Source organism: Episyrphus balteatus, chromosome 2, assembly GCF_945859705.1.
Source record: "Episyrphus balteatus chromosome 2, idEpiBalt1.1, whole genome shotgun sequence".
NCBI lineage: Eukaryota > Metazoa > Arthropoda > Insecta > Diptera > Syrphidae > Episyrphus > Episyrphus balteatus.
Window position 1 is genome coordinate 131,191,082 of NC_079135.1, and position 1,070,026 is coordinate 132,261,107.

At 31.5% G+C, this 1,070,026-nt stretch overlaps 41 protein-coding genes, 1 long non-coding RNA gene and 1 other non-coding gene across 78 annotated transcripts; 23 read left to right on the forward strand and 20 right to left on the reverse strand.

The window, feature by feature from the left end:
• Positions 1-59,987: 59,987 nt before the first annotated feature.
• LOC129909768 (nose resistant to fluoxetine protein 6-like) lies at positions 59,988-67,233 on the forward strand. Its single transcript, XM_055986838.1, has 5 exons — positions 59,988-60,248; positions 60,313-60,497; positions 66,450-66,576; positions 66,640-66,981; positions 67,039-67,233. The coding sequence occupies exons 1-5, from the start codon at positions 60,060-60,062 to the stop codon at positions 67,231-67,233; spliced, it is 1,038 nt and encodes a 345-aa protein (XP_055842813.1). The 5' UTR covers positions 59,988-60,059.
• Positions 67,234-72,267: 5,034 nt separating this feature from the next.
• On the forward strand, positions 72,268-89,910 carry LOC129909769 (nose resistant to fluoxetine protein 6-like). Its single transcript, XM_055986839.1, has 20 exons — positions 72,268-72,335; positions 72,448-72,650; positions 72,712-72,827; positions 72,887-73,100; positions 73,166-73,350; positions 73,417-73,543; positions 74,016-74,348; positions 74,405-74,595; positions 76,020-76,133; positions 77,193-77,383; positions 77,453-77,828; positions 77,984-78,105; positions 79,023-79,222; positions 79,288-79,403; positions 79,461-79,674; positions 79,746-79,930; positions 80,102-80,228; positions 80,296-80,622; positions 80,683-81,166; positions 89,862-89,910. Exons 1-19 carry the CDS (start codon positions 72,290-72,292, stop codon positions 80,839-80,841), a joined length of 3,546 nt encoding a protein of 1,181 aa, XP_055842814.1. The 5' UTR covers positions 72,268-72,289; the 3' UTR covers positions 80,842-81,166; positions 89,862-89,910.
• On the reverse strand, positions 78,210-78,281 carry Trnam-cau (transfer RNA methionine (anticodon CAU)). The gene has a single exon. It is a non-coding gene; the product is annotated as a tRNA-Met (tRNA).
• LOC129911570 (nose resistant to fluoxetine protein 6-like) lies at positions 89,821-94,076 on the forward strand. The gene is made up of 9 exons (XM_055989402.1): positions 89,821-90,237; positions 90,300-90,373; positions 90,430-90,626; positions 91,060-91,175; positions 91,235-91,448; positions 92,970-93,154; positions 93,220-93,346; positions 93,412-93,744; positions 93,804-94,076. The coding sequence occupies exons 1-9, from the start codon at positions 90,173-90,175 to the stop codon at positions 93,975-93,977; spliced, it is 1,485 nt and encodes a 494-aa protein (XP_055845377.1). The 5' UTR covers positions 89,821-90,172; the 3' UTR covers positions 93,978-94,076.
• A 5,307-nt stretch (positions 94,077-99,383) lies between these two features.
• On the forward strand, positions 99,384-103,220 carry LOC129909770 (nose resistant to fluoxetine protein 6-like). Its single transcript, XM_055986840.1, has 10 exons — positions 99,384-99,633; positions 99,833-100,199; positions 100,267-100,340; positions 101,186-101,385; positions 101,448-101,566; positions 101,620-101,833; positions 102,074-102,258; positions 102,316-102,442; positions 102,670-103,002; positions 103,071-103,220. The coding sequence occupies exons 1-10, from the start codon at positions 99,384-99,386 to the stop codon at positions 103,209-103,211; spliced, it is 2,010 nt and encodes a 669-aa protein (XP_055842815.1). The 3' UTR covers positions 103,212-103,220.
• Positions 103,221-105,390: 2,170 nt separating this feature from the next.
• Positions 105,391-110,354, forward strand: LOC129909771 (nose resistant to fluoxetine protein 6-like). Its single transcript, XM_055986841.1, has 10 exons — positions 105,391-105,640; positions 105,840-106,206; positions 106,272-106,345; positions 108,387-108,586; positions 108,650-108,768; positions 108,824-109,037; positions 109,391-109,575; positions 109,637-109,763; positions 109,821-110,153; positions 110,217-110,354. The coding sequence occupies exons 1-10, from the start codon at positions 105,391-105,393 to the stop codon at positions 110,352-110,354; spliced, it is 2,007 nt and encodes a 668-aa protein (XP_055842816.1).
• A 5,411-nt stretch (positions 110,355-115,765) lies between these two features.
• On the reverse strand, positions 115,766-137,917 carry LOC129909773 (nose resistant to fluoxetine protein 6-like). Its single transcript, XM_055986842.1, has 10 exons — positions 137,625-137,917; positions 137,117-137,489; positions 136,980-137,053; positions 117,456-117,655; positions 117,283-117,398; positions 117,010-117,223; positions 116,758-116,942; positions 116,599-116,704; positions 116,182-116,514; positions 115,766-116,122 (listed from the first exon to the last, which is right to left on the reverse strand). Exons 1-10 carry the CDS (start codon positions 137,869-137,871, stop codon positions 115,919-115,921), a joined length of 2,052 nt encoding a protein of 683 aa, XP_055842817.1. The 5' UTR covers positions 137,872-137,917; the 3' UTR covers positions 115,766-115,918.
• Positions 137,918-140,739: 2,822 nt separating this feature from the next.
• Positions 140,740-146,373, reverse strand: LOC129909774 (nose resistant to fluoxetine protein 6-like). The gene is made up of 10 exons (XM_055986843.1): positions 146,077-146,373; positions 145,203-145,557; positions 145,069-145,142; positions 144,606-144,805; positions 144,436-144,551; positions 144,163-144,379; positions 141,852-142,036; positions 141,598-141,724; positions 141,188-141,523; positions 140,740-141,120 (listed from the first exon to the last, which is right to left on the reverse strand). The coding sequence occupies exons 1-10, from the start codon at positions 146,318-146,320 to the stop codon at positions 140,893-140,895; spliced, it is 2,082 nt and encodes a 693-aa protein (XP_055842818.1). The 5' UTR covers positions 146,321-146,373; the 3' UTR covers positions 140,740-140,892.
• A 7,539-nt stretch (positions 146,374-153,912) lies between these two features.
• Positions 153,913-160,340, reverse strand: LOC129908600 (nose resistant to fluoxetine protein 6-like). Its single transcript, XM_055985222.1, has 10 exons — positions 160,080-160,340; positions 156,559-156,931; positions 156,427-156,500; positions 155,894-156,093; positions 155,715-155,830; positions 155,440-155,656; positions 154,956-155,140; positions 154,688-154,814; positions 154,280-154,618; positions 153,913-154,209 (listed from the first exon to the last, which is right to left on the reverse strand). The coding sequence occupies exons 1-10, from the start codon at positions 160,321-160,323 to the stop codon at positions 154,024-154,026; spliced, it is 2,061 nt and encodes a 686-aa protein (XP_055841197.1). The 5' UTR covers positions 160,324-160,340; the 3' UTR covers positions 153,913-154,023.
• A 9,550-nt stretch (positions 160,341-169,890) lies between these two features.
• Positions 169,891-178,123, forward strand: LOC129911707 (nose resistant to fluoxetine protein 6-like). Its single transcript, XM_055989579.1, has 8 exons — positions 169,891-170,197; positions 170,354-170,726; positions 170,783-170,856; positions 173,924-174,123; positions 174,879-174,994; positions 175,062-175,269; positions 175,335-175,528; positions 177,997-178,123. Exons 1-7 carry the CDS (start codon positions 169,942-169,944, stop codon positions 175,452-175,454), a joined length of 1,347 nt encoding a protein of 448 aa, XP_055845554.1. The 5' UTR covers positions 169,891-169,941; the 3' UTR covers positions 175,455-175,528; positions 177,997-178,123.
• Positions 178,124-191,667: 13,544 nt separating this feature from the next.
• LOC129912202 (nose resistant to fluoxetine protein 6-like) lies at positions 191,668-198,005 on the forward strand. The gene is made up of 9 exons (XM_055990349.1): positions 191,668-191,998; positions 192,161-192,234; positions 192,350-192,549; positions 195,784-195,899; positions 195,961-196,168; positions 196,540-196,724; positions 196,790-196,916; positions 197,393-197,722; positions 197,791-198,005. The coding sequence occupies exons 1-9, from the start codon at positions 191,805-191,807 to the stop codon at positions 197,980-197,982; spliced, it is 1,626 nt and encodes a 541-aa protein (XP_055846324.1). The 5' UTR covers positions 191,668-191,804; the 3' UTR covers positions 197,983-198,005.
• A 7,916-nt stretch (positions 198,006-205,921) lies between these two features.
• LOC129909215 (nose resistant to fluoxetine protein 6-like) lies at positions 205,922-207,626 on the reverse strand. Its single transcript, XM_055986249.1, has 7 exons — positions 207,433-207,626; positions 207,252-207,367; positions 206,987-207,194; positions 206,746-206,927; positions 206,558-206,687; positions 206,162-206,497; positions 205,922-206,095 (listed from the first exon to the last, which is right to left on the reverse strand). Exons 1-7 carry the CDS (start codon positions 207,577-207,579, stop codon positions 205,925-205,927), a joined length of 1,290 nt encoding a protein of 429 aa, XP_055842224.1. The 5' UTR covers positions 207,580-207,626; the 3' UTR covers positions 205,922-205,924.
• Positions 207,627-215,074: 7,448 nt separating this feature from the next.
• Positions 215,075-230,645, forward strand: LOC129909775 (nose resistant to fluoxetine protein 6-like). Its single transcript, XM_055986845.1, has 11 exons — positions 215,075-215,127; positions 216,146-216,291; positions 225,485-225,893; positions 225,965-226,038; positions 226,106-226,305; positions 229,171-229,286; positions 229,356-229,569; positions 229,626-229,807; positions 229,891-229,999; positions 230,063-230,395; positions 230,453-230,645. The coding sequence occupies exons 1-11, from the start codon at positions 215,075-215,077 to the stop codon at positions 230,636-230,638; spliced, it is 2,022 nt and encodes a 673-aa protein (XP_055842820.1). The 3' UTR covers positions 230,639-230,645.
• Positions 230,646-240,748: 10,103 nt separating this feature from the next.
• On the reverse strand, positions 240,749-247,667 carry LOC129909214 (rac GTPase-activating protein 1). The gene is made up of 5 exons (XM_055986248.1): positions 247,420-247,667; positions 247,149-247,351; positions 241,961-242,706; positions 241,093-241,892; positions 240,749-241,027 (listed from the first exon to the last, which is right to left on the reverse strand). Exons 1-5 carry the CDS (start codon positions 247,499-247,501, stop codon positions 240,954-240,956), a joined length of 1,905 nt encoding a protein of 634 aa, XP_055842223.1. The 5' UTR covers positions 247,502-247,667; the 3' UTR covers positions 240,749-240,953.
• Positions 247,668-251,215: 3,548 nt separating this feature from the next.
• LOC129912306 (uncharacterized) lies at positions 251,216-252,490 on the reverse strand. The gene is made up of 5 exons (XR_008771797.1): positions 252,381-252,490; positions 252,195-252,311; positions 251,710-252,137; positions 251,475-251,652; positions 251,216-251,419 (listed from the first exon to the last, which is right to left on the reverse strand). It is a non-coding gene; the product is annotated as an uncharacterized LOC129912306 (long non-coding RNA).
• A 2,617-nt stretch (positions 252,491-255,107) lies between these two features.
• Positions 255,108-259,205, forward strand: LOC129910018 (5-demethoxyubiquinone hydroxylase, mitochondrial). Its single transcript, XM_055987254.1, has 4 exons — positions 255,108-255,242; positions 258,330-258,642; positions 258,715-258,833; positions 258,905-259,205. Exons 2-4 carry the CDS (start codon positions 258,339-258,341, stop codon positions 259,061-259,063), a joined length of 582 nt encoding a protein of 193 aa, XP_055843229.1. The 5' UTR covers positions 255,108-255,242; positions 258,330-258,338; the 3' UTR covers positions 259,064-259,205.
• LOC129910017 (protein shifted) lies at positions 257,633-271,830 on the reverse strand. 5 transcript variants are annotated; one of them, XM_055987253.1, is made up of 8 exons: positions 271,094-271,830; positions 263,395-263,606; positions 263,094-263,336; positions 262,843-262,986; positions 259,247-259,444; positions 258,152-258,247; positions 257,896-258,096; positions 257,633-257,836 (listed from the first exon to the last, which is right to left on the reverse strand). In XM_055987253.1, the coding sequence occupies exons 2-8, from the start codon at positions 263,576-263,578 to the stop codon at positions 257,802-257,804; spliced, it is 1,101 nt and encodes a 366-aa protein (XP_055843228.1). In that variant the 5' UTR covers positions 263,579-263,606; positions 271,094-271,830; the 3' UTR covers positions 257,633-257,801. The 5 variants fall into 5 exon arrangements, with proteins under 5 accessions (XP_055843228.1, XP_055843226.1, XP_055843225.1 ...); XM_055987251.1 differs by having other exon boundaries at positions 262,798-262,986; positions 271,080-271,539; XM_055987250.1 differs by having other exon boundaries at positions 262,798-262,986; positions 271,098-271,538.
• Positions 271,831-274,237: 2,407 nt separating this feature from the next.
• Positions 274,238-281,768, reverse strand: LOC129910683 (melanoma-associated antigen D2). The gene is made up of 5 exons (XM_055988150.1): positions 281,341-281,768; positions 281,103-281,280; positions 274,607-274,760; positions 274,478-274,550; positions 274,238-274,398 (listed from the first exon to the last, which is right to left on the reverse strand). The coding sequence occupies exons 1-5, from the start codon at positions 281,524-281,526 to the stop codon at positions 274,327-274,329; spliced, it is 663 nt and encodes a 220-aa protein (XP_055844125.1). The 5' UTR covers positions 281,527-281,768; the 3' UTR covers positions 274,238-274,326.
• Positions 281,769-283,911: 2,143 nt separating this feature from the next.
• LOC129910467 (tRNA (guanine-N(7)-)-methyltransferase) lies at positions 283,912-284,975 on the reverse strand. Its single transcript, XM_055987865.1, has 4 exons — positions 284,803-284,975; positions 284,340-284,742; positions 284,168-284,269; positions 283,912-284,102 (listed from the first exon to the last, which is right to left on the reverse strand). Exons 1-4 carry the CDS (start codon positions 284,892-284,894, stop codon positions 283,998-284,000), a joined length of 702 nt encoding a protein of 233 aa, XP_055843840.1. The 5' UTR covers positions 284,895-284,975; the 3' UTR covers positions 283,912-283,997.
• A 2,938-nt stretch (positions 284,976-287,913) lies between these two features.
• On the forward strand, positions 287,914-294,130 carry LOC129910905 (WD repeat-containing protein 18). The gene is made up of 2 exons (XM_055988500.1): positions 287,914-288,831; positions 293,627-294,130. The coding sequence occupies exons 1-2, from the start codon at positions 288,076-288,078 to the stop codon at positions 294,128-294,130; spliced, it is 1,260 nt and encodes a 419-aa protein (XP_055844475.1). The 5' UTR covers positions 287,914-288,075.
• On the reverse strand, positions 294,079-294,631 carry LOC129910906 (UPF0184 protein CG14818). The gene is made up of 2 exons (XM_055988501.1): positions 294,475-294,631; positions 294,079-294,418 (listed from the first exon to the last, which is right to left on the reverse strand). Exons 1-2 carry the CDS (start codon positions 294,611-294,613, stop codon positions 294,234-294,236), a joined length of 324 nt encoding a protein of 107 aa, XP_055844476.1. The 5' UTR covers positions 294,614-294,631; the 3' UTR covers positions 294,079-294,233.
• Positions 294,632-298,755: 4,124 nt separating this feature from the next.
• On the forward strand, positions 298,756-299,189 carry LOC129911899 (40S ribosomal protein S26). Its single transcript, XM_055989901.1, has one exon. The coding sequence runs from the start codon at positions 298,834-298,836 to the stop codon at positions 299,182-299,184; it is 351 nt and encodes a 116-aa protein (XP_055845876.1). The 5' UTR covers positions 298,756-298,833; the 3' UTR covers positions 299,185-299,189.
• A 6,354-nt stretch (positions 299,190-305,543) lies between these two features.
• LOC129911716 (uncharacterized) lies at positions 305,544-307,156 on the reverse strand. Its single transcript, XM_055989589.1, has 3 exons — positions 307,113-307,156; positions 305,802-307,059; positions 305,544-305,740 (listed from the first exon to the last, which is right to left on the reverse strand). Exons 2-3 carry the CDS (start codon positions 306,994-306,996, stop codon positions 305,646-305,648), a joined length of 1,290 nt encoding a protein of 429 aa, XP_055845564.1. The 5' UTR covers positions 306,997-307,059; positions 307,113-307,156; the 3' UTR covers positions 305,544-305,645.
• Positions 307,157-310,827: 3,671 nt separating this feature from the next.
• On the forward strand, positions 310,828-319,468 carry LOC129910528 (general vesicular transport factor p115). The gene is made up of 5 exons (XM_055987946.1): positions 310,828-311,048; positions 311,417-311,933; positions 317,338-318,455; positions 318,526-318,691; positions 318,760-319,468. The coding sequence occupies exons 1-5, from the start codon at positions 310,971-310,973 to the stop codon at positions 319,368-319,370; spliced, it is 2,490 nt and encodes an 829-aa protein (XP_055843921.1). The 5' UTR covers positions 310,828-310,970; the 3' UTR covers positions 319,371-319,468.
• A 2,962-nt stretch (positions 319,469-322,430) lies between these two features.
• On the forward strand, positions 322,431-323,619 carry LOC129910319 (matrilysin-like). The gene is made up of 2 exons (XM_055987655.1): positions 322,431-323,030; positions 323,093-323,619. The coding sequence occupies exons 1-2, from the start codon at positions 322,891-322,893 to the stop codon at positions 323,391-323,393; spliced, it is 441 nt and encodes a 146-aa protein (XP_055843630.1). The 5' UTR covers positions 322,431-322,890; the 3' UTR covers positions 323,394-323,619.
• A 3,179-nt stretch (positions 323,620-326,798) lies between these two features.
• LOC129910318 (probable dolichyl pyrophosphate Glc1Man9GlcNAc2 alpha-1,3-glucosyltransferase) lies at positions 326,799-336,406 on the reverse strand. The gene is made up of 6 exons (XM_055987654.1): positions 336,234-336,406; positions 335,903-336,175; positions 331,184-331,553; positions 330,869-331,131; positions 327,308-327,418; positions 326,799-327,242 (listed from the first exon to the last, which is right to left on the reverse strand). Exons 1-6 carry the CDS (start codon positions 336,290-336,292, stop codon positions 326,819-326,821), a joined length of 1,500 nt encoding a protein of 499 aa, XP_055843629.1. The 5' UTR covers positions 336,293-336,406; the 3' UTR covers positions 326,799-326,818.
• A 2,237-nt stretch (positions 336,407-338,643) lies between these two features.
• On the forward strand, positions 338,644-350,964 carry LOC129910656 (nuclear transcription factor Y subunit gamma). Of its 2 annotated transcripts, none has more exons than XM_055988116.1 (3): positions 338,644-339,066; positions 339,115-340,036; positions 350,258-350,964. In XM_055988116.1, the coding sequence occupies exons 2-3, from the start codon at positions 339,143-339,145 to the stop codon at positions 350,528-350,530; spliced, it is 1,167 nt and encodes a 388-aa protein (XP_055844091.1). In that variant the 5' UTR covers positions 338,644-339,066; positions 339,115-339,142; the 3' UTR covers positions 350,531-350,964. The 2 variants fall into 2 exon arrangements, with proteins under 2 accessions (XP_055844091.1, XP_055844090.1); XM_055988115.1 differs by having other exon boundaries at positions 338,646-339,066; positions 339,140-340,036.
• Positions 350,965-354,418: 3,454 nt separating this feature from the next.
• On the reverse strand, positions 354,419-500,591 carry LOC129911728 (disks large 1 tumor suppressor protein). Of its 14 annotated transcripts, none has more exons than XM_055989615.1 (20): positions 500,295-500,591; positions 496,519-496,807; positions 481,615-481,746; positions 459,422-459,546; positions 446,546-446,617; positions 432,816-432,968; positions 388,871-388,894; positions 385,907-386,473; positions 385,603-385,837; positions 385,255-385,342; positions 380,825-381,038; positions 378,256-378,663; positions 378,097-378,199; positions 377,734-377,796; positions 375,348-375,392; positions 372,341-372,421; positions 362,655-362,804; positions 362,300-362,582; positions 362,120-362,211; positions 354,419-359,392 (listed from the first exon to the last, which is right to left on the reverse strand). In XM_055989615.1, the coding sequence occupies exons 2-20, from the start codon at positions 496,535-496,537 to the stop codon at positions 359,286-359,288; spliced, it is 2,961 nt and encodes a 986-aa protein (XP_055845590.1). In that variant the 5' UTR covers positions 496,538-496,807; positions 500,295-500,591; the 3' UTR covers positions 354,419-359,285. The 14 variants fall into 14 exon arrangements, with proteins under 14 accessions (XP_055845590.1, XP_055845589.1, XP_055845587.1 ...); XM_055989614.1 differs by having other exon boundaries at positions 496,519-497,075; XM_055989612.1 differs by lacking the exons at positions 496,519-496,807; positions 500,295-500,591 and adding an exon at positions 486,180-486,768 and having other exon boundaries at positions 385,696-385,837.
• On the forward strand, positions 399,638-411,111 carry LOC129911727 (uncharacterized). 2 transcript variants are annotated; one of them, XM_055989601.1, is made up of 3 exons: positions 399,638-402,302; positions 402,363-402,424; positions 405,980-411,111. In XM_055989601.1, the coding sequence occupies exon 3, from the start codon at positions 405,989-405,991 to the stop codon at positions 410,513-410,515; it is 4,527 nt and encodes a 1,508-aa protein (XP_055845576.1). In that variant the 5' UTR covers positions 399,638-402,302; positions 402,363-402,424; positions 405,980-405,988; the 3' UTR covers positions 410,516-411,111. The 2 variants fall into 2 exon arrangements, with proteins under 2 accessions (XP_055845576.1, XP_055845577.1); XM_055989602.1 differs by lacking the exon at positions 399,638-402,302 and having other exon boundaries at positions 402,309-402,424.
• LOC129911730 (PCI domain-containing protein 2 homolog) lies at positions 460,923-465,699 on the reverse strand. Of its 2 annotated transcripts, none has more exons than XM_055989618.1 (3): positions 465,270-465,699; positions 464,949-465,189; positions 460,923-461,700 (listed from the first exon to the last, which is right to left on the reverse strand). In XM_055989618.1, the coding sequence occupies exons 1-3, from the start codon at positions 465,490-465,492 to the stop codon at positions 460,971-460,973; spliced, it is 1,194 nt and encodes a 397-aa protein (XP_055845593.1). In that variant the 5' UTR covers positions 465,493-465,699; the 3' UTR covers positions 460,923-460,970. The 2 variants fall into 2 exon arrangements, with proteins under 2 accessions (XP_055845593.1, XP_055845594.1); XM_055989619.1 differs by having other exon boundaries at positions 464,949-465,215; positions 465,270-465,383.
• A 3,729-nt stretch (positions 500,592-504,320) lies between the features above and the next one.
• LOC129909993 (cyclin-L1) lies at positions 504,321-509,312 on the forward strand. Its single transcript, XM_055987206.1, has 4 exons — positions 504,321-504,879; positions 504,936-505,326; positions 508,588-508,997; positions 509,053-509,312. The coding sequence occupies exons 1-4, from the start codon at positions 504,458-504,460 to the stop codon at positions 509,252-509,254; spliced, it is 1,425 nt and encodes a 474-aa protein (XP_055843181.1). The 5' UTR covers positions 504,321-504,457; the 3' UTR covers positions 509,255-509,312.
• Positions 509,299-911,184, reverse strand: LOC129909998 (DNA damage-regulated autophagy modulator protein 1). 2 transcript variants are annotated; one of them, XM_055987213.1, is made up of 6 exons: positions 911,177-911,184; positions 514,896-514,989; positions 514,711-514,832; positions 514,399-514,628; positions 514,174-514,331; positions 509,299-509,771 (listed from the first exon to the last, which is right to left on the reverse strand). In XM_055987213.1, the coding sequence occupies exons 2-6, from the start codon at positions 514,958-514,960 to the stop codon at positions 509,606-509,608; spliced, it is 741 nt and encodes a 246-aa protein (XP_055843188.1). In that variant the 5' UTR covers positions 514,961-514,989; positions 911,177-911,184; the 3' UTR covers positions 509,299-509,605. The 2 variants fall into 2 exon arrangements, with proteins under 2 accessions (XP_055843188.1, XP_055843187.1); XM_055987212.1 differs by lacking the exon at positions 911,177-911,184 and having other exon boundaries at positions 514,896-515,035.
• Positions 516,681-517,905, forward strand: LOC129909996 (RNA 3'-terminal phosphate cyclase). Its single transcript, XM_055987210.1, has one exon. It carries the CDS (start codon positions 516,784-516,786, stop codon positions 517,864-517,866), a length of 1,083 nt encoding a protein of 360 aa, XP_055843185.1. The 5' UTR covers positions 516,681-516,783; the 3' UTR covers positions 517,867-517,905.
• LOC129909986 (guanine nucleotide-releasing factor 2) lies at positions 522,552-553,079 on the forward strand. Of its 5 annotated transcripts, none has more exons than XM_055987190.1 (21): positions 522,552-522,734; positions 530,836-531,001; positions 531,100-531,308; positions 532,662-532,852; positions 532,941-533,110; positions 533,177-533,287; positions 535,651-535,776; positions 535,844-536,007; positions 536,192-536,287; positions 536,482-537,031; positions 537,097-537,263; positions 537,460-537,483; positions 541,253-541,364; positions 541,426-541,864; positions 541,928-542,105; positions 544,931-545,102; positions 545,170-545,284; positions 545,347-545,747; positions 552,276-552,401; positions 552,471-552,602; positions 552,663-553,079. In XM_055987190.1, the coding sequence occupies exons 1-21, from the start codon at positions 522,713-522,715 to the stop codon at positions 552,793-552,795; spliced, it is 3,804 nt and encodes a 1,267-aa protein (XP_055843165.1). In that variant the 5' UTR covers positions 522,552-522,712; the 3' UTR covers positions 552,796-553,079. The 5 variants fall into 5 exon arrangements, with proteins under 5 accessions (XP_055843165.1, XP_055843166.1, XP_055843164.1 ...); XM_055987191.1 differs by lacking the exon at positions 522,552-522,734 and adding an exon at positions 529,110-529,272; XM_055987187.1 differs by lacking the exon at positions 522,552-522,734 and adding an exon at positions 530,179-530,551.
• LOC129909988 (coronin-7) lies at positions 561,630-581,298 on the forward strand. Of its 7 annotated transcripts, none has more exons than XM_055987192.1 (15): positions 561,630-561,768; positions 562,126-562,540; positions 571,551-572,070; positions 572,146-572,702; positions 572,773-572,925; positions 573,039-573,548; positions 576,659-576,830; positions 576,901-576,977; positions 577,164-577,187; positions 577,254-577,429; positions 577,498-578,373; positions 578,436-578,781; positions 578,844-578,979; positions 579,050-579,150; positions 580,690-581,298. In XM_055987192.1, exons 3-15 carry the CDS (start codon positions 571,575-571,577, stop codon positions 580,780-580,782), a joined length of 3,717 nt encoding a protein of 1,238 aa, XP_055843167.1. In that variant the 5' UTR covers positions 561,630-561,768; positions 562,126-562,540; positions 571,551-571,574; the 3' UTR covers positions 580,783-581,298. The 7 variants fall into 7 exon arrangements, with proteins under 7 accessions (XP_055843167.1, XP_055843169.1, XP_055843168.1 ...); XM_055987194.1 differs by having other exon boundaries at positions 577,501-578,373; XM_055987193.1 differs by having other exon boundaries at positions 562,141-562,540.
• On the reverse strand, positions 584,435-597,766 carry LOC129909989 (uncharacterized). The gene is made up of 11 exons (XM_055987200.1): positions 597,614-597,766; positions 596,868-597,559; positions 596,504-596,729; positions 596,046-596,437; positions 595,843-595,994; positions 595,567-595,783; positions 595,346-595,507; positions 595,100-595,288; positions 585,406-586,140; positions 584,839-585,080; positions 584,435-584,765 (listed from the first exon to the last, which is right to left on the reverse strand). The coding sequence occupies exons 1-11, from the start codon at positions 597,750-597,752 to the stop codon at positions 584,615-584,617; spliced, it is 3,297 nt and encodes a 1,098-aa protein (XP_055843175.1). The 5' UTR covers positions 597,753-597,766; the 3' UTR covers positions 584,435-584,614.
• Positions 602,737-621,958, reverse strand: LOC129909990 (protein cramped). Of its 4 annotated transcripts, none has more exons than XM_055987201.1 (11): positions 621,563-621,688; positions 621,312-621,456; positions 612,262-612,465; positions 611,791-612,193; positions 611,527-611,730; positions 611,276-611,466; positions 607,703-608,707; positions 607,479-607,622; positions 607,018-607,420; positions 606,786-606,943; positions 602,737-602,975 (listed from the first exon to the last, which is right to left on the reverse strand). In XM_055987201.1, the coding sequence occupies exons 3-11, from the start codon at positions 612,424-612,426 to the stop codon at positions 602,871-602,873; spliced, it is 2,778 nt and encodes a 925-aa protein (XP_055843176.1). In that variant the 5' UTR covers positions 612,427-612,465; positions 621,312-621,456; positions 621,563-621,688; the 3' UTR covers positions 602,737-602,870. The 4 variants fall into 4 exon arrangements, with proteins under 4 accessions (XP_055843176.1, XP_055843179.1, XP_055843178.1 ...); XM_055987204.1 differs by having other exon boundaries at positions 602,743-602,975; positions 607,479-607,571; XM_055987203.1 differs by lacking the exons at positions 621,312-621,456; positions 621,563-621,688 and adding an exon at positions 621,714-621,958 and having other exon boundaries at positions 602,743-602,975.
• Positions 627,205-630,124, forward strand: LOC129909994 (mRNA cap guanine-N7 methyltransferase-like). The gene is made up of 3 exons (XM_055987207.1): positions 627,205-628,283; positions 628,562-628,723; positions 628,787-630,124. The coding sequence occupies exons 1-3, from the start codon at positions 627,236-627,238 to the stop codon at positions 628,867-628,869; spliced, it is 1,293 nt and encodes a 430-aa protein (XP_055843182.1). The 5' UTR covers positions 627,205-627,235; the 3' UTR covers positions 628,870-630,124.
• LOC129909999 (uncharacterized) lies at positions 631,180-633,074 on the forward strand. Of its 2 annotated transcripts, XM_055987215.1 has the most exons (3): positions 631,180-631,695; positions 632,143-632,413; positions 632,502-633,074. In XM_055987215.1, exons 2-3 carry the CDS (start codon positions 632,402-632,404, stop codon positions 632,880-632,882), a joined length of 393 nt encoding a protein of 130 aa, XP_055843190.1. In that variant the 5' UTR covers positions 631,180-631,695; positions 632,143-632,401; the 3' UTR covers positions 632,883-633,074. The 2 variants fall into 2 exon arrangements, with proteins under 2 accessions (XP_055843190.1, XP_055843189.1); XM_055987214.1 differs by lacking the exon at positions 631,180-631,695 and having other exon boundaries at positions 631,743-632,413.
• On the forward strand, positions 634,979-635,461 carry LOC129910000 (flexible cuticle protein 12-like). The gene is made up of 2 exons (XM_055987216.1): positions 634,979-635,151; positions 635,259-635,461. The coding sequence occupies exons 1-2, from the start codon at positions 635,018-635,020 to the stop codon at positions 635,446-635,448; spliced, it is 324 nt and encodes a 107-aa protein (XP_055843191.1). The 5' UTR covers positions 634,979-635,017; the 3' UTR covers positions 635,449-635,461.
• Positions 750,256-757,671, forward strand: LOC129909997 (syntaxin-4). Its single transcript, XM_055987211.1, has 9 exons — positions 750,256-750,885; positions 750,977-751,158; positions 751,393-751,482; positions 756,262-756,355; positions 756,439-756,681; positions 756,772-756,845; positions 756,990-757,127; positions 757,222-757,332; positions 757,412-757,671. Exons 2-9 carry the CDS (start codon positions 751,126-751,128, stop codon positions 757,481-757,483), a joined length of 855 nt encoding a protein of 284 aa, XP_055843186.1. The 5' UTR covers positions 750,256-750,885; positions 750,977-751,125; the 3' UTR covers positions 757,484-757,671.
• On the reverse strand, positions 853,908-876,729 carry LOC129909995 (transmembrane protein 120 homolog). Its single transcript, XM_055987209.1, has 8 exons — positions 876,063-876,729; positions 875,863-875,981; positions 855,617-855,746; positions 855,287-855,426; positions 854,940-855,157; positions 854,636-854,859; positions 854,356-854,508; positions 853,908-854,276 (listed from the first exon to the last, which is right to left on the reverse strand). The coding sequence occupies exons 1-8, from the start codon at positions 876,123-876,125 to the stop codon at positions 854,130-854,132; spliced, it is 1,194 nt and encodes a 397-aa protein (XP_055843184.1). The 5' UTR covers positions 876,126-876,729; the 3' UTR covers positions 853,908-854,129.
• On the reverse strand, positions 883,574-902,908 carry LOC129909992 (protein white). Its single transcript, XM_055987205.1, has 7 exons — positions 902,552-902,908; positions 885,656-885,884; positions 884,941-885,595; positions 884,746-884,877; positions 884,500-884,689; positions 884,309-884,440; positions 883,574-884,245 (listed from the first exon to the last, which is right to left on the reverse strand). The coding sequence occupies exons 1-7, from the start codon at positions 902,612-902,614 to the stop codon at positions 883,631-883,633; spliced, it is 2,016 nt and encodes a 671-aa protein (XP_055843180.1). The 5' UTR covers positions 902,615-902,908; the 3' UTR covers positions 883,574-883,630.
• Positions 911,185-1,070,026: the final 158,842 nt, after the last annotated feature.

The following is a 1,070,026-nucleotide window of genomic DNA, read 5'->3' on the forward strand; positions in this document are numbered from 1 at the left end:
CGAAATCTTATGTTGCCAAAAAACTTTTGGTAAATTGTATCGTTTTATATCAGGATAAGTTCGCCTGTTCATTATTTTTTCAAAATAAGCTAACAACCCGCAAGATAACACCGCAAAGTATTCTTGAATCCATAATAATTTATGTCCGTTTTATAAACTTGATACTGCTGAAATGTCTTTTTACAGTTTTGGAGAGTAACTAAATTTGCATTCTATTTCTTCTGTGTTTTAATTTTTATCTCGACAATCCAATCTACCTTTTCCCATTGGTAAATGATTCTTTTTTGTGGTTTTAGTTAAAGTTTTTGTAAAAGTTTTTGTAAAAGTTCATTTAGCCTTATGATTTTTGACTTGAAAAAAGGTTAAGTGATGTTCTGTTTGAGTTTTTAGGGGGAGTTCTTACCGACCTTTGATAAAATTTGAAAATATGATGAAGAGGAGAATCTATCTATATATAAAACGAAACAATTTACCAAGTTTTTTGGCAACATAAGACTACGTGTTTTCTGATATAATTTTTCAACTATATGAAGAGCCGACCAAAACCTTTAAAATTATCAAATATTGCTTCGGAAATCAGAAATTAAAAATGATTTCGTAGTCAGCATAAGGCCCTGACCCATTTTGGCTGAAAATGTGTTGAAAATTTAGAAGAAATTATAAGGGCAGTAAAAAACGCAAGCCTAATAGTGATGAGCTTTGAGATTTCCATTAAGGTGAAATACGGCCGAATTTTTAAAATATTTCTTCACAGATTGATAGATCGTATCTCGAGGCATTGTTAAAAGTGGTAAAACTTAATATATTGAAACAAAAGCCTTTTTCCAAAACGAGAAAATTGGTCAAGTCCAAATACCAATATGATACTCCTCATTTTTAGACAATGAAACATTTTTTAAAATTTTAATCAGGAAAACTAATGGTGGCATAATATAGAAAAATAATAAAATTAAAACGATTTAATTTATGAATATAACACTATGTTTTAAACAACTTTTTGGGCAACTTCTCGTTTAAATATTGCATCCTCTCCAAATTTTCGAATTTTTTATTTTGTTATTATTTTTTGGGGGCGAGGGGGGGGAGAATTGTCGGATATATGAGATATGAGTTTAATTTTTTTCCCAAATTTATAAATTTTGGAACCCTTTTTCCCTAATTACTACCTACTCAGCTTCCACAATTAATCAAAATATTTGCACCTTAAGACTTTTTGGTTTTCGCAATTTTTGACTTTTGGAATTTTTAGAATTTTCTTTTAATTATTTCAGTATGCATTCCTTAGTAAATTTATTTTCTGATATTCAGTTTATGTATGTAGGCATTTTGAAATTGTAATAAAATATTTTTGAGCATTGCCCACGTTAATTTTTTAACACCATGTCGGAATCATAGTTTCAAATTTCGTCAAGTTTTCTTAAATTCGGATTTTCTGAATTAATGTTGTTAATATTTTGGGGGCTTGCTTAGATGTTTTGTCGTCACTTACATATATTTTGGATATTTAAGAATTTCTGGATTTCAAATTTGTAAAATTTTGGGCTGTCAGAATTTTGGAATATCTAGTGTTTTTTTTTTTCAACCCATTCCGAACGTGGTCTTTCTACTTTGTTTGTAACAGTCATTTACTAGATTTGTGAAATTATTTTAGAAATCTACCATTTCAAAGCTTAGAACCTCTCTGTCTAAAAAGTGCGAACATAGGAGTAGTCTCACCTCAAACTACCATGCAATTATCTCCAACTTGTTTCGATCACAGTAAAATAATGTCACAAAGATTGATTAAAGTCTCAAGACCTAATATGTTTTGTTTTTTTTGTATCTTCTTCGAATGCAAATGCGAAATACCAACTCGTCCTAATAGAAGAACCAGCAAAACAACATATCCCAAACAAGACGACAGTTAATAAATTTGATATCATTTTTTTAAAAAGAAACTACCGCCGTCGGTCGTTATAAAGCCACCTCACCACACGACTGATGAAGATGATGATGATGACCGGGATGAGTAATATTCGGTAGGGTGGACACCCGCTGGGAGGACAACAAATTTGAAGAAACCACACGCCGCTTTATTACGCTAATAATATCGATGTCTTTGCTCCCTCTGAGATGTTGTTATTCGGGGGGAAGATGGGGACATGGAGAGATTCCTCATCTCACTTTCCTTCAAGATTCGAACGTTCATTTGGCTTGCTTACTCTCGCTCTCCCTTTTTTTTTTGAAGATGGTGATTTCTTGAGTTTTTTTTGTTTTTCTTTTTGGATTGAAGTCATCTTTTCGAAAAAAAAGTTAAAAGTCAAAGTCGATGAGGATCCCTCCTCCAGTGCAGCGCAGCACAGGCATATCATAATATATGTATAAGAGGCATATCCGTGACTAAAACACCTGGAACTCTGTCATGATTACGGAACGATGAAATGCCGAAGCTGGGATTTGGGGTCTCCTTTGTGGTATATAAACTGCCATACGGAACGAATATACCTACAACAGCGACGTCGACAAAGCGGTGCACAGAAGCGCATTCGAGACACATTCCGGCCCTGATAATTTATGGTTTTCTTCTGCCCCCTCTCTCAAAACCCTTTCCAGGCTTGCCATACTCCTGTGATCTTTTGTGACTTATTTGCTTATTATTGAAACTGCATTCGAGCTTCTTCGTTCCAAAAATATAACCCAAAGTCGCCACTACGACTGCGCCGATCAAAGTGCGATCAATGCGAGCACAGTAAAGACGCCGCACCCATCTCGCTCTAACACATTGCCACTTTTTAATGTCCACAATGGCCATATTTTATGTTCACAATTTAATTTTGTTATTTTTGGTTTTATTGGAATGGGAATGATGTGTCGTCGTTTTGGAAGTTTTGTTGGAGCTTGGTGGAACTTCGGGAGCACACCTTTGAAAGAGTCCTCGTTTAGGTATATTTCAGCTCAGTGGAAAAAGAAGAAGTCCTTTTTTCATAATTTTACGGGACCGCGCGCAGTTGAGCGCGCGTTGATGTGTGTTTGACTGTATCTCCGACTGGTGTATCTGTATCTTTCCTCGTCCGTTGTCGTCGTCGTCAGTTGAGATGGTGTATCTTATTTTGTCATATTCGGGCTTTTCGATTAAAAAAAAAACTTTGAAGATGCAAATTTATGGACATTCTTCTGTTATTACCTTTGCACCGCGAACGCGACGATGATCTTGCTTTTGCGCTGGCTCCTGATGGTGCTACCTTATAAGTTTTTTCGGCTTTTTGCTTGTGATCTTTTTTATATACGATGCCCCCCTCTCATCTTTGATGTCGTTTATTGTTGTCGTTGTCTGGGTATCTATCACCCCCCTCTTGAATCCGCTCCTGGCTGACTGTTTTGGCGTGGGACTAATTTTGCATTTAAATGTTAATAACTGCGATATGCAAATTACCAGAAACGGGGGGAGAGTTGGGGACATCCTGCAAATAATGTGTTCATGTTATGTGTGCGCTGGGTGCCATTTTTTTTTGTTTTATTGTTGTTTTTATTCTTTTTGAAAAAAAAAGGTAAATATGCAAAGTTAATAAAAATTTTATTGCCGCCCCAGTGCAAAGTTAATGGCCGACCTGGCCATATTATAAACTATATAAACGGATACGCATTATACAATCCAGTGGCTATTTATTTATGATTTGAATCATTTTGGTACGCGATGATGATGATGATGATGACGATGAATACAAGCTATAGCGAGTGTATAGAACTAAACTAACGACAAGGACAAAGACGACGAGGATGATGATGATGATGACGATGATCAGGCACAGAAATGTAATAAAAAAATTAAACTCATAACTAAGTCATGAACATGAAAACATGGCTGATGGTTGTCATAGTCGTTAGGAACGAACGAAAAATTATTATTATTTTGCTACTTTCTGTGGTGTTTGTCAGTGCTGTCGTTAGTACTTATTTGTATACAAGCTAGAAACATAAATTATTGTTAAAGTACTGGAAGGATTTAATTGTAGCTATATTTTCCGATTTAGGTCATGATTATTTGATTTTTCGTTCGGTATTAACGAGTTTCAGCGATCGTTGGGTGGTTCAATTTAAGATAATTGAGTTCTTAAGAAGTGAAGGGAATGGCTGAAGAGAATGTGACTTATTTCAAAGATTTTCTGTTAATTTACATTAATGTTTAAAAATATGCAGAATTTACGAGGCTGAAGAACTTATTTGAAAGATAATAACCTTAAGTTGAATACTAATAAAAGAATTTTAAAAATTCCATCATTTAATAGGGTAAATAGGGGTAAAAAAAATTTGCAAATAAAATGGCTATTTTCTTAACACAACGATGTAGAAAGTTGAATTTGTCTTCAATCGATAGATACATTGTTAGGTATTGAAAAAATTCTAAAAAATTTCAAAACCAAGTTACAAATGGTTTTTTAAAACTAAAACATGAGGTTGACCTTTGACAAAGTAATGATTCTAGGTAGCGGAAATTTTTTTTGACAATTTTAAAAATGCTATTCAAAAGATAATGAAAAAACAAATTAGAGTTTATTACGGTTTTTTTTTTTAAGTCCCTGCGTTTTGAAATATGAATTTTTAAAAACACCTACTTTTTAATGGTATTTTTGAGTGGGTTTTTATTTTTAGCAATTTTTCGACGCCTTTGAAAAATCTCAACCTTGTAGAACATATGTATATTTTATATTCATGTGCAAAAAATTGATATTCTTAAACGATTTTCGACCGAATAACGGGAAAAACAAGATTTTTTGTCTTAAGTTTTTTGACCGCCTTTAGCGGTTTTTTATTTGTATCTTTTTTTCTTCAACAGTTAAATGAATGAAATTTATATGTATGTAGATAGAAAAAAGGCAGGACTTTATTTGTATTTGTATTTTAATTTCGTATTCAAAATATAGAGATAACGGTAAAATAAAGTTCTATTTTTCAAAACGTCTTTTCTTTTGATCCAGAGCACAAACAAGTTTATTTAACTTTATTAAGCATGCTGATAATATTGCCTTTCATTTGATATATCATACCTAACGGTACATTTACTACAAGCTACCCAATGTTAAATTAAAAAACTTCAGAAATACCTCAAAACACCTGTGGAGATCTGTTGCTCATGACCTGACCAGCCACAAGTGTGGGAGGCTTTAAAAATTCTTAATTTTTTTGTGGGCATTGTAGAAAAATGATTAAAGCGTCATATAAAAGGTGAAATAATAAGCTTTCAGATGATATAAAATTTATTTTAGGACGTCATTTAAAAAAATGGACTTTAAGGTAATTGAAGAAAAAAAGATTGATTTTGTTGTTTTTATGATAAAAATTGATTGGGTTCAAAATATGGTAGCTCTTTTTATAGATGTCATGCAGACATTGTTGATATGAATATTTTGAGCTTAAGCAATAGGCTTTCAGATAATATAAAATTTATATTCCCATTCCAATTATAATGGATTTAATGATGTTAAAAGAAAAATAGTTTGATTTTTTCACTTTTTCATGAAAAATGATTGTTTTTAATAAATTATTTATATACTTTTAACGCAATATAAACATTTAAGTATGGCTTTATTCTTAAGAAAAAATATTAAACTCTTTAATGGTGTAATTTTTTTGTAAGCTTTCTTGATATAAAAAATTGATATAATGAGAAAAAAAAAAGGTATATTTTTAGCTTTTTCTTGTAAATTATGATAGGATTCAAAAAGTTATTCCGTTTTACGACAAAACATACAGATATAAATATTTAAGGTTTTAATCTTTAGCTTAAGTACTTTACTATAAGAATTATTATCTTATATTTTTTTTTTTAATTAAAGTTGACCAATAAATAATTTTTGTTCATTTTTTTTATGACATAAAATCATCGTCCGTAAACCGGCTTTACAGACAACCACTTTTTTAAATTTTTGTTTTTTTTTTTTTGATAGGATTTTGTTTTTTTGTTTATTTATCTATTTAAACTCACAACAAAAAAAAAACGAAGATTTCGTTCAGTTATATTTCACATTATTTGCAATTTGTGCACTGTGGCGTATACGTGTTTTTTTTTGCATTTGTGCCCTCAATTATGAAAGTGGACTAAGTCACTCCTAAAAATGGCCTCAAATCTAGCCTTAAAATAATTATTATTTCAGGTGTAAAGTTTATTTGAAAACGAAATTGCAGTAAATAAAATTCTTTATTGCTCCTCTAGTGATTTCATAAAAGAAATATAATTAAATCGTTATAAGAAAATTATTATGTAAGTTTTTCTTTAAACAATGTAAAAAGTGACTTAGTCCACTTTCATAATCAAGGGCACATTTATCTATGTACTTTAAACCGCATGTACAAAAGTAAAGAAAGAGAAGACGGTTGAAGCTAGAAAAAATTAAGTTAGTTCAATAAATCTGGCCATATAACACAATATTTTAAAATATTTTATATTGCTGAATGGAATGAGACCTTTTGCGACATATTCTAAATTCGTTTTTTGTTTTTATTTTTTTTATACTGGTATTATTTTGTATGTTCTCAACCTCGTTTCGAATATGTTTAAACTTTTTTTTTTCAAACCCATAGATATTTTTTTGCAATTCATATTTCTAAGACGACAGCACTGTAACAATTCCACCTCGCCACCAACTCCGCTCCGCCCCAACTAACTTGTGTTCCACACACGCCCGTACTTTATTTAATACACCATGCGTGCGGAAGCCAAGTGGAGCTAATTATTTGCGGCATTAATTGATTACACTAATTTATAATGAAATGAATTGCTGTTGGTATAACGTGTTTAAGTAGCAGGGACGGGCTGCCACTTTATGTAAAAATTACTAATGGAACTTTCAATGAGATTTATGACACCGCAGAGAGAGAGAAAGAGGAGCTTCTATACAATAAGACAACAACAAAAAATAGGTATATGAACTGCCGTCCAAGCTCGGCAGGTGGTTTTTTGTTGTGATGATGATGGTGCGTGGTTTGAAAGATGCTGGTCACTTGGCAGAAGCCTCATATTAATTGATGTAAATCAGAAACGTTAAAATCCGTAACAATATATCTTTTGATTGTTTTTATTTGTTTTGTTTGTGGAAATATTGATTGATTTGCATCCATTAGTCTTGAATATCAAAACAAAGAAAACAAAACTCAAATCTGACCACTTCTTTTTTCCTCTCTAAGAATTGCATCAAATATTTTTAAGATAGACGTTATCTTTGAAGGATCAACCTTTTTTGTTGACAAAATGGTTTTGCTACTTGAATTTGAATACAAAAAAAATATACAAATGGAACGAAAAAAAACTTGATTCACCTACTTTGACATCAAACTCTTTTTAAGCCCGACTTGATATGATGGGACAGGGAATCGTTTCTTTTAATTTAACTTAATCAACCATCATCTTTCATTTTTTTATACTTTTTTAAAAGAAGGAAAAAACCCTTTTCAATCAATGTCCAAAAATCATTTGGGTGTGTGAATGTGGACTAAGAACAATACAAAAAAAAATAAAAATTCAAATGCTTTGTGTCGGGTTGAAAGGAGTGCTGGAATGGAAGTCTCTTTTTATTTCTTGGTGTTGTATTTGTAAACAGCGATGAATACCGCGGAGATGGGTATATTCATTGTTGTAGTTTTTTTTTTGTTAAATATTTGTCTTTGGAGCAACAAAGTATTGAAGATAGTAAAAATGCATGAATTTCATTTATTTATTACAACCAAACGTTTATGTAAATAAAATGCACGACTGGGTCGCACGTACTTGCTCTTGTAGTTCAAAGTATCATTATCTTAAATATCTATTGGAAATTTAAGATTTTGTTTAGTGTCGGGAAAAAATACTAAAGAAAAATTGAAAGTTAAAAAAATATATTAAAATTTTTGTTTTCAAAAACCTATTAAAAATTTTTTTTCAAAAACTTCTTTATAAGTTTTTTTTACATTCGACACTTCAAAATGATGTCTATAAATTTTGAATAAAATTGACTTATGCTTTGATGAAATATATGAACTTTAAAAATATGTCAATTTTTGAAAAACGGCAACGCCATATTTCCGAACTCCGCATTTTTTGAGAAAAACTAAAAACGCAGTTTTGTTAGAATCAATAAGAGTATTACGTACACCAAATTTAATCGAAATCGTTAGAGCCGTTTTCGAGAAAATTGTAATACCTCAAAAACGTTATATGGGAGATATGCGTTAAAATGGAGATATTAAAAAAATAAAAAAAAACGGATCTAGGGAATTACGTAAAAGTTATCTGTACCAAGTTTCAAGCAAATCCATCCATCCGTTTAGGCCCTAGCTCGATGTACAGATGGACGCACAGACGCACAGTGGAACGTCTAGTACAAAATTCCAGACATTGGGTGAAAATTTTTTTTTCATTCTTGTAAATATTTTTTGTTTGTTAATCATAGAAAATTGTCCCTTCTTTCATAATCCACAAGTTATTTTTATCAAAATGTTTTGGTTTCCAAGATACAGAGTCTCAAGTGGGGACTATTTTACAAGAAAAAAAAGATGTTTTTCTTAGAAATTTTCATACTCTTATATCTGGCTCATTTTTTAAGATATCTTCTTGAAATAAATTTTGTTGATAAGATACTGATATCTAAAATATATATTTAAGAAAAAAATCCTAAAATTATATTCCTAAATAATTCTAAAACACGTTTTTCTATAACCCTTTTTGAAAATTTCTCTGCAACTTTGAAAATGCTTTTAAAAAATTGCTTACATATGCCCGCTCTCTAAGTAGTCTAGAATGAAAGCTTAATAGTTTGTGTGTAATATTTTAAAACATTTGGATCCGACCGAATCCGACCCCGTTTTTTAGAGCACCATCTTTATAAATTTAACCCTTTAGGTAGTATTTTTTTATTTATTTTTTTTATTTTTTCCTATCTGTAAAGGGGAGGGTTGGTGTTATTTGGCTAGCTTAAAGTGTCATGGGGTAGTTTAAACCAAGAATATAACTACTGAATACATAACGTAAGGCAGATTGACCAAAAAAATAAAGAAAGAGTGAGTAAAAACAATTAATTTTTAAGGTTTTTTTAAGAGTAAAGCACTGTCAGAGCGATCAACGAATGAACGAACTGATGTAATTTTTTATGCTTATGTATTTTCTAACAAAATCTGGGTAATAAAGTAAGAATCTAACTAAAGTTTAAATTAAAAAAAAAATATATATATTTCAATTTCTAAAGCGAAACGGAAATTTGTATAAAAAAACAGCGGAACGAAAAATTTTGTTATGCTTTTCGTTTCACAGCACACGAGATTGACAAACGATATTATTACCTGTACTTGAATACTTGGAAAGTTTTTAATAATGTTTCACTAATGTTTTTTCAGGTAAAATTCCTTGGTCCAAAAGAATTTTGCACCTTGTGAATTTTAATTTCTTCAAAATTATTTTCAAGTTTTAATTTATTGACATTATTTAATTTTGACTTTTGTTGCTGACTTTGGAGGCTTAGAAACATTTTCGTTTCGCTTCAGCAGCGTACTAGGTTAGCTTAAAATAATGTCATGGCTTCGAAATAAAATTTGTCTTGCAAACAATTTGTTCTCTGAATTGTTTCTTATTTAAGAAAATAAAATGTATTTTTTTTGTTGGTTTTTTGAAAAATTTAAACTCCAGTTTTTTGTTAAGAAATTTGTTCTAAAAATATGTACAATTTCATTTGTTCGTTCATTTGATCATTCGTTGGTCGCTCTTATGTACATTGTACATTTTAATTTGCAATTTTAGCTACTTGTCTTTCATATTTAGCTGTACATAGCTTTATGATTTTTTGATAAATAATTTTAGTGTATAAGTAGGTATATCGTATTTTGTTTGCTTTTTTTTTTTTATGAATCCATCATTTTCTTTTAAATTAATTTCATTATTAAGTTGACAATATTTATATTTTATCATATTTTTTATGTTTATGTTGGTATTTTCATAATAATACCAATTCATTTTAAAATAACACATATTTACATAAGATAATCCTTTTTAAGCTATTTTTTATTCATAATAATTTTTTTTTGCAAATAATCGGTATTTTAAAAGACTGTTAACAAAATGTGTAAACGCTTTTTTTTTTACTTAATAAATAAGACAATAACGTAAAGTATTAATTTTATGTGTAGTAAAATAAGGATTTGGTAGTTTTTGTATGTTAACAGCTATTTTAAGTAAAAAAAAATTAAAGAACTAAACATTTTTTGTGATTCAATTATGTGATTTTCAAGAAGCAATATAGCGAAAACCGTTTTAGGATCCGTTCATTAGATCAGAAGTTACAGTCCCATGACCACTTTTTCATAGTTTCGATCCACTGTGAGACGCACAGACCGACGACGCACAGTGGGACGACCCATAGCAATAAATAAAAAAATCGAATATTATTGCGGTACTTTTGAGTGATTGGTATGTCATCCCAAATATATTTAGGTTCTAACTGCATCAAAATTATTTGCGTTGTCCAATTAGTGCAAAAGTTATAGAGTGCTAAACATTGTCTAGTTTAATTTTTTTTGGTGGTGAAAAATCAGGTTGTAATTTGTCTTACTCCCAAAATTTTTTGTGCGGTAAGAACTTAATTTAATAATGGATAATAACACTCATCAAGGTATATTGATTAATAATTAACTATAAAAAAATTTTTGTTTTATTGAGTTTTGTTTTTATTAGTGATTTTCCAAGTGTTGGTAGAAAAAAAATTTTTTTGACTTTGAGTAAGATTTTCTTTTTTACACCTAAAAGGCTCTCTGGGGTTTTTATGGTTTTATACTCTTTAAAGTGTCCTCTAAAGGAATGAAGAAAAAAATCTTGCCCCAATTTGCCCCAAGTAATTATAATCGCGTTTTTTAGGTTCGACCCCCTATATCAAAAATGACCAAAATTTAAAAACTTGGCTGGATAGTGCGAAAACAGACGTTTTGATGGGTTCTGTTTGAAAATTCAACAACTTCTCGGCTTAGAGGAGTCAACAGGAGATGTAGAAGCTCAAATACAGGAAGTAACTAAATTTTATTACCTCAAAGTAAAGTAGAAGATGTAGCAGTCTCCTAGAAGACTCAATCGGTTCATGAGCGGTAAGGAATAATGCCTGAATACTAATCTGAATAAAACTAAAGCTATACATGATTGCGTAAGTGATTAAATCAATTTAAAACAAAAAAATGCTCTTTAAACCAATGTTATTTATAACATTTTACCATTTTAATCAAAAATTATGGGATGAAATTCTATAAAAATGCAAAAATTCTTAGCAGTTGTCAAATCTTCGGTCAAAAAGTTCACATATATCAAATTATGATCGAGATATATACCAATATTCATCAAAAAATTATATAGATATTAGTTTTCCCCTAGAATTTAACCCGGACGACTTAAGTTATACCTCCGAAATCGACAATGAATAAAAAGTTTTGTTTCTTAATTTTTTTATTTTATTATTTGTTTGAATATTCAAATTAAAGTGATTTATTATCTATACTATTATTAGTTCTATTTTACATAAATTAAAATTATTTAAAAGAAAAGAAAAAATAATAATAAAAAGAAAATCCTTAAAAAAAAGTTCGCTGCTCAACTCTTTTAATTAAATAAAAATGAATTTCCTGGCTAAAACGTTTCCATTTATCTGGTTTTCATGTTTAATTCATAGATTTAGGTGTAAATAGACGTCTTAATGCAACTTTGCGTAGTTTCAGTCACTAAAACACAAGATATTAGAAATGCCGATTTTTCCATACATTCGTCCCACTGTGCGACGGACGGCATGACCAAAACCACTTTTTTGATCTTCTCCATTATCGTAATGTTGGTTTGGATTAAAACTTCGAATTTTTTTTTCTACTCGAAACCAATACTTGCCCTATAGAGCAAGTAAAAAATGTACACTAAGTAAAATCTTGCAATAAACGTTTATCGTGTTTGGAAAGCGAATTATTTCTAGTTAATTTTTCAAGCGATTATGATAGTTTTGTTTTAATAGATAGATGAATGAAATTTATACTGTAGATAGTGGTAATCAAATAAACTATAATTATTGTGCAAAATTTCAATTAATTTCATATCCAAAATCCTGAGAAAACGGTGAAAAGATTTTCTTTTTTTAAACACGTTATGTCTTTTGATCTAGAGCACATAAAAATTGCATTTAAATTTAATACGTGATCTGTTGCCGAAGACAAGCCACCAGTGCAGTCTGCAGTGCAGGAAGTACCTTAATCTCAGTTTGAAATTTCGACATGGTTGGCTTTAAAAATTTCTTACTTTTTTGTAGGCATAGTAGAAATATGATTGAAGCGTCATATGAAAGGTAAAATAATAAGCTTTCAGATGATATGAAATTTATTGTAGGTTGTCATATAAAAAAATGGATTTAAAGGTGATTGAATAAAAAAAAAGGTAGTTTTTTGTTGATTTTTTTTTTTTCAAGAAATATGAATTTTTAAGGTTTCACTTCTAGCACATGTGAATTGCACACATAATTTTTTATTATTAAAAAAAATCTAGCCTCGTTAGTTTTCAGTTTTAAAAAATATTTCGTTAAAATTGAAAAGTTTACATTTTCTTTTGGAATCGAAAAGTTAGGAAGAGTTGAAAAAGTGAATTGGAAATTGTTGGTACAATAAAGACATCATTGTCCAACTTTTTATTGTAAATTAAACTCGATGTAAACAAAACAAAACTGCTCTAATTCTTTGAAAAAGCAAACAATTCTCTTTGTATCACATTTCTCAAGAAGAAAATCAAATTTAAAAAAAAATAGTTCAAATATTGTGACCATCTCACCTTCAATTGTTCTCTGTGACAAGTGACACTATGCTTCAATAAGGATTCTCCTAAAATCCCTAATTATCTTTCCATCAAATCAATATATATGTTTGCGTGTTCTCAGGTAAAAACTGTATCACACAATGCAATGTCTGATGCCCATCGCAATACCTTCAAAGGACACACAACTCATTTTCATCTTAAATCAAATTAGGACCAATCGATGTTAGCCATCGCAAAGAAATGGAGAAAGATTTTTGTAACCCGATCTGAGGTAAATTCAAAAAATGTGTCATTCTCTTGCAGCAAATGGATTGTCAGAGTAATATGCTGATGTGTCAGATAAATTTTTAACAAAATTAAAAAAAAAGAAAATAAAAGAATAAACATTTGAATCTCAAAGTAAAAGTGAATACAATGGAATCGATAATGCAAAGGAGCAATATTACAACACTCTTGGTCGACCAATAACAAAAGGTTGAACCCTTGGACCAGTTTCTTTTTTTTTTAATTTTTAAAAAGAAAACAATATCACAAGTGCACTACTTTTGAAAACCATCAAGAACGAAAATCTTTGAGTTCACATGACACATTCCACATCTAATATACGAATGAGAGAGTATTATATGCATGAAATGATTCCACATCTCCCGCGCGCATTGTCTATTGTAATAGAATTGGTTGCCATGGGAAAACTCGATGCATGTTTACACATTTCTTTCGGCTACCGAATGATTTCAACATTTTACTGGAAAATTGGGAATTTAAAATAAGAAAACTGATCGAGCGAGAATATAAATTCGTTTGAGGGTAAAACTAGTTTACCGCATTTCACAAAAGACCCAAAGAAAGAATCTCGATACCCTTGTTACGTCATTTCATTAATAACTCGAACTGAACTCCCCCGATATAGAACTCTCTCTCTTGCAACATTATAATGCTGTCATTGTTACGTATGAAAAAGGATGTCATAAAGAAAGGATACAATATTCTGAAATAGCTAGTCGACCATTCGAAGATGAAAAAGTTGTAATTCATTTGATTTGAACCTGAAAAAATATAACTGGAGAGGATGTGACAATGACAACCGAGGTAGGTCATTTATAGGGATACGTTATTTATGAACGGTCATCCTTTGGTCAGGTGATTTTTTTTTTTGAACAATAAGCAAGTCACACCTCACACACATCATAATCGAAATTTCGTGAGTTGTAACAGGAAGGAAGTCATCGTTATTGCAATTGTCAATGACATCATACTTCTTTTAGGATCATTAATTACAAAGGAATCATTGTGTTTGATCTGATCAGGTGGAATTTGGTACGTTTTTTCTATTATTTTAAAGTTGCAAGTTACTTTAATACTTGATATTTTTTTTATTGGATTCCCTTTATTGTATACACTCATTGCACGTACTTGCTCTTAAATAAAAGTAACTCTAATATTAAAGCTTTTTATTGCACAATAATATTTTTTATAATTAATTAAGTACCTTTTTAAATGATCTTTTACACAGAACCAAGTTAACCATTTGATTTCTTGTATAAAAGAGAGTTTAAAACAAAAAAACATTCGAAAATCGGTAGAGCCGTTTAAAAAAAAATTATTTTTTACCAATGTACCTATATAAAAAATTTTCCAACATTTTTCAAAAACAAAGTTGGTAAGTCAGTTTTATGAAAATATTATTCAACATATAAAAACGAAGTTTCAATAAAATTCATCAACCCGTTTTTAAATAAATTGCACGACTGGGGTCGCACGTACTTGCTCTTATGCTTAAAGTAACTATAATGTTAAAGCTTTTTATTCAAGAAATTAAAAATTTGATATTTTGAAGAAATTTCATAAGTAGTATAAAAAAATTAAATCTGTTTTTATAATTAATTAAACTCCGTTTTAAATAATCTTAAAAAAAAAAAAACAAATATGCCATTTTATTTCTTGTATAAAAAGGTATTTTTAGAAAAAATTTTTCGAAAATTGTAGGAGCCGTTTTTTAAAAAACTAGTTTTTTATATATAAAAATTTTTTAACATTTTTCAAAAAAAAAGTTGGGATGCCATTTTGAAGAAATAATTAATTTACACATTAAAACTAAATTTCAAAATTTTACATTAATCCGTTTTCAAAAAATCGATTTTTCAAAAAAAAAAATTTGAAATATTTTTAAAAAAACCAAAAATGCGTTTTTTGAAAATTTTCTAAAATTTTAATATTATCTTTACTTACACACTTTTGTATAAAAATTTTCATTTGAATCGGGTTAATGTTGTACGAGATATTCAGAAACGAAAAAACCGTTCTATGACAGGTACCGTTAATAACGGTACAAAAAATATTTTTTTTATTTAAAAAGTTGGCTCTTATGTGTTGTACTACACACAAAAATTTTAATCAAAATCGTTAGGGCCGTTTTTGAAAAAAATTAACTTTTCTATTTCCGTTATATGGCAGGTACCGTTAGTTTTGGTCATACAAACAAAATTTTAATTTCCCCTCTAGGGAATCACCAAAAACTACTAACTACCAAGTTTGAAGAAAATCACTTCACTCGTTTAGGCTGCAGCTCCAGATAGAGACAGACAGACAGACAGACAGAATTGCCGGACCCACTTTTTTGGCATTCTCCATCATCGTAATGTCATGTAAAATTGTTATCTCGAGTTCGATTTTTTTTACGAATCCTAAACTTGCCCTATAGTACCTATATCGCAAGTAAAAATTGATTTTATGAAAACAAAATTTTGGAAATATTTTTTAAAAATCCAAAAATGTGTTTTTTTTTGAAAATTTTATAAAATTTTTACATAACGTTTATTTGAACGTTTCTGTATAGAAATTTTGGTTTAAATTGGTTGCTTTGTCGTTTACAAGATTTAAATAAAAAAAGCCGTTCTATGGCAGGTAAAGCTAATAACGGTATAAAAAATATTTTTTTTTTTATTTCAAAAGAAGGCTTTTTTGTGTTAGACTAAAGAAAACATTTTAATCAAAATCGTTAGAGCTGTTTCTAGAGTAAATTAACTTTTCCATTTCCGTTATATGACAGGTACCGGATATAATAAAGGGGTTAAGTGATAAATGATAGTTTGCCAGAAAATGCGATTGAAGCTGAAATGATGAATTTTTGAGCATTGATTCTCTTATTTTTATAAGAAAGAGTATCTCTTAATTTATGTTTTTGATACAAACTAAAAGAAAAAAAAAGAGCTTTTTCTTATTTTATCAAAATCCGAAAAGTGCAATTTTATGACTTAACCCCTTTGTACTCGGCGGCAAAGAATTTTGGTACTAAAAAAATTCAATTTATCCTCTAAGGAATCACTCAAAACTGTTAACTACCAAGTTTGAAGAAAATCGATCCAATAGTTTAGGCTGTAGCTCGAGGTACTTACATACGGAAAAACAGACCGACAGAATTGCCGGACCCACTTTTTTAACATTCTCCACCGTCGTAATGTCATGTTAAATATAATTTTTATCTCGAGTTCGATTTTTTTTTACGAATCTTAAACTTGCCCTACCTAGTAGTTATTTACCTACCTACATATATCGCAAGTAAAAAAGTTGCATACACTTGAGACTGTCCCATCTACCGACACGTTTGTATTTCGACCCACTGAATCCGAATATTAAGTCGGTTTGTGCCGGTCACCCCTCACCATCACTTTTTAGAAACATGCAAAAAAAAATCACGTAAAATCACGCCCGTAACGCATCAATTGTATTTGGTTGAATTTCCCTTTTCATGAAGAAAAAGTACAAATAAGTGGAAAAACTGTAGTCAGTTATAAAAACAACACTATTTCAGTAAACAACAAAATGGAAAATTACTTAAATTTTGATTGAATTGTCAGCAAATCACGGTATCATTGTTGTCTATCTTGGTAACGCAGTTGTTTTTCATACCAAATACGGCCCAGAGCATTTCATATGGCGTTTTATGCCACGTAATGAGTTTTCAATTTCAAATATTCAATTGTGTCTCCAGTAAGGAAAAAAATCATAGCTACTCTGCGTTACCATGTGAATCTAAACTAAAAGTAACTGTTGTTTAATTTAAAGTATACCTTATTTAGTTAAATGTATAATAACTCTTTAAGAAAATGATTGCAACATAGATAAGGGGGAAATAGGTTAGAAAAAATTCGTTACTGAAAGAGCTGCGAGCATTTATTGCGTTGCGTGACCACTGAGTTACCACATTTCAGAAAAATTAGTATAGACAAAATATGTGTTATTTTATTTTTATTAAGAGTTTTATGCTAACCGTTTTGACAGTGACAGCATTTTTGGTGTTTGTTTTACAATTAAGTTCATATCTACGATATAATTAGACATTAACACATGTGTTACTGTTAAACTGCGTTACCATATAGAATAAATTGGTAAATGCCAAGTCACCTAACTTTTAAAAAAATTAAGAGGAGATGATCTGAATTTCGATCAAGGACGGAATTTCGATCCCAATATCTTCTCCTGGGGATTGATAAGAGTGTAACAAAACCTCTCCAACAACAGTGTGATAGTATAGTCCCATAGTACTATTCTCAAAACATTACAATAGTTTTTGTTAACATTTTACTTGTTACTACAAGAAATCTCAAACCAATGAACTTTGTTTGTCAATCTGGTTTTAACTTCACGTGGGTTCTGAACAAACCATCAAATCGTTAATAAAACATCAAGTTCCAAACCAAACTTCTGGTTGGATGATATTAAAAGAACGTGTTGGCGAGCCCGAACAATCATTAAAACACATCCATACGCCTCCGTCAACCAATCTGGTGCGACCGCAAGTCAGTTAAACTGCATTTATTTATTTAATTCCATTTATAAAAAAAAGCAGTTAAATGCTATTCGATATTAATATGCCACTGTGTATCTTTTTAGAAAAGGTTAACCTCTCCTTGATGTGGTTCCATAAAATAGCTCAGAAATTTGAGTTTTATGATCATTTTTTGTTGTTGTTGTTATTTTTTTCTCCCCAACACAAAATCCACACCCGGAATTGATGTTTATTATCACTGCAATGGCCGCCATTGAATATATTCTTATAACCGTGTTACCGCTACTGCTTCTGATGATGATGATAGTTACGTTTGGAATCTGTGTGAAAAAAGACTAAAAAAAAAGACCTTTTTGATGCGTTTTTTATTCAATTTTTTTTTTTTGTTATTCTTTGTATTCTTTTTCACATTTTTTTTTTTTAATGGCGAACTTTGGAGTCCATTTATAATCTTTTTGTTGAAAAATATACCCAACTTTAACAAGTTTTCATAAATTCACATTTTATACGATGATTGTGTCATAATAATCGAAGAGAACTTCGAAGCCAAAAGACTATCAACGTTCAATGTTCAACAAGATTCCGCACCAGGCATCTCTGATATGAAAATGCTGTCCGTCTGTCTGGGGGCTCATTTGTTGGCCGATTATTGAACAAATGAGCAAAAATGTATATTCAAAGTAAAAGAATAATAAAATAAATAAAAAAATAAAAAAAAAAACAAGAAAAATTAATGACAATTATTGTAGATGCCAGAGTGCGCGGTTAGTCTGTTGTGTAGAGATGGGATACAGTGGGGCAAATTAGATTAAGAAATGAAAATTAATCAAAAACGGGGTTAGGGAGATTTAAGGCTAAAACAAAGCAAGAAGTAGAATAAGGTTCCAAACCAAATTTCTCAAAGTTTTTTGATTTTCGACCAGTTTTTAAAAATAAATACTTAGTTCCTCTAGAGGGCGCCACTTTCTTCGTGAAAATCCATAAAATTTCATCTTAAAATCAGGGATAAATTCAGTTCCAACCCAAACCCTGCAATGTTTTGTGTTTTAGACCAGTTTATACCAATCACACATATTTGTTTCTCATTACTTTTAAATAGATGGCGCCACTTTCTACGTGAAAATTGATAATATTTCATTTTATATGAATAAATTCTTTCATATTCGTGTAGTTCGGTCAAACTTTGCTTTGCAGATTTATTTATTTTTTTCCAATTTTCAATAAATTTTGTCCCACTGTTTATCGATCGATAGCATCAGTTTGAATTGAAGATGACGATGACGACGCCAGATATACCTATACTCGAACAGCTACCGGTCTTCGTTGAGCCCCCAAATTATTGCCTATTAATGGCCACTCATGGTGTACTTTTTGTTGCGTACATTTGCAATATCTTCAGGTCTTGAACTGACTTTTTGGCCATAGTATGGATTTATTTCGAACGCTTTTTTTAGCTATGAAATTGGATTTCCACTGTATAACACGATCTGAGTGCGCACTTTTTGACACCATCCGTCAGTTGGAAGGTAGCCATAATTGATGCTTACTTTGGATTAAAACGATGCTAAGCTCTTTAATTATACGAGTATGGTTTGTATAAGTACAGAAATCGAGTGACTGGCTGTATTTCATCTAACGTCGCTCGTGTCAAGTAAATGTGGTTAAAGTACTTAGATTGTTTGAAGTGTTGGGTTATAAATGTTTCGGAAGAGAGTACATTGGTGACAGTTTTATGGTTATATTAATTTTTATCGTTAGACTTGAAGTTTGATGTATAACTTCATTTAAGAATCCGAAAATATTAATGCCAGATTCGAACGAGTGACAAAATGCCATAATATCTGCCATATTATTAGAAATTTATTCATATAATCATGTCAAATGGCGTAAAATTGGTACAAAATGGCAAAGAATGTGACGTTTACTTGATTTGTTGAAGCGTTACACACAGCGTTACACATGGCTTGAGCATGCCTTGAGTCCAGTTTTTTCTTTTCATTCAACATTTGTTTTTTTCTTCATTAATAAAAAATCACTTCCTGAATTCCCACCAACTAGTTAACTGCCAACAGAAGGAAAAAAAAAACCAACAACCATTATTGACTGATCACATTTTAAACCACAAACATAAATAATAGATAAATGAAGCCTCTAACCAATTTATAATGAACATCGTTTTTTTCTTTCATTCTTTCATTTCAATCGATTTAAATTTATTGACTGAAAATAAAAATTACATCTAATGAAACCAATTTGATTGATGATAGTTTTTACATCGGTGAAGGTTTGTGTCTATCAATTTAGGCGTAACGCAAAAGCCAAAGAGATAGAAATACAGTAGCAATAATCTGGACAAACAAGGGACTATACACATTCCAATCGTAGGTACTGCTGATGATGAAGTACACGTTGAAAGGTATTTTGTGTCAATTTACGATGGGATTGTCGAATGTGTGTGTTGGTCGGTGTTGTCGTTATATACAACATAGATAACCTTCTAATGCGTAACTCAGGTGACATTTTATGTCCACTAGTTTTTTAGATGGACTGAATGATGATGATGATGGTGATGACGATGGTAAAATTAGTTTGTTTCAATTAAAATTATTCAGTCGTTGGACTTATGGAAATATTAAAATTCAAAGTTTAAAATATGATATGAATCCACTGTAAATCCACATATTACAACATGCAGACAAAAACAGTAACATACTGAAAAACTCGGCTCAAAAAAAATTGGTTGTAAAAATTGACCGGACAACCAAATGTTGTCAATTTGATCACCAAATTGTAAAAATTAAAATTTTGCGATCGAATTCACAACCATGTAGTAATTTTAACGATTTGGTGATTAAATTGACAACATTTTGTTGTCGGGTCAATTTCTGCAACCGATTTTTTTTTTTTGGTGAATTACCAACTTAAATGTCTTGTCTTGTCTTGCTTCTCATTCTGATCACACGCTTATTGCTTGCTACTAATTTGCTATGAGTGCTAAATGTAAAAAGTGCTTAGCTAACATATCACCAAGCGACTCTATCTCCTGTGGTGTGTGTCAGGCGGTTTTCCACGGAAAGTGTACATTGTTAAAAGCAAACGAAATCAAATTAATTAATTTTAATGTTAATTTGTTTTGGAAATGTGTTAATTGTAAAAGTCATGTATTGTCTGTGCACATTAAAAAAGTCAACCATAACTTTGCGCTCCTACAAGAAGCACTATGCGAATTAAATTCTTTTGACAAAAACAACAAACCAAGTGTAAATTCGCCATATCAGAATAGTCAAAAAAAAGTTCATTTGGATGTTAGCAGAGAGGTCAGAGAAAATACAAAAAAGCAAAGAATTGATAGGGCTAAAGAGCAAAGCCAACAGCAAAAAAAAAATTCTTTAGCACATTCGTCTCCTGCTATAAATCGTATTCTTAAAAAGTCCAGTAATTATTCGGTTTCCCCTGGTCCCTCTAATCGATTGACTGTTGAAAATAATACCATATCAACACCTTTATCGAAAATCTCAGTTGATGGTGAGAATGCGCTTTCTCTCTCTGAACTTACTCAGAGTGAAGTAATAGTTGTTGGAGCTCATGATAACATCGATGACGTCGTTATAGATAATGCTCTTACTTCATCTGCTGGAAAAGATGATAATGTAAAGAGCCAAAGTCAACAACAATCATTGCCTCCTACCTCTCCAATTTCTGAGTCTATAATTGTTGACGGAGATGTCAAAAATAATTGCGACAATGCACGTAACAAAGACGAGGATAAAGATGGTAAAGTAAATGCGAATAATGAAGATTTTGTGGATCACGAAAACATTAATAATAAACCAAATGATACTAAATCTGATATAAGGGATGACCATACTGATCTTGAGGTGTATTTTAAACTTAAATGGTTTCATATATCTAGTTTTAAACCAAATACAAAACCAGAATCCATAGTTTCATACGTTTCAAAGAAAACAAATTTATGTGCAAAGCTTTTTTCTTGTTATAAGTTGTTGGCAAAATATAATCAGGGAGAAAAAGATGAATGGAGACCAAATTTTGTTAATTTTAAAATTGGATGCCCATTGGAACACGTAAATTCAATCTTTCGTACCGATTTTTGGCCAATGGGTGTGAATATTCGTACTTTTGATTATAAGCCAAAAAACTAATTAATGCTGCTATTGTTGATGATAATGATGATGTTGGTTTTGATGATGGTGCTGTTGACAATGTTGCTCACAATGTTGTTGACGATGATGTTGCTGTAAATGTTGATGATGATGTTGGTTTTGATGATGATGCTGTTGAAAATGTTGCTGAAAATGTCAATAATTCTAATACACTAATTGAATTTGTTGCTCATGATGCTGTCTTTGTTGCTGATGTTGCCACTGATGTTGCCACTGATGTTGCCACTGATGTTATTACGGCAAACGATGTTGATGATGATGCTGTAGATGTTCCTGAAATCCTTGATTCTGATCCTGGGTGTCTCCTCAAATTTAATGTATATTACCAAAATGTTGGTGGAGTAAGAACAAAACTAAATAAACTTTTTGTATATTTTGCCTCTGAAGAATATGATATTATTGTACTAACTGAAACATGGCTTAATGAAAATCACTTAACTTTAGAGTTATTTAGTAGTCAACAATTTAATGTTTTTCGAAAAGACAGATGTTCTTTAAAAACTGGTCTTGAACGAGGTGGTGGTGTTATTATTGCTGTAAAAAGCATCTATGTTTGTAATCAATTAGAGCTAGTTTCTGATAATAATGAATTAAATATGGATGTTGATCAGATTATTGTAAAGATTTCTTTTCAAAAAAATCACAATCTATATATAAGTGCAAGCTATATTCGCCCTGGTAGTTCAATAGATATGTATAATTTGCATTTTAAAAATTGTAATTTTCTGAATAATTTAAGCTCATCTGACCATGTAATGATATTAGGGGATTTCAATCTTGGAGATATAAGCTGGAAATTTGATCCTGATGCTAAACAATTAGTGCCTTTTAACATAACTAACGAAATTGCAGCCGCGGTAATTGATTTCTTTAGCCAATTTGATCTCGTGCAAATAAACAATCTAAATAACAATCTAAACCGTATTTTAGACTTAGTATTTGTGGACACTAATTTCGAAGCTTATGTCAATAAAAATGATTTTCCTGGCGTTCAAAATTCAATTCATCACATATGTCTTATTATCGATTGCAAGTTTCTATCATTTATTAAACAACCAATGAAATCGTCTGATTTCACTTATAACTATAACCGTGCAAATTTTGAAGCTATTAATAACCATTTAAAATCGATACAATGGGTACACATTTTTGAGAATCTGAGTTTAAGTCAAGCGTTTGATATGTTTTTGAGCTCACTTGAAGCTGCTTTTGATTTATTCATTCAAAAAAAAACAATTAGGTCTTATTCGAATCCACTTTGGTTTAATAGAAGGCTAATAAATCTAAAAAACAGGAAAAATAAAGCTTACAAGAAATACAAAACTGATCAAAATAATGTTGCTTATCGACAGAATTATTTAAAATGCAATTTAGAGTTTAACTGTCTGAACAATTTTCTATTCAACAGCTATATTTTAGAAATAGAAACCAAAGTCAAGAACGATAGTAAGCAATTTTGGAAATACATAAATTCAAAAAGGAAATCGGTTGGTCTTCCTAATTGTATGCAGTATTCTGGGAATATATCTAGTGAAACGAGTGTGATATGTGACTTGTTTGCCGATTTCTTCAGCTCTGTTTACTCAAACTCCTCTTTTACAAAGTTTCCGGATTTCTCTCCTGTTGAAGTTGTGGATATATCAAGCATAAGTTTGGATATTTCTGATATCTTTGAAGCCTTAAATAAGCTTGATATTAATAAAGGTGGTGGTCCTGATGGTATCCCTCCCATTGCATTAAATAAATGTGCCGATTCCTTAGCTCTACCTCTTTTTCTGATATTCAGCAAATCACTTAATATCGGTGAGTTTTTAGATACTTGGAAGATCTCTTATATAACTCCGGTACATAAATCAGGATCAAAGCAGGATGTGATAAATTATAGACCAATTTGCAAGCTTTCGGTGATTCCAAAAATGTTCGAAATGTTGGTATGTAACAAATTAAATTTCATGATTAAAAATATAATATCTGAATCACAACATGGATTTGTTAAGGGTCGATCGACCGCTACAAATCTTGCTATGTTGTCCGACTCCGTCATAAATGGTTTCAGTGATGGTTTGCAGACGGACATTATTTTCACTGATTTTGCTAAGGCCTTTGACAAAGTTAACCATGAAATCCTGATTTTTAAGCTTTCTAGGCTAGGATTTCACTCTAGCTTTATCAAATGGATTTCTTCCTATTTGTGTAACAGAACTCAGTTTGTAAAAATTGGGTCCTTAAGATCAAAGAAAATAACAGTTACCTCTGGTGTCCCACAAGGAAGCCATATAGGTCCATTGTTTTTCATTCTTTTTATAAATGATATCCCTTCCAACTTCAGATTTTCTAAATATCTTATGTATGCTGATGATCTTAAAATTTTTCGGTCAATTGAATCAACTAATGATTGTCTTCTTCTTCAGCAAGACCTTCAAAGTCTTGTTAATTGGTGCAATGAGAATCAATTGCTTTTAAATGTTAAAAAATGTGTAAGTTTTACTTGCCACAGAAAACTGAATCCAATAGTTTTTGAATACAATATCAACTATGTCATATTAGAAAGGGTAACGATCAAAAAAGATTTGGGTGTGTTTTTGGACGTACGTTTCTCATTCGCCGATCATATTGACTACATAGTTAATAAAGCTAACAGAATGCTGGGGTTTATTCGAAGAAATACTCTTGATTTTTCAGACCCATTCACGATAAACACTCTTTATATCTCACTCGTAAGATCGATACTAGAATACTGTTGTGTAATTTGGAATCCCTATTATGAAACCCGTTCTTTAAGGATTGAGAGGGTCCAACGAAGACTTACAAATTTATTGTTCTTTAAATTGAACTGGAATATTGAAACACCATCATATTCAACAAGATGCTTGCTTTTCAATGTTCAAACGCTTGATTTAAGAAGAAAATATTTTTGCATAATGTTTATCAAAGATTTAATCAACTTCCATTCTAATTGTCCTCAGTTGTTGGAGCGTATAAATTTCTATTTTCCATCTAGAAATCTCCGAGTTAACTTTCATTTTCGTGAAAATTTTTACAGAACCAATTATGGTAGAAACGAACCTCTTGCACGTTGTATAAGAGAAACAAACCTTGCAATTGATAATATTGATATTTTTGGAAACATATCCAGGGAATTTTTCAAAAAGAATTTGATGATGGTCTTACAATATTATCAATAGTTTTCTTTAAATTGATGTAATATTTATTGTTATTTATCTGCTTCACCTCAGTTTTCTAATAATTGTATGTATTTGTATTTGTATTTTTAAATTTTAAATTATATTTATAGTTGTATATATTATCATTATTTACTTATATTATTTTATATTATTTACATTAATTTGTTAAAAATTAGTCTATAAGAGATGTTACTCTGCTTGATGAAATAAACAAATCAAATCAAAAAAAAAAAAAAAAAATTAAATGATGTAAATGTATTTTAAATAAAAATTAACTTAAATAACAAAATTAATTTTTTAAAGCCTTTTAAGCGTAGACAACAAACACATTTTTTAATTATATCTTTTCCCAAGTATATCGCAAAATGTTTTTTGGTAAACTTCTTAATGTTATTGTTTTCTTTATAAGAACTAATCAATAAAACATGTTTTTCACACATTTCTCGAAGAAAAATGGCCTTTAAAATTTGGCTTTAAAAATTATTATCTTTTTTTTTTTCCTTAGTCCTTTATATTGCCATGTGACATTTCTGTCACAAACCAAAAAAGATCCAACAAAAAAATATACGAAGGTTGTAAATTTCTTTTGTCTTTAAAAACTTTATTTTTAATACTATTATATTGAAATACTACAAAATAGGTCTGTTTAATGAATCTGATCCCCACAGAAAAGAACAGAAAATATCCAAAAAGTACAGGTTTATATGTTCCATGAAACACAAAGTGACAGATTGTAGAACTGTTTGGGGCAAGGTTTTTCTTTATGGAACATATAAACCTGTACTTTTTGGATCTTTTCTGTGCGGATCAGATTCATTAAACAGACCTACTTTTATGGTAGAGCAGACGAGTGAGAAGTGTCAAGCTGCAGCTGATTTCTTTTATTCTGACAAAAATTAAATTAAATGAATCCAAAATAATGGAAATTTCCTTAGAATATTCTAAATATGAAGGAAAAAATTTAAAATGTGAACAAATATTCCAATAAATATTAATTTATTTGATTGAAAAATCATAACTAACAAAATTTTTTTAAGATTTTCCTTAATCGTTTAAAATTTTGCCATATTGTATATTTTTGAGTTTTTATTATATTGGAACAGAATACAAAACAGAATTGAGCAGATAATAAACCAAAATAAAAACGCCTCGCTTTTAATGAACTAGATTCGTTTTTTGAATAATAAGGGCCAATTTTTCAATAGTCAGATAAACCTCAGAGCTTATTCCTAGGAATAAAAGTTTTTTTTTTATATTGACATTTATTCTTATGATAGTCTAACTGACGATTGAAAAATTAGGGCTAAATGAATTAAAAGTAGCATACAAGTAGTGAGATACTTAAAGGCTAGAAAAGAATACAATCCCGGACAATTGATTTTTGTTCGCCTATATTTTTAACTTTAAAATCGATTATTTCAAAAACTATTGGTTTTAACATATTCATTTAAAAATTAGAACTAAATGTACAATGTTGCCTTTCGGAAATGGTATCATTCATTACTGTAAGTGTTGCCGTTGTTTTTTAATAATTTTTTATTATTTTGATAATTTTGTTTTAGAAAACTGCCCCTTCCACCTAAACGGGGGGAGATAGACCCCCCTCCCAAAAAAATGTTTGTATTGAACTCCTCTACAAAAATCCGTTATCAAATCCTGGAGCCCAAGTTATCCTACTACGTGCCAAAACAACATTTTTGTTCAATACCTAAAAGTTCGAATTTCTGTATCTGGGTTGAAATCGTAAAATTTTTTTTAAGCCAATTTTAAATTGATTTTCATAAAAAATACCTTGTTTGATTTGGAAATAAATATTATTTTAGAATATATTTTTAAAACAGCATGTTGTTGCGAAAATATAATATACTTTAATTTGATGTCGAAGTTGGGTAAATGACGAAAAAAATTAAATTTTTTAACTTTGACAGCTTATAAATTCTAGGTGGTTTAACCGAGTTACATGTTTTATACATTGTTGAAAAGGTATATCAGAAACTGTAAAAGAATCGAAAATGGGTAAAAATTTGACGAAGCTAGGTTTTTTTTCAATGGGTGAAGGTAAAAAAACCGTTTTTTGCCCCTAACTCCAGATTTTGGGGGTGTTAGGGACTTAAAAAAATACGTGTTTTATTACTATTCAAGGCAAGTCCTTACATGTTATGTATTTAAAAATATACATTCTTGACATAATAAAGGGTTAAATATAGCCAAGAATTACCCTTGAATTTTCATTATCCTATTGCGGGATTCCCTGCATATATTTTATAGATAGTTACCATCCCACATAAAAAGTAGAAATGAATTTCTGGCAATGTCAGTAAAAACTCAAAAACTGTCCTGTATTTTTTTTGCCATATGCATTAGGGTAATTCCATGAAAAAGTGGAAACGAATTTTGAACAAATTATGCAGACTTTTTTATTTTTTTCAATAGCAAATTACTATTAACATACTGCAACATATGCAAGTTGCAAGAAGAATAGATTATTTGCTATATTCCCTTATGACTAGAAAATAGATTCAAGGAGCATAAATAATATTGAAGCATTTTAAATCATAAGTTGTCAACTACAAAAGAATTTCACATAAATGTGACGAAAAAAATAGCCCAGAAAACAAGATGAATTTAATAGTGACGATGACAATATCCCCTTTTGATTGCCAAAATAAATAACCATTTAAGGAATCTTTAATACACAATATCTGATTTTAAAATAACTTTAACGAGAATCCATTTATTCTTTATTCTGGCAACAATAAATCGCAGGTAACATAAGTTAGGTACCAAATTTATTTAACGTGAGTTACCTAAATATTTTCAAATTTTTCATTGAAATATTGAATAAATGTTTGGTCTTGTCACTAATTTTAAAAGCTTGTAATTTTGTATGTGGGTATGGAATCTTCATTAAAAACAAATAAATATTCTAAATTTCACAGAAAAACTTCATACTGTTACTACATACTCTTAAAACGCGTGCCGGATTTTTTTAACGTGAGTTACCAACAGACTTTTATTTTTCCCAAGCAAATGCTTAAAATAAAAAAAAATGTTTTACTTAATCATGAAAGTAATACCTAGTTATGCTAAATTTATGGGCAATATTTTCATATTATTTGACAAAACAAAAATCTATTTATGTATTGGAAATTTTTGTGAATGTAACGATAAGTTGCTGTTGATTCATATACCGAAAATTTCTTCTATATAAGTGCCACGACTATGGCAATACATTGCCATTGAAAATTCACAGATGTGTGAATCTACAAATAAATGTAAAAAGCTGAGAGAACTTTCATCAGCGAAACATCAGGATTTGAAGTAGGATGGGAGACAAAACGGAGCCTTGAGGTACTCCAACATTTATTATGTGGGAATCAGACGTGAATCCATCGAATATAGCTCGTATTGATGATTTCAAAAATCGTAAAAAGAAATTCATCGAAATCAAAAGCACGCTTATAAAGCTTAGCCAATGGTTTATCCAGCTTTTTCTGTTTTGACAATATAAATAGAAGATTGCAACAAGGTGCTAGATTATTTTTTATTTCATTCATCTATTCCATCCATTTATCGAGATTAGAACAGAAATTAATGAAGCGTTAGCCCATTCTGAAGAAATCAAAACTGTAAGTATGTTGTTGGTGAGATTAAAACGAGGACAAAAATTCTGGCAAAGAAACCAGTTAGGCAACATATTTCGGACTTCAGTTGCTCCTATGAAAGTATTATCTTTATGTTTCAGCCAAAATTGCAAGGAAGAATTATGATGGTTTAACATCAAATTAAAACTCCGATTGAATATTGTAATGAGAAACACATTCAATGTTGTAAAGTTTTATAAAAAAAAAATCTTAAATAAGAACGTTTTTTTTTCACAAATTCTTGTTAAGTATAGGTACTTAATGAGCATAATGTAGGTATAAAAGATTCATAAAGCTATAATAAATAAAATCGATACCTATATAATTTAAAAATAAACGATATTTTGAAGTGAAAACTTCTTTAATATCGTAGTGATTTGAAACAAGATGAAACGAAAACGCGACACGAACATTCAACTTGTTATAATTGTACAAAATTTCAATAAATTTCATATTCAAAATTCTGAGATAACGGTAAAAAGATGTTCTTTTTCTATACACGTTATATCTTTTGATCTAGTGCACATACAAATTTGATTTAACTTTAATACGCATGCTGATAACATAACCTTTTATTTGATATATCACACATAACGGTACATGTTCCACAAGTTAAACAATCTTAAATTGAAAAATACCTCAAAACACCTGTGGAGATCTGTATCCGATGATCAGCCACCAGTGTAGGAAGTACCGTTATCTCAGTTTGAAATATCGACATGTTTGGATTTAAGAAAATCTTACTTTTCTTGTAATGATATAAAATGTATTATAGGTTGTCATTAAAAAAATGAATTTAATGGCTTTAGAAGAGAAAAGATATTGTTTTACTTTTTTATGAAAACTAATTGGGTTAAAAAAATTCTAGCTCTTTTTGTAGATGTTGTATAGACATGGTCGATATAAATATTTTGAGCTGAAGCAATAAGATGGTATAAAATTTATTGTAGGTTGTCATATAAAAAAAGTGATGGGATAAAAAAAAAGTTATATTTTTTCGATTTTTTTATTGCAAGAAAAATGATTTTTAAGGTTTCACTTCAACCACGTGTGAATTGCACAAATGATTTCCGTTTGTTTTTATTGTATTGATTTTCATTTGCATAAAATTTAGTTTTTAGTTTTGAAAAACAAAAAATAATTTCAAGACAGCTCAGCAAGCTTAACATTTATCTATAACCTCGCCCTCCGTCTTTGTACGTTGGTACTTTAAATTCATAAAAAATAACTTAAATCGATGTCATTTATAATAAAAAGAAAAAATTAAATCCCAAAAACACCAATCTCAGATGTCTTATTTGTCCCGCCGCATTCGGCTACCGTTTTTTATTTTCATTGATTTTTTTTTTTTTTAATTCCTTAAATTCTATATCAATACAAACTGCAATTCAATTAGTTAAAGCTCATAATCTTAAACAGAGAAAAATGCTGCCGAAAAAAATTCCACTCTACCACCAAAAAACTATCATGACAAATCGAGAAATATTTCAAAAAGATATAAATAAAAAACGAAGACGAGAAGAAATAAAAAAATATGAAAATTATTAAAGACTGCCATTCGCTTCAAGCCATTTATTTTTAAGCCATTGCTGGGCATCAGATCTCGAACAATGGCTGCGCATTTGTATACTGGACTGGATGCAGTATATGAATATGAGTATTTGGGTTCGGAAACGTATCATCTTCAAAAGTTTAAGATGCGAGTGTGTGAGTGAAGGGAGCGTCGCACGGTAGCAGTCTGCTTAATTCTAATACTGGCCATAAGTTATCATTAGAAGTCTTTTTGTCGGAGTCCAATTCAATAATTAATGCGCTTCTTCGTGTCGCATTGCATCGTTCGTCGTCGTGTCGGTCGGTCGCCTTGAGTTCCATTCGATTGTTGTCCCACTTATACCGACCTACCGACCAACACTCTACGATTCAGTGGCAATGATCGTTTTGAATAGTGTCGGTGGAATGGAAGCATTTCATTTTGACTGAAAAGATGATATCTGCTTTGTGGTATACTCAAAATGCACATTGCAGTGTAACATACGTCATAAATCGGGCCCTTCCTCCTCGGGCCTCCCATTTCGTGTCTATATGAGAAAAAAAACTGGGCCTCTGCTTTGCCAGATGCAACTTCAAATCATGATCGTAAGCATTTGTTTTGTTAAAGATTCTATAAGCTCTCACTGACTGGAATAGCTATAAATTATTTTGTTGTTGAGCGTAGACATTACTAGGTTGTTCTTTATCAATTGTTAACTCAGTTCAACATAAACTTAGTGTAGATTGAGTTTACTTTAAATAACAGAAAAAAAAAAAACAATATTAAAAAAAAATCAATTACAGGTCGTTTCAAATCAAAAGTCCCATGGAAGGAAGCATTTATGACGCAGCTGAACTTTTTATAAAATTACAATAAAATAATAAAGAACAATTTTTGGTATCGCTTTTTTAATTAATTGATCCTCATAAAGCGGAGGCAAGTCTCCCGCGATTGCATTATTCCATATCCACGGGCAATACAAAAAAGCATACAATTATTAAATTATTTATCTTTTGACGGCAGTTGGGATAACTTTATCGAGGAAATTCTTATAGGACTAGGTGAAGATACATCAGAAATGTCATAATATTTATGTTAACACTCTGCAATCAGCTGAATTCAATTAATTGATATGAAATTTGTTGAATTTAATAACTTTTAATCAGAAGAACAGTTTTACCAATTTATTCTTTATGGTAACGCAGTGGAGCAGTAACGCAGTTATAAATATCTCATCATATCGTAAATATGAACTTATGATGGTCGTCGGTTTCCAGGGTTTTGCCGAAAAAAGCACAGCAAAACTCGGCTATAGAAGAAACAAAAACGCAAACTCTTTATTTCCACTATAAAATCGTTCTTTATTGTTCTTAATTTTCTTTTAATAACAATTTTAATAAAATCTTATATAATACTTAAAAATAATGCCCAATACTCCAAGCGAGCAGGGGATCTCGGACGGAGATAAAAGAAATACGGTGCAGTGTTGCCAGGACCGGCTATTTATAGCCAAACCGTCTCCTTCAGGTTTTCTCCGGACTCCGGCTCCTTCAAATTCTGATTTCCAATATATCAAAATTAGGCTCCTTAAGTTTTCAATTTGGCGATTTTTGACTCCTTCAAAATTAAAAACTTTTATAACAAAAGAACTTGATTATTATGATCATGCCTTAAAAATCTTCGAAGTAGAATCTGACGTCTTGCTGAAAAGCGCAATTGTGAATGTACCGAGTTACATTTTCATTCCTATATGAGGCGTTCAGAATTATAATGGGTCAAGTCTACTTCTCTTTAGGTTGGACCTTAGTCTTAAGACCTTAGTCATAAAAATAAAAGGTTTCGTTTTATGTCAAATAAAATAAAAAAAAAAGACATTTTGGAGATATGGAGCTATCGATCTGTGAAACATTAATTTCAAAAGTTCCTTTAGTTTCTGAGAAAAAGCTTCTCAAAGTTCAGAATAATGCACAAATTTCAAATGGACTTGACCCATTTATATTCTGAACGCCTCCTTTTTTGTTTCCACTTTTCCCAAAATGTATATTTTTTGTTTTGTTATTTATTACTAAAATAAAAATTAAAGAATCTAACCTGAAGTCTGATAAATTTAATTTCTTTTTTATTTTAACTTTTTTTTTTTAATTTTTGTTATGTTATCATATATCTAAATAAATTTGAAGTTGGAAAAAAATGATGAAAAAAAAACAACAAAAAAAAATTGTACAAAATGCATTATTATGAGTTTTTATGAACAATTTTTGAAATTGGCGATTTTTGGCTCCAAGACTTCTAAAATTCGGCTCCTTGCCTCTAAAATTCTCTGGCAACACTGATACGGTGACCAAAATATGAAAAAAAAAAAAAATGACCAAACTCTGAGTGAGATGGTGGCCTCGTAGACCAGTGCCAATCCGGTTTTCTGAGGGCAAAAGTTGAACAAATTATTAGCAGCATAAGGGTGGTGGGAAAATTTAGGATAAATGGTATATGAAAGGGGAAAAATAAATTGCCCACAAAAAAATTGGGGGAAAGGGGGTGGGTGGGCGAAAAAGTGGGGTGGGTGTCAAAAATCATGGTTTTTTACGATTTCTGTCAAAACTAGACGTCCCATCGAAAAAAGTCAAATGCAAAAGTTGTAGGTAGTATAAATGTCTACAACTTTTACTCAAACAATTTTTTTCTATAACCTCAAAAATATTGGAAAAATGCGAAAATACGATTTTTTGATTTTTTATTTTTATCTTTTACAAAAATGGTTGGATTTTAACAAAACTTGGTTAAAAACTACTTTGTTATGTTTTCTATCTATTAAAAATATTTTTTGAGCAAAAAGTGAATTTTTGGATTTTTGACGAATTTAATTTGAAAAAATAGCCTATTTTTCAATCAAAAAAGTTACCGAAAAAATTTTTGATTTTTGAAAAGTTTGAAATGAAATTATTTAGATTAAAACCTATTATTTAAGATTGTGTGGAAAAACTATACTTTTGTTTTATAAAATGTTGAAAAAAATTGAAAAAAACAAAAAAATGATTTTTAAGATCGATTTTTCCGTAAATGACAGTAATATTGGCGAGAAATAATTTTCCATAGAAACTAAATTATACTTTTCTAATGGCCTTTGACCTTCTTAATTTAAATCTACCTTTAGAATAGCTCTAACGTGAAAAGTTTTTGAGATATTGAATTTTGAACGTCCAAGACACTATTTTTGTGATGTTTTGCATGGTAATATCTCAAAAATGTGATGTGATAGAATTTTTCTGACTTCGGATTCGAGCTCAGCGCACAAAAAACCATTAGAAAAATATACTTTGAATTCTTTAAAAAAAAACTTTTTGACTAGTGAACTCCAACAGGGAAGAAAAAATCGAATGCCTTGTTCGAATTCACCAGTCAAAAAGTTTTTTTTTAAAGAATTCAAAGTATATTTTTCTAATGGTTTTTTGTGCGCTGAGCTCGAATCCGAAGTCAGAAAAATTCTATCACATCACATTTTTGAGATATTACCATGCAAAACATCACAAAAATAGTGTCTTGGACGTTCAAAATTCAATATCTCAAAAACTTTTCACGTTAGAGCTATTCTAAAGGTAGATTTAAATTAAGAAGGTCAAAGGCCATTAGAAAAGTATAATTTAGTTTCTATGGAAAATTATTTCTCGCCAATATTACTGTCATTTACGGAAAAATCGATCTTAAAAATCATTTTTTTGTTTTTTTCAATTTTTTTCAACATTTTATAAAACAAAAGTATAGTTTTTCCACACAATCTTAAATAATAGGTTTTAATCTAAATAATTTCATTTCAAACTTTTCAAAAATCAAAAATTTTTTCGGTAACTTTTTTGATTGAAAAATAGGCTATTTTTTCAAATTAAATTCGTCAAAAATCCAAAAATTCACTTTTTGCTCAAAAAACATTTTTAATAGATAGGAAACATAACAAAGTAGTTTTTAACCAAGTTTTGTTAAAATTCAACCATTTTTGTAAAAGATAAAAATAAAAAATAAAAAAATCGTATTTTTGCATTTTTCCAATATTTTTGAGGTTATAGAAAAAAATTGTTTGAGTAAAAGTTGTAGACATTTATACTACCTACAACTTTTGCATTTGACTTTTTTCGATGGGACGTCTAGTTTTGACAGAAATCGTAAAAAACCATGATTTTTGACACCCACCCCACTTTTTCGCCCACCCACCCCCTTTCCCCCAATTTTTTTGTGGGCAATTTATTTTTCCCCCTTCATATACCATTTATCCTAAATTTTCCCACCACCCATATGCTGCTAATAATTTTTTTATTTTCAAAAATTATTGGCACTGGTCTATCGGACGGAGACGGGGAAATACCTAAAAGCAGAAACATAATCAACGCTTTGCCAGACGCGCCATCGCGTTACGTTGAGAAATCCTCAAAGCGCGCTTCTGTCACTTTGACTTCGAACAGCTGATTGAAACAAAAAATCTGCTGTCAAATAAAAAAAACACAGTCACTCACAAAATTATTGGGCCAGGTCTTTATCTTGATTTAATTGTGGAAAAATGAAAAAGGATATTAATGTGTTTAAAAAATGCATAGAAATTTGTTTATTCTTTAATCCTATAGTTATTAAAACAAAACCAATCAAAATAAATTGTTTTTAACAATAAAACTCAGTCTACAACATCATTAAATTATTTTTGTTTTTAATACGTAAATTGTTTTGATTTAAAATATCTCGATGTCGTTTTTATGTGCAACATCTATAAAGAGAAATTTAAAAACACACCTAGTTTTGCAATTATTTATTTTTTTTTATTCACATTTGGCGCAATAATTATGTGGGTGACTGTAACTATGTCTGATAAATGTCAGAAAGCGAGCAAAAGTTCAGTCTGGTTGACCTTTTGCTCGCTTTCTTACGTTTCCTTAGTAGGAAAAGCGTCATTGTGGAAGGTTACACAGATTTTGTATGGTTGAACTTTTGGCAGTTGTCAAAATCGACAGCAAAGCGTGATTGTGTTTCTGCCATAAACAAAAAATACCAAGACTGGAAAATTTCGTACGTCTTTCCCCCCAAAACCCTTTTGTGTACAGTGTTGTCTGTGAATATATGTGAAAGCCACCACGTTGGTAAATGACGTTAACACGCACACATTTATAGATTCACGACATTCACCACACATCGTACACGAACACAACCATAGGTTCACGACATACACCACACCTCGCAGCTTGTAGGCAAACGTCAGTTGACCGCCGAGTTTCCAGTCTTGGTATTTTTTGTTTATGGTTTCTGCTTTAAGAGCTGAAGTAAACCAAGTCACAAAAACGCTACCATTGAATCTTATGGCATGGGGAAAATTTTTCTTTAACAAATGACAATTTGAAACGAAACCCTTTTTGACAGATGGGAAACCTTGCGCAAGTTTTGGTACTAGATTTGAATTTATTTTTGACTTGGTCCGTTATTGTTACTGTTCTATTAGCCCGCACGAATATTCTTTTCCTATATAATTTTGTTTTTAGTTTAAAGTTTTCAGAAACAAATTGTTTTGATCATTTTTAGTTGTGTTTGGTCATTTTTATTTACAATCTTGGTCACAATTTTTATTTGAAGTGGCAACCGTGATGGTGGCCCCTGAAGGAGACAAGACAATGACCGAACTCAGAGTGAGATGGTGGCCTCGGATGCAGACGGGGAAACACCTAATGGTCGGAGTAATGCCCTAAACTCAAAGTGAGAAGGGAGACGCTAAATCTACCTAGCTAAATTAAAACGGAAATTTGCCAAAATTCAAAAATTATTCAACAATACGGTGAATCTATTATGGCTTAAATATGTGTATTGAGGGAGGAATCATCTACTCGAAGTAGACTCAAAAGATCTCTGGCTTATTAGAATTTTTTTACTTCTGCTTAGTAATATTTTTACAGAAAGCAAATGTGAATTATATAAAGTTAAACGTTAAAATTGATGTTAAATTAATTACAATAGTAGTTTTGGGATGGGCGGTTTCCAAATAGTTTTAATTAAATTGATTTCTTTTGTTGCTGTTGATGGCATAGTCAGGGACGTTCTATTATTTCGGTTTCAGGTTTATAGTCTGGGATGGGCGGTTGCTATATAATTTTGCAGTGGGAAGGAAAGTGTGACGCTTCGTTACAAACTTATTTGTTAAAAAAACAGCAAAATGTAGTCACTTTCAAAATTGTTAGCACAAATTTTGTGTAATAAAATGTTCATGACTTCAAAAAAACCTTATCGGATGCAAGAAAAAATTGTTTCAAGCTCTCAGTTTAAAACGTAAGGTTCAAACTTTTAAATCAGATCAAAAATATTTCAGCAGACGGTAACCATTGTAATTATTGTTTTTAAAAAAAGGAAGTGATTCCATATTCTCTGCACTCAAGTGCAATAAGCTGTTCTGTCTTGAAAATAGTCTGAGTTAATTTCCATAAATAAAAGTGTAGTATCATTGTTTCTAGATAACTGCAGTACTGTTTGAATTGTCAGACAATCAAAGTTCTTTTTTTTTCTCATTCATTGAAATTATCAATTTTTAAGTTTCGTTGCCATTTTGTCTATATGTAGTCTTCGATGGTAACTACATGAATGATCTGCACTTAGTACTTTCAGATTTTTAATCTTTTCCTATTTGAGATGGGAAAATCCTTATATTTCACGGGTTAAACTCCAAATCCCAAAACAAAATAAATAAATTTACCCACTTCTTCAATCATATTGATAAGATAATCTCATAATTAGAAATGTAGTTTCAAATTTATTTATTATTATGTATTTGCACAAATAATTAGATAGTCCTGATATGAGACTACTAAAAGATAAATAATAAACTTTTCCACACAGTTTATTTTTTTTTTTTTTTTTGTAGATGAATCATTTAAGGAAATAATATAAACTAAAATATATCTGATTTCGAATCAAGGTCAGAAAATTAATGTTGTTTAATTTTTAATAAGCAGCACGCTTTTGGGTAAACTTACAGAAGTTAAAATTGAGTGACTGAACTCAAAATATAAAGGAAAGAGAATGTTGTAATATCAGAAAAACAAACTGCTTAAAAAATAATGTCAAAACCTAGCTAAAAGCTTTTATCTCTATATTGACGATTACTTGACTTGACATTGATATTGAAATTTTTGAAATTCTATGATTTTGTAACTTTTCTATTGCGTAAAATGCATAGTTGAACATTTAGACCCCTTTAAGATAAGGCAAGCCTACTTTTTTTTATCAAATCAAATGCAATCAAATATCTATATCATCTCTAAAGGCGGTTGTTTTCAGTATATAGATTGAAACTTCAATAAGGGGGTCGTTAGCAGTTGATATATCAGTGTTTTCAAATTAGCCAAAAAAAAGTGGCACGTTTTCTTAAAATAATCGAGTATATTGATAGCTTAACGAATATAATTGATTTGTGTTCCTTGATCATTATATTGATCTTGTGGCTATCAAATGACGACTTGACAACTTGGAGATCATTTGATTAATTTATGAGGTGGAATCTAAAAAAAGTAACTACCCGCTTAAGCTTTTAAAGGTGTTCGCGCAATTTAGTTATCATTCATTTACGCTCAATTTTGAACCTTAAAAGAGAGTATTTTTAAGATCTATAAGGGCAAGTTACGACTTCTTAAAAAAAAAAATCCAAGCAATTTTTTGGATAAAGAACTTGATTAGAGCTTTTCGTAAAGCTAATTTTAACTGATACCTACTTTTTAAAAGCTTTTATCTTAGCAGTTTTCAATGAATTATTTTCAAAATCCTCATAAACACAATTATTCTTCCAAATTTAAGCAAACAAGCCTTTTCAAAACCGCAAGTACATTCGACCCACCATTGAACTTTAGTTTCTTGAATTTTCCGATAGCCACTCTGATAATTCGGGGCTCTCCAAAAGTATAAAATAAAGTAACTATAAACAAAAAAAATGAGCATATCAGAAAAAGATTATAAACTCCATTATCCCAAACAAATTTTATCTGACCAAAAACCAATAAAAACCTAAACTTATCTATTTCAAATTTTAGTTTTAAAAATATAAGAGCCAGTTGCGGTGTAAAAAAGTTTTTTTTACTCCGTTAATTTTAAAATAAAATACAAAAAAAAAATAGTGAAAATGCGATATTCACTATTTTTGATAATTGTAATTTTATATACAATCAGTGGATCTCATTGCCTGTCAGAAGATACTGATTTCATTGTAGCTAGCAATGCTTTTAGTGAATCATTTTATAAAGAAACTTTAAACAATCGTGATGTGATTATAAGAGAAAGTCGTAATTTTACGGATAAATATAATGCGGAAAGATGTATTTCAAGTTTACGTAAAATTGCTGAAGAATTACAAAGGAATTTGGAAGTGGCTCCATGTAAGCAAAGATTTATTTTTGTTAATTATTCGAAGTTGAAAGAAAATTGTGAAAAAAATTGTTTAAGACTGATGCTATTTGGTTTCACCGAAGCATAGTTGGATAAAATCTATGAAACTTAGTATTTTGCAAAATAACTTTCAAGAATTTCTGGGTATTGCCCGATTTAATAAAAAAATTATTAAGAGTAGACAGAATTCTAGGAACACATTTTTTTAATAGGTAATTCAGTCCCAAATTGAATCTAACCAGCTTTTTATCGTATTTTTTTGGAAGATTCACACTAGAAAATATGGATAAGCGGCCTTTCCAAGTATTAAATATATATTTCTCTGTTTTTTTTTTTTTTACTATGGACAAGAATTGTTTAGTCACTAAAAAATAAAGATATTTCATTCTATTTGACCTATCAGCACTTATATGATAGTAAAATATCATGTGGATTGATAAAATCTTTGAAAATTATGTTTAGATGCATATCAGATGAATTGGTATAGAAAGACGTCATCCATTGGACTATGAATATCACAATTTTATGAAATTTCGAAAAAAAAGTGTTTGTTAAGAATGGATTTTCCCTTTTTTTTTAATTTTATTAATCGGCTATTATCACTTTTTGCCCTGCCAGGCTTCCTGAATATTTGAATGTAAACTGATAATCAATTGATTGATCCAAAGAATTCTATAAATATAACATTCCATTTTATATTTTTGCACAATTCATTGGCTTTTTCTAAACGAAGCTCTTTTCTTTTGTAATGTTTCTAATTCCCCATTTGTAAACATAACATGGCCTTGAGCTCTGTATATTTTTGATAAAATAGCATTGGAAAATTTCAGTTAATATTCCTTAGTAGAAATACTATTAATTTTCAGAATGAAAATTGTATATACAAATGTTACTCATACGCCACAGTGACCCGTTTAGTATAAATTAGTTTAGTTTTAAAAATGGGAAGCAATTAGCTTATTGTACTTTTGAAAATCTTTCATATGCACTGCTGACATCCTAGAGAATAAGTAGATTGAATACCTTTCTAACAAATAATTTTAGCAAATAGGTAAGATACTAAAGCATTTGTTAGAAAATTAAAGTTTAAATAAAAATCAAACATGATAAAAAAAAAATAGAATATGTATTAAACTAAGCGGATTGCTGTACGTTTTGTTTTTGCCAAGAAGTAAGTCGTCTTAAAATAAGAGAATAAAATCGTCGTCCATCAATGAAAACTCCCTAAGTCCTTTTTTCACTTTTTGAGAAATCGCGTTAGAAATTGGTTAGGTATCTAATATTGAAAATCCAAAAATGGTTTAATAAACGTGTTCGTTAACATTTCGGTAAAATAATTGTTTTATTGAAAAATAAAGCTTCCGTTATCGGGTTAACTTGGAAAATGTTACTGAAGTCGAAATGAAAGGCGACGAAATTTTCTTAATTTCTTGCAACTAAAAAAAGCATCTACTGTGCAAAATGCTTACCAAAAGAAATTAATCTTTTTAAATTAAGTTGAATATTCTTTTTATTTTTGTTTAATCTTTTAATTTCAATAAGAATGCACTTAAAGTTAATGAGAAATCACTTCATTCTTACCACATACACTAAAAAAAAATTTTAAGAAGAAAATTCTAATTAAAATGAAATGAAGTTTTAACAGAGTTTAAACGGATTCTATTTATTTTTATTAGAAATCTTATTACTTTAAGAAGGTACATTTAAGATGAGCATCACCTTGATTCTTTTTTCCTTAAGTCTTAATAATCATTTTCGTGTCTAACAAAACAAAATTGTACTCTCCTTCGTACCATATTTTTTTTTCGAAAGCTTGCAATTTTTCTTTTCTTTTTAAACCTTTTTTAATAAAATCGGTGATTTTATGTACTTTGATCAAGTGCATATAAAATCACATTTTCGAACACAGATCGAAAATGAAAACTTAGCTTTTCTAAAATGTTTCTATAGGCTCTTTTATGTTCTCAACCACAAATTTACATTAGAGTGCTACCTAAAGTATCAAAGTTTACAAACATTGCAAGCGTTTCTCCGCCAAATTTCCTATTGTATTTTGGCATCAAATTCTTATAAATTTGTTATTTTCTTATGATGAATATCAGGGTTTTAAAAAATCATATGGTTTTAATGCATTTTCTTATAATTATTGCACAGTGGCGTATCCAGAAAAAATTTTGGAGGGGGCTGGGAAATTTTTCAAAATTTTTTTAGAAAAAATTTTCATTTCTTTTTATTAACCTTTGAGCGAGAGTTAAACGCTGTGAATGCGGTACTGGAAGTGGTATAGTAGCATTATACTGCTCTCGACAGATTTGTACTACTGTCTCCTCCTTTCACATTCAGAGTACCTATTGTTTTTTCAAAGTTTTGAGTCATCCTTAAAAAAAAAAACACTTTATTTCGTTCGAACTTTGTCATGTGCTGAATCCAAAACTGTTTACAGATTTATTCCTATCACGTCAAGAGTTTTTGAGCTAGGTATACTCATCAATATTTTCGTTATATACGCCCATGTTCCGCAATTCGATCGAAAGTGAATTCAAATCACTTTTCAATTTCATTTCGTGAAATGAAATATTAATATTCTTCATTTCGATCAGTTTCGAAAACTTCGAAATTGCTTCTAACTGTCAAAACTGAAGGATCTTCCATTTTTATTTTGTTTCTAAAGTGAAATTACTGCAATTGCAGATTTATTGAAAAGGCCCCAAAATTCACGAACAGTTTCATAGTGAATTGAATTCGATCAGAAAATCTAAATGAGTGAAAAAATGCAGAACACCTATTTCACTTTCGGCAAGTGATTACGCAAAAAGTAAAATGCAGAACGTAAAAGTCTCAAAAACTAATTTTGAATGAAATTATTTTTGATGTTTAATCCGAAATATATATATGTATGTTTTTTAGTAATATGTTGCTGTTTTAATCCAAATCGGAAGCACAAACTGCAATTTTCTTAAAGAAACCTTAGATTTTAAGGTATCAAAAATTTCTATTTCCAATATCTTTGAGAAAAATATTATTAAAAAAAAAAAGTAAGACTGAAATCCGAAAAACAAAAACTATCCCAACCCTCATCTTCAGCTTAGGCTCTTACTCAAACACACCCAAACAGCCGTTTCAGAATTTGGAGGGGGCTCGAGCATATGTGCTGCCTCTAAATCTCTAAGATTTACGAACAAGTTTCAGTTAATCATGTTCATTATGATGAAATCAGCTAAATAAAAACATGATCTTGAAAGCTTGGGGGGGGGGGGGCTTGAGCCTCCTGAGCCCCCCCCCCCCTCAATACGCCACTGTTATTGCAAAAAAATAAAATTTGCATTAAAAAAATATTTATTGCATTTGAAAAATATTTACATTAAAAAAAATATTGTGCATTAAAAAAATTTTTTTTTGAAAAGTGATAAAAGTTTGCATTGAAAATAAAATTTTTATTGCAAATAAAAATATTTTTTATTAAAAAAACAATTTGTATTGCAAATAAAAAATTTTCTGCATTGAAAAAAAAAAAATTCAATGTAAAATGTCTGCATTAAATATTTTTTTTTAAATACTCGTCAAATTTCTTACAAATTTGACTTTTTGACCTTATATTATCTTCAATATTATAGTTCAAAAAGTTTATGTATGGTCAAGTAGCCAAAATTGTAAAAAATTCGACAAGTATAAAAAAAATATTTAATTTTTTGCATTACATTTTTTTGAATTTGTTTTATTTTATTTTTCAATGCATTTATTTTATTTGCAAAAAATATATTTTTTTTTAATTCTTTTATTTTTAAATGGATATTTTTACAACCCTGATGAATATTAAATTTCGAATAGGTTTGATTTTGTATTAAAAATATGGTTGGTGCCTTAAAGTATGTTATAGAGAAATATCAAAAAAAAAAAGTTCAAATTTCGGAATTTAAAGAACGTAACTGTCGATCTAAAGATCAATGAAAGATAAGGATTGGTTGTGTAAAATATTATATATTTCTCGTTATAAACACACGTCAAGAAGACATAACAAAACTTCAATCAATTTATGTACGTTTGACCATTGGTAAAAACTGTCATACCTGCCTGTTTCATATCTTAAAATGTGTCTTTTTTTATTTGATATTTATAAACTGATAACAATAATTCCATTTAATTGCTATTATATTAGTTAATTGATTCATAAACTGTTTGCCTGGAAATAGAAATGTTGTTTAGGAAAATCTGTTTTATGCGTGGTCTTTATTACATTTAATTTAAAAGTTCTAAAGTTCAAAACCTAATAATCGAGTAGCTAGTCATCTATCAATTAAAATTATTATCGATTCATTTGATTAAGCAAGATAATGTAGGTGTTTTGTATTTTATTTATTTCGTCTAGTGACGTCAAAGTGACAGCATGTTAAATTTTTGTTGATAGCAATCAGGATTTGAATGATTTGAATGTCTTTTTTGACATTTTGATAGTATTTCGCAATTTATATTCGCTTTAAATAATAAAAAAAAAAGAATTGTTGTTATTATATTTATCTTTTAAAAATAGTAATTGGAAGATGGAGGGAATGATAAATTTTTAGCAATTTTTAATAACAATTAAGTGAGTGCTAACAGATGTTGGGAATGTTCCTTTTTTGATAAGAGACTTCCTTCAAAATTTCCTTATAATATTTCATTTTATTCTAATACAAATTTAACTTTTAGTCTTGGATTCCTGGGGACACATACCATCAGGAATTCTTGTTGGAAATGGCTATGATGTTGGTAACTACGATCAATGTATGAAAACATCAGTACTCCTTGACGATATAAATAAGGATGTCAGTGGACAATTTTGTGTTGTCAAAATACCAGTTAGAGAAAAAAACAATCAAACTGTACCAGAAATTCTTGCAATCAACTTAAATATTGGAGTATGCATTCCCCATACTTGCAGTCCTGACGTTCTCAAGCCAATTTTTGATAAATCTATTAAGAATGTTTTCAATGGAAAGTTGGAAAAGTTTGCAAATGTTTCTATTTCCATGTGTAAAACTGGTGAAGCACCTACTTGGAGTGCTATGAACATTATTGGAGTGTAAGTAAGAATAAAATGAATTTAATTTTACCTCAAGCTTAATAATTGTATTTGTTTTATATAGAGTATTTTTCTGTTTTATTGGAGTTTTGATGTTGTTGAGTTCAATTTATGATTATGCAGTTACATTGATGGAAAGTAAGTAAACTTATCCTATAAAACACCAAATAATTAATAGATAATGTTTCAATTGCTTAAGCTAAAAAGTCTTTTAAAAAACACCACGACAGCTTGTTTTAAATATTACTAAATTACTTGCACTTTTTCCTTCTTACGATCACGATTAAAAGAATTTCTGCATAAAACACTTTTAACCTAAAATGAAGTTTGTTCCATACAAAAAGTTTAAAAACTTGTTAAATGTTTATGAAACCAGTCATAAGCCCATTTTAATATAAAAGTCGTAAAATGCCTTACAAATTAACGAAAATCCCGAAGCACCAATTTTAATAATTCTAGTCAAAATTTGTGAAATTTTTGATAAACCATCAAGTATTTTATTTTTATATAAAATCTTCTCAATTTTCATGTAGAAACAACCAATGGGACCAAATAAAGATTTAACTGTCTCTTCGAAAAAAACACCCTTTCACCTAAATTTTGTGTATGAAAAGTTTTTATTCTTGCTTTCTATCACAAATTTAAAGTTTTCATCACCAAATTTCATTCGGGTGGCCCATAATTTTTGTTTTCACTAAAAAAAACACCCTTTTAACCATGATATTCTTATTCACACCTTAGATTCTTGTTTCAACTCTCAAAAGTAACATAATTGATGAATTTTAATAGGGTACTTTTTTCAATACACCCACATTTTCACCTAAAAAAAAACACTTTTTCACAAGAAAATAAAATGCACGACTGGGTCGCACGAACTTGCTCTTAGAGTTAATGTTGCTTAAATTTTTAAGACTTTTTATATAGAAATTTGGAAAAAAAATAAAATTCGTTTTAAAAAAAAATTAAATAAAATCTGAAATTAAATTGCCCTCCAAAACAAGTATGCAGTTTTGATTGATATATTAAGATGCATTTTTAGAAAAAAAAAATTTCAAAATCGTTAGAGCCGTTTTTTAAAAAACTAATTTTTTATAAATAATTTTTTGGAGAAAAAGTTTTAAAATAAAATTGGTATGCCATTCTTTAGAAATCACTAATCAACATCTAAAAACAAAATTTCAAAAAAATTCAATGTCCCGTTTTCGAAAATTTGATTTTTCAAAAAAAAAATTTCAAAATTTTTTAAAAAATCCAAAAATTATTTTTTTCAAAATCTTATTTTTGAATTATATTTAAATTATATAAATGCTTCTTCACAAAAAGTTTCGTTGAAATCGAATAAGCGGTTTCGGAGATAATCGGATTTGAAAAAAATCGGTTCTATGGCAGGTACCGTTAATAATGATTCTCAAAAAAAAATTTTTTCATTAAAAGATAGACCTTAGCTTAAAACTAACATTTGAATTTTTTAAATAAAATCGTTAGAGCCGTTTTCGAGATATTTCAATTTTACTAAAATCGGTATATGACAAGTACCGTTATTTTTGGTCCAAAAAAATTAATTCCAAAAACCCCTCTGGAGAGTCGCCAAATAACGCTACATACCAAGTTTGACATTAATCGGTCCATCCGTTTAGGTTGTAGCTCCTTATACAGACAGACAGACAGACAGACTGACAGACAGACTGACAGACAGACAGACAGACGGACTTCCGTGACCCACTTTTTTTGCATTGTCTACCATCGTAATGTCATGGAAAAATGTTATCTCAACTTTTTTTTTTGTACGAATGCATAACTTGACATATAGTACCTATAGTCTATTGAATAGACCCTTTTGGATGGAACAAATTCGTTCAAGAGTTTTTATTGCTGATTATGATTCCTTGGCATACAAGAATACTCCAGCCAAAAGTGCTACTAAATCCGTTGGTGCATTTCTGAGAAAACGGCAACACTGGTCGGTTTTCAGTTTTTTTGATTTAACTCGAAAACCAAGCCTGACTTTGAGGTGATTCTAAGACACTTTTCATAGAAAATTAAATTTTCTGTCAAGTTAAGATGGTTAAAAAATTTTAAAAATTATTTTTGACTAAAATTCTAACCTAAAATCAAAGAAAAAAAAGTTAAAAAATTGACAATTTTATTTTTTTTTACTAAATCAAGGGGCATTTTGTGTTTGTAGCCGGGACGTCCAAACTTTGTACTAATGAAATAAAGTAGAGGTAAAATCCTTTGATAATATGCAATTTTTATTTTTTTTTGTCAAGAAACAACTTAAATGTACCTATTCAAATATTAGCACTTTTTCTAAATTTTTGACTTTTTTAGTTAAAAGCAAGTTTTTAAAACTCGATAAAATCGTATTCATTGGTAACTTTTAGACTTTTAAAGTAAACATACTTCGAGGGATTGATTAAATATAAACTAAATATGACAAACAAAAAAATTTATTTGCATCCTTATGGCCTTTTGTGCAATTTTGTGTATGTGCATTTTTATAAATATGGGTCCAATGGATGGACGGAGAGCCATTAGCTTTGGTCTATTGCATAGAAGAACATTTAATACCAACTCTTTTACTGTTTTCAATGGCCTGAAAAACAATTCTTGTAAAATCCGCGACCAACGAAAAGTTTCTCTTGAAAAACGAAAAAAATACTCTAATGAGTTTGAAACAAAATAGCTCAAGCAAATTAGTAAATCAAATTGCATTTTTCGCGGGACAAATTTTTTTCATGGAACGTGTTTAGGTGAATGTCCTTATCGTAAAAGTGAATTTTTTGGGATGATAAGATATCGAGAACAGCCGCCATCTTGGAAAAGAGGTCGGTGCCGTTTTTATTTTATAACTCGATTTTTACTCATTTAAACCAAAAATGTCCGGGGATAGACTTATTATCAATTAAATTATCTAAAAAATGATATACAAATGAATTCCGTGAGTTAGTTAAATTCAATTTTATAGTCGGTCAAAGTCCGGGTTCTTCTCGCAAGGTTAAGACAATATGACATTTTTTCAAATATCTGGAGAACTTTTTATTTGTTTGGGATTTTCTTAAGGAATGAATTATAGCACTTTTAATTATCTATAAAATGAGCCCTTTATCGTAACTGCAACCAACATAATGTATAAGCCATCTAACGTCGAAGTTCACATTCTACCTACTAGTCAAAAGTGAGAAAATAACAAGTTTTCTTCTATTAGACCGAGCAAATTTTTGAAGTGGAGGTATAACCAAAATATAAGTAAACAGTTTTTTAACTATATTCGTCTAAATATTGAATTCAAAGTTTGAAATCTTTAATGTTAACCTTTATATGGTTTTCGAGGCTTTAAATGAAGTGAATTTTCCAATTAATGTGAATTAGCTAAAGTGACACTATTTAAAATTCTAAATATAAGAACTGATGCCCTGTCATTTTTCCTAAACATGAACACCTCAATCTCAGCATTACGATAAGTATACCTAACTCAAGATATGAGGTGTGTAAGCCGTTATGTTTTCGAGACTATTGTGTTTAATTTTTGATTGTTTATTTGAACTATTGAAATCCCAAATATGTTCAGTTAAAAAATCGTATATCATGACTTCGACGTTTGGTTGCTTCTACAATGTGATGGTTACAAAAACAATAAAGGGTTCATTTCATAGATAATTAAAAGTGCTATAATTCATTCTTTAAGAAAATCTCAAACAAATAAAAAGTTCTTCAGATATTTGAAAAAATGTCATATTGTCTTAACCTTGCGAGAAGAACCCGGACTTTGACCGACTATAAAATTGAATTTAACTAACTCACGGAATTCATTTGTATATCATTTTTTAGATAATTTAATTGATAATAAGTCTATCCCCGGACATTTTTGGTTTAAATGAGTAAAAATCGAGTTATAAAATAAAAACGGCACCGACCTCTTTTCCAAGATGGCGGCTGTTCTCGATATCTTATCATCCCAAAAAATTCACTTTTACGATAAGGACATTCACCTAAACACGTTCCATGAAAAAAATTTGTCCCGCGAAAAATGCAATTTGATTTACTAATTTGCTTGAGCTATTTTGTTTCAAACTCATTAGAGTATTTTTTTCGTTTTTCAAGAGAAACTTTTCGTTGGTCGCGGATTTTACAAGAATTGTTTTTCAGGCCATTGAAAACAGTAAAAGAGTTGGTATTAAATGTTCTTCTATGCAATAGACCAAAGCTAATGGCTCTCCGTCCATCCATTGGACCCATATTTATAAAAATGCACATACACAAAATTGCACAAAAGGCCATAAGGATGCAAATAAATTTTTTTGTTTGTCATATTTAGTTTATATTTAATCAATCCCTCGAAGTATGTTTACTTTAAAAGTCTAAAAGTTACCAATGAATACGATTTTATCGAGTTTTAAAAACTTGCTTTTAACTAAAAAAGTCAAAAATTTAGAAAAAGTGCTAATTTTTGAATAGGTACATTTAAGTTGTTTCTTGACAAAAAAAATTAAAAATTGCATATTATCAAAGGATTTTACCTCTACTTTATTTCATTAGTACAAAGTTTGGACGTCCCGGCTACAAACACAAAATGCCCCTTGATTTAGTAAAAAAAAATAAAATTGTCAATTTTTTAACTTTTTTTTCTTTGATTTTAGGTTAGAATTTTAGTCAAAAATAATTTTTAAAATTTTTTAACAATCTTAACTTGACAGAAAATTTAATTTGCTATGAAAAGTGTCTTAATCATCTCAAAGTCAGGCTTGGTTTTCGAGTTAAATCAAAAAAACTGAAAACCGACCAGTGTTGCCGTTTTCTCAGAAATGCACCAATGGATTTAGTAGCACTTTTGGCTGGAGTATTCTTGTATGCCAAGGAATCATAATCGTCAATAAAAAGTCTTGAACGGATTTGTTCTATTTTTGCTCTGGTGCTCGGGTCTATTAAATAGACTACTATATCGCAAGTAAAAATAACAAAAATAATACAAAATTATTAATATTTTAAGTGGAGTAAACATCGACCAAAATAAGGCGTCTTAGTAAGGGTACGACAGATCTAACTGATGAGCCCACTGTCATACCTTGACGAAACGCTTTATAAATTTTTGGAGTTGAGGTCACTTGAACTTATATTGAACTAGAATTTTTTCAATGGATGAAGGTCCAAAAAATAGTTTTTTGCCCCTAACTGCAGATTTTAGGGGTGTTAGAGTCTTTTTAAATACCGTTTCGTAATCAGTTAGCACTAAAAAACGTGATAATTCTCCGCCCTCTTTTTGTAACACAGTGTTATTGGGCTTTATTGTGAAAATAAGCCAGAAAGAACTCTCAAACAGATTCCTCGTCTAATTTATAAAAACGACATGAACAGCAAAAAATCTACAAAACTACCTTATTTCGTCAGCTAAATTTGATGTAGGTAAGCAGTATTATAGATACAAATTCGACCAATTGGACAGACTCTTAATGTTTTAACTGAATTTTTGAGGTTCAGTTCTGCGACTACTTAACCGTTTGTCATGTAAAAAAAAAATTAATCATCGATACATTTTTTGGTGACATTAAGGGCCGGTTTGTTGACACTCGATTATCTTTTAATCAAGGATGTTTGTATGGAATAATCCTTGATTTAAAGATAATCGACTATGAACAAACCGGCACTAAGTCATGAGAATCAACAAGAACGAACATTTGTAGAAGCAATTTCGTTTCTGTATTTTTTTTTTTTAAAGTGATAAATTAATACCTACAAATTTTCAAAGTAAAATTCTAGTCTAGAAAAAAAAATTAAGCAAAAAGAAAAGTTATTTATTAAGTTTTTTATAAGTATTACAACTTCATTGTTGAAAAAATTGATAAGAATTCAAACAAAATGATCAATTTTTTGTATCAAAACTATATTTAAATTCATATATTTGTCAATTTTAGAAAAACCAGTACCAGTTTTATTGGCATTCTCCATTCTAACAAACGGCAAAAAAATGTTCGCCATATCAACAAAGAGTTCACCCAACGTTATCGATTGTTTAACTGGGATTCGAGTTCTTTCAATGATGTGGATTATGTATGGTCACACCTATATGATCTCATTTCAAATACCATTCATCAATATGTTGGCTGCTGAAGCTGTAAGTTTTTTTCATAATCTTCGTAAAGAAACTTTTTATTTTATATTAATTTTTAGTGGAAAAAATCATTTAATTATCTTCATGTTGCCAATGGAACTTTAGCTGTGGATTCTTTCTTTTTCCTAAGTGGTCTTTTAGTAGCTTGGTCAGGTTTTCGGGAATTGGATAGAACGTAAGTTCAAAAAACTCTTGAAATTTATTTGTTTTTTAACAAAATTCAAATTTCTAGAAAAGGAAAATTAAATATCATCATGATGTATGTTCATCGTTATATAAGATTGACTCCACTTGTTGCTGTCTTAATGTTGATTTTGTACAGCATGAAGGATATTATTGGCGATGGACCCTTGAAAGAGGGAGTTAATGGTGGCGATGTGTGTAATGGCCATAATTGGTGGCCAAATTTGCTTTATATTCAAAATTACTATGTTCCTGAGCCAAAGGTATGTTATCAGATTTCTTCGAATTTTTGGTTGTGAATTATAAATGATAAAAAAAAATGAATTTATTTTTATAGTGCTTAGCACGATCATGGTATTTGGCTGTTGACTTCCAAATGTATGTAATTGCACCGTTTCTTCTGATTCCAATGTGGAGGTGGGGCAAAAAATTCGCACCTGTCATTGGAGCCTTGATTATGATGTCAATTGCTTACATAATGACAGTGTACATTATCAATGAATTCACAGATCTTAAAGGGTAAATTTTTTATTAAATCGAAAAAGTTGAAAAAGATCTAAAATTTTTGGAATTTTTCAGAGGAAATCCTGGAGAATGGACTCTGACTTATATCCCGATGCATACAAGATGTTCACCATGGCTTGTAGGCTTTGGTTTTGGCTATTTTATGCATGTCAATCGTGGCAAAGTTTTCCGTTTTTCTTGGGTACAATTTTCATAGCAAACTTTTGGTCTAGAGAATTTTGAAATTTAAGTTCTTTTTTATAACTTTTTGCAGATGGTTCAATTTTTTGCATGGTTTTTGTGTTTCTTCGTGATGATTGCATTAGTTTTCGGAACTCAGTTCTCAATTGCTGCCAATGGTAAGGGAACAGTTCTTGAGACTGCAATCTACGATGGATGGAAGCGTCCTCTTTGGGCTGTGGCATTAGCTTGGATAACGTTTGCCTGTCATTATGGCTTTGGAGGATTTGTTAATGCTTTTCTAGCCCATCCCTTTTGGCAGCCTTTTGCACGTTTGACTTATGCCATGTATTTGACACATGCTTTGGTTATAAGATTTAATGTTAGTTTGACACGAACGCCAGTGTATTTCAGCACATATGATGAGGTTTGTCAACAAATTTAATTATATTCTAAAAAAAGGTCTAATGTAATTTTTTTTTTTTAGATTATGAGATTTTGGAGTGCATTTGGATTAACAGTGTTATTCTCAATTGTAATGTCATTGGCATTTGAAGCACCAATTTTGGTATTGGAAAAGTTTATATTTGGTAAAGATAAACCAAAGAAGGTGAAAAATGAAGAAGAGCCAACAGTACCGAGGGTTTAAAGTGAAAAAGCCTTAAATTAGAAGAGATTTTGTAATATTTACACTAAGTCTTAGATTAAATTAGATTTTAATATTATTTATGTGTATTTGAAATGTGTGAAATTAATGTGTAAAAAGTATAGAAATAAAGAAGAATGTAATGCGAGAACTTTTATTTTGGAATTCAGAGATTTATAATGCTATATGGAGAAAAAATTCTTGAAAAAAAGTCTCGAGACCGTACTGCAATTGATTTGATATTACTAAATTTGCTTTGAATACAAATTTATGAGTTTTTTTAGATTTCGAAATTTCCCAATTTTAGAGGGGACTTTAAATTTAATGAGATGTGGATAAATTTTGCATAAAAATGTTAAATGTTGTCAGAGTGGTTAAGTGACTTGATTATTTGTTATTTGCTACAGCGATTTGTAAATGCGAATCGAAAAGTTTCTTCTGGTAGCAAACCTTTTTTCGAAGAGGTAAGGACGGTGGCTGGGCGAAAAAGTTTGGTGGGTGTCAAAAATCATGGTTTTTTACGATATCTGTCAAAAGAAGACCTCTTATCGAAAAAAGTTAGGTATATACAAAAGTTTTAGATAATAAGAAGGTCTACAACTTTTACTCAAACCATTTTTGTATGTAGGTAACTACAAAAATATTGAGAAAAAATTTTTAGTTTTTAATTTTTATCTGTTATAAAAATTGTTGGATTTTAACAAAACCTGGCTAAACTTTACTTCGTTTTGTGTTTTGTCTATTTAAAATGTTTTTTTTTTTTTTTGAAAAATATTAATTTTTGGATTTTCGACGAATTTAATTTGAAAAAATAGCCTATTGTTCAACCGAAATTTTTTTTTTTATTTTAGAAAATTTTGGAATGCCCTTATTTAGATTAAAATCTTTTATTTAAGACTATGTAGAAAATTTACACTTTTATTTCAGAATATTGAGAAAAATGAAAAAAAAAAAACGATTTTTAAAGATCAATTTTTTTCGTAAATGACAGAAATATTGGTTTTCCATATAAACCAAATTATTCTTTTCTAATGGTCTTTGACATTATAATGGTTCTAACGTGTAAAGTTTTTGAGATATCGAATTTTGAACTTTGAAAAACACTATTTTTGTGATGTTACATTGTAGAAAACGATTCTTTTTCAACAAAATTTCACTTCAAAAGTTAACACCTCAAAAAGATAGTGAAACTACAGATGATCTCGTGACGTCAAGAATGCGTTTAACTGTGCTCTTGAAGAGCTCAACGAGAGTCTTCTCAGAGAAAAACTCTCAATTTTCAATTAAACATGTTACTACGAGGGAAAATTAGCATGAATTGAGTTTTATAGCAGGAAAATAGTTGTTTGGATCGTCTCTCAAAGACCCGAGTATTTTAAAGGTAGCATTCCGAACTTTTACAAATTAAAGACAAGTTTTAATCAAGCTACTTGAGCTTATAAATAATAAGATACCGACTTGTCATGATAAACTACACTTTTGTGTGACCACTTTACAAATGTCTATGCGTTTTCCTATGTAAAAAATATCTTTAATTTTATCAGCTGACCGATGAATATTTAATGTCCGATAATAGCATTGAAAACGTTTTTACCATCAACAAGTAGATAGTAAACATAAGTCCTGTCATTGCACTCATTCCACGTGTAGGTTAATAACACATTTGATGAACTCCAAAATGTCAATGTCTTCTGTTTTGTTTATAATCAGTATCTGGAAAAACGAGCGATTTGACAAGCTGATAGGAAGAAATTATCTCAAATCTAGGTTTATATGTATTTTGCAATCATTTAATTCAGAAATAATTTATTACTGCAATAAAAGGAAGTACAATTTTGATAAGCATACCAGTTCTTGACCATCATTAAGATCCTCTTTTACAAAAGTGAAGATATTCGATTACAATATGAAAGTGTTAATTCTCATAATTGTTACAATAAGTTTATTTATAAAAGGAACCCACTTACTTTCGGTTGTTAATGATGTGACTTTAGGAAGTGATTTTCTAAGTGATATATTCTTAAATGAAATACGTACAAATAAGGAACTTATTCATCCATCATTTCGATCTTATGACTCGGAAAAATGTCTTGCCACTCTTCAAGAAATAATCAAAAAGTTTCCTAGTCCCGAAGCTTTTAAATGTAAGTGATTTTTTATTTTTTGTCACCTTTCTTGTTAAAAAGTTTGTAAGTTAATAAATCTTATAGTAAAGTTCTTTAGCTTAAGATTAACCTCTTACATATTTTATATGTACATATGTTATCCAATCCAATCTTAATTTACAAGAAAAACTTAAAAAAATTAAATTTTTTTTTGACGTGATAACGTCTTATAAATCGATGAACCATGGCAGCCACCACAAAAAAGTGACGCCATTTTCTCAATTTCCACTCTCGCACTTTTGCAGTGCGGCCAAAAATTTCAATTAAAAATTAAAAATAAACTATTAGAGATACAAAAATCTCCTATAGCTTATTTGAAAGATAATAACCTAAAGCTTAATCCAAATGAAGGACTTTTAAAAATTCCGTCATTTAATAGGGTAAACAGGGGTAAAACGGAAAGATGAAATTTGCGCTAAAATCTAAACGCGTGGTTGTAGAGAGTTGATTCTTTTTGCTATAGATAGAGGGGACTGATTTATGGATAACTGCATTTAAAAAAAAATTCTAAAAAATTCTGGAACTCCGCTATTACGTTTTGTTTGAACGTTGATCAGGTGTTGTGGGTATGACAAAATGTTGATTATGGGTAGGGGAAATTTTTTTTGACAATTCTAAAGATGCCAGGTGAAAGATGAAGAAAAAAAAGATTAGGGGTCTAATACGGATTTTTTTCCAACACTCTACGTTTCGAAATATGAATTTTTGAAAAATACCTACTTTTTTAGGGGTATTTTTTGGGTAGTTTTTGATTTTTAGCTTTATTTCAGAGAGATCAAAAAATCTCAAGTTATATAGGACATGTAGGGCTAATCAATGCACATACATATGCAAAAAATTGGAATCGTTAAAAGTGTTTTGACGGAATACGGTTTTTTGGCCGTTTTTAACCCATTTTCACCGTTTTTTATTTTTATCTTTTTTTCTTTAATAGATAGAATAATATTATATATATTAATGATAGACCATGACCGCGACTATATGTGTGCGAAATTTCAATCATTTTCGTAAACAAAATTTTCAGATAACGGTAAAATAAAATTTTAGAATTCAACAGGTTATAACTTTTTACCAAAAGCAGATAGAAATTTGATTAAACATTTATAAGCATTCTGATACAACTACCTTTCATTTGGTATATCACACATAACGCTAGACTAACTACAAGCCACACAATGTTAAATCAAGAAACTTGCGAAAAATCTCAAACCACCAGTGGAGATCTGTTGCGCCATGAACAGTCACCAGTGTGGGAAGTACCGTAATCTCAGTCTGGAAATTCCACATGGTTGACTTTAAAAAATTCTAACTTCTCTTGTAGGCATCTTTGAAATGAGATTGATACGTCATTTGAAAGGTGACAATAAGCTATCACATGGTATACAATTTTGTATAGGTTTTTAGCGAAAAAATTCATTTAATAGCATGAGAACATAAAAATAAATGTTTTTTTTTGCTTTTTTTGATGAAATTTCATCGAGTTTAAAAAATTCTAGCTCTTTTTGTAGATGTCTCATAGACTTGATCTATATATATATTTTTAGCTAAGACAATAAGCTTTTAGATGGTGTAAAAATTTGTAAAGATTGTTGAAAAAAAATTGATTTAATAGCGTGAGAAGATAAATTTACATGTTTTTTTTTGCTTTTTTTAATGAAATTTGATCGAGTTCAAAAAATTCTAGCTCTCTTTGTAGATGTCTAATAGACATGATCTATACCTATATATATTTTGAGCTGAAGCAATAAGCTTTCAGGGGGTATAAAATTTATTATAGGTTGTTGTATCAAAAAAATGAGTTTTTGTGTGAAGTGATTTTTTCACTTTTTTCATAAGAAATTATTGTTTTCAATAAATTGTTTTAATACTTTTTGCTCATTGTAAAAATTTAAAAATGGTTTTATTATTTAGAAGAAATATTTGGCTTTTTAATGGTATAATTTTTTTGTAAGCTTTTAAAATAAAAAAAATAATATAATGAGAAAAGAAAAAAGGTATTTTTTTTAGCTTTTTCTTATGATTGTTTGAAATAAATAAACGCTTTAAATGGCTCATTTTAAAAGCACACAACCTGTTTTCCTACGACGTTATCACGTAAAATCATCGTCCGTAAACCAGCTTTACAGACAACCTCTTTTTTGATAAAAAATCAAGGTATTAATATTTGAGTTGATCTTCTTAATTTTAACTTCGGCTAATTATATTGACAACTGCAGAAGTTACACCTGTTCAAATATTGCAAGGTCAAGAAAAATAGCATCAGTTCCGATTAGAGTTGGTGAGTGAAGCACCAAAAAAATTTTAAAAAATTTCAATGGTCCCACCCAGCCTTAATTTTGTAGGTACGTTATAGATTTTTTTAATGTCACACCTGTAACTTTACTAGATTGTTTATTGAAAATTTATCACAAATTGACCAGACTGACCTTGCCCTGGCTGCTCTCCCGTTTTATGGGAAAATGATATTCTTCAACCTTGGCTGAGAAAAGTAAAAATTAGGTATGAAAGACTTCCATTTACAAAGATGTCCTCTTTTTTCTAATTAAGTGAAATTGAGATGATATCAAAAATATTCGTTGCATTGGCATAACATCCACTTAATTACAACAACAACCAACAACAACAACCAACAACAGCAAAAAAAACTGCAACACATTGCTAAAAACTTCAACATCAACTAGATGCTTATAAGAAGGAGGAAACCCGAGGAAACATTTATCTTTTTTTTTAAATGTGTTCCATGTGGATCTTGTTGGAATATCTGTGGCAATCTGTTCGTTTTATCTCAAACAATATGACAAAGATATGCTATAAAGTCATTAAAGTCCCGTGTGGAATTAATTCCAGCATTTGTTTCAACGCATCTACCAAACGACACGATGCGATGATGTCGACGACAACCTCTCTCTTAAGTTGATGTCTCCGTGTCGTCTTCGTTGTCGTAGCTCGCATCGATCTCGTATAGTCGTATAAGTTGTTCCATCTTTTGCTTTTTTGAAATAAATAAACGCTTCAAATGGCTCATTTTAAAAGCACACAACCTGTTTTCCTACGAAGTTATCACGTAAAATCATCGTCTGTAAACCAGCTTTACAGACAAACTCTTTTTCTTTTTTCATTATATCAATTTGTTTTTTACTTGCGATATAGGTACTATAGGGCAAGTTTAGGATTCGTAAAAAAAATCGAACTCGAGATAACAATTTTACATGACATTACGATGATGGAGAATGCCAAAAAAGTGGGTCCGGCAATTCTGTCTGTCTGTCTGTCTGTCTGTCTGTCTGTCTGTCTGTCCGTCTGTCTCTATCTGGAGCTGCAGCCTAAACGAGTGAAGTGATTTTCTTCAAACTTGGTAGTTAGCAGTTTTTGGTGATTCCCTAGAGGGGAAATTGAAATTTTTTTTTTATGACCAAAACTAACGGTACCTGCCATATAACGGAAATAGAAAAGTTAATTTTTTTCAAAAACGGCTCTAACGATTTTGATTAAAATTTTTGTGTGTAATACTACACATAAGGGCCAACTTTTTAAATAAAAAAAATATTTTTTGTACCGTTATTAACGGTACCTGTCATAGAACGGTTTTTTTCGTTTCTGAATATCTCGTACAAAATTAACCCGATTTAAATGAAAATTTTTATACAGAAGTGTGTAAGTAAAGATAATATTAAAATTTTAGAAAATTTTCAAAAAACGCATTTTTGGTTTTTTAAAAAATATTTCAAAATTTTTTTTTGAAAAATCAATTTTATGAAAACGGATCAATGAAAAATTTTGAAATTTAGTTTTTATGTGTAAATTAATTATTTCTTCAAAATGGCATACCAACTTTTTTTTTGAAAAATGTTAAAAAAAATTTATATATAAAAAATTATTTTTTTAAAAAACGGCTCCTACAATTTTCAAAATTTTTTTTCTAAAAATACCTTTTTATACGAGAAATAAAATGGCATATTCGTTTTTTTTTTTAAGATATTTTAAAACGGAGTTTTATTAATTATAAAAACAGATTTAATTTTTTTATACTACTTATGAAATTTCTTCAAAATATCGAATTTTAAATTTCTTGAATAAAAAGCTTTAACATTATAGTTACTTTAAGCATAAGAGCAAGTACGTGCGACCCCAGTCGTGCAATTTATTTTTTTATGAAAAGCTTACAAAAAAAATTATACCATTAAAAAACTTAATATTTCTTCTAAAGAATAAAACCTTACTAAAATTTTTACAACAATCATTTTTCATGACAAAAGTGAATAAATCACTTCCACTTTCAAAAATCCATTTTTGTATGTAACAATCTAGATATTATAAATTTTATACCATCTAAAAGCCTATTTATTCAGCTCAAAATATTCAAATTGATCATGTCTGTACGACATCCACAAAAAGAACTAGAATTTTTTGAACCCAATCAATTTTCATCAAAAAAGCAAGAAAATCAAGCTTTTTTTTCTTCAATTACTTTAAAGTCCATTTTTGTATATGACAATCTATAATAAATTTTACATCATCTGAAAGCTTATTTATTCAGCTTTAATATGATGCAATAATCATATCTGTACGATGCTTACAAAAAAAGTAAGAACTTTTTAAAGCCAACCATGTCGACATTTCAAACTGGGATTACGGTACTTTTCACACTTGTGGCTGGTAATGGGCAACAGCTCTCCACAGGTGTTTTAAGGTATTTATTCATTTATCTGTTGAAGAAAAAAAGATTAAAATAAAAAAAGGTTAAAAACGGTCAAAAAACTTGGGACAAAAAAATTGTATTTCCCTTTATTGCGTCAAAAATAATTTTAAAATACCTACCAATTTATTGCATATGCATAACCATAACCTATATGTCCTATAAGTTTGAGATTTTTTGAAAACTCCAAAAACACCCCTCAAAAAGTAGGTGTTTTTCAAAAATTCATATTTCAAAACGCAGAGACTTAGAAAAAAATCGCTTAATTTTTTGTCATTATCTTTTGAATGATATTTTTTAAATTTCCCCTACCTACAATCACTACTCTGCAAAGATTAACCACACAGTCTTAAAAAAAACTTTTATAACTTGATTTTGATATTTCTAGAATTTTTTCAATACCTTTGTCAGCTATACAGTAAATTTATCGATAGATTAAAAAAATACTCTACTTTCTACAACGTCACGTTTAAACATAAGACACTTTTTTGCAATTTTGATTTACCCCTATTTACCCTATTTAATAACTGAATTTTTTTTAAATCCTTCATTAGTATTTAATTTTAGGTTATTATCTCTCAAATAAGCTATAGAAGATTTTTGTACCGTCAAGATTTTCAAAGACCAAAACAAACAGCAATAACATTTAACTAACCCATGCAATGTCCCTATTTCTAGCTTTCAGAAAAACCCATGGCATAATATGTATTTATTGGCCATTAAAAACTTTTTAACTAAATTATTTTATCAAAGGAAATGAAATTATTGTTAATAGAATAGTAAAGTACAATTTTTTAACAACTTCTGTCTAGTGACGCCAGTACAATAAAAGATATTAATCGATTTCTATAATAGAAATAAGTTATTTTCAACTCAACTCAAAATAAATTATTAGAACTTGAGGAAGAGGTTAAAGAACTTGAATGTTATCACTTACCAAAATAATGATTTTACATTTTTTTTTCTTGTTTCTTCTAGTTATCGATTCATGGGGTAAATTTCCATCAGGAATCTTATCAGGAAATACTTACGAAATCGGAGACTTTGATCAATGTGTCAAAACATCGGTGAATTTAACTGGTATCACCGGTACCGTAGATGGTCAACACTGTTTTGTCAAGATTCCTTTAAAAAATCCAATAGCTAGAGAAGCCAGAATTCCCGAATGGGGTGCACCGCCAACTGAATCAAAATACAGCCTAAAAGATAGAAGTGGAATAAATATTGGAATTTGTGTTCCGAACAGTTGTAGTCCGAGATTTTTGGAATATGTTTTCGAACAAGCTGCCAAACGTATTCCACATGGCGTACTTACTGATTTTACAGTCTCAAGATGTACCGAAGGAAGAAGTAATTCCTATGAGACAATAAATATTGTTGGAATGTAAGTTTTCGGAAGAAATGGAAGAACTTAAAAATGTTTAACTTTTTGAATTTCAGAATTGTCTTTTCGATTTTTGCTGGATTGCTGTTATTAAGTTCATTGTATGACTTCTTCACTACGTATTTTCAAAGTAAATCTATCAACTATTAAAAAAGTTTGAAAAAAAATTAATAAATGTTTCTAATTTTCCAGAATCACCAATACCAGTTCTTTTGGCATTTTCGGTGCTAACAAATGGGAAAAAACTCTTTGCAATAAGTCTTGATAAATCACCAAATTCAATAAGTTGTCTCACTGGAATTCGAGTTCTATCGATGACTTGGGTAATCTATTGTCACACTTATATGACAAGTGCGTTATTTCCAGCTATTAATACTGCTTTCTCATTAACGGTAAGCAAGTTTGCTGACAAACAAACTTCTTCATATCAAATTTTTGACTATTTCTAGTGGTTTAGGGAATTATGGTCAATGCATATTCTTCATGGAACAGTATCAGTTGATTCATTCTTTTTCATCAGTGGTCTTTTGGTAGCCTGGTTGGGATTCCGAGAACTTGATAGGACGTAAGTTAGAAAACTCTAAACCTTACATAAGTCTAATAGTATCATTTCAGAAATGGAAAACTTAATATTCTCATGATGTATGTCCATCGTTACATCCGTTTGACACCAGTTGTTGGAGCTGTATTACTGTTTGCCTTCAGTATCAATGAATTGTTGTATGATGGACCGTTTAAATACATATCATTAGAGAAGAATGAATGTGACAGTAGTAATTGGTGGCCAATTCTTTTATATATTTCGAATTATTTTCGAGTATCAACTGTAAGTTTAAGAATTTTTGAAAATTTTAAATGAAACTTAAAGAAATTATGTTGTATCTTTGCAGTGTTTTGATCAAACTTGGTATTTAGCAGTTGATTTTCAACTTTATGTACTTTCACCACTGCTGTTGATTCCAATGTGGAAATGGGGAAAGAAATTTGTACCTGTTTTGGTTATTATGTGTATAACTGCTATTGGATGTGTTATGGCTGTTTACATATCCAAAGAATTTACGAGTCTTATTACTGGGTAAGTTTAAGATTTATCATTGCTTTAAAAGGTTTCAAACTAGGGTGTCAGGAGAGTGAGGTGACTGTTGCTGTTTATTTTCTTTGTATAGTGGCCAGTTTTTGATTGATTTTTGCAGAAGGATAATCGTGAAAAGGGAAAGTCTTTTGACGTGAGTCTGCAAAGCAGGTAAACCATCTTCTGTATGGGTTATCAGCAACTATAGAACTATACAGATCTTCGGAAATGATCTATCAAAGACGAGTTAAACACGATTATTGGAGTTCATCTCCAGTATATGGAGAAAAGAATTTTTTCTGCTAAATAAGGTGGTTGTCTGTAAAGTCGGCCTACGGACGATAATTTTACTTGATAAAGTCATAAGAAAACAGGTTGTGTGCTCTTGTTCAAAAAAATTTATCTAAAAATGATTTATTTGTCACCTTTTATGTAAAAAAAATTCTAAGATAACACTGGTTAACAAAATTAAACATTTTTTTTGTTGCCGAAACAAAAACATACTTTTCTGAAGGTTTTCGTTGTGCTGAACTCGAATCCGAAGTCAAAAAAAATTCACCAGCTCCCGTTTTTGAAATATTACCTTTAGAAAATGCAGTACTTCGGACCTTATTCTTTTAAAAAAAATAAAATTGTTTGAGCATATTTAGTAACGGTTTTTATAAGAACTATTTTCACCTTTTTAAATCTGTTTAAATCTTTCCGATATCTTTTTTACTGCCCGAGATATCCTCAGTTGTTTGGTATTTTTATAAATTTAATAACGTCATTATCTCCTTTATGATATATGAAGCCAAACCCACTTACTTCATTTTAAGATATCTCGGGCAATACAAAAGATATTGAAAAGATTTAAACAGGTTTCGAAAAATGGAAAAGTTCTTATAGAAACCGTAACTAAATATGCTCAAACAATTTTCCTTATACAAAAGAATAAGGTCCGAAAAACTCAAAAAAACGTTTTATTGCATTTTCTAACGTTATTTTCTCAAAAAACGGGAGCTGATTAGTTGTTTCTGACTTCGGATTTGAGTTCAGCACACCGAAAACCTTCAGAAGAGTGTATTTTTGTTTTGGCAACAAAACCCTTGTAAACCAGTGTAATAATTCTTATAGTAAAGTTCTTATGCTTAATACTAAGACCTTATATATTTTTTCTATCTGTATTTTTTTGTAGAAAAACGGAAAAACTTTTTGAATCCAATCATAATTTTCAAAAAAAAGCTAAAAAAAATTACCTTTTGTTTTCTTTTCTCATTATATCAATTTTTTATATGAAAAGCTTACAAACAAAATACCCCATTAAAGAGTTTAATATTTCTTCTAAAGAATACAGCCATACCTAGATTTTTACAATTGCGTAAAAGGTATCAAAATAATTTATTGAAACCAATAATTTTTCATGAAAAAAAGTGAAAAAATCAAACTTTTTTTATCTTCTAAATAAATACATTTTATACCATCTGAAAGCCTGAGGTTTCAGATTAACCATGTCTGCACGACATCTACAAAAAGAGCTAGAATTTTTTGAAACCAATCAATTTTCATAAAAAAAAAAAACAAAAAAAAATAATCTTTTTTATCTTCTAACACCATTAAATCAATTTTTTTATATGACAACTCATAAGAAAGTGTATACCATCTGAAAGCTTATTATTTCACCTTTTATATGAAGCTTCAATAATATTTCTACGATGCCTACAAAAAAAGTCAGAATTTCTTAAGGGGGGAAATCCCTCTGGAAATTTTTATTTTTGCTTTAATTTTTTTTTTTTTTGCCTAATAAATTCATTTATCAACCGAAGAAACTATTTTCAGTGGTCTAAGCCTTAAATGAAGCCTCAAAAGCCCCTAGATAGTCCCGAAACCCATACCCTACGAACCTACCACAGTACGAAAACGAAAACTTTAAAGACTTTTTCCTCGAAACGCGTTTTTTTTCCGCGCCGTGCAACGTTACTCAAAAACTAATGAAGCTATCGACTTGAAATAAATTGCAAATTACTCTTTGATTTATTGGCCATTGCATGAACCTAAAAGTTTAATAAAATGTTTACAATAAATATTTTTTTTAACAATTTGTTTACACTGGTCAACAAGGTTTTTGTTACAGACACCAAGATATACTTTTCTATAGGTTTTTTGGGTGCTGAGCTCGAATCCAAAGTCAGAACAACTCTATCACATCACGTTTTTGAGATAATCCCGTTAAAAAATCGAAAATGCCGCTTTTTTACCAGTTTTCGAGATTATTTCTTAGCTTTTATTTATTTGTTTTAAATAAATTTGTAACGGTTTCTAATAGAACTAAATGTTGTCTTTCTAAATCCGTTTAAATCTTTTAAAAATCTCTTATCTTCTTTGAGAAATCTGAAATTGAAATCAACGTGTTTGGTATATCTCATATTTATTTGCTTTTAATAGTAAATCTCGAAATGTTCTTTGCCAATCGCTTTCAAATTTTGACACAACGTTTCATTTACATTCCAGTAAGTTCTTATCTTGTTTTTAACAAGAAAAAAATTATATTTTTCTCACTAGTAATTATTTAGTATAAGTATCTGACACGGTCACGCTTTGATGTATCTCACTGCGATTCACCACCTTCGCAAATATAAAAACTTGCAAGATTCTAAATGGAACGTTGTGTCAAAATTTGAAAGCGATTGGCAAAGAACTTTTCGAGATTCGCTATTAAAAGTAAATAAACATGAGATATACAAAACACGTTGATTTCAATTTCAGATTTCTCAAAGAAGATAAGAGATTTTTAAAAGATTACATACCATTACAAATTTATTTAAAACAAATAACCAAAAGCTAAGAAATAATCTCGAAAACTGGTAAAAAAGCGGCATTTTCGATTTTTTAACGGGATTATCTCAAAAACGTGATGTGATAGAATTTTTTTGACTTCGGATTTGAGCTCAGCACACCAAAATCCTATAGAAAAGTATACCTTGGTTTCTGTAACAAAAAAAAAGTTTAATTTTGTTGACCAGTGTTATAAAAAAAACATTAAGTTTTTTCGTTTTTTTGGTCTCTAATTTTTATTTTACACTTTTTTTTACTAAATTTAGGTTCATGCAATGTGTATAAATATATTTTATTGGAAAAAAAAATTCATTTTTGATTTTAAATAGTTTTCTTGGCCTCGGCATTGCACGGCGCAAACTTTTTTGTACTTAAAAAAAATTTTATCAATTCTTCATAATGTCAATAATATCACATACTTTTCCAAATTTCAATAAATGCTTTCAGTTTTCCAAAAAAAATTATTTAAAAAGCTGTCGTCCAGAGGGATTTTCCCCCCTTAAAGGCAAACATGTCGAAATTTCAAACTGAGATTTTAACTATGACAAATGTCTGAATGAATTATTCAATAATGTTGTTTTGGTTGGTTTTTTTATTGTAAGACTGTTGTGCATTTTATTGAAATTCCTCAAGTAATATTTTGGTTCTTTTTGTCCTATATTCTTTGTAATATATGTTATTTACAATAAGTTTACAGTTTTGCAAATTAAACTTTTTTCTTTGCAAATCAAATTCACCTTATTCAAAGTATGTACATGTTTTGAATCGTCAATTACACGGTGTAACACTCAAAATATACGCGGGCGGAGACCTATCAGGTTTTGTAGAGCTAGTCGCACTGAATACGAAACGGTATTTGAAAATCCCCTAACACCCCCAAAATCTGGAGTTACGGGCAAAAAACGGTTTTTTGGACCTTCACCCATTGAAAAAATTCTAGCTTCGACAATTTTTTACCCATTTTCGATTTTTTTACAGTTTCTGATAGAAGATAAATATACCTTTTTAACAATGTATAAAACATGTAACTCGGTTAAACCACTTAGAATTTATAAGATGTCAAAGTTCAAAAATTCAATTTTTTTTGTCATTTGCCGAACTTCGGCATCAATTTAAAGTATATGTTTTCAAAACAACATGCTATTTAAAAAATATATTCTAAAACTATATCTATTTCCCAATTGATCGAGGTATTTTTTATGAAAATCACTTCAAAATTGGCTCAGAAAAAAAAATTTTTCGATTTCAACCCAGATACAGAAATTCGAACTTTTAGGTATAGAACAAAAACCTTGTTTCGGCACGTAGTAGGATAAGTTGGGCGCCAGGATTTGGTGAAGGGTTTTTGTAGAGGAGCTCAATACAAACATTTTTTTCTTTGGGAGGGGGGTCTATCTCCCCCCGTTTAGGTGGGAGGGGCATTTTTCTAAAAAAAAATTATCAAAATAAAAAAAAATTATAAAAAAACAACGGCAACACTTACAGTAATAAATGATACCATTTCCAAAAGGCAAAATTATGCATTTGATTCTAATTTTTAAATCAATATAATATTACCAATAGTTTTTGAAATAATCGATTTCAAAGTTAAAAATAGGGGAACAAAATTTCTTAAAACTCATTTTATACTATTTTTGTCCAGACTGTGAATTTTAGTAAATAAATTACTTAGACAGAAAACTGCCTTAATTAATTCCTTATCGAACAGTGAAAACTATATGTTTCTATGTCTTCTAGTTTTTGATAAAATTGAAAAATAAAAACAAATAAAAACAAAAAATATTTTGAAAAAAGAAAAATCTGATAAAATAATTTTTCAATTTTTCCAAAAACTAGAAGACATAGAAACATATAGTTTTCACGGTTCGATAAGGAATCAATTGGGGCAGTTTTCTGTGTGAGAAATTTTTTTTACTAAAATTCACAGTCTGGACAAAAGTAGTATAAAATGAGTTTTAAAAAAATTTTTTCCCCTATTTTTAACTTTGAAATCGATTATTTCAAAAACTATTGGTAATATTATATTGATTTAAAAATTAGAATCAAATGCATAATTTTGCCTTTTGGAAATGGTATCATTTATTACTGTAAGTGTTGCCGTTGTTTTTTTATAATTTTTTTTTATTTTGATAATTTTTTTTAGAAAAATGCCCCTCCCACCTAAACGGGGGGAGATAGACCCCCCTCCCAAAGAAAAAAATGTTTGTATTGAGCTCCTCTACAAAAACCCTTCACCAAATTCTGGCGCCTAACTTATCCTACTACGTGCCGAAACAAGGTTTTTGTTCTATACCTAAAAGTTCGAATTTCTGTATCTGGGTTGAAATCGAAAAATTTTTTTTTCTAAGCCAATTTTGAAGTGATTTTCATAAAAAATACCTCGATCAATTGGGAAATAGATATAGTTTTAGAATATATTTTTTAAATAGCATGTTGTTTTGAAAACATATACTTTAAATTGATGCCGAAGTTCGGCAAATGACAAAAAAAATTGAATTTTTGAACTTTGACATCTTATAAATTCTAAGTGGTTTAACCGAGTTACATGTTTTATACATTGTTAAAAAGGTATATTTATCTTCTATCAGAAACTGTAAAAAAATCGAAAATGGGTAAAAAATTGTCGAAGCTAGAATTTTTTCAATGGGTGAAGGTCCAAAAAACCGTTTTTTGCCCGTAACTCCAGATTTTGGGGGTGTTAGGGGATTTTCAAATACCGTTTCGTATTCAGTGCGACTAGCTCTACAAAACCTGATAGGTCTCCGCCCGCGTATATTTTAAAACCTCATTTTTGTAACACCGTGTTATTTTACATTTAAATTATAGAAGCCGATGTGCAATCATTTTCTCTAAGTCAGAAGACCTCAGTCTTAAATGTCTGATAGAGAGAACTCAAGATATAAGCTATTTGAAGTTACTATTTTTGAGAGGTCTTAGGGAAAAAGTGAGTTATTTGATAAGTTCAAGCATTTCGTTTGCAAAAAAAACATTTGATTTGCAAAAGGGTGAATTTGATTTGTAAAACGCTGAATTTTGAAAAAGGGAGGAGTTCGATTAACAAAATGATGAAATTAATTAATTGTAGATCATAAATCTTCTCTCATTCCATTATTATTATTTATTTCTGTTTTTATTATACAGAACTTATCCAGCAGAATGGAGTCTAACTTATATTCCAACTCACACAAGATGTCCACCATGGATAGTTGGTTTCGGATTTGGTTATTTCATGCATATCAACCGAAACAATACCATACGACCACCAAAGGTAAATTAAAATCCAATCTTACGAAGAAATCAAATTCTAATCCTTATTTTTCCATTTCTGTAGAAAATTCAAATTTTAGGTTGGTTAATAAGTTTCTCCATCCTCATAGCCATAATATTCGGTCCATATTTCACAATTAACGCCAATATGGAGGGAACTGTTTTAGAAGCTGCATTTTACGAAGCTTGGAAACGTGTTTCATGGGCAATTGCATTAACATGGATTGTATTTGCTTGTCATTTTGGATTCGGTGGAGTAGTTAATACATTTTTGTCACATCCTTTTTGGCAACCATTGGGACGTTTGACATTTTCCTTGTATTTAATTCATATGACAGTTGTGAGAATTAATTTTGGAAAAATTCGTACAGAATTGCATTATTCAAACTATAATTTGGTTTGTTTTTTTTTATTTTTAAACAATTTTACTTCTATTTTATATTATTGGATTTTTTGTTTTTAGATTCTTCTATTTTTGGGATGTTTTGGAATTTCATTAATGGCGGCTATAATTGTAACATTGACTTTTGAATCACCAGTTTTGGTGTTGGAAAAATTCCTATTCAATCGAAGAAAATCAGAAACTAGTAATATTTTGCAAAATCAACAAACAATGCAACGTGATCTCCGTCTTCAGATGCCTAACAAGAATTTCTGAATGAAATATAGAATAAGTTTAATGTTATCTATAATATTTATTTTTTTTAAATATATTTTAATATTTTGGAAAGTGTTGTTTTATTTTAATGGTTTACTCAAAATTTGGACTATTCTGTAACGCGAGCATTTCAACAGAGTGACAGGTTGGTACCAAACTGGGTTAAAAAAAAAGTTTTGGTTAGAGCTGTTTTCGGTTTTCCAATATTGACTTTTATTTCTAAATAATTTGGTGTTATCAAACAATATCGCCAAAAATAATAAAACAAAGAGATGGTTTTTCCAACAAAATCAAACGATATCAGAAAGGGCGCTAAAATTTGGAAAAGATAAATACATTTTTACTACCTCGTAAAAAAAAAACTGATTTGACGTCGACCGACGTGACGTGGTTAAAACATTGAATTCGGTACAAATATAGTTGTTCTTTCGATATCGAATAAAGATAAGCTATTTTTATCTTGTTTTAATAGTAGTTAATTAAAAGGTCAGTTTTATTATTTGAATATAAAGAGAGCATATTTAAATAAAATCTAAAGCAATTTTAAGTTGTTAATTAGTCTGCAAATGGTAGACGAAAAGTTAAGGTCTATATTTCGTTTTAAGTTGAAACCAACCTAATTTTTAAATATGATAAAAAATATTTTTTCATTATTCGTATTCATTAGTTTACTTATTATTGGAATAGATTCACTAACGGTTGTGAACAATGTAACAGTTTCAAGTGATATTTTAAGTGAAATTTTCATTCGAGAAATCGTCAATAATAATGATTTACTTGATGGTTCGCCAATAATATCTTCCAAGGAATATAGCTCAAAGAAGTGTGTTGTGGATGCTCGAGAGATAATTAGGCAATTGCCAAGTCGTCAAGTTTTACCTTGTAAGTATCGAACCTACATTATTTTATTTTAAATCAAGAATACTAAATAATTGATAGTTTAGAAAAATCAAAATTTCGAAAACGTGACATTGAAAATTTTTTTCTTTGATATGGTTTATCCATTTTGAAACAAATATAAAAAACGGGGAGGACTCTTTCGTCATCAAATAAATCGGTTGCGATTAGAAGCTGCAAAAAGCAAATCATTATCCAATAATAATGAGGAAACAAATTGGAGACAAAACGAAAACTTGTGGTTCTGTCCAAAGAAGACAAAAACTGCAATCTTTTATCATATTGGTTCTGAGAGACCTACTTACCTACTTTTTGATATATATCAATCCTGATTTAGATATTGTTGAACTTCGTTTTAACTGCGCTCAACTACGTAAAAAAAGTATCGAAAAAGAACATGCAAAGTGTAATCGCCTTAATGCATTGTGTTTGCACCTTTTATTTTGCGATTCAATTCAACCTGTTTCAAATTCCAAACCAAAAAATAGGCTTTCTGCATCATTATTTATAATTTTGAGGTTGGAAAAACTGTCACAAAATGAGTTTGAAAATTTTCACATTTTTACTTATTGAAAAAAGTGGTCGTTGTAGTTATACCTTTAAAGCCTTAACTACAATCACCTAAAAAGTAAAAAGTGGGGAATTTACATAAGTAAAAAATTTTATTTCTTTCTAGAAATATTTGTTTTTGGAAACCAAAAAATAAGCTTTTAACACCATTATTTTGTATTTTGTCGTAGTAAAAACTGTCACAAAATGAGTTTGAAATCTATCACTTTTTGACTTTTTGCAAAAACTGGCAGTTGTAGTTATACCTTTAAAGTTTAAAGTCTTAACTACATTGGCTCAAAAAGTGAAAAATTGCAAACGGGCTAGAAAATTAAAACAAAAAATGCAGAAAGCTTATTTTTTTGTATAAAAACAATTTGCTAACTCTTTTTTAAAATTACGCTAGCGAGATTCATTTTTTGACTGTTTTTCTTGCCTTAAAATCAAAAATAATGATGCAGAAAGCTTATTTTTTGCTTTACTGAACAATTTTTGTAATTTTTTCTAAAAAATATATTGCTAGAAAGGAATAAAAATTTTTAGGTAGGTACTTATGTAAGAAATAAAAAAAAAATTAATTTTGTAAATTTCCCACTTTTCACTTTTTAAGTCATTGTAGATAAGACTTTTAGGAACAAAAAAGACATTTTTGTTAGTTTTCCCTGAACTTCATAAAGTCATAAGAAACAAGCTTTGTCATGCGGCATTTGGTGTGCGACAAAACATTAGGGCCTTTTATGCAAAAATGAAAACGTCTAACAGTGAAAACTTGGAAAAATGGTCAAGGAACTGTCAAATTCTTATGTTCTTTCAAGAGAGAAAAGGACGAAGATAGATTTCATTGGTTTCATTATTCAGGTTTTGAGTGATTTCATATAAAAATACTGCAAAGCAAAAATGTATGGTATAACCTTTGGTGTAGGTTACCTTTTTAGTAATATTAATAGACTCGATTTTAATAGAATTAGATTTTAACAACATGGTAATAAAACAAACATCTTACTTCTTAACTTAGATAACTAAAACAATGAAAGTTAACCATAGTTATACTATGTTTCACCCTACCCTAAATCCGAGATTAATTTAAGTAAATTTAGAATAAATCTCGAGATTTATTCTAAATCTACTTAGCTAAACCTCGGATTAGGCTAGGTGGAAACATAGATTAACATGCGATCATAAAACAACACACCAATGTGAAACCACCTTAATGTTTTTTGATTTTTGCCGAATGCTTTCATTCGTTCATTCAGTTATGAATGACATTTCATTCCAGTCGATTGGAAATTTTCCAACAGATATTCCAGTTGTTTTTTTTTTGTTTACTGAAATATCGAATTTTAATTTAATTAATTTACCTACTTCACTTAAAAAAAAACATTATGCGCATCTCGAGAGCATTTCCTATCGTTCGGTATATAATTTATGGCACTTCGATTTTTGTGGGCCGCGTATTTTGTACCACAAAATTCGTGTTCGCCGTTTAATTATATGATGATGATGATTTGTATGAGTTCGTTTGCAAATAAGATCAAACTTTTGAAATAAGAAAAATAAATATTTTCGAACTGTAACTAATGGTACTTTTTGTAACCGTTTTCTGGATTTCTCACTTATTCATAAACGACTCAACCGATTTTGATGAAATATTCAAATTATTTATACAGATAAAATTATTTTTCAAATATGTAAACGACTCTAAAGATTTTAATTTTTTTTTTTTTTTCAAAAAAAATTCACAAAAATTGTTTGGTATTACAGCACGAAATCAAATTTGGAGGTCAAACAAAATTTTAAATATACTTTAAAAAACAATTTTTTCTGCATTACATATTTATAAAATGTCTAACAAAATAAAATTAAAATGATTCTTATGAATTTTGCAAAACAGAAACTATAACATTTTACCCACTTTAACCATAAGTGCAAGTACGTGCGACCCAGTCGTGCAATTTATTTCAGTGACAATGCTTCACGACTTTTTGACATCAATTTAGCTAAATTTACAGTTTGAAAACGCTTTTTCTGGCCACCATTTTGAATTTAAAAAAGTTGTAAATTTTTGCTTATTTCCCATATATTAATATGCTTCACTTTTCATCAAGAAATGAGCTTACAAATTATTTCTGACTTTTCGCAGTCTTTTGCTCAATCTTTTCATCGTTAAAATTTTTCAATCTTCTGATTTAGACCTTGATTCTGATAAGTTACATATCTGTCCTGTGTAAGAATAATATGTTTGTAAATCTTAGCGAGAAAGCGTAGGACGTTGGTCCCATTATATTAATTTTGTACTCTTAAAGATCCATGATATAATTTTTTTTTACCTAAAATGGACTTTAACCGAGTTATTTACTGCAATGCAGTTCTGTGCATTTTAACACAAAATGGTGTTCCGAATTTCAATGTTCAAAAACTTGAAGTTCCTATTAGAGTCAGTATCCAAACAACATGTGTAATAGATTTAAAACGAATTCGGTTAAAGAAAAGTACAAAATTCCCCACGGGCAGGATTTATGTTGAAAACAATATTGACAAAAAAAAAAAAAAACAATTCGATTTTGAAAAAATTGACAAACATATTTGAGAAGCGATATTTCCAAGAACTAAGGCCATTTTAGTATTTAATTATAGAAAATTTTATTAGATTTAAATCTATGAAAAGTCGTTTTTGTTAACAACTAGTCCTTAAAGTTGAATAGGTACTGAAAAATCTGAAATCAGTTATTTTTCGACAATCTATTCATCTTGAATATCCTGAAAATTTTTGCCCGAAGCATTGCCATAACCATTAAATACTTGGCAAATATCAGAACTTCGAGATTGACGCACGATCTGACGAAGAGGGATTTAGATACGATTCATTACATTATTGTGTCAACAAAATATTTTAAATCCCAATTTCATCTATCAGTATGAACTCTGAAATCTTATCTACAATTTAAGTTTACTAAAAATGTACTTATACAAAATTTGGCACACGTATAATGGAATTTCCATTTTATTTCAAGCACTAATAGATATTCATCTTTTTTATAAATACAATCGATTAAATTTTCAATTATTGTTTATTATCTTAATAAAAAAAAACCCTTACCTTGCTTACAGTCATCGACTCATGGGGAAACCTACCATCTGGAATACTTTTTGGTAATTTCTATAGTCTTGGAAATTTTGATCAATGCACAAGGACATCAATTATTCTAAATAAATCTAATGTCAACGGTCAATATTGTTTTGTAAATATTCCTTTAACTTCGAAACCAACGAAAAATCTCCCAACAATTTTTGATTTGGAAGAACAATCAACTAAAACTGACAGAGCTATTTTAAAAGCCAGTGATTTCAAACTTAAAATTGGAATATGTATCCCAGATAGCTGTAGTCCTGAATTATTGACGGATATTTTTCAAAAAGCTGTCAATAAGTTATCAAATGGTGCATTGGCAAATATTAATGTTGACCATTGCACGGATGGAAAGAAACCTGAGCTGAAAACAATCAATATTGTTGGAATGTAAGTTTTTTCTCAACTGGTACAAAAGGGACATTCTTTAACGAACATTTTTTTAACACTTTTAGAACTGTCTTTTCAATATTTGGAGCATTAATGATTGCAAGTTCATTGTACGAATATTTCACTGTTCACTGTCAAAGTAAGTTTTTAACTGTTTGAACTCAAAGAAATTGTGGAAAAAATGTCGAAAAAATACATTTTTGCTAAAAGAAAGTGTCAAAAAGGTGTCTAAATAAATTATTTCTTTCTAGAATCCACTCCAATTCCAGTCTTATTGGCATTTTCGGTATTAACAAATGGCAAGAAACTATTTACAATCAATACCAAAAGTTCACCAAACAACATTGACTGTTTGACAGGAGTTCGCGTGATAACAATGTTGTGGATTGTTTATGGTCACACTGTTATGCAGACAAAAATTGCTCCAGTTATTAATAAAATTGATATGCAATCAGTATGTCAGAAAAAATTATTCATTTTCAGAAATATCTAACAAATGTTTTCTATGTTTCTAGTGGTTCACAGATTTTTGGTCAATGGTAGTCGGAAATGCAACAATTTCAGTTGATACGTTCTTCTTTATAAGTGGACTTTTAGTTGCATGGTTAGGCTTCAAGGAATTAGATAAAACGTAAGTTCAGTAAAATTTGCATTTCTAGCATTTTTATTTATGTTTTTTTCTGACAAAAGGGGTGGTAAACTAAATTTTATCATGATGTACGTTCATCGTTACATCCGGCTAACACCTCCAGTTGCTGCTGTACTTCTTTACAAGCTCAGTATTAATAGACTGATTTATTCCGGTCCAATGAGGATAGATTATATCGATAAAGCTCAGTGTACTAGTGAAAATTGGTGGCCAGTTCTACTTTATATTGCAAATTATTTTGTTCAGGAACCAAGGGTAAATATTTCAGTAATTCTAGAAGAACTTTAAAGTCTGAATGAAATTCTTCTTATTCGTTACAGTGTTTTGATGTTACTTGGTATTTGAACGTAGACTTCCAACTTTATATCCTTTCTCCACTTCTTCTGATTCCGATGTGGAAATATGGAAAGAAATTTGCTCCGATATTACTACTTCTGTCAATTGGTTCAAATGCATGGATGATGGTTAATTTTTATCAAAATAGTTATACTGGTCTTTTATCTGGGTAAGTGGAGAGTTTTAAAAACAACTTTTTCTAAATATTTAACAAAATTTTGATCAATTTTTGAAGAACCAATACAAATACTTGGGCAAAGGTTTACGTTCCAACTCACCTTCGATGTTCTCCTTGGTTAGTTGGATTAGGATTTGGTTACTTTATGCATGTTAATCGACAGAAGAAGTCTCAGATATCAAAGGTAAGCTCTTGTTTTTATCATTTACCCAAATTTTAGCTAAAAATGAAACCATTTTCATGAAAAAAGTGCAAAATCAAACTTATTTTTCTTCTTACACACTTAAATCCTTTTTTTACATATATAAAAATTGTATACCATCTGAAAACCTATTGTTATAGCTCAAAATATTTATATCAATCATGTCTGCACGACATCTACAAAAAGAGCTAGAATTTTTTGAAACCAATCAAATTGCATCAAAAATAGTAAAAAAAAAATCAATCTTGTTTATCTTCTTACATCATTAAATCCATTTTTTTATATGACAAGCTATAATAAATTTTACATCATCTGAAAGCTTATTATTTCACCTTTTATATAACTCTTTAATCATATTTCTACGCTGCTTAAAAAAAAAGTTACAATTTATTTGAAAGGGACTTTATTTTTCATTATCTTCTTTAATTTTGGAACAAATTTCGTCTTCTTCCAGATCTATCAACTTCTAGGTTGGATAGCTTGTTTAGCTATTTTCTTCGCCATTGTCTTTGGACCTTATTTCACAGTTGATTCTGAAGGTAATGCTTCAATGTTAGAAGCTGCACTATACGAAGGATGGAAACGATTTTCTTGGGCTATTGCATTATGTTGGTTAACATTTGCATGTCATTTTGGTATTGGAGGATTAATCAATTCATTTTTGTCACATCCATTTTGGCAACCTTTTGGTCGTGTGTCATTTGCATTGTATTTAATACATTTGACGGTTATTAATATAAATTTTGGAACACTTCGTTCGGAGATATTCTTTTCGGATTATCACATGGTAAGGAGTATTATGATATATTTTAATTTTTTGTACTAACTTATTTTTCATTTTAGATGCTTCAACTTTGTGGTGCATTTGGAATTTCATTGACGTTTGCTATATTGGTAACATTAGCATTTGAATCTCCTATTTTTGTGTTGGAAAAATTCATTTTTGGAGGAAAACCAAAGTCAGATAAGAAATCACTTGAATCAAACGGTTTGAATCAAGTTGTACTTGATTTATCTAAAACACAAAATGGAAAACTTTCTAATTAAATTAATTTAATTTATTTAGTTTTAAGAAATTCACAATAGATTTATAACTATGCAAATGTTTTAATTTGTTAGAAATTAAGAAAATTAATTAATAAAAATGCAAAATACAGTTTTTGATAACAGCAACGATATCATATAAGAAAATGCGTTGTTAATAAAAAATAGAAATAATTGAATCATTGTTAAAAGCTTTTGTATGTTCTTGAAAAAGCTTTGCTAGAAAGGCTCGCCTGAGTATATGCTACAGATTTGAAACGAATTTAAGGCTAAAGTGGAAAATCGTAAACAGGCGTTAAAAATATACTTATCTATTAAGTGATAGTAGTAATTTCAATTGTTTATGTTTTCAAAGATATATAAATAAAGTTTTCTTGTAAAATTTTATTAGAAGAAACAAATGAAGCCATTTTTATTAAAAAGACACTTCTATATAGTGAATTATATTAGGTATGCATTGGAAAAAAAGTCTCGATGAGAGTGGTATTTGTATTGTATGGGCTATGTTTTTATATTGCTCAGAGAAAAAACTACAGTGGTCTCACTTCCACTGCTTTTATGGAGAAATTTATTTTTCTAAATATGTTAACGGAGTTCCAATTTCAATTCAGTTTACTCCAAGTTCAATCAAAAACTTTTTGCAGCATGATTTTTTTTTAATATTAAATTTACTCAAATTTTTTTCCACCGAATTTAGAGAGGCTGTATTTGGGTAGGAAAAATAATGGTCTTATTGAAAATTTTTAACACAATTTGAAGAGTCTAAAATTCTAATATACGAATCTTCTGTTGAAACATTTTTAAAACCACCGTTATTGCGAAGTTTTAAAAATAGAGCTAAACAAAAAATTTAGAAAAAAAACTAGTTTTCTGATTCTTAGTCTTAGTTTTTTTTTAGTCTTTGTAAAAACCAGAAACCTTGTGTAATCAATTTTAATTTCGTATCTACAATTTTGCAAAATTTTATAAAATTTTCTTAAACCCGAATATCCGTCTTTGAATGAAAAATTCACCCTTGTTTCAAACAAAGTTGACGATATGGTTCATGAATAACCGGTTAAAAACTTCGGTAAAAGATAAATGTGACAAATTAGCAGCATTCAAAATAGTTCCTCAAGTTCTTAAGTTATTATAACCTTTTACGTACCTAAGGTAAAACCACTCTTTTTTGTGTACTTGGAGCAAGGCAAATATCTTCCATTTTCCAATATTACAGTACCCCCAACTACATTTTCAATTTTTCATCATAATTAGTTTTGACTGAGATATCAGATATTTAAAAAAATTCATAAAAAAAAACATTGTTCCTACCAACTTTTTCCTTATTTTTTAAGAAAATAAGAAGTTACTACCTTGCCTTTACAGTAATTACAGACCCTTCAAAATCTAAGTTTTGAGCAGAATTTGGCAATAGATGCAGACATTTTTTTCGATATTTCAATGCAAAAGATATCCTTTATTTCAGTCACTTGTGTAAGATACTGATAAAAAATGGACGAGAGACTTCCGTATCCGTAAAGATCAACAAGTAAGCATTTTCTATTTATGTTCCGTCAACAACAAAGAAACATCATCAATAAACAAACATCAACAAAAAAAAAAGTTGTTCACTAGGGCGTATACGTACTTTTTTTTATTGTTAATGATCAATTTATCAAGTTTTACAAAATATTCAATCCAGATGTGGAATTGGACAAAAGAAAAAAAAATTAAGAAAAAAATTTATGTATACTATGTAGAGCTTTTAACGGTCTTCATTCCTTACAAAAATGCTGGTATAAGTATAATGGTGTTCATTTGGATTGGTTTCCTCTAAGATCATAAGCAATTCTTTAATTCATTATTATAGAATCGAAATTTAAGAGTTGCCCCAGAACTTTTTTAATTTTTAATATTCCCTCACAAATTCTAAAATTGTTTTTTAATCAAATTTTATATAGCAATTTTTAAAAGAAAGTAACAAAAATTATTTTAGTTCGAGAGAAGACAAAATTCAAAAAGAGCAAACATTGCTCTAGTGCTCAAGTGTTTTAAAAAAGTCTTTGGTTGTTATACCATTACGAATAATCAAAATAAAAAATTCCCCATACATTAACGCTTTACCTAAACCATCAATAAACTAAACGTAGACTACAAAACTCACACTTGATTTTTGTCAAAAAATCGAGGTAAGTTCGAATGATAAGTCAACTGGAAATGTTAATTATGTTGAATGTTAGATTGAATTCAAATGTATTCATCGAATATTCAAGAAGAAATGGTCTAAAATTTAGTTCAAATTTTTAAAATAGCTTCCAGTTTTATTTTTGCAAATAAGACTTCAATTATAATTTATTCAAATGTAACTTGTTTAAATGAACAAGTTTTACTTTTATTTAGATAAACAAACCACAAAAAAGAATTGGTTAAAAAAAAATCATTCCAGTCAACATTAAGACACTTAAATCAACAGTTCAACTAGTTTTTGATTAAAACAAGTGATGGGTTAGATTTTTTTAATTTTTTTTTTTAACAAAACAATGATGCTTATAAAATTGAAGACTTTAATAATTCAAATATTGTTTATTATTATTACTTTGCAAAAAAGTGTTCAATCAATTGCAGTTTTAAATAATGTAACAGTGTCAAGTGATTTTCTTTGGGATTCGTTACGTGAAAGATTTCAAAACATCAAAAATGATATTAATTTCAATTCAAGTTTAACTTTTTCATCACAAAAATGCATTGATCATATGCTTGCTCTATTAAATCACTATCCAAGCCCGAAAGTAAATCGAAGTAAGCATTTTCTTCAGAGTAAAATAAGATCAACCAAATATTCAACTTGATTTTGATTTTTTTTTTTAGTTTTTAATTCTTGGGGCAAACTGCCATCAGGTATTGAATATGGAAACTTTTATGATACCGGAAACTTTGATCAGTGTGTAAAAACATCTATAAAATTTAATGATGAAGATTTATCCGTGGTAGATGGAAAATATTGTTTTGCCAAAATAAAACCAAATGATGTTTATTCACTGGAAAAGAATATTGCTCGACTTTCTCCATTGCCAAATGATTTTGAAATAAATATTGGAATATGCGTTCCTGATAGTTGCAGTGAGGAATTTTTAACATCTGTATTTTCGCAGCCGAATGGAAGTACAAATTTTACAGAGATATCTGTTTCGAATTGTTCGAATGGAAAAAGACCACCGATGAAGATAATAAATTATTTTGGAATGTGAGTTGGTATAGATTTGATTAAAAAGAGACTGCAAAAAATACAAAAATCTAAAAAAAAATTGTACCAAGAACTGGAAATATTATAATATTTATGTCATAATTCAACGAAAATTAGACTTTTTTTTCTTGATACCTTCCAATATTTTTTTGCAGTTTCAATGTTACACATTTTTTTTATTTTTTAATATTCACTTTCTGTAGAGCAATATTTTCTTTATTTGCAGTATTTATGATCTTGAGTTCAATCTATGATGCCTGTACTACTAACAATAAAAGTAAGTTGAACATTTAATAATTTTCAGGCCATTTAAATCTTTGTGTTAAATAAAGAAGAATATTGCACTGAACAGGCTTTAAAAAAAAATTTACAAAAAAATTATAGCAGAACATGGTTTCGATCCACGGACCTCTGGGTTATGGGCCCAGCACGCTTCCACTGCGCCACTCTGCTGTGTAATATCCAGTGGCCTGATGATATCCTGACTACTCAAATTCTAATTAGAGAAAACATATGAGAATTTCTTACAAAAAGGACCCAACTATCAAATCATAGTATAGGAAAAGAATTTCGAGTAAAGAAAAATATTTTTAAAAAATGTTGACCGTTATTTTAGCGGATTCTTGAATAAACAGAAAACTGATCGAGCTACAAAATCGAGTTTTTCACGTTTCATCTGATTTGAGGTTATAAATCAAATTTATTTACAAAAAAAATTGAATATCGCATTTTTTTTTATTTTGAAAGCTTTGAACTATCTTTTTTAAACAAAATCTTGCAAAATTTTAAAAGTGTTGGAGCTATAAAATTGTTCTAAACCTACAATAACTGGCAAAATGAAAAATGTAAAAAAGTTAGTTTTACAATTCCGAAATTTCCAAAATTCATTTTTCCAAAATAAATTAGCATTTAATTATCTACAATTTTAGACATCAAAGAAATAATTTTCCTATTTTCGTCCGTTAAGTTCAGTCTTATTTTAGCGGAATTTTGAAAAAAAAAAACAACAAGTTTGTGGAATTGAAAAGAATTTAAAAAGCTATAATTTTTTGGTCTGCGCAGCATATTAGCATTTAATTAATTAATTTAATTAAGGGACGTATTGTACCTCTCCTACAAATCTGAAATATATTGATCCTTGAACATTTTCGAAGTTACTAATAAAATTTCTTTAAACCTCTAACTTCATTTCAGAATCTCCAAAATCTATCTTCTTAGCATTTTCGATATTTTCAAATGGCAAAAAGATATTTGCAATCGACACAACCAAATCTCCAAAAAATATTGACTGTCTCACTGGAATTCGTGTTGTTTCAATGATAATGATTATAAATTTTCACACTTACCTCAATACTTCATTTATTCCATGGATCAACGAAATTGACAATCTACCTGTAAGAAAAAAAACTTTAAAAATTGTCATAACACCAAACCTTTATAAAGTTATCTTTTATCATAGTGGTCGAAAACATTATGGTCAATGTACATTATGAATGCTGGAATGGGAGTTGATTCGTTCTTCTTTATAAGTGGTCTACTTGCAGCTTGGAGTGGTTTGCAAAAAATGGATAAAACGTTTGATTTTTTGGTTAAAAATAATTCTGACATTTCTGACTTATAAATTTTTTAAAGGAAAGGTAAACTCAATATTGGAATGATGTACGTTCATCGTTATATTCGTTTGACACCAGTTGTTGCTGCCACAATCTTATTCGTTATGAGCATAAATGAATTTATTTACACTGGACCGTTTAGAGATATTGTTTTGTCAAAAAATCAATGCAACAAAAACACTTGGTGGCCAAATCTGTTATATATTCAAAATTACTATCATCCAGATGGATTAGTTGAGTTAACAAACTTTTTTTTGTTTTAGATTTCATTGAGATAATTGAAGAATTTTCCTTATATTTTCAGTGTAATAATGAAACATGGTATCTTGCAGCTGATTTCCAACTCTATGTTTTATCACCGCTTCTTTTGATTCCACTGTGGAAATGGGGAACAACATTTAGCCCTGTTTTGTTGATCCTATCTCTTATATCCGTTGGACAGGTTATGACGGTTTACATCTCAAAACAATTCACTGGACTTTTAAACGTGTAAGTAAAATAACTGAAATTTAGGACTCGTTTCCAAAACATTTTTAAAGATCTAAGATTCTCTCCAAAATTTGGTCGAGCTAAGATTTTGGAGAGAATTTTGTATTGGAAACAAGTTTTCAGTACTTCCAAAACTTTTTTCTAAAAAAGTTTTTTCTTATAATTTGTAAGATCCGACGAAAATAAATGGGAATTAACTTACATCCCAACCCATGCCAGATGTCCTCCATGGTTAGTTGGGTTAGCTGTTGGCTATTTTATGCATAAAAACCGAACGAAAATTTTCCATATTCCCAAGGTTTAACTTTCGCCTTTGAAAAAAAAAGTTCCACAATTATTTCTCTCCATTCTCCTTACATTTTTAGATTCTTCAACTGATTTTATGGGTAATAAGTCTTACATTATTATTTGGCAGTGTCTTTGGACCTTACTTCACCGAAAATGGTCGTTCTTCAGTTCTAGTCACTGCATTTTATGGAGGTTGGAAACACTTTGCATGGGGAATTGCCTTAGCATGGATAACATTTGCTTGTCATTTTGGATTTGGTGGAATTTTAAATACTTTTCTATCGCATCCATTTTGGCAGCCTTTGGGACGTTTAACTTATTCAATGTATCTGACAAATATGATTGTTTTAGGAATACATTTTGGAATGATGAGAACGCCAGTGTATTTTTCTGATTATAATGAGGTAAGCACCAATTTTTCAATATCAATCATGTATAACTATTATTCAATTTTATTTTTGAAGATCCTATATTGTTGGAGCACTTTTGGAATGACATTAGTTGCAGCAATTGTTATGGCTTTGGCATTTGAATATCCTGTTTTAGTTTTAGAAAAATGCTTATTACGAAAGAAAGCGGTGAAAAAGAAGACGACGGAAGAAGAATTATCCGCTCCAGCTTAATATTTATGAATTAAATTGATATCGTCACTCTGGTGTATGAGTAACATTTTTTCTACAAATAGCTAAAACTTCTAGTTAAAAAAATTCGAACATACTTACCTTAGCGAAAAAAATTGGTCAAAATATATAATGGATTCAAGATGTTGTTGTTCAAAGATAATAATGGAATTGACGGAAAAACAGCAGCCTAACTGCAAGTATGGAAACATACGAAACATGAATAATATAGGAATATTATCCATCTATCGGCTCACGGACGGGTGCGAATTTGGCTGGACAAAATTTTAAAATTTAAAAAAAGTGTTCGCAAAACATCATTTTAAAGGTGACAGTAGTTTTTTTAAGAATTGTGAATACAATATTCGAATTCTTCCGGTGAAATAGGTCTCTTCTAAAAATATCAAGCATAACAAGAGAAAGTGTTGAAGTTATTTATTAATTTTTGTGTTTAATGCTACTTTAAACGCTATACTCATACAGGGTGTCCCAAAAGTTAACGTCGAAACGAAAACGGTAGATAGGGTAGGTGGTGACAGTTATCAGAAAAATAATAAAAAAAATCGCAGCCATATATTTTGGGAGTTATGGGCATTTGAAAAAAAGTCGAAAAAATGGTCACCCTGTGACGGTTTTTCATATGCCGTGACTACAAATCTTAATTTTTCTCATTGTTTTCTTTTGTTACGGAACCTTGAATAACCCTGCTATCAAATGCATTCAAAAAATTTAACTCAGCTGCATCAGTTTTAGAGAAAATATTACTTTTTTACCCAACTTAGTACTAAAAAAATTTTACATGACTCTAATTCAATGAGCCGTAGTGTAAAAAAAATGCACTACGATGTTTCGGCAAGTTACCTTAAAAGTTGGTGTGTTCAATTCTCTTTTCAAAATGGTATAACATTGTTGGGAATATTTCATAAATAACCGAGATAAATTTTTTTTCTTAAGAAATCCGACTCTTTTATGAGGTAATTTTTAAATTCTTATTCAAGTTTTGTACCCTTTCAGAACCTTTCAGAATACAAAAATTTAAATAATATGGAAAAATTACCTAAAAAAAAGTCGGATTTCTTAAGAAAAAAAATTTTATCTCGGTTATTTATGAAATATTCCCAACAATGTTATACCATTTTGAAAAGAGAATTGAACACACCAACTTTTAAGGTAACTTGCCGAAACATCGTAGTGCATTTTTTTTACACTACGGCTCATTGAATTAGAGTCATGTAAAATTTTTTAGTACTAAGTTGGGTAAAAAAGTAATATTTTCTTTAAAACTGATGCAGGTGAGTTAAAATTTTTGAATGCATTTGATAGCAGGGTTATTCAAGGTTCCGTAACAAAAGAAAAAAATGAGAAAAATTAAGATTTGTAGTCACGGCACATGAAAAACCATCACAGGGTCACCATTTTTTCGACTTTTTTCAAATGCCCATAACTCCCAAAATATATGGCTGCGATTTTTTTTATTATTTTTCTGATAACTGTCATCACCTATCCTATCTACCGTTTTCGTTTCGACGTAAACTTTTGGGACACCCTGTATAAAAACACTCCCATATTTCGTTGATCATAAAATCTATACTCAAAGCGGGTATAACGTTTATAGCCCAGTCGGGATGTACAAAAAATTAAGCTGAAATGGAAATAATTAGATCGTGCAATTTTTTTCATAGGATGATAGAGGGGATCACTGGGAGCTTAAAACCAGTTTTTCGGGAAAATCGATCTTGTGCTTAAGCCGCCATCTTGGATTAAAGGTAAAACACGTTTTAGTGAATAACTCGGCCATTTTTGATTTTTGACAAAAATTATATGTGTAAAACTTGTAGAAAATTTTATTTTCTATAACCTTTGTCTTAATAAATTTTTCTATATGACCTATTTTTTTCGAGTTAATTTGAAAAAACTATACCCCTACTCAGCTTAAACTTTATACCCGCTTTGATTATAGATTTTAAGATCAACGCAATATGGGAGTGTTTTTATATGTTTTTGGGGATGATAAATCTAGCTGCAATGTTAGTTTTTGCAAATTCATGAAATTTTATAAACAAAAGGAACTATCTCAAAATCGGTAAGTGTCGTTTTAAACAAAATTAGTAAATATTATAATTGATGTCTAGCAAGACAAGCAAGTTTTTGAATTTTGAATTTTTCAAATCGGTTCATTAATGCCTGAGATATGACCAATTGTTTATAACTCACTCTCTCTTTTAAGCTTTTATTATAAACAATTGGTCATCTCAGGCATTAATGAACCGATTTGAAAAATTCAAAAACTTGCTTGTCTTGCTAGACATCATTTTTCAATTTTCTACAAGTTTTACATATATAATTTTTGTCAAAAATCAAAAATGGCCGAGTTATTCACTAAAAAGTGTTTTACCTTTAATCCAAGATGGCGGCTCAAGCACAAGATCGATTTTCCCGAAAAACTGGTTTTAAGCTCCCAGTGATCCCCTCTATCATCCTATGAAAAAAAATTGCACGATCTATTTTTTTTCCATTTGAAATGTTTAATTCTACTGGGCTATTAAGCTGAGTAAGGGAATAGTTTTTTTCCCAATTAACTCGAAAAATATGGGTCATATATGTAGAAAAATTTATTAAGATAAAAGTCAGAGAAAATACAATTTTCTATAAGTTTTATGTATGTATATCATTTTTGTCAAAAAACAAAAATGGCCGATTTATTCACTAAAACTTGTTTTTTTCAGTTCGTTCTACAAACTTATAAGTTTTGCAATATGCATCTATACATCTTAAGCTGGATTCCAGTTAGATGCAAAAAGATCAGTGCAGATTTTAAACAACTGATCCTTTGTAGTTGCTTTGAATTGTTGTTTCAGGGCATCCCATGTTTCATGTGCGGTTTCTTTATCCATGATATTTTGGTATACTTCTTCCGTAACCGAACTTGTTACCACGGATTTCGCATAACTGTTTGCTTTTCTATATAAATTGCTCTGTTATCTATAATTGCTGTTTTAATCTGGTTTATCTTTCGCTGCTAGTTCTTCCGGCTTCTTCAGAATACCATCAATCGCATCTAGAGCGCCTACATGATATAGTCTAACAAATCTTTGATTTCCCTCTTTCAAATAGGCCAATCAGACTCACCAGTCAAAAGCTTTATATGCTTTGCTAAATCCATTCTTAGAAGTCAGAAACAACCAATTCGAAAATCTCAAATAATAAATTCAATCAAAATCAAAAATAATTACATAAGTTATATTAATATTCGCGACTAGACCCACAACCTATTGTTTTTAATGGATTGAATATTAAATTAATTTTATTTAATTTAATTTAGATTGAAAATATTTATTGAGAAACAAATATTGAACAATAATAAACGAAGTTAATAGAATGAAAATTATTTTGAAAAACAATATCTTTTGACATACAACAAACTTGATTTAAAACACAAAAAAATAAGTTCTGAAAATGTTAAAGTAGAATTATCAATAAATAACTTCAACATGAACCAGATCTTATGAATAAAAAAAGAAATATGACAGCAAATTTTCAAATGTTGCCTGCGGTAGAATAAAACAAAGGTCACTCTGGCGTATGCGTAACTTTTTTTTAATATGAAATAATTTTCAAGTGCATAAATTGATCATACGAAATTATGCATCCTTATGCAGATTGTTACCCTGTGACTCAATTGTTAGTGTGATCCACCATCATTGTCATGAAAAACTGAATCTTCTAAGCTATTCAGAGTGGATTGAATATTGCATATCTCATCCATTCTTGCAAAATAATTACACCCACACAATAATGGCTGAGAGCTGTTAGTTACTAGGCCTTGCTCCTTCATGGAGTGTCGTGCCACAATCTAATATTATATTACTATGTAGAACTAATCAAATCATCTGCAATGTAGTTTAACATCAGTAGGAAAGGTGCGAACAGTGAGACAGTGCAAACAGTGAGACAATCCATTTTTCTCTTTCCTGAAAATAAGCACAGTAACGCTAGTTTGGGTCAAAACGTTTATTTCCCCGTCTGCGTCTTTTAATTTTGTCCCGACTAAATTAAAGCTGTCCATTTTCCTACACCGTAAAATATCACACAAAATCAGGTGAAAGTAGTTTTTGGAGTGTTATAAAAAGAGTGTATAACACAAAAAAATCTGGTTAGTGGACAGAACTTTTTTTACATATGTATTATATTTATATGTTCTTTCATAAAAAAATATCATGTAATTAGAATTCCTTCTCGTTTTTTGTAATTTTATATTTTTCCGAAAAATTACAAAAAGTAAGCAGTGAGACATTATTAAAAAGCAAACAGTGAGACATAGATTTTTAAAAAAGCAAACAGTGAGACATAAGATTTAAAAAAAATCTATTATTTTAGCATGACTTCAATATTATTTCGTAGTGTTTTTTCTTTCGTTTTTTTTTTGGGCTTTTTGTTACATTTTTTAAAAAAATGGGTTAAACTAACATAAATTAATTAATTATATACTTGTCAATTGCCTAATATTTGACGTTTTCGTTAATTTTTTTTCACCTAAGAATGTCTCACTGATCGCACCCTTTGCAAACAGTGAGACGTTTTGACTTTTTCTACATTTTAGTCCAATGTGATGCTCTCATTCATTCTTTAACTACAAGTTTATTTGCAACATTAAGATAAATTATGTCTTAAACTGACTTTAAAGTTTCGTTAAATTATCTTGAAAACATTCTAAGATATACCGATTTAAAAAAAGGGTGTCTCACTGTCCGCACCTCTCCCCTAAATATAATGTCTAAAAGAGTGATTAAATAGCTGTAGATAGATACCAATCCTCTCAAAACTATGTCCATACAGTTTCTATTTCTTATCGTTCTTTGTAAAAACCAAATTAAATTATAAAATTCCTTTGAGTTTATCTCATTCTATTTCAATTTCAATTATACCCAAATTTAATTCAAAATCAGATAACGCAAGCTTATTACAATAAGTGTTTTATGACCTTACTCATGAACTGCAATATTTTTGTTTTAAAATCATTCTGCCATATAAATTAATATCTTTTGAATAATAATTCAAAAAAATCAAAATCGACTAATCATTCCAAGAAGCGATAAAGATCTTACGCATGAATAATAGCAAGGCCTTTTGAAAATAAACAAACAAAACTGAGTTCTACAGACTTGTGGCTATGATTTGCAACTTTTTTTATTAAAAAAAAAAAATTATTAAAAAACAGTACAAGAATATAAATAATTATTTACATTATTTACAGTATTTGAATAAATTGACAACTCAACTTCTCGGGATACTTCATTTTTAAACATTTTACAGAAATCCTTCCAAATTTTTAGTAAATTTACATGAAGCCAATAACTGCCATGAAGGATGGGTAAAAAAATGAAATAAAAGCAATGTCATGATCACGAATTAAAAAAATTAAAAAAATTTAAAAAAAATTCACACTTTAGACACTACTTGAACATTTTTGATAAGAATTTAAGATTTTATCTCAAGGCATATGTTCTGTCTAAAACCAACTAAATGTTGTTTTCTTTTTGACCAAAAGTAGATAGCCACACTGACAATAAGCAGTTTAAAATAATATCAGTAGTCGATAAGTTATAAATTAATAGATTAATTGATTTGGCTACAAATAAAAGAAGTGTTGTTTAGTTTAATTTAGTTTAGTTTTATTAATCCCATTGCGGTAGGCTCAACAAATAAATTAAAAAGTGAAAATGTTATTTTCACTTTTCGTGATCGCAAGTTTGCTAACGAGCGGAATTCATTCTTTTTCGGTTGTAAATAACGTCACGGTGTCAAAGGACTTTCTTCAGGAATTATTTTATAAACATTTACAAAATATTCAACACTTTCCTGAACCGCGAAAAGAAAATTGGTATAATTATAACGACGAAAAATGTCTACTAAGTTTACAAGAGATACAAAATCGTTTACCGGATCGAAGTGTTGCTCCATGTAAGTTTGAAAAGTAAAAGTTTTGATTCTGCGTACTCTGCAACTTACTGTGCCAAAATCGGGTCTGTACCCCCAAATCAAGGATAAAAGAAAATTTCAAAATTTGAAAAAAAATATTTTGATAACGAAAACGTGTTTCGTTAAGTTTTGCTGTGACAATGTACAAGTTCCATCTTCATTATTATGATAATACACAAGGTCAACAGCCTTCGGAATGTTTTTATCGGTTTAAATTTTAAAAAAATTGTGCGATTATGGTTCTGATTCAAAATAAAGATATAGAATTTTAAATAAAAATGATTAAATTAAAAAAAAATAAAAATTTTGAGCTCATATTGTTTCTCTTTGTTTTTTAATATTTCCAAATTTTACAATGAAATGGAATTCTGTGTTCCGAAATCCCATGACTAAAACTGATAATTGTTTAAAAAGCTGCGGGACTACAATTATTTTCATTTTACAAGAGTAATATGTCACTGGAATGCAGAGAATGAAATATCTTATCAAATCTAAGGTTTCTCTGATCGTTTTTAAAAGAAATCACAATATTTGAACGACATTTGAAAAAATTATCATTAATAACTTCTTAGAGTGTTGCCGTTGTTTTTAAATACTTTTTTTTTATTTTGAGTACTTTTTTAGAAAATTCACTCTCACCTATAGTAAAAAAATGCTTGAATTTGACTCCTCTACAAGTGTTTATTAATATTTTTTTTACCGCATCGTAACAATGGTCGGCAAAAAAACAAAAACAAATCGGGAGCAAGAACTTTGTTGGGTTATTATAGTTGACGTAAGTGTGCTGAATTCAAAACTGTTTACAGATTTATTCTATCTCAAAAACTAAGTTCTTTTTGATGTTTATTCAAAAATATATATATTTTTCGGTTATATATTGCTTTTTGTACGTCCAAATCAGAAGAAAACTGAAAGAAACTGGAATAAAGTAAAAAAATCATTCATTATTTTTGGAAAAAAAAAACAATCAAAGTTTTGAGATATGTTATGCATAATAAATTTCTTTTTCCAATATCTTTGAGAAAAAAACACTGCCCAACACACAAAAGTTTTCCAGACCGTTGTTTATTTTTTCCTACCCCAAAAATTATATTAGTTCTTTTTCTTAAAAGCTCTAGCCTTTAAATTATTCATACATGAAAAGGCATAGAAATTCACACAATTTTTTTTTGTTACATTTTCTTTTATTTAAAAATTTTTGTTTGTATTTTTATTTTACTTATTGAACCGAAATGCATTACATTAGAAACAAATTGTTCCAACAAAACTTAAAAAACGCTTGTAATAAGAAAATCTAAAAAAAATAGTATGAAATTACCTCAAAAAATAGAGCTCCTAGAAAGCCACCAGTGTGATTTTAAGCCTTATTGAACCCAAATGCATTATGTTCGATAACAAAATTTCTGGAAAATGTTAACAAACAGTTAAAATAAGCATAACTTTAAAATAAGAACGAAATTACCCCCAAAATGTGGATAGCTTTTAGAAAAAAATGAATGCAATTTTTAGGTTACTGACCCCAAATACATTGAGTTTAATATAAATTTTTTACTGGAAAATTTTAGTAAACGCTCAAAATAAGAAAAACTTAAAAATGAGAATGAATATTTCCCCAAATATGAAAAATATTAAAATATTTCAAAAACTAAAGCTGCTAGAAAAAAAAAACAATAATGTCTTTGAGTTTACTGAATCCAAATCTATAAAATTTGACAAAAATCTTTCTGGAAAATTTTAAAAAGTTAAAAATTGTTGGCCAGTGTAATAGGACGTCTTAATGTATGGCGTTTTGAGAGTGCATAAATAGTTTAGCAAAAAAAAGCGCATTTTTGGCCTCAAGTATATTCAAGTATTTCAAAAACGTGACGTGCCAGTAAAATTTTGACGTCGGACCCTCTACACAAAAATCCTCTAGAAAAATATTGTTTGTTTAATGGACCAGTATACATATATTTTTAAATTTTTTTTTTTTTTGCATTTTTCAAATGAAAGTTCAAAATTCTAGTACTATTTTTGGCCGTCGGACACATTTTAGGCCTACGCAATGTCTCCGACCAGTAAATTCTTAATTAAGAGAATATAAGCTTTCATTTGATACCTACTACTTTTATGTTATGTCACTCAAAAATGTTGAGTTTTAGTATAAAAAACTAAAATGTATGAATTTTGCATAGTTTTTCGAAAAAGGTGGTCGGATGCTTATTTGGCCCATGGAATGTTTGTCCGACCAGCAAATTCTTAATGTTGACATTGTAAGCTTTCATTTGGTACCTCATCTTCAATTCAGCCAACTTCAAAAATACCGTTTTTTGAGTTAGTCGTACAAAGACCAGGGCCCAGTCTTTTTTCCGTCCGACCACTTGATTTCTAATCTATAGTGAATTACTTCTAACTAAGTTTTCCATTAACTCGATGACATAACTTAGCACCAAAAACGCGACTGAAAGTGCCTACTTTTCCGCAAAAAGTTTTTCAAACTTCATACAACTTGCCATTTACGTGTTGTACTATTTTAAATTGACTGGATGAGTTAGGAACTATGACGGCTGGCTCCCGAACTATTACAATAATAGAGAATTCAAGAAAAAGTAGGCCCCGATGATTCATCTGTCTGTCAGGATGTTTGTCGATCTGTTTCACTTCAAACTTAGTATGTACGGGTTTTTGGAATAAATTTTTTCGGACCAAAAATAACGGCAACTGTCTGTCAAATTTAATTTTAGAAAAAAATATATTTTCATAGAACGGTTTTGTAATTTCAGATTTTCTCTTTCTCAACTGATTTAATTCTAATACAATTTGGTATACAAAAGGATGTTTTTATAAAGCTTTAATAAAATTTAAAAATTAAATGCGAAAAAAAATAATTTTGTTTTTTGGAAAAATCGAGTTTTTTTAAAACGGTGTCTTGTTTTTTTTGGAATTTTGGTTTTAGATTATTTTCTTTGATTAATTTTTTTGAGTGATCTGATCTTCATCAAAAATAACTTCAACATTCTTGCCAGTTAAATATATTCTAAAATTTCACTTTTTTTTTCTTACAGTTTTGGATGCATGGGGCCATTATCCATCCGGAGTACAATATGGCAACAATTATGATGTTGGAAATTTCGACCAATGTGTAACAACATCTTTAACTTTAACTCAAGCTACTGGCCAAGTAAATGGTCAATTTTGCTTTGCTAAAATTCCACTGAAAACAGAAGAACCAACAGCTAGATTATCATATGACACAACTGTCAGAGATATAAATATCGGAATATGTGTTCCTGAGACATGCAGTCCGGAATATTTAGCTTCCGTATTTAAACAATCAGTTGCTGATAATGAAGAATTAGCTGAAGCACTTTCTGGAATGACAATCGATCATTGTACAAATGGAAAAACACCACCTTATAGTACAATGAATATTGTTGCATTGTAAGTTATTTACTCAAATACTGGATTATAAAGAACTATTCAAAATAAGTTTCTGATTGCAGTTGGGTATTTGGAGTATTTACTGGATTGATGATTTTGAGTTCGTTGTATGATTTTGTGTGGGATTATTTTGAAAGTAAGTATTGAGGGGTTCCTAAATTGAACAGAAATTATTTTCGTTTACTTTTACAGTAAGACCAAAACCTATCCTGCTAGCATTTTCTGTTCTAACAAATGGTAAGAGATTATTCTCAATCAACACTAAACGATCACCAAACAATATCGACTGTTTAACTGCAATTCGTGTGATATCAATGATTTGGATAATGAACCATCACATGTACTCGAATAATTTTATTCCGTCGATTAATCAAAATGAATTCTTTTCGGTAAGTTACTTAAATGTTCAACTTGGAGAAACTGGAGGAAAAAGTCCCGGGTTGGGGTCAAAATGCCGAAAACCCAAAAATCCAGAATCCCGAAAGCCCAGAGTCCCGAAAATCCCGAAAACCCTAAATCCCGAAAACTCTAAATCCCAAAAACCCAAAATCCTGAATGGGAGCCCGAAAAAGTTAATAAAATGAAAAATTTGCTCAATTTCGGGATTTTGGCTTTTCTGGATATTGGGTTTTCGGGATTTAGGGTTTTCGGAATTTTGATTTTTAGGGATTCTGGGTTTTCGGGATCTTGGATATTTGGGATTCTGGGTTTATTGTATTCAAAATTTCGGGACTATGATCATCTCCCGGAAAAAGTTCTTCCTTAGCTTTCTAATTTCAAGATAGTCCACTCAAAACACTATTTTTATTGTTTACTTTCCAGTGGATCAATACATTCATTTCAATGCCAGCAACAATGGCCCAAGTAGTAGTGGATTCCTTCTTTTTCATTGGCGGTCTTCTAGTAGCTTGGATTGGTTTCAGAGATTTGGATAGATCGTAAAGCCTTTACTTTATTAAAGTAACAGCAACTTTTGACCAATTTTTTTACCTTTCAGAAATGGAAAAATCAATATTGTCATGAATATTGTACATCGTTACATTCGATTGACACCTGTTCTAGCAGCTGGAATGTTAACAATTTACGGGATATATGACATTCTTTACACTGGACCCTTTAGAGACCTAGCTTTGGGACAGAGTAAATGTAATAGCTACAATTGGTGGCCAGTTTTGATTTACATTCATAACTATTACGTTCAAGATACTAAGGTTGGTATTTTTTATTAGTGATGGGAATTATCGAATGATTTGAACTATCGATAGTTAGTAACTGAATGATTTAAACTATCGAATAATTTATTCATTCGAAAAAAATATCGAAAAAACTATCGTTTTAAAAATAACTATTCTAATGAAAAAACTATCGTTTAAAAAAAACTATTTGAATGGAAAAACTATCGAATAAAAAAAAATATTCGAAGAAAAAACTCTCGAACGAAAAAAACTATCGAATAAAAAAAACTATTCGAATGAATAAAATATCGTATAAAAAAACTATCGTTTAAAAAAACTATGGAATAAAACTGTTCAAAAAAACTATCATTTAAAAAAAAAACTATTCGAATGAAAAAACTATAGTATAAAAAAACTATCGAATAAAACTATCGAACAAACTATCGAATAAAAACTCTAAAACTATCTTTTTAAAAAAATTATTCAAATGAAAAAACAATCGTTTAAAAAAACTATTCGAATAAAAAAACTATCGAATAAAAAACTATCGAATGAAAAAAAAAACTATCAAATAAAAACCTATCGTTTAAAAAAACTTTTCGAATGAAACAACTATCGAATAAAAAAACTATTCGAATGAAAAATATTATCGTATAAAAAAAATATTCGAATGAAAAAACGAATTGAATGAAAAAATTATCGAATAAAAAAAATTATTCGAATGAAAAAACTATCGAATAAAAAAATTATTCGAATGAAAAAACTATCGAATAAAAAAACTATTCGAATGAAAAAAACTATCAAATAAAAAAAACTATTCGAATGAAAAAACTATCGAATAAGAAAAACGAATTGAATGAAAAACTATCGAATAAAAAAAATTCTCCGAATGAAAAAACTATCGAATAAAAAAACTATTCAAATGAAAAAACTATAGAATAAAAAAAAAACTATTCAAATGAAAAAACTATAGAATAAAAAAAAAACTATTCGAATGAAAAAACTATCGAATAAAAAAAACTATTCGAATGAAAAAACTATCGTAAAAAAAAACTATTCGAATGAAAAAACTATCGTAAAAAAAAACTATTCGAATGAAAAAACTATCGAAAAAAAAACTATTCGAATGAAAAAACTATTGAATAAAGAAACTATTCGAATGAAAAAAACTATAAAAAAGCTTTCAAATGAAAAAACTATCGAATAAAAAAACTATTCGAATGAAAAAACTTTCGAATAAAAAAAATATTCGAATGAAAAAACTATCGAATAAAAAAACTATTCGAATGAAAAAACTATTCGAATTTAAAAACTATCGAATAAAAAAATTATCGAATAAAAAGCTATCGAATGAAAAAACTATTCGAATGAAAAAACTATCGAATAAAAAAAACTATTCGAATGAAAAAACTATCGAATAAAAAACTATCGAATAAAAAATAAAATTAAAATTAAAACTTTCGAATGAATGAATATTTTACAACTATCGATAATTCCCATCACTAGTATTAATTTTATTGTAAGCAGCAGTTTTTGATTAACAAGTTCAATTTGCAGTGTTACGATGAAACTTGGTATTTGGCTGTTGATTTCCAACTTTATGTTCTGTCACCACTTTTGCTGATTCCAATGTGGAAATGGGGCAAGAAAGTGGTCTATGTCGTTATTGCTCTGATAATTGCAGCTATTGCCTGGGTTATGGCAGTGTTTTTCATGAAAGGATTCACTGCTATGTCAGTTGGGTAAGTTCATATGATTAAACCTTAAAAACCCAGGAATTTCGAAACAAGTTCAAATTTATTTTCAGTGGAAATGATGGAGAATGGGAATTGACTTATACTCCAATGCACACAAGATGTGGATCTTGGTTAATTGGTTTTATTTTGGGATATTTTATGCACAAAAACCGTCAAACGAAATTTCACCTTCCAAGGGTAATTTAACTCAGTTTTTCTCTCTTCCACCAAAACTTACTAATAAATTCTTCATCTTCTTCCAGATTGTTCAATTTTTAGCATGGATCGCTTGTTTTGTCACCTTTGCAGCCATAATATTTGGACCCTATCCGACGTTACATGCACATAGTCAGGGAACTGTATTTGAAGCTGCTATGTATGAAGGCTTGAAACGAGTATCGTGGGCTATTGCACTAAGTTGGATAACATTTGCTTGTCATTATGGTTTTGGTGGAGTTGTTGATACATGTTTGTCACATCCATTTTGGCAGCCATTTGGACGATTGACATACGCTTTGTATTTAATGCATATGGGTGTTATTCGAATGCATTTTGGAATGTTTAGAACTACTAAGTATTTTAGTACTTATACAATGGTGAGTTTTTTTATGAAAAAATTTAAGGATTTTTCTCTAATTTGGTATATTTGTTTTAGTTCCTTGGTTTCTGGGGTGCATTTGGAGTAACTTTACTTGTTGCAATTTACATGACGCTTGCCTTTGAAGCGCCTATTTTAATATTGGAAAAGTTTATATTTGGAGACGGGAAGAAAAATGATAAGAAACCACCAGCAGTTGTACAATCGACACATCCACAAAAAGAAGTTTAGACGAAAAGTTTAAGTTTAAGTTTAAATTATAAATAAAATAGGATAAAAATTCGTTCAAGAATTCATAGTGAAACTGTCTATCTGCTTAAAAAAAAATAAAAACGCAATTTTTCAAAATCTGAACAAGTTTTTCAGTGTAATTTACTAATGTCCCTTTTAACATTACAAATAAACTGACACTATTATCACAAACAATTATATGTTTTGAACACATTCACAATACGCATGTACAATACACGGTATTTGCCATATTTAACCAAAATGAAAAAAAGATGTTTTTCTCGAAAACACTTCAAACGATTTTAATTAAAAAAATTATATACATATATAACACTGGTTAACAAGGGTTCTGTTGCCGGAACAAAAAAATACTTTTCTGAAGGTTATTGGTGTGCTGAACTTGAATCCGAAGTCAAAAAAGCAGCTCCCGTTTTTGAGATATTACCGTTAGAAAATGCAAAAAAACGTTTTTTTGAGTTTTTCGGACCTTATTCTATTGTATAAGGAAAATTGTTTGAGCATATTTAGTAACGGTTTCTATAAGAACTATTTCCCATCTTTCGATACCTGTTTAAATCTTTTCAATATCTTATGTATTGCCCGAGATATCTTAAACTGAAGTCAGTGGGTTTGGCTTCATATATCATAAAGAAGATAATGACATTATAAAATTTTTAAAAATATCAAACAACTGAGGATATCTCGGGAAGTAAAAAAGATATCGGAGAGATTTAAACAGATTTAAAAAGGTGGTAAATAGTTCTTATAAAAACCGTTACTAAATATGCTCAAACAATTTTCCTTATATAAAAGAATAAGGTCCGAAGTGCTGCACTTTCTAACGGTAATATCTCAAAAACGGGAGCTGCTAGAATTTTTTTGACTTCGGATTCAAGTTCAGCACACCGAAAACCTTCAGAAAAGTATATTTTTGTTCCGGCAACAATAAAAAAGTTTAATTTTGTAAACCAGTGTAATTTTTAAATTGAGTTTACTAAAATGCACGTACAAAAATTCTTGTTCAAATCGGCAAAGTCTTGTATACACGTACCGTCGTTTGAACCATTTTCTTGATTTCTGATCTGACACGACCTACACGTACAAGACTTTACCGATTTCAACAAGAATTTTTGTACGTGCATTTTAGTAAACTTAATTTAAAAATTAGGAAGCATTTTTAAAATATAAATTTCGGATTCTTCAAAAAATATTGATATTGAATTATTTTTAAACATTTTTTATGTGTGGATTTATTATTTTTTAAAGAATGGCATACCTTTTTTTTATTTATTTTTGAAAAATTTTGAAGAATCTTATAAGGAAAAAATTGTTGTTGTTAACTGGTTCTACAATTTAAAACAAAAATAATAATAAATAAAAAACTATGATAACACGGTGTTACAAAAATGAGGTTTCAAAATATACGCGGGCGGAGACCTATCAGGTTTTGTAGAGCTGGTCGCACTGATTACGAAACGGTATTTGAAAATCCCCTAACACCTCCAAAATCTGGAGTTACGGGCAAAAAACGGTTTTTTGGACCTTCCCATTGAAAAAATTCTAGCTTCGACAATTTTTTACCCATTTTCGATTTTTTTACAGTTTCTGATAGAAGATAAATATACCTTTTCAACAATGTATAAAACATGTAACTCGGTTAAACCACTTAGAATTTTGTTGACTTAAAAAAAAAAAATGATTTTCGTCCCTATATTCATTTTTTAATGAACGAATTAAATAAGAGAAAAACATTTAATTCTTCAAACACTCGGTAAGTTTATAAAATCTTTTATGATAAAAATCACAAAAAACTGTCTTTTATTCTTGTTTGATTTATAATAGAACATAAATAATGGGATAGAACTTGTTTTTATTCGCATTTGCTTTATGTAGACCAAAACAGCCTAACTACAGTGGAATAGAACATAAAACTGTTTTTTGTGATTTTTATCATAAAAGATTTTATAAAATTAACGAGTTTTTGAAGAAATAAATGTTTTTCTCTTATTTAATTCGTTCATTAAAAAATGAATATAGGGACGAAAATCATTAAAAGATTTCATAACAGCAGAATAAAAGATTTCGCCGAATAGACTCCATTCTCAATAATGCTCAATTTGAACTAAAATAATAAACAACAAACGACTAATAAATCCATCAATGAAAGCACTTTTATTTAGATACAAGTGTGGGCTTATCTTTTTGCAAAAGCTTTAACAAATAGGTACGAGTATATACACGAAAGTCATTAATTTTAATCACTATTAAATTAATGAACCAAAAAAAAAACCAAAAGTTCATTCGATACTCGAAAGCTTATCCACTGCCGGATTTGAAATTTTCAGACATCTTTCAGAGAGTTCAGGATTCAAAGATTTTTTAAAAAATTTTTGTTTAGTTCAAGGATAATTTTACCAGAAAATGCTCTGAATATATTTTTCTTAAGATCTATTTGGAGGGATTAGATCATTGTTCTTTTACTTTAAAATTGTTTTTAATATCTATAGAAAGCATTTAATTGTGTGATTTATGGCTCATATAAAAATAGAGTATTTTACTAAAAAAATCAACTCGGAATGTGAACAGAGAGAACCAATTTATTTACATTTTTCATTTTTATGTATTGAAAATATAATTTTACTCCTGTTAATGAGTATGATAGCCAAAATGTATCAACAAAATGAAAGACAAAAAAATTTACTTGAAGGCAACTTATACTAACTAGCAACAAACAAAAGTTATCTGAAAATTAAAAATAAAATATAAAAATCATAAAAAATGAGTTTTTGGACTATTTTTGAAAGCGGCAATTTTTGGCTCTAAGATTATCAAAATTCGGCTCCTTGACTCTAAAATATTCTGGCAATACAGCTATACAAAGCTAATATTCCTTAAAATACAGCACACTTTGTGGCATTTTTTAGTATATTCAAAAAAATGTTTACAATGAGATTCTTGAAAACCCTTTTGAATTAAAAAATTAAATATTTTGGCATATAGTTTTGGATATCTTGGGGCATATTCATAGTCGTTTTTAGACTCCAGTTTATCTTAGACTGGGGTTTATCCAATGTAATTTGAATAGGATAAACTCCAGTCTTTCTTTGAAGCAGCTCAGACAGTGTCTATGTCTATGAATATGGCCCATTGAATAATCAATTTAAACAAATTTTAATTTTATAAAATCCGAAATTTTAAAATTCGTTGAAATTAAACAAGTCGTTTGGAAGAAATTATACAGAATTAAGAAAAAAAAGAAGTTGTTCTATGGGAAGTACGGTTTTAATGATTAATGAGAAAAAACTTTTTTCAAAAGAGGATATTATTCAAAAACTAATATCTACTTGATCTTTTTAATAAAATCGTAGGGCCCATTTTTGATAAAATTAAACTTTTCCGAAATTGCTACTATGTATAATTTCATAGTATATAAGACATACTTACTGCTATTTAGACATTTATTGATATTTTGCAAAAGATGAACCCGATCTTTCTTTGAAAAACCGAATCCTGAGAGCTGGCTATATGCGGCTACGTGAAGTTGGCACCCCCAAATGCTAATTTTTTTCAAACCTGCTGGTTCGATTGCCCAAGGATAGCCCAAAAATTTTTTTTGCTATTCCACCCTTAGTTCTAAAATTATAAGGTAATTATTTTCTTTTTTTCACCTCAAAAATCACAAAAAAAATGTTTTTTTTTTCTTCAGTGTATCATTAGTTTGAAACCGTGGTTTGTTTGCCCAACGTTAGCCCAGGATATACCAATTTTTATTTTCGCTTTCCTACGCTTAGTTTAAAAATTATGGAAGCATTAGTTTTTATTCAGCTCACAAGAAAAATAGTACGCATACACCACAGTGACCTTTTTAATTTATAATTTAGAAAAAGTATATCCATTTCGCCTCAAATATTATTTATTTGACTTATAATTCTAACTTGATTGAATGTAGTTCCTATAACAATCCTGTAAAAAAGCTTAGGTTGATTTGTTTCGTTTCACCTTAAGGGGTTATATCTAGTTGTAAGTGCAAAAAAAACCTTCTTTTTTGTGGATTTTTTGTGAAGAGGCATTTAATTATATAAACATAAAGAATACATATCCATATAGCAAATTTAATGTATTAGAATAATTCGCTATGTATTTAAAAAAATATTGGGTTCCGTTATTTTTGTAATAGATTTTCTAGACGACCTTCAAAAAAAAGGTGCCTGGCGGTGAGCAAAATTTCTCCGAAACGGCTGGAGTAATCGGCTTGAAATTTTTACACAATTTTCTTAGATACTTTTGTCAGGTAATGAACGAAGGAAAAAGATTTTTGACAATAATTCGATTTTTTAAGCCATTTTAAAGTGTAAATTTTCGTGAAAAACAACGATTTTTTTCTTTGGGAAGCCGCCATTTTGTCAAAAATCAAAATTTTGACTATTCCTTCGTTCATTACCTGCATTCGTCTATCCTGAAAATGAATCTTTTGGTTTTTTTAATTTTAAGTGACTTGGATCAGAGATATCTTGCTCACCGCCAGACACCTTTTTCTTGGAGGTCGTCTAGGAGATCTACTACAAAAATAACGGTACCCAATATTTTTTTGAAATACACAGCAATTCTTTTAATACATTAAATATGCTATATGGATTTGTATTCTATATGTTTATATAATTAAATGCCTCTTCACAAAAAATCTACAAAAAAGAAGGTTTTTTTTGCACTTACAACTAGATATAACCCCTTAAAAACCACAAAATACAAATATTTTTTCAAGTGTAAAAATCATTGATTTTTTTGATTTGCCATATAATCACCAATTTTTTATTTTTACACTTATTCTCAATAAACAATGGTTATTCCAACAAATTAGATCACTTTTTTCGTTAGTGTTTAAAGATCGTATTGAAAATGACATCCTGTCAAGTCATAAAGTGTACCTACTATTTTTCAAATTTTCATCATCATTTTTTTAATTTTATCAACTGCCCAGTCACGTTGTTTTACTTTTTTCATTCATACAAATTCTAAAATTGATATTCCGTTTTTATTATCATTTTTTTCTACATCACGATTTTGACCATAAAGATAAAATAAAACAAAAAAGCAAAATGATTATCAAACCAGTCAATGGATATATCTAAAATATGATGTTAATTATTGTATGATGATGTCAAATAGCTCGTTTTTTTTAGCAATGTCACCTTGGTCTTGATAACCTTCCTTTAATCGAACGTTAAAATCTAACTTCTTAAAATCGATCAACGTTGATTATTGCAGAACTTAATCAAAATTTATATTTATAACAAACATTTAAAAAAAAATTGAGAATTTATTTCATTTTCTGGTTCAGTGTTGAAAGTTTTTAGACAGGCTTAACTTTTCGGAGAGTTGAGTTGTGTGATACGAAACCTAACCAAAATGGTGAATATGCTTTGTTCACTAAACATTTTTATCATCTTTTTGTTGATTAGTGGAATTAATTCAATTTTAATTGTGAAAAATGTAACAGTTCCTAGTGATTTTCTTAGAGAAGCATTTTTAAATGAAGTTCGAAGTAATGGCGAATTTGTTGAAATTCGAGCAGAAAATCTGAATCAATATGATTCGAAAGAGTGTTTTCAAAGTTTGAAAGAGTTGACCAAAGTTGGCAGTTCTCAAGGTGTTCGATGTAAGTATTTTGGAGAGCTTTCAGGTCAAGTTCCAAAATTTTTGTTTTATCATTTTTTTTGTGAAACCTAAAACTTTTTGTTAGTAAATGAAGTATTGCATCATTCTTTCAAAGCATTTCAGCTTTTATTATTTTTCGAAGATCATAACCAAAGTGATTTTAATTAAAAATTCTTCCATTTTGTTTATGTAACTTCCAGTTTTCGATTCCTGGGGTAAAATTCCATCAGGAATAAAAAGTTTTAACCTTTATGATGTTGGACTTTTTGATCAGTGCATTGAAACTTCAGTTCCACTATCGGATTTATCGATTGATGAAGTATCTGGTCAATTTTGTTTTGCTGAATTGCCTCTGACCAATGCAACTTTAATGAATGATGAAGTTAAAAGTTTTTTGAAGGCAAATATTGGAATATGTGTACCAAATAGTTGCAGCCCTGAAATTATAACTGACATATTGAAGAAATCTTTGCTTACATCTACAAATGGAATTCTTTCGGATGTTACGGTTACTCAATGTACAGATGGAAAGAGGCCACCTTTGAAGGTCATTCATGTTATTGGAATGTAAGTAGTTGGAAAAGATATATCAAGAATTTGTTTTTTTTTTTTTAATTCAACTCTTCACTTTCAGAATTGTGTTTTCAATGGTTCTAGCCTTGATGGTAGCAAGTACTGGTTATGAGTTTTATATCAATAATACTAGCAGTGAGTATTTAGTTTTCTCATAGACTTTAAGTTTACACTGATTGAAAAATCTGTTTTGAAATACGTCACAAGTCATTTATAAAATAATAAATTTCATATCATCTAAAAGCTTATTGTTTCAGCTCAAAATATTTATATAGTCCACGTCTATACACCATCTAAAAAAGAGCTAAAATTTTTTATACCCAATCAATTTTTATCAAAAAAAAAAGGAAAACAAATCAATTTTTTTCTCTTCTAGCACAATTTAATCCATTTTTTATATGACAACCTAAAATTAATTTTATATCATCTGGAAGCTTAATATTTAACCTTTCATATGACGCTTCAATCATATTTCTACGATGTCTATACAAAAAGTAAGAATTTTAGCCAACTGGTCATCGGCAACAGATCTCCATAGGTATTTTGCAAGTTTTTCAATTTAAGATTGTGTAACTTGTAGAGCACATACCATTATGTGTGATATATGAAATGAAAGGTTATATTATCAGCATGCATATTAAAGTTAAATCAAATTTGTATGTGCTCTAGATCAAAAGATATACCTGTTTAGAAAAAGATCATCATCAACAGTATAAATTTCATTTATTAATCTTTTATCTTTCTATGATTTGTCGTGTCGTTTTTTCGTTTCATCGTGTTTCAAATCACTAAAGAAGTTTTCACTAAAAAAAAACATTTTTGATTTTTCAAGACACTTTCGATATTTGCAGTAAAATTTCAAATACAGATATCGCCAGTATCTTAGAAAATCACTGATTGTATTACCTTAATTATTTTTCAATAACCTTTACCATTGATTGAAAATTTAAAGAATTTAAATATTTTTCTCATCCCTGCAGAACAACCAGTACCAGTTTTACTAGCATTTTCAGTATTAACAAATGGAAGGAAACTATTTGCCATCAATACTACCAAATCACCAAATAGTATTGATTGTTTAACGGGCTTAAGAGTTTTATCAATGCTTTGGATTATTGATCATCACACTCATTTGATTACTAGTTTTGTTCCAGCAATTAACCAAATTATGTATCAAACAGTATGTCGCTTGAAAGAAAAAAAAAAGAGTTTCTGAAATAAATTTATAAATTTTTCTTGCAGTACACTACTGATTCATTATGGGCAATGCATTGTTTGAATGCAGCCATTGCTGTCGATACATTTTTCTTTATGGCTGGACTTTTAATAGCTTGGGCCGGATTTAGAGAATTGGATAAAACGTAAAAAAAAATACATAGTTTAGGGTCTTTTTATTCCCAATTTTTATTTTTAGAAATGGCAAATTGAATATTGTCATGATGTACGTTCATCGTTATATTCGACTGACGCCTGCCGTAGCCGCTGTATTATTGTTCAATTACAGTTTGAATGAGTATTTCTACACAGGGCCTTTCAGAGAGTCGATGCTTGCGAAAAACAAATGTGATAGCAGTAATTGGTGGCCAATTCTGCTTTACATTCAAAATTATATCGTTAAACCAAACAATGTGAGTATAACCAAAAGTATGTTCCACCATAACTTCTAAGGTACTTATCGTAATTTGACAAATGAGGTATTTTTGGAAGCGACTTGCCCATTTCCTGGTTATAGGCTAAAAAGCACAACATTTAATTGAACACACTGCTATCTAGAGGCCTTAGTCATGAACCAAATGAATACAGTGGCTATTTCAGTCAATTTTAAGTTAATAAAAACAATAAAACATTTTTTACATCCCCCTTCACAGTGTTTAGACGAAACTTGGTATTTAGCTGTTGATTTTCACCTTTACCTAATCTCTCCACTTCTGCTGATCATGATGTGGAAATATGGCAAGAAATTCGCAGCGGTTTTAATAGTTCTTGGCTTGTCTTCAATTACATACGTTATTGCTGCCTTCATCAAAGAAGGCTTTACTGGTCTTATTATAGGGTAAGTTTGAAATGTGTTCCTTTATTCTACATAACCTTAATGTATTCCCCTACTTAGAATGAACAAGGGTGAATGGACTTTAACTAATATTCCAACACACGCCAGAATTGCAGCTTGGCTAGTTGGATTTGCGCTGGGTTACTTTATGCATGTTAATCGACAGAAAACATTCCAAATGCCAAAGGTAAAATATACATCGATTCAAGTTCAAAAAATGGAAACTTTTGTACGTGATACAAAAGTCTCCACTTTTTGAAAGGGGGTTCTACCACAAAATAACGCAGCAGTTTTTTTAAAAGTTAATCAAGTAATTTATTATAAAAACTTGAATCGATTTGTTTTTTTGTGTAGAGTTTTCAATTTCTTGGTTATTTAAATTTTTTCCTCAATTTTTCCAATTTTGAACTTTAGCTTCTTCAAATAATCGCATGGATTGTCAGTTTTAGTACAATGTTGTTGATTGTTTTTGGACCATACTTTATTATGAACGACGAAGGCCGTTCCACCAATCTTATAGCTGCATTAATTGAAGGCTTTAAACGTGTTTTATGGGCAACAGCTTTAGCGTGGATAACATTTGCATGTCATTATGGTTTTGGAGGTGTTGTGAATTCATTCCTTTCACATCCACTTTGGCAACCATTGGCACGTTTATCTTATTGTTTGTTCTTGATTCATATGACTGTCATGAGAATTAACTCGGGATCAGTTCGAACTCAAATTTATGCTTCGGAATTTGTTTATGTAAGATTGGAAAATTTCTTCAATTTCAATTATTATAAATTAACAGAAATTATTTTTTACTCATATAGATTCTTAGTTTTTGGAGTGCTTTTGGAATATCTTTGTTTTATGCAATTTTCTTATCTTTGGGATTTGAAGCACCAATTTTGGTATTGGAGAAATTCATATTTCATAAAGAGAAACCCGATGCTGAAAAGAAGGAAAAATAAATTATGGAGAGTTATTTTGTTTATAGTTTTTTTAGAGATGATTAATTTATTTAATTATTTAAAAAAATATTGTTTTTAGTGTTTTTTTTTTTAATTTTGTTTTGTAAAAATTATCTAAATAAAATCATTTAAAAAAAAACTCTGTAGGTATCCCACTACTTCATTCTAACGGCAAATTACTTCCTAACTTTACGACATTCCCGAATTTTTTAGACGAATTTTAAGTGGAGTGAAACAGAGCTCAATACTCATATGAGAGTTGCAATAAAAAAATTGTTTTTTGAATATTTCTTAAACGGCGGGGATTTTGGGAAATTATCAGGAACTCGAGCTGGACAAACGAGTGCAACTTGTTTTATAAGTCTATCTAAAAATTTGAGTGTTTAAGTCGATTTTTCAGACTTCCTATTAAAAAAAAAAAATGAATTTATGGAATAATTGAATGGACAGACGAAAATTTTGGACAAAAGGTGAACAAACGAATTAGACTAGTTTGGGTCAAAAATTATGAGGTTGAAGTTTTGGCTTCACGCAGATTTATCTTGACTATTTGAAATAAAATGTAAAACAAATAAATTTTACTCCTGCAGTATGTGCTTTTTTAAAAAAAAATGTGTTCCTTAAAATTTTTGAACTTAGAACTTTTGTTGGAATAACCACCGTAAATTCAAGAAAGGATAATTTTTTAACTGAAAACATTTTTTTTTTATTTTTAAGAAACTCTTGAAAGAAAAACTTGAAATAAGGGTGTAATTTGTTGGAAATTCCATGGTTAGTTGATAAAATGTACAAAAAGTACAATTTTTACACTGAAAAAAAAAAAACAAATTTAGATTTTTAAGGGGTTGGCAATTTGAAAAAAGTTTTTCTGTCGTAATTTTTGAACTAAGGGTGAGCTCACGAAAAAAAAGTGATGTAATCTGTTGGAATGGCCAAGGTTAGTTCAAAAAGGTCTAAAAAGTTCGATTCTTGTACTGAAAAAGAAATCACTTCACAGTTGACACACCATTTTGTATATGTTGTTACTTTTGAAAAATGTTTAGATTTTACTAAGCATATAGCTTTTTTGGGTGCTTATATGGCAAGCCTAAAAAATCAATGATTTTTACACTTGAAAAAATATTTGTATGTTGTGAGTTTTAAGGTGAAATTAACCAAATCAACTTAAACTTCTTAACAAAAATGTTATATGGACTGTCTAAGTCTAAGGCAAATAAATAACATTTGAGGTGAAAAAAAAAAATAAATGAAAGAAAGGTCACTGTGGTTTCTGGGTATAGTTTTTTTTTTTTTGTGTGAGGTGAATAAAAATTATGATTCTATAATTTTTAAACTAAGCGTAAGATAGCGAAAATAAAAATTGGGCTGGGCTAACCTTGGGCAGATAAACCACAATGCACAACTTACAATTTTTACACTGAATAAAAAAAAATATATTTTAAAATTTTTGAGGTGAACAAAAATAATTCCGTTATATTTTTAGAACTAAGGATGGGCTGGCGAAAAAATCGAACCAGGCAGGTTTTAAAAAAAAAATTAGCATTAGGGGATGCCAACTTTACATAGCCGTTTTTGACACATGCGAAAACTTTGAAAGAAAAAATAGAAACTCGGAAGATACTACCTTTAAATGAGTTCTGTGTTTTAATTAAACGTTTATACTTAAGTTCTTAAGTTAAGCACCATGTTGCGACTAACTCAGAAATTTGTCCATAACTGACTCGCTCAGTCTTTCGTTTATTTTTTCACCTTTCATTGACTCAAATTCCATAAATACAACAAGTAATTGTTATAAAATTAATCATATTCCGTACGCCTCTGACCATAAAGATAAAACAAACAAGAAAAACCCGAAAAATTATTGAATGGTTTATCAGTTATCACTTATCAGGAACCGGCCCATGGATATATCTAAATATGAGATGTGTGACGATAGTATGCTCCTATCATACCTACATGTTTTTTTCAGCAATGTCACCCCGATAACTTGTCATTAATCAAATCTCTAAATCAAAATTGATTGTAGTAGAACTTATCTAAGTGTACCAAATTTGTATATAATAACAAATTGAGTTTTAAATTTGGACATTATTTCAGTTTTTGTTTCGGTATTGAAAGTGATTAGACGTGCTTAACTTTTCGGAGAGTTAAGTTCGGTCGTAGACGAAACCAAACCAAAATGGTGAATATGCTTTGTTCACTAAATATTTTTATCAGCTTTTTGCTGATAAGCGGGATTAATTCAATTTTGATTGTGAAAAATGTAACAGTTCATAGTGATTTTTTGAGAGAAGCATTTTTGAATGAAATACGAAGTAATAGCGAATTTGCAGAAATTGGAGGAGAAAATCTGAATCAATATGATTCGAAAAAGTGTATTCAAAGTTTGAGAGAGTTGACCAAAGTCGGCAGTTCTCAAGGTGTTCGGTGTAAGTATTCACAACATTTTTGTTTTATCGTTTTTTTGTGAAACCTTAGACTTTTTCATAGTTAACGAAATATTGCATCATTCATTCAAAAACTGTTGTTTTTGTAAAACAGTCGCATTTCAGCTTTTATTAATTTTCTAAGATCATAACCAATGTAATTTAAAAAAAAAAATTTCCAATTTGTTTATGTAACTTCCAGTTTTCGATTCCTGGGGTAAAATTCCATCAGGAATAAAAAGTTTTAACCTTTATGATGTTGGACTTTTCGATCAGTGCATTGAAACTTCAGTTCCACTATCGGATTTATCGATTGATGAAGTATCTGGTCAATTTTGTTTTGCTGAATTGCCTCTGACCAATGCAACTTTAATGAATGATGAAGTTAAAAGTTTTTTAAAAGCAAATATTGGTATATGTGTGCCGAATAGCTGTAGTCCTGAAATTATAACTGAAATTTTGAAGAAATCTTTGCTTACATCTTCTAATGGAGTTCTTTCGGATGTTACGGTTACACAATGTACAAATGGAAAGAGGCCACCTTTGAAGGTCATTCATGTTATTGGAATGTAAGTAGTTGGAAAAGTTGTAGATATCAAGAATTTGTTTTGTAAATTGAAGTTTTTTTTTACAGATTTGTGTTTTCAATGGTTCTAGCCTTGATGGTAGCAAGTACTGGTTATGAGTTTTATATCAATAATACTGGCAGTGAGTATAAATAAGTTTTAGTTTGCTGATAGAATAATCAAAAAACATGTTACCTACTTGCTTAAGTTAGACATACATTTTAGAGTATCAACTAAATTTTATTTGTTGTGCGACTTTTTGCTAGAATATTGCTTTTCTAGTATATTTCAGCAGACTCTCTTCTTAGAAATTTCTAAATCACCTTCTGCGAAAAGTTAGGTTTAATCCGAAGATGAAAGAAATTTCTCTACTTTAGCAGTAATTTTTAAAGCATACATTCGTTCAAAGCTCGAGTAGGTAAGACTCCCACATCTGATGGGCAGGTGCTTTTATAGCATTTTTCGTTCTACGCAATCGCCTCGCAGCCATATCGAGTAATTGACTTCCTAGAGAATCAGTACTTGGCATTGCCCACTGATGTCCTCTGGCGTTGAAATCTTCTGCGATTAGAACATTCCCATCAGTTTTATTTAGAAAGTCGTCTAAATCCTCCAGTTTCATGCGAAAGTCTTTGATCCTTTCGTTTGGGCCAAAATATATGCTGCCCTCTTTGTAACAATTCGATTTTTTCTTGAGTGAAAGATGCAAATAGTAGCACTATCGCGGTATTGCTCGCTTACGATGACAATATTCGCTTGCATTTGCGTGATAACTTTTGTCAGGAGGCTATCTGGTGCTGTGGATATTAGCCTGGAGTATTAATGTCATTTTGAGGTCTTTTGGCCTCTTCGTTTTCTCCCCAGATTGAATGGAACAGGACAACCGTTTGTGTCCGTATAGAAGCATTTGAAGTAGCGTCAAAATTCGTTTCTTCATCTGATTCGGCAGTGTATTCAGTTCGTTGGAGTATTCGCGTTAAACAGTGCGGTATTTTGACCAAAAACGTAGTCATAAATAAAATTTCTCAATTTTGCCTTTCAGAACTAAGCTTCCCATAAGGTAGATAACCGGGCTATAAATGCATCAGTTGCAAATTTCACTATTTGAGTAAATACGATTTTTTTTTTTTGTGATTAAAAAAAAGTGAATTTTCTATTTTTTTTTAACTAACTAACCTATAAAGCTGGAATAAAACGTTCGTAAGCAAATACAAAATTTTAATACAAATAAAAAAAAAAAAACAGGATTTCCCGTATGTTTCAGCTTTTTTTTTTAATTCTTAGGAACTTTAATATTTATTAGAATGAATTCTTTAGTATTTGACAAAAACTACCAGTTCATTAAATAATAATAAAAAAATTTCTATAATATTGCAAAATTTTATACAAAATCAATTAAAAACCGAAAATAAAAATTGTCTCAGTTTCATCTTTAAAACTTTGTTTCTCAAAAACTATTTAATGAAACAACTTGAGTCAAAAAACCAAATAAAGAATAAATTATAAGCTTTAAGAAAATTAAATTAACACATGATTTTACGTACATATTTTGATTTTTAATAATTTGTTTCTCTTATTTTAGCGGGAGGTAAGTGGGTAAGCACTTAAGTGGGTTTTACTGTACCGAGAAAATGAAAATTTTTACTTTTTAGTCATTTGATACCTATTTGATGTGAAAAATGTGCCCAAATATTTTTGGCCAGGTTTTACACCAAAATACCGCACTGTGCGTCATAGATAATGCTATATAGTAAAAATTGCTCGAAAGTTTTTGTTGTTTTTTTTGAACTTGTTCTGAAAAAAAAATACATCAAAATAATAAGAAAAAACCTAACATTTAACTTTAATCAGCACCCTCTTGTGCTTATTATAGCGACTTGATATTTCCTAGCGTAAATATTATAGATTTTATAGATAAGTGAAACAAATTGAGCACGTGGTCAGTCCGGCATTGATCCAAACAATGATACAATTTTTATAAGTGAATAACAAAAAAAAACAACATTTTTGATTTTCAAAGATACTTACGCTATCTGAAGTATAATTTGAAATTCAGATAGCGTCAGTATTTTAGAAAATCACTGATTGTGTTTACTATAAAACTAACAAAAAAAACTTGTTTATCATTAACCTTTATCAATATTTATAAACAAAAATAAATAATTTTTCTTTTTTTTCTGCAGAAAAACCAATACCAGTTTTGTTGGCATTTTCAATATTAACAAATGGAAGGAAACTATTTGCCATCAATACTACCAAATCACCAAATAGTATTGATTGTTTAACAGGCTTAAGAGTTTTATCAATGCTCTGGATTATTGATCATCATACGCATTACATTCAAAGTTTTATTCCAGCATTGAATCAAATAATGTACAAAACAGTATGTCATAAAAGAAAAGAGTTAATATTTTGTCAACTTTTATTATTTTTTTTTTTCTTTTAGTACATGAAAGATTCAATATGGTCATTACATTGCTTAAATGCACCCATTGCTGTGGATACATTCTTCTTTATTTCTGGACTTTTGGTAGCTTGGGCTGGATTTAAAGGATTAGATATAACGTAAATGTGATCTTTTAGTCTTTTAATTTGAAATTTTTAATTTGTATTTCCTTAGAAATGGCAAAATGAATGTCGTTATGATGTATGTTCATCGTTATATCCGACTGACACCTGCTGTTGCTGCTGTATTATTGTTCAACTACAGTTTGAATGAATATATTTTCATAGGGCCCTTCAGAGAGGCGATGCTTAAGAATAATAGATGTGACAGCAAGAATTGGTTGTCAATTCTGCTCTACATTCAGAATTATATTGAAAAAACAAACAATGTAAGTACCTACATTATGACACATACGGAGACAGAAACAAAGATCTGGTAAATTTAACTATTTTCTGGTATTTTTAACTATATTTATATATAAATATACTAGAAATCTGTTAAATATCCCAGAAATAAAGCTATACTTTGAGTTATTTTTTTTTAACTTAAGAGAATTTTTCTTTATTTTTACTGGGATTATAGCCATAAATTGATGTTTAAATTTTCACCAAGTGGGAAATTTATTTTCAGTTCAAACTAAGTGTGAATTATAAAAATCAAAAAATAGTAATAATTTTTTTTTCACGTTAATTATTGGTTAAGAAAATCGAATAAAACAATTTTGTTTCCCTCCCTTCACAGTGCCTGGATGAAACTTGGTATTTAGCTGTTGATTTTCACCTTTACCTCATCTCTCCACTTCTGTTGATTATGATGTGGAAATATGGCAAGAAATTTGCACCAGTTTTGCTTGTCCTTGCGCTCTCTTCAATTGCATACGTTATTTCTGCCTTCATCAAAATGGGATTTACTGGTCTTGTTCTAGGGTAAATATCAAATTTAATTCATTTTTCTATTTAACCTATACAATTTTCCTATTTTGCTTAGAACAAACTGGGGCGATTGGTGGGTAACAAATATTCCAACACACGCCAGAATTGCAGCTTGGTTAGTTGGATTTGCGCTGGGTTATTTTATGCATGTTAATCGTCACAAAACTTTCAATATACCAAAGGTAAAATAAACTCTACAAAAGTGGAGACTTTAACTTTATCAAGTTTAATAATTTCAGCCTCTCCAAATACTTGGATGGATTGTTAGTTTTTTAACAATGTTCTTCATTGTTTTTGGAGTATATTATATTATGGATGAAAATGGCCGTTCTACCAACCTTGTAGCTGCATTAAATGAAGGTTTAAAACGTGTCTCATGGGCAACAGCTATTGCGTGGATAACATTTGCATGTCATAATGGATTTGGAGGTGTTGTAAATTCATTTCTTTCACATCCACTTTGGCAACCATTGGCACGTCTATCTTATTGTTTATTCTTGATTCATATGACTGTTATGAGAATTAATTTGGGTTCATATCGAACGCAAATATATGTTTCAGAGTTTGTTACGGTAAGATTTGAAAATTTTTCCAATTTCAATTAGAATTTATCAGAATTTATTCCTTTATAATAGATTCTAAATTTTTGGAGTGCATTTGGACAATCATTGTTTTTTGCTATTTTCTTAACTTTGGGATTTGAATTACCAATTACAGTATTGGAAAAATTCATATTCTACAAAGAGAAAACAGTTGAAAAGAAGGAAAAATAATGAAGGGAATTGATTTGTTTTTATTTTTTATTTTTGTGAATAAAATTATTTTTTGTTTTTAATTTGTCAATTTGTTTATAATGTTTTGTTGGTCTTTTTTTTTACTAACCATATTGTCATATAAAAAAACACATAAGAAACGTTTAAATATTTCTTCCATAAAAGGATCTCACAAAGTCGGTGGTAAAGTTCTTGGTAAGCAAATTCAAATAACAATGCTCAAAAGTAGGCAACGATTTATAAACATTTTCCTATGACAACAAAAAATACACTACTTCATAGAAACGATGTATAGATTTGCAATCTTCAACACAATAACATTCATAGAATAATTTGTTTACCTGCTCTATACTATATAAGAGTATTGGTTTCGTGTCCAAAAAAAATTTGAGCTTTTAATCAAAACCAACATTACGATGATAAAGAAGAAGAGAAGTCCGAAAAACTGGGTCCCGCAAAACCGTCCTTGCATCTGTGAGTCTCGTTTGTGCGTCCATCTGTACACATTTCCACAGCTTAAATGGGTGGACGAATTTTCTTCAAATTTGGTACAGATGATTTTTATAAAATTCTGAAAGTTGTTGTTTTTTTGTTTTTTATATCTCGCTTAAGAAAGTATACCTCCCATACAAATTTTTCAATTTGTACCAAATAGCTCAAAAAAGGCGATTTTGATTAAACTTTGCAATTTCAATAAAACAACATTTTTAGTTCTTCTCAAAAAAGTCAAATAACATTTCATTTTGCGAAAAAAAAGTCCAAAATTCAAAATTATTCGGAAAACACTTTAAATGGAATTTCTGAATTCTAGAATAAGATCTGAATCAAAATCAAAAAGCATTACTAAAATCGGACTTTAAGTTTAGCTTTGTGAAGGGACAAGTTGTTGAAAGTATAAAGTACTTATAAATCGTCTAACATCTTGGATTGAGAGTAATAACATACTCAATGAATACCAAGCTGCTTATCGAAACAGTTACAGTACTGTCGATCAAATCTTCAATCTTTCATGCCTCATTCAGTTGCAATTAAATCAAAAAAAAAAACTTTATACTTGGTTCGTAGATTTAAAGGCTGCATTCGACAATATCAATAGAGAAGCTCTTTTCCACAAACTTGTCACATTGGGAATTTCAACGAAAATGGTTCAAATCATCAAACTACTATATAAAGATAGGTACAGTTGCAGCAGTCTGGGATGGAAGCAGTACATCTGATTTCTTTCGCACGAACAAAGGTGTTAAACAAGGTTGCGTACTGAGTGCTCTACTTTTTGTCTTGTTTTTAAACGATCTTCACACTGAACTCCCCATCGGAATATTTGTAGAAGGAATAGGTATAAATGTCCTCTTGTATGCAGATGACATCGTAATTTTGGCTGAGAGTCCTACAATACTTCAAACTATTATTAACAAATTCAGCAGCTATTGCGATAAATGGAACCTTGAAGTTAATCTTGAGATTAGTCGGAAATTGTTATCTTTAGGAATGGAGGTCGAAGAGCAGCTAGTGAAAAATGGTATTTTAACGGTACAGAAATAAAAATTGCAAACAAGTATAAGTATCTTGGTGTAGTCTTTACGTATAACATGTCCTGGTCCGAACATCTCTCAAAGAGGCTGTCAACATCGAAAAATGCTATAAACGCAACCTGGTCCAAATTCGTAAAAAATAAATCCGTGCCTCACTCAGCCAAGTTTAAAGTTCATGAGGCAGCCGTTAGATCCATAATGTATTACTCTGCACAAGTGTGGGGGTACCAAGAGTACATACAATGCGAAAAGCTTCAAAGATTTTTCGTCAAAAGATGCTTTAATCTACCTGACAACACACCAAACTACGTTGTCCACATTGAAACCGGCCTTCCAAAATCTTTTCTTACTACCCTCGACATGCATTTTACGTATATACGTAAAGTTTTGAGTCTACCCAGCTTTAGATCACCACGAATTCTAGCAACAGCAGTACTCCGCAAAAAAATTTACTGGGCCCAGGAATGGTCAGGCCTTTTCCGCGAGACTGGAATCTTTGTTGACTATGAAACCAGTAATTTCGAATGGAAAGAGACTCACAACTTAACTTTAGCTAAGCTAAAGGAGCAACATTGGAATGCATCTACCGAACGGGCTTTACAATCGCAATTCCACGACGAATACTGCAATTTATCCTTCGCAGATGTACCAAACTATTTTGTTGACTCGAACTCACGAGAAATGATAAGACTGCTCTTAAGAACACGATGTGGGCTTCTTAATTTGAATGCTAGGGCATTTCAGCGTGACACTGTTGGTTTATGCACGTTGTGCAATCTTGATGCAACTGAGAACACATTTCATTTCGTCAGCATTTGTCCTATTTTCAAATTATACCGGAGAGTATTTCTTGGAACCGAAACAATTGATCGAATCGAATTTCTTCAAATATTAAATGGCAAATGTTATTTAAACCTTTATAGATTCTTAAAACATGCTCTTAATTATCGCAACTTAATTGTAAATGAATATAATTAATTTAAATTCAAGCTAAGCCAAAATGTAAATAGTAAAACTATGACTTGACAGACAACTTTAATAAGTTATTGTCCTAAATAATTTTGAAAACCAGCATAATCTTGTTTTTATAACTACTTTTTAATGAAAATAAAATTAATTTATCTATCTTATCTATCTATCTATCTACTTATAAACAAAGTGAAATACCCTGAAATTAAAGTTGTGTCAATTTTTTTTGCCTAAGCCGACTAATACCCTCTTACAAGAACTGGTTGCCAAATTAATTTTGTTAAAAATTACTTAAATAAATAAAAAAAAAATATTAAAAAACAACGTCAACAATTACAGTTATGAATGATACCTTTTTTAAAAGCCAGAATATTACACTTAATTCTAATTTCTAAATGAAATTCTTTCAGTCAAGTTTTTTTGAAATAATCGATTTTAAAGTCAAAATTTGGAAAAAAAAAATTAAAAAAATGCACATCCAATTCTATTTTTGTCAAGACCATGGATTTCAATACAAAGTTGAATGATAAAGAAAACTACCTTAATTGATTTCTTACCAAACACTGAAAACCACACCGAAAAAAAAATTTGATAATAACAGCTATCAAATTAACATTTTTCAGTGACAAAAGTCGTCCAACAATTAAAATATCAATTTCGATATTTTATCATATCATTTTGACATTTTTTAATTTCAGGTGGGATAGTGAAAATTTCACTTTGACAATTAAAATATCATTTTGACATTTTTTTAAGTTTAAGTGGATAGTGAAAATTTCACTTTGACAACTAAAATATCAATGTTGACTAGATTTTACGTTTTAGTTTATTATAATGAAACCTATTTCTTTCCTTTTCATTTTTATTATTTTTATTATTTTAAGAATTTTCTTTCTTTTTTCAAAACATTACTGATAGGGAATATTCTTTACAAAATAATGGTGATATTATTTTTTTCTATTATAGGTGATATATCGACGGTTAAACTGCAAAACCTCGTAAGTCTAAAAATTCGAAAAAATATTATTAATGCAAACAATTCAGAAAATTCAGAGCTATCTTTTGGTATATTCAGCTTAACAATGTTGTTCTGAACATTTTTCAGAAATGACAAAATTCAAACACTCGTATTGATAGATCCCATACAAAAACAAGGATATGTAATTGTTTTGTTATTTTCTCCCAAACTATGTGAAGTAAAATCTTAGTGCCGATCAAATTTTCTCAGTAAATCATACATTTTACTTCGAAAAAACACAAAGCGCCTATAAATTAGCACACATCAAGAATTTTTTATTTAATATTTTTCAATAATTTGGAATGAGAAATTGATATGAAAAAATGATAATAAAATATCAAAAAAAAATTCCAAAATGTGACATTTAAATATCATCCTGATAATAAAAATGTTGTTTCAACATTTTAAATATCATAAAACACATTTTATAGAGCATTTTTGGCTGATATTTAAAAAATGTTAATTTGATAATTAAAAAATGTTAAATTGATATTGTTTTTTTTTTTTCGGTGCATATATTCTTCGAGAAAATTGAAAATCTACTTTTTTATCAGATTTTAATTTTTTTGGCTGCAAGCTTGAAATCCGAAAAGACAAAATAAAATTAATTCACAACATTTTTTTTGTTACAAATCTACTACAGTAAAATTACATTTGATTTTCTGACCTTGGTTCAGAAAAATTTATTGACAAATAAAAAACGTGTGAAAAGGAATTACATACATATACCTCTTTTTATTATAATTTTATTAATAATGGCAATATTTAGCATTTCATAAGAAGATCAAAGCAGTAAACTTATGGAATGTCACAAGGATAGATTTAAATTGAAATTATTATTGAAAAATGCAGATCTTCTGACCCCTTCGCCCTTTTTTTACCAAGAAGAATCAGAGTCATTTAAGTTAGTAACGGCTCTTTTAAAAGAAAAAAAACTCTCTGAACAGAATAAATTCTTGAAAAATTTGTGTATAACTATGTATATATTTTAAAATTTATAAAAGGGTGATAGAAGTGGTTTTTTTTAAATATTTTTTAATTATAATTCGGATTTTTCATTTTGCGTGGACGTTGACCTCGACAAGAGTATAATGAGTTTTTCTTTTCTATTTAATGTAATTAAAATCGGTAAGGTGGTTCCAATAATTTAAACGAATAAAAAAATTGCTTTAGGTACAATACAAGTAAATTGTGGTAAATAGCAGTTTTTTGATTTTCTAAGAAAAATACCTGGATCCTTTATTACTCTCACAATATTTTTAAAAGGCCGTGGCAGTGGATGTTAATGAATAATAATAATTTCTTACGACTTAAACTGATCCCTGAAAATTGCATTCAAATCGATTCAGTTGTTCAGTTTTTATTATAAGTTTTTTCCGCACTCCCATACGTTTCTCCACGTTTATTCTCTAGTTTTCGCAAGGAACATTAAGAGAGAACCTTGATTATAGCTCAAAACACTATAATTAACCTTTTTTTTTGCATAAACTAGCCTCCAGTACTTTAATAATGCCTCTTATTTAAAGATCAATGAGTTTACCCAATATGTACCAATACTTTTTTGAGGAACATTTTATTGTTTTTTTTTTATTCCCTTCTCAAAAGAAAACAAAAATACACTCAGAAGGTGTGGTTTTGTCCAGTAAATTGTTAAGATAAAAATACATTTTCGAAAAAAAAAACCCGTTAAAATAGCATAAAATTGCCCATACATTTTTTTTCAACGGTACGTTCTGTGCTGATTCACCAAAATTATTGCCTGTTGTTTTTCTTGCCACCCGGCAGGAAACCGTCGAGAGAACACCAAAAGTGGCAAAGTTAAAGCAGAAATGAAGCTCGGAATTGAAAATCTTTCACAGAATTTTTAAAAACCTTAAAAAAAAACAAGAAAGTTTAACTTATTAACTTATTTTATATTTCGTTTAAATTACAAAGTTCCTTTCAATAAAATATTTTTAAGATAAAAATCAAGATGAATCCTCTTTCTTTTTAGTTCTTAAATATCACATTGTTAATATAACCGTCTTAAATAAACTTAGTAAATATCAATTTTTTTTCACTGACTGATCAACGACAATACTACTGGGAGGAACAACAACCGCAGTATTTTGTTCTGTATTTGACTTTTGCACTGGTTTATCTCCACTGAATATAAACTTTTCCAGTATCAAAATTGGTGACTCAAAAGCTAGAGTAACATAAATCGCTATAAAAATTGTTGGCCCCAAAGCACTCCAAAAATATAAAAACTGTAAAAAAAATAATATTAATCAAATGCTTTTAAACTCATTTTAAGGACTAGACAAACCTCATTATAAACTGAAAAATATACTTCAGTTCGTGTCATTCCAAAATGCATTCGTTCAACTGCCATATGCATCATATACATTGCATAAGTTAAACGTCCCAATGGCTGCCAAAATGGATGAGACAAAAATGTATCAACAAATCCACCATAACCATAATAACAAGCAAATGTTATCCAAACATGAGCTAATCCCCAGGATATGCGTTTTAAACCTTCATAAATTGCAGCCTCGAAAACGGTTCCATGGCCATTTGCACTTAATGTGAAATATGGTCCAAAAACTACAGCTGTCATAGTAAAAAGACTAACAAACCAGCCAATAAGTTGAACAAGCTGGAAAAAGATTTTGTATTCTTATAAATTTTGTCAAAAAAGGGAGGTCTAAAACTTACTTTTGATATTTTAAAATTAGCTAGCTTGACGATTTTTATGCAAGTAATAACCAAAACCAAATCCAAGCAGCCAAGTTGCACATCTCGTGTGAGTTGGAGTGTAGACTTTTTCCCATTCATGAGGATTTACTCTACAAAAAAAAAATAAATTAAGTAAAGAAGAATGTCACAGCTTTGAATTTACCCTAACGTAAGTCCAGTATAACCGTTTGAAATGTAGATTGCCATAACCCATGCAATTGACCCCAATCCTAGAGCAAGTAAGACTGGTGCGAATTTTTTTCCCCATTTCCACATCGGGATTAAAAGTAGTGGAGAAAGGGCATATAATTGAAAATCAATGGCTAAATACCAAGCTTCATCGTAACACTAGAAAAAAGAATCAAACAGTCATCAAAAAAACAATTTTTGAAATCAAAAACGGTTAAATAATTACTTTTTTATCCTGAACATAGTAATTTTGAATGTAAAGCAAAACGGGCCACCAATTTGTACCATCGCAACCATTTTTTATCATTTGAACGTCTTTTATTGGGCCTGTATACATGATTTTATTCACACTGTAAGCCATTAAAAGACCTGCTGCTAAAACTGGAGTAAGTCTAAAATAACGATGAACAATGTTCATCAACGGGTTGATTTTTCCAGATCTGAAAATAAGAACTTTGAAATCTTTAACAAGTCAGACAATTTTAAAAGAAGATCTTACGTTTTGTCAAGTCCTCGAAATCCAATCCAAGCCACTAACAGACCTCCCATGAAAAGGAAGGTATCAACTGATATACTTGCATTTAAAGCAGGGAAGAATTCGGGACTGTATAACCACTGGAAGAAAAGATAGATTAAGTGTTTATTCATTCAAAGAAGTTTTAGAATTCTTACTGCAATATGATCTTGATTGTTAATAATTGGTGTACCATGAATATTTGTATAAGTGTGATGATTCATAATCCAAAATGTTGATAGAACTCGCATTCCTGTCAGGCAATCGATGCTGTTTCGAGATTTTTTAGTGCTAATTGCAAAAAGTCTTCTACCATTTGTAAATACCGAGAAGGCCAATAAGATTTGGATTGGTTTTTCTGCAACAAAAAATAAAAGAAAAAATTTAAGTTCAAATGAAACTCTGGTTTTTTTGTCTACGAAGTTGAAAATTACCCCTTTAGTGTTGGGTCGATGAACAAATTTCTTGTGCTAGAAGAATACCGACATACTTTCACAAAAACTACTTGTTATTTATTCATAGAAAAATGTTTCTTATTTTTTGTTTCATAAATCAAATAAAAATGATAAAACCGTTTGACGTTCGCCATACATTGAAAATTGTTTTGAAGCTGTAACTCTTAGCGAAAAATGCATGATAGATGCATAACAGATGACGCATAATTAAAGTCATAAGGACAAGTAAAGGAAATAGGAACTGGTTGAAAACAGAAGAAAAAAGAACGAAATGTTACAAAGGTAGGATGATTTTCTTTACATGTAATGTAAATCAATTCAAAAGTTATCCGTTATGAGAATTTCAATAATTTAGGGCTTTCTTAGAAAATTTGGACAGATAAAAGGTTTTTTATTCAAATCAAAACTCATTTTTATCACCGTTTTTAAAGCAATTAACTTAGAAATTTAGAAAAACTTTAAGAAAATGCTTTTATATGCAAGTTTTCTAGGTCACAGAAGCTAAAGATCAAGAGCTAACATATTAATATCTGTATGTTTTGTAGAAAAACGGAATAACTTTTTGAATTCATACTTAATTTATACAAGTAAAGCTAAAAAAATATATTCTTTTTTTTTTGCTTTTCTCATTATACGAAATTTTGTACATGAAAAGCTTCCAAAAAAAATTACACCATTAAAAAGTTTAGGTAATATTTATTCAAAAGAATAAAGCCATCCCGACTAACAAATTTACTTCTTTATAGGTGGTAATGTAACTCCTGTAAAGCTTTATAGAAGGGATATTGTTCATTGGGATACCTACTTAAATTTTAACATTGCGTAAAAAGTATAAAAATAATTTATTGAAAACAATAATTTTTGATGAAAAAAGCAAAAAAATAAATATTTTCTATCTTCTCACACCATTAAATCAATTTTTTTCTATGAGAACCTAATACCTACAAATTTTATATTATAATGAAAGCTTATTATTTCACCTTTCATATGACGCTTCAATCATATTTCTATCTACAATGCCTACAAAAAAAATTAAAATTTTTTAAAGCCAACCATGCCGAAATTTTAACTTGAGATTACGGTACTTCCCACACTAGTGGCTGATTGGTCATGGGCAACAGATCTCCACAGGTGTATAGAAGGTATTTCTCAAGTTTTTTTTATTTAACATTGTGTAGCGTGTAATAAATCTGTCGTTATGTATGATACCTACATACATATATCAAATGAAATATAAAAGGTAATATCATCAGGATGCTCAGTAAAGCTTAGTAAAATTTTTATCTGCTCTAGATAAAAAGATATAAGGTATTGAAAAATAGAACTTTATTTTACAGTTATCTCAAAATTGTGAAAACAAAATTGATTTAAATTTCGCACAAATAAAGTCCTGCAAATAAAGTATCTGCAATTCAAATTTCAAATTTATTTATCAGTTTAAGAAAAAAAAAGATAAAAATAAAAGAACGGTTAAAAACGGTCACAAAACTTGGGACAAAAAAACTTGTTTTCCCGTTATTCGGTGAAAAATCATTTGAGAATACAAACAACCATACACTATATGTTCCATAAGTTTGAGATCTTTTGAACGCTACGAAAAATTGCCAAAATTAAAAACCTATACAAAATACCCCAAAAAAGTAGGTGTTTTTCAAAAATTCATATTTCAAAACGAAGAGACTTACAAAAAAATCCGTTATAGACCTTTAATCTTTTTTTTTTCATTATCTTTTGAATGGCGTTTTTCAAATTATCAAAAATGATTTCCCCTAAATATGTAGAAACCTCTTGCTACACCGAAAACAAATTTCCATCCAAATTGCTATTGGCATAGCAACAGCAATGTGTTCCAGCCTTTAACTCCAGGCACTCCGAATTTGGGATTCTGGTCTATGAGAAACTTTCGCCCAGATTATGGTAAAATTTTAAACGTTCATAGATGGGTGAGTTTTGACCAGAAAATTATTATACAGAATTATTCATAAAGAATAAATCATTCTTTTTCAAGAAAGTCAAAAATTTAATTTTTGTGGTCAAAATTGCACTTCCTACCTCGTTTATTGTTTTCGCTATAATTCTGGGCGGGAGAAATATTTGAATAGACTAGATCCTTTGTCCAACTCAATTTGAATGCTAATGGGGCTACATGGGAGTTGAGTCGAAACTGAGACAAAAATTTCGTACCTAAATATTCCGATAAAAATACAAAATGCATTAAAACAATAACATTTCTCTTTGTGTATTTCTGAATTGCCATTTAAATTGTAAAATTTATTGAAAAAAAACGACTTAATGTACATAGATATCAAAAGAATTCTTTTCCATCTAAATAATTTTAAACCCTACTTAAACTCAACCTCCGTGTAAATCATCGCTACAACTTTTCGCGAAAAATTATAGCGACAGCGAGATGCGTTGGTAGGGGAAGTGACGCCAAGTTTATACGAAGGCAGACACACAAAAGTTTGGGCAATCCCATTTTAGAAAGTGGATTTCATCGTGGTTGGTCGCGTCAATCAAGTGGCAAATAAAACAAAAGGCCAAAGAATCAAAGAAAATCTTAGTGCGCGATTTGTTAAAAGTTAATTCGTGTGCCCGTGAAAAAAAAAGTAATTATTGCACAACTTCGACTGGCAGTGACGAGCCGATTGAAATTTCAATCGAAGTTCCACAAAAGCCACCTCGAATCAGAGCAAAATTTCCACGGAAAAGTGCATACGCACCACGTGCCACAACCTCAGTTGCCGCCCGCCACCAAAAAAAAAAAAAACAACATAAAGAGAAGAAAAACTATCCGCACAACCACCACTGCCCAAGAAATCCACCAAAACATCATCGCCGCCACCATCATCGGCAAAAAGTCACCAAATTCCACCACCAGCACCATCGTCTACCACCAGAAAATCATCATCACCTCAAGCAACCGCCAAATCTACATAAGCCGTAGTCCACCTTCAGCAACCCCTGCGCAGGAAGCCAAGTAAGTAATAAAACTTTTATTTACTTAACCACGTGCAGCACCGTCGTCGTCGTCTGCCTACCAAAACTTCTAGTTGCGCATACGACCGGCTGTGACGATCCGATTGAAATTTCAATCGAAGTTCCACACAAGCCACCTCCGTTGTCTGAAGGAAGTGAAAATTCACCTCCAGCATCTACTGCAGCTGATTGTGAAGAGCCGATTGTATAAAATCGAAGTTCCACAAATATCTCATCAGCCGCCGTTTCACACTACATCACCACCACCACCGTAGTCGTCCGCCTACCTAAGATTTGCCGCCACACCATTGCTTCTACAAGTGAAAGTGAAGAGCCGATTGTCTAACAATCGAAGTGCCACAATATTCCTCGACCGCCGCTCCAGACAACGAACGAAATCAACATCATCATCAGCACCTAAGTCGTCGTCCGCCTACCTGCATAAAATTGGCTGACCCTCAACTACATCTTCGACTGGCTGTGATGACCCGATTGTATGTCAATCGACGTTCCGCATAAGTCCATCAACTGTCTCACTGCAACCAAAACAACAAAAAAACACCACCTTCTCCAGAAACCACCAAACTACCACCACCAGAGTAAGTACCAACCAACAGCGTATGCCAAATCTTCGACTGGCTGTGACGATCCGATTGAAATTTGTAAATTTCGATCGAAGTTCCACATAAGCCTATGTATAACCCGAGTAATCTGCACCTGCGCTGGTTACATACTTAAAATTGTTTGGTTTTAGCCCGATCAATCTAGAAATTTTATCAAAGTTAATTTAAGTACAAAATTTTGTGATGCAGTTAGGTTCCTTTGATGGAGGAGAATATAAAACCACAGTTTTACACTAATATTTTATATGGCGTATCCCCGAAAATGACATCTGACCCCTAAGTAGAACGGAAAAAGTGATTTCAGTCGAATTTAATAAAATTTAAGTATGTTGTAGGTTATGTGAAGCTCATAACAACGCAACCCTCTTGCCCCAGCCCTTAGCCTCCTTTTTACCCTCTTTTTTCCCCCATTTGTACCCTTTTAATGGGTTGAGTACGATACTTAGGCGCCCAGAATTGATAACGGTTTTTTGAAGAGGAGTTCAATACAATAATTTTTTTCTATAGAAGGGGTGATCTATCTCCCCCTCTCCCTACCCCGTTTAGGTGGGAGGGGCAATTTTCTAAAAAAAAAATATTTAAATTAAAAAATTATTAAAAAACAACGGCAACACTTACAGCTATGAATGATACCTTTTTAAAAATCCAGAACTGCACACTTTAATTTAATTTATAAATCAAGTTTTAATGAATTGTTTTTGAAACAATCGATTTTTCAGTGTTCAGTGTTTAAAAAAAATTTTTTTTTTCAATATTTTGACTTAAAAATCTATTATTTCAAAAACAATTCATTAAAACTTGATTTATAAATTAAATTAAAGTGTGCAGTTCTGGATTTTTAAAAAGGTATCATTCATAGCTGTAAGTGTTGCCGTTGTTTTTTAATTTAAATATTTTTTTAGAAAATTGCCCCTCCCACCTAAACGGGGGCGGTGAGGGGTAAATAGATCCATCCTTGTATAGAAAAATTATTGAATTGAACTCCTCTTCAAAAAACCGTTATCAATTCTGGGCGCCTAAGTTATCGTACTCAACCCATTAAAAGGGTACAAAAGGGGTAAAAAAAGGGGTGAGAAGGGGGCTTAGGAGAGGGTATACTTGGGGCAAGGGGGTTGCATCCATAGAGAGTTGTAATGAGCTTCACATGAACTACAACACACTAAAATTTTATTAAATTCGACTGATATCACTTTTTCCGTACTATTTAGGGGTTAGGGGTCATTTTCGGGGATACGCCATATCAAATTTTGGTGTAAAACTGTGGTTTTATATTCTCCTCTATCAAAGGAACCTAACTGCATCAAAAAATTTTGTACTTAAATTAACTTTGATATATAGTGAAATTTTGTCTAGGATGATCGGGCTATTTGGTACATACGAATGGTACAGTTGTTGGTTTGAGATTTCAATTTTGTTTGTTTTGTTGTGGAAAGTTCCAGGGACGCATTTTCATTTTATATTTCGGGAAATTGCTACCAACCATCTCGCTGTCGTCGTCGTCATCGCCGTCTAATGGATATAATTAAGTATCATTAAATTTTTTTTATATTTTTGATTTCATTAAAATTTCAAAGCGACCATACCTTTATGTAAATTTATTACCAATGCATTTTTTTTAAATCACAATTAGCTTCTACAATTCATATCTACATACCCGGAAAGGAATGAAGGTGCACCTACATCTCCCCCTTCTTGGAAGAGAAATTGGAAAAAGCCAATAAATAAGTAAAGATTTGTGAATCCCATTGAAAGGGGTAAGTGTTGAATTTATATTATTGATATTAAGAAAAAACATTGGGATAAAGTTAGGTATTTGGTCAATTTAAATTTTGCTTGTTCTCATACTAAATTAATATTTTTGCTTGTTTTCTAACTAAATTTTTTTTTTATCTGGATTTAAATTTTGATATCTATGTACATACAGTACATACATAAGTCGTTAAATTTTTGAAATAAATAAACTTTTGTATATTTTAAATATTTGTTGGTTCATATTCGGAATTTCTGATTGATGATTTGATGGGAAGTATATGTATGTTTTGATGGGAAATATATATACTTATATATACATATTACTTAGTTACTCGTGTTCAGAGTGAAGATATGAGTTTGAGTTGTCAGTAAGGGGCAATATAGGGATGTGTAGGGTCGGCATAGGATGGTAGGGATGGGATAATTTTGCGTATGTGATAGATTAGTCGCATGCGTTTGTAAAAGGGGTCTTTGCTTATAATTAGAGCATAGCAAAGGCGTAGGTAGAAGGGAAGGGATAGCTCTGAGAGGATTTTAACAGCTTTTCCTCTCACTGAATATCAAAGTCCGTTTGTTTTGAGGTTGATTGTGAAGCGAAATTCGGGCCTTAGGAAAGAACAGTTTATGGTTAGACTTAGGCAGGCAGTAAAAAAAAAAAAAAAGTAACCCATGTCTGGGGCTAGCAGCAAGAACCCTCACCCGTCGTTGAGCTACCGGGAGTTCAATTTTGCCTGAGCTGCAAGTGCCTAGACACCCTTTCATCACTTTTGGCCTAAGGTTCCTGTGGCTTAGGTCAAGAAAGCAAGTAGAAGTGATAAGAGGTTGGCGGAATCGGCTTTGGGATTTTTCTTTTTCCGATTTAGGTCGATGACGTTCGTTACAGGTGGCGCCCAACGTGGGGCTCGAAATTTTGCGTTATAATTCACAGTCACTTAAAAGAAATTTTAAAACTTAAAAATTTATTTTCAATTTTTCCATCTTTTCTTTATTTGATGAAACTTGACCGATAAATGGGTTGAAATCGTTCCGCATTTATGAATGATTGCAAGTTTTATCATTAACAGAATACTTTACTTCTCTAGACACGTTTCATACTTATCAAATTTATATGGCCGATAGATTCATTGACTTTTAAGATTCTACATCTATGATTGCTGCATATAATATTTGGTGAGAATTTGTTTCGATGTTTGGGTTAATAAATGTTTACGTCCGGTAATTGAATTAGAGTATGATCTTCACTTATGGCTGTTGCGTGGCATAACATTTTCTCAATCAGAGAGTAAAGTCAAGCTTATGACAAGCGAGACCGATCGTTGAGTTGAAATAGTTCCTCATTCTAGATTGCAGCTCATTTTAAATTTGCTTGATATTTTACTGAACATTGAAGTTTTATACGTTGATATTTAGAATAATTCTCATCCCTATCTATTTTATTCTGACCAAACACATCCCTTATGCGAATGAAAATATTACATTAAAAAAAAAAAAAAAATCATTTAAAGACATTACGTTTAAGAAAAGAAAATAGTATTTTGAAGTATTAAGTATTAAGATATTGAATCATTTTGGAATTTTGATTGAGTTTTCGAAAAATTGAGTTGAGTAAAAAAAAAAAAAAAAAAAAAAAAATATTTACGTGTACATAAATACGAATAAGTACATACATGCATATTTATATACATATGTATTTGGATGCAGATGTTTATTGTTTTCATTGAATGATAACATTCTAATATTTTGAATTATAATAAATCGGTTCAAAGCGATTGAATCATTTTTGAATTTTTTTTGTTTTCGAAAGTAAAGTTGTCGAGTTAGATAATTTTACTTGCAGTTTTGCTTTACATACTTCAATTTTTTTTGTTGCATACATAGAAATTGAAAAAAAAATTTAAGTTCTTTAAGACGTTATATTTTCTTGAAAAAAAAAGAAAAGCTATATTTAATTATTAAGTCGATTGAATAACTTTGAAAATTTTTTTGCAGTTTCAATAATTTAAATTTCAATTTGAAAAGTATTTAAGTGCATTTGAAAATAATTTTGTTGCAAAAACTTAAAATTGAATTCCTTATAAAGTAAGAAAATTAATTCGAGTTAAACCAGAATAGACAGTATAGTAAACGTAAACCTAAATCAAAGAATCAGAACATACAGAACCTTCCTGATATGGCAGATTCTCAAGCTAATGAAGGAGTCCCTCCTTCCGTTGACCCAACTGCAACCGGTTCAGAACCTCGTCAGTCACCGAATTTAATTGGCGCAGTTGGAGGTTTACCGGCGGTACCAACACAATTTCGACCTAATGTTGCTAATGAAGATGATAATAGTAACGGAGAAGTTGAGAGATTTGAACATTACGTTCACGAAGTTGTTTCAGGAACTATAGGTCTCAGTCGCACTGAGGACCGTAGATTTATTCAAGAAGAACTTGATAAGACAAGACAAATTCTTCGTCAAGAGTTGGCTTCCATAGTCACTGAGGCTCTCAATAAATCCTCTAGCAGCCCAATAAATAGAAACCTAACAGCTGATAGGGACTTGGCATCTTTTCCAACTCCCAATGTACCAAATATTCCTGCGGGAGGTACTTCAGCTAATCCTCCACGGAATAACCCAGCTATGAATGAACCAATTTATCCCGTCAATATGCCTCGCAGCTCCAATGTAGACCATTTCTTATCTCAGTTCAGAAATTTGAATCTTAGTGACCCTTCACCTCAAACAGCGTCGGATCTTCCAACAACATCCCATGCACCTTACGTTGGTGGAAAGTATCCAAACTATCACAAGTGGGATTTACACTACGATAATAAGAACATGGATGTTGATGACTTCTTGTTTCGTTTAGAAAAGCATAAAACGGCTTATTGTGTTTCTTATGACGATGTTGTGAAAAATTTTCACTTTTTCGTAACGGGACCTGTTAAAACTTGGTACTGGATTTATGTGAAAAGAAATCCTTCAGTGAATTGGCCTACCTTGCGACTTGCACTCATAGAACAGTACCGAAGTCTTGACACCGATTTTGAATTGTCACGTCGAATGTCTGAAAGAAGACAGGGTGCTTTCGAATCCTTTGATTCTTTCTACGAAGACCTTATGGTTCTGAATTCTAAACTCCGAAATCCCAAGACTGACCGAGAGTTCATTGAAATTTTAAAACAAAACGTTAAAAGGAAGTTGGGAGAGCAACTCATTACTTTCAACACTCATAGTATCCCGGAAATGGTTCATGTCTGCCGAACTATTGAAAAGTTTATAAACGACCACGAAGTTTCACGTCAGAAACTTCAACCAAACCCTCCTTTTCGCAAAGTAGTAAGTGAAATTTCAGATCCCTTAGATACTGAACCATCTGTTTCACAATCTCAAATTGAGGCAGTAAATTTTTCTCGTCGTGATCCAAGTTCTATTAAATGTTGGAACTGCAAGGAATCCGGACATACTTATATCTATTGTCCAGTTGAACAGCGCATTCTATTTTGTTATAAATGTGGTCTTGAGAATACGACCCTTCCTAAATGCCCTAAATGTTCGGGAAACGTTTCAAAGAGCAATCTTTCGGCCGGAGAGAATTGCTCAAAGAAACCGGATCCGGCGAACTAACTCAAAAAGAAAATCAGTCTCCTTCTTTCAGAGTATTGCGACGCTCTGAAAATCTCCTTCCTCCAGGGAATATAGAAGAAGGAAAGCCAGAAATAGCCCAACAGCCACCGAAAAGCCTTCATCAACGCCTTGAAGAATATTATAAAGTTAGAGATCGAATTTTCAGTACTAATAGTGCCCCGATCTCGTCAAAAGTAAATCGTTTAAGGACACGTTTTTGTAGTAAAAAGCAACTACACCGGTCTATTGCTACAACTACATTAGTAAATTCAAATAATGACCCGCGCCCATACGTCTCGGTACAAATGTTTGACAGAGATTGGCTTGGTCTATTAGACAGTGGTGCCTGTATAAGTTGCATAGGTTCAAAAGGTGTCCAGTTCTTAAAAGAGAACAATATAGCTCTTACAAAATTGTCTGCAGCAGTGACAACAGCTGATGGTAAGAAACAGGATATTGTGGGAAAGGTAGTAGTTAAAATAAAATTCAAAAAGTTAGTTAGAGACCTTACGCTTTTGGTAGTTCCATCGTTAACCCAAGAATTGTATCTTGGTATTGACTTTTGGGAAAAATTCAATATTGCTCCGGACTTGATTCCGAAAACTCAAAGTCATTCATTAGAGTTAGAAACCATTTCAGTAAGCAACGATGTTTTGGGAAATGAGTGTCAGAGAGAAAGTGCGCTCTCGGTTGCCCATGAGCTAACAGATGAAGAGTCGTTGGAGTTAGAAAATGTCATAAACATGTTTCCGTCATTTTTAAAGAAAGGTTTGGGGAAAACGTGTTTGGAAGAGCACATAATAGATACCGGGGACCATGCGCCAATAAAACAGCGCCACTACCCCGTGTCTCCAGCGGTAGAAGCCCTGCTAGATGTGCAATTAAAGCGCATGCTTGATATGGGTGTTATCGAACAAAGTAATAGCTCCTGGAGCTCCCCCGTCGTTCTCGTCAAACGTGGAGAGAAAATGCGTATGTGTATCGACCTTCGTAAAGTCAACGAAAAAACGAAAACCGATGCATATCCGATGCCACACATTTCATCCATTCTTGGTCGACTTGCCGATACCTTTTATATTTCAAGTGTTGACTTAAAAGATGCGTTTTGGCAAATACCGCTGGAGCAAAGCTCGCGGGAGAAAACAGCGTTCACGGTCCCCGGTAGGCCGTTATATCACTTCAAAGTTATGCCCTTCGGGCTTTGCAACGCTCCTCAACGTCTCTGTCGGCTCATGGACAAAGTCATTCCGCATGAGTTACGAACCAAAATTTTTGTATATCTAGATGACTTATTGATTTTCTCAACTACCTTTGAAGAGCATATGAAACTTTTGAAATTAGTTGCAGAAAAACTTCAAGATGCAGGTCTCACTATAAATGTTGAAAAGTCCAAATTTTGCTATAAAGAGGTAAAATATTTAGGGTTTATAGTAGGACATGGCTTGTTGAAGGTAGACCCAGAGAAAGTATCAGCGATTAATGACTTTCCTATACCGAAAACATCCAGACAAGTCAGACGCTTTTTAGGAATGGCGGGCTGGTACCGAAGGTTTGTTCGAAACTTTTCTACACTAGCCGCGGATTTGTCAGACACTCTGAAGAAAGGAGTAAAGTTTCACTTTGGGGAGAAGGCTATCAAGTCATTTAATGCGATTAAGGAAATGTTAACATCGAAGCCAGTTTTAGTCAATCCCGACTATACGAAACAGTTTATTCTTCTTTGCGATGCTTCGTCAACGGGAATAGGGGCAGTCTTGTGCCAAAAAGATGATAATGGGGATGAAAGACCTATCTTTTACTTTTCGCACAAACTTAACGATGCACAAAAGAATTATTCCGTCACAGAGCGAGAGTGCTTAGCAGCCGTATTGGGCATAAAGAAATTCAGGCCTTACATCGAGGGTTATAAATTCAAGGTGATTACAGACCATGCTAGCCTGAAGTGGCTAATGGGCTTGAAGGATCTAAGGGGAAGATTGGCCCGGTGGAGCCTAGAGCTACAAGGATACGTTTTCGATATAGAGCACCGGAAGGGCAGTCTAAATGTGGTACCTGATGCACTCTCCCGTGCTTATGAAATTGAAGCCATAGGCTCAACCTCAAAAGAATCTTGCGAAGTGCTGCATTTGGACTTGTCTGACCCGAGCTTTCAATCGAAGGAGTATCGGCAAATCATAGAGACAGTGGAAAAGAATAAAGATCAGTTGCCTGACCTTCGTCTTTCCGGCGGGTATGTTTACAAAAAGGTCAGGCATAGCAATGGCAATCCGCTTCAAGAAGATCTAACTTGGAAGCTGTGGGTTCCTCCGGGACTCGTCAATGACTTGGTCCTTCTTGCGCATTGTCCACCGAGGGCTGCGCATGGTGGTTTGGCCAAAACACTTTATAGATTGAGACAGCAATTTTACTGGCCCAATATGGCTACGCAAGTCAAGGAATTTGTCTCTAACTGTGATGTCTGTAAAACTACTAAAGCACCTAATATGATTCTAAGAGCTCCGATGGGAAAAGCCTTTACAGTAGATCGTCCTTTCCAACACGTATATATAGATTTTTTGGGACCTTACCCACGTTCTAAAGTTGGAAACACTCATATATTTGTTGTATTGGACCAACTTACAAAATTCGTATTTATTAAAACTCTTAAAAAAGCAACGTCAGAAACCGCTCTTAATTTTCTTCGCCATGAAATTTTTCTTATTTTTGGTGTTCCCGAAACCCTCTTATCAGATAATGGGAAACAATTTGTTAGTAAAGAGTTTAGTAAATGCATGAAAAGTTTTGGAATAACGCATTTAAAAACCGCTTCATATTCGCCCCAGGCAAACGCCAGTGAGCGGGTTAACCGTTCCATTTTGGCGGCGATCCGTTCATATATCGACACTGACCAATCGAATTGGGATGTTAATCTTTCTCAAATCGGTTCGGCATTAAGAACTGCGGTGCACTCGGCGATAGGTATGTCACCTTACGAGGCACTCTTTGGGCAGCGTATGATGGAGCACGGTAGCGATTACTCAATTTTAAGGGATTTAGACGGACTTAATAATTCAGAGTTAGAAATTTTACCAAAATCAGCTAAAATGAACATTCTTCATTCTTACATTAAAGATTCTCTCGAAAAAGCTCATCAAACATATGAAAAGGTTTATAACACCCGGAGTACCGCGGTCAAATTCAAAGTTGGAGAACCGGTTTATAAGAGAAATTTCGTATTAAGTGATGCAAATAAGGGCACCAATGCAAAGCTTTCTCCAAAGTTCTGTAAGGCAATAATTCACAAGGCAGTAGGTAATAATTTGTTCGAATTGGTTGATGAAGCTGGTAAAAGCTTAGGCGTAGCACATACAAAAGATATCAGAAGGTAAGACTAGCCAGATAATTTGTATAAATTAAGAAGATATAGTACGTAATTGAAATATAGTAGTAAAAACATAGTTGGTAATCAGAAGCCCGACTAGATCAGCCTGAACACGAGACTCTTGGGAGGTAAGGGGTTCAAGTATTCGTTCGACTACCAATCGTTTCCATTCTTGAATTTTTTATGCACCTAGTGTTCTAAAAATTTCAAGTTTTGTAGAAACCTCTTGCTACACCGAAAACAAATTTCCATCCAAATTGCTATTGGCATAGCAACAGCAATGTGTTCCAGCCTTTAACTCCAGGCACTCCGAATTTGGGATTCTGGTCTATGAGAAACTTTCGCCCAGATTATGGTAAAATTTTAAACGTTCATAGATGGGTGAGTTTTGACCAGAAAATTATTATACAGAATTATTCATAAAGAATAAATCATTCTTTTTCAAGAAAGTCAAAAATTTAATTTTTGTGGTCAAAATTGCACTTCCTACCTCGTTTATTGTTTTCGCTATAATTCTGGGCGGGAGAAATATTTGAATAGACTAGATCCTTTGTCCAACTCAATTTGAATGCTAATGGGGCTACATGGGAGTTGAGTCGAAACTGAGACAAAAATTTCGTACCTAAATATTCCGATAAAAATACAAAATGCATTAAAACAATAACATTTCTCTTTGTGTATTTCTGAATTGCCATTTAAATTGTAAAATTTATTGAAAAAAAACGACTTAATGTACATAGATATCAAAAGAATTCTTTTCCATCTAAATAATTTTAAACCCTACTTAAACTCAACCTCCGTGTAAATCATCGCTACAACTTTTCGCGAAAAATTATAGCGACAGCGAGATGCGTTGGTAGGGGAAGTGACGCCAAGTTTATACGAAGGCAGACACACAAAAGTTTGGGCAATCCCATTTTAGAAAGTGGATTTCATCGTGGTTGGTCGCGTCAATCAAGTGGCAAATAAAACAAAAGGCCAAAGAATCAAAGAAAATCTTAGTGCGCGATTTGTTAAAAGTTAATTCGTGTGCCCGTGAAAAAAAAAGTAATTATTGCACAACTTCGACTGGCAGTGACGAGCCGATTGAAATTTCAATCGAAGTTCCACAAAAGCCACCTCGAATCAGAGCAAAATTTCCACGGAAAAGTGCATACGCACCACGTGCCACAACCTCAGTTGCCGCCCGCCACCAAAAAAAAAAAAAACAACATAAAGAGAAGAAAAACTATCCGCACAACCACCACTGCCCAAGAAATCCACCAAAACATCATCGCCGCCACCATCATCGGCAAAAAGTCACCAAATTCCACCACCAGCACCATCGTCTACCACCAGAAAATCATCATCACCTCAAGCAACCGCCAAATCTACATAAGCCGTAGTCCACCTTCAGCAACCCCTGCGCAGGAAGCCAAGTAAGTAATAAAACTTTTATTTACTTAACCACGTGCAGCACCGTCGTCGTCGTCTGCCTACCAAAACTTCTAGTTGCGCATACGACCGGCTGTGACGATCCGATTGAAATTTCAATCGAAGTTCCACACAAGCCACCTCCGTTGTCTGAAGGAAGTGAAAATTCACCTCCAGCATCTACTGCAGCTGATTGTGAAGAGCCGATTGTATAAAATCGAAGTTCCACAAATATCTCATCAGCCGCCGTTTCACACTACATCACCACCACCACCGTAGTCGTCCGCCTACCTAAGATTTGCCGCCACACCATTGCTTCTACAAGTGAAAGTGAAGAGCCGATTGTCTAACAATCGAAGTGCCACAATATTCCTCGACCGCCGCTCCAGACAACGAACGAAATCAACATCATCATCAGCACCTAAGTCGTCGTCCGCCTACCTGCATAAAATTGGCTGACCCTCAACTACATCTTCGACTGGCTGTGATGACCCGATTGTATGTCAATCGACGTTCCGCATAAGTCCATCAACTGTCTCACTGCAACCAAAACAACAAAAAAACACCACCTTCTCCAGAAACCACCAAACTACCACCACCAGAGTAAGTACCAACCAACAGCGTATGCCAAATCTTCGACTGGCTGTGACGATCCGATTGAAATTTGTAAATTTCGATCGAAGTTCCACATAAGCCTATGTATAACCCGAGTAATCTGCACCTGCGCTGGTTACATACTTAAAATTGTTTGGTTTTAGCCCGATCAATCTAGAAATTTTATCAAAGTTAATTTAAGTACAAAATTTTGTGATGCAGTTAGGTTCCTTTGATGGAGGAGAATATAAAACCACAGTTTTACACTAATATTTTATATGGCGTATCCCCGAAAATGACATCTGACCCCTAAGTAGAACGGAAAAAGTGATTTCAGTCGAATTTAATAAAATTTAAGTATGTTGTAGGTTATGTGAAGCTCATAACAACGCAACCCTCTTGCCCCAGCCCTTAGCCTCCTTTTTACCCTCTTTTTTCCCCCATTTGTACCCTTTTAATGGGTTGAGTACGATACTTAGGCGCCCAGAATTGATAACGGTTTTTTGAAGAGGAGTTCAATACAATAATTTTTTTCTATAGAAGGGGTGATCTATCTCCCCCTCTCCCTACCCCGTTTAGGTGGGAGGGGCAATTTTCTAAAAAAAAAATATTTAAATTAAAAAATTATTAAAAAACAACGGCAACACTTACAGCTATGAATGATACCTTTTTAAAAATCCAGAACTGCACACTTTAATTTAATTTATAAATCAAGTTTTAATGAATTGTTTTTGAAACAATCGATTTTTCAGTGTTCAGTGTTTAAAAAAAATTTTTTTTTTCAATATTTTGACTTAAAAATCTATTATTTCAAAAACAATTCATTAAAACTTGATTTATAAATTAAATTAAAGTGTGCAGTTCTGGATTTTTAAAAAGGTATCATTCATAGCTGTAAGTGTTGCCGTTGTTTTTTAATTTAAATATTTTTTTAGAAAATTGCCCCTCCCACCTAAACGGGGGCGGTGAGGGGTAAATAGATCCATCCTTGTATAGAAAAATTATTGAATTGAACTCCTCTTCAAAAAACCGTTATCAATTCTGGGCGCCTAAGTTATCGTACTCAACCCATTAAAAGGGTACAAAAGGGGTAAAAAAAGGGGTGAGAAGGGGGCTTAGGAGAGGGTATACTTGGGGCAAGGGGGTTGCATCCATAGAGAGTTGTAATGAGCTTCACATGAACTACAACACACTAAAATTTTATTAAATTCGACTGATATCACTTTTTCCGTACTATTTAGGGGTTAGGGGTCATTTTCGGGGATACGCCATATCAAATTTTGGTGTAAAACTGTGGTTTTATATTCTCCTCTATCAAAGGAACCTAACTGCATCAAAAAATTTTGTACTTAAATTAACTTTGATATATAGTGAAATTTTGTCTAGGATGATCGGGCTATTTGGTACATACGAATGGTACAGTTGTTGGTTTGAGATTTCAATTTTGTTTGTTTTGTTGTGGAAAGTTCCAGGGACGCATTTTCATTTTATATTTCGGGAAATTGCTACCAACCATCTCGCTGTCGTCGTCGTCATCGCCGTCTAATGGATATAATTAAGTATCATTAAATTTTTTTTATATTTTTGATTTCATTAAAATTTCAAAGCGACCATACCTTTATGTAAATTTATTACCAATGCATTTTTTTTAAATCACAATTAGCTTCTACAATTCATATCTACATACCCGGAAAGGAATGAAGGTGCACCTACATCTCCCCCTTCTTGGAAGAGAAATTGGAAAAAGCCAATAAATAAGTAAAGATTTGTGAATCCCATTGAAAGGGGTAAGTGTTGAATTTATATTATTGATATTAAGAAAAAACATTGGGATAAAGTTAGGTATTTGGTCAATTTAAATTTTGCTTGTTCTCATACTAAATTAATATTTTTGCTTGTTTTCTAACTAAATTTTTTTTTTATCTGGATTTAAATTTTGATATCTATGTACATACAGTACATACATAAGTCGTTAAATTTTTGAAATAAATAAACTTTTGTATATTTTAAATATTTGTTGGTTCATATTCGGAATTTCTGATTGATGATTTGATGGGAAGTATATGTATGTTTTGATGGGAAATATATATACTTATATATACATATTACTTAGTTACTCGTGTTCAGAGTGAAGATATGAGTTTGAGTTGTCAGTAAGGGGCAATATAGGGATGTGTAGGGTCGGCATAGGATGGTAGGGATGGGATAATTTTGCGTATGTGATAGATTAGTCGCATGCGTTTGTAAAAGGGGTCTTTGCTTATAATTAGAGCATAGCAAAGGCGTAGGTAGAAGGGAAGGGATAGCTCTGAGAGGATTTTAACAGCTTTTCCTCTCACTGAATATCAAAGTCCGTTTGTTTTGAGGTTGATTGTGAAGCGAAATTCGGGCCTTAGGAAAGAACAGTTTATGGTTAGACTTAGGCAGGCAGTAAAAAAAAAAAAAAAGTAACCCATGTCTGGGGCTAGCAGCAAGAACCCTCACCCGTCGTTGAGCTACCGGGAGTTCAATTTTGCCTGAGCTGCAAGTGCCTAGACACCCTTTCATCACTTTTGGCCTAAGGTTCCTGTGGCTTAGGTCAAGAAAGCAAGTAGAAGTGATAAGAGGTTGGCGGAATCGGCTTTGGGATTTTTCTTTTTCCGATTTAGGTCGATGACGTTCGTTACAAATATTATCACTACTTTGTCAAAGTTCTACATCATTTTCTAGTTTTAAGGAAATATTTATAACTTGGTTTTGAATTTTTTTTTTTAATTTTTTTAATACCAATGTTAGCTTTACAATAAGTTTATCAATCGATTAAAAAAATTTAACTTTCTAGATCGTCGTGTTTAGAAAATAGCCACATTTTTGCAATTTTTTTATGGTGTTATTTTTAAAAATCCTTCATTAGTATTTAACTTTAGGTTATTATCTTTCAAATTAACTACAGAAGATTTTTGTATTTTCAATAGTTTATTTTCACTGCTAAAAATTTCAGGTGGATGCTGCCATGGTTCATCGATATTATAGGACTTTATCACGTCACAAATAAGATAATCCCACGTACACTCATTTACCTATTACCTATAAGTTAAAGTAAAGTGTGCACATTTTCAACTATATCTATTTATATCAAGTTGGGACACTGTGGTGTATACGTAACTTTTCGGTCAATACAAAAAAGGTTCGCAATTGAAAGTTTCTTTGAAAACTTGTCACTTCTTGGAAAATAAGATACGTGAATGGCACTCTAGGCCACTTAAAATTACCGATCTTATGATCGACTAAAAGAAAACAAACCCGAAACTTCTAATCAATACATGCTTTTAACTAAAATTCTCCCAATAAAGACACAACCATAAGCTTTGAAGATTAATTTTTACTTGCTCTATTGGGCAATTATTGGTTTCGTGTCGATAAAAAAACGATGATGGATTGGAAAAAGTGGGTCTCGCAATTCCGTATTTGCGTCTGTGCATCCATCTGTACACATTTCCACAGCCTAAACGGGAGGACGGATTTTCTTCAAATTTGGTACAGACGATTTTTATTTATATTTTTTTATATCTTGCTAAGAAAGTGTACCTCTAATACAAATTTATCGCCTCTTCCCCAACCTCAGAAAATGTTCGTTATATTTACATAGAGGCAGCTCTTTAAATCAATTAACATAAAAGTGCTTTGAACTGCAAGACCAAGTTAGTGCGACCCAGTCGTGCATTTTATTTGTTAAAGTTGGGTGACGATTGAAAAAGTTTCATAAAAACATCACAAATTCTCTGACTTCTTTCTCACTGTTCCATATTTTTTTCTTACTAACATAGAATTCTTAGGAAAATGTTCTCAAAATTGTTGCAGATAAAACAAATTTTTTAAACCATTTAAAAGAAAATATAAATCGACACATACAAATTTCAAGGAAATTTATTGGTCAAAAAAATCAAAATAATAATTTTTTTTTGCAAAACTTTCCCTAATTTTAACATTTCACCCCTATTGCGGTTGTCAATCATCAATTTGATAATTGATAAATCTTGAAATTTAGCACTTTCAATCTTATTTTATTATGTAATGGGACAATGTTAGAGTAATTATTTGTATCAATATTATTACAATTTATGACAGCCAACATCATTCTTAATGATCAAAACTTATAAAAATTGAGTTTCTAAGAATTTAATTTCAACTTTTATCAACTATCAATTTGTAATTGACAATCGTAATATGGGTGATTGGAATTTCTTAAATGTTTTCTTATAAAATTTTTCGTTAAGTCTTTTACGATCAAATCCAAAAAAAATTCGGTTCTTTGACAGATTCCATTAGTAGGTAACGGTTTAAAAAATATTTGTTTTTTATATTATTTTTTTTTTTTTTCATTTTGGTCATTATGGCAAGAACCAACCAACCGTAAATTTTGGTTCTAAAAAATTAAATTTCCGTAGTGACTCCGATTGGGCGAATCCAATTCAAATACACTACAGTATTGAAGTCTAGTTTAAGTATGCTAAGTTAAAGTATCTTTAAGCTTAGAGAGATTATGGAAATCAGGTATCAATGATTTAGAAGGCATTTTCGATTATAAGTTGTTGTTCTTTTTGCTATATTATGTTAAAGTGACTACATTTATTATCTCAACGAGTGGCACTTCAAAACGCCACACTTTATTTATGAAACACTTGAATATTTGTAATAAAACAATTTATAAATAATTTATTTAATCTATTTGCAAATATAAGCTGCACACGTTTTTCTCTATGCGCCGGTTTTATTCAGTTATGAATGCAAACACGAAAATTAATTAAAGACAAGACACTTGTAACTTACATTATGTGCTTAATGACTCAAAATTCTGAATCATGTCTCAAATTTAAAAGATTGTAACAAGATTCAAAATAAATTATTGTACTTACTTTCAAAATGAGTTGTATAAAATTCATAACATGAGCTCAAAACCATCAAAATTGTCACCACACCAAATACAGACCTGAGAAAAAAAATACTTTTAATATCTTTTGAGGTCTTAAATTTTTTTCAAAAAGAATCTTACAATCCAATAATATTCATTGTAGTGAGTGGCGGAATTTTTCCATTCGAACAAAGTCCAACAGAAATTTCTGACAACGCTCCATCAAATTCTCCTCTCACTGATTCCTTAAAAATTGAAGTTAACAATTGAGGGCTACAGCTTTCAGGAATGCATATTCCTGTGTTTAAAATTGGATCAAGATTCCACCAGTGAATGTCATAAACAGGTGGTGATTTCTTTTCAAGTTGAATTGTTACAAAACAATATTGACTATTCACCAAACCAATGGGTTTATTAAAAGTCACAGAAGTTCTAATACATTGATCATAGTTTCCTAAATCGTATTCATTTCCCGATTCAATTCCGGATGGCAAACTTCCCCAGGAATCCAAAACTGAAAAAAAAAAACTAAGTGGTAATGGAAGATTTTAAGGTTGAAGGACCATGAACTTTGAAAGTCTTACAAAAGGTCTTTTGTAGTCCTCAAAGTTTATGATATATTTTTGGCGGCATTCAAAAATATACTTACATCGAGAAACTTGACGACTTGGATAACGATTTACTATTTCCCTCAAACTTTGAAGACATTTTTTCGAGTCATATGAATCATTTTCTTCATCGACAGATGAATAGATCTTATTTGGGTTATTTTTGATTTCATTGATGAAAACTTCACTCAAAATATCACTGGACACTGTCACATTGTTAACAATAGAAATTGATTGATAACCGTTTATAAAAAGAACGATTGCTAAAAACAAGTACAGAAGACTCATAACGTTTGGAAGTGGTGCCTCATAAGAATTAAAAAGAACTAAAAACATTCGAACAGTTTCTTTCGTTTAAATAGGTTAGGCTAACTAAAGATTAAGGGTTGAAGTAGTTGACGTAGGTAGATGTTTTCAAGGAGGTAAGATAAGGTATTTTTTTTTTTTATAAAAAGCGGAAGTGATAAGCAAATGTATGGTAATTAAATAATATAGTCAATTTGATCAAATTTATTTTATCTTCTGATCATTATTTTGTATGAAGATCAAAACAGCTTTATTTGATTATTTTTACAAAAATAAGACCTCAATAAATGCTTTTATTATAATTCGTGTAGATTTTAGATCCTTTTAAATAGAGTTCAGATAAAACGACTTCCTTTATTTTGACATGATCGTGTTATGTCATATTTATTCAAAGTTCGAATTTTAAATAAATGAGTACTTATAATTTATTTTTTCTAATCTCAAACTTGAAAAAAGGAAGTCGAAAATAATTTCATTCAATATATAATCAACATGCGTAATGAAAGTCTATCTTACATCTATAAATCACTCCAAGATCTCTTATTTGGTCTTTATGAGACTAAAGGGCAATTTTACAATAGTCAGAATAAAGGTTGACATTTATTCTTCTGATAGTCTAACTGACGATTGAAAAATCAGGGTTAAATTGAATAACCTCTACCAAAAGTTATAATGTAGGATTTTTTAACATTTAAATTAAGTCAGTTACGATCAGACCGCAACACAGAAAGTTGTTGTTTAATTTTAAGAAAAAGTTTGAGATCATCGTCATACATTAGGCAATGGCAAAATTTAGTGTTCCACACAATGTCATCAACGAAAATAACAAATAATAGAGGGCCTAAATGGCTTCCCTGAGGAACACCTGAGGAACACCAGATGAACAACTTATAACTCATGAATTTTTATTCCCGAATGCTAATTTTATGCAAGATGAGATCCTTGCCATGAAACTTAGAATGTCAGGTTACTCCTCGATAAAATTTAAATATTGGACCGCATCTTGTAATTACTGTTTCTAGTTTTTGAGAAAATTGAAAAAATAAAAAAATTCTTTTTTATCAGACCTACTCGAGATCTTACTTCTGGTTCCACGAACTTTTATTTTGTAAACTATCCATATTTTTTAATGATGTTGTTGTTGATGCAGCGCCTCATTACATTGAATATCGGACATGTTTTTTGATGGTGGCAAAGATATCGAAAACAGCCATAAAAATTATAATCTGATAAAAAAGAATTTTTTTATTTTTCAATTTTTTTCAAAAACTAGAAAGCATTAAAACATATGGACTTCAGTATTTAATAAGGAATCAATTGTGACACTTTATTTTATCAGCCATTTTTTGTATTGTAATCCACAATCTTGACAAAAATAGTATTTAATGTGGTTTTTTAAACTTTTATCCCCAATTTGATTGAAATAACCTAACTTTAAAATTAGAATAAAGTGTACAGTTCTAGCTTTTGAAAAAGGTATCATTCATATTTGTAAGTGTTGCCATTGTTTTTTAATATTTTTTTCATTATTTAAAGTCATTTTTTAGAAAATTGCCATTCCCGCCTAAATGGAGCCAGATAGACCACCGCTCCTATAGTAAAAAAATGATCGTATTTAACTCCTCTACAAACTACAGTTATCAAATCTCGGCGACCAAGATATAGTACCCTCCCCCATTTTTTATTCACTTGTTTTGGTACGATCTTTTTTAAAATTTTTTTTCTTTTATCAATTTAAGAAGAATTGAGCAATATAAAAGCACGGTTTTTATAGTAAATTTGATGAGGAATACGATAAAAATAATTTTAACCGTTATAAAAAAAACAGTAAAACATAGTTTTAAGGCTTTTTTGCCAGCATTTATCAGTAATTTCGACTTCTAACCCCTGGGAATCAGTCAAAAATATTTTTTTTTGAAAAAAGAAAAATTGAAGCAAGTAGACCTATTGAAACTCAATACTTTTTACTCAAACAGCTTTTCGATTAAAAAATTATTTAAGCTTTAAAAAAATTAAAAATTAAAAGAGCTTATTTTTTTATTAAAGGGGTGCGCGCAACCCCTAAACATCATCGAAAAATTCTGAAAAAATTAGGGTAGTATTATTTTGTGTCGAGAAAAAAAGTTATAATAATTAAAAAATGATTTTTTTGGTCCACCCTATTGAAGGTATTCAAATTTGAAGAAAAATTCAGATATTTGTACAGAAAATCAAAAAACTCGGAAGCATTATGCAACATTTTCAAACTTAAGAAACATGTCTAAGAAGATTAAAAAAAGTGCTATCTGACATACATCAATAATGTTGAGGAGTCAATTAAAACGAACACAAAGGTTTTCTGGTCGCTAAGCAAGAGTTTAAAATTATCGAATTCATTTCTAAAAGTAATGAAACTAGGAAATCGTTGCTCTAATTGCCCTAATTAAATCTGTTCCTTGTTTTCAGAATATTTTCAATCAGTTTATTCTGTGGATAATAATATAACTACTACTCACAATGAAGATGCCGATGACCAAGTGGACTAAACACTAAATATAAATAAATGCAAAATAAAAAAACATAGACCACAAACATTTATTTCTTTTCTTGGGCCTTATAACATGGCAGGGAACTATTTTTCTTGAATGAAAAAATAGGTAACTTGACTTTCTTAATTTTGAGAAAATAAAAAAAAAATCACCTAAAAATAACAACATAACCAATTATAAGTACCACAAAATTAATTTATCTGATTTAAGAATTTAGAATTTTGAAGGGATTATGGTCTTTCAGGATTTTGAATTTTAGGATTTCGTCCATCCCTCCTTCATACATATATACAAAATAATAGAGTTCACATAATATAGCATATTGTTAATTGTATTTTTATTTTTATTTTAAGGAATTTATTCTTATTCTTAACATGTATTTGACAACTGTTTTTAATGTCTGTAACTTTTGTTATCCTTAGATCATAGAGTATTATTTTATCACATTCTTTGTCTTCTCATTTTGAAACACAATTTAATGGTACTTTTCCGCTGGCTCCACAACAATATTATTAATAGATGATGTCTTCACTGTCTCGACAACAATACTCGAAGGAAATGCTTGCAATACAGTCTCTTTTGGCACAGATTTTTCTCGATTAAAAATAAGTTTCTCCAGGATTAAAATTGGTGACTCAAAAGCTAATGTAACATAAATGGCAACAAAAAGTGTTATTCCTAATGTACTCCAAAAAATAAGAAACTATAAAAAAATAAAAAAAATTGCAAATTGAATTTTGAATATTTTAAAGAAGTATTTTAATACAAACCTGATTATAAACAGAAAAGTATATTTCTGTGCGTGTCATTCCGAAATTCATTAACAATACAGTCATATGCATCATATACAACGCATACGAAAGACGTCCCAATGGCTGCCAAAATGGATGTGATAAAAATGTATCAACAAATCCACCATAACCATAATGACAAGCAAATGTTATCCAAGCATGTGCCACTGCCCACGAGCATCGTTTTAAACTCTCATACATAGCAGCTTCAAAAACTGTACCCGTACCATCATTGGCTTGTAGCGAGAAAATCGGTCCGAAAACTATGGCTGTGATTGTAAAGAAACTACCAATCCATCCAATAATTTGAACAGTCTTTAAAAGGAGAAGAGAAAATTATGTGATATAATATTTTAAAATGTTTTGAAAATGCCTCGAAAACTACTTACTTTTGATAATTTGAATTCTGATTGACGATTCTTGTGCATAAAATATCCAAAGGCAAATCCAACTAACCAAGGTGAGTACCTAGTGTGAGTTGGTATATACACTGTGTTCCATTCATGGTCATTAAATCTACAAAGAAATTAAATCGAAATTCTTCATCAAATCAGATAAAAAACAAAGGCAGTTTGCTGAAGGGATACAAAGAAGTTCTTCTCTTCTCTTCTATCAAAAATCTTAAATGTAAATTATTACTCACCCTAATACAAGACCAGTATACTGTTTTGAAAAAAATATTCCCATATTCCATCCAATCGATATCAGTCCCAAAACTAGTAGAACTGGTGCGAATTTTTTCCCCCATTTCCACATCGGAACTAAGATCAGTGGCGAGAGGGCATAAAGTTGAAAATCAATGGCCAAATACCAAGCTTCTTTATAACACTGCAAATGGATAAATAAAAAAAAGTGTTGTTAACAATATTTGCAAGTTCAATCAAAAATTCAACGATGAATTTCTTTCCACGTTTTTCTCCTTCTTTTCGTTCAAAAGTATAATTAAATTTTTCTTATTGGAACTTCATAATTTGAAGACCGAACGTTTCAAGTCGTTGCGTTCTTTTTCACTTGGAAGTGGTTGCATTTTAACCACATCGAAAAACAAAAGTGTTAAAAAGAAAGAACTTCGTTCTTGTTGATTCTCATAAAATCAAGTGACCTCACTTTCATATAAAATGCTTAAGTTTTAAGAATTAATAACACTGTCATAGTTCAAAAAACCGACAGAGGGCTCTTATGTCTACTAAAGATAATTCGAGTATGCTGAACACGATGGCGTTCTTAGTTTTTCTGGATTAGGTCAAATAAGAAAGATTTTTGCGTTTGAAATTTTGTTTGCACATGCCAAAACTGAGGGTATAAAACACCATATATTTTCCAATTTTTGATTTTTATCGATAAAAAAATGATGGAAAATCTATTTTTTTGGAAGTACACTAGCCCAAAAAATTAAGGGAACAAAAAAAAATCGTGATTTTTTTAGTGATTTTCGATAGGCTGTATCTCAGTAAAAAATGATCGCATCATGACAAAATAAAAAGCATATGAAAGCTCTATTCTTTTTATTTTAGGAATAAATGTTTAAATATTTTCTTTCTAACGGTAAAATAGCTAAATTATTGGAACTGTTCAAAAACCAAAATTTTCCAATTTTTTTTGTTTTTACTTTTCTCCTAAGAAAGTGGAAACATTTTTTCTGATAAAATGATTATTATTTTTAGAAAGGCTATTTATTTGGCTTTAATATTAATTTTGTTTCAAGCTTCTACGATTTTTTTTAGACTGCAATATCAGTCATCAAACCAAAAACCATACTTTTGACTTTGACTATCAATATCTCAACAACGGATCATTGTACAAAATATCAAGGACACATTTAAAAACTTCATTCAATTCTCTACAAAGAAATTAAGTTTGCTTTGTTAAACAAAATGGTTTCTTATTTTTGAGATTTATTTAGAAAAGCTATCAAAATAGGATTTTAAACGGTTTTTTAGAAAATGTACCGCTATTTTATTTCTATGGGTCATAACATTAAACTGAGGCTGAATTATTGAAGTTTAATATACCTGGAATTAGTATGCAAAGTTTCAGATTTATTCATCAAGCAGTTTTTCTGTTGTGAGGGTTTGAACTTTTGAGATGAAATAAAACACCATATTTTTGCAGGTCTAAATGACTTACTTCATGTTACTTTTTTATGAGCAAAATCAAATTCTTTTGAGTTTATTTGAACATTTTATTGATAAATATCGTTTTAATTTAAGATAAGCCAAGGAAAAACAAAAAATTTTCAATATTAGGAAAAGTATCCAAAAATGGTAGGTATAAAAAGCTTTTTTTTCAAAATTTATTTTTTTTTTTAACTTTTAATTTTTCCTTGGTTTATCTTACATTTAAACGATATTATCAATAAAATATTCAAAAAAAACTCAAAAGAATTTGATTTGATTTGATTATTTTATAAACTTAAAAATTAAAAAAAAAAAAAACAGTGTTTTACTGCTACTTTTTCACTCTTATGCTTAACCAATATTGTAGATAGGTAGGAACTGCCTATTCGTATTTGTAAACAAAGCCATATTCTATCCTGAAATACAACATCAAATCGTTGCCACCGAGTGCTGCATTTAAATTTAAGTAATACGAAAAATTGAAGAAAAATCTACGTTTTTTTGCCATAAAATAATGATTTAAAATGTCATTCGGCAGATTTTTTTTTTTTTTCAAATAATACTTGCGACAAAATAGATTTTCCATCATTTTTCATCGATAAAAAATCAAAAATTGGAAAATATATGGTGTTTTATACCCTCAGTTTTGGCATGTGCAAACAAAATTTCAAACGCAAAAATCTTTCTTATTTGACCTAATCCAGAAAAACTAAGAACGCCATCGTGTTCAGCATACTCGAATTATCTTTAGTAAATATGAGAGCCCTCTGTCGGAAAAAAAATTCCATTTTCGAACACAGTGTAATAATTGGTTTTTAGAAAATTGTCCAAACTTACATCTGATTTTTGTTCACTGTAATAATTTTGAATATACAACAGAACTGGCCACCAATTATAGCCATTGCATGTATTTTTAGCCATATATACATCCTTCATTGGTCCAGTGTAAAGTAAGTGTCTGATGCTATAAGTGATCAAAAGTCCAGCTGCTAGAATTGGTGTTAATCGAAAATAACGATGCACAATGTTCATTATAGGGTTAATTTTTCCATTTCTATAAGAAAAATAATGAAATTCTGATAGAAAATGTACAGAATTTGTACAACTTACGTTTTATCTAATTCTTTGAATCCAATCCAAGCCACCAATAAACCACCCATGAAAAAGAACGTATCCACTGATATGTTTGCATTGTAAAATGGCATATAAATCCAACTGTAGACCCACTAAAAGTATCCAAGATTATTGAAAAGTTTTTTTATTTAATTATTATAACTTACATCTTCTATGTCTAAATTATTTATAAATGGGCTTCCGAACATGTTTGTGTAGGTGTGATGGTTTATAATCCAGAATGTTGACAAAACACGAATTCCAATGAGACAATCAATACTGTTGCGGGATTTTTTGGTGCTGATTGCAAATAGTCTTTTACCGTTTGTTAAAATGGAAAAGGCTAATAGGACTGTGTTTGGTTTTTCTAGAAAAAAAAATAGGATAGGGTACATGTTAAAAAGAAATAGAAAACTTCGTTCTTGTTGATTCTCATGAATTAGTGTGACGTATTTTAATTATGAAATGATTAAATGATTAACGATACAGAGTTGTCTTTTTCAATGAGAAAGCTTATAAATTTGGTTAAACGATTTCGTATAGATGGCGCTGTATGCAATTTTTCAATAATCCGATCAATAAATTGCAATTTATAGTTAAAAAGTCCACAAAAATATTATTGAAACTCACTTTCATAGTAACTAACATAGAGATCATAGGCTGAACTTAAAATCATCAAAACTGTCAGGATCACAAATATGGATCTAAAAAAGTTTAAAAAAATAAGTGAAAATTTAATCGAAAAAAAAAATCTTTAAACTTACATTCCAGCAATGATATATCCTGAAAGTGGTGGTGTTTTTCCATCTGAGCAATGTCCAACAGTAATATTCGAAAGAGCTCCATCAAAACTGTTTTCAGTTGATTCAATGAATATTTTTGTTACTAATTCAGGACTACAAGTATTAGGAATGCAGATTCCAATATTTATTGTATTAGTATTATATTTTAATGGATGTTCCTCCTTGGTAGGTAATGTAGCAAAGCAGTATTGTTGCTTTATAACACCACCAAGTTCATTGAAATTTAAAGACAATTTGACACATTGGTCATAGTTGCCTAAATCATATTCATTTCCAGATGAAATACCTGCTGGCATGTTACCCCATGCGTCGAAAACTGTAAATTTAATGTGAAAATTAATGTTATTTGGAATTAGGAAAAAAGAGCTCGATTTCTTAGGATAAAACTGTTCAATAACTTAAAATGGACTTCTTCAAAAAAAAATATTCTCATTCAAAATTGTTATTCATCATCGAGGCCTTTGAAATAGTTATTGCTATTATTTTTTATACATACTTCTAGTACTTTTTTTACTTTCAAAAACTAATACAAAATCAGTTTTGTTAATATTTTAAACAAAAAAAAGATGGGCTATAACCAACATATTTAAGGTTTTCATACCATACCCCAGCCCGAATTATAACCAACTTCACTTTGAACAGAATTTCACAACAACTCGAAATCTACTACAATTTCAATTTCACAATAATTGTACATTTCGCAAATCACCATGAAGGCGTTTTACCGGTTAATTTTAGTTCAGGAATTCTAAATAAATTTGTTCATCTATTACAAATCAAGAATTTCAAATAACAAAGGATTTTTATTTATTTCATTTAAGGAAATCACACTTACAAGGAGCAACTTCTTGACTAGGATAACGTTTAATAATTTCACGTAAACTAAACAAACACTTTTGGGAATCATATTGTCCGTAATCGGCAACATCGGACTCATACACTTTATTCGGATTTTGTTGGATTTCTCTCAGAAATACTTGACTAAGGACATCACTTGACACAGAGACGTTATTGAAAATCGTTAACGAATTTATTTCGTTTAAAGTTAAAGTTAAAACTAAAAATATTGGGAAATACATTTTTTCATCTATGTATGATGTCTTTCTATCAAAGGTTTAAATTTATATAGTTTATTTAGTTTCATTTCATTCCTTTTTATAGCTGGTTAGGGTTCTCATTGACATGAGAAGGAGCAAATAAATACAAGGTACCTACAATATAAGATAAAAAAAAATTAAATGACATAGAATAAGTAAGATCAATAGATTAGATATGATTAGAATATTCATGAGTAGCACTATACGATTGCTTATAAAGAAAGATTTTTTTTTATTTTCAAATTAGCTGGTCCGTCAGACGTCGCGTGTCTTCCTGCATTGATAAAATAATTGGCATGACCACTAAACGTATTGTTATCTTATCTTAGCATATGAGACTCCATTCCTAAACTTCTCCAGCCAATCAATTCACTCAAAAAGCTACTTTAGCTACACAGACATATTATTTCCGGTTAGATTTGAAAGTGTTATTATCGGAGCAAATGAAATAGAAATTTCTTATCAAAAGAATTATAAATAATTCTTTTTTTTAATAAATCTAAGGCACTTCCGTTTTTTGATAATTTCAAGGCATAGGGTTGCCACGCTTTAAAGTTCATTTTTTTTTAATTTTTTCGACATCGCCACCCTGTTTATTAGGTACCTAAGTCTTAGAGTTGTAAAAAAATATTATGTCAGAGAAAATTGAATTTAAAAATTTGAATATTCAGGATTTTTAGAAATTTAAAATTTTAGTAGAGTAAACTGAGTTGAATTTAGAAAAAGGTTCAAAAAGCTATTTCATTAACAAAAAGTGGTAGTTAAAAGATTGATACAAGAATCGATAGATATTTTTAATATACAAACAAAAAATGAAAAAAATCTGCAACTCGAGATATGGATGTTTAAAAGTGAAAACCATGAAATTCGATGTTTGAGAAATAATTCACCAAAAATCAGCACAAAAAGTGTTGGAAATAATGTTTATATTAATTCAATGTTAAAATAAAAATAATTTTTTATTATTTTTTTTTTCTTCGTTTATGTTTATGTTATTTAGAGAGCAAAAAAAAATCACATACAGTCCGTAACACATGGATAGCCTCACTCATAGTACTTTTAAAAATCATTTCTTTTTTGTAAAGATAAGTCCGCGGCCTTAGCCACCTTCATCTACACACTATGTCATTAAAGAAGCTCCGCATACTGACGTACAATGTCAATTCATTGTACAGCCTGGAGAAGAGGACATCATTCAACTTTTTCTTGAAGAACAACAGCCCAGACATCGCCCTCATCAGCGAGACCAACGTGACACGGAAAAATAACATTGACATCGTTGGATTTAACACCTTCCGACAGGACAAAGCCGAGAACCGAAGAGGGACTGCAATTTTTGTAAAGAAAAATATAAGCACCAGTGAAACCATCATCAAAGGACTCTCGACCAGTGAAGCTACTGCCGTAATCTTAAACCTAGGAAGAGATGAGACACTCACCATAATAAGCGTGTACTTCAAATGCAATTCCACGGCCAAAAACATCCAGAGCGACTTACAGACCCTCAACGGCACACTCTCGAGAAGCACTTATGGACTCATCGGCGGTGATTTCAATGCTAGACATCACCTTTGGATGGATACAACAATCAACACTGAAGGGAAGGCAATATCCGACTGGTTGGATTTAAACAGTGCCCAACACTCGTTAGTTGTAATTTCTCAACCGAAACCAACCTACCCAAGAACACCTTCAACATTGGACTTCTTCTTAGTAACATCAAATTTTGTGCATATTCATCCTGATTTCTGCAACTTTATCTGTTCAACAGTATCCAGCGACTCGGACCATGAAGCAGTTCAGCTCAGTATTAAGCTTCATCAGCCCATCAACTTAGTGACACAACCAGCGGAACACTTCATCAACTATAGGAGATTGGATATAGACAGGCTGCAGAGAGAGGTTGAACAATCCATCACTTTCCCACCACACAACAGAAATCTCCAGAATGTTGAAATTGATGCTGCTATTGATTCTCTGGAAACGGCAATCACAAGTGCACTGGACAATCAAAAACAGCCGAAGACATCAAAGGACCGCTACCAACATCTTCCAGTACACGTGCAAAATTTATACGCACACAGACAGCGGTTAAGAAAATGCCTCCAAAGGATCCACAAGCGGGACTTAAACACATCAAATGCCAACTACCGGACAGTGTGGAGTGAGCTGCAGTGCACCAACATCATGCTCCGTAACGCCATTCAACACTTCAACAACACACAGTTCCAGAAGAGACTGCAGTCAATAAAGCCCGGACCTGATGCCTTCAAGAATATCAACCGAATTGTTGGACAGAAGTCACCAATGCCGGAAGTTATTAACACCAACAATGGAGAAGCAACAACATCTCAGGAAAAAGCAGAAGCATTTGCAGCCCACTTCGAAGGTAACTTCACACCGAACCCTTCCGCAGACCCAGTCTTCTTACAGGAAATGGAAGCATCCATCCGAAGGACCTTAGTACCTAACATCGATGTAGCAACATTCAGCAACACCAATCCCGCAAGTGATCCAGTTGACAGCCCAAACCTGAGCACCCCAGAAGAGATTGCCGAAATAATAAGCCTATCCAAACCTAAGAAATCAGCCGGACCGGATGGCATTTCCAACTTCGTCATTAAGAGGCTCCCGCAGACAATATTAATCTTCTTAACCATTATCCTCAACAACTGCATCAACAACAGCTACTTCCCGCAGAAATGGAAAACTGCAAGAATCGTGGCAATTCCTAAGAAAGGAACTTCTTCGTACAAGTGGAGGATAGAAAATCAGCAAAGAAGTGCATTAGAGCTGGAGTTGCCCAAGGATCAAAACTTGGTCCCTTCCTCTATAGTATCCTGACGTCAGACCAGCCGCTTGCAAGTGAGTGCGAGAACCTGCTTTACGCTGACGATTCGCTCACATACTACAAGTCCGTCTCGCCAACGATAGCTGCCAGGAAAGTTGAAGCTCACATTCGAAAACTGTATGAGTTCTACAGTAAATGGGGTATCCGGATCAACTCATCCAAATCGGAATTACTGTGCTTTAGACGAACAGGAGGACGAAGCATTCGGTCAGCTGCAAACTGTAGGAGCATCACACTTACACTACCTGATGGTACTAAATTGGCAGCCAAACGCAACGCGAAGTATTTAGGGATCAACTTTAACGAGCTCCTGAGGTTCAACCTTCACTCTAGGTCTGTCCTGAAAAAAGCCAACTACGCCTTCCATCGCCTTCACCCCCTGATGAAGAGAAGAAACGGATTAAGCCAACCAACGAAACTCCTGATCTACAAGCAGCTTCTACGACCTGTCATCGCCTATAGCTTTCCGGTATGGTATACCATTTCCAAGACAGCCATGAAGGAACTTCAAATTTTTGAGAGGAAAATCCTGAGGATCTGCACCGGACTTTACTTCGACCGACAGCGACAAAAATACTACAGCAACGAGCGACTTTACGAGGAAGCAAACATCATGACGTTGGAAAAGTATCTGCTGCAATCTGCAAAGAAACTTGTCGGAAGCATCGCCAACCACCCCAATCAGCTGATGAGAAGCATGAGAACCCAACAACGACATCCCGAACCCAGATACCTTAGTGCTTTGGATATTCTGGATGAACACATAATCCCAACCGACAACGAGGAAGTAGTTTACTTTTACGCCGATACGCAATCGGCCTACTACCGCGGCTAAATGCCATACCACCCAACCCACCATTATCAATACCACAACTGGACAACCGGGACGGAACACCCCGAGGATAACCTAGTCAGCAGACTTGTAAAATTAAGCCTATTCATGTACTATATTTATATATATTTTATCTTTTATCCATTGTATAAGGTTAGGCCCCATATGTGCCAACAAATTTTATATCAACCAATGTATCTTATTAGAAATAAGTTAAGCTTAAGTCAATTGTATATAGTATGTTCAATAAAACAACAACAACAACCTTCTTTTTTGTACTTTTTCGATGCGAACATATTAGGTGTGTTTTTTATTACAACCGGTCTTAACTGGACAAAAAAAAACGCAGTCTGGGCTAAGCAATTTACATGTTAAATACAACAACACCTTAGCCCCTTGGGCTTAGCTGTTTAGCCCGGAGATTTCTCTGGTTTAAGAGTTTTAAATCTGTGCTACCAAACTAATTTTTTCATAAATTGTTTAGAATTTGTTTCCAAACGTGAATTCTGACGTTTGAAAGGACAAAATGTATTAAACTAGTTTTGTAAGCATACATTTTTGTATCTCTTTGTAAAAAATACATGAAAAATACAAGAAAAGGACGAAAGCGAAAAATATGACACCTCTAAATTTTTGTTGTGTCTGCTGTTTTCGAAACATTCAATATAGAGTGCTGCCAAGATTTCAGGTTAAGCCCCGAGGCGTTTTTTTTTTGTCCAGTTAAGACCGGTGGTAATAAAAAACACACCTATTGTAATTTTTATTGAGCAGCATGTAGCGACTACTAAGTCAGGAATGAAGACAAGTTCAAATTGATTTCTTGAAGTTAACGGTGTTTTTTTTAGAACTATTTGTTGAATGTCAATAGACCTTTTTTTTGTAACATCAGGAACGCCTCTTTCCATTTATTTTAGTTAAATTGAAAGTTATTTAATAACTTTTTTAAGAAAAACTATTTTTTTATTATTTTACGAAGTTAAACAAATATTTCAAAGCTTCTAGCGCCCCCTATTTGTCAGAAGAACGACTATTTAAAAAATAATCAAAAAATTTCAACAGATCTGATGAAACGTTAATAGGCCAGTCATTATATACATTTGGAAATGCAAAATGACCGAGAAAGCTAAATTTTGGATATGTTGTAGAGGATGCTTAAAAAAGCTTAACTTGAAGTTTTCGACCAAGATTTACTATGAGCTTTTTCCGCCATTTTGAAAAAAAGGATAAAATTGGTTTTTTGACAATAACTCGGCTATCTGACGAGATGCGAAAATTTTACAACAAACTTTTTTGTAGCTTTTAACGAGTTCTACAATTCATGCATACACATTTTTTGTGTATCATGAACCGTTTTCGAGATATCGATTAAAAAAGTCAAAAATTTAGGACATGCAATTTGTTTTTTGACATAATCTATTTTTGGGTGATGAATGTCGAAAAAATTATTAACATAAAAATTGTAGCCCACATTCAGACCTACTATGTTGTATTTTTATATTTTTTTTTGGACAAAAATTACGACTTCCAGCCGGCCGCAAAGTCGTTTAGTCCGCTCCCACCGCCAAGCAAGCCGCCCGTTCGGTTGTAAAAAAAACAATCATTCATGTTTTTTTTAATGTTTATATCATTATATCAGTAACACATACATACAAATGTATGTATTTATTTAATAAATAATGAGAAGAAGATGGTAATGGTTTTTTTGTTACCCCAATTTTATTAACCCAAATTTTGTAAATACAGTATACCGGCTTTTTGTGCATTTTGTAATTTGCTTCAATCTCAATATTATTTAGTTCATCAAAATTGCAATTAGATCAGTGCCAATAATTTTTGAAAATAAAAAAATTATTAGCAGCATATGGGTGGTTGGAAAATTTAGGATAAATGGTATATGAAAGCGGAAAAATAAATTGCCCACAAACTAATTGGTGGAAAAGGGTGGGTGGGCGAAAAAGTGTTGGTGTCGAAAATCTTGGTTTTTTACGATTTCTGTCAAAAGTAGACCTCCTATCAACAAAAGTTAAATGCAAACGTTGTGGGTAATAAAAGTGTCATAACTTTTATATAATCTCAAAAATATTGAAAAAATGCAAAAAATACGATTTTTTTATTTTTTATTTTTATCTTTTACCAAAATGGTTTGATTTTAACAAATCTTGGTTAAAAATTACTTTGTTATGTTTTCTATGTATTTTAAATGTATTTTGAGCAAAAAGTTAATTTTTTGATTTTTGACGAATCGATATCTCGAAAACGGTTCATGATACACAAAAAATGTGTATACATGAATTGTAGAACTCGTTAAAAGCTACAAAAAAGCTCCTTGTAAAATTTTCGCATCTCGTCAGATAGCCGAGTTATTGTCAAAAAACCAATTTTATCCTTTTTTTCAAAATGGCGGAAAAAGCTCATAGGAAATCTTGGTCGAAAACTTCAAGTTAAGCTTTTTTAAGCATCCTCTACAACATATCCAAAATTTAGCTTTCTCGGTCATTTTGCATTTCTAAGCCGTCCATTTAAGTTTGGTTTTTTTTAACATGGGTCATTACTTTACAACTGACAAAAACAGAAAGTACACAGTCATAAAACGAATTTCTGACTATATCAACAGTTTTTCCTTCAAGGCTATGAAAACAATTTACATATAAAGGTTTTAAAAAGTTATTTGTATTAAAAATGTTTCAATATTGATAAACAAACAGATAAACTGGTTGAAAGTCGCAACAATACTCGAAGAAAAAGGACTATTAACAAAAGACAAAAAATCATTCTTTATTCAGTAGGTACTGTTCAAAAATGTTCAATGTCGAAAAAATCAGTATTTTTAAAATTCTTGATCTTATGAAGTTTAGGTTTTTAACAATAACCTTTTTATACATATTGTTAAAAAGGTTGAAATATCTTCTTTTAAGAATAGGTTGGAAAATTTAAATCAGTTGAAAATTGGCGAAATTTTTCGTTATGCTTCAGCTAAATTAGTTAGTATTATGTTAGTTAGGTACATATTAGCTGCGTTCCTTTGGAAATATTTATCTACTGCTTAGTACTTAAAACTACTTTGAACTGCTTTTGCTATACTGAAAAAGAAGTTCAAAGCAGCTTTAAGTACTAAGCAGTAGAAAAATATTTCCAAAGGAACGCAGCTATTATGTTTTTTATTTGTATTATAATTTGTTTGTATTATAATAGCTTTTCTTAAGGAAAATAATATGTCTTATTATTTTTGTATAGAAGACATATGAACAAGGATATAATTGTTGGTAAATGTAGCAATTTATGGCCAAGTTTGACAACCCATAATTTTGATAAAATCAAAAAGTTTATTGGTATATTAATGTTTCAAGATTTTTCAAAGTAAAAAAAAATTGGCGTTTTGGTGGTCGTGTTCAATGTTGGGCTTAAAAATATCAATAGTTTGATTCTATAAACATTTCCATAAATGTTCAGGTTCCTAGCACCGTGGGCTAATTTAATGCCACCAAAAGCGTCGTTATGTCCCAGAGTGTGTCGTCCCGATTGAAACTTTTTATTCAAAAACTTTTAATATGGCCCCTAAAGGTGACCGAAGCAGACTGAATAGATTTTCTAAAGTCATACCCGGTATTTGAAGCTATTAACTACCTTATTTTATGAATAGAACACAAACCAGGAATACAAAATGAAGCAACTTAAGGTGAATAGTTAAAGTACCTACTAAGGTTTCGGTCCTATTTGTGATCATGACATCGTTTGTAATGAAGAAACCGAATCTTACCATTTTTTTGCAAACACATTCCAAACAAATTTTGGCAATTATCTCACAAACTTTGCTTACTACATTTTTATACAAATTAAAATCATGCACATTTTAGAATAAATTGTTTATTTTATGTCTATTTTAAAGGAATTTGTCTAAGTTTACATTTTTGTTAAGAAGAGTCTGTAACTTTCGTTATCCTTATAAAATCTAGAGTATTATTTTATCACATTATTATTTTTATTTTCAGTTTTTAAGTTAATTTAATGATCCTTTGTCTCCACAACAATACTTGAAGGCGTTGTTGCTTGCAATACAGTCTCTTTTGGCACAGACTTTTCTCGATTAAAAATAAGTTTCTCCATGATTAAAATTGGTGACTCAAAAGCTAATGTAACATAAATGGCAATAAATAGTGTTACTCCAAATGTGCCACAAAATACAAGAAACTAAAAAAGAAAAAAATGCACATTAAATTTTGTATTTTAAAAAATATAACTTTTTCAAAAAAAAACAAACCTGATTATAGACAGAAAAATATATTTCCGTGTGTGTCATTCCAAAATTCATTAGCATTACATTCATATGCATCATATACAATGCAAATGAAAGACGTCCCAATGGCTGCCAAAATGGATGTGATAAAAGTGTATCAACAAATCCACCATAACCATAATGACAAGCAAATGTTATCCAAACTTGTGCCAATGCCCACGAGACATGTTTTAAACTCTCATACATAGCAGCTTCAAAAACAGTACCCCTGCCATCATTATTGGCTTGTACTGTGAAAACCGGGCCGAAAACAATGGCTGTCATTGTGAAGAAACTACCAATCCATCCAATTATTTGAACAGTCTTGAAAAGGAGGAGAGAAAATTGTGTTGGTTGTCTGATATATTTTGAAATGTTTCGAAAACTACTTACTTTTGACAATTTGAATTCTGATTGACGATGTTTGTGCATGAAATATCCTAAAGCAAAACCAATTAACCAAGGTGCATATCTAGTGTGAGTTGGTACATAAGTATTATCCCATTGACCGGTATTAAATCTAAAAAGAAATCAAATTAAATGTTTCAGTAAATAAGGCAAACCAGAGAATATATCAGCAGAAATTCTAGAAAGAATATCTTAACCTCTTCAGCTAAGACTGGCTGAAAATTATCCAAGATCTTAAATGTTTATTACTCACCCTAAAAAGAGTCCTGTATACTGTTCCGAAAAAAATACTCCCATATTCCATCCAACCGATATCAGTCCCAAAACTAGTAAAACTGGTGCGAATTTTTTACCCCACTTCCACATTGGAATCAAAATGAGCGGGGATAGGGCATAAAGTTGAAAGTCAATGGCTAAATACCAAGCTTCAGTATAACACTGCAAACGAATAAAATAAGAACAAAGTTTTTGTTAAAAATATTTGCAAATTCAATTGGAATTGAACGATCAATTTATTTTCCCTCTTTTATTTGAAACCCTAATGCAATTATAATTTTCTTATGGAAATTTAATTTAACATTCTTCTTTATTTGGAATCGTTCAAATGCAATTACATCGTAAATCAAGTATAAAATAGCAAAAATAAAAATTCGTTCTTGTTGATTCTCATGAATAAGAGTGACCTATTTCTTATAAAATGCTAAGTTCAAAAATGAACTTAAATTTTCAAAACTTACATCTGCACCTTGTTTATTATAATAATTTTGAATATACAACAAAACTGGCCACCAATTATAACCATTGCATGTATTCTTAGCCATATATACATCCTTCATTGGTCCAGTGTAAGTTATTTTGTTGACACTAAAAGTTAGCACAAGTCCAGCTAATAGAATTGGAGTCAATCGAAAATAACGATGCACAATGTTCATTATAGGATTAATTTTTCCATTTCTATAAGAAAAGTGATGAAAAAATGTACAGAATTTAAAGGTTGGTCAACACAACTTACGTTTTATCCAATTCCTTGAAACCAATCCAAGCTACCAATAAACCACCCATGAAAAAGAACGTATCCACTGATATGCTTCCATTGTAAAATGGCATGAAAATCCAACTGTAGAACCACTAAAAGTTTACAAATTGTTTTAAGTATATGAAGAAAAGTTGTTTTTTTTTTAGAAAACTTACATCTGCTACGTCCAAGTTATTGATTATTGGACTTCCAAACATGTTTGTGTAGGAGTGATGGTTTATAATCCAAATTGTTGATAAAACACGAATTCCAATGAGACAGTCAATACTGTTGCGGGATTTTTTGGTGCTGATTGCAAATAGTCTTTTTCCGTTTGTCAAAATGGAAAAGGCTAGTAAAAGTGTGTTTGGTTTTTCTGAAAAAAGAATATTTTTTAAAATTTCGGAACACAAATTTCGAGAATCAATAATCGAAAGCGTATAATTCTTGAGATTTTAGCATTGAAATGCAACGATATTCTAAGCACCAGCAATTAAAGAATAACAAATTGAAAATCTATCACATGGTTAATGCATTTTAAGTCTTTAAAGGTACCGGGTTCAAAAACAAAAATAATAGAAAACTTCGTTCTTGTTGATTCTCATGAATTAGTGTGACCTATGTTTTTTAAATGATAAGATACAGCTTTGTCATTTTTTACGAGAAAGCTAATGAATGATTTCGCAAAAGATTGTGAAAAGTAACTTACTTTGATAGTAGCTAGCATAGAGTTCATAGGCTGAACTTAAAATCATCAAAACTGTCAGTATCACCAATATGGATCTAAAAAAATTTGAAAAAACTAGTAAAAATTCAAATTTTCTCTCTCTTTAAAACTTACATTCCAGCAATGATATATCCTGAAAGTGGTGGTATTTCTCCATTTGAGCAATGTCCAACAGTAATATTCGAAAGAGCCCCATCAAAACTGTTTTTAGTTGATTCATTGAATATTTTTGTTACTAATTCCGGACTACAAGTATTAGGAATGCAGATTCCAACATTGATTGCATTACCCCAATTCCAATAAGGCACATCAATTTTTGGTGGATGGTCGTTTTTGATAGGTATTTTAGCAAAGCAATATTGTTGCTTTAAAATAACAGCGAGTTCATTGAAATTTAAAGACAATTTGACACATTGGTCATAGTTGCCTAGATCATATTCATTTCCTGATGAAATACCTGCTGGAATGTTACCCCATGCATCGAAAACTGTAAATATAATGAGAAATTGATTTTTATTCGGAAACAAGATAACAATGGTTAAAACTTGGTAGAAAATAAACTTTGCGAAACGATATTTAGAGGCATTTCTCGTTCAATATAAAATTGATCAAGTAATTCGTTTTTTTTAGTGTTTTCTTGTTATTTTTACTAACAGCAAATATAGGAATCAAATTACATGTACAACAATCATTATATTCTTATAGAAAGATTTATATTGTAAGAACATACAATTCAATATTCTTTACTTTGGGGGCATTTAAATTCAACCAAGTCCAAAAATAAACTTAATACAAAACTTCGTTCTTGTTGATTCTCATGAATTAGTGTGACCTATTCTATATAAAATGAGAACCTAATGCTGCAGTCATTTTTCTACTTGCTCAATGGGCGAATGGATAAATTTTCTTGAAATTCGGTACAGATTTTTTTTTGTAGTTTCCAAATTTTGTGTTTTTTGTTTTGTTTTTAAATATCTCCATTAGAACGAATAGCTCCCAAATTGCAATTTCGGGAAATTGAAATTTTCTCGGAAACACCTCTTACAATTTCGATGTGCTATTCCAACAAAACTAGTTTTGACGTGATAAAGTCTTATAAATCGATGAACCATGGCAGCCACCGCAAAAAAGTGACGCCATTTTCTCCCTTTAAACTTGAAATGTTTCGCAATGTGGCAAAAATTTCAATTCAAAATTAAAAATAAACCATTGGAGATACAAATATTTTTTAACCTAAGGTTGAATACAAACGAAGGATTTTTAAAAATTCCGTTATTTAATAGGGTAAAAAGGGATAAAACAAAATTCCAAAAAATTTGCTATTTTCTAAACGCGACAATGTAAAGACTTGAATTTTTGTTATCGATAAATAAATTCATTGCAAGACTGACAATGGTATTCAAAAAAAAAAAATGGTTTCCTAAAACTAAAACATGAGGTAGACCTTTGACAAAGTAGTGATTAAAAGTAGGGGAAATTGTTTTTGATAATTTGAAAAACGTCATTCGAAAGATAATTAAAAAAAATTTAGGGGTCTTATACGGATTTTTTTAAGTCTCTGCGTTTTGAAATATGAATTTTTTAAAAATACCTACTTATTTTGGGGTATTTTTGGGTGACTTTTTATTTTTTTAAATTTTTCGTAGCGTTCAAAAAATTTCAAACTTATAGAACATGTAGTCTATGAGCGTGCGCATGCATGCCCAAAAAATTGGTATTTTAAAATGTTTTTTTATCCCAAGTTTATTGACCGTTTCTTATATTTCTCTCTTTTTCTTCACCAAAAAAATGAATAAAATTTATACTGTAGATAGATAATAGACAGGACTATATTAGTGCAATTTCAAATTTCAATCAATTTTGTAGTCACAATTTTGAGATAACGGTAAAATAAATTTCTATTTTTCAACACGTTCTTTCTTTTGATCTAGAGCAGATACAAATTGTATTTAACTTTATTGAGCATGCCGATAATATTACCTTTCATTTGATATATCACACATAACGGTACATTCACTACAAGCTACACAATGTTAAATTAAAAAACTTCAGAATTACCTCAAAACACCTGTGGAGATCTGCCCATGACCAGCCACCAGTGTGGGAAGTACCCTATTCTCAAATTGAGTATATAAGGAATTGAATTTTCAAACGTTTATATAAACTGACCACAAACAGGCTTTAATTTAGTGATTAAATTTGACTAAAACTTTTTATACCCTATTCTCAGTTTGAAATTTCGACATGGTTGGCTTTAAAAAATTCTTACTTTTCTTATAGGGATTGTAGAAATATGATTGAAGAGTCATATAAAAGGTGAAATAATAAGCTTTCAGATGATATAAAATTTCTTTTAGGTTATCAGGTAAAAAAATTGACTTTAAGGTAATTAAAAAAAAAAGAAGATTGATTTTCTTGCTTTTTTTTGATGAAAATTGATTGGGTTACCTGTTTTTTAATGACGTTATCACGTAAAATCATTGTCCGTAAACCGGATTTACAAACAACCATTTGTTTTTTAGTTTTTAAGGATCGTTTTATATGTTTTTTTTAATATCTCTATTATGCTATGGGAGCCCATAACACAATAGCTGCGTTCCTTTGGAAATATTTATCTACTTTTTAGTACTTAAAGCTGCTTTGAACTACTTTTTCAGTATAGCAAAGTAGTTTTAAGTAATAAAAAGTAGATAAATATTTCCAAAGGAACGCAGCTAAAATCTCGATATTGGAATTTTTTTTGGAAAAAGCTCTAACAATATTAATTAAATTTGATATATGTAATGCGCTAAGCTACTCTAAAAAAAACTAGTTTTTCTTATAGAATTCGGATGGTGGAAATATGGCGCTGCCGGTTTTTTGAAAAAAAAAACTGATCGTGGCGAATACTGATCCTGCAAGATCTTCTCACTACATTCCTCAATACACTGATTTTAACCCAGTAATGCTAACAGACTTCTCAGTAAGGTAGCTCTGTGAAGCAAACCGGACAATAAATGAAGATCACGATTTGGCATTCACAGAAGGGTTCAAAACGGACCTAGGGGTAGCTGATATCTCTCCATGTGTGATCTGAATGACAACAATATTGATATTTTTATAGAAAGCCAGATCAATCAAAGCCATTTCCTCAATTGTCACGAAAACGAAACCAGTTGATCGGTGTATCAATGAATTTTGAGTTCTAAGCACAACGAACACAGTAACACTTTGTTGGGTCCCAGGACCCTTTTACTTTAAGACGTTTTTGGTACCTAAATTCTTCTAGTACTTTTTAAATGATTCTCACATAATTTTAACAAAAACGATGGGCTATAACCAACATATTTAAGGTTTTCAATACTTTCACCACTATACCTCGGCATGAACTACAACCAACTTCACTTTGAACAGAATTTCACAACATCTTGAAATCTATTACAATAAAAATTTCATAGTCATTAAACATTTCGCAAGTTCACATAAAGGCGTTGTTGCACCAATTTATTAATAATTTTAGTTTTGGAATTTTAAATAAATTTTACATTAATTTGTTGTAAATCAGGGACTTCAATGTCAGTAAGGTAATTTATTTTTTTTTTTAATTTTGAATTAGGTATTATTTAATTTAAAATAAAATCACAAATCGCACTTACAAGGAGCAACTTCTTGACTAGGATAACGTTTAATAATTTCACGTAAACTAAACAAACACTTTTGGGAATCATACTGTCCATAATTGGCAACACCAGACTCATACAATTTATTCGGATTTTGTTGGATTTCTTTCAGAAATACTTGACTAAGGACATCACTTGGCACAGAGACGTTATTAAAAATCGTTAACGAATTTATTCCGCCTATAATAAAAGTTAAAAGAAAAAATGTTGGAAAATACATTTTCGATGTCGTTCTACCAAAGGTTTAAATTTAAATAAACAAATTTATTTAATTTGATTAGCCTTTTATACTTGATAATGGCTAGCATAACTAGACTTTTTTGTACTTAAAGTAAGATAAGCATATGGTAGCTTATAGACACGTATACGAATCTGAATGAATTTGGCCTTAAAACAAGCAAATTAAAGGTCCAAATAATTTATAATAGTTCTATGAGGTAAAATAAGTGTGATCAATAGATTAGATATGATAAGAATATTCATAAAATCAGTGATATCAGTAACACGTTATTTTTTATTAAAAATAAACCAGATTTTGTTGTTTTTTTTTCAAAACTAGCTAATCCGTCAGTCGTGGTCCGGTATTGAAAAATAAATTGACAAAGCACAAAACCTGCAAACGTATTACTTTTATAAAGAAGTGCATCTTACCTTCCTCTTTTTAACACGAAAAAAATAACGATAGTGCAGAAATTATTATCAATTACAATAACCTCCCCTGAGCTCATCATTTCTAAAAAATAGGTTTGGTTTCGCTCTCACATTTACAGCTGAAAACGTGAAAGAATTCAAGAATTTTAACTTTAAACTTTTCAGCAAAACCAACGTGTCAAAATGCTATGCTTACTTTTAACACAGACATCTTGGCGGTTAAATCTGCTACTGTTATTATTGTTCCAAATAATGAAATATACATTTCTGATCAAAAAATATCTTTTTTGAAATTTCATTTTGTCAGGAATTTTTGAAAACTTAATTTGGCAGAAGCTCTAATGCTTTTTACTAGAGGTTTAGTTTAAAAAAAGTTAGCTCAAAGCTACAATCACTGTACAAAAATTTCATTTTTCCATTGGTTTCCATTGGTACACAAAACAGAAATTGCACTTTTTAAACTTCAAATTGAAATAAAAAGTGTCAAATAGGAGCTACAAAACGTTGAACAACGAAAAGAAGCTGACATATTCTTAGAAACAAAAATGAAAAGAAAATTCCCCCAAATTTAGATCCAAGGAACTTCCTGTTTTATTATTTCATCATTAAAAATAATTATGATTTAACTGATTCTCGGTCCAAGCAATAAAACATTTTATATTATATATAATAATAATAAATATAAATTTTTATATGGTTAACTGTTTATTGTCTAGCAAAAGACGTCATTACGTTTAACAAGTACCTAATACTTATTTCTAGGAATTTTCATTCATAAAAGCCATGTACAAAGCCGTCAGGAGAACAATTTGGCAAGAATTGCAACGAGCAAACAGCGAAAATAATTAATTCGCTGCAAATCTCGATTTTTGTATAAAAACCCTACATGAAACTATGGAGAGAATAATAACATATTTTGCACCAACTGAGGTAATTCTACACTTATCCGTTAAAACTACATGAATCACCATTTAATTAAATTTTATTATAGCTTTGGGTTTGTTTTGAATAAATGTTCGTTCTTGTTGATTCTCATAAATTAAAATGACTAATAGACCAGTGCCGATGCCTTCAAAAACATTAAAAAGTACAAAAAAATCAAAGTAGAATGAAACCCATTGGAAAAGGAGGTGAATATGATGAAAATTAAAGGAAAAATAAATTACGGGCGAGCCGAGTTCGGGAAGTGGGTATGTTGAGTTTTTAATGGTAAAAAATGGTATATCTCGATTTCCGGCAAAACTACAAATCCTATAGAAAAAAGTTGTATGGCAAAGTTGTAGGTAATAAAAAGATCTACAACTTTTGTATCAACAATTTTTTTACATAACCTCAAAATTAATGTGAAAAATTCAAAAAACCGAGTTTTTGGTTTTTTATTTTTATCTTTTTCAAAAACAAAAATTTTTCTACGAAATTTGGTGAAAACTTACCTTATTATGTCCCAAATACACTGTAATTTATTTGATTTAAAATATTAATTTGTTTACCTTATTTTGATTTAATACCAAAAAAACACCCTAATTTTCAATCGAAAATTCATGTGTCAAAATATCAGCTTTTTTCAAAAAGTCGGTTGGCATTTCGTTCGTTAAAATTCAAAAAATGAAAAAAGCTTGAATTCGAAAAAAAATTTGTATCATTGTTTACAATTTTGGTCTATTTATTCAAATTTACACTTTAATTACTCAAAAAACGTAAGATTTCATGTAACATTGATAAATCTTAGATAATAATGCCTAGTTCCTGGATTAGTACAAAAAGTTAGTCAAATATCATAGTTTTTAATTTTTTTTGTCGAAAAATTGACTGAAATTCACATTTTTGTATTTGTTACCACTTTCTGTTTAGTCAAGATTCCTTAAATATTAACACTGGCTTTACTTGAAGCAACGTTAGTTAAATTCTTTCGATTTCCAAATCATACTTTAATAAACGATTGTAAAGTTAATCTAAAATCAAGAACATTTGCTTGGATAGCTTGAATTTTGTATATCTAACCTAAAAATACATAAACAGCCCTATGGAGGTATCCGTTCGGAGAAAATTTTTTTCCGATGTGTTCGAAATCGAAGAATTTTCTATCGAGGTAACCGTTCCGATTGACATATCGGAGAATCTTTCGATGAAACATGGCGCCCATCAACGCATTGCGATGAATTGTGTTCAGCAAAGACTTTTTGACCATTGTGCTTTGAATTTCATCGGAATATTTTCAGAAAAGTTGAATTTCACAGAAAAAAAAAAAAACAATATAAAAATGTTAAAATAATTTTAATTTTTTAGTGTAGATTAATAAAAATAAAATGCACGACTGGGGTCGCACGAACTTGCTCTTAGAGTTAAAGTTGCTTAAATTTTTAAGACTTTTTATATAGAAATTTGGAAAAAAAATAAAATTCGTTTTTAAAAAAAAATAAAATAAAATCTGAAATTAAATTGCCCTCCAAAACAAGTATGCAGTTTTGATTGATATATTAACATGCATTTTTAGAAAAAAAATTTTCAAAATCGTTAGAGCCGTTTTTTAAAAAACTAATTTTTTATAAATAATTTTTTGGAAAAAAAGTTTAAAAATAAAATTGGTATGCCATTTTGTAGAAATCACTAATCAACATCTAAAAACAAAATTTCAAAAAAATTATATGTCCCGTTTTCGAAAATTTGATTTTTCAAAAAAAAAAAATTCAAAATTTTTTTAAAAATCCAAAAATTATTTTTTTCAAAATTTTATTTTTGGCTTATATTTAAATTTATATATATTTATATATAAATGCTTCTTCACAAAAAGTTTCGTTGAAATCGAATAAGCGGTTTTGGAGATAATCGGATTTAAAAAAAAAGGTTCTATGGCAGGTACCGTTAATAATGATTTTCATAAAAAATGTTTTTCATTAAAAGATAGACTTTAACTTTAAACTAACACTTGAATTTTTTAAACAAAATCGTTAGAGCAGTTTTCGAGATATTTCAATTTTACTAAAATTGGTATATGACAAGTACCGTTATTTTTGGTCCAAAAAAATTAATTCCAAAAACCCCTCTGGAGAGTCGCCAAATAACGCTACATACCAAGTTTGACATTAATCGGTCCATCCGTTTAGGCTGTAGCTCCTTACAGACTGACAGACTGACAGACTGACAGACTGACAGACTGACAGACTGACAGACTGACAGACTGACAGACTGACAGACTGACAGACTGACAGACTGACAGACTGACAGACTGACAGACTGACAGACTGACAGACTGACAGACTGACAGACTGACAGACTGACAGACTGACAGACTGACAGACTGACAGACTGACAGACTGACAGACTGACAGACTGACAGACTGACAGACTGACAGACTGACAGACTGACAGACTGACAGACTGACAGACTGACAGACTGACAGACTGACAGACTGACAGACTGACAGACTGACAGACTGACAGACTGACAGACTGACAGACTGACAGACTGACAGACTGACAGACTGACAGACTGACAGACTGACAGACTGACAGACTGACAGACTGACAGACTGACAGACTGACAGACTGACAGACTGACAGACTGACAGACTGACAGACTGACAGACTGACAGACAGACAGACAGACAGACAGACAGACAGACGGACTTCCGGGACCCACTTTTTTGGCATTGTCTACCATCGTAATGTCATGGAAAAATGTTATCTCAACTTTTTTTTTTTGTACGAATGCATAACTTCATATATAGTAGGTACCTATATCGCAAGTAAAAACAGCGACAAAGCCTCAGCAAGAGAGGTTGGTTGAAATTAAGAAGACTTAAGCTTCACAAGGATTTTTTTTATTGAATAAATCACGCTGACACATGTGTCAAATGAATGCGATTGCATACTTTATTTTTTGTTCAGAAGTGGATACCTTGAAAGAAATGTAAGTTCCGATCGGAACGGGCTATCCCGGGATGATTTAAGATTCTCGTTATTTTTGACTCTCAGGATTTTTGTTTTTTGGTATTTTGGATTCCCGTGATAAGGTTTCGGGATTTTAGATTCTCGGGATCCTGGAATTTTGGATTCGTGATTTTGGTTTCTCGGGCTTTTGGATTTTGTTAACTTTTGAATTTTGTAATAAAACCTAAAATCAAAAAAAAACAAAAATCCCAAAAACTGAAAATCCCGACAAGAAAAATTGTACAAGATTTCGATTTCGGAATGTCGGCATTTTATGTTTTTGAGATTTTGAGTTTTCGGAATTTTAGGTTTTCGGGATTTTTAAAATTTTTGAGATTTGGATTCTCAGGGTTCTAGATTCTAGAGATTTTTGGCTTTAGGGATAAAATGTTTTATGGTATTTCGGGTTTTCGGGATTTTAAACTCTTGCAATTTTGGATTCTCTGGATTTTGAATTTTCAGGTTTTTTTAATTTTTGGAATTTAAGGCCTTCGGGTTTTTTTTCGAGGGTTTTGGACTCTCAGAATTTTGCACAGTAAAGTTCCCAATATTTTATTTTTAATTTTTTTGTTAATATTAATTTTTTTTTAATAACACATCGGAATTTTAACGCCGATTGAAATAGTTCTCGATAGCTTTCGTATTTTTTTCAATAATATTTTTTTTAGTGTACCTAACTTAAAATAATGGTTAAGATCAATTTCCAATTTCATAACATGGTTAAATAGTACTTATGAATGAAACTCAAATACAAATTTGTTTATCTTATCTTTTCATCACGTTTGCGATCACAGTATCACAGAACGTTATTTATTTATTTTGAATAATAAATACTAGAGAGAGTTTTATGATAGGAAACTGTGATATTTTATAATCTTATTTTATGGCCCTAAAAATATCTCAACAACGCTATCTTCTAGTTCATTATTGCTTTGTCATAATTAGCGCAGTTTTTGTTTAAAAACTGCACAATAAGTTTATGAATTCAATGTCGTCGCTTTCCCAGCTCTGAGGTAGTTTTCTTTAAAAATGATCTCTATTAATCAATGAAACTCATATTCCTGCAATCTAAGCTCATAAGTTTGTCTTCTTCTTCTCCATTATCGACGATAGTCATGATCTCGGATGGGGTCACAACTCTCCCACTCTACTGCTTCACACTACGGCTCCGCATGTGGGGTTCGCCGGGTTGACCTCAGGAAACGTCGGCAGGCTTCTCGATTTTGAATTGTTCCATGTCTAAGGCCAACTGAATGCAGTTGTCGTTGCATTTGTCTTCTCCATGAGTTCTTAGGCCTGCCTCTTCTTCGCGATTGCGTTGGAACGTCGTATGCGATCGCCTTTTGAACTGGGTTCTCAGGGTTTCTTCTTTGTACATGACAGTACCAGCTTAAACGGTCATGCTGTATTTTATCCAAGACGGTATTTTTGACGTGAAGACTTCCTCGGATTTTCTTGCTTCTTATTCGATCAAGCTTTGTTACTCCTGCTGTCATACGAAGCATCTTCATCTCTGCTGCTGTCAGTTTACTCTCATACGTTTTGTACATTGTCCAACATTGTGAACCGTATGTAAGTGCTGGGCGAACAACTGCAGTATAGAGCTTTCCTTTTAGTTTAGGGGGCATTTTTCGGTCACAGAAGATGGCAGAGTTTTCGCGCCACTTCATCCACCCTACACTTATTCGGTGGTTGATGTCGTCATCACAAGAAGCTTGGTTGTTGATCATAGATCCAAGGTATTTGAACTTTTCGCACTTGGGAAGTATTGTGCCATTCAGGTAAATGTCCGGAATAGGGACGTCTGGGTCAGAAAATGGACAGCAGAGATATTCTGTCTTTTTCGCGCTTATCCGGTACCCACTTCCCTCCAGAACATCCACCCATACATCAAGTGCTCGTTGCAGGGATGTTGGATCTTCACTTACGATGGCGCCATCATCAGCAAAGAATAACTGACTCACTTTCGGATCCGTCACTTTTTCTTCAAGCAGAAAGTCAAGGACGGTAATAAAGAGCAAAGGACTCAGGACGCTTCCCTGGTGCACACCGACTTTAATTGGGAACTCTTCGGTGACTCCTGCGGGGCATTTTACCTTCGTTTTTACTTCCTCGTACATGTCCTTGATCATCCGCACGTAGATTTCCGGAACCCCTCGCTGTCTCAGGGACACCCATATCAGATCTCGTGGTTGTCTATCGAATGCCTTTTCGAAATCAACCAGCACAATATGCAAATCCTTCGAGGAATCACGGTGTTTTTCCATTCGGATTCTTAAACTCTGTATGGCATCTGTGGTTGATTTACCCGAGACAAACCCGCACTGGTCATCAGACAGCCGTATTATTTTTCGTAGTCGGCCGTCCAAAATCCGCTCAACGATCTTCGTGGTGTGTGACATCAGCTTAATCGATCGGTAGTTATCACAGTTTCGTGTGTCCCCCTTTCCTTTGTAGATTGGGAGAAGGAAACTTTCTCTCCACTGATTTGGCATTTGGTCACCGCAAATGAGTTTGGAGATGAGAATCGTGAGCCATTTACACCCAATGTCTCCCATCTTCTTCCAGAACTCAGAGGGTATTTCGTCTGGACCAATCGCCTTTCCTTTCTTGGAGTTTTTCACCGCCACGCTAACTTCTTCGACTGTAAGGTCGGGTACTTCTTCTTAATTAGGTTCGGCTGTTGGAAAGTAAATCCTGGGAAATTGCTCATTTAGGAGTTCGTCACAATACTGTCGCCACCTGTGGAGAATTTTGTCGTCATTCACAAGTAGTAGGCCTTGAGCATCGTTAATGAACTTTGGTGAACGTATTTCCTGAGCATTAATTCTCCTTTGAGCGGCAATTTTGAAGATAGCTGCACCCTTGTTCATCTTGGCATGTCGCAGTTCCTGGAGAGCCTGGTTTGCATCAGCAGCTGGATCAGATATTTCCCCAAGCTCGCGATACATGCTTTCCGTACTCTCTGCCTTATGCTGGGCGCATTTCTTCTTTGCTTCCTTCTTGTAGCGCTTGTAGTCCACTTCGAGTCGTGCTTTTTCATCTCTATTATGAGAGGGGCATTTGGACCAAGCTTGGAAAGCGGTCTTTTTTCTTGATATCACTGCTTTGACTTCATCGCTCCACCACCATGTTTCTTTTTCCCGTTGGTAGTTTCCTTTAGATGTTCCTAGCAGTGACCTCGCCTTCACCAAGCAAGTTCTTTGCAGAGAGTCCCACATATTTTGTACTCTGCACTCTTCGTTTTGTAATCTGCTGGTGGTCTCGCACAGATAATTTCTCATAACAGAGATGAATGCATCGCCTTTTTCCTTCTCCAGGTTGTACCACTTGATACCTCCGGTAGCCTCTCTTTGTTTGTTTGCCGCCTTCGTCTCCATAAAAAATTCTGTCAGTAGGAGACGGTGTTGCTGGGCGATCGCTTCTCCTAATATCACTTTGCAGTCTTTCACTAGCGGCTTCATGAAACTAGATACCAGATGGTAGTCGATCTGTGTTTCATTTCCACCGCTGCTATAAGTGATAAGGTGTCGGCTTTGTTTAATGAACATGGTATTCAACACTATAAGACCATGTGACCTGCACATGCTTAGAATTTCTTCGCCAGGAGGGTTTCTAGCTCCGAATCCAAGGCCACCATGGCAGTCCTCATAGTCTTCGTTGCCGTTCCCTACATGTCCATTTAAATCTCCACCCACAAACAAAAGCTCTTCCTTTGGGATGTCTTTAATGAGGTTGTGGAAGTCTAGCCAGAATGCATCTTTTTCCACCTGCTCACATCCAATTTGGGGAGCATATGCACTGACTATATTCCACACCTTTCCTTCCATCACCAGTTTAAGAGACATCAATCGGTCACTGGACTTCGAAATGGCCAAAACGCTTCCAAGAAACTTTTCCGCAAGGATGACACCGATTCCGTTTCTACCTTGCTCTGTTCCGTAGTAGAACATCTTGTATTGTTTTGTCTTGACGTCTAAGAAACGGGCTCTGTTTCCAGTGTTTCGCCACTTGGTTTCTTGGACGCACAAGATGTCCACTCGCCTCCTCTTCATCATCTCTTCTAATTCACAGCTTCGGCCGTTCATACTACCCACGTTCCAACTCGCGACTCTCAATTTTCTTCTAACCTCGTGCATTACTTTGCTAGCCCCCGGAATCCGTACTGCCTGGCGGGGTAGTGCTGTTCGTGTTAGCAAGTACTTCCATAATGCTCGAAATTTTTCGGAAAATTTCGCGAAACGTTTTTCGCAAATTGTCGACACTGGCATGCTCCTGTTTTTGTAATGTGATCGTCTTTTACTACGCCGGTGATCTCCAGTCGCCTAACCCAAGGAATTGCATGCACGCTTAATGGAAAGCTCTTAGATGTTGGTGTGTGTCGCTAGGCTCACCTTGATGTTATTTTGCCTAGATGTGATTTGCTCCTTATAGACCTGTGCTCTGAATATGTCGGAGTAGCTCATATAAGGGGTTCACCAAGTAGTTCGGCCTAACTGGAACTGGTGACGCTACCTTTGATTCTGTAAATGAATTCTTCCGCTACCGTCAATTGTTGGGAGTGCCTTGGTGGGAACACTCCTTCGTTGGGGGGGTAATTAGTAGCAACAGCCTACTCCGCTTCGACCTGTCGACCCTGGGAGGCCCTTCTGCGAAAACAAGTTTCGCGATCGCATAGCTCTTAGCTTCATAGTAGTAGTCACCGTAAGCCCATCCGCCACGACAAGGCTTACCCCCATGGATGGGTAAGCTCATAAGTTTGTATGAAACACAAAAAAGTCATAAAAGGTAATCCACTTGAAAACCATTTTGGTAAGAAAGCCCCTAAAATTTTTTTTCAAATCACTTGAGCTTATCTTTAACAAAATATATGAAAAAAAGTAAATCAAAGTATAAAGTTGAAAAATATGGATTTTCGGTACTTGAACGTGTCCATGTGTTTCCAATGAATTAAATAAGAATACAAATTATTGTTATCTAATCTACTGATCACGTTTAGTCTCAACTCAACGAACTCTTAAAAACTCCTTGACTTTATTTGTTTTAAATAACACAAAAGTACTACAGATAAAATACTATCGAATTGAGATATCTTATTACATGCATAAAGTTTATCTGATTCTTCCACTAATAAATATCAATATTCAATGCATACTTAAGTTTTTTTGTTGCACTTTAGAGCAATAGTATAAAAGGCTCATTTATGCAGGAAGTCTGACTATTTGAAGTTTATCATTCGCGAAAAGGGCTTCACTTAATGAAAATGTATATTACAATTTTCCTAGTTTTAACTGCGGTTACAAGCGGAATTAATTCACTATCGTTTGTGAATAATGTAACTGTGCCAAGTGATGTCCTTAGTGAATTATTTCTTGAAGAAATCCGACAAAATCCGAATAAGGTTTACGAACCGAATTTTTTCCTCGTGAATTATGGAGAATATGATTCCCAAAAATGTCTGTTTAGTTTACGTGAAATAATAAAACGTTATCCTAGCCATGAAGTTGCTCCTTGTAAGTGTGATTTGGGACATCTTTGAATTTAATATAAAAATTGAGACCCCCTGAACTCTTGAAAAAATAAAATATCTTGAGACCAAAAACACTGAGGATATTATAATCTTGTATAAAAGTATACCGAAATAAAATCAATGCTAAATTTATTTACAGTTTTCGATTCATGGGGTAATGTTCCGGCTGGCATTTCAACTGGCAATGAATATGATTTAGGCAACTATGATCAATGTGTAAAGTTTTCTATATCATTGAAAGATCTTGCTGGTGACATAAAACAACAATATTGTTTTGCCAGTTTGCCTATCAAAAAAGAAATCCCAGGAGAAAGTACTGTGTCTTTTTGGAATTTTGGTGAAGTAATAAATGTTGGAATATGCGTACCAGCCACTTGTAGTCCAGAATTACTGACGTCAATATTCAAAGAATCAACTAAAACTAGTTATGGTGGAGCTCTTTCGAAAATTTCTGTTGGACATTGCACAGATGGAAAGAATACACCATTAACGGGTGATGAAATCGCTGGATTGTAAGTTATGAGATTGTTGAAAATGATTATGCAAGTTCATTTTTTAATGTTTTTAGATCAGTTTTGGGAGTACTGACAGGATTGATGATTTTAAGCTCAGCTTATGAGCTTTATGTGGATTACTATCAAAGTAAGTAATTTTTGCAATATTCTTCTATAAATTCAATCAAAAATTTTTGATGAGGTTATTATCTACATTAAACAACGTTTTCAAAAAGTTTTAAACCATTTTTCTAGTACCAGGGGTTTAGTCAGTTTTGATTTAAGGCTATATTTAAAAAAATGGCCTCATAAGTCAACGCATACTTATTTCAAATGAGAAAAAACTTGGGGCGCCATCTAGTGTCAAAATTAAAAATCTGAAAGAGTCAGAGGATTTTTTTTACTATTTCGAAACAGTTTTTCCACTTAGGAACTTGATTCAAAACTAATGAACCCCCCATATTACTCATATATGTAGGTCGATAAAATAATGTTTGACATTTTTCAATACAAATACCTATTTAATTTGTTCGTTTCGCATTTCAAATTGGACAGTTTCGGTGAGTTCTAAGAACTTCAACGCGAAAATGTTATATTTATATTTTAAGACTATTTTTTCTTTAATACGATCCTGTTTCAAAAATTTTACTGTACTTTGTTGTCCGCAAGTAATGACGAAAACTGGTAAATTCAATTTTCTTACAAAAAATAAAAATTCAATACAGTTTACTGACACACCGTTAAGGATATTTTCAGATTCGAAATATTTAACTTTTTAGGTTCAAATATAGAAAAAAATCATGTGTGAAGTGAAACATTAAAAAAATCATCTTCACCTTTAAATCCATTTTTTTATATGACAACCTATAGGTACTAAATTTTATATCATATGAAAGGTTTTATTATCTAAGCTTTAAATTCGATCTTCTTCTTCGATTATGTATGTCCAACATTTACAAAAAGTGCCAGGATTTTTTGAAGACAATCAATTTCATCCAAAAAAGCAAGAAAATCAATTTTTTTTGTCTTCCATCACCTTAAAGTCGATTACTTTATATGACAACCTATAATACATTTTGTATCAGCTGAAAGCTCATTATTTAAGCTTAAATTTGATGTTTCAATCATACTTATATAACATCTAAAAGTTACAATTTGTTAAAGCAAACCATGTCGAAATTTCAAGCTGAGATTACGATACTTCCTATAGATACCCGGTAACAAATCTCCCAACGTGTTTTGAGGTATTTTTCAAGTTTTTCAATTTAAGATTGTGTAACTTGTAGAGTACGTACTGTTATGTGTGATATATCAAATGAAAGGTAATATTATCAGCATCTAAGACAAAAGATATATTAAGGTGTTTAAAAAAGGAACATCTTTTTAGCGTTATCTCAGGATTGTGAATATGAAATTAGTTGAAATTTCGTACGAATATAGTCCTGTTTATAACCTATCTACAATAAATTTTATTCATCTATCTATTAAAACCGTGATATAATCAATTAATTTTTACTGTTTTCTTAAGAAGGTTTCACTTAAAAAAAAAAAACAAGTCTTGCGTGTTGCAATCGTCTGAATATCTGTTACGACTTTTTAAATCTAAGAAATATCTCGAGAACCGCATTTGGCATGCAAGCGCATTTACAAGGCTAGTTGAAGTCGGATTGGGATGGTTCTTGTTCTCAGAAATGTGGAAATCTTTTTGCTAACACTTTGTCAGCTCGTGTAATACTGAGTTTTGTTTATTAAGTTGTCCCTCATGTTTAGCAATGATCGGCACTAAGCAAAATCACTCTTATTTGCACTAGCTCAAAAAAATTGATTTTAATTTTTGTTTACCATTCTGCTTGAAACGGTTGTATATTATGTATGAAGTTTCTTGTATAATAGAATTCTTTAAGCAGTCTTTAAAAATACTTAATTAAACTTAAGAAGTAATCATTTTCTTTAGTGTTTTTATGTAAGTCTTAAGGAGACTTACTTTAATTTCAACAAACCCGAGTGAAAAAAGAAATTGAATTTTAAAGAACAAAATTTTACCGCCGCACCGCAGCTGCATCACCGCCATTTGGCGGAAAATTTCGGCGCACCACCGCCTGCGGCCACACCACGACTGCACCACGTCCGCACCATTTCTTTTTGTATGAAAAATTCGCTGCACCTGATACATAATTTTGAATTATTGAAAAATAAAAAAAAAATAAAAATGAAATGGTGTGGGCATGCTGAAGCAAATTATTTTCATATTTTTTCATTTTTTTTTTCAAAATGAAATGGTGCGGACATGGTGCAGTGGTGGTGCGGTGGTTTAGAATTTTTTAAATGGTGCGGACGTAGTGCACCGGTGATGCGGCGGTTTAGAAATGTTTAATCATGGTGCGGACGTGGTGCAGCGGTGGTGCGGCGGTCAAAATTTCATTTCATTTTTACTCGGGAATTAAAAAAAAATTAAAAATAATTAATTAAAAATTTGTAGATACACCTATTTTTACTTAAAGCAAAGTCATTTCATAAGTAGGTAGGTATTGTACAATTAGGTACGATGTTATGTGGTCGTGTTTGGAATAACCCCTACTAAAATCGTTTCCCTACGCCATTGTTCTCTTTTCAACAAAATTTACAAACTTTCTCTTAATTAATTTTCTCTTTTAATCAATAACTACTAGTCTTACCAGTATACATTGATTAAAATAGGAACCAATAAACTGATAACTTTATCAAGCCAATTTTAGTACATAGTTAAAAAAAAAATCTCGTAACCTTGCCTTATCTTTATCAAATGTCTACTTTGTCTGATAGCAGAAAGAATCGTTCATTAACATTTACTTACTATTACTGGTACCTATGTTTACCTATTCTTATGACTATGAACACCCTGAAGTGTAAATTTTATCTGATGATATACTTGATATACTTGAGATACAATTTATTGTTGGTCTCAAAAAAAAAAAACAACAACCTTGGCATTTCATTAATCAGAAATCGTATATTTATTTTGATGATTTATTTATTATAATCCACTTTCTAGTGGATTTTAAAGTATTGTTTTCAAAACAAAGCTAGGCCCTTACAGCTTTTAAAGCCTTTAAGATTATTTACAAGATACAAATTATTTTTGCTGGATTACTATTCTTTAGAAGTACCATGACTAGGAAGTTTTATAATTAGATTATTTGCGTTTATTAATTTTATCAGCAATTTATTTTTTCCAGAAAAACCGAACACTGTCCTATTAGCCTTTTCCGTTTTTACAAATGGAAAGAGACTATTTGCAATTAGTACCAAAAGATCCCGCAACAGTATTGACTGTCTTACTGGACTTAGGGTCTTATCGACTATTTGGATTATGAATCATCACTCCTACACAAACATTTTTGGAGGTCCAGTTTTAAACACCATGGATCTTTCTGCTGTAAGTTCAAATTGGGGTTGGGGTCAAAATTCTGCCGGGGTCAAAATTCTTTTATCAAAATTCTGCTTTCAAAATTCTGCTTTACAAAATTCTGCTTTCAAAATTCTGTTTTTCAAAATTCTGTTTTTAAAAATTCTGCTTTTCATAATTCTGCTTTTCAAAATTCTGCAAAAAATTAAAAAAGGGTTTGGAAAATGTTAAAAAGCGCGCTTTTGTCATTTTTTAAATGCGTATTAGGTAATTTTTGTTTTATGAATGAATAAATTTGAAAATTTTAAGAAAAGGTTTAATATAAAACATTTCCGAAAATAATTAAAATAAAGATGAATGTTCAAAAATTTGAATAAGAAAAGGAATATTTTGTATCAAACAACATCGGTTCCAATTAGTTTACATATTTTATTTGAAAGAAAGTCAGTATATGGAATTCAAAAAATATTTGCGACACTTAAATAAAAAAAATTAGGAAAGTACCAATGTTGAATTACATTAATGAGGTGTATTTTTCTTTAGCCATTGCATATGCTATAAAAAAAATACAGAATTGGCAGAATTTTTTTGTTCAATTATAACACTGGCAGAATTTTGAAAAGCAGAATTTAAAAAGCAGAATTTTGAAAAACAGAATAGAAAAAAAGCAGAATTTTCGCTAAAAAGGCAGAATTTTGAAAAGCAGAATTTTGAAGATAGAATTTTGACCCGATCCCTTCAAATTGCTAAACAGTCTTTCTACACTAAGGGGATTTATTTTTCAGTGGTTCTACAGTTGGGAATTCATGCCAATTTACAATGCCAGCATATCAGTGGATACGTTCTTTGTCATAGGAGGTATTTTGGTGGCTTGGATGGGATTCAAAGAATTGGATAAAACGTAAGTTGTGTTGTCAGTCCTTAATTTTCGAACATTTTTATTTCGAACTTAAATTACAATTGTACAGGAATGGAAAAATTAACCCTATAATGAACATTGTGCACCGGTATTTCCGATTGACACCTGTTCTAGCTGCTGGACTTGTATTGGCTTATAGTGTCAACAGAATTGATTACACTGGGCCACTAAAGGATGTATTTTTGGCTATGAATGACTGTACTAGTGGCAAATGGTGGCCAAATCTACTGTACATTCAAAACTATTATACGTCAACTGTAAGTTTTGGTATTTTTGTTATATCCTTTTGACTAATTTTGACATTTTTTATTTGCTTTTTAAGTTTTCAGCATGCTATGCCGAAGCTTGGTATTTGTCAATTGATTTTCAACTTTATGCATTATCACCATTGATATTGGTTCCGATGTGGAAATGGGGAAAGAAATTCGCACCAGTTTTGTAAGTGTTGTGTTTGTTATCTGTTGGATGCATTTTGGGAATATATTTTAAGAACGAATGGACTGGTATGATTTTGGGGTGAGTATTGGAAATTGAGTTCTAAGTTACAATATTTCATTATACTTAGCTGTAAAACTCACTTTTCTTTGAGACGGTTTCCTTTTTCGTCGGCTATTAAGATAATCCAGCACTAGTTCAGTCCGTGCTAACGACAAAATTGACATAATGACCAAAAATAGAAAAGTTACTTGTCTCAAAAACGGCTCTAACAAATTTGATTTAAAAAATACACATGTAATGTGGCAAATAAAGTCTTTACTTTTGAAATAAAAACAAAACATTTTGGATTGTTATTAACGGTACTTGCCATAGAACCGTTTTCTTCATGTCTGACTTTCTCGTTAATAACACAACCGATTTCAATGAACAAATTTGTACAAAACACTTTTGTAACTTGTAGGTATGTTAAAATTTAAAAAAAATATCAAAAAAATCATTTATGGATTAAAAAAAAAATAAAATGCACTACTGGATCTAAAACAAGTATGCAATTTAAATAAATAAATTTTTGGAAAAAAAAGTAGTAAAATAAAATGTAGAAGTTACTAATCAACATATAAAACCCATAATTTCAAAATTATTCAATCTTCCGTTCTCGAAAATTTGATTTTTCAAAACAAAATTCATATTTAAATTTCATAAACGATTCTGTATAAAAAATCGTTGAAATTGAATACAAAAATAAAAAACCAAAAACTCTATTTTTTTAATTTTTCACACCTCACCTAAATGTTGAGGTTATGTGAAAAAATTGTCAACACAAAAGCTGTAGATCTTTTTATTACCTTCAACGTTGCGATACAACTTTTTTCCATAGGACTTAGGTATAGTTTTGCGGGAAATCGAGATATACCATTTTTCACCATTAAAAACTCAACCCAATTAGGTACTTCCCGAACTCGGCTCGCCCGTAATTTATTTTTTCTTTCATTTTTATCGTTTTTATACCTCCGTTTCCAATGGGTTTCATCCTTTTATAATTTGTTTTAACGTTTTAATGTTTTTGAAGGCTCCGTCTGGTAGTTTGGCAGAAAATCATATTTGAATAGGAGGTACCGTTAATATTTAATTAAAAGATAGACTGTGATAAAAAAACTGATTTTTGATTTTTTTTTATTAACAAACTCGTAGAAGCCTTTTTTTAGAAAGTAAACTTTTCCGAAATTTTTTAATGTCAGGTAGGTACCGTTATTTTTGGTCCAAAAAAAATAATTCCAAAAAATTCTCTGGAGAGTCTTCAAATATAGTAGGAGAGCTAGTGGCACATTTGACTAAGGTAGCTCTTGTAAGGCTGAAAATTCATACAGTGGTAGCTTTTAGCATACTAAGTAAGAAAATCTTGGTTTGGCAGCCCTCAGCGGTGCACATCATATATATATATGACCTTGAAAGTTTAACTTTCAACTTTTTTTGCCCAAAATTTGACTTTGAAATCGATTATTTCAAAAAGTATTGATTAAAATAACTTGATTTAAAAACTAATATAAAGTGTAATATTCTGGCTTTTGAAAAATGTATTATTCATAACTGTAGGTGTTGCCGTCGTTTTTAAATTTTTTTTTTTATTTTGAGTTATTTTTTTAAAAAATTGCCCCTCCCTCCTAAACGGGGGGAGATAGACCACCCCTCCCATAGTAAAAAATGCTTGTATTTAACTCCTTTACAAGAATCCGTTTTTAGGGGTTTGTATCAAAAATCTTGTTTTCAAAAGCTACAATATTATTAATGGCAAAAGAAAAATTTTAAAAAGTATTTTTTTAAAAATGTCTCCAATGCACTGACCTGATCAAACTGGAAGTGCACTTCTGAAACTTTAAGTTGAAATACAAAACGATTAGATGGAGCTACAAAATTGTGTCGGTCGTCGGCTAACTCCAATCTTATTTTAGCGGAATTTTAAATATTGAAAAAACTGTTGAGGCTACAAAAACCAAGTTTGTGGATTTGAAAAGCATTTAAAAAGCTACAAATTTGGAGGTCAGCCAAATTCATTGTTTTTAATCATTTCCGATTTTGTCCGCTAACTTCAGAATTATTTTAGCGGAAAATTCAATAATTCAAAAACTATGCCAGCTACATACTTTTGGTTTGCTCAAAAAATTAGCATTTAATTAGCTACAATTAATAAGATTTTGTTTTATTTCGCAATAAAGTGTCCGCCAAAGTAAGGGAAGTAAAATATTTGCTAAGAAAGCTGGTGGCTGCAGTGTGGTCCCATTTCAATTTCGTTTAATTCTGGCCATAAGAACTATAAGAAAAAACAATAAAACCCAGTTTTGATCCATGAAAGTCGATTTTGTTTTTTGATAAAAATGATTATTAATTGATTTAACTCCTTATTAACTTTTCCTTTAATATTCTAGAAAAAAAATGCATTGAAATCACTTCAAAAACTCGGAAGGTCTTGAAAAATTTCATTTCTCATTTTCAGCAATTTTTTAGTTTTTTTTTTTCATTTTTAATAATATAAAATATTTTAATCGTAGGGCTAATCCTCATGAATGGGAAAAGGTTTACATCGCAACCCACACTAGATACGCACCTTGGTTAATTGGATTCGCCTTTGGATACTTTATGCACAAAAACCGACAATCGCAATTCCATTTGTCAAAAGTAAGTTTTCTAAGAATATAATGTCCAAAACTTGTTTATAATCAACTTTATTTCTCCCTCCTCCACTTAGACTATTCAAATCACTTGCTGGGTGGGTAGTTTCTTCACAATGACAGCTATAGTTTTTGGACCTGCTTTTTCGCTACAAGCCAATCAAAAGGGCACCGTTTTTGAAGCTGCCATGTATGAGAGTTTAAAACGTGTCTCTTGGGCTCTAACGCATGTTTGGATAACATTTGCTTGTCATTATGGTTATGGTGGATTTGTTGATACATTTTTATCACATCCATTTTGGCAGCCATTGGGACGTCTTTCGTATGCATTGTATATGATGCATATGGCTATAATGAGAATGCATTATGGAATGACACGAACGGAATTATATTATTCGACATATAATCAGGTTTGTTGTATATAAGAAAATTCTATAGTTTACACAAACGAACTTAATATTTATTTACAGTTTGTATTCTTTTGGGGTGCATTTGGAATTACACTTCTGGTATCAATTTATGTCACGTTAGCCTTTGAGTCACCAGTTTTAGTGTTGGAAAAGATCATTTTTAGCAGGGGTAAGCCTGTGAGAAAAGAGCAATCACACCCACACCCACCCACGCAGGAAGTTCCTTCGACTACAAATCATGTTGTCGAGCCAGTCATCGATGAACATATTCATAATAATGTCAAAGAGCCACTTGAGGAACCCATTCCTAATATTGTTGTGGAACCAGCGAGTACGAATTTATAATAATGTCAAAATACACAATCAAACACTGTGATAAAAAGGGAACTATAAATCTTTTAAGTAAATATGTCAGAGATGGTTACCCATTATCGAATTTAATAATAAAAACAAATGAAAGCGTAAAGTTACCCGACGACTCGGGTTCAGCAATCTGTTCATAAAAATGTTGTATTCCTAGTCCAATTTTAAGAAGGACTTAGTTATTATGGAAATAAATTGTCAAATAATTTTTCAGATAATCCATTTAACTTGTATTTTAACAAAGGAAATTTGCATATGAAACTTTTCGATACTTTCCGTAAAGGTCGAGTCTCGAATCAGAGCTGCAAAAGCTGTTGCTGGGATTGTTGATTGAAATGGCGGTATAAAAGCGACCCATGCCGCAATTAGTAATCACGCCAGAGGTCTGAGTTGGAATCCCAGCATCCGCCACTTAAAACAAAAACATTTTTTTTAGGGTTACACGTGCGAGGAATTGGGCATCCAAAAGTATCATTTTCATGAAAAAGTGCATCTCTGCTTAGCCATTTCAACTTCGTTACAAGGAGGCCTCCGCAGACAGTGATGTGATCTTCTTAACCATCAACAAAAGCTTCTTCTCACGTTCGCACGTTTTTGCTCTTATGGTAAAAGTAACTCTAATGTTAAAGCTTTTAAATGAACAAAATCATTGAAAATTTGATATTTTTAAGGAATTTCATAATAAGTAGTTTTTATAATTAATTAAACACCGTTTTAAATGATCTTTTACGCAAAACTAAGTGTGCCATTTGATTACTAGCATATAAAGGAATTTTTAAATAGAATTTTTCGAAAATCGTTAGAGCCATTTTTTTTTTTAAATAATTTTTTATGTGTATACAAAAATTTTCTAACATTTAAAAAAAAGTTGATATCGACATTTTTGTGATAATATTATTCAACACATAAAAACGAAATTCAACACATAAAAAGGAAACCTGTTTTCAAAAAATTGATTTTTCAAAAAAAAAAATTCTGAAATTTTTTTTTTTTTTAATCCAAAAATTTGTTTTTTGAAACTTTAAAAAAATTTTATATAATGATTTTTTTAAAGTTTCTGTATAAAAATTTTGGTCAAAATCTGCTTTGTCGTTAACGAGAAGGTATGATTTTTAACTACCAAGTTTGAAGAAAAATCGCTCCATTAGCTTTAGGATGCAGCTGCAGGTACTTGCAGACAGTTGCCGGACCCACTTTTTTGACATCTACATCATCGCAATGTCATGTAAAATTGTTATCTGGAGTTCGGTTTTTTTTCCGAAAAATCTCCATTGATAAAATCTCCAATGAATCGATCATACGTTTTCCTTCGAAAAAAATACAAAGCGCCTTCAAAATAGTGTAAATTCAGATTTTTTTATTTTAAATTCAGTTTAATTTTAAAGTTCAAGTTCAAGTAACCTCAACTCCAAAGCGTTTCGCCAAGGTACGTTTTTAATACAGTTTGAATACAATTTGGGTTTCTCGTATTAAAAAAAAAGAATAGGAGTATTTATATTCAATTCTTAACCAATATGTTATAATTTAGGTGCAATGGAATTAGTTTTTAATTCAAATTTTCTTATATTTCAATACTTTTGATAACATTTTAATGTTTTGTATTTGAAACTAATACTATTTAATTTTTTGTATTTTAAGTACCTAAATAAAAAATTTATTAAAAAATTGTGTAATAAAATCGCAATTTTAAAAACTAATACATTTTTGTTTTGAATAAGACCAAATTCCGAAGGTTGTATTAAAACTACGAACCATGCGATTTAATCGAGTGATTTAATTGCATGATTCACAACTTGAACATATTTTTTAGAGATTTGGGCTTGGAAATGTTTACTATGGGGATTTTGGGCTTGGGGATTTTAGTTTGGAGATTATATCTTGGGGAAAACTTCTTCACCAAGACACCAACCCAATCACACTGACCTGATTAAAATCCAATCATCTAGGTATCAACATTATAATCTTTTTCCTTTTATTCGATGCTTATCTGGATTTTGAGGGGATCTTAACATTTCCACGTACATATATCTGCTTCAGAGTAGTGATTCGGTTTCCTGCCCGGTATCGATATTAACTTTTTAATGAGTTTTTGAAATTCAATTTTCAAGGTATCTTCTAAAGAAAGCCACTTTCGTCAAAACCAAGACTGACTTCTAACACCCAAATGGCTAGCAGCTTTCAACTGTTGTACCTACTTTATCTCGAAACTTAATATCTCCAACAAACTTATCTACAACAACTTAACTAACAGTGTTTTTCCTTTGAATCAATGAACAGCCATCGTCCACCTACGATAAACGCGTGCATGAACGACTCACGTGAAACGATGATCTTCAATTTTTTTAAACGTTTAAAACTAATCACTAAATTGATGATTTTTATTCTAAAGGTGGCAATTTAAGTTTTGATAAGAATTAACACCTTTACACTGCATATATGTAATAAATTGTTCAAAAGGTGTTCCTTTTGTTATCAAATTAAAATTTGAATTTAGTTTAGTCATCAAAGAATAATTATTAAATTTGTACAATTTCTTTCTTTATTTTTCTCAGAATTTATAAAATTTTAATATGCATCTCTAAATCAACTGAATCGATATTTCTAGGAGTCTTCACCTCACTTCTGATTTTGGAAATTAACAATATTCTCTCTTTCGCACTTAATATACACAAAATTACCTACAGATTTTCACAGCATACATTGAACCTCTCACAATTAGGTTCATTAGAATGAATTCTCGCCTCGGAAAGCTTTTTTTTTGAAGCCCCTCAACTTTTTTTCTTAAATTCTCTTGATAAAAAAAAAACTGAAAAACCTTGCTTTTAATCAGATCAGAAGATCAATCTTCAAAATTTTATTTTTCTAAAATCAAAAGAAATTGCTTGATTTGATCATAGTCCAAGTTTGATAAAATAGAATTTTTTCATTAAAATAATAGACTGACTATATTCTAGTCTAGTCATCTACTCAATTGTTTTCGATTTTATCTCCGAATAATGATAATGATTTGCAAAAAAAAAAAAGCTTTTCCAAGTTAAATATAAATGTCTTTTTTAGTGATGGGAAAAAAATCTATTAGTTCTAGAACAGATAAGTTCCAGTAACTGTGATTTCTAGAAGCAGATTATTAGGATTGAGCATAATTTGATACTCGTCTGTGTCACAAGTGGCAAATATTGAAAAAGGACCGGTTCGCAACCAAGGTTATTTCAAAAATGGTTGGATTTTAACAAAACCTGGTTAAAAAATTACTTTGTTATGTTTGTAAAAATAACCCTCTTTTCAATAGTTAGGTATTTAGATTAAAACATAAAATCATTTATTTAGTGTATATGATAGTGTAAAAAAACTATAGGTACATTTGTTTTTGAAAATATTGAGAAAAAATGAAGAAAAAAAAACAAAAAAAAAGGTTTTTAAATGACAGTAATATTTGCGAGAAATATTTTTAGTCAAGTCAAATTAAGCATAAAGTTGGTAAAATCTCGGAATCGAGGGAAAGTTGATGAATCTGTAAAACTAGTATAGGGCTGCATTATTAAAAGGTCAAATAAAAAAGTTAAAAAAAAAAAATTTTCAACGCTCCCGATTACAACAATAATTTTTAGGGACCGTTTACTGTCATTCCGTATGAAAGCGTTCAATCGGAATTGCTGCCTCATTTTAGATTTTGCTCAAACTTTGAAGGGATGTTCTAGGCCAGTCATTATGTCGGCTTAGAAATGCAAAATGACCGAGAAAGCTAAATTTTGGATATGTTGTAGAGGATGCTTAAAAAAGCTTAACTTGAAGTTTTCGACCAAGATTTCCTATGAGCTTTTTCCGCCATTTTGAAAAAAGGATAAAATTGGTTTTTTGACAATAACTCGGCTATCTGACGAGATGCGAAAATTTTACAAGGAGCTTTTTTGTAGCTTTTAACGCTAATAATTTTTTTATTTTCAAAAATTATTGGCACTGATCTAATTGCAATTTTGATGAACTAAATAATATAGAGATTGAAGCAAATTACAAAATGCACAATCAACACAAAAAGCCGGTATACTGTATTTACAAAATTTGGGTTAGTAAAATTGGGGTAACAAAAAAACCATTACCATCTTCTTCTCATTATTTATTAAATAAATACATACATTTGTATGTATTACTGATATAATGATATAAACATTAAAAAAAAACATGAATGATTGTTTTTTTTACAACCGAACGGGCGGCTTGCTTGGCGGTGGGAGCGGACTAAACGACTTTGCGGCCGGCTGGAAGTCGTAATTTGTATCCAAAAAAAAAATATAAAAATACGACATTGTAGGTCTGAATGTGGTCTACAAATTTTATGTTAATAATTTTTTCGATATTCATCACCCAAAAATAGATTATGTCAAAAAACAAATGTCCTAAATTTTTGACTTTTTTAATCGATAACTCGAAAACGGTTCATGATACACAAAAAATGTGTGTGCATTAACTGTAGAACTCGTTAAAAGCTACAAAAAAGCTCCTTGTAAAATTTTCGCATCTCATCAGATAGCCGAGTTATAGTCAAAAATTTTTTTCAAAATGGCAGAAAAAGCTCATAGGAAATCTTGGTCGAAAACTTCAAGTTAAGCTTTTTTAAGCTTAATCTATATTTAATATTTAAGTATAAGACTCCTACATATAATAGCCAAGGTTCTGGAGCCAGTCAAATACCTAGAAAAATCAGTAAAATTACCAGTTTTTAAAAAATTGTTTTTAATTCAGGGATAATTAATACGTATTTTTTTAATATTTATTCAAAAATTACTATTCTTAAGCTTTAAAATGCTGTTTCAAACAAAAAGATATCTTCAATAGACGCAAAACTATAGTAACATGAAAATGACGTTTGCCAAAAGTTCGAATGCGGGTAGCGGGGAAACCACGCAACTTAAAATTAAATCATCATGGATTTGCTTCCTTACATTCCTAGAGAACATCTCTACAAATTTTGAGCAAAATCTAAAATGAAGCAGCAATTCCGATTGAACGCTTTTATACGGAATGAAAGTACCTAAACGGTCCTTAAAAATTGTTGTAATCGAGAGCGATGAAATTTTTTTTAAAACTTTTTTGACCTTTTAATAATGCAGCTTTATACTCGTTTTACAGATTCATCGACTTTCCCTGGATTTCGAGGTATAAATCTAATTTGACTCCACTATTTCCCATAGAAACTAAATTATACTTTTCTAATGGCCTTTGATCTTCTTAATTTGAATCTAGTATGTATTTGAATGGCTCTAACGTGCAGAGTTTTTGAGATATCAAATTTTGAACTTTCAAAAACACTATTTTTGTGATGTTTTGGCATGTTAATATCTCAAAAACGTGATGTGATAGAATTTTTCTGACTTCGGATTTGAGTTCAGCGCACAAAAAACCATTAGAAAAATATACTCTGATTTATATAAAAAAAAAAATGTTTGACTAGTGAAATTGTACAGAGCAGAAAATATCGAGTGCCCTGTTCGATTACACTAGTCAAAAAGTTTTTTGTATATAAATTAAAGTATATTTTTCTAATGGTTTTTTGTGCGCAGAGCTCAAATCCGAAGTCAGAAAAATTCTATCACATCACGTTTTTGAGATATTACCATGCCAAAACATCACAAAAATAGTGTTTTGGACGTTCAAAATTCAATATCTCTAATATTTTGCACTTAAGAGCTATTCTATTCAATTTAAGAAGTTCAAAGGGAATTAGAAAAGTATAACTTGGTTTCTATGGAAAAATATCTCTCGCCAATATTACTGTCATTTACGGAAAAATCGATCTTAAAAATCGTTTTTTTGGTTTTTTTCAATTTTTCTAAATATTTTTAATACAAAAGTTTTCCACACAATCTTAAATAAAAGGTTTTAATCTTAATAATTGCATTCCAAACTTTTCAAATATCAAATTTTTTTTCGGTAACTTTCTTGATTGAAAAATAGAATATTTTTTCAAATTAAATTCGTTAAAAATTCAAAAATAAATTGTTTGCTCAAAAAACATTAAAAAAAACTAGCTTTTTTGTTTTGCCTCTTCTCCACCAAATGCTAACAATGATGTGTGACATCTTCCATTTTAATCAGTTCTCCTGTTCATCTTGTTATCAGCATTGATAAATATGCAGTGTCTCGATTATCATTCTTTTGTTTTGATTACCCGACTAACAAATTTACTTCTATAAAGCTTTATAGGTGTTTCCGTAGCTCCTGTAAAGCTTTATAGAAGGGATATTGTTTGTTGGGTACCTACCTTTTCTTTAATCAAAACAATTTAAAACAAAATAATCACAGATTTTATAAATTTTTTAAACTTATCAAAAACAACAAGTCTTTTAATAATTTTAATTATCTCTTTGAACTTCAAAGTCTGTCTCCAAAATTAGTGAAATCGCCTTTTTTATGCTGATAAAATATCAGACCATAGTTCTTCTAATTCAATAATTTATAAGATAGTCATGTTCTGATAGTAAAACTGAATAAAAAAAACATTGTACCAGAAAATTGTAAAACAATCAGATTTAAAACTACCAATCAATATAAAGCTACTTTAATTTAATAAACTTTTCAGTTGAATATTGTTCGAGTTGAGGTTCGGTGGTGATGATGGTGAAAATGAATTTTTCACTTTTAGTTTGTTTAAGCTTATTTATAAGTGGAATAACTTCGTTTACAGTAATAAATAATGTGACAGTTAGCAGTGATGTGTTAAAAGATATATTTTTTAAAGAAATTGGAAAAAGTAAAGGAATCAAATATGATGTTCGGCAAGAATTATCAAATGGAGGATATAATTCGGAAAAATGCTTGCAAAGTTTGAGTGAAATTTTGAAACTCTTTCCGAGAAAAGATGTTTTGCCATGTAAGTTTAAAAAAAAATGAAGGAATTGTTAACTTTTACATAACACAATTCATAGTGCATTTGAGAGTCCTTGAGCAAAAAGCTTATCTAACTTTCTCTATCCAAAGTCAGCTTATCCTACTTGTCCATGCTCCTTTTCACCTGCGTGAGCCATTTAAAGGAAGCCGATGACTAAGAATCATCTCGCCGAACTTGTTCTCGATATAGCCCAGTCGAATTAAACATTTCAAATGGAAAAAATTAGATCGTGCAATTTTTTTTCATAGGACGGTAGAGGGGATCACTGAGAGCTTAAAACCAGTTTTTCGGGAAAATCGACCTTGAGCTTAAGCCGCCATCTTGGATTAAAGGTAAAACACGTTTTAGTGAATAAATCGGCCATTTTTTGATTTTTGACGGTAAGTGTCGTTTTAAACAAAATTAGTAAATATTAGAATTGATATCTAGCATGACAATTAAATCATTGAATTTTTAAAATCGGTTCATTATTGTTTATAACTCACTCTCTCTTTTAAGCTTTTATATATACACAATTGGTCATATCTCGGCATTAATGAACCGATTTGAAAAAATCAAAGACTTAATTTTCTTGCTAGATATCAATTCTAATATTTACTAATTTTGTTTAAAACGACACTTACCGATTTTGAGATAGTTCCTTTTGTATATAAAATTTCAACAATTTGCAAAAAAACTAACATTGCAGCTATAATGTATTACATTACATTACATATATTTCTCATCCCCAAAAACATATGAAAACACTCCCACATAGCGTTGATCTTAAAATCTATAATCAAAGCGGGTATAAGGTTTAAGCTGAGTAGGGGTATAGTTTTTTTCAAATTAACTCGAAAAATATGGGTCATATAGAAAAATCTATTAAGATAAAAGTTATAGAAAATAAAATTTCCTACAAGTTTTATATATATAATTTTTGTCAAAAATCAAAAATGGCCGAGATATTTACTAAAACATGTTTTACCTTTAATCCAAGATGGCGGCTTAAGCTCAAGGTCGATTTTCCCGAAAAACTGGTTTTAAGCTCTCAGTGATCCCCTCTACCTTCCTATGAAAAAAAATTGCACGATCTAATTTTATCCATTTCAGCTTAATTTTGTGTAGACATCCCGATTTAGGCTAATATGTTTTTCTCGTATGTGCCCTGTGGAATTAATTAAAAAAGTCAACTTCTTCTATTTATTGCTAATTTTAGTCTCATTCGATAGATAAATGGACTAGCTATAATTATTATAATAAAATGAGGACAAAATATCCACTCGCTATATAAAAAGACAATCGAAAAGTAAGTATTCCAAAAAAGACAAAAAAGGCTTTTTCCTCTCCAGAGATATTCGTTTACTAAATTTTTTTTAACGGATCGATTGTGAAAATTTTACTAGTTTAACAATAAGTAGGGCTGTAAAAGTAACTACAAAATGAGTACCCGCATGTATACGTTACTTTTGATACTAGTACCCGCATCAATAATATCGTTACTCGTTACTTTCGTATGCTTCGTATATTTCGTACGCTTCGTGTGTTTCGTATGTTTCGCATGTTTCGTATGTTTCGTTACTTTTGCATGCTTCGTACTTTTCGTATATTTCATGTATTTGATAGGTTTCGTATGTTTGGTATTTAAAGTATGTTTCGTACGTTGGTATAAGAATGAAAACAATTTTTTTTTTTTTTAAACCAAAAACAATTTGTATAATCTAAGCTACATTTTAAAGCCATAAACATTAATTTAAGTTGCGGCGTTCTCATGTTATAAGAATTTGAAGGTAGACTGATGTAAACTCCAGATAATTATCTGGAGTTAGCATTCCGACTACGGTAATGATATCGATACGAGAGTGTATCACTTCGTTTCGTATCTCATATATCGGATGATTTAGTATTGAAATTGGAATGGGGTCGTTACTCGTATGTTTCGTTACTTCAGTACCCAGTAACGAAACATGCGAGTAACGATATTGTTTAGAAAGTAACGTTTCGTTACTCGTTACTGAAGCAAATACCCGCATTTTAAGTAACGAATACATACGATTTGCTACGGCTCACTGTTGTCCAAAATGACTTATCTCGTTGCAAAAATCATAACTTTTGAACGGATTGAGGTAGCGGTACAGTTTTTTGTTTAATTTGAAGGAAATTTCCAGGGCTTCCAATGAATTTCAAGAAAATTGTTTTACAGGGTGTTAAGGAATCATCGGCCGAAAACCGATTTTCTTAAAAAAAAAATATTTAAATTAAAATTGGTATGCCATTTTGTAGAAATCACTAATTCACATCTAAAAAAAGTTCAGATTACACTTTTCCATGATATTACGATTATAGAGAATGCCAAAAAAGTTGGTCCCGGAAGTCCGTCTGTCTGTCTGTCTGTATAAGGATCTACAGCCTAAACGGATGGACCGATTGACTTCAAATTTGGTATGTAGCATTTTTTGGAGACCCTCCAGAGGTGTTTTTCGAATTAATTTTTTTGGGTCAAAAATAACGGTACTTGTCATACACCAATTTCAGTAAAGCTGTAATTGCTTAAAAACGGCTCCAACGATTTTGTTTAAAAAATTCAAATGTAAGTTTGAAAACAAGGTCTATCTTCTAATGAAAAAATTTTTTTTGGAAAATCATTATTAACGGTACCTGCCATAGAACGGTTTTTTTTAAATCCGATATTCTCCGAAACGGCTTATTCGATTTCAACGAAACTTTTTTTGAAGAAGCACTTATATAACTCAAATATAGGCCAAAAATAAAATTTCAAAAAAAATAATTTTTGGATTTTTAAAAAAATTTTGAAATTTTTTTTGAAAAATAAAATTTTCGAAAACGGGACATTGTAGTTTTTTGAAATTTTGTTTTTAGATGTGGATTAGTGATTTCTACAAAATGGCATACCAATTTTAATTTAAACATTTTTTTTAAAGAAAATCTGTTCCTTCTGCCTTCATTTTTTTTCAAAGTACAAAATCTCGGCAGTGCGCAAGCATGCGCAGCTAAATATTTTTATTTTGGATCAACAATTGATTGGTACACATACCCTATTCGGCTTAATGCATGGAACCGAATGGATTTTTTACGGTACCTGCCATAAAACCGTTTTTTTTTCAAATCCGATATTCTCCGAAACGGCTTATTCGATTTCAACGAAACTTTTTGTGAAGAAGCACTTATATAACTCAAATATAAGCCAAAAATAAAATTTAAAAAAAAATAAATTTTGGATTTTAAAAAAAAATTTGAAATTTTTTTTTGAAAAATAAAATTTTCGAAAACGGGACATTGTATTTTTTTGAAATCTTGTTTTTAAATGTGGATTAGTGATTTCTACAAAATGGCATACCAATTTTAATTTAAACTTTTTTTTTAAAGAAAATCTGTTTTTGGCCGATGATTCCGAAACACCCTGTGAAATAATTTTATTGAAATTCATTGGTATAACAGCCCTAGAAATGTCCTTCAAATAAAAAAAAAATTGTACCGCTAACTCAATCCGATCAAAAGTTATGATTTTTGCAACGAGATAAGTCATTTTGGACAACCGTGCGGCTCTAACAATGAGTGATGTATCCAAATATAGTATTTTGTATTTTCCAATATTAGTTGTTGTTATATTGAACTTTTGTATATGAATTTTAAAGTAAAGTATGTTACTAGTAACCAATTTCATGTATAACATGAAAGTTTTAAAAACAGGCACGAGTAGGCGCTCTCTAGAAATAATTTTAAAAAGTAGCTAGGCTAAGGTATGGCGTTTTGTTTAAAATAAAACTATGTACCGTACCTATGTCCTACAATAGAAAAAACTTTTTTCGCTGTAACTCTGAAAGTATATTGAGCAGAATATTCAGAAAAACCACTTACGATGAAATAAAAAAGAGTTGAATGTTTTCAAATAACAGTTTTTTATTTACATTAAAATTTTAGCTTCTATATTTAGTAAAAACAACTTTTTTCGTGCTCAATGACACCATTTTTGAATTAATTAACCGAAAAAACAATAAATTTGATGAGTGCAAACTTCAAAGAACTCATTTTGTTGTAAATTTGAAACCATATTTTACATAAAACATATTTCGTTTATTTGTGTTGTTGTTCTTATCATTAGTGTCTGTTGTACCATAAGATTCTCATTATTATATCATTCGACATCATCTAAATATTTGGATCAATAACAAACTAAGAATTAAATAAAATTTTCTTACTAAATAAAACTAACTAGGCCGTTTTGGCGCTGAGCGCCTCATTTATCCCTACATTATTTTTTCTATTTGTGGATTCGCTTGTCTGTTCTTTTAAGGAGTTCGTAGAAATTATCATTGTTGACATTATCTATATTTTTTCTTTGTGGAAGCATTATGAAGGTTTTGGTGGTGAATTTAAACATAATACGGTAGTTTACTCATTTGGAATAAAGGACTTTTTCTAGGTTTGATCTCAAATATGCAACCACATAGTAGTTGCTTGCATTTTTCGTTTTCGTTCCATCGCACTTTTTGATAAGCAGTTATATTTGCTTTTTAGTATCTCCGCTAGTTGTTCGGCTGAATTTCTTGTATAAAGAAGTCTTGGGTTCGTCATCAGTTAATCGTACCGTATCATAGTCTAGTCGAATGGTTTTACGATAACGATGACGAACCCTGCCAACGATATAAGAACATCGAATTTTTGATATAGGTGGTGTTTCATCATAATCTCCTTGAACGATGGTTCCATTCCGATATTGAATAGCAATCTTAATTTAAAAACGCCACTGGTATCTAAATTCTCGGTATTTTTTTTATCAAAGTTACTATTAAAAAGATTATTTTCTCGACGTGATACGGTGAGTTACCGGTTCGATAGATTTATCATTTAAGACAAAATTATCCTTGATATATTCTGATGTCAAGGTTTTGGTAAACAGTAGCAGGTGGAACACTTACTCAGGTTGGACATCAATGAGAGATGGCTTTCCAAGGACTCTTGGTTAGTCAGCGTGGGAACAACTGAAGTTGATTCACTTCTATGAAAACTCTACTCAGTCATCATTTCTTAAGCAGCTACTTCTACTAGACCTTGGAATTACTATGGTCTCCAAACGGCCTCTTTGCTTAGAAAGCGATTTTTAATACAAATTCAAAACTCATAAAAAAAAAACAAATAGAATAGTGAAACTATAAAATTAAGTCAAAGATATCAAACGCGAAAGTATAGGTAACTACTTCCGGGCTTTGCATGAAATCCAAAATCATCTATGGATCATTGATATGATATATATGATATATTCTTCCTTTGGGAAGTTAATTAGTAATACAACTAGACAAAGTAACTGCATGGGGGATCCACTTACCACAAGTCTTGTCAATGTAGAACAATTTTTCTATGTTTTTAGATGTTTTTGTTAATGTTAACAAAAAAGTATCTGGATTCTGGAGACTAAACCAATGGACGAATATAAATGATGTTGTATGGTACAACCATTTTCATGCGGCATTTTTATTGAAAAAAAAAACATCGTAAAAAACATAGAAATCTTGGTCCACATTAATGAAATTTTCGCAAAGTGTAGGTAAACAGTAAAATTTTTATCCGGCCTCGCGATCAACCTCTAGCCACTTTTTTATAATTAATAAAAACATAGCAAAAATCATAGAAAACTATGTTCTAAATTAAACGGACTTGTGCCAAATTTAGGCTTGAAGACCCAATTCGGGAATTTTTCTACATACCACTATACAATTTTTCCTCGACCACGCGTTAAGCCTCCACACTCCAGACGCGTGTTTATTATTTATTAATGATAAAAACATCAGGAAAAAACGTAGATAAATTATAAACTCCAAATCATCTTTTAAAATATTTTTTTTTTATTATTTGTTATCAAGTAATAATTTTTATTTTTTTGTTAAGTCATTGATGCCTGGGGACACATACCATCTGGAATACTTTACAAAAACACCTACGATGCCGGGAACTTTGATCAGTGCGTCACTACATCGGTGACCTTAAATGAACTATCCTACGCTGTTAAGGGCCAATTTTGTTTTGCCAAAATGAAACTTCCATTAGATTTGGGAGCTGTTAATATTGGAATATGTGTTCCTGATAGTTGTAGTCCAGAATATTTAGCTTCAATTTTTCAAAAATCTTCAGATCAATATTTGGAAGGAAGTCTTAAGGACATATCAGTTGAACATTGTACGGATGGAAAAATTGAACCACTTACTACAATTAATATTGTTGCTATGTAAGTTGTTGGTAAACGGACTAAGGTCCATTTTCTTCACTCGGAGTTGAACATAACTTGAGAATTTTTAATATAAAAATTCTCAAGTTTTGTTCAACTCCGAGTGAAGAAAATGGACCTAAGTAAGTTTGTTGAAAACATTTCTTTTTGCTTTATTTATAGAACAATTTTTGGTGTTGCTACAGCATTGATGATTTTGAGCTCGATTTATGAATTTTGTGTGGATTACTATAACAGTAAGTATAATTTGTCGAAAACTCAATTATGCCTCTTCGGGTTCCTTGAAATCTTATAAGGATCTCAAAATAAAAGATCTCAATTTTTTTTAAATTGTGTTTACTTCCTTTACAGAAACACCAATACCAATTTTATTGGCATTCTCAATGCTAACAAATGGCAAAAGACTGTTCGCTATTAACACTAAACGATCTCGCAACAGTATTGATTGTTTCAATGGATTGCGTGTTTTGTCAACTCTTTGGATTATGAATCATCACATGTATGCAAATATTTATGGAACGCCTATGATTAATGAAGTCGAATCTGGTCAGGTAAAGTCGAATTTATAAAACATACATATGCTTAAAATGATTTGGATCATCATCGTTTTGCAAAAGTTATAGGTTGGGATTGGTTGTTGGCCCAGTTAACGTCTAAGAAAATTAACACATGTCAGCAAACGAGGCATTTAAGCCCATTCCAAGTAAGTTGTTTGTTGCTGACTTGTTTCATTCTCTGGCTTATTGCAGATGATTTTATTGGGTTTGAGATCTTTTTCTTCTTGAATCATATGGGTTGCATGATAATTTCTTCACCTAGTTTTAAAGTAAATACCAACCGATTTTAGTGGTTTTACCTATTTTTTTTTTTCTCATTCGATTCTCACCCGATTTTCTTTCAAAGTACTTTGTTGAACTTGAAAATAAAATTGAAATGTAACATGCTTTAGTTCATGTCAAAAGTCGGAATCAAAGAAAATTAAAAAAAAAAAAGTTTTTTTTGTACATTCATAATGAAGTCTAGGTTTTGTATCTACAGTCTACACCATACGTTTTTAACATCATAGATTCCTTCGTAACTGGTACAAAAACTGAAATAGGTTGAAAATTAACCACGCTGGAATTTTTCCAATGGATGAAGGTCTCATTTTGAATTTCATATTTTTTACTTGCGATATACGTACTATAGGCCAAGTTTAGGATTCGTAAAAAAAATCGAACTCGAGATAACAATTTTACATGACATTACGATGATGGAGAATGCCAAAAAAGTGGGTCCGGCAATTCTGTCTGTCTGTCTGTCTGTGTGTCTGTCTCTATCTGGAGCTGCAGCCTAAACAAGTGAAGTGATTTTCTTCAAACTTGGTAGTTAGCAGTTTTTGGTGATTCCCTAAAGGGGAAATTGAAATTTTTTTTTATGACCAAAACTAACGGTACCTGCCATATAACGGAAATACAAAAGTTAATTTTTTTCAAAAACGACTCTAACGATTTTGATTAAAATTTTTGTTTGTAGTATTACACATAAGAGCCAACTTTTAAAATAAAAAAAATATTTTTTGTACCGTTATTAAAGGTACCTATCATAGAACGGTTTTTTTCGTTTCTGAATATCTCGTACAAAATTAACCCGATTTTAATGAAATTTTTTATACAAAAGTGTTTAAGTAAAGGTAATATTAAAATTTTAGAAAATTTTCAAAAACGCATTTTTGGATTTTTAAAAAATATTTCAAAATTTTTTTTTTTGAAAATCAATTTTTTGAAAACGGATTAATTAAAAATTTTGAAATTTAGTTTTTATGTGTAAATTAATTATTTCTTCAAAATGGCATACCAACTATTTTTTTGAAAAATGTTAGACATTTTTTATATATAAAAAATTATTTTTTAAAAAAACGGCTCCTACGATTTTCGAAATTTTTTTTCTAAAAATACCTTTTTATACAAGTAATAAAATGGCATACTTGTTTTTTTTTTTTAAAACATCATTTAAAACGTTGTTTAATTAATTATAAAAACAGATTTTATTTTTTTACACTACATACCTATGAAATTTCTTGAAAATATCAAATTTTTGCTAATTTTCTTGAATAAAAAGCTTTAACATTAGAGTTACTTTAAGCATAAGAGCAAGTACGTGCGACCCCAGTCGTGCATTTTATTTTTTATTTTTTCAGTCCCATAACGTTAATATTATGAAACAAATTAAAATACGTATACGCCACGGTGCACGTGAAATCATCATCAAATCGAAATCGAAATTTTATAAACACTCATTATGAACTCAGTATGAACAAAATCTTCCTCCTCTTTGTCGTCAGTGTTAATAAGTATTCAGAAAAACAAAATCCTTTCAAAAAAAGTCTTCTTTTATTAATACCTATTATAAAAACCAAAAAATTAAACAAATACAAACATAATACAAAACAAAATACAAAACAAAATAAAATGCACGACTGGGTCGCACAAACTTGCTCTTAAAACATAAAAATTTTGTATATACAAATTTGGTAAATGTATAAAAATAACTTAAAACTCGATTTTCAAATTAATTAATTAATTAATGTAAAAAAAACAACTCTTTAAATGGAATTGAGCTACAAAAAAAAGTATTCAATTTAATTGCTTTTATAACGATGCATTTTTAGAAAAAAAATTTTCGAAATCGTAAGAGCCGTTTTTCAAAAAAGTAATTTTTTGAAAAAAGAACTTCAAAATAAATGTAATGCCATTTTGTAGAAATTTTTAATCAACACGTAGGTAAGCCAAAATTAAAAAAAATTTAATGTCACGTTTTCGAAAATTTGATATTTCAAAAAAGAATTTATAAAATTTTTTTTTAAATCCAAAAATAATTTTTTTCAAAATTTTATTTTTGATTTATATTAAGGCAATATAAATAAAAAAATCGTTAAAATTGAACTAGTAATTTGGAAGATAATTAGAAATTTAAAAAAAAACGGTTCTATGGGAGATAGGATTTTTGAAATAAAAACTTTTCTCATTTAAAGATAGACCTTTTTTAAAAACTAATACTTGATATTTTTTTTTTAAATCGCAGGAGCCGTTTTTGAGAAAATTAAACTTTTACAAAGTTGGTATATGACAGGTATACTGTTATTTTTGGTCCAAAAAAAATTAATTCCAAAAACCCCTCTGTACAGGATTCAAAAACTGGTACATATCAAGTTTGATGTAGATCGGTCCATCCATTTAGGCTTTAGCTTCTTATACAGACCGACAGACATACTGACAGAATGACAGACAGACGGACTTCCGAGACCCACTTTCTTCGCATTCTCTATCATCGTAATATCATATGGAAAATTGTTATCTCAACTATTTTTTTTACGAATGCATATCTTGATAGACAGGGTGTCGCGGAATGTGATAAGGGCACTTTGGGGGATGGTTCTTGGGTATATTCTAAGTCCACAGTGCAAAGTTGATACCTTTTAGCGATGATTTAAGAAAACACTTACTTTGGTATGCCTTTATTCATGTTAATATTAATTTTTCCCTTAATACTTATGATATAAACTTCATTATTGTCTTGATTTTTAGAAAAAATGTAATTTTTTGAACCTGCATTTAAAAAATGATAATATTTTTTTTTAATTGCTCAGATATTAATTTTTTAAGGTATTCATTTTTTCTTACCCATGATAATTTTTGACTTTGAAGCCGATTTTCTTCGATAAATGTTTTATATATTCATATATATTTCTCAAATTCTTTTGATATACTTAAACTTAAACTTATTCTTTGATTTTTTTTTTTTAGTTTCAAAAGACTGTCGGGTTTATGTTTTTCATAACAGCACCAATGTCAGTGGATACGTTCTTTTTTATTGGTGGTTGTCTAGTAGCTTGGACTGGATTCAGAGATTTAGATAAATCGTAATTAGTTCTTGTTCTATTTATTTCAATATCATTAATTAATAAAATTGTAATTTATTAGGAATGGAAAAATAAATGTCTTTATGAATATTGTGCATCGTTACATACGACTGACACCAGTCGTAGCTATTGGACTCCTATTGCAATTGGGCATACATAGTCTTCTTTTTACGGGACCATTTAAGTATATAGCACAAACCAAATGCGATGGAACTAATTGGTGGCCAATTTTATTGTATATTCAAAATTATTATTTCCCGACTGTTAGGGTAAGTTGACACTTTAAATAAAAAGATAAACATTGTTTTGCCTTCTTCTTCAAAATCCAAGAAGATATAAAAATTTTTATTCGCACAAGGAGAAAATAACGCTAGGATAACTATATATCTGGTAAATCTAACATTATATCTGATAAATTCAACTTCATATCTGATAAATTTAACTTTATATCTGGTAAACTTAGCTAAATTTCTGGTATATTTAACTATATTATACGATTAAATATACCAGAAGCAAATTTTTCCCTGGCGTTATTTTTTCTCCGTGCATTTAGAATTGTTTAATGGGACTACTCATACCAGAAATATTTTTATAGATACCTAAATGTGAAAATTGTATTTTTTTTTTAATTTACTTGCAGTGTTATGAAGAATCTTGGTATTTAGCTGTTGATTTTCATCTGTATGCCCTTTCACCATTAATTTTGATTCCCATGTGGAAATGGGGAAAAAAATTTATACCCGTTGTTTGTGCACTGATAGCTGCATCAGTTGCATGGGTTTTTGCAGTTTTTATTATGAGTGATTTTACGGGTATGTTTATAGGGTAAGTAATACAATGTTGTTTTTTTTTTTAACAGTGATCTAATGTACATATTTTTTTTTATTTAGAATAAATCAAGGTGAATGGGAAATGACATATGTTCCAACACATACCAGATGCGCTCCATGGTTAATGGGTTTCGTTTTTGGATATTTTATACATTATCATCGGCAATCTAATTTCCGTATATCAGGAGTAAGTTTAAATGGATTTGAAATTTCATATCGATTTGTGTGTTAATTGCGTTGAAAAGTTTTTGATACAAGTGGCAGTGGGTTTCAACACTAAGTCTATGTAACATCATTTAATAAATGAATCAACTAGCTTTAGTTCGTGTCAAGAATATAAATTACACACTTTTCATGAAAAAAAAGCAAAAAAAAATAACTTTTTTTTTCTTTACACATCATATTGTCAATATTTTTACATGACAACCTATAATAAATTTTATATCATTGGAAAGCTTATCATTTAACCTTTAAAAATATGCATCAACCATATCTGTACAAGACCTACCAAAAAAAGTTATAATTATTTAAAGACATCCATGTCAAAATAGAAAACTGAGATTACGACACTTCTGCAATTTACAACGAACCTTAATTACATTTATTTGAAACATAAAAAGATCAATAGCTTTTATATTAATGTAATTTTTAACCAATTAACAGATCACCCAATTGCTTTTATGGATTGGTAGCTTAGGAACTTTACTATCCATTGTCTTACTACCCTACTTTCCCTCAATGATTTATGGGAGCAGTGTTTTCCAAGCTTCAATGTATGAGGGACTCAAACGTGTTGGTTGGGCAACAGCACTAACTTGGATATCATTTTCTTGTTACTATGGACTTGGCGGTTTTATTGATGCATTTTTGTCACATCCATTTTGGCAACCATTGAGCCGTCTCACTTATGCATTGTATTTAACGCATATGGCTATAGAAAAATTGCATTTTGGATCGGCTCGTACACCAATATACTTTACTCCATATAATCAGGTATACATATTTCACTATAATTTCAATTGTTGAAATTTTAATTTATTAAATTTTGTCTTTTATTTTAGTTTTTGTATTTCTGGTCGGCTTTTGGTATATCTTTGCTACTTTCAATTTACATAACATTGGCATTCGAATCACCAATTATGATTTTGGAAAAGTTTATATTTGGCGGAAATAAACCAGTAGCTAAGAAGGTTACCCTTGAAGAACAACCAACACACACGATAGCTATGGATCAAGTACAAAAAGTTGCATAGCAAATGGTTTCGAATTATTGCACTGAATAAACTACATGAAAAATGAAATGACAATTAAAAATATATACATATAATAGAAAAATTAATATTTTTATCTATTACACTGGTTAACAAAATTAAACTTTTTTTTTGTTGCCGAAACAAAAATATACTTTTCTGAAGTTTTTCGGTGTGCTGAACTCGAATCTGAAGTCAAAAAAAATTAATCAGCTCCCGTTTTTTAAATATTACCGTTAGAAAATGCAGTACTTCGGACCTTATTCTTTATATAAGGAAAATTTTATGAGCATATTTAGTAACGGTTTTCATAAGTACTATTTACCACCTTTTTAAATCTGTTTAAATCTTCCCGATATCTTTTTTACTGCCCGAGATATCCTAAGTTGTTTGGTATTTTTATAAATTTTTAACGTCATTATCTTCTTTTTGATTATGAAGCCAAACCCACTTACTTCAGTTTGAGATATCTCGGGCAATATAAAAGATATTGAAAAGATTTAAACAGGTGTCGAAAGATGAAAAACAGTTCTTATAGAAACCGTTACTAAATATGCTCAAACAATTTTCTTTATCTTATATATAAAAGAGAGTTCGTTAAGTGTGTGTGGCCGATAAACTCGCGTTTGGCTGCTCCGATTTTGGTAAATTTTTTTTTGTTTGAAAGTTATTAATAAGAAGATGGTTTGTATAAAAAAAAATTATACTTTTTCTACCATCTTTACATAGCTGTAAATTTGTACGACAGAAAAAACACTTTCGCTTTTTAAAAATTTTAACTAAGCTTAATTTGTAAGCAAATTTCAAAATAATGTTTATCGTTTCAAGCCTGATTTTGAGTAAAATAAATATTTTTTCAACAATATTCAAAGGAACTTATCGTGTTAAGTAGTAAAAATATTAACTAAGACAGAGTTTCAAAATAAAAACCGTTTTCTTTTGAAGTGGGACTTTGAAAGAACTTATAGTTTTAATCAAAGGATTTCACCGAGGTAAAAGTGATTTCCGAGAATCGCTTAAAGAAAAGTGAGTACAGTATAGTGTATTTACCGTTGCTGTTTTGCAATGAATTTTTATGCGTACAGGTTAATGGTTCGCAGAAATGAACTAAACCAGATTTTTTAATGTCGTAGATTTTTTCATCAATATGTTGTGGATTGAGAAAGAACGGGATTCTCTAAATCAATACCACATATTTTTAAAGAATTAAAACTGCTGTTGAAAATTCAAAGGCGAAGAAGTTTTGATTCCTCGAATTCCAATGATTCCGTCAGATTTCCCATTTGATTTAAAGCGTCTTCTGTTTTAAATCTTTAAAAAATATGTGGTACATATTGATTTTTCTGTTTTTACTCATGGACAACTTTATATGTTGGCTGTTCGCGTGTAGGAAAACCATCTGGTGAATTTATATACATGCAAAAGATATAAAAACAAAAAATGTTGTATATCAAAAAGCATTGCAATAAATTGGTTAATGTTAACTATAATGGAATGGGAGCGTATTGGAATCCCGATTTTCAATATGGCGTTTTCTAAAATCTTGAAAAAAAAATTTTTAAATCCCGTTTTCAAAGTACTGTTTTTTTTTTTTTTTAATCCCGCTTATAAAAATTCTGTTTAAGCAAAATCCCGTCTCTGGAAAGCCCGCTTTTTAAAACAACGTTTATACAGCAAATCCCAATTCATAACTGCTACTCAATATGGTACACTATCAGTATTACCTATCAGTTCCTCAATTCGAAAAAAAGAAAAAAAAATGCATTGAAAAAAAAATTCAATGGAAAATTTGGTAGGTAAATATTTTTTTTAATAAAGCTAATGTAAGGTCAAGTAGTCAAAATTGTAAAAAAAATTTTTATGAAAACTACATATAGTAGAGAGAAGCTGACATAAATCTATGCTCTATAGGGCAAGGATTGGTTTCGTGTCGAAAAAAATTTTTAGATTTTAATCAAAACCAACATTACGATGATGGAGAAGTCTGAAAAAGTGGGTCTCGCGGTGATTTTTAAAATAAAACACCTTGTGCTGATTCCAAAAGCGGGGTTATAAAAAGTTGAGTTTAGTAAACGGGATGATAAAAAACTTGATTTTTAAAGTGGGGTTTAAAAAAAAAAACAGTATTAAAAAAATCCGGATATTAATGGCAGCAATTTAAAAAACAGGATTATGAAAATCGGGATACCGAACCCAACCCGATTACAATAAACAAGTTCTCTTTTTTCGGTTTTAATTTATTTTCAAACAGGTTCCATTCTTTTCAAAAGTGCACTCAGCGGAGCGGGTGGGGGTTAGCTAGTACAAAATAATAAGGTCCGAAGAATTAAAAAAAAAAACGTATTTTTGCATTTTCTAACGGTAATATCTCAAAAACGGGAGCTGATTAGTTGTTTCTGACTTCGAATTCGAGTTCAGCACACCAAAAACCTTCAGAGAAGTATATTTTTGTTTCGGCAACAAAACCCTTGTAAACCAGTGTTATATATATTAAAGTTTGGTTTTGTGTACGTTCGCTAACCGGCCACACCGGCTGACTTATTTTCTTAATTTTTTTTTTAAATCAAAGAGGCGTAAGAGGAGAAGGTTTAAGGAAAAACAAATTTTAAGATTTTATAGGGTAAATTGGGGTAACACTACATTAAAAAAAGAGGCTATTTTCTAAACGGTAAGTCGTAAAGAGTTGACTTTTTTTTTCAAATGATAGACAAATTTATTCAATAGTTAAAAAAGGTATTGAAAAAAATCAAAAAAATTTCAAAACCAAGTTGTGAAGGTTTTTTTGCAGTCATAGACCTTCAACAAAAGACTAATTAGAGGTACGCAAAATTTTGCACCGAAATTTGAGTTACACCATAAGAAAGTTATTAAAAAAAAAAAAATAGGGGTCTAAAACGGATTTTTTTCATAGGCCCTGTATTTTGAAATAAAAATTTTTGAAAAACAACCTACTTTTTAGGGACATTTTTGAGTAGTCTTTTGTTTTTTTGGAATTTTTTAAAGTCTGCAAAAAATCTCAAACTTATAGGAAATATAGGTTTTAATCATGCGCATGCAAGAGTATTTAGCATAGGCCACTTTTGCTAAAAGTTTAAAAGTTAACATATTTAAACTCATTTTATGAACTTTTCAAGTTTTGATCCTCTTTTTCATCTGAAAATTAACTAATAACAGAGTCGAAAATTAGAAATAAATACAAGAAATGGCGGAACGAAGTCCGCCGGGTCAGCTAGTTTTATTATGTAAGGGAAATCTTAGCTCTTCTCAAATTCCAATTTCCAATGCTGACTACTTCTGATGTTATAATTTTAAGTCTCTTGTTCTGGAATATTTTTAGATCGAGTTAATAAACTACTCAAAACAAAATAGGGTCCACCCAAAATTTATTTTGAAATTTGCCTAAAAACTAAAAGATTGTAGAGCTTGCATTTTAGAGCTTGCATATGTGTATGAGAAGTTAACACTGTTTTGAACAACGAATTACAGTGCATACACATGTAGGCTCTACATTACATTGATTCGCTTTTGATGCCATGGCCACCTGCTTGAGTAATTTATAATATAATGGTGAAACTGACAACTTTTTATAAAAATATAAAAATAGGTACAAAAACAAAAATGTTTTGTAGGTTCCGACAATTTCTTACACTCAGACCTTTAGGTTGTCTTTAATTTTTATTTAATGTGTAAATCTTGGTATATTAATTGCCACAGCCTCAGAACGTATGGGTCAAAATCATGGAGGTGGGAAATTTCGATGAACGAATTCTTAAAAAATCAACTTTGTTTTATGATAAAAATTTCATGCTCAAATGTTCGCTTTAGCCATAATTTGTCGCTTCATGAACGGGCAGAGCCCCAAAACCCCAAAAATTAGTAGGTACTAGAAAAACGGTAATCGAAATGATGGTGATCTCTTCAAAACGACTTTAGGGGTCTGGAAACAATGTGAATGATATATATTATTATTTTAAGATAGTAGGTCTTAAATATATCAAATATAATGTTATTTCTTGGGGCAGAGACCGATTTCTACAAATAAATGCTTTTATGCACGTCGGAAACACTATAAGTAATTTTTTCTTTAGTTTTTTTGTAACTTTTTTGATAAAAGTATATATATTACAGCCATACTTAGATAAGATACAGAGTAAAAATACCCAAAAAATGAAAAATTATGAGTGTAAGACTACATTATTTATTCAGATTCTAAGAGCGTTCCCGGAAATAACGTTCCCGGAAATGACGTTTTGACATTAATTTATTTTTATTTTTTATGTCACAAAGTAAAACGAAATATTTTTGAGATCATATTGTAGTGGCCTCGGTTTTTGATCATAATATCACCAAAAAATTCAACTTTCAATCTAACTATACCCCAAAACAAGTGTTCCCGGAATGACGGTTAATTGTTCTTAATTCTAAAATACATACATTTTATATATAAAAATAAGTGTGGAATGATAAATCTATATAATATCAACTTTAAAAACTGCTTGCAGCACCATTTGTAGGTTAGATAATTAAAATATTGACAAGAAATGTTGGTATTATGCGTCATTTTTCTTGGGACAATTTTTATTAGTGTATAAAAAATAACACAATTTATTTTTTTTTTGTAAGAGATGTACCAATTTATAAAGAGTATTGTGTATATCTAGTGTTGAGAAAAGAAATACTCAAAAATAATAGATTTTTATGTGTTTTTAAGCCATTCGATTTTCAGTTTTTGAGTTATGGACATGTCCGGGAACGCTTTTTTTGGGTATATTCGATGCAATAAAAATGAAAAAGGAAACTTTTCTAACCGAAATAAATATATTCGTAGATGCGTGCCTACTATTTTAATTGATAAATGAGAAAACAGTTTTAAATAAATGTTATTTTGATCAAATTTTCCACCTCCATGAAAGATTAAAACGATCTTCCGTGCCGGAGAACAACAAGGAATAGAGAAGAAGATCAACGAAAGAAAATGAAGCCTGTTAGCATTGATTTTCAGCAAGTAAACGAAAGGTTGCCTGGTTTCTAACTACTGTACGTTTTAATAACCAGTGAAGAACCGTGTTTTTACTGAGTTCAATCTTCAATTAAGTGTTAAGTCCTAGTTCTTTTGACCCTCTCGATTATAGATTTTCTATCTTTTCTTGGACTATAAGCCTAGTACGCAGCTGGGATATTGAGTGTTACCTTATCAGAACTATTTATAATAAAATGCATTAAACCAAAAAATTAAATCTAGGTAAACCAAAGAAACATCAAAAATATTCAATAAAGGAAAAGTATCCAAAAATGGTATAGTTTTTTTTTTTTTTTAATTTAACCCTTTCGGACCCAGCGTTACTCTCATGTAACATTTTTTTTTAAATTCGTAAAAAATATTAAAAATATTAAACAATTTTTTAGGTTACGATGGCTTAATTGAAAGATAATAATGCCTAGTTACTGGATTATTACAAAAAGTTAGTCAAATATCGTACCTTTAATTTTTTTTTATCGAGAAAGGGACTGAAATTCACATTTTTTTTTTTTTTGGAAAAAAAAAATTTTTTTATATATGGTCATAATTTTGAAAAAAAGATATAAAAAATGTTAATGCAGAAAGTGTTTTGTTTTTTTGCTTAGAACACTGAAAATAATAAATTTCGTAAAATTACGAAAATCCTTTCATACACTACATTTTCGTTGGCCCAACGAAACTTTCGTTGGCTCAACGAAAATATTTAATTTTTCGTAATATGAAAACCTTCATCAATTAAAGAAATCGTTTCATACACTTTTTCTCCCTTTTTAGTGCCAAAAAATCCAATTCAATGAAAAGATTCATCAATTAACGAAAAATTTCATACTCATTTTAAAGAATAAAAATAAGAATTTTTTCCTTACTTTATCAAAGTTTTAATTAAGTAACGAAAAAATTCATTAACTTATGAAATTCAATATTAACTAACGAAAATATTCATAAACTTATGAAAATCTTCATATACTAATGAAATATTACATTGACTTATGAAAAAATACATCAGTTAACGAAAAAAAATCGTTGCCTTACAAAAAAAAAAAACAAAAAAAGGTAGACTTGTGTGCATTTCTGTTTTAATATTGAAGATTTAATCTTGTTGGATATAGTTCACATTAGGTTTTTGTTTAAAAATCTATTTAAGTAGAGCTGAATATAAACAATATTTGCGTATTGACAAGGTGTCTCACGATAAGTCAGTCAACTGATGAGTTCAAGTGAGTTCCACCGGGATAAACGCCAATTTTTTGTTTGGACTATTAAATCAATGATTTAACAGGTCCAATTTAATATTTATAAAAAGAAAAATGAATGAAAAAATTCGTAGGTTAACGAAAAAATTCGTTACTCTACGAAAAGAATGTAAAATAAACTACTAAAAAAATTATTAATACAACGAAAAGTTTCGTTAGCTAACGAATATTTTTTCGTAATTTAATTAAAGTATTCATAAAATTTACGAAAAACTTCGTTAGCTTACGAAAGTTTTAATTAAATTTTACGTTAATTGATGAAAAAATTTCGTAAAGTGATGTAAAAATTCATTGATTCTCGATCAAAAATTTTTATGAAAAATTTCATTAAAATACGAAAGTTTTCGTTAATTGATGAAGTTCTTCATTAACGTATGAAAGCCATTTCGTTGAGCCAATTAAATTTTTCATCGGCTGAAAATTAATTAAATTTTCGTTGGCTCAACGAATTTTTTCGTTGTATTTACGTAAGGATTTGGTTCAGTGAAGAAGTAGCATACATTATAGTTTCATAAAAAGTTATTTTCTCAGTTCTCCGACTTTTTTTGGTGGTCATAGGCAGTGCATGTTACTTACATGTAACATGAGAAAAACACATTAGTTTTGCTATTTATTATTTTGGAAAATAACTTTTTGCTATTCATATTTCTTAGTTGTAATATTTTTGACCCGATAATACCGAAAAAATATTTTTTTATATTGATTTTCATAGCTTGGGTTCGAAAGGGTTAACTTTTTTTTGGAAACTTAAAATTTTTCCTTGTTTTATCTAGAACTTAAACGATATTTATTAATAAAATAATCAAAAGAATTCGATTTTTAGTAGTAGAAGTAAGTAAGTCATTTACATGTGCAAAAATGTGATGTTTTGTTTCATCTCAAAAGTCCAAATCCTCAAAACAGAACAACTATTTAATGAATAAATCTGTTACTTTGCAGACTTATTTCAGGTATCAATAGTTAAGCCTCATTTTAATCTTATCATCCATAGATATAAAATAGGGGTAAATGTGCTAAAAACCGTAAAAATGCCTATTTTTTAATAGCTTTTCTAAATTGATTTCAAATGTAAGAAATTTTTTTTACCATTTGAAATATCATAATCAGAACCACTTTAAAATATAGTGTGACTCAGTTGAGCCTTTAAGAGGATTATCAATTTAACAAGATGCTGTTTTTAAATTAATAAATGTGACTGCGCAAAAACTTTTTCTTATGACGATTGAAATATGATAAGGGTTGGGGTCAAAATTCTGAACACCGAAATCCAGTAAACAAAATTACTAAATCTCGAAAACACAGAATCCCGAGAATCCAAAATCCCGAAAACCCAAAATCCCAAAAACTCAGATTCCCGAAAACCCAAAATCCTAAATCCTGGATCTGGATTTTTGGGATTCTGGGTTCTCTGCATTCTTGATTTTCGGGAGTCTGGGTTTTCTGCATTCAAATTTTCGGAATTGTGTTCGTCTCCCATTTGATAAACTAAATAAATTTTTAAGGTAAGTAGTTGAAAAATACTAAGGTTGTATAGCGAATTATCAGTAAATGGAAACACAAAGATTCAATTATTAACTCAATTAGAGATGATTTTTTATTTAACTAAATAAATTATTTTGTACAATTCTTCGTATTTTAAAATCTATAAATAGATATCGACCATTTCTGTGATCTATTCAACAACAACTTTAGTTGAAGGTGTAGTTTCTATATGCTGTTGTGGTTTCTTATCTGACTTGCCAAATATGAATTTTTCCAACACCAAAACTGGTGATTCAAATGCGAGTGATATAACAATGGCACACAAAAATGACATTCCAAATCCACTCCAGAAATAAAGAATCTTAAAAAAAAAAAATTAGTCAATAATTTCAAAAATATCTAAAATTCACACCAAAAATTTACAAACCTCATTATAAGTTGAAAAAAACATTGGTGTTCTCATCAATCCAAAATTTATTCTTATAATAAACATATGCCAGAGGTACAAAGAATAATTAAGACGTCCCAATGGCTGCCAAAATGGATGCGACAGAAATCCATCAATAATTCCACCGTATCCAAAATGACAAGCAAATGTTATCCAGGCTAAAGCAATGGCCCATGAACAACGTTTCCAACCTTCATACATTGCTGCTTCGAAAACTGTTGCTACACCTTTGCGGTTATGTATCGTGAAATAAGGACCAAAAATAATTGAGCATAGAATTCCAAAACATATAATCCATCCAAGAACTTGAGTGAGCTATTAGATAAAATAAGCAGAGTTAACTTAAGAACTTTTTTGAACTAACAACTTTTCTACCTTTGAAAGTTGGAATCTTCTGTTACGATTTATGTGCATAAAGTAACCCAATCCAAAGCCTACCAACCAAGGTGAGCATCTAGTGTGCATGGGAATATAGGTCAATCCCCATTCGTCCTTATTTGTGAAACTATAAAAACCAATTCCATTTTTATTTCAATTTAGATCCTGGGCCTAGAAAAACTTACCCTCTTATGTCAGTGAAGCCCTGGGTGATGTAGATTGTCATAACACATGCGATTGACATGAGTGCTAAAGCAACCAAGACTGGAGCGAATTTCTTTCCCCATTTCCACATTGGAATTAGTAAAAGTGGCGAAAGAACATAAAGTTGGAAATCGATTGCTAAGTACCAAGTTCGTCCATAGCACTAGTTTTAGAAATAATGACCATTATTTCCGAAGCAGAAAACCATTAAAGGCGTCTTACCTTTGACTTAAAGACATAATTTTGTAAGTAGAGTAAAATTCCCCACCAATCACCTTTGCATTTTTCCGAATTAATAGTATCTTGTCTAAACGGTCCAGTACCAACGATTTCATTTATACTGAAGATATATAAAAGTCCAGCAGCTACGACTGGAGTTAGTCGAATGTAACGATGAACGTACATCATAATAACATTTAATCGTCCATTGCTAGAAGAAATACAATTATAACAATTTAATTTGTAAAATGATATTTCAAATTTTTACTTTCTGTCCATTTCTCGAAAACCTAGCCACGCTACCAAAAGGCCACTCATGAAGAAGAAAGAATCTACCGAAACTGTACTATTTACTACTGGCATTGATACAAAAGATCTAAACCACTGAAAAAGTTAGAAGAGATTCATAATATTTTCTTCAGAAATTTGAACTGGTTAATTAAACTTACAGCTGATTTATCAAGTCCATTAATTTCTGGAATAGCACGACTGATCAAATAGGTGTGAGCATAAACAACCCAGACCATTGACAGAACTCGCATTCCAATAATACAATCAATTGTGTTTGGTGATTTTTTTGTGCTAATTGCAAACATTTTTCTACCATTTGTTAGAACTGAAAATGCCAATAGCACGGGTACGGGTTTTTCTGTAAAGAAACAAAGAAAAGTTGATTACCAAAAATATATCAAAGGAGAATGGGCAAGTTTGTATGAAACGTGGACGTTACGCGGCCAGGAATGAATTTGTTATTTTTTGATGTAATTAAGGTTAACATATATTGTGCAGAAGTTTTATCCCTGTGATGTATTTCAATGACGGATAAAATGCATTTTTGCATTTTACACTTTATATATGTCTCAATGTTATAACTCAATTGTGTATTTTAAGTGCAAAATATTATTTTCTGTCATTTTCCCTGAGTCTGAAGACCTTTGTCTTGAATATCCAACCACTAGAACCCAAACTATAAACATTTTAAAACAACAAATTCAAGCCTATTTTAAGAGTTTTGTTGTAATGGTTGTTGAAATGGTTGACTTAAAAATCTTATATTATGAGTTCTATTGGTCGGATTTTCAAGATTAATGTCTTCATGCTCAGGGAAAATGACAGAGCATCATATTTTATATTCCATATAAAAATATAAATCAGTTTTTCCTTCATACATTGAACAATGCATTAACAATACTAATACTGCATTATCTTGCATTCTTAACGCAATACAGCGAAACGTCGATAGTAAAAGTTTTTCCTGGGCTATAATTCTTTCATTTGATACCAATTTTATTGATGGCCGCTCAACGTCCAAAATGCCCATTCTCCTTTCAAAAATGTACAACAACAAAAGAAAATTTTCTCAGGGTTTTCCCTTACATTTTAAAAATTAAGACTTTAACATGCTTAAGAAGGTCAATATACGTGGCAACATTAAAAGATATTTTTCTACAGTTAAATTTGAAATTTCATGCATTTGTTTCATTTAAAACCAATTTTGTAATGGCCAGATGAACCCCAGTTAAGGCTTATTTCTATGAATAAATTTTTTTATATTGGCATTTTTATTCTTCTGATAGTCTAACTGACGTTTGAAAAATCAGGACTTAAGAAATTAATTTTGAAAACTCTGATATGGCAACACTTTGAGGAGCGTATGCTTTTGCTGATGTAGCCCTTCTTTAATAATTCTTTACAAACTAAGTTGTCCTCAATCTTCAGCTCGGGGGAGGGCAGAAGCTAGAATTTACTTTAAATTTTGCTAAATTAGTTTTTCTTATATTTTTTTACTTGAAGGTTTATATGACTTTCTTATCGATTAAACTTAGAAGTTTTAAAATCAAAATTTGCATACCTACTTAAGCCAAACAAAATTTCCTACACCAAAAAAAAAAAAAAATACACGACTGGATCGCACGTACTTGCGCTTTTTTCAAAAACTTTTTTTTTTATTTTTTTTTTTTTACATTTAACACTTTGAAATGATAAGAAATAACTGTCTGTAAATTTGGAATAAAATTAGCTTGTTCTTGGATGAAACTATATGAACCTAAAGAATATGTCAATTTTTGAAATCGGCAACGCCGCCGGAGCACAGTGCATTTGGTGCTTTTTGGCGTCAAAGTTCATTTGCACGGCCATTTCTGGACGAATAGTCATGAAATTTGGTACACTGAAGGATATTTATATTTTTTGAAAATTGTATATTAACTCAAAATTTTGATTGATTCAGGTCAAAAATGTTTGAAATCTTAAAAAATTCATATTCCGCATGAAAAAAAAAATTGGAAAAAAATCCAAAAAGTGCCAAATTAGTAAAACACACTTTTAGACCCCTTGTTAGGTACGCTATTTCATGGATATTTTTTTAAATAAGCACAATTTTGACATCTCTTCTATTTATTTTTCATAAAAAATTGAATATTTTGGGGTTATATGGTTGCCAACTATGTTAAGGTAAATATTAGAAAATATGAAATAAAAAAAAATTTCAATGTTCAATAAAACTGAGAATTTATTTTTTTGGTAAACTTAAACATACTTTTCTAATAGTTTTTAATATTCTAAATTCATATCCGAAGTCGAAAAAAATCTAGACGTCATGTTTCGTAGATAAGAATTCTTTTTGAACTTCTTATATCTCAAAAACGTGACTTCATAGATTTTTTTCGACTACGAAAATATATGTACAATGTTCATACAATGTACAATGTACATACAAGAATATATCTTGCTAATTTGAAAATAATGAAGTTTCAGTGAATTGGAAATTTTTTAAAAATATAAAATGTTTTTATATTTTTTTTAACTTTGACCTCGAATATCTTTAGAATGGTTAGATTAATGAAAAAAGTTAACAACACCTTTTTTGTGGAACAATCAATTTCCAACAAGAATATGTCTTGCGCGTTTGATTATTATAATTTTTCAATTTGTTACAAAATTAAGAACAAAAAACGAATTTTTAAAGATTTTCTCGATTTTTGGACCTCAAATATCTATTCAACGGTTAGATAAACGAAAAAAGTGTTTAAGGCCTTTTTTGTAGAGCGTTCAATTTCCTACAAGAATATGAAAAGAAATTTAGTAAAAAGTCAATAAATAAAAAAATTATTTTTTTTTTAGTAGAAGCTTGATGTAAAAATGGAAAATTGCAAAGCGGAGGACATTCCTATTAATATAAAGAGCTCATATTTGGTGTGTATATTCTAAAGGTGTCTAGCAATCGATTTTTCGGAGTACCAAATCAAAAAAAAGAATTTTAATTTTTTTGACCCACCCTAATGTACATAATATTGATTTGTCAAAAAAATAAATACTAAACAAGTTGACAAAGTAATGGCGTTTTCGATTGGCAGTCCGGAAGCGTCCGGAATCATTCTGAAAGCGTTTTATTCGTACAAAACTGACAGTTTTGTGTGAATAAAATTTTTTCAGAATGATTCCGGACGCTTCCGGACTGCCAATCGAAAACGCCATAAGTAAGTAATCAATTAAGAAGTTTTACAAAAATTTATGAGAAGATGATTAAAAAAATTCTGCAAATTTTGTAAAAAAGAATAATAATAATGTGCCAAGTCCACTTTTCTATAGGTTGGATGTTTTAAGGTCTTAAAAATTTAGGGATTTTTGTATATCAAATAGTTTGAAAGTAAAAAATTCGGGAGATTGTAGATCTATTGATCTGTGAAACATTTATTTCAAAAGTTCCTTTAGCTCCTGAGAAAAAGCTTCTCAAAGTTCTAAATTATGCACAAATCTTAAATGGACTTGACCCATTATTATTCTGAACGCCTCAATTATGAAAAGCTGGATTTTGAAAAAAGAATTTTAACCTCGGCTGAATTTTGACCCCAACCCTACAAAAACTATCTTGGTACTTTCTTTTCTTTGAAAAGGAACAAGAATAGATTTTCACGACGATATGTTGTCTGATGACTTGAACTATGACGTATGAAAGAAAATGCCTTCAAATAAAAAAAAATTATTTAAGATATTAAATTAAAAATGTGTGTGCGGTTACAGAACCGAGATAATTGAAATTGCAAACAAAAACCGGAACGCTCTACGGAGTTTCGAAAACTTTTTGCCGAAAACCGCGTTTTGCGTTTGATGTGAAAAGGCCTTAACTTAATGCGAAGTTTTAAGGCTTGGCCACACCGGAGGGTATGCGGTAGCGGTACGGGTAGAGGTAACGGTACTTGTATGAAAAAAATTCCAAATTGACATATCAACGTTCAGATGTTGAATTTTTTTCATACAAATATCGTTACCGCTACCCGTACCGCTACCGCATACCCTCCGGTGTGGCCAAGCCTTTAAATTAAAAGAAATTTATGAAATTTCTACTTACTTTCAAAATAATTCATTAAGAACTCGTAAAGTGAGCTCATTAGCATCAGCATTCCAAATATTGAAAATATAACACTGCAAAAAAAACAACAAAATTTGTATCTTATTTCTCACAACATTTAACATTTTATATACATGCAAAATTTATAACATTTATAACAGTTTATAAACATTTAAAGCTAAATATTTTTAATGCTCTGTTGAAGAAAATCGGCAGAGCAGTTGAAAAAAAAGACTTTCGACAAGGAACACACATTTTTGAAATACCTTTTTGTTATCTTCACAAACTGTTATAAATTTTCAATACTGCATTATTGAAACTTATTTTCTACTTACATTCCTACAATATTTATAGTTTTCAATGGTGGTATTTTGCCATCTGTACATTTGACAATTGAAACTCCAGTCAAAGGTCTATTGAAAGCCTTTTCAACAGCTCTTTCAAAAATGGGCTTAACTACTTCAGGACTACAACTATCCGGTAGACATATTCCAAGATTGATTTTGGTATTTGCCAGACTACTTGCACGTCCTTCGGTTACTGGAGATTCCAAAAATACTGGCGTTTGATCAATCAAACTGGGAGGATTTAAATTTGATAGCGGAAATTTCAGAAAACAATATTGACCTCCAACGACACCGGAATCTTTTGTTAAAGTTACCGATGTGTCAACACATTGATCGAAATGACCAAGATCGTATAAGTTTCCATACAAAATGCCAGAGGGTAGTTTGCCCCATGAATCAATAACTACAATTAGAATAAATAAGTATTTAAATTTTGTTCACATTTCTTTTTTAAATTCATTATCAAAGTACGATATAATTCACATCTTCTTGTTTCACTTATTGATAAGTAACTTAGAACTTACATGGTAAAACTTTCAAACTGGGAAACTGTTTCGCAATCTCTTTCAAACTTTGAATACACTTTTGTGAGTCATAAGGTTTTATCACATTGCGAGCAGATATTTCAAATAAATCGGGACTGTTTTTTATTTCATTATAAAAATACTCATTCAATATATCACCAGATACAGTCACATTATCCAAAATCGAGAATGAATAACTTGCACTTATTAAACAACCGATTATTAAAAATATCGAAAATTTCATTTTGAATTTTTCGAATTTTTTTCACTTGGTATTATGTTAATCAATATTATTTGCCCATTAATTCGCTAATACTGAGCAAATTTTGTATATTTCAATTGATTTTATTAAAAAAAATCTTATGATTTCTTGAGCAAGGTTTATCATTTGATAAGACATTGATTATCTTAAATTTGTAGGTATATAAAAAATTAATGTACGTAAAAAGAAAACATGGAAAAATCAAATACGATACGGAAGCAATAACAATACAAACTTATCATTTAGTGATGAAATTTTTGATTAGTCTGAATTTCGGGGAATTTAGATCAGTGTGCAGAGATATTATATAAAGTTGGTTTTTAACTATTGATTCCACTTCAGACTTTTAATTTTGTTGACGTGATAACGTCTTATAAATCGATGAACCATGGCAGCCCCCACAAAAAAGTGACGCCATTTTCTCCCGTTCCACTCTCGCACATTCGCAGTGCGGCAAAAAATTTCAATTAAAAATTAAAAATAAACTATTAGAGATAAAAAAATCTCCTGTAGTTAATTTGAAAGATAATAACCTAAAGTTTAATCCAAATGAAGGATTTTTGAAAATTCCGTCATTTAATAGGGTAAACAGGGGTAAAACGGAAAGATGACATTTGGGCTAAAATCTAAACGCGTGGTCGTAGAGAGTTGATTCTTTTTGCTATTGATAGAAAAGACTGATTTAAGGATAACTGCATTTAAGAAAAAATTCTAAAAAATTCTGAAACTCCGCTATAACGTTTTATTTGAACGTTGATCAGGTGTTGTGGGTCTGAAAAAATGTTGATTATGGGTAGGGGAAATTTTTTTGACAATTCTAAAGGTGCCAGGTGAAAGATGAAGAAAAAAAAATTAGGCGTCTGATACGGATTTTTTTTTCCAACACTCTGCGTTTCGAAATATGAATTTTTGAAAAATACCTACTTTTTTAGGGGTATTTTTGGGTAGTTTTTGATTTTTATCTTTTTTTGGAGCGTTCAAAAAATTTCAAGTTATATAGGACATGTAGGGTTTATAAATGCGCATACATGTGCAAAAAATTGGAAAAGTTAAAAGAGTTTTGACTGAATACGGAGAAAAATAAGTTTTTAAAAAACAGGTTTTTTGCCGTTTTAATCTGATTTTCATTGTTTTTTATTTTTATCTTTTTTTCTTTAATAGGTAGAGGAATATTATATATGGAGTAATGATAGACCATGACTACGACTATATGTGTGCGAAATTTCAATCATTTTCGTAAACACAATTTTGAGATAACGGTAAAATAAAATTTTTAAATTCAACAGGTTATAACTTTTTACCAAGAGCAGATAGAAATTTGATTAAACATTTATGAGCATCCTGATACAATTACCTTTCATTTGGTATATCACACATAACGCTAGACTAACTACAAGCCACACAATGTTAAATCAAGAAACTTGAGAAAAACCTCAAACCACCAGTGGAGATCTGTTGCGCCATGAACAGCCCCACCAGTGTGGGAAGTACCGTAATCTCAGTCTGGAAATTCGACATGGTTGACTTTAAAAAATTCTAACTTCTCTTGTAGGCATCTTTGAAATGAGATTGATACGTCATTTGAAAAGTAAAACAATAAGCTTTCACATGGTATACAATTTTTTATAGGTTGTTAGGTAAAAAATTCATTTAATAGCATGGGAACATAAAAATAAATGTTTCTTTTTGCTTTTTTGATGAAATTTCATCGAGTTTAAAAAATTCTAGCTCTTTTTGTAGATGTCTCATAGACTTGATCTATATATATATTTTTAGCTAAGACAATAAGCTTTTAGTTTTTATAGATTGTTAAAAAAAAAATTGATTTAATAGCGTGAGAAGATAAATTTACATGTTTATTTTGCTTTGTTTAATGAAATTTGATGGAGTTCAAAAAATTCTAGCTCTCTTTGTAGATGTCTAATAGACATGATCTATACCTATATATATTTTGAGCTGAAGAAGTAAGCTTTCAGGTGGTATAAAATTTATTATAGGTTGTTGTGTCAAAAAAATGAGTTTTTGGGTGAAGTGATTTTTTCACTTTTTTCGTAAGAAATGATTGTTTTCAATAAATTATTTTAATACTTTTTGCTCATTGTAAAAATTTAAAAATGGTTTTATTATTTAGAAGAAATATTTGGCTTTTTAATGGTATAATTTTTTTTGTGAGCTTTCAAAATAAAAAATTAATATAATGAGAAAAGAAAAAAGGTATTTTTTTTTTAGCTTTTTCTTGTAAATTATGATTGTTTGAAATAAATAAACGCTTCAAATGGCTCATTTTAAAAGCACACAACCTGTTTTCTTACGACGTTATCACGTAAAATCATCGTCCGTAAACCGGCTTTACAGACAACCTCTTTTTTTTCGTTAAAGAAATTGAATCAGCATTTTTCAATTTGTGTGTTCCCCGATACCATCAGAAGCCTTTTTGAGTTTTTTGGATAGAATAAAAACTCGTCTAATGACTCAGGTTGTTCTATCCTTACTAAGCTATTGCATAGTATTGATCGCGGGCCTTGGTATGGAGACCGAATCAAGAAATTTCGTAACGAAAAAACCTGACGTCACCCATTTGGGTGGTTCACTTAACGTGTATGTAATATGGTACGACTGTACGAAGCTTGCATGGATCGAGAGGAGCAAGAACAACATCTGTGAGAGATCGTTTCCCGACACCAGCCACCAGTAAGGGAAGTACCGTAATCTTAGTTTTAATTTTGACATAGTTATCTTTAAACAGTTGTAACTTCTTTTTTTGGAATCATACAGATATGGTTGATGCATATTTTTAAAAGTTAAATGATAAGCTTTCCAATAATGTTAAAAAAAATAAAGGTTCATGGGTATCTCATAGGTTTTCGGAAAAATTTAGGACGAAGAAACAAAGATTTCAAGGAACCTTTTTTAGCGCGTTCTCCAAAAACTCAACTTAAAGGCAATAGCACAACAGCGAAGAAGTAGCTGGCCTTACACTGTGTAACTGCAAACTCGAGTTTTGAGGATCAGCAGGAAAGTCATCAATATGTGTCAGTATAAAGAAGCGAAATGGAAAATTTTATTTTTTCGATTACTAACTGTTTTTTTATTATTAATCTAATAATTATTTCTGCTCCACAGTAAAAACATAAGAACTAGCTATATGAGTGGGACTATGAGCTAAGCGTCTTATTCATGCCATTCAAAAAATTTCAACTTTTGGTTCTTTTATTTGTAGAGTACCTAATGTTATCATGGGAATCTTATAAAATTTGCCAATTAGCAAGCTTATTAACAACCAAAATAACATATTTATAAAAAAAAAACCGTTGATATTTTTAGTTAACAACAAACTGATAATAAAACTAACATAAATTGTGACAGATAATCTGGTATCAAAAGTTATAAAACAATGATTTTACCAAATCAGTCTAATAAAACCTTTAATACACAATCAGTAAACAGATTTGGCTTATCATTTGATTGCAAATTGATCAATTAACAATAAAATGAATTATAAAATCTCAAGTAACCGTAAAATAATGCTCAGTTCATTTAAAATTGCTGTAGTCAATTTTTGTATGTTAACTTTAGAGCGAAAATGTTTAGACAAATTTTTGCTCTATTTTTAGTTATTTGTGTATTTATTAATGGAATATATTCAGTGACAATTGTGAATAATGTTACTGTTTCAAGTGAAATTTTGCGAGAAATTTTCTTCAATGAAATTCGCAATAATCCAGATGTGCTAATAAAAGCTAGATCAAATTATGATGCTGAAAAATGTGCTCGCGGATTGTATGAAATTGTTAAGGAACCTTTAACACTTGAGGTGTTACCTTGTGAGTAGTTTTTTGAAAGGAGTTTTTATGTGCTTAAAATTAAATTTTGACCAATCTCAAAATATGTCTTTCTTCATCATATTTTGTTGGTTTATCTGGAAGTTAGTTTCTTCAACTTGTTGCTGGAATTGTTATAAAATTCCATAAATTCCGAATTAAGAAATTATGATTTTGAACGAAATTCCTATAGGTAATGAGTAAATTGTAGAAGTGATCAATATAAAATTCGTTAACCTTAGCAAACAAATTAAATTGATCGTTTGATCTGTTTCAAATTTGTTAAATTTATTTGACGTGTATCTTATTTTTTAAGTCATAATTTTAACAAATTTTTTGAAATTCAAATTTTTTTAAATACCAACTAGTTACTCACATTGGATATCTTTAGATTGACCAATTTCTCCAAACAATATCTTGTTGTGGCCAAAAATGTTGTCAGTGAAAGATAACCTTTTAATCTGGTATTTCGAAAAAAGAGCAGCTATACAAGAAACTTATCAAAACAGTCATAACACATGTCTACCAGGTTTAATTCAGTTTTCTAAAAAATGTGGGCCTAATCTTCTGATATATTGTGGTATAGAATTTCATTAAATTTGTCAATTAACAATCTCTTAACAGCCAGACTAACGTATCTATAAAAAAAAAAAAAAAAAACCCAAATATTCATTGTTGATATTTTTATTTAAAAACAAACCGATAATTAAGCTGACATAATTATTGACAAGTTAACCTGATACCAAAGTTATATAAATCGATGATTTACCAAATTAACTAATAAAATCTATACAATACATAGTTAAGAAAAAAATTAGCGCCATATCAATTTTATTGCAAATTGATCGTCGAAGAATAAATTATAAAATTTCTAATAAGAAAACTCAGTTAATTCTAATGGATTTTTACTTACAAAAAAAAAGTGGGTCCCGGAAGCCCGTCTGTCTGTCAGTCAGTCAGTCTGTTTGTCTGTCTGTATAAGGAGTTACAGCTTAAACGGATGGACCGATTGACTTCAAACATGATATGTAGAATTTTTTGGAGACTCTTCAGAGGGGTTTTTGGAATTAATTTTCTTGCACCAAAAATAACGGTACCTGTGATATACTAATTTCGGAACAGTTTAATTTTCTCGAAAACTGCTCCAACGATTTTGTCAAAAAATTCAAATGTTAGTTTTAAGACAAGGACTATCTTTTGATGGAAAAAATTTTTTTTTTTGAAAATCATATTACTTAGCCATAGAACCGCTTTTTTCAAATCTGATTTTTTGCCAAACTGCTAATTGTATTTAAACGATTTTTTTTTACACAAAAGTATTTATATAATTTCAATATTAATCAGAAATAATTTTTTTTTTAAATTTATTTTTGGATTAAAAAAAAAAATTTGAACTTTTTTTTTTCATTCAAATTTTCGAAAACGGGACAGTGAATTTTTTGAAATTTTGGTTTTAGATGTTGATTAGTGATTTCTACATAATGGCATACCAATTTTATTTTATTTTTTAAAAAAAACGGCTCTAGGATTTAGAATTTTTTTTCTAAAAATGCATCTTAATATGTATATCAAATAAAACTGCATACTTGTTTTGGAGGGTAATTTGATTTCAGAAGTTGTTTTATTGCTTTGAAAAACGAATTTTATGTGTTTTTAAAAAATTTTTTTTATATATCTACATTTGCCAAATTTTTATATAAAAAGTCTTAAAAATGTAAACAACTTGAACTCTAAGAGCAAGTTCGTGAGACCCAGTCGTGTATTTTATTTATATACAACCCCTGTGAAGTGGAAAGCCTTCGTGATTTTTTTTTAGTCAGATAATCCTCAGTTAGAGCTTATTCCTAGGAATATTTTTTTTTTATATTGACATAATTCGTTTGATAGTCTAACTGATGATTGAAAAATCAGGGCTTAATATAATAACACGGTGTAACACTCAAAATATACGCGGGCGGAGACCTATCAGGTTTTGTAGAGCTAATCGCACTGAATACGAAACGGTATTTTGAAATCCCCTAACACCCCCAAAATCTGGAGTTACGGGCAAAAAAACGGTTTTTTGGACCTTCACCCATTGAAAAAATTCTAGCTTCGACAATTTTTTACCCATTTTCGATTTTTTACAGTTTCTGATAGAAGATAAATATACCTTTTTTTAACAATGTATGAAACATGTAACTCGGTTAAACCACTTAGAAATTATAAGATGTCAAAGTTCAAAAATTCAATTTTTTTTGTCATTTGCCCAACTTCGCCATCAATTTAAAGTATATGTTTTCAAAACAACATGCTATTTGAAAAATATATTCTAAAACTATATCTATTTCCCAATTGATCGAGGTATTTTTTATGAAAATCACTTCAAAATTGGCTTAGAAAAAAAAATTTTTCGATTTCAATCCAGATACAGAAATTCGAACTTTTAGGTATGAACAAAAATGTTGTTTCGGCACGTAGTAGGATAAGTTGGGTAAAAAAAATTTCTCACACAGAAAACTACCTCAATTGATTCCTTATCGAACCGTGAAAACTATATGTTTCTATGTCTTCTAGTTTTTGGAAAAATTGAAAAATTATTTTATCAGATTTTTCTTTTTTCAAAATATTTTTTGTTTTTATTTGTTTTTATTTTTCAATTTTCTCAAAAACTAGAAGACGTGGAAACATATAGTTTTCACTGTTTGATAAGGATTTAATTGAGGCAGTTTTCTGTTTAAGTAATTTATTTACTAAAGTTCACAGTCTGGACAAAAATAGTATAAAATGAGTTTTAAAAATTTTTTTTCCCCTATTTTTAACTTTGAAATCGATTATTTCAAAAACTATTGGTAATATTATATTGATTTAAAAATTAGAATCAAATGCACAATTTTGCCTTTTGGAAATGGTATCATTTATTACTGTAGGTGTTGCCGTTGTTTTTAAATAATTTTTTTTTATTTTGATAATTTTTTTTTAGACAAATGCCCCTCCCACCTAAACGGGGGGAGATAGACCCCCCTCCTAAAGAAAAAAATGTTTGTATTGAGCTCCTCTACAAAAACCCTTCATCAAATCCTGGCGCTCAAGTTATCCTACTACGTGCCGAAACAACATTTTTGTTCTATACCTAAAAGTTCGAATTTCTGTAACTGGGTTGAAATCGAAAAATTTTTTTTCTAAGCCAATTTTGAAGTGATTTTCATACAAAATACCTCGATCAATTGGGAAATAGATATAGTTTTAGAATATATTTTTTAAATAGCATATACTTTAAATTGATGCCGAAGTTGGGCAAATGACAAAAAAAATTGAATTTTTGAACTTTGACATCTTATAAATTCTAAGTGGTTTAACCGAGTTACATGTTTCATACATTGTTAAAAAGGTATATTTATCTTCTATCAGAAAATGGGTAAAAAATTGTCGAAGCTAGAATTTTTTCAATGGGTGAAGGTCCAAAAAACCGTTTTTTGCCCGTAACTCCAGATTTTGGGGGTGTTAGGGGATTTTAAAATACCGTTTCGTATTCAGTGCGACTAGCTCTACAAAACCTGATAGGTCTCCGCCCGCGTATATGTTGAAATACTTGTTAGGATTATACTTGCGATCAAAATTTATAAGTAACTTAGTTTTGATTTGTTGTTTGAAAGAAAATAATTTTCAATAAAATATTTATTCTGTTGTTTGCTCTATTGGAATCAAGACGTTTTATTCTATTTATTCTCTGCCAAAAGGTTATGGGCCCAGGCCAATAACAAAATAAGGAATTATATAATTTAAAGAAAAAATATATTGCTTAAAAAGAAAAAATGTCTTTGCAACAGAATTTGGGAACCCATCAAATGGAGAAGCTTGTTGGTTCCGAAAATTGGTCAACATGGAGCTTTGCCATGAAAACCCAATTACAACTTGATGGTTCATGGAAATGTATAGAACCTGATGCAGGCGTTGCATTGGATGCTGCTAAAGACAATACGGCTAGGTGTAAGATGATTCTGGCCATCGACAAGAGTCTTTACGTCCATGTAAGAGACGCAGAAACCTCCAAAGAAGTTTGGACAGCTTTGAAAAATCTTTTTCAAGACTCTGGCTTGGACAGGCGCATTGGTTTGCTTCAAAAACTATGCTCAGTGGTCCTGGTAGAATGTTCCTCCGTAGAAGATTATGTAAGCCAAATCGTTTCGACTGCACAGAAGTTGAATGAAATAGGATTTGCAGTAAATGAAGAATGGGTTGGAAGCATATTATTGAAGGGTCTTCCTGATGAATATAAGCCAATGATCATGAGCATAGGTTGCAGTGGAAAGCCAATTACAGCAGATTCCATCAAAATGAAATTGCTGCAGGACGTTAAGTGTGATTCAAAATCATCCAACAGTGCCAAAGAGAGGAAGTTTCTCGAATTCACACAAGAAAATGAAGCCAAAGTATGACAAGAAAGGCAAATCACGTTGCTTTAACTGTGATGGGGTTTGACATTACGCTTCAGATTGTCCATCGAAGTTAAAAAGTCAAGATTTCAAGTCAACAAAAAGTGGCTCAATGTTTGCAGCGTTTCATGCAGAGTCGAAACAGCATGAATGGTGTTTTGACAGTGGTGCAACTGACCATATGACATCTGATCCTGGTTATTTTAAAGAACTGAAGCCATTTCAAGGTCAAATTAAGACAGCAAATAACATGTCTATGAATGCTATCAGTAAGGGTGACATATCGTTGCCTGTTTTAACTCCACAAGGAAGAAGTGATGTTGTTGTTCATGATGCTCTTTATGTCCCAGAGTTGAAAGTCAACTTACTATCCATAAAGAAGATTGTGGATCATGAGAATGTTGTCGTCTTTGACAAAGATGGATGTCGTGTCATAAATTCTTCAAAAGAAGTCATAGCAAAAGGTAGTTCTGAAAACGGGCTTTATAAGTTGGATATTGCTACAAATCAGATTGCTTATGTTGCGCAAAATGATTTGGACAATATTTGGCATCGAAGATTTGGTCACTTGGGTCAAGACAACATGAAGCTACTTGCACGAGGCTTGGTTAAAGGTATTGATTTGAGTCAAAATTCTCTTTCGACTTGTTTGTCATGTGCAGAAGGCAAGCAGCATCGGAATAGCTTTCCATCAGAAGGGTCAAGGTCATCAAAAGTACTAGAAATAATCCATTCTGACGTCTGTGGGCCGATGGAGGCGAAATCTATTAAGGGAAGTATATATTATGTTACTTTTATAGATGATTTCACCCGGAAGGTATTCGTGTACTTCATGAAGTCCAAAGATGCTGTGTTGAACTGTTTTCTTGAATTCAAAGCCGAAGTCGAAAATCAACAAGAAGCAAGAATTAAGGTCTTAAGAACGGACAATGGTAAAGAATTCGTTAACGAAGCTATGCAACTAGAGTTGAAGAAGTCTGGGATTGTTCATCAAACAACCGTTCCCTATACTCCAGAACAGAACGGTTTGGCAGAAAGGATGAACAGAACACTTACAGAAAAGGCACGAGCTATGTTGTGTGACGCTAGAATGCCAAAATTTTTTTGGGCTGAAGCAGTTAACTGTGCGTGTTATATTGTTAACCGTTCACCGCATAGAAAACTTGAAAAAACTCCAGAAGAGTTATGGAGCAATCGCAAACCAGATGTTAGTTCTTTTCGAATATTTGGTTGTACAGCGATGTCTCACATTCCCAAGCAAAAACGTCGAAAGCTGGATTCAAAATCTGAGAAATGCATCTTTGTGGGGTATTCAGATACTTCAAAAGGTTTTCGTCTCTACAGCTTACAAAAGAAGGATGTTTTCATCAGCCGTGATGTAGTTTTTCATGAAGATAACTTTCACTATAAAACTCAAAATGAAAACACTCGTGAGATTCCAATATATACTGCTGTAGTGGGGGTAAATCCAGTCGAGAGCCAAGAAAGTCCTCTCATAGAGAATGATTTCGAGTCATGTTCGTCAAATCCAGAATTCTATGGCTTTGATGAGGGGGATAATGAAGAAAATCCATCTTTGACAACGTCATCAGTGACTGAAGTTTATCTTTCACCGCTTGGTATCCAATCTGATGTGAGTAATGAGCAGATAGTTGAAGTAACGCCACAACTATCAGAACCTGAAGAACCAGCTCTCCCACGCCGAAGTGAAAGAATTTCAAAATTGCCAAGGGCAGTTTACAATGCTGAGACGGTCAACATCTTGGAAGATTCCGAAGACTTGGAAGATGCTTTATCCAGAAGTGATAAAGAAAAATGGGTAGAAGCGATGCAGAGTGAAATGAGGTCATTTGAAGAAAACGATACCTGGAAATGTGTAGACAAACCTGCTGGAGCCAACATTATCAAGACCAAATGGGTGTTCAAGAAGAAGCTTGACGAAAAAAATGATGTACGATACAAGGCTCGATTAGTGGTGAAAGGTTTTACACAGAAAAAAGGTATTGATTATGATGAAACCTATTCACCTGTCGTGAGGTACTCTTCCATACGATATTTAATAGCATTGTCAGTGAAGTATGATCTGCAAATACAACAAATGGATGCTATTACTGCTTTTCTCCAGGGTGAGTTAAGTGAAGACATCTATGTTGAGAAACCGAAGGGGTTTTCGGTGGGAAGAGAAGGTCAAGTGATGAAACTCAATAAAGCTGTGTATGGACTGAAGCAATCAAGTTTAGTTTGGAACACTAAACTAGATCGAGTCCTCCAAAAACTTGAATTGAAGCGTTCAGAAGTGGATCCTTGCATATACTTCCATCGAAACAATAAGACCATGACGTTTTTAGCAATCTATGTCGATGATATCTTAATCTTCACTAACGAGACTGCATTCTATGAAAACCTCAAACTAAATCTGATGAAAGAGTTCAAGATGAAGTTTTTGGGAACCGCGAAGAATTGTTTAGGAATGAAGATTACACGTGACAAAGATGCAGTGTACCTAGATCAAGAAAAATACATATCTGAGATGCTGATTAAATTTGACATGGATGAGTCAAATCCTGTAGCAACTCCTATGGACATCAACATAAAATTGACAAAAGAGATGTCACCTAAATCTACAGAAGAAGAAAAAGAAATGGCGAAGATTCCTTATCAGCAAGCAATCGGAAGTTTATTGTTTGCAGCACAGTGTACTCGACCGGATATTTGCTTCGCAGTCAACAAATTAAGCAAATTCAATAACTGTTCTGGCAAAGAACATTGGGCTGCTGTGAAGAGATTGTTCAGATATCTGAAAGGAACAAAATCAGCCAAACTAAAATTTTCAAGAAATGGTAATTCTGAGTTCAAAATTTACTCGGATTCAGACTGGGCAAGTGATTGTGACGAAAGAAGATATGTCACAGGTTACGTATGTATCTTACAAGGAGGTGCCGTGTTCTGGGCGACAAAACATCAACCAACTGTTGCGTTATCCACAACAGAAGCTGAATATATGGCACTTTCCGCCTCAACTCAAGAAGCAATGTGGATTCGTGGCCTCGAGTCTGAACTCAACCAAAACAACTCGGTCATGAACATATATTGCGACAACCAAAGTGCGGTTCATCTGGCATCGACAAGCAAGTATCTATCAAGATCCAAACATATTGATGTTCGACATCATTTTATTCGTGAGAAGAAGAACATGAATATTATCTCTTTCATTGGAATTGGGACTGAATTAATGGTCGCAGATTATTTAACAAAACCAGTATCTGCCGAAAAACATAATTTCTGTTCCAATAACATGGGTTTAAATTTGAGGTAAATTTTGTTCGAGTGGGGGTGTTGAAATACTTGTTAGGATTATACTTGCGATCAAAATTTATAAGTAACTTAGTTTTGATTTGTTGTTTGAAAGAAAATAATTTTCAATAAAATATTTATTCTGTTGTTTGCTCTATTGGAATCAAGACGTTTTATTATATTTATTCTCTGCCAAAAGTATATTTTAAAACCTCATTTTTGTAACACCGTGTAATTTATTTGTTTAATTTTTTCAAAACTAGTAATAGTATTTACGATCGTAATCTGCTCGGTCTGGTAGATCACTAAAAATATTTTCTGGTAGTAGATGTTCAGTTTTGAAGCGTGTTGTACAAGAAGTCCCACAGGGATCGATTCTCAGGCGAATATTCTTTTGCATGTCAATGAACTGGCTGCTGATTGCTCACATATTTCGGTGCAACGATGTCCAACTTCAACTGTCAGTTCCTATCCATCTGCTATTTGAAGTGTGTTCGAGCACCTCCTTTATCCAATGAAACGAAGTGGTCTTACGCAAAATAAATTGGTGGATTAAAAACCTATGTGTCATTTACAGAAGCTGATAAGTGAGTAGCACTCAACAGCAACTAAGTTAATTTCTGTCAGTCTTCAAAAAATAGATCGATGACATACACGCTCCTTTTATTTATTATAATATCTGTAAAGCAATTTAATGAATGTTGTTCAGTTTGTTGCTACACGTTTGTTAAACGAAAAATGCCCAAAGGTCAATAGACTTTTGGAAAACCCAATTCAAAAACCCCTTATGACTTTAATCTTGATTTATTTTTTGTGTTTGTTCCCAAATACTTAAGATAGATATGTAGCTATTCCACTATTTTTATCTACAAAATTGCTTCCAAGTCAAGACTTTGCATTATCTACTTGAAATCTTTTTACTACTTGAAAATCTTAACGAGATGATAAGACTTGTTAATTAAAAAAATTAAATAATTTTATTATTTTTCTTAGGGCCAATTTTTCAATAGTCAGTTAAACAGTCAGTTAGTAGTTATTCCTAAGGATAGAGAAAAAATCAATTTTTCAACAAGCAGATATACCTTATTCCTATGAATAAAACTATCTGCTTCTTTCAGTGACGAATAAAAATTATTCTAAGGAATAATCTCAACAAAAATATTGTGTCAGTTGTCAAAGCTGTTTTGAAAGAATTTTGAAAAAAATACAGTGGAACACAAGAAAACAAAAACAATCATGAATAAAAATGACGTTTAATTTTAAATATTTTTGAATTTGACAATTTTTTTTGTTATTCTGTAGAATAAATTATTCTTGATTGAAAAATTCAATGTTTTTATCTGATTGTTTATGAGCCTAATAACTTTATTCGTCGAACAGTTAACTGACTGTTTATTAGAAGATTGAAAAATTGGCTCTTAAGAAAAAAAATGTTATTTGGTTATCAAATCATAAAATAAAAATTTACTTTTGTTTATTATTCACAGTTTTTGATTCATGGGGGAAATTCCCATCTGGAATTTTAGTAGGCAACGTCTATGATATTGGAAACTTTGATCAATGCGTCAAGACATCAGTTAAATTCAATAAACTGCCCGATAATGTCAATGGACAGTTTTGTTTTGCACAAATTCCTTTGAAAAACATATTAGGACAGTCTGAAAGTATTCCAGTTTTCAACGATGGACCGGTTATACAATCAAGAGCAAGTTTGTCTGAATTGGAATTGAATATTGGAATATGCGTTCCAGATAGTTGCAGTGCTGATTTTGTGACAACAGTTTTTAAAATTGCTCTTGCCGAATATGGTTTGCAAGAAGCCTTCTCAGGCATTAATGTACATTGGTGTACAGATGGAAAACCTCCACCATACAAACCAGTTCATTATATTGGAGTGTAAGTCTATAAATAATTCTTATAGTTTTTGAAAAAAAAAATGCTTAAAAATGTTTTTATGTTATTTTCAGAATTATTTTTGGGATTTTTGGAGTTCTTATGCTTTTGAGTTCGGTGTATGAATTTTTCATGAATTTCTTTAATAGTAAGTTCAAAGATGTTAAAAAAATAAGGACTTTTGAAAATTCTTTCTTAATTTTTAATTCTTCCAGAGACTCCTGTTCCGGTTCTATTGGCATTTTCTGTCATAACAAATGGCAGAAAATTATTTGTTATCAATACAAAAAGCTCGCCAAATGTGATAAGTTGCCTTAATGGAATTCGTGTATTTTCAATGGCATGGATAATGTCATGTCATACATATATGACATTACAAATGATTCCAGCCATCAATGTATTGGATAGTATTCCGGTAAGTATCAGTAAGAGTCTCAAAAGAAAAAATCGATCAATATTCTATTACTCTGGTTATCAATTCTCAAACTAATGATAGATTTCATTTATTTATTCATTGGTCTCGTTCTGAAAATTATGAGTACTGAAGCATCGATATTCCTGCGTTCTACATAAGACTGAATTAAAATAATAGTTTCCTTGGTCCACTTGGGCGTATACGCAACTTTTTGTTTAATATTCTTGTTCGCCCCAAAAGGACAAAAATAAATAGGGCATCAGTTCACAAAACAAATCAAGTCGATTGAACATTACCCAAAGCTACTACTCTACTTTTGGAAAAATGCAAGTAATGGCTTCTATAAAGTGTTTTGAAGTTATACTTCTTTTGCGGCGTTCTGTTATGAAAATTTACTTTTTGAATAACAAAATCTTGAACGAAAAATTTCCTTTTGCTTTTCGTTTTTCAGTACGCAGCTCTAGGAAAAAATTGGAGAGCTTTTACTCGTTTTTTACTTACTTTTTACTGTCCATTTTTTTATTGTGCATTTTCCGTGATTCCAAGAGCAGTGTTGATATCACTTAAAATTCCACTTTGACAAAGTTCATAAGCGAATCATGACGGCGTTTAATATTAAACGTTAAACTTATCTAACTTGTTAAAAATGTTGTTTTTAGCGATTAATGTATAACCAATCAATGTTTACAAAATATGAAGGTATGTCAATTTTCAAAAACTATTCAACTTTGACAAATTTGATGATATTTGAAGGAAAATATTTTGGAAACCATTTAGCTTACAGAGAACTTTTAAAAAACTAAAAGGTCGTGATATATCTTTTTTGTTACCAACTGGTCCTTAAGGGCTAAAATTACCATGACTAAAGTATTCCACATTTAATAGCTTCGTTACAATGATGCATGCGACACATTTTTTCGTGGGCATAGGATGTTCATAGGGCCAAAACCATAAATAGCTCTGCCACTTATTGTCAACATCTCGTCAATGTCAACGTTAAAATGGTGAGTCAGCGCAAGTGTCATCGAACCAATCAAGGTGTTGACAACATTGACAACATGACACCCTAGGAAAAGACTTTGACGTAATTTTTACGCCAGAGAGTCAAAGCTTTGAAGTGTATACGGAGAAAAAAGTGTCACCTTAAAATAAGGTGATATCCGCTTAAAATAAGGTGAGTCCACTTAAACTCACTTAAATTTAATGTGAACTTCATTCTATTTTAATGTGAATATTCATCTTAAAAAAAACCTACCAAAAAATAAAAATTTTAAAATTATAGGCACAATTTAGCTTTACTTGGAGTTTATCATACCTACTCATTTCTAACAGTGAGATAGCACAGTGGTAAGGCACTGGCCTAGCAACCCAACAGTTGTAGGTTCGATCCCCGGTGGCTGTCAGTTTTTTTTTTTTTTTTTAATTTGCGCATTCAAAAAATTAATGTGACTTGTCACCTTAATTTAAGGTGAAAGTCATCGTAACAAAAAAAAATGCAGAAATCCGATTAAATTAAGGTGTGATTCGCTTAATTCTATGTGGTCTGTTTTCTCCGTGTAGTAATATTTTTACTTACTGGTAGTCTCTAGGAGGACAAAGAGCGAGCAACAGGTAAATTGTTGATCGAATTTCAACGCACTGCTCTAGTATGATCCTCAGGATGCTTGGTGTGACTTCTAGTTGTTGTTTTGTGCGTTCCAAAACAATTCTTGCTATTTATCCTTTTTCCACTTAGGATCATAATTCTTCAATTCCAATACCAACTTTTTTAAAATCCTTTTTTTCTACTCATGAAACGTGACTCAGGCTTTTTTCCAATATTTAACAGTTACGTTAACCCATTCCTACATTAATTTGGGTAGCACTGTAAATGTTAACGAATATCCCACTTTTTTTTAAAATAAATTCGAACGGTCACTGTGGCGTATGTGGAATATTTTTTTTTTGTTTTTTTTTAACAATTTTGTACTACTGATATTTTTATGATATAGGATTTGCTTTACATTCCCTAACGTTATGATGTATGATTTACTCAGCACACAAATTTAGAAAACAGTTAATAGTTGAGTCAGATTGAGCATAAAATATGTAAAATCTCAGAATCCAGGGAATGTCGATGAATCTGTAAAACTAGTATAGGGCTACATTATTAAATGGTCAAATAAAAAAGTTAAAAAAAAAAATTTCACCGCTCTCGATTACAAATGTTTTTATGGACCGTTTACTGTCATTCCGTATGGAAGCGTTCAATCGGAATTGCTGTCTCATTTTAGATTTTGCTCAAACTTTTTAGGGATTTTTATATGCTAATTCCGAATCCGAAATCAAAATTTCAGTGGCACCTCAGGTCTTTGAAATATTTGAATATTAAAAAGTCAAAAACTCATTTTTTTGGGACTTTTGGCGTCGAATTACATCACTCTTAAATTTTTGTTTTCCAAAACTACTTATGCAATCTCAAAAAAACATATTTTATCGTCTTAAATATGTTTCTTCTATTTTAAAAATTATTTTTTTCTAAAAGATATTTGAAATATAAATTTATATCTCAAAATCTTAGTGGTTAATGTAACTAATGGTTTTTTGAAGCAGATTTGAAGTAAATTCAAATTGTTTTTTGCCGACCAGTGTAATTACTTATACAAAAGAACGACTAAAAGTGGTCCAATGCTGGTTACGTGTTGATCTTCAAATATTTTTTTAAACCTACTATGTTTTAAAAGAAAAACACTTTAAGTTGCTTTTAAAATTGATTTAAACAAAATTACTATTTAATTTTAACGAAGAAAAAAATAACAAAAATAATAAAAATTATTAAAATTATTATTATTATATTATATTGGATTATTTAATTTTATTTTTCAGTGGTTGAAAGGATTTTATTCTATGATTTTTATAAATGGAACAGTTGCCGTTGATTCTTTCTTTTTCATTAGTGGCCTTCTAATTGCTTGGCTTGGATTCCGTGATATGGACAAAACGTAAGAGAGTAGTTTAAGTCAAGTGTTTTTTTTTTTCTAAACCTTATTAACTTTTGTTTAATTCCTTAGAAATGGAAAATTAAATATAATCATGATGTATGTCCATCGGTATATCCGACTTACTCCTCTTGTTGCTGCCTCTCTTCTTTACACCTTTAGTGTAAACGAACTGATTTATACAGGCCCATTCAGAGAGAAGACACTTGGTACAGATAATTGTACTCCAGAAAATTGGTGGCCAATTCTACTCTATATTCAAAATTATTTCATCCATGAACCTGAAGTAAGTTGAATTCTTTTTGTGGCTGAATTTCTATTAATTTTTTCTAATTTTTTAAGTGTTTTTCAAGATCCTGGTATTTGGCTATTGATTTCCAACTTTATATCTTTGCACCATTCCTTTTGATTGCCACCTGGAGATGGGGTAAAAAGTTTATTCCTGTTTTGGTTGCGCTGTCTCTAATGTCAATAGCTTGTGTGATGACAATTTTTATAACAAACGGTTACACTAACTTAAGATCGTAAGTTCCTTCTGAAACCCTCATTTTCAACATTTGTATTCAAAAAATTGAATATTTTCCAGATTCCAAAATCCTAAGGAATGATTCAAGACATACATTCCCATGCACACAAGATGCTCTCCATGGCTTGTTGGCTTTGGATTGGGATATTTCATGCATCTAAATCGTCAAAGGACCTTCCACTTGTCAAGGGTAGGCTTAAACTTCTCTCCACTTTCACAGCTACCATAGATTTATATCGATTTTTTTTTATAGATTTTCCAAATTCTAGCTTGGCTAGCAAGTGCATTTGTTATGATGGCTTGTGTTTTTGGACCTTATTTCACGATGAGCACTCGAGGTAATGGAACTGTCTTCGAAGCTGCCATGTTCGAGGGATGGAAGCGAGTTGCCTGGGCTATTGCATTGTCTTGGATAACATTTGCGTGTCATTTTGGATTTGGCGGAGTGGTAAATGGAATTCTATCGCATCCATTTTTACAGCCATTGGCAAGATTGACATATTCATTGTATCTGATACATTCGTTTGTCTTGAGAGTTAATTTTGGCATGTCACGAACTGAGATACGTTTTTCTGATTATGATGCGGTAAATTTTAGTTAATACCTTTCTTATTGATTTTTAATTGAAAATATTTATTTACAGATGCTACATTTCTGGAGTACGTTTGGAATTTCAACAACGTTTGCAATTATTTCAACGTTAGCTTTTGAATCGCCAATTTTAATTTTGGAAAAGTTTATATTTGGTCAAACGGATAAGAAAAAATTGCCTGTGGCTGAACCTCAACGTGTTACTTTTGCTAGTCAGCCTAATAGGCAAGTGTATTAGTTGAAATTTACTCGATATGATATACATAATAAGTTTTTGACTAATTTTTAAGAAATAAATGTTTTAATTTATATCAATAAAAAAAATAATAAACGACTGAGTCACCAATAATTAATTTTTGTCTTAAATACTGATTTAAAAAAAAACCGATTTGTTCTGAATTGAACAGAAGAGAAATATGACCCAAGTCATCTTTGGTTCAAAGAGGCGCGGTGGGACGTGGGAAGAGACAACCTGCTCGAAATCATCACTGACAACGGACTCAGACTGCTCAAATTTGCATCCGGAAAAGTGTTACCTATACCATTTAAGCCTGATGCACATGCATTTTTTGACGTACGATGCCACAGCAGTTACATAGATTCTTCATAACTCACAGTAAAATCGGGATTTCAGTTTTTCGGGATTCAGGGTTTCCGGGATTTTGGATATTAGGGATTCTGGGTTTTGTGGTTTCTGAATATTGGCGATTCTGGGTTTTCTGGATTCAATATTTCGGGATCGCAGTGACCCCCTCTACCACTCTTTGAAAAAAATTTCACAATTTAGTTTTTTTCCATTTCAGATTTATTTTTTATACATTCCGACTGGGCTACCTGACTATCTGGCCCGAAAATAAATTTTGAAGCTATTATACATTTTATTTCGCAATTTGATTTTTATGAACTTTTTTTTCGAAAACACAAGACTCATAAAAAAAGGAATACCATTTTTTTTGGTTTTCTCGTGAAAATACAACAACAAAAAATATTCCAGTGCATTTATAATTTGACCCAGCAGTTTGTACCACCCCCAAATTTTTTTTGCTCTTCCGATAGAGCATTGGCTGAATATCATCTTGGATTTAAGTTTTTGTTAAACGTAGGCAATTAAATTTCGCGTCTTTTAAGCTAGGAACACTTTTTTGATGTTGTGAATACTAAAAAAGTTACAAACCAAAAAATTAAACAAAAAAAAAACCAAAAAAATGACAATTTTAAAGTTTTGATCACTTTTTATCAAAATTATGAAAAAACCCTCGGAGAAAATATTGTTCACCCTAAAATTTTCTACAACTCTGCTATACAACTTTTTTTTTGTATCGCTATAATTAATAAAGTTGTTAATACTTTTTTGTTAAAAAATTCCCTTATTTTACGAAATGAAGAGACTTAAATATAAAAAAAAATCCAGGTCCTGAATTTTCTCTTGCAACATAAAACTATAAAATACTCACTAATCATTTAAAATTCAAGATTTGGTAAAAAAAAAAAAATTAAGAAAAAAGTAAAGATAAAAAAACACAAACAAAAAAGAGCATTTTTTAACAAAAAAAAGTTTAATAACTTTTGTATTTATAGCGATACAAAAAAAAAGTTTAATGGCATAGTTGTAGAGAATTTTGGTGAATAATCTTCTCTCGGGAGGTTTTTTCATAATTTTGATAAAAAGTGCTCAAAACTTTAAAATTGTCATTTTTTTCGTCTTGTTTTACTTTTTTGGCTTATTACTTTTTTAATATTCAGAATATTGAAAAAGAATTCTTTACATAAAAGACGCTAAATTTTTTGTATATTACAACTTCTATGTAGGATGCCTAAATAGAAATCGAGGTATGAGTGAAGGTCCAAAAAAACGTTTTTTGCCCCTAACTCCAGATTTTGGGGGTTTTACGGAGTTTTAAATAACGTTTCGCAACCAGAGCAACTTGGTTCACAAAACGTAAAAGGTCTCCGACAGCGTATATTCCACAGTGGAATTAACCTAGAGAAAATCCTTTTTTTTTGTTTCAAATATATTGAAAATCCTTTCCAACTCCGAAACTTATTCAGCATTTTAAAAGTAGGTATATCTCATGAATTTTGTAAAAGTGGGTGTTAGCCTACATCTACAGTACTTCTTTGCTTGTAAGTCTATTATCCCCCACTACCAACTGTCAAATTTAAAAAATCGAAGTTTACTCATTTCACGAAGACAGAGACCACCACAGATTTGTAAAACATCATCATCGTTTCGGAAAAAAATAAAAATAAAAAAATAAAATAAACGAATTGAAATGAAATCGTTCAAGGATTACAAATGCGTTCTTTCACAATTCCGACAACGAAAGCAGTTTTGTTTGATTCGAGTTGAGTTGAATTTTGTTTTCATTTCATTTGACTGAGTGATCCTGATCAGTCATCCTCATCAGTGATGGGATTTTCATGGAAAATCTTTGTGATGCCTCATTTTTCATTTACCATTAATTTGGAACAAGAAAACCCATCGTAGGCATCAGCATCATCAGCTTTCAGCTTCTGTTTGTTGCCGCTGTTGATGATGGTGTATATAACTCAGCAATTAAATCAATGAATCTATTGATTTTTCACTCCCCTTAGGTATATTTTTCGGTTGTCTGTTTTCGTTCAGGTGTATGAAAAGAGGTCCTCTCTCACAAAATAAAACTAAAAAAAAAAAACGAACTGAAGCCTTGATGTGTGTGAAGTTATGGGTATATACAGATACACCTTAATGCGAATCGACGGAGCGGAAGTGTCGACTGGATCTCCCACTTAGGTTGAACACGTTCATTTCGGCTCTTCATAGCTTGGGTTCCAGGTTTTTTGGGTTTTTCGGTTCCTGCGCTAACATTTATTTTTGTTTGCTCCACCTTCAGCTTCAGGGCATCATCATCATCGTCATCATCATCATCAAGCATTCGTGCAGCGGCTCTTATTTATATTTTCACATTTCGGTGAACCTTCGATATGCTTTGTTGATGACGCGATGATGGTGTCTCTTTCAAAAGAGGATCTATAAAAGCGCTGCTGGTCCTTAGTTCTGTTTTTATGAGGATGAGAATGATGATGATGATGATACACTCCTGCCGGTGAATAACTCTGTTTTTTATTTTTTGGTTTTTTTTTGGAATGGTGTATAGGTGTCCCTGTCCAGGATGTCGGCTCCTTTGCCAGGCTGGATGCAGGTTATTTTAACAGTCCAGTGGTTTAATCTTTTCGACCGTGGGAAAAATGACATTTCCATATTAAGAATGTCTATTAGTAGGTTTATTTTTTTTGTTTAATAATAATTATAAAATTGAAAATGAAACCGAAACTATTGAACCAACTCAAAATTAGGTTAACAGGTTTTTAGATCTTTTTGGGAGACATTCATATAAGCACTCAAGCGATTACTTGAATAAGTTTTTTTTTGTATTTAATACAGAATGATTGAATTTTTTAATTTCCTCTGTTAATAGGAGGTGCACAATAATGGGTTATGCTTGTCGGAAAAAAGTCTGTCACGTACAGACAATCAATCACGTAACGTTACTGAATATCCTTGTATAGTTTATGCTTATGACAAACGGATTAGTTCAACACTGTAAAGCTATTAACACTCTATTTGGCGCTTTTTAATGAACTAATTTTTTAAGAATCCAGTTATTGGTGTGACGTTTTTATAATCATTTAAAAAGGAACAAACACTGTTAAAAATCCAATTGATTTCAATTTTTGTTAAAGCTATTTGTCGTAAAGTTTAAATTTAAAAGGTCACTGTGGCGTATGCGTAATATTTTTTTCTAACCAAATTTTTGTTTGCTTTGTCTAATCAAATTATAAAACCAGTTGACTTTGTGAATCATATTCTAAGCTTTGAAAGCAAAGATTATGATAAAATTAGCCGATACCTATTGTCATTTTTCGAAATCCCGAAAAATTATATAAAATGGAAAATTTTCCCAAATTTCTCATTTTTTATCATTTTTCGGGATATCAGGGTCCCATTCGGGATTTTGGGTCTTCGCAATTCTGGGTTTTCGGCATTCTGTATTTTCGAGATTCTATGGTTTTGGGGTTTTAGATTTTCGGGGTTTTGGATATTCGGGATGTGAGTTTTCGGGATTTTGACCCCACCCTGGGGTCACTCTGAGAGCTTAAAGCCAAAAATCGAGCTTGAACCAAAGTCATCATCTAGTATATTTAAAGAAAAACAAGTTTTAATGAATAACTTGGCCATTTTTGGTTTGTGATAAAAACAATTTAGGAAAATACTATTCCCCTACTCATCTTAAACATCTCAAAGTTATACACTCTCTCTTAGTATAGATTTTAAGGTAAACGCAATATAAAGGTGTTTTTATATGTTTTTGAGGGTGAGAATATAAGTTTTTGTGAATTCCTAAAATTTAATTAACAAGAGGTACCTAATAATCTTAAAATCTATAAGTGTGATTAAGTGATTAAACAAAATGATAAAATATTACCTATGGCTAATGTCTTAAAAAAGAATATACAATTTTCAAATCCTTCGAATGGATTTATTAATTTCAGAGATATGGCCAATTTTTTATAATAAAAAAAAAACTGAGTGAGAGACAGTTATTATATCATAATTTATGAAGGACTTGCTTCATCGTAAAAAAAAATTATTACAATACAAAACGGCAACATATTGCTTGTTACTTTTGTCCCCGGTGTTTCCCCTACCCCTTAAAAAAAACGATATCAGATTTATCGAATATACCTTTAGTAGACGTTAATTTGGAATTGAAATACTGGACCTATCTGAAGTATAATTAATATATAATACTCGGCAACCCTACTGAAATGCTAAAAAACAGTAAAATCACTTGTTTTTTTAGCATTTCGTAGGGTTTCTGAGTACTTGTCCGCATTTGTGAGGTGCCACCCAACATTTTTTTAGATAGAAGAGAGTCTTAGCTAATATATGATGTATTTTATATCCTTTAACTCTATCAAATATTATACACTTTGGCCAAAAAAACAAGTGATTTTAGTGTTTTTTTAGCATTTAAGTAGGGTTGCCGAGTACTTGTCTGCATTCGCGAGGTGGCACCCTACATTTTTTAGATAGAAGGGAGTATTATCTAAAATTTGGTGTATAGTTTAGCTTTTTAGTGCATAAAAAGTTATACTGTTTTGTTCAAAGAAGATTTTTTTCAGTGTTGTTTTCATTTGAATGGTTTTTCCACATTTGTAGGGTAACGTTCTTTATATTATTTTATTATTTGTTTTTTACTATTTTGACTTTCGTTTGGCATTTCAAAAATTTTTTTATCCGGCCAAAACAAAAAAAAAAAAGAATATATTAGCTATGTGACAGTTTTTCTTTAAAATAGGGTTGCCACATTGAAGTTCCCATTTTAAAAGTGGCAACCCTATTTTTTCATTTTCAGTATCAACTTATCTTTCATTTGACACTAATTTTATCCTCTAACCTTATACTTATACCCAGAAAAAAAATTTTGATAATATTTTTATAATGTACTTTAGTTTTTCATTTACATATAAGTATGCATAAATTTAATTTAAATGTCCATCTGGTAGACGGCCCGGTCTCGGCCAAACCACAGAAGACTATGTGATACCTTTATTATATTTTATAAGATTAAGAAATGTGTATATTTTTGAAGTCAATAAAACTAAACTAAAAACTTGACTGTACCTACTTAAAAAATTTGATTACTTATACAGCTTTGTTCGTTTATAATTATAAACTTATATTTCTATCAATGCCCGAATTCGAAAATAAGAAACAAAAATAAAAGTCGAGCCACCCTTATATGTCGGTATATATGTACATATGTCTGTAGGATATACACTCAGTCACAAAAGTAAGTATACACCCCTATCTTTGTTTAACCAAGACCTCAAAAAAAAAATCTAACACATTTTCGAAAAAAATTTAAATGTGGTTTTATTTCATTAATCATTACCTACATATTTACAAAAAAAAATTTGTCAAATAATCAATACTAAATGAAAAAGTGACAAAAAACTAAACACAGTACAAAATTTCGCATTACAAAAGTAAGTATACAGAGAAGAAAAAACTATGAAAATCGATGTTAAAAGTATAAATACCCAAATTTTTTTGGGAATTAATATATTTTAGGCTACCCCCTAGACTTGACGAGGTCAAACTCACTTGAAGGCATTGATTTTACTAGATTTTTTGCAACATTTGGGCCGAATCTTATTCACTCTTCCTATAAGACTCGTTTCAGCTAATCCTTTGAATGCTTCCTTACTTTTCTCACCAAATGGTCTCACAGATGCTAAATAGTATCCAAATCGGGTGACTGGGGGACGTTTGGATCTGGTTTTTAAAGTTTTTGATCAAAAATTCACTCAAAAAGACCGAGTTTTGCTTAGGGTCGTTACCTTTATTGAAGATAATCAATCCATCTTAGCCTAATTATTCGACACTCTGGTGCAGGTTTGTCTATTAAATATCTAAAAAAGAATACCCATTAGTGTGGTCCACGTTATTAGGCAAAAAAATAAACCATATAATTCATTACTTCCCCACCCATTATTTTGCTACAGATATCTATACCAACATATGCTGAAAGTATTAGCTTTCAAAAGTAAAAAGAAGAGGGCGCTCATCAGCTTTGAAATATTAGACTTTTGTATCCTTAATATCTAATTATATTGTAATAGGACTTGGCTTCGAGTTGGAATTTGGCTTAAATATGATAAGCACGCATGATTGCGAGAACCAAGTTAATGATTATCATGTTTCTTTGGTTTTGAGTCATTCATATTTCATTGATTAATTCTGTTTTGTTTTAACTTTAAGCAAAAAATACTTACAGACGAATTTAAGTGAACACAAAAAATCTGTGAAAACATCACTTAACTAGTGGTTTTTTATGAAAAAAAAAACATATCATGAAAAACTTTACCACGTTACAACTTTATTCACTTGATAAATTAAAAAAAAAGTTTATTACTAAGCATGAGCACCTAGCGAGAACAGCATCTGAGCAAAAACTTTGAGCCTGTTGAGCGCCCACTTACACTTCACCTAAAAATCTGAAATTTCATGTGAGTAATACAAAACACAAATGCAACCAATTTTTGAGTGGGGAACAACGGAAATGTAAAAACCAAAAAATTGGACCACCTTAATACCCATCCATTTTTTCCTCAAGGAGACCAAGTAACCCACACCGAAAGCTATAAGCAAAACCCCCATACCATAAACGAATCACTGCCGTTTTTACCAGTACCAGCTTTTTGATAGGATTTTGTTACTTTTGTATCTTTCTCCAAATTTTACCAGCTCCATCTGAGCAGTACACTTCGTCTTACGTGCATATGAGTTATGGATGTGGCAATATTTCTAGAAAACCGAGAAAAGAAGTAGATCCGAAAAGAAAGGAAGGTACTGGTAAAAACGGCAGTGATTCGTTTATGGTATGGGGGTTTTGCTTATAGCTTTCGGTGTGGGTTACTTGGTCTCCTTGAGGAAAAAATGGATGGGTATTCTTTTTTAGATATTTAATAGACAAACCTGCACCAGAGTGTCGAATAATTAGGCTAAGATGGATTGATTATCTTCAATAAAGGTAACGACCCTAAGCAAAACTCGGTCTTTTTGAGTGAATTTTTGATCAAAAACTTTAAAAACCAGATCCAAACGTCCCCCAGTCACCCGATTTGGATACTATTTAGCATCTGTGAGACCATTTGGTGAGAAAAGTAAGGAAGCATTCAAAGGATTAGCTGAAACGAGTCTTATAGGAAGAGTGAATAAGATTCGGCCCAAATGTTGCAAAAAATCTAGTAAAATCAATGCCTTCAAGTGAGTTTGACCTCGTCAAGTCTAGGGGGTAGCCTAAAATATATTAATTCCCAAAAAAATTTGGGTATTTATACTTTTAACATCGATTTTCATAGTTTTTTCTTCTCTGTATACTTACTTTTGTAATGCGAAATTTTGTACTGTGTTTAGTTTTTTGTCACTTTTTCATTTAGTATTGATTATTTGACAAATTTTTTTTTGTAAATATGTAGGTAATGATTAATGAAATAAAACCACATTTAATTTTTTTTCCAAAATGTGTTAGATTTTTTTTTTTGAGGTCTTGGTTAAACAAAGATAGGGATGTATACTTACTTTTGTGACTGAGTGTATGTACCTACATACATAATTCATGGATAAATGAATTCCAAATCAACCTACTTTATAACAATCAAATTCAAAGAAATTGCAAGTACCTATAATATATTTAATACTAACGTACGTTGTACGTAGACCTATAATTGTGTAGGGTTAGGTATAGATATTTTTTTTTTGGAAAAATATTCCTTAGGTAGTTACTTGATTTGGAATGTTTAATCGAAATAAAAAACAGTCTCTTATTTTGTTTTCCAGTAGGTACCTTTAATAATTTACTGTGAAATGTATAGAAACTGTTTTCATGTCCTAAATGAAACATGAAATGACAGCTATAAAAAAACAAACCAAAAATACACAAAACATAAAAATTCAGGTAGCGAGCGACATGGGCGTTAACCTATTGATATAAAAATAAACTAAACAAACTGGTATCATTTGGAGGGGATTATTGAAATTCAATATGGCTGAATTAATTTTATTCTGATTGGCTAAAATAAAATACAGTCAGACAGAGATGTAGGGTTTAAATAAAAAGAGATGCAATGAATAAATGAAACAGAGTGATTTTCATGTCCCAAAAGACAGCCATTTATTATACCAATAATAAAAGGTTTGAGTGTTGACTAAATTTCCCTAACAAATATATTTTTTATGGGAAAAAATTAGTAACGAGATCGATCAACAGATGTCACTTGAAGATTTCACCATTTTTTGGTGAACATATTTTTAAATAATTTGTTGGAGCGCATTTTAACGAACTTGGCCAATGACGTTAAAAAAAAGAAACACCTAAAAATGTATGGTGTGTCATTTAAAGATTTCGAATGATTGTCAAATATACGAAAGTTGAATATTTACCTAGAATCTACCTAGATTAACGATTGTCCCATTCGAATTAACAGGGAACCCTTCGTATCTGCACTACTATATTCCACCAAAACTAATTCTTCACTTTTCGAATCAATCTTCTTTCTATTTTCTCATGAGGTACCTATGCCACTGTTTAATAAACAGATGTCGAAACGACGTCGACCCCCAACTACTTTGGCAAAGATGCATCGAACAAAAAGCACCTAGCACGCTCTACAATTATTCGATTCATGCTTTCAGCGACGTTTAAGGTTTGTAAGGGGAAGTCGTTTGAATTTTAATTTTCTCATTTCTTTGTTGAAAAATTCATTGCCGTAATCTGTTCGCTGAAAGTTCAGCATCATGATTCAAAATTTTGTTAAGTGTTGAGATCAGGATTTTGTGACTGTATTTGGCTTTTAAATTATCCGACGTGCTTTTGGTACACTCTTTGACTTATAAAAATTCATGGATTCCAAAGACGATAGTGCATTTTAAATCACTTGCAGTTTTTTTTTTTAAGTTCTTCTCAGGCTAAAGCTAACGTTACTATTTAGTTTTTCTATCAATTCTATTACCGAATCCCTGTTCCGGGTTGTATACTACATTTCTTTTGTATCTTTTTAGATTATTTCGATTTCTTGAAAAAGTCCATAAAGTGGAGTAAATGTTAAGTGGGCAATCAATAGCAGTCCTCAACTTTTAATCATAGACCATTTATTTAGATTGGAATGATTGAGCCTGACCTCATGCAGTTTGTGGCAAACAGAAGTGACGGATTGTATCACCCCTCACTTCTATTACCTACATACCCCCGCGATGCCAAACTCAATACATCCCAATCTAGACCGTGAAATGTCAGCTTTTTTCAAGTTTGATTATTTTCCAACTCTTTTTCTATCTCTTATTTTTCTCCCTACAAACTAACAAAATAGAAACTTATTTTTGGTTCAATGAAAATGGTCCCGATAAAAGGCAAGATTGCGTGTTGTTTTTGTTTTACGTGTAAAATTAATCCTAATCCAGATCTACATGACTAATGCCTAAAACACACCTGATAATGTGGATTTCGTGCTCATCAATTCATTCAATACTTTTCCGTTTATCATAGTCAGAAAAAATTCATATCGAACCATCACATAGGATGTTCACTTATTATTGATCCATCATCTTCTTCAGTAAAGAATAACTGATGAACTTTTGGGTCCGTCTTTTTATCTCCAAGTAGATAGCAAAGCACTGATATTAAGAAAAGAACAGAGGACGCAAGACACTTTTCTATTTTACACCTTCTGTGATTTTGATTACATTTTTAATCTTTTTATTATAAATTAAAAAAAAAAATGAGCAAATAAATTTCTAACGTTGTTGACCCAAAAAAATTTATTAACTTAACTCTCCCAGTATTTCAAAAAATAGAAAATAGAAAAAAAAATGTGCATTTGTGTGTGTAAATTAAATAAAAATACAAAATTCAACTACAGAACCAAGAAAAACGTAATATATAATAATAAATTTCATTCAATTAAAACAGGTATTTCAGTATCTTTCGGATGTTATTGATGAATTGTTATTTTTTCTTATGCGAATAAGGTGGAGTAGCATAGAACTTCCTTTTCTTCAATGTACTCTTGAGTGGTGTAGCTGTAATACAAAAAAAATACAAAATCAATATGAAATGATTTATGATTATGCTTAAATTTTCAAACCATAAAGAGAGTAAAAGGTTTCCTTATTATTAACTGGAGTTTGTGGTTCTGATGAACCATTATTAGTGCGAGTGTTCTCCTTATCAAAATCAACATACTGTGTCCAGTATCCAGAGGGTATCTTCATTAAATTTTGCATAACCGAGAATTGCATGTGGATCTCGGTGAATATGGCATGTTGATCTGGATCAGGGCTCGAATAGCCAACAATTGTTGGGCCAAAAACTCGAGATATATTCTCGATGGGCATTCGCACTTCAGGACACTCAGCTATACGCTGGAAATGTAGAATGAGAAAAGCTAGCGTGTCACGATTCGCCTGTGGCATTTGGTTGATTGCATTGTACAAATTTCTTTGTATATCGTTTTCAGTGACATCTTGCACTGCATTACAGAAATCTTTCCATAAGCCTGTTGGGATTAGAGGTTCTCGAAGAGAACGCAAGAAGTCTTTGATACAACCACACAACACATGGACGTCTATGTCTGCTAGATGTGGTTTTCCCTTTCCGCGAAGGAATCTCTCTTTAAGTGCTTTTACTTCCCTCTCAGAACCCGAAACACGGTAAATTCCCACTTCATTGAGGCCACGATTTTCAATCTCAAATACACAATGGACGATTAGGGCTGGAATCATGGGTGAAATTGGTGGAGCATGGTCGCTTATGTAACCCATTAGACCCTTTAGAGTGGGAGTTCCACTCTGTGGAACGCATGTCACAGTGAGAAGTCCACGACAGTCAACATGGCAGCAAAGTTGGCAATCACGGCATTTCAAAGCCACAGAACCAAAACGAATTCTAATAAAAAAGAGAAAAGATAAATAAAATGAAACAAAAATTAAAGATAATCAAAATAAGAAAATTACTTTTTCTGGCAATGAGTGCATGTGTCTGTTCGAATGAAAGTTTTCGAAGAGAAATTGTGTTGACGCATCATGCTGCGATGTTTCACTGCTGGCGAAGCAGGTGGAAAGGGATTTACTGACAAAGTCACAGGATTTTCCTTATGTGGAGACGGACGCATTGGAGTGCAGTTGTTACTTGGTCTTGGCATTTTCGATTGAGGACTTGAGATAACCACTTCCTCCTGTTGTCGATGATGATGGTGTTGTTGTTCATCGACAGTAATTGGAATTGCTTCAATTGTTGACTCGGCACGAATAGTACCACTGCCATCTTGTGGAATTGAAACTTTTGTTGTTGCACAAATTTTCTCATTCGCTCCAATTTCCAATGTGTGTTTATTGGCATTGGCATTATTAACACCTGAACGTCTCTGTGGAGTTGGAGCTTTAGGAGTTCCTGTGCTTAAACGTGATCGTTTGCCACCAACAAAAGGTCCTGTATTCTTTGGCAATGATGGGCGATGTTTTTGCCAATTCTTTGAAGTACGGACATCTAGAAAATCATCTTCGGATTGTGTGAGAGAGAGATCGGAAAGGAAAGAGCCCGTTGAATTAATGTCATTGCCAAATTTCTCTTCAATATGTGTATTCAATGATTTGCGTTTCTTTTGTTGGAATGTATTGAGGAATGCAAGTTTGTCTTTGGTTTCCTCATTAATGTCACGTTCGTTGCGAAGAAGCTCAGCCACAGCTATTATTTTTTTCTCCTGTTTTTGGAATAGACGATTATATTTTTAAAATATTAAAATATTTTGAATTTAAAATTGTACTTAATTTTATTTTGGAATAAAATATACACTTAAGAGCAAAAAAACGGAATCAAAAAAGATAATTTTTATTTAAAACAAAAATTGCAATGGATAAAATAATGTTTCTTCAAGTTTTATGGTCTCATTTAAAAGCTTGAATTTTTTACTTTTAATTGTTAGTAAAAACTTCAAAATGCATACGATAGTATCATAGCTATCTGTCAATAAATTGCACTTCATTTTTTTCTAAATGTTAAATTTTCTTGATATTCTCTGCTTCAATTTCAGTTTGTTTTCCTACCGTTACTATTGACGTTATCTGTCAATAAATTGCACTTAATTTTTTTAAAATGTTAAATTTTCCAGATACTCTCTGTTTCAGTTTCAGTCTTTTTTTGCTTACATGCTTCATTTATGTTGATTGGATCCTTATAAAGTGAACGGGTTTTAAAGTTCCTAGTATTGATTTAAAGCCTTTGTTTCAAGCTTTTTAATGGTGCAATTAACATTCATGTATGTCAATTACACCCTGGCCAATTAACGTTTTAAAAAAACGCAAAAGTTTGATTCCATTTTTTTGCTCCTAAGTGTATATTAACGAAGAAAAAAATAACAAAAATAATAAAAAATTATTAAAATAATTTTTATTTTAAGTGGAGACGCCTTATTTTGGTCGATGTTTACCGACACTATATAAAGCTCACAGCATGAATATACTGGGAATTTTAATATTCTAAGGGAATTGGTTTAAATTCAGACACTTAGAAAATGTATGCCCGTGGTCTTAGCAAGGGTACGACAGATCTAATTGATGAGCCCACTGTTGTACCTGGGCGAAACGCTTTATAAATTTTTGGAGTTGAGGTCACTTGAACTTATAAATTGAATTATATTCAATCGCTCCACTTAAAATAAAAATAATTTTAATAATTTTTTATTATTATTATTTATTATTTTTATTATTTTTTGTTATTTTTTTCTTCGTTATTATATCAGCCTGACCACGGGCATACATTTTCTAAGTGTCTGAATTTAAACAAATTCCCAGTATATTCATGCTGTGAGTTTTATATAGTGTCGGTAAACATCGACCAAAATAAGGCGTCTTAGTAAGGGTACGACAGATCTAAGTGATGAGCCCACTGTCGTACCTGGGCGAAACTTTATAAATTGTAAAATATATATTCTTTTTTATTCAATCAAACTCCAGTGATATTTTTTAATACAAAAGTAGAACCAAAGTAAAATAGATCTGCAAACAGCAACACATATCGTGGCCCTAGTATTGGATTGCCATATACGCCAAATTGCATTTTGGACCAGGTATGCAGTCTTATGTTTTCGAGGTTGCTCTTTTCAAATCTGTTATTGGTTTTTTCCTATCTTTTTTCGTTGCTGAGATATTCACGTATAGTTTGACGTAAACACAAAATTTTGGCATTTACGAAAAAAGTTAAATGCAAAAGTTGTAGATAATTTATTTATTTAGTACAGCTAAATACTAGCTTCAATTTACATGAATTTACAAATTTTAACAAAACATAATAATTAGGTATAAATTACAAAATCGAGTAAAAATTGGATTGAAATTTAGGAGAGAAATTAAGTGATTGGTCAAATAAATTATGAAATCTGAAATTGCGTTGAGGAATATTAAAATTAATGCGGGACAAAAGGTGCAAATATTCTATTTTCCCATTAATTAATTTTACAATGAACGAAAAACATAAATAAGACCTTCTATTCTGAAGACAGGTCTTCCATTTCTTATGTCAATGTCCCGCCCTTGCTAGGAATAGAGCACTCTCTCTGGGGAGTGAATTCTTTAATGTCATAGATAACATCTCAGAATCAAAGATCAAAGACTTGATCTCGTTCCTAAATGCAACAAAGTGGTTTTAGGACTGCCTAACACTTGTTTTTCCCTCTTTTAAAACCAATTAAAAAATGTATTTCAAATAAATCCAATTATCACTCACAGGTTTCATAAGTTTTGGTATCAAAACGGCGCATCCTGCGCTAATTGGGTCAATCAAACACGGTTTGCCTTGACCGCCATCTCTACCTACCTACCTACCATTCTGAAGACAAGGCATGTCAATGAGTTTGAGTCTGTCTATGTGTGGGGGGAGGTTGTAAGGGTTGGTCTATCCTAAGCCTCTTAAGGCAAACCGTAAAAATCTTTTTTGAACTCGTTCTAGCCTCGCTATGTGACACTCATAATGAGGTGACCAAACCTGACAAGCGTACTCTAGGATGGGTCTAATAAAAGTTACGAATAGCTGTTTTGCAATAAAAGGATCGGAAAACTGACGTGACTCTCTCTTAATCCAACCGAGAAGCGAATTGGCTTTATTGCTTATGGAATTGATGTGTTCTATAAATTCTAGTTAAGGATCAAATAAGACACCAAGAACAGAAACTTGACTTACATTCGACAAGGAAACTCCATTTAACAAATAATTGAAAGGAATTTTAGATAGTTTTCTCGTAAAACTCACAAAATTACATTTATTGACATTAAGAAGCAAACAATTACGATTAAAACCTATACTTTTATTTCAGAAAATATTGAGAAAAATTTAAAAAAAAAAAAAAAACAAAAAATCAATTTTTAAGATCGATTTTTCCGTAAATGGCAGTAATATTTTTCCGTAGAAACCAAATTATTCTTTTCTAATGGTCTAAATGGTAAAATAAAACTATTATTCATATTCAAATTTGAAGGACTTATTTCTCATAACATGACACCAAAGTAATAAGTACTTTGTTTAAGTTTACACCCATTTTTAGATACTAATTGACAAAAATAGCAAAAATATTGAAATCCTGCAGGTTTTCGTAAATCCCACATGAACAAAAACACCTTAATTAAGGAAAATGTAATAATAAAATACATTAAAACAAATTTACACGTGTTTTGTAATTTATGTACTATTTTTCTATCTAGAAATTGGTATCTTATTTTTGATTCGATAAACTGCCTTGCAAATTTTGTTTCTCCTAGGAACAAAAGTATACTTTTTTATGGTTTTGCTTTGCTGAGGTCGAATCCGAAAAAAATTCTATCACGTCAAGATTTTGAGAAAACAGCAAAAAAATGTGTTTTTGAGATTTTATAAAAGGAATATAGATACCTAGATAGATAAATATTTATTAGCACAGTATTTAGGCTTTAGTAACAATTAACAAATTATAATTTTAATTTCAATTTCAGTCCTACAAATTCCACAATGCTTCTCTTAATTCTTTTTATATTTGTTTCACATTTGACATGACTCGGTAAATTATTAAAAATCTTGAAACCTTTGTATATAAGGGAATTTTGAGAAAATTAGGCAGTCTTTTATATCATTCATATTTCTAAGTGCATACGGTTGAACTTCACGAACATACTGAACATATCTTGACAAATATATTGACATTAAATTATTTTAAATTTTAAAGACAAACATTAACATATTCCTAACAACTCTTTGTTTAACGGTAAGCCATTTTAAAGCTTCTAACATAAAATTAACTGACGTATATTTATTACATTACAAAATGTTATCTCATTGCTTTATTTTGCAATTTTTGTAGTATGGCAACTGAACTTTCATAACATAAAAACAAAATATTTGAACAATACTCAAAATGTGGTTTAGCAATGACATTATTAATAAAAAACTTATCTTTTTTTCTAATTTTTTTACAAGTTTATTCAAAAGACTTTCAAATGTAAGTATCTAAAAAACGTGACGTGCTAGGAAAATTCTGATTACAGCACCACTAAAAGCTGTACCTATCCCTGATACTCTTGTACAAAGAATGGAGTCTTGAAAACGCAGTGCCAAAGATAACAGCATACGACGCAACGTTCCAAAACAAACGCAACAGTCAACAGGGAACGCCACATGGGGCATATGAGCGAAGCGATTGAAGAGTTATGGTCTAACTCGAAATCATGGCAATTGTTGGAAAAGACAAAACTGCATTAAAATTAAGTATATTTCTTACATGTATTTCTCTAATCTAATCTTCAGTGCACGCAGTTGAGTAGAAAATTTTAAAATTACCATCACCCCAAATGGTGGGTAATTATTAAAGTTAAGTGTTTAAATGGAGGAAGGCAACTTTAGACTCGTCTTGGACAAACTATAGACTAATCGTAAACTCAATAACTATTTTTAAACTTCTACGTTTTTTATTTACTGCCTGTAATATTCTATATTGTTATCAACTAAATTGAAACTAGTTTCATCTTCCATCATACAACTTTAGCAGGAGGTGTAGCGATGAATGTGTGTGACAAAGAGAGGAGCTAACAAAAATTACTTATTTTTTCCCGTGTATTTTTTAGTATTATGTAGGTACGTATAATCTAGTTTTTTTTTTTCATAAAAGAGAAATATACATACCATTTGATCACGATCGTGTTCGGCTTCTCGTCTAGCTTTGCTTTCCATTTCAAGGAGACGCCTTGCATGAAACAATTTCGTTTCCAAATCGGCCATATTTTGTAGAGAAGCGTCCAATTCTTTTTGTATTCGCTGTGCTTCTCGAGTGCCACTCAAACATTCCAAACGGAATGCTTCTTGCAATTTAAGGACTTTTAAAAACTCTGCAATCATTTATGAGTCCAATTAATATGTAATTATGATCAAATAACAATTAAATATAAATTCAAACCTTCTTCGGCGGTTCCATCGGTTAGCACATGAATGCAACGCCGAATATCATCAAAAGCCGCTATAGTTGATAGCGCAGACATATTATTTTGTATAAATATTTAACTGGGATGTATTATTTTAGTTTTTTTTGGGATTAAATTATTATTTTTCGTCACTTTTTTAAATGATTTCTTTTAATAAAAATGTATTTTTACTTCACTTGTGCTTGAATGAAATCCCGTTTTTCTGCTTATTTTTTTCGAAATTGAAAAATGACAGCAGCTGCCGTTGGTAGTAAAAAAATTGGTTCAGTGGGATATTTTAAGGTGGGAACACAATTTAAGCATTAATTTGTAGATCTGTTTGTTTTGAATTTTCGTTTAAGGTCGATTTGTACTTCAACTAGGGATTAGTATAATTGAAATGATCAAATTTTAATTTAATGTCAAAAAAAATCTCAACAAAAATAACAGCCGAAACAATAAACTTCATTAAATTTGTTTTTGTAATGTGTAATCTGTATGCAATTTCCATTTTTTTATACAAAAACAAACAAAAAAAACTACGTGGCGCTGAAATCACTATAACGTTTTTGTATTTGATGCTTTTGAGAACCTTAAAGGCTTGGCCACACCGGAGGGTATGCGGTAGAGGTACGGGTAGCGGTAACGATATTTGTATGAAAAAAATTCCACATCTGAACGTTGATATGTCAGTTTGGAATTTTTTTCATACAAGTACCGTTACCTCTACCCGTACCGCTACCGCATACCCTCCGGTGTGGCCAAGCCTTAAGGCTTGGCCACACCGGAGGGTATGCGGTATAGCGGTAACGATATTTGTACTAAAAAAAATCCACACCTGAACGTTGATGTGTCAGTTTGGAATTTTTTTCATAGAAGTACCCTCACCGCTACCCGTACCGCTACCGCATACCCTCCGGTGTAGCCAAGCCTTTAAAGGCTTGGCCACACCGGAGGGTATGCGGTAGCGGTACGTTGATGTGTCAGTTTGGGATTTTGTTCATACAAGTACCCGCACCGTAACCGTACCGCTACCGCACAAGTTTCCGGTGTGGACGGGTAATTGCATGAAAAAAAATTCCAAACTGGAATATCAATAGGGGTATTCACGATCCGATGCAACTGGTCTAGTATCATTGCAAAAGTGTAAAATCTTACAACACTACAACAATAAAATATATGGATTGAAATTTTACAATGGTCTTGCACTTTTGCTATACCCTAACCCTATAATTGCAAAATAAAAATACAATGGAGTAAAATTATTTTTGACAGATGGCAGCTCACCGTCGCGTCTCCATGATAAACAGTTTGTCTTTTTTATTCTGTTTATAATGGTTGTCGCTACTCATGTCCCGTAATTTAGTTTCTTTTGATGTAAAATAATTAGTGAAAATTAATTAACCCGAACAAAACAAAGAATTAAATTATAAAAAATGGAAAAAATAAGAAGTAACGGTGGAGGAAAAAAAAACATCATTCATGCTTCAATATTTACTATATGTAGATAAGAAGAGGGGCGTTCACGATCTATTGTAAAAAAATAAAATTTTACATTTTTACTAGGCCTGTTGCACCAGATCGTGAATACCCCTAATATTTAAATGTGGAAGTTTTTTCAAACAAGTACCCGTATCGCAACCACATACCTTCCGGTGTGGTCAGGCAATTTTAGAAAAAAATAGCGTAACGTTTAAACTTTTTGGTTCTATAAAGCTTTAAAGATGCAATTGTTGCTTCTGTAAAGCATTATGCAAAATTGTTAGTAGGGAAATGGCAGAAATAGTCGTGTAAAAAGTTCACACCATATAAAAACCAACAACTATAAGAACTAGATGATGCTAAGATCAATAATAGCTGCGTTCCTTCGGAAATATTTATCTACTTTTTAGTACTTAAAGCTCATTGACCTATTATATATGGACTGCTAGTTGATTCTCGTTTCCATACAAAATTTTTGAAAATGTGGTTCAATGATTACTAGCGCCTGTGGAAGAAAGTGGTAAATAGAACTCAGTTAGCGTAGCGACATCTTCCGTCAGATGGCTTGAACTACCATTTTTGTACATAGAAACTATGGCCATCTACATTTTGTTTGCTATACAAATCAGTAGCATCTATCTTTTTTGAAGTCTACTTTTTGACGTATTGGAAGAACGAAGAATTCTTTCAGTTTTCAGAAAAAAAAGTATGTATTTTAAAATGTTTGTGCCAAGAAAAATGTGCAATGAATCATGTTGGAAAAAGGTTTTTATTTAAATTCATTAATATTTGAAAGTTATTAAAAATTAGAATTAAATAGTTCAGCTCAAATAATTTTTCAATAATTTCCTTTTTGTTTTTTTTTTTTTCAGGTGCAAATTTATCACATATGGAATCGTGTTGGATGGAAGAAGGGCCAAATGCCCCGCAAACTAGACAGATCCTGGATCTTTCCCAAAAATAATGACAACATCCTTTTTTGCCAGACGACCAAATCTCAGCTAATGGCGATTGATGTCGATAATAGAGCCCACAGACTGTTTTAGGGTTGCTCTATCCAAAGATAAAGAGTTCCTAAGCACGATAAGGCACACAGGAGAGGGCAACATTTATTGTTAGCGCATTGATTGACTGTCTTAAATCAGCCCAGAACTGTGTTCAAATGCTACGAACTGCCGTGTTCCAACCAAAAGCTCTGTCGGTGAATTGCTTTGACAATGAATACGTACAATATCCAAGTAAATATCGGTTGCTCATTTGGGCTGCTCTCCTCGATGTACCCTGCAACAAGTCAAAATTTTCAGAAATAGTCAAAATGGGAACTCACTCAACAGCTGTTGCATTAAATGCCAGCCTAAAGTTGAAAGATTCAACAGCCAGGCGTTATCTCATAAAAATTTTCTCATGCCTTGGTCATTGGTTGAAGATCTTTGGCATAAGTGACTTTGTCCCGGAATTCATCTTTCCATTTGTGAAGATTTTCTCCAACAGTCTTACTGTTTGCTTTGAAATTATTGCATTCTAACGAATCAATGTCAGTTGTGGTTTGAGTTTCATCCATTGGAGCCCCAAAACTATTTGGGAATGTGTGAAAATATCCTAGATCACTTTGATCCTCAGTTGGTGAAATTCTATTCCAAAACTCAAGTTACAGCGAAAGAATATGCTGGGTCGATTATATCAAATGGATTCTCTGAGATTCTAGATGAAGAGACAATGGAAATCGAGTTAACATTAGCCGAAGAACACATCAAAGATCAGGACTTGGAATTAATTTCACATAAATATGAAATTGATATTTTAAGTGAAGCCGATTACCAACCAATGAGGAATAGTTTAGAAATACGATAAACAAAATCAATGACGGAAAGAAAAAACTTAAGAATGACTTAGAACTTGTAATTATTTATACCTATATAATTTCATGATTTTAAATTTATCTATAAAACTTTTTTTATTTGAAGATACTTCGAGATGATGTAAAAAGTCAAGTAGATGATGGAAAGTTATCGGCTCGTGGTTTAAGTGAAATGGAATCTTCAATTAGAGATTTAGAACTAGAATTTCAATCTGCACTCAAATGCGAATCATAACGATGGCGCTCCTGATTTAAATATAATTTTTTTTTAACATGCATTTTTTATTTTATTTATATATCTTTTAAATTGTATATTTCAAAAAAATATTAGAATACAAAAACATATTTTTAAAACAAAGTCATACAAAATCCTTAATTAAATGCTTTAAAAATGATTGCTGTTAAGATGAACAGTGAATGGATAGGGTGAACAGAAATATTCTAAAAATGGTAAGTTCCAATTTATTATATTAACTAACTTTTATTCAAAAAAAAATTAAATATTACAATAACATTTCAAGGTATACTTGATTCTCCTCCTTTTGTCTTTGTACCCCCAAGTGATTTGACTCCCGTCATTACTGGTACTTTAAAAGCTGCTTTTCGAACCTCAGCAACGGCATCTAGTAATTTTTTTGCAACAAGGCATCATCGTTCTGAAAGAAATTATTAATTTAAAGTTTATGGTCTAAACAAAATTAAAAAATGTACCATTTTTTCATGAATATTCTCCTGGAATTGAGAACGCAAATGCCGAAAATCCATTTCAAAATGTTTCTTATTCATTTTTGCATTGAAAATTGGTTTGAGTAAGTTTATTTGTTCGAACATGGCCAATTTAACAGGACTATCATACACATAAGGCTTCAAGATGTTCTCAATTCGATTGCTAAAAATATCATTGTAAAGCTTATCATACAAAATGCGAGTATTATTTAAAACTTACAGTTCATTGATTAAATCCAAAACAGACGTATAAGGTTTCTTATTTATCAATGCATTCAAAGCATGTTTCAAAAGCCTTCTAAACTTTTTATATTCATACAAACAAGCTTTTGTACATTTTTCATTGCATATTTAATTCATCCAAGTTACTAAATCGGTTACGAATTTTTTCCAAATCCAATTGTGTAGTTATCCATATGAGTTCGGCATTCTTAAGTGCATCGGATACAGTTTTTGTAAGCATTTTAACATTCTCAAGTCTCTTGTAGGATCGGTGGAGTTTTTCTTTTGTATTTTCATAAAGAATAAGCTCCATTTGTTGCTGAGAACGTTGTTCCAAATGCATTTGCATTTGCATCATTTAGAATAATTTTGTTAGTGCAATTAAAGTGATGGTTGTTAATCATTTCTAATTCTCGAGTTTCTTTTCTGAAAATTAATTTGTTTAGACACTAAATTTTTAAATACAAATTTTAAAATTATTACTTCATATCCGAAATACTGACAATGTGCATTTTAATGATGTCAAGATTATAAATCATCGAATGGGTGGCCCTCGATTTAGCTTTGTCTTTAATACATTTTTCCATAAAACTTATATTTCTAAAAAAAATTTAAGATTATATTATTTTTTTTTTTTTTATTTTTTGATTTTAACTTATGTATACTCACAGCTTCCGAATAGTTTCTAGCTGAGAAGATATTTCTTGAATTTCTTGATGATTTTTTTCCAGTTCTACAAAATAATGGATGGGAATAAAATGTTTTGCAACTAATGAATGAATTGGGATGAAGATTTTTTTAAGAGTAGGAATAAAACAATTTGCTTAATGTAGTCGGTACAGGTTTTGTGATATATATAGTAGACATAGACATATATATATATATATATATATATAAATATATATCCGGAAAGAGGACGATGTGATTTACTTGGTTGAATAAACAAGGTGCTGTTCGATATGAGCTCCCACGAATATTTAATTTAATTGGAAAAGAAGAAAGTCGCAGAATAGAATAAATCCATCCAAAATTTGAATTTTTTACAGCAACCAATGCTTTTCGAGTAGAAGCGAGGTGTAACAGCTTCCAGGTCTATTCCACGGCACATAAAGTGCAACCATAATCTAAAAGAGAGAATGAATTTTGGATTTTCATATGAGAATCTCAGAAATTATGACTTACCTATTTTTTCCGTCGAGTTTCTTCTAAAGTTCAACTTCAGAAAAATTCAACAAATTTCCAAGATTCTTGACTATCAGTCTTTCACAGACATCAAAGCCAAATTTACCCCCAAGACCTTTGATTTTGCTCACAGGGAGGTTAACGAAGAGAGCATTGATTTTTGACATAGGTAAGATTGTTTGTTTATTGGGCTTACTCATGTCAGCTTCTAGTTTGGTAACAATTTTGTTACTTATGAGCTAGGCCAGCTGAATTTCAAAGAAAGTTTCCTTTTTAACTGAAATTCAAATAAAAAAATGAAAAATGTTTAAAGGAGAATGCAAGTTAAAAAACATGATGTGGAGAAGACTATTTTGAAGTACTCTTCGCATTCTGCACCATAGGTCTGCTGAGGGAATAATTATTGAATTTATTCTTCCTCCTTCTGGAATGCAAGGAAGTGAATTTTTGGCTAGCAGTAAGGGCAATCGATTGTTTTTTTTTTCAAGAAGATTGTCCATTTTTGTTAAATTGTTTTCTGAAATGAAAAAATAGAATAAAAATTTAAATTATAAAACTTGGAATAAAACTGTGAAAAGAATATATTAATATATGTTTAATTGTTTGTTACCTTTTTATTCTTGGGTTGGGAAAAATAAAATTTCTGCAAACAATTAAATTGTTTTTTTTTTTTTTTTTGACAAGCAAAAGTCACAAAACTAGATGTCAAATTACTATTTCCCGCTACCCTACCAAGGGGCGCCACCATAGCTTGAACCTGGTCCTGGCAGTCCATATATAATAGGTCAATGTTAAAGCTGCTTTGAACTACTTTTTCAGTATAGCAAAAGTAGTTCAAAGTAGTTTTAAGTACTAAAAAGTAGATAAGTCTCAAGTAGCACAAAAGTCTAAGATACACCAAAATATTTGGTGTAGTTTTTGCACTTTCGTGATATGCATTTTGAATATAAAAAATACACCATTTTCTCGTATAAAATAAACTCCGGTGGTTAAAAAAATATACCGATTTTGGTGTATAAATGGCACTAGTGGTATATTAAATGATCTGTTTTTTGTGAAAATTATCCCTTTGAAATTGAAAAATACACAGTAAATATATGGATAAAATACACCATTTAAATTATTCTGAATTAAAATTTGAACCAAAGTTTATTTTTTATCTCAAACAGTTTGATGAATTCTAATTCACACCATTTCTTATGAAATAAATGAAAATGAATTTTTATTCACTTTCATAATATTGCCAATGGTTAAATATGATTTTGTTTGCCAAATTTTAAAACGAAACACATTCTATCTACTAATTTTAGATGCTACCCCCTCTAAAAATCGAGCGCCTCAAAAATGTCAGTGAATTAATGATTTTTTTTTTCGATTTTAAGAATCCATTTTTCAAAAATTATAATTTTTGTGTTGTTTTACATTTTTTTAAGAAAAGTTATTTTATAATGAATCGAAAAAACTAAGAATGCGGGACTATTAGGTCGATAAATATACTATTTTAATAAAATAATTAATCGCTGTCTTCTATTTTTAAATGGCGTCCATTGAAAAATATGGCGTCTCCCACATATGCATTTTGGTGAATTTTATGTCCACAGGGTGTGCTTCCTACACCAAACAGAGTGTACAAAATAAACCGTTTTGGTTGATTTCAGAATCAAATGATTTTATGCACCATTAATGGTATATTATAAAAACAACTGAATTTCGGTGTATTTTTATCACGGAATCTCAAAAAAATGTTGAAATTTTGTACAGAAAAGACAGTGGTATAATTTTTATACCACTAATTTTGAGAAATACACCATATTTTTTCAATTTTCTCAATTTTACACCAAAATTAATGAATTTACACCAATTTATACACAAGTGTGCTACTTGAGGTATTTCCAAAGGAACGCAGCTAATAAATCTCTTTGACACTCTCTCTTTACTGTGTACAACGCCAAAAAAAAAAGTATAGGTAGGTTACTTCCAAAATTTCACATCTGAACGTTGACGTTTAGAATGTATAGGTAAAAGTCATTTTGACATGTTCACTCTGATACAAACTCCGAAAAAGAAGAATAACTTCAAAAAACAATTTTATAATTCTCAAAACTAGGCAGCGCATAATGCATTTAGCTAGCAGGTAATCTGCCTTAAAAATAAATCATTTTTTTTAACAACAGTTCTGAAATCTAAAATCGAACATACTTTTTTTGACAAGCAAACTGACAACAAACAGCTGTTTTTAGATGACAGCAAAAATTCCCATCTTTTTTGTCTTGCCGTGAAAAAAACAAACCAACTTGTTTATTTAATTTCACAACGTGATTAATTTTACCAAAATTTATAATAAATTATGTAAGTATTTCGCTTTAATTAATTTTAAATCATTTAAATACATAAAAAATATATTTTGCCTAATTCTAAAACACCATTGAAATTTCTATAAAATGTGTTTGTAATGATTAATCGCATAAAAACTCGTATCTAAACTCTCTTTATTTAGTATGGTCCCGACCAAATTGCAAAAATGATTTGATGTATGCTCTTCACCAAGCCATATGATGCATTAAGCACCTTGCTGATGAAATCGATGTTATACCTAGCTATAATCTGTGAACAACATCTTGAATGTGCTGCCACCAAGTGTTTATGGCTAGAGTTACAGTACTGTTTCACGGATGCCAATCCGATCATCAGACTCCTTAATTCCATTTGTGTGTAGCTACTGATTTTAGTAAGGCTTTCGACAAAATGTCCCACAAAATAATCATTTTCGAGTTAGAAGCTATGGGCTTTCCTTTTTTTTCTTCATCCTTTGGTTGAATTCATATTTAAATAAGAAAAAATACATAGTTTATTATAGATCTTCATTTTCCCTCCCCCTCAACGCACCTTCGGGTGTACCACAAGGCAGCCATCTAGGACCACTGTTACTCATTCTAGCAATGAACGATGTTACCCAGGTTCTTAACTTAGGACTTTCCATAAGAGTACAATAATGTAAACTGCAGGTAGCCATGGCACAGAGCAATAGGTAGATGACTTCAGAGCCAGGCATCGTGGGTTCGAGCCCAACGGTCGGCTCAGAAGTTTTTTCTAAATCGCCAGCTTAACTGAAGCCAATGAAACAATTTTCAACTATGTCTCCTCCTCTGTACCACGTAGTTCTATGTTATATGTTCTTTATTTGTGTCTATCTGTCTCTCTCTATTGTGTCATTTTCATGTGTTGTCTCAGTTAAATGGTCTCAGTTGCCCGTGCTGTTAAGTGTCTGTACTTCGTACATTTATGTGCGTTGTAATAGTAGAATGTAAACTAGTCATAGGTGCATATAAAGTTAAAGGGTGCATCATAGTCACTTCCATTTAAAATCGACAAACGTTCATTACTTACTTAGGGTGACCAGCACCGTAAGGCGGCTACAATCCGCTGTGGATTTGGGCCTCAACCAACAAGCTTTGCCAGCCAGCTCTATCCTTAGCTCGCTGCTTCCAGTTTCGCACGCCAAGTTGATCGAGGTCCCCTTCCACTTTGTTGCGCCACCTCAGTAGAGGTCTTTACTCTCTACTGCGCCGTCCCTCTGGGTTGGAGTCGAAAACTTTCCGGACCGGAGCATTGTTGTCCATGCGCTCCACGTTACCTAGCCTTCTCAGACATTCTCTTTTGGCTAGGATAGTGTCCTTGTACAACCCGTAAAGTTCGTTGTTGTATTTTCTTCTCCAATAAAGGGACACCTTAGTTGCTCGAGAGAGGGCTTTGCTGGTTAATTGCCTTCTCAAACCAAAGAAGCAGCATTTGGCAAGAGTAATTGTCCGTTTGATTTCAGTGCTGATGTTATTGTGTGTTTATAGTGGAGCCTAGGTAGACGAAGTCCTTTACTACCTCTAAGTTATGGTTGTCGAAGTTTCTGACGTTCATATCGATGTAAAAACATTGACAATATTCCTTAGTAATTTTGGTGGGTAGTACCTAACGAAATGAAAACCATTTCAAAATTTCTTTTTCGCACTTTTGCATACATAAAATACAATTACATTTAAAATGTATGTCTGAGGTCATTAACGCATCAAAAATTTGTATCAAAAATATTTCTGGTAAAAAGGTATTACAAAATTTATTACAAAATAACTCTAATCCAGCTTCCATAATTGACGAGTTGAAAGAAAGATACCGAATCTTAAATCGACTTAGTTATCCAAATCAGCCCACTGTCTTTATAAAAACTTGTTTTTTGTACTGTTCGATCAATTTGTAAACCACGTTTAAAAGCTTATATCTTTGAACAGAGTATTATTTCCAGTATAGGAGCCGCGTTTTATTGATAACTCAGTACTTAGCTCAGTAAAATTTTACACGGGAAACAACAACAAAAGATTGCTAAGGATAAACAAAAGTTTTTTATTTGTTGGTTTATTGAGAAATTTTTTTCTAAACTTATACACTTTTGATCCTTCAACAATAAGGATCATTAATAAATGAATAAAAGTAATAAATTGTTGTTTTTCACAGCATAAAATGTTTACTCAGTAAAATACTGAGTACCAATAAAACACGGCTAAGGTAAAAGGAGTTGTAACTCTTCTACATTTTAACATTTTCGTGATAAATTTCCTTCCAAAAGTTTTGGTCTAAAAATTTCTATTCTTATAAAAATTATAGAATGCCAAAAAAAAAGAAATAAATAACAAACATTACCGACTAAATGATATTTTTATCTATCACAAAATATTCTCTTAACACATTAATTGTTTTACATTTTATTTATGAATTTTCAAATTCAAATTTAATATATATTTATATTTTATATCCCATGCGAAGCTCATACATAATAGCTATGCTATATAATAATGACACTAAAACTGACTGTGTGTGTGTGAAGGAATTCTCTCAATTTCTCAAATTTGTTGTATTTTTTTAACTAGATTTTGAGCGACCTTTTTTTATTTTTCCTAAAATAAAAAGTTATTATTTAATATTAAAAATTTTTAAAAATAAATTTTAAACTTACGAGAGTTGCATTTCTTTCCTTGCCAACCCTCGTCACATTTGCATTTGCGATTTTGGCAAACACCATGCCAACAACGTCTTTTGCAAGTCGAACGCTGTATTCTTCCAATCTCGCAATGATTACCTCTGGTGCCATTTTGACACCGACATAAATTATTACCAATGCAACGTCCATTATTGCTGCATGGTACAACACATTTTGCTGTGAAAGAAAGGAAAATTAACTTGTTTCTTTATCTTTTTCAAAATTTTCTTACAAAACTCGCATCTCAATCCATAATAGCCCTTTGAGCAATGACAGGTGTCTTTTTGAATGCATTTCCCTCCATTCAAACATTTCTCCGCACAAATACCTGTGATGTGGAGAATAGAAATCAAGAAAACAAAAAAAATGAAAATAATTTACTTTTACATATTTTTTTTATTGACGACCAGACGAGAACAATGCTAAAGGTTTCAAACCGAGTCTTTGGTCAATCAGCAGCAGTTCGTTTGGTACACAAACGTGCTTGTCAACTAACTGATGAGATCATTCGAGTTGATCATGCTGGTGAATTGGGTGCTGATAGGATATATGCCGGACAAATGGCAGTCCTTGGCAATGGTCCAATGGGCAAAACAATAGCCCACATGTGGGAACAAGAGAAACACCATCGCAGTGAATTTGAGAAATTAATACGAGAATATAGAGTGAGACCGACTGTTATGACCCCCATTTGGAATGTAGCAGGATTCATGCTGGGTGCAGGTAGGTTTTTAATGTGAAATATTTTTGTTTAAAGAAATTATATCTTTTTTTTGTTTGTTTTGTTTTTTTAAGGAACTGCTCTTCTTGGAGAAAAGGCTGCAATGGCATGTACTGTAGCTGTAGAGACGGTTATTGTTGAACATTATAACGATCAATTGCGACAGTTAATGGAGAAACCCAATGTTGATAAAGTAATATAAAAAGAAGCCATTCTAAGTTGAAAATAAATTGATTATAATATCTTTTTGCAATGAATTTTCAGGAACTTCTTAACACAATAACGAAATTCAGAGATGAAGAGCAAGAACACCATGACATAGGTATTGATTCAGGAGCTGAGCAAGCACCATTTTATAAGGCACTGACTGAAGTTATTAAATTGGGTTGCAAGACGGCTATAAGTATTTCAAAGAAAATCTAAACAAATCGAAAAGAATAATTAACTATCACTAAAAAACACACTTTATAATTTTATTTTATAAAACTGTCGATAAGGGAAAAAAAACAGTTGCTTTTACTGTGTATTATAAAATTAAAATATATTTATATTTAATACCTTCAAACGAGGTTTGTTTTTTCTTGAATAAATAAATATATAACTTACCACCTTCACAATGTCGTCCTTGATAGCCATCCGGACATGAACATACAGCTGGAGCTGTACAATTTCCACCATTCATACATTGGGGATAGCAGAGTGCTGTTTGACAGTATTGACCCATATAGCCAGCTTTGCATTGGCATATATCATGATTGCAAAAGCCATTGTTGCCACACTTAAGACTGCATTGAGGATCAGGACCTTTTTTGTTTTATATTTTTTTTTTATGTTTAATTTATTTTTTTTTTATTATTAAAGTTTTTTGTCATAAATATTCAATTTCTAAAATATTTAAGTTATTTAATTTAAATGCAATAATTTTTTTTTTAATAACAAAAAACACAAGCAGTTGAAGTGAGCCGTTAGATACGGGGAGGGAAAAGTGTGTGTGTTTGTGTGTATGGAAGAAGTCTGACGATTTTTTTTTTAGATCAAAAAATTTAATGTAGCGTGATATTTTAGTTACCACGGCTCTAAATTCCGGGTAGTAAAGGAGCCTCCGATATAAACACAGGTGATGGAAAGGTTCAGAAACTTTAGGGGCTAAATATTTAGTCAAGTTTTGGGTTTCTGATTGGTTACCAGTTGTCAAAAAAATCATTCCAATTTAGGCAATTTTAATGGAAAGTTAGATATTTACTCGTCTACTTAAATTTCCTTTCAGAAAATGATGTTGACTAAATATTTATTCCCTTATGTTTCCTGAATGTGCCCAATAACACAAGCGTTGAAATTCAACGACGGTTTGAGAAAATAATTGACCTGCAAAGCCCTATCTCGAGCTTATAAAAGACTCTTATCACAATAATTTATTTATTGGGTTAGTGCAAGAGAAACTTAAAAAACAAATATAGGTACATATTAAAAATATAACAAAATATATAACTTAACTCTAAGATATGGCAAAGACAGCTGAAATGCAACAAGAAGAGTAACGCCCATATGATTCACTCTGGATTTAGTTTGGATTAAAGTTAATTTTAAATCCAATCACTTAAATCTGAATTTAATAAACTCAAAAAAAAAATAATTAAGTGATTATTGAATAAATTTTGTATAATTTGCATTTATCTTTATTTTTCCTTCACAAATTACTTGAAAAAACAACTGAATGAATACTGTGAAAATGAATTATACATCTGGATTTATAAAGTTAAACAGACCTCGTTTAAGCAGTTTAAATTTGTTTGGATTTAACGAGATTGGATTTAAAAAATTGGATTTAAGATTTGATTTAAATAGATAGTGAATATTATGGAATTGGATTTATTTTTGACATTTGACATTATTTACATCCAGATGTATTTTTTAAACTAGTGAATAATATGGCCGTTAAACTGGGTATACAAGAGGATTGATTGTTTGCATTACTTTGCATACGCGTCAAGAGTTCATTGAAGCCGTAGTCAGTACGGTTTTGGGATAAAAGAAAAAAAAAAAGGCACTGATCTTAGCTGGCCAGTTTTTTTATTGTATCAAGCATTGACCCTCAGGAGAGTTTGATCATGGGTCTATAATGTTTGATGTCATTTTTGCAGCCTTTTTTGTGAATAGAGATGATAGAAGAGCCTTTCCAAGGTTTATGAAAGACACAACTAGAGTTCGAAATCTAATAAAGGGATGTTAAAAGTTGGGCATAATTGGCAATCTATTTTTTTAAAACAATTGCTTGAAAGCCATCTGATTAGGTTTTTAATTTTGTTGGGCACTATTGAAAGGGAAATATTGGTAGTATTGAAAGACGTCTGTAGGCAGTTTTCAATATAACTTAAATATGTAGTCGAAATTATCATCGGTGTTATTAGAAGAAAACCCTTCGCTTGAAAAAATCGGAAGACAGATTTACGGAGTTTCAAAGTTGAGGGATATCCATCTGACTTTTTCTTGCAGTTAATAAACTGGAAAACTGTTTAGGGTCGGCAGTAAGCTCGACCTGAATCATTGTTCTGTGAAATTATTGTAAGGTATGAATTAATTCGAATAATCGGAGCGAGACCTACATTGAACGAACGTTTGCCAAAGTTTATTAAAATGATTGCTAAGTAAACGGAGTTCTTTCATAAACAAGAATGGAACAGAAGGACAAGTAGTCAAAGACGTTGGTATAAAGAGTATCAATCACCTCGTCAATATGCAAATGTTTTACGTGAAACTAAAATCGATTCTATTGATAAGATCGTTTGATTTGTTTAAGTTGCCTTTAAGAAAATTATACTTTCGCTGCGTTAGAATATCAGTATTAGGATGTTCAATAATGCATGCAAAATTTAAAGAAATCAGGGGTTGATATGTAATTGTTAAGTTGTTAGATGTATGTACGTCTGTACTGCCGTGTTAAGCAAAAAGGGCCTATATCCATTTTAGTAGTAGCATTTTACTGACAATGGAAAAGAGTTGAGAATTGTAAATGTGCTCAGTTTCAAAAATGATTTTAAGCAACTTGTAAGAAAAATTATATTTTTTAGTTTATATACAATAATAATATATTGCCCAAGCTTCCCAAATGGGTATCTATTTTTTGTTTTACAGTTTAAATAAGTGCATTTTTCTATTAAAGAATACAGCGGAGTTATGTCGTTGTGCTCATCTTCACTGACTATTTTCAGCCACATGATGTCAAATATGCCTTTAACTCAATTTTGGATTTTTGTCGTATACGCTTTTTTTTGCTTAGTACGGCAGTGTAATGCTCAGAAATTTGCAAGGTAAGAACACTGTCTAAAGATTATTTGAGGCTATGAGAACAATTATAGTGGCGTAAGCCATAAAATTCAGTTTTGAACTACGCGAGATTTAAGAAACAGGGTTTTTTAAAACAGCACTTTTTTGAGTGCCATCTAGTCTTGAGTGTAGCAATCTGCAAACATCTTTTTTTTTTGTATTAAAATAGATATATTAAGAGACCCATTTTTATGAAAAACTAATTTTCGAAAAAAAAGTGGGTTACGCCACTATTGTTCTAATAGCTTGATTTGTGTTATGTCATCGGAAACTAATTTATACTTGGTTGAAAATTAATTAAAACATTATTTTTGTTCTTTGCAAAATACTAAGAACATGCAAAGCAGTTTTCCAACAGACCCCCAAAAATATGCTACATTATGGGCAATTTTGAAAAAAAAATCTGTTTCAAAACTGAACATGTTAAAGAATGTGAGCCTAGGAAAGTCCTAAAACACAATAATTTTTTAACGGAAATTTCTAAGAATGTACCATTATAAGATTGGAAAACTTGACCATGAATTTTTCATTCTTTAATTTTTGTTATTGAAATCGTCAGACTTCCAAGGACACACAGATAAAAAATAAATCAAAATTTAATCAAAGCATTCTCTAAGAAGTAAAAAAGCAAGAATTCCAAGCAAATGCTATTTGTGCATTTTAAAATTATTTTAGTCACAATTAAAAATTTGCAAAAATTATGGCTTTACTTAGCATAACTACTCTAATAGGCTCTTAGTGTGAAAAAAGTTGTTTGTTTGTTGTTTTCTTTCTTTTTTTCTAGTTAAAAAAAAAAAACAACAAAAAAAATAGATAAAAAGCATATACACTACCTTGCTGGGATGTTAGTGGGTTGGAAGCGGTTCTATCATACACACCTCTATGTGCGCATTCCTTTTTGAAACGCAGCCTTAGTGGTGTACCTGGCAGAGGTTTACCTTTGCGATTTTGTATAAGCAAACCTATGCTGAACATAGCCGTTCCAGAGTTGTTTCCCGTACATGGTAGAAAAATGCTAAAATCTTGTCCCCATAAAGTATAACGATGATCATTGCGAGTTGCGAGTGAAATGGTGACAAAAAGAAGAACAAATTCAAGAGAAAGAATAAAAATAAAATAATGACATTACCTTTTTCATGATGTGGTATTCTGCCTTTGGTCTTAATTGAAACAGTTGGTGTTTTAAGAATACTCTCATCGGTTGATTTCAAACGATCGAAATTATAGTCATACTTTTTATTTCCTGATTTCCATGTAAAGTTGACGTTGTTCACTTCTGAGGGTATTGTCGGTAGATATTGATTAAAGTTTGGATCTCGTAGATCTGTGTAGACTTTTCCATTTTGTATAGCATAGATTTTTATACTAAAGCCTTGGAATAGAATTTTATTATGTTTTCTTCATTGGATTTTGTTAAAAAAAAAACATACCACTTAGAACTCGCAATTGTTGTTCATTGATCCATAATGATAAATCTTCTTCTTCTTGTTCATCGGATTGTTGACGATCTTGTTTCTTGTTGCGTCTGCCTTCGGCACCATTTTTTCTACATTGTACGCAGGATATGGAAACAATAAACAGCAAGAATAGCACAAACGGCCATTTGGAACTCATTTCTCTTTACTATAACTGTTTTATTAATCTAGTTTTGATTTTAAAATTTAATAATACAAAAATAATTATAATTAGATACAAAATCTTGTCTTAAAAGTTTTGATATTGAAACTTTTGTAAAACCGAGATAAATCCCGGAATGAGATACATAAGAACATTTTGGGGGATGATTCTTGAGTATATTTTAAGAAATTGTTCTACAGTAACTCTCTTTCTGCAAAGTTGATACCCTTCAGCGATGATTTAAGAAAACGCTTAGTTTGGTATGCCTTTACTCATGTTAGTGTTCACTTCTCCGTTAATACTTACGATAGAAACTTCATTAATGTCTTGATTTTTAGAAGAAATGCCATTCTTTGTAACTGCATTTAAAAAATGTTAATATTTTTTTTTATTGCTCAGATATTAATTTTTAAAGGGTATTTGTTTTTTCTTGCCCATGATCATTTTTTACTTTGGGGCTGATTTTCTTAGATAAATGTATTATAAATTTATTCTTATGAATAAAACAATAATAAACAAAAAAGTCACTGACAAGTTTGCCAGAAAACTTATAGATTTTATGATATTTAGGAAAAAGTGTACCAGAGGGGCCCAATTCCGCAAGAGTGAATTCAGAGAAAAACTCACTCTTGCGGAATTGGGCCCCAGGTAAAGTCTTTAAAAAATGTGTGTGAATTAAAAATTTATTTTTGTAGTTTAAGTTTATTTCTGTTAAAACCTAGTTACAACAATTATTTAACAACAATTATTTAAAGTGTGCTCCTTGATTTTGTGTGCTTGATAGAGTCCGTTTTTTTTTTGGATTTTATTGCGAATCGAAATTGTAAATTTTGTACAAATCGCAAAGATTTTAAAATGAATTGTATCTTCATTTTCGAAATCTCTCTTCAACTGATCATTAAGGCCATCGTTGGTTTTTGGTACGAATAAATCTCTACCTTTAAGAGGGTAATTGTCATATCGAGCCTTTTTCGCAGTACATATTATCGTAAGCGACATGGCGCTTACTTATTTTAATTTTTTTTTTTTAATATTGTGATCTCGGATCAAAAATAATTGATTTTTTTTTTAGCAATCTTTTGCTTCCAAAAACACAAACAAAAAAAAACTTTGAAAAATTCTCCAAAAGCATTTTTTAAGCTAAATGCAAATTATCGAAAAATATTATGCCGAGCTAAAATTTATCTGAGCAATTATCGATAATTTGTATGGAAGCTAAAATTTAGATCGCATCTAAGTACCAGGCCTTAAAACAAAAAACAAAACTTGTTTTTTAAATTTAAAAACGTTTTTTGACAGGTTTTCTAAACGAAGTATGCAATTTTATTTCTTGTGTAACGAAGAATTTTTAGATTTTTTTTTGAAAATCGTTAGCAACGTTTTTCTAAAAGTAGCTTTTTTATAAAAAAAAATCAGGGCCGTTTTCAAAAAATTGATTTAAAATAAAAAATTGAATATTTAAAAAAATTTAAAAAATTTTGTTTTGATAATTTTTCCAAATTTTAATATCACTTTTCGACCGGAGCTCATAATAGGGGGAAAAGTGAAAATCAATTTTTTCCGACTGGAATCTTGTTTACGTGAAACTGAATGTGGTGATTATCTTATTTGAACTCGATTCACGTGAATCGAAAGATTCCCCTCCTTTATAACTTGAAATTGGTTTTGAAAACCTTCTAATTAACGCTTCTTATTTCAGTCTTTCACGTGAATCGAATAGCAGAATAGAGCCGAATAATAAAGAATCAAAATAAGGATATTTTATTTAGAATTGTTAACTACGCTGACAACCAAAAATAAAAAAAATACATTTCCTGGAACAATATTTAAAATAATACATTGAACGCAGAAAAAAAAAGCGCAACAGGCAACACTGTTTAATAATTTCAACTTAAAGTTTATCTTTCCCCCATAATCTCAATAATTAATAATTTTTTTCTAAACATTTAACTACTTCTCAAGCCTAATTAAATTTACCATTAAGTGATGGAATTCATTGAGTTATACTTTAACCGTTTTGTAATTAAAATAGTTTCATTAACATTTTAATTTTAATGCATTTTTGATGAATTGGTACCAGGTGTTCTTTTTATTAGATACTTGAAACTATAAATTAGTTTTAAATTTATTATTGATATTATTGAGTTTGTATATAAATGATAATTACTAAGATATACTTTTCTATAGGTTTTAGGTGTGCTTTTTTTTACCACTTTTGATGTCATGCCTTATTTTGAAGATTTTTTTTTAAATATAAATCATAACGGTTTCTATAAGAACTATTTTCCTTCTTTAAAAAACTGTTTAAATCTTTGCAATATCTTTTTTATTGCCCGAGATATTTTGAAATGAAGTAAGTGTGTTTTTATCAAAAAGGAGATTAAAACGTGATATCTGTTTGATACATTACAATAAGCCAAAAAAACTAACGATATCTCGAACAATAAAAAACATATCGAAAAGTTTTAAAAAGATCTTAAAAGAAGGAAAATAGTTCTTATAGAAACTGTTATAATTTATATTTAAAAACAAAATTTCTTCACATAAAGCATAACCTCAAAAGTAGTTTTTTTGTGCACCTGTGCACTGGTCTACAAAATTTAGTTTTTTTTTGGTGCCGAGATTATGATATACTTTTCTATAAGTTTTTGATGTACTGAAATCGAATCTGAAATCAAAAATATCCTATCAGCTCCCGTTTTTGAAAAATTACCGTTAGAAAGTTCGAAAAAATCGTTTTTTTGACTTTTTTGGAGTTAACAAGATCTTCCCCACATGAACCAAAATATACTTTTCTAAAGGTTTTGGGTGTGTTGAATTCGAATCTGAAGTCAAAAATATCAAAAATATCAGCTCCCGTTTTGGAAATATTACCGTTAGAAAATGCAAAACAAACGTTTTTTTTATCACTTTTGATGTCATGCCTTATTTTGAAGATTTTTTTTTTAAATATAAATCATAACGGTTTCTATAAGAACTATTTTACTTCTTTCAAAAACTGTTTAAATCTTTGCAATATCTTTTTTATTGCCCGAGATATTTTGAAATGAAGTAAGTGTGTTTTTATCAAAAAGGAGATGAAAACGTGATATCTCTTTGATACATTACAATAAGCCAAAAAACTGACGATATCTCGAACAATAAAAAAGATATCGAAAAGTTTTAAAAAGATCTTAAAAGAAGGAAAATAGTTCTTATAGAAACCGTTATAATTTATATTTAAAAACAAAATTTCTTCACATAATGCATAACCCCAAAAGTAGTTTTTTTTTACATCTTTTAAAGGTAATATTTCTAAAACGGGAGCTTATAGGATATTACTGAATTCAGATTCGAATTCCTATAGAAAAGTATATCTTAGTCTCGTCACCAAAAACCTTGTAGACCTGTGCACTGGTCTACAAAATTTAGTTTTTTTTTTTTTGGTGCCGAGACTATGATATACTTTTCTATAAGTTTTTGATGTGCTGAAATCGAATCTGAAATCAAAAATATCCTATCAGCTGCCGTTTTGGAAATATTACCGTTAGAAAATGCAAAACAAACGTTTTTTTTACCACTTTTGATGTTATGCCTTAATTTGAAGAATTTTTTTTAAATATAATTTATAACGGTTTCTATAAGAAACATTTTCCTTCTTTCAAGACCTGTTTAAATCTTTGCAATATCTTTTTTACTGCCGGAGATATCTTAAAATGAAGTAAGTGTGTTTTTATCAAGAAGGAGATGAAAACGTGATATCTGTTTGATACATTACAATAACCCAAAAAACTGACTATATCTCGAACAATAAAAAAGATATCGAAAAGATTTAAAAAGATCTTGAAAGAAGGAATATAGTTCTTATTAGGCTTGTGTAGTTAGCGAACGAACTAGTTCAATGAACTAGTGAACTTAGTTCACTTACTTAGTTCAATTTAGTTCGCGACTAGCGCAAAAGGTTTTTTTTCAAAAAACTAAACAGCAACCTAGAGCAGTCGTATTATGACATTACAAAACAGCTTGCGCTCACCTTACATTATCATTTTGTTTTATATATTTTTTGGGTGAAAGGCATTCCCATCTATATATAGGGAAATTTCAAATTTGGTCCTTGTCTCCTTGTCTTATACGCCGACAGCGCCCTTTTAACCCGACAGACGTTTAAAGAATACGGCATATGAAATTGCATCCAATTCTTTGTGGAGCGAAATCAATTCTTCTGCTCTACCTCAAGATTTAGATGTAAAACAAAAGGCCCATTGTGCCAGTATCAGCGTTTCTTCTTCAAGCACCACTTATTTATTTCTGAGCAAGAACAAAAAACAAGTAGCATCTTGGTCCTTGCATTACTATGAATTCGATTTAATGAAAGCAAAATTAACTTCTTCTAGACTTTCGTCATGAACCAGAAAGCATGAACAAGTATATGAACGAAATTAAGAATTTTTATAAAAAATAAAATATGTATCTGTTATTTTTAGGTTGTATTTGTTTTATTATGTAGAATACTTCAATTTTACATAAATTTGGATACAGTTTGTACAAACTAATTTTGTTTTTTAATTCTAACAAAACCGGAGTGATTAAAATAAATTAAAATAAATAGTTCAGAACTAGTTCAGTAGCGTGATTTGAACTAAAGTGATCGATCACTCAAATGAACTAAAGTGCCCAACTCTAGTTCTTATAGAAACCGTTATAATTTATATTTAAAAAAAAATGTCTTTACATAAAAGCATAACCTCAAAAGTAGTTTTTTTACATCTTCTAACGGATTCGAATTCAGCACACGGAAAACCTATGGAAAAGTATACCATAGTCTCGGCACCAAAAACCTTGTTGACCTGTGTTATTAATGAATGTGGTATCGATCCATTTGGGGTAAACTTTCTTGAAGAATTTTGATAAATTTAATTGCATTTTAAAATTTTAAAACCCTTTTTGAGGGTTTGCATTTTTAAAAACTTAAAAATGCAAACCCTTAAATATATCGAAACATACAAAAATGGACTTATACCACTTTAAAATACAACGGCTCATACCTATGAAATTTTATAACTGAACTCAAAAATTTTAATGATAAGATTTTTGGATATTCGACAGTTATTTTTTTCAAAACAGGAGCATTTATAAGATTTAAAAAAATCTACAAAATTGGAATTCCCCCGAATTTGGGGTGGAATTCTGTAGCTCGTAAACGAACAAACGTTTTCGTGTGTGCGAACGGTTTGCTTCATGTAACCTGAAAAACCAAAGAATTTGTTCCAAATTTATCGCACATTTTCTTTCGAATGATCCTTTTCGTTTCGTTTCTTACAGAATGTGGCCTCTAGCAAATTTGAGAAAGGTTTAATGCTTTTTTTTTAATTTGTTTGTGTTTAATTTTCTTTTTCTTTACTTAAAAAAAAATTAAAAATTTCCAAATTTGTATATCAAAACCTTTCAAATTAAAAGCAACCGTTATTGACATTGACTGACATAAATGCTGAACTCAAAGTCCCTATAAATTATTTTGAGTGGCGCCGCTTTGGAAGATAAGCTAACTTAATTACTTCTTGTTTCTTAAAAAAAAACGTCATCAAAAATCCAATCACATTAATTTTTTTTTTTTTTTTTTTTTCTTGAATAAACTACAATGCGTAAAATAAAGTTTCACCACAAATGACTATTTTCTTTCCTTATCTGTACCTTTTTACATTTGTCACAACATCAACAAAATATTTTTTAAAACACTTGAACTAAACCTGACCCATTGATAAAAATAATTTAGAAGAACAATAATGTGCTTAGAAAAAATTGTTCATCTTTCATCATAAGAGCCATACAAAAAACTGCTAATAAAAAAATCCGGTTGTAATTACAACAACAATAGCAAATAGCCAGTCAATCACAGTAGTTCAAAGCACAATTATTGTTTACTCAAGAATTTTGCACAAAATCATTAATAAAAAAAAAATTCAATTGAAATGAAGAGAGCACATGGCTTTTTCATATCAGTATTGGCTAATAATAGAAATATTAATTTATTTTTTTTATTATTTTATAAAGTGCGAACAATAAACAAGAGCTAATGGGCTCATGTTCTAGCACTTTAAAATTGCCTCATTCAAAAAATGAACTCATCTTTAATAAACATCGTATACGACGATGATGTATTTAAACAACCTCTCAAAAACCAACCAACAACCAAACGTAAACAACCGATAAAAATCCAATTAAAACAGCGCAGAGGCAACAGCGCAACACCAGCTGTCTGCCCAGGTGTCTAGAAAATCACACTTGCTACTCTATTCCATGGTGTAAACAAATCAATTTTCAAAAACGTTCACCACTTTATATTGCCGGCTATTAATTTCCCATAAAAAACCAGATATACAAGTAGGATTTGGGTAGATTTTTTTTCTGTTTTTTTTTTTTTTTTTATCAGCTTGCATCGTGCAACCTAAACTCATCTTTTTTCTGTTTTTCTCTTTATTTTTTTGTTGTTTTGTACAACAGGAAAGATAAAAAACCGCAATACCACTTCCTGCCGACACCATACCAACGACAACAACCAGAAGGGCTTCTTTTTGTAGTGCTTCGGCTTTGGCTTCCTTGCAGCCAGTCTGCCACCTCATTCTTTACACATCCCTCCCCCTTTGTTGTTGTTTTTTTTTTTCTGTCCAACAACATCCACATGAGCTGAGCAAAAGCAACACAATCTACCTGACTGTCTACCTGGCTTCGACGACGACCTGGACTTGCCTAGAATGGTCGGTCGGTCGTCGTCACATCTTCGTCGTCGTCTTGTTCGCTCCCAGAGTTTATTTTTGGTCATACACTTGCTGCTTTATAAGACAAAAAAAAAAAAAAAAAACAAAAAAAGTGTATGATGAAAAACGCGAGAAATAACTTATGGCCATGCACTGATCGTCGTCGTATAAGAGAAACCAGTTAAAGTCGCAACAGGTAGAGTAGAGAGGAGGCATTCGCATCCGCCGCCGATCGCCACCGATGGAAATAGACACAGACATAGATTGTGCAAATGCACAAAAATACACTTGAAATTAAAAATATATATCATTGTTCTTCTTCTTCTTATTTAAACAAAGAATCTCCCCAAAAATCACTCTTGACCTCGAACTATTCGCGAAGATGCAGATCGAGACGTATGGATATAAATTGCAAGAGCACGATTTGTATGCTCTTGACTGGGAATAATATGGAATGCAATTTTGATTTTATTCACTCGTGGGCGTTATTCATTAAATTATTTTCTTTATTTTTTTGGTTTGATGGATCTCCAGCAGTAATCTGGATGGATCTGGGGTACTTAAAAACATCACACACTCAAGTATTGTTCGTTACGAACCACGTATTAACTACATATTTGGAAATATAGCTTATTTAAGAGTAATTCAAATATCGATCGTTTTTCAAAAACGTTTCAACATCAAAACCTTATCTGGATCAATTTCCAGAACAATCAAGACAGACTATCTATCTTTTATTGAACACAAATAAAATAAAAAATTACATTAAAAAAATAACTAACTATATTGGTTGCGTTTGAATCGAATCTTGATTTAATAAAATGTATCGCAACCTGTTGCCGATAAACGATTTGAACCGTACCGCATCTGGATGAACACTGAGTAATTAAACTCCACACCACACTAGACAGTGCCGAGCCAGAGACACACAGAACCATACCAGATACCACCATCACCACCAGCACTAATACTTGTCCGAAACTACCATCCGGACAACGTAGAAGAGTCGCTGTCGCGATCGTCGTTGTCGGTCGTTTTACTCAGCGTCAGAAGCACAGCAGCAGTCGTATTTTCCAGCAGCAGGTTTGATCGAGTGCGATAAGAGTAACTTCATTTATATCGTCTACATACCTCGACGACGACGACGACTCGACATGTCGGCTGATCGTGTAATTTTTCTTTCTCTTCTTCTTTTTGTTTTGCTTGATGGTTTTCTTTTTTTTTATTTTGTTCGTTTTTTTTCTTTTATTTGAAATCTGTCTGTGGAGTATTTTTGTGTGACCGTAACCGGCTGATTCTTCTTGGATTGGAATTATACCATTTTGCAATATACTAAACGCGACCAAGATTTCTTTCGCCCATTAAAGAATACTGGATTTAGTAGTGATGGCCTGCTTAAGTTAGTAAATGCTGTTTTTACTAGTTCTGGAGATGCCACTTAAGATTTAAAAGGATATGAATTATCATCAGAATGTGTACGATATTGTGTTCATATATGTTATGAATTTTTATTGCTAGGCGTTTTAAGTTGTTATTTTATAATTTATCGTATTTCAAAAAATAGAGTGGCAAAAGAGAAAATTATTTCTTAAGAGAACAAATCCTAAAAATTTCATCAAAATCGTTAAAATCGTTTTTGAGAATCCATCGATGAAATTTTTAGATTCTGTTTTCGCATACTATATATGAGTTAAAAGGTTTCTAAAAACCAATATGAGAAAGGGAACACCGTTGTCTAGAATGAGTTCAAGTATTGAACGTTGTTAACTCGGTGGCAGAGCTCGCGAATATCGATATATCCAAGCTGTATTTCCAACAAGACGGTTTCGAAGATTCTTATCATTTGACCACCACAATCATACGCCATCACGAGGTTTCAACTTGATTATTTTATAGTGCGCGCATACCTAACTCTACGCAGGGTTGCTACAAAGCTCAAAAGTGAGCTGAGCTCAGCTCAAATTTTGAGCTAGATCACTTTTGAGCTACGTACCATAGCTCAGCTCATTTGAGCTGAGCTGAATGTGAGCTTAAAGTGAGCTGAAAGCGAGCTTAAAGTGAGCTTAAATTGAGCTTAAAGTGAGCTGAGCTAAAAGTGAGCTGAGCTGAAAGTGAGCTGAGCTGATGGTTGAGCTGAGCTGTCGGTGAGCTGAGCTGTTGGGTGAGCTTTTTACTTGTTTACTCTAGACATTTTTATTCATATCGCTTAATTTGTTTCTATGGGTAATATTTCAAAAACGGAGGCCAAACAATTTTGTTCATCCCCTAAAACCTTCAGAAAAGTATTTTTTGGTTGTTGTGCCAAAAATCTTGTTGACCACTGTTATATATACCAACAGTAGAAAAAAAGCCAGAAAACATGAAAGGTGTTTTTTATAAGTAAGAAAATGAGTATCCAAAATATCGTTTTATACTCAATATAATTGACTGTAGTCGAGCCAAAATTCATAATTTGTAAGCAAATATTACCAAATGAGTGGTTCAGAATAATAATGGGTCAAGTCCATTTGAAATGTATGCTTTTTCTCAGGAACTGAAGGAGCTTTTGAAATAAATGTTTCACAAATCAATAGCTTTAAACCTCCAAAACTTCTTACTTTCATTATATTTGATATAAGACGAAAACCTAAATTTTTATGATCTTAAACATTTAACCTATAGATAAGTCGACTTAACCCATTATTATTCTGAACGCCTCATATGTAAGTCAGAAGTCTGAAAACTATGTACCTGTAATTTATCAATATTTTGTATGGAAATTAAAAATTAAGTCGCGTCGGGTTGTTAGCATTAGAATATTTTTCTTTATTTATGTATTTCAAAATACATAAATTAAATAAGAGAAGAAGGTTGGATATTAGAGATATCGCCGAATAGTTGGTCGGATATGGCCGAATAGTTCCTCAAACTTCCGCAACATTCGGCCGAATACCAAATATTCGGCCAAATAGCTGGCCAAAAATATGCATCTATTTTACTCCTACATGACTTTTATTCTATATTAAGTCTCTTTTATTCTATATTTGATATTCAGCCGAATGTTGCGGAAATTTGAGGAACTATTCGGTCATATCCGACCAACTATTCGGCGGCATCACTATAGGATATGAAAATAATGTGAATTTAATTTTGCAATGGTTTTTTATTGGTCTTTGAACGTGCTGTTTTTCTGTGCTAACCCAGCACTCAGAGGAAACTTTCAATTTCAAGCAAATTCATTCATCCATTAAAGCCTTAGCTCGATTTACAATGGAGCCACAGACTTTTTTTGGACTTTTCCTTCATCGTAATGTCGGTTTTAATTTAAAAAAAAAAATTAATTAAAAAAAAAAATTTGAAACAAAACCAATGCCCTATAAAGAGAGCACAAATAATTTCCATTTCAAAAGTACGACCTTATTTGATGTGGTACACACACTATCTTTCGATTGAAATTTTCACTGGAAAAAAGTTTTAACATTATGGTTATATTCCAGGTACCGATAATTTTGGACTTTAAAAAATAATTATTAATCATCAATTTGAAGAACATAGCTTCACGGTGGAATTGACCTACTAACAACCAGTTATAAGGTTCTTATTTCGGTTCTATCATAGTTGCACCATGGAAACAGCGGGTTCCTTCGGTGGAACGAGTATCACTAAATGATATTGTTTAGACGATTAAAAACTTGATTAATTCTTTTAGGTAGGTCAAAATTCATGTCAGGCCATAAATTATGATTCATAAGACTTCGAGCATTCACTTATCAAGCAAAGTATACCATTTCATGAAGTGAAGTATTAGTAGACGCCAGACGAGGCTATTGACTGAGTGATGGAGTTAATGATTTGTACCTATGTATATACAATTATAATTAATGAAAGGATCTCAAGGATGAACCTCTTGAGTTATATATCTTCTCTTTAGAACCCAAAAATATACTTTTGTAATCACATTTTTTATTTAACACTAAAAGTTTATAAAAAAAATACTATTCTAATACATAATGAAATAAAAAAATTAAAAATCTAATCTGTTGGCTCAGGAGCGTTTGCTTGCATGTTTTGCAAAACAAAATGTTTAGCAGGTTTGCTTAGCAACTAAAAAGAAATTTAAAAGATCAGAGAAATGATTGATTGTTTATTTCGTATACATAATTATAAGCTTTATGTCTCTTACCTTAGATACAGCATCTAACACATCTTTTTTAGGGAATTCTACCTCACTTCTATACCCCCAGGAGTAAAAAAGTCTGAAAAAAGTCTTTACTTAGAAATTGTTGTAATAATTTTGTACATCAATATTTACTCATTTTCAACTGCATCCTTTTCACTTTTGGTTTTTTTCAAATAAAGTTGTTTTACAAATGTTTCAGTTATAAGTTTTTTAATATTCGATCCGAAGAAGGGATGGCTTTTGTCGAAATATATGTGTAAGCCCTTGAGGAATTCTTCCAAAAATTCTACAATAGAATAGAAAATAATTATGTTGAGAATGCAAATACTTTGATCTTCGATTTTCACATATAGTGCATTCCACTGTCTGGTACAGACAAACAAATTTTTTAATTTTTTTTTTTTTAATCCAAAAGTTATTTTTTTGAAATTTGTTCTTAATTTTAACAGTAGTATTACTAAAACGTACACAAATTTTCATTGAAATCGGTGGTGTAACTTGGGAGAAAGTCAGATAACACGAAAATGGTCCTATGGCAAGTACCGTTAATAACGGTCCAAACAATATGTTTTTTATTTCAAAAGTATGATCTTATATGATCTTAATCAAAGTCGTAGCCAAAACCACCTAAGTCGAGTTAAGAAAAATTTGAGCTGATATTGAATAATTTTTGTACCAGACGCAAACCCCATAACCGTTTACAGCAAACTCTGAAAATTTAATTGAAATCGTTATATCCGTTTCTGTAAAAAAAAAAATTAATAAATGAGAAGAAACGAATAGAAATGGTGCAGTGGTTTAAGTGCTTGACTGCTAACCTGGAGATGTGGGTTCGAGCCCTACCTTAGGCAGCATTCTTTTATTTATTCCCCAGCTTCAATTGCAAGCCACCCGTGATATTAAAATAATCATCTTATTCTGAATTAAGTATTTTTGTATTTCTTCTAATTAGTCCGCCTTATTACGAATTATATTCGTATCGAAAATTTGCTACGATTTCCGAAAAAAACAATCACGGAATCCATTCGTAATAGAAAATTTCATACAAAACGTCACTACGATCGGATTTCGTGATTGTTTTTTTTTTTTAATCGTACGAATGGAATTCGTGATAGGGCCGATTACCTTGCAATTTTCGTTTTAAAAACCTTAGGTCATCGATTCTCAACATGTGGTCCGCGGACCCCTGGGGGTCCGCGACAGCATCAGAAATACCTACGTCTTTAACATTATTCTAATTTACGCTCTTTTTTTACTAATTTCTTCACTCCATTTTATTGCATTTTCTTACATATCTCAATAATAGATACTTAAATAAAATACAGCTTTTCTATGTAATGATATGGGTTCCTAAAACTAATGAATTTTTTGGAAATTCAAAATTCTACCAAACGTTTAAGTTGCATATAAATGTATGTTCCTAAAACTAATTTAATGATTTTTTAAAATTTGTTTTCCCACCGCTAGGAGACACGCACGCGCATTGCAATGCCAAAATGTATGCTTCCTGTTTCTTGTATTGTATTTTTTTCAATTTTTTTTTTTTTTCATTTCAGAATTAAGGAATTATGTAAATTTAAAAAAAAAAAACTAAAGTTCTAAACTGAAAAATATTTAAACAATGTTTTTGCTCCGTAAGCAATGAACTATCGGCTTTTTCTATGCTTATTTTTTCAGGTTTCAATTGCAACGAGGCTAATGGAGGCTTTATAAAGAAGAATAAATTCATAAATTAATTAAAAAAAAAAAAAACATTAAAAAAAAAAATGCTAAATTACGTGTTCTTTGTTTTTTTAATTTTCAATGCGAATGCGCGACACGTAGCGGATACTTTAAAAATTAAAACAAAAATTTTTTATACTTTTTGGACCTAATGCAATTTCAATTTTTCAATTTTCAATTTAGTTTATTGAACTTGTTATTTACAATTGACTTAAAATTAACTTATTTCTAAGATACATTGGTTAATATAAAATTTTGTTGGCACAGAAGGGGCCTAACCTTAAACAATGACTAAGTTATAAAATATAGATAAATATTATACATGGATAAACTTAATTTAAAAAGTCTGCTGACTAGGTTGTCCTCGGGGTGTTCAGACCCGGATGTCCAGTTGTGGGGTTGGTTGAGTTGGGTTGGTTTGATTGGCGTTTAGCCACGATAGTATGCCGACTGGGTGTCGGCGTAAAAGTTAACTGTTTCTTCGTTGTCCATTGAAATTATGTTCTCGTCCAGTATATCCAAAGCGCAAAGGTACCTAGTTTCCGGATGTCGTTGTTGGGCTATCATTCTTCTCATCAGCTGATTGGGGTGGTTGGCGATATTTCCTACAAGTATCTTCGCCGATCGCAGTAGATACTTGTCCAGTGGTATGATTTTTGCTTCCTCGTAGAGTCGCTTGTTGCTGTAGTATTTTTGTCGCTGTCGATCGAAGTAAAGTCCGGTGCACATCCTCAGTATTTTTCTCTCGAACATTTGTAGTTCCTTCATGGCTGTCTTGGAGATGGTATACCATACCGGAAAGCTGTAGGCAATGACAGGTCTTAGAAGCTGCTTGTAGATCAAGAGTTTCGTTGGTTGACTTAATCCTGTTCTTTTTTTCATCAGAGGGTGAAGGCGATGGAAGGCAAAGTTGGCTTTTTTGAGGACCAAACGGGAGTGATTGTTGAATCTGAGGAGCTCGTTAAAGTTGATTCCTAAGTACTTGGCGCTGCGTTTGGCTGGCAATCTAGTTCCATCTGGAAGTGTCAATGTGATGCTTCTGCAGCTTCCAGCCGATCGACTGCCTCTACCTCCTGATCGTCTAAGGCACAATAGTTCCGACTTGGATGAGTTGATCCGGATACCCCATTTACTGTAGAACTCATACAGTTTCCGAATGTGAGCTTCGACTTTCCTGGCAGCTATGTTTGGCGAGATGGACTTGCAGTATGTGAGTGAATCGTCCGCGTAAAGCAGGTTCTCGCACTCACTTGCAGGCGGTTGGTCTGATGTCAGGATGCTGTATAGAAAGGGGCCAAGTTTGGATCCTTGAGCAACTCCAGCTCGAATGACTTTCATTGGTGATTTCCAATCCTCCACTTGCACAAAAAAGTTTCTGGAAGAGAGAAAAGAAAAAATAATTTTAATTAGTGCCAAAGGAAAGCTTAGTAAATGAAGTTTATGGATAAGGGCATCGATCCATACGCTGTCAAATGCTTTCTCGACATCCAGAAAGCATGCGACGGTAACTTGATTGTTGTTTAAAGCTGAGGTGATGTCTTGGTGGAACTTCATGAGCGGATGCAGTGTGGAGTGCTTCTCCCGAAAACCGAACTGCATGTCTGGGATGATGTTGTTATCGCTGCAAAACTTCTTCAGCTTCCTGAGTGTCAGCTCTTCCAAGAGCTTACTAAGATTGTTGAGAAGAGAGATTGGTCTGTAATTGGAGATGATGTTCCTAGCACCTTTCTTAGGAATCGCCACAATTCTTGCAGTTTTCCATTTCTGTGGGAAGTAGCAGTTGTTTATGCAGTTGTTGAGGATGATAGCCAAGAAGATTATCACTGTTTGCGGGAGCCTCTTTATGATGAAGTTGGAGATGCCATCCGGTCCAGCTGATTTTTTCGGTTTGGATAGGTTAATTATTTCGGCAATCTCTTCTGGGGTAGTCAGGTTTGGGCTGTCAGTAGGATCACTTGCAGGATTTGTGTCGCTGAATGTCACTTTATCCGGGTTAGGTAGCAGAGTCCTTTGGATGGATGCCTCGACTTCCTCTATAAAGTCTGAGTCTGCGGAAGGGTTCGGTGTGAAGTTACTTTCAAAGTGGGCTGCAAATGCTTCTGCTTTTTCCAGATATGTTGTTGCTTCTCCATTGTTGGTGTTAACGACTTCCGGCATTGGTGATTTCTGTCCAACAATTCGGTTGATGTTCTTGAAGGCATCAGGCCCTGGCTTTATTGACTGCAGTCTCTTCTGGAACTGTGTGTTGTTATAGTGCTGAATGGAGTTACGGAGCATGATGTTAGTGCACTGTAGCTCACTCCACACTGTCCGGTAGTTGGGGTTTGATGTATTCAGGTCCCGTTGGTGAATCCTTTGGAGGCGTTTCCTTAACCGTTGTCTGTGGGCGTATAGGTTTTGCACCTGTTCTGGGAGATGTTGGTAGCGGTCCTTTGATGTCTTCGGCTGTTTTTGGTTGTCCACTGCGCTTGTAATTGCCATTTCTAGGGAGTCAATAGCAGCATCAATTTCAGTATTCTCAAGGTTCTTATTGTGTGGAGGGAGCGTGACGGTTTGTTCGACGTCTCTCTGCAGCCGGTCTACTTCAAAACTTCTGTAGTTGATGAAGCACGCCGATGGTTGTGCTGCTAGGGAGATGGGTTGGTGAAGCTGGATAATAAGCTGAACAGCTTCATGGTCCGAGTCGCTGGGTACTGTTGAACAGTTGAAGTTGCTGTAGGCTGGTTCGATGTGGATGAGGTTTGATGTTGCGAGAAAGAAGTCCAGCGTTGATGGCGTTCTCGGGTAGGTTGGTTTTGGTTGGGAGACTGTTACTAGGGAGTGTAGAGAACTGTTGACATCCAGCCAGTCAGCTATCGCCTTGCCTCCGATGCTAATAGTTGTATCCATCCAAAGGTGTGGACCTAATGCAACTTTTGCGGCGGGGGTATGATTTTTTATTTTTCAATTTTATTTTTCCCCATACAGTAACGCTCCGGCCTAACGGGCAGGATTCACAATCAGCAACAGAGTATAACGATGTTAATTTAAAGATTCTTATACATAATATTAAATAAAGTTTATTTTTGAAAGGGGTCCGCCAACTGATAATTTTTTTGTTAGTTCTCCGCACTAGTGATGGGAACTATCGAATAAAAACCATCAAACTATCGATAGTTGTAAAATATTCATTCATTCGATAGTGTTTGTTACCAAACTCCTCCGAGACGGCTGGACCGATTGTTATGAAATTTTGTGTGCTTATCGGATAGGTCTGAGAATCAGCCAATATCTATTTTTCATTAATCTATAAAACTAAATGGTGCGCAGCAGTATTTTAATTACGAATTTTCGTCTTAGTAATTTGAATTTCTACAAGAGTAACACACCCGGTTTTTGTTATTTTCCATTTTGCTACTTGGCGCAAATAAAAAACCAAACGAACCCAAGACCTGTTAAAAAGCAAATTTTAGGAGTAGAGTATAACCAAAATGAGAGTATGCAGTTTTATAGCATTATGTGTTATAATAACGAATTAAAATATCTGGCAGTTTTAGGTCGTGGCTTTTTATTAATTTCAAGGCGTTCAAAAAAAGTTAGTTTTCCAACTCATATGAATAGGCTAAATTCGTACTATTTCATATTCAAAATAGGTAAAAAAACTAATGCTCTGTCATTTCCTCTAAGCCTGAAGACATCAATCTTGATAATGCGATCAATATTTGATGTTGTCACTCGATTTTTTTTTTTAGAAAAGATTGGCACACTCCAAAATTGAAAGTAAATAGTAGAAGATGCCGGGTAAGCTAGTATACCATATAAAAAAGAGGTTGTAAAGTTTTTTAAATATTGTAAGTGTAGATATTTAGTATTTAGTTATTTTTAAGAAATTTTATTTATAGATAGGGATGCAAACGATACATCGATGTTTTCAAAACATCGATGTTTTTGTGAAAAACATCGATGTATACATCGATGTTTCTTAAGTCGATACATCGCCGATACATCGACGTTAAATCTGCAAAACATCGACATCGTTCATTTTGTTACTCGTTTTTCTTTTTTTGCATAATAACTGAACTTGAACTCTCAAACTCAATCTTTTTTGTCTAGTGTTCAAAGCTTCAAAGTTTTTTTTACTGTTTTCATTCAAAAGACTGTTTCTGTGTGTTCAGAAATCAGAACGCGACCATTATTAACATGCTTGTGAGTTCCGTTCAGAGCTCTGAACGTTAAAAAAAATTGCATCCGTTTGTTTAGAATTGATGGTATTTATATATAAATAAAAACGAAAATCGTATTAAGAAAATATGTTTCATTTTGTTGATAAATTTGTCTGTTTTGTGGTACCTAAAAATTGAATTCAACTTAGGTTTTTATGTTTTAAACAGATAAGACATAAATATTTTGTTCTTTAGAAACAGTAGATCATATTTATGTCAAACAAAAAAACATCGGGAAAACATCGATGTATCGAAGATTGAACCGATGTTTTTTTAACATCGATGTTGTAAATTAAACATCGATGTTTTCCAACATCGATGTTTTTTTTAACGATGTTGCATCTCTATTTATAGAGTCCTAAAGAAGTTTATATTTATACCTGAAACGTCGACTGGTACTAACTTAGAATTAGGAAATACAAGAAAGACATATCGACGGTTAAACTGCAAAACCTCGTAAGTCGTTTTTGGCTATTTGTTTAGAAATCGAAAAAAAACTCTTAAACAATTTTTAAAAAAATTATTAAATAAACAATTTTCTTATTTCCTTCATTTTTTTAATTGTTTTAAGAGGTTTTTTTTCGATTTCTAAACAAAGAGACAAAAACGACTTACGAGGCTTTGCAGTTTAACCGTCGATATAGCCCACGAAATAGTAAAATGAATGATAAATACAGTAATGAAAAAACAAGTGGTGATCATACCTTCGGAAACTGGAACTCCTCTCATAAAGATATATGATAGTACTATAAACAAAAGTGTTATCTGTGAACGTTGAAGTTCGTCAAATTCATTGCTGGTCACTGCAGCAAACTTTGAAACGCAAATGTACAGTTTTCCACTTTTTGTATCAGGTACGGTTTTTAAAAGAATTCCATAAGTCTAAATGAAGTGAAAAAAAAAGGTTTTTAAATGATATAAGAATCAATATGATAAATTTACATTTTCAAGGGCATCTCTCACATCCCCAATAACTTGACTTAACAAAGATGACTTTCCATTTAGAGCTCGAGAAATAATTTCCGAATTCTTGAGAGGATATTTACTAGAGCTATTATTCAATATATAGTGAATAACATTATTTCGATGTTCTCTGTTGTCTGATAAGTTTTCTTCGTCCACTTCCATGTTTTAAAAAATAAAAGTTCTTTGAAGAATTGCGCCTTTTTATATTCCTTGCTTTTATATATGGAGAAATGAAATCTGTTTTTACTTTGATTTTAATATGAACATTTATTATTTTCTAGTTTTTGAATATATTTTCTAAAATTCTTTTAAACAAATTTGTATATTTATTTAATAAAAATATATAAAACAATTATGCTAAAATTTATTAAATTATCCGTTGTCTTCAAAGTCAAAACAGAAACAAACATGATTTTGATATCGAAGTTTTGTGGGTTTTTTTTCACCATCGGCCGTGGTGAGTAAACAAACTTTTTTCACCACGGCATATGTCAAAAAAAAAGATCTGTTTGTTTGATAATTTTGTATTTACTTTTAAGGTACCGAGTAAACTAGGGCGGTATGAATAGTGCCACCACCGTTTTTGAGGTTTTGAGGCTTGGCCACACCGAAATGTACATGCGGTAGCGGTACAGGTACATGTATGAACAAAAATTCCAAACTGGCACATCAACGTTCAGATGTGGACTATATTTAATACAGGTACCGTTGCCACTACAGGTACCGCTTCCGCATACCTTTCCGTGTGGCCAAGCCTTTAATCAAAACCAACATTACGATGATGAAGAATACCAAACAAGTGGGTCCCGCAATTCCGTTTGTGCGTCCATCTGTACACATTTCCACAGCCTAATCGCGTTTTTTTTTTCGACGGATTTTCTTCAAATTTGGTTTGGTACAGATGATTTTTATAGAATTTTGAAAGTTGTTTTTTTTTTTTGTGTTTTTTTTATACCTCACTTAGAAAGTGTACCTCCCATACAATTTTTTCAAGCTATACCAAATAACTCTAAAACGGCTGAAACGATTTTGATTAAACTTTGCAGACGTAATCTTCAAAGCATTTGCAACAAAACTGCATTTTTAGTTGTTCTCAAGTCAAATAACAAAAAAAAAATTTCATTTAACAAAATTTTGACCTAAATGTCGGCTCTTCCCCAACATCAGTGCCACGGGTCCCTCGCCGGATGTCATGACTCCACGAGAGATTATGTAAGAAAGAAACTTGTTAATATAAATAAAATAACGAAGCAAAAAGATCGAATAAGGTCTTTAATTTTCACCTAAGATACCTATTTATCTAATGCACATGAATAACCAGATTCATATATCATATGAGAAATGCATATAAGGGGTCTTCTCGCATCCTCCATTGTTGGCTAACCTTACGATAGTTTGGTACCTTAATGGGAACAAAATTAATGTTTTGGGCTCTCAAAATTCTTAAATCAAATTAATATAACACTAATTTTCAATACCAATGCAAGACTGCGCAGATGATTTCATGTCATCATAGGGGCCCAAGGAAATGAATAGGATGTGTTGATAATAAACAAGTAATACTTCAAAAGCCACCCATTGGTTAGCTGTAAGAAGCTAATTTATTGCGCAAAAAATTAATTTTTCCACTTTCATTTCCGGTTTGCTCGAGACAATTATTAAACATTTTTAAAAATTACCTTTTTGGAGCTTTTTTGTCAGTATTTTTAAAAACATAATTTTTGGTGCAAACCCTAATTTTTTGGTTTGAACACTTTTAAGAATATTCAAAGTTTTGTTTAAAAAATGAGGTCAAAGCCGTTTTTTATCCCACTTGATCTATATAGATCATTAATTAACACGTATTACAACAACTAAATGAGATCTTGCTTTTCATCAGGATCACGAATCGTGATCCTGATGAAAAGCAAGATCGTGTTAATTAATTATCTATATGGATCAATTGGGATATTAAAAAGCGGCTAATGTTTTAAAAATGTTTTAAAATATTCTCGAACAGAAATTGCTATTTTAAACTTCAGATTCATATAAAAACTGATCGATAGATACTACAAAATGTTGAATAAGATAAATAAACTTACATTTTTCTAAAGAGTAAAATGGCCCCTATGTTAATTGTTGCCCCGGACCCAGCAGTTTAACATACGCCTCTATCAATCCTGAATATAAAACGACAAATAGACAATACGTTATAAATAGAGGTCGCAAGTTCCGAAATTAATAAGGATTAATTGACGATAAACAAAGGCCTGTCGAATTCAAAATAAAACAACCTTTTATCAAATGGAGAAATTAAAATCCCTTTACTTATTTTTCAATTTCCCAAACTAGAAGTGAAAATTTTTCAATTTTACCAAACAAGCAGTGAAAATTTTCAAACTCATTTTGTGATAGTTTTACGACCCCAAAATTAAAAACAATGATACAGAAAGCTTATTTTTAGGTTCCAAAAACAATTTTTGTAATTTTGATTTTCAAAATTGCATGGTGCTAGGAAGAAAAAAAAAATTTGTTTTACTTTTGTAAGTTTCCCAAAAAAGGGACGTTGTAATTATACCAAGGTCTCAAAAATAAAAAAAAAAAAACAAATTATTTAAGTTTTATGTAACAATTTAAGTAAAAAATCTTGGGCATTACACTCTTCTAAATATTGCAACAAAATGATCTCCTTTGTTTCGTACTACTTTCGCTCCTTCCTCGCTGCTTTGATAAAGCTTTGGTGTAATTGGATCCAGTTTCTATTAAAATAAAATAAAATATAATTTATATAAAATAAAAGAATAAGTTGCTTTTTAAAACTTACAGTTTCTTCTTCAGTTAGCCTTTCAAAAAGCGGATGACCTTCCAAATGACTAACCATCCATTTGTGCAGATCTTCAACATCGGTTATTGTATAAACTAAACCCTAAATCAAAAGAAAAAAAACTCTAAATTAGAAACACCAACCTCAACTAGCAATCTCTCGATTATCTTACTCCTTTTCTCAAAACATAAGCATACTCTGAAAGTAAGGCATTATTAATAATACGCCACTTGTGTTTTGCCTTTTTAAAATGAGGATCCGGATAGAGGAAGAACATTTTCGATAATTGAGCTTTCTTGAAATAATTTGGTAAATATTTCATAGCATTTGTTCGAATGCAAGCAATGTTTCCATAGCTTCCAGGATTCAAAGTCCTCAGTGCTTTGATTCGATCCATAACATAGTCGGAAACTTTAACCCTAATTTCCATTCCCAGAGCATATTTATCTGGAAACATCTTACCGAGAGTCACGAGAAATCCACCATAGCCACATCCAATGTCAGCAAATTCTACGGCATTGGATTTGATGTCGGGATAAAGGGTTGTCCAGTCGAATTCTTCGGGACAAGATGGACTTAAGAAATATTCAATGAAATCATTTTTTTCACAAAAAAGTTGAATAAAATTTACTTACTATTCAAAGCAGTGATCTGCTATTGGATTGGAGTGAGCCCTCTGACGATAATACCTTTTTTGAGGTAATGACAAGATGGCTCCTTCTTCCATAGTTTTAAATTGAATAGAATTTATAATATCTTAATTAAAAAATTTATGTTATTTTTGTTAATAATTTTAGTAATAAAAATGCTTGATTTGTATAAAACCACATTTGTTTACATGTGGGAACGAACGAAAAGTGTGAAAAACGTCAATGTCATTTAAAACTTCAAATTTCGAACTGTTTGGTTTTTTTTTTATAAATCATTAAGATCTGTTTGTTTGTTAAATTATATGAGGTCGATATTTTTATGGATTTTTTTTTAAATTTTAATGAAATACTTTTAACCCCCTATTCTGGCAAACCTCACAAGTCACAAAAACCTCACAAGGTGATCATAACTCGATTTTGTGAAAATTTATTTCTCACAAACTTCTTACTAGCAAAAATCCAACTTGTGCGTTGTGACCTCCTTCAAAGCAGATCACAAATTCGAAAGTTTTTGTGACGCGAAAAACTCACAAAATCAAATTCAGATCATAACTTGTGAGGTTTGCCAGAATAGGGCTGTTAATTAAAGTCTAGTATGCAAATCGCGCTAAACTTAATTTTACCTCGACATTTTTTTTCGCTACATGCCTTCGCTAAAACCCAAGATAAATTTAAAAATCTGAGGAATTATATATATAAATGCCGACAACTGATTGATGACATATTCAGTTACCGTTCGAGTACACTAAAACCGAATTATCGGCCGACATCGGGTCGAAACTACTCGGACGACTTTCTCGGACGATCGTCTGTATACACTGCTTCCGGTCTAGGACGTCGCTGCCGGTCTGTATTCTGACTTTGTGAAACTTGAAGTGCATATAATAATTGTTTTCAATAGAATATTTTGAAGAAATTTATATTTTTGAAAATTCATACCGCCAATTTTTGCAAAGAAAAGGCTTTTAGCAATATCTATAGGGGTATTCACGATCCGATGCAACTGGTCTAGTATCATTGCAAAAGTGCAAAAGTGTAAAATCTTGCAACACTACAACAACAAAATATATGGATTGAAATTTTACAATGGTCTTGCACTTTTGCTATACCCTAACCCTATTGCAAAATAAAAATACAATGGTGTAAAATTTTTTTGACAGATGGCAGCTCGCCGTCGCGTGTCGCCCATGATGAACAGTTTATCTTTTTTATTCTTATTCTTTTTTATTTTGTTTCTTTTGATGTAATTTGTGAAAACAAATTAACCCGAACACAACAAAGAATGAAATTATAAAAAAATTGAAAAAAAAGAAGAAGCATCGGTGGAAAGACAACTCCGTAAAAAAAAAGAGTGAAGCTGATATTAATCATATCATGGATTCCATTCAATATTTACTATAGATAAGAAGAGGTGCGTTCACGATCTATTGTAAAAAAATAAAATTTTACACTTTTACAAGACCTGTTGTACCAGATCGTGAATACCCCTTATGTATAAATCAACCCGACAACGGACAAAAAATCCAAACAAGTTCGGATTATGCAGGTTGATCGGTTATTATCGGGCGTCAACGTACGTCAACGGACGATGTCACTTTCAGTGGTGTACGCACTCTCTTTTCTTTCTATGTGCTTGGTTCTATCGGCCGAGTTCGGCCGACAACGCCCGACTATAATTCGGCCGATGACGGATTTGGTGTACGCGAGCCGTTAGGTATATCTAGATTAAATTTTCTCGAACCTAAAAAAAATGTGTGTTTTTTCTTTTATATTTCAAATTAATTAAAAAAACAACTTGTTTTATAGCCCGTTTTCACTACAGCCCAAATGAGATAATTTCGCAAAGGTCAAAGTTTTCTTTTAAAGGCTTGGCCACATTGGAGGGTATGCGGTAGCGGTACGGGTAGCGGTGAGGGTACTTGTATGAAAAAAATTCCAAACTGACACATCAACGTTCAGGTGTGGAATTTTTTTAGTACAAATATCGTTACCGCTATACCGCATACCCTCCGGTGTGGCCAAGCCTTAAGGCTTGGCCACACCGGAGGGTATGCGGTAGCGGTACGGGTAGAGGTAACGGTACTTGTATGAAAAAAATTCCAAACTGACATATCAACGTTCAGATGTGGAATTTTTTTCATACAAATATCGTTACCGCTACCCGTACCTCTACCGCATACCCTCCGGTGTGGCCAAGCCTTTACACGAAGACGCAAGAAGCAGAAATTATCTCCGAATTTAATTTTGATTTTCGTTTCGGTTCATCTCGAGCCGTCTATACACGTCGTAGAATTTTTTATAAGACGCAAATTTGGCAGCAAAAAAAAAGAACAAGATCAAATAAGAGAAACGTCAAAATGAGTCTCAAAATTTTTGAGACTTTCTTTCTCCGCCTTGCTCTTATGTGCATCTTGAACCTTATAGCCTGTTTTCACTAGAGCCAAAATGAGATAATAACGCAAATTATCTCATTTCGGATTACACTCTTCTAATGTCAAATTCTGTAGAAAAAAATAATTGAATTTGAAATCTGAATTAACCTAATTTGCGAAACTATCTCATTTGGGCTGTAGTGAAAACAGGCTATTACGTCTTCGTGTAGAAGCAGACTATCTCATTTCGGATGTAGTGAAAACAGGCTATTATAGGGAAAAAATTACATTTGTGTTTTTTGTTTGGTCTGTTGTTCATTTTGTCATTGGATGCCTTTCTGAGATGTGTGTTTGCTTTTTTATTTTATTATTTATTTTTTGTAGTTTGTGAACTTTTTTGTTTAGATTTCGCAAGCATTTAATTGTCCTCGTGGTGACCGACGAAAAATTTAATTTCGTTTCGCATCAGCTGCGTACTAAGCCAGAACTATAATTGGAGAAAGCAGACGGAAGCTAATGTCAAATCCACGTTTTTGTAGTTGTTTTCTTTGACTTTTTCACAAGTTTTCATTTGTCGGGTGCGGTTGCGAGCGCTGTCCCCCTCCGTTTCGCCTGACGCATCTGACAATTATAGTAGTTCTGGCTCAGGGCTTGAACTGAAAAAAGCTTACTATTTTATGTTCAGAACACTCCAATACAACATCACACTGAACAGACTTAAAACAAACAACCCAACCAAATGTCATCCTGGTTCACGTGTTGCTGTTATCTTCAACTTTTTTTTCAAACTTGAAAAAGTAGTCCCTTCTTTTGGTTGTGATTACCTAGTTTCTTTCCATAAAAAGTCTAATTTATTTTGTTCCAATAAACAAATTACTCCCTTAAAATGAGTGATTCACTAGAAGTTCTCTACACAAGTGACCTTAGCGAACAACAATGGTCATGTTGTGCTTGGGACTACAAAACCGCCACCAGTTTAATGGTCTACAAAGGTGGTGGTTCGGTAAATGCAAGATGTTTCTGTTTCGTTGCAAACAATCACATAATCACTGCCAATAGTGCCAAACCATTATTCCATGTCTGGCCAATAAACAACCAGGAACAAATTTCATCGGTTCGTTTTGTTGCCCCTGGCAAAGCAAATGCCCTTGCCATCAGTCCAGATGGCAATTATCTTGTTGCAGGAATCCAAGAGACATTGTATATATGGCAAATAACATCGGGAAGAATGTTGGCAAATCTTTCCAAACATTATCAACCTGTTACATGCATTAAATTCACTGACGATGGTTCACATTTTGTTTCGGCTGGGTTGGATGGAGGAGTTCTTGTGTGGAACTTGGCCCAAGTCATTTGTAATGGAGACAATAATCAGGAACCATTGTATGCTTTCAATGATCATGGTCTGTCGGTTACCGATGTACACATTGGAAGTGGTGGTATGCGTTCCTACTTGTATTCTGTGTCTCTGGATAGAACTTGTAAAATCTATGACTTAAGTTCGGGGATTTTACTGTTGAATGTTGTCTTCACGGAGAGTCTGAGCTGTGTGGCTTCGAATGGACTGGAGACATCAGTTCATGTTGGAACGACAGAAGGACAAATATATGAGTTTCATATCAACTCTATTCCCAGGACTAAGGTAAGTTTGTATCTCCTTTTAATTAAGCTTGGATCACAATATTGCAAGACGACGAGATGAAAGCGTTGGGTTTTTTCGGAACGTTTTCTATTTAAAAATAAAATGCACGACTGGGTCAAACGGACTTGCTCTTAGAATTCAAAGTACTAACATTTTTTAAGACTTTTTTTTATACAAAGGAGAACGTGGACGTTACGAGGCCATTAATGAATTTCATTGGCCTTATAAGGAAACCTCCTAACTCCCAAACTCAAAATTTTACAGGAGAGACGAAAGAGTAGAGAAACAACAGATTACTTAAGGAGTAAAGTGCTGGGAAAAAGTTTTCTATGTTCGCTGACATATGTTCTAAAAAATGGCATTAAAAAGTCATTTTTGAAAAAAAGGTGGAGTTACGAGGTTTCCTTATGAGGCTGACGATTTGTTATTTTATGATGTAATTAGGTCTTACACATGTTTTGCCAAATTTGTATCCTAGTGACTCACTTCAGGATTAGATGAAATGCATTTTTGCTTTTATCACTTTACTTTAATATGTATTTTAAGTGCTAAATATGACGCACTTTGTCATTTTCCTTGAGTCTAAAGACCTTTATCTTGAATATCCAACCATTGGAACCCAAACTGTAAGCTTTTTTAAACAACAATTATTTCAAGCCTATTTTGAGAGATTTGCAGATAAATTTTTAGTTAGATTGAATCGTTTGAAAACTCCAACAAAACAAAAGTGGTTGGCTTAAAAATCTTGTATTATGAGTTCTGCTGGTCAGATTTTCAAGATCAATGTCTTCAGGCTCAGAGAAAATGACAGAGCATCATATTATATGTATATTTAAAATAAAAAATATAACTCAATTTTTCCTTCGCAAATTAATCGATGCATTTACATTTCTAATATTGCAATATCTTGCATTCTAAAAGCAATTCGGCTCAACGTCCAAAATGCCCATTCTCCTTTTGTAAACATACATATTTGAAAATAAAAAAAAATAAAAAAAGAAAACATAAAATTCGTTCTTCAAATGAAAAAAAAAAAACAACTCTTTAAATGGAATTGAGCTCCAAAACAGTATGCAGTTTAATTCCTTTTATAAAGATGCATTTTTAGAAAAAAAATTCAAAATCGTTTTTAAAAAAAACTATATTTTTATTAATATTAAAAAAGAAATGGTATGCCATTTTGTAGCAATTATTGATCAACACCTAAAATAAAAATTAAAAAAAAAATCAATATTCCGTTTTCGAAAAATAGACTTTTAAAAAATCCAAGAATTAAATTTTCTACATTTTACTTTTGATTTAAATTTGGGAAATATTAATGTTTTTGCATAAAACAAATCCCCCAAATAGTTAGAAATTGTTAAAAACTGATCTATGGGAGGTACCGTTGGTATCGATTTTTGAAAAAAAAACTTTTTAGACTTTGTGTCGAAACTTATACCTGAATTTTTGATGAAAATCATAGGAACCGTTTTTGAGAAATTTTTTTTTACCGTTATTTTTAGTCCAAAAATATTAATTCCAAAAACCCCTCTGTACGAGATCCAAAAACTGCTGCATACCAAGTCTGAAGTGGATCGGCTCAGCCGTTTAGGCTGTAGCTCCTTATACAGACCGACAGACATCCTGACAGACAGACGGACTTTCGAGAGTCACTTTTTTTTTATTCTCTATCATCGTAATATAATGTTTGATTGTCCTCTCAACTTTTTTTTACGAATGCATAACATGAAGTTGTTCTAATTTTTCGTATAAAAGAATTAAGCCTATTACGCTGCTGAAGCAAAACGAATGTTTTTCTTATTTAAGCATGATAAAAGTTAAACTAAAGATTATACAATTTCAAATTAAAATGTTAGAAAACAGCTCTCACGATTTTGGTTAAAACATATTTTTTAGAAGTTATTAGGTCCGTTCCACACTCAGTTTACAACTGCCGAATTTAGTAATATTTGGTTATTTTTTGTCAGAGTCTGTTCCCAACTTCAAAAATTGTGTAGAAGAGAGCGCTCTCGAGAGAGTAAAAAATTTCCCCACCCTGACAAATTTAGCCCAAAGAATTTCTTCCGGCAGAAATATGAGTTCTGTCAAATGAAAAGTTGACGTATGTCAAACAAATAAACAAAAGAAGAAAACAAATCAAATTGTGGCGATTTTTAAATAGAATCCCGTTTACGTGTGTTTTGCATTAAAAAGTGTTAATGTTTATCGAATTAATTATAAAATATGAAATTGTGTTGAATAATGGTGTTCAACTTGTTCCAGACTTTTTGGCAGTCTTCCGTAGTTTTATTTCCTTCTGAGAGAATTCTCTCCCAACTCTCATTAATTTGACAGACTGCCTAATTTAGTGCACAAAAAGTCTGGAACAGACCTATTAATAAATAACACCTATTACACTGGTCAACAAAATTAAACTTTTTTTTTGTTACAGAAACCAAGGTATACTTTTCTATAGGATTTTGGTGTGCTGAGCTCAAATCCGAAGTCAAAAAAATTCTATCACATCACGTTTTTGAGATAATCCCGTTAAAAAATCGAAAATGCCGCTTTTTACCAGTTTTCGAGATTATTTCTTAGCTTTTGGTTATTTGTTTTAAATAAATTTGTTACGGTTTCTAATAGAACTAAATGTTGTCTTTCTAAATCCGTTTAAATCTTTTAAAAATCTCTTATCTTTTTTGAGAAATCTGAAATCGAAATCAACGTGTTTGGTATATTTCATGTTTATTTACTTTTAATAGCGAATCTCGAAAAGTTCTTTGCCAATCGCTTTCAAATTTTGACACAACGTTCCATTTAGAATCTTGCAAGTTTTTATATTTGCGAAGGTGGTGAATCGCAGTGAGATACATCAAAGCGTGACCGTGTCAGATACTTATACTAAATAACTACTAGTGAGAAAAAATATAATTTTTTTCTTGTTAAAAACAAGATAAGAACTTACTGGAATGTAAATGAAACGTTGTGTCAAAATTTGAAAGCGATTGGCAAAGAACATTTCGAGATTTACTATTAAAAGCAAATAAATATGAGATATACCAAACACGTTGATTTCAATTTCAGATTTCTCAAAGAAGATAAGAGATTTTTAAAAGATTTAAACGGATTTAGAAAGACAAGATTTAGTTCTATTAGAAACCGTTAAAAATTTATTTAAAACAAAGAACCAAAAGCTAAGAAATAATCTCGAAAACTGGTAAAAATGCGGCATTTTCGATTTTCTAACGGGATTATCTCAAAAATGTGATGTGGTAGAATTGTTCTGACTTCGGATTCGAGCTCAGCACCCAAAAAACCTATAGAAAAGTATATCTTGGTGTCTGTAACAAAAACCTTGTTGACCAGTGTTATTATTCTAATTTCGTAAACAACTTAAATGATTTCAACGATAATGCTTAAAACAGTTAAAGAAATCTCACATAAAAAGAAGGAAATGCTATGAAAACTCATTTTTTTTAAATTCAATTTTTATTTTTTTTATTTTGAAAAATCAATTGCCATTAGTAATAGATCCGAACTAAGGGAAAGCTTGATTTAAACAAAAATAAAACGTACATTTCACTTCCAAATTAAAAAAGTGCTATGATCTTAAAATCGACTTAGTTATTGGTGAAATGCCTCTAAGGCAATTCTAAGTTTAGAAGCTACATAGATGATGGTTTATTACCATTAATTTTTGTTTTGTTAAAATCGAGTTTTGCTAAATTGCGGCCTATTACTAAGGGCCAATATTTTCAAAACGATACAAATAATTTTTTATTTGTCCCGGGCTTTGTATATAAAATCTATAGTATCATGAAGTGAAATTTATTAGTGAGTGGTCGCGAGGGCGCTCAGATCGAATTCAGTAATGAGAGTAAGGAGATGAGATATACATTTCTGTTTGAAATTTGACATATTTTTTAGTTCGTTCGTTAGCTTACTATTTTGGTGGCGCTGTTTTTTTTCATGATATTATTATAGATTTTATATACAAAGGTCCCGGGTTTCGCTTCTAGAAATATGGTCACCGTATATATAATAGTAATAAAAAATTTGTTTAAACAACAGCATTTTTTGAGAATCGAACTCAGGCCGGTGAGATTGATAGGCAATAATCACCTTATCACCTAGGCTAACTCTAATTTTTAAATTGAGAAAACTTTTATCCATATAAGCTGCGTAGTATTCTAATAGCTGAGTTCCTTTTGGAACTACTACTACTGCTTAGTACTTAACCCTCTGTCGGCATACGGGTGCGAATTTGGCAGGACAAAAATGAAAAATGGTCACAGAAAAGTGTCTTTATAAGGGTGAAAATACATTTTCTTGGAATTGTGAACACAGTATTCGAATTTCTCGGAAAACTCAACATCAATTTCATATATGATTCTCCATAAAATAGTGAGACCGAATAAAGTTCTAGCGCCATGAAAAAGTATAAACCAAATTCGCAAAAAAGAGGTGTGCCTACAGAGGGTTAAAACTACTTTTTCTCTATTAAAAAGACGTTCAAAGCAGCTTTAAGTACTTAGCAGTAGATAAATATTCCCAAAGGAACGCAGCTAATATTAAAATCTCATTTTCGAAAAATGCTCCTCTCGTGCGTCCTTTCTCAAAATTTTCTAAATTTCAACCCAACGAGAATCGCAAAATTGTGTATTGTTTCATACAAATTAATTGTTTGGAAATTTTTAAAATCGTCAACGAGACTCTCGCACTGCTCTCGTTTCGTCGTCTAGCAATATTTTGAATCAGGCATTAATTTAAGACATCCTTCATTTAACACCTGGTTTTGTTTTTTTTTTTTAAGGAATACCATATGACTAAGGAGAATATGAACAAATATCTGGGACACAAAGGTACCGTGTCTTGTATTGCCTTGTCAATTGATGGCGAGACTCTTGTGTCGGGAGGAGAAGATGCCCAAGTCCATCTGTGGCACATCCCAAGTAAGCAACTAATCAGAACCCTAGCTCACAGAGGACCCATATCCAATGTGACTCTCTCATTGAGGAAACTATCTGACTTTGGCCCAGAGAACACATTCTTGAATATGTTCACCAACAATCTTAAACGAATGATGGACTCAGCTAATGCAGATGAGTCTCATACAGTCGAAGTTCTAGTCGAAGAGAATGACGACGATGATTGCCAACTCCATCAACAAATCAAGCATACATCTACAAATGGAATGACCACCCTAACAGGATCGAATACAGAAGAAGTCGATGCGTTGAGACAGGAAATTAAAAAACTCAAAAATATTAACAGGAAATTGTTTTCAATTTCAACCAAAAATATACTCAATAGTTAAACACACAAAAATACTGTTTTTTTTTCGTTAAGAAGATTATACACATTTAAATAACAAGAAGAAGAAAAAAAAAAGAAACTACTACCAAACCAATTTGTTTGTTTTATTTCATTTCGCTGTCGGAATTGACTTCACCACTGGTTGTCTTTTCCTCGGCCAAAGATTGTCGGATCTCACGATTTGAATGGAGAAGCTTTTTTAATTCGGCCATAATGCTGTCAGTGCGTTGTTCGATGGAATCTAGAGCTGTGCTCAATTCATCCAGACTATCGTTGACCGATTCGAATTCTTGAAATAAGGAAAATCGATATTAATTAAGAGGAATTTAGTGAATGTGAACTTACCAGCTAAATCGGATTCGACAACATTTTGTATTTCATTTTTGGGTTCGTAAGTTTTATTGGGATTTGGATTATTTTCATTTTTTGGTGCCATTTCGACGATTTCTAGACCTAGCAGGTCAGCTGACTTTGGATTTTCCATCGTAAAACGTCAAAAATACAAAAAAAAATATAGTGCTGTTTGTTTAAAGTTCGTTGAGGGAACTATAATTGTGCTCTATTTTTGACTGCAGAGGACAATTTTACAAGAAACGGCAGAAGAAAGTGTGCTAGGTGTGTTCCCACGAATGGAAATTACAAGGAAAAACTAATAGGGCCTGGCTACACAGTGCTGTGCCCAATCACGTTCCAATTCACATTTTATAGGAACAAACGTCAAAAAGAGGGAAATCCTCACCCCCCTTGCCAACAAACTGACTGGTTAGGCGATTGAAAAATCACCGTGTAGCCAGGCACATAGTTTGTGACAAAACAGCTTTAAACCCAACTAACATTTCAGCTTTGGTAAAGGTATTACAGAAGCTATATTTTAGCGTCTTTTTAACTTTAGTAAGGTTGTTGGGCATGGAAAAATGAGAACGTTATACAAGTTTGACCCTCTATAAGGATCTTAAACGAAGCTTTACCGAAGCTCTACAGAAGCTTTGAGATTTGACAGATAGCTTCGGAATAACTTGTATAGCTCTTTAATACATGTCTTATCGAAATTAAAAAAAAAAAACAACTACAAAAACAAAAAGAATTCTTTTTTAACTGGTTTTAAATCATGAATTTTATCTTTTGATCTGATATTTTATATAACATTCCATTACTTTTTAGTATATCTATTAATAATAATTTTAAAAGTATATAATTTTTTTACCACACCTAGGAATCGAACTTCGTATCAGCTTGGTAGTTGTCCATCACTCTACCCACTCGGCCATCCTAGCATATTCATTAATGAAATCAAAAACTTAATCAGTTCAAATAGCAGAAATGCCAAAGAAAAAATGTCCGAGCTAAATTATTCAATGTCAAAACCAAAAAGTGTCCGAGCTAGATTATTCAATATCAAAACCAAAAATCAAATAGAAACTTGGTCATTTCTGTAAAGCCTCTATAAATTCACTAAGCAAGCTTATCCGAAAAACAAGGTTTCTTCGTTTAAGTTTCTTTAGCAGTATTTAAACAACTTATTAGAAGTTATTAAACAAGCCCGAACTTCTATCCCAAGTAATAATTTTAATTGCATAAGGTCCATTTTCTTCGATTCGGCAAGCTATAGTTTGTATAAGTTTAGTTTAAGACTTACTTACGCAAATCATCCATTTTGGAAAAAAAGGAGATCTCCTTAAGGTTATCTGGAAATGTTTAGAAGAAGCCTTGTAAATAGAAGTTAAAGAAGACCTTTATAAGACCTGTTTGAACCGTTCTAAAGAAGCCTTCTATTTTCAAGTGACAGAAGTCTTTCATAAGACCTGTTCCAAGAGGTTCTTGTAAGTATGCAATGTTTTCATCTCTCAAGTATGCAATGTTTTTCACCAATAAGTATGCAAAGCTATTATCCTGCAGATATGCAATGTTTGTAACACTTTAGAAAAAAACATTGCATTTTTATGTGAGGTTTCAATTAGCCCCCTTTTTGCCACTCATCTTTACTATTCGAGTATGGTCTACTGGTAAGGTGCTGGCTTGGTATGCAGAGGTACGTGGGATCGATTCCTGGCGGGGCCATTTGTAAAATTTAAAAAAAATGTGTTCTTTTTCAATTAAAATAAAATTCTTCCCATTTCAGAACGACAGGAAAAGCATTGACATGGCCAAAAAAAGAAGAAAAAACAAAATAGAAAAAAATTAAAAGAAAAAAAAAATCAATAAAATCTATTTTTTTTATTCATAAATTCAACATCTTATAACAACCTCCATAAGACCTTATTACAACATCCAATGCAAATGATAGTTTCCTTAGCGAAGCTATAGCTTCCCTAAAATGTTTCATTGTTTTGTAAAAAAGCCTGCATAAAGACTTAACTACATACACCACTTTTTGAAAAAGTACAAAAGTGAAAATATTTTTTTTCTGGCTAGCGCAATTTTTTTGTGAAAAAGAGTATACAAATTGTTTTTTAAACCAAAAAATAAGCTTTCTGCATCATTTGTTTTAATTTTCCAGCCCGAAAAACTATATAAAAATCAGTTTGAAAATTTTCACTTTTGTACTTTTTCACTTTTTGAGCCAATAGGTGTGTTTTTTTTATTACCACCGGTCTTAACTGGTTATAAAAAACGCCTCGGGGCTTAGCGAGAAAAATTGGCAGCACTGCATACTAAATGTTCCGAAATCAGCTGACACAAAAAAATATAAAGTTGTCATATTTTTCGCTTTTGGGGTTTCTTGTTTGTTTTTGAAAAAAAAAGTTTAACTAACTGTTAAATAAATATTTAAAATAATAATTGTCATTCCAAACATCAGTTTTGATGTTTTTTTTTAACAAATTCTAAACAACTTACGAACAAGTTAATTTGGTAGCACAGATTTAAATCAGTTGAAAAAGTTAAGCCCAAAGAATTCTCCGGGCTAAACAACTAAGTCCAAGGGGCTAAAGTGTTGTTGCATTTAACATGTAAATTGCTTAGCCCCGACTGCGTTTTTTTTGTCCAGTTAAGACCGGTGGTAATAAAAAACACACCTAATGTAGTTAAGCCTTAAGCCTTAACTACATTGGCTCAAAAAGTGAAAAAGTACAAAAGTGAAAATTTTCAAACGCATTTTTGTATGGTTTTTCGGGCTAGAAAATTAAAATAAATGATGCAGAATGCTTATTTTTCCGTCCAAAAATCAATTTGTAAACTCTTTTTTACAAAAAAATCCCACTAGCGATAAAAAAAATATTTTCACTTTTGGACTTTTTCAAAAAGTGGTGAATGCAGTTAAGCCTTTAAGGTCTTTTTACGCTGTTCGTCACAAGCTATTAGCTTGTGGATTGCCTGTGGAGGAAGGTCTTGGGAAATTCGGTAATGTGCGCCAAAATGATTTGCATAAGACTTGTCCTTCTTCATAAACAAGTCAAAAAATAGCTTGCATTGACCCTTATGAAAGCTAAATTGTTAAGGCTTAACTACATACACCACTTTTTGAAAAAGTACAAAAGTGAAAATATTTTTTTTCTCGCTATCGCAATTGTTTTGTGAAAAAGAGTATACAAATTGTTTTTTAAACCAAAAAATAAGCTTTCTGCATCATTAGTTTTAATTTTCCAGCCCGAAAAACTACACAAAAATGCATTTGAAAATTTTCACTTTTGTACTTTTTCACTTTTTGAGCCAATGTAGTTATACCTTTACTTGGGAACCTCACATTAAAATGCAAAGTTTTTTTTTCTAATAAACATTGCATATCTGCAGGATAAAAACTTTGCATACTTATAGGTGAAAAAACATTCCATACTTACGAGATGAAAACATTGCATACTTACAAGAACCTCTTGGAACAGGTCTTATAAAAGCCTTCTGTCATTTGAAAATACAAGGCTTCTTTAGAACGCTTCAAACAGGTCTTATAAAGATCTTCTTTAAAACACTTCTAGATAGCCTTAGGAAGACCTCTTTTTTTACAAAATGGTTGACTTGCGTAAGTAAGCCTTAAACTAAACGTATACAAAATACCCGACAAACAATTTTGGTTCTATAAAGCTTTACAGATGCAATTGTTGCTTCTGTAAAGCATTATAGAAACAAAATTTTTAATAGGGTATAGCTTGTCGAATCAAACAAAATGGACCTTATGCAAGTAAAATTGTTACTTGGGTATGCAAGCAAAATACAAGAAAAACCCGAAAGCGAAAAATATGACAGCTAAATTTTTGTTTGTCTCTGCTGATTTTGGAACTTTCAAAATGCGGTGCTGCCAAGATTTCCGGTTAAGCCCCGATGCGTTTTTTTTGTCCAGTTAAGCCCGGTGGTAAATACTAAACACACCTATAGTAATCAAACAGGTCTAGCCCATATACAATTATGAGACATTTACCACTTTACCACGTTTACCGCCGTTTTATGAATACCCCTTCTACGTTTTCACATACTCTAATTAATTTTTTTTGTTTTGAATTCATCAAATTTGTTCTTTCTTGCAACCTCTCTACTATCTGTTCAAAAAACTTGCACAATAATATCTTTGTTTGCAACTTGCTTCCCCCCAACTTGCACACACTCTAGTTATACACAAAAATGAACACACCTATTTGATGACAACAAACTTTGAACACACCCATTTGAAAAATGAAAGATGACAGCCAAAACTTTACCAAGCTTCCTTTTCCGGTTGGTCTTTGACTGAAGAGGTTCACTCGTCAGTTCTCGGTAGAGTAAAATTTTCTAAAAATGACGAAAAAACGCCGTAATGGAGGTCGCTGCAAGCACAACCGTGGTCATGTAAAGCCCGTAAGATGCACAAATTGTGCCCGTTGTGTCCCAAAAGACAAGGCAATCAAGAAATTTGTTATTCGTAACATTGTTGAAGCTGCTGCCGTAAGGGATATCTCCGAAGCATCCATCTGGGAGACTTACGTTCTACCAAAATTGTATGCAAAGTTGCACTACTGTGTATCGTGCGCCATTCACTCGAAAGTCGTCCGCAACAGATCCAAGACAGCCAGACGTATTCGTACTCCACCTGTAAGGACTTTCCCCAAGGATATGCAGCGTCAAAATAACAATCAAAACAGAAAGTAGAAAAGTGTTTGCAAGTTCTTGAATAAAATTTGTTCTTTATAACCTAAAAAACAAAAAATGATTTCTTTTTTATTTCCTATTAGACAAGTTTGATGTGTCCACGTTTTTCTATTCTACTAGCATGAATCAAGACCAAGTGAATTTTCCAATTTGAAAAGTGTGGTCCAAGGGAAGAAAATTTGATTAAATTGGTGAGAAATTTGCACTTGAACCACTTGACAAGAAGTGATTCCATTCTGAAATGTGTTTTATCCTATTTTCTGTGAGGTACACTTGGTGGTAAGGTTCATGGTTTTAATTTTAGTTGAGTAGTTTGCAATTTTTCAAGTGCAATGTGGAATTGCCGGTGAGGTAGGCAAGTCGTGACACTGTTGGATTGGTGTTCATACAGTGCACGTGCTTAAATTACCTCGGCCGCTGTATTTACAGCTTTTTGACCGGGCCAAAAGGGTTGACAAGTGTGATTTTTATTGACTGATGGATGTATAGTAGGTATATGTTATTAAAAATGTTAAAGTAGATTCCAATAAGATAAATTGTTTAGTCTTTGAATTAGGTCCAGTGACGAGCAAAAGTGGTCAAATGTTTTGCTTTTTGAAACAGTTGGTAAATTGTATCGTTTGATATCTAGATGATTCAGTTGTTCATTTTGTCTTCAAAATAAGTTAAAGGTCTGCAAGTTCTCTTCGCAAAATATATAGGAATCCATCATCATTTCGCTGGCTGAGAATTATAAGGTTGTATTTCATACAAAAAATGAGTCAGTATAAATTAAAAAAAAAAAAAAGACGAAGATACTGGTAAAACTAAAAATCTGATACAACTTCCCTGGTTTCACACAAATTTAATTATATACCTAATAAGGTTCCATCTTATTCAAAATGCAACATAAGTATATCTTGCCAACAGATTTAGGTTTGTCCGAAGGTACCTACCTACTTTGTTGGTACTTTTGATTTCTTTTGTTTTAAGTTATTTAACTTTTTATTTATTAGCTGTGTTCCTTTGGCCTTAACCCATTTCCGACTAACGTTGCGTTTTCGCAACGTCATGTTTGAAGACTTCTGGAACATAACTGATTATATTTTTAAATAAACTAAAAAATTATTTGGAAACATAGTCAAATTATCTAATCGACCTGTTTGTTGATTTTTTTGTAAAAAAGTTTTTTCGAGCTTTTTTGGGGCTATGAAAATTCGAGTTTTTCAAAATTTTGAGGTAAAATTTTTGAACTTTTGAAAAATATAGTCAAAATTATAATTTTTCTAAATAGTCTCAACTACAGGTTAATAAGGGTTCAAATTATATTCTAAAATAGTGCTGAAGTAATTTATTTGAGTTGCCTGCTTGTCAGGTAAGATGAAAGCATTACGTTGCGTTTTCGCAACGTTAGCCGAAAGGGGTATGAAACTTTTTGAAATAATTTTTTTTTACATGGTGTATGAATAAATTTTATTTGAGTATTTTTATGAAGAAATGAACCAAATAAAGATACACTGGGTAATTAAAGATTGTTGAAAATTTGTAATAAGTTATACATTATAATATGGTAATTTAATGCTTTCAAAGAATGGGATTTTGTGCGGTATTCATCGAAGTATTTTTGATGAATCGGGATATAAAAATTCTTGGAGGAAAAGCAGTTTGGCTAGAACATTTACAACGTCGAAATGGAGCACTTCATTGGGATTTCCTTCCGTTTGGATATCTGGTTCATTGTTTGTTTCTGATCGCAACAGGGAATCTACAACAAATATTCTAAATTCTAGTTTTGGCATTGGTGTTTCCTTACCAAACTTTTTGCAAATGCCATATATTTTCAATACTTTTAGGAACGCTTCATCCAGCGCATTTGATAGTCAAATATAATTGATCAGTTCGAATCCGATAATTTGCTTGAAGCGTTGTCATATAAATCAATTCCATCCATTCTTTATGATGTTTTCACGAATTGAATTTGGCATTGGAATGTTGACAAGTTTTCCCTTTATTCGATCAAACCGTTTTGCCTGATATAGTGGTGAGTCCATCAAATGATTTGATAAGACTGTTACAATTGTTGTTCCAGCGAACAGGTGCAATTTCATTTTCGTTATCGAATGAAAAATCAATGAAACCATGACTTTTTCTCATTTGTTTTAGTTCGGTCAGCTCTGATTTACCACTTTATTCTCAGGAACTATGAATGTTAATACAACACAAGAGTTGGTTTTTTGCTCTGCATTGAGAATAAATCAAATTACCTGTTAGAAGACGGTATTCTAGTTTGTAAGACTTAAACAAAATTGTCGATTGTTGGCGGTTACTGATTTGGTTTATCGATTTTTGAAAATAATCAATTCAGAGAAGTTATCACTAAGTAATTGCACTACGATAAGAATTGAATGAAGTAGTCCCTTTTATCATTTTTTTGACAACATCAAACATACTGTCACCAAAACGATGTCGCAAGTGTTTCAGACAATACTTTTTTTTCTGCAAGAAATGTATTATCTTGATTCATATCCAGAATGCATCGATGAGTACCACACAAAAAACCTTTTTTAGTAAGCATAAAATATCAAAATATAATGTTTAACTTATTAGAAATTATTATTTATTATTTTATTTTCAACAACCTTTTATTACCCAGTATATTTTTATTTGGTTAATTTCTTCATAAAAATACTCAAATAAAATTGGTTCATATTTGTAAAAATAAATTATTTAAAAAATTTTGATACCCCTTTTAGCTAACGTTGCGAAAACGCAACATGAATTTTCTGGAAAACCAAAAGCTTTTCCAAAAATTTTTTCAGATTTCCTCTAATTGGGCCAAAAACAGATAGTGTGTAAAATTTCAAGTTTCTAAGTCAACTGGAACTGGTAGCCGCCGGGAATGGGTTAAGTATCTACTGCTAAGTACTTCTGGTTGTATTCAACTCCATTTCTTCTATAGAAAAAATGTCTTTGAATGGATTCAGAAGTCCTAAAAAGTACTTTACTGAGCCCAAAGGAACACAGCCATTAATACGAACTTTAGGAACTTCACAACCTCGATTATGAAAATAAAGTTTTCAACTAATCACTTCCAATTCTTAATTAAGATGTAAGTACATATCCTCGGCGTAAAGCAAAATTGTTCTAAGTCATAAAAAGCAAATTTTACAGGGGGGTAATTCCATGAAAAAGTGGACACAAATTTTGAACAAATTATGCAGTTTTTTTTTTACTTTTTGTAATAGCAAATTACTATTTACAAAGGGTAACACTTTATACAAGTTGCAAGAAAAGATTCTTTGTTGTATTCCCTTATGGATAGAAAATAAATTCAGGGAGTTTAAATAATCTAAGAGCAAATTTAAAGCATAAGCTTGCCAACTAAAGAAGAATTTCACATGAATATGACGGAAAAACAAGCCCACAGAAATCTAGATGAATCTAATAGTGACGATGACAATATTCCCTTGTGATTGCTAAAATAAATTAACATTTAAGCAAGCTTCGGTACACAATATTCGATTTAAAAAAAAACTTGAGTGAAAATGCAGCTTTGCTAGAACCACAAATCGTAGGTAACAAATGAGTTACCAAAATAATGTAGCGTGAGTTACCTAAATATTTTAAAATTATTCCTCGAAATATTGAACAATTGTTTGATTTTGTCACTAATATTAAAAGCTTGTAATTTTTTATGTATGGAATATTCATTAAAAAACAAATAAAGATTCTTAATTTCGCAGAAAAACTTCATACTGTCGGACTCTTAAGACTCGTGCCCGATTTTTGTAACGTGAGTTACCATCATACTTTTATTTGTCCCAAGCAAATGCTAAAAATACAGAAATTTTTTTTTTTTTGTTGATTATGAAAGTAATAGCTATGCTCCATTCATTGATATAATTTCGTATCAATTTATATTAAAATTAACAAAAAAAAAATTATTTATGTATTGGAAATTTTTGTGAATGTAACGTGAGTTTCCATGGAATTGCCCAGGGGACGATTTTTAAGTTTCAAATTAATTTAAAGCGACAATTTTCTGCTCGTTTGCCATTCAAGTTATGTTTTTTATAAAGTTTGTTCTTTTCTCTTGAATAATATATATACAAGTTTACCTCATTAGTAGGTGCATACTATTTTCAAATATTTTTTAAAACTCAAAGCCCAAAATTGGATATAGAACAATTCCTATACAAGTACATTTTATCCTTAAATTAAAAGTGGACTTAAAACAAAATATGATGGGGCTTTGAACAATCAAGAATACTCGGGCTCATTTTCAAAAGGCTACTTCCCTGTTTTTATTGTTCTATGTCCCATTAAATTATAATATCTGCGGAATGAAATTTTTTTGACAAAAACGGAAAGAGCAACCTCAAATAAGTAAAACTACATCATTAACACAATTTCCATAAAAAGTGGATTTAGAACAATTTTGCTTTACGCCGACGATATGTATAGGGTTAGGTAACCCGAATGAATTATTGCAACAATTTAGTTTGGATAGTACATATTTTGGTTTAAAAGAGTACAGAACGAGATAAAAAAAAAATGCTTCCTGTTTAGCAAAAGCTCTAGGGTGAAATGAGCTAACTTGATAATCAATAGTTGATAGTTAAAAAACGACAAATTATGGAGCAAAATCTTCGTTTTTTGGCTATTAACTATCCACTATCAAGTTAGCCGATTCCACCACTGTTGTTCAATACCAGCAAAAACATCAAAAGATCTTTTATTTTTACTTTAGTTAGAAAAAAGATAATTTCCATAAGATTTCATGTTGAGAAATTTGTGCAAAAAAGTTTTATGTAACCTAAATCAATGGGTTCTATATATGTATATAACACTGGTTTACAAGGGTTTTGTTGCCGAAACAAAAATATACTTTTCTGGAGGTTTTTGGTGTGCTGAACTCGAAGTCCGAAGTCAGAAATAACTAGTCAGCTCCCGTTTTTGAGATATTACCGTTAGAAAATGTTCTTTGGACCTTCATCTTTTGTATAAGGAAAATTGTTTGAGCATATTTAGGAACGGTTTCTATAAGAACTATTTTCCATTTTTCAATACCTGCTTTAATCTTTTCAATATCTTTTGTATTGCCCTGTACCTTTTTTCCGTGTACCTAATTCAACTAAAGCAGGAATTTTTGTTTTCTATAAATGCAACTACGTGATATTTTTTTTTCTGTTATTTAAAATAGAATTTGACAAAGTCCTTTCACTGTTTAGTGCAAAACTTAAATAATATAAAAATAAAATGAAAGCCTATTTCACGATGAAAGTCACTTTTTTTCCATATAAAATCCATTTATTACATGTAAGCTCTTTATGACTATAAGGTTCTATGTTGAACATAGAACCTTTTTCATAATTTTTAACAAACTTTTTCATAAAAAGATTCTGTCATTTTCTAAAAATGCTCGTAAAATCCTTTTTTTTTTGTGGTGAAATTTATGTTTTTTTATGACTTTTTTAGGGTCCTTTATAAGTTGAGAATCTCCAATGCATTAAAATATAATTGCCTTGCATTTCTTCTCATTCAATTTTAAAGAATTTTTTCACATTTTCATCTTGTTCGGCCTCCAACAACGAGTTTAATGGAATCTTCAAATATTTTTCCAAAGATTTTTCTTCTAGTAAAATCTGAAGTCGATATTTCCAGTTCGAGAAATTCCTTCCATCGCTTTACTTTTTGCTAAATATTTTCCATATTCTCTTTAATGAACAAAATCTGCTTTTGACTCGATTTGAAAAAACAATAAAAACTTATATAACCCAAGACGTTATATTTAAAGCCATTGCAATAAAACTGCATTTTTAATTTTTCTCAAAAAAGTCGAACAAAAAAAAATGTTTTAACAAAATGTTGCCCTAAATGTCGGCTCTTCCCCAATATCAGATTTTTTTTCAAATTTATATAGAATCATCTCTTAAAATCTACAACTAAACTAACAAAAAAGTGCTTTGAGCTGCAAGAGCAAGAACATGCGACCATAAAAAATATAATTACCGATTATATAGCAATTCCAGATATATGACTCCGGCTTACACACCGTTGTGTTCCTCCAGTTAAGCGGTTCCATGTAAGTCCGTCTTGGGACCACAATACTCCGACTTAACTGTTTTCCCTTAAGGTAAAGGATTCACCGGGTTGACCTTAGAAAACGTCGGCAGGCCTCCCGGCTTTAAATTAGGATTGTTTGGGTTTGCCTCTACGATAAGAAATCGGCATAAGCTAATGCCCTTTTGCTTTATAAATTATCTTATAACGTACAAAATCATATTCTCTGTCTATTGGTTCCTTCAAAACATGCTTAGTAGTGACCAACGAGCACTTTGTAGTTTATGAATTAAGTTGAAAGTATTATAATAAATCAATGAAAGTTTTAAATCATTTTTATTAACTTTTGGTCAAGAAAAGTGAATAAACATAATTTATTACATATTTTTCTGATAACTTTATAAATTCAATCAAATTAATTAATCTGAATCTATTAAATCTATTAAATGAGGAGGCATTCTGTAGATACCATATAGTTTGTCTAACCAAAAGATGATCTGGCTTCCACAAGTACCTAAAGAAATGTAAAATTATTTTTTAATAATTAAATTGACTAAATAAAATTTAGTTACTACCCCAATCATCATGATCACATTCCTGTAAGCTTTCTTTGTTTGTGGTTCCCATGCTATTTTGTATACCAAATTCACCAGTACAGAGGAAATTATCATTTCTTGTTTCTAACCAACCAATTGGTGCACTACCATCTTCTTGGCACACAAAGCAGGTGCCAGGAGCGTCTTCGGTTCTTTTTCGCTTGAATGCATAATAAATAGCCTGATTGGATGCAAATTTATCAAAAGCAAATGGAGAGCATAAACGTGCTGGCTGATTCCACAAAACAAGTTCAGTTCCTTCGTTTTCACAAGTTTCTTTAAAAATAAAAGCAGCACTATTTGGACGATGTTTAAATTGTGCTTTAACGATTTTTATGCTTGTCATCCTTCCAAGTACTCCTGAACAAAGCATCATTGCATAATCACTGTGACAGAGTAGGCCTCGAATAGTGTCACTATCGTCAAAGTCACAGTTTTTACATTTTTGAATACTATCAAAATGCATTGGCCTTATTGGTTTATAGCCTAAAAGATTCTCAGTTGGTATACAATTTTCCGGTGTCCAGCCGCTCGGAAAAGGGGACCATTCGTATTCTGTAGATTCATCTCCAAGAGAACCTGATCTAATAACATACTCAGATGTAATATAAGGGCTAAAGTAGCATTCATAAACATTGTGACTTGTTGCATTAACTGGGCCAAATGTTCCCGAACGACAAGGCAATCGAGAGGAATCATCATCATCGCCTTTAAATGATGGCTGAGGAATTGCAATATCTGGTAGATTCCAATCTACCTCTGTGCCTGATTTTGCAATATTTGTACCAATGCCACAGATATAATCGTAGATGGGTTCAGGGATATTACATAAATTCGCACCAATCGAATCGAGTGGATTCGAGCGAATTCTTTTACTGTACAACCTTCCAAGATATAGAAGATATGCATTTAATAACTCAGTCATAACATGCTGATAAATGCAATAAGGCAATTGTCGCTCTAATTTATAATTTTCATGAGTCAATTTGAAATAGACATTTCTTATGAGAGGAGTGAAACCGGCAAAATCAAAGTTGTGTGAATACCTCTTAGTTTGATGGCTTCCACGACAATGACCTGTGTACAGCAATTCATTTGCATCGTTTGGATTTCTTGCTGGTCTTGAATTCCGAGGGGGAGGTCTCCTCCGCCCACCAAAGTGTCTTTGTGCCATAGTAAGTTGGATTGTACAGGCGCCTTTTCCAGGTTCCTAATTCCACCTAATGAAACAAACAATCTACTTTTGCTGTAGTAACTGTAGATATATGCATTTAAGATTATCTTTTGTACCACCAATTTACTTTTTGTTGTGAGAAATAACCAGTAACCAGAATGCACTGATCACTCAACAGTCAACACTGGGTCAGTGGTACCACTTTACTTCAATTGAAGTAGATCTACTTTTTTTTTTCAAAAAAAATTAAAATCTACTTCCTACTTCGCACCATCACAAAAATATCGAAATCTACTTCATTTAAAAATCTCTGTTTCAATCTACTTCAAGTTATCAAAATATAAGCCAAATCTACTTCTTTTTTTTTTTCAGAAAACCAAATATTTGACTAAAAAATGGTTATAAACAATGTATAAAAATACATTTATGACAAAATTATGTAGTTTGAAGGAATACAATATTTTGGTTTTAGTTGTTTTTACTAATTAAATTATAGAATTTTTTTGTATTAATATAGATTTTTGATGAAGAAAATATATTTTGAAATCTACTTCGATTTTTTTCAATCTACTTCCATTTTTTCTTCAAATCTACTTCGACTTTTTTTCTGCAAGTGGTAACGCTGGTTCCGACCGAAAAAAGAACCGTTCCATGTTCGTTCCGGCTTTGGAACTGTTTTGCGCATCTCTAAAAAATACCAAGACTGGAAACCATAAACAAAAAATACCAAGACTGGAAAATTTCGTACGTCTTTCCCCCCGAAACCCTTTTGCGTACAGTGCTGTCTGTGAATATATGTGAAAGCCACCACCATAAACAAAAAATACCAAGACTGGAAAATTTCGTACGTCTTTCCCCCCGAAACCCTTTTGCGTACAGTGCTGTCTGTGAATATATGTGAAAGCCACCACGTTGGTAAATGACGTTAACACGCACACATTTATAGATTCACGACATTCACCACACATTTGACACGAACACAACGATAGGTTCACGACATTCACCACACCTCGCAGCTTGTAGGCAAACGTCAGTTGACCGCCGAGTTTCCAGTCTTGGTATTTTTTGTTTATGGCCACCACGTTGGTAAATGACGTTAACACGCACACATTTATAGATTCACGACATTCACCACACATTTGACACGAACACAACGATAGGTTTACGACATTCACCACACCTCGCAGCTTGTAGGCAAACGTCAGTTGACCGCCGAGTTTCCAGTCTTGGTATTTTTTGTTTATGCTGGAAACTTTCGTACGTCTTTCTCCCCAAAACCCTTTTGTGTACAGTGCTGTCTGTGAATATATGTGAAAGCCACCACGTTGGTAAATGACGTTAACACGCACACATTTATAGATTCACGACATACCCCACACATCGGACACGAACACAACGATAGGTTCACGACTTTCACCACACCTCGCAGCTTGTAGGCAAACGTCAGTTGACCGCCGAGTTTCCAGTCTTGGTATTTTTTGTTTATGCCCAAAACCCTTTTGTGTACAGTGCTGTCTGTGAATATATGTGAAAGCCACCACCATAAACAAAAAATACCAAGACTGGAAACTGAGCGGTCTAATGACGTTTGCCTACAAGCTGCGAGGTGTGGTGAATGTCGTCAATCTATCGTTGTGTTCGTGTTAGATGTGTGGTGAATGTCGTGAATCTATAAATGTGTGCGTGTTAACGTCATTTACCAACGTGGTGGCAATCACATATATTCACAGACAACACTGAACACAAAATGGTTTTGGGGGGGAAGACGTAGGAAATTTTCCAGTCTTGGTATTTTTTGTTTATGGCCACCACGTTGGTAAATGACGTTAACACGCACACATTTATAGATTCACGACATACCCCACACATCGGACACGAACACAACGATAGGTTCACGACTTTCACCACACCTCGCAGCTTGTAGGCAAACGTCAGTTGACCGCCGAGTTTCCAGTCTTGGTATTTTTTGTTTATGTTCACGACATTCCCCACACATCGGACACGAACACAACGATAGGTTCACGACTTTCACCACACCTCGCAGCTTGTAGGCAAACGTCAGCTGACCGCCGAGTTTCCAGTCTTGGTATTTTTTGTTTATGACCTATACCTTTGGATTTTTTTGCTTGTCAACACAGCTGATCGATCAGCTGAGATTTTATATGGGATTACAACAACACTAAGGTATCCAGATACCCTTGGATCGGTACGTGAACGCACCCACTCACTGATGTCTAGACCAGTGGTGCCACTTTACTTCAATTGAAGTAGAACTACTTCTTTTTTTCCAAAAAAAATTAAATCTACTTCCTACTTCGCACCATCACAAAAATATCGAAATCTACTTCATTTTAAAATTTCTGTTCCAATCTATTTCAAGTTATCAAAATTTAAGCCAAATCTACTTCTTTTTTCAGAAAACCAAAAATTTGACTAACAATTTTTATAAAACAATATATAAAAATACATTTACACCGAAAATATGTAGTTTAAAAGAATTCAATTTTTTGTTTTTAGTTTTTTTTTACTAATTAAATTATTTAACTTAAGTAAATTTAATAGAATTATTTTTTTATATCGATTTTTTATAAAGAAAAGGATATTTTGAAATTTACTTCGATTTTTCTTATGTCGTTTTCGATTGGCTCTCCGGAAGCGTCCGGAATCATTCAGAAGCCTTCTGAAAGCGTTTTATTCGCACGAATATGACAGGCAGAACGCTTCTCAGAAGAGAAATTCTCTTCTCGATTTAAAATCGGAATTCACTCGAGAAGCACTAACACACGAATTTTTAAAAGTCAAATTAATCACTCAATCAATATTTTTTTTTATTTTTTGAAATAAATTAATTTTTTTCCGAAATAAATTTTTTAATTAATTTTTAAACTTGCCTAAAATATTTTTAAAACCAACTTCCCTATTAATTTCTTCAACATAACGAATTTTTAAAAAATTTAAAACATTTTAATTGAAAGAAAAATAAATTAATATAAATATTTGACATTTGAAATTTAAAAGAAAAACACACAAACACAAAAAAAAAAACAGAATTGAGTGGAAGCGATTTGACCTGTTCCATTCGATTTCAGAATGAGTGAATCCTTGAGTGAAACCAATCGAAAACGACATTAATCTACTTCCAGTTTTTCCTCAAATCGACTTTTTTTCTGCAAGTGGTAACGCTGGTCTAGACTAGAGCAAGAGCTGGACATATGATTAGGGATGCAAACGATACATCGATGTTTTTGTTATGTATACATCGATGTTTCTTAAGCCGATACATCGCGGATACATAATTTTGTTACTCGTTTTTCTTTTTTTGCATAAAGCCTGGTACGCTGCTCGCGCTAAATTTTAGCTGAGACAAAAATTCCCATACAAGTTATCGATAACTTGTATGGGATCCATTTTAGCTCGGATAAAATTTTTCGATGATTTGTATGGGAGCTAAAATTTAGCGCGAGCAGCGTACCAGGCTTCAGATAAAATTTTTCGATAATTTGTATGGGAGCTAAAATTTAGCGCGAGCAGCGTACCAGGCTTAAAGCCTGGTACGCTGCTCGCGCTAAATTTTAGCCGAGATAAAATTCTCATACAAGTTATCAATAATTTGTATGGGATCCATTTTAGCTCGGATAAAATTTTTCGATAATTTGTATGGGAGCTAAAATTTAGCGCGAGCAGTGTACCAGGCGCTGTATACTAGGCTTTACGAAATAATTTCATAATATTTGTTTATCAATAGAATATTTGAAGAAAAGTTTCAGTTGCCTGAAGCACCCTGCACCATAATCACCACACTCTATATTCACCTTCCATGTTCACCACGCATGTGTCAACAAAATCCAAAAGTGACAGACGGGACGTGGACACGTCAAATTTGTTAGGATTTTTTTTTTTCCAATTGAAAAAAATAAAATTTCACTTTCTATTCCGATTGCGGGTGGATAATTCAATTAAAAAACAATATTCGGATGGATTTTCTTAAAAGTGGAATAAAAACGGTCCTCGGGACATCCGAGCCAGGTGAACAACCAAGTGCTGCCGATACTGTAAGTCCTACAAATGCGAAAAATTCCAATCCAAATCATTTACTCATTTATGTATTATGTTTATTTTATAAGAATAAAATTAAATCAATTTATTATTGCAAGAAATTTAATTTATTTATATTCACATAATTTGTACATTTCTTAATAAACACAAATTTCCACGAGCTCACTTTTAAACTAAAAAAAAAAAAAAAACAAACCACTTTGAAGGTCAACATGTTTTAAAATTAGATCAAACAAATTTTGATGCAAGTTCAAATCAAATCAAACCAACATGCATTCATTAGATTCTTGTGTTTTTCCTTATAATTGCATGTGACTGACTGATCGCTGACTCTTTTAAACTTTCACCCAAAACAATACAACAGGTGGAAAAGCTTGTAGATCGAGTAACGTCATCGACTTTGCTCGAAGACCGACGAGATGCCTGTCGCGCACTCAAAGCACTATCTCGCAAATTTCGCATCGAAGTTGGCGCTCAGGGAATGCCCGCCTTGATTCAAGTGCTGCAAAATGATTGCCAAGACAGTGAGATCATTTCATATGCACTCGACACGCTTTGTAATATTATGTCGTCGAGTGAATTTGATGAGGAGGCAGACAATCCGACAGTGACTGTGAATGTGGGCGAACAGTTTACGGAAATGTTTATTAAAACAGCAGAGAATGTCACTCTGGTGATGGGCTATTTGGAGGAATATGATTTTAGGGTGCGGCGGTCAGCTATTCAGCTTATAACTATTTTGATTACGAATAAGACTAAGGATTTGCAGGAAATTATAATTGTCAGTCCGATGGGAGTTTCAAAGCTGATGGATTTGCTGACTGACAGTCGCGAGGTGATACGCAATGATGCACTGTTGTTGCTCATTCAATTAACTAAAGGTAATTATTGGCTTAGAGATAATTTTTAATTTTTATAAATGGGTTATTGTTTTCGTAGGAGTAACTTGATAGTGGGAAGATGCTCTTTTAATCGTTATTAAATTTTCGAAATAATAATCATTTTATTGATTTTGTTACATTAGGCTCTTTTGGTTTTGGAATGCGTATAAATAAAAGACTTTATTGCACTATTTCACCGAACGTTTCTAAAGAATTCTGTACTTATTCAGGAGATTTTGTTCTTTATTCAATACTTGCACTAAATCCTCATACTATAGTTACTACCCCAAAATGTCATCATCCCGACAAAACTTACACAAAATGAAAATAAATTAAAAAAAAAATCAGCCCTATTGTGAGTTTCACGTGGAATGTTTTCCGCCCGGAATATTTTTGTTCACCCGGAATTTAAAAAGCTATCAAGAGTTGCACCCGAAGGGAATTTACATTTTCCGCTAAACTTGTTTCTTGTTCGGCACCAAAAAATTTGGTGAGAGAAGAGCTGTCGAATACCTGACAAATTACCTAAAAAAAAAGTTGAAAATACAAGGAGATGTCCTAAAGTGAACAACTTTTCGCCCGGAATTCACAATATGGGAAAAGTGAAATTCAATTTTTCCGGGTGAAATCCTTTTCACGTAAAACTCACAATAGGTCTGAATAATAATGAAATAAAACAAGCAGAAAATAATAATAGGTCCGTTTAATAAAAAAAATTTAGGACAGAACAGTTCAGAGCAGCACAAGTTTGTAAATACTTTCAGAACAAGACAGAACAGAAAAATTAAACTTCGTATTTAACAAGATTGACAATTGTCTATATCAGTTGCAAAATTTTAATTTCAAAAATCATTTATTAAAATGATTTTCTACTCAAATAAATGATTTAATATATTTTAATATTCTCGTATTTTTTTTTGTTATTAATCAAAAACTCTTGAGAAATTCAATTTTTAAACTCGTATTTTCTCTTATTTTATCACAATCAAACAAACATCTGACAATTAATTAACACTTTGCACTCATTTGCTATACCCCAAAGGTAGGAGCAGGAAAACTTGAAATTTTCTGTTCTGAACAACTTCATGAAACATAAAATGACAGATTGTAGCACAAGTTGGGGCGAGTTTTTTTTTTCATGAAACACAAAAACTTGTACTTTTCGGATCTTTTCTGTTCTTTTCTGTGCGATCTAATTTCACTAAGGCCCAATTTATTGACTCTCCATTAAACTTAAATCGCCATTAAAAAAAGGAATTTTAAAATTAAAAATCAATTTCGTTTAATTCAGTCTCTTTTAAGGTTTTTTTTGAAGTTTGACATCATTAACTAATTGAGCATTAAATTTAAAAGTCGTTTTAGTTAAAACACCAAATTCGACCTTTTAAGAGGGATTTTTAGAGCAAATGGAGGTTTTAAACCGAATTTCTAATTATTCACTCTCTATTAGTGTCAAATGTCATTTCATTTATTTTTTTTATTTGAATTATTATTTTATTTGAAAAATGTCAAATGAGCTAAAGAATTATTAAAAAAAAACATCACGATTATGAAAAAAAGTCCACACTAGAATTTTTTTGTAGGTATACACACATGCATTTGTACCATAAAAAAGAGCAAAATTCAAAGAAATTCAAAGATAATACTAGATCTACTAGATTATATTCTCCACTTCAAAACTAATCATTTTTGAGATGCTGCATAATACATACATAACATACATAACATTGCAATTGAAGCCATGAGAAGAAGAGATATAAAGCTTACTTCTAAACCAATGACACGAGATGAATGCCGATAACACTTAAATTTAAGTTGTTATTTGACACCGATGGAAAAAATTAAAAATTTCACTTAACTCCTTCTTCTTCTCATGGTTTCAATTGTAGGTTGTAGCATTCTTTGGTTACCACTAATATATCGTTAATCTCTTGCATTTTCTGGCGTTTTCAGCTGCAAAATACTTACGGGCCATAGTTTTTTGGTTTCTCTTCCAATTCAAATCTATTTGATTTGACAAAATTGTAGCTTTTGACAGATTATTTTTCAAACAAAATAAAAAATCCCTAGGATATTTTTAGCAGAGTTTTAAATTTAAAGGACTTTAACTAAAGAAGAGTGAATTAAATGAATTTTTAATGATGTATACTTAGGTCCAATTTATTCACACTCCATTAAATTTAAAGTCGCCATTAAAAAAAGGGAAATTTTAAAATTTGTATGCGATTTGACAGTTTTATAATTTTTAATGGAGCCTTTAAAAATAATGGAGAGTGAATAAATTGGGCCTTAAAGGCGACAATAGTTTAACGAGGCCGTTAACTAAAGCGATAAATTTCAAAATTTAATGAAGGCTCAATAAATTGGCCCTAAATTAGAAAAGAAATTAATATCATAGCTTAAATTCAGGTACTTGATTAAACTATTAAGAAAACGTTTTTTGAGTTCTTCGGACATTATTTTTTTGTGTAAGGCAAGGCGCTCACATGCGATTTTAGTCGAGCGATTATTCAGTCGCAGAAATGGATCACAAGGATTTCAATGCCTGTGCACACACATGCTTCCCGCGATTAAAAATTTGAAAATTGTGTCTACAATCATTAAAATTGTTGTCATCTAATTTGCGACTGAATAATAGCGCGATCAAATTCGCATGTGTGCGCCTAGCCTAAGGCCCAATTTATTCACACTCCATTTAAAAAGGAAAATTTTGAAATTTGTATGCAATTTGACAGATTACTAATTTTTAATGGATAATTTAAATATAATGGAGAGTGAATAAATTGGGCCTAAGTGAAAAAACTATAAAGATCCAATGCAAATAGAATTTTCTGAAGTAAATTTGAGTTTACAATTTTATAAATACATATTATGCTTACTGTTTCCAGATTCTTACTGTTTCTAAATTCTAATGTCTGACAAACTTTTTTTCGCGGCATTCTAATGTGGGTAATGTGGGTTACAAAAAAACGACATTTTCAATTTATTATCCAGTTTTTTTTTTTAACGTTTTGAATACAAAATATTTCCTACCACGACAATCCGAATAGTACTCAAGATATAAGCTATCATCATGAACCATTTTCATTCCTTAGAGATTTCGTTTTTGAGTAGATAAATCAAAGACGTTAAACAAAAATAAAGTGGGATCTTTTTTCATCTCGATTTACGAAATAGAACATAATAAAAAGCGAAATCCCTATAGAATCGTTGTTTTTACTCAATTTAGGTTCATGCAAAGCGTACTTATATATATTTTAGCTTTTTAAACGTCTAAAATAAGATGGATGTTGTTTAGTTTTTGTAACAAAAAATGTAAACAAATTGGCGAATTTTTAAAATTACTTCCATTTTTCAATCGCTTAAAGCTCCCTCAAAAGAACAAACCCTTAGAGCAAGAAAAGCTCATTTATTGAAGTTGTTAAATGCCTTTCCACCGAAAAAACTTATATACAAGAAAATACTTCCAAAATTTTGTATTCGCCTAGAGAACAAACCCTCAAAATTTCATTGAAATCTTTAAACAGTTACCGATAAAACTTATATATGAAGAAAGTGGGCGGGGCAATGGGCGGATTTTTCTGAAAGTTCTTCCAAAATATTTTATTCGCCTAGAGTCAATTTAGTCAATCTATCGCAATACTTCCACATTTTGAAGTACGTACATAAAAAGAAGTGGCTGACGTCACGTTAAAACCAAACGTTTCGTATGAATTCCTTTCTTTTTCTGGGGATTTTGCTCTTTATTCAATACTTGTACTAAATCGTCATACTATAGTTACTACCCCAGTATTGCATCATCCCAACGGCACTGACAAAAAAATGAAAATAAATAACAATAATGAAATAAAACAAGCAAAAAATATTTAAAAAAAAAAAATTAAACTTCATATATTTGGGGTCAGTAGGTAAACCTAAAAATTACATTCATTTATTTCTAGGAGCTCTATTTTTGGAAATATTTTAGTCATCATATTTTGGGGGTAATTTCATACTTATTTTAAAGTTATGCTTATTTTAACTGTTTGTTAACATTTTCCAGAACATTTTTTGTCGAACCTAATGCATTTGGGTTCACTAAGCCTAAAAATCTCACTGGTTGCTCTCTAGGAGCTCTATTTTTTTTAAAGATATTTTCATTTTTCACATTTTGGGGGTAATTTCATACTACTTTTTTTTAGATTTTATTATTACAAGCGTTTTTGAAGTTTTGCTGGAAAAATTTATGTCGAATGTAATGTATTTCGGTTCAGCAAGTAAAATAAAAATACAAAAAAAAAAAAAATTGTATGAATGCCTTTTCATGTATGAATTTAAAAACTAGAGCTGCTAGAAAAAAAAACTAATGTTGTTTTCGGAATCAGCACCCTAAATATATTAAGAAATGATAAACAACAGTCTGGAAAATTTATGTGTGTTCGGCAGTGTAATTCACTGAATTGTTTTGTCGGCGACTCAACAATCAGCTTTCCATATTCGTTTCCATCTTCACGTCCCTGCTTTTTGGGCCAGAACGGTTGCGTATGATTAGTTCATTAAATTCTGATCATTGGTAAATGCGGATGTGAGAAACGGAGTAGAATTCAATGCTTCGAAAACCCAATGATATCTTTTGTCTTTTGCCCATTGCCATTATCTATGAACCGTTCCTGGATTAATGAAACCGAAAAGCTGCCAGTGCTAGGAATGTGTGTTAATGATGATTTGTGTTGAAACGACCACAAATTTCAAGTTGCCAAATGCTTAGGTTTTCTAAAAAGGTGCAGGAAATTCTTTCTTGATTTAACTTTAATTTAAAAGGCCTACATCCTTCCTAAACTAGAGTTTATTATTCAGACGCTTCTCAAACATCTTTGCGCCTACTAGATAGGGATTAGTGATGGTGCATTGATCCAATCGATGAATTATCTCGAACAGCCGAAATGTCCACTGCCTTTTTCCCTTTTATCGCTTTTTTATAATCAGTGCTCTAGTGAAGTAGCTATCTGCACTTTATTTTAACCCCAATTGCCGCCTCGCTAGGAGTGCCCATAAGTTTTACGACTTCGGTCGTACAGTCAAGTATAGACCCATATTTTAGCCGTTAAACCCGTATGTGGAATGCTTTACCTGAATCTGTCTTTCGTCCACATTACAACCTAGACAAGTTTAAAATCAATGTATGTTTGTGTCTTCTACTCAATCCTCTCCTTCTTTCCTCAATGCTAGCACTGTGTTTTAAGAGCATTCATAACCCCTTGTGTGCGCTTTCGAAACTACTACCAGTGGTTTGGCTATTTCTATCCAAGTTTTGCTTTTACGTTAAAGAATCTTTGTTTTTTTTCTTATTCGGAGGATTATACCATTATACTTTAAACTCCATTCCCAATGAATATTTGTTAATTTTTTAATTTCTTAATTTCAGGTCATTCCAACATTCAAAAAATCGTAGCCTTCGAAAGTGCTTTCGATAAACTTTTCGAAATCGTTCGCGAAGAAGGCTGCTCCGATGGTGGAATCGTAGTCGAAGACTGTCTTATTTTAATGTTAAATCTTCTTAAAAATAACTCCAGCAATCAGCAATTCTTCAAAGAAGGCAGTTACATTCAAAAACTAGCACCAATGTTTACTATTCCACCAGAAATCGAAGAGATCGGTTGGTCGCCGCAAAAAGTCTCCAACATTCATTGTATGTTACAGGTTGTGCGTGCATTAGTCACACCAAGTAATCAGCAACAAGTAATTGCATCGTGTCAAAAAGCCATGCGATCTTCCAGATTACTTTTCTCTCTTTGCAACATTCTAATGAGTAGTGGTGTTCCAGCAGATATTCTTACCGAAACAATTAACACTGTTGCGGAAGTGGTTCGTGGCGATGCCAATAATCAGGAGGATCTTAGTAAAGTATTGGCCCCCAGTAATCCTCCACGACCGGCTATTGTTGTGCTCCTGATGTCAATGGTCAATGAAAAGCAACCACTTGCTCTGCGTTGTGCCGTTCTATATTGCTTTCAATGTTTTCTCTATAAGAATGAATCTGGTCAAACTGCAGTCATTCAAACACTGCTCCCTTCCAGTACGGAAGTTTCTAGCCTCACAACTGGTCAGCTGCTGTGTGGCGGGCTATTCAGCATGGATCCTTTGGCAAATTGGTTTTCAGCAACTGCTCTTATGCACGGGCTAGTTGATAATGTCACCCAAAAAGAAGAACTGCTTCGTGTCTTACTCGCCACCGCAGCTGGAAGTCCACCGATCTCGCTTCTGGAACAATGTACGAATCTTTTACAAAAGGAAAGCTACAAACTACAGAGCAAAGTCGGTCTGCTGATGCTTCTAAGTATTTGGCTGAGTAATTGTCCAGCTGCAGTAAAAGCACTTATTTCAACACCCGGATGTGTGGCATATTTGATAGCGAAAGTCTGTGCCAACGAACACGATGAGAACGAATATTTGGTGCAGGGATTGTGTGCTTTCCTCATGGGATTGTGTATTCAATTTAATGACAATACTGCTCCCAATAACAAACGAGAAGATATTTTACAAGTTAGTATGGATTATATTTTTGATGGTTTATGGATTTATGGATTTTAGTTTTCTAATTTTTGTTTTATAGCTCATAATCAAAAGAATAGGACAGGAAACATTCTGCACAAAGCTGAGTGATGTTTCCAGACATGAAGCCTACAGTCGTGCATCAAAGACGCCACAAATTCGAGCAAAAACTTCATCGGATCTATTTCTAGATTATGAGTACTGTAAAATGCATAAATCTCTCGAAGGTAAACAAAAATATAATCCCTTTAGACCATATAGAATACAATTTTATCCAAATATACTCCTTTTTTAGCATCAATAGTTAAGTTTATTGGTGGTTTTGATGTCAACGGAACTGATCTGACGGAACTTACGCTAAGTTCAGAAGCGTCTGTTCTTGTTGCCCAATACAAAGGCATCATTCGTGGTCTGGATACAGAAATTTGCACTCTGAAAGATACTGTTCGTCATTTAGAAGCCCGTAATGAGGAATTAGAAAAATCCCTATCACAAGTTCAAGCTACCAATACACAACTCTCAGATCAAAATCTCCTATTAAGAGCTCAATTAGCTGCAGTTGCTGGACCAAAAAATTCATCTTCAGATCAGCAGCCACTAATACAACAAGCTACATCATCTACATCAGATCCAGTTCATTTAGAAAATGTACGTCTCACAAAAGAATTAGAGTCATTGAGAGAAAAATTGACTGAAGAAATGCGTCGTTCGTCTGGTTATGCTGACGATTTAACCAAACTCCATAAAGATCAAGAAGATCTTTTAGAACTTTTAACAGATCAGGAAAATAAAATAACAAAATATGCTGGACAATTGAGATCGGTTGGAATAGAAGTGGAAGAAGATGTTGATGTTGATGTTGATGTTAGTGAAGAAAAATCAGATAAACATGGAGAAGTTATTTAATGATTTGTTTTTAAAATTTAATAAAATTGTATGTATATAATAAGAAATTATGGAAAAGAAAATTTATTAATAATAATTATAGTTAATAATCCTCTTTATATGATGGTTGTTTTCTGATATTTTTTTTTTGTTAAAATTAAGGTTTGTTGAAATGAATTCTGAAACGAGATTATTTGTAGAAGTTGTGTAAAATTGTGAAACACAAATTTTCTAGTTGGAATATTTTTGATGTGAAACACTCATAAGCATTGAAAAATTATATATGAAAGTTGCAATGGGAAAAAATCAGCTATGAATGAGAATTGGCGCCACAGTCACCTTACAGGATACGTATATTCAAAAGAAATAAAATGCACGACTTGGTTGAACGTACTTGCTCTTGTAGTTCAAATGTACCTTTATCTTAAATATCTTATGGAAATTTAAAATTTTGTTTATTGTCGAGAAAAAAAAATTAAAAAAAAAAATCGAAAGTTAAAAAAATTAAATGAATTAAAAACTTTTTTTTTTACATTTTACAAATGATGTCTATAAATTTTGAATAAAATTGCTTTATGATTTGATGAAATACATGAACTTAAAAAATATGACAATTTTTGAAAAACGGCAATGCCGTATTTCCGCTCTCTGATTTTTTTGAGAAAAACTTAAAACGCAGTTTTGTTAGAATCAATTGTCTACACCAAATTTCATCAAAATCGTTAGAGCCGTTTTCGAGAAAATTGCAATACCTCGAAAACGTTATATGGGAGATATGCGTTTAAAAGGATATACATATTTGAAAAATAAAAAAACAGGCCTAGAGAATTACGTAAAAATCATCTGTACCAAGTTTCAAGCAAATCCATTCATCCGTTTAGGCCCTAGCTCGATGTACAGATGGACGCACACACGCACAGACCGACGGACGGACGGCATGACGAAAACCACTTTTTTTATCTTCTCCATCATCGTAATGTTGGTTTTGATTAAAACCTCGAATTTTTTTTTCTACACGAAACCAATACTTGCCCTATAGAGCAAGTAAAAAATGAAACCACCTGAAAAGGACTTTTCGGTTACTAATTAACCAAAACTTTAATAAAAAATTTCTATTTATATTTTGTTTGATTTGTTTATTGTTTGCTTTCGTAATATTTTAAAGTAAATTTTAAAAATAAAATTTTCGATTCTTATTTGATAGATTTTGTTTTTCTGATTTATTAATACTGACGCCAAAAAAAGATGAAGCTGTTATTTATTTTATATCGATTTGGTGGTGTTTGCACCTAGGCTAAAACTGTAATTCTCATTATTTGCACGTTTTCTACGTGCACTGTGGCGTATACGTACTCTTTTTTATTTATTTATTGGATTTTTTTAACTATGAGGAAAGTGGAAAGAGAAAATGGTAGATCAAGCTAGAAATTCTATGTAGTATGGTGGTATGACACATTATTTTAAAATATTTTATAATGCTGAATGGAACGAGAATTTATACGAGTACATACCACAACTTAAAAAAAATTTACGTTCGGGAAGTTTTAGGGACTAGCACACGTCGTTTTCTTAAGGGAAATTAAGGTGGACGAGAAAATCGAGTTAGGGAGATTTTGTTTGCCTCACTTTCCAAAAAAAATCCTAAATTGGAAGGTTTTTTTTTAAATTTGTGTACACTTTGACATCAACATTGGACATATACTTGCAATTAAATATGTTTTTTTTTTTTTTAATTTATATTTATTTATTTATAGACAATAATTACATATTTCCATATTCAACGAGGTACTTTTTATGAAAATCGGTTGAGTACCGATTGAGAAAAAAACAGGCAAAACTACTTAAATCGGTTGAAAATTGACGACACTAGAAATTCCCTATGTTCAAATTTTGGGGTCATAGTGAGAAACAATTTTGTATCAGTGTTACAAGCCATTAAAAAAACGATAATTCTGAGACCGAGTATTTTTCAATGTTAAACAGACAGGGTACCTAATAGTTCCTTAAATGTTATCTACTTATTTAAAATTTCAGGCCCCTTTTTTAAATCGTTCAAAAATGTTTAAGCAATTCACAATATTGGGAAAAATACCTATCTCTCTTGGGATATGAACCCAATCTACCATAAGTAAGAGGCTGTCACCATGTCAACTACGCTAAAAAAAAACTTTTAAAATTGATATAACTTTCTAGCATATAAAGTGCTAGATATAAAATATATTCTAAGAGTCCACAGAAAATTTTGGGAGTGGAGTTATAACCAGAATGTGAGTATGTAGTTTTATAGATTTATGCGTTCTAATAACGAATTCAAAAGTCTCGCAGCTTTCCTTTTATATAAACAAATTTTAGGAAACTAAATTATATAGGACAAGCTCAATTCTCTCTAGGGTTTTTTTAGTACATCTAATTGCCGAAAAAATAAAATTTCCCCTCTACCTATATATAAATTATTCAATGCTGATACTTTATAACAATCTTAATTTGCAAAATTAACATCCCAATTAGAACAAAACTCTGAATAAAACTACCCCTTTTTAATGATAAGAATGCATTATTTTTTGAGAATCTACAATATTTCATTCACAAAAAATATATTTAAAACAATCATAATGTACACATGAATGGTCCTTAATAAACCACGAAACTTTCTATATTTATAACACTGATAAGTTTTTTTTTGTTTATGCTTAAAGCAAATTAATGATGTATATTGGCCATTCGTACTCAAGTTCTCGCTTTTCCAATGGGTCAGTAGTCAGCCAGTCTTGTCGCACAAGCACAATGCGTATACGAACTGATAACAAACAAAAAAATATATACCATCACCCAATACAAAAAGCTACAGGCAACCCTATCGTTTATACAAAGTTATCAGTTGCAAAAAGTCGTTCCAGAAGTTCAAACGCACCAAGATAATATGTCCATACTCAAAAGATTAATTCAATTTTCTAGTGTTTTTATAGTTTCATTCATGTTTAATTTTGGATGGAGCTATCCAGTTAGGGGACATCTTCCAGGTATTGAAGTTCCTTCACCAAAATTGGTGAGTTTTTTGAAAAAGTTAAAAACAAACACAAGTCAAATATTATATAAATTTAAAAAAAGATGAATTTCATGAGAAGATTCGGCTACTTGGAGCCAAATCCCAGTGACTCGGAAGCTCTTTATCATGAAGTTGCAATAATTGAAGCCATCAAGAATGTACAAAAATATGGAGCACTGAATCAGACCGGCGAGCTGGACACTCCCACATTGCGAGTAAGATTACAAAATTTTAATCATCTTCAAAATGGCATTGGCATCATTTTTTAAAATATGTTTATTTTTAGTTGCTATCTTCTCCACGTTGTGGAGTTCCGGACATAGAATCTCGTTCTCTTAATCGATCTCGAACAAAACGTTATATTATTGGTGCTAGATCTTGGCAGAAACGTAAAATAAAATATTAGTAAGTTTAGTTTTTTGAAAATATTTGTGTTTTTGGTTTTCCAAAGCCTAAGGTGTGTTTTGCATAAGCATAGCTAATTGGTCGGCCAAAATGCCGAGGGGACAGATTGTACGAGATTTGGAAAAAGCCTTTGATATGTGGTCTCGCTATAATCGATTAAAATTCCAACGTGTATATGAAACCTCAGCAGATATTATTGTTGGATTTGGCACACACTATCATGGAGATAAGTAAGAGAATTTATTTTTCAAATAAGCCCAAATCAAAATATTAATGAATTGTTTTTTCATAGCTTTCCTTTTGATGGACCTGGAAATATTCTCGCTCATGCATTTTATCCCTATGAAATGGGCTCATTCGGAGGTGATATACACTTTGATGAAGATGAAAATTGGATAGAAAATTCAACAAACTTGGCCGAAGGTGTTGATTTCTATTCAGTTGCTTTACATGAGTTGGGTCATAGTTTGGGTTTGGCTCATTCACCAGTTTATTCATCGATAATGTTCCCCTATTACAAAGGACCTGGACAGAATATTTTAGATTATGATGATGTTTTGGCGATGTATGAACTTTATGGTAATTTTTGTTAGTTATTGTTGACCGAAGAAGAACAATAAAGAAGAATTACATTTTTAGTTCAGAGAAGATTACCTGGCGACGATAAACTAGAAGCATATACTCCTAGACCAACATCAACCACATCAAAGTATGAAGATCCGACGACGACGGAGAGTACTTGGCAAGGGCCAACAACAAAAGCAAACACTGGGTTCACGTATGAAGGTGACTATGAAACAGTTAGTAATCATAAGGTAATGCCATTATCTCATTTTTCGGTTTTTCTATATAATCCAAATGACTTAATCATACAGCATAAATACTCTACAAACATGATTTGGAAAAGTACTGAAAAAACATCTACTAAGGTCACAAAAAGAATCCAACCTTTTCCTACGACAACAAAGATCCCAACAAGAATTCGACCTAAAGCTCCTGGAATTAATATCTGTCATGGTCATTTTGATGCGGTATCTTTAATTAACGGATCTATTTATATATTTAAAGGGAAATATGTTTGGAAAATTACAACAAGATACACAATTGCTAGTGATTACCCAAAGTCAATACATGAAATGCTATCGTTTCTACCGAAAAATATTGAAAACATCGATGCGGTTTATGAACGTTTTGATGGAGCTTCTGTATACTTTACAGGTAAATCTTTATATTTCGTCGGCGGAAACCAAAATTGTTCTAAGTCACAAAAAGCAAATTAACGATTAACAAGTTTCAAATTGATTGAAAGCGATATTTTTTGCTGGTTTACCGACCAAATTATATTTTTAAAAAGTTTGTTCTTTCCTTTTGAATAAACCATACAAACTTACTTCATTATTAAATACATACTATTTTTTAATATTTTTAAAAACTAAAAACCCAAAATTGGACATAGAACAATTCATATACAAGTTCGCACTTTCCTTAAATAAAAAGTGGACTTAGAACAAAATATTATGGGAATTAGAACAATCAAGAATACTCGGGTCTCATTTTCAGAAGGCAATTGCCGGTTTTTATTGTTATCTGCTGAAAAAAAAAATTTTAGACAAAAACTCTTTTCAAATTTGGAAAGAGCACTCTCAAATTAGTAAAACTGCATCATTAACACATTTTCGGTAAAAAGTGTATTTAGAACAATTTTGCTTTACGCCGACGATTTGTAGATTAGTATTAGGTATATACAGGCTATTTTGGTCAATTTGATTTTAAATTTAAATAAAAAAACTTTATTTCATTTTTTTCCCAACGTTTTGTCGCTATTCACGACTTCTTCAGGGGTTTTGCTCATTTACTTTTTGAGTAATATTCAGAAAAAAGTATGAGATGATGTTTTCTAGAAATGAAAAGTAAAGAAATATCAAATCTGACAACATATAGAATTATCAAATTTATGATTCTGATTTCAATGAGTTTTAGAAAAGTTAGGGACTAAATATTCAGTCAAGTTTCGCTTTTCTGTTTGGCTAGCTGCAAAAAAAAAAAATTGACTAGAATGTTAGGCAAGCAAAATCTCCCAAGCTCGATTTACTCTTACTTACTTATATAGGGTGACCAGCGCCATATTGTTATGATTAATGCTTTATTCACTCTTAAAAGTTAACAGTATAAATAAATACGTTTAATGAGTATAAGCCTCCCTCTTCACCTTCCATATTTGTCAGTCCAAGACTTCTCTCTAGTAGTTTGGAGATAAAACGATTGTATTTCGTCTCTCCACCTCTTCAGTTGTCTTCCTATACTTCTTTTCTTGTTTCTCGGAGTCACTCTGTTGTTATTTTGGTCAATTGATCATTTCAAGTTCGGATCCATTTAAGTTTTATTGTTTTTTGAAGAATATCTTCAAATTTTGTTTGGGTTCTTAAATTTTTGTGGTTTATCCGTTGAGATAACTTCACCTTCAGAATCGACCTTTCCATAGCTCATTGAGAGGATTGAAGAAATTTTCTTTTTTGTATCGAGATGTTTAGATCCAGCAGATGCTTCAAGTTCTCAAATTGTCTCCAAGCGTTTACTATTCTTTGGTTTACATTTTCTTGTCCTTATCGGTGACTGATATTAAATACAATATCATCTCCAAATCTTAGATTTGATAATTATTTGGCGTTTATTTCCATTTCACCATTGTTTTCTCATGCGAAAATTTTTTTCCTAGGTTGCAGAAAAATGTTCTGGTGAAAGTGGATCAATTGGCAGTATGGAACACGCATTCACATTAGTAAACTTCATTACGTGACGTCAAGGGACGCAAAGTTTTAAAACTCGATACAATTTTTAAAAAAATATTTTTTCTTAGTAAAAATGTTTGAGGCCCCTCACTATATACATCAAAGATTTTTGGTGTAATAAACTCGAATCCGAAATCATAAATATTCAATCAGCTCCCGATTTTGAAATATTGCCGTTAGAAAATTCAAAAAAAAAAACTTTTTTTTTACTAGGTACCTACTTTTGAAATTAATGTCGTTTTCGATTGACCGTCCAGAAGCGTCCGGAAGCATTCAAAAGCCTTCGAAAATCTTTGGAAAAGTATAATTTGGTTTAGGCAACAAAAACATTGTAAACTAGTGTTATAACTTTTTTTATTTTATTTTGTGTATTCAGGAATAGACCAATTAAATGATATAAAAAGTGCATTGACTTAAGGAACTTTCGAAAAAACTTCTAAGAGTTTGTTGATAATATGGCTCACGACTTGAATACAATTATTTTTCAATTTGAGGGCTTTCTAATAAGTTCATAAGATATAGAGTCCTTAGACATACATCTTAAAAAGCTAGAAATAATTTGTTCTTAAAACCTTTTTTCCAAGCTCAGACCATTGAACGAAAAAAGACGTGACAATCTGTTGCTTGATTGTATAGAACACCATTAACATAAACCTAAATAACATTTTTAGGTAAAATATATTGGATTTATGATGGGGAGAAACTAATTGAAAACAGCCCGAAAAATATTACAAATCTTATATCAACATCTACAAATATAACTAAAATAGATGCAGCAATGATTTGGCGTAGGTAATTTTGAAACCTATTAACTGCTCTCAAAACTAAACATTTTTGAAATAAAAAAATTAAAGCAAAAAATAATTTGACTTACATCTTTGCGGGAACACAATTTTGGAAAATAGATGAAATAACCCATAGATTTGAAGATAATATTTTACCAAAGCCAATGCAGAGATGGATTGGAATACCGAATCATATCGATGCAGCTGCAACGCTTGCAAATGGTAAATACGAAAATAATAACAAACCTAGAAGAGTTTAATGAACTGTTATTATTTTTTTTTAAGGAAAAACATATTTTTTTAAAAACAATTTATACTGGCTTTATAACAACAAATATGTACGACCCGAACGTGGATACCCCCGTAGAGCATCGACAGCATGGCTAGGATGTTTACCGACAGCAGAGAGAACAAAACTAAGAAATTCAAATACAACAGTTTTATTTATTTAGATTTAAGTTTCATTTTAGACTTGTTGGCGTTGGCGTATGCCAAGCCAATATCACTCATATATAAAATGTAATAACTTAAGAATGTATAAAGAATCCCCACACTGCAATAAATACTTGTTAAAAGTAACGGAAGGAATGGTAGTTTTGTATTTAAATTTAAGATAGGACTAATAATATGCTCAAACATCGGCAGCATTATGAAACCGCATAGATAGACAATTTCATACCAGTGAAAGTTCATTTTTTGATGCAATAACTTAAGGAGCACATAATGAGCCGATGTATATGCTAGGAATAAAGAATACTTCACTATAGCAAGTTCCGGAGTAAATAGAAGAGGGAATAGTGAGAAATTGCCAACAAAACTCAATAAAAATGAGTATCTAGCATCTTTGGTGTCAAGTAGACTGAGCAAACTGCAAACAAGAAGGAAATTATTTCTTTTCGTTTAAATAATAGGCGGCTATTTGGTGGATCTTACCTGAATGGTATGATTGCCATTAGAATGGCTTTTTCATGTACATGCCATCCGAACATAAAGGAAGTGCAGGAACAAATAACCACAGCTTGAAGAAAAGCCCGCATACTGTTGCTGAAATAAAAAAAGATTCAACTTTATTTCCAATTTTGTTTAGTCATTTTAATTCCTAGTGAGTTGAATATTGGTATACACCTATTCACTGTACGTTATTGCAATAATCAAACATTCTCCTTTAATGATGGTCTATTTTGCTATCTCAGGGAAATTATTAGGTTCCTTTTATATTGTGGACAATACCATAATGCAGAACCAACACACAAAGGCACTTGGAAACGTTTTGATTCTACGCGTTCGGATAAGGTTTTTAAGGCTCTTAACTTCTACATATGTGTATGGAAGATGTGGTTCTTGCCATTGTGTTAAGAGTAATACGTTATTCTTAAATAAAAAAATTGAAGTATTGGACCGAAGGGGGAATTCAATAAATGTCTTGTAGAGCTTCTCAACAGAAAAGTCTCAAAAAATCTTATAAAATTACAAAATTAGCTGCTGCAAAAGCTTTATGGTAAGTCACAGATTGATAACAAGCTAAAACCTACAAAAATAAAGTTTTAAAAGTTTGCGCTGAAGAATGAAGGTACTTATTGCAGCAAAAGAGAAACATACACAATTACCAAAAAAATGTGGGGTTTCCTTTTTTTAAATGAAACCAAAGAAATATAAGCTATTTCGATAAAGTTCTTAAAAATTGAGCAACATAACGCACATTGAGAACAAGAGTGACACTAAACAAAAAACCAAATTTTGAGATAGGTGACTTTGAAAACAACAGTGTCACAAAACAACAATGTACATTTTCGAGTTAAAAAACCATCTAGGTTCCGGTATATATTTTGGTGTTTTACAACAATCTTCATTCTGATACCTAGTCTAGTTTCCACACAAGGTTCGCTAATGTCGCCCGTATCTCAAAAAATTTTTTTGTTTAGTGCCACTCTTGATCTCAACATGCGACAAAAGGATGTATTTTTTAGGGTGTGAGTGCAATCTATTAGGTCAGTGCTCTACTCCGGAAACGGTTAGTTTTACAGAAAAATGTTTCAGAACTACACTAGGCCAAAAAATTAAGGGAACAAAAAAAAAATCGTGATTTTTTTAGTGATATTCGAAAGGCTGTATCTCAGTAAAAAAAGATCGCATCATGACAAAAAAAGCGTGTAAAAGCTCTATTCTCCTAGTTTTAGGATTAAATGTTAAAATATTTTCTTTCTAACGGTAAAATAGCTAAATCGTTGAAACTGTTACAAAACAAAAATTTTCCAATTTTTGTTTGTTTTTACTTTTCTCTTAAGAAAGTGGGACAATTTTTTCTGAAAAAATGATTATTATTTATAGAAAGGCTATTTATTTGGCTTTAAGATTCATTTTATTTCAAACTTCTACGATTTTTTTTAACTGCAATATAAGTCATCAAACCAAAAACCATACTTTTGACTTTGACTATCAATATCTCAAAAACGGATCACTGTACAGAATATTCAAGGACACATTTAAAAACTTCATTCAATTTTCTACAAAGAAATTAAGTTTGCTTTGTTAAACAAATTGTTTTCGGCTCCGCGAAATTAGGCCCCAGGAAATAAGGCCCCAATAAAAAAATGAAATAAGGCCCCAAAAAAATACAGACAAAACAACAACAACGAAATTTCTCAAATTTTGGGGTGTTACTTCATTTTTTGGGGCCTTTTTTCATTTTGGTTTTGGGGCATAATTTCATTACGAAATAAGGCCCCCATGAAATTAGACCCCAACACTTATTTTGGGGCTTACTTTCATTTTATTTTAAAAACAATTTGGGGCTTTATTTCATATTTCATAATTTACATAAAAATGCTATACTAAATTATTATCTTTCAAAAAAACTGTTGTAAAATTCCGCTTATCAAGGACCCAGAATTGGCAAAGTACCGCATATTGTGGACTCCCTGTTGGTTTGCAGCAATATCTTTACATTGAAAAGCATTAGTAAGTAACAGAATAGCTGAAAAAATCGCGCGATTTTTTAGCTATTCTGTTATTTAATAATGCTTTTCAATGTTAAGATCGTGCTGCAAACTAATGCCTTTTCATGTAAAGACCGTGTAGCAAACCATCAGGGAGCAACAGAATAGCTACAAGAAATCGCGCGATTTCTTGCAGCTATTCTGTTACTCCCTGATGGTTTGCAGTACGATGTTTACATTGGACAGCATTAGAAAGTAACAGAATAACTGAAAAATCGTTACTTTCTAATGCTTTTCAATGTAAACATCGTGCTGCACTGCAAGCAAATGCCTTTCAATGTAAAAAACCCTTAAGGGATCATTGAAAAAAGCATTAATAAGTAACAGAATAACCAAAAAAAAAACATAACAACAGTTTGAAACATCCTTGAGGAACAATTTTAAAAGTTCCGTCCATAAAGATGGTTCTGTTGGTTTTGGGGTGATATTTCATTACCAAAAATAAATTAATTATGAAAAAGAAAAATAATAACTAAAACTAATAGAAATTAAATAGCGGTAAATTTTCTAAAAAAACCGTAAAAATGCCTATTTTGATAGCTTTTCTAAATTAATCTAATGGCGTTTTCGATTGGCAGTCCGGAAGCGTCCGGAATCATTCTGAAAAAATTTTATTCACACAAAACTGTCAGTTTTGTACGAATAAAACGCTTTCAGAATGATTCCGGACGCTTCCGGACTGCCAATCGAAAACGCCATAAAAAATTAGAAAACAATTTGTTTAACAAAGCAAACTTAATTTCTTTGTAGAAAATTGAATGAAGTTTTTAAATGTGTCCTTGAATATTCTGTACAGTGATCCGTTTTTGAGATATTGATAGTCAAAGTCAAAAGTATGGTTTTTGGTTTGATGACTTATATTGCAGTTAAAAAAAATCGTAGAAGTTTGAAACAAAATGAATCTTAAAGCCAAATAAATAGCCTTTCTAAAAATAATAATCATTTTTTCAGAAAAAATTGTCCCACTTTCTTAAGAGAAAAGTAAAAACAAACAAAAATTGGAAAATTTTTGTTTTTTAACAGTTTCAACGATTTAGCTATTTTACTGTTAGAAAGAAAATATTTTAACATTTAATCCTAAAACTAGAAGAATAGAGCTTTTACACGTTTTTTATTTTGTCATGATGCGATCATTTTTTACTGAGATACAGCCTATCGAATATCACTAAAAAAATCACGATTTTTTTTTTGTTCCCTTAATTTTTTGGGCTAGTGTATTTTGTAGATAATTTCCCGACGAACAATTTCTATGATCACCTGTTTTGACCTCCAAGCAATGGGATGCGAGAGTTTTATGAAAAAACTGATTTTCTTAACCTTTTGACCTTTATAACTTTTTAAACCGGCACGATATAAATATCAATATTTCACACCTTCTTTACAACGATATAATAAAGGTGTATATCAAAATTCAGCTCACTAGGAATTTTTCCGCAGATAAAATCAGCTGTCTGTAACTTAAATTAATCAAATCTATTAAATAATTTTGCTCCCTTACCGTTTATCTGTGAAGAATAACAGCTTGATGACACAAGGAACCATAACCAGTCCAGTCAATAAAAACGTTGTCATTGGACTAATCTTTGGCAGAAAGACATGAACATACTCTTTAACCAGACCTCCAGTATTCGATCCGCCTTGTTTGGGTATTTTCAGTGCCACTTCGGCCACTTTATCAGCAAAATTATACAAAGCCCAAAAATTTGGAGCCCAATAAGCGTGCGTGAGTCCTCTTTTGAAAGGAAACAATCTGGAAAATACCTGTTTTGAAGAACAATATTACGAATACACTTTGTTAACTCATTCAAATTACCTGTGGCAAATGTTGGTAGAACAAACCAAATGACAATACAAAGCAACTTAATCCTGCTGCCAATAATCCAAAAAAGTTTGATATCGGTTGCTTTCCTTGGTAGCAATGGAACTTTAAGTAAAACGCACCAAAAGCTGGAGCCATATAAATGAAAATGTGTTTAAAATTCAACAAGGAAGCAAAGAGTACACATGACACAAGGAATCTCTCCTCCAGGAGATACCCGATGCTCAGGAGCAGGATGCCAAACAGAAATCCATTGTACTGAAAGTGTATGTGATCGACGAAGATAAGGCCAATGTTGCACAGAAAGATTAAACTCGCCGCAAGGATTCCAAGTGAGTTTTTGATCTTTAGAGCTGAAATGCATCTAACCAAATTGTTAATAACATCCCTATAAGCCTTTAAAATATCGATGGTCTCATGCAAAAGTATACTAAGTTCAAATGTGCTATTTTTGAGGAGAGCAGCGGTTTAAAGTTTTTTGAGTATATTTCAGGTATAACATTTTGCTTAATAGATTGCTGAGCTAAATACATCAATCAATTTGTATCATTAATTATGCAATAAAGTATCGAATCTGTGTTAGTTCTGAATTTAAGTGATTACTGCGCGGAAAAAATATACTTGAAATCTATTTTAAGAAAGTGGTAGTAACATATTAGGAACACAGGGCCCTTAGTTTTACTTAGAATCGTTTAGCTTGATATTTTTTCATTTTCAATCATCCCTTTGTACTAAAACGACAAGAAAACGACTTGCTCTCGGAGCGCCAATATGTGCTCTTCGCTCCTCTTCCCTGTGGCACGATAATTGCTTTAGTCAAGCCTCAATTTTGGCGTCCAAAGCGAGTAGTTTTGGTTTCGTTTTAGTTCAAACGACTAACGTAATAAAGATGAATGTGTCATTTAAGTAAATAAAAAAATTACACTGGGCAACGAGGGTTTCATTTTACTAAGATTGGTGAACTTTTCCGAATTGTTTTGGGGTGCTCGCGTTATAACCTTTCAATAATCAATTTTTTGCTAATTTTTAAGCTACTGTGGTTTTTAGCTTACAGTGGTTTTGTTTCAGAAACAAAAAAAACTTTTCTACGGGTTTTAGTTGTATTGAACTAGAATCAGAAGTAATAAATTTTCTAACCTCGCGTTTTTGAGATTAGAGATTTTTTGCTTATTTTTAAGTTGCAGTGGTTTTGTTTCAGGAACAAAGCAATACTTTTCACGAGACTTTGGGTCTGCTGAACTCGAGAATGAAATCATAATTTTTCTATCAGCTTGCGTTTTCGAGATATTCCCGTTATGACGATTAATCAATTCTTTGCTAATTTTTAAGCATTTCCCGAGTACCTGTATCACGCAAACTAGAGCTGCTGGAAAAAAAATGAGGGCAATTTTGAAATCAGTCAAATTAGTAAAAAAAAACCGTCAATAAACTTCATAAAACAAAAGAAGGCCCAATTTTGTTTACCAGTGTTATAAAAAGAACAATTAAAGATCAACTTTTATATTTCTAATAAAAAAAAAACAAAAGAAATAATAATAAGTTCACATTCTTTACATAATATAGGTAATATCATAATGTTTTGTAATAGGTATGTTGATTTAGTCATCATTTTCAGTATCTGATGGAACTGGAGGAAGAAGATGCGATTTTAATGTTCTATAGCATTCCTGATGTTATGTCAAAGGAATAACATTTTTTTCGCAGAGCCAAATTAAGTCCAAAAATTTTTCGGTAGAAACGGAAACTTGTTCAAACTCTTCCAACGGAAATTTTTTTGATCGGTATGTACTTGTTCTTTTTTTTGTTTTTGCAGGGTTTAACTCTATTATTTTGAATTCATCATCAGTTTGCAGTTGCTTTTGTAATGTTTATCACTAGATTCAAGGGTATTTGCAACAGCAGAACAAGTTAGAACACCTATTTAAATGAATTGTTTTTTTTTTTTTTTTTTGAGAACATTGCTTTTCTTGAAAGATAAATTTACTCCATGGCGTCAATTAATTAAAAATCACTGGTTTCGTTTTCAAGGCAGCTTATAGTTTTATCTGAGTAGAATTATATTTTTAAAATTGTTTTCCAACATTTAACGATTGTACTTTACTCATTTCATAGGATTTTCTAGCAAGATCAAATATTTTTCTTGCCCTAGATGCCATAATTAATTATTTTTTTTGGAAAAACTTTATCACTCAGTTAGGCCACGAACAAGAATGTGCAAAGTTCCCCCCAGACATACAGTCGTCGGCATAATTATTTTGACCGATGAACAATTCTCGATCTGATGAGAATAATTTCTAACGTTTAAACTTTATGTATTTTAAGTTGATGGTTATTTATTAAGTATGTTATGGTCAAAGTAAGTCATATGGGTAAAATGTGGCTTTTAGCCAGCTTTTTTTTTTTTTGTACTAGAAGTGCTGTTTTTCGAGTGGCAAAGGTATTTTGACCAGTATTCTCTTTCAATTTTTCAAAATTGGAAAAATTTCGCGAATAAACATTGAAATTAGGGTATTTATTGTTAAAACTTAAAATTCCCGTTACCTGTTAAACAAACCAATGTAGAACTGAGTTTTTTGCGTCAAATTATGTAAAAACTAATAAACAAACACAAGAGTTCGAGGACTGAGTAGAAACTATCATGGATGTGTAAAAAAAAAAAATAGGTAAAAACTACACACAAAAAGGACGAGCATCTTTTGACGCAATTCAATTTAAATCCCAGATTGAACCCTAAAATCATGGAGCTGGGTATGAAATCCCTTAGAAAGAATTCCGTAAACGACAACAACAATTCCCAGGAGACTAGGGAACACATTCAGCAAGAAAAGTCCTAGTTAACCCATTGAAAACATGTTGAAAACTATGAAATTAGCAAAAAAGCACGTTGGTAAGCCTATTTATTTCTGAAACAAAGTTATCTAGACCGCTTTCGAACAAAATTCACTCTTTGTGATTTATGGAGTGCAAAAGAACTTTCGTTGGTTCACTAAACCTTGTTTCAGAAAAATAGCACTTCTAATACAAAAAAAAAAAGCTGGCTAAAAGCCACATTTTACCCATATGACTTACTTTAACCATAATATACTTAATAAATAACCATCAACTTAACATATATAAAGTTTAACCGTTAGAAATTATTCTCATCATATCGAGAATGTTCATCGGTACTTAGAAATTAGAATTTAGTGTAAGACAGAAAAAAAAAAAAACAGTATGAAGGATACCAAGACTTGCTTAGGTGACATCTTCGATCTTCTTTGCACACACAAAAGAATACTACTTGGCACTTAAGTGCATTTGACTTTTGAAAATTATAGGCAAAACAGTTCTATGTGAACATAAGCCCTGTTAAATTGGAGGTGGTAGTCTACTAATAGTAGATGTTTTGGTTAATCTAGTAGATATGAAATTATTGAAAGTGCGTTCCATTGAAAATCGCTATTTAACAAGTAGTAGTACTTTGCTACCCCCCAAAGGAACAGGGCTATAGTTACGGTGACCATATTTCTGGAAGCGGAACCCGGGACAGATAAAAAATTTGTTGGATCGTTTTGAAAATATTGATTTTTCAAAAAAATTAAATTTTGTTAAATGAGTTTTCATAATTTTTCTTTATTTTGATATCAAGATTTTCTAAAGTATTTTATGGGAGCGTTTTTGTTGAAATCATTTAAGTCGTTTACGAAGTCAGAAATCAAGAAAATGGTTTTATAATAATGTCTGTTAATAACTTCTAAAAAAATATATTTTTTTAATCAAAATCGGGAGAGCTGTTTTTAACATATTAATTTTATTTTAAATGATTTTGAAATTTTATGATCTTTAACACAACTTTTAACATGTTCTTTATTCGAAAACATTTTACCTAGTGTAGCAACTGACAAACAGAAGCTGGAACTTAATAATTGACGAACATTAAAAAAAAAACTAAAGCCTACTCTAGATGCTAAACGAAAACTCTCATACAAAACCAGCACAAAATGTTGCTTTTCGTTGCACAGTACGCAGCTTACGTAACGAAATTCTTACCTGTGCTAGAATATATGTGTCACTCCCATTTATTTGTCCAGGCAATTCTTCTTGCAGCGAAAGTTTTTTGACTTTGGAGACTTAAAACAATTTTCGTTTTGCTTCAGCTGCGTACTATGCTTAATGCTTTATCCGAAAAATTAGAAAAATTTTAATTTCCAGCCACTGTTTTCTTGTTTTCTGTACAAAGTATTTAAAATATTGAATACAAAAATCAGAGAATGTCCAAATACGGGACAATCACGGGAAAATAACAAAATACGGGACGCTTATACGTCCCGGGTTTTTTAAATAAAAACCAGGGACAAGCTGTAGAAATACGGGACAGTCCCGGGTAAACCGGGACGGATGGTCACCGTAGCTATAGTATATAAGTTACAAATAAAAATTTCTTTGGTAAAACCACTAATCGAAACTTAAACATTTAAGTTAAACATAAATTCTAAAAGAGGAAAAAGTAGTGATTATAAGTTTATGTTCAACATAAATTATTTTAGTTTCGATTCAGCAAATGGCCCTAAGGGCAGTAAGAATGATTATGTTATGATTGGAAGAAGCTTTAAAAAAGGGTTTTATACCCTTTAGCTATAATTTCAAGAAAAAATATAAACAATAGAAGTCAATGCGGCGTACTTACTTGACTTAGTACATTCTTGCATGGGACCATCCATATGTCTTACTTACTTCTTAACTCCGAGTGCAAATACAATATCAGTTGTTATCACAGATAACCGCTGGAATAGTATCGTGGCATCTGAATCATAATTTAGATGGTTTACTTGCAACATTTTTGGATCGAAAAATTGCGCCATTTGCGACAGAGTCCATTCGAAGAAGGCAAAGAAAGGTGGATAATCGAGTGTCCATTCGCTAGTATTTTCATAATACCATTTGGAAGGGGGAAGGGAATGGGTAATTGCAAGCCAATTTCGATGCACTTCAAAATCTGTTGACCGGCTGAAAGGATTTTTACAATGGAGTTGTATTTATCTATAAGAGGTCTACTAAGACTTACTAGGATTTAATTAAAAGCAATTTAATGCTGGTGGCAAACAAAAATATTAACCAAAACATTTTTTTGTTTAATTTTTTTAAAATTATTTTTGTTTTGGAAAAAAGCCTTCAGTTCGATTTTATCATGGCGCTGACGTGTGAACTGGACAATGGTTTTCGGAGTAAAAGCATTGCCAGTTTAAGTTGAATGAATTAATAAGGAACAATGCTCATTTGAAATCTTAAGACGTGTCTACACTAGTTTTTATTTCCATCGCATTTTATAAAGTCTAGTTCGCTGCAGAAGCAAAACGAACATTTTTTTAAGGTTCAAAAACTCTTCTTGATGAGTAAAAATGGTCTGAACAGTTAAATGTGAATGACAAGTTATTTAAATTTCTCCAAATATTCAAACATAGGTAAAAAACTTCATTGGTCAAGCTGCTTATTTGTGAAATAAGAGCGGACCGTTTTTTGACTTTCTTTTAGACGACTTAGAGCAACTTATGGTTTATGCATTATGGTCTTCTGAACTCTTTTTGTTACTTACTTTTTATTCGACAATGAAAAAATAAAAATCGAGAAGCCACTGAAGAATGCTCGTTTTTCAGGGAATCGTAAGTAATTGAAGAGAAACGAATATTTTTCCAGTCTCAAAACTCAACAAATGCTAATGAAAAAATATCTGTATTCTGTCAAATTCAAAATAACAAAATTCTAAATTTATTCAAAATCACACAAGAAATAAATGAATTAAAAAAGAAAAAAAAAATTTCACCCACAGCTCTTTGAAATTTGAATCCCATAAAATGTCCAGGGGTTCAATTCTCGATCTGTGAAACTGTGACGTGAAAAGTTTTATCACGTCTTCCATAATAAATTTGATTCCGGATTTAAATAAAAAAAAAATAAAACAAACTTGAAAAATAAAATTTAAAAACTTTTCGTATGAAAACTGAAATAATAAATTTTTAATCGGGAGCGTATCGGAATCCCGATTTTCAATATCCCTTATTCTGAAAAAAAAAATAATATTTAAAATCTCGTTTCTAAAGTACTGTTTTTTTAAAATCCCTCTTATAATAATCCTTTGTTTAAGAAAAATCCCGTCTCTGGAAAGTCCACTTTTGAAAACTCCGTTTATCCCGCAAATCTCGTTTCGTACTTTCATAACTGCTACTCAATATGGTACACTTAAATTACCAAGCAGTTTCTCACTGTGAAAAAATTTACTGTACCTAAATATAAGATTTTTTCATTGAAAAAAAAATTCAATGCAAAATGTGTGCATTAAATATTTATTTTTAATGCTCGTCGAATTTATTACAACTTTGGCTATTTGACCATGCATAAACATTTTAAACTATAATATTGAAGGAGGTCAAAAAGACAAATTTGTAAGAAATTCGACGAGTATTTAAAAAAAAAATATTTAACGCACACATTTCGCATTGGATTTTTTTTCAATGCAGAAAATTTTTATTTACAGTAAAAAAATGTTTTCAAAAATGTATTCGCAATAAAAATATTATTTTCAATGCAAATTTCTTTCATTTCCAATAATTTTTTTTTAATGCAAAATATTTTTATTTGCAATAAATATTTTGTTTTTCAATGCAAATATTATTCAGTTGTAATAAATATTTTTTTTTCAATGCAATTTTTTTTATTTGCAATAAATATTGATGCAAATTCATAGTCATTTTAGTAATTTTTAGACCCCAGGGCCCCTGTTCTGTAACTTTATCACTGGCCATAAACGTTTTTCAACGTCTCTAAAATCCACTTTCTTCCATAAATAAAGCAAAATTTATTTCAAATTCAGAATTTATGAATTAAGAAATTATGATCTGGAACAAAATTTCTTTTATTTTGATGAGGTTTAATGGATTTTAAGGTCATTAAAATATTCTTGCTGGATATAGTTCACATTAAGTTTTCGTTAAGAAATCTATGTAAGTTGAACTGAATAAAAACAAAATTTGCGTATTGACAAGGTGTCTCACGATAAGTCAACTGATGAGTCCAAGTGAGCTCCACCGGGACGAAACGCCAAAATTTTTGTTTGGACTAAAGGCCATAAAAAGCTATATTAAAAAAATATTTTATCGCCAGTGATAAAAGTTACAGAACATGGGCACAGTTTATTTTAGACTGAGGTTTATCCAATGTTATTTGAATAAAATAATCTCCAGACTTTCTTAGAAGGAGGTTAGACGGTGTCTATGAATTGAATATGGCTCATTGTTTTTTAATTTCAAATGCATTTTTTTTAAATTGATATATATTTCCAATCCTGCTATAAAACAAGCATTTTAATTTTTTTTTTACAAAAATTTATTCAATTTTGTATCACCCATTAAAATTTTTTTACATGGTAATACTGTAATTTGACAGCTCTAAAAATTCGGAGTGCCTGTAAATGGACGCCAAATCAGCCAATCATGATCAATGGCGGACAGCAAAGGTTTTCTATTGGAGATTGCAGCACGTCAACCAATACGATTATTGGTCTCTGGTCGATTTTTGTTGATCATCGTCTCTCATTGGACAACCAAATAGGAAAACAATTCAATATCCAGCACGTGCACTTTATATTGTTTTGAATGCACAATAATAAGAAGCTACCAAAACTAACAAATACACTAAACAAAACTTTACAACTCAAAGAGTTTTTCATCTCTTACAAATCTCATCCAAACCAAAGCAATGGCATTCTTAACTTTGTGACCGAGACGAAGAATCCCAAGTGAATTAAAGAAGAGACACCAAACGAACAACATTCAAATCAACCGTCTAAATTTAAAAAAGTTGCCAAAACCAATTCCCCAACAATTTATTCCCAAATCCGCAAAGTAAGTCGATTTTTTTTTTTAATCTTAAAATAACCTAATTAAAACAAGATTGTTTGGTTAACAAACAACACAGCAAATGGAACACCATTCAATAACTGTTACCCCAATCAAAGTCGAAGTACCTGACAGTGTTGAACCATCGGTATCCTCTTCGTCGTCGTCGACCAATGACCGACAAAGAACAACTCACCACAAAGTCGCTACTCAGCGCAGAAAACCTCCAACTATTGAAACCTTTTGGCCGACAGTTCTGGAAGAGGTCAGAAGTATACAACAAGTTGATGCTAAACATCAAGCTTTACCTCTAGCTAGAATTAAAAAAATCATGAAACTCGACGAGAATACTCGAATGATTGCGGCAGAGGCGCCTTTACTCTTTGCCAAAGCTTGTGAGTATTTCATTCAGGAGTTGACTCTGCGTGCTTGGGTGCATACAGAAGAAAGCAAAAGACGTACACTACAACGCAGTGATATTGCTCAAGCAATTTCGATTTGTGATCAATTTGATTTTTTGATTGATATTGTTCCGAGAGAGGAAATTAAACCACCAACTACGTCAGTAAAGAAAGAGGCAGATAAACAAGTTAATCAACAACAGAGTACGGCGGCGACGAGTTCGGTTAGTATGAATTCGACGACAAATACGGTGCAAACGCCAACAGCTCAACCAGAACAACAACCAATGCAGTATTATATACAGCTGGGTGGTGGCCAACAGGCACATTTACAACAACCACACATTCAAACGTCGAATATTACGTCGAATGGGCTGTTGGGTAATCAACAGATTCAGCAGTCGTTGCAGGGGATTAATATTGTTACTGCTCCGCAGAATATTTTGTTGACTGCTGGTAATCCAGGGCAGCAGCAGACGGCTGCAACTATGGTGAATAGCTTGCAGAATCCACAGCAGCAGATACAGTTGATTCAGCAAGTTGTTACACCGAATGGAGAGATTACCAATGTACCGGTAAGAATGTATTCAATTTTATTTATTATTAAGTTGACTAGATCTAAGATATAAATCAATATATGGAAGAGCTGAAATGAACCAAGTCAGAAAAAAGTAAATTTGAAGATATAAGGTCTGTTCCAGACTTTTTGTGCACTAAATTAGGAAGTTTGTCAAATTAATAAGAGTTGGGAGAGAATACTCTGAGTAGGAAATAAAACTATAAAAGACTGCCAACGAGTCTGGAAAGGGTTGAACTTCATTATACAACACAATTTTATATTTTATGCTTGATTCGATAAACATTAACCCTTTTTTAATGCAAAAAATTTAAAATCACTACAATTTGATTTGTTTTCTTCTTTTATTTATTTGTTTGGCATACGTCAACTTTTCATTTGACAGAACTCATATTTCTGCCCAAAGAAACTCATATGTCGTTTTCTTTCACTCTATTAAGGAGTACTCTAAATTTGTACTCCTTTTTCTGGAGTGAAAGAACATAATGAGAGTAATTTTTTTTTTGTAATTGTGTGTGTGACAAGGCAAAAATGGATAATTTCCTTGAAAAAAATAGTGATAACAGGCCTAGGGAAAAATTTTATTAATAAAAAAAAAAATAATTAATATTAATAACATATGAAGCATAATAAGCGTTCGTTGATAAGTCTGCTTATACACGAAGACGCAAGGCGCAGAAATTATCTTCGAATTTCCTCCTGATTTTCGTTTCGGTGCGTCGCGCGCTTCTACACACAGTATTTTTTTGAAGACGCAAATTTGACAGCTATTTTTCTTTGGGTTTATTTTGTTCTTGATGCACATAAGAACAACGGAGAGAGAAAGATCGATTTCTCCTTTGCTCTTATGTGCATCTTGTGCGTCTACGTCTTCGTGTAAAAGCAGACTATGTATTTTAATTCCAAAAAAATAAAAAAAAAAACAATAAAATATACAAAAAAACAACTCCAGTGGGTTCTATGTGCAACGAAAACTTTTGAATAAATTAAAAACGTTACTATACACAACCGACGAAGCAGACTCCGCGACCGATGAAATAAAATAAAGCAGAACAGAAAAAAAAGAACAAGATCAAAAAGAAACGTCAAAAAGAGTCACAAAATTTTTTACCGAGACTCACACTCACGGTAAAAAATCTTCCTTCCCTTTTTTTCGAACTTTATTTCTCCCTTGCTTTTATGTGAGTCTCGCGCTTTGCGTCTTCGTATAGAAGCGGACTTAGTTTTAATTTGGTATATTTTTAATTATACTTCTGATCGGTTTTTTTCAGCCTAATTGACACACACCCTTGTTTCATAATTGTCAAATAAAAATATCCCATCAACGCAGAAAAAAATGGGATTTTTTTGTTATATGGCACAGGATTTTTTTTTATTGATGAAGAACACTGGCTGAAATTTTTTTTATTCGGTTTTCAATTTTATTTTGGAAAAAGTGAAGAATTAACGAAAAAATGGAAGAAATATATCTGGCGGAATATAATAAAATAGAAAATAAATATTCATAATGGTTGTTTTTGTTAATAACAAAAGAGTTTGAAAGAAAAACTTTTCGCATTTTTCATTTTTCAAACAAAATTTTAAAATGTCAAACTTCAAATTCATAAGTGTGTGTGCAAATCGGTGTAAATCTGACTAAAAATGTGGAGTAAATCCGGAGTACTCCGTAGTACTAAAATTACTCCGGAGTAATTTTTTTTTTACACTTTTGTGGCGTCAAAGAACACAAAACCTTCAAAAGTGCAAAAATAAGTACTAAAAGGGTACTCTCATTGGAGTGAAAGAAAACGACAATAGTATTATGTCGTTTTCTTTCACTCTATTAAGGAGTACTCTAAATTTTTACTCCTTTTTCTGGAGTGAAAGAACATAATAGAGTAATTTTTTTTTTTGTAATTTTGTGTGTGACAAGGCAAAAATGGATAATTTCCATGAAAAAAATAGTGATAACAGGCCTAAGGAAAAATTTTATGAATTGAAATAAAAATTTAATATTAATAACATAATGAAGCATAATAAGCGTTCGTTGATAAGTCTTCCTTCCCTTTTTTTCGAACTTTATTTCTCTCTTCCTCTTATGTGCGTCTCGCGCTTTGTGTCTTCGTGTAGAAGCGCACTTAGTTTGACTTTTGGTGTATTTTTCATTACGCTTCTGATCGGGGTTTTCAGCCTAATTGACACATACCCTTAGTTTGATAATTGTAAAATAAAAATATCCCATCAACGCAGAAAAAAAATGGGATTTTTTTGCTATATGGCACAGGATTTTTTTTGTTATTGATGAAGAACACTGGCTGAAAATTTTTTTTATTCGGTTTTCAATTTCATTTTGGAAAAAGTGAAGAATTAACGAAAAAAATGGAAGAAATATATCTGCGAAATATATAATACAATAGAATATATATTTATAATGGTTGTTTTTGTTAATAACAAAAGAGTTTGAAAAAAAAAACTTTTCGCATTTTTCACTTTTCAAACAAAATTTTAAAATGTCAAACTTCAAATTCATAAGTGTGTGTGCAAATCGGTGTAAATCTGACTAAAAATGTGGAGTAAATCCGGGGTACTCCGTAGTACTAAAATTACTCCGGAGTAATTTTTTTTGTACACTTTTGTGGCGTCAAAGAACACAAAACCTTCAAAAGTGCAAAAATAAGTACTAAAAGGGTACTCTCATTGGAGTGAAAGAAAACGACATTAAATTTCTCTCGTAAGCGCTCACTTCTACATAATTTTTGTAGTTGGGAACAGACTCGGTACCAAAAATAAACAAATATTACTAAATTCGGCAATTTTAGACTGAGCGTTTGGAACGGACCTATAACAAGTTAAAGTAAACACGCTACCATTGAATCTTATGGGGAAAATTTTTACTTGCGATATAGGTACTATATATCAAGTTATGCATTTGTACAAAAAAAAAAAGTTGAGATAACATTTTTCCATGACATTACGATGATAGACAATGCCAAAAAAGTGGGTCCCGGAAGTCCGTCTGTCCGTCTGTCTGTCAGTCTGTCAGTCTGTCTGTCTGTCTGTCTGTATAAGAAACTAGAGCCTAAACGGATAGACCGATTGACTCCAAACTTGCTATGTAGTAGTTTTTGGAGACTCTCCAGATGGGTTTTTGGAATTAATTTTTTCGGACCAAAAATAACGGTACCTGTCATACAAAAATTTCGGAAAAGTTTAATTTCACGAAAACGGCTCCAACGATTTTGTTAAAAAAATTCAAATGTTAGTTTTTAAACAATGTCTATCTTTTGAAGAAAAAATTTTTTTTTGAAAATCGTTATTAACGGTACCTGCCATAGTGGGCTATTGATTATGTCGAAAAAAACAGGGTAATAAGGAACTAAGACGTTCACGGGTTTTTATTGCAGGAATCGTTAAATGGGTTATAAAAGAAGATAAAACCGCGGAGTGCTATTAAATGAGAGGGTGGAAACTGAAGATAGGGGTGCAAAAGCCCCCTTTTTGGTTTTTTCAATATACCTCGTAAACCAAGCAAAATTTTGATATATTGCACATATAACTTTTTGTAGAGAATTAAATTTCCTATTGGAATAATGTTTTTTAAAAATTGAAAAAAAAAATTTCCATACCAAAATAGTCGAAACAATCATAAAAAAAATATCAAAAAAATCGATTTTTTGAGTTTTTTTGCTTTTTTACTTGTACATTTTTTTTGGGTTGAGATAGACATAAACGCTGCTCCAAAGAAAAAAAGAAGCTTAAATTTCCTTCAAAATGCTGTACTCACTAAATTTTTTCATTGAAAATTAACCGAAGTATGGCCATTTTAATCTAGCTTTTTTTTCGCATTTTTAGTTTTACTCAAGTAAAACAGAAACATTTGAGGGGAAAGTACGATAACTTAAGCACCAAGAACTGATAATGAGATTTTGTAGAGGGTTTAAAAACAATCATTGTTTACTATCGGAGGGGGGGTCTATGTCCCCCCGTTTTGGCGGGAGGGGCAATTTTCTAAAAAAAATACTTTAAATAAAAAAAAATTATTAAAAAACAACGGCAACACTTACAGTTTTGATTGATACTTTTTTCAAAAGCTAGAATTATAAACTTAATATTAATTTTAAAATGAAGGTATTTTAATCAATTGTTTTTGAAATGCCTGATTTCAAAGTCAAAACCTGTAAAAAAAAGTTTAAAAAGCACATTGAGTACAATTTTCACAAAGACTGTGGACTTCAATACGAAATTGATCGACAGAGTAAACTGCCTTAATCGATTTCTTATCAAATCATGAAAATCATAATGTTCCTATGCCTTCTACTTTTTGAGAAAATTGAAAAATAGACAAAATACTTTCTTTATCGGAATCACTCGCTTATTTCAAAAACAATTGATTAAAATAACTTCATTTTAAAATTAATATTAAGTTTAAAATTCTAGCTTTTAAAAAAATTATCAATCAAAACTGTAAGTGTTGCCGTTGTTTTTTAATAATTTTTTTTAATTTTAAGTATTTTTTTTAGAAAATTGCCCCTCCCGCCAAAACGGGGGGACATAGACCCCCCCTCCCATAGTAAACAATGATTGTTTTTAAACCCTCTACAAAATCTCATTATCAGTTCTTGGTGCTTAAGTTATCGTACTTTCCCCTCAAATGTTTCTGTTTTACTTGAGTAAAACTAAAAATGCGAAAAAAAAGCTAGATTAAAATGGCCATACTTCGGTTAATTTTCAATGAAAAAATTTAGTGAGTACAGCATTTTGAAGGAAATTTAAGCTTCTTTTTTTCTTTGGAGCAGCGTTTATGTCTATCTCAACCCAAAAAAAATGTACAAGTAAAAAAGCAAAAAAACTCAAAAAATCGATTTTTTTGATATTTTTTTTATGATTGTTTCGACTATTTTGGTATGGAAATTTTTTTTTTCAATTTTTAAAAAACATTATTCCAATAGGAAATTTAATTCTCTACAAAAAGTTATATGTGCAATATATCAAAATTTTGCTTGGTTTACGAGGTATATTGAAAAAACCAAAAAGGGGGCTTTTGCACCCCTATCTTCAGTTTCCACCCTCTCATTTAATAGCACTCCGCGGTTTTATCTTCTTTTATAACCCATTTAACGATTCCTGCAATAAAAACCCGTGAACGTCTTAGTTCCTTTCTAAACTACATAATCAATAGCCTATAGGACCGCTTTTTTCAAATCGGATTTTCTACAAAACTACTTATTGTATTTCAACGAAATTTTTTATACAAAAGCATTTATATAATTTAAATATAAGCCAAAAATAAAATTTTGAAAAAAATAATTTTTGGATTTTTAAAAAAATTTTGAAAATTTTTTTTTGAAAAATCAAATTTTCGAAAACGGGATATTAAATTTTTTTGAAATTTTGTTTTTAGATGTTGATTAGTTATTTCTACAAAATGGCATACCAGTTTTATTTTTAAACTTTTTTTTCAAAAAATTATTTATAAAAAATTAGTTTTTTAAAAAACGGCTCTAACGATTTTGAAAATTTTTTTTCTAAAAACGCACCTTAATATATCAAATAAAACTGCATACTTGTTTTGTGGGGCGATTTAATTTCAGATATTGTTTTATTTTTTGAAAAATGAATTTTATTTTATTTTTGTTTTTTTTTTTGTTTTTATGTACCTACATTTCCCAAGTTTCTATATAAAAAGTCTTAAAAATTTAAGCAACTTCAACTCTAAGAGCAAGTTCGTGCGACCCAGTCGTGCATTTTATTTTTCAACAAATGACAATTTTAAGCGAAACTCTTTTTGACCAAACTAATGATAGATCTTTATAGAGTAAAACCTTGCGCAAGGGGTACCAATTACCAAAACTTGAATTTTTTATTTTTTTGACTTGGTCCATTTCTGCTGTGAGACATCCATAATGTATGTACGTATATGTACTAGGCCTGTCCTTATTTGCTTCTTTTTTCTTTTAAATTAAGACATCCGCTCAATCTTCTTCAAATTAATACAAATAAAACCCCTAATTTTTTCAGATTTTTATCTATACCCCTTGCTGTCTCTGTATCTAAATGAAATTCTTGTACTTGGACTTTGTGTTTGATTTTTCGATTGTTCCCATATATCTCCTTTACGGTTTGTTCCGTTTTGTTCTAATTTTGCACAATTATACTGAAACTCATCGTTAGTTATATTGCGTTCCAAAATATTGTTAAAAATATATTCTTGAATCACAAAGAAATCCATTTTCTTTAGTACTTATTACGTTTATTACACTTTTTTCTAGATTTCTCCAAAACGGCTGAATCAATTTTTTTCAAATTTCGTCAACACGTTTTTATGCAATGTTTAAATAATGTTGCATACTAAAAATTGTTTTCTGATTTTTTTTTTACAAGGAAATTATAACACTTATGAAAATTTTTAGTATGCAACATTGTTTAAACATTGCATACGTACGTGTTGACAAAAATTGCCAAAAATTGATTGATTCGTTTTTGAGAAATATAGACTCCTTCCAGCTATAAATACATCTGAAGAATGTTTTATTTGCTTGGATGGAGTACTTAATAAAGTAGCTCAAAACAGAAAAACAGATTTCGTCACTTCGATGAAACGAAAGACATGGTATCGAGCAAATAAATCGATACAGAGCAAATAAATGTGCGATCCGAAGATAATTTGAAACACTTTTCGACCGGGATCCGGTTTGTGAAAACCACAAACTTTTCTTTTGTTTTAAACGGAAATTGCAAGGCACTTTTTTTTGTACAGTAGATCGAGAAAAATGTATTATTATCTTAAATAAACCCACGATTTGGACCCAGTTCAAGCTAAGGCAAAAATTAAAGAAAACTGCTTAAGATTGGGGTTGAGCCCATACATCTAGGCTAGCAGTCAATATGCGTTTTTCTTTTTAGTCCTAAGCGAGGAACTGAGCTGTCAAAAAAGAACTGTTGTACTTTTTTTTAGCTCGGAAAGCTCTGAGCGCCAAAATTATACATTTTGTTACCTCTGAGCTCGGTAAAAATTCACAGAGCAGAACGAGTTTAAAACTGAGCGTGTAATTTTTTATAGAATGTGATACAAAAATAAAATGCACGACTGGGTCGCACGAACTTGCTCTTAGAGTTAAAGTTGCTTAAATTTCTAAGACTTTGTATAGAAATTTGGAAAAAAAAATAAAATTCGTTTTTTAAAAAAATAAAATAAAATCTAAAATTAAATTGCCCTCCAAAACAAGTATGCAGTTTTGATTGATACATTAACATCCATTTTTAGAAAAAAAAAATTTCAAAATCGTTAGAGCCGTTTTTAAAAAAACTAATTTTTTATAAATAATTTTTTGGAAAAAAAGTTTTAAAATAAAATTGGTATGCCATTTTGTACAAATCACTAATCAACATCAAAAAACAAAATTTCAAAAAAATTCAATGTCCCGTTTTCGAAAATTCGATTTTTCAAACAAAAATTTTCAAATTTTTTTTTAAATCCAAAAATTATTTTTTTGGAAATTTTATTTTTGGTTTATATTTTAATTATATAAATGCTTTTTCACAAAAAGTTTCGTTGAAATCGAATAAGCAGTTTCGGAGATAATCGGATTTGAAAAAAACCGTTCTATGGCAGGTACCGTTAAGAATGATTTTCAAAAAAAAATTTTTTCATTGAAAGATAGACCTTTGCTTAAAACTAACATTTGAATTTTTTAAACGTTTTCGAGATATTTCAATTTTACCTAAATCGGTATATGACAAGTACCGTTATTTTTGGTCCAAAAAAATTAATTCCAAAAACCCCTATGGAGAGTCGCCAAATAACGCAACATACCAAGTTTGACATTAATCGGTCCATTCGTTTAGGCTGTAGCTCCTTATACAGACAGACAGACAGACTGACAGACAGACAGACGGACTTCCGGGACCCACTTTTTACTTGCGATATAGGTACTATAGGGCAAGTTTAGGATTCGTAAAAAAAATCGAACTCGAGATAACAATTTTACATGACATTACGATGATGGAGAATGCCAAAAAAGTGGGTCCGGCAATTCTGTCTGTCTGTCTGTCTGTCTCTATCTGGAGCTGCAGCCTACACGAGTGAAGTGATTTTCTTCAAACTTGGTAGTTAGCAGTTTTTGGTAATTCCCTAGAGGGGAAATTGAAATTTTTTTTTATGACCAAAACTAACGGTACCTGCCATATAACGGAAATAGAAAAGTTAATTTTTTTCAAAAACGGCTCTAACGATTTTGATTAAAATTTTTGTGTGTAGTACTACACATAAGAGCCAACTTTTTAAATAAAAAAAATATTTTTTGTACCGTTATTAACGGTACCTGTCATAGAACGGTTTTTTTTTCGTTTCTGAATATCTCGTACAACATTAACCCGATTTAAATGAAAATTTTTATACAAAGTGTGTAAGTAAAGATAATATTAAAAATTTAGAAAATTTTCAAAAAACGCAATTTTGGATTTTTAAAAAATATTTCAAATTTTTTTTTGAAAAATCAATTTTTTGAAAACGGATCAATGAAAAATTTTGAAATTTAGTTTTTATGTGTAAATTAATTATTTCTTCAAAATGGCATACCAACTTTTTTTTGAAAAATGTTAAAAAATTTTTATACATAAAAAATTATTTTTTTAAAAAACGGCTCCTACAATTTTCGAAAATTTTTTTCTAAAAATACCTTTTTATACAAGAAATAAAATGGCATATTTGTTTTTTTTTTTAAGATAATTTAAAACGGAGTTTAATTAATTATAAAAACAGATTTAATTTTTTTATACTACTTATGAAATTTCTTCAAAATATCAAATTTTAAATTTTTTGAATAAAAAGCTTTAACATTATAGTTACTTTAAGCATAAGAGCAAGTACGTGCGACCCCAGTCGTGCAATTTATTTGGTATTGTCTACCATCGTAATGTCATGGAAAAATGTTATCTCAACTTTTTTTTTTTGTACGAATGCATAACTTGATATATAGTACCTATATCGCAAGTAAAAACAAACTGAAAATCAAAAGAAATGGTGAGGGCGGATGAATCTGGTTGTTCTCCCAGCGAAGGTTAGGAAAAATAAATATTATTTTGAGGTGTTTATATTTATTTTTGTAATTTTTTTATTGAGTGGACGAAGGAGGTGACAAGAGAAAGCAATTTTATAAACAAAGTGCAATTTTGACAATTAAGCCCTTAATTATGAAAGTGGTTACTCACTCCTAAAAAAACCATTAAATCTAGCATACAAATAATAATTATTAATTAAAGGGTAAAGTTTATTTGAAAGCGAAATTGCAGTAAATTAACTTCTTTATTGCTCCTTCAGTGATTTCAAAAAAAGAAATACAATTAAATCGTTATAAAAAAATATTAAGTAAGTTTTTCTTTAAACAATGCAAAAAGTGACTTAGTCCACTTTCATAATCATGGGCACAATTTATTAAAAATATTATATAATGACAGTGCTCAATTGTTTTTCCTTAAACTGTTCGGAGCTTTCAGGCCACCATCAGTTCAGAGCGAATGCCTTATCACTACATCCATTTAAAAATTTCTTGTATATCGCTTTAATTCTAAATTTTCCCATCCACTCACACATATTTTGCAAATTATTTTTTCAACTACATATTAGCCTTCTGAAAACTTTAAATAGCCCAATTCCAATTCTATTTGCGTAGGGTCATGATTGATGATAAATATTAAAAAAAATACGTATTCACCACAGTGCGTTTCATTTGTTTGTGTTCTAGAAAAGAAGTTAATTAAGAATTAAGATTAGGCGACATTTTCACAATTTTATCGTTTTATGTATGGTTCGCATAGTAATTAAAGCATCTATGTACTTATACATAACTATTACCGAAAATGTGCTACTGCAGATAAAGTTAAAATTCATAAATCTTTGATACTTTGTTTCTTTTTTTTACGATACCAATGAACAGTAGAGCATTACGTTTATATGATGCCTCAGTAAGAAAAGTTAAAGATTAGTCTTAATGCAAAAAATTGAACAGATTTGTATTAAAAAGCCTCCTTAACTTATGTTAAGTGTAAAGACATTTATATTTTATTTGAAACAAAAATATGCATAGCAAAAAATATTAAATTTTAGGCATTTTTTTTTTTTAATTTTTCATAAAGGAACAAAATCATTGCAAGTGGTTAGCAATCAAATATTTAAAACCTTTTCAGTTTGCACAAGCACATACATATCTTACTCATTTTCTTTTTTACTTTTCATTTACAGATAACCATAACAGCAAATCAATTAAATCTTCTACGAATGCAAATGCAAGGCAATCAAGCGGCAAATGCACTCCAAACACAGCAAGTTCTTATACCAACAATTCCAACCCAACAGCAAACTCAATTAGTGCACATAGGCGGTGGAAATGTTGCAACAGCTGCAAATGTCATACAAAACCCAGGCCATGGAAATATCTTCCTCAGCACCGGTCATGGAAACTCTATAGTTTCAACTGATCGAAATCTTGGAAGTACATTTAGACCCAATTGTTGATATCCAAATTAGTGTGAATATGTAGTTTCTTGTTTAATACAAAAAAAAAAAAAAATTAAATAAAAAAAAAACATTTACATATAAATATGTATACATTATATATTATTTAAATATATATTTACTGTTAACATAATAGTTATAAATTATATTAACTACTAGTCTATAAGTTTTGAATTCAAAGTATGGTTTTGCAATAAAAAAAATATACTCTGCAAAACTCCGTACAATCGAGACGCATCAGTTTGTCTCAAGTGTAGCTTTAAGAATATTTAATTTCACGTGTGTACACCCCAGCTTAAAAATAAATAAATAAACACATACATGTTTAATGTATGTGAGTGTAGTGCTGAAACTTGTAAAAAACTAAAGTTTTCCCAGAGTTTCCCCAATTGTATAATAATGATGGATATAAATAATAAATGTGTATAAATGTATTTGTATTGTTTTTTTTTAACCATAAAGCCACCAAAATCTAACTGATAAATGGGGAGCCAATTATCTCAATTTTCAACATTAAAAAAATGTTCATAAAAAGCAGAATTTTTCGAATATGAACAATCTTTTGAAAGCATTTTAAACTGTGGATAAGCATTTTGCAGATAATGGTTTCTCTTCATCAACAGTTTGCCTTCTGTCATCTTATCTTCGGGATAGACAACATGCAGTTTCAAAAGGCAATAGAATGTTGAATTTCTTTCCGACTTCTAGAAGAGACCCACAGGGTTGGATATTAAGACCGCAATAAGATTACAGGACCATTTGTACAAATGTATGCCAACGATATAAGCTTTACAAAAGCGGGCTACTGGGGCTTATCAGAGACAGCCGAAGGCTCTTTGCTCACTGCTCAGTCAATATTCGAAGAGAATCAACCTAAACATTCGAAAAAATCAAATGACTGCGACAATGTAACAGATAGCTGTTTCTTGAAAAATAAAATGCACGACTGGGTTGTACGAACTTGATCTTAGAGTTCAAGTTGCTAGAATTTTTATATAGAATTTTATATAGAATTTTAGTAAATGTGATTATTGTAGCTATATATGTATAAAAACAAAAAAAAAAAAAAATTTTAAAATAAAAATTAATTTTTACTTAATTTTATTTTTGGGTTATATTCAAATTCTATAAATGTTTTTTTTACAAAAAGTTTCGTTGAAATCGAATTAGTGGTTTCGAATAAAATCGGAGTTAAAAAAACGGTTCTATGGCAGGTACCGTTAATAATGATTTTCAAAAAAAAGTTTTTTTCGTTAGAGCCGTTTTTGAGAAATTTCAACTTTACTAAAATTGGTATGCGACAAGTACCGTTATTTTTGGTAAAAAAAATTAATTCCAAAAATCCCTCTGGAGTAAGATCCTAGCTACGACTATTAATGTAGGTATGTACTCAAAAATATTAAACCAATGACCCTGATCCCCAATTCAAATAAAAGAAACAAACATATCATTTAAATGAATGAACAATTACAATATAATATATTTTTTTCGAAACTTTCGTATTTCATTTTTTAACATTTAAAAAAAAATAAATTTATAACCTTTTCTTTTTCTTTTTTTAATAATATAATCTTCATTCTAAGACACAACTTATAATATTTAGGTTTAGGTTTGTTCAAATTTCTTTTAGTTACTTGCATTTGATTTTTTGTTTTAATTTATTTATATTTGTTTTGTTTTTGTTTAATTACAGGAATTCGTTCGTGGAACACCGTAAAATACAATATTTATATAATATTTTTTTTTTGTTTTTTTTAGATTTATTAATGCAAAAAGATTTTTTTTTTAAATTTTGTTTATATTTTTTTCTTTTTTATTTTATAAATAATATAATTTTCAATGAAGAGTGAAAATCGACAAGCAACAACAATAGCTAAAATAAAAAATAAAAATTTTAAAATATTTAAACAAAAATAAGAAGAAGAAGAATAAGAATATAGTAACAACCTACAAAAGAAAAGAGTGTACAATGGGGGAGCTGCGTGAGTTGTATTTTTTTTTTAATTTTATTTTTTTATTTAGTTTTTTTGTATTTTAAATCTTAAAGCGTAAAAATACAACAGAAGCATATTTTTACTTTATTAATGAATGTATTTTATTTTTTGTTTGTTTAAATTTAATCATATGTATTTGAAGAAGGGCGGCAGTAACATTTTTTTTTTATACATAAATACACAATACACAACGACAAACTGAAAAAAGGCACATTTTGAAACACACACACGACTTCTGCTGATCTTATTTGTACAACTTTTTTTGATATAATACCTATATAAATCGGTTAAGAGCCAAGTGGATACTAAATACAGTCGACTCTCTATAAGTCGAACTCCCTCTAAGTCGAATTTCTCTCTTACTCGAATTTCTCTCTAACTCAAACCAATTTTTTTGACCCGTGAAAGTTCGACTTAGAGAGAGTCGACTGTACATGTTTAACTTCATCAGTTGCTAGCCATTGAATGCTATCAATTAATAGCTATTGATAAATGTCATCATACCCAAATTTTTCCGGTCACGGTAGACTGACGGTAGTAACACATTTCCTAACTCGCGGCTGTACGATACAATGTTCCAATACGAAGTAAAAAGAAAGTAAGACCTAAAAACTCTTGGTACAAGCAAGTGCAAAAATACCAGCATATAGAATCGATCTACATGGTTGGGCCCCAGTTCGCCTAAAAAATGGAATAGTACAAACCGGGAGGTTTGTAAACCCTACTGTGAGTTTCATGTGAACAATTCCACCCGGAAAATTGAATTTCACTTTTCCCCTATTGTGAGTTCCGGGCGAAAAGTTGGTCACGTTCGGAAAACTCCCGGATTTTTAACTTTTTTTTTAGGTAATATGTATGTTAGGTAGTCGACACCTCTTTTCTCACTTAACTTTTGTGGCGAACAGGAAACTAGTTTAGAGGAAAATGTAAATTAACTTCGGGTGAAACTCACGATAGCTTTTCAAACTCCGGGCGAACAAAAATATTTCGGGCGGAAAAATTTCCAAGTGAAACTCAGGATAGGGCTATTTGTTTCTGAGGTCAACACGTCGAGTCAATTTTAAAAATTTATTTTGAAAAAAAAAAAAATGGTTAATGCCGGGAATCGAACCTGACTGTTAGTCGAGCACCTTACCCTTACCCTCTAGGTCAATTTTTGATAGAAATAATAGTGCCAATAAGGCAATCTTTCAGTTTGAAGTTTTGATTTTTTTCTCAGTGTGTAGTCATTTAAACTCGTATTACTCGAAAAGGGGCAAAAACTACGCTATTATATCGAAAGGTAGGACAGTATTCTTCATTTAAGAACTTAAATTGTAGAAGGCACTCTAAGACAAACCAACTAAATCTCTTATTTACTGAAAATTAAGCTATAAAAAAATGATTAAAATTGATTCGCTTACGAGCCCCATTTCAATAAGCCTTAATGTTATTTAACAATAGAATTTATGTTTTTAGGAAGTATTAACCTTCTCCTTTAATATCAATAATAATTTAGAATTATTCAAAATTGTTTAACACCCGTTATCACTATCGCAAGTTCACACCTTATAACTGCAGCGATAAGCAAGCTGTACTTTGACTTTGAATGGTTATTACATAAGTGAAAAAAGGTGAAACCTTCTAACTTTTTTGGTTTTGGTTTGATGGGAGACTGTAGAACTTTGTTTAACCATTGCATTTTAAAAAACTGACATTTAATTTTTTTTATTTTTGACCTATGGCGGTATCCACTGTGCAGCGCCGAAAAAAAGGAAGACGAACCCCTTTCTGTGCGGTATTTTTTTTTGTAACAACCTTTTCCGCTAACCTGAATCATATTGCACAAGATCAAACAATTTTAATGAGTAATACTCTATGCTGCAAAGGACTTTAGAGTCTCATTTCCATTCCATTGTTTTTTCTTCGTTATTCGTAGAAAACTTTCAATACGAATTGAATTCCTGATAACTTATTTTTTTCCTAAACCGATTTACAAATTTGAATTCCCAGCAATATCAGTAAGTCCCCATTGAGAAAGCCAAATTCAAATTTTAACGCGATGTTGAAGAGCTTTTGCTCGCCATGAAATCAACTATTTTATCATATGCCTTGTAAATCTTACAAGAAAAAGACTGCTATCTGGCACACACATATTACTTCTTTTGTGAATATCCCAGCCTAGCCTAGTCAAAATTCTCCGACAATACTTGTTCGATCAACTGGGCGATATTTCGAACAAGGATTTCGAATATATTAACATTGAACAAAAATTTATATGCACGCACCAAGAGAAAGGAAAACGTAAACTTATACAACTCGTCAAAATTCTATTCGCAGCTTGGTTTAGCTTTTATTCATATCGGCAGCTGCATTCCTTTTCGGATCCTAAAGCCAATTGGGAAAAAAGTCATTGACTATGATAACAATTTGCTTACGTATAAGAAATAACTTCAAACTTCATTAATCTGAAAGCCTTATAGTTTTTTTTTTTACATGCCTTACAAGTAATTATTTACATACCTTACCAGACCTTGACTCTACCAATCCTGTTTTATGGCACCAAGTGTAGTAAGTTAAGATTGATCTCTTCCGAAAGAAAAATCCTTCGAGGAATAATATGTGCGAGGACGAAAAATTTGACAGCCAAAAGTCTTCGAAAGCCAGCACTAGGTTCGAGTTGAAACCAAAGATCGAACCTAGGCTTCAAAGGCCAAGGCCAAAAGTACTGCTGGAGTATAAGCCCTAGAATCATGAACAATGGAAAACTCCTGTCTCACAGGACACATCCTTGATGGACCAAAAGCCTGTCAACGTTAAGTTAGCAGGAGATATTTTGTATGTACTATCGACAACTTTGAGCTACCAAAGTTATCATGTTTTTAAAACCAAAGCTTTGAATATTGTCCAGTTTACCTTATGCTTTAGCTCAATATTATATCCACTGGCTCATCGATTTTGTATATAGGATTGAGGAAAATTTAGAAACAAATTATATTCATAAGCCAATGTGTATTTTCTCTGCTTCTTAGCTACTGTTGTTCTTTTCTGTGATGTTTCTTTTATCATAACGTAAGTTAAGTCGAATTTGACTTTCTATTATTTTTGTATTTTTTCTGTATTTTAATGTATATATATATAAGATTGAGTTTGTATATATATATAGTTTTTTTTTTGTCTAGCTACAAATATGCGACGATAATAATATATACGACTTTGCTTTTTTGAGTTTTTGTCTTTTGTTTTCTTAAGAAATAAAAACTATGTACTTTTTTTTTTGTTTCTCTCTGAAAAAAGCTGTGAAATATATATAGATGCAGCTTTTTGTGTTTTTTTTTTTTGTCTAATCATATTTAATCATTATATCCTCGAACCAATTTTATACAATGAGAATTTGTGTGTTGATTCAAAAAAAAAAAAAAAAAAAGAAATAGTAAAATATATACAGGGTGTTCAAAAAATCAAGGACGAAACGAAAACGGGTGATGGATGGGGTAGGTGGTGACAGTTATCAGAAAAATAATATTTAAACATCGTATCTATGTATTTTGGGAGTTATAAAAATCGAAAAAATTGTGACCCTGTGATGGTCTCTCAAGTCCCATGATTTCTTCTTTCAATTATTTTTTTTGGGACGGACCTTAAATAACCTTACTAACAATTACATTCAAAAATTTAAACACCCCTACACTAGTTTTAAAGAAAATATAGCTTTTTTGCTCAACTAAGTACTCAAAAATTTTACATGACCCTAATTCTAGGCGGTATGTTAAAAAAATGTACTACAAAATTTTGGCAAAATATCTTTAAAGTTGGAGTGTTCAATTCTCTTTTCAAAATGGTATCACATTTTTTAGAATACTCTATAAATAACGGAAATAAAATTATTTTTCTTAAGAAATCCAGTCACTCTCAGAGGTCGATTTCCATACCAACCGTCTGAATCTAATTGAATTGCAAACCTTAGCCCAGAGTCGCCAAATAGCCGACATACTCTTTGCCCATCAATTGCTCTTAGGAAATATTGACTCATATTCTCTTCTACGAAAAATTAACCTAAACACAAATTCCCGAAGTCTTCGTTTCCCCACGTTATTTTACCTTTCCCGTCATCGAACCAATTATGCCCACTTTGAACCTAAGTCCTGAATGCTGAGGCAATCGAACGAAGCGATGCACTCCTTTGACTTCCATATGAGTAAATCGTCACTTAGAACAAATCTCCGAAATACCCTACTCCACTAATCATTCCCATCTTCCATCCATAACCCTTTTTCTCTCTTTTTTTTAAGCTTGGTTTTTAATTTAGTTTTTGTTTTGTTTCCCGAACAACCTTAATGTAAGCCTTAGGGCCCGGTCTCAATACAACAAAAACAACACATAGCAAGAACTAAAAAAAATTTAATTAGTCTAAGTTTTTGTTAGGTTAATTAGTTTTTTATGGTATAGCTTGTACTAAGCTCAAATAAATAAATAAAAAATAGTGAACAGTGAAGGCAGGACTCTCATGCTCTACGAGGACAAAGTCGATCAAAACCCAAGTGCTTCAGTACGTAGAATTCAAACAAGAACAGGAATATCCTAAAATATATCACACCAAATTTTGAAGAAAAATGAACTTTATCCATCGATACCATGTTCAACGAGTGCAAAGTCTCCTATCCTGAGACGACGCTGACAGAGTTGCATTTTGTCGAACGATACTTCAATGGTCCTGGTACTAGGAAGATAAACTATTCTTGCACAAAATTCTGTGGTCCACATTTGGTGCGGGAAGACAAATTGCAAAATAGCTTCAAAGTTAATATATGGATCGGAATTCTGAATGGTAAAATTATTGGACCATTCGAGCAACCAGAAAACTTGAGTTTTTACAAACCCACTTACCAAATTTATTGGAAGACGTGCCACCTGCCACTGGAAATATGTGGTTTCAAGGAGACGGCTGCCCAGCGCATCATGCTCGCCCGATGAGACAATTCCTTGATGAAGAATACCCAGGCAGGTGGATAGGGCGGTTTGGTGCAATTTCTTGGACAGTCCGTTAACCTGACTTAAACCCTTTGGATTTTTTTCTTTGAAAGGCAGCAAAAGAAAAAACCGATCCGCAGGCTGTTCCAGACTCGTGTTCGAATGTCTATAACTTCGAAAATACATGGCAACGATTTTTGTAATTATTTTTCTGATAACTGTAACTACCTACCCTATCAACCGTTTGCGTTTCGACGTTGACTTTTGGGACACCCTGTATATAACTCCAGTTATGTATAAATTTTTTTGTTTGTTCATATTTATACGTTATTGCTGTTTCTAGTTGTTGGTTGTTGTTTTTTTTTTATATACGAAAATTAGATATATATATATAGCATTCCTCAATATACAATATATTTATATATATATAACAAATTATGTAATGTATATATATAAAGTTATATATGTTTCAGTATTGTTTTTTTTATAATTTAATGTATAAATATAAGTAACTACCATTTTCAATTTTTCTACTACTTCAACGCCTTTTATTTGTTTCTTCTTTAATTATAGTAACAATACGCGTGCTTGCGATGACTATACGCCAAAAAATAAAAACAAAAAAAAGAAATATATAAAAAAGAATGAAAATAAAATAAAAATTCATTATAGACAGATAATTTTTTTTAAATGTTTACTACACAATTTTAATAGACAAATAAATATTCGTATAATTCAACTAAAATTATATACTTTACAAATTAAATTAGCAAAAGCATAAGATACAATCTTAAACAAAAAAAAAAAAATAAGAAGAGTTAGAAACAAAAACAGAGAACAGAAAGAGAGAGAGAAATAGAATTAAACAATGAAATTAAGTCTGAAAGAAGGGGGATGGTTTGTATAGAAGAAGATACGAATAATTAATTTTTTTTTGTTTAAACAAAATTAAGTAAAAATACAATGTCACTTAGCCCACAAAAAAAGTATATTATTGTATGTAAATATTAAATCTTTCGTATTTTCTTTTATTTTTTGTTCACTTTTTTTTTTTGTTTTAAATATATTTTTTGTTCTATTTTATTGCAAAAAATATATGTATATATTTAACATTCTTTTTTTTTATATAACGAATACGATATAGAATCAGATCTGATTTTTAGTTTTTTTTTTTTTTAATATATTCATATATTTTTTTTTTAAATCGGTTTTTATAATAACTAAGATTCGAATTCACTTCTGTGTTGTTTTTTTGTTTTTTATTTATAATTTTTTTTTAATAATATTTTTTTTATAGGTATTAATTTATTATTATATAACTTAGTATGTATTTTTTAGTGTGTTGTTTTAAATTTTTATTTTTTGTTTATTTTGTTTGTTATGTCACAACATTTCTCTCTGCATTTTATTTTTTTTTTAATTTATTTGTATTTATTTATATATTTGTTTTTGTATATAATAATCTTTTTGCTAGTTTCGCTCTCTCTTGTATGGTCGTAAAGAATAATAATAATAATTAATAATAATAAAAACTATATAGTAAAGTTAAATTACTATTTTTTTTTTGTTTAAATAATAAGACAATCATAATTAATGGTAATAATTAATAATTAATAACGATAAAGATAAAAGTTTTTTTTTTGTTTTTGTTTCTTTTTTTTTTGTTTGTTTTTTTTTTTTCTTTTTGTTTTGTTTTAGTTATTTTAATGTAAAAATTAATTTTAAACAAATCAGTGATGCTGATTTGTGTTTCTCGAGACTGGTCGAACACGTACTCGAGGCGGCAGTGTCCATGTCGTTGTGGCTGTTGGTCATAGAGATTCCTTCGATGGTACCCATATAGTTGGGCCAGCTTGTGCCCAGATTGTTTGTTTTACTTTGCTATAGATTTCCTCTATGGTGTCGCCTTGAACAACCCCTGCAAAAATAGAAAACAATAAAAGTTGTAAATATCAAGTTTCAAGTCCGAATTGTCGTACTAAACGAAAGATAATTTTGTTGGTGCTAGGATAGTTTAACAAATTCAACAAAACGATAGTAAATATATTAATAACTTTACACATAACTTTTCAATACTCAATATAGTTTTCTTTCATTCTATGAGCTCTATTGTTAGTATTTAAATGTTCAACCCTATTCATGTGGATCAAGTTAATAAACGGAAATATTTCAACCAAACATAAATTGCTTCTGTGGAATACTGATAAAAAAACTCAGACGGAGGCTAAACACGTTATTTAAGAAGTTCTATCGGACTTTTTATGAAATGGTATATAAAAATTTCATTAGACCTCCAAAATCTGGGTTTAGGGACAAATAAACTGTTTTTTTTTTTTTTTTGTTCTTCAGTCATTGCTAAAATTTTTATGAAGAAGAAAAACGATTCAACCCAATGCAGAGATAGACAAATTTTATGTAAAATTGCTTTCAATTCAACTTATATTTTTGTATTGTACCAAAATGTTTAGCTTTCTCCAGTCAATCGTTTACTTCAATGTTTGTGTGTACTTTGAAGTAATTTAGGCTTTTAACCAATAACTTGAAGTTTTCTCAGTGCAATTTAATTATTAAATTGTGGTGGAAGTATTAAGCTGTCTTGGGATTCGAAACCTGGAGCTCTGGTGCAGCTGACAAATCCTTCAACGGTTATCACCCTCAACTCCTGACTCTGAATAGGAATACTGTCTTAAGTTGGAATTGGAGTAGGTAATATGACTTGAGAAGGGATTTCAATCCATACCACATTGCTAACAAACTCAGGCGAAACGTCAGCATGAGTCACACCGGTGACAGAGGAAAAGATTTTAAAAGATTCCGAAGGGGCAAAGAGGATGAGAATGACGGATTCCAGGGAAAAGCTTGATGAACAACCAGGACCAGGAACTGAAATAGGGCAGTGTTTATCGAGAAGTTTTTAAATATAACGGTACAAAACTGGGAAAACGGCTCCTGAAATTTTGATGAAAAAAATCTAGTTATTTTTAGACAAGCAAGCATGACGATACTATCTATTGTTACTGATATTTCACAAATCACAAGAGATAAAATTGGTTTTGAAAAAAATGTTTAAAAATAAAGTTGTTATGCCATTTTGAATTTGTAGTAATTATCAATCAACACCGAAAACAAAAATTTAAAAAAAAATCAATGTTTAAAAAAATAAATTGCACGACTGGGGTCGCACGTACTTGCTCTTATGCTTAAAGTAACTATAATGTTAAAGCTTTTTATTCAAGAAATTTAAAATTTGATATTTTGAAGAAATTTCATAAGTAGTATAAAAAAATTAAATCTGTTTTTATAATTAATAAAACACCGTTTTAAAATATCTTAAAAAAAAACAAATATGCCATTTTATTTCTCGTATAAAAAGGTATTTTTAGAAAAAAAATTTTGAAAATTGTAGGAGCCGTTTTTTAAAAAAATAATTTTTTATATATAAAATTTTTTTAACATTTTTCAAAAAAAAAGTTGGTATGCCATTTTGAAGAAATAATTAATTTACACATAAAAACTAAATTTCAAAATTTTTCATTGATCCGTTTTCAAAAAATTGATTTTTCAAAAAAAAATTTTGAAATATTTTTTAAAAAACCAAAAATGCGTTTTTTGAAAATTTTCTAAAATTTTAATATTATCTTTACTTACACACTTTTGTATAAAAATTTTCATTTAAATCGGGTTAATTTTGTACGAGATATTCAGAAACGAAAAAAAACGTTCTATGACAGGTACCGTTAATAACGGTACAAAAAATATTTTTTTTATTTAAAAAGTTGGCCCTTATGTGTAATACTACACACAAAAATTTTAATCAAAATCGTTGGAGCCGTTTTTGAAAAAAATTACCTTTTCTATTTCCGTTATATGGCAGGTACCGTTAGTTTTGGTCATAAAAAAAAATTTCAATTTCCCCTCTAGGGAATCACCAAAAACTGCTAACTACCAAGTTTGAAGAAAATCACTTCACTCGTTTAGGCTGCAGCTCCAGATAGAGACAGACACACAGACAGACAGACAGACAGACACACAGACAGAATTGCCGGACCCACTTTTTTGGCATTCTCCATCATCGTAATGTCATGTAAAATTGTTATCTCGAGTTCGATTTTTTTACGAATCCTAAACTTGACCTATAGTACCTATATCGCAAGTAAAATATATGAATTATTTATCACTTTTGCATTAAATCAAACTTGAAAAATAACGTCCTATGGTATTGCCAAAGGAGAGATTCTTTGAACTTCGTCAAAAACGCAATATAATACAAAAGCGTATACAAAAGGTCTTACGATCCTGGTACAAACAAATTGGAAAAACACCATCACTCAGTTGGCCTCATAAATGGAATACCACAAAAAAAACGTGAGACTTTTCCCGAGTTTCTGAGTTCAACCAAAGACCTCATTTTTTGCCTGATTTAAGAGACTGTTTCTGACGCAAACAAAAGTTTATTTTGCCATTTGCTTTCTGCATTGGGTCTTATGTTTTTTGAATATTATCTGTAGTTAATCTTTGGAAATCAAAAGGCAAATATCTGCTTAGCGAAAATCCCTTTCGTCTTAAGAAAAATCTTCGTTTCTATTTTATTGAGGCAGAGTATGTTTAAAAAAAAAAATAAATTAATTCATATGAAAACACATACCTGTGAAGTATTCGCCGAATTCCTGTTCCATCTTAATGGCTCGTTCGTAGGTTTTTTTCGCTTGTTCCTCAGTCATTCGCCGATTCATTTCCCTATATTTTTTTTTTTTATAAATTAATAAAAATAAATATTCATTTTAATTTATGTTTTTTTAAATAAAAAAAAAAACTTAAAACTTACATCACCGAATCAACAGATTTTGGTTTTATGAAAACGGCTACTGGATATAATTGAGCTACTTGTAATCGTTTAATTGCATTGCCCGATACATCAAGAATACAATGTTTGCCCTTTTCGGCCACATCCCTAACACTGGCCACCGATGTTCCATACAAATTATCATTATATTGGCCAGCCTCAATGAATAGGTGGTTTTGAATGTCACGTTCCATTTGTTCCCTTGATGATACAAAATGATAATCTCTGCCATCTACTTCATAATCTCGTTTTGGCCTTGTAGTATCTTAAAAAAAAAAAAAAGAATAAGGTATCATGTATTTTCAAATTTGGTGCAACTGAAATAAAGAGAACTAACGTGGCACACAGGATCCAAATTTCTCAGGATATTCTGAAATAAGGTCATCATTTATGCGATCTTTAAGTGGGCCCAAGATAATGACTGGTCTAGTGTAGTTGATTGAAAGCCTTTGGACAGCTTCATAAGAAAGAACATTCTCTTCGGATGCTGTAAATGGTTTGGAGTTCAAACAAAAATAAAATAGAAAAAAATTGTTTAGTTTTTTTTTTTTTCGTCTATAATATAAATGCATTTTTTTTTTGGTTTAATATTTTTTTTAGCTCTACTCAGGCAGTTAACTGAATACAAAATTTCATGGGAATCTTTGGTATACACAAAGAAATTAAAGATTCTGTCCGAAAAATAGATATTCAAACACTATTGATAGGTTTTTTTTTTTAATAACAATCAGATAGATACATAAAACATTAAATATTTTTTTATTTAACAAAAATAAAATTTTTTGATTAAAAATAAAAAAAAAAGTAAGATATTAAAAAAAAAAATACATACATAAAATTTAATTTTCAACAATTATATCTATATAAAAAAAAATATTAATAAGGACGTTTTACGAGAGAAGCAATGCAAAATGCAGTGCATTCGCCAATACTACTCACTCTGTCCAACATTTCTAGCGCTGCGCAAACGTTTCATTTTAGAGTACAAAATTTGTATACAAAAAAATACTTAACATATTCATTTAATTTTTTAATTGATTAATTTTTTTTTCGCTTTTTTTATCTTAATAAATTGATTCTAGTGGTAAACTCTAGATTGAAATTTAGTTTTGCATTTTACAGAAAAAAATAAAATAAAATTTAGAAAATAAAAGAATAAATAAAACACAAAAAAATAAAAACATTGACAAACATCTAAGAAGCTTAACTAATTTTATTAAAAAAAAAAAAATAAATATTAAGTTATGTTGCAAGAAATTCTTAACAATTATCGTTAATTAAAAAAAAAAAAACAATTGTTAAAATTAGTTTAAGGACAAGAAAAAACTTAGAAGACCACACTCCCTGATTGATTACACATAAATGTAAGTAGGCAGTTGCTAGAATAAAATTTATATTTATGCAAAAATTAAACCCTAAATAAAAAATAACAAAATATTCGTATTGTAATTGTTTTATAATTATAATTCCTTTTAGTTTTAAAATTATTTAGTAAGATAAGATAGAGAAATAGATAAGAGGGTAATTGTTTTAGAGGAAATAAAAGTATAGTTTTTTTTAGCTCAAATATTATTTTGGAGCAAGGTTAGTTTATTTCCAATGCAGAAACATGAAATGTATCTCTCATATCTGAGACATTCCATTGTCACGGGTTAGACTCTTCATCATAATTAGGCAACATGTACAGACTTTTTTAATACCAAGAGTAGAATTTGTTATTTAATTAAATCCATATAATTATTTCTGAAAATAGACAAAGGCTTTTTCCGTCACGGGTGGGATACAAAAAAAGAAACGGATTTTCAGACAGAGTATGTTCTTAAAAAATTTCTGCGAATTTATTCCAAATTTTTATTTAAATATTCGTTTCATTACACAATAATTCGTAATTTCTTTAAAAAAAAACGAATTAAAATTTAAAAAGATTGTCTTTATATTATAAAAAAGTGAGTTATTTGTCACGGGTGGAAAACTTCTTAAGTAGCTTTGCATGAGAAGAGCTTTATTAATACCCCTACTAACAATTTTGCTTCTATAATGCTTTACAGAAGCAACAATTGCATCTGTAAAGCTTTATAGATCCAAAATTGTTTGTCGGGACGCTTTCATTAGCTTCACTTGTGACTAACTAACTAACATTAATGTAATAAAATCTTAGAAATAAATTTTGACCCACTTCCAATTCATGGTATAAAAAGACAAGGTATGATCATTAGAGCCGCCATCTTACAAAATGGGGTAATAAGGTTTTGACGTTTGGCATTTGGCAAAGTCAAAAGCAACAACAATTTCCAAGACAAATTTGTTTACAACAACAATTTCAATGGGCTGGGCTGTCAAAACCTTAAGTAGCCATAAGTTTTGACAGTTCTCGATACTGAGTTTTTTCTAATGATCATACCTTCTTATTTCGAACTGAAACTTTGCATTATATGTAGTTCGGATGATAACACAATATTTTGGTGGTCCGGACCCTGGGGACCAAATCAATTTTAGCCTACTTTCAATAATTATCGTATCGAAATGAAACTTTGTACATATATGTAACTCTAATGACTACACAATATTTAAGTGGTCCGGACTGTGGGGAGGGACATTGGGGGTCGCAACATCCCAAATCAATTTTAGCTTACTTCCAATTATGGTATCGAAATGAAACTTTTTCCATATATGTAGCTCAGATTACTACACAATATTTTAGTTGTACGGACCCTGGGGAGGGACGTTGGGGGTCGCAACACCCCCAAATCAATTTTTGCTTACTTTCAATTATCTCAGATAAGTAAAAAGTAAAAAAAAACAAAGTATATAGTTTAAAAAACTAATAATACACTTTTATCACGCACTAAAAACTATTAAATAATTTGAATTGACTTACTTTGTACTTTATTTTTACTTTTAAAAAGTTTGAACAAAGCGCTCGACGCTTTTTGATCTAACCGTTTCCAATAAGTAAATTAAATTTATTTTATAGTTTTTAGTGCGTAATAAAAGCGTATTTTTACTTTTTTAAACTAGGTAGGTATATATGTAGTTTATTCAATATTACCAATGATTTATATTTAAACGTAAAAATATAATTAAAGCTAAGTTAGTAATAAAGCTCAATATTTTTAAACATCACTTTTTTAACCTGACAGGCAACTTAATTTTTTTATTTAAACTTATTTTAGGTACCAGCTAAAGCCATGTTTTTGTTAATTATTTTCCATCAAAATCAAATTATATATCTTTTTATCTACTGAAAAATTGGCTATCATCTGATATGAATGGCTAATATTAAATTAAATGATTCCTCTAAATTAAGGCCAGATTAGCTCCAAAAACTACCTACTCATATTTTTTTTTTTTCAAAACAGTTTTAAAAAATTTCTACGTGATAGAATTTAGAAAAATCGAATTTTTCATAATTTCAAAATTATGTGAAGGACAAAAACAAAATTAAATTTCTGTAGACCAGTGCTTTTTCAAAGATATGTAAATTACATATAAATTTAAAGGAATGGGAAGGTTTGGTTTGAGTGTTGAGAGTTGAAATATACAAAGTTATTTAAAACCAACTACTTTTTCAACTGTCAACGGTGTTATGTAAGTACTTACCTAATTTATTTGTTACGAGTAGTAAATATTTTATTTATAGTTTTTTTTGTTTGAAATGTTAAATCTCCTGCTTCAATTTAAAATTACCTTATCAAAATAAATACAAATTGCTAATTATATAGTTTTTATTATTTATTTTAGATAGGTTCACAAAGTTTTTTTTTTTTTTAGACAACATTGTATGTATACATTGTATATTAAAATGTTTCGTATGCACACTATTCAGAAAATAAAAAAAAATTACATTTAAATATTAAAAAGAAATAAAGACAAGTAAAAACAAAATTAATATTTTTACATTTATTTTTGTTTATATTTAGCTTTAAGTTTTTTTTTTAGAGTGCTAATCTAAAAAAAAAATGGGATTAGTAAAAAAGCTTTTAAAAATTAAAAAAATTCAAAACTGGCGTGAAAGGAATAATATAATATTGAAACAGGAGATTATCATTCATTATAGGTTCAAACAAATTCTTAAAATTGAAGAATTGAAGCGGGGTGGAATACTTTCAAAAAGTTTTTTGTTTTTATAACTACATTTATATTTTAATAGTTTATTAAACCCTATTATAAAAAAAAAAACTTTAATAAATATCAATTTTAACCATTTAAGATTTTAAGAAATACTCGAACATGCCAACAATTGAACGAGACGAATAAAAGTTAAAATTTTATTATACATGTTAATAAGAAGTAGTATAATTATAAATGTTCAAGGGATTGGAGCAGTTTATTATTATTGTTATATTAGAGATAGATCTAATTTTTATAGTTTGAAATTCTTCTGCGAAAGAAATGAAGCATGTTTTTGTTTATTGATTTGAAACTAGTCTAAGATAATGGAAAATTCTGCACCCGATTTTGAACTTATAGTAGGTAGGTAGGTGCTTAAATATAATAAGGGTTGTTGTATTAATGTATAATTAGTGCGATATGCCCTTTAACGTTTGAGGCTCGGGGTTCAAATTTTACCTCAACTACATATATAAAACAATTTTTATCAGGGGTACTACCGAGAGGCCTGCCGACACGTTTTCTGAGGTCAACCCGTGCAAACCCACATGCAGAGCCATAATGTGAAGCATAGTAATCGACTGTCATAGATAAAGAAGGAGAAGACTACTTCTTGCGAGGAATTGGCAAAGCCTTCGAGAGTATTATTATGTGTGTTTTTTTTGGCAATGCTATCCATATCCGCAGTTGTAAACGCCAGCATGCTTTGCCGTTGTACTGTAATACATTTTTTTTTTGGGTCGACCCAGTCCATCATGGGACAACCTATCATGGGCAATCATAAGACAACTCATCATGTCCAACTCATCATGACGGAACCCATCACAATTCATCATGATCATAAGGTTTGATTCGAACAAATTCATTTTTAGTTCATTCTATTTGACTCCGCCCTCTTTTGCAAGGATCTCTATTTGGTGATTGTTTTTTTTTTTATACCTTTTTTTTTATTTTTTTTTTACGGATTTTTGCGTTGATTAATGGTGGATTCTTGGAGAAAATATGTGCGAAGATAAGTCGCTTCAACTAGATAGGTGTTTGGTTTTTGCAATTTTTTTATTAAGGGAATTCATAAAAAAAAAAAACAATGAGCCGCACATAGGAGTATTCTGGTCGAAAAGCTCGACAAAAGTCGATTTTCTAAAAATCAAAATTTTGAATTAAAGTTTTTACAAAGCGGATGCTAAATATACATGGGATCATATGATGCACTTTGTTTTTTTTCGTGGTAAAGTTTTTGGTGTGTCAAAACAAGTTCAAAGTCAGCTGTTTATTTTCTGGAATTTTTTTGTAATTTTTGCTGATTTGGAAGTTATAGTTAGAGATTGATTGTGAGCAAGTGTGCTTTTAAACATTAAATTTTCATATGAGAAATACAATTGCAGGTATTGAATAATAATTAAAGAGTAGTTATGGAAATATTAAATTTTTTTTTGATTGAGTAAATGACAGTGGGAAAAGAGTCTGCCACATATAGATATTTTTATTGCTTTTTTTTAAAGTCTAAGAGTTTTGGTATAGTATTCCCTCCTATTCTGCTTCGATACATAGATTTATGATAACTTGGACTATTCTTTAAATTTAATATCAAAAAATTGGGTGAAATTTTTACTTTTAGTAAAATCACTCATACGCCCTACGTTTAATTTTAACTGGTTGTTAACATTTTCCAGAAATTTTTTTACTGATATAAATGCATTTGGATTCACTAAGCCTAAAAATCACAATGGTTCCATTCTAGAAGGTCTAATATTTTAGATATTTAATTTTTTCACATTTTGGGTGTATTATATTTTATACTATTTTTTTTAGTTTTTCTTATCACAAGCGTTTTTAAAGTTTTGCTGAAAAAAATTATTTCCTTGCATAAATAATAATTTTTAGCAAAAATAATTAGTTTTACTTCAAAAAATAATTTTGTCCAGGTTTTTGATCGAAATACTCCTATGTGTGCCGTTAGGTAGGTATAATATATGAATTATGAATTTTTGATTATATTATAATCACAACCCACATAGAAGATAAAAAAAAACTATGTCCTACCTATGCTGCCCATAATCTCGTAAAGGCCCTAACTACAAAATTTTCGGTTTTGATTTTTTAGCATATTTGGAGTTATAGCATTGTCTTTGATTTATCCTAATTAATTTTTTTAGCCTAGCTCTTCAAATACGTCAGAAAATTCAAAATGTACTTTTGATTTTTTTCATTTTTATATGCAAATTGCGATATTAGATTTACTTTTTCCCTCTATAACTCAGAAGTAAGAAAAATGTAGTTAGGGCCTTTACTAGATTATGCAAAAACATACAATTATTTTTCAAAAGAATTAAAAAAATCATACTCGCCACGAACAATCAAAAATCGGTTAAAACAACCACCAATAAGAGTTCCTTCTTAAAAGTCTCCTCTTCTTTTTTAAAATGGAACTCAAAATGAATTTTTTGTTGCAATCGAATCTTATGATTACATGAGTTGGGTGTAATGAGTTGTCCATGATGGGCTGTGTGATGATGGGCTCTGCCATTTTTACTTATACGTTTGAAGTCGATTTGTGAGAAAATTGCTGCTTGACCACAACAGAAGGTATGCGGTAGTGTAACGGGTAGCGGTAACAGTAACGGTACTTCTATTAAAAAAATTCCACATCTGAGCGTTGTTGTGTCAGTTTGGAATTTTGTTCATACAAGTACCAGTACCGCTACAGCATACCTTTCCGGTGTGGTCTTTCCTTAAATCTTTTCCCTCACATCTATTATCATTTTTTTCTTTAAATAATCCTAATATTCATTTGATATCATTTAATTTATAAAATTCAAACAATTTTTTTGAATTTTTTTTTAGTTTTAATAAACAAAACGGCAACACCTGCAAATTTTTAACCCATAGAGGTTGAATTTAAAAAAAAATTATTTAATTGTTATAAATTCCTCGAAATTGTTTATACAGGGTGTCCCAAAAGTAATGGATCAAACGAAATATGCTTATAGGCCAACTTAAGGGCTCTCAGAATTTGGTAACTTGTTCATCCCAAATCCTTACGGTTTTCAATTTAATGCAATTTTTGTGGAATTTCGAAAAATCCCGACTTTGCAACAGTATTTTGCTTCCTCCGCTCATAATTGGTTTTTGTTTTTTACAATTCTTTCACTAAAACATTGCCTAATAATGAGAAATAATTAATTATTCAAAATATTTTTTATTTCATACCCCATTTTGCTGCAAATTAATTAACAGTTCCATGTTTTATAAAAACTCAATTTCTTACTTTTATTTCAGAGCAACATCCCGAAAAAAAATTGTAAGGTGTGTCACTGGTTTATTATTTTAAAAACTTGCCTTGTTATTGCAGTTTTCAAAAATGTATAAAAGTTTCCAAAATTTAAATTAGAACGAAAGATATTACAATTTGAGTGCTAAAAAACAGGGGTTTTCAGAGCAAAAAACAAACAAAAATCGAGGCTTTTATTCAAAAAGAAATAAACAAGCAATAGTCGACAAAATTTGTTTATTTTTCTTTGTTATTTTTCTCTGAAAAGCCCTGTTTTGTTGCATTGAAATTGTAATATCTTTCGTTCTAATTTCAACTTTGGAAATTTTTATACATTTTTGAAAACTGCAATAACACGGGAAGTTTTTAAAATAATAAACCCGTGTCACACCATACAATTTTTTTTTCGGGATGTTGCTCTGAAATAAAAGTAAAAATTGAGTTTTTATAAAACATGGAACTGTTAATTAATTTGCAGCAAAATGGGGTATGAAATAAAAAATATTTTGATTAATTAATTATTTCTCATTATTAGGCAATGTTTTAGTGAAAGAATTGTAAAAAACAAAAACCAATTATGAGCGGAGGAAGCAAAATACTGTTGCAAAGTCGGGATTTTTCGAAATTCCACAAAAATTGCATTAAATTGAAAACCGTAAGGATTTGGGATGAACAAGTTACCAAATTCTGAGAGCCCTTAAGTTGGCCTATAAGCATATTTCGTTTGATCCATTACTTTTGGGACACCCTGTATATTGTCTTATGGTGGTTGTAAATAACGTTTAAGCAGAATTAATTATAAACAAGGAAAATTACTTTAAACCGTGCTAAATGTTTAAAATTATTGAAAAATCTTCCATACAAAATTTAGTTCGAAGTCGTACTCAAAAAAAGGACCGAAAGAGGGGGAAACTGTCAATGGTCTTAAAATTTTTTTGAAAAAACTTGCACAGTGTAATTTTTCGCTTGGTGTATTCTTTCGAGATACTTGTACTATGACATTTCTTATAAGTTTTAAATATACAAAACTATTATACTACTTGGTTTTATTCGTAGCTCAAAAGCACCTATTAGCCTTCAGAGTTTGGAAATATGTAGTACATATTTTGACCACCGCATCCGTAGCGAATGTTAACTTTCCTTAACCCCAATATTGCACCTACATCAACAGATCAATTTTTTAAACTTATGTTATCCTTCGCATTAAATAAAAAGCTAACGAACTGAGGATCAACATTTTCTAAGACTCTGATTGGCCAGCTTTGAGCAAACTAAGTTTTTATGCCACCGATCCAATAAGGGTCTTTTAGAAAATCTGAACTTTAATTCAGATTCATTGCTACGATTATCCTTATTATTGTCTTTAATCTACCTGTGCAAATAATTCTTACATAAAATATAGAAATGAACCAAATCACAAGAAAAACAAAACAAACGTACTATAAAAAGAAACATGGAAATACTGCATTTTGTGAATTATTATAATTTATATGTGTATTTTTGTATGATTAACCGTTTATGTATTTTTATGTTTTTAATATTTTTTTTTTTAATTTTGGGAAAAAGACAATTCACAAAAATAAAAAATTTGTAAATTATGTGCAAAGGTTTTAGAATTTTTTCTTTTTTTTTTGTACTAACAAGGTAGATTCAAAAAATGATGAAAGTGCCACCCGAAAAAGGTGTGCAATATGAAAAGAAAACTAAAAAAATAATCACAAGAATGGTACATTCAGTCAACCTGTTGCAAATCTATCAAAAATATATCTGAGACATTATAGAGTTGACAATTAAAAAAAAAGAAAAGAAAACACAGATATATGAAAAATAAATTTAAAAAATAAATAAATAACTAAAATTAAACTAAAAAAAATTAACTAAAAAAATCAGATATTTTCAAGCATTTCTAACAAGAGTGAATATGGAATTTATATGCATTTGCACTTTTGAAAATCTCACAAAACTTTTACAATTATAATTTAAAAAAAATTAAAATAAAATAAAAAATTATGTGTTTTAAAAATAAAATGCTCATACAAATCATACAATTTTCTTGTAACATTTTTTTTTTCTATTTAAAGAGGGAAAAAGAGCAACAGGGGCAACGAAATATCCATTGTCAAAAAAAATTATTATTAATTATTACGAACCAACGATTCACGGTTGCTTATACGAAAACAAAAACAGATAACACCCATATTGCGAATTTGTCAACTATCAATTGATGATTAATAAATACTTAAATTTTGTATTTTGAAACTTAATTTATGGTCAACTAACAATAGCGGGCCTAATTTTTTATTAAAAAAAAAACTTTTGTTGGTCAAGTAATAAGATATCGAAATTCAATTTTTATCAACTATCAATTGATAATTGTAAATCGCAATAAAGGTGATAAAAATCAATTTTTAAAAATAAAAAAAAAAATTAATAATCTCAAAAAAAAAAAAAAAAAAATATAAACAAAACGGATAAATTAACATTTTTTTTCGAGTTACTCTACAAAAAAATTTAATCAAAAGTTTACAAACAAAAATTAAAAACAGTTTTTTTTTTAAGTTGCATTAACTGCTGCAAATATTTCTATTGATTTTACAAAATTTTGTATTGGTTTTTTTTTTTTTTTTAGTTGCTCGACTTACGATAGTCAGCATCACTATTCTCCAAGTAGATAAGTGTTATCTGCTCCATATCAGGCAACTCCACTCTGTAGATAATCTCGCCTTTATTTTTACATATAATTAAATAACAAATTTAAAAGAAAGAAAAGAAATTATAAATTAAATTTTTTCGTTGGTTTTGTTTTTCGTGAGTGATTTTTTTTTTTTGCGGCAGGGTTTTTTTTCGATTGAAACAAATTTAACAAAAAAAAATAAAGAAAAAATAAGGAAACTTGTGAAACAATAAAAAAAAATTGAGAGTGAACGACTGGAATGTGTGGATGTGAACAGACCTATTCTGCTATCCGAGTGGATCGAATTGTTTTTTTTTTTATCATTCTATTATCCTAACTTTCACACTTTACTATAAAAAAAATGTCATGTTGCCATAACAGAATGCAGCAGAATAGGGATGAACAACATGAAAAGTATCTTTTCATTGATTTCGATAGTAATGAAAACAAAATGTGAAATGAAATAAACGAACAATAAGAGAGAAAGAGAGAGGGCAGTATTTTCGTCTAAATAATTATGCCAATTTTAAAATAAAATACAAATTTGTATATAATAAATGCTACTTAAAAAAAAAAAACAACTAAAAACAGCCAATTGTGACCATATAACTCTAGAATCTAGATGTCATTTTTGAAAAAAAAATTTCAAGTGCCTTCAAAAGGCACATATATTTCCCTAAATAGACTCTTAAGACTTTCCAAATTACTTAAAATTGTTAGGGGTTATGAAAAAGGACTTAAACCGATTTTTTGTATTATTAATATTTTTAATAATAAGAAAAATAATAAACAAATTATTAAATAAAAACTAAATTAAATGAAAAAAAGTTAATCAAGCCAACAAGGAACTTTTATGAAAGGGAGAGATTATCTATAAAAAAAAATTTAATCTAACTACTCTCAAACATTGAATGTTTAATATGCTGAAATGTTGGATGAGTAGGATTACTTTTTTTTCTTTTTTTTTTTTCTTTCAAATCGTTCTCAGCAAAATATGTATAATAAGTATAATATTTATATAATTTGACTGATATAGCAAAATAAATAAATAAATAAAAACTATACAAATGTATAATAATTATATAATGCATATTTTTTGTTCAATATCGATATACACGACAAAGTTATTATAGCATTCTTTATGTATTTGTATATTATGTATAAAATTAATTTTAATTATTAATTTTTTTTTAAATATAAAAAAAATAATATCTTGAATCGCAGCTTTTTTGAGTGTAGTAAAGAAACTATATGATATGAATATTTCCTGATATCACATCCAATAAGTTTGTTTAATGCACCTGTTTGATAATTTTTGTTTTACTCTGACACTCACTTGAAATTAAAAATCAAAATCATATCGTCGCACAGTGGGGCAGAATAGGTCGATTTGTGATATTAATTACTTCTACTGATAATAAGACATTTTTTGTCACTTTATTTGGATTAAAGTTAAAAGTTAACAGGAAATTAAGTTAGGGAACAAAATATTAATAAATTTGAAAAACCTATATTTTTGAATTATGTTTTTTTTTTTTTTGTTTAAAAAGTGAGAAATATTTTATTGAGTTTAATCTAAGAAAAAAAATGTAAATGAAGGGGGCTGTATCACCCCTCGTCCCGGTGAGAGCAGCAATTTTCTGAAAATTCAACCTTAAATAAGAAACAAATTATAGTACCTAGAATACTTTGCAGTAACTTTTTTGAAAGCTTATTTTGCATTCTTTCAAATGTTTTTGGATTTAAATTGTTTTCGCGAATACTTTTTTGAAGTGAAATTTCAAATCAAAACTTTAAACAAATTTTAAAAATTTGATTTTCAAGTTATATTTTTTTTTTTTCAAAAACTTGCTTTTATGTAAATAAAACCTAATAGATTCATCAATTTTAATTGTAATACAAATAATAATAAATTAAAATAAAAAAATATTTTAATAAAAAAAAAATTGTAAAAAACAACAATGAATTAGAATTTATAAATTTATATTTTCGCCTGCGTTATTTTCGTGCTTTCAATTGCCAACTTCTTAGACTTTGAATGTGTGGTGAAGTTAGTACAGGTATCCAAATAAAATAATTATTACCTTATCTAAAAACCAGTTAACTTTGAGAAAAGCAAATAATTTTTCCTCATTTTTTCACTCAAGTTCCAGTCAACTTTACGCTTACAGAAGCTGATACGAATAAGGACGACATTTTTATTGGCAAATCTAATATAATAATTGGAAATCTTTGAGGCCCATAAAATTCATCGCTCTACCAAAAGATATCGTTAATCGTACTCTTATTGGCATTGATTTTATGGAAGAAAATGCAATGATTCTTGACCTATTTTAACGGAGTGTCAGAGCAATTTTCTTAAACAAATTAATATATCGAGTTTACAGAGTCAAGATATTTAGGTTACGTATGTTCATATATGTATTTACAATAAATGCAACTGATAAAATAAAAAGAAAATATATATAAAAAATATGTATATCAAACAACAAATTTAAGCTTTTTTGAACTAAGCTTTAAAATTTGAAATTAAAAAAAAAAATATATTTATACATGAGTATTTTTTTTAAATACTTAAATCATAAGATTCTTGCTGCGTCAAGTCGATAATAAACTCAAAACACCATATTGAACATGAAAATAATATCCTTTTAGTTCAAAATATAATATAAAATTAAAGTGAAATAAATGTCTTGTATGAGAGATATTGCTTTTTTTGTTGTTGTTGGTTTTCTATACTGAGTTAGTAGTGTTTATATTTGATTTTTTTTTTTTTTTGTAAATACTTTGTTTTAGTGAAAGAGGAAAATATTAATTTGTTTGATTAAATTATGTATTAAAAAAAAAAATAAAAATATATATTATGTATATATTTAAACACACTAGAGTACAAACACAACAATTTACATTAATAAAAAAAATATATAAATAAAATAATTAAATAAGAGCAATAGTGTAGTGAACTTGGTACATACCTCCTTCAGCATTGGCATCGTCTTGTGTGTAGCAAAGCATAAAAGCTAGAAAAACGAATCGAGAAATAAAATAGATAGTTATACAAATGCAATACAAGAGAGAGTTAAGAGCTAAGTTTTTTTTGACAAAAATTATACAACACAAAAAAAATGTATAAACAAAGAGAATGATATAAAAAAAAAAACAAATAGAGTGGAGTTGCGGATAAATTAAATAAAATAAAACATATTGGTATAACAAGTGCTGCGTGTTGTGTGTTTTCTTAAAAACAAAGACACCGAATAACCCATTGTTAATATCCCTTCCATATCTACTTCCATTTATGAAACAAACAAAAAATACCATAAATATAAAAAACAAGTTAAAAGTTAATTTTAATTTTATTTAGGCCCATTTGCTGATACACTTCTTAAATCAGGGATCGGATTTAATGCACTTAAAAACGAAACAATATTTCTTGGAAATTAAAAAAAAATTTTACTTTCATGAAAATTTAATTGCCTGTCATACCGATATCAATGGCTCGATTAAAAACCATTCCTGAGTTCAGAAATATTAATCTTTATAGAATTTTGTGGCTTGCTTTAAAAAAAAAAATTGCCCAGAATGTATGACAAAATCCAATTTCTACCAGTCAAGCTTGTAATTTAGTTATTTATTCCAATTTTTTGAAAAAATATGCACGAAAAACTCGCATTTGTTATAAAAATGTGCAAAAATATGCAAATAAATGCTAAATATGCATTTATAGTAAAATATGCAAAAATATGCACTAACGATTGAATGCCACGCATTTTAAAGGAAATTTCCTGAATCGTATACATAATTTGATACCTTGCTTTTAAAGTGTTCCCAAAAAATATATGCATTTGCATTTAAATCCGGTTCATAGTCATAACCAAGTTTATCTTAAGTTATAAGTATAACACAATTTATTTTCTTTTGTAAGAAATTTTGTACTTTCAACTTTATTAATTCCGTTTTTCTTTACGAAACTTGAAGTATACTCCAGATTTGATCCTTTTTCTGGAGTGAAGGAACATAAAAGAGAGTAATTTTTTTTTTTTGTAATTGTATGCGTGTCACGACAAAAATGGCTCATTTCCTTGAAGAAATTAGTACTAGGCAAAAATAAGATGTTGTCTGATGACTTGAACTATGACGTTTGGAAGAAATGGCCATCAAATTAAATAATAAAAATTATTTCACCGGATTTTATTTAAATGTTTTCTTTTCACTTGTTTAATAAAAAACATTAATTTGGTGGGATCTGGGGTGTTGCAGAATTAAAACAATTAAAACGTCAAACGAAAACCTTCTTCATAGAAAAAGAAGACGTTGTTGAAGTATGACGTTCGGAGGAAAAGGCCGTAAAATTAAACGACAAACAAAAACAATTTCACAAGATTTTATTTATCGTTTATTTGCTATTAAATTTTACTCTTTTTAATTATTTAATAAGAACAAATTTAATTGAAAAACCTGAAAAAATCCGGTGTTAACGGTCCACAAGTTTTCAATTTTTTTTTGCCGAAAACCGTACATTTTTCACGGGTCGTGAAGTAAAACTCTTCATATTTTTCTTCACAAAGGTTCACAGGAACGTTTAGGTGTGAATTTTGTTATAAAAAAAAAATCCCTTTTAAAATTTGCTGACGTTGTAGATGGAAATTTAATATATTTTCAACATAACCTTGCAATTTCTGTGGCATCCCTTGAAACGATTTTTGAATCAGTGGAAACATGCATCTCTCCAAAGTCATACTCATTTCTATTCGGCCTTATCACGAATTCCATTCCTATCCCAAATTTGCTACGATTCTCGAAAAAACAACCACGGAATGTAATGGAAAATTTCATACAAATTTTCATTTCGATCGGATTTCCGATACGAATGGAATTCGTGATAAGGACGATTGTAAACTTATCGGAAAGCACCGTATTCAATCAATCCGAAAACCTCGACCTCATCTTTCCACAAATTAATCAAATCAAAATTCATTTTTGCTAACTTTTGTTTCAGTTTCAATTAAGAACATAACCTTATAGATCTGCTAAGTTTAACTTAAGAGCTGTATGCCCTACTTTTTCTTCTCCATAAGATAAGTTACACTTAGCTTCAATTATATCAAACATTGAATTTGGTAGAGCTTATATAGTTATATGAGTCGTATCAGCAAAAGGGTCTTAACTTAATTTTTTTAACTTACTTTTAAAATTACGCCATAAATATAATAAATAAGTTACAAGTTAATTTTTAGTTTATTTAGGGTAATTTTTTAACTCAACCGGTTTTTTTTTCGTTTGATTTTGCAATTTATAATTAGAATTAATTCCTTATAAGTATTTAGTTGGTAAAGTATTGTTTTAAGTTTTTAAACTTACGTTGTTGTTCGTTGCAATCGTTATTGTTCATATTGTCGTTTTCGCTATTTACGACTCCATTAGCTACGCAGAATTATATTTGTATGTGTATTTTTGGAACATTTTTGTTTTTTTTTTTTTATGGACAAAACACATTAAGTTGGTGTGGACAAGCGACAAACACACGTATAAAATTGTATATGAAATTAAAAAAAACAAGAAAACAAAACGAAAACGTTTTGGGTTTTTTGGGGAAAATAACAAAAATTAAAAATGAGAATAAAAATAAAAACAAATAACACAAGTAAAGCATAATTATGTAGACTTGTTGTTGTTTAACTATAAATTTGAAACCAATTTTTATATATTTTTTTTTATACTCACGCTCTTGATCACTGCCATCTTCATTTTTATCATCGCGACTTTTCATAAATGGAAATCTTCGTGAAAATGTAAAATTCTTCTTTTTTCGATCCAAAGTTGATTGCTATTTAATTCCAATTTTTAAATTCATATTGAACATTTTAAACAAATTCAACATACCTTGTCCATGTTGTTATTGGCAGCATGTCCTTGGAATTTAACACTACGATCTCTGGCACGCATTTTTCTTTCCCATCGACGTTTTGATGGTACAATGCCAATAACTTCATCTTCACTATCACCAAGGACACGGCGAGCTTGCCACCATTCATCGTCAGAGGCATTTGTAACATGCAATATGTCTCCATGTTTGAATGGAAGACCTCGTGATGGTAAGCCGTCATCTCGATTTGGATCGTAGTCAAATAGAGCGCGTACATAGAGGGAGCGCTTTTGTGACGTACGAAGCAGAGTACCAGTACCAGATGAGAGAGCAGCTTGTTGTTTGAGTTCATGTATGCGAGCTTCAAAGCGGTTATAGTCTTCTGGTCGATATTGGGCAACTAGAGTTACAACACCACCAGAGTTCTGTTAAATAAAGAAATAGTGTAACAATTAATTACATTCATAAATATATTTCAAAATTATAACTCAAAAATTAAAAACAATATAAACGAAGATTTTGAGAATCTCAGAAGTTTAATAGTCTTATTATTTTTTAATGTGTGATAATTTATCTGTAAGACTTTCTATAAGAACTATTTTTCTTCAATAAAAAACTGTTTAAATCTTTCCAATATCTTCTTTAGGGTCAGATATACCTTAACTGGCTGAATACAATGGTGTAGCTGTGGCTGTAGCTTGTAGTACTGTCAAAATTGTTGTTGAAGGAAAACCCTACAAAAGTAGGCTGAAGCTGAGGTAAAAGTTGAGAATTCTTCAACTTGCGCTACAAGCTACAGCCACAGCTACACCATTGTATTCAGGGGGTAAAACGCATTTGGACAAAAAGGTCACAAATACTTTAAAATTGATATTATTTCATATAGTCCACTAAACATAAACAAATTATGAATTTATTTCATTATTTATTTTCCGTCTTCTTATAAGTTTAAGTTTAAGTCAAGGTATTTCCATTGTAACGGGTGTGACATGGTTACTTATTTTTTTTTTCCTGGCTTGTGTATAAATTTCACACATAATATTTATTTAGTTGTTAATATTATGTTTAAAATAACATTTTGTTAACTTGTCTTTAAACGTTTCAAACTCTTAAGATAACATGTAACGGGTGTGACGTTAGAAAATCAATGCAGTCTACTTTGGTGACTCTTTAAAGCCCCAAGCCTGTTTCGCAGATCGAACTAAATTTTAGCCGAGCTAAAGCTCCCATACAAGTTATCGATATTTTGTATGGTATAAATTTTAGCTCGGCTAAATTTGTTCAATAATTTGTATGGGAGCTAAAATTTATCTCGATAATTTGTATGTGAGTTAAATTTTATCTCGATCTGCGTACTAGGATATATTGTAGATTTTTGAATAAAAAGTTGTGGATATCATTTTCAATATAAAAAGAGATTTAATTACGTTTCTAGTAAGCATACATACATATATCTCAAGGGAATAAATACAACAATGTGGTTTTAAAACAATTCAAAAATGTAACGGGTGTGACACTTCAAGCAAAATGTATTTCAAAATAAATAAACATTAAAGAAAAAATCAATAACTTCAAATTTAAGTAATTTTTACACAATAACAATTCTTTTTAGGTTCAGAATCTCAGTATACCTCAGAATAATGACTCGAGATTTTTTTGAACAAATTATTTAGATTTGCAATACTGTTTATTCTAGGGTTTTTAAAATAATACTTGCTTTGAAAATTTTTAGAACGTTAATTTTTTCTATCTTTTACAACAAAAAAAAAAAATTCCTCATTTTTTTAATTTTTAGATATAAAAAAATATAAATTAATATAAAATTATTTAAGTAAAAAAGGGGTATGAAATTGTACCAAAATATGTATTTTTTCGATGGGTAGCATCGCACTACAATTTCTAAAGCCCTAAAAAATATTATGTCGTTTTCTATTGGAATCACTCAAGGATTCACTAATTCTGAAATCCAATAAAACAGTTTGAATCGCTTCCACTCAATTCTGTTTTTTTTGTGTTTGTGTTTGTTTTTCTGTGAAATTTAAAATGTCAAACATGGCATACGATTTGAAAAATAATAATTAATATTTAAAGAAAATTGTACCTAATTTTTAACCAATTAATGGGGAATTCGTTTTGGAAAATATTTTAAAAGCATAATTTATTTGTTTGAAAATAAACTGGCAAATTAATTGCAGAAAACAAAAAAAAATTGAATGAAAAACAGAAAAAAACAATGATTGAGTGTCCAATCGAAAACGACATAGAAACTTCATTCAAAACCAATTCGTCTTTCTTTCCATATAAAATGTCACTTTATGGTCATCATTTCCAAATTTAATAAAAAATTATTTTTTGAAAAATCGACTTTCATCGGAAATAGTATACATACATATGTGTAAATTTAGTAAGAATGCATACAGAATATGAATGCCTTCACGTGCTATATCAAGTATTATTTTCGAACTTTTAAAGTTTACAATTAAATTTTAGTTCTAATAAAACTGCAATTATTTTATGTTTAATCCTAATTTAATAAAGTTTTATTTATTTTGAATCTAACATCAAAATAACACAAATTATACTTACTTTAAGCGCTTGAGCAGCTTCTTCGTGTGTGGCATTTTTAAGATTAACATTATTCACACTAATCAATTGGTCACCACGTTTCAATTCACCACCCAAATCAGCTGGCCCACCAGCCAAAATGAATGACACATAAATTCCTTGTCCATCTTCGCCTCCAACAATATTAAAGCCCAGTCCTTGAGGGCCCTTTTGTATAGTTATCGTACGCGCCTCTCTATTTTTCATAAAAAATATAAAAGAAAAAAAATAATTGATTAAATAAATAAGAAAAAATTCAACATCAGCATACTCATTAGGTTAATGAAGCCGTTTGTTAAGCACCTCACGTATTTTTGCTTAAAAAAATGATTCTCATTGAACAAATGCAGCTGTAAACAGCTCATTTTTTTGAACATTGATGATGGTGACTAATCAATGATATTTTGTTATACAAAAAAAAAAAAAAAAAAAATAAATATCACACTTTTGTGATGCCAAATAATTTTAAACTAAAGTAGGTATCGCTTAAATAAATAATAATTATTTGGTATTGGTTTATAATAATTGTGATAATAATATTTAATTATAGTAATTCAATGAAAAAATCATAAAAACGTTAAATAAAACAAAACACGATCTGCACGATTACTTTGAGACTAGCTTACTGAAAGGAGACAAACCGACCAATACTGGTTACTGGTTGGTGTTGTGTTGGCGGACGACACCACGACGCGACGACGTTTTGTTATGAAATGAGTTTTTTTTATTTATTTATATATTTCAGTTTAATTGTGATGCGTTTCCGATTTCGATATAACTAATGTACGAGTAATAATGATTTATTTCTTGAAAATTTTCTCCTGTTTTATCTTTTTTTTTATCTTTCGACAGTGATGTTATAAGATTTTTTTTTGATGGGATAACATGGTTCTTTTATTGATAAATAGGTTAATTTGGACAAGCGATTATATAGATTTATATCAGCCCCGTCACATGGAGTCTCTTTAGATTAAGATTTCATATTTCCTGATAATACCTCTCCATCCTCGTTTCATCTATTACTCTCTAGGAAACATACTATGAATAGCTCTGCTCGCCTGGTCCTCTGAGAAAGAAAAAACTGCCCAAAATCTAAGAACATTACGTAATAACCGACGATCAGAGCTTCTATATTTATGCAAATGGGGCTTTTGCCATAAAATTAAGAATGCCACGTTATTTCTCGAAACACAAATTTAAGTATTGGACCCGTCTGGAAATTTTCCGGTCTTGAATTCCATAAAAAACTTCTTTATGACCATATTCCCTTTTGCACGTTATATTTTATCAAAATTTATGAATTCTTTAAACTTTTTTAAGTCTGTCCGTAACTACATGATAAGTGTAAGTGTAAATGAGACAAAAAAAATTTAAGATATTTCGACAAAAACTTTAAAAATTCAGCAAATAATATGGCAAGGTACTGTATGTACATAAATGTTCTTAAAGAAAACATGCAATTTTTTTTGTAGGATATATTAACTATGTTCGAAAAATTTTGGTCAATTATTTACCATTTTCATGCACAGTTCTTGGAATTCCTTAAAGCTACGAACCGAAGTAATTCAGTGAAAAAAGTATTGAGAAAAATCAGTTCGGAGAGCAAAGCCAATATTTTGTGTTTGCCACGTTTGAATTTGAAAACGAGTGAAATATTTAAAAGATTGAGGGTTTTTCATTTATAAATAAATTGCACGACTGGGGTCGCACGTACTTGCTCTTATGCTTAAAGTAACTATAATGTTAAAGCTTTTTATTCAAGAAATTTAAAATTCGATATTTTGAAGAAATTTCATAAGTAGTATAAAAAAATTAAATCTGTTTTTATAATTAATAAAACTCCGTTTTAAAATATCTTAAAAAAAAAAAACAAATATGCCATTTTATTTCTCGTATAAAAAGGTATTTTTAGAAAAAAAATTTTGAAAATTGTAGGAGCCGTTTTTTAAAAAAATAATTTTGTATATATAAAATTTTTTTAACATTTTTCAAAAAAAAAGTTGGTATTCCATTTTGAAGAAATAATTAATTTACACATAAAAACTAAATTTCAAAATTTTTCATTGATCCGTTTTCAAAAAATTGATTTTTCAAAAAAAAATTTTGAAATATTTTTTAAAAAACCAAAAATGCGTTTTTTGAAAATTTTCTAAAATTTTAATATTATCTTTACTTACACACTTTTGTATAAAAATTTTCATTTAAATCGGGTTAATTTTGTACGAGATATTCAGAAATGAAAAAAACCGTTCTATGACAGGTACCGTTAATAACGGTACAAAAAATATTTTTTTTATTTAAAAAGTTGGCCCTTATGTGTTGTACTACACACAAAAATTTTAATCAAAATCGTTAGAGCCGTTTTTGAAAAAAATTAACTTTTCTATTTCCGTTATATGGCAGGTACCGTTAGTTTTGGTCATAAAAAAAAAATTTCAATTTCCCCTCTAGGGAATCACCAAAAACTGCTAACTACCAAGTTTGAAGAAAATCACTTCACTCGTTTAGGCTGCAGCTCCAGATAGAGACAGACGGACAGACAGACAGACAGACAGACAGACAGACAGAATTGCCGGACCCACTTTTTTGGCATTCTCCATCATCGTAATGCCATGTAAAATTGTTATCTCGAGTTCGATTTTTTTTACGAATCCTAAACTTGCCCTATAGTACCTATATCGCAAGTAAAAAATATCGTGGAACCTGGGGACTATTTCTCGTCGAGTCACATCAGCTATATCGAACCCCACTGATAAAATTTTGGTATTTCTAAATTATTCCCAACATTGAATGGTTCTTTACTATTAGTTTTAAGAGTCGTCAATGTAGTAAATGTAACAGACGTAGTTTGACGAAAAATAAGCTAGTAGAAAAAAAGGTTCAAAGGCAATAAAAACGACCCAAGTGGAAGATCTATTGTTGGTGATGTACATTGTACATTGTTCGGCAATGGTTCAAGACTTCAGTGAATCTTAAAAACGGTCTGTGTCAAGTTATAGCAGAAGTAAAAGGAAAGTAATTTTGTCGAGATCAGTGAGGAAATGGCTCGTAAAAACTGGACTAAGGGCACTCAAGTCGGTGCTGAAACAGGAGGGTTTTTCAAGAGTATGGGAATAACATTTGCCCTGGGCTCACGCCCATCTTAATTGGGATAAAAAACATTATGTATCTATCTATCTAAAAAAAAAATCCATCAATGTTATTTTTTCCTAAGCATCGAAGTTTAAACTGCATGTTGGAAAAAATGGAATGATTCTTGCGCGAAGAGAACCAAAGGGAAAACTGACTATTAAATGGTGTGATAGTATGACGATGCTTCTCAGTAGATTAGAACGTAGAACAATCTTCCCGGAATCGAAAGTCACTGCAGAAGTTTACCTTCGGGTCTAAAAATTCAATTAGAGTCCCTTGCGCTGAAGGACAATGCTCCCTACCATTCTTCCAAAACTTAAGCATGAATTTGTTTTTTTTTTTTTAATATGAATGTCTAATACAGTCAGAATCAGTTATAACGATATCGTTTATTGGTTATTCCGTTTATATAGGTTTTTTTTAGAATTTTCTTGTCCCTCCGTTTAGGTGATCCTGATCAAGTGGCATCACCTCTTTCAATAAAAACAATTAACAAATCGAACAGTAAATTTAAAAACGCTCTTAATATTGTCAATATACCGTCGCTGTTTAAGAAAAGCGGCATAACTCACAAATACTAGTTTTTGAGTTATTAATGGCAATATACTAGTAATTTCTGTAAACTCAGTATAAATTCAAAGGAATTGCATCCTTTCAAACAGCTGATTCTTTTTCTTCAATTTATGAAAATAGTATGGAAAATTGACAAACTTGGAAATTTAAAACAGTTTCGCCGAAGAATTAAGATTTATGCCAATTTTCTAAAACAGCAACGATATCGGCAAACACATGGCGAATAGCGCTTAATGAATTTAAGTCAGTCCACATGGACTCTACGTGTAAGAAAATTAATTGTTTTTATTAATATTGCAATTGAAGCAAAATATCTAAGGATGACTTGAAATTAAAATGGAAGCCGCATGGTTAAAATAAATGCTATCAATTAAATATTAAATTAAGAGAAATGTGGGTTCAAGGGACAAAATTATAAAATAAATAGTATCGAAAATAAATTATTAGTTTACAAGCTAGTACTTCAGCCTGTCTGGACATTCATGCTAAACAACTTTTGTGATAAATTTACAAAAAAAAAATATTATAACATCACTGCCTATTTTGTTTATATTGCCAACTTCTTATCTCTCTGGACCAACTAACGGTTCAAGGTCATAATTATTCCTTATCATTACATCACACAAATTATTCACAAACAAAACAACGAGATAAGATAATATATTTAAATTGTTGTTTTGATGATCTTTTGTGGTATGGTGACTTACCTGGTTATGTCTTCTGTGCTTACAGCACGAGGAGTACCTGGCGGTACAGCTGCCAAAACATTCGATGATGCATACCTTGATGCAGGTTCTAAAAAAGTAGCAAAATAAAAAAACAAAAATTAGTTCATATTGTTTACTTAGAATGTAAACTTAACCATCTTAAGAACACACATGTGCATTTAGATTTGCATTTATGTATTGGACATTTGGGACAAGGGAAATGATAGAAAGTTCAAAATTATAAATGATTTGTATAATATGTTAATATGTTTTTGTAATGTATATTCAAATTATAGCAGAGAGTAATAATTAGTAGTATTAGAGGTATAGTGAGAGATAGTGTCTTACGAGGCAAAGGTGAATGGGATCTTGATGTAGCTGGGGCAGGTGAAGGTGATCGGCCGAAATCTACAACACTTTGTCCGACATTATTGATCGCACCTGTTGAATGCGAATTGACTTGATTAAATGACGAACTAACTAAATGCTGCGTCTTCCCAACAACCAATGTCACTTTATCAGTTATCGATTTAAGTGTGGCAACTGCATGTTCATGTGTAACATTTTCCAAATTCTTTTCCGACTGAAAGAAATAAGAAGAAAAAAATTAATTAAAATCAAATTGATTTTCAAAATTCAATTAAACTCTTACCGCATTGTGCCGTACAGCAATCAACTTGTCGCCAATATTAAGACGACCATCGACATGCGCCGCTCCACCTTCCATTATTTTCGTTACATATATACCATTATCGCCTGGTATATGTTGATTGCCAATGCCGCCTGCAATTGAAAATCCTAGACCTTTGCCACCTTTGACCAAATCTATTTCAATAACTTGTGGACCCGTACTGGCAACAGCACCAGTGCCAGTATTTAAAGTCGAAGTATCACCAGCACCAGCTAGTGCACTCGAGTTTGCAGGTCTTTTACGTTTAACATGCAATTTGACATGATTGCCAGCTCTTTTCAAGGCATCAACTGCACCTGCATGCGGCACATCTACAACAGATACATCGTTAACCGATACAATAATATCATTGACACCAAGTCGTCCATCAGCAGCCGCAGCTCCACCCGGTATTAATTTTGTTATGTATATTGATGTATCTGTACCGATGTGCGGATTGTCTGTTCCGCCAGCAATAGAGAATCCCAGGCCAGAATTGCCTCGTTCCAGTTGAATGTCCTCATATATCCAGCTGTCCTCGCCATTAACCTGCGGCGGCAATGAAAAAAATAAATAGAATAGAAAGTTATTAGAAGGTGTATGTATGTCAATTGTTAACAGAGTTCAGCAGAGGAGATTTAGTGAGGCTTCTTTAATTAAAAAAAAAAAAAGAAGCAAACAAGAAAAAAAGAAATTATGAAAGAAAAGCACATGGAGATGTGTCTACACTCTACATTATACTATACCACATCAAGAGTAGGTACAGGTTATACATTATACAATCTCTAAGACAAATAATATACGAGTACGAGAGTAAACTCTGTATGAGGTCTGCATAAATGCAAACTAGGCAAAAGTTATGGTGGGTTAGAAGAAGAAAGTTGATTAATTTAACTTTGTCATTTAAAATGAATAAAAAGCATATTATTATGAGATGAATTGGTGGCGGCTGGTTGGTGGTGTTGTTAGACGTTAGAGAAGACAGATACACAATGTTAAGTGAAGAATTTTAAATGCTCAGATTAATCTTACAAAAAAATAAAGGGCTTTTATTGTGGATAAGTATTTAGAAAAGAAATAAGTCAGCATTTAATTTTGCCAGTTTTAGCTGACAAAACAGAATTTTAGTATCTTTAATAAAACTTAGAGTGAGCTAAGCTAAACTACTATCTGCATGAGTAGCGATTCTTAATTAGGGCCAACCACCATATTCGAACAAAAAGAACGATTTCAGATAAGTCGATATCAGAATACTAATTTATTCTATCTGCACATGGGATGAATAAAATCAAACAGTTAATAAGAAACGAGGCAAAATTTTCAATGAAATTTGTCTCCAAATAATCTTCCAAAATAGGTAAATGGAATTACATCTATGTATGTATTTGGAAATTTAGTAGGTATTGACTCCACTTGTATTCGAGATGCGTTATGTAGCTATTAAAACAAAAGAGATGGTTCAATTTCGAGAACACCAAGAATGTTCTGGGGAAAGCTAGTAAAAATGGAAGCATAAATGTTGAGGTTCGAAAAGCAAAAGGCTAGAAAATTCTGTCAGCATTATGAAAGTAGAATAAAGGCAGAAACCCATGTGTTTAAAATATTTGCTCATATTAGTTGAACTATCCTATTCGTTGAACTATTTGAAGCAGTTGATAAAGCAAGCGAGATTCACTAAGTCTATTAGAGTTAAGCTGTAAAAGAAAGTGATTGTAGGTGGAATTTTGTACAATTTAAAAAATCTAAATTTTTGCGAATTTGTATTTTTCGGAGAATTCGTTTTCCATTGACAACTAAAAATAGGGGATCAGATTTGATCCCAGAGCTATGAGTAGTACGCAGTGAATTGAAAAAGAATAGGCCAATTCAGATGGGTTCTAAAATCTCACACAATATCTATTTCCCTGAAAAACGTGCTTTCCCGATTTTTATTTTTCCATTGTCAGAAATTGTTAGAATAGATTCCAAAGCATGTTGCTTAGGCAATGGATCGAATCATCTAACAGTCTTGTCTTTGCAGACTGATTTAAAAGGGATGGTTACCTGAAAGTTTTTATTTTTATCAAATTTCAGCTGTGAGATGGTGTGCTCCTTCTCCGTCAGTTTTTAAAGTTAAGAAATGACTTTTTGCAGGATAAAAGATTCCTTTATTTCAATAACTTCTGCATTAATAACTTTAAACTTGTGATTTTTGAGTTATGAGAGTATTCAAGTAAATGAGCGATATGTCGAGGGATGTTAGATAGAACAGAGTGCCTAGTCCCGTGGAAGGGATGGTGCGAAGTGCATAGGTAGGCTGAATGTTGGACTTTGCTTAGTTTAGAGCGGTCCACCATGATGTCTGATTACTGTAGTATATAGCCAATGAGTGAAACGAGGTTAAAGAATCTATTCATTGCCATGGCCAATGTGGTCTTTTTGACTCTTTTTTGAATTAGGTTCCCAGCTTAACTTTTTTATATTGGGCCAGACCTAAATATTTTGCCTCGTCAGAGAATGTTAGTGGTATACCTTTAATGGAAGATCTACAAAAATGTAAGTGTTAGTTAAATTTTGTGGACTAATGTTTGTAAGTTATATTGCAGTAAGCCGTCTTTAATCTAAATACTTTTACTATCACGCATTATTAGGTGTAAAAATTCAGCTTTTAAGCATTCTTCAAATGAAAAAAAATGTTGATACAATTTTTATTTGATATTACTTTATCAGTTGCTATTTACTACTATTATCTTTATTACTGGTAAAATAGGCTGAAGCAGAGTTAATAAACTATGAAACATACACAAATAGGACATTTACAATGAATTATTACTACTAAATGCACAAAAGCAATTGAATACAGTTTGATACATACAACAACTCTAAACTGATACGACAGATACAAACAATGAACATAACAATCAATGACACATTTTTAAACAAGTTAAGGATTATAACTTGTCTTACCTTGTGTGTGGATGTCGAATGCGCCTGAAAATTATAGTTTAAAAAAAAATATATAAAATTAATCATATAAAAATAAAAGAAAATATAAAAGAAATAAATAAATCTATATTGGTTAATGGAATAATTCAACAATGTGTTTTAGTGGTTTTTTATTTGAATTGATTGTCGAGAACGATGCTACTAAAACCAGAAGAAAGTAAAATTTTGAACTTTTACTTCATCCGAAAATCTTTTAAAGGGATATAAAAGGAAACATTGAAAGAAAGAGATTAAGGCCAGTGACATAAAATGACAAATTTACGTTAGCTCGCAAAAAAATTGCACTATACTGATGTTTTGAAATGTTGTTGATATAGACGCAAAAAGTGTAACACCAAATTTGCAGTTTCAAAAGAACTGTGCCAACTGCGTGGTGCGCCAAAAATAGCGAAATTTTTGTACTTTTTTCTGTTTTTCGGTTTTTTGTTAATGGTGATAACTTCTATAGGATGTACAGTAAGAAGTAAAAAATTAAAAACTGAGAAAAGTACGAAAATATCACGGTTTTCCGGCATTACGTAGTTACCACAGGTCTTTTGAAGCTGAAAACTCGGGTTAATACTGGAATCTGTACTAATAACATCCCAAAATATCAGAGAAGTGCAATCATTTACTTTAAAAAAAAAAACTCAACTATAGAAAACTTTAAATTTTTTAAGTTAATCGAATAACATAAACAAAACAAATTAAAATGGAATTGCTTATTTTAAGTACCTATATAACCATTAAAAAATAGGTTAATATGACGCACATTTTAAATTTCTAAGAACACGAGAAATCCTGCGAATCTAAACATAGCCTCTAATTGCGTAGGTATACTCTGAAGGTTCGTGGGAAAATTCAACAACCTTCATGGATTGAAAGCGACAGGGAGTCCACTGATGGACTTCGTTCTCATTGAGTGGGAACGAAATCCACTTTAGTGAAGTGGTTTTCTTTCCCATTCAAGGTGGGATTGAATTCCACTCTCTAATGGGAACCTAGTACACACTCAACAAAATTAAAAGAGAATTTATTTTCAACAACGATTTAATAACGAAAAACGAAAGTAATCAAATAAGCGTTATTTTTCGTAAAAGTACTTTTTAGTAAAAAAAAAAAACGCGCACGGGCATAAGTCCCGATTTTTTTCGGAATTTATGTCCCACTTTACTAGAATCCAATTATGGACTTAGGTATGTCCCTCACTACTGAGACATAAGTCCCAAAAAAAACAGTTTCGGCACTCATTCCTCACATGTTAATGGTTAGTCGAAATAGCATCGTGACAAAATAAGATCATGGAAAGTGAAAGTCTTTTCGAAAATATTTTTGATATGTATTCTTTATGAGTTGATAACAGGGTGAAGGCGGAAAAACTTTTGCTCACATGAGAATCTATTTAATTTGTACAAACCAAACGCGAAGCGGAAAAAAATTTGGGTTGTACAAATTAAATAGATTCTCATGTTAGCAAATGTTTTTCCGCTTCGTGTTTGCCAAATTATAACACTTCACTAACATACAAACATTTGCGTCTGCCTGGCGATCTAACATTACCTAAGCAGAGGAACGAACTTGCGTGAGCGGTCCACTTAGGATATTTAAAGTCGCCAATGTCGGCGTCTTTTTAACTAACTGAAACTTTGTCTGACTCGCTTCGAGGGTTCTCAGTATTTTAAAACCCTTTTAGGGTTCTCTGTCCCGCTCACGTAAATTCGTTGCTCCGCTAAAGGTATGTAAAGTCGCCAGGAAGGCGCCAATAACAACACTTTTTTAACTAAACTGTGCCTTGTCCCGCGGATGTTAATTCCAAATTAAATGGAACTAACATCCAATTGGGTTAGTTCCGTGGGTGTTACACTCCCTACTAACAATTTTGCTTCTATAATGCTTTACAGAAGCAACAATTGCACCTGTAAGGCTTTATAGAACCAAAATTGTTTGTCGGGCTCTTTTCAGTTTCCTGAAAACTGGATTTCAAAATGAACTGCTGATTTTCCAGATTCGGTAAAAAGTGAAATTTAAAACTCGCGACTCTTTTTCTTCTTATTCAACTTCTTCTTGGTGAAATGGGAATTAAGTTAACTAACATTCAGAGGGAACGAACACCACACGTTTTTTTCCGGAATTAGATTTCCACCTAGCATGGGAACTTACTCCACTTTACTAAAGTGGGTTTCGTTCCCACTGAGTGGGAACTAACTACCTCAGTGGACTTAGTTCCCGTGGACTTAGTTCCCCGCACCCTAGGTACGCTTTTTGTAGAAGAATTGTCTGAACCTGAACTCATTTATATAGAGTTTTTATTTATTTTTTTTATTAAGAGTTGAATTATCCTGGAGTAACACACCAGGCTATAATGCTTGTTCACCGCATTCACGTTAATTAAATCAAAGAACTAACAATACAACAATTTTTGTTGCAGTTTGAAAAAAAAAAAAAAAATATCGGGGATTTTTGATTATCCGTAAGGGCTATTTCGCACATTGGTCGCCGAAAACCGGCCCGGTACCGGATAAACGCCCCTTTAAAATGGTTGCAAAGTACCACAAATGTGCATCTTGCAACCTGCCAAAAGGGGAGTTTACCCGGTACCGAACCGTTTTTCGGCGATGTGGGAAATGGCCCTAACGCGGCCCATCCCGGTCAATCGAGTCTGTAATGTAAAATTATTTGTACCGAAGAATGCCTACAAAAATAAACAGAATGAATGCTAAACAAGCAAGATTCTGCGCTTTATTCTCCTGTAAAGATCACATCAACACCCTGTGCAAAGCTGTTGAATATTGATCAACCTTCACCTGCTATTCATTGCCTTCGAGAAGGCTTTTGACTGCCTCAACAGAGTTTATTTGGCTTGTTTTGTAGAGGAGGTCTATCCCGAAAGAGTCCATTGCTATTATAAACGCAACATATAATTCGATGGAATCTGACATCTGATCTGAATCTAAATATCGTAGACTACGTATGCCTTTTCTCAAAGTATCAGTCCAGGGGGAATCAGAGAGAGGTATCAGGAACCCATTGAATCTATTATTCGAAGACCTCAATGGAGGTGAATTGAAAACACGTTTCGAAAATTCAATCAGCCTTCTACTGCTACTCGCAAAAGAGTCCAAAGAAAAAAACATCAAAGGGAATTTTTTTGTATTATTAATAATCATGTTAATATCTAAAATATCCTTGAATCTGCATTTATGTAAGTAATTTTTGAAATAAAATTTCATTTTTCTTTTGAAAAAAAAAAAAAAAAAATACATTCATAAATCAGAAAAAAAACTCCTGGAAAGTCAAACACTTTATGTATCTAATTTTAGAGTGTGTCTGCTTTATGAGATCTTGTAATTAATCTTGTAATTATTTTTTTTTTGGCGCACATTTACTCATATGAAAGTTTACAGTACATATCTAGTAGATACTTAAACTTATACTATCATGAATTCAATTAGACACTTTTAACGATGAGCGAATTTGTGTTTCTTTTATTCTAATTATTGTACGCTCTAGTTTCATAAGTCTCATACTTTCGTCTGCTGCGGCGCGGTTGAAAAGTGAATTTCACTTCTCATTAAACTGAATGACCTTATACTAAGTTATAGCTTAGGGACTTAAGGATATACAAACATACATTTAGATAGATACTTTTTCGAAGTCTATTACTGTTAGGTCAGTCGGTCACATGAAGCAAATAAATATTAATGGAAAGAGAGGGAGAGTTCTCATCAATTAGCAGTCATTGCGCACTCCATTAACACAATTACTAAATGACTATTTTAGTTAAAGACTGTTTGTTGCTGCTGCTGATGTTAGCTTGGGTATCTATATGCATAATAGATATGCTTATATGGCCTTTGGGTGTTTTATATTATTACCTACTACATCAGATATAATTTTCATATACAAAATTCTCTCTCTTTTTTTCTATGTCTCCTTCCTTTATCATCATCAGAGAGATATGAGTTTTTGATGGAATTTTGTTTTGATTTTTAGTTATTTTTTGTTTCTATTTCGCTTTACGAGAGTATACCGCACCCATATCTGATTAAAGTATCAAGTTCAATATGACCGCCTATCAGTTAAACTTACAAATTAAGAACGTAAGTGATATAGTTTTGGTATTTAAGTTTTAGTTTTATTTTTTGTTAGTGATAAGATAGGCTTTTGCAAGTTAGAAGTAATTTTAAAGGGATATGGTTTGGGAAGGCAATCGCAAGTTATTTTATTGAATGATTGATAGTGATAAATAATAGAAGATTACGTATACATTGATTAACTGGCGCCTTAACTAAACTTATCAAAGGACACGGTAGTGCCCAGCCAAGTTCTCTAGCAACTTTGGCATTACAATCTTATTTACAGGAAACAACTCAGGCCATTTTCGACCCCCCTCTAACTTCTATACCAAATATGCTAGAAATTTCAAACTCGCTCCATTTGTTGAACTAGTCATAAAATTTCAGCAACTTAGGATCAGTAGTTTCTGATATATAGAGCTTCAAAAATCGCAAAACTGTCACTTACTGACTCACTCACTGAAAAATGATCAAAATTCTGGACAACTTTCCGTTATCGAAGAAACTTGTAATTTGGCACAGTGATGGGTCTTGTGCTGCATACAAGGAAAAATTTGAAATTTTCAATTCAGGGGGCGTGGTAACTGCCCATTTTCGCTGAATTTTCATCAAATATTTTAGAGCACTTCTCATAGAATCTTATTGTAGTTTCATAAGCAAAAGAAACATTTCAAAATAGACATTCTCTAATCAGAGGGTGAGGTCCCCACTCTAAGATATTCGCATACAATTTCCTCAAAAGAATAAGGAAATATGCATGCTTTAGATGTTTTTAATTTTTCAAATAACCTTAAAAATCGATAATCGATAATAATCAATTATTTTAGAGCACTTCTCATAGAATCTTATTGTAGTTTCATAAGCAAAGGAAACATTTCAAAATAGACATTCTCTAATCAGAGAGTGAGGTCCCCACTCTAAGATATTCGCATACAATTTCCTCAAAAGAATAAGGAAATATGCATAGCTTTAGATGTTTTTAATTTTTCAAATAACCTTAAAAATCGATAATTTAAAGAAAAATTGTCAAATAAACAATCAAAACTTAATTGATACAAATTTAAAACCAAACTTTAGAACTTGGCAAACTTTTACATCTCAGTCCTTTTGTGCCAGCATTTAAATTTAACAGATGTAATTAGAGGTTACCTCGATAATTATACAAACCCCTTCCATTCTTAAAACACTTTTAACACATTATTTGTGTAAAGGTTTATACGAACTATTTTAGCCCTCTTTTCTGATATGACCAATGAAATATGTATGCCAAATTTTCTTATGTAACTTCAACTGTTCAATAAAACGAAGAAGAAAATGTCTTGTTTATGTCCTACCTATGTTCTGGTGTAAGGTGAGCATTTTGATGTAAGAATCATGCACTTCTCATAAACCAATTGGTACAACACATGTTTTAAAATATATATAAAATAATACAAAAAAAAAGTACCTATCACAAATATTTGTTCACAACTTATGAGAAATATTTTCATACATAAACAATGGAAGGTCAGAATGCGATAAACAGCATAGCATTATATTGTTAGATAAGATTATTAAAAGATTGATAAATATAATATACTGTGCGACAAAAATTAGTACCAAGGTAATAAGTTGACAAGAAAAGGTTTCCAAGTCACTTGACTTTAATAACTAAATTCATTTTATTAAAATTAAAAAAAAAAAAACTATTATTTTCGAGTAGATACTGAAGTTAAAATAGGTTTTGTTATCAATTATATTTAAGCGCATTGACTAACTATGGTAAAACATTTTATCTTGTAAAAGAATCAAATGGCTAACATTGAGGTGGAAACCAAAACATTTTTAGGAGCTGTGGTCCGACATAAAAGGGCCGTACTGGTTACGGCAAAAAAGGCATTGAATGAAGTTTAAAGTGTATAAAGTTTATAATGTATTATGGATTTAATTAAGCAAACAACTCATACACTTTTAAATCCAAATTCGCATGAGACTTTGTAAGCAAGCTAGAAGAACTTAGAAAATAAAAAAGACACTATTGGAAAATGGATATGTTGGTGTTCAGGGGGTTCAAATTATATTGCGGTATTACAGATAACTTACCTAATTTAACAATTGATAAGAAATGATGAAAACGATTTCGAATGAATCTCATACAGATACAGGCAAAACGAATACTTGGGAATTACACGCCAAAAACAAAACAAAACCTGTGTAAATGTGAGCAGGAACAACCTGACAATAGCTATCGGCCCTATTCTGCTATTCGATTCACGTGAATCGAAAGATTTAATTCATTAACCACGTCGAATTGTCTTCGATAAACTTATGTCTTTCGATAGTAAGACGTTTATTCTGCTTGTTTTAGTAATCCTCAGACAAATTTTTTTGTGAAAATTTAAACGCATATTATTTTAGACTTTCACGTGAATCGAATAGCAGAATAGGGCTGTATGTTTAATTTTCCTCGTGATCCAGATCACATCATTGTATTTATTTGCGAAACAATAACAAAACAAAATCCTGCTTTTGTTGTAAAGCTAATAAAAACAATGATCTGACCTGTATCACGAGGAAAATAAAACACAACTAATATTAACAAGGTTCCTCACAGGCCACATCGTTCTCAAACGAACATAAAGAAACACCAGGGCACATACTGGCATATACGACACAGACACCTTGGGCAACACCGATTTCAGATAGAGAACTACATTCTCTCAAAATACTCCAAATAACTAAATACTCCCAATTGCTGTAACAAAAAGTACCTTGCACATAAAATTGGGGGCACAGTAGACTAGAATTTGCAGTGCAACTTCCCCATTTATATATTTTTACCATTCAAATTAATATCCCTCTTCAATAAATAGGCACCTTTTATTGGTTTCATAGATTGGAAGTGGTTGAGTGTAGTCTGTATTAATGATGGCTTATTTTTTCCTTGGAAAGTATGCAAAAACAAAAAATATGTAAAAACAAAATGGATAACAAATTTTACGTGTTATGAATGGTTATCGCAATGTTTAAATAGTATAACATTTTTTGAAAAAAATATTGATATAATCTTATATCACCTTATATTTTCTTTCTTTTCTTCCAGGAATATTTAAGAGCAAATGGAAACCTTCAAATCAACAATGAGCTCGTGTCGCAAAAGGATCAAAGCTTGATGCCTTTCTTTGCAGCATTCTGACCTCTGACCAACCAACTTCAATTGAAATTAGTGTGAGAACCTGCTCTATGCTGACGATTCACTCACATATACCTTTACCTACTGTTAAACCACTTCACCATCGATAGCTATGCAAAAAGTCCAAGCTCTTATCTGGAAACTATATGAGTTGTACAACTAAAATCGTGCATTTGAACAAGTATCTCATGCAAAAAGCGAAGAAACTTGAAGGAAATATAGCCAAGGATCCAACAAAGTCATCCCGAAGGTAGGTACCTTCGAGCTTTGGATATTCTGGATGAGAACATAACATAATTAGCGGACAACGAAAAAGTTTACTTTTACTCCTTAACTCAGTCAACATATTCCAACTTAACAAACTTAACACAACCAACCTAACAACTAAACATTCGAGATGGAACATCCCAAGCACAACCTAGTAGACTTGCAATATATAAGTTCATCTACGTATTGTATCATATATATTATTACGGTTGTCGAACACCCTTTTCCGGGACTTACACCGAACCGATTTTAATAAATTATATCTTAAAAAAAGGCGAATTTCTGCCGCCAGAATCTGATAAAATATAATATTTATTTTTGTTTATAATTTTTAAGAAATTTGAATTTGTTTAAAAAATACTTTTCCAGTCAAAATGAATTTTAAAATGACTTTTTACCACTTTCCAATGAATCTGGAAATGTTTGACATGGCGTGTTCACATTAGGGGTGTTCGTATATCAATACTTCGTTTCATCAGGGGCGTTCATAAAACATTAATTTTGAGCAACATATCATACTAAAACGTAATAAATACATTTTTTTTTTGAAAAAACTACACAGTTTCATTCTACTCAAAGAGGAATTGGGTTAAAAATGTTGAAAAAAGAAGATTTTTTTCTGAAATTTTGAGTGCATTTGCATTTAAAATAATCAGAATGCAATTAAAATTTTCAGGAACTTTCGAACAATTTAAATGGCATGAACTTATAAATTAATTGCTATCTGAAAATCATACTTTACCGAACAGAACAAACTATGTTTAAAAAAATGATTTTCTGTCGCTCTTAACTGATAACAAAATAAATATATAAATGTTTATAATTTTTGAGAAATCTTATTTTGTTTAAAAAATAAAAATCCTGTAAAAATTAATTACACTCAAATTTGGAAATTTTATAATATGCCGTGTTCACATTAGGGGTGTTGATAAGTTGGTTGCGTTCACGTAAGTATCTTAAGCTTTACGGATAATTTTATCTCTAAAAATCCAAATAATGGGCTGCGTTCGTTTCGGAACATTTTTATCTATTTGTCAACACTTAAAGGCTTGGCCACACCGAAGGGTACATGCGGTAGCGGTACGGGTAATTGTATGAAAAAAATTCCAAATTGGAACAGCAAAATTCAGCTGTGGAAATTTTTTCATACAAGTACCCGTACCGCTACCGCATGTACCCTTCAGTGTGGCCAAGCCTTAAAGCTGCTTCGATTATAGCTTATAGCCTCTGATTCAACTTTCGGTCATCCATGGATTTAGCTATTTCAACATAAAAGAACCTTGAACCAGTGTTAAATCTCACCTTTACCACCGATTTCATGAGATAGAAGTTGCTGCATCTGAGCTGTTAGTTGCGTTTTTTTTAGTGGCTTTATTTACTGCTTTGTACTTCAAGCTGCTAGAACTACTTTTTAAATATAATTATAGTAGTTGACCCGACAAACAATTTCGGTTCTATAAAGCTTTACAGATGCAATTGTTGCTTCTGAAATGCATTATAGAAGCAAAATTGTAAGTAGGGGAAAGCAACTTTAAACACTAAACAGAAGATAAGCCCAGCTAACAATGTTGGTGGTATAAAGCTTTACAGAAGCAACAGTTACATCTGTAAGGCTTTTTATAAGCAAAATTGTTAGTCCGGAGTGCGCTCTAAGGAATGCAGAAGAATATAATGTACTATGCACACCTATTACGATTCGACTATCAATTGATAGTTGCTAAACAAATGACCCTTTCCCCCCAAATTAGATTTTAAAACACCAAATTTCAGTATTTAACAAATATCAGTTAATAGTTGAAAATCGTAATAGAGGTGATGATCTTACTTATACAACAGTAATATGAACACACCTAATAATATTCCAATGGAAATTAAATATTAAAGTGAATTCTTCCAGTGATATTGGAAATATTTTAAAGAAGGGATGTTTATATTATTGGAATGAAAAGAAGGAGAAAATAAAAACAAATTGGAATGAAAAGGAGAAAACAAATTGGAATAAAAAGCAGGACAAAACAACTTTAAAAGAGAAGGATGTGTTTAAAAAATAGGGAATGAAAAGAAGGAGAAAATAAAAACAAATTGGAATGAAAAGAAGGACAAAATAACTCAAAAAGAGAAAGATGTGTATAAAAATAGGGAATGAAAGGAGAAAATAAAAGCAATTTGGAATAAAGAAAACGACTAAAGAAGAAGACTAAAGAAAAGATACAAAAAACGACAAAACAACTTAAAAAGAGAAGATAATGTATTAAAAAGATAATTTTTATTTAAAAAAAATTATGACGATTAAAAAAATTGTTTGAAAGAAAACTAATTACATAAATTATTATTCGATAATTTTTCTGAGTTTATTTCGGAACTCCTGCGATCCGGAAGGAACACTTTTGTTCCCTGGTGTAGATGGCGATGGCCTCTTTAAGTTTGGTTGAACTTCCGGAGTGCTCATGAAGATTTCGTCTTCATGTTGAAACAGTGCTGAAGCATTCCTGGCTTCCTCTTCAGCCCTCATTTTTTCATTCTCTGCAAAAACAAAATAATTAAAAAACAAAAAAAAAAACAAATACCAATCACAAACTTACCCTCATCTTCTCCTGTTAGGATAAAAATTTTTTTGAATAAATTTATCCTTTTTATATTTTTTTTAAATTCTGATTCACTTTTTATACTTTTTTCGAAGTTTTGGAGACACACTTCCACTTTTGCTTTTAATTCTTGGCACTCCATCTTTACAAATTTAAATATAAAATAAAACACAAAATCAAAACGCTTCTATACTCCTTCAACATTGGGTAACGAATAATACCGTTTCCAAATTTTCAAATTCACCATTGTTTGTCTCTTTCCATCCACTTTGAACATTTGGTAAGGAATAACACCGTTTTCAAATTCACTATTGTCTGTCTCTTTTCAAATGGTGTGTTCATTGTTCTGTATCAAGTCACATCCAGAGCTGTGTTCAAGCAGTGGTTGGCTTTAAGGTTTGACCACACCGGAATGTATATGCGGTAGCGGTACGGGTAATTGTATGAAAAAAATTCCAAACTGAAACATAAATATTCAGGTGTGGAATTTTATTCCTACAAGTGCCCGTATTTCTACCGCATACACAACTATTGAACACAGCTCTGGATGTGCCTTGGCACAGAACAATGAGCACAGTATTTGAAAACAGACAGACAATGGTGAATTTGGAAACGGTATTATTTGTTATCAAATGTTCCAAGTGGATGGATGTGGATGTGTTTTCTGTTTTATTTTATATTTATATTTCGAAAAAATGGATAGCAACGAATTAAAAAAAAATTGGAAATTTGCCTAGAAAATTTTGAGAGGCAAATGATGCAAAATTGTTTAAAAGAAACATTAAACACATGAATTTATTTCAAAAAATATATACTTTTACGAAAGAAGATAAGGATAAGTTTGTGATTGCTATTTGTGTATTGTTTTTTTTTTTTTTAATTATTTTGTTTTTGCAGAGAAAGAAAAAATGAGGGCTGAAGAGGAATCCAGAAACGCTTGGAGGTACAAACAAACCAAAAGCGGCCATCAACATCATTCAATAAAAGTTTACCTTCCGGTTCCCACGAGTTGAATGATGCAGACATCTTATAAAAAGTGTGTTTTTTTTGTTTATTTATATAGATTTTGTGCAAAAAACGATATAGAGATATTTAAAATCAAAACAATTTACGTGTTAAAAACAACAAAAACTTTATCTGTATAGATTTTTTTTGAAAAATCCAGATAATTATCCAGATTTTACTTTCTCTCGATAAAAACAGTAGTGCCAAGCAGTTTAATTGTTGTGTTCATACAGAAATATCTGAAAATATTAACAAAAAAAAAGTGGAGAAAATGAGGTTTGAAAAAAGCTATCATAGAAAAAAATAATCAAAAATTAGTTTGACTTGGTTGCATTGAAATGGTAATATTTCGAGTTATACGCCATGCACTTTTCAGATAAAAGTTTTAAATGACTCCTAATTGTTGAACAAATATATATATAAAATTACCAGAGTTTTTTCGAAAAATTAGAAATAAAAAAAAAGTTTACACGTTTGATTTTTAAAAAATCGAAAAAAAAATCAATATGGCTACCTTCAAAAGCTTATAACACAAGAACGACGCAACTTAGGTTTATGGTCAAGGTCTTAAAATGTAGCTAAGAATATACAAATAATTTTTGGTTTTTTGTTAAAAAATTTTTTTCTGAACCCAACATGGATGGCCACATGAATAGTTTTGGTTTTTTTGTGAAATTTGTTTTTTATCCATCATGGATGTAATCCCTACTAACAATTTTGCTTCTATAATGCTCTACAGAAGCAACAATTGCATCTGTAAAAGCTTTACCCGATAAACAATTTTGGTTCTATAAAGCTTTACAGATGCAATTGTTGCTTCTGTAAAGCATTATAGAAGCAAAATTGTTAGTAGGGTATATAGAACCAAAATTGTTTGTCGGGATAGCCATACTACTACGGACTTAAGAAAAAAACATGAACACGGTACATTTTTGACAGACAGCTGCCAAAGTGTATGTACAGTGGTGCCAAACATTTGGATGGAATTCAAAAATCCCGATGTCGTTTTTTTTGCAAAAATCTATATAGATAAACAAAAAAACACACCTAAAAACTATATTATAAACACACCCGACAAACAATTTTGGTTCTATAAAGCTTTACAGATGCTATTGTTGCTTTTGAAAAGCATTATAGAAGCAAATTTGTTAGTAGGGCATAGCACTAGAAAAATATACAAAATTTTTACTTTTGTAAATTTCGCACTTTTTCACTTTTTAGGTCATTGTACTTAATGGTTTAATGCGAAATTTTCAATAGTAAAATTTTTTTATTTCTTTCTAGCTTTTTTGATTTTGGAACAAACTTCAAAATTTGTTTTTGAAATCAAAAACTAAGCTTCCTGGATCATTATAATAAATTTGACTATATAAAATGGGTTTGAAAATTTTCACTGTAAAAGTTGCCGTTTTATTTATACCTTTAAAGGCATAACTAACGACCACTTTTTGCATAACATCAAAAAGTGAATATTATCAAAGTCATTTTGTGACAGGTTTTCAAACTCAAAAATGAAAAATAATGAAACAGAAAGCTTATCTTTTGCTTACAAAAACAATTTTTGTAGTTTTTCCCAAAACAAATACATCTAGAAAGAAAAAGAACACTATTTGAAATGATTTAATTAATCATTTAAGCTATTAGTTTTTGGTCTACAAAACAATTTGTAGGCTTTTTTTCCCAAACCTATTGCGCTAGCGAGAAAAAATTTGTTTACTTTTATACTTTTGTAAAAACTGCCATTGTAATTAAATCTTTACTTTTTGTCTTTAAAAATAAAACGTAGTATTTTTTTGAAGGTATTAGCTGCGTTCTTTTGAGATTATTTATCTTCTTCTTTGTACTCAAAACTTCTTTGAACTCCTTTTTTAATAGAGCAAAAGTAGTGCAAAGTAGATAAATGTTCCCAAAAGAACGCAGCTATTTTAAATCAAACATACCAGAACTAACGACATTGAACAAACCTAAAAACACAACTGAATTTATGTGAACACGCCTACATATTTCAAAGTGAAATGAACACCCAAGCTTCAATTTCCCCTACTTTCCAGATTTCCAATAAAAAATAACGGGACAAAACGAATCAAAGACAGTTATAACCATATTCAATTCGACCAAAACCAAGAGCGAAAGCAAACGATCTGCATAAAAAGAATTTATTTGTGAGTTAAAAAAAGAATCATCTTAAACTAAAAAAAAACTTGAAAAATAAAACAATAAAAAGACAATAAAAAGTGTAGAAATACCTACCTATATTTGTGAACAAAATTTCAACTAAAAAAACCTAAAAAACAATTAAAAAAAAAAATGTAAGTATGAAAGAAGATATTTTTTTTTAAATTTTTAGTTAATATCTTTAATATTTTCAGACATTCTTTAAGAAAAAGAAGAAAAAGAAGGGAAAAATTCAAAGGATTGCCATCCAAATAATGTGAGTTTAAATATTTTTTTTTTTTAGCATGCTTTGTCGAATTCCTTTAAAAGAATCGAATTTAAAGCGAATTTGGCGTAAATAATTGAAAAAAATTCGCTTTGAATTCGACTTTTTTAAAGGAATTCCACATTATTTTACTTGCAAATTCAACTCTTATTAATGTCGTTTTCTATTGACGAGATTCAGAATCAGATTTGTGAATCTGACAGGTAAAGAGGGAAAAAAGTTGAACAATCTCAGATTTCATGATCTATTTGAGGCTTGAAATTAAAAAAAAAATGAATCTGAATCTGGAATTTTATCAAGATTCATGCACACAAGCATACGCACTTTCACACTCCTCTGTTTAACATTTGTCTGAAAATTTGTTGTTGTTTTATTTTAAAAAGTTTTTTTTTATACGCACAGATTTCGTGCACAATTACAAAACTAGATTTCATATTCTATTTGCAGTGGAAAATCTGAGATTTTTAAACAAATATCTCAAAAGCAAATAGAAAACGACATAAGTATTTTAAAATTTAGAAAAGCGAAACAGAATGTGAAGTGCTACTATCGCACAATTACTTTCGGTTTTGAAAAACGAAAGATTTATTTTTTGATCTTAGATCAATTTTCCAGATCTGGATTTTTAGCAAATACAAATCAATCTGAAAACCAAAATATAAATTTACCAAACGAAAACCCCATTACAGAATGTCGCCTCTCACAGTACAGTACTGTGGTGGTCCCTGACTACATGAAATGCATGTAGGTATTACTGAGAACATTTCGGCATTGAAATTTTTCACATTTCAACGATTTTTTGCTCAGTCATTTTTCGGTCAGTTTCAGATTTTTTTACTTTGCTCAAGCACCAAATTGGGTGTAAATTTTATGGACTGAATCTCAAAGTACAACATTTTACAGCGTTTTTTTAGGATTCGGAGACCGTTTTAAGCTAATTTTTTATTTTAAAATTTTTTTTTATAAACAATTTAATTCATAATGAATCAAATAAGTTTTTATTCATCAAAATCAGTTATTAGTGGAGTAACTTAAGCTGAAAAAATGGCAATACTAGGGAACCCGGCCGAACAGCTCTGATTTTTATGATCTTTTTTTTCAAACGTCGGTTATATAAATTACTTTAAAGTCTATAGATTAAAAATTGCCGCTGTTGTCGTTTTGATTTTTGTTTTTAATTTTAGTTAAACTAATGCCAAAAGATTTTCTAGGCAATTAAAGGAAAACAACTATATGGGGGTGCAGTAAAATCTTCCATCGTTTAGGCAATAAATGCAATTTTCTCACAAATTGACTTCAAACACAAAAAAAATATTTAAACACAACGGCAACACCTACAATATTTAAATATACATTTTTACTTTATTCATATTTGTAAAATTAAAATTAAGTAAATTGACGAAACGGTTTTTGAAAAAATGGTTACTAAACTCAGGTTTTTGAAAAAAAAATTATTACGAACATTTTAACATGTCCTTTTTAAAAGTTTTTAGTAATATAAAATGCATTTATTTTATATTTACAGTTTTTGAAAAAAATTAAAAAAGTATTTTATTTTCGAAGAACTTCTTTTAATAGAAGTTTTGAAAAAAAAAAAAATCAACATATTCTTATTTTAAGTTCAACATTTAAATATAAAGTTATTTTCTTTATTCAATAGCCCTTATTGTTGAAAGTTAAATAGTAAAAGTTATAATTTGCCAAAGTCTTTGAGAAAATCAATTATTTGAATGCAAAAATTCAGTTTTTATGAAAAAAATCCAATAAAATTGAAGTAATTTAAATTTTTTTTTAAACTGTAATATATATTACCTTTTCGGAACTCAACTGATAACATTTATGGCCAAACAAAATTTTTGAAATAAATTTATATTTTACCACGATAAAGTTTGAAAAAAGTCATTTAAAATTTTTTAATAACATTTTTTTTCCAAAATTCTGAGTTGAGGACCATTACTTCAAAAACTCTTCAGTTTAGTGGATTTATATTTTACACATAGATATGAGATTCTGGCTTTTTAGAAACGTGTATGTAAATATTGTATTTGTTGCCGTTGTGTTAAAATTTTTTTTTTTAGTGTTTGAAGAAGAAAATTGCATTTATCGCTTAAACGATGAAGATTGTCTTTTATTTCTATATATTTTTTTTCTTAAATTGCCTAGAGAATCTTTTGATATCATTTACTTTATGAAATTTAAGCAAACAAAATGCCTTTGTTCAAAAAAAATTTAATTTTTATTTTAAAAAACAATACGGCTACATCGGCAATTTTCAACCTATAGACTTTAAAGTATTTTTAATTACCGACGTTTGAAAAACAAGATCATCAAAATTAGAGCTCTTTGTCCGGGTTCCCTAATAATTTGCTTTAGTTACTTTACTATAGAAATTGTGGAAGCTATGAATTTTTTCCTCGAGAAAAAAATTTCAATTTATTGCAAAACCCAATTTTCGTGATTTTTTTTTGCAATTTCCTCAAAAGGGTGTTTTGTCAAAACTGCCTTCATATTCAGATTGAGCACCCCAAAATACATAAAGATAGGCAGGTATCAAGTCCGGTTTAATTTTTTCTAAAAATTAAGACCATTCGAAATTTTCTACAATTAGTATAAACAGAGAAGTAATTTTTCATTTCTTCGATTGTCCTAATAAATTGAAATTTCTTTCTCGAGTAAAAAAATCATTGCTTCCACAATTTCTAACTGATTTTGATGAATAAAAACTTATTTGATTCAACATGAATAGAACAATAAACTGTCTATAAAGAAAAACACAAAATGTAGCTTAAAACGGTGTCCGAATTTTAAAAAACGGTGAAAAAATGTTTGAGATTCAGTCCATAAAATCTACACCCAATTTGGTGCTTCAGCATAATCAAAAAGAGCAACTTCTCCTCTGTTTAGAACTGTAAAAAAATTTGAAACTGACCGAAAAATGACTGAGCAAAAAATCGTTGAAATGTGAAAACATTGTAAAACGGTTTTTTGACGACAACTTGAAATTTTGAGGGTCTATGAAAAATTTCAAGTGCCGAAATATGATGTTGTCAGTAATACCCATAACTTTTGCTGGGTCACTTCCAAAGTAATTAGCATGATTTTTATTTTGTAACTCAGTGTAATTGGTTCCAGTTTTGTGTAGTAAAATTTAAATTGATGAAAACGACAAAAAAATGTTTAAGCAGTACTGTATTACTATATACAAGAGATATGCTGCTTTTACCATTTCGATCATCAAATATAAACCCAATGAATTTTCAACTTTCAATAAACACTTGAACCATTGTTTGTACAACTGGGCTCTTTTAATTTTACTAGGGAGATTTTCCGTAGGGCGAATGTACATTGTATATGTTCACATTTCAAAAAAAATTATTTTATAGGGGTCGCGTATTTAAAAAAAAAAAATAATCAAAAACAATGCGCTTTCTGAAAAAAAGGAGGCTTATAAAACAAAAGTTCAGACAAATTTTGCGAAATTTCATTAAAGTTGAAACATTCAAGCACAGACTTACTTAATCTCTCTACCATTGTGTTTAATTTTAGATATTCAACATGCCTTACAAAAGATCTCTGAACCCAAATGCAGAAAGACGTAGAAGACAACAGGCGAAAAAGAATTTAACGTCACCGCAAAGGCAGGAGAGATTGTCCAACTACCGAAGGAACCGGCAAACTCGCAGATATGAAGAAAACAATACCCTACTTCCTTCTACATCCCTGCAAGGAGAAGACATACAACAGCTATCAACATCAGAGCCGATACAAGAGCAACAGCCATCTACATCAGAGCCGATACAAGAGCAACAGCCATCTACATCAGAGCCGATACAACAGCAACAGCCATCTACATCAGAGCCGATTCAACAGCAACAGCCATCTACATCAGAGCCGATACAACAGCAACAGCCATCTACATCTGCTTATCACCTTTCATCGGAGAGAATTAGAGAAGAAATTAATAGAAGACGTTCTCAGGACAAATTAGCAGTAAGTTATTGTTGTGCATGGATTTTACATAATGACAATGAAGTACAAACGGTATTTGTTGGCTACATGAATATTACCTGTATTCACTGTAGCGCAAAGTTATTTCCATTGGAAGTAGTTAGTGGGTCTTCAAATATTTGCTGTCACAAGGGAAAAGTTACTTTGCCTGAGGTGACTGTTTGCGACGAACTTAGAAATTTAATTGAGGCAAATAATGAAAACACAAAAAATTATTTAAATAACGTTCGACAATATAACAACGCACTTGCATTTGCTTCAATTCAAGTAAATTATGTAAATTTACCTGGGAGAGGGCCATTTTGCTTTAAAATACATGGCAAAATATATCACTTGGCGGGCAGTTTACAATGCTCCGTAGGGCAAACACCATCTTATGCAGGCCTTTTTATTATAGATGCAGAACAGGCTTTAGAGCAACGTTTATATCATGAAGCCAACAAAGACTGCAACATTGATATAATGAGAACTTTGCAGTCCATGTTAGAACGTCATAACCCTTATGCTCAGATGTTCAAATTTATGAAGGATTCCGTTGAGGTTTCGACTGATTTTCAGTTAACGTTTTCAACTGTCAATGCATTCGATCCAAGGCGATACAATACTCCTCGATCTAACGAAATAGCAGCCATATTTACGAGCACTGATGGGGCCCCTCCAGGAAAATTTGACTTTGTCATATATTCGAAGTCTTCAGGTTCACTGACCAAAATATCGAATCTTAATCCCCACTGTGATCCTATGTGCTATCCAATGCTATTTCCATGTGGGGATAGTGGATGGAGACCAGGTATACACCATGTAAACATTCATAAAACCCCCGTGAGAAATGTTACAACTCAGTTGCAATACTACTGTTACAGACTTTCAGTAAGAGGAGATTTTAATCTAATACATGCATCAGGCAAGTTATTCCAACAATACGTAGTGGACAGTTTTGTCAAGGTGGAAGGTTCACGTATTGCTTATATTAAATCACATCAAAAAGAACTGCGAGCAGAGAACTACAAAGGTTTGATAGACTTCATGAATAGCGATGCACATCAAACAGGTGCTTTGGTTGGAATCCCGGTAGTACTTCCATCTACGTTTTTGGGGAGTCCTCGAAACATGTTGCAAAATTTTCAAGACGCTATGACTATTGTAACTCGCTTTGGTAAACCAGACATTTTTCTAACATTTACATGTAACCCAAACTGGGTAGAAATCAAATCAGAGCTAAAACCATATGAAAAAATTGAAAATAGACCAGACTTAATAACAAGAGTTTTTCATTTAAAGCTCAAGTTATTGCTTGATGATTTATTTAAAGGGAATGTTCTTGGTGTTGTTACGGCATATGTTTATGTAATCGAGTTTCAGAAGAGAGGTTTGCCCCATGCTCATGTTCTTTTTATGGTCAGAGATGAAGACAAATTACGTGACAAGGAACGCATAGATGCAGTTGTTTCCTCCGAAATTCCCGACTCGCAAAAAAATCCACGGTTGTTCAATATTGTAATGCAATGTATGGTTCATGGACCATGTGGAGTTTTAAATATGAATAGTCCTTGCATGCGTGATGGTCAATGTAGCAAAGGATATCCAAAATCATTTGCCAATGAAACAAACATGAATGTAAATGGGTACCCAATTTACCGCAGAAGAGATAATGGACGGTCAGTTTTAGTTGGTTCTCATGAAGTTGATAATCGCTGGATTGTGCCTTATAATGCTTTTTTAACACTTAAATATCAAGCACATATCAATGTAGAGATATGTTCATCTGTTAGATCGGTAAAATATCTCTATAAATACATTTACAAAGGCCATGATTGTGCGTCTGTGCGTTTGCGAACTGATAGGGAAGGGCAACAACAACTTTCTTTAAATGAGCCTGATCTGTTCTTAAACTGCCGTTACGTAAGTCCCCCAGAAGCGATGTGGCGTCTTCACGAACGATCTTTGTTCGATCGATCTCACACTATCCAAAGACTACCGGTCCACTTACCCAACGAACAAATGATTTATTTTGGGCCGGGACAAGAACTCCCAGTAAATTTGAATAGAGAAACCAAGCTTACAGCTTTTTTCAAATTATGCCAATATGACGAGACTGCTCGGGAATATTTTTATCAACAAATACCAGAGCACTACACTTGGGGAAACAGCATGTGGAAAACGCGTCAAAGATTTTCAAAAGCCATAGGGAGAATATTCACGGTAAGTCCCAACGATCGTGAAAGGTATTTTCTGCGTCTGCTTCTTCTTCATGTCAAGGGACCGCAGAGTTACGAAAACATAAGGACAGTTGATGGGACACTCTGTGAAACATATCAAGAAGCCGCAGAAAAATTACACTTACTGGAAAATGATCGAGAGTGGACTCTATGCTTGCAAGAGGCAGTAAATATGCAAATGCCTTTCCAGTTACGTCAACTATTTGCGATAATTTGTCTGTTTTGCTCACCAAGCAATGTTTTACAGCTGTGGATAACTTTTGAGCAATTTTTGACCGAAGATTTTTCCAAAAAATATAATGCCGAATCAAGTACTAATCGAGCTTTGGGTGAACTGGAACTTATATTTCGGCAACATGGAAGAACATTGGAACAATTTGGTTTACCAACACCAACTCAAAGAGTAGAACAAGAAGCAGAAGATACCTACAACATCGTAGAAGAAAGCGCTGTGGGTCAACTCTCTTATGATAAGCTCAACGTAGAGCAACGTGAAATCGTAGATGAAATTTTGATTGATTTGCAAAGTGGGAAAGGACATTCGTACTTTATCGATGGGCCAGGAGGAACCGGAAAAACATTTCTATACCGCACGTTGTGCTCTATTTTACGTGGTGAGGGAAAGGTCGTTTTATGTGTTGCCTGGACTGGAATTGCAGCGAGTTTATTGGAGGGTGGTCGAACCTGCCATTCACTATTTAAATTGCCGGTTCCAATTTTAGAAACCTCTGTATCGAGCATCCGAAGTTATTCCAAACAAGCTGACATTATCCGTCAAGCTTCATTAATTATTTGGGATGAAATCTCTATGGTTCCTAAGGATGCTTTACATGTGGTTGACCGTCTGCTGAGAGAAATATTTAATAAAAACGACCTTTTTGGTGGAAAGACCATTCTCTTTGGTGGGGATTTCAGGCAAGTTCTTCCGGTTGTAAGACACGGCAACAGAACTTCTATTGTTGAGACCAACGTAAAGCAGTCCCCTTTGTGGTCCCAAATTCATAAAAGAAAACTTAAGAAGAATATGAGAGCAAATGAGGATCAAATTTTCTGCAAGTGGTTACTACAATTAGGAGACGGAGATCTTCAATTTCAAACGGACGTGTCTCCAGAAGCAGTCAAAATTCCTAAAAGCATTTACGTAAATGAAAATGAATTTGTATATAAAATTTTTAACACTAGCATTATTAACCAACATAACGTAATGAATTTCGTCGATCGGGCTATTTTATGTCCAAAAAATGACGATTGCGATAAAATCAATAATTTCATAGTGAACAATATAGTCGAAGGCGAACCAAAAACGTATTTTAGCAATGACTCACTGATTTCCGAGGATCAAGCCGATGAACAACTTTATACCGTTGAATTTTTGAACAGCATAAGTCATTCTGGCCTTCCACCTCACGAACTGGTATTAAAAAAGAACACAACAATAATGCTAATAAGGAATCTTAACGCTCGGGAAGGCTTAATAAATGGGGCAAGGATGGTTATCACTCGATTGGGTGAATTCACTTTAACAGCGAGACTATTAAATAACCAAAAAACGGTACTAATTCCTAGAATATCTTTAACTCCTTCTGATGCTACGATGCCGTTCAGTATGATCAGGAAACAGTTTCCTGTCAAAATTTCCTATGCAATGACCATCAACAAATCGCAAGGTCAAACGCTTCAAAGGGCGGGATTATACTTGCCCAATCCTGTTTTTTGCCATGGGCAACTTTATGTAGCTTTTTCGAGGGTTCAGTCATTTTCCAATATTTGTGTATGGTTGAAGGAAACAGAGAAGCAAATTGTTAAAGATGACTGCATAATAACTTCAAATATCGTATTTAAAGAAGTTCTATAAATTATGAAAATTATGAAATGAAAACAAGTCCAAATAAATTTCAATTATTTATTATAATGAAAATGATGAATGTAATAAGTGAACCTTTACATTAATAAGAAATTTTTAAAATATCTTTTATTAAAAATAACATATCTGAAACAAAACAATCAATTACTATGTAAAAAAACTATTTTTAAAATGACAAAACTGAAAATAAGTATGCGCACCTGTACATTACAAAGAAGTTAAAAAAATCTATTGTTTTAAAGATAAAAGCTGGAAATAAAACAATCATTTACTATGTAAAAAAAATCTATTATTTTTAAAATGACAAAAAAATATGTGCACCTTCACATTATTAAGAAATAAAAAAAAATCTATTATTTAAAAAATAAAAAAGGAAAATAAAACAATCATTTACTATGTACAAAAATCTATAATTTTTAAAATGACAAAACTGAAAATATATACATATGTGCACCTGTACAATAATAAGAAATTAAAAAAATCTATATTTTAAAAACAAATATCTGAAAATAAAATCATTTACCATGTAAAACAATGTATTAGTTTTAAAATGACAAAATGGAAAATAAAATTATAATAATTATGTGTTAACACAAAAATAATGTTTTTTTATTTGAATGCATGCAAATGCGAGAGTTCTCGCACGGGTAAGCTAGTTTATTTATATTACATCACTTGTTATTTATAAGGTAAGGCTATTAGGTCCCTTATGTGTCAACAAAATTTTGTTTCAATCAATGTATATCAAATAAGTTAAGTCGAATTGTAAATAGTAAGCAAACCAAAAAGAGAATTAAATTGGTTGGTAAGTCTTTAGGTTCCTAACGTTTTAACTTATTTTGTTAAATACTTGAAATAGGTATTTGTCAAATTTATAATAAAGTTGTTCAATGTAATTGAGATCAATTTGTCCTTTGATTTTATGTTTAAGTAATCATATATGCCTCAAAAAAACCGATATAACAAGAGATTTTTAATTAAACCATCTGCCAAAAGAGACCTTGCTTTTGATTATTTTCATATCACAAAAAACACACCTTCAAAGTAAATCATCATCATCGTTTTTGATATACGAGAAGCAACGATATCATATTTTCGATTTCCCTAACAAGCGATAAAATGCGCCCTGTTTTGTTAAAAAAAATGAATTTAGTCATTTAAACAGTTCTCGTCTTCTCAACAAAAATGACTCATTGGAATTTTATTACATACAAATATTATATATATGAACCTATCTAACTGAATATGACGTTCCTTGAAAACTTGAAAAAAAAAAAACAAACAAAATTCAATAGATACTCAATTTTTGATGTGTGGAATATTATACGAGTATATCGGTTGTTAGAGTATCTTAACGTTTCTTAGTCACGCATTTCTTATCAATCAATTTCTTGTCCTCCATCCAAAGATTTTTCATAACAAAAATAGATAGACAACAGACAAGTTGTTCAACTTTGTTTAAAGATTTTGTTTTTATTTTGTTAACAAAACAAAAGTTCCTTCAAACATATTATTTAACTTCAATGTTTTATAAACAAAGTTTTTTTTGTTGATCGATATCAAAAGTTGGAAGTAAATTGTCCAATCTTAATAATACCTAATCTAGTCATAAATATGGTTACAATTTTGAATGAAATTATTTTTTAAGTCAAGCACTGGTTTCACTCTTTTAATGTTACCCGTGATTTCACCAGTTGCTTGAATGCTTTTTTGATTTTAATTGTTAACAACGATGGATTTGGTTAACATTTAAAGTCGTGTCATTGTAATCGACCTACACAAGTGTAGTTTATGCCAAAAGGTGATAATTTTCGAACGTTACGGCGATTTGTAATAACTCCCATTTTTGTGTATTCGTCTATTTATAACTTAAGAAGGGATGGGTTCCGAGAAATTAGGCCCCAGGAAATAAAGCCCCAATACAAAAATGAAATAAGGCCCCAATAAAGTACTCACAAAACAACAACAACGAAATTTTTCAAATTTTGTGGTGTTGTTTCATTACTTGGGGCCATATTTCATTTTGTTTCATAATTCTGTTGCATAATTTCATTATCATTATCATTTCAACCCTAATTTTACATATTTTAAAAACAATTTGGGACCTTATTTCGTATTTCATAATTTACATGAAAATGCTAAACTTTTAAAAAAACTTTTGTAAAATTCCGCTTATCAAGAACCCAGAATTGGTAAATTACCGCTTATTGTGGACTCCCTGATATGATGGTTTGCAGTAAGATCGCGAAATTTTTTGCAAGTATTCTGTTATTGTCTGATGGTTTGCAGCACGATGTTAACATTGAAACAGAATAGCTAAAAAAACCCACGATTTTTACTTACTATTGCTTGTTACTTACTATTGTAAAGATCGTGCTGCAAATCATCAGGGAGTAACAGAATAGCTTTACAAATCGCAACAACTGTTTAACATCCTTGAGGATGAGGATTTAAATTTGAGATGCAAAATGATTATAAATAATGATGTCTTGGCGGTGTAGAGATTTTCCTTTCTTGTGATTTCTGCCAAACACTAATAACACTGGTCGGCAAAAAGCTAAAAAAAGTCGGGTGCAAGAACTTTATAAGGTGATTTTGATTGACTTTAGTGTGCTGAATTTAAAACTGTTTACAGATTTTTTCTATCACGTCTAGTTTTTGAGCTATACTCATCACTATTTTCGCTATAAAGCTTCAAAAACTAATTTTTAATTGAGTTTTTTTTTATGTTTAGTCAAAAATATATATTTTCCGTAATATGTTGCTCTTTATAAGTCCAAATCAGAAGAGGCAAGATGGAATTTGATTCAAAAAACCATTCATTACTTTGAAAAAAATAATCAAGATTTTGAGATATCTATCTATCATAAATTTCTTTTTTCAATATCTTTGAGAAAAAAAAATAATTTTGAAAAAATATAAATACCTTTAGGACGTGTTAATATGGCGTTTTGAGATTGCATAAGTAGTTTTCATATGTCATATGTACCCAAAAAAACGCGTTTTTGACCTTTTAATATTCAATTATTTCGAAAACGTGACGTGCCAGTGAAATTTTGACTTCAGATTCGGGCTCAGCACACAAAATTTCTCTCGAAAAGTAGGGTTTGGTTCTTGCTCTATATCCGTTGCCGACCAGTGTAATCATTCCAAGATCAACCTCGCTGACGAAATAAACGCTTGCTTAAAATCAAAATATGTGAAAAACTTAAGCTGACAACGAGTTACATTGGTACATCTACCGATGAAACTTAGCTGACTATCGGTAATGGCTGTTTCATGTCGATGAATCGAACGGATTCATTTGGTTTCTCTTCAATTTTTTGCATTTTTTTTTTTGTCAGAGGAGAACGAGCTTCATCAAGAATGTGACCATCATCATTGGTATCTACAAAATTCATAATTGATTGAGTGAACGAGCATTTCACTTCACTATCCAAAATCCAATTATCGGTCACTAGAATAACAATTGAATACGAAGAAACCAGCTATCCAACTGTGTTTTTATACTCCTTACATCTAGATGGCAAGAAATTTAGATTGTATCGGTACGTTACTCATCACGCTTTGAACTGTATTGCATTTAAAAACGGAGTCAGGGAGAGTTTGATAGAACTCCAACTTGGACCAAAAGCGTTCAGCAATGAGAATAGTACAATGTGAATTCTGAATAAAACTAATGACCGCCTTTGTTTTAATAAAAATCTTTCATAAATCAAACTAACGACTATATAACATTAGCATTACAATATCCCTCTTAAGAGTGTTAGGACAACGTCTGCCGGCCAGCTAGTATTTTTGAATAAAATAAACTGTGTGAGTGAGAGCACGCACGTACGTAATTGTTCATACATGTTAAATGTTTTGAAAAATTAACACAAATGTGGACCTACAAATATTTAAAGTTGTAGAAATAATGATGTCCAAAGTCAATTATTATGGGTCATCATAATTCACGATGTGAACTTTTTACCGACGGAGTCAAATGTGGACCAATGGCCAGTTTTGTTTAAAAGTATTATTTCTAAGATAGATGAAAAAGCCTACATCCAGCACCAAGCCAAAGCAACTACATCCAGAAACGTATACAGAACTCTCAACCACCACTTGCAATCGGAAAACAACTATTTCACCAACGAACTATCGGCTGAAGCTATAAGCTACATTTTTAGAGCAAGGGTTGAAATGCTTAGCCTCAACTGTATGCCTCATCGCCCTGATCTCTCACAAATTTGTGGTTTGTGTAACAGAAGAGAAGCTGAAGACACTCTCCACTTTATTGCGGTTTGTCCAATACTTCAAGAGATAAGAAGATTACATTTAGATGAGAGCTTTATTTCCCCAATTCGTTTGCGCGAAATACTTAATGGTGCCCAAGGGTGGTCTAACCTATACAAATATTGTAAACATGCGCTGACTTTTCGGAATAGTTACTTATGAGAAATTCTAAAGTTATCCCAGCTATTGCAGTTTAAATTTTTTTATTTTTATTTTGTGTTTCAAATCACTGCAAAATTGATAGAGTCAAATCCTGTAAAACTTATACCATTATTGTGTCATTATTATGAACTCGTACATATATAATTTATTTTTGTGTTTCAAATCACTTGAAAATTGATAACATGTTTAAAGTTCTTATAAATTTTGAAAAAAAATGTATTTTGTGTTTCAAATCACTTCAAAATTGTTACCTACTTATATTTTCAACTAATTGTTAAATTTTTCCTTATTTAATAAGTTTTTATTATTTTATTGAATTTTGTTCATTAGCCAATTTTTATAAATTATTTCAATATTTTCCATATATTTTTTTCTTTCTTTATTATAAAATGTCATATCAGGCAGACGGCAGAATTGCCACGTCCTTATTCTTAGGAATAAATATTGTAAACCTTGTTTTATGAAATAAAGAATTTTATCTATCTATCTATCTATCATAATTTATATGTAACTGACATACATTTTTCAAATACCCAAATCTTTAAAAAATCATAGAGTCTGCATTATGTATGGTTTTCCATCTAACTTTCGATCATGTGTGTAAACGAAAAAAAAATCCTAATAGAATCAAAATCCATCTGCTATGCTTATTGCTAGTTTTTTTTATTTAAATTATTTTTTCAATTCAATTTGATCTAATGGAGAAAGAATTTTTCGTCACAGTTGAATCTGATTCACTTTTCTTTTTTTTTGTTCTTGTATATTAGGTATATGGTACCAATTCGTATCTATTTCTATTCAACAAAATATCCAAGGACCCATGTGTGTACGAAATAAAATGTTCCAGCTCTATTTATAGCTTTGCTTTTGCTCGTTTGCAAATATTTAGCACATGCTATTTAATGTATAGTGTATTTTCATCAGTGCTGGATTAACTAATAGAAACTGTTAAAGGCCCTTGAGACTAACTCTTTCAAAACTGTCCAAACTTTCAACACAGTAAATTATAAATTAAAATGCATAAAAGGTTACCATGAAAGCTATATTATAACCCTGCAGTAAAACTCGTTTAGCAAGAAAGCTAGACTGAACTAGACAAAATTTGGCAACTTTTTACATAAGTAGTTTTGTCTATATCTATTTTTAAAATTCTCGATATAAGTTTATCAGCAACTCCACCCCCTGATTGTATTATGCCGAAAGATGTATGTATTTGGAATTATACTACTTCATCAATAAAAAAGGGCAATTTTTGCTTTAATCTCCTCATTTGACAGGGGATTATTGGATTATGCCAAAAAAAAATGGTATGGGTAAATGTCTTTATAAAAAAATTGTGAACCGTTATAGAGCATCTAGGTACATACCTTGCAGATGGGAAACATCTTAATTCTTTATTTTAGGTATATTTTTTTCTTTTAAAGTAGATGCCGAAAATGAAAGTAAGAAAGTTACGAGCATACATGTTTTTATGAGCTCAGTCTAAGGTCAATTTTTTTTTAAATAATGTTGAATACAGTGCGAACTTTAGGAAAATAGGGAGGAATTTAAAAGGAGAAACCGATGCACATTAGTTTTTAAGTTCTGGACATAAAAATGGCAGGGAAAAACTGAGGTAAGTAATATATTCCACATTCGTGTGGTGCGGCTAAAGAAAGAATCTCTTTACGTCCGAAGTTGGGCTTAAGGGTTAACTGATGAGCATTCCTAGGAGCGCGAGTATTATAGTTGAATTGTGTCAGCGGAGCATAGCAACTAGCTATTTCGGACTTGAATCCATCCAATACGACTAGTATTAAACGGTTCGTAAGGTAGTTACTAATCCAGCGAAGAAGAGACTTATCGACTCTAAAAGTACGCATTCTCGAAAGAATAGCTTGATGCCAAACTCTATCAAATGCCTTTGAAATAACAAGTGCAACAATCTTATTTCCTCCAAAACTGTTTAAAGTTTTGTACCACTGCTCAATGAGATATCAGATTATCAGTGGATCTATTCCTACAAAAGTCGCCCTGCCGGTCATTAAGAAGCTTCCATTCTTCAAGATATTTCTTTGGTTGGGAATTATTCAGCGTTTCTACGACCTTATAAAGAAGGGACATGAGTGGAATCGGACGATAGCTGGAAAGTGAGGAAGATTCGCCTATTTTGGGGACAAATGATGTTTTTAACCCATTCGAAACGAGACTAATAGAGTAGGACAGATGAAAAAGCTTACACAGTGATTTTGCCAGCGTAGAAGAACACATTTTCAGAACGATGAGAGGGATACTATCCGGGCCATCAGATTTGTGTATTTCAAGATCTTTAAGGACTCTTGCCTTGATGGGTACTATACAACTATTTACTCTTTCAAGTAAATGGGGAGTCATGACACTTTCTAGTAAAGTTGAATTGGCAGCAAACTTGTTGCCGAGATGGTTAGCTTTTTCGATAGAACTAACAAAAGTAGTGTCATTGTAAGTAACGCATAGTTGAAGCCCCCATTTATTTCCCATGGCTTTTTTACATGAAAGAGAGAATCTAAGGTTTTCAAATTAACGTTTTGTCTAAGACCAGACCTAAATATTTAGCTTTGTCAGAGAATGTTAATGGAAAACCTTTAATCGAAGGGGGTTCTGTATGAGGATTGTAGGGATTGACAACTAGTCCACACAGAGCGATCCATCTTGTTAGCTTGTTTAAGGCATGTTGTAAGAGATCTTTTCGGGTGTTGGGATGCTTTTCTGATTCTCCACTTCCATATATCTTAACAGCACATTTGCTACCAAGTTCCATAGGAGGGGTTATACACCCACCGAAATAATTATAAAGGCAGTCGATTTTTTTCGCTTTTAAACCATATAAAGGATATTTCATTTTTACTCTTTGCACGAATAAGATGACAAGTACATACTGGATTGTTTGCCACCCTCTATTTTTATTTAATTCGTTAAACTTAATTTTAAAAATTATTTTTTGAATTTCTGGTGCGAAATAATTATAAAGGCACAGCTGATTTTCACATTAAAAGTGTGGTTTAGCGAGATCAAATGTAACCAAAAGTAAGCAAAACAGTTGGAAAATATATTTAACCCATTATGAACATTTAATAAGTAAAATTGTTCGGTTATTTTTAAATAAGGCGTGAAAAAACCTTGAAGCAGGCAGAAATGGGCAAAATTAAGGCTTACCATGAAAATTGATTGTCCAACCGCGAAAAATCTGGAGGAGTAGAAAGGTCCGATTGTGTAATTGATAATTTAATTTACAAAGATGACAAGTATGGTTACCTAAAACGATCAGGAAAGAAGCCTTTGGTCGAAGAGAGAGCCAAAAGTGACAAAAATGAAGTAATTTTCGTGAGAATTTGATAACAAGAGAAGTTTTCGTGAAAATAAACTTGGTAGTGGAAGTACGACAAGTGCAGCAAATAATTAAGTCGGACTTAAGCCATTCCTACGAAAGAAAATGTGGAAAATCGGTGCTCTTATCAAGGCATAAACTTTCCCACCTTCGCCTCGGTGAAAAGTATACATTCTGGGATGAAAAATTGAAAAACTTTTAAGTTCACCAATGAGAAAAAGTTCAATTTGGATAGCCTAGATGGTGAACTTAAAAGTTTTTCAATTTTTCATCCCAGAATGTATACTTTTCACCGAGGCGAAGGTGGGAAAGTTTATGCCTTGATAAGAGCACCGATTTTCCACATTTTCTTTCGTAGGAATGGCTTAAGTCCGACTTAATTATTTGCTGCACTTGTCGTACTTCCACTACCAAGTTTATTTTCACGAAAACTTCTCTTGTTATCAAATTCTCACGAAAATTACTTCATTTTTGTCACTTTTGGCTCTCTCTTCGACCAAAGGCTTCTTTCCTGATCGTTTTAGGTAACCATACTTGTCATCTTTGTAAATTAAATTATCAATTACACAATCGGACCTTTCTACTCCTCCAGATTTTTCGCGGTTGGACAATCAATTTTCATGGTAAGCCTTAATTTTGCCCATTTCTGCCTGCTTCAAGGTTTTTTCACGCCTTATTTAAAAATAACCGAACAATTTTACTTATTAAATGTTCATAATGGGTTAAATATATTTTCCAACTGTTTTGCTTACTTTTGGTTACATTTGATCTCGCTAAACCACACTTTTAATGTGAAAATCAGCTGTGCCTTTATAATTATTTCGCACCAGAAATTCAAAAAATAATTTTTAAAATTAAGTTTAACGAATTAAATAAAAATAAAGGGTGGCAAACAATCCAGTATGTACTTGTCATCTTATTCGTGCAAGGAGTAAAAATTAAATATCCTTTATATGGTTTAAAAGCGAAAAAATTGGCTGCCTTTATAATTATTTCGGTGGGTGTATATAGATCATTGCCTTGCGGCAGAGAAATTGCCCATCTTTGAACTAATAATTCTGTTAGTTATCAATTATTCGTAAAGAGAATGTGATAAAAACTGTGTTTTTTGGCATTGCTATCCGTATACGCAGTTAGCATTTACATGTATTACAAAAACAACACGCAGCTGCAGGTAGGAATAAAAGCTAAAGCAAGCTGCGGATAGAATTTTGACAAAGTGTATAAGTTTACATTTTCCTTTCTCTTGGTGCGTGCATGTTAAATTTTGTCCAGTGTTGATATTTGGGTAATCCTACTGCGGATAGCTTTGCCAAAAAAACACGCCTAATAACATTTAAATAAAAATGATGAATACAGAAGACCTTGTCAAATGTTCAAGTCATCATCATATTATTGCAAAAAAAAAAAAAAGTCAAAACAAATTTCCTTTCTTCATCGTGCCAATGTCAGTCATCCTCCCTCTATTTTTCCTCATAAATTTGAGAGAAAAAAATTATTTTTTTTTAATAATTTCTCTCATCGAAGATGTAAAAATAGCAAACATACGGTCGGTGTACAGAAGATGAATACAGGAAAAAAAAATTAAACTGAAGTTAAATTCGTATTTTAGTTTTTTGTTTGTTTTGTCAAGAAAAGTAAAATAAAACAAAAACAAAATCTATTTTTAAAGAATCCAACCAATCCAACAACAAAATTTTGTAGTTGAAAATGGGATGGATTGGGGCAGTGGTAGATAGGGGGTAGCAGGGGGACATATCCCCCCCATTGGGATCTATAATTTTTCAACATAAGCAGTCATGAACAAATAAGTTAAAGAAACTTATTTAGTACCTACGTGCATTAAGTCTAATTAGTACCTACTCACAGGATTCCTAGAGGCATTGTCAATTGTACATTTTATACCTACATTCCACGGGGAAAAAAACAAAGTCAACTTCATCTGAAAGAAATTATTACTTTGGCAAAAAACAAAATCAAAAAACAATAAGCGAAAGCGAAGAGACTCCACAAAAAAGATTGAATCTGACGCAATGGATCTCAAAATATTCGAGTATATGTTTTAAAATACTCCAAGTGTCTAATTTACGATAACGGTGTGACAATCTTCAAAACTATTTCCAATTCTCGTGATTGTGAAGAACTTCAATGTGACCTTAATTCGTTTTTTTTTAACTGGTGTACACGTAACTGTTTGTTTCTTAAAGGCTAGACCACACTGGACGGTATATGCGGTAGCGGTACGGGTAATTGTATGACAAAATTAACACAGCTGAATTTTGATGTTCCAGTTTGGAATTTTGTTCATACAATTACCCGTACCGCATGTACCCTTCGGTGTGGCCAAGCCTTAACGTCGATAAATGTAAAACTATGTGTTTTACAAGAAAGTTGTCTTTTATTTCGTTTAAATATATGTTTAACTATACATTAATATCTCGTGAAAATGATATATCTGTTCTTGGTGTGCCATTTGATCGTAAACTCGAATTTATTTAGCATATTAACTCCATTACGAATAAAGCCAATTCTATTCTTGGTTGGATAAAGAGAGAGTCAAAACAATTTTCCGACCCTTACGTTACAAAACAGCTGTTTATATCTTTTTTTTGGCCCATTTTAGAATATGCCTGTCAAGTTTGGTCACCATACTATGAGTGCCATAAAAATAGGCTTGAACAGGTACAACTACGTTGGAATAATCCTTATGATCTACCACCTTACGAGAACAGACTTATTGACTTACCCTATCCTACCGGACAGTATATTTATCTCAAGCTATATCGTACCAATTATGAACAATTCTCTCCATTAAATAAAATGTTTAAATTATTTAATATCTCCAATATTAAGTATAACAATTTGTTTGATAAACAATAACTAACGGCCAATTTCTTCACATAAGTCCTAAGCCACCCTAGTAACCAGTCTAGGTAGACCAGGTACTAGCTCTGGTACTCGGTCTTAACGAAAAGTTAGTACCTGAGCATTTCTTCACATTTATAGATCCTGATCTAAGTTCACAATGAGGTCCTTAGAATTATGGGGAAGGATCATTCAATACTATTAATGCAGACACGAAAGCCTGCAAAAAAGGCAGAAGGACGGACCACCATAAACCATAATAATTTAATGAATAAAAAATATTTTTCATTGTGAATAAAAGAAATGCTGTTAAAAACGCGGTATTTGGTGATTTGATATTATTATGTATGTTTTTATTGCATAATTGGCCCCCATTGTGAATCTCCAGGGGAATTTTGATTCGATAGAAACTTCGGAGTTAAAATCTCCGAAGTTTATAGTATGGAAATTCCCATAGATATTTTAATTTGTTATATGATTCTCCAAATTAGCCGAGCCCGAGGTGGTGTCTTTTCGTTGCCAGAAGCGTGTGTCTTGCAAATCGCCTCTACTGCATGGCTTGTACATATCATAAGCACAATTTAAAGACGTTTGTAAAAATACACCCAAAATATGCTGTGGGTTTGGTCCAAAAACCCAATTCTCGTGTTTCTTGGTAAATTAAAAAAATAACTTCAAAATATGAAAATCACTAAAAATGCACTTATCAGTCGACACAACACCGAAGTACCTAATTAAACAATTTTGCAATATATTAAATTTTCAAATTGAATTAAAATTCACAAATTCCACTAACTTTAAAGAAAAAATAATAAAAATTATTCTCTTTTTTTAGAATTTTTCTTCCTTATTAAACTGCAATATCGCTTGAAAAATATGAAATCCATTGATTTAATTCAAGTATCTACTAACCGATAGACTACCGATTTTGAGGTCCTAACAAATACCGAGTCCTAACTAGTACTCGGTCCTAAATTGACAGTTCTAAGGCTTAGTACTTGAGTGAAGAAATGAATTGATACCGATTTGAGTACTAACTTTAGGACTAGGACCAGTATTCGCGCTAAGAATCTGTGAAGAAATCGGCCGTAATTCTTGTAAATTTAAATCAACATTTTTTCATTTGCAATTAATTAATTAATAGGTATCTTTTCATACCTATGTATGTTAGAAATGTAATTGAATAACAAGAAATTTAGTTCTGTTAAATAAATACATAAATATCAAGTAGTTGAAGATTTTCAGGAGCTATTTCCGTTTGTGTTCGAGACACTTGAAATAATAAGAACATTAAAAAGTGACGCAAGAACTTAAAATAAACTATGGATTTTGAGTTCTTGATTAGCTTAAAGGTTATAAGTATGGTTTACCAACTTTCGTTGCCAATTAGTCGTGAGTTTCAAAGAGTGAATTTAGACTTTGCCCAAGCTACCTATGGATCTCAGCAAATTTTGGGGGTGGAGGTATGTACCCAAAATGTGAGTATGCAGTTTTATAGCCTTAGCCTTAGTTATTCTAATAAAGACAGCAGCTTTAAATCGCGGTTTTATATTGTTTTCATGAGGTTTAAAATCGTCAGTTTTCCAATTCAACTTACCTAGGTAAGTAGTCTAAATTCACACTATTTCATATTCTTTTTCCCTAAGCCTGAAGACATCAGTATTGACGATGCGGGCAATAGAACTCAAGATATAAGCTTATTTAAGGGGTTATATCTAGTTGTAAGTGCAAAAAACAACTTCTTTTTTGTGGATTTTTTGTGAAGAGGCATTTAACTATGTAAGCCTAAAGAATACATATCCATAAAGCAAATTTAATGTATTAAAAGAATTCGCTGTGTATTTAAAAAAATATTGGGTTCCGTTGGTGTCTGGCGGTGAGCAAGATATCTCTGATCCAAGTCACTTAAAATTTTAAAAAACCAAAAGATTCATTTTCAGGATAGATGAATGCAGGTAATGAACGAAGGAATAGTCAAAATTTTGATTTTTGACAAAATGGCGGCTTCCAAAAGAAAAAAATTGTCGTTTTTCACGAAAATTTACACTTTAAAGTGACTTAAAAAATCGAATTATTGTAAAAAAACCTTTTTCCTTCGTTCATTACTTGACAAAAGTATCTAAGAAAATTGTGTAAACATTTCAAGTCGATTACTCCAGCCGTTTCGGAGAAATTTTGCTCACCGCCAGACACCTTTTTTTTGGAGGTCGTCTAGGAGATCTACTACAAAAATAACGGAACCCAATATTTTTGTAAATACACAGCGAATTCTTTTAAAACATTAAATTTGCTATATGGATACAGTGGTGGAAAAAATAATAGAAACAACGTGCTCTGTAAAATCTTTCTGAATTTTGTTGTGTATTTACATGCAAAGTTAAAATTGAAATATGTGCAATTACTTAACATAACATTTTATAAAAATACAGCTTTAAATCTTCTTTTTAAAACCATTAAAACCATGGAAAAAATCAAAGATAAAATTATCAGCGCATTTGAGCTGGAAAAAATAATAGAAACAAAGTTGAGTTTTTATACTTTTTGGTAAAAAAAGAATGATTTTCTATAAAAAATGCTATTATTCTTTTAATACTTTGTTGTTGTACCTTCCTTTTTAAATCCTCTCACAACATAGTCCTATAGAAAATACCAATTTCACACAGTGATAGAGTATATAGCATTTTGTATATTTCTTGCTTGTTCTTAGACCTAGTGTCACCAATCTATTGCTTAAGAACTCTCCATAGGTGTTTCATAGGGTAAAAGCCAGGTGACTGAGGATGTCCACTCCATAAAACTAAGTTTTTTGTTGCGAAACCATTTTTTCCCGTTGTTGAGGAGTGCTTGAGGTCATTGTACTGCAGAAACTCCCATAAAATTGGCCTCATCGGCGAATGGCAATATTACATTGTCCAGAATTCAGAAGTAATGGATAGCAAACATTTTTTCTTTTATACAAAAGATTGGCCAAACTCCAGATGAAGAAAAGCATACGCAGAAAATTAGAAAACCTTTTCCGTATTTGACTGTCTTTTAAAAGTACTTAAGATTGAATTCTGTGTTCTTTGGCCTTCATAAAATTTTTTGTCGGGTCTAAACAAGTTCACCTTGGTTTCATTGGACCAAAAGACCATCCAGTTAAAACGACCAAGGTGTTTTTTTTTTTTTTTATTTGCTTAGGAATGGTACCTTTCGTCGATTTCTTTGAAGAATGGTTTCATTCAATCGAATTTTCTGACATTTTACAGGTGCATTTAACACTTTTTTCATATTAATTAATGAAGAAAATGGATATTTTAAGGAAAGAAGAGTTAATGTTTTTTAAAAGCGTAAAGATTTTTTCGCAGAAACCTCTAGTTTTCGCTTTTGGGCACAAATATAAGGCTATAAAAACTTTTTTCTTGGAGCAGTCCTTTACCTGCGCTATTTCATCCATGGTTATGCCTTCGTTTTTTTAAATTTTTTTACAACTTCGCGTACGACAATAGAAGAATGTAATCCGCGGCCTATTTTTGAAAATTTCGTTATTGGTTATCTTAACCACATTAAAAATCTTAAAAAAAAGTTAATTATGGCCTGTTTAGAATAAAAAAAAATTGAAGTATTTCTCGAAATCAAATAAAACACTTGTTTCTATTATTTTTTCCAGCGGAAATAACAATTTTTAAAGATTTTGTTTTGGCAAAAGTAAACCAAAAGCTGTTAACATAAAACTATTACACCATTTTGTTGCACAATTAAAGAGCTTATATATATAAAAATTTCTTGGTTCAAAACCTCACATTAGTGGAGTTATAAAAGTTTTCATTTAGTATAAATTGTTGTTTCTATTATTTTTTCCTTTTTCTTCACAAAAAATCCACAAAAAAGGTTTTTTTGCACTTACAACTAGATATTACCCCTTAACTAACTATATCGGCTATATTTTGGAAAATTCAAATAAACAAACAAAAAATTAAACAGAAAAGTCTCTAAAACAAAGCCACTTAAACAGAATTATTAAAATTAAAAAAAAAAAAATGTGCGAACATCCCCACATAGCGAAAAACTTTCTACGCCACTGGATTCGAGCACTATACTAGCTCTAGAAGAGTGCTGCTAAATTTATTATTATTTTGTGCAAATATAAATAAAAGAAATGGAAACTACTCTTCTCTCAAGGAAAACAAGGAAAAAGAGAAGATTGACTTCTTCTCCGTGCCTGTGTCTATTAGATAATAATTAATTTGAAATAGGTACCTAATTAAATATAGATCTAAAAAGGAGAAATAAAATCAAATAAAAAAGAACAAAAAAAAAAAAATTACCGAATCCAAATTAAAGAGAGATGAAACCTTCTTGATGAATCCACCTCCGCTATCCTGTTGACGTTTCTTTTTACGTGTTGTCATTTTTTGTAAGCTTTTTTTTTTTTGAGTGGGTGTTGAGTTGGTAGGAAAGTAACTTTTCTTTATTTTTTTTTTTACACAAAAATTACAACAACTACAATGACAAATACACTTTTTTGTATTCAAAAAATAAAACAAACAAAAAAAAAAAAAAACGCGAAACGAAGAACAAGAAATAGGAAAGGCCACTCGCACTTTAGTAGACTGGATTTGGAGTTGTTGTTGGTAAGAATTGAGAAGGAAATTCCTGCCCAAAACTAGGTAATTAATTCAACTTATTCCCAATTTTTTTTGTTTACCACAAAGCTTCGCGATATCGATAGTAAAAGAGCGACTTCTTCGCTCTGATTAAAGACAAAACGACGACAACGAACTAACAAGAAAAACACTCTGATACAAGTAATAGGTCATCGAGACATTTCGAGGTCGTTGTTTCTACATAATTCACTTGTTTCTTTTATTTATTTAAATTTGTGCCATTTGGACGGACGAAGGAAGGAAAACACACTTGATTTGATATTATTTTTGGTCAAACAACAAAAATATGCACCAAATTAATCGAAAAAAAAAAAAACTACAAACGAAGAAGCAAGAAAAAAAAAACGAAAATAGATGCAATATGAATGGAATGCAGTCAAAGTAGCTAGCAGCAGCAACTAGCGCTAGAGAAGAACTTTCACACGACAAAATTCTTTCTTTCTCTTTTCTTTCGTTTGGTTTTGTCTTGATTTTGCTTTTGTCGATGACTTTTTTTTTTCGTGTTGTTACTTAGCAACCATCACAACCAACCTGGGTAGTAGATGAATTTAAACAATAAAACAGCACCAAAAAATAATCAATTTACTACATATTTAATTTTATTAATTTTAATTGATAAAAACAAAATAGAAAAAAAAAAAAAGAGGAGCGCTGCCGCCGACAAGAATTCCAGTGAAAAAATTCGTTTCGAACAAAAATTTCCTGACAACTCGACTGTGGAATTTCAAGGGAATGAATTGGAATAAATTGTCATTCCAAGGGAAAGAAGCAACACGACGAACACGAAAGCCTACGGCAACATTTTTACTGGAAATGATGATGAACTTGAATATAACGACGCGCGATACTCGAAATTTTTTTATTTCATTTCATTTCCAGTTTCTTCTAAATTTATCGATGATCGGCGAAAATGAAAATTTTTTAATTTTACATTTCTCACACTCAATTATAGCGATTATATAATTTTTTCATTTAATTTGAGGAGTAATTTATGTTTTGTTAAATATTTTTTGTTAACGTAACAAAAGTAATAGAGATGTTTTTTTATTTTTTTCGAAGAAGAAGTTTTGTGTAGAGCCGCGCAACTTGTTACGTTCGTTCGTTTACTCGCTTGCTCACTCTCTCACACTTGCAGCCCTATTCTGCTGTTCCCGTGAATCTCAGATCCGATTCACACATTCGGTTCACTTTAACTCTACCTTGCCATTCTGCTATCCATCGGGTAAACTGCATTATCATCCCTCAATTTGACGTCCAGGTGAACGTCAAATTAAAAAAAAAATGGCGACGAAGTAGATTGAAAGGAAAAAAAAATTTTTTGTTTGTGTTTATTTGCATAGAAAAAATAAAAACAGCCGATCAAATGTTAAGAAATAATTAAAAATTTATGAAAAGTGGCATTTTGCTTAATTTCAACGATGGTGAATGTATTTTTACAACCAAAAGTGACAGATCCGCAACATTTTTTATGCGGATTGCAAATGTATGGAGCAAGTTCATTCACGTGATTAGTGGAATACTGAACAACATTACCGATATTACCGACGTGAGTTTGGATTCCCCCCGATGAATAGCAGAATGGTAATTAGTGAATATTTAGCGATTTTTCCCCCCGATGGATAGCAGAATAGGGCTGTTGTTTTATCAATGGAAATGGAAATTCGTTCAGTTTGTTTCTCTTTTCTTTTTTTTTATTTGATCTCTTCCAATTTCCAATGAAAATTGACAACTCGACTCTTTATTTGTTTCCAATGATATTGCATTCCATTGCATTGGTATTGCCATTTTGAAAGAAATTTGTTGAGGAAATTTTAGTTGGTTTGAATTGTTATTTATGGAAACATTATTGTACAGAAAAGGAATAGTATTCAAGTTTATTTAGAATGTACCTTCAATGGTATAAACGACATTTTTTGATACGATCGTCATCAAATATATGAAATGATAGAAATTATAAAAAAAAATAACTTATGTCGTTTTCGATTGGTTTCACTCAAGAATTCACTCATTCTGAAATCGAATGGAACAGGTCAAGTCACTTCCACTCAATTCTGTTTTTTTTTCTGTGTTTGTGAAATTTCAAATTTCAAAATGTCAAATATTGATTTAATTTTTTTTTCCAAACAAAAAAATAATACAAAATTTTAAATTTGGAGACGACGATGAAGAAGAAAATGGAAAAAAAACATTTCATTGCATTAAGGTACCCATTTTATTTTCTAAATAATTTTAATTTTAGAAAACAATACATTTTTCAATGACAACAAAAAAAGAATGATTGAGTTTTTTTTTTGTTGACATTTTATTGTTCATGTATTTGTGCTTCTGATTTTAAATCGAGAAGAGAATTTCTCTTCTGAGAAGCGTTCTAGCTGTCATTTTTATGCCAATAAAACACTTTCAGAAGACTTCTGAATGATTCCGGATGCTTCCGGACTGCCAATCGAAAACGACATTAATCTGAGAGGAAAATTTAGAGCTGGCAGTTCTGCCGGAAAAAAAACAAACAAAATGCAATTTAGTATGTATTTGTATCTTCAAGAAAAATATTGGAAATGTTGTGCAACATTTCGGGCGTTTACTTTTGTATACACATGCATACAGGTGTTTTTGTATTGCCAACAAGCATAAAAGTGTTAATACACCGAGGGAATTTTTTTCTAGTATATTATATTTTGCCGGAAATAAAAAATTTTAATTTAAATTAATTATGAAATTGAGGTCCATATGAATAAAAATAGTAAATGCTTTTATTAGAAAAATTGTAAGCACGAACATTTTTAACCGTATTTTGTGCATATCTAAAATATCTTTCAAAGCACAGAACCCTCTGTGGATTGGAGGCTAGTCGTCCAGGTGAAAATTAAAAGGCAACTAGAGCTTAATTTTAGCACCCATACAAAATTGACACAAAAATTTAGTCGAGATAAAATTTATTTAAGAGTTTCAGCGGAGTTTATAAAATTTCCCTCAGGATTTCAAAAAATTTCCCTGAAGAAATAATAATTTTTTTTTCGAGGTTAAATAATTTCTCATTTTAATAGACCTTGGGTCTTACAGGCATATAGTTAATATTATTATATTATAAAAAGTATTCACACCTGATATTTTCAGGGTTTTCGTTTGAAACTATAATTAGTTTGCTTCTGCTACCGCACACACATCTCCAAAATGATAACAAAAATAGTTAAAAACATACCCATTTCAATGATATTAAATTATTTCTTATTTAAAATGTACAAAAAGAACACTCAATAAAGCGTTAAATTAAATGTTTTGAAATAAATTATTTCTTTCTTTTAATTTGAAGGCCTTTTCTTCCATACGTCAAAGTTCTTCTCCTTCGTCTGAAAATCTATTCTTGTTTCTTTCTATTGAAGAAAGTGAAGGACAAAGATAGTCTTAGTACACCCAAAATGTTTCTTAGTACACCGAAATAAAGAGGTTTTAAGTGGTTTTATCGAAAACCTGTGTTTTACGAAAACCTGTAGCTTAACAAAAATGCATGCGAAAACTTGTGTTTTCGATGCGGTTATAGACTTTCTTCGCGAAAATCTGGTTTTGGTTTTGTGTGAAAAGGCTATTAGACCGCTCGACCATCCTGACATATTTTTTTTTTTTTTTTATAATTAACGCGCACTAAAGGGAGTTAAATACCCTTAATATGTTAAACACAGTGCGAGCTTCAGGAAAATAGGGAGGGATTTAAAAGGAGAAGTCAAAGTAAAATTCCCAACAAAATTAAATTTACGTATTTAAATGCATATTCAAGTGAAAACTACGATGTGATTGTTAACGCATATGCCTTAATCCCAATCGCTGTGTACGAAGTATAACCTATCACGTAATTGTTTTTCATACACTTGCAGTTGTGTGAAAGAATACTAGAGATGAGCAAAAAATCACGACCTGTGATTTTTAACCTGTGATTGACAAATCACAATCACTACCTGTGAACAGTTCTCAAATAACCTGTGATTACCTTAACCGTGAATTGGGTATTTACTTTTCACTTTACAGTTCGCATTTCGCTCAAATAGAGCATTTACCCCGAATGTCATTTTCGACAAGTTCGTTTAGGATATGGCGTGATCTCATAGATCAATCATAAAAAAGATCTCTATGTTTTAAGTTTACACTTTACTCTAGAAGTGAGGCAAAAATGTTTGTCAAAAGTAAATGTCACAGGTCAAAAGTCATTTTCAATGCGTTTTCGTGAATTCCGCGGAAAATAATTCACGTTTACACTTGACCTGTAGCAAAAAGTTATTTTTTCCAAAATCACAGGTCAAAAGTCATTTTTAATACGTTTTCGTGAATTCCGCGGAAAATAATTCACGTTTACACTTGACCTGTAGCAAAAAGTTATATTTTCCAAAATCACAGGTCAAAAGTCATTTTCAATGCGTTTTCGTGAATTCCGCGGAAAATATTTCACGTTTACACTTGACCTGTAGCAAAAAGTTATTTTTTTCAAAATCACAGGTCAAAAGTCATTTTCAATGCGTTTTCGTGAATTCCGCGGAAAATAATTCACGTTTACACTTGACCTGTAGCAAAAAGTTATTTTTTCCAAAATTACAGGTCAAAAGTCATTTTCAATGCGTTTTCGCAACAGTTACCGTGTAAACGTGAATTGTTTTTACCGGAATTTACACAAGTGCATTGGCAATTATAACCTGTGATTTTTCCCAAAACAACTTTTAAACAGTTCTTATTCTTGTGTAAACGTGAATTCACTTCACAAATGCTTTGGAATTATTTTTAACCTGTGATTTTCCCAAAACAACTTTTGCAATAGTTCTTTTGTGAACGTGAATGTTTTGACCGGAATTCACGCAAATGTTCAGGATTTTTTTAAACCCGTGATTTTGTTCAAAATAATTTTTGCACCAATTCTTATGTAAACGTTAGTTATTTAAATCGGAATTCACGAAAATGCATTGAAAATTACTTTTGACCTTTGATTGGAAAAAATAACTTTTGCAACAGTTCTTGTGCAAACGTGAACTGTTTTTATCGGAATTTACACAAGTGCATTGGAAATTATAACCTGTGATTTTTACCAAAACAACTTTTCAATAGTTCTTATGCAAACGTGAATTGGTTTGACAGGAATTCACTTCACAAATGCTTTGGAATTATTTTTAACCTGTGATTTTTCCCAAAACAACTTTTGCAATAGTTCTTTTGTAAACGTGAATTGGTTTGACAGGAATTCACTTCACAAATGCTTTGAAATTATTTCAAACCTGTGATTTTTCCCAAAACAACTTTTGCAACAGGTCAAGTGTATAGGTGAATTATTTTGAGCAGAGTTCGAAAATGCATTGAAAATGACTTTTATTTTGGCCAAAACAACTATTTGCAACAGTGTAAAAGTGAATTATTTTAGCCGGAATTCACGAAGATGCATTAAAAAATTACTTTTAACCTGTGATTTTGGATAAAACAATTTTTTGCAACATGAATTGTTTTTACCGAAATTCACGCACGTTCGGTAAAATAATTGTTTTGTTAACCCCTTACAATAACGTATGGCTCTAGAAGAATCACGGTTTGCACCCGAATATTTGCTGTGAAATCGCAGGTTGCCCTGATTAGAATAAGGGGTTTAAAAGTTACTTTTGCCGTAAAATAATAAATTTCTTCCGTAAAATCAAGAGTCGCCTAGACAAAATAATGTTTTCCCCAGTATAATCACTAATGGCTTTGGTAAATCGCGGATCTGTTTGCTAAAACCAGTTTTCCTTGTAAAATCAGCTCCATTGTTTCAAATACATATACTCGTATTTGAGCTTCAATAGTACTTCCTACGTAAGTATCGTACGAAAATACAAACGTTAAAAATGCTACTTTTTTTTTTTTTTTTTTGGGATTTTCATAAAAAAAAATTAAAATCACGGTTAAAAATCACAGGTTAGAATCACCGTGAATTAAAAATCACAGTCACAGGTATACCTGTGATTGAAAAATCACGACTTAGCTCATCTCTAAAGAATACGTTTCATTTTACCCTAGGATAAAGAAGATATCTCCTTTGTGCATTATACTCAATCTTGATCTTGATTGATTGAAAACACCAAACGAAGTGTAAAGGATTGTTGGCAGGTTAGAGTACATACTTTCTTTGAAGAAAATTTAAATTGTCTCATCTGTCATTCATGAGATTCAACGAACCGGCAACATGTCACCATTAACTATCTTTATATTGCTTCTTGATATATTTTACCTTGTAGTTTCTTAAGTAATATTTGAATTTCAATAGAACATAAAATAACAACATAAAACCTATTCATGTACTTACCATCCATTTAAAAATCATTAATATCACAAAATGACAGCGAACCATAGATGTGAAGTAAATAGCTTTTCCATGTCACTCATAAAAAAAAAAAAATAAAACTCAAACAGAACCAAATCACACACGATTTATGAACACAGCTAAACTTATCAAATGTTTAGCAACAAAAATTTGATTAATGTGCATGACACAAAGATTGATAAGCTACTTAATGACGTCATACGAAATCTTAATGCAATTTAATTTTTTTTAGCTAGCAGTTGGTATTCCTGCTATGTATATACAATTTAAAAGCCACAACCAGATGGCACTAGTGTGTGTCGGTTTAATTTAAACAATTTTCGTTTAAAAAAATGCAGTTTCCGGTTAACTTAATCCGGTAGTTTATTTTTAAATTTGAAAATGTTTATGGTATTATTTTAGCATTCAAATAAAAAATTAAACAAAAAAATATAACAAACATGCATTATTATTGTAAAACTAGCAAAGTGGGTTAAATATTTATGTTTTTTTTTGCGAAATCCACTTAAAAAAAAAAAAAAAACTACAAAACAAAAAAAAAAAAAAAAAAAAGAAAAAACAACACTTATTTATTTATATTACAAAAAAAAAAAAAGAAATTATTTGCTTGGTCAATCTAATACTAATAAGGATGCTCAATTCTCAATTTTGGGGTATGTCTGCACTTACAGCTTGCTCAGCATGATGCGACTCTAGTGGTGTCTGCTGTACATTATTGGCTGTGGGTTCGGGTGAATGAGGTTGGGCTGGAGATGATTGTTGGTAGTGTCCATCTGTTTTTGGAAGCTCAGATTCGCCTTCGACTTTGAATCTTTGATTTTGCTGAAAGTAAATTGACAATGGAGTTAATTTATTAAAAAAAAAAAAAAACGGGGATGATAATTTTTAAGAGAAATTTTGATGGCAACTTCTGAAAATTGGAAACTTGAAAGTTTGCAAAATATTACAAACAATTTCACAATATTTTTTTAATGATGTTATTGTTGATTCCGGGCCTTTAGGCAAGAACCCTCCAATGATTGCCCCATTCCATTGAAGGTGGTAGTTTACTCATGAGTAGATCTACCCGACAAAGAATTTTGGTTTTATAAGACTTTACAGATGCAATTGTTGCTTCTGTAAAGGATTATAGAAGCAAAATTGTTAGTAGGGTAGTACTACAATTAACACATGATCTTCTACTCGAGGAGATAGGAATCCCAACTAACATTTCAGTTTCGGTTAAGGTATTACAAAAGCTACATTTCAGCTTCTTTTAAACTTTAGTAAGGTTGTTGGGCATGGAAAAAGGAGAACGTTATACAAGTTTGACCCTCTATAAGGATTTTAAACGAAGCTTTACCGAAGCTTTGAGATTTGACAGATAGCTTCGGAAGAGCTTGTATAGCTCTATAATACATGTCTTATCGAAATTAAAAAAACAACTACAAAAACAAAAAAGAATTCTTTTTAACTGGTTTTTATTGAAATTATATATATTTTTCCATTAGTTTTTAGTATATCTATTGATAATAATTTTAAAAGTATGTAATTTTTTTACCACACTCAGGAATCGAACTTCGTACCTACTTGGTGGCAGTCCGCCACTCAACCCACTCGGCCATCCTAATATATTCATTAATGAAATCAAAAACTTAATCAGTTCAAATAGCAGAAATGTCAAAAAAAATGTCTGAGCTAAATTATTCAATGTCAAAACCAAAAAGTGTCCGAGCTAGATTATTCAATATCAAAACCAAAAATCAAATACTAAACTTGGTAATTTCTGTAAAGCTTCTATAAATTTATTAAGCAGGCTTTTCCAAAAAGAATCTTTTTTTCGTTTAAGTTTCTTTAACAGTATTTATAGTCTATTGAATAGACCCTTTTGGATGGAACAAATTCGTTCAAGAGTTTTTATTGGCGATTATGATTCCTTGGCATACAAGAATACTCCACCCAAAAGTGCTACTAAATCCATTGGTGCATTTCTGAGAAAACGGCAACACTGGTCGGTTTTCAGTTTTTTTGATTTAACTCGAAAACCAAGCCTGACTTTGAAATGGTTCAAAGACACTTTTCATAGCAAATTAAATTTTCTGTCAAGTTAAGATGGTTAAAAATTTTTAAAAATTATTTTTGTCTAAAATTCTAACCTAAAATCAAAGAAAAAAAAGTTAAAAAATTGACAATTTTATTTTTTTTTACTAAATCAAGGGGCATTTTGTGTATGTAGCCGGGACGTCCAAACTTTGTACTAATGAAATAAAGTAGAGGTAAAATCCTTTGATAATATGCAATTTTTAATTTTTTTTGTCAAGAAACAACTTAAATGTACCTATTCAAAAATTAGCACTTTTTCTAAATTTTTGACTTTTTTAGTTAAAAGCAAGTTTTTAAAACTCGATAAAATCGTATTAATTGCTAACTTTTAGACTTTTAAAGTAAACATACTTCGAGGGATTGATTTAATATAAACTAAATATGACAAACAAAAAAATTTATTTGCATCCTTATGGCCTTTTGTGCAATTTTGTGTATGTGCATTTTTATAAATTCGGGTCGAATGGATGGACGGAGAGCCATTAGCTTTGGTCTATTGCATAGAAGAACATTTAATACCAACTCTTTTACTGTTTTCAATGGCCTGAAAAACAATTCTTGTAAAATCCGCGACCAACGAAAACTTTCTCTTGAAAAACGAAAAAAATACTCTAATGAGTTTGAAACAAAATAGCTCAGGGAAATTAGTAAATCAAATTGCACTTTTCGCGGGACAAATTTTTTTCATGGAACGTATTTAGGTGAATGTCCTTATCGTAAAAGTGAATTTTTTGGGATGATAAGATATCGGGAACAGCCGCCATCTTGGAAAAGAGGTCGGTGCCGTTTTTATTTTATAACTCCATTTTTACTCATTTAAACCAAATATGTCCGAGGGTAGACTTATTATCAATTAAATTATCTAAAAAATGATATACAAATGAATTCCGTGAGTTAGTTAAGTTCAATTTTATAGTCGGTCAAAGTCCGGGTTCTTCTCGCAAGGTTAAGACAATATGACATTTTTTCAAATATCTGAAGAACTTTTGATTTGTTGGGGATTTTCTTAAAGTATGAATTATAGCACTTTGAATTATCTATGAAATGAGCCCTTTATCGTTACTGTAACCAACATAATGTATAAGCCATCTAACGTCGAAGTTCACATTCTACTATCCAAAAGTGAGAAAATAACAAGTTTTCTTCTATTTGACCGAGCAAATTTTTGAAGTGGAGGTATAACCAAAATATAAGTAAACAGTTTTTTAACTATATTCGTCTAAATATTGAATTCAAAGTTTGAAATCTTTAATGTTAACCTTTATATGGTTTTCGAGGTTTTAAATGAAGTGAATTTTCCAATTAATGTGAATAAGCTCAAGTGATACTATTTAAAATTCTAAATATAAGAACTGATGCCCTGTCATTTTTCCTAAACATGAACACCTCAATCTCAGCATTACGATAAGTATAACTCAAGATATGAGGTGTGTAAGCCGTTATGTTTTCGAGACTATTGTGTTTAATTTTTGATTGTTTATTTGAACTATTGAAATCCCAAATATGTTCAGTTAAAAAATCGTATATCATGACTTCGACGTTTGGTTGCCTCTACAATGTGATGGTTACAAAAACAATAAAGGGTTCATTTCATAGATAATTAAAAGTGCTATAATTCATTCTTTAAGAAAATCCCAAACAAATCAAAAGTTCTTCAGATATTTGAAAAAATGTCATATTGTCTTAACCTTGCGAGAAGAACCCGGACTTTGACCGACTATAAAATTGAACTTAACTAACTCACGGAATTCATTTGTATATCATTTTTTAGATAATTTAATTGATAATAAGTCTACCCTCGGACATATTTGGTTTAAATGAGTAAAAATGGAGTTATAAAATAAAAACGGCACCGACCTCTTTTCCAAGATGGCGGCTGTTCCCGATATCTTATCATCCCAAAAAATTCACTTTTACGATAAGGACATTCACCTAAATACGTTCCATGAAAAAAATTTGTCCCGCGAAAAGTGCAATTTGATTTACTAATTTCCCTGAGCTATTTTGTTTCAAACTCATTAGAGTATTTTTTTCGTTTTTCAAGAGAAAGTTTTCGTTGGTCGCGGATTTTACAAGAATTGTTTTTCAGGCCATTGAAAACAGTAAAAGAGTTGGTATTAAATGTTCTTCTATGCAATAGACCAAAGCTAATGGCTCTCCGTCCATCCATTCGACCCGAATTTATAAAAATGCACATACACAAAATTGCACAAAAGGCCATAAGGATGCAAATAAATTTTTTTGTTTGTCATATTTAGTTTATATTAAATCAATCCCTCGAAGTATGTTTACTTTAAAAGTCTAAAAGTTAGCAATTAATACGATTTTATCGAGTTTTAAAAACTTGCTTTTAACTAAAAAAGTCAAAAATTTAGAAAAAGTGCTAATTTTTGAATAGGTACATTTAAGTTGTTTCTTGACAAAAAAAATTAAAAATTGCATATTATCAAAGGATTTTACCTCTACTTTATTTCATTAGTACAAAGTTTGGACGTCCCGGCTACATACACAAAATGCCCCTTGATTTAGTAAAAAAAAATAAAATTGTCAATTTTTTAACTTTTTTTTCTTTGATTTTAGGTTAGAATTTTAGACAAAAATAATTTTTAAAAATTTTTAACCATCTTAACTTGACAGAAAATTTAATTTGCTATGAAAAGTGTCTTTGAACCATTTCAAAGTCAGGCTTGGTTTTCGAGTTAAATCAAAAAAACTGAAAACCGACCAGTGTTGCCGTTTTCTCAGAAATGCACCAATGGATTTAGTAGCACTTTTGGGTGGAGTATTCTTGTATGCCAAGGAATCATAATCGCCAATAAAAAGTCTTGAACGAATTTGTTCTATTTTTGCTCTGGAGCTCGGGTCTATTAAATAGACTATTAAACAACTTATTAGAAAATGTTAAACAAGTTCGAAATTCTATAAGCAATTAAGTTCTGAAGCAAGAGCTCAATACAAGCTGTATACCTGCGAGATCTCAATTTATAGAAGCTGTTTTGTGCTAGTTGGGAATATGTAGTTGTTTTACTAGATTTCTAATCACTAGTAAACTACCACCTCCAATGGAACATAGCTAATGACATGAAATAACTCCCTAGATTTCAAATGTGGCTTTATTTCCAAGACAAATTAAAATAACACTCGATGAGTTTTATATCAAATGCAGGTTTTTTCCAAGTGCGAATATAAAACTACATTTGTATGCGCCATAAATTGTATACAAAAGTAGGTACATATTACACCTCCGGGGCTTGATTCCCATTTCTGGCGGGTTAAAATAAATTTCAATTTAAAATGAAAATAAAACCTATTCATGCAACGAATTCGTGTGAGTGGAACAGAGGATTCAAAAATAGAGTTAGTTAAAATCGTGAGAAATAAGTCTATCATCGTGAGAACTTAGTTAATGGGGACTTATTTCCATGCATCGCCATCTAACATACATGAAGGTACATAAACGGGTACAGTGTCCTTTGGTGCAATGGCAAATACGATATTGTCGGCACAAAGCCAAAACCACGAATCTGCAAAATTGTAGTTTTGAAAAAAATGGCTTCAAAGTTTTGGAAACACATGCAATCTTATGGAAACTCCTGCAACAAAAAATGACTTTTTAGGCTTCTAGGCAACAGCTGGAAGATTGGGATTGACGCAGTGAATAGAGGGACCGATAACAAGTAAAATGACACATTAAAGTCAAAGTGTCCAAAAATGCAGATTCGCGGTTTTGGAGTTGTGCCGACGATATATCAATTGATATATCAATTTGCACATACAAAATTAAAAGAAAGATAAACGTCACTTTTACTGATTTCTTTTCTTTATCATCTTAATTAATTGTCAAGTTAATTGGATTAAGAGTTTTCTTATTTAAAATTTTTTATAGCAAACAATAAAATCTGTACGTTGCGCATTTTTCTGAACAAGTGTTTTTGTAATAAATGTTTGAACTTATTCGCCGTGTTTTATTTTTCCCGTGATCCAGATCATTGTATTTAATTGCGTTAAAAAAAATTTGTTGTTCTGCAAGTATATAAAATTATCTGATCTGAATCACGGAGAAAATATAACCCGGCTATTAATGACATATCAAAGGGCTCGGCCAGCAACTTTGGCACTACACCACCCTTATTTACACTGCCTATAATCTCGTAAAGACCTTTACTTACATTTTTCATACTTCTGAGTTATAGAATATATTTGCTAGATCACTAGGATTGTTATAGTAGAATTCTCTCAAATGGAGTCTACGTCTTTGAGATAACGCAGGACATTAACATTCATATCGAATATGAAAATTCGAAAAATATCTCATTGCTTTTTGTGCCAGCATGATTTCAACATAGTAGAACTTGCCTCTTTTTTAACAGTTATGTATGTTTTTGTTGTGATTTCATTTGATTGGCATTCATTTGTAACGATATTGGTCGACCCAATCCAATTCACTTGTTTTGTTCCGCTTACTGTAACAATCTGGTGCATTCATCAATGTGCCCTTATATTGAAAAGTATACCGACCACCCTATTATGCTTTTAGTCAAAATAAGATTCAAAAATTTCGTCTAATGGTTTGTTTATTTGATTAAAAAATGAGATTTTTTTTTAACCAACAAAAATTGTTTTAGAAAAATGTTGCACATACACCACAGTGAACAATTCAGTCAAAACTTTCAAATTGGTTATTGGTAAATCATTTTGTACATTATTTTAAAACAAAAATAATTAAAATAGTATAAGATTTGCCAGATGAGACGTGAGAGCTTAACTACTCTTTCGGGTTCTTTGGTCCTCTTAAGAGAACAACAATCTGTGTATAGGATTTATTGTTTATACAAAAAAAACTACAAAAATACACAAAAACATTGATAATAAACATTTTTATTTATAAACTAAAATTACTTTATTTTTTGTAATTTGAATTTTCATTTCAATTGTCATTCAACTTTCAAATGAACATATAAAGTTGAGTGACAATTTGGCAAATTAAAAATAAATTCCGGACAGATGATAAATTTTAAATTTCGAGAAATGTAGCAGTTTATTTGTATAAATGTATTAACTGCCAGTATTTTTGTCAGAATTTTGCCATTTTATTTTTCGTTTTTTTTTTCAATAAGCCACCTTTTCTTTTTTGACATTTTGATCAGGGTACAAAATTTATATTTTGACATATGATCAAAATGTCATTATTTACTCAGCTGCTACATGTGCATTTTACTCAGCTGCTAAATGTGCATTCTAATTCTGTGAAACTACTACATTTTAACACGCATGGAATTTCTTGTAAGTGAGAATTAAAACTTCAATCCTTAGAGAATATATAATATGACAACTTTGTTCTATATCTAATACATTGTAACGCCATAATGCATTGATGGGGGACGATAGGGACGCTTATCCACTTTCAATGAACGACACAGCAACAAACAAACACAAAACAAATGACCAGAAGCTCTTCGAAATTAGGGAAACTAGTGGAAACTCGCATCCCTTAGATTAAATTAGTCGGTGTTGTAATAAATCCTTCTGCTGACTTGTTATTTAAGTAGGTTTTTCTTACAAGTGAATGCATACATATAAATCTAAGCCAAGTAATTGAAGTTTTATTTCGTTGACTAAAGATAACGAATCAAAAACACGTTCTATGGATGATTTCACCACAGTATTTCTTATCTGCCTATGATAGCTTTCACGTAATACTGGAAAGCATTTTTTTAATTGGATTTGATCCCCTTTTTTTGTGTCAAAGTTAGCTCCCATATTTGTCGTTTTTTTTTTCTTTTTTTGCTGTATGGTTTAAGAACCTTGTCCAACAAGGAAATCTGAGAGGAAAGACAGCCAATTATCTTTGATATGTATTTTTTCATGTAGATATCCATTTTTGGAAGTATTTATTTTTTTTTGTACAGTACAGTTAACTGAATGTATCAATGCACCAACACCACCCTGTTTCTGTATTAGCGACACATTTAAGTATGAGAATAATGCAATTTTTTTGTTGACGAAATCAGAGTACCGTGTCGTGCACTGATACTTTCAAAATAAAAAAAAAGTTGTTGCAGCGACTGAAATTTCGTTAAATGTGATTTCGGATATCTATATTTTCCGAGATGAAAGTTTGAAGTTACTAGTACTTAGCACCATCTAGTTTTCATAATAATTGTAAAACATTTTTTTCATTATGGTATGAACCCAATAAGTGAATTTCTGTGAGTGAAAAGTGTTAAATAAATGCTGTTTGTTTACCCATTTGGTTCCAGTCCCAACAAAGAATATCCCTTCTATAAAGCTTTACAGAAGCTACATTAACACCTGTAAAGCGTAATAGAAGCAAATTTGATAGTCGGGTTTGTCTCTTGTGTTCTTTTTCGTTTTCAATTCCGGGCGTTTAAATTTCGAATGTTGTTTTTTATTGGTCGATATATTTTACACCTTAAAAACGACATTTCAACAGAAATCGCATAAATACCGCAACATGAATTATTTCAAATAATAAACAAACTTTTATAATTGAATGCATTAAAAAGTAGGTAATGTTTATTTGCACTCATTAAAACATAAACATAAATAAACTATAAATAATTAAAAATAACTTCATAATTATTATGCAAATAATATTGGCTACATTCTAATTCTTCTATTCACCACCCAAATAACCACACCTTGAATTATTATGATTTCTTCTCCATCTCCATACAATTTATTTATGCATGGAAATTTAAACAAAATATATAATGAATTGAAAAAAAAAGAAATAATAAACATTTCGCATTTTTATTTATATTTTATGTACGGCGTACAAATGTATATATTTATTTATAACTTACATTTGAACAACAACAATTGTATTGGTTCTCTTTCAAGACATGCGGTGGAGGTGCGCGTCTACGTTTACGGATGCGAACTGGCGATCGTGAACCAACGTAATTAGAAAAACGCCGCCTCGAATGGCGAACAATCGACACCCAATCAATCATTTTTTTTTAAATTACTTTTTTTTTGTTCGTCTGTTGATTTTGATTAAATTGGTATTTTTTTGTTTTGTATATTTTTAGAAATTTTATGTATCATTAATGGGATTTTTGTATATTTTATTTTTTTTTTTCTTTAAACAAAATAACACATTTTTTTTTTATAAAATTAATTAAGGTATCAAAAAAACACTTGAAAATACAAAATTCATTCACAATAGCAGAATTTTAAGTTAAGTCCTTAAGTTACTTTACAATCCTTCAAAAAATAATTAGCATTTTCTTAAGATTTCCTTTTTAATTTTAGGAAACTTTACAAACCGGAAAATACACCCTTTTATCTTCAAACAATAAAATATTCATTCACAATAGTTAAAATATCGTTATTTTCTTTTAATTTAAAATAAAAAAAAAACCAAAGTGGAATGGCAGGTATAAATCACTATTATCCTCGAAACACACATAAACATCAAACAGCCACGACAAAAGAAGGACAATTAATTATATCGTAGGTACATATCTAATATTTGCGAAAACCTGGTTATTTAGCTCAGGAGGAAACACCATAAAGCACCCCAAATCCGGAAACGCCCCCGCGACATATTATTTTGAATCAAATACTACATACTTCTTTCAACTCAAATCATAGATACAATTCATAGTAGTTTGTAGGTAAATCATGAATATAAAAATGTAGGTGAAATACTTAAAAAATTTTATTTCTTAGTTTCTTCTTTACAATCAAAAAATATATTTTAAGGAACACAGCACCAAAAAAGTACGGACGGAGCACTTTTCACACGTTTACAGGTATACCACTCCAGCGAGTATTTTGTATCTCACTGAAGACCGATTTAAGAATGAGAGTCTTTTTAGCCTCTGGCATTGGATGTACTTGTACGTTAGAGTAGTATTGCTGTGTACATAATTTTCCAGAAGTATTGTTTACCAAAAAAAAAAAAAAAAATTCAAACAGTTTAATTTTGCACAGCACAGAGCAAAAGTGAAGCTCCTTCACCTCATTGTCGACAACAACCGACGACTTGTCGATATGTCTATGTTGGTCGGTATACACGGTGTGATTTAGATGCGAGCTCTATCCACGTCACTCGAACTCTAAATGTCGAGACATATGTAATACGCATGCTCGTTATTTTTGTTTGCTCCTGTTTTACCTCAAAAGAAATACCCTAATTCGATGACGAGTAATTGAGTCGTTTTTTGATATATACATCATCGAGGAATATGACATGTAATAAATATTTGGAACATCTTGTATGAAATGTCTCGTCAAAATTTTCTGTGCCAAATAAACATGTTGTTTATGACTTAAATGATTGAACTGACCGATGGTGTTGTGAACGAGAATTTAATTAAACATAAATAAGGATTCTTCAAGTTACGAGTAGTTTGTAATGATAACATTGTAGTGTAACATGGGGTTAAATGACACAAAAACTGACACTTAAAAGTAAATTGAACTTTGTTTCCATCCATTCTGCAGATAGAAAACGCTTTCCCTTTTCTTCCCAATTCATTACATAACAAAGAAAAATCGTCAAATGTAACCGCTGACTAAACGATAATCTAGTACTACCAACAATTACACTTCGCGTCACTTGAATAGAAACAACAATTTTTCTTTAGAAAATACCGATTGGCGCTTCGGTGAGGTAACTTAGTAGATTTTTGGTTTTGCATTTTCAAAGAGGAATTTTTAATAAACAATGTTGTAAAAACAAAAAACCCAAAACAGAAACCGTATGGCTACTAGTTTCGTTTTTTCGCATTACTTCACAAAAAACAGTGTTTTTTTTGCGTCACTTGAATAGAAACAAGCTCTTAAATTAGATACAAATGATGAAAAGTCATGGACAACACTAATTTTTGTAAAGCAGTCTTAAACTTTGACATTATTTGCACATTATAACCAATTATGGGCTACGAGCTACCATTAGGCATCACAGAAAATGCATAAATAGAATTAAACATTGAAAATGCACTTGTACTGTACACAATCGTGGACCTTATTGGAGAAAGTGACTATAGTGTTTGGTAACTTCTTACAAATTAAGAAAATGACATTTTCTACAATTTAAGGTTTGAATAAGTGAAATAAACTTTCGTTTTCATCCGGAATGCATCTGTTTTGTTTCTATTGCGTTGTTTTTTTCTGGAACTCTCCTTGTGCAATCTCTAAGAGGGTTGTTTTTCCACGTTCCTAAACTTTCCAAGAGCTTCTTCCATTATTTCTTTGTAAAAGTTTGCATCTTTTTTCGAAGCGTGAAGCTTCAATTTTCCTATTGCACATCATTAAAACAAAGCGTATTACTATAACACATTTTATTGCCCTTTATTGGCGATGCGATAAAAGTTATGCTTTCATAAACCAATGAAATAGGACTAATATTAACGTGGTCCATCTGAGTTGGTATGTTTTCCTTTAAAAAACCACTCTTTACCTCACTTCTTTTCAGTTCAAATTCAACTATAAAAATAAAATAACTTTTTTGTAATCTTAGTAGAACTTAAAATGTTGTTATTTTGCATTTTGAGGCTTTTTAAATGTTGTGCACCTTTTATAACTTCCATGATGGAACAAACCAACACATTACCATCGCACTAACACCACGTTTTTGACCGATTTTAGCGGCAAAGTGAAGGAAATTGCTGCTAGTTTTTAAATTATTTTTTTCTCTGCTCTTGAGTTGGGTCTCACCTGTCTTATTTTTTTATTCAATCACTAGTTTACGATATTTCAAAAATATTTTCATACAAATTTGGCAAATTTTCCAATATCTTTCGCGATTTTGCATAGTGCAAGTGCATTTCCAATGTTAGCTGCTATTTATGCATTTTCTGTGATGCCTAATGGTAGCTCGTAGCCCATAATTGGTTATAATGTGCAAATAATGTCAAAGTTTAAGACTGATTTACTAACATTAGTGTTGTCCATGATTTTTCATCATTTTTATCTAATTTAAGAGCTTGTTTCTATTCAAGTGACGCAAAAAAAACACTGTTTTTTTGTGAAGTAATGCGAAAAAACGCAACTAGTAGCCATACGGTTTCTGTTTTGGGTTTTTTGTTTTTACAACATTGTTTATTAAAAATTCCTCTTTGAAAATGCAAAACCAAAAATCTACTAAGTTACCTCACTGAAGCGCCAATCGGTATTTTCTAAAGAAAAATTGTTGTTTCTATTCAAGTGACGCGAAGTGTATTTTGTATGAATTAACTATCCAGTATACATTTTAGCCCTGTTCTTTTGGAGATGGTAGAGTACTTTTGAGCAGAAATCTAGTACTGCCAACTACACGTTCTATCAACTCAAAGAGAAGATCATAGCCCCTTCTATTGGAGGTGGGGGTTTACTCATGTCATGAGAAGATCTAGTAGCTACTACAATTAACACATGATCATCAACTCGAGGATATAGGAATGTGTAGTTGTTGTACTAGATTTCTACTCGATCTACTTATTATCTACTCGTTTAATCTACCACCTCCAAATGAACACGGCTATTAAAGAGATCAGTGATTTCCATCTACTGATGGGCAGAAGAACGTAGATGGTAGTACTAGGTCAACTAAGTCGTTTTGATGATATTTCACTGGAAAACTGTCCTTTTTCTGGTCTTATAATTACAACAAAAAAACGTCATTGAAAAAACCTACGAATGAAAATGCCGACTAATTATCTATTAACTAGCAGCTAAGGTGATTAGTAGATCTATAACCCCCACAGTCACAACATAACTTGTGAGAATGAAAGCTGAAACACAATTACGCTTTGCCGTCGATTTTGACAACTGCCAAAAGTTCAACCATACGAAATCTGTATAACCTCCCACAATGACGCTTTTCTAACGTACGCTTTTTTTGACAAACGTAAGGAAACGTAAGAAAGCGAGCAAAAGTTCAACCAGACTGAACTTTTGCTCGCTTTCTGACATTTATCAGACATAGTTACAGTCACCCACATTATTATTGCGCCAAATGTGAATAAAAAAAATAAATGATTGCAAACCTAGGTGTGTTTTTTAATTTCTCTATATAGATTTTGCACAAAAAAACGACATCGAGATATTTTAAATCAAAACAATTTACGTATTAAAAACAAAAATAATTGAATGATGTTGTAGACTGAGTTTTATTGTTAAAAACAATTTATTTTTATTTGTTTTGTTTTTATAACTATACGATTAAAGAATAAACAAATTTCTATGCATTTTTTAAACACATTAGTATCCTTTTTCATTTTTCCACAATTAAATCAAGATAAGGACCTGGCCCAATAATTTTGTGAGTGACTGTGTTTTTTTTATTTGACAGCAGATTTTTTGTTTCAATCAGCTGTTCGAAGTCAAAGTGACAGAAGAGCGCTTTGAAGATTTCTCAACGTAACGCGATGACGCGTCTGGCAAAGCGTGATTGTGTTTCTGCTTTGAGAGTCACAAAAAGTATTTTCTTCATTAAGTTGTTGTGAATTGCGACCTCTGCTTTATAGGAGATTACAAATTTGAGATATTTTGTGACTCTCACAAGTTTTGACTTTTAGGGAGACTTGGGCTGCTAGTATACTAAAATCAAAATATGATCTGCTCGAGTATAGGAATGAATACTAGATTTCCGCTTTAGAGGAACACGGCTATTATTAGTCTACCGCCTGCACTGAAAAGCGGCTACAAAGAACAAAAATAGCCGTGTTCCTGCTCATGAGTGCCATAATAGTGATTTTCAAATACACATTAAGAGAAATCTTTACAAATTGTATACGGAAATAACATATATTTCGGGTGTGGTTTCTAATAACGGAATGTTTAAGTTTTAAATTCGAATTTAAATTCAAAAGGGAACTGCAAAATTTCAGTCAGTAAGAAGCATGCGATACATTTAAAGAAAAATCGAAGAAGTATCTTATCGTGCAACAGGTTTACTTAATCGCACTATCTTTTTACCCTCATGGTAAATTTTAGCCCATCTTCCCCTATAAAATAATCCCCAAACATATTTTTGTTTTGAAATAGTACAAGGAATTTGACTTTGTTCTTGTTATTTTCATAGCAGGATTCTCTTTCTAAATATTTGTCTTATTCTCAACAGATTTAGTAATAGAGTAAAAGAGTACACATAGGAATGTGTGTAGGGTAAAAAAAGGTTGAAAAAAAAAATCAACTTGTTGCTTTTGTAGAGAGCAAAATCACCCGCAGCAAAATTATATAAATTGAGGTATACATTATATGAAATTTTATGACAAGAGTAGAAAAACAAAGAAAAGAAAAAAGAAAACGAACAAAATTCCAAAAACTATTGCGATTTCGAAGGATGTATGTGATGTACCTACCAAAAGTTGTTCTTCGTTCCTTGCCGAATTTATCTCACAATTTCGGCTGATATTCGAAGAAATCTTAATTAACTGTAAAGAAAGGAAAATCATGGGGTCAGCCTTGTAATGTGTGTGCGGTTTTATTTTTTTTTTTATTTATCATTTCATTTTCGATTTCGTTTAGCATTGTTTTGTTTTTTTAATTTTTTATTCTACTACAACTCGTGCTACATGAAAAAATAATGTTTAAAAAAAAAATTGTTCGCTAAAAAGAACGAACGAAACGAACAAACAATTAGCAAGAAATACACATATACGAACGATATTTATATATAAAAATATAGAAATGTACATTTATACAAAGAAAAACGAATATATTTATGTATATGTGATTTTGTTTTTGAGTGAGAAAGGAAAAAGAAAATTAAAACCAATACCAAAATGTGTTGTATAGAGAACTTTTCTACACCAGACGTATGTATTGTCGGTCGTTGTTTTATATAGATATTTTGCTGTAGCCTGTTGTGCCTGCTTAATGTGAGCGGTTTTCTTTTTAGTTCTTTTTTTCTTTTTTACAAGTTCTACGACACCCATAAGAAAACTAGGTTATCGTTCAATCTACCACCCATTATCACCCACAATCCTCGCACCTCACAGGGTTGGATTTTTTAAAATAATTTATTATATCAATGCTAAGCTAGCTTAAAGGGCGGACTGTATGTGTACGGAACATATCAGGATTGAATAAACATTGTTTAATTCGTTTTCTAACTTTAAATGCTGAGTTAAACTTTTTTACCCGTTTCCTTGGATTCGGAAGGTTTAACTCTTAAAACACTCTTGAAGTTCACTCTAAACTATTATTATTGTTCAAACACTTGAGGATTTCAAACTTCAACCCGGGTTTGAACAACAAGTCAACAAGTCTTTAGCTAACTCGGAAGTTATTTTCAATAATCTAATTGGAGTTGGCAAAGTTTATAGAATAGGTACCTAGATGAAAATGATAATCTAGTACTATGTTCTACAGTTGCTGGCTTCAGCGAATAGATGAAGATTGCTTTGATGTTCATTCATAAATTGAGGCTTGTAAAGTACTCGTGATACCTTTCCACATCAATTTTTGCACAGGGCACAAAGGGGTAAAGTCACAAAATTGCATTTTTTGGGTTTTGATGAAATAAGAACAAGCTCTTTCATTTAGTATTGAAAACATAATTAAATCTGAAATTATGTAAAAGAAATATGAAGAGGGCATCCCTGTTCTTGAAAACAAAGTTCTATAGCATGTAATTAATATCCGCGTTCCTTTTAGGATACCATGAGTAGATAGTAGATCTAGTACAACAACTATACTTTTCTATCTACTCGAGTAGAAGATCATGTCCTCTTGATAGTAGTACTAGGTCTCCCAGTCATTTGGTAATGATTAGTAGCCCTGTTCCTTTGGGAGGTGGCTACTGCTAGAGTTTACTAAAGATTTTCAATGGATTGCACTTTCAACGAAATCAATACAAATCGTATCTACTCGGGAAGAAAAGCATGATTAGATGTTAGTACTAGATTAACCAAAACATCTACTTTTAGTTGACTACCACATCCAATGGAATAGGGCTAGAATATCACATTTAAATGAACGCGACGAATATCAAAGAGGACGGAAAAAGACGTGTCCCTACTAATGAATACTTTATTAGCGAGTCGATTTTTAAGTGTAAATTAATTCAATTTTATCTATTGGTCGTTGGTGTGAGAAAGCACGTGTTGAAAATATAATGCAGTAGAATACTTGTTTTTTTCTCGTTACATGTACTTTGTCAATTGCAAGGTATGAAAATTTGAAACAAGCAATGTTTTTTTTTTGAAGACGTAGAGTTATCTTTTAGTCTTCTCCTAATTGTAAATGTAATAGGAATTAATGACAGGGGGTTTTTATGAAAAAAATTCTACATCTGAACGTGTCGTTGTTCCGTTTTGGAAACTTTTATATATAAAAACGCAGTTGGCAGCAATTTTTTGTCGTCGCGTCGGTCCTCTTTGGGTGTGAGACTCAACTAACAACTTTGTTTCTATTAAGCTTTTTAAAAGTCACAGTATCATCTATAATGCCTTTATCTGCATTTCTATCATTGGAAAGATTTAAAGTGGTAATAGGCGATATTGTTAAGGAATTTCCATAGTGTTGTCACCTAGATTTTTATAATGAAAGGGTGCAATCATCAGTTATTGACAAGATACTAAATATTGAAAGCACACTGTTCTTTGGGTTTAATTTTGGTTCTGTATTTGTATGACGCCCAGTATGACGCCAGAGTAGGCTTTAATAGTAAGATAAAAATTTTCATTTTAAAAAGAGTATACGTTTGATAATACGTCCTTAAAGGGCGTTCTTCTTTTTTATCTAAATCCGTCCCTGTTTTTCAATAGTTTGAACTTTTAACGTAATAAGATTCTCATAATCCTGTGATATCATGTTTCTCTGCTAAGGATTTCGATTTACATTAAAAGCGTTTGAGTCCTCGGATTTGATGCAATTTTTTTTTTAAAGCTAAAGTTTATACTTTCAAAATATATATATTCATGAAGCACATACATACATATCTATAATGTTAAATATATGATTGTGTGGGAATACACACAGGATATTTTAAAGTATGTAAGTTGTTTTCATTTTTTTTTGTATTCTTTTGCAAGACACCGGAAGAATGCCATGAAAGAAATTCTACATGCGATATCAAGGACTTTTCGTCAACATCAATTTCGGTCGGTTGGTTTGTTTGAAACATATCGCGTGATGTGTGTGTAAAGTTTAAAAAAAAAACATACATGTGTGTTGTTTTTTTGTATGTGTCACACAACATGTTAACACAAAAAAATGTGGACACATAGATAGTTCTTGAGAATAATAGAGAAAGAAGAGATATCTACCTAGTTATCTACCTATTATAGTTGTCGAAGCTATTATTTTATTTACATTTACATATGCAAACATTTCTAGTTATGTGAATGTGTTGTGTGCATTATAAAGTTGATTTCTTTTTTTTTTTTTAATGCATGAAATATCCTTGGCTTAGTTAGAAATTGCAAAAAGGGTAGCAAAATATTCATTGGCTTGTTAGGTATAGTTATATATTGCTGATTGGAACATTTTTAATTATAAGAATTGATAAAAATGAGAATGAAGGTCCTTGAATTCTGGCCTCTTTTTTAAACTTTCTTTGAAGGATTTTGGATTTTTATATATTTTTTTTTAATAACAAAGATTAAACGTTTTTTTGAACAAAATTTCCAAAAACAATTTACAATTGAGATACATCAAGTGTATTTTTCTAGTCCTTTGTCAAAACCGCGTTTCTGCTCATTATCTTGTTGACACTGACCTCGTCACTCCCTTCAAGCAAACAAGTCCGACCTCGGTCCGAATCCGCTCCGCATCAGGCGGAGCTGAGTCCGACTTCGGCTCAGAAACGGGTCCGAAGGCGGCTCAAATTAGTATGGAAATTATAATCACCGCGGAGCCGATTTTATATGTATTGGTTTTTTCACCACGATTTCTCCTTCGACTTTGTGTTCATACACAAAAAGTTGCAAGTGTGTGAGTGCAACCCCGTTTTTCTCGGTCGGAGTGTCTTTTCTGAACTCCGTTTTCTTGCTTGAAGGGCTGCTCTACGTTGATCAACTTAACAGATGATTTGAGAGGAGTTCACATGCAGCAACTTTTAATCAGACCCTGTTGGCCAATAACAATAATTTAAGTTATGTGTTTCTAGTTTAAAACTAGGACTAACAAAATAAATGTATATATTAGTCTAAGAGCCAGGAGCAGATTTCTTGCGTGAGAGGTAACCGATTCATATGAATGTCAGAGGTAGCGTGGGTCATGGTGATGACGAATACCTTAGTCTGCCTGCATTTATTTGGGCCGTTGTCGAGAAAAAGCGCATCAAAAGTACCATTTTTCTGAAAATCGATTTAGTGAGGGTAACCACTTAAAATTTATTGATAACCAACGCCACATACTCACTGATAACAAATATACCAATGGCAGACATTTTAAGTGTGGCCAAAGCCCCGGCAGACTGTCCCGAAAATGCGTTTTTTTTGGCGTTTTTAGACTTTGGGGTAACCACCTAAAATTAATCGCATCCTGTAGCGGTGGACTCCCTGATAACAAAAATACCCATGGCAGACATTTTGAGTGTGGCCAAACCCTCGGCAGACGGTTTTGAAAATGCAGTTTTTCTGAAAATTGATTTATTTAGGGTAACCACTTGAAATTAGTCGCAGCCTGTAGCGGTGGTCTCCCTGATAACAAAAATACCCATGGCAGACATTTTGAGTGTGGCCAAACCCTCGGCAGACGGTTTTGAAAATGCAGTTTTTCTGAAAATTGATTTATTTAGGGTAACCACTTAAAACTAGTCGCATCCTGTAGCGGTGGACTCCCTGATGACAAAAATACCCATGGCAGACATTTTGAGTGTGGCCAAACCCCCGGCAGACGCTCCCGAAAATGCAGTTTTTCTGAAAATTTATTTATTTTACTTTTTCACATAACTCGCGTATTATTGGACCTAGCAGAAACAATTGTATAGCAATCTTAAAGATAATTGAATTTCCTACAGAATATGTTAAATACGTTTTTTCGATTAAACCTTCGGTTTAAGAGTTAGGGTGGTTTTTTTGAAGCAAGTCAAAGGGTGATTTTCTTATTTTCGTCATATCTCTTTTATTTGAGCTTTTTTAAAAATTAATTTGAAGTAAAAGTTGTAGATCTTTTTATTACCTTCATTTATTACATTAACGGTTTTTCGATTTGACAGACCGTTTTCGATCTGTAGGAAAAAAACTTCAAAAAGTTTGCATTTTTTTATATAGCTTTTTCCTATATAAAAAATTGTAATCTTTTTACCCCTCCCCGCCTAAAACTATACAATTTTTTTCTTGCCTGAGTGCAACCTACACGCCTAGGTTTTTTGTTACATTTATTGCAAATTACCCTGTACTATGTAGAACCTTTTTCCTATATAAAAAAAGAGTGTGTGTACACATGTACACGCGACTGAAGTTATACTTCTCATTCGGTATATGTAAATGAATTTCGGTGCCGTGAAATAACGCCGAGCGAAATAACGCCGAATTCCAAAATTCGGCGTTATTTCACTTTACAAAAGCGAAATAACGCCGAATTTCAACATTCGGCCTTATTGCGCTTTGTCAAAGTGAAATAACGCCGAGTCCCAAGTGAGAAATAAGGCCGAATGCTAGAAAAGTGAGCATAGAAGTGGACCTAAGTTAACCCGTATATTAAATTGCTAACCTTTTTTATTTTCAAAGGCATATAAGGCCCTAATTTATTAAGGCAGAATGGCCCCAATACCAATTCGGGACTTATGTCCATCCAATCGAGGTATAGGTTCCAAAAAAGTTTTTTGTCTTATGTGCCTCTTATTTATTCACTAACAGATTAGTCTTAAGAATGTACAAAAACATGGCGCAGGGACAAAAGGCCCAGGGATATAGCACCCACTTTTTTTTTTATTGGAGTTATGTTCAACTTGAGTGGGTGTCAACCCACTTAAAAATTATATCCCACTTGAGTGGGACATAAGCTCCATATATTTTGCATTCAAGTGGGACATAAGCCCCACACTTTTCGAAATATAAAACAATAATGAACAATTATAACTTTTGTTATATTTTATTCGCGTTTTGTTCCAGATTCTTTAAATGCAAAAGAAACTTTGAATAAGATAATGATAAGAAACAAATAGATTCCAACTGTTTTAGTTGGTGGAAAGCAAAGCGAAAAATAAAGTCTTACATAAGAATCTATTTAATTTTTGGAACCCGAACGCGAAGCGGAAAAAAATTTTGCCCACGGGAGAATCAATTTTGAGGTGTGAAAATAAAAATTCGCGCGAATTTTTATTTTCACACCTCAAAATTGATTCTCCCGTGGGCAAAATTTTTTTCCGCTTCGCGTTCGGGTTCCAAAAATTAAATAGATTCTTATGTAAGAATTTATTTTTCGCTTCGCGTTTGCCAAGTTATAACACAAACATATCTCTGTTTTGTTTGGTATGCACATAAATAAAACAATAAAACCCAGGACTTAGGTTTATAAACAGTGAAATAGGTTTGGAGGCTGGGAGCATGCTGCTCTGCTGCAATCCCCTTGATTGGATACACTATTGAATCGGCTTATTTGCCAATAAGGTGACACATAAGTGCAAAATCGAATTATGTAACTATCCCAAATACAGTTATCCAGTTGGGAGATAATTTTATAATTTGTAAATTCTTTGTTAGTGAGACATAACGCCCATCCTTTATTTGTGGGTCTTTTGTCCAACCTGAGTTTGACATAAGCCCCACATTTAATTTGGAACTTATGTCTCACTTAAGCGGGACGTAAGCCCCACAAATAAATAGTGGCTTTTATTCCATGGGCCTTATGTCCTGTGCCAAAAATATGGCATTTCAATACCAAACTGACTGCAGGTGGTAACATAGAAATTTTTCCTAAGCTCCACTTAGCAGGAAAAAGTGAAGTAACGCCGAATCGGCGTAATTTCACTTTATCTTTGCGAAATAAGGCCGAATGTTGAAATTCGGCGTTATTTCGCTTTTGTAAAGTGAAATAACGCCGAATTTTGGAATTCGGCGTTATTTCGCTCGGCGTTATTTCACGGCACCATGAATTTCATTTGATATTTTTAACTTCTATTATTAAATTAATTAATCCACAATTCGTTTTTTTACATTTTTATCAAGTGAACAATAAATTAATTCTTTCATCCTCCTTGGGTCCATGTAGTTTTCAATTTATTCTGTGAAATTTACACATGTTGTGCGGTTCAGAACGTACGGTATACGCTTAACGAAACTAAATGAATTGAGCATAAAATGTGCGATATGGTTATTTTATGATAATTGTGTGTGCTTCAGCACTAGTAGTAGCAATATGGAACTTGCAGGGTTGCTACAAAGCTCAAAAGTGAGCTGAGCTCAGCTCACAGCTCAACTCAAATTTTGAGCTAGCTGACTTTTGAGCTATGTACCATAGCTAAGCTCATTTGAGCTGAGCTGAAAGTCAGCTGAGCTGATGGTTGAGCTGAGCTGTTGGGTGAGCTAAAGTAAAGTGAGCTGAGCTGAGCTGTGATGGGTGAGAGGATACATTGATTTTTATTTGGAAAGTATAATGAAATATGAAGATATTTTAAACTTTTATAAAACACCATAGCTCAAGATGTTTGGTTCTAGTTATTAATGGAATTATTTTAACACATGGATATTTTTATAAATAAAACAGATAAATTTTCGTGATCTTTCTCTTGGTTTTCTTAACCCTAGAAAGATAATCATAATATACGTCTCAGAGACGTATGATTCTAAAAAAGATTTTTGGTCTTATGTTAACACTTTTTGTCATATTTATTTAACTCATTACTTAGATTATTTTAAAGAAGTGATATAATAAATCAAATCAATTTAACAAAAACCCAGAAATTTGAATTGAATTAGATAAAACAGTTCTTTACACGCCATACGTCTTACAGACGTAGATTATCTTTCTAGGGTTAATAGTAAATATATTTCTATTTTTTTAGTAAAATATTTCTTTTTTAATCATAAAAAAAATCAGGTACAATCCGGTATTACGACTTTTTTCAAAATTCCGAGAAAATCGCGTTTGAAAGTTGGGGTAAATTTTTTTTTCGAAAAATCCCCGAATCTTTGAACGCTCCTGGAAGCTAAACCGCTTGAGAGCAATTTTTGGGAGTGGTGCCAAATGATAGCTTGTGTCATGGGCCTACGCTTTGCACATTATCAGATTTTTAAAAAATCGCCTTCCATGTTAAACCGCCACATCATGCCTTTTTTTTTTCAGAATCGGGCTTAACTTTTTTTTTTACCTTTAAGTTCTCCTGGTTTGAGAACGCGTGTACCTACAGGGATGGAAGTTGTACCCAAATGTAGGTTAGAGTCCCCGCTACCTTTTGGCATCAAAAATTTTTTTTTCATTTTTTTCAAAATTCCGAGATATAGGCGTTGGAAGGCTTTGATCTAGAGACAGGGGAGTGGTGCCATATGAAAGCTTATATTCTCAGCTACCCGAAAGTGGTATAATCCGGTTTTTCGATTTTTTTCAAAATTCCGAGAAAATCGTGTTTGAAAGTTTGGGTAAATTTTTTTTTCGAAAAATCCCCGAATCTTTGAACGCTCCTGGAAGCTAAGCCGCTTGAGAGCAATTTTTGGGAGTGATGCCAAATGATAGCTTGTGTCATGGGCCTTCGCTTTGCACATTGTCAGATTTTTAAAAAATCGCCTTGCATGTTAAACCGCCACATCATGCCTATTTTTTCAGAATCGGGCTTAACTTTTTTTTTACCTTTAAGTTCTCCTGGTTTGAGAACGCGTGTACCTACAGGGATGGAAGTTGTACCCAAATGTAGGTTAGAGTCCCCGCTACCTTTTGGCATCAAAAAAATTTTTTTCATTTTTTTCAAAATTCCGAGATATAGGCGTTGGAAGTTGGGGCGCTCACTTTCAGCTCAGCTCACTTTCAGCTCAGCTCAAATGAGCTAAGCTATGGTACCTAGCTCAAATTTGAGCTGAGCTGTGAGCTGAGCTGAAATGTTAGCTTTTTGCAACCCTGGCAACTTGCCACATGCAACTTGCCACATGCAACTTGCCACATACAACTTGCCACATACAACTTGCCACATACAACTTGCCACATGAAACATGTAACTTGCTACGTGTTGTATGTTTTATGTTTGCCGTACTGTGGCGTACTGCATTTTTAAATACTAAAGTACTGCGTACTCTAAAGGTGAAACGACAGCCCTGCTACCCAGGGTGATCGCGTCATAATCCCTTTGACATTCTTGTCAAAAAGTAAATTTTCATACCCACCCTCCCATAAGAAGTATAACTTCAAAAATTGCAAACTTTTTGAAGTTTTTTTCCTACAGATCGAAAACGGTCTGTCAAATCGAAAAACCGTTAATGTAATAAATGAAGTTAATAAAAAGATCTACAACTTTTACTTCAAATTAATTTTTAAAAAAGCTCAAATAAAAGAGATATGACGAAAATAAGAAAATCACCCTTTGACTTGCTTCAAAAAAACCACCCTAACTCTTAAACCGAAGGTTTAATCGAAAAAACGTATTTAACATATTCTGTAGGAAATTCAATTATCTTTAAGATTGCTATACAATTGTTTCTGCTAGGTCCAATAATACGCGAGTTATGTGAAAAAGTAAAATAAATAAATTTTCAGAAAAACTGCATTTTCGGGAGCGTCTGCCGGGGGTTTGGCCACACTCAAAATGTCTGCCATGGGTATTTTTGTCATCAGGGAGTCCACCGCTACAGGATGCGACTAGTTTTAAGTGGTTACCCTAAATAAATCAATTTTCAGAAAAACTGCATTTTCAAAACCGTCTGCCGAGGGTTTGGCCACACTCAAAATGTCTGCCATGGGTATTTTTGTTATCAGGAAGACCACCGCTACAGGCTGCGACTAATTTCAAGTGGTTACCCTAAATAAATCAATTTTCAGAAAAACTGCATTTTCAAAACCGTCTGCCGAGGGTTTGGCCACACTCAAAATGTCTGCCATGGGTATTTTTGTTATCAGGGAGTCCACCGCTACAGGATGCGATTAATTTTAGGTGGTTACCCCAAAGTCTAAAAACGCAAAAAAAAACGCATTTTCGGGACAGTCTGCCGGGGCTTTGGCCACACTTAAAATGTCTGCCATTGGTATATTTGTTATCAGTGAGTATGTGGCGTTGGTTATCAATAAATTTTAAGTGGTTACCCTCACTAAATCGATTTTCAGAAAAATGGTACTTTTGATGCGCTTTTTCTTGACAACGGCCCAAATAAATGCAGGCAGACTAAGGTATTCGTCATCACCATGACCCACGCTACCTCTGACATTCATATGAATCGGTTACTTCTCACGCAAGAAATCTGCTCCCGGCTCTCGGTCTATATGGAAGTGATCGACAGTTTACCCAGTTTGTATGCGGATTTACTAAGCAATACAAAAATCTTCAAAAAAAAAGTACGCATACGCCACAGTGCACATAAAATTCACAATATTTATAATATTGAATCAATATTTTATTTTAATCTGTGGTGAGTAAAATTAATCAGTTTAGCTGATGTTGATCAAAGAGCATAAAACAATAAATTTTCGACATAAAACCTTAAAACTGGCTATAAAAAATAATTAATTATTTTGTTTTTTCAATAGGTTTACATTTTTACTTGCGATATAGGTTATGTACTCTATCAAGTTAAGGATTCTTAAAAAAATCGAACTCGAGATAACAATTTTACATGACATTACGATGATGGAGAAATGCCAAAAAAGTGAGTCCGGCAATTCTGTCGAGCTACAGCCTAAACTACATAATTGAGCGATTTTTTTTCAAACTTGGTAGTTAACAGTTTTGAGTGATTCCCTAGAAGACAAATTGAATTTTTTTTTTTAGGACCAAAACAAACTGTAGCTGTCATATAACGGAAACAGAAAAGCCATTTTTTTCGAAAACCCCTTTAACGATTTTGATTAAAACATAAAAGCTTCCTTTGGAAATTAACGGTTTTTTTATTTATGAATTTCTCGTAAACGACAAAGCTAGTTTCGACCAATTTTTTTATTTAAAAACTTCTAAACAATCATTATATAAAAATTTTTAAAATTTTCCAAAATACATATTTCTGGATTTTTAAAAATATTTCAAATTTTTTTTTTGAAAAATCGATTTTTTGAAAACGGGCAACTTTTATAGAAATTTTGTTTTTATGTGTTGAATAATGCTAGGAAATTTTTATATATAAAAAATTATTTTTTAAAAAACGGCTCTAACGATTTTCGAAATTTTTTTCTAAAAATTACTTTTTATACAAGAATCCAAATGGCATACTTGGTTTTGTGTAAAAGATAATTTAAAACGATGTTTAATTAATTATAGAAACAGATTTTATTTTTTTTTTACACTAACTTATGAAATTCCTTAGAAATATCAAATTTTAAATTTTTCTTAATTTTGTTCAGTTAAAAGCTTTAACACAAGAGTTACTTTTACCACAAGAGCAAGTACGTGCGACCCCAGTCGTGCATTTTATTTTGTATGTTAAAAGTAGCAGAAAATTTTGTCCTAAATCCTTTGGGTACTTTTACATAATTTTTCTTTCACCCCTACTACTTAAAAGGAGATGGGGCGTCTACTACTCTTGTCGCAGTTTTAGTTTAAAATATAATTCTTGGAGCTTTTTGAAACTATAATAAACTGATAAGTTCTTTGAAATTAATTAAAATGTTATTAAATACAATAAACCAATGTTCTAATAAAATTGTTCTTTACAACAACAACATCTTATTCGTTCCTTTTCTATAAGTGATCTACAAAGTTTTTTGAAATGTGTATTAACCGATTGGTTTTCCCAACATGACATAATTTGGTCAGATAAACAAGCTTCTAAACCGGTTCTAATCGCATTCTACAAAATTAAAACAGTTTTATAACTACACATGCGTACGTGTCGATTGCAAGCATATTTAATTTGAAAATAAATGCCATTAATTTCGAACATGAATCGATTTTTTTTTTTCGTTTTGTGTAATATGTATTTTATATTGATTAAAAGGTTAGTCTTTAACTACATAGTACTTAAAAACCTTTCATTTGACATCAATATACCTCTTGTAGCTCTCATGATATTTGCATGTAAAAGGGACAAGTAAGGGTTATTAGAACGAACTTTGGAGCCTTGCATCTCAAGACCCTGACTTACGATTTGAAAAAAAAATTCATAGATTGAATATACTAACCTCAAGCTTCATTTTGAGACTAGTCTCATTAATGTACGCTCATGGCCCAGGTCCCATATAATTTTGCCCCATCTCCTTTGACAGGTTTCATATTTTTGACCAAAAAGAACCCAAACAGACCTATTATGATCGCTACAAGCGTTTCTATGCAGTACAACAATCTTCGAAAAAAAGTACGCATACGCCACAGTGCACATAAAACTAAATAATTTGAAAATTCAAGAATTGGGAAATTTGAAGTCACTTTTACGATATCACAATATTTATAATATTGAATCAATATTTTATTTTAATCAGTGGAGAGTAAAATTGATAAGTTTTGCTGATGTTGGCCAAAGAGAACAAAACAATACATTTTTCAAATAAAACATGCCAACTGGCTAAAAATAATAACCAACTTGCGAAATTCAAATTTTGGTCGTTTTTAAAATTGTTGAATCAAGAACAGACATTTCGCAACTAACCAAACCTTTAACCCCGTAGTTTTTCAGTTTTAATAAACACATTACAGGGTGTTGTAATATAACCTCATATTGATAAGACTTGTTGAGTAGATTTGCATTGCTATCAGATAAACGTACGCACGCTTTCATACTTATTTCTTGCATCCGTAAAAATTACTTAATCAATATTATTTTTTTTAAGAAACAATATTTATACGATGATTGTGATGATTATACATGCGCTTGATTTTAAGTTAAAGTTTAATAATATGCATGTAAATAAAGTGTTATATATGTTTCTTATCGATGGCGAATGTTTTAATTGTGCCTACTTGAAAATTAACGAGCAGAGATCATTCATTCATAAGAGAACAGCCTTCTAAGGGCATGCTGTATATATATTTAGATAAAGTTTTGTTAAAAAAATCGTGTTGCAAGTGTTTTTTTTATACCAAGAAGCATGATTTTAAGAAGTTCACTTCTCCTATTGCAAATTAAACAAAAAATATTTAAAACAAATATTTATATACTTATTAAAACATTCAAATATCCATTTAGATTTAAATTGTTTTTCTTTATTTTAATACTTACGTCTGACAATTTAATTGAGTGACCTTCTTGTTCCCATTTACTAGCTATTTGTAATGTTTCTGCGGTCTTTTGTTGAACTGTCTTCGAGTCGTCCAATAGAGTTAATTCATAGAATTCTTGTATATCTAAAAGTAGAAATTAGAAAATATCTTATTTTACTTTGAAGTGATTGGTTATTTTTATACGAGTATGTGTATTTTTTTAAAAATTCGTAATCGCTGAAAAATTTAAAAAAGTGTCCCATATTTAAAAACTATAAATTATATAAATTAATATAATATAATTTTTTTATAGGTTAAAAATATTTTATCAACTTTTAGTCTTGAAAAAATCTATTTATTTTTAAATGTACATATATTTAAAAATAGGTACAGTCCGAAAATTTCAAATTGGTCCGGCCAGTAATTTCGGAAAAATTACCGTATTTGTTCTTAACTTTGAACGCGTTTTTATTGAAACGGTGTCTTCAAAGTCGATAAGAAAAACTAAAATTTTCACACCATCTTTAGTTAAGTAATTCAAAGGAAAAGGTTTCTGACAATAATTTAGATTTTTTAAAGCTTTTTAATATGTTAAGGAGAATGACCAAATATATGTACATATATGGATAAAAAAAACCCAGCACCGATAAAAATGGGACCTTTATGGCTTAAAAGGGCATCAGTCATAGAAAACAACCATAACATTTTTTTTTTTCAAAAAAGCATCTTTTGAAATTGCTATGACGATTCTTGATTTCGAACTATAAATTGTTTTTTTTTTTTTGTGTATCTTGCTTTCCTTTCTACCTCTTTTCGGCATCTGTCTCCTAGGCTGTTAGGTCACCTGGTTTTATTAAAACAATTTATGGTTTAAGTAGATGAAGAGACAACATTTTCGAAGTAATTTTCACTATTACATTATGCAGAAAGAAAAATATATATCGCATAGCTTTAAAATTTTGTTTTTCGATAATTAATTTTTCATGTTCTGAAAACAACTGCCTAAAACTTTGCAACTAAAGATTCAAAACTTAAATAAGTTACAGCTTTTGTAACAAAAAGCCAGGTCTTCAGCATACGCCGTTAATTTACTACTAAAATATTGCTTGAATATGGAATTCTCATACAAAATATTAAAAACAAAACCAGGCCTAAGATAGAACCTTGTGGAACACCAATACTAATATTCATGACCTCGCTTAAAACGTTTCCAAGTTTAACTTTTTGCGTCCTTTTGCTTGAATAGGAAGCAAACCAATTATGGATTTCACCTCTAATGCCAGCCTTATAGTTCCAAAAACTACAATTCTGGATTGTTCCTCATCTCTGGTAATATATGAATATTCATCTGCTTGTATTGGAACGTCTAAATTATTTCAAATCCCGTAAAATCACAGATATTATCCTTTTGCTGCTGAAAACGTTGAACTTACATATTTGTTTAGTAGTAAAATTGAACATGAATATAATTTTCATATTTGTTTAAAATTCAAAGTCAATTCAAAAATAAAAGCAATCAATTTAGTTTTGGTTTAAAATTTTTATTTAAAATGCAACATCTCCATTTACTATGAAACAGTATTGAGCGCTGGAAATGGATTCTGCTTAGACACAACCAATTTATTATGACTATGTGATATATAACCTTTGATTTTGCCTTCAAATATTAAATTCGCCACAATACAATGTGTCTCATCCATCGACATATCATTCTCTCCAACAAATGTCAACGCTGAACGAAAACTCTCCAAATCCAATTGATGTGTGCCTTTGATGAGATAGACTTTCTTAAAAAGATTCCGATAAACCATAAATTTCAACTTCTCCACTAGCAAATAGATTCCACATTTAATAAAGAACGATTCATGTTTTTGAATAGCTTCATCAAATTTCCGAACATTTCCCTCTTTGATAGCATTGGACAATTCATGGAATTGCATTACATCGTACTTTTCAAGAACTTGATTTTTAGGCATATAACCAAGAAGCATCTTCACAGGAGCTAGGTAAATGAGAATCAGTCGTTTGTTTTTGTAGAATTTTCGTGGACATTTCTGAAATGCAAAGCTGAGGAACTCATCGGCACTCTTGCAATCCGAATCGAACATAGCTTTGCGACCGACAAAATACTTGTAGGTGATTTGTTCTGCGAGGGGAAATGAGTCCTTGAAGGCAGAACTGTCAATGGCACGGATGAGCGGTTTGCACAGGTGAAGCTTGTTTATTCGAAAGTAGACTTTGAATAGTTGGTTGACAAGATTAAGCATTCCTAAGCGCTTAGTGTCTTCATCGGAAGATCTGAAAAGTTTGTGTTATGAGAATAAAGGACAGATTCATATTGAAAGACTGTCATTACACTGATTAAAAAAAATTTAATTTTTTTGTTCAAAGTTACATGTATTAAAAATATAGTTGTAAATGATGAAAAAAGCCGTTAATATTAATATTAAGTACTGCCGCATTGCAAATTTCAATTTCCCATATCGCTCATTTACTTTAATACCGTCATAATTATAACTCAAAAAATACGAGTTTTGAGTTATTAAGTAGAAGTTATTGGAATAAAGCAATCTTTACTCCTGCATAAAGTCATTTCTTAACTTTAAAAACTGACGGATAAGGAGCACTAGTTTTGTTTTTGAAACTAACTTTTTACATACAAAAATACATCGATACTAAATTCAAAACTCGTTTTCTGAAAACCCAGTTTCTTTTAAGTTATGACAGGGTTCAAGTAAATGAGCGATATGATTTACATGGCAAAGATTGTGTTTTTCAGAATTTTATAACTTTTTAATGGTCCATCAAAAAGGCTGGACTAATTAATTTTCTTGTATAGAATTTAACAATATTTATGGTTTTTTTTTGATAAACCTTATTTTTGAAAAAAAATTATTAGGTTTTCAAAAAATTTTACCAATTTTTTTGATTTTTTGTACTATAATGTCGAATTCCTTTAAATTTTTGGAATCGCTTAAAAAGAATGAACATTTGGTATTTAAAAGGAACATTAAAACAGAGCGAATTCTTTTTGCGATTTTGTGTGTGTCGTTTGATTACAATTTTTACACGAACGTCAAGATTATTTTTTGACAGAAAGTGGTTCGTTTCTTTGCTAATTTTTAAAATTGTTAACCATAGCAAAAAGCTATCCGATAGGTTTAAGTTAGCTGTTTGAACGTACTCATTCTCTATCACCGTAATGGGCGTAATGTCATGTCTGATTGCTATCTCAACTTTTTTTTTACGAATGCATTACTTTGAAATCGATTTTGTTTTTTAAAGAAATTCGTCATAACTTTCAAACTCCTAATACTATCGTAAACGAATTCGAATTATGTTTTTTTTCGACTAAAAATTGTTTTTAATAATTTTTCGAGTCGGTTCAAAAAAAAAATAAGTGCATTTTTTTAGAGTGTTCAATTTTATAAAAGACTAGCTGACCCGGCGAACGTTGTCCCGCCTTACCGTTCGCGTACACTAAAACCGAATTTTCGGCCGACATCGGGTCGGAACTACTCAGACGACTTTCTAGGACGATCGTCTGCATACACTGCTTCCGATCTAGTACGGCGCTGCCGGTCTGCAGTCTGACTTTGTGAAACTTGAAGTGCATATAATAATTGTTTTTAATCGAATATTTTGAAGAAATTTATATTTTTGAAAGTTCATACCGCCAAATTTATGCAAAGAAAAGTCTTTTAGCAATATCTCTATTGTTGTAATTTTTTGAAAATTTGTCCCAGAGAGGTGTCCTGTTGTGAATACTATTAATTCATTTTTCGTTATCCATATTTTTTTCCGTGAACTTTAAACGTATAAATCAACCCGACAACTGACGAAAAATCCAAACCAGTTTGTATTATGCCGGTTGATCGGTTATTACGGGTGTCATCGTACCCGTTCGCGTACACTAAAACCGAATTATCGGCCGACATCGGGTCGGAACTACTCGGACTACTTTCTCGGACGATCGTCTGCATACACTGCTTCCGGTCTAGGACGTCGCTGCCGGTCTGTATTCTGACTTTGTGAAACTTGAAGTGCATATAATAATTGTTTTCAATGGAATATTTTGAAGAAATTTATATTTTTGAAAATTCATACCGCCAATTTTTGCAAAGAAAAGGCTTTTAGCAATATCTATGTATAAATCAACCCGACAACGGACGAAAAATCCAAACAAGTTCGGATTATGCCGGTTGATCGGTTATTATCGGGCGTCAACGTACGTCAACGGACGATGTCACTTTCAGTGGTGTACGCACTCTCTTTTCTTTCTATGTGCTTGGTTCTATCGGCCGAGTTCGACCGACAACGCCCGACTATAATTCGGCCGATGACGGATTTGGTGTACGCGAGCCGTACGTCAATTGACGGTGAACGCCCGAGCATACTTCGGCCGATGACGGATTTGGTGTACGCGAGCCGTTAGAGGAAATTAATGAGCAGGTTTTTGATTTTCCAATTTTGCGATAGTAAAATATGATTGAAAAAAAAAATCAAATATTTTATGAATTGTCTGTTGGCCATGTATTTTGTTGCATGGGTTGCAATCTTCAGTGAAAAACCTTGTGATAGATGACATTTTTAGTTTTAAATATTTCTTCTTGCGTGACCTTTTTAGTAAAATTAGTTCTACTAGTTTTTGTAGGCCATAGGTCTTTTCTTGAGTTAGTTCTTATTTCAATCAGTCGACGTTTCTATTATTGAATTTTAAAATATCATTTGATATTAAAAAGCTAAGCAGTTTTTGACAAACCTTAAGAGATTAAAAAGTTTTTAATATTGTAAGTATAGATATTTTAGTTTTGTTTTATATATTTAAGACTTTTTATTTATATTAATTAAATAGAGTCCTGAAGAAGGGTATATCCATACCCGAAACGTTGACTGATTGTCGAAATAAGAACTAACTGAAGAAAAGACCTATAGCCCACAAAAACTAGTAGAATTCATTAGTTTTTTTTAATCAGACGCAAGAACAAATAATGCAAATGATCTTCCGACCCATGAACACTGATCATGCGACATACTTCAACGATTGACCTTTTGACTTATAATGGGAATGGCGAAAGCAAAACGGATCGGAAGTTGAAGTCGTTTAAACATAATGCTCATCAATTTACTTACGACCAAAGGATTTTCGTTGCGGTTTTGCATTTTTCGGTTGCGATTTGTTATACCATTTTTAACAAATGAACGGCTAGACTGATTTTTTGACAAAGGAGAATACCCCAAAAAAACAGCATCGATTAAAATGAAAATATATGGCTTGAAAAGGGATCAATTGTAGATATGGAATATGAATTCTTTTTCTGAAAAAGCCATCCCCGAAACTTGCTATGCCTATTCCTAAGATCAAATTATAAAGTGTTTTGTATGCAAAAGTTTAGAGAAGTCTTGGTTTTGGTTCTATAAGATTCAGCGTCAAAAAATATCGGTAACTTTTACAATTTTTTTTTCATCATTTCCAACAATTTTTTCGATACCTATAACTTTGAACATAAAAAAAAATAATTCATTTTTGAATCAATCTGTCATACCTATTATCGGCAGCACAAACACGAAAGCAACTCATTAAGCTTTCGGCAGCCTTTTCCAATATCTCGCCAGGTTGTGAGACTTTGCAATTCAATTCACATCGTTGTGCCAAGACTCTCAGATCCAGACAAGTGGTGTACATGATTGGCAGACACCAGTTCTCCTCTTTTAATTGTTGCAACATCTTGACAACACTCTGAATGCATTGAACTTGGTTTTTGTATGCTTCCATATAGTCACGACCTTTTTTTAGTAAAAATGAAATAATTCTTTTACATAAAATTAAATTGTCTTTAATTTTGCATTCAAATGAGTTTTCTTACTTTCAGAATTAAGATAATAGAGAACTTTTAAATGAGCTACAACAACTTCATCGATTGGTGGATCCAATTGTCGCTCGACATAGTTTTCCGGTTCCAAGAGATATAGATTTCTATTCATAATGTGTTTGTCTTTGAGAGAGACAAATCCGGCAACTGTGTCGCCATCCTGGACAGACCATGCTCGTTGAACACCGGACAAGTAATTGTTTAGTGTGCCAAACATTTTTTTTAATACAAATCGATTAGAAAAAACAGTCAACTTATTCTGACTCCTTTAAATGGAGACTATTCAATTCAATCTTTTTTACTCTTCATAAAATATTCAATAAATACATTATAAATTAATGCGATAATGCAAAACTATTTGGACATTTTTTAACGCGCGGCTTTTTTGAGAAAAAAAGAATTTATATGTAAAAAAAAAAAATGGTAAAAAAAACCAAAAATAAATTGACGTTTGGGATTTTCATATAAATTTCACCACACCATACTGAGCAAACTCAACACAAAAACTGAATTATAAAGTGGCGCCATCTATGTGTTGGAAGATAAATTAAAAATGGTGAATAAGGGTATGGTTTGAATTTTACAGTGTATGATAAAAGTATTGAACTTTTTTATATACATTTTTTGTTTGCGTAAAAAAGCAATCATATATCGCTGGCTGAGAACTATAATGTTAGCCCTGTTAAATTGGAGGTGGTAGTTTACTACTAGTAGATGTTTTGGTTAATCTAGTAATATCATCTGCTCATGCTCTTCTTTCCGAGTAGATACGATTTGTATTGAATTTGTTGAAAGTTCGTTCCATTGAAAATCGCTAGTAGTACTTTGCCACCTCCCAAAGGAACAGGGCTGTTCTATGTCTTATGGAAATCCCTGCAGACATAGAACATTATAGTTCTCAGCCAGCGATATGTGCCCATGATTATGAAAGTGGATTAAGTCACTTTTTGCATTGTTTAAAGAAAAACTTGCTCAAACATTGGCTCAAAAAGTGAAAAAGTACAAAAGTGAAAATTTTCAAACGCATTTTTGTATAGTTTTTCGGGATGAAAAATTAAAACAAATGATGCAGAAAGCTTATTTTTTGGTCTAAAATATAATTTGTATACTCTTTATCACAAAACAATTGCGATAGCCAGAAAAAAAATCTTTTCACTTTTGTACTTTTTCAAAAAGTGGTGTGTGTAGTTAAGCCTTTATAATTTTCTTATAACGATTTAATTATATTTCTTTTATGATATCACTAGACGAGCAATAAAGAAGTTTATTTACTGCAATTTCTCTTTAAAATAAACTTTACCCCTTAAATAATAATTATTTTAAGGCTAGATTTGAGGCCATTTTTAGGGGTCACTTAGTCCACTTTCATAATTAAGGGCACCTATGTATGTTTGCATGAAGGACTGTTTAATATTAGGTGTGTTTTTATTACCCCGAACTAAACTGGACAAAAAAAAACCGCCTCGGGGCTTAACCAGAAAAATTGGCAGCACTGCACAAAAAAAAAATATAAAGTTGTAATATTTTTCGCTTTTGGGTTTTCTTGTATGTTTTTGAAAAGAAAAGTTTTACTAAGGCCGCATGTAAATTGGGTTAAATATTTAACCCGTGTTAAATTTTTGACACTATTTTTGAGGTGAATACAAAATTTTCAGATGTTAAAAATTTAATGGGCTCTAAAACCCGGTTTTAAAAAAATTAGTGGTGAAAAAAAAAATTTTTTTCTTAAAAAAAAAAAATATCGGAAAAAATCTAAAAAAAATTTCTCCCATAAGAAATGCATTGGTTTTTATTGCTGGAAGAACTGTATAGGTACTTAGCTTAAGAAAAAAAGAGAGAGAAAAATATTAAACAATATGCCATATAGCTGAAAAATAACGGCCTAATAATTAAACTAATAGTTAAAAAAATAATAATTGTTATATTCCAAACATCAAAACTGAAGTTTTTAAACAAATTTTACACAATTAAAGCCCAGTATGCAGCTGAAGCGAAACGGAATTTTCCATACAAAATTTCGTTAACGAAATCTTGAACGAAATTAATTTTTTGTTTTTGCTTTAAAACTTATTTTGTGATGTTTTTCATTGAATTTTTTGTTTTGTAGTTTTATTATTTTTATTTAGCTTTAATAACCGATGGTATTTTTTCTTTAACATGTTCGCTGTTGACTTTGAAGACTTCAAAATTTTTCGTTTCGCTTCAGCTGCGTACTAGGCTTTACGAACAAATTAATTTGGTAGCACCGATTTAAATCTGTTCAAAAAGTTAAGCCCCGAGAATTCTCCAGGCTAAACAACTAAGCCCAGATGGGCTAAAGTGTTTTTTTTTTTAAGTGAAAGTTTTGTTTTGCTTATTTTTCCTTCATTAAATTTTAAAAGTACTATAAGGCATCCAGTAGTTGTAAAAATATTTAAGCTGTAGTTCAACAGTTTTTATATGATTTTGGTAATTCCTTGGTACACATTATTTTATGGAATTTTTTTAAAAACATGTAAGATGTTGCAAATTACAAAGAAATTGCTATAAAACTACATTTTTAGTTTTTCTTAAAAAAAAGTCAAACGAACAAATATGTCCGCCATGTCGGCTCTTCCCTAATATCAAACAAATTTCTTTGAAATTTACTTAGCCATAGTTCTTATAATCTGTAAAAGTAATATAAAAAAAATCTTTGAATTGTAATAAAAAGTTCACGCAACCCTGTCGTGCATTTTACTTTACAAACATAGAAACGGGAGTTTCTTCTTAAGATTAAGGATGATATAGCCTTCAAGAGCTCATGACATAAGAACGTTCATTAGTTTACTTTTCCGAAAAAGCGATCATAACTTAGTGAGTGGCTACACAGTGTTGTGCCCTATCACGTTCCAATTTATTTTTTCTAGGAACGAACTTCAAGAATAGGAAAATCCTCACCGCTTTTGCCAACAACTGGTTAGACGGTTAAAAAATCACAGTCTAGCCCGGCACTTAAAGAGTTCTCGTAATGTAGTCATAAAGTTCTACTTAAAAAAAAAAAATGAGGACATTTTACTCCTACAAATGAAAAGCAACAAATATGAAACAAAAACTGACAAATATAAACATTATCCATAAAAACTCAAAACTAAAAACAAGCATTTTTGTCTAATATTATAATTTAAATAGTTTAATTTTATTATTATTATACATCTTAAGCTCATTATATCTATGAAAGTTACTTTTATTTCAATAACCCAACAAACATTATCCCTTCTATAAAGCTTTACAGGAGCAATGTTACCACCTGTAAAGCTTTATAGGAGCAAATTTGTTAGTCGGGAAGTGACAAGGTGATTACTCTTACTTTTCCTTGTCTAGATTCGTATCCCAATCCCAAGGGATATTGGTGTTTTTTTTTGTGCATTAGTTGAACAAAAACTCTCATCAACAATTTTTAAAAAAAAAGACGCGTTCGTCACAGTGTTATTGATGAAACGGGAGCTGATCAATTTTTTCTGACTTTGGATTCGAATTCAGCACACCGAAAACCTTCAGAAAAGTATATTTTTGTTTCAGCAACAGAACCCTTGTTAACCAGTGTAATCATTCTGTGAGGCGCGTACTATTACACGATTCCTCTTGAGTCCAGGAGTCCAATTTGACATTTCTCTTTTGATTTAAAATTTGTTGTTGTTGTATTGCACCAAGAAGGAAAAAGAAATGAAAGGGAATGTTGAAAAAATGAAAAGTGGAAAAAGAAACGTCAAAAAAGAGCCTCAGAATTTCGACCCACGACTCTCTGGTCGGATAATTTTTTGTTTCATCTTTTTTCTCTTTTGCACTCATTACGTTTGAAAAGAGGAGCGCCCCTTGAGGCTTCGTGTAATAGCTGACTATGAAATTTGTGGAAATTTTTATATGTCGAATAAAAATTTCTTTTTTTTTTTCTATTAATTCTCTTGGTTCTTGTCATTTACTGAATTTAACAAATATTGCATTATATTAAAAATGGAGTTTCGGTACTAGTTGCAAATCCCCTCATTTTGATCAAAAAATCGCTTCTAATGTGAAAAATTGAAATAGAGCACGCATACGCCACAGTGCACGTATACAACGTGCAAATAATGTGAATTACTGTAGAATTTCGTTAGATTTTGATAAAAAATTTGCGAGCTCATGCCATGCCTTTTACAGTAGTTGGGTGGGCCTTAACTCTCAAATATAAATATACAGGGTGTCCCAAAAGTAATGGATCAAACGAAATATGCTGATAGGCCAACTTAAGGGCTCTCAGAATTTGGTAACTTGTTCATCCCAAATCCTTACGGTTTTCGATTTAATGCAGTTTTTGTGAAATTTCGAAAAATTCCGACTTTGCATCAGTATTTTGCTTCCTCCGCTCATAATTGATTTTTGTTTTTTACAATTCTTCCACTTAAACATTGCCTAATAATAGGAAATAATTAATTAATAAAAAAAGTTTTTTATTTCATACGCCATTTTGCTGCAAATGAATTAACAGTTACATGTTTTATAAAAACTCAATTTATTACTTTTATTAAAGAGCAGCATCCCGAAAATAATTTGCATGGTGTGATACTGGTTTATTATTTTAAAAACTTGCCGTGTTATTGCAGTTTTCAAAAATGTATAAAAATTTGCAAAGTTGAAATTACAACAAAAGATATTACAATTTAAATGCAACAAAACAGGGCTTTTCAGAGAAAAATAACAAAGAAAAATAAACACATTTTCTCGACTGTTGTTTGTTTATTTCTTTTTGAATAAAAGTCTCGACTTTCGTTTGTTATTTTTCTCTGAAAAACCCTGTTTTGTTACATTTAAATTGTAATATCTTTCGTTCTAATTTCAACCTTGGAAATTTTTATACATTTTTGAAAACTGCTATAACACGGCAAGTTTTAAAAATAATAAACCAGTATCACACCATACAATTTTTTTTCGGGATGCTGCTCTGAAATAAAAGTAAGAAATTGAGTTTTTATAAAACATGAAACTGTTAATTAATTTGCAGCAAAATGGCGTATGAAATAAAAAATATTTTGATTAATTAATTATTTCCTATTATTAGGCAACGTTTAAGTGGAAGAATTGTAAAAAACAAAAATCAATTATGAGCGGAGGAAGCAAAATACTGATGCAAAGTCGGAATTTTTCGAAATTTCACAAAAACTGCATTAAATCGAAAACCGTAAGGATTTGGGATGAACAAGTTACCAAATTCTGAGAGCCCTTAAGTTGGCCTATCAGCATATTTCGTTTGATCCATTACTTTTGGGACACCCTGTATGTACAACCTCTAGGTATTTGAAGAGATAAAAATATTTGAATTACGGTTTAACCTGGAAAGTTGATACGTTTTTCAATAAATTATATTTTAAATATTCAAATTTCAATGTATTTTGCGTTGAAAAATGACCAAATGCCAATAAATAGCAATAGTTTATGATTTTTATTTTTGATTGACACTGTAATGCAAAGTCTATCACCGCGCCACCACCGGCTGTGTATATCTATTTGGCATTATTGTTTTTCGTTTATTTTGAATATATAAAAAAAAAAATATTTTTTTGTATTTTATCGTTGCTGTCTATTTCATTTGAAATGAAACCGAGATCATGCGCATTCAATAACCCAAAGAAGAAGAAGCCGTATATATATTATGTGTCAATGCCGGATGATATACGTGTGCAATCGTATACATTTTAATCTCAAAAGACAAAAAAATATATATACAAAATACATATTTATATCTACATTATGATATCTATCTTCTAGCGATTTTAGGAAGGCGCTTGAGCGTTCATATCAAGCTAAAAGGAATGCCAGGCCAGGCCAGTGCCAGTGCCAGCATGTGCTATAACATAATGTTGCTTGTCTGTTCATTAGTTCTAGCACTTCAAGTGGCTTTCAAGTAGGTAGGTATTTTTTTGTTTGTTGTCTTCTGTACTTGGTATGCTTGCTTGTGAGACTACATCAAAAATAGAACTTCAATTATTTCATTTTTTATAAAAGTAGCCAAATGCGAATGGATATACGACATACAGCACATGTTCACTTTTTTTCTTTATTTTTTTTTTTTCATAATTTATTTTCGCCTCGTTGATGTTATGTAAAACGAACTTAATTTAAATTATTATTTTTTTAAGTGGCCATCAAATTTGAAACCAATTTTTATTTAGAAAGAGAATAAATGATGATGATCGCTCAATTTAAAACATAATGTGGTCAATATCAACAAAAAGTAAACATAAACAATTTTTTATAGCAAGTCGTAAATTGTAATGACGCGATTTAAAAAAAAAAAGAAGAAAATGTTTTGTAAATAGGAAGTCTTTAGAATTAAGGAGATAAATGTTAAAGGTTAATACTGTTCTGAGAATTGATCTAATCTTGGGCCTGTTTGTCTGTTTTTGAAATTTAAAAAAAAGTAGATATATTGACTACAAGGATTCTATACAACTGACGTTTCCGTAAAATGGCGCCCAGTTCGAAACCTTTTTTTTTACCAGTAGCATAGAACTTTGCCGTAAACCGTAAAAATTGAAAGCCCACAGCCACTCTCTGTTTGTGCTATCTGACCATTAAAATGATGCATATTAGGTATTGTCCACACTGAAACATACAAGAGAGAGCCCGAACTTTCGTCACTTTTGGATCTATTTTTGGATTAAAATATGCGTGAACTGAAGAATAACGATGTGATCATTTTTTCACATCAATAGATTATACTAGAAGCATCGTATTCAGTTTTGGGTGCGGTGTATGCGTCTTTTGGTGTCTAATTCTGAGGTAGTTTTTATTCGGTTGCCTTATTTTGTTTTTAAATGTTAAAAAAGGCTGTTTTCCAATTAATTTATGAAGGATAAATTAACTTGGTTCACATTGTCATTTTCCCTAAGTCCGAGAAACTCAGTTCTACCGATTAAATCAAAAGAATTCAAGATAGTAAGAAACCTATAAAATCATGTCAAATTGTGCGGGATGAACTGTCTGTAGTAGGTGTGTTTTTTTGTTTATCTATATAGATTTTGTGCAAAAAAACGACATCGGGATTTTTGAAATCCATGCAAACATTTGGCACCACTGTACATATACTTTGGCAGATGTCTATCAAAAATGTTGCTTTTGTTTTTTTTTTATTTTAACTCCGAAGTGGGAAGGCCATTACATCCATGTTGGATGCAAACAAAAATTTTCATATGGCCATGGCATCCATGTTGGATTCAAAAAAATTGTTTTTTTCACAAAAAATCAAAAATTATCTGTATATTCTTAGCTACATTTTAAGACCATGACCATAAACATTAGTTGCGTCGTTCTTGTGTTATAAGCGTTTGAAGGTATCCATATTGAATTTTTTTTCGATTTTTTAAAAATCAAATGTGAAAACTTTTTTATTTTTATTTCTAATTTTTCGAAAAAACTTTGGTAATTTTATATACATATCTGTTCAACAATCTTATCAGGATCCATTTAAGACTTTTATCTGAAAAGTGCATTGCGTATATCTCGAGATATTAACATTTCAATGCAACCATGTCCAACAAATTTTTGATTATATTTTTCTATGAGAGTTTTTTTCAAACCTCGTTTTCTCCGCTTTTTTTTTGTTAATATTTTCAGATATTTTTGTATGAACACAACAAATAAAGTACCTTGGCACTACTGTTTTTATCGAGAGAAAGTAAAATCTGGATAATTATCTGGATTTTTCAAAAATCTATACAGATAAAGTTTTTGTTGTTTTTAACACGTAAATTGTTTTGATTTCAAAAATCTCGATGTCGTTTTTTTGCACAAAATCTATATAGATAAACAAAAAAACACACCTAGTATACAAATTTCTGGATGCAAAAAAAGTACCCTAGTACATACATTATTATTTTTGTACACCGAAAAAAAAAAAACAAATAACAAATTTTGATTTTTAAGAGGTTGATAATTTGACAAAAGTTTTTTTTTGTCATAATTTTTGAACTAGGTAAGGGTGGGCTAACGAAAAAAAATGTATGTAATTTGTTGAAATTGCCATGATTAGTTGAGAAAAGTGTAAAAAGTACTATTTGTGTAATAAAAGAGAAATTACCTCACATACCATTGTATACTTGTTGTTACTTTTGAAAAATGTTTGGATAGATTATACTAAGCATGTAGCTTTTTTAGGTGCTTATATGGCAAATCAATCATGATTATTACACTTGAAATAATATTTGTATTTTTGACCGACTTCCAAAGAGGAGGAGGTATTCAATTCGTCAGCATTTTTTTTTTGTGTTTGTTACCTCATAACTTTATACCTACTGAGTGAACCAATTTTGATAATTCTTTTTGTATTAGTAGCTATTTTACAGGAATGTAATATTCAATCAAGTAAGAATTCTAAGTCAAATGAATAACATTTGGGGTGCAATGTCCACAACAGTGGATTTGCTTCTTCTAAATTTTAAATTAAAAAAGGTCACTGTGGTGTATGCGTACTATTTTTTTTTTTGTGAGGTGAATAAAAAATGATGCTTCTATAATTTTTAAGCTAAGGTAAGATAGCTTTTGTTTAAAACCGTGGTTTGTATGCCCAAGGTTATACCTTTAACCTTGGGCATACAAACCACGGTTTTAAACAAACAATTTTTACTTGCGATATAGGTACTATAGGGCAAGTTTAGGATTCGTAAAAAAAATCGAACTCGAGATAACAATTTTACATGACATTACGATGATGGAGAATGCCAAAAAAGTGGGTCCGGCAATTCTGTCTGTCTGTCTGTCTGTCTGTCTGTGTGTCTGTCTCTATCTGGAGCTGCAGCCTAAACGAGTGAAGTGATTTCCTTCAAACTTGGTAGTTAGCAGTTTTTGGTGATTCCCTAGAGGGGAAATTGAAATTTTTTTTTTATGACCAAAACTAACGGTACCTGCCATATAACGGAAATAGAAAAGTTAATTTTTTTCAAAAACGGCTCTAACGATTTTTATTAAAATTTTTGTGTGTAGTACTACACATAAGAGCCAACTTTTTAAATAAAAAAAATATTTTTTGTACCGTTATTAACGGTACCTGTCATAGAACGGTTTTTTTCGTTTCTGAATATCTCGTACAACATTAACCCGATTTAAATGAAAATTTTTATACAAAAGTGTGTAAGTAAAAATAATATTAAAATTTTAGAACATTTTCAAAAAACGCATTTTTGGTTTTTTAAGAAATATTTCAAAATTTTTTTTTGAAAAATCAATTTTTTGAAAACGGATCAATGAAAAATTTTGAAATTTAGTTTTTATGTGTAAATTAATTATTTCTTCAATATGGCATACCAACTTTTTTTTGAAAAATGTTAAAAAATTTTTATATATAAAAAACTATTTTTTTAAAAAACGGCTCCTACAATTTTCGAAAATTTTTTTCTAAAAATACCTTTTTATACGAGAAATAAAATGGCATATTTGTTTTTTTTTTAAGATAATTTAAAACGGAGTTTAATTAATTATAAAAACAGATTTAATTTTTTTTATACTACCTACTTATGAAATTTCTTCAAAATATCGAATTTTAAATTTTTTGAATAAAAAGCTTTAACATTATAGTTACATTAAGCATAAGAGCAAGTACGTGCGACCCCAGTCGTGCAATTTATTTCACAGGGAAAAGAAAATCATAATTTTTTCGGTTTCTGATATGAAAAAAAAAATTTATTGTATCTTTTGAAATAATAGTGGAATAAAGAAAAAAAAAGTTGGGGGTATCCTGGGAAAACGAACCACAGTGTAAAACAACAATTTTTGAACTGATTAAAAAAAAAATTAATTGTGATTTTTGAGGTGAAAAAAACTCCGTTATAATTTTGGAGCTAAGGGTGGGCCGACGAAAAAAATCTTGGGCAATCAAACCAGGCAGGTTTGAAACTGGGGATGCCAACTTTACAAAGCCAATAAAGTAAGTATATAGACTTCCAATCTAAAGTGAGTAGCTTTGAAGGAGACAAACGAAAGATATAAACAATTATAAGACAGGTGTGTCTATACGTGACAGAAGATTTGTATGTACGTGACCTTGGAATGTACTTATGATTATAAACGATCTATTTTGGTATATGTTTAGTATCTTCCCACTGTCATTTGACTTGAAATGTCACTCGAAATAACTAACCAGAGCTTTCTTCACATATATGTCCAAAAAAATAAAAATATTCATATATATTCAATTTACAATTTAAATCTACATACCTATATGCATATCAATATCTTCATACAACTGCAGCAGCATTGTATTCCACTTCATGTGAAGATGCAATCATTTATTACACACTACTATGTATTGTTCCTTTCTTTTTCTAAAGAGTGTTTCTATTTAGCTCTTTTAGAATGTTATGCCTCTCTCGCTTTGCAAGGCTACAAAGACCGTCGTCGTAGTTGATTGTAAACTTTTGTGGCATATCTATATGCGCTTTATTCTCTACAAAAAAAAAAAAAAGGAAATAAAGTGCTTATCAAGGACTAAAAACCAGCCATGTTCAATAGGCTTTTCAATTTGATTTACATTCCGTGTCTTTGAATGAACATACACACACATTTATATGAGTATTATGTGTTGAGTATGAAGAGAAGAAGGTTCTATCTATATATATATGTATGTATGTTATAGTTTTATAAAAGATTGTTATAGACGTAGAGAAAAAGTTGGCATGGACAATAGACAGCTAGACGTTTATAAATGCATAAAATCAACCGTGACAGAAAGGAGGAAAAAAATACACATTTTTCTTGTCTTTTTTCTTTTCTTTTCCTCTTTTTTTTTTTCCTTATCCTTTTTATCATTCTTGTGTGTGCTAGGAGGCTTTAAAAGGTTTTAATTGTTTTAAATTGAAGACTTTTAGAACTCTATTTTCAGAGCTATTCTTTTCGTTATCAAGATAGCGGAATTTATTATGTCGTGGTTTCTATACGTCAATCAAGGTTTTCAGCTGTCACTTGTCACAAACAGCATCGTCCTTCTTTTTTGGAAGACAATTGCTGGTAGAAACGAATGGAGAAATTTTCAGTATTTGACATTTTTTTTTCTTTTCTTTTAAAATCGTGTTTGGTTGAACAAATATCTAGGAGAAGAAAAACTAAACTAAAGGCGTGTTTTTTCTACTACTCAGTAGCTACTCATTTTTCGATTTTATTCGAAAAACAATAAAAACAAATACTTACTTGTTTAATTTTTTTTATTGTTTTGCGAATAAAATGAAAAATGAGTAGCTACTGAGTAATAGAAAAAACACGTCTTAAATTTACCACTGACGAAATGTCTAGGGCATCAGTGTTGCCTTCAATACCGAATTCTAACCTTTTTTCAATTTCTTGTGTAGGAAATGATTATCATACCTTGCCTTTGCATAATTTTGCTTATAATTATGGGTGTCAACAGTAGTGAAACAGAGCTTGTAAAAAGAATCTCCAATCTTTTTGATCCTAAGAGGATATAATATATGGAGTGCTTGTGCTGTTAGTTCCGTGAAGGTTTTATAGAGGGCTCTAGTTTCTCTAAGTTTTTCGATGAGTGCATGCCTCCATTTTATTTTCATTTGATGGCTGTCATCAACAAGCGTGTTTATTTACAGCTGCGGAACCGGACTTCTCATTGAAAAACGAAGAAAGAAAGAGATGAAAGATAATCAGCGTTACAATGTATTAGGTATAGGAACAAGCACTGCATATATATCCTCTAAGTTTTGATCTCGAACGGAAGTGGTCAACAGTTGAACCGAGTTGGAGTTGCCAAGGCGAAAGAAAACTAGCTCCTCCTAGCCTTCAAATAGTTTTGTTTGGTCTTTGCATTTCTAAAACTCGCATCCGTGTCCGAACTTAAAGAAAATTCCAAATCCGTTCTGAACTATGCAGTCTGGGAATACAAATAAAAAACAAACACAAAATGTCGCGTAGCTTATAGTCTAGACATTTCTCTGTTATTTCATGCTTTGTAGTAGGAATTTTCTTTCAGTTGACAGTTTACAGTCACAAATGATCACGAAATGAAATCAAGTGTCAAAACCTTTAATGAAAGGACAGGATTATATGTATATGGAATTTTTGAATGTGAATCTCTATATCGATGTTTCTTTGAAGGTGATAGAATACTCATGAGTAGATAATCTAGTACATTTAGCACAGAATCTGTTCGTGCGAACGAGTAGATCGATTTCCTTGTGCGTTCCATTGAATGTCACTATAGTAAAAGGGCGTCACTATAGTACAGTGACGCTTTATAGACCGAGAGCCGGCAGCATATTTTGGCAGTTTTGATATAACCGAAATTCGAGTGTGCGCATATCTAGATATGCACCACAGTATATCAACGGAACAAGTCTGGCAGTGATCTTTTTCAGCTTTCCCTTGCCAGACGCATCCAAAGTGCAGCAAAAAATCAATTTTTGGCGTTTTGGTATAACCGAATAAATGATACACCAAAAAATCATAAAAAATCCCCTGATTTCGAATCTGTGGGCACCGCAAGTTTCTTTTTCAGCTTTCCCCCCGCCAGACCGCTTTAAAGCATTTTTAAGTGCATTTTTCTAATAAAAAAACCTAATTACTTATTTTCTGTTAGGTATAACCGTATGATGGTAACAAATTAATATTCTATGTCTATTCCAGGTCTAGAAAATATAATTTTTAGCCAGCTATTTTTTAGCCTTCCCTCTGCCAGACGCATCCAAAATGCAGTCAAAAATCAACTTTTGGCGTTTTCCTAGGTATTAACTGAATAAATGATACACGAAAAAATCATAAAAAATCCCCTGATTTCAAAAATGTGGGTACCAGAAGTTTTGTTTCAGCTTTCGGCCCGCCAGACCGGTTTGAAGCAATTTGAAATGCATTTTTCTAATAGCTTATTTTCTGTTGGGTATAACCGTATGATGGTAACAAATTAAAATTCTATGTCTATTCCTGGTTTAGAAAATATAATTTTAAGCCAGATATTTTTCAGCCTTCCCTCTGCCAGACGCCCTTAAAGGTTTCCCAAACAGGTTTTTCCATAGAAAAAACACCTAGTTTCTGTTTTTTTCTTATAAAATTGAAATAATATTTTTTGTTTAGAGTAACCATATGACGGCCAAATATTAACTTTCTCTGCCTTTTCCTGATTTAGAAAATGTAAGTTTAAGCCAGTTTTGTTTCAGCCTACCCTCTGCCAGACGCCCTAAAAGGTATCTCAATAGTAGGGGAAAGTTAGATTTTGCTATATGGGGCATGGGGGTCTGGGAAAAAATCCGAAATGCATTTTGTCTTCAGGGATTAAAAGAGCATAAACCCAGGGATCGAAAGAGTCTAAAACCACATTTTGTACAACCGCACCAAGAATCATTTTGTTTGTCCCTATACAAAAAATTGCAATTTTTTGAAGTTTTTTGCCTACAGATCGAAAACGGTGTGTGAAATCGAAAAACCTATATTGTAACAAATGAAGGTAATTAAAAGATCTACAACTTTTACAACGAACAAATTTTTTAAAAAACGCTCAAGTAAAAGAGATATGACAAAAAAAGAAAATCACTTTTTGACGTGTTTAAAAAAAAAAACACCCTAACTTTTAAACCAAAGGGATAATCGAAAAATGTTATTTAACATATATTGTAGAAAATTAAATTATTTCAAGTTTGTCATACCTACATTGTTTTTTTTGTAGGTTCAAAAATACGCGAGTTATGTGAAAAACTAAAATTTGTATTAAAAAAAAATGGCGGCCAAATGACTCTTGGTGCGATTGAACAAAATTTGGTTTACGACTCGTGTCTTTATGCCTTTCGAGCCCTGAAGTCAAAATGCATTTTGGATTTTTTCCCAGACCCCCATGCCCCATATAGCAAAATCTAACTTTCCCCTACTATTGAGATACCTTTTAGGGCGTCTGGCAGAGGGTAGGCTGAAACAAAACTGGCTTAAACTTACATTTTCTAAATCAGGAAAAGGCAGAGAAAGTTAATATTTGGCCATCATATGGTTACTCTAAACAAAAAATATTATTTCAATTTTATAAGAAAAAAACAGAAACTAGGTGTTTTTTCTATGGAAAAACCTGTTTGGGAAACCTTTAAGGGCGTCTGGCAGAGGGAAGGCTGAAAAATATCTGGCTTAAAATTATATTTTCTAAACCAGGAATAGACATAGAATTTTAATTTGTTACCATCATACGGTTATACCCAACAGAAAATAAGCTATTAGAAAAATGCATTTCAAATTGCTTCAAACCGGTCTGGCGGGCCGAAAGCTGAAACAAAACTTCTGGTACCCACATTTTTGAAATCAGGGGATTTTTTATGATTTTTTCGTGTATCATTTATTCAGTTAATACCTAGGAAAACGCCAAAAGTTGATTTTTGACTGCATTTTGGATGCGTCTGGCAGAGGGAAGGCTAAAAAATAGCTGGCTAAAAATTATATTTTCTAGACCTGGAATAGACATAGAATATTAATTTGTTACCATCACACGGTTATACCTAACAGAAAATAAGTAATTAGGTTTTTTATTAGAAAAATGCACTTAAAAATGCTTTAAAGCGGTCTGGCGGGGGGAAAGCTGAAAAAGAAACTTGCGGTGCCCACAGATTCGAAATCAGGGGATTTTTTATGATTTTTTGGTGTATCATTTATTCGGTTATACCAAAACGCCAAAAATTGATTTTTTGCTGCACTTTGGATGCGTCTGGCAAGGGAAAGCTGAAAAAGATCACTGCCAGACTTGTTCCGTTGATATACTGTGGTGCATATCTAGATATGTGCACACTCGAATTTCGATTATATCAAAACTGCCAAAATATGCTGCCGGCTCTTAGACTATTAGACTTGACTCTTTTTAAGGCTTGACTATTTTTTTAGACTTGACCCTTAAAAAGAGTCAAGCCTCAAGCGTCACCGTTTAATAGTCCACTTAAGGACTATACTGAATAGGTATTTCTTCTAAATACGGTCCGAATTATAAATTTAATAAAAGAAAAAGGTATATGTTTACAACAATCATTTTCCTATTCGGAATGTATAGAAATGGGGAACTGCTTTAATGTAAATTACTACAATACCCGACGGACAATTTTGCTTCTATAAAGCTAACTGATGCTTCTGTTGTTTCTGTAAGGCTTTATTTTATAGAGACAAAGTTGTTAGTTGGGCATATTGTAAAAATACAAAACAGTATAGATTTGTTCTGTACCACAAACAATTACAGTATAATTAAATTGCAATCTACCATTGCGGGAACATACAAATGAATTCCTTGCATTAGCTCTGTTAGTTTACAACAACAGAAACAAAATGGGATATTTAAAGTACATACTTACATAACTCTCTACTTAACCGATTCTCATGAGTCCAATGAACTGATGAGCATGTAAGGCCTAGTTAATGTGCATAAAAATAACTATCTAGAAAAAGCATGCCTTTTCGCCACCAAAACTATAATATCTTATGCATCTTAAAAAAAATAACTATCTAGTAGTAGTAGCTATGAACCTACTTTTGGATTATTACAACCATTCAAGTGAAAAAAAACCTACTCATCTCATCTACACACTTAAATAATATAATATATGTCCATAGTCTCTATTGTCCTCGAAAGTAGCACAAGCTCTCTATCCATCAATATATGAATGTTCATGTTTCCATAATAAAAGTTTTTGTGTAAAGTTCGTGTATATTCATCCCTTCACGAAAATGAAAATAAAATTTAAAAAAAAAATAAAAACCATCTCCCTACTTGAAAACTTTTAATGAGCACAGTGAAAATGAAAAAAAAAAAAAATATTCACAAACGCAACGGTTGCATAAGTAGAACAGGAACAGGACACAGAAGCACTGATTTAAGATGTTAAGGCAAACTCTACTACATATAGTTATTTATAGAGCAAGAGTGTGTTTGTATATGCGCGTTCGTTAAACTCTTTTACTTACGATTTATGTAGGTTCTATAAGGACACAAGTTATTCATTTATAAAAAAAAAACATGACCTTTCCTATGTACGCAAAAACTGTACCGATTTGTTTATAATCTAGTACATTCGTGTTTTTATAACTTTAAAAAGGCCTTTTAAAAGAGAACGCAAAATACGTCTTTTCAAAAAAATTTATAAAAGAAACCATCTTCATGGTTTTATAATCAAATAATCTTTTGCAACCTACTTTACAAGTCAAAGGTTTTTTTTATAGCCTTGAGCTATCCAGACAAGTAGATACGGACGACCAAGTTTTGGATTTTATATAATTTACAAGATGTTGTTTTTTTCTTTCTTGCGATTATGAGCACCATTAAGTTGCAATGATAATAATCATCATCCTGAAGAAAAAATTCTATTTGTCTTTTAAGTTTGAAACTAGTACTTACCTAAGAGCGCTTGAAATAAGCGTGATTTGAAAATTCGTATTACGCGCTCGATGGCAATACGTAAGGCTCGATCCTGGGGCTCAGATAATCTTGAGTGATAGTCTTCCAGCAGTTCAAGGGCACGGTGAGCTTCTGTAAGAGAACAAACATAAAAAACATCATTAGGTAAATATAATAAATTAAGCATGTAGCTTTGTAAAAAAGAAATGTATTTGTAGGCAAAAGTTTATAGAGCTATGTACCCTAAAAACAATTTTGCTTCTCTAAAGCTTTACAGAAGCAATGAAAGCAATTTTAAAGCTATATAGAAGCAAAATTGTTAGTCGGGAAATTATAGTGGTTCATGGAAGTTTGCTTGCCTAACCAAAACAAAATTCCAAAAACGATCAACTGTTCTTGGTTTAAACAAAAATACCATGTGGAGGCACATATTTTCTCAATAGAGTTGTGGACTTATGTCATCTTGGGGACATAAGTTCACTTTGGGACCTATTTTTGCGCCGTAATTTAAAACTATAAGGTACATAGTAGTTTACTCATCCCATTAGTAGAAGTCAGGACTCAGAAACAGAACAAGGTCCTTATATTGAATTAATATCTTTTAAAATTAAAAATATAAAAAATACAGTAAAATTCAATCTTCGAATTAAAGTTATCCTACGAGATATATTTTTTGGTTTGGGAAATAGCAGCCCCCACACGGGATATGGCCGCGTTCATTATTGTACTGCACCAACTAACATGGGTACTAGAGGCGAACACTTAAGACGACAGACGAGTCCTTATAGTTGTAATATGTGTAACAAAATAAAACAAAAATAAGTAATCAAACATACCCTACACCGCTTAAAGGCTTGGCCACACCGGAGGGTATGCGGTATAGCGGTAACGATATTTGTACTAAAAAAATTCCACACCTGAACGTTGATGTGTCAGTTTGGAATTTTTTTCATACAAGTACCCTCACCGCTACCCGTACCGCTACCGCATACCCTCCAATGTGGCCAAGCCTTAAGGCTTGGCCACACCGGAGGGTATGCGGTATAGCGGTAACGATATTTGTACTAAAAAAATTCTACACCTGAACGTTGATGTGTCAGTTTGGAATTTTGTTCATACAAGTACCCTCACCGCTACCCGTACCGCTACCGCATACCCTCCATTGTGGCCAAGCCTTTATGCGCGAAACAGATTAAACCAGCAACAGCACCACCCAACTCACAATTTCGCTATTATAATGATCCTGAGAAGATTCTGGTCATTATTAATTTTCTTCCTGAAGAAATAAAACTCTAAGTGCCAGTTGTACAAACGTTGATCAGCCTTGGTTCAGGAATTTAACTCGCCAATTTCGAAGGCTGATTAGGTAAGGGTCAACTTCGGTTCAAGGATGCATTTGTCTATTTTTACATATATCTACTTTGAACCAATGCTAAACCTCAGCTTTACTAACGATTTCAAGAGATAAAAGTTGCTGATCCACGGATTAAATATTTATACAACTGGCCCTTAAGAATTAAAAAAGGCGACCTTTTCGTTCCGGAAAGAAGTACAATATAAGACACTTATTGCGAGTGCCGTTCAACTTTCAATGCGATAAAAGTCGATCGAATCGATAAATATCGGTTTTGGTAATGTGGACTATGAACTTGATTTGAGTCGATAGCAACAGGATTTCATAACATCAAAAATCATTTTCGATGATCGATTTTCGACAAAAATCAATAGAGATTCACAATACCAAAAGTCATTTTCGATTATTGACTATCGAGAAAAGTCGCCTATCGATAGACAAACGACACACGCAATACGGGCCTAAGACTCCTGTAAATATTTTCACCAATTACTGAAAGTGGTGTTCGATCCTATAAGAGTACCACAGACTGAGAAAAAATTAAATTGTCTTGCATTTACATTAATTTTTACTTATACGATATAGGTACTACGTTTAGGTAAAGGTAATGTTAAAAATTTAGAAAATTTTCAAAAAACTCATTTTTGGATTTTTAAAAAATATTTCAAATTTTTTTTTTTTTGAAAAATCTATTTTTTGAAAACGTGTTTATGAAAAATTTTTAAATTTAGTTTTTATGCGTAAATAAATTATTACTTCAAAATGGCATACTAACTTTTTTTTTGAAAAATGTTAGAAAATTTTTATATATAAAAAATTATTTTTTTAAAAAACGGCTCTAACGATTTTCGAAAAAAATTTTCTAAAATTCCCTTCTATACAAGAAGTAAACTGGCATACTTGGTTTTTTGTGAAAGATCATTTAAAACGATATTTAATTAATTATAAAAAACAGATTTTATTTTTTTTTAATTTCTTATTTTCTTAATTTTCTTGAATAAAAAGCTTTAACATTAGAGTAACTTAAAGCATAAGAGCAAGTACGTGCGACCCCAGTCGTGCATTTTATTTTTTAATGTAAACTTATTTTTATAAACCAAGTTTTTTCCAAAAAGATAAGCTGGTATACCATGATATTAGTTTAAAAGAGAAACACCTATACTACCGAAACGATCCGACAAAATCATGAGGCATAGGCCCAAAAACTTGACAAAAAAAACAAACGCAATCTACCCGGCGAAACGCATATGTGTATAATAGACTGATTCAAAAAAAATGATGAAAAAAAAATACTGCAAAAGTTTCAGCCCTTAATGTTAACATTTAGTACCGCCGCATCGCAAATTTCTATTTCCCATACGATTTGTAAGGAAAAGATTGTGTATTTGTGTTTAAATTTTTTTATCTTTTTAATGGTTCATTAAAAAGGCTAGATTTAATCATTTTCTTTTATAAAATTGTCCGCTCTACAAAAAAGCTCTTGTTATTTTTTTTTATTTACCCCCGCGTTTTGAAGTTATTCAACTTTAAAATACATATAAAAAGTAGTTTTTTCTCATTTTTTTCCGATTTTTTGACGAAATTATTAGGTTTTTCAAAAAATTTGGCAAAATGTTCAAATATTTGTATTCTATGTTGTGTTTTGGTTTCACAGACCCTTTTTTATAACTCTCAAACCCCTAAAACTATCATATTAGATTTCTTCAATAAATTCGAATTATGCATTTTTTCAACTAAAAATTATTTTAATCAATTTTGCGCGTCCGTTTTTTTTTAAATTTTATAAATGCAATTTTGTAGAGCGTTCAATTTTATACAAGAAAATGATTAAATCTAGCCTTTTTGATGAACCATTAAAAAGATAAAAAAATTTAAACACAAATACACAATCTTTCCCATACAAATCGTATGGGAAATAGAAATTTGCGATGCGGCGGTACTAAATGTTAACATTAAGAGCTGAAACTTTTACAGTATTTTTTTTTCATCATTTCCAACATTATTTTCAACAATGCTTTGAACAAAAAAAAAAAATTTTTTTGAATCAGTCTAGTGTATAATCTTTTTTATATTTTTGCCGATTTTTCCCGATTTCATTAATTTGTTTTTGACATTTTATTTTAACTATTTAAAAAAAATATAATTAACTACAATAGCGCACTTCAGAATTTTAGTGACAAAACTTCCCAACTAACATCATTTTATTGTGACACTATACAGAGCTCCAGAGAATATTTATACAATGTTTATAGAGAATTTTTGATCCCACCTATAAAGACACTATAACGAAATTCTAAGAATATCCCAGGAAAATAATATCAGCGTTTATTGTTTATTTGGCACTTAGCAACTTTAAAGATACAAAAGCACTTCGGGTTAATAATTCGAAAGCGAAATTGTTAGTAGGAAGAACAACCCGGTGAACACCACATGCGTAGCCATAATGTGAAGCAGTAAAGTGGGAGACTTGGGATCCCATCCAAAATAATGACTGTTGTGGATAAAGGAGAAGAAGAAGCAAAATCAGGTGTACCACAACGAAGTCATATAGGACCTCTTCTTTTTATTTTACCTATAAACGTGTGTACTTATTCACAACAGTAAAATTCTTATTTCTGCAGATGAAAATTTATAAAAGTATCAAATATGTCAATGATCGCATATTTCTGCAACAGGGCATACATCACTTTGTTAAAAAAAACCTGTATGAGTATAAAATATCCCAGAGCAGAACAAAATTTTATTCGGTTCGCCTTAAAAGGACCATTCTTATAATCTTCCTCCTCGTTAGCATAGGATTAATGAATAATGAAAAAATTTTGTCAGTTTTCGCAAAAAACTTTCAGTCTTTCTCATCATATTATTGAGTTGGTTTTTTTAAGCTTTATAATAGCCTGTTTTCACTAGAGCCCAAATAAGATAACTTCGTGAATTATCTCATTTCGAATTTCAAATCGTATAGAAATTTTTTTATATTTGAAATTCTAACTGACCTTATTTGCGAAATTATCTCATTTGAGGTCTAGTGAGAACAGGCTATTAATTTTGAAATTGTAACAAATTGTTTACTTCTTTAACTTGTTCTTATTGACTATCCATAATACAACCGTCAGAATTAATAAGTTAAAATTTGAGAAAAAGTCCGTAAATTTCATGGTTTTTCAAAAACATAACTTAAAAAAATTAAAAACAAAATTCACATTGTACCTACTTTTGAGCCAAGGAATTTCGAAGCAGATACACTGAACGTATTTATTTAAAATTGGCCACGAATCGTTACGATTTAAAGGCGCCTCCAATCTTGTTATAGGTTTTTCATTCATCATAACATCAATAACCTCATCTTCACTTATAACTAAATTTTCACCAAAAACCGTAGACCAATATGAACGTTCTTCAACCGGTTGAAGATTATCGTCCAATTCGGTATCTTTTTCTGATGGCTTCTCTTCAACTACACAAGTTTCTTCTAATTTTGTATCATTATTAGTTTTAACTATCGATAATTCATTTTCGTTTTCTTTATCTTCACTATCTCTATCTTCTTCGTTTTCAGACTTTTCAAGAAGATTTTGATCCGAATCACTTGAATTAACATTTGCACAACGTTGAATATCTTCGGTTTCGGAACTTTTTTCTTTTTCTTCATCCCACGAATGGGAATGTTCCTCTTGATCCTCTTCGTCCTCGTCAGGCAAATCTTCTTCGTCACTCGAATCAATAATTTCTTGATTTTTATTAATATCACGACTTTTAGCTAAAAGTTCTTCTTTTTCTTCCTCCATAATTGATTTTATTTATTTTATTTAATTTTTTAAATAATAAATCAAAGCAAAAAATAATTTTTAATTTTTTCTATAACCGCGGTCAAAGGGTACATCCTTCCGACATTATAAAAAAAAATAGTTGACCGATCGATATCCGGCAAAATTCTTTTTTTACATTTCAATTTAATGGCGCACGTCATTGAAGAAAGTAAAAAAAGTGGTCGCACATCGAATTATGTTGAACAAGTGAATGACGAAGACGAACACACGACTGCAGTCTTTTTTCAATCATAAAACCTCCATGCTGTTATGCTCAGTTAAGAATGAAAAACTTATGGTTTACAGTAGGGTTTGAAATTTTTTGATTAATAATTTGTGTACAAAGGTTTCTGGTTTTCCGGGACAAAGTACCACCCATTATTACATAATATTATATTGATAAACTCTAAAGAAGATTAAAAATAGGCCTTAATTCTATTTTAAAGTTTGCCAAGGTTAAATAAGAGCTATATTTGTACATTTCAAGTGAAATCAATTATGGTTTGCTCAGATAATCAAGGACAAGTGTTCATGGACAGCCCATCAAAGGACAGTTCATCATAGGGAACATTTTATCAAAAGAAGCAATTTTTAAGAACATAATCATTTTTATCAAAAAACAAAACCGACTTCCATGGATCAAAACTGCGTTTTATGGTTTTTCTCATAGTTTCATTAGCAGACGAATTGAATACCTCCTCCTTTTTGGAAGTCGGTAAAAAACTTGTATAGAATGTCCCTTCCTAAAAGAAGAGCATTTAAATGAATTAAACTTGAAATAAATTTGTTCCAATCGGAACTTGTGATGACTTTTCTCATGATGAGTTGTCATAATGCTGATAAGTACTGTGATATGTTGGGTTGATTCATCAATAATGAGCCGGTTACGCAGTCATTGCACCGATTAGGGTTCGTTTGGTAGAAAGCCATGGACTGAATGAATTGTCAGATTCTGTCATTTTTAACGTGTTCTTTGCAAAGAAATAATATTTAATATCTTTTTTTTATGGGTTGCTTCAATCGCGTGTACAGAAAGACTCTTTTTTTTTACTTTTTCGAACAATCTTGTTAATTTATGCAAAACATTTAATGAATATTCTTTAAAATAAGCTTACCAACTGAAGACAGATTGCGTTATATGAAAACGTGTGATTTACTCAGTTCAATTTATTTAAATATGAAATTAATTTAATTATTAGCTTACCAAGTGTGAACTTCCGTGCAATGAAAGAAAAAACAACAACCGTGAACCATGACCACGAAACAGTGCTACTTGAAATACTTTTAAATTGCTAACAACCATAATCGGGTGTAATCATTGCCCAAGTATTTTCAGTTATGTTCCCGTCTTTAAGGTAACACGTTATAAACCTTTTTTTATGTGATAGCATGTCTAAACCTTATAAATTTAATGAAAAATATTATGAAAATGTTGGAATTCTCCTTTTTTTCTATTGTACCTTATACAGTATTTCGAAATGTCTTTTTCCGATATTTTTATCCACTAATTTGTTTCACTGATAGTGTTGTTCTTATAATAAAGTGGCGAACCCTAAATGAAATGGAAAAAAACATCTTAACTTGTGCTTCGACAGGGAGAATTACTTAAGGCTGATTTAATTCCGTGAAGTACGGACAAAATTATTAGTGTTTTCAAGTCTTATTTCCCTTTCAAAAACTGTTTTTGATATTATACAAATGCTTTTATAACATAGTTAAGAAAGAAAACAACCAATATTCAAAAATCATTGATTAAAAAATGATATTTTCAACCCAATACGGAGATTCATAAAAATATAAATAAGGTCTAGAGGTCTAAATTGTCTACCAACTTCTTGTTTCAGACTTTTATCGTAACAATGCTTGAACTTGTTAAGGGTATTCATGAAACCGCGTAAACGTGGTAAACCTGGAAAAATTGTAAATCTGGTTAATGAGCTGTCAAAATTTGTATGGAGAAACTTTAACAAAATATGGTAAACTATTCCGCACAATTTAGGGTGGAAAAGCTTACCATTATAAATGTGTAAATCAGCACAAAAATCATCTGTACCAACTACCAAGGTTCAAGCAAATCCATTCATCCGTTTAAGCCCAAGCTCGTAGTGCAGATGAACAAAACCGCACGAACGGCCGGCATGGAAAAACTCCTTTTTTTTGTATATCTTCATCATAGTAATTGTGGTTTTGATTAAAACCTCGCAATTTGGGTGACACGAAACCAACAAACTTTTTGCAGAGCTAATTTAACATAAAATTCGTCGCCAGAAGAACTACATTTTGTTAAATCTTAAATTAAATTTAAGAACAAAATAAGACACTTTATTGCACCTACAAATTTTAATGGTATAATCTGATGAAGAGAGTTTATGAAATCTTAAAAAATAAAATGCACGACTGGGTCGCACGAACTTGCTCTTAGAGTTAAAGTTGCTTGAATTTTTAAGACTTTTTATATAGAAATTTGGAAAAAAATAAAATTCGTTTAAAAAAAAAAAATAAAATAAAATCTGAAATTAAATTGCCCTCCGAAACAAGTATGCAGTTTTGATTGATATATTAACATGCATTTTTAGAAAAAAAAAAATTTCAAAATCGTTAGAGCCGTTTTTTAAAAAACTAATTTTTTATAAATAATTTTTTTGGAAAAAAGTTTTAAAATAAAATTGGTATGCCATTTTGTAGAAATCACTAATCAACATCTAAAAACAAAATTTCAAAAAATTCAATGTCCCGTTTTCGAAAATTTGATTTTTCAAAAAAAAATTTTCAAATTTTTTTTTTTAAATCCAAAAATTATTTTTTTCAAAATTTTATTTTTGACTTATATTTAAATTATATAATTGCTTCTTCACAAAAAGTTTCGTTGGAATCAAATAAGCAGTTTCGTAGATAATCGGATTTGAAAAAAAACCGTTATATAGCAGGTACCGTTAATAATGAATTTCAAAAAAAAAAATTTTTCATTGAAAGATAGACCTTAGCTTAAAACTAACATTTGAATTTTTTTAACGAAATCATTGGAGCCGTTTTCGAGATATTTTAATTTTACTAAAATCGGTATATGACAAGTACCGTAATTTTTGGTCCAAAAAAATTAATTCCGAAAACCCCTCTGGAGAGTCGCCAAATAACGCTACATACCAAGTTTGACATTAATCGGTCCATCCGTTTAGGCTGTAGCTCCTTATATAGACAGACAGACAGACTGACAGACTGTCATGGAAAAATGTTATCTCAACTTTTTTTTTTTGTACGAATGCATAACTTGATATATAGTACCTATATCGCAAGTAAAAAAGTTCCCCTGAATAGCAAAATGTAGATGCACTTAAAATTTTCAAATATAAATTAAACAAAATTATAATGCCAAATTTTCACGAGTTGATTTTTGCCGTGCGCGTGCGGTGAAACTTTTCGGCGTAAGTCAACTCGTGTGAACGTAAGCCACAGCAAAAGTGACAATCCGCATAGAAGAATCCTAGTCGACTAAAATCGACTCGTGAAAAGTCGGCATTATACATTATTTTGTGATTCATATAAAAGTTTGAAATTCTAAGGAACTTTTGAACTTTCACTGATCAATAGCTCTACATATTTCTCCAAAATTTCTTGATTTCATTCTTTAAAAGATTTAACGAACGGGGGAAACTTCAGATTTTTCACAGCGTTACTATTGGAGTAAACTTTGTTAAATTAATCCACTACCTTGTTTATTAGACGTTTTTCACGATCACGATCTACCGTCACGTACAGACAAATCTATCTTATTATTCATATTTTCAAACCGTATTTGCATTGTCTAACACAACTTTTTAAATATTTATTTAGGAGTTAAAACAAAATTTAAGGACCGTCACGTACAGACAAGCAAAGAGTTAATTTTTCAGTAAATCCATAAAAATAAATTTTTTTAAAATTTTAATCCATCTTCTCAGAGAACTCTCAAACAGAAGCTCAGCTTAATCAATTTTTATTCGTTAGCATAAAAAATCATGAGAGAAAAATATGTATAATTGAGTTGATTTCATTGTGAGATGGAATAAATAAAATCAGATTGATAATTTTTTTTTATTTGGACTGTATTTCCATTATACCTAGCATATAATTTTAGTTTCCACATTAACGGAAAGAGCTATTTTCCATAAGTGTACTACACTTTTTTTTCTAGAAAAACAGAATCCACACATTATGAATTCCTCAAGTGCAGCATTTTTCTTTATTATGCTTAAAAGAAATTCTGATATGCTTAATTTTTTGTCGTTGCCCCAGTTTTGTATTTATATTATTGTTTGTGTCTTGCACTTTGCATTCTTCTTTATTTCTCAACTTGGACCAAAGTGCATCTTATAAAAATGTTCAAAAACAACAATTTCATAGCCCTTTTAGTGTGTTGGGCGCCATTTATAAATTTTCTATTGCAAAATAATAATTGGATTAAAAGTTGACGATTATTTTTGGTATTGTTTCTTTTCGTTATTTCTAAAAGAAAAATAAAAATGAAGCAGCAACATGTGACTCGTTCTAAACAATGTGATATACTTAAGAATAAGAATCTTAAAAAGTCAGCAGACATCGGACAAGCGACCAATTAAGACTTTGTTTTTTTTTTTACATTAATTCAGAATTTCTTTTTTTTTTTACTTTATTTTCTCTACTCTGTTTTAACGAATATACATTATTTTGTTAAGGTATTTTTTTTAAACCTAAGTGGCTATTTAAAGAGAAGAATATTGACTTAAAACAAACAGAACTATTGAACTATTTGTATATGCAGATTCCAATGGGTGGTCTCTTAATTGATATTAGATGGAAGCATTGGGGTGGTGGTGCATTAAGGAGCATTAGCATATGGATTATATGCACAGTGTGGATAAATATATGTTAAAAGAGATGGGTCATTAAACAACACACAATCATGCTGCCAAGTTTAATTAAAAATCTATTACGATTCTTTATTTTTTGTACATAATTTATTTTTTGTACATTTTTAAAAAATCATTAAGTTGTTTGATTTTTGTTTCTTTTTTTATAAATGGAGGTATTAAACTTTCATTAGTGCAAAATGAATAATTGAGAAAGAAAATTATTTTTAGCTCTACAAACTACATAATGTCTTAATACTTTATGGTTTATAGCGAAATGGCGTAAATATTTTGAAGATAGTTTTCGGTTCCCGGTATTTCTCATTTTTGATAGAGTTTTAATATATAATGATGAATTATATTAGTTTTCAAATTCAAGTGTCAAACGTATTCCTGTCAAAAACATATTGGCATATTGCATGTACTGCAAATTAAATATACTGTTTCTCATAACAGTACAGGAAAGTTAGTAAAAAAAACAGTCATTTTGTGGAACGAAATATAGGACGGCTGAATTTTTCAAATCTGAAAGATGGGTATTAGAAAAGCTTAAGTTCTGGTTTTCAGGACGCCACCCCCTGACGAAATCCGCCATTTTGAAAAACGCGAATCGTTCTATATCTCCAAAACTATGGGTCCTATAGAAATGGTTATCAGACCAAAGTTCTTGGAAATTTAATTTTATTATTTTTCGATATTTTTGAGGTTATGTTGTCTTAATTAATTTTTTTTAGGTTCATTTTAGATTTTATCATTTCCGGTATTAGTTACATAATTTTTTAAATAGTAAAAGTTATAGACCATCAAATTTCCAATTATTTGGTAGATTTTTGAAAGTCATGCGATGTATGAGTCGAAAGTTATTGATCTATCCTTTCAGTAATATAATAATAAATAAGAGTATTGCCCTTTCATCAACTTTTAAACGGAACATTCAAACGCTTGACTCATAATTTTAGCATTGTAATCTTCACTACAAAATTAACAGCCCAATTCTGGCGAACCTCACTCTAGAACAGATTCGTTGTAATTTGGTACCAAACATGTCATCATCTTTTCTTCTGGATGATGCGTTTTAAAAATAAACGTGCATTCTATTTTTCAAATAAACCAGAAAATTTTTCGAATCTAATTTTTGTTTTTAACTTTCAATTACGCTTATTACGCAATTGCATTTTGGTAATTTTATCAAGAGAGATCTTTTTATATAGAAAATATCAGCAAAGACACTGATGACACGATTGGATACGAATTTCCACACAATAATAGGTATATTTCTTACTACGAACCACCCAACTCACAGCTAGCTCCTCGAATAAATTTGGTTTATAAAAATAAGTTAACTTTAAAATAAAAGCATAACAATTTCATTTCTAATTATATTTCTCCTCCTTTTATATCTCCTCCCTCAGTTTTTATCTCTCCTCCACCACTTTCGTTTGTTGATGAGAATATTTACAGGAGTCTAACAAAGCTCTTCATTGCACACTTATAGGATCGAATACTACTTTCGGCTTTTGATGAGAATATTTACAGGAGTCTTACATTGTACTTCTCTGCAGTTTGATAGGAGTGAAAAAGGTCGCCTTTTTGATCCTTACTAGTCTTGAATGAGTCTTTTAGGTGTGAAATTAAGCGAGAAGCTTCTCATCATCGTTATAAAAGCAAAATCATTAGTTGGGCACTCGGGCTGTCGGGGTTAAACAATTTACAAGTTAAAGCCCCTTGGGCTTAGTGGTCTAGCTCGGAGAATGGTCTGGGCTTAGATTTTGGAATAGATTCAAATCTGTGCTACCAAACCATTTTTTTTTTTTTTTCATAAATTGCTTAGAATTTGTTTATAAATGTGAAAATTGACGTTTGGAATGACAAAATGTATTTAACTAGTAGGCAAAAAAACTTTTTATTAGTTTAACTTTTCTTTTCAAAAATATTTTTAAAAAACCCGGCAGTTGCGTGTTGTTTTTTTAATTTACGTAAACTCCAAATGCGGATATGGATAGCCAAAAAAAAAACACAGCTATTATTGAGGTTTAAAATTTATCCTGCTCTTAGGCCGTGTGTGAATTGCGTTAAATAGTTAACACAGTGGAAAATTTTTGAAACTATTGAGGTTAATAAAAAAAATTTCAGATGTATGGATTTTTGTTTAAAATTTTGTCTGCCTTTTTTCTGCCATGATACTCCTTTCTAATAAAAAAAAAACAAAACCATCTGCAAAAAAAATTTAACTCAAATTTAACCAGGTCCCAGAGCCCAATAAATTTTTAACAGCTGAAAATTTTTTATTCACCTCAATAGTGTCAAAAATTTTACACGGTGTTAACTATTTAACGCAATTCACACACGGCCTTAAGCTGTGCGAATTGGGATAAATTTTGAACTTGACTATATTGTAATGCTGCAAAACAAAACAAAATAATGGTTTAAAAAACGTTCACAATTTGATAATAAGGTAGTCCGGTCAAATTAGACTAAAATAAGGGGGGGAGGTTACATTAATTCAAAGCAAGCTGAAAATTGGTATGATTGTTGGAAACACCATCATAAATTAAATCTTAAAAGTCCTCATCGATCTGAGACCTGGAAAAAAATTTACTTGGGGTCAAAGGTCACAACTATAATAACTCCTAGAGAAAAATAATGTACTAAAAAAAGAAAGATTAATATATTTCCAATCTAAAAAGTCCTTGCAAGTTTTCTGTCCGACCAGTCGTTCTCGAGATATTGAGAGAGACTAATGAGACTAATGGGTTTTTCAAAATGGCGGACGCCCAACAATACCAAACAATACGCAAACTGAGATTTGTACTTGGGATAAACCCCTCTTCAATACTGCATTCAAACTTAGCTGACGTCATAACTTTTTTCGGATTTTTCCCCATTTACTGAACTATAGTTTCTATTCTATTATTTAATCTTTTGCTTATTATAAGGTTTTTGTATAATTTATAGAACTGTTTTATATATAAAATTAAAGGCAATACATTAAGCTATGTACAAATTGCAAAAAAAGTACATGTCACCACTGAATATTTTGATATTTCGATGTTCCAAAGGCCTCGCTTAAAAAATCACCTTTTGAGAAGTAAATACCTAATATGTATTATTTTTTTTAACATAGAAAAAGATTTTTGATAAAAATTCACAGACAAGAGAAATACCTTTCATTTGATACCAATATTATTTCTGTACATCCATTATTACACATTCTACGATTAATTGTTCGAAAAAAATAGCTGAAATCTTGATTGTGAAATTCGAAACTTCAAACTCAAATATCTCCAAAACTCCACTAACGAATTGGAAAATATTTTACCCACGTAATGTGATTATCGTCAACTTTCATTTGATATCAATTTCGTTAGTGCACACACTGGGCCCAAAAATGTGCCATCTCCTTTCAAGAACTTTTCAGTTGAGAGTTTTTTTTCAGAATAGGCCTGATTATGACGAATACAACTCAACTTCAACTTTTTGAATGGTTATACCCAAGAAACGGTGGGTCTTAGGAACAAAAAGTGTCATGACACTTTTTATATATAATAATCAGGTCTACAATTCTTGCATTGAAATTTTTTTGATAAGACTTAACGTTTTGCTGGAAACGTGTGACCTTTGACCCCAAGTAAATTTTTTTCCAGGTCTCGGATCGATGAGGACTTTTAATTTATGATGGTGTTTCCAGCAATCCTACCAATTTTCAGCTTGCTGGGAATTAATGTAACTTTGGATGTCTAAATTGACCGGACTAAGGATACGTTTCTTAAAGTTGAAAATTTATCTTGTCACCTCAACAATTTCAAAAATGTTTAACCCAATTAGTGTAAAAGTGATAAGGAAATCTCTAGATTTTAGAAAACGCTGTTCTTACTTGAAGTTTATTCAAATTTTGACCACCGGTACTTAACTAATTCCCAATAGGAATATATAAAATTAAGGTGAGTAAGAAAAAATCCAATTTCATGAGGCAATGTAAATGTGAAAAAAAGATTTTTGTTTTGTTTACTTGTAAAAGACTTCTACACACCTTAAAAGATTGACAATTATATCACCCTACTGTCACCAATTTTGAGGCGCCTATTTTTAAAGTTATACTTCTTTTCTGGGGTAGGTAACTAATTTACTTTTTTACATACATTATGTCAAATTACATTGAACCTATATTAAGGAGTACAGACACTCCTTTTTTTTTAGATTCAAAATTTTAAGTCTTTTGGCTTTAACGATTCAAATCTTTCAAAGACTGTCGATAAACCAGATAAAAATTGTAATGCAAACATTATATTTTATGTACAATGTACATCTCATAACTTTATTACTTAGCACTTTTAAAAAAAAGTAGTTAACATATAAATTAAAGAAACTATTTTTAAAATCTAATTTCCAACCTTGATCTCCGATCATGGACATTTAGACCGTTAACCTTCAATAAACAAAAAAAAAAATGTCTAGCCGCCTTCGTCACGCGGACAGGAAATGCCCCATTTTCTTATATAAACATTTCAAATTCTGAAAAAAAAAAAATTAATGTGTCTAGCCAAATAAATTAAAAAATCTTAAGCAAAAAACAAACAACTAATTTTTTAGTTCAATGTCATTTGAACATAAATAAAACTTAAACACTGTGACATGTTCTAGTTGAGGTGAATGGATTTTTATTATTTTAAACACTAATAGGCCTTCCAAAAAGCTATATAAATTCACTTCTTACAAATCTATGTTTAAATAGAAAAAAATTGTTTCTTTTTATTAACAAAAGGTTAACAAAGGACATTTTTATGTATTTTCATTGTGACTTTAATTTAAATGGATAAATAATTGTCTAGCCAGCATTATAGTTGGTGTTGGTGTTGTGTGTGCATTTACATTTACATACCTTGCTTTTTTACAGGCATTGTCCTTTATTTTATTGTTGTTGTTGTTATTGTTGTTGTTCTTGTTCTTAGGCTTTCTCTCGTCACACTGCCTTTGGACTTTGATGATATATTATGTAGGTAAAGTAGGTACACAAAAAATTAAACACGCGATTTATGTTTCCTTTAAAAAACACTTTAATATTTTTTTTTCGAAATGGCTATATCTCTACTCGGAGATCCAATGAATAAATTATATAGATTTTTCTTTTTTGTTTTATTCAATTCAATAATAATTTTTCAATTTGTTTTCTATAAATAAACAATAAATTATTAACTTTGTATCTGTGCTGTGCCGTGTTGTATGGCTATTGAGTATAATATCGTTTCGGAGAAGAAAAAAAAAGATTTTTATTTTCTTGTTAGGTAATATTTATTTATTATTCACTGCGAAAAAAAACATATTTGCCACTTGTATAATGCATTTATTATTAACTTTGATTTTTCTTTTTTTTTTAAAGCGCACACTTGAATTATTCTAATAGGAGATATATAATATATAAATGTTTTATCGTTGATACTAAAAAAAAATTTTTTTCAACTTCGAAGAAGTATCTGTATTTTATATTTAGGAATATCAAAAATTAATATTTAAAGCGTTGAGATTCTTTCTTTTTTATATTTTATATATATATTTTTTTTATTTAATACACAGAAATACACAACACAAAACGTAAGTGTTGAATTTTATTATATTATTTTGCAAGAAAAAACAACACAAAAACCATCAAAAACAAAAAATTATTATTTTCGTGTTCCACACGAGATGATGAATATAAATTTTTAGGAGCAAAAGAATTACATTTATAAAGCTCACACAGTCCAGAGGATTTGTATCTACACATGAATAAGAAGAAATTTTGCAAAAACTTAAGTTTTGGTGCTCACGCGAGAAAAAGATACACCATCACTCTATTTGCCACTGTGTCGTTGTCGTTGTTGTTGTTGTTGTTTTTGTCGTCGTCCTCGTTCGTGTACCGTAAACGTGCTCAGAAAATATTAGGACAGATATTTTTGTGAGATGGAGAGGAGTATACATGGTTCAACATTCGCGCATAATGAAATGCTGTAGCTGTGTATGGTATGGTACTGTGTCTCGCAAGATGAAGCTTAAAATTTATTAATTTTTTTTGTTAAGGATTGATTTTTTTACCGGTATCTTGTAATTATATTGAAATACTTAATGAAAATATTCTTGCGTTGGGCGCCACTTTTGATTTTTTTATAATGTTGTTAGGGTTGTTTCTCTTATAGAGGTTTTAAAAGGTTTGTGCGTTTATTTGTTTGGCTTAGATTTTTGCAAAGAGTTAAGTTGTTATATTAAAATATATTAAATCTTTACATAACAAAATTTTATCCTGAACAAGGAGAGAATATCACATTTTGCAACTCGAGGTTTTCTGTATATGAAAAACCTACTAAATATACAATTTTTTCGCCAAATAAACAATTCACTAACAAAGTACAATATTTACGTGTCAATAGATATAATGAATACATGAAATATTTTAAATAATAAAATCCCACTTTAAATTTTTTAATTAATTTTCAGGGTTTTGCCGCTCGAGAGTATATATGTATAGACTTAGGAATTTTATTCAATTTTATTTTTCCAATGAAATATTTTAAATCCTTAGCTTCACAATGGGCGCCTCTTTTGCTTTTGTGTTTCGAGGGTGCTTTGACGAAATTCCTTTTTTACACAGACTATCATTCAATAAATTCGTGGTTTGACAAGCTCTTAAGATTCTATATTTTTTAAAAGAATTTAAAGGAACTTTCAAATAAAAGAAAGACAACTTCCAAACATTCTTGCTCGATCGACCAACATCACCGATTCCTGCATTTTAAGAATTCTCGTTTTCTTAGCCGTTAATATTAATTTGCCCTAGGATTGTACCTGTCTATAACCATAGAGTTTAACTGAGGTTGAAACAAATTAAATGATATTCTAAATTTGAATACCAACTTTAAACACAAATATCTCACATTGGGCGCCACTTTTGAGTTTAATTTTCAGATCAAATGATCTTTATCGTACTTCTGTATATTCCTGGTCAAAATTTTTGAATTTATAGCTCTTGAACTTCTTATCATCTCTAATTCTAAGTTGCAATGTATACCATGCCTCCGGAACGTATTTAAAAGCCTACGTTGGGCGCCACTTTTCAGATTAATTTGTATGTCAGCTATTTTATAGTGGAGAGTCCTACAATTATAGCCATTTAGTAGAACCATTTGACAGGAAAAGATAATTTCTGACATTTCTGCTTTTACATTCACCTTTTTTTGTGTCAAAAGTTAAACAGTCTCTTATTTGGCTACCATAAAGTTGTTGTCCTTAACAAGTAGGGGGATAAGCCATCTTACATTCACAAATAAATGTATGTCCCGCATTGGGCGCCAATTAGTAATGTAATAAAATTGAATATCGTATATGATAAATGACAAGGTGGAAAAAGTATTTATATTATCTTTCTATAAATAATAAATTAAATCATTCTATATTGATTCAAATAGAACAAATATTTTAAATTATAGTAAGATAATAGGCAATTTTTTGACTCATAGTATAAGCACCACGTTCAAGAATGCAAAGAGATGAGAGTATTGAGAGTAGTATTCAAAAAGGACGAATAGCCAATTTACGGTGAGATTTTTTCTAGGTTAGAAACTTCCCCTTGATCTGGATTCCCACACTGAAAACAATGACTACGTCATATAGGACACACTGATTAAAATAAAAAAAAAAAACAACAAATTTATTTTTCCACTCACACGACGGTTACTTCGATTGAAATGTGAATTTTCTCTCTTCAAGCACTCTCTCTCTCTCTTATTTTTGTTAACTTGAGAGAGCTTATAAATAAGAAAAAAAACTCTCCTTCCATCTCCATACACGACACACGAGCACGACGTTTTGTCAAGGTAAATTTGACATAGATTTGCGCATGCTAAATTTCAAGTTATTTAGAATTCCCTAAAAATAATATTTAGCTTGCTGCCAATAATAACAAAAAAAAAAAAAAAAGAAGTAACAAAAAAAAATAAAAAATGTTTAAGAAACAAGCGATTTTAGTGTGTTGAAATGTCAAATATTGTCTATTTTGTTGTTTGTCACATGTCTGTCTGTCTTTCTAACTAAGAAGGACTTTCTATTTACATTTTATGTACCAGAATGACACGAAATCGACCGGTCGACAACCTTATTTGGTATCCAAAAGCTTATAATTTACAAGCCCTTTTCTCGGCCATGGGCATGAGTTTTTCCTCCTTTTCCAATCATTTTATTCAATTGATTAATCCATATCTTTATTTTAATGCCTCCTAGTATATTTTGAAAAATCAAAAGAACCTCCAAACCCTTTGCCTTGGCTCGAAAATAAATTGCCTACCTCAGCCGAATTTTCTTTTTTGTTTTATTAAAAACGATTAAGTACAAGGCTCTTTCGAAAAACAAAATATAATGCGCGGAGATTATAGATATATACTTTTTCGTCCTTGTATTATAGAAAATCATCCCTAAATTTGTGTGTTGTATCTAAAATTGAACATTTTTATCCCAGGGGGTGGAACTTTTTAACTCCATTTTTTCTTTCTTCATTTTTTTGTTGATTGAAAATCACTTTTTTTTTATTCACTCTGGGCACGAAAAATGATGATATTCTTATTTTTATTGATTATAAAAACACAGACAGATATAAGCAAAATCGTTTTGGAGATTTCTTCGAAGATATACCTTTTATAACATATTTCTAGTATAAGTTCAAAAACCAATAAAACATTTTTTTAATGAATTAAAAAAAGTTTTAGAGCGCGTACACTAGAACGTGACGACAACACCATCCGACACGACGACGACACGGACGTTTCGCTATTTACTTCTTGTTCCTTCTCAGCTGAGTATTATAGACCACAGGCATACAGAGGGTTAAAATATATGAACTTTTCCTCGTCGCGGTAGTCTTGTCTTAGTCGTTTTTAGAAAGAGAATTGAGATACGTCGGTCGTGCTCGGCGTTCACAGCAGATACAGATTAGAAATACATATTGGATTGAATTTTCATCTAACAAAACCAACATACATACTTAATGTCTTAACTTTACTCAAAAAAAAAAAAAAAAATTAAAGAGAATTAAAAGAGAGATATTTAGAGATGTTAATACACTTAAATCATGCATATTTTTTTTTATAGATACATATATGTTTTATCTTTACGATTAATATTAATGTATCTATCTATCTCATGAATTCATGACGTTTGATTAAGTCCATGCGCAGTAGATATAAAGTTTTTGTATTTTAAAGAGTACCTAAATTTAAAAAGAGACTTTTGAAGAGATTCAAAAATACACTTGTTTTTTTTTTGTGAACTTTCGAAAATACAAAACAAAAAATATAACAAAAAAAAAAACATTTGGAAACAATCTATCTTGTTAAGTTGTGTGTCAATGGTTTTTTCAGGGTTTTGTGTGAGTGACACCTTGGTATGTCACATGTGGATTGAGGAAGTATATTTGAATGTTTCGGCTTGACAGTTTGTGTAATGGGAAAAGAGAAAATTAACATTAAAGAGTTGCTTTATTTTTATAAGAAAAATACTCTAACACCCACATCAATGTACACTGTAAGCATTCTATAGTGATGAGAAACAGTATTTTTAAAGAAAGAAAATAACAAAAATTTCTAAACTAGGTGTTATTCACATATGAAATTGAACTTTAAGATTTAATAAAATTAAACGCTCATAAGGTTAGCGATTAAAATTGGTGTCAAATGAAAGTTAAGAAGACACTGAAAATGTAAAAATTAGGATTGCCACTTTTAAAATGCGAAATTCTATGTGGGTATGGGGAACCCTATTTTAAAAGAAAAAATTGTCACATAACTAATTTTGTAATACCTTATTTGCAGAAACTATAATACCTTATTTGCTAAACTACCTGTTCAGTAAACTTTAGCTAACACTTACCTTCTATGTTAAAAATGTCAAGTGCCATCACTTAATTACACTAGCATACAGCCAAAATGAACACCTCCGGGGCTTAGAAATCACATTAAAAAAATTACTATGGATATATTTTTGAAATATGATTTTTCAAAGTTTTTTGTCTTTTTTTCCAAGCTTACTTAGTATTCGGGCTATATCTTGAACACAAGAACCGGCACCCGAAAGCTGAATAAAAAAGCAATAAACTCTAGATTAACAACTTTTCTGGCTCCCTTCAGAAATTTAAGTCCACTGAATCAAAACATTTTTTAAAAAGAATTTTTGACGAAAAAAACTTCTTACTCAAAGTAAAAGTCAAAATTTCGAATTCACGTAGTTTTAAATTTTTTTGTTACTTTTCCAGTTTTTGTTTATAACTCGAAAGCATGCCGATTTGTTGAAAATTGTATCCTCTTAAATTTTTTTTTAATGTAAGAAAAACTATTTAAAAAATAGAGAAAAAACGACATGTTTCGTGTTTTCACTAAAGAGCAAATTTTTATGCTTTGAGCAATTATAGATATTTATTCTACTAGTTTTTGTGGGCTATCCTATAGGTCTTTTCTTGAGTTAGTTCTTATTTTAATCAGTCGACGGCGACGTTTCGGGTATGGATACACCCTTCTTCAGGATTTGTTTTTGTTTTTTACCGACTTCCAAAAAGGAGGAGGTATTCAATTCGTCTGTATTTTTTTTTTTTTTTTATGTTTGTTACCGCACAACTTTGGACTGAGTGAACCAATTTTGATAATTCTTTTTGTATTGGAAAGCTGGTGGCTGCAGTGTGGTCCCATTTCTATTTCGTTCACTTTTAGCCCTAGGAACTACTTTATATATATAACCACTTAAATTCATATAGAGCCGATAAAGGGCGATACCTTGATTGCAAAAAGTTCGGTCCCAGACGTTTCATTCGCGGCATTACCCTTGCCAGACGTCCTTGAAGATTCGCGAAATAGCGATTTTCATACAAAAGTAAGAAAATTATTTTTTGCAAGATGTATAACCGTCTGGTGGTACCTTTTAAAAAATTACCACTACCCATTGATAGAAAATAAATTAGTGCCAGACGTTTTAACCACGGCATTACCCCTACCAGACGTCCTTAAAGATGTTATAAAGTTGTTAATTTTGTAAGTATAGATCATGGTATAAAAAGAGAAGGTATGATCATTAGAAAAAACTCAGTATCGAGAACTGTCAAAACTTATGACTACTTAAGGTTTTGACAGCCCAGCCCATTGAAATTGTTGTTGTAAACAAATTTGTCTTGGAAATTGTTGTTGCTTTTGACTTGCCAAATGCCAAACGTCAAAACCTTACTACCCCATTTTGTAAGATGGCGGCTCTAATGATCATACCTTGTCTTTTTATACCATGAGTATAGATATTTTAGTTTTGTTTTATATATTTAAGACTTGTTTTTTTATATTTAGGTATATTAATTAAATGGGGTCCTGAAGAAGGGTATATCCATACCCAAAACGTCGACTGATTGAAACAAGAACTTACTCAAGAACAGACCTATAGCCCACAAAAACTAGTAGATTAATTTTACTAAAAAGGTCACGTAAGAAAGAATATTTATTTATTGATATTGACAAATTGAATGCGGCCAAAATTGGATAAAATTTAATTTCAAAAGTGAAAGTTATTCTTGTGTTTCTTGCTTATTTATTCAGCTGCCGGTTCTTCTGTTTATTTTATTTATTTATTCTTTCATCATTAAGAACAAATATGGGTCAGTTTTTACTCAAGATATAGCCCGAATATTAAGTATAAAAAATAACGACAACAAACTTTGAAAAATCATATAATGAAAAAAAAAAGATAACCTCATCATCGAATTTTTTTAAAAGTGATTTCCGAGTCCTTGAGGTCAAAATAAGTTAGAAATAAATAGTGGTACTAACTGAAAATTTTTGCTATAAACCACCTCCTTTTTCAGATATAAAAAGGAATGTATGAAAGAAAGGGTCGGATAGAAAAATGACTACCTTCCTGTCATTCTAAAAGTGAGAATAATTGGGAATTTCGAACATTAGTCCTTGTCTTTTCTTTCTTATAACAATTTCCATTTTTAAACTCGGGGAAAACCAATAGTATTTATTAATTAATAAAGCAATAGAGAGGTATTTTAAACTTGGTATTTTTTTTTTTTAAATTTTTATTTACGATTAAGATTTATTAGAACGTAGTAAACAAAAAAAAAAACACTAGAAATTGATTTGTGTATGAGTTTGCTTTAAAATTGCGGTCATCTTGAAAATTTGGTTTTCACCCAGTTTAAGGAAATAGGTATATTTTTTATTTTCTAGTTTGGTACTGACAGCTGTGCGAAATTCCGAATTGATAATTATCTTTTTGTGTGGGCGTGTGTGTGCTAGAGCCCTAGAGGAAAAAACAAACAATTCCCCGAATTGCTAAACCCTAAGCAATTTATTTTTGTTGAAATATGTGTCGAAAATACATTTGACAAAGGGAAACAGAGCATCTAAGAGCAGGCAATAAAATGAATATATAAAACAAATTATATGGTTCACTTGTTAACGAATATTATTGAATTGAATATTCTACAACAAGTAAAAATAAATAATAAACAAATAATAGAAATTCAATCAAAAAGTGTTTTGTATAGGAATAATTTTTTAAACGGAATAAATATAAAGAACTCTGGATCCAAAATATACACTAATCGAACAACTCTTAACACAAAACAACAAAAATTCAAATCAAACAGAACTCAATTTTCCACTGGAAGTCAAATGTCATTCCAGCTTGTCATCTACTACAGCGTGAAATTTTTTTTTGACAACCATTTTTATCTCGAACCAAATGCAGTGAATTAAAATATAAAAATTTCTAAAATTTTAACAAATTAATGAAAAAATTTAATTAAAAACCCATTTTAAATGGTTGCCCAAGAAGTCGCCGATGCAAACAAAGCAATGGCTGCAGCAACAAAACCAGCCTTCCCACGACTTTTTAACAAAATTGTTCTCACTTTAGAGAATAGTTTAATTCCCGAAGCCAAACTCGATGCTACACCCTCACAAGTCGATGGCTTGGACAAAGAAACTGAAAAAGATTTAAGAATTCTAGGATGTGAGCTAATACAAACTGCAGGCATTCTGTTGAATTTGCCTCAAGTGGCAATGGCAACGGGTCAAGTGATTTTCCAGCGATTTTTCTATTCGAAAAGTTTTGTACGTCACAATATGGAAACTGTGGCCATGAGTTGTGTTTGTTTGGCATCGAAAATCGAAGAAGCTCCTCGTCGAATTCGAGATGTTATTAATGTTTTCCATCACATTAAACAAGTTCGTGTACAAAAGTAAGACAAATTTAGCTCTTTTTTTCGTAGTTTTTTTTATTTTGTTACTATTCTAGGGACATTACACCAATTATACTCGATCAATTCTATACCAATTTAAAGAATCAAGTTATCAAAGCTGAGCGTAGAGTTCTTAAGGAATTGGGTTTTTGTGTGCATGTTAAACATCCACATAAACTAATTGTCATGTACTTGCAAGTGTTGAAGTATGAGAAACATGAGAAAATGATGCAAATTTCATGGAATTTCATGAATGACTCATTGAGAACGGATGTTTTTATGCGTTATCAACCCGAAACTATTGCCTGTGCTTGCATCTATTTGAGCGCTAGAAAATTGGGTATTGCTTTGCCATCGAATCCATCGTGGTATGGAATTTTTAAAATTCCCGAAGAAGACATTATTGATATTTGCTATCGCATCATGGAACTTTATAAGAGGCCAAAGGTAAGTGGATTTTTCTAAGATTTCCCTTATAAATATCCTTTAAATAAAAGACAGTTTTAATTAAACGATATTTAAACGGTCAAGAGGTTTAATAAATAAAACCCCCGTAGTCCATTTTAATGAGTGGGATTTGCATAAAGGAAACTTTAAATCTTTCAGTGCTTGGTATGTCCCTTTTCAACCATTTGACATGGAACGGTGGAATGGCTAAAATTCCTGCTAAGTGCTAAGGTTTCCTCGTTCCGTGGATTTGGCTAAAATATATAAAGCGTATATCCACCCAAAGCTGGAATACAAGTCGCACAACTGGGCTGGAGCTTCTCAAAGATCTTTGCATTTACTTAATCGGATTCAAAACAAAGTGTTAGGATTAATAGGAAGTTCTTCTATCTGTGAAACAATTGACACTTTCGAACATCGACAAAATGTTTCATAATTTTCCCTTTTCTATCGTTTTTTTTACCATCAATGTTCCCTTGAAGTAACGAATGACATTCCTCGCCTAAAGAAATTTCCTCCTTATACTCGCCGGGCCGTGAATGCGCATCAGTTCACTCTGGAGCCTTACTTCGGACGAACGGTAAGATATAGGGATTCTTTCTTTAGCTGGACCACACGTATGTAGAATACTTTACCAAACTCGATATATCCAACTCATTATAATCAAAATGCATTCAAAAACAATGTTCATCGGTTTCTTCTCCTTCAATCTTTTATGAAACTCGGGGTTCTCTTCCAATTTAACAGCACTTGCTGGATCCTTTTGTGCAAAGAATTTCTTGGAAAAGATGTCTAAGCCACTTGCTTCCCTAGCACCTTCACTTGGAGCAATAATCTCTGCTTCAGTCGCTGCACACATCAAAACTACTCCACTAGTTGATTGTCTGGTTTTTAGAACTCCCGCCGCAAAATAAGCATCACTAAATATGGTTGCAGTTCATTTCTGGCCTTGATGGATATCATTATGGTGGAAGTTTGAACATTCTTTTAATGAAGTATCTGAGAAGTCTTTCTACTTCATCAAAATGCTACGCCAAACTTGCGTCGCGTAGCACATAATTGCTCTCATACAGCTTTTTAAGCAATCTGTTTTGTGAGTGTTGAGGATAAGATGCCTCTATAGTTACTAGGATGCATTGGATCACCTTTCTTCAGTATAGGAAAAATAATACTTTTTTAAGACCTGTATTCGTCAATGTTGAGAATGAAGTTGAACGTTTTTGTCAGTTCCTCAATAAGTTCAGATAGGCTTTTGTTTCTTTGACAGGTAGCTTTGTATAATTTGTTTTTTTATCTTGATATCATAACTTAGCGTATGTGGAGCCTTCTTTTCGTTATAACTTTTCATGACAACTTCACATTCCCAGCAATGCCAAGGTTCTTTTCCTTTGTTTTTTGCATTCGCTTTATTTTCGTAAATAAAACATTCTGATACAACCCCTGATCTTCTCAAATTACACTCTCTTTTATTGATGATCAAAAACTCAACTTTTTCTTTTTGAATTTTTGTATTTCATTTGTAGGCTACCTCTCGCTTGAAAATAACGCCATAACTGCATAAAATGTTCTTTTGTTTTGGAATCCAGACTCGATAACCATCCTACCATGCATAGCTTTTTCATCGAATTTCTTTCGATGTTCTTTCGGTACGTGAACTTAACATCCAGTGCAAGATACGTATTATTTGTTTCCCATGTCATAATTCATATAGAACCTTGTTTTCAACTCTTGTAGTTCCTGTGAGGTGACAAATATATGCTGCTTTATTACATGCTTCAGCCCACAGACATTTCGGTAACTTGCTGGAAAATCTCATACTTCCAAAATAATTGGGATTTCTCTTTCTGCGACGCCATTCTGTTGTGGAGTATAGGAATAACTCACAAATTGATCTATGTCAAGTTTTGACAACAATTCAGCAATTTCTTTATTGTCAAACTATATACAACCCTCGCATCTCAATTTCTTGACTATGTGCCCATTGATTTTAGATTCCATACAGCCCATTTTGAAGATATCCATTGATTGCTTCACCGTTACTGATTGTAACAGTATTATCATTTAGGGTAATGGTAAAACTATTTCGAGCAGCTGACTTCACCGAGAAAAGTCAGAGACACAATACTTCCTTCAAAGTTGTATCTTCCCACAACTCATCAATGTTCACTTAAATCTTGATGTTGCCTTCATTGTGACATCAGGTTTCTCTAGACACATTACTTCAGGTACGTCAAATCGCGTGTAAGAATCGTATGTCACAATACCCTTGGTCTTGTATTAATAAATTCTTCATCGTTGCCTTCAAAGAGAATGACATAAGAGCATTTTGTTTTTTGAATTCTTGATGTGTACTGATTTCCGGATTTGTTTTGTGGGTATTCAGCTGCCCAATGTCCCAATCCTTTGCATTTGTTGCATGCAAATTTAATTTTTGCTCAATACAATTTGTTCGTTTGGAAATGTTCTTTTTAGGTATGCTCAAAAAACATCGATACTTCAAAAACATCGATGTTTACTATTCGATGTATCGAATAAATCCGATGTTTCACAACCTTTCGATGTTTACCGATACATCGATGTTTTTTTACTCGATGTATCGAATGAAGCAAGCGTTGAAAAAAACTCATTTAAAGTTCCAAATCTACAGCAAAATTTATTTCATATGCTCTGTTCTCTTTCAATTTTTGTATCGATCCATATTGAATAAAGCAAGCATTGCATTATGCATTTTTTTTAACTGCATATAGATATGCTTGCAGAAATATTTTTACTTTTTTCAACATTTTTAGCCCAATTCCTGTTTGGGTACTCTGGAATGGTGTAGTTTTGTACATTATTTTTGACCAAAGTAGAAATATTTCTGTTTTAGGCAGTACCCAAACAGGTCTTTTATTTTTTCATTCGAAAACATCGATGTTTTTATGCGATACATCGACAAACATCCATGTGAGGTTACGATGTATCACATCGAAAAAAACATAGATGTTTTTTTTCCATGAGCATGCCTAGTTCTTTTGCAACAAAAGCTAATTTTTAATAATTTTTTAGGTCTCAAATTAAGTGTTTGCTTTTCTGCAGGAATTTTATCCCACAAATCTCTAAAATTGCCAAATTATTTGTCTTTTGACCCTTTAAAAATCGTTCAGACAAAGTATTTTCTTTATGCTTGAACAATTGATTAATAAGTTCCATAAACAGAATAACAAGGTGTTTCAATTGTTCGGTTATTTAAATGGTTTTAACATTTTTCAATAAATATAGCCCAATGTAGAAAAACTTGAGAGCGCTGTAGAAGAACTAAAAAAAAAATACATGGAATCACGGAATAAGAAAGCAGATCAAAACACACCACCAGCGGTGACTACGGTCGACCGCAAAGATACTTCCCATAATGCATGGGGAGGTTTCATACAACGAACTATTCCCTTGCCAGTTCCATCTGATGCCAAATCACCTGACAAACGCTCTCGGTCTAGATCAAGAAGCCGTTCTCGAAGTCGATCAAAAAGTCATTCCAGATCACGGTCACGAACACCATCGCCAGATTACAAGAGTCGATCATCGAAGAAGGGCCATCACAGGTCTAGAACACCGGTTAAGAGCAGCAAAAAGAAATCACGTCATTACTCACGATCGCCGTCATCGTCGCCGCATTCTAAACATCGAAAAAGGTAACTTTTATAACAACCCAACCAAACCTATTAAAAATTTTGTTTCTTTTCTTAGGAAATCATCAAGAGATCGTGAACGTTCGGATTACTATGCAGACAGAAAGGATCGGGACAAGTATAGAGACCGTGATCGTGATCGTCGTGAAAAAGATCGCTCCTCTAAGCACCATTCTAGGTATTCGGGTGGTAGCCGAGGTTCTCGCAGCACAGGCAGCAGTAACAAGAGACGTGATCGTTCCCGCGAAAGAAAACGCTAAATTTTAATTCAAACTTAAATTAATATATAAAAAAAAATAAACTATTAAATGTACAAGATTATTTTTTATTATTATTATTATTTACTCATTGTAAAGCTACAACTTTTTATTTTTTTTTTTTTTATTGATAAATACTTTTTTTTTACATTATTATTCATTGTAAACAAAAGGTCTGGAAAAAAATACAAAAAACTTGCAAACGAAAGAAAGAAAAAAATAACTTTGGAAAAAATTAGGTTGTCTCTTAAACTAAGAAGTATAACCTATCACAGCTCAAAAGAAAAACATGTACAAAAAAATCAGAGTGCGTTCTTAGCAAAACACACTTTTTTCCTGTGATTTTTTGTTTGTTTACAATGTTATGCGATAGGCTGCAAGCATCACTTGCGGATGATCCAAGTCTACATCTCGGAATTCGTCTGTAAATGTCAGAATGAAGAAGCAAAATATGGTGGCAATAATCCACTCAGATACTGAACTAACTACATGGAAGCGCCAACCGCCATCAGATGGGTACCTGAAATAAGTACGAGTGTATTTTGTTTAATGGATGATGAATTTTTTTTGTAGCAGAAAAAAAAGTTTTTTTTTTTTATGGTAAAGGAGACTGCGCACTTTTGTATGGGACGTGCCCCATCGTTGTAACACATTGTGACATACATCAAATGAAAGGTCTTGATGAGTGTATTATTTTTGTATATGGGCAAAAGTCTGTATCCCGTGCAGGGAAAGTGCAGTGATGCATTTAATGTTCAAAAATGTATGTAATAAAATTCAGAAAAGTATACATTTTGACTAGATTCTCGATTAAATTGATTCAAAAATATTATAATAACTGTGTTGGAAGTTCAATTGGGCTATTCCATCAACCAGTTTTCACCCATGTCGCAATGCATTTTTCGGATTTTAGAACACTTTTGTATGGGACGTGGCTCATTGGTGTAACACATTGATGAAAGTTCTCAATGAGCGTATTATTTCTTTGTATGGACAAAAGACTCTATCTCGTGCAGGGGAAGTGCAGTGGTGCATTTTATGCTCAAAAATAAATGTAACACATTTGGACTTAGGTATATAAAATGAAAGGTACTGATGAGCGCATTATTTCTTTGAATGGCCACAAAACTGTCTCGTGGAAGGTGCAGTGGTGCATTTTATGTTCAAAAATATAATTCAACGTTTTTTTTACATGTTTGTGTTTTTAGAACAAAAAAACGTAAAGAAAAGACTAAATCAATGCCGTATGGTTTGTAGTTTAAATTCATAATACCTACCAACATTTTTTTTGTAATATAACTTATAGTTTGAGTTGCATTTTTAAAAAATTAGTCACAACCTTCGTGCATTTCATAAATTCATAAAAACCGATGAATGCATTTTTTTGAAAATGAAAGCAGTTGAGGGATTAGTCCAATAGAACACCGTTATTATAATGTTTTTGAATCAAGTCAATCGACCATCTAGACAAAATGAATGCTTTTCTGAGTTTTATTAGATACTGCACTTTCCCTGAACGAGATACAGACTTCTGACCATACAAAAAAATAGTACACTTATCGAGACCTTTCATTTGATGTATGTCTCAATTTGTTACACCAATGGGCCAAAATGCCCAGTCTCCTTTGTTAATTTAGTTGTACCCTACAACTTTTGGTTATATCTTAAAATTGTGAAGAATTTAACTAAATACATTTCCGTCCAAATTAGGAGTTTTTGCATCAAAGTACAATACTCTAGAGTGCTAGAACCGAATTCAAAGATATCATTCAAGTTGAGAAAAACCTTTAGCATTCGCTCAAAAGAAGCCATTACTTATAGAGCGCAATTCATAGTCTTCACTACAGTAAAAAAATATTTTCAAGTACGCGGAAATGATTTTTCTTTTCGTATGTATGCTAGGTGTACGTTTAATGTTGTAAGGTATGGCTTTGAGAGACCTTTTGATGAAGAAAATAATCGTTTGCAGGATCTGAAGACTATCGGACAGGAGAACTATGTATGTATGTATGTCATCCGCATATAAAAGAACGTTCATGTTTATTTCATTTATGATGAACCAGTTGGCAGTTCATAATGGAATAGCACAATTTTCTTAAGTTTTTTTATTGAGCGCTGGCCATCGATAGTTCTATTGCAAAAATAACTTAATTCAATTCGATTACCAAGTTTTTGATTATAGATTGTTTCGCAAGCTATTATATGTACCGTGAATTGTGTGAAGGCGTTAAAATAAGCTCTAAAGCGGGTGACACCTGGAAGCTACCAAGAAGTATATATACTTACTAGAGTGACCGCAACTCCCATAAAAAAATAGAATTGTGAGGTATTTTTTAAGTGACTTTTTAATAAATATTCTTTTACTTTATGAACAACAGGCAGGAAATTACCAAGTACTTTTTGTATTTTTTAGTGCCTAAAAAATGTCCCTTTTTTTGAATTTTATTTTTCTTGAAAAAAAAGTACAAATTCGTAGGAAAACTATATTGAGTTATAAAATTAACATTATTTACTTTTACAAGTTTGAAACCCATTTTTGGATTGAATTGTTTACAAATCACGGTAACATTGTGGTTTATCTTAATAACGCAGTGATATTCAAAGTTTTAAAGCTGATTTTTGGTAATAAACTATTAAGAATATTTAATTGATTAATTAATTTTTCTGTGATTTAACTTCATGGGAGACTTACATTGTTCCTATAGTTTCAAATAGGAATATCAGAGAGCTTAATTATATGATTTTACAAATAACACCGAAATTTGGAGTAAAGTAACGCAGTTGTTTGGTTTTGATCACTTTCTGTTTAAACTGTCATAAATATAAAAATATCATTCCAAACATATCGGTGAAATGTTATTTTATAATAGTATAATTAAAGTATAACCATTCTATGTCAACTAAAATATACGAAAATATGTATTTGATAAAAATGTCCATATTTTTTTTTCAAAATTCGCTGTCCAAAGGGACAACTTTTTAGGCACTAAATAGTATTTTGGCCCATACCTTAACTCCTTCGGTATACATGTGTTCTACCAAAACTATAAAAATGCCTAGAATTTCTCAATTTTATTTTGGAATTTAATACTTCTTAAAATACCAATTCCGATATGAAAAATTTAGTTAACTTCATTACCTGCTCCAGGCAATTTGCTTATCATTGCATTCATAAATAAAAATAAATGAAATAAACTTTTCGCCCCTGATCAAACGGTTAATTTTTACTTCCCATACAGGCACTATAGGTCTGTTTGTATGTCTCTTTTTCTGTCTCTAGTTCACTTGTTAGTTAAAAGTTTTGGGTGAGGAGTAAGTGAAATTTTATTTTAAGTGTTAAAATTAACTGTATGAACCAAAAATACGGTGGAATTTTATAAATAATTGAACCCAAATTAACGGTATCTATCAGAAAATCGTTCCCTTGATTGATTATAATTTAATAAATCTTATGTTTAGCTGAAAAAAGTACTAATTTTCAACTCAACTAATCACTGCACATCTAATCACAGGACAAGCCATCATGAAAAGCACATCAAATATGAATTCATAACGACAAAAAAAAAAAGTCAACAACCACCAAAAGTGTCCTTTGCCAAAAGAAGAGCATTCAAAAGAATTTAATTCAATATTAGTGTTCTAAGCGACATTTATGCCCTTGATTATGAAAGTGGACTAAGTCACTGTTAAAGAAACGATTAAAACTAGCATTCAAATAATTATAATTTAAATGTAAGACTTCATTTTGTATCGGGAAATTAGAGTAAATAGTGTAAATTCACAAACGCATCACTGCAAAGATGATTTGCGATCATTCCTGTAGCACGTTCATAAACGCAAATAAATAGCATCACTTAAAAGTCAATCGTTCATTATTGCAAATTTGTATAAACTGATGCGCAAATATCAAACAAAAAAGCATCAAGAATTTTCTTGATAACTTGGTGATGCCGACGCGATTTGGAGTAAAAATGAAGGAAAAGGACAATGAAAAGTATTTAATCAAATTCTAAATTGTTTATAAATGAATAAATTTGAAGAAATTTAGGAAATATTTTACCAGCACACAAATTAAACAACTTATAGAAAGCAAATTAATATATGAAGGTGAATTTATTGGAGGCAGAAAATCGAAGTCAGTATTGTGGAGGAATGTTCTGGAGGAGATAAAATGTGAGGCTCCAGATTTTAATTAAAACAAAGAGTTTTTATTAGTACATTTCCATCATTAAGCAAAAATTGTTTTTAAACGTAAAACTTTTTGTCGATCAGCATCGCATCGTCATCAGCTGAGCACCGATCAGCATCGCAAAAAAGCAGTGATGCGTAATCACTACCAAAAAATTTGACGTTTGTGAATTTACCCCTAATCACTGCACATCTAATCACAGGACAAGTCATCATGAAAAGCACATCAAATATGAATTCATAACGAAAAAAAAAAAGATAACAACCACCAAAAGTGTCCTTTGCCAAAAGAAGAGCATTCAAAAGAATTTAATTCAATATTAGTGTTCTAAGCGACATTTGTGCCCTTGATTATGAAAGTGGACTAAGTCACTGGTAAAGAAACGATTAAAACTAGCATTCAAATAACGTGACGGGAAATTAGAGTAAATAGACTTGTTTATTACTCATTCAATTGTTTCAAAAAAGAAATACTATTAAATCGCTTGAATAACTTTACTAAATTAGTTTTTCTTAAAACCATGCAAAAAGTTACTTAAGTCCACTTTCATAATTATGGGCTAATTTATTCTTGTGATGACTTTTCTCATGATGAGTTGTCCCATGATGATATGTTGGATAAGCTGAACTTTTCAGTCTAGATTTTATGCTTAATATGTATTAACAGTGAAGCATTTTTTGTATTCCCTTAACTTTAAACAAAAAATAAAACATAAAAATATTTATAAACTTACCATTTTCGAGGATTTGTGCCTCGAAACAAAATGTGCGACATGATTCCCGTCACGGCTAATAAAATAAAAAGAATTGTACAGCAAACAGCCATTCCCAGTCTTATATGTGCCCTTATTTTAGTTCCAGCCATCGGTTGTATCATATATGACACAAAAGCCTTAAACAAACAAAATTTATATTACAATATTCCATTATTGTTTTGTTTCAATCTCAATCAATCTTACTTGCATCCAAAAGTACATTGTTCCAGAACCAAAGCACATAAATGCACCAATAAAATGAACTATCCTAACATTGGTTTCTTGAAAGTTCGCAACTATACTAATTCCGAAACAAGATACAACTCCGAACCAAACGGAAAGTCGATTGTATTTGAGTAATGACGGTCCCATTTCGGGATGATGGCAATATAACTCAAGTACTTGGCGATATCTTATGTAAATTGTGATTCCCACTAAAAATTGTTAAAGTAATTAACATGTAATTGAAGTGAATCATCATCTTGGTAATCTAATATCGAAACAACAAAAACTCACATAATACTGCACCAATATTCATAAGTTGACCAAAAACACAACTTTCTGGAGAATATGTGGCCGCATCGCTGATGTAGGGTACCGTTGGTACAACATGTCCTTGAAGTACAGCCGCTATGTAGCTGGAAATTAGCATGAAGAAGGAATTTCATTTGCATATGCATTTTTCGTTATCTTTTTCTTACCATCCAATAAATGATACTTGAAATAAGAAAAATACCGAAACTGGCAAAAGATGTACTGCGGACATTTTATGCAATAAATAGAACAATTTTAAAAATTTTTGTTGTTTTTTTTTTTTGTTCTAATTTTTTCAATTTTTATTTTCAAGAACAAAATAAAATAAAAGAGTTGATTTTGTGGGGGACTTTTTTTCTGTTTTGAGTCTTTTTTTGAGATTTTGACAGAAAGCAAATTTACATAGAAAAACATAGAATCCTAAGGGTGACAACATATTACACTGCATCGCGTATAAAGGAAAGACTACAACGGAAAATAATGCGGTAGCGGTAATAACATGGAAAAAATTCTAAACCGGAATGTGAATGTTCAGGTGTTGAATTTCCTTCATATAATTACTCGGTTCGTTGTAAAAAAAAGAGTGTGAGTACTGATCTTAAGGAATGAACACACCGTCGCAAAGATATATGTCTTAAGGCTTAACTACATACACCACTTTTTGAAAAAGTACAAAAGTGAAAATATTTTAGGGGTATTCACGATCCGATGCAACTGGTATAGTATCATTGCAAAAGTGCAAAAGTGTAAAATCTTACAACACTACAACAACAAAATATATGGATTGAAATTTTACAATGGTCTTGCACTTTTGCTATACCCTAACCCTATTGCAAAATAAAAATACAATGGAGTACAATTATTTTTGACAGATGGCAGCTCACCGTCGCGTCGCCCATGATAAACAGTTTGTTTTTTTGATTCTGTTTATTATGGTTGTCGGCTTGTCGGTACTCATGTCCCGTAATTTAGTTTCTTTTGATGTAAAATAATTTGTGGAAATTAATTAACCCGAACAAAACAAAGAATTAAATTATAAAAAATGGAAAAAAAGAAGAAGCAACAGTGGAGGAACAAACCTGTTAAAAAAAAACATCATGGATTTTATTCATGCTTCAATATTTACTATAGATAAGAAAAGGGGCGTTCACGATCTAATGTTAAAAAATAAAATTTTACATTTTTACTAGGCCTGTTGCACCAGATCGTGAATACCCCTTTTATTTCTGGCTTGCGCAATTGTTTTGTGATACAAATTGTTTATTAGACCAAAAAATAAGCTTTCTGTATCATTTGTTTTCATTTTTCAGGCCGAAAAACTATACAAAAATGCGTTTGAAAATTTTCATTTTTGTACTTTTTCACATTTTGAGCCAATGTAGTTAATACTACGTTTTCACCTACGCTAAATCCGAGATTTAGCTAAGTAGATTTAGCACAAATCTCGAGTTTTATTCTAAATCTCGGATTGAAAGTAGGTGAAAACCATAGATTTAGCCCTGATTTTTCAATCGTCAGTTAGACTATCAGATGAATAAAAACTGCCAAATGTCAATATAAAAAAAACTTTTATTCCTAGGAATAAGCTCTATCTGAGGTTTATCTGACTATTGAAAAATTGGCCCTTAGGGTAGCTGAACCCAAATCTAGGTTTTAGCGAAGTAGATTTAAAATAAATCTCGAGATTTATTCTAAATCTACTTAGCTAAATCTCGGATTTAGCGTAGGTGGAAACATAGTATAAGGCTTTAACGTTAATGGAACGGGGCTAATGTAGCCGATTCAAAATCCATCAACTCGATCTCTCGGTTTTGCATGAAAACGCAGCTACTGTCCAGTGTAGTATAAACGCATTTATTTTTTGAGAAACTTGTGCATGTAAATGAACTAGCCTATTTATAAAAGTCAAAAATCTGACAGCCTAATGTTTATTTTTTTATCTACAAATTTTCTGCAAGAAGTGTGCATTTCTTTTCCAATTTTGGAATCCAAAACAGTTGAAGAGAGTTCCTCTATTTGTAATAATTTAAAGATCTGACCAAATAATAATTTTCAATGAATAATATATTAGTCATTGATGGTAGTGTTCTTGAAGGTGGTGGCCAAATATTACGAAATGCATTAAGTCTAAGTTGCATATTGCGAAAACCTATAAAAGTTAACAAAATTCGTGCCGGTCGTCCGAAACCCGGATTGGCAGCACAACATTTGTTTGGTCTAAATCTCCTCCAAGAAATCACAAACGCTAGAGTAACTGGCAATGCCATTGGCTCAACGTCAATCGAATTCCATCCAGGAGAAATAAAATCTGGAAAGTATTTGGCCGATGCCAAAACTGCAGCTAGCATTTCTCTCTTAATGCAAGTTACTTTGCCAGTTTTAATGTTTGGTAATCAATCATCCGAATTAGAACTTAGAGGTGGCACTAATGCAGCCATGGCTCCGCAGGTCGACTTTATTTCAGAAATATTTCGACCGAATTTGGAAAAATTCGGAGCAACTTTCGATTTTGAACTTTTGCGCAGAGGATACTTCCCCAAAGGCGGGGGACATTGCATTGTTACAGTTCCACCTGTAAAGCAATTGAATCCTATTGAAATTATAGATTTTGGCAATGTCCAAAATGTATTTGGTTGGAGTTATGTGGCTGGTCCACTTCCTCTCCAAATGGCTGAAGAGATGAAAAAAGGAGCCATAAATTCCCTTAAAAGGGTTTATCGTTCAGACCAAATTAATATTGAAGCATATAAAGAAACTGAACAAATGAGTAGAAATCCGGGATCTGGAATAATACTTGGAGCTGCAACCAGTTCGGGTTGTGTTTTAGGTTCTTCGGCTTTGGGTGATCGTAAAATTCAACCATTGCAAGTTGGTGGGACAGCCGCTGAGGAGTTGATGACTTCTTTACAGAATAAGGAATGCACTGACCAACATGTTCAAGATCAATTGATTATTTATATGGCTTTGGCGAATGGGACAAGTTCGATACAAACTGGTAGATTGACTACTCACACGTTAACTGCCATTCACATAGCTGAGTTGATGACGGGGATTAAGTTTGAGACTTCGGAAGATCCGTATGCGGGAACTTCGATTGTCAAATGCAAAGGAATTGGAGTTATTAATAGATTTTTATAGTTAGATTAGATATAATAATAAATTATAAACCAAAACCAATGTTATTTGTTTTACTTGCTTATTCCATTTATTAGTTCCACAAAGAAAAGAAAAAGCACTGAACGCTCAATAGATTTATTTATTGAGCCACTTCTTGAACGGAGAAAAGCAAAAATTCGATGTCTGTATGGAAATTATCAAAGTTCTTGGACTTAATTGAACACCATATAATAACACTCTTAACCACTTTTGTTCATTGTGCAATCTTAAACCCAAAGAAGACTGCTTCCGCCTTATTAAGTGTTTGTTCCATCTTCCATTTCTGCGCAACAACGAGTCTCATACTTTGGATAAAGAACATTCACACTTCAGAAAACAATTTCTCTGCTAAAAAATTGTATCTGTACATAGAAGAAACAATTTTTTTTTCTGAATTTATCAATATAATAGTAACTTAATATTTATAAGTCTTTTAAGTTATTTTTGATAATAATAGCCGTGTTTTTTCTACACCTCAGTAGTTACTCATTTTTCATTTTAAACGCAAACAAATACCTACAAGTTACACAATACACAAGTATTTGATTTATTTTTGCTTTGCAAATAAAATAAAAAAATGAGTAGATAGTGAGTTGTAGAAAAAACTGGGCTTATGTAAATGTATATTTAGGGCTAATTTTTCAATAGTCAGATAAACCTCAGTTAGAGCTTATTCCTAGGAATAAAAGTTTTTTTTTGTATTGACATTTATTCTGTTGATAGTCTAACTGACGAAAAAGCAGAGGGCTTAATTATATTTTTATATCAAAAATTGTTAGTTATCTGTGATGAATAAATAAATAATTAATGTAAATGTATGTTGTACATTTGTACAGCTTGTATTTTTCCAAACGAATATCACCAAAACGATAATCATCATTCATTTGCTTTCCGTAACTATATTTTTTCGTCTGCCATCATGAAATAGCATACTTTGGGGCGCTTAGTGAAATAATAATTGGGTTTACGAAGAACAACATAAAATGGTTTCTGTCTGCCCAAAATATTTGAAAACATTGCAGTTGGAATTAGACGAGTAGAAAATATGTTTTCTTTTCGAATATAAAATAAAGGTGGAAGGAAGGTTGAGATGAAAATAATCAGCCTGAGTTTCACGTGAACAAAATTCCACACGGAAAAATTGAATTTCACTATTCTCTTATTTTGAGTTAGGACAAAAAGTTGTTCACGTTCGCATATCTTCCGGTATTTTCAATTTTTTTCACGTAAAACAGCTCTTCTCTCATTTAAATTTTGGTGCCGAACAAGAAACTAGTTTAGCGGAAAACATTTCACGTGAAACTCACGAAAGGGCTGAATGTAAAAATAATATTGCAATGTTTTTATTTTTTAAATTGTTCTGTAATCTTTAATAGACTTTTATTTTTTGTAGACAATTTTAGGTTAAGGTTTTAGCATTAGTTCAAAAGAGTACATTATATCTAAAATAAACTACAAAGCACTATATTCCAAACTCGATATAAAGATCGTAGTAGGAATGCGAAAAAAAATGCGAAAAGTGGTTCCGCAAACAATTAATTACACCAGGGGATCTATTACATAATACGAGCGGCAAGAAATACGATAATGAAGTAAACGATAGTCACGACAAAGAGCGATTATGTAAAACAAGAAAGTCGTTTGGTCAAAGTAAATCGAAAAGAATTCTGTTTTTAGGCTATACATGCATTCTAAGTTTTATAGGTTTACAAAATCAATTCGCACGCAAAGCGTTGTAAGAAAAATTAGTTAAAAGCTGAGAATTCAAAAATATAAAAAACACAAAAGAGGGATTAAACTTTTGATTGTATTATAGTTAAACATCTCTATTCTGCTATTCGATTCACGTAAAAGTCTAAAATAATGCTTAAAATTAAATTTGGACAGTTTTTTTTCTTTAGAATTTCTAAAACAGAGCCAATTTGACATGGTTAAGAAAGGTAATCCTTTGATTCACGTGAATCGAATAGCAGAATGAGGCTGATAGATGTGCATTCTAATTCAAAATTTGTGACTTATTATTACAAAAGTAAAAATAGCAAGCAATACTCCAGTGGAGTTGTAGCCATTAAATAATTGTAATATACACTGCTTGTCTCTGTCATGTCATGTCATATGTCATGTCGTGTATAAACATAATGTAAACTAACGATCGAACAGAAGCAAAAGATCTCATGTAAAACCTCTAATCAAAACTGACATTCATTCTGACTACACGTGTTAAACTAACCAGTTAAAAAACACCTAAAGGAGAATGCGGTTCCTCATATTGCTGCAGTAAGACGAATTCCAATTTCATTGCATGAACCAGTTAAAAAAAAATTAGACTATCGAACCACCGCAACTAATGGTCTTAAATCTCAAGCCGCGAACCTCAAAACAAAACCTTATAAAGAATATTGTGTGAAGGACACAGTATGGTTTCGCAAAAATAATAAAACTCCTTGGACAACAGGAAAAATTGTTAAAAAAAAATCGAGTCGCCGTTATGTTATTAAAACAATTGATGACAAATTTTTCACAAGAAATAGTGTGTACATTCGTCCTAACAAATTTAAAGAAAAAAGCGTTGATAAAGATTACAGCAAAAGTTTTGCATATTCTGAAGACTATTACACCACCGCTTCGCCTGGAGCTCAATTTTTAGAAGAAGAACCGACTTGTTCTTCAGCGAAACAGTTTTCTTCTAACAAAAATTCATTAATTGATAGAAGCATTTATCAAGCGATTTCACCTAAAGCAATAATTGATAATTCAGATTCTATAATGAGTATTAAATTACTATTTCCAGATATGAAAACATCGAAAGCCGTACCTGATATACTAGCAAATTCAAATTCTCAACCTATACCGGACATTCCTGAACAACCAAGCGGTTCGAAAAGGGTAATAAAACCAAGAGTCAAATTAAAGGATTATGATTTAAGTATTGACTAAAAATGTATGTTTAATCAATTTATTATAAAAGGGGCGTGTCATGTCATGTCATATGTCATGTCGTGTATAAACATAATGTAAACTAACGATCGAACAGAAGCAAAAGATCTCATGTAAAACCTCTAATCAAAACTGACATTCATTCTGACTACACGTGTTAAACTAACAAGAACAAAAGAACTAAAAACTTTCAATGTTATAATATTCGTATTATTTTATATTTCAATAAATGTTAACTTAAATAAGTATTTAAGAGTTTTTAATTTATGTACTCAAGTACATAACAGTCTCGCTAGTATTTAAACTCTCAGAATATATAGAGAACTAGCTTGGGGGAATCGACGTAGAAATTTTTTTTCATTTATTTATTTAGTGTGCTAGTATGCTGCTGAAGCGAAAAGACATTTTCCATACAAAACTTCGTTAACGAAATCCTGAAAAATTGTAGTATCAGTAAAATTTGAAGACGTTTTGAAAAATATAAAGTTTAATTACTTTTTGGATTTTTTTTTTTTAACTTATATCGATATAATTTGTATGGGAATTTTATCTCAGGCAAAAAAATGTGTGACTTTTTGATTAAACTTTGAAAATTTAAAAATTTAAGTTTCTTTCAAGACATGGGACATTTTTGGATCACCTTCCGTTACATGACTTTAAGAAACTCTCTCCAAAGAAATTTTTTTTAAACATATTTTATACACCAAAAGCTTTATGTCTTCTAAATTTATCTGTACCATTCTATTTAAGAAATAAACAATTTATAAAACCTCTAAAAACATCCAGCTTGAACTGGAATAGTACCACTTTTATTCTGATACCTCCTTATGTCAATCGGTACGGATACCTAGATGGAAAAATTTCCGGTTTCGAACAAATCGAAATTTTTTTCCAGATGGATACCTCGATAGGGCTGAATATTCACCACACTAGCATATCTTTTGAATAACATTAGGTGTGTTTTTTATTACCACCGGTCTTAACTGGACAAACAAACGCAGTCGGGGCTAAGCAATTTACATGTAAATGCAACAACACTTTAGCCCCTTGGGCTTAGTTGTTTAGCCCGGAGAATTCTCTGGGCTTAACTTTGTCAACTTTAAATAAACAAACCCCAAAAAAACCCTATTTGTAATAATTGCCCCCAATCGTCATATGTAAAGGCTTAACTACGTTTGTACTTTTTCACTTTTTGAGCCAATGTAGTTAGGGCTTAGTCATTAAAATAACTAAAAAAATGTTTGTGTAAAGTTATCATTTTTAAGTCTCAGAGTTTGTGGAATGTGCCATAATGACGTCTTTGTGGTTATGAGATGATTTTGCAAAATTTAACCTAATTGAATTAGTATGACTCACATAAAATTTTTTTCAGTCACGCAAATATAATTCGCGATAAGAAAATATTTTTGTGTTTCTTATCATCTTCCAATTTTTATCATTCATTACAAAAAAAATACATTTTTTATCAATCTCTTGCGTATTTCCAAAAGTTTGATGAACCGCTCGTATTTTTCCATATCTTCATTATTTTTTCACTCAATAAACAAGGGATATCCACCTCTCATACAAGAAAACTACTCATCACAATCATATCATATCTGGCAATACTTTTCCTATTCTACTCATCATTTTCAGCGGGTATGTTGAGAGAGACAGAGAGAAAAAAAAATAAATCCAAAATGTCGTCAACTCAGCCGTCACTTTGATATGACAGTAGATTTTCTTCTCTTCTCACTCAAAGAAAACGAAAGAAAAAAAAATCCAACAAAATTTTGTGTGTGTGCTAAAAGAAGAAAAAAATGTTAAAAACTATTAAATCCATCATCATGATTGATTTACTATTTACTTAGTTTAATAAATTTAATTGTAAAATAAATTTATTCAATTTACAATGAATTCCGCACAAAAAGCTGGTACGTTTTTGTGTTTTTTTTTTTTTTTTTTGTAGTTAGTTTTTTTAATTCGTCTCCGTTTTTTCGTTTGATATGAAAATGATGAGTTTGATTTTGGTTGGATTCTTCCCTGGGCTTCTTTCGTTTGTTCCTAAAAAAAAATTATTGTGTATATTTTTTTTTTCTTCTTCCTGCTGCATCCCGAAATGAATGATAAATACTTTTTTTTTCTCTTTCCAAATTGTTGTTAAAATATGTTTAATTTATCTCCAGTGTTTTTTTTTAACGGAGGATAAACAAAATTGAAGAAAAATGCAAAAAAGTATTATAAAAAAGATGAAAAAAAAATTGTAAAATGTGTATCACGAAGTCACCTACTCGGTTCGTCCGTCGTCGTTATTGCTCGTCGGTCAATTTAATTAATTCACTCACATTCTCACTGTTGAATAATAAAATAAAAAAAATTACAATAATTAACTAAAAAGGAAAAAAAAAATGTGCACAGTGAGTGAGAATGAGAGAAAAAAAAAAACAATCAACAATTAATTTATGACCGCTTCCAACTTTTCCAAGTGAATTCCAATCTTTTTTAAACTTTTGTTGTTTTTTTGTGAATTTCTTGTATATCTTTTATTAGCGCTTTAAGGGGTTAAAGGGCATTTAATTTTTTTGTAGAACTCGAATTCTAGATTTTAAACTTAGAGCGGAATGTGTGTAGACTGTAGAGTGTTGTGTATCGGCGACCGAACCGACAACGATCGTCATCATGATTTTTTTTTTTGTTCGACAGAATGCGAATTTAGCTAGAATTCCATCTGCGCGATCACAAAAAATACAATACGAATTACGAATGATAGATTTAAGTAGAAAATGAAAAAAAAAAAAAAAAACCAAGAACAAAAATACAGTCATCGATATACGGAATACGAGTCCGTAGTTTCGGAAGGGGTTTGATTTAAATGTAAAATTAAGAGTTAAGGTGAAGGAAAATAAAATTGTCTTGGCGAGGGAGAATACCTAATATAGAACCCTATTACGGTTGTCAACTATCAATTGATGGTGGGAAACCGACGAAGTTACGGATACCAGAGTTACGGGCGACAGAGTTACGAGCGTCAAAGTTACGCGAAACCGAAGTTACGAAAAACTAGAGTTACGAATTCTAAAGTTATGTTAAGCTATGACATGTGATTTTTGGGTTGGCACAAAAGAATAAAGAGGGTTTAATATTAAGTTTTAGGGATACTTCTGCTACTATGGACTTGGCCTTATATCTTGTATCAAAAGTATAATTATACAGCTCTGGCACCTGAATAGTTTGCAAAACATTATGCTGCTATTACTCCGACACCAAATGAAGCTTAAATGGGTCTTCCAACAGGATAATAACCCAAAAAACACTAGCAGAGCAGCCAGGCAATGGATTCAAGATACTAAGATTGAGGTCACTAAGTAACCTGCTCAGTCTTTCAGACCTCAATCCCTTATAGAAACTTTTGGGGGATATAAAAGGAGATGTGTCTCAAGCCAAAACTTAAACTAACGGGAGCTATGAACCGTTGTTGAGCAGGTTTGGTGATCTATAGCACCTCAAAGATCTCATAGACTTTACGACTTCATGGAAGGTCGTTGCGAAGCGGTAGTTAAAAATAACGGTCATGGGAGCGAATACTACCTTTTCTCTAATAAAATACCGTTTAATTGAACTTTTTTCACCCTTGTTTTATTTAAATTTAATAGAAAAAGAAAATCACTGCTATTATTTTGCTCGCTTAAATTTGAGGCTTATTTTGTTTTTGGATTATTTCTTAGCTTAATAGAAATAAATTAAATTCAATTTTTACTAAAATTTAAATTTTAATGAAACTTAAGGCGTTTTACCTAAAAAAATTTCCAAAATCAAAGCTCTTTTAATGTTTAATGCTTTATTTCAAATATTTTTCAAATCGCTGCTATTTTTTTGCTTGCCACTGTATTTAATAAGACTACACAGTGAGCCTGAACAAGTTTAAGGTTGACCTAAAATGACGACAAAAACTAAAGATGAGGCTTTGTTCCTGAAGGCCTCAGCAATAATAATCCGTTTTTCCCAAAATCGGATTAGCTTCCTTTTTCGAGATACCTCCCGTAAACGTGTTTTTTTCGAAAAAAATTCATATCAGCGCAAGGCTCGAGTACGATAACTTAGGCGCCGACAATTTAAAACGGTTTTTAGTAGAGGTATTCAATACAATCATTTTTTGTTTTGGGAGGGAGGGTCTATGTCCCCCCCTTTAGGCAGGAGGGGTAATTTTCTAAAAAATCAAATAAAAAATTATTAAAAAAACAATGGCAACACTAACAGTTATGAATGATACCTTTTTCAAAAGCTAGAATTGTACACTTAACTATAGTTTTTAAACCAAGTTATTTTAAACAGTTGTTTTCGAAATAATCGATTTCAAATTCAACAATTGTGAAAAAGAAGTTTAAAAAAATACATTGAATACTATTTTTGTCAAGACTTTGGGTTTCATTACGGAATAAATTGATAAAGTAAACTACCTCAATAAATTCCTTATCAAATACTGAAAACCACATGTTTCTATGCCTTCTAGTTTTTGAGAAAATTGAAAAATAGGAAAACTACTTTCTTTATCAGGCTCACTAATGAGCGTTCTGGTACCACACTGGTACTAAGAAATTTTATTTTTAAGATCCATTTTTAAATGGAAATAAAACAAATTCATGGAATCGAAGTAGATTAAGCACAGTACTTTTTAATTTTTGATTTTTGATATTGGCAAAGCCAAGAAAATAAAATTAAGATAAAGAAAGTAGTTTTCCTATTTTTCAATTTTCTCAAAAACTAGAAGGCATAAAAACATGTGGTTTTCAGTATTTGATAAGGATATTATTGAGGTAGTTTACTTTCTCAATTTATCCCGTAATGAAACCCTAAGTCTTGACAAAAATAGTATTCAATGTATTTTTTTAAACTTCTTTTTCACAATTGTTGACTTTGAAATCGATTATTTCGAAAACAACTGTTTAAAATACCTTGGTCTAAAAACTTTAATTAAGTGTTCAATTCTAGCTTTTGAAAAAGGTATCATTCAAAACTGTAAGTGTTGCCATTGTTTTTGTTAATAATTTTTTGTTTGATTTTTTAGAAAACTGTCCCTCCCGCCTAAAAGGGGGGACATAGACCCTCCCTCCCAAAACCAAAAATGATTGTAATGAATACCTCTACTAAAAACCGTTTTCAATTCTCGGCGCCTAAGTTATCGTACTCGAGCCTTGCGCTGATATGAATTTTTTTCGAAAAAAACACGTTTACGGGAGGTATCTCGAAAAAGGAAGCTAATCCGATTTTGGGAAAAACGGATTATTATTGCTGAGGCCTTCAGGAACAATGCCTCATCTTTAGTTTTTGTCGTCATTTTAGGTCAACCTTAAACTTGTTCAGGCTCACTGTGACTAGCTTTAATTTAAAAAAAAAAATGTATACAGTCAACTTGTATAACTCGAACTTCTTCTATCAGTCGAAGTTTTTTTTGACTGGAACAGTAGACTTTTTCCAGTTTTTGTTATCATTTCTTTAAGTCGAAGTTTCGAACTTTTCTTCTTCCATTTTGAGAGTTCCACTGCGTTCAGTGTTTTAAAGGACAAAAAACGCTACCAACTAGGTACTACAAAAAAAATTGTTGGTAATAGGTTAGTAATTAAGTTTGTCCCTAAAAACAAAAAGTAAAACGACTTACATCCTTCCTTTCTAATTATCTCAAGAAACGCAAGTTGCTTAACCCACCCACAGCAAATAACAAAAACTAATTGGGAATTATAAACAAAGCCTTTCTATTAAAATGGCTTCGGAGCGTTTTGGCGGATTTATTTTACTTAACATAATTCTCTAAAATAGCGCTATAAAAGAACCAGTAACGATATTATTTATGCGTGTTCCTACTAGATGCCAAAGTAACGTAGGTACGATACAGATGCGGATACTGATAGCGTGCTTCTAGTACTCGCTTCGATAATATATATCACAACAAAAACATAAATGGTAAAAAAAGAGCCAAGTTATCCTATGTTTAAATTATACTGGCACAAAAATTATTGAGATATAAAAGTGTGCCAAGTTCTTCTGAGTAAAAAATCTTTCTCTTAAAAATGTTTCCTTTCCATAATATACCAAGCTTCAAGATACTAAGATATTTAGAAATATTCAATAATATTTCATCATAATTCCATGAAAAAAGGGAGATACCACGCCCCCTGGTGAGAAAATCACATTAGGACAAGTGACTTATCACGAAACGTTCAACCGAATACAATGAGTCCAACTTTCTCGAATAATACTCGGACATGCACTGCTTAACAAAATCCATTTATTTAAAAAGGAAAATCCTCCTACTTGCACCTTTTGTCAGGAAACTCTAAACATACAACATGTATTGCAGACCTGCAGTTAGAAACTCTCGTCGACACAACCAGACCATCAGATGCATCATTTAAACAACTCTTTTTTTGTTTACAAATAATATGAAAATAGGTAGATACCACGCCCCCTGGCGAGTCAGTCAGTTACGGTTTTTGTGATTTTTGAAGACGCGTCTACTAATAATCAAATTCACAATTTCATAAAAATACTTTAATTTTACTCAAAATTAAATAAGTTTTCGTTATATTATATCAAAAGTTATTTTTTCATAGTAACACGACTTTGTATTTTTCGGGCGACACAAATATAATGTAAACAAAAATATGACTTATACATATTTTTATTTTAATATACATATTTGTTTTTAAGATTACAAAAACATCCTCATATTTACAACAAATGGTACGATGTACTTTATTAAATTTGTTGTTCAACAAATTAAAAATTGTAAAGCAGCGTGCACATTATGTCGATCAACTTTGTGTTTTTTTTTTTATTGTTGACCAGCATGCTATTCGTGTTATTTTTATGTTGAATGTAATTTTTAAATTCGACTGTCAACAAGCTGGAACACTGTGCTGAAATTTTGAGCAACATGTCCACATTTACTCCACTTTGTTGATCAAGCGTGTTGATTATCACAAATCAACATAGAAGGATTCCCTTTCTTAATCATGTTAAATTGGCTTTAAAAAACTGTTTTAGAAATTCAACAGAAAAAAAAAATATCTAACAGCCTTATTGCGATTTGCAACTATTAATCTATATTTGATAAAAATTAAATTTGATATCTTATTACTTAATTAAGAAAAGTTTTGAAAGCAGAGAATGGTCCTAACCGTTATTAAATGAAATCTAAATCTAAAAATTCCATTAAAAAGTTGACCAGTTTTCCTATAAATTAGGTTTAAAAATCCCAAATTTAAGTATTTATCAACTATCGATTGATACTTGTAAATTACAATAAGGCTGTAAATTTAATTTAAAGCACCTTTTAAACGCTTCTTGTTTTTGACTTTTACGTGAATCGAATAGCAGAATAGGGCTTATTGTAATAAAGCTCATTAATCGGCCTTATCACGAATCGAAACTCGAAAAATCAATCACAGAATTCGTTCGTAATCAAAAATTATAAATTATAATTACGAACAGATTTTGTAATTGTCATTAGGCCCTACTAATAATCAAATTTATCTGAATTCTACATATTTTACCATACCAAAAACCAATTTAGTTAAGTTTCCCAACTATAAAATTTAGCCGAGCGTTAGCCTTTAAACTGACTATTAAATTGGATTTGTAATGGTGAAATATATAGAATTCAGATAAATATTAACGTGAGCTTTAAATTTGATTATTAGTAAGGTCCATTGTGTTCGTAGCAAATTTCCCATAAGAATGAAATTCTTGACAATGCTTAATATCACCGTAGTTTCTAATATGACATTTATAAACGGTTTTCAGTAATTATCATTAAAAACTTTATTTGTATAACCCCAAATTCATATTCAATTAATATAAAAAAAAAGTTTACATTGAACATGTTTTGGATGATCTCTAAACCTCCTTCTACCTACGCCCCTGAAATAAAAATACCGACACCCTCACCACAAAACAAACATCAAAAGAAAAAAAAAAATCAACAAACCTATTCTCTCATCTGTAAACAATTCAGTATTTACGCAAAATAATTTTGTAATTAGTCACCTACGACGACGACGAGGCATGACATAATTAAAATATTCATCGTTCTATTCGAGCTCTCCAGCAACCAGCACTAAAACAACAGAGCTCGCAATCGCAACTTACTAAACGTATTTCTACACTCTATCACCGTAAAGAGAGATATTCAAGTCGTTCTTTAGTTTGGTTGTGCGCAAATCGTTTCTATATTTATATTTTTTTTTATATGAAACATTCTTTATCTGAATTTTTTTTTAAAGCTTCTTAAAACTGATTTGTTTGTTGTTTTTTTTTTTGTTTTGTTCAAACTCTGCTGCATTGGCAGAGGTTTTATAAATTCAACGTGCTGTTTATTGCCTTTAAAGAAGTTCACGAGTCAACGTCGTTGAGTCGAAACAATATAGCAAACAAAAGACTTACAGAAGCAAACTTTGTGTTGAATTAACATAAAAGGTAAAACATTATTATTATTAAAATGACTCATATTAAAAAGATCAATCAAGGTCGTTGTTTATTTTTAATGGACAATAATTTTATAACTTTCTAATAGGCAGAGACAAGTGTTCCAATGGGCTTTATTATTAGTTTTCAACTATCGTCACCCTTTAGGCGCCAGCAGTTATCACTCAGTTCATGAGTGTATTTTTATTTTACTCTTGAAACACCGGACGTGTTTTGCTTCCACGATACTTACTTTACTACCAGTTCCTCTTTTTTTTTTGTTTTTATTTAATTTTATCTTTGTGTTGCTATTTTTGATAGAAACTATAAATTCTCTTTTCTAATTGATTTTGTTGTTGTTATTTTGTATTACCAATATTGTTAGATATTCTTTTTTTTTGAATTCCTACGTTATTTGGATAAGAGAGTAGTAAACTCTATGAGAGTGACAATAATTGAGAGCAATCGTCCGTCGTCATCAATTTTGTATTAGCCAAATGACGATAATCAACCGATCATTCGTTCAATCAGCCACAACCACAATCATCATAAAGCAAAAAAGAGAGAAAATGAAAAAAAGAGATTGACAAATTTGTGCTAAAAATACCATCAAATTGTGAATTTTTGTATATTTCATCAATTTCTCCGCAGCGCAACTAGTTTTTTGCAAAGACAACGTCGACGATCATCGACGATCAACGACGACGATGAATGAGGAAGAAAAAAAAGCCTCAAACTAAAACTAAAGACCATTGCCACCGTAGCCACTTGCCACAATCTATACTACCTACTGTTACTATTTGCTGCTCTTGGACAGCAGAGTATATACGATTTTCGTTGTTGTTCTTCTTCTTGTGTTTCGTTTTTATTCATTAATCGTCATAGTTGTTACTCCTTTTTGTAAACAAAATAAAACAAAAAAAAAAAAAAAACAACAAAGTAAAATTTCACTTTTAACAATTTTTACAATTCAGACGAGTTAGCAAGCAAAAGTTGGCGCGGTGTCGTGTGCCCTCATACATAATAATTTATTATTAATAATTTGCAATATGTTCTTCTTCCCTTTGTTTTGTTGTTGTTGTTTTAGTGGAAATTAGTTGTGTTTTCTAATATATTATAATTACTGACTGATCGTGCCTCTCTGCTCGTTATGCAATGCCTGAATTTGATGAATCTTTTCTTTATCAATGTGCCCAGATAGAGAAGCACAAGCCATATTCCTATTCACTAGATAGGCGATATTTAAAAAAGAAATCCAAGCCAAGGGTACTTATCAAGAATGTCATTCGATGTAAGTTTTTTGTTTTATTTGTTTTAATCCGGATTCGGATTTGGTAGTGTATGATCGATGTGCTGTGTGCGATTTGCGAATATATATATATGTTGGGAACGGTTTAGGAATTTTAAATGAATTTTCTATACCCTGCCTAACCGGGTGGCAGAGAGGGGGAATAAAATTGACGTAAATTGAAAATATACAAAGTAGTCTTGTCGTCGTTGTTGGGAATAGGGAAAGTTGTTTTTTATTTTACAATTTTCTTTTTTTGGTTAATATTATTTTAATAATAATTTTAGATAACAACGTCAGCTCACCATCAACGCCGAATTCATCGACGATTGGTTCATCAGGTCACAAGAATAGTCTCAAGGGTACTAAATTAGCGCGCCGAGCAAAATCTTTCAAGGACGATCTGTTTGAAAAGATTTCACTAATGCGAACGCCCACAAACACGTTGGGAAGGTAAAAATGTTGTTTTTTAATTGAAATTATTTTTTTTTGTTTGTTTTGTTATTGATTCAGGTTTTTTGGATTAATTTTTTGTTTTTGTATTTTTATAGACCACATTCCCCTCATAGTCCGCGAAGCAAACACTCTAAGCCACCATCAAATGAAGATGGAGTACGTTCGTTACAATCATTGGAAACGCACGTTAAGGATATACAAAATGCTTTGAAACACTTTCGAGATGTAATCTCAAAGAAAAAATTAGAAGTGTTGCCAGGCAATGGAACTGTGATTCTAGAAATGATTGCTAGCATGTATGCAGGTAAATAAATATAATTATTTTCAATTTTCATTTTAATTCATAGTTTATTTTTTATTTGCATGAATTTTAAAGTTTATGGTAAGAAAGATTATTTCCCGTATAATGTAATGGAAGCTTGATAAATCTGACAATAATTTATGATTTTCATTATAAAAAATATCGACCCACTTCAGCCAAATTATCGTAAACGACACGGCGGCGCTTACGATGTTTTAGTTTACAAAAAAAATCTTTATTATAATTTTTATGTGAATACTTTCTTCAGAAATTCGTCACGTGAGTTCTTTTTTGTCCTAAAGACGAAAATGAGTTATAGATGCCATCTTATATTTTCGACCACGCTCTTTCTACTTCTGCAATCAGAATCGTCCTATGTCTTTTAGTTTATGAGATACAAAAATAATAAGAACTCACTTAACGAATTGTAGATTAGATTAACACAAAAAAGTTATATGTTATTCGTTCTAAGTGTTTTAAAAATAATTACATGTTGTCCATAATTCATGATTTAATTTGGCGCTTACGATGATTTGGCGGGAAAGGGTCGACATATTCGGTACAGTTTACCACCTGGTGAAGTATCAGAAATTCCGAACAGTGCAATTTATTTGCATTATTTGTTATTTGGTGTGTAGGATGCACTGCGACCTATAAGATCTATTGAGTCTTGGGCTACCTCTAAAACTTGTGAATTCTTAAATCAATGACTGACTTGAAAAAGAATAACACGTCTGCCATCTGTGCCAGAACGTCTGGATATTTGAATATAAGGTGAATCATTAGACTTGGTTGCTTAGACACCAATCGTTCCGCCTCCCAATTAGATGATGGATAAAAGTTAACCACATTTAATTGTTGAATACCATTCGAAGAACAAAATCTCTCGAATTCTTGGGACATACATTTTGAAGCATTGTCCAAAATATTGGTGTTCGCCAGTTCTTCTAACGCAAACATTTCTTGGAGAATCGAAATGTGGCTGTTGATGTCGTAGGCATTGATGCAGATTAAACACATATCTCTTAGAAAAGGCCCTCCAAAATTCAAATGAATACGTTGCCATACACAATCCGATACTCCTCACGGGTTAGGACTCAATCTCCTTTGGATGCAAAATTTGTCACAAAGGAGGCTTAATAACGACCTTGTATTAATTCAATTCACCAACTTATCACAGCTGTTGTTGATGCACCTGATATTCTTATTTAATTGTGTTTGCAAATCTAGTCGTTAACTTTGCTTGCTATTCGACTAAATCTGATAGTGTAGATAAAAAATAAACAAAATCACTTTATTTGCTTATATTGTGTCCTCATTTTAAATTATATTATCTGTTTTCTCCTTTTTCTTTAGTAATTCAAACATACACTCTTAAAGAGAACAGTAATGTCATGTTATCAGCTACACGGCAAATGTATTTGTCCTTGGGAAAACTGATCAAACTTTGTGACGAAGTATTGCTGTGTGAAGAAGCAAATGAATGTACATCATTGAGTAAAGAAAATGTAAAAGAAGTCGTCGACCTAGTTGATGAAGCTGTAAAGGTTTGTTAAAAATATAATTTAATTTAAAATAAAACAAGAACAAAACAATAACACTAACTAAAATATTTGTTTATTTTTCTTTTTTTAGAATTTAGTTGGCTTGGCTCAACAAAAACTTAAAGAAAAAGAAGAAATCAATTTAAAATATGCAGCAACATCATCTGAAAATAATAAAATCTCACCAAATAATTTAATGCGACCACCAGTTGAAATGGTTGGTCAACGGACATCATTACCCGATATACCATTAACTCCCAAGTAGGTGTTTGTTTTTTATTTTATAAGAAAATGTATTTAAACTTTTTGTTTAATTTGTAATTTCAGAGATCGTGATATATTAGAAAAGGCAAATTCAAATCCTATACGTGCAACACACAGCACTGAGAGCATTTTGAGAGATTCTAGTCCACCCCCAAAACCTCCACTTCCAAATAGGTAAGTTTAAAATAAATATGTATACCGTTTTATAGACAAAGCGGTAGACGCAGGAAGTTCACCAATATTGTTATGTGGCAGGATTTAGGAGTGATGAACTGAAAGAATTGATAACTAAAAAAAAAAAAAAAAATAACAAACAAAAAAAAAAAAAAAAAAAAACAAATTATTCTAAACAAATTTGAAAACTATCATCTCATGGGAAAGTGTGGAGAATATTGAATAGCGATTAATTACAAGAATAAATCATACCTCATTAATGAGCTTTTTTTTGTGATTAAAGGCATTTATATAAAAAAATTTCCATTGAATAATAAGAACACACAACCTTGTGACACTTAAATATACAAAGTCTGTTATCTAAAAATTAGATTAGTTGAGAGATTTATTTGAAGATTCTACATTGTTTATTTCGCACGGTTTTAGTTGAGAAAAAAAATGCAAATGTATGATTAGAAGTGATAATGATAATTTTCTAGTTGGAATAAGGTTTTCACCTGATATCTTTTATTGACTTTATTAAAATTGTGTCATTTAAATAAATAAAATATAAATGCACGACGGGGTGGCACGAACTAGCTCTCAGAGTTCAAGATATTAAAATTTGTAAGACTTTTTAGGGTCAATGTGGGTAAATGTAAACAATTTCATGTCTTTTTTTTCTTTTAACTTTAGATTTTAATATGTTTTCATGGAACAGTTATCTTCAAATGCAAATATTAAATGATGGCAATTCTTTTTTATAAATATAAACAAATATTTCCCAAATTGTTTAAATTACTGTCAAATATGGCATGTTTACAAATACCCCACCATGTTTGTTTTTTTTTTACAAATTCGGGGTAAATGTAAACAGTGGTTTGATATTTAGAATTTCCTCTTTATCATATGGATAACGACTTAAAAAACGTTGAAGAAGGAATTTGACAAAAAGCTTTTTAAATTCCAATAACATTTTTTGTTTTCTTCCTTTGATTCTTTATATAAACACCCAATATGCATCCTGAGCAGCTCTGAACGTCATATTTTTTTTTTTACGTCAAAGACCGATTTTGCAACATCATCCACTGAAAATGATGGTGTTGGCTACTTTAAAATGTGACTTCGCGGCATTTTAGCAATAGTTATTGACTAAAAATACTTTATTTTTATTAAAACCAATAATTTCAGCAAAAATATATTTTTACATTTACCCCCAGAATACGTTGTTTACATTTTTAAAAATATTCTGGGGTCAATGTAAACACATGCAAATCGACATAAATGTTCTGTATTTTTAAATTTGTTTGTTTCACACACATAGAATCTACATCAAAATTCAAAACTAAAAAGTATTTGCAAATTATACTGACTTAATTGAATCTGCAAAAATATTTAATTTTTCTGAATCTTTCAGGTAAAATAGGCTCGTCGATTGAATTCTCTCTTGACAGCAATGAGTTTGACGTATAAGTTAAAAGATACATGCGTCCGCGATTTGTACTTATGTATGCGTCAAAGAGATTTAACTGAAGCTTGTTTTGAGCCATGTTTTCATTTACCCCTGTTTACATCTACCCACATTGACCCTATATAGAAATTAGGTAAATGCATATGAAAAAAAAAAAAAATAAAAAAACTCAAAATTCGTTTTTCAAATTAAAATACCAACATGTTAAATCGAATTGAACTCCAAATAAGTATGCAGTTTAATTTCTGTTATTAAAACAATTTTTAGAAAAAAAATTATTAATCAATGTCAAAATCAATGTTTTGAAAAAATTTGATTTTTAAGAAAAAACTTTTTTTTTATCGAAATATAATCGAAAAATAATTTTTTTTTTAATATTATTTTTGTCATATATTAAAATTATATAAATGTTTTTGTACAAAAAAATGTCGTTGAAATCGAATTAGCAATTTCGGAGAAAATCGGATTTAAAAAAAAAAAGAAACGTTCTATGGCAGTTACCTACTGTTAATAATGATTTTCAAAAAAAAAAAAATTTGTTCACTAAAAGATAAACCTTGTCTTAAAACTAACATTTGAATTTTTTTTTTTAAATCGTTGGAGCCGTTTTCAAGCAAATTCTACTTTACTAAAATCGGTATATGAAATATGACAGGTTTTCAGTGACTGGTCGTAGGTTCGATTCTTGACTGTGCCTCTTTCTCAAAATGACTCAAATCAAACATCTGCTACATATTTCGACTTTAATCCTTTACTATGTCTTCGTCTTCGTTAATTGAATGAAAGATGGAGTAAAGTGCCTAATTCTGGCTTTTGAATTCACACTTTTATTATTTATAACCTAGATTTTATAAACATTTTCAAATTATTCAATGGCTTGTTCTATTTTCTTATTTTTTTTTTTTTTTTACAGATCCATTGGAGCTCCACCCTTACCCCCTAAACGACGCAGTCAACAAAGTCAAAACAATGCAAGCAGTATTAATTCTGAACTAGACTTTAGTTCAGATTTTTCTATGCTTAATTATGGAGTGGATCAGTAAATTAAATTCAAATTATCTTCATTCAAATACATACTAATGTTTTTTTTGTATTTTTCTCGTTAGTCTTTCAGTACGCTCTCGATCGCCTGATGAAAATTCTAGTCAATGCTCGCTGGATTCAGCGTTAAATCATTCACGTGAGGAAGAAGAACTTAAAGCTCTAACAATGGAAACATCTTCTGAAGATCAATTTCTTGAAGATGATCCAGATAAGCTACTTGCATTAAGTAAGTTATATTTTTTTTTGTAACGCTTGAAAAAACGTTGTACTAAGTAATTGCAAAAAACAAAACACGTTGGAATCATGAATTGTCAAGCAAGGATCACAAAATAAATTAAACCAATTATTATAAAAAAAAAAAAAAACATTCGAATGGTAAAAACCGCTAACATCACAATTTCCATTCATAGAATCACCACAAAACAAAAAGGACTCAGAAAAACTGGTCAACGCTGTCATGGAGAAGCCTGAAATGCGAAAAACCAACCGCCATTCAAACGAATCGGGTACATTTCTTGTTTTTGAAAAATAACAGTGTTTTTCTGTTTTATCTGGCCTTTTTTTTCCTTCTTCTTTTTTCACTTTCTTTCTAATTGTTGTTGGCTTCTGGTTTTTTTTTAACTAAAATCTTATGGGATATGTTTTATGTTCAAACTTATACCTAACAATAAACTAATACAAAAAAATAAAATAATTTCAGGATTCGTTTCAATGCAATCTATTCGCACAAGTACCCAAAGTGTATCGAAGCGGGCTTCAGAATATAGTGTACAACACAAATCCGCTGGTGCGTTTACAAATGAAAATAGTCAAGAACATTTTTGTTCTTCACATCAACACCAACAAAAAGCTGTTAGTCGTTTTTCCAGTACTTCTTTGTTAGTAACAAATAATACAACAACAAAGTTTTCTGAACTCGAAACACAAAATGGAGTAATGAGTTTTTCCTCCTCGAAAACCACCAACAGCAGCGGAACAACAACCAATGATGATAATCAATCAATAAGTAATAGCAGTGCTAGTCCGGATCACTTTGAAAGTTCGATGAAATCGGAGAAAATCATCAATGTTCAGCAGAGTATGTCATCGTTAACAAAAACCAATAGTTTGGATATTTCATCATCGGATGATATGTTTTCGACTTCTTTGTCTGATTTGGTTCCTCCGGCTTTGCCGCCGAAAACTTCGAAAATTAAAGAAAAACATTTTTCGCAATATGACAATCTCGATGAGATCGATGATATTCACAGGTTGGTTGTTGGTTTGTTTTAAAGTTTTTAGTTTATTAATTCCTTTCTTCTATTTCAATTTAAAGTATGTTTGGTGCTCAACACAACGATCTCCCTGAACTGCGATCAAATCCACTTTATTTCCAATGGCAAAGCAAGCATCAGAGTTTAATAGACCCGCGTCAATGTCACAATTTCTCCATGGAGCCGAGTCTCGAGGAGCCACCGCCTTTGCCAGTGAAGAAAAAGCACAGTAAGTTCCAAATGATTTTATTTTACGTTATTTATGTTTTGTTTTTTTTTTTTTTTTTTCGTTTCTGTTCATTATATTTAATTTAGATCGAAGGTATTAGATTCAAGTGGTAGGGAACTAAATTATTCTGTTGTTGTTAAACCAAATATTGTTATTAGAAAAACTCTAACGCATATGGTTTGTTTTAATGATTTAGTGTTTCAAAGTGTGGCCTTCTCGGGTAAGTTTAAGTGGTTCGAAAGAGTTTTTGTTTCAATATTTTGTTTTTTTCTACTTTTTTGTTCTTGTTACTTTGAGTGTGTTTATTATTGAATTTTTATTGATTTTTTTATTTTGAATAAATAACATAAAACTACAATTAAGCTTTTTGCAATTTATTAATTGCAATTTTTCAAAAAAAAAAAAAATTGTATTCTACTTTCTCGGCTACACAATATCATTATTTCTAAACAGAAGACATACTTATATACAAATTAAAACACAACAATATTGCAGACGAGTTTTAGTGTTTTTATATTTGTTTTACTTTACATAATCAGTGTTAGTTGTGAGTAGTATTTAAATTTTTTTCTCTATTGTAAAACTTTTTTAATTCATAAATATTCTTTATTTGTAGAATATATTAGCAATCATCGTCGTCAGCTTTATTTCATAATAAGTCAAAATTTTATATCTTTTTATTATATAAACGTATTAATCATTGAAAAAATTAATTTTGTTTTGTGTATTTACATAAATTAATTTAATCAGTATTACGAAATAACAAAACAAAAATCAGTTTTATTTTTGTTTTTGTAATTTTTCTACAATGGATCCTCTACAAAAATTTTAAATTCCGATTTAAACGTTTTGAAAGAAAGCTGAGTATATCTATTTTTTTTTCTATCACTATCAATTATAAGGATTTTCTTGTTAAACGAATCTGGTTTTGTTTTTCTTTGACTTTTTCTTACAATTTGTTTAACGTGCATTTATTCAAAATTTAGCGCAGAATTACAAAATTCGATTTCTTAAAATTTGAGTGGACCTGCTAGCTGAAAGGTGAAACCAATTTTAATACGCAATTTAGAACATCGATGTTGTTTAAGTTGTAATATGAAAAAAGTCGAATTGTATAGTCGAATTGCATAGTAATAGGGCTGGGAGTGTGCTAAATTATTTCTCATATAACAGTTATTCCTTTCTAGGTTCTTGTTAAGGACATTTTCATTTGTAGTTAATCTCTTTAAAAAGCACATTGACTCAAAGAACATTAAAAATGGTGTGAAAATCGAAAATGTACAAATATTCTGATTCTATTTCAAAGTGGAAACAGAGCCAACTTTGATGCGATGGTAGACTTTGTACATCCAACGAATTCAAAAACTCAATTTTAGGTTGTTTCAAACAAAAATCACAATGGAAAACTGCGTAGAAAACTTAACTCATCTGCTCACTGGAAGGAAATATTTACGAAAAAAACTTAGCTTTACTTAAAATTGGGAACAAACAATGCAAAAATGTATGTAAGACATAAAATGTGAAATAAAAATGCTTGAGAGAAAGTTTTAACAGAAAAATAAAAGAATTTCATACCTTTAATTACCGCTAGGAAAATAATTTTGACACTACATTAGAATTCCTTCTCGCATACCAACAAGTTTGGTTCGAGTTGGATTACTTGTTGCGTTTTTCCGATAAATCGCATACGGAATTTTATTCTTTGATTGGATATAGATGGATAGATTGGTAGATGGCTCCTTGTAGACTTCCAGAAATAAAACTTTTCGTATCAGATAATGAAGATTCATTGTTGCAATAATTAAACTTATTTTGTTTCAAGAGGTTCTTGGTTCAAATTCACAACGCCTAGACATTTTTGGGGCCCTGAGCAATAAAACTGCTTAAAATATTTTTCTCTCTTATTAACGTTTACCATGTAGCTAGCTTTTATTTTAATCTAATTTTTGAGCTTAATTTTCAGGATATTTGGGTGTTGAAACGTTGAACGATTTGTCTTTTGTGCCAGAGGTTTTGGGTTCGAATCTCAAGACAGCCCAATCCTTTTTTTTGGTTACAAATATTAAATTTTTTTTTTTTTTTTTGACATTATCACTTAAAATTATCGTTCGTTAACTAACTTTAAAGGCAACCTTTTTTTTTTGAAATCTTGATCGAAATCTTGCTTGCTGGCGTTGCAAGTTTACTCAACAGACTTTGGCGCATGATCAATTTCAAGCCTTCGACTCGCTCAGCTGCATCCGTTTCTATAAAGTGTACCCGCACGACATTTTGTCATTTTTATCTGGTTTTCAATTATGCAGTGATATTTCTAAAAATCAAATTGATTAGTATTGTCCGTCCTATTTGATTCTGAATCAAATAGGACTGAATCTGGTATCGTGTATGTTCACATTGTTCCCTTCTATTCTCTAGAATGATATAATTTACTAGGCTAATAGTGCTGATTTTTACTAGGTTGTGGCCCGTTGATTATTCTGAGGTTATTTCTACTTGAAAAACAAAACATAAAAAGCACTATGCATATTAATTACCGCTCATTCGCTCATATTGTTTTGTACCCAAATATTCTTGTACTATTATCTTCAGCCGTCTATTCACATATGTACATATGTCCTAATTTAGACCAATTCGTCTACTGATTCCCTTGTACCTCTGAGTTCTGTTTATAGTTTCCATGACCGTAAACTCTCTTGAATGCTTCCGTGAATGTGAAAACTGGGTCCTTTATCCTGATGTCTATTAATTTTCCAGTTCCTGCCTTCGTGAATCATACGAAAAGTTCCCTAGAAGCACTTTAGTTTCATTCAGGTTTGCCGTTTCATTCATATCTGCGATTTGTTCCAACCGGGTAGTTGCATCCAATGAATGCCCAAGTGAATCTTTATTACGGTAGGCGGGTAAATCATTGTGAGTTGCTTAATCTAATCTGCAATTTGCCCATCCATAGCTTTGCTGAGTTTTTCATAATACATACGGCTTAAGCCATTTTGCAAAACTAGGTTTAAGAATATATTTAATTGTATGCATTTGATAAATGTTGGTGATGTTTTATAAGATACTCAAAGATGCTTCTAAAGCTCATCTTACAGATTTGTTTTTGATAAATAGCACTTAAATAAATAGAGACGAATCCATGCTGAAATTCTCTTGGATACTGAAAATAATACCCAATCGCCTGTGTGATGTTTTGGATTTGAGATTTTGTGAAAAAGATTTGTTAGCTGCGACCAACATTAGCTAACTATTTCCACTTGTTTTTATTTTTTATTGTCATTCAATTATTCAGTTTAATTTTTTTTCATCTTCTTAGCTATTAACACACATTAAATGCGGTTTCTATAAAAAAAAACAACATATTGTGACTATGTCACCGCGTTTTAGTGTATCTCTGAATTTATTTGTATTTAAAAAATAACTATAACCTATTTGAACTATTGAAAGATTTAAGTGTACCTATGTATTTTATTTTATACTAAATTCACTGAATCTCTTAAAACGTTCAGGACTCTGGGCTGTTTAAAATAAATGATCTTCATCGAGATTTAAGATCCTCATTCTCTATGCAAAATTTACTTTTGTATTGTAATTACGTCATACGTTGTTATAAAACTCATATCTAATAACTTTAGCATTTGAGAATGTCTAGCTTTTTTTTCAATTTGTGGTTGAGTGAGGTCTGTCAAAATTGAACGAGCATAATAAATAATTTCGGTCTGCTTAGAGACTTACTGGCCTATAACTTGTAGTCACTATTAAGTTTCATCTTTAGTCTCGTTTTGATCCCGTTTCGAGACACAACTTATTTTTTGAATTGCGTATGCTCTTAACAATCTATGTTCTTGATACTTTGACTGAAATTATTATCTCATCAAAACACAAAAATCCATTGAGTAGTCCTGAACATTTTAATGGAGCTTTGAATTATGGTTAATTTATAATTTATTTAGACTGTTTTACTAAATAAATCTTTTGTAACATTATTTCAGTTTTGGCCTATATGGAGATTTGTTCGGCTACATCGCGTTCGGTCGAACAGCACCGCCATTCGGTGCACACGTACAATTTAAATCGAAACATATCACATAGCCAGACTATGAAGTAAGTTTTATAAATAAAAATTGCACTCACAAAAAATATTAATAAAAAAATAACTTTTTAGTTTATCTCCTGTAAGTAAGAACCTAACATCACAGTCATCGCTGACATCATCACCAATCAATGAAATACCTCCAGCACTGCCGCCAAAGAATAAACAACGGATTCGATCGACTCCTACTCCAACAATAATCACAACACCACCACAAAGCCCTAAGCCAGCAATGGCTTTGGAAATATTCCAAGAAGGAGGTCGCATCGGTCGAGTTATAACTTCTGCAGCGGGTACAGAAATGTCAACGGTAAATGAAGAAGGTTTAGATACGTGTGATGATGAGTTTCATAGTGCGAGTAGTGATATACAACCTATGTCAAATGAGAATGCTATGAATGAGCAGCAAAATGAGAATGATAAAGATTCACCTGTTTCAAATCTAGATAATACAAATGAAGAAGATGAAGGAATTGATGTTATTTTACGAAATAATTCATACAATAAAAAGGTAAAGATACAAATTATTATAAAACATATTTTTTTTAAATACTTTTTTCTAAATTTACTATAGGACTGCTCACCAACAAATTCTGTAAACAACGAAGGTTTACCTAATCTTATAGAAGAACTTGATATTACAGCATATATGAATTTCAAAAAAGACATGGAAGATGGTCCTGAAGTTAAGGGTGGCTATTTGGATGCTCTTATTGTGCATGCTTGTAGAGTTCAGAAAAACTCTGATAATGGTAAGAAGAATTTTAGAAAACTTAAAAAACGCACATTAATATACAAAAAAAAAGTCAAACAGTATTCACACACGTATACAGTACAGTAGCACATACATTCCTTAAAATCTCAAATTTCATTCAATATTACCTTTTATATCACGAAATGTTTTATTTGTTAAGCTATTCTTCTTTCTTCTTCTTTTCCATTTTATCAATTCACTATACTATCTATTTTATAACGCTGCTATATCAGCAGACGAAAAAGATGGTAAGAGAGATTATTATAAGTCCATCATCTCTTAAAATTTTCAAATGGAATAACCTTATAGCATAGGGTTGGTCATAAATAATGAGTTGCCAGTTATTCAAAATTTTGTTATTATTGGGTTTCGAAATTTTTAGTAAATTAAAAATTTAAAAGATTTATATTTTTCGTAATATCGATGCAAATATTTTCCATTGTATAAAGGTCAGCAGTCTTCAGTGTTCATGATATCTTTAATCAGTAACAAAATAAGCGCTGTGTTTCTTAAGAAAGGTATTCTATATGTGCAGTGAAGTTACAGTAATCAGTGGTGTAAATTCATTTTTCGTGAAATGAAACGTTTACCTACTGTATATAATTTTTACTTGCGATATAGGTAAGTTGAAATAACAATCAGACATGACATTACTTTAATAGAGAATGCTTAAAAAGTGGGTCCCGGAAGTCGGTCTGTGTCTGTCTTTATAAAGAGCTACAGCCTAAACAGATGGACCGATGAACATCATATTTGGTATGTAGCACTCTCGAGAGGGGTCATATACAAATTTTGGAAAAGTTTAATTTTTTCAAAAACGGCTAAAACGATTTTATTTAAAAAATTCAAATTTAAGTTTGTAGACAAGGTCTATCTTTTGATAAAAAAAATATTTTTTGAAAATCATTAAGTATTAAGGGTACCTGCTATACAACCGATTTTTTAAAATCTGATTTTCGGCCCAACTACTTATCCTATTTCAACGATTTTTTTTATATAAAAGCATTTGTATAATTTTAATATAAATCAGAAAAAAACTTTGAAATACAAAATTATTGGATTTAAAAATCAAATTTTCGAATACGGGACATTGAATTTATTTTAGTTCTAGCTGTTGATTATTAATTTCTACAAAATTGCATACCAATTTTGTTTTAATTTTTTTTTTAATTATTTAAAAAACGGCTCTAACGATTTTAATTTTTTTTTCCTTAAAAATGCATCTTAATAAAATAATCAAACTGCCTACTTGTTTTGGAGCTCAATTTGTTTCCAGATGTTGTTTTTTAACTTTGAAAAACAATTTTTTTTTTTTCATATAAATTTTCTAAATATCTTTTTAAAAACTTTTAAACATTTTAGCAACTTTTAACTCTAAGAGCAAGTTCGTGCGACCCAGTGCATTTTATTTCCCGTAGATATATTTTTTCGTGTGTATTTCAATCAGGAAAAGAAGAGGGTAGGAAGATTTTGTGGTTTGTCAACTGACATACGTTTAGATGTAATCTTTTTTTCAATTTCCTTACAATGTTTCATTTATAGGAAAAAAAACTACGAAAGAAGAATGGAAAAATTTGAATGAAACGTGGACGTTCCGCGGCCAAGAATAGTTTTGTTAGTTTTGATGTAATTAAGTCTTACATATATTTGTGTACAAATTTTATCCTGATGACATTGTTCAATATATTCACCCGTATTGCGATTGTCAACTTTCAATTGATTTTAATTTTAGACCTTTTTGATCGCGATTAAGAAATTTTAATATTTTTGGACCTACCGCTGTTTTTTATTTTTAAACGAATTAATCGATTAAAATTTGCTGACGTTTCGACAGGGTTTCACTTGTGGTCACGAGTTGACTGATGGCTTGTGGGTGGGTGTTGTTTTTGTTTCTATTGTTCTCTCGACTTTTTTATTCTTGTTCGGAGATTTTACCGGCGCGTTGTTTGTACATGCAATTAGGTTGGAGCTTGTTTCAGCTGCTATGATTGTGAAATGAAAAATGAATACGAGTTTAAAGTATACAAATTGTTAAACTTTACGATGAAACAAACTAAGAATATTGATCTATCTATCAAAATGATCAAAATAACACCAGCCACAATTAGATAACTTTTTTTTTTGGATCTGCACGTAGAATTTTTCAAACCCTGCGATGGGATGAAGAGATCATTGCTATTCGTATAATAAAAGCCTGTGATATCTACTTTGAATAGTGTCATAAGAGGCACATGTGTGGCTTTTTGACAAAAGAGAGACTTAAGTTTAAAATATTTAAGCCTTATGTTCCGCAATATGGAAAACAACCTTACATAAACTGATCTGTATGCACTCCTCAAAATATTATACTACGTTTTTCTCAAAAAAACGTATGATAGTTCTCTAAAGTGCAAAATGAAAAATCTTGGCGATTTTTTTAAATGAAAATTCGATATAAAAAGGTAGTCGCAAAATCGATACAATAGTAAAAAGTCATCTCAACATCGCATAGTTTTGTCATTTCACTATTTGACAGTCCTCTTCATCTGTTCTATACCATGAAATATGTGATGTCTCATCTTCATGTGAAACTTAATATTCAATTTGATTTTCTTAAATCCATTGTAGAATCATCGTTTCATGATTCACTCACCAAACTGGTTAACAATAACAAAAATATATTATCATTTCAAAAATGCACTCATTATTTATCACCTACTCTCTTTAACCCAGCTGTAGAAATTTGTTTAGTAGCTTATCGGCTTTGCACTTTTTCAATTGCTTTATTTTCGTTCAAAACTTTCTCAAAACATATTCCTAAAAAAAACTGATTTTGTATTTCAGCATTTTGTGAGGCATTTATAACAACATTTAGAACCTTTATTCAACCACTGGAACTGATTGAGAAGCTTACACGTCGTTATTCCGTACTCTTTTGTCAAATGAATAATGACCAAAAGCAAAGGGCTGCCAAAGAGACGTTTTCTCTTTTAGTTCGTGTTGTAAATGACCTAACGTAAGATAACAGATTTCAAATACCCTAAAATGAATTTGATACAAATTAAAATTTAATTTATTTTTAGGTCAACGGATCTTGTTAAACAACTATTAGAACTTTTGATTGAGTTTGTTAACCAACTTGTGTGCTCTGGTGAATTATATATGGCTAAATTACTCCGAAATAAAGTTGTTGAAAAGGTAAAGAACAACGTTTTTATATAATCATCTCAGTTTTTCATTTACATTATCTGTTTTCATAGGTCATGACATACAGAGAGCAAAAACTGTATAGTAGTTATTTAAGTGAACAACGATGCATCACAGCCAATCAGCCAACATTGCTGGATTTGAAATCATTAGAAATAGCCGAACAAATGACTTTGCTTGATGCTGAATTATTTCAAAAAATTGAAATACCCGAAGTATTATTGTTTGCCAAAGAGCAATGTGAAGAGAAGACACCAAATTTAAATAAATTCACGGAGCATTTCAATAAAATGTCCTATTGGGCGCGTTCTAAAATTCTTATGCAGCCAGATGCCAAAGATAGAGAAAAGCATGTGATTAAATTTATAAAAATTATGAAACATCTGCGCAAGATGAATAATTATAATTCGTATTTGGCGTTGTTGTCGGCTTTGGATTCGGCGCCTATAAGAAGGTAAGATTTGTTTTAATTTTTTATTGTTTATCAAAAATGGTCAAATTATTCAACTAGGTGAGAGATCACGAATTGTCTACAATTTAGCAATTACCTATTTAAAAACAAAGTCCAGAATTTCAAAATCTTAGGGTGGCTTTTTTTTATGAAAACTGCTTTCTGCTGTTCTTTGTCACGATTTGTTTCATAATTGAAAAGTAGTTAGTTAGTAGTTTTAGCTATAAAGTTTTGGTGTAGTTTTGTTGTTTTGCAAAAAAAAAAAAAAATGGTTCTGTCTGTGAACACCTCTAGCTACAGCCTTAACTACTGGAGTGATTTTCTTCAAACTTGGTGGATTTAGGTGATTCCGTAAAGGGGAAATTGAATTTTTTAGGACTAAAACTGACTGTACCTGCCTCATAGCAAAAGAGACAAGTTATTTTGATTAAAATTTTTGTGTGTCCTGCTTCCTGCAAATAAGACCACATTTTTGAAATAAAAAAAAATATTTTTTGAACCTTTATTAACTTTTTTTTATTTATGAATTTCTCTTTAACGACTAAGCCGATTTCAACGTGATACAGAAGCGGTAAAGTAAGCGTAGCGTAAAAATTTTTTTTAAATCGTTTTTCAAAGGAATAAAACAACATCTTATATTAAAACAAGTATGGAATTTCATTTTTTTATTTAGATGCATTTTTAGAAAAAAATTTCAAAATCGTTAGAGCCGTTTTTTCTAATTTTTTTATAAGTAAAAAAAAAAGTTTTAAAAATAAAATTGGTATGTCATTTTGTAGAAATCACTGATCAAACCAAAATTTCAAAAAAATTTTCGAATATTTGATTTTTCAAAAAAAAAAAAAAAAATGCCAAAACTTTTTTAAAAATCGAAAAACTAATTTTTTCAAAATTTAATTCTTGGCTTATATTAAAATTATATGAATGCTTTTTACAAAAAGTTTCGTTGAAATGGAATTAGTAGTTTCGGTGCAAATCGGATTTAAAACAACGGTTCTATGACAGGAACCGTTAATAATGATTTTCAAAAGATAGACCTTGTCTTAAAACTTTTACATGGATTTTTTAACAAAATCGTTGGAGCCGTTTTTAGAAATTTGAACTCTACTAAAATTGGTATATGACAAGTACCGTTATGTTTGGTCCAAAAAAAATTAATTTCAAAAACCCCTCTGGAGAGTCGCCAAATAACGCTACATTAATCGGTCCGTCCGTTTAGGCTGTAGCTTCGTAAGGATTTGGGATGAACAAGTTACCAAATTCTGAGTGCCCTTAAGTAGGCTTATCAGCATATTTCATATGATCCATTACTTTTGGGACACCCTGTATAGTACCTACATATATCGCAAGTAAAAATCGTTTAGCCATGAATTAATCCATTTTTTCATTTGATAACGCCTGAAAAGAGTATTTTGTTTCTTCTTCTTTTGTATAGGAGATATATTTTACTGCTAGTAAATGGGCCAAATTTAATATGTTTTTGTTCTTTTCCTGACCCATTATTGATGGAAACATTTACTTCTTAGCAAAGCAGTGTGAATTATTAATATGTAGAAAGCAACAAAAAAAATTTTCGTTCTTTATTATATCAGTTGATTAGTGCAGTAGTCCGCTGGAGGTAACTGAGTCATTGGTAGAGTTGGGTAGTGAACTGGCGGTTGACAAAGTATAGATTGCAGTTCATAGCTGAGTAACAGAATAGCAAGGGTGCAATAATCACTAGAAAACCAATTAAACTTAATTTCAACAAAACAAAACTCATTCATTCAATGTTTTTAAGAATTAATTATATTAAAACTAGCTGACCCGGCGGACTTCGTTCCGCCTTTCAAAGTATTTGTTTTCAAATTTTAGCCCTGTAATGTGTTAAACTTTTTCCGGTTCACTCCGTTCGGACTACAGCGCAACCTACAGGGTCCAATTATAACACAAAACCTGTCTGGGGCAAACCTTATCACACACACAAAATTTCACAAAAAATATCCAGTCATTCGACCCCAAATACCGATTTTGAATTAAACTTGACAACAGCGCCACCTACCGGGTCCAATTATAACACAATACCTGTATCAGATGGACCTTATCGCACACACAAAATTTCACAAAAATCTATTCAGTCATTCGACCCCAAATACGGAATTTGCATATAACTTGACAATAGCGCCACCTACTGGGTCCAATTATAAAACAAAACCTGTCTCGGATGGACCTTATCACCCCCACCAAATTTCAGAAAAATCTATCAAGTCGTTTAGAAGGAGTAGGGTCACAAACAAACGCACAGGAGAATCATATATATTATTACGGTTGTCGAACACCCTTTACCGGGACTTACACCGAACAGATTTTAATAAATTATATCTTAAAAAAAGGCGAATTTCTGCCGCCAGAATCTGGCAAAATATAAATATTTAAATGTTTATAATTTTTAAGAAATCTTAATTTGTTTAAAAAATAATATTCCAGCCAAAATGAATTTTAAAATGACTTTTTACCACTTTCCAATGAATTTGGAAATGTTTGACATGGCGTGTTCCTGTTCACATTAGGGGTGTTCGTATATCATTAGTTCGTATCATCAGGGGCGTTCATTAGGCGAGTAAATTCTCCGATTTGCTTAAAAATTCTGATGGTTAACATTTTAAGCATTATTATACAAACAAATTGCAGATAAGTTTGGACAAAAATATGAAACCTGTCAAATTTTAGAAGTGAGGATGAAATCCTCTCAGAGAAAGAAAAAATTGTGCAAAAGTACGCAAACTCTTTTAGGACAAAATAATCATTTATTAAAAGAAAAAAAGAAGGCACTAGCTTTTGAAAGATTTCAGACTTTTGTCCGAAGAAATTTTTGGGCAGAAATTTGCAAGAAGAGGGGCTCTCTTTTTTGTAAAAAAAAAACTACACAGTTTCAGTCTAATCAAACAGGAATTGGGTTAAAAAAGTTGAAAAAAGGAGAATTATTTCTGTTTTAGGCAGTACCTAAACAGCCCTGTTACATGTAACATTAGTTATACATTTTTATTTCATTTTTGGCACACAAATTGAAAATGCCAACTTTTGAGGTTCTGGGTAGTCAACCTCCGTAAAAAAAAGATCACTCAAAAGTTTTATTTTGTATTTAAGTGCCTTATATCATGTTTTCACTAAAATCCAAATAAGATATTTTCGTAAACTATTTCATTTTGAATGTCAAATGGTTAATGGTAAATTGCTAATCCTCATCGAGGTAAAATGGATCGAAAGATTAATTTGAAATTAAAGGCCCCAACCCATAGAATCCGTTCCACCCGTTGTGTCAATTAATCCGTTGAAATTGAAGGATGGGACAGAAAGGGGTGACCCAAAGAAAACGTTGCATGACGGATTGCTTTTTGACAGCTCACTTTAAATTCCAAGGTGTGTTCGATATTTTCTCGATGAATGTGCACTAAGGAAGTTCTGATGCAAGAAATTGTTAACTATTATCGTTGTTCTTTTTTTTTAATAAAATACGCTACTAGACTTTATGTATGTACTTGCTCTTCAGTTAAAAACAATTTTTAATAACAGATTATCATTTGTAGATATGACTTTGGCATAGTAAAATTGAACTCTACAACAGAATTTTAGTATTTAATTGATATAATTTATTAGATATATCATTAAATGTTACTTTTATTACATTTTCTTCACAAATAAACAACTAAAGTTCACAATTCATAAAATCAGAAAAGAAAAGAACACAGTTCTAAGTTCTGAAATTCCCCGGTGTGCACTCCGAAACAGAAAATCGAACTGATCTATTGTTGACAACCAATGTCAAAGGATACGACAGATGAAAAAGTAGAAAGTTGGGCTATTTCTTCCGTCGAATTCGTCAAATACAAATAATTGATTTATTTTATTCATTTATCACATAATACGATATTTTGATAGGAATAATTATATTCCACATAGTGTAGTTCCGATAACCAATGAAAGATACAAAATATTTTGCTTATTTTTTACTTTGGTGTACTTAGCGTAGTTCCTTCAACATCAAGTGCGGTCCTACCTTTATTTTATTTATTCTTTCAGATCATTGAACACTTCTACATAAGATGTTTCCAAAATGATTGGAAAGTGGAAGTGTTCATCGCTTTTGACAGGATCTTTGGAATAAGTTCAGTGGGGAACTTCCAACGATTGTCAGTATAAGAAAATAGTCAAAAGAAAACAGAAAAAAAAGAAAAAAAAAATGTACAGCTATAGCTGGGATGGTGAAGACATAAACAAACAAAAGGAGGCGCGAATTGTGATAGAGTTTTGTGAATTTAGTTCGTGTTTTCCAAAATAAATATGTAAAATTAATTAATTTTTTTTAATTAATCGGAAATAAAAACTTTAAATTTGAAAACAATCGCGAAATATAAAAGTTTTTGTGGTCAAATGATTTCGAACACACAGTGTTTGTTGTAAGTGTGTGTGGCAATATGTTTTTTGTTTACATTTTCCCTGCCGAGATATGTCAAATTAGAAAAGGAAAAGACAAAGATAGTTTTTGGAATCAGAACTGTCAGTTTTGATTTTTGGTTTTTTGTGAAATTTTTTGAATCCAAAATGGATGCCATGCTATGGTTTTTGTTTTTTTTTTTTGTGAAAAAATTTGTTTGCATCCATCATGGATGTAATGGCCTTCCACTGCGGAGTTAATATTAAAAAAACAAAAGCAACTTTTCTGACAGACAGCTGCCAAAGTTTATGCACAGTCGCGCCAAATATTTGCATGGATTTCAAAAATCAACATAGATAAACAAAAAACACACCTATGGTTTTTTTCAAGATTTTTTGTAAGTAGGTACATATATGTATGAACATATTCCGTAGGAACATTTCATCTTCCATTTGCCAGGAAAAGTCTGGGAAGTGTACCTTTGTATGTACATATATAGTATATACATAATGTACATAAGAAAAAGGCCGTAATATTTGAAGGCTCCAGGGGAAAAACAGCACAAGTCCATTCCAACTCATTTCGAGAAAAATGCATTTTTAAATTTTGCTCTCCATACAACTTAGTACTTAGCACACAATTTATTTATTTTTTCAGCAAGGCTTTAATTTGTTTTATAAAAGTAAGGATGCCATCAGATAGTGGTCAGTAAATACTACAAAGACCTCATCATTCGTTTATTTTTGACAAAAAGTGGACATGTGCCGTTTTTCCCCTGGACCCTTCATTTGCTCTTTGCGTGCTATAGGGGCGTAAGTGTTGCACCCCTATTACGATTGTCAACTATCAATTCTTTGCCCCTGGGTAAAAAGGACTTACATAAATGATAGTTTACCAGAAAATCCGATTGAAGTTGAAAATCGATGAATTTTTGAGCATTGATCCTCTTATTTTTATAAGAAAGAGTTACTCTAAATTTATGTTTTTGATTCTCTTTTCATCAAAATCCGAAAGTGCAATTTTGTGACTGAACATCTTTGTAGCCGGAAGCAAAGAATTTATAGTTGTTAAAAAAAAATTCGATCTCTTATTTGCTTTGAAAAAAATTTGAAAACGAAGAATGATGCTAACCGTGAAATGTAACTGAAAAGATCCATTAAAAAAATGACCAGTTTTCCCCCATTTCGATTTTAAAACATCAAATTTCAGTATTTATCAACTATCAATTGATAGTTGACAATCGTAATAGGGGTGTTAGGTCCGTTAAGGTACTTCCTAGGCTAAAATATGATAAGTGGCTATTAAAAATGAAAAACAATTAAATCACGTAGGTAGATACGAATTTTAAAATTTCCACTTTTGAATAGCGATATAAAATTTAATGGAGTGTGAATTAAATGGGTCTAAGATAATTTTTGGAAAAGCCCAATACAACAGCAAAGAAAAATCGTCAAAGGAAAAATTGTCGGATGTAAGAATCAGACAGAAACCTTACGTTCAACAATTTTTTTATTGACGATTTAAGGTGGTGAATGCATGATTCAACATCGGTTCAAGTTCTTCAAATTGACCAAGTTTGAGATATTAGTTGCGGCAACCTGTTTGAAATAGAGTTAATTATAAAATGTATGTACAACTTAGGGAACCTAGAATTGCTAAATTTAATGTGCCATATTCATAGCTTAACTTAAACTGGGGCTAATCCAATGTATTTTAAATGGGATAAACACGAGTTTTTTTAGTAATTCTCGACTTTTTAAAAAACACACTCTGCATTTACATTTGTACCTACCTACCCATACTTTCTTTTTATTTAAGCATGCGAGAAGTCTCGCACGGGTAAGCTAGTTATATATATAAGATTTTTCGCAATTATACAAACAAGAGTTAAAAAAAAAGTACTACGAGTATATTATTATTCGTGGTCGTGGTTTTTTGATTTTAAGTCACACAAAAATCAGGATTTTTTAAAATAAAATTAACAACATGGTAGTTTATAAAAACCTGATCTCAATCAGAACTAGTTCGAATTTATTCACTTTCAGTATATTTTTAACAATTACATTTTTTTTTAGCTAACACTTTTCTAAAAAATAATATTTCTATAATCTATTTAGACTCGAGTGGCATAAAACAATAACCGAAGGACTTAAAGAGTACTGTGCTCTAATTGATTCTAGTTCTAGTTTTAGAATCTATCGCCAAGCATTAGCCGAAACTAATCCACCTTGTATCCCATATATGTAAGTATTATTTAAAAAAAATATAAATTCACATTGTTCATTCAATTCTTTTTATATTTTTAACAACAGTGGACTTGTATTACAAGATTTGACATTCGTGCATGTAGGAAACCCAGATTATATCAAAGATGGAGTAATTAATTTTTCCAAACGTTGGCAACAACATAATATTATAGTCAATATGAAACGTTTTAAAAAATGGTAAGTTAATATTTTTATTTTCCCCAAAGTTATTGATTTAATTTTATTTGTTTTTTCTAGCGCGTATCCATTTAAACGTAACGAACGAATAATTCGGTTTTTTGAAAATTTCGAAGATTTCCTTGGTGAAGAACAAATGTGGCAAATTTCAGAAAATATTAAACCTCGCGGTAGAAGAGCACCACAAAATTAAAAAAAAAGTGAAAACAAAAAAAAAAATATTCAAAACACACACAAAATCAAATCATCAATCTTATCTTATATAGATTTTTTTGTTTTTGGTTTTTGTTTTGTTTTTGAGATAAGCAACTAATTTACACAACGAAAAAAAAGATGTGGTGAGGCAGCTATTTTGCTGCATTTGAGACCAAAGCCAACCGAACAAACATAAACGAATTATACCAAAATTTTAAACTAAACAAAACAAAAAAAAAAAAAACACTCTTTCTTCCCCCACTATACCCCCCACAGCCCTCAGTATAATAATCATGTACTTTAAAAGCAAAACTACTATCCCCACATAGTATACTTGTATAGAGTTAAAACGTCTGATCTAACGTCTGTATCATTGGGAAGACTAACTCTCTTAAGTGGTTTAACCCCAAAGGACTAGAACGTGTATAAGAGAACAACAACAACTAACTACTCGTAGAACTTAATAATGAAGACGTTGAAAAATTCTATTAATTATTGTTACAAAAAAAACTATTATTAATCAAATCATTATTATAGAAAAACAAGACTGTCTTAACAATTAGGAATTAAAAAAGCAAAAAAAAACAAAACATATATATATATATAAATATATTTAAATATAATATAATTGTATGTATGACGATATTAATTGTTGGAAAAAAAAAATAAGCACATGCAATTTTATGCTAATGATTTTTTTCTTCATGCACAAAAACAATCCAATCGATGTGTGATTTCTTTTTTAAAATCACCGCGCAACTTTTCGAAACTGAGACTTTTTCAAATTCGTTATTATTTTTTTTTTTAATATACACACGCACAGGCAATGAATTTTTTTTTAATTTAATATTTTTCTTTTTTTTTTAAGAAAGTAATTTACTTACCGTTAATGTTCACTAAAAACAAATAAATAACATAAAAAAAAACTATTTTTAAAGTATGATGGAGAACAACAAAGTGCAATCTTATCTCTGTGATACTAAAGCAAAACCTTTTATATGTATTAACAAAAGTGTGCTCTTTTTTAAGGGCATGATGTTTTTAAGAATTTGTAATTTTCTTGGACAAATTCGCTTCACTTCAGTTTCTTGAGATTAATTTCTATCGTTAAGCTAAACAAAATTAGTTTTTTTTTTTCTTCTTCGCCTTCATTTTTTTTTTTTTCTTCTTAGGCATTTTGAACTGGTTGGGATAGCGTTTAGTCACGGTAGTATGTCGACTGGGTGTATGTCGTCTTAAAAGTTAACTGCTTCCTCGTTGTCCGCTGTAATTATGTGATCATCCAGTATATCCAAAGCACAAAGGTACCTAGGATCGGGATGTCGTTGTTGGGTAGTCTCCTTCTCATCAGTTGATTGCGGTGGTTGGCAATATTTTCTACAAGCAGTATCTTCGCGGATTGTGTAGATAATTTCCAATGGTATGATCTTTACTTTCTCGTAGAGTCGCTTGTTACTATAGTATTTCTGCCGCTGTTGATCATAGCAAAGTCTGGTGCATACCTTCAGTATTTTTCTCTCGAACATTTTTTCTGCGGACAACCATTTTTCCGCAATTTCGCATGAAATCCAATTTTCTTCGTTTTTTAAGTTGATTTTTTCACTTTCATATCATTTTATTCAAAAAAACACTTAAATGAGTGCTAACTTTGTTTCGCTTATTATTAAAGCCTAGTTTATTTTCTTAAAAAAAAATAAGTTTTTTTTCATAAAAAAAAATACTAAAAGTAATTTTAAAAAATAAACAAATAAAAAAAAATAATTTTTAAATAAAAAATTAATTCATATGAATTTAAAACCTTCTGAGCTATTGTGGTTAAGAATAGAACAAATAGATAAAACGAAGAAAATTGGATTTGATGCAAAATATTTTTGGCACAAACTAGAACTGTAATAAACTCTTGATTAGTTGTTAAAAAAAAAAAATAATCAGACGTAGTTTGGCAAAGATTAGGCCAGTTAAGGGGAAAAAAAGCAAAAATTATAAAAACCGTTATAACTCGAAAACGGGACGAAAAAGAGAAAATTACCTCTTAAGTTTTTCGACTTAAAATGGCATGATTTTCATTTGGGGTGGTTACTGTGGGACACCCTGTATATAGGTTCACCATAACAAACAAAACCGTTTTACAATTATGAGAGCTAGATGATACTAAGATCGCTTAACTAGTAATTCGGAGCCTTCTATTGGTTACTTCAAGTACCACACAACATATTTATATAAATTTGAATATATTTCAGAGAAAAAAAAAATCAATTTTTATTCAACACATATGTATATCGGGTTTTGCCTTAGTACCCCAGATTTTTCGTTAACTACATATATCTTATTTTATTTTGTTTTTTGTTTACTTCAGCACAAGTGTGTTTATACAAAAGGCATTCTTTGATTTAAATTATATACATAACAAGAACTACATAAATTATACATAAATACAATGCATGCCAATGTGTTAATATGCAAATTTACAAAAAAATTAAAAAAAAAACAAGTGTAAGAAAAGTCTGTATCTGTAGAAAAAAAAAAACAAAAATCACAAAAAAAAATCTATACAAAACTATCTTACATTTTAGACAAAACAAAAAAAAAAAGTTTTAATTCACAAAACAAAAAAAAAAAAAACTAATCGAAATTCTGTGCTAAAATAAAAACAAAAAAATAATTATTAACTTTTATTAATTATTAGTAAACTTTTAAATTTTACACCAGAAGTAAACATTTATCTTTATAAATTATATAAGTGTATAAATATTTTTTTAAGATGCAATTTTAAATAAATAAGAAATTAGTTTTAAGTTTTTTAGTATAAAACTATATTTTTTTTGTGTTATTTATATTTTTTTTAATTAAATATTCTTCTTATATTTTTTTTTCTATATAGTTTGCATTATAATAATTAACAATTTTTATTTAAATTTAATGAATTTAATATTCATTGGTTATGCTTTTACATTATTATTATTACTAAATGCCATACCTATATACATATAACATATATATATATATATATTTTTTATACATACTTTATCGTGTAATTGTATTAAATTATTATTTTTTTTTATTATTATTTTGTCGTTATTATTTTTAATTATTCTGTATATTAAATCGTTGTAAATACTTAGAAATCGGTACCTTTTCTATTGATTTTTTCTTTATTAATTCTGTTGTAATTGTTTGTCTCTTTGATTTTATAAATTAATTCATAAAATAAAAAAAAAAATAGTTTTACTCTAAATTAAAAAAATTAAAAATAAAATAAAAATATATTATACAAGAAGAAAAAAATGTGTCTAGTTCTTATGTAATAAAATTAGGGTTTGCATTATGTATTATATATAAATATATATTAATAAACAATATTTCAATATTTTAATCGCTCATTTGGATTTATTATTTTTTTTTTAATTATTATTAAATTAAAAAATAAAATAAAATAAAATAAAATACATAAATATCAAAACAATATCTTTTTACACTAAAACTATCGTAACTAAACACACACGTCATACACACACACACACACACACATACACTTTGACTGTTTCATGTGTGTGGTGCTAAATAAAAAACAAACAGGTTGAGTATGTGGATTTTTACTATAATTAATAATTTTGTTATAAATTATTATTTAAAACAAGATACACAAAAAACCGGAGAGAAATAGATCAGCATGTGTTTTATAAAACAAAACAAACAAAAAATAATTATGAAGTAGTTTTTTGTATTGATGATGATGATGTTTTAAATAAAAAAAAAAATAAAATAAAAAATAATAATAATAATAATGTATGTGTGAACCCTATGTAACAATCCTAACTTATTATAAATTCAAATAAAGAAAACCATAATATCGATGTTTTAAATTATTGTTTTTGTTGGTTTTCAATTTGGATAAATTATTAGGCCCTAGCGAGGTATCCGTCGCATGAAAAAAAAAAAGAAAATCTTTTAAAAGAAAAACCAATGACTTCTATGGTCCTAATTGCGATTGTCGTTTGTCTATCGATAGACGACTTTTGTCGATAGTCGATCATCGAAAATGACTTTTGGAATTGAACCATTTATTTGCAAAACATGATAAGTCCACTTTTTTTCAAAATTCGTTTTTTTGACTAAATTTGTACTCCAGGGATAACCACGTCTGTCTTTAAAATATGAAGTATCTACTCCATCTATATCCGATTTTACAGCTTCGCGAAATATTTTTTTAGTATCAAAAATAGAATAAGTCCCGGACTTATCATCTTTTGAAAATAAACAACAGCTTCTTTTTGTGTAAATGGTATATTAGATTAATGGCTGAAAATCTTAAGTTTAAAGCTACTTTAAAGTTAAATAATTAGTCCGGACATTGTATTTTATTCTCAAATACAATTGTTTGATAGACTGGGGCTAAAAGCAAAATTGCATATCCATTTAAAAACTAATTTCACATCCGTTTATTTTCAAAGTATGATAAGTCCAAAAGCGTTTTTATTTTTTATCTTTTGAGCTATCGCTCCAAAAATTAAAAACGAAACGGTATTTTGTAGCTAGGCAAGAGTTCTAAGGAATATATTTTTTATAAATTTTTCTACGCATATCAAAAGAAAATAGAACGTTTTTTTCTTCTCCTGAAAAATTTAAAATCATGGACTTATCATGTTTTGCAAATAAATGATTCAATTGTGAAGCTCTACGATAGACGAGTTTTGTCGAAAATTGATCAATGCAAATGAATTTTGGTGCCGTGAAATTCTAATTAAAATTTTATTTTATTTTTAACTTTCGTCATATTAGTTGGAAATTATAACATAACAACTTTTTCAAATAAAAAAATCATATTTTTTTATTTTTAAAAATTTTGTTTCAAACCAGTCTAAAGGTATAACCAAAATGTGAGTATGCAGTTTTATAGCCTTATGCGTTTTTATAACGAATTCAAAAGTCTGGCAGCTTTAAATCGCGGCTTTATATTGATTTCGAGGGTTAAAAAACTCACCAATTCATATAAGTATGCTAAAGTATTGAAGAATTATGGAAACAAAAAATCTAAGATTGATTCCGCTTGGAAACCGGGCCTGGAGCAAATGTTGGTAATACCAATGATAGCAATTACAGTAGACGGTTTTTTTTTTTTGAAAATACAGAATTAGTGGCAGACATCACAGGCATGAACCACCAATTGATTAAACAAAATTCAAAATTATATTAGAGACAATTTCAAGCGGACACAAAATCGAAATTCGAAGAATATGCCTTCAAAACCGCGCAACTTTATTTTGAGTCATACGAATGGCATTCCAAGTCTCCAAACATGCACAAGTCATTACAACATAGGGCAAGCATCATAGATAATGCATTGTTGCCAATCGGGCAGTTGTCGATGTCGGAAGAGGCTACGGAAGCTGAGAAGCCCCGAAATAAACATTTCAGGTCCCATAAACAGAATTTTTCAAGAATGTTTTCAAGCAAAGAATTAGTACAGAAAAGATAGACTTTTTCGTGGAACGAAATACAGGAAGGCAATATTAGTATATTGTTTGAAAATATTGAGAGTATCATTGGTTTAAAAAGTTGTATAATCTTCAAAACAGAGTATGCCAAATTAATGAAAACTTTTTTTGACCCCCATTTAAAGGCTTCTTATTTCAGAGTTTCACGTGAATCGAATAGTAAAATAGAATAAATCTCGAGATTTACAGCTCTATTCTGCTATCCATCGGGGGGAATAATCTCTGAATATTCACCAATTACCATTCTTCTATTCATCGGGGGGAAACGAAAAATGTTCAAGTCTCCAAAGTCGACACCGAAAATGCTAAAGAAAAAATATCATCGAGTATTCTGTCAAAGTCAAAATAAAAAAATTCAAAATTAATTTAAAATCAAGAAAAATCAACAGAAAATATTTTTTAAAGCAAGAAATAAATGAATTAAAAGTGAAAAGTGAACAGGACAGTAAAATGTAAGTGACAAATGAGTGATAACTCTCCAATTTTTCGCTAGAGCTGCGTACTGAAAAACGAAAAGCAAAACGAAATTTTCCGTTCAGGATTTCGTTAACGAAATTTTGTATGGAAAATTTCTTTTCGCTTCAGCAGCGTACTAGGCTTAAAGCCTTGAAGCGAAACGAAAAATGTTGAAGTCTCTAAAGTCAACAGCGGATATGTTAAAGCCTAGTACACTGCTGATGCGAAACGAAATTTTCCATACAAAGTTTCGTTAACGAAATCTTGAGCGAAATAAAATTTGTTTTGTTTTTGCTTTAAAACTTGTTTTCGGTTGTTTTTTCTTGATTTTTTTTATTTATATTTCTATTATTTTTACTTTGCTATGATACCTGATGGTATTTTTTCGTTAACATGTCCGCTGTTGACTTTGGAGACTTCAAAATTTTTCGTTTCGCTTCAGCAGCGTACTAGGATTAACGAAAAAATACCATCAGGTATTATAGCAAAGTAAAAATAATAGAAATATAAGTCAAAAAATTCAAGAAAAAACATCCGAAAATAAGTTTTAAAGCAAAAACAAAACAAATTTAATTTCGTTCAAGATTTCGTTAAATGGATGTCCCGATCTAACTCAAACTTAGTATGTAGCAGTTTTTGGATCCTATACAGAGGGGCTTTTGGAATTATTTTTTTTTGGACCAAAAATAACGGTACTTGTCATATACCAATTTTGGAAAAGTTTAATTTTCCTCAAAAACGGCTTCTACGATTTTGATAAATTTAAGTATGAGTTCTTTAGACAAAGTTTTTTTTTCTAAAATTGTTATTAACGGTAGCTCCCATAGAAGCGTTTTTTTTTTAACCAGATTTTCTCCCAAACGATTGGCGTAATTCAACGAAATTTTTTTAAACAAAAGCACTTTTATAATTTTAATTTTGAAATAAATGATTTATGGGTTTTAAAAAAAAATTTGAATTTTTTATTTTGTAAAATCGAATTTTTGAGACATTGAGTTTTTTGAAATTTAAGCCTAGTACATACTTGGTGAAGCAAGTCGTGAAGTGAATCCATACATTTTTTTTTATTCACCCGTGAACGTTCCTGTGAAATTTCGTTGTGAAAAAAAATTAATTTGAAAATTGTAAGCAAACAAAAATTATATGAATTCACTTCACGACTTGCTTCACAAGTATGTACTAGGCTTTAGGTTTAAGATGTTGATTAATTATGCCTATTACCGAAGACGCAGATGCACTGCGGTGGGAGTGAGAGTCACTTTTACAAGATTTCGTATTACCGAAGCCGCCCCGATGCGGAAGTGATGGAATGGCATTTGGCTATGTAAGTGTCAACAATGACATATGTCGGTAAGCAGTTTAGTGTGTTTTCGTGGATCGATAATACAGTTCATCCCGGGTATTTCACAGATTGAAATTTGATTCGGTTGCGGATCGAGTAGATTCCCGGGGAGTGAGTCACTGCGTCTTCTGCATGAATAGTTTCTATTAAAGGCTTGGCCACACCGGAGGGTATGCGGTAGCGGTACGGGTAGAGGTAACGGTACTTGTATGAAAAAAATTCCAAACTGACATATCAACGTTCAGATGTGGAATTTTTTTCATACAAATATCGTTACCGCTACCCGTACCTCTACCGCATACCCTTCGGTATGGCCAAGCCTTAAAGGCTTGGCCACACCGGAGGGTATGCGGTATAGCGGTAACGATATTTGTACTAAAAAAATTCCACACCTGAACGTTGATGTGTCAGTTTGGAATTTTTTTCATACAAGTACCCTCACCGCTACCCGTACCGCTACCGCATACCCTCCAGTGTGGCCAAGCCTTAAAGGCTTGGCTACACCGAAGGTACCGGTACGGGTTATATGTTGATGTGTCAGTTTGGAATTGTGTTCATACAAGTACCCGTACCGCTACCGCATTTACCCTTCGGTTTGGCTAAGCCTTTACCAGTATGGCCAAACCTTTAATTGTATAATTTTTTTTTATCAAGAAGAAATCGTATAACCATAGCCTTAAACAGAACCAAAAACCATCTCCAAATACTTGTTTCTTACTGTACCTACAAAATTTGTATCCCACTGTACCTGTCAAATCTGTCAAAATCCATATACAAAAAAAAAAACTTAAGAGAGTTTTTCTCTTAAATTAATTTAATTCGATTCCATCACAGGGATGAGAATGCTAAGCCCGAAATGTGAAACATACTGCCCAAAAAAACGAAGTAGATTTGGAAAATATGTAGCAGATAATGAAAAAAAAAATATACATATAAAACAAAGGAGAATGCCCAAAAATAAATATATTAAAAAAAAAAACCAGCACCGATTTAAATGAGACCTGCATGGCTTGAAAGCGCATCACTCGTAAATAACAAATATGATTTTTTTTCTCAAAAAGCCATCCCCGTGATTGCTATAATGATTTTTAATTTCAAATTATAAAGTGTTTTTTATTACAAAATTATTTTCATTGACTTGGTCTTAGTTCCATGAGCAAAGATGTGCCATCTGCCATATAATAACCTAAGATTGTTTTTTAAAAGCCGATGTCTGATTTATTTTATGCAAAATGCATGACCGGACCCACAGCCATTATGTGGATCTGGGCGGTGACATAAAATAAAATTGATATCTTGGATGGGTCTTTGATTTGGATGTATATGATGTGAAATTCTTGCAGTGCCTAAAGAGCACTAACAATGCATTCTTAACAAAAAATGAAACAAGATGACACATCTTAAATGAAATTTTGTTCGTTAGAAAAAATTTGTTAAACGAAGTAGAAATAGGTTGCTACGTAGCAGATACATCAAAATAAATTAATGAAGTAGATCTGCTACATATGAAGTAAATACTCATCTCTGTTCCATCAGCGACAGCGAGCGAACCCATTTTCATTTCAAAGAAAAGGAAGGTGTTGTTTGATATCGATTAGTTTTTCTTGGTCATCATTCATTTCAGTGTATTTCTTGTGTGTGCGGTATATATATTTCTTCTCTAAGTTCGCGGTCACCGGTAAATGTTTTTTTCATAAAATAAAGAAAAAAAAAATTATTCATAAAATAAAACAAAAAATCCATCTATCACACACAAAAAAAAAAAAAAGATCAAAAGAAGAACTCTCCAAAAATATTCTCAAAGGGATAATAAATTTTCTCCAGCAGTGTTTTCATATTTTTTTCATATTTTTCGTTTTTTTGCTTGCTTCACTTTTTTTTATTGGGTGTGTGCTGCTGTGCTGCGCTTCTCTCTCTTTGGTTCTTTTGTGTGTGTGACTGTGACAAAAAAGAAATTTTTTTTTTTATATTCAAAATCAAGAAAATCCATTTCACAAAGAAAAAGTGTTGTTTTATTTTTTTATATGTTTTTTAGTTTTTTTTTATTCAGATTAAAAAAGTACATTTTTATATTGAATTGAGAGGATAAGGATTTGAGAATTGGGAAATATTAAAGTGCCACGGTGCCAAATAGCGGTGTTTTTTTTCCAAATGCACAAAAGGAAAAAAATTCTCTAGTTGCAACTCCGGAAGTCTGAACTGAAGAAGAAGAAGACGAAGTCGAAAACCGACGACAAAAGCCGCCTTCAAGCTCGTCACAATCGCAATTGCATTTTTTTTATCGTTCGTTGTTGTCGCTAAATAAATTTGATTTTATCGCTTTTTTTTCTGTTGGTCTTAATTGTTGTAAAAAATTGAAATAATCGAGCAACGAGAAACGAAAACGACGAAAAATCAAAAAAAAAAAAAAGAAGAAGTAAATTCTTGCACGAAGAAAGTTGCTAAACTAGGTAAGTGGTCAATAACCATCATCATCATGATAATCATTATGTTCATCATCTAACCAACATTAAAGAGTTGGTATTTTTTATTAACTGGGGACAAGTAACTTGTTCTTTCTTAAGCGCGTTGTTTAAAAACGATGCTCTTCTTGTATATTTTGTTCCTCCTTTGGCTATGCTGGATGGCAGCCTTCTAGCTCACTAGGAGCTCAAAGAAGCCAGCCAGCCAGCCATCCAGCCAACAGCACAGAGGAGGTAACAAGTTTAAATCGAAGACGATGACAATGTCTTGTTCTATCTTTTCCTTATGTGGATTTGTTGGTTTTGTTGGCTGGCTTTTTGCTTTACAACAAACGGTAGCAGGAAACCCATAAAACTGCTTTTTTGTGTTACAAATCGAACAAGATAGGTACAAGTTCCATTTTTAGTTTTGGTTTTGGGCTGGTGGCTCAGTCGGAGTCGGCCTCTATCGGCTAAAGAACGAGTCAAGTGCAGCAGAAGCAAATCGAAATAAAGATTTGTATTGGATTTTTTTGTATCCAGTTTTTTTTTTTTTTCTTCTTTTTTTCCTGTTTTACGTTTAATGTACGCATGTTCCCTTATAAAAAGAAAGAATATCCTCTTCTCTGCACATGTTTGTTTGAAAAATTGGGATTAGGAAAGGGTGGACCCCCGGCAAGAACTTGCTCTCAATATTTTGTAGGTAATGTTACTTCTTAGAGAGTTCTCCATATTTTAGGGAAAAATATAACAATAACCTTAAGGCATTTCTCTCTATTGAAGTAAGTAGTATTTAATCTATTTTTTTTTAGCAATATGATTTTATATTTATTGCAATTTCAATCTATATGCCTATTTGTATTTTTCTTCCTTTTTATTTCGATTACACACAAATACACATACAAATCAAATTAAAAAAAAAAAAAAAAATACAAAATGAGAAAATCCTATAAGAATTGAGAAATGTTTATGATGAGAGCATTTATAACAAGTAAATTAATCATAATAGCGACAGCAAACAGTAGATTGTTTGTTTGGAATTTTAGACCAAAATATATTTTTATAAAGAAATAAGAAAAATCTGTTGAATAATAGGTGTATTTTTTTATTTTTAATTAAAGCTATGAAGAATTCATCGGAAATAAATTCAAAAGATGTAGGGTAGCACTGTTTTTATATCCGCTTTATTTATAAGCGAGAAAATTTATTCAGATTATCGTTGTTGTTTGTGTTTACATGTAAATTTTGATTTTAACCCTCTACTGCATATGAAGCCAAATATGGTTTTGTCTATTTGTATGCACTTTTCTCTTCTCTGTCACAAAAAAATGGTAAAGATTCAATACAATCCTCTTCTTTGTATTTCTGAGAACCCATAGAGATAGTTTTTTCGTGTGTCCGACACAAAAATAAAGGTGTATTTTATGATCACAGGTGAGTCGATCAGTCGTGTGCATTGAAATCGAAAGTGTAGAATATTTTCATACTTTAAGTGTTAATTACTGCGTTTGTTTGGAAAGAAAAGTGGAATTAAAAATTTATTTTTGATCGATTGTCTTATTATGAATGCTATGAACCAATTTTTATTGAAAAAAAAATTATTGGCCTGGTCTTGGGAAGGCAAAAAGTACGGGAGCCATATTTGTTTTCGTATGCATTAAGGGGTTTTAAATCTACAAAATTTGTTAAATTTTTTTGTTGGCAAATTTTGTTCCTTTACATTTTTACTTTGCTTGGAAGCTATGTTTTACTTCAGAAATGGAGCCCCTTCGCTTTTAGAGACATTTGTTTTATGTTAACCCCATTTCCAGGGGCGTAACCACAAAAAATTTAGGGGTAGGGAGGCTCACCTATAATTTTTTTCAATCATTTTATTACTTTTTTGTTTTTTTAAGATCTGGGAGTGGGTGAAAATGTTGGAGCAAGACTTACTTCGCCAGTGGAAAGAATGTGAACCAGAAAAATTATATATAACTGATAAAACAATTGCTTTTCTCGGTTCCATGGCTTAAAATGAGCCAAATTTGAAGTAATTCTTAACCTTTTGTAATGCAATGTATTTATTTTACTTTATTTTGTTTTTAAATGATAAATATTTATCTTTTTATAATTTTAATTTTATTCTTCACATAATCTGAATAAATAAAATTATTAAAATTTCTTACCCCTTAATGCATACGAAGCCAAAGTTGGCTTATAAACAAATTTTTTAAATTAATTAATTTAAACAAATTTTTTTAATGTAAACCGTTTTGAAACAACCCATAGAACCCATGCAAAGCATTTTTTAATTTTTTCGTCCGCTGATATTAATTCATGCTGTAGAGGGTTAAGCATTAATCGGCGCGAAAAAAACACATCTATTATTGGTATAAATTCCGTTTTGATACTTAAATACATAAATAACACAAATTCAAACAAAAATATTAGGTGTGTTTTTTATTACAACCGGGCTAAATTGGACAAAAAAAAAGTATCGGGGCTTAACTTTAAATCTTGGCAGCACTGCATATTGAATGTTCCGAAATCAGCAGACACAAAAAAAAATTTAGAGTTTACATATTTTTCGCATTTGTATGCTAGCAATAATAGTTTAATACATTTTGTCATTCCAAACGTCAGTTTTCAAATTCTAAACAATTTATTGGCGTTTTCGATTGGCTCTCCGGAAGCGTCCGGAATCATTCAGAAGACTTCTGAAACCGTTTTATTGGCATGAAAATGACAGCCAGAACGCTTCTCAGAAGAGAAATTCTCTTCTTGATTTCAAATCAGAATCAAATCAAGAAGCACTAATACATGAATACTCACATGTCAAAGATACACTCAATCATTGTTTATTATTATTTTTCATTCAATTTTTTTTCGTTTTCTGAAATTAATTTGTTTATTTATTTTCAAACAAATAAATTAAGCTTTTAAAATATTTTGCAAAACGAATTCCGGATTAATTTGTTGAATATTAGGTACTATTTTCTTCACATATTAATTATTTTTCAAGTCTTATGCCATATTTGACATTTTAAATTTCACAGAAAAACAAACACAAACACAAAAAAATAGAATTGAGTGGAAGCAATTCAAACTGTTTTATTGGATTTCAGAATGAGTGAATCCTTGAGTGTTTCCAATCGAAAACGACATATGAAAAAGTTAGTTTGGTAGCACAGAGAAATCTCTGGGTTAAACAAGTAAGCCCAAGGCGCTAAAGTGTTGTTGCATTCAACATGTAAAGCCAGAACTATAATTTACTGAAGTGTCGGATGAAATGGAGGGGAACAGCGCTCGCAACCGCACTCGACAGATGAAAACTTATTGAAAAGACAAAGAAAACAACAACAATTGACATTAGCTTCCGACTGCATCCTCCAATTAAAGTTCTGGCTTGAATTGCTTAGCACCGACTTCGTTTTTTTTTGTCCAGTTAAGACCGGTTTTAATAAAAAAACACACCTATTGAACATAAAGAGCAAAAATTGCCGTCCATTTTTTATTTACATTTCTTAAAAAGTCAGTTTTTAGTTAGTTTTTTATTTCTATGGAGTTTGGTATTAACAGCATAAGTCCATTTTTTCAAAAATGAGTTAAGTATGCAGAACTATTTTAAAAAAAAATCTATTTTCGTTTGGTCCTAACAGCATAACTCCAAGTAAATTAGTTCCAATGACATTCAATGGCCCTAACCACATTTAACACCTTTTTCTAAAATTATGTTTGATCATAATGGCATAACTTCAACTTGTGCTGTTTTGAGCAAGCAAAAATTCTTAAACTTTTAAATAAGTGTTTGGTCAAAACAGCATAACTCAGTTCCTTAGCTTTTTTGATCAGTGACGGAAATAACGGGAAATATATTTAAATTCTTAAAAAAAAAAATAATTCCAATATTGGCACTAAGGACACAACTCGAAATAATCTTATTCTTGTTTGGTCAAAACAACATATCTCACTAAAAACATAATAAATACGCTTAAAAATTAAATTGTTTAACCTTATTTGTGTAAATATTATTTAAAAAAAAAAATGCATCCCAATATATTTGTATTAAATAAAACTAGATTTGCAGGAATTGTTCTAACTTAAAAATGCATTTATCTCAAAACTAGCATTTATGAAAACAAATTGAATCTGTGTGAACATAATTTAAAACCGAAAAAAAAAAAAGAATTTTTGTATGAACATTTGTCAATCTATCCAATGCTTTTTGGTATACAATTTCGGGTTTACCATCTCTAACATTGATAAACTGACAGATGATTTTCCTACTCCCGAACAGCTAACATATATAGAGAAAAAACATGATTTTCTTAATCATTACCACAGAACAGAAAAATGAGTCGTTGAAAATCAAATGGCTTGTTTGGAGGAATCATTAGACTTTGAGAAATGAAAACATCGCCTTTGAATTTTCCACACATAATACATAGTAGTTTGAATCAGATTTTGCCAAACCTTGCTGAAGGCAAGTCTTTTAGCATTACAAATCTTAGATTGATTGATATTCTGAAGCATTATAATTCGCGCTAAATAATTTTGCGATAGTCCTGGTAAATCTTAACAATTCAAAAACTCTGTCAGGTAAACAATGTAGTCGTTTCCATTTTGTAATTGTTTCAACCAAGGTAGAAAATTGTGCATTTATCTTGTCCGAAATTGTTGTATTGTTTACAGAAACAATTTTTATTTGCACCAGCCATTATTGCACGTTAACTCAACCAAGCGTGATTTTTGTAATTTTCCTTGCTTGGAACTACAATTCGAATCAATTCATTGGCCTTTAGAATCAAGTGGCATTATTCCATTATCAATGTCCAATAACTGTTTAAAAAATTCTTAAACAAATACATCGTGCTGTAATTGCACACGTACATTTGCGGGCAATGTAAGTTTTCTGACATATCGCACAAAATAGAAGATTTTAAAAAGACTACAGAACATGTGTAGGTATTAATTAGTATGGCGGATACGAAAAAGCTGCAAATTTTTTTAAATTAAAATGGTGGCTCCAATATAACGGAATAAATAAACGTTTAAATAGAATTTTCTTTTTGAAAAATTTGGCTAAATTTATGTCAAAAAGATGTTAAATCTTAGATTATTCAATGAAAAAATTCAAACATTTTTAAAACAAAGTCCAAAAAGTGCAAAATTAGTAAAAATCGAGTAGTTGGATTTGGGGTACTTTGAACCTGCTATAGAGGGTATAATTGAATCGGTGATTGTTAAAACAACATAAGTAACATTTTTATTTTTTTTTTTTAGGAGAGACAAAAAACTCTGTGTTTTTGACGACGAGGCCGCATTGACAATTTTAGCTTTAAATTCGGTTTAGAGGCCTTGTTGAGAGTTGAAACTAACTAAAAGTTTTAAAAAAATATCTTTATCAAAGAAGATTTAACAAAAAATAAATATTTTTATAATCTTTGAACAACAATAAATAAATATTTTTTATATGTTGTTTTAACACCCAACGTTTTGTTAGGAGTCAAAACCACTTAATTACTTGGAAATAATGTTGTTTTGACACTCATTTAACATCCAAAGTATTAGCAAATTTAATGGAAATGAATAAAAGACCATTATAACTCAGCAATTTTATTAATATATACATTAAAAAACAAGAACATTAAACAAAAAGGCGAAAGTGGACGTTCCACGGCCAGCAATGAATTTGTTATTTTTTCACGTAGTTAAGTCTTACTATACTAATATTGATCTTGAATATCAAACCAATAGAACCCAAACTAGAAGCCTTTAAGACAAGATTTACGAATTTTTTTTTTAGTTTGCATTTTCAATTCTTTGCTGGTATTAATAGCTTGAAAACTCTAGAACAAAATGTCGAAGTTAATGGCTCAGGAAAAATAACAGAGCATCATATTTTATATTCAAAATAAAAATTAAATTCAATATGTCCACACATTGCAAGATGCATTACCAATACTAATATTGCAATATCTTACATTCTTAATCCAAATGCAGAGAAAAATTCATAGTAAAACTTTTTCCTAAGATGTAGTTTTTTTCATTTGGTACCAATTTAATTTATTAACAAGAACATTTTGAAAGATGCAATTCCATTCGAATGACCGCGGACAACTGACTGACACTAAATCATCGAAAAACTGTAAGAAACAACAGTTTACTTACTTCGTTTTTCCAGCGTTGAATGTAAAAAAAAAAAACAAATTAATATTAAGTACTTAACGTGTTTTAACACTCAATTTCAAAATTGGCAGAAGAGATATGTTGTTTTAGCACTAAATGCGTATTTCCACTTCGAAATTTTATATGATTCAAATATCAAATCATGTTGGTTTTGCTCTCAACGCTAGCTCTACCCATAAGCAATGCAAAACAGTTATAAAAGTGGTTTCAAAAAATTTGTCACTTATGTTGTTTTAACAATCACCGATTCAATTGATAGCAATCATAACATTTTATGAAATAATTTGTCTGGCCCTTGCTGCTATCTTTCATGGTCTGTTGCATTAGAATTGTTTTCATAAAATTTGAACGTTCTTATAGAAGTTGCAAAAACATTTGCAAACAAAGTTCAAATCGATTTCTATGATTAAAAAGAATTCTACATAGTTCTTATAATATATAACCCATCATGTAAAAGTTTTTGTTTTTTGTTGCAACTTATAATTGGAAATATTCCACTGTGCAACAAATGTTGTCGGCGGTGACGTTGACCGTGAGCATGACGATGACAGGCGGTGGGCCTAAGCGGAGCAATCGCAAACGCAATGGAAAATTTATGGAGAATCGAGAAAGTGCTATTTTGAAAGAGAATGTTAATTTTATTTCGAGGGTTGCATTTTGTATTAAAATTAAAAAGAAAAAAAGAGATGTGATGTGACATTTCGCAAAGAGAATTTAATTTACCCTTTTTCTTTCTCTCTTTAAATTGTACAAAAGATAAAAATTATTTCTAACAAAGGGTGAGTTTTCAGCCGGTATTTTTGTATTCTGGCGATAAGTTCGGCAAACTTATTTTTCAAAACAAACAAACTCCCAACAAAATACTGTCCGAATTCTCAGGTACCTACACAAATAGATTTTATCGGAAATCGAAATTGAAAAATAAAGTCACACTAATATGTGGGTAGAAGGTAGATAAATATATTTTGGCAATAGCAAATCCACAGTATCTATATAGGTAAATCATAGTCGTATTGTATCACTACAATGCGATTACTTTCCTGCCACTCCCCAAACCATAATTGAATCGTTCACTGTTGAAAATATTTATAAATAAAAGTTATGATTCATTTTTTTTTAAGTTAATCGTTGGAGTTGGTTATCAACACTAATCATGATAACCCAATGTGCTATGATTAATGTTGAGAATTATTATTGTTCATTCAAAATTTCTATGATTAATTTGCTTCTTTTTTTTTAAGATATTATCTATCTAGACTTTTTTCAATGAAAAAGAATTTCCAAGTAGAAGATGGTTAATTTTTTATTCGATGTGTTTTTATCTGTCTTAGAGGAGGCATTTAGAATAATAATGGGTCAAGTCCACTTCTCTTTAGGTTGGATGTTTTAAGGTCTTAAAAATTAAGGGTTTCATTTTATATCAAATTCTGAAGATATAGAGCTATTCAGAGATATAGGCAGCAAGTAGAAAAAAAATCCATTTATACCATTATCACTTTTACTAGCAGGAAAATATTGGTTTCGGTAGAAAATTTTTTTAACTCTACCTACGAAAAACATGTTGTTTTGTGTTTTTCCTTTTGTGTTGGTGTGTTCAATGTGCATCTCAAATTCCATCTTTAACATACTGGAGGGATGATTTTGAAGAAAGTTGTTGAAATTTTCGAAAACAGCTATTTTGATTTAACATTTTATTTGAGTAGATGACTAGTATCGGGCTAGTAGTTAAGCCCGATATTTAACTTGAATTTTGAAATGGATTTGAATAATTTGCGAAACTGTTCAATGATACAACTCTATAAATGTGCATTATTAAAACCTCATTTTTGAAAAAAATGGATATAGAGAGTTTTGTTTCTCATCGCCTCATTTGCAATGTTTGAAATGATCGCAATCTTCTTCTTCCTTTAATTCTCCGACATACATATCTGCTTCACACTAGTGATCCACCTGTGGGGTTCGCCGCGTTGACCTCAGAAAATTGCGGCAAGGCTTCCAGTTTCGTATTGTTCCATTTCTGAGTCCAACTGAATGCTGGTGTTTTTTGCATTTCCGTTGTATTCTTAAAACGCTAAATCGCTTATTAAAGGCTGAATAACTTTGATTCGTTAAATTTTTATAAGGATTCACAAGTCATAATCTGTCTCGGTTATCTAAGAAAAAGGTCCTTTAAACTACAAGAGCAAGTACTTGCGACCTAGTCGTGCCTTTTATTTTTTCTTAATTTTGTGACTTATTGAGCAGTAATCAAATGAACGTTCTACAAAAAATCTTCAGTATAACATAACTTTAACCGTTTAGAACAGTGTTATGCAATCTTTTTTGTGTTATGTCTCACCAGAACCTTCCCAAATTTCTCATGCCCTCCTGACATTTTGTGATTTAAAAAATTTAATACCAGAAATAATAAGTAGGCTTATTGCTTTTACTTTGGAAGACAACAAAAACATTTGATTAATATTTGACGACAAGTAGCTTTAGTTTGTTTAATGAGAAAAATATTTAGAACAAAGTGAACAGTTTCATAAAAATCGTCATTAAACAGTGTTTAAACAGCAATAAATATGCCATATGAACAAAATACCAAAAAATTGTACTTTAACTTTTTTTGTACAAAATTTGCACATTAAACGAAACTGTTAAATGAAGTTAAATAAGTGACAGTCGACACAATGAATGACAGATTCCAGATTGGTTTGCAAAAATATCTTTAAGTACGGAAACAGAAGAATTATATATTTTTCGAAAAAAGTGTAATTCTGAATCATTTTGAATTGAAGTTTTTAAAATTATAATATGCAATTTACCAATTTTTATTTGGTTAATAAAATAAATTTACATTTTTTTGCAGGTAGTAAATAAATAAGTGAACAACATGGCGTGGCGATTCAAAGCCTCGAAATACAAAAATGCTGCTCCCATTGTGCCCAAACCGGAAGCATGTATTCGCGACATTGTCGTTGGATCCTATCAAACTTTCGGCAATAATATTGCAGCATCGGGAGCCTTTATGGCATTTAACTGGGAGCATACGGGCTCTAGTTTAGCAGTGTTGCCAATTGATGATTGCGGCAGAAAAAGCAAAACTATGCCTCTGCTGCATGGCCACACTGATACTGTCACAGATTTAGAGTTTTCACCTTTTCATGATGGCCTCCTGGCAACTGCATCGCAAGATTGTTTGGTCAAAATTTGGCATATTCCAGAAAAAGGCCTAGATGCATCGCTCTCAGATGCAGAATGTGTGTTCTCTCACAAACAACGTCGTGTAGAGACTGTTGGCTTTCATCCTACAGCAGATTGTCTCTTACATTCCACAGCAGCAGGATGTGTTACTCTTTGGGATATTACTTCACAAAAAGAAGTATTTTGTAAGTAGAAATAGTTTTTTGAAATTTCCCAGTATTTTAATCCCAATATTTAAATATTTTTTTTTTTTCTTCTAGCCAACAACGAACATCCTGAAGTTATTCAATCGGTTAGTTGGAAACAAGACGGAACTGTTTTGGCTACCAGTTGCAAAGATAAGAACGTACGAATTCTAGATCCAAGAATCGGTGGCGATCCCATTCAAATGGTTGGTGAGAGTCATCAGAGTATCAAAGATTCTCGTGTTGTATGGTTGGGAAATCAAAGTCGCATCCTAACAACCGGTTTTGATGCTGCTCGTCTCCGACAAGTAATCATTCGTGATTTGCGTAATTTTTCTGTACCAGAGAAAACTCTAGAACTCGATTGTTCCACTGGTATCCTGATGCCTCTCTACGACCCAGATACCAATATGCTTTTCCTTGCCGGAAAGGGTGACACCACCATCAACTATCTCGAAGTTAGCGATAAGGATCCATTTTTAATTGAAGGTCTGCGTCATACTGGCGAACAGACAAAGGGTGCCTGTTTGGTACCAAAGAGAGCTCTTAAAGTGATGGAAGGAGAGGTTAATAGAGTTTTGCAATTGACTTCCAATATGGTCATTCCTATAATGTATCAAGTTCCAAGAAAGGTGAGTTATTTAACACACAAGTCGATCAAAATGAAACAAGTTCTAAGTTGAAAATTTTGCTTTTGTGCAGACTTACAGAGATTTCCACAGTGATCTTTATCCTGAGACTACCGGTTACAAGACTGAATTGAGTGCCAGCGAGTGGATGAGTGGCATCAACTTACCCGTGCCAAAAATGAGCTTGGATCCGGCAAAGCGAGAGCTCGGTGATGCTCCAATTACAGTAAGTTTTAATTCTATTATAATTGTCTCTCTTCTTTTCTGTTGAAAAAAAAAAAAAAACAAAATGAACGAATATTGAGATATTGCATGTTATTCGTTGTATCAATCATTTAGGTTCATCGTGGTAATTTAAAATCGGTTGTTTTGAATATCGAAAATAAAAAATCCTTAGAAGCCAAAAAACAACAACAAAACGGACGTCATGCATCAACAACACCAGTTGTTGTAACTGCAGTTAAAAATGATCTCAGATTTAATGATAAATCCGATAATAATAAAGACGACGATGAATTACTTGCACTTTCAAGAAATGATATAATGAAGAAATTTGATAGCAAGTATAAAAGTGATACAGATAATAAGAATATCAGTTCGATTAGAAAACGGGCTGTATCACCACAAAATGGCGATAATAATCATGAAGAACCACCACGCATGGTTTCTCATAATTCATCGCAAGAATCTCCCGAAGAGTCATGCAGCAGTGATCATTCGATTACAAGTCCACCGAAACCGATGCCACGCACTTCGAGAAATAATTCATTGCCTGACTCACAACATAGCTCATCGAGTGATGAAACTCCTCGCCCAAAGCCGAGAACAACGACACCATCGTCATATAAGGTTTTGTTTTGTTGTTTTTTTAGTGATTGAAATTAGTTAGCCAGTCTTCGTTTTATTTTTTGTTTCTAGTTCGTTTCGTTTGTTTTTTGTTTCGTTTCGTTATTGTCATTATTTTTTTTTTTGTAGAAAGTTGATAATATTGAATTCCAACACTCTTATTGAAGACATTTTTTGCTCTTTGAAATAAATCTTTTTAGTTGAGTCTTCCTGCACCAAATTTTTTGTCAAATTCGTAAATTAATTATATAGACCTGTCATAAATGTAACAAATTCAAAAAATAATACTGCTCAGAGAAGAAAACCTTTGCTACAATTTGGCGTTGTAGCACGCACTTTCTGCTACTTCGATAATAGTTTTTTTTGTGACTTTTCTTGTTGCCACGCTTACATTTTAGGTTTTTGGATTTAACAAGAAACCAAAAAAAGTCATAATGCCCAATCTTTTGCCGAAACAAAGCTTGGATGAGCCCTAGTCCCGAACACATTTTTCTGGTAAACCAGTTGTCATGTGCTCGAACAAGGAGTTACACCATTCTCAGTCAGAAAATATATAAACAAATCGTTGGTCTTCGAAGCTCTTTAAATTTTGAAGTCGTGTCGAAAGCATGTTCAATTGAGAATAATCAAAAACCATACAGAATTTATATAGTGACGATTCCTCTCAGTTAGCTAATTTAGCGCCGCTAAACCAAACATTTAAATGAATAAAACCTATGAAGCATATTTTATACGCAAAACGCAACGAAACACCATTTTAAGTAATTATTAAGATGAACATTCATTAGGGCGATTTTGTTCACTATTGCTCAACTTGAAGCAAACTCTCAAGTTAACAAACTTGAGAGTTGACTCAAACTCGAGAGTTAAAACAAAAGTTGAGAATCTATTTTGTTCACTATTTTTTTCTTAACTCTCGAGTTTAAAAAACAAAAGTTGGCTAACTTTTAGTTTTTAAAATATCCCTGGGATATTTGTGACAGTAAACAAAAAAACTGTCAGTTTATAATCATATTTTGAATGTTAAACGTCAGTTAGAATTTTATAATGGTTTGTGTTGTATTTGGTGTTCAAAATGTCGAATTCTTTTTATTATTAACAACGAAACGATTTTTGTCCGATTGTATGTGCGCCGTTTTTCAAGAATTACAAATCCAAATCAAAACAATTTTGCCATACGAATTCATTTGATAAAATTATATTTTTTGTGTGGCTGTTAATAATATACCTAAATGCGGAATAATTGAAATGTATGGAAGTGAAATGATTCAAGCCTTTGCCCCATCGGGAGTGATCTTAAACAGAAACTTTAAAAAAATTCAAGAAAAAAACTACAAAATCATATACTTCAAGATCCATAACACCAGAAAAAAAAAGAGTTTTGTCTTAAACAGAATGCTTTAATTTAAAGGTTTTAATAAAAATACATAATAAAATATAAAATGCAGTTCTTTTTCTGTTTTATGTTTTTTTTTTCATTAATTTGTTCTTTATTCGTTAACGCAATAACTGCCAACAAAATTTTGACAGAAAAATAAAAAAAAAATTATTTTGAAGCAAACTTTCAAGTTTGGTTGCCTAACTTCTACTTTTTCGGGAAGTTGAGAAAACTGGAAGTTGATAAACTCTCGATTTGAAAATCGAAAGTTAAAAATGTCAACTTTCAGTGAACAAAAGTCGAGTAGTGGAAAGATACTTTGTTTTGGATGGGTTAGCACCTAACGAAATTCATTCGAAGATGATAGAATCTTACGCAGACCTTGCTTCTTCGACGTCAACCGTCAAAAAAATGTTCAGCTGAATTAAGACTGAAAACAGTAACCATAACAAAAACCATCCATAAGGTCCATAAGAGGTTAGTGAAAGAGCTAAAGCTGTGAGGATATGCTAAGAAAGGGTTCGAAACATCTTGCACAAAAAATTAACCTTGAAAAAGCTCTGCACAAGGTGGTGTCGCATTTGTTTAGTGTAGATCAAAAACTTGCTCGCAAGAGACAGATGAAAGTTTGGATTATTAAAAGAAGGCGATTTGTAACCGCGGAAGAGACTTGGGTTCACCACTATTATACACCAAAACAAAACAACAGCGGTGGATGGAAGCCTGTGGTTCCACTCCAAAAAGAGCAAATGAATCCTTCTGATTTGGCATCATCAGACCTCAATTTTTAATTTTCTCGTTTTGAATGGCGACTTTAAATTTAGTTAAGTGTAAATAAATAATGTCTATGTGATGAACTATAAATAAATTTAACGAATCTGCTGACTAGGTTATCCTCGGTGTGTTACGTCTCAGATTTCGAGTTGAGGGGTTGGTTGTGTTGGGATGCTTAGTTTATTAACTAAGGCAAATAGGTTACTAGGTTGGGGTTTTCTTTGATGAGAAGTCATCCTTCTCATCATCTGATGGTAGTGTTTGGCTATATTTTTTACAAGTTTCTTCGCTAAATGAAGTAGATACTTATCCAGTGTTATGATTTTTACCTTCTATACAAGTGTGTCCTTTATTATGACTAAGTCACTCCTAAAAATACGATCAAATAGAACCTAAAAATAATTATTATTTAAGGGGTAAAGTTTAATTGAAAGCGAAATTGCAGTAATTAAACTTCTTTATTGCTCCTTCGGTGATTTCATAAAAGAAATACAATTAAATCGTTATAAGAAAATTGCTATGTAAGTTTTTCTTTAAACAATGCAAAAAGTGACTTAGCCCACTTTCATAATCATGGGGACAAGAATCTACTGCAATCAGCGAAGAAATATTTCTTGATCTCTTTTGCACTCAATTTGAAAATTGTTGAAGATGATTTGCTACCAAAGAACCACAATACAAAATAGAAGTACTCCAATAAAGATGAAGTTTGGATTTAAATATTGGACATTCCTCCCACTTTGTCGTACTTATTAATTTTTAGCAATTCAACATTAAAGCCAGAAATGCTGAAAACTGATATTTTGTTCTGTTATTGTTATTTTTTAGAAGAAAAAAAATATTTATATGATTTTGTTACTATTGTTCCTCTTATATTCTTTTGTTATCAGTGTTGGTTTATCTTTTTACTATAACTATGCATGAACTCATTCAAATAAATTACTGCTTTTATTTCAAACAGCCAAGACTGGGCCCAAAGCCATTTTCAAGTAATTCAGGAGACCTTACTTTGGACAAAGTATTCGCCGTCCCCCATGCCCCAGGATCCCAGGACACACTTAATAGTTTAGATGAAACAATATCCCCACCCGCCTCCAATAAACCTGATCTCATTGTTGAAATTGAAATAAAAAGTTTGTTTTGATAATATTTTTTAAAATTCTTTAAGAAATTAATTTAAATATAATTTAAATATTTTTTTAGAAGAAAAACCACAAAGGAATGGTGATGCAGATGGAGACTCTCGTCCCAAGTCTTTAACAACTTCAGAGAGACGAAAGGTAAGTTTTGTTATATTTTCTGGTTTTAATTTAATTTTTGTTTGTTAAATTTTTTTAAATGTTATTCCCTTAAAAAAAAAACAAAATTAAAATAACAAATGTAGTTAATATCTTTGGTATCTCTTCTTATTTCCTCTCTCTCTCTTTTATCCTTGCTTCAAATAACAATATTATCCTCCTCCACAGTCGGCTGATGAATCCCCCGATAAGGTTCACTAACACATTTAATTTATTTACCACAAAAGATCTCCCCATATTAACTGAATTTTATTTTAGATCTTTGAACTAAATCACTCCGAGTCATCGGAGAATTCAACCGAAGGAGAGGATAAAAATGAAGTTGAATTACGCAGAAATTCACCAACTCGTAGTAGCATTGCAGATCGTCGACGTTTATATGAGAATCGTTCAAGAAGCACCCAAGAAGAAAAGATGCAATCTCCAGCTCCACTGTGAGTTTCTTTCTCCGATTTTGTATTTATTATTTTGCTTAACTCACTCATTAAAAAATTGATTACAGTAGACGTGAGTTAACTAGAGCTGAAACAATGAAGCCTCCAACAGAAAACAAGCGCATTTCGGTGCCCGAAGGTAAGCTACTCGAAGAGAAACGACGAAACGTTGATGGTATAAAGAAATCGGCCACAGAAGCAACCATAACATCAACAAAACGTACTTCAACAGTATTTGGTAAAGTTTCCAAGTTCCGCCATTTGAAAGGAACTCCAGGCCATAAGTCAACTCACATAGAGAATTTGCGCAATTTAAGTCGGCAAATTCCAGGCGAGTGTAACGGTTTCCATGCAAATCATGAGCGTGTTGCCGTGCCTCTTTCTGGTCCAGGAGGTAAAATCGCAATATTTGAATTAAGTCGCCCTGGCCGTTTACCCGACGGTGTTATTCCCTCGCTGGTAAATGGAAGCAACATCATGGATTTCCAGTGGGATCCTTTCGATTCGAAAAGATTGGCTGTGGCCTGCGATGATGGAATTGTTAAACTGTGGCGCATCGATGACAATGGCTTAAACGAACCGACTAATACTCCCGAAAAAGAACTCACAGCCCACTTGGATAAGATCTATTTTATCCGTTTTCATCCGTTGGCCAAGGATGTTTTTCTAACCACAAGCCATGACATGACCGTGAAGTTGTGGGATCTGAATACAATGCAGGAGAAGTGCAATTTGCAAGGCCACAATGATCAGATATTCGATTTGGCATGGAGTCCGTGTGGAAAATTTGCAGCCAGTGTATGCAAGGATGGCAAGATTCGTGTCTATAATCCGAGAAAATCTGAGACACCAATTAGAGAGGGCAATGGACCAGTTGGAACAAGAGGAGCTCGAATAACTTGGGCAATTGAAGGGCAGTACATAGTGTGTACAGGATTTGATAAGTAATTTAAGAGAGATTCATAGATGTGTATAAGTATTTGATGTATTTGTATTTTTCTTAAAGAGTATCGGAACGACAAATAAGTGTTTACAATGCAAACAAGTTGACTGCTCCATTAAATACAATCAGTTTAGATGTATCACCATCTATTTTGATTCCATTTTATGACGAAGATAGCTCAACTTTATTTGCTACCGGAAAAGGAGACTCAACTATTTATGCATATGAAATCACCGATGAGGAGCCATATATTTGTCCACTTTCACATCATAGATGCTCTTCGTTGCATCAGGGTCTTAGTTTCCTCACAAAAAATCATTGTGATGTGGCGAGTGTGGAATTCTCGAAGGCTTATCGCTTGACAAATACAACAATTGAACCATTAAGTTTTACAGTGCCAAGAATAAAGGTAAATTTTCGATTTTCTATTTCTTCGATTTTTTCTTATTCTTATCTTTATGCAAAATCTAGAGTGAACTTTTCCAAGATGATCTCTTCCCCCCAACCCTTGTGACATGGGTACCAACAATGACAGCCGATGATTGGTTTTCTTTGAATGACAAAAAACCCAAAAAGATTAGTCTTCAACCGGAGGGTATGGATTGTTGTAAGTATTTGATTTTTTAAATTAATTAATTTCATTTTTAATTACTATTGATTTTTTTCTATCGGTCTAGTATCATCCATTCAACCAGCAGCACAGACTAAAAAACCCGAACAAACATCCAGTCCCCAGTTTTTGACAAAATCCGAATATGAAAAAGCGAAACAACAAGAAGTAAGTTAAACATATTCCAATCAAATATCTGATCTTATACTACGTTTCCACCTAACCTAAATCCGAGATTTAGCTAAGTAGATTTAGAATAAATCTCGAGATTTATTCTTAATCTACTTAGCTATATCTCGGATTTAGGGTAGGTAGAAACATAGTATTATAAAAGATTGATAGATAAAAACATAGAATTAAAATGTTTGCTAGCAATTGTATTGTATTGTTTGAAACATACACATAACTCAAATCTGCCATAAAGATTGAGAAAAATTCTTTGCTTGGATGCAGATGAGCTTCGAGATTTTGCTTATATCCTGAATACTTTTAATAGTACCTATCAAGATTCAAATCTTTGAACTCAATGATAGCAGAATATCAGTGTGTTTTTTCTGCTCACATTTGGAAAATTTACGTTCTTTAAAAAACGGTAAACCAAAGCAGAAAGTTAAAAGTCATCATCCTTAGTAACGAACAAAAGTATTCAATCTAGGCGATCGATCCTCAGATTTTCCATATCTGTGGTGACGAAAAAGCAGTAGAGATTAAAAAAACACCAAAATTAACACGGATTTGTATCAATTTCAGTGATATTTTTTATTTGCACTGCTATCTTCATCTGTAAAGCTATTTCGTCACGACAGAAAAAAATAAAACTTCAGGACTGCCCCCAGATTGAATGTTTTTGTTGTTTTTTTTGTTTTTTTTTTTAATAAAGATGATTAATTTCAACTCTCTGGTTTGGTACTTCAAACAAAGTTGAAAACAATCAGGACCAGCGACTGTCAACCATGTAAACCTTGTTATGATGCTAATGTGCCTTCTTTCATCATTTTCGCTTAGTGACTCACATGTACAAAAATAATTTTCTAAAACTAAGTTGACTGCAAAAAAAATTGTTTTAAATGTAATAAGAACTAAGAACAAATTCTACAAAATTTATCAAAATTTCACGCCCCCTACCACGCCCACTTCTGTATATGATTATTTATATCTTTTAATCGGTTTGCACCAATTCAATAAAACCTAATTTTTCTAAAGTTATGTAACTGTGCACAAAAATTGTTTAGTAAATCAAATAAATTACAGATTTCAGATTTCATTTCAGGAATTTTTACGCCCGATGACAAAAAGTCTTGTGAGATATTTCATTTTCATTTCATGAATTGGTGTTATATAAAAGTAATAATATATTAAAATACCACAGAACATATATTTACTTGAACACTGTCAAAAAACTAGTTTTTCAGAATTATACTACATATTTGGTTTCCATAAAAGTGCAAGTGCACGACTAGCCTTGTCTTCAAGAGTAATTGATGAAGATGATAATTTTCAAATTTGTAAAATTTCCAATACGTGGCCTGATATAACTTTGGTCCGTTTTTGAAAGTCTTAAATCCTCTTTTTATTTAAGTGGATAGTTTTATCTCCAACAAAAAGTGTCCTATAACCAATTATTCAATTCTGCTCAGATTTCGAATTATGCAGCAAAAAAAATGAAAAGTGTGAAGTTATTAAAGTTGTCGTTTCTATATTTTTCAGATTCAAAAATCAGTAAGTGCTCGCATGGAATACAACACCAAACTCGAACAAGACGAAATGGAAGGAGTGGACGAGAATGAATGGGAAGAATGAAAAATTGACAACATGCTGCGCTATAGAAATATTGCTGGGATTCTCTCGCCAGCAGCTGCTTTAGAAATAAGATTATAAAATTTATATAATATAAACAAAAATATAATAGTACTATTAATCTTAAACGTGTTAACAAAAAAAAAAAAAAAAACAAAAAACAATCGTCGTAAAAATGTGGAACACTAAAAAAAAAACAAAAAACAAAAAAATACTCTGAGCATTAATGTATATCATTTTTAAATGTTTTGTCTAAAAATCAATCTAAATCAATTTCCCCCCAAAAATCTTAACTTGAAGCTCTCTAAATCCCATTTTATTAAAAAAAAAGTTTATTGTAAGTTTAATTTTAATTTTTAATTAGAGATTAAAAAAACAAGAAATCTGTTGCCATAAGTCAAGGAACTTTTACAAAACTAATTAATTTGTAATTCAATTTAAAATATTTAAAAATATCATATCTAGTCGGATATACACAAATTTAGATTAAATTAAACAAAAAAAAAAAAAAACAAAAAACGAAGTATTTTAATAACAAAGGAATAACAAAATCAAATCAACCCTATCATAGATTCTTCCAAGTTATTATTTTTTTGTTGTAATTTTGAAGTAAAAAAAAAATATAACCAAGAGACTATGGATACATTGCCATAAAAAAAAAAAATAGATACTCAGGATATTCCTGATCATTGCCAGTTTATACAATTTTATACATAAAATATACAACGTAACGTTATTGCAAATTTTGATACCCAAAATTAATCAGTTCCATCAATAAATCCATTGTATTTATTATTCTTCTTCAAGTTTTGAAAAAAAAAAAAATTGACGGCAAATCTTGTTTGTAATGTAGAAGAATTTCGAATAGGATGGTTTTATTGAATGGAATGAAAATACCTACAAGCAGAACAAAAAGGAAGAAAGAAGAGAACTTTTTATATTTATACACAATTTTTATACTCGTTGAAAAAGGGAACTCAGTAAAAAAAAACAATCAATATAAGCTTTTTTTTTAAATTTGAGAAAAAAATAAAATAAAATACAAAATGCGAACGAATAAAATATTAATACCAAGAGTGATAACATTCCACACAATAGTTCATCCTGCTCGTCGTAACATCATAATTAATAAGCAACCACACGATATGACATTTTTAATAGTAAAGCGAAATATTATTCGACAAAAATAAAATTAAAAAAAAAAACATATTAATTAATAAGATAATATGATTATTATATATATTTTTTTTTTCTTAAATAAGTATTTATATTTACATATACTTTACAAGCTAAACAAACTTTTATATCTAATCAATTTGAATAAAAGAAAAAGAACAAAAGAATGAGAGAAGAAAGAAATAAAACAGCAGAGTATACAATTTTTTAAGGAATTTTTAAGTATTTTTTTTGTTTGTTTATTAATTTGTATTTATTTTTAAATTGTCAGTACTTTTATACATTTTTGAGTAAATAATTTTTTGTTTTAATTTATTTTTTTTTTTAAATCAAAAGAAAACTTAAAGATAAATGTGTGAGTGAAATTGAAAAAAAAAAAAATAATGAAATAAAATGACATTTAATTAATTATAATATATTTTTTGTAACTGATCAAAACTTAAAATTTTTTATACATGCAATTTTTTGATTTTTGTAACTGATAATATTTGTTTGAAATAAAAATGTGTTTGTGTATATTTCAATATTCAATATAATTAATATTATTATGACAGTTTTTTTTTACATTGATGTGTGTATCTCTCTCTGCAAAATGATGATTAATAATGATAAATAAATGAAAAACAACTTTTTAATAAATTTATACAATAAGATAAATAAAATTTTACTACTGGAACAATACAGACTTGTTTTTAGTTAATTCATTTTCTCGTCCACTTAAACATCACTAAATCTCAGATTTTTCTATCTGATTTTTTAGTCTAGATTTAGAAAAAAATAACAGTGATATTCCTAATAATTTCTTTAAGGGTTCATAAAGAACCTTATTTTGAAGACAAATGTGTATATTAGATTTTGGTTGACTTTTCTCAGTTTTAAGGAATGCTCGATAAAAAAAAAACCAAATGCAAATACATAGCTCAAAATCCTATGTCCCCAGATGCTTCGTTTTATTTCGCTTACAACATAAAAAAATTTGTAATTAAACTGTTATACCCAACATATGTATATCAGGTGGATTTTGAGGAGAGTAACTGAAAGATGTATGCTATGAATTTTGTTTTTAGTTACGTATACGCCACATGATCCCATAAATCATATGTAAATACGACATTTTTAATGCATTCTGAAAGGACACCAATTACACTGTGCAAGTTTTTTGAAAAAAATTTTTGAGACAGGCGCGCGATTAACTGTTTCGCCCTATTTCGGACCCGAGAAATACATTGGCATCATTAGTTTTTCGATTTATCGGTACGACTTCGAACAAAATTTTTTTTGAAAGTTTTTTCAATTATTTTGAGATTTTTCCACTGTTTTTAGTCATTTTTCAATCAAAAACAATGTTTATATTGCTAATAATTCTGCTCAAACGTTATTTGCTACATTGTAAACAATTTTGAACAATTTATTTGAAAGTTTAGTGATTTTTTTTGAAAATTTAAAAAAAAAATCGGAATTTTTTACATTGTTATCGTTTTGTTCGCTGTTTTTGTTCTCTTTTGCACAAATACATAGCATGTTTTCCATTAAAAATTAATTTAACTGTTAAGTTAGTGTTGGTTAAACTTCGACAGTCTATCGATATCATCGATAACAAAAAAAAATCGAGTATATCGATACTTCACAAAACTATCGATAGTTTCAATACTTCCAAATTATTTTACCACAAGGCTACCGATATTATCGATAGCTTTGAAATTAATTAAACACAATTTGAACTACAAGTTAAGTTTTCGTTTGACATTGGATGTAAACAACGAATTAACATAGTGTTTGGTAGATATCGATAGTTTCCATTGTCGATTGTATAGATAGTTTTAAGAAAAAACTATCGATAATATCGGTAGCCTTGTGGTATAATAATTTGGAAGTATTGAAACTATCGATAGTTTTGTGAAGTATCGATATACTCGATATTTTTTTCTTATCGATGCAATCGATAGTATGTCAAAGTTTAACCAACACTAAATTAACCGTTAAATTAATTTTTAATGGAAAACATGCTATGTATTTGTGCAAAAGGAACTAAAACAGCGAAAAAACGATAACAATGTAAAAAATTTCGATTTTTTTAAAATTTTTTCAAAAAAAATCACTAAACTTTCAAATAAATTGTTCAAAATTGTTTACAATGTCTTTCTACTGGTAGAAAATAACGTTTGAGCAGAATTATTAGCAATATAAACAATGTTTTTGATTGAAAAATGACTAAAAACAGTGGAAAAATCTCAAAATAATTTAAAAAACTTTCAAAAAAAATTTTGTTCGAAGTCGTACCGATAAATCGAAAAACTAATGATGCCAATGGATTTCTCGGGTCCGAAATATGGCGAAACAGTTATTCGCGCGCCTGTCAAGAATTTCGACTTGCACAGTGTTATTAATTAAATTGATATGAATTGATATAATATGCAAAAAAAAAAACAATATATCTCGAGCAGTAAAAATATATCGAAAGGATTTTCAGATTCGGCACACCAAAAGCCTTTAGAAAAGTATTTTTGTTTCGGAAACAAAACCCTTGTAAACCAGTGTAATGAATTCAAACTGATGATTCAAATTAAACAAATAGTTGTGCATCTCATTACGCTAAGTGAACGAGTTTTTTTTTTTTTTTTAATTTTGTATTTTTACAATTATTGAATTTGTGCAAAATTTACTTGTAACCCAGAATTTTATTGATATCTCCTAATTCACGAGTGCTCCATGGTTCAAGGGGATCCTGTGAAATGTCTCTTCTGCCATGTTTATGCAATGGTGCTGATCGATGACGACACTGTGCATCCTGAGTGTTTTCTGGAGAAATTCTATGGAATGAAAAAAAAGAGTTATTTTTGTGTAACAATTAATTAAAATTACTATAATTTGACAAATTCTTACTTATTCTTTTTGCGTATTCTTGCACTCTTAGCTCGTCTACTTCCTTCATTCTCAGGAAATTGTCTTCTCTTTAAATGAAGCTGTGCCATGGCCCGATGAACATCTTGGGCTGTAACTATTTCTTCATTTCCTGTTTCTTGTTCGGTTTCTGATGGCTCTTCAATAATATTCGGATCATCTTCAATAGGAATACTAACATGTTCCTCCCTTTCTACATCTTCCTTCTCTACTTGATTTTCATTCTAAGAGTTAAAAATTTAAAGCAACCCAATATATAAAATTACATATCATCATAAGACAACTCATCATGGACAGCCCATCATGAGACAAGTCATCACAATTTTCGATTGGAACAAATTTAGAGATATTCTCAGAAGGGTTTTGCATTTATTTTTCATAAAATAGGTTTTTTTTGATGAAATGTTCTCTATGATTAACTATCCTTTAATGAGCTGTCCATGATTACTTGTCCTATCATTAGCTGTGACATGATTATTTGAGTTCAAGCCTTAACAATTTTATTGTTCATTGTGACTAGAAATCAAATTTATTCATAAATAAACTTACAGATTCATCCATATCAGGTCTCTTCCATAAATCATGGGAAGCAGCTTCTGTTGTAATGTACTTAGCAATATCTGCAATAGCTTCTGGTTGTGATAATGCATTTTTAGTCCTTGTGACTAAGGACAATTTTCCCAAAATTGGTCTACCACAACCACCAGCATCACTCTCTTCGGTATCGATTGCTTCAAGCATTTTATAGAATTCTTCTAACTTAACCGGGTCTACAGCAAATTTTGGATCTTGAAATAAATTATGAAGAATTTCAGGATTATCAGCTTGCTGCTGTTGCTGTTGTGACGATAGTGGAATATTAGGAGTTGATGGTGTAGTTGGTTTCGTTGCAAGTGGATTGATTTTCTCTGAAGACTGTTTTACTTCAATATTCATAGTTTGTTCAACAAGAATTCGAGCTTGATTGGCCAACTTTTCTAAGCATGATTTATAATTCGGATCAGTTCCATCGGAGAGTTCAGCATGTAGAACTAAGTCTCGAAATGGATCACTAACATTAGATTTGCCAGTTATATTGGTAGTTGAAGTCTCTTGTCCGAAATTGATGACGTTCAGAGCATTTTCAAATCCAGGATCAGGATTTAAGTTATAAGGATCTTTTAGTTTCTTTTTAGTGATTTTGATGGGACTTGATATAGATGCTCGTCCCCACATGAGACGACGCATTTCTTCTCCAGTCATACCGCGTTTTTTTAGTGCATTCAATGTCACTTTACCGACGCGCTTAAATAAGAGTAAACAAAAGTTAAAAATATGGTTTTGCAAATTCGAACTCATTATATTTTCCTGACACCTATTTCAACCTAATCTAACGTAACCTAAGGTTTTGAAATGTTTTGGAATCAAAAATATAATTTGTTTGTTCTAAAAAGATTTGCTTCCCGCTTTCAGACCTTATAGTGTGTGGGTTTGAAAACGTCTCAATGCTATTTTGAGCAACCTGTCTGTAGTCAGTCCGTAATCTGAACTTTGAATTTGGGATAGAAAGCAAGAATAAACAATTTAAAAAAAAAATAAAATGCACGACTGGGGTCGCACGTACTTGCTCTTGCAGTTCAAAGCACTTTTATGTTAGTCTACTTGTAGATTTTAAAAGCTGGCTCTAAATTTAGAAAAAAATTGATATTGGGGAAGAGCCGACATTTAGGGCAAAATTTAAGTTTAACAATTTTTTTTGTCATTTGACTTTTTGAGAAAAAATAAAAATGCAGTTTTACTGCCACTGCTTTAAATATTACGTATACAAAGTTTAATCAAAATCGTTAGAGCCGTTTTCGAGAAATTGGCAATATCGTATTTTTTTATATGGGAGGTATACGTTCTAAACGAGATATAAAAAAAACAAAAAAAAAACCAACTTTCAGAATTCCATAAAAATCATCTGTACCAAATTTGAAGAAAATCCGTCCACCCGTTTAGGCTGTGGAAATGTGTACAGATGGACGCACAACCGCACAGACGTACAGACGCACGGACGGAATTGCAAGACCCACTTTTTCGGAATTCTCCATCATCGTAATGTTGGTGTTGATTAAAACCTCAATTTTTACTTGCGATATAGGTACTATATATCAAGTTATGCATTCGTACAAAAAAAAAAGTTGAGATAACATTTTTCCATGACATTACGATGGTAGAGAATGCCAAAAAAGTGGGTCCCGTCTGTCTTTCTGTCTGTCTGTCTGTATAAGGAGCTACAGCCTAAACGGATGGACCGATTGACTTCAAACTTGGTATGTAGCATTTTTTGGAGACTCTCCAGAGGGGTTTTTGGAATTATTTTTTTTTTTGACAAAAAATAACGGTACTTGTCATATACCTATTTTAGTAAAGTTGAAATTGCTCAAAAACGGCTCTAACGATTTTGTTTAAAAAATTCAAATGTAATTTTTAAAACATGGTCTATCTTCTTATGAAAAAATTTTTCTTTGAAAATCATTATTAACGTTATTAACGGTATCTGCCATAGAACGGTTTTTTTTTTTAAATCCGATTATCTCTTAAACTGCTTATTCGATTTCAACAAAACTTTTTGTGAAGAAGCATTTATATAATTTTAATATAAGCCAAAAATAAAATTTCGAAAAAAATAATTTTTGGATTTTGAAATTTTTTTTTTGAAAAATCATATTTTCGAAAACGGGACATTGAATTTTTTTGAAATTTTGGTTTCAGATGTTAATTAGTGATTTCTACAAAATGGCATACCAATTTTATTTTAAAACTTTTTTTTCCAAAAAATTATTTATAAAAAATTAGTTTTGTAAAGAACGACTCTAACGATTTTGAAAATTTTTTTTTCTAAAAATGCATCTTAATATATCAATCAAAACTGCATACTTGTTTTAAAGGGCGATTTGATTTCAGATTTTATTTTATTTTTTTAAAAAACGAATTTTATTTTTTTTTTATTTTTTTTTTTTGTACCTGCATTTTCCAAATTTCTGTATAAAAAGTCTTAAAAATTTAAGCAACTTTAACTCTAAGAGCAAGTTCGTGCGACCCAGTCGTGCATTTTATTTGTTTTCGACACGAAACCAATACTTTCCCTACAGAGCAAGTAAAAAATTAGGTGAAAGGGTGTTTTTTCGAAGAGACAGTGAAATCTGTCATTTTGGGTTGAAGGGTGTTTTTCTTTTGTAGGTGATAGCAACTTATGTAAAAAGTCCCAAACTGCCACCTCAGGTTGAGGTGGTCAGACATAAGAATTTCATAGTTTAAGTGAAAATAGAAGTGATTCTAAGCTTTAAATCATATTTTTAATGTTTTGGTTCTTTATCGGATAAATATGTTGTAAGTTTTTTGGACGTAACACTCTTTTGTATGAAGGTTTTACTAACAAACTATTTCAATTCGACCTAACGACCTTGAGTGAGGTTCTACTTCGGAAAAAACAGTTCCTCGATCATACGACAGATAAAAGTTTCATAGAAGTTCATATTTAGTAATTCTCGTCTTTAAGATTGACTTCATTATAACTCTATAACTTTTAGGCCCATTTGCTGAAACGAGTCATAAATATTTAAGTATAACTTATAGCCTTAAGTTTTACTTATTCGTTTGCACCAAAAATATTCTTAATCATAAAAGTTGCTAAGTAAGACATATATTAGGGGGAAGAATTAGTACATCCTAAGTCTTTAAGTAAAACATAGTGCCTGAAGTTTGTTTTGACAAATAATTTTTCTGTGAATAAAAATAAATAAATTTGTAAAGATGAATTTTGAAATCCTGGATTTACTTGAAGATGATGTGCAAGTTTTCGAAATTTTAGAAGTAGGAGTGCCACGCCAAATATATGAGAGAAAAGAATATTTCTATTCTTTTGATGAACTTTCTTTTTATAAAAGATTTCGTTTAACGAAGCATACATATAACAGTTAATATTTTGGAGCAAATCGCTTGAATGTATATTAAAAAGGTAAGAAAATATACATATGTGTATCTATAAAATGCCATATGTCCATAATTAAAAGATATTATTAGGTATGACAGATAAAATTTCATATTTCAGTAATAATTCAATTGCTCCTATTAACCAACTTTGGGTTGCTTTACGTTTTTTTGCTACTGGGAATCACCTTCTGAGTATAGCTGATTTTGGAGGGATGCATGTATCGACAGTATCAAGAATTGTTTTGCGAGTTTCAACTGCAATAGCTAGACTTGGAGTAAATTACATAAAATTTCAAGAGACCACATCTGACATTTTGAAAACTAAGCGAGAGTTCTTCGATATCGCATCCTTTCCAAATGTAATCAATTCCGTTGATGGCACACATATGAGAATTCAGTCTCCTGGTCTGTTTTGCTTTAAGCTTTTGTAATAATGCGTATAAATACAGTTGTGTTCAAAATAATAGTAGTGGCTGCATCAAAAAAACATTTTTTATAATTACGGTGCTTCTACGGTTAAAAATTTAGTTTCTTTGATGTCAAAGTTTGTAACGGTCAATTACTGATAAATGTATCATAGTTTCAAAATGAAAAAGAAGGTTCCAAATAATTTTTCATTGACTTTTGGTTGTTCTTTCTAATTTGACCTGTTCAAAATAATAGTAGTTAAAGTTATTTTTGAAGAATTTAAAAGCGGTTTATAATATCATATATATTATTACGGTTGTCGAACACCCTTTTCCGGGACTTACACCGAACAGATTTTAATAAATTATATCTTAAAAAAAGGCGAATTTCTGCCGCCAGAATCTGGCAAAATATAAATATATAAATGTTTATAATTTTTAAGAAATCTTAATTTGTTTAAAAAATAATATTCCAGCCAAAATGAATTTTAAAATGACTTTTTATCACTTTCCAATGAATCTGGAAATGTTTGACATGGCGTGTTCCTGTTCACATTAGGGGTGTTCGTATATCATTAGTTCGTATCATCAGGGGCGTTCATTAGGCGAGTAAATTCTCCGATTTGCTTAAAAATTCTGATGGTTAACATTTTAAGCATTATTATGTACAAACAAATTGCAGATAAGTTTGGACAAAAATATGAAACCTGTCAAATTTTAGAAGTGGGGATGAAATCCTCTCAGAGAAAGAAAAAATTGTGCAAAAGTACGCAAACTCTTTTAGGACAAAATTATCATTTATTAAAAGAAAAAAAGAAGGCACTAGCTTTTGAAAGATTTCAGACTTTTGTCCGAAGAAATTTTTGGGCAGAAATTTGCAAGAAGAGGGGCTCTCTTTTTTGTAAAAAAAAAACTACACAGTTTCAGTCTAATCAAACAGGAATTGGGTTAAAAAAGTTGAAAAAAGGAGAATTATTTCTGTTTTAGGCAGTACCTAAACAGCCCTGTTACATGTAACATTAGTTATACATTTTTATTTCATTTTTGGAACACAAATTAAAAATGCCAACTTTTGAGGTTCTGGGTAGTCAACCTCCGTAAAAAAAAGATCACTCAAAAGTTTTATTTTGTATTTAAGTGCCTTATATCATGTTTTCACTAAAATCCAAATGAGATATTTTCGTAAACTATTTCATTTTGAATGGTTAATGGTTAATGGTTAATCCATAGAATCCGTTCCACCCGTTGTGTCAATCAATCCGTTGAAATTGAAGGATGGGACAGAAAGGGGTGACCCAAAGAATACGTTGCATGACGGATTGCTTTTTGACAGCTCACTTTAAATTCCAAGGTATGTTCGATATTTTCTCGATGAATGTGCACTAAGGAAGTTCTGATGCAAGAAATTGTTAACTATTATCGTTGTTCTTTTTTTTTTTTAATAAAATAAAATACGCTACTAGACTTTATGTATGTTCTTGCTCTTCAGTTAAAAACAATTTTTAATAACAGATTATCATTTGTAGATATGACTTTGGCATAATAAAATTGAACTCTACAACAGAATTTTAGTATTTAATTGATATAATTTATTAGATATATCATTAAATGTTACTTTTATTACATTTTCTTCACAAATAAACAACTAAAGTTCACAATTCATAAAATCAGAAAAGAAAAGAACACAGTTCTTAGCTCTGAAATTCCCCGGTCTGCACTCCGAAACAGAAAATCGAACTGATCTATTGTTGACAACCAATGTCAAAGGATACGACAGATGAAAAAGTAGAAAGTTGGGCTATTTCTTCCGTCGAATTCGTCAAATACAAATAATTGATTTATTTTATTCATTTATCACATAATACGATATTTTGATAGGAATAATTATATTCCACATAGTGTAGTTCCGATAACCAATGAAAGATACAAAATATTTTGCTTATTTTTTACTTTGGTGTACTTAGCGTAGTTCCTTCAACATCAAGTGCGGTCCTACCTTTATTTTAATTATTCTTTCAGATCATTGAACACTTCTACATAAGATGTTTCCAAAATTATTGGAAAGTGGAAGTGTTCATCGCTTTTGACAGGATCTTTGGAATAAGTTCAGTGGGGAACTTCCAACGATTGTCAGTATAAGAAAATAGTCAAAAGAAAACAGAAAAAAAGAAAAAAAAATTTACAGCTATAGCTGGGATGGTGAAGACTGAAGACATAAACAAACAAAAGGAGGCGCGAATTGCGATAGAGTTTTGTGAATTTAGTTCGTGTTTTCCAAAATAAATATGTAAAATTAATTATTTTTTTTTAATTAATCGGAAATAAAAACTTTAAATTTGAAAACAATCGCGAAATATAAAAGTTTTTGTGGTTAAATGATTTCGAACACACAGTGTTTGTTGTAATGTAAGTGTGTGTGACAATATGTTTTTTGTTTACATTTTCCCTGCCGAGATATGTCAAATTAGAAAAGGAAAAGACAAAGATAGTTTTTGGAATTTCCCTTTATGAAAAAAAAAACACCGCCAGAAACAAAACAATAACAAACGTTTAATGGCGTTTTTAATTGGCAATCCGGAATTGTTCTTCGATTCAGAATCCCAATTGAACAGTTTTTTTTATTCCGAAGAATCTGAAGTTTAACATGTGCCACATATATGTGTAATCGCGCCAAACTTCATTTGTTTTTGTGCTGCAAACATTTTGTACTGCTAACATTTAAATCTATGAATGTGTGAGTGATTCTGCTTCTGATTCTGTTTTTAAAACCAGAAGAGAAATTCTGTTTTTTTTTCAGAATCAGAACTGTCAGTTTTGATTTTTGGTTTTTTGTGAAATTTTTTGAATCCAAAATGGATGCCATGCTATGGTTTTTGTTTTTTTTTTGTGAAAAAAATTTGTTTGCATCCATCATGGATGTAATGGCCTTCCACTGCGGAGTTAATACTAAAAAAACAAAAGCGACTTTTCTGACAGACAGCTGCCAAAGTTTATGTACAGTGGTGCCAAATATTTGCATGGATTTCAAAAATCAATATAGATAAACAAAAAAACACACCTATGGTTTTTTTTCAAGATTTTTTGTAAGTACCTACATATATGTATGAACATATTCCGTAGGAACATTTCATCTTCCATTTGCCAGGAAAAGTCTGGGAAGTGTACCTATGTATGTGCATATATAGTATATACATACATAATGTACATAAGAAAAAAGCCGGAATATTTGAAGGCTCCAGGGGAAAAACAGCACAAGTCCATTCCAACTCATTTCGAGAAAAATGCGTTTTTAAATTTTGTTCTCCATACAACTTAGTACTTAGCACACAATTTATTTATTTTTTCAGCAAGGCTTAAATTTGTTTTATAAAAGTAAGGATGCCATCAGATAGTGGTCAGTAAATACTACAAGACCTCATCATTCGTTTATTTTTGACAAAAAGTGGACATGTGCCGTTTTTCCCCTGGACCCTTCATTTGCTCTTTGCGTGCTATAGGGGCGTAAGTGTTGCACCCCTATTACGATTGTCAACTATCAATTCTTTGCCCCTGGGTAAAAAGGACTTACATAAATGATAGTTTACCAGAAAATCCGATTGAAGTTGAAAATCGATGAATTTTTGAGCATTGATCCCCTTATTTTTATAAGAAAGAGTTACTCTAAATTTATGTTTTTGATACCAAATAAAAGAGCTTATTCTCTTTTCATCAAAACCCGAAAGTGCAATTTTGTGACTTAACCTCTTTGTAGCCGGAAGCAAAGAATTTATAGTTGTTAAAAAAAATTTGATCTCTTATTTGCTTTGAAAAAAATTTGAAAACGAAGAATGATTCTAACCGTGAAATGTAACTGAAAAGATCCATTAAAAAAATGACCAGTTTTCCCCCATTTCGATTTTAAAACATCAAATTTCAGTATTTATCAACTATCAATTGATAGTTAAGGTGGTGAATGCATGATTCAACATCGGTTCAAGTTCTTCAAATTGACCAAGTTTGAGATATTAGTTGCGGCAACCTGTTTGAAATAGAGTTAATTATAAAATGTATGTACAACTTAGGGAACCTAGAATTGCTAAATTTAATGTGCCATATTCATAGCTGTTTAACTTAAACTGGGGCTAATCCAATGTATTTTAAAAGGGATGAACAGGAGTTTTTTAGTAATTCTCGACTTTTTAAAAAACACACTCTGCATTTACATTTGTACCTACCTAGCTATACTTTCTTTTTATTTAAGCATGCGAGAAGTCTCGCACGGGTAAGCTAGTAGAATATTTATTTTTGGTTTAAAAGTAAGTACTCATATAATATGAACAATTTTTCAACAAAAAACGATTTGTTTCGGTTTTAATCTATTTAAAGTTCGAAGAGCAAAACACTGCAGTTCGGATAACGGAAACTTTTACGAAAGCTGCTTGAAGAAGGGAAAACCTACTTGGAAATTCAAGGTTATATAAGGATGCTCCCCTACAATGGTAGCCAATGCAATAAACTCAACGAAAAACCCGAAACGTGCGGTAGAAAAAGAAAAAAGACCGTCGTAGATGACAGGCGTATTGTCCAGATGAGCAAAGTTGAGCCTTCTGCATCGTCGTTTCAAATCCAGAAGGCTTTAAGCCTGGATTGCAGTGCAGTGAACATTCGGAGGCGACTGTTAGAGACTAATTTGTACGCTTGAAGTTCACATAAAGTACCGCTGTTAACAAAGAAATATGTTAAAATACTAAAATTTTCGACCCTCCATGTTTAACTTTTTCCGTCGTATACTTTGGAACATATTCCGTATTGGGTGGACGTCGGACGTATTCTGGAGATCCAGTACCACCAAAGAGGACAAATTTGCTCGCATCAGTAAACAATATGTTACGCTATTACTTCGCTGGCCAGTTTATGTAATCTTTTACAAACTGGATACGCTTTTTAACATGTTTCACAGAACTTTTCGTGGACTTCAAGCGTACAAATTAGTCTCTAACAGTCGCCTCCGAATGTTCACTGCACTGCAATCCAGGCTTAAAGCCTTCTGGATTCGAAACGACGATGCTGAAGGCTCAGCTTTGCTCATCTGGACAGTACGCCTGTCATCTACGACGGTCTTTTTTCTTTTTCTACCGCGCGTTTGTGGTTTTTCGTTGAGTTTATTGCATTGGCTACCATTGCAGGGGAGCATTCTCATAAAACCTTGAATTTCCAAGTAGGTTTTCCCTTCTTCAAGCAGCTTTCGTAAAAGTTTCCGCTATCCGAACTGCAGTGTTTTGCACTTCGAACTTTAAATAGATTAAAACCGAAACAAATCGTTTTTTGTTGAAAAATTGTTCCTATTATATGAGTACTTACTTTTAAACCAAAAATAAATATTCTATGTTATAAACCGCTTTTAAATTCTTCAAAAATAACTTTAACTACTATTATTTTGAGCAGGTCAAATTAGAAAGAACAACCAAAAGTCAATGAAAAATTATTTGGAACCTTCTTTTTCATTTTAAAACTATGATACATTTATTAGTAATTGACCGTTACAAACTTTGACATCAAAGAAACTAAATTTTTAACCGTAGAAGCACCGTAATTATAAAAAATGTTATTTTGATGCAGGCACTACTATTATTTTGAACACAGCTGTATATATTTTCAAAATCGGTTTTCTTATTTATTTAATTTCATTTAATTAATTAACTGTCAAACCGATTCATAGCTGAGACGAAATATAATTTTTCCTAGCAACGTAGAATAAACTATGTGAACCTTAAGAACTAAGTTTTTCTTAGAGCTAAGTTTGGAATACTTAAAAAGAAGATTTATGACTCGTTTCAGCAAATGGGCCTTAAAGACAATACTGTTTCCCTTATTTTAACGATTTTGATCTTAATATTTACCTTCCAATTGGAGACAGCTCCCTTCCTCTGTTTAGCTCTCGTCTTGTTCTTACTCTTTATAACCATTACACCTCTTTGTTCAAAGCCCGTATCATCAGAAACTCCAAGCGGAATTGAATAAGCTTCAAGATATTTTTGTGCATCTGTTTGTGGAACTGCTCGTTCAAGAGTCACAACAATTTTCGCCCACTTTTAAAGAAATCATTTTAATAACAAACATGTTGACCAGTTTTAAAAATATCCTACCTGCTTCATCCATTCTTTTTCCGATTGTTCAATTACATGAGCATAAGTATTACCCATCATAGCAATCAACATGTTCAATAGTAAAATCGGGACAAAAATCATAAATGTTACGAATACAGTTTTTGCCAAATTCGGATAAGATGTTTGATTTAAGTCAGGGTACTGAAAATGAAATCTTTAGCTTTTTCTGTTTTTAAATAAAGGTACATCGTGACGTATACGTTATAATCTCCCAATGTTGTTTGAAACAATGCCATCCAAGTGCTTGGGAATGTATTGAACATTGTCGTCTGCAACTGAGGATGTCCTTTGAAGAGAAAGAAGAAGGCTTGTGAGAAGCCAAATATCACAATGGCATAAATGATGCCAAATGTGAACATGTCTCCAGTCAACATGGAGTATATCATTGTAACAAAAGGTCCAGTCAAGCGAACGGCTCTAAGAAAACAAGCATAATTAATTGAGACTTCGTTTTCATAAAAGCTCTCCAATTTTACCCAGCGAAAAACATCAATAAAAACCAACTTCCGGGAACTGCAAATACCAAAATAGCTTCTTCGGTATCTATATCGCCCATGATCCGAAATGGTATACAAGCCAAGATAAGTAAATTCGAGACCAAGAATATTGCTTTAGCTGGTGCATGTGACTTAAATTGAAATGTTTCAGACTTCATAGTTTTTGTAGTTTATAACCCTACCAGTTGCTTTAGAAATGCTGAAAGTCCTTGATTCTTAACTTCGTCACCTTGTTGAAAAATCACATAACTTAATACACCAGCAATTGTAGCCACTTCGGCACAATATCGAAGTATATTTTGAGCATCAGCAGATTCTTCAATTCCACCATTTTCATCGGGATCTTCAGGATCAGCATCCTCGCTGGCTAAATCAGTTCTAACAGGTCGTAAGTAGACCGAAATTGAAAGAAAGAACAAATGGATAAAGAGGATTAAAAGTCGTTTCAAGAACTGATTGCGGGCGAATGTCTTCCATTTTTCTTCCAATAGACGTTGAATGATGCCACCATCAAGCATATCCAAATGCTCCTCTTTTGTTCCATTTAAAATGATGAATAATGCTGAATTCCAATCTAAATATCATAACGAGTTTTTTTTCTTTTTGAAAAGATAGATGGTTACAGGGTTTTTTTTCTTACTAGTTCGTCCATCTGGCAACAATGTGTCCAAAGCATTCAAAGGATATCCCGAACAAGTAATATTACTGTAACGCCAAAATTCTCGAGCCGATAGCTCCAACATCTCACGAAAGACTTCTGCTCGGCCGAGCTTACAGGCAAGCGTGAGTGGTGTCAATCCAGAATGGTTTACTATGCCATTTTTTGCGGGTGTTTTGGGATGGCGTAAGGCATAACCGAACATATCCTGGAAAATTAAAAAAAGGGCATCTCAACCTCCTAAAAGACCCTCAACAACCGTACTAGCAATTTTGCTTCTATAAAGTTTTACCGAAGCATCTTTAAAGTTTTATAGAAGCAAAAATTGTTAGTCGAGACAACTAACCAATTTATCGCATACAACAACCATGTGTAAAATCATATTGCCAAATGAGTCCTGAGCATCAGGATCAGCTCCATGGTCTAAAAGCAAATTGTAAACGCTCTCGTTTGTGCAGCAAGCCGACCATGCCAATGGATACTCTCCCATATAAGCTAAACCTTCATAGTCCGTATTCTTGGCTGGATTTGACTTTTGTTGGTCTCTAGGAAGGAAAAAGCTTCCAATTGCCCTTGCATTAATATCTGCCCCGGCTTCAATTAAATCAGCTACCAGCTCGTTATTGCTATAAGCAATTGCTAAATGTAAAGCACTTGCTCCTAAATACTCTTCGCCTTCCATAACATCCAACGCTAGATTAGGAAACACGCGTAACAATACTCGCGAAAGTTTTGTATGAATTTTTGAATCACAAATTATCAAAACATGTAAAAGACTTTCGCCCAAAGCACCCCGATACTGCATTTGCCAACATGCTTTATGGTCTGCCCATTTACCCAAAGGATCATGAATCGAGAGTGATGCTTCGATTGGAATCATCACCTCAGTATGATCTCTATATTTCCAGCGAAGGAATTCTGCTCGATTAATAACTTGACCTTTGCCATCGTTGTACATGAAAATTCCGAATTGTTCGCGAATTAGTTGTTCAACTGCAACCAAGCCACCAGTGTTGATAGCATCTATAAGATCTCCACCTGATGAAAAAATTAATTAAGTTTTCCTTTTTAAAAATGGTATATCAAACTAACCCCTTTTGTAGTCAGCTAACTTATATAGAAGACACTTGTTAGCTGTTGCTGATGATTGGGAAATAACTTGATCCAAAATTGCTCCAGGTTTCATTTCTGGTTCCTTTTTGCGGAAGCATTTTTTAAATAAAAACCTCATTTTTGTTAAATAAACTTTTTTCTTATTAAGACCAAAGGCGCAATGAAAAAAGTATAATAGTTTTATAAGCCAATGTTTGATCGATGGGCTTATTCGAATACTTACCATAGAAACAAGTTGTTTAGGTTTTTGTTTTCCATTTGTGGTAAAACATTTCTGTTTTTTGTTGTTGTTAGGTGAGGAATATTTTTTCCATAATTCTTAATCGACTTAGGCCCATTTGCTCATACTAGTCATAAATTCTCATCTTAGCTAGGTCGAACATAACTCTTGTGTTTTACTTAGTTTATTCTAAGTTGCTAAAAAATATTTATGTTTAACCTAGCAATGATTTACTTTCATGATATAAATCGCTGAGAACTTCAAATTCAAAAGTCAAATCAATAGAAACGTCAAATAATTTAAATAGATTTTGAGCAATTTAGCAATTAATATACAACAATATCGTTAAATTTTCAAGTTTGTGTCTTTATCTTGCGGAATAAAAGTGTAAAAAAGTATATTTGAGCCAAAAATAAGTGTTAATTGGTTAAACAAAAATTATTCGTGTGTGTGTGTAAATGTGCTGGTGTGTCAAAATTAGTCAATGAAATATGACAGCAAAATAGTGCCTCATACAAAAAACTGTGGTGTAAATTGTACCATCTGTGGATGGTTTAAGTTAATGAATGTAAGTTTATTTTTATTAAATTGATAATAATTCATGTCCTTTGTACTACCGACATCAATTTTTGAGCGACATTCTTGCTTTTTTCATAAAATAAAAGTGCCTAGGTAGAACATAACAGCTTAAGTTCTACTATTTCTTCCCCCTAAGTTATGTTAAACTTAGAGGAATTTATGACACAGTTTGAAGTTCGTGCAAACCGTAATGTAGAACCTAAGGGTTTATGTTTCACATAAATATTTAAGACTCGTTTCAGCAAATGGGCCTAAATTATATTATTACTCAATTGGAGTTAGCAAGACCAGTTCCTCTTACGACATTACCATTCTAATTCCTTAATGATCGTCCACCCAGTAAATTTATATTTTTACCATCGGGACATTGTGGTGTATGCGCACCTTTAAAAAAACCAAGATCCTTAAAAAAGTGTTCATGAAATATCTTTACCCTTGTTAATATAAAAGTAAATAAAAGAACTAAAAGGATACATTAGTAATTGTACGTTTAATTAATTGACCAAGTTTGGCAAATGTAAATGCTAAAAATCAAAAACAGGATATTTCTTAGTAATTTTTCCTCAGTGTTTCTAATTATATTTCCACACAAAATTGGACAATATTTTAGATTTTTTGCAATATTTTTCTTTTGTTGGATAAATTCTAAAATTTTTTTCCTAAAATGTTACAAGGATTGTATCATCACTCATTTTTGCTAAAAATTTGTTAAATATTTTGTATTTATAGTAAGAAAAAAATAACATTTTGTAAACAAAGGAGAACGTTTCTAATTATTTTGCCACCACTGTATGTAGTATATTTTATGCTCAAATACAGTCCACCAATGACAAAACTCTTTCGCCGTTGTCTTTGCCAACTTCATGCTTTCCCATGATAGGGTTGGGCCCCTATTGTGGTTGCCACTCTTAGCATTCAAGTCTCTTATAACCATAATGATGCATAAGCAACTGCACTTTTTTCCTTGTATGGTGTCATATTCCTGAATGTGATGTATCCATTAGCTCGTTAATTGCAAAGCTCGTTTTAGGTATGGAATTTGTATAACGCTTTCAAGGTTGCTTGTATGTAGACATTATATGAAAATATTTTTCGGATTAGCCGCGTTTTAAATAAAGAGTGTACTTTTGAAGGTACTCACCCCGAACGATTCGCATCAAATTTATCGTGTTCACCGGGAAACTGTATAATGCTAGTATAATTTTAGATCGGCTACGCAAGTTGTATTGGTACATAGGCTATTCTAATTCTTGTTGTTGTTCTTGAAGTGCAGGTTGTTGGAAGCAAGCAAAACATCGCGGGGTATTTTTCAACGTGCTTTTCTTTCCTATAGGCTGTGTTTCCCAATATATGTACCATCTATTATTCTAATAACCTTCACATTCAAAAATGCAATGGAAATAGCGTTGTCTTTCTTCATGGTGAAATTGATTTTTGAGAGTTAAGAAGATCTAAAAAAAACTCATAATAACGCCTATTACGTAAGTCGTTTGTACTAAAACGACTTGATCTAGAAACACCAATTTGTGTTAAGTTAGAAATTTTACTTCGCAGTTCCCTCCTCTCTTCACCCTTCATTTAAAACGATAATAACTGATTTATTTATTTACAAAAAAATACAAGTCCATTTCATAAAAAAATGTTTCTGACAACATATTTTTTGTATTAAATAAGTATGAGATTAACTTTGAATGGAAATCTTATTCCTAAATATCAAAGTATTTCAATTAAGGTTTGAATTCAAAAGAATTAATATAATCATCCTTTATCCCGTTATTTTATTGGATTCAACAAAAAGAATATTCAAAATGGACTTGTCATATTTTGAAAATAAATCGATTCAACTTTACTTAAGCCCTAATTTTGGCTTCCTGGCTGAGTCGTCTTTGTGTCGTTTTAGTACAAACGACTTAGGTAAGAGGAGTGAATATTCGACTTTTTGAGGATGCAGAACGTGTCATCTAGCCAGGACGATTGCCTTATTTTGGGGAGGGTCACAATACAAATACATATGTAATACAATAAGTGAGAAATTTCTTAAGTATGTACTTCCATTTCGTTAAAAATCTTATTTTAATTAATAAAACACATTTTTTATATAAAGGTCATGTATGAAATAATAAATGAATATATATTTATTTTTTTTTAAACTAAAAATGAACGTCTAACAGTTTTTTTTTTAATCTTTTGAAAAGAAATAATTTATTTGTAAGGAAATAAAGTTAAACAGAAAAAAAAGTTAAACTCTTTATGAATGCAACAACGAGCAGAAAAAAAACCTTGACAAAACAAAAAAATATGAACAAAAAATTTAAAATTTTTTCCTTACTTTCACAAGACAATAAAGTAAAAAATAATACATATACATTTTGTATGAATATACGTTTTTGAAAATGTATATAAATCTAATTTCTTTTTTTTTTATACACACATATTGTCATTAAAGACCTACTTTTACAAATATCTAATTAAATATTTTATGTTTTTTTTTGTTTGCTATTGTTGTTGTTGTACATGCATATAGCATCGATTTTTTTTATAGAACGTCATATTTCATATTAAATAAAGAATCACAAAGATACAGGAGTATAATATAACAAAATATTAATAGCTCAGGGAAATTAGTCAAAATATGGGCATGAAATCGCATTTTTCGCGGGACAAAATTTTTTTCATGGAATGTGTTCGGGTGGTTGCCCTTATCATAAAAGTCAATTTGTTGGGAAAATTGGAGGTTGGGAACAGCCGCCATCTTGGAAAAGAGATTGGTATCGTTTTTATTGAATAGCTCCATTGTTATTCATTTTAACAAAAAATGACAAAGGTAAGACTTATCAACAATAAAATTATCTAAAAAATGATATACAAAACAATTCCGTGAGTTGATTAAATAAAATTTTACAGTTGGTCAAAGTGCGGGTTTGTTTTGCAAGGTTGGGACAAAATGACATTTGTTCATATTTTTGACGAACTTTTGATTTGTTTGGATAATTCTTTAAGAATGAATTATACTACTTATAATTACCTATAAAATGAGCCCACAATCGTTATTGTAACCATCGTATTGTAGAAGTAATCCAACTCCGAAACTCTCCATGTACTAGTCAAAAGTGAGAAAAAAGCTAGTTTTTTGCTAGTAGGCCGAGAAAATTTTGGGAGTAGAGGTTTAACCAAAATACAAGTACGCAGTTATGCAGCCAAACGCGTGTTAATGTCGATTTCAAAGGTCTGATAACTCTAATTTTGTGTTTTATACGGTTTTTGGGGGGTTAAATAACGTAAGTTTTCCAATTAACGTGAATGGGCTAAATTTATACTATTTGAAATTATAAATATACAAGCTGATGCTCTTTTATTTTTCCTAAATCTGGACACCTCAATCTTTGCTATGAGGTTAATAGAACTCACGATATAAGTTTTTTTAACTAACCATATCAGGCTTTTCAATTCAAATAAACAAACAAAAATCGAAACAAAAAAGCCTCTAAAACATAATCGTATAAACGGCTTATATATAGTTCTATTGGTCACATCCTCAAGATTGGGGTGTTCAGATTTAGGAAAAATAATAGAGCATCAGCTTGTATATTTATAATTTCAAATAGTATAAATTTAGCCCATTCACGTTAATTGGAAAACTTACGTTATTTAACCCCCCAAAAACCGTATAAAACACAAAATTAGAGTTATCAGACCTTTGAAATCGACATTAACACGCGTTTGGCTGCATAACTGCGTACTTGTATTTTGGTTAAACCTCTACTCCCAAAATTTTCTCGGCCTACTAGCAAAAAACTAGCTTTTTTCTCACTTTTGACTAGTACATGGAGAGTTTCGGAGTTGGATTACTTCTACAATACGATGGTTACAATAACGATTGTGGGCTCATTTTATAGGTAATTATAAGTACTATAATTCATTCTTAAAGAATTATCCAAACAAATCAAAAGTTCGTCAGATATATGAACAAATGTCATTTTGTCCCAACCTTGCGAAACAAACCCGCACTTTGACCAACTGTAAAATTTTATTTAATCAACTCACGGAATTGTTTTGTATATCATTTTTTAGATAATTTTATTGTTGATAAGTTTTACCTTTGTCATTTTTTGTTAAAATGAATAACAATGGAGCTATTCAATAAAAACGATACCAATCTCTTTTCCAAGATGGCGGCTGTTCCCAACCTCCAATTTTCCCAACAAATTGACTTTTATGATAAGGGCAACCACCCGAACACATTCCATGAAAAAAATTTTGTCCCGCGAAAAATGCGATTTAAATTACTAATTTCCCTGGGCTATAATAAGATTAATAAATATAAATACGAATACGAGGCAGGGGGGAAGTTTTAATGTGATTTTTGTTTTTTAAATTTTGAAACCGATTCAGCACTCGTATGAAAACGGATAATATGTTATGTTATGTTTTAGATGTTTATAAGTCTTTTTCCTCATTTTGCATGGATGCAGTAATTTCAGCAAATTTCGTCATATAATCGACACTGGATTCACTTAACACCGAGAGGTTTGATGATTGATCCTGGAAAAAAAATATAGATAAAACTGAATCCAAATCTGATTGATTGTGAGGAGATAAGTGAAAAATGAAATATACGATGTCTGATCTTTGTTCTTAACACAGTCGATACATTACGGTTAAATTTTGTCTTAAATGATGAACGATATTGCTTTCGTTCGTTCTAGACTTCTAATTTTGCTCCTTTTACTTTCAATAAACCTAAGTTTATTTATTTTTTACTTGCGATATAGGTACTATAGGGCAAGTTTAGGATTCGTAAAAAAAATCGAACTCGAGATAACAATTTTACATGACATTACGATGATGGAGAATGCCAAAAAAGTGGGTCTGGCAATTCTGTCTGTCTGTGTGTCTGTCTCTATCTGGAGCTGCAGCCTAAACGAGTGAAGTGATTTTCTTCAAACTTGGTAGTTAGCAGTTTTTGGTGATTCCCTAGAGGGGAAATTGAAATTTTTTTTTTATGACCAAAACTAACGGTACCTGTCATATAACGGAAATAGAAAAGTTAATTTTTTTCAAAAACGGCTCTAACGATTTTGATTAAAATTTTTGTGTGTAGTACAACACATAAGAGCCAACTTTTGAAATAAAAAAAATATTTTTTGTACCGTTATTAACGGTACCTGTCATAGAACGGTTTTTTTCGTTTCTGAATATCTCGTACAAAATTAACCCGATTTAAATGAAAATTTTTATACAAAAGTGTGTAAGTAAAGATAATAATAAAATTTTAGAAAATTTTCAAAAAACGCATTTTTGGTTTTTTTAAAAATATTTCAAAATTTTTTTTTGAAAAATCAATTTTTTGAAAACGGATCAATGAAAAATTTTGAAATTTAGTTTTTATGTATAAATTAATTATTTCTTCAAAATGGCGTACCAACTTTTTTTTTAAAAAATGTTAAAAAATTTGTATATATAAAAAATTATTTTTTTAAAAAACGGCTCCTACAATTTTCGAAATTTTTTTTCTAAAAATACCTTTTTATACAAGAAATAAAATGGCATATTTTTTTTTTTTTTTAAGATAATTTTAAACGGAGTTTAATTAATTATAAAAACAGATTTAATTTTTTTATACTACTTAAGAAATTTTAAATTTCTTGAATAAAAAGCTTTAACATTATTGTTACTTTAAGTATGAGAGCAAGTACGTGCGACCCCAGTCGTGCAATTTATTTTTTATTTATTTTGTACAGCTAAATACTAGCTTCAATTTACATTAATTTACAAATTTTAACAAAACATTATAACATTATATTAGGTATAAATTACAAAATCGAGTAAAAATTTGATTGAAATTTAGGAGATAAATTAAGTGATTGGTCAAATAAATTATGAAATCTATTATTGAAAACATTAAATAAACTGAACATTACATTTAAAGGAGAAAAACGTTCGTAATTGGTACGATAGTTTGAGATTAATATACTATTGGGGACATTTCTGAAATTGCGTTGAGGAATATTAAAATTAATGCGAGACAAAAGGTGCAAAGAGTCTATTTTCCCATTAATTAATTTTACAATGAACGAAAAACATAAATAAGACCTTCTATTCTGAAGACAAGGCATGTCAATAAGTTTGAGTCTGTCTATGTATGGGGGGAGGTTGTAAGGGTTGTCCCATCCTAAGCCTCTTAAGGCAAACCGCAAAAACCTTTTTTGAACTCGTTCTAGCCTCGCTATGTGACACTCATAATGAGGTGACCAAACCTGACAAGCGTACTCTAGGATGGGTCTGACAAAAGTTACAAATAGCTGTTTTGCAATAAAAGGATCGGAAAACTGACGTGACTCTCTCTTAATCCAACCGAGAAGCGAATTGGCTTTATTGCTTATGGAATTGATGTGTTCAATAAACTCCAGTTTAGGATCAAATAAGACACCAAGAACAGAAACTTGACTTACATTCGACAAGGAAACTCCATTTAACAAATAATTGAAAGGAATTTTAGATAGTTTTACTTGCAATACACCTTAATAATATATTTATTAGGGCGATAAAAAACAACTCCATCATTTTCATTTCTTGCACCTTTTTAGTTATATTTACGTAAAATATGATGCCTGTGAAAAATTTTGATTTTTGCGATTTTCTATTTCCCACACAAATCAATTTAAATTTTTTTTTCCTATTTTTACTTGACTATTTTATTACTTGAAAACTAGTAACTGTACGGATATTACTTTTATTAACGATTGAAATTTCAGAACCCAATATATTTTTATGTTTAAGTTTCTTTCTTCCTGAACAATAACTCTGTTCTTGTTAGACTTGCAAAAAATATTGGTGCAAATATTTTCACTTTAGTATTAGGCCCGGGAATTTAGACATAATAATAGTGGCCTGACCCGGAAAAAATTATACATAGCATTTTTATTGGTGGAAATTGTTGGCGTCAATACCCTTTTACTCACATATCCAAAGTCATCGTCCAAAAACTGCATTAATAATGCAGTTTCGGAGATGTCATTTAAAAACTTAAGCTTATTTTTTGAAGGCTGAATCTAACAAAATTAAAACGAAATTCATACGACTAATTCAAGTGACTATAAAAGTACTTTTAATGTAGTTTCAGTAATCTAGACTAGATGATCAGCAGCTCCGTTCATATTTAGATGTAAAAGATGACAATTTTACCGTTACTGTATTTGGGTTAGTACTTTCATTTATAGCCATTTTTTCACAATAAAGTAGCATTTCTTAAAAAAAAAAAACGCGCTCTAAATAGAAAACTTAATTCACTTGTTGGTTTAATCAAATCAGGGACATCAGCAAATAACTTTGTAAAATCGAGTGTGGTCCACACAATCGAGTATCGGAATCTGAGATTTTCAATGGAGAACGCTAGATTAAACCAAATTAAGTGCTGAACCATTGTATCGTGGTAAGTCCATTGTACCAAGTTATGTGCTGGCACCCCAGGGCTTCTAATTTTGAAGGGATACAAATTTTACCCAAGTATCTACCTTATATCAACTAAAATGAATTGAGAAAATCTCAACTCGAGTAACTTCTGTGAATTTCGTCCTTATTTCGTTTTCGATTGATTTCACTCAAGAATTATCTCATTCTGAAATCGAATGAAAGATGTCAAATTGCACTCAATTCCATTTTTTTTTTTGTGTTTGTGTGAAATTTCAAATGTCACATATTTGTATTCTTTTTTTCTTGTAAACGAAAGACATGACACAGTTTTAGAAGGTTTCTAAATGCTTCCGGACGCTTCTGGACGTACAATCGAAAACGACATTAATTTCAATTCACGTAACCTAAAATTGAATCTCGTTTTTGATGGGTTTCACTCAACGATTCACTCAATCTGAAATCCAATAGAACAGTTTAAATGACTTCTACTCAATTCTGAAGTTTTGTATCTGTTTTGGTAATAAAAAATTATTTGATTTCCACCAGTCAGATTCATTCTACACTTTCTCCACCTCTCTCTAGGTATTCCAATTCCACTGTATGTAAACAAACTAAGTTTGCAATTTATCTAACAATTAATGGACACTATTAATTTCACAGCGCAGGCACAAAAAATGTTTGCACTGATTTTATATTACAGAACAACACATTGTTATTTGTTTGCTAACACATTTGTTTTGTTTTTTTGTTTTCTAAAACACTAAACCAGGTTTGTTCCAGTTTCAATGCGTGTTTGAACAAACTTAAAGTATATAGTTTTTTTTTTTTATTTTAAAATGCTATTTATATTATGTAAGTTACTCAACAAGTTTAAAGTTTAAAATCACTTATAACAAAGTTTTTTGTTCACTTTCATAAATAAATTTTTTACATTCTTACAGTTATATCACGGTTTCCATTAATTTCATCCAAATGTCCAAGCAAACTATTCAAAGAAAAATCATTTAGATTCTCTTCCAACCAACGAGAATTCGATGTAGAGTCTCGAAGTAATTGCATTGGGCTCATCGGAGAAATTCCTTTAAAAATACTGCTAGCTATAAAACGAAATTTCATTTTTATTAAAAAACAAATGGCTCTAAGTTGTGTTAGACAAAAAAAAAAAACTCACTTGAACACTCATCAAATTCCATACTCTCTGAAGGTTGTTCACTCAGAAAAGCCGTGCTATCATTCGAACTCTGATCATTTGTCGACGTCAAACTGTGGCATGATGATTCCATGCCACTGTCTGGAGTAATACTGTTGGTTTGTTCATGCATTTCCATAGTTTCGACGACGATTTCCTTTTCTTCATCGATATTGTGTTGTGTTGGTGTTGAGGAGGACGATGCATTCGCCGAAGATGTCATCTTTGAAGAGTTGCCATTTGCCAACGATGGAGATTCTTGTCGATTTACAAGCTTATTTTGTAAATCCTTAACATCGACAACGTCATACGGTTGACCAGATCTATGTGGCAAAAGCATACGTTGTACCACTTGCACTTGTTTTGACATTTTTAAACGGGATCCCTGTTTGGAGTGGAAATTATAATAATCAACTTAAATTATTTGGCAGGTGAATACTTACATTAGGCATCTGTTTAATTGGATCTAAACTAAAAGTTGGCCGTCGAAATGGTACCACCGGCTGGCGAAATACTCCAGAGTCCACAGTTGACAACTGAAATGTTTTCGATGAAACAAACGATTTTGTGACAATTTCACGATCAAGCTGTTTAAATACACATATACACACATACATTTAAGCATTTAATCGCTTCTTTAGTTTTCCTAAAAAAATCTAAAACTTACTCTTGACTTGATCATCTTGTCACAAGTGTGACCACACGAACACTGCTTCTTGCGTATGCGTTCGCTCAAATTCGCTATCAATAGCAAATGTTTCAATTTATTTCCAAACGGAGACTTTGTCAGTGAGTTGATGAGCTCCGGCTCGTCACAATCATTTATACTGTATGGCATACCATTTTGCTTCTGATTGAAAACGCTCTTCTTTTCAGCACCACCAGCGTTTGTCCAGAAATACTCAAATTCCAGCTTAGAGTCCTGCCCAAAAACCACATACAAATCACCCATGGTTATGTCGTCGGCATTTGAGATTGTCCAGCCTTTTCGGATTTTCTTAATTACATCGTCACTTATCAAGGGTTTGAAATTGTTGTCATTTTTCTTGTGTTCTCCTCTTCGCTTTTTTGCACTTTTTCCCTTTGACTCAATCGCAGGCGGTACATTGTTGGATTGTTGGTCTTTTAGATGATCATTGTTTGAATTTCCATTACCATTTTCAATTTGAATTTCTTCGTGAACCTTGATATCATTGTCTGATGTGACATCTGAGACATCGGTTTTGATTTCGGAGAAGCTCAATATATCATTTATTTCATCACTTAGATTGCCATCATGATTGGAATTGTCATTATCATTTCCCTGCTGCGATGCAGGGTCTTCTTTGATAACTGCAAATCCAGATTCAACCAAGAGATCACATGTCTTGAGTTTTTTACTCTCAGGACTTCGTTTGTCCGAATTGGAATCGCAACGTTGTCGTTTGTTTGGCATCAAACGATCTTGACAAAGATTTTCACTTCGAACTTTAACCCCAATGCGATCTTCGTAGGTGGAGAGAGAAAGACTCAGACTGCTAAGGTATTCTGTGATGTTTAAAAGTGGTCGATGGATAGGCACTCCTGGTTTTGGCCTAAAGCACATATCAGGATCTTGAAATGAGATAGTAGTCACATTTTCAGCCGAATCGGTGGTGGAATTATTTGGAAACATTTTCGATTCTTCTTCGGCCTATTAAATGGGAAGGAAACAAATTATATAGTGTACATTCATTTTAGTTACAGGCAAGTGGTAGAGATAGCCTGGGGAATCTGCAGGAAAGTGTGGAGAGGAGATGGATGGCTGGCCGGAGAGGTGGAAAAAGATGGTGATTGCATCTATGATAAAGAAAGGGATAGGATCAAAGTTAGGAATGTAGAGTAACGCTCATGCCATGGATATATCAAATGTATACAGCGGTTTTTGCGAAGAGTTTAGAAGAAGAAGTCGAGGAGAAAGGGATGATATCACCAAATCAAACTGGAATATCACCAAATGAAACTGGTTTAAGAAAAGGAGTAGAAAAGATAGACAACGTATTTGTGCTGAACTATGTGATGAGCAGATAGGTTGCATAGAAGAAGGGCACTGTGGCACTGTTTATAGATTTAAAAGCTGCGCTCGATTCAGTCGTCAGGCAAAAAACAATGGAGTCATTGAAGGAGAGAGGAGTGAGAGAAGGTCTAAAGGAGTGGGAGAAGTCTACGAAGAAACGATGAGCAGCGTAAAATCGGCAGAAGTGATGGGAGAAAATGTTTGAATAGGAAAAGGAGTAAGGCAGGTTTGACCGATAAGCCTAATTCTGGTCAACTTGTTAACGGCGCATATAGAAGGTGAACTGGAAAAGGGGAGTATTGAAGTGAGAGAAATAAGAATTTGATCACTGGCATACGCATGTGATGGTTATGGCGAAGAATGAAGAAATGATGCGAAGTATGATAAAAAGACTGGAGAAGTACTTCAAATGGAAAAGACTGGTAGTAAACGTGGGAAAAACTAAGTCATGAGGAAAGGAGGTGGGAGAAACACAACAGTAGGCTGGAGATGGAAGGGAAAGAACATAGAAGAAGTGAAAGAATTTAAATACTAATGGTATGTGTTCAAATAGAATGGAGGCCAAAAAGGCACATATAAGGGACAGAGTAAAAACGGCAGAAGCGGTAATAAAGGAATCATGGGGAATTGGAACAAGGAGAAGGCATGGAAGAGGAAAATGTGCCTCTTAAATGGACGTTTGGGGTTGAAATGCAAACTCCAGGATAGATAAGATAATACTTAAAGCAGAAAAAAGGTCATGAAAGTATGAAGAAAAATTAGCAGGTGGAAAAGGAACTGAAATAGCAAGGGAATGTATAGAGTTGATAAAAAAAGACAGAGGTCCCTGTCTTGTGTTGTGAAATAAACACGATATTTCATATTTATCAACAAAATGAATGAATCGGTATTATCGGTATAATTTTTGGTAAACTGTGTCTTTGCTATAAATTTGAGATCTTTTGTGATTAGATTAGTTCTTTTGATAAACTCGGTATTATGGATATCAAAAATTTTGTTATGTATCAAATTTTTCATCAATTGCAAATTTCCTCTCGATAGATTTTTCTCATCATATTTTTTTTACTAAAAAACAACTCGTTTTTGGACATTTGTCAAATAAAATAGGTTTTGTAAAAAAAAATTGTATTGCAATAAAAAAAATGTTTAATTTTAAATAATCATAAATTTTTAATTTTGTACAGAGCGAAAATGATGAAGAAATTTTAAGAGATTTGAGGAAGCCATTATAAGAAAAATACGGGATGTCTCAAATCCATTGGACTTACGAGAAGATATGTGAGCGGTTTTTAATTTCAACTCATTGTCCGTTGTCTTTAGTTTTTACTGAATTTCCAACTTTCTAAAGAAGCATTTGTAGATGTTGTCAGGGACATTGAAGTCAGGCTTCCACCATTGAAGAGACAACAATACATACCGAATTTTCTTAAACTAGCAACTGTCTTACGATTTTGTGGACAAGGGAGTTATCAACTTAGCGTTGGAAATGATATTGACGTTGGTATGGCACAACCAGCAGTATCGGTCATCCTCAAAGAAGTCTCAGTATCAATTATTTTTTATTTTCTGGGAAATACTGGTATCTCAAATTTTATTTGCAGAAACAGATCATTTTTTATTGATCTGAGATCAAATTTTCAAGATCTCGATTTTTAACGAGATTTACACATATTTGCACACGCACTTTGAAACATACATAAATTTTTTACCTGTTTTTTTTTTTGTATATGCAAAAATTTGCTCGCACACAGTTACCAATAAAGATAAATCATTTGGCAATATCCATTTGCCACAAGAATCGCTACAAAAATATCTGTTTCAAATGGAAATCCACCATACATTCTTTTTGTATTAACAATCAACAAATTAAAAAAAAATTTTAAATATTTTGATCAATGTTAACGACAGAGGAAAATTTATCGATTGATAACCATAATACCAAAATGTCTATCAATTGATATTTGATAACCGTAATAGGGGCATATGTGAGTTGAAGAAAAGATCTGAGACTATCATAGGGGAAATAATGAGAGAAATAATTAACGAATTACGAAGAAACAAAGAGTGTATAAAGTATCTAGAGGATGTGAGAAGGGATAAGCCGAGAGAGGGATAGGAAAAAAGGGTAGAGGAAAAGGAGGAGGAGGAGGACAACTTCTAACCCTAAATTCAAGCTAAAACAATACATTTAAGTTAAAAGCTTACCAATTTCATTTCATTGCTTCGCCATTTGTATTGAAAAGTTTTGATAAAGTTCACCAATTTCTTTTGCAAAGAAACTGTAGCTTTAGCCCTTGGATTTTGCGCTACTGTTTGAACTCGTCCAAAAGACTCCATGTTGGCTGGACTAATAATTACATCGATCTTATTTGGAAGCTTGATATCCTCAAGACAATCTGGTAGAAGTGAAATGGATTTTAATATATTTATTCTGAAAATAATTAATCAAGTATTACCATCGAGTTGATTTAGTCTGCGTAAGGCTTTGCAGGTTGGTGTTTTGATGCGGATATTTTTTCCTTTGCTCCTTATTGTGATGTGTCCATTGTAAACGAGATGTTTAAGCTTCATAAAGTGTTTGTCAGTTATGAATTGCAGCTTCCGTCGCATCTCGCCGTAGTTTATCAATGTGTATAGTTCCTGTACAGGTTTTTTCACTTCTGTAAATACAATTTATGAGTTTTCATCTCTCCATTTCTTGAGAATTTCTCCTAACTTACCATCAGAAAATCGAATATATTTGCATATTTTATGAAAAGTCTGGTAAAAATGTTGACGAACTTGATCTTTAGTCTTGAAAGCAGCATCAGTTGAGCTTTTTCTTTTTAATTTCGCATTAATATAGTTGCCGATGGCATCGAATTCTTTGCCAAATTCATTTAAGGCATCAAAGAAATAATTTCTTTCGATATTTGTCCATGTAGCCTTTGTTGTTGTCCTCGATTGAGACGGTGTCTTTTGTATGGCTTTTTCCTCTTTAGCTTTTAATTCTTTTTCATTTGGTGGCGGTGTAGATGGCCGTATTGAATCTTGTTTCATTTTTTGAATAACTCTGGCGCTAGCTCGCACACCAGGGCAATTGTGTGTGGTGACTGATCCAAGTAGCTCACCAAATGAGTCACTCTGCAAAAAAAAAAATTAATGTGTTATATTTGAGCAAATAAAAATATAAATATTTTGTGAATTTATACCTCAAGTTTAAATTTTTCATCGAGATTAGATTTAACTTTTCCTCCTGGTGTAGTTTTTACCGCCACCGTTGTTGGTTCACTGAATGTGGGTTTTTCTTCAGATTTAATAGGACTCAGTGGTTCTGTTTTTGTTGTATTCACCGGTAAAACCTTGGCAATGTCCATATTTTTCTAGCAAATTTCTTCGAAATGTGTTAAAAATATCTAAAGAGATAAAATAAGATTATGGTAAGAAATTTGATTAGTAAGGAACTCATTTAGATCTACAGCCTTTTGCACATGAGAGCGACCAACGAATGAGCGAACAAATGAAATTAAATGTATTTCTAAAGTAAATTTTTTAGCAAAAACTTTATTAAATAGTGACATAGAAATGAAAAACAGGAAGGACTAATTGAAATGTACGTATTCATCGATCCAATCAAATCGAAATGTAACCCTAATGAACAGTTTCAGTGTTGCATCTTTTGAATCTTTACTTACTTTTTTTGATCTACACTATTAATTCAATCGGTTTGTTTTTATTTAATATTTAAATATTAGCTTCTTCAAGTTTTTATTTAGCCTGAACTACATAGAAACACAAAGTGAAAAAAGTACAAAAAAGTTTCTTATTTATCAAATAATTTATATTTTTAAATGTCACATAAATTTTGCTTTTGTTTACTTTTTATGCCGACTTTTCACGAGTAAATTTTAGCCGTACGATGTTTCGCACGGTTAAGTCGATTAGGATTTTACTAATGTGTTGCTAATAGCTAAACTCAAGAACGGTTAGACCACTTTGATTAATTCTTTTTCTCAAATATTCATTAGGTTAAAAAGAAGCTTTTTAATGAGAGAAAATGTGGAAAAATGGTCCAAAAAACATAAATGGTGAACCTTAGTTAGAAAAAAAGATCAATTCATGAATTCAAACTTTAAATTTTTATAACAACGCAGAAGTTCCAAATTAATTTTTTTAATCAAACACTAAACAAATTTTATTTTATATAAGAAATAAGGCGTTTCATCAGGTTCTATTGAAAGCAACATGTGCAGTTTTGCCTTAAAAAAGCCAATTTCATTTAAAAGAAAAATGGAAAATAAGAAATTTTTGTTTATTCACTCCTCATATACATAATGATTTTTATCGATTTTTTTTTTTTGGGTGCGCCTCAAAATCAAAATTTATAATGGTTCACGCCTTAATCCTGTTTTCGTAATTTATTAAAATTTAAACGACAGCTAATTTCAGCATTTAGATGAACACATACTAAAATTAAGGGATGTCGCAACAAATTTTTAAAATTTAAATTTTCAGGCCTCTATACTGCTTAAATAAAATGATATTTTCAAATTATTTGGTACACAAAATTATTGCTTTACAATTAATATTGTGAAAATTCAACTGCAGCCATACAATTATTATAAATAATTGCTACTAATATCGATTAAATGAAAAAAGTTTTTTCGATCGAATCGATAAATATCTATTTTGGCGTTATGGATCTCTTTCTACAAAAATATTTGCTAATGTTAACTATGAATTTTGAAAATTGATTTGAGTCGATCAGAAATAAATCTCAACCTTTTGAAAGGTTCCTTTATAACACTTATTTGTTGTCATTTTCAATAAAGGTCATAAAATAACCTTTATTTTAAAAAAGAAAAAATTCGGTCAAGGTCTGAGAGAAACCTTTATTGTTTTTTTTTTTTTATGTATCGGCCAACCAGTGAGATTTATTGTTGAGAGAAAAAAATAAATCTCATCTACAAATTTATCAATTATAAAATCCGTCTCCTGAAATATTCGAAATTGGATTGGTTGTGCTTGTCGTCCCAGTGACTCAAATCACAGTGGTAACGACATTTTTACCTTTTATTTTAAGCGAAAAGAGATATAATCTTGGGCGAAAGAACTTTGAGAGTTTGTTATTAGTTGAACTCAGTACATAAACTAAGAGAAAACATTCTTTTCATATGTATTTTTGCAAAATAAAGACATTTTTGACATATTCGGCATTTTCCTTTGAATTAACCATTTTTGATTTATTTTCAGCGAAAATGGTTAAAGGTTGGCCTTTTCCACTTTTTTTTTTTTTTTTTGTAAAAATCTCAACCGATAACCTTTATTTTTGATTATATTTTATATTTTGTTTTGCTGAATTATAATATTATTATTTTGTGGTTGTATTTCTTCCCTTATAATTCAAATAAAAACGCTATTTTTTATTTTAAAAATATATTTCGAGGTTCATACCTCATCTTCAGGGCTAAAAATATTTATTTAATAAGCGTTTTTAATATATAATTATATAAACATATACAATAAAAATAATTTACCTATTATAAAAACTATTTAGTTATAATATACAAATTATTTCTTCGGCTACAACATTAATGTTTTATGATTATGATTATGATTGTGATTGATTTTATTTTATTTTTAATTTTTTATTTTTGATTTTTAAAATTTAAGAATCAAATCTAGCAAAAATTACTGAGTAAAAAATAAAGTGATTATTTAACAATTTAATATTAATCTAAATTTAAGAGCTAACTATTAAATTATGATAAGTATTGCTGTAGTCTTTTTTGTCTGTTTTGAAATTACAAACAATTTCTTCATGTTTAATAATTTGATTGACTTCATGCACTTGTAATTTAAATTTTTGTTTTTCAGATTTTAAAATTTTAGTTTCATCAAATTTAAATGAATGGCCATTTTGTTTTGTATGCTCAGCTAGAGCGGAAATATTTTTGTTTGATGAACCTTCGAGGACTTTTCTGCATTCATTTTTATGTTGATTTATACGAGAACCCAATTTCTGTATTGTTTCACCAATATATATTTTTGGGCAATCATTGCATGGAATAGAATAAACTACTCCACTTTTATTAGTTTTCTCAATTTTTGATTTAGTATTTGCGAAAAAATGAGATACTTTGTGATTTGGTCTCATAGCAGTTTTTATTTCAGGTACAAAGTATTCGCACTTTTTTGCTAAGGATTCACTCAATCCCGGAATATATGCTATAGATGAATAGATTTTTGGATCACGATTTTCTGTTTCATCTTGTGTTTCAGATAGGAATTGGTAGCTTCTTCTATCATCGTTATTATGTGATCTAGTTCGCTTTTTAAAATTCTCATTTTGAACACATTTAATTAACTTCTTTATCACTTGAACAGGATAGTTATTTTTAATCAAAATGTGATTTATTCTTTCTATGTTATTTTCCATATAAATCTTATGGCTGAATGAAAACACTTTTCTAATGAAACTTTTTACAGTGTTATATTTCATATTAATTGGGTGAGCTGAATAATAGTTAATTAATCTATTCGATGCTATTGGCTTATGAAACCAGTTTGTAATAATACTACCATCTTCATTTCTTTTAATTGTTAAATCCAGGTAGTTAATTTCATTAGTTACAAAATCTTCTGTTTCGTAGGTAAAAAGAATATTGCTATCAAATGATTCTAAAGCATTTTTGATCATATGAATTTTGTTTTTTGGGACAGCAGTCAAATGATCATCAACATATGCCATCCAAAATTGTGGAACAAAATCTATTTTTTTAAATGCTTCCTGAATTGTTTCATCTAAAACCCATTCAACTAAAATTGGAGCTAAAGATGATCCCATAAATAAACCAGTTTTCATTCTTATAATTTTATCTTTAAAATTAAAGTAGTTGCAATCCATCAAACAAAACTTCAATAAATTCATAAAAGTGGTTTTTGGAATTTTGGTATTAGGTTTTATACGTATATCAAAATACTTTTCAACAATTTTTAGTGCTAATTGCGTTGAGACATTGTTAAAACAATTACAAACGTCAAATGATACTAAAATGTGTTCTGGTAGAATCCGAGTCTTGATTAATGTTTTGACGACATTTTTTGAATTTTTGACTGTAAATTTTGACCTGAATGATTGTTTTAGTATATCAGCTAAAAATTTTGATAATTTGTAACATGGAGAATTTATTATTTAAAAATCAAAAATAAAAAATTAAAAATAAAATAAAATCAATCACAATCATAATCACAATCATAAAACATTAATGTTGTAGCCGAAGAAATAATTTGTATATTATAACTAAATAGTTTTTATAATAGGTAAATTATTTTTATTGTATATGTTTATATAATTATATATTAAAAACGCTTATTAAATAAATATTTTTAGCCCTGAAGATGAGGTATGAACCTCGAAATATATTGGCAAATTTAAAATAAAAAATGGCGTTTTTATTTGAATTATAAGGGAAGAAATACAACCACAAAATAATAATTTATTTTTGATGTTTAAAAATAAATCTCAAACCTTAACCGAAACCTATTTAAAGTAATGTGGTAACTCTCAGAGAGTTCAAAATAAAATAATAAATATATAGCGAGATAAAGAAACGCATATTCTAGTCTAGAGTGTGAAATTCCACAATTTCTTTTTTGTATGTTAAAAGTAAGCGATTTGCCAACAGTAAAATTAGCAATTGGCTAACGGTTGAGCTCTAATAACTTTAGTTTTCGACGCAAAGACAGAGAAATGGAAGCCTCTATCTCAGATATTTTGTAGTCAGGTGAAAGCATCAATTAGAAATATTTATACTGACAATTTAAAAAAAAAACTTTGGGTGGAAGTGAATCCATAGAAGCGTGCCACCCATTTCAAATTTATTTTAAAAACAAATTTTTTACATAAATAGTAGCTACTTACAACAAAATTACATGAAATTTAAATTCATTCCTTGGAATTACTCCAATTCATGCTATTTGGGTTGTTCCCCTTAAAAGTATTTCTAGTTGCCTGGCAGTTTGGTGTAATTAATGTTATTATTAATCAGCTAAACTTACCTGGTGGGGTTTTTCTCAAAAAGGAAACAAAAAAATAATTCAATAAAATGAAAGCAGCTTAATAAATGTTGTTATAGATAAGATAAATATAGATAGATGAATAAGTCTATTTTTCATTTAAAACTGAAACTAACTCCCAACATAAAAAAGGACACAAAACCCATAAACAAGAACAATACAGACCCTATTGACACGCCCAAGTGTGTTATAATAATTCATTGTCTTCCTAAAAAAGAAACACAATTAATTGATCGTAATTAAGTAGACCACATCGATATTGCGTCAAAAAAAGGACATTATTATGCGCATTTGAAAGCGTCTAGTTTTTTTACTCTCCTCCTAAATTCGTTAGAATATCTTCCCCCCAACACAAACAATGTACCCATCATCAAGATAAATCAAATCAAGTTTGTTTAAAAATTATCTATATTTCTTATTCTTACAAAAACAAAAGCGGAAGAAAATGAATAAAATGTGGTTTGTTTTTGCATGACATCGCTTTACAAATTCACAAGAACCATTTTTCGACAATTTTACTATACGGAAATAGAGCTTCAGGATATTGAATAACTCGTTTTTTTTTATCTCAGACATAGGGCTATTTGCTCCAACAAAACTTAATTATTTAAAATCTTATTCTCTACTTTTTTCTGTGTGTAAACTTTTTGCTTTATCAAGTAAATGATTTGTCCAAAGCAATTCATATTATTACCAATAATTGAAATGATCAATTAAAACAAACGTCTCGGTCTCCTCGGCTCGAAATATTGTGAAGCAGGCATTAAATTTTCTAATCTTTATTGGCGATTTTGCAACTTTTCAACATCGGACGAATTAGGGTAACGTACCCAGTGACCGACACCCTTAAGGGATAGTTTGTGTTTGAAAATTCATAACTTTCCCTACACTGCTTCAATTTTAATTATTTAAATGGTTAATTTAACTATAATGGTTTTTAAGTATAATGAAAGCATAAATAATTGAGTAATTCCATAAAAGTATCAAAATTAAAAATGTAATACCTTACCGGTTTTTTAGTTACCGACACCATTTTTTCAGTAGTGGACACCCGATTATTTTAGTAATGGACACCCATAGCTAAGCTGCATTTACACTCTTTGTTTTATCGCCGGTGTGTAAGATGTCCGTTTTTAAATTAGAACCGAACAACAAGAAGGTTTTACTACTGACATTCCCTCGTTGTACGGTGTTAGTTCAAGAAGGAACATCGTACACCGGCGATAAAACTGAGAGTGTAAATGCAGCTAAGCATTCAACTGAATTTAGTGCACTTTGCAGATCTTCGCCTTTGTTTTGCTTCTGTTTTGGCCTTTTTAAATAATAGCCTGAAATGTCGACGCCAACGAACACTCAAGAACTTGAAAATAACGGTTTAAACCTAGCTTACAGTTCAACGCATAACAAAACTTAATTTTCAATACCTGGGGTCGAATCACGGTAAAAGAAAAAGGTGGTACAACCGTGTGCCGTGATTCGATTCCTGTTCTCTGTTCTACTTTAGTCGGCTATAGTTTTCATCGATTCTGATTCAGTGGAAACATGGAAATTAAAGTCAAAATTCTATCACATGAAAATAATTTTCTCATCGAAAAATTTTCTGTGAAAAGAACAATACGTACCTGCCATGATAACAAAAAAAAAAGGAGCTCGAGCCCACATAAAAAGATAAGCAGTCGAGCAATACAAACAACCGTTGAACTATGTACCTACCTACATATATCAAGACACAAATTTTGATGGAAAAAGGAAATACATCCTTTTTTTAACAAGAAAATTAAAAGTTGCCATAGAATACGTCAAAAATTATATTTTTACGATCGTTAACGTTTTGACTATTGCCGTATCTATTTAATCAGTAGAAAAATGTAGGGACAGGTAGCTTAAAAGCAAAAATGGAATGATAAAATGAAAAATCGAATGAAAACTCCGATGATGAAAATTTTATCATTTCATTTTTTCACAGAACCAGAATTAGGACAAAACGTTACATGCCTTAATATTAAAAAGAAAGATTTAGGAACACAAAGAAGATTTGACCTCAAACTTGAACGTGGAAGTTTTCTTTGTAAATTAAAAGCTAGTATGTGTGAACTTAATTGAAATAAAAATAGGCAAACAAGGGCTAAGTCTTAAGCGTGTGCATGAAAATGACTGTCAAACAATACACACACCTTGCATGAATCGAATGAACCGTTTTCAGATTCCTTTCACACTTTTTTAAAGTAATTTTACACAATCGAAAGGAAACCCACTTTATAAACTTATTTAAAAGCGCTACGCGATGCTTTGAATCTTTGTTTTTTTTTTTTAACGGTGAACTGTAAACTAGGCCTTAGGAGCGAACAAAAAGTGGTTTGAAAATAATGGCAGAAAAAGAACGGTGTCCATAACTAATATCATCAAACGTGTCTAATTGCGCCAGTTATGGACACCAGTGTCGGTCACTGAATTTCGTTGAACATTATATTCCAGTTATGAACACCCCACGTAAAATTTAATTATGTTATTATTTTTGTAATAACTTAAATTGAAATAGATCTACAAAGCAATTCTCTAACAAAATATTCAATTTTAATTTTTGTACAATATACAGATATATTGTTTAAACAATGATTTGTACTTACGTCTTTCTTAAGAATTTCTCAAGTTTCATGCACTTCACAGAGGTTCGAAACTTGCCCCTTTTATTACAACAAAACCAATCACTACCAACTATGAAGTAAAGTTTTTTCTGATGGAATATACATGCCTGAACGCGTTAAAAATAGTTTTCGTACGCTACACCCTAACAAAACCTTAAGAAAACGGAAAAACTGTGCCAGGTGTCGGTAACTGGCAAGGGTGTCGGTCACTGGGTAGTTTACCCTAGTATCTACGCTTTATAACGCTTTTCTACACAGAGGCAGAGAAGCGGGAAGTCTTAATCTAAGAAATTCGGCCTTATCACGAATTCTATTCGTATCGGAAATTTGCTACGATTCCCGAAAAAACAATCAAGGGATCCGTTCGTAATGGAAAATTTCATACAAATCGTCTCTACGATTGGATTTTCTGATTGTTTTTACGGAAATCGTAGAAAAGTCTCGATACGAATGGAATTCGTGACAAGGCCGATTTTGTAGTCAGTTGAAAGTAGCATTTTGTAAAAACTTATACTAGTTAGGGACTAGAAAAACTGTGAATAATAAGCATGATACCCATTTCAGATGGAATTGAAAAACAAATTTTTACATAAATAGTAGACTACAGAAAAATTACATGGAAAAATTCATTACAAATTACTCTAATGCATGCAATTTGGATTGTTTCTATTTTACAGTATTTATAGTCGCCTAGGAGGTTGTTGTAATTAATATTAATTAGCTAAACTATTTGGGTGGGGTTTTTCTCGAAGGAATCAAAAAAATAATTCAATCAAATGAAAGGAGCTTAATATTATGTTTTGATATTTGTTTTGTATGACATGAATCTATTTATATTTAAAAATGAAACTAACTATCAACCCAAAAAGGACATAAAACCCATATTAAATTAAATACAGATCCTATTGACACGCCCAAGTAGAGTTATAATAAAGTGAAAAATTGGATTTCATTGTCTGCCTAAGAAGAAACGCAATTAATTGATCGTAATTAAGTAGACCACATCGATATTGCGTCAAAAAAGGACATTAGTATGCGCAGTTGAAAGCGTCTAGTTTTTTTTACTCTTCTCCCCAAATTCGTTAGAATAATATCTTCCCCAAAAAACAGGTACATACCAATCATCAAAGATAAATCGGAAAGTAGTAGCAATTAGTTACTACGCGCCATTTTCAGCGCAGTGCACAAGTCGATTCAAGTCAAGTCTCTTTTGGGTGCTTTTGCTTGCAACTCAATTTGGTTGCACTTTTATTTTTTTCCAAAGAAAGAAAATAAATATTTTTATTTTTTATAGAAAAAAAACTATAATTAAAACAGCCTTGCACCCAAAACGCAAGGCCCTCCTCATTCTCGTATAAATCATTCTCTTTTTTCGATCTACAAAATTAAAGCTTTTGACCTAAATAAATGATTTGGGGGGAATTGATTGCAACGTTTCAACAGAAAATACTAGAAGTTTCTAAATAATCTTTGTCTTTATTGGAATCAAGACGAATCAGTGTTACGAAATAAGTTTCCTTGTGGAATCATTTTTTTACCTTCTTTCGTTCCTATGTAAAAGATTTATTGGGAAAATTTAATTTCGCACAGAAAAAAAATTTGTTTTTTTTTCATTTCACTTTTTCATCTTCAAGCCCGCCAAAGAGTCGCGCGAATCTCTCAGAAGTTGAGGGAATATAATTTCTATAAAATGCAAATTTTCTTGATTAAATAACAATCAATTTAATTGGAATTGAAAAAAATATTCTACATCTACATAATATTTTTTTTTTAAATAAAAATGGCGTACTTTTTATGATCGTAGTTTCACTGTGTTCTTGTCCCAGAGCGAAAAAGTGATTCTTGGTAGAGGACAAGGATTTAACACAGCGAGAAGAGAATTTGTTGGTTCGTCCGTCGTCGTTTTTGTCGGCTGGTTGTTTTTTTTTTTAGTTTTTTACCTGTTTTTTTTGAGGATTTATTTGGCGTCCATTTCTTATCAACGAAGGCACATCTTGTTTAGAGAATGATTGTGAATAATAATATACACTTGATTGTGTTTTATTATGATTTATTTGTTGTTTTATTTTGACATGAAAATAAATTTTATCGCGCACTTAATTGACACAAATTTCTCTGTTTCGAAATTTGTTGGAGTTGGAGGAGAGCCCCATCGTCGTTGTCGTTGTTGGATATTTTTTGTGTAGAATTGTAATGTTATCTCTTTCTTTTGTTATTTTTATTTGACAAATGACAGTTTGATTTGTTTGTTTGTCCTGTTTTGATATGTTGAAGAGATGGATTGAAGAGAGGGAGATAAATGTATGAATTTGTAGAAGTAAACAAAAGGAAGTGTTCTGAAAATGGGGATTTCCATTAGACTCCGCTTGCACTAACATAAAATATTTTTTTAAGCCTGGTACGCTGCTCGCGCTTAATTTTAGCTCCCACACAAATTATCGAAAATTTTTAGCCGAGATAAAATGGATCCCATACAAGTTATCGATAACTTGTATGGGAATTTTATCTCAGCTAAAATTTAGCGCGAGCAGCGTACCAGGCTTTAGTTGGAAATTTGCATTCAAGGATTTTTCCAACGAAGACAACAATAGTTGTTATGTGTCTGGCTACACGGTGATTTTTCAATCGCCTAAGCAGTGAGTTTGTTGGCAAGAGGGATGAGGAGTGAAGGGGGAAGATACTCACGAAGGGAACTGAATTTTCAGAGGGCATTAAGGCTTGGCCACACCGGAGGGTACGCGGTAGTGGTACGGGTAACGGTACGGGTATTTGTATGGAAAAAATTCCAAACTGACACATCAACGTTCGGGTGTGGAATTTTTTTAATACAAATATCGTTGCCGCTACCCGTACCGCTACCGCGTACCCTCCGGTGTGGCCAAGCCTTTACAGTTCCATTGCTAAATTTTTCCTCTTTTTGACGTTTGTTCCTAGAAAATGTAAAAGTGGAACGTGATTGGGTACAACAGTGTGTAGCCACCGCATGTGATTTTTCAATCGATTGAAAAATCACTGTGTAGCCAGGCACTATGGCTCAAAAAGTGAAAAAGTACAAAAGTGAAAATTTTCAAACCAAACTCATTTTTTTATAGGTTGAAGCCTGGTACGCTGCTCGCGCTAAATTTTAGCTCCCATACAAATTATCGAAAAATTTTAGCCCAGCTAAAATGAGTCCCATACAAATTATCGATAAATTGTATGGGAATTTTATCTTGGCTAAAATTTAGCGCGAGCAAGCGTACCAGGCTTGACGCAGAAAGCTTTTTTTTTTGTTCTAAAAAACAATTTGTGTACTCATTTTTACAAATTTGCAGCGCTAGCGAGAAAAAAATATTTTTACTTTTTCAAAAAGTGGTGTATGTAGTTAAAGTCTGGTACGCAGCTGAAGCGATACAAAATATCGTTAAAGAAATTAAATTTGTTTTGTTTTTGCTTTAAAACTGGTTTTCTGTTGTTTTTTATTGAATTTTTTGATTTGTGCTTTTTATTATTTTTACTTTGCTATATAAAGCCTTGTACGCTGCATTAGCGAAACGAAATTTTCCATAACGAAATCTTGAACGAAAAAATTCGTTTTATACTACGTTTCCACCTACCCTAAATCCGAGATTTAGCTAAGTAGATTTAGCATAAATCTCAAGTTTTATTCTAAATCTCGGATTGAAGGTAGGTGAAAATCTTAGATTTAGGGTAGCTGAACCCAAATCTGAGATTTAGCGAAGTAGATTTAAAATAAATCTCGAGATTTATTCTAAATCTACTTAGCTAAATCTCGGATTTACCGTAGGTGGAAACATAGTATTACTTTTCGTACGTAGATCTAGCGAAAAATTGGAGAGTTTTTATTTTTACTCATTTGTCACTAACTTTTTAATGTCCTGTGCATTTTTCTTGACTCCAAGAGCAGTGTTGACAGTTTTTTCCCTTCTAATTCATTTATTTCTTGCTTTAAAAATTATTTTCTGTTGATTTTTTTTTTATTTTAAATTAATTTTGAATTTTTTTATTTTGACTTTGACAGAATACTCGATGATATTTGTTCGTTAGCATTTTCGTTGTAGACTTTGGAGACTTCAAAAATGTTCGTTTCGCTTTAGCTGCGTACATAGGCTTAAGCTTAGTGTTCGAAGACTGAATGAAAAATGTCTTTTTGATCGTAATGAAGTGGGAACAATTATCGATAAAAAATATGAAAAAAAATATGTGAATTTCTTACATTTTCATAGTAGATAAAGTTAATCTTGTTACTTTATTTAAAAATAAAGGTCACGGAATAGGGAAGTATTTATTTTAATAGTAGAATATTTAACTTTATATATTTTCAGCTAGGTTTTGTTAAAAAAAATAATTAATTGAATATAAGAAAAAGCATTTTTGAGGGTAATTTTCTTTTATCTTGAGAAATTTCGTTTTACTTTACGTACGTAGATCTAGCGAAAAATTGGAGAGTTTTTATTTTTACTCATTTGTCACTAACTTTTTAATGTCCTGTGCATTTTTCTTGACTCCAAGAGACAGTTTTTTCCCTTCTAATTCATTTATTTCTTGCTTTAAAAATTATTTTATTTTTATTTTTTTTTATTTTAAATTAATTTTGAATTTTTTTATTTTGACTTTGACAGAATACTCGATGATATTTGTTCGTTAGCATTTTCGTTGTAGACTTTGGAGACTTCAAAAATGTTCGTTTCGCTTTAGCTGCGTACATAGGCTTAAGCTTAGTGTTCGAAGACTGAATGAAAAATGTCTTTTTGATCGTAATGAAGTGGGAACAATTATCGATAAAAAATATGAAAAAAAAATATGTGAATTTGAGAATTTCTTACATTTTCATAGTAGATAAAGTTAATCTTCTTACTTTATTTAAAAATAAAGGTCACGGAATAAGGAAGTATTTATTTTCATAGTAGAATATTTAACTTTATATATTTTCAGCTAGGTTTTGTTAAAAAAAATAATTAATTGAATATAAGAAAAAGCATTTTTGAGGGTAATTTTCTTTTATCTTGAGGGAATTTTAATCAAAGTAGTACCAAATGCAAAGTCCCATTTAACACATTTCAACCCAATTCACATAGCAAAAAATAAATTTGATCCTTTTTTTAACCAAACGTCAAATTTTAATAGTAATAGATAATTTAAGTCAACTATTACATGAAGCCTCAAGAGGCGCGACTCTTTTGAAACATAATGAGTGCAAAAGAGAAAAAAGATGAAAGAAAAAATTATCCGACCGGAGAGTCGTGGGTCGTGAGTCCGAGACTCTTTTTTCAAGTTTCTTTTTCCACTTTTTCTTTTTTTCAACATTCCCTCTCATTTCTTTTTGCTTTTTGGTGCAATACAACAACAACAAATTTTAAATCAAAAAAGAAATGTCAAATTTGAGTCCTTGACTCAAGAGGCATCGTGTAATAGTACGCGCCTCACAGAATGATTACCAAAAGATTACTGATTCTTTTCTCATTTAATGTCTTTATACCTAATTGTATGTACATATGTATATTGAATTATTTTTTTATCAATACTCTTGACTATTAAAACATTTTTGTTTTAAAATTTTGACACTTTCTGAAAATTAAACATGAAATATTAAATTTATTTTTTTGTTCATTTTAAATTTTTTTTATTTTGCACAGATATAATAAATGCTTGTACTAAGCAGTCCCAATCTTTGACCTTCCTTTGATATTCGTATCACCATTCTCTTTACTTATTTAGTTCTTTTTAATTTGTTTTTACCTTCAAAAAACACTAAAAAGTGCCGATACGATAATCATCCGCAAATGACTTCGTACTCGGTGAAAATGGACCCCAGCGCGTGCGGTATCTGGGGGGGAAAGAGGCGTGGGAATTATAAAAAAAAAAAAGAAAATTGGAAAAAAGAGTCAAGCCTCTTGAGGCTTCGTGTAATAGCTGACTAACCAACATTTTAACGCAATTCGCACACGGCCTTAATGTCAAAAATAGTAATTTGGCTGCACATCAGCCATTTTTTTTTATTATTACTTCCTTTTCTGTCTTTTATCATGTTTTATGTCGTTTTCTATTGACGAATCTCAGAATGAGATTCGTGAATCTGACAGCTGAAAGGGGGGGTGAAGAGAGGAAATAGTGGAAAAATCTCAGATTCCATGATCTATTTGCGGCTTGAGATTCAAAAAAATGACAAAAAAATGAATCTGAGATTCAAGAATCTGAATCTGGATTTTTATCAAGATTCACGCATACAAGCACACGCACTTTCACACACACTCCTCTGTTTGACATTTGTCTGAACATTTGTTGTTGTTTTATTTTTTTTCATACGCACAGATTTCGTACACAATTACAAAACTAGATTTCATATTGGGCACGTTCAAACACCTATCGGATAGGCTATCTGGGATACCCGTATCTGGAATATCTTTTTGAACAAAGAGGTATCCAGATAGCTTGCCCAAGCAGCTACTCAAAAAATATGTAAATATTGAGAAGAGGAAACTTTTTCTTTTGAGCAAATTACATTTTTTTTATTGTTGAAAAGTACTTGCACAATCGCTTTGACTTTATTTCTTGCAATTTTTTTTATTTTGAAGCTGAATAATAGCCCGAAAAGCAATCAAAATAAAAAAAAAGCCAAATGTATATCAGCTGATCACTCGGATACCTGAGGTATACCAGAAATTCTGGGATACCTTCAGATTATTTTTTGACAGAAAATGGTTCGTTTCCTTGCTAATTTTTAACATTGTTTACAACAACAAAAAGCTATCCGATAGCTTTATGTTAGCTCTTTGAACGTGCCCATTCTATTTGCAGCAGAAAATCTGAGATTCTTACACAAAAATCTCAAAAGCCAATAGAAAACCACATTAACCGATAAGCGAGAAAGAGAAAACATTTTCTTGTTATTTATTTGGATTTTTGACATTTTATATGATGTTTTTGTTTATTATTTTTTATAATTCTACATAAACATTAAACAATAGGTGTGTTTTTTATTACCACCGGTCTTAACTGGACAAAAAAAACGCCTCGGGGCTTAACCTGAAATCTTGGCAGCACTTTATATTGAATGTTCCGAAAACAGCACACACAACAAAAATTTAGAGTTGTCATATTTTTCGCTTTCGTCATTTTCTTGTATTTTTCATGTATGTTTTACAAAGAGATACAAAAATGTATGCTAGCAAAACTATTTTAATACATTTTGTCCTTCCAAACGTGAGTTTTCACGTTTTTAAACAAATTCTAAACAATTTATGAAAAAATTAGTTTGGTAGCACAGATTTAAAACTCTTCAAAAAGTTAAGCCCAGAGAAATCTCCGGGCTAAACAACTAAGCCCAAGGGGCTAAGGTGTTGTTGTATTTAACATGTAAATTGCTTAGCCCAGACTGCGTTTTTTTTGTCCAGTTAAGACCGGTTGTAATAAAAAACACACCTAATAAACAAAAAGTTAAAGAGTAACTTTATTAAAAATAATGCATTTTCTAACAAATTTCTTAAGACCTAAAATTGTCTTTACAAAACTATGCACACCAAAACTTGTTAAACAAGAAATCATTAAAAAATATGATTTCTTGAATCGTGTGAATTTCCACATAAATTACTTAATAATTCTTGAATTAGTTAATTCATTATCTCAACAAAAGAAATCAATAACCAATTCCTTGACCTCATGTCATGAACTTCCAACTTCTTGTTTTGCCAATGTTGAAACAAAAGAAACTACTCCAGAAAGTCGGGAGCACTCTAAATTGCCTTTGCAAAAGATTATAATTAAACCCGGCAAACGAAACCAATCTAAAATATATCACCTACGTAACTTGAATAATTGGATCAAGAATATGTTAATAATTGAATATATCACTAAAATAAGAGAACACCACCCATCGTCGGGAGATTCCCTTCGAGTGCTCGAGATGTGTTGTGGCAAAGGTGGTGACCTCCTTAAATATTCCAAACAAAATATTGCTCATTTAATCTGCACAGATATTGCAGAAATAAGCTTAAACCAATGCAAGAAACGCTACTATCGATTAGCTCAGAGTTGTCAGTCTTGTTTCTCTGCCGAGTTCTTTCTTAGTGATTGCTCTCGGGACAGATTGAGAGCACAATACAAGTCTCCTTGGTTGGAGCACCATCTTGTTAGTTGTCAGTTTGCTTTGCATTTTTCATTTGAGTCTTATCAACAAGCTGATTGTATGATAAGAAATGCCAGTGAATGTTTGCAATCAGGTGGCTTTTTTATAGCAACAATTCCAAATGCAAATGAAATTATGCGACGTTTGAGGGAATCCTCAGATGGCAGATCCTTTGGGAATGAATATTACAATCTTCAGTTTTTGTCCGACACTCAACCGCCGCCAATTTTTGGTGCCAAGTATTTGTTTCAATTGGAAGGTGTTGTTGATTGTCTAGAGTTTTTGGTGCATTTTCCAACTTTGGTTAAACTTTGTAGGAAACATGGCTTGCAACTTGACAAAGTTAACAGTTTTTCAGAGTATTTTGAGGCATCTTCCAAGAGAGGTTGGTTTACCCTTAACTATAGTGGTGAAAATTTGTGGTGTTTTGAAATGATAAAATAAAATACAAAATTGAATTTTTTTATAAATTTTGTTTTTAAGCATCAAAAGATAACAATTTAAAAAAAAATAAAAAAATAAAAAAAAAAAAGAGAAAATTCATTTTCAACGGTTTTTATTAACTTTTTAAAAGTTGATGTGGGTCCCCTGGACCCACCACTATAGTTAAGGGTTTATGATAGTATTTATCCAAAAAAAGATAAAAAGAACTTTCTCCTTTAGGTGAAAATCTTTTAAGAAAAACTGAATGTCTTCAAACGGTTTATATTGAAAAAGATTCAAAAATTGAAGAAAACTTTAGCCATATTGAGAATTTTGCAAATGAAAACCAGTGTTGGTCAAATAACTATGGAACACTATCGAAACCAGAATGGGAAATAGCAAGTAGGTTGATTTTTAATGTATTTTCTAGTTATATTTAGAAGTTTGTCTTTTTTTTCTTTGCAGCTTTGTATCTTGTTTGTGCATTTAGAAAATGTGATAATACTTGGGATGATGAGTTGAACCCAATATATAACTTTGATAGTTAGTAGCATATCCAACTGGATAGTAGATTTAAAACTTAAGATTGATAAACGTGTTTCTTGGGTCTGAAACTAAACTACTTTTAACTAGAATATGGAATGATTGTACCCAAACGTCACAGAATATTACCAATATTGTGTGGAAAAATGAGAAAAATTACTTAAAATTTTATTTTTTAGATATTTAACACTTTATATTACAATATGACTTTTCTGTCACTGGTCTGCTGGGAAATCCTCCTTTTTATAAAACTATATTTTCTGAAGGATTTTTATAGACGGGATCCGAATCTGAAGTCAAATTTTTGCTAGCACTTTACGTTTTTTAGATTTTAGGAAATCTCAAAAACCCATTTTTTTGCTGTTTTCGAAGCTATTTTAGAGCCCCCGCACACTACAGACTTTCTATCAGCCGATAGTTTAGTCGGGTTGGGCTCCTAGTGTGCGCACAGGCAGGCGACTAAATAGTCGGCTGGGCATGAAATATTTTAGTTTGAAGGCAATTGTGTAGCAAAACAAACTTTTTTTTTGATCAAACAAACTTTTTGATCGGCCGATACTTAATCGTTGTAGTGTTCGCACTCTCATACATTTTCATTCTGATTAAGAGCCCGACTAAACTGTCTGCCGATAGAAAGTTTGTAGTGTGCGGGGGCTCTTAAGGTAATCTTTTTCAACTAAATTTGTCACGATTTATGAAAGAACTTGTTTTTTTCTTTCAAATTCAGTTTCAATCTTCTCAATATCTCTTTTCTTCTCCGAGATATTTACAGTTAAGTAAGTTAAGTAAGTTTGGCTTATCTTGCCATAAAGAAACTGATATTTAAACATTCATATTTCTTTCTCCCAAGCAAAAAAGTAAACTTTTCTAATGTATTTTAGTGTGCTGATTTTGAATCCGAATTCAAAAATTTTATTCCTAGGTATAAGCCTTAACTGAAATTTGGCTCTTAATGTATCTTATTATAGTTTTCTCTACATATTTGACTTTTAATTTATAACGGGCGTTGAGATTTTACATTTCCTTTAATTAAGTTGCTTTTGTTCATGTGGGTAATTTTGTACTTATTTTAAAGTTATGCTTATTTTAACTGTTTGTTAACATTTTCCAGAAATTTTCTTATCAAACCTAATGCATTTGGGTTCACTTAGCCTAAAAATCACACTGGTTGTTTTCTAGGAGCTCTATTTTTTAGATATTTTAATTTTTCACATTTTTGGGGTAATTTCATACTATTTTTTTTTTTAGATTCCATTATTACAAGCGTTTTAAAAGTTTTGTTAGAAAAATTTGTTTCGAATGCAATGTATTTCGGTTTAGTAAATAAAATAAAAATACAAAAAAAAAAAAAAAAATGTATGAATTTCTATGAATTTTCATGTATGAATAATTTAAAAAACTAGAGCTGCTAGAAAAAAAACTAATGTCATTTTTGGAATCAGCACCCTAAACTTAGTAAGAAATGATAAACAACGGTCTGGAAAATTTTTGTGTGTTGGGCAGTGTAATAATTTTATTTTTGTACAAGGTCAACCGTATCTAAAAGGGTTATTTTCAACAAACTACTCATATTTGTCAAAAATCATTTTGAAAAAATGGTAGGTACGTGTTAGAATTTTTATGAAACCAGATTTAGATTCAGGAAAGTCGAATCTTTCATAATAAAAAAAAAAAATTATTTGAATGAGAAAGAAAAAGATACATTTTGCAGACCAGTGGTAACAGAAAATAAGAAATTCAAAAATATATTTTTTCTCTCTTAACTTACAAGATTTTCTTTTTGGATTTTTGGAAAGTGTGTAAAAGTAAATTATATTTAATAGTTTGTTGTTTGAATTTTCGCATTTTTGTACTTGAAAATAGCATTTCACACTTTTATTTTGATTTCAAAATGTAGAAATAAATGACTAAAAACTAAAAATATTGATTTTTTAAAAAATGCGTCTTATATAATTATTCTAGGCAAGTGCTTACATATCATTAATTTTAAAATATACGTTCTTGGTATACATATAAAGGGTTAAAAGTATCATTATTGTTAAATAATGGATTTAAATATGCTTATATTTTATCACCAATTTCAAAATAATGGATTTAAATATGCTTATATTTTATCACCAATTTCAAATTATAAAACAACACTTAGGGACAGTTTGTTCACACTCGATTATCTTTTAATCAAGGATTACTCCAAGGGAAATACTTCATTAAAAGGTAATCGAGTCTGAACAAACTGGCCCTTAAATTTATTTATGTAAATATTTTTATTAGACAGTTTTATAAATCAATCTGGCAGACAGATTTATTTACATATGTATAAAAAAAAAAAACAAAAATGTTAAAAATCAATGTTTAAAAAAGAACCTAAACCTGTACATAAAAAGAGAGTTACATATGGATAATTTATTCCTTTGCCGAATGCTAAAGAAACCGAACCAGAATGCTCTGTTGAGTTACCTAGTACATACTATTAAAAATTTACGCAGGTAGCTTCATTTATGCACAGGAATAAAGTAATGTCCATATTTATGATCAAAGTGGATGGCGACGGTATATGGCATAGATCCTTTGTATACAGCAATAAATAATTCACACACATTGTTTTTATGACTCACATCTGTGTCGATCATGTTACAAACAAATGTTATCATGTAAAATATTCTTATCCGTAGAAGTGAGTTAGATATAAGATATATGTAGCTGTAATGTAGTTTAGTCTTACTTCTATAAAGCAGTTCAGTTTAAGACACGAAGAAGAGCGTTGTTTTTTATTTTATCAATAAATGGGTGTCTAATTCTTTAAGCTCGTTTCATTAAGAATATTGTATTCGGTGATTTTTAAATTTCTTATTACATAGCAGTAGAACGGAATGGATTATTTTACGAATTATAATGTGGCTATTATTATGTGTCTTATCAGCATGATGTTTTTTATTAGTGGTTACTTGATTTGAATAGTAAAAAAAGGAATTGTATCATGGCTTCTCGCATACTCATAATATGGTATTAAAAAAATAATCAAATAATGGGAGTATGGTAATTTTTGTACAATAATGTACTTCAAATTCTTCTTAATGCTTTATCTCAATCTTATCACCGGATATACTGTGGTCAAATGTAGCATTTAGATTTAGCTGTGGTTGGTTTTTCGAAAGTATAAAAGCTGTTGATTGTTCACTTTCGAGATCAGTCGTTCTTGAAAATTTTAACTAAAAAGTGTTTTTTTTCGAATTTAATAAAAAAAAAAATTAATGATAAAAATTTTCTGCAATTTTAAGGAGAATAAAAGCTTATACTATACACAAAGGCCCAGATTGAGTATAAAAAGATTCAAGCTGAAGAAGCATTACCTACAAAATAAAGACTTCTAAACGAGATCCAATTGACGGACAGCAAATCCTAGTGTACTTGGAGGACTGCTTTGTATTTCTGCCAGGAGAACTTGAATCAACCTTTGACGAAGAGGCTATAAAGGTGATTTACCTAACGTCAGCAACAATAGCAACAACAACAATAACAGCAATAACTACAACAACAATGGACAATGAGGTATTTAATAATGATAATTTTTTTAATACCCAAAAACCTTACTTAAAAGCTATCTTCTTCTTTTTTTTTATCATTTGCATTTATTTAGCGTATTGAGATCATTAGTGACGATATCACCAGAACAGAAAAATTCAATTTAACTGTCCGAAAAATCAATTTTAAGATTAAACCTGTACCAGAAAACCAAGAACCAATTTCCTGGATATCTGAGAGTATGGAAGGCGTGTTTAGACATGGTCTGAAAGGTGTCGATCCCAAAGATAAGGTTGGCATAACCTTTGGTGGGAGTTTTTCACCCGAAAGAGGAAACGGGTCTTTAAGTTTTAGGACGTGTTCTGATATTACATTTGAAGACGTTTGGGAAATGATGACTAAAATATCCCCGAGGTCATCAGGTCTTACCACTGATGATGATTTTGTTTTAACGATAACATCAGTTAAGATACCTGCAGGCTTTGGAAGTTATTGATTTGAAATGTTTAATACATTTGAAGAGGAATGAGCTAAAAAATTCTTAATTAAATTATTCTTTCCATCTCTAATAAATATGTATATTTTTTGTGAATGTATTATTTCAAGTAATTCTTTAAAATGAAAATAGTATGTTTCTCTGACAAGATTTTATAAAGAATGTAAGAAATAATAAACCGTGCAACATTAATATCAATTGTAATAAAAACTTTATATAAAAAAAAACATTTAAGTTGTTCAAGCTAATTTTAATGATCCACACTTATAGTCATTTAGCGCATCGCTCCATATTGTCGAATACACTTTCACATTTTGAAATATGAACATGAAAGGAAGTGGCTGACGCCACGGCACACTAGTTTTAAATTTGTAAATTAGGATGATGTAATGATGTTGCATTAAAAATCTAATAAATGGCTTTGTCTATTTATCGTAAGAAGGGGAACCTCTAAGAATTTTCAATGTCTAATTTACCAAAACAATAAGTTGAAGCTAGGAAGATTTGAATTTTGAAGCCATTATCGCTGACTTTGTCAAAAGTTCCAACATCTTTGCCAAAATAAAATAAAAGCACCGAACTAGTTTTTCTTCTTTCGAATTCTCGGTATCGTTCATTTCAAAGCAAAGCGCAGCATTTTGAAGTGAAAACTTCTTTAGTATCGTAGTGATTTGAAACAAGATGAAACGAAAACGCCACACGACTTCAACTTGTTATAACTTTTTTGTTTTAATAGATAGATGAATGAAATTTGTACTGTAGATAGGTAATTAAATAAATTATGATTGTACAAAGTTTCAATTAATTTCATATTCAAAATTCTGAGATAACGGTAAAAAGATGTTCTTTTCCTACACAGGTAATATCTTTTGATCTAGTGTACATATAAATTTGATTTAACTTTATGCATGCTGATAACATAACCTTTTATTTGATATATCACGCATAACGATACGTACTCTACAAGTTACACAATCTTAAATTGAAAAAATTGAAAAATACCTCAAAACACCTGTGAAGATCTGTTGCCGATGACTAGCCACCAGTGTAGGAATTACCGTAATCTCAGTTTTAAATTTCGAGATGGTTGACTTTAAAAAATTCTTACTTTTTTGTAGGCATGATAGAAACATGAATGAAAAGCCAAATAAAAGGTGAAATAATAAGCTTTCAGATGATTTAAAATTTATTATTTTTTAATTTATAAGGTTGTCATATAAAAGATATGGATTTAAAGGTGATAGAATAAAAAAAGGTTGTTAAGGTTTCACTTCTACCACGTGTGAATTGCACACATGAATTTTTTTGTTTTTTTTTTTTTTCTATACTAAGCTACTGTGAATTATAAAGAAGAAAAAAAAAACACAAGAACAAATGTTTTAATTATTTCTTTTGCCTTTGACGTTAGTTTTTTGTTGTGTTCATTGTTTCCAGTAGGGACGGATTGTAAAAGTATTGGAAGTATTTAATTAAATAAATAATTAATGTTACCTCTGAATGTAAGTTTTCATGGTTAAAAAACGTGACTAAATATGCAAAAATTACTATAGAAGTACTTTTTTATGACATTTTTTTTTAATGCAGTTATCATACTTATACCAGACACCACAGATATATCCAAAAGAAATGGATCTTATTCGTAGAGAAACGAAAGCATGTCAACCTTTGGTTACACAAGATCAATGATTTCCACAATCGAAGCCTCCAATTCTGTACGTTCAATTTATCAATTCGTTGGTTCTATAAGCGTTATTGAAAACAAAAGATACTCTGACTAAGCTAAGTTATGATGAAAACAATAAAATATATAAAACAAGCCATTAAGCAAATAAAACTTATATGATTTTTAACAGTGTGTGCTAATCTAACACCATTATACAAATCAAATAAATTTTGAATTAAAATTCACATAGTTAACTATGAAAACATGGAAAACCAACAAAGGTGTTAATTATCACCTTCGTTATAACCAATTATTAATTTCATTAATAGTTTGGTATTCCAATGCCAGATTGTAGTGAATCTTATTTTCTTTCGGCCTATATAAAACGAAATATTTGTCCAATAATTTAAATCACATTCAGTTGAATCTTCACTTCGTTCGATCTCTTCAAATAATAATAATTTTTATCAAAATGAAATTTGTAGCAGTCTTCATCGTATTGTGTATTTCTGCTGTAGCATTGTCTGCTCCATTAGATGATTCAAAAAATGCTGTCATCACCGGCTACGAAAACGACAATATCGGTATTGAAGGATATAAATTTCAGTGAGTATCCGCATTTTTTAAAACATTGAAAGAATTCGAATTTTTTTAAATTAAATTCACTTTTTATTATTCGTTTGTTTACCAACCAAAAAAAAAAAAAAAAATAGTGTCGAAACAAGTGATGGTAAATCTTTTGCTGAAGAGGGTGAACTAAAAGATGCCGGAACAGATGACGAGGGTATTGCTGTCAAAGGACAATATTCATACACAGGACCCGATGGTGTTGTTTATAGTGTATCATATGTTGCCGATAAAAATGGTTTCCAGCCTGTCGGTGATCACATTCCTAAAGTTTAATACACAATTTTGCCTTTTTATAAAACAGATTTAAATAAATAAGAATGAATAAAATCAGCTCGGATTTGTAAGAAGTCTTTCAAAAACAATTACTAAAAGAATGATAAAATAATTTACTATCGTGGGTAACTGTGGCGTATGAGTAACATTTTTGTGGTCGCAGAATAAATGCCAATCTATTTTAGGATTATGCCCTACTTTCCAAGAAAATCCAAATACAGATCAGTTTATCTGCTAAAAAAACATCTTGAAGAACTTAAAACTTAAGCTCATTAATGCCCGGCGCATATAGGAGTATTCTGGTCGAAAAGCTGGACAAAAGTCGATTTTCTAAAAATCAAAATTTTTAATTAATTTTTTTACAAAACGGATGGTAAATATGTATACATGGGCTCATATTATGCACTTCTTTTTTTTTGTGGTAAAGTGTTTGGTGTGACAAAACAAGTTCAAAGTCAGCTGTTTATTTTCTGAAATTTTTTTTTGTTGTAATTTTTGGTGATTTGGTGAGTATTGTTAGGAGATTGATTTTGAGCGAGTGTGCTTTTAAACCTGAAAAATAAAATTTTTCAAATGAAAAATAAAATTGCAGGTATTGAAAAATAACTAAAGAGTAGTTTTGGAAATATTAAATGTTTTTTAATCAAATAAATGACAGTGGGAAAAGAGTCTGCCCCGTATAGATATTTTTATTGATTTTTTTTTTAAGTCTAAGTGCTTTGTTAAAGTATACCCTACTATTCTGCTTCGATACATTGATTTATGATAACTTTGACTATTCTTTTAATTTAATATCCAAAATTTGGGTGCGAATTTTTGCGATTAACAAAATAATTTGCGAATGAAATTTTCACTTTGAGTAAAAAACATTCATACGCCCAACGTTTTTTTTTTTACTGGTTGTTAACATTTTCCAGAAATTTTTGTTATTGAACTTGATGCATTTGGATTCACTTAGCCTAAAAAACACAATGGTTTTTTTCTAGAAGCTCTAATATTTTAGATATTTTAATTTTTCACATTTTAGGTGTATGAAATTTCATACTATTTTTTTTTAGTTTTTCAACTTATTTACATAAAACCGCCTTTCATTGCATAAATAATAATTTCTAGCAAAAATAAATTGTTTTACTTAAAAAAATAATTTTGTTCAGGTTTTTGATCGAAATACTTCTATGTGCGGCGGTCGGTATGGCCTTCGTAACAATAGGTCAACTACTCTTCTTATTGCACTTGATATTAAAAAAGCTTTTGATGAGTTCCATATCAAGCTCTCTTATAGAAAATGCAAGCATTCGACATTAATCTTCTAAGTTGGATTAGAAATTGACTTTCGGATTGTTCAGTTCAAAAATACATTTTTTGTAAAAGAATATAACGTTTTTAAAACGTAACCACCAATATTATTATAGAAATATATCTTGAAAAAAATAAAATTAGTTCGGTGCTTTTATTTAATTTTCGCAAAGATGTAGAAACTTTTGACAAATTCAGCAACAATGGCTTAAAAATTCAAATCTTGCTAGCTTACACTTATTGTTTTGGCAAATTTGATATTTCTGCTTAACTTTATATTACAGCTACGTCAGTCGATTAAAAGTCATTTGGTGGGTGCATTTCTTTGTTACAACCCCACACCACTTTAAATGTGTTTCACCTTAAAAAAAAGTTTCATTATAACAGTAGCCAAATACCTCTCCACTAAGTTTAGGGTCATCCTAAGAAAAATTAGTTGTTCCGTTGAGCAATAATAATCGAGAATAAGAATGTTCACTCGGGTGTATACGTACTTTTTTTTAAACTAAACAAATTGTTTCTTCTAACACTGCAATTTAAAACATGACACATGAGTCAATATTTAAAACCATTTATTTTTTCATACTCAATAGTTTTTTGTCATATTCTACCTCTCCCTCTAAAGACGACTCTAATCACATTTCGTTACATGACACACAACCCTTTAAATTAAAAAAAAAATATCATAAATTCCAATAAATACTGAACATAAAATCCCAGTGTTGAGGCTTATTCTAAGGATTAGAAAGGCTTATAAATGCTGTTGAACTACTTACTGATTTTATACTATTATAAAAGAAGCTTTGGCATGTTAAATGTGTAAGTGTATGGCCCCCATAACATTTGCCAAAAGTCCTCTGTGTTTATCCCATCAAGAATTACTCGGAAGTTGAAAATCTAAACTACCTTTCATTTTTCGGTGCTGCCAAGAGAAAAAAAAATATATAAAATTCAAGAAGCAAAACTCTATAATGCACCTGGTGTGTTTGAAACTCACATTTCACATGCGAATAACCTAATTTTGTGTATATATGTACGAGAGCAACGAGAGCATACAGAAAGTAGTAGAAAACCTTAACTATGTTTTCTCTATGCCACATATAGCATGCTTGGATTGGGATTGGGACACCTGTAAGATTGCCATTTAAAGTACGTGTAAGTTGCAACCTCATTTGTACTCGACGTCATCGTTGTCATCATATTTTTATATATATGTGTGTGTGTGTGTGCCACTTTAGAGAGACTCTGGTGGCATTATCCTCTTCAAATTGCTCACCCTGTATAAACAAATTTCCAAACAATTCCGAACGTTTTATTTGCCTTTGTCAGATATTGTCCTCCACCTCCTCATCGTCTTTATATTTCCATCGTATGTAAAGTATGAACGTCATGCCGCCGCTCAATGCTGCACCCCCCAACCACCGCCACCACCTTGTGTAATATTTACAGCATTTTCCAGGACGATATCCTTTATAATGTACTCCTGAATATTTGCACACTCTGTGCTCTTCCTCGCCTATTCCTATTCCATTTCCTTGCCATGTCTCATATAGAATAGTGGTATCACATCCCTGGCACATGAAGAACAAGTTGTCATGCTCTAGGTTCTATATATTCGAGGATATCAAGACCCAAGAATAGTAGAGAGAGATTCAAGTTTCATTAAGTTGGAAGCTTGGTGCATGTTTTTTTTTTTTGATTTAGTTTTGTTGAAGTTTCCCTTGGGAATCTAGACGAATCTTATGACATTTTCTGCAGGTCAAAGAGTGGTGCAGTTGAAGATTGTGTGTTCTTTTTTTTTTTTTGTCTTTTCCTTTTGAAAATCACTTTTATAAAATATCCTTGAGACTGAGAGAGATATTTTCGTTTTTCCATAATTTTAATTTGAGATATCACAAAAAATTAAAAAAAAAAAAAACCAAAGGGGAAATCCCTTCACTACACTTAAACGAAAGAAAAAAATTAAATTGAAAAAGGAAAAACCAAGACCAAGATGAAGCGTGATAATGGTACTATATAATAGCTACATCCGCCTGCACATTTGCTTGCGTTCAGAGCAGCATTTCGTAGCCGTAGCCGTAGCCATCCGCCATCAGGACAGGATCTCGAGAGGGAATATCGCATTTCCTTTGAGCAAAACTGTCTAACCCAAGAGTACACACAATCAACTTAGGATATTATTTCACTGATTGCATAAAGGCAACGGAATATACACTATCTCTGAACTCCTGTGTCCTCTACTCCTACTATTGTACTATCCTACTTTTTACTCCTACTTCTTAGTCTAACTCTAAGGAGCTGGTGCATTTCTGATGCAGCAGACGAATAAAATGAAAGAAAAAAAAAAACTAGATGAAAAGAAATGAAATATCCTTGCTTCCCTCACTTATGCCCAGCTACAACATGCATGTATACGGGTGGAGTAGAACACAGCTGCAGTGGGGTATCTTCTTTTTATATCTTGTCTCGGAAGAAGATTTTCTTCTTCGACTGTATGATATATTCATGTGCATCCATTTAGCCTGTCCCATGCGATCTATAAGATGTAGGTATAAGAGGTAACATGGCGCGCATCCGATGCCACAAAAGCGGACTTGCAAGCGTTTAGAAAAATAAGAAGGAAAAACGGAAATAAAAACTTGTGAGTATCTCAAACAAAAAGTTATATAAGTATGTATGCTTTTTGTACGGAAGTATGGAAGGAGGGAAAAAATTAAGCTATGATAGCACAGTGCTTTGTACAATGAAGGTACTCTCCTAAGGAGGTGCTCCTTGTTATCGGAGGTTACAATTAGGGGTGAATTTCACCACAAATATAGGTACTCAAAAGATGAAAAACTTCTTCTCTAGAGTTCACAGCTAAGAGCATTAGGAATCATTGCATCTGCATTAGACTTACTTTTTCCCTAAAAAAAAATGTATGCCCCTGAAATTGCCGAGTAAAAATAGAAATTGAATTTTTAAAGAAAAAAAAAAAAAAAAACTTGGCCGCCGCACCACAGCTGCACCACCGCCGTTTGGTGGAAAATTTTGGCGCACCACCGCACCACGACTGCACCACGTCCGCACCATTTCATTTTGTGTGAAAAGTTCGCTGCACCATGATACATAATTTTGGATAATTGAAAAATAAAAACAAAAAAACTACCGACGAGAAGGAGATTCGAACCCAAGTATCTAGAGCACTTTCAATTACAAGTCCAACGCCTTAACAACTGGACTGCACCAAGTCATGTTTGTATGTACGAACTGGCAATTTGTTGCTTAAGTCAAAATAACTTTGAAGACGACTTAAACATTTTGTATAAGTACGAGAATATAATTTTTGATGATGGTGCAGACGTGGTGCAGCGGTGCACAGTGGTCCGTTTTGACTTTTTTGCTTGCAAAATTAATATCTTCTAAACAAATAAAGATATCGCCACAATTTTTTTTATCTTGAAGGAAATTTCCAAGGCTATGAAAATTGTGAGTTTAAAAAAAAAACTTTACAGGGTGTTTCAGAGTTTGGTGTAAGAATAAGAAGTTTTAGATAAGGTTGTAAACATAATGGTATTTTGATTACAATCGTCAAAAATCAATTTCTGAAGTAATCTGAGTTAGGTGACACAGTGGGGAAAAAGGAAAGGAACCAATTCAAGTGAAACAGTGGGGAGAAAAGTATTTTTTTTGTTTTTTATTTTTATGCAATTTTTTTATTTTTCTTTATAGAAGAGTACATTTATAATGTATTTCAGTGATATATTACAAGTCAAACAGTGGAAAAAGATAAAAGTAACAAATTAAGACATAAAAAACACTAGTTTTCTTTAAAACTATCATCTAAGTCCGGGGTAATTTGTAATAAACTCATCATTTCTGGAGAGTATTGTTCTTGCAGATCTTTTTGGTTTCTTACATGCCTTTAGGAAGAAATAGGTGTATCCGATGAGGTTGCAAGCATATTAAATAGGTCTTCATTCTGCCGAATACTTCTTGTGGTCTTTAACTTTGCACTCCTGGGCTTCTTCTGACAGTTCTCCAAGTTGAAGTGATTGATATTCGATGATATTTTGACTATTATTTTGTGCAGAGTAGGCGTGAGTAGTTTTTCAGGATACTTTTTTTTAAGGCTCTGCTGTTTTCTTAGTATACTCTCCAAATTTAACTGCATTCACTACTTCCCTGCAATTCAAAACATTCAGTAGGTATTATTTTCAGCATCATAATAATTTCTCCATTGACTCCAGTTGCATCTGATTGTTCTCCTTGAAGTGTTTCCATTATTAGTATTTCCATAGCCTTTCTTTGGTTTATCCACATCAAGTCCAAGCTCTTCTCGAAAACGCGTTTGGATAGCTTGTTTTCTTCTCTTTTCCATCTCCTTGGTCCCAATATATTCATAAAAAATCATGTTATTGAAATCCACCACTTACAAAACAAAGAACTCTAATTTTCCAAGATTTTATTTTCACACATGAAAAAAAAATGTCGAAAAAATGACTGACCTTATCAAATCAAATCGCTCTAGCTCAGTTGGATGCAAAATGACGCAGCTGAGCTTTTGGATTTTTATTAAGAAATATATAAGGATTTTAAATCAGCTGAGCTTGGTTTGATTACGTAGGAATCTTTTTTTCCTATGCAATTTGAAGTCGAAAAAGTGTGCAAAAAACAGTGTTTCAAAAAACATTAAATTAAACAATTAAAAAATAAATTTTTTATTTTTTTTTTAATTTTTAGTTTAAATATTAACACAGCATTTGAAAAAAAAAATAAAAATCAAAACGTTTTAGAAGCCCTCTTCCTAGTTTTAACACTCAAAGCTAAGAAAAAAAATAAAAAAAACAGATTTTTTTTTTCATAGTAAAAAATTATTAACTTTGACTTGCTCTATAAGGCACACCAATAACATAAATTGAAAATTTTTTTTCGAATACTAAAGCTCCAACCATTTGTGAATCCAGTGATCTAAAAGTTTTTCATTATCGACCCACCCGAAAAATGAATATTGCAAGCACTTTTGTCTAAATGGGCCACTGTGCGGTGGTGCACCGAATTTTTCATTCAAAACGTAATGGTGCGGACGGGGTGCAGTCGTGGTGTGGCGGTGGTGAAGCGAATTTTTTTCATATTTTTTAAATGAAATGGTGCGGAAGTGGTGCAGCGGTAGTGCGGTGGTTTAGAAAATTTTAAAATGGTGCGAACGTGGTGCAGCAGTGGTGCGGAGGAATTCCATTTTTACTCGGGAGAATGGGACTAATTTTAAACTATGAAGGAAGGTAATCCCAACATAAAGTTATTCAAATATAAAAACTTTCGGTGGCTCGGAATCCCAAAATCCACTATCGTGAAAACCCAAAATCCGAAAAACCCGAAATCAAGAAAGATCAAAATCCCAAATATTCGGGATATCGAGATCCCATTGAGATTTTTGGTTTTCGGGATTCTTGTTTTGAGAATCTTCGGTTTTCAGGATTTTCGGGATTATGGGTTCCCGGGATTTTGACCCCAACGCTTAAATATGAATTACATTACTTCCTATGTTGAACAAATCTATACTACAAATTTTGAAAAAACCCGTTCAAGTGTTCCTAATCGTAATTTTATGTCGTTTTCGATTGGTTTCACTCGAGGATTCACTCGTTCTGAAATCCAATAAAACGGTTTTAATCGCTTCCACTAAATTCTGTTTTTTTGCGTTTGTGTAAAATTTTATATTTCAAAAAATTGAATTGATTTTTTTTTTCTGGCAAACGAATGACATGGGTTAATGTTGAAAAATAATAGTTATGAGATCCACGACGAAGAAGATGATGATTATGAATAATTCCGTCGCTTTAATGCATTCCTTTCTTTATTTAACTAATTTTATTTTCAGAAAACAATTAATTCTTGAATAAAAATAAAAACACACTGAGTTTTTTTTTTTTTTTGGCATTTGAATATTCATGTATTAGTACTTCTTGAGTGGATTCTGATTTGAAATCGAGAAGAGAATTTTTCTTCTCAGAATCGTTCTAGCTGTCATTTTCATGCCAATAAAATGGTTTCAGAAGGCTTCTGAATGATTCCGGACGCTTCCGGAGAGCCAATCGAAAACGACATTAGAGAATTTTTTTTATTAGTTTTCTTGTCAAAAATTTTTAGAAACTTTGCAATTTGTAACCTTTTTAAAAACAATTTAACCAAATAAATTCCCCTTTCGCATACGAGAACATAAAGTGCGGAAGATGATTTCGTTGCATATAAAAGACGATGAAGAAGACCACTTCTAATGCGCCTCTGTTTGATAAATACTCGCATATCAAAGGAAAGACTTCATTTCCACGCGCGCCTGGCCCTTTGTTGCCCGGAAACACAGACAGAACAGAACACAACCAACTAACGGTCGAATGGTTGGCCAAGCAGATATTTGTCTCTATAATAGGTATGCACACAATGCACACTAACAAGAAAAGAAGCAAGGATACTATCTACCTTCCATTTCCATTTCCATGAAACGGAACATAAAGTGAAACCAGACAAGCAGAATTAAACGAGCAAAATTGCATGGAAAATCCTCACTCAGGTTCTTATTTTTGTGCTACCAATCGACATCCTGATCATAGTGTAGTGTTTCTAGAAGCGCATATTATTTCCAACAACATTCTATACACTACCTACTGAAAAAGGAAGATGATGCTTCTGATGATTGCAATGGCGGCATCATCAGAAGCAGCAGCAGTAGAAAAGTCCTCTTGAGCACTATTCCTGCTGCTGCTGGTGGATGTTTTTCTCAAAATTATTGAGCATTCTTAATTGTTTGATTGACAAAGGAAATACTAAGCCTCTCGGGAGGGATGGCCGACAACAACGAATGGACGCCGAGATTTTAAATCACAGCACAACATAATGATCACCAGAGTCTGCAGCAGTTTGCTCTTGTTATGAGCAAATACGTCAATACGCCTTTTGCATCTTCTTTTTCATTCTTCAACACAAAACGATGAGTGCGTAAAGAGAGAGAGAGAGACTTGAAGTTGAATACGTCTTTTTTCGTTCGAAAAGGCTTCTGAATTATGGGTAGGAGTTAAGCTCCGAATGCATATTGTTTGGGTTGGCTATTTCCAAGGCATAACAGTGTAGAAGAATAAGTTTTTTTTTTTCAATATTTCCAAGAGGATTCCTGACGGTGCCGCCTTTATCATGACTGATTTGATTCTCGTAAACAAAAGTTTTTGAACAGAGTCCAGAATTCAGACTTTTGAAGACCGAACAATTGAAAATGGACTTAAAGTAAGGGTTGTCGATGTTTTATCTTCACATCAATATAACTTCGAAGAATAAGCTTTAAGATCCTTTGATAAATCGAACAGTAGAAAAGACAATGAATGCAAAAAACAGGACTCCCTCTAAAATTTTTAAGGAATCTTCGAAATTCAATTGTATTTTGATATCACGTAGATTCTTTGTACTCGTCAGGATATGGAGGTATTAGAGTTTGAGAATTTTTAAGGATGGTTGTATTTCTAAGCTTTGTAATGGTATTGTCGTAATAAAATCGCCATAAGTATCTACCTGGAAGCAGAAGTTTTCTATAACCATTCTGTGAATAGTAGTCAACCCTTCTGAGAGTTGAGTTGGTCTTTGTTGTTTGCTTGAAAACACCATCCGATGCAGCTGATATCCTAGGCTTGGTTTGTAATGTATTTTGGGTCTAGCTCACCGATATGTCATATGTCCAGTATATTAATAAAGAATTTACGAAACTTTAGTTAAAGGTTTTATCTTTATCAGTGATTGACATTTCAACTGTCAGTTGTGGAAGTGTGTTAAAATTTAAGCTCCTCACAAAGTTATTAGTTTTTTTGCCCAAATTTCAAATTTAAATTCAAAAATTGTTCGTTAAATGATTCTTGGCACCACTTGAATACTTTGCAACCCAAAAATCATCTACTTAAACAAGGTAAAAAAGTATTTTAAGTTTTAAATCGATGCAAAATAAAATTTTTGCATTGCGGGAATCCTCTATGAACGGCAATAAAAGAAATATAACAGAAACTTCACCGGAACTAAATAACACCACTAAGAAACACAACTCAAATTTTTTTGCGAACAAAATGGCAATCGGAAACATGTCTATTGATGATTTCAAAAAACTTCTCAACGAATCAATCTACGAACAAATTAAAGATTTAGCCACTAAACTTGATGTTGCATCCTTATCCTTGGAGATGGATGCACTAAGAACGGAAAACTCACATCTGAATAAAAAACTATCTGTTATGACGGAACGTTGTGATCTTTTGGAGTCTCAAATCGAAATAATTTCACGTAAGGCTCACGAAAACTGTATGGTGGTACACCTTCCTCTAGACAGAGAAACCGACGCAGTTCAGTTAGCAACACAAACTTGCAGGGGGCTTCTCAAGTTAAAAGAAGGTGAAAATATTCACTTAAAGAAATCACGGGTAATCCAAAACACACACACTCAAAGGGGAACTGTTTTCTTAGAGCTAGAATCGTCGGATATCGTAGACGAAATAATGTCAGTAAATAGCCAACTAAAAGGAACTGGCATAAGTATATTTCGCGAACAAACTCAAATGTATCGACAAAAAAGACGAGCTCTATTTGAAATTAAAAACAAATTATCACAATTAAACGCTCAGGCAAAAATTATTATCAAAGGTGACAAAATGCAAATCAACAACCACACTTTTATTTACAAATTTGCGCGTGGCCTTATTGTCAAAACTGCAGCTGAGATGACATATATGAACAACATGTTTGGTGACAGTTCACAAGAATATTTTGACTGCAGCGATGGAGTGAAGATAGACCCGGTTGATGATCGACAAACACCACATATCTCTCAACCGATGACAGCGCCACCAAGGCGTGAATTAACGAACCCTAATAATAATAGAAAACAATAGGAAATCAATGCCGTCTGCCAAAATGTAATTAATTTTACTTATTTAAAAATTCTCTCATATAATATAACAGGTCTCAAAAGCAAACTTTTGCAACCAGATTTTTTTAATTACATTTTAGAATTTGATATTATCTTTCTTATTGAAACCTTTTTAGAGGAAAAAAATGAAAATGAATTTTATAAATATTTTAAAGATTATAAATTAACTTTTATTCCAGCAGTTAGATCCAATGTGCATGGGAGAGCTAGCGGAGGCATGTTATGTGGCATCAAAACTAAAATTAATCATTTCGTTCATTGTAAACTTGTTGAAAATAGGCTTGTTGTTAAAATTTCTACCAACCAACGTCAATTCAATATTTTGCCGGTGTACCTTAATTGCAATAGCTGGTTGAATGATTTTGAAAATTTACGCAATTTCTTAAACAATTCTTCGTTGGAAAATGTAATGATTGTCGGTGATCTTAACGCGCGAATTGGTGAATTTCAGAACTCTCCTGCTCATATATTACATGATTTGATGATTTTTGATGAGGTGAGAAATTCAAAGGATGAAACCCTTAACAGAAATGGTAGACTTTTAACGGAATTGCTAGAAGATTTTGGGTTGTTTGTATTAAATGGGGTAACAAGCGGTGACAAATATGGCGAACTTACTTTTATCAGCGGTCAAGGGCAATCAGTAATCGACTATTGTGCAATATCTGGAGAGTGGTGTAACTCAGTTGAAGACTTCCAGGTGCACTTGTCTAGTTTTTCAGCTCACTTGCCACTATTTGTCAAAATACGCTTCCACGAGAACATACAGCAGACGAACGTAGATATCCCTCGAAAACTCAGATGGTTTGAAAATAAAGCTTCTCGGTACAAATCTCTTTTGAATCAGCATTGCAATCTTCTCCCTCTTCAAGATGAGAGCAATGTTGAACAAATTGAGGAAAGCATTACTAGAGTAATTTACGCTTCAGCTGTATCTACAAGCACTAGCTCTACGCTCAATTTTAAAAATAAATGGTTTGATAAAGACTGTGTTAAACTTCGTAAGCTCTCATTCAAGTACTTGAAACTCTTTAGAAGAACTAACTCGGTTGCGTTTAAAAATATGTACTTACACTCAAACAAAGAATTCAAACAATTATGTCACGAGAAAAAAAGGCTTTATCTAAAAAATCTTGCAATGAACTTGCAGCACTCCAAAAATTCCAAAGAATTTTGGAATAATGTAAGAGAGTTAGGTGGGCAAAGTAGAAGTATGAAGATTTCTCTCGAAGCTGAGACTCTAGCTGCTCATTTTAAAACTCTATTGTTAGCGGAGGAGAATCTTCATACTTTTAGCTTTGCGCTACAAAATGAAGTTGTATCTGAACTAGACTGTCCGATTTCTTGTGAAGAGCTTGATTCAGTTCTGCTGGTTATGAAAAACAATAAGGTCCCGGGTTGTGATGGCATTCCAGTCGAATTCTTTAAAAACGGAACAGTACAACTGAAAAATTATATTGTGGATTATTTCAACAAGATATATAATAATGCTTGCGTTCCTTCTGGTTTTAACAAATCGCTTATTTTTGCAATATTTAAAAAAGGCGATGCTTCCCAAGCAGAAAATTATAGGGGAATCTCCATTCTAAATTCTCTCAGAAAGATCTTTGCCACAACTCTTTATGTTAGGCTTTCTACGTGGATAGAAAATTTTAATCGTCTCAGCATTTTTCAAGCAGGGTTTCGTTCCGGGTTTTCAACAATTGACCACATTTTCGCACTAACTAGCATAGCCAGAAAATATATTGAAATTAATAAAAAGTTATATGTTTGTTTTGTAGACTTCAAAGCAGCCTTTGACACAGTCAACAGGCAAGCTTTGATCTACAAACTGGCGTCGCTTGGAATATCCAGAAAGTTCTTGGTAGTATATGCGAAATTATTATCTTCCTCTAGTGCAACCGTGTGGGATGGATCCAAGCTGTCTGAATGGTTCCCAACTTCTGCAGGTGTTCCTCAGGGTTGCATTTTAAGCCCTATACTCTTCGCACTATACATTGACTCCATTTCTGAAATTCTTCCGGGTGGCGTTAGCTTCGCTGGTCAGCTAATAAAGGTTCTCCTTTATGCTGATGACTTGGTGTTGCTGGCTGAGAATCCTTCAACTCTGCAACTGCAAATAAACAAACTTCAGGCTTTCTGTGAGACATGGGATCTACATATCAACGTCTTGAAAACAAAAGTTATGGTTTTCGAGAACCGAAGGAGTAGAAGAGTGGAGACTTGGAGACTCAATAACCAGTCGATAGAAGTAGTTTCTGAGTTCAAGTACCTTGGCGTACTGTTGTCTAGCAACTTAAACTTTCGAAATCATGTGAAAGAAAAAAGTAGAGAAGCAAAGCTGGCACTCAACATAATGTGGCCAAAATTCTTCGCAAACCAAAACATTGATCTGTCCTCAAAGTATAATGTATTCAATGCCACAGTCAACACTTGTATGTGCTACGGGGTGCAGGCATTTGGAGTAGACCCCTTTGAAGATTTCGAAACTGTACAGAGGTACTTTTTCAAGCGTTTATTCCGTCTACCAAACGCTACTCCTACCTACGCAATTCATGTGGAATCAGGTTTGCCACCCATTTATTTGCAAAATCTGAAAGCTCATTCTGTATTTTTAATAAAAGTAATGAAGAGAAGTGAAAATAGTTTACATAGGGCAGTGTTAACTAGGCTATTGCAAACAAATGCTTATCCTTTCAGAAATTGGCAACAGCTGGCGTTATCTCATGATATCGATTTATCTTTATCGGAAAATAACGTTAGCGACTGGCAAAATATGTTCGCAAGGGTCATAGCTAAAGAAGATGACAAAATATACGACCAGTTTTTAACAAGAGCGTCCTCATCACCTTCCAGATTTATTTACCGCAACCTAAACCACCAAATGTTAACCATTGAATGCTATTTCAACACAAAATTTTCGTCAAAAGTTATAAGCACCATATTCAGAGCTAGAGTTGAATTTTTAAATTTGAATTTCATGCCACATAGAGTCGATCTTCAGCAAACTTGTGATCTATGTAACAGGAGAGAGTCTGAAAATATTTACCACTTCATTGCTGTATGCCCAATTCTACAAGAAATCCGAAGATTACATTTCCAAGAAAGTTTTCTGACCGTAAATAGTCTTTACGAAATATTGAATGGCGCCCGTGGTTGGCTCACCTTGTACAAATATTGCAATCATGCTATGACTTATCGTAATAGTTTTTTGTTAAATTAGTTCTCACAACAAGTCTCTATTCAATTTAAGGGCTGCAAATTATTGCTTTTAATCAAATCTTTATGTTTCAAATCATTAAAATTGATATTCTTTTTATGTTTTAAATCATTAAAATTAATAGTTTTTATGTTGCAAATCATTAAAATTGCTCAAACGTTTCTCGCTCTCCCATAATTTAATTTAAAAAAAAAAAAAAAAAAAAAAAACATTTATTTAAAAAAAAAAAAAACTTAAAAAAATTTTAAAAAATATTAAAAATTTAAAATAATTGAAAATTTTAAAAAATTAAAATTTTAAAAAATTAAAATTTTAAAATTAAAAAATTAATATTTAATAATTAAAATTTAAAATTATATACAAATTTAGTCCTCATATCTATGTTAATATAAACTTTTGTCTAATATTTTGTGTAATATTTATTTATTTAATTTACTATTTCAAATGTATTGTAAATCTTTTTGATACATCTTCTCTTTATATAATTTTATTTATTATACTGAAATGTCATTTCCGGCAGACGGCAGCATTGTCATGTCCGTATTTCCAATAGAAAAAAAAAATTGTAATTTATCTAATGAATAAAGGAAGAATCTAATCTAATCTAATCTATCTTTATCAGTGGCGTATTGAGGGGGGGGGGGGGGCTCAGGGGGCTCAAGCCCCCCCTAAGCCTTCAAGATCATGTCATTATTTAACTGATTTCATCATAATGTACATCATTAACTGAAATTTGTTATTAAATCTTAGAGATTTAGAGGCAGCACAGATGCTCGAGCCCCCTCCAAATTCTGAAACGGCTGTTGGTGTTTGTTTGAGTAAGAGCCTTAGCTGACGTGAGGGTTGGGGTAATTTTTTTCGGGTTTTAGTGCAATTCCGAATTCTTCAAATCTTTTTTTTAGTATTCTGACGTCGAATTACATCACCGTTAAATTTTGCAAAATTTCTTATGCAATCTCAAAACGCCGTATTTGATCGTCTTAAGTATCAAAGATATTCGAAATAGAAATATTTGACATCTCAAAATCTAAGTGGTTTCTCTATGCAAATTCCAGTTTGCGTTTCTGATTTTGATTAAAAAGGCAACATATTACGAAAAACATATAGTAGGTATATTTCGGATTAAAGCCTAGTACGCTGCTGAAACGAAAAATTTTGAAGTCTCCAAGTCAACAGCGGACATGTTCAAATTCGAGAAAAAACATCCGAAAATAAGTTTTAAAGCAAAAACAAAATAAAATTAATTTCGTTCAAGATTTCGTTAACGAAATTTTGTATGGAAAATTTCGTTTCTCATCAGCAGCGTACTAGGCTTTAACATCAAAAAGAATTTCATTCAGAATTAGTTTTTGAGACTTTCACGTTCAGCATTGCACTTTTTGCGTATTCACTTGCCGAAAGTGAAACTAGGTGTTGTGCATTTGTACACTCATTTAGATTTTCTGATAGAATTCAATTCACTATGTTTCTGTTCGTGAATTTGTGGCCTTTTTCAATGAATTTGCAATTGAAAAAGCAGCAGTAATTTTACTTTAGAAACAAAATAAAAATGGAAGATCCTCCAGTTTTGACAGTTAGAAGCAATTTCGAAGTTTTCGAAATCGATCGAAATGAAGATTATATTATCATTTCTCGTGAAATTGAAAAGTAAATTGAATTCACTTTCGGTCGAATTGCAGAACATGGGCGTATATGCATATCAAAAATAGTGATGAGTATAGCTCAAAATCTATAGACGTAATAGGAATAAATCTGTAAACATTTTTGGATTCAGCACATGACAACATTCGAACAAAATAAAGTGTTTTTTTAAGGATGACTCAACTTCTTGCTGTTTGTGTTAAATGTTTGCGACACAAGAACTTTGAAAAAAACACTAGTTACTAAAGGAGGAGACAGTAGTACCTACGAATCTGTCGAGAGCAGTAAAATGCTACTATATCACTTTCAGTACCGCAGCACAGCGCTTCACTCTCGATCAAAGATGAATAAAAAGAGAGAACATTTTTTTTCACCCTCTAAAAAATTTTTGAAAAATTTTCCAGCCCCCTCCAAATTTTTTTCTGGATACGCCACTGATCTTTATTTGTTTTCAGAATATTTTAAATTGTAACACAAATTGGTATGGGTTAATGCCAGATGCTAAGTATTGGACTGGCAAATCAATGAATGAATCCTTCAAATCAACAGCGAACCTGGCAAATTAACGGGTGAACCAGGAAAATCAACAAGTAAACCTCTCAAATCAAAGGGTGGACCTATAGCATAGAAAACATTTAATATTATCACACAATAATGTGAAATTGTATAACTTATCTCCTTACCAACACAGAAATTTAGTTTTGTTACGATTAATTTATATTGAGATTCAACATATCACACAACATACAACATTTAGATACAACATCTAGTAGACAGTTTCGTATCTCCTTATCAATATTCCATAAAAACTTTTTTCTACATCCACTTAAAAAAAAGTACTTACTTAAGCACAGTCGCTAAATTACAAAAAAAAAATTAATTTTATCTTTGGGCTGAAAACTTTATACTCTAGACCGCTGCTGTTAGTCACCTGAAGGGATAATCAATTTTAAAACTATAAGAAAATGCTAAGCAAGTTATCTACTTTTAGTAGGATTTTGATTTTTTACGTTTGGATCAGTTTAAAATTATGTGTTTTGTCAGCCTAAATTGACTAAATACCCCTATGTGCAATGGTTCGTTTGCCCAATGTTAGCCCAGGATAGCGCATTTTTTTTTGTTTTTCTTTATTTCACTATTTTTTCAAAAGATAGAACAAAAAACTTTTTTTCATAATCAGAAATCGAAAAAATTGTAATTTTTTTTTCCTGTGAAAAATTTGTTAGTTTAAAACCGTCGTTTGTTTGCCCAAGGTTAGCCCAGGATAGCCCAATTTTTATTTTCGCTATCCTACGCTTAGTTTAAAAATTATAGAAGAATTCGTTTTGATTCACCACACAAAAAGTACGCATACACCACAGTGACCTTTTTTTAAAATTTATAATTAAGAAAAATTAAATCCACTGGTGTTTGCATTGCGCAAATGTTATTTATTTGACATTTCTGTTAAGAAGCTAAAGTTAATATTTCACATTCAAAAAGACAACATACAAATATTTTTTCAAGTGTAAAAATCATTGATTTTATTGGTTTTGCCACTCTTAGTAAAATATGTATAATCAAACATTTTTCAATAGAAACAATAAATATAAAATATTGTGAAGTGATTTTTTTTCAGTACACAAATAGAACTTTTTAGACATTTCTGAACTAACCTTGGCAATTCCAACAAATTACATCACTTCTTTTGTTAGCTTATCCTTAGTTCAAAAATGATAACAAAAAACTTTTTCAAATTACCAACCTTTTAAAAAACAAATTTTTATTTTTAAGAGTAATTATATGATTAATGTCTTGGATTTCCTCAAGACTGACAGATTCCTATGTTGTTAATGGGAGTCCATCGGTGGATTTGTTTGGAAATGTTCTTAAAAGTAGTCTGCGAAAGCTTGGCCTTATCTATACGCTGGATATAACCTCGCCGTTAGTGTTGGCAATGGTATTTGCATATTAGGTCTGTTTCCGACGAAGCTGCTAACTTTTCTGAATACCACTCGCCCTGGTTTGATGGCCTAGAGTCTCTTCTTCTACTGGAAGTCATTGAAATACTGTCCAGAGTCTTTAACACGATGTTAATTATATTTGACTTCAAGCAGTTGTTGAGGTCACATTGATGAACCCTTTATAGCCGCTTCCCTAACCTCTATCATTGGTGGTAAAAGTTCTGCATACTCACTGGAAGAAGTTGATGTTTGCCCCGGGAAGTCTTCTACTGCTTCTGCTTCTCAACTGCACCAGACAAAGCCTCCTTTAATGACGGTGTAACGGTGTTTTAGGTACTTTATCAAAGTATTCTTCAGGTTGGCTAGTAGTTAAGATCTGGCTTATAGTTAAACTGTCTTTAGTTACTGTTATATCTAAATGTCACTTTAGTCCCACTGACGATTATGAGTTCCTGATTTGATTGTTCTTCAGGAACAAGTTGAATGACACAGGTTTATTGACATTTGTCATATCTATACCTTTATTCAGTCACACTAAATCAATAATTTAAAGAGTTCTTATTGCGAACATGAGAAAACATTCAAAAACATAAATTTCCATTCAAAATGTATAATATCCTTTAATCAATTCCACAAGGAAATGTCACAATTTTCTCAATAATAAAAAATGTAAAAAATCAAATGTTTTAATGGTACCTTCCCCAGATCAATTTGTTTCATAAAAGACAACTTTTTCCGCGTTCCTGGAAAAATCCAACAATAACAACAACAGCAACCATGTATCAATTCAAGCAGAGCTGTGAACAGATTTCCTCGTTTCCTTGGTCGCTATAAGAGAATACAAAATAAAGAATCCCTCCCAATAATAATATCCGGCGTGTGTTTTTACTTCTATATACAACCGGAAAAAGATGGTTCTCCATTGACTGCATCCTTCGAGATATTTGTTATTATTAAACAGTATACTGTATACAGAACCTCTTCAATTCTTCATTCAGTCAAGGCAAGAAGAAAACAACAAAACTGTCAGACAATGAGAATGAGAGAGTAGGGCTCACAGTGTTCAATATTTGTAATCGATATAGGGATTTGAATTCCAAATGACTTAAAGGACCAAGGACGATTTTCCATTTACAAACCACTTAGTTTTATTATAATTAGGTTAATAGAGGAAGAGATATTGCATAAAATGGCCTCTGCGATGTTATTGTTTTTAGTTAGAGGACAAAACAAGCGTTTCTGAGTCCTGTTTTCTTCTTCTTATTCTTGGACGAGTGGCATTTAAAGTTCTTTCGTTTCTTCAATGGATTTTTTTCTTTTTCTTGTTTTTTTTTTTTTTTTTTTATTTTCTGCTCGATAGCGCATTCAGAAGGTTCCATTTGCCATTTATTAGAGAGAGTTCTTTGTCCTAAATTCTTTGTCTTAGATTTTTTTATGATTTTTTTTTTTAATTTTTTTCTCTGTTGCGTTTCTTATAATATTTTTTATTTTATTTTTATTCTGGAAAATGTCCCTAAGGCTCTTTCTGGAATAACAAATTTTTGTTCCTTTTATATGCGTTTGATAAATCAAAACAGGATAGAATATATAAGAAAAAGATGATAAATGAAAACAAGGATATGATGATGATGTTGCTGCTGGACTATACCTTACTACCTACCATTATATACATATCCTCAAGCACATTCAATAAAATAGAGAAAGAATAAGAAAGCAAAAAATAAGAACTGAAGAATGCGACCAAAAAGTATATTAGATTGTTGGAAGATTTTAGCTTCAAGGTTTTGGCATAATAAATATATAAATATGTATGCAAAATAAAAACAGGAAAATTGTTTTTTATTGCTTCTTTTTTTTTTTTCTTTGTTATTTTAAATTTAATTTGCAGTTTAAGATCAAAAGTACCTATATATTTTATGAATAGGACAATTTTGAAACAACACGAGCGTGAGGAAAACGATTACTCAAAACAACTTCCGTTTCAGGTGAGAAAGATCCATATATTACACTGTTTTACAAGGGTTTTGTTGCCGAAACAAAAATATACTTTTCTGAAGGTTTGTTCAGTGTGTTGATCTCGAACACCCGAAGTCAGAAACAACTAATCAGCTTCCGTTTTTGAGATATTACCGTTAGAAAATGCAAAAAAAACGTTTTTTTTTTTATTTCTTCGGACCTTATTCTTTTGTATAATTAAAATTGTTTGAGAATATTTAATAACGGTTTCTATAAGAACTGTTTTCCATCTTTCGATACCTATTTAAATCTTTTCAATATCTTTTGTATTGCCCGAGATATCTTAAAATTAAGAAAGTGGGTTTTTCTTCATATATCATAAAGGAGCTAATGACGTTATACAATTTATAAAAATACCAAACAACTGAGGATATTTTGGGCAATAAGAAAGATATCGGAAAGATTTAAACATATTTAAAAAGGTGATAAATAGTTCTTATAAAAACCGTTACTAAATATGCTTAAACAATTTTCCTTATATAAAAGAATAAGGTCCGAAGCTCTGCATACTCTAACGGTAATATTTCAAAAACTGGAGCTGATTAATTTTTTTTGACTTCGGATTCGAGTTCAGCACACCGAAAACCTTCAGAAAAGTATATTTTTGTTTCGGCAACAAAAAAAAAAGTTTAATTTTGTTAACCAGTGTTATTATTTCAACTTTTTTCAAAAAGAGCATATTGCAAGTTAAATTTTCGGTAGTGAACGCACTATTAAGGAATGGTGGAGGATTGTTGGACTGATTTTTTTTTATATTTGAAAAATATAAATTGAAAATTTTCCTGAAAAGTTGAGACAAGAAAAATTTCTGCAGGTTGTTAGGGATTTGAATCCAAAATTCATATCACAGTCAAGAGGAAGTGAAATGTTAAAAATATCAGTACCGTGCAATGTCCAAAGATAAAATTATCATCAATTATAAAATTATAGTTTTTATGTTCTTAATGCAGTAAACCATAGACGGCCCTCAGAAGATCAATATCATTTATCATTTCTAGAGCACCACAAGGTTTAATCCTAGGACCTGAGCTATGGAACATGGATATACCTCAACATGTCAACTTTGTCAGCGGTTCCAAGTAGCCAGTTCTTATCGTACAGTGTCAGAACCAGCCGTTCTTGTGGTGGCAACATACGGAAAGAAATCTGAAATCGGAGTTGAGGCTGTGGAAGCAAAAGCGCTTACTCAGTAGAAGTATCAAAAGCGATGGAAGGGAAAGCAGAGAGCGTTGGAAAGCAAGGCTTATCGGAAACATCACCAAGTAGAGTAACCGGAAGCACGATGAAGTGAACTTACCAAAAGAATGGACTTAAGCTTTTCTATATTATACACAAAGAACAAGTTATGAAACATCATCTCTCTCAGCTTTAAGTTTAACGCCAAACCTTATAAAACCAAAATTTAACTAAAAATCGAAAAGAATACTTTGCAAATAGTACCAAAAGACATTACTATTTATTTAATATTATATTAACCATGGAACCAAGTACAATTTTCTTAAGACTGACTTCAAAGACTATATTGGCCCTTAGTATCTAATAGACCCGAATTTAGCGAAAGTTCGATTTAAACAAAAAATAAAACAAGCATTTCACTTCCAAATTAAAAAAGTGTTATGATTTTAAAATCGATTTAGTTATAATGTATGTGAACTGCCTTTTCCAATTCTAAGTTAGATGTATAGTAGGGTGTCCGTTGTTTCCCAAAGTGATGTTTTCGGGGGAGACACACCCCCTAGATCGAAAGTTAAGGACCTAAATAAGGGGAACACGAGGTGTACTTTAAGAAGAATAAAATAATACGTTAAAGTTTTTGCTTTTACAGCTAAAAATTTCAAAAATCGAAATAAAATGTAAAAAAAAATTTTAACGGGAAATTTTGAATGTAATATTTTAAAGGAACTATTTTAAAACTAGAATTAACAAAAATTTTAAAAAAAGATGATTTAACTCGAGAAACAAAAATGTATGTAAAAGATAAAAATTTCCCATACAAATTTGTATGGGGAAAGTATGACCCTAGAGGCACGGGTTAATGACCTGCAAAATTTTGCTAAATTCTCCTTATTTAGGTCCTAAACTTTCGATCTAGGGGGTGTCTCCTCCGAAAACATCACTTTGGGAAATAACGGACACCCTAATGTACAGTCTACTCCCTCTAAGTCAAATTTTTCTATAACTCGAACTTTTTCACCATTTTCAATGAAAGTTTTTGAAGAAAAAAAGAAAATCTAAGTCGAACCAATTTTTGTGTGCCGTGAAAGAAGGAGTCGACTGTAGGTATGTTTTATTACCATTAATTTTTATGGCTAAAATCGAGTGTTGCTAAATTTCTACTATTCTATATTACTAAGGGTCTATATGTTTTATCCATAGCTTTTTGCCCAGTTTCCATACAATTTTTCCACAAGTCTTTTATATATGTAGGTATTGATTATTTTAGAAGAGTGCATTTACTTTATTTACTTTGAAAGTTTTACTGAAGCTAACATTTCATAATAAGCTCAATTCAATTAATTTATATGAAATTTTTTGAATTTAATAATTTAGAAATAGATCTAAAACAACTGCTTTACCAACTTATTCTCTATGGTAACGCAGTGGAGCAGTAACGTAGTTTAAAATACATATCTTAAAAAATAAACTTAATTGCAAAACAAATTGTATAAAAATAACAGTAGGTAATTCAAATTTTGTTAATACTTATCTTACAAATACGGCAACGCAGTGGTCACGCAATAAACACTTGCACTGTCTTTTAGTAGGTAAACTGGAAGCTAATAATTTGTCCAACTTATTCCCCCTGACTAATGGCTATCATATATTTAAAAACTTACAACTAGTCAAAATAAATTAGGAACATTTAATTAAACTACAGTAGTATAAAGTTTGTTTTCACATTATGGTAACGCAGATTAGCTAATATTATGCGAAATTAAGGTTTCAAGATTCATTCAACTTTTCAAAATGACTCATTCACTATCTTAGTACTAAAAAACTTTCAAAAACTTCCATTTTCACTTATTTTACAATTCACTATTCATTCAGTTAATCGACTTACCTACTATCGATCATTTTTTGTTACAATCCCCCTCCAAAAAAAAAAAATAAATCTTTGATTATGGGCATCATGGCATACCTATAAAAATGCCAAAGCAAACCGCATTCAGCAAATGTAGCTCCCTCTATTGAGTATGCAATCCCTATTCCTAGGCTAACAAATGAGAATGGGGAAAAATTCAAAGCCCCCGCCCTCCACAGCCCATTTGTATAACGGGGTGACAAAAGTTCACCATCATGACGTGCATATATTGTTGTTTTTATCCTCTCAATAAAAACCGACATTTGATTAGATCCTGCATGAAGCCAGCCATTTCCTTGCCCAAAAGTCCACCACCACGTCCGGAATGATAATACATGAACATTATATCCATCTCACCAAGTCCTCCCACCCCCCTCCTTCTCTTCTATGTATGTGTGGGTATTTGGTTTTTTTCAGCATTCTCTTGAAGGGGGAATCAACTATTCATCTCACACGCTCATCAAAATCTCATAAATTCCCAACTTTTTTTTTCGACAATTCCGTTGCTGGCTGCTGGCTGGCTTTGGCTGGAATTGTGTGCATTGACGGTAGATGGCGTGGGGGATATGTATGGGGCTTACCTATACCTACAACATACATAATAACAAATGGGATTGAAGTCAATTCTAACTGTTATATGGCGGCAGGTGGCAGGTACTATATCCTGGTGCTGCCTGCTCGCCGGGTGACTTAGCCATTTGGTGTTTTTTGCTTAACGTTTGTCAAATTAGTGCTCGGCCAATCCCCGCACAGCAATGTGACATTTATTTTTCAGGAAATGTCACTATCCCTAATGAAAAGTTATACTCTCTAGGTTTGTTTGTTTGTAAAAAAAAAAAACAGATTAAAGAGAATAAAAAAAAAAAACTAGGTACATTTTGAAAAACTTTAATACCGTTAGGCTGCAACTTAAAATTCCTGTGTGAAAGGATATGCAATTTTTTTCATCCTCGTTTTCTCCATTTTTTTTTATGTTTTGTGTTTGATGTCGTTGTCGTTTTTCACTATAAACTCAATTATTAGGGTGACACTGTTATGTTCACATCCAGAGACATGGCATGTCCTGGAAAATGTGGGTTCTTGGGTTTGGGTTGAAACTATAACGGAAGCCAGAGAGGATGTATAAGGAAATTCCTTATTTCGTGACAAGATAGATTTTATTTGATTCGCGTTTCGCGAATTTTGTCTTTTTCTTTTATATATTCTTTTGGCTTCCAAAAAATATTCAAATTTGAAAGGAATGTGTGTATGGGCGATAAAGGGTGGGGCTTCGAAAATGGTAGATATGTGAGGATATGAGGCGATATGGCAAGACAGGATTTTATTCGATTTCATATACAAAAATAAGAAAGAATAAAAATGAAGTTAGGTTCAAGGATGAATAAATGTTGCACAAGGACAAAACTAACATGACTATAGACACGCGTATTTTTTTGGTATTTTTTTGAGAGTTAGGTGTAAAATACGGGGCTTTTAAATGAAGCCAAGATAAATAAAAGAAAACAGATTTTATTCACCGGATTATTCTGTGATACACATGATCCCCTCGACATCGATCATAACAGCGAGCGCCGAGAAAAGGAAGAACAAGATTCTGTGATACACATCAGAGATCGTATAGTGATACTTATTGGAACACTTTGTGATATTTTTCGGAGTATCCTACCTTGTGATATTTACTGCAAAAATCCATAGTAATTTCACAAGAAATATTTAAAAGTTACCGAAAACATCCATAGTGATATTAAGCTAATAAATCCGTGATAAGTGAAGTCATCCGTGATCCCTCCTGGAGTAATCTGTGATATTTACCGATGACATACTTGATAATAACTGGAGCAATCCTTGGAACTTACTTAGCTGTCGGAGCAATAAAGAAAACTTACTGGAGCTATTTGTTATATGTACCTACAAGAAAAATTTGTAAAATAATCAGAGTGATTTTAAATCTTTTCAGAGAAATCCAGGTTACTTTACAGACATTTATTTTCCAAAGTGGCAATCACCGTAAAAACCCATGAAACTTAGAGAAGCAATTCTTAATACTAACCACAAAACCTGTGATACTTACAAAAAAAACTTCATCAAACACGAAGCATTTCCTAGAACTTCCTGCAAAGATTCATGATATTTACAAAATAATCGCGTTTCTTGTCGGAGAAATCTTTAATTGCTACTTATTATGTGGTACTAAGATGAGAACTGTGTGATACCTTTGAAAATAAACGTTATGGTCCGTACTATTAACTACATCATAATATTTACTTTTTGGAGAAAATCCTAATAGCTACCCGAGCTCTATTGAATCTGATAGAGTGATCGGTGATACTAATCGGAGATAGCTGTGATAATTAGCAAATTCATCCGTGACTTTGTGCAGTGATAACTTAATACTATTTTGACATTACTGAAGGGATTCATGATAATTTGGAAATATTTGATCATTTCTGAGTAATTTGTGATATATTACGTAACTTTTGTGATACTTACCTACTGAAGACATCTGTTCTATTCACAGGTGTGATATGAGATATGTTCCCTTGATACACACCACAATTTAACCTTTCTGATCTATCCATGAAACTAACCACAGAAATTCGTAATACTGGTGCAGAATGATTCGTCATACTTATTAGATAAATCTGCGATATTTACTTAGTGATACTTAGAGGAGAAATCGATGTGATACTCAGTTGATACTTGAATCATGATACTCAAGCGAAAAATAAATGATATTTACCAGACATAGCCATGTATAAAGCTATTTGGCTGAAAAATATTAGATTTTTATAGATAAATTGAGTAGTCTGTGATACTTATACGAAATCTGTCCTACTTAGCCGAACAATCCTTAATATTTCTTTAGAGATTTGTGATAGGTATATAAAGAAGCAATGTGATATTTACCGAAAAAATTGATGATACTTACGTCAGAGTTCTGTGATACTGACAGAAGCAATCTGTGATATTTGCCAGAGCCATTCGTGATATTTACCGCAGCAAATGATGATACTAACCTCAAAGTTCTGTGGTACTGAAAGTAGCACTCCATGTTATTTCCCGGAGCGATTTGTGATACCTAATAATGGAAATTTGCGTAATACTTTTCATAAACACTCGTGATATTATCGTGATCAATCGGGAATATATACATATAGCGTAGAAATCTGTGATATTTTTCAAACACTTGCCGGAGCAGCCCGTGATAGCTATATTAGAGACATCCTTGAATATTTAGAAACTAAATATTTATATTCCAAAGAGTTTTCAGAATCTGCCATTTCTGATACTTTCCAAAATAATTAATGATACTCACTAAATAAATCTGTGATACCTTTAAAAAAAAAATGCGTGAAAGTGTTCAGCGAAAGAAACCTACCTTTGATATCATTTGTAATCAGGAGAAAAATCATTGTTACCTACTTACCGAAAAAATGCTCATACTTATAAATAAATACCGTGATAGTTTTCTCAAAACCTGTGATACTTAATGCAAGTAAGAATTCTCCTCCCTTAATGAAACCATAACTTGTCTGTTTAGAGGTTCCCACCAATGTGATGCCAATTTAACCTTCCGAAGTAAAATAAAGCCTTGGCTTCATTCAATATCACCGCAATGTGTGTCAAAGAACCCCCTCCGCACCGCTAAATGTCACACAACACTGTGTGGGCGCGTAACATGAATGGATGCTGTGTTCGTTGAATAAGCGAAATAACGGGTTATGCAAAATAGTGTCTTCGGCGGCTGCTGCTTCCTGTTTCTCATTCTCTACTTTTTTTTTCTGCCCCCCTTCCCTTCGCTATAGAAATAAATTTCAATTTGATCACATTTATTTATACGTATATAGAGAGAGATACTTTGCGGGGAAGCGAATATTTTCCAACAGTTGAGCTTCTCTGCCATGGCTCACTACTATGTCATTCTGATACTTGGCTCTGCCGGAAGTGTTTTCCATTCCGTTTTTATCTCTTCCTGTGCTAAGGCTCGGATTGACATTGGGACGAGGCGTTTATTTGTTTATTTTGTTTCAAATGTTTTACTTTGCTGTCAATGTCGTTTTTTTGTTTTTTCATATTTTTATTTGCTTTGCAAAGAATAGTAAAATCGGTTGGGTTTTGTTTCAAGAAAAGGGAGTGAAAATTGTCGGGCTAAAATTGCTTATAACTTTAGCATAGCTTTATGATATTTCTTGTAGCTTGTTTCTTGTAAAAGGGTTTTCAAGATACACACAACATGACTTTTGGAAATGAAAGTGTTCTGATGAATATGCTCTCGATAATGATAATGATGACGTATATTCAATGTTTGGAAACGGCGGGTGGGAGAAAGATGTCTCATCTCAAGGCTATTTGTTATAAGACATTTTTCCTTCAGCTTAAACACAGTGGGTATCCTTTTTTTTATAGGTTACAGAATAATTTCGGAAACTTTTTCATATTTTCCAAACAGTTATTTTTTTTATTCATTCAAATTTGTTGTGAAGGAAAAAAAAGAGAAATTCCAATAAAATGTGTGATTCAAGTCGAGAAGTGGATTACTTTTTGAGGGTTTTTGTATCTAAATATTGTAACACTTTATGTGTGTGTGTGTAGGAGCAATGTGTGGGCTTTCATTTATACACAAAACAACTCAACTCATCAAGTAGGTACTACGTTTTAGTGGGTTTCGCAGACGATTTCATTCGATTTTCATGTCAAGTGGAGTTATTATATCTCCTCTATATTATTCGTATATAGAAAATAGAATAGAGGAAAAAAGAAAATAAGCTACAAGTGGAATAGTAAAAAAATATTTCAATAGAATTTTAGATTCATATCTAGCTATCTAATTGGGTTGCAAATTGAATGAACAGAGTTTAGAATATTAGAGTACGTCAGTTGTGAAATTTTGTAATTTAGAAACAGTTTTGTATCAAATCATTGAGTTTATTTTTTTTTGTAAACGAAACATTTGACGTCATTTAAATAGAATTTACTTGTTACAATCGATATGAAATGTTTACTCACGTGCAAAAAATATTAAACAAAACAAGTCGATCATTAAAAATTGAAAAAGAATGTAAATAATGTAATATATTATGCACTTTCTATTGAAAGAATACTTTAAAAGGGGAAACTGTAGTAGTTTATGGCAATTAACAGATAGATAAATTAGAGTTCGAGTTTTGATATAGTATAAGTTACTTAAACACAATCTGAAATGGTAAAAAAAATAACTAATTTCCACATGGATTTCGCTATTTTTTGTTACAATCTTCAAGTTTTTTAAAAACGAAAAGAAAAAGAAGTTTCAATTTGTTATAATAAATCGTTTAGTATGAAGCTAAGCTATTTTTATTTAATCAGAATTTCAAAAATAGTCAGAAATCTACATATAAAAAAACTGGTGACATACAGTACCGCAGTGGTAATAAAAATTGCCAGAGTTTTATCTTACACGGTTCAAAATTTTGATGAAGGAAGCTATATTCTACGAAAATTTGGGTTACATTTAAGGCAACACCAAAATTTTATTTAAATGTAGGTATAATTTGTTTGTATTAGGTACATTTTTAAGTCTATTATAAAATTTATTGAAACTTAAATTTTTTTGAACTAAAAATCAAGGACGTTTTCCTGAATTTAAAGTTTCGGTTTATTATAATGACATCGCTTTCTTTTTTTTTATTATTTTAAGTATTTTCTTTCTTACTTCTTTAAATTGAAACAAAACACATTTCTTTAATTTTTAATCACAAACTAGCTCAGTAATTTTAGGCATTGTTTACCCCAATCTGCTGAAAAATTCCTACTGGGCTCGATTTTGGTATAGACCTTCGTTACGGTGTTGTTATGAAGATGTGAAAAATCGACATTGATATCGCATCCGCTTTAGAAGTTATAGAGGTCAAAAGGTCACGAAAATCAGTTTTTCGCATATATATCGTGACCTGTTGCTCGGAGCCCAGTAGGAATTTTTCCGCAGATAAAACCTAAAATTACTGGACTAAACTATGTGAAGTGAATTCATTGCCGATCAAATTTTTTAAGTAATTCATATATTTTACTTAAAAAAAAAAAACACAAAGTGCCTTGAAAATAGTGCAAATTCAGATTTTTTTTTTATCAGAAAAAAGCTTACCTACCAAATGCATTTTTCTGAACGCAAATTGTTTTACAATATAGGCACTTTTTCAGGTAGCAATAGCCCTAAATCCAGAAAAAAATGTATTTCTTTTTTAAAATGGCTTCCATTTTCGTTTACGTTTTAAATATAGTTTGACTAAAATTTGATTTTCTCTTATTATAAAAAGAAGACAAGTATTTTATTTCGAATCTTAATTAGATAAAGTTATAATTTGTGCAAGGGAATTAGATTTTGATTGAAGTTTTCTTATATTTTAATACATTTTATTACATTTTAATGTTTTGTATTAAAAACTACGACAGAATTTTTAACCGTGTCCAAAAATAATTTGCATTTTTATAAGGTAAACCTGCCAATCAGATACATTTTGAACTTTTTTACGGCCTGAATGATCGCAAAGAGTTCCAACTTGTAGCTTTTGTATCAAGAGGCATGGCAGTGCCCAGCCAAGTTCTCTAGCACCTTTGGAACTACACCCTTATTTACAGGAAACAACTCAGGCCATTTTCGACCCAGAAATGCCAGAAATTTGTTACATTTGTTGTTAAGCTTGTCAAAACCAAACTCCTCACAAAATGTCAGCTTCTTACGATGAGTAGTTTCGGAGATACAGGACTTCAAAAATCGCGAAAACCGTAACTGACTCACTGACAGATCATCAAAATTATGAAGAACTTTCCGCTATCGTAGAAACTTGAAATTTTACACGGTGATCGGACATGTTGTGTATATAGTACAAAAGAAAAGGGGCGTTGTAACCGCCCATTTCCTCTGAATTTTCATCAAATATTATAGAGCACTTCTGATAAATCGTAGAATCTTGAAACTTGGTAGAATGGAAGAGCTGGTAGTTTAAAAGGAAAAAATTTAAAATTTGAGAATTAAAGACAGGGGGCGTGGTAACCGCCCATTTTTGCTGAATTTTCATAAAATATAGAGATTTTAAATTCTACAGCAATACCTTGCAAAAAGTAGTGAAATCACAACAAAAAAATTACTATTAAAAAAAGAGCCAAGTTCTCCTATATTGAAATTATGCTGGTACAAAAAGTACTGAGATGTAAAATTGTACCAAGTTCTAAAGTTTGGTTTCAAATTTGTATCAATTAAATTTTGATTGCTTACTTAGCAAGTTTTAAAATAACTTTAAAAAAAGAAAAATTGTCAAGAGAACAATCAAAATTTTATTCATACAAATTTGAAACCAAAACTTAGAACTTGAACTTGGTACACATTTACATCTCAGTACTTTTTGTGCCAGCATAATTTCAATATAGAAGAACTTGGCTCTTTTTTTAACAGTAATGTTTTTGTTGTGATTTACATTAACACGTACACAAAGAGTTAAGATGTAATCTTTTTCTTTTTAATCGTTTTATAAAAAAAAAATAAATGAAGTTCACGATTCACCTTAAATTAATCAGCAGCTTTTACCCTAAGAGTGAGCAAAGTACGAGCGTTTATTTATAAAATTTAGCGCTCGAAATAATAAACACTAAATTGCTATGGTTTTGAAAACCCAAGAAAAGGATTAGGAAAGAACTAGAATCTAAGCTAACGCAAGTCTATTCAACCCATTACATTGCTTATTTGATTGCTTTGAAGAAATATCAATTCGAAAACCATGAGAACAAAATTCAAAATTACCATTTGACAAAAATTTCAAATGCAAATAGCACACAGTATAATTTTTTTATTTAGTACAAAAGTCCTCAACATATATTTCACAATTGCATTGGTGAAAGTGAAAGTGGCATGATTTTTTATTCAAATTAAAAGTGGAACCCAAGGATGTAATACAAACTACTGCCAACACAATTTTCCTCAAAGCTATGCCTAAGCAAATTATATACATATTTCTTGTTGTTGGTTTAATTTTTTTTTTTTTTTTTTTTGAGTGCACCAAGGAGATGAAACTTTTGAAGTCAGTTGTCGAAATGATGATATTATCATTTGCAACTACAACCCAGGACTCAGGGCATTAATGTTAGTTATATTTCTAAAAAACCAAAAAAAAAAAAAAAAAAAAAGTGGAAAAATTAAAAACTTCAGGAGAACTACTCGAGTTCTTCAACTTTCTACTGGGCGTCCATACTCCTCTCGCATAGCCTCAATAGAAAAATTGCATAAAAAACTACAAAACTATAAACACAGCAACAACCATAAGCTTCTTTCCAGTTGTGGCAGTGTGATGGTTTGGGTAGCCTATTAAATTTACATTTTTCCTCTCTTCACCGACAACAAGAAAGTTGGAAGATTTGCCTGCTTAAGGATTCACTTTCAAGAGGGTGCTGCCGCGTAATCCCCCTCAAAGTTGGTGTTGCAAGAAAACCTAATTAGGCTGCAGCTTTACTATGAACCCACCGAAGAAGTGGGTACAGGCGTCCATCGTCGCGGTTTTGGTTTTCCCTTATGTCACACTTCTTCTATATGCATGTGGACATATACCTTCACAGCCCCCATACCTACTCTAGATTCTTTGGAACTTCTTTTAATTAACATTTATGTGACGTAATATAAGGTGCTCAAGTTCGTCCTTAAGCACAATGATGCTAGAAGAGATTACATTTATTGCTCTCTAACCAAGGTAGTTGTTTTAGAAATGGAAAAACCACCACGAGGAGGACCACATCACCACCATTCACCCACCACCGCTAGGGCTTTACCAAGCATACCTCTAAGGGGTTTGAGGGTAGATTTCGCTATGCAATTGTTAAATGTTGTCGTCGTCGTCGTCAGTCAGTGATATAGGAGGGTAGGGTCGGTCGGTTCCACATTTATACATAAGCTTAAGGGTGATAGGTTAGGTTAGGTTAAATGGGCTGACAGTTGATCTTGTTACCGTCACACTTAGATCAATGTAGATCCCTTGTGATACCCTGAAGTATTGTAACTACCTGAAAAAGTGATAACCTATGAATGCTATGGTTGTTCGAGCCATTTGGAGGACTTTACAAAGTTCAGTAGGCTATTGCCTGAAAGTTCCGAAAGTTCTTCTAATTCATTAAAGAAGTAGTTTCCTAAGAATTTTTTCCTAGTGCGACAGAGTGCTGGGCAGTGACAGAGGAAGTGAACAGTGTTTTCCTGTTCGTCCTCATTGCCGCAGCCTCTGCATAGATCATCCGTACTAAGCCCCATTTTCTTTTTGTGGTATCCTAGTAGGTTATGTCCCGTTAAGATGCCTATTAGTGATCTTAAGGAAGGTTTACTAAGTAGTAAGATCTTGTTTGATTTTTTCTCGTCGAAGTTCGGCCATAGTTTCCTGGTGTGACCGCAGGATTCTAGGAGGTTCCATCTTTCATTTGTTTTTTGTGAAATATTGTTGACAATATTTCGTTTTATTTCACATTGTGGGATTCTGATGTTATGGTCTATGAGAGAGGGATCAAGAACTGAGCCCTCCCTTGCAAGCTCATCCGCTTTTTCGTTGCCGAACACATCACTGTGGCCGGGAACCCAGCAGAGTCTTACATTATGCTGCATACCAAGAACCCTAAGCTCTTCGCGACAGCAAGAAACAAGCTTTGACTTGATTAAGGTGGCAGAAATCGCTTTTATTGCCGCTTGGCTATCAATGAAAAAGGTGATGTCAGCAGGTGATATCGCCATCATGGATATTTGTTTAGCAGCATTTTTCACTGCCAATATCTCGGCTTGGAAGACACTGCTGTGATCGGGGAGCCTGAAAGAACTGGCAAGGTTAAGGTTTTCTGAGTAAAAACCTGCACCAACCCCAGTATTCATTTTCGAACCATCAGTAAAGATGGTGATAGTCGACTCATTTGAGAAAGGTACACTATTTTCCCAATCTTGTCTGTTTGGGAAACTGACATTAAAAGACTTGTTGAAGTCTAAGTAAGGGGTCATGTAATCTGTACTTACGTTGTTGCCAACATAGTTAGAAAGGATCGTAGTGTGGCCGTTTTGACTAGTATTCCAAATGTTGGTTTGACTGAGTCGTAGGGCGCTGTTTGCTGCTAATTCTTGTACAAATAGATCTAAGGGAGTGAGATTAAGGATTGCTTCCAGCCCTGCGGTTGGAGTGGACCTCATCACCCCCGTAGTGCTAATGCATGCTGTTCTCTGTACTTTGGTTAGGGTCTTCAAGTTCGTGGATTTCTCCAGAGCTTGCCACCAGACTAAGCTTCCATAAGTCAGAATGGGTCTGACAATGGCGGTATACATCCACATGATTATTTTAGGATTTGGTCCCCAGTTTCTGCCAAGAATTCGATTGCATGAGTAAAGTGCAAACGTGGCTTTCTTATATCTTTCTTGAGTGTTAGGACCCCAGTTAAGTTTCTTATCCAAGATCACTCCGAGATATTTCGCTTTATCCGAAATCTTAAGTGGGGTGCCATCAATTTTTGGCACTGCAAAAGGAGGAATTTTCCTTCTGTTTGTGAAAAGTACCATTTCTGTTTTAAGGGGGTTTACTTTGAGACCGCATCTCCTGGTCCAGTTACTGACCTTGGATAATGCGCTTTCTAATTGTTCGCTTACAGTGGTTAGGTATTTACCTGTCGCTAGAAGAGCTAGATCGTCTGCGTAGGCTATAACCTTGACACCGCTGTTATTCAGTTTGATGAGAATCTCATTCATCACCAAAATCCAAAGAAGAGGTGATAAAATACCGCCTTGCGGAGTTCCTCTAGATGCGTACATTTTTATATGTGACCCACCTAATTCACTATTTATTTGTCTGTTTTTCAACATGCACACGATCCATTTTATGACCGTGTCTTCTATTTTAAGATCAGTGAGTGCTTTTTCAATTGCACTATTATGAACATTATTGAATGCTCCTTCTATGTCTAGAAATGCTGCGAGGGTATATTCTTTAACCACAAGTGACTTTTCTATTGTTCTGACTGCACAGTGTAAGGCTGTTTCTACACTTCTACCTTTTGTGTATGCATGCTGAAAGGGTGATATAGTCTCCGGTCTTAAATAACTGCGGATATGTATATCGATTAATCTTTCAAGAGTTTTGAGTGTAAAAGAAGTTAGACTGATAGGTCTGAAATCTTTTGGTTCTGTGTAACTGGATTTACCAGCTTTAGGTATAAAGACAACTTTGACTTCACGCCATGTTTTAGGGACATATCCCAGTTGTAGGCTATTTTGGAATATTGAGATCAGGTATGGAATAATGAATTCACTACTTTTTTGCAGCATCAAGGGGAAGACGCCGTCTAGGCCTGGAGATTTATAAGGAGAGAAGGAGTTGATGGCCCAGATCAACTTTTCTTTCGTAATAATTTCTCTAGGAATTTCACAAAATGAGTGCAAAGAGTTTGTGGAAACATTTTCCAATTCAGAGTTACTACCTGGGAAGTGAGCTTGCACCAGGAGTTTTAAGCTGTCTTGACAAGATTCAGTCCATTGGTTATCAGGCCCTTTTAGGGAGCCTATAGGAGTGACTGTTTTGGAGAGGATCTTCCTTAGTCTTGCCGAATGATTTGTACATTCGATAGTACTACAAAAGTTTCTCCAAGAACAGCGTTTGGCTCGTTGAGTTTCTGTCTTAAATTTTCTTTGACTGGTTTTGTAGGATTCCCAATCACTTTCAGCTCTAGTGCTTTTAGCACGATTGAAAAGTTTTCTAGTTTCTTTTCTTAAGTTACTGAGCTCAACTGTCCACCAGGGTGGTTTGTTGTTTTTCTTCGTCGCGGTAATAAGAGGACAACTTTTGTCCAATGCATCGCGTAGAATTCCTGTGAATTCCTCTGTCAATTTATCTAAGCCATTTGGGTCTAGATTATTATCAGTCCTCAGGGGACTGAGGTTCTTAACTATTTCCCTATTGAATACCTGCCAATCGGTACGCCTATTATTCCTAAAGGGCTTATTGTGCCTATCAGCATCAGGGATATAAAATTCTATTAGCCTATGATCGGAAAAAGAGATTTCATCTAAAACCTTCCATTTTTCTAATAGGCAAGTATCTGAGTTATTCGTCAAAGTAATATCAAGAACCTCTTCACGTGTTTTTGTAACAAAGGTGGGGGTGTTGCCTCTGTTAGCTACCACAAGGTTATTTTCGATAATATACTCAAAGAGGGACTCGCCCCTAGTATTTATGTCAGTGCTTCCCCATTGCACATGATGTGAATTAGAATCACAACCTAAAATGATATCAAATTTGTTCTTACTTGCAAAAGATATCAACGTTTTAGTGATATCTGCCGGTGGTCCTTCTATGCTATCATACGGCATGTAGGTGGAAGATAAGATGAGCGTTGGAAGCCCATCGCGTTCCAGTTTAACCGTAGTCTGGTCAATGTTGCTGTAAGTAGTTAGAAGAAAAAGATTAAACTGTTTCTTAGCTACTATGCATGTTCTAGGGTTACTATTTTGACTGTCAAGATTTGACTTGTACATCAGTAGTTCTTTAGATTGTAGACCCTTGATATTCCCTCTTACAACCCAGGGTTCCTGTATCAGGGCTACGTCGTATTGTCTACTCTCCATGAGGTAGACAAGGTTAGCAGTTGCGGCTTTACTATGATGAAGATTGATTTGTAAGATTTTCAATTCCATTTATATAATAAAGTTTAAGTTCAACGCATTACTAACCTGTTTTCTCTCGTTGCGAATCAATCTAAGTTTGCACCTAGTGATCCCAACGCGTACCTTAAAGTCAGCCTTCCTCAGGAGTGGTAAAGATTTGTGACTCAATCTCACCACCACTTCGGTGCCATCATTCGTTCTTTCACACTTGACCCATTCCCATTCTCTGCTTAAGAGATCACTATTCAGGGATAGGATGTATCTCTCAAGCCGTTCGCTGGGAAGGGCCGGGCCTTTGACCAACAGCCTTCCAAGAGGTCTGTTGAGATCTTTTATCTCCTTTACGTCGATGAGACGTAGTTCGGCGCCTTGCCATGGAGCTGATGTTTTCTGCAAGAACTCCCGAAGCCATTCGAGAGTCACGTCATTCTCACAGCACATCACCTTGAAACCATGGACAGTCTTGAGGTTACCGAAGAGTGGAACCGTCCAGCTCTTGACGATAGCCTCATTGACTTGCTCCAGGATTCTTAGTTCAAGGAGATGCCATTCGTCTTCAGTCAGTTTACGTGTAGGCTTACCATAGTCAGCTATAGCGACGTGGTGACCTTTTACGTTATCCTGAGAGGTTCTATACTTCTTCTTCGTCTTGTTAGGCGAAGAGCTGGTAGGTGAATTAGCATCGTTCCTAGCTCTTTTGGAGGTGCTAGGTGTGCTTTCAATTCCCTGTTCTGCCACTGCACGTAAACGCTGTTGTGATTTGTCCAGTGCTACTCGCTCTTTTGCCGTGAGGGACTCGGGAGTCCTCTTAGCAAAGCGACGGACAATCTTCTCAGCGTTTCGATTCTGACGGCGGCGAATCTCGCTTTCATCGATCGGTCTAGCCCTGGTCTTTTTGCGTATGACCGTAGCTAGGCTCTGGAACGTCGAATTGATCGATTGGTTTGCGGGATCGGGTTCGGTGGTAGTGTTTCGGTTATCCTGTGGGCTACGGCCCACCAAGTTAGCTTCGCACCCCACCTTACCTTTTCCCTCGACAGTATTGTCTAACTCACCAACTTTACCAGTCGTACCACCAGGCGGTAGGACTGATTTGGCAGAAGAAAGGTTACGGTTTACGTTTACAGATTTGATGGTGGTGTTTTGGGTAACCTGTGGGCTACGGCCCACCAAGTTATCCTTGCACCCCATCTTACCCGTCCCCTCGGTTACAGATTTGATGGTGGTGATTTGGGTAACCTGTGGGCTACGGCCCACCAAGTTATCCATGCACCCCATTAAACCCGTCCCCTCGGTTACAGATTTGATGGTGGTGTTTTGGGTAACCTGTGGGCTAAGGCCCACCAAGTTATCCTTGCACCCCATCTTATCCGTCCCCTCACCATTTGTGCCTTTCTCATCTGCTTTAACACTCGCACCGCCAGACGATACGACCTTTTTGGTTGATGAGTTGTCAGACGCAACGCCGTGTGTCCTCACGCTCAGGTCGGTAGTGTCCTTTTCAGACGATTGCTCGTTTGCTATCAAGGCAGTAGCACCCGACGTAGATGGGAAGTCCCCTTTCCCTTGTTTTGAAACATGGGGGGCGGGTGGTCCCATCACGGTCTTACTACTCGGAATTTCTGAAGAGGGGGGGTTTGGGATAAGTTTAGCTTTTCCCAAGCCCTCCCTGTCCATAAAGGCACGAGCATTGTGCAGCCTCATTCTGTCATCCTCGGACATCTGGTCCCAGTCCAGCTTTCCTAACCTCCGGATTGTTCTCTTACAGGTAGAGATTCTACTCCGCCTTGACGAGTTAGAGAAGTTGGAGCTCGCAACGGATGATATCATGCTGGCGCTATCATCGACGTCTATCGCGCTGGCTCCGTCCTCCATGTCTAGGTTTGAGAAGGGATCGAGAAGTAAATTCTCCTCCTCCTCAGTTAGCTGAAGTTTCTTAGTGTTTTCCATGGTACTATCAGTTAAAAATTCGTTTCTCTGCTTATATGTTTCAGTTCTGAAAGAAAATAAAGAAAAAGAAAAGAAAAGAAAACAAAAAAGGAAAAAAGAAAAAGATAAAAGAAAAGATATAAGCAGGTAAGATAAAAAGTAAAAGTTAATATGAAAAAATGTTGTCACTGGCGACTCCTCCTCTCGGTATTGAGACCGTGAAGCAAAGCCTAAGCCGGCAGCCGTGACTTCTACCGACCGTTTAGCGTATATCCCCGCTATGGTTGTATTCATTTAGTTAATTCTTCCATATATTCATAGGGGTGGGCCTCTCTTAGTTTGCTCAAACCCTAGCTGGTAGCTGGGAAAACTAGCCTGCTTGAGGTTTGAGCGTAAGCCCCCTCACCAACAGCAAGGTGGAGACCCGACGAGGGGGAGCTTAAGGGTGATGGGGGTGATGGGGGTGATGGGGGCATCATATAAGATTTGCTCGGTAAGGGTTTTTACATTGTCCTACTAAGCTTTTGCATGTGTAAGCATTTTACTATCTCTTCCGTTACACCCACCCTCTCTGCTATCGCTCTTCCACCGACCTACGCCGCCGTCTTCTTTAGGATTCCTTACTTCTGCAAAGCCCCTCCACTGTTTCTACCAGTGGCGTATCCAGAAAAAAATTTGGAGGGGGCTAGAAAATTTTTCAAACATTTTTTATAGAGGGGTACGAAAAATTTTTCTCTCTAATATATTCACCTTTGATCGAGAGTGAAGCTCTGTGCTGCGGTACTGAAAGTGGTATAGTAGCATTTAACTGCTCTCGACGTCGACAGCTTCGTACTACTGTCTCCTGATTTCAAAGTTCTTGTGTGACAAACACCATTTTCGATATAAACGCCCATGTTCCGCAATTCGACCGAAAGTGAATTGAAATCACTTTTAAATTTCACGTGAAATATAATATCATATTCTTCATTTGGATCAATTTCAAAAACTTCGAAATTGCTTTGAACTGTCATAGCTGAAGGATCATCCTTTTTAATTTTGTTTCTGAAGTTAAATTATTACTGCTGGATGCCATTTTATCGGCAATTTTAATGGAAAAAAGAAGAATTCAAAAGAAAAAATAAGGAGACACAAATAAGTTATGATAATATTTTGTCCAAAAATTATAGATTCATTGAAAAAGGCACCAAATTTACAAACCGAAATAATGTGAATTGAATTCGATCAGAAAATCTAAATGAAAAATGCAGAAAGTGAAAGTCTAGAAACTAATTTTCCATTAAATTATTTTAGATGTTTAATTCGAAATATATATTTTTTCGTAATATGTTGCTTTTTTAATCCGAATTCGAAGTCCAAACTGGCATTTGCTGAAAGAAACCATTAGTTACATATGATGACCACTAAGATTTTGAGATATCAAATATTTCTATTTCCAATAGCTTTGAGAAGTATATAATTTTTGAAAAAAAGTGTTTATTGAGATTGCATAAGAAGTTTTGCAAAATTAAACGGTGATGTTATTTGACGTACGTATTATACTAAAAAGTGATCTGAAGAATTTCGAATTGGACTTAAATCCGAAAAAACCACCCAACCCCCAGCTACAGCTAAAGCTCTTACTCAAACAAACACAAATAGCCGTTTCAGAATTTGGAGGGGGCTCGAGCATCTGAGCTGCCTCTAAATCTATAAGATTTACGAACAATTTTCAGTCAAGCATATGTATTACAATGAAATTAGGTAAAAAATAACATGATCTGGAAGGCTTGGGGGGGGCTTGAGCCCCCTGAGCCCCCCCCTCAATACGCCACTGGTTTCTACCCTCCTCAAAATGCCTGTAGCACCTCACTGAATAAATATTAACAAGGGTTTTTCAACTAACTAGACAGCAGCAGGACGACGACAATGTTGATGACAACGACAACTATACAACGACGATGATGACGATGATAGTGGTTATATAGCGGTGGCTGCTAGGAGCAAACGCTGCTGCTGCTGCTGCAACCAACTGTATGTTTTGTTGGCTTAACCCCGGCGTCCATGATGTGCTTGAAGCCATGTTCTCATTCCTTAATTATGGCAGAAAAACAAACCATAAACAATATATATTTATAAAGGAAAAGAATAATATTATGGAAAAATGGAAAAGAAGAATGAAAAAATGAAAAAAAAAAATTGAAAAAGGGATCGATGCGCGATGTTGTATATTCGTTCCGCTTCTGCTTCGGAAGCATTGTTCGATGGATTTTTTTCTCACTTTTTCTTGTTGGGGTAAAAATGCTTGGAGCGAAATATTTTTTTAAGTCTCGTTCTCAAAAAGGTACCTCTTTGCATTGGAAATCAATTTTCTAAAGAACAAACGATATACGAAATGCCAGTGAAGATGATGTGATTGATTATGTGAGTTTATTGATTGGGTTGTAAGTTGAAATAAAAATGGTGTTGTGTGCTAAACCAAATTGATGACTTATGATTGGGTTCTTGGAAATTTTTTTCACAATGTATCTTAACCAAAACACAAATAATTCAAGTTCAAATGGCTAATCTTGGATGAGTCACGAAAATTGACATCTTCTATTGTATTGAGGATTGATAACTTTCTTAAGAATTTTGACATCCAACCCGAATTGTTTATAGCAAATAGCCTATTTAATAGACATGAGCTCTGGAGTAAAAAAAAAGAACATATTGGTTCAAGAGTTTTTATTGCTGAATATATTCCTTGACAGAAAATTATGCTTCAGCCAAAAATTCTAATAACTTGATTGGTTTATTTCTGAGAAAACGACAACCCTGTTATGCTTTTAGTACAGGAAAGTTAGTAAAAAAACAGGCATATTGTGGAACGAAATACAGGACGGCTGAATTTTTCAAATCTGAAAGAGAGGTATTAGAAAAGCTTAAGTTTTGGTTTTCGGGACGGCAACGCCCTGGCGAAATCCGCCATTTTGAAAAACGCGAATCTATCTATATCTCTAAAACTATTGGTCCTAAAGAAATGGTTATCAGATCAAAGTTCTTGGAAATTTAATTTAATAATTTAATCTTTTTCTTTGTGATACATTATTTTTCTAAGCGGCCAATAATTTTGAGGTTATGTTGTTTTTATTTTTTTTTCGGCTTTTTTTAGACTTTTTACTATTCCCGGTAATAGTTACATAATTTCTTAAACAGTAAAAGTTATAGACCATCAAATTTCAAATTTTGGTATATTTTTTAAAGTCATGCGATGAATGATTCGAAAGTTATTGATCTGAAAACTATAGTTTTAGTACGGGAAATTTAGTAAAGAACAGGCATTTTATGGAACGAAATATAGAAACTCTGTTTTTTTTTCAAATCTGAAAGAAGGGTATTAGAAAAGCTTAAGTCCTGGTTTTCGGGACGCCAACCCCCTGGCGAAAACCGCTATTTTGAAAAACGCGAATCGGTCTATATCTACCTAACTATTGGCTTGACTGAATAAGTTACCTAACCAAAGTTATAGGTAGTATAAATATCTTTTCTTGTGCATTCACAGTTTTTCATCGAGAACAACACTTTTGAGGTTATGTCGTTTTATTTTTTATTTTTTCGGTTTTTTTAATTTTTCTCAGTCCTTATGATAGTTACATAATTTTTTAGCATCATAAAAGTTGGATGTTTGACTTAAAACAAAATATTTATACCACATTATTGTAAGTTTAAATATTATTTTTTGTTCTTTTAATATTATATTAATATTTAGATTAAATTGCCCGACCCACCTTAATAATGGGAAACACACTCCCACTCATATCATATTTTTCTTGTTTTTACATAACGTACACGATAAAGCCTTCTTTTCATACCTTATGGAAAAACATATTAGTATATTGTTTGAAGATATTGAGAGGGATTACTCTTTAAAGTTCGGTATCTTTGGTTTGAAAAGTCATATAAATAAATTTGATGCTCTACAACTTTTGTTATGATAAAAAATTATGTAACTATCATAGTGACTAAGAAAAATTAAAAAAACCGAAAAAATAAAAAAATAAAACGACATAACCTCAAAAGTGTTGTCCTCGCTGAAAAACAGTGAATGCACAAGAAAAGTTAATTATATTAACTACAAATTTGGTTAAGTAACTTATTCGGTCAAGCCAGTAGTTAAGTAGATATAGACCAATTCGCGTTTTTCAAAATGGTGGATTTCGCCAGGGGGTTGGCGTCCCGAAAACCAGGACTTAAGCTTTTCTAATACCCTTCTATCAGATTTGAAAAAATCAGCCGTCCTGTATTTCGTTCCACGAAAAAGTCTATCTTTCCTGTACTATTTTAGTTTTTTGATTTAACTCTAAAAACCATTTTTTAACAACAGAGTTTGGCCGAGTCACATCCAAGCTTAAGTCGAATAAAGCTCCTGGAGCTGACGGACGGCCTTACTGACGAACTAATAAAAGCAGTAGGAGTTGACCGGGGGCTGACTTATGACATAGGTACGATAATGATTATACGTTAACGTATTGACGATATGTGTCTCTATCCTTTTCTACTGATTTAACAGAGACAACTATCCGCTTTCTGTTTCAAACGTGGATTTGGGACATCTTTTTTTAACTCCTGATGATTTAAGTAACGGAATTTCAAGTCTTAATTCAAGTTTAATGGCGGGCCCAGATGGTATTCCATCATTTTAATTAAACAATGTTCTTCATTAGTTGAACCCCTATAAATAATTTTTAATTTGTCGCTTTCAATAGGATTTTTTTTACCCGATTGGAAGTTAACATTTATAACTAGAATTTTTAAAGCAGGTCAAAAACACAAAATTGAAAATTATCGTGCAATTTCGAAACTTTCTGCTCTATACCAAAGCTTTTAGAGCTGATTGTTAAGCAGAAAATTTATTTGGATTGGGGACAAAATCCCGAAAACCGAAATCCCGAAAACCCAAAATCCCGAAAACCCCAAATCCCGAAAACCCAGAATCCCGAAAACCCAAAATCCCGAAAACCCAAAATCCCGAATGGGATCCCGAAATCCCGAAAAATTAAGTCCTAAGTGTGAAATTAAGGTGTTACTACGTAAAAAACAATATAAGTTTATGATTCCGTTAATATCTCTTTTTTACATGATTTCAAGTTCTTATTGTGAGCAATGTTTTGTAATGATTGAGTTAAGTTGGAAAATCGTTAAACTAAAATCAAAAGAATTATTAGTTTTAATATTTAACTTATAATAATTGTATGTTTAAATTGTTTTTAATTGGTTTTAATTTTATGTTTCAGTTAAAATTTCAGTGAAACACAGTTTTGAAGAGTTTTTTATTTTTTCTGTTTTTTTTTCGGGATATTGGCCTTTCTGGATTTTGGGTTTTCGGGATTTTGGTTTTTCGGGATTCTGGGTTTTCGGGATTTTGGGTTTTCGGGATTCTGGGTTTTCGGGATTTTGGGTTTTCGGGATTCTGGGTTTTCGGGATTTTGGGTTTTCGGGATTTTGGGTTTTCGGGATTTGGGGTTTTCGGGATTTGGGGTTTTCGGGATGTAGGGTTTTCTGGATTTTGGTCTTTCTGGATTTTGGTGGTAGGTCTACAACTACAAATTTATCAGTTTTTACGAAACATGTGTCTGACGCTTTAGAATCAGGTTTTCAGGTAGATGTAATATACACTGATTTTCAAAAAGCTTTTGATAGTATTTGTATACCATTGCTTGTTCAAAAACTTAATAAATTTGGAATTCACTCAACTCTCCTTAAGTGGATGTCAAGTTATTTGATGAATAGAAGGCAAATAGTAAACATTCTCAATTGTAAGTCATCGAAAGTAATAGTGGCCAGGTCTGGTATTCCGCAAGGAAGCCATCTTGGTCAATTATTGTTTTTATTATATATAAATGAACTACCATTAGTTCTCAAAAATTTTAAAATATTTTCAACAGTGAAAAGTATAAATGATTGTGTTAAGATACAAAATGATATTAATGCTATTGTTGATTGATGCAATCATAATTTTCTATCACTTAACATTGAAAAATGTAATATCTTTTCTTTTTATCGATCTCGAATTATTATTTTTAATGAATATAAAATTTTAGATAAAACTTTAGATAGACTATCGGAAGTGAAAGATCTTAGGATAGTGTTTGATGAAAAGTTAAATTTCTCTTTGCATATCGGTTTTATTGTCTCAATGGAATTGAAATTGAAATTGGAATTTACCTGTAACCCCGCAGTACTCTGTAAGATGCGCTTTAATTGGTATAAATTCTCTGAATAGTCGTCGGCTCGTAAATTGTGTTATGTTTATTTATGATATATGGTCTTACCATATTAAATGCTCCGATTTTCTTAGTATTTTAAATATTTACATATGTTCCAAGAAGAAATATTCGAGGTAGACAATTGTTTTATATTCCTTTACAAAGATGTAATTATGGGTTAAATGAACCATTCTCAAGATGTATGAGATTATTTAATGAATTAAAATTTAATTTAGATATGTATAAGTCTTGAAAGAAATGTATTTAAATTATTACACGGTGTTACAAAAATGAGGTTTCAAAATATGCGCGGGCGGAGACCTATCAGGTTTTGTAGAGCTAGTCGCACTGATTACGAAACGGTATTTGAAAATCCCCTAACACCCCCAAAATCTGGAGTTACGGGCAAAAAACCTTTTGGACCTTCACCCATTGAAAAAATTCTAGCTTCGACAATTTTTTACCCATTTTCGATTTTTTTACAGTTTCTGGTAGAAGATAATTATACCTTTTCAACAATGTATAAAACATGTAACTCGGTTAAACCACTAAGAATTTATAAGCTGTCAAAGTTCAAAAATTCTATTTTTTTCGTCATTTGCCCAACTTCGGCATCAATTAAAAGTATATGTTTTCAAAACAGCATGCTATTTAAAAAATATATTAACTATATGTATTTCCCAACCAATCGAGGTATTTTTTATGAAAATCACTTCAAAATTGGCTTAGAAAAAAAATTTTTCGATTTTAACCCAGATACAGAAATTCGAACTTTTAGGTATAGAACAAAAATGTTGTTTTGGCACGTAGTAGGATAACTTGGGCGCCGGAATTTGATAAAAGGTTTTTGTAGAGAAGCTCAATACAAACATTTTTTTCTTTGGGAGGAGGGTCTATCTCCCCCCGTTTAGGTGGGAGGGGCAGTTTTCTAAAAAAAATTATTAAAATAAAACAAATTATTAAAAAACAACGGCAACACTTACAGTAATAAATTATACCATTTCCAAAAGGCAAAATTGTACATTTAATTTTAATTTTTAAATCAATATAATATAACCAATGTTTTTTGAAATAATCGATTTCAAAGTTAAAAATAGGCGAACAAAAATTTTTTAAAACTCATTTTATACTATTTTTGTCCAGACTGTGAATTTTAGTAAAAAAAATTACTTACACAGAAAACTGCCTCAATTGATTCCTTATCGAACAGTGAAAACTATATGTTTCTATATCTTCTAGTTTATGAGAAAATTAGTAAAAAATTGTCGAAGCTAGAATTTTTTCAATGGGTGAAGGTCCAAAAAACCGTTTTTTGCCCGTAACTCCAGATTTTGGGGGTGTTAGGGGATTTTCAAATACCGTTTCGTATTCTGTGCGACTAGCTCTACAAAACCTGATAGGTCTCCGCCCGCGTATATTTTGAGTGTTACACCGTGTAATTAATTGAAAATGTAAATATAGTAGGTTAAGATAAGCAATCTGTAAGAGGAAACTCGATAGATGAATGAAATAAATAAATAAACAATAGTCAAAACTTTAGCGTGTAACCACGTGCAGTAATTCGACTCCTGGTTGGGAGTAGCAGAATGGAATCTCATCAGCGTTGTACGCTGGATCCTTAAGAACTTCTGAACTCGGCCAACTACAGGGTTCAGTCTCTTCAACAACACCAACGAAATTCTCTCTGCTGCAATACGTGAACGTCTGAAGTGTGGCCTTAGACCAAGGAATTTTTCCATCGACCAAATATTCAGATTACGGCAGATCTTGGAAAGCATTGCTTGTGATAGCAGATTCTCACCAAGGCAAAAGATTTAAGTTGCAGAGGCTGAGGTGGCTAGGTTACGTGGAGTGCATGGATAACAATCCTCCGGCCTGGAAAGTTTTCGAGTCCAACCCAGAGGGACGTTCGGAGATTTAAGTCGTCGAACAATTTTTGTTTTGAGATCTTCTTGGACATACCGATTGTTCAGAACTCATATCGATAAATGCGTTCAAGTATAAGTGTCAGTAGAATAAATTATCGCTGATAGTCTTCCAATCGTTTTTCAGCTTCTTTAAGCCCTTAGATCCGTTCAACTTCGGTCAAAAACTCAAAATGGTGTTCAAAAGTTTCGAAAAACTTATGAGAAGCTTTTTTTTGGGAAAGCTATTTACGGAGCCCTATAATGCCAGTATAAAATTTCAGCTAAGAAATGCTCCATGAAAATAATTCGATGCCCGGCTCCTCTAATAGAATTGTTGAAATTAGGCATTCCATTTTTTGCTATAACTTTTAACACCTGGTTTAGCGCCAACTCGTGTAACGATAAAGGCTCCTAGTCTTCTTTTTTTGGTGAAAAAAAGAAATTTGATCAAAGTGTTTCTCGTTTCGCTGTCATTAACAAAACAGCGCGGCAATATCCTTCGAATTCTTCTATTGCCTATGAGTAGGAGTACAAAAAGCTTTGCGACTTGAATCCATACCTTCTTCTTCTATACTTCTTTGCCGTAGATTCTCTTCACTCACCAAAAAAAATAAAAAAAAAATTAAAGTCTTTTATGCCTCAATTTCCATTAGCTGCGCTCTAAATATCTAGAATTTCCCTTATGCCTTATGCGGAAGTAAGAGATTTCATAGGTAATTTCATTAACCACTAAAAAGTAATTCTGCCAGTCCGCAATACATACAAATGGCCTACTTTAACCAAATGAGCAATTTCGTTGCCTGGTGTGTCCCATACCACAATACCAATATACTATCCCGCCGCGCTGCTATCACGTAACAATCCTCAAATATAATCATTGCATCTGTAGCCCCTGCCTCCCCTATTCACCATATTCACCAGAAAAACCGAGACCCAAATAGACTCTTTTATTTTTCAGGATGATATAATTTTTCGACACAAATACTTCGGTGACGGCGCCGAATAGGTAGCTTTTGGGTGCCTCCTAAAGGTATGCAATACCTTTGGCCTATAAACAGATATATCTCAGAAACTCGATGTGTAGCATAAGAATGCTCTTCCTGGGGGTTTGTATAGAATCAATTTCTTCACAATGATAACCAAACCTATAACCAAGGTAAAGAAAGCTATATCACCCCAACCGACCCCTCTGTCTCACTTATAGAGACAACTAACAACAACAAGAAGAACAACCATCAGGGACGAGAGAATCGACTATGAGAGGAACACAAAGCAAACAATTAAATGAATTGTTTTCTTAACCTGTGGGAGATACTTCCACCGACCGAACGGCCGAAGGAGATGAAGACGAAGAGAAGAGAGAGAGAGAAGGATATTTTATTGGACAAACAACTACTGTAAATAATTAAAGCCAACAGATTACGAAACAATGTTGAGGTTATGGTTGGAAGCCTCAGTTGAAATATTTATTCAGGAACTTGTTACGTGAATGGCAAGCCCAAGCCGTCTATAGCCCCCCGTAACCGAAGTATGTGTATTGTATTTATATGTATCGAAGGCCACCCAACACAATATGGTGATGGCTTGAAAACGGATTCAATGGATTTCAATAAAAAATGGACAATCAAATTTTTGGGATCAGGTAAGATGTAATGGGAAGTGTTGCCAGGATATTTTGTAAAACTATTCAAGTAGGTTTGAAAAAACTATTTACGTCATTTTCTGGTAGGCCTTTGGGATTGGTCATTGGGGGTCTTAATCTAAGGGGTTAAACTTTTTGTATTCGTCGAAGATGAATAATGTCTTCGACAAAGAAAGCCGAAGGAATTATTTTCAATGAAACAGTTTGAAAATATGAATAATAAATATGTACAATTTGTCTGTACGTGACGATAGATTTGTATCTTATTGAATGAGAGAATGAGAAGAATGAATGTTATCTATTACTTCTGTCGATATGTAAATAAGACTTATCATCTCGATTAGGTGCCATTTAATCTTAGAAAAGCCGACTAGTAGTTCCAATATTTCCTAAAAAAAATACGTCTATAGTGTAGATATATGTTTGTCAAAAAGACTATTTTACCCTTGGAGTGTTTTTATGTTATATCGCAGGAGTCGTAGCGAGTAGCGACGAAATCTATAACGACAATCTATGTATGATGGGTTTGACTGAAGTTTGATGAAATATTGAATAGGTGCAGATCTTGTTCCAGTTCTGTTCGCTGGCTACCATCTTTTCGACAATGATTTCCGGAGTGATAAGTTCGATGTTTCTCTTCAGTTCTCCTCTTTTGGTTTCCCATCTGCTGTAGGTAAAGAAAGTATGTTGCGCATCGTCTTTATGAGAGTACCCATACTGACAGATTGGGACTCCTCGTTTTGCTGATCCTGTGGAGAAAGGTATTGAAGTACCTATCCGTGTACGGTGAATAATTGGGTGATGTAATAGTTAACCTCACTGGGTTTCCGGACCTTCCACACAGCCACATTCCTGATTCCAACGCCAACAAAACGTCATCAAAAACCTGGCCATAATTATTTTTCGTGGTTTTTGTTATTATTTCTGTTTAAAATGAGTATTCCTACAAGAAAATACAATATTAACCTAGTTTTGTTATTTTTATTTTTTTACCAAAAACTGTACTCCGCGTGTCGACATTATTTTTTTCAAATTTTTTTCCTCATCCCTAATACGCAATTCTCAGTTTCTTTTCTCTCTTTCCCAACCTTAATTAAGATCACCCAAAATAAAATACACTAATAACATTAGTAAATTTAATTTAAAAATAAAAAACCTTGCATAAAGTAAGGAGTATTTTCTATCAGAAAGTGAAAAACTAATTGACCCTCGATTCTCTAAAGAGCACCTAAGAGCACCCAATTTTTGCTGCATTGTGTTAAAGAATATATATACTAACTCATAAATTTTAATTCATCGGAGAATAACGGGGTATAGATACTAAAACAAAGTCATTAAAGTTCAAATAATAACTTACCAAAAATATCAAGTTTTTAGATACTAGTTCTAAGCCCGACTTAAAATAGAAAAAACCATCTAACATTTTCAAAACTTTATTAATATCGTTAATAAATAACTGAAGAAGAATTCTCCATTTAAATTTTTTTAGATTTCTATCACAGCACTTCGATATCGCATATCGAATAACACTTACCAAAATACTTCGAATTCAAATAAAAATGAGGTAGATGTAACAGTTAACTTTGAACTCATTTTTTAACAAGACACGATCGAAAAACAAAAAAATGAGTGCAGCATATTGACACAGGTTTATTTTGCACCCACTTTGCCAAACTTTTTGGTGTCAATTTTGATTTTCAGAAAATCGACTTATGACCAGGTTTTAACTGCAAATACTCCTATGTACGCCGTCTGCTATCCGGGTTTCAACACTTTTACCACTTCTATATCGCCAGCTGCTTATCTTCCTCGGATGCCGCTTCCACTCCCATTTCCACCTTTTTGTCGTGGACGTACTTCCTTTTCGTCGCTAAGAGATCGATAAGGGTCACTCCAGCGACTGTAAGGACGGCTGGTTCCGACATCATTCGGTAAGAACTAGCCACAGGTAATCCACAAGCTAATAGCTTGTGACAAACAGCTTAAAATGGCCTTACGGAGGTCTTCCTGCAGAGGGTTTATCTACAATGCACAAACCGGATTACTTGCGTAGGATGTTATAGTAAGGCCTTATAGAAGTTGTTGAAGGTGTTGTAGAAAATGTTGCATTTATGCATAAAAAAAAGAATTTATTGAATGTTATCTCATTTTTTTTATTTTCTTTTGATTTTTTCTGTTTTGCATTTTCTACATATTATTTTATTTATTTTAATTTTTTCCTATTTTGTTTCTTTTCCTTTTTTGGAAATTCCACTGTTTTTTCTGTTGTTTTGAAACGATGAGAATATTATTGTAATTGAAAAAGAACACATTTTTTTATTTTCATCACATGGCCCGGCCAGGAATCGATCCCACGTACCTCTGCATACCAAGCCAGCACCTTAACAGTAAACCATACTCGAATATTAAAGATGAGTGGAAAATTAGGAGCTAATTGAAACATCACATTGAAATGCAATGTTTTTTTTGTAATGCGTTACAAACATTGCATATCTGCAGGATAAAAACTTTGCATACTTACAAGAACCTCTTGGAACAGGTCTTATAGAGGCCTTCTGTCACTTGAAAATACAAGGCTTCTTTAGAACGGTTCAAACAGGTCTTATAAAGGTCTTCTTTAACTGATATTTATAAGGCTTCTTCTTAACACTTCTAGATAGCCTTAAGGAGACCTCCTTTCTTTCCAAAATGGCTGATTTGCGTAAGTAAGCCTTAAACTAAACGTATACAAAATATATGTTGTCGAATCGAACAAAATGGACCTTATGCAAGTAAAATTGTTACTTGGGGGACTATCTAAGTTTTCTTTGTGGCTAGGCTGGGTCTATGCTCTTCTATCCATGAGTTTGCTCGTCACATGACCTTGTTAAATAATCCGTGCCTACGCGCAGAAGAAGCCTCTCAACATACACAACATCTCAAAGGAACAGGCGATCAGCGAACAAGCTGTGTGTATCTTCCTTTTCCTTAACAACCAACAGCAGCCAACGATCGTGTGTGTTGCATCCTTCTTTTTCCTCCTCTCATTTTCCTCAGTCAAAAATGTCAGTCGTAAAACGATCTCACAATAAACAGGACGTGCCACGTGCAGTCCAATTAAACCAACCTTTCTTGTGTTTTATTTATTATTTAATAATTACAAATATACAGTCCACTAAAGTCATAATAGAATATTGATTACGGTCCTTCGACGCCTAATACTGTGCTTCGCGCCTAAAATAAATAGATATTTAATTTAATCACTTAAGCGGTAGTGAGTGCAAAACCACAAAAGAGTTCAAAGATACAAAAAAAATCCCTCTCGGGTACTTACAAAAAAAAAGCAAATACACAAAACAAAATCATCGACAGATTTTTGTTTTTAATGAATGTTTGTGCGAATATGAAATAGACGAGAACACAATAAAATAAATAGTGAGTTATTTCTGCTATGTACACATGTAAAGCAATGGCAGAACAGACAAAATTGCCCACCAAAAGTTACGAACACAAGAAGATTGTGTGTAGCATATAGAAGCTACGGTACTTCATATTTAGACAGCTGTGGAAAATTCTAGAAGTTGAAATTCTTCTTCAAGTGCATTTCCATGAAGAATGTATGTAAGTAATTAAAATGTATGTAATTATTTTGCTTACCATGCCGTTGATTTCAAAAATCATTTAATTACCTACCTGTTACTCAATGTGTATGTAGGTACAAAGGTACCTACTTAATGTATAAACTTAATTGCACACAACCGTAGATTCATTTTCAATAATGATTTGTCAAAATATTATCAAAATAGAAAAATGTTTACCATGAAGCGTAGGTATGTGTATGTGTATATAAGCATTTGATTTTTGTGAAATAAAATACCTAATAGTACCTAACAATGATGCACAGCACATCAATACGATACAAAACTTTCTCACCACTTCACTCATATTAAAAACAAGTAAATATGGAAAAGCAATGTAAATTGTATTCGTCGGAGAGATTATGTCAATCATTGTCACTCTTATTCTACTATACATACAATAAACCTATGTACCTGAGTACATAATACAAAAAAAAAGGAATAAGAAACAGGCATCTACCTATCCGTTAAAGCATAGCAAGGTACTATATCTTATGCTTTTTATATTAAAAAAAAAAAAAAAAAAAAAATATACCTACCCTACCTATGCAACTACAAATGTTACTCACTCAAAAAAAAAAAATTTGCTAAATAATTTTGATTCCTTTTGGAAAAATCCGACAAGCAATCATTATTAATTATTTGTGTTTATTTATTCTGTTATGGTATATGGAAGGATTGTTTCTTCTTCAAATAAAATGTGTAAATCAGACACATACCTACATATTACAATATATTTACAATTATTAATACGTGTGAGAATTTTCCCAAGCGTTTTGCATATACCTACATAAACAAAAGTCTAATGAATCAAATGAATGAGCAAATTCTAACTGGATCCAACACACAAATCTTACATTTATTAGTTCACGAGAGTTTATCTCGATCCACATGTTTTTGAAATATGTAGTTGGGTTGTGTGTATAGTGTATGTACAAGTACATAGCTGCCTGGCTTTATTTTGCAAAAACGACAAATAAAAATTTGTATTTCGATACCTAGATATGAAGTTTCGTAGAGTTGTAGCGTAGGTTGGTACATATGTACGTTTGCAGTTATGATACATTTAAATAATCGCGTACAGTAATAAAGGATGAACTAAAGATAAAAAGTAAAAATTGCCATCAAATTTGTGCGAAGAATATTTTATCTAATTCATTTCAACTCCCATCATAATTATGAGACAAAGTAATTGTAACAAGGACCCATGAATTAAAGGATGACAATGACAAGTTTCATCCATCTGATCATTCGCATCAACACCGGTCGGTGGTGGTTTTCTGTCTTACTGTTTTGTTTTTGCTTTCTTTTCTTTTTTTTGTTATAGCTTAGGTATAATGTTTCGTTATTGTGCAGCTCTGTTTTGGTGTAGTCGTTTGGAATAAAAACCCCGTTAGGTTGTTTTTGTGTTTTGTCGATCATGTAGGTTGCGTCTAATTTAGTAAGGATAGTGCCGTTCTGTTTTTTGGTTCAGGTTGGGTTAGAAATTTGTTTTCAGATGGATGTAGTAGGTAGGTACTTAGGTACGTAGGTACATATTATGTATCTCGATCGGAAGTGTAAACGATTGACATGAGGTAGCTGGGGCAGTTGGCAATATCCTCATATACTTGCTGTTTCTTTTGAATTAATTTTTGTTGTTGTTGTTGTTTATCTGCCTCCTTTTGGTTCTAATCGTGAGGAAGATGGTAGGTGTGAGTGGGAAAAACTCATTGTTTTTATATGAGATATGTCAAATGACATCACTGTATCAGTGTTTATGGAAACATATCTTTAATTTTGTGGTAAGGTTCATAAAGAAATAGTCGCTCGTTGGATGTATGATAAATTATATGTTTAGAATTCTAAATATTTCTTATTAGAATTCGTAACGTTGCAATTTTCGGCAGTTACCTAATCAGTGGAATAAGGTTAATACTGAAAATAAGTACCTATATGCCTATAAAGCTTTGACCACATGGTATCGCATGCATATTGCTTGCTCAAATTCAAATACACAATTATATAAGAACTGAATAAGTTATGCTCAATGCAATAACTTATACATACAATTAAAAGACTATTACGAATAGTAAATAAACAAAACAAAAAAAAGGTGTTCATTCGGTAACTGGAAGATAAATTGCAAATGCCACATTAAAACTTAAGAATTCGGATACCTAAATCCGTACTGGGGTGACAACCCATAAATTTTTATTCATTATGGTAAAAAAAAACAAAATAGTTTTGAGTTTTCCAAAAGGATACTTACAATGAAAACTTTAACCATATAGCAACTTTTCAAAATTTATGGAAAAGGTTGAATGAAACTGCATCTGCGATAAATTATTTTAATAACAAAGCAATCGCGCTACACATCAAGTGAAATAGGTCTCATTGCAATAACTAAAAAAATGGCTCGGTATAATTTAGCGAAATCATACGATCGTTCTGATATTTTGAGCGAAAGCCGCAAAACATGCAATCTTGTTTCCTATTTGAATATATTTCTCATCTTAATTTGGAAAGTAGGATTAGTCGAGCAATACTACATAGTACCTATATATATATCTAAAAATATGAGATGGATGTTTCACTTAAGCTTATTTTCTTGAAAATTTAAAAGTGTGTTCACAGAAAACACATTTTGCAGAAAGGTTATTGCGCACAAAGGGCGACCATTATGATTTCTTATTTTTTGAATGTGCGTTCTTACAAAACGTACATTCTTGCAGAAAAGCAGATCACCTACACAGGGTGTCCTTTTCACAATTCAATTTTGAGTGTACGTTCGCAAGATGAATCATTTGTTCAGGAGACAAAATTCATCCGAGCGTACATTCTTGCAGCAGATCGCCTACATAGGGTGTCCTTTTCTCAATTCCATTTTGAGTACACGTTCTTACAAAACGTACATTCTTGCAGGAAAGCAGATCGCCTACATAGGGTGTCCTTTTCTCAAATCCATTTTGAGTGTGCGTTCGCAAGATGAATCATTTGTTCATGAGACAAAGTTCATCCGAGCGTACATTCTTGCAGGAAAGCAGATCGCCTACATAGGGTGTCCTTTTCTCAAATCCATTTTGAGTGTGCGTTCGCAAGATGAATCATTTGTTCATGAGACAAAGTTCATCCGAGCGTACATTCTTGCAGGAAAGCAGATCGCCTACATAGGGTGTCCTTTTCTCAAATCCATTTTGAGTGTGCGTTCGCAAGATGAATCATTTGTTCATGAGACAAAGTTCATCCGAGCGTACATTCTTGCAGGAAAGCAGATCGCCTACATAGGGTGTCCTTTTCTCAATTCCATTTTGAGTGCACGTTCTTACAAAACGTACATTCTTGCAGGAAAGCAAATCGCCTCCATAGGGTGTCCTTTTCTCAAATCCATTTTGAGTGTGCGTTCGCAAGATGAATCATTTGTTCATGAGACAAAGTTCATCCGAGCGTACATTCTTGCAGAAAAGCAGATCGCCCACATAGGGTGTCCTTTTCACAAAGGCACATTCTTGCAAAAAAGTTATTGCCTACAAAGGGTGACCTTTAAACTTTTTAATTTGGAGTGTGCGGAATTTTCCGAAATTGAGTATCCTTTTAACAATCAATCGTCCACACATAATATGAAACACAATATACAATTTCAAAAAAAAAAAAAAAAAATATATAAATTCCAAAAAAATCAGTTGATATCAAATGTTCACCAATAGATAACACCTCAAACACGTGTGAACATAATATTAAAAAAAAAAAAAATATGCCATTAAAACTGCTCAAGAAAAGGCAGCTATATCACATTTTATATCCAATAAAAAAAAGGTTTAGCAATTGAAAAACAATAAATTGATAAAATACAAAAGTTTTTAATTCACCTGTGCAATTTGTTATTTTCAAATAACACAAATTAACCTTGGAATCAAGTCCTTGGAAGCAGATTCATAAAGCTGGTCAATAAATTAACTTAAGCAAACCACGGAAAATCAAATCATAGAAAATTTTTAAAGAGTATCATGCAGAACAAAATGCTAATACATTTACATCTACATATGTATGCATCTATATTCTTTTTTACTGACTTAAATTTAAATGTGATGGATTTATTGTGCAAGAGCAATAAATTTATCTCTATCTTAACTGGGTTCCAAATAGAAAAAAAAAAAAAATATACTTTTTTTTTCAAATTAGTATGTACAAAATTCTACAACAAGCAATTGGTTATAAACCTTTTAACCTTTAAATTTTTTATTTTGATTGTGTGTTCTTACAAAATGCACATTCTTCCAGGAAAGCAGATTGCCTACGAAGGGCATCCTTTTCAAAATTCAATTCTGAGTGTACGTTCGCAGGATGGATCATTTGTTCATGAGACAAAATTCATCCCAGCGTACATTCTTCCAAAAAAGAAAAGCAGATTGCCTTCAAAGGGCATCCTTTTCACAATTCAATTCTGAGTGTACGTTCGCAGGATGGATCATTTGTTCAAGACACAAAATTCATCCCAGCGTACAAGGAGGCAAAGTTCATTCCAAAAACATCATTTTAGATTAAATGTTTACCAATAAAAAACACTTCTAACATACAAATACATATTAAATTTCAAAACACACGCATTTCAAAAACATGCATACATTTATAATATTCCTTCAAGAAGGAAGCATAATTAAATATTTTCTTCTTTATTTTCTTTTCTTTCCGAGCATTTCCAACACAGAGAAGTGGCTAGGGATGACACATGAAACATCGTTAATAATTCTCTTGATTCTGCCGAATCAAAGTGGGCAGGGACATCTCTTTATGCGTCCAAGCCCAAGAAAAATAATATAGTCCATCAATGGCAGCAAGTGATCCATTCACAAGCAGGTACCTGTTTGTGTTACAACAGTAGCGGCAACAGAAGAAACATTGATATCAGAGTGATGGCTCGATATCAGGCTGTGATTTATCAAAACTATCAACAGAAATTCCTTTATCAGCAGCTCTTCAACAATTATTTGTCATCATTCAACGGCATTCATCTGGGAATGTTGTAATGCGCTTGGCTTCAATACCTCTTCAATTTTAAACGCAAAAACACATCAGTATCTAAAAGTCCTAATACAGCTATCAATTAAAAAATTTTTGCAAATAAACAGAACAAGTTTTCCACCTTCAAATTCAAATATTTTAATTCTTCATCAAGTTAAGCAGAGCAGACACTCTTAACAAGCCATCTATTTCACAACAACAGCAGTAGAATGCGAATGCATAAACAACTTTACAACGTCTAATACAAATGATGGGCCACTTCAAAATCTCCAAGAGATTCAACAGATCATAAGTCTGCAAAACAGTCAACTATAAGGTCTATACGAGCAAAGATCCCCTCAGTCAATTCACTACATATTACCCGAATCGACTTGGTTTTTCCCATTGGCATTTACAACAGGGGCGCCAATGGTTTTCCCAATGTCCTTGAGCAAATGCTATTCGGAAGAAGCCCCCACCCAACGCATCGAAGATCAACAATCATCAATTATTAAACCGAAGGTTTAAAGTGGGCAGGATGTTAAATAATCCGTGCCTACGCGCAGAAGAAGCCTCTCAACATACACAACATCTCAAAGGAACAGGCGATCAGCGAACAAGCTGTGTGTATCTTCCTTTTCCTTAACAACCAACAGCAGCCAACGATCGTGTGTGTTGCATCCTTCTTTTTCCTCCTCTCATTTTCCTCAGTCAAAAATGTCAGTCGTAAAACGATCTCACAATAAACAGGACGTGCCACGTGCAGTCCAATTAAACCAACCTTTCTTGTGTTTTATTTATTATTTAATAATTACAAATATACAGTCCACTAAAGTCATAATAGAATATTGATTACATGACCTTGTTGAACAATCTCTACTCGCTATCGGGCGCCTCGTGCCGGCGGAGGGCGTCGATACCCCCGGTTTAAGTTAGATGCACTGTCACGAAAGATAGTTCAATCTGAATAAACAATTCGTATGAAAGACATTATTTCGCGTAGTTTTATTAACAGAATGCTAAAAGTAATCACTAGTCACCTGAGCCATGTGTCAGAGGTAGATACAGTGTCTCTTTCAAGACAGAATCCAAGGCAATAGAAAAAAAAAAATTGTGTAGGTCCCATCCATTCTTTCAATAGCACAAGAATATTAGAGAATTGTAAGTCACTAACCAAAATTGTCATTTTTAAGATCCGCTTTTCCCTCTTTCCCGAATCGTTTTTATTATATTGTCAACTTTTCCTAAAATTCACAATTCTATTATTGGTTCAAATACAACTATAACCTTCTTAAAAGCTTTGGTTTTAGTAGAATAAGAATTCGTTTTAATTCGATGTACATTACCTAGGCTAACCCGAGGCACCCGAGTCTTAATTGAGTATTTGAGTGGAGAATATAGCCTTTCAAAACTACCAATAATTAAAATGGACGTCTTCAAATCTTGCGGGACAGGAAAATATGATTCGCAAACCGGCAAGGTTTATAAAAGAAGCAAGCCAGCTTTGTCTGTTCTCACCTGAACGCAAGGTCTTTTAAACAGCGGATTAAGTATACCTAATCAGTAATCACGACGCAAAGAAAAGAATAACAATGCTTTAAGGCAGAATTTTCACCAGCAGAAATCAAATCTTGTGGATATATTTACTATAGAGCAAGAAAAAGACCCATCCACTTGCAGACAAGAGCTACGCCCCACAGTGGTGCCATTCTTCGTTTTTGGCGACAAAATTGTAACTTTTCATTATATCATGTTTTCTTTATTTACTTAAAAACATAGGTGGCAACCATATAACCCCAATATTTTCAATTTTCTTATGAAACATAAATAGAAGAGATCTCAAAATTGTGATAAGTGAAAAAAAATACATGAAACAGCGTATTTAGAGGTCTTAAAGTGTGTTTTACTAAATTGGCATTTTTTGGACTTTGTTTTCAAATTTTTAAATTTTTTTTGTAAAGAATATGAATCTATGAATCCTAAATCTTAAATCTAACACCTTTTTGACATGAATTTAGCCCAATTTCTAGCTTATATACTGTTTTGAAAATGAAAATTCTATTTTAAAGCTCATTCTTTCCGCCATTTTGGAGCCGCCATTTTGAATAAAAAAAAGTTGGCAGCCTTTTTGTATTCTCCATACTATTATCATTCAGTGTACCAAATTTCATGACTTTTCGTCCAGAAATGGCCGTGCAAATGTATTTTGACGCCAAAAACGAAGAATGGCACCACTGTGCGCCCGACTAACAATTTTGCTTCTGTAAAGCTTTATACATGCTTCTTTTGCTTCTATAAAGCTTTATAGAAGCAAAATTGTTAGTTGGGCGTTTTCAATGAAGATTAAAACTTCTCCCCATTATAAGTGGGCTTCGGCAAGGAACTGCATAGTCATGTTATCTCCTCAGTTCTGGATTGTAGCAGTTTTACTTTATAACGTCATTAAGAGGAAAGTCTTATTTTTCAAAAGACAAACTCTTTGTGACAACACAGAAATGTACGTAACGAATGGAGGAAACTTGCCTGAAAAAAACCTGTACTAACAAAGTTCAAAAAGCTTAAACACGAGGTAAATATTGACATCGATCTACAATTTTTTCCACCGGTTTTTCCTATATGTCTTTCCTTCTTTTCTGTTCGATTTTTCAAAGAATTCGGAAATTCATCAAATAATTCTAAGAAAACATCTTCCAAAGACTTTTTTACATTGCTTTGTATACGAACTGTGTAGGAAAAAAAACTTACAAACAAAGTAGACAACATGGCAACTCCTTGTCAAGTAAAATGAATTCACCTTTTACTTTAGGGAATGTTTCCCCAAGGAATAGTGAAAATAACGACGGCTAGAATGAATGAATCTAAAATCTATCCTCTCGACTAAACACCCAGACACTAAACTCAAGCATGCCACATCGCTCACTTGCGCCAGCCCCCGAGGACCAAAAGGATATAAATTCCTTCTTCAAAAAACCCCTATTGCCATTAACAACAACAAGAATAGAATACAAAAAAAAGCAGTACATTTATTCCGAACATACAGGACTGTCAATTTTTTATAAGAACCCGTTGGTAGAGGTATAACCTGGCCATGTTCGACGTGATCCAACTGCCTAATGCACAGGAATAGAAATATAGGAATATATAGGAACAGGAGCATAGAGCTAGAGCATCCCTTGGCCTTCAGGCCGGCCGGTCTTGTGTGAATATAGAGTTGATAGTGAAATTTCCTTTCAAGAGACAATAACCAACATCCTTGCTTTCATTGCCTTTTGCCAGCCAACAGACGACGACGATGACGACGATAGAGTCGACGATAACCGGCATATAGGCAACGAAACGAACCAAACACACAAATGAACGGACAGGACAATTCAAAATCGATTCTCGAATATTGAATTCGACAGAATGTGCTCTTGCTAGATGCAAGCCGTCGTTTGACTCTTCGCCAAAAAGATTTTCAGGCGATTGCGAATTGATGTCCTCTCTGCTCTCTCTCCCAAAGGAGGTGGTACAGTCAAAAGCCCGTAGGGTTTGCAATGAAAAAATTTACCTGCTCAGTTTTAGACTTTTTTCCTTGCTGCTCTTTTTGTTGTTGTAAAAAGTAAGCCGATTTTCAGATCAATTTCATAAAGCCTTAAAGAGTTTGAGGGATTTATTTTAGGAAAAACCTGGACACGAGAGGACGTCAACGACGACATCTAGTGGGCAGGGCGCAGGCAAGCAAAAACATAAAATTAAACCGAAGACGAAAACTGTACGAATGCTGCTTTTTCGCTATATGCTGGCCGCCCGGTGAGGCACAGGACATGGACACACATGTTGAATAACAAATACCCCTGATATGTGGCAAACAAAATGAACATTAAATTCCAAAAGGACAAAGCCCTGGCCATTATCCTACAAAAAAAAAAAAAAAAATAAATGAAAAAAGCAAAAAAAAAAAAAAAATGAAAAAATAAAAAAAAAGCGGTTGGCTTTTTTCCCATCGAACACAATGGCAACGGGTCAATTGGATTTTTATCTGTTGGGTTTATTTGTCGTTTCGTTTTTTTCTCTAGGATAGGGACGTGTCCTGATTAGAGGAGTCCGATGAATGCAAGCATTCAATTCAACAAAAAATGAAAAAAAAAAAAAAAATAAAAACATAAAAAAATAGAAAAAACCTTAGATAATGGACTTTGCAATCGATAGTGATTTTTGTTTGGTGTTTTGTGGGGATATTTGTAATTTGTTTTGCATTTCGTGTCTGCATTGGTGTGAGACAATAGAGCTTAAATAAATTATCAAATTGGACAACAAAATAAAACACACAAAACGAAAAAAAAAAAAAATAAGAGAATTAATTGCAACCTACTGGGTCGCGTGTTCTTGCTTTAAAAAAAAAGTAAAAAAAAAATAAAAATAATAAAATGTTAGCAACTTAAAACCATTATTTAAAATTTGACAGGTAAAAATATCTTTTATCACCTCAAAAAGTACACCCGTTAAAATTTTGTGAAAATTTTTTTGATAAAAAAAAAACTGTGTTTTGGAGTAAGCAGTTAATTTATGTATGTATGAAGTATTGCATATTTATTTACTGAAATAAGTTGTCTCAGAACGCTTTTAGATTTTTCGGTATTAAACTTAAATAATAAAAATAAAAGAGGTTGTCTATAAAGCCGGTTTACGGACAATGATTTTACGTGATAACGTCGTCAGAAAACAGGTTGTGTGCTTTTGTTTAAAATGAGTCAATTGAAAAGTTTACTTTTTTCAAACAATCAAGGGGCACGGTAGTGCCCAGCCAAGTTCTCTAGCAACTTTGGCACTACACCCTTATTTACAGGAAACAACTCAGGCCATTTTCGACCCCCCTCTAACTTCCACACCAAAGATGCTAGAAATTTCAAACTCGCTACATTTATTGAGCTTGTCAAAACCAAACTCCTCACAAAATTTCAGCCTTTTACGATGAGTAGTTTCTGAGATATAGGGCTTCAAAAATCGCAAAAACCGTAACTGACTGACTGACTGACTGACTGACTCACTCACTCACTCACTCACTCACTCACTCACTCACTCACTCACTCACTCACTCACTCACTCACTCACTCACTCACTCACTCACTCACTCACTCACTCACTCACTCACTCACTCACTCACTCACTCACTCACTCACTCACTCACTCACTCACTCACTCACTCACTCACTCACTCACTCACTCACTCACTCACTCACTCACTCACTCACTCACTCACTCACTCACTCACTCACTCACTCACTCACTCACTCACTCACTCACTCACTCACTCACTCACTCACTCACTCACTCACTCACTCACTCACTCACTCACTCACTCACTCACTCACTCACTCACTCACTCACTCACTCACTCACTCACTCACTCACTCACTCACTCACTCACTCACTCACTCACTCACTCACTCACTCACTCACTCACTCACTCACTCACTCACTCACTCACTCCCTCACTCACTCACTCACTCACTCACTCACTCACTCACTCACTCACTCACTCACTCACTCACTCACTCACTCACTCACTCACTCACTCACTCACTCACTCACTCACTCACTCACTCACTCACTCACTCACTCACTCACTGACAGATCATCAAAATTATGGAGAACTTCCCGTTAACGTAGAAACTTGAAATTTTACACGGTGATAGGGCTTGTGGTGTATACAAAGGGAAAAATCGAAAATTTGAGATTTTCAATTCAGGGGGCGTGGCATCCGCCCATTTCCGCTGAATTTTCATTAAATATAATAGAGCACTTCTGATTATCGTAGAATCTTGAAATTTGGTAGAATGGTAGAGATGGTAGTTTATACAAAGCAAAAAATTTTAAGTTTGAGAATTTCAGCCAGGGGGCGTGACAACCGCCCATTTTCACTGAATTTTCATCAAATATAGATATTTTCAATTCTACAGCCATACCTTGCAAAAAGTAGTGAAATCACAACAAAAACATTACTGTTAAAAAAGAAGCCAAGTTCTCCTATGTTAAAATTATGCTGGCACAAAAAGTACTGAGATGTAAAAGTGTACCAAGTTCTAAAGTTTGGGTTCAAATTCGTATCAATAAAATTTTGATTGTTCTCTTGACAATTTTTCTTTTAATTACCGATTTTTAAAGCTGTGGGCAACATATCTCCACTGGTATTTTGAGGTTTATCGCAAGTTTCTTGAATTAACATTGTGTAGCTTGTGGTTAGTCTATCGTTATGTGTGATATATCAAATGAAAGGTAATTGTATCAGGATGCTCATAAAAGTTTAATAAAATTTCTATCTACTCTTGGTCAAAAGTTATAACCTGTTGAATTCTAAAATTTTATTTTACCGTTATCTTAAAATTATGTTTACGAAAGTTATTTAAACTTCGCACACATTTAGTCGTGGTCATGGTCTATCATTACTTTTTTATTCCTGTATCTATTAAAGAAAAAAAGATAAAAATAAAAAACGATGAAAATTGGTTAAAAACGGTCAAAAAACGTGTTTTTTAAAAACTTATTCACTCAAAACTCACTAAACGATTCCAAGTTCTTGCACATGTATGCATAAGGCCAAAACCTACATGTTCTATAAGTTTGGGATTTTTTTAACTCTCCAAAAAAAGCTAAAAATCAAAAACTATCCAAAAATACCCCTAAAAAACAAGGTATTTTTCAAAAATTTATATTTCGAAACGCAGAGTGTTGGAAAAAATCCGTATCAGACCCCTACCTTTTTTTCCCTCTTCTTTCACCTGGCACCTTTAGAATTGTCAAAAAAAAATGTCCCCTACCCAAAATCATCATTTTGTCATAGCCCCAACACGTGTACAACGTTCAAACAAAACGTTGTAGCTTAGTTTTAAAATTTTTTAGAATTTTTTCTTAAATGCAGTTATTCTTAAATTAGTTTTATCTATCCATAGCAAAAAAATTCAACTCTCTACGATTTCGTGTTTAGATTTTAGCCCAAATTTCATCTTTCCTTTTTACTCCTGTTTACCCTATTAAATGACGGAATTTTAAAAAATCCTTCATTTGGATTAAGCTTTAGGTTATTATCTTTCAAATAAGCTATAGAAGATTTTTGTATCTCTAATAGTTTATTTTTAATTTTGAATTGAAATTTTTTGCCGCACTGTGAAAGTGCGAGAGTGGAACGGGAGAAAATGGCGTCATTTTTTTGTGGTGGCTGCCATGGTTCATCGATTTATAAGACGTTATCACGTCAAAAAATAAAAGGGACAAAATGGCCTACCTAAAAATCGGGCATACAAGAACTGTCCCATTTAATTCTTAATTTCACATTTTCATTTGCTTTATAGTGAAAATGGGTGCTAAATATAAACGAGCTACAGATAAGAGAGGCAGTCCTGAACTGAGATGCATTATCAAAAGCCCTTGAATCAGCTATGTGCAGCTGGCACCCCCAAATGCTAATTTTTTTTCAACTGCATGGTTCGATTACCCAAGGTTATCTCAGGATAGCTCAATATTTTTTTTCCTACCCAACCTTTAGTTCTAAAATTCTAACGGAATTATTCTTTTTTCACCTCAAAACGTGCTCAAACGTTAGCCCAGGAAATTTTTTCCACTATTTTTATATCAGAAAACAGAAACCGAAAAAATGGTGATTTTTTTCCTATGAAAAAATCGTTAGTTTAAAACCGTGGTAAGTTTGCCCAAGGTTCCAGGATAGCCCAACTTTTATTTTCACTATCCTACCCGTAGTTTAAAAACTATAGAAGCATTAATAAATAAAAATAGTACGCATACACCACAGTGACCTTTTTAATTTATAATTTAGAAAAAATAAATCCACTGGTGTGGGCATTGCCCCTCAAACGTTATTTATTTGACTTAGAACTCTTACTTGATTGAATGTAGTCCATATGTTAAGAAGCTTAAGTTGATTTGTTTCATTTCAATTTAAAAACAACAACATGTACCTACAACTATTTTTTCAAGTGTAAAAATCATTGATTTTTGAAGTTATACTTCTTATGGGAGGGTGGGTATGAAAATTTACTTTTTGACAAGAATGTCAAAGGGATTATGACGCGATCACCCTGGGTAGCAGGGCTGTCGTTTCACCTTTAGAGTACGCAGTACTTTAGTATTTAAAAATGCAGTACGCCACAGTACGGCAAACATAAAACACACAACACGTAGCAAGTTACATGTTTCATGTGGCAAGTTGCATGTGGCAAGTTGTATGTGGCAAGTTGCATGTGGCAAGTTGCATGTGGCAAGTTGTATGTGGCAAGTTGCGTGTGGCAAGTTGCATGTGGCAAATTGCGTGTGGCAAGTTGCATGTGGCAAGTTACATGTGGCAAGTTGCCAGGGTTGCAAAAAGCTAACATTTCAGCTCAGCTCACAGCTCAGCTCAAATTTGAGCTAGGTACCATAGCTTAGCTCATTTGAGCTGAGCTGAAAGTGAGCGCCCCAACTTCCAACGCCTATATCTCGGAATTTTGAAAAAAATGAAAAAATTTTTTTTGATGCCAAAAGGTAGCGGGGACTCTAACCTACATTTGGGTACAACTTCCATCCCTGTAGGTACACGCGTTCTCAAACCAGGAGAACTTAAAGGTAAAAAAAAAGTTAAGCCCGATTCTGAAAAAATAGGCATGATGTGGCGGTTTAACATGGAAGGCGATTTTTTAAAAATCTGACAATGTGCAAAGCGTAGGCCCATGACACAAGCTCTCATTTGGCATCACTCCCAAAAATTGCTCTCAAGCGGCTTAGCTTCCAGGAGCGTTCAAAGATTCGGGGATTTTTCAAAAAAAAAAATTTACCCCAACTTTCAAACACGATTTTCTCGGAATTTTGAAAAAAATCGAAAAACCGGATTTTACCACTTTCGGGTTATACCCTGTCTCTAGATCAAAGCCTTGCAACGCCTATATCTCGGAATTTTGAAAAAAATGAAAAAAATTTTTTTGATGCCAAAAGGTAGCGGGGACTGTAACCTACATTTGGGTACAACTTCCATCCCTGTAGGTGCACGCGTTCTCAAACCAGGAGAACTTAAAGGTAAAAAAAAGTTAAGTCCGATTCTGAAAAAAAAGGCATGATGTGGCGGTTTAACATGGAAGGCGATTTTTTAAAAATCTGATAATGTGCAAAGCGTAGGCCCATGACACAAGCTATCATTTGGCACCACTCCCAAAAATTGCTCTCAAGCGGTTTAGCTTCCAGGAGCGTTCAAAGATTCGGGGATTTTTCGAAAAAAAAATTTACCCCAACTTTCAAACGCGATTTTCTCGGAATTTTGAAAAAAGTCGTAAAACCGGATTGTACCTGATTTTTTTTATGATTAAAAAAGAAATATTTTACTAAAAAAATAGAAATATATTTACTATTAACCCTAGAAAGATAATCTACGTCTGTAAGACATATATGGCGTGTAAAGATCTGTTTTATCTAATTCAATTCAAATTTCTGGGTTTTTGTTAAATTGATTTGATTTATTATATCACTTCTTTAAAATAATCTAAGTAATGAGTTAAATAAATATGACAAAAAGTGTTAACATAAGACCAAAAATCTTTTTTAGAATCATACGTCTCTGAGACGTATATTATGATTATCTTTCTAGGGTTAAAAAAACCAAGAGAAAGATCACGAAAAATTATCTGTTTTATTTATAAAAATATCCATGTGTTAAAATAATTCCATTAATAACTAGAACCAAACATCTTGAGCTATGGTGTTTTATAAAAGTTTAAAATATCTTCATATTTCATTATACTTTCCAAATAAAAATCAATGTATCCTCTCACCCATCACAGCTCAGCTCAGCTCACTTTACTTTAGCTCACCCAACAGCTCAGCTCAACCATCAGCTCAGCTGACTTTCAGCTCAGCTCAAATGAGCTGAGCTATGGTACATAGCTCAAAAGTCAGCTAGCTCAAAATTTGAGCTGAGCTGTGAGCTGAGCTCAGCTCACTTTTGAGCTTTGTAGCAACTCTGCAAGTTCCATATTGCTACTACTAGTGCTGAAGCACACACAATTCTCATAAAATAACCATATCGCACATTTTATGCTCAATTCATTTAGTTTCGTTAAGCGTATACCGTACGTTCTGAACCGCACAACATGTGTAAATTTCACAGAATAAATTGAAAACTACATGGACGCAAGGAGGATGAAAGAATTAATTTATTGTTCACTTGATAAAAATGTAAAAAAACGATGTGTGGATTAATTAATTTAATAATAGAAATTAAAAATATCAAATGAAATTCATTTACATATACTGAATGAGAAGTATAACTTCAGTCGCGTGTACATGTGTACACACACTCTTTTTTTTTTGGTTTGCCGTTTAAGCACCTGGAAAAGCTACATGCTCAGTAGGGTGGGCTAACGAAAAAAAATATTGGGCTATATTGGGCTAACCTTTTGAACAAAGCATTTGGAGTAGGGCTGTAAAAGTAACGACAAAATGAGTACCCGCATGTATACGTTACTTTTGATACTAGTACCCGCATCAATAATATCGTTACTCGTTACTTTCGTATGTTTCGCATTTTTCGCATATTTCGTATGTTTCGGGTGTTTCGCATGTTTCGTTACTTTCGTTACTTTCGCATGCTTCGTGTGTTTCGTACATTTCGTATATTCCATGTCTTTCATACGTTTGGTATGTTTGGTATTTTAAGTATGTTTCGTACATTGGTATAAGGGTGTAAAAATTTTTTTTTTGAAAAAAACCAAAAACAATTTCTATAATCTAAGCTACATTTTAAGGTCATAAACATTAAAATTAGTTGCGGCATTCTCATGTAATAAGAGTTTAAAGGTAGCTATATTGAATTTTTTTCGTTTTTTTTTTAATGAAACGTTTAAACTTTTTTGATTTTTTTCCAAATTTTTAGACAAAACTTGAGTAATTTTTTGTTTATATTCTTTCAGTAATCTTATCACAATTCTTTAGAGACCTTTATTTCAAAAGTGCAACGCGCAGATCTCGAAATATTAACACTTCAATACAACCATGTCGAACAATTTTTCATTTATTTTTTCTATTGAGAGTGATTTTCAAACCTCGTTTTCTCTGCTTTTTTTTGTGTTGAAAATTTTGCACCGATAATAAACTAATTTTTCGAAAAACCAAAAAACTGACATTCTTAAGCTAAATATCAACTATTAACACAAAGGCCATAAACAGATTGGTTGCGTCGTGGTGATGAAGTGATGATACCGATATCGAACCGATACGAGATGCGATAAATGCTGTTCAATTCAGAATGTTCTACCGAGGGGAACCGCAAACGAATACGTAAAAAGCGTACTCAGTTTTAGGGAAAATTGCGGAACGCAAATTATCCTCATTCCCGAACACGCCCATGTTTCGTTTCCTCCCGGTCCAAACTTAAAAATTGTCATTGCAGCCAACCTAAAATAAAAAACCATTCAATCATTTCATTCAGTAAAATTCATTCCATATTCTCATTCAAAGTTGTCGTCACTCATGTCAGACACCACCTCACCACACACAAGCAAGAAAGTAGTACCTACTTGAAATCAAAAAAAAAAAAAAAAACAAAAACTTAAAAACACGAATAAAACCAAAATTGTAATTATTTGTTTGAATCAAACTAAAGAATAAAATAAATTAAACAAATCAAACAAAGGAAAAGAAAAATTCTTTTTATTAATTACAAAAGGAGAAAACAGAATACAAGTACGGCTACGCCCCAACAGATGCAGTGTACCATTTTGTTTTTGTTTCACATTTCGTATACCTATCCAAATTGGTATTCTAATTGGAATGTATCTACACTACACTCAAACACACTTTCACATATCTCACTCCCACATGTCCATAAAAAACAGGTACGAAAGAGAAAGAAACAGAATTCTTATTTACCCGTTTTGATATACATACACAAAAACAGAACAACAAAATGGTAAAATACATAAATGATGATACCGAACCGATACGAGATGCGAAATAATGCGCACTAGAGTGTCCGCAAGAAATCGATTTTCGAAATTTGGTCGGGGGAACCCCATAAAATGTTCCGCCTTTGCAGATTTTTAGATAGCCAAAATTTAAGCTCGATTGGATAAGTCTAAATGGTGCCGACACTCGCTCAAAGTATCAAAAATCTCTGTTTTTTCACTGTTTTTCGAAGAAAATTAGCTCTAGCTCCCAAACAGATCGGGTTATTTTCACTTTTTATACATATATTAAATGAAAGGTAGTGTTATTACACATAATTCAGATTCAAAATTTGTTTAGTTTTACAAAAAAAAAAAAATATTGTCATCAATTTAAATTTTCAGTACTTACCTCAAAAAGAGCTGAAGTGCAAACTCGATTTAAAATGAAACTTTTTTTTTACTGTTTTATTTAAAAAAAAAATCGAAACATTAAACAGATTTCTAAAAAACAAAATACTTAACATCGTGTTAAATTTCTTATACATAATTATTGAAGTAAATACTAAAAAATTTAATCAAGTGACTTACTTAAAGTAGTTTTGGAAGCATCAGGATATAATTTTCGGCACTCACTGACTACCTGAAGTACATATTGTTTTTGTTCCTCATCTTTAGTTAAAAGATTATTAAAATCGGTTATTAACTTAAATCTGGAAAACACTAACAATTCTTAAAACTTCTTTTAATCTTAAAACAAAAACGCAACAGAATTAATACTCACATTTTATTTTAAGTTAATTTATTTTATATACAAAGGAAAATTAGCAAAAAGCGAGAGTTTATCTTAATAAAATTATTGAACTACCAACGAAACGACTCGTGAAGCTTAAACTTCATAAAAAAAACAACAAATATGTATTTTACAACTGCATTTTATTTTTTTTTTCTATAAAAAAAACGTAAATAAACAGAAAAATTATTTCTCTAAAATTTAATTTTTTTTCTATTAAAAGCTTAAATCCTGAAAATTCCATAACACTTCGTTGAATATCTTAAGATTTGTTTTAGTTTGTCACGACAACTGTCAACATTGAGTTAGCCCGATGTTAAAGCGCTCGCCTATCAATCCAGGCATAGCAGGTTCAACCCCCACTGGGTGCCCTTTTTGTTTTGTTTTTTTTTTCAGTCAATTTTACTCTGTGCTTCTATAATTGATAAAATTATTATATATTATTATATATAATACGAGAAGCATTTCAATTAGATAGGTAACATCAATCTATAACATAGAAAGTTTTATTTTAAATCGAGTTTGCACTTCAGCTCTTTTTGAGGTAAGTACTGAAAATTTAAATTGATGACAATATTTTTTTTTTTTTGTAAAACTAAACAAATTTTGAATCTGAATTATGTGTAATAACACTACCTTTCATTTAATATATAAAAAGTGAAAATAACCCGATCTGTTTGGGAGCTAGAGCTAATTTTCTTCGAAAAACAGTGAAAAAACAGAGATTTTTGATACTTTGAGCGAGTGTCGGCACCATTTAGACTTATCCAATCGAGCTGAAATTTTGGCTATCTAAAAATCTGCAAAGGCGGAACATTTTATGGGGTTCCCCCGAAAAAAATTCGACAAAAATTTTTTTCTATGGGAGTTGCGGTCACTCTAATGCGCACACGACAAATGCAGTGTACCATTTTGTTTTCGTTTCGCATTTCGTATATCCAATCCAAATTGGTATTGGAATTGGAGTATCGTCGTTACTAGTATGTTCCGTATTTTTCGTATGTTTCGCACGTTTCGCACGTTTCGTATGTTTCGCATGTTTCGTTACTTGTTCAGTACTAGTAACGAAACATACGAGTAACGAAATTATTTGGGCAGTAACGTTTCGTTACTCGTTACTGAAGTGAATACCCGCATTTAAGTAACGAATACATACGGTTTCCTACAGCTCTAATTTGGAGGTGCCAACTTCAAATAGCCCCTTGATTCAGTCCAGAATCTGGAAACAAACATCCAAAACATTCGAAGTTCCAGCTCCAAGAGTCGAGCAACCAACAAGAACAGTGTTTTGTTGACCCATGAGAAGATTTAGCACCACTTTTTCAAAGTGGTGCTAAATCAGTCAGTCGTCAGTCAGTCGTCGTTCATTAAAATTGAAGTTTTTATAGGTGGCCCGTTTATATGCAGGGTCGAAAGATCGAAATTGAAATTCGTATGTGAAATGTGGAAGACTTGTTTTAATTTAAACAATATTTGTATAACGGCCATATTATTCACTAGTTTAAAAAATACATCTGGATGTAAAGAAATTGAAATGTCAAAAATAAATCCAAATCCATGATATTCAATATCACACAGAGAAAAAAATAGTAATTTTTAACTATTTTTAAACTATTTTCATAGTTAAAATCGGGATAACTATTTTGGATTTGAATTTATTTTTGACATTTGACAATTTTACATGCAGATGTATTTTTTAAACTAGTGAATAATATGGCCGTAAATAACTTTTACTTAACTACAATGGCCACTTTTTGCAAAAAGTGGGAAATTTACAAGAGTACATTTTTTTTCTTTCTAGCGCCATTTATATGTGAAACAAAAAAAACTTAAAAAAAAAATTTTTTTGACATAAAGAAATAAGTTTTTTGAATCATTGTTTTTATTTTAATATATAAATATTTAACTTATGTCGTTTTTTAATTATTGCTTTTGAAATTTGTGTGAAAAATCTCAATTTTTTTCTGGTAAATAGTAGATGAAATCTAGTTTTGTATCTAATTGTTTGCGAAACGCGTTCATATAAACTTAACTTTTTAAAATAAAACAATAACAGATGTTCAGCAAATGTCAAATAGAGAAGTGTGTTTGAAGTGCTCGTACCTATGTGAGAATCTTGATAAAAATCGAGATTCAGATTTTTGAGCCTCGAATACATATTTTTGAATCTCAAGCCTCAAATAGATCATGAAATCTGAGATTTTCCACTTTTTCCTCACTTTACCACCTCTTTTAGGTGTCAGATTTACAAGTTTGAACAAAGTGAACATTTTCAAGCTCATTTTGTGCCAGTTTCTGCACACCAAAATTAAAAGCAATGATGCAGACAACTTATTTCTTGATGTCAAAAACAATTTTTTTAGGTACTGTGCTACCGTTTCTGACAGGTTACCAATCCATCTCTTTATCACAGATCAAAATTGAAGATTTAACTTGATTGCTGAAACCTATCATTTTACTTAACCGCATAAATCATTCAAAATTTTGTCAAATATCTTAAAATTTAATAATAATTAGAAGACATTCCTGTGGTATCTCTAAGTCAATTTCGAAAAAACCGTTAAGAAATATCAAGCAGATGATAATTACCTTCATCAGAATACCTATATCACAATTCCTCCATCAAAAAGATAATACTCTCACCAAAATACATATGTAAACGAACGAGAAATTCTTACGCACAGAAATATCTCTGAATCACTCATTTGTCTTGAATATTAAATCATTCCCGCCTCAGAAAATCAAGCCCAAAACCCAATTCCATATCCAAATATATATATATTCAACAGAAACACACACATATGGGTGTTATTATGTTCCCATAAATGCAAATATCAGTTAACATTTTGTCTACCCCACAAATTGAATTTTAAAAATTCAACACATAGTTACCTACCTTGAGAGCAATTTTGAAATGTTACACGCAGTCGAATTCCTCAACACTCCACACATTCCCTCTTTTGCCTTCCGCTTGCATACTTTTTTAATCTCAAAATTCATTGTCAAAACATATTGCCACTGTTTGACATTCAAATATATTCAAACCTTGTAAAACACTCCACGAATGGTGGCATTATTTCTGATTCAAGCTCTGCTGGATGCCCTCTAGCCCCCCTTTCGACATGATGAAAATTCAAAAAAGAAATCCCTGCAAGATGTGTTAGTAGTAGTATCAATAATTCCTGTTTAATGGGACGGTATTTAAATGTCGAAATAATTCCTGTAACCAAAAGCACTCCGCATGCGATTAGTAAACTCAAACCTAACCCCTTTTGTTGCTTTTTGCAGTTTAGCTTTTGCTTTAGCTTGGCCCTCAAACTCTCCAGATTCACACACAGTTTCTATAGCACAGCCACCATCATCAGGGCGGAATTCCGCCATCATCGCCTCTTTTACCGCTGCTACCAACTGTGATTTGTGCGAATCACAGAGCCCCAACACTTGCCACTAATTACGAATTCGAAATAACAACAAAACAACACACAAAAAAAGTCTACATACTCGTACTCTATGGCGTATACATAATAATTTCTACAACGCGAGCAATTCTTATAGTCGCGCGGAAACAGAACACAGAGAGAAAATGTGGTTACGATTTCTTTACACGCGGATTTGGATTCACAGGTTCTTGGGAAAGTTGACTCCATAAGTATATTGCTGTGACATTCATGCATGGTGGAATCTGCTACTTTGAGGAAACACACAATCTGTACATTTGCTATTCTGCTCCTTCTGTTCATGACGATTTAATGGGGTGCGAATCCGCGATGAGTATCATCTTCAAAGTTGCAAATGCTTTTCCACATTCATATTATAGAGTCGTCGTCGTCGTGTTGAATTGTGTGTGGCCCCCACTCGTACTCGTGTTTTAGGTATAGTGTTGTGCTCCTTGGCGAATAACTGTACTATGGCAGAGCGGTATTGTATGTGTGTGCAGCAGCAGGTTGAGGCCGTGCAGGAATTGGAATAGCTAAAGGAATCTCAAGTAGGAACTTATTTCGTTATAAATTCTTTGGTGAAAAACCAAATCAGAGCTAACTCAAATTCAGGGGTGGATTAGTCTTAGAGAATTTTTAAGTTAGGCTCCTCTTAATTTGTGGTTAAAAAATTAAATTGATAAAGATTATATTTGGAGCTGTACTGTCTAATACACTGAAAAAACTATTATTCTTAAAAATTATGAATCTCGTTCGTAAACCGAAATTCATAAACTTTTAGGAAATATTCATTAAATTTAAGCACGAATTCTTAAAAATAAAATTTATTTTTAAGAACAATTCATAAAATTTAAGAATAAGTTTTCATAAAAAATTTCCCATGGAAAATATTTTTATAAATTTTTTTTAAGAACAAATACGAAGGTTTATGAATAAATTCATAAACTTCTAGCTACAATTTGAAAGAATATTTTGCTGAATCATAGAATTTGGACATATTTTTATGAATGAAATTCACTATTATTTTCCATTCAGTTGTATTTTGAGTTAAAATAATTTTTAAAATTGACTTTTTTCCCTTCTAAAATTGAAAAAAATCTATTTTCAAAATTACATTTGTAAGAAGTTCATACATTTTGTGTTTTTAAGTATTTTTTCTTAAAATGAATGTATTTTTTCATAAATCGAAAAATAGCGAATATTTTACCGTTATCCTGTATTCGGTATTAAGAACTTATTCTTAAAATTTAAGAATCTGTTCATACTTTTTATGTTCGAAATTCATATTATTCCAAAATTTAAAAATTAATTCATTAAATATTATGAAAGTATACATATAATTTATGAAAAAATTCTCACGTTTTGAGTGTTTAAGTATATTTTCTTAAAATCTATGCACTTTTTCATCAATCTAGAAAATAATAACTGTTGTTCTGAATCTATGCCTTAGAAAAATTTCTTTAAGGATTATTATAATTTAAAATCTGATATTCAAAGTGGACGGTCGTTGCCGAAACAAGTTATAAAAGTTTGTGAATAAAAGACAATAATAATTATAAACAGTGTTAAGCATTTTTACCACGTAGACAATTTTGAAGAGTATAAGTACATTTCAACAGCGTAAAATATTGTTGGTTCCCGTTGCCTCTTTCCCATATACTCAGATAAGTATAAAAACATATAATGTTAAAAATTACTTTCTTTTATATATTAAATATATTTTATTTTTTTTGTTATAGGTGCATATTTTAAAATTGAAAATCGTAATTTGATATTTTTGTGAAATAAGGAGGCACTTAGGTAATCTTCAACTTTGGACCGACAAAGGGGGAAAAATGAACACAAAATAAAAACCATTTTAAAGGCGATTCTCAACAAATCTTGTACACTTGAAATTGTCATTGCAAACTTAAGCAAAACATAGAATTAAGTATGTCTTGCATTTTATTTTATTTCTCTAAATATTTAAATTTTGTTTTAATTTAATATTATCAAAATTTCTCAAATTATTCTATATGATGTAGGTACCTAAATTCTTTATATTTTTATCTTTCCCCAACTTATTCAATTTTGTATTGTATTTTTTTTTTCATCTCCAGAGTCTAATGCTGCCGATTAGAATAAGGTAAGAATAAGATAATTTAACCTTCTTTTTACTATCTTTCCAGATGATGCATCCATTAAAAAAGTAACATTAAATTAAAAATTAAATTTATAGTGATAGTGATCAATAAAACATTTTTATAACGTTTAAACTTAATAATTTCTTTTATACAATTTTCATTTTTTTTCTTTTAGATTTTGGGTTGTTTTCTTTTGCTGTTTGTTTGTTTGGAATACAATTTTTTAGGAACAAATTAAAGGCTTGGAATGGTAATGTATTATATGCATTTATATAAATAACTGCATAAATTTTAATGAAAAGTGTATTATATTTTATGAAAAAAATCATACAACTTTAAGAAAAATTCATAGTTTTTATGATTTTTTTCATAAAATTTGAGCAAAATTTCATTTAAATTTTTACGAAATTTATGAAAAAAATCATAAAATTGAAGAAATAATCTTAAAATGTAAGAAACTTTTCTTAAAATTTATTCTTAAATTATTGCAAAAAAAAAAAAAAAGATTTAAGAAATATTTCTTAAATTGTATGAATTTTTCTTAAAATCTAAGAAACTTTTCTTAAAATCTAAGAAACTTTTCTTAAACATGTTCAAAAATTTTCGAATTCGTTTATGAACAGAATTCTTAAAATTTAAGAACTTATTCTTAATTTTTAAGAAAGATTCATTCCCTTATGAATTTGTTCATAAAAAGATTATTAAATTTAATGAATTTGTACATTGGCTCATTTCCCATGAATTTTTACATTAATTTTATGTACAAATTCATTAATTTTATGTACCTTTTTGGTTCAGCGATGATAAGTGGTTAGAAGAATGTATCTTAAAAATTGCATTTTTCTATTCGACTAGAACAAATTTTGTTTGCTTTGTATAATTCACACCTACTTATTTCCCTCACGAAATAGTAAGAAAACAGATTGGAAAGTTGTAAACAGGTGGTATTCAATTCTCTGGTAGTTAAATCCTAAGTTTAAGTAAGCTTTTTCCGAAATTTAACGAACTCATCTGCGATGAACCATTACTTTCCATGATTGGTCTTCTTCTTATTCCTTTCGTGGTGGAGTGTCGAATGCTGTCTAAATATCGAGCAAGCATTCGACGAAATACGTGCTCATATTTCAGCGACCAACGACTAAAAGAAGAAAAACCAATGTCATATTAAACTTAAATGACACAGCCCCACAAAAAAAGGTTCTGACTTGGGGTTGCGACTAGGTTTTTCATATAGTTTTTGAGTCGCTAAAACCGAATCCGAAGTTTATTTTGCCGTATCACGTCAGGTTTTTGAGATATCCTCAAAAAATGTCAGATAAGAACTATTTTTTTTGAGTTTAGACATTTTTTGAGGATATTTCAAAAACCTAACGTGATACGGCAAAATAGACTTCGGATTCAGTTTTAGCGATCCACAAAACATTCGACAAACATATTCGCACCCCCAGATAAGAGCTTTTGTTTTTTTGGTTTTGACATTTTTTTGAGGATATCTCGGAAACTTGACGTGATAGGGCGAAATTAACTTCGTATCTGGATTTAGCGATGCAAAAACTATATGTTTAACATATTCGCACATCCAGATCAGATAAATTTTTTTTCGTGAAATTTTTTGATGTTGTCTCGAAAACCTCAAATTTTCAAGAAAATCTTTTAACATGGTGCACTTTTATGTCAACTGATTTTTGTGAAAAATATAATAATTTTCTATAACATTCAGAAGTGTTCTATTTGATTCGTCCAAAATAGGCGACTACAACGCTCCCTGAATGGAAAATCTCAAATTTTCGATTTTTTCCTTTGTATGAACAACAAGACCCATCACTATGCCAAAGTACAAGTTTGTACGATACCGAGAAGTTCTCCATAATTTTTGATCTGTCAGGGAGTCAGTTATGGTTTTTGAAGTTCAAAAATGAAAACCAATCCACAAAAACTGAAGTTAATGATTGGCCTAACATCAGGATCAGAAGTTCTAAGAAGGCGTTGGCTTTCTGGACTTCTTATAACTAACATCGATGTGCTCCAACTTATATAATAGCATTTAATTACGATAGATAGAGGCGATCACGAAATAGAAAGAAAGGTAGGCCTAAAAACTCCTGGTACAAGCAAATGCAAAACCACCAGCATTCAGTTGGCCTTAGAAATGGAACAATACAAAACCGGGAGGCTTGCCGCCGATTTCTGAGGTCAACCCGGCGAACCCCACAGGCGGATCACTAGTGTGAAGCAGTTACGTGGGATAGTTATGATCCCCTCGACATCGAGATCATAACAGCGCCGAGAAAAAGGAAGAAGAAGAAGAAGATAGAGGCGATCACAGTGTAGAAGCTTCATAACATTGGATATGGATGACCAGTCTGTTACTGATTAAGGCCCAATTTATTGACTCTCCATTAAACTTAAATCGCCATTAAAAAAGGGAATTTTAAAATTAAAAACCAATTTCGTTTAATTCAGTCTCTTTTAAGGATTTTTTTGAAGTTTGGCATCATTAACTAATTGAGCATTAAATTTAAAAGTCGTTTTAGTTAAAACACCAAATTCGACCTTTTAAGAGGGATTTTTAGAGCAAATGGAGGTTTTAAACAGAATTTCTATTTATTCACTCTCCATTAGTATCAAATGTCATTTCATTTATTTTTTTTATTTGAATTATTATTTTATTTGAAAAATGTCAAATGAGCTAAAGAATTATTAAAAAAACATCACAATTATGAAAAAAGTCCAGACTAGAATTTTTTGTAGGTATACACACATGCATTTGTACCATAAAAAAGAACAAAATTCAAAGAAATTAATGCATTTCTTGTCTACTTCGCACAGATAATACTAGATCTACTAGATTATATTCTCCACTTCAAAACTAATCATTTTTGAGATGCTGCATAATACATACATAACATACATAACATTGCAATTGAAGCCATGAGAAGAAGAGATATAAAGCTTAGCTCTAAACCAATGACACGAGATGAATGCCGATAACACTTAAATTTAAGTTGTTATTTGACACCGATGGAAAAAATTAAAAATTTCACTTAACTCCTTCTTCTTCTCATGGCTTCAATTGTAGGTTGTAGCATTCTTTGGTTACCACTGGTTTTCAGCTGCAAAATACTTACGGGTCATAGTTTTTTGGTTTTTCTTCCAATTCAAATCTATTTGATTTGACAAAATTGTAGCTTTTGACAGATTATTTTTCAAACAAAATAAAAAATCCCTAGGATATTTTTAACAGAGTTTTAAATTTAAAGTTTCCATTAAAAGTAAGGACTTTAACTAAAGAAGAGTGAATTAAATGAATTTTTAATGATGTATTCTTAAAGGCGACAATAGTTTAACGAGGTCATTAGTTGGTTTATATTTTCTTTCTGTCAGGAGGGCGTCTTTTTTCAGGGTTGGGTTCGATATCCCGCTTTTTATATTCCCGTTTTTTTAAATCCCGCTTTTAAAATCCCGTTTTTCACTATCCCGCTTTTTAAAATCCCGCTTTTTAAAATCCCGATTTTTATAATCCCGTTTTCTATTATCCCGACTTTGCAAGCAAAACTAGTTGTTTTATTTTAAAAAATCGCGCGATTTTTTAAAATAAAACAACTTGTTTTGCTTGCAAAATCCGGATTCTAAAACAAATTAAAAAATGAGACATTGTTCTAAACGCATTTAATTAAAACCTTTAACAAAAATAAAAAAAAATTAAAAAAAGTAAGGAATGTGATACTAAAAAGAAATCAATTAACAAACTAATATTTACTTTAAAGTTTCAGAAGAACAATCAAATCGTGATAATCCCATAGATTAATAATAACATAAAATGATCACAACACCTTAAATTAAGTACACACTACATAATCAAAAGAAATTTCATTTAAATATATTTCAACTTATATTTGGATGCATTTCAACAATTTTGATATTTAAAAAAATGAAATTTCTTATACTTGTGAACTCAATTTAAGGCTTTAATCATTTTATGTTTTTATAAAAGAAATACCGTTTTCATAATGTGTTGAAGGTACATATTGTGTGTGGGCAAAAAATCAGTTTTACTAATTTTTTGTCTATTTCTCATGATTTTTTTATTTGTGAATTAAGCATGTATTTTGTAACAAAATCGGGATTTTCGGGATTTGACGGGATTTTAAAATGCGGGATTTCAGAAAACGGGATTTAAAAAAGCGGTATTTTAGTAAACGGGATTTTGAAAATTTTTTTTCGGGATTTTCGAAAAACGGGATTTTAAAAAGCGGGATTCCGATACTCTCCCCTTTTTTCATTTCTTGAAAATCAATGACAACCCAAGCCAAATAGATGAACTAAAACATTAACTCTTCTAAATTATAACAATTTTGTGAGTGATTTTGCTTGTCTGTACGTGACGTTTGTTTAATTTTTATTGAATCTCTCTGCAATGTAAAAAAATGAGAAAACATTTTGTCACATACAATTTATAGGAATGTCTTCAAACGAGAAAAATATGAACAAGGCAGATTTGTCTGTACATAATGCACGTTATATAACTTCGAATTTAAGTTTTTACGGACCCAAAAATAGGCTTCAGAAACGACCGAAAATATTGCTTCCCGGCCATTAGACCAACAAATCCGCACCAAGTTAACACCTTTCCAAAATAGAAACAGTGAAAAGCGTGTACTTATACGTACCGCATTAGAATAACAAAACAGTGCACACACCGTAGAAAAGATGGCACGAGCTATAAGGGCGCGACAGCATTTTCTTCTTCGCGTAGTCATGATTTTGTCCTCCTCCTCCTTCTGAATCCTCTAAAAAAAAGGAAATGTCGTGGTGATACATTTTGAGTGTCTTATTTGAGAATTCATTTACGAAAGACACAAGTACATCAATTACGAATACACCCTCTCACACATTCAGCCCTATAGTAGCCTACTCGCATTTCTGCTGAATAAGAGAGAGAGAGTATGTATATATGCGGTGTTCGTCGTCGTCGTCGTGATTACGTGATGACATTTTGATGTCGAAGATGAATTTACTTTGATCCAGATGTAAGCCTCTTTGCGCCACATCAGCCATTACAAATCACACACAGAGAAAGTCAAAAACTTATAATACAGCAGCCAGTTCATTCTCATTCCCCATGCCTCTCTTCTATCTCACCTAAGCCTTTCAGCATATATCCTTTTCAGCCTTTTTTGTGAGAAAACAACAAGATCTTGTATTGGTTGTATGGATATCTCTAGACTACAATAGGTTCTTCATGTTTGAAAGCTTCTGATACCTTGCTGATTGAAGATTTTCAAATCCTCCTCATTCCAAAATAAATGTGTGTGTACGTACGAGTACAAAAACTGACAGCTGATGGTATATGTTTGTATCCAGGATTTACCTCAAACCCCCGCCCGCCCGGACAAGACAACTTGCATCGCACAATTCAAACAAAACAGCGATAGACATTGAGGAATGGATGCATGATGCAGAATTGTGCTGTGCTGCTGCTTCACAATGATGTACATCATGCAATTTAACTTTTTCCAACTCAGCATCATCTATGACTCAAGACAGATGGATATTGGAAGAGCAAAAAGCAGGAAGCATTTTACACAAAACCCTTACCCGAGACGGGTTAAATGAAATCGGGAATGTTCGTAGTCATAGTTGTTAGAGGGGGGGGGGGGGGCAATCATCATATATATAGTGAACAGGAACACTGGTTTTTGAGAATTGTGTTGTATACTTTGTGTGTGTCCTCTCTTCTGTCCATGGTCCGGAAAATAAATGTATTTTTCATGTGCTCGCTATGGTCTCTGGTCCAGGTTATGTTTTGTATGGAACATGGCAATGGTTTAAGTGGGTATACGATTTTTCAGCTTAAGTTTGCTTTTAATCTGAACACCGCACTTTTACAAGGATAATGCACGGGTTTTCATATACTCTCTCTCTCGTTTCAAGACACAAACAAAACCTGACAAGCTATTTAGAATTTTTCAATGGATTTTCGTGTTTGTTTTTTTTTTGTATTTTTTATTTTTGTTGAGAATTGTGGCATTTAAAGTATTTCTTAACAATGCAATTTTGCACTCCTAACTCTCTATCCAAAAGGGATAAAATAAACCATTTAGTTTTTATTTTTTTTTTTTATTTGAATTCAAAAATATATGTATTCGGAAGCGAAGAATTCAGGATGTGGAATATTTTAACTATCCGGCTCGAAGGACCAATGATCCTCTTATACTGAATAACGAAAGTTAATAAAAGATGAAGCTTACTTGCATTCTTAGGCTGATCAGGCAGCGCTACCTTATTGTGAATTTGGACCTTAATCAACAAGCTTTTTCAGCCTGACCTATCAGCTCAGGTGTTGTTTGTATTTATAGCGCAGTCTTTACCTTATCGAAGTTATGGCTGTTTATGGTGCATTTTTCCAATACGTCGCGCCGTAAAACTAGGCGTAGTATCAAACAACTTCTGCTCTAAGGAAGTTGTTTGACGAAGAAGAAGAAACAATCTAACACATTCTATGCTCAATCTTCATGTTCTGCTTTTTTCAGTAGAAATACTATTTAGAAGATGCAAGTTTTCTAATCAGCACAAACATCTTCAACCTTCTCCGATATATAAAAAGCTTCAATTAGTAAGCAATAAGTAGACCAATGCCAATCCGGATTTCAGAGGGTAAAAGTTGAAAAAATTATTAGCAGCAGGGTTCGGACTTTACTTCGATCGAATTAGATTTACTTCGATTTTAGGAAAAAAATAAGATCTACTTCCCTACTTCTCTTTTTCAGGATCTAAATTCTATTACTTGATTGAAAAATGTTTTTCAAATAATAAATTTAGAGAAAGGGATTTAACTTTCATTTTAAATCTGGTCGAGGCATTGAGAAATAAAGCTGAACTGATATCTCAAAAGATGAATGGAGTAGTTCAATTATTCTTCGAATTCAAGATATAAATAAAGTTTATCAAAGTAATTTTGACTGATTTTGAAGAATTCCTGATCAAAAATTTGTTAGATTATGCTGAATTAACCGTTTTACCCCAAAGCACCGTTACAACCACTAGATGAGAAAGGTTTTTTAGAAAATATCATAATAAAAACAGTAAAGAAAAATAATTTTGTTGAAAAATAATTTTTTTAGAATAAATTTTTGTAAATAAATGTTCTGAAAGTTTAATTTTGAAATCTACTTCCTAAATTTTGGATCTACTTCACTTTTTTTTTCAAATTTGCTTCAAAATTTTGAAACTGAAGTCCGAACCCTGATTAGCAGCATAAGGGTGGTGGGAAAATTTAGGGTAAATGGTATATGAAAGGGGAAAAATAAATTGCCCACAAACAAATTGGGGAAAAAATCGTGGTTTTTTACGACCTCCTATCGAAAAAAGTTAAAAGCAAAAGTTGTAGATAATAAAAATGTCTTCAACTTTTTCTCAAACATTTTTTTATATAACCTCAAAATTATTGAGAAAAATGCAAAAATACGATTTTATTATTTTTTATTTTTATCATTTACAAAAATGGTTGGATTTTAACAAAACTTGGTTAAAAATTACATTGTTATGTTTTCTATTTGAGGAAAAAGTTAATTTTAATCAAAAAAGTTACTGAAAAAATTTTTGATTTTTAAAATTTTGGAAGATTAAAACCTTTTATTTAATATTTTGTGGTAAAACTATACTTTGGCTTTAGAAAATATTTAGAAAAATTGAAAAAACAAAAAAAAAAAAAACGATTTTTAATATCGATTTTCCCGTAAATGACAGTAATATTGATTGGCGAGAGATATTTTTCTATAGAAACCAAATTATACTTTTCTAATGGCCTTTGACCTTCTTAATTTGAATCTAGCATTAAAATAGCTCTAAAGTGTAAAGTTTTTGAGATATTGAAATTTGGACGTCCAAAACACTGTTTTTGTGATGTTTTGGCATGGTAATATCTCAAAAACGTGATGTGATAAAATTTTTCTGACTTCGGATTTGAGCTCAGCGCACAAAAAACCATTAGAAAAATATACTCTAATTTATATAAAAAACTTTTTGACAAGTGTAATTGAACAAGGCATTCGATTTTTTCTGCCCTGTACTATTTCACTAGTCAACATTTTTTTTATATAGGTATATATATTTCTAATGGTTTTTTGGTTTTATAAAAAAATGATTTGAGTAAAAGTTGTAGACATTTTTACTTTCTACAACTTTTGCATTTAACCTTTTTCGATAGGAGTTCTACTTTTGACAGAAATTGTAAAAACCCACGATTTTTGACACCCATCCCACTTTTCCGACCACCCATCCCCTTTCCCCCAATTTTTTTGTGGGCAATTTATTTTTTATTTTTCCCTTTCATATACCATTTACCCTAAATTTTCCCACCAGCCTTATGCTGCTAATAAATTTTTTGTTTTTCAAAAATTATTATTGGCACTGGTCTAAAGTGTTCTAAGTGTGTCAATGACAGCCATTTTCACCTCACCTAAACTCACCTTACCTTTACCCTACCCCACAGAACACAAAACAAGGTAAATATCTTCCGCACGTTGTCAAAATTTGATCGTCGAATTTAACAAAATTTGAGACCTTGTCAATTTTGTTCACTTTAAAATTACCGACGAAAAACGCACAAAAACCTGATAAACCACGCACACAACTAATTTTTTAACAATATTTGACCATTTTCCGAAAAGAAGAACAATGAAAATTTGTTATTTTTCAATATATAATTTTTTCAAATGACATTTTATAAATTAAAATATTAAAGGCCGAACTGACAGATATGACTTCGTTTTTGACAAACAAATTTTGACAACGTTCGGAAGATATTACTTTATTATATGTACATATGTGTACTGTGCCCAAAAATCATCCCTTAAAATTTCTTTATCTTACGCGATAGTGGAGGAAGTGGCAAATGTGGACAGGGAAGGTTGTGGACATCGAAGTTTCTAGTACACTTTCTCCCCTAGCCTATATTTAAGAGCTTCTCAAAAATCATTAAAAGAACTCAAAAATTTTTAAAATGAACGACTTCAAAACAGTTTCATAAGGAGGAAAGAGTTTTTTGTTTACAATGTAATTGGTAATCTCCGAAATTATTGAACGATTTCTAAAAATTCTTGGGTAGAAAAAAAAAAATGGAAATTTAGTTCTTAGGTCCAATTTATTCACTCTCCATTATATTTAAAGTCCCCATTAAAAATAAAAAATCTGTCAAATCACATACAAAATTTAAAATTTCCCGTTTTTAATGGAGGCTTTAAATTTAATGGAGTGTGAATAAATTGGGCCTTACTTAGTTTATGATAAAAAAAATAAATAAATTTCTAATCGAATGAAATTGAAAATATTTTTGAAGAAAAATTACAACATCCAAGTATTTAAATTGATCTGGTACGACTTCGTATGATAGATATGCAATGGCTTAAGGCTAAAAATAACATCCTTTTACCATTCTTAGTACCTAAGTTTAAAGAATTAATGGGCAGATTTTTCATTTTTAACAGAAAATAATAATAATAATAATAATAATAATAATAATAAGATACGAAATACACAAATAAATACAATTTTAACAATTTTTAACTTTGATGCAATTCTATAATATATCACGTTTTGGATAAACGTTTAAAAATACATATTTTTGAAAAGAATCATTAAATTATAATCTATATGTAGCTTAGAGCTGAAAATCTGTTAATTCAAAAGTAAGATTTTGATTTTTTGTTTTACGAAGCTCAAAATTTGGTAATGAATTTTAAAGTTTGAATTACAATTTAAAAATAATAATTTATGATAAAAATTATTACCGTTATTTAGTATATTCAGAAACAAAAGCAATTAATATAAATTTCATGATTTATAAAAATCGATGGTTGATATAAATGATATAAACAAACAACAAAAAAAAGTCTCGTAAAATTGCATAAAATAAATTTTCGATTTTTATCACATAATTCAGATTGAAAAAAAAATAAATAAAATTATTCACACCACGAAGCGTGTAAAAAACTTAATTCAGCCATTTAAATCAAAATAATTAATTAATCTAATTCAAAAGCTCAAATTAACACTCAAAAACAATTTCATGGTTTCACATTGATTAGAGGCACAGATATGCGAGTTGCGAGTGTGATAAAACAAAAATACAAAAAAAAAAAACTAAAAGTCAGTAATTGAATGAACACACCACACACAAGCAAATATATTCTACTTTATACTATACAACTTTATACTATACAACGAAAATACATTTAATTTCATTGTGTTTGCATATACTCATTTTTCATCTATGTTTTTTTTTTCTATGTTGATTTTGTATTTGCATTCCAACAGAGGTTTTTTTTTACTACAACGTTCATTAACAAAACATCAAAAGCTTAGTTGTTTAATTTATTTTGATAATTTGACATTTTTCAATTTGTAAAAATGCAGGTTGAATATAAAATGGATTAGATAAAAATAGGCAACATTATTTAATTTTACATGGCGGAATCAAATTTAATGGAAAATGTTTTTGATGTTTAATTTAATAAGGTTTTTTTTGCTAGAATTTATCTAAATTACTGTGTAAAATATATAAAAAATATAATTTGCCATACACTGATAGCGCAAATAGGACTAGCAATTGAAAAAAAACCTTACTGTTTTGAATTAAACAGAATCTAATACGAAATGATATTTTTTAAAAGCATCCAGGATCCAGCTTTGGCAGGATCTTCAAAGTTATTTAAAATATATAAAGACTTCTTAAAGGCTTTGACTTTGACATTAATCTGGAACTCAGTGCATCAGAATTAACAATGTATTTATATAATTTTTTTTTAACAATTTCTTAAATTTCTCAGGATGTTTTATTGAGAAAAAATGTTAAAAGGACAATTTTTACACTGGAAAAAACAAATTTTGATTTTCAAGAGGTTGGTAATTTGAAAAAAGTTCTTTTTGTCATAATTTTTGGGCTAACGAAATGATGTAATTTTTTGGAATTACCATGGTTAGTTCACAAAGGTCTACAAAGTTTAGAAAGATTTAACTAAGCATGCAACTTTTCTAGATGCTCATATGGCAAACCAAAAAAATCAATGATTCTTACGTTTGAAAAAATGATTGTATTTTGTGGTTTTTAAGGTGAAATGAAACAAAATCAACTTAAGCTTCTTAACAGGAATGTTATATATTCAATCAAGTAAGAATTCTAAGTCAAATAAATAACATTTAAGACGCAATACCCACACCAGTGGATTTACCTTTTCTTAATTATAAATTATAAAGGTCACTGTGGTGTATGCGTACTATTTTTTTTTTTTTGTGAGGTGAATAAAATATAATGCTTATATTGTTTTTAAACTAAGCGTAGGATAGCGAAAATAAAAGTTGGGTTATTCTGGGATAACCTTGGGCAAACAAATCACAGGAAAAAAATCACAATTTTTTCGCTTTCTGATATGAAAAAGTTTTTTGTTGAATCTAAAAAAAAAATAAAAAAAAGTTGGGCTATCCTGGGCTTACGTTCACAGTGAGCCTGAACAAGTTTAAGGTTGACCTAAAATGACTACAAAAACTAAAGATGAGGCTTTGTCCCTGAAGGCTTCAGCAATAATAATCCGTTTTTACCAAAATCATATTAGCTTCCTTTTTGGAGATACCCCCCGTAAACGTGTTTTTTCGAGAAAAATTCATATCAACGCAAGGCTCGAGTACGATAACTTAGGCGCCGAGAATTGAAAACGGTTTTTAGTAGAGGTATTCAATACAATTATTTTTGGTTTTGGGAGAGAGGGTCTATGTCCCCCCCTTTAGGCGGGAGGGGCACTTTTCTTAAAAATCAAACAGAAAATTATTAAAAAACAATGGCAACACTTAAAGTTATGAATGATACCTTTTTCAAAAGCTAGAATTGTACACTTAATTATAGTTTTCAAACCAAGTTATTTTAAACAGTTATTTTCGAAATAATCGATTCCAAAGTCAACAATTTTGAAAAATAAGTTTAAAAAAATACATTGAATACTATTTTTGCAAGACTTTGGGTTTCATTACGGGATAAATTGATAAAGTAAACTACCTCAATAAATTCCTTATCAAATACTGAAAACCATATGTTTCTATGCTTTCTAGTTTTTGAGAAAATTGAAAAATAGGTAAACTACATTCTTTATCAGGCTCACTAATGAGCGTTCTGGTACCACACTGGTACTAAGAAATTTTATTTTTAAGATCCAATTTTAAATGGAAATAAAACAAATTCATGGAATCGAAGTACATTAAGCACAGTACTTTTTAATTTTTGATTTTTGATAATAGCAAGGCAAAATAGCCAAGAAAATAAAAATAAGATACCTAAAGAAAGTAGTTTTCCTATTTTTCAATTTTCTCAAAAACCAGAAGGCATAGAAACATATGGTTTTCAGTATTTGATAAGGAATTTATTGAGGTAGTTTACTTTATCAATTTATCCCGTAATGAAACCCAAAGTCTTGACAAAAATAGTATTCAATGTACATATATTTTTAAACTTCTTTTTCACAATTGTTGACTTTGGAATCGATTATTTCGAAAATAACTGTTTAAAATAACTTGGTTTGAAAACTATAATTAAGTGTACAATTCTAGCTTTTGAAAAAGGTATCATTTATAACTTTAAGTGTTACCATTGTTTTTTAATAATTTTTGAAGTTATACTTATTATGGGAGGGTGAGTATGAAAATTTACTTTTTGACAAGAATGTCAAAGGGATTATGACGCGATCACCCTGGGTAGCAGGGCTGTCGTTTCACCTTTAGAGTAGGCAGTACTTTAGTATTTAAAAATGTTCGCCGCAGTACGGCAAACATAAAACACACAACACGTTGCAAGTTACATGTTTGATGTGGCAAGTTGCATGTGGCAAGTTGTATGTGGCAAGTTGCGTGTGGCAAATTGCATGTGGCAAGCTGCATGTGGCAAGTTGCATGTGGCAAGTTACATGTGGCAAGTTGCGTGTGGCAAGTTGCATGTGGCAAGCTGCATGTGGCAAATTGCATGTGGCAAGTTGCATGTGGTAATTTCCATGTGGCAAGTTGCAAAAAGCTCACATTTCAGCTCAGCTCAAATTTGAGCTAGGTACCATAGCTTAGCTCATTTGAGCTGAGCTGAAAGTGAGCGCCCCAACTTCCAACGCCTATATCTCGGAATTTTGAAGAAAATGAAAAAAAAATTTTTAGATGCCAAAAGGTAGCGGGGACTCTAACCTACATTTGGGTACAACTCCCATCCCTGTAGGTCCACGCGTTCTCAAACCGGGAGAATTTAAAAGTAAAAAAAAAATAGGCACGATTCTGAAAAAATAGGCATGATGTGGCGGTTTAACATGGAAGGCGATTTTTTAAAAATCTGACAATGTGCAAAGCGTAGGCCCATGGCACAAGCTATCATTTGGCATCACTCCCAAAAATTGCTCTCAAGCGGTTTAGCTTCCAGAAGCGTTCAAAGATTCGGGGATTTTTCGAAAAAAAATTTTACCCCAACTTTCAAACGCGATTTTCTCGGAATTTTGAAAAAAATCGAAAAACCGGATTATACCACTATCGGGTAGCTGAGAATATAAGCTTTCATATGGCACCACTCCCCTGTCTCTAGATCAAAGCGTTCCAACGCCTATATCGCGGAATTTTGAAGAAAATGAAAATAAAATTTTTGATGCCAAAAGATAGCGGGGACTCTAACCTACATTTGGGTACAACTCCCATTCCTGTAGGTCCACGCGTTCTCAAACCGGGAGAACTTAAAAGTAAAAAAAATAGGCACGATTCTGAAAAAAAAGGCATGATGTGGTGGTTTAACATGGAAGGCGATTTTTTTAAAAATCTGATAATGTGCAAAGCGTAGGCCCATGACACAAGCTATCGTTTGGCATCACTCCCAAAAATTGCTCTAAAGCGGTTTAGCTTCCAGGAGCGTTTAAAGATTCGGGGATTTTTCGAAAAAAAAAATTTACCCCAACTTTCAAAACCGATTTTCTCGGAATTTTGAAAAAAGTCGAAAAACCGGATTGTACCGGAATTTTTTTTTTATGATAAAAAAAGAAATATTTTACTAAAAAAATAGAAATATATTTACTATCAAAAACACCAAGAGAAAAGTACACGAAAAATTATCTGTCTTATTTATAAAAATATCTATGTGTTAAAATAATTCCATTAATAACTAGAACCAAACATCTTAAGCTATGGTGTTTTATAAAAGTTTAAAATATCTTCATATTTCATTATACTTTCCAAATAAAAATCAATGTATCCTCTCACCCATCACAGCTCAGCTCAGCTCAGCTCACTTTACCTTAGCTCACTCAACAGCTCAGCTCAACCATCAGCTCAGCTCACTTTCAGCTCAGCTCAAATGAGCTGAGCTATGGTACATATCTCAAAAGTGAGCTAGCTCAAAATTTGAGCTGAGCTGCGAGCTGAGCTCAGCTCACTTTTGAGCTTTGTAGCAACCCTGCAAGTTGCATATTGCTACTACTAGTGCTGAAGCACACACAATTCTCATAAAATTACCATATCGCACATTTTATGCGCAATCATTTACTTTCGTTAACCATATATAGTACGTTCTGAACCGCACAACATGAGTAAAGTTCACAGATTAAATTGAAAACTACATGGACGCAAGGAGGATGAAAGAATTAATTTATTGTTTACTTGATAAAAATGTAAAAAACGAAGTGTGGATTAATTAATTTAATAATAGAAATTAAAAATATCAAATGAAATTCATTTATATATGTATACTGAATGAGAAGTATAACTTCAGTCGAGTGTACATGTGTACACACACTCTTTTTTTTTGTTTGATTTTTTTAGAAAACTGCCCCTCCCGTCTAAAGGGGGGGACATAGACCCTCCCTCCAAAAATGATTGTATTGAATACCACTACTAAAAACCGTTTTCAATTCTCGGCGCCTAAGTTATCGTACTCGAGCCTTGCGTTGATATGAATTTTTCTCGAAAAAAAAACACGTTTACGGGGGGTATCTCCAAAAAGGAAGCTAATCCGATTTTGGTAAAAACGGATTATTATTGCTGAGGCCTTCAGGAACAAAGCCTCATCTTTAGTTTTTGTCGTCATTTTAGGTCAGCCTTAAACTTGTTCAGGCTCACTGTGCGTTGGGCATACGAACGAAAATAATTTTTTTTGATTTTTAAGGTGAAAAAAAGTAATTCCTTTAACAAATAGTGGCTAGCGAAAAAAAACCTTGGGCTATCCTGGGCTAATCTTGGGCAATCGAACCAGGCAGTTTTGAAAAGAAAAAAAATAGTATTTGGGGATGCCAACTTTACATACCTAGCCCTCAAAGACCATCAGAAAGCCCACTACTCCATCTTTCTATTCTGTTTACGTGATAAAAACACTAACTCCTCATTTCCCATTAGCACAATTGCCGCAATTAACCGTATTGCCGTCCAAATCTTGCATATAAACAAATAATTGGGAGCAAGAACTTTGTTATGTGATTTTAATTGACTTTAGTGTGCTCAATTTTAAACTGTTTACAGATTTATTCTATCACCTCTAGTTTTTGAGCTTTCCTCATCACTGTTTTCGCTATAAAGTCTCAAAAACTGATTTTCAATGAATTCATATATATCCAAATCAGAAGTCACAAATTGTAATTTGCTTCAAAAAACCATTTTTTTTTGCTAACCAGGATTTTGAAATATCATATGAATATTCTTTTTTAATATCTTTGAGAAGAAAATTAATTTTGAAAAACAAAATAATAATATTTTAGATCATAAAATGTGGCTTTTTTCAGATTTTATAAGCAGTTTTGCAAAAAAAAAAATTATTGGTGATTTAATTCCATGTGTTTTCGACTTGTTAATATTTAAGTATTTCAAAAAACCTGACTTTAAAGTAAAGTTTTGACTTTGGTTTCAGAATAAGCACAAAAATTCTTCATAAAAGTATGGCTTGGTTCAAACTCATTATCATTATGAACTTTCCACACTTTTTTTTGGGAATAATAACGAATTTGAGTCTAAACTTATTATGCACATAAAATAAGTGGGTTGGGGTCAAAATTCTGCCGGGTCAAAATTCTGCTTTTTAAAATTCTGTTTTTCAAAATTCTGCAAAAAACGCGCGTTTTTTTAACATTTTCCAAAAATTTTGCAGAAAGCAGAATTTTGAAAGACAGATTTTTAAAAAAGCAGAGTTTTGAAAACCGAATTTTCTTGCAAAAAGCAGAATTTTGAAAACCAGAGTTTTGAAGTCAAAATTTCGACCCACTTCCAAAATAAGTCCCCATTCCAGGGGCGTACACTCACTTGGGGCTAGCGGGGTGGCACCCCGATCGACCCTAGGGCCCCCACTGGAGACAATGCAGAGAAGGAAACTGTTAGCATAAATTGAGTTATGAAGAAAATTAAAATGTATTTGAATCACTTTGGATACAAGGAAGACAAATTATGTCATTCAGTGTAATGTATAATGCATTGGTAGCCACACAATATATATTGATTTAACCCCAGGGGCCCCAAAAAAATATACTGCTTTTTAAAAGAAAAATTATAATTTTATCTTAGGGCCCCAAAAAATATTAGTTGCAACCCAAAAAAGCTTTGTTAATGGCATGCCAAATATTACTTCAAGTCAATACGTTAGGGGCCCCAAAAAAGCAAACAAATTCAGGCCAGGGACCCCAAAAGCCTTTACTTCAGGGCGTCAAAAAATAAAAATTAAATTAAAAAAATTGTTTTTTAAATTAAACTACATTTGTTGTAGATTACTAAATATTACTTTAGGACTAACAAAAAATATGTTTTCGGGGCTCCAAAAATATTATATGAAGGGTCCCAAAAAATAATTTTTCAGGAACCCCGTTAGTTGAGAGGCAATGAAATATTAATTTGGGGGCCCCAACATCTATTACTAAGGAGCCCAAAAATATTCATCAAATTTTTTGATGGCATGAGAAATATTATTTGAGGATGCTCAAAAGCTATTACTTCAGTGGTTCAAAACAATCAAATGAAAAATTAAATATCAATTCAGGGGCCCGAACATAAAAACATCAGGGCCCAAAATAAAAACATTACGTTATTGGTGGCATTCCGAATATTACATCAGAACAGAGGCCCCAATACCTATTAATTCTTGGCTCCAAAAAAATTATATTGTATTTTAGGTGCCTCTAAACACTTAATTTTGAGGCCCCAAAAATAATATTTCAGGGGCCCCAAAAGAAATAAACTATGTTTGATGATGGAAAATCAAATGTGTACCTACATATTACTTCAGAACAGAGGCCCCAAGAACTATCAATTGTAAGCTAAAAAAAATTGTATTTTTGGGGTCTCTTAATATTTCATTTTGGGGCCCCTAGTACAAGTATTTACTACTTTTATGATAGACATTTTAAGTAAGTATAGCAAAGTGGATTACGAACATTCAAATAAACCTAAAAATAAATAAGCCATACAAAAAAAAAATGTATATGGCGTGTACGTACTTTTTTTTTTGTATCCAAAGGGGCCCCAAAATTTAGTCTTGCCCCGGGACCCCGGCGACTAAACGTACGCCACTGCCCCATTCTCTACAGAAAACAGCTAAACCGTTTCTAAAAACACTGAAATATTTCATAATTTCCAGTAAAACTTCTTCCATCGATAACGATAAAGTAATCATTGCTAAGAACATCGAGATTTTTTTTTGTTGTTGATGGTAGTAGCGAATAGTAAAATCACACTGACGAAGACATTGATAAAAGAAATCAGTAAAAAGCTTTGAAAATTGATATGAGTTGATCCCTCTAGCGTAGAAGAACTATCCAAAACAACTAAGGGAACAAGCATATTGCCCTTCACTTAACAATCATCCAGTGTTGCGTGTATCAAATTTCAACCAAAAAATTCTAATTCTAATTTCCTTTCCATTCCTGACATGAGAATGAAATTTAAAACAAAAACATAGAATCCGCCTCTCATTCAGCTGCGAATGATGTGAATGTGAATTATCAGCAGCAGCGTAATCATTTCAATTTTGCCTCGCGGAGTGTGATTAAATCAAATTATGACCAATCTCTCCGGCCACACCAACCGACAATTGTGTATCCGGTTTCATTGGTGCGTTTTGGCCAAAAATCTACCAAAACTCTCTCCGCAACCCTTTTTCTAACCACATTATGTCCCAAAGGATATATACTCTCATCATGTAATACGGGAAATCTGCATTTCGCCTCTGCTGCCATTATGCGGTACAACATGAATCACTACCAATATATAGTATATACCTGGGAAACTGGACAGACAGAGGGTCCAAGTCCATCCAGAGCAATCCATATGGGTGTTTTCACTGTTTATAATGGACTTTCCGCACCACTGTTTGTTATTGTGGGGGGAGCGGAGCGGGAGGAAGAGGGAAAATTTCTAACAAGATGTAAACGACGGACCACGCACAGATTCAATTAGAAATTTGCATATATGTATGCCGGCCATATGCAGTATGTGTGTAGTGATTTAATGGATTTGCTGTGTTTCTAAGGATTCCAAGGATGCCCAGCTTTACTCCTGGAATGAGGATATGGAGAAGAAGAGTCTTATACCTTTTATCGACATGCACACATATGTGTGGCGGCGGGTTTGGGCTCTTGCAAAAGGAGATGAATGGCTTGAATTGGTGGTTGTTGGTTTCTATTATCGTTGTTACCTCAATTGGAATCGATGAGTATGATGGGCTTTCTGGCTTCGGCTTGTGCTAAGGCATTGGCTAGCGAAGGTCTATACAACTGAATATGAATGCAATTCAAATGAAAATTGCAAGCTCGTCGTCTCTATTCTCCTGCCGCCACTTACCGTTTGCGCAACACAGACACACAATGATAATCGAATTTCGTGGTCTTTTGAAAGAGTCTCGATGCGGTGCTTGATTTAAGAACATTAATTGCGGGGAAGAGTCTGCTGGCAGTCAGCAGGACGAAGAATGCAAACCTGCAAGCAATTGCGGTTACATTGCGATATTATTTTGTTTAGGCAACTAAAAGGGGGGTGAAGGGGTTTAGGTATATGTTTAATGGATATTACAGGGAGACTACTTTTGAGGGAGAGACAAAATTTCGCACTGTTAAGTCGTTGGACCGTGGGAATGATTCGCACTTTGTGTCATAAATCATTGTGTGTTGGAATTTAATTCCGCACATTTGCAAAGTTTAATCGTTTTGCTGTGTTTCAGCATTATATCCAAAGGGGCTTAAATTAAATTGCAGTTCGGTGCAATTGAGTTCAGTTAATGGAAAGAAATCTTTTTTTTTTTATAATCTGAAGTAGAATTTAGTTAATTTTGTAATGGTCAAATGCCATTAATGCAAGAATGCATTTTTCATGCATTAAAGTATACATAAAATTAAATACTTGCAACAGAAAGAAGTCTTGTTGCATTTTAAAAAACGAGGACTTAAAAGACAAGGCAATTCTTTTGTAGCAAAAGACGATAATAAATCTCTTTGATGATTTTATTAACTATTCTTCATAATTTGTCATCCAATGTTAATTTTTTTTCCATTTTTCCATTAATGTAACCATAGAGATAAAATCGCCTCAATGAAAATCATCTTCTAACAGATTTCTTGCGTATTCAAATATTATTTTTGCTGCTTGCAAAAAAATCTATAATGAAAAGGATAAAAAACGAAAAAAAAGATATCAATAAAAAAGACGTTTTTTCCTATTAATGTTGGATCTTTGGAAATTGTTAATTTAGTAATATAACCATAGTCATCGAGAAAAAATTGAAGCATTATCCCTTTTTTATTAATTTTGTATTGTTATTCTCATTACAACACTTGAATGATTTTAATAACAAAGTCATTTTACAATTCATAATTTTTTCTTTGGAACTCATTATTATATGAGATTTGGTTAAACTGCTGTAAAAGGATGAATTGCAGAGAGTTGAAAATAGAAAAATGCTGAAAAAAAACAAACTATTTCAAAAGATATCATCAGAATGCTGACAGTCAAAGAGTTTCCTTTTACACAAAACCTATTAATATTTTTACTTTAATTTGATTTTCAGTAGGTTATTAAAATAAACACATAATTGATAGTTTGTTGTTTGACTTTACTTGTGTTTTATTGGTAACTTAGCTCAGTAAAATTTTGCATGGGAAACAACAACAAATGATTACTAAGGATAAAAAAAAACTTTTTTATTTTTTGGTTTACAGAAAATTTGTTTTTCTTTAACTATACATTTTTGAACGTTCAACAAAATAGGATTATTAATAAATAAAAAGAGTATAATCGTTTTTTTGTTGTTTACAGCATAAAATGTTGACTCAGTAAAGTACTGAGTACCAATGAAACACGGCTTTTATTTGTTCGTATACAAAATATCTATTTCAACCTATTTCTTACTTCAGAAGTTTCGAACTAATAAGTAAACAATAAATATATGCATTGATTTTGAAAAATAGATACGTGATTTGATACTTTCAAGTCTACAGGCCAAAAGACAACAACAGAATTTTAGTCCACTTGGGTTTAATTTTCTAAAATTCACGCGAGTTTTTAAAAATTATTTTATTAAGTTTTCAAACTTTGGAAACTTCATTCATTCAAAACCCAAGTTTCGATTTTTCAAAACTGGCGTTTGAAATTTTTTTTTAAGATTTTGGAAAATTCGCTAAGGTGACCCTACCCATCACAATACACATATAAAGGTAATATGTATCTTCCGAACGTTGTCAAAATTAGTTTTTCAAAAAACGGAGACCTATCTGTCAGTTCGGCCTTTAATTTAAATACCTACTTGCATTGTAGGAAACAGAAAATTTGTTAATTTATAATTTTCATTGTGCTTCTTGTCCGAAAATGATAAAATATTGTTAAAAAATTAGTTGTGTGCGTGGTTTATCCGGTTTTTGTGTGTTTTTCGTCGGTAATTTAAAAGTGAAAAAATTGACAAAGGGCAGGTTCAGAAACGTTAGGGCCTAAATATTTAGGTAATTTCTCGCTTTCTGATTGGTCAACTGTCAAAAAAAAAATCCTTCCAATTTAGGTAATTTTATTGGAAAGCTGACTGGAAAGTTAGGCAAGAAAATTGTACGTAAGCATTTAGGAAAGTTTTTTTGTCAACATGACAGCTGAATATTTTTAATTAATGAATTACGTTAGCAAAATTAAATCTATTTGTTTGAAAAACGAGTAAAAAGTGCTTTATCGGTTATAATTAATGTTATTTATTTATTAAAGAATAGTGAAATTTGGTGTCTGCCCCATGCGATCTGTAAAATCTTAAGTAAATTATAAATTTCGATATTTGACTATAATGAAACATCTAAACAAATTTAGTCAATTTACCTTTATTTCCGTTCAGAAAATGACGTTGCCTAAATATCTAGTCCCTAATATTTCCTGAACGTTCCCAAAGTCTCAATTTTTTTTTTAATATGACGATCAAATTTTGACAATTCGGAATTGTACTGTGATTTTTTTGCGTACATTCTTAGAAAAATTAATACGTAAATAAAAATATAATAAATAAAAATAAATAATGCTCTTTCTGCAAACTTGATAACACTTAGGCCCAATTTTCTCCATTATATTTAAAGATCCCATTAAAAATAATAAATCTGTCAAATCACATACAAATTTTAAAATTTTCCTATTTTAATGGAGACTTTAAATTTAATGGAGTGTGAATAAATTAAGCCTTAGTAATGAACAAAGCAAAAGCTGAGGAAAAATCTCCAAATTCGAGAGCAAAAATGCTTACGGAAAAATGTCATCGAATACTACGTAAAATCCTAAATTAAAAAAATTTGTTGTTGTTTTTTCAATACGTTAAATACTAAGGTTAAAAATTACAAAAAAACACTTAAAACTAAATTTAAATACAACAAAATTTTCAAATCAAATAAAATTCAATAAAAAAACATCAGAAAATAATTAAAAAAATATTAAAATTGAAAAAAAAAAAAACACAATAGCCCACGGAAATTAGTAAATTAGATCGCATTTTTCGCGGGACAACATTTGTTGGGATTATCGGATGTCGGGAACAGCAGCCATCTTGGAAAAGAGATTGGTATCGTTTTTATTGAATACCTCCATATTGTCATTCATTTTAACAAAAAAACGACAAAGGTAAGACTTATTAACAAGAAAATTATCTAAAAAATAATATGCAAACCAAATCCGTAAGTTGATTAAATAAAATATGTACAATTAAAAAAATTCAAGAAAAAACATCAGAAAAAAAAGTTTTAAAGCAAAAACAAAACAAATTTAATTTAGTTCAAGATTTCGCTATCGAATTTTTTTATGGAAAATTTCGTTTCGCTTCAGCTGCGTACTAGGCTTTAATACTAAAATCAGAAACTTTTAAAATTTCTTTTTATTTAGAAGAAATTTTATTCTTCGTAACTGCGTTTACAAAATGGTGATATCTTTTTGATTTCTCACTTATTAATTTTTAAAAGGTGTTTTTTTTTTACTTGACCGTGATAATTTTGAAGCAAATTTTCTTCGAGAAAAGCGTGATAAACGATTAATTACACTGCACCACAAAATTAAAGTTTTTGTATGATGAATAAACGAAACAATACTGTTCCAAAGGTTCCGAGTCAGAAATATTCTATCAGCTCCCGTTTTTAAAATATTACCGTTAGAAAATGCAAAAACACCTGATTCTAAAGTTATGCTGCAATGTTTTTGCAATTTTTTCTTTAAAAATCTGTTTAAATCTTTGCGATATCTTTTTTTATAATCCGAGATATATTAATTTAAAGTTACTGCAGTTTGAAATAACCTTATTGATAAAATAAGCCAAAACACACGTACTTAAACTTCACATATCTCGGATAATAAAACAGATATCGAAAAGATTTAAACAGATTTTCAAAGAAGGAAAACAGTTCTTATAGAAGCCGTTAAAAATTGTGTTGAAATAAGGTACCTCACATCATAGCATAACCTCAAAAACAGCCAAAACACGCTTTTTTCGCAAATTCTTACGGCAATATTTCAAGAACTAAGATTGATAGAATATTTCTGACTTCATATTCGAGTTAAGTATGCTAAAAACTATTGGAAAAGTATACTTTGGTTTATTCATAATAAAAATAGTCAAATTTTGTTGACCAGAGCTATCAGCCAAAAAACGTGTTTTTGCATTTTTTAATGGCAATATTTCAAAAACTAGAGCTGATAGAATATTTCTGAAACCGGATTCGAGTTCAGCACACCAAAAACCCTTGGAAAAGTATTGTATAGTTTATTCATCCAAAACATTGTTGTGCAGTGTTATTTATTCTTATCTTTGTCTGTGTCTGTTAATAATTTGGTCACATTCAATTAGTTTTTTGTGAAACTTCTAGGACATTAACTTAATGATGCGCCTTCAAGACTCACAAAGTTTCAAAAAAAAAGATTGGTTCTTCAACGAGATAAACTCGATTTCAAGCGTACATAATATTTTGTTCTCTCCGTTACCTTTGAATGGCCGTATTAAGTTCTACACGACTTCTTATTTCCCATCAAAATTATTCATCTTTCAAAAAAGGTGTATAAATTCTTTAATAGTAGTTGACATATGTAGATATCTTTTTTTCGATTCCAGCGCAGGGAAACCCTATATCACCAATAAAAATACAAAAACCTGTAACCACCAAAATGCATTTACTCGAAAATATTTATGAGATTCAAATAACTGTTAAAATACTCCAAAATAACTTCACAAAAACACAATTTTCTTTGGTTTCATTCCTGAATCGTTTTTCTGAGACAAAGTAGTTCAACCAACGAAGAAAAGCATTATTTTTCTTTTTCAAATAAATTCAAAACAACACAAAGAAAAAAACAAAAAACAAAAAAAAAACGACAGAAGTTTTCTTCTTTCCAATTAGATTGAAGGAAACATTTCCGATTTACCCAGTAGACTTAAGTGAACTTTAAGATAATCGATTTTGGGATTAAAACGTTGTTTCTACAAATGTTTCATTTTCCTAATTCAATGGAATTATTATGAAGAAAAAAATAAAAAAAAAAAAAAATACTAGAGAGGGTGCCTGTGTCTGCTGCTTCTTCGTCGTCGTCGTTGTGAATCGTTGTCGTCGTTGAAATGTCGACTTTATTTCCTGTTTCCTCCTTGAAATGCGAAATTTTGCTCCAAGTTCCCCGGGACAAATTGAGTTTCCTGAATAAGAGGAATATAATCCAAGGGCACCAACAAGAGGTGATGGGGATCGGATGAAGGAAAAGAAGCCAGGCTATATAGTGGATAAATTTGCCTTCTAAATGTTGTTTAAATTCAGTTTAAATTTGCTAAAACAAATTCCACTCTCCTCAATGGGGGAATATGGTGTTAATTTTTTTGTCGTTTTCCATAGCTCCAAACTCAATCGGTTATTATGGGGAATTACAAGAATATATGGACCCAACTTTTGGCCTGATATTCGTTTTCATTTTCTTTTTTTTAATTTGGTTTTTTTTTTTGGGGTATAAGAAAAATTACAAGAACATACCAGAAACCAGAGAATTAAGTCTTCGAATGCTAAAGTCGATGGTAAATTTAAATTATTATTTTGGTTATTGTGTAAGAAAGTAAAATCTACGAGAGAACTTTTAATTGGAAATGTTTTTTAATTTTTTTGTTGTTGTTGTAATTTGTATTTTATTTTTATTTTTACATTTTTATTTTTGTGTCACGAAATGTTTTTGAAATTAGGCACGACTGAACTTTAATGTAATGAATGACCCTGGAACAAAAGAGAGTTCTTTTTGGTTAAAACATAGAGGACTGAGAAGATTGTACAATAAATAAATATTTGAACTTTGATCTTAATTATGAATAATTAAACCCTTGAGACTTTAAAGAAGGGGTATTGATTGCTTTAAACGCTTCTGGGGGTATGTATAGTTTACTTTCTTGAAGTTTTTGTTTAATTACACTTGTTAGCAAGTCTACTTATCGAGGGATCACAAAATTATGTTTCTGACGAGAGACGAAAGAAAACTTCCAATTTTATGAAATATTCATTAAAATTTAAATTAATATTTTCTTAGAAAATTTGTGGATATTGGCAAAGTAAGTTCTATAAAATCAACAATTTTTTATTTAATGCAATCCGAATTTATCAATAGGACAGGATTGAGGCAAGTCTGTAGTTTAAATTTCTTACGTTTTAGTAAAAACTTTCACTAAAAATAGCAATAACAACAACAACAACAACAACAACAACAACAACAACAACAACAACAACAACAACAACAACAACAACAACAACAACAACAACAACAACAACAACAACAACAACAACAACAACAACAACAACAACAACAACAACAACAACAACAACAACAACAACAACAACAACAACAACAACAACAACAACAACAACAACAACAACAACAACAACAACAACAACAAAAACAACAACAACAACAACAATAACAACAACACCATTAACTAATTCAATATCATCGAAAACAAGACAAGATCGATAACAATTTCGATATTAATATCGATGACAATATCGATATTAATATCGATGACAATATCGATAACGAAAACGATATTGATGACAATATCGTCAACAATATCGATCATAATTTCGACGACAATATTGATAATAATATCGATAACAACATTATTTCTGTTATTTCTTCATTACTTCGTATGGTATACTTCTCATTAACATTAGATATGCCAAACTATTATTTAAATTGCTTTAAATTTGTTTTCTTATATGTACATAGTGTTAAATGAACTTTGAAATCACTTACTCAGTCGGTTTATGCACATTTAACATAAAATTGAATTCAGCTCAAGCTAGATTCATAAACTTGTGAGACTTTTGATGTACATATTTTAATTGTGGATTGCGAACGTTTATCAGAAATTGATGTGTAGTTCCAATTCACTTCTAATCAGACATCAATTTATATATAGCTCTTAAGTTGAAAGCATTTGCATATTTACAGGACTTTTTTTTTGGCGATAGAAAATTTATGAGAAATGTTAGCTTTAAAGAAAAAAAAAAAAAAAAAAAACACATGAACACCTCGATTTGCATTAAAAAAACAACTTAATTACTGAAATCTCGATAGAAAATTGTATGCACACTTTGAATTACCTTGCATACATATAATGACAATTCATCATTATGTACGTTACTGTCGCAAAAAATATCACAGCTTCACATCGAATTCGATTCTTGTTTTGTGAAAAATTTTGTTTAAAAATATCAGAATCTCTTCACATGATAAAATATTTATCACAAACAAATTCTATTGTGAAAAACAACTTCGAATGATTGCTCAGATGACGAATTCCTTGCATTTTAGTTCTTTAAGTCGAAAAAAGTTATTAAAAATGGCATTTACTTTTTAAAACTTCTTTCTCAATGAAATGTTTTTCAAATACTGCCCAAATTTTTAAATGCAGTGCTGTTTTGCATCACAATCAAATTGAATGCAAGAACAAATGATTTGTAGGTAAAAGAGCATTTGGACCAATACAAAAAAGTTAGTGTTACATTAAAAAGTTCAGCCAATAATACAGATAGACCGAATTGCCAGATGCTTAGTATATCCATTAACAAAAACTTTGTCATATTTTCTATTTTATGAACCAAAATTTAATGCAAAACTGCAACACCTTCTCTAAACTAATGCCTATCTTCGTTTAAAGCTGAGGTACGGTATTCATCGTGCAATGCTGTTCGAAAGAGGATCAAGTACGTTGCGACGTACTTCATTCGACGCGTGGCGTGGGTCGGAAACACACGTTGTTGTAAGTAGATTTGAATTTGAAGACAAAAAATCGGTAGAAACAATAATTAAAAAGCATTTTTTTTAATGTCATTTTTATTAAACCTTACAAATATTTATTTCCACAAACATACATCTTTAACTGATAAATTTATATCCAACAATTTTTTCCCAAATGCGTCTAAATTCTTGGATTCGTACTTGTCGTTGCAATTTTCTTGATTTATTTCTAGGGAGCATATTTTCGGCACAAAGCTAACACAGCGAATCTGGAATTTTACACATTTTCACTTTAATGCGCCATTTAACTTCTTATCGTTCCCTCTATTAAATGCGTCGATAGCAGTCCTCCATCTCTTGCCAGCAGACTAAATTATCAATGTCTGTTGTACGATCTTCATGAGTTTCCAAAACTTTGAAGCCGTTTTTCTCAAAATTACAATCTTGCAGATTCCTGGTTTTGCCCACGATATTATAAAAAACATGATTATTGGTCTTGAAAAACTTGAAAAAAACGCTGTGAAAACTGAAATGATATTATTTTTATCACTTCACAGCTTCACAGAACGGGAATCGACCCTCAGGTCTTTATTTAAAAAAATTTATACAATTAAATTGGTTTTAAATTTACATTACAAAATACTTACATACATACATTATATCAAAAAAGAGTTCTTATTTAAATTAATATTTGATTATAATGAAATTTTGAACATTAAAAATTTTAAATATATGTATGAAAAGAAATTCAAAATAAATATTAATTTTATCAAAAACAAGTACATATATAAAGTTTTCTACATTTAGCAAGATGGCTATATATCGAACTAAGTCCATCACAATCTGACCGTCTCTTTACAGCGTTATCGTTTCTTTTTATATGAAGCATTTCTATGCTCATCCTTTTCGAATAATGTTTTTCTGTACCTATCAAAAATCTTAACGTTATTATTGAAATCAGCCAAATGATTTTCTTCTATGCAATGTTAACGCTAAGGCCGTTTTTTGCGCACTTCCTGTTCGAATATCCGACTTATGGCCAGCAATTCTGTTTTTTAATTTTTGTTTCAAGGTCCCTATATAAACTGATAAACATAAATCTTCTCCACCAAGACAATTTATTTGGTAAAATATATCTGATTTTTCTTCTTTTTTAGTTTTATCTTTTTGTTTTGTAAATATACTTCTTCTTAGCGTATTTAATGATTTGAATGCTATCTTTGTCTTCTCTTTTTCTCGGATGGGTGCAGTCATAAGTCGGTTGGTTGTTGTGGTACCTTCCAAGCAAAACTCTCAAACAAAAGGATATTTTAAAAGAAAAATTAATTTTATTGAATAAAAACGAAGATTAAATAATTTACAAAGATTGGTACTACTTCTATTAAAAGAATATTATTATGGTGTTCCTACCCTTTGTTCCGCATTATTTACTTATTATTTATTTTTCACATCAGTTATAACCCAGACTTTTAAGGTGCATTTGATAAAAAAAATTCAAAAAACTATTAAAAAATAGTAGTTTTTTTTGTTACGTATACGCCACAGTGTATTGAAACTGGAATCGAATTTGATTCTGGTTTTGATGATAAATTTAAATGAAAACTGATGGCATATTTAAAAAAAAATAAATTTAGATAAAATAACAATTCTTCACCACAATTTCATGTTAATCTAAACTCTTCTAACAAATCAACCTAAGGATTTCTTCCATATATTCTCTTGTATTCATTACTTTTAATTTGAAAGGTTTCGTATAGAAAGAGATATCAGAGAGTTGAAGAAAAAAACATTTTCTTTACTTCGAGTATGCACATAGTTCCAGTTAGTTTATTCAAACAATATTTTCTTGTTCGGAGGATGCGGAGTAGAGGCAACAACATATTAAAATAAAATATTATGGAAAGATGCCAGAATAATGAGTATTTAGAATAGAAAACCTAACTCTCTTCCAATTGAAAACTTAAAGACCGACTCTTCTCCGACTTTGATGATGCCTCATGAAAACTATTTGGGTGCAAATCTATTTTCAAAAGCAAACATTTATCCAGATGCAAGCTGCTGTTGTAAAAAGTATAGAATTCCATCATGCAGATTCCATATAAAAATATGGATTGTGTGCCTTTTGAATTCTTATATGGAAATGTTAGTATATGGAAAATGTACCAGCAGAATCAGCCCTTTTATATTCTCTTCTCATGCTTAACTCAAACTGAACAGAGCCAAAACGAACACCGAACAACTTCAAAGCATTCACTTCAGCAAGTGTATTAAAAGAATATAAATGAAATTGAAATATATTCAAGTGTGGTATGCAATTCATTCCATATTTCATGCTTTCACTCCTCCATAAACTTACGACCTAGAAGAATGTTCCCGTTCTACATCTTTTCTTACATCAAACCAACAACCAACTTAAATGTCTGATGTGTGTATACGAGTTACATATACCACATTGAAAAATACTGATGCCAAGCCAAGCCAAGCCACCAGGATATATCATGAACACATGTTGTCTGCAACTTACCTTGCCCCAAATTGATGCAATTCAGAGTAGCATAGATTCGGGTACGTGTGAGTCAACAACTACTACACAGTGAATATGTATAGACACCACTCTTTCGTATTTAGATAGCAGAGAACTGCATAAGGGGGCAACAGAGAGAGAGACACACACAGGGGGCAAGCAATGATATTATTTGGCAAGACGAAATCCCAATCAAGGATGCCATTGTTCAACTTCAACTTAGCCACTGCCATTAAGGATTTTCAAATGAAAATGATGACACGTAGTTTCATTTCGACATAAGAATTAGAAGTGTTGTTAGATGGAGTGAATATTTGGACCCTTTTATGAGCTTAAGTTAGAGAATTTAGAGAATTATTATTGTTATTTTCATTTTCGAAAGATTTTTGGTTTAAATTTTCCCTTGAATATCAGCAACTTTCTTTCACTTTCACTAGGCACTAGTAAGAAGTGATTCCAAAATGAAGACCAATAAAAGATAAGTTACTAATATCAGAAGACGATGTGATACGTTTGAAAATTTTCATATCGTTCGCGTAAATAAATCACAAACGAACACTTGGGTAACATCAGTAATGGCTAAGATAAATAGTTGTGGACCTAGATGACTCCCTTGCGGTACACTGGAAGGTGAATGAAATGATTAATCAGATTGGTATTACAGTTGACTTTCCCAGGCCCTAAGAAAACCATGTATAAATCGGATACAAAGTGGATTTTCAGTGAAATGAAAGCGCTTAGTAGATAATGCATTCGAACATTTTCTGTATGAACGATAGTTTTGCTTTTGGCCGATAGTTGGCGAAATCGTTCCTGGGACGATTTTTTTTTAGAAAAGACAACGATCCAAGAAAAATGCCTTTGAAACACTTTGATAAAGTTGTTATTATAATTTAGACTAAAAAAAAATTAATAGATAACAATTCAAGGCTGGTAGTTACAAGTTCTTTAATAAAATCGGTTAAGTCGTTAATGCGAGAAATCGTCAGCTAAGATTTCTTTTTTTTAGCTCATGAGTACTTCTTTACTCTTTCTTCTTCATTTGTAGTACCTCGTGCCTTAGTGGTTAGAGCAATAGATCAATTCCTCGAAAAAAAGGCAGTACTCCTGAAAGTAATGTTATTTAGATGGTTGAGAGTGGTTTACAAAAACACAATTTGTAAATAAAAAAAAAAATCAAAGAGGGTATTTTAGAAAATTTAAGGAGAAAAGAAAATGTAGGTAGTAACTATTTAATAAAGAAGAATGTTATTACGATTTTTTTTTTTATTAAATAATTACTTTTATCGGACTTGCACTCTTTAGCCACTTTACCTAAACTTCAATCCTTCTTAAAGAAGAATGTCAGAAGCGCTTTAGGCTTCTTAATTCCCTTTAAGTTATTCTGAGTTGATTTATGAAAAAAAAAAAAAAAATAAAAAAATAAAAACGTTTTGATGATTATGTTTCTTTTATCATTTACAAAAATATGGTTTTAAATTTAAACAGATTTACAGAAAAACTGAATTTTGGTAGCCAAAAGATGGCAATAAGAAAAAATCGCAAAACAGAAGTTTTTAAAAGGAAGTGCTTTCATTCGAATTGATTGGTCATTCGAAGTGCTTGCAACATTTTGGTCCTTCGTTCGTTAAAAAATTGCAATAAGCTAGAAACAAGACTGAAGCAAATTCGTCGTTCAATTTATATAAACCTGAAATCGTTCTCGATTTCTCTATCAATTCTAGTTTGAAATTATGACTTCTTCAGTTGGCACCTTTTGCCATGTTAAGAAGAGGCCTGAAAGCTTCGTTCAAAAGACAGTTGCGTATACCACTATTTCGATATAGTTGAAGATGTCGCCATACATCGACGATGCACAATGGGGCAAAATGGCAAAAAGGTGGCATTAAATTAACCAAATGAGCTGGACACTTGTAATTTGGAACAAATCCTACTTATACAAAATGTTAGTTCATAGTCAAAATTTCGAATGGCCACGTCCATTTTTAGGGTTACCACCCATAATTTTTTTTAAGATTTTCGAAATTTTTCGGAAAATCCTCAATCAGTTTAATTAAAACTTTGAATGACTTTTATAAAATAGTAATACAATTGCAATTATAACAAAAAAAATTAAATACAAAATAGGGTTTCCAATTTTGAATTTTTTGTTTATTATTATTATTATTTATTACTATTTTTTTTTTAAATAAATTTATTCAATGAATTTTTTTAAAATATTTTATTATACATAAATACATATACATTTATTATTAATAAATGAACGAATTTAATAATTTAGATGTCTCTTTCACTATCAACTTTTACTAAAAAAGGCGCATTTATAGAAAATGACGTCACCAACTAAAAATGAACAATTCACACAGGGTAGCAAAAAGTAGCAAGAAAACTTTTCATATTCTAAAACTAGACAAAACGCAGAACAAAATGACATATAAAACTTATTGGCGTTTTATGGCGAACTTTATGATTTGATTAAATGCCAGCTTTTTTGAGTTTTGCCCCAGTGTGCAATATATCGCTGATTTTAACCAAAATTTGTAGGGTTGCAATTCCATATCCTGAAAGGACCCAGGGTTGCCATCAGTTTATCTTTATCGAGTTTGAAAATTATTTCATGAACATGGACATAGGGTTGCCTTAACATTGAAAAGTTTATAGGATTGCCGTGATTTTAAATTATGTTTTCTTTTTCATATAAACATTAAATATGAAAAAATGACTTTGCAATATGAGTTAGCATCTTCTCAAATAAAAGGGTTATATCTCTCCAGCAATTACATTGTTTAGAGATCAATTCTTTTTATGTTTCTGGAAAATTTCTATAATATTTTTAACAATTCTATCAGCAAGTACGTGTTTTATTTGATACTATTTATTTTCGTTTCATTTTTACTAAAACTTCCTTTCAATTGAAAAAATTTATTTTATGAAAAAGGAGTTTATTTTCATTTCAAAAAGGAATTTCGACTTAAAATTCCATAAAACACTGTCATAAGAGCGTCTGGCATTTTGAATGACTGTCTGGTTGGTTGGGTTGACTGTTGGTCCAAGCTCCTTCGAATCTCCTCCCAAACAGTTGTAGTTGACGATAACGAAACAAAAATTAGATACAACAACCTGCATAAAATAGAATAAAATGTGGTGCAAAAAAGGAATAAGGAAAGAATCTTAACAATTGAACATACTTAAGGGACACTCCAGTCTCTCTGTGCTCGCTCCTTGAAATCTATGGATGCATGAAGAAACCACAGAGCATCCTTATGTGGGTTCCCATATGTGTCTGGGGTTACTGCTTTTTCTTCAAAAAACATACATATACAATGTACATGGAATTGTATAGCGTTGTCCACTCAAATGCTCAAATCTATTCAATTTTCAATTTGAACATCGTCATCTTGGAATCAAGAAGCTGGTTTCTGGTGCTGGTGCTGTTTCTTCTGGTTTTCTACTGGTGCCATTGCTGTTTCTTTAGTTCTCTCTGGTCAATATACTGTGTGGACACAATTTTGTTGCGAATTGTGATTTTCTACAATTGCAGTTTATTGGCGAAGTGACAGAATAGTCGAGTGTTGGCGTCAAGTGCGGACCAGCTTTTTGTATCTATATGTACTAGAATACTCAATGGTTTTTCTATTATAACGAACAGAATACGAAACAAATTTAGTCAATAATGCCTTCCATTGAGATGTGCTTGCTTGTAAACAAAGAAAATAAAAGAAAAAAAAATAACAATTGAATTGCAGAAAATTTTCAAATTACTTAAACTCTAAGACTTAAGGTTTTTTTTGGAGTGAGAGTAAGTTTTGAAAAGGCTTTTAGCCAAGGCCAAGTTGAGTTTAGAATTTAATGCCCATTTCGTCATTGATGGTTATATGTCTTTTTGATATTATTCATTTTTTTATCAGCTCGTTTGATATAAATCGAAATGTCCTTAGACTTACTTGTTATCAATGGATTTGGAGTTATTTACTGCTGGACTCTGAAAGGGATAACCTTTATGTTTTTATGTTCCAACTTTCTCGTAAGATATTTTATTACTGGTTCGTTCGTAAAAATGTATTTGACTTTCCCTAGTCAGCCAATTCTACCCCTTTTTTACTTCGAAATACATTTCATTAACTTAAAACCACATTTTTTTTTTTATTTTTTTGAAAATTTTCAACCACAAAAATTCTAAGGGTTTCTTCCCTTTTTTATTATTTCATGATGATTTCTAGAAACACAAAACCATTTATCTTCTTGGTGGCTGGTTTGGTTTTCTTCTTTAAACAAAAACAAAAAATAAAAATTGACTTAAGTTTCATTAAATTTCATAGTAAAACCACGCCATTAATATCATTTTAAGTTGTTAAAAGCGACTTAGAACTATTCAAAAGCATCATCAAAAGACAATTAACATATCAATTTGTCTTACTTTACCATAAAAAGGTTGGTCCATTATCCCTTATAACCAAAAAATAATTTATATAGCACAGACAAACAAAGATTAATCTTTTCAAAACTGTTATATTTGTCGGTGAAGATGCTTAGTTATGGTTTTTGGCTAGCAACTTTTTACAAAATGGATTTTTTTTTATTTTTTTTTTTTTTGAAAACAGAAAAAATAATGTAATTTTAGGAATTAAAGAATAAATTGATTTAATATAAAATCAAAACAAACAAAAAATCAGATTTTTAAAGTTAGCTTTTAAGTTTACTTCGCCACAATACTATACAATATCGATAGAATTAGCCCAAAAGGCGTGCCCCCAGAATTAAATTGGAACGTGGCAACCCTCATTTTGTATAATTTTTTTATGGAGCCCAAGACTAAAATTTATACAGGGTGTCCCAGAATAAGGTAATGAAATTTAAGGGGTGATTTTTGAAGTGAAAACTTCTTTAGTATCGTAGTGATTTGAAACAAGATTAAACGAAAACGCGACACGACTTCAACTTGTTATAACTTTTTTGTTTTAATAGATAGATAAATTAAATTTGTACTGTAGATAGGTAATTAAATAAATTATAATTGTACAAAATTTCAATTAATTTCATATTCAAAATTCGGAGATAACGGTAAAAAGATGTTTTTTTTTCCAACACACGTTATATCTTTTGATCTAGTGCACATACAAATTTGATTTAACTTTAATACGCATGCTGATAACATAACCTTTTATTTGATATATCACACATAACGTTACGTTACCTCAAAACATCTGTGGAGATCTGTTGGCGATGACCAGCTACCAGTGTAGGAAGTACCGTAATCTCAGTCTTTAAATTCGACATGGTTGACTTTAAAAAATTCTAACTTCTCTTGTAGACATCTTTGAAATAAGATTTATGCATCATTATACAAGGTGAAACAATAAGCTTTCACATAATATAAAATTTTGTATAGGTTGTCAAACAAAAAAATTGATTAAATAGCATGAGAACATAAAAATAAATGTTTTTTTTGCTTGCTTTTTGGATGAAATTTCATCGAGTTTAAAAAATTCTAGCTCTTTTTGTAGATGTCTCATACACCTGACCGATATATATATTTTGAGCTAAGACAATAAGCTTTCAAATGGTATAACATTTTTTATTGGTTGTTAGGGAAAAAATGCATTTAATAGAGTGAGAAGATAAAAATACGTATTTTTTCGCTTTTTTTGATGGAAATTGATCGAGTTCAGAAAATCCTAGCTCTTTTTGTAGATGTCTCATAGACCTGATCGATATATATATTTTGAGCTTAGACAATAAGCTTTCAGATGATATAAAATTTATATAGGTTGTCATATAAAAAACATGGATTTAAAGGTGATAGAATAAAAATAGGTAGATTTTTTCTATTCTTTTTTTTTTTTTTGGAAGAAAAATGATTTTTTAAGGTTTCACTTCAACCACGTGTGAATTGCACACATGATTTTTTTTCTTACATTTTAAGAACAAAATTATTTTACATTAACCCCGTCTAACTGCATAATTTTTTATACTATTTAGTGATGATTTAAGAAAACACTAACTTTGGTATATACCTTAAGTTAAGGTATTAAATTTTGTTCGCATTTATTTATTTAGCTGAATGAATACCTACCTCAAAAATTAAAAATTAAATTCGTGCCACTGATAATTTCAAGACTGCACAGATGCTTTTGAAATTTGTATCGTTGTTTCTGTACATAATTTACGTTAAAGCTGGCAGAGTTTTTTTTTACAAGATATCAAAAAAAAAAAAAAAACAAATGATTAAATGTTTATTACGCAAAACAATTTTCATTTCATAAATTAGAAATTACTACAAAAATTGATTAAGTTAAACAACATTTGTATAGCAATTATGGTCTTTATACAATTTTAAAAGTACAAATTAAAATTTGTGTTTTCATTTTCGTTCAGACTTTTATTTTATTGCAACTATAAACAAGAATCACATGTAATAAAAAATACAATAAATGCTTTTTAATATGAATGTAAGTGTTATGCATTAATTGATCTCTGGCGAGCAGTAGATTGTAACTGCACTTCAATTTCTGCAAAACATTCGCTATAAGCAATTAAAATTCATGAAATCTTCAGAACTAACATATATCTAGCTTGAGCTTGATCAAATCTTACGTCTACTGTAGTACATACAATGATTAGAAGCACATGAAAAACAGTTTTGCATAAAATTTAAGTACATTACCTACACTGCCGTGCTAAGCGAAAAGGGCGCTTATCCATTTTTGTAGTTTTGAGATAAATGCATTTTACTGACAAGGGAAAAGGTTGAGAATTGTAAGTGCGCTCAATTTTAAAAATGATTTTAAGCAACTTGTAGAAGGAAAATTATAATTTTTAGTTTGCACAATAATTATATATTGTTCAAGCTTCCCAAATGCGTATCTAATTTTTTTTTTTAATTTTTAGAGTTAGTAATAAATGCATTTTTCTATTGAGGAATACAGCGGAGTAATATTGTTGCGCTCATCTTCATTGAACATTTTGAGCCACTTGGAATTGGAAATGCGCTGTTTTTAGTTTACATATAAATGAGGCATTGTTTCAGGATGTAAAATATGCCTTTAACTCAATTTTGGATTTTTGGCTCATGCGCCCTTTTTGGCTTAGTACGGCAGTACTTTAGATTAAGTTTAGTTTCTCTTAATTGAAACTTAAGATATCTCGAGCAATAAAAAAGATATCGGGAAGATTTAAACAGTTTTTGAAAGAAAAATATCTGTTCTTATAATCACCGTTACAAATTTTTTTTATAATAAATTACCCCACATAAAAACAGAACCTCGAAAACAGCCAAAATTACGGTTTTTGGCATTTTATAACGGTAATATTTAAAAAACGGAGGCCAATACAATTTTTCTGACTTTAGATTCGGATTCAGCACATCAAAACTACTAGAAAAGTATATTTTGGTTCTTGTGGCAAAAAAAAAGTTAAATTTTGTTGACCAGTGTAATAGTTAATTCTATTACCTACCTACAGCATAAATTTCATTCATCTATCTATTAAAACAAAAAAGTTATAATGGATTCTTTTTTCCTGTCGCATTTTCGTTTCATCTTGTTTCAAATCACTACGATACTAAAGAAGTTTTCACTTCAAAAATATTTTATTTTTTTTCGCAAATTTTTCAGTATCTTGGTCTCAAAGCCAGGATCTGACTTATTCTATAAGTCTGAACACTCGATAAATGTTCACATCCTAAAGCAAATAATTACAGAATATCTCAAAAACTTCAGATATGAAAATCGTAAGAAAATCGAACCACGAGTCACAAATTGAGATTAATATGTACAATTTTAGGCGAACGAATTTTATTCACTGTTTAGTGGATTGAAAAATCCTAAAATAAACTCAGAAACTCGAGCTGATTGTGTTCTTTGTGGGGGCAAACGCCAAGTTAATAAATAAGATACAAATTGATATTGTTGACAAAGTTGTTAGTTTTTGCAAAAAAATGTACAAAATGTACCTAAAATAGTTAATAAATATTAGGTGTGTTCCAAATTTAGCCTGAGGCAGCCGAATTTAGTAACATTTGGCTATTTTTGGTACCGAGTCTGTTTCCAACTACAAAGAAGAGGGCGATCACGAGAGAGTGGGTCCAAAATTTGTCCATACTGACAAATTTAGTCAGAAATATGAGCTTTGTCAAATAAAAAGTTGACGTATGTCAAAGAAGAAAACATATCAAATTTTGGTGATTTCTAAATTGTTAACGTGTTTTTCTGCATTCAAAAAGTGCTTTTATTTATCGAATTAAACGTAAAATATGAAATTGTGATTGTTTAATGGTGTTCATCTTATTCCAAACTTTTTTTTGCAGTCTTTCGTAGTTTTATTTCCTTCAAAGAGAATTTTCTCTCAACTGTCGAAAATTTTGAGAGACTTTCTAATTTAGTGCACAAAAAGTCTGGTACAAACCTAATAAGTAAATTCTTTATTTTATACGAGAGACATAATTCCTTATTTATTTTGGCTGCCTCATTTTTGCCTTTTCCAATGTTTCTTTTCTAATTTCATTTGAGAAAAAAAATCCACGCTAAATTTAATGCCTTATGCAATCATGTAGGTACATAAAAATATAAAAAAAAAAAAAAAAAAAATCATGTGTGCATTCACACGTGGTAGAAGTGAAACCTTAAAAAATCATTAAAAAAAAAAAATAAAAAAATAAAACCATTAAAAAGCTTACAAAATTTTCCCAAAGAATAAAGCCATTCTAAAATTTTTACAATGCGCAAAAAGTATAAAAATAATTTATTGAAAACAATCATTTTCATCAAAAAAAAAGCGAAAAAAACACGTAATTTTATCTTCTCACGCTATTAAATGCATTTTTTCCCTAACAAACTATAAAAAATGTTTACCATCTGAAAGCTTATTGTATAAGAGCTCAAATTATATATATCGATCAGGTCTATAAGACATCTACAAAAAGAGCTAGAATTTTTTGAACTCGATCAATTTCCATCAAAAAAAAGCGAAAAAACACGTATTTTACATTTTTATACAATTTTTCCACCATCTGAAAGATTTTTGTCTTAGCTCAAAATATATATATCGATCAGGTATATGAGACATCTACAAAAAGAGCTACAATTTTTTAAACTCGATGAAATTTCATCCAAAAAGCAAAAAAAAAAAACATTTATTTTTATGTTCTCATGCTATTAAATCAATTTTTTTGTTTGACAACCTATAAAAAATTTTATACCATGTGAAAGCTTATTGTTTCACCTTGTATAATGATGCATAAATCTTATTTCAAAGATGTCTACAAGAGAAGTTAGAATTTTTTAAAGTCAACCATGTCGAATTTCCAGACTGAGATTACGGTACTTCCTACACTGGTAGCTGGTCATCGCCAACAGATCTCCACAGGTGTTTTGAGGTATTTTTAAATTTTTCAATTTAAGATTGTGTAACTTGTAGAGCACGTAACGTTATGTGTGATATATCAAATAAAAGGTTATGTTATCAGCATGCGTATTAAAGTTAAATCAAATTTGTATGTGCACTAGATCAAAAGATATAACGTGTGTTGGAAAAGAACATCTTTTTAACGTTATCTACAGTAAAAATTTCATTCATCTATCTATTAAAACAAAAAAATTATAAATTCTTTAACAAATTTGGTGACTTTTCTTATATATAAATAAATTCTTTTATTGTGGGCTTAAAGTCAATTTTATTCAATTTTTATATATTATATTTTTTTGGCGCAACGTTTCAGGGATGGTTATCCCCTTCATCAGGCCTTTAAATAAAAATATTTTAAATAATTAATAAAATATTTATAAATTACAAAGTTGGAAAACTTACAAAATATAAACAATATTTGATGAAAACAAAATTATTTATGATTTTTACAAAATAAGCAAAATATTTAAAATGAAAACAAACTCAAAATTTAGTAGTAAAAAATACATAAGTAAGGTAATTTAACTTTTAGCTAAATGACTATATATAATACTAAGACCATCGCAGTCCGATCTTCTGTTGACAACATTTTCGTTCTTTTGAATGTGCAGCATTTCTAATAGCATACGTTTAGAATAATGATTTTCTTGTTGTAAGATTTTTACATTATCAAAATCTGGTCTGTGGTCTTCCTCTAAACAATGCATAGCTAGCGCCGTTTTTTGTGAGTTACCGGTTCTCACATCTGATTTGTGTCCGGATATCCTGTTTTTAAGTTTTTGTTTCGATGTTCCAATATAAACTTTTGAACAAGTATTATTTCCACCTAAACAAGTAATCTGGTATACCACGTCCGATTTGTCTTCTTTTTTAGTTTCGTCTTTTAGTTTGGTAAACACATTTGTTTTTAGTTTACCAAACTAAAAGACGAAACTAAAAAAGAAGACAAATCGGACGTGGTATACCAGATTACTTGTTTAGGTGGAAATAATACTTGTTCAAAAGTTTATATTGGAACATCGAAACAAAAACTTAAAAACAGGATATCCGGACACAAATCAGATGTGAGAACCGGTAACTCACAAAAAACGGCGCTAGCTATGCATTGTTTAGAGGAAGACCACAGACCAGATTTTGATAATGTAAAAATCTTACAACAAGAAAATCATTATTCTAAACGTATGCTATTAGAAATGCTGCACATTCAAAAGAACGAAAATGTTGTCAACAGAAGATCGGACTGCGATGGTCTTAGTATTATATATAGTCATTTAGCTAAAAGTTAAATTACCTTACTTATGTATTTTTTACTACTAAATTTTGAGTTTGTTTTCATTTTAAATATTTTGCTTATTTTGTAAAAATCATAAATAATTTTGTTTTCATCAAATATTGTTTATATTTTGTAAGTTTTCCAACTTTGTAATTTATAAATATTTTATTAATTATTTAAAATATTTTTATTTAAAGGCCTGATGAAGGGGATAACCATCCCTGAAACGTTGCGCCAAAAAAATATAATATATAAAAATTGAATAAAATTGACTTTAAGCCCACAATAAAAGAATTTATTTACAAAAAAATTATAACAAGTTGAAGTCGTGTCGCGTTTTCGTTTCATCTTGTTTCAAATCACTACGCTACTAAAGAAGTTTTCACTTCAAAAAACACAATTTTTGATACGTATACGCCATGTAGTACCGTAAAATTATACGAAAACTCGGAATAAGATCACTGATTTTGATACGATTTGAATTTTGTTTTTTTTTTTTTTTGAAGCCTAAGGTTTGAAGTGAGGGAAAAGTGTGTGAGATATTTATAATTAAAATACTCAGATATTTCTTCACAAAATATTCGCTTTAGAGTCATGACTTTTTTGTTTCCCGATTCAAATTTTGAAAAACTCATTGAAGTATGGATTTGAAGAATGCTCGTTTTTGCTAACAAATTAGTACTTAATTTACTTCGCATATTGTCAACCAAAACTTTTAAGTATTTAGGTGAAAAAATTTGTCTTTGAACAAAAATATTAAAGTTGCTTTTTTAATTAAAATTAACACTGGCATAAAAAACACCCTTTATAAGTTTTTATGAAAGTTCAAATTGTGTATTTTTTTTTTTTATTACTAATCTCTTCTTGTTCACTTAAACACCTAAAATAAAATATATTAATATTTTTTGAAATTAAGTACCAATTTTTTATTAAACTCTTGAACACAATCACATACAATCATGCATAAATTGACCCAGTCATTTTAATTAATGCCAATCACACAGGTAAAACAAGTTTTAACCTGTTAGCTAGCTATCAAATTCAGTTTAAACGTTGTCTTGAATTTATATAGGATTAACTAACCCAAAAGAAATTCATTGTTGACAACAATCTATAGCTTCTTCGAAAGATCAAAAGGCTGATGAACTCCCATATTCCCATAGCCGATAACAATAATAAACAGAAGAAAAGATGAATCAACACAACATCTCCCTCCTCCACCAACTATATCATACAATTCATTCAAATAAAGAACAAGAAGAACGATCATTGTGATCGCTAAAAGTTGTAGAACCAAATCAATTGTTGTTATTTTATTTGAATTTATTTATTTTGTATTTCTATCTGTTGACTTCGTCTGTTTGTCTCGACAATTCTATATTGTGTGTATCTACGATCTACTTTACCTCTCATAAACTTAATTCGATTGTATAGAAAAATATTGAAGAATACGAAATAATTGAAGAAAAAAAATAAATACAAAAAACCGAAAACCGAAACTGAAACTGAATCTCGCTAAAGCAAAAATGTGCAAATGAATCGAATTCAATTGGTTTTTTAGCTGAAGCTGGCCAGCCACAAGCAGCAACGTTCAACAAGCTTGACAAGACCGACACGTTCGTCGTCGTCGTCGAATGAATTCCATTTCCATTTCAATTAAGTTCTTTCCCGTTTGTACTTTATACTTTGAAGTGCGATCGTGACAAAAGCTCTATACTCCAATAAGACGCGCTTGTCTCGATCTATACCCAGACTCTGCTTCTACTACCTCAATTTCAAGACTTGTTCGGTCTCGGTCGACAGCAGCGCTAGTGAAAACATCTACAATATCAACCCCCTCAAGACACAAAAATTATAACACATTTTTTTTTTGAGAGCGGTGCGTAATTATTTGCATTGTAATCGAAGCGGATGTATACTACCGAATTAATTGACACAGTGACTGTGTGCGCGCGGTATTTCATAGCCGAATCTATTAGATACTTTCGTATCTAGTGCGTGATGTGATAAAAATAACCCACGGGAGGGAGGAGTTTCCACCAAACCAAAAAAAAAGTCTCCAAAAGCTTGCCATACCGACTTTATTATCAGCTCCGTTTTTATATTGCCCGAGATAAAGGTTTACCTTTGTATTTTTTTTTTTTTCTTCCACTTATCACGACTTTTCGGTGAGAACATACAAACGATTTCTTGTTGTATATTTTCTAATTAAAAAAAAAAATATATAAAATTTTTTTATTTATTTTCGCGCTATCTCAGAGTGTGTAGAGTCGAAAAATTTAGGTCACACAATTTTTGAGTTATGAAGTTTTGAAAAAGTGCAATACCGTGAATAGCAGCTATTAACTGGGTCATAAACTCATCTCAAGACAACAACCCTTTTGTGTGGAAAAAAAAAAGTGTCAAAAATGGTTAGGGATAGATTGCCCGATCTTTTGCAGGTAAGTTACATATATCGAGACCAAAAAGCTTATTACCTATGGCGAACGAAGCTACCACTGCTATCACAGTCTCTATAGGTTTGTATTTATCTTATCAATGTGCAAACGACTGTGACGCGACTGGCTATATATGATAATTACACCGCTAATTATTACTGAAAAATATTTAAAAAAAAATACACCTTTGAAACGAGACGAGAGCTATTAAAAACACAATTATTATTTCGCTTACAGAGGTCGCTTCAAACCTCGAACGGATCACTGGACCAAGCTGTGATTATGACTACTGAACTGAGCACCAACGTTGATGCAATTCTTAATCCGGTAATTATATAACTGTCAATAATAAATTGTTTTTGTTTGTCAAATTATTTAAACCAAAACTAACTACAAAAACCGCCAAATGTATCTCAATGTCAGTTTTTTTTCTGTGTTCTCTTGTGTTTTTCATCTTCAGTGCGGTTTATTGGTTTCCAAACGTGTTAAATGATCAAAAGTGATTCAGAGAGATTCAAATTCAGATGAATATAAAAGTTATTTCAAGATTTATTAAGAAAAAGTCATTAACATTTTGTGGAAATGAAATACACTGACAGAAAAAGAGTTTTTAAAAATATGTGACAAGGTGATCATCTTGCAGGCACATGCCACTCTTAACGATGTGAATGAGGTGTTCTTTTTTTTTTTTTAGTTGTTCTTTTGATGCAATATGAAATAATGAACGAAAACACAATAACAACAATAGGGGCAGAAAGTTTGAAATGACATAGTATGCACGACAAGTGGTTAAACTATTTTTACTTGCTCTATAGGGCAAGTATTGGTTTCGTGTATAGAAAAAAAATCGAGGTTTTAATCAAAACCAACATTACGATGATGGAGAAGACCAAAAAAGTAGTTTTCGTCATGCCGTCCGTCGGTCTGTGCGTCCATCTGTACATCGAGCTAGGGTCTAAACGGATGGATGGATTTACTTGAAACAGATGATTAGATGATTACAGATGATTTTTACGTAATTCCCTAGACCCGTTTTTTTTTTATTTTTTTTAATATCACTTTTTTAACGCATATCTCCCATATAACGTTTTCGAGGTATTGCAACTTTCTCGAAAACGGCTCTAACGATTTCGATTAAATTTGGTGTACGTAATAATCTTATTGATTCTAACAAAACTGCGTTTTTAGTTTTTCCCAAAAAATTCGGAGAACGGAAATATGACCTGTCGTTTTTCAAAAATTGACATATTTCTTAAGTTCATATATTTCATCAAAGCATAAGTCAATTTTATTTATAATTTACAGAAATCATAAAGTGTCAAATGTAAAAAAAAATAAAAAAGTTTTTGAAAAAAAAAATTTTCTATAACGTTTTTGAAAAAAAATTTTTTTTTAACTTTCATTTTTTTTTTAATTTGTTTCTCGACACTAAACAAAATCTTAAATTTCCAATAGATATTTAAGATAAAGATACTTTGAACTACAAGAGCAAGTACGTGCGACCCAGTCGTGCATTTTATTTTTTCTTAGATAAGTTACACTTACATGTCATCGTAATGATTATAGTGGAACGTGACTCAATGAGATTACTAATAATATTCGAGACGATTTTTTTTTTTTTTTTTATAATTCATTTGGTTTGGAAGAAAGTGGAGTCATAATTTTGAAATGCCAGAGAGTACATACATTTTTTAAAAAGTCAAACTGGCCAAATTGACAATGCATTTTGTTAAAATAAAAAAAAACACAAACAAATAAGCAAATAAACCTGAAGTAAAAGTTCGGCAAATCTAAAAATGAGAATAAGCTTTCAACAATGTGGGAATTTTGTGAGATCGTTAATTGTTTATAATAAAAAAAGAAATAAACAACAAATCAAAAACCTACACTCATATTTTTTTATGAATTAATTCGCCAGAGCCAGAAACAAGATTCTGGCCATTTTTTTGTTTTCTTATTTATTTGAAAGCTTATAAATTGCAGTTACCTACTTTCAAAATAAAATCTGTGTTACGAGCGTGAATGAGAATTGCATTGATTTCCCTAAAATTATGTTCCATTAAAAGTTCCTACGAGTAGTAAAATACCCATGATTAGTCTATCTTCTATCATCTTCAAAGGAACACCATTTAGATATGCGGTTTAACTCCGCTGACAAAAGCTTTATAAGTATTGGCTTTAAGCAGTATTCTCCAGAAATGGCAAAATGAAAATTTCTTCAGAATCGTTCGTTTTGTAGTTCCTAAAATATTAAAAAATAAAATGCACGACTGGGTCGCACGAACTTGCTCTTGGAGTTAAAGTTGCTTAAATTTTTAAGACTTTTTATATAGAAATTTGGAAAAAAAAAATAAAATTCGTTTAAAAAAAAAAAATAAAATAAAATCTGAAATTCAATTGCCCTCCAAAACAAGTATGCAGTTTTGATTGATATATTAACATGCATTTTTAGAAAAAAAATTTCAAAATCGTTAGAGCCGTTTTTAAAAAACCTAATTTTTTATAAATAATTTTTTGGAAAAAAAGTTTTAAAATAAAATTGGTATGCCATTTTCTAGAAATCACTAATCAACACCTAAAAACAAAATTTCAAAAAAATTGAATGTCCCGTTTTCGAAAATTTGATTTTTCAAAAAAAAATTTTCAAAATTTTTTTTAAAATCCAAAAATTATTTTTTTCGAAATTTTATTTTTGGCTTATATTTAAATTATATAAATGCTTCTTAACAAAAAGTTTCGTTGAAATCAAATAAGCAGTTTTGGAGCAAATCGGATTTAAAAAAAACGGTTCTATGGCAGGTACCGTTAATAATGATTTTCAAAAAAAAAATTTTTCATTGAAACATAAACCTTAGCTTAAAACTAACATTTGAATTTTTTAAACAAAATCGTTGGAGCCGTTTTTGAGATATTTTAATTTTACTAAAATCGGTATATGACAAGTACCGTTATTTTTGGTCCAAAAAAATTAATTCCAAAAACCCCTCTGGAGAGCCGCCAAATAACGCTACATACCAAGTTTGACATTAATCGGTCCATCCGTTTAGGCTGTAGCTCCTTATACAGACAGACTGACAGACTGACGGACTTCCGGGACCCACTTTTTTGGCATTGTCTACCATCGTAATGTCATGGAAAAATGTTATCTCAACTTTTTTTTTTTGTACGAATGCATAACTTGATATATAGTACGTATATCGCAAGTAAAAATAATAAAAAATAAAAACTAAAATTTGTTTATACAAAATGTTCCACATACACCACAGTGACCGGTTTTAACCCTCTGTCGGCACACGGGTGCGAATTTGGCATTACAAAAACTAAAATTGATAGCAAAAAAGTGTCTTTATAAGGGTGAAAATACATTTTTTTCGAATTGTGAATACAATTTTCGAATTCCTTGGAATATTCTACATTAATTTCATATATGATTCTCTATAAAATAGTGAGACCGAAAAAAGTTCTAGCGGCATGAAAAAGTATGAACCAAATTCGCAAAAAACAGGTGTGCCTACAGAGGGTTAAATGTCATGAGACGACATGACATAATTTAAGCAGCTAAAAAACTTGTGCTGTTTGTGGATCGGATTGTGTTTGTGATGCTGGGCAGCTGTATGCTCAGTGGAGACGCTGTGTAAAGTTAGACGACCTGTATAACGATGAAGTATACTTTAAATCGTTAGAAAATATCAGAGTAGACTCTCGTTTAAAATTTTGTTTTTAGATGCAACCGTTGTAAAGTATATTTATAATATATTATTGTAATTTTGTTCTCAGTTTTTGAAATTGAAAACAGATTTGGTATGCTTATCTTAACATATTATTAAGATGGTTTTGAAAATTTGTATGCATTTTAATATAACGGCCACTCAAACGCTTTTATTTAAACGTTTTCGTCAGTCTTTTAGCAGAGTACATTATATTTAATTTGAATGAAAATCGCTTAGCCGTTTTTTTTTGAAAAAATAAACTTTTTTCATTTTTGTTGTATTACAAGTACCGCTAATTTTGATCCTAAAAGAAAATAGATTTCCGTCTAGGGAATCTTCCAAAACACACACAAGGCTACTAAAAACGAACCAAATCGGTTCAATGACATGGGTCCTTTTAAGAACTTGAGTTAAGAAACAAAAAAAAAAAAAAAAAAAAAAAACAATTGGAAATAAGGGCAACACCATGCTTTAGGTTATATTTACGTAAAAAATCTTTAATAATCTTTATAAATTATTAATTTTTGAAACAGAAACCAAAACAAATTCAAATACAATTTTTTAAAAAGTATTTATTATTTGTTTTTGAGAACTTGACTTTTGAGTCACCAACTGGCAAGAAGTTTTTCCTTCTTGATAAACTGTGCTTCATTCATGTCTGAAGACATTTAAGGTCCTGATGACCCGATAATAAAAAAAAATTAGTAAAACAAAAAACAAATGGGCCTTAACTTTTTTATTAAAAAATTTGAGTTTGAAAATTATTTTTTCAAAAACTTTGAATTTTTTAGCATCTTTTGACCAAAGGTAAATATTGAAAAAAAACTTAATTTTCCTTAAATCAAAAAATAAAATGATTTTCCGCAAAAAAGGCAATCAATGTCCCGTAAATTTTGTTTACATCATCAAATTTTTTTGTTTTCGTGGATCCATAATACAGTTCATCCCGTTGAGTTCACAGATTGAAATTTGATTCGGTTGCGGATCGAGTAGATTCCCGGGGAGTGAGTCACTGCGTCTTCGGTAATAGGAATGATAGAAGCAATATCATGTGCAATATCGTATGCATACAAAAATAGTAAATACTTGAGTATTAATAAGTATAAACTAGTTTTCATTTCAAAAAAATGTGGATAGAAAAAGTTCATACCTTACAATTTTTCAGCTAAAAGCATAAACTATTTTTTTTTGCATATAACCCATAATCATGAATTTAAAACAGCTTTTGCAGATTAGAACATCTTATATAGAAAAAATGAAATCATCAGTTAAACATATCACTACGGAATCTGAACCACTTAACAATTATTCTTTGAGACTTTGAAAGTTTACTTTTTCAAAAAAAATGTACAAAACTAATGTTTTTAATATCTGTTCATGTTTAATTTTTTTTCAGTACACGGAGATCCGTATCCTTTTGGGAACGATAGTATCCAATCTTGAAACAATGAATCGAATGGTCCAATCGATAAATATTCGTAATTTCAATGGTTTGTTAAACATTCTTCTTATATCTCTCAATCAAATAGTAATAATTTTTTTTTTTCAAAAACTATACAAAAACAAAAAATAGAAAAAGAACTTGAAGAACTTCGCAATGAAAATCTAAAAATCGGCACACTACTTATGATGAAATTTAAAGATTTCAAAGCGAACCTTCCACCTGACGACGATTACTGTCTAGAAGCCCGAATGAAGCGAACTTTATTTTATGGACTCCACCAATCGTATATCAACATTTGGACTCGAAATGAAGCATTCCTGCAATCGTACGAGGATAAACTCAAGAAGAACCTTCAATTGCATTCCAAAATCAGTACGTGATCAAATTTAATGACGATAAGAGAAGCAAAAGCAACATTTTATCTACCTAATTTTTTATTTGCTCTTTAAAAATCCTTTATAGTGAACTTTAATTCAACAGAAGAAGAAGTCGAAGAATTAATTGCCAATAAAACAACTTCGCTATTTGTGGGGAATGTAAGTTGAAATTGAGTTAAGTTTGGGAAATAAGTTTGGACAAAAGTTGTATATAAATTTCATTGAGATATTATTTAGTTTTAATTTAATTTTTTTGTATTGTTCAAGTTCAAAAATAAGAAAAGTTAAATTTTAGTAATTTAGATTTTAGAAGAAACCGAAAAGGAGAGACGAACCCTGCGGGATTTGATGGATAGGTTTTCTGAATTGAAGAAGCTTGAGAAGTCCTTGGAAGATGTCCATGCGTTATTCGTTCGAATACAGAACTTAGTATTAGAGCAGGTATAAGTTATTATTTTTTACATTTTGCTTTTATTTTAAAAATTAAATCCTTAAAAAAATTAATTTAATTTAATTTTAATTATTTTTTTTCTAGAGTGAAACAATCCAATTAGTGGAATATCATGCTCAACAGGCTACATTGTTTATAGACAAAGGGGCCGATGAACTGGAACAAGCACATGTTCTTAAAAAAAAGACCCGAAAAGTATGCAATAAATATGATAATAACTCTTTTAATTTTTTAATTTAATTTTATTTTATTTTGTTTTTTTTATTTGTTTCAGAAAAAAATAATACTTATAGTGATATTATTAACTCTTTTATTAATTTTAATATTTGTGGCAGTGTATTTATAGAATTCATGTTTTTTTTACAGTTTTATTTGGTGTTTAAGCTTTATTTTTAAGCCACCTTAATGTTATTTCCATTTATAGCGATAAAAGTAAAAGTATTTTTAGAATATTTTTGTTTGCTTTTTTAATATTGTAATGAACAGACAAAATGTAAGTTTTCGCACTATATTTTTTAAGGCTTGATTATTTATATTTTTTTGATTTTGTGTTTAAAAGCTAAATACTGTTATAGTTTTAAATTTTATATATTATATTTTGCCAAATTATAAAAATATGGATTCCTTTACAAATAGACTTATAATTTATTTATTAATAAATAAAATTCATATTGATAAAAATAAATAAAAGCTATCATATTTATCTTTAAAGTAGGTAGTTTTTGATGTTCTACTAAAACAAAAAGATTGCTGGTTATAAAATTTAAAGAAAAAATAGTAACTAACATAAAATGAGAACATAACTGGTTAAAGAAAAATCAAAAAATTAAAAATTCAAAAAATTAAAAATCGTGGTTTAACTTTAACCAACTTTATTCTACAGAAAAAAAAAATACATACAAAAATTAAATCCAAATTAAATTTCAAAACTTGACGCTGTTAATTAGCAATTTTTACTTTCATATTAGAAAATTGACTAAGAAAATTGGAAGAAATAAACATTTAATAATAATACATTTTTAGACTTTTTACATGCGATATAAATACTATAGGGCAAATTTAGGAGTCGTAAAACAAATTGAAAAAGTGGTTATTAACGGTCGTAAACCGTAAGCGATTTAAACGAAAATTTTTGTGCAAAAACGTTTTAGTTGCCTTTATCTAAAAATTGAGAGCAAACACTAAGAAAATCAAATTTGAGATTTCAAAATAAAATGCACGACTGGGATCGCACGTACTTGCTCTTATGGTAAAAGTTACTCTAATTTTAAAGCTTTTTATTGAACAATATTGGGGAAAATTTGATATTTTTAAGGAATTTCATAGGGAAAAACAAAAAATAAAATCTGTTTTTATAATTGACTAAACATCGCACATAGGGGTATTTACCTTCAAAAACCGCTCATGAGAATTTTTTTCGCTTAATGAAGTTGTACTTGACTAAAACCACTGATTAACAGTAATAAAGTTTATTTTCTAATGAATTTAGGTATAAATAAAGTATTTTGGATTTGTTGGTATCTTGGTATACACTAAAAAAAAATAGTGAATTCTTATATTTTTCAATATCAATAAATATTTGATAGATAAAACGTCACGGTTGTATTTGCTTAGTAAATAATAAAATATCAATTCGTCAAAAATTTTTTTTTTTTAATTAAAACAGTCAATAATTTTCACAAAACCAGGTTCACATAAAAGACGATAAAAGCTAGACGGGCACTAACGGGCAGAAATTTTTTTTGTTTTTGCTTTTTGACATCTTCCTCTTTAATATGATACCAAAAATGTTACCAAATAACACCGAATGATATCACAAAAGGTCCATTAAAAAAGCAGCAAAATTAAAAAAAAACTGCCTTTCTACTAACATTTAAAATTAATTCATTATACAATAAATTATAGCTTCAAATGCAATGAATATACTTTTAAAAAAAAGTACACACCTGCAGCTGAAACTTCCATAACAAGAATTTTATGTAAAACAATAAGAACAAAAAAAAAATCTAATATTACCGATGTAATTTTTCACACAAAAAAACTTAACCACATTAAAAGATTACAATTAATGACTTTCAACTGATGCTGTGGCTTAGTGCATGCATAAAAGCAAAACAAAAATTACGGGACATTATTCCGTGGGTAATTAAGAGTACCAAAAAAAAAAAAAAAAATCAATTCTCAACTCTAAATTTAGCAAAAAAGTTAAATAAGCGGGTTTTGGAGGTGAATGTGCGCCGTTTTAAAAGATCTTTTAAACAAAACCAAGTATGAGATTTGATTTTTTGTATAAAAAAGAATTTTTAGGAAAAAATTTCCGAAAGTCGTTAGAGTAGTTTTTTTTAAATAATTTTTTATAAATACAAATTTTCTAACATTTTTCAAAAAAAAAAGTTGGTATGCTTTTATGGAGAAATAATTATTTTACACCTAAAATCGAAATTTCAAAATATTTCACCAATCCGTTTTCAAAAAAAGTGATTTTTCAAAAAAAAAAAAAAAAATTTTGAAATATTTTTTAAAAATCCAAAAATGTAATTTTTAAAAATTTTCTTAAATTTTATTATTACCTTTATCTACCTAAACGCTTTTGTATCAAATTTCTTTGAAATCGGATTAATCTTGTACGATATATTCAGAAACCTTCTACCTATGGCAGGGGTACCGTTAATAACGGTACTAAAATATTTTTTTATTTAAAAAGTTGGCTCTTATGTGTAATACTACACACAAAAATTTTAATTAAAATCGTTGAAGCGGTTTTTGAAAAAATGAAATTAACTTTTCTATGAAAATGAACAGACAAGTTATCAAAAATGTTGCTAAATTAAAAACAAATCCAAGAAATTGTATTATATAAAAGCTGTCAAAGTTTGTTTTACCGATTTTGCACTTTCGTGCCTAAATTGGAATTTTTTTGACACCTTTTTCATATCAATTTAGCCATGCAAACAGTTTTTAACGCCAAAAAAAAAAAACATAAAAAGGAAAAACTGTGTGGCGACTTGCACTTCTTCTTGAAACTTTTCTTTAATTCTTCTGATTTAGAAAGAAGAAGATACCTACACTGAAAATAATAAATTTCGTAAAATTACGAAAATCGTTTCATACACTACATTTTCGTTGGCCCAACGAAACTTTCGTTGGCTCAACGAAAATATGTAATTTTTCGTAATATGAAAACCTTCATCAATTAATGAAAACGTTTCATACACTTTTTCTTTCCATTAGTGCCAAAAAATCCAATTTAATGAAAAGATTCATCACTTAACGAAAAAAAGACTTGTGGCACTCGAGGACTGCCGCGGTAAAGCTATTGCATTGCATTTTTTATCAACTTATGCAATTATAATTTTTACCTACACTACACAAAACAAATGATTATATTTTGTATCTACCTATCAATTCATATACAACAACAAGGTCACATTTGAAAACAACATGCATACACACAATCTCATGTCATAAACTTCTCCAGATAAAAAAATAAGAAAACACAAGAATACTTTTTCTCTTCTGATTTAATATCGCAAGCGCAATCCAACGCTTTACTCCTTCACAAATCACAAAAAGTTGATCAAGAAAGAGAAGAATGGGAAAAGAAAACAAAAGAAAAGAAAATACAGAACAATGTATGGTCAGAGATACCCAAAGGAGATGGGAAACTTTCGTACGTTTTACCCCCCAAAACCCATTTGTTTATTTCGTGTTGTTGTAATCTCTCTTGTATTCGTGAATAAATGTGAAAAACACACATAGTGTAGCCACGGTGTTTTTACGCACACCTAAGCAAAAATGTACGATTTTTCACGCATACTTAGCCAAAATGTCTATTTTTTCACGCATACTTATCCAAAAATGTCTAAAGCAGCTTGTAGGCAAACCCGTATGACGTCAGAAGTTTCTCATTTCTTTTGGGTATCTCTGGTATGGTCTTCTTCCGTACTCCTCTTTTTGTTGTCTAACACAATTTATATAACCCTCTCTGGCTGAACCAAAACCATTCACACATCCATGCAAGCTTCGTACAATCGTATCATATGCATATACACACACATACCATCATAAATGTATTAATTTTTCGTTACGTTTTTTCTTGGTTAGCTCCCCATGCCAGGCCTGCGTTAAAATCTATGCAATAGCTTAAAAATTTCATGCTCATTTTAAAGAATATAAATAAGAATTTTTAGCTTACTTTATTAAAGTTTTAATTAAGTAACGAAAAAATTCATTAACTTATGAAATTCAACATTAACTAACGAAAATCTTCATAAGTTTATGAAAATAAATAATTGTCTTATGAAAATTCTTCATCGGCTTATGAAAAAATACATCAGTTAACGAAAAAAAATCGTTGCCTTACAAAATAAAATAAAATGCACGACTGGGTCGCACGAACTTGCTCTTAGAGTTCAAGTTGCTTAAATTTTTAAGACTTTTGATATAGAAATTTAGAAAATGTAGGTACCTACTATATGGGTACAGAAAAAAAAATAAAAAAAAAAAATTAAATTCGTTTTTTAAAAAAATAATATAAAATCTGAAATCAAATTGCCCCCCAAAACAAGTATGCAGTTTTGATTGATATATTAAGATGCATTTTTAGAAAAAAAATTTTCAAAATCGTTAGAGCCGTTTTTTAAAAAACTAATTTTTTATAAATAATTTTTTGGAAAAAAAGTTTTAAAATACAACTGGTATGCCATTTTGTAGAAATCACTGATCAACATCTAAATACAAAATTTCAAAAAAATTCAATGTCCCGTTTTCGAAAATTTGATTTTTCAAAAAAAAATTTTCAAAATTTTTTTAAAAATCCAAAAATTATTTTTTTCAAAATTTTATTTTTGGCTTATATTTAAATTATATAAATGCTTCTTAACAAAAAGTTTCGTTGAAATCGAATAAGAGGTTTCGGAGATAATCGGATTTGAAAAAAACGGTTCTATGGCAGGTACCGTTAATAATGATTCTCAAAAAAAAATGTTTTCATTGAAAGATAGACCTTAGCTTAAAACTAACATTTGAATTTTTTAAACAAAATCGTTGGAGCCGTTTTCGAGATATTTCAATTTTACTAAAATCGTTATATGACAAGTACCGTTATTTTTGGTCCAAAAAAATTAATTCCAAAAACCCCTCTGGAGAGTCGCCAAATAACGCTACATACCAAGTTTGACATTAATCGGTCCATCCGTTTAGGCTGTAGCTCCTTATACAGACAGACAGACAGACAGACTGACAGACAGACTGACAGACAGACAGACAGACAGACAGACGGACTTCCGGGACCCACTTTTTTGGCATTGTCTACCATCGTAATGTCATGGAAAAATGTTATCTCAACTTTTTTTTTTTTTACGAATGCATAACTTGATATATAGTACCTATATCGCAAGTAAAAAAAACCTAGACTTGGGTGCATTTCTGTTTTAATGATGAAAAACTTAATCTTGCTGGATATAGTTCACATTAGGTTTTTGTTTAAAAATCTATGTAAGTTGAGCTGAATATTAAAAATATTTGCGTATTGACAAGGTGTCTCACGATAAGTCAGTCAACTGATGAGTCCAAGTGAGTTCCACCGGGACAAACGCCAAATTTTTGTTTGGACTAGAGGCCATAAAAAGCTATATTAAATCAATGATTTAACAGGTCCAATTAAATATAAGAAGAAAAATGAATAAAAATCCGTAGGTTAACGAAAAAATTCGTAATTCTACGAAAAGAATGAAAGAATAATCTACTAAAAAAATAATTAATACAACGAAAAGTTTCGTTAGCTAACGAATATTTTTTCGTAATTAAAAATTCATAAAATTTACGAAAAACTTCGTTAGCTTTCGAAAGTTTTAATTAAATTTGACGTTAGTTGATGTACACCGAAAAAAAATTTGATAATAACAGCTATCAAATTAACATTTTTCAGTGACAAAAGTCGTCCAACAATTAAAATATCAATTTTGATATTTTATCATATCATTTTGACATTTTTTAATTTCAGGTGGGATAGTGAAAATTTCACTTTGACAATTAAAATATCATTTTGACATTTTTTTAAGTTTTAGTGGATAGTGAAAATTTCACTTTGACAATTAAAATATCAATGTTGACTAGATTTTACGTTTTAGTTTATTATAATGAAACCTATTTCTTTCCTTTTCATTTTTGTTATTTTTATTATTTTAAGAATTTTCTTTCTTTTTTCAAAACATTACTGAAAGGGAATATTCTTTTCAAAATAATGGTGATATTATTTTTTCTATTATAGGTGATATAATATGTTTTGTTACTTTCTCCCAAACTATGTGAAGTAAAATCTTAGTGCCGATCAAATTTTCTCAGTAAATCATACATTTTACTTCGAAAAAACACAAAGCGCCTTTAAATTAGTACACATTAAAAATTTTTTATTTAATATTTTTCAATAATTTGGAATGAGAAATTGATATGAAAAAATGATAATAAAATATCAAAAAAAAATTCCAAAATGTGACATTTAAATATCATCCTGATAATAAAAATATTATTTTAACATTTTAAATATCATAAAACACATTTTATAGAGCATTTTTGGCTGATATTTAAAAAATGTTAATTTGATATTTAAAAAATGTTAAATTGATATTGGTTTTTTTTTCGGTGTATAAATTCATTAATTCTCGATCAAAAATTTTTATGAAAAATTTCATTAAAATACGAAAGTTTTCGTTAATTGATGAAGTTCTTCATAAACGTATGAAAGCCATTTCGTTGAGCCAGTTAAATTTTTCATCGGCTGAAAATAAATTAAATTTTCGTTGGCTCAACGAATTTTTTCGTTGTATTTACGTAGGTAAGGATTTGGTTCAGTGTACAGAAATATTTTGATGTTGGCGTGCAATGCACAGAATGATAACAAATTATTTCTTAGAAAACGACTGATACAACTTTCTGATATCAAATGATTTCAACAAAAATTATTCCTAAAAATTCCTAAAATCTACAAAAAAAAAAAAACTCCCACTCACCTAGATATTCTATTTAATTAAAAATACTTCTACTGAAAACCCGATCAATTTGTGTACACCGACATACATGACTTCATATTGAAAACAAAATTATTAAATTGTTTTATGGAAATATGTAAAAATTAATGAAATAAAAAGTTCGTTTTTTTTTTTGCGAAACAACAAAATAGATTTCCTGGCTGGATAATGCCAAATGAAATATAAATTCTACCCGCGAGAAAGAAAAAAATCGATAACCGTGTGTATATAGCATCAGTGGAAATTTATATAAAGTTGTCAGAAATAAATTGAAAGCACCAGTGCGCAACAAATTGATTTGTCTGAGTGACATTTTGAATTCATATTCCGTCAGAATTGTAGTTGCCCTTCTTCCATATATTGGCTTCAATATAACTATCACATCTGATGCATCTCCCGATCCCAATCCATCCAGCCATCCAGAGCCATCACCATCGCACATATCAATCATCAATCATGTGATGTGTGTCAAGAGTTCGATGTAAATCTAAATGATTTGCAAACAAAATTGTGCAACACTGTTTAACGGTTGATTAAGCACAAAACTATTAAAATGAATATAAATAAATATTGCTCCGTGGCAGAGCTGTAGCGTATGTGTTTCCTTTCAACGCCTGAATACCGTTCGATTGTATCATGGTTTTTTTTTTTGTCATAGTTCATGGCGATTAGAACACAGAGAGAAGAGCCAAATGGTATTTGCTAATGGCCACTAATAGAGTGGACATTTGTCTAAAGTATCAAACTAGAAAACCATTTGAAATGGCACGCCCCAGTGCACTATGGCAAAGGACCTTCTTCTTCGTCGTCGTCTGCACTTTTGCCCATATCGAAGTTGTTCAACTTTAAACAACCTTACCCCAACTCTCTCGCTATCCCGACAACACTCAACCGCCACCAACTTCACCATTAACACTGTGGATTTTCGAATTTGTTATAATTTTTCTTCTGCCTTTATTGTGGAGCTTGTATAACCGTCCTTAGTCCTGAAAAGTTTAAGGCGAAACAGAATATCGGCCCACAGCGATAAACTCTCTTTCTCCTGGATGGGAAAAAAAGGGACACTTGTGAAAGAGGAAATTTTAAGGATTCACCCGAGTCGACGACGACACAATGGAAAACACAAAACTTCCTACACCCTCAGCCCACACCTCTACGAAGACGCGAGCATAGGCAAATATAGGAAACGGAACCAAAATGGATGGCACACCATCAACCAGTAAGACCGAGAAAACGAGAACCGAACCGAAAAGAGGATGATGATGGCGATGGCGATGGGCGATGGGCGATGTCATTGGCGATGGCACACAACACTGCTAACTACTTGGAAATGCTAATTAAGACAAATTGCCGAGCATAAAATGAAGTTATTCAACTAATGGCGGCTGGCAGGCAGGCACAGAGGTCGAAGGACATAGAGCGCACTAATTGTCAACCAAGTCAAAGCATAGCTCACGCTAAGAGTATGTCTACACATTTATTTCTCTTCATTTAATTTCATTTCTTCTCCATTGTGTTTGGCATTTTGAGTTTGAAGGGTTTTTTTTTGGGGGGTAGTAGGGGGCGCTGCGATCTAGGTTACCATTTCGTGATGCCGTTGCTGGTGCTGCTGCCGCCGACTGTCATTTTGAAAGTTTTCCCATTTAATGGCTGTAAGTTTCACGAAACATCACCAACAAGCGCCCGCCGCCACTATCGCAGGTAAAGTTCAGGTCCGCTTTCAATATTCTATTTGGAAGGGGAATAGTTCGATTAAAGACTAAGGAGTAGCGCTGAATGTTTTATTCCAGGCTTTTACTCTGGAAAGGTTAGTCACTCGAGTAAAAATGGAATTCCACCTCACCACCGCTGCACCACGTCCGCACGGCTTTTCAACCGCACCATTATCAGAAATTTCTATTACGCCACAACACGTCCGCACCATTTTAAAAATGTCTAGGCCACCGTTCGACGTTTTGTATGAAAAAAATCGCTGCACCAACGCCGCACCACGTCCGCACCATGATCAAAAATTCTATTCTCGTACTTTTACAAATGTTTAAGCCATCTTCGAAGTTATTTTGACTGAAACAAAAAACTGCCAGTTCGTACAAACATGATTCAGTGGTCGAGTGGTTAAGACTTTGAGTGATCTGCAAATTCGGGTTCGAATCTACTTCTCGTCGGCAGTTTTTCTTTTTATGTTTCCATCCAAAATTTATCATGGTGCATCGAGTTTTTCTTACAAAATGAAGTGGTGCGAACGTGGTGCGGCGGTGCTGCTGCGAAATTTTCCGCCAAACGGTGGTGATGCGGCTGTGGTGCGGCGGTCAATAATTTTTTTTTATTTTTTTCTTTAAAAATTCAATTTATATTTTTACTCGGGCACTTCTTCCTACTCTGTTTAGAATTCGTCCAAATATTTAAGACCTTAACCTATCTCCTGTTAGAAATCGCATTGTCTACGCACTTGACCAAGAGGTACAAGTGCAATTTGAAGGCTGTAATTGTTTTGCTGCAGCAATGAAATGAAAATGAATTTTATTTGGCATTGACATAACTTCTGATGACTTTTCTGTTCTCGAGTGGTATTCTATGTTTTTTTTAACCCTTTTTTTTATCCCATTTTACTTTTCAATTGAGGAACCATTCTCTTAGTAGCATGCGACAACCATGAAACGACCGACACGATGAAGAGGAGGCGGTCGATGATGGTGATGTGGTGGCAAAGCGAGGATGATGTGAATTTATTAGTTTTGTTTTTAAAATAGGCAAACTCAAGACCGGTCCGTCGACCGTGTTGGTTGTGCGAGAGTTCTATACCAAAGGACAACAACAACAACTAGAAAATGTTTGTAGAGTTTCGTTGATTAATGTTTCAAGAAGTTTTTTAGGCTCTCTATTGTTGTTGTGTTGTGATAAAATGTTAACGGATTCCTTGACATTTAAGGCTAATGTCGGTGTGGAGGAGCCCCTTTATCGTCATTTGTGCTGTGTTTGAATTGAAGATGATATTATATGAAGGTTAAAATGGGTTGAGTTGGCAATACAAATCTCTGGTGATTTTTCATCAGCAAAGTCACGAACTTTTGTATAAATGTGATGCAATGTCAAAATGACTGTTTGTTGTAAGAGGATGGACAAAATTCCTTTTATTTTGACTTTGAATTAATATCCAATTCCCTTCTGTTTTGAGGGAGGGTTGGGCGTGTTAAGACAATGATGGTGGATATATTAGATGACACGTGTACATTGAAACATTTTCTACGTGCTGGTGCTTTCTAAATAGATATCTAGTATAAGATATCAAGTATTTAAAGACAAATTCAATCGTTTTTAAGACTGTGTGTATATTTACATACATATATCATGTTTACTTCTAATAATAAAATAAGCTTGTGCTTCAGAAGATAAATATTTCCACTGAAAAGTTTAATATTTCAAAACGGTGCGCCAATACTATTTTACTAAGGAAAGCAAAATATAATCTTCCCATATCCCGAGTAAAAATAGAATTCCGTAGCACTACCGCTGCACCACGTCCTCACCATTTCGCTACACCACCACCGCACCACGTCCGCACCATTTTATTTCGAATGAACAATTCGGTCACAACCTCCGCACCAACAATGTCTGCACCATGGTCAAACATTCTTTTCTCGTACTTTTACAAATGTTTAAGTCGTCTTCAAAGTTTTTTTGGACTTAAGGAACAAATCGAGTGGTTGAGGAGTTGGACTTCTAATTGGGAGTGCTCTGGATACTCGGGTTTAAAACTCCTTCTCGTCTGTAGTTTTTTTTAATTTTTCAATAATCCAAAATTATGTATCATGGTGCAGCGAAGTTTTCATACAAATTGAATTGCGGACGTGGCGCAGACTTTGTGCGGGGGTGGTGCGACGAAATTTTCCGCCAAACGGCGGCGGTGGTGCACCTGTGGTTTGGCGGTCAAGTTTTTTTTCATTATTTTTTTAATTAAAAATTCTATTTTCTATTTGTACTCGGGATTTGGCCTTAAAACCGGCTTTTTTGAAACGATTTTCAATTATTGTCAACGGGTAGTGTTATCTCATATTGCCTTCTTGTCTAAGACCTTGGTAAGAACACGGCGTGAATGGCAAATTTGCAAATTTTGTAAAGTACTCATGTCCGTCGGTGCGATCATGTGAAGGAGACAAGTTCGCAAGTTTTATTAATTTTGCTTTATTTTTAATTTGATTAATACCCAATTTAATGACTCTCCATTAAAATAAAAATCCTCATTAAAAAAGGGAATTTCAAAAATACAAAACAAAATTCATTTATTCAGTCTCTTTTAATCATTTTTTTGAAGTTTGTTTTTAGTTAAAACGCCAAATTCGACCTTATTAGAAGAATTTTTTAGAGCAAATGGAGGTTTTTAACATAATTTCAATATATTCACTCTCCGTTAAAGCCCCCGCACACTTCAAACTTTCTATAGGCTGATAGTTTAGTCAGTCTCTTAATCAGTGTTAAAATATATATAAGCGCACACACTACAATGATTGAGTACCGGGCGATCAAAAAGTTTGTTTGATCGAAAAAAGAGTTTGTTTTGCTACACAATTGCCTTCAATCTAAAATATTTTCTACCTTACCGACTATTTAGTCGGCTGCCTATGCGAACACTAGGAGCCCAACCCGAGCAAGAGCCCAACATAATAGAAAGTCTGTAGTGTACGGGGGCTCTTAGCGTCAAATGTCATTTCATTTCAGTTTTAAGACTTTTACTTTAAACCTTTTCAAGACTTATTTAACATTTATAAGTTTGTATACTTATTTCGGTAGAGTTATATTTCTTTGGAGAGTTATTTCAATAGAATTCCGTCACTGATATTTTCGACTCTTTGTTCCAACTACCCGAGTAAAAATAGAAATTGAATTTTTAAAGAAAAATGTCGGCGCACCATCGCCGTACCACGACTGCATCACGTCCGCACCATTTTATTTTGTATGAAAAATTCGCTGCACCATGATACATAATTTTGGATTATTGTAAACTACCGACGACGAGAAGGAGATTCGAACCCGAGTATCTAGAGCACTTTCAATTTGAAGTCCAACGCTTTAACCACTCCACCACCAAGTCATGTTTGTTACCTTATTCAAAATAACTTTGAAGACGACTTAAACATTTTTATTAGAAGGAGAATAGACGTGGTGCAGCGGTGTTGGGGCGCAATAGAAATTTCTGATAATAGTGCTGACGTGGTGCAACGTAGGTGTGGGGGTCAAAAAGTGCTGGCGGACATGGTGCAGCGGTGGCGGTGGTGTGGCGGAATTCCATTTTTACTTGGGTAGGTACTTATCCAAAATTCACCGAGTTAAAAGGAAGCAAGCCGTACCCAAATACACTGAAATACACATTATTTGTAAAGAGTAAAATTCTGGGAAATTTTAAAAATTTTAATTGGAGGCACTCATAAAAATAGAATGTGTCTTGTAACAATTTTTCCCTTTGAAGACTTTTTTCGTTATTCGCAAGGACGATTTTTCTAATAGGTATCTACATTTTTTTTTTTGAAAAAAGTCTCAAGGACGACCATATTTTCAAAAATAATCCTCCTCAGTCCTCATGCAACACATTTTACAAAAGCTAACATTGCTGCCAAACTGTCAAAATACACATCTAGAAACACAACACAAAAACCCACATCTAAAAGAAGAACTTTTAAAGATGAAGATTGTTTGTGTGTGTGTGTTAGTGCAGTAAATATGATGGATCATTGAATTTTTCTCAACAAATTTGAAAGCACTTTACCTAATTCATCATCCTTAAAAGCTGAAATGATTACCTCCTGATGAATGGAGACGGGTTTATAGGGAGGGCAAAACATCTAATCAACCCAAAGATGCTGTGAAAACGTAGCTATTCAACACGAACACTACTGCTCTTTGAGATGAAGAATGAACTAGCTTTCGCATTGCAAGTAGAAGAGAGTGTTAAATAGACGACTACGACGAGGATGATGGCGGCGGTGGTGGTGATGACGACGACGATGACATCACATGAGGATCGAAGTAGCTCAACGATTTCCACCAACATCGCCATCATCATATCATCATCATCATCTAATTCCCTTTGAAAAAAATAACACAACCCTGGGTTCATAATACGAGAAACGCAAACGTCAGGAACAGCATACTGAAAAGGTGACTCTGACTCTATAACTGCCTGCCTCCGTTGGATGCTGCACTACAAGAGTATAAACTCTAAAAGGGATGTTACCCCATACGAAGAAAAAAAATCAACCAACTTGCAGCGTTGCATGAACTTGCTTAAAACCGTGGTTTCATTTTTTTTAAAAACATTTTCTACTACAAATTTACTGAAAAGTATTGGATTCCTAAGTAAAAATGGAATTCCGCCCAAACCACGTCTGCACCATGATCAAAAATTTCTATTGCGCACTTTAAAAATTTCTAAATCACCGCCGGACCATCGCTGCACCACGTCCGTACCATTTTATTTTGAAAAAAATGAAAAAAAAAAAAAAAATATGAAAAAAATTCGGTGTACCACCGCCGCACGACGACTGCACCATGAAAGTGCTCTGAATACTCGGGTTCAAATCTCCTTCTCGTGGGTAGTTTTTTGTTTTATTTTTCAATAATCCAAAATTATGTATCATGGTGCAGCGAATTTTTCATACAAAATTAAATGGTGCGGACGTGGTGCAGTCGTGGTGAACCGAAATTTTCATTCAAAATGAAATGGTGCGGACGTGGTGCAGTCGTGGTGCAATTTCTATTTTTACTGGGGTTAAAAAAAAGTTGCATTTAAATCCAAATTCATTTAAGAGGAAATTTAATCAAAATCTTATATGTTTAAGCAATTTTTGAGACTTTTTTAAGCTCTGAACTTTTTTATTTTGTAAATCCAAAACAATTGTCCTTATCACTTGGAGTAGGTATATCACCTAGCAAAGAGAGAGGGAAAAAAAATATAACAAATTACGATTACCTGCAGGAAGTAGGTTGTTGGTTCGTTGGTAGGTTAAAAGGTAGGTTGGTTTGATGATGGCGGAAAAAGTTGTTTATGCAAAATGAATACAATTTTCCCGGGAATCCTTTGGGATAAAAATGACTAACAGGCAGCAGCAGAGAGAGAGAGTTGTTTTACATTCATCCGATGATTCTTCAAAAGATAATAAATACGTGTCTGATGAAGATTGGCAGTTAATTAATTTGTAATGATATAAATCGCTGGGTAAATAGTTATTTGATATTTTATGTTAAGGCATAAGATTAAATAAGAGAAAAAGAGAACGAGAAGGAGAGATTTTTTTTTCGAATGATGTGAAATTCTTTTTATAATAAACCTTGAGTTGAGTATTAAACTTGTCCTCATCTCACATACATATATGTAATTAAATGAAATGAAAAATTGAAAACACCATAAATCGAAACTGATAAAATCGGATATTTATTTGCTTTAAATTCAATGAAGTATGAGAGAAAGGGAAGTTCAACATTAAATCGATATTTCATAAGAGTTTGCTATATGATTTTTGTTGAGACCTTAAACCAAAACTCAGTAGTATAGCAGTTTATTATATGATTAAAATTTCAAATAGGTTCTGAGTCCAAAACCATCCCATTTTGAAAACTTATGAATGAATGAATGTGTTGTGGGGGAAAGTTGCACTGCGACCTTAAAGGTCTATTGTGCCCCCAAATTTGGCTGCAATTAACTACTTACAGTACAGTCTCCAGTTTGATACTTTTTAGGTATTTGATTAACTGGAGTATTTCTATCGACGGTAGATCTTTACTTGTTACCTGGTGCTGGCCCAGGTATCTGTGTCGATTGTGCATTAGTGCTTCACAGTTGCCCAGTATGTGTTCTGGCGTCTCTTCATTATTGTTGCAGAATCTACAGGTGGCACTGTCTGCCAGGCCAATGTTGTTGAGGTGTTTTCTCAGCTTGCAGTGGCCTGTAAGGATCCCTGTTATTATTCTCAGGTTGTTTCTACTCAGGTTAATGCAGGTTTTAAATCTTTTTTGGTTGTAATTCCCAAGTAGTGATTTCGCCTGTCTGAGTTTAGGAGTCTCTTTCCAAATTTTAGTTCGTTTGGCCTCCTCATCGGTTTTTATCATTTGTTTGATCGTGCTGTCTCCAATTCCGCAATATGGTTCTGGGCCCATAAGAGGTGCGGTTGCACCTGCTTTTGCTAAGGAGTCTGCTACTTCGTTCCCTTGTACTCCAACATGTCCGGGAACCCAGTACAGTGTTATTTTATTTGCCTTGCCAAGCTCGTTCAGCTTCTTCACACATTCCCATACGAGTTTGGAGTTAATGGCGTATGAGTTTATAGCTTTAAGTGCGGCCTGGCTATCAGACATGATGGCAATGTTTTGGTTTTTGTATTTTCTTTCGAGATTACGTTCTGCGCATTTATCTATAGCGTTGATTTCCGCTTGAAAAATGCTAGGAAACTGTCCCATTGGAATGGAAATTTTGGTTCTAGGCCCAAATATTCCTGCTCCAGTTCCATCAGCTGTTCTCGATCCATCAGTGTACCACTTGATGGCGTTTGCATTGAAAGTGTAGTTCGTGGATTCACTTACCCACTTTGCCTTGCTACTAAACTGTGTTTGAAAGTTTTTCTCAAAGTTGTATTTCTTGATCATGCAATCTCTTGGGATGTCAAGGAGGTTTTTAACTGTGGTGTTCGATATTGAGTCCCTTTCTTTGAGACCAATACTCTTGCCCGTACCAGTTCCCTCTTTTGCAAATCTCAAGATTGTTCCGTTAGCAGTACTACTTATTACTTCATGGAGTGGTGTTAAGTGGAGGATGACTTCCATTGCTGCTGTAGGGCAAGTTCTCATTGAGCCAGTAATGCATAAGCAGGCCAATCTTTGAACTTTGTTTAATGTCTTTTTAGTTGTAACTAGTTCGGTTCTTTTGTGCCAAACAACCGCACCGTAGGTGATAATGGGTCTCACCATCATGGTATACATCCACCTTAGGATATTTGGTTTGCACCCCCATGATTTATTTGCCAGTCTTCGGCATATCATAAGGGCTTTTGTGGCTTTCCCGACTGTTATTTCTAAGTGTTTATTCCAGAGGAGTTTACTGTCTAGTGTGATACCTAGATATTTTACCTCTCTCTTTAGTTCAATGACCTTACCAGCTAGCTGGATAGGTCTGATATGAGGCAAAAGCCGTTTCCTTGTGAATGGTACAATTGTAGTTTTTGCTGGGTTGATATTTAGCCCCACCGTTAAACACCATTTACTTGTAGCTGAAAGTCCTCTTTGGATGATATCGCAAAGGGTCTCCTCGAACTTCCCGTAGGCGGTTATTACAATATCGTCAGCAAAACCAAGACATCGAATACCCAGGGATGTAAGATGTTCCAGTAATTCATCCACTACAAGGCTCCACAGCAAGGGTGATAAAACCCCTCCCTGTGGACATCCTCTTGTTGTGATGATTTTCTGTGTTGTTACACCTGTAGTTGCCTCTGCCGTTCTTGTGCTCAACATTTTCTCTATCCATTTTGTAATGGTGGCCGGAACACACTTTCTTACAAGAGCCTTAGATACTGATTCATGAGAGGTGTTATCGAAGGCCCCCTCTATATCTAGGAAGGCGCATAGTGCAGTTTCTTTAACATTTAATGCTTTTTGTACGGTGTTCGTTAGTTCGTATAGAGCAGTTTCTGTTGACTTACCTGCCCTGTAGGCATGTTGGCGATTATTCAGAGGCATTTTTATGAGTACTTCTGATCTTATGAAGTTGTCAATTAATTTTTCCAATGTCTTCAGTAGGAAAGATGTTAAGCTTATTGGCCTGAATGACTTTGGATGGGTTGTATCCTTCTTTCCTATTTTGGGAATGAAAATTACTTTAGCTCTTCTCCACAGACTTGGTATATACCCAAGTGCTACGCTGCTTCGCAGAATGCTAATTAGCTGTGGCATTAATTCTTCTTTCCCTTTTTGTAGAAGTGCGGGAAAGATGCCATCCACTCCGGGTGACTTGAAGGGTTGAAAGGTATTTATTGCCCATTCAATCCTATTTCCTGAACAGATAGTTGAAGCTATCTTCCAGTCTTCACGATTAGGCATAGGAGGTATTCTCTCTATTTGGAGGCCTATCAGTGGAGAGCTTCCCGGAAAATGAGTGTTTAGTAACAGTGTTGACTTTTGCTCTTCGTTTTCAGTAAAACTGCCGTCCGGTTTACGCAGAGCTAGCGATTTTATAGTTTTTTCTTTTGCTAGTGCTTTATGCAGTCTTGCTGCAGCAGGAGTAGAGGAGATACTCTCACAGAAGGTCCTAAAACTGTTTCTTTTGACTCTTCTTATTTCTTTGCTGTAGTTAGTCAGTTCTGTCCTGTACTGATTCCACTCTCCGGTTCTTTTCGCCTCATTAAAGAGTTTTCTTACACTGGATCTTAGTTTTGACAGATTTTTGTTCCACCAAGGTGCATCTTTCTGTCTTTTCATGGGCTTTATAGGGCAACTGAGTTCGAACGCCTCATTTATTGCCCCACTGACCTCATTAACTATTTGCTCCAACTCATAGTGACTTGTTGTCGTTCTAGCTGGACCAATTTGTTCAAGGTTGCTCTTTAGAGCAGTTTTGTAGATATTCCAGTTCGTTTTTCTTGAATTTCTTCCAGAGGTATTCTCTGTTTGAAGGCCTTCAAGGTTAAACGTTATTATTCTATGATCAGACAGTGAGGGTTCGTTGGAAACTTTCCAATCCCTTATTAAGCTGCTTACATTCGGGGTTCCGAATGTCAAGTCTAACACTTCGTTTCTAATTCTAGTTACAAAAGTTGGGGTATTCCCTACATTGAATGTATCTAGATTTTTTTCGATAATAAAATTTAAAAGGTACTCACCCCTTTGATTAATATCGGAACTACCCCACGTAGTATGGTGAGCGTTGGCGTCGCATCCAACCAACAACGGTAGTTTTTTATTGTTGCAGTAGTCAACCAGCTTCTGTACTTCAGCAGGCGGTATGTCGTCATCATCACCCGCAAAGTATGCTGCAGCTACAACCATCGTGCAGGGATTGTCCTCGATGTATATCTGGGCTTGTATTGGAACAAGGTCCCGCGTCATAAATTCTGAAAGACATATAAAATTTATATTATTTCTGATCATTATGCATGTTCTGGGCGAGGTGCTTCTCGTGTCCCATATTAAATTGGAGTCCTTACTTGTTAGGCCCCTTACTTGACCCCCGTTAATCCAGGGTTCTTGGATCAGCACTAACCCCAGGTTATCCGCCGTGAATTTCCTTGCTATGACAGCCGAAGCCTCTTTAGCATGGTGGACGTTAACTTGGGCTAGCCTGGCACTGATCCCGCGTCCGGTCATTTTGCTTACAGAATCGGGGCGAATGCCCCTTCATCTGCAAGCAGATGTTCTTCCTCCTCTTCAGTTGGAAGCGCTTCATCCGGGCTCACTCGTAACGGAGAGAGGTCCATGCCCTCATCTTCACCGTTCACTGAGCCTTTCTCCATCTCGGCAACTTGGTTTACCTGTACTACGGGAATACTTGGAGGGGGTGGTGGTGGTGGTGGTGGTAAGGGAATAGGATTTATTGGATGGGGGGTTTTTGGGGTTTGGTTGGTGGTTGGAGGTTGGTCTGTGGAGTCAGTAGTAGTAGTAGAGTAGTTGGGTCATTACCTTGATGGTGTGTGTTTGCCTCTACATTATTTTTCCTGAGGCCAGTTATGGGGATTTTCCCGAACTTAAAATGCAGTTCATGACCTGCATTTGTAATGGTTTTGGCAGAATTGGTGTCGATCTTTGCCACCAGTAGTTTGCCTTTGCCTTCCGCCTTGCTCTTGATGATTTTCCATGCTTTAACACAAAGTCCATCATTTTGAGCTTCAATCAGGGCTAAAGATTTCTGGTCCTCCTGATCCTTACTTCTTGGAAGGAACATAGTTATGGTATGCAACTTGGGAATGTTTTCTCCCAAGCATGCAACCAGAGCAGTGCCCTTCCAAGTGCTAAGTCTTGCGGCTTTCTCTTTAAGCCAGTCCGCTGTTTGTTGACCAGCACAGTCTACAACGAGCAGGCCTGTTTTAAAGTGAATCCCGTTAAACTGTAGCTTATGTTTCCAGCCTAAAGACACTTCCTCAATGATCGCCTCCTCGAGTGCTGTCAGTTCATCGGTACCAAGAGTTGCGTCAGGATATTCTTTTGGTAGAATAGCTATCCTTACGCTTTTGGTGGTATTGGCGTACGACAGTGGTCTCTTGCTAGTATTCAGCGCGGTGTTTGATCCCGCTTCTGCTGAGTTGCCCAATCTTGGTTTTTTCACCTCTTGCCTTTGGGGAGGGGTAATATGGTGATTTTTCCTCTTACCTTGGCCCTGGCTTTTGAGGGACTCAGCTAAAAGCTCAGCTCTCCTTTCCTCCACCCTCCTTTTGGCTTCTTCAGGGGTTTTCCCTTCCGCCAAAAGATCGAGGTACCGCCTTGTAGCCGCTCCACTTAGACCCTTCCTGAAGGGATCATCCAGGCCACCTGGTTCGCCCCGTTTCGGAAGAACTCTATCTTTTGCCTTCTGGCTTCTGCTTGGCTTCTTTTGGCATTTTTCGGAAGCTGATTTTGAGGATGGGGTGTTCCTATCCCTGGTGCCATCTTTGGCTTTGGCTACATCTCTAGATCGCCTGGGAGGTGTTCTCTCTTGGCGAGTAGAGGATGTAGTTCGAGTAGCATTTTCTCTTCGTCTAGGAGGTGTTCTCCTTCGACTTGAAGTAGATGCTTCTCTTCTATCTGCCCGGTTTCGTTCGTCCCTAGGAGGTTTTCTCCTGTGGTCCTTACTACTTCTCGGTCTCGAATCGTCTCCATGAAGATTTCTCTCCATCCGATCCGCAATTTCATCCGCGGTGGCATCCCGCTCAATGAGGAATTTTTTATAGTTTTTATTGTTGTTATATTTTTTAGACATATAAATCCCACGAGTAGCTAGAGAAAGGTAGGTCCGCCATATTAGAGCTCCGCATAATATGGTAAGGTCTTGGTTACACTTTGATTCGACCCGGTTTCAAAGAGGCACCGTTAGAATACAGCCGGATACCCCTGGCTGCAAACCATCCAATAGGCACGGTTACGTAACACCCTGGATTAGGGGTGGCAGTTCTTAGTCGTAACTCCTCAACATCACTGTCAATTTAGATTGCTCCAAATCAACAGGTCAGATGAATCTTTGAAACTCCAGCCTATGCACCACGCCAAGGTGACTGCCGCGCAAAGGTTGAAAACTTAATAACATAAGCAATGGATGCAGGAATTTCGACACATTGGGTTTCCATATGGAAGCTGTGATTATGGAAAAAAGTGTAGAATATTTTAAGAAAAATTTCCAAGCTTCCAAGTAGCCCAGGAAAAAATAGGGTTTTCAAGGAAAAAAATTGTAACAGGCTGATTTTTGGTATACAGCTTAGTGTTAGGGTAGTTAACAATCTGTGAAAAGTCCTGAAGTTTCCTTTGTCTGCTTTGACCCCTTATAATGGGACTAGCGGACAGAAAACTTCAGGACTTTTCACAGATTGTTAACTACCCTAACAACAAGCTGTAAACAAAAAATCAGCCTGTTACAATGTTGCTCCTTTCATCAACACTTTTTCGTCTATTCTTACTGGGCTACAGTACCTAAACAAAAACTTTAAACACATTTTCACACTTCTAGTGGTCCGTTTGTAGGTCTCGTTGGGTTGACCTCAGAAATCGGTCTCAAAGCTGTAAATTGTTTATGTTGAATCACAGTTTTTTTGGTTGCATTTTTAGCAGAAAATAAAAAATAAATTTTATCAAAACCAAGGAGGCGCAGAAACATATAGTTTTCATTGTTCGATAAGTTTAAAAAAATTTTTTTTTTGCCTATATTTTAAACTTTGAAATCAATTATTTTAAAAACAATCGGTTTAAAGGTATTGATTTAACAATTTGAATTAAATGTAACAGTTTTTCCCTTTCGGAAATGGTATCACTTTTATAACTGTAAGTGTTGCCATTGTTTTTTAATATATTTTTTATTATATATATTTTAAATTATTTTTTAGAAAATTGCCCCTCCCGCCTTAAGTGGGAGGAGGGGGAGATAGACCGACCTGCCATAGTAAAAAATGATTTAATTGAAATCCGCTATAAAAAAACCGTTATTAAATTCTGGCACCCAATTTATCGTACTACGTGCCAAAATAACATTTTCGTTCGGTACCTAAAAGTTCGAATTTCTGTCACTGGATTGAAATCGTATACCTAATTTTTTTTCTAAGCCAATTTTCAACAGTTTTCAAAACAGCATGGTGTTTTGAAAACATATATTTAAATTGATGTCGAAGTTGGGTAAATGACGAAAAAAATTGATTTTTTTTAACTTTGTCGGCTTATAAATTCTAGGTGGTTTAACTGAACCACATGTTTTATACATTGTTGAAAAGGTATAAATATCTTCTATCCAAAACTGTAAATAAATCTAAAATGGGTACAATTTTGATGAAGCAAGATATTTTTCAATGGGTGAAGGACCGAAACCCCGGTTTTTGCCCCCAACTCCAGACGGAGTTTTTAAACAACGTTTCTTAATCAGTGCGAAAACTAACTCTACAAAACGTGATAGGTCATCGCCTGCGTATATTTTTCAATCTTCTTTTCGTAACCACAGGTCTTCCCGTCAGCATCCTGGCACGATTGGCGTGGTAAAGTGCATTGTGAATCTCATTGAAATAAAAGACCGTTTTGGTGTCAAATTGAAGGTAATCTACTTTCAAAATGTAGAGATTTTCCTGGTCAAAGGTTGTCAGTTTCGTAGTGCAGCCTGTTTTAAGGTTAGAAGCTATAGAAGTCAGTTTCTTCATAAAGTCTTTTTGTTTTGTATGTTTGTATGCTATAAAATAAAAATTAATCATAAAATTTAGATACAGAACGATATTTAAAAAAAAAACTTGAAAGTTTCTGAAAAACGACCCAAATTATATGCGAAAGTACGAAAATTTCAGGAAAAAGAATGAAAATTGAAAGTAATAATTTTTTGATTAATTTTACCTCGATGAGGTTTTGCAAATTACCATTAACGGTTTCTACATATATATTGTAAAAATAAAAAAATTATGAAGGTAATAACGCCTACTTACTTTTGAAAACCTAAAGCCTTTTCGAAGTAAAAAATTAGAAGTTTGGTTATGCAGCCTATTTTAAGATAAGGAGCGTTCTTCAATTCTAACGTTCCCTCAGGCTTGGGGGTGAAACGCACAAGCTTTGATCTGGAAGACCTATAAATTTTGAAAGAAGACTTTATTACATTTATTTTGACATCATTGATCGTGTAGTTTTTTATCGTATTTTCATAACAATACAAAAACAAATAATGGTTTGAAAAAAGTGTTTAATCTGTACACGGAGAAAAATGAATCTAGTATTTTATACTCCATATGACTAGTAAGGTAATTAAAGTAAAAAGCCCTAGATTTTAAGTAAAATTTACCTTAAGTATTGAACATTTCTTGGATCCGTAAAGTAATTTTTACAAGAAAATTATGGTGAACAAATTATAGTAGTATATACCTTACGAGTAGCAATATTTTCTTTACGTAGAGTCAAATATACCTTCAACCAAAAAAGTATGTGAATCTTTTCACTTTAAGTAAAACATATTTTACAAATTTAACTATTCTATGAATAAGTTTTACCTTACACTAAGGTAATAATAATACTGAATTCTAGGAATTTTCCCCAATAGAGATCAGTGCCCTCGATACATAGAAAAAACTCTTAAGGCTGTCATTGAAAAGTGCGCCATTTGTTCTCCATTTGTGTTTGATTTTTATTTTTTTTCAAAGCTTTTAGGTGACGAGTGCGGGATAATTACATTAATTCATAAAGAATTCGCAAACAATTGGATCAAATAAAGTCAATTTCATTTTTATTGATGATATTTGCCTGAATAAAATTGTATGCATTTATCTTACAAAAATTAATTAAAATAAAAAAAAGTGATTTTTGTAATTATTGAAAAACATAACAGGGTCATACGTTACTTACTTCTAAATAGCTTTGAGGATTAAGTACGTGTTACCTAGCTATGCTTTTCAATAATTACAAAAATCAACTTTTTTATTTTAATTTTTGTAAGATAAATGCATACAATTTTATTTAGAAAAATGTCATCAATAAAAAAGAAATTGACTTTATTTGATCCAATCTGTAACTAAATTATATACCTTCCATAGAGAAGTTCAATTTACTTTATTCCGATTAATTTTAAAAATGAAAAGAAAAAAAAATATTTATCATCAAGCCGATGATGGTTCTCTCATTCAATTTCCTGCACAGCACATAACTCCGATGGACATTTTTATACAAAAAAATATTGATTTTTTTTTTCCTTTTGACTTCTTCTCCTCTCCTAATGATTTATGTAAATATTTGAATAAAAAACAAAATTACATTCAAATCTTTTGCCCATTCTTATCCCCTGAAAAAAAAATTGTTCACTTTCCGAGTAATGTGAGAGGACCCAACTCTCCTTCACTCATTCTTTCTTTTCTCTTCATGTCATATTTTTGAACAAAAAAAAAATACATACAGAAAAAAATCAAATTAAATTTATGAAAATGATGGAAACGATTCCATCGATCTGCCCTTTGCAAATGCCACTGTATATGAAAAAAATTTTTTTTTTAAGAGGAAAAACTTTATAAAAATAACTAAAAAATAAAATGAAAAGAAAAAAAAAAAAATGTTGACAAGCAATGTTGCCACAATGTTACAAGTGTAACAAAAGTGTTACTTTTTTGAAATATTAAATAATTTTGTTACCATGTTACTTTTTATTCCGTTTTGTTACACTTTTTTTTAATAAAATTTTGTTTGTTTTTCGTTGAATAGAGTGAAAATTTCAACCGGACGCACTTTTTTATTCGACAATTTATGCAATAACTTTGACTATTTTGCAGGTAACAATGATCTGTTTATGGTAAAAAAGTTTTGAATCTATTTTTTGTATAGATACCTATTTGCATTCGCTAAGGATTAAATGGATTGGAGTTAATGAATCGAAAATCTAGCCAAGAAATTCTTCTCAAAAATAGTTCTACCTTTCAATTTTTAAATGATTCTCCAATGATAAAATAATATAATATTAAATGCATTTAGTTTCGAAAGTAACAGTTATCAATCTTAAAATGTATCTACATATAATCTAGAAGCTCTTGAGGATTTATAATATCTTTTAACAATACACAAGAAGAAAAAACTGTTTAAAATGAAGGTCAATTTTTTAGAAAGATATAAAACCTAATAAATAGTTCCTCTCCGCCTCCAGTAGAACGTTTGTTTTTTAAATTTCATTGATTAAAACCTAGATGAGAAACGAAAAATACTACACAAAAATGGCACAACTAAAAATAATAAATTAAAATTAAATTTTCTAAGTCCTCAAAGTCGACAGCGAAAGTGATAACGAAAAAATATCATTGAGAATTCTGTCAAAGTAAAAAAAATAAATTAAATTAAAATCAAGAAAAAATATCGGAAAATATGTTTTTGAACAAAAAATTAATACAAAATAAAACCGTCAACACAGCTCTTTATAACAGAAAAAAGGGCCAGGAAAACCCTCCACATAATCCGGAATTCTTTTCTACAGCTATGTACTGAAAAACGGAAAGCATTTAGCAGTTTTTTCCCTGCAGCAAAATAAAATAACACGGGCTCTTATGGGAGAAAAATCTGCATGCAGCGCAGAGCTGCATCATGTCTCTATTTCTAAATTCCATGCCAAGTTTCAACAAAAATACAAAATACTTGCTATTTGGCATTACTGATATTGGCAGTTAACACAATCTATCATTCAAAAATTCAAATAACGTTCGTTTTGATTTTCTTAAAATGGAAGAACTGATTGAATTCATAACAAAAACTTAACCATCTTGTTTTGTTTTATAATTTCAATTATTTCTTCCATTTTAACCGCATTTTTATCGTTTTCTTACAAAAAAAATTAGAAAAAACATCAAGGTTATCAATTCTTTTTGACAGAAATCGGCATCAATAATTTAAAAAGTGATGCACATGTAATTTGGGTGCAGCGCTGCAAGCAGCGATGCCTGCAGAAGTGCCGCACATCTGTTTTAGCCATTAGGCTCAAACTGAAAATTTCATTCTGCTTTTTGAAAAGTGAAAATTCTACTAGTTTTTTTATTTCACCTCTTTTTCGCTGCAGCAGCCTGCAGACTTGGTAAAAATAAGCTTTCAAATAAGATAAGATTCGATTTATGACTTTTTTTTTTTAATTTGTTACTCTTTTTTCCCATTTGTTACGCTTTTTAAAAAATTTTGTTACTTTTCTGAAAAAGCCTGCGGCAACACTGTTGACAAGCCAAATTTTCAATAATCTAATTCAATTTCGAAAATGCATCTACAAGATACGCGCGCAGCAGTAGAATTGAAGCTCATTTGAAAATCAATTTCATCGCTGCCATCGCCATATACTATAGCCATGGCAGCAGCATCATCGCATCGCATCATTGCAAGGGATGATTCATTCGACGACGAATTGAAATGGCTTTGTCATTGCCATCACACCACACTATCAAAGCACCAGTCTTTCCGGTCTGGCTTGTGACATCCATAACAGCACCACCAGCAACAGAAGCAGCAAAAGCAAACTCATGGACGAAATAGATTGTTCTTTCCCAGATATAGATATTCATATATAAAATGAATACCGATAGTTCTATCAAGTAGATAGGTATATGCAGAAATATACACTCTGGATCAGGTCTGATACATAGAAAAATTGGGCTTCAAGACACATGACCTGCAACAGAAATTTTGTTGGAAAATGTTAAAAATCTATTTTTTGAAAGATTTTAGTTACTGACAATAAAAAGAAGCTTCAAGTGACAGGTTCTGGTAACCTTACCACACAAAAAAAAAAAAAATAATGCCCTGGTATATTTAATCATAATATTGTTAAGTTTACCAGAAATTAGTCAAATATACCAGAAATAAAGTTAAATATACCAAAAGTGATGTTACTCCTTTGTTGTTTTCTCTTTTTGCATGGATGTAAATGGTAAAGAATTTAGAGTCAATCAAATTTACTTGTTCCAAACAACAACCTAAGCGGATGGACAGATTGGCTTCAAACTTGGCATGTAGCATTTTGTGGAGACTCTCTAGAGGAGTTTTTAAAATTAATTTTTTGGACAAAAAACAACGGTACCTGGCATATACTAATTTTTCAAAAGTTTAATTTTCTCGAAAACGATTTTGTTAAAAAAATTCAAATGTTAGTTTTTAAACAAGTTCTGTCTTTTGATTAAATTTTTTGTTTTGAAAATCATTTACTAACGATATCTGCTATGGAACCGCTTTTTTCTGCTGCTAATTGTGTTCCCACGAAATTTTGTTATACAAAAGGATTTACATATATAATTTTATTATAAACCAGAAATTAAAATTTTGAAAAAAAATAATTTTTGGATTAAAAAAAAAAAATTGAATATTTTTTTTGGAAAAATCAAATTTTCGAAAACCGGTCATTTAATTTTTTGAAATTTTGGTTTCACATGTTGATAAGCGACAAAATGGCATACCAATTTTATTTAAAAACTTTTTTTTCCAAAAAAATATTTATAAAAAATTAGTTTTTTTTTAAAAACGGCTCTAACGATTTTGAATTTTTTTTTCTAAAAATGCATCTTAATATATCAAATAAAACTGTATACTTGTTTTGGAGGGCAATTTTTTTTAAAATTTTTTTTTGTTTTTAAATACCTACCTACTTAGGTATTTCGAAATTTTAATGGGACACCCTTTCATTTTGTTCTTTCTGCCTTAAATATAAATTGGGTAAAATTTTGTCCAGTTTAAACACGTTCTAGGGGTAGCTACCACAATTCAAAGTTTTGAAAAATACACCAAATTTTGTTTTTATTTCTCAGAAAATTTTGAAATTTGTAATCAGAATTAAGTACTTTATATTAAATCTTTAAGGGGGAAATCCCTCCGGAATTTTTTATTTTTGCAGCATTTTTTTTTGCGTAATAAATTTATTTATGAACCGAAGAAACTATTTTTAGTGGTCTTAGCCTTAAATGAAGCCTCAAAAGTGCCTAGATAGTCCCGAAACCAATGCGCTCCGAACATACCATAGTACGAAAACGAAAATTTTAAACGCATTTTTTTCGAAACTAGTTTTTTTCCGCGCCGTGCAATGTAACTCAAAAACTAATGAAGCTATCGACTTGAAATTTGAAGCAAATTACTCCTTCAATCATTGGCCACAACATGAACCTAAAAGTTGAATAAAATTTGTACAGTAAATATTTTTTTAACTACTTCTTTGTAAAAAAAACATGTTTTTTTTCGTTTGTTTGATTTCTAATTTTTATTTTTCATTTAAAAAAAATAAATTTAGGTTCATGCAATGCGTACTAATATCATCCTTTTTTCCTTTTTGATTTAAGATGATTTCCTGGGCCTGTACATTGCACGGCGCAAACTAGAGGCGTCAACTTTGAAAGGCTCCAGAGCCGCCATTTTGTTATTTTTTCATTTCAAAAATTTTTTTTTCAATTCTTGATAATGTCAGTAATATCTTGTCGTTTTCCAAATTTCAATAAGTGCTTTCAGTTTTTCATAAAAAATAGTAAAAAAGGTGTCGTCTGGAGGGATTTTACCCCTTAACTGTTTTGAAAGAAATTTTGATAAAAATACAGCGGAATAAAAATGAAGCTTAATTTTGAATATTTTTGAATTTGACATTTTTTTTTGTGTTAATCTGTAGAATAGCTAACTGAGTGATCTTTCTTAATTGAAAAATTCAATGATTTTATCTGAGCAAGTTCGTGGTCAGGAATCATTCAATAATATAAATTATATTATATACGGTGACCATCCGTCCCGGTTTACCCGGGACTGTCCCATATTACTATAGCTTGTCCCGGGTTTTTATTTAAGAAACCCGTGACGTATAAGTGTCCCGTATTTTGTAGTTTGTCCCGCGATTGTCTTGTATTTCCACTTTCACTGGTTTTGTATTCAAAATTTTAAATATTTTGTACGGGAAAATAATTTTTTTCTAATTTTTCGGATTAGTTAGTTCCAGCTTGTGTTTGTCAGGTTAAAATGCAACACAAGAAAAAGTTTTTTTTTTGAGGAAAGAACCCAGCTAAATATCAAAACTTTTAAGGACATATTCAAAATTGAAAAAAAAATTAATAGGCTAAGAAAACAGTTCTCACAATTTTGATTAAAAAAATATTTTTTAGAAGTTATTAACAGTACCTATTATAAAACAGTTTTCTTGATTTCTGACTCATGAAAACTCATTTCATTAAATTTTTATTTTTTGAAAAAACAATGTGTTCAAAAGGATCCAACAAATTTTTTATTTGTCCCGGGTTTCGCTCCTAGAAATATGGTTACCGTAAATATAATATAATTTTTTAAAGTTTTTTGTCATTGTTTTTCTCAGCATACTTAGTGTTTAAGAAATAAACTACAAAACCGGCATCTGAAAGCTGAATAAATAACTTTTCTGCGTCACTAAAGATGTTTAATTACACTGTATCAAAACAAGAAAGAAAAATTGCTCAAAAAGACCAAAAACAGTAGATTTTGAAAGTGCATATTTTATCCAATTTTAGTCGTATTCAATTTTTGTGACCATTATGTTGAAAAATAAAGTGTTTATTTTCTCCTTGATTATACATGTTCAATATCTATAAATGCTCAAAGGACAAAAATAGACTTTTTAGTAAAACATCAAAAACGTCCATTTTGTCTGTTTTTTTTTTTTATAGTTTTTCTTAAGTTTTCAACAATATTTTAATTTAAATTTTTTTAAAAGGATACATATTGATAGGATATTTAATTATCTACAAAAAATTACTTAATAAAAATTTTACAATTCGTCTTCCTTTTCAAGTTATAGACAAAAACACAAAAAGTAACAAAAAGAGTCGAAAATATTGATCGTTACAAAAATTATCATATCTTCATAGCTTATTCATAAATTTCGAAGAAAATTATCTTGTTATCTTTGAAAGAAAGTGCATTACACATAAAATATATAAAACTATAATGATTCGAAAGATTTAGATTTTTTATTTCATTAAGAATTTTTTTTTGGCAAAAATTTCCCTTAAAATTTGATTTTTTTTAAAATGTTTTAATACATTGCACTTAAACATTTGGAGTGACCCAAAAAAGTTTTTTCCAGTGTTTGTTGCTTATTGATTCAGCTTTCAGGTTTTTCTGTTCAGATTGATCGTTTATTACTGAAGATATAGCCCGAATACTAAATACTGGGAAAAACAATGACAAAAAACTTTAAAAAATTATATCTCGAAAACCAATCCATAAACATTTTTTTAAGATAAGATTTTCGAGTTCCCTTGGCTCAAATCTATATGAAAAGTATAACTACACTTGCTGTTCAAAATTTTTTATTTTTTTTATTGTAAACTAGTGGTATCTAGAAAAGTATATGTAGGTTCCTTCCTTTTGAAAAATGAACTAAATCAAGTGACATTTAGTGTTTTGAATGAACTTCAGGGATTTTCTGCATAGCAGAATGTTGGTATAAAGAATATTATCAATGGGAGTTGATCCGATGTTTGCGGGGGCGGGTGTCCTTTTGGTCTTGGTTGATTTTCAATTTGTTTTCCCTCATAATCTGCAGCATATACTCTCGCTAGCTCTCAATATACAGAAAGAATAAACTAGAAAAAAAACCCACAATCTTTTGAGAGAGAGAGAGAGAGAGAGATAGGGAAGGTTTGGACATCCTCTATCTATACACACATTGCAGCTCTGTGGATGTCCTTTGCCATCGATAAGTACACAAATTCCTTGGGTTTGATATTCAATGGTATATTTTTTTCTATCTACGCCCCTTCACATATCCTGCTGCAAGGATTCTAACTCACGATATGAACATTCTACTGGCCACCTATCATGAGTTCATGTTCAATAGAAAATTTCTACTCCAGTTTTTGTTTGCTTTTGTTATCTTTTTTCTCTGTTTTTTTGGTGCACCCACCGCATCCAGAGTCCTGAATCAAACTCAAACTATATAACCTTGTTGGAGAGGTGTGCAAAATGCCTACTGGGCAACTAACATAACTCTTGCACAAACAATAACAAGCAAAAAAAAGTTTGTTTTAGGAACATTTCCTCCGAAATTACAGCTTTAATAAATTTTCCTTCAACAGTTTTAGAGAGTTTTTTTTTTTAGAGAAAAAACAGAAAAAGATACCTACGCCTTTCAGAAAGAACTAAAAAACGGATGAGGAAACATAGAACGGAAACAGATTTAATACTTTAAAGTTATATTTGCATGATAACCGGGCACACATATAAAACTACCTCACAATTCGATGAGCAAGCAACTTTCTCCCGGTGCTCTTATAGTTCTTTCTCGGAGAAGGTATCTACTTTTAAATAGTTCAAAGCAGTGGAAATCCTGATGCCTTTTCCTACTACACACAGAACTTTTGCCATAACTCTCTGCCGTCCAAAATTTTGCTTCTCCAAAAGAACCCTAGCGAGGACGACTTTTGGCCATAAACCCAGAGAGTTGTTGGTTTTCAGAATAATTTAACGTCTAACATCCAAGACTTTGTGCTTGGGAGAGTTTCGGTTCTGGACGGACGATATGGTCGGTTGGTCATGTACCTCAAAACCACACCCAACCAGATGGGTATTAACAAAGTTTCCAATGCCGGATTGCAACTACACTGAAGACCGGCACAAAGTCCGCCTTTACACTTTTGCCCACAAATTCAATTAGTAGTCGAATTATAAAGGGATTTTCCAATATACCAAAAAATATCTATATGCTCTCCTTCGGTCCCTCTGCTCCTCTAAAGCCTCTTAAACCTCCTCTCCTCAACCATAATCAGAGGGCAAGTTTTATATATGATGGAAAAATATAGTAGAAAAAAAAAAAACGTTGACATATGGAGTGGTGAAATATTGCCGCCTGCCGCCATTTCCACGCGAATTGAAATTTGATTTAAATAGCCTTGTGAGTGAAGCTGGCTGGCGCTGAGGCTGAAGCGTAACTTTGTCGCTCTGTTGAAAAAGCCATTAACTTTCAGTTATCAAAAACTTTGTAGTACGCCGCATGGGACACTCGCTTCTAAATATGCCTAACCTAACCTATAACCCACCTTTTCAAAACATTCTCCAGCACTCTTCATAGTCGTCGTCGTTTATACATCCGCACCGCGCTGTCAAATAACTCTGGCGGTGTCAAAAGGTGTGGGGTTTTCCCTAAAAAAAAATAAAATTGAAATAAAAATCAAAAACTCATACCAAAGTCCATGAAACGCTGCTGAACTTTTTCAACACTGGACGTCACCTCTTATACCTTCTTTTGCCAGTACCCAGTACCACCCTCTTTACGTTAGGTACATCCTGCTAGTCTCTAGTTAGGTTTTTGTACACTTTGCCACTTCTCTCATATCCATGACAGGCACACAGGGCTCTAGCGCTGAGTTGGGGCTGGGGTTTAAAGTCGTCCTTCAGAGAGAAGAGTGAGAAATCATAAATCATCGGTGAAGTGGGAAAACAACAAATTGACTGAACGTTTAATAAAAAAGGAAAAAAAAAAAATAACGGTATTTCAAAAACTTTGTGCCTTTATGTAAATAAAATTTTAAATTAAATAAGATTAATTTCATTTCCAATTGTTTGAGATGGATGGGGGCCAAAACCTGGGAACACCCTTGAACAGAGAGAGCATCATTCTGCACACTCTCCCCGCGCGCTGGATCGTCTCTTGTATGAAGCTGGAGCCCGTTTAGATGTGGCCACACATTTAAAATTGAAAATCACTTTTCAAGTTAAAAAGTATCCTCTTGCGGAGAGGAAGTTTTTTTTTTTTTTTTTTTTTTTTTGAAATCGTGTCGAGGTTCGGGGTGAGAAGTCAAATGGATTTGGCTTTGGCTAGGGTATATGACATGGTTTTAGCAGTTGTTTTTTTTTATATTAAATGGATGAGTATTTTAATTTCGGACGGGACAGTTCAAGTTTTAATGAATTTGATTTATGATTTTAAGATATGAAAATATATTGAAATGTTTTTGTTGTGATATAATATATTTGGAGGGTAAAGGCGGTTCTAAAAAAAAAACATTTCTATCAATAAACGTTTGAATATATTTTTGAAGGTGAAAAATGGTTAATAAATGGGGTTCCATGAAGTGACTTTTAATTTCTTTCACTGATCTATAGTTCGATTTTTTTAGATGTGACCTAATTTTACTAGCCCATGCTTTGTTATAAAATGTATGAAGAATTTTAATATTTTTTTTTTACTAACCGTTTTTCCTAGCTTCGAACAGTTCGTAAGGCTACTGACATCGACTTGAAAAAAATCGTTGCATACCAATAGGCTTTTACTAAAATGTGTTTCACAATTTTATTCAACTTTGTATAAGTGAAATATTCAGCTTACTAAAATATTGCGAGAAGCTTTGAAGTTTCAGGGTTGAATAACGTTGGACGTAAAGTAATGCAGCCCATAACAATATTTGGGGGGATAAAATAAGGTAATTGGTATTTTTGTTAAAGTCTTTTAACAGTCTTTTTTAAAAGGAAAAGTTTTCCATAAACAAATGAGTATTTTGGAAGCTAAATTGAAATAATATCTTCAATATCCCTAACATCTGCAAATGGATGATTTCGTGTTCTATGGCAATGTACTAAATTGAGTTCCATTTCGGTCATTGCTGCCCGCAAGTTATTGAAAACAAATTATAGTTAAGTTTTGAACGTCCAGTTATGAGCATCGCTTAAAAGATTAACAAATGATCATAGAATCTCAATTAAAAAATTTATAGAGAAAAAAAAGATACACATACACCTCAGTGACCCGTAACGAATACCTAAATAGTGATATAAACTGATTTATGCGATTCGTTCCATTGCAGTTTTCATTACCTTGGTTGGTTGGATGAGGGCGATATTTTACTTCGACTATGAGCACAACCTTAAGTAAGTTTTGGAGTAGGTACCTATTAATATGAGAAAATTTCAAAATTCCAGCCAAAGCAAAAAATTTGTTTTAGTATACGATTTGTATGAAAATGAGACTCAAGCTAAGCATACATCCCATTAGCTGCCAATTGACAATTCTCAATCAACTGAATTATTCCTTTTTTAATCCTTAGATCAAAAATTATACAGGTTCTGTCGTATTTATTAGATTTTTGTCTACTTATACACTTCATAACTTTTTTCAAATTGTTGGAAGTACGCTTTATTTAATAAAAATAATAATCACATTATTCGCGGTAAAGACAATCACAACAAAAACATTACTGTTAAAAAAGGAGCCAAGTTCTCCTATGTTGAAATTATGCTGGCACAAAAAGTACTGAGATGTAAAAGTGTACCAAGTTCTAAAGTTTGGGTTCAAATTCGTATCAATAAAATTTTGATTGTTTACTTGGCAATTTTTGAAATAACTTTAAAAATCGGTAATTAAAAGAAAAATTGTCAAGAGAACAATCAAAATTTTATTGATACGAATTTGAACCCAAACTTTAGAACTTGGTACACTTTTACATCTCAGTACTTTTTGTGCCAGCATAATTTCAACATAGGAGAACTTGGCTCCTTTTTTAACAGTAATGTTTTTGTTGTGATTTCACTACTTTTTGCAAGGTATGGCTGTTGAATTGAAAATGGCCTGAGTTGTTTCCTGTAAATAAGGGTGTAGTGCCAAAGTTGCTAGAGAACTTGGCTGGGCACTACCGTGCCCCTTGATCTACTCTTGTGTATAAGTTTGACAGCTATAGGACAACAATAAACAAGGTTTTTGATAACATTTTTAAAATTTAAACAGTTGTATAAATTTATACAATGTTTATAAATACGGGGGAACATGTTTTATTATCTTATACATTTCGTATACCTACAAGAAAATTGAAAAAAAAAATATGTAATTTTCAATTAACTCCAAAATAATGATAATTCAGTGGTCATATTTCAATGCAATTCAATTCCGTACGCCGCCGACCTTATAGACACCACTTTTTTTTATTAAATTTTTACTGATGGACAAGAAGTCTGAAAAATATTAAAAATTTAAAAATGTCTAACACAGGCGAAAAAAAAAATATTTTTTTTGTGCTTGGGTTTAATTTGCCCTTTTTGGGTTCATGGTAAACCAAAACAATCGATAATCACCCTTTCCCCTCTTAAGATTTTCTTTTGTAGTGTTGGGAACAAAAATACAAAGATAGCGTTCGTTTAGCACTCAAATCAGCAAATAAATTAAGAACTTCTTTGTTTTCAAATTTAAAAGGTGAATTCTCCAAAAACTAAAAATCAGACATTGTATATAAAATAAAATGCTTAGGTGATGGAACAAACCACTGTCCTTCAGTTTATGTAGGTACTTCAATGCAGAAACTTAAGAATAGAATTGCCGGACATAGATCAGATATACATAGTTCACATTCTCAAAAAACAGCTTTAGCTTTACATTGTATAGATGAAGGACATAGGCCAGATTTTAATAACGTAGACATTTTACAAACAGAAAAACACTATAGCAAAAGAATGTTGCTAGAAATGTTACATATTTTAGATACAGATAATACTGTTAATAGGAGATCAGATTGTGAGGGACTTAGCAATATTTATAGTCAGTTTGTCCAAAGAAATATGTTAGATTAGATTTTATCTACATTTTTAACTTGAATTTTTTGTTAGGATTTGTTTTTGTTTTTTTTTTATCAAATTTTTGAATTTCTTATCAAATAGAAATTTTTTAATTTGATTGTTTTGAAATTTCAATAATATGAAACGTCTTTTTCAACTTTCAAGATATTCTATTATTGAATTTTTTGAAATATCACTGATATAAAAAAAGCTAAGCAGTTTTTGACAAACCACTCTTTGGGAAACCTTAAGAGGTTAAAAGTTTTTAATATTGTAAGTATAGATATTTTAGTTTGGTTTTATATATTTAAGATTTTTTATTTATATTAATTAGAGCCCTGAAGAAGGGTATATCCATACCCGAAACGTCGACTGGTACGAACTTTAATCATTAGAAAATACAAGCAAGTCCTATAGCCCACGAAACAGTAAAATTTACTTTATTCAACAGTGTTTCTCAGAGTTATTTTAACCTGAAAAAGCCATCCAAAAAATAAAAAAAAAAAAAATAAGTTCGATGGACAAATAAAAATTAATAAGAAGCTCTTTTCGCTGGGGCCCAGGGGCAAGACTGGGGCCCCTTTGATATTTGGGTCCCATTTGGTATAGAAATTAAGAACAAATAAAAAAGTACGTATACACGCAATACTCTTTTTTTTTGGGGTCCCTGATATATCACTCGTTGGTTGCTAAGATTATTCAAGTAATATTTTTTGGAGCTCTAAGATAATAGGTATATAAATTTTCTTTCAAAAAAGCTATTTACTTGTTTGGGGCCCCTGAGGTAATATTTTTTTTTGTTTGAGATGAAATAAATATGTAGTTGGCTACATTAAACTGCAGAGTATAATTTGTCTCTTTTGTATCCGAAGTGTTTCCTGTTAAACATCTTACCTTTTTGCTTCGTTCATGTATAAAAAGTTGCCTTCTCTGCATTGTCTCCATTCGAGGCCCCGGGGCATCGCCCCGCTTGCCCCATTGGTGTGTACGCCTGTGCAAATCTTCCTAAATGTATTTTGGGTCCATTATACGAAAGATCCCCAAAATGTTTGTTTGAAATTAAAAAAAAATGCAAAATTTAAAAGTTTTTGTCAATTTAGTCAAACACTTTTGGATATTTGGGCAAAATAGACAATGGGTGTAAATTTATACCTTTGGTATTTTATATCAGATTCTTATACATGGGGAAAAAAATAATAGAGCCTTGTTCACTTCCTATTGGCTCTTCATCAAAGAAAGCCCAAGTCGTACAAAATGTATCTATTTGTTCGGTCCCACAACATCAGGAAATGAAATAGAAAACTCTATTTTTCCACACAGTGTCAACCCTCCCCGTCCCCCTTCGCACTTCGAACAAAAATTACAATTTAATCATAATATCCCTTGAATTAATTTACTAAAGCATTGCTAAGTCTTGATGAAAATCACCTGACTGGCGTGACAGACAAAGATTTTTGATGAAAAAAAAAAAAAAAAAAAATACAATACGACTCCTAAATGTTAGAACACCCACGCCCCATATGTAAAATTTCACATGACTAAAGTTATCATAATAAAAGGTCAGTAAATAATCTCATGAAAACTCAAGTGTTTTCATGATTTGGTTGAATAGAATATTTTGTATTAATTTTTAAAATTTAAACGGTCACTGTGGTGTATGTGTAATATTTTTTGTTTGTTTTTTATTTAAATAATTAACTACTTTGCTTTTAAATCACTGACCAACATAAAAACCACTTGACCTTCAAATGCCATTAATTGACCTTTAATATTATGTAGGTGGTCATTCAAAATTCGAGTCGACAGATATCTTAAGGCAATTTTCATAAATAGAGAAAATTGAATAAAGATAAAAAGTATTCTATTATTAAATTAGTACTATACCGGGCATCGCTTTTTTTCAACCTTAAACTCTAGGAAACACAAATTTTTAATAAAGATTTTAGTTATTAAAAAATTAGTTTGAAAACTTATAGAAAAAGGTTTGACCACAACATATAGCATTAAAACAAAGGATTTAATTTTGAATTATGCCCACACATCAAAAATTTTCATATGATAAAATTATCCCACATACCTATTTGATGGATAAATATTTGAATGTTAAACAACCTTAACAAGCTCCACATCCATTTGTTTGCATGCCTATAAAATGTGTCAGTTAATTTCGAAAATTACCATAAAAACTATTATTTTAAGGGTTAAGCTTGCTTTTAGCTGGTCTTTCACTTCCGTTTCCCATAAAATACAAAAATAAACAAAAAGTTTTTGTGTTGTTTTATTTAGAGGGGGAAACAACTTGATGTTTTTCTCGTCTCTGACACATAAAATATTGCTATATATGTGCACCACTTAAGTCCTCATAACATAACCTTTATTTTTTTTGTTTTACTTAATTTATTCATGGTTAAATCTCTCTGTGGAAGTACCCTAAAAATACACTTTTATAAGCCAACGTACACACAAAAATATACATCAATTTATAAGTACTTTTAAAAGGCTCCAATAAATAATCCTCCCCAATGGAATGGAATGGAGTACTCGCACCCTCTTAGATGTAAAATTAAATAAAATTCATTTGGGAGTAACCTTTACCTTCCACATAAAAAAAAAAAAAAAATAACTCGCGTTCCCCATTAAAATCACAAAAAAAAAAAAAATTAAAAACAATTTAAAAAACTTCAAAGGAAAAACTAAATCCTCACTCATTATACACATCTTCTTCCTTTTGAATTTATAAATTTCCCTAAAAAGTTTATTTGGATACTTGCACAAAAGTTCCAAGGGATTATAAAAATTCCTCCATTTTTTTAAAAATAAACTAAATAGCAATATAAAGACAGAGACACCCAGCAAACTATTGTAAACTACCATTTATATTCGTTAACATTGTAAAACATATGGAGTCCGCTATAGTTGTTGTCTTGCCATATATGACCCACTCTGGAACCGAACCAATGATTTACCAACCAACAAAAAAACGGGCTAAAAGAGAGAGGCTATACAAAAAAAAAAAAAAAATAGAAAGCCAAAAGCATTGCCATTAAATCCCTTCTGAACTCAATTTATATCCCATAGCAATTTATATACACAACGCATATACCGTTTCCGGTTGCCGTTTCAGTTCAAGTCATTTCAAACACAACCAAACGACATAGATAGGTACTTGTACACTGGCCTGGTCCTGGTCTGGCTTTAGCTTGGCATTGGCACCAGCTCAGTGTTCCCAAGTCCTGATCCTGACGCTGAAGCTATATCCAATTGCAAGAGTTCAGTTCAGTTCCTTTGGAGAGAGAGAGCATATCCTGCAAAGAAAAATGAAAGAAAAACAAGAATACAAAAATAAATAAATTAGAATTGAAATAACAGGAAAATACAAAGAAAACAAAACACAAAACAAAAAAAAAAGAAAATACTCAAAGAAGAAAAAAAAAAAATAAGAAGAAAATATCTCTTCTCTTTATATTTCGCTGGCTCCGACCCGCATCCAGGATAATTTATATAAAATAAACACACAAGCCGATTACAAAGAGGAGATTCCAAAGGACCACGGTGAAGGAGGATAAAAGGAAAAAGGCAGCAGGCAACCATTCTCTGCATTGCTTTCAAGACAAGATTATGTAGCAAGCAAAACTTTCTTATTATGCTCGCAAGCATGCACCAGGGAGGAAATTAAAGGAGATGCCATTTAAATGTGTGTGAAGCAAAGAAAAACACAGTTTCATTTTTTTTTTCAATATTTCCTTATCCTCTCTCTCCTAAAAACCCCTATCTTCTTCACAAAACCAAAAGAAAAAAAGAAAAAAAAAAGGCCAGGAAGTTTTCACTTCGAATAAATGAGGTGTTGTCGCCTGCCATACACACTCACCAACACACTCACTCATTTTATACACACAAGAGTTAGAAAAACAAGACCATCCTCTATAGCTTGCAAGTTGCAATATAAGAGCCATTGCATCTTTCCGTATCCGTATCCGTTTGTATATCTTGTGTATTGCTTTTGCTTCGGCTCTTCTCTTGGTTATAGTTTTTGTAGAAAAGGACCTCGACAGCTTTTTACCACAAGCCACTAGCAACCACAAAGGAAATGTGTTCTTGTTACTCATCACGCCTATCAACCAAAAACGACCGACCGACACAATCATTGCAACGACGACGAGTTACTTTGCTTTGCTTCTCGCTAACAAAAGCAAAAATGGTTAAAGCCAGGAAAATGCAGGAAAATGCGAACAAGTAAACGAGTCCTGTCGCAACTTCCTGACTTTTCCTGTCCCATTCAGTGACAATTTTGTTGCGTTTTAAGTCCTGCATTGCGATTAGTAGAGTAGTAGAGCTTGTTAAGAATATCCTTCGGAGGATGGAGAGATAAACACTGACAGTGTTCCAAGATTGGGTGGATAAATGAGAATTTCTTTGAACCAAAAGGGAAATCCAAGGATGAATTTTTAAGAAATTGAAAATATCATTTGACGGCTGAGTGAAAATATTTATACAAAATCATTTAGGTGGAAATTTCAGGCTGGAAATTAAAACATTACAATCCACATTACCTACTTGAAAAAATTCATGGAAGTACCTACATTGCGCTTTTTACACTCCGATGAAATTGGTAAGATAGGTCGTTATACGTTGTGGAACGCATTAAGCTAAAAAAACAAAGTGGAGAATGTGTTACAAATGTTTGTAGTTTCAAATTTAACTAAAGATTCAATAATACTTTTCCATTATCGCTTAATTTACGAAAATGGCCAGAGAAATAAAGTGGAATGCTTTAATTTTTGTTTTCATTTACCGATAGATCCTTAAAATTAAGAGTTAACAAAAAAATTCCTCAATACTATATTAGAGCTAAAAAATGCTCAAAAGTACGTCTCAGCAAATATCTTGGTAATAATATTTTTTTGTTAAAAAATTCCATCTCCCTCCTGAACGGGAGGAAAAGGACACCCTAATCTTATAAACCTCTGTGAAAGGAATGCAAAAGTGAAACCTGCTAACAATTTTGGAACACATTAAATATCTCATTTCACTAAAGATCGGTTTAAAAGTCATGTCACTTGGTAGACGTGAGTCGTATTTTATCAAAAGGAAACTCATTAAATTTTTTGTATATCATATGCATATATACAATACATATAAGCATTTTTCATCTCAAAAATTTTTGACACTGTAAAGGAAAAATCATACCCATTTTTGTTCGTTAAAGAATAATTGCATGAACAATTGATTATAATTTTTTTTTTCATTTATTTGGATCGTATATAAAAATTTTCATTTCAAATAAGATAAGTTAATAAATATAGAATCTTATATTATACACTGCCGGTCAATAAAATAGACTCACCTTGAAAGAAGACCTCTCTTTTCTTAAAAAAAAGCTTTACAAAAACCTTTTTGGTGATGGAGTTTAGGAAAAAAATCAAAAATCAAGAAAACGGTTCTATGACATGTAGTACGGTTAATAACACTGTGATAGTTCAAAAAACCGACAGAGGGCTCTTATTCGAGTATGCTGAACACGATAGCGTTCTTAGTTTTTCTGGATTAGGTCAAATAAGAAAGATTTTTGCTTTTGAAATTTTGTTTGCACATGCCAAAACTGAGGGTATAAAACACCATATATTTTCCAATTTTTAATTTTTTTTTTCGATGCAAAATGATGGAAAATCATTGGAAGTATTATTCGTAAAAGAAGTTATTTGAAAAAAAAATCTGTCGAATAACTATTTAAATCATTATTTTATGGCAAAAAACGTCGACTTTTCTTTCACTTTTTCTTACATTTTTTAACTATAAAGGTACAAATGTATGCGAAAACTCAACATTTTTTTGTACACACCTTTTATGTGTTACTACTCTGGAATATTATATATGTAGATGTACTCGTAGATATTTAATTAAAAAATCAGGCATGGTATCAATATTTTTATTTATTTTTTTTTTTAGTTCAAAAAATCATTTTTCTTTCAATTTGTTTTAAAATTAAAACATATTCACTATTCCTTCCATCTGCATTATATGAGCTTACATACACAACACATAATATATTTGTCACAGTCCATCTTTAACTTAAGGGGGGTTTTCACCTAAACGAACCCCGTTTAACTAAAGAAAATATTTAAAGATCAGAAAAGTGTTTCAGATAAGCGGGTTTTTCTCTTAAGAGGGTTTCTCTTAAGAGAGTTTCTCTTAAGCGGGTTTTTATGCTACTTGAGCCCATGGGCGTTTTGCCCCCTTCCGATCTTACCTGATATTCTAGAATATGTTTTTTTTTCTTACGGTTCAAACCTTTAAAATTCATTCTTTCACAAGAATATCCAACTTTCATTATAAAGAATAAGTTAAAAACTTTAACTATCCAACTTGTTATAACTTTTTTGTTTTAATAGATAGATGAATGAAATTTGTACTGTAGATAGGAAATTAAATAAATTATAATTATACAAAATTTCAATTAATTTCATATTCAAAATTCGGACATAACGGTAAAAAGATGTTCTTTTCCAACACATGTTATATCTTTTGATCTAGTGCACATACAAATTTAGTTTAACTTTAATACGCATGCTTATAAGTTATAACATAACCTTTTATTTGATATATCAAACATAACGTTACGTGCTCTACAAGTTACACAATCTTAAATTGAAAAAAATTTAAAAATACCTCAAAACACCTGTGGAGATCTGTTGGCGATGACCAGCTACCAGTGTAGGAAGTACCGTAATCTCAGTCTGGAAATTCGACATGGTTGACTTTAAAAAATTCTAACTTCTCTTGTAGACATCTTTGAAATAAGATGTATGCATCATTATACAAGGTGAAATAATAAGCTTTCACATGGTATAAAATTTTTTATAGGTTGTTAAACAAAAAAATTGATTTAATAGCATGAGAACATAAAAATAAATGTTTTTTTTGCTTCTCGGATGAAATTTCATCGAGTTTAAAAAATTCTAGCTCTTTTTGTAGATGTCTCATACACCTGATCGATATATATATTTTGAGCTAAGACAATAAGCTTGCAGATGGTGTAAATATTTGTATAGGTTTTTAGGAAAAAAAATGGATTTAATAGTGTGAGAAGATAAAAATACGTGTTTTTTCGCTTTTTTTGATGGAAATTGATCGAGTTCAAAAAATTCTAGCTCTTTTTGTAGATGTCTCATAGACTTGATCGATATATATATTTTGAGCTAAGACAATAAGCTTTCAGATGATATAAAATTTATCTAGGTTGTCATATAAAAAATATGGATTTGAAGGTGATAGAATAAAAATAGGTAGATTTTTTCTATTTTTTTTTTTTAAAGAAAAATTATTTTTTAAGGTTTCACTTCTACCACGTGTGAATTACACACATGATTTCTTTTTTTTTATTTTATAAACTAAAAAATTAAAAAAAAAACAGTGTTTTACTGCTACTTTTTGACTCTTAAGCTTAACCAATATTGTAAATAAGTAGGTACTGCCTATTCGTATTTGTAAACAAAGCCATATTCTATCCTGAAATACAAGATCAAATCGTTGCCACCGAGTACTGCATTTTAATTTAAGTAATACGAAAAATATTAGAAAAATTGAAGAAAAATCGACGTTTTTTTGCCATAAAATAATAATTTAAAATGTCATTCGACAGATTTTTTTTCAAATAACTTTTTGTACGAATAATACTTGGGAAAAAATAGATTTTCCATCATTTTTCATCGATAAAAAATCAAAAATTGGAAAATATATGGTGTTTTATACCCTCAGCTTTGGCATGTGCAAACAAAATTTCAAACGCAAAAATCTTTCTTATTTGACCTAATCCAGAAAAACTAAGGAAGCCATCGGGTTCAGCATACTCGAATTATCTTTAGTAGATATGAGAGCCCTCTGTCGGAAAAAAAAGTTCCATATTCGAACACAGTGTAATTATTCAAAAAATATGTTTTTAGTTCAATAGCAAGACCCTTTTTTGCGGCAAAATCCCTAGAACCGTTATTTCTGAGAAAAACAAGCTTTCTTTCTCAAAAACGGCTCAACAATTTTTGTCAAAAAATATAAGTGTTAAGTGGCAAATAATTTCTTACTTTTAAAATAAAAAAAATATTTTTAGTATCGTGTTTAACGGTACCTGCTTTAGAACAGTATTATTAAGTTCTGTTTTTTCTCGTAAGTGACATAACTTAATTTAAATCTAATTTTAAATACTAAGAAAAAATTTCAAAAATAAAAATTTTTGATTTTTTTAAAAAATAATTAAATGTAGATATAGATAAAGAATATTTTCTTAAACTCATATAAATGTTTTTTTTTTATTTAACAAACGTTTTCGAGAATTCTTCTCATCTTCAGGTATAAAATATTCTTTATCTATTTAATTATTTAAAGAACTCGTATACTTAGTTTCCAAGAATGTAATTTATTACTTATTCAAATTTTTTAAAAAATATTAGTTTTTTTCCAAAAATCATTTTTTTAAAAATGAATTCTCTTGAAACTTTGTTTTATATGTGTATTAATTCTGTCTTCAGAATATGGCATACCATTTTTTTTTTTATTTTTTTTTTAATCATTTTTTAATCATTTTTGTTACAAAAAAAGGCGCCTGCAATTTTCAAAAAAAAAAAAAAAATCCGGAAATTCTTAGTTGTACAATTAATCTGATGGCGTACTTAATTTGGAAATTAAAAACTTTTACAAACAGTTTTTTCGTAATTTTAAAAACATTTTTTTTTAATACTTGTTTACATTTCGCTTAAACTAAATGATAAAAATATACTTTAATCATTACTTCAGTATTATAAAAAGGCATGCAAAGAAAGATTCGAAATAAAGATCGTTTGTGCGAGGAGCAAGCAAGTCGATTTAAAAACAGTCAGCATTTGAAAAGGACACACGATTTTACTTCGATCTAGGCAGGCATTCCTTTCTTTTTCACTGCAGGCATCTTTTTTTTAAATCTTAAAAAACGGAGACTTTAGAATCTTATATAAAGTACGTACAAATGCTTTTGGAATACCTATAAAGTTCATCTGCTTATTTTCAGCAAATCTATTTCTTCCAAGCTTTGATCCTACTTATTTTCTCGCGCTTCTCATGTTTTGCTTTTCCTTGTAGAACGTTATGTACATTACTTAGTTTTTTCTTTCCTTGAGGTATTCCCCTGTGGCCTTCTCATCAAGCAGTGATAATTTTTTGCCATTCGATTTCGTTGCTATAAATTTTACCGGAGAACAACAGAAATATAATTTGCGATCGAATACAGTCAAATTAAACAAATTTTGAGTATTATTTCCTTGTGTTGGAAATGATTTTTTTGTAGGCATGGTAGAAATATGATTGATACGTCATATAAAAGGTGAAATAATAACCTTTTAGATGATATAAAATTTATTATAGATTGTCATATAAAAAAATGGATTTAAAGATGATGGAATAAAAAAAAAGCTAGATTTTTTCGATTTTTTTTTTTTTTGTAAGAAATGTGATTTTTTTAGGTTTCACTTCTACCACGTATGAATTGCACACATGATTTTTTTTTAACTAAATTCCCATAACCACTAATCCCCATATGGAAACCCAATTTCTTAAGCCTAAAAAACCTCAAGTATTGTTAAATACAAATCCATCCAAGGACCAAAAAGGAGATCCTCACATGTTTAAGGGTGAATTGCAATCAAAACATTGGGTAAGTTTCTTTTTCAAAGTCTAGAAACACTGAGTACGAAGCTATAAGGCTGTCATCAGAACAGAACTCTGTATATACCATACCATTTATGGAGATGCCCAGGACGAAGGTGTTTATCTGTTAATTTCACGGAGCTTTTGTTCTTCTTGCATTCAGTGAAATGTTCCGGTTAACCGCAGAGAAATTGTACGATGGCACAAGCAAACCCCAGTCCCCTCATTTAGAAACCAACAAAGGATAACGCGGGTGTGCTGATGATGACTCGACTCGACTCGGCTCGGCGTTGGCTCGTATACGATCCTTGTTGACAACTTGGAGACGTGTTTAGAAATGAGTTGTGTGTGCTGCCTCTACACGACCATTACCTTCGTTCGTGTGCGGTTCTCCATGTGTTTGCTTTAAATACGATTTATCTAGAGAGGTGTTTCAGATTGTGGTGCTGGTTGCGTTCCGTTCCGGAATTTTACATATGGCCGGGGAATGAGACCGGGGCGGCGTGAACGGGGCAATCTCAGTTATTCCGTTACTTTGCTTTCAATGTTGCTGTGATGGCTGGCAGGACGATGATGATGATGACGATGAGACAGCAGGCGACGCATAAAACCAACAAATAGTTGGCGGCGTCGTTTTCGTTGATGTTGCTATTGCTATTGCCGTCCGTCGTCGTCGTCATCACCTAGCGTGAAAGGCAAAGCCCGGAGAAATCCCTTTGTATTAGATTTGAAGTGATTTCAGCTCAAATTACAATCGCCCAGAATGACTGACAGCGACATCTACATAGGGACGCAGTTGGATGGTGGCGGTGCGGTGTGAGGAGATGAAGGAATATACATTCTCTATCACTCCATGGTCCATTTGAAAAGGATTCGAGGGGCTTTTGTTATTTTTTAATGTTATTCCGTTTTTTTTTTTTTTGTTGTTGTTGCCTCATTGTGCTACTGTGCCTGCTACTGTAGCTGGAGCTGCTATTTCTATATGCCTATTTCCAGTGTCATTTTTTGTCATTTTGCCAGGACGTTAGATTATCTCGATGTTGTTATATCTATTTTCCTAGACTAAACACAACTCTGAAGGTATCTGTGCTGGTAAATGTAAGGCAACATAATATGGATTAATAAAGGGCGAACACGGTAACCGGGGAGAGGGTGATATTGTTGTTGTAATACAAAAAAAAAATTTACAAAAAATTTGGGGCAAGTGCCAGTGACTTGAAAATTGTGAGAGATTCCGAAGGTAGAGGGAGCCACCCTCCAATACCTAACTACTGCTTCGTCATTTAGATGGCTTTTGCCAAGACTTTTTCACCATCATCAAACCATCACCATCGAGATGAATGGTGTGGGAGCTGCTGGGAAACGGATACGGAAAGGATAAAGTTGACAATCAGTTATATTGAAATTAACAACCCATTTGGGCAGTGATGCATATAGCGGTAATTTCAGAAATTGGCATTGGAAATTTTTGCTTTTGTTTAGTTTTTTTTTTTTGTGTAGTTTCCTTTTTTTTGGCAAGGTCCTTATTATATTTCTTAATTAATATTCCCAGCTTTATGGAGCGATTTCAATTTTGTAAAATCTTTTTAATCGGAGATTGAAGGTAAATTTGCGATTGTCCGCGTGGGATGAACAACGTTATTGTAATAGTTTAGTTTGCATGGGGAAACATAGCAATTCTTGTTAGTAGGGTTTTTTCTTGTTGTTGTATATTGTTGGTTGGTATCTTTCTATCTTGCCTTCATCGTACAAAGGCGACAATGGAAAATGGATAATAATGAAAATTATATTGAATTAATCTCTGATTTTAGCGAAAAAGGTATAATTCGATTTATGAGTTTTATGAGCTTATAATTTTAGCAATGAACATTTCTATGGGGTATTTTGAGCTTTATCAAATGCTTTTGAGCAGAGGAATATTTTAGAACTTTGAAGTGATTCTCCTTTTTTGGTAAGAAAATGTTCAATTCAGAGATTATTGTGATAAGAGCATTAGATTAAATTTTAAATTTTTAATAAAGCCTTTCATTAAGTTCGAAATAAATAGATTCCACTATCTTTTTGAGACAGTTTGTATTTTCTTTGGAAAGTGATACCTGCTTTTTTTACCATTGAATTTTTTGATTGAATGCGTTCCAAAGTGTTTATTTCAATGAAATGAAATGGTTTTTCTAAGCTGTTTGTGGTAATCAGTTTTGATTAGCCGTTTTGTGAGTATACTCCTTTTCTTCTATAGAAAAAAATGTATTTGAATGCATACTAAAGAGTATTTTTCAGTAAATACTATAGGAACCCAAAGAAACTCGACTTATTCTACTTTGAGCAAAAATATCCTCCAGGCCTACAATTTGTATTTGAAAAACGGGTTGCATTTCCTAGTTCATTTCCCCACTGTGCTTTGGTGGTCAGTTTATTTTAATTTTATGTACTTGACGGTACCACCAAAGTTGGTCTCAAGGAAAAACTGGCAGTTGCCTGTGGGCGCCACTCAATTTAGGGGGCAAAATTCAATCAAACGTCAAATCATACTGATCTCAAACCGCTAGCAATTTTTCAATTTTAAATTATTAAGCTTCAAACCATTTGCTTGAATTGTATCCTAATTTAACAACTGCGTTAAAAATTCTCTTCACGTTTCCTGTAAGTGTTGCTATATAGAGGAAATTTACCAAAACTTAAAATAATAAATTCATATTTACACTCAACTATGACTGAAGAGCGATAAACAGCCTTGGCAACAATTTCCATTGAAAAATCGTATTGAAGAAGAAGACATTAATATTGATTTGTATGATTTTCTTTTTTTTTAAGTTTGGGGCGCCGAAATTGAATTTGCCTGGGGCGGCAAAAGTCCCAGGCCCGGCACACCGCTTATACTCTAGTTTAATGCGGGCGAAAGTTTAATAAACTGAAGTTAAATAGATAAAAATGCTTGCCAACTGCCAGCGTTAAGAAAAAATTACGAGGATACCATTCGGCCTAGCACATTTTTGAATATTAGAGTAGGCCGAAAACACTTTTTTTCGAATTTCAAATCGTAATAACGCGGAAAAGTTGCGAATGGTGAAGATTAAAAGGCTTTAAAAAGTAATCAAAATCAGTTCATATCTTCCGATCGCGCATCGGCTCTGAAGTATGAAAAAATGTAAAAAAAAATGGTAGGTATTTTGAGCTAAATATTAAGTAGAACAAAAATTATCTCAAATCGGTTAAGGACCTCCGATGGCGCTTATGTTTTAAAATTTGTCAAAAAATGGCAAAAATCATATTTTTATGATATTTTTTTCTTTTTTATAAACTATTTGTAAAATTATTATTTTTACCAAATAAGAATTAAAAATGAAGTTGACACAATCAGTGAAAGTCATGAAGTCACTGAAGATACATATAAAAATGTTTCGGTCAAGAACGCTTTGGCTATTTATTATTCTCTTTGCCGCACAGTGGTGCCTTTGGTGTTTTTTTGGCTTCACAAATCATTTTCACGGCCATTTCTTGATGAAAAGTCATGAAATTTAGTACACTGAGAATAGCTATAATGTAAGTATGAGAAATACGAAAAAGCTACCAACTTTTTTTTTACTCAAAATTGTGGTCGGACAGAATAAGCGTTTATAGAATCTTCTTTTTCGAAACTGTTTATAAGCTAAAAATTTATCTAAATTGATGTACCTACATAAAACAGAAGTTCGACTTTTGAATTTGGAAAAACTGTTCATATTCAATGAAAAAAAAAAAATTCAAAAATTAAAAAAAAAAGTTCAAAAAGTGCCAAAGTAGTGAAAAACCGCACTTTTGACCTTTGTTTTGTGCTGTTTTTTGTTTTTTTCTTAAGCTAGCAAAATTTTTTCATCTTTCTTAATATCTACTTTAAAACATTGTTGGTTATTATATAAAGCCAAAATAGTCAATTTTTTTATGAAAATAAATAGGGAAGATGTTAAAAATTGAGCTTCACACAGCCAGACAGTTAACTTATGGAATATTACTTTTGATATAATGACAAAATACGTAAAATTCCGATGCGTTTAGTTAATATTCAAGTGTAATTCCATGCTACTGTAATGTTTTATTCAGGGTTGACAATAAAATTTATTTGGTTTATTTAATTTCCACTTCTACTTTCCGTTCAAATAAACACACACTTTATTTCAATTCAATTTACTTTTATTATTCGCTCAAATTAAAATAAACACACTTTTTAAATCACTTCATTTACTACTAAAAATATCGAACACTTATTTTACCTTTTACTGTAATCTGTCACTTTCAAAATTAAACTGTCTCCGGTCAGTGTCCACACTTCCCATTTTATACCTGAATTTCGAAATTCGGGAATGTCTTCGAAGGTTCTCGTCTTTGCTTTAGGAAACTTCCTTTTCAGGAGGGGATGCTTCATACTTCCACAGTCCAGTGGGATATTTTGGATGGTCAGGGGTGCGTTCAGTAATTTTAAAGGCATGTTCACACTTGTTACTAAAGGTGCGTTCAGATGTCTATCTTCACAATAGTAGGTAGATGTTTATCTTAAATTACACTGATGGAAGGTAGTGAGTGATAACATTGCATCAAGTTTGAAGCGTCATCTATGAGTCATTCTCCATTAGTACAAACACAATCCTAAAAATTATGCAAATGCAAACATTCAGTGATATTGCTTATCAATTCCACTTCAATATTCCAATAAAATTTAAAATATAATGTGAAATCCCTCTCTATTGCCTGAAATATAATGCTAAAAATAAGAATTTAATAATTGGTTTCCATTAAACTTTATCTAAAGGCAGTTTTTGGAAGAAGAACTTTGAAAACTATAAAATAACAAATTTCTAAAACAAAAACAATCATTTTTGACACCAAAATAAATCACTATATTTAATGCCACTGAGAACCATTAGATATCAAAATCTTCCCCACTTGACTCATTTTGATGTTCAAGGAGATCATATCCCATCTTCAGTGACCTAATAGCTCTTCAGAGTATCCTTTAAAAAAAACACACACAACTCTCTTTGTCCCCTCTATAAGTAAACAAAGTAAAAAAATTCGTCAAATTTCTAAGTAATTATAAGACAAAAAAAAACCTAGGTATGTAACAACCACTTCTCACAAAAGAGATGGGGCTTAAAAATATACTTCGGCTAGAATAACTTCCGTTTGCATGGTACCTCTAAACCTTGCCATTAGGCGAATTCATCAAAAAAAAAAAAAAACTAAATATTTTTACATATTTTTTTACTAAATCTCTTTTTCAAAAAAAAAAAAAAAAATTGTACTAAGGAGCGTCCCAGGAGAGAATTCACAAAGCTTTGCCTCCATTTTATATAAAAAAGCAAAATATTTGTCAAAAACAAACAAAAGCAAACCACTTTAAAAAGAATCTACATGTAAATATGAACAAACATTACCTTCTTCTTCTGTCCTTTCATCTTTTCTTTTCCACCTAAACTAATTACCCCACTCTGGGAAATCCTTAAGGATAAGCAAACAACAACAACAAAAAAAAAAAAACGACACAGAGGAAAATATTTTCTTTATTTTTAATAATTCCCAATGGTTTTCGATAGAGAGAGTCTTTGTTGTGTCTTCTTTTTCAAAAAAAATCGAAATTAATTCCTTGACCTAGTGCCAAGGATCTACTCTGACAGAGCCGAGGAGTGGATTGGTCGCTATGACCGGTGGCAACTTGGAGGCAAACATTGATGAGGTGGCATTAAGGAAAACTTAAACTCGCCATTAGCTTTTACATAATTCCGCAGATGATTTCCACCGGGACAAATTATCGTAGCTTTTTCCCAAAGTCAAAAAGAATGAAAGTGATGAGGCGATGAGATATGTAGGGGAGGAGGGGGCAGGTTAAAACAGGCGCAAAGATAGATAATTTCTCACTCGAGGGAGAATTAATATGGAAATGAAAACAAAAAAGAAGAAAAAGGACAACAATGCAATGGACGGCGGCGCGGTCGGATGGGAAATAATGTTTGTAGAGGCTATTAATACATTTATACTCATATTTACTCTGCAAATTACTCTGCGGATTGGTGGCGATCCCTTGTGGTTGGTCGGAGAGGATAAAAATGTAAATAAAAGTCAACAGCAGGGGGAGCTCTGTTCTTTGCTTAACGATCCAACACCACCGCAAACAAACACTTCGCACTTGCACAATTTACCGCTTCTGCACACACAACAAAAGCGTAGGAGAGAAACAGACTGTTTTTTGTCCCCCCCCCCCCCCTTAACTAAACGTATTATGGTTGAAGATGGCTTTAAAAAAAGGGGGGTTTGTGGTGCCTAGTCGTTTCGACCGTCTTAGTTGACACAATATGTCCGCGCTATAAATATTGTTTCGAAATCATTCGTTTTTATCGCTAAACGAAGACCATTCAGCAATACCACAAACCCCCCACAGTCATCACCCCCCCTCCCCATATTGTAGGCAAATATATAAAGACCATAAAAAAAAAATATGAAATAAAAACAAAAGAAGAGCTCTCAAGGTAAACAACATCAGGCAGCTATAAGCGGAGAACCTCGGAACGTCAACGCCGGGCCTAAATCTCACCTGGGATTTATTTAAGTTTCATCTTGAAGACTTCAAGGTAAGGAACGGTATAAGATTGTGTGCAATAAAAATAATAGAAGCGTAAAGTTGTTGGTTTTTCTTATTTTTTTTTTTTGCTTAATTTTTATTTTTTTTTTTTTTTTTTTTCATTCCAAAGAGGGGAGAGAATATTTTCTTTTATGTTCGAATCCTTGTCAATGACTGAATGCGACCACAACGACGAGGACGACGATGGCAGTACTCGCATGGGTATTGTTGCCAAGCTTTGATATGAGTATTTTTTTTAAGTGATTTTTTGTATTGGGGAAACAATTTGATTTACATTACGTAATTTTTTAAGCTTGTTAAAATCTATTCTTTTCTCAATATTCTCTAAAATGACATTTATACCTCTTTCGCGTTTGAACTCAAAACCTCATTGACCTGATACGTCTATGCCAATACATTCCACGTGACCTAGCCACCTACTAAGATGGTGGCCGAGGTTATTCCGCTTTAAAGCGGTTTGTTATCAAAATTTCGAAGCTGTTTACTACCTTCTAACAATTTCGCTCCTATAATGATCCAGAGAGAGTGCTTAATTTTATCCAAGCAAAATTGATATAAAACTCAAAAGAGTCCAAAAGGCGACCTTTTTTTCACTTCTATTGCATTTTAAAGGAGTACACTCTGTCTAATATTCAGACAAAAATATTCTTATTAAGAGTCGACAGTGTTATTAGTTCATAGTTCATATACCTAAGTGTACTAGAGAATGGGTACTTATTGCACAAAAAATATGACTATTATCTTATGCTTGCCAAAGATGACTTGGAGTAGTAAATTTTCAATCAAATCAATTCAAAGAGAAAAACCGAGAAAACGAGGTTTATGACCTAAAACTTACCGAAAAAAAGCAATTGCAATAAATCTGGTGAAACCCAGAAGTGTTTTTTTTGGATTGCGTCAAAATTCTGCCGGGATCAAAATTCTGTTTCAAAATTATGCTTTTCCCAATTCTGCTTTCCAAATTCTGTTTTACAAAATTCTGCCCGCTTTTTAATATTTTCCATACCATTTTTAAAATCTTTGCAAAATTGGCTGCTTATTTGATTACTTACTTTGTCAATTTTTTTGTTATTCATTTTTTGTTTGATAAATCAATAAATTTTAAAATATTAAGAAAAGTTTTATAATGTTAAATATTTTCGAAAAATAATTTAAAAATTTATAATTTTATTAAATAGAAATTAATATTCAAAAAATTGAAAAAATAAAATGAACGACTGGGACGCACGTTCATGCTCTTCTAATTCAAAATGCTAAAATTTAATTTTATAAAGATGCATTAAAAAAAATTTTCAAAATCGTTAGAGCCGTTTTTTAAAAAACTAATTTTTTATAAATAATTTTTTGAAAAAAAAAAAATGTTTTAAAATAAAGTTGGTATGCCATTTAGTAGAAATTTTTAATCAACATCTAAAACCAATATTGCAAAAAAATTTAATGTTTCGATTTCGAAAATTTAATTTTTCAAAAACATAATGTCATATTTTTTTTTCAAATCCAAAAATCATTTTTTTTCCAAACTTTAATTTTATAAAAATCGTTAGTAACGATTTTTGAAAAAAAAAAAAAACTTTTTTCATCAAAAGATAGACCTTATCTAAGAACTAATACTTGAATTTTTTTTAATCAAAATCGTAGGAGCCGTTTTTGAGAAAATTAAACATTTCCAAAAATGAGGTAGGTATACCGTTATTTTTGGCCCAGATAAATTAATTCCGAAAACCCCTCTGTATAGGATCCAAAAACTGCTACATACCAAGGAAACAGTAGGAAAAGTACTAAGGTTGAATTACATGAATGAGATTTAAAAAAACACATTTGTACAAATAAATGTTCGCCGGTTTTTTTAGAGACAGATTAGAAAAAAAAATATCGAAAAACAGAATTATCGTTAGAAACGCAAATTTAAAAAAAACAGAATTTTGAAGTCAGAATTTTGATCCGTCCCCTTGTATTTTACATTTTTTTTTTAGTTTTAGTTTATTACTTTATTATAACGCTCTTGACAGTGAATGAAATTTCGTTAAATAAAAACTCTATTGACCGAGTTATTGCATTATGAAGAAAAATTATGTTCTTATAAAAGCCTAACAAAAGCTACATTTACCATAAGTAAAACTTCTTTATAGAACAAAATTTGTTAGTTTGAAGCTTGTTAGGACTTTTGTACGAATACGTAGTTTTTTCATTGTGCCAGTAAAGACACTTTAAATAAATCCAAAGAATTTCGTCCGTGGATGGTTTTATTTCATTTGATTTCGAATTTTCATTTGTTTTCAGAGCGCAATTTGCAAGGCAAGATTTTTGTTTTTTGTTTGAAAAAAAAAAAATGATGTTCACTTGCGCCTCGTTCAACTTGACGTCTGCTTGGAACTTACCACTTATCACTTACCAGTTAACAGCTACCAGTGACCAATTGCAGCAAAATACTTTTCAGATAATTACCGTTTTATAAAACTTTCACCACAGTTGGTAACATAAGGCTCTCGAAACACAACCTGTGCATTATTTTTTTTTTCTTGTTGTTTTTTTTTTTTTTTTGAATTTATAATATAGGTTCCCTGTTCCCAAATTCAAACGAAGCAATATGAACAAAAGCCAAACAAAAAGAAAAATAAAATATTATCTTGCTCCTCTCTTGTGTTCCAAACCAACATTATACACCAACACCATACCTGTACCTCTGTTCTGTACTTAAAGATAAAGCAATTTAATTAAATTTAAGCGAAAAACCAAACCAATAATTTTAAATTTATTTTCATTTCATACAAAGAATAAACAAAAAAAAAACAAAACAAACATAAAACAAACAAAAGAAAAAAGAAAAAAAAAAAAACAATATAAACGCGTTAAAGTTAAAGCTTTTCTTTCTCAAGAGAAAATATTATATCGTAAACAAACTTCAACAGGCAAAAGAATTTAACACCGGTAATGAATTCAACAAAATTGAGAAATAAATCAAGAAATTGTATTGAAATTGATGAGAAGTTTTTTCTTTAAAAAGCCAGCCCAAATCCCAGTCAGCCAACCTTATATAGTCTTTGGATAAAGATATAAATGATTCGTATACTTTGTCTTGGAAATTGGGATTTTTTGTTCTACCTTCTAGATGAGGGGTAAAGGATAAATACGGTTTTAATGTATTAAGTTTTTTTTTTTTTATTTTGAAATAAATGACAAAAACAGACTTTTACTTCCTGTTTGGCCTGATGTATCTAAGTTTTATGAGATTTTTTTTATAGTATTTTGTGATATTGGGTCATTTAAATGTTAATTTAACCGCTAGTAGATATTTTTTTTTTATTTTATTGATATTTTTTAGAAGTATGGGCTTTTGCTGCTGTTTTGTTGATATTCCCATCAGCATTTAAAAGCTATAGAAAAATAAATTAATATAGGGAAAAAAAACAAAACCAACGATGATATGGTACCAGTATATTAGGGTGGGTCAAAAAAAAATCGAAATTCGTTTTTTCGATTTTGTACTCCTAAAAATCGATTGCTACACACCAAATATGAGCTCTTTATATTAATGGGAAGGTCCTCCGCTTCGCAATTTTCCATTTTTACATCAAGCTTTTACGAAAAAAAAAATAATTTTTTTATTTATTGACTTTTTAGCAATTTTTTTTACACTTAAATACACTTTTTACTTGCGATATATGTAGGTACTATAGGGCAAGTTTAGGATTCGTAAAAAAAATCGAACTCGAGATAACAATTTTACCAGACATTACGATGGTGGAGAATGCCAAAAAAGTGGGTCCGGCAATTCTGTCTGTCTGTCTGTCTGTGTGTACCTCGAGCTACCGCCTAAACTAATAGGGCGATTTTCTTCAAACTTGGTAGTTAACAGTTTTGGGTGATTCCCTAGAGGACAAATTGAAATTTTTTTTTTAGGACCAAAACTAACGGTACCTGTCATATAACGGAAATAGAAAAGTTAATTTTTTTCCAAAACGGCTCTAACGATTTTGATTAAAATTTTTGTGTGTAGTGTAACACATAAAAGCTTTCTTTAAAAATAAAAAAAATATTTTTTGTACCGTTATTAACGGTACCTGCCATAGAACGGTTTTTTTGATTTACGAATTCCTAGTAAACGACATAACAGATTTCGACCAAAATTTTTATACAGAAACGTTTTAATAATCAATATTTGAAAAAATTTAGAAATTTTGAAAAACCACGTTTTTGGATTTTTAAAAAATATTTCAAAATTTTTTTTTGAAAAATCAAGTTTTTGAAAACGGGTTGGTGAAAAATTTTGAAATTCCGTTTTTATGTGTAAATTAATTTCTTCTTCAAAATGGCATACCAACATTTTTTTTGAAAAATGTTAGAAAATTTTTATATATAAAAAATTATTTTTAAAAAAAACGGCTCTAACGATTTTCGAAAATTTTTTTCTAAAAATTCCTTTTTATACAAGAAATAAAATGGCATACTTAGTTTTTTGTAAAAGTTCATTTAAAACGGTATTTAATTATTTATAAAAACTGATATTATTTTTTTTTTTGCACCACTTATGAAATTCCGTAAAAATATCAAGTTTTAAATTTTCCCTTATTTTGCCCAATGAAAATCTTTAAAATTAGAGAAACTTTTACCATAAGAGCAAGTACGTGCGACCCCAGTCGTGCAATTTATTTCAATTATCTATATGTTTAGTAGATATTTGAAGTCCAAAAATCGAGAAAATCTTTAAAAATTCGTTTTTTGTTCTTAATTTTGTAACAAATTGAAAAATTATAATAATCAAACGCGCATGACATATTCTTGTAGAAAACAGATTGCTCCACAAAAAAGGTCTTAATAATTTTTTTCATTTATCTAACCATTCTAAAGATATTCGAGGTCAAAGTTAAAAAAAATTATAAAAACAATTTTTACTTTTAAAAATTTTCCAATTCACTGAAACTTAATTATTTTCAAATTAACAAGATGTATTCTTGTAGGGGCTTAAACGTTCTACAAATACAAATATTGATTGCTTTAACCCTTTAGAAAATATTCGTATCCAAATCTCAATGCATACGGCTCATAAGAAAACCATTGACATCAGTGGGCATTAGTTTGGATACGATTTTGATTTTTTGACCCACCCTACAGTATATACAAATATTTTATAAGGTTTTTAAAAGTTTAATTCAGATTAAAGGGGAACAACCGGTTTCACCCTATTGATGTTACAGAGTGACTAAAATTATTGGAAAGCTCTATATGAGTGTAATAAGACATAAGTCTCTGTCTCATGCATGGAACGAACTACAGTGGTTTCAATTTCTGTGTATTTTATGGGAGACGTGAACTATCCTGAAATTTTGAATGGAGAAAATCCAAAATTCCAAAAATTTTGAAACCTCGTTAACCCAAAATCCCGAAACCCTAAAATTCAGGAAACCTAAAATCCAGAAAACTCAAAATCCAGAAGGACCAACATCCTGAAAATAAAGCAGAAAAAGTAAAAAATTATTCAAATTTATCTGCTCGCTGACACGTGTTGGGGCTAGAAACACAGCAAAACACTACTGGAGAGCACAGCAACAATATTATATAACTGGACTGCAAAATAACATTTTGTTTACTTTACATCTTAACATACCTACCGGAACATTTTCGGAATTGTCGGAACTTTCAGTTTTCGTGATTTTGGTTTTTCGAGACTTTGGATTTTCCGAGTTCTAGGTTTTCAAGTTTTTGGATTTTCGGGATTTTGTGTTATCGGGATCCTGGTTCGTATTTTATATGGGCGAAAGTTTTTATTTATCTAAGGGGCCGATTATAGCGATCAGGGAAACGAATCAGGAAAAATTTTCAAAAACATATTTTGTGATGTTTCCATACGATCTAAAACACTAATTCTATATCAATGGCTCGAAGAATTTTTATTGAAAGTAAAATTTTCAAAGGAACAATTATTTTTTGCTTAAATTGTTTTTATTTGTTTTCCTGATGCAAATTCATTTCTTGTGCCAGCTGATTGACATTTGAAACAAAATGAAACAAATCAAATTTTTCCTGTTCCACTGCATACGTACAATTTGTTCGTGTGTATTTCAATCAGGAAAAGAAGAGAATAGGTTGGTTTTGTGTGTGTCAACTGACTTAAGTTTTTCTAATAGCTATAAACGATCATCAGGAAAAAATATTCAATTTCATACTGTTTTTTTTTTTTTTTTTTTTTGTAATTCATTTTTATTTTTCATCATCTTAAAACTATCTTAAAGCTGGACAAAAATTCATAAAAACTAGCCTACTTATCAATTACTTACAACTAACTTACTGGCCCTATACGGGCACTCTAAGTTATTCTTCATTTTTCTTAATACTAATGCCTTTCGGCCTTGAAACTAATTTAATTCAAATAATATTTCAATGTTTTATTTTTTCCAAGAAATAATTTTAAAAAAAACTTGGATTCTGATCATTTGTTTTTTTATTTTAAAACTTAAAAACTAATTAAAACTACTTAAACTACTTACAAACTAATTAAAACTACTTAAACTACTTAAAACTACTTAAAAACTAGAACAGCCACACCAAGCAATTTTGTATTTTTTTTATTTTTTGTATTTTTTGTATTTTTTTTTTTTATATTTTTTGTATTTTTTTGTATCTTTTGTATTTTTGTATTTTTTTTGTATTTTTTTTGTATTTTTTTTGTATTTTTTTTTTGTGCCACCCTGACTGTCCCTACTTAAAACTAAACACCTAAAACTATGTAAGCCGGCCAAGGCATACTGTTTTTTTTCCTGATGCATTTTCCTGACCGCTATAATCGGCGCCTAAAAAAGGACATAAAGTTCCAATTTTGTATTCGTTATTTGGCTACTGTCTTTAGTGAAAACTGAAACTTTTTAACCACAACGAGGGGCGCTAATCGGTCCTCTATTTGGAATTGAAGATGCAAAAAACTGCATTTTATAAAATAACTTTATGACGAATTAAACCATTATAGCTATATATGTAGGTAAAACATGTTTCTATGAGAGTATCAAATTTGTCTAAACGTTTGGATGAATCATTTCTTCCAAAGAAACTTTCACTTTAAAAATATTTGGAATACTATTCGGGATTTGCGATACAATTTCAAAAATAATATTTGTACTACAAAGATTACAATTTTTTCCGAAAATTAAAAAAAAAAAAAAAAACAAAGAGTGTTTTTTTCTAGATGAAGAGAAAATGTGTTTCAAAAGCGATACCTACTCTATTACGTAGTACTAAAACAAAAAGATTAGAAACTAAAAAGTAATCACAGAAGGACATAAAATTATTTTGAATAGTAGGGAGTTTTTCTTGAGGAACAAAAATATTGAGACTTTAAACTGAAATTTCACTTTGGTGGATAATGCTAAAGTTAATAATAAAAAGCAAAGTTTAAAATTTACTTATATGAATTGATTCCTTGATGATACACGGGTCGTTTTACCCAAGAGATTTGCCATGAAATGCAAACGAACAAAAGATTTTTTTTTGCATAGAGAATATACATCATACATTTTGAATACAATTTAAGAGGAAAAGAGATATTAAAAAGATTTAAACAGATTTTGAAAGAAGAATTTTTTTATAAGAAATTATCACGCGCAATTACATAATCTTAAAATCAGTTAAAAAATTGTATGTTTGATTTTATTTAAGTTTTTATCCTTATTATTAACAGAGTTAGTAACGTAAAAGTACGACTTTTTTTAACTAATTGAGCCCACAAAAGCAATTAGCTAGATAAAAGCTAGATAATTTTATAAAAGCTTTTTTTTACTATCTAGACCACAAGGAACATTTCTGCATCAAAAAATCTGGAGTGCAAGAAACTTCTAGTATAGTTACGGTGACCATGTTTCTGGAAGCGAAACCCGGGACAGATAAAAATTCGTTGGATTGTTTTGAAAATATTGATTTTTCAAAAAAAATTTAATTTTTTTAAATGAGTTTTCATAATTTTTCCTTATTTTGATATCAAGATTGCCTAAAAAAAAACTCACGAGTTGACCAAAACATGGACCGACACATTTGACACTTCGAATAAACTTAAATTTATTCGAATAAAAAGGGGAAGGGATAATGATAGTACGAAACGCTCCCTTTATGGGAGCGTTTTTGTTGAAATCATTTAAGTCGCATCCGAAATCAGAAATCAAGAAAATGGTTTTATAATATTGTCTGTTAATAACTTCTAAGAAAATATTTTTTTAATCAAAATTGGGAGAGCTGTTTTTACATATTTATTTTATTTTAAATGATTTTGGAATTGTATGATCTTTAACAAAACTTTTAACATGCCCTTAAAAGTTTTGAAACTTATCTGAGTTCTGTACTCTTCCATAGCTATGTTGTTCTTTATTCGAAAACATTATTCCTGGTGTAGCAACCTGACAAACAGAGGCTGGAATTAAATAATTGACGAACGTTTAAAATTAAATCTAAAACTAAAGCCTAGTCTAGAGGCGAAACGAAAACCAGCACAACGAAATCGTTAACGAAAATTTTGCTTTTCGTTGCACAATACGCAGCTTAGGCAACGAAATTCTTACCTGTGCTAGAATGTATGGAGAGTTTTCAATCGTTTGTCACTCCCACTTATTTGTTCAGGCATTTTTTCTTGCAGCAACAGTTTTTTGACTTTGGAGACTTAGAAAAATTTTCGTTTTGCTTCAGGAGCGTACTAGGCTTAATGCTTTATCCGAAAAATTAGAAAAATTTTTTTTCAGCCACTTTTTTCTTGTTTTCCGTACAAAGCATTTAAAATATTGAATATAAAAATCAGAGAATGTGAAAATACGGGACGACAATCACGGGACAAATGACAAAATACGGGACACTTATACGTCCCGGGTTTCTTAAATAAAAACCCGGGACAAGCTGTAGAAATACGGGACAGTCCCGGGTAAACCGGGACGGATGGTCACCGTAAGTATAGTGTCACTTTCAAACGACCCTGATATGATAAAATTTTCCTAAACTAATATACCTACTTTTTTTATTGGAATATGAAATTTCAGTTGAAAGCCATCAAAAAAACACCCTATTATCCAATATAATTTTAGTACCTATCTAAATTCTGGATTTCCATTCAAAATCTTACATTATTGTTATTACCAAATTTTTGAAAGCATACCCCATCAATATTTTTTTTGCAACAAAAATAAACAGCACCTTTTAATCCATGACTATGTTATGGTCATTTTTATTTAATTTTTTAAGCAATCCTACATGTTCACTTCACTTCACAAAAGACACCCTTTGAAAATTTCATAGACTTCTTTTATAAAGTTTGAAAGAATACAGTTTGTACCATTTTTTTTTTTTTTTTTTTTTTTTATAATTAACGCGCACTAAAGGGAGTAAATATCCTTAATATGTTAAACACAGTGCGAGCTTCACTAAAATAGGGAGGGATTTAAAAGGAGAAACCGATGCACATTAGTTTTAAAGCTCTGGACATTAAAATGGCAGGGAAAAACAGAGGCGGGTAATATATTCCACATTCGTGTGGTGCGGCTAAAGAAAGAATCTCTGTATTTGACGGTACGTCCGAAGTTGGGCTCAAGGGTAAACTGATGAGCATTCCTAGAAGCGCGAGTATTACGGTTAAATTTTTTCAGGGGAGGAATGCAACTAGCTATTTCATCTGAACATTGTTTATAAAAATAGCGATAAAACAACGAGAGACATGACACATTACGTCGGTGGTCTAGGGACGCAACTGTCTCAGTTATCGATCTATCATCTATCATTTTGAAAGCACGTTTTTGTATTCTGTCCAAGAAACTCAAATATGTTATCGGAGCACCTGCTCAGATGTGACAATTGTATTCAAGTTTTGGTCGAATGTAAGCTTTATAGATTACAGCTAGATCAGAAGATGAGAAGAATTTCTTGCATCTTCGGAGAAAACCTAAACATTTCGCAGCGTTTTTGGCGACATCGAATATGTGTTCGTTCCACAGAAGGTGGTTTGTTACACTCATACCGAGAATGGAAAGTTTCTCAGTTTCCTCGATGCAAGTGCCACTCATTGATAGTGGCATAGGTGGAAGGTTCCGTTTTAATGATAGTAAGCAGCATTGTGTTTTTGATGCATTAAATTCTACACGATTTCTTATTCCCCATTGAACAATGCTGTCAAGATCAGAATTTAATGAGCTTATCATATTTTGTCGTTGAAGTACCACATCCGAAGGACATGGGTGTGAATCTTCAAACGAATATGAAAAGCTGAGGGTACTATCATCTGCGAAACAATTTAATACGACTAGTATTGAACGGTCAGAAAGGTAATTTCTAATCCAATGAAGAAGAGAATCATCGATACCAAATGCATGCATTTTCGATAAGAGAGCTTGATGCCAAACTCTATCAAATGCCTTTGAAATATCAAGCGCAATAATCTTGCTTTCTCCAAAACGATGCAAAGATTTGTTCCACTGTTCGGTGAGATATACCATCAGATCACCAGTGGACCTATTGCTACGAAAGCCGTACTGCCGGTCATTAAGAAGCTTCCGTTCTTCGAGATATTTCTTAAGCTGGAAATTAATCAGCGTTTCCATGACCTTGGAAAGAAGGGACGTGAGTGCAATCGGTCGATAGTTGCAGGGTGAGGAGGATTCGCCTTTTTTAGGGACAGGCTGGACAAATGCTGTTTTCCATCCACTCGGAACGAGTCCAGTAGAGTAGGACAGATGAAAAAGCTTACGCAGTGGTTTTGCCAGCGTGGAAGAACACCTCTTCAGAACGATGGGAGGGATACTATCCGTGCCAGCGGATTTGTGTATATCAAGGTCTTTCAGGACTCTTGCCACTGTACGAGTGCGAAAGAAGATTCGTCCCATAGAACCGTTTACACACTCAAGTACTGGGGGAGTCATGACACTATCTGGTAGTGTAAAGTTATCAGCGAACTGCCTTGCAAGAAGATTTGCTTTCTCAACAGAGCTAACAAATGGAGTGTCATTGAAGACAAGCGTTGGAACCGCAGATGACGAAGAGTTTTTAATGTTTTTAGCAAATGACCAAAAATTTTTACTTCCCGTGGGACATTGAAGTATTTTTTGTCTTAATTTTTGGTCATGCAGGAATTTGGTTCGTCGGATATGGGCGTTGCTGACCTTTCTAGCCTGTTTGAACTTTTTCCGGTTTTCCTCAGTGGAATTGATTGATTTTTATATAATTACCAATTTTCTCTATTTCCAAAAAGCAAACTTTGATCTAAAATATTTTTACACACACACCAGCTTGGATTTTATTTTCTCCGGTAAAACAAATTCTACTAAATGAAAGCTTGTCTACTTAATCAAAATCATTTAATATTATCATTTTTTTTAGTTTCAGATGAGGTTCTATTTCAATTGGGAAAATATAATTAAATATTCTAAAATCATTTAAAGTTGACTTTCAAACTCATTTTCAGATAGTGTAAAATGAATTATTAATTATGTATTTTTTTTTTCTTTTCTTAAAGTACCAATTAACCTGATTTCTTAGAAAATATGATGGCAAAATAGGGCATCTATTGTCTAAGAAAAACTTTTACCTCTATACTTTATCCAACCTTACACCCCCACTTCATAGAAGACTGATAATACTCATGTAAATATAATTCTGTGTGTTATGAGGTTAATTTGTAAGCTTTGCCAACAAACATTCATCACATCCGGTTCGGTTCTATTTTTGGTTTACGAGTGTATTTTCCTCTGAATTTCGAAAACAAAAGCATATTCCAGCCTCCCTCCAACACAAAACAACATAAAAAATTACTTTCGTCAAGAATTATCTGGCCCAATCTTCTTGCCCACATAATAAATTCTATATCTTCAAGAGCTCTCATACTCTCACTTTCTGTCTATAATTAGTTCCACGAATCTACCACAAAAGATGCTATATCTTAAATTCATACATGTTCCGTGTCATTTTTTTTTTCTGTGTGTTACGTTACAGAGGCTTGCGGGATATATAACATTCATTCTTGGGCATAAATATAACTGCCATTTCAATGTTTCGTTTTGGCTCTTTGCAAAGAGATATACACAATAACAGAGGCAGCAAGAAAATAATAATAAAAACCAAAAAAGAAATAAAGAAAAATAAAATAACATTACAACGATGGCGATGTAATAAAAGTATAAGGAAAATGTTTATATTGGCCGCGACCATATGGCCGAGGCCAGGCCATGGCCAAAACCCAACCCCTACCAATTCCAAACCGAAACCGACTTTCCTCCGCATTCCCTCAGAGAAAATGAATTATTAACGAGTCCAGGATATCAATCGTTTTGTGTATAGTGGATACACTGTTGTACCCCTACGGTACATGTGTATAGTACGTTTCATATTTATGTGGCTGGTGGCTCCGGTACCGGTTCCATCGGTCGGTTCCATGTCCTTTTATGTCGAAGTCGAGTTTTAATAATTCAATAAAATATATAAAAAGTGAAAAGGATAACCTAACTTTGGCCATTATCCAAGAGAGAGGTCCTTCGGTATTTTCGTCCTTGGTCCTTCACAGCCGAAACACACTGTGTGGCTTCCATATAAAACACACATACAACAGTGGTGTGGTATAAGGATGTGGCAATTTGGTGGAATTTGTACGACGAAGCGCGTTCACGCATAAGTAGCAGGGCAAAAAGGACTCGTATATCTCACTCTTTTTGAGACTAATAGGACATGTTGTGTTGTGAGCGATTATTTTTAAAACTTTATTAACAATTAGTTAAATTTCCAGTAATTGTTTGCGTTTCTCTGTATGCTAATGAAATTGCGGTGGCAATTATAGCATTTTTGGCCTCTTGTTTGTTTTCAGTTTTTTTTTAGGGTTTTCGTCGGTTTTCAAGTTTCGTCAGCTTCATCGCCCTTTCGTTTCGTCCCTTTGGCAGGCATAAAGGACTCTAGCAACTGACTTAAGTTGTAAATTTTCTGAACGCAAGCTTATTCCCCGGGTGTCTTTTATGCTCGTATGCCTTTTGCACACATACACACACATATGACTTACGTATATATTTATATTAATTATTAAAGTGAGTCGTCTTTGGACCTGAAAGGATATTAATTTAATGACGACGCCGAAAATGGGACCGAACACCGAAACCAAACCGACCAACGGCAACGGTATAGGTCGATGGTGGAGTGTGGATGGGGAAAGAGCATCCCAGTAGTAAGAGCTAAGAGGATATAGAACAAACTCAAAATATATGTGTATATTTCGAAGTCCCCTCTTTGTCGGTGTTTTTGTTTATATTTTTGGATGGAAGCAGGAAATTGCCATCATTTGGTTTGTTTTGCTGTGGTGGAGTTTTGGAATTCCAGAGAAAAGCTGCTAGGTAAAGTGACAGTGTGGGTTTGTTGTGTGTGAATTTCGTATAGAAGTGGTTTTTGCAAAATGAAGCCTTAGAACCAAAATGTGAGTGAATGCGAGAGGCAAAATTTTGGCATCAAATTTGTTTGCTCAGTAAACACACAAAATAATAATTATTGTCAACCATTTTATGTTTTATGGGTTCCCTTCTTACACATATACGACGTTCTACATCTAACGTCGATAGATGAATACAATCTAACACCGAAAGCTTAATTATTGTTTTAGGTCAAAAACTATATATTTTTTTTATTCTTGCCAAAATATAAGTCTTTGTATGTTTTGTGTTGTTTTATTCATCTAGTGTGTTCTAAAAATAACCTGATTAGGTACGTTATATTGTTTGTGAATATCCTATATAGCAGCCAGTCTATTACATCTAATGATTAAAGAAATGGAAGAAAGTTTATGGAACTAATTTTAATTAAGAAATGAATTTATGTACCTAAGTTTTTTGTGGCTTAGTTTTTCAAACTTAATACAGCTTTTAACTCAAAATTGTCCAATTTAATTGAGTTGATCAAGATGAAAGTTAGTTAAGTATCATGACAAAATTAAATTCGATGAAGTACAAACAAAAAAAAGTTGTCATTTAAAAAAAAAATACTCATACGCCACAGTGACCGTTATTTTTAATGAATTAAATTAAAAATAATTTAATTTGTACAGAAATTTTAAAGTTTATTTTATGTCATGTTGGCTATCACTCAATTTCATGCAAGAAATAAGCAGCTAGATGGAAAAAAATTAAAGAAGCGCCACAGTGAGTAGAGTAAAGTAAAGTAAAGTTACTCAAATAATGGAGCTGGAAATAATGATTCCATGTGTATTAGAATATATACTTATTTGACTACCTGCGTTTCATCGATATCATCAGATTTTCGAGTACATATTCTTTATTGTTTTTTTTTTAAGCTAAAATTTTCTTGTTCAGTAAATCATTTTAGAGAGACGTGTAGAAACCGAATTCTTGGAAATAAAAATTCTAAGAATCGGCAACAGTAGCAATCCCCAATACAAAATTCAATACTTTTTTGAGCGACGTAGCACTCCGGTTTGCTTGAGGTTTGGCAATAGTTCGGCGGAGTTCCAGTTTTACTCTGAATATTTCAGCATACCTATGATGTCAAAATGAAACTGCTTCCAGACATTTTCTCAAAACAAGTAAGTGGCTTGTCACAGTCAGAAAACCTGGGGGGTCATTCCGTAATTTTAAAAACGATAATCGAATCGATAATAATCGTTTTACAGTTTGAGAATCTTTAAAGCTATTTTAAGTCAATTCTGATTCAATATTTCCTAAATAGTTTATATAAATAAAAGTTTTCGTATCCTTAGAAGTCGTATTAGTCTAGGTGATTTAGTAGTTGCCTCTTACTCGGGTGTCTGAGGTTCGATTCCCGAAATTGAAATTGTTTTTTTTTATATTTTCTCATCTCAATAATCGTCAATAATCGTCAATAAATAAACGATAGCTAAATAGGTCTCGTTTTTGGAGAATTTATTCGTTTTTGGATGCAATATTTGATTTTTTAAAAGTGTTTATTAATTTATGCCAATCACCGATTAATTTGCAAACTCCACAAAAAAAAATATTAATGATTAATTTCTACAAATAACCATAATGTTAGAGTAAATTATTTTAATATGTGTAACAAAATACTTTACGCATTTTCCAAAATTGTATTAAATGTATGTAAATTTTGACTTATGGGTCATTAAAAAATTCATATTGGTTCAGCTATAGCAACATTTTTCGACGTTTAAACGCACTAATTTTGGAAAATGAAAATTTTCAAAAATTATATAGTACGATACGATTAAGAATCAAACAAATCAAATACTTTGTCTCTTCCAACGCATATGTAAGTGTACATGACCATTTTGATAATAATGCTCACAGATTTTTTCAAAACTTTCGCATATCCAAAGAAGCGTTCGTTTTAGTATTAGAAACTATTAATTTAAACAACGGCCGCCTTTCACCATACATTCCGCCTATATCTTGTATTAAAAAACGAATAGTTTTTCGATACACATATTAAAATAATAATTTAATCTAACATTATGGTTATTTGTAGAAATTAATCATTAATATTTTTTTTTGTGGAGTTTGCAAATTAATCGGTGATTGGCATAAATTAATAAACACTTTTAAAAAATCAAATATTGCATCCAAAAACGAATAAATTCTCCAAAAACGAGACCTATTTAGCTATCGTTTATTTATTGACGATTATTGACGATTATTGAGATGAGAAAATATAAAAAAAACAATTTCAATTTCGGGAATCGAACCTCAGACACCCGAGTAAGAGCCAACTACTAAATCACCTAGACTAATACGACTTCTAAGGATTCGAAAACTTTTATTTATATATATATTTAGGAAATATTGAATCAGAATTGACTTAAAATAGCTTTAAAGATTCTCAAACTGTAAAACGATTATCATCGATTCGATTATCGTTTTCAAAATTACGGAATGACCCCCCTGAAATCTATAATAATTTTTTTTTTAATCCTATAATTTGGCAGCACTTCTACGCCTTGTTCAATATTATATGTATACATTTTTGTTTTCGTTATTTATGGAATATTATCAACAATGTAATACTATTTTGAAAACAATATTGAACACACAACTTTTAAGGTAGGTAACTTTTGTCAAAATTTCGTAGTGCATTGTTTTACACTAGGGTTTATTGAATAAGGGTCATTGTGTACTTAGTTGGGCAAAAAAGTGATATTTGCTCCAAAACAGATGCAGCTGAGTTAAAATTTAAGAGAAAACTTAAGATTTGTAGTCACGGCCATACAAAATACAGTAGGTACATTAAGTTTGAAAAAAATTTTTTTTAAATTGATACAGCTTAGCTGAATTTTACGCTATTTCAACGATTAATGTCAAACTTGGTATGTAGCGTTATTTGGCGACTCTCCAGAGGAGTTTTTGGAATTAATTTTTTTGGACCAAAAATAACGGTATATTTGTCATACACCGATTTTAGTAAGATTGAAATTTCTCCAAAACGGCTCCAACGATTTTGTTTAAAAAAATTCATATGTAAGTTTAAAGATAAGGTCTATCTTCTAATACAAAAATTTTTTGAAAATCATTATTAACGGTACCTGCCATAGAACCGTGTTTTTCAAATCCGAATATATCCGAAACTGCTTGTTCGATTTCAACGAAACTTTTTGTGAAGAAGCATTTATATAATTTAAATATAAACCAAAAATAAAATTTACAAAAAAATAATTTTTGGTTTTTTTTTTTTTTTTTGAAAAATCAAATTTTCGAAAACGGGACATTGAATTTTTTTGTAATTTTGTTTTTAGATGTTGATTTGTGATTTCTACAAAATGGCATACCAATTTTATTTTAAAACTTTTTTTCCAAAAAATTATTTATAAAAAATTATTTTTTTTAAAAAACATCTAAAATGCATGTTAATATATCAATCAAAACTACATACTTGTTTTGGAGGGCAATTTAATTTCAGATTTTATTTTTTTTTTTTTTTACGAATTTTATTTTTTTTTTTCCGAATTTTATATATAAAAAGTCTTAAAAATTTACGCAACTTTAACTCTAAGAGCAAGTTCGTGCATTTTATTTAAAGTTGGTTATAGCAAAAATATACTTTTTGACAAGAAGAGTCGTGCTTACAATAAGCACTATATCGCCATTTTAAAACAGTGATGACGCAATCACCATCTCCGAGATTGTCAATTAGTCAGCAGTGCTGTCGTTTCACCTTTAAAATATGCAGTACTTTAGAATTTAATAATGCAGTACGCCGCAGTTCGGCAAAAAAAAGCACGCAACACGTGTCAAGTTGCATGTGTCATGTCGCAAGTTGTATGTGGCATGTGGCAAGTTGCATGTGGCAAGTAATATTTCTTTTCCGATGTTTGTATTAGAATGAATTGCTGTGAGTGAGAAGTATAACTTTAATCGCGTGTACAAAGTACACGGTGTTATCAGTATTGAATTTCTATTATTAATATTTCTGGAGATAATAAAAATAGATTCGTTCTTTTCAGTGCCGGTTTAAGCACTACCGGCGCCCCTGGGCAAGATTGCAAGTGGCGCCTGTCAAAAAAAAATTCATTTAAAACGATTTTTTAAAATCACGAAAAAAGCAATAGCAGATTATGTCTTACCTCTCATATACTTGTTAATGTATTTATTGACAATGTGCAGTTTATTAAAGTACATAAGGTTAGCTTTAAAAAAAATTAAATATTCATGTCATTTAGGCTCAATTGACAAGTTTACCTTTATTTCTGACTTTTTTGTTTAAACACATTTAAAGAGTAGGTACAGTTGGTTTTATTTGAACAATATTTTTTCAAAAAATTTTCAACTAGGTACATTAATGTCGTTTTCGATTGGAATCACTCAATGATTCACTCATTCTGAAATCCAATAAAAAAGTTTGAATCACTTCCACCCAATTCTGAATCTTAATTGGTATTGGTGAAAAATCAAATAATTTTTTTTGTTTTTTTTTCAGTAGAAGAATAAAAAACTTGTAACAGGCTTCTGAATGATTCCGAACACTTCCGGACGGCCAATCGAAAACGACCTTTATAAGTATTAGTTTTGTTCGTTGTGAGCTCTAGGGCACTCTGGGTCGCTCCGAATTCGTTGTCAAGCGTTTTTTGTAGCTCCTTTTTCAACCAGAGTTATTTCCTCTGTGTTCGATGTTCGCTGATGAAACTAAAGCCCTGAGGTGTTCGATGTGAAGTGAAAACCCGAGAAACTCTGATTTTTTTGACAGTTAATTGACATGACTTAGAGTGCCCTGGAGGAGGGAACAACGAACAGATCTATTCTTTTATTCTCACACACAAACGTAGTTTTTTATGAGAAATGGAGAAGCTGTCAATTTTTGGCCTTTCTTGGTTTTGGGGTTTTCGGGATTTTGTTTTTTCGGGATTCTGGGTTTTCTGGATTTTGGGCTTCCTGGACTTTTAATTTCAGGATTCTGTCTGTCTCCCTTCTGTTTCTTTATTCATTATAACAGTCTGGATATTACCAGCTATGATTTAGTGTTTTATATATAGGGGCGCCTTTGCAAAAATTAAATTGGTTGGAGGAATATTAGGATTGCTTTAGTCTTTCAAAAGAAATTGGGGCGCCTTGTTTTTCAAAGATGAACGAAGATTTTATACACCATTGTCCTTCCGGAAGCCAAACAAATTAACTCAAAATTGGGGGGCGCCTTCATTCTTCAAAAAGTTTAGGACAAACAATACGAGCGCGTTGAAAAAGTAAAATAGAAAAAAATTGGGGCGCCTTCGTGAAAGTATAAATAAATAAAACATCGATTTATATAGCTTTTGTAAAAGTTTAATGCTTGCGCCCCTGGGCGACGGCCCAGGCTGCCCCCCCTAAAACCGGCCCTGATTCTTTTAAATTTCCACATTCAAGAAATTAAGTAGATTTCTCCTCTTAATTTAAGGCGGAACTCATCTTGGCAAAAAAGCATGCAGAAATCCGCTGAATTTAATACGGAATCCTCTTGTTTTTAGGTGGTCTTTTTAGGTATCTCTTAAAAACCTTTTAATATTTCTCTAAAACAAACCAATTGCCAAATAAATTTCAAGTTATATCTGAAAAAGTCACGTTTTCTAGCTTTAAATCCTTTCAAATTCACCAACCTTCTCCATTTCCATTTGTTTATTTATTTTATTCGCACTGAGCAATTACCATTCCAAATTGCTTCTATTTCAAAGCTCTCTATGATCCATCGAAAACTATTTACATCAAAAATTTAACATCATAAGTAACCTTTTGGACTCTTGGTATTCCCACAAAAGCAAAGAAAAAAAAAAAATACAGAAAGAATTATAACCATGTTACCCAAATAAACATCAGTCTTCTCCACTTAATAAAATTGAAGTGGAGCAATCAGTATGAAAATCAGCTTGCCAACTTCCGTCCAATTTATGGTTATGGCCAATAATGAGGAACGGTGGCAAGCGATTGCCTTCTTTAAGGGCAGATTAAATGGCTTGACGCTTATTCGCCCCCGGCCATATACAAATACCATTATACATATATTGGTGCATTACATTGAGCCATTTTCATTAATTTTTATTTTAAGCAGAGTCCTTTTGACTTTCACCACTTCAACAAAATTAACTCTAAACACGCACATTAACAAAAAAAAAAAAAAAAAAAAAAACATCAACATCAACAGTGACTAGAACCACGCACATAGTGAACCCCTTCTTTTTTTTAGTGAAAACCCTTTAAACAATTTCATACAAATAAAGAATAATGATGAATTTATATCAGAGGACATTCTAACTTTTCAAGGACGCGAAATTGTCATTTTTAATGATTTTTTTTTGGAATAAAAAAAAAATAAGACAGAAAAATACTATTGCCACATTAATTTTAAAAGCTCTTTCTCTCATACTGTCCTAATGGTCCAAAGCTAGTTAATGGACATATAGATGAGAAAGTGGAATAAGGATATATCCCTCTGCATACGGCATATCCTTTTTTTTTTAAACCGAATAGAAGAAGAGAAAAGAAAGCAAACGTTACTACTTATTCTCATACACAATGCACAATGTGTCCACTTGCTATTTGAAAGACAAAAGAAACAAGAAAGAAGGACAAGGATATGTCCGATATTTTGTACAAAATAAAGAATGAAAAAAAACAAACGAATCCTGAGAGAACCAAACAGACACTTGCTACACAGAAGATATCGAGAAGGATAATCAATGGATGATTGGTGGCGTCTAATGAGAAATTTATTTCCAAGGATTTATCGAGGGGATTGGCCCAATTAATGGTCCCACTACCTTATACGAACAAAAAGAAGAGAAAAATAAAGGAAATCTTTTCTGTTCTACCCATCAAAGAGAAAAAAACATGAATCAAGGTAGGAACCGGATCTGGAAAAAGCAATTGTACTTTTATCAAAGGATATACAGCAGCTAGAGAGGTACCCATCTTATAAAAGCTTATTAATTAAGACTTAAGTCTACAATTGAAGTTGATCCGAAAGGAAACAAAAATTTATTTCATATCATTGGAAAAAGTTGGAAATAAAGTTCACAAAAAAATAAAATGAGAAGGGATTTTCGAAAATTGTTATTGAAGCCAATTATGAAATATCCTGTCATATTTTAAGGGTTATTGTTAAAAGTGGGAAGAAATAAATTCGTGACTTCCTGCAAAAAGTTCTTAATTGTCTTTGTAGAAATTACAGGAGTAGCGATTAAAGACCTTCTTTCTTTGAATTAAATATTTTAATTCTTTTTTTCATAAGTAGGGACGCTGTGAGCAAGTTCTGCAGTTATACAGGGTGTCCCACAGTCACCGCCCCAAACGAAAACCAGGGATTCTTGAGGTCATTTTAAGTCGCAAAACTTAAAAGGTAATTTTCTCGTTTTTGTTCCGTTTTTGAGTTATGATGGATTTTTTAATTTTTCTCTCTTTCCCCTTAACTGGCCTTATCTTTACCAAACTACGTTTAGTTCAGAAGATTTTTTTTACAACCATTCAAGAATTTGTAACAGTTTTAGTTTGTTTTTTTTTTAAGTATCTGCGTTTCGAAATATAAATTTTTGAAAAACACCTACTTTTTTATGGGTATTTTTGATTGGTGTTTTATTTTTAACATTTTTTTGGAGCGTTCAAAAAAACTCAAACTTAAAGGACATATAGGTTAAAGTGCAAAAACTTGGTATTCTAAAATAACTTTTGACGGTATAACAGGAAAACATTTTTTTATTTTTATCTTTTCTATTTAATAGATTATTGAATGAAAATAACAGTCTAGATAGATAAAAGGACTATATTTTTATGAAATATATATATATTGATTTTAAAAAAAAGGTTACCCCCGGGGCCCCAAAAAAAATAAACTGCTTTTTTAAAAGAAAAATTATAATTTTATATTAGGGCCCCAAAAAATATTACTTGAAAAATCTTTGCCACCACAAATAATTCATTAGGGGTCCCAAAAAACCAAAAAATATTATTTGAGGATCCTCAAAAGTGGTTCAAAACCATCAAATGGAAAATTAAATATAAATTCAGGGGCCCCAACATAAATACATCAGGGCCCAAAATAAAAACATTACGTTATTGGTGGCATTCCGAATATTACTTCAGAACAGAGGCCCCAATACCTATTAATTCTTGGCTCCAAAAAAGTTATATTATATTTAAGGGGCCTTCAAGTACTTAATTTTGAGGCTCTAAAAATAATTTTTCAGAGGCCCCAAAATAAAAAAAAATTATTTCTGATGATGGAAAATAAAATATGTATTTTTACTTCAGAGCAAAGGCCCCAAGAATTATCAATTCTTAGCTAAAAAATTTTTATTTTAGGGGTCTCTAAATATTTAATTTTGGAAGCCCCTAGTACAAGTGTTTACTACTTTTATGAGAGACATTTTAAGTAAGTATAGCAAAGAAGTGCATTACGAATATATTAAAACATTAAAATAAACCTAAAAATAAATAAGCCATACAACAAAAAAAAAAAACGTATGGCGTATACGTAATTTTTTTTTTGTAACTAAGAGGCCCCCAAATATCAAAGGGGTTCTACACTTTTCAATATCATATATCTTTTGATCTAGAGCAGATGAAAATTTTATTAAACTTTATTGAGCATGCTGATGATATACTTATATATACTTTTCATTTGAAATATCATATGGTAATGGTACATTTACTTCAAGCTACACAATATTGAAATAAAAAACTTGAGAAATACCTCAAAACACCTGTGGAGATCTGTTGTCCATGACCTGACCAGCCACCAGTGTGGGAAGTACCGTTATCTCAGTTTGAAAATTCGACATGGTTGGCTTTAAAAAATTTTAACTTTTTTCATAGGCCTTGTAGAAATATGATTGACGCTTCATATGAAACGTGAAATAATAAGCTTTCAGATGATATAAAATTTATTATAAGTTGTCATAGAAAAAAATGTATTTAATGGTGTGATAAGATAAAAAAGATTGATTTTTTGCTTTTTTCATCAATATAATTTTTTTTCAATAAATTATTTGTTATCTTCTTTTTACGAACTGTAAAAATATTAGTATGGCTTTATTCTTTCGAAGAAATATTAAACTTTTTAATGATGTAATTTTTTGAAAGCTTTTCATTTAAAAAAATTGATATAATAAGAAAGAAAAAAGGTATTTTATTAGCTTTTCTTGTAAATTATGATATATTGACATTATTCTTCAGATAATCTATTTGATGATTGAAAGTCTGGAAATTAAAATATAGTCAACTGACCCCGTAGCCTCAGCCCACCTACCCTGTTTATGGGGAAATTTGACCAACTTGAGGTCGTTTTGTCAAATAAGCGAAAAATTGTCTTAGTATTAACTCATTTAAGAAGAAATATTTATTAATAAAGCAAAAACAGTGTTCTTTTATTTGTGTTGATATCCTTTTTTTAGGTCTCCCCTACAACATATTCTGTTAATAATAAATTTATGTTAATTTTTTAGCTGCTTGAACAAATATTTTTATTGCAGTACCTACACGTTTTTATTTAAAAAAAAAATCGAATTTTTTTAATAAGTTAAAAAATTGACATTAAATTTATAAGAATAAAATGAAAATATGGCTCAGAAAAATTAATAATAGAAATTAATTAAAAATTCTTTGTTTTTAACTTTTATTTTTTTTTTATAGAAATTTATTTAAAAATAAAGTGAAAGTGAAAGAAAAATACGTTTTAATTTCTAGAGGATCCTGTCCATAGATACTTGGCACTAAAATGACTCCGTTGCGAGTGAAAATATTAAACATTGTTTTTTTTTTTTTAATAAAAAGACGAACAAAACCAAATTAAATTTTCATGATAGACAGGGGGGGGGGGTAGAGTAAAGGAGACTGCTCGGCAACGCATTATACCAAGGTGGTATATACACTTAAACATTACACGATGAGAATACGCTTTATTAGTGCTCTATACTAAAGAGCTATACACCATCGTGAAATTTACTTCTTTTAAAGTGCCTCCCATTTACAATAGGAGCTAGAACTAGGAGGTGTAGTAGGTGTATACTCTATATATTTCCTTCTCTTTATTAAAATCGTGCTCTAACAGCTCCCCTTTTTTTTTACAATTTAACAATATACCTATTCATTCTACACTATAGTCAGAGCAGCTAACAACAGCATCAACAACAACATTCTATAGAAAGAGTGCTTTGCTTTGTTAAACAATAAAGCAAACAAAAATACAAGCGAATGTGTACACACTTTTCAAGGATGTTATAAAAATTCTTGACTTGACAAAATAATATACAAAAAAAAAATAAAGAATAGAAAATAAAAAAATACGGAAAAGACATTCCATTCGAAGGAGGTGAATTCCATTTCCGTTTAATTTGCGCCTTGGTAGCGTAGCGCGAAAATATTCAATTGGCAAGGACACTGTTTCTACCCTGCAGGATGTGCGAGAGACATCTTTAAGAGCGTTTGAGGGGGGTAGTACAATGATAAGGAAGGAAATCACGCTGCCATCGCTACCGCCACCGCCGCTACATCTTCTGCCATCGTGGATCATACAACCACGCTACATCGTCTTCGTCGTCGGCGGGAAATCGAAACAGGTGCTGCTGTATTACAATGAATCCAAGTTGAACAAGCAGGATCCGAAAAAATAAATAAAAAAAAAAAAAAAACATTTCAACGATGTTCATTCCACTTGTTGTATCTTGTATGTTTTGTATATCCTTGAAAGACATGAATGCATATGTAAATTGAGAATGTACTCGTTCACACAGACACACACATACATAAGAAAATTAACACACTCCATGGAATTAACTGCAAATATTTCATCGTTAAAAGTTTTATGTTTTGGTTTAATTTGGTTGAAGATGCGAAGTAGTGAACAGTAAGAACCTTTAAAAAAAAATTTTAAATCGTTGGAGCCGTTTTGTTTTTTATGAATGAAAATTTTTCAGCAAAAAGTTTGATAATGGCGTTTAAAAATTGTTTCGGCGTATTAAAACTAGTTTCGACAAATTCATCGACCCATTTTAAAGCAATTGGGTTTTCAAAAAAAAAAAAAACAATTTTAAACTTTTTTCAAAAATTTAAAAAATTTGGCTTTTTGAAAATAGGTGTGTTTTTTTGTTTATCTATATAGATTTTGTGCAAAAAAACGACATCGAGATTTTTGAAATCAAAACAATTTACGTGTTAAATACAACAAAAACTTTATCTGTATAGATTTTTGAAAAATCCAGATAATTATCCAGATTTTACTTTCTCTCGATAAAAACAGTAGTGCCAAGGTAGTTTAATTGTTGTGTTCATATAGAAATATCTGAAAATATTAACAAAAAAAAAAGCGGAGAAAACGAGGTTTGAAAAAAACTCTCATAGAAAAAAATAATCAAAAATTTGTTTGACATGGTTGCATTGAAATGTTAATATCTCGAGATATACGCAATGCACTTTTCACATAAAAGTCTTAAATGGATCCTGATAAGATTGTTGAACAGATATGTATATAAAACTACCAAAGTTTTTTCGAAAAATTAGAAATAAAAATAAAAAAGTTTTCACATTTGATTTTAAGAAAATCGAAAAAAAATTCAATATGGCTACCTTCAAACGCTTATAACACAAGAACGACGCAACTAATGTTAATGGTCATGGTCTTAAAATGTAGCTAAGAATATACAGATCATTTTTGGTTTTTTGTGAAAAAAAAATTTTTTGAATCCAACATGGATGCCATGGCCATATGAAAATTTTTGTTTGCATCCAACATGGATGTAATGGCCTTCCCACTTCGGAGTTAAAATAAAAAAAAAAACAAAAGCAACATTTTTGACAGACAGCTGCCAAAGTATATGTACAGTGGTGCCAAATGTTTGCATGGATTTCAAAAATCTCGATGTCGTTTTTTTGCACAAAATCTATATAGATAAACAAAAAAACACACCTAATATTAATTTTTTTGAATATTTGAGGCCCATTTGCTGAAACGAGTCTTAAATATTTATGTGAAACATAAACCCTTAAGTTCTACATTACGGTTTGCACGAACTTCAAACTGTGTCATAAATTCCTCTAAGTTTAACATAACTTAGGGGGAAGAAATAGTAGAACTTAAGCTGTTATATTCTACCTAGGCACTTTTATTTTATGAATAAAGCAAGAATGTCGCTCAAAAATTGATGTCTGTAGTACAAAGGACATGAATTATTATCAATTTAATAAAAATAAACTTACATTCATTAACTTAAACCATCCACAGATGGTACAATTTACACCACAGTTTTTTGTATGAGGCACTATTTTGCTGTCATATTTCATTGACTAATTTTGACACACCAGCACATTTACACACACACACGAATAATTTTTGTTTAACCAATTAACACCAATTAACACTTATTTGGCTCAAATATACTTTTTTACACTTTTATTCCGCAAGATAAAGACACAAACTTGAAAATTTAACGATATTGTTGTATATTAATTGCTAAATTGCTCAAAATCTATTTAAATTATTTGACGTTTCTATTGATTTGACTTTTGAATTGGAAGTTCTCAGCGATTTATATCATGAAAGTAAATCATTGCTAGGTTAAACATAAATATTTTTTAGCAACTTAGAATAAACTAAGTAAAACACAAGAGTTATGTTCTAGCTAAGATGAGAATTTATGACTAGTATGAGCAAATGGGCCTGAATAACTTAGGCTTAATTTATTCACTCTCTATAAAAATGGGAAATTTTAAAACTCGTATGCGATTTGACAGATATTCAATGTTTAATGGCGACTTTAAATTTAATGGAGAGTGAATAAATTGGGCCTTAAACGCTTTTATATAGAACAAAAATTGTTAAAATCGGTTAACTCTCTTATGAGTAAGTCATAAACCAGTAACGAATTAGGCCCATTTGCTGAAACGAAACTTAAATATTTATGTGAAACATAAACCCTTAAGTTCTACACAGCCGTTTGCACGAACTTCAAATTGAGTCATAAATTCCTCTAAGTTTAACATAACTTAGGGGGAAAAAAGGGAGAATTCAGCTCAAAAAATGATGCCATGGTACAAAAATGGACAAAATTAAATAAAGTAATATCAGTTAACTTACTTTTATAAATAGTAATCATCTACAAATGCAAAAATTCAATGAACAAAATTTTAAGGGAATATTAACCTTTTTTTTGTTTTATTCTCAATTCTAATTTTGACGCACACATACATTCACAAAACACATACACAATCGCTAAAATTAATCTATTTACTAAATTTAACACCAATTTTGTTAGACTTTCACTAATTTCACCATATTTTCTATTAATTTAAAGGCATTTTTCACAATATTTTTGATAAACTTTCTCAAAAAACAAATAAAACTAACTGACGTTTTTATCGTTTTAACAAATTTATTTGTCATCGACCGACCTTGTGAATAGTAAGCATTGCACCAACCAACTTAAAAAAGGAAGCTGTGGCCGTTCATGGAACAAGAGCTGATCTCATTTACGGCTGGAGTAACCAGGAACTCAGCACTGCCCATCAATGGGAAGGTTCGGACATAGAAACCACTTTTTTTACAGATGCACTATAACACTGGTTTACAAGGGTTTTGTTGCCGAAACAAACTAATCAGCTCCCGTTTTTGAGATATTACCGTTAGAAAATACAAAAAAACGATTTTTTGAGTTCTTCGGACCTTATTCTTTTGTATAAGAAAAATTGTTTGAGCGTATTTAGTATATAAGAACTGTTTTCCATCTTTCGATACCTGTTTAAATCTTTTCAATATCTTTTGTATTGTCCGAGATATCTTAAAATGAAGTAAGTGGATTTGGCTTCATATATCATAAAGGAGATAATGACCATATAAAATTTATAATAATACCAAACAACTGAGGATATTTTGGGCAGTAAAAAAAATATCGGAAAGATTTAAACAAATTTAAAAAGGTGGAAAATAGTTCTTATATAAACCGATACTAAATATGCTCAAACAATTTTCCTCATATAAAAGAATAAGGTCCGAAGTACTGCATTTACTAACGGTAATATTTCAAAAACGGGAGCTGATTTTTTTTACTTCGGATTCGAGTTCAGCGCACCGAAAACCTTCAGAAAAAAATAATTTTGTTTCTGCTACAAAAAAAAGTTTAATTTTGTTAACCAGTCCTTTACGTCAATTTTTCACACGATTCACGGGGATGCCTTCATGATTTTACAATGACTTATAAACGAATGCAACATGACCAAGTTTACCCACTTAGCATCTTTTGAATTTTCTATGGGATATAATTCAGACCCATTTAGGTGTTCTAAAGTTTTCCTTTCATGTGTGATGTGTATACATTTTAACCATAAAATTAGAATAATTTTCACCACTAAAAGTAAATTCTTACACAAAAATTTAAATATGCTCCTTATGAATCTCATTTGTAATTGTATTTTTGGTTATTTATTAAGTCAAATAAAAAAAACCCCTGAGGAAGCTGGAAAGAAACCGGCGAAACGTAAGGTAGCAAAAAGATGAATTAGTTTTTTCATTAATTGCACCCAAAAATAAAGATCATTAAAGACCAAATTAAACAAAAAACTTTAAAGATGCGTTCCGTTGGGTTTATTACTTTCAGTTCACAACATTCAACGCCTTTTTTCTTCCAAATAAAATAAAATACACGACTGGGTCAAACGTACGAAGTAATGATTCAATCGAAATATGCTGATAGGCCAAAATTACTTACTCTACCTGTTCATAATTGATTTTTGTTTTCTCCAAATTTTTCACTGAAACATGGTTGAAAATACTAGTATAGTTTGTTTTGGCATGTGACTATTACCTATATTATAGTCATTTTTAATTGTTTTGTAACTATTTTCTGTTTAAAAATAGTTATTCGCAAAATTTCATTGAATTTTATCAACTGACTACGCAAATATTTACAAAATATCTATTTTTTTCTCTGAATGTAGTAGAATTATTATCATTAATCTTTCTGTTGTTTGAGATTTTGGTCACGGGAATTGTTTTTTTAAAAAGTCAAACACTTTCAAGAATAGTATAAAACAAACATAACTAAGTCGAACAACAACAATCCCAATCTCCACTTATGCTTCCTAGATTTCCACGAAAAACCATATTAATCAATCCATCCAAGATGTAAAAAAAAATTAAAACACCCACGAGGCTCCATGTGCGTACGAAAACTCACAGCTAAGTCTATTTAGTCCTTTAAATGTCCTTTTTTATTCTTCAAAGTTAACCAACACAAAATATTCATGTCCTTAAAGGCATTTGCCAACTTTTCCCATTATGTTCTCTTCACATGTAGGTATTTCTTGAATTGCATCTGGGTTTTGTAAATAATTTAGTAATAAAAATTTGTACTTTATTCTAAAAGCATTGACATTTGCATGTGTCTTCATTTTGTGTATGTTATTTTATTTTTATTATTCTCAAATATTAAACAAGGACACGCGTACCTATATTCAAAGTAAAATTTGAAGGAAATAAAAATTTGATTTTTTTTTTTAAACAAAACATAAAAAAGTAATCAAAAACTCCAAGTCCAATAACATTTTTGAGAATGCTCCCACATTTATGTCGTCAAAACACGTATTTGCAAAAAATACAAAAAAAAAAGTTAAAAAAAAAAAAATATCATCAACAAAATGAAAACAAATTTACATAGACTCATGTAAGGAAAGTATACAATCTTAGTGACACTTAACAGAAAATTAGATATTTTAACAAAGTTTTATTTCGCCCTTAAAGCGAAACAACCAGAAGAAAATATAAAAAAAAAAAAAAATGGGAATAAGACAACTACGTAGGTACAGCAACAGCACCTAGTAGGTATATTCTTATATTGTACAAGGACGCGATGTTGTTTTTTAATTTTGTGCTCCTCCTGTTTCCAACTTCCCCCGGGATTGTTGCCTTTCGCCATATTCTGTTTCTCTCGATGAAAGAACGATGAGGAGCAAAAATATATAAGAAAAAAATTGTAAAATTGTAAAGAAGGAAGAAAAAAAAAATTACAAATTAAATCACATTTTACATCCTTGCAAAGGATGCCATGCCGCATGTAATGGAAAAAGGAAACCTTCCCAATTTCTATTTCAACTCCTGCAGGATTGAAGGCAGCGTCAGCCTTAGCAACAGAAGCAGCAGTGACACCAAACTAGATAGGAGATGGAGTGCTTGAATAAATGCTCGAGGAACACATGTCCATTGGACATAATGCTCTTGCTCTATGCCGAAGAGATGGGATATGTGTGTGCCTTGTTTTTCGATTAGAGGACACTTTGCGTCATCTACCGTTGTGTCATCATCGTCATAGTCATCCACATCGCCATCGTCTTCTTCATAGTCGTAGTCGGTCGGTGTCAGTCGTGTCCTTGTCGTTATCCTGGGTATTGCTGGGAGTGTATACATAGTGCAGTTGTAGACGTTGTTGAGAGTTTCAATGGTGTTGCGTATACGTCTGCTTGTGATATGTGCCGATGGCCTCAAAGACAAATGTCGTAGTCATCGTCATCGACGTCGTCGTTGTCGGTAGTTTGACACCCAAAAGAAGCCCGAGGAAGTGCAGCTGAGTGTGCATCAAGTGGATATTATTCGGGCCAAATTTGGAACATGATAAAGGGATTTGTATTTCAGTCACGAAATGATGAAACTATACGTTTTATTGTTCTACAAAAAAAATACATACACATACACACTAAAAATGTATACACATATAAAAATAAAGGTACCTCTGTACAATACTTATGATATGAGGTCATTTCTAGTGTTGACTTTTTTTTTTAGGGCGAAATCAGGAATGAGATTCCCTCACTCTATCTCTACATGGAAAGAAAAGTTTTTGTCCAAAAAAAAGTTAGGTACAAAATATTTAACTTTCAACTTGAAAAATGGCCAAATGTTAACTTTTGTTTTTGAAAATTTTTACATTTCCATTGAATGAGTTAGAAAACTTTTTTTGTCTATTGTGTCAATTGGTCAACTCTATACTCTCTCTTTGAGTTTTGTCTTGTTTTAGTATGAATTCATTACCTGAACGACAAAATAGTTGAATTTGTAGTTTTTTATCCACATGTTGACATCATTTAGGTTTTATGTTGGAATGAAAATAAAATAAAAACAGTAAATAGTTTTGAATACTTTCGAGGTCAAAAATGTGGTAAAATAATTCAAAACTATGAAATATGCTAAAAAAAAAGTTAAAATTTTGTTTTGTTACGTATACGCCATAGTGAACCAAATATTTTTTTTGGACTTACCTATAGATTAATAACAATAAAAATTTTTTAGTTAAAAATATTTTAATTGGTTAGTTAAAATTCAAAAAATCTACAATCTTTGAAGGTCGTGCTGTTTCCTGGAGACATGTTTGTATTCTAAGACTAAGAAACAAAGAAAATTTTTGTTTTGTTTTATGGACTTTAAGTATATTATTATCATAAGTGAAAATCCTAAATTATTTTAACGGGTACATATGATGTATGGGTGTTCTAGAGGGATCCCATCCGAGATTATTACTGTTGCGATAATGGAGAAGAAGGACTCAGATTTATTAATCTTGTTTTTGTCAAAAAGAGCAAAAGGTCTGTTTTATGTACTCCTTAAAATACATAGGTAATTTTAAAATTTACAACCAAAATCTTTGCGCGTACGACTTGCATTTACAGATGGCGCTAGCTGGAGAGAAAATCTTTTAAGAACCTAAAAAATTTAGCACAAAGTGTTTTATGAGACTAAATTTTGTTAAAAAAAATCGTATTGTAAATAGATTCAACATTTATTACAAGAGCTATTGTGGTTAAGAAAAGAACAAATAGATAAAGCTCAGAAATAGTTTTAAATCATCTAAATTAATTTTGTATTTAAAAATTATTTTTTTTTTTAATTCACTCAGTTTGTTTATTTTTTTTAATTACTTTCAGTAGCCTTTTTTATGAAATAAAACTTACTTTCTTTATGAAAATAAACTGGGCTTTAATAAAAAGCACAAAAAATGAATACTCATTAACGTGTTTTTTTGACTTAAATGATATGAAAGTGTAAAAAACAACTTAAAAAACGAAGAAAATTGTGTTTGATGAAAAATTGTGGAGAAACGGTTGTCCGCAGAAAAAAAAGTTTTGAGACAAACTAAAACTGTAATAAATTCTTGATTGGTTGTAACAAAAATCTTTCGAATAAAACATAGTTTGGCAAAGATAAGGCCAGTTAAAGGACAAGAGAGCAAAAATCATAAAAACCGTGATAACTCGAAAACGGGACTAAAACGAGAAAATTACCTCTTAAGTTTTTCGACTTAAAATGACCTCAGGAATCCATGGTTTTCATTTGGGGCGGTGACTGTGGGACACCCTGTATAAAATAATCAATATTTTCAAAAATAGACTTTTATAATTCAGTCCCCTACACCTTTCTTGGTAAAGAGATATAAAATACATATTATCTTAAGCTGGTTTTCATCATTAAAGAATCAAAAGCATAATTCATGTTATGGAAGTTGACTCTAAAATTGACTCTTTAACAATTTTTAACGCCTAAAAGTACACTTTAAAGGTTAAGATATTATCTTCGCAGCAAAATTCGTCCTTATATTTTTCATACATATTTTCATCACAATGCGATGGTATTCCAAAAATATGTATTCATAAAACTATGATTTAAAATTTGTCAAATCGCGTACGAATTTTAAAATTTCCCATTTTAAATAGCAACTTTAAATTTAATGGATTGAGGTAATCGTATCCAATTGCTGTATCATCAGTAAAGGCGTTAACTTTTCTTGAAAATGTTAGATTAAAGACGAAAATAATTTGGCCCAAAAACTGAAACTTGTGGTACACCCAAGTTTGTACCCAAAGAATCATTTAAAACAAAACTTACGTTAACGATCTTAGACCTATTTTGTACTTGCTCTATAGGTACGGTGACCATCCGTCCCGGTTTAGGCGGGACTGTCCCGTATTTCAACAGCTTGTCCCGGGATTTTATTTAAGAAACCCGGGACGTATAAGTGTCCCGTATTTTGAAATTTGTCCCGTGATTGTCCCGTATCTGCACATTTTCTGATTTTTGTATTCAAAATTTTAAAAACTTTTAACGGAAATCAAGAAAAAACAGTGGTTGGTTAGTTTAAATTAAAAGTTTTTCTAATTTTTCCGATAAAAGCATTAAGCCTAGTACGCTGCTGAAGCAAAACGAAAATTTTTCTAAGTCTCCAAAGTCAAAAAACTCTTTTGGCAAGAAAAATTACTTTGACAGTTAAATGTCAGTGACAAACGATTGAAGACTCTCCAAATATTCTAACACAGTTAAGAATTTCGTTTGTTAAGCTGCGTAAATGCGCAAAGAAAAGCTAAATTTTCGAATTTCCTTGTTCTGGTTTTATATGAAAATTTTCGTTTTACCTCAACTAGGACTAGGTTTTAGTTTTTAAAATTTTCTGTCAATTATTTAGTTCCAGCTTGTATTTGTAAAAATGAAAAGCCATATCAGGAAAAGTTTTTTCGAATAATGAACAACATATAAAGAACCCAGCTAAATTTCAAAACTTTTAAGCACATGTTAAAAGTTTATTAAAGATTATACAATTTGAAAATCATTTAAAAAAATAAAATGTTAAAAACAGCTCTCCCGATTTTGATTGAAAAAATATTTTTTTTTCGAAGTTATTAACAGTACCTATTATAAATCCGCTTTCTTGATTTCGTAAACAGCTTAAATGATTTCAACGGAAATGTTCCCATCAAATCATTTAAGAAAACATAATATCAAAATAAGGAAAAATTATGAAAACTCATTTTAAAAAAATTCAATTTTTATTATTTTTTTTTTTTTTTCAAAAATAAATATTTTCAAAACGATCCAAGGAATTTTGTATCTGTCCCGGGTATCGCTTCTAGAAATATGGTCACCGTATCTATAGGGCAAGTATTGGTTTCGTGTAGAAAAAAAAATTTGAGGTTTTAATCAAAACCAACATTACGATGATGGAGAAGATAAAAAAAAGTTGTTTTCGTCATGCCGTCCGTCGCACATAGGAGTATTTGCAGTAAAAACCTGGTCATAAGTCGATTTTCTGCAAATCAAAATATACACCAAAAAGTTTGGCAAAGTTGGTGCAAAATAAACATGTGTCAATATGCTGCACTCATTTTTTTGTTTTTCGATCGTGTCTTGTTAAAAAATGAGTTCAAAGTTAACTGTTACATCTACCTCATTTTTATTTGAATGCGAAGTATTTTGGTAAGTGTTATTCAAAATGCGATATCGAAGTGTTGTGATAGAAATCTAAAAAAATTAAAATGGAGAATTCTTCTTCAGTTATTTATCAACAAATGTCAAAATGTGAGATGGTTTTTTTTATTTTAATTCGGGCTTAGAACTAGTATCTAAAAACTTGATATTTTTGATAAGTTATTATTTGAACTTTAATGATTTTGTTTTAGTATACCCCGTTATTCTGCGATGAATTGAAACTTATGAGTTAGTTTATATATTCTTTAACACAATGCAACAAAAGTTGGGTGCTCTTAGGTGCTCTTTAGAGAATCGAGGGTCAATTAGTTTTTCACTTCCTGATAGAAAATACTCCTTACTTTATGCAACGTTTTTTATTTTTTATTTAAATTTACTGATGTTATTAGTGTATTTTATTTTGGGTGATCTTAGTTAAGGTTGGGGAAGAGAGCAAAGAAACTGAGAATTGCGTATTAGGGATGAGAAAAAAAAATTGAGAAAAATAATGTCGACAGGCGGCGTACAGGCCATTAATCAATTTTTTTAGTTTTTGGTAAAAAAAATAAAAATAACAAAAACTAGGTTTATATTGTATTTTCTCATTACTCATTTTAAACAGAAATGATAACAAAAACCACTAAAAATAATTATGGCCAGGTTTTTGATGACAATACTCCTATGTGCGTCGGTCTGTGCGTCTGTGCGTCCATCTGTACATCGAGGTAGGGCCTAAACGGATGGATGGATTTACTTGAAACTTGGTACAGATGATTTTTACGTTATTCCCTAGACCCGTTTTTTTATTTTTTTAATATCTCCTTTTTAACGCATAGCTCCCATATAACGTTTTCGAGGTATTGCAATTTTCTCGAAAACAGCTCTAACGATTTTGATAAAATTTGGTATACGTAATTGACTTATTGATTCTAACAAAACTGCGTTTTTAGTTTTTTCAAAAAATGCGGAGAACGGAAATATGGCGTTGCCGTTTTTCAAAAATTGACATATTTTTTAAGTTCATATATTTCATCAAAGCATAAGTCAATTTTATTTAAAATTTACAGAGATTATTAAGTATAAAATGAAAAAAAAAAAAATGTTTTTAAAAACATTTTTAAAAAAAAAAATTTAATTTAGTTTTTGAACTTTCGATTTTTTTTTTTTTCTCGACACTAAACAAAATCTTAAATTTCCAATAGATATTTAAGATAAAGATACTGTGAACTACAAGAGCAAGTACGTGCGACCCCAGTCGTGCATTTTATTATACAGGGTGTCCCAAAAGTAATGGATCAAACGAAATATGCTGATAGGCCAACTTTAGGGCTCCCAGAATTTGGTAACTTGTTCATCCCTAATTCTTACGGTTTTCGATTTAATGCAGTTTTTGTGAAATTTCGATAAATCCCGACTTTGCAACAGTATTTTGCTTCCTCCGCTGATAATTGATTTTTGTTTTTTACAATTCTTTCACTAAAACATTACCTAATAATAAGATATAATTAATTAATCAAAATATTTTTTATTTCATTCGCCATTTTGCTGCAAATGAATTAACAGTTCCATGTTTTATGAAAACTCAATTTCTCACTTTTATTTCAGAGCAACACCCTGAAAAAAATTTGTATGGTGTGACCCTGGTTTATTATTTTGAAAACTTGCCGTGTTATTGCAGATTTCAAAAATGTATAAAAGTTTCCAAAGATGAAATTAGAACGAAAGATATTACAATTTGAATGCAAAAAAATAGAGGTTTTCAGAGCAAAATAACAAACAAAAATCGAGGCTTTTATTCAAAAAGAAATAAACAAACAACAGTCCACAAAATTTGTTTATTTTTCTTTGTTATTTTTCTCTGAAAGACCCTGTTTTGTTGCTTTTAAATTGTTATATCTTAAGTTCTAACTTTAACTTTGGAAACTTTTATACATTTTTGAAAACTGCAATAACACGCCAATTTTTCAAAATAATAAACCAGGGTCACACCATACAAATTTTTTTCAGGGTGTTGCTCTGAAATAAAAGTGAGAAATTGAGTTTTCATAAAAGATGGAACTGTTAATTCATTTGCAGCAAAATGGCGAATGAAATAAAAAATATTTTGATTAATTAATTATATCTTATTATTAGGTAATGTTTTAGTGAAAGAATTGTAAAAAACAAAAATCAATTATCAGCGGAGGAAGCAAAATACTGTTGCAAAGTCGGGATTTATCGAAATTTCACAAAAACTGCATTAAATCGAAAACCGTAAAGATTTGGGATGAACAAGTTACCAAATTCTGAGAGCCCTAAAGTTGGCCTATCAGCATATTTCGTTTGAACCATTACTTTTGGGACACCCTGTATAAGATTCTAACCAATTAAAGTTTAATCCTCTTAAGCCAACATCATAAAATTTCAAGTAATACCTAAAGGCTTTTGTAATAACAACATAAAGCGCAGCACATTTAAGTTTTTATCATTTTTTTTGCTGTGTTGAAAAACTGAAATTTAAAATAGTTGTGTATTCATTCTTCAACTCACATCGATATTCAAAAAACGTGTTCCCGATTTAAGAAAAAGTACTGTAGTAAATATGTAAATAAAAAACTAGTTAATTATATAACTTTGAATTAAATATAATTTTTAAATATACATACTACGCTTATTTGTGAATAAAAATGTATGTTTTTTTAATTTTTTGGCATTAAACGTGTAAAAAGCGATTTTTGAAAAAGTCTGAAAAAAAAATGACTTTTTTAACAAGTCATTTTCTCTAAAATTATAACAATTAAAAATCTGAAAAATGTTCACATGATAGCTACACTTATTAAATTTGAGCCGGTAAAGTTTTAAATTTTTTGAACTAATGGTTTGGCTGGAATTTAAGATTGATCGAACAAGGTCCAAGAGACCCCATGTTATTCCCATAGGAAACTTCAACCGCTTGGCGGCACGGGTTAGAATTAAGTTAGAGACTTGAAACTTGGGGAATATTTTTTTTAGTTTATTTTCAACCACATAAGATCCTAGGAGCATAGAAATTCTTATTATTTAAAATAACGAACACCCTATATCAAATTCAATAAACAAAAATACGCCAATTTGTGCTATAATGTATATTCTTTCAGAATATAACCTTACTTTATTTTTTTGTTTGGTTTATTTTCCAAAAAAAAATTGGGCAAAGTTGAAAAAATTGAGAAAAAAATCACTTTTTCAAGATTTATGGGATAAATAAAAACCTACACTTAATTTGTTTAAACAATAGACTTTTATACATCATTCAAAAGGTCTAGAAATCCTCTTTCCAAAAACATATAACATACTGAGAGTTGTTAGAAAAATGACTGAGATATTGATAGATTACATCGTAAAGTCTGTAAAAATGGTTTTTTGTAAATAAAAAAAATGGAGGGTTCCAAAAATATAACAAAAATATTTGTATGCATTATTCGACCATACAAACAGTGTAGCACAGTGATAATTTCTTTGCAGGTGAAACGGCTTATAGTAATTTTGGAAACTTGTTGATGTAAAAATATTTCACAAAGTATAAGCCAATGTCAAAATGTAAATTATATGGAATTCCAACCTCTTTTTTTGTTTGTATCTGAGAAAAGGATTGTGAGGACTGTGGACAGGACACACTATACTACTAACCAACTTATTTTTGTTTTCGCTCAGTGCAGTGTAAAAATAATTCACACCTTTCCTCTTTATATATAGCAAAAGAATCCGTTTTTATTCTTTTGCCAAATCTAAAAGCTGAATGCTGCTAAAAATTGTCTGCGAGTAGGTTTGAAAACAGAATGTTGTTAAAAGTCCACACAAATCGCAAAACGGTTGAATTCTCATCACGTCCTAATTCACACACGAAAAAGTCCTTTCGAATGCACATTTGGTCTTTATGTCACCATGCCCCAGTCATCATGTTTCCACAATACTAACAACAACAACAAGAACCACCGCACGTCAGACGCTGTTCCAAGTTTCATGTAAGGCGCGTGTACACCACTTACCGCGTTGCTATAAAATAATGGTCTCGTATTATGTAAGGATATTCCTATTATTATCATTTTTTTTTTTTTTTTTATTATTTTGGTATTTTTGTTTTGTATTCAAATTTGAAAATCCATTGTCAACGAAATTGTTATTTTTTTTTTTTTTCGTCCTGTTTTCCTTTTGTATCGTCCCCCAACTCTCTACAACTCAAGTCCAGAAATACCATTTAAGCAAAATGAATAAGAAATAATGTTTTCTTCAATGACCCGGCATTTGTAATCATTTTGTTCCACCCGCCTCCTCCGTCTCCACCCACAACAATACAACCAACAACAACAACAACAAACAAAAACCCTTTTAGAAATTTATTCAGGGCCGCAGCTCTAGATTTGTATGGAAAGACAATTTGAGAGTCATAAAACTAGGGACGCAGAGTAATCCCCTTCAGAATATTTGTTGAGCACGACAGATTATTTATTGGGCTCTAATGGCCAAATCCACAAATAATAAAAAGAAAAACCAGAAGAAAAAGGAGCAAAAAAATAAAAAGAATCCTGTTGCCTTTGAAAAACCAAAGTGAAGGAGGTTATACGGTCTCCTCGAAAGGGATAAAAGAGGAAGTAAAAATGGGACAAGTGACCGGTCTGGTCATTATACCGAATGTCCATATCCGTCTTTTAAACCATAAAACTACGATGATCGTAAAAGTTTTTCGGCTTTTTTGAAGGATTTCTCATTCTCCTTTTTTTCTGTCCGGTTCCGGTGGCCGTTACGTTATAGTCCTGGGCGATTGTCAAAAGGAAAATACAAAGCTCATACGTCAAGCGAATTTCATTGAATCGGAGTTGAGGGATGCCATCCACTTGGAAATTTATTGCCGTCTAAGTGGCCAATCATGAATCAGCAAATATGCGTAATGTTTGTTTTTGTGTCATGTTCGTGGGAGTAAACGGTAAGCGAGAGCACAAAAAATAAAATGACGGAGCGCAGTGAATTAGAATGTGGTTATGATATGGGTTTGTGTAATGGGGAAGGACCTTGTTTGTAGGTTCTAACTTCGGTTTAGCTGGCATGGTGGATGATCATTTTCGTCCTGATGAATATTATTTCTGTGAGTAATGGCACTTTGCCTAAAGGCCACACTAATGTTTTTCTATTATTCAGAAGAATATTTATTTATATTGTGGTATAGAAACAGTGCTATGCGTATAATGGGTGATTAATTAGCATTTTTGTGTGAAAGCAAGCGCAGGCGATGGACTAGATGACGACGGACGACCAACAAGCGATTTGGCATCGTAGACACACAAAAAAAAAAACCCTCCGAACAATTGAAATGCGAGGTTCTTTCTAAAAATGAATATAAATATCCGCTATTGTGTGCGGTGTATGGTAATGGCAAAGGACAATCAGCAGGCAATAAGGAATATGAATTACAATGAAGGACATATATAATAGATATCACAGACTTAATGCAAAGATTTCACGCTTTTACTTTAAGACATTTGCATGAAAATTGAATTCAATTTCTTGTTACTGTTTTTTTGTTTTGGTATATTTTGTATATAAAGGATATGGATTTTTTTTTTTGGCAAGGATGAAGGATATCTAATTTTATTTTCAAGGTTGATGAAGGTAATCTTTTGGGAAGGGAAGTTTTTTGTTTGATATTGTACCTACGTAAGCAAAAAAAAAAAAAAATAATATGAAAAATGGAAATGATAAATTAGGTTTTCTCAGAACTTGAACGAAATTTTGTGTTTTCTTTGAAGGATCTGACACATTTTGAGAAGAAAATTTGATGTAATTAGGAACATTATTTTTGTATGTTCACGTTTCGAAATTTTGAAAATGAAGGGCCCCATTATACTAGATGTTTTTAACTGTAACGGTTTTTCAAGCAGAATGAGGTAAAACTATTGAATTTGACTGTAGTTCTATTTTAATCAAATTCTGAAAACTGTTACACTATCCCCCTCAATTAAACCCTGGTTAACTTTTCTTCTTCTTTGAATCGGAAAGATCTTAAAGGAGATACAGTGGAATCTCGCTAACTTGAACACATACAAAACCAGGCCTGTTCAAGTTATTGGATTGTTCAAGTTACTGGAACATATAAAAAAGTATGAATTCAATTTGTTATTATAAATTAATGTAAATGACGCAAAACATGATTACGAACGTAGTAACCTACATTGAAGAAATTCAAACTTCTGTTGAAATACATTTTTTTTTTGTTCAAGTTACAGAGCTTCAAATACTTTAATTATTCAACTTATAGAGTCAGCAATAAAAAAGTTTAAGAAAATAGGATGTTCAAGTTATTGGATTGTTCAAGTTATCGTATGTTCAAGTTAGCGAGAGTCTACTGTACTTACACTTTCAATTTTTTTAATCATTAGAAACAAATCTTAGGTTTTCAGTTTCACTTTAGTGCAGTGCGGTTTTGAAGGGAATTTCAAAAAGATCCAACTTATGCAGTTAGCTAACCGATGAGTTGTTCACATTTTGACATTGAAGTACCTACGTTTTTTTGGGCGCATGTTCATTTGAACCACCTGTTACAAATATGTATTGTTAATGTTGCAATTGACCCTAACATTCCATCAGTAGGAACCTGGCACATGGTAAAATAGTAGGTATAACTACATAAAATCAACAAATAAAAAAAAAATTGTTACACTCATGAAACTTGGCAAAAAGTTTGCTTTTGGGATAACATAAAAGAAGTCTATAAAAAAAGTTAGTTGGAGGGTGTTTTTTTTTTCGAAGAGACAGTAAAATCTGTTATTGGTCCCAAAAAGCCAACAATTCATTTTATTTTTGGTTTCGATGACAAATTAAACGTTTTTGCTTAAATTTATAGACGTTTTACACGAATCATTGGCTTTTTTTTTACCAATTAGAGACTGTCTCTTTGAAAAAAACACCCTTTCACCTCAATTTTTTTTTTTTTATGAAAACTCTACATTCTTACCAACATTTTAACCAAATTTCATTAGGGTGGTCCATCATTTTAGTTTTCACTAAAAAAAAACACCCTTTTAACCATGATATTCTTATAGAAACTTTAGATTCTTGTTGCTTATTTCAAAATTAACAGAATTGTTGAATTTCAATAGGGTACCATGTACCAATAGTATAACTCTAGTTTTACACACACCCAGAGAAAAAGCGCATAGTAATTTTTAATCCGTTCTACATTGAATCAATGGTGAAAAATATATTCATTAATTTTCTAAAAAGTCGTCCTATGCTTAACTTACAGTTTGTCACATCAATTTTTATAAGTGAGATGGCACAGTGGTAAAGCACAAGCTTGTCAACCCAGGTATAGCAGGTTCGATCCCCAGCGGATGCCAGTTTTACTTTTTTTATTTTTTTAATGTGTGAACAACTTTGATTTAATGTGTGAACAATTTTGATTTAATGTGTGAACAACTTTGATTTAAAGTGTGCTACTTTGATTCAATCATTTTCCACTTTAGGCTAAAAATGTAGTGATTTTCCATTGATTCAAAGTGGTTTAGATTGATTTTACGTTGTTTTTTGGCTCAGTGCACTTTTTCAAATTTACCCATATTTTCTCTACACCTAAAAAAAACTCCCTTTTACATAAATAAAAACTATACTTATTTTATTCGTAATTCCCATGGAAAAGACAAATTTTTAATAAAATTCGTAAGGGTAACTTTTATGCCATTGATTTTATTGGACTTAGCGCGGATTTTCTTTATTTCCAAAAAAAACCTTTCACCTAAAATGTTTCTATAGACTGCTTTGATTCTTGGTTTCTGTTATAAATGAAACATATGTACCGATTTTCGTTGGTGTAACATTTTTGTCCCAGTTTTTGTGATATTAATTCCGAATTTCATAATTTCTTAAAAAAAAACACCCTTTCACTTAAGATAATTTTGTAGACTTTTTGGATTCTTAAGTCTTATAAGAAAAAAAACTTTTTTACCAAATTTAAAAAGTTAGTAAAATGTATGTCACATGTTACGATTACCTTTATCACACATAACTTAACCCATCAAAAAAACACCCTTTCATTAAAAATATTTTTTGAAATTTTATGAATCCTTTGTCACTGCTTTATCTTAAATCTTCATACCGAATTTCTTTAATGTATCTTGTTTTTCACATGGGTTACGATAGTATTTACCTGTTGAGTTAAAAAAAAACAAGCACCCTTGTTTTTAACCGGCAATAAATTTTCTTAGAGCAATTGTATTGACTTTATTTTTATGTCATTAGATTCAAAAAATACCTAAAAAAACATGTGTCTTATGATGATATTCCACAAACGATTTTATTCACTATACTTTTGACCTTCACCCCTTCCCTCATGTCCGCGAAAAAACACCCTTCTTTTAGTTTTTTTTTTTTTTTAATTTTGATAAGAGTTCATATACCAGCCATAGTTGAATAAGATTCTGTAGTGGAATCGGCTATTGTGATTTGTGATCGGTGATAGTCACAAGCTCCAAATTTGTGCTGCGAAAATCATATATAAAAAATCAAAAACAGGCAAAATTACGTTCCCAGAAACGACGTTGTGGCCATAATTGTTTTTGTTTTTAAATTTTTGTTTCACAATAATAAACGAAAAATTTGTTTTCTATTATTACAATATATTGTACCTAATGGCTTCTATTTTTGATCATAATAAAAGTTTTAATCTATATATTTACAACCCATAACAAGCGTTCACAGAATGAAGGTTGACTGATGTACGTTACTTATAAAAGATACTTCAAGATACTTGTTATAACATACATACATACTTTTAATTAATTGTTTTGATAAAGGTTAGTTTGATGTGTGAATCGTTAATCGCTTAAAATTTATCATATTTTTTTGTATTTTTTTACTTTAACCGCAGCTGCCATTCCAATTTTTCGGTAAAAATAAATAAAAATGCAGTTTTTCATGGTTCACAAAATATTCATACTTACATTTCAGCGTTTATTTATTCATTTAAAAATGTAATTGTTCCACTAGACTGCAGACAGGAGGATTTTTTCCATGTTTCCTGAGAAAATCCCATTGATTTTAAACAATTCCTGAAAGAATAAGCTGATTCAGCTTAACTATCAGAAACAACCCTGAAATATCTACCACATTCTTGAAAACCAGTTACATATTTAAAAAAGATTTTTAAAAAATATTTTCTACGAAACGATTTGGTAATGGAATGTTTATAATTCGAATTACAAAAAGTAAACAACTGAAGTGCACATGAATATTTCTGTAAGTTGTTGTGTATTCGTAGAAAATCCCTCTTCAATGTTTTTCACGAAAGCGACATCATTAATCATAATAACACAAAAACAGAAACATAACTTTCGTTTCGCAAATAAATGTTACAACCAGAGATTATTTATTTTCAGTAAAAATTTTATTCTTTATTTTTATTAAATTCCACAATACAAGTTGGTGATGGAATTACCAAGTCCTTTGCTTATCCCTCTGGTGTGCTGCTTTAACGTCTTACCACATCAATCAAAAAAGCTACCTGCATCATTGTTTGCGAAAGCCAAAGCCTCATAGTCGACGTTTTTGTTTTTCAAAGAAACAACCATTCTCATTCCTATCATCACTCAACACTCACTATGACGGGCGATGGCAATCCCAAATTAAGGGAATGAGATGATACAAATTGACTGCCAATTAAAGAGTTAAGTGGGCAGCTTGGCAACTTAATAAAAGGCTAGCAGCAAACTTTTCAAAAGCATCATCATCATCCGCAGGTAAGGGTGAATGCGGAGGGGGTGGCTTTTGGGTGGTATAGAATATTCACAATTGTTTTGTTGGTTTGTGCAAATTCCTTTGATCACTTGAGCCGAGTGAGAAGTAAGAAGCCTTTTGATTAAGTAATTTACCATAGTGTTGAAACCCATCCAAAGTCAGGGATATTCGAAAAACGTTAATTTCACTCATCATTCAGAAATAGAACCCTCTGTTTTCATTTCATTAATTTGAAATTTGATTAAAGGGTAGAGTCGCATCGCAACGTCATAGGAAATCTCATCCTTACTGTGTTCCCCAATGACAGGGAAATTCAATTCAAAGGTTATTGACTTCTTTACAAATACACTGATTTCGTTTTTAAGTCTCAATTTTTTTTTTTAATTTCTTCTGGAATTAATATTTAGATATGAGTATGATTTAGGCCAGTGGAATTGGTAAACTCGTTAGGGTGGGGTTATTATTTGATAGGGGAACATTTTTTTCATCAAATCCAGTGTTGGAATACACCTACTTGCTTGATCCTCGAATTAAAGTTGTTTAAGCTTTTATAAGAAAATAATTTTAAATAAAATATTGATATAATAGATGGACTCCTTTTCAATATTTACTGCCAAGTACCTACCTACTTTTTTGTAATTCGTAATGCATATAAAAGACCTTTTTACTTGCTCTAAAGTATTGGTTTCGTGTCGAAAAAAGAATTTGAGTTTAAAATCAAAACCAACTTTTCGATGATGGAGAAGTCTCTGTGTTTTCTCAAAAAGACGTTCAACAAGGATCAGAAAGTAGCCCAAACTTTCCTACTAAATTATTCCAATAAATCGCACACTGACTGTATAATTTTTCAAAAGATATTTTTCATTGCCTTGCACCAAAGTTCTTACCTAGGTTTTATTCAGAGCTTACTACATCAGTGACATAAAAAATCATAAGTAAAATCCGATTATACGTCGGAAAAAACTTATTATGGTCTAAATAGTGTAAATTTTCAAAAAAGTGCTTCGAGAAGTTCAATAGGCCGCACCGAAAAATGTTTGAAGTTGTCCCTGTTCCTAAGGTATATTGTTTATGTTGGACTCAAACTTTTCTCCTACAGTGTAGATTAATAAACAAAACAAAAAAAACTAACCTGATAATTTCATTATAGATTATAACGATTGAATGGTATTTTTTTTTTGCTCTTGAAACATTTGAAGGAGTAATAAACAAGACTATTTATTACATTTTTGCTTTTAAGGGCCAACTTTTTAATAGTCAGATAAATCTCAGTTAAAGCTTATTCCTAGGAATTAAATTTTTTTATATTGACATTTATTCTTCTGATAGTCCAACTGACGATTGAAAAATCAGGGCTAAATGAAATTAGATAGAGTATAATTATAAATTTTATGCTGGCTTAAACTTTTTTTTTTGCATTGACCTACCTACCCCTATTTTAATTCCAAAACCTTAATAATTGTGGTATTTGATGTTTTCGATTTCTTCATAATACTACTGTGTAATGTTTCAAGTCAAAAATTCTAACAGGATTAGAAGTGCTACTCGTAGGAATTTATTAATATTAGAGCCAAACATTTGTAAAAAAAACTCACATCAGTATAATTTGCCAATTACTTGTACCGGTCACCTCAATTTTCTCACTACCTTCCCTCAAAAATATCAAAAATGAATAGTCTTTTTCAGATCAGATTGTTGGCCCAAGCGAGGTAATCCGTCGGAGCGGATTTTGTCCGATTTCATCCGAATCGGGCAGTTTTTACCTGTAGGAAACACACCTCGAAGCATATTTCGTATGAAATCGGAGTATGTCCACTCCGACGGATTACTTTGCTAGGGCCGTGTGTTTCACCAGGTGCATTTTTTTAGCTGTTTTGTTTAGATATTCCATCGCAGCATTTTGATGATACTTACCCTTAATGTAAAATTCTTAACGAAGAAAGCAATAAAAACTCTACAAAAATGTTTGAATTTGATATCCATTTTTTATTGACATGATATTTTATTCTATTGTATTATTTTGTGGTATACAATTTATTATTATACTCACACAGACATACAAAAAAAAAACTACACAATAATAATTATCTTCATAAATTATATAATTAATTAAAAAAATTGGTTACCTTAAATTATAAATCTTTAACAAGCCTTGTAGTATTTTTTCATTTTTTTTTTTTTTTGAATATTTTATTTTTTTTTTTACATTTAAAAATAAAATGCATTCCCTGTTATTAAATAAATTTATACTTATTTTTTTGTTTGTTTTTTGTTTTTATTAATGAGTGATGCGTGACAGGAACAAGAAGAGAGAAAAAAAAAAAATTTTAAAACTATTACAACATAACAGAGCATCTCACTTAGCTAATTTTTTATTTTATTTTTTTTTTTATTTTTATTTTCTACTTATTTTTAATAGAATTCACACAACTCGCAGATAAATTAGAAAAAAAAAATAATAATAATAAAAAAAAACAAAATTAAACTACTTATTAGATAGTTATCATGCCCAAGGGAAAGGACTTGTGTAATAAATTAAGGATAAGTAATTTTCTTTTTTTTTTGTATGAAATGAAAACTTTCAATATACAACGACATGTTATACATAATTTTCATTTGCAGCCAATTTACTTAGTTTTATCGGTTTCATCGGCAGGGATGGTAGTTATGGTAATGGTTGTAGTAGTGGTGGTTGTGATTGGGGTAGTGGCTAAAGGGGTTTCAGCTTCCTCCTTGACAGGACTCAAACCGTCATTTGTAGTAGCATTTTCATCCTGTAAACAAAAAAAAGAAAAAAAAGCCAGTCACAAGAGTACGTTTTAAAGGTTTTCAAGTTATTTTGTATAAATATACCGTAATTTTCTTTTCCAACTTCATTGATTTACCCACACTGAGTAGGCGATAGTTCTCCTTTGCTCGTTCTCTAAGTTTCTGTGGCACAATCAGCAGCACTGTTGTCATATTGCCCAGGAAGAGTATGCAAAAGAGGACACACAACACCGGAACCTATTTTCACGAGAGTTCGTTTAGAAGGACACAAAAAGAGTAAAATTCAGAGACAAACATTACACATCGAGTAGGCAAGCAAGCTTATATTGACTCAAGACTTGTGTGTATTCGTTTTTAAGTTTACCTGCCAAGTTGCATCCGGATGGAATGATAACTGATAGAGCTTCCATGCGTTGTAGGCCTGGTAAATGTAACCAATGACGAGGAAGGGAATAAGAAAACTCAATCCACGCCACATCCACGAGTGAAAGCCCTCGATGGTGATGTCCATGTTGTGACGTTCGCCAAGAGCCTTTAAGCGATACAACAATCCTTTCTGATAGCCGAATTGTAAATATTGAACCATGCCTATGAGGAAGAGAAGTTTTAAAATTTTCAAATCATGTGCCAACTTAAGCTGCAATCAACCGCACAGCAGTCACACTCACTTATGTACGCATTGAAATACAGGAATTGCGTCCGGAACAATTGCCATGGCTCGCTCTGTGGCCAAACCAGCAGCACTCCGGCAGCAACTGTCGAAATGAAATGATGTGCTCGCCACCAGCCCTTAATCCGGGATCCGTTCACTTTCAAAATCGACTCACGTATTGTGAGTGTGCAATAATACCAAACCAGCAGGAAGATAAATGCTAATTCCAGAGCCCTTTTGTGTGAGAGAGAGAGGAAGAGAGAGAAAGATATTAAGTGGAATTTAATCAAGGTGCACCACCTCTGTGTTGGTGGTGGTCCTCTTGCTCCTTGCTACTCCTGTGTGCAAGGACCGCCAACTCACCTGTAGTTGAATATTAAATTAAGAAACGCCATTATCAGTCCTATTACGTTGAGTATTAATTTAAACTTTTCATAGTCGTCTTTGTAGCGAACTTTATCGTTTCTGTTCAGTATTGATACGTTTACATCGCCCAGGATAATCTGTGAGTGAGAGGAGAAGAGAAGTGAGTTGGTTGTTGGTTAAGAGATAAGGAAAACTATTTTCTTGTATAATTTTTTCTTGTTCTTTTTGCTTTTTCATCATCGCACAGAATCGAGTCTTGGGAAACAAGTTGTTGTGAAGACACCCTTGGGATGATGATGGCGAAGAAGAAGAACTTCTTTTGCTTACTTTTAAATAGAATCCGGATTTTCTTGGTAAAGACTGCTCGATTTCATGGAGTTGGGCTTTCCGCTTGAGGGTGTTCTTGTTGAGTTCGGCGACTTTGTCCTTCTCCTCTTCGCTTTGTGCTGCTTTGCATCTGCAAATACAAGGATACAGAGTAACACTTTTTAGAAATGAATTTAAGTTTTTTTTTTTTTAGAGTGAGTAAGGGAAAGTATAATGGAATTGAAGAAGTTCTTTAACGTGGACGTGGCAAGAGAAAGAGGGAAACTTTAAACGTGGCTAGTCGTCCGCTTATTCGTTTTCGCTTGAGTCGTCACGACGCTGACGGTTGGTCGGTTGGTATTTTTTGTATTGTGAAAGAGTTCAAAAGTGTAATTATCGTTAGGCGACAGATGATTGGAGGGTAACTAAACGCTTTACTATTTCCGCATTTTAAATTGAAGTATATAAATCCGTCGAGATTAATTTTTGAAGTATGTATACGTATAGATTAAGGTTGTGGCGTGAGTGGATTACTACTTGAAGTTGAGGGTTTTAATTGTTTTTTTCTTTTACTGACAAGTTTTTGGCATTTATTTGTTTCGATTATGAAACAAGCAGATAAGACAAGATAGGGTTTAGGGATAGGGTTAACTTAGACACCTAAACAATTTAAATCATATTTCTAAGAATTGAGACTACTATAAATGGATGTTTGGGAAAATTGATGGACTGATTGAAAGAGAGTTTTTTATTTTTGGAATTTTCCTAGTTATTAGGAAATATAAGTTTTTTAAAACTATGTTTTGTTAGGCGAAACGAAACTTTGTACCAAATGTCTTTGGGATTTTGTTATAAAGGTTTTTTTACGTTGCCTTCTGGTACGATGCCTTCCATCATACATACAAAAAAAACAATTGCACTCATTCAATTTATCAAATATTGTGAACTAAGGTAAATTAAATCGATATTCGTAAGAAAATTGAGTATGCAAATAACGCTTGCAGGTTGCAGGGAGAAAATACATGAGATTTCTTAACTAACAAGAGTTTTTGACGCAGAGGTATTTCAAAGATACCGGGATGAAATATATGGAAAAATTTGCTCAGGGGCCCTAGCACGTAACTTGATACAATCGAGTGTGGTCGATACAATCGAGTATCGGCAGCATCTAATTTGGTTCAATCGAGGGTTTTCATTAGAAAATGTTCGGTTGATACAAAATAGGTGCTGTCACAGCTCGATTGTATCGAGTTAACTCGATTGTTCTAGACCTATGTTATTTTATAGTTTTTATGATAAAAAATCTGTTCAAAATGTTCTAATACAAAGCTGAAATAGGGCTGTTTGGAAATAATGCTTGATCGAAGGGAACATCTCAATGTTATAAACCACCAACTCAAGCCAACAAAGACCAAAAAGGGAAACACAAACTCATCGGTCGAATATGGTTGGAAGAAAGCCTATCGGCAACAATCTGATAGGCCCTTATCAATTAAGCTGGAACCAGCTGGCTAGGTATAGAACGGGCTAAAAAAGCTTGTTGGTTGAGGCCCGAATCCACAACGTGTTGGTCACCTTGAGTAAGTAAGTAAGTAAATCTGATATAGTTCGAGCTCATTTGTTTATTGCTTAACTATTTATCAACAATAATGTTGAAGATAATTTTGCGTACTACGACTTTCATTGATAGGATTCCATGGTAAGGTGAAACCATTTCTATATTCCTTATTTTCATTTCATTAAATTCAGAATGATTACCTAAAATATCATAAAAACTAATAAAAGCCTGGACGCAAGCATAAATACAAAAATTGGTTTTAAAATTATGGGTCTTTAAGCGCATTATCACATCTGAAGTAATCGACTATTTCAGACCGTTTGAAATTTCCTTTTTCTTTTGAACTGGCTGCTACTCGTGAGAAGCGACCTTTAAATACTTCAAATTTATCATTAGCCAGCACTTATTAACTTGAAAAGAATGATCATTATTACCATAAAAAAATTTGGGGAATAGGTCCAAGAAAACATCAATGATCAACTTAAATTGTTTCTTTTAATTCACAAAGAATTATGTTAAACTGAATTAAAATTAAAGCTTAAAGTAAAGTATTTTTTTCTTTTTTGATCAAAAGAATATAATTTGTATTCACTGAGTTTGCACTTCATCATACCACTTTCTGATATCAGGGTTGTTTTTATTGTTTGTATTATGTCGTGTGGTGGTCATTAATTTTGCAAGCATTGTGTCTCCAGAAGAACTATACAAAAAAAAAAAAAAATAAAAAACAAGAGCAATAAAAGGACAGCAGCGTGATGCGAATTAAACGAATAACGAAACAAAAATCACGAACATTGTGTATAACATGTGGAAATGTTACATCTGTGGACATGAACCAATCTGTGCGTATGGAGGAGGACTCTCTGTTAGGGATATAATGAAGCAGCAGAGTTGGATTTTGGGGGAGAAGACATTTAGCAATTGCTAAGGGCTTTGAATCTCGGGGGCATGAATGGAATATGCTAGAACACATTTTTTTTTTCTCCTCCATTGAGAATTATCATGTTTTAATCATATAAACAAGTAAGAATCTGCTGCATATTATTTTATGGTATATTTCTTGCTGTGTGTTCTGAGAATTAATGATAAGTTGCTATAAAATCTAGCTTGGAATGTTTTCAAAATAAGCTCATGGGTAAAGTGATTTCTCCTGAGTTAATTTTTTAGGTTTCTTTTTACAGCCTGAAAAACTGCCGTATAATATGAAAAATCAGTCGAAATTTGGGCCTTATCGTCTGATATTCGATAGGTAATTCCAGCCCTGAGCAACAATAACGTATTCAGTGTTCAAGTTAATGATTAACCCGTAAAAAGGGTAGAGAAACCTTTAAATGCTACACACTACGTATACGTAATATATTTCTGTTTGTTTTTTTTTTTTAACCGGAAATATAACAAATAGGTATGACTATGAACTGTACAGAGTTGTAATGCTCGGTGTGATCCATAAAAAATGCATTTCCATAAATTTCCCTCATTCAAAAAGGCAATTATTTTAAAATTACAATCACCCTTTATAAAAAAATTTTTGTTATTTTTTTCTAATGCAGCTAAATAAACGTATTCATAACGCTTACAATGTGTTAAATTTGACCTAAGGTCTTCAAACAAACAAATTTGTTCAAAACATTCAATCAAAGCTAAACAAATCACTTAGTCACACATTTAATGTGTTTTTTTTTTGTTTTCATTTTAATTTGTTGTTGTTTGTCTTGTTAAATATAATATTTTGCTGTCCATTTTAGTGGTCCAGTTTAAGTGGTCCAGTTTAAGTGGTCTGAGCTTTAAGGGGAAACTTAGGTAGCTCCGTTGGCCTTGAAGAAATCACCTCACTTAAAATCTGGTCTGGTACTTGTGGTGATTCGCGTGGAAAAAGGAAATATTGCTTTTTGTGTAAGATAAACTGTGACTAACGGTCCAAACTTAATATATGTCGATTTTCGAAAAAAAAATGTACTTTCTTGACCTTTAAGTATAGCAGATTTTAATGTGTTTTACGTAATTAATTTAGTTATTTATCATATTTGTTCTTTTCATGTCACATATCAAAACATGAAATATCACACCCGAAATTTTTATTTGTAACGCCCTTAAATTTTTTTTGTAAATTTAATATTTTGGTGGAACCGAACAGAAAGACTAAATGGTATATAATATGGAAAATAATTAAAAAAGTTATATACATTCATGCAACACTTTCGTATGTCACACTCGTAACGCTTCATTGAATACCTTGATCCATATAAATAAAAATGCAATAAAAGAGTAAAAAATTTACAAAATTTTTTAAAAGCGGGCGAAATTCTCAATTTTAATTGAAATTTAAGATCCCTGAAGGAAAATTAAGAACAAATAATGAAGCAATCGAATTAACGATTTTTGATTAAGAATCAGTTATTTCCAATGCTGTAGCTCGTTTCTTATCAGACTTAGACAAAAAAATTACAAAAAGTTAGAATTCGTGCATTCAAGTTTTTCTTATAAAAATTTGTAACTACATTGTGTTGATCAATGAAATCTGAAAAGTGAACAGCGCGATATTTTTTTTAAAGCAACCATTCTGTAGATATGACTTACATAATATTTATGTCTGATCACAAAGACGTTTTTGAATAATAAACAATTGTAAACCCTATTATTAACATACTAATAGCTGCGTTCCTTTGGGAATATTTATCTACTGCTTAGTTCTTAAAGCTGCTCTGAACTACTTTTTCAATATAGCAAAAGTAGTTCAAAGTAGTTTTAAGTACTAAGTAGTAGATAAACATTCCCAAAGGAACGCAGCAAATATTTTGTTATTTAAATATTAAAAAGCTGATTTAAATTTGACTTGTGGTTTCTTATTTTATTTCATTTTTTCGTTTTGTTTTATTTTTTTTTAAATAAGCACAATTCAAAATAAAATAAAACTTTACCATAAGAAGATAACAAGATATTTCAAGGATGTCTGGTCTGGTGTAGGTGTAAGCAATTTATGAGGAAATTATTTTTGGTAATCGGGAGATGGGGGAAACAATATTTTTTTTTATTATGTTTTATATTTAGAAACAGTGTTGCCAGAATATTTTCGAAGCAAGGAGTCGATTATGAAATATCTTGGAGCCGAAAATAGCCGCTTTCAAAAATAGTGCAAGAAAAGGCAAAATAAATTTATGGCATGAGATTTTAATTTTTTATATTTTCAAATAACTTTTGCTTATCAGACTTCAATTATAATTATTTTTTTTTCATTTTTTTTTTTTTTTGGCCATATATTCTGGTTTTCATGCTCATTTACGGGCGTAAAATTAAATTTTAAATGAAAATGAAATGAAAAATGTATGCAAATTGGTTGTCTGTCTACATTTTTGGTGAATTTTTGCTGTAAAATGCCTTGATTTTAAATGAGCCTTAAATCCCCAAGTTCAAAATTAAAAGAGCCCAAAATCCGATAGATCGAAAATCAAAATTTTAAGGAGCGAGTTAAAAGTTCAAGAACCTGTTTGGCGATAAAACAATAAAGAGCCGGCTCTGGCAACACTGTTTAGAAAGTTTGCAAGAAATTAAAAATAAAAACAAATTATTTTTCCTTCAAAACAAAGTTTGATGAGATAAAAATAGGAAAAGCTGGTGTTTAAGAATCCAAAACTCAGTAGGAGACCACAAAACTTTAAAACATGACGCGATATTGTATTACACGTGTCGTCCTAAAAAAAAATATAAAACAAAAATGTTTGAACGGACATCATGTGTCATGTCTCAATTCTTCCCAGTATTTGTTACTTACTTAGTTTCCTGACAAATAACAAGTCAATTAGAAATCGCTCTTAACAGTAGAATAAAGACTGCAGTACAAATATTTTTGTTTTAACACAGTCTACACGTTGAAGTCTTTTCTCCGTTCAATTCAATTTGCAAAAATGAAATAAGATAATTATTTTAAATTATTGTAAATTAAGTCCTCAACTCCACTTTTAAAAAGCGAGTTATTCCATCAGATTTATGAGTTTTCTCAAATAAATTTTCCAAATTTCTAGAAACAAACGCAACTAAAATGGTGACAAAATTCATAAATCTTACGAGTATCTTACCTTTGAAATTCAATATTCATAGCGTAATATCATGATTTTAACTAATCGAATTAGAAAACCAGAGCAGGGACCTACAAAACTATTAATAATAAGCAGAAAAAAAAAAAAAAAACATTATCCTAGAAGCCTTCACAAAATTCCTATACTTTCCTACGTGATATCAATACAAAATACAACATCAAGTTGTGAGAAGACTCAAGGTAACATTACAACAAAAATACTCTCAATTTTCTTAGGCACTTAACATGCACTATCAATCTTGTGTATAAGCTAAAAAGGCTATTAGTAAATTAACTTTAAGTAAACAAAAGCTATTCAATATATTAACTCTGAATGAACACGGTATATCTATTTATCATCATGTTTTTTTGTTCAGTTCATGTTGCTGTTCATGTTCCTCTCCTGTTATGTACCATTGTGTTGAGAAGAACAGTTTTCTATTGCGCATTTTATATTCTTGAGAAAACAAATTATTTTAGTTGCAAGCTTGAAATTTGAATGAGACATTATTTTTCTGTTTCTGCCCTTGGAAATCATATCAAGTAAAAATAAGTAAGGAAGACTTTCGACATTTTTATGACAGAAAAAAAAAAAAAAGATAATAACACAAATGACAATATTTTCTTCGACATAAATGTCAAGTTTTTGTGTAGTTGAACACAAGTTCAAGAACGTGTCTTTTCCATAGGCATCATTTACATTGCCAAGATTTATATTTAGTCGTAATTTTGAATTTGAAACATAACACGCTCAGCCTTGAGAAATAGCACTTAGTTTAGAATGGCTCAATTAAGTATCTACATGAAAAATTAATAAATTTGTATCTATCATTAATAAATAATAAGATACAAGTTTGCTTGTATAATAACAATTAGTTTTTTTTTGTTATAGTTATTATTTATGGCACTGGCGTTCACTATGTCTACAATTATTTCTTTTATTAATGTTATCTATTGAACTGGAACTCTATTATTTCGACTTAAAAAAAAAACTTATCGTCATTGTCAAAACATCGATAATGTATCTTTAACTTATATCTTGATCTTTAATCTAACTTTTATTTGGAGAAAATCAACTTTGGGGTAGTCCAAAGTGGTTTCGTGTTATCTGTCTACTAAATTTAGGAAATATTCTTTGAAATTGAAGTAGACTTCAGCACTGATCCCAAACTACCTACCTAAGTGATAGTTTAAGTTTAATCTAACAAATCTGTTCGCTTTAAATGTATTTGATATGAAATTTTTCAAAAATGATTTCAATTTTTGAAAAAAAAAAAAAATCACCTGATCGTCAAAGCTTATAGAAATGATAAAAATATAGTGGTCAGAAAAGTCAAAGATCAACAATTGTAGGATACAAAGTTTTAACCAAGTCCACTTCTTAACACTCTGTCGGCACACGGGTGCGAATTTGGCAGGACTAAAAAAAAAATTACGATTTTTCAAAAAAGTGGTCACAAAAAAGTCTCTTTTAAAGGGTGAAAATATTTTTTTTCGGAATTGTGAATACAATATTCGAATTCCTCGGAATATTCTACATCAATTTCATACTTGATTTTCTATAAAGTATTGTGACCGAAAAAAGTTCTAGCAACATAAAAAAGTATAAACCAAATTCGCACCCGTGGTGTGCCTATCACATTACAAATAAAATGCACGACTGGGGTCGCACGTACTTGCTCTTATGCTTAAAGTTACTCTAATGTTAAAGCTTTTTATTCAAGAAAATTAAGAAAATTAAAAATTTGATATTTTCAAGAAATTAAAAAAAATAAAATCTGTTTTTATAATTAATTAAATACCGTTTTAAATGACCTTTCACAAAAAACCAAGTATGCATGTTTACTTCTTATATAAAAAGGAATTTTTAGAAAAAAATTTTCGAAAATCGTTAGAGCCGTTTTTAAAAAAAATAATTTTTTATATATAAAAATTTTCTAACATTTTTCAAAAAAAAAGTTGGTATGCCATTTTGAAGAAATAATTTATTTACGCATAAAAACGAAATTTCAAAATTTTTCATAAACCCGTTTTCAAAAAATTGATTTTTCAAAAAAAAATTTTGAAATATTTTTTAAAAATCCAAAAATGAGTTTTTTGAAATTTTTCTAAAATTTTAATATCACCTTCACCTAAACGCTTTTGTATAAAAATTTTCGTTGAAATCGGGGTGGTCTTGAACGAGATATTCATAAATCAAAAAAACCGTTCTATGACAGGTACCGTTAATAAAGGTAAAAAAAATATTTTTTTTATTTCGAAAGTTGGCTCTTATGTGTAATACTACACTCAAAAATTTTAATCAAAATCGTTAGAGCCGTTTTTGAAAAAAATTAACTTTTCTATTTCCGTTATATGACAGGTACCGTTAGTTTTGGTCCTAAAAAAAAAATTCGAATTTGTCCTCTAGGGAATCACCCAAAACTGTTAACTACCAAGTTTGAACAAAATCACTCGAATAGTTTAGGCTGTAGCTCGAGGTACATACAGACAGACAGACAGACAGACAGACAGACAGAATTGCCGGACCCACTTTTTTGGCATTCCATCATCGTAATGTCATGTAAAATTGTTATCTCGAGTTCGATTTTTTTTACGAATCCTAAACTTGCCCTATAGTACCTATATCGCAAGTAAAAAGAGGTGTGCCTACAGAGGGTTAATATTAGAAACCGATCTAGGTTAAAATTTGTTTTCAGTTCAATATCTTAGATTTAACGCAAAGCCCAACATTTAAAAAAAAATAGCTACCACGCCTACTTATGGAGGATGTCTCTCTGGAGCAACTATTTTGGTTTAAACGAAACTTAAATTTGTATTTGGTACCTTAATTTTTTAATTTGGTTTAGAATTTTTTGCCTTTTTGGATGTGGGAAAAAAAATATCGTTTAAAAATTGGATCATCTGGTTAAAGTATAATCTAAAAACTAATGTCAAAGGTGACAATATGAAGAAGAAAACCAATTTAGAAATTCTTGATTTTTTATACACAGCTCAGATTTTTTGGTAAAACCGCCTGCTTCATACAATGTTGGATAGGTTTGAATGTATTTTATATTCTGGGAAACTGCGAAGCAGACGAACTCGCCAGAAATGGAACTCTAATACCAATTTTACCCAACAAGGCAAATATTGGTATACCAATCGCAACGTGCAAACTCATGCTGAAGCAAGAAGCTATAGACGCAACAAACATACGATGGTCAAACATTATAACTTGCCAAACGACCAAGCAGATCTGGCCTAGGCTAGATCCAAAACGTTCAAAAAATGTATTGTCTCTAAGCAGATTGCATATCAGCTCTGTAATAGGTGTCTAAACAGGACACTGTCTCATAGGTAGACTGGGCGTAGTGTCTAACGACTTCTGTAGAAGTTGCTTTGATGAGGAAGAAAAAGAAACAATCCTCTCTGCTCTGTCCTGCCCTTTCCAGTAGACGTAAAAAATACTTGGAAAAATATTTCTTAGAAGATACTAGTGAACTAATCAATACTGACATCTTCAACCTTCACCGCATCATTAAAAGCTCCAACTGGTTTAATTAGTGAGGAATTTCCTTGTAAAATCATGGTATCACAACGGACCAATAAGTGGTCAAAGTGTGTCAGTCGTTTTCCTGACAGCCATTTTAACCTAACCTTGAATGTATTTTTCCCAAAATAGTAGTCTTTGGCTAAAGGTGGAAAACTCAATAGCAAAATACATCACCTGACAACCAATTACCCTAAAAGACCTCTCAATACTATCTAGTAGCTATCACTCTTAAATAATATTAATAAAAAAAACACACTTTCAACCATGTATTAAGAAGTCTTTAAGGGTAATTGGCCTCTTTCTCAAAATCTACATCTTCGTGCCATTCTCTCTTAAAAACCTTGTTGTCAAGAGCTGATGTCTTATGAAATAATCTTTCAAGGTTGTTTTCTCCTTGAGGTAGAGATTATGATTTAAAAATATTTTGGTACATAATTTGCAATAGTAGGCAGAGGAACACAGAATAATTTACTTTATTTTTAACTTTTTGCAAACTTTTTCAATAAGAAATACATTGAAAATCGTTTCTCCAAAAAATGTTTCCCCACTTCGCAATGAACACCAAATGAATACCACAAAAATAGATTCCAGACAAAATTTGTTACAGTTAAACCTACACAAGACCAGACATCCTTGAAATATCTTAATATCTTCTTAAAGTAAAGTTCTTTTTATTTTTAACTGTGCTGATTTTAAGTGATGAGGTTGAGTTAGTCTGTACTTAAATATATTTAAACAAATAAAAATAAAATAATATAAACAAATTATCTCTCTGATATCATTTGTTGTGGCCTACTTAACTATCTCAACAGACATCCTTGAAATATATTTTAATCCTCTGATGAAAAGTTTGAATTGTCCTTGCTTGATACACAGTGGTGCCTTTCATGCATTTTGGCGCCACAAATCATTTACTGGACCATTTCTTGAAAGGAAAGTGATGAAACTTGTTAAACTGAAGAACAACTGCGGTCAAAATAAAGGTAATAAAACGTATTGAATTAAAAACAAGTTCCAAGGCACCTAAATTATAACTTTATCTTGGTAAGAATTGTAATTAAATATTCGTCTTCTTTTTTTTATATAAGAATATTATAAAAATATAAAAATATTTTATTCCAAATAATATGCATTTGGTAGCCCTATTTCTGAAAAAAATAAAATAAAAAGAAAATACCTAAAATAATAAAGAAAAACATTATGATAAACTAAAACACTCAGGGCCATTTGCTGAAACGAAACTTTAATATTTAAGTACCTACAACATAAAGAGCTATGTTCCACATAGCGGTTTGCACGAACCTCAAATTAATCCTAAATTTCACTAGGTTTGATATAACTTAAGAGGAGGAAATAGTAGAACATGAGTATTCTATGTTCCACTTACATATGAGTAACCTAAATTTTTCGTAGAATCCACCCCAAGATGTTTAACAGTGTTCCTTAGCCAATTCCACTCAATTCCCAGAACTCGAATTGCGAGTTGGGATCCCAAATTTTTTTAACCAAAATGATCTAAATATTTTTTTTTGGACAAACACCACCGAAAGTTTAAGAGCAAATTCTTTTATTTAGCTAGTCTGAAAAATGAAACATCGTCTAAAGTTCAAATTTAGGGACAGGTCTGTAAAACCATTCCGAGTTCTTGGTACACACCATTTTTCCAACCTTCGTTTAAGAAACATTCAAAACAAACAAACACATACAGCAACCTTCACACAATAGTTTTTTCTAAAATCTTTAAAAATCTACTTTTCAAAAAATAAAAAAACTAACGGCAACCGTTTGTCCACAAACGAATTAGACCATTCTTATTCAAATATTTTTGAGGTCGCAGTTCTGCTTCACGTAGCTCACAACAGTTGGTAGTTGAGCAAAAAAAACATTCATCCTCCTGTTTTCAAAGCAAAAAAATTTTAATAAACCCCAAACAAAAAATGTTTTTTTTTCCAAATTACATGACAAACTACAGGTTTTAAAAAAAAAACATTAATACAAATATAATAACACCATTGAACGTTTCTTAAAATCTACAGAAAAGGCTAATATGTTAAGAAATATTGCCCTTTGAAGCTTTTATTTAATACAACTTATATTAATTTTGTCATTAAGTCCCTTACGAATAAGCAAGTTACGTAGTTCTGTTCCAATTTACTTCCAGTCATGCAACTTATCTGCGCCCATTTATCATATTATCAATAACTACCACCAGTGACCTAATCACGAGATGTACGTACATTGGACACACGTGTTCATAAACTTAAATCAGAATTTGTTTGGTGCTTTGATTTTTAACGCCCAAACATTTTTAAGGAATTTCATGCCGATAACAAATTTATTTCATGTTTTTGGTCACAAAACGAGAATCGCGTTTTTAGACCAAAAAAATCGAAAAAAGTGAAAACTATTTATTCCATTCACAGGACCAGAATCGGCTAATTATACTGACAAAGTTCCCATCATTTCCATCTTGGCTGGTAGTAAGTTTAAAAGAACTGAGCAACTTTTTACGTAAAAGATTTATCATGTTTATTTTTGTTGCAATTAATCTCGACCAATATCATTTTTTGTAAATTATAACTTAAAATAAATTACAAAAACAAAAATGCAATTTAATAAATGAATTTTGTTTAGCAGGTAAACCATCTTTTAAATAGTTTTATGCTCTATAACAACCAAATTACAAACAAACAACTTTTATTCAATTTCTTCTACTCTCGCAATGTCAAATTTTATGTAAATCTTGTCCTCACAAATATACCACTATCCCCGAGATACAATAACTCATAGCATTTTTATTATGAAAATAAAAATTTTAATAACTATAATGAATTTTCATACTCAAAATTATTATGTTTCTTCAATTACCCATTGACCTTTTAGATTTCCAGAAACTTGAATAAAAAAAAACCTTTAGGTACATTGAATCCAATTTATTAAGAGATAAGAATACAGTATACGAATACGAATACAAAGTTCATTTTTAATGACGCTGGTTGTATAAATTACATTGAAATGGTGCACATTGTTGAAGATGGAGTTTTTTCATTGCCAAGGCCATGTGATTTGGTTATATGGTCATGGCCAAGCTCAAGAACATGTAAAACGACGACCGACAACGCACGTCGAATCGCTTTTGTCTGAATACTTTTGGATTAAAAAATATTTCCATTTCGTGTCTGATAATAATACACAAGTCGTATAATATTTTTTTTTGGTTTAATGCATATTTCAGACATACACACACATATGCCCAAGGCAACAAAACAAAACAGAACCTCAGAAACTCTAAGCTACTTAATTTCTAACAATAACGTTGAGAGAACAATATTAAAAGTCAAGGTTACTATACTTTTGTTATCGAGGAATTACATCAATAAAAAAATCATGTTCATTTCATAGAATTAAATGAGTCTAGAGAAAATAAAATGAAGACGCTAGACTCAACCACCCACCATGGAGCATAATAAATATATTATTGCTGACCGAAAGCGTTTTCGAAAGCAAAGGACTTTTCCAGATAAAAAAATTATTTATAAAAACCCTTATTGTGATCCCATTTCACGTAGAGGCGTTACTTTGAGGACTCCTGCCACTGATGAACCTTCAAGCATTTCAAAATGTGGTCGACTGTTTTCTAAGTACATATCAGCTTGTGGATCCCAATCTCAAAGACTATATTCTGGATCACACCAGAAGAAAGAAGAAGAAATTAATATAAACAAAATTTTTTTGTTTATCAACTACGCCATAGTAGAATGAGTCACCTGGTTTATTTGAGTCATTTTGCTTTGGCTACGTCTTGAAATATAACCTCGTTTTGTATAATAGAGTTTCAAATTAAGTTCTGATCATGCGCTGGCGGGTGTGTTTGAAGGCCGACAAAACGACAACAAGTTCAAAGCTCTCTCTCACACAAAAACAACAAACAAACAAAATTTAATATTGACTTTGTGCAAAGTTGTCAACTCATTGGGCTCATTTTCACAATTAAACCCTTCAATTGACTCTCATATTATGAATGCAATGCAAAATGCAACGGCATTATGAGTATAATAATAAATGAATAAATTTGTTTGAACTGCACTCTGCACTGCGTTCTAGTTGTTGTTATTTTTTTTTTTTTGTTTTGTTTTAGATTTCACGATTTGTTTTTATTTTTATTTGTTTCATAACACCAAGAGTTAGGCTTTAAAGCAAGCATTTGTGATAGTTAAATAGGCACGCAATTCGATTTAAAAATGTAAATACCAGATAAGTGAATGTGTGGAAATTCAAAACTTTGTTTATTTTTTGTTTATACTCTAGAATCAAAGAGAATAAGTTGAAACCTCTTCAAGTTGTCAAGTATTTGAAATGAAAACGTCTATAGCTTCATGTCAGTGACTATGCATTTGTACATGATTAATTACGAGCACATTTAGTGTAAGCTTTTGTGTAGATATAGAAAAATACGATAACATAAATTGAAGCGATTAGAAGATGAAGGTGCTAAGTAACACTTTTTTGTATTTTGGCTTTTTTTGCTAATTAACTTAAAATTCGTTTTTAACTGTTTTAGCAGTAATCTTTTTGGGCTTGAGTTCAATAGTTGGGAAAATGTTTTATAGATAGGAAGGTAAAATTCTAAGTAGCTACTTCAATTATTTGGTGAACATTGTTGCTTCCAGAGGTTATTCCCCGCTTTATGTTTAGGGCAATTTGTTAAAACGAAACTTAAATAGTTTATGTTGAATATAGGGAAAGTGGGGGCAAGACCACCCACTTAGTGTTTGACTGTCTTAAAAACCAATAAAAATTATCTTTTAAATAGAATAAAGTTTTTATTCATTAAGGGCCAATTTTTCAATAGTCAGATAAACTTCAGATAGAGCTTATTCCTAGGAGTAAAAGTTTTTTTTATACTGACATTTATTCTTCTGATAGTCTAACTGATGATTGAAAAATCAGGGCTAAGTTTAATATTTTTTGCAGAAACTCTCATTATTATAAAAAAAATTAAAAAAAACTGAACAAAAGATAATACGTTTTGAAAAAACATCAAACAAAAAACCGTCTTGCTCCCACATGGGGGTAAGACCGCCCTATCAAATTTTGTTGGTAGAAAGACCGTTTCTATTGTTTTAAATGCAGCATATTTGTAATAATAACACAACTATGCTATATTTTCATTATTTCTCACTCCAGCACAAGCTTTTTGGTACCATTTGGTACACATTTAGCACTTAATCCAACAATACATTGCGTTGGATCAAGAAAACACTTGCAGATAAAAGGCACAAATACAATCTGAAAAGTCCTCTTCATCAGAATCATCAATTACAGTATTGTTTATGGCCTGTTGCTTAGCTTTTTGGAAGATTTAACGGTGGACTTTTTTTCACTTTGTTTAAGCTACCAGAGCTTCCAATTTCGCCCATGGGCGGTCTTGCCCCAGTCATATCATATTTGATGTTCTGTATTATTTTTTTTTTAATTTATCTTTATGACTCCTTCTTTCGCAGAAAATACTTTTTAATATTCACTTTCTATTATAAAAAAAAGGAAAAGTTAAAAATTTTAATTATTTCAGTGTCAAAAATACAACTGACTTTTCACATGAACGATAACAATTTGATGAAAAATCACAGAATTTACCGTAACTCTTCGGGGTCTTAACCGAAATTGCTAAAACTTACAGACGTGATCGATCGTATTAAAGGGAACCTATTTTATATTGCAAGTGTTGCCAATTTAACTTTTTTTCATACAACATAGTACGAAAACCGTCTTGCCCCCATAGGCGGTCTTGTCCCCACTTCCCCTATAAACTCTTTTTCCCTACTTTTTCCTCTGCGTAAACTGTCACATAAGAATTTATGTAGAACATAAATTCTAAAGTTTCGATTCAGCAAATGGCTCTTAAATGTGTAATTTTGAGGACTTTAAATTGTTTCTTATTTTGAAACTAGTTGTGGAACGTAAAGTGCCATCTGAAATGAAAAACGGATGCGTTTCACTTTTTTTTTTAATTTTAATAAATGTGCCTCAAATAAACCAATTACTAACGAAATACGTTCCACACCATGATAATGCCTACCAAGTAAATTTAGCCGTGTGAAATCTTGAATCGAAGTGAAAAACTGTCAGTAAAATATGGTTAATTTAAAAATTTGCCAATCGAAATATTTTAATTCGAAAAAGAGCATGTGGATTGTAAATGTAAAATGTCACGTCAACAATTTTTAATGAATACTTTCTTTCCAAAAATCTGTTGAAATGTAAGATAATACATTCCACATCTGTTAACAAACCCATATTTTCAGTTTATGGACATATATCTGTGAGAGGAACCGTTCAGGAAGCTTGGGATAATGTGAAAAAAGGGGCTGTGAAACGTAATATTTTTAATTTCGTAAAATGAACAATTAAAAAATTTACAATCGGAATAGATAACTTGTTCATGTAAAGTAAAAAAAAATGCATGCAAACGATTTACTTCTAAAACCATGAAAAATGCTTAGATTCCACAATGTCTTAGGCTAAATATAACTAACCCATGAAACAATTTTTGTTCAAAATAAATTCTGCGGAAACTTCTTGCCAAACGAATAATGAATACGTAGGTAAAATGTGCAACGTAAAACATTACTTATTTCTAGGTATGTGATTTGAAGCAAAAATTCCGTAGTAGCGTTGGAAAAGGAGAAATTCACAAAACAGACAACAATAGTTGAGGAAAAAAGTTGTGGAACGTAAACAAAATTTTTACTTTTATCAATTTTGCATTTTCATTCTCAGTTCACAATTTGACATCCACAAAATCAGATTACTCTTTGGGGAACATACTTATTTTTCGTAAGAGCATAATAAATTTTTTCACAAAGTCTGCAAAGCCAAGCATACACTTCCCTTGAAATGAAAAATAAATACGTTCAACAAGCCTTATTACAAATTTCTGTGATGGAAAGAGTCCATAATTATTTTTGAACTTAAAATTTCCCAAATTAACAAATTTAACAGAGAATATATGCTGTGGAATACATATATACAATGGAAGTATCATTTCCACACTAGGTTTTAAACTAAGTTAATTTTGGTGCTAGTAGATTTTTTTCAAAATTTCTAAAGGACTTATAATCCAGTCAAATAAGGGTTTAACCTCGGTATGAATGTTAGTAGAAATTTTTTTTGCTCAATATCTTCCTTTTGCCATTCTATAACATATCTCAAAAGTCTAGAAAAATCTCATGTCCGCTTGTCGTGATTTCAAGGTCAAATCGCGAAATGGAGATTTTCAAAATTAGCAAAAATAGGCTATGGTATTATATACACATATGATACATGATTTCAAGGTATTTTTTAATGCTGATTCCAAAAAATCTAAAATCAAAACAATCTGACGTCTCTGGAAAAAGTTATACCTGTTTTTCATCTGTCAACTCATATTATTATAACAGTTGCAATCTTACTGCCGAAAAACCCTTAAAAGTTATGGTAGATGGACCAAATTTTGCATGAAGATTTAAGAATCCATCAATATTAAAAATCAAAACAATCCATTACAAAAAAATATATACCTACGAAATAATGGTATTTTTTGATGGAGGGGCAAATTTTAGGATATGCACTAAAGAAGATTCTTGTTCATCTTAGGAATAAGTGCTAATAGGCTAATTTTTTCATTTTAATCTTTGTTTGGATATTCTTTAACTACCCTCAAAAATCTAAAAAAATCTCATGTCCGCAAGTCCTAATTTTCTTGGTTTGAAGATAAGGTGCAGATTTTTCAACGAATTCAATACATATCATATCTACTCGGGAAGAAGAGTATGAGAAGATGATAGTACTATATTAAAGAAAACATCTACTATTAGTAGATTTCAACCTCCAATGGAACAGTGCTATTTAAATATAAATTATGAAACTGAAAAATTATGAAAGGAAAGTGCAAATCACAATTTTTTTTTATTTCATATGTTTTCGGTTGTCAACGTTTGGCTAGCTTTGTAGTGCAAATTCGCATTCTAATTTATTAAGATATAAGCACTGTATTAAACATTTTGTAAAAAATAATTATTGATATACGGTGTAAAAAGTTTTAAATAGCAAGATTGCTAAATAAATTATATTAAACTAAACTAAACTAATTCCAAAAGCTAATTGAAATTCGACTACGTAGCAGGGTTCCCAGGTTGAGGGAGAAATCACCGTTTTTGCCGATTTTCTTAGACGAAAGGGATAAAATAGGGGACGGGGATAAAAAAGGGGAAAAAATATCTAAAAGGGGAAAAATTTAAACTTACAAAAACGTAAGACACAATCTTTGAACAATGGAATTTAAATAAAACTTAATTTCGAAATAAACTATCCTATTCCACGCTAAGTGGATTTTTTAATTTGACAGCTCTACTAAAAACTAGGGTGCTTCCATTTTTTAATTCACTCCTCAAAAATATTTCATTAATGGGATTCTGTACATTTTTGGGTATATCGAATGAAATTTTCAGCCAACAGCCGCGGCAGTAAAAAAAAATAAAAGTAAAAAAAAATTCTTATACATTTTTAAGACATCGTTGTTAAAAAAAGCCTGCCTTAATCGGCATAAATACTCTATGATTTACAAAAATACATTAAATATAGAAAATAATATCAATTTTTTATTAAATTAGCACTGATATTTTAGATTTACCTACCCTCAAAATAAAATTTATGAAGTAGTTCCATACTTCATTTTTGTTAATTTTTTTATTTAATTATGTCCATTATAAAGTTTTTATTTTTATGAATAAATCAAATACAAAATTAATATGTTTAAAAAAAGATTTAAGTAAAAAATTTAAAAAAAAACCTGGGAACCCTGCTTCGTAGTCAGTACCGGTAGAACCGGGTGATTTTGGCCTGGCGGGTGACTTTGACTTTGACATGGACACTTTTTTAAAAAATTGTTAATATATGAAGGACTTGTTTGATTTTTTCCAAGTTTCTTTGTAAATTCGTATAATTTGATGAATTCAAAAGTGATCATACTAGCTTTATTTAATTAAAATAAGATATTAATTTATACTAAAATTTAGTTTTCTTAAAAATGCTAAAAAAAATCCCCTGAAAATGTTGGATGGTTTGAACATGTTGAAGAAATAGGATTGCAAAATGACTTTAACTCCGATGTGTGTATTGTTTTGCAAGTTGAATTACTTTTATTCTACCCTTGTAATTATTTCATAAAAAATTAATTTTAATACGTTTATAAAAAATGCCATATGGTAGGGTGACTTTGGCCGGGTGGCCAAAGTCACCCTCTTAATTTTTGCACTAGACTTTGTTTTTCTATATTGGTATATGTTGACAAAACTGATATTTGGCAATATAATTAAAATGTTATCAGATCATTTGGCAGCTCAACCACTAGACGTAGCCTTCTTTCGGCCTCTTAAAATATTATGGATGAAGACCTTAACAGCGTATAAGATGGCAAACTCGAAAACAAAACAGTGGCGAAAGATGTGTTTCCTAGGCTTCTAAAATAACATTTTACTTCGGCTGCATCTTAAATGTTGATAAAGATGAGGTTACAGTGTCATTCCTGCGAAGAGGTGCTGGGTACAGCTTCAGAGAAAAAAGACGTTGCACAAGTCACCAAAAGTGATATGGAGAAGAAACTTCCTGTTTCAATAGTTGACCGCAGAGAGAGACTATTTTTTTCCATATCCTTTGAAGGATATCAAAATTTATGCTAATTTTAATTTTTTGTTTTTTTTTTTTTTAATCAAATAAAAACCGACAATTATGTGTACGAAAATAAAAAAAATACCCACATGTTTTAAAAAATCTGCTCTTTCATTTGGGCTGGGTTAGAATGCCGCGCTACTTGTAGTTGAACTGGAAATATAGCAAACGTCCTAACGGCCAAAGTCACCCGGAATGGAGGGTGACTTTGGCCACCCATATTTTGGCATTTATCTAATAGAACTGTCGGACAGATTTCTTCAAGATTAAAAATACCTATTGAATGAGCGAAGTAGGTAAATTGGTTGAAATCTTCATTAAAAAAAAAAAATTATTGCAGAAGTTATTCACATTTGAATTTGAAAACGTGCCAAAGTCACCCGGTTTTACGGTACATTCGTAAATGCGCCCAATTTTTCAAATAGTGAATGAATACAGAAGAAATGCGCAAACTCCGAAAATAAAACATGAGAATTGTTTATGTCGTTAACTGACCAAAATTGTTAAATTTACTCAGGTTGAATTTCACTCTCATACTAAATAATTGGACTTAAGTTAAAAAAAAAACCTAAATAATATTTAAGAAAATTAATTCAACATGAATACGTCTAAAATTAATGTGCTTCACATCCATACTCAGTATATTTATTATTTGTTTTATAAACTTGTTCCAGACTTTGCAAACATTACTTTCTGTGTGAGAGTATGTACCTATTTTCTCTTCATGTTTCGAAATTCGACATTTAATTAAATGTAATGCAGTAAAAATTTGAAACAAGCTTCGCATTACCATATTTAACATAATCCAATATTAACTGCTTTATAAAAATTGAGTAACATTTCCAAAATGAGTAGGTATATCTCATCAACCAAGACCGCTCTGTGTGATACACACAAAAAATTATATTAATATTCAACAGTTCCATTTGTCCATAAACAATCAAACTAAATAAAAAAAAATTCAAGAAAGAAAAAGAAAGTTCGATGTCATAACAACCAAACCAAATTCCATTGCCAGGCGCTATACCTAATCCAAGCTCTCAATCAAATCCACACAACAACAACAAAATTATACAACTAAAAAACAAATGCTAATTCAGACAGGTGGTGGTGAATGATAGAGTGGTGGTCATTTATTGTAGAACAACACAATCCACTCAATCGAAAATACAAAATTAAACTACGTTTTATCAAAATGATAAAAATGATAACAATTTCCTGTGCAATTTCTAAGTTCTCTATTCCAAAGGCCATTCTATTAAATTTTGATTCTTTAAACAAATAAGACAAAAATATAATAAAAAAGATTGGTGTCATCCAGGTTGTCCAAAGGTAGACTTAACCTAAACCCTAAAATAGTTTTTAAAAAATCTATGGAATGTTGTGGAACTTACTCTTTTATTGATGCTGAAATCTGTCCCATCCGATAGCGTTGATGCTTAATCTCATTAAAGCATTTTTGCTGATAATTCTGAACTTGATCCAGCAAATCGATGTACTTTCGATTGCATTCCTATAGAAGAGGAAAACAACTATTAATAAAGTCTCTATTTTTAATGTGACCTTTTGGTTTTTATTGGAACTAAGAACTCACCTCAAGTTCAACATATTCGGCGGTGAGTTCTTCCCACTCTTGGACAAGTGTGTCAATATTCATGATATGTATGTTTTTTGTTTGTTTGTTAATTCAATATTAGCCAGGTTTTGTTTAGAAAACACGCGAAACAAGGGAATTTTGAAGGTCGCTTTAAATTTACAAACCACACCGACAACTCGTCGTATCAATTGCGACGTTGCGTCATAAAAAAAATAAAGGTGACAATGATGAAGAAGGTAAAGATTATTGTGCCTGGAGGAGAACCCTCGAGAGCCTCTTTATTCAGTGACGTAGCAAATAAATAGATTTAACTTTTCTTTCTTCACACACAAATAATCAATTTACCGTTTTGCCAATGAAATCAGATTTTTGTTTTCGCTTCCGTGCGTTCTTTCAATGTTTTTTTTTTTGCGACCAGACAAAAAAATTCGCGATGACGCCTTATCATCAAGCAAGCAAGCTTTAAACACACTGAACGGTGTCGTTTTTATTGTTTAAACAATATCAACTTGATGAAAATTTTTAGGTATTTTTTATCGCAAATAAAATATTGTGTGTATAACCGGCTGGAGAGATGTGTGGAAAGAGGGGGTAAATTTCTTTATTATACGCGCCGCACTTTGGAACACGGAACACCTGCCCGTTTGTCATATAAAAAAAAAAAATCATGACATTTTTTGACAGTTGTTTTATGGTTTGACATTTTGGGTTGTTGTGTTTCTTTTGGGCGACGAGTAGAAGAAGTAGTGCGCAATAGTGTGGTGAATATGAAAAATATCATACGATTGGGTGTGTTCGTAGTGCGCAATAGCAGTACCATGTAGGATGTAGGTAGTGTGAATTTTTGGTTTGTGTTATTTTTGTATGGTGGTGAGGTGAATATTGTAATATTCAAAATTATAAAATCAACTTTATTATTACAAAATAGGTGCTTATTCTATTATTATTTAATTATTAAATTACATACCTATTATTAATAAGAAAAAATAATACAATTAATTTTAATAATTTCTTATGATTGGGAAATAAATTGAGACTATTTATGGCAAATTGAGTTGAGTTTGAGGTGGGTTTTAAATAATGCAACAGTTTAATATTTCAAATCTGCAATATAATAAATTTTAATTAATAAATTATGAAAAAGGTTCTTTGATGAAAACCTTCACAGATTTAAGAAATTTTATTGTTTTTTTTTATTAAAAGCGCGATTAAAGAAAAAGATTTACTGGCTGAATACAATGGTGCCGTTGTAGCTGTAGCTTATAGTACTGTCAAACAGCCATATTCTGCTATAGGATTCACGTGAATCACTTTGAAAAACTTCAAACTTTCGATAGCAAAGTGTTGTTCCCGCCTGTTTAAGAAAATCTAAAGAAAAAAAAATTGTCTAGATTTAATTTTAACCACCTTTTAAACACTTCTTATTTTAGACTTTTACATGAATCGAATAGCAGAATAGGGCTGAAAATATTGTTGATGGATAACCCTACAAAAGTACCCGACAAACAATTTTGGTTCTATAAAGCTTTACAGATGCAATTGTTGCTTCTGTAAAGCATTATAGAAGCAAAATTGTTAGTAGGGTAGTAGTTGAGAATTCTTCAACTTGCGCTACAAGCTACAGCCACAGCACAACTATAATGGACGGGAACGAAAGCTTCTGTCAAACCGAACGAACCGTTTCTTTCTGATCTGTTAAATGCATACTAGAGTGACCGCAACTCCCATAGAAAAAATTTTTTGTCGAATTTTTTTCGGGGGAACCCCATAAAATGTTCCGCCTTTGCAGATTTTTAGATAGCCAAAATTTCAGCTCGATTGGATAACTCTAAATGGTGCCGACACTCGCTCAAAGTATCAAAAATCTCTGTTTTTTCACTGTTTTTCGAAGAAAATTAGCTCTAGCTCCCAGACAGATCGAGTTATTTTCACTTTTTATATATTAAATGAAAGGTTGTGCTTATTACACATAATTCAGATTCAAAATTTGTTTAGTTTTACAAAAAAAAAAAATATTGTCATCAATTTAAATTTTCAGTACCTACCTCAAAAAGAGCTGAAGTGCAAACTCGATTTAAAATAAAACTTTCTATGTTATAGATTGATGTTACCTATCTAATTGAAATGCTTCTCGTATTATATATAATAATATATAATAATTTTATCAATTATAGAAGCACAGAGTAAAATTGACTGAAAAAAAAAACAAAACAAAAAGGGCACCCAGTGGGGGTTGAACCTGCTATGCCTGGATTGATAGGCGAGCGCTTTAACATCGGGCTAACTCAATGTTGACAATTGTCGTGACAAACTAAAACAAATCTTAAGATATTCAACGAAGTGTTATGGAATTTTCAGGATTTAAGCTTTTAATAGAAAAAAAAATTAAATTTTAGAGAAATAATTTTTCTGTTTATTTACGTTTTTTTTTATAGAAACAAAATAAAATGCAGTTGTAAAATACATATTTGTTGTTTTTTTTATGAAGTTTAAGCTTCACGAGTCGTTTCGTTGGTAGTTCAATAATTTTATTAAGATAAACTCTCGCTTTTTGCTAATTTTCCTTTGTATATAAAATAAATTAACTTAAAATAAAATGTGAGTATTAATTCTGTTGCGTTTTTGTTTTAAGATTAAAAGAAGTTTTAAGAATTGTTAGTGTTTTCCAGATATATTTTGTGTTCGTTGATATGGCATTGGCAGCAAGCACCCGAGAAAAAATTTTTCTTGTAGGCTATCCGTCTCATCAAATTACAGGGTGTAAATTACCCTCAAATCGTCAAGTTTTGTCAACACTATTTTTTAATTTGCGAATTGTAAAATTAAATTTAAAGGAATCTGCAAGACTTGTCATTCGAGAGGTACTTATTTTTTGGGAAAAAGCCAGAATTCAAACAAAATATGAAAAAGATGCCATTGTTAAATTAGAAAAACTTTACAATGAGTGGACTGTTGACTGATTTTAAAAGATGCTGAAGATGACGCGGAAACACAGGTAACGGAGGAGGAAGCTCAAGAAGAAGTATATAGCCAGAATTCTGCGGATTGGGATAGAATGGATGTTTCTCTATCTCAGGCAACCTCTGGGCCATCGGGTAGCAGGAAAATGAGATGGAAGCGTAGTTGGATTCAGAACACCAGGAGCCACTCATCATGCTAGGTGGATGGCCAAAGCTATTTATAGCTTAAAAATATTCATGTTTCGAAGCCAGTTTAAAATGAGTAACGAGGAACGTAACGCTCTCGGTGATATCTGCGTTTTCATTGTAAAAATTTACTGCAAGGCTTGGTTTAATGCCCCAAGAGCTTATCTGGCTCCTAAACAAGATCTTGATCTTTTGCGTGATTTCATTGAATACCGCAAGATAGACAAAGACATTTCAGAGAAGGCTCTTGCTAAATTCGCAAACCATTTATGGTATTTGAGTTCAGAGCTGGTAAGTCTGGCGTTCTTTGACCCAACTTTACCAGATGGCGAAAAATCAGAAATGGCCAACATAATTTTAAAAAACAGAGAAACAGAAACCAACAGAATAGTAAATCCAAAGCTACATCCACATGAAATTGAACAATTTGTCACAGCAGGGTTAAAAAATATTGTAAACAAAGAAACATTGAACTTTTTCGGCCGATTGAAAATAGACACAAGTTTTCTCAAAGAACCTCCAAATCTTTGGCCCGAAAACCCCCATTTTAGAGAAGGCTTTAAGAAAGTGAAAACACTTAAAGTCGTAAATGACATGGCAGAAAGAGGAGTCAAGTTAATAACCGATTTTAATAATCTTTTAACTAAAGATGAGGAACAAAAACAATATGTACTTCAGGTAGTCAGTGAGTGCCGAAAATTATATCCTGATGCTTCCAAAACTACTTTAAGTAAGTCACTTGATTAAATTTTTTAGTATTTACTTCAATAATTATGTATAAGAAAGTATTTTGTTTTTTAGAAATCTGTTAAATGTTTCGATTTTTTTTTAAATAAAACAGTAAAAAAAGTTTCATTTTAAATCGAGTTTGCACTTCAGCTCTTTTTGAGGTAGGTACTGAAAATTTAAATTGATGACAATATTTTTTTTTTTTTGTAAAACTAAACAAATTTTGAATCTGAATTATGTGTAATAACACTACCTTTCATTTAATATATAAAAAGTGAAAATAACCCCATCTGTTTGGGAGCTAGAGCTAATTTTCTTCGAAAAACAGTGAAAAAACAGAGATTTTTGATACTTTGAGCGAGTGTCGGCACCATTTAGACTTATCCAATCGAGCTTAAATTTTGGCTATCTAAAAATCTGCAAAGGCGGAACATTTTATGGGGTTCCCCCGAACAAATTTCGAAAATCGATTTCTTGCGGACACTCTAATGCATACGTTAACCCATAAAAAGGTCTCCTTGCACGGAGTAAAATGAATCTAGTATTTTATGTCCATATGACTAGTAAGGAAATTAAAGTAAAAAGCCCTAGATTTTAAGTAAAATTTACCTTACATATTGAACATTTCTTGGCTCCGTAAAGTAATTTTTACAAGACAATTATGATGAACAAAATAAAGTAGTATATACCTTACGAATAGCAATATTTTCTTTACGTATGGGTTCTGCCTTAGCTAAAACAGAAATATTTCTATTTAAGTCAAGAATAATGTACAAAACTACACGATTCCAGAGTACTTAAACAAGAAATGGGTTAAAAATGTTAAAAAAAAGTAAAAATATTTCTGTTTTAGGCTGTACCAAAACAGACTCATTGTTTGAACAGAACGGAGGTATTATTTATGACAAGTTGTTTTTGTTTTCGAGAATTCATATATCATTTTCTTTCAGACTTACAAAACTTCATGTACCTAAAAATAAATAGAAAAAACAAATTTTAGATTAATTAAGTCTTAGTTTGTATAATGTTTTTTTTTTTTTTTTGGTGTAGGTATCAGAGAAATCAGCAATAGCCCTGTTCCATTGGAGGTTGTAGTCTACTAATAGTAGATGTTTTTGTTAATCTAGTACTATCATCTACTCATACTCTTCTTCCCGAGTAGATACGATTTGTATTGAATTCGTTGAAAGTGCGTTCCATTGAAAATCGCTAGTAAATTACTAGTAGTACTTTTTTTTTATTAAAAAAGAGTATCATGGCAAAAGGAGGCAGAGAAAAATATTAAACAATAAGCCATACAGCTGAATTTTTTTTATTCACCTCAATAGTGTCAAAAATTTTACACGGTGTTAACTATTTATCGCAATTCACACACGGCTTTAGTATACTAAAATCCTTAAATTAAAAAAATGTAGCGATAAAAAAAAATATTTTTTTCGCAAAGACAGTTAAATCTCTAATTGATCCCAAAAAATCGATAATTCGTGTAAAACGTCTAAGGCCGTGTGTGAATTGCGTTAAATAGTTAACCCCGTGTAAAATTTTTGACACTATTGAGGTGAACAAGCTGTATGGCTTATTGTTTAATATTTTTCTCTGCCACTTTTCTGCCATGAAACTCCTTTTTAATAAAAAAAAACAAAACCATATCTGCAAAAAAAATTTAACCTTATTTAACCAGGTCCCAGAGCCCATTAAATTTTTAACAGCTGAACATTTTTTATTCACCTCAATAGTGTCAAAAAATTTACACGGTGTTAACTATTTAACGCAATTCACACACGGCCTAAATATAATTTGTCATCTAAACCAAAAATCAAATGAATCAATGGCGTTTTGGAACCAATAATTACAGATTTATCGAAGAGACGAAAAAAACACCCTTTGACCTAAATTTTTTTATGAAAACTCTTTAGTCTTGCTTTCTATCCCAAATTAAACATTCTTACCAAATTTCATTAGGGTGGCCCATCATTTTTGTTTCCACTACAAAAAAAAACACCCTTAAAATCTTGTTTCTATCTCAAAATTAATATAATTGCTGAATTTCAATATGGTACAACTAAACTATTATTCTACTTACTTTTTCCAACAACTCACATTTTCTTTAAACCTAAAAAAAACTCCCTTTCACATGAACAAAAACTATAGACTTATTTTATTCGTAATTCCCATGGGAAAGACAACATTTTTAATACCTAAATTTCGGTAAGGGTACCTTTTATACCATTGAACTTATCGCATATTTTCCTTATTTCAGAAAAAAAAACACCCTTTTACCTAAAACATTTTTATAGACTGTTAAGATTTTTGGTTTCTGTTATAAATGAAACATATGTACCGATTTTCGTTTGTGTAACATTTTTGTCCCAGTTTTTATGGTAGTATAATTCCGAAATTCATCATTTCTTAAAAAAAAAAACACCCTTTAACTCAAGATAATTTTGTAGTTCTTATAACAACGAAACTTTTCACCAAGTTTAAAAAATTAACAAAATTTATGTCAGCTGTTATGATACCTTTCTCTGACATAACTCAACCCATCAAAAAAACACCCTTTCACCAAATACCTATATATGTATGTAGAAATTTTATGAATCCTTTGTCCCTGCATTATCCCGAATTTTATCAATGTATGTATCTTGTTTTTCACATGGGTTTTGATTTCGATAATATTTACCTGTTGAAGTCAAAATCGGCAATCGTATTGATTTTATTTTTATGTCATTAGATTCAGCATCAAAAAAAGATGTGTTTTTAAGGTAAATTCCACAAACAATAATTTTCACTATATATTTTGCCTTCACCCCTCCCTCTTGTCCCCGAAAAAACACCCTTCCGCCCAACTTTTTTGTAGAAACTTTTTTGATTCTTGGTTCTTATCCGAAAATCAAACTTTTTGCCAAGTTTCATGAGTGTAACTTTGGAAATATAAAGATATTTTTTCAAGTGTTATTAACAAGATTTAACCGACTTTAACGAAAAATTTTGTTTTCCGTAACTTTAATTTGGAAAATGAGAAAAGTTTTCAAAAAAATAATTTTTCAATTTTTTAACAATATTTTCAAAACGAATTTATGAATTTTCTTAAAATTAGAGAATTTTCACATACCTAAAAAAAATTTTGAAGAAAACTCCCTCAACTACATATTTCAAAAAACACTCAAACATTTTTTGCATGGTATTTTTGAAAATAATTTTTCAATGTTTTTTTTTATTTTTCATCAACTTTTAATAAAAATGTATTAAAAACTTTTTCTTGAAGAACTTAAGTTTTTCTGAAATTGTTATGGATATGGTAGGTCTACCGTTATTTTTGGTTCTAAAACATTAATTCCAAAAATCCTTCTTGAGAGCCTCCAAATAAATGCCATTTACTCATATCAAATTTGAAGTGATATTTGAATATGGTTTACCTATTCACATGGTGTAAAAAAAGTCTTCTTATACCATGGTTTATTCAATTCGATTTTTTTTTGAAAGCCTAATGCTTACTTGGGTTATAGTACCTACCTACGAGTAAAATAGGAAGAAAAATTAAGTCAGTTTGTGCTCCAAAGATTTAAATTTATTTAAATTAAAACACAGTTCCACTGATATTTAAATTACACTTTTATTAAGTAACCGAAATATACATTTTTTAATAATATGAATATATATAAAAAAAAATTTAACAAAAACTCCTTCTAATTACTCCTTTCGTTTTGTTTTCATAACTAATGCAATATAAGCTGTAATTCTGAATCCCAAAATCAATAAAATAAGACCGATAAAATCCAATGGCAAATCGGCTTCCGAGAAATTCAGTGTTTCCAAAATCACTCGACCAGAACTCGGGCAAGTCGTATTCGATTTTGTACATGCAATTTCACCTTCTTGTACATCTGACCATTGATTTATAAGAAGTCCTTCGTTGCCATAACGGAACCATGAGAGATATGAAAGCCATTTGAAATACACCGGAACTGATCCAGAGTTCAAAAAGAATCCACCAAATAGTAAAAATGGAATAATCACTGGCGACCCAATAGACAATGCCATTGATGTTGAAGAACTTGCACATGAAATAAGGTATCCAAAGGACGTTGAAACATTAGCGATTAAAGTTACAATTGCTAGAGCTATAAGGTAGTGGTTCAAGCCAGGTCGAAGACCAATCAGTGGATAGGCAATTGTTGTGAACACAAAGGGAACTGTCAAAAACAGTGGCAATTCAGCTATGGTTTTTCCCAAAAAGTAAGTATCGCATCGGTATAAACGACTTCGAGCTTCTCTCATAAAAACTGGCAGCTCAGAAGTGAAGACCTACAGAGAATAGCGAAAAATTAGTAAATTTTGATAAAGCGCCATCTTTTGGTAATTTCTTACATTTATAGTTGCAAAAACATTTTGAAACGTCATATTTGTCAGAAATAGAAATATTGCGCCATTAATGTTCATAACGCCATCTTGTGTCAATTGTTGACCCAAAAATATTAGACCAATAAGCACAGCAACCATCTGAAAGAACATAAATATCGTCATGAAAAAATGAAGAAAGGTTATTCTGGAGAACTTACAGTAGTTTGAATAAGACGGACTTTAACAAGTAACGGTTCTTTAAGCACAGTCAACCAAGACCTCCAAAGAACAGCTCGGAATTGAGTAAACCAAGTGGCGTTATAAGGATGATTCGAATTTTCGTCTAATGTATTTCCGTTAGCTTTGACAGCCATTTTTTGGAAAGTCTGCTCCATTTCCCTTGACACTCTGCAAATTTTAAGGTCTTAGAATTTTAATAGTTCTGAGGATTTAATTGGAGTTACCTTCCAACAGCGAAGTTGTCACAGATTTTTCCAATTCTTTCCTTCGATTCCTGTTCTTTGCCCGGCATGACAGCTAAAACTTGGACATAATAATCAGCAGGATTGTAGTTTGTTGGACATTGGGCCCCCAAGCTAAGAAAATATGATACAGAATTGAGAGTAACGTATTTTAGGACCTCTAGAGTTCATTCTTACTAAGCGAAAAAGTCAGCTGCTTCATTTGGAGTTCCCAAGAATGCCACTCTTCCTTCTGCCATAAGTAGGATCTTGTCAAACAATTCGAAGAGTTCCGAAGAAGGTTGATGAATGGTGAGAATAACGGTTTTCCCCTTTTGCGATAATTTCTTCAAAACTTGCACCACACTGTGAGCCATAAAAGAATCTAACCCAGAAGTTGGTTCATCGCAAAGTAATAACGGAGGATCTGTTAAAGCTTCCGAAGCAAATGCCAAACGCTTTCTTTCACCTCCCGATAGACCCTTTACCCTGCCTGGCACTCCAATAATTGTATTTTGACACTTTCCCAACGAAAGGTCTTGAATAACCTGTTCGACTCGTTGAACTTTCTGACGGTAAGGTGTGTTTCGAGGCATTCGCAACATTGCTTGGAAGATCAAATGTTCTCTGGCTGTCAAAGAGCCTATAAAAAGATCGTCTTGTTGGACGTAGGCACAACGGGCTTGCATTTCGGTGGCGTCGACTGCATAGCCATTGAGCATTCTTGTACTTGATGGAGATATTTGAACACCAGCGGAAGATCGAAAAGCTAGAGCATTAAGGAGGGTGGTCTTGCCAGCACCAGAACTTCCAAGTACGGCCAATAGCTCACCGGGATAGGCAATGCCAGAAACTGGAAAATAAGTAAAAGACATTAAAAGGTTTAGGGGGTAGATATGAAAATCTAGTATACCATTTTTCAAAAGATGTTTTCTGGGAGCCGGAATATGTCGTTCGTTGCAAAACAGTCCCTTAACACGATTAACGAGGTATTTGAAGCCTGGACCGGGCTGATGGACAGCACCAAACACATCCAAATTGTACCACGAATATGTGAGATTATCTGTTGGTCTGGTAACTGTACCATAGTTCTTGGCAATTCCTGGATTGATTGATGTTTGTTCTGGTGGTATTAAATTGGCCTGTAGATAAAAAGCGAAATTAAGTAGAAAATCAAAAAAAAAAAAAATGTAAAATCAAGGGGCAGAGCATTCACGGGTCTCTTAGAAATTGAATTAACAGGCCCGTTATCGCGCTATTTCGCACTGAACTTGAACCCAGTTTATCTTACCTTACAGTTTATTGCACTAACCATGCATAATGGGGTTTTATTATTCATTCCTATTTCCACTATATATTTTGTAATCAAATAATAGATAATTATGAAGGCCACTGTGGCGTATGCGTAATTTTTTTTTATTATAGAAATACCTTAATGCAAATTATTCTATTTTTAAGAAGGCCATACCCGGTTAGTTTACAACCTCTTGAAGAGGTTGTAAAAACGTTGTATAAAGAGATTTCGTGAAGAACTCCTTAGACCAGCGTTTGAAGAAACCTAAAGTCGAATTACCTCTGACTCTATTATATTGTCATAGTAAGATCTAAAGTTATCGCAAATGATACCTTAACTTAACTTAAACTTTAGTCACTCTGGGTTTGGACACAATTTACCCTTGTAATTGCTTAGCATTTATTAGCATTAAGTTATAAATATTTTTTTTGACACCAAAAAAAAAAAAAAAAAACAAAACAAAAATATTCAAACGGTTTGCAGACTGTATGCAGAGGTAAAGGATCGTTGGGTTTAAAAAGAATTCTAAAAATTTCATGTCATCCACGTAAGTAGAGACTTTTGAATGCTCAATCACAAAGTCTACATCATTGATTAACAAAATAAGAATGAAAGGTCCCAGAGGATTTCAGAATGAAAAAGTCTTATTTTGAAGATATCTAAACAAAACAATATCTAAACCAATTGCTTTTAGCTTCAGCGAGGTAATTTTTTGACAGATCTTATTAAATGCTTTAATAAAGTCAGTAGCAATAACATCAACTTCGTTGATTGAAAAATTCTCGTAGTCGTAGATTTTTCTTGAAGAATTCCATGCATCCATGCTCAAAAACAATGATTTGCATTTGCAATGAAAATATACGGTGTCAAAAATAAAACCTTCTTATAGTTTTGGGATGCACGACACGGTTTTACTTACTTACTTTTGATTTACAACATTTTGTATGTATTGGAATGATGAAGGTATCCGTCCACATCAATAGAAAAATCCCTAGATATGGATACCTGAATTCTATTGAAAAAGAGTCGCAACAAGAGCCAAATAACTACATCCTTTAGTTTGTTAATTTTCTGGACTGCATCAACAGCACTTATATCTATAGATACTAAAGACGTTTGGTTGCAATTATTCAATTTGTAGAAATAATTAGGATCTGGAATAGTAGGCACATATAATTTGATTGCATTACATTTTTAAGTCTATTACAAAATTGCAAATGCATTTTTCTAAACTAAAATAGTTTTATATAAGAAGGTACTTTTTCAGGTAGCACAAACAAACACAAACAAATGGCTATCATTTTCGTTTACCTTTTTACTACAGTTTGGTTAAAATTTGATGTTTTTGTATTAAAAAATAAAATGCACGACTAGGTCGCACGAACTTGCTCTTAGAGTTAAAGTTGCTTAAATTTCTAAGACTTTTTATATAGGAATTTGGAAAAAAAAAAAAATAAAATTCGTTTTTTTTTTTGTAAATAAAATAAAATCTGAAATCAAATTGCTCTCCAAACCAAGTATGCAGTTTTAATTGATATATTAAGATGCATTTTTACACAAAAAATTTTCAAAATCGTTAGTAGAGCCGTTTTTAAAAAAACTAATTTTTTATAAATAATTTTTTGGAAAAAAAGTTTTTAAATAAAATTGGTATGCCATTTTGTAGAAATCACTTATCAACATCTAAAAACAAAATTTCAAAAAAATTCAGTCTCCCGTTTTCAAAAATTATATTTAAAAAAAAAAAAAATTTAAAAATTTTTTTAAAAATCCAAAAATTATTTTTTTGAAAATTTTATTTTTGGTTTATATTTAAATTATATAAATGCTTCTTTACAAAAAGTTTCGTTGAAAACGAATAAGCAGTTTCGGAGATAATCGGATTTGAAAAAAAAAAAACGGTTGTATGGCAGGTACCGTAAATATTGATTTTCAAAAAAAAATTTTTTTTATTAAGAGATAGACCTTAGCTTAAAACTAACATTTGAATTTTTTAAACAAAATCGTTGAAGCCGTTTTTGAGATATTTCAAATTTACTAAAATCGGTATATGACAAGTACCGTTATTTTTGGTCCAAAAAAATTAATTCCAAAAACCCCTCTGGACATCAATCGGTCCATCCGTTTAGGCTGTAGCTTCGTTTACAGACAGACAGACTGACAGACTGACAGACTGACAGACTGACAGACTGACAGACTGACAGACTGACAGACTGACAGACTGACAGACTGACAGACTGACAGACTGACAGACTGACAGACTGACAGACTGACAGACTGACAGACTGACAGACTGACAGACTGACAGACTGACAGACTGACAGACTGACAGACTGACAGACTGACAGACTGACAGACTGACAGACTGACAGACTGACAGACTGACAGACTGACAGACTGACAGACTGACAGACTGACAGACTGACAGACTGACAGACTGACAGACTGACAGACTGACAGACTGACAGACTGACAGACTGACAGACTGACAGACTGACAGACTGACAGACTGACAGACTCACAGACAGACGGACTTCCGGGACCCACTTTTTTGGCATTCTCTACCATCGCAATGTCATGGAAAAATGTTATCTCAACTTTTTTTTTTTGTACGAATGCATAACTTGATATATAGTACCTATATCGCAAGTAAAAAGAAGACGAGTATTCAATAGCAATTCTTAACCAGATAAAGTTATAATTTAGGTGCAAAGGAATAAGTTTATAAGGTATAATTAAAATTTTCTTATATTTCAATACTTTTGATTATACACTTTAATTTTTTGTATTTGAAATTAGTAAAAAAATTATTTAAAAACTGTGTAATAAAATCGAAAAATTAAAAATTAATAACACTGGTCAACAAGGTTTTTGCCACAAGACCCAAAATATACTTTTCTAGTAATTTTTGCGGTGCTGAATCCGAATCTAAACAGTTTTTGAAAGAAGAATATATGTTGTTATACTAACCGTTACAAATTTGTTTATAATGAATTAAACCACAAAAAAACAGAATCTCGAAAACAGCCAAAATGAGGTTTTTTTAGCATTTTATAACGTTAATATTTAAAAAACAGAGGCCAATCAAATTTTTCTGACTTCAGATTCGGATTCAACACTCCAAAAACTACTAGAAAAGTATATTTTGGTTATTGTGGCAAAAAAAAAGTAAAATTTTGTTGACCAGTGTAATTTTTGTTTTAAAAAAGGCCTAATTCCAAAAACTACGACAGAATTTTTAACAGCGTACAAAATCTATTACAAATGAAAAAAGTTAAAATTTCCACCAAATTTGATTTTAAAATCAAAAACGTCGAACGTAGGGTTAGAAGGCTTTGACTTTAATACCAAATAATAGTTTTAGCCAATTTTATAACACTGTTTCTATAATCCTGTGTACTCATACAAATTTTGTATTGTTAAACCATAAGTTTGTACCACCCTTTTTTTTTTAGCATTTAGAAAAATAGTTGAAAATCAAAATAATGACTTTTTGCACTCGTGGAATTCACCTTTTGTTCGCCATCTTGGAATTAGGGCTGTAAAAGTAACTACAAAACGAGTACCCGCATGTATACATTACTTTTGATACTAGTTACTAGTACCCGCATCAATAATATCGTTACTCGTTACTTTCGTATGTTTCGCATTTTTCGTATATTTCGTGTGTTTCGCATGTTTCGTTACTTTCGTTACTTTCGCATGCTTCGTATGTTTCGTACATTTCGTATATTTCATGTATTTGATACGTTTCGTTTGAAGGTAGCTTTACTGATTTTTTTAAATTTTTTTAATTAAACGTGGAAACTTTTTTTGATTTTTTTTCAAAATTTTTGACAAAACTTTGGTAATTTTTTGTTTATAGGTATTTGTTCCGAAATCTTATCACAATTCTTTAGAGACCTTTATTTCAAAAGTACATCGCGCAGATCTCGGAATATTTACACTTCAATACAACCATGTCGAACAATTTTTCATTTTTTTTTTCTATTGAGAGTGATTTTCAAACCTCGTTTTCTCTACTTTATTTTAGTTGAAAATTTTGCACTGATAAGAAACAAAGTTTTTGAAAAACAAAATGTTTCGTTATTTCAGTACCCAAGTAACAAAACATACGAGTAACGATACTGTTTAGAAAGTAACGTTTCGTTACTCGTTACTGAAGCAAATACCCGCATTTTAGTAACGAATACATACGATTTGCTACAGCTCTACTTGGAATTAAGTTTTTGTCAATTATCTCAATATAAACAGTAGAAAGTTACGGTAGAACAATGTTGAAAACAAAAAATGAAACGAAATGAAAATAAAGTAGGTATAGAACACAGCAAACAACGCCATCTACTGGCTGTCATTGATACATTCACAGCACTATATTGATCGATTTTCTATTTTTTTTTTTTTTCAATAAATTCATTAAATAAATTTTGAGTCCAAGACGAACAAATAATTTAATCAGTCAGTTTGTTCTCGAGATATCATAAAAATGTACGAAAATAAGTTCTCTTGACAAATTTTTTGTTCGTTAATTTTCTCCAGGTTTGACCTAAATAACAATTTTGCTTCAATAAAACTTTACCGAAGCAGCAGTAGCATCTGTAAAACTTTATAGAATCAAAATTGTAAGTCTACTAACACTTATTTCGCTATTCGGAGAGAAGAAAAATCTAACGAACCTAAGATCGTACTAATCGTGTTTCAGAATTTTTAGTGTAACAGAAAATAGAGATATCATTTTCATAAAGTAATATATCATTCCAAAGGTTAATTTTTGTATCTTCCATAAAATTCACACATTTATCAAAAATTCAAATCTTTTCAAACGCAAAACCTTATAAAATATAAGAGTGTCTTTAAAAACAACATCGACCATCAACTTTCTTGCCACAGACACGTGTAATTTTTTTTGTTTTTGTTTTTATTGAAACGCCTTGTTATTTTATTCGATTCGATTTATCAAATACAAAAAAAAAAAAAAAATAAAAAACTTCAATTTTCTTATTTATTTTATTTTACCTGAGAGAAATATCTAACCGATTTGTGTGGAATTCATAACTATCATAACCTCCCAATCACAGTTTCACCAAATATATACAGTCTAAAGTATAGGTAAGGTAGATATAGATGCAAGCTAGCGCAACGGTGCGGTAATAATCACATATATCATGACAGGGCGATAAAAACCGAATGAAGAATCCAACAAGAGAAGCATTTTGAAATTTGATCCGATTTCTAATAATAACAGCAAATCGAATGCTTGTGCTTGCTTGCTTGCTGCTACTTGCTTGCCAATATCCCCAATACAGTAAAATTGTATCCATCAGATAAAAAATTTTCGTTTGAAACTATGAGTCGATAGTCGAGAGTTCGGGTGGAGATGTTGAAGACTGCTGCAGACGAGACGGGAAGAAGGTGTCATGAAACACGAAAGGTAAAAGATACAAATCTCTCTTTTTCCATCCATCGGCAGAGGTAGTAGCATATTTGTCGATATAAAGCTATGTATGGGTGTTATAGGGTTCCAGGAAACTGTATGGACTTCAAGATTACATCTCTACCGAGTGATGTTAGACATTTTTACTTGCATAGGAAAATAGCTTTACCAGAGCTCTTTCTCTGACTCTAAGTCTCAGTCTGATATGGCAGAGAAAGGATGATGGCAAAAAAGGATGTTTTCTGAAATATTCTTCTAAGCCCTTCACGTTTTACCGTCATAGCATATCCTCTTCTCTCTCTCGTCCTTTTCCTCATTCTCTTTTAAATTTATTTTTATAATCCTATTAAAGTGCTAATAACGTTTTATTTTCGTATGTCCCTTGATTTTTGTCACAACCATCATCGTAGAGGATCCGACCCTTCCTCCCGGCCAATTCATGCATCACCACCAATCAACCCCCACCACGACTATACCACCCATCGACGACGCACAGTGGGACGACCCATAGCAATAAATAAAAAAAAACGAATATTATTGCGGTACTTTTGAGCGATTGAATGTTAAGGTTCTTACTGCATCAAAATTATTTGAATTGATCAATTAGTACAAGCGCCAAACAACATTGTCAAGTTTAATTTTTTTTCTGCTGAAAAATCAGGTTGTAATTTGTATTATTCCCAAAATTTTTTGTGCGGCAAAAAATTAATTTAATAATGGATAATAACACTCATTAATATTGAATAACAATAACAAACAAATTTTTGTTTATTGTATTTTTTTTATTAGTGACTGTGGATAGAAAAAATTTTTTTTTACTTTAAGTAAGATTTTCTTTTTTACACCTAAAAGGCTCTTTGGGGTTTTTATGATTTTATACTCACAAAAGTGTCCTCTAAATGAATCAAGAAAAAAATCTTGCGGCAATTTTGCGCCAAGTACTTAAAATCGCGTTTTTTAGGTTCAACTCCCGAAAATGGCCAAATTTTAGAAACTTGGCTGGAGAACAAGCAGATTTGATAACGTGTGCTTGAAAATCATCAACTTCTTGGCTTAGATGAGTCAACAGAAGAGGTGGAAGCTCAAATGAAGGAAGTTACTAAATTTTATTGTCTCAGGGTAAAGTAGAAGTGAGAGCAGTCTTCTAGAAGACTCTTTCACTTCATGAGCGCTACCGAATAATGGCTGAATTCTAATCTGAATATAACTAAAGCTATGAGCCTTATTGCGAGTGTCGTTGGTTCATCGATAGACGACTTTTGTCGATAGTCGATCATCGAAAATAAAATTTTGGTGTTGTGAAATTCTGCTGTGAATGAAATTTTTCGTTTTATCGTTCGATCTTTTTCGTTTACAATTTTGCTATCGACTCAAATCAAGTTCTTAGTTCAAAATAGCAAATATTTTTTTGTCGAAAAAGATACACAATACCAAAACAGATAAGCATGGAATGTTGAACGACACTCGCAATAAGGGCCTATACTTGATTGCGTAAGTGATAACATCAGTTTTAAACAAAAAAAAAAACGCTCCTTAAACCAATATTATTTATAACATTTTACCGGTTAAATCAAAACTGATGGGATTAAAGTCTATTAAAATGCAAAAATATTTAGCAGCTGTCAAATTTCCGGTCAAAAAGTTCAAATATATCAAATTATAGTCTAGATATATGCCAATATTTATCAAAAAATTATGCATCTCTTAGTTTTCCATTACAACTTAACCCGAACGAATTAAGTTATACCTCCGAAATCGACACTAAATAAAAAGTTATGTTTCTTTATTTTGTTATTTTCTTTTTTGTTTGAATATTCAAAATATAAAGTTTTAATATCTATGCTATTGTTAGTACTATTTTACATAATTTAAAATTAACTACAAGAAAAGAGAAAACAATTATAATAGTTCGCTGCTCAACTCTTTTAATTAAAAAAAAAAAAAATGAATTTAATTGCTAAAACGTAAATAGACGTCCCAATGCAACCTTGCACTTACACACAAAATATTAGAAATGTCGATTTTTCCATATATTCGTCCCACTGTGCATCGACGACCTCCTGACTTTAATCCTTGAAAATACGCGATATTTTTCAATTAAAATATTTTCTTGAGCAACATCTTAAGAGGTTTTTGTTTTGTAACTTGCCTTTTATTTAAGCCCCTTGTGAGTCAGCTTCTTAAAACCCCTTAAACCCACCCCCCCTCCCCCAATCGACTCTTGTAGAGAAATCCTTATTTGTTTGAACTTTATCCAGACGGTCGCCCCCAAATGGAAATTTCGTTCGCTATAAAAATCCTTCCAAGTGTAAGTGTGAAAATCCGCCTTGAATCCAAGCGAGAGTTGCCTGCCCTATGGAGTGCTTGCAACCCCTTTTTTTGTGGGTTGAAAATTTTTGACCTCGATGAAGATGATGTTGATGATGATTCCCCGAGTCGCCCGCGTCCATCGTCATCTCGCCATCTTCATCGCAGTCTTTGGTGTCGATGTTGGGGATGGAAATGGAAATGATGTGTCCTTGTTCTTCTTCCTTATTATTATTTTTTTTATTTGTTTGTTTTTTTTTTCCTGAATTTTTCTCTTTGAGAGAAAAAAAAAATGATGGAAATGTGAGTAGGTCGTACGATTGCGGTGAAATTGTTTACGCTAAGAAATTCTGTTGCTTTCTGTCTTGTTTTCTTATTTCTTGCTGATAGGTTTTGTGAGAGTAAACAAGAGGGTTGGTATGTGGAGGGGAATTTATCCCCGGTCCGTCCGTCCTATATATGGGGACGACTACCCAGAAAGAGAGATTGTTGATTAAGTTATTGACCTGTCGATTTGGGGATAACACCGTCGTTCAAACCAAACTTTCCGGTTGACTACTGTTTCTATTTTTCTCTCCTCTTTGATGTTTTTCTTCTTCATTTCCCCCCTTCCCCCAAACTCTCAAGTGTCTGTCCGGAATATATATAGGACATTGCGTACCGTTTTCGGTTATTAAAAAAAAAAACTTTAAAAAAATAAAAAAGGGAAAACAGAATTGCTGTGCGATGATGATGTTGATGTTGACTCCTTAAATCAAAAGGCCGAAAGAGATATGATAATCACTTTGATATTGAAAAAAATAAGGCCGGGTTTTGGGCCGGACCAGATGGCCACCAAAAGAGATGACCAGATGGAGCCGTGGAATTTTTTAATTTTGTGATAATTTTGAAAGATCTTGGGGATTAATCTTGTGCTTGGGTAAAAATTTTTGAAAAAGCTGGCAAAGCAGTTAAGTTTGGAAAGAATTGAAGAAGAGAAGAGAAATCATAAAGTCTATAGGAAGGAAATGGGAAACTTGGAAGGATTTTAATAGATTTTTTTTTATTATTTTTTGGGTAAGGGTGAATTTCAAGGTTATTTTTAATTTTTTTTTTTTTGGAAATATAAATGAGTTTGTTGATTTTTAATTGCAAGCGCATGGATACTGTGGAAATAAGACGGGAAGAGAGGATAGATTTTAATTGCAAACTAAGATATTTTTTTTTGTTATTCTTTAACATTTTTGTGGGATTATTACCGCATGGAAGGGTTTTTCGTTTTTTTTTTTTAAATTGACTGCTGCTGATAGATGGAAAAACGTATAAACGACCGTCACGCAAAAGGATTGGTTTGTTGCTTTTTGCTTGCAAAAGGTTTTCTTTTATTATTTTTTTGTATAATTAATAATGGTCACTAGAGGCGAGATCAAAGATATATAAATTGATAAAGTTAAATGTTGTTTTTTCGGAATGAATTTTCACACAAAATAAACAGGATATGCTTTGCGGTTGTTTGGGTATTTAAATATTTTACCACTGATAAGCAAATTATTTTATCATTTTTTTTTTTTTTAATAAGGGGTATAAGATAAATCCTGGTGTGCAAAAATGAGGGGGGAAGAGAGTGTGCAATAATTGCTGAATTCAGCACACAATTAAAAATAAAATGCACGACTGGGTCGCACGAACTTGCTCTTAGAGTTAAAGTTGCTTAAATTTGTAAGACTTTTTATATAGAAATTTGGAAAAAAAAGAAAATTCGTTTTTTTAAAAAATAAAATAAAATCTGAAATTAAATTGCCCTCCAAAACAAGTATGCAGTTTTGATTGATATATTAACATGCATTTTTAGAAAAAAAATTTTCAAAATCGTTAGAGCCGTTTTTTAAAAAACTAATTTTTTATAAATATTTTTTTGGAAAAAAAGTTTTAAAATAAAATTGGTATGCCATTTGGTAGAAATCACTAATCAACATCTAAAAACAAAATTTCAAAAAAGTTCAATGTCCCGTTTTCGAAAATTTGATTTTTCAAAAAAAAATTTTCAAAATTTTTTTAAAAATCCAAAAATTATTTTTTTCAAAATTTTATTTTTGGCTTATATTTAAATTATATAAATGCTTCTCCACAAAAAGTTTCGTTGAAATCGAATAAGCAGTTTCGGAGATAATCGGATTTGAAAAAAACGGTTCTATGGCAGGTACCGTTAATAATGATTTTCAAAAAAAAAATTTTTCATTGAAAGATAGACCTTAGCTTAAAACTAACATTTGAATTTTTTAAACAAAATCGTTGGACCCGTTTTCGAGATATTTCAATTTTACTAAAATCGGTATATGACAAGTACCGTTATTTTTGGTCCAAAAAAATTAATTCCAAAAACCCCTCTGGAGAGTCGCCAAATAACGCTACATACCAAGTTTGACATTAATCGGTCCATCCGTTTAGGCTGTAGCTCCTTATACAGACAGACAGACAGACTGACAGACAGACTGACAGACTGACAGACAGACAGACAGACAGACAGACAGACAGACGGACTTCCGGGACCCACTTTTTTGGCATTGTCTACCATCGTAATGTCATGGAAAAATGTTATCTCAACTTTTTTTTTTTGTACGAATGCATAACTTGATATATAGTACCTATATCGCAAGTAAAAAAGATATAGCGAATATCTTGAAACTTTTGGATAAGAATCTATTAAAAAACAATGTTTGTTTGTATTTATTTTTGTATAGTTAGGTTTTCTGATTTTGATCCAATTGCAAGAAGAAGCACGTCTATGAAGGTTACTCAATTTGGAGGTTTACAATAAGTGGCGCTGTTGTCTAATTATAAGCAAGTTTAATACTTTACTAATAATATTCCTACTTATTTTTATAATACTATCGTGATCGTCTTCCATTCATTAAAAATTTCCTTCAAATATGATTAATTTTCAAGATCTGAATTATTTTCCACTGAGATTTAACAAAAACTTTATGATCCCTTCCGAAGAATGAAAGAAACTTTCCAACTAATAAATTCAGTAGATTTTTTGTGTAAAGAGATGGAAGCTCAGATTTCCATGCAAATGCATATTTTTTTGGAACACCTTGGAAGCATTGCAAGGAATTAAGTATACAAATCAGGATATATCCTTCAAAATGACAATCAAAATATGCAATGAATGCATATTTTGCATTTATTTGCATTTTGTTATATTTTTAAAATAAATGCATGTTTTTCGTGAATATTTTCCCAAAAATAAGTGACTGAAGTCAATTTGGAAAAAAGTCAAAAACTTAAGAAAATACTGTGCAAAAATCTGACAAACCAAATCAAATGATAAATTGGGTTAATTAATAGTAGTACATTTTGAGAATTTTATTTATTTTTTTTAAAGCAAACCTCAATAATTTCAAAAAACTTACATTTTTGAAATCGGAAACGGTTTTGCATATAAAGTTTCATAAATGTAACGAAAAATGCTTTCATAATTTTAAAGAAATATTGATATTTTATAAAATTATTTGGTTTTAAATGCATATTTTATGAGCATATTCTTAGCGCATGTTTTTCATTTTTAAGTACCTACATGAAAGTCCAATCATTAGTTATTAGTGTTTGATGGTTTCAATCTCCCGAATCTGTCGTGGCATCTATTTGAAAATGACTCACACTTCGTTTCTTAGGCAGTGTGCGAATTGCGTTAAAATGTTGGTTAAAATATGACGTTTGGTTAAAATTTGACACTAGCATGGTGAATAAAATGGGTTAAAATTTACCCAGCTGCGGAGCAGGGTAAAATTTGACACTAGTGATTAAAATTTGACATTCTCAAGGTAGAAAGATCAAGATAGATTTGAAATTATTTTTGTTATAATGCGTTGATATTTTAAGAAATGTTAAATGTATTAATACAAAGTACTTCCTCAAATTAATATTCATCTTGAAAAATTGAAAATCTACTTATTGTTTATTTGTTTTTTATTTTTTATATTTCTATTTTGTTGGCAGCTGGTGAACTACGAATTAGTGTTAGAAGACTGAATTAATAAATTTCTTTTTGATCATAATGAAATGGAAATTTATCGATAAAATAAAAAAAGAAGTATGTGAAATTGAGAATTTCTTATATTTTCATACTAGAATATTTAACTTGATATATTTTCAACTGGGTTTTGTTAAAAAAAAATTTTTAATTGAATATAAGAAAAACCATTTTTGAGGGTAATTTTGTTTTATCTTGAGGGAATTTTATTCAAAGTAGTACCAAGAAAAAAGTCCCATTTAATACATTTTAAATCAATTCGCACAGCAAAAAAATAAATTTGATCTCTTTTTTAACTTAACGTCAAATTTTAATCGTGGTAGAAATTTTAACCAACATTTTAACGCAATTCGCACACGGCCTTATAACACAACAACTTAAAAGGAAATGCTACTACTTACTTAATTCATAGATCAGTTATACTAGGAAGAATGTTGACAGACAGCTTGAACTTTGCCAATGATGCTACCAAGTGTGTCGCTTAATGCTTTTTACTTTTGATCTCTTCCATCCCATCACTGTGCTTAGTCTTTGCCTAAGAGAATGAAAACGTAGCTGCACGGAGAAAAAAATCACTCCAGGGATAACATTACTTCTGGTATATTTAATTATAATACAGGGTGTCTCGGAATGAGATAAGAACATTTTGAGGGATGATGATATATTCTAAGAAAAAAAATTGTTCTACAGTAACTCTCTATCTACAAAGTTGATATCCTTTAGCGATGATTTAAGAAAATGCTTACTTTGGTATGCCTTTACTCATGTCAATTATAATAACTCCGTTAATACTCCGTTATGATAGAAGCTTTATTAATGTCTTGATTTTTAGAAGAACTTTGTAACTGCATTTAAAAAATGTTAATATCTTTTTTTATTGCTCAGATATTAATTTTTAAAGGGAATTATTTTTTTCTTACCCATGATAATTTTTAACTTTGGGGTCGATTTTCTTCGATAAATGTTCTTATCTCTCCTGGACACCCTGTATAGTTAAATAAACCAGAAATAAGTAAAACATATACCAGAAATAAAGTTGTCCTTACGTTATTTTCTCTCTGTGTGCAGAGTCCGAAATCATTTATCGTTTCAATTTTCGTAAAGCTTATTTAATCAAACTCAACCAGCTTCTTGGCATTGTTAATTTTGACACAATTCTAAACTAAAGCGATATTATGCTCTTGCCACTAATTTTTATTCATAATAAACACAATACAATAACACATCATCTCCTCCAAGGTATTCAAGAGAACTTCATACACTAAGCTATTCCCGAAACAGTCTATGCAAAACGTTTTTAAGATTCAGATCTGATACAAACTTTTTTCTTTGCTTTGATGCGTACACAATAAATTTTCAGATCTTTCTTAATTGTTATAGGTATAATTTCGACATTGAACAAATGCAAACTGATACCATCACAGAAACGAAATGTTTTTAATTCGTTCACTTAAAAAAGAAATCAGATGGTTTATTCTATCTTAATAATATTATTAAGATCATTTTTCAAATGATTCCAAAATCATAACAAACTTATTAGCTTATTTTCATAGCTTTAATTTTTTAGATAAAATTAGGTACATTTAAATAAAATTTTGGTGTTGCCTCAAATGTTACCCAAATTTTCATAGAATCTACACTAAAATTTTTAACCGTGTAGATAAATAGACGGCTGTAAAGTTTTTGGTTAAAAAAATAAGGAGACGCTTTTAAAATAAAAGAAATATTTTTTGGACAGTTATTACATTGATTTCTGACTTTCTTGAAACGACTTAAACTATTTTACCAAAATTTGTTGTCTAAAAACTTATAATAATAGCCTAAAATAGGGGGTGATACCAACATTTTTTTGAAATTTTGTTTTAATGTGTTGAATCTACAGCCAAGTTCTCTAGCAACTTTGGCACTACACCCTTATTTACAGGAAACAACTCAGGCCATTTTCGACCCCCCTCTAACTTCCACACCAAAGATGCTAGAAATTTCAAACTCGCTACATTTGTTGAGCTGGCCAAAACCAAACACCTCGCAAAATTTCAACCTCCTACGATGAGTAGTTTCTGAGATATAGGGCTTCAAAAATCGCAAAAACCGTAACTGACTCACTGACTCACTGACAGATCATCAAAATTATGGAGAACTTCCCGATATCGTAGAAACTTGAAATATTAGACGGTGATAGGACTTGTGGTGTATACAAAGGAAAAAATCGAAAACTTGAGATTTTCAATTCAGGGGGCGTGGCATCCGCCCATTTCCGCTGAATTTTCATAAAATATTACAGAGCACTTCTGATTATCGTAGAACCTTGAAATTTGGTAGAATGGTAGAGCTGGTAGTTTATACAAAGGAACAAAATTTTAATCTGAGAATTTTAGCCAGGGGGGGTGTGGCAACTGCCTATTTCCGGTGAATTTTCATCAAATATTATAGAGCATTTCTAACTTTCGTAGAACATTAAAATTTGGTAAAATGGTAGACCTGGTAGTTTATACAAAAGAAAAAATTTAAAATTTGACAATTATAGACAAGGGTCGTGGTAACCGCCCATTTTCTCTGAGCAATACCTTGCAAAAAGTAGTGAAATCACAACAAAAACATTACTGTTAAAAAAAGAGCCAAGTTCTCCTATGTTGAAGTTATGCTAGCACAAAAAGTACTGAAATGTAAAAGTGTACCAAGTTCTAAAGCTTGGCTTTAAATTTTTATACATAAAATGTAGATTGTTTACTTGGCAATTTTTCAAATAGCTTTAAAAATCGGTAATTTATAGAAAAATTGTCAAGAGAACAATCAACATTTTATGTATACAAATTTAAAGCCAAGCTTTAGAACTTGGTACACTTTTACATTTCAGTACTTTTTGTGCTAGCATAACTTCAACATAGGAGAACTTGGCTCTTTTTTTAACAGTAATGTTTTTGTTGTGATAGTATTATCTTGATGAAAGCATACCAAATTTCTTGTTTGAAAGTTTTTATTAACCGTTAACTTAATAAGTTTGACTTCTTTAATTTTAATTTATAATATTTTTTCTTGTGACAATTATCACGTAAAATTATCGTCCGTAAACTTACTTCAAAACTTACTTACGTCAGTCTTGTAAATGACATCCCATAAAACCTAACCAAACAGACTTCCATAAACGTTACAATACCTGCCAGCCCCGAATAGAAAAAGCAGCTATTGCCAGTCTAATGTCAACATAAAAATTCCACTGTGATCCACTGTCAACTGGCTAAAAAACGGTTGATAAAGTCAAACATGTGTAATATTTGACAGCCAAAGCAGCTTATGGCGCCTTGCTTAGACTATGTTCAGTCGCCATGCAGGCAACTGCTTTTAAATGTAATAGTAGCTGAACAAATCGCTTCTCTTAAAAGATGAAAATAATAAATTTAAATCATAATTAAATCTTTAGATACAAGCTATAACCTCTGATATTTAAGCAAAATGAAATGTTAATATACTTAATTTGGTATTATTCTATTCAAAATAATTATAAAAGATGCCTTTTCAGCTTGAAGCACTTAATTTACATAACCGAAAATTCCTGAATAAATTCATTATAATACATATAGGTTGAATGAATTCCCTCAAATGCAATCATGCGTTTTGTTTACCTAATGCACAAATGCACAACCTGAATGTGTCTCTCCATCATACAAGTATCAAGTTTATTGCTCATTCATGTAATTATTTTCAATAATAATAATTTGTTCGTTGCTTATAATAATATACTAAAAGGACTATTTCATAAGTTAAGCAATAAATTCTATGAAAACATCGCATAATTTAAAACAAACATCACAAGTCTGTCAAAACTAACCTAAAATTGAAGAAATTTGCAATCAATTTCACCATAATTTGCGAAAAGATTTAGAAAATAACCTCGTGTGAAAAACAAAATGAATATATAAAATCACATACATTTCACTTAATCTCGCAACAGACATCACCACAAAGTTGATTATCACTCGCTGCTGAATGCAAATAAACACTGTAAGTGTGTATAATTCAGCAATCCTAAAACCGCTAGACTTGACAATCATCATTTCTATACGCAACCACAAAAGATATATAATTTTGTTCCTCTTCATAGGCCTTGGGTTCAAAATCAACAACTTTTGAGCTCGAACTTGATAATACTATAATGGACCTTTCTATTTACTGAAGCTGCAAAGAAAAAACAACAACAAAGTTGTCACGTTGTCAGCAAATAGTAGAAAATAAATTTCATGGAAGAAGCAGAAGAAAAAAAAAAGATAAGGTAACGCATATATCCACCCAAAAAACCACAAGTCTCAAGCTCTCAAGACTCATGGATACATCTATGAAATGAGAAACTCTTAGATTTCATTTTCATAGAGATTGGGGATGCTTTTTCTATGATGCTGTGGCAGCGACACGGCAGACGACAATCTTTTCTTAACCACTTTAACCGCGAATATCAATCTCATCGCTGTGCGTAGAGAGTGCGTTATCTTATCAAGGTTCTGATGCCTGCGCTTGTCTATCGTCTGTATAAGCAAGCACACTATACCTTCATTCGTATTAAATTTTTATAATCACTTTGAGATCAAGAGGAATTATTTACTCGAGGGTTTGTTAATGTTGACTAAGAGAGAGATAAAATTTCAAAAACTCACTGGAATTGATGCTTATAGAAGTCGTGTCCTAAAGGCTTTCAAGTTTTATAATTTCTTAAGAAATATTTTTTTTTTTCTGTTTTTTTTTTTTAAACAAAAAACCAACTCACATTTAAACTTTCTGTGGAGCCCTTTACAATTAGAGCTTCTTGATCCTCTTGTCCCATCGTCATGGTCGATGACCGATTAATTAAATTAGACACGGAATCACTTAGTTGACATTCGCGAACCCTTGAATTCTTCACCCGGAAGTGTATACCTACTCTATCTGTGTGTTGGTTGTGAACTTCCCTTAAAACACTTTTTGAACACTAGGTTTATAGAGGTGTAATGTAGGCAGGTTTGGACGGATATATAGATAAGACAAAAAGGCAAGCCTACAACTCAGTGTGTGTTGTTTTTAATACCGATTTATGTCCACGCGAGGGTAAAGTCAATTGCTAACTAGCGTGTGCTCATCTATCAGAAGCCGAAGTCTACTATAGGTACTTCTCCGTAACGAGTGCAATCTCGTTATCTGAGCTGAGACTATGAGATATAGGCGGTAGTATAGGTGTGAAGAAATGAAGTATAGGTAGCAGTACACAGAGAAAAATATGACCCGCTAAAAACTAACAGATTGCCATATTGTTTTACCGTCCATACATTTCATAAGGAAATCTTATTAAAATCAACGATTAATAAGGTTTTTTTAAGGAGATTTCTTATTATTTTTATAGAGAAAATCTTATTAAAATTTGACTGAAAAGTTGATTTTTTTTTGCAACTTAGCACTAGAACAAAAATCGCGATCAATATTTTCATGGCAGGTTGGTTCAGGTGGTAAGGTGGGCGACTAATGATTTGAAGTCTCCAGTTCGATTCCCAGCCTGGTCATCGTTTTTTTTTATTTTTTTGCAGATTTTAAAACAATAAGGAAAACCCGATTGTTTTAATAAGGTTTCCTTCTTGGATGAAAACCATAGAGAAATCTTATTGTTTTTGTTCTATTTTATGTGGTCTATTTTTCTCTGTGTAGGGGCTCTATTATGAGTCGTATAAAGACAATGAGTAGTTTCTCAAATGCGTTGTATATAGGTTTTCTTATAAAGGGTTACCTTAGGGGTATTTTTTTTTTTAAATAAAAAGTTACCACTGTTTTAGATGTCATTTCTGTAGTATCGAAACAAACGGTGAAAACCAATAAAATAAAGGGCTTAAAATGCTGACAAAATACGAAACAAAACAAATTTAACCAAGTTTCAGTTGGCCTTTTGGTCTAGATTGCACTAAACTCTTAGGTGTTTTGTAGCGTTAGCTTGTTAAGCTGTTTATTTATCAGTTTTAACTGTTACAATAGAGGACATTATTTAATATCCTAAAAATATTGCATACTTTTGGGTTTCGTATGTAACTTTGAAATGCTATATCTTCTAAACGGTGAATGATTTACGCAAACTTTCAACGGTGAGATGGTTGTAAGTTTTTAACTTCACTCGCGATTGTTGGATGAGGGTGGTATAAGCAAATATGTACCAAATTGTCAGAAAGCAGAGCGGGTCCAAAAATAGCTGGCAGAAGCACAAAAGTTATAATTTTCATTGTAATTTTTTTGAAAATTTACTTAACTTCGAAATTTTTACCAGAATTTTCGTGTTAGTAGGTAGGCAGAGAGGAAATTTAAAATGGCAGAAATCAGACTGGACTGGTTCTATTTTTTATTTTAGAGAGTGCTTTATAGAAAAAAAAAACACCTAAAATCTCATATTACCTATCTTTTTTCTTGAGCAGAAACCTTTTATTGAATTATGTTTTCAAATTATGTTGGTTAAGTTACCAGTTTTTGCAAAATAATTTTTGACTTTAAAATTGTTTTTGTTTATTATATATTTAAAACTTATTTTTTTTTTCAAAATTTTATGTATAAGTGTGTCTGTGCATTCGATTTTTTCTGCCCTGTTCGATTTCACTGGTCAAAAAGTTTTTTTTTTATAGAAATCAAAGTTTATTTTATATTTTTTTTGTGCGCTGAGTTCGAATCCGAAGTGAGAAAAATTCTATTACATCACGTTTTTGAGATATTACCATGCAAAAATAAATCACAAAGATAGTGTTTTGGAAGTTCAAAATTCAATATCTCAAAAACTTTGCACGTTAGATCTATTCTAATGCTACATTCAATTTGAAAAGGTCAAAGGTCATTAGAAAAGTATAATTTGGTTTCTATGGAAAAATATTTCTTGCCAATATTACTGTCATTTGCGGGAAAATCGATCTTAAAAATAGTTTTTTTTTTTTTCAATTTTTTTCAATATTTTCTAAAGCAAAAGTTTTCCACACAATCTTAAATAAAAGGTTTTTATCTAAAAAACTGCATTCCAAACTTTTCAATAATCAAACATTTTTTCGGTAACTTTTTTGATTGAAAAATAGCCTATTTTTCCAAATTAAATTCGTCAAAAATCCAAAAATTAACTTTTTGTTAATAAAACATTTAAAATAGACAGAAAACATAACAAAGTTATTTTTAGCCAGGTTTTGTTAAAATCCAACCATTTTTGTAAAAGATAAAAATAAAAAATAAAAAAATCGTTATTTTTTGTATTTTTCTCATAATCCAGTCAAATAAGGGTTTAACCTCGGAATGAATGCTAATAGAATTTGTTTTTGCTCAATACCTTCGTTTTGGCATTCTATAACATACCTCAAAAGTCTAGAAAAATCTCATGTGCGCAAGTCGCGATTTTCAAGGTCAAATAGCGAAATGGAGATTTTCAAAATTAGCAAAAAAAAAAGACGATGGTGTTATATACACATATGATACATGATATCAAGGTACTTTTTAATGCTGATTTCAAAAAATCTAAAATCAAGGCAATCTGACGTCTCTACAAAAAAAGTTATACCTGCTTTTCATCTGTCAACCCATATTATTATAACAGTTGCTAACTTACTACCGAAAAAACCTTAAAAAAATTATGGTAGAGGAACCAAATTTTGTATTCGGGTTTTTATATCTTTTATAATTAAGAATCAAAACAATGCAATGAAAAAAACATATAAATCTATGAACAAATTATATTTTTTTGAGAAAGGGATATTTTAGGATATGCACTAAAAAAACATCCTGGTACAATCTTGGAACTAGTGCTAATAGGCTAATTTTTTGGTTTCTATGTTTGTTTGGATATTCTTTAACTTATGTCAAAAATATAAAAAAATCTCATGTCCGCAAGTCCTAATTTTCCTGATTTGAAGATAAGGTGCAGATTTTAAAAAATTTTAAAACTACACTTCAGATATTTGTGTCAGATCAACATATAATAAATAAGGTTCATTACTTTTCAGGGATGGTGAGATTTGTTTGTGGGTTTTGTTGGAATCAGCGGTAAAAAATACCTTGAAATCATATGGGTTATGTTGGTATACATATACGATTCTAAAGTTTTCTTATTATTTTTTTTTTTAATCTGCACCTAACTTTAGTTTAACCTGGAAAATTAGACATGTCTATTGGTCTGTCAGACATGTATACTTCCAGTTTGTTAATGGTAGGTATTGCTTCTTAGTTTCTTACGCATTGGTGATTTTTGTAACCGATTACTTTTCGTTTTGTTTCAAGATTTGGCTACGTTGCGTTGGCAGAAAAAACGTACTCTCACCAAATAAAAGGAAAACACACATAAAAAGTCAAAAAAATACGCTTAAAATTTTGCTGGGTTTTGTAAGATCATAATTATGGTTGGTTGGTAAATAATTTGCGTCTAATTAGAAGATATAAAAATGAATGGAAATCTCATCATATTACCGGCAAATTTACCATGTTTCTTTAAAAGGTATCATATGTAGGTACCCAATACCATATATTCTGAGCTGTCTTGTTTACCATTCAAATTTTGTTATAAGTTTTATGCATTCCTGATTTAATTTTTGTATCAGAAATTTGGATAGATATATGGTTTAAAAAAATCGATTTTGGGTTGCCAGGTTATGATTTCTATCTGAATGCGCAAGTAAGAATTATGTAGTTTGAGTTGTTGGAAGCCTTGCAAATCAAGCTTATGATGTTACTGTACTGATGTTATGAAACTATATTTTCAGAGTGCCGATGAAAATTATGAGAGTATATTTTGGTTTTAAGAAAAATTTAATTTGTTAATCTCTGTTATTTCATGATTTTTAATCACTTCTTTAACAACAATTTAACTCAAAAAAAAAAAGAAACCATCCTATCTCCCAAGATTACTCAGGTTCAATTCAAATTCAAATAATAACTCTCTCAAGGTAACCCTGGCTTCTTGTGTAGAGTGCACTTTATTGATATACATTCGAAATACTTGATTTTTGTTGCCATTCCCTTTTGTCCCTTCTTCTCTGCACTCAACATAGTCACCCATCGATCAATGCTTCAACTGGTCATAACTCTTGGAGGTGATGACGACGACGAACTGATTGATAGATTCGATAGAGCGATGGCGAATGTTGATGTTGATGGTGATGGCGAAGGCGATATATTTTCTACCCTTAGAAGTTCCAGAGTGGGTAGTAAAAAGTAGACCATATACAATGCTCTCTACCAGTTTGACATACTACCAAAAATGCACGTAGATCAAACCTCGTCCGTCGTCGTTCTTTTATAGGAGAAAAACTCATCGCAAACATTTGTCATCCTTTTTTCAAGGCAAAATAGTGAAAGAAAATCCTTAAAAAATGTTTTCCTCTCTATACTCTTTTTTGGGGACCAAATGTCACTTCGATTGATGTGTATGCTTTTCAATTCTAAAATAAAAAAAAAATTTAGTAAAATTGAAACATTTCCTCAGATATATAGCCACTACACCATACAATATCTGAGTGGTTAGCGAGAGTCTTGTTGATGCAACTATATGCATGAGTATATTGAGACTTGAATGAGTGGAATTGTAGCAAACAATAATAACAAAAAAAAAAAAATTGAAACATAAAAAGAAGTGAAATATGCACTTGAATGGCTTCCTTGCTTCATTCTCTACTACCAGCTTCTACTACTATACTATAATACTCCCCACAACAAACAGGCTTGATGATGAGAAGGGCTAAGGGCTTAGTACTGGAAACGTGCGGACTCTGCGTGATAACTTTACCTTTTACATAAATGGGAAATTGAAGTGGTTTCTCTGGTTATTTCTTTTCTGTGTTTTGTTTTGTTCCCTGTTGAACTCTGAATCTGAGCCTCTTCCGATTCACTCTCACTTTACATTTTGGCGGGAAAAAATTATTCAAATATGTTTCTACACCCAAAGAAAAACTTGGTTAAAATCAATTTTTTTAAAGCTGAGAAAAAAATTATACCATTAAAGAGCTAAATATTTCTTCTAAAGAATTAAACCATTTTTAAAATTTCTTATGTAAAAAAGTGAAAAATTCACTTCCATCACCCAAAAATCCATTTTGCCATCTGAAAGCCTATTATTTCAGCTCAAAATATTAATATCGACCATCTCTGTGCGACATCTACAAAAAGAGCTAGAATTTATGGAACCCAATCAGTTTTCATCAGAAAAAGCAAAAATATCAATCTTTTTTATCTTCTCGCGCCATTTAACTAATTTTTTTCTATCACAACCTAAAATAAATTTTATATCATGTGAAAGCTTATTATTTCACCTTTTATATGACGCTTCAATCATATTTCTACGATGTCTACAAAAAAAGTTAGAGTTTTTTAAAGACAACTATGTCGAAATTTCAAACTGAGAATACGGTACTTCTCACACTAGTGGTCATGGGCAACAGATCTCCATTGTTGATTTGAGGTATTTCTGAACTTTATTAATTAAACATTGTGTAGCTTGTAGTAAATGTACCGTTATGTGTGATATATCAAATGAAAGATAATATTATCAGCATGCTTAATAAAGTTAAGTTAAATTTTTATCTGATCTAGATCCAAACAAATGCACAAATAAAATCCTGCATATTATCTATCTACAGTATAAATTTCATTCATTTATCTGTTGAAGAAAAAAAAGATAAAAATAAAAAACCGTTAAAAACGTTCAAGGACAAAAAAACTTGTTTTTCCCGTTATTCTGTCAAAAATCAATTTAAAATACCAGTTATAGACTACATGTTCTATAAGGCCCAATTTATTCACTCTCCATTAAAAATTAGAAAACTGTCAAATCCCATAGAAATTTTAAAATTTCCCTTTTTAAATGCCGACTTTAAATTTAATGGAGTGTGAATAAATTGGGCCTAAGTTTGAGATTTTTTGAACGCTTCGAAAAATTAAAAAAAAATATAAAAACTCAACTGAAAATACCCCAAAAGAAGTAGATATATTTAAAAAATTCATGTGTCGAAACGCAGACTTAAAAAAATCCGTTTTAGACCCCTTACTTTACTTTTTTATTATCTTTCGAATGAAGATTTTCAAATTGTCAAAAAAAAAAAAAAAAATAGCCATTTTTTTCAATTTTGTTTTACACCTATTTACCCTATTTAATAACGGAATTTCTAAAATTCCCTCATTTGTATTCAATTTTAGGTTGATATCGTTCAAATAAGCTATAGAAGATGTTTGTATCTTCAATAGTTTATTTTTAATTTTTAATTGAAATTTTTGAAGCACTGCTAAAAAACGAAAATGGCGTCACTTTTTCGTGGATTCTATCCTGGTTCATCGATTTATAAGACGTTATCACGTCAAAATAGACCTTCAAGTTGTAAGTTATAGGGTTTGGATAGAATAGAATCCACAATTTTGCATTGAGGGGAGAATATTAATTGTCAATGGTGAGTGGGACTAATGAACTCTCCTCATTTTGAGGTTTAAACCCGTTCCAACCCGTCTTTTTTTAAAGGACCCTATGGTAAACCCTATCATTTTTCACAATATGCGAGCAAGAGGCAAAAGTGACATAATCACAAGCAACAAGCCCTAAGCCTCAAGATTGATGAGATGTCCCCACACCTTATAACTTTTTGCAAAAAGGTCCTCTCTCTGGTTCAACACAGAAGAACACGTTTGCAGAGACTAATAATGCGTGCGATTCGATAAACTGAAGCATCCTCTCGAACAAAAAAAAGGGGGGGAGTATTCAACATCAAAAGAGGTGCAGAGATAGGTTTGTGTATGTGAGATGGTTGTTTCGGTCTTCAGGCTAAAGGCATCATATACAGTCTAATCTACCCATGTCCCACATGCGACAATGTTGTACAACAATGATAAATTGAAATCCGATTGATGATCCCCTCCGGGCCAGGCCCATTCAAAAGTTCGGCACATAAAAAGTCAATTTTGTGTAGTTTTTTTTTTTAAGTTTTTTATTTTTTGGTATGAATGCCTTTTGTTTGGAGGAGAGACGATTCCTTTTTTTTAATAGAAAAAAGGTCCGCACTTTATCTGCGTCATTTGTTTGATTTTTTTTTGTTTTGTTCTCTCTGAATATCTGATAGGGAACTACTTTGGATATGTAATCACATGTAATATGAGACTATAGTGTCCTTTAGAAGAGTGTTGGAGTTGGATATATATCCTTCAATGAACTGATGTAAAATGAAATCCATGTGACAACCTTTGTTTTATGGTGAAACCTTTTTTCTTTTTTTTTTTTTTTTGTTGGTTTTGTTTTTTTATTTTGGTTACCTCGGTTTTTTGGGAGAAAAATTGATACTTTAAACAGTTTTGTGCGTTTTTTTATACTTTTTTTTTTGTGATTTTGGGTTGGTTGTTTCTTTCTTCCAGGGCTAAAGGACGAAAATTATTGATGTAAGCTTTTTGTTTATTATTTTGAAAGAACTGGAAATAACTTTAAACCTTTTCTAAAAACCAAATAATTTTTAACAATGATTTACACACAGGTTTTGTCTTTGTCTTTGATGTTAATTAACCGAGAGATAAAAGTTGCAGGTTAACCGAAATATTTTGTTATTTTAGTTCTAGAAGGAAGGGTTGTTAGTTTAGACCAATAGACCAATTTGGCTATTTTGACACAAAAACAGAAGTAAATGTACCTTTACAATAAAATCAAAAAATTAATGGCGAACGAAAAAACACAGAAACCACTTTTTTCAAACAAATTGGTGTGGAACAGAAAAAAAAAACTTTTGTTTCTACCTCCAAGGGTACCAATTAACTTGAGATACCTACATTTTTCTAAACTAAATTGTAAAGAATGAAGATGAAGTATTTATATTTTAAGAAAAATGGGTAGCGATTCAGATTGTGAAAAAAAACATGACCTTTTACAAGTTTTAAATTACCAGCAATCTTGACACACATGCAATTTTATTATACATCCATAAAAAGGTAAGGAATTACTCTATTAATACTATTTATATCTATTAAGGTCATTTAAATTGGACTCAGGGTTCAAAAGTTCGCGTTGGCAAAATTTTGATATGACCTTTTACAGGTTTTAAATTATGTTGGCAGCCCATCATGGCACGCAAGGCTTAAAGTTACACATATTTAAAATTGTAAAAATGTACTCTTTATACTGCTATTTTAATCATTAAAATCGAAAGCAGGGTTCAAAATCTATAGCGAGATAAAAACAGAAGTTTTACCAAGAAAAATCATTTATTTCAGAAACGACATAAGTCCAGTGACTTTAAAGGCTTAAAACCCCGTTAAGAATTAAAAAAAAGGTTAAAATTATAGAGTTTTTCAACTCTAAAAATTTGCATCTTGAGCTAGATTATAACTCGGCATACTCTTAATTTGAAGTGTTGTAGAATTTTAATTTAATTTGTAGAAATTTTAAAATAGTTTTTTGTTGTTTCTGAAATAAACGATTAACTTAGGTATAGATACAGACTTTCTTCTTGACAAAGAAATTGACAAGGTGGTCTTGAAGACGCGGCAGGTTTTACAAAAATCGATCTCAAAAGTAATGATGCAGATTTGTTCGAAATGATTTCAGGATTTTAAATATGTAAATTTCAAAATAGTACCTGATACCTTTTTTGAGTTACAGTTTGTTAAAATTTTTTTTAACAAAAAGTAAAAGCGCACTAAAATATTCTATATCTTTTTGGAAAGCTTAAATATTATACATGAGTTTGATGTTTATTTGAAGTTGATTAAGTAAAAAGTTTTTAATAAATTTAATTTCAAAGGCAAAATTAAAAAAAAGAATTAATTTTTTTAAAATTTGAAATATCTATATATATTTGAATATCGTTCCTCGCAATTGTTGCCAACCCAAAAATCACATGTCATAGCTTAAAATAACTTTAGAATTCGTAGCTCTAGTTTTTCGGAACTTCGGTTTCGCGTAACTTTGACGGCCCTAACTCTGTCGCGCGTAACTTCGTTACCATTTCCCTTAAAAGTAGTCCTAGTTTTTCAAAAATGAAAAAAAAGATAGGTAGGTACTTTAAGATTTTGAAATTTACAAATTTGGAATCCTGAAATCATTTCGAACAAAATTTGTAAGACCTGCCGTGGCTTCAAGACTACCGTGTTGAGTAAAGGCAAATTATAGAATTCAAAAATTGGTCTATGTATGTACATTAGGGTGGGTCAAAAAAATGGAAATTCGTTTTTTTGATTTGGTACTTCGAAAACCCGATTGCTAGACACCTCTAGAATATACTCACCAAATATGAGCTCTTTATCTTAATGGGAAGGTCCTCCGCTGTTCAATTTTCCATTTTTACATCAAGCTTCTACTAAAAAAAAATATGTTTTTTATTAATTGAATTTTTAGCCAATTTTTTTACATATTCTTGTAGAAAATTGAACGATCTACAAAAAAGGTTAAATACACTTTTTTGAATTATCTAAAATTTCTTTAAAAATTCGTTTTTTGTTCTTAATTTTGTAACAAATTGAAAAATCATAATAATCAAACGCGCATGACATATTCTTGTAGGGAACAGATTGCTCCACAAAAAAGGTCTTATTAACTTTTTTTATTAATCTAACCATTTGAAAGATATTCGAGGTCAAAGTTAAACATTGTACATGTACATTAGGGTGGACCAAAAAAATTATATTTCATTATTTTGATTTGCTCTACCGAAAACTTGTTTTCTCGACACAAAATAATGCTACCCTAATTTTTTCAGAATTTTTCGATGATGTTTAGGGGTTGCGCGCACCCCTTTTATAAAAAAAATAAGCTCTTTTAGTTTTTAATTTTTTTAAAGCTTAAATAATTTTTTAATCGAAAAGCTGTTTGAGGGAAAAGTATTGAGTATCAATAGATCTACTTACATCAATTTTTCTTTTTTCAAAAAAAAATATTTTTGACTGATTCCCAGGCGTTAGAAGTCGAAATTACTGGTAAATGCTGGGAAAAAAGCCTAAAAACTATGTTTTACTGTTGTTTATAACGGTTAAAATTATTTTTATCGTATTCCTCATCAAATTTACTTTAAAAACCGTGCTTTTATATTGCTAAATTCTTCTTAGATTGATAAAAGAAAAATAATTTTTAAAAAAGATCGTACCAAAACAAGTGAAGGAAAAATGGGGGAGGGTACTATATCTTGCGCGACGAGATTTGATAACAGTATTTTGTAGAGGAGTTAAATACGATCCTTTTTCATTATGGGAGGGGTGGTCTATCTGGCTCCGTTTAGGCGGGAATGGCAATTTCCTAAAAAATGACTTAAAATGATAAAAAATATATTAAAATACAATGGCAACACTTACAGTTATGAATGATAGCTTTTTCAAAAGCTGGAACTGTACACTTTATTCTAATTTTGAAGTAAAGTTATTTCAATCAATTGTTTTTGAAATAATCGATTAAAAAGTAAAAAATTGGGAAAAAAAAGTTTAAAAAACACATTAAATACTGTTTTTTGTCAATTGTGGATTACAATACAAAAAATGGCTGATAAAATAAAGTGTCACAATTGATTCCTTATCAAATACTGAAGTCCATAAGTTTTAATACTTGCTAGTTTTTGATAAAGTTGAAAAATAAAAAAAACTTCTTTTTTATCAGACCTACTCGAGATCGTCCTTCTGGTTCCACGAAATTTTATTTTGATAACTATCCATATTTTTTAATGATGTTGTTGTTGATGCAGCGCCTTATAATATTGAATATCGGATATGTTTTTTGATGGTGGCAAAAATATTAAAAACAGCCATAAAAATTATAATCTGATAAAAAGAATTTGTTTTATTTTTCAATTTTCTCAAAAACTAGAAAGCATTAAAACATATGGACTTCAGTATTTGATAAGGAATCAATTGTGACACTTTATTTTATCAGCCATTTTTTGTATTGTAATCCACAATTGACAAAAAACAGTATTTAATGTGTTTTTTAAACTTTTTTTTCCCAATTTTTTACTTTTTAATCGATTATTTCAAAAACAATTGATTGAAATAACTTTACTTCAAAATTAGAATAAAGTGTACAGTTCCAGCTTTTGAAAAAGCTATCATTCATAACTGTAAGTGTTGCCATTGTATTTTAATATATTTTTTATCATTTTAAGTCATTTTTTAGGAAATTGCCATTCCCGCCTAAACGGAGCCAGATAGACCACCCCTCCCATAATGAAAAAGGATCGTATTTAACTCCTCTACAAAATACTGTTATCAAATCTCGTCGCGCAAGATATAGTACCCTCCCCCATTTTTCCTTCACTTGTTTTGGTACGATCTTTTTTAAAAATTATTTTTCTTTTATCAATCTAAGAAGAATTTAGCAATATAAAAGCACGGTTTTTAAAGTAAATTTGATGAGGAATACGATAAAAATAATTTTAACCGTTATAAACAACAGTAAAACATAGTTTTTAGGCTTTTTCCCAGCATTTACCAGTAATTTCGACTTCTAACGCCTGGGAATCAGTCAAAAATATTTTTTTTTGAAAAAAGAAAAATTGATGTAAGTAGATCTATTGATACTCAATACTTTTCCCTCAAACAGCTTTTCGATTAAAAAATTATTTAAGCTTTAAAAAAATTAAAAACTAAAAGAGCTTATTTTTTTTATAAAAGGGGTGCGCGCAACCCCTAAACATCATCGAAAAATTCTGAAAAAATTAGGGTAGCATTATTTTGTGTCGAGAAAACAAGTTTTCGGTAGAGCAAATCAAAATAATGAAAAAATGATTTTTTTGGTCCACTCTAATGTACATATATGTTATAGATGAGCGAACCCATGAATGAGCAAGGCATAGTGACTAACAACCCTCAACCATTCATGTCACAGCTGCGTTTACTTTAATTGCAAGAATGGGCGGGAACAAAAATTTATATACCGCCTAGTTCGAATGGCTAGACAGGGTTTTACACTTCATGACAATGTTACTCTTGGAGGCTTTGTCAATTCCTCACAAGATGTACCCCTGAAAAAAACTTTTTATTTTTTTAAGTTGGTAGGTGGACTCTGGAAATTTAACAAAAAATTCTTAGGACAAAAAAAAATCGTTGAAATCGTTTTTTTACCAGAAAGTCAAAAGTAAAGATAATGGTTCTTTTTAACAACCGTTAATGTCTGTTCAAAAATATTGTTTGTTTTAAAAGTTCACCCTAATTTGCCACATTACATGCATTAAAAAAATAAAATTGTTATAATTGTTTTCGAGCAAAAACTATTTTTTTTATGAACGTACCGTTAATTTTGGTCAGAAAAAAAAAAAAAATTCCCACACAAATACTATTTTAATTTCAACATCGACCATAAGAATAACTCTTCAAAGATAGCTTGAAAGTCTATAACCTTAACATAGCATCATCGCTTCAGGGTTAGTATACAACTTTTGCATGTTACAAACCCCATTTTCGAAAAAAAATCTCAGGTGCAACAGTTCCATTATTCAAGTTTCCACGTTTTTCCTAGTCAATTTTTCGATAATCTATCGACCTCACATACACTTTTTGCCTCCGCCTCCTACAGGCTTCACAGTAAAATTTCGGTTAAATTGCATGAACTGAATTCTTGGTTTTCAAAAACTCTTATCGCAAATAAGAAATGAGAGAATGCCATTTAAAACGCAGAGTCGGCGATGCAGTTCCGAAACAAATATATATAATTTGGAGCAGAGGACTATAAAACAGGACATCAATAGATAAATGTTTCCTTTTGCTGCATACAGCTTTGATGTGATGCCATGGCGATATGGTTGCGCGATGCTATGAATGCGGAATTCTTCCTGTGACATATCCATATGGACAATCGACCGCGCTGTCATTCGCCAATGCAAACAACAACAACAAAAATGAACAATACTCCTCGCCCATCAGCCATCAGAAACAGAACCAGCTCTATATATAGAAAACCGGAGACGGAACGGGTCATTTGATGATGTAGCAATTTGAACAAAACGCCACAACTTTACCAGCGGCAGGCAGCCATAGCCAGAGCACCAGCGCTCCTCAACGCAACGCAATCGCCATTCGTCAAGCATCCCAAGCATGCATTGGCAGTATTCGGCTGCGGCGGTCATCGCAAAAATAAGGGAATTTCGTCATGTTGCTGGTGGTTTTGGCTGTTGGCTGGCTCTGTCCTGAATGTGTGCGGTCCGCATTTTTGGGGTCGAAAAACACAGAATTCAAAATAAATGAGTACGTTTTTCGTATATGTTTCACAGTTTTCGATTGGGACGACGTCGTCGTCGTCATCAGCCGTTGCGTTGCGTTCGTTGGTCGGTCGTTGGTCCTTGTGACATTAAAGCGAAATTAATTGAAACAAATAGCTGCAACTGTTCAATTTGAATTGGATTTAAAAGGATTCCAACCGCATGTGTGATGGAAAACCTCTCGATGACAGAAAAAGCCACCTGGTGGGCATCGGACGGAATGCATTGGAATGAGTGAACATGTCTCCACATTCCATCATCCAGGACTAAAAAACCAGAAGTATGTGTGGAGTAGGAGAAATTGGGGAGCGACCTTTTGCAAAATGCATTCCAGTGCGTAAATATTATTTAAATTGTATTGGTATTACGCGTTCGGCAATTAACACAAATTAAGCGCAATTTCCGTGCAAGGGAAATCCGAATTACGCGAACTTTCTGGAAAATGTTTTACTTAATGAGGCTTGACAAACCGATGGTTATGACGATCCCAGAGCATATACCAGAGCTCCCCCAGCTCCCAGCAGCAGTGCCAACGACATTCGCAATGACTTCCGCTTTTGCGATGCTCCATGCTGGCTCCGACTATACTCGTCTATACTCCTCTCAGACAATGATGATATGCGGCGTGGCGGCAGCAGCAACGTTCTTTTGTTGGCTCTTGGATTAGCGGGGGTGTAAAAAAGGTAATCCGCGCCGAATACAGGGATATTTGCACCAAATTGGCTGCCATATTAAACAGATCCCATGAGGAGCGCAAACATTGTACCCTGCCGCTGTATCTACTGATTCAGAGCAATTATTGGATTCGTTTTTATACCCCAGCTGTCATCGATGTGTAGTCCTTATTGTTGTATTTGTATGCGTGGGTGTGTGTGAAGATAATGCACTGATGAATGTGTTGTGTTGGATGGTGCTGTGCATGAAAAACAACAGATAATTCTTTTCACTCCGCGTAATTGTTTGATTGTTGAAAATTACAATAAATAAAAAAAAACGCAAAATGTGGACGGAAAAATGGCTGCAAACTGGTAAAAGCCCGGAGTTTTTGAGAACAGCAACAAAACTACGGAATAGAGTTGAGGGCGATTTTAATGTTTTCGCAGTGCCTGAACAAATATTGACGCAATACAATCGTCAATTGTTTGAATAAAATGAGATTATTGGTTTAATACCTGAATACCTGTTTAAATTTTAGTGCAAATATGTTTTAAATTTTGTTTTCTCTTTTTTTTTTTAATTTCAATTAAATTGTTGATTTAAATTCAATTTAATTGGAATTTTATCACGGAATTTAAAAAGGAATGATGAATTACACGTACAATGTGCCTACATTCGTATCATTATTATGATTGTGAATAATCTTTTTATCATTGTTTCAAAGTTCTGAGGAATACACTACTAAAGGAACACTCTCGAAGCTTGAAGGATTCTGGGACAATATTTCCAGCTGAGTTTTCGAATCCCTGATAACTTTTCACTTTTGATGATAGCAATCGCAAACAAAATTCAGTAAATCGTTGTCAATGAAATCCCAAGAAAATCCAGTAAATAGCAGCCGATTCCGACTAATTGTAGTCAACACTTATAAATCGCAGCTGATGCGAGGAAATTACAACCAAATTTAATAAATCGCAAACCGATGTTCATGAAATCGCAGCCGAAACTAGTTAATTGCAGCCAAAATTTAATGAATTGCAGTCGATGGTGGTAAATCACAGTCAAAACTTATAGGTCGCAGCTGATACAAGGAAATTGCAACTGAAATACAAGTAAGTTGCAACTAAAATTAATAAATCGCAACCGATAATTGTAAGACTCAGTTAAAACTAAGGAATCGCAGCGGAAAGTAGTAAATCACATCTATAATTTAATGAATTGCAGTCGATGGTGGTAAATTACAGTCAAAACTTATAGGTCGCAGCGGATGCAATTGAATTTCAGCCGAAATACAAGTTAATCGCAGCCGATTCTCACAAATCTTAACGAAATCTTATAAATCGCAGCCGATTTTGCACAATTACTGCCTATGCTGGGTAATCACAGCTATAACTTTTAAATTGTAGCTGAAACGAGTAAACTGCAATCAAAATTTAATAAATTATTGTCGATATGGTAGAAATAGCTGGTAAAAGTAATTCCGGTAAATTGCAGCAAAATTTGAATAATATCACCATCTGCTGGTATAGTAACCAAAATTTATAAACCAAAGCAGTTGCAAGGAAATTGTAGTCAAAATACAAGCAAATGGCAGCACAAATTTTAAAAATAGCAGCAATCGGTTTCAGAGAAAACTAAGAAATCGCAGCCGATATTGGAATTTTTGTGACCAAATTCTATAAATGACAGGTTGGGCTGGTGAATCGTAGCCAACACTTAAACTTTACAACTGAAACACAAATAAATAGCATCTTAATTTATAAAAATCGCAGCCGATGCTCACAAATCTCAGCGGAAATTAGGAAATCGCAGACGATTCTGGAAAAAAGCAGCCAAGATTTTATAAATAGTAGCCTGTGATTGGTAATCACTGCCAAAACTAATAAATCGAAGCCAATACTCATAAATCTCAGCTGAAACTAGGAAATCGCAGCCGATTCGGGATAATTTCATCACAAATTTTATAAATAGCTGCACAATGCTGAGTAATCAGAATCACTGCCAAACCAAATAAATGGAAGACGAAACTAGTGATGAGCCGCAGCTGAAAGTGGCAAATCACAGCCATAACAGGTAGTAAATCGCAGCGGAAGGTGGAACTGGTGTTTGGTGGGGGGGGATGAAAAGTTTTCTAGTATCATAAATTCTAGTTCAAGTCTGATGACGAAGCCAACCTTCAATGGATTTTAATCGATTGCATGTGGTCTCTTATTTTATATGTATATTTTGGTTAAAACTGGATGTGAACTATATACTTGCAAGTGCAATTTTGTATGGTTTTGTGCAGCGTTTTATTATACTTTTTATTTTATTTTATTTTATTCTACAATCAAACATTGTTAACATGCGACGTGCAAATTGGGAATTATCATGTTGCAAGCTCAATTTTGCTTGTTGCATATCCATACACTCAATTGCTCAATTCTCCAAGGACATCCAAAAAACCAAAACAAAAAAAACTTTAAAGTGTAAATTATTATAATAATGAATAACTTGTTGAAAATTGTAAGCAATAATGTAAAACACTCTCCGATATAATATGGCTCAATTGAATGACAAATAAATCAAAACCACACGCATGTAAGCATGGTGGACATTCTGTCACCATGACTAGCTGTTAACAAAACAAAAAAAAAAATTAAATATATTCTACATAAAACCAACAACAAAAAACATACATAAAATAGCCATTTCAAGTCTCCAGAGGAACCAACATGTACAAAATGTACATATGTCGATAAAATGGCTTCCTATTGGTTTTATGAGTATCGTTACCAATAATGTTAACACAACGAATAACGCGCGTCACTCTTGTGACCAGTGTAGTACTCTTATAATGTTAATCAAAACAATCATACTTAAACTATCATAATTTTTTAATTGACACTAACCAACAAAAAATAAAAAAAAATTTGATATGCATGATGCATTATGGGTGAATATGGTGAATGCGTAGAGCGTTGAGCTCATAGAACGTAGAGAGTTGTCAGGAGTAATTGTTATTAATCATTTTGAATAACGGTACTTCGTTCATAAATTTCAATTTATCCTTGTTTCCGATATAGTAGCTTTTCGCTACACGCTGCTGCCTGCGATTTTTTTTTTGGTAGATGGGGGGATAAAAATATAAGCTGGTGCGTATGTCCCTATTATTATAATATTGAGGTCTAGGACGCTGGGGAAATTAACATTTTGCCATAAGCTAACGAATGATGTTGCCTTTTTAGCTGAGCTTCTTGTTGTTTTTTTTTTTAAATAAATATTATGTCGATGTGTTTAACATGTAAATGTAATGCCATATCAAACAGACAGACTGACAAACACCAAACTCGCATGTAAGCATACAAGAATATATCTACGGCCATATGGGTGAGTATAAGTAATTCAGAAATTTTAATTAAAAACATATTTTTTAATGTTTATCCAACAGATTATAAAATTGGAAGGGAGGGGGGTTTGCATGTATATGTTCACTTGGCTCACTGAAATGAAAAGGTGGGATTTTTATAGTAGGTATATCTGAATCTCAGGCTAACAAGCTCTGCAATCGTGCGATACAAAACGATTTTATTTTTTATAATATCACGATTCATTACTCATGAGTGAGTCCATAATTTTGAATATAATCCCACGCGGTAGTTTAACTATATCTTTGGATGGAATTTTTATGAGATTGGGGTCAGTTTATTGACCAAAAGTGCGAGGACGTCAAAAGTCGTTTCATAAAATAAATAAGCTTTAAGCGTGTGTACTATAATAAATTGTGATATGATGTGATTTTTTACTTTGTAGAAAAGGTTTAATATGACTTGAGGGATTTTCTGGAGAAAACCATTAAAAATACAGTTTTTTAAGCCAAACCTTTTTTTAAGTTATTAACCTTATAAATATTACGCATAGCTTGTATAGTTTGAGCATATACGCGTGGTGTTGAACTTTAGTTGAATCTTGTCTATATCTCACCAAAAAGTTGTTTACATCAACAACATACTTCAACAAACAAATGAGGACCTTGAAAAAGGGGGGGGGGGTGTCTATGGACCGAGCTCGATTTACTATTTAAGGGCAACATCAATCACCCACAATCATCAAAGAGGAAGGATTGGAGACCAGTTCTAGTAGTAAGTTGACAATATTTGAGTATTTACCGACAAACGATTGAATAACTTTCCCCCATCAGTGGTAAAGGGAAATTTTGAGAATTGGACTGCCAGCGAGAGGCATTTGATGCCAGCGAAAGCAGGTTGCCCGTCATGTCAATGAAAACTGTTTAATTGCCAGCGAAAGCCGTTAGCATTTCGACGAGTAATACCTCAGCCTTTGATCCAAAGTACATATCACAAGACCGCACCCAACTTACATTTCAGCTTAGTTAAAGGTATCACAGAAGCTACATTTCAGCTTCTTTTTAACTTTAGTAAGGTTGTTGGGCATTGAAAAAGAAGAACGTTATACAAGTTTAACCCTTTATAAGAATGTAATTATAAGGTCTATAAGAAGCTTAAAAGAAGCTTTACTGAATCTCTATCAAAGCTTTGAGATTTGACAGATAGCTTCGGAAGAGCTTGTATAGCTCTTTAATACATGTCTTATAGAAATTTAAAAAAACAACTTAGTATAAAAACAAAATAGAAATTTTCTTTTTCAATTGGGTTCATTTGATTTTAAATCATGAATTTTATCCTATAATCTGAAATTATAAATAACATTCTAATAGTTTTTAGTATATCTATTAATAATAATGTTATCTATATAATTTTTTTTACCACGCCCAGGAATCGAACTTCGTATCTGCTTGGTCGCAGTCCGCCACTCTACCCACTCAGCCCTCCTAGTATATTCATTAATGAAATCAAAAACCAGAAAGTATTCGAGCTAGATTATTCAATATTAAAACAAAAAATCAAATACAAAAATTGGTAATTTCTGTAAAGCTTCTATAAATTCATTAACCAAGCTTAGGTATCCGAAAAACAAGCTTTCTTCGGTTAAGTTTCTTTAACAGTATTTAAACAACTTATTAGAAGTTATTAAAAGAGTTCGAACTTCTATAAGCAATTAAATTCTGGAGCAAGCTCAATACAAGCTGTATATTAAGTAGTACCTGCTAGAGTTCAATTTACAGAAGTTGTTGTGTTAGTTGGGCAGTGCAACATCCCCAAAGCCTTTTATTCATTCACAATACAACTTTTGAAAATATTAAAAATACCTATTTCCTTAGCTAAGCAGCATTTTTCTTCACTTTACACTTCTGACATATTTGATATCACTCTAAACTTACAATGTATTTGCCTTGAATTTTCTAAATTTTTTTAATCGACCCAAAAATTATTTCAGTTCTAACTCTTTTTTGGTTCTCTTTACCATAAGTGGAATGTGACTTTACCAGGAGTTTTTCAGTTTATTCTCTTTATTCTCATAGCAGAAAGAGGTGCAAAAGTTGTTTGGTAATTTAATTAAATTTAAAAATAACTGTACAAAAATAGAATTTCCAAAGAAATGTATCTCCCTTTATAGTTTATGCGAAATTAGTTTAAGCTTCCAAGAAGTCCCTTTACCTTTAAGCACAATATCGTGAAATTTTACACAAGAATTGTACGAAAGTGCTATTATAAAAGTATCTCTTTATATCAATCGCGCTACAGGATATTTTATAACCTTTACTATATGCTCGCATTTTATTAACATTCAAACTACTTTCGAACCTCGAATCTGCAAAAAATAGACCCTTCAACATTTTAATTAACATGGCATCAGCATCCTTTACCTGATGGTCAATGTTAACTGAGTTAATTAAAAACGTCACTTGACATTGTGTCTCACTTTATGAACACAGACAAACACACAAAAGTGAAAACAATAAAAAAGGAAAAATAAAAAAACCAAAACACAGAAAAAAAATGAACAAAATAATGATAACCGACCCATGTCAGCAGAGAGAGAGAGTCCTCGACTTTGGACAGACATGAACTCGTATTATGTGCGATTTAGCTGCTAGACATCCTGGTTTGCAATGTTTTTCTGTTAAGGGACCTTTTTTTTTTCATCGTGTCGGCATTCAATAATTGTCAACAATGACAATTAAAACAATTCAATAATTGTCCGCATCATTGTTTTAACCCCATCCATAAGCCATCACTTAGTCAATGACAGAATAATTTGTCGGCTTTATTGTTGTTGTTGTTTTTTTTTTTTAATTTTTTCAAAAATTATACCTCAATGACTTTTGAACCTTGTTAAGCTTTCCCCCTTTTGAATACTTGAATTTATTTAAATCTTATAAAAATGCTTCGTGCATTAAAGTTTTGTTTTCTTTTTTTTGTTGCAAGGACTTCTCTCTTGGCATATAAACAGAGGTAAAAGGAAAGCAGGTACCTACTTCAGCTTTGTTTCAGAAGAAGGGATAAATACCACACAATGCTTTTCTTCATTACTCATTCACGTTGATTTACAACCTCAGTTATCTGGCAACACTGTTAAAACTTTATCTTCAGCTTTGTGCGCTCGATGGTTTTTGCTATAACAACTCTAACCTCATTTTTCTCAATCTCATTTAGCACAGAACAACATATAAAATCAGGACTGGATTTGGTTGGATTTTTAGTAGTTGTGGAACTACTGTAAGTTTGATGAGTCGATTTTGCCAACCTTCAAGTTCAAGCAAAGTGTCACCAAGAATCCTGCTCCTGCTATAAAAACTGGGAGATCCTCCCCTGACCAGCGTTAAGGGTCTCATAAATACTAGCCCTATGTAGGATGTTAAAGGCTGATCTGCAATACACTCAACTGAATAAACAGAATTCGTAGGACTTCAGATCCAGGTTCCAGTCTCCAAACAGCTGACCGCTAATTCGATTCTCAATGTTTTAGAACCTTTGGAGTGTAATATGGTATAAAGGAGTTTTAAAATTTGAATACCATCAGTAGATAGAGCGATAACTTCTTGGCTTGCACTAAAAGTTTCAACAAATAAGACTACTTAAAAACAAGCCGATTTAGCCAAGTACAAAAAATTAAGCTGAAATGGAAATAATTAGACCGTGCAATTTTTTTCATAGGACGGTAGAGGGGATCACTGAGAGCTTAAAACCAGTTTTCGAGAAAATCGACCTTGTGTTTAAGCCGCCATCTTGGTTTAAAGGTGACAAAAATTATATATGTAAAACTTGTAGAAAATTTTATTTTCTATAACTTTTATCTTAATAAATTTTTCTATATGACCCATATTTTTCGAGTTAATTTGAAAAAACTATACCCCTACTCAGCTTAAACTTTATAGGGTAGAGTTGCCTAATTCCGGCCCTCTCCAGTAGCCGGCCACCTTTCAGAAAAATCGTTATTACTAGTGATTTCGTAGGATTTATTCCAAATGTTTACTCCTATTCTGTTTTTTTAAATGTCTCTCCTAAAATTACAATATTCTTATTATTCTTGTTATTCAGTTTTCTTAGAAAAAAAAAAAAGTTTTTATGAAGTGATCCAACCAGACATGGGTTTTTTTTTAATTTTACTGCCGAAAACTACTATCGTTATTAGTGTTTTGTGGAAACAATTTCAGAGCTAATTCTTTGAAATGTTGTTTTTCTTATTAAATATATATTATTCTTCAAATAAAATAGGTTTTAAATGGGAAAAAGATGTGAATTTTGGTTATTTTAAGGGGAGGCCGGAGATAGAACACAAAAAAAGCTTTGAAATTCAAGAGCTTCCTGTATTCAGCCCCCCTTTATTGATAAAAGTTTAAAAAATGGGGAAAAATAAATACATTTTAAAATCATTTGATGTTATAACTTATTAACAATCAAAATTGTTTCTAAATTCTTAAAACACAAAAATTTAAATAAAATTCATTCAATTTATTTAAGCTTGACCTTATAAATTCAGTGGCCGAAAATAGGAAACAAAGGCCGGATTTAGGAGAATCGGACTTTTTTATACAAAAACTTAAATCATATATTTTTGGGAACTATAATTAACAATTTTTTTAACCATTCCAAAAAATTATTAAATAAAGTACATTTTATTTCAAGAATTATTCGAAAATGTTGATATTTGACGTTTCTAGGCTTTATTTTATGAGACGGAATCCTTAAGGGGCCGGCTACTAGCAACTCTACCCTACCCGCTTTGAATATAGATTTTAAGATCAACGCAATATGGGAGTGTTTTTATATGTTTTTGGGGATGATAAATCTAGCTGCAATGTTAGTTTTTGCGAATTCCTGAAATTTTATAAACAAAAGGAACTATCTCAAAATCGGTAAGTGTCGTTTTAAACAAAATTAGGAAATATTATAACTGATGTCTAGCAAGACAATTAAGTCTTTGAATTTTTCAAATCGGTTCATTAATCCCTGAGATATGACCAATTGTTTATAATAAGAGCTTAAAAGAGAGAGTGAGTAAAATCTATAATCATACATACCTGTATACAGTAAAATTATACCTTTAATAAGCGTTATATTTCTTCTAAAGAATTAAACCATAGCTAAAGCTTATGTGTTTTGTAAAAAGTATAAAAATGATTTCTTGAAATCATACAATTTTCATGAAAAAAGCGGAAAATTTTCCTTTTGATTCTTTACACATCATTTTGTCAATATTTTTACATGACATTCTATAATAAATTTTATATCATTGGATAGCTTATCATTTATACTTTAAAAATATGCATCAAGCATATCTGTACGACACCTACAAAAAAAGTTAAAACTTTGTAAAGACAACCATGTCAAGATTAAAACTCATTGGTGGCTGGTGTCGGCAAACGATCTCCCACAGGTGTTGTTCTCGCTCTTCTGAATCTATGCAAGCTTCGTAAATATACATTTAGGTGGTCCTAAAGTGCAAAAAATGATTAAAAATACCTTATTTTTTTTTCATGTTTTTATCTTTTACCTTTCCTGGGCCTATTTTGATTGAAAGTTTGTACTTGTTGTTATTAAAGCAGGGGCAATAGTCTATGTCCAGTGTTGGGTACATTAAATGCCATGTCGGATGTTTGATCATTCATACGTATAATAGGTATGATAGTTTTATACGGAACGTATGATACCGTATAAAAGTATGAAATTAAATAGGGCGCCACTGTTTTTTTTTTTTGAAAAGGCTATTAACTGTAATTTTTATTTCTTAAATGATGAAATATCGAAAAGTTAAAATAATTAGGGCATATTTTTCCTGATTTGGAACCAATCTAGGGATCTTCTCCAATTTTTTTTCCTAAGGACCTCCCTAATACACGTTAAACGAAACACTTAATGGGTGGCGTCAGGTTTTTTCGTTACGAAATATCTTGATTCGGTCCTTATGCCAAGGCCCGCAGTAAAATCTATGCAATAACTTAAAAAAAAACTAGCAGCCGCTGGGGATCGAACATTGTGCTCTTTCATCAGACCATCTAAAACTAGAATGATTAACTGTAACTAAAGCTAAAGCCTGATGATAATTTTTAAATTTTTATTCAAGTCGTTTTTTTAAGATGAAAATTCATATTAAAATGAAATGAAGTTCACCTAAAACTCAAAAGAATTTAAGTGGATTCTTTTTATTTTAAGCGGAAATCTAATTGTTTTAAGGTGGTGGGATTTAAGGTGGGCATCACATTATTTAAAGGTGCCGTTTTTTTTCTTTTGAGACAATCCAGCCCTGTTAATAGTTAACCTCTTAATTCATTAAATACCCTCCCACTTCTTTGTTTGGTGGCGGGTGGTTGTCGACCCCCATCTCCTGGACACCTTCTCTGCTAAAAACAAAAGGGGATGAACAACACTAAACCAACAAAACGGAACACCTAATGTGAAGGATAACAAGCTCCTGACTCAGAGATACTTATAAAGAGAGTTACAGAGGATCCACCTCCTCCTGCACATACAAATTCAAGCTGCAACTATATACTCGTACTTATCTACTGTTATAAGTTCGCTTTTATGCAGTAGGTCGTCGTCGTCGTCGTAGTCGCGTCGGTCGGTTAGTTAGTCCCCCTATATTTTTGAAATCCCTATTCCCTACTTAACCTCCCTGCTCTCTTTCTCTCTCGAAATGAAATAAAAACATTCTCAGACCAGACTCAGAGCAAAAACCCTATACCACAAGACCATCACCTAAATTCGCTGCTGGGTGGTGGCATTTGTTTTTTCATTTCCATCAGGTGCAGAGAAGCCAGGATATATAGGGTAAAGGAAGTCTGCTAGGACTTTCGCGTCTAATTTGTCTGCCGGACTGGATTTCCCGCAGTTAAGCTTTAATTAAGAGAGAGAGAGACAGAGTCAGAGAGAGGGAGAACAAAAAACTGCGGCGAGTGTTGGACAAAAAAAAGTACCTGCTTTCGGTTTATGTTCCTGCTAACCAGGGAAAAAGTAAATAATTGTCCTCACGAAATTTTCAGCACCAGCCAGAACCCAGCCCCAAAGGCTGGGGGCCATCATCGCCAGCACTAAGATAACTACTATACATAAGTTTAGTCCAGTGAGAGGTATGAGACCCTCAAAATCTCCCTCCCTTCGCCGCACCGCACCGCTCCGTACCTTTAACTTGCGTTTGGTCGCCGTCATCATGGAGGTTATTTAATTTGCGCAACGGACATTTAAAACGTGAGTGAGAGCGTATAGCATCGATTGGCTTAGTATATTATGATGGTGGCTGGTTCATTCACCGCACAACACCTCTCACCGCACCGCACCGCACCAGCCATCGTCAAATCAAGGTAAATGGGTTGCGTGCGTGCCTGGGCACATTAATGGAGCGGTAACTTCATTTTTAATTATTTGGTGGTTCCTCTCAGTCTCCATTAGTTTCCGGTTGCCGCAACAATGCAGATGGGGCGAATGAAATAGGAGTTTTTGTTGATGGGTTGGGACGTTAGTTGAGCCGACTTCCAATCAATTAGAATTTGGAGGAACTCTGTACGAGTATATATTTGGTTTGATTGCATGTGTGGAAGACCAACCCTCGCTCAAAACCTCCCCCCGGCTAAACTTTTTGGACAAAATTGTTATAATTATTGTTATTGAGCATCGCGCGGTTAGGGTAGCATTTATATATTACTCGTCGGCGTCGTGCCTGGTGCTAAATTTATGGGTAAAAAAATATTTTTGGATGCGGTGAATTTGATGCGAAGGCACGCACTCACCGAAATTCAATTTAGTCCGGGATAAACGAGTAAGTGTGTGTGTTTGAGTCAACATAATATATATAGACGGATTAGTGCCAGCGAGAGTGTACAGGATTAAATTTGATATAAAACAAAAATATAAATCCTAAAACAAAAAAATTCTGATCATTCAATTAATACTGACTCCCCTAGACGAGAGAGGTGTTTTTTTTGTTTGGTCTTATTTCTCTGTATTTCAAAGCCATCATCAGAGGAGGTTATGTGGCACGGCACGCGTTAAAATTAAATTATACTGTATTGTGTTTGTATGTTACAACCATACTCTATAGCCACAGCTTCCGGTTGCTGTCAATGAGCTTGAAGGTCCAATACAAAGCTGGGCTGTATCAGAGAGGACTTTTGATGGAAGTTGATGAATATGTAATGGATAAATTTTGTTTAAACATTTTTTTGTTCTATTTTGTGTGATGTGGTCATCAACAGGACTTGCTTAATTTTATTAGGTTGAAATTTAACCTATCTAAAGGCATAAAAAATTTTGGTTATTAAATTTAATAAATATATATTTTATGGGCAGGTAGAATTAATTGATTTTTTTTTTCAAAATTTTACTTTGATATAAAATTATTGAACTTTGAACTTTTTAAATTGATGTTTTAGTGGAGTAACTAAAGATACATATAAAATGGCAATATTTAGGAACCCGGTCGACAGCTTAAAAAAATGAGCATTATTTTTTTTAAATTTAACTCAAGGTTTTGTGAAAAATAATTTTTTTTTTCAATTATTCTTTTTAATTCAATAAATTAAATGCTATTAAAATATATTCAACAATTGGATTTGAGTGATTGTGCACTTGGAACAACTTTTAGATTTTGGATTTGTCAAAAGGGGGGATGGGGGAGCATTTTTTTGAAATTTTTCATACTAAAAATCAATATTAAGAAGCGAAAGTCTGGAACAATTTGGAAGAGCCCTAGAACAACCTGGAACTAGTTTTGGATTTTTGAAATTCGAAAAGGGGGAGCCAGAATTTTTTTTTTTTGTTATATCGTAAATTTTTTTTTTATTTTTTAAAGTATCTAAGTGTAAGTTTTATGGTATGAAACTCGTATAGTGTTTTTTAACGTGACGGTTTTTATAAGTATTCAATTTGATATTCTCAGTTTTGATCAAAAGGGGGTCGGGGGAGCACGTTTTCGAAAAAAACTTATATACATTTTTTTTTTCTTATGTTTTAACTGGAATTAATTTGTAAGGACTATATTATCACAATATTGTTTTTTAAAATTTAATTTTTGAAAATTTTTGGGGTTCAATAAGAATTTTTTTCTAATATCGTAAAAATAGTTTTTATGCTCTAAAATCTATATTTTTCATTATTTTTTGATAAAATTATAACACGTTAAAGAAAATCAGAAGACTAATTTGTTTTAATTTTTGAATCTTAAAATTTTCAAAAGGGGAGCAAAATTGGGGCAAGAGTTTACTAAAATCGTTTTTTTTTAGTTTAAATGGCTAGTTGTATGTTTTTCTTAACGATTTTTGGTTTGGCTTAAGAAATATTAATGTTCAACTTGGAACAACTTTTGGAATTTTATTTTTCGAAAAAGGGGGGCCTATGGAAATTTTTGAAAATGTGAAAACATCATGATTTATTTTGAAAGTGCATTTTCGAGTTGATACTCTTACTGTAGAACACTGAAACTTACTCCAAATATGTATGTATGGTTAAATATTCGATTTCAGAAAAAAAATTTGGAAAATAATAATTTGAAAAGTAGTTTTTTTAGTTTTTTGAAAAAAAGTTTCCAAAGCGATATCTTTAAAAATACAAACTTTAGGACCTCAATTTCTTGGAACAATATTAAGAACACTTTTTTAAAGCTAAAAAAAATGTAAAAACCTAAAAAATCGAAAAAAGGGGGGCTAGAATTTTTTGGTTTTTGGCCCCTAACTTTCGAAATATTGAACTTAGAGGTCCAAAAATTTGGAACAATGTTCAGAACAACTTTTTAAACCCGGAACAACTTTCAAAATTTCAATTTTCGAAAAAAGGGGGGCTAGGTCAAAAACGGTTTTTTGGCTCTAAAACCTCCATTTTTGAAAATTTTTCAAAAAAAAATTTGGAACAATCCGGAACAAATCGGGAACAACCTGAAACAACTTTCAAAAATAACAATTTCAAAAATTGGGGGGCTAACTTCAAAAATTTATTTTTATTTTTAATTCACTCAGTTTGTTTTTTTAATTTCTTTCAGTAGTCATTTTATTGAAAAAAAAAAACTTATTTTTTAAGAAAAAAATAAGCGAAAAAAATAATACTCATTTACTTTTTTTTTTTAATAAAATGATAGTTATGAAAGTGATAAAAACATCTTAAGAGCGAAAAAAACGGAACGGATTTGATGCGAAATTGGGGAGAAACGATTGTCCGCAGAAAAAAAATTTTGGGACAAACTAAAACTGTAATAAATTCTTTATTGGCTGTAAAAAAATCTTTCAGTTAAGGTAAAAGAGAGCAAAATTCATAAAACAGTCATAACTCGAAAACGTGACAGAAACCAGGAAATTACCTCTCTAGTTTTTCGACTTAAAATGACCTCAGAAATCTATGGTTTTCATTTGTGGCGGTGACCTGTATATTATGTAGAAAATCTTAGATCTTTGAACGCACTTCATTGAATTGAAATTGTTTGAGCCGTTTATGGGAAAAAACAATAACCCTACAAATTTGGATGGGAGGAAAAAGTTCTAAGTGAGATACACAAAGCAAAAAAAAAAAAAAATCATCTGTACCAAATTTCAAGAAAATCCATCCACCCGTTTAGGGTACAGCTTCATGTACAGATTAATGCTCCGACCCGACACACAAAACCAATACTCAGTATAGTATAGGGATTTTCGTGACCTTTTTACCTCTATAACTACGACGCGATATCAATGTCGATTTTTCAAATCTTCATAACAACGCCGTAACGAAGGTCTATACCAAAATCGAGCCCAGTAGGAATTTTTCCGCAGATTGGGGTAAAAAATGCCTAAAATTACTGGGCTATATTGCGATTTATAGCTATCAACTTAAATTTGGTACATACTTAAAAAGCTGATTTATGGGGAAACTGGAAAACTTTTAATAGAGTTCTTCAATTAGATTCTTCAACTATTGAATTACTTGTAAATCACAATAAGGGTGAGAGGTTTGTTTTGTGCCTATTTTGTGCTAGTTTTTCAAAAATGACATTTTTTTTACATATGCCGTTTTCCGTAAAATCGGCGAAATGTGATTATTGAAATTTTCTTTTTTGACGTTTTTCACGAAACAATTCTTTTTGTCCTCTCCTAGCTTTCTTCTCAATGAACAAAACTTTAAATGATTATATTTACCTACTAATAGAGATATGAAGTTTTAGAATTGAGAGAAAATGATACTAATAGCATGTAATAAAAAATGATAGCTGTAACCTGTAAGCAATCCTAAAAATAAATGAGTAACTACCACTTTTCAAAAAAGATAATCTTAGAACGTAATTGGAATTTTACGATAACGGCAAGTTTTAAACGATTATCGTTAAATTAGCCCGTTCACCTTAAACGTCAAGTTTTAAAAATTACCAGTATCGTAGTGCAGTCAGTCGACAAAATACCTCCTTTTATGATTTTCTGTTAATTATATTCTTATGCCTTATAATTGAAAACCACAAAAATATTCATTATTCGGGGGTAAGATTTTGTCGTTTTCGTATTAGTCGAGTCAAATTAGACATAAAATTTGTAAAATCTCGGAATCCAGGGAAAGTCGATGCATCTGAAAAACGAGTATAGGGCTGCATTACTAAAAGGTCAAATAAGAAAGTTAAAAAAAAAAATTTCACCGCTCTCGATTACAACAATTTGTATGGACCGTTTACTGTCAGTCCGTATGCAAGCGTTCAATTGGAATTGCTGTCTCATTTTAGATTTTGCTCAAACTTTGTAGGGATGTTCTCTAGGACTTTAAGGAAGCAAATCCGTGATGATTTAATTTTAAGTTGCGTGGTTTCCCCGCTACCCGCATTCGAACTTTTTCAGAAGGTCATTTTTATCTTATTATAGCTTTGCCTCTACTAAAGATATCTTTTTGTTTGAAACGGAATTTTAAGGCTTAAGAATAGTAATTTTTGAAAATATATTAAAAAATTACGTAATAATTAACCCTGAATTAAAAATAATTTTTTAAAAACTTGTAATTTTGCTGATTTTTCATGGTTTTTGACTGGCTCCAGAACCTTGGATATTATATGTAGGAAGCTTATACTTACCAAATAATAAATATATATATTTTTCAACAAAATACATCTTAAATGAGTTCGATGGCTGTACTCCTTATGCAAAAATTTAAGTTCAAAGTATTGAGTATTTTAAAAAAGCTAATTTTTATACTGTCATTTTATACGATTTGACTAAACGAAGAAATGTGAAACTTACAGTGTGTTAAGCTAAGAGTACGAACTAAATATGCTATTAATTTCATGCTTCTATCTTATGTCAAACATAGTGCAATCATAGCCTTAAGTAGGGGTTTTTTTTGGCTTTTTAGCATTTTTGCGAATTTTCAAACAAGCGGTACACTAAGAAGATATGAAAATAACACAATTTTATTTAGAGGACTTTAAGTTAAAAGTTTCAACTTAACACACTGTTAGTTTCATGTTTCTATCTTTAGTCAAATTGTAAAAAATCATAGTATAAAAAAATATTTTTTCAAGAAACTCAAAACTTTGAACTTAAAATTTTTGCATAAGGAGTACAGCCATCGAGTTCATTTTAGATTTATTTTGTTGAAAAATATCTATATTTATTATTTCTTAAGTATAAGCTTCCTACAAGGTCCCGGAGCCAGTCAAAAACCATGAGAAATCAGCAAAATTACCAGTTTTTCAAAAATTATTTTTAATTCAGGGATAATTATTACGTAATTTTTTAATATATATTCAAAAATTACTACTCTTAAGCTTTAAAATGGCGTTTCAAACAAAAAGATATCTTTAGTAGACGCAAAGTTATAATAACATAAAAATGACCTTCTGAAAAAGTTCGAATGCGGGTAGCGGGGAAACCACGCAACTTAAAATTAAATCATCATGGATTTGCTTCCTTACAGTCCTAGAGAACATCCCTACAAAGTTTGATCAAAATCTAAAATGAGACAGCAATTCCGATTGACGCTTGCATACGGAATGACAGTAAACAGTCCATAAAAACTGTTGTAATCGAGAGCGGTGAAATTTTTTTTTTTAACTTTCTTATTTGACCCTTTTATAATGCAGCCCTATACTCGTTTTTCAGATGCATCGACTTTCCCTGGATTCCGAGGTATAAAGCTAATTTGACTCCACTATATGTGCGAACGGTTTTGTTCATATTACTTCAAAAACGAAATAATTGATTTTTGAATTTGTCGGACATTTTTTTTGTTTTCCAAAAACGACTCTGGCCACGAGGTATCCGTTAGAATAAATATGGTATTTATGTAGATTACCTATATTAAAAAAAAAACGACGAATTCTGAATGTGGACTATCGCGTTGGAATTTTTTCTAGAGTTTTTTTTTGTCTAAAAAATTATCATGGGTAAAAAAATTAAACCGCCTAGAATCCATATCCCTTGAAAATATAAAATCTTTCCTCTCATCCCCTAATTAGTCTAGAAAAGTTCTAGATATCAAGCACGCCTAATACGTCTAGACAAAGGTATCTGTTAGAACTCTTTGACATAACAACGTTTACGAAAAGTCAACCAACGGAAAGTTTGACATTAAATAGAAAAAGAAACCTTGAATATTTAACTTCAAAGACCAAGATTGACGCTTTAACTGCCAGATAACTTTTGACTGTCTGCTCTGTCTAATTGTATAAGTAAAGAAGAGCCAATCCATTTTGTCTCTAAAGGATAATCAGGCTCATAAATTCTAACTTGTCTAATTGAATGAAAAAGGTTTTGTAAGCGACAACGAAAATCCACTTAGATAGTGTTAAGTCAAATCCTTTTTTGTATTTTTTTTTTCTGGTCCTATTTCAAGGACATCTAAAATTGATTTTCACCTAACATACCAAAAACCAATGGGAAAAGTTTTTTTTTGTTTTTTTTTTTTTTCTTTTTGTTATGGAAAACTTTGCCACTTTCCCCCTTCCAACAAAAAAAGTCAATAAATGAGACTCCTATCCCACAGTTATCAGATAGAGAGGTTTTTCTGTTATATGTTCAAGTCCACTTACTCTCGATATACAGGTGCGTAGGAGATAATAAACGAAGCCGACATAAGGCTTGGATGTGGATTTTCATCTAAAGTCGTAAAATATAAATTTTATGTCGCCACAAAACACAACAAACGCATACCAAAAACCAAAGAGACAAAAAGTGTTGCTTATGCATTTGTAAAATGGCTCTGATCTGTACTGTTATACTCTGTTGTATGGGTCTATTATTGTCAATTACGGTAAAGTAATCGTAAAAAGTTCAAACAAAAGCCAACAAATACACACACACCTAAAAGAGAGATATTCTCATTTATTTTTTGGTTAAGTAGAAAGTTAAATTCTTTTCTATTAGAAGGCGGATGCCGCATAAAACATAAACCGAATGAGGCTCGTAAAATTGAAGGAGATCCAACCCAACACATAGTCAAAGCCACTCTAAAAGGCCCAGAGAAGAAGAAGAGTATAGAGCTGTTATAGAGCACCATCGAGAGATTCGCAGATGTGAAATCACCGGTAAAAAACTTTGTGCCAGGCTAAACTTTATATTCCTATACCGCCCAACTTTTCAACACCCAAACTCTCGCCTCCATACCTTAAATGGTTAATCTAATGTAACCAAACCATGTTTGTATGTTTAAGGTGTCCTCGATGCAGCCTATGAGGGTTATTATGGTGTGGTGTTTTTGTATGTTGGGAAATTTTATTACTCCATTAACTACCATTACTCTATATGTGCGGTGGCTGGATAACGGTAACGCGGTGACGGTGCGTCGCCGTAAATATATAGCGCTGGCTCTGTCGATACTTAAAAGGGCCCTACAACCGCATCGCACCCAGCCTTTCATTGGTGGGGTGTTGTAGAGAAAGAGTGTCCTCCCTAAAAGTTCGACGATAGCAATAAACTGTACCTATAGTAGTAGGGCCATCATGGAAGTGTAAAAGTTTTCCCAGTTCCCGGAATGGTGGTACCGAAAAAGTTATATATGCCCTATGACATGTGCGATAGGGAAAGGGATAAAACGAAAAGGTAAGAATATGATTGCCAGGTGAGTGATATACAAAATAGAATCATTAATCCGAAATATTTGAATTTTTCTAAACAAAAAAAAAATTGTTATTGAGCAAGTTGTCAGTCAATGCACTGTGATAGGTATAGTGTAGGTCAGTGGTTCTCTCGGAGTATAAAACTTCAAATTCAGTCGCCAGAGACGGTTTTTAGCACAAACGTTTTTGGGTTCAAGAACCAGATAACTCTTCTTCAGAATCCCCGTACAGACAGGCTGTACTCCTCGTTTATAGAAAAGTGTTAAAGTATGTGTGTCCGGTGAGTAACTGTGTGACGTAATAGTTTACCTCACCGTTTTTCCGGTCCTTCCACTCACACATTAACTAACATCATTAAAGATATTTCTTTAAATCTGAAAACCTCTTGTTTCAGCACAAAATATTCATATCCACCATGTCTGTACGACATCTACAAAAAGAGCTAGAATTTTTTGAACCCAATTAATTTTAATCAAAAAAAGCAAAAAAAAAAAAATCAATTTTTTTATCTCCTAACACCATTAAATCCATTTTTTTATATGACAACCTGTGATAAATTTTAGTTCATTTGAAAGCTTATTATTTCACCTTTTAAATGACGCTTCAATCATATTTCTACGATGCCTACAAAAAATTTATAATTTTTTAAAGCCAATCATGTCCAAAATTCAAACTGAGATTACGGTACTTCTCACACTGGTGGCTGGTCATATGCAACAGAATGGCATTTCCCGTACCTATAATCACTACTTTGTCAAAGGTCTACCAAATGTTTAAGTTTTAAAAAACTATTTATAACTTGGTTTGAAATTTTGTAGAATTTTTTCAATATCTCTGTTAGCCTTACAATTTCAACTTTCTACAACGTCGCGTTTAGAAAATAGTTTTATTTTGCAACTTTGTTTTACCTCTATTTAACCTATTCAATGATTGAATTTTTAAAAATCCTTTATATTAGTATATTTATCTTTCAAATAAGCTATAGAAAATTTGTATTTATCCAAAAGTTGATTTTTAATTTTAAATTAAAATTTATGCTCAAAATTTCAGGTGGAACGGGAAAAAATGACTTCACTTTTTCGTGGATGCTGCCATGGTTCATCGATTTATAAGACGTCAAAAATGAGTTATTTTGTTTCTTTCTTTTGATAGCATTTTTCTACAAAGAGTTTTTTAACAACAACTTGAAGTAAAAGTTTCAATCGAAAAATTGTGTATTAATATTTTCAAAACTCAACATTTTTCATTATTTTTTTTTTGATTGAAAATTATGTCGTTTCAATTTATTTTTTTATTTAATTATTTTTAACAAAATTCAAGCTTTATTCAAAGTTCAATATAAAATTCTATATTTTTACAAAATTTTATAAAAATACAACTTTTTTGTTAAAGATAAAAATAAACAAAAAACATAAATGTGATTTTTTAAAAGAAATGCTTAAAAACAAAGTGTTTTAAGATCTAAATGGTCACTGTGGCGTATGTGTAACATTTTTTTCATACAAAATTTATGTAGTTGGTCTTTTGAAAACTATATCTTCTTTTAAAAGTAGGTATCTTTAATTTTCTAATTCAAAATGATTTAGAAAATAAAAACGCTGGCAACCATAATTAAACATTTAGAACCTACGACTGCACTATACGCAAACCGTAACACATAGAGAAGAATAATTGAGCTCGGAAAATCACTTTAAGCGTATTGGAATTTATTGGTTTTGTTTATTGGGGTCCAGGGATATATTCTATATGTATGTGAGAGTGTGTATTAGTGTGTATATGGGCAAAGAGAGACTTTAAGACTTTCAACTCTAACGCAACTATATTTAAGTTTTCCACTTCCTCCTTCAAGCTAAATTATTGTTAACTCATCTTGTTTGTTTCGCTAAAACTTTGGTGATTTCACTCCAACACATACAACTTTTGAAAGTTATATAGAATTTATATGACTCCCTAGGATTCATATATACACCGTACTTTACTATTTTTGTGTATATTTTTATACAAAAAACCACATTCATATATAAATATAGAGCTCATTTTCACCCCAGAACGCGATAAAGTGCATTTAATTCACAACAGATGTCGCAAATCATCCCAATCAGAGTGGTTAACGACTGCTTTGTATTTAAAGTTCAATTAGGAAGCCGATAATTGTAACGCAAAGTGTAATTGGACAATGGTCATGTACATATTAATAAATTGTATATATATTTTTTGATATTGATTTTTTATTAAAAAGTCATTTTCATAAAGTTATTCTGTGTGTTTTTGTTAATTTTGTTTTTTTTTTTTTGTATCCTGTTTGATTTTTGTACTTATTACATTTTTTTTTGTTTTGTTTTGGTGTCGTTGATTATGTATTGATAAGCCCTATGGTTTAATGTATAATAATTTTTTTTTTGTATTGTTTTGCTTCACTAATGGCATAGTGTCATTTGAGTAGCGAGCCAGGAGCTTTAGTGAGGTTATGCAACTGACGTTAATTGTTATGTATTCCTGTAATACCAACAACAAAATTTCCACATTCAATAAATAATATTGACCTAAGTAGTAAAAATGTATCCAGATAATATTATAGGGTTAATTTTTTTTGCTCTTACTCAAACACATGTAGGGAATTAAGGCTAATTGAATATGGTTGGAATTTTTAACAAAAGGCCAAATCAATTTTGTTTTTGTTCCAAAAGTTTCACAAAAAAAAAAAAAATTATACAAAATATTTTGAAATTTAAACCAATTCATCATGTGTAATTGTAATTGGTGGACATGTTATATAGTAGCCACTTTGTAAGCCAAAACCACATGACATTTCTTTATTGACCTTTAAATTCAAAAAAAAAAAAAAAAAAAAATGCTACATTCTCTTTGAATTATTATGACAGTATTGAACTTTTCTGAGCCAACCAACGTTTTGGTATACGAATCAAAAACAGATGTTATGTATACCAAAACGTTGGCATTAAAAGGTAAGTGCTAGAATGTTTAACTTTATTAAAATACAGATAAAACTGTTGGGTGATTGTTGACCTTTATGCTAGAACCAACAATTTGAAAAATACACGAACTTTTCAATTTTTTTTTGTGGCAAATAAAAAATATAATTCCAACGAAACATTAGAAAAAACATTGCATACTTGCAAGAAAGTTAAAAATACATTTATTAAGCTTCCTTAGAAAGGTTTACGGGGGTGCTAAAAAAAATTAACTGAAATTTAAAACGCTTACTGAGAACACATTTAGGAAGTCTTAAAGAGACATTTTTTTTATTGCTAATTTAAACTAATCCACTTGGTGTGACTTAATTTACCACCTTCCAAAAAGGGGAAAGTTCTCAATTCGTCTGCATTTTGTTTTTATGTTGTTAACTTAGAACCGATTTTGCATTTCAATTTGGCCCATTTTTGACGTTTTGACTATGGCATCCATAAGAAAACCAAAATATTATAAATTTAGATCCATGGAAGTCGCTTATTATGTTTTTTTTTCTTTTGTTTTTGATAAAAAGGATTAAGTACTAATAAAAAAAATATGATAAGGCAAAAAAATCTAAGAGTAAATTAAAATCCACTAACCCAACCAGAAAACTGAAAATTTAAAATTTTAATTGTTGAGTTATACATATTTCTTCTACAAATTTTAAATTTGATTAATTTATTTAAAAATAAAACAATTCAAATTGCTAACTAAAATAGGTTGCACATACACCACAGTGACCCTCCGAGTTAAACGCAACAAATAATAAAAATAATTATGTAGCTTATACTCTGGTCAAAGCAACATTTGACGCACAGATACTAGCCGAGAATCAAATAACAATAGCACATTATATGATAAATACTTAGAGTTTCAAAGACAGTTCGATTTTCTAAACAAGTTTCTTTACAAGCAATATGCACTTAGAATGGAATCAAAGCTTAAGAAAAATAGTAAATGTTTCTGGAAGTTCATTAAAAATAAAAAAAATTCTACTGGCATTCCCAATTCGGTTCATTATCAGAATGAAACATCCAGTGACCCCTCACAAATTTGCAATATGTTTGCAAATTTTTTTCGATCCGTGTTCAAGCCGCCTAGTGCAATAAGAACATCTTTTGAAGACATCTCCAATGAAATCATCAATATAGGTGAGTTGCAGATAGGCAGGAATGAACTTGAAGATGAACTGCAAAAATTGAATGATGATAAACAACCTGGGTTTGATGGTATAGCCCCTATAATTTTAAAAAAATGTGCTTCTGCATTTGCAGTCCCACTTGAGTTTATTTTCAATCTTTCTTTACGGGAAGGTTACTTCTTAAATGAATGGAAGATTTCTTATATAACACCAGTTTTCAAGTCCGGATCCAAAAATGAGGTAACTAATTATCGCCCAATTTGCAAGATATCAGTTTACCAAGGTTTTTGAAAAACTGGTTTATAATAAACTTGTTTTCCTTTTAAAAGAAATAATTTCTCCTGCTCAGCACGGTTTTATAAGTGGAAGATCCACAACAACAAACTTAGCAATTTTCAGTAACTATGTTTTAGGTTCCCTGGAACATGGATTTCAATGTGACGTTTTATATACTGATTTTTCGAAAGCTTTCGACACAGTTAATCATTCTATATGTACTAGTTACTAAGCATGAGAAATTGGGTTTTCATTCTACTTTATTAAAATGGTTTGGATCATATCTTGTAGATCGGATTCAATACATTAAAATAAATAATATTCTTTCTGATCCAGTAAAAGTAACTTCCGGTGTACCACAAGGAAGTCATTTAGGACCACTCATGTTCTTAATTTTTATAAATGACATTCCAACAATTTTAAGAAACTGTATCTGCTTGATGTATGCCGACGATCTAAAATTATTTTTGAGTATTAGAACGCTTACTGATTGCATTAATCTTCAGAATGATTTGTCAAAGCTATCAGCTTGGTGTAGTCATAATGATTTACATCTTAACATTTCTAAATGCCAATGTATGACATTTAGCCGTAGTTCACTGCCGATCATTTACTCCTATAACATTGACGGAATTTCTTTATCTAGAGTTACCGGGAAAAAAGATCTGGGCGTTATCTTCGACCTAAAATTTACATTCACTGGTCATGTTGACTATATTGTTGCTAAAGCTAGCTCAATGCTTGGCTTTATTTCAAGAAATTCAGAAGACTTCTCTGATCCATTTACTCTTAGATCTCTTTATTTTGGTTATGTAAGATCTATACTAGAATATTGTTGTATCATATGGAACCCAATATATGCAGTCCATTCTGCAAGAATTGAAAAAATCCAGAAACGTTTTACAAGGAAAGCTTGGAGCATCTTGCGTTGGAATATCGAGATGCCTTCTTATAACTCTAGATGTTTATTACTTGGCATCCAAACTTTAGAATCGCGTCGAAAGTGTTTTGATGTGATGTTTGTGAGGGATATTATTAACTACAAAATCAATTGCCCTGATTTACTTTCATTTATAAATTTCCGTGTACCATTTCATGAACTAAGGCACTCTCATCTGTTTTATGTCCCTTTTCATAGAGTAAATTATGGTAACAATGAACCCATAACACGTTGTTTAAAAAAGGCAAACTCAGTATGTATTATTTAGACTTTAACATGTACTTAAGCAGAGAATGTTTTAAGAAAAAACTATTTTCAATAATAAATTCTAATGGATTAAGTTAAGAATCTTTTTGTTAAATATAATTAAGTAGTCTATAAGAGAAATTATTGCTCTGTTTGATGAAGAATAAATAAATAAATAAACAAGATGGCGGCTCTGGCTCAAGCTGGATTTTCCCGAATAACTAGTTTTAAGTTCTCAGTGATCCCCTCTACTGTCCTATGGAAAAAAATTGCACGATCTAATTTTTTTCATTTGAAATGTTTAATTCGACTGGGCTATACACTGTCTATTTTTAATTCATGCATCGATAGGCTTAAAAAGAAATTTTCACCCACGCGGCTGAGTTATGAACAAAAATACATATTTTTTTGACATATTTTGGTTCTAAGCGAATGTTAAGGCTAAAAGTATTTATTATTAATTACAACGATTCATTTATTAATTATCATTTGGAACTTAAAACAAATACAGAAAAAAATAATATTTAGTCAAATCTCGATTTATGGGTTGGGGTCGAAATTCTGTATGTGCCAAAATTCGGATTCCAAAATTCTATATTTTAAAATGCTGTAAACTCAAAACTCTGTATTCCAAAATTCTGTAAATGATAAAAGAAAAATTGTTTTGATAATGAAAAAAAGTGCGCACTTTTATTCATTATCAAAACAATTTTTCTTTTATGATTTACAGAATTTTGAAGTACAGATTTTTGGTATTTTCTTTGAAGAAAATGTTGAAGTAAAGTACCTCCCCAATTTATTTGCATATGACTTACAGGTATTGGATTGAATTTAAATGACATACCTTGAATACCCAAATACTAGTAATATTTAGCCAAGAATCTTTATACATATTTCACCATTTTGTTTTTTTGTTATTTTTTATTTCTTTTTGTCTTTTTTTGTAAGGTCTGAAACGAAACTTAAATATTTATGTAGAACATAATCTCTTATTCCCTAATTTCCTCTGCGTAAACTGTCATAATGAGGTTTTATGTTTCCTTAAGTTTCCTTAAGTTTCGCTTTACCAAACGGCTTTTATACTTTTATACTTGATTGAAAAATTGTTTTGATAATGAAAAAAGTGCGCACTTTTTTCATTATCAAAACAATTTTTCTTTTATCATTTACAGAATTTTGGAGTACAGATTTTTGATATTTATATGCAGAACCTTGAAACAGTTTGCGTTCGACAGTTTAAGTTAAGTGTTATGAGTTAATCCTGATATAAAATGAATTCAGAAAAATGGAAAATATTAAATTATTAAAACCTAATAATAGCCCAGGGAAATTAGTAATTTAAATCGCATTTTTCGCGGGACAAAATTTTTTTCATGAAATGTGTTCGGGTGGTTGTCCTTATCATAAAAGTCAATTTGTTGGGATAATTGGAGGTTGGGAACAGCCGCCATCTTGGAAAAGAGATTGGTATCGTTTTTATTGAATAGCTCCATTGTTATTCATTTTAACAAAAAATGACAAAGGTAAGACTTATTAACAATAAAATTATCTAAGATATGATATACAAAACAATTCCATGAGTTGATTAAATAAAATTTTATAGTTGGTCAAAGTGCGGGTTTGTATCGCAAGGTTGGGACAAAATGACATTTTTTCATATATCTGACGAACTTTTGATTTGTTTGGATAATTCTTCATGAATGAATTGTAGTACTTATAATTACCTATAAAATGAGCCCACAATCGTTATTGTCACCATCGTATTGTAGAAGTAATCTAACTCCGAAACTCTCCATGTACTAGTCAAAAGTAAGAAAAAAAGCTGTTTTTTTGCTAGTAGGCCGAGAAAATTTTGGGAGTACAGGTACAACCAAAATATAAGTACGCAGTTTTGCAGCCATACGCGTGTTAGTGTCGATTTCAAAGGTCTGACAACTCTAATTTTGTGCTTTATACGGTTTTTGAGGGGTTAAATAACGTAAGTTTTCCAGTTAATGTGAATGGGCTAAATTTATACTATTTGAAATTATAAATATACAAGCTGATGCTCTATTATTTTTCCTAAATCTGAACACCCCAATCTTGAGGATGTGACCAATAGAACTATATATAAGCCGTTTATACGATTATGTTTTAGAAGCTTTTTTTGTTTAGATTTTTGTTTGTTTATTTGAATTGAAAAGCCTGATATGGTTAGTTAAAAAAGCTTATATCGTGAGTTCTATTAACCCCATAGCCGAGATTGAGGTGTCCAGATTTAGGAAAAATAATAGAGCATCAGCTTGTATATTTATAATTTCAAATAGTATAAATTTAGCCCATTCACATTAACTGGAAAACTTACGTTATTTAACCCCTCAAAAACCGTATAAAGCACAAAATTAGAGTTGTCAGACCTTTGAAATCGACATTAACACGCGTATGGCTGCAAAACTGCGTACTTATATTTTGGTTGTACCTGTACTCCCAAAATTTTCTCGGCCTACTAGCAAAAAAACAGCTTTTTTTCTTACTTTTGACTAGTACATGGAGAGTTTCGGAGTTAGATTACTTCTACAATACGATGGTGACAATAACGATTGTGGGCTCATTTTATAGGTAATTATAAGTACTACAATTCATTCATGAAGAATTATCCAAACAAATCAAAAGTTCGTCAGATATATGAAAAAATGTCATTTTGTCCCAACCTTGCGATACAAACCCGCACTTTGACCAACTATAAAATTTTATTTAATCAACTCATAGAATTGTTTTGTATATCATTTCTTAGATAATTTTATTGTTAATAAGTCTTACCTTTGTCATTTTTTGTTAAAATGAATAACAATGGAGCTATTCAATAAAAACGATACCAATCTCTTTTCCAAGATGGCGGCTGTTCCCAACCTCCAATTATCCCAACAAATTGACTTTTGTGATAAGGACAACCACCCGAACACATTTCATGAAAAAAATTTTGTCCCGCGAAAAATGCGATTTCATGCCCATATTTTGACTAATTTCCCTGAGCTATAAAGGAAAGGATAAATTGTGTGTCGATGGTTTTATGTTTAATAACGAAGAAAGAACAACTTACAAAAAAAAACATGGAAAATGAAATATTTTTTTAATGAAAAATCTCGGAAAACTTATCGGAAAATGGAGCGCTTAATTCAAATTATTCGAACATTCAATTATGTATGTCCAATTTTTTTAAGAAAAGTGGAATTTTTTGAAAAAAAAAAAAACAAATTCAAGTTAGTAGAACATGAATTTGTATGGAAAATGAAAATATTTTTTTTTAATGGAAAATCTCGGACATTTTTTTCGAAAATTGGGTATTTAACTCAAAGCACTTAAGTATTAGATAATTAAAAAAAAAAATTTTTTCGAAGATCACACAAAAATGGAATTTTTGTTTGGTACCTACCTAAATATTAATCCAAACCCGAATTTTTTACTAATGGTTTAAGGAATCTTTGGTAATTGCTCTGCTAACTTTAAATCGAGTTAGCAGAACATTAAGTTTTTCCAAAAGTAGGGGAGCACTTGATATAATTTTGGGGTACTTGCTCTGCTTACTTGAGGGACATGTTTTAATGTAGAGATTTAGAATTACAGAATTTTTAAAAGCAGAATAATGGATTTGCAGAATTTTGAAAAACAGAATTTTGGATTAACAGAATTTTGAAATACAGAATAATAGAAAAGCAGAATAATGGAATACAGAATTATGTTCATACAGAATTTTTTCTTCAGATACAGAATTTTGGAATACAGAATAACGACCCGTTCCCACTGAATTTATCATTGAAATACAGAATTTTGGTCATACAGAATTTAGGAATACAGAATAACGACCCGTTCCCTCGATTTATATGTAGCAAACTTTTGCCTAAATTTTATGAAAACGGTGTAAGTTATGGCTGACGAAAGTGAAAGAGTGCCTTTTTAAGACCTGTTTAAATCGTTCTAAGGAAGCCTTGTATTTTCCAGTGACTGAAGGCCTCTATAAAACCTGTTCCAAGAGGTTCTTTTAAGTAGGCAATGTTTTTATCTTTTAAGTATGCAATATTTTCTTCATATAAGTATGCAATATTTCGAATGCACTAGAAAACATTGCATTTCAATGTGTATTATCAATTAGCTGTGTTCTTTTTCATTTAAAACCTATTAGATTGTGGATTGCCTATGGAGGAAAGTCTTGAAAAATTTCTGTAATGTGTGCCAAAATAGGGATCTACCGATTGGTGGAGTTATGAACAAAAATCCATTTCTTTTTGTATATTTGGGTTCAAATCGAATATTTAGGTTTTGGTTGGTTTTTTGTTAGTAAACTCTTTGGTTAATATTTCCTAAACGGTGCAAATTGTGGCTAAAGATAACGAAATATTGTAATTCTCAGTGTCAGACACTAGAAAAGAAGTCCTAAATAACTTTAATTTGATACCAAAAATACTTTCATAGAACGAATTCTTACCACCAAGATGCCAATTAAGCCATTTTTTTTTAACACGAAACCATTTTTTAAATGCATAAAGCCTCTTCACTTTCAATGAATATAATAATGCACTTTTGCCTTTTCAATGAATAAAAACTACTCTCAAACCTTAAGCTTTTAAAGAAGAAAAAAAAAAACCAACCTGTGCTACCAAATGAACGCAGAAAATATTTTTGAAAAGCCATATTCCCATTTCCTTTTTTCATACATACATCAGATAGAGCTCTCACGACCCAAGGACATCATGCTTCTCTCATTTCTACTCGTACTACACTACACAAAAACAATCAAAATGAAAATGAAAATTCCAAACTTCTGGCTGATTTTATTAAAATTCAACAAAAACCTCTACATTGAATTCAGTTCAAGGCTCAATTCGGGATTCCCATAAGAACATCACAAAAAAAAAAAAAAAAAAAAACAACAAAAGCCTCATGAAATTAAACACTTTGTTCAACTTCATTGGACACTTTGACTTCCATCAATCCAATGAGAGATTGTGCGGGTGTGGCACAAAATGGGGGAAGGGGAAAACTGAAAAACCAACAACTAGATTAGTCTTGGGCCTTGAACGAACGGACATGGCCTCTTTCCGGTTCCGTTTTTATTAATGATCATCGAGTGTAAGGGTCAGTCAATGCCATAAATCAATGTGTGTGAGAGATCTCTCTCTCATTCAGTTCCAGTATCCCATGGCACATCACAAGAATTTCCCCCCTCACCCCCCTCAAAAAAACCCCATCAAACTACCATGTTTGTACAACCATTTCAAGAGAAGGTAATTATTTAACTCTGTGCAACCCCCGATTGATTTTCTTTGTCCAATACATTTTATTTGGAGTTTTGGTTTTTTTTGGGGAGGGGGGTGGGGGGGGGTTATGTTACTTTTTTCGTCTTATTGTTTTTGGTATTTGCGTTCAACAACAAACCATCAAGACCAACAATTTAGGGCTTGACTCGAGAGTTGCATTTCAATTATAAACCCTCTACCCTCCCCCTCTCGCTTTGGTATGTGTCAGGTCCGGCCATAACAAAGGACCAAACTCAGAGGCGCATAGAGGGTCATGAATTGGACATCGGACAGAATGATGAAGACAGCTTAATTTAGCAATTTAATTGCAAAATATTTTTGCCTTGTTTTTTGGCCCCCCAAAAAATATTGTGTTGTCTGTTAGTTTTGGTTCCATTTACATTCACATTCACTTCCCCCCCCCCCCCCCCCTTCCCCAAAATTTCCCATTTTGCCATCACACAAAAATTGTCCCGCAGTTGCAGTTGTAATACAAATGAAAGCAATTGTTTCTGTATCTGCAGCAATGTTTCGGAGAGTTTATGAATTTGAAATTCGCTTGGCAGTATATGGGGTCGGGATGTGGGATTAAAATGGCTAAAATGGCTCCGGCTAGAGAGCAGCAGCATAGCATGCTTCTATATTCTATTCATTTCATGGCCATTCGTCTAAAGCCAAAAACTCCGGTACTATCCCCAGCACTCGAAACGTGGATTTAGGTTCATTTATAACTTTCCCTGGGAAAATGGTGTTCATAAAAGATTATTTTTTTTTTTGATTTTTTTTTTAGAATGGCGGCCTGCCATACCGCCATAGCGGATCTCTCTAGGAAAACGCAGAGCGGACAGTAAAACAAAAAAAAAAAAAAACTTGTGAAACATCGACAAATAAATAAAGTTAGATGGCGTAGCGGAGGACTCCTACAAAAGAGTCCATAAAAATAAAATTAAATTAAAAAAAGTTTGTTTTGGTGTATATGAGTGAATGTGTGTGATTTTGTGTCCTTTTTTCCGTTTCTAAAGTAGAATTTATAGCAAATATGTTTGAAGGAGATGATGCGGTGTGGAATGATGGTGTGCCTGTTATACAATTGTACAAAGTTAGAAAAGCACCTCAACCTATAGTTGCTGGGCATTTGGATGGTTTATGATGGCGATGGGGGGAGAAAGTAAAAAAAAAAAAAAAAAACTATATTAAACAGGAAGTTGAGCTGTCAACGTGACCGGAAACAAAATACTAAAATTTTCCATAAAAGTCAGAAATAAAATGGGAAATATAAAAAGGAGCGTCCGTCATCATCGTCGTCATCGTGTTTAGTTATCGTTCTTGTTGTTGTTGTCGATGGTGTCGCCTTGGGATGTATTTTGGTTCAACACATTCATTCGAGTGAAATGTTGTTGTTGTTTTATGTTCATAAATGAATCTGGAATTAGTTAAATTGCGTTGGCATAAGAAATAAAAGTAAACAGCTCTGGAAATATGTACTCGACTCTCGTACATATCCGGATTTGATTAAAAATGAAATAGGATTGTTTGTCGTTTGGATTTATATGTACATTTATATAAACTTTCGACTTTATATAGTCGGAGTTGACTTTTGAGTCATAATCAATTATTTAAAAGGATTTTTGACATTTTATGATGGAGAGCATGTGGAAGGGAAGAATGAGAAGAGAGTACTGCAGGCTATCGAGAGGAAAGTGTATGATTATTAAGTTGGTTTGGCAAATAAAAATATGAAAGTGGGATATTTTTGAGATTTGACACTTAAATTAAATTTAGAATTTTTTGTTTCTTGGTAGTGTTAAAATATCTTATAGTATAAATTAATTTGGATAGGTACTTCCTTTAATAAAAAATTTAAAAAGTATGTATTTGTTTTTTTTTTTTTATATTAGGCAGAAACTTCCGTTTCCATGAGCCAAGTTTGTCACTAGCTTGGAAAAATACACCTTATAAATAATTATTTTACACGTTTAATGCCAAAAAATTAACAAAAACATACATTTTTATTCACAAATAAGCGTAGTTATATAATAAATTACGGTTGTGTATTCATACTTCAACTTACATCGATATTCAAAATTCGTAAAGTTCCCGATTTAAGAAAAAGTAATGTAGTAAATAAATAAAAAACTAATTATTTTGGACACCGTTAAAAATGAAATACTTACCATTCATTTTCTCAATTCAATGTATTTCATTGACGTAACTACAAATTTTTTGATCTCTCAAGTGGAGTACAAACTATAAAAAGAAATTGAAAGCATTTGAGTTCAGTATTTGCATGTCATTTCGCCTCGTAACTAGGCTTTAATACCTTTTATACTGTTTTACCTGAATTATTTTTCTTTGGCAAAAAAAAAACTAGTCTTAATTTTAACTGATTTAAATATAAGCTGAAAAACATAATAAATTTACCCGTTTTTTGATTTAAAACCAAAATCATGATGGTACATAGAAGATTAGAGTTCCAGAATTTTGTTTTAATCAAAACAAAATTAAATTATGGGTTTCATTTAACTATAAAAGTAGAGTAACTAAAGCAAATTATTAGGGAACCCGGCCGAAGAGCTCTGGTTTTGACGATTTTTTTTTCAAACGTAGGTAATTAAAAATACTTTAAGATCTATAGATTAAAAATTGCCGATGTTGCCGTCTTGTTTTTTAAAATTAAAATTAAATTTTTTTTGAACAAAACCACTTTTTTTGCTTAAATTTCATAAAACAAATGATAGCGAAAGATTCTCTAGATAATTTAAGGAAAAAAATTATAACGGAGTAAGGGACAATCTTCCATCGTTTAAGCGATAAATGCAATTTTCTCACAATCTGACTGCAAACACAAAAAAAAAAATATTTTGAAAACAACGGCAACACCTACACTATTTTAAAATGCATTTTTAAAAAGCCAGAATCTCATTGTTATCTCTTAAATTTAAATCCACTAAATTTAATTAAGAGTTTTTGATGGTAATCAAACTCAGAATTAAAAAAAAAAATGTTATTACAAAATTTTGAAATGACTTTTTTCCAAACTTTTTCTAATAAAATATGAATTTATTTTAAAAAATTTTTGGCCATAAATATTATCAGTTGAATTTCGAAGCAGAAAAGGTAATATATATCACACTTTTGAAAAAAAAAAAAAAAAAAATGACTTCAATTTCAATGGGTTTTTTTGATAAAAACTGATTTTTTGCATTGAAATAATTAATTTTCTCAAAGACTTTTGTAAATAAGAACTCTAAATTTTTGATATTCAACTTTCAACAGTAAGGGTTATTAAATGAATAAAAAATAATTTTATATTTAGTTGTTGAAGTTTGAAAAAAAAAAATAAGTTAATTTTTTTTTTCAAAACTTCTATTAAAAAAAGTTCTTCGAAAATGAAATACTTTTTAATTTTTTTCGTACACCTAAATACATATTGACAAGTCCTTTTATAATTTCAAATCATAATAAATGCGGCAAAAAAAATTTGAAAATAAATGCATTTTATATTACGAAAAAGTTTTAAAAAGAACATGTTAAAATTTTTCCAATAATTTTTTTTTTCAAAAATCTGAGTTCAGTTACCATTCTTTCAAAAGCAATTCATTCAATTAACTTAATTTTAATTTAACAAATATGACTAGGCATCTAGCTTTTTAAAAATGTATATTAAAATATTGTAGGTGTTGCCGTTGTGTTCAAATATTTTTTTTTGTGTTTGAAGTCAATTAATAAGTAAATTGCATCTATCGCTTGAACGATAGAAGATTGTCCCTCACTCCCATATATTTTTTTTCCTTGAATTTGGTAGACAATCTTTTGGCATTAATTAATTTCTGAAATTTAAGAAAAATTTTTGAAAAAAATTTTTTTTGTTCACAAAAATCTTCAATTAAATTTAAAAAATCAAAACGGCAACCCCTCAATTTTCAATCTATAGAATTTAAAGTATTTTTAAGTACCGACGTTTGAAAAAAAAGATCATCAAAAATATTTCTACATTGTGAGATTAAAAATAAAAAAATAAAACAATTACGGTTAAAATGTCATTTCCGGGAACATAATTTCCCGGAACTCCTTAGGAATAAATAATGCAGTGTTATACCGAAATACATAATTCATTTTGAAGAATTCACCACCATTTCGAGGAATACCTTTTTGTGTTTTTTTTTTTCGTTTATAAACTGATAAATGATAGCTATAGCGAAATTTTTTTATACTTATAAGATTTCGGAAAATTTTAAATTAAAATGAGATTATTTACATTTAATGGGTTCAAATCAACAACAGATCAACACAATCATCTTCCTTTTCAAAAGTACCAATGGGTCAAAATCATCGACGTGGGAAATTTCGATGACCGAATTCTTAAAAACATCAAATTTGTTTTACGATTAAAATTTCATGCTCAAATGTTCGGTTTAGCTATAATTTGTCGGTTCATGAACGGGCAGATCACAAAAATGTATATTTTTCAATATACCGCAAAACCCCAAAAATTAGTAGGTATTAGAAAACCGTTTTCTTGAATTGGTGGTGATATCTTCAATACGACTTTAGTGGTCTAGAAACAGTATTAATGTGAATAATGTATCATTACATGTAGGTCTTAAATAAATTGAATATAACTTTACTTCTTATTTCAGAGACCAATTTTTACAAAAAAAATGCTTTTGGGCATGTCCGAAATACTTGGGCCATTAATATTTGTGAGATTATATTTTAGTGGCCTCGATTTTTGAACATAATATCACCAAACAAATAAAATTGTTATATAACACAGCCATAAAAAAATATATACAAATTCTGACATGGGGTTGCGACTAAGTTTTTCATATAGTTTTGGGTCGCTGAAACCGAATCCGAAGTCCGTTTTGCCCCATCACGTCAGGTTTTCGAGATAAAATTTTTTCTCTGATCTGGATGTGCGAATATGTTAATCATATAGTTTTTGGATCGCTTAATCCAGATTCAAAGTCAATTTTGCCCTATCACGTCAAGTTTCTGAGATATCCTCAAAAAAATGTCAAAACCAAAAAAACAAAATTTCTTATCTGGGGTTGCGACTAAGTTTTTCATATAGTTTTTGGGTTGCTAAAACCGAATCCGAAGTCTATTTTGCCGTATCACGTCAGGTTATTGAGATATCCTCAAAAAATGTCAGATAAGAGCTTTTTTTTTAGTTTAGACATTTTTTGAGGATATTTCAAAAACCTGACGTGATACGGCAAAATAGACTTCGGATTCGGTTTTAGCGACCCAAAAACTATATGAAAAACCTAGTCGCAACCCCAGGTCAGAAATTTTATATTTTTTTGTGTGGCTGTGTAATTATATACCTATCCAAAACATTCGTTCCCGGAATGACGGTTAATTAATGTAGGTACGATACTTATAACTGAAACTAAAACTATCTTTTAATATACATTAAATGTATTTATCCATTAAAATGGGTGTGGAATGATAAATATATAAAATATCAAATTAAAAAACTGCTTTCAGCCATCATTTTTTAAATGATTAAAATATTGACACTTTAAGAAATTTTGGTACAATGCGTCATTTTTCTTGGGAAAACTTTTATTAATGTATAAAAAATAACACAATTTATTTTTTTTTGTAGGAAATGTACCAATTTATAAAGAGTATTGTGTGTATGTAGTGTTAAGAAAAGAAATACTCAAAAATAATTGACTTTTATGTGTTTTTAAGCCATTTGATTTTCAGTTTTTGAATAATGGACATGTCCGGGAAACCTTTTTTTTTTGTTAGATGCAATAAAAAAGAAATGGAAATGTATATTCTTAGATGCGTGCCTACTATTTTAATTGGTAAACGAGAAAAAAGCTTTAAATAAATGTTATTTTGATTAAAAAAAAATGCCTGAACATCAAATTTTCTATCTCTATGATTTTGAACCTTATATAGCAATAAAAAAAAACTCTTGGCAAATAAATAATATAGAAGAAAAAGAAGAAGGTAGCAGAATGAATTCAAAACATGAGTATTATAAGTTGTTCGCAACAATTGTACCTAATTTGATACAAAATTCAATTTGCCTGAATTCGATACAATTTGCTAATCTGCGTCTTTAAAATTCATTTCAAATCTGTCTTAAAAAAGAAAAAAATCCAATGTTTTTAGGCTTTGTCCAATTTACGTCTAAATTCAAAACCAACTTCAAGTCAAAAATCTCATTTTCGAACAAAAAAAAAAAAAAATATTAGTTCAATTTTCATTGTGATATAAAATTTTACGCTTACTTTCACCTGCGATAAGCCAATTCCTGTTCTCCATATTTCTGTTTCATATTTTTTATACATACGTAAATCCATCTGTATACAAACTTTCAACCGAAAAGCTGTCCAAAATCCGATGGACATCCACCATTTCCAAAAAAAAGACGATTAAGGAAGTAAAAAAGTTTCCAATTGTAATAAAATCGTTTGATTTGAAAAATTCTCAATAAAAATGATTTAACTACCCAAGATGATTTCGCTAAATTCTTCATTTTTTCATCTTTTGTTTCCAAAAGAAAAAAACGACAGTGGAAAAAAAAACGCAACGAAATGTAATGACTTCATAAAAGCATTCCCGTTTCCTCTCTTGAAATGCTATATCACATTCTCTAAACTGTGTGCCTTTTTTTTTCATCTTCTTGTAAGCTAATCAAAAAATTTGATCCCTGATATCCTTTTCTAATCAGATTCACAAAGTACTCAATCACTCATTCAATTCCCGAGGCTTTTGAAGCAGGCCGCCCCTCAACGATCCTTTTTCTCAATTCTCTCGTCTTTTTTTTCTTTTCCATCAATAAGGTTCTTTTTTTTTTATCCTTAAATGAAAAAGTAAGACAAAAAAAAATGAAGAAAAAAAAATTAAAAATAAATTAGATTGTTGATTCCATTGTTTATGGCACAGATTTCTTTCTCTGTGTTGCAAAAAAAAAAAATGTAAAAAAAAACAACAACAACAACAACAACTGACACAACACAAAAACAGTTAACATAAATCCTGTCCCGTGCTTGTAATTTCCCATGAATCACATTCACAGCAAATAACATTAAAAGCAGCGAGCGACACAAGGACATACAACAAGAACAAGAACAAGGCGAAAGGCAAAACATCGCGCTGATGTTCGTTCCGTTCATCTCCCTTTTACCATTTCCAACTTTGCTGGCTCCAAATGCTCCGGGCAAGATTTAGGAATTTTATTTAATTTCACTAAAAAGGTTGCAAAACTTTCTTGCGCATCTGAGTGAGTAGGTCTTTTATTATCTCGCCCGTGTTTTACCCCCCCCCTCCCTCAACTCCAAAGCTATCTGTATTACCATTTCAAAAGCTGGAGCTGGGGAACTGGGGTCCAACCCCGCACCTGTCACAAATGGGCCGTACTTTTTTTTTTTATCAGATGTTTTTTGTACAATGCTGTTGCCGTTATGCTGCCATTGCTTTTCCGTAGATGTCATTACGTTTGTTAAGTGTGTGCCTGTGAGTGTAGGTATGTGCTACATAAAGGAATAAGTCATTAAAGTTCGTTACAAGTATTCTTTATCTTTGCTCTTATACCGCCTGGTGTTCATTCAAACCCCCTCTACCCCTACCCTCTCCTCTTTTTTTCAAACAAAACCAAGTTGTGAAGTTTTACGTTCGTTCGCATTGCTTCGTTTTTATGCTGCTGTCGAAAAAACCTGCTTGTCAGAAAAAGCTGGCAGGTAATCTTTTAGGTAAAATGTACTTTTGATAATTTTTTTTGTAAATACCGCAGAAATGTGAACGCATATGGTTATGAGTGTGATGGCGGGCCGACACAGCGCTAACATGGGTGCAAGAGGGTGAGAGTTGTATGAGCCTTAAGCTTTTTCTGCTGAGCCATGTAAGTGTTTCTCTTATTCCCTTATATTGTTGTGTAAACGAAGTGTTTTAAGTTCGCTGGAACGTTAGTAAAGTTGTTATTTCTTTCTTTATTTGGTTTATATACATTTTTATATTTTGGAACAAAATAAAGGGAAATACAAGGGGAGGAGGAGGTATTTATTTAACTTTTAATGATATTTACTTTGAATTAAATTTTGTTGATTTCTTTTACTTAAATATACGATGATGGAGGGAGAAGATATGACAACCTATTTTATGTGACAGACAGTTTTATTCGATGAAAACATAAATGACATGAAAGTATTGTAAGCGTGGTTATAAGGACATTATGAATATGCTACTTTTGTTCAATGAACAATTGCTGAAACGTTTAACTCATCGAGCTAAAGAAAAATTCACTTTTGTAGTTAAAGATGACTGTGAGTAACTTTGAAAAACAGAGGTCTTCCTGTACGCATTTTGGCAGAATTGGCGTAGCAGGGTGCAATCGGGGGCACCCTTTTATAGGCACCCTTCAACTCATCGATCTAAAGTAAAAAAAATACCCATGATGGTCTTAGACTCAATCAAAAAACCATAGGCCTTCCTTTCGGTAACCTGGCAGAATTTGTGGTAGGACACGTTAAAGTGGTCGATTTTTAAGGCACCCCTAACTCAGTGAGCTAAAAGATGAAATTGGTGTCAAATGAAAGGTAGCATCACGGTGATCTTGAAGACGCGGCAGGTTTTACAAAAATGGACCCCAAAAGTAATGATGCAGGATTGTTCGGACTGATTTCAGGATTCTATATATGTAAACTTTAAAATCGTACCTGATCCCTTTTTTGAGTTATAAGCATTTTTGTATACACGGGAGGTCATTTTGACTTAGAATGGGGAAAAAAAAGCGAAAAAAGACATTTTGATTTTGTATATGTTTTTCGTAAGCTATAATATTGTTCTTGAACTAAGTCTTTAATTTAAGTTGGTTGGGCAAATATGTTCTGAGAAGTTTAATTTCAAAAACATCATTTTAGAAAAAAAAAATTTTTTTTCTACAAGTTTATTTTTTTTCCATTTTTTTAAATAAAGGGAACAATTTTTTTTACATAATTCAATGGTCTCATAAATTTCTAGTCGAAAACAAAAAAAACACATGCTTATAAGTATTTTAGTTTTTGAGATTGGAGAAAAATGTATCGCATCCCCAGAATTTGTTTTTTCTCCTAGGCTATTGATTATGTCAATCAGAAAGGAACTAAGACGTTTACGGGTTTTTAATGCAGGAATCGTTCAATGGGTTATAAGAGAAGATAAAACTGCGGAGTGCTATTAAATGAGAGGGTGGAAATTGAAGATAAGGGTGTAAAAGCCCCTTTTTTGGTTTTTTTCAATATATCTCGTAAGCCGAGCAAAATTCTGATATATTGCATTTAAAACTTTTTGTAGAGAATTAGATTCCCTATTACCATAATGTTTTTTTAAAAATTGAAAAAAAAAAAATTCCATACCAGTGTGGACCCTGGACTTGTCGAGTTAAGGGATAAAATTGGTAACAAACGAAAGAATGGAGTTTATTCTTATATAATTCAGAGGTCTGCCAGTCAAATTTAAGGTTGGAACCTATTTACGCGATTTTCTTTTCTTTTTCTGTGTTGCCCTATTGTGCACGCGTCGAACCATCGAGCTAAATAAAGGATAACATTGGTACCACAGGTTTTTTTTTTTTTTAATTATGTTATATTGCAAGCAAAATATATACAAAGTTCTGTCCAAATAGTTTTTGTTAAATAAAAAAATAAATTACATATATATATAGTAATTTGTTATACTATTAAATTCTTAAAATATTAATTTTTCGCATAATTCGTTGGCCGTACAGAGCTAAATTTACACTAAATGGTAAACAATTAAGTTATTACATAGTTATTTTTTTTTTATTTTTATTATTTTTGCGTATAGCTCAGTGGGTCACTGTGGTGTATGCGCAACCTTTTTGAACTGTTTTTGTTTTATTTTTCAAGCTAAATTTAAATTTGTAAAAAAAATAATTAATTAATTGAAATTGAAATTTAAGGTGGCCTTATCATATTTTTTAACAAATTAAGTCCAACTAAGTGGGTCAATATAAAGTGAATTTTGTGAAGTGAATGTCAACAATTTTTGAGTGTGTATAAGATCCATTTATTTTTCGGCTTAGTTTATGTAAGCCATTTCGTTAAAACATGTCTCTTTAAGACTTCCTAGAAGTGTCCTGAGAAAGCGTTGTAAATTGCATCTGTTAAAGAGTGTTTGTTTGTTTTTTTTTTTTTGGTATAAATCGTTCGTTATATAAGAATTAAGTTCCTAAATGGAAAAACTATTTCAAAATAATAAAAAAAAAAAAAATACACTAATATTGGCAGATTTTTATTTTGACGCTAGATGGCGTTTGAAATAGGTATATGTTGACTTAAAGTAAAAATGTTTGATGAGTTTCTTGTCTAGATTAAACACCATTTTCAAAAGGGTATAAACCATTTCTCTAGGACCAGGGGCTTAGAAGATTTTGTTTTTTATTATTTTAAAATATAGTTTGTCCACTTAGGAACTTGATTCTCTTAAAACCTGTAAATAACGAACGCCCAAAGTATATGTACGTAATTTTAATCTTCTTGCAAGTATGCAATGTTTTTTTTTTTAAATTTTTGAGAATACCACAAGATAAAATGTACGCGAAATAAAATAGGTATATTTTTTCTATATGTATTTGAAAAATATATTTCTAATATATTTTGTACAAACAAAATTTTGATCCTAAGTGGGCTGTAGGTCTGTCTTGGTAATTTTAATATATTTCGTCGACGTTTCGGGCGTGATTACACCCTTCTTCAGGACTCTATTTAATTTATTATTTTAAAATATTGTAAGTATAGATTTTAGTTTTAATTTGTTTAGTATTTTTAGAATTAAATTTTTTAGAGTCCTGAAGAAGGGTGTAATCACGCCCGAAACGTCGACGAAATATATTAAAATTACCAAGACAGACCTACAGCCCACTTAGGATCAAAATTTTGATTGGAAAAAAGGTCACGAAAATAGGATAAATTATTTTGTACAAATAATAAAGCACTAACAACTTCAATAAATATAAAACAATATTTTTGTTGTCTAGTATTTATCACGTCCATCTGTATAAGTACATGAAGCTGCAGTCAAAACGGGTGAACGTTGTTTCTATAAATTTGGTAAATTCCAAGGTCTTATTTTTTCTGATGTAATATCTCCTTTAAAAATTGTACCTCCCATACAAATTTTTAGAATAGTTAAAAATAATCTCAAAAACGGGTCCATAATGTTGTCAAAAATTTTAACAAAACTGCGTTTTTAGTTTTCACTTAGAATACGGATATTAAAAATATGATATTTCAGTTTTTCGTAAGGAAAAACAAAACCGTCTCTGAAGTCGGCTTTTCCCCATATAATTATGTCTTTAATATAGAGCTTAACCTGTTTTGTTTAAAAATTAAATAGAAATAGTTCTGATAATATTAAAGGGTATAATACCTATATCATTGACCTACCCAATTAATGTTTTACATTTTAATAGGCCAACTATGTACTTTGAACTACAAGAGCAAAAACGTGCGTCCCAGTCCAATTTATTTAATTTTCGAAACAAATAAGCATTTGATTTGCTACAATTTCTTGGATTAAATTTATTTTATTTTACTATCACAAAATAACCGAAGAAGTAAAGGACGTTTTTTGGAGACAATCCTGATTTCTTGTTTTCTAATCATTAATTTTTAAGGTTGTAATAATAAATTAATACCAACGCAATGCAACAAACGCAAACAAATTCTAAATACATGTTAATATATTTTAAAAATTGTTTGGGCACGAGTACGATAACTTAGGCGACAAGAATTGATAACGGTATTTTGTAGAGGAAATCAATACAATCATTTTTTACTATGGTAGGGGGGGGGTCTATCTCCCCCTGTTTAAGCGAGAATGGCAATTTTCTAAAATATCACGTAAAATACAAAAAAAATTATTAAAAAACAACGGCAACACTTACAGTTATGAATGATACCTTTTTCAAAAGCCGGAATTGTACACTTAATTCTAGTTTTTAAATCAAATTATTCCAATTAATTTTTCTCGAAATACCCAACTTAAAAGTCGAAATTTGGGAAAAAAAGTTAAAAAAAAAAAAACACATTAAATAGTATTTTTACCAAGACTGTGAATTCAAATATGAAATTAATCGATGAAATAAATTGCCTCGATCAATTTCTTATCAAATTCTTAAAACCATTATGTTTTTATGCCTTTTTGTTTTTGAGAAAATTGAAACTAGAATTAAGTGTACAATTCTGGCTTTTGAAGTGAACTGTAAGTGTTGCCGTTGTTTTTTTTAATAATTTGTTTGTATTTTACGTGATATTTTAGAAAATTGTCCCTACCGCCTAAACAGGGGGAGATATACACCCCCCCCCCCCTTCCCATAGTAAAAAAATGATTGTATTGATTTTCTCTCCAAAACACCGTAATCAATTCTTGTCGCCTATGTTATTTCTTTCCCATTATTTCTTTATTTAAATTTTCTTTATTATTTTAAATAAAATTTTTTGAATAACAACTTAAATTAAATTTAAAAAATGAGGTCAGTCTTTAAGAATTAGGTACTAGACTCTAAATTCCAAATATTGACGATTCTATTTTTGATAATTTGTGTCAAAAACACCAAGACTGACTTGAGCATATTTAGTTAGCAACAAATAGGTTAAATAAAAAATCCCTCAAACGCAATTATTGTTCCTTTCTTTCCATGAATACCCAACATTTCCAATACTCTATAATCTTGTAAATCGTCTATTAAATAAATTAAGAACTTGACTATTCTGAAGAAGTCAATATACATAAAAGAATCATCAAGATACTGTGAACAACAATTCTACCTGATCAATGTTATTTCCGATCTTAGGAACAAAAAAAAAGTAAAACTCCCTTAACACGTGTTTATCATGCTTTACCTATTAGTAATTCTAAGGCTTCCCTTTTGATGTTTTGATAATTTTGTTACTGCACAAAACCGTATAAATCATTTAAACAAATTTCGAAGGAAAAAAGAAAAACCTCAATAAAAGTCCCCTGTTGCTTTTTGTTGCCTACTCAGTTATTCAATAAACGATTTATACAAAAAAAATGACGGCGCTGGGGTTATATTGTAAAAGTGGGTTTGCGCTGAAGCTTGTTATTGTTATTAGCAAACAAAATGAATACAACCCTGAATAAACAAATAAGCAAATAAATTACTTTACCCTTACTTAAACCCTAAACGGCTTTCCACCACCATCGCGCCATCGACCGGTAGTCATCCGTCTCGTCGTTCTTATTCGTTTCATTTCCATCCCTCATTGATTGCCTAATAATGACTAATTGAATTGTGTCCCGATAAATTTGTTTTGCTTGTAATCGTTCGAACGGAAGTGAAGTCAGTCAAAACGTCATACTTGTCAAACTCTTCTCTTCTAAGTAACTTTACATGAGTAAAAGTCAGAATATAGTGTACATATTTACTTGCGAAAGCGTCGCATTTATTTAACGACCAAAACAACGATAACAATCGTCCTCGTTCTGTTGTACCTACAATATATTGAGAAGCACCAGAAAGGACATCAGACCTAAACCCACATACCCACATTGAAACATTGACTCGTTGTCGTTTGTATTATATTGATTAACAACCTTGTCCTTCGCATTTGATTAATCATGCACCAGGCCTAGGTTGACAAGTGACCGCAATTCAAACGCTCCTTTAAGCCCTTTGCCGCATATTAATTAGCTAACGCACACTCCTCCCTCGCCGAAGCACCTCCCAAGGCCATAGATGGCCTTTTTCCATTACACACACAAAATTATTACATCACTAAGAGCATTTAGACAATAATTATTTGACTTAATAACAAATTGATGTCCTTAGGGTTATGAAGGTTGTAACGTAACACAATTTACAGTTACCGGAACGCATCCTTATAATAATTCCACCTACACACCTGGAAGTCTAAATCCACAATCAGTTGAATTTGTTCCGATTAAATAAACCACCATTGCCACCGTGGCGGAAGAAAGAAATAAAATAAACTCGCAAATATGTTGGGGGTATATCCTTTTTTTTGCACCTTTTTTGTAGCTGGAAAAATACTATAATGTACGTGCAACTGGACGCCATTACCGTGTGAAAATATACTGAGTTTATACCAAAGCCAAGCTGGTGTGCATTAAATTCATAAAATTTTCACTGGTACGCGGCGTATGGGTCATGGCCCAAGGACTCACTGGTACATACAAGAATCAGGATCAGGAAGTGGTGAGACTCAAAAAAAGGTGGGAAACAAAAACACCGAAACGTGGGGAACGTAATTATGAAATAGTGAAATGCATTTAATTTCACGCAGTACAAACCCGAACGAACACCTGAAGCCGAAGTCGGGTTCGTTGGCTACCACGGCGGCGGTGGAGGAGAGTTTTACCCTGGAGAACATTTTGCGCGCCACCCATCGGGCAAAAAGCATAAATTAAGGTGTTGGGTAAAAATTTGAAATTGGATTGCGTTTAAGGATAATTTTGTAGTGACGCCATTACCGCTGCTCTCTGCGTCACCTCACACCAGCCGCAGCACTGGACCGTTGATGCTGATGGTTGGTGATGGGTCCAGCTGCTTTGGTCGTCTTCACTTCTCTAATTTCAGCTCTAGCACACTGGACTCCTTCGTGTTGTTGTCCTCATCGTCGTTTTCGTTTATAGTCGGTCTCTCAATTGAAACTGACTTTATGGCTTGTACCGCACAGGTGAAAAGTGAGAAACCTTTGCTCTGGACATTGGAGTCACTCTGTTCGTGAAAGCTTTCAGAAAGACTGCAAAAATATAGGTACAACAAAAAAAAAATACTAAAAGAACAGCTTTGTGTAAATGAATTCTTAATGAATGTGTGTGTGGGAAAGGACCGCGTTTATTTGGAAAGTCCTGAAAAGGATTTAGCAAAAAAATGAACTAAAAATAGAAAAAAAAATAAGAAATGAAGAGAAATAAAATCATAGGTGTGTGTCCGTGTGGAATGGAGAGTTTTTGTTGTTTCTTTTTTTTTCATTTCTTTCATCTTGTTCTGTTTTTTGGTCAAACAAACATTTGAACAGTTTTCAAATTAAAGTGGATCGATTTTTATGTGGTGATGATGGTGATGGGGTTCAGGTTTTTTGAGGTTTCAATTGTTGAAATCCTTAACAATGATGTTTCTTGTTTTGAATTCATTCAACAATGTTTGTGTTTTTGAGTGAAAGAGGTGACTTTAAATTTTTAAAATTTTCTTGATAAGGTAAAATTGTATTTTCTTGAGAGAAGGAGAAGAAAAGCAAAGTAAATTTTATTGTTAAATTAAAAAATAATCTAAATAAATTCTTCTGGGGATTACTTATTCTTGAAATGTAGATCACAACAAAAACATTACTGTTAAAAAAAGAGCCAAGTTCTCCTATGTTGAAATTATGCTGGCACAAAAAGTACTGAGATGTAAAAGTGTACCAAGTTCTAAAGTTTGGGTTCAAATTCGTATCAATAAAATTTTGATTGTTCTCTTGACAATTTTTCTTAATTATCGATTTTTAAAGTTATTTCAAAAATTGCCAAGTAAACAATCAAAATTTTATTGATACGAATTTGAACCCAAACTTTAGAACTTGGTACACTTTTATATCTCAGTACTTTTTGTGCCAGCATAATTTCAACATAGGAGAACTTGGCTCTTTTTTTAACAGTAATGTTTTTGTTGTGATTTCACTACTTTTTGCAAGGTATGGCTGTAGAATATAAAATCTCTATATTTGATGAAAATTCATTGAAAATGGGTGGTTGCCACGCCCCCTGCCTGAAATTCTCAAACTTTAAATTTTTTCCTTTGTGTAAACTACCAGCTCCAACATTCTACCAAATTTCAAGATTCTACGACAATCAGAAGTGCTCTATAATATTTGATGAAAATTCAGCGGGAATGCCGGTTGCCACGCCCCCTGGCTGAAATTCTCAAATTTAAAATTTTTTCCTTTGTATAAACTACCAGCTCTACCATTCTACCAAATTTCAAGATTCTACGACAATCAGAAGTGCTCTATAATAATTTATGAAAATTCAGCGGAAATGGGCGGTTGCCACGCCCCCTGGCTGAAATTCTCAAATTTTAAATTTTTTCCTTTGTATAAACTACCAGCTCTACCATTCTACCAAGTTTCAAGATTCTACGACTATCAGAAGTGCTCTATAATATTTGGTGAAAATTCAGCGGAAATGGGCGGATGCCACGCCCCCTGGCTGAAATTCTCAAATTTTAAATTTTTTCCTTTGTATAAACTACCAGCTCTACTATTCTACCAAATTTCAAGATTCTACGACAATCAGAAGTGCTCTATAATAATTTATGAAAATTCAGCGGAAATGGGCGGTTGCCACACCCCCTGGCTGAAATTCTCAAATTTTAAATTTTTTCCTTTGTATAAACTACCAGCTCTACCATTCTACCAAATTTCAAGATTCTACGACAATCAGAAGTGCTCTATAATAATTTATGAAAATTCAGCGGAAATGGGCGGTTGCCACGCCCCCTGGCTGAAATTCTCAAATTTTAAATTTATTCCTTTGTATAAACTACCAGCTCTACCATTCTACCAAATTTCAAGATTCTACGACAATCAGAAGTGCTCTATAATAATTTATGAAAATTCAGCGGAAATGGGCGGTTGCCACGCCCACTGGCTGAAATTCTCAAATTTTAAATTTTTTCCTTTGTATAAACTACCAGCTCTACCATTCTACCAAGTTTCAAGATTCTACGACTATCAGAAGTGCTCTATAATATTTGGTGAAAATTCAGCGGAAATGGGCGGATGCCACGCCCCCTGAATTGAAAATCTCAAATCGATTTTTTCCTTTGTATACACCACAAGTCCTATCACCGTGTAAAATTTCAAGTTTCTACGACATCGGGAAGTACTCCATAATTTTGATGATCTGTCAGTGAGTCAGTGAGTCAGTGAATCAGTGAGTCAGTGAGTCAGTGAGTCAGTTACGGTTTTTGCGATTTTTGAAGCCCTATATCTCAGTAACTACTCATCGTAGGAGGCTGAAATTTTGTGAGGTGTTTGGTTTCGACCAGCTCAACAAATGTAGTGAGTTTGAAATTTCTAGCATCTTTGGTGTAGAAAGTTAGAGGGGGGTCGAAAATGGCCTGAGTTGTTTCCTGTAAATAAGGGTGTAGTGCCAAAGTTGCTAGAGAACTTGGCTGGGCACTACCGTGCCCCTTGATCTTTTTAAAGTGTGTTTTATGGACTAATCATTTTGACTTTCGAAATTCGACATTTAATAATACGTGTATGCTCGTCATGGTCAGACGACTATAGCTTAGCGGCAGTATACTAAAAGAACTTCCGAAAGAGTTGTCCGCAATTTTAAGCAAAAAGGAAGCTCTAGCTAATACATATATGAGACCAGAAAAATTCTATCACATCACGTTTTTGAGATATTACCATGTCAAAAAATCACAAAAAGAGTGTTTTCAAAGTTCAAAATTCGATATACACTCCTTTTTATCAGAATAGGTACACAACTTTTCAAATGTTCATTAATGGTTTGTCCCCAATAGTGGTACGTGACCTAACAATCTTTTATTGTTTTTTGATAGTTTAAGATGTTAGGAAAAGCAACGACTAAAATTTTTTCAAAATGGACCATTACTTTATCATTGTTTTTCTTGTAAATTTTGTTTGAGGAAAAAATTAATTTATTTTTTTCTTCATCAGAATAGGTTCACCCTTGTTATCTTTAATGTTTATGTAGATTTCGGTAAAATTTGCCATTAAAACAATTAACTGGACTTTCCTAAGGATAATTTAAAAATCATACTACCATTTTGAAAAACATGGGTGGATTAAAATCGCTAAATTTTGGCGAAAACACCTTGACAAATGAAACAAACAATGAAGCATCCACCTGTCCTGGTATTGTTAAAAAAAATTACGAATTGTGTATATGCTCTATCCAATCCAGACTTCAGATACAAACATTCTGGGGGTAAAAAAAATGCAAAAAAACACTTTAACACGAGTAAATTTTTACATGTGCTACCAGTTTTGGTGGATTAACGACAAGAATAAAGGTGAAAAACAGTTGTTATTTGTAATTTTAGGACAGTAAATAGAATGGTCATTAGTCTAGGGTTGGCATGCGTCCGGGTTTTCCCGAACATGTACTCTTTTTTGGCTGTGTGGGGGACGTCCGGGATAGTTTCTATCAATTGTCCGGGATTGTACTCTTTTGAAGCCTGAGTTTTATTTAAATTTTTTATCTATTACAGTAGGTACCTTATTGTAAGACTCAAGTAGCAAAATTTTAAACGTTTAAGAAAAATATAAGGCCGCGTAAGTAAGTTGCTAAGTCAAAAAGACCATTTCTTAACTTAAATAGTAACTTACTAAAAATTCTATTAGCATTTAACTAAGGGCCAATTTGTCAATAGTCAGTTAAACAGTCATTTAGAAAAAATAGAGAAAAAATCAATTTTTCAACAAGCAGATATAGCTTATTCCTTAGAATAAAACTATCTGCTTCTTTCAGAGACGAATAAAAATTATTCTAAGGAATAAACTCAACAAAAATATTGTGTCAGTTGTCAAAGCTGTTTTGAAAGAATTTTGAAAAAAATACATCAGTGGAACACAAGAAAACAAAAACAATCATGAATAAAAATGACGTTTTATTTCAAATATTTTTGAATTTGACAATTTTTTTTTTTGTTAAGCCTGAACTACATAGAAACACAAAGTGAAAAAAAGTTTCTTATTTTTCAAATAATTTAAATTTTTAAATGTCACATCAATGTTTTTGTTTTTTTGTACTTTTGTTTACTTTTTAAACTTTTTTTCACTTTGTGTTTCGATGTAATTCTAGCTTTATTCTGTAGAATATATTATTCTTGATTGAAAAATTCAATGTTTTTATCCGATTGTTTATGAGCCTAATAACTTTATTCGTCGAACAGTTAACTGACCTTTTATCAGAAGATTGAAAAATTGGCTCTAAATCGTTTAAAATTTTGAGCAATTAGATTTTAATGGAATTTTAAATTTTTTACTGTAACTACATTCAAACTTTTGTAATATTAGCTAAAATTTTTACTTTAATTTTTTTTTTTGTGAAAAAAATAAGAAAAAAATGCTACGGGAACAAGGGTTAAAGATGTGATTTTTAGTTAAATTTTGAAAAGATTGTTCCGCTTTTTTTTGTTTTTATAAAACTATGCATTCCTTTTGTCCTAGTTTTGTACTCTTTTTTGTGTCCTTATTTGTCCGGGAAAGTCCGGGATTTTACATCTCGATTACTAGTTTCGTCAAAATATATCTGGCAACCCTACATTAGTCCCAATCTTCTAAAATGGCTAAATTTTGATAAGACACCATAGCTACACCAAGAACAGAATTTTATGCGTTTAAGGTTTTTGAAATCCTTTACCACATGAAAAGTTGAGTGGTATTTCTTGTTATTTTTGGATCAACGAACATTTAATTCTGATGTCATTGGTGAGTTAAACTATATCAGTTTAATATTCTGTGAAAGGAGAAACCATTTTGAGACCAACTTCATTGTTAAAAAAGAAGTGTTAAGGCATGGAAGAAAGTAATCTACTACGATAATACAAATAATGAATTTCAAACGTGAAGAATGGTCACAATTATTTGTAAATGAATATTCAAGAAACTTTTCCTTAATTCTCTAGTATTTGTGAACCAGTATACTGACTTTTTCAACGGGACCATGCCTCCTACCACAAAAAATGCTCTGTAAAATATTGGGAGGAAGTGCAAATTTAGGAATTACTTCAGTATCTGCCACAGAAAACAACCCTTAACCTTGTAGAAAATTTTTGGAAATGGCTATCCCGTACTGATAAAATTTGTGATAGTCGTTTTTAAGACAAAATTATTTCCTAACCCACCATTTAACAATTAAGGGAAGAGATTCAGATAGATTGCGTAAAGAGATTTAACAATGCATTTCCTGGACAGTTTTGTTATTCTTTTATGAATAAAAAAGCCACTATACAAAAAACAAGATAAGTAAAATACATTTTTAAGAAGAACTTGGTTTAAATTCATTTCATGGACCACTTTGACATCATTCTCTATGTGTACCTATTCTGATGAAACAAAAAAATTAATCAGTTTTTCAATGTGAAATGCTTTGCCATAGAGAAACAAGAAAAATAACCACACGTTTTGAATTATTTTTTTTTGCTGATTCTGCTAACATCTTAAACAATGACTTGACATCAAAAAATTATTATTTTTCCTACACTGTAAGAAAAAAACCAATACTGAACATTTTAAAAGTTGTGTACCTATTCTGATGAAAAGGAGTGTATATCTCAAATACTTTGCATGTGAGAGCCAATCTAATGCTAGATTCGAATTAATAAGGTCAAAGACCATTATAAAAGTATAATTTGGTTTCTATGGAAACATATTTTTTGCCAATATTACTGTCATTTATGGAAAAATCGATCTTAAAAATCGTTTTTTTTTTTCAATTTTTCTCAATATTTTCTAAAACAAAAGTTTGGGTTTTCTACATAAACTTAAATGAAAAAGTTTAATCTAAATAACTGCATTTCCAACTTTTCAAAAATCAAAAATTTTATCGGCAACTTTTTTGATTGAAAAATAGGTTATTTTTTTCAAATTTAATTCGTCAAAAAAAACAAAAAATAGGTAAAAAAAACATAAAAAAGTAATTTTTAACAGGGTTTTTCTAAAATCCAACCATTTTTGGAAAAGATAAAAATACAAACCAAAAAGTCGTATTTTTGCCTTTTTCTCAATATTTTTGAGGTTCTATAAAATAAAATGCACGACTGACGTCGCACGAACTTGCTCTTGCAGTTTAAAACACTTTTATGTTAGTTTACTTGTAGATTTTAAGAATTGCCTCTATATAAAATTAAAGAAATTTTGTTGATTTTGGGAAGAGCTGACATTTAGGGCAAAATTTTGAGAAAAACTAAAAATGCAGTTTTGTTGCAATTGCTTTGAATATTTCGTCTGCAAAGTTAAATCAAAATCGTTAGAGCCGTTTTCGAGTTATTTGGTTTGAATTGAAAAATTTGTATGGGAGGTACACTTTCTAAGCGAGATATAAAAAAACAAAAAAAAACCAACTTTCAGAATTCCATAAAAATCATCTGTACCAAATTTGAAGAAAATCCGTCCACCCGTTTAGGCTGTGGAAATGTGTACAGATGGACGCACAGACGCACGGACGGAATTGCGAGACCCACTTTTTTAAAATTCTCCATCATCGTAATGTTGGTTTTGATTAAAACCTCAAATTTTTTTTCGACACGAAACCAACACTTGCCCTATAGAGCAAGTAAAAATGGTTTGAGTAAAAATTGTAGACACTTTTATTATCTATAACTTTTGCATTTAACTTTTTTCGATGGGAAATTTCTACTTTTGACAGAAATCGTAAAAAAACACGATTTTTGACACCCACCCATCTCCTTTCTCCCAATTTGTTTAAGGGCAATTTCTTTTTTCCCTTTCATATATCAATTATCCTAAATTTTCTCACCACCCATATGCTATTAGTATTTTTTTTCCAATGTTGGAAATAAGTATGATAAACTGCAACTTAAACTGAAGTCTGACTATAAATTTAAAATTTTTATTTCACCTAACATTTTAAGCGGATTCCACTTATTTTAAGCGGAAATCGTATTGTTTTAAAAGGTTATGATTTAAGGTGTGCATCATTGTATTTTAAGGTCCCCTTTTTTTCTCCGAATAGTTGTGGGCATGAAAGAGATTTAATAACGGATCAATTAGCCATCTATTTCTTTCAAATAAAATTTGACAAACTATTAATCTTTTTTGAATATAAATTTATTTCGATCGACAAGAAGTAAGAGAATGGAATAATTTAGAACCAAACATTTAAGTTAAAGTTCTTTAATTCAATTTATCAATTTATTTCTTTATATATACCTACACAAAAATGCAACTCTTCAACTTAATTTTGTCATTATTTCCCATATATTCTGGTTTAAATAGTAGCCAAATTGCTCTGTCGCACTCACCTTTTATCTGATTTTGAAGCTTACTTAAGTTCATTAACAGATTATTTAATTCTTATTAGATATTTATTACAGTTAGAAACTTTTCTCACGGTTTCTATAAAAAAACATGGGAATAAAAAATAATCGGTTCACTACGGTGTATACGTACTTTTTTGTCATATTAATTTTTTTTTTCAATTTGATCCATTTTTGAGATTTGTAAGCATGGTAATTGACTAAAATTCGTATTGTATATTCATTTTGAGGGACCTGTTTTTTCCCCAAAACCTCTATCTACTTAAAGACACGCCTTATTTGAATTTAATTCTTTCTCATAAAGAAATACTATTCCCCATAGTTCCATCAACTATAATAAAGTAAAAATCCCTAAAAAGTCATCATGATGTACATATAACCAAAAACATTTCTTTCACAATTACCATGAACTTAAATTCTCCTTTAAACGCCCGTCCTTACAATTAAAATTAACAACTTTTGCTCTAAGCTTGAGCTCTCTGGATGTGCTTCGTTCGTGTATTTCGTACTCTCCCACCCAATTAAACCAATGAATCTAAAATAAATTTAATATATTTCGTTTACCATTACCCAAGCTTGTATAGCAGCAAAATCCCCCCAATAATGAAACTTTGCTTTTTTCTTTCACTTGTGTGCAGGATATGCACCTAATTCCATTTTCCTGAGCTTAGAAACACCAGCCAGCAGTACTAGAGAGAGAAAAAAAAGAGGAGAGGAACTATAGTGCTTCCTTGTATACAGGTACTTTTCTTCTTTTTTTTTTTTTTTGTTAAGTTCTTTGTATATTTTTTGTTGTTGTTGGTTCTTTCCACTTTTTTTTTCTTTGTTGTGGCAATGGAGAAGATATTGGAAGAAGGTTGAAGGCAATAGCATGGCTTTATGTTCCTGATGACGCCAAACCAGAGAAGGTGAAGGAATTAATGTAACCTTCGGAAGGGAGATTTATCGGTGTGAAATTTCATTGGAGACCCAGGTGATAGCGGCAGCCAAGCGAACTTTTCGCTTGTACCGAAAAGTAAAGCTTGTGTATACCAAAACAAGGATAAAAACAGAAACATTGTTTTTCATATAGTAGGTATAGCTTCCCAGAGAGACGAGAGACCTGCTGTATGGATACTTTAATGACAAAATATTCTTCCTCGGCAACAGTCTTTCGGTGGGGTTCCTTCCTTGTTCTTGCACATTTTGAGCAGGGATTATGTGTTTTCCAATAAAGAGGTAGAGGTGTTTCAAATGGTTTTTTTTTCGGTTTTTTTTTTTGTGAATTTTTTTTATTGGAAGAATTTCCCTTATCGCTTAACTCATGGCAAGCTCTAAGTTAAACGCTTTCGCATACCTAATTATGGTATATTTTAGTAAAGAGGCTCTAAAGGTAATTTTATATTTTTTTATAACCTAATTCGGCAGCTGAGGTTAGAAGATTTGTATTATTTTTGTGAGAGTGTGTAGGTGTGGATATACTGAGTGAGAAAAAAAATGAAAATGAAACAAATCACTTCCTTTCAAAGGAACCTATTAGGTGTTGAGACATTATAATCATTAGGCTTTCAAATATTGTGTGAATTATTGGGTGTATTTTTCTGCTTTTTTTGTGCATGATTTCGAAGGTAGTAGAGGGAAGGTAAGAAGGTTTATATGTATTAACATTTCGTGTTTAAGTCATCTATGAGCCAGACGATTAGTTCATGTTTCTGGGTTCCCTGCTGTGAGGTTATAAAGCCTTCACACACAAAAATGCTTTCCGAAATCAGCTTTTATGGATTTTAATTAATTTTGCTTTTCCTCTAAAAATAAAACATTTTCTTTTTTATTTTGTATTAATATAAAATATTATAAAAACTTAAATAAATTGTTATTTGTTTTTTTTTTTTGGAAAAATAATAAAAATTTTATGGAGAAATTATAAGAAAAAATACAGCGTTGTACTGAGTAAGAATTTAAGTACTTGAAAGTTATTCTCTAAGGAATCATGATGTCAATAATGATAATATACTTTGGATTACATTTCTGGTTGACCTGGTTGCTACAGACCTTCACTCGTCACCAAAACCCTTATTACACCATTAAATTTGAAAAACATCACTGTAGTGATACAAAATTTACGTATTTCAATAATATAATGAAGGATCAGAAGCGTATATAAAATTATTTTGGGCGAGGGATAAATTCTGTAATAACCCAATGATTCGTGTACAACGTGTAAGAACTTTAGTATAAACGTTCAATTTGTCATCGGAACTAAAAATAAAATACTTTTTTGGTTGAAGGGATTCTGAGTATTTATTATCAAAAATTAATTTTAAAAGTGGTACTCGAAATCCAGTAAAAATGTTACATTAGGATACCGTACAATTATTTTGGATGAAAGGGTGTTTTTTCGAGCAAGGCAGGAGTAGAGCTTTTGGACGGAAATATTATTCGGAGATATTTTTGTTTCCTTTAATCAAAAAAACACCCTGTCAATAAAAGACTCATTACGTTACTTATTCTTATTACAAATACAAACAAAGTAGATACACTAAAGTTCTTAACGAGTCATTGGCTTTTTAGCCTATCACAGAATTTACTCTCACCTCGAAAAAACACCCTTTCGTCTAAAATTATTTTATAAAGTCTCTTTATTCATTGTTTATATTAAAAATGCAACGTTGTTAAAAATTATCATTAGGGTGGTTTATTCATTTTATTTAGTTAGTTCTTGCAATAAGCCCACATTTTGTCTACACATACAAAAGTAAAATGCACGACTGGATCGCACGTCCTTGCTCTCGGAATTCAAAATGCTAAAATTTTCAAGGCTTAACGAAGAAAAAAATACCAAAAATAATAAAAAATTATTAAAATAATTTTAATTTTAAGTGGAGCGATTGAATATAATTCAATTTAAAAGTTCAAGTGACCTCAACTCCAAAAAATTATAAAGCGTTTTGCCTAGGTACTTGAATTTATAAATTGAATTATTTTCAAGACTTATTTATACAAATTCGATAAATTTATATGAAAAAAATATTCGTTTTTCAAATGAAAAAAAAAAACAACTTTTAAATGAAATTGTGCCACAAAAAGTATGCAGTTTAACTTCTTTTATAAAGATGAATTTTAAGAAAAAAATTCAAATCGTAAGAGCCGTTTAAAAAAAAAAAATATTTTTTTTAAATAATTCTTTGAAAAAAATTTTAAAAAATAAAGTTGATAGGCCATTTGGTAGAAACTATTAATTAACACCTAAAAAACCAAAATTTCAAAAAATTTAATGTCTCGTTTTCGAAAATTCCACTTTTTCAAAAATTAATTTAAAAATTTTTTTTTTTTTCAAAATTTAATTTTCGATTTATGTATATAAAAATTATAAAAGTGCTTTTTTTTAATTTCGTTGAAATTAAGCAAATTGTTTGGGAGAAAATCAGATTAAAACAAAAACGGTTCTATGGGAGGTATTGATTATATTATAATGATTTTTGAAAAAAACTTTTGTTCATGAAAAGATAGACATTGTCTGAAAACTAGTACCTACATACTTGAATTTTTTTTTATCAAAATCGTAGGAGCCATTTTTGAGAAAATTAAACTTTTCCAAAATTGGTATATGACCAGGTATAGTTATTTTTGGTCCAGAAAAATTTATTTCAAAAACCCCTCTGTAAAGGATCCAAAAACTGCTACATATTAAGTTTGAAATAGATTGGTCCATCCGTTTAGGCTGTAGCTTCTTATACAGACCGACAGAAATCCTGATAGACAGACAGACTGACTTTCGAGACCCACTTTTTTCGCATTCTCTATCTATCATGGAAAATTGTTATCTCAACTTTTTTTTACGAATGCAATATCGCAAGTAAAAATACCTTTTCAAATGAAATAAATAATTTATTGGCCTATTTTATTCCCTTTGTTAAGACAGAATTTTTAATAGTTTCGTGAAGTTACATTTATTACGTTGATTTATCGGACTCTTCGCGAATTCTCGTTATTTAAAAAAAAACAACCTTCCTTAGAATTTTCGTGCTTGTTATAAATGAATTTTTTTTACCAATTTTCACTAAGGTATCATTTCTATCATAGGTTTTTTTGGTAATAATTCTGAATTTCATCTTTAAAAAAAAAACACCTTTACACTCAAAATAATTGTAGACTTTTTTTAATACTTAATTTTTATAACAAACGAAATTTTTTTAACAATATTTTTAAAAAATAAATAAAATTTATTTGTCAGCCAATATGAAATCTTTTCACACATAATTCAACCCCTTAAAAAACACCCTATAGTTTTGACGTCTTAACGGGTGTAACGTTGGAAAGTCACATCCGTTACATCTTATTTGAAGATATTCTCAGATAGCACAATCATTGGAATACTTTTAATATGTATAAAAAACAATGAAATAAATGAATATACTAAGTGTTAATGTATTTAAATACTTAACATAGCGAAAAGTTAAAGAAATATGTAAGATAAAAAAACATACAAAAATCTGCCAAAACCATTTCATAGAACTACCCAAATAAATTTTATTGTTTTAAGTCCTTGTACTTCTCTGAGGTAATAAAGTTGAAAGTAGATATGCACTTATATAAAATTTGAATACCTCCTTTTCTCAAATTCAAATTAACATGTGCGTACAATATCCACTTATTCCAGCAATTGAACGAAACTTTCTTTGACAAAGTGCAGTGCCTCATCCCTTCCTATATATACAAAAAGTTTCCCTCTCACTCGACTGCAAAAACGTGATAATTGGTTTCTCCAATTGTTGGTTTTATGATAGCAATTAGCTTATCTGTGGAATGCCTCTCCTGTGCCAACATCAATTTATTCGCCACCACATCCTTTATAGACCTACAAAAAAAAAAGAGCATTCAATTATATAGGAAAGGCATATCACTTCCCTATAAATTGTTCTTTTTGGGAAATAATTACCAGAGAAAAGAAACTTTCTCCTCCCTTTATTTTTTTTAATTACTATATTTTATTAATTCTTAACAAGAACATTTTTTTTTTTCGTAGGTGTAGGTACAGAGTACACGAAAAAATGTATCCCCATTAAAACACTTTTTTTTTGTAGTTATTGCTATGTTTTTCTTTAATAAGAAGGTAAGAGTACGTAACTTATGCGTCACGAAAACTGCTATGGAAACGTTCTTAATCGAGTGTTTTTTTTTGTAAAAAAAGGGAGACACACAAAAAAAAAGCACAGGCTTATTTTTCCACTCCAAGTTTCTCCTTAACACCATAATTAAATTCCCCACTAATTTTCCAACGTTGCTCTAATAAAAGTTTAACCCATTCTCTCAGCACCTCCGCCTGCCATTTTGAATTTTTGCATGCAAAACCTATCATTCACCCCAACCGCCGCTACCACCCTTATAGAACGATTCATAATGGCACAGAAGGAATACAAAAAAAAAAAATGAATTGAAGAAAAAAAAATAAAACACCACGTTGCTGATGATCTTGGCCTTTAGCGCATATAACACTGGCACTATGACAATTAAAAAGGATATCGTCTCAATTAGATTAATTAAATTGTAATTTTCTTATCTCGAGCTTTGAAGTGGATGGATGTCATCAGTGTTGGCAATAATGTTTTTTTTTTTTTCTACTCCTTTTCACTTTATAGGTTCGTCCTTTTTTATAATTTTTTATTTTTTTTTTGTCTATGACTTTCGTTAGCTTCATTAAGTGAAAAACACATTGTGTGCAAATGAATTGAATAAAAACTAGAAATAGTTTGCTAAATGCAACTATCCTTTCACCCTCAAGCTTTGCCGGTTGAAGCCTTCAACCCCAAACTTTACCCTTTTGCTATAGTGATTCTTCTTCTTCGTGCACACGAATTCCTTTTTAGAGCTTGGAAGAAGGATGGCATTAACATTAATCATACCTAACGGGGCACCAAGTTAAGTGCACATTGAGAGAGCACACCGGCAAAAATGAAAAGAACTGAATTAACGATCATAACCTTCGTCCTTTTTCGTCCTGTTTTTTTTTTGCTACTTATTTCTAAATACAAAAAATAGTAAACACCTTAGTATAGGTACCTACTAGAATGTAGAATGCACCATACCACTACTTTTAGATGCATGATGAAGTTTTCAGAGAAACAAGACTGAAAATAGAAAAGAACGTTTCTCATTTTATGTATAGAAGTTGGTTCATAGGTTCATAGGAAGGTGGGATTCCTGCTGGTTTTGCCACACTCCGCAACACAGGTATGTTTTCAGACCTCTGTCGTTAAAAACACGGGGAGGAATAGATAGAGTTTTGTTTTTTAAGGGCCCCATAGTTTAATGATTGTGACTCAGTTTTCGAAAGTTGCTTAAAAAGTCATAAAAATATATTATACCCATGAAAGTTATATAAATAAGATGAAATTATAGTTTTGCTAGATATTTTGATGAAATAAAATGCAAAATTAGAGAGGACACATTTGTTCAGGGAAAAATTAAAGCATCATAAAGGTTTTAAAAACAAAAACTATTTATCGACTCCACAGATATTGTTTAGATGAACTGTTCTATCCGTTTTTTTTATTGTTATTTTCAATTTAATTTGATCTGTTATGTTGAGAGCCTTGAAGTTAAAGAGAATGATAAAATAAACATCAATACACTTGACACTCTAGACCTCGGAAATTCCCGCTATTTAACTGTTGCTTATACAATATTGGTTAAGTGTCAAAAAAAGTAAGAGGTTTTCAATTAAAAATCAATAATGCGGTGATGGAGAACAAAAAAAAAAAAAATAAAAAAATCATGTGCATGGCCATTTCTTGACGAAATTTATGTAAATTGACATCAAAAAGGTTTTAGAATTTTACGAAAATGGCAAAGCTACTTTAAGAGCTGCAATTTTCTGGATATTTTTTTATCGAATGCTTTTCTGTCAATTTTAATATGAAAGTTGACCATTTTTTGAGGTTATACTCTTGGCAATACTCTGGTTTTAAGGCAAACATTAAATAAACTTGACGACATAGATTTTTTTTTTAAATTTGATGAGAATATTATTTAAGAATTAAAAAAAAAATGTTTTTATACTTGTTTTACTCAATTTTGATAAGAAGGATAAATTAAAAAAAAAAATTTTGATCACTTGAGATAACAATCAAACATGACATTACGGTCATAAGGAATGCGAGAAAATTATGTCTCGAAAGTCCGTGTGTTTAACTTCTGTAAGTTTCTCATTTTGGCAGGATGTCTGTCGGTATGTTTGCAGTTTTCAGAGGGCAAAAGTTGAACAAATTTATTAGCAGCATAAGGTTGGTGGGAAAATTTAGGATAATTGGTATATAAAAAGGGAAAAACAAATTGGGGGGAAGGGGGTGGGGTGTCAAAAATCACGGTTTTTACGATTTCTGCCAAAAGTAGACCTCCTATCGAAATAAGTTAGAAACAAAAGTTGTAGATAGTAAAAATATCTATACAACTTTTATTCAAATCATTTTTTTATATTAAACCAAAAATATTGAGAAAAATGCAAAAAAAAACATTTTTTGGTTTTTATTTTTATCTTTTACAAAAATGATTGGATTTTAACAAAACCTGGTTGAAAATTACTTTGCTATATTTTTTACCTATTTTAGATGTTTTTTGAGCAAAAAGTTAATTATTGGATTTTCGACGAATTTTATTTGAAAAAATAGTCTATTTTTCAATCAAAAAAGTTACCGAAAAGGTTTTTGAGTTCTGAAAAAGTTTGGAATGCAGTTATTTTGAGATATGTAATATTGAACTTTGAAAAACACCATGCAAGCATGTGAAAGCTTCATTTTTCTTGTTTTACGATTTTAGAAGTAAATATTTTATTTCAAATGGTGAAATAGAAATAGAACTATCCCAACATCAAAATTTTTCAAATTTTGTTTGTTCTTATTTTAAGGAAGTATGAAAGTTTTGGTTGATAAAATGATTAATATTTTTTGAAGCTTAAAGTTGCTTTTTGATTGACTCTTCTACGTTTTTATAAGATTTCATTAAACAAAAATTCATACTCTTGACTTAACCCTCTACTGCATACGAAGCCAAATATGGTTTTGTCTGTTTGTATGCACGTTTCTCTTCTCTGTTACAAAAAAATGGTAAAGATTAAATATAATCCTCTTCTTTGTGTTTCTGAGAACCCATAGATATAGTTTTTTCGTGTGTCCGACACAAAATAAATGTGTATTTTATGATCACAGGTAAGTCGATCAGTCGTGTGCATTAAAATCGAAAGTGTAGAATATATTCATACTTTAAGAGTTAATTACTGCGTTTGTTTGGAAAGTAAAGTGGAATTAAAAATTTATTTTTGATCGATTGTCTAATTGTTTATGCTATGCACCAATTTTTATTGAAAAAAAATTATTGGCCTGGTCTTGGGAGGGCAAAAAGTACGGAAGCCATATTTGGCTTCGTATGCATTAAGGAGTTATCAATCTACACAATTTGTTAAATTTTTTGTTGGAAAATTTTGTTTGTTTACATTGTTATTTTGCTTGGAAGCTATGTTTTACTTCAGAAATGGAACCCCTTCGCTTTTAGAGACATTTTTCTCATGTTAACACCATTTCCAGCGGCGTAACCACAAAAATGTTAGGGGGAGAGGGGCTCACCTGTAATATTTTTTAGTCATTTTATTACTTTTTAGTTTTTGTAAGATCTGGGAGTGGCTGAAAATGTTGGAGCAAGACTTACTTCGACAGTGGAAAGAATGTGAACCAAAAAAAATATATACAACCTACAGAAATAAATTGCTTTTCTCGGTTCCATGTCTTAAAATGAGCCAAATTTGAATTAATTCTTAACCTTTTGTAATGCAATGTATTTATTTTACTTTATTTTGTTTTTAAATGATAAAAATTTATCTTTTGATATTTTTAATTGTATTCTTTACATAATCTGAATAAGTAATATTAGTAAAATTTCTTACCCCTTAATGCATACGAAGCCAAATTTGGCTTATAAACAAATTTTTTAAACAAATTTTTTTAATGAAAACCGTTTTAAAACAACCCAAAGAACCCATGTAAGGCATTTTTTAATTTTTTCGTCCGCTAATATTAATTCATGCAGTAGAGGGTTAAAGTTTCCATACCTCAACAACGGATCACTTTATAACTAGTTTAATGATGAGAGTGCTTAGTTTTTTGAATAAGATTTAGTGATAAAATTTTGGAAGAATTTTTTTTTGGGTTTTTTATGGGACTTTGAATTTAAAAGTGCAAAATTTGTTTTTTGAATATCTCCTAATATTAGGTTGGATAAACGACGATTTTTGGTATATACTTAAAGAATTTGAGGTAGACAAACGATAGCAGTTTGAATTTTTGATTTTTATGAATTTTGGGATTTTAGGGAAATTTCAATTTTTCGATACAAAATTTATTTTTTGAATATCTCCTACCCGGAGGAATATATTATAGAACTCGAGGTGGACAAACGATTGCAGTTGGTTTTATACTCCTAACTCAAAATTTGAGCGTTTTAGACGATTTTTCATTTTTCAGACTTCCTATAAAAAAAAATTGCTCTGAAATTTTTTTGAAGAATGGACAAACGAAAATTTTGGGTGGACGAACATGGAAAAACGGTGGACAAACGAATAAGACAAATTTCTTTTAAAAATTTTGAGTTAGCAGTTCTGGCTTCATGGAGCTTTTTTCTTTTGTTTGGAAATTGAATGAAGGTCTGTAACAATGTGTGTGTAAAGAAATATTTGTTTTCAATAAAAAATGCATTTTTTTATTTTCTTATTTATTATTGAAATTAAAGTAAACAAAATAAATAAAAGTTTTTACCGACTTCCAAAAAGGAGGAGGTATTCAATTCGTCTGTATTTTTTTTTTTTTTTGTGTTTGTTACCTCATAAGTCATAACTTTGGACTGAGTGAACCAATTTTGATAATTCTTTTTGTATTGGAAAGCTGGTGGCTGTTTCGTTTAGTTTTAGCCACGGGAAGTATTAGAAAAACCATAAAACCCTGTTTTGATCCATGGAAGTTGGTTTTGTTTTTTGATAAAAAAGATTATTGTTTTACAATTTCGAAATTATGATCGGTGTTTTTTTTTTGCAGAATGCCCTCTATAACACAAATTTAAAGATAAAAAGCAACCCTGTTTCTATAAAGCCATAGAGCTTTATTACTTAAGCAAAATAACAAAAAAAAACTCTAATTACTTTATTTCCCCCCAGGGACAAATCAGCCCAAGTCCACTCCTGTTTATAATATCCAAGACAAGACAAAGCAAACAAATAAAAATAAAAATAAAAATATTCCCACATTACAACCTGTATTCATTTTTAGCCCAAAAAAAATAAAAATAAAAACGAAAAAAAAGCACTGGTATATTTTTATTATGTGTGCCATGTTCCAAAAGTGTTATTGCAGAAACAAGAAATATACTGAAGTGAGTTAGTTGAAGAGCCCTGGACCTCTTCACATCTCAGTTCACCTTTTTTCACCTATTTACTGCGATTGCACTCAGTGTAATTGTTTCGTTTCTGCAGACACCATAGAGCACAGCCCCAAAAATCCAACCGCACACGATTCAAACTCACTGTGGTTTGCTTTGGATGGTAAAAATTGTCATGGCGCTGCACTGTCTGATGGTTCCCAGGAACCAGAAACTATCTCTTTTTTTTTTTCTTCGTCTGGAATGTAGTAGAATATATCTAAATAAAATAATAATCATAATATGAAGCAATGGTTTGCTGCCAGGCCAGAAGGCGAACAGAGCTCATCTGGGCCTACTAACTGTGTGCCATTTTCCACGACCAACGACCCTCAACCTAGTTCTCTATGGTCTCTCCCATGCATAAGAGTTAGGCAGTGTGGGGACTTTTATTTCATTTGGAATTTATTTGTTGTCATAACATTACCCAAGGGTATAATGGAAGCTGAAAATTAAATTGGACAAGTGCCTAAAAGAACTCGTTTAAGAAGACATAAATGAATGCCTCGACTATATCCTCGAATTTATTACCCAATTTTCCAACATTGCATTAGCCTCTTCTCTGTTGAATATGTGTGTGTTTTGTATTTGTGTATGTGTGTGTGAAAAGGATGTTTATCTTTTGGATCTAAAAATGTTTGTGTGTGTGTGTGTGGGAAAGTCGGAGTGGGAAAATTTAAGTGAGGCCAAATGCAAGCGTGAATGGTGTCAACTTGCAGCTCTATGATCCTGCGAAAGGACATTCCGAAGTTTGTGGGAGGTTTAAGGTTTATCTCCAAAGTCAGAGTCATTTTGGTAATGAACAAGTCGGTTTGTGGTCATTCTTAGGTAAACACTTGCGAATTTCCCTCAAAACACCGAGGATATAACTAAAAGACGAACGAAAAAGGACACAAAACTATATCCTCAAAAGGCACCGAAGCGTCTTGCAACTAATTACCAAATTGTAGTTCTGGAATCGTAGTCACTCTGTGTGTGAATTAACGACGAGACCGGCTTGTTCCGCCACCGCGAGTCTTGCTGTTTCCATGTGAACAAGGATATTCGTGCAACTCGAGGGACTAATATTCATTCGCTTTTGTTCTCCGGAGGATTTAAATGCGAAAAGTCTGATATTATTATTGTGCAGAGTTAGTTTTTCGTTTTCGTCCTGCGGAGGAAAAAGCACTTCTCTGTATGAATCGAATCGACTCGACGACGACTTGCTCGTATATATTCGCGTTATTATCCTTGTGCTCCACACACACACACACACTCTTACAATAACATATTTTTGTGTGTTGCAAGCAGCAAGAGTCGAAAAGTACCAATGCTATTTTTGATTACACGAGATACAAGTTTATTCGTTTTGGGGGCTGCAAGGAAAGTTTATGGTCGCGAGTGACTCATAAAGCGAGAAGTTTTTGGCGAACGTATGTTTAAACCTACTGATGGGGTGGTCGTGGTTGGGATTCTCGAATTTCGGAATTCGGATGTCAGAACTCCAGAAAGGAGACTGTGAGTTGAGGTGTTGATAGTTTAGTTAGGGTATATTCCATTGTTTTCTGCAGAGCACAAAATTTGTAACAATGTGTGTGTGAGTCGAATGTGCAGTATATAGTTCTTTTTATTACACTTCATAACTTTTCGCGCTGGTTAATCGGAATCTTGTTGTTGTTTCAGGATGAAATATCTACCATGGGAGGTTCCCAGAGCAAAACCTGGGAATATATCAGAGTTTTATGTTTTTTTTTTGTCTTTTGTTTGAAATGTAGTACGTTCATTACTTGTGCATGATTTGTGGCCACTTGGGTGAAAAAATATTATATATTTCAATCTAATCAGTGATAGGAAGAGTTTTAAAGGAGATTGCAATTTAAAAAGGAGAAATTAGTTTAAAAGATTTTAGACACTGTGGATGTGACCTATTTCGAAATTTTTACGCATAAGAGGATGGGAATCATATTTAGGTATTAAATGAAAAAAATTACGTAAGAAATTACTGGAACATTTAAGAAACTCAAATAATTGGTTATAATGAAGTTAGTATAGTAAAGTTTTCCAGCTGTTTTGCATTTTTTATTCCAAACAATAGATTTAAGTTAGTGAATTGTGTAAAGTGAAAATATAAATAAATATACAGGGTGTTCCGGAATAAGATAAGGAAAATTTAAGAAGTGATTCCTTATATTCTAACAATTATTTATTAACCCTCTGTCGGCACACGGGTGCGAATTTGGCAGGACAAAAATGAAAAGTGGTAACAGAAAAGTGTCTTTATAAGGTTGAAAAATATTTTTTTTTTAATTGTGAATTCGAATTCCTCGGAAAATTCTACATCAATATCATATATGTATGATTCTCCATAAAATAGTGAGACCGAAAAAAGTTCTAGCGCCATGAAAAAGTATAAACCAAATTCGAAAAAAAGAGGTGTTCCTACAGAGGGTTAAAACAATATGTTTATCACACATTGCTCGAAGATAATTGGCCTCAAAGTCAAAAATTATCATGAGCAAAATAAACGAACAGTTTTAAAAATTTATATCTAAGCAACAAAAAAAATATTTTAAAAATTTTTAAACATATTTACAAAGAATGAATTTTCTTCTAAAAATTGAAACTTATAAGTTTACTAAGTTTTGACAACTGTTATTAACAAAGAAATTATCATTAACATCATTGCTAAATGGTACATTAGCTTTGCAGATAGAGTTTTACTGCAGAACAATTCTATGGAGTTTGGTATTAACAACATAACGTCGCCGTAAAGCAAAATTGTTCTAAGTCACAAAAAGTAAAATTTACAGGGGACGATTTTTAAGTTTCAAATTTGTTTAAAGCGACAATTTTCTGCTCGTTTGCCATTCAAGTTATGTTTTTTTTTAAAGTTTGTTCTTGAATAAAATATACAAGTTTACCTCATTAGCAGGTAGGTACATACTATTTTTAAATATTTTTTAAAACTAAAAACCCCAAAATTGGATATAGAACAATTCCTATACAAGTACGTCTTTTCCTTAATTAAAAAGTGGACTTAGAACAAAATATGATGGGACTTAGAACAATCAAGTCTACTTCCCTGTTTTTATTGTTCTATGTCCCATTAAATTATATTATTTGCGGAATGAAATTTTTTTGACAAAAAAGGGTTTAAAATTCGGGAAGAACACTCAAATTAGTAAAACTGCATCATTAACTCAAATCTAGTTATGTTTAATACAAATAAATTGGAATGCAATTTTTGTTCAATAATAATATAGTCCAGTAATTTTAGGTTTTATCTGCGGAAAAATTCCTACTGGGATTTTGGTATAGACCTTCGTTACGGCGTTGTAATGAAGATGTGAAAAATCGACATTGATATCGTGCCGGCGTTAGAAGTTATAGAGGTCAAAAGGTCACGAAAATCAGCTAGAATCCATGGGGGGCGAGCACCCCAGACATAGTAAGAAAAATTCTCAGTTAAGTTTTCAGGTGTTATCAATGAAAAAAGTTGATCAATTCAGGGTTAATCGAATACTGTATCACTTTATTGTATCCTTTTTCAAGTCTGAATGTTTAAAAAATAATTGACGAATGGTTAATGGTTCATAAATTAATTTATCAAAAAGTTCAGCCACGTAAAAACAGAAAATAAAGAGGTTTTTAGAAAAAAGTAATTTTGGTTTTTTGTTAATTTCTCGAAAATGACAAGATATTTTTGAATTTGGTTTTTGTTTAAAAATAAACAAGAGCATCGATTTTTAAAAACTTAATTAGTACTTAATTACATAAAATTTTGAAAAAAATTATGTTGAAATTTTTTTTCCATTTTTTTTTCAAAATTTTGATTTTAAAAATGAATTTTTCAAAAACTGTGCCATAAAATGGCTTTGTTTCATTTTTTTTTAAAGGCTAAGGTTTTAGATTTACAAAAAGGTATAGCACGTTATTTTAAGTATAACCGTTGATTTTTAATAATTTTTTTTCCAAAATAAGTCAACTTTTTTTTAAATTATTGCCCCTCCCCGCTAAAAGAGCGGGAATAGGCCCCCCCCCTCCTGTACGATTTTTTTCTTGAATCGACCTAACCTACACGCTCTAACTTTTTGGCACATTACTCCTGAATCACCCTGTACCTACATATATGACATGTAAAAAAAGATAAAAAAATAATTATTAAAATAACGAAAACACCCCTTTAAATGATTTACATCTCTAAACTGAGTACTGAAATTTTTTCTTTCCAAAATTGTAGGATTCGTTTTAAAAAAAAAAATAGTTTTTTTTAAATAAAAAAATTCAAAAAATTTTCAAAAAAAAAAAAAAGAAATTGGTATACCTGCCTACTTTTTTAAAGAAATTATTATTCGACATAACAAAATTTAAAAAACCCCGTTTTCAAACAATTGATTTTTACAAAAAAAAAAAAATAAAAAATTATTAAAATACAATTTTAATGTTAAAATTTTCACTAAAATCGGTTAAGTCGTTTAAGAGAAAATTAGAAATTAGGAAAACGGTTCTGTGACAGGTACCTTTAATAACGGTTTAAAAAATATTTTTTCATTTCAAAAGTAGGACTTTATTTGCCAAAGTACCCGTTTTTTTTAAATCAAAATCGTGAGAACCGCTTTTGAGAAAAATGAACTCTTCCATTTTATTCATATGACAAATGCCATTAATTTTTGTCATTAAAAAAAAATTCAATTTCCCCTCTAGGGAATCACCAAAAAGTCTTAACTACCAAGTTTGAAGAAAATCGCTTCATTAGTTTAGGCTGGAGTTCGATTCTCCATTATCGTTATGTCATGTCTGATTTGATTGGTATCTTGAATTTGAGTACCTATATCGCAAGTAAAAATTAAGGGCTCACAAGTAGAAAGGTCGATCTCATCAGAGCCAAGATTAAGGAAAACAACTGTTACCCTATCAGGTACGAGGAGGAGGTTTTTATTCCTTGAGTATCAATAAACTATTAATTTGTGCCTTTTAAATTGTTAAATATTTCAACCTCGAATCACACAAAAAAGTACTAACAATTCAATAATATTTATATTCATCGCTACAATATCTTTTTATTAGCTCAACAAAAATTCATGACAATTACTCAAAGATTCAAACCCCAAGACTATACGCTTTTAAATATTAATAGCTCTCCTCACATTCCTTTTGTGATTTATCATAAAAAATAAAATTGAAAAAAAAAAAAAAAAAACAAACAAAAAGGTCAACCAAAATACATATTTGCGTAAACAATTCTCTCTGTCCCCCTCATATCAATATTGTCAACAAAAACAACAACCAAAAAAAGAAAGAAAATATCATTGTTTTACATATTTTTTCAATATTTTCCCAAAAAAAAAAAATAATTGTGCCCTGAGTTTTTATTTTTATTTATATTTTTATTTCCAACCATCTGCAACTCCGTCTCCAGTTTTCCAAAAAGCAAACGGTTTAATTGTCCAGCTTGCTATACGATACAGCGTCGGTGGCGATACAGAAGTTGTCCTTCAGTAGGATATCCCTCTTTGCATATTAATGGCATTGTTTAAAATGTCCCCCTTTGGAATTAATTCTTCTCTCTCTCTCTCTCTTTTTTTATACATATATAAAATTTTATTTTTTTTTTTCAGTGTAGAATATACAACATTGGCAAGTACAGAACCCTTATTAATACGGTGACGTTGTTGGCTTTCGCATAAATTGTTTTATTTAAAGGACATTTGCGGTCGACTCGTATGAAAATGTATCCCCAATGAGTAGTTTTGTAGTTGTTGTTCAATGTTCATCCTACGGCTTCCCTTTGACCACGCAATTGTACACAACATACTATAGTTACGTCCGTCCATTTGACCAAAAACCACTAGTGTGCCACCATAACAGCCAACCCATTTTGTATACACAAATGGTGTACGCTGCTACCATACCAGGGAATAATGGATTAATCCTGTTGAGGCCATATTTTTATTGTTTCCTACGGAATTCCCCACACAGATAAATTACCGCGAAACGAGAGTGGGAGGTAAGCCAAGAGTCATATTCCTTTTACAAGCTATAAAAGCTATCCATAAGATATGCCAAAAAAAAAAAAAAGGAAAAAGGAAGAAAAAAATAGGTCCTGCTGCAGTGTCAGGTAATCGCAATAACTTGGAAGCAAAATATGAGGAAATTACCCAAACACCATCGTCGTCGTCGTCGTCGTCGTCACCGTGTACTTTGTATATTCGGTTGTTGTCAGGACCGTCACCCTATTAGGGACTCCGCTCCGGATGAAATTCAATTTGCCTACGGATATAGGATAGATGTAGTCATGGTGTCGTTATTGTTTAATATTTTAGTAGGATATTCCTAAAATCCATTAGTTTTGGTCCCATATAGAGTCAGGGTTAGGGGAGTTATTACCCCCTCCTCTCTCTCCCCGGACACCAAAACCCGGATGTTGTTGGGGAATCATCAATCGATTGCGATTGGGCAAAACGCAATTTGATGCTGGAAAATTAAATTATTGATGAGAAACAAAAGAGAATGAGGGATCGGAGACAAAGATAGATGATGACTATATTTACAGAGAGATGGGGCTTTGGGGCTGATGGGTAGAAACCGTATACTGAAGTTACAGAGAGTTATCCAAGTGGACAGAGTCCAAAAATTTAATATTCAAATACGTGTATTCACTTTGACTGGTTTTGGTATTAAATTTTTGAAAAGAGAATAATCCTTAAAGAGAAATAATGTTATGACCTTTTTCTATTACGAGAGTATCATCTATACCCCGACTCTCCCCTACTCACCCCTCTTTTTATCCTACCAACATGTCGATTTGTTGTATTCATATGCCAAACATGTAAACTCTTGTCCTTGCAGTCCAGAAGAATCATTTAATTTGAATTTAGTATAGGACTTTGTCGGAGAACAGGCAGAAAATAAAAGTATCTACAAATGTATATGAGTATGTGGTGCATATTTATTAGGGTTTGATTGCGGAGGAATCAGGTTCGAAAGAGTTTTTTCGATTAAGAGTCTCTCTTCATTCGTTATCCTTTGAAATTGTTTTTTTTTTTTTTCATGAAAATTTAACTAAATCATTAAATATCTATTGACTATTGCCAACAATTTGTGAAAAGAGTTATTTCGAAAACAATATTGTAAATAAATTTAGACACAGAAAAGTACGAAAAGAAGACTTATCGGGTCATAAAAGAAATCCTTTTCACTTGTTGAAGGTTATTTAGTTTGTTGCTTTAGCCAGTGGAAAATATTTGTAGGCATCATATTCATGTAGTAAATCGAACTATTTTCTGGTCACTGTGGCGTATGCGTAATATTTTTTTTTCTGATTTTTTTTTTTTAATCTTCTTGTATAAAAATGACGGTATTTATAAATTTATCAAGATGCCTTAAGCTTTGAGCTATAAAATTATATAATATTACCACTAAAAGAATATGATTGTAATATGTAGTTCCGGAACTTGTGGAATATTGCAACACGTTTTTAGTGAAAGGTTGTTTTCAAACCACATTTTTTTATTTTTAAGTTTTCGTACAGAAAAATGTATTTTTAATTTTTGGATATCATCTCAAAAGATTGCTTATTTCTATCGTGAAATTAATAAAATTACTCTGTTTGGCAACCAAAATAGAGCTTGAGCTAAAACCTACTTTTCTAAAAGATTTTTGTGTACTGAGTCCGAATCCGAAATCAAAATTATACTGGCACGTCACGTTTTTGAAATACTTGAGTATAAACAGGTCAAAAACGCCCTTTTTGAGTACATTTGTTGTCGAATTACATCACCGTTAAATTTTTTTTGCAAAACTACTTATGCAATCTCAAACTTCTTATGCCATATAAAACGTTCTAAAGGTATTTAATTTTTTTTCTCAAAGATATTTAAAAAAGGTATTGTGATACATGTCTCAAAATCTTGATTGGTTTACGAAAAAATACATATTTTTGACTAAACATCAAAAAGAACTAAATTAAAAATTAGTTTTTAAGACTTTATAGCGAAAATAGTGATGAATATAGTTAATAACCTAGACGTGATAGAATAAATCTGTAAACAGTTTTGAAGTCAATTAAAATCACTAAACAAAGTTCTTGCTCCCGACTTTATTTTTGTTGACCAGTGTTATTTTTTCCCTTTGGCCTGTATTTACGACATATTAAAACTTTTCTTAACGTTTTTGTTTTGTTAAAATTTTATAAAGGTATTGTCTTAGAAAGGTATAATGTTAATGTTAATGTTAATGTTAATGTTAATGTTAATGTTAATGTTAATGTTAATGTTAATGTTAATGTTAATGTTAATGTTAATGTTAATGTTAATGTTAATGTTAATGTTAATGTTAATGTTAATGTTAATGTTAATGTTAATGTTAATGTTAATGTTAATGTTAATGTTAATGTTAATGTTAATGTTAATGTTAATGTTAATGTTAATGTTAATGTTAATGTTAATGTTAATGTTAATGTTAATGTTAATGTTAATGTTAATGTTAATGTTAATGTTAATGTTAATGTTAATGTTAATGTTAATGTTAATGTTAATGTTAATGTTAATGTTAATGTTAATGTTAATGTTAATGTTAATGTTAATGTTAATGTTAATGTTAATGTTAATGTTAATGTTAATGTTAATGTTAATGTTAATGTTAATGTTAATGTTAATGTTAATGTTAATGTTAATGTTAATGTTAATGTTAATGTTAATGTTAATGTTAATGTTAATGTTAATGTTAATGTTAATGTTAATGTTAATGTTAATGTTAATGTTAATGTTAATGTTAATGTTAATGTTAATGTTAATGTTAATGTTAATGTTAATGTTAATGTTAATGTTAATGTTAATGTTAATGTTAATGTTAATGTTAATGTTAATGTTAATGTTAATGTTAATGTTAATGTTAATGTTAATGTTAATGTTAATGTTAATGTTAATGTTAATGTTAATGTTAATGTTAATGTTAATGTTAATGTTAATGTTAATGTTAATGTTAATGTTAATGTTAATGTTAATGTTAATGTTAATGTTAATGTTAATGTTAATGTTAATGTTAATGTTAATGTTAATGTTAATGTTAATGTTAATGTTAATGTTAATGTTAATGTTAATGTTAATGTTAATGTTAATGTTAATGTTAATGTTAATGTTAATGTTAATGTTAATGTTAATGTTAATGTTAATGTTAATGTTAATGTTAATGTTAATGTTAATGTTAATGTTAATGTTAATGTTAATGTTAATGTTAATGTTAATGTTAATGTTAGAGAAAAATAAAAGAAGACATCCCTGTTGTTCTTAAGATAAAAATTAATACGAAAAACAGAAAAGAAAAAAGAAAATGTAAAATGAAATACGGCATTGTATTTTGTATAGCTAGTATAAGCAGATGTCTAATAAATTACATTTAATTACAGAGATTTTGTATGAGCTTTTATTAGGTATTATTTGAAATTTAGATTTGTTAGTAAGAAGCTTTCAACTGGCTTTAGTTTAACTTCGCTGTTAAAAGTAAAGTGTGGATCTAAGTGTGGATCTTAGTGACATGATAGGGCCTGTAAATCATCTCAAACACTCAACGATTAACTTTTGAAATATTAAATTAAAGGAATTTTGACAAATGCTGGAATCCAAAGACATCAACTTACAGTATCTTTTCTATCGATAGATTTAAAATATGATTTTTATTTCGAAATCTATTTTTTCCTACTCAAAAATTAGTTAAAGGAATCTTACATAATGATAAATTTATTTTATTTCTTCAAAAAATCATGATAAATTTGTTTAAAATTTTCTCGATAAACATTGCGTCACCATAAGTCCACAGTCGATCTGATTCTGATTTAAACAAATTATATTCTTCAATTTATTTATCTTAATTTTCAAATTTAAGTTCAAAGCAAATATTCCAAGTATTGGTATTTAAATTATTTTTCATAATCTTACCTTTAACCTTAAAAATGAAACCCACATAGTTCACATACAAAAATTTGAGCTATTCTCTTTCTTGCCACATCAACCAAAATACCTGAAGATATACCTATACTATATACCTTTTCATTTGACGACGTTTCATTTAAGATTTCCTTAAAGTTCGTCTAATGGATTCTTAAACTTTATTTTCTAAGAAAATGTGAGTAAATATAAAGAACTAAATAAACAACCTAGCAAATAAGAGTTGCATTTTCGTAGTAGTTTGTTACCTCTAGTTTTTGAAACTTTAATTTGTGCTCAACTTTGCCCTTAAAGTTCTCTCTCAGGTGATTTAATTCCCAGAATAAAGACAAAAACTTACATTGGCATTGGTATAATTATGAAGACGTAAGCAAACCTTATATGAGTCGAGAACGTACAAATTTCGTATGTGGGTTTCCCAGAATAAACTTCTCAATATTCCTTCTCTCTTCTCCTTTTTTGGCTTTCAATAATAATACTCTGGTAGTTTGTAATAATAATAATTTTGAATGCACATTCATTTTGTTTAGTTTGGCCTGGTGCTTCAGCTTCTTCTTCTATTAAAGCTTAATTGTTTCCATCGCATCGGTCGATATGTTTCTGCTTCAGAAGACAATTATTTCAAAATTCAATAAATTTGAATTCAAGCAAAATGAATACATTTTCATTTCAATTTTCCCAAGAATTCTTCTCAGCCTCACTTCACTACACTCTCTATCTCCTTTCTCTGTGTAATACCCTTTTTGATTTTGCCATTGTCGCCTTTGCTTTTCATATACTTTTGCCCTACCCTAGTAAACCCTTCGCCTTAGACTTAGGTTGTTGGTGATGGTTCTTTTGGCTTTTTGGCAGTTGCAAGCTTTTATTTCAATTCTAATTTAACGTAGCACTCGTATACAACACAGCACATCATATACTTATTTCCATCTGTCCGTTTCATTTCATTTCATGGCATTTAAGTGTATGCCGGGCGGCATGGATATACAATAGAATGTCCTGTGTATTGATTTATTTCAGTTGAAGTAAGTTTGAGTATGACATTTGAACAAAACACTATTTAGAAAGGTGAATTTTTATAGCATCATGGATGTAAAGTAAGATAAAATACCATGAATAGAAAATAATGTAGGAATAACATTGCTTCTTGTAAGTTTAACTATATTTCCAATATATTTAACTATAATTATGGAATATTAATATACAGGGTGTCCCAAAAGTAATGGATCAAACGAAATATGCAGATAGGCCAACTTTAGGGCTCTCAGAATTTGGTAACTTGTTCATCCCAAATCCTTACGGTTTTCAATTTAATGCAGTTTTTGTGAATTATCGAAAAATCTCGACTTTGCAACAGTATTTTGCTTCCTCCGGTCATAATTGATTTTTGTTTTTTACAATTCTTTCACTAAAACATTGCCTAATAATAAGAAATAATTATTTAATCAAAATATTTTTATTTCATACGCCATTTTGCTGCAAATTATGTAACAGTTCCATGTTTTATAAAAACTCAATTTCTTACTTTTATTTGAGAGGAACATCCCGAAAAAAAATTGTATGGTGTGATACTGGTTTATTATTTTAAAAACTTGCCGTGTTATTGCACTTTTCAAAAATGTATAAAAATTTCCAAAGTTCAAATTAGAACGAAAGATATTACAATTTTAATGCAAAAAACAGGGGTTTTCAGAGCAAAATAACAAACAAAAATCGAGGCTTTTATTCAAAAAGAAATAAACAAACAACAGTCGAGGAAATGTGTTTATTTTTCTTTGTTATTTTTCTCTGAAAAGGCCTGTTTTGTTGCATTTAAATTGTAATATCTTTTGTTCTAACTTCAAGTTTGGAAACTTTTATACATTTTTGAAAAGTGCAATAACACGGCAAGTTTTTAAAATAATTAACCTGTGTCACACCATACAAATTTTTTGCAGTGTGTTGCTCTGAAAAAAAATTAAGTAATTGAGTTTTTATAAAACATGGAACTGTTAATTAATTTGCAGCAAAATGGCGTATGAAATAAAAAATATTTTGATTAAATAATTATTTATTCTTATTAGCCAATGTTTTAGTGAAAGAATTGTAAAAAACAAAAATCAATTATGACCGGAGGAAGCAAAATACTGTTGCAAAGTCGAGATTTTTCGATAATTCACAAAAACTGCATTAAATTGAAAACCGTAAGGATTTGGGATGAACAAGTTACTAAATTCTGAGAGCCCTAAAGTTGGCCTATCAGCATATTTCGTTTGATCCATTACTTTTGGGACACCCTGTATTTCTGGTATATTTAACTATATTTCTGGTAAACTTCACTATATTTGTGGTATATTTAACTATATATCTAGTATATTTGACTATATTTCTGGTATATTTATATATTTCTGGTATATTTAACTATATTTCTGGTAAATTTAACTATATTTCTGGTATATTTAACTATATTTCTGGTATATTTACAAATATATTTCTGGTATATTTAACTATATTTCTGGTAAATTTAACTATATTTCTGGTATATTTAACTATATTTCTGGTATATTTAACTATATTTCTGGTAAATTTAACTATATTTCTGGTATATTTATATATTTCTGCTAAATTTAACTATATTTCTGGTAAATTTAACTATATTTATAGTATATTTATATATTTCTGGTATATTTAACTACATTTCTGGTAAATTTAACTATATTTATGGTATATTTAACTATATTTCTAGTATATTTAACTATATTATGATTAAATATACTAGAACTTATTCCCTTTATTTATTCTAATCAATCAATAAATTTCTGTGTTGAAATTCACCTCCATGGACAACATCAAATAATACCGTGATGTATATTTGAATACATTCGTATATACAACTCCTACACTTGGCACGCTCCTTAAGCAAAGCCTGTCAGCTGGATATTACTTCGCATTTAATTCGATTTTGAAGTGGGAGTCCGAGAAGGTTTTCATTGTCAGCGTCATTGTCGTTGTTGTTTTCTTGTTCTTGTTCTTGTTTCGTTTTTCGTCTCTTCCTTCATCTTCCATCATATCGGCAGCAAATTCATTCTCGTTGATTTTGGTCTTGGTCCATGTCGATGTCAAATGATAAAATTTGTATTGAAGCTATGGTGTGTCCATTCTAGGAGATGATTGAATTTTCTTCCCTCCTTCCAAACTTCCTTCGAATCATTCAATCATCTGCTATGGCTCTGCATCTGATTGCTTCAAAACAGAGCATAATGGTGTTGTTTGATTTAGAATTTTGGTGTGTGGTGTGGCTATGGCTACTGTAATCCAACCCGTAAATCCCTGCATTGAGAATTAATATTATGTATATGAACAGGATATCCACTAGAATATCCTCTATCTCTACGTCTGTGGTTTAATGGCGAGAACCTATTGGAGTGTGACTAATTGATTGGGTAGAGACGAGAGGTAAGTAGATAAGCCTTCGGAGAGAGTGTAGGGAAGTCTAGCCCTGGATATCTTCTGTAGTAATTTTGTGGCTCATTTGGCGATTGGCTGTTCGTTGACGGTTGTTGACTTACCGTAAAGCTGTTAATATTTTTTTTTTAATTTTCATCATCATCATCGTTGTCATAGACATCATCTGCAATCCATGTCAATTTCTCTCTCTTTCTCTATATCTCATCGTCTGTCAGCGTCGTCGTCGCCGGTGACAAAATAGGGATTAATTAAAATTCAACGTAATTGCAAAATTATCGATTGATCTATGAGCACACCCCGACACAGAATATCTACGGATGCCTTTTGGATTATTTATATCTATACCAACACTCTATGGATAAAGGTGTATATTTTATATAGAATAAGACAATATTTTCAATATGAATTTACGTCCACAGGGTGTTTAAAAAAAAATCGAAAATGTAAAAAATCAATTATCGGAATAGCTATCATGAAAAAAAGCAAGCTTATAAATGTTTGTTAAGATCAACACGTTTTCAATCATTATCATTTGAGTTTCCTAATTAAAGGAAAAGATTATGTTGTATTTTAACGATCATAAATTATATTGGCCTCATAAAAACAAAAGAGCTGAGCAGCGAACTTATTTTTCCTTTTTCTTTTAAATATGTATTATTCTTCACTTAAAAATTTTTATGCAGTGCGATAGCTAAGCAGCATTCAAATTAAAGTATTACCCCTTGGCGTGATTTTTATTGCAGCGCTACGCCAGAGGTTCTGGGCTAGGGCATATTTTTGAACTGAAATAAATTTTTTTACTAAAATTTATTATACTATTTATATTTTTTTTTTTTTTCATTATTATGATTGTACACTGTTTTACACTGTTTCAAAAAATTGAGGTTATAAAATTTGTATTTTTAGAGATATTGATTTCGAGACTTTTCTCAAAAAACTAAAAATAATGATTTAAATTCGTATATTTCACGATGCAATTTTCTCACAAACTGAGTATTTGGAACAAAACTGCAACACCTTCAATATATAAAACACACATTTTTTTAAAAAGCCAAAAGCATTTTTCTATCTGTAAAATTTAATCCATTAAATTTAATCAAGAGTTTTTGTAAAATTGGTCCTCAAACTCAGAATTTTGAAAAAAAATGTTATTAAAAAAATTTTTCGTACCTAATAAAATATAAATTATTTAAATTTTTTTTTTTTAATTTTTTTACCGAAACAATAATCGAAATGAGACCTTCAAACTTTAGCTATTTAACTTTCAACAATAAGGGCTGTTGAATAAAGAAAAATACATATTTAAAAGTTGAACTTTGAAAAAAAAAGATAAGTTCATTTATTTTTAAACTTCGAAGCTGTTCGGTCGGGTTCTCTAATATTTCCAATTTTTGAGCTTTAGTTACTCCACCATTTCAGTGTTTAACAATTTATATGTCAACTCAAAAATGCACTTTCACTGTACATTAATACATCGTCATTATTTTAAATTTTCAATAATTAACATGGCCCAAAATCCAAAACTTCTTACCAAAAAATCGCTAAAAAAAAAAAAAAAAGAACTAAATAGAAACTTTTTCTCAATAGTTTTTCCTCAGGAACTTGAACTTAAAACACGATTTACATGAGTAAATTCTTTTGCCACTTTAGCCTTCCTTTTAAAAAATAAAAACAAATTAAAATAAAAAAAGGTTAATTTTTTCTCCTAAACGTTTTAAAATCTTATCTATTTTAGTTAAGGTTTTCCAAGCTCTAAATATTACAAAAAACGACCGCTAAATTTATATTGATTTCTAGAATGAAAAATTAAAAAAATTGCTATTGACAAGCAAATACATATTATATCTTTTAAAATGTTGAAAACAAAAAACAAAGTTTTGGATTTTTGGAATTCGAAGGATGAAAGTGAAACGGGTTGGGGTCAAAATTCTGCCGGGGTCAAAATTCTTTTGTCAAAATTCTGCTTTCAAAATTCTGCTTAACAAAATTCTGCTTTCAAAATTCTGCTTTTCAAAATTCTGTTTTTCAAAATTCTGTTTTTCAAAATTCTGCTTTTCATAATTCTGCTTTTCAAAATTCTGCAAAAAATTAAAAAAGGGTTTGGAAAATGTTAAAAAGCGCGCGCTTTTAAACATTTTCCAAACCCTTTTTTAATTTTTTGCAGAATTCTGTAAAATCATCTTTTTGGAAAATTATCTGCTTATTTGATTACTTTTTTTAAATGCGAATTAATTTTTGTTTTATAAATGAATAAATTTGAAAATATTAAGAAAAGGTTTTTAATATTAAACATTTCCGAAAATAACTAAAAATTTATTAATTTATCAAATAAAGATGAATATTCAAAAATTTGAATAAGAAAAGGAATATACAACATCGGTTCCAATTAGTATACATATTTTATTTGAAAGAAAGTCAGTATATGCATTTCAAAAAATATTTGCGACACTTAAATAAAAAAATTTAGGAAAGTACCAATGTTGAATTACATTGATGAGGTGTATTTTTCTTTAGCCAGCGCATATTCTATAAAAAAAAAACAGAATTAGCAGAATTTTTTTTGTTCAAATATAATGCTGGCAGAATTTTGAAAAGCAGAATTTTAAAAAGCAGAATTTTGAAAAACAGAATAGAAAAAAAGCAGAATTTTGAAAAACAGAATTTTCGCTGAAAAAGCAGAATTGTGAAAAGCAGAATTTTGAAGCCAGAATTTTGACCCGATCCCAAGTGAAACTTTGGCTTAAAATTCTGAGTTTTGAAAATATTTCAATAAATCCTTGGAACATTACGATTTGAGTGATTTTGCAATCGCAACAACTTTTGGATATTGATTTGATCAAAAAGGGACAGAGAGAGCATTTTTTTCATACTCATAAAACTCAATAATTTTGGCTGAAGTACACCGAAAAAAAAACCAATATCAATTTAACATTTTTTAAATACCAAATTAACATTTTTTTAATATCAGCCAAAAATGCTCTATAAAATGTGTTTTATGATATTTAAAACATTAAAACAATATTTTTATTATGAGGATGATATTTAAATGTCACATTTTAGAAATTTGTTTTGATATTTTATTATCATTTTTTTCATATCAATTTCTCATTCCAAATTATTGAAAAATATTAAATAAAAAATTCTTAATGTGTACTTATTTAAAGGCACTTTGTCTTTTTTCAAAATAAAATGTATGATTTACTGAGAAAATTTGATCGGCAATAAGATTTTACTTCTCATAGTTTGGTAGAAAATAACAAAACAATTATATCACCTATAATAGAAAAAATAATATCACCGCTATTTTCAAAGTGAAATTTTCACTATCCACTTAAACTTAAAAAAATGTCAAAATGATATTTTAACTGTAAAAGTGAAATTTTCACTATCCACATAAAATTAAAAAATGTCAAAATGATATGATAAAATATCAAAATTGATATTTTAATTGTTGGACGACTTTTGTCACTCAAAAATGTTAAATTGTTATTATCAAATTTTTTTTTCGGTGTAACAAATATTCAAGACAATTTCAGGTATCATGTTAAGGTCAATGCTGCCCATACTACAAAGGCCCTAACTACAAAATTTATGATTTTGATTTTGTTTGCATGTTTGGAGTTAGGGCATTAGGCGTGCTTCTTTTGGCATCGCTATCTGCAGCCAAATTCGATTTCCCAAAAAAACGTATCCGCAGTTGCCCATCCGCAGCTGTCTAGCTGTCAGATAATAATACAAAAACAAAAAACTCGAATTTTTTTCAAGATTACTTTTTGAGTAGTTTTTACGCATAAATAAATTATTTTTAAAACGTTAGAAATAAAACAGACCAAAATAAATTGCTAAAAATGGATTTTCCTGATTTTCTATTTTTACATCCATCTGCATTTGTTCAAAGTTTGATTTCTTATTTTGATTTTGCTTTCGGATAAGTTTTTGACATATTGGGGTATGTTCGTAGATTTGGGGCCAGTCGTCGTTCATGAAATTGAAGTTTTATGAGTGGCCCGTTTATATGCAGGGTCGAAAGATCGAAATTGAAATTCGTATGTGAAATGTGGAAGACTTGTTTTAATTTTAACAATATTTGTATAAATAACTTTTACTTAACTACAATGGCCATTTTTTGCAAAAAGTGGGAAATTTACAAAAAAAAATACTTTTATAAATCCCACTTTTTGCAAAAAGTGGCCATTGTAGTTATACCTTAAATCTCGTAAATAGAAAACGACATTACAGAAGAAAAATATTAAACACCGTACAACAATTATGTGCGACTTGTTCCTTGATTTTATTTCACTAAAAAGCATTTAAAGATTAGAGTAGGTTAAGTTTCCATCAACGGTAAATATGTATATAAATGAAATGTAGAAATAATTTTATGTGTGCGTTCCAATATTAATTCAAAATAAACTTAAATAAAAGAACGCACTTTAAGTGCGTTGCAGATTGCACTCTGCGAACATAGCTTCGAGACTCTTGATTTATCCGATTATCCGAAATTTTCTCCGATCGAGTATCGATACTCGAAAAAAATGTCAATTACTTATCCGCTTCCGCAGCCAGATTTAAGTTTTAGTTTTATCCGCAGCTGGGTGTTGTATTTGTAATACATGGAAGCTCCCACTGCAGATACGGATAGTTGTGCCAAAAAAACACGCCTATTGTCTTTGATTTATCCTCATTTATTTTTTTAGCCTAGGTCTTCAAATACGTCAGAAAATTCAAAATGTACTTTTGATTTTTTTATTTTTATATGCAAATTGCGATATTAGATTTACTGTTTCCCTCTATAACTCAGAAGTAAGAAAAATGTAGTCAGGGCCTTTACGAGATTATGGGCAGAATGATACTTTGCATTTCCTCAATTTATGAATTGAAACACTCTGTGTGCTGGTAGAAATTAATAAGCGCACGTTGCCGTTGGTTGGCTTTACAGCAGCTGAAAGATAATTTGTTATTTTTGTTGTTATTGTTGTAGTAGTGTAGTAGTAGTTGTTGTTGTTGTTGAATTGGGTTTTAAAATTATGAATTTTAATCACACACTCAAGAACATGTTTCATATTTCGACATTTATTTTGTTTTATTGAGAAAAAAAAAATAATACAAAATAATTTACATCTACGCGAATAATAATTATTCTGTGTTTTGTTTTTGTTTTATGTTTTTATAATTTCGTGAATGAATTGAAACTTTTATATTACCTTTTTCTACGAGTTGGACTTTTCATACATATGTATATTTGTCGGATTTCGCATCCATTTGGAAGTTGGATGGTCATTGAGAATATGGTGCCATTAACATGTGCTCCACTGGCCATTGAAATGAAGTATCTGTTTGTTATTTCAAAAGAAAAACAACATTCAGTAAAAACTTATATATAAAAACAAAAATACACACACACATGAACAAATGCGGGTAAAATCGAGACTTTAATCTGGGTTTTGAATAAAAATTACAATGTAGATATAATCTGTAAAAGGGATTACGGTTTAAGTGGTCTTTATTTTTTTTTTTTTTTTGTATGTATTTGGTTTTATTTATTTTTTTTTTTTTGCTGTAGGTAATTTTTGTATTCGTTAGTTTGTTATATTTTTTTTTATCTTTACGTACTTCAATAAACTTTAACACCCTTGTGCTTTGAGGGATTGCCAAAAGTGTATCAATGCGGATATGTGATTTGAAATGGACATACACAGGCTGCTGAAGCAGATTGTATGTACTTTTTCCATACAAAACGGGAAATTGGAAGGCGTTTCTGTTTTTAAATTTATTTTTGATTTTCACTATAGCACAGAGCCATTTATTTCGTTTGTAGTATTTTATTTTTTTTTTGTTTGCTATTAAACTTATATAAAAGTAAATGCAACTTGGTTTGGTATAGCTTCGACTTTTTTGTGTGCACTTAGATTAGTTTTTTACCAATATCATTTATCTGACAGGATAATTTCAAAATCAATAGCCTTGGCTAACTTTTTTTTTTTAAGGGCTTTCGAATGTTTATCAATGGGATGTAAAAAATTTGCAGCGTATAAGCATTTTATTTAAATTGAAAGTAAATTTGTTAACGTAAACACATATTGTTACCTCTAACCTCTAAGTTTAGAAATTTCAAATAATTCAGTTTCAGGCATTGTGACACATGAATTTCATTTCCTTACAAATGATATGATAGGGTTCCCAAAAATAGGCTTGGTTTCACTAATCATCGAAATGACATCAAACAGTACATTTTGGTTTTTGCAGAGTTTTTTATGGTTACATCTCAATGAAAATGCATTTTTTGGACTCGGTTGTCGAACGGAACATTGTCAAAAATGCTTATATTGAAAAATAAAATAATATCATTATGGCCTTTTGTGTGCTGATTTCGAATCTAAAAATCAAAATCTCACTGACACGTCACGTTTTTGAAGTATTTGAATATTAACAGGTCGAAAATGCAGTTTTTGAGTAATTTACATCATCTTTTAATTTTCTTTTGAAAGATTTCTTATGCAATCTCAAGACACGCAGTCTAAAATAGGTTTATTTTTTTTAAAGATATGGGAAATAAAAAATGTATGGTATTTCAAAATCTTTATTAATTGTTTTTATGAAGCAAATTCATATTGGTGACCTCGAGATAACAATCTTTTATGATATTACAATGATAGAGAATGCCAAAAAATGGGTCCGGCAATTCTGTCTGTCTGTCCATCTGTATGCACCTCGAGCTACAGCCTAAACTACTAAAGGGATTCTCTTCAAACTTAGTACTTAACAGTTTTGGGCAACAACTAACGCTACCTTTTATATAACGGAAGTAGAAAGCTAGTTGTTTTCAAAAACAGCTTTTGTGAGTAGTATTACACATACATAAGTGCCAACACTTTTTAAATAAAAAAATATTTTTTGTACCGTTATTAACGGTACCTGCCATAGAACGTTTTTTTTTTGTTTTTAAATATCTCGTACAAAACTAACCTGATTTCAACGAAAATTTTTATACAATAGCGTTTAAGTAAAGGTATTATTAAAATTTAAGAACATTTTCAAAAACATTTCGTCGCCTCAATAAAATATTGTCGTATGTGCAAAATTGAGGTTTTGAGATTTGAATGTAATTTTGCTAATTGGTTTTTTCTCTTTCATTCTGTGAAATCCGTTTTTCGATATCTGTATCCGTTTCCGAGATAATCGCTATGCATTTTGTCGTATGTGTAGGTTTACAAACATTTTCAGTAGCTTTTTGTCGTAAGTGCACAGAAAACGTGCACATGCACATACCACAATTTTTTCATACAAAATCTGTGTTTTTCTTCGTTCGGTAAATAATTGTCGTATGTGCTGTTTTTGCTACACATACAACAATATTTTACTGGAATTTCAGTAAACGTTTGTCGTATGTCCCATAAGGAAATACACTAACGAGTGTAATTTCAGTTGCAATCAAGATGTCGAGCAGGTCGGATGAGTGGACCTGCGCCAAGATTATCCGAGGAGCTTTATGCTCTATTTTATGCATACAAAGTGCATAAAATAGTGGTTTTATGATTTTATTAATTTAGCATACGTAACTAAATATTGGAAGATGAATTCCTTGATATCGATCCTTTAGGTTTTCCCCCAATGTTCCCAATCCAGTGACAATGTAAACTTGGCCCTACGAAATTTTTATGAAGCTTTTATCGTGCTATCTTAAAACTGTAATAATTTAAATTCAACTTGAATAGTAACTTAATTTTAGTAAACTGTGGTCTCATTAATTCTAAAATTGCTTTAAAAATAATGTACATACCCATTATTTTTTTCTATTTATGTTAGTTTCTCTTTAAGAAAGAATTTTGTTGTGAAGTCAATAACCCATAGTAATATATCCAAATTTAGCGAAACCTCGATTTTAACAAAAAATTAAAAATTAAAAAAGTTTTATCATTTTATAGGTGAACTGCTTCTAAACCAATTCTAAGTTTAGAAGAAGAAGATGTATGTTATAATTATACCATTGATGTTTTTGTTAAAATCGAGTTTCGCTAAACTCGGGTTATTACTAAGAGCCAATGTGATTTTAAAAAGTTAATAAATTAACGTTAGTTGTTTTAAAAGAAAAAACCTTCTTCTATGTTTTTTCGCATTGAATTTGACATCTACATATTTGTCGTATGTCGTAAACAAGTGTCGAATTAAACTTAGCTTATTTTTGTCGTATGTGTCATCAATTTGTCGTATGTGTTTGGCTAGCAAATAGTTTCTGTGAAAACGTTAAATACGACATCGGAAAATTGCAGAAAATTGATTATTATTTGTTTCTGGATTGGAATATTGAAATAATTCTTACAAATTTCAATAGACAAATATTTTTTGTATATGTGATGATCAGGGATAGGATCTTGTGGACCTAAAAACTTAAAAAAAGGCAAAATAAAACTCCCAAAAAGGCATAAAAAGGCATTTATTGAGAAAAGAATGGAATATAAAAATTAATTGCAGAAATTTTGAACAATCATGAGTTTTTTTTAAATTTTCAGTTAACAAGCGCCTGCGATTGTCCCTTAAAGCCTGGTACGCTGCTCGCCCTAAATTTTAGCCAAGATAAAATTTCCATACAAGTTATCGATAATTTGTATGGGACTTATTTTAGCTCGGCTAAAATTTTTCGATAATTTGTATGGGAGCTAAAATTTAGCGCGAGCAGCGTACCAGGCTTAAGAGTGCTCTAAAGGAGCTAAAATATCTCTCTACATCTGTAGAGACGACTGGACCCCAAATAAATAACTCGACATCGCCCACTTCAACATTTGCCGGGTGCTCTGGGGTCGAACTACGGCATAAGTTCGTTACCGTTTTGACTATTGCTTTCTCTATTTAATTAGAAGAAAATGATAGAGACATAAAGCGCCAATATGTTAACGTACGTATGCCGTAGTTCGACCCCTGGATTTGTGTTCCAATGTATAATGTATTACGCAATTTATTTGTTCAACTCTTTCGAGTCCCTTATTTGCCAAAAAAAATTGATCTGTATTTCTCAAAAACATCTTTTGCAACTGCCCCTTTCGCAGCTTAAAAATCTCTCTGGATTATGTCCAAAATCTGGAGAACTTCTTCAATGGAGTATTGTAAATTGAGTAAGTTAGCTTTTGAACTCTGATACGTGTCGGTTGTCGGCCGCGCAATAGAACGTAGAAGACAATAAATGGTAGCAATAGCAGACAAACAAGTTGCATAGGTAGATCTTTTCATTCGAATTTTGTTTGTGTGGGGTAATTAGTGAATTTTTAATATAGAATAGATATATTGAGTAAGTAATATACTGAGTAAGTTAGCTTTTTGTTTGTATATTTGAGTGTTGTGTGTAGGCATTACCTTTAAGACGATAAAAAGATAAAAAAAACATAGGAAAAGACAAAAAAAGGCAATAACAAGAGAAAAGGCAAAAAAAGGCAATAACGAAAGAAAAGGCAAAAAAAAGGCAAAATAAAATACATATATTTGGTACGAGGGGGACGTGAAACGTGTTTGTATTTAATCTATAATGTCGTACGATTAAGCAAGAAAAAAAGGCAAATTCCACAACATCCTATCCCTGGTGATGATATTTTTAAAAAAAATTGACCGTACAGTTTTCGAGAAAAAAAACTCTGAGCTTTAATTGCGTTTTCCCAAAAGTAGCCGAATGTAACATACGACATTATTTTATAGAGGCGACCATTTTTTGGATTTTTAAAACATATTTAAATTTTTTTTTTGAAAAATCAATTTTTTTAAATTGGGTTGGTGAAAAGTTTAAAATTTCGTTTTTATGTATAAATTAATTATTTCTTCAAAATGGCATAGGTACCAACTTTTTTTTTAAAGTTTTAGAAAATTTTTGTATACCTATACAAATTATTTTTTTTTTAAAACTGCTTTAACGATTTTTCAAATTTTTTTTCCAAAAATTCTATTTTAATACAAGAAATTAAATGGCAGATGGTTTTGTGTAAAAAGTCATTTAAAACGGTGTAAAAGTATAAATTGTAAAAACAAAATTTATACTTTTTTTTCACTACTTATTTAATTCCTTAAAAATATCAAATTTTCCCTAATTTTGTTCAATAAAAGCTTTGAAATTAGAGTAACTTTTACCATCATAAGACCAAGCACATGCGACTACAGTCGTGCATTTTGTTTTTGTTCATTTTATGTACTATTTTACCGGTATACTACCTATTAGCTGAATTTCTTTTTATTGCAATTTTTTGTTTTGTTGTGTGAAAAAATGTGTATTCATCTTAGTTTCTCATACGTAATACTAAAAGCTGCCCCTTACATGCATTTCTTTGAATATCAAAACAAAGGAATACATTATAAATAAATATAACAATTATTTCTGATTTTCTATTATTTTTTTCATCGAATATAGGGGAAGTGGGGGCAAGACCGTCCACTTAGTGTTTGACTGTCTTAAAAACCAATAAAAAACATCTTTTAAATAGAATAAAGTTTTTATTCATTAAGTTTAATGTTTTTTGCAGAAACTTTCATTATGATAAAAAAAATATTCAACAAAATATAATACGTTTTGAAAAAACATCAAACAAAAAACCGTCTTGCCCCCACATGGGGGTAAGACCGCCCTATCAAATTTTGTTGGTAGAAAGACCGTTTCTATTGTTTTAAATGCAGCCTATTTGTAATAATAACACAATTATGTTATATTTTCATAAGTTCTCACTCCAGCACAAGCTCTTTGGTACACATTTTGCACTAAATCCAACAATACTTTGGATTGGATCAAGAAAACAGTTGCAGATAGAAGGTACAAATACAATTTGCAAAGTCCTCTTCAGCAGAATCATCAATTACAGTATTGTTTGGCGCCAGTTTCTTAGCTTTTTGGAAGATTTAACATTGAACTTCTTTTTTCACTTTGTTTAAGCTACCAGAGCTTCCAACTTCGCCCATCTGCGGTCTTGCCCCAGTCATATCATATTTGATGTTCTGTATTATTTTTTTTTAAATTTATCTTTATGACTCCTTCTTCCGCAGAAAATACTTTTTAATATTCACTTTCTATTATAAAAAAAAAGGAAAAGTTAAAAATTTTAATTATTTCAGTGTCAAAAATACAACTGACTTTTCACATGAACGATAGCAATTTGATGAAAAATCACAAAATGTACCCTAACTCTTCGGGGTCTTAACCGAAATTGCTAAAACGTACCGACGTGATCGATCGTACCAAAGGGCACCTATTTTATATTGCAAGTGTTGCCAATTTTACTATTTTTCATACAACATAGTACGAAAACCGTCTTGCCCCCAATTCCCCTATTTATGTAATCTACTGAAATTGTTTAGAAATCCATAAAAAAAACTGTGTATATCCATTATCTCTTAGTTAGAAATGGAAATTCACTTCTCATCTAGAATTGCTTTTAAGAAAACAAGACACAAACACAAACACTGTCCAGCAGCAGAGTTTACCTACATATATGCAAAACCCTCTCTTCCAACAACGAGTTTAAATATAATTGCAAATTTCCAAATAAACCAATTCTCTAATTCGATGTACAACTCACTTCTAACACAAAGCTACATATACCCGCCGCATCCACAATTATTGTTGTTGTAATGCAGAAACCATTCATTGAAACCTTCCAAGAAACCATCATTTTGATTATTTCCTAACCCTTAAGCTCACTCTGCGTGCGGCATTATAATATGCATGTTCTAATCAAACAACAATTTTGGGGTTGTTTTTGATTAATTTGCATTACCAGTGTGCTTACGAACGTCAAGCACTTATCTCACAAACGCCACACCGAGAACCGAAAATGTAATTCAAACTTGTGTCCGGAATGTGAATCATCAGAAATCATCATCATTGACAGAGAGGTAGACAGAGAGAAAGAGAGAGAGAAAGAGAGGCACTCAACTCTCATCCAGAGTGTTGAAAGTACATCAACATTGCATCTTCCCAACATCAATATCGCAAACATAATTTCGGGTGATGATAATTAATTTAATTGAATGCAATTTCAACTGAAGCCTTAGCTATGGCGATGATTACTTTACCCCAAAAACCAGTTACTCAAACTGGAAAACCCCCGAAACCCTCCAAACCCCAACCCAAAACCCAATCAAATGAACTCCTTGAGGCGCACAAGATTCGTTCGTATAGATATTGTAATACCATGCCAATCGAATAACATCATGCTGATGTCCTGGCAATATCTATGTATTCACACTTAAAGGACAATGGATATATTGGATATAGATATACCCACCAAGTGCGTGCCGCATTCTCTCATGAAAGTCATCATCCTCCATCCAACCATCTTGTGGCTTATTGTAACAACCCAAGTTCAAAGTTAAGCCTTTTGTCGACAGTACAGTCCTGTTGATTTTTGGTATCCTTCTTCTTCTTCGTCCTTTTCTTTGTCTTTCCTATTGTCCTTTTGGGTGATTTTGTTGATCTTAGAGGACAGGACAAGATAATTCTAGTTGAATCAATGTGGTGAAAGTCCAACTCTAATTACAAGCTTAAGTACTGTTGAGAGAGAGGGGTATCAGTCTGGGATGTTTCCCATTCGCAGAGAGACAAGAGAGGCCAATAATTCAAATGTTAATTAAGAAAATTATCGGATATATATCTGGAATTGAGTCACGCGTCGCATTAACCACACATTATCGGCTCATCCATCAATCTGGTTCAAAGGGAGAGACAGTACAGCATCAGTCTTCACATACAAACACATCACACATCCATATCCTGCTGCTGTACTGTATGCATCAAGCAAGACCACGACGACGACGAACTATATCCACTGACTGACAAATAACACAATTTATGCCAATTGCAATGCAATGATAATAACAAAGCTGCATGATGTTGGACTCTGCGTCTGCATCACCAGAGTCTCAGAAGTGGGATATATCTATGTGTTGTGTATATGGATTTCCAGAGAAAGGCACTATATTGGTTGACATCGGTCAGGATAGCTCTCTACCTCAATCAAATGACCAGAACATTAACCTTTTCTGTTGACAGTAGAGTGCACAAAGTAACTGGACATTTTAAATAGTAATTTTTTTGGTCAAGGATTTGATGAAAAAAAAAATCTTAAAGGATTCTAATTTCTAATATTGAGTTCTACCACAAAAAAAAAACAAAAAAAAAATAAAAGACGCGTTTTTAGGAGATTCAGAAGGTATTAGTTATCTTTTGAGAGCGACAACAACGTGGACAAATACCCCTTGAGACTGAGATATAAACTTATCATGCAGAAAGTTGGAATTCAAGCACGAAAGTCAGGCATAAAATCACTACAGAGAGGATGGAAAAAATTGTGAACATACTTTTTCCAACTTACACCAATTATAGGCCACTCGACACCGCTGTAGTTCAAGAGTTAGAAACGATCAAGTTCCTGTTTGGAAGACGGAATTTTCCCGAAGGCAAGGTCTTAAAAATGCAGTACTGATCAGCAAAAGAAAGGGTGACTCAGATAATCCTTTTTCTTTTATCCAAGTGGCTGGCCGAAAGACAGTATGATTTCAGGAGTGGATATTCTACTACACTCGTCTGCAAAATTTAACATTTTTTTCTCCTTCAAATAATTTTTTTGATATTATGAAAGATTAGACTTTCCTGAATCTAAATCTGGTTTCAGAAAAATTCTATCGGGTACCATTATTGTAAAAATGATTTTTGAAAAATGTGGATAGTTTCTAAAAAATCACCCTTTTAGATTCATTTGAACTTGTATAAAAAACAAAAACTATTTGTTGCATTAAGCTCAAATTTGGAGGACTTATTCTTCATAATATGACCTATCGATTGACATCAAATATGTCCTTTTACATTAATGTTTACTCATTTTTTTAAATACTGATTGACAAAAAAAGCAGACATTTCGAAATCCTTCACTTTTTAGTAAATCCTACAGGAACAAAAGCACCTTAATTAAGGAAAATGTAAAATATAAATGCCCATTATATTTAAATAGCCAAATATGTAAAGAAAACCATAATAAAATACATTAAACAAAATTTGTACGTGTTTTGTAATTTTATATACTACATATTTTTCTATTTAGAAATATCTTATTTGTAATAAACCATTTGATAAACTGCCTTATAAAGCTTCAGATTTGTTTCTCCTAAAAACAATACTTTTCTATAGAGTTTTTGATGTGCTGAGTTAGAATCCGAAGTCAAAAAAATTCTATCACGTCAGAATTTTAAGATATTGGCATTAAAGTATCACAAAATCAAGTTTTTTTTTTTTTTTGAAAATCTCAAAAACCAGAGCTGACCGAAATTTTTTGAGTTCGAATTCAAAATCAGCACACTGAAGTCCATTAGAAAAGTATACTTTTGTTCTAGGGAGAAAGGTATATTAATTTTTAGAGATCAGTTTCTTTATGGTAAGATATGCCAAACCTACTAAACTTACTTAAATTAAGATATCTCGGAGAAGAAAAGAGACATTGAGAATATTGAAACTGAATTTGAAAGAAAAAAATTAGTTCTTTCATAAATTGTTACAATTTTAATTGAAAAAGATTACATTATGCCAACATATTTCTTCGAAAACAACAAAAAAAAATGGATTTTTGAGATTTTCTAACGGGAATATCTAAAAAACGTGACCTGCTAGGTCAATTATGACTTCGGATTCGGAATCAGCATAGAAAAATATAGTTTATTCAAAAAAAATATAGTTATTCAAAGGAGGATTTCTTTGCAGACCAGTGCTACCGGGGCGGTCGAGGGAGTTACAAATCCCACCCATATGGCACTACAAGGAAATCACTTCTTAAGAAATAAAGTTTTTCTAGCCTCTTAGAAATGCTTTCAGTTCTGTTACATGCTATATGAGCTCCAAAGCCCTTTCGAAATTTTAGACTACTGTGAGGGACTACCTCAAAAACCGAGAGTTAATCTACTATTCACAGAAGGCCAGAAAAGGATCGAATCCGCAGCATCTAAAGGATGAATCCTAGGACCTGACCTTTAGATCATTTCCGGAGGACTCCTTTTTTTTATGGGCATGCCAATGACATTGGGGAGGTAATTAAAGCAAAAGATTGGGAAAGTACAGAAACAGTTCTTCTAAGCGTAAAGAAAATGAATTAAATAATCAAAAGCAAATCAAGTCATTAAAATATCTGGGCCTGACCCTTGATATTTAACTTTCAACGCCTTTCTGAATGAGAAAGCAAGAAACCCCTGGCAGTACGAAGACTCAGATGATGTCTATCACATTGTCTTCGAGTTAAGCAGATGGGACACCCTTCGTAACGAGTTGAGTCAGAAGATGCTTGATAACGCCGAGCAATAAATATGTGCGCATTACACAAAGATCATAAGAACGGAAACGAGCCCGTTCAAGAAAATAAATAATTGAACCCGCCTAGATCAGGACCTCCTCGAAGTAATACACCATAAATCCCGAGGGTTGTGATCTACTAGCCACTTTTAGAGGTTAGTCCAGTTTATTTTTTTCCTTGTAAGGAGTCCGCCACATGGAGACGTATAGATACATTATTATGGTGCGTAGTACTGTTCGATTTTTTGTAGACTCAAATTGAGTGATCTGATTTCTTAAACGCTATTATAAAAGCTTTTTCTTTGAGAAGTTCCATCAATTCCATCTTAACAAGTCTTCTTGACTTTTTCGAGTTCCCACTGTGAAAGATATTAGTCAGTTTCTCAAATAGAAGTGAAAGCATCACTCATAAGTGTTTCAGTTGCGGGGTTATTGTCACTAAAGGCGGTGAGTGTGATGGTTTTTAGTTTAATTTTCTCATAACTGGTTTTAACTTCTTTTCGATGAAATCTAGAAGGTACATTCGAGGGCGGTCCTATATTTTTTCGGTGCTTGTAACTAGTCCGGTTTTAGTCTTTTCTATAATTTATTCTTCTGGTGATGTTTAACTGGCGAGTTAGAAATAGTGTTGAAACACTTGAAGCCATTGTTGAGACGTTTTAAGCCTTCTTTTCCTTTGTTGAAGGTCCTATGGAAAATACATAACGGCTATGAGAGCAGGGAGTTTTTTGCCCCTTTAAAGCTCTGTTTTTAATCACAACGGACCCCATGGTCTTTATTTTAGGAGTAGTGTTCGAGGTAATCGAAAAAGGCCTTATATTTATCATAGTTGGATTAAATCCCATTGCAAAATGGTTGCTGATATTAAAAGCTTTTATCCTCTCTTGAATTTCCTTAGGTCTCGGGAGATAAGATTCAAAGTTTGAAATTGGCTCACTTAGGGGAAGGTGGCCTAAAATGCCCCCCCCCTAAGGAAAATGTCCCATATCTCGAAAAAAAGTAACATTCAAACTTAAATGCTATATACTTTTCAAAATTTAATATATTACTCTCACATATTTTTGCTTTGCGAGTTAAAAAAATTCCTAAAAGTACTAAATTTTTTTAATTTTCAAGACGTCTACGAATTTCACTGATCAAATTTACCCGGATAAAATGGCACACTGTCCAAACATACGTGATTTTAAATGCAAAATTGAATCAAAGGGTTCCTTTTCCATTTTCTTGGTTTCTCGTCTCCTTACTGTAGTTTTTGGAACTTCGAATGTTTTGGATGCTTTTTTCCAGATTTTGAACGGAATCAAGGACTTTCCTCAGTCCAGGACTTCCTCTCTGTAGAACGTTTATGTTTAACAACCATTTTCAGTATCAAAAAATGAAAATGTGAAAGTATAAGTATAAAAAGGCATTAGAAAGTAAGTATGCCATTTTGCCCATTTTGGGTTTTTTGAATTTAAGTTTTATACCGAAAAATCTAAAATCGTTCTAAGCCAACTTATTACAGTAAACAATTAAGAAATACTTCATGCATACATAATATTAACTTCTTTTTCCAAAATACAATGTTTTTTATACTTTTTTTTTGCAAAAAAAAATTCACAAAATTTTAACGAGTGTACTTTTTGAGGTGGTTAGAGACAGTTTGACCTGTCAAATTTCAAATAATGGCTTGAAGTTGCTAAAATTTCGCATATGTCGGTTTCGCCAGATTACCTAAAGAATCGCGTTCATAAAACTTTCTAATTATGTTCGATTCTACGATTTCTAGCAAGGGGGCCATTTTACCTTGGGGTGTAATTTTAGGCCACTTTCCTTATCATCTCGCTGATTTTAAACTCTGCAAATTCTTAACAGGTGTAGGAAGTACTTTTGCTGCTGTAAATTGTGATATTTAGGTTTTAAGACTTTGGTATCTTTCTTTTAAAGTGCTCCTCTAATTCTTGCCTTTCAACCAAATTTATCAACAGCTATTATAATTCTGAACGTTTTTTTACTGGTGATGTGACGAAACAAATTATTAGGAACTAAAAGTCGGAAAAGTAACGAACAGAATTGTCAAATTCAATTGAGAAAATTTGGTCTCTCAAAAGAAGCTTCTTATTAATAAATCTTTGAAACTGTCTTTAATCCACTGAAAAGTTTCATTCACTATATTAAAGTCAATTTAAGATACTAAAAAAAAACCCTTAAAAATAAACGATTAGAAGAATTAACTTTTTAAAGTTTCAAACTTTCGCTGAAAAAAACCAGAACTAACGGAAGAAATGGAGAAACTTTTTGTTTACTCCCAAGTTAAACTTAATAAGAAACGTAATCAAAAGTCGTTTATGAGTATATAGAAAAAGTAACTCAAATATCGAATTACTTTTTTCCCCTCTCTAGAAATTTTGGAAAGTAAGCAAAAACATAAACCCCTTTAAGCTTGAAAAGTAAAAAAAAAAAAATTATCACCTCAAAAATAATCCTGTAAAGTTTTGCACTTTTCCTCTTGAAATCAAAAGAATCTTCAAGTGTGCACTACGAGCAGGTTTTTTGTTTTCCACACAACACTGTTCCTATAATACTCTATACAAGCACGAGTAAGAGAACCCTCTCCTTCGTCGTCATCATCACTATAACGTGTCGGTCGGTCGATATGCCTGGGTTGTGGGGGGAAATGCTTTAATGCAATCATCCTGTTCCATTCCGGCTGGCAGTTGTATATTCGTCCTTCGCAATCACAGGCGGATGTGATTCTCTCTCGCACTTAAAACTGGGTTACTAGGTCCTCGCAACGTAACTCATTGATTTAAATGGGCGATGCAGTTAATAAATTTAATCCCGATTCCAGAGGAAGTTGCACCTTAACGCAATCTGACAGCGTTAAGTATGTGAAGGTTGAATTTTCCAACCCCCCCAAAACCTCCCTACTTTTTCTTCTTTGCAACCACACACACAACGGTCGTCGTCGTCGTCTCGCATTCTCATGTCGGAAGAGTTTGTTAAAGTTTGACATTTCCCAAGCTTCGTTACTGGCTCTAGCACCAGCGCCATCAAGACCACAAGCAGCACATAGCAGAGAGTAGAGAAAGTTGGTTCTTATTTTTTTGTTATCCCTTCTATTCGCATCGAAAAACTTTTGCAAAATATACTTTTCCGAGCAAAAAAAAAAAATAAGAACGAAAGAAAAAACGAGGACATCGTTTCTGGATAAAGGACGAATAAGCAGAAATCACAATACGACTATAATAAAAGAAGAAGAAAAAAAAAAAGAAATCAGAAACGACAGGAAGTGGTAGACACAAAGCACCTGAGAGAGAGCACCCGAGATGGTAGTTTACCAAAAGAAGGATTTGAAATGAACAAAGTTTTACCATTCAATAACAATTTGTCACTGAGAGTGCAGAGCTTTGAAATACACGTCACTTCTGAAGTTTTATCATCGTTTTTGTGAATTTCTAAGAGCAAGAGCTGGGATAAATGCCGCACCAAAAAGGTCCTTAAACTTCCATCAACAATACCAAAGATTGTGGTGAATTTAAAAAAAAAGGACTTGCCTTGAACCGTTTTGAGGATAAAAATGAATTTTCTAAAAATATTGTTCATTTGAGAAGTGAAATTGTTATTGAAAAAAAGGGAGGTAGGATCCATCTAAAACTAATGCTTGTGCAATATATTTCATATTTCACTTTGATAAAGTTGAAGGGGGTAATGCTTTTAAGGCCACTCTTGTGTCTTCTATATGTTGGCTGAGTTGGGTACACTCTTTCACATATAACCGAATAGAAAACAGGATTGTTTTTATGGCACAATCCTTGTTGATGCACACAGGAGGTATATAAAGGATCGTAGTATATCTACTATAAAACAAAAAAGGATACCAGAAAGTCCTTTACCACACTGCAGCAGCATATTTCCATCAGTTCAGAACCATCCCTTTTGGCATCGATGAAAGTTTGTTTCATTAACTTCATTCTCACCTCTAATTGGGGTTCAAATAGTTTTTGATTTCCACCTGGACTTTGGATGTCTGAACTGTGGAACGCAACGCACACACACACATACAGACAGGAGCTATAGAACTACTGAATGGTGCGGAATGTTTGTGGACAAAGTTTTTCAAATTCAATTACACTAAAAAAAAGCAACAAAAAACAACAACAACCAAGAAGAACAAAAAAATGGAAGAATTAATTTCTGACATAAATTTCGATCTATAAAATGAAGAAGGATAGAAGTCAGAGAGTGGGGTAAAAATAGTTTTTTAATCTGGTTTAAAATTACATTAATTATGCTCGTTTAGTTACGAGAGAGATGGACTTTTAAAGTTAAGAAGCAGAAAAATGTTGTTTAAACTTTATAGACGATTTTTAGACTTTTACTTTACTATTGGATAGAAATGATGTTGATAATCCGGATTAAAGACGTAAGCCAAGGTGTTAACCATATATGTTGAAATAGCTCATCGTCATCATCATTTACAATGAATTTTGAGTTAATTATTTAACACAAAATTTATTATGCAATCAGCTTATTAACAGAAACTAATCTCAACCGAAGGACTAAGCAGCAGATTTCGCAGAATAATCACATGATTAGCTTTTCATTTTGTGTAGTAACCAGAGCTTAACTAGAATAATCTTCTGGTCTATTTATAAATTTTGTGAATTTAATTCTTTTATAAATGGTTTAAGCCGAGTGACTTGCGTATTTTTGGGTGGATATGAAATGTAAGATTAGGTAGCATTGTAAATGTCCTCCACAAAACCTTCGCGAGAACACCGTCTTAGTATATTTCGTTACAGTTTGTAGGTTTTTCATTGCTGTCAGAATCCTTACTTCAGGACTATTAAAACAGAACAGTTTTTGAAAAAAAAATTTCTTCTTCCTTCTATTCCATGATAGTATGACTTTGAAGTTGAGGGAATCATAATTTTCCGACGTTAGTTTTGAAATGTTTTTCTAACTTAACACCTGAACCAACAGACTATGTTTGGAATAAACACTTGATTTTGATCGAGGAATTCAAGTCAGCATGTTAATTTCTGGGTCGTACTTCGAGTTCGCGTTGAGAAAAACACACTTCATTTAAAATGTCAAAAAATGTCCGATTTTTCAGTCTTTGCTGTTTTTAGCTCTTGAGAACTTGTAGTAGTTTCACGGCCTTCAAGCTGATAAGTTTTTTTAAATTTAAGACTCAAACTGTCTCTGTAAGCTTAATGGTTAAACAAATATTCCTTTTCGAAGGGATCGGGTCAAAATTCTCACTTCAAAATTCTGGTTTTCAAAATTCGCCTATTTTCAAGAAAATTCTGTTTTTCAAAATTCTGCTTATTTTTTTTAAAGAACAAAATTCTCCTAATTCTGCTTTTTTTCATAGTATATGTGTTTTCTAAACAAAAAAACACCTCATTGATGTAATTTAAGTTTATTATGTATACATTCCTAACTGCCTAGAAGACTGACTTTCTTACAATTTACATCTATATACCGCTGAAAACTAATTAGAAACGATGTTGTAGAACAGGAAAGTTAGTAAAAAAACAGGCATTTTGTGGAACGAAATACAGGACGGCTGAATTTTTCAAATCTGAAAAAGGGGTATTAGAAAAGCTTAAGTCCTGGTTTTCGGGACGCCACCCCCCTGGCGAAATCCGCCATTTTGGAAAACGCGAATCACTCTATATCTCCAAAACTATGAGTCCTATAGAAATGGTTGTCAGACTAAAGTTCTTGGAAATTTAATTATCTTTTTCTTTGTAGTACATTATTTTTCTCAGCGGGCAATAGTTTTGAGGTTATGTTGTTTTAATTTATTTTTTTTCGGTTTTCTTAAGATTATAACAATCCCGGTATCAGTTACATAATTTTTTAAACAGTAAAAGTTATAGACCATCAAATTTCCAATAATTTGGTATATTTTTGAAAGTCATGCGATGTATAAATCGAAAGTTATTGATCTGAAAACTATAATATTAGTGCAGGAAAGTTAGTAAAAAAAACAGGCATTTTGTGGAACGATGTACAGGACGGCTGATTTTTTCAAATCTGAAAGAAGGATAGTAAAAAAACGAAAGTCCTGGTTTTCGGGTCACCAACCACCTGCTGAAATCCGCCATTTTGAAAAACGATAATTGGTCTATATCTACTACACTATTGGCTTGACCGAATAAGTTACTGAACCAAAATTGTAGTGTAGGCTTTAATTAATGTAACCACAGTGTTACTCTCGCTTATTATCATGTTCTTTATATTTTTAACGTATAATATGTAAACACGTATTCATCTATCGTACGATTCTATTTATTCTAATTATGCTTTGTCTATTTACCATACATTATCGTATGACCTATTTTATGTAAATATGATTTATCATAATTACCGTATGACCCGATCATGCGCTCTAGTTGTTAAGCTTCAAAATTGTAAAATATTTGTATAATAAAAGTCAAGTTCTTGTCCATCGTCTGAAGCGATAACATCGTGTTTTCTTTTTAATTATGTTATATGTTTGGCCGTCTTACAGTAGGTAATATAAATATCTTTTCTTGTGCATGCACTGTTTTTCAGCGAGGATATCACTTTTTAGGTTATGTTGTTTAATTTTTTATTTTTTTCTGTTTTTTTTTTCTTTAATTTTTCTCAGTAGAAGATAGAAACAGATAGAAACATAATTTTTTAGCATCATAAAAGTATGATGTTTGACTTAAAACAAAATATGTGTACCTCAATATTGTAAGTTTTACCATTACCCACCTTAATAACTCCCCCTCTTATCATATTTTTCTTGTTTTTACATTAGGTACCCGATTTAGCCTTTTTTACATACCTTATGCAAAAACATATTAGTATATTTTTTGAAAATATTGAGAGGGATTGCTCTTTAAGTTCCGTATCTTTGTTTTGAAAAGTCATATAATCTTCAAAAGTATCCCAAATTAATGTAAATTTGATGTTCTACAACTTTAATGATGCTACAAAATTATGTTTCTATCATAGAGACTGAGAAAAATTAAAAAAACAGAAAAAATAAAAAATAAAACAACATAACCTAAAAAGTGATATCCTCGCTGAAAAACAGTGCATGCACAAGAAAAGATATTTATATTACCTACAATTTTGGTTCAGTAACTTATTCGATCAAGCCAATAGTTTGGGAGATATAGACCAATTCGCGTTTTAAAAAATGGCGGATTTTGCCAGGGGGTTGGTGTCCCGAAAACCAGGACTTAAGCTTTTCTAATACCCCTTTTTCAGATTTGAAAAATTCAGCCGTCCTGTATTTCGTTCCACGAAAAAGTCTATCTTTCCTGTACTATTGTGTAATAAAAAAATATTCCTTTTTCAATATAAATTTTTATTTGATTACCTAATTAAAAAATTTCAATTATTTTTTTTTTTTTCGGAAACATTTATCATTCAAGACCTTTTCTCAATTTTATTTTTAAATTTATTGATTTATCAAAAAAAAAAAAAAAAAGAATATTACAAAAATTGACATAGTAGGTACTCGTAAGTAAGTAATCTCAAGTAATCAGCAAATTTTTCGAGATGATGATTTTACAAAATTCTGCAAAAAATTAAAGCGCACGCTTTTTAACATTTTTTGCAGAATTTTGTAAAACAGAATTATGAAAAGCAGAATTTTGAAAGCAGAATTTTGAAAAGCAGAATTTTGAAAAGCAGAATTTTGAAAGCAGAATTTTGACAAAAGAATTTTGACCCCGGCAGAATTTTGACCCCAACACCTTCTTGAATCTTGTCAGTTCGGTAGCAATTGCGTATTTTTTTTTTTAATAAACCTACTCTTTTTGTCATAATAGTAGGCCAGTCAGTGGTAATTTTTCCCTTAAAAAGGGTAAATCGTTAGAATTTTTGTACAGATGCATAAAAGTGCATTTGATCAAATTTCTCGGTATCTACCAGCCAAATTGTTAGCAAGCTAAAAACGCCAAAGCTGTTAGAGCATAAAATACATCTCTTAAATCAAAGTTAAATTTGGAAAACAATGATAAAGTGGTTAAATATGACATCAACGTTTAATTTGTAACGAAAATAAGCAATCTTAAAGATGTGCTTGTGCATGCCAAATTCTTTCAGTGTGCCATTGTGTTATTTATTTTATAATCTAACAGCTATGCAAAAAATTTATTTTCCCTCATGGTTTTCCTGTACAGAAGCAACATGGTTATTGACTATATGTATTGTTTCAGAAGTTGGAAACTTAAAGCTGGGTCCACACTCAACACTTTCAACATAATGTACGTTCCAAATCGACATAACTACTGAAAAGCTGAACATTTCCAAATTATTCTTACTGATGAATATAGGACATATTTGAGCCTACACATACATTGACCAAGTTCGGTAGGTTTAACTGTTCATTATGTTGATTTGGAACGCATGTTGAACGTTTTCATCAACCAAGTGTTAACCCAGCTTAAGGTTAACAATTTTCTGAGGGTAAGCACGTGGCCTTGTTACTGAGTAGGTATTCTGCGATCCTCTTTCGATACGTTGGTAACAGGAACAGCGTTGAAAGATCTTAAAATTTAAAATACTTTAAAATGAAAAAAAAATTAAGCTAAATTTATAGGTTTTTAATCACTGCGAGGTAAGAAAACAGATCATTAAGGACTGCTAGAAGTCAAAAGGCAATGAAATCAAGTAAACCTAGCTCGAAACTCACTGGAGATGAAAATTGAAACTTTTGTTGTTTTTTTTATATATACTATTAATGTGGTTATCCCAAATCATAAGGCCGCCTTAGGTCACTCCGAGATTTTGTGCTGTTAAAAAGTATTCGATTGGAGAATTGATCAAGATAATCATTGAAAGATTCATGAGATAAATAGCTTTTCTAGAAAGGACAAGACACTTAGATTTTTTAGGGTTTAAAACAAAACCATTCAATTCGATCAAATCACCATTTTCTCCAAGTGCTCATTGACACAAAATCATCATAAGGCTTAATGGTCAGCTTAATTATAGCTGAATTTCAGGAGCGTACTTGTAAGAGGAACACTTTCCGCGAGGCAGTAATGCAGTGATGTAGTGCTTGACTGGCTAACCTTGAGGTTAGAGGTTAGGCTAAATGTTGCAGTTTAGCAAAATATAATCAAAACATATGCATTTAATTTCAAATCCTAATAGCGCGAAAAATTTGCGAATGTTGAAGACTAAGAAGAGTTAAAAAAATAATAATGCCTCCATAGAATTTATCAACTAAACCGCACAGTACTAACATAAATAATGCCCCAAAGACTTTATGATATTCTTAATCAAATATTAAAGTCCAATTCATTAACAAAAATATACATAAACTAAATTTTGTCAAAATACATATTTACAAAAATTGCCAATCAAATAGACACAAATCAGATTCAATAGAATTAACAATATTTCTCTAGAAATTACCATGCTCTTGGACATCAAGTCAATGTAAGCTTGCTTAAGTCCATGTTTAGATTAAAACCCTTGTTTGATTGTGTTGAATTGCATATTGATGTGTCGTAAGTATACAAACAATCTATTCGTAAATCTCCAGCCTTTTGGACTGTTTTTCATTAAGAATCCTTGTCCACTGTCAATTTGCTATATAGCTAACATTCCACACTCTCCACCTCTTCTCGTAATCGTTAATGTCCATAATAAACCCACTTTACAAATTACCAACATCCACACACTCTCAAACCTTCTCTTTGGCTTTAAGTGAAGAATGTCAATACAATAATAATCACTTCCACTTTGGACCAACAGTTGCTGGCTATAAGCTAGCTGCTGGCTATATATAGCCAAACAGCCATGGATGATGGTTGGGGGTGCTATATAATACTGAGAATCTGGAGAATAATAATACGCAAAACATGGTCCTAATATTCCATATATTACACAATATGGCCAAGTTAATGAATATCATATCACACCAAGAGTTAACTAACAATGTGGGCAGGCCCAATGTCACACCAGTGGCTATATATGGTGTTTTCTGTCTTTGTCCACATTCCACACACAAACACACACACGAAAATTCTGACCTAGAATCTACGAATCTCGAATTTCATTGTGTCATCATTACGGACACGTCTGGACTCTCGAAATGAATCAAATTCCATTTGTCAGACGACGGACGGACGTCGGACGTAACCCAAACCCCAGACATTCGTGTCATAATATTCCAAATCGTCCTGTTAACTGTATGGAAACGGCCAAAACGACCAACACGAGAGTGAGAGAGAAAGAGACAAGCTCAAGAGATGATGCCATCGTGGTGTATACCTAAGGCTAAAAACCCACCTACACAATATTGTACATAATGCCACAGCGTAATGCCTGGGACACATTGCATAAACGACCGCCACCGTATGTGTAATCTGGGAGCTTGGCGTCCGTTCATTGCCTGAATAATATGACGGAGGTGTCTGTCCGAAAATATCATAAGATATGTATAAATGGTTTTTTTTTTTTGTTTCTTATTGTGTTGCCATTTTTATCATCATATACAAACAAATTTCTCGTTGGCAGGGTTGAAGTTGAATTCTTGAGGGTTAAGGGCGAGTGGGAAGGAGTTAGGGCTGCCGCACGTCCCGATTTCGCCGGGGCAGTCTCGACATTTAGACCCTGTTCCGATATCTTCCCGATTTACAAAATGTCCCGGTTTTGTCCCATCATTCCGGCATTTTAAAGATTTTGATTAAAACTTCTAAAACAAAATTGCACAGTTCTAAGCGATCGGGAGCTAATGATAAAATTCAATGAAAAAGTAAACTCCACAAACCTCAATGTAAGATATTACCCTTAAAAACGATCTGTTTAAACTAAAATAAAATAATTTAATAGTTACTTATGCAAGTGAGATGTTCAACATTCACAGTTAAAATATATTCTTACTTTTTTTTGCTTTATAAAAGACATTTTGTCAGGTATATAATAGTGTTTTAAAAAAGCAAGATAACTTTTGTAAGAGTTCAGAAAATTGAAATCTGTAAATACCAAAAGCTTAGGTTTTTTAAAAATTTCACCAGATACAAAAAAAAATACCATTAAAACTATTTATTTTCAACGCAGGCTTAAAGTAAAAAATTTAATAAAATTAAAATGACTTTAAGCCTGCATTAAAAATAAATTATTTTAAATATAAGAAAAGTCACAAAAATTATACAAGAAATAAAACTTTTAGGTCGAATTCATTCATTCTCCAAAATTAGAAAACTGTTGAAAACATAAGTTGTATTAGTACATTTACTGAAACAACCATCAATAGACAATTTTTAAGCGATAAATGTGATTTTATTTCTTGGAACGAAGATTTTCAAAAAATAAAATTTTAACCAACTTTTACTTTTGCAAAAAGTCCACAAAATGTATGAGTAAGTCGTATGCATGGAAAAGTTTGTAATCAGCTTTTATAATTTTTTAATTTTCGATTACATGTATTTTTTTGCTGTACCGATTTGTCCTGACTTTTAAGACCTGTTTTCCCGACATTAATAAAATTTTATCTGGCAGCCCTAAAGAGGGGGTGAAGGGCAAAAATATATCGAAAACAATTGTTTGTGGAATATCATCACATGACACATGTTTTTAGGGTATTTTTTGCAAAATGTGTCTGACCAACAAAAACCCCCACAAAATATGTAGGCTGTGTGCAACCAAATGACTTTTACGACTTGAAAATTTTCCAGGGGCCTATTTCTCGCGGCATAGTTTATTTCTTGAAGTACTTATTAGAACATTTACATTATCTTGAACTATAACAAATTTCCCGACTTTCAATCGGGCTCAAGTTTTGATTTTTTAGGTCGCTAATGTACATGTACATGTAGTTGATGTACTAAGTTCTGAAAAAAAAAATCATGTGTGCAATTCAAACGTGGTAGAAGTGAAACCTTAAAAAATCATTTTTCTTGCAAAAACAAAAAAAAAATAGAAAAAATCTACCTATTTTTATTCTATCACCTTCAAATCCATGTTTTTTATATGACAACCTAGATAAATTTTATTATTGTCTTATTGTCTTAGCTCAAAATATATATATCGATCAAGTCTATGAGACATCTACAAAAAGAGCTAGAATTTTTTGAACTCGATCAATTTCCATCAAAAAAAAGCAAAAAAACACGTATTTTTATCTTCTCACACTATTAAATGCTTTTTTTTCCCTAACAACCTATACAAATTTTTACACCATCTGAAAGCTTATTGTCTTAGCTCAAAATATATATATCGATCAGGTGTATGAGACATCTACAAAAAGAACTAGAATTTTTTGAACTCGATCAGTTTCCATCAAAAAAAGCGAAAAAACACGTATTTTTATCTTCTCACACTATTAAATGAATTTTTTTCCCTAACAACTTATACAAATTTTTACACCATCTGAAAGCTTATTGTCTTAGCTCAAAATATATTATATCGATCAGGTGTATGAGACATCTACAAAAAGAACTAGAATTTATTAAACTCGATGAAATTTCATCCTAAAAGCAAAAAAAACATTTATTTTTATGTTCTCATGCTATTAAATCAATTTTTTTGTTTGACAACCTATACAAAATTTTATACCATGTGAAAGCTTATTGTTTCACCTTGTATTATGATGTATAAATCTTATTTCAAAGATGTCTACAAGAGAAGTTAAAATTTTTTAACGTCAACCATGTCGAATTTCCAGACTGAGATTACTTCCTACACTGGTAGCTGGTCATCGCCAACAGATCTCCACAGGTGTTTTGAGGTATTTTTAAATTTTTTTCAATTTAAGATTGTGTAACTTTTAGAGCACGTAACGTTATGTGTGATATATCAAATAAAAGGTTATGTTATCAGCATGCGTATTAAAGTTAAACCAAATTTGTATGTGCACTAGATCAAAAGATATAACGTGTGTTGGAAAAGAACATCTTTTTACCGTTATCTCCGAATTTCATTCATCTATCTATTAAAACAACAAAGTTATAACAAGTTGAAGTCGTGTCGCGTTTTCGTTTCATCTTGTTCCAAATCACTGCGATACTAAAGAAGTTTTCACTTCAAAAACCCTGGGGTAAAGACGTACAGATCGATAGATAGAAACCACCTTTTTTAACTTGTCCATGATCGTAATAATTCTGGTTTTGATTAAAGCCTTGAAAGTTTTCACAAGACATCAATTTTGCTCTATTATAAAGCATGAAAAAACAAGTGTGAGTGTTTTTTTTTTATGTAAAAGTGAAAACCATTTTTTGAATTTGTAAAAATTCAGGAATTCAGGACATTTTGGACTGATTTAATAAAACGATTGAAATTGTTTGTTAGATTGATTTTATGTGTCATTTATTTTGGAACCCTGATTTCAAAGATTTTAAATAATTTCAGCATCCTGTCAAAATTTTAGAAATTCATTATTTACAGCTTTTTAACGGACAATTCATTTTGAAAGGTTCGTTCGAGTTTTCTTGATAACTTCTTCTGAAGCATTTTTACTCACTAAGCAGCGGAATTGTGCTGCTTTTACTGTTAAAGTTTTAATTTTTCTTGCGTAAACCCTTCCACACACGAATTTTTTAAGCTTAATTCAGTAGGAATGGACCAACATATTAAATTTCATGGGTTATTACAAAAACAACACGCGCCCTCATCGATTTTATTGTTGCTAATTCACCCTTGTTCTTTTAGTTCTTTTTATTTCATTTAGGGGGGAATGGTTGAGTACTTGGTGGCAGTGGCTGATGTTGAGAAAATCGGCTTTGTGTTCGGTTCAACAACCAAGTCAAGTCAAGTCGCCGTGTCGTTCGGTTGGTCGTTCTTCGGTCTTCAAATGAAGCTTCACAGGAACATTTAAATAAGTAAATTCTTTTTCTTTTATTTTTTTTTCGTTTTGATGCGAACATTGCTGTATGAGAACGAGTAGGCAAGGACAATGCCTGGGGCATGTAAAAGACACTGCACTGCAATTTATACCACCACCCTCTCTATACAAACAAACCAAAAACACACACATACACATAACATATGCCATCGAGTGAAGAAATGTGTGAAGGTATATTGTATAATGGAGGGAGGAAGGTGCACTAAAGTGTCATTGCCTCCTTTACTCTTGAAAGCGCTGCTGCTCTATGGTCTCCTTCGCTTCGGAGCCTGTGCCTCATGCCTCTCTCATGCAAATTGTCATTATTGTCATCATTATTATATCCTGCGACCTATACACTCCTCTGAGATAATAATTTCTTTTCTTTTCTTTTCCACCTACGACGAACAGAGGTCCTTTGTGCTTTGCATGCGCGCTCCTCTCTATGCTGCAAGCTATGTTGCATAGTGTCTATATAGTGTTGCGCTGCTGCTTGGCATACCCGATGCGAGTAACAGGATAAAACAACTTGTTTATGCGTTGTTTTGTTGCTTTATGCGCTCGCCCTCTTCTGCATAGACTTCCCTCTGACTCCACATCGTCCTGGCTATGTGACACGTAAGAGGTGGAAGGTTTTCAGCCATTATCCCACAAAGGATGCACACTGCCTTTCAAGTTTCAACATGAGCCTGAGTGAGCATCACAGAAGAACTTCTTCTTTTTTTTTTTTTTTTTAAAGCGGTTCAAAAATTTCCCAAGGGAAGCCTTACTTTAAGTTTCATATTTCGGTGAGAACGTGCCTTGGATCAGGGATGTGAGATGGGCTCTGCGAGGACATGGCACTGGCACTTGAAAGAATGATAAATTTGTCAAATGTGCTCGGTACCCCGGACCATCAACGCCACCACTGCGCTGGCCCCCAAACCCAAAGGTCAAGTTGCATCTTGCATCACCACACAAATGCGTCCTGGTTGCAAGGATGGTGCAGATTCTCGTCAACGAATGATGGCGGTGGTGGTGTCTTCGTCGGTCGGTCTTTGTCGGGATAAGTAGTACCGTTTGTCATTTTGATACAAATTTGCAACGCTTCCGCATCCGCATTGTTCGTGTGGTATGATGGTGCGGGTTAAAATTTGGGGGCGCACACCAAAAAAAAAAAAATGAGGAAAAAACTTTCTTCCGATTAATATTTCATCACAAAGTTTCTTGTCAGCCTGCCAGGCAGCATCCACCAACCATCCAAGCAACCAGGCAGGAGTAACATCCCCAGCTTTTCAGATTCTACACAGAAAATTCAATTTGAATCACACAACATGTGGGAGTGGGCGAGTAGGGGAGAGATTGAGGGATAGAACATGAAAGAGGTCCTCAAAAAAAAAAAGCAAAGCCATCTGCGGACCTATACCAAACGTACAACGACTGCTGCAGTAGGTATCCAATCCATCCACCACTCTTATCTTGAAGTTTCTTTTCGGTGTTCCGACCAAAATTAGGTGCGGTACAGACCGCAAAAAGTTGTGGACTGCTGCTGTAGCGCACTGACGTAGTAGACGTTTGTTCCAGAGTGCAACATTCCAACAAAAAGCAAAAAAAAAACTTTATTTATTTTTCAAATGTGGCAGAGTACTACTACCAATTCACTGAGTCGGACAGCATCTATTCGGGAAAACGGTGTTTCCACTTAAATAGTACCTAAATTTATGATTTTTCAATTTTTGTATTTTGGGGAGTATTTAGTTTTAGTCTTTAGTCGTTAGTCGTTAGTCGTAAGTCGTTAGTCGTTAGTCTTTAGTCTTTAGTCTTTAGTCTTTGGTCTTTAGTCGTTAGTCATTAGTCGTTAGTCGTTAGTCTTTAGTCTTTAGTCTTTAGTCTTTAGTCTTTAGTCTTTAGTCTTTAGTCTTTAGTCTTTAGTCTTTAGTCTTTAGTCTTTAGTCTTTAGTCTTTAGTCTTTAGTCTTTAGTCTTTAGTCTTTAGTCTTTAGTCTTTAGTCTTTAGTCTTTAGTCTTTAGTCTTTAGTCTTTAGTCTTTAGTCTTTAGTCTTTAGTCTTTAGTCTTTAGTCTTTAGTCTTTAGTCTTTAGTCTTTAGTCTTTAGTCTTTAGTCTTTAGTCTTTAGTCTTTAGTCTTTAGTCTTTAGTCTTTAGTCTTTAGTCTTTAGTCTTTAGTCTTTAGTCTTTAGTCTTTAGTCTTTAGTCTTTAGTCTTTAGTCTTTAGTCTTTAGTCTTTAGTCTTTAGTCTTTAGTCTTTAGTCTTTAGTCTTTAGTCTTTAGTCTTTAGTCTTTAGTCTTTAGTCTTTAGTCTTTAGTCTTTAGTCTTTAGTCTTTAGTCTTTAGTCTTTAGTCTTTAGTCTTTAGTCTTTAGTCTTTAGTCTTTAGTCTTTAGTCTTTAGTCTTTAGTCTTTAGTCTTTAGTCTTTAGTCTTTAGTCTTTAGTCTTTAGTCTTTAGTCTTTAGTCTTTAGTCTTTAGTCTTTAGTCTTTAGTCTTTAGTCTTTAGTCTTTAGTCTTTAGTCTTTAGTCTTTAGTCTTTAGTCTTTAGTCTTTAGTCTTTAGTCTTTAGTCTTTAGTCTTTAGTCTTTAGTCTTTAGTCTTTAGTCTTTAGTCTTTAGTCTTTAGTCTTTAGTCTTTAGTCTTTAGTCTTTAGTCTTTAGTCTTTAGTCTTTAGTCTTTAGTCTTTAGTCTTTAGTCTTTAGGCTTTAGTCTTTAGTCTTTAGTCTTTAGTCTTTAGTCTTTAGTCTTTAGTCTTTAGTCTTTAGTCTTTAGTCTTTAGTCTTTAGTCTTTAGTCTTTAGTCTTTAGTCTTTAGTCTTTAGTCTTTAGTCTTTAGTCTTTAGTCTTTAGTCTTTAGACTTTCGTCTTTAGTCTTTAGTCTTTAGTCTTTATTTAGTTTTTAGTATTTAGTTAGCAATAAAGTGGCAACACTAAACTTGATGAAGCACGATTTTTTCGTGGTCTCTGGATACTCGTAGTAGAGTAGTCTTTCCCTAATAACAAAAAAAAAAAAAAGTGGAAAGAAAAGTTTTATAAGCCGACGACGACGACAACGATGGACAAATAGATAAATCCACTTCCACCTTCATCTCGCTCCTCCATCGTGATGTCATTGATGCACACACAAGGACCAAGGACATTATTCTTCAAAAGTGAAACTATCTGTAAAGCTGAAATGTAGGCTTCAGAGCTTCTTCATGCTCCCAAACACACTTTATCCCAGTTTGATGGCACCAAATTGAAATAAATCCACTTTGGTCAGGCCTTCAGCTTCAGCTTTCGTTGTCCGCCTGAAGAAATCTTTTATTAACGTGCGGCCAACATTAAGTTCTTTTTTCCTGAATTATTGATAAGAATGACGAGTACAAAAAAAGACTCAACTGAATTCCATTCCACACCAATCTCAGCAGCTACTTAACATTGGGAGATTGCCTTGAAATGTTGATGGCATACTCTGGCAGAGGCCGACTGCGATGTCGAATAAAAAAAAAAAACCTTCTGTAGTGCACATAATAATAATTAACAAGAAGAAGTAAGGATTTCTCGCAGTTCTCACTCATCATCATCATCATCGTCCTGATTCGGATCCGGCCACAGTTATCCATCCATCCATCCGTCCGTTCAGCCAACCATCCATCCATCGCATATCGCATTGTGTTGGTCGGTATCGGTGTGTGCGGGAAGAATCTTTTCAATCGACATCAGTAAAGAATTATTAATGGCCAAACAAATTCATTATTACGCCAGCAGGACCCGCCAGAGATCCTTTTGTTTTATTATTAAATCGTTTATATTTATTCACTATTTGCCGCACAAAAAGCTGTAAGAGTTGTTGTAGGCCCAAGCAAAAGAGTGTAATGGGGATGGGAGTAGGAGTTGGGGCGATTGAGCGTGGGATTTTGTGTATTCGGCAAATTGGTAAAATGGTTACTGGTACGGGCGCCCGCTTTTATGCGTGTTCTCCTGTGCAATAATTTTCCGCAGTATGAAATTAATAATTTTTGTTTATTTTTTTTTTTTTTTTATATATTTTCATTCATTTCATTCCTTTTACTGATAACTTTTTTATGTAATTTCATTTATTTATTTTTTTTTCTTCCTTTTGGTTTTATTACTAGCGCAGGAGCAAGCGGTAAAGGCGGTGTGTCGGTGGCGGCATATAAAAATGCATTTGATTCGCGGATTCAAAATGAATGTCATGGAGAATAATAAATTAATTCGGTTTTAATTAAAGCCAAACAGATTTAAATAAAATTTAATTAAAATTAAATACCAGCAAATTCATTGGCGTGAGTTCCTATTTGAGTTAACGTAATAGCGTATCTGTTATCCTTTTTTTCAGGAGGCGAGGATTTTTCTTTTCTGATGCGCGTTGCAACAAATACCATGAAATTGTTGTTTTGTTAATAATTTTATTTAATTTTTTTTTTGTAACAAAAATTTAAGTGTTAATGACAAGTAAGGTAAGGTGATGTATGTGTTAGTATGGAAAATGAATTATAATTGAAAAAAAAAAACTATGAATGGGATTGCTATATAAGCGGGCGATATGTACCGGAAAGGATTAAAATAAAAATAATAGTCGATATATGTTGTGTATCGTTAGGATTTGCAATATTAATCCCAACGTAATCTGGCAGCAATTATTTGATGATTAGTGATGGTTTTTGTATGAGTGTTAATGTTATTGTATTGGTGTTTGAATTTGTTATGAATGAGTTATTGTAAATGAGAAATAGATTGTTGGGAAATATTCATTCAGGAAAACAAAACAAAAGCATTTCAATTGGTTGAATCGTTTTGATCTAAAAAAACAGCTAATGAGGCATTTGTTAATGACATTTTCAGAAAAAAAAACAAAAAAAAAAAATATGATATTTGTACCTAAGGCCTTAGTAATAATTTAATTCCATAATCATCAAGCATCTTATCGCAATTTAACCGATTTATGTAAGCTTTGTTAATAACCTCTTATGAACTTTAGTTAAACGGTCCCAAAAATATTCTTTTTCATTCGATTTGCAGTAAAGAGAACTAATAAAATAAATCCTGAACCTGTTTTTTAAAGGATTTTTTTGAAGTGAAAACTTCTTTAGTATCGTAGTGATTTGAAACAAGATGAAACAAAAACGCGACACGAACATTCAACTTGTTATAACTTTTTTGTTTTAATAGATAGATGAATAAAATTTGTAACTAATTTCATACTCACAATTCTGAGATAACGGTACAAAGATGTTGTTTTTCTACACACGTTATATCTTTTGATCTAGTGCACATACAAAATTGATTTAACTTTAATACGCATGCTGATGACATAACCTTTTATTTGACACATTACACATAACGGTACGTGCTCTACAAGTTGCACAATCTTAAATTGAAAAAAATTGAAAAATACCTCAAAACACCTGTGGAGATCTGTTGCCGATGACCAGCCACCAGTGTAGGAAGTACCGTAATCTCAGTTTCAAATTTCGACATAGTTGGATTTTAAAAAATCCTTACTTTTTTTGTAGGCATGGTAGAAATATGATTGATACGTCATATAAAAAGTGAAAAAAGCTTTCAGATGATATAAAATTTATCATAGGTTGTCATTAAAAAAATAGATATAATGAGAGAAAAAAGATTGATTTTTGTTTTTTTTTTGATGAAAAAATTGATTGGGTTCAAAAAATTCTAGCTCTTTTAGCAGATGTTGTATAGACATGGTCGATATAAATATTTTGAGCTGAAACTTTCGGGTGATATAAAATTTATTATAGGTGGGTGGATTTAAAGGTGTAGAATAAAAAAAGGTAGACTTTTTCCATTTTTTTTTGCAAGAAAAATGATTTTTTAAGGTTTCACTTCTACCACGTGTGAACTGCACACATGATTTTTTTAACTCTAAAGTGGCATTTTAAGGCTGCCTGCAATCAAAGAATGTAATCAAATTCAATTATCAACTAATCTGATTAATTACCCAATAAAAAACAATTCACATTGAGACTTTTCGATAAAAAAAAGTTACACATACACCATAGTGACCTTTTAAAATTCGCTTTAAGTTTTTATATTCGCAAAAGGCCACCCTATGGTGACCTAGCAATATGTAAGGATGACAAAATTTGCAATAAATTTAACTGGATTACTAAAGTTGGCGAATTTTCGAAATCAAGGGGGCACGGTTGTGCCCAGCCAAGTTCTCTAGCAACTTTGGCACTACATCCTTATTTACAGGAAACAACTCAGGACATTTTTTACCCCCCTCTAACCATAGGTGCCAGAAATTTCAAACTCGCTTAATTTCAGCTACTTATGATGAGTAGTTTCGGAGATATAGAAATTCAAAAAAAGCAAAAACCATAAATGACTAAATTGCTGAAAAAATCTTTTTTTTTTCTCTTGGAATTTATGGCAATTAAGAATTAACAGACAAAAACTGAAAACTGAAAATAAAGTCAAACGATTTTTCTCCCAAAGCGACTACACTCATAAAAAACAACAAAAATTCCCCACCCGGGCGCCATTTACTAAAACAAATGAATATTCTTACTTGAAATATCAATTTTTTCCAATCCAAAAATATTCCTGATGACAAGATTTCCTCAAAAGAAATACAAAAAAAGAAAAAAAAAAAACTAATAACCTAAATAAAAAGCAAATCTATGCGACGTGTTTGTTGATTTAATGCTTTATTACCACAGTACTCCTGTTGACTTATCCTCATCATAAAGGATCAAACCAAAAAAAAAAAAAGAAAAACAACAACAACAACAACCAACTGACATAGCTAAAATACCGCTCTCAGTAATTGGCGGAAACAATTTACGAGTGAAAATTCTTCCAAATGCATAACAAAAAAAAAAAAAAAAAAACAAAAAACACAATCTACAGTGTGAGTGCGTAAATTTTTCATTTCACTTTTCTCTACCAGCCATTTTATTGGGCTCTCAGTGTCTCTGTCGGCTCAGTGTAAGCACACTGATGGTGACAGTTGAAAATCTACCCAACCTTACCATCACCATTCACAGCGACACACAGAGCGAGCGTCATGACAGCAGACTCTAAGGTTACTAATGAGCAATTTTTTTTTTTTTTTTTTTTTCAAAAAGTAGTAAAGCAGAGATGTTATTTCGTCGTTTTTTTTTTCTCCTCGTTTTTTTTTCGCTATCGTCGTCGTCTGTTCTTTTTCTTATCGCACACATAATGAGGAGACGAAAACAAAGAAAAATACACCCCAAGAACATGAAGCACATAATAATAAAAAATAAAAACAAAAAAAAAAAAAAAAAAAGTTTTTATATCCACCAACTACTATACATCATATACACACAGAGTGACAGTATAAGGAACTGGCGAATGGCTTCATTTTTACTTTTTTACGACTGCAAAAATGTGGGTGTGGAGATGAGGTTGGGGGGGCTTGAGAAACAGTCCCTTTTATGCGACATGTTTTAGCTCTGGGAAACTCAAGTTCCATTTTAAGGAGACGGAAATGAACTCCAGCCACAAACCGGATTGTCTGGTAGAGCTGAAAATGTACTCACCTAGTCCTACATCAGCGTCAACCCGAGAACAGTTATGATTTTGTGCCTTCACTTCACACACAGGCCTCACGCCTGAGGGCAAGTTATACAAGGGATGTGCGGTATGATGGCGGCGAGCTGTTGTTTTACAGCTGCTCTACCTACGACGACGATTCTATGGTGTGTCTGCTTAGAAAGATAACTTGGGCCTTCGACATACGGCAAACAGTATATATGACGACATACGACATGACGACATATCTACATACGAGTTGTCTTTGCGTTTTTGATTTTCATGTTGATGCTGTCTATTATACACTTCTTCCGCTTTTCGTCCTTTTATTTTGCCCTGAACGAACACTGCGATGATGGTTCCAATTGAGAGATAGGAGAGGTAAGGTATAAATGAGCCCTTGTATGCTTTTGTTTCAACGATAACCTATGTCTAACGCTAGATACTTCTACTCTCACTTACACCTGCCTGGTTTTTTGTTGTTTGGAAAAATGGTAACACAATGACAGAATGGGGAGCTATGTATATTTTTTTTTGTGAGCCTATTTTCTTTTGCACAAGCACGACACGTACCTACTTACCTCGAGTCAGTGTCTCTGTTTTTTAGTCTGGAGGAATGAGAAGAGAGATAGGTTTCAATATGAAAATTTAGCTTAAGTGCCTTCAGATTTAATTTTCCGTGAGCTTAAACGAGGTGAATGTAAGAAGGGTTTCATGTTTTTGTTGTTGTTGTGTATATATGCAAACCAATTTCCAAATTAATTATGGAAGTAGGTTTTTGTAAGTGATGATATATGAAATGTAGACGATTTTTTGTTGTTATTTTGTATAAGAATAAGGAAGTTTATCGTAGATTTGCATAAATAAGAGTTAAGCTATTTTGAATTGCGATTATAAGTCTGGAGGGGATATTATGATGTATAAAAGTTGAAGATTTCTCTGTATCACTATTCTTATTTTATAGTACTTTTGGGGTAGTCGACCTCGATCTTAATATAGAAGAAGGGTGAATTCTTGTGATTTTATTCTTCTTTCATATTCCCCGTGGAAACACGTAAGAACCATCAAGTGTGTATTATATCACCCTATTTCAATTATATTCCTTCGAATTAAATAGAAATAATTTGGAAAAAAAAAACTTTTGAAGATTCTCTCTTGACTTAGCTTAATCTCTAAAAAAACTATCAAAAGTTTTTAATTTAATTAGTTGGTTCCTTAGGTCTTTTCAGTCAGCTGTTTATTTGCAAGTAAGGTTTTGACTTTTGAATATTTTTTAATTAGGTAAATATTTTAAATTCAAAAAAATAATGAAAAACTTATTTGATTTCAATTAAACGCATTTATTTGACCATTTGACAATTATTTAAAAGAAAGGGTCAAAAATGGCAAATATTTCCAAAACCAAGTCTATTTCGTAAAATTTCATAAAACACTCAATTTTAGTCTTAAAAGATATACAAATTTTATTCATCACGATTGTTTATGAGAAAAACGATTAAAAATATATTTAAAAATTTTAAATTATATTCTAGTCACTCGGGTGTATAGCATTTTTTTTTCGATTTTTTTATCGGGCCACCCGCTAAATTTGTTCCAATTACACAGCCACACACAAAAAAAATAAAAGTTCTGACCTGGGGTTGCGACTAAGTTTTTCATATAGTTTTTGGGTCGCTGAAATCGAATCCGAACTCTATTTTGCCGTTTCACGTCAGGTTTTTGAGATATCCTCAAAAAATGTCAGTTAAGAACTTTTTTTTTTGAGTTTAGACATTTTTTGAGGATATTTCAAAAACCTGACGTGATACGCCAAAATAGACTTCGGATTCGATTTCAGCGACCCAAAAACTATATGAAAAACTTAGTCGCAACCCCAGATAAGAACTTTTGTTTTTTTTGGTTTTGACATTTTTTTGAGAATATCTCAGAAACCTGACGTGATAAGGCAAAATTGACTTCAAATGTGGATTCAGCTATAAAAAAACTATATGATTAACATATTCGCACATCCAGATCAGAGAAAAAAAATTTTTGATTTCGTGACATTTTATGAGGTTATCTGGAAAACCTGACGTGATGGAGTAAAACGGACTTCGGATTCGGTTTCACAGCGACCCAAAAACTATATGAAAAACCTAGTCGCAACCCCAGGTCAGAACTTTTATATATTTTTTTGTGTGGCTGTGTTATCTACAACATTAAAGTTGTGAAATTCAAGTTCATTATCTTTAGCGGAATTGAATTGAAATTGAAAATAAAATAAAATTAATAATTCAAAAAAAGTCTGTGTACCTACCTAATGTTGACTAAATTTACTTTAAAAAGGCATCAGAAATTATTATTTTGATGTTATTTCAGAATAAGTACAACAAAAACAACTTTCAAGCAATTTTTAAACTAAAAAAAAAAAGAAGTTGTCTGTAAAGCCGGTTTACGAACGATGATTTTACGTGATAACGTCGTAAGAAAACAGGTTGTGTGCTTTTAAAATGAGTCAATTGAAGCGGTTATTTATTTCAAACAATCATAATTTACAAGAAAAAGCTAAAAAAAAAATTACCTTTTTTCTTTTCTCATTATATTAATTTTTTTGTTTTAAAAGCTTCCAAAAAAAAATTATACCATTAAAAAGCCAAATATTTCTTCTAAATAATAAAACCATTTTTAAATTTTTACAATGCACAAAAAGTATTAAAATAATTTATTAAAAACAATCATTTCTTATGAAAAAAAAGTGAAAAAATCATTTCCATCACCCAAAAATTCATTTTTTTGATATAACAGCCTATAATGAATTTTATACCACCTGAAAGCTTATTGCTTCAGCTCAAAATATATATATCGATCATGTCTATTAGGCACCTACAAAAAGAGCTAGAATTTTTTGAACTCGATCAATTTTCATCAAAAAAGGCAAAAAAAACATATAATTTTATGTTCTCTCGCTATTGAATCAATTTTTTTTTTAAGATAACCTATACAAAATTTTATACCATGTAAAAGCTTATAGTTTCACCTTTCATATGACGTTTCAATCTTATTTCTGCTATGCCTAGAAAAAAAGTTAGAATTTCTTAAAGCCAACCATGTCGAAATTCCAAACTGAGATTACGGTACTTCCAAAACTGGTGGCTGTTCATGATCAATAGATCTCCACAGGTGTTTTGAGGTATTTCGCAAGTTTTTTAATTTAACATTGTGGTGTAGCTTGTAGTGAATGTACAGTAATGTGTGATATACCATATGAAAGGTAACATCATCAGGATGCTCAATAAAGTTAAATCAAATTTGTATTTGCTTTAGATCAAAAGATAGAACCTGTTGAATTATAAAACTTTATTTTACCGTTATCTCAAAATTGTGACTACAAAATTGATTGAAATTTTGCGCAGATATAGTCCTGTATATTATCTGACTACAATATAAATTTCATGTATTTATCTGTAGAAGATAAAAAGATAAAAATTAAAAACGGTTAAAAAAGGTCAAAAAACTTGGGACAAAAAAACTTGTTTTTACCGTTATTCGGTCAAAAACCATTTTGAAATACCAATTTTTTGCACATGTATGCGCACAGTCATGGACTGCATTTTTATAAGCTTGAGATTTTTTGAATGCTACAAAAAATTTAAAAAAAATAAAAACTCACCCAAAAATACCCCAAAATAAGTAGGTGTTTTTCAAAAATTCATATTTCGAAACGCAGAGACTTAAAAAAAAAATCCGTATCAGACCCCTAACTTTTTTTTTTATTATCTTTCGTTTTTCAAATTGTCAAAAAAAAAATCCCCTACCTATAACCACTACTTTGTCAAAGGTCTACCTCATGTTTTAGTTTTAGAAAACCATTTATAGTTTGGTTTTGAAATTTTTTAGAATTTTTTCAATACCATTGTTAGTCTTGCAATAAATTTATCTATTGATTAAAAAAAAATTCAACTCTTTACATTGTCGCGTTTAAAAAATAGCCAATTTTTTAAAATTTTGTTTTATCCCTATTTACCCTATTAAAAGATTGAATTTTTTAAAATCCTTCTAATGTATTTAATTTTAGGTTATTATTTTTCAAATAAGCTATAGAAGATTTTTGTATGATTTGGTTCATCGTTTTGTAAGACGTTATCACGTCAAAAAATAAATAGAAAAAACCAAATTTTTTTTTTACCTTTTTCCAAAAAATTACAATTTTTCAATATCGATCAGCACCCTCTTCTATATAAGATATGAGGCTAAAAATTCAGCAGTATGATACCAATTGGATGTGGAACCAAAGTAGAGGGTGGCCCGACGACTTTTTGAAATTTTATTTTTCCCATACAAGAGTGAACCAAACTACTTATATACTTCTCGAAGTACTCTTTAGAACATTTTTGATTATTTTAAACCAAAAAAATATTTCTGGTTTTTTGAAGTATTTCATTTTCAACGTAGCAGCAAACGAAGAACGGGGAAAATTAATTTCAGAGAATTTGAATGGCGCCCGGGTTAAGTATTTTAACATGCGTTAAACCCTTTTTAATTTGAGTTCTGTTTCGCATCTGTTATCATCAAAATTATTTTTAGAAAAAAATGGCATACCTTATTCATTAATATTTCGTTAATTATATTTATTTCTGTTGAAATGGCGCCCAAGTGAACATATTCGTATTTCAACAAAAACATCTTTAACCAATTTTTTCTTTTAGTTTCGTTCGCCAAGTGTATGGAAAATGATGAAAAAAAATTAGTGTAAGCTAACTAGCAACTTAAAAGCCATAAAAATATATTTTTTTAGGTCACCCGAGTGAAATTTATATCCATTTTCCAAAAGATTTCTCACTATGAAATAGAGGTTAACTGACTGTTTTATTTATTTTCCAAAGAAAATTTAAAGTAATTGACTATTCACTTTCGCCTCTAGAGGACACCATATGAGAAAAACTTTATAACCTATTACCAGCGAACGAGTAAGACATTTCCATTGATACCCCATTTGTCAAAAAAAGCTAAGTAGTTAAGAAGTTACGAGGGAACATACAGGCATACAAAACGGTTCAATACACAACATTGCTCCTTGGAACGTTATAGTCAAGACAAAAAAGAATAAGAAGTTGGTTGAGGATCTTAATTTTCATTAAATCTTACTGAAACCATATTTTCCATTTACAGTCCGGGTCTTCCACGTCTATTTTCTTAACTGGCGCCCGGGTAAAAAGCGTTCATTGTTATATACGAACAACATTTTGATTTTTTAAATCTATGTGAGTGAGGTTTCTTTGTTTTACTTCAAAAATCGTAATAGTTTTATGATGAAAGAGCCCATGAATACAAACAATTATCTGTAAAAAACTTATTAACGGGCGCCACTTAAGAAAAATCAATTAAACCATTAGCCCTTTATAAGATTCTCCTAAAAAAGCTAATAAAAATAAATTTACAAAAAAAAAACCATATCCACAGTTTTATATCCACTGATGACACATAAGGATATAAAAACAAATCATCATAACAAATCAACTTTAACAAAATTCCTCAAATTTAAGACGAAAACAAAAAAGTAAAAAAATATATCTCCAAGTCGGAACTGTGTGTGAATCATATTTCATGTAATTTTTTTCTTTCTTTTTCATTTTTATTTATGTAGCTTTTTCACAAATACAATACTTTTTTTTTCTGCGTCAAAAAAGGCAAGTCAACAATATATACACTAAGCACTCCCAAAATTTATATAAAAGGACACACACAAAAAAAAAGGAAACACAAAGGACACACACAAAATTAAGATAAATGATTCGAATTAACTTTGTACTACGTGCTAGACGCAGCCTTTACTCTCATTTCCGCCGACCAACGACGACGGTACAACAAAACGAACGAAGACGACGAGCCCATTGTAATCCAAATCCGAATCCAACTTCTTCTACCCTCTCAAACCTCATCCTCAAATAAATACACACAAAGTCATACACATGTGTAGGTATATGTACAATTGAAGCTTGAAAGCAACAGTTGTTGGGTATTTTGTCATATAGCTTCGTTCATATGTCACGCGGAAGATAAAAGACAGAAGATAATCCACACTCACACATGATGGCACTGGTGACACACTAGTGGCAGATGGCAGCACCAGCAAATACATCCCCACATACACACAGTGTGACGTTCCGTTACAACATAACGGAGAGAGCGTAGACAGACAGCAACCCCCAAATGAGATCCGAGGATAAGCCAACTCACGATGATTAGAATTAATGAGACAAGCAATTGTCAAGGAAGCGCTCTTGCGGCTAATTGCTAAGAAATCGCGCGACATCACCCTTATGTATGCCTTCTTCCTCTCCCAACCAGCCAGCGAACAGAGCCACCATTTCCATTTTGCATTCACTCTCGATTGCGTTGAATGTTGGATGTACTACACCTACAACTGGTATAGAGGATGTGGAAGTAAAATTAATTAAACGATGTCCCCGGGCGGTGACACGACATACAGAAAGGGCAGCAGTGGGAGAGAAAATACTGAGGCGACGGACGACCTACGCCAACGGCAGCGACGTCAAGTGATAATACGAACCTTACATAAATTTGGTCCTTCGAACCGGTGTGATCAATTGCAGACGTCCCCAAAACAGATGGAGTGCGCACGATACGAAGTAAGATTTATTTAATTTTTCCTGTGTGCCCTCATCTCTCCAGCCTACTCTTCAAGCCTTATACTCCTATATTGTTTGTTTTCATGGTTGCCACTTGTATGATTATTTTTGTTTTCAAGTTACAAAAAGATTTGATTTTTTTTTTTTTTTCAAATATTCATAAAAAATCGTTTATAGGAAAAATATAGAATTACGTTCCACAGTTTGTATTCTAAGTGAAAGTTGATTGTTTGACAAATTTCAAGTTCCTAAACATTACAACAGGCTTTTCTCATTCCAATCACATACTGCCAAATTGGATTTTGTGGAATGCTTTTATTTTTTTATCAATTACTAGGCTTTTCATTTGCATTCTAGTTGAATACATTCCACAACATGTAATAACCATTATCTTAAGTTCAGAAAGGTTAATGGAATGAAAAATGAATGCGTATAACAACAAGGGAACTATTGAAAAACTTGAAAATTGTGGAACAAGAATATGAGCTGTGGAATGTAAGAACTTAATAACTATTAAAAATGTGCAAATGGTTAATTTGATTTTCTTATGCGTGATTTTGCTTGCAAAGTGGTAAATTCAATTTATAGAAAGTTGAAAACCCTATATTAGTACTAATATTATTGCATATCTTCTTGGTCACATAATGTGGAACGCATTCAAATTTCATTACACAAGAGATTTGTAGAAATCAAACAAAAGGACCAAGATACTATTTTTGAGTACTGAATTCAAAAGTAGACTGTACAAAAAGCTATGTAAAATGTATTCCTCCTATATACTAACTTAGGTTCCACACCAAATAAAGTAACAGAAACAATTTGTACACCTTATTTTACATTTCTTACCTTTCTTTTCTTAAAAAATCTTTTATTTCAATCATTGTGGAATGCATTGTTTAAGAGAGGAGAATAAATACAGAATCAAACAATACACAAAATTATATTATTCGCAACTTTCTTTTAAGATGGTTTAAGCACGAAAAGTTTTGTGGAACGTATCTTTTTTCTATTTTATTTGCATTTTAACAAAAAAAAAAATCAAAGTGGTAACCATGCCCTTATCCCATATCGGAGTCCCATGCTACTTGTAAATTAAAGGTGGCTTATTCTGCCCTATGCCCCAACCATCCCACACAGCACCATCACACCAATTCATTCGTCGGTCGTTCGTTTGTCTTTGCTTAACGAATGTCATCCCTTGTATATTTTTTGTTGTTGTTGTACACAATCAATGATACGTTTGTTTAATTGATGTTTTATTTTTTTCCGAAGAAAGATGAGATGATGTTGTTTTGTTGTAATTTCTTTTTTGCAAAAGATAAATGGGATATTGGTCCAACACTCAGCCTTTTCGGAGAACTTGTAAATAAGACACAATCACACACACACACAGTGAAAGGTGATGGAGCGTAAATTCTCTTCAAGAAATTGTTTAATTTATAATTTTGTATAAATAATCGGGTTTAAGGATTTTGGAAATTTGGGTAAATAATCCTGGCAAGTTGAGTACCAGATTAGAAATGTTTCCATCATCCAAAGTTTATACAAGGAGTTTCCCTGTCAATAACAATTAGTCTAAACACATATACATTTATAATAAAAGTGGCTATATAATACAAAGTAGTGATAGGAAAAGGGAGAGAAATTGCAATTTCCGGTTAATCGATTGAATTTGAAGAGATTTGTCGTACACAACTCAAAATGTCGTTGATGATTATATTGGCAGAATTTATTAGTTCCTGATGGTGGGCCTTTAAAGAATGAAAGAGATGGAATTAAAGCTTTTTTGATGAAATGTTGAGGAAATAATACTTAACTGTGACTACATAAATTCTAATCCACAAACTAACTTTAATTCAAGGGACGTTTTTTTTTGTTATACTATAATATTTTACAGCCGATCAATTATTATTTTAGTTAACTTATTGAATGTGATGGGGATGATGAATTCAATGTTATAAGCACTGGATTATAGGCTTACCGGATGAAGTTTTTTCTTTTATTTTACTGAGAGTTCTGGGAGATGTGAAATTTCGGTCCATTGTTGGTAAAAATTCCATCAATTTTTCAACCCATAGGAGCTTTATTAATTGAATCACAGCAAAACTATTCATAAGTTTTTGGTGAAAAGAGTTTTAAGAACCGTACTCTTTTAACATAAATAATATTTCGAATTTCAACTATGTATGTTTTTTGCCTCCACAGGTTTCGTTCCAACCTTCGGGCCACTATCGACAGTAAAAGGCTTCAAGGTTCTTGCCTGTTGCGGTGAACCTACTCTGAACTGGCTCAGAGATAAAGTGGGCTGCATGAAGGGGTTATTGGACGGAGTTACGCTTAGCGTTGCTCTTAAAGATGACCTCCCCACCAGACCCAAAGTCCGTATTAACGTACCGGGCCCCAATATCGACGAGACCACCCTTGAAAGGTACCTAAGAGCACAAAACCCAAGCCTCCCCAGTGCAGACTGGAAAGTCATGCAAATGGAGGCACCTACAAAATCAGGTCGGGAAGCAATCATCATGCTCAACCATGAAACCATGGCTATGTTACCATCTTTAGACTTCCTTTTGAGATTTGGCATAAATGCGGTAAAGGTGAGACCGGTAACGGCAGCCAACTTGCAAAACAACAATAACAATAACTAAAAACAAAAATATGAAAGTGTTGCAACTAAATCTGCAACACAGCAAGTTGGCATCTGCCACCCTAACCTCATTTATGTCAAAAAATAATATAGACATCGCCCTTGTGCAAGAGCCGTGGATCAACAGCGGTAACATCTGCGGACTTAAATCCAAAGATTTCATTATTTATTGCAAAAAAGGGCCTACTGAAGGTAACTATCGTACATGTATAGTAGCGAAAAAAATTTTAAATCTTTTTCTTCTATCCCCCCATTGTAGCGCTGATATGACGACGGTCAAATGTGAAAGAGACGGGGCCCAGCCCCTGATCATAACATCCGTCTACATGCCAGGTGATTCACCGGGGCCTCCACCATCAGCAGCGTTCACCGAGTTGGTAGCAGAAGTTGGTAAGAAAGGTTGGGATCTTCTGGCAGGCTGTGATGCAAATGCCCACCATCTGCAATGGGGCAGTACAGATACAAACACAAGAGGTGAGTCACTTTTTGAATTTATTATTAAAAACAATATGGTGATACATAACAGAGGTAATGAACCCACCTTCATTACAAAAATCAGAAAAGAAGTATTAGACGTGACACTTTCCACGAACTCTAACTCTATTGAGATAAGTAACTGGAATGTGTCAAGTAATGTTACATTCTCAGACCATAGAATGTTAACATTCCAAATAATGCACGATGCTGTAAGCCCCAAACCCCTTAGAAATCCTAGGAAAACTAACTGGGAAGCCTATAATAGTAAAATTAAGGCCTCATCGTTGGGCCAATATGTTAGTCAACCTCTATTAGACAGCTCAGCTATAGAAAAACTTGTAATTGAATTTACATCAGATATAATTAAAGCGTACGAAAGCTCTTGCCCCTTGCCCAAAGCTAAAAGAAAGCTCAACCCCGTATGGTGGTCAAACGAGCTTTCCATTTTGAGGCTACATTCTAGGAGGCTTTACAACAGAGCTAAATACAGTAACAATCCAGCTGATTGGGATCTCTTCAAAATCAGCAAAAACGCATATAAAAACCGAACTACCTATGCCAAAAGAGCAGCCTGGCGGCAATTCTGCACCGACATAGAGTCCACAAACGATGCAGCTAGGCTCAGAAAAGTTATGTCAAAGGTCTATTCCCCTCCGGGCTTCCTAAAATGCCCAGATGATACCTGGACAGAATCTAGCTCTGAAACTATCGAATTACTTATGCGCACTCATTTCCCAGGCTGTGACAAGGTCACAACTCTTGATGAAAATGGTCCCAATATAATAAACAACAATATAGGTACCCAAATAGTAGACAATAGAAAAGTGGCATGGGCCATTGATTCTTTCTCAGCTTTCAAGTCTCCAGGGCCTGATGGAATAATTCCAATCATGTTACAAAGCTCTAAAGACTTGTTAGTCCCAATCCTTACGGACATTTTTAGAGGTTGTTTAAACACAACTTATGTTCCCTCTAGTTGGAGAGAAGTTAAAGTAATCTTCATTCCCAAAGCTGGTAAGCCTTCCCACACGGAACCTAAAGACTTCAGGCCGATTAGCCTATCTTCCTTTCTTTTAAAGACCTTAGAAAGACTAATTGAAACGCACATTCGGTTCAAAATCGACGACAATGTTCTCTCACAGGCCCAACATGCATATATGAAGGGCAAATCTGTTGAGACGGCATTACATGAAGTTGTGGGTACCATTGAACATTCAATCCACCACAAAGAATTCACTCTGGGAGCATTCCTAGACATTGAAGGGGCCTTCAACAATGTTGAAAATGCAGCCATACGGCAAGCCCTAGACACCAGCGGTGTCGATTCAAATCTGTCAAACTGGATTGATTCGATGCTTCAAACTAGACTTGTAAATGCAGAAATGGGTAGCAGCAAGCTGAAGGTAAGAACTTGTAGGGGAACTCCACAAGGAGGAGTCCTATCACCCCTACTCTGGCTCTTAGTTGTTAACCAGATCTTAACCAAGCTTAGCCAAAACGGTGTTAAAGTTGTGGCTTATGCCGACGACATTATCATCATGGCCTCGGGCAAATTTGTTCCGACCCTGCGTGATCTTCTTCAAACAGCCCTTAACAAGCTCAACAACTGGGCCTCAGGCTGCGGTCTCAATGTAAACCCACTTAAAACAGAACTAGTATTATTTACTAGGAAAAGAAATATCCCAAATATTAACCCTCCCACAATAAATGGGACTCCTCTTACCATCACTGGTAAAGCCAAATATCTTGGGTTGATAATTGATAGAAAACTTAATTGGAAAGAAAATATAAAGGAACGTGAAAAGAAAGCTTCTATTGCCTTTTACACCTGTAGTAGAATTTTTGGTAAAAAATGGGGGCCCAATCCCAAAACGATTCATTGGATGTATACAGCCATTATAAGGCCTATTCTGACGTATGCATGCCTGGTCTGGTGGCCAGCCCTAGATAAAACAGTCAACCTTAAAATTATGACCAAAATTCAAAGACTCGCGTGTATAGGTACCACTAGTGCCATGAGAACCACACCCACATCAGCCCTAGAAACATTCCTTTCACTTGCCCCGATCGACCTTTTTACAAAAGAATCGGCGGCCATAAGTGCCCTTCGTTTGAAGGAGGGCAAGAACTGGAAAAGGGGCCTCTTGGGTCATAAAACAATATTGAACTATGTTGCAAGTAACATTCAAACTGACTATAATCTTCCATTCAATGATTTCAACCCAGTAGCGCTTACAGACTTCCCTACAAGGGAACTCTGGGAGTCAAACAGGGTCATTATTACAGATCATGTCTCGGTTTTCACTGACGGGTCTAAATCAGACCTAGGCGTAGGGTCAGGCATATTTTCAGATAACCCTCCCATAAACAAATCACTGAAACTCCCTGACTTCTGTAGTGTTTTTCAAGCGGAAGTTTTTGCAGTTTGCGAAGCAGCGAACATACTCTCCGCGCTCAATTTAATGAACAAAAATATTGATATCTTTATAGACAGCCAGGCAGCAATTAAAGCCATTTCCTCTATTGTCACGAAGTCCAAACTAGTTGACCAGTGTCGTAAGGCACTAAGGTCCCTAAACATAACGAACATAGTTACCCTTCGATGGGTCCCAGGACATCGTGATATACAGGGGAATGAAAGGGCAGATGAATTGGCCAAAACAGGATCATCTCTTGATCCGTGCCAAACAGCTTCATGGGTGCTTATGCCAATGGAACACGAAAAAAGCAGAATAAAGCAAAGCTTCTTGAACTCTGCAAACGATAGATGGTCAGCTCTTGAAACCTGTCGTGTTTCAAGAAATCTGTGGCCGACCATTTCTAAGAACAAAACTGAAACCATACTTAAGCTAAGCAGGCCTCAGTTGTCCCTATTGATTGGTATCCTTACGGGTCACAACTCAATGGGAACCCACATGAGTAGGATGGGTATTGTCTCATCAGACTTATGTAGAGGGTGTCAAGACGAAGAGGCGGAGGAGGGCTCATACCACTTCCTTTGTGAATGCCCCAGCTTAGCAAAAAGTAGGAAAACAACTCTCGGAGATTACTTCTTCGATGAGTTAGATGACGTCTCGTCCTTGCCACTGAAAAACATATTGAAATTTATCCAAATTTCAGGATGGTTCAGGGAGGCCCACAACACTAACTCCAACCCGTAATTCCCTAAACCCTTCCCTTACCCATCCTCACTCCTGCCCACCCTAACCCTGGGGATCACAATGGATCCATCGAGATCCGAGTGGGATAACTCGACTTGTCGGATTATCACCCCGTTCAACCTAACCTAACCTAACCTATGTATGTTTTTTAAGAGACATTGCCCAAGTACTGGTTTGATGCACATTAAAAAAAAAACTTTCAAAATTGCAAAAATGTTCTTAAAATGTGAGCATTTTAAAATTTTTGCAGGATCGAAATATTAAATATAGAAAGCTGCAAATATCTATGTAAGCCGTAGTGGATTTTGGAATATGACTATGATTTTCATAACAAATAGAATACAAAAATAATACATAAAACATTGTACTTACCTTAAATTCTGAATAATTTCAAATTTTGTTATTGCTGCAACCTGCGAGCACTTCATCCAAATTGTTTCGAATTTTACAATTTACACATTTGAAGATTCATTTTCTGTTTTGGATTTATGGCTTTGGATTTTTGAGGCTTTATGGGTTAGAAGTTCAATGGTTTGTTCTTTTTTTCTGGAAGTGATTATTGCAGTCTTATCTAATAACTATTTTCAGAATTTCCTTGCGAAATTATTATGATTTTTAATTTTATTTCGCTTTATTGATTTATAATTTTAGTTCTTTGCTAGCTTTGTTTTTATCAATTTCAGTGTTTTTAAATTTTTTTGTTTCGATTTTTGTTTTGTTTTTATTTTAATCCTAAAAAATGTTTACAGAATGTCATTTGAGCAAGGAACTGTTGATTTTTTTAAATGCAACATTCCAATAGTTCTAGTTATAATAATCGAATTCTTGACAAGGAGCGACAATAACCCGAGTCAAGATGGAAATCCGCCGCACCGCCACCGCACAACGTCCGCAGCATTTTAAAAATTTCTAAAACGCAGCACCGCACCACCACCACAACTTTTTAAAAATTTCGAAATTTTTACAAATGTTTAAGTCGTCTACGAAGTAATTTTGACTTAAACAACAAACAGCCAACTCGTACAACATGACTCGGTGGTCGAGTGGTTAAGGCGTTGGTTGGGTTGCTAATTGAAAGTGATCTGCACACTCGGGACCCGGCTCCGAATCTACTTCTCGTCGGTAGTTTTTGTTTTATTTTTCAATCCAAAATAATCATGGTGCAAAGGGTGCTCTTAAGGCAATTCATTGCAGGTTTGCAGGACAAACTTTTTGCCGCACCAGTGAAATAGATCCAGAGGACATAAGTCCACAATGGTATGTCGGCGACTCTTGATATAATTTTGAGTGTTTTTTGTTTTTTTAGTCAAAGTCCTTTAGAATATGACTGAAATTATGGAGTCTTGTGAGGGTTGGGGTCGAAATTCTGTATGTTGCAAAATTCTGTATTCAAAATACTGTATGCCAAAATACTGTATGTCAAAATTCTGAATGTGCAAAATGCTGTAGGAACAAAATTCTGAAAGTCAAAATTCTGCGTAGCAAAATTCTGGTTGGTCAAAATACTGTATTTCAAAATTCTGTACATCAAAATTCTGTAAATCAAAATTCTGTAAAAATGCTGTAAAAAAATATCGCTTTGATAATGTAAAAAAGTGCGCGCGACATTTTTTTACAGCATTTTTACAGAATTTTGATAAACAGTATTTTGCCGTACAGAATTTTACAAAACAGAATTTTGATTGTCAGTATTTTGTTGATACAGTATTTTGACGTACAGAATTTTGTATTTACAGTATAATGTCGTACAGAATTATGGTATTACAGCATTTTGACCCCACAGAATTTTGTGGTACAGAATTTTGACAAGCAGAATTATGACCCGCTCCCGTCTTGTGAAAAAAGTTGGGCCCAGGGGCAAGTAAACTAACTGTTAATAACTTTTAAACAAAACAAATATCTTTCAAGTTAATTCTTCATTCTTGTTAATACATCAAGCACAGCCCGAGTAAAAATGGAATTCCGCCGCACTTCCACTGCACCACAATAAAAAATTCGGCGCACCACAGCCGCCATGATCAAAAATTATATTCTCGTAGGTACTTATACAAATATTTAAGTTGTCTTCAAAGTTATTTTTACCTAAGCAACATGACTTAGTGGTCGGCTGGTTAAGGCGTTGTACTTCTAATTGAAACTTGAAAGTAATCTGGATACTCGGGTTCGAGTCTCCTCAATCCAAAATTATGTATCATGGTGCACCGAATTTTTCATACAAAATGAAGTGGTGCGGACGTGGTGCAGCGGAGTGGTTCGCCGAAATTTCCCGCCAAACAGCGGTGGTGCAGCGGTGGTGCGGTGGTAAAGATTTGTTTTTTCTTTAAAAAATCAATTTCTATTTTTACTCGGGAGGTGCTTACTTATCTTTTCCAATATTTTTGAGCTTGGCAAATTTTACAGTAAATGCTATTAAACGTATTGTTATGAAGATTGAATTTACATAAACAAACCATATCCGTTTTCACTGTCCTAAGCTTAAATTATAGAGTGGCGTTTTAGGAGAATATTTATGCAAATATTAAGTTCTCCCATTAAATTGCGAAGCTATAAAGAAAACTTTAAAAAATGTCATGAAATTTGTTTTCTTCAATTCAAATAAATTACCAAGTACCTACCACTGAGTCTCGATTGTATTATGCATTCAAGATATAAGAGTTACCTACATAAATATGAATCTAAATCACACTTTTAGGTCGTACGTACTTGCACTTCTGGTTCAAAACTAAAATACATTGAAAAAATTTTTATATGATGTATTAAATTGTGTTTAATGATAATAAATTTATAATTTTATTCATTTTTAGTAAAACTTCAAAAACTTCTTTCTTACAGAAAACCAATACTTACCCTATAAGAACTAGGTCCTATTTAAACCCCAACCTGATATGAAATTTATTGCAAAAGTTTTACTGCATCCCAGAGCGACACGAGGACTGCGGCGTCAGGGGTTCATTATAATATTGCAAAAGCTTGTTCCGATTTTAATACCCTCATCGCGTTATGGATCTCGGAAGGTCCTTTAAATATTATGGTCACATATAATTTCAATATGGCTCATTTCGCCAAGAGAGATCATTCAAATTATTATCCCAGAGCAGCAGCGTGGTAACGCGCTGTATGAATATGCCACTGCCACATCGGGTTATGAAGAGTGCATCATAAAAGAAATAACTCCCCTATATCAGCCAAGTACATAGCTAGCAGGTGAATTAAATGAAGCTAGCTCATATCCTGCGAATATGACGACGACGTCGACGGTGACGACGTTATTATTTAACGACACCAAAGCTTCTTGTCAAATTGAAGGTGGAAGGATGGAATTTTCACTTTTTACTTTCTTTCTTATTTTTTTTTTTTCAATTTTTGTTGCGCTATTTTGTTGGTCGTTTCTGGTCCCGTTTACTGCTTTGTGGGTATTTTGAGTAACAAAAAAAAAAAAAAAAAAAATATTACACGAACGTACGACACAGCAGAATGTCATAAAATATAAGGGAGTAAATTGTAATGGTGACCCTTAAAAGCAAATTGAAGTCTGTGAAAGGGTCGGTCGTCGTCGTGACCTGGGCATTATTAATTTTCATTGGCAAGCAAAGTACCTATCCTATATAGAGTCGTCAAGTTTTTGCCGGCGCGGCGGCGAGTCCGGTGGCGATGGAAATGGAACTGATGCCGTTTCAGTCATCAAAATGAATTCAAAATACTATTATACATCAAGAAGTTTTGAATTTGTAAATAGCCATCACTCTCAAAGGGCGTCCGCGGGCTTGAAAGCACTCAAACGCCCTTTTTGCAAGCAATGAATCAGCGTGGGTAAAAAAAAAAAAAAAAAATGGACGCGCTCAAGTTATCTTCAGTTTGCAAAATTGAAAAATGCAGGTTAATTTATGCGGTTTTATGTTTTTTCTTTTTTAGGTTTTTTTACTATTTGCTTTGAGTTTATTGACAATATTCTATGGAGTGGTACTTTGTAAAGAAGTTTCAATTGATTTTAAGCGTGATTTTGCTTCATAATTTTTTTTCTGCTTGTTTTTAAATTTTAAATTTAACTTTCAATTTTGAAAAAAAAAAATTGTTTAAAGGATTTATTATGATGGGAATGCACTTAAAAGGTACTCAAATGACATTAAAATAAAATAAAAGAGAGTGTCAGTGAAAACCAAATTATAAAAATACATAAAAGTAAAAACAAAAAAGAATAGTGCTTATTTTTTAAGTGACAAAATAATTTTAAACAAAATTCCAAATCCACACATTTCATGTTTTATTTTCTTTATAAACGCACATTTGGAATTAAACTTTTAAAGGATTAACTTAAGCTCATATAAGTATCGAAAATAGAAACCTTTTAAAACGACCTTAGAGCATTTTTGCAATGAATCAAAATTTTTGATGGAAAGCATAAATACCTTCGATTATTTCAGAGGATTAATCAGGTGTCTCTTTAAGTCTTAATACTCAAACGATTTTGATTTTTTTTTACCGTACAATACATTTGCAATAAATATTATATATTTTCAACCGTTATTAACAGTACCAGTAAGACAATTTTCATGTTACGGGTGTGACATAAAATACATTTAACTTCGAATAAGAAAACTTGGTTACCAATTTCTGTCTCTAACTTATCGGTAGAAATAGATACATGAGTAAAAATGGAATTCAGCTGCACCACGTCCGCACCAAGATCAAAAATTTCTATACCGCCACACGACTGCTGCACCACGTCCGCACCATTTTATTTTGTATGTAAAAATTCAGTGCACCACCGTCGCACCATGATCAAAAATTAAAATTCTGATCTCGTATTTATACAAATGTTAAAGGCGTCTTCAAAGTTATGTTGACTTAAGCAACAAATTGTCAGTTCTTGCAATCATGACTTAGTGGTCGAGTGGTTAAGATATTGGACTTCTAATTGAAAGTACTCTGGATACTCAGGTTCGAATCCTCTTCTCGTTGGTAGTTTTTTTTATTTTTCAATAATCCAAAATTATGCATCATGGTGCAGCTAATTTTTCATACAAAATGAAATGGTGCAGACGTGGTGCAGTGGTTGTGCGGTGGCGCTGGTGGTTTCAAATTTTTAAAATGGTGCGGACGTGGTGTGGCGGTGGTACGCTGAAATTTTCCGCCAAAACGGCGATGGTGTAGCTGATTTTTTTTTCTTTAAAAATTCAATTTTTATTTTTACTCGGATAGAAACACCTTTGACAAATAAGTTTGTCTACGTTCGTTTGTTTTTGTATGCATTGATCCTGGGGTAGGCCAGTACTCAATATAAAGCTTATACAATATAGTATGGATATACTATTTTGCTAAAAATTGACGACCTTCACAGGTGCAACAAGAAACGCTGTTTCAAAATTTGATTTTTCCAAGGCACAGAAAGAAAATCTTTTTTCCAGAAAAACTATTCAGCTTCAATATTCAAGGTACTATAGCCTTCCTCTACCAACTACTCAACCACATCAATGGCTCAGAGAAAATCCAAAGTGGGTGTTAGTTAGGAATATCTGTAATCTCAAGAATTTACGTATAGAAAGTGACTGATAAAACACATCAATCAACTAAAACAGTAAAACTTTATTGATAAAGCAATTCGAAACATTCAATAAACCTTTAGCCTTTTGAATTGAAATTCAAAAAAGATTACTGTCATTCAGAGAATATGTAAACATTTGAAATACAATTCAAGCCTTTTCCTTCAGTCTTCATTTATCGTCTCTGGTCCAGATCCTGGTCCTGGTCCATGGGTGTGAATGGTAATGCTGGTGCTTTGTTGAAATTCCAATCTTTTCGTTCGTGTGACATGCCTTGCATATGTAGGTACCTAACTCCTAATCGATTGGCTGGATTGCGTTTTGTATATACGCTTACAAGTTTAACTTGCCTCTTGCGCTTGCAACATACATATATTCCAAAATTAAGAACATTTTGCTGTGGTGTTCTATATTCTTCTATAGATTTGTGCGGAGCTTGTTTTTGGAAAATCCTAGTCTAAACAACATCGCACTTCTGATGGCTGTTGGCCTGGCTCTCTTCTTCGTTCTTTCCGTTGACCAAATGAAAAAGCAAACCAAACCGAAGGCACAAATTCCATTAACGTATGCATGATCGAATTGGCTTCGAATTTGTTTTCAATTTTCCGCAACACAATCTAGAGAGTCAGTGTGATGGTGCAAGCGACCGGAAGCAAGCATCACTGAACTGATTCTATTTTGTTGTTGTATGGGTTCTCCTGTCCTGTCTTCCTATTGTTTCGAGGATGTTCTCCCTTTTTCTTGTTGATGCTCAATCATGGGTAAAACGTTGACGTTCTTTACAAAAAAAAAATCAGGATACTCCTGTGTTTGTGTGTGTAACTAAGTATTCAATGCATGTTGAGAATGTTCGCGATTTACCGGAACTTTTCGTCCAATTCATGATGTGCATAGTTTTGAGGATGCCATTTGGTTTGGCACTCGGAATCTGATTGAGGCGAATTGTGGGTTAACCATATGACAACCCCACATTTCTAGGGGAGACCACGACGACGACCGACGAACGTCGCGTCGACGTCATCTCGGACTATAATTTGCAGGCTCACCTCTTAGTTCTATTTCGCTTGACTTGGAGGTGCTCACCCACAAAAACCTAATTCAAGAATTTTGTGTCCCCTCATTACTTGCACACACACTGAACTCGTACCTACTTCCTCTTTGTCAAGTAGAAGGGGAGGGAAGGGTATGAATTGTGCTGTGTATAGAGTGGTACTGTGGTGCTGTGTATTGTATACCATCATAAGAAGGCGAAACATTCTTCGGATCACAATGTGGTTTGAGTTGACAACTTAACGTCAGTCGCTTCTAACAGATAAGAGTACAGGGATGTTACAATTTCATGAAATGACTGTTTCTTTGTTCGAATGAATTTTTTAAGTGGAAATTGAATTTTTAAAGAAAAAAATCAAAAAAATCTTTAACACCTCACAACAGCTGCACCACCGCCGCCGTTAGGAGGAAAATTTCAGTGCACCACCGCCGCACCATGACTGCACCACCTCCGCACCATTTCAGTTTGTATGAAAAATTCACTGCGCCATGATACATAATTTTGGATTACTTATTAAAAAATAAAAAAAACTAACGACGAGAAGGAGATTCGAACCCGAATATCCAGAGCACTTTCAATTAGAATCCAACGCCTTAACCACTCGACCACCAGTCATGTTTGTACGAACTAGCAATTTGTTGCTTAAGTACAAGAATAGAATCATGGTGCACACTTAGTGTGGCGGTGGTGCACCGAATTTTTCATTCAAAATGAAATGGTGCAGCGGTTTAAAAATTGTTTTAAATGGTGCGGACGTGGTGCAGCGGTGGTGCAACGCTTTAAAAATGTTTGATCATGGTGCGGACGTGGTGCAGCGGTGGTGCAACGCTTTAAAAATGTTTGATCATGATGCGGACGTGGTGCAGCAGTGGTGCAACGGAATTCCATTTTTACTCCGGTGTCTTTTTCTAAGTGAATGTGGAATGGAACTTATTGAAAATCATGTAGGTAATTAAGATTTCTGTTGAGATTGTGTCTTTGGAAGCTTTTCATAGAACATTTGCTTGCATCCAACAAAGATTCCTTCACAATTTGTTGTCACTACGAGGGCATTAACTGATGGTTCTAAGCTTTTCAATTTTAGGTTCCCACCGCTTGACTCTGCAGGTATCTGTTTTTTTCTGATGAAATGTTCGTCATTTTAAATAAAATAATGCAAAAATTAAAAAAAATAGGTTTGCCAGCTCTCAGTCATCCTTAACCCAAGGGTTGCCAGGTTGAAAGGGTTCCATTTTTTGGTGAAATATGTTTTCAGTCATCTGTTCTTTTTTTTTAATTCTAATAGCTGCTAAATTAAAGTTTTATTTTTCCTGTTCAAAATAAAACAGGGTTGCCATTCAAAATATTGCCGCAAGCAGGGGTTGCCAAAATACATAAGTCTAATCCTAATCGTGTATTCATAAAAAATAAATAAAAATCTCAATACTATAACATCCCTGCTTTTTCGACAACCAACAACGACACTGCCGTAACAATAGAACTGGTTGTTTCTAAATTTCCACATTTTGTCACCAATGGAGATCGATTTTTTGCAGAGTACCTATGACAACGACGACGAAGACGACGAGAACGAGATGAGGAAGACAACGACAATGACAACTAGCGACTCTTCTATGTCAATTTCTATATCCCAAATGTGTGTGTTTGTGTGTGTGTTAGTTTGTGTTATCAGGACATCATTATTTATCCTTTCTATAGCCTAGAGAGACTAAGAGCTCCATAAGCACTCAGCTTCTCCTGCGCTCTATCTACACCAGCTCTATACCATTGATGGTCTAGCAGAGTATCATCGCATCTAAAATACTTCCCATAACGACCATCAACCAGAATCCAGAATCAAGTCACCATCAAAATATGGGCATGGTGGATCAACACGATGCTATCAAAAACCCAACCCGACCAAGGATATGCTAGAGCTACAAATTTAACGCGAGAGAGTCTCCGGAAAAGAAATTCCGGAAGAGGAAAAGGAAAAGTCATAAATGGTTTTGATTACTTGTGCACGTTTGGGGAATTACTTGCGACCATCCCCCGATTTCCATCATTATCTGTGTGCGATGTTGGACGTTTTAACCGACCAACTTGCACTTAGAAGAAGAGATGTTAGATCAAGATGAAAGATGACGACGAAGACGAAGAAGGAAGATTCCAAAAAAGTTCAAGTGTCATTGTTTTTGCGCTTAAAGCTGCTTTAAGGACGGCCAAACTATTCGAATCAATTTTATTCGAAAATGCTATTAAACCTGCACGACTTTTTCTGTCACGTCGTAGTTCGACGTCATCGTAGTCAGTAAGTTGTCATGTTGTCAATGCGAAAAACTCCTTTGGCCATCATAATCTCCCCAGAACCCGAAGCCGAATCTGATTTCGAATCAAATTCCAATTCGAATTCAAAGAAGCAAAGTGCTAAGGTATCAAATTCAAGAACTGATTCCTATCGTTTCGGTCCTGGTCGTCGTGTGACTTGGAGGAAAAATTTATAGCATCCAGTGCCCACCTGCTTGCTTTATGCATGGAAACTTGTTCTGTGATTGTGACTCTGGTACTAAACTTCTTCTTCGGGGTTCGTTGGTATGGGTAGGGTACCCGACACGACAACGAGTATAAGTGTGTGATGCATGGCAAAGAGAGACTCGGGATCGGGTTGTGTTGGAGGAGCCGTTTTCTTGGAAGCCGCTTTTTTTTCCAGAGTTTTGTTGCATGTTGAAGTGTCTTTCCCGCTGCTAGCAGTGTTCGAAAAGATAAGCAGCCATCCGGGGAGAGCTGCCTGCACAAATCCAAGAAAGTTTGTTGACTTTTGAATGACTTCTTGGTTTACGTGATAAGTGGGTTGAAAAACTTTTCGCTATTATGCATTCCCCAGCACTCGATGGATCCGCCTTGCAAGTCACCTACCAAGCTCCTATATAAACCCTCTACCCTCTCTTCCCCATCTTCTTCTAAAGCTGCTTTTTCTTTTTATAATCTTTTTTTATTTATTTTTTCTTGTGTTGTTGTGTAGAACTTGAGTCGCAGCTTGTTATTTTGTATTAAGAAAAAATCCTTTATACGGGGTATAGCGAATGTATGAGTTAGGGGAGGAGGGGGCATATGTAGTGTATTCTGCACACTTTCCACCTTTAGCTAGACTCGGTTCAAGGGTCCTTGGGTGTTTGGTGGAGTACGCCAAGAATTAGGTGATTTCATGCCAACACTTGATTGAGGTTGTTTCTCTGTGAGATGCAGAAGAGTATAGTGCGTCTGGGTGGGTCTTTGGTTTGGTTTGGTTATAATGTTCTGCGGCGGTTATTCCACCATTTTATATGCCACCAGCTAAACAATAGAATACAGATACTACCCAGAGTCACATTAATTCGTTTTGTGTGTTGGGTTTTTTGCTTTTGTTTTCCGAAAACAACAATGCTGCAGTATAAATTTCTGCAGTTTATTGAAGATTTATGTGATGGTTCTGGTTCTGGGTATAGAGAGCGATTCTTTTGCGCCGTTAAATCGGGTTGAGGTTAAGGTTTGTCTCAAAATGGTGGTGCTTTTGGTGTATATTTTAGTTTTTTTATTAAGTTCGAGAGTTTTATTTGTGAAACTTGTGTTATATAGAGGTGATGAATGTTATCGAAGAGGTTGTGTTTTTTTATAGAATATAAATTTTGAGGTTATGAGTCGTTTATATGTACTGTTTTGGGCTAGAAAACCGTTTTTGGGGCTAGTTTTCCAAGCTGGAGTGTAGCGTATCGAATAGAAAAATTTCAGCTGAGCGAATTGCTGCTACTTATTATCGAATATTCCCTTTATGACACCGCAGAAAAGCTTGCTTTATAAGAAGATTAAATCGTGTCGGCACAACGCCAAAACCGCAAATCTGCAGTTTTGTACATTTTCTCTTTAATGCGTTATTTTACTTATCGGTCCCTATCAATTCAATTTGCATTGCACGAGTTTCCATAAGATTGCAGGAGTTTCCAAAACTTCGAAACCGTTTTTCTCAAAACTACAATTTTGCAGATTCGTGGTTTAGGCTTTGTGCTCACGAAATAGTCTCAATACAAAAGTCCAGTGAGGAAGCGGTTGCAGGTGAAAAAACGGTGTTTTTACCTCATTCTGTAGAAAAGTATTGCTCTTATCGAAAAAACAAAACCTCAAAAATTATTTTTTAATTTTTAATAAAAATTAAATCCTCAGCGATTTGAAGTTTCAACAATGTATTTCTCTAGAACTCTCACAAAGTAGAATGTTTTGCGTCTCAGCCGGTAGAATCGATAGTGTTTATTTTCAATTTTAAACATTAAAGTGCAGCTACACCAATAGATGTCGCTAAAAAATTTAAATTAACCTCAAAAATATTAATAAAAATGTCCAAAACTAATTTTTAGGCTTTTAATTTTTATCTTAAAGAGGCCTCCGGACAAAATTTTGAGAAAAACGAGAAATTCGGAAATTTTCTGCACAGTTTGTGAGGTCCACAGAACACTTATTGCAAAAAACTAATTTGCTAATGAAAGATTGACATTTAATCTAAAACATGGTCTAGCCACATTTTTACTTTTTAAATTTTGTTCATACCTTGTATTAATATTTCAATAACAGTTTTTGCAAAATAGCCGAAAACAACTTTTTTCTTGTAAAGTTTATGAGAAACTGAAGTGGAAAACACATATGATATATATGTCAATTTAAAGGTAATGAATAAAATTAGAACATGGTCTGAGCGGATTTTTCATTTTTGACCCTATTTTTGAATACTCATTTCATGAAAACCATCAAAATTGCTTATTTTCTCATGCATTTTTAAATGTGTAGTTGTATGAAAAAAGCAATATTATTTCCCCTAAATGACAAAATACCTTCTTTTAACTGATCCAACAAAAAAAATTAAACAAAAAGCTACTTGTTATTGCAAAATAACACAATTAATAAAACTCTATTTTTTTTTTTAAGTCGTTACTTTCTGTTAACGGCTAATTTTAGTTCATCGATTGACCACCAGGGTTGTTTTTTCGAAGATAACCCTTTTTTTGTTGGAAGTTGGAACATAAACAAGTTGGAAGTAAGAAGATACAAAAAAAAAGATGTATGGCGATAGAAAAATGTAGAATGCGACAAGTGATAGGTTATTTTTGTTTTCAATAACATTGCGGATCTGCGGATGTTAGACAGAGACATGGATGTAGGTACATAGATCTTTATATGGATATGGTGTTTATGGACGAAAACTGGTTTGGAATATAATATTTTCATAAAAAAGTGTTGTGTGTACCAATTTATGCATTCTAGTTAGAGTATTCGAGATAAAATTGAAAAAAAAAAATTACTCAACAGTAATTAGTGCATGACAAAAAAAAAAACACTTTGCACCTTGAAATCTAGGTACATTTATAATTTTACTTCATAACGAAAAAAGACAAAAAAAAAACATGAGAAAAAGTGCTTCACGCACCACATTACAAAACCAAAATATATAATGTATCCTTTTTTCCCAAAAAAAAAAAAAACGAATACATACACTTGATTTCCTATACCCAGACGAAATGATGTGTAACAATAAAAACGGCACACTTTGGTATGGGCACCGCTTCTTCTTCTTCACAAAAGAGTAATTCGTGCAAACGAACAAAAAAAAAAACTGGTTGTGCGAGCTCTACGCGTATGCGTATCTACTTCTTTTCTTCTTTCTATTTCCGCCATTTTGTCAAAAATAAAAATTTTGACTATTCCTTCGTTCATTACCTGCATTGGTCTATCCTGAAAATGAATCTTTTGGTTTTTTTAATTTTAAGTGACTTGGATCAGAGATATCTTGCGAATTATTTTAATACATTAAATTTGCTATATGGATATGTATTCTTTATGTTTATATAATTAAATTCCTCTTCACAAAAAATCCACAAAAAAGAAGGTTTTTTTGAACTTACAACTAGATATAACCCCTTAACAAACATTTTAGGATTAAAAAAAAAAAAATTGTGAAAATTCAAGTAAGTTTGAATTTCGTTAAAAGCAATTCTTTAATTCTTCAATTGAATTTATTTTCTTAAAAAATGATTTGATGTATTGATGAAAAAGTTTCTATATTTTGAAAATTTAAATACACCATTTTTACTTACTCTACTTGTCCCGGGCTTTTATCTAAGAAACTCGAGACTTATAAGTGTCCCGTATTTTGTTATTTGGCCGGTGATTGTTTCGTATTTCCACATTCGCTGATTTTTTTAATTCCAAATTTTAAATACTTTGTACGGAAAACAAGAAAACAGTGGTTGGAAAAAGAATTTTTTCATATTTTTCAAATAAAAGCATTAGTTTAAAAAAAAAATTCGTTAATTATAATTAAATAATTATTTATTTCCACCTTGTGTTTGTCAGGTTGAAAAGCTGTAACAGAAAAAGATTTTTTTTGAATAATGAGCAACATATGAAAGAGGAAAGAACCCAGCTAAATTTAAAAACTTTTAAGGAAATATTAAAACTTAAATTAAATATTACAGAATTTCAAAATTATTTAAAATAAAATTAAATATTAAAAAAATTAAAAAAACAGCTCTCACAATTTTGATTAATTTTTTTTTTAGAAGTAATTAACAGTACCTATTATAAAACCGTTTTCTTGATTTTTAATTCCTCGTAAAGGACTTAAATGATTTTAACGAAAATGTTCCAATAAAATCGTTTAAGAAATCTTGATGTAAGAATTAGGAAAAATTATGAAAATTCATTTTATTATTATTACTTTTTTTTTTGAAAAACCAATGTTGTCAAAACGACTCAACAAATTGAAATTATTTATTTTAATGGTCTTATTATTACGGAAATACAAAAGTGTTTTTTTTTTTTCAAAAACGGCTCTAAGATATTTTTGTACCGTTATTAACGGTACAGGTTTTTTTTTTATTAATACATTTTTCGTAAACGACAAAGCAGATTTCAACCAAAATGTACAGAAACGTTAAAATAAACATTATATAAAAATTTTCAAAAAACACATTTTTTTGCAGTTTTTGAAAAATCAATGTTTAGAAAACGGTTTGATAAATTTCATGGGATCGGGTCAAAATTCTGGCTTGAAAATTCTGCTTTTTTAAAGAAAATTCTGTTTTTCAAAATTCTGCTTTTTTTCTTTTCTGCTTTTCAAAATTCTGCTTTAAAAAAAAAATTCTGCCAATTCTGTTTTTTTTTTTATAGCATATGCGCTGACTAAAGAAAAATACACCTCATTAATGTAATGTAAATATTTTTTAAAATGCATACACTGACTTTCTTTCAAATAAAATCTATAACTTATTGGAACCGATGTTGTTTGATACAAGATATTCCTTTTCTTATTCAAATTTTTGAACATTCATCTTTATTTGACAAATTAAAAAATTTTGAATTATTTTCGGAAATGTTTAGTATTCAAAACCTTTTCTTAATATTTTCAAATTTATTCATTTATAAAACAAAAATTAATATATATTCAAAGAATGCAAATTATGTAGGTAAGTAATCAAATAAACAGATCATTTTTCAAGAAGATGATTTTTACAGAATTTTGCAAAAAATTAAAAAAGGGTTTGGAATATGTTAAAAAGCGCGCGCTTTTGAACATTTTCCAAACCCTTTTCTAATTTTTTACAGAATTTTGAAAAACAGAATAATGAAAAGCAGAATTTTGAAAAACAAAATCTTGAAAAACAGAATTTTGAAAAGCAGAATTTTGACAAAAGAATTTTGACCCCGGCAGAATTTTGACCCCAACCCAAATTTCATCGAAATTTCGGCTTTAATTTTTTTTTTTTTCTAAAAATTGCTTAGGTACCTACCAGCTTTTAGAAAATGTTTATATATAAAAAATTATTTATTTTTTTTACACTATGAAATTCCTTAATAATATCAAATTCTGAATTTTTTCTAATTTGGTTAGTAAAAAGCTCTAAAATTAGAGTTACTTTTGATATAAGACCAAGAACGTGCAACCCCAGTCGTGAATTTTATTTTATTAAAACTTTTATTTTTATATATTTTTTTTTAACTGCTGCTATTAGGTATATAGAAAAATACTGTCAAAAACTGAAACAACAAAAAAAGTAACAAATTTAGCATGAAACTTCATAAAGAAAAGCTAGAAATCATTAAAAAAAAAAAATACCAGCCAATTATGTAGGTACTTTTGTGTGGCTCTTTTTCTAAGACAAAAGAAATTTCCCTTGATATTTTGTTCCTCAATGTATCTTATTAGAAATAAGTTAAGCTAAAGTCAATTGTATATAGAATGTTCAATAAAACAAAATTGAATTGAATTGAATTGATATTTTGTTCGTTTCATAATTGGAGCTAAATTTCATGCATTTGCCTTCACTCAACTCATCAATCATTCCACCGCACATCCATTAATACCTTCTAAGTAAGCTTCCCTGGAGATAAAACTGCCTATACAATACACCGTTTACTTATAAGATATAACCTATACTGTGGCTTCATCAAAAGTTAACTACCTGAAACCTCCAAATGTAGTTATACCTAATCAGCTAACCCAAAATCAAACGCCATTAAAGCGAAATATTTAATGTAAAGGCAGAGTTAGCTATACCCTTATCTTTTATCCTTCGCCAAACATACGAAGGATATACAAAAAAATCCAACTTCCTTCTCTCCCTCCTACAGAAAAAAAAACCGTGAAAATCAGAAATTATCCTCGGAATACAAAACGCAGATCTCCTTTGTGCGCCACCTAATCCTATTCAAAGACTTAACAATCAGCAATTTACATTTCCCTCGATGTTATTTGTGTTCGTAATCCTTTTACACTCTCTTTCCAAGAACCCAGGCAATATAGCAGGTACAGAAGCAAACGGCATTAAGATCAAACCAAAAGAAAACTCAACCCTCACCATTATACCACCACAAACACCATAATTTTCTTCGATGTCGAATGAAAGAAGAAAGGGAAAACTGTTTTACTAACTCGAATAAGGAAAATTTGATCAAAAATCGAATAAAAAAAAAAAACGAACAATTGTTGCTGCAACCAAAAAAGACAAACGACCAAAGAAAAGGCTCCTAAATCTATAAGACCAATAAAAGTATCACACAAGTGGGCCGAAGATCTCTTTTCTTGAATCAAAATCATAATCACCTATAGCCACGCTTATACAGATTAAACTTTGGTAGAATCATAGCTTCGTCGTAGGTCGTTGGTCGGGGCCATCTCAAGACAAAAGGCACACAATTCCCGTATGTGAGACCATCAATAACTTTGGCAATGCCTCAATTTGCATAGATACATACTTTTAGGAGCATCACAAAAGAAAAACTTTTTACCGCCAGGCCAGGCCAGCAGCCTCCCTCGGGAACAGAGAATGGAAATTTTCTTTATTACATCGAAATTTGAGCAAATGATTCAATCGAAACAGAGCGAAAGGCAACTTACGACAACGATGAACGAATAACGAACGCACTAAACCGAGGAAAAGAGTGAGAAAGGTGTGTGGCTCCTTTTAAAGGCAGAGAAACTTTTCTTTAAATTTATTGCAAGTCTTTATAGATTGAGGGTTTGGTTTGCAAGGAGAGTCAGGAGGTGAATCATTTTTTCTTTCTTTTGAAAAGAGGAACACAAAAAAATGGATATCTTTGTATATTCAGGCACCGTTCGTTGGTAGAGCATCTTCGTTGGCCAAAAAAAAGAAAAAGAAAAAAAAAACGAAAGAAATCCTATATTCAGAGTTTTTTGGTAGGTATATATTCAATATCCAACCACCCTCAAGCGTTTTTTTTTTTCGAAGGTACCTTCTATAGCCAGCCAGTTTTTCTTCCGGTTAGCAGGCAGTTTTAGGTGAAGGTATCACTTTTAGGGTGACCATTGTTGAGACAAATAAATAATCGGTAGAGTTTCAAAACTGTTTCGGTAGAACTTTTAGGACACTTTTTACCAAAAATGAGAATGAAGAAAGATGTTTCCAACAATACCTCTTTTTTCAAATTATGATAAATATCTTAGAAGTCGAAGCTGAAAATCGAAACCTAATGATGATGGCGGTTAGCTTGAAAATAACAGAAACCAGCAGCTGTCACTAGAGTAATCATCAAGGTATGAAGGTACGAACAATAACTATCGACTTTATCATAAAAAAAAAAAACACCAAGGGAATATTTATAGAAGTCTACACTTAAATATGGATGATTGCAAGGCGATCTTAGAGTTCAAGTTGCTTAAAGTTTCATATAGAAATTTGGGAAATATAGTATATAAAAAAAAAACATAAAAGTTTTATGACCCTGAACTTTGCCGACAATTTAACTGCTGGTCTTTGGACTTCTGCCACTGCCGTAAAACTCAACTGATTTTCAAAAACTTAACGTCAATCGCTTCGTCTCAACAAATACTCGATACGCCATTTTTTAGTTTTTTTTTTATTTGCCGTTTTTACGAAGTTTTGGCCTGATTCTTTGAAAAAAACATTACAGGTTGAGTGCTTCAAAAAATCATTAAATGTACATGGTAGATGTTTGGTTTGTGGTCAGGGAGAGATCGGAAGACGAACAGATTGGGTAATCTGCAATTTATGCAAAAAAATGGACGCATTTAACCTGCTTGTCTTATTTGAAAAAAAAAAAAACAAAGGAAGAAATTGAAGATGAATACTTCGTTTACAAATGCGATCTCTGTTCAAAGTGGCTAACCAACTTACAATAATAAAACTAATTTAATAAAACTTAAATAATACGAAAATTTAATAAAACAAAAGAAGCAGAAAAAGTTAAACCATATCAAAAACTAAAAACCCATACAGAGAGCACTCACTTAAACAAATTCCTGCCGGCTGAGGTTTGAAGTTTTAGACGACATTTTTTTTTGATCATTTTGGCTCTTTTGGCCAAAACTTCGTAAAAATGGTAAATAAAAAAAAACTAAAAAATGTCGTATCGAGTATTTGTTGAGACGAAGCGATTGCCGTTAAGTTTTTGAAAAACAGTTGAGTTTTACGGCAGTGGCAGAGGTTTGAAGTTTTAGACGACGTTTTTTTGAGCATTTTGGCTCTTTTGGCCAAAACTTCGTAAAAACGGTAAATGAAAAAAAACTAAAAAATGGCGTATCGAGTATTTGTTGAGACGAAGCGATTGCCGTTAAGTTTTTGAAAAACAGTTGAGTTTTACGGCAGTGGCAGAAGTCCAAAGACCAGCAGTTAAATTGTCGGCAAAGTTCAGGGTCATAAAGTTTTAAGGATGCAATTGGGTAATTCCATTGTAACGGGTGTGACACAGTTACCTCATTTTGTGTTCCTGGCTTATGTACTATTCACTAAATAAAGTATTTTATAGCTTGAACACCTTATGTATTAGTTGTAAGTATATGTTTAAAATTACATTTTGTTAACCTGTCTTTCAACATTTCAAACTCTTAAGATGTAACGGGTGTGACGTTAGAAAATTGAATCAGTCTACTTCGGTGACTCTTTAAACATATATTGTAGATTTTTTTAATGAAAAGTCGTGGATGTCGTAGTCAATATGAAAGAACATTTAATTACGTTGCCAGTAAGCATATATTTCAAGCGAATTTATAAAAAAAAATGTGGTTTTATAACAATTCAAAAATGTAACGGGTGTGACATATTTTTGTAACGGGTGTGTCACTGTAACAAAAAATGTATTTTTAAAATAAACATTAAAAAAAAAATCAATAAAATCAAGTTTTAAATATTTGAGCATTATTTACACAATAAATATTTTTTTAGGGTCAGAATGTCAGTATCAGAATAATTGACTCCGAAAAAAATTAAACTAATATTAAATTATTACCTAATATAAAATGCGAAAGTATTTAAGTCACATCATTAAATTTCTTATATTTTCACTTTCATTTCTTGCCTATTGGTGGTCAACTTGCGTAGAATTACCCAATTTTAGAACCGTTTTTTAAAAAAATAATTTTTTTATAAATAATGTTTTGGAAAAAAGTTTTATAATAAAATTGGTAGGTATGCCATTTTGTAGAAATCACTAATCAACAATTAAAACTAAAATTAAAAAAAAATTCAATGTCAAGTTTTCGAAAATTTGATTTTTCAAAAACAAATTTTCAAAATTTTTTTAAAAATAAAAAATTTACTTATTTCAAAATTTTATTTCTGATTAATATTAAAATTACATAAAATACCTTTTCTTTTGTATAGGTAATAAATTTCGTTGAAATACAATTAGCAGTTTGGCAGAAAATCAGATTTGAAAAAAGTGGTTCTATGGCAGGTACCGTTGTTAATAATGATTTTCAAAAAACTTTTTTTTATCAAAAGATAGAACTTGTTTAAAGACTTAGATTTGAATTTTTTTTAACAACATCGTTGAAGCCATTTTCGAGGAAAATTAAACTTTTTCGAAACTAGTATAAGAAAGGTACCGTTATTTTTGGTCCAAAAAAATTTAAGTCAATCGGTCCATGCATTTTAGAGGACATTGAGATAACTTTTTCTCACTTTTACCGTCTTCTGAAAAATTGTATAAGTGAATTTATTAAAAAAAAAAATACTCTGCCTTTCTCATTTTTGGTTCTTTGGTATACTAAACAGATTAAGATTGTTCAACCGAAGCAATCATTCCCAAAAACACCATCAACGTAAGTCTTCTTTCTTGTTACATCGAACCTATAGTATTTATCCTACCATAATTGACTGTATCTACACAGACTTTTTGAAAGTTTTTGACCAATTCTTCCATGTTTTTTATTAAATTAACAAATTTCGAACCAAAATCGATCTTATAAAGTTAAGTTCAGAAACTTTGCCGAAATATCATTCAATACAAAATCAGGTGTTCATCAAGGGAGTCATTTAAGACCTCTTCTTTTTATTTTAGTATTCACGATATTGAAATTCTCATTCACAGACAGACAGACAGACAGACGGACTTCCGGGACCCACTTTTTTGGCATTGTCTACCATCGTAATGTCATGGAAAAATGTTATCTCAACTTTTTTTTTTGTACGAATGCATAACTTGATATATAGTACCTACCTACATATATCGCAAGTAAAATATCGAAAATTTCGTTCGGACTCGAAAGTAATTTGTAGGATGGTTAGAACTTTGTCACTAGGGCCTTCATGGAAAAAAAAACATCTGTGAACGGCTTATCTCACTTCTGATTTTAAAAAAGAAAAAAAATTATTAAATGCACTAATCATTTCAAAGACTATGAGAGCGTGGCTGAAGTATTTTTTCAAAGATTCTCGAAAATTTAGGAATGCTTAGAAAAAAAAACGACCATTTTGGTCACTCTAAAATGTTTACTGGCAAATTATTTGTGTTTTCCTAAGGAAAAGTGCCAAAGAAAATACTTCACCTGGGTAATGAGAAAAAAGAGGTCCCCGTAAAAAGCGGAACTTCCTTCTCCATCATACACAAGGCGAAATGGAATATAACAGTCCCAAAAAAGAGAATAAGAAAAAAGGTAAAGTATCTATAGTAAAGGTTTCGTACTTAAATCCAGGCAGTCAACAATAAGAAAACCACCCGGATATAATGATGGAAAAGTTCTCAAGAACTCTAGTGGCTCGTCTTCACACCAACAAGTAGTGAAAGAATTGTGAAGAAGCTGGCCCATTCAGTTCCAGCGAGAGTTTGTGTATATAAAAACCCGGCTGCCGTCGCGTCACCACCGCGCCAAACTACTACTATAAATCGCGCTAATAGAATATGGTAATGTGAAGGATACTCTTGTACTATTATCGGCGTCATCATCAGCCCGCCATAAATGAGGTGTCATGAAAGAAATTAATTGGATTTCAAAAAATTGTTGGCTCAAAAAGAGAGAGCAAAAATGAGAGGGAGTGCGAGTGTGAGGGAGATGAGCGCGCAGTAATATGGCAGCGAGTTTGGTTTTGTGCAGAGAAAATGAACAGAATACCAGCTCATCGCTGCTGGCAGTTCCGGATATGACACAATCTGTTTGGCAACTTTAATCCATATTCTCAGGATAATTAAGTTTGTCATTCTTATTGGTGAGGGGTTTGATAGGGTGGGAAAAGGAGTAAAGAAGAGCAGACAATTTGATGGAGGAAACGATGTATATGTATAAACGTATATAAACGGACCAAAGCAATGCCTTGATTGCCACTCTATGTACAATCAATTCGCTTGCTCGATAGCTCCCTTTTCGCTTAATACTGACACATCATTTTTATAGTTTGAGTTTTTCTTCTTTGTTTTACTTATTTTTTTTTTGTCTATTTCTGTTGTTGTTGTTCTTCGTGCTTTTGTATTTCCTGGCTATTATCATCACCGTAAGCCTCTGCAACATCAACTTAGATAGTATAGTGTTTTCTTTTTTCCTAGTTCTCTCTGCGTTTCTTATTATACGTTATACAGTGGGGTTGACATTACTTAAGTTGGACATAAAAATTCGCTTAGTGAACTACATTTATATCGGTAAGATTACATCAGAATTTAAGATTATATAGGGTTTATATTTAAATTGGTTAAACGAGATCGCGAAAATCAAGGTCTAACGACTGAATTCATAACCTTTGCTTTGATCAAATCTTTTTGAATGGAAAGTAAACACTACCTTACTTACGTTTGGACGACAATTAAAAATTTATGTTTGTTTCCTAATAACATTGGACTGAGTCAACCAATTTCTTTGTTTGCTTAACAAAATTATTATTTTTCTTAAGCAAACAAAAGTGTTTAAAAAGAAAAATTACTCATACACCACAGTGTCTCATTGAGATTTTTCTTTTGAAATGGTTAAAAAAAAAAATAGCTAAAAACACAGCTATTGACTCCTTTTCAAGACTCAATGTGGAAAATGTCATTCAAAAGATAATGAAAAATAAGACGATGTTACGATGTTAAAATGAGGTTTTAAAATATACGCGGGTTAGGGTCAAAAAAACCGTTTTTTGCCCATTGAAAAAAATCTAGCTTAGTCAAATTTTCACCCATTTTCGAAAATTTATTTTATCAGATTTTTCTTTTCTCAAAATATTTTTTGTTTTTATTTTTCAATTTTCTCAAAAAACTAGAAGACATAAACCATATAGTTTTCACTGTTCGATAAGGAATCAATTGAGGCAGTTTTCTGTGTGAGTAAGATTTTTTATTAAAATTCACAGTCTGGACAAAAATAGTATAAAATAAGTTTTAAAAAAAAATGTGTCGCCTATTTTTAACTTTGAAATCGATTATTTCAAAAACTATAGTTTATAATATATTGATTTAAAAATTAGAATTAAGTGTACAATTCTGCTTTTCGGAAATGGTATCATTTATTACTGTAAGTGTTGCCCTTGTTTTTTAATAATTTTTTTGTATTTTGATAATTTTTATTTTAGAAAACTGCCCCTCCCACCTAAACGAGGGGAGATAGACCCCCCCTCCCAGAGAAAAAATGTTTGAAATGATCTCCTCTACAAAAACCCGTTATCAAATAATGGGGCCCAAGTTATCCTACTACGTGCCGAAACAACATTTTTGTTTTATACCTAAAAAATCGAATTTCTGTATCTGGGTTGAAATCGAAAATTTTTTTTTCTAAGCCAATGCTAAACTGATTTTCATAAAAAATACCTCGTTTGATTTGGAAATAAATATTATTTTAGAATATATTTTTAAAACAGCATGTTGTTGTGAAAATACTTTACTTTAATTTGATGTTGAAGTTGGATAAATGACGAAAAAAATGGAATTTTTGAACTATGACAGCTTATAAATTCTAGGTGGTTTAACCGAGTTATATATATATATTTATTTAAATTTGACGAAGCTAGATTTTTTTCAATGGGTGAAGGTCAAAAGAACCGTTTTTTGCCCCTAACTCCAGATTTTGGAGGTGTTAGGGAGTTTTTAAATACCGTTTCGTAATCAGTGCGACTAGCTCTACAAAACGTGATAGGTCTCCGCCCGCGTATATTTTGAGTGTTACATTGTGTAATTAGGGGTTTAAAACGGATTTTTGTTTTGCGTGTCGAAATATGAATTTTTGAAAAACACATACTTTATTATTGGTGTTTTTGTAAGGTTTTTTTTATTTTTAGCAATTTTTTTGAGCGTATAAAATATTTCAAACTTATAGGACATTAGATTATGGCCATGCATGTGCCAAAAATTGATGTTCTAAAATGTGACCGAATAACGGGCAAAACAAGTCTTATTGTCCCAAGTTTTTTGACCGCGTTTAACCGTTTTTTATTTTTATTTTTTTTTTCTTCAACAGAGAAATGAATGAAATTCAAATTGTAAATGGATTATAGAAGGACTATATTTCTGCTTTATTATAGATTGTTATACAAAAAAAATGGATTTGATGGTGTTAAAAGATGAAAAAGATTGATTTTTTTTTCTAGTTTTGATTTGGGTCATAAAATTCCAGTTCTTTTTGTAGATGTCGTACAGACATGTTTGATATGAATATTTTGAGCTGAAACAACAAGCTTTTATTTGGTATAAAATTTATTATAGGTTTTGATAAACAAAAATGAATTTAATATTATTATTAGAAAAAAAGTTTGATTTTTTCACTTTTTTCCTGAAAAATTATTGTTTTCAATAAATTTTTTTTTTATGGTGTAATTTTTTTGTAAGCTTTTCAAACAAAATAAAATGCACGAATGGGGTCTCACGCACTTGCTCTTATGCTTAAAGTTACTCTAATGTTAAGCTTTTTATTCAAGAAAATTAAGAAAATTTAAAATTTGATATTTTCAAGAAATTAAAAAAAATAAAATCTGTTTTTATAATTAATTAAGTACCGTTTTAAATGATCTTTCACAAAAAAAACAAGTATGCATGTTTACTTCTTGTATAAAAAGGAATTTTTAGACAATCGTTAGAGCCGTTTTTTAAAAAAATTATTTTTTAATATAAAAATTTTCTAATATTTTTCAAAAAAAAGTTGGTATGCCATTTTGAAGAAATAATTTATTTACGCATAAAAACGAAATTTCAAAATTTTTTAAAAATCCAAAAATGAGTTTTTTTATAACTTTCTTAAATTTTAATATCACATTCACCTAAACGCTTTTGTTCAAGACTGTTAATGATATTTTATTTTTTGATTAATTGTTTTGTAAATATCGAATTTTCGTATTTTAAGACTTATTTTTTCCATTTTTTGACGGTTTCTAATTACATAAATTGTGTAATTATTGCACCTGTTTATTAATTTCCAATCTTATAGAGTCTTCTGTCCCAATGTGTATTATCATAGTGAAAATATACTATAAACTTAAATATATTTTTATATACCTATATCCTTCGCCAAGGACTATAGTATAATCCTTTAAAAGGTCTTGTGCTGTGCTGTGTTAACGGGGACAAAGCACAATACATATAAAAATGATATGATTTTTCCTACGTTATAATATTCTTTTGTAGAGCTTGCCCTTTTGCTGATACTCCACCTTCTTCGGTTAGGCCCCCGCATTATTATTTTTATGAGAAGCTTTTGTTTGCTGATGTATATAAAGTGGTAGAAGCGCTGGCTCCTATACACTCTTACCTATCTACCTAGCGTTATTGTCGTTTCTGTCGTCGTCGTCGACTTCGTTGTCGTATGTCCTCCTGCCAGAGATAAAGGATCAAGATACTAAGGTGGCTTCCTGATTTTTCTTCTTCTTCTCAAAAAAAAAGAAGAAGAAGAAAAAAAACTACAGGAGGTAAGGGTTTAGAGGTCTACTGTTCTTGTGTTTCTCTTTATTTTTTTTTTTTTGTTCCTTATCTTGTGGCACAAAAATGTGTTTTTCTTTTGCTTAATATATGCGAAAAGGGGGTAGAATACTGGCACAATGAGGATTGCGGGTGGTAGAAGGATGTGTGGAGATATTGGCAAGCGTTTGGTCATACGTGCTGCCATTCACGCATATAGTTTCCAACACTCCAGCATTCAGTGTGAACAATTCCTTCACTATCTTTGTCCGATTGACCATTCCGGCAAACGAACTCCTCGCCGACTTAGGTCCAACTTGTTGATTCCGAAAAAGGAAGGAATCCTTTTAGTGATTTTAGGACTTCATGTTCTTTGACCTTTTTTTTTGGAATGGCCCCAGCTCCATGAGTGAAATATTATGTAAATTCAGAATCGAAATCACTTTCAGGCGGACGAAGGCTTCGGCAGGACACCAGGCAGAGTGAAGAGAAAAAAAAAATTTTAAATTCGTCCTCTTGACGAGGACAGCTTTTAGTAGGTTTTGGTTTTGTTGACAGTTTATAAGAAGGATTTTCGGGTCTAAAATCACACGTCCCACTGGTCATTTCGTTTGTATAGGATTTTGAGACGGTCGGTGAAGGCGCATCCGGCGGCGGGGTCCTTCTTCGTCTGACCGAATGTGGCGACAATGATTTTTGAAAGAATAAAAGGATCTCATCTAACTGATGACCTTTTTTTTTACACAAATACTTGCACACACTAACACTTTTGTAAATGGTATTTATTTGTGTTGAGAGTTATTCCGTTGAATGACCAAATTGAGGGACGCTTCATTTGAATATGTTTGCTCATTTAAATTTCAAAATTTTCTATTTGCATGGACAAAAATGCCAAAAGAATTGTTATTTATATTATTTTTGTTTTGTTATTTTGTTGTTTTTGATTAATTCTGTGGAAGAGAGGAAGTGCGAGTTTTAGGAGCCAGGAAATTGTTTTGTCGATTGGTTTTATATTGGATTTTGTTTGGATTTTTGTTTTTTATTTATATATCTTTTGTGTTTAGCGAAATAATCTTGTTTTTTTTTGGAATTGTTTTTGTGAACTATTTTTTGGAAATTTCATTTAAAAGTTTGCTTGTAGTTTTGATTTGAAATTTAAGGTTTACGAGAGAAATAGAGTAAAAATAAGGTTTCAAATGATTTTTCCTGGAACAAACATGATTGATTTTCAAGAATCTAAGTTGTAATTATGTGTACCTAATTGAAAATTTAACAAATTGAAAACTGATTTCATTCATAAAATTGAGTAATTGTCTCTTTTTACATGGAAAAAAATAAAATACGTTTTTAAGTCAGTCTTCTTTATGAAGTTGTTAAAATAACTATCATATTTTTCTAATCATAACATAACCATTTTTATGTAAATTGGCTTTTAATTATAGAAGCCATGAATGTTTTGTAAAGTTAGCCTAATGATTTACCTAAACAAAGTTTTAAATGATTTAACAAAGATTCTCTTAGACAAATATCAAACAAAACTTAAAAAAAAATGGTATTTTTTCAAAAAAAAATTTACTACCCTAACATATTATTTTTTGAACATAATAGCTTAAGAAAACTCTTATATAAGCTAAATTTTGAGTAGAAAAAAAATGGTCCAATGCGGTGGCGCATGTGTTTCAAAATTTGTCAAAAAAAAAAAAAAAAAAAAAAAAAAAATCATATTTTTACGATATTTTTTTCTTTTCTATAAACTATTTTTGTAAAATTATTATTTTTACTAAATAAGAATTAAAAATGAAGTTGACACAATCAGTGAAAGTCATGGAGTTGCTGAAGATATAAAAATCTTTCAATCAAGAACGTTTTGGCTCTTTATTATTCTCTTTCTCGTACATTAGGGTGGGTAAAAAAAAAAATTGGAATTCTTTTGTTTGTTTTATACTCCGAAAAATCGATTGCTAGACACCTCAAGAATATACTCAACAAATATGAGCTCTTTATAGAAATAGGAAGGTCCTCCGCTTTGCAAATTTCCATTTTTACATTAAAAATTTTTTTTATAAATCGACTTTTTAGTAAATTTCTTGAACATTCAACAAAAAAGCCTTTATAAATTTTTTTCGTTAATCTAACCGTTTAATAGATATTTGAGATCAAAAAATCGAGAAAATCTTTAAAGATTCGTTTTCTGTTCTAAATTTTGTAACAATTTGAAAAATTATATTAGTCAAACCGTTAAGACATATTCTAATAGAAAATAGATTGTTCCACAAAAAAGGTCTTATTAACTTTTTTTTTAATTAATCTAAATATTTGAAAGATATTCGAGGTAAAAGTGAAAAAAAAAATTATAAAAACATTTTTTACTTTTCAAAATTTTCTTATTCACTGAGAAGTCATTATTATCTAATTAGCAAGATGTATTCTTTAGCCCAGTAATTTTAGTCATTTTTAAGCCAAATCTGCGGAATAATTCCTACTGGGCTGAATTTTGGTATACAGCTTAATGACGGCTTTGTTATGAAGATGTGAAAAATCGACATTGATATCGTGTCCGCGTTAAGAGTTATAGGGGTCAAAAGGTCACAAAAACTGGTTTTTCACGATTTTCAGCAAAACGGTAAGTCTTATCAAAAAATTTTCAATGCAAGAATTGTAGACCAGATTATTATATATAAAAAGTGTCATGACACTTTTTTTCCTAAGACCCACCGTTTCTTAGGTATAACGATTCAAAAAGTTGAAGTTTAGTTGTAATCGTCATAATCCTATTCCTGAAAAAAAAACTCCTAACTGAAAAGTTCCTGAAATTTCATTATTTTTTTAGCTTGAATTTCGTTCCTCAACTGTTAAGAATATGGGGAAACCAAAAAAAAATGGAAATTTTCGCCATTTTTCCGATTGGGGCCCTTCTCCCGAAACCATTTCCCTGGGAATTTTTGTTTAGAATATGTCCGAAAATATACAGGGTGTGCAATAGAGAATGGACAACCATAAAACGGCTTATAGCTACACTTATGATTGTTCTAAAAACAGATAGAAAAAAGTTCTATCGCAACCAGTTCATAAAATATGGACTTTTTTTCGTTCAGTGTATTTTAAATTTTATCATCTTATGTTTTCGTTCACTACAACCACGAATGAATGAATTTTATTTATTTCTTTTTTTTATAATTTTCTACAATAATTGGATGAGTACATAAACACTTTAAAAATTTCATAGCTATTGCACATTTTCGTAAAAAAATTTTGAAATCTGTTTTTTGATGCAAAATGTAAAAAAAGTATTTTATGAAAAATTTTAAACATCTGTGGTATAAAATAAATCTATAGATACCTAGGTGGCCAACTTTCTTAAAAATATTCTGGTATAAGGAGAATATTTTTAAGGAAGATGGTCACCTAGGTTTCTATAGATTTATTTTATACCGCAGGTGTTTAAAATTTTTCATAAAATACTTTTTTTACATTTTGCATCAAAAAACAGATTTCAAAAATTTTTTTACGAAAATGTGCAATAGCTATGAAATTTTTAAAGTGTTTATGTACTCATCCAATTATTGTAGAAAATTATAAAAAAAAGAAATAAATAAAATTCATTCATTCGTGGTTGTAGTGAACGAAAACATAAGATGATAAAATTTAAAATACACTGAACGAAAAAAAGTCCATATTTTATGAACTGGTTGCGATAGAACTTTTTTCTATCTGTTTTTAGAACAATCATAAGTGTAGCTATAAGCCGTTTTATGGTTGTCCATTCTCTATTGCACACCCTGTATATTTTCGGACATATTCTAAACAAAAATTCCCAGGGAAATGGTTTCGGGAGAAGGGCCCCAATCGGAAAAATGGCGAAAATTTCCATTTTTTTTTGGTTTCCCCATATTCTTAACAGTTGAGGAACGAAATTCAAGCTAAAAAAATAATGAAATTTCAGGAACTTTTCAGTTAGGAGTTTTTTTTTTCAGGAATAGGATTATGACGATTACAACTAAACTTCAACTTTTTGAATCGTTATACCTAAGAAACGGTGGGTCTTAGGAAAAAAAGTGTCATGACACTTTTTATATATAATAATCTGGTCTACAATTCTTGCATTGAAAATTTTTTGATAAGACTTACCGTTTTGCTGAAAATCGTGAAAAACCAGTTTTTGTGACCTTTTGACCCCTATAACTCTTAACGCGGACACGATATCAATGTCGATTTTTCACATCTTCATAACAAAGCCGTCATTAAGCTGTATACCAAAATTCAGCCCAGTAGGAATTTTTCCGCAGATAAAACCTAAAATTACTGGACTATGTGAGGCTTAAACGTTCTACACTGAACCAAATCCTTACGTAAATACAACGAAAAAATTCGTTGAGCCAACGAAAATTTAATTAATTTTCAGCCGATGAAAAATTTAATTGGCTCAACGAAATGGCTTTCATACGTTAATGAAGAACTTCATCAATCAACGAAAACTGTAGTATTTTAATGAAATTTTTCATACAAATTTTTGATCAAGAGTTAATGAATTTTTACATCACTTTACGAAATTTTTCATCGATTAACGTAAAATTTTATTAACCACGGTGA

Excerpts from the sequence above, each read along its gene's own strand:
- LOC129909768 (XM_055986838.1), top strand. The coding sequence starts at position 60,060 with ATGATGTATGTCCATCGTTACATCCGTTTGACACCAGTTGTTGGAGCT. Across the intron at positions 66,577-66,639 it reads ATACCATACGACCACCAAAG|AAAATTCAAATTTTAGGTTG; the intron begins GTAAATTAAAAT and ends CCATTTCTGTAG. Across the intron at positions 66,982-67,038 it reads ACTATAATTTGGTTTGTTTT|ATTCTTCTATTTTTGGGATG; the intron begins TTTTTATTTTTA and ends TTTTGTTTTTAG.
- LOC129909769 (XM_055986839.1), top strand. The coding sequence starts at position 72,290 with ATGATTGCAAGTTCATTGTACGAATATTTCACTGTTCACTGTCAAA. Across the intron at positions 72,336-72,447 it reads TTTCACTGTTCACTGTCAAA|AATCCACTCCAATTCCAGTC; the intron begins GTAAGTTTTTAA and ends ATTTCTTTCTAG. Across the intron at positions 78,106-79,022 it reads CTGTACTACTAACAATAAAA|AATCTCCAAAATCTATCTTC; the intron begins GTAAGTTGAACA and ends ACTTCATTTCAG.
- LOC129911570 (XM_055989402.1), top strand. The coding sequence starts at position 90,173 with ATGACAATCGATCATTGTACAAATGGAAAAACACCACCTTATAGTACA. Across the intron at positions 90,238-90,299 it reads ACAATGAATATTGTTGCATT|TTGGGTATTTGGAGTATTTA; the intron begins GTAAGTTATTTA and ends TTCTGATTGCAG. Across the intron at positions 93,155-93,219 it reads TTCACTGCTATGTCAGTTGG|TGGAAATGATGGAGAATGGG; the intron begins GTAAGTTCATAT and ends ATTTATTTTCAG.
- LOC129909770 (XM_055986840.1), top strand. The coding sequence starts at position 99,384 with ATGGTGAATATGCTTTGTTCACTAAACATTTTTATCATCTTTTTGTTG. Across the intron at positions 102,259-102,315 it reads TTTACTGGTCTTATTATAGG|AATGAACAAGGGTGAATGGA; the intron begins GTAAGTTTGAAA and ends TCCCCTACTTAG. Across the intron at positions 103,003-103,070 it reads ATGCTTCGGAATTTGTTTAT|ATTCTTAGTTTTTGGAGTGC; the intron begins GTAAGATTGGAA and ends TTACTCATATAG.
- LOC129909771 (XM_055986841.1), top strand. The coding sequence starts at position 105,391 with ATGGTGAATATGCTTTGTTCACTAAATATTTTTATCAGCTTTTTGCTG. Across the intron at positions 105,641-105,839 it reads CAGTTCTCAAGGTGTTCGGT|TTTTCGATTCCTGGGGTAAA; the intron begins GTAAGTATTCAC and ends TGTAACTTCCAG. Across the intron at positions 109,038-109,390 it reads ATATTGAAAAAACAAACAAT|TGCCTGGATGAAACTTGGTA; the intron begins GTAAGTACCTAC and ends CTCCCTTCACAG.
- LOC129909773 (XM_055986842.1), bottom strand. The coding sequence starts at position 137,871 with ATGAGTCTTCTGTACTTGTTTTTAGCAATCGTTCTTTTTATAAACGGT. Across the intron at positions 117,224-117,282 it reads TTTCGAGGACTTGACAAAAC|ATCTGGAAAAATCAACCCGT; the intron begins GTAAGATCTTCT and ends TCTTATTTTCAG. Across the intron at positions 116,943-117,009 it reads ACTATGTTCAGGATAAAAAA|TGTTACGATGAAGCTTGGTA; the intron begins GTAATTATTTAA and ends TCTTTTTTCTAG.
- LOC129909774 (XM_055986843.1), bottom strand. The coding sequence starts at position 146,320 with ATGTATTTCCCAATATTTTTAGTTTTAACTTTAACTTTAAACGAAATA. Across the intron at positions 145,143-145,202 it reads GGATATATCATTGCTGGAAT|ATCCATATTTGTGATCCTGA; the intron begins GTAAGTTTAAAG and ends AAACTTTTTTAG. Across the intron at positions 144,380-144,435 it reads TTCAAAGAATTAGATAAAAC|AAATGGAAAAATTAACCCTA; the intron begins GTAAGTTGTACA and ends TTTTTCTTATAG.
- LOC129908600 (XM_055985222.1), bottom strand. The coding sequence starts at position 160,323 with ATGTATTTTCCAACATTTTTTCTTTTAACTTTTATTATAGGCGGAATA. Across the intron at positions 155,141-155,439 it reads ATAATAAACAAGGTGCAGAT|TGTTATACTGAAGCTTGGTA; the intron begins GTAAGTTTTGAA and ends ATTCGTTTGCAG. Across the intron at positions 154,619-154,687 it reads CAGAATTCAAATTGTCAAAA|ACTGTTCAAATAATTGGATG; the intron begins GTAAGTAGTTTT and ends CTCCTTTTCAAG.
- LOC129911707 (XM_055989579.1), top strand. The coding sequence starts at position 169,942 with ATGAAAATGTATATTACAATTTTCCTAGTTTTAACTGCGGTTACAAGC. Across the intron at positions 170,857-173,923 it reads TTATGTGGATTACTATCAAA|AAAAACCGAACACTGTCCTA; the intron begins GTAAGTAATTTT and ends TATTTTTTCCAG. Across the intron at positions 174,124-174,878 it reads ACACCATGGATCTTTCTGCT|TGGTTCTACAGTTGGGAATT; the intron begins GTAAGTTCAAAT and ends TTTATTTTTCAG.
- LOC129912202 (XM_055990349.1), top strand. The coding sequence starts at position 191,805 with ATGAAACTTCCATTAGATTTGGGAGCTGTTAATATTGGAATATGTGTT. Across the intron at positions 195,900-195,960 it reads TTCAGAGATTTAGATAAATC|GAATGGAAAAATAAATGTCT; the intron begins GTAATTAGTTCT and ends GTAATTTATTAG. Across the intron at positions 196,917-197,392 it reads CTAATTTCCGTATATCAGGA|ATCACCCAATTGCTTTTATG; the intron begins GTAAGTTTAAAT and ends ACCAATTAACAG.
- LOC129909215 (XM_055986249.1), bottom strand. The coding sequence starts at position 207,579 with ATGTTTGCAATTAGCACAAAAAAATCACCAAACACAATTGATTGTATT. Across the intron at positions 207,195-207,251 it reads TTTCGAGAAATGGACAGAAA|CAATGGACGATTAAATGTTA; the intron begins GTAAAAATTTGA and ends TATTTCTTCTAG. Across the intron at positions 206,096-206,161 it reads TTTTTTCAACTTATAATGAG|ATTCTTTATTTCTGGAGTGG; the intron begins GTTTGTAAATTT and ends TTTTTTTTTAAG.
- LOC129909775 (XM_055986845.1), top strand. The coding sequence starts at position 215,075 with ATGGTACGACTGTACGAAGCTTGCATGGATCGAGAGGAGCAAGAACAA. Across the intron at positions 215,128-216,145 it reads GAGGAGCAAGAACAACATCT|TGAAATTTTGCGAGAAATTT; the intron begins GTGAGAGATCGT and ends TACTGTTTCAAG. Across the intron at positions 216,292-225,484 it reads AACACTTGAGGTGTTACCTT|TTTTTGATTCATGGGGGAAA; the intron begins GTGAGTAGTTTT and ends TATTATTCACAG.
- LOC129909214 (XM_055986248.1), bottom strand. The coding sequence starts at position 247,501 with ATGTCTGCGCTATCAACTATAGCGGCTTTTGATGATATTCGGCGTTGC. Across the intron at positions 241,893-241,960 it reads TGCACTCATTGCCAGAAAAA|AATTCGTTTTGGTTCTGTGG; the intron begins GTAATTTTCTTA and ends CTTTTTTATTAG. Across the intron at positions 241,028-241,092 it reads AACCTTTTACTCTCTTTATG|CTACACCACTCAAGAGTACA; the intron begins GTTTGAAAATTT and ends TTTGTATTACAG.
- LOC129910018 (XM_055987254.1), top strand. The coding sequence starts at position 258,339 with ATGCTAAAGGTTTCAAACCGAGTCTTTGGTCAATCAGCAGCAGTTCGT. Across the intron at positions 258,643-258,714 it reads AGGATTCATGCTGGGTGCAG|GAACTGCTCTTCTTGGAGAA; the intron begins GTAGGTTTTTAA and ends TGTTTTTTTAAG. Across the intron at positions 258,834-258,904 it reads AGAAACCCAATGTTGATAAA|GAACTTCTTAACACAATAAC; the intron begins GTAATATAAAAA and ends ATGAATTTTCAG.
- LOC129910017 (XM_055987251.1), bottom strand. The coding sequence starts at position 263,578 with ATGAGTTCCAAATGGCCGTTTGTGCTATTCTTGCTGTTTATTGTTTCC. Across the intron at positions 263,337-263,394 it reads ACAATTGCGAGTTCTAAGTG|GCTTTAGTATAAAAATCTAT; the intron begins GTATGTTTTTTT and ends TTCTATTCCAAG. Across the intron at positions 262,987-263,093 it reads AATACCACATCATGAAAAAG|ATTTTAGCATTTTTCTACCA; the intron begins GTAATGTCATTA and ends TATGGGGACAAG.
- LOC129910683 (XM_055988150.1), bottom strand. The coding sequence starts at position 281,526 with ATGGAAGTGGACGAAGAAAACTTATCAGACAACAGAGAACATCGAAAT. Across the intron at positions 281,281-281,340 it reads TGAGAGATGCCCTTGAAAAT|ACTTATGGAATTCTTTTAAA; the intron begins GTAAATTTATCA and ends CACTTCATTTAG. Across the intron at positions 274,399-274,477 it reads TGTTAGATGCTGTATCTAAG|TTGCTAAGCAAACCTGCTAA; the intron begins GTAAGAGACATA and ends ATTTCTTTTTAG.
- LOC129910467 (XM_055987865.1), bottom strand. The coding sequence starts at position 284,894 with ATGGAAGAAGGAGCCATCTTGTCATTACCTCAAAAAAGGTATTATCGT. Across the intron at positions 284,270-284,339 it reads CTTATGTTTTGAGAAAAGGA|GGTTTAGTTTATACAATAAC; the intron begins GTAAGATAATCG and ends CTTTTGATTTAG. Across the intron at positions 284,103-284,167 it reads GGCTAACTGAAGAAGAAACT|AAACTGGATCCAATTACACC; the intron begins GTAAGTTTTAAA and ends TTATTTTAATAG.
- LOC129910905 (XM_055988500.1), top strand. The coding sequence starts at position 288,076 with ATGAGTGATTCACTAGAAGTTCTCTACACAAGTGACCTTAGCGAACAA. Across the intron at positions 288,832-293,626 it reads ACTCTATTCCCAGGACTAAG|GAATACCATATGACTAAGGA; the intron begins GTAAGTTTGTAT and ends TTTTTTTTTAAG.
- LOC129910906 (XM_055988501.1), bottom strand. The coding sequence starts at position 294,613 with ATGGAAAATCCAAAGTCAGCTGACCTGCTAGGTCTAGAAATCGTCGAA. Across the intron at positions 294,419-294,474 it reads TGTCGAATCCGATTTAGCTG|AATTCGAATCGGTCAACGAT; the intron begins GTAAGTTCACAT and ends CCTTATTTCAAG.
- LOC129911899 (XM_055989901.1), top strand. The coding sequence starts at position 298,834 with ATGACGAAAAAACGCCGTAATGGAGGTCGCTGCAAGCACAACCGTGGT.
- LOC129911716 (XM_055989589.1), bottom strand. The coding sequence starts at position 306,996 with ATGGCACAAAGACACTTTGGTGGGCGGAGGAGACCTCCCCCTCGGAAT. Across the intron at positions 305,741-305,801 it reads ATGTGATCATGATGATTGGG|GTACTTGTGGAAGCCAGATC; the intron begins GTAGTAACTAAA and ends ACATTTCTTTAG.
- LOC129910528 (XM_055987946.1), top strand. The coding sequence starts at position 310,971 with ATGGATTTTCTTAAAAGTGGAATAAAAACGGTCCTCGGGACATCCGAG. Across the intron at positions 311,049-311,416 it reads AACCAAGTGCTGCCGATACT|GTGGAAAAGCTTGTAGATCG; the intron begins GTAAGTCCTACA and ends ACAATACAACAG. Across the intron at positions 318,456-318,525 it reads AACGAGAAGATATTTTACAA|CTCATAATCAAAAGAATAGG; the intron begins GTTAGTATGGAT and ends TTTGTTTTATAG.
- LOC129910319 (XM_055987655.1), top strand. The coding sequence starts at position 322,891 with ATGCCGAGGGGACAGATTGTACGAGATTTGGAAAAAGCCTTTGATATG. Across the intron at positions 323,031-323,092 it reads ACACACTATCATGGAGATAA|CTTTCCTTTTGATGGACCTG; the intron begins GTAAGAGAATTT and ends GTTTTTTCATAG.
- LOC129910318 (XM_055987654.1), bottom strand. The coding sequence starts at position 336,292 with ATGTTTTGGTTAATATTTTTGTTTGCCACCAGCATTAAATTGCTTTTA. Across the intron at positions 327,419-330,868 it reads TTATTCTTCACAGATAAACG|CAACAGTATGCGGGCTTTTC; the intron begins GTAAGGGAGCAA and ends TTTTTATTTCAG. Across the intron at positions 327,243-327,307 it reads ATGGCAATCATACCATTCAG|TTTGCTCAGTCTACTTGACA; the intron begins GTAAGATCCACC and ends TCTTGTTTGCAG.
- LOC129910656 (XM_055988116.1), top strand. The coding sequence starts at position 339,143 with ATGGAACACCATTCAATAACTGTTACCCCAATCAAAGTCGAAGTACCT. Across the intron at positions 340,037-350,257 it reads GAGAGATTACCAATGTACCG|ATAACCATAACAGCAAATCA; the intron begins GTAAGAATGTAT and ends TTTCATTTACAG.
- LOC129911727 (XM_055989601.1), top strand. The coding sequence starts at position 405,989 with ATGCCTTACAAAAGATCTCTGAACCCAAATGCAGAAAGACGTAGAAGA.
- LOC129911730 (XM_055989618.1), bottom strand. The coding sequence starts at position 465,492 with ATGTTTGGCACACTAAACAATTACTTGTCCGGTGTTCAACGAGCATGG. Across the intron at positions 465,190-465,269 it reads CTATTATCTTAATTCTGAAA|GTCGTGACTATATGGAAGCA; the intron begins GTAAGAAAACTC and ends TACTAAAAAAAG. Across the intron at positions 461,701-464,948 it reads GTTTGTGCTGCCGATAATAG|ATCTTCCGATGAAGACACTA; the intron begins GTATGACAGATT and ends CAAACTTTTCAG.
- LOC129911728 (XM_055989603.1), bottom strand. The coding sequence starts at position 486,753 with ATGGAGGAAGAAAAAGAAGAACTTTTAGCTAAAAGTCGTGATATTAAT. Across the intron at positions 459,547-481,614 it reads CTTATTTCAAGCGCTCTTAG|ATATACAAGAATTCTATGAA; the intron begins GTAAGTACTAGT and ends TTCTACTTTTAG. Across the intron at positions 385,838-385,906 it reads TTGCTGTACGGCACAATGCG|TCGGAAAAGAATTTGGAAAA; the intron begins GTAAGAGTTTAA and ends TATTTCTTTCAG.
- LOC129909993 (XM_055987206.1), top strand. The coding sequence starts at position 504,458 with ATGGTTGCCCAAGAAGTCGCCGATGCAAACAAAGCAATGGCTGCAGCA. Across the intron at positions 505,327-508,587 it reads AACTTTATAAGAGGCCAAAG|CCCAATGTAGAAAAACTTGA; the intron begins GTAAGTGGATTT and ends CAATAAATATAG. Across the intron at positions 508,998-509,052 it reads CATTCTAAACATCGAAAAAG|GAAATCATCAAGAGATCGTG; the intron begins GTAACTTTTATA and ends TTCTTTTCTTAG.
- LOC129909998 (XM_055987213.1), bottom strand. The coding sequence starts at position 514,960 with ATGTCCGCAGTACATCTTTTGCCAGTTTCGGTATTTTTCTTATTTCAA. Across the intron at positions 514,332-514,398 it reads CAATGTACTTTTGGATGCAA|GCTTTTGTGTCATATATGAT; the intron begins GTAAGATTGATT and ends TGTTTGTTTAAG. Across the intron at positions 509,772-514,173 it reads GGCACAAATCCTCGAAAATG|GTACCCATCTGATGGCGGTT; the intron begins GTAAGTTTATAA and ends TACTTATTTCAG.
- LOC129909996 (XM_055987210.1), top strand. The coding sequence starts at position 516,784 with ATGAATAATATATTAGTCATTGATGGTAGTGTTCTTGAAGGTGGTGGC.
- LOC129909986 (XM_055987187.1), top strand. The coding sequence starts at position 530,416 with ATGCCTGAATTTGATGAATCTTTTCTTTATCAATGTGCCCAGATAGAG. Across the intron at positions 532,853-532,940 it reads TAGTTGATGAAGCTGTAAAG|AATTTAGTTGGCTTGGCTCA; the intron begins GTTTGTTAAAAA and ends TTCTTTTTTTAG. Across the intron at positions 545,285-545,346 it reads GAAATAAAGTTGTTGAAAAG|GTCATGACATACAGAGAGCA; the intron begins GTAAAGAACAAC and ends CTGTTTTCATAG.
- LOC129909988 (XM_055987192.1), top strand. The coding sequence starts at position 571,575 with ATGGCGTGGCGATTCAAAGCCTCGAAATACAAAAATGCTGCTCCCATT. Across the intron at positions 572,926-573,038 it reads TCGGTGATGCTCCAATTACA|GTTCATCGTGGTAATTTAAA; the intron begins GTAAGTTTTAAT and ends TCAATCATTTAG. Across the intron at positions 573,549-576,658 it reads CGACACCATCGTCATATAAG|CCAAGACTGGGCCCAAAGCC; the intron begins GTTTTGTTTTGT and ends TATTTCAAACAG.
- LOC129909989 (XM_055987200.1), bottom strand. The coding sequence starts at position 597,752 with ATGAGGTTTTTATTTAAAAAATGCTTCCGCAAAAAGGAACCAGAAATG. Across the intron at positions 596,438-596,503 it reads GTTGCCAGATGGACGAACTA|ATTGGAATTCAGCATTATTC; the intron begins GTAAGAAAAAAA and ends TATGATATTTAG. Across the intron at positions 586,141-595,099 it reads GAGCTGTCTCCAATTGGAAG|CGCGTCGGTAAAGTGACATT; the intron begins GTAAATATTAAG and ends CTCTTATTTAAG.
- LOC129909990 (XM_055987201.1), bottom strand. The coding sequence starts at position 612,426 with ATGGACATTGCCAAGGTTTTACCGGTGAATACAACAAAAACAGAACCA. Across the intron at positions 608,708-611,275 it reads GAAGCAATGAAATGAAATTG|GCCGAAGAAGAATCGAAAAT; the intron begins GTAAGCTTTTAA and ends CCCATTTAATAG. Across the intron at positions 607,421-607,478 it reads CAATTAAACAGATGCCTAAT|GGATCCCGTTTAAAAATGTC; the intron begins GTAAGTATTCAC and ends CACTCCAAACAG.
- LOC129909994 (XM_055987207.1), top strand. The coding sequence starts at position 627,236 with ATGCATTTTCTAACAAATTTCTTAAGACCTAAAATTGTCTTTACAAAA. Across the intron at positions 628,284-628,561 it reads TGAGGCATCTTCCAAGAGAG|GTGAAAATCTTTTAAGAAAA; the intron begins GTTGGTTTACCC and ends TTTCTCCTTTAG. Across the intron at positions 628,724-628,786 it reads ACCAGAATGGGAAATAGCAA|CTTTGTATCTTGTTTGTGCA; the intron begins GTAGGTTGATTT and ends TTTTCTTTGCAG.
- LOC129910000 (XM_055987216.1), top strand. The coding sequence starts at position 635,018 with ATGAAATTTGTAGCAGTCTTCATCGTATTGTGTATTTCTGCTGTAGCA. Across the intron at positions 635,152-635,258 it reads ATTGAAGGATATAAATTTCA|TGTCGAAACAAGTGATGGTA; the intron begins GTGAGTATCCGC and ends AAAAAAAAATAG.
- LOC129909997 (XM_055987211.1), top strand. The coding sequence starts at position 751,126 with ATGGTTAGGGATAGATTGCCCGATCTTTTGCAG. Across the intron at positions 756,356-756,438 it reads AAATATTCGTAATTTCAATG|AAAAAGAACTTGAAGAACTT; the intron begins GTTTGTTAAACA and ends AACAAAAAATAG. Across the intron at positions 756,846-756,989 it reads CTTCGCTATTTGTGGGGAAT|ATTTTAGAAGAAACCGAAAA; the intron begins GTAAGTTGAAAT and ends TTAGTAATTTAG.
- LOC129909995 (XM_055987209.1), bottom strand. The coding sequence starts at position 876,125 with ATGAATATTGACACACTTGTCCAAGAGTGGGAAGAACTCACCGCCGAA. Across the intron at positions 855,427-855,616 it reads AATCCGGATTCTATTTAAAA|ATTATCCTGGGCGATGTAAA; the intron begins GTAAGCAAAAGA and ends TCTCACTCACAG. Across the intron at positions 854,509-854,635 it reads ATCCGGATGCAACTTGGCAG|GTTCCGGTGTTGTGTGTCCT; the intron begins GTAAACTTAAAA and ends TCGTGAAAATAG.
- LOC129909992 (XM_055987205.1), bottom strand. The coding sequence starts at position 902,614 with ATGACGATGGGACAAGAGGATCAAGAAGCTCTAATTGTAAAGGGCTCC. Across the intron at positions 885,596-885,655 it reads AAAACATCTTTTGAAAAATG|TTTCTGGCATTGCCTATCCC; the intron begins GTATACTAGATT and ends CTTATTTTCCAG. Across the intron at positions 884,246-884,308 it reads ATGTTTTTGCAACTATAAAT|GTCTTCACTTCTGAGCTGCC; the intron begins GTAAGAAATTAC and ends TATTCTCTGTAG.